The sequence below is a fragment of the Neocloeon triangulifer genome, unplaced genomic scaffold (genome assembly GCF_031216515.1).
Source record: "Neocloeon triangulifer isolate White Clay Creek 2 clone unplaced genomic scaffold, ASM3121651v1 ptg000013l, whole genome shotgun sequence".
Classification (NCBI taxonomy): Eukaryota; Metazoa; Arthropoda; class Insecta; order Ephemeroptera; family Baetidae; genus Neocloeon; species Neocloeon triangulifer.
In genome coordinates, this window is record NW_026775555.1 from 23,057 (window position 1) to 1,130,644 (window position 1,107,588).

Sequence of the window (1,107,588 nt, forward strand, 5' to 3'; positions counted from 1 at the left end):
TAAACTGATCGAAAAGGGCACTTTAGGGACCAATTTGGTCCATCTTGATCGGATATGCTATCCGTTTTGACCTCAGACAATTAGGGGCCGAGTTTTAAACGACTTGACCCATATTCAAAAATTTTCGAAAAAAAATTTCGAATAAACTGAACGAAAAGGGCACTTTAGGGAACAATTTGGTCCATCTTGATCGAATATGCAATCCGTTTTGACCTCAGACAATTAGGGGCCGAGTTATAAACGACTTGACCCATAATCAAAAATTTTCGAAAACAAATTTCGAATAAACTGATTGAAAAAGGCACTTTAGGGAACAATTTGGTCCATCTTGATCGAATATGCAATCCGTTTTGACCTCAGACAATTGGGGGCCGAGTTATAAACGACTTGACCCATTATCAAAAATTTTTGAAAAAAAATTTCGAATAAACTGAATGAAAATAGCACTTTAGGGAACAATTTGGTCCATCTCGATCGGATATGCTATCCGTTTTGACCTCAGACAATTAGGGGCCGAGTTATAAACGACTTGACCCATATACAAAAATTTTTGAAAAAAAATTTCGAATAAACTGAACGAAAATGGCACTTTAGGGAACAATTTGGTCCATCTCGATCGGATATGCTATCCGTTTTGTACTCAGACAATTAGGGGCCGAGTTATAAACGACTTGACCAATAATCAAAAATTTTCGAAAAAAAATTTCGAATAAACTGATCGAAAAGGGCGCTTTAGGGAACAATTTGGTCCATCTTGATCGGATATGCTATCCGTTTTGACCTCAGACAATTAGGGGCTGAGTTATAAACTACTTGACCAATAATCAAAAATTTTCGAAAAAAAATTTCGAATAAACTGAATGAAAAGGGCACTTTAGGGAACAATTTGGTCCATCTCGATCGGATATGCTATCCGTTTTGACCTCAGACAATTAGGGGCAGAGTTATAAACGACTTGACCCATAATCAAAAATTTTCGAAAAAAAATTTCGAATAAACTGAACGAAAATGGCACTTTAGTGAACAATTTGGTCCATCTCGATCGGATATGGTATCCGTTTTGACCTCAGACAATTAGGGGCAGAGTTATAAACGACTTGACCCATATTCAAAAATTTTCGAAAAAAAATTTCGAATAAACTGAACGAAAATGGCACTTTAGTGAACAATTTGGTCCATCTTGATCGGATATGCTATCCGTTTTGACCTCAGACAATTAGGGGCCGAGTTATAAACGACTTGACCCATAATCAAAAATTTTCAAAAAAAAAATTCGAATAAACTGAACGAAAAGGGCACTTTAGGGAACAATTTGGTCCATCTTGATCGGATATGCTATCCGTTTTGACCTCAGACAATTAGGGGCAGAGTTATAAACGACTTGACCCATATTCAAAAATTTTCGAAAAAAAATTTCGAATAAACTGAACGAAAATGGCACTTTTGTGAACAATTTGGTCCATCTTGATCGGATATGCTATCCGTTTTGACCTCAGACAATTAGGGGCCGAGTTATAAACGACTTGACCCATAATCAAAAATTTTCGAAAAAAAATTTCGAATAAACTGAACGAAAATGGCACTTTAGTGAACAATTTGGTCCATCTCGATCGGATATGCTATCCGTTTTGACCTCAGACAATTAGGGGCCGAGTTATAAACGACTTGACGCATATTCAAAAATTTTTTAAAAAATTTCGAATTAACTGAACGAAAATGGCACTTTAGGGAACAATTTGGTCCATCTCGATCGGATATGCTATCCGTTTTGACCTCAGACACTTAGGGGCCGAGTTATAAACGACTTGACCCATATTCAAAAATTTTTTAAAAAAAATTTCGAATAAACTGAATGAAAAGGGCACTTTAGGGAACAATTTGGTCCATCTCGATCGGATATGGTATCCGTTTTGACCTCAGACAATTAGGGGCCGAGTTATAAACGACTTGACCCATATTCAAAAATTTTCGAATAAAAATTTTGAATACACATTTTAATCACACTTTTTCATTGCTGCTTTGTCAATTTTTGCCAGCGATGGTGGCCAGAGCAGCGTGCCCGAATTCGAGGGTTCGTATGTACCGCACCCTCGCTCCCTGTACTTTCCAATCGTACTTCGTACTGCTGTCCTTCTCGCCTGCTATTAAGAATTTATTTACCACTCAGATCTATATTTACATTGCTCCGCATCCTCAATTTCTGCCTTTGCTATAATACGCGTCGATTTCTCGTTATGTATTTTTTTGCTGCCAGCTGACTGGTTTTGCGCATTTCGGCGGGAAACAGGCAGCTGCGCAGCCACGTACCCACCCCTTTTCACATTTTCCCTTTGTCCGTGCAAAAAGTTCATAGTGTCGTGACTCCGCTTCTTGCACAGACCGTCCGTGCTAATAGTTTATTGTGTCGTGGATTTGCTCACGGACCGTCCGTGCAAATAGCTTTTATAGCACTTTTTTGCTAATTTCCACGGACCGTCCGTGTAAATAGAATTACTCCCCTCGAATACCCGACTAATTCGACCCCAAATTAACGGCCACCCTAGTTAACCCCCATTAGGCGACAATTTAAAGACAACGCCCCCTTTTTCCGACTAAAATTCAACCCCATAATTAACGGCCACTTTTGCTTCCTCGAATTCCCAACTAATTCGACCCCAAAATAACGGCCGTCTCCGTTTACCCCGATGTAGCCTGTAGCCCTCAAAATAAAAACCACACCCCCTTTTTCCACGATTTTCCGACATTCGGGGCCATAAATTACCCTTACCTCTCGCTTTTCTTCGTCGTGGGGCTTCCTTTTGGTGCGCATCGTCGGCGTACTGACTACTTTTCCTTGTTTTCATTTCGCAGCAGAGCAGTTCGTTCCGTGTTTCCTGTTGATGATTCAAGATTTCAATACTATCACAAGGCAATAAGATGTGTCTCACTGAAGGGACAAGAATGGAACTGTAAAATGGGTTCTTTGAATAAATAAATGGGAAAATAAATATCACAAGTACACTGAAGTTTTTATATAATCTCAACTTATTTTATTATTTCAAAGAAACATTGCTGATATAGCCAAATGCACAAAAATTCAATAAAATAATAGCTTTTGACGTCTGTGAGATAATAAATCGTTGGACATGATGAGCTGATTGGTGGGCATCCGGAGTTTGTGGAAAATCGCCTGTGAAAAATTAAAGGTAGTTAGAAAATAGACAGCAAAAACAATTATGTAAAAAATAGTGTGGCAAAGGTCCCCTTAAAATTTTGGGAAGGAGTGTGTTATCTATAGCTATATCCTTCTAACTATAGCCAGAAGGATATCAAGAAACAGAAAAAAAATTCAGTTTACCCAAACAACTTACTAAAGAGGCAGCCCGACACCTTATCCAAGGCGTAAGGGTGAACGAGGGTTAAAGATGGACCAGGCATACTTTAAAAATTAGAGGGGTTACTTGGTGGGCACTTGGTGAAATGTCAAGGAAGCGCAAGAGGAATGTCACCTTTTAAAAAAATAAAAATTAAAAGTGATTTCAGCATAGTTCATGCTAAAGCGTAAATAACGGACGTAGCGCCTTGAGGGTTAAAAAGGCCAAGGCACCCCTTGAAATTTTGTAAGGGATTGAGGATGTTGGTCAGGAAGAGAGAGAAGGCAAAGATGGGAGAGTTGAAGGTCACTTAGAAATTAAATAGAAAATAAATATAAAATTAACTTACAAAAATATTAAGCCGGCTGCTTTACTCGATGTGCGTGGGTTGTTGAGGGTGGATTGAAAGTGAGGCACGCTTTGCAAATGATGTTGCTGCTCGGTGGGCTTGCATGGCTTGCTGAAAGACCAAAGAAGGGCCAGAGGAACGTCACCTATTAAAATAATAATAATTAAAAGCGATTCAAACAGGAGACGAGCGAAGGAGAAAAAGGTGGACGACGAGCCGAGTGGGACAAACAGGCCAAGGCACCCCTTGAAATTTTGTAAGGGATTGAGGATGTTGGTCAGGAAGAAAGAGAAGGCAAGGAAGGAAGATTAGAAGGTCACCCAGTAATTTAATCACAAATAAATCTAAAATTAATGTGAAAAGGAATGAGCCATCTACGTTAATCTGGGTTTAGGGGGTGGATTAGGGTGGAATTAGTGCAAGGCATGCTTTGAAAATGATGGGGCTGGTGCGAGGGCATGCAAGGATTGGTGAAATGTCAAGGAAGCGCGAGAGGAACGTCACCTATTAAAAAAATAAAAATTTAAAGTGATTTCAGCATAGTTCATGCTAAAGCGTAAATAACGGACGTAGCGCCTTGAGGGTCAAAAAGGCCAAGGCACCCCTTGAACATTTGTAAGGGATTGAGGATGTTTGTCAAGAAGAGAGAGAAGGCAAAGATGGGAGAGTTGACGGTCACTTAGAAATTAAATAGAAAATAAATATAAAATTTACTTACAAAAATATTAAGCCGGCTGCTTTACTCGATGTGCGTGGGTGGATTGAAAGTGAGGCACGCTTTGCAAATGATGTTGCTGCTCGGTGGGCTGGCATGGCTTGCTGAAAGACCAAAGAAGGGCCAGAGGAACGTCACCTATTAAAAAAATAAAAATTAAAAGCGATTCAAACAGGAGACGAGCGAAGGAGAAAAAGGTGGACGACGAGCCGAGTGGGACAAACAGGCCAAGGCACCCCTTGAAATTTTGTAAGGGATTGAGGATGTTGGTCAGGAAGAAAGAGAAGACAGGAAGGAAGATTTGAAGGTCACCCAGTAATTTAATCACAAATAAATCTAAAATTAATGTGAAAAGGAATGAGCCATCTACGTTAATCTGGGTTTAGGGGGTGGATGAGGGTGGAATTAGTGCAAGGCATGCTTTGAAAATGATGGGGCTGGTGCGTGGGCATGCAAGGATTGGTGAAATGTCAAGGAAGCGCGAGAGGAACGTCACCTATTAAAAAAATAAAAATTTAAAGTGATTTCAGCATAGTTCATGCTAAAGCGTAAATAACGGACGTAGCGCCTTGAGGGTCAAAAAGGCCAAGGCACCCCTTGAAATTTTGTAAGGGATTGAGGATGTTGGTCAGGAAGAGAGAGAAGGCAAAGATGGGAGAGTTGAAGGTCACTTAGAAATTAAATAGAAAATAAATATAAAATTTACTTACAAAAATATTAAGCCGGCTGCTTTACTCGATGTGCGTGGGTGGATTGAAAGTGAGGCACGCTTTGCAAATGATGTTGCTGCTCGGTGGGCTTGCATGGCTTGCTGAAAGACCAAAGAAGGGCCAGAGGAACGTCACCTATTAAAAAAATAAAAATTAAAAGCGATTCAAACAGGAGACGAGCGAAGGAGAAAAAGGTGGACGACGAGCCGAGTGGGACAAACAGGCCAAGGCACCCCTTGAAATTTTGTAAGGGATTGAGGATGTTGGTCAGGAAGAAAGAGAAGGCAGGAAGGAAGATTTGAAGGTCACCCAGTAATTTAATCACAAATAAATCTAAAATTAATGTGAAAAGGAATGAGCCATCTACGTTAATCTGGGTTTAGGGGGTGGATGAGGGTGGAATTAGTGCAAGGCATGCTTTGAAAATGATGGGGCTGGTGCGTGGGCATGCAAGGATTGGTGAAATGTCAAGGAAGCGCGAGAGGAACGTCACCTATTAAAAAAATAAAAATTTAAAGTGATTTCAGCATAGTTCATGCTAAAGCGTAAATAACGGACGTAGCGCCTTGAGGGTCAAAAAGGCCAAGGCACCCCTTGAAATTTTGTAAGGGATTGAGGATGTTGGTCAGGAAGAAAAAGAAGCCAAGGAAGGAAGATTTGAAGGTCACCCAGTAATTTAATCACAAATAAATCTAAAATTAATGTGAAAAGGAATGAGCCATCTACGTTAATCTGGGTTTAGGGGGTGGATGAGGGTGGAATTAGTGCAAGGCATGCTTTGAAAATGATGGGGCTGGTGCGTGGGCATGCAAGGATTGGTGAAATGTCAAGGAAGCGCGAGAGGAACGTCACCTATTAAAAAAATAAAATTTTAATGTGATTTCAGCATAGTTCATGCTAAAGCGTAAATAACGGACGTAGCGCCTTGAGGGTCAAAAAGGCCAAGGCACCCCTTGAACATTTGTAAGGGATTGAGGATGTTTGTCAAGAAGAGAGAGAAGGCAAAGATGGGAGAGTTGAAGGTCACTTAGAAATTAAATAGAAAATAAATATAAAATTTACTTACAAAAATATTAAGCCGGCTGCTTTACTCGATGTGCGTGGGTGGATTGAAAGTGAGGCACGCTTTGCGCATGATGTTGCTGCTCGGTGGGCTTGCATGGCTTGCTGAAAGACCAAAGAAGGGCCAGAGGAACGTCACCTATTAAAAAAATAAAAATTAAAAGTGATTTCAGCATAGTTCATGCTAAAGCGTAAATATAGGACGTAGCGCCTTGAGTGTCAAAAAGGCCAAGGCACCCCTTGAACATTTGTAAGGGATTGAGGATGTTTGTCAGGAAGAGAGAGAAGGCAAAGATGGGAGAGTTGAAGGTCACTTAGAAATTAAATAGAAAATAAATATAAAATTTACTTACAAAAATATTAAGCCGGCTGCTTTACTCGATGTGCGTGGGTGGATTGAAAGTGAGGCACGCTTTGCAAATGATGTTGCTGCTCGGTGGGCTGGCATGGCTTGCTGAAAGACCAAAGAAGGGCCAGAGGAACGTCACCTATTAAAAAAATAAAAATTAAAAGCGATTCAAACAGGAGACGAGCGAAGGAGAAAAAGGTGGACGACGAGCCGAGTGGGACAAACAGGCCAAGGCACCCCTTGAAATTTTGTAAGGGATTGAGGATGTTGGTCAGGAAGAAAGAGAAGGCAGGAAGGAAGATTTGAAGGTCACCCAGTAATTTAATCACAAATAAATCTAAAATTAATGTGAAAAGGAATGAGCCATCTACGTTAATCTGGGTTTAGGGGGTGGATGAGGGTGGAATTAGTGCAAGGCATGCTTTGAAAATGATGGGGCTGGTGCGTGGGCATGCAAGGATTGGTGAAATGTCAAGGATGCGCGAGAGGAACGTCACCTATTAAAAAAATAAAATTTTAAACTGATATCAGCATAGTTCATGCTAAAGCGTAAATAACGGACGGAGCGCCTTGAGGGTCAAAAAAACCAAGGCACCCCTTGAAATTTTGTAAGGGATTGAGGATGTTGGTCAGGAAGAAAGAGAAGGCAAGGAAGGAAGATTAGAAGGTCACCCAGTAATTTAATCACAAATAAATCTAAAATTAATGTGAAAAGGAATGAGCCATCTACGTTAATCTGGGTTTAGGGGGTGGATGAGGGTGGAATTAGTGCAAGGCATGCTTTGAAAATGATGGGGCTGGTGCGTGGGCATGCAAGGATTGGTGAAATGTCAAGGAAGCGCGAGAGGAACGTCACCTATTAAAAAAATAAAAATTTAAAGTGATTTCAGCATAGTTCATGCTAAAGCGTAAATAACGGACGTAGCGCCTTGAGGGTCAAAAAGGCCAAGGCACCCCTTGAAATTTTGTAAGGGATTGAGGATGTTGGTCAGGAAGAAAGAGAAGGCAAGGAAGGAAGATTTGAAGGTCACCCAGTAATTTAATCACAAATAAATCTAAAATTAATGTGAAAAGAAATGAGCCATCTACGTTAATCTGGGTTTAGGGGGTGGATGAGGGTGGAATTAGTGCAAGGCATGCTTTGAAAATGATGGGGCTGGTGCGTGGGCATGCAAGGATTGGTGAAATGTCAAGGAAGCGCGAGAGGAACGTCACCTATTAAAAAAATAAAATTTTAATGTGATTTCAGCATAGTTCATGCTAAAGCGTAAATAACGGACGTAGCGCCTTGAGGGTCAAAAAGGCCAAGGCACCCCTTGAACATTTGTAAGGGATTGAGGATGTTTGTCAAGAAGAGAGAGAAGGCAAAGATGGGAGAGTTGAAGGTCACTTAGAAATTAAATAGAAAATAAATATAAAATTTACTTACAAAAATATTAAGCCGGCTGCTTTACTCGATGTGCGTGGGTGGATTGAAAGTGAGGCACGCTTTGCGCATGATGTTGCTGCTCGGTGGGCTTGCATGGCTTGCTGAAAGACCAAAGAAGGGCCAGAGGAACGTCACCTATTAAAAAAATAAAAATTAAAAGTGATTTCAGCATAGTTCATGCTAAAGCGTAAATATAGGACGTAGCGCCTTGAGTGTCAAAAAGGCCAAGGCACCCCTTGAACATTTGTAAGGGATTGAGGATGTTTGTCAGGAAGAGAGAGAAGGCAAAGATGGGAGAGTTGAAGGTCACTTAGAAATTAAATAGAAAATAAATATAAAATTTACTTACAAAAATATTAAGCCGGCTGCTTTACTCGATGTGCGTGGGTTGTTGAGGGTGGATTGAAAGTGAGGCACGCTTTGCAAATGATGTTGCTGCTCGGTGGGCTTGCATGGCTTGCTGAAAGACCAAAGAAGGGCCAGAGGAACGTCACCTATTAAAAAAATAAAAATTAAAAGTGATTTCAGCATAGTTCATGCTAAAGCGTAAATATAGGACGTAGCGCCTTGAGTGTCAAAAAGGCCAAGGCACCCCTTGAAAATTTGTAAGGGATTGAGGATGTTTGTCAGGAAGAGAGAGAAGGCAAAGATGGGAGAGTTGAAGGTCACTTAGAAATTAAATAGAAAATAAATATAAAATTTACTCACAAAAATAATAAGCCGGCTGCTTTACTCGATGTGCGTGGGTTGTTGAGGGTGGATTGAAAGTGAGGCACGCTTTGCAAATGATGTTGCTGCTCGGTGGGCTTGCATGGCTTGCTGAAAGACCAAAGAAGGGCCAGAGGAATGTCACCTATTAAAATAATAATAATTAAAAGCGAATCAAACAGGAGACGAGCGAAGGAGAAAAAGGTGGACGACGAGCCGAGTGGGACAAACAGGCCAAGGCACCCCTTGAAATTTTGTAAGGGATTGAGGATGTTGGTCAGGAAGAGAGAGAAGGCAAGGAAGGAAGATTTGAAGGTCACCCAGTAATTTAATCACAAATAAATCTAAAATTAATGTGAAAAGGAATGAGCCATCTACGTTAATCTGGGTTTAGGGGGTGGATGAGGGTGGAATTAGTGCAAGGCATGCTTTGAAAATGATGGGGCTGGTGCGTGGGCATGCAAGGATTGGTGAAATGTCAAGGATGCGCGAGAGGAACGTCACCTATTAAAAAAATAAAATTTTAAAGTGATATCAGCATAGTTCATGATAAAGCGTAAATAACGGACGGAGCGCCTTGAGGGTCAAAAAAACCAAGGCACCCCTTGAAATTTTGTAAGGGATTGAGGATGTTGGTCAGGAAGAAAGAGAAGGCAAGGAAGGAAGATTAGAAGGTCACCCAGTAATTTAATCACAAATAAATCTAAAATTAATGTGAAAAGGAATGAGCCATCTACGTTAATCTGGGTTTAGGGGGTGGATGCGGGTGGAATTAGTGCAAGGCATGCTTTGAAAATGATGGGGCTGGTGCGTGGGCATGCAAGGATTGGTGAAATGTCAAGGAAGCGCGAGAGGAACGTCACCTATTAAAAAAATAAAATTTTAATGTGATTTCAGCATAGTTCATGCTAAAGCGTAAATAACGGACGTAGCGCCTTGAGGGTCAAAAAGGCCAAGGCACCCCTTGAACATTTGTAAGGGATTGAGGATGTTTGTCAAGAAGAGAGAGAAGGCAAAGATGGGAGAGTTGAAGGTCACTTAGAAATTAAATAGAAAATAAATATAAAATTTACTTACAAAAATATTAAGCCGGCTGCTTTACTCGATGTACGTGGGTGGATTGAAAGTGAGGCACGCTTTGCGCATGATGTTGCTGCTCGGTGGGCTTGCATGGCTTGCTGAAAGACCAAAGAAGGGCCAGAGGAACGTCACCTATTAAAAAAATAAAAATTAAAAGCGATTCAAACAGGAGACGAGCGAAGGAGAAAAAGGTGGACGACGAGCCGAGTGGGACAAACAGGCCAAGGCACCCCTTGAAATTTTGTAAGGGATTGAGGATGTTGGTCAGGAAGAAAGAGAAGGCAGGAAGGAAGATTTGAAGGTCACCCAGTAATTTAATCACAAATAAATCTAAAATTAATGTGAAAAGGAATGAGCCATCTACGTTAATCTGGGTTTAGGGGGTGGATGAGGGTGGAATTAGTGTAAGGCATGCTTTGAAAATGATGGGGCTGGTGCGTGGGCATGCAAGGATTGGTGAAATGTCAAGGATGCGCGAGAGGAACGTCACCTATTAAAAAAATAAAATTTTAAAGTGATATCAGCATAGTTCATGCTAAAGCGTAAATAACGGACGGAGCGCCTTGAGGGTCAAAAAAACCAAGGCACCCCTTGAAATTTTGTAAGGGATTGAGGATGTTGGTCAGGAAGAAAGAGAAGGCAAGGAAGGAAGATTAGAAGGTCACCCAGTAATTTAATCACAAATAAATCTAAAATTAATGTGAAAAGGAATGAGCCATCTACGTTAATCTGGGTTTAGGGGGTGGATGAGGGTGGAATTAGTGCAAGGCATGCTTTGAAAATGATGGGGCTGGTGCGTGGGCATGCAAGGATTGGTGAAATGTCAAGGAAGCGCGAGAGGAACGTCACCTATTAAAAAAATAAAAATTTAAAGTGATTTCAGCATAGTTCATGCTAAAGCGTAAATAACGGACGTAGCGCCTTGAGGGTCAAAAAGGCCAAGGCACCCCTTGAACATTTGTAAGGGATTGAGGATGTTTGTCAAGAAGAGAGAGAAGGCAAAGATGGGAGAGTTGAAGGTCACTTAGAAATTAAATAGAAAATAAATATAAAATTTACTTACAAAAATATTAAGCCGGCTGCTTTACTCGATGTGCGTGGGTGGATTGAAAGTGAGGCACGCTTTGCAAATGATGTTGCTGCTCGGTGGGCTGGCATGGCTTGCTGAAAGACCAAAGAAGGGCCAGAGGAACGTCACCTATTAAAAAAATAAAAATTAAAAGCGATTCAAACAGGAGACGAGCGAAGGAGAAAAAGGTGGACGACGAGCCGAGTGGGACAAACAGGCCAAGGCACCCCTTGAAATTTTGTAAGGGATTGAGGATGTTGGTCAGGAAGAAAGAGAAGGCAGGAAGGAAGATTTGAAGGTCACCCAGTAATTTAATCACAAATAAATCTAAAATTAATGTGAAAAGGAATGAGCCATCTACGTTGATCTGGGTTTAGGGGGTGGATGAGGGTGGAATTAGTGCAAGGCATGCTTTGAAAATGATGGGGCTGGTGCGTGGGCATGCAAGGATTGGTGAAATGTCAAGGAAGCGCGAGAGGAACGTCACCTATTAAAAAAATAAAAATTTAAAGTGATTTCAGCATAGTTCATGCTAAAGCGTAAATAACGGACGTAGCGCCTTGAGGGTCAAAAAGGCACCCCTTGAAATTTTGTAAGGGATTGAGGATGTTGGTCAGGAAGAGAGAGAAGGCAAAGATGGGAGAGTTGAAGGTCACTTAGAAATTAAATAGAAAATAAATATAAAATTTACTTACAAAAATATTAAGCCGGCTGCTTTACTCGATGTGCGTGGGTGGATTGAAAGTGAGGCACGCTTTGCAAATGATGTTGCTGCTCGGTGGGCTTGCATGGCTTGCTGAAAGACCAAAGAAGGGCCAGAGGAACGTCACCTATTAAAAAAATAAAAATTAAAAGTGATTCAAACAGGAGACGAGCGAAGGAGAAAAAGGTGGACGACGAGCCGAGTGGGACAAACAGGCCAAGGCACCCCTTGAAATTTTGTAAGGGATTGAGGATGTTGGTCAGGAAGAAAGAGAAGGCAGGAAGGAAGATTTGAAGGTCACCCAGTAATTTAATCACAAATAAATCTAAAATTAATGTGAAAAGGAATGAGCCATCTACGTTAATCTGGGTTTAGGGGGTGGATGAGGGTGGAATTAGTGCAAGGCATGCTTTGAAAATGATGGGGCTGGTGCGTGGGCATGCAAGGATTGGTGAAATGTCAAGGAAGCGCGAGAGGAACGTCACCTATTAAAAAAATAAAAATTTAAAGTGATTTCAGCATAGTTCATGCTAAAGCGTAAATAACGGACGTAGCGCCTTGAGGGTCAAAAAGGCCAAGGCACCCCTTGAAATTTTGTAAGGGATTGAGGATGTTGGTCAGGAAGAAAGAGAAGGCAAGGAAGGAAGATTTGAAGGTCACCCAGTAATTTAATCACAAATAAATCTAAAATTAATGTGAAAAGGAATGAGCCATCTACGTTAATCTGGGTTTAGGGGGTGGATGAGGGTGGAATTAGTGCAAGGCATGCTTTGAAAATGATGGGGCTGGTGCGTGGGCATGCAAGGATTGGTGAAATGTCAAGGAAGCGCGAGAGGAACGTCACCTATTAAAAAAATAAAATTTTAATGTGATTTCAGCATAGTTCATGCTAAAGCGTAAATAACGGACGTAGCGCCTTGAGGGTCAAAAAGGCCAAGGCACCCCTTGAACATTTGTAAGGGATTGAGGATGTTTGTCAAGAAGAGAGAGAAGGCAAAGATGGGAGAGTTGAAGGTCACTTAGAAATTAAATAGAAAATAAATATAAAATTTACTTACAAAAATATTAAGCCGGCTGCTTTACTCGATGTGCGTGGGTGGATTGAAAGTGAGGCACGCTTTGCGCATGATGTTGCTGCTCGGTGGGCTTGCATGGCTTGCTGAAAGACCAAAGAAGGGCCAGAGGAACGTCACCTATTAAAAAAATAAAAATTAAAAGTGATTTCAGCATAGTTCATGCTAAAGCGTAAATATAGGACGTAGCGCCTTGAGTGTCAAAAAGGCCAAGGCACCCCTTGAACATTTGTAAGGGATTGAGGATGTTTGTCAGGAAGAGAGAGAAGGCAAAGATGGGAGAGTTGAAGGTCACTTAGAAATTAAATAGAAAATAAATATAAAATTTACTTACAAAAATATTAAGCCGGCTGCTTTACTCGATGTGCGTGGGTTGTTGAGGGTGGATTGAAAGTGAGGCACGCTTTGCAAATGATGTTGCTGCTCGGTGGGCTTGCATGGCTTGCTGAAAGACCAAAGAAGGGCCAGAGGAACGTCACCTATTAAAAAAATAAAAATTAAAAGTGATTTCAGCATAGTTCATGCTAAAGCGTAAATATAGGACGTAGCGCCTTGAGTGTCAAAAAGGCCAAGGCACCCCTTGAACATTTGTAAGGGATTGAGGATGTTTGTCAGGAAGAGAGAGAAGGCAAAGATGGGAGAGTTGAAGGTCACTTAGAAATTAAATAGAAAATAAATATAAAATTTACTCACAAAAATAATAAGCCGGCTGCTTTACTCGATGTGCGTGGGTTGTTGAGGGTGGATTGAAAGTGAGGCACGCTTTGCAAATGATGTTGCTGCACGGTGGGCTTGCATGGCTTGCTGAAAGACCAAAGAAGGGCCAGAGGAATGTCACCTATTAAAATAATAATAATTAAAAGCGATTCAAACAGGAGACGAGCGAAGGAGAAAAAGGTGGACGACGAGCCGAGTGGGACAAACAGGCCAAGGCACCCCTTGAAATTTTGTAAGGGATTGAGGATGTTGCTCAGGAAGAGAGAGAAGGCAAGGAAGGAAGATTTGAAGGTCACCCAGTAATTTAATCACAAATAAATCTAAAATTAATGTGAAAAGGAATGAGCCATCTACGTTAATCTGGGTTTAGGGGGTGGATGAGGGTGGAATTAGTGCAAGGCATGCTTTGAAAATGATGGGGCTGGTGCGTGGGCATGCAAGGATTGGTGAAATGTCAAGGATGCGCGAGAGGAACGTCACCTATTAAAAAAATAAAATTTTAAAGTGATATCAGCATAGTTCATGCTAAAGCGTAAATAACGGACGGAGCGCCTTGAGGGTCAAAAAAACCAAGGAACCCCTTGAAATTTTGTAAGGGATTGAGGATGTTGGTCAGGAAGAAAGAGAAGGCAAGGAAGGAAGATTAGAAGGTCACCCAGTAATTTAATCACAAATAAATCTAAAATTAATGTGAAAAGGAATGAGCCATCTACGTTAATCTGGGTTTAGGGGGTGGATGAGGGTGGAATTAGTGCAAGGCATGCTTTGAAAATGATGGGGCTGGTGCGTGGGCATGCAAGGATTGGTGAAATGTCAAGGAAGCGCGAGAGGAACGTCACCTATTAAAAAAATAAAATTTTAATGTGATTTCAGCATAGTTCATGCTAAAGCGTAAATAACGGACGTAGCGCCTTGAGGGTCAAAAAGGCCAAGGCACCCCTTGAACATTTGTAAGGGATTGAGGATGTTTGTCAAGAAGAGAGAGAAGGCAAAGATGGGAGAGTTGAAGGTCACTTAGAAATTAAATAGAAAATAAATATAAAATTTACTTACAAAAATATTAAGCCGGCTGCTTTACTCGATGTGCGTGGGTTGTTGAGGGTGGATTGAAAGTGAGGCACGCTTTGCAAATGATGTTGCTGCTCGGTGGGCTTGCATGGCTTGCTGAAAGACCAAAGAAGGGCCAGAGGAACGTCACCTATTAAAAAAATAAAAATTAAAAGTGATTTCAGCATAGTTCATGCTAAAGCGTAAATATAGGACGTAGCGCCTTGAGTGTCAAAAAGGCCAAGGCACCCCTTGAACATTTGTAAGGGATTGAGGATGTTTGTCAGGAAGAGAGAGAAGGCAAAGATGGGAGAGTTGAAGGTCACTTAGAAATTAAATAGAAAATAAATATAAAATTTACTCACAAAAATAATAAGCCGGCTGCTTTACTCGATGTGCGTGGGTTGTTGAGGGTGGATTGAAAGTGAGGCACGCTTTGCAAATGATGTTGCTGCTCGGTGGGCTTGCATGGCTTGCTGAAAGACCAAAGAAGGGCCAGAGGAATGTCACCTATTAAAATAATAATAATTAAAAGCGATTCAAACAGGAGACGAGCGAAGGAGAAAAAGGTGGACGACGAGCTGAGTGGGACAAACAGGCCAAGGCACCCCTTGAAATTTTGTAAGGGATTGAGGATGTTGGTCAGGAAGAGAGAGAAGGCAAGGAAGGAAGATTTGAAGGTCACCCAGTAATTTAATCACAAATAAATCTAAAATTAATGTGAAAAGGAATGAGCCATCTACGTTAATCTGGGTTTAGGGGGTGGATGAGGGTGGAATTAGTGCAAGGCATGCTTTGAAAATGATTGGGCTGGTGCGTGGGCATGCAAGGATTGGTGAAATGTCAAGGATGCGCGAGAGGAACGTCACCTATTAAAAAAATAAAATTTTAAAGTGATATCAGCATAGTTCATGCTAAAGCGTAAATAACGGACGGAGCGCCTTGAGGGTCAAAAAAACCAAGGCACCCCTTGAAATTTTGTAAGGGATTGAGGATGTTGGTCAGGAAGAAAGAGAAGGCAAGGAAGGAAGATTAGAAGGTCACCCAGTAATTTAATCACAAATAAATCTAAAATTAATGTGAAAAGGAATGAGCCATCTACGTTAATCTGGGTTTAGGGGGTGGATGAGGGTGGAATTAGTGCAAGGCATGCTTTGAAAATGATGGGGCTGGTGCGTGGGCATGCAAGGATTGGTGAAATGTCAAGGAAGCGCGAGAGGAACGTCACCTATTAAAAAAATAAAAATTTAAAGTGATTTCAGCATAGTTCATGCTAAAGCGTAAATAACGGACGTAGCGCCTTGAGGGTCAAAAAGGCACCCCTTGAAATTTTGTAAGGGATTGAGGATGTTGGTCAGGAAGAGAGAGAAGGCAAAGATGGGAGAGTTGAAGGTCACTTAGAAATTAAATAGAAAATAAATATAAAATTTACTTACAAAAATATTAAGCCGGCTGCTGTACTCGATGTGCGTGGGTGGATTGAAAGTGAGGCACGCTTTGCAAATGATGTTGCTGCTCGGTGGGCTTGCATGGCTTGCTGAAAGACCAAAGAAGGGCCAGAGGAACGTCACCTATTAAAAAAATAAAAATTAAAAGCGATTCAAACAGGAGACGAGCGAAGGAGAAAAAGGTGGACGACGAGCCGAGTGGGACAAACAGGCCAAGGCACCCCTTGAAATTTTGTAAGGGATTGAGGATGTTGGTCAGGAAGAAAGAGAAGGCAGGAAGGAAGATTTGAAGGTCACCCAGTAATTTAATCACAAATAAATCTAAAATTAATGTGAAAAGGAATGAGCCATCTACGTTAATCTGGGTTTAGGGGGTGGATGAGGGTGGAATTAGTGCAAGGCATGCTTTGAAAATGATGGGGCTAGTGCGTGGGCATGCAAGGATTGGTGAAATGTCAAGGAAGCGCGAGAGGAACGTCACCTATTAAAAAAATAAAAATTTAAAGTGATTTCAGCATAGTTCATGCTAAAGCGTAAATAACGGACGTAGCGCCTTGAGGGTCAAAAAGGCCAAGGCACCCCTTGAAATTTTGTAAGGGATTGAGGATGTTGGTCAGGAAGAAAGAGAAGGCAAGGAAGGAAGATTTGAAGGTCACCCAGTAATTTAATCACAAATAAATCTAAAATTAATGTGAAAAGGAATGAGCCATCTACGTTAATCTGGGTTTAGGGGGTGGATGAGGGTGGAATTAGTCCAAGGCATGCTTTGAAAATGATGGGGCTGGTGCGTGGGCATGCAAGGATTGGTGAAATGTCAAGGAAGCGCGAGAGGAACGTCACCTATTAAAAAAATAAAAATTTAAAGTGATTTCAGCATAGTTCATGCTAAAGCGTAAATAACGGACGTAGCGCCTTGAGGGTCAAAAAGGCCAAGGCACCCCTTGAAATTTTGTAAGGGATTGAGGATGTTGGTCAGGAAGAGAGAGAAGGCAAAGATGGGAGAGTTGAAGGTCACTTAGAAATTAAATAGAAAATAAATATAAAATTTACTTACAAAAATATTAAGCCGGCTGCTTTACTCGATGTGCGTGGGTGGATTGAAAGTGAGGCACGCTTTGCAAATGATGTTGGTGCTCGGTGGGCTTGCATGGCTTGCTGAAAGACCAAAGAAGGGCCAGAGGAACGTCACCTATTAAAAAAATAAAAATTAAAAGTGATTTCAGCATAGTTCATGCTAAAGCGTAAATAAAGGACGTAGTGCCTTGAGTGTCAAAAAGGCCAAGGCACCCCTTGAACATTTGTAAGGGATTGAGGATGTTTGTCAGGAAGAGAGAGAAGGCAAAGATGGGAGAGTTGAAGGTCACTTAGAAATTAAATAGAAAATAAATATAAAATTTACTCACAAAAATAATAAGCCGGCTGCTTTACTCGATGTGCGTGGGTTGTTGAGGGTGGATTGAAAGTGAGGCACGCTTTGCAAATGATGTTGCTGCTCGGTGGGCTTGCATGGCTTGCTGAAAGACCAAAGAAGGGCCAGAGGAACGTCACCTATTAAAATAATAATAATTAAAAGCGATTCAAACAGGAGACGAGCGAAGGAGAAAAAGGTGGACGACGAGCCGAGTGGGACAAACAGGCCAAGGCACCCCTTGAAATTTTGTAAGGGATTGAGGATGTTGGTCAGGAAGAAAGAGAAGGCAAGGCAGGAAGATTTGAAGGTCACCAAGTAATTAAATCACAAATAAATCTAAAATTAATGTGAAAAGGAATGAGCCATCTACGTTAATCTGGGTTTAGGGGGTGGATGAGGGTGGAATTAGTGCAAGGCATGCTTTGAAAATGATGGGGCTGGTGCGTGGGCATGCAAGGATTGGTGAAATGTCAAGGATGCGCGAGAGGAACGTCACCTATTAAAAAAATAAAATTTTAAAGTGATATCAGCATAGTTCATGCTAAAGCGTAAATAACGGACGGAGCGCCCTGAGGGTCAAAAAAACCAAGGCACCCCTTGAAATTTTGTAAGGGATTGAGGATGTTGGTCAGGAAGAAAGAGAAGGCAAGGAAGGAAGATTAGAAGGTCACCCAGTAATTTAATCACAAATAAATCTAAAATTAATGTGAAAAGGAATGAGCAATCTACGTTAATCTGGGTTTAGGGGGTGGATGAGGGTGGAATTAGTGCAAGGCATGCTTTGAAAATGATGGGGCTGGTGCGTGGGCATGCAAGGATTGGTGAAATGTCAAGGAAGCGCGAGAGGAACGTCACCTATTAAAAAAATAAAAATTTAAAGTGATTTCAGCATAGTTCATGCTAAAGCGTAAATAACGGACGTAGCGCCTTGAGGGTCAAAAAGGCACCCCTTGAAATTTTGTAAGGGATTGAGGATGTTGGTCAGGAAGAGAGAGAAGGCAAAGATGGGAGAGTTGAAGGTCACTTAGAAATTAAATAGAAAATAAATATAAAATTTACTTACAAAAATATTAAGCCGGCTGCTTTACTCGATGTGCGTGGGTTGTTGAGGGTGGATTGAAAGTGAGGCACGCTTTGCAAATGATGTTGCTGCTCGGTGGGCTTGCATGGCTTGCTGAAAGACCAAAGAAGGGCCAGAGGAACGTCACCTATTAAAAAAATAAAAATTAAAAGTGATTTCAGCATAGTTCATGCTAAAGCGTAAATATAGGACGTAGCGCCTTGAGTGTCAAAAAGGCCAAGGCACCCCTTGAACATTTGTAAGGGATTGAGGATGTTTGTCAGGAAGAGAGAGAAGGCAAAGATGGGAGAGTTGAAGGTCACTTAGAAATTAAATAGAAAATAAATATAAAATTTACTCACAAAAATAATAAGCCGGCTGCTTTACTCGATGTGCGTGGGTTGTTGAGGGTGGATTGAAAGTGAGGCACGCTTTGCAAATGATGTTGCTGCTCGGTGGGCTTGCATGGCTTGCTGAAAGACCAAAGAAGGGCCAGAGGAATGTCACCTATTAAAATAATAATAATTAAAAGCGATTCAAACAGGAGACGAGCGAAGGAGAAAAAGGTGGACGACGAGCTGAGTGGGACAAACAGGCCAAGGCACCCCTTGAAATTTTGTAAGGGATTGAGGATGTTGGTCAGGAAGAGAGAGAAGGCAAGGAAGGAAGATTTGAAGGTCACCCAGTAATTTAATCACAAATAAATCTAAAATTAATGTGAAAAGGAATGAGCCATCTACGTTAATCTGGGTTTAGGGGGTGGATGAGGGTGGAATTAGTGCAAGGCATGCTTTGAAAATGATGGGGCTGGTGCGTGGGCATGCAAGGATTGGTGAAATGTCAAGGATGCGCGAGAGGAACGTCACCTATTAAAAAAATAAAATTTTAAAGTGATATCAGCATAGTTCATGCTAAAGCGTAAATAACGGACGGAGCGCCTTGAGGGTCAAAAAAACCAAGGCACCCCTTGAAATTTTGTAAGGGATTGAGGATGTTGGTCAGGAAGAAAGAGAAGGCAAGGAAGGAAGATTAGAAGGTCACCCAGTAATTTAATCACAAATAAATCTAAAATTAATGTGAAAAGGAATGAGCCATCTACGTTAATCTGGGTTTAGGGGGTGGATGAGGGTGGAATTAGTGCAAGGCATGCTTTGAAAATGATGGGGCTGGTGCGTGGGCATGCAAGGATTGGTGAAATGTCAAGGAAGCGCGAGAGGAACGTCACCTATTAAAAAAATAAAAATTTAAAGTGATTTCAGCATAGTTCATGCTAAAGCGTAAATAACGGACGTAGCGCCTTGAGGGTCAAAAAGGCACCCCTTGAAATTTTGTAAGGGATTGAGGATGTTGGTCAGGAAGAGAGAGAAGGCAAAGATGGGAGAGTTGAAGGTCACTTAGAAATTAAATAGAAAATAAATATAAAATTTACTTACAAAAATATTAAGCCGGCTGCTGTACTCGATGTGCGTGGGTGGATTGAAAGTGAGGCACGCTTTGCAAATGATGTTGCTGCTCGGTGGGCTTGCATGGCTTGCTGAAAGACCAAAGAAGGGCCAGAGGAACGTCACCTATTAAAAAAATAAAAATTAAAAGCGATTCAAACAGGAGACGAGCGAAGGAGAAAAAGGTGGACGACGAGCCGAGTGGGACAAACAGGCCAAGGCACCCCTTGAAATTTTGTAAGGGATTGAGGATGTTGGTCAGGAAGAAAGAGAAGGCAGGAAGGAAGATTTGAAGGTCACCCAGTAATTTAATCACAAATAAATCTAAAATTAATGTGAAAAGGAATGAGCCATCTACGTTAATCTGGGTTTAGGGGGTGGATGAGGGTGGAATTAGTGCAAGGCATGCTTTGAAAATGATGGGGCTGGTGCGTGGGCATGCAAGGATTGGTGAAATGTCAAGGAAGCGCGAGAGGAACGTCACCTATTAAAAAAATAAAAATTTAAAGTGATTTCAGCATAGTTCATGCTAAAGCGTAAATAACGGACGTAGCGCCTTGAGGGTCAAAAAGGCCAAGGCACCCCTTGAAATTTTGTAAGGGATTGAGGATGTTGGTCAGGAAGAAAGAGAAGGCAAGGAAGGAAGATTTGAAGGTCACCCAGTAATTTAATCACAAATAAATCTAAAATTAATGTGAAAAGGAATGAGCCATCTACGTTAATCTGGGTTTAGGGGGTGGATGAGGGTGGAATTAGTCCAAGGCATGCTTTGAAAATGATGGGGCTGGTGCGTGGGCATGCAAGGATTGGTGAAATGTCAAGGAAGCGCGAGAGGAACGTCACCTATTAAAAAAATAAAAATTTAAAGTGATTTCAGCATAGTTCATGCTAAAGCGTAAATAACGGACGTAGCGCCTTGAGGGTCAAAAAGGCCAAGGCACCCCTTGAAATTTTGTAAGGGATTGAGGATGTTGGTCAGGAAGAAAGAGAAGGCAAGGAAGGAAGATTTGAAGGTCACCCAGTAATTTAATCACAAATAAATCTAAAATTAATGTGAAAAGGAATGAGCCATCTACGTTAATCTGGGTTTAGGGGGTGGATGAGGGTGGAATTAGTCCAAGGCATGCTTTGAAAATGATGGGGCTGGTGCGTGGGCATGCAAGGATTGGTGAAATGTCAAGGAAGCGCGAGAGGAACGTCACCTATTAAAAAAATAAAAATTTAAAGTGATTTCAGCATAGTTCATGCTAAAGCGTAAATAACGGACGTAGCGCCTTGAGGGTCAAAAAGGCCAAGGCACCCCTTGAAATTTTGTAAGGGATTGAGGATGTTGGTCAGGAAGAGAGAGAAGGCAAAGATGGGAGAGTTGAAGGTCACTTAGAAATTAAATAGAAAATAAATATAAAATTTACTTACAAAAATATTAAGCCGGCTGCTTTACTCGATGTGCGTGGGTGGATTGAAAGTGAGGCACGCTTTGCAAATGATGTTGCTGCTCGGTGGGCTTGCATGGCTTGCTGAAAGACCAAAGAAGGGCCAGAGGAACGTCACCTATTAAAAAAATAAAAATTAAAAGTGATTTCAGCATAGTTCATGCTAAAGCGTAAATAAAGGACGTAGTGCCTTGAGTGTCAAAAAGGCCAAGGCACCCCTTGAACATTTGTAAGGGATTGAGGATGTTTGTCAGGAAGAGAGAGAAGGCAAAGATGGGAGAGTTGAAGGTCACTTAGAAATTAAATAGAAAATAAATATAAAATTTACTCACAAAAATAATAAGCCGGCTGCTTTACTCGATGTGCGTGGGTTGTTGAGGGTGGATTGAAAGTGAGGCACGCTTTGCAAATGATGTTGCTGCTCGGTGGGCTTGCATGGCTTGCTGAAAGACCAAAGAAGGGCCAGAGGAACGTCACCTATTAAAATAATAATAATTAAAAGCGATTCAAACAGGAGACGAGCGAAGGAGAAAAAGGTGGACGACGAGCCGAGTGGGACAAACAGGCCAAGGCACCCCTTGAAATTTTGTAAGGGATTGAGGATGTTGGTCAGGAAGAAAGAGAAGGCAAGGCAGGAAGATTTGAAGGTCACCAAGTAATTAAATCACAAATAAATCTAAAATTAATGTGAAAAGGAATGAGCCATCTACGTTAATCTGGGTTTAGGGGGTGGATGAGGGTGGAATTAGTGCAAGGCATGCTTTGAAAATGATGGGGCTGGTGCGTGGGCATGCAAGGATTGGTGAAATGTCAAGGATGCGCGAGAGGAACGTCACCTATTAAAAAAATAAAATTTTAAAGTGATATCAGCATAGTTCATGCTAAAGCGTAAATAACGGACGGAGCGCCCTGAGGGTCAAAAAAACCAAGGCACCCCTTGAAATTTTGTAAGGGATTGAGGATGTTGGTCAGGAAGAAAGAGAAGGCAAGGAAGGAAGATTAGAAGGTCACCCAGTAATTTAATCACAAATAAATCTAAAATTAATGTGAAAAGGAATGAGCAATCTACGTTAATCTGGGTTTAGGGGGTGGATGAGGGTGGAATTAGTGCAAGGCATGCTTTGAAAATGATGGGGCTGGTGCGTGGGCATGCAAGGATTGGTGAAATGTCAAGGAAGCGCGAGAGGAACGTCACCTATTAAAAAAATAAAAATTTAAAGTGATTTCAGCATAGTTCATGCTAAAGCGTAAATAACGGACGTAGCGCCTTGAGGGTCAAAAAGGCACCCCTTGAAATTTTGTAAGGGATTGAGGATGTTGGTCAGGAAGAGAGAGAAGGCAAAGATGGGAGAGTTGAAGGTCACTTAGAAATTAAATAGAAAATAAATATAAAATTTACTTACAAAAATATTAAGCCGGCTGCTTTACTCGATGTGCGTGGGTTGTTGAGGGTGGATTGAAAGTGAGGCACGCTTTGCAAATGATGTTGCTGCTCGGTGGGCTTGCATGGCTTGCTGAAAGACCAAAGAAGGGCCAGAGGAACGTCACCTATTAAAAAAATAAAAATTAAAAGTGATTTCAGCATAGTTCATGCTAAAGCGTAAATATAGGACGTAGCGCCTTGAGTGTCAAAAAGGCCAAGGCACCCCTTGAACATTTGTAAGGGATTGAGGATGTTTGTCAGGAAGAGAGAGAAGGCAAAGATGGGAGAGTTGAAGGTCACTTAGAAATTAAATAGAAAATAAATATAAAATTTACTCACAAAAATAATAAGCCGGCTGCTTTACTCGATGTGCGTGGGTTGTTGAGGGTGGATTGAAAGTGAGGCACGCTTTGCAAATGATGTTGCTGCTCGGTGGGCTTGCATGGCTTGCTGAAAGACCAAAGAAGGGCCAGAGGAATGTCACCTATTAAAATAATAATAATTAAAAGCGATTCAAACAGGAGACGAGCGAAGGAGAAAAAGGTGGACGACGAGCTGAGTGGGACAAACAGGCCAAGGCACCCCTTGAAATTTTGTAAGGGATTGAGGATGTTGGTCAGGAAGAGAGAGAAGGCAAGGAAGGAAGATTTGAAGGTCACCCAGTAATTTAATCACAAATAAATCTAAAATTAATGTGAAAAGGAATGAGCCATCTACGTTAATCTGGGTTTAGGGGGTGGATGAGGGTGGAATTAGTGCAAGGCATGCTTTGAAAATGATGGGGCTGGTGCGTGGGCATGCAAGGATTGGTGAAATGTCAAGGATGAGCGAGAGGAACGTCACCTATTAAAAAAATAAAATTTTAAAGTGATATCAGCATAGTTCATGCTAAAGCGTAAATAACGGACGGAGCGCCTTGAGGGTCAAAAAAACCAAGGCACCCCTTGAAATTTTGTAAGGGATTGAGGATGTTGGTCAGGAAGAAAGAGAAGGCAAGGAAGGAAGATTAGAAGGTCACCCAGTAATTTAATCACAAATAAATCTAAAATTAATGTGAAAAGGAATGAGCCATCTACGTTAATCTGGGTTTAGGGGGTGGATGAGGGTGGAATTAGTGCAAGGCATGCTTTGAAAATGATGGGGCTGGTGCGTGGGCATGCAAGGATTGGTGAAATGTCAAGGAAGCGCGAGAGGAACGTCACCTATTAAAAAAATAAAATTTTAAAGTGATATCAGCATAGTTCATGCTAAAGCGTAAATAACGGACGTAGCGCCTTGAGGGTCAAAAAGGCCAAGGCACCCCTTGAAATTTTGTAAGGGATTGAGGATGTTGGTCAGGAAGAGAGAGAAGGCAAAGATGGGAGAGTTGAAGGTCACTTAGAAATTAAATAGAAAATAAATATAAAATTTACTTACAAAAATATTAAGCCGGCTGCTTTACTCGATGTGCGTGGGTTGTTGAGGGTGGATTGAAAGTGAGGCAAGCTTTGCGCATGATGTTGCTGCTCGGTGGGCTTGCATGGCTTGCTGAAAGACCAAAGAAGGGCCAGAGGAACGTCACCTATTAAAAAAATAAAAATTAAAAGCGATTCAAACAGGAGACGAGCGAAGGAGAAAAAGGTGGACGACGAGCCGAGTGGGACAAACAGGCCAAGGCACCCCTTGAAATTTTGTAAGGGATTGAGGATGTTGGTCAGGAAGAAAGAGAAGGCAGGAAGGAAGATTTGAAGGTCACCCAGTAATTTAATCACAAATAAATCTAAAATTAATGTGAAAAGGAATGAGCCATCTAATCTGGGTTTAGGGGGTGGATGAGGGTGGAATTAGTGCAAGGCATGCTTTGAAAATGATGGGGCTGGTGCGTGGGCATGCAAGGATTGGTGAAATGTCAAGGAAGCGCGAGAGGAACGTCACCTATTAAAAAAATAAAAATTTAAAGTGATTTCAGCATAGTTCATGCTAAAGCGTAAATAACGGACGTAGCGCCTTGAGGGTCAAAAAGGCCAAGGCACCCCTTGAAATTTTGTAAGGGATTGAGGATGTTGGTCAGGAAGAAAGAGAAGGCAAGGAAGGAAGATTTGAAGGTCACCCAGTAATTTAATCACAAATAAATCTAAAATTAATGTGAAAAGGAATGAGCCGTCTACGTTAATCTGGGTTTAGGGGGTGGATGAGGGTGGAATTAGTGCAAGGCATGCTTTGAAAATGATGGGGCTGGTGCGTGGGCATGCAAGGATTGGTGAAATGTCAAGGAAGCGCGAGAGGAACGTCACCTATTAAAAAAATAAAATTTTAATGTGATTTCAGCATAGTTCATGCTAAAGCGTAAATAACGGACGTAGCGCCTTGAGGGTCAAAAAGGCCAAGGCACCCCTTGAAATTTTGTAAGGGATTGAGGATGTTGGTCAGGAAGAGAGAGAAGGCAAAGGATGGGAGAGTTGAAGGTCACTTAGAAATTAAATAGAAAATAAATATAAAATTTACTTACAAAAATATTAAGCCGGCTGCTTTACTCGATGTGCGTGGGTGGATTGAAAGTGAGGCACGCTTTGCAAATGTTGTTGCTGCTCGGTGGGCTTGCATGGCTTGCTGAAAGACCAAAGAAGGGCCAGAGGAACGTCACCTATTAAAAAAATAAAAATTAAAAGCGATTCAAACAGGAGACGAGCGAAGGAGAAAAAGGTGGACGACGAGCCGAGTGGGACAAACAGGCCAAGGCACCCCTTGAAATTTTGTAAGGGATTGAGGATGTTGGTCAGGAAGAAAGAGAAGGCAAGGAAGGAAGATTAGAAGGTCACCCAGTAATCTAATCACAAATAAATCTAAAATTAATGTGAAAAGGAATGAGCCATCTACGTTAATCTGGGTTTAGGGGGTGGATGAGGGTGGAATTAGTGCAAGGCATGCTTTGAAAATGATGGGGCTGGTGCGTGGGCATGCAAGGATTAGTGAAATGTCAAGGAAGCGCAAGAGGAATGTCACCTTTTAAAAAAATAAAAATTAAAAGTGATTTCAGCATAGTTCATGCTAAAGCGTAATAAACGGACGTAGCGCCTTGAGGGTCAAAAAGGCTAAGGCACTCCTTGAAATTTTATAAGGGATTGAGGATGTTGGTCAGGAAGAGAGAGAAGGCAAAGATGGGAGAGTTGAAGGTCACTTAGAAATTAAATAGAAAATAAATATAAAATTTACTTACAAAAATATTAAGCAGGCTGCTTTACTCGATGTGAGTGGGTTGTTGAGGGTGGATTGAAAGTGAGGCACGCTTTGCGCATGATGTTGCTGCTCGGTGGGCTTGCATGGCTTGCTGAAAGACCAAAGAAGGGCCAGAGGAACGTCACCTATTAAAAAAATAAAAATTAAAAGTGATTTCAGCATAGTTCATGCTAAAGCGTAAATAACGGACGTATCGCCTTGAGTGTCAAAAAGGCCAAGGCACCCCTTGAAATTTTGTAAGGGATTGAGGATGTTTGTCAGGAAGAGAGAGAAGGCAAAGGGGAGAGTTGAAGGTCACTTAGAAATTAAATAGAAAATAAATATAAAATTTACTTACAAAAATATTAAGCCGGCTGCTTTACTCGATGTGCGTGGGTTGTTGAGGGTGGATTGAAAGTTAGGCACGCTTTGAAAATGATGTTGCTGCTCGGTGGGCTTGCATGGCTTGCTGAAAGACCAAAGAAGGGCCAGAGGAACGTCACCTATTAAAATAATAATAATTAAAAGCGATTCAAACAGGAGACGAGCGAAGGAGAAAAAGGTGGACGACGAGACGAGTGGGACAAACAGGCCAAGGCACCCCTTGAAATTTTGTAAGGGATTGAGGATGTTGGTCAGGAAGAGAGAGAAGGCAAGGAAGGAAGATTTGAAGGTCACCCAGTAATTTAATCACAAATAAATCTAAAATTAATGTGAAAAGGAATGAGCCATCTACGTTAATCTGGGTTTAGGGGGTGGATGAGGGTGGAATTAGTGCAAGGCATGCTTTGAAAATGATGGGGCTGGTGCGTGGGCATGCAAGGATTGGTGAAATGTCAAGGAAGCGCGAGAGGAACGTCACGTATTGAAAAAAAAATTAAAAGTGATTTCAGCATAGTTCATGCTAAAGCGTAAATAACGGACGTAGCGCCTTGAGGGTCAAAAAGGCCAAGGCACCCCTTGAAATTTTGTAAGGGATATAGGATGTTGGTCAGGAAGAGAGAGAAGGCAAAGATGGGAGAGTTGAAGGTTAATCAGTAATTTAATCACAAATAAATCTAAAATTAATGTGAAAAGGAATGAGCCATCTACGTTAATCTGGGTTTAGGGGGTGGATGAGGGTGGAATTAGTTCAAGGCATGCTTTGAAAATGATGGGGCTGGTGCGTGGGCATGCAAGGATTGGTGATATGTCAAGGACGCGCGAGAGGAACGTCACCTATTAAAAAAATAAAAATTAAAAGTGATTTCAGCATAGTTCATGCTAAAGCGTAAATAACGGACGTAGCGCCTTGAGGGTCAAAAAGGCAAAGGCACCCCTTGAAATTTTGTAAGGGATTGAGGATGTTGGTCAGGAAAAGAGAGAAGGCAAAGATGGGAGAGTTGAAGGTCACTTAGAAATTAAATAGAAAATAAATATAAAATTTACTTACAAAAATATTAAGCCGGCTGCTTTACTCGATGTGCGTGGGTTGTTGAGGGTGGATTGAAAGTGAGGCAAGCTTTGCGCATGATGTTGCTGCTCGGTGGGCTTGCATGGCTTGCTGAAAGACCAAAGAAGGGCCAGAGGAACGTCACCTATTAAAAAAATAAAAATTAAAAGCTATTCAAACAGGAGACGAGCGAAGGAGAAAAAGGTGGACGACGAGCCGAGTGGGACAAACAGGCCAAGGCACCCCTTGAAATTTTGTAAGGGATTGAGGATGTTGGTCAGGAAGAAAGAGAAGGCAGGAAGGAAGATTTGAAGGTCACCCAGTAATTTAATCACAAATAAATCTAAAATTAATGTGAAAAGGAATGAGCCATCTACGTTAATCTGGGTTTAGGGGGTGGATGAGGGTGGAATTAGTGCAAGGCATGCTTTGAAAATGATGGGGCTGGTGCGTGGGCATGCAAGGATTGGTGAAATGTCAAGGAAGCGCGAGAGGAACGTCACCTATTAAAAAAATAAAAATTTAAAGTGATTTCAGCATAGTTCATGCTAAAGCGTAAATAACGGACGTAGCGCCTTGAGGGTCAAAAAGGCCAAGGCACCCCTTGAAATTTTGTAAGGGATTGAGGATGTTGGTCAGGAAGAAAGAGAAGGCAAGGAAGGAAGATTTGAAGGTCACCCAGTAATTTAATCACAAATAAATCTAAAATTAATGTGAAAAGGAATGAGCCGTCTACGTTAATCTGGGTTTAGGGGGTGGATGAGGGTGGAATTAGTTCAAGGCATGCTTTGAAAATGATGGGGCTGGTGCGTGGGCATGCAAGGATTGGTGAAATGTCAAGGACGCGCGAGAGGAACGTCACCTATTAAAAAAATAAAAATTAAAAGTGATTTCAGCATAGTTCATGCTAAAGCGTAAATAACGGACGTAGCGCCTTGAGGGTCAAAAAGGCCAAGGCACCCCTTGAAATTTTGTAAGGGATTGAGGATGTTGGTCAGGAAGAGAGAGAAGGCTAAGATGGGAGAGTTGAAGGTCAATCAGTAATTTAATCACAAATAAATCTAAAATTAATGTGAAAAGGAATGAGCCATCTACGTTAATCTGGGTTTAGGGGGTGGATGAGGGTGGAATTAGTGCAAGGCATGCTTTGAAAATGATGGGGCTGGTGTGTGGGCATGCAAGGATTGGTGAAATGTCAAGGAAGCGCGAGAGGAACGTCACCTATTAAAAAAATAAAAATTAAAAGTGATTTCAGCATAGTTCATGCTAAAGCGTAAATAACGGACGTAGCGCCTTGAGGGTCAAAAAGGCCAAGGCACCCCTTGAAATTTTGTAAGGGATTGAGGATGTTGGTCAGGAAGAGAGAGAAGGCAAAGATGGGAGAGTTGAAGGTCACTTAGAAATTAAATAGAAAATAAATATAAAATTTACTTACAAAAATATTAAGCCGGCTGCTTTACTCGATGTGCGTTGGTTGTTGAGGGTGGATTGAAAGTGAGGCACGCTTTGCAAATGATGTTGCTGCTCGGTGGGCTTGCATGGCTTGCTGAAAGACCAAAGAAGGGCCAGAGGAACGTCACCTATTAAAAAAATAATAATTAAAAGTGATTCAAACAGGAGACGAGCGAAGGAGAAAAAGGTGGACGACGAGCCGAGTGGGACAAACAGGCCAAGGCACCCCTTGAAATTTTGTAAGGGATTGAGGATGTTGGTCAGGAAGAGAGAGAAGGCAAGGAAGGAAGATTTGATGGTCACCCAGTAATTTAATCACAAATAAATCTAAAATTTATGTGAAAAGGAATGAGCCATCTACGTTAATCTGGGTTTAGGGGGTGGATGAGGGTGGAATTAGTGCAAGGCATGCTTTGAAAATGATGGGGCTGGTGCGTGGGCATGCAAGGATTAGTGAAATGTCAAGGACGCGCGAGAGGAACGTCACCTATTAAAAAAATAAAAATTAAAAGTGATTTCAGCATAGTTCATGCTAAAGCGTAAATAACGCGTAGCGCCTTTAGGGGCAAAAAGGCCAAGGCACCCCTTGAAATTTTGTAAGGGATTGAGGATGTTGGTCAGGAAGAGAGAGAAGGCAAAGATGGGAGAGTTGAAGGTTAATCAGTAATTTAATCACAAATAAATCTAAAATTAATGTGAAAAGGAATGAGCCATCTACGTTAATCTGGGTTTAGGGGGTGGATGAGGGTGGAATTAGTGCAAGGCATGCTTTGAAAATGATGGGGCTGGTGCGTGGGCATGCAAGGATTGGTGAAATGTCAAGGACGCGCGAGAGGAACGTCACCTATTAAAAAAATAAAAATTAAAAGTGATTTCAGCATAGTTCATGCTAAAGCGTAAATAACGGACGTAGCGCCTTGAGGGTCAAAAAGGCCAAGGCACCCCTTGAAATTTTGTAAGGGATTGAGGATGTTGGTCAGGAAGAGAGAGAAGGCTAAGATGGGAGAGTTGAAGGTAAATCAGTAATTTAATCACAAATAAATCTAAAATTAATGTGAAAAGGAATGAGCCATCTACGTTAATCTGGGTTAAGGGGGTGGATGAGGGTGGAATTAGTGCAAGGCATGCTTTGAAAATGATGGGGCTGGTGTGTGGGCATGCAAGGATTGGTGAAATGTCAAGGAAGCGCGAGAGGAACGTCACCTATAAAAAAAATAAAAATTAAAAGTGATTTCAGCATAGTTCATGCTAAAGTGTAAATAACGGACGTAGCGCCTTGAGGGTCAAAAAGGCCAAGGCACCCCTTGAAATTTTGTAAGGGATTGAGGATGTTGGTCAGGAAGAGAGAGAAGGCAAAGATGGGAGAGTTGAAGGTCACTTAGAAATTAAATAGAAAATAAATATAAAATTTACTTACAAAAATATTAAGCCGGCTGCTTTACTCGATGTGCGTGGGTTGTTGAGGGTGGATTGAAAGTGAGGCACGCTTTGCAAATGATGTTGCTGCTCGGTGGGCTTGCATGGCTTGCTGAAAGACCAAAGAAGGGCCAGAGGAACGTCACCTATTAAAAAAATAATAATTAAAAGTGATTCAAATAGGAGACGAGCGAAGGAGAAAAAGGTGGACGACGAGCCGAGTGGGACAAACAGGCCAAGGCACGCCTTGAAATTTTGTAAGGGATTGAGGATGTTGGTCAGGAAGAGAGAGAAGGCAAGGAAGGAAGATTTGATGGTCACCCAGTAATTTAATCACAAATAAATCTAAAATTTATGTGAAAAGGAATGAGCCATCTACGTTAATCTGGGTTTAGGGGGTGGATGAGGGTGGAATTAGTGCAAGGCATGCTTTGAAAATGATGGGGCTGGTGCGTGGGCATGCAAGGATTAGTGAAATGTCAAGGACGCGCGAGAGGAACGTCACCTATTAAAAAAATAAAAATTAAAAGTGATTTCAGCATAGTTCATGCTAAAGCGTAAATAACGCGTAGCGCCTTTAGGGGCAAAAAGGCCAAGGCACCCCTTGAAATTTTGTAAGGGATTGAGGATGTTGGTCAGGAAGAGAGAGAAGGCAAAGATGGGAGAGTTGAAGGTTAATCAGTAATTTAATCACAAATAAATCTAAAATTAATGTGAAAAGGAATGAGCCATCTACGTTAATCTGGGTTTAGGGGGTGGATGAGGGTGGAATTAGTGCAAGGCATGCTTTGAAAATGATGGGGCTGGTGCGTGGGCATGCAAGGATTGGTGAAATGTCAAGGACGCGCGAGAGGAACGTCACCTATTAAAAAAATAAAAATTAAAAGTGATTTCAGCATAGTTCATGCTAAAGCGTAAATAACGCGTAGCGCCTTTAGGGGCAAAAAGGCCAAGGCACCCCTTGAAATTTTGTAAGGGATTGAGGATGTTGGTCAGGAAGAGAGAGAAGGCAAAGATGGGAGAGTTGAAGGTTAATCAGTAATTTAATCACACATAAATCTTAAATTAATGTGAAAAGGAATGAGCCATCTACGTTAATCTGGGTTTAGGGGGTGGATGAGGGTGGAATTAGTGCAAGGCATGCTTTGAAAATGATGGGGCTGGTGCGTGGGCATGCAAGGATTGGTGAAATGTCAAGGACGCGCGAGAGGAACGTCACCTATTAAAAAAATAAAAATTAAAAGTGATTTCAGCATAGTTCATGCTAAAGCGTAAATAACGGACGTAGCGCCTTGAGGGTCAAAAAGGCCAAGGCACCCCTTGAAATTTTGTAAGGGATTGAGGATGTTGGTCAGGAAGAGAGAGAAGGCTAAGATGGGAGAGTTGAAGGTAAATCAGTAATTTAATCACAAATAAATCTAAAATTAATGTGAAAAGGAATGAGCCATCTACGTTAATCTGGGTTAAGGGGGTGGATGAGGGTGGAATTAGTGCAAGGCATGCTTTGAAAATGTCATTTTCAAAATGATGGGGCTGGTGTGTGGGCATGCAAGGATTGGTGAAATGTCAAGGAAGCGCGAGAGGAACGTCACCTATTAAAAAAATAAAAATTAAAAGTGATTTCAGCATAGTTCATGCTAAAGTGTAAATAACGGACGTAGCGCCTTGAGGGTCAAAAAGGCCAAGGCACCCCTTGAAATTTTGTAAGGGATTGAGGATGTTGGTCAGGAAGAGAGAGAAGGCAAAGATGGGAGAGTTGAAGGTCACTTAGAAATTAAATAGAAAATAAATACAAAATTTACTTACAAAAATATTAAGCCGGCTGCTTTACTCGATGTGCGTGGGTTGTTGAGGGTGGATTGAAAGTGAGGCACGCTTTGCAAATGATGTTGCTGCTCGGTGGGCTTGCATGGCTTGCTGAAAGACCAAAGAAGGGCCAGAGGGACGTCACCTATTAAAAAAATAATAATTAAAAGTGATTCAAACAGGAGACGAGCGAAGGAGAAAAAGGTGGACGACGAGCCGAGTGGGACAAACAAGCCAAGGCACCCCTTGAAATTTTGTAAGGGATTGAGGATGTTGGTCAGGAAGAGAGAGAAGGCAAGGAAGGAAGATTTGAAGGTCACCCAGTAATTTAATCACAAATAAATCTAAAATTAAAGTGAAAAGGAATGAGCCATCTACGTTAATCTGGGTTTAGGGGGTGGATGAGGGTGGAATTAGTGCAAGGTATGCTTTGAAAATGATGGGGCTGGTGCGTGGGCATGCAAGGATTAGTGAAATGTCAAGGACGCGCGAGAGGAACGTCACCTATTAAAAAAATAAAAATTAAAAGTGATTTCAGCATAGTTCATGCTAAAGCGTAAATAACGGACGTAGCGCCTTGAGGGTCAAAAAGGCCAAGGCACCCCTTGAAATTTTGTAAGGGATTGAGGATGTTGGTCAGGAAGAGAGAGAAGGCAAAGATGGGAGAGTTGAAGGTCACTTAGAAATTAAATAGAAAATAAATATAAAATTTACTTACAAAAATATTAAGCCGGCTGCTTTACTCGATGTGCGTGGGTTGTTGAGGGTGGATTGAAAGTGAGGCACGCTTTGCAAATGATGTTGCTGCTCGGTGGGCTTGCATGGCTTGCTGAAAGACCAAAGAAGGGCCAGAGGAACGTCACCTATTAAAAAAATAATAATTAAAAGTGATTCAAATAGGAGACGAGCGAAGGAGAAAAAGGTGGACGACGAGCCGAGTGGGACAAACAGGCCAAGGCACCCCTTGAAATTTTGTAAGGGATTGAGGATGTTGGTCAGGAAGAGAGAGAAGGCAAGGAAGGAAGATTTGATGGTCACCCAGTAATTTAATCACAAATAAATCTAAAATTTATGTGAAAAGGAATGAGCCATCTACGTTAATCTGGGTTTAGGGGGTGGATGAGGGTGGAATTAGTGCAAGGCATGCTTTGAAAATGATGGGGCTGGTGCGTGGGCATGCAAGGATTAGTGAAATGTCAAGGACGCGCGAGAGGAACGTCACCTATTAAAAAAATAAAAATTAAAAGTGATTTCAGCATAGTTCATGCTAAAGCGTAAATAACGCGTAGCGCCTTTAGGGGCAAAAAGGCCAAGGCACCCCTTGAAATTTTGTAAGGGATTGAGGATGTTGGTCAGGAAGAGAGAGAAGGCAAAGATGGGAGAGTTGAAGGTTAATCAGTAATTTAATCACAAATAAATCTAAAATTAATGTGAAAAGGAATGAGCCATCTACGTTAATCTGGGTTTAGGGGGTGGATGAGGGTGGAATTAGTGCAAGGCATGCTTTGAAAATGATGGGGCTGGTGCGTGGGCATGCAAGGATTGGTGAAATGTCAAGGACGCGCGAGAGGAACGTCACCTATTAAAAAAATAAAAATTAAAAGTGATTTCAGCATAGTTCATGCTAAAGCGTAAATAACGCGTAGCGCCTTTAGGGGCAAAAAGGCCAAGGCACCCCTTGAAATTTTGTAAGGGATTGAGGATGTTGGTCAGGAAGAGAGAGAAGGCAAAGATGGGAGAGTTGAAGGTTAATCAGTAATTTAATCACAAATAAATCTTAAATTAATGTGAAAAGGAATGAGCCATCTACGTTAATCTGGGTTTAGGGGGTGGATGAGGGTGGAATTAGTGCAAGGCATGCTTTGAAAATGATGGGGCTGGTGCGTGGGCATGCAAGGATTGGTGAAATGTCAAGGACGCGCGAGAGGAACGTCACCTATTAAAAAAATAAAAATTAAAAGTGATTTCAGCATAGTTCATGCTAAAGCGTAAATAACGGACGTAGCGCCTTGAGGGTCAAAAAGGCCAAGGCACCCCTTGAAATTTTGTAAGGGATTGAGGATGTTGGTCAGGAAGAGAGAGAAGGCTAAGATGGGAGAGTTGAAGGTAAATCAGTAATTTAATCACAAATAAATCTAAAATTAATGTGAAAAGGAATGAGCCATCTACGTTAATCTGGGTTAAGGGGGTGGATGAGGGTGGAATTAGTGCAAGGCATGCTTTGAAAATGATGGGGCTGGTGTGTGGGCATGCAAGGATTGGTGAAATGTCAAGGAAGCGCGAGAGGAACGTCACCTATTAAAAAAATAAAAATTAAAAGTGATTTCAGCATAGTTCATGCTAAAGTGTAAATAACGGACGTAGCGCCTTGAGGGTCAAAAAGGCCAAGGCACCCCTTGAAATTTTGTAAGGGATTGAGGATGTTGGTCAGGAAGAGAGAGAAGGCAAAGATGGGAGAGTTGAAGGTCACTTAGAAATTAAATAGAAAATAAATACAAAATTTACTTACAAAAATATTAAGCCGGCTGCTTTACTCGATGTGCGTGGGTTGTTGAGGGTGGATTGAAAGTGAGGCACGCTTTGCAAATGATGTTGCTGCTCGGTGGGCTTGCATGGCTTGCTGAAAGACCAAAGAAGGGCCAGAGGGACGTCACCTATTAAAAAAATAATAATTAAAAGTGATTCAAACAGGAGACGAGCGAAGGAGAAAAAGGTGGACGACGAGCCGAGTGGGACAAACAAGCCAAGGCACCCCTTGAAATTTTGTAAGGGATTGAGGATGTTGGTCAGGAAGAGAGAGAAGGCAAGGAAGGAAGATTTGAAGGTCACCCAGTAATTTAATCACAAATAAATCTAAAATTAAAGTGAAAAGGAATGAGCCATCTACGTTAATCTGGGTTTAGGGGGTGGATGAGGGTGGAATTAGTGCAAGGTATGCTTTGAAAATGATGGGGCTGGTGCGTGGGCATGCAAGGATTAGTGAAATGTCAAGGACGCGCGAGAGGAACGTCACCTATTAAAAAAATAAAAATTAAAAGTGATTTCAGCATAGTTCATGCTAAAGCGTAAATAACGGACGTAGCGCCTTGAGGGTCAAAAAGGCCAAGGCACTCCTTGAAATTTTGTAAGGGATTGAGGATGTTGGTCAGGAAGAGAGAGAAGGCAAAGATGGGAGAGTTGAAGGTCACTTAGAAATTAAATAGAAAATAAATATAAAATTTACTTACAAAAATATTAAGCCAGCTGCTTTACTCGATGTGCGTGGGTTGTTGAGGGTGGATTGAAAGTGAGGCACGCTTTGCAAATGATGTTGCTGCTCGGTGGGCTTGCATGGCTTGCTGAAAGACCAAAGAAGGGCCAGAGGAACGTCACCTATTAAAAAAATAATAATTAAAAGTGATTCAAACAGGAGACGAGCGAAGGAGAAAAAGGTGGACGACGAGCCGAGTGGGACAAACAGGCCAAGGCACCCCTTGAAATTTTGTAAGGGATTGAGGATGTTGGTCAGGAAGAGAGAGAAGGCAAGGAAGGAAGATTTGATGGTCACCCAGTAATTTAATCACAAATAAATCTAAAATTAATGTGAAAAGGAATGAGCCATCTACGTTAATCTGGGTTAAGGGGGTGGATGAGGGTGGAATTAGTGCAAGGCATGCTTTGAAAATGATGGGGCTGGTGTGTGGGCATGAGAGGATTGGTGAAATTTCAAGGAAGCGCGAGAGGAACGTCACCTATTAAAAAAATAAAAATTAAAAGTGATTTCAGCATAGTTCATGCTAAAGCGTAAATAACGGACGTAGCGCCTTGAGGGTCAAAAAGGCCAAGGCACCCCTTGAAATTTTGTAAGGGATTGAGGATGTTTGTCAGGAAGAGAGAGAAGGCAAAGATGGGAGAGTTGAAGGTCACTTAGAAATTAAATAGAAAATAAATATAAAATTTACTTACAAAAATATTAAGCCGGCTGCTTTACTCGATGTGCGTGGGTTGTTGAGGGTGGATTGAAAGTGAGGCACGCTTTGCAAATGATGTTGCTGCTCGGTGGGCTTGCATGGCTTGCTGAAAGACCAAAGAAGGGCCAGAGGAACGTCACCTATTAAAAAAAAAATAATTAAAAGTGATTCAAACAGGAGACGAGCGAAGGAGAAAAAGGTGGACGACGAGCCGAGTGGGACAAACAGGCCAAGGCACCCCTTGAAATTTTGTAAGGGATTGAGGATGTTGGTCAGGAAGAGAGAGAAGGCAAGGAAGGAAGATTTGATGGTCACCCAGTAATTTAATCACAAATAAATCTAAAATTTATGTGAAAAGGAATGAGCCATCTACGTTAATCTGGGTTTAGGGGGTGGATGAGGGTGGAATTAGTGCAAGGCATGCTTTGAAAATGATGGGGCTGGTGCGTGGGCATGCAAGGATTAGTGAAATGTCAAGGACGCGCGAGAGGAACGTCACCTATTAAAAAAATAAAAATTAAAAGTGATTTCAGCATAGTTCATGCTAAAGCGTAAATAACGCGTAGCGCCTTTAGGGGCAAAAAGGCCAAGGCACCCCTTGAAATTTTGTAAGGGATTGAGGATGTTGGTCAGGAAGAGAGAGAAGGCAAAGATGGGAGAGTTGAAGGTTAATCAGTAATTTAATCACAAATAAATCTAAAATTAATGTGAAAAGGAATGAGCCATCTACGTTAATCTGGGTTTAGGGGGTGGATGAGGGTGGAATTAGTGCAAGGCATGCTTTGAAAATGATGGGGCTGGTGCGTGGGCATGCAAGGATTGGTGAAATGTCAAGGACGCGCGAGAGGAACGTCACCTATTAAAAAAATAAAAATTTAAAGTGATTTCAGCATAGTTCATGCTAAAGCGTAAATAACGGACGTAGCGCCTTGAGGGTCAAAAAGGCCAAGGCACCCCTTGAAATTTTGTAAGGGATTGAGGATGTTGGTCAGGAAGAGAGAGAAGGCTAAGATGGGAGAGTTGAAGGTAAATCAGTAATTTAATCACAAATAAATCTAAAATTAATGTGAAAAGGAATGAGCCATCTACGTTAATCTGGGTTAAGGGGGTGGATGAGGGTGGAATTAGTGCAAGGCATGCTTTGAAAATGATGGGGCTGGTGTGTGGGCATGCAAGGATTGGTGAAATGTCAAGGAAGCGCGAGAGGAACGTCACCTATTAAAAAAATAAAAATTAAAAGTGATTTCAGCATAGTTCATGCTAAAGTGTAAATAACGGACGTAGCGCCTTGAGGGTCAAAAAGGCCAAGGCACCCCTTGAAATTTTGTAAGGGATTGAGGATGTTGGTCAGGAAGAGAGAGAAGGCAAAGATGGGAGAGTTGAAGGTCACTTAGAAATTAAATAGAAAATAAATATAAAATTTACTTACAAAAATATTAAGCCGGCTGCTTTACTCGATGTGCGTGGGTTGTTGAGGGTGGATTGAAAGTGAGGCACGCTTTGCAAATGATGTTGCTGCTCGGTGGGCTTGCATGGCTTGCTGAAAGACCAAAGAAGGGCAAGAGGAACGTCACCTATTAAAAAAATAATAATTAAAAGTGATTCAAACAGGAGACGAGCGAAGGAGAAAAAGGTGGACGACGAGCCGAGTGGGACAAACAGGCCAAGGCACCCCTTGAAATTTTGTAAGGGATTGAGGATGTTGGTCAGGAAGAGAGAGAAGGCAAGGAAGGAAGATTTGATGGTCACCCAGTAATTTAATCACAAATAAATCTAAAATTTATGTGAAAAGGAATGAGCCATCTACGTTAATCTGGGTTTAGGGGGTGGATGAGGGTGGAATTAGTGCAAGGCATGCTTTGAAAATGATGGGGCTGGTGCGTGGGCATGCAAGGATTAGTGAAATGTCAAGGACGCGCGAAAGGAACGTCACCTATTAAAAAAATAAAAATTAAAAGTGATTTCAGCATAGTTCATGCTAAAGCGTAAATAACGCGTAGCGCCTTTAGGGGCAAAAAGGCCAAGGCACCCCTTGAAATTTTGTAAGGGATTGAGGATGTTGGTCAGGAAGAGAGAGAAGGCAAAGATGGGAGAGTTGAAGGTTAATCAGTAATTTAATCACAAATAAATCTAAAATTAATGTGAAAAGGAATGAGCCATCTACGTTAATCTGGGTTTAGGGGGTGGATGAGGGTGGAATTAGTGCAAGGCATGCTTTGAAAATGATGGGGCTGGTGCGTGGGCATGCAAGGATTGGTGAAATGTCAAGGACGCGCGAGAGGAACGTCACCTATTAAAAAAATAAAAATTAAAAGTGATTTCAGCATAGTTCATGCTAAAGCGTAAATAACGCGTAGCGCCTTTAGGGGCAAAAAGGCCAAGGCACCCCTTGAAATTTTGTAAGGGATTGAGGATGTTGGTCAGGAAGAGAGAGAAGGCAAAGATGGGAGAGTTGAAGGTTAATCAGTAATTTAATCACAAATAAATCTAAAATTAATGTGAAAAGGAATGAGCCATCTACGTTAATCTGGGTTTAGGGGGTGGATGAGGGTGGAATTAGTGCAAGGCATGCTTTGAAAATGATGGGGCTGGTGCGTGGGCATGCAAGGATTGGTGAAATGTCAAGGACGCGCGAGAGGAACGTCACCTATTAAAAAAATAAAAATTAAAAGTGATTTCAGCATAGTTCATGCTAAAGCGTAAATAACGGACGTAGCGCCTTGAGGGTCAAAAAGGCCAAGGCACCCCTTGAAATTTTGTAAGGGATTGAGGATGTTGGTCAGGAAGAGAGAGAAGGCTAAGATGGGAGAGTTGAAGGTAAATCAGTAATTTAATCCCAAATAAATCTAAAATTAATGTGAAAAGGAATGAGCCATCTACGTTAATCTGGGTTAAGGGGGTGGATGAGGGTGGAATTAGTGCAAGGCATGCTTTGAAAATGATGGGGCTGGTGTGTGGGCATGCAAGGATTGGTGAAATGTCAAGGAAACGAGGAACGTCACCTATTAAAAAAATAAAAATTAAAAGTGATTTCAGCATAGTTCATGCTAAAGTGTAAATAACGGACGTAGCGCCTTGAGGGTCAAAAAGGCCAAGGCACCCCTTGAAATTTTGTAAGGGATTGAGGATGTTGGTCAGGAAGAGAGAGAAGGCAAAGATGGGAGAGTTGAAGGTCACTTAGAAATTAAATAGAAAATAAATATAAAATTTACTTACAAAAATATTAAGCCGGCTGCTTTACTCGATGTGCGTGGGTTGTTGAGGGTGGATTGAAAGTGAGGCACGCTTTGCAAATGATGTTGCTGCTCGGTGGGCTTGCATGGCTTGCTAAAAGACCAAAGAAGGGCCAGAGGGACGTCACCTATTAAAAAAATAATAATTAAAAGTGATTCAAACAGGAGACGAGCGAAGGAGAAAAAGGTGGACGACGAGCCGAGTGGGACAAACAAGCCAAGGCACCCCTTGAAATTTTGTAAGGGATTGAGGATGTTGGTCAGGAAGAGAGAGAAGGCAAGGAAGGAAGATTTGAAGGTCACCCAGTAATTTAATCACAAATAAATCTAAAATTAAAGTGAAAAGGAATGAGCCATCTACGTTAATCTGGGTTTAGGGGGTGGATGAGGGTGGAATTAGTGCAAGGCATGCTTTGAAAATGATGGGGCTGGTGCGTGGGCATGCAAGGATTGGTGAAATGTCAAGGAAGCGCGAGAGGAACGTCACGTATTAAAAAAAAAATTAAAAGTGATTTCAGCATAGTTCATGCTAAAGCGTAAATAACGGACGTAGCGCCTTGAGGGTCAAAAAAGCCAAGGCACCCCTTGAAATTTTGTAAGGGATTGAGGATGTTGGTCAGGAAGAGAGAGAAGGCTAAGATGGGAGAGTTGAAGGTAAATCAGTAATTTAATCACAAATAAATCTAAAATTAATGTGAAAAGGAATGAGCCATCTACGTTAATCTGGGTTAAGGGGGTGGATGAGGGTGGAATTAGTGCAAGGCATGCTTTGAAAATGATGGGGCTGGTGTGTGGGCATGCAAGGATTGGTGAAATGTCAAGGAAGCGCGAGAGGAACGTCACCTATTAAAAAAATAAAAATTAAAAGTGATTTCAGCATAGTTCATGCTAAAGTGTAAATAACGGACGTAGCGCCTTGAGGGTCAAAAAGGCCAAGGCACCCCTTGAAATTTTGTAAGGGATTGAGGATGTTGGTCAGGAAGAGAGAGAAGGCAAAGATGGGAGAGTTGAAGGTCACTTAGAAATTAAATAGAAAATAAATATAAAATTTACTTACAAAAATATTAAGCCGGCTGCTTTACTCGATGTGCGTGGGTTGTTGAGGGTGGATTGAAAGTGAGGCACGCTTTGCAAATGATGTTGCTGCTCGGTGGGCTTGCATGGCTTGCTGAAAGACCAAAGAAGGGCCAGAGGAACGTCACCTATTAAAAAAATAATAATTAAAAGTGATTCAAACAGGAGACGAGCGAAGGAGAAAAAGGTGGACGACGAGCCGAGTGGGACAAACAGGCCAAGGCACCCCTTGAAATTTTGTAAGGGATTGAGGATGTTGGTCAGGAAGAGAGAGAAGGCAAGGAAGGAAGATTTGATGGTCACCCAGTAATTTAATCACAAATAAATCTAAAATTTATGTGAAAAGGAATGAGCCATCTACGTTAATCTGGGTTTAGGGGGTGGATGAGGGTGGAATTAGTGCAAGGCATGCTTTGAAAATGATGGGGCTGGTGCGTGGGCATGCAAGGATTAGTGAAATGTCAAGGACGCGCGAGAGGAACGTCACCTATTAAAAAAATAAAAATTAAAAGTGATTTCAGCATAATTCATGCTAAAGCGTAAATAACGCGTAGCGCCTTTAGGGGCAAAAAGGCCAAGGCACCCCTTGAAATTTTGTAAGGGATTGAGGATGTTGGTCAGGAAGAGAGAGAAGGCAAAGATGGGAGAGTTGAAGGTCAATCAGTAATTTAATCACAAATAAATCTAAAATTAATGTGAAAAGGAATGAGCCATCTACGTTAATCTGGGTTTAGGGGGTGGATGAGGGTGGAATTAGTGCAAGGCATGCTTTGAAAATGATGGGGCTGGTGCGTGGGCATGCAAGGATTGGTGAAATGTCAAGGACGCGCGAGAGGAACGTCACCTATTAAAAAAATAAAAATTAAAAGTGATTTCAGCATAGTTCATGCTAAAGCGTAAATAACGCGTAGCGCCTTTAGGGGCAAAAAGGCCAAGGCACCCCTTGAAATTTTGTAAGGGATTGAGGATGTTGGTCAGGAAGAGAGAGAAGGCAAAGATGGGAGAGTTGAAGGTTAATCAGTAATTTAATCACAAATAAATCTAAAATTAATGTGAAAAGGAATGAGCCATCTATGTTAATCTGGGTTTAGGGGGTGGATGAGGGTGGAATTAGTGCAAGGCATGCTTTGAAAATGATGGGGCTGGTGCGTGGGCATGCAAGGATTGGTGAAATGTCAAGGACGCGCGAGAGGAACGTCACCTATTAAAAAAATAAAAATTAAAAGTGATTTCAGCATAGTTCATGCTAAAGCGTAAATAACGGACGTAGCGCCTTGAGGGTCAAAAAGGCCAAGGCACCCCTTGAAATTTTGTAAGGGATTGAGGATGTTGGTCAGGAAGAGAGAGAAGGCTAAGATGGGAGAGTTGAAGGTAAATCAGTAATTTAATCCCAAATAAATCTAAAATTAATGTGAAAAGGAATGAGCCATCTACGTTAATCTGGGTTAAGGGGGTGGATGAGGGTGGAATTAGTGCAAGGCATGCTTTGAAAATGATGGGGCTGGTGTGTGGGCATGCAAGGATTGGTGAAATGTCAAGGAAACGAGGAACGTCACCTATTAAAAAAATAAAAATTAAAAGTGATTTCAGCATAGTTCATGCTAAAGTGTAAATAACGGACGTAGCGCCTTGAGGGTCAAAAAGGCCAAGGCACCCCTTGAAATTTTGTAAGGGATTGAGGATGTTGGTCAGGAAGAGAGAGAAGGCAAAGATGGGAGAGTTGAAGGTCACTTAGAAATTAAATAGAAAATAAATATAAAATTTACTTACAAAAATATTAAGCCGGCTGCTTTACTCGATGTGCGTGGGTTGTTGAGGGTGGATTGAAAGTGAGGCACGCTTTGCAAATGATGTTGCTGCTCGGTGGGCTTGCATGGCTTGCTAAAAGACCAAAGAAGGGCCAGAGGGACGTCACCTATTAAAAAAATAATAATTAAAAGTGATTCAAACAGGAGACGAGCGAAGGAGAAAAAGGTGGACGACGAGCCGAGTGGGACAAACAAGCCAAGGCACCCCTTGAAATTTTGTAAGGGATTGAGGATGTTGGTCAGGAAGAGAGAGAAGGCAAGGAAGGAAGATTTGAAGGTCACCCAGTAATTTAATCACAAATTAATCTAAAATTAAAGTGAAAAGGAATGAGCCATCTACGTTAATCTGGGTTTAGGGGGTGGATGAGGGTGGAATTAGTGCAAGGCATGCTTTGAAAATGATGGGGCTGGTGCGTGGGCATGCAAGGATTGGTGAAATGTCAAGGAAGCGCGAGAGGAACGTCACGTATTAAAAAAAAATTAAAAGTGATTTCAGCATAGTTCATGCTAAAGCGTAAATAACGGACGTAGCGCCTTGAGGGTCAAAAAAGCCAAGGCACCCCTTGAAATTTTGTAAGGGATTGAGGATGTTGGTCAGGAAGAGAGAGAAGGCAAAGATGGGAGAGTTGAAGGTCACTTAGAAATTAAATAGAAAATAAATATAAAATTTACTTACAAAAATATTAAGCCGGCTGCTTTACTCGATGTGCGTGGGTTGTTGAGGGTGGATTGAAAGTGAGGCACGCTTTGCAAATGATGTTGCTGCTCGGTGGGCTTGCATGGCTTGCTGAAAGACCAAAGAAGGGCCAGAGGGACGTCACCTATTAAAAAAATAATAATTAAAAGTGATTCAAACAGGAGACGAGCGAAGGAGAAAAAGGTGGACGACGAGCCGAGTGGGACAAACAAGCCAAGGCACCCCTTGAAATTTTGTAAGGGATTGAGGATGTTGGTCAGGAAGAGAGAGAAGGCAAGGAAGGAAGATTTGAAGGTCACCCAGTAATTTAATCACAAATAAATCTAAAATTAAAGTGAAAAGGAATGAGCCATCTACGTTAATCTGGGTTTAGGGGGTGGATGAGGGTGGATTTAGTGCAAGGCATGCTTTGAAAATGATGGGGCTGGTGCGTGGGCATGCAAGGATTGGTGAAATGTCAAGGAAGCGCGAGAGGAACGTCACCTATTAAAAAAATAAAAATTAAAAGTGATTTCAGCATAGTTCATGCTAAAGTGTAAATAACGGACGTAGCGCCTTGAGGGTCAAAAAGGCCAAGGCACCCCTTGAAATTTTGTAAGGGATTGAGGATGTTGGTCAGGAAGAGAGAGAAGGCAAAGATGGGAGAGTTGAAGGTCACTTAGAAATTAAATAGAAAATAAATATAAATTTTACTTACAAAAATATTAAGCCGGCTGCTTTACTCGATGTGCGTGGGTTGTTGAGGGTGGATTGAAAGTGGGGCACGCTTTGCAAATGATGTTGCTGCTCGGTGGGCTTGCATGGCTTGCTGAAAGACCAAAGAAGGGCCAGAGGAACGTCACCTATTAAAAAAATAATAATTAAAAGTGATTCAAACAGGAGACGAGCGAAGGAGAAAACGGTGGACGACATGCCGAGTGGGAAAAACAGGCCAAGGCACCCCTTGAAATTTTGTAAGGGATTGAGGATGTTGGTCAGGAAATGAGAGAAGGCAAGGAAGGAAGATTTGATGGTCACCCAGTAATTTAATCACAAATAAATCTAAAATTAATGTGAAAAGGAATGAGCCATCTACGTTAATCTGGGTTTAGGGGGTGGATGAGGGTGGAATTAGTGCAAGGCATGCTTTGAAAATGATGGGGCTGGTGCGTGGGCATGCAAGGATTGGTGAAATGTCAAGGAAGCGCGAGAGGAACGTCACCTATTAAAAAAATAAAAATTAAAAGTGATTTCAGCATAGTTCATGCTAAAGCGTAAATAACGGAGGTAGCGCCTTGAGGGTCAAAAAGGCCAAGGCAACCCTTGAAATTTTGTAAGGGATTGAGGATGATGGTCAGGAAGAGAGAGAAGGCAAAGATGGGAGAGTTGAAGGTCACTTAGAAATTAAATAGAAAATAAATATAAAATTTACTTACAAAAATATTAAGCCGGCTGCTTTACTCGATGTGCGTGGGTTGTTGAGGGTGGATTGAAAGTGAGGCACGCTTTGCAAATGATGTTGCTGCTCGGTGGGCTTGCATGGCTTGCTGAAAGACCAAAGAAGGGCCAGAGGAACGTCACCTATTAAAAAAATAATAATTAAAAGCGATTCAAACAGGAGACGAGTGAAGGAGAAAAAGGTGGACGACGAGCCGAGTGGGACAAACAGGCCAAGGCACCCCTTGAAATTTTGTAAGGGATTGAGGATGTTGGTTAGGAAGAGAGAGAAGGCAAGGAAGGAAGATATGAAGGTCACCCAGTAATTTAATCACAAATAAATCTAAAATTAATGTGAAAAGGAATGAGCCATCTACGTTAATCTGGGTTTAGGGGGTGGATGAGGGTGGAATTAGTGCAAGGCATGCTTTGAAAATGATGGGGCTGGTGCGTGGGCATGCAAGGATTGGTGAAATGTCAAGGAAGCGCGAGAGGAACGTCACCTATTAAAAAAAATAAAAATTAAAAGTGATTTCAGCATAGTTCATGCTAAAGCGTAAATAACGGACGTAGCGCCTTGAGGGTCAAAAAGGCCAAGGCACCCCTTGAAATTTTGTAAGGGATTGAGGATGTTGGTCAGGACGAGAGAGAAGGCAAAGATGGGAGAGTTGAAGGTCACGTAGAAATTAAATAGAAAATAAATATAAAATTTACTTACAAAAATATTAAGCCGGCTGCTTTACTCGATGTGCGTGGGTTGTTGAGGGTGGATTGAAAGTGAGGCACGCTTTGCAAATGATGTTGCTGCTCGGTGGGCTTGCATGGCTTGCTGAAAGACCAAAGAAGGGCCAGAGGAATGTCACCTATTAAAAAAATAATAATTAAAAGTGATTCAAACAGGAGACGAGCGAAGGAGAAAAAGGTGGACGACGAGCTGAGTGGGACAAACAGTCAAGGCACCCCTTGAAATTTTGTAAGGGATTGAGGATGTATGTCAGGAAGAGAGAGAAGGCAAGGAAGGAAGATTTGATGGTCACCCAGTAATTTAATCACAAATAAATCTAAAATTAATGTGAAAAGGAATGAGCCATCTACGTTAATCTGGGTTTAGGGGGTGGATGAGGGTGGAATTTAGTGCAAGGCATGCTTTGAAAATGATGGGTCTGGTGCGTGGGCATGCAAGGATTGGTGAAATGTCAAGGACGCGCGAGAGGAACGTCACCTATTAAAAAAATAAAAATTAAAAGTGATTTCAGCATAGTTCATGCTAAAGCGTAAATAACGGACGTAGCGCCTTGAGGGTCAAAAAGGCCAAGGCACCCCTTGAAATTTTGTAAGGGATTGAGGATGTTGGTCAGGAAGAGAGAGAAGGCAAAGATGGGAGAGTTGAAGGTCAATCAGTAATTTAATCACAATACAGAAATATAAAGATAAATATTTTCAAATGTTTTAAAATTTAAATAATTCAAAGGAGTACCTTAAAAATTTGGAGATCGGACTCCCCTCTTCACTTGAAATGCGCCAAGGTGTCCGAAGATTGGCCTGCGTCGTTTTTCGTTTGCCGTTTTTAACGTCCTTCAAAAAACTGATACAGAAAATGCTATTTATTACTTCATTTTTATTACAAAAATGTAAAGATAAATTTAAGAGTTAAATTCTGTATTACATAAATGCTGTACTTTGTGCAATTATGATAAAATTTTATTTACGTATGGCACGCAATGAAGGAGAAAATCTGATGGAACCCACAATTTTTATTAATTACATATAGATTAAAAACTTTAAAAAATATCAATAAGCGATCTTACCTTAACAAAGAATTTTCGCTGAATTTCGGCCCCGCGCGGCCGCGGCCCAACTGCGTAGTCAACCGTCAAAACTCGGGGCTTTCGCCGAGTTAAGCTCGCGGGGCTACCTCTGTGTTGGCAGAAATCTTCACATCGGCGACGTTTCAAACTTTTTTGCGCTGAATTTTAGCCCCGGCTGGCCCAAAATTCATCGTCAACAGTCAAACTCCGGGCTTTCGCTGAGTTTCGCTCCCGGCCGGGGCTTGCCGTTGGCATATTCACATATCGGCGGCGTTTCAAACACAAATAGTAGCACTACACATTAATTAAGAGTTTACATTCCCAAAAAACCCCACAAATGCAAGAAAACAACAACATTTGAGAGATAACCGACCGTGGCGACCGTGCTGTGTTGTTTTTCAACGGCCACTTGAAATTGGTACTTTTACCAGATTCAAATGAAGAGCGAGTGGCGTCGGGCTGACGTCAGCGGCAAGGAGAGTTTTGATTGGCTATGCGCGCGCATACAGAGGGGGGATTTTCACTTTGCGCGCGAGGAGAGAAATCGCGTACTCGCTTTTTCCACACGCAAATATATTTATTATATTTATAAAATTTACTATTTAAACATTTAGAGTTAAAATTTACCAAAATTACTTATATAGAAAATTAAATTATTATTGAACGCCTGAAAATTAAAAAAATATTATCGTTAAATAAACTGTAAATTAATTATTATTTGTTAAAATTAATTAAAATAAATTTGAAGGGACTGAAAGTTTAATTAAATAAATATAAATTGATTTATGTATTTTAATTATTATTACAATATTGATATTGAATTTTTTAATAAAAAATAATTTAAATAAATTTTTAGTATTATGAATTGTTTATAAAAGTAATTTTTTTTAACAATTAAATAATTAATAAATAAATCAATGCAAAAATCTTTTTTCAAAATCGTCAAAATTAAAAAAACCTTTTCTGGCGAACGTTCCGAACATCATGAAATCCAAACCTGAACGGGTTATTATTTTTAACAGATTCTGTGGTCCATAATTTTTACCCCTACGCCCCTAGACCCACCCTTGAGGCCGACCCGACATACAAATTTTTGACGACCATCTAGAAATCGCGATTTAAATATTCAAATAGTTTCTAGAAAAAGACCAAAGAAGGGCCAGAGGAACGTCACCTATTAAAAAAATAATAATTAAAAGTGATTCAAACAGGAAACGAGCGAAGGAGAAAAAGGTGGACGACGAGCTGAGTGGGACAAACAGGCCAAGGCACCCCTTGAAATTTTGTAAGGGATTGAGGATGTTGGTCAGGAAGAGAGAGAAGGCAAGGAAGGAAGATTTGAAGGTCACCCAGTAATTTAATCACAAATAAATCTAAAATTAAAGTGAAAAGGAATGAGCCATCTACGTTAATCTGGGTTTAGGGGGTGGATGAGGGTGGAATTAGTGCAAGGCATGCTTTGAAAATGATGGGGCTGGTGCGTGGGCATGCAAGGATTGGTGAAATGTCAAGGAAGCGCGAGAGGAACGTCACGTATTAAAAAAAAAATTAAAAGTGATTTCAGCATAGTTCATGCTAAAGCGTAAATAACGGACGTAGCGCCTTGAGGGTCAAAAAGGCCAAGGCACCCCTTGAAATTTTGTAAGGGATTGAGGATGTTGGTCAGGAAGAGAGAGAAGGCAAAGATGGGAGAGTTGAAGGTCACTTAGAAATTAAATAGAAAAAAAATATAAAATTTACTTACAAAAATATTAAGCCGGCTGCTTTACTCGATGTGCGTGGGTTGTTGAGGGTGGATTGAAAGTGAGGCACGCTTTGCAAATGATGTTGCTGCTCGGTGGGCTTGCATGGCTTGCTGAAAGACCAAAGAAGGGCCAGAGGAACGTCACCTATTAAAAAAATAATAATTAAAAGTGATTCAAACAGGAGACGAGCGAAGGAGAAAAAGGTGGACGACGAGCCGAGTGGGACAAACAGGCCAAGGCACCCCTTGAAATTTTGTAAGGGATTGAGGATGTTGGTCAGGAAGAGAGAGAAGGCAAGGAAGGAAGATTTGATGGTCACCCAGTAATTTAATCACAAATAAATCTAAAATTAATGTGAAAAGGAATGAGCCATCTACGTTAATCTGGGTTTAGGGGGTGGATGAGGGTGGAATTAGTGCAAGGTATGCTTTGAAAATGATGGGGCTGGTGCGTGGGCATGCAAGGATTAGTGAAATGTCAAGGACGCGCGAGAGGAACGTCACCTATTAAAAAAATAAAAATTAAAAGTGATTTCAGCATAGTTCATGCTAAAGCGTAAATAACGGACGTAGCGCCTTGAGGGTCAAAAAGGCCAAGGCACCCCTTGAAATTTTGTAAGGGATTGAGGATGTTGGTCAGGAAGAGAGAGAAGGCAAAGATGGGAGAGTTGAAGGTCACTTAGAAATTAAATAGAAAATAAATATAAAATTTACTTTCAAAAATATTAAGCCGGCGGCTTTACTCGATGTGCGTGGGTTGTTGAGGGTGGATTGAAAGTGAGGCACGCTTTGCAAATGATGTTGCTGCTCGGTGGGCTTGCATGGCTTGCTGAAAGACCAAAGAAGGGCCAGAGGGACGTCACCTATTAAAAAAATAATAATTAAAAGTGATTCAAACAGGAGACGAGCGAAGGAGAAAAAGGTGGACGACGAGCCGAGTGGGACAAACAAGCCAAGGCACCCCTTGAAATTTTGTAAGGGATTGAGGATGTTGGTCAGGAAGAGAGAGAAGGCAAGGAAGGAAGATTTGAAGGTCACCCAGTAATTTAATCACAAATAAATCTAAAATTAAAGTGAAAAGGAATGAGCCATCTACGTTAATCTGGGTTTAGGGGGTGGATGAGGGTGGAATTAGTGCAAGGCATGCTTTGAAAATGATGGGGCTGGTGCGTGGGCATGCAAGGATTGGTGAAATGTCAAGGAAGCGCGAGAGGAACGTCACCTATTAAAAAAATAAAAATTAAAAGTGATTTCAGCATAGTTCATGCTAAAGCGTAAATAACGGACGTAGCGCCTTGAGGGTCAAAAAGGCCAAGGCACCCCTTGAAATTTTGTAAGGGATTGAGGATGTTGGTCAGGAAGAGAGAGAAGGCAAAGATGGGAGAGTTGAAGGTCACTTAGAAATTAAATAGAAAATAAATATAAAATATACTTACAAAAATATTAAGCCGGCTGCTTTACTCGATGTGCGTGGGTTGTTGAGGGTGGATTGAAAGTGAGGCACGCTTTGCAAATGATGTTGCTGCTCGGTGGGCTTGCATGGCTTGCTGAAAGACCAAAGAAGGGCCAGAGGAACGTCACCTATTAAAAAAATAATAATTAAAAGTGATTCAAACAGGAGACGAGCGAAGGAGAAAAAGGTGGACGACGAGCCGAGTGGGACAAACAGGCCAAGGCACCCCTTGAAATTTTGTAAGGGATTGAGGATGTTGGTCAGGAAGAGAGAGAAGGCAAGGAAGGAAGATTTGATGGTCACCCAGTAATTTAATCACAAATAAATCTAAAATTTATGTGAAAAGGAATGAGCCATCTACGTTAATCTGGGTTTAGGGGGTGGATGAGGGTGGAATTAGTGCAAGGCATGCTTTGAAAATGATGGGGCTGGTGCGTGGGCATGCAAGGATTAGTGAAATGTCAAGGACGCGCGAGAGGAACGTCACCTATTAAAAAAATAAAAATTAAAAGTGATTTCAGCATAGTTCATGCTAAAGCGTAAATAACGGACGTAGCGCCTTGAGGGTCAAAAAGGCCAAGGCACCCCTTGAAATTTTGTAAGGGATTGAGGATGTTGGTCAGGAAGAGAGAGAAGGCAAAGATGGGAGAGTTGAAGGTTAATCAGTAATTTAATCACAAATAAATCTAAAATTAATGTGAAAAGGAATGAGCCATCTACGTTAATCTGGGTTTAGGGGGTTGATGAGGGTGGAATTAGTGCAAGGCATGCTTTGAAAATGATGGGGCTGGTGCGTGGGCATGCAAGGATTGGTGAAATGTCAAGGACGCGCGAGAGGAACGTCACCTATTAAAAAAATTAAAAGTGATTTCAGCATAGTTCATGCTAAAGCGTAAATAACGGACGTAGCGCCTTGAGGGTCAAAAAGGCCAAGGCACCCCTTGAAATTTTGTAAGGGATTGAGGATGTTGGTCAGGAAGAGAGAGAAGGCAAAGATGGGAGAGTTGAAGGTCACTTAGAAATTAAATAGAAAATAAATATAAAATTTACTTACAAAAATATTAAGCCGGCTGCTTTACTCGATGTGCGTGGGTTGTTGAGGGTGGATTGAAAGTGAGGCACGCTTTGCAAATGATGTTGCTGCTCGGTGGGCTTGCATGGCTTGCTGAAAGACCAAAGAAGGGCCAGAGGGACGTCACCTATTAAAATAATAATAATTAAAAGTGATTCAAACAGGAGACGAGCGAAGGAGAAAAAGGTGGACGACGAGCCGAGTGGGACAAACAAGCCAAGGCACCCCTTGAAATTTTGTAAGGGATTGAGGATGTTGGTCAGGAAGAGAGAGAAGGCAAGGAAGGAAGATTTGAAGGTCACCCAGTAATTTAATCACAAATAAATCTAAAATTAAAGTGAAAAGGAATGAGCCATCTACGTTAATCTGGGTTTAGGGGGTGGATGAGGGTGGAATTAGTGCAAGGCATGCTTTGAAAATGATGGGGCTGGTGCGTGGGCATGCAAGGATTGGTGAAATGTCAAGGAAGCGCGAGAGGAACGTCACGTATTAAAAAAAAAAATTAAAAGTGATTTCAGCATAGTTCATGCTAAAGCGTAAATAACGGACGTAGCGCCTTGAGGGTCAAAAAGGCCAAGGCACCCCTTGAAATTTTGTAAGGGATTGAGGATGTTGGTCAGGAAGAGAGAGAAGGCAAAGATGGGAGAGTTGAAGGTCACTTAGAAATTAAATAGAAAATAAATATAAAATTTACTTACAAAAATATTAAGCCGGCTGCTTTACTCGATGTGCGTGGGTTGTTGAGGGTGGATTGAAAGTGAGGCACGCTTTGCAAATGATGTTGCTGCTCGGTGGGCTTGCATGGCTTGCTGAAAGACCAAAGAAGGGCCAGAGGAACGTCACCTATTAAAAAAATAATAATTAAAAGTGATTCAAACAGGAGACGAGCGAAGGAGAAAAAGGTGGACGACGAGCCGAGTGGGACAAACAGGCCAAGGCACCCCTTGAAATTTTGTAAGGGATTGAGGATGTTGGTCAGGAAGAGAGAGAAGGCAAGGAAGGAAGAATTTATGGTCACCCAGTAATTTAATCACAAATAAATCTAAAATTTATGTGAAAAGGAATGAGCCATCTACGTTAATCTGGGTTTAGGGGGTGGATGAGGGTGGAATTAGTGCAAGGCATGCTTTGAAAATGATGGGGATGGTGCGTGGGCATGCAAGGATTGGTGAAATGTCAAGGACGCGCGAGAGGAACGTCACCTATTAAAAAAATAAAAATTAAAAGTGATTTCAGCATAGTTCATGCTAAAGCGTAAATAACGGACGTAGCGCCTTGAGGGTCAAAAAGGCCAAGGCACCCCTTGAAATTTTGTAAGCGATTGAGGATGTTGGTCAGGAAGAGAGAGAAGGCTAAGATGGGAGAGTTGAAGGTCACTTAGAAATTAAATAGAAAATAAATATAAAATTTACTTACAAAAATATTAAGCCGGCTGCTTTACTCGATGTGCGTGGGTTGTTGAGGGTGGATTGAAAGTGAGGCACGCTTTGCAAATGATGTTGCTGCTCGGTGGGCTTGCATGGCTTGCTGAAAGACCAAAGAAGGGCCAGAGGGACGTCACCTATAAAAAAAATAATAATTAAAAGTGATTCAAACAGGAGACGAGCGAAGGAGAAAAAGGTGGACGACGAGCCGAGTGGGACAAACAAGCCAAGACACCCCTTGAAATTTTGTAAGGGATTGAAGATGTTGGTCAGGAAGAGAGAGAAGGCAAGGAAGGAAGATTTGAAGGTCACCCAGTAATTTAATCACAAATAAATCTAAAATTAAAGTGAAAAGGAATGAGCCATCTACGTTAATCTGGGTTTATGGGGTGGATGAGGGTGGAATTAGTGCAAGGCATGCTTTGAAAATGATGGGGCTGGTGCGTGGGCATGCAAGGATTGGTGAAATGTCAAGGAAGCGCGAGAGGAACGTCACGTATTAAAAAAAAAAATTAAAAGTGATTTCAGCATAGTTCATGCTAAAGCGTAAATAACGGACGTAGCGCCTTGAGGGTCAAAAAGGCCAAGGCACCCCTTGAAATTTTGTAAGGGATTGAGGATGTTGGTCAGGAAGAGAGAGAAGGCAAAGATGGGAGAGTTGAAGGTCACTTAGAAATTAAATAGAAAATAAATATAAAATTTACTTACAAAAATATTAAGCCGGCTGCTTTACTCGATGTGCGTGGGTTGTTGAGGGTGGATTGAAAGTGAGGCACGCTTTGCAAATGATGTTGCTGCTCGGTGGGCTTGCATGGCTTGCTGAAAGACCAAAGAAGGGCCAGAGGGACGTCACCTATTAAAAAAATAATAATTAAAAGTGATTCAAACAGTAGACGAGCGAAGGAGAAAAAGGCGGACGACGAGCCGAGTGGGACAAACAAGCCAAGACACCCCTTGAAATTTTGTAAGGGATTGAGGATGTTGGTCAGGAAGAGAGACAAGGCAAGGAAGGAAGATTTGAAGGTCACCCAGTAATTTAATCACAAATATATCTAAAATTAAAGTGAAAAGGAATGAGCCATCTACGTTAATCTGGGTTTAGGGGGTGGATGAGGGTGGAATTAGTGCAAGGCATGCTTTGAAAATGATGGGGCTGGTGCGTGGGCATGCAAGGATTGGTGAAATGTCAAGGAAGCGCGAGAGGAACGTCACGTATTAAAAAAATAAAAATTAAAAGTGATTTCAGCATAGTTCATGCTAAAGCATAAATAACGGACGTAGCGCCTTGAGGGTCAAAAAGGCCAAGGCACCCCTTGAAATTTTGTAAGGGATTGAGGATGTTGGTCAGGAAGAGAGAGAAGGCAAAGATGGGAGAGTTGAAGGTCACTTAGAAATTAAATAGAAAATAAATATAAAATTTACTTAAAAAATATTAAGCCGGCTGCTTTACTCGATGTGCGTGGGTTGTTGAGGGTGGATTGAAAGTGAGGCACGCTATGCACATGATGTTGCTGCTCGGTGGGCTTGCATGGCTTGCTTAAAGACCAAAGAAGGGCCAGAGGAACGTCACCTATTAAAAAAATAATAATTAAAAGTGATTCAAACAGGAGACGAGCGAAGGAGAAAAAGGTGGACGACAAGCCGAGTGGGACAAACAGGCCAAGGCACCCCTTGAAATTTTGTAAGGGATATAGGATGTTGGTCAGGAAGAGAGAGAAGGCAAGGAAGGAAGATTTGATGGTCACCCAGTAATTTAATGACAAATAAATCTAAAATTAATGTGAAAAGGAATGAGCCATCTACGTTAATCTGGGTTTAGGGGGTGGATGAGGGTGGAATTAGTGCAAGGCATGCTTTGAAAATGATGGGGCTGGTGCGTGGGCATGCAAGGATTAGTGAAATGTCAAGGACGCGCGAGAGGAACGTCACCTATTAAAAAAATAAAAATTAAAAGTGATTTCAGCATAGTTCATGCTAAAGCGTAAATAACGGACGTAGCGCCTTGAGGGTCAAAAAGGCCAAGGCACCCCTTGAAATTTTGTAAGGGATTGAGGATGTTGGTCAGGAAGAGAGACAAGGCAAGGAAGGAAGATTTGAAGGTCACCCAGTAATTTAATCACAAATAAATCTAAAATTAAAGTGAAAAGGAATGAGCCATCTACGTTAATCTGGGTTTAGGGGGTGGATGAGGGTGGAATTAGTGCAAGGCATGCTTTGAAAATGATGGGGCTGGTGCGTGGGCATGCAAGGATTGGTGAAATGTCAAGGAAGCGCGAGAGGAACGTCACGTATTAAAAAAATAAAAATTAAAAGTGATTTCAGCATAGTTCATGCTAAAGCATAAATAACGGACGTAGCGCCTTGAGGGTCAAAAAGGCCAAGGCACCCCTTGAAATTTTGTAAGGGATTGAGGATGTTGGTCAGGAAGAGAGAGAAGGCAAAGATGGGAGAGTTGAAGGTCACTTAGAAATTAAATAGAAAATAAATATAAAATTTACTTAAAAAATATTAAGCCGGCTGCTTTACTCGATGTGCGTGGGTTGTTGAGGGTGGATTGAAAGTGAGGCACGCTATGCACATGATGTTGCTGCTCGGTGGGCTTGCATGGCTTGCTTAAAGACCAAAGAAGGGCCAGAGGAACGTCACCTATTAAAAAAATAATAATTAAAAGTGATTCAAACAGGAGACGAGCGAAGGAGAAAAAGGTGGACGACAAGCCGAGTGGGACAAACAGGCCAAGGCACCCCTTGAAATTTTGTAAGGGATATAGGATGTTGGTCAGGAAGAGAGAGAAGGCAAGGAAGGAAGATTTGATGGTCACCCAGTAATTTAATGACAAATAAATCTAAAATTAATGTGAAAAGGAATGAGCCATCTACGTTAATCTGGGTTTAGGGGGTGGATGAGGGTGGAATTAGTGCAAGGCATGCTTTGAAAATGATGGGGCTGGTGCGTGGGCATGCAAGGATTAGTGAAATGTCAAGGACGCGCGAGAGGAACGTCACCTATTAAAAAAATAAAAATTAAAAGTGATTTCAGCATAGTTCATGCTAAAGCGTAAATAACGGACGTAGCGCCTTGAGGGTCAAAAAGGCAAAGGCACCCCTTGAAATTTTGAAAGGGATTGAGGATGTTAGTCAGGAAGAGAGAGAAGGCTAAGATGGGAGAGTTGAAGGTCAATCAGTAATTTAATCACAAATAAATCTAAAATTAATGTGAAAAGGAATGAGCCATCTACGTTAATCTGGGTTTAGGGGGTGGATGAGGGTGGAATTAGTGCAAGGCATGCTTTGAAAATGATGGGGCTGGTGCGTGGGCATGCAAGGATTGGTGAAATGTCAAGGAAGCGCGAGAGGAACGTCACGTATTAAAAAAAAAAAATTAAAAGTGATTTCAGCATAGTTCATGCTAAAGCGTAAATATAGGACGTAGCGCCTTGAGGGTCAAAGCACCCCTTGAAATTTTGTAAGGGATTGAGGATGTTGGTCAGGAAGAGAGAGAAGGCAAAGATGGGAGAGTTGAAGGTCACTTAGAAATTAAATAGAAAATAAATATAAAATTTACTTACAAAAATACTAAGCCGGCTGCTTTACTCGATGTGCGTGGGTTGTTGAGGGTGGATTGAAAGTGAGGCACGCTTTGCAAATGATGTTGCTGCTCGGTGGGCTTGCATGGCTTGCTGAAAGACCAAAGAAGGGCAAGAGGGACGTCACCTATTAAAAAAATAATAATTAAAAGTGATTCAAACAGGAGACGAGCGAAGGAGAAAAAGGTGGACGACGAGCCGAGTGGGACAAACAAGCCAAGACACCCCTTGAAATTTTGTAAGGGATTGAGGATGTTGGTCAGGAAGAGAGAGAAGGCAAGGAAGGAAGATTTGAAGGTCACCCAGTAATTTAATCACAAATAAATCTAAAATTAAAGTGAAAAGGAATGAGCCATCTACGTTAATCTGGGTTTAGGGGGTGGATGAGGGTGGAATTAGTGCAAGGCATGCTTTGAAAATGATGGGGCTGGTGCGTGGGCATGCAAGGATTGGTGAAATGTCAAGGAAGCGCGAGAGGAACGTCACGTATTAAAAAAAAAAAAAATAAAAGTGATTTCAGCATGGTTCATGCTAAAGCGTAAATAACGGACGTAGCGCCTTGAGGGTCAAAAAGGCCAAGGCACCCCTGAAATTTTGTAAGGGATTGAGGATGTTGGTCAGGAAGAGAGAGAAGGCAAAGATGGGAGAGTTGAAGGTCACTTAGAAATTAAATAGAAAATAAATATAAAATTTACTTACAAAAATATTAAGCCGGCTGCTTTACTCGATGTGCGTGGGTTGTTGAGGGTGGATTGAAAGTGAGGCACGCTTTGCAAATGATGCTGCTGCTCGGTGGGCTTGCATGGCTTGCTGAAAGACCAAAGAAGGGCCAGAGGAACGTCACCCATTAAAGAAATATTAATTAAAAGTGATTCAAACAGGAGACGAGCGAAGGAGAAAAAGGTGGACGACGAGCCGAGTGGGACAAACAGGCCAAGGCACCCCTTGAAATTTTGTAAGGGATTGAGGATGTTGGTCAGGAAGAGAGAGAAGGCAAGGAAGGAAGATTTGAAGGTCACCCAGTAATTTAATCACAAATAAATCTAAAATTAATGTGAAAAGGAATGAGACATCTACGTTAATCTGGGTTTAGGGGGTGGATGAAGGTGGAATTAGTGCAAGGCATGCTTTGAAAATGATGGGGCTGGTGCGTGGGCATGCAAGGATTGGTGAAATGTCAAGGAAGCGCGAGAGGAACGTAACGTATTAAAAAAAAAAATTAAAAGTGATTTCAGCATAGTTCATGCTAAAGCGTAAATAACGGACGTAGCGCCTTGAGGGTCAAAAAGGCCAAGGCACCCCTTGAAATTTTGTAAGGGATTGAGGATGTTGGTCAGGAAGAGAGAGAAGGCAAAGATGGGAGAGTTGAAGGTCACTTAGAAATTAAATAGAAAATAAATATAAAATTTACTTACAAAAATATTAAGCCGGCTGCTTTACTCGATGTGCGTGGGTTGTTGAGGGTGGATTGAAAGTGAGGCACGCTTTGCAAATGATGTTGCTGCTCGGTGGGCTTGCATGGCTTGCTGAAAGACCAAAGAAGGGCCAGAGGAACGTCACCTATTAAAAAAATAATAATTAAAAGTGATTCAAACAGGAGACGAGCGAAGGAGAAAAAGGTGGACGACGAGCCGAGTGGGACAAACAGGCCAAGGCACCCCTTGAAATTTTGTAAGGGATTGAGGATGTTGGTCAGGAAGAGAGAGAAGGCAAGGAAGGAAGATTTGATGGTCACCCAGTAATTTAATCACAAATAAATCTAAAATTTATGTGAAAAGGAATGAGCCATCTACGTTAATCTGGGTTTAGGGGGTGGATGAGGGTGGAATTAGTGCAAGGCATGCTTTGAAAATGATGGGGCTGGTGCGTGGGCATGCAAGGATTAGTGAAATGTCAAGGACGCGCGAGAGGAACGTCACCTATTAAAAAAATAAAAATTTAAAGTGATTTCAGCATAGTTCATGCTAAAGCGTAAATAACGCGTAGCGCCTTTAGGGGCAAAAAGGCCAAGGCACCCCTTGAAATTTTGTAAGGGATTGAGGATGTTGGTCAGGAAGAGAGAGAAGGCAAAGATGGGAGAGTTGAAGGTTAATCAGTAATTTAATCACAAATAAATCTAAAATTAATGTGAAAAGGAATGAGCCATCTACGTTAATCTGGGTTTAGGGGGTGGATGAGGGTGGAATTAGTGCAAGGCATGCTTTGAAAATGATGGGGCTGGTGCGTGGGCATGCAAGGATTGGTGAAAAGTCAAGGAAGCGCGAGAGGAACGTCACCTATTAAAAAAATAAAAATTAAAAGTGATTTCAGCATAGTTCATGCTAAAGCGTAAATAACGGACGTAGCGCCTTGAGGGTCAAAAAGGCCAAGGCACCCCTTGAAATTTTGTAAGGGATTGAGGATGTTGGTCAGGAAGAGAGAGAAGGCAAAGATGGGAGAGTTGAAGGTCACTTAGAAATTAAATAGAAAATAAATATAAAATTTACTTACAAAAATATTAAGCCGGCTGCTTTACTCGATGTGCGTGGGTTGTTGAGGGTGGATTGAAAGTGAGGCACGCTTTGCAAATGATGTTGCTGCTCGGTGGGCTTGCATGGCTTGCTGAAAGACCAAAGAAGGGCCAGAGGAACGTCACCTATTAAAAAAATAATAATTAAAAGTGATTCAAACAGGAGACGAGCGAAGGAGAAAAAGGTGGACGACGAGCCGAGTGGGACAAACAGGCCAAGGACCCCCTTGAAATTTTGTAAGGTATTGAGGATGTTGGTCAGGAAATGAGAGAAGGCAAGGAAGGAAGATTTGATGGTCACCCAGTAATTTAATCACAAATAAATCTAAAATTAATGTGAAAAGGAATGAGCCATCTACGTTAATCTGGGTTGAGGGGGTGGATGAGGGTGGAATTAGTGCAAGGCATGCTTTGAAAATGATGGGGCTGGTGCGTGGGCATGCAAGGATTGGTGAAATGTCAAGGAAGCGCGAGACGAACGTCACCTATTAAAAAAATAAAAATTAAAAGTGTTCAGTATAGTTCATGCTAAAGCAAAAATAATGGACGTAGCGCCTTGAGGGTCAAAAAGGCCAAGGCACCCCTTGAAATTTTGTAAGGGATTGAGGATGTTGGTCAGGAAGAGAGAGAAGGCAAAGATGGGAGAGTTGAAGGTCACTTAGAAATTAAATAGAAAATAAATATAAAATTTACTTACAAAAATACTAAGCCGGCTGCTTTACTCGATGTGCGTGGGTTGTTGAGGGTGGATTGAAAGTGAGGTACGCTTTGCAAATGATGTTGCTGCTCGGTGGGCTTGCATGGCTTGCTGAAAGACCAAAGAAGGGCCAGAGGAACGTCACCTATTAAAAAAATAATAATTAAAAGTGATTCAAACAGGAGACGAGCGAAGGAGAAAAAGGTGGACGACGAGCCGAGTGGGACAAACAGGCCAAGGCACCCCTTGAAATTTTGTAAGGGATTGAGGATGTTGGTCAGGAAGAGAGAGAAGGCAAGGAAGGAAGATTTGAAGGTCACCCAGTAATTTAATCACAAATAAATCTAAAATTAATGTGAAAAGGAATGAGCCATCTACGTTAATCTGGGTTTAGGGGGTGGATGAGGGTGGAATTAGTGCAAGGCATGCTTTGAAAATGATGGGGCTGGTGCGTGGGCATGCAAGGATTGGTGAAATGTCAAGGAAGCGCGAGAGGAACGTCACGTATTAAAAAAAAAAAAAAATTAAAAGTGATTTCAGCATAGTTCATGCTAAAGCGTAAATAACGCGTAGCGCCTTTAGGGGCAAAAAGGCCAAGGCACCCCTTGAAATTTTGTAAGGGATTGAGGATGTTGGTCAGGAAGAGAGAGAAGGCAAAGATGGGAGAGTTGAAGGTCACTTAGAAATTAAATAGAAAAAAAATATAAAATTTACTTACAAAAATATTAAGCCGGCTGCTTTACTCGATGTGCGTGGGTTGTTGAGGGTGGATTGAAAGTGAGGCACGCTTTGCAAATGATGTTGCTGCTCGGTGGGCTTGCATGGCTTGCTGAAAGACCAAAGAAGGGCCAGAGGAACGTCACCTATTAAAAAAATAATAATTAAAAGTGATTCAAACAGGAGACGAGCGAAGGAGAAAAAGGTGGACGACGAGCCGAGTGGGACAAACAGGCCAAGGCACCCCTTGAAATTTTGTAAGGGATTGAGGATGTTGGTCAGGAAGAGAGAGAAGGCAAGGAAGGAAGATTTGAAGGTCACCCAGTAATTTAATCACAAATAAATCTAAAATTAATGTGAAAAGGAATGAGCCATCTACGTTAATCTGGGTTTAGGGGGTGGATGAGGGTGGAATTAGTGCAAGGCATGCTTTGAAAATGATGGGGCTGGTGCGTGGGCATGCAAGGATTGGTGAAATGTCAAGGAAGCGCGAGAGGAACGTCACGTATTAAAAAAAAAAAAAAATTAAAAGTGATTTCAGCATAGTTCATGCTAAAGCGTAAATAACGCGTAGCGCCTTTAGGGGCAAAAAGGCCAAGGCACCCCTTGAAATTTTGTAAGGGATTGAGGATGTTGGTCAGGAAGAGAGAGAAGGCAAAGATGGGAGAGTTGAAGGTTAATCAGTAATTTAATCACAAATAAATCTAAAATTAATGTGAAAAGGAATGAGCCATCTACGTTAATCTGGGTTTAGGGGGTGGATGAGGGTGGAATTAGTGCAAGGCATGCTTTGAAAATGATGGGGCTGGTGCGTGGGCATGCAAGGATTGGTGAAATGTCAAGGACGCGCGAGAGGAACGTCACCTATTAAAAAAATAAAAATTAAAAGTGATTTCAGCATAGTTCATGCTAAAGCGTAAATAACGGACGTAGCGCCTTGAGGGTCAAAAAGGCCAAGGCACCCCTTGAAATTTTGTAAGGGATTGAGGATTTTGGTCAGGAAATGAGAGAAGGCAAGGAAGGAAGATTTGATGGTCACCCAGTAATTTAATCACAAATAAATCTAAAATTAATGTGAAAAGGAATGAGCCATCTACGTTAATCTGGGTTTAGGGGGTGGATGAGGGTGGAATTAGTGCAAGGCATGCTTTGAAAATGATGGGGCTGGTGCGTGGGCATTCAAGGATTGGTGAAATGTCAAGGAAGCGCGAGACGAACGTCACCTATTAAAAAAATAAAAATTAAAAGTGTTCAGCATAGTTCATGCTAAAGCAAAAATAATGGACGTAGCGCCTTGAGGGTCAAAAAGGCCAAGGCACCCCTTGAAATTTTGTAAGGGATTGAGGATGTTGGTCAGGAAGAGAGAGAAGGCAAAGATGGGAGAGTTGAAGGTCACTTAGAAATTAAATAGAAAATAAATATAAAATTTACTTACAAAAATACTAAGCCGGCTGCTTTACTCGATGTGCGTGGGTTGTTGAGGGTGGATTGAAAGTGAGGCACGCTTTGCAAATGATGTTGCTGCTCGGTGGGCTTGCATGGCTTGCTGAAAGACCAAAGAAGGGCCAGAGGAACGTCACCTATTAAAAAAATAATAATTAAAAGTGATTCAAACAGGAGACGAGCGAAGGAGAAAAAGGTGGACGACGAGCCGAGTGGGACAAACAGGCCAAGGCACCCCTTGAAATTTTGTAAGGGATTGAGGATGTTGGTCAGGAAGAGAGAGAAGGCAAAGATGGGAGAGTTGTAGGTTAATCAGTAATTTAATCACAAATAAATCTAAAATTAATGTGAAAAGGAATGAGCCATCTACGTTAATCTGGGTTTAGGGGGTGGATGAGGGTGGAATTAGTGCAAGGCATGCTTTGAAAATGATGGGGCTGGTGCGTGGGCATGCAAGGATTGGTGAAATGTCAAGGACGCGCGAGAGGAACGTCACCTGTTAAAAAAATAATAATTAAAAGTGATTCAAACAGGAGACGAGCGAAGGAGAAAAAGGTGGACGACGAGCCGAGTGGGACAAACAGGCCAAGGCACCCCTTGAAATTTTTTAAGGGATTGAGGATGTTGGTCAGGAAGAGAGGGAAGGCAAGGAAGGAAGATTTGAAGGTCACCCAGTAATTTAATCACAAATAAATCTAAAATTAATGCTGCGAGCTGCCAGACTTTCTGGGCTGATTTTGCCGAGTATTTGAGCACCAGTGGCCTCCATTCATTTAAAGGCAGGGAGCAGGACGCCCTGATAAAGGTTGCTGCCACTTGAAGACTCTGCTGGAGTCTCCGATGCTAAAATTGTCGTGCACCGACCGGCCGCAAATGGGCGGACTGGCCTCTCCTGGCAAAAAAAAAATGGCCATTGAGATGAAAATAAAACTTGATCAACTTCGAAGCATTGAAGAGACATCAATTAAGAGACATTTAAGAATGTTTAAATCGTCCCAAAAAATTAAAAAAAATTCCAACTGAATTATTTTTACAAACCAACAAATGACGAGCGACTCGTTCCGAGCTTCCAGGCTTTCTAGTCGGGACTTCATGGAGTGTATGGGCACCAGGTGCCTCCTCTCATTGAAGGGCATCCCTGCAGAAGGATGGTGCCACTGAAGACTGTGCTTGACTGTGCTGGTGCTTGACGAGGCTACAACAGTAAAAATAAATTTTTTTATATTTGAGAATTAAAAAAAAAATTATTGTCACCAGCTGGTGAATTCAAGAGCTAAATTAACTAGCGGGTGATGTTTTTTTTATTTATTTTTTTTTTTAAATTTTTGTAAAATGAAAATTAATGTATAAATTATAAATAACATTAGTTTAATTTAATTAAATTTAAGTTCTTATAATTAAAAAAAGGGGAATTTTATGATTATTTTATAAATAAAATTAATTTTAATAAAATAAATTGAAATTTTTTTTCATTTGTAAATTAAAAAAAAAAAACAATTGGCACTAGCTGGTGAATCCACCAGCTAAATCCACCAGCTGGTGATGTTTTTTTTTAAATTTATAAAAATTGAAATTTAATTTAAAAATAAAAATCATTAATATTAATTAAATTTAAGTTTTAAAAAATGGGATTAATTTTATAAATAAAATTTATATTAATAAATTAAATTCAACTTTTTTAAATATAAGGAATATTAAAAAAAAAAAAAATATTCACCAGCTGGTGATGTTTTTTTTTTAAATTTTAAAAATCGCAATATAAATCATAAATAAAACTAATATAAATATAAAAATTTAATTTTTATAAAATTTAGAAAAAAAATTAAATTTATAAATGTTTTATAAATAAAATTAATGTTAATATACTAAATTTAAATTTGTTTAAATTTGTAAATTTAAAAAAAAAAAATAATTGTCACCAGCTGGAGAATTCACCAGCAATATTCACCATTTGAATTAAAAAGCTCAATTTACCAGCTCAATTCACCAGCTGGTGAATTAAGCTGGTGAGGTTTTTTTTTATTTTTTATAATTATTAAAAATTGTAATTTAATTTATAAATAAATTAATTTAAATTAATTAACTTTTAATTTATAATTCGAAATTTAAAAAAAAAAAATTGTCACCAGCTGGTGAATTCACAGGCTCAATTCACAAGCTGATGAGGTTTTTTTTTTAATTATCAAAAATTGAAGTATAATTTATAAATAAAATTTATTTAAAATAATTAAATTTTAATTGTTAAAAAACAATAAAAGGGATTAATATTATATAAATAAACTTAATACTAATTAATTAAATTAAATTTTTTTAATTAAAAAACTTAAAAAAAATTATAGTCACCAGCTGGTGAATTCACCAGCTTAATTAACCATTAGAATTAAAACGCTCAATTTACCAACTGAATTTAGCTGGTGAATTAAGCTGGTTAATTAAGGTGGTGAATTCACCAGCTAAATACACCAGCAGGGGATGTTTTTTTATTTTTTTAAAATTTTAAAAAATGAAATATATTTTATCAATAAAATTTTTTAAAATACTTAAATTTTAATTTTTAAAAAAGGGATAAATTTTATAAATATTTAGAAATAAAATTAAGATTCATTAATTTAATTCTAATTTTTTTAAATTTTTTTAAAATTTTTAAAAAAAAATTGGCACCAGCTGGTGAATTCAATTGTTGAATTCACCAGCTGAATCCACCAGCTGGTGATGTTTTTTTTTAAATTTATAAAAATTTAAATTTTATTTAAAAATAAAATTAATTAATTTTAATTAAATTTAGGTTTTAAAAAATTTAAGAAATGGGATTAATTTTATAAATAAAATTAATATTAATAGATTAAATTAAACTTCTTCCCAAAAAATTAATAAAAAAATCCAACTGAATTAATCTGACATACCTGCCGATTACGAGTGACTCGCTGCGAGCTGCCAGACTTTCTGGGCTGATTTTGCAGAGTATTTGAGCACCAGTGGCCTCCATTCATTCAAAGGCAGGGAGCAGGACGCCCTGATAAAGGTTGCTGCCACTTGAAGACTCTGCTGGAGTCTCCGATGCTAAAATCGTCGTGCACCGACCGGCCGCAAATGGGCGGACTGGCCTCTCCTGGCAAAAAAAAAAAATGGCCATTGAGATGAAAATAAAACTTGATCAACTTCGAAGCATTGAAGAGACATCAATTAAGAGACATTTAAGAATGTTTAAATCGTCCCAAAAAATTAAAAAAATTCCAACTGAATTATTTTTACAAACCAACAAATGACGAGCGACTCGTTCCGAGCTTCCAGGCTTTCTAGTCGGGACTTCATGGAGTGTATGGGCACCAGGTGCCTCCTCTCATTGAAGGGCAGCGTGCAGGACGCCCTGCAGAAGGATGGTGCCACTGAAGACTGTGCTTGACTGTGCTGGTGCTTGACGAGGCTACAACAGTCTTCAGCGGAGATGCATGCACAGGAGGCGGCCTGGCATCGCCTGGAAAATTAAAGGCCATTGAGCAACTTAAGAGAGTCATAGGGTATCAATTAAAACTAATTCTGAATGAATAAATCAGCTGGTTATTTTTAATTTTCATAAAATTTCCAAAAAATTAAACGTAATTTATAAATAAAATGATTTAAATTTAATTATATTTTATTTTTATAAAATTTTAAAAAACGGGATTAATTTTATAAATATTTCATACATAAAATTAATATGAATTAGTTAATACAATAAGTTAATGAATTAATATAAATAAAAATAAATTTTTTTATATTTGAGAATTAAAAAAAAAAATTATTGTCACCAGCTGGTGAATTCAAGAGCTAAATTAACTAGCGGGTGATGTTTTTTTTATTTATTTTTTTTTTTAAATTTTTGTAAAATGAAAATTAATGTATAAATTATAAATAACATTAGTTTAATTTAATTAAATTTAAGTTCTTATAATTAAAAAAAGGGGGAATTTTATAATTATTTTATAAATAAAATTAATTTTAATAAATTAAATTGAAATTTTTTTTCATATGTAAATTAAAAAAAAAACAATTGGCACTAGCTGGTGAATCCACCAGCTAAATCCACCAGCTGGTGATGTTTTTTTTTAAATTTATAAAAATTGAAATTTAATTTAAAAATAAAAATCATTAATATTAATTAAATTTAAGTTTTAAAAAATGGGATTAATTTTATAAATAAAATTTATATTAATAAATTAAATTCAACTTTTTTAAATATAAGGAATATTAAAAAAAAAAAAAATATTCACCAGCTGGTGATGTTTTTTTTTTAAATTTTAAAAATCGCAATATAAATCATAAATAAAACTAATATAAATATAAAAATTTAATTTTTATAAAATTTAGAAAAAAAATTAAATTTATAAATGTTTTATAAATAAAATTAATGTTAATATACTAAATTTAAATTTGTTTAAATTTGTAAATTTAAAAAAAAAAATAATTGTCACCAGCTGGAGAATTCACCAGCAATATTCACCATTTGAATTAAAAAGCTCAATTTACCAGCTCAATTCACCAGCTGGTGAATTAAGCTGGTGAGGTTTTTTTTTATTTTTTATAATTATTAAAAATTGTAATTTAATTTATAAATATATTAATTTAAATTAATTAACTTTTAATTTATAATTCGAAATTTAAAAAAAAAAAATTGTCACCAGCTGGTGAATTCACAGGCTCAATTCACAAGCTGATGAGGTTTTTTTTTTAATTATCAAAAATTGAAGTATAATTTATAAATAAAATTTATTTAAAATAATTAAATTTTAATTGTTAAAAAACAATAAAAGGGATTAATATTATATAAATAAACTTAATACTAATTAATTAAATTAAATTTTTTTAATTAAAAAACTTAAAAAAAATTATAGTCACCAGCTGGTGAATTCACCAGCTTAATTAACCATTAGAATTAAAACGCTCAATTTACCAACTGAATTTAGCTGGTGAATTAAGCTGGTTAATTAAGGTGGTGAATTCACCAGCTAAATACACCAGCAGGGGATGTTTTTTTATTTTTTTAAAATTTTAAAAAATGAAATATATTTTATCAATAAAATTTTTTAAAATACTTAAATTTTAATTTTTAAAAAAGGGATAAATTTTATAAATATTTAGAAATAAAATTAAGATTCATTAATTTAATTCTAATTTTTTTAAATTTTTTTAAAATTTTTAAAAAAAAATTGGCACCAGCTGGTGAATTCAATTGTTGAATTCACCAGCTGAATCCACCAGCTGGTGATGTTTTTTTTTAAATTTATAAAAATTTAAATTTTATTTAAAAATAAAATTAATTAATTTTAATTAAATTTAGGTTTTAAAAAATTTAAGAAATGGGATTAATTTTATAAATAAAATTAATATTAATAGATTAAATTAAACTTCTTCCCAAAAAATTAATAAAAAAATCCAACTGAATTAATCTGACATACCTGCCGATTACGAGTGACTCGCTGCGAGCTGCCAGACTTTCTGGGCTGATTTTGCAGAGTATTTAAGCGCCAGTGGCCTCCAGTCATTCAAGGGCACGGAGCAGGACGCCCTGATAAAGGTTGCCGCCACTTGAAGACTCTGCTGGAGTCTCCGATGCTAAAATCGTCGTGCACCGACCGGCCGCAAATGGGCGGACTGGCCTGTCCTGGCAAAAAAAAAATGGCCATTGAGATGAAAATAAAACTTGATCAACTTCGAAGCATTGAAAATACATCAATTAAGAGACATTTAAGAATGTTTAAATCGTCCCAAAAAATTAAAAAAATTCCAACTGAATTATTTTTACAAACCAACAAATGACGAGCGACTCGTTCCGAGCTTCCAGGCTTTCTAGTCGGGACTTCATGGAGTGAATGGGCACCAGGTGCCTCCTCTCATTGAAGGGTAGTGTGCAGGACGCCCTGCAGAAGGATGGTGCCACTGAAGACTGTGCTTGACTGTGCTGGTGCTTGACGAGGCTACAACAGTCTTCAGCGGAATTGCATGCACAGGAGGCGGCCTGGCATCGCCTGGAAAATTAAAGGCCATTGAGTTTAAAAAATTTCATGAGCAACTTAAGAGAGTCATAGGGTATCAATTAAAACTAATTCTGAGTGAATAAATCATCCCCAAAAATTATTAAAAAAATCCGACTGAATTAATTTCACAAACGAGCTAGCGTCCGAACCTCCACCTGCCCTTGTTGTTCTTTTTCCGCCGACGTCGTGCGTACTTGAATGTGGGGCCCACGGCCCTCGGCATGGGCCCATTTCGAGCCCTAACCGCGACACCCCGACCAACGAACTTTTCGCTTGGTCGCTCGAGTGAAAAGTGGGGCGTCGGCGTCTCTCTCTGCGGCCTGCGATGCTTTTTTGTTTGACCCGCGAAGAAGCATCGTGAAGTTAGCCAGAGATCCTAGCCAGTCATCGGAAGTTAGCTAGTTGGCTGGAAATTGGCCACTCGCGTCATTTTGGCGGATGTATCGAATATCGATTCCCGATTTTTTAAAGTGGAGAGCGTAGGGGAGGTGACTTTTTATCGCAACGTTTTACAGTTGACCTTCTAATATTCTTCTCATACACCAAGTCGCAGCAATAAATCGCAGTGTTCTAAAAGAGCACGGAGGAAGGAATATGAGAAGCTAATTTGAAAAACAGTTCCAATGGCCTTAAAAAAATTTTATTTAAAAGTAAATACAACGAAAATTAATCACGTCGAGGGACGCATGGATAAAACGGGTAAAACTAAAAATATTATAAATTCCGTACGCTTATCATGTACATTATTTGCAAATTTTTTACTGCGAATTTTGAACAAAAAAAATATTTAAATTTAATCTACATTCTAAATATGTAAAATAGGCAACTTCACTTTCACGCAATTTCAAATATTAAAAATTAAAACAATAAATTTAAGAAAAATTTTGCGCTAAAACCATGCATTGGAGTAAAATGAAATTATAATCGAAAATAACCTTCATCATCCTGTCTATAAAATCTGCCAGCAATCGATGGCCGCGTAACTGTTTTTTTCAAAAGAAAAAGTTAATGTTATCTTGTATGATTTCTCAAATGCTTTTGGCACTCTTCATCCACCTTTCCTTGTATATAAATTAAAACAGTACGGTCTAAATGAGAACTTGCTCTCGTGGTTGGACTGCTTATTATCAAATAGGAAACAATTTGTACAACTTAAGAACCTTGGCTGTGATGGATACGAGGCGTTTATTAACTCGCAGGGGTGTGCCGCAAGGCACAGTTCTCGGCCCAATTGGGTTTTCCATGTATTTTGTATTTAAATGATATTCCCCTTGCTGTATTCTTGGCCCTCCTGATTTTGTTCGCCGACGACTCAACGGCTGTAGTCAAGGGAGAGTCTTTCCCTGAGGTCAATAATAAAACGGTGGCTGTCAATGAAAGTTTTGTCAGCGTTGCTAATGATAATTTTTTGAGGATTAATTCACAAAAATCAAAGATATTACAAATACACACTAGCCAAACAAAAAAACTAGTTCAACCTGATGTTAAGATTGAAGATAAAAATATTGAAATCTGTAAATCTGGTAAACTTCTGGGAGAACAAATAAATGATACACTAAACTGGAACGACCAGTGTGATAAGGTTGTTAGCAAAATGAGAGGAGTCTCTCATGTGTTCACTAGACTGATATACAAGGTGTCAGATAATATTCTTAAATTGATCTTCTTTGCTCATGTCCAAAGTCATATAATGTATGGAATTGTAATTTGGGGGGCTCCAGCCATTTAATAAAGGTATTCAGAGCACAGAAAAGAGCGCTGAGAGCTATGGCGGGCATTCCTTACTGGAGATCTAATGAAGCGTTGGATACTTGTAAACCATTATTTGTTAAATATAATATCATGACCGTGCCATCGTTGTATATACTTGAATGTATAAAATTCTTAGTGCAAAACAGAAATCTATTTCGGAAATATAGTGATACTGTAGATACGAGGAGAGTGACTAGACATAATCAGACTAATCTTTGCTGTAACGATTTGGTTGTGAAAGAAGTTAAGCTCAAGAAAACTGTAGAAAACCCAGAAATCATGATCCCCAGAATTTTTAATGCATTACCTAAATCTTTAAAATTCCTTGAAAATGACGAGGCTCTTGTAAAAATGGTGAAAGCTTTTGTATAGGAACATCAATTCTATGACCTGAACGAATTTTATCGTTTAAATAATAATGTATATTGACTTATTTTAAAAAGCTGATATTACTATGTATATTATGTGGTATAAAATGCTTAACAAAATAAACAAATCTTGAATCTTAATAAAAATAATTAAGAGTCATTAAATTTTACTCGGGGCGGCATTGAACACAAACTATGCATTGGAAGTTAATGAAATTTTAATCAAAGTTACCCTTCATCATCCTGAACAAGAAAAACACCCAACCATCGATGGCCGCATCAGTTTTTTAACAAAAAAATTTGAAAGTTAGAAAAAATGGAAAAAATGCAATAATAAAACTAGATTTGAATGTATAAATCTTCCCAAAAAATTAATAAAAAAATCCAACTGAATTAATCTGACATACCTGCCGATGACGAGTGACTCGCTGCGAGCTGCCAGACTTTCTGAGCTGATTTTGCCGAGTATTTGAGCACCAGTGGCCTCCATTCATTCAAAGGCAGGGAGCAGGACGCCCTGATAAAGGTTGCTGCCACTTGAAGACTCTGCTGGAGTCTCCGATGCTAAAATCGTCGTGCACCGACCGGCCGCAAATGGGCGGACTGGCCTCTCCTGGCAAAAAAAAATGGCCATTGAGATGAAAAATGGCCATTGAGATGTGAGGAGTCGAGGCTGACATCGGCCGGTGTGCACGCGTGTGTCGGGAGCTCCAGCTTAATCGAGAAAAAAGGGTGGTTTTTGCCCACTCCCGACCTGCACACTCGGCACAGGGTACCGTGGATATCCTAGCAGCGCCCGGGGGCGGCCAGGCGCGTGCCCTGCCCTGCGGGGGTGGGTAAACGGTCTGAGGTACGTTAGAGGGTCCGACGGGCGCTGCTCAGCGGAGACTCACCTTTCCCCCCGAGTGAAAAGTTTCCACTTTGTTGTCCGACAGTGCTCCGGCCTCGTGTGTGTGAAACATGGTAGCGGGCAAGGGAGTGGTGCTCGCCCTTTTTCTCGTCGCCCTTTTCCCGCTGCCAAAGGACGCTTTGCAGAAGAACCGCCAAGGTTATCGAGGGCAGTATGGTGTGTTCACGGTACGTTTCACATATCTCGAGACCATTGAAAAAAGTAGTGTGACATGTTGGTGCGCTGTCGGCAACTGTGCACGGTCAAAATGCACGAGCTGGAGAACGGTTTTGTTTGTGCGTGTGCTTGCACCCAGCACCGCTCGACGCAGGAATCGCAGGTATGCCCGGCATCGGCTCGACCTTTGGTCGCGTTTGCTGCTGCTCATCGCCCTCGCCGGTGACATTGAACTCAACCCGGGCCCCTGCGTGCTCTGCGACCGCGACGGCAGGAAGAATCAAATCAGGATAAAATGCGGTGAGTGTAAAAAGTTTTATCACTCGAGTTGTATGCGCTGGAGCCAAAAGGAGATAAAAAAGTTCAGGGGCAACGAAGATTTCGTCTGCTGGTCCTGCTCCCTGCCAAATTTCTCCGACTCGTTCATTAGCGCAGATACTCCTCCATTGAGTCCCCCTGCCGGCCAAAAATCCTCGTCTCGCAATAAAAATCGCACCTTCTACCGACTTTATTCGTTTAATGCTCGCTCTCTCTGCAATCGAAAAAGGCGCGCGGATATTCTCGCGGCAATTGACACAATCGACGCAGATCTTGTTTGCATTAATGAGACCTGGTTGTCTCCCGACGTTGGAGACAACGAAATTATGCCGTCAGATTACGTTGTTTTTCGTAATGATAGGAGAAGTGGTCGCCGTGCTGCCGGCGGAACCCTTATTGCCGCGCGCCCCGAGTTGCACCCCCGCCGCCTCCAACACCTTGAGGCAGGCGCGGAAGTAGTCTGGCTGGAAGTAAACATGGACAAATTAAAAATCTTGGTCGGCTCTGTATACAGAAGGCCAAACGCGACCGCTGCATACAATGACGAGCTAATAAATTCACTCGAACGGGTTGCTGAAGTAAAGCACGACTTTGACAGCGTCATTCTCACGGGCGATTTTAATCTGGACGTTAATTGGACGCATGACCCGCCAGTCGCCGGACTCGCACCCGCAGCAGAGTTTTTGGATATTTTTGACGACCTCTCATTGACACAATTTATTAAAGACGCAACGCGCACAACAGACTCCACATCAAAAATTCTTGACCTCGCCCTTTGTGACGCTGAGGGGTTAATTTCAAGGGCGGAAGTCACCCCTGGTGTGAGTGACCATGATGCAATTGTGCTTGAGTTAACTGTTCGGCGAGAAAAGCCCCGACGCGCCCGCCGAGAATATTTTGACTTTAAAAAAGTGGATTGGAATGAGCTTGGAGTTGAACTTTTCAGAAAATTGGAAAATCTGGAATTTAATTTCTGCTCAGTGAGTAAAGCTTGGGAGAAATGGCAGCAAATGTTTTTTGTTACCCTCGCCGAAATCGTTCCAAAGAAAATTGCCCGCCCGAAGAAACGAAAATGCACACCATGGCTCACAAAAGAGGTCAGCTCGCTTATGAGCAAACGAGACAAAATGTATGCAGCCTGGCGAAAAACAAAATCAGCTTTCTCACGTCTCGAGTTTGAAAAAGCGAGAAAATCTGTGCAGAAGGCAGTTCGACTGGCACGCGATAAGTGGATGTGGGATCTGGGCCGTGGACCAGGCGGAAATAAATTTTTCTGGAACTACGTGAAGGAGAAGAGTAAAGTTTCGCCTGCAGCCGCAGTGTTTGAAATTGATGGCGAGAAAGTGTCGAAGCCCGAGTTAGTCGCCTCCGCGTTCAGCCGTGCGTTTCTCAAGAATTTCAATACTGTGCAAAACTATTTCCCATTCGTGCGCCGATCACCTGCCAGCGCGGCGGCCCCAGTGTTAAGTGATTTCTCTGTTAGCGCAGCGAGTGTGTGCTCCCATCTGCGGCAAATAAAAACAAATGCAGCGACCGGCCCCGACAACGTGCCCGCGATTGTGCTGAATAAGTGTGCCGCCTCACTCGCCCCCAGCCTCGCTCGAATTTTCAATCTTTCCCTTCGGCAGGGTGCACTTCCAGAGGGGTGGAAAACGGCCGCAGTCACTCCTATTTTTAAGAGTGGGAAAAAGTGCTGCCTGGACAATTATCGCCCCATAAGTGTAACTTCATTAGTCGGAAAAATATTAGAAAGGTGCGTGCGAGACAGGGTTGAAAATTTTATAAACGAGAGCAAAATTATTCCCGACTGCCAACATGGGTTCAGGCAAAAAAGGTCATGCACCACACTTTTGTGCAAGACCTTTGACAGTTGGGCCTGCAGGCTGGACGAAAGAAGCGGGACGCACGTCCACGCCATCTTCTTGGACTGGGCCAAAGCCTTCGACCGCGTCCCGCATGACCGTCTGCTGTCCAAACTCGCCCACTATGGCGTCGGCGGCAACCTCCTAAATTGGCTGAAAAGTTTTTTGACCGACCGCAGCCAGTTCGTCGTGTATGGAGGAGCAAAATCAGAACCTGAAAGTGTCCTGTCCGGAGTCATCCAGGGCCGAACACGGGTTGCTGTCGGTGCAGCAGCAGCTTAAGTTTAATGACTTGATGTTTTTCAAGAAATGCACCAGTGGCGAGACTGACATGGACGCAAAGGCGAGAATCACCACCGGCCGAGTGATGAGAAATAGTGGCGGCGAGCACCGTTTAATTCTCCCAAAAGTGCGCACAGAGCTCGGTCGACAAAGTTTTTCTTTCCGAGTCGCGGATCAGTGGAATTCCCTGCCTTCTGCGTTAAAAAATTGTACGGTTCCTGAGTTTAAAATTGCATGCAAAATATATGTAACCCTTTGAATTTTTTTTTTCCCCACTTACGGCTCCAGTTCGGCGAGTAGGTTTAAGTTGGAAACACTTTTGCTTCCAAATTGAGCCTACGAGTTTTAGTAAGTTGTTTACTAGAGCTGGCTGCCAATTCTCTCCCAATGTGATTTTTTAATTTTCTGTTTGACTTGTTGCGAGAGAATAAATGAATTGAAATTGAAATTGAAAATAAAACTTGATCAACTTCGAAGCATTGAAGAGACATCAATTAAGAGACATTTAAGAATGTTTAAATCGTCCCAAAAAATTAAAAAAATTCCAACTGAATTATTTTTACAAACCAACAAATGACGAGCGACTCGTTCCGAGCTTCCAGGCTTTCTAGTCGGGACTTCATGGAGTGTATGGGCACCAGGTGCCTCCTCTCATTGAAGGGCAGCGTGCAGGACGCCCTGCAGAAGGATGGTGCCACTGAAGACTGTGCTTGACTGTGCTGGTGCTTGACGAGGCTACAACAGTCTTCAGCGGAGATGCATGCACAGGAGGCGGCCTGGCATCGCCTGGAAAATTAAAGGCCATTGAGCAACTTAAGAGAGTCATAGGGTATCAATTAAAACTAATTCTGAATGAATAAATCAGCTGGTTATTTTTAATTTTTTTAAAATTTCCAAAAAATGAAATGTAATTTATAAATAAAATGATTTAAATTTAATTAAATTTTATTTTTATGAAATTTTAAAAAACGGGATTAATTTTACAAATATTTTATACATAAAATTAATATGAATTAGTTAATACAATTAGTTAATGAATTAATATAAATAAAAATAATTTTTTTTATATTTGAGAATTAAAAAAAAAAAATTATTGTCACCAGCTGGTGAATTCAAGAGCTAAATTAACTAGCGGGTGATGTTTTTATTATTTATTTTTTTTTTAAATTTTTGTAAAATGAAAATTAATGTATAAATTATAAATAAAATTAGTTTAATTTAATTAAATTTTAGTTCTTATTATTAAAAAAAGGGGGAATTTTATAATTATTTTATAAATAAAATTAATTTTAATTAATTAAATTGAAATTTTTTTTCATTTGTAAATTAAAAAAAAAAACAATTGGCACTAGCTGGTGAATCCACCAGCTAAATCCACCAGCTGGTGATGTTTTTTTTTAAATTTATAAAAATTGAAATTTAATTTAAAAATAAAAATCATTAATATTAATTAAATTTAAGTTTTAAAAAATGGGATTAATTTTATAAATAAAATTTATATTAATAAATTAAATTCAACTTTTTTAAATAAGGAATATTAAAAAAAAAAAAATATTCACCAGCTGTTGATGTTTTTTTTTTAAATTTTAAAAATCGCAATATAAATCATAAATAAAACTAATATAAATATAAAAATTTAATTATTAAAAAATTTAGAAAAAAAATTAAATTTATAAATGTTTAATAAATAAAATTAATGTTAATATACTAAATTTAAATTTGTTTAAATTTGTAAATTTAAAAAAAAAAAATAATTGTCACCAGCTGGAGAATTCACAGGCTCAATTCATAAGCTGATGAGGTTTTTTTTTAATTATCAAAAATTGAAGTATAATTTATAAATAAAATTTATTTAAAATAATTAAATTTTAATTGTTAAAAAACAATAAAAGGGATTAATATTATAAAAATAAACTTAATACTAATTAATTAAATTAAATTTTTTTTAATTAAAAAACTTAAAAAAAATTATAGTCACCAGCTGGTAAATTCACCAGCTCAATTAACCATTAGAATTAAAACGCTCAATTTACCAACTGAATTTAGCTGGTGAATTAAGCTGGTTAATTAAGGTGGTGAATTCACCAGCTAAATACACCAGCAGGGGTTGTTTTTTTATTTTTTTAAAATTTTTAAAAAATGAAATATATTTTATCAATAAATTTTTTTTTAAAATATTTAAATTTTAATTTTTAAAAAAGGGATCAATTTTATAAAAATTTTATAAATAAAATTAATATTAATGACTTCAATTAAATTTATAAAAAAATATAATTTAATTTATAGTTAAATTATTTTAATTATATTACATTCTAATTTTAAAAAAATTTGAAAAAAGGGATAAATTTTATAAATATTTTAGAAATAAAATTAATATTCATTAATTTAATTCTAATTTTTTTAAATTTGAAAATATTTAAAAAAAAAATGGCACCAGCTGGTGAATTCAATTGGTGAATTCACCAGCTGAATCCACCAGCTGGTGATGTTTTTTTTTAAATTTATAAAAATTTAAATTTTATTTAAAAATAAAATTTTAATTAAATTTAAGTTTTAAAAAATTTAAGAAATGGGATTAATTTTATAAATAAAATTAATATTAATAGATTAAATTAAACTTCTTTCCAAAAAATTAATAAAAAAATCCAACTGAATTAATCTGACATACCTGCCGATTACGAGTGACTCTCTGCGAGCTGCCAGACTTTCTGGGCTGATTTTGCCGAGTATTTGAGCACCAGTGGCCTCCATTCATTCAAAGGCAGGGAGCAGGACGCCCTGATAAAGGTTGCTGCCACTTGAAGACTCTGCTGGAGTCTCCGATGCTAAAATCGTCGTGCACCGACCGGCCGCAAATGGGCGGACTGGCCTCTCCTGGCAAAAAAAAATGGCCATTGAGATGAAAAATGGCCATTGAGATGTGAGGAGTCGAGGCTGACATCGGCCGGTGTGCACGCGTGTGTCGGGAGCTCCAGCTTAATCGAGAAAAAAGGGTGGTTTTTGCCCACTCCCGACCTGCACACTCGGCACAGGGTACCGTGGATATCCTAGCAGCGCCCGGGGGCGGCCAGGCGCGTGCCCTGCCCTGCGGGGGTGGGTAAACGGTCTGAGGTACGTTAGAGGGTCCGACGGGCGCTGCTCAGCGGAGACTCACCTTTCCCCCCGAGTGAAAAGTTTCCACTTTGTTGTCCGACAGTGCTCCGGCCTCGTGTGTGTGAAACATGGTAGCGGGCAAGGGAGTGGTGCTCGCCCTTTTTCTCGTCGCCCTTTTCCCGCTGCCAAAGGACGCTTTGCAGAAGAACCGCCAAGGTTATCGAGGGCAGTATGGTGTGTTCACGGTACGTTTCACATATCTCGAGACCATTGAAAAAAGTAGTGTGACATGTTGGTGCGCTGTCGGCAACTGTGCACGGTCAAAATGCACGAGCTGGAGAACGGTTTTGTTTGTGCGTGTGCTTGCACCCAGCACCGCTCGACGCAGGAATCGCAGGTATGCCCGGCATCGGCTCGACCTTTGGTCGCGTTTGCTGCTGCTCATCGCCCTCGCCGGTGACATTGAACTCAACCCGGGCCCCTGCGTGCTCTGCGACCGCGACGGCAGGAAGAATCAAATCAGGATAAAATGCGGTGAGTGTAAAAAGTTTTATCACTCGAGTTGTATGCGCTGGAGCCAAAAGGAGATAAAAAAGTTCAGGGGCAACGAAGATTTCGTCTGCTGGTCCTGCTCCCTGCCAAATTTCTCCGACTCGTTCATTAGCGCAGATACTCCTCCATTGAGTCCCCCTGCCGGCCAAAAATCCTCGTCTCGCAATAAAAATCGCACCTTCTACCGACTTTATTCGTTTAATGCTCGCTCTCTCTGCAATCGAAAAAGGCGCGCGGATATTCTCGCGGCAATTGACACAATCGACGCAGATCTTGTTTGCATTAATGAGACCTGGTTGTCTCCCGACGTTGGAGACAACGAAATTATGCCGTCAGATTACGTTGTTTTTCGTAATGATAGGAGAAGTGGTCGCCGTGCTGCCGGCGGAACCCTTATTGCCGCGCGCCCCGAGTTGCACCCCCGCCGCCTCCAACACCTTGAGGCAGGCGCGGAAGTAGTCTGGCTGGAAGTAAACATGGACAAATTAAAAATCTTGGTCGGCTCTGTATACAGAAGGCCAAACGCGACCGCTGCATACAATGACGAGCTAATAAATTCACTCGAACGGGTTGCTGAAGTAAAGCACGACTTTGACAGCGTCATTCTCACGGGCGATTTTAATCTGGACGTTAATTGGACGCATGACCCGCCAGTCGCCGGACTCGCACCCGCAGCAGAGTTTTTGGATATTTTTGACGACCTCTCATTGACACAATTTATTAAAGACGCAACGCGCACAACAGACTCCACATCAAAAATTCTTGACCTCGCCCTTTGTGACGCTGAGGGGTTAATTTCAAGGGCGGAAGTCACCCCTGGTGTGAGTGACCATGATGCAATTGTGCTTGAGTTAACTGTTCGGCGAGAAAAGCCCCGACGCGCCCGCCGAGAATATTTTGACTTTAAAAAAGTGGATTGGAATGAGCTTGGAGTTGAACTTTTCAGAAAATTGGAAAATCTGGAATTTAATTTCTGCTCAGTGAGTAAAGCTTGGGAGAAATGGCAGCAAATGTTTTTTGTTACCCTCGCCGAAATCGTTCCAAAGAAAATTGCCCGCCCGAAGAAACGAAAATGCACACCATGGCTCACAAAAGAGGTCAGCTCGCTTATGAGCAAACGAGACAAAATGTATGCAGCCTGGCGAAAAACAAAATCAGCTTTCTCACGTCTCGAGTTTGAAAAAGCGAGAAAATCTGTGCAGAAGGCAGTTCGACTGGCACGCGATAAGTGGATGTGGGATCTGGGCCGTGGACCAGGCGGAAATAAATTTTTCTGGAACTACGTGAAGGAGAAGAGTAAAGTTTCGCCTGCAGCCGCAGTGTTTGAAATTGATGGCGAGAAAGTGTCGAAGCCCGAGTTAGTCGCCTCCGCGTTCAGCCGTGCGTTTCTCAAGAATTTCAATACTGTGCAAAACTATTTCCCATTCGTGCGCCGATCACCTGCCAGCGCGGCGGCCCCAGTGTTAAGTGATTTCTCTGTTAGCGCAGCGAGTGTGTGCTCCCATCTGCGGCAAATAAAAACAAATGCAGCGACCGGCCCCGACAACGTGCCCGCGATTGTGCTGAATAAGTGTGCCGCCTCACTCGCCCCCAGCCTCGCTCGAATTTTCAATCTTTCCCTTCGGCAGGGTGCACTTCCAGAGGGGTGGAAAACGGCCGCAGTCACTCCTATTTTTAAGAGTGGGAAAAAGTGCTGCCTGGACAATTATCGCCCCATAAGTGTAACTTCATTAGTCGGAAAAATATTAGAAAGGTGCGTGCGAGACAGGGTTGAAAATTTTATAAACGAGAGCAAAATTATTCCCGACTGCCAACATGGGTTCAGGCAAAAAAGGTCATGCACCACACTTTTGTGCAAGACCTTTGACAGTTGGGCCTGCAGGCTGGACGAAAGAAGCGGGACGCACGTCCACGCCATCTTCTTGGACTGGGCCAAAGCCTTCGACCGCGTCCCGCATGACCGTCTGCTGTCCAAACTCGCCCACTATGGCGTCGGCGGCAACCTCCTAAATTGGCTGAAAAGTTTTTTGACCGACCGCAGCCAGTTCGTCGTGTATGGAGGAGCAAAATCAGAACCTGAAAGTGTCCTGTCCGGAGTCATCCAGGGCCGAACACGGGTTGCTGTCGGTGCAGCAGCAGCTTAAGTTTAATGACTTGATGTTTTTCAAGAAATGCACCAGTGGCGAGACTGACATGGACGCAAAGGCGAGAATCACCACCGGCCGAGTGATGAGAAATAGTGGCGGCGAGCACCGTTTAATTCTCCCAAAAGTGCGCACAGAGCTCGGTCGACAAAGTTTTTCTTTCCGAGTCGCGGATCAGTGGAATTCCCTGCCTTCTGCGTTAAAAAATTGTACGGTTCCTGAGTTTAAAATTGCATGCAAAATATATGTAACCCTTTGAATTTTTTTTTTCCCCACTTACGGCTCCAGTTCGGCGAGTAGGTTTAAGTTGGAAACACTTTTGCTTCCAAATTGAGCCTACGAGTTTTAGTAAGTTGTTTACTAGAGCTGGCTGCCAATTCTCTCCCAATGTGATTTTTTAATTTTCTGTTTGACTTGTTGCGAGAGAATAAATGAATTGAAATTGAAATTGAAAATAAAACTTGATCAACTTCGAAGCATTGAAGAGACATCAATTAAGAGACATTTAAGAATGTTTAAATCGTCCCAAAAAATTAAAAAAATTCCAACTGAATTATTTTTACAAACCAACAAATGACGAGCGACTCGTTCCGAGCTTCCAGGCTTTCTAGTCGGGACTTCATGGAGTGTATGGGCACCAGGTGCCTCCTCTCATTGAAGGGCAGCGTGCAGGACGCCCTGCAGAAGGATGGTGCCACTGAAGACTGTGCTTGACTGTGCTGGTGCTTGACGAGGCTACAACAGTCTTCAGCGGAGATGCATGCACAGGAGGCGGCCTGGCATCGCCTGGAAAATTAAAGGCCATTGAGCAACTTAAGAGAGTCATAGGGTATCAATTAAAACTAATTCTGAATGAATAAATCAGCTGGTTATTTTTAATTTTTTTAAAATTTCCAAAAAATGAAATGTAATTTATAAATAAAATGATTTAAATTTAATTAAATTTTATTTTTATGAAATTTTAAAAAACGGGATTAATTTTACAAATATTTTATACATAAAATTAATATGAATTAGTTAATACAATTAGTTAATGAATTAATATAAATAAAAATAATTTTTTTTATATTTGAGAATTAAAAAAAAAAAATTATTGTCACCAGCTGGTGAATTCAAGAGCTAAATTAACTAGCGGGTGATGTTTTTATTATTTATTTTTTTTTTAAATTTTTGTAAAATGAAAATTAATGTATAAATTATAAATAAAATTAGTTTAATTTAATTAAATTTTAGTTCTTATTATTAAAAAAAGGGGGAATTTTATAATTATTTTATAAATAAAATTAATTTTAATTAATTAAATTGAAATTTTTTTTCATTTGTAAATTAAAAAAAAAAACAATTGGCACTAGCTGGTGAATCCACCAGCTAAATCCACCAGCTGGTGATGTTTTTTTTTAAATTTATAAAAATTGAAATTTAATTTAAAAATAAAAATCATTAATATTAATTAAATTTAAGTTTTAAAAAATGGGATTAATTTTATAAATAAAATTTATATTAATAAATTAAATTCAACTTTTTTAAATAAGGAATATTAAAAAAAAAAAAATATTCACCAGCTGTTGATGTTTTTTTTTTAAATTTTAAAAATCGCAATATAAATCATAAATAAAACTAATATAAATATAAAAATTTAATTATTAAAAAATTTAGAAAAAAAATTAAATTTATAAATGTTTAATAAATAAAATTAATGTTAATATACTAAATTTAAATTTGTTTAAATTTGTAAATTTAAAAAAAAAAAATAATTGTCACCAGCTGGAGAATTCACAGGCTCAATTCATAAGCTGATGAGGTTTTTTTTTAATTATCAAAAATTGAAGTATAATTTATAAATAAAATTTATTTAAAATAATTAAATTTTAATTGTTAAAAAACAATAAAAGGGATTAATATTATAAAAATAAACTTAATACTAATTAATTAAATTAAATTTTTTTTAATTAAAAAACTTAAAAAAAATTATAGTCACCAGCTGGTAAATTCACCAGCTCAATTAACCATTAGAATTAAAACGCTCAATTTACCAACTGAATTTAGCTGGTGAATTAAGCTGGTTAATTAAGGTGGTGAATTCACCAGCTAAATACACCAGCAGGGGTTGTTTTTTTATTTTTTTAAAATTTTTAAAAAATGAAATATATTTTATCAATAAATTTTTTTTTAAAATATTTAAATTTTAATTTTTAAAAAAGGGATCAATTTTATAAAAATTTTATAAATAAAATTAATATTAATGACTTCAATTAAATTTATAAAAAAATATAATTTAATTTATAGTTAAATTATTTTAATTATATTACATTCTAATTTTAAAAAAATTTGAAAAAAGGGATAAATTTTATAAATATTTTAGAAATAAAATTAATATTCATTAATTTAATTCTAATTTTTTTAAATTTGAAAATATTTAAAAAAAAAATGGCACCAGCTGGTGAATTCAATTGGTGAATTCACCAGCTGAATCCACCAGCTGGTGATGTTTTTTTTTAAATTTATAAAAATTTAAATTTTATTTAAAAATAAAATTAATTAATTTTAATTAAATTTAAGTTTTAAAAAATTTAAGAAATGGGATTAATTTTATAAATAAAATTAATATTAATAGATTAAATTAAACTTCTTTCCAAAAAATTAATAAAAAAATCCAACTGAATTAATCTGACATACCTGCCGATTACGAGTGACTCTCTGCGAGCTGCCAGACTTTCTGGGCTGATTTTGCCGAGTATTTGAGCACCAGTGGCCTCCATTCATTCAAAGGCAGGGAGCAGGACGCCCTGATAAAGGTTGCTGCCACTTGAAGACTCTGCTGGAGTCTCCGATGCTAAAATCGTCGTGCACCGACCGGCCGCAAATGGGCGGACTGGCCTCTCCTGGCAAAAAAAAATGGCCATTGAGATGAAAAATGGCCATTGAGATGTGAGGAGTCGAGGCTGACATCGGCCGGTGTGCACGCGTGTGTCGGGAGCTCCAGCTTAATCGAGAAAAAAGGGTGGTTTTTGCCCACTCCCGACCTGCACACTCGGCACAGGGTACCGTGGATATCCTAGCAGCGCCCGGGGGCGGCCAGGCGCGTGCCCTGCCCTGCGGGGGTGGGTAAACGGTCTGAGGTACGTTAGAGGGTCCGACGGGCGCTGCTCAGCGGAGACTCACCTTTCCCCCCGAGTGAAAAGTTTCCACTTTGTTGTCCGACAGTGCTCCGGCCTCGTGTGTGTGAAACATGGTAGCGGGCAAGGGAGTGGTGCTCGCCCTTTTTCTCGTCGCCCTTTTCCCGCTGCCAAAGGACGCTTTGCAGAAGAACCGCCAAGGTTATCGAGGGCAGTATGGTGTGTTCACGGTACGTTTCACATATCTCGAGACCATTGAAAAAAGTAGTGTGACATGTTGGTGCGCTGTCGGCAACTGTGCACGGTCAAAATGCACGAGCTGGAGAACGGTTTTGTTTGTGCGTGTGCTTGCACCCAGCACCGCTCGACGCAGGAATCGCAGGTATGCCCGGCATCGGCTCGACCTTTGGTCGCGTTTGCTGCTGCTCATCGCCCTCGCCGGTGACATTGAACTCAACCCGGGCCCCTGCGTGCTCTGCGACCGCGACGGCAGGAAGAATCAAATCAGGATAAAATGCGGTGAGTGTAAAAAGTTTTATCACTCGAGTTGTATGCGCTGGAGCCAAAAGGAGATAAAAAAGTTCAGGGGCAACGAAGATTTCGTCTGCTGGTCCTGCTCCCTGCCAAATTTCTCCGACTCGTTCATTAGCGCAGATACTCCTCCATTGAGTCCCCCTGCCGGCCAAAAATCCTCGTCTCGCAATAAAAATCGCACCTTCTACCGACTTTATTCGTTTAATGCTCGCTCTCTCTGCAATCGAAAAAGGCGCGCGGATATTCTCGCGGCAATTGACACAATCGACGCAGATCTTGTTTGCATTAATGAGACCTGGTTGTCTCCCGACGTTGGAGACAACGAAATTATGCCGTCAGATTACGTTGTTTTTCGTAATGATAGGAGAAGTGGTCGCCGTGCTGCCGGCGGAACCCTTATTGCCGCGCGCCCCGAGTTGCACCCCCGCCGCCTCCAACACCTTGAGGCAGGCGCGGAAGTAGTCTGGCTGGAAGTAAACATGGACAAATTAAAAATCTTGGTCGGCTCTGTATACAGAAGGCCAAACGCGACCGCTGCATACAATGACGAGCTAATAAATTCACTCGAACGGGTTGCTGAAGTAAAGCACGACTTTGACAGCGTCATTCTCACGGGCGATTTTAATCTGGACGTTAATTGGACGCATGACCCGCCAGTCGCCGGACTCGCACCCGCAGCAGAGTTTTTGGATATTTTTGACGACCTCTCATTGACACAATTTATTAAAGACGCAACGCGCACAACAGACTCCACATCAAAAATTCTTGACCTCGCCCTTTGTGACGCTGAGGGGTTAATTTCAAGGGCGGAAGTCACCCCTGGTGTGAGTGACCATGATGCAATTGTGCTTGAGTTAACTGTTCGGCGAGAAAAGCCCCGACGCGCCCGCCGAGAATATTTTGACTTTAAAAAAGTGGATTGGAATGAGCTTGGAGTTGAACTTTTCAGAAAATTGGAAAATCTGGAATTTAATTTCTGCTCAGTGAGTAAAGCTTGGGAGAAATGGCAGCAAATGTTTTTTGTTACCCTCGCCGAAATCGTTCCAAAGAAAATTGCCCGCCCGAAGAAACGAAAATGCACACCATGGCTCACAAAAGAGGTCAGCTCGCTTATGAGCAAACGAGACAAAATGTATGCAGCCTGGCGAAAAACAAAATCAGCTTTCTCACGTCTCGAGTTTGAAAAAGCGAGAAAATCTGTGCAGAAGGCAGTTCGACTGGCACGCGATAAGTGGATGTGGGATCTGGGCCGTGGACCAGGCGGAAATAAATTTTTCTGGAACTACGTGAAGGAGAAGAGTAAAGTTTCGCCTGCAGCCGCAGTGTTTGAAATTGATGGCGAGAAAGTGTCGAAGCCCGAGTTAGTCGCCTCCGCGTTCAGCCGTGCGTTTCTCAAGAATTTCAATACTGTGCAAAACTATTTCCCATTCGTGCGCCGATCACCTGCCAGCGCGGCGGCCCCAGTGTTAAGTGATTTCTCTGTTAGCGCAGCGAGTGTGTGCTCCCATCTGCGGCAAATAAAAACAAATGCAGCGACCGGCCCCGACAACGTGCCCGCGATTGTGCTGAATAAGTGTGCCGCCTCACTCGCCCCCAGCCTCGCTCGAATTTTCAATCTTTCCCTTCGGCAGGGTGCACTTCCAGAGGGGTGGAAAACGGCCGCAGTCACTCCTATTTTTAAGAGTGGGAAAAAGTGCTGCCTGGACAATTATCGCCCCATAAGTGTAACTTCATTAGTCGGAAAAATATTAGAAAGGTGCGTGCGAGACAGGGTTGAAAATTTTATAAACGAGAGCAAAATTATTCCCGACTGCCAACATGGGTTCAGGCAAAAAAGGTCATGCACCACACTTTTGTGCAAGACCTTTGACAGTTGGGCCTGCAGGCTGGACGAAAGAAGCGGGACGCACGTCCACGCCATCTTCTTGGACTGGGCCAAAGCCTTCGACCGCGTCCCGCATGACCGTCTGCTGTCCAAACTCGCCCACTATGGCGTCGGCGGCAACCTCCTAAATTGGCTGAAAAGTTTTTTGACCGACCGCAGCCAGTTCGTCGTGTATGGAGGAGCAAAATCAGAACCTGAAAGTGTCCTGTCCGGAGTCATCCAGGGCCGAACACGGGTTGCTGTCGGTGCAGCAGCAGCTTAAGTTTAATGACTTGATGTTTTTCAAGAAATGCACCAGTGGCGAGACTGACATGGACGCAAAGGCGAGAATCACCACCGGCCGAGTGATGAGAAATAGTGGCGGCGAGCACCGTTTAATTCTCCCAAAAGTGCGCACAGAGCTCGGTCGACAAAGTTTTTCTTTCCGAGTCGCGGATCAGTGGAATTCCCTGCCTTCTGCGTTAAAAAATTGTACGGTTCCTGAGTTTAAAATTGCATGCAAAATATATGTAACCCTTTGAATTTTTTTTTTCCCCACTTACGGCTCCAGTTCGGCGAGTAGGTTTAAGTTGGAAACACTTTTGCTTCCAAATTGAGCCTACGAGTTTTAGTAAGTTGTTTACTAGAGCTGGCTGCCAATTCTCTCCCAATGTGATTTTTTAATTTTCTGTTTGACTTGTTGCGAGAGAATAAATGAATTGAAATTGAAATTGAAAATAAAACTTGATCAACTTCGAAGCATTGAAGAGACATCAATTAAGAGACATTTAAGAATGTTTAAATCGTCCCAAAAAATTAAAAAAATTCCAACTGAATTATTTTTACAAACCAACAAATGACGAGCGACTCGTTCCGAGCTTCCAGGCTTTCTAGTCGGGACTTCATGGAGTGTATGGGCACCAGGTGCCTCCTCTCATTGAAGGGCAGCGTGCAGGACGCCCTGCAGAAGGATGGTGCCACTGAAGACTGTGCTTGACTGTGCTGGTGCTTGACGAGGCTACAACAGTCTTCAGCGGAGATGCATGCACAGGAGGCGGCCTGGCATCGCCTGGAAAATTAAAGGCCATTGAGCAACTTAAGAGAGTCATAGGGTATCAATTAAAACTAATTCTGAATGAATAAATCAGCTGGTTATTTTTAATTTTTTTAAAATTTCCAAAAAATGAAATGTAATTTATAAATAAAATGATTTAAATTTAATTAAATTTTATTTTTATGAAATTTTAAAAAACGGGATTAATTTTACAAATATTTTATACATAAAATTAATATGAATTAGTTAATACAATTAGTTAATGAATTAATATAAATAAAAATAATTTTTTTTATATTTGAGAATTAAAAAAAAAAAATTATTGTCACCAGCTGGTGAATTCAAGAGCTAAATTAACTAGCGGGTGATGTTTTTATTATTTATTTTTTTTTTAAATTTTTGTAAAATGAAAATTAATGTATAAATTATAAATAAAATTAGTTTAATTTAATTAAATTTTAGTTCTTATTATTAAAAAAAGGGGGAATTTTATAATTATTTTATAAATAAAATTAATTTTAATTAATTAAATTGAAATTTTTTTTCATTTGTAAATTAAAAAAAAAAACAATTGGCACTAGCTGGTGAATCCACCAGCTAAATCCACCAGCTGGTGATGTTTTTTTTTAAATTTATAAAAATTGAAATTTAATTTAAAAATAAAAATCATTAATATTAATTAAATTTAAGTTTTAAAAAATGGGATTAATTTTATAAATAAAATTTATATTAATAAATTAAATTCAACTTTTTTAAATAAGGAATATTAAAAAAAAAAAAATATTCACCAGCTGTTGATGTTTTTTTTTTAAATTTTAAAAATCGCAATATAAATCATAAATAAAACTAATATAAATATAAAAATTTAATTATTAAAAAATTTAGAAAAAAAATTAAATTTATAAATGTTTAATAAATAAAATTAATGTTAATATACTAAATTTAAATTTGTTTAAATTTGTAAATTTAAAAAAAAAAAATAATTGTCACCAGCTGGAGAATTCACAGGCTCAATTCATAAGCTGATGAGGTTTTTTTTTAATTATCAAAAATTGAAGTATAATTTATAAATAAAATTTATTTAAAATAATTAAATTTTAATTGTTAAAAAACAATAAAAGGGATTAATATTATAAAAATAAACTTAATACTAATTAATTAAATTAAATTTTTTTTAATTAAAAAACTTAAAAAAAATTATAGTCACCAGCTGGTAAATTCACCAGCTCAATTAACCATTAGAATTAAAACGCTCAATTTACCAACTGAATTTAGCTGGTGAATTAAGCTGGTTAATTAAGGTGGTGAATTCACCAGCTAAATACACCAGCAGGGGTTGTTTTTTTATTTTTTTAAAATTTTTAAAAAATGAAATATATTTTATCAATAAATTTTTTTTTAAAATATTTAAATTTTAATTTTTAAAAAAGGGATCAATTTTATAAAAATTTTATAAATAAAATTAATATTAATGACTTCAATTAAATTTATAAAAAAATATAATTTAATTTATAGTTAAATTATTTTAATTATATTACATTCTAATTTTAAAAAAATTTGAAAAAAGGGATAAATTTTATAAATATTTTAGAAATAAAATTAATATTCATTAATTTAATTCTAATTTTTTTAAATTTGAAAATATTTAAAAAAAAAATGGCACCAGCTGGTGAATTCAATTGGTGAATTCACCAGCTGAATCCACCAGCTGGTGATGTTTTTTTTTAAATTTATAAAAATTTAAATTTTATTTAAAAATAAAATTAATTAATTTTAATTAAATTTAAGTTTTAAAAAATTTAAGAAATGGGATTAATTTTATAAATAAAATTAATATTAATAGATTAAATTAAACTTCTTTCCAAAAAATTAATAAAAAAATCCAACTGAATTAATCTGACATACCTGCCGATTACGAGTGACTCTCTGCGAGCTGCCAGACTTTCTGGGCTGATTTTGCCGAGTATTTGAGCACCAGTGGCCTCCATTCATTCAAAGGCAGGGAGCAGGACGCCCTGATAAAGGTTGCTGCCACTTGAAGACTCTGCTGGAGTCTCCGATGCTAAAATCGTCGTGCACCGACCGGCCGCAAATGGGCGGACTGGCCTCTCCTGGCAAAAAAAAAATGGCCATTGAGATGAAAATAAAACTTGATCAACTTCGAAGCATTGAAGAGACATCAATTAAGAGACATTTAAGAATGTTTAAATCGTCCCAAAAAATTAAAAAAATTCCAACTGAATTATTTTTACAAACCAACAAATGACGAGCGACTCGTTCCGAGCTTCCAGGCTTTCTAGTCGGGACTTCATGGAGTGAATGGGCACCAGGTGCCTCCTCTCATTGAAGGGCAGCGTGCAGGACACCCTGCAGAAGGATGGTGCCACTGAAGACTGTGCTTGACTGTGCTGGTGCTTGACGAGGCTACAACAGTCTTCAGCGGAGATGCATGCACAGGAGGCGGCCTGGCATCGCCTGGAAAATTAAAGGCCATTGAGCAACTTAAGAGAGTCATAGGGTATCAATTAAAACTAATTCTGAATGAATAAATCAGCTGGTTATTTTTAATTTTTTTAAAATTTCCAAAAAATGAAATGTAATTTATAAATAAAATGATTTAAATTTAATTAAATTTTATTTTTATAAAATTTTAAAAAACGGGATTAATTTTACAAATATTTTATACATAAAATTAATATGAATTAGTTAATACAATTAGTTAATGAATTAATATAAATAAAAATAAATTTTTTTTATATTTGAGAATTAAAAAAAAAATTATTGTCACCAGCTGGTGAATTCAAGAGCTAAATTAACTAGCGGGTGATGTTTTTTTTATTTATTTTTTTTTTAAATTTTTGTAAAATGAAAATTAATGTATAAATTATAAATAAATTAGTTTAATTTAATTAAATTTTAGTTCTTATAATTAAAAAAAGGGGGAATTTTATAATTATTTTATAAATAAAATTAATTTTAATAAATTAAATTGAAATTTTTTTTCATATGTAAATTAAAAAAAAAAACAATTGGCACTAGCTGGTGAATCCACCAGCTAAATCCACCAGCTGGTGATGTTTTTTTTAAATTTATAAAAATTTAAATTTTATTTAAAAATAAAATTAATTAATTTTAATTAAATTTAGGTTTTAAAAAATTTAAGAAATGGGATTAATTTTATAAATAAAATTAATATTAATAGATTAAATTAAACTTCTTCCGAAAAAATTAATAAAAAAATCCAACTGAATTAATCTGACATACCTGCCGATGACGAGTGACTCGCTGCGAGCTGCCAGACTTTCTGGGCTGATTTTGCCGAGTATTTGAGCACCAGTGGCCTCCATTCATTCAAAGGCAGGGAGCAGGACGCCCTGATAAAGGTTGCTGCCACTTGAAGACTCTGCTGGAGTCTCCGATGCTAAAATCGTCGTGCACCGACCGGCCGCAAATGGGCGGACTGGCCTCTCCTGGCAAAAAAAAAAAATGGCCATTGAGATGAAAATAAAACTTGATCAACTTCGAAGCATTGAAGAGACATCAATTAAGAGACATTTAAGAATGTTTAAATCGTCCCAAAAAATTAAAAAAATTCCAACTGAATTATTTTTACAAACCAACAAATGACGAGCGACTCGTTCCGAGCTTCCAGGCTTTCTAGTCGGGACTTCATGAAGTGTATGGGCACCAGGTGCCTCCTCTCATTGAAGGGCAGCGTGCAGGACGCCCTGCAGAAGGATGGTGCCACTGAAGACTGTGCTTGACTGTTCTGGTGCTTGACGAGGCTACAACAGTCTTCAGCGGAGATGCATGCACAGGAGGCGGCCTGGCATCGCCTGGAAAATTAAAGGCCATTGAGCAACTTAAGAGAGTCATAGGGTATCAATTAAAACTAATTCTGAATGAATAAATCAGCTGGTTATTTTTAATTTTCTTAAAATTTCCAAAAAATGAAATGTAAAATGATTTAAATTTAATTTAATTTTATTTTTATAAAATTTTAAAAAACGGGATTAATTTTATAAATATTTTATACATAAAATTAATATGAATTAGTTAATACAATTAGTTAATGAATTAATATAAAAAAAATAAATTTTTTTATATAGAATTAAAAAAAAAAATTATTGTCATCAGCTGGTGAATTCAAGAGCTAAATTAACTAGCGGGTGATGTTTTTTTTATTTATTTTTTTTTTAAATTTTAGTAAAATGAAAATTAATGTATAAATTATAAATAAAATTAGTTTAATTTAATTAAATTTTAGTTCTTATAATTAAAAAAGGGAGGAATTTTATAATTATTTTATAAATAAAATTAATTTTAATAAATTAAATTGAAATTTTTTTCATTTGTAAATTAAAAAAAAAAAAACAATTGGCACTAGCTGGTGAATCCACCAGCTAAATCCACCAGCTGGTGATGTTTTTTTTTAAGTTTATAAAATTTGAAATTTAATTTAAAAATAAAAATCATTAATATTAATTAAATTTAAGTTTTAAAAAATGGGATTAATTTTATAAATAAAATTTATATTAATAAATTAAATTCAACTTTTTTAAATAAGAAATATTAAAAAAAAAATATTCACCAGCTGGTGATGTTTTTTTTTTAAATTTTAAATATAAATCATAAATAAAACTAATATAAATATAAAAAATTAATTTTACAAAAAATTTAGAAAAAAAATTAAATTTATAAATGTTTTATAAATAAAATTAATGTTAATATACTAAATTAAAATTTGTTTAAATTTGTAAAATTAAAAAAAAAATAATTGTCACCAGCTGGAGAATTCACCAGCACAATTCACCATTTGAATTAAAAAGCTCAATTTACCAGCTCAATTCACCAGCTGGTGAATTAAGCTGGTGAGGTTTTTTTTATTTTTTATAATTATTAAAAATTGAAATTTAATTTATAAATAAATTAATTTAAATTAATTAACTTTTAATTTTTAATTCGAAATTTAAAAAAAAAATAATTGTCACCAGCTGGTGAATTCACAGGCTCAATTCACAAGCTGATGAGGTTTTTTTTTTAATTATCAAAAATTGAAGTATAATTTATAAATAAAATTTATTTAAAATAATTAAATTTTAATTGTTAAAAAACAATAAAAGGGATTAATATTATATAAATAAACTTAATACTAATTAATTAAATTAAATTTTTTTTATTAAAAAACTTAAAAAAAATTATAGTCACCAGCTGGTGAATTCACCAGCTCAATTAACCATTAGAATTAAAACGCTCAATTTACCAACTGAATTTAGCTGGTGAATCAAGCTGGTTAATTAAGGTGGTGAATTCACCAGCTAAATACACCAGCAAGGGATGTTTTTTAATTTTTTTAAAATTTTAAAAAATGAAATATATTTTATCAATCAATTTTTTTTTAAAATATATAAATTTTAATTTTTAAAAAAGGGATCAATTTTAAAAATAAAATTAATATTAATGACTTCAATTAAATTTATAAAAAAATATAATTTAATTTATAGTTAAATTATTTTAATTATATAACATTCTAATTTTAAAAAAATTTGAAAAAAGAGATAAATTTTATAAATATTTTAGAAATAAAATTAATATTCATTAATTTTATTCTAATTTTTTTAAATTTGAAAATTTTTAAAAAAAAATTGGCACCAGCTGGTGAATTCAATTGTTGAATTCACCAGCTGAATCCACCAGCTGGTGATGTTTTTTTTTAAATTTATAAAAATTTAAATTTTATTTAAAAATAAAATTAATTAATTTTAATTAAATTTAGGTTTTAAAAAATTTAAGAAAGTGGATTAATTTTATAAATAAAATTAATATTTATAGATTAAATTAAACTTCTTCCCAAAAAATTAATAAAAAAATCCAAATGAATTAATCTGACATACCTGCCGATTACGAGTGACTCGCTGCGAGCTGCCAGACTTTCTGAGCTGATTTTGCAGAGTATTTAAGCACCAGTGGCCTCCAGTCATTCAAGGGCACGGAGCAGGACGCCCTGATAAAGGTTGCCGCCACTTGAAGACTCTGCTGGAGTCTCCGATGCTAAAATCGTCGTGCACCGACCGGCCGCAAATGGGTGGACTGGCCTCTCCTGGCAAAAAAAAAATGGCCATTGAGATGAAAATAAAACTTGATCAACTTCGAAGCATTGAAGAGACATCAATTAAGAGACATTTAAGAATGTTTAAATCGTCCCAAAAAATTAAAAAAATTCCAACTGAATTATTTTTACAAACCAACAAATGGCGAGCGACTCGTTCCGAGCTTCCAGGCTTTCTAGTCGGGACTTTATGGAGTGAATGGGCACCAGGTGCCTCCTCTCATTGAAGGGCAGTGTGCAGGACGCCCTGCAGAAGGATGGTGCCACTGAAGACTGTGCTTGACTGTGCTGGTGCTTGACGAGGCTACAACAGTCTTCAGCGGAATTGCATGCACAGGAGGCGGCCTGGCATCGCCTGGAAAATTAAAGGCCATTGAGCAACTTAAGAGAGTCATAGGGTATCAATTAAAACTAATTCTGAATGAATAAATCAGCTGGTTATTTTTAATTTTTTTAAAATTTCCAAAAAATGAAATGTAATTTATAAATAAAATGATTTAAATTTAATTAAATTTTATTTTTATAAAATTTTAAAAAACGGGATTAATTTTACAAATATATTATACATAAAATTAATATGTATTAGTTAATACAATTAGTTAATGAATTAATATAAATAAAAATAAATTTTTTTATATTTGAGAATTAAAAAAAAAATTATTGTCACCAGCTGGTGAATTCAAGAGCTAAATTAACTAGCGGGTGATGTTTTTTTTTATTTTATTTTTTTTTTAAATTTTTGTAAAATGAAAATTAATGTATAAATTATAAATAACATTAGTTTAATTTAATTAAATTTTAGTTCTTATAATTAAAAAAAGGGGAATTTTATAATTATTTTATAAATAAAATTAATTTTAATAAATTAAATTGAAATTTTTTTTCATTTGTAAATTAAAAAAAAAAACAATTGGCACTAGCTGGTGAATCCACCAGCTAAATCCACCAGCTGGTGATGTTTTTTTTTAAATTTATAAAAATTGATATTTAATTTAAAAATAAAAATCATTTATATTAATTAAATTTAAGTTTTAAAAAATGGGATTAATTTTATAAATAAAATTTATATTAATAAATTAAATTCAACTTTTTTAAATAAGGAATATTAAACAAAAAAATATTCACCAGCTGGTGATGTTTTTTTTTTAAATTTTAAATATAAATCATAAATAAAACTAATATAAATATAAAAAATTAATTTTTAAAAAATTTAGAAAAAAAATTAAATTTATAAATAAAATTAATGTTAATATACTAAATTAAAATTTGTTTAAATTTGTAAATTTAAAAAAAAAATAATTGTCACCAGCTGGAGAATTCACCAGCACAATTCACCATTTGAATTAAAAAGCTCAATTTACCAGCTCAATTCACCAGCTGGTGAATTAAGCTGGTGAGGTTTTTTTTATTTTTTATAATTATTAAAAATTGAAATTTAATTTATAAATAAATTAATTTAAATTAATTAACTTTTAATTTTTAATTCGAAATTTAAAAAAAAAATAATTGTCACCAGCTGGTGAATTCACAGGCTCAATTTACAAGCTGATGAGGTTTTTTTTTTAATTATCAAAAATTGAAGTATAATTTATAAATAAAATTTATTTAAAATAATTAAATTTTAATTGTTAAAAAACAATAAAAGGGATTAATATTATATAAATAAACTTAATACTAATTAATTAAATTAAATTTTTTTTATTAAAAAACTTAAAAAAAATTATAGTCACCAGCTGGTGAATTCACCAGCTCAATTAACCATTAGAATTAAAACGCTCAATTTACCAACTGAATTTAGCTGGTGAATCAAGCTGGTTAATTAAGGTGGTGAATTCACCAGCTAAAAACACCAGCAAGGGATGTTTTTTAATTTTTTTAAAATTTTAAAAAATGAAATATATTTTATCAATCAATTTTTTTTTAAAATATATAAATTTTAATTTTTAAAAAAGGGATCAATTTTAAAAATAAAATTAATATTAATGACTTCAATTAAATTTATAAAAAAATATAATTTAATTTATAGTTAAATTATTTTAATTATATAACATTCTAATTTTAAAAAAATTTGAAAAAAGAGATAAATTTTATAAATATTTTAGAAATTAAATTAATATTCATTAATTTTATTCTAATTTTTTTAAATTTGAAAATTTTTAAAAAAAAAATTGGCACCAGCTGGTGAATTCAATTGTTGAATTCACCAGCTGAATCCACCAGCTGGTGATGTTTTTTTTTAAATTTATAAAAATTTAAATTTTATTTAAAAATAAAATTAATTAATTTTAATTAAATTTAGGTTTTAAAAAATTTAAGAAAGTGGATTAATTTTATAAATAAAATTAATATTTATAGATTAAATTAAACTTCTTCCCAAAAAATTAATAAAAAAATCCAAATGAATTAATCTGACATACCTGCCGATTACGAGTGACTCGCTGCGAGCTGCCAGACTTTCTGGGCTGATTTTGCAGAGTATTTAAGCACCAGTGGCCTCCAGTCATTCAAGGGCACGGAGCAGGACGCCCTGATAAAGGTTGCCGCCACTTGAAGACTCTGCTGGAGTCTCCGATGCTAAAATCGTCGTGCACCGACCGGCCGCAAATGGGTGGACTGGCCTCTCCTGGCAAAAAAAAAATGGCCATTGAGATGAAAATAAAACTTGATCAACTTCGAAGCATTGAAGAGACATCAATTAAAGGAGTGCTGACCCCTCGCTTTGACTTTAATTCCTGATTCAATTAAGGGTCCTGATTAAAACCTGAAAAGGGCGGCCGAAAATTCGGCGTTTTCGTTGAGAAATCTCAAAATGAAATTCGGCTGATTGGACTTTTTTTGCGCTTGGTCGCCATCTTGGTCCAACAATCGAAAATGTGAAATTGTTGTTTGCAATTTGGATGGCCGTGACCTGAGCCACGTAAGGTCAAGAAAATACCATGAAAAATAATTGAAAATGAATAAAATTTTGTGAAATCAAAGCTAAAGAGTTGCTTGAAATGACCCCTTAATTGAAATTATTAAATTATTTAGCACACATGAGATATAAAAGGGTTTGCTAAAAGTACTGCCATTTGAAAACTAATTTTTTTAGAAGCAAAAACTTAATGGGAAATTTGTAGCAAATAAAACGCGCCTTCTTTTTGTAACAGTACAAAGTACTGCACAAATTTTTCTTATTTAAGAAAAAATGAAAAATCCAAAAAAAATTACATTTTAGGTTAAAGGAAATTTTTTAATATTTTTTTCGAAGTAGCCAATCGATTCAGCATGTCTTTTTTAGTCAAGGTCTAAATTTTCGCAAATAAATTCATGACAGTTAAAAAGTAACATCAAAATATTCAATGACAACTCTTTCATCTTAAAACAGGGCACGACCCGTTAGAAATTTTTTGATGTTACTTTTTAACTGTCATGAATTTATTTGCGAAAATTTAGACCTTGACTAAAAAAGACATGCTGAATCGATTGGCTATTTCGAAAAAAATATTAAAAAATTTCCTTTAACCTAAAATGTAATTTTTTTTGGATTTTTCATTTTTTCTTAAATAAGAAAAATTTGTGCAGTACTTTGTACTGTTACAAAAAGAAGGCGCGTTTTATTTGCTACAAATTTCCCATTAAGTTTTTGCTTCTAAAAAAATTAGTTTTCAAATGGCAGTACTTTTAGCAAACCCTTTTATATCTCATGTGTGCTAAATAATTTAATAATTTCAATTAAGGGGTCATTTCAAGCAACTCTTTAGCTTTGATTTCACAAAATTTTATTCATTTTCAATTATTTTTCATGGTATTTTCTTGACCTTACGTGGCTCAGGTCACGGCCATCCAAATTGCAAACAACAATTTCACATTTTCGATTGTTGGACCAAGATGGCGACCAAGCGCAAAAAAAGTCCAATCAGCCGAATTTCATTTTGAGATTTCTCAACGAAAACGCCGAATTTTCGGCCGCCCTTTTCAGGTTTTAATCAGGACCCTTAATTGAATCAGGAATTAAAGTCAAAGCGAGGGGTCAGCACTCCTTTAAGAGACATTTAAGAATGTTTAAATCGTCCCAAAAAATTAAAAAAATTCCAACTGAATTATTTTTACAAACCAACAAATGGCGAGCGACTCGTTCCGAGCTTCCAGGCTTTCTAGTCGGGACTTTATGGAGTGAATGGGCACCAGGTGCCTCCTCTCATTGAAGGGCAGTGTGCAGGACGCCCTGCAGAAGGATGGTGCCACTGAAGACTGTGCTTGACTGTGCTGGTGCTTGACGAGGCTACAACAGTCTTCAGCGGAATTGCATGCACAGGAGGCGGCCTGGCATCGCCTGGAAAATTAAAGGCCATTGAGCAACTTAAGAGAGTCATAGGGTATCAATTAAAACTAATTCTGAATGAATAAATCAGCTGGTTATTTTTAATTTTTTTAAAATTTCCAAAAAATGAAATGTAATTTATAAATAAAATGATTTAAATTTAATTAAATTTTATTTTTATAAAATTTTAAAAAACGGGATTAATTTTACAAATATATTATACATAAAATTAATATGTATTAGTTAATACAATTAGTTAATGAATTAATATAAATAAAAATAAATTTTTTTATATTTGAGAATTAAAAAAAAAATTATTGTCACCAGCTGGTGAATTCAAGAGCTAAATTAACTAGCGGGTGATGTTTTTTTTTATTTTATTTTTTTTTTAAATTTTTGTAAAATGAAAATTAATGTATAAATTATAAATAACATTAGTTTAATTTAATTAAATTTTAGTTCTTATAATTAAAAAAAGGGGAATTTTATAATTATTTTATAAATAAAATTAATTTTAATAAATTAAATTGAAATTTTTTTTCATTTGTAAATTAAAAAAAAAAACAATTGGCACTAGCTGGTGAATCCACCAGCTAAATCCACCAGCTGGTGATGTTTTTTTTTAAATTTATAAAAATTGAAATTTAATTTAAAAATAAAAATCATTAATATTAATTAAATTTAAGTTTTAAAAAATGGGATTAATTTTATAAATAAAATTTATATTAATAAATTAAATTCAACTTTTTTAAAAGGGATCAATTTTATAAAAATTTTATAAATAAAATTAATATTAATGACTTCAATTAAATTTATAAAAAAATATAATTTAATTTATAGTTAAATTATTTTAATTATATAACATTCTAATTTTAAAAAAATTTGAAAAAAGGGATAAATTTTATAAATATTTTAGAAATAAAATTAATATTCATTAATTTAATTCTAATTTTTTTAAATTTGAAAATTTTTAAAAAAAAATTGGCACCAGCTGGTGAATTCAATTGGTGAATTCACCAGCTGAATCCACCAGCTGGTGATGTTTTTTTTTTAAATTTATAAAAATTTAAATTTTATTTAAAAATAAAAGCTTATTTACAGCCAAAATTAAAAGCATCTGCAGTTACAGACGAGCTGCTATCGACAATCAAGTTTATTAGAAATTTTCAAAATTTAATTATAGCTGGTGATTTTAATTGCCGGTTAGATACAAAAAATGATAAGATAGAATCTCTTTTAGACTTCATGCAACAAAATAATTTGGCATTGACAAATTTATACCCGTACAACAAAACATATGAATGCCACAATGGTTCAAGTACAATTGATTTAATCTTTCAAGGCCCAGCAATGAGAACTTTCGGTTTTCAAATTTTAGAGAGTTTTGTTAGAAAACATAAAATTGTTAGTGTTAATTTTAAATTCAATCCGGTAAAAATGTCTCAGAAGAATGTAAAATATAAAATTGATGAACAACTAATGGAGGAGATGTTAGATCTAAAATTTAGAGAAATTCTGAGACAAGATTTAGAAAAGAACGATGTGGAAAGTTTTTATCGGAATGTAAAAAACATTTTGGATGCTTCAAATACTGCCCCTAAGAGCTACGAAAGAAAAAGTCAGCCATGGTATAATGCTGAATGTTACAATTTGAAGGACCAACTAATGGAAAGTAAATATGAGTTAGATTTTTGGGAATCATTAAAGTTTCATGGGGTGGAAGACATGTGTAGAAGTTTAAAGGCAAAATTTTTTGAATTAAAAAGAGAATATCGTCAGTTATGTATTCATAGGAAAAAATATTATTTTCAGAGATACGAGGAAAAAATGTTAAGAGAGGCTGAGGAAAATTGTTTTAAAGAAATTTTAAAAAAGAAGCACTTGGAATCAAATGAGTCACTAAACTTGAATAGACTTCTTCTTAATTACGAAGCTCAGAATATTCAATTCACACCGATTATGCAGGAGGAAGTCACTTTAGCCCTGAAAAGAATGAAAAACGGAAAATCACCAGGGCCGGATAATATTCGAAATGAGAATTTAAAATGTCTTTTGCAATTTATCCTACCGGAGGTAACGAAATTTTTGAATCTGTGTTTAAAATATGATATGCCAGCAGATTGGCGTGTCTCAAATTTAAAGCTACTCTATAAGGGCAAGGGGGATTGCGAAAATATGAATAATTATAGAGGGATTAGTTTAAGTCCAGTGTTTTATAATCTTTTAGATAGAGTACTACACAATAGACTTTATTCGAACCTGATTGAATATATTCCAGAGAACCAATACGGATTTGTAAAAGGCAAATCGACGGGTCAAGCTATTCATGCCTTGTTAGAGGATATTAATTTAAAAGTTTACGAGCAGAAATCATCTTTGTATGCCTTGTTTTTAGATTTAAGGAAAGCTTTTGATTCAGTAAATAGAGAGTGCATTTTTAAGAAATTAGTTGATTGTAATAAATTATCATATGTTGAACTATCCTTCTTAGCAAAAGCATTAGATCCGAATTATTTAAAAATTGTGGATGGCGTTTCAGAATCTAATTTATTAACTCAGTCGAATGGAGTGAGGCAAGGTGGCTGCACCTCCCCGCTATTTTTCAATATTTCTATTGCAGATATCCAAAAGCTGGTTAAAAAGTATACAAACATAAAAGCAATTTTTTATGCAGATGATATTGTTTTTACGTGTATTAATTTAGTAGATTTAAAATCACTCCTGGCAGATTTAAAAATGTACCTCATGGAGCGCGGCCTTGAATTAAATGTCGGAAAATGCAAAATTATGAAGTTTAGAAATGGAGGAAAAGGGAGGTTAAAGAAAGGCGATTCTTTGTTGTTTCAAAATGAGGAAATTGAATTTGTTAATGAGTTTACTTATTTAGGAGTAATTTTTCAGCCCTCAGGGGTGACTTTTAAAAAACATATCGAAAAGCGAGTGAGAGCGGCGTTACTCTCAATGTATAGTGTAAAAGAATTGCGGATGCTTTCGATTGACACAGCATTGAAATTATTTGAGCTGAAATTTGCTCCTATGGCCTCGTATGGTATTGAAGCGATTTGGAAGTATTTAAAAAAGGAAGATTTTGTGAAACTGGAATGTGTAAAGAGTAGGTACTTGAAAAAAGTACTAGGTATGTCAAAATACACGAGATCTCGCTTTGTGTATGAGCTTGTCGATACCGATTTATTTATTTCTGATTTAAAAGAAAAATTTGACCTTCCAGTGAACAATGCATTTGAAACTTTTTGTTATGAACAATTGCTGAAGAAATTGAATATTTGTGATGAATTTTATGGTACGGAGACGATGATTAAAGAAAACTGGAAGGCGGCGCAATTTAAGGATAGACATGTTTTCACCAGATACGCGTGTCATGGTTTTCACTTTTTGTTTTGTACGAACAGTACATATCACTGTGAAGCATTGGAAAATTGTATCTGTAAATTTTGTGGTGGAGTTTGTTCACAGTATCATATAATAGATTGTGTAAAAAAGAAAATGAGTCTGCGTGAAGCAGCAAACTGTAAAGCCAAGTGAATTTCGTCATTTTCGAGGACTTTTAAAGATATCGGTAATGCATTAAATATTCTGGGGATCATGATTTCTGGGTTTTCTACAGATTTCTTAAGCTTTACTTCTTTCACAACCAAATCATTACAGCAAAGATTAGTTTGATTATGTCTAGTCACTCTCCTCGTATCTACAGTATCACTATATTTCTGAAATAGGTTTCGGTTTTGCACTAAGAATTTTATACATTCAAGTATATACAACGATGGCACGGTCATTATATTATATTTGACAAATAATGGTTTACAAGTATCCAACGCTTCATTAGATCGCCAGTAGGGAATACCCGCCATGGCTCTCAACGCTCTTTTCTGTGCTCTAAATACTTTGATTAAATGACTAGAACCCCCCCAAATTACAATCCCATACATTATATGACTCTGAACGTGTGAAAAATAGATCAATTTAAGAATGTTATCTGACACCTTGTATTTTAGTCTAGTGAACACATAACCATTAGAATTAAAACGCTCAATTTACCAACTGAATTTAGCTGGTGAATTAAGCTGGTTAAGGGGCCGGTTTTCGTCCGTCTCTCCTCACACGACTCCTTATTTTATGCAACCGGTGGCGCGATCCCCCGCGGTGAAGGGTTTGGCCTAATAGTTCACTCAAATCGTGTTTGAGTGCACTGCGGTCGAAGAGGGCGATGGGGGTTGAAGGGAGAAGAGAAAAAGTTGAGTTTGAATGAGCACAGCCGCAAAAGGTTCCTCCGCGGTTATTTTCGTCGCACATCACTCAATCTCATCAGTATAGATACTTAAAAAGATTATTGTATATTTATTACTGCTAATCAATAATAATTATAAATATGCTAACCTTAACCTAACAGGCTAACACTATAAGACTTATTCATAATTATAATAGTTTTTTATATCAAAAAATCAATTACTTTTAGTTCTCATGTAATTGAAAAATAAAAATATTAGTTGTTTAGACTTGCTTACTTTAATAAGGAATAAAATGAATCTAAAATTCAGTTAAGTAGAGTAAAGCAATTATTTTATTTATTTATGATTATATCAAAATACGCATATTCTCGGCAAAGGATATGTGCGGGCGAGAAAAAAAATTATCATAAAATTTACATTACATACAATTAATATCATTGAACATCAACTTCCTTTCTTTTTTTGGGTGGAGAATCACCCATAATGTTGGCTTTTCTTTTTTTTTGTCAAAGCTTTCTTTTCCGATTTTTTTTTAATCTCGTCTAATATATATTGAGGCTCCCTTATTTGAAGACCTCTTGATTTCATTGGATCTACAATTTCCGGCAACAAACAATTTTTATAAAATAGAACAAGCTTTGGTTCCATTACATTTTTGTAGAAATCAGTGTCTCGTTCAATGTATTCATATTTTACAAATGGATCTTTTTCAGTATAACAAACAAATAGACATTTCTCTCTTTTACTGTAATGCAACTGACTTTGAATTTGATAGTAGTAGTTGTGTGATTTATCAAAAACAAATTTAGTTACTTCTTTGTTGTTCCCTCGGCCTTTACGTTTTTTATTTTCTATAGTTTCTTTGACAACCTTCCAGAATTTAATTTTTCCGGCCAAAATTCCTTCTTCGGGTGTCATATTTTTTGCACTGAATGCACATTTAATCTCAACAATTGTGTCATTTCCAATTAATCCATCAGGACTTGCTCCCAAAAATTGATAATCTTCACTTAAAAATAAGCCGGCTTTCTCGATCTTCACATTGAGATTTTTTTCCACAATTTCTTTTGCTAAATTTTCACAAACTTTTCCAAACTCTATGCTCTTTATGTGTGACAAATCACTATACAAAATTTGAGAGACTAAATTGCCACAAGGAGTTGTTGATCTCCTTTTACAAACAACGCCATGGTAACTGGCAGTCAATTTTATGCTACGAGCTTGCAACCAGAGCTCGGAATCAGATTGATTTTTTGTGTTTTTTTCTAAATCAGCTATTTCCTCTAGTGACAAATTTTGAGATTCAATCTTAGCAAGACAAGCAGAGTTTAATGCTTCGTCCTCCAATGGAGGTGTTTCCGCATTTGGTTCAGCGCATTTGTGAAGAAATGCACAGACGCGGCTAACGCGGCGCCCACTGTGTGCTTCCTGCTTTCAGATGATTTTTGTGTGCACGCACACATGCTGGCTCAGGGCTGATGCTCACTCGCGTGTGCGCGCTAATTGTGTCTTTGACCAAATTATTCACTGATTATGCACGGTTATTTGCATGAGTTTGGCCTACCTTTTTTTGAAAAAAAAAATCATTTAAATGGCAATGAAATAATTCAGGACGTAGAAATTTTTTAATTAATCATTTTTCTGCCTTCTTCCTAATTTAAAATTATCATATATTTTTTTAAAGTTATCGTTTTAAATTATTGCATTTAAGGATTAATTTTTATTTATTTTGAATAAGTAAGATTGGCAAGATATTTAAAAAATTATATAAGTTTGGGGAAATATTTAATTTTTTATCATCTAAGTGTGGCCTACTAACATAAACTCAAGCAGGCAGGAAAGGACAATATATTTTATCCTACCAAAGAAATTATTTCGTATACCTGCGACCGCCTGCGACTGTTTATTCTTTAACAAAAGGGTCAAGCGACACAACAAATATTTTGGGGGAGGGAAAAGTTCGACCTGCAAACACAAGTGAACGGGTGGCGCTTCATCTCGCTCTCTCTATCAGAAAGAAGTTCTCGCCAGTCGCGCAAAGTCAAGGAAAAGTTGATTTTGTTGTCAGCGTCTAGCGCCCTTAATTTTTGATGAACTCCTTTCATACTTGGTATTTTCATAAAAACAAATATGTGCTCTACATGATGTACTTTACCAAATATACAAAATTATATTACATATTATATTAATGTCGACCTAAAATTTGGTCCCGCTATGATGATGATTGCAAAAAAATTGCACTCTACAAAAAATAATTATGAAGTACAATATCTAGAACACATCTTTAGCTTCATAAAAATGTAAAAAAAACTTTATTCGGCCTACCCAAAATCGAAAAACAAACTTATTACGGAGACGTGTTTTTGGTATGTGAGGAGAGCTGAAAACCGGCCCCTTAATTAAGGTGGTGAATTCACCAGCTAAATACACCAGCAGGGGATGTTTTTTTATTTTTTTAAAATTTTAAAAAATGAAATATATTTTATCAATAAATTTTTTTTTAAAATATATAATTTTTAATTTTTAAAAAAGGGATCAATTTTATAAAAATTTTATAAATAAAATTAATATTAATGACTTCAATTAAATTTATAAAAAAATATAATTTAATTTATAGTTAAATTATTTTAATTATATAACATTCTAATTTTAAAAAATTTTGAAAAAAGGGATAAATTTTATAAATATTTTAGAAATAAAATTAATATTCATTAATTTAATTCTAATTTTTTTAAATTTGAAAATTTTTAAAAAAAATTGGCACCAGCTGGTGAATTCAATTGTTGAATTCACCAGCTGAATCCACCAGCTGGTGATGTTTTTTTTTTAAATTTATAAAAATTTAAATTTTATTTAAAAATAAAATTAATTAATTTTAATTAAATTTAGGTTTTAAAAAATTTAAGAAATGGGATTAATTTTATAAATAAAATTAATATTAATAGATTAAATTAAACTTCTTCCCAAAAAATTAATAAAAAAATCCAAATGAATTAATCTGACATACCTGCCGATTACGAGTGACTCGCTGCGAGCTGCCAGACTTTCTGGGCTGATTTTGCCGAGTATTTGAGCACCAGTGGCCTCCATTCATTCAAAGGCAGGGAGCAGGACGCCCTGATAAAGGTTGCTGCCACTTGAAGACTCTGCTGGAGTCTCCGATGCTAAAATCGTCGTGCACCGACCGGCCGCAAATGGGCGGACTGGCCTCTCCTGGCAAAAAAAAATGGCCATTGAGATGAAAATAAAACTTGATCAACTTCGAAGCATTGAAGAGACATCAATTAAGAGACATTTAAGAATGTTTAAATCGTCCCAAAAAATTAAAAAAATTCCAACTGAATTATTTTTATAAACCAACAAATGGCGAGCGACTCGTTCCGAGCTTCCAGGCTTTCTAGTCGGGACTTCATGGAGTGAATGGGCACCAGGTGCCTCCTCTCATTGAAGGGCAGTGTGCAGGACGCCCTGCAGAAGGATGGTGCCACTGAAGACTGTGCTTGACTGTGCTGGTGCTTGACGAGGCTAAAACAGTATTCAGCGGAATTGCATGCACAGGAGGCGGCCTGGCATCGCCTGGAAAATTAAAGGCCATTGAGCAACTTAAGAGAGTCATAGGGTATCAATTAAAACTAATTCTGAATGAATAAATCAGCTGGTTATTTTTAATTTTTTTAAAATTTCCAAAAAATGAAATGTAATTTATAAATAAAATGATTTAAATTTAATTAAATTTTATTTTTATAAAATTTTAAAAAACGGGATTAATTTTATAAATATTTTATACATAAAATTAATATGAATTAGTTAATACAATTAGTTAATGAATTAATATAAATAAAAATAAATTTTTTTATATTTGAGAATTAAAAAAAAAAATTATTGTCACCAGCTGGTGAATTCAAGAGCTAAATTAACTAGCGGGTGATGTTTTTTTATTTATTTTTTTTTTTAATTTTTGTAAAATGAAAATTAATGTATAAATTATAAATAAAATTAGTTTAATTTAATTAAATTTTAGTTCTTATAATTAAAAAAAGGGGAATTTTATAATTATTTTATAAATAAAATTAATTTTAATAAATTAAATTGAAATTTTTTTTCATTTGTTAATTAAAAAAAAAAAACAATTGGCACTAGCTGGTGAATCCACCAGCTAAATCCACCAGCTGGTGATGTTTTTTTTTAAATTTATAAAAATTGAAATTTAATTTAAAAATAAAAATCATTAATATTAATTAAATTTAAGTTTTAAAAAATTGGATTAATTTTATAAATAAAATTTATATTAATAAATTAAATTCAAGTTTTTTAAATAAGGAATATTAAAAAAAAAAAATATTCACCAGCTAGTGATGTTTTTTTTTTAAATTTTAAAAATCGCAATATAAATCATAAATAAAACTAATATAAATATAAAAATTTAATTTTTAAAAAATTTAGAAAAAAAAATTAAATTTATAAATGTTTTATAAATAAAATTAATGTTAATATACTAAATTTAAATTTGTTTAAATTTGTAAATTTAAAAAAAAAAATAATTGTCACCAGCTGGAGAATTCACCAGCACAATTCACCATTTGAATTAAAAAGCTCAATTTACCAGCTCAATTCACCAGTTGGTGAATTAAGCTGGTGAGGTTTTTTTTATTTTTTATAATTATTAAAAATTGAAATTTAATTTATAAATAAATTAATTTAAATTAATTAACTTTTAATTTTTAATTCGAAATTTAAAAAAAAAATAATTGTCACCAGCTGGTGAATTCACAGGCTCAATTCACAAGCTGATGAGGTTTTTTTTTTAATTATCAAAAATTGAAGTATAATTTATAAATAAAATTTATTTAAAATAATTAAATTTCTATTGTTAAAAAACAATAAAAGGGATTAATATTATATAAATAAACTTAATACTAATTAATTAAATTAAATTTTTTTAATTAAAAAACTTAAAAAAAATTATAGTCACCAGCTGGTGAATTCACCAGCTCAATTAACCATTAGAATTAAAACGCTCAATTTACCAACTGAATTTAGCTTGTGAATTAAGCTGGTTAATTAAGGTGGTGAATTCACCAGCTAAATACACCAGCAGGGGATGTTTTTTTATTTTTTTAAAATTTTAAAAAATGAAATATATTTTATCAATAAAATTTTTTAAAATACCTAAATTTTAATTTTTAAAAAAGGGATCAATTTTATAAAAATTTTATAAATAAAATTAATATTAATGACTTCAATTAAATTTATAAAAAAATATAATTTAATTTATAGTTAAATTATTTTCATTATATAACATTTTAATTTTAAAAAATTTGAAAAAAGGGATAAATTTTATAAATATTTTAGAAATAAAATTAATATTCATTAATTTAATTCTAATTTTTTTAAATTTGAAAATTTTTAAAAAAAAATTGGCACCAGCTGGTGAATTCAATTGTTGAAGTCACCAGCTGAATCCACCAGCTGGTGATGTTTTTTTTTATATTTATAAAAATTTAAATTTTATTTAAAAATAAAATTAATTAATTTTAATTAAATTTAGGTTTTAAAAAATTTAAGAAATGGGATTAATTTTATAAATAAAATTAATATTAATAGATTAAATTAAACTTCTTCCCAAAAAATTAATAAAAAAATCCAAATGAATTAATCTGACATACCTGCCGATTACGAGTGACTCGCTGCGAGCTGCCAGACTTTCTGGGCTGATTTTGCAGAGTATTTAAGCACCAGTGGCCTCCAGTCATTCAAGGGCACGGAGCAGGACGCCCTGATAAAGGTTGCCGCCACTTGAAGACTCTGCTGGAGTCTCCGATGCTAAAATCGTCGTGCACCGACCGGCCGCAAATGGGCGGACTGGCCTCTCCTGGCAAAAAAAAATGGCCATTGAGATGAAAATAAAACTTGATCAACTTCGAAGCATTGAAGAGACATCAATTAAGAGACATTTAAGAATGTTAAAATCGTCCCAAAAAATTAAAAAAATTCCAACTGAATTATTTTTACAAACCAACAAATGGCGAGCGACTCGTTTCGAGCTTCCAGGCTTTCTAGTCGGGACTTCATGGAGTGAATGGGCACCAGGTGCCTCCTCTCATTGAAGGGCAGTGTGCAGGACGCCCTGCAGAAGGATGGTGCCACTGAAGACTGTGCTTGACTGTGCTGGTGCTTGACGAGGCTACAACAGTCTTCAGCGGAGATGCATGCACAGGAGGCGGCCTGGCATCGCCTGGAAAATTAAAGGCCATTGAGCTTAAAAAATTTCATGAGCAACTTAAGAGAGTCATAGGGTATCAATTAAAACTAATTCTGAGTGAATAAATCATCCCCAAAAATTATTAAAAAAATCCGACTGAATTAATTTCACAAACGAGCTAGCGTCCGAACCTCCACCTGCCCTTGTTGTTCTTTTTCCGCCGACGTCGTGCGTACTTGAATGTGAGGCCCACGGCCCTCGGCATGGGCCCATTTCGAGCCCTAACCGCGACACCCCGACCAACGAACTTTTCGCTTGGTCGCTCGAGTGAAAAGTGGGGCGTCGGCGTCTCTCTCTGCGGCCTGCGATGCTTTTTTGTTTGACCCGCGAAGAAGCATCGTGAAGTTAGCCAGAGATCCTAGCCAGTCATCGGAAGTTAGCTAGTTGGCTGGAAATTGGCCACTCGCGTCATTTGGGCGGATGTATCGAATATCGATTCCCGATTTTTTAAAGTGGAGAGCGTAGGGGAGGTGACTTTTTATCGCAACGTTTTACAGTTGACCTTCTAATATTCTTCTCATACACCAAGTCGCAGCAATAAATCGCAGTGTTCTAAAAGAGCACGGAGGAAGGAATATGAGAAGCTAATTTGAAAAACAGTTCCAATGGCCTTAAAAAAATTTTATTTAAAAGTAAATACAACGAAAATTAATCACGTCGAGGGACGCATGGATAAAACGGGTAAAACTAAAAATATTATAAATTCCGTACGCTTATCATGTACATTATTTGCAAATTTTTTACTGCGAATTTTGAACAAAAAAAATATTTAAATTTAATCTACATTCTAAATATGTAAAATAGGCAACTTCACTTTCACGCAATTTCAAATATTAAAAATTAAAACAATAAATTTAAGAAAAATTTTGCGCTAAAACCATGCATTGGAGTAAAATGAAATTATAATCGAAAATAACCTTCATCATCCTGTCTATAAAATCTGCCAGCAATCGATGGCCGCGTAACTGTTTTTTTCAAAAGAAAAAGTTAATGTTATCTTGTATGATTTCTCAAATGCTTTTGGCACTCTTCATCCACCTTTCCTTGTATATAAATTAAAACAGTACGGTCTAAATGAGAACTTGCTCTCGTGGTTGGACTGCTTATTATCAAATAGGAAACAATTTGTACAACTTAAGAACCTTGGCTGTGATGGATACGAGGCGTTTATTAACTCGCAGGGGTGTGCCGCAAGGCACAGTTCTCGGCCCAATTGGGTTTTCCATGTATTTTGTATTTAAATGATATTCCCCTTGCTGTATTCTTGGCCCTCCTGATTTTGTTCGCCGACGACTCAACGGCTGTAGTCAAGGGAGAGTCTTTCCCTGAGGTCAATAATAAAACGGTGGCTGTCAATGAAAGTTTTGTCAGCGTTGCTAATGATAATTTTTTGAGGATTAATTCACAAAAATCAAAGATATTACAAATACACACTAGCCAAACAAAAAAACTAGTTCAACCTGATGTTAAGATTGAAGATAAAAATATTGAAATCTGTAAATCTGGTAAACTTCTGGGAGAACAAATAAATGATACACTAAACTGGAACGACCAGTGTGATAAGGTTGTTAGCAACATGAGAGGAGTCTCTCATGTGTTCACTAGACTGAAATACAAGGTGTCAGATAATATTCTTAAATTGATCTTCTTTGCTCATGTCCAAAGTCATATAATGTATGGAATTGTAATTTGGGGGGGCTCCAGCCATTTAATAAAGGTATTTAGAGCACAGAAAAGAGCGCTGAGAGCTATGGCGGGCATTCCTTACTGGAGATCTAATGAAGCGTTGGATACTTGTAAACCATTATTTGTTAAATATAATATCATGACCGTGCCATCGTTGTATATACTTGAATGTATAAAATTCTTAGTGCAAAACAGAAATCTATTTCGGAAATATAGTGATACTGTAGATACGAGGAGAGTGACTAGACATAATCAGACTAATCTTTGCTGTAACGATTTGGTTGTGAAAGAAGTTAAGCTCAAGAAAACTGTAGAAAACCCAGAAATCATGATCCCCAGAATTTTTAATGCATTACCTAAATCTTTAAAATTCCTTGAAAATGACGAGGCTCTTGTAAAAATGGTGAAAGCTTCTGTATAGGAACATCAATTCTATGACCTGAACGAATTTTATCGTTTAAATAATAATGTATATTGACTTATTTTAAAAAGCTGATATTACTATGTATATTATGTGGTATAAAATGCTTAACAAAATAAACAAATCTTGAATCTTAATAAAAATAATTAAATCATTAATTTTTAAAAGTAAATTAAATTTTTTTAATTAAAAAACTTAAAAAAAATTATAGTCACCAGCTGGTGAATTCACCAGCTCAATTAACCATTAGAATTAAAACGCTCAATTTACCAACTGAATTTAGCTGGTGAATTAAGCTGGTTAATTAAGGTGGTGAATTCACCAGCTAAATACACCAGGAGGGGATGTTTTTTTATTTTTTTAAAATTTTAAAAAATGAAATATATTTTATCAATAAATTTTTTTTAAAATATTTAAATTTTAATTTTTAAAAAAGGGATCAATTTTATAAAAATTTTATAAATAAAATTAATATTAATGACTTCAATTAAATTTATAAAAAAATATAATTTAATTTATAGTTAAATTATTTTAATTATATAACATTCTAATTTTAAAAAAATTTGAAAAAAGGGATAAATTTTATAAATATTTTAGAAATAAAATTAATATTCATTAATTTAATTCTAATTTTTTTAAATTTGAAAATTTTTAAAAAAAAATTGGCACCAGCTGGTGAATTCAATTGGTGAATTCACCAGCTGAATCCACCAGCTGGTGATGTTTTTTTTTTAAATTTATAAAAATTTAAATTTTATTTAAAAATAAAAGCTTATTTACAGCCAAAATTAAAAGCATCTGCAGTTACAGACGAGCTGCTATCGACAATCAAGTTTATTAGAAATTTTCAAAATTTAATTATAGCTGGTGATTTTAATTGCCGGTTAGATACAAAAAATGATAAGATAGAATCTCTTTTAGACTTCATGCAACAAAATAATTTGGCATTGACAAATTTATACCCGTACAACAAAACATATGAATGCCACAATGGTTCAAGTACAATTGATTTAATCTTTCAAGGCCCAGCAATGAGAACTTTCGGTTTTCAAATTTTAGAGAGTTTTGTTAGAAAACATAAAATTGTTAGTGTTAATTTTAAATTCAATCCGGTAAAAATGTCTCAGAAGAATGTAAAATATAAAATTGATGAACAACTAATGGAGGAGATGTTAGATCTAAAATTTAGAGAAATTCTGAGACAAGATTTAGAAAAGAACGATGTGGAAAGTTTTTATCGGAATGTAAAAAACATTTTGGATGCTTCAAATACTGCCCCTAAGAGCTACGAAAGAAAAAGTCAGCCATGGTATAATGCTGAATGTTACAATTTGAAGGACCAACTAATGGAAAGTAAATATGAGTTAGATTTTTGGGAATCATTAAAGTTTCATGGGGTGGAAGACATGTGTAGAAGTTTAAAGGCAAAATTTTTTGAATTAAAAAGAGAATATCGTCAGTTATGTATTCATAGGAAAAAATATTATTTTCAGAGATACGAGGAAAAAATGTTAAGAGAGGCTGAGGAAAATTGTTTTAAAGAAATTTTAAAAAAGAAGCACTTGGAATCAAATGAGTCACTAAACTTGAATAGACTTCTTCTTAATTACGAAGCTCAGAATATTCAATTCACACCGATTATGCAGGAGGAAGTCACTTTAGCCCTGAAAAGAATGAAAAACGGAAAATCACCAGGGCCGGATAATATTCGAAATGAGAATTTAAAATGTCTTTTGCAATTTATCCTACCGGAGGTAACGAAATTTTTGAATCTGTGTTTAAAATATGATATGCCAGCAGATTGGCGTGTCTCAAATTTAAAGCTACTCTATAAGGGCAAGGGGGATTGCGAAAATATGAATAATTATAGAGGGATTAGTTTAAGTCCAGTGTTTTATAATCTTTTAGATAGAGTACTACACAATAGACTTTATTCGAACCTGATTGAATATATTCCAGAGAACCAATACGGATTTGTAAAAGGCAAATCGACGGGTCAAGCTATTCATGCCTTGTTAGAGGATATTAATTTAAAAGTTTACGAGCAGAAATCATCTTTGTATGCCTTGTTTTTAGATTTAAGGAAAGCTTTTGATTCAGTAAATAGAGAGTGCATTTTTAAGAAATTAGTTGATTGTAATAAATTATCATATGTTGAACTATCCTTCTTAGCAAAAGCATTAGATCCGAATTATTTAAAAATTGTGGATGGCGTTTCAGAATCTAATTTATTAACTCAGTCGAATGGAGTGAGGCAAGGTGGCTGCACCTCCCCGCTATTTTTCAATATTTCTATTGCAGATATCCAAAAGCTGGTTAAAAAGTATACAAACATAAAAGCAATTTTTTATGCAGATGATATTGTTTTTACGTGTATTAATTTAGTAGATTTAAAATCACTCCTGGCAGATTTAAAAATGTACCTCATGGAGCGCGGCCTTGAATTAAATGTCGGAAAATGCAAAATTATGAAGTTTAGAAATGGAGGAAAAGGGAGGTTAAAGAAAGGCGATTCTTTGTTGTTTCAAAATGAGGAAATTGAATTTGTTAATGAGTTTACTTATTTAGGAGTAATTTTTCAGCCCTCAGGGGTGACTTTTAAAAAACATATCGAAAAGCGAGTGAGAGCGGCGTTACTCTCAATGTATAGTGTAAAAGAATTGCGGATGCTTTCGATTGACACAGCATTGAAATTATTTGAGCTGAAATTTGCTCCTATGGCCTCGTATGGTATTGAAGCGATTTGGAAGTATTTAAAAAAGGAAGATTTTGTGAAACTGGAATGTGTAAAGAGTAGGTACTTGAAAAAAGTACTAGGTATGTCAAAATACACGAGATCTCGCTTTGTGTATGAGCTTGTCGATACCGATTTATTTATTTCTGATTTAAAAGAAAAATTTGACCTTCCAGTGAACAATGCATTTGAAACTTTTTGTTATGAACAATTGCTGAAGAAATTGAATATTTGTGATGAATTTTATGGTACGGAGACGATGATTAAAGAAAACTGGAAGGCGGCGCAATTTAAGGATAGACATGTTTTCACCAGATACGCGTGTCATGGTTTTCACTTTTTGTTTTGTACGAACAGTACATATCACTGTGAAGCATTGGAAAATTGTATCTGTAAATTTTGTGGTGGAGTTTGTTCACAGTATCATATAATAGATTGTGTAAAAAAGAAAATGAGTCTGCGTGAAGCAGCAAACTGTAAAGCCAAGTGAATTTGGAGGTTATATTGTTAGAGTTAATTTGTGGCACGCCTACGGCGTTCATTTCAATAAATTACATTATTTAAAAATAAAATTAATTAATTTTAATTAAATTAAAGTTTTAAAAAATTTAAGAAATGGGATTAATTTTATAAATAAAATTAATATTAATAGATTAAATTAAACTTCTTCCCAAAAAATTAATAAAAAAATCCAACTGAATTAATCTGACATACCTGCCGATTACGAGTGACTCGCTGCGAGCTGCCAGACTTTCTGGGCTGATTTTGCAGAGTATTTAAGCACCAGTGGCCTCCAGTCATTCAAGGGCACGGAGCAGGAGGCCCTGATAAAGGTTGCCGCCACTTGAAGACTCTGCTGGAGTCTCCGATGCTAAAATCGTCGTGCACCGACCGGCCGCAAATGGGCGGACTGGCCTCTCCTGGCAAAAAAAATGGCCATTGAGATGAAAATAAAACTTGATCAACTTTGAAGCATTGTAAGGTTTCATTAAGAGCCATTTAATAATGTTTAAATCGTCCCAAAAAATTAAAAAAAAATTCCAACTGAATTATTTTTACAAACCAACAAATGGCGAGCGACTCGTTCCGAGCTTCCAGGCTTTCTAGTCGGGACTTCATGGAGTGAATGGGCACCAGGTGCCTCCTCTCATTGAAGGGCAGCATGCAGGACGCCCTGCAGAAGGATGGTGCCACTGAAGACTGTGCTTGACTGTGCTGGTGCTTGACAAGGCTACAACAGTCTTCAGCGGAGATGCATGCACAGGAGGCGGCCTGGCATCGCCTGGAAAATTAAAGGCCATTGAGCAACTTAAGAGAGTCATAGGGTATCAATTAAAACTAATTCTGAATGAATAAATCAGCTGGTTATTTTTAATTTTTTTAAAATTTCCAAAAAATGAAATGTAATTTATAAATAAAATGATTTAAATTTAATTAAATTTTATTTTTATAAAATTTTAAAAAACGGGATTAATTTTATAAATATTTTATATATAAAATTAATATCAATTAGTTAATACAATTAGTTAATGAATTAATATAAATAAAAATAAATTTTTTTATATTTGAGAATTAAAAAAAAAATTATTGTCACCAGCTGGTGAATTCAAGAGCTAAATTAACCAGCGGGTGATGTTTTTTTTATTTATTTTTTAAATTTTTTTAAAATGAAAATAAATATATAAATTATAAATAGAATTAGTTTAATTTAATTAAATTTTAGTTCTTATAATTAAAAAAAAGGGGGAATTTTATAATTATTTTATAAATAAAATAAATTTTAATAAATTAAATTGAAATTTATTTTCATTTGTAAATTTAAAAAAAACAATTTTCACTAGCTGGTGAATCCACCAGCTAAATCCACCAGCTGGTGATGTTTTTTTTTAAATTTATAAAAATTGAAATTTAATTTAAAAATAAAAATAATTATTATTAATTAAATTTTAGTTTTAAAAAATGGGATTAATTTTATAAATAAAATTAATATTAATAAATTAAATTCAACTTTTTTAAATAAGGAATATTAAAAAAAAAAAAAAATATGCACCAGCTGGTGATGTTTTTTTTTTAAATTTTAAAAATCGCAATAAAAATCATAAATAAAACTAATTTAAATAAATAAAATTTTAATTTTTAAAAAATTTAGAATAAAAATTAAATTTATAAATGTTTTATAAATAAAATTAATATTAATAAATTTAATTTAAATTTTAAATAAATTAGGAAATTTTAAAAAAAAAGTTGACACCAGGTGATGCGTTCACCAGCTGGTGATGTTTCTTTTTATTTATTATTATTAAAATTTTTAAAAAAGAAATTTAATTTAAAAATAAAATTGAATTTCAATTTGTTAAAATTTATTTATATGAATTATAAAAAGGATTAATTTTATAAATAAAATAATATTGATAAATTAAATTGAACTATTTTAAATAAGGAAATTTTAAAAAAATCATTGTCACCAGCTGGTGAATTCAGCTATATTCACCAGCTTGTGATGTTTTTTCTTTTTAAATTTTTAAAAATCGAAATATAAATTATAAATAAAATTTATTTAAATTAATAAAATATTAATTTTTAAAAAATTAAAATAAGGGCTTTATTTTATAAATAAAATTAATATTCATAAATTAAATTAAATTAAATTTTTTTTAAATAAAAAAGAAAATTTAAAAAAAAAAATAATTGTCACCAGCTGGTGCATTAACCAGCTGGTGATGTTTCTTTCTATTTTTTAAAATTTTTAAAATAGCAATTTAATTTAAAAATAAAATAGAATTTAAATTAATTAAAATTATCTTTATAAAAAAAAAATGGATTAATTTTATAAATAAAATTAATATTAATGACTTCAATTAAATTTTTAAAAAATATAATTTATTTTATAGTTAAATTATTTTTATTATATTAAATTGTAAATTTAAAAAAAATTAGAAAAAAGGGATAAATTTTATAAATATTTTAGAAATAAAATTAATATTCATTAATTTAATTCTAATTTTTTTAAATTTTTTAAAAAAAATTTGCATCAGCTGGTGAATTCAATTGGTGAATTCACCAGCTAAATTCACCAGCTGGTGATGTTTTTTTTTATTATACTAAAATTTTTAGAAAAAGAAATATAATTTATAAATAAAATTAGTGTAAATATATTAAAATTAATTTTTTAAAAATTAAAAAAGGGATTAATTTTATAATTATTTTATAAAGAAAATTAATTTTAATAAATTAAATTGAAATTTTTTCATTTTTAAATTAAAAAAAAACAATTGTCACTAGCTGGTGAATCCACCAGCTAAATCCACTAGCTGGTGATTCAATTTCAATTCAATTCAATTTTATTGTTGTTCTGTTAGACAAGAATATAAACAGTAGTCTTTAGAACATGTCAGGTCTAAAATTAAATGCTAATTTTAGTCAAAAAAGGCCTCAAATTTAATTGCAAGAAACTATTTCCAACTTCTATTGAATTTAGATTTGAAACTTGTGGAGTTGAATTGAAGGTTGCAAATCGAATTATTACGCTTTTGACGGTGTACCGACCGAGTAATCCTGAAAACAGAGATATTGAGTTCTTCATTGAAAATTTGGAAAATCTTATTGAGAAGTTTATAAGTCCAGAGAAAGAAATGTTACTAGTTGGTGATTTGAATGTTGATCTTAACTCAGACAATGCTGATAAAATGAAATTACTGAACTTAATGGATGGCTATGAAATGTCACTGGTAAATGGAATCGAAGCTACCCGGGTTACAAGCACATCAGCAACTTTGATTGATCATGTATTTAGTTCCTTAAAGTGCTCGCATACTTCTTTTGTCAGTGATGTATTTTTTAGCGACCATAGAATGGTGTCTGTTAATTTTCAAATTCCAATTGAACTCGATAGAGATTATTACAAAATTATCAGGAGATTCTCTGATAGTAACTGGACTGAATTTTTCCACCTCTTAAGTACAGAAAGTTGGACCGAAGTTTATGAAAGTAATAATATTGATGATATGTGCTGTAAATTCATGGATAAGCTTACTATGTACTTTGAAATGAGTTTCCCAAAGGAGTAAATATTAATTAGAGTAAATAGGAAAAATAATGCCGATTCTGAGTTTCTTCGTAAGCAAAAGGAAGAATTAAGGCTCTTGGGTGCCCAAATATCTATACTGAAAAGGAATGATCCTAACTGTGACAGATTAAGAAGTCTTAAATTCAAATATAAAAGTAAACAAAAGTACGTTGGCTTTCTCATAAATGATGCAGTCCGAACTCACAATGACCAGAAAATGTTAAAAGCCTCTAATAAGACTGGTATGGCCTGGAAAATTATTAACGAAACTTGCAACTTGAACCAAGATAAACACGAAAATGATATTAAGCAAATTGAAATTGATGGTGAAGGTGGTGCGCATGCGCCAGACGGACAAGTAACCTCGTCTGTTGTTCCGACTTTTGAGCGTCCTGGCGAGGCCTGGGCAGTGAGTGGACTTCTCTTGTGTGTTCGGTCGGGTTGCTGAGCGTCCCAAGCCCGTTTGTGGCCTAAAGGCGTGATTTTTACCCCCGTACTTGCCGAGAAATTGGACTTGCCGAAATGCCGGCTTACCGCTCTTATGTTAAGCCGCCACTCGCGGTGAGTCGTCCTTCCGGCGACCTTGCGCGCATCTGTTGGACGCTGACCGAAGTCCTGCGAGAACTTCAGGCCTTTTCATTTCGAGAAGAGTCCCCGGAAGTCAGTCTGATAGCAAAAATGGACCGAGAGTATCAACTTTTCCTTGCCAGAGAAAAGGAGGCGTGGCTCCAGTACAAAACACCACTACGGCCACCGACAACAAAGGTAATAATGTTACCTGGGGCGAACCTTTTCGTCGAATCACCACCCTCGATGTCCATCGGCCACTGCGTTGCCGAGGATTTTGAAATGTCGGCCGGACTGGCAGTTGATTTCCGCGAGTTATTCGGGAATATGGATTACCTTCTGTCTTTAAACCTTAAAGTCGGACAGGTTGCCGTCCTTCCAGTACAGCAGAACGACGGCACGTTCAGGTACGCTCTTTACATTATCACCAAAGAGAAGTCGAGAGGGACCCGCCCAACTCGTGAAAACTTCGAGGCTGCCATCGTCTCTCTTCGGGAAGTCTGCAAGGCACTCGGAATCAAGAAACTGGGACTGCCGAAAATTGGAGCTGGGCTTGACAAATTGCCCTGGGACTTCTGCCTGGACGTCCTTGAACGGGTTTTTGAAGTGTCGACTACGGAAATTTACATCTTTGAAGGGACAACCGACTTTAAGAAAAGACAGTTCCGAAGAACAACTTGCTCTCCGGCACTTGACAGCGTCGAGGAATTCCCCCTTCTTCCTGAAATCTCCCCAACTGTGAGCAGGCCTTCGGCAGGAGTTGCAGGACAAAATTTGACTGAGAATAAATTGAATGAAAATTTAAATTGCTTCTCTTTTTCAGCTGCGCCGCCGAGCCACTCACAAAGCAAAAAGAAGTCGCCTGCTCGCCGATGGGAGACGGACGTGGAGAAATTTGATGCTCGACAGGTGATGGTGGCGAGGCCCGCAGCTGACCCCGGGCCTGGTGGTGCCCCATTAAAAGCTGCCAAAACTACAGCAGGATCAGGTGGACCAGCTGGGCGCACACCGGAGACCTGTATTAAAGCTGGGGTGCCCTCCCGTGCGTCTGGCCCCACCTCATCATCAGCTAAAAAAGGTGACAAACACAAGTTAGAATATCAGACAACCTACCCTGAGAAGGCCCAACTTTCTGATCCGAAGGCCAAGAGGTCCACCGGCATAATACCGAAGGTGAGAGGGTCACAGACGAACCCAGCAAGGAGCCGACTGAGCCAGGGAAAAACGCAGGAGCGCACCAAGAGGCCTGACAGCGCCCTTAAGTCTGTCAATGCTACAGCCGCCTCACCAAAGGGTGGAGCAGCCGGACGAGGCGCGGACGCCTGCGAGTTGGCTGGGGCAAAAAATCCGTCCTCGTCCAGCTCCACCCCGGCGCCACCAAAAACAGGTGAGGCTGTTACTTTGAAACCTCCTAAGGCCTTGGCCAAAGGAGAACTTGCTGCTGGCCCTGAGGAGAAAATCGTTTCCAGCCGCCTGACCTCCCTGGAAGTCCTGACGAAACCTGAGGTGAAGGACGTCCCCAGGGGCCAAAGCCTGGCTGATTTCTTTGCCAACTTGGAACGAGGGAATGAGAATCTTCAGGAAGGCTCTGTCGGTGGGGGTAGCCTGCCCCCGCTGCCCCCGCCTGGTTCACTCCAAAAACCCCCCCGGCAACCTTCCACTCTTGTGGTAAGTGAAGCCGAGGTGAAAATGGTACCTGAAGTCTCTAACCTCCTTCTGTCTGAGTCCATTGAACCGTCGCCCTCTGAAGCTCCTGACGCCACAATGCTGCCAACCGCGGCTGACCAAGTGGCAGGAGTAGGTAGAGGGGCCGACGCGCTGGCCGAGCAGTTACCGGTCGGGCGGGCCGACGAGCTCTCGGCTGGGCTACGTGGGACCGAATCCGAGACCAACAGGTGGCCACTGCCGAGAAAGGAGGCTTCTAGCCACCTGAGTACGCAGCCCACCCCATCGCCCAAGATCGTAGCACCATCGCCTTCCGTCTCATCATCGATTAATTATAGACGAAAATCAAAAAACACAAACCCCAAGTCCCTTCAAAAAGTCACTTAAACTATCTGAAAATCTTGAACATTAATGTGCGTGGCCTAAAGACGCCCAATAAATATACTGAGTTTGCCAATTTTGTTGAGAGACTGAAAGAAAGCCCGGATATTATAATAATTACAGAGCACTGGCTTGACTCCTGTGAAGTTCAAACCTTCTATTTAGAAGGGTTTGAATTAATTGCATACTTTGGACGTAAGACTAAAAACTATGGGAGAGGCGGGGTACTAATTCTTAAAAATAAATTACTTAAATGCACGTCCAAAACTATAAAAATTTGCTCTAAAGAGTTATTCTTTGAATTCTGCGCTAGTAAACTAGTTGTGGGGGGTGAAAATATTAATATAATTGCTGTGTATCGCCCCAGTAATCCAAAATCAAACTGCAAAATTCCGGAATTTCTTGAACACCTAGATACTGTCCTTATGCAAAATAGATTTAGCGGCTATACAATATTAGCTGGTGACTTAAACATTGACTTATTGAGTAACGAAGATAATAGTATAAAATTAGGTGATATTGTTAAATTTCATAATCTCAACTTACTTAATGAAAATGCAATTACAAGGGTAAATGACACAGGAGGAACATTGATAGATCATGTTTTTGCTAATTTTAAACTGGAAAGCTCATTTGAAATTATTCCCATGTTATTCTCTGATCATTGCGCTGTTTATGTATCTGTTGCGTTGCCAGTCGAAAAACTGAAAGATACTTTTAAGTACGTCAGAACCTATTCTGAAGAAAATTTCCAAAAATTTAACTCTTTCCTAGAGCAAGAATATTGGACTCAAGTATATCATGCTAGTTCAATTGATAGTAAAAGTGAAATTTTTATGGGAACACTCACAAAGTACTTTGAACAATCGTTTCCAATGAAACGTGTAACAATTAGAGCTAACCAAATAGATAAAATTAAGTTGACCGAGGAGACAAGAAAATTACAAAAAGATATGATAGAACTCAGTAAAGAAATTAAACTGAACTTAGACCAAAATAAAATATTAGACATGAAGTCAAGATTAAAAATTATTAAGAAGAAAGTTGTTGATAATGTTCAAAAAGAAACTAAATTAAGAAATGACAGTAGAATATCAAAGGCTAAAAATAAATCTAGTGCAGCATGGAAACTTATTAATTCACAAACTGGTAAAAGAATGAATGTAGATTTAATTGATAACTTGAATATTGATGGTGCCAGTGAGTCAATTAAACTTAATATTGCTAACCATCTGAATAACAAGTTTGTTGAATTGGAGCCAGATACAAGCAATATAAATTTAGATGACTGTTCCAAACTGATAGATGATATCAATATAACGGCTCAAAGCCTGCAGTTTATGGAAGAATTTGAGATCTATAGTATAATTAATCAACTTCCGCCAAAATGCTCATCTGGGTGGGACGGGATTTCAACTAGTGTCTTAAAAAAAATTTCAATTTACATCACCGTCCCGCTTACACATCTTATAAATGAATCATTTCTGCAAGGGAGATTTCCTGACAATATGAAATTAGCTAAAATTATTCCTCTGTTTAAGAAAGGTGAAAAGGATGACCCCTCTAACTATAGACCTATAGCTATTACTTCAGCAATTTCAAAAGTGTATGAAAAAGCCTTTTTACATAGACTAGATACTCACTTTAACGTAAATAATATCTTAATCCCTGAGCAACATGGTTTTAGAAAAGGGAAAAGTACAGTGACCGCCCTATATAGTTATGTGACATCTTTGTATGAATCTGTTGAAGCCAGGGAGAAGGTTAATGTTATATTGTACGACTTCTCAAATGCGTTTGGAACACTTTATCCTCCCCTTCTTGTGCATAAACTTAAATTATACGGCCTACATAAAAATCTGTTATCATGGCTTGAATGTTTCTTGACTAATAGAAAACAATATGTGCAGCTTAAAAATCTATCTTGCGACCGATATGAAGAACTTATAAATTCAGATGTAATTGAGAGTAACATGGGAGTGCCTCAAGGTACAGTCCTCGGTCCAATTGGATTTACTACATACTTGAATGATATTGCCCTTGTAGTTTTCCTGGCTCTCTTAATTCTATTTGCTGACGACTCTTCAGCAATCGTAAAAGGTGTATCTTCTTCTGATGTGAACTCGAAAACAGTGGCCGTTAATGAAAGCTTTGTCGGTTTCGCAAGGGACAACTTTCTTAGAATCAATTCGAAAAAGACTAAAATTTTGCAAATACATACAAGCCAAACTAGAAACCTTATCGAACCTGAAGTGAATATTCACGACCAAAAAGTAGAAATCGCAAAGACTGGTAGATTATTAGGAATCCAAGTAACTGATACCTTAAGCTGGAAAGACCAATGTGATAAGGTTGTTAATCAACTACGAAGTGTTACACATGTATTTACAAGATTGAAATATAAAGTGTCCGATGATATCCTAAAATTAATATATTATTCCCATATACAAAGTCATATAATGTACGGAATTGTGATCTGGGGGGGCTCTTGTCATTTGATTAATGTTTTTCGAGCACAAAAAAGAGCCTTAAGAGCTATGGCGGGCGTCCCATATTGGAGATCAAACGAAGCCCTGGATACATGTAAACCATTATTTATAAAATATAATATTATGACTGTGCCTTCTCTCTATATACTTGAATGTATTAAATTTCTAGTGCGGAATCGTCACCTCTTTCAAAAATATAGTGATAGTGTTGACACGAGGCGGGTGACACGAAAAAATCAAACCAATGTGTGTATAAACGATTTAGTAGTAAGGGATATTGCCCTCAAAAAGTCTGTAGAAAACCCTGATTATATGATTCCAAGAATTTTTAATGCGCTGCCAAAAAATCTAAAAACCCTCGAAAATGACGAGGAACTTGTGAAGGAGGTGAAAACTTTTGTACTTCAACACCAATTCTATGACTTAAACGAGTTTTATCGTTTGAATAATGCCATGTATCTTGACTTATTTTAAAAAGTATTATTGCTACCGCAAATTAATGCTTAACAAAATAAAGAATATTTGAAATTGAAATTGAAAAAATGGAAAAGGATTTACAGAAAATTTGCAACTTTTTAAATAAAAAATTTGTTGAACCTCAGGTAAATCTTAGTAGTGATGAAATTGAACTCTGTACTGAGAGTATTGTTTCAAATGGAATAAAATTTACTGCTCAGCCTGACGTTACCCCATTTGGAACATATCTAGTATATTCCAGACTACATATTTTGGGTTGGCAGCCATGTAATGCACCGAAATACCGGTTGCCAAAGCCGGTACTGAAGCCGGATTTGAACCGGGACTATCCGACTGACAAGCGGCGACTTTACCGGTAGACTGCACACCATATGATAAAGTAAACATAAGAAAAGTTAAATAAATATGACCAAACTTAACTAACTAAAAGCAATAATATTACATAAGAAAGACATTTACCAAACAAAAAAATCGATAAATAAAGACAACTAGCAGCAAAAAAAATAATAATCATAATATTTAAAAAAAAACAACATACAAAAGTTAAAAAAAAAAATCGCAAATTTAAAACAACGAAAAAGCATACTTCATAAAAAATATTATATTAAATTAAATATATAGATAAGGTGAAAAAAAAAAAAATAAAACACAAAAACCAACCACCGTCAATTAAATTTAAAAAAATCAAACTCACCAACAGAAAAAAGGCATCGATACACAATAAAACAGCACAAAAACAAAGGATATTGAAGACTACTAAGAATATACAGCGATCAAAAATAAATTTAACCAAAAACAAAACACAAAAACCAATGCAATGCATACACTAATAAAAGAAAAAAAAAACACCAAAACGTAATAATGCATCACTCACCAGCAGACAAAAAACGCTGAAAAGACACCAATACACATTGAAACACTCCTTGATGCAGCACAAAAACACAGTAACACGAGCACTAAAAGTGAACTAAATGAAGCCAAGCAGCTGAAAGAAACACACCCACGAACACCATATTTAACCAAACATTTGGATACATACGAAAATAATTGCGAATACTTTACTATTAAACACAAGAAAACACAATAAACACACGGAGACACAATGAAAACACATTTTGAGGGAGAAAAAAACACAAAAACGCACTGTAACTCGACAATAAAAGTGTAAGGTGGCAGACAATCAGCTGTAGGAAAAACGCCCACTATCAACCAATAGTGATAAGAAAAACCGCCTAAATAAACCGGTAAAAACCGGTAGCAACCAGCCAGTATATATGCAGTAGTGCCAACCCAAAAATCATAGTCTGGAATATACTAGATATATACCCCCCATTTGAAATAGAAAAAATTTTGAAGTTATTCCCGTCAAAGAAATCATCTAGCTGGGATGGATTATCTATGGATACGTTGAAAAAGATTTCTGGTTATATAGTGTTCCCTGTGGCATTTATGGTGAATGAGTCGTTTCGCACTGGTAAATTCCCGGAAGTGCTAAAATTAACTGTAATCAAGCCATTGTACAAAAAGAAGGGTGAGAAATCCGATGCTAGTAGTTATCGCCTAATAGCCTTAACATCTTCTGTAGCAAAAGTATTTGAGAAATGTTTCCTAAATAGAATTGAAAGCTATTTCGCTGAAAACAATCTCCTTGCGGACGAGCAGCACGGTTTTCGAAAAGGCAGGAGCAAAGGATAGATGGCGAATCCGCTACCTTGCTAGATGTCATGTTCTCTACACTAGATTGTGAAGGTCAGAGCAAAGTTCTGAAATGCCCCTTTTCGGACCATGATGCAGTGTTTTGTTTATGGGATTTAAATTTAATACAAAAACAGGATACGTTTAAATTCAGCAGGCATTTTTCAGAAGAAAATTGGAGTAAATTTTATGAATTGCTTAGTAATGAAACATGGGAAGATGTGCTCTTCATTGAGGGTGGTGTTAACCTTAAATGTAGTATCTTTATGGAAAGACTTTCTTCATATTTTGAAAATTGTTTCCCGATGAGAAAAGTTATTAATAGAGCTAACCAGACTGGCAAAATCAAATTATCTCAACCTACTAGGGAGCTTAAAACGCAATTAAGAGAACTTGGTGAGCGAATGAAAAGGGAAACCAATGTAAAAGTAAAAGACAAGCTTCGAATAGAATTTAGGAGCCTAAAACGACGGGTTGGAACTTGCATTAACAAAGAAATTAGGAATCATAACAATGAGAGGATTTTGAAAGCGAGTAATAAATCTGGTATGATGTGGAGAATAGTTAAGGAAATCAAAGAAGGTCAAACATCTTCTTGTGATATTATAAAGTGCCTGAGAGACGGGGAGGAATTAATATCTGACCCATATAAAATTAGTGAAATATTAAATGATAATTTCATAGAATGTGTGCCGGAACTAAACAGTGAGCTTGGCCAAAATGTTGAATACACAGTAGAGAAATTTCAACTTTGTCGGTGCGCAGGCGCCGAGTCAGTAAGCCAGAAGCCACGTCAGTCCGCAAAATTAACTTAAATTAAGGCTAAGTACTCTGTTAGGAGTTTTGTAAATTCCAAAAATTTATCTATAAAGTGTTCGGCCTTGCAGTTGTTAAGTATTTGCTAATGTGGATGTCTTATTTCTTGCTTCAGAGCAAATATTAGGTGTCCGCGCTACACGGCTCAAATCAAATAGCTCGTCCATGCTGGCGAGTATATTACCGGCGAGTTCCAACTTTCCGAGTACCTAAAGAGAGCGTAAAGCACGTATAGTGCATATAGCTCCTCTGTCCATAAAGTAGAGACAGAGTGCGTGTCCAAGGCAAAAGCCGGACAGATACTAGGACTCGAGCAAAGCCGGTTTCGGCCGCCTTGGAAAATTGCCACGCTGTAAGGCCAGCGCAAAAAAAAAAAAGACCAAACATCGGCCGAAGGGCCAGCTGGCTAATCAGGCACGGCTGAAAATAAAGATAAATAAACAATAAAAAAAGAAAATATAAAAAAAAATGAATATCCACAAAGTAGCTTTTGTTTTTATTTGTGCAGTCACTGCAGCAATTTATGTGGAAAGCCATCAGGTGGCACCAAAGCACAGACCACCAAATAAATATGAAGTGGAATTCGCTAGTATGGAAATAATTGGCGGTTGTCGCATATCTTGCTGGTGTGCACTTGGAGTCGATCAGAGAAAGCGGCTGCACATATTTGTGCGGCTCTTATCTGCGACGCGCGCGGCTAGCTGCAGCGATAGGAGGAAAATAATTGTCGCGCTTCTCCTCATGGCTGGAATAGAGTGCAATCCAGGGCCAGTGAATAAGCAAACGTGTCCCGTCTGTAAGGAAGTAGGCAGGAAAAATGCAGTGAAAATAAACTGCAACAAGTGCAAGAGATGGAGCCACGCAGTTTGTCTGAAGCTCGATAATAAAGAAAAAAATAAATTTCGGAGACAAGGATATATTTGCTGGAAATGTTCAATGCCGGCAAATTTGTCTGATTCATTTTTTGACTTGAACAATGACCTGAATGACAGTTTTGATCGCGAGATTAATTTCACAAAAAATAAAAATGCGCCAACGATTCTGTGCTTTAATGCTAGGTCGCTGAAAAATAGGAAAAGAAGCGCAGAAATCGCGAATCTGTTTCAAGAAAATCAAGCTGATATTGTGGGCATAAATGAAACGTGGCTTTCGCCCGATATAATGGACCACGAATTCGTGCCGCCCTCTTATGTGGTGTTTCGCAAGGACCGAGTCGCGAGGCGGCCGGCCGGCGGTGTCCTGCTCGCAATTCGCCCTCATCTCCAGCCAAAGCGCGCCGACCAATTTGAGTTAGGCAGTGCCGAGATTGTATGGGCAACCATTATTGCAGCAGGTTTTCGCCTGCTTATAGGGTCTGCTTATAGGCCGCCGAAAACAGTCGGCACTCAAAAAGATGATTTATTGCGGTCAATTGAGCTTGTGAGCACTCAGCAGCACCTTTATGACGGCGTTGTACTAATGGGCGATTTTAATCTTGACATTGACTGGAAATCGGATTTTCCAAAGGCAAAGGCGGCCCCGGCCGCTGAATTTCTGACGGCCTTTTTGGCCGCCGGCTTTGACCAGTTAGTCAACTCGCCCACGCGCACAACTGCCAGTAGTGAAAAGACAATTGACATTTTGCTGACCGACACACCCGCACTTTTTGAAACTACTGAAGTAATATGCGGAGTGTCAGATCATGATGCTATAAGAGCAACTTTAGCACTTTCAGTTACTCGGCCAAAAATTCCCGAAAGAATAAGTTACGACTACAAACGTGCAGATTGGCAAGCGCTGAACGATGAATTTCTGCGGCGCCTGCCTTTGGCTGAAAACTGCACAGATGATGTTAGTCAAACTTGGGAAAACTGGAAAAATGAATTCTTTGCATGTGTTGATAAATGTATTCCTGTGATAAAACTGCGTGGAAATACGCAGCAGCTAATTCCTTGGCAGACAAAAGAACTCACGAAACAAGTTTCAAAAAGAAATAATCTGTTTAAAAAATGGCAAAAAGTGAAAAGCCTTGATGCCAGGGAAAAGTACTTGGCTGCACGCAGGAAAGCGCAACAAGAATTAAGACGCGCAAAGGATGCTTGGTTCTGGAAACTCGGCTCTGGCCAAAATGGTTCTAAACATTTTTGGAAATTTATAAACAGTCGCAGCAAAGTCCCAATCACAAATTCTAGTTTCTGTGTAAATGGGAAAACACTGACAGACTCAAAGGAAATTGCTGCCTCATTTTGTGAGAGCTTTCAGAAAAATTTCTCAACTGTGACTGGGATTTTCCCATTTCTGCGCAGACAAGACCCTGCAAAAGAAAAAATTTCTGAAATAAATATTAGCAGAGCAGAGGTCCACAATTTGCTGCAAGGAATCAAGGCGAATGCAGCGACTGGGCCAGATAAAATTCCAGCAATTATTTTGAAACAGTGCGCCGCAACACTGAGCCCAAGTCTGACTGCCCTTTTCGAGTGCTCACTCCGAAATAGTGAGCTGCCCTTTGATTGGAAAAATGCCTCAGTCACACCAATTCACAAAGACGGCGACAAAAAAGATATAAAAAACTTTCGCCCTATTAGCGTGACATCTTTGGTTGGCAAAGTTCTTGAGCGACATGTCCGCAATAAAACGAGCGAGTTTTTGGTGCGCGAGAAAATAATTCCTGACTCGCAGCACGGCTTTACGGCCGGCCGCTCGTGTATTACTCTCCTCACAAAAACCATTGAGGAGTGGACTGTGGTGCTTGATAAAAATTCAGGAGCCCACGTTCATGCAATCTTTCTAGACTGGGCAAAAGCCTTTGATAAAGTGCCTCACGAGCGACTACTCTCAAAATTGAAATTTTACGGAATTGAGGGTAAATTGTACGGCTGGTTTGAGAGTTTTCTCACCGGCCGCTCCCAGCACGTCGTTTTCGGCGGCGCCAAATCGGCTCCCTGCCCAGTGACCTCAGGAGTAATCCAAGGAAGTGTGCTCGGCCCAATGCTTTTTAATATTTTTGTGGCCGATCTACCAAGTGTAGTAAAAACAAATATCCAGCAATACGCTGATGACTGCACACTCTACAATACTATTGAAACGGCCAAGGACGCTGAAAAATTGCAAGATGACTTGGACAGTGTGGACGCATGGTGTGCGAACAATGGAATGACGCTCAACGCCAAAAAGTGCAAGGCGATGGACATTACGCACGCGAGGAGCACGCCGGACATTGCTTACACAATTAGTGGCAGTGTTCTTCAATATGTCGTTAACGAGCGAATGTTAGGAGTTAATATATCTAAAGATCTCAGGTGGAATCACCATACGGACGTGGTGCGCGCAAAAGCAGCCCAAACTCTCGGCTTTGCTTCAAGAAATTTGCACGGGTGCACTCCGCGTGTAAAAAGAATTGCGTATCTCACGCTTGTAAAGCCGGGTCTTTTTTACGGAACCCCAGCGTGGCACCCGAGCACCGACTGCACGGCCAAAAAACTGGAGAAAATCCAAAAACGGGCCCTTCACTTCATACACGGCAAACACCTTCCGCCGGTAAAGGAGCAAAAAATAATGCCCGTGGAAATGCAGCTCCTGTACACCGACCTTTTATTTTTTAAAAAAAGTGACCACGGCGTGACCGACTTTGACGCGAGAGCGCGAATAACTACGGGGCAAAAGTTGCGAAGCGACGACAGCAACTACCCCCGTGCGCTGCAGCCAGACGCGAGAACAAAATTCGGACGCGAGGCGTTTTCTTACCGCGTCGTCAAACCGTGGAATGACACGCCACCCGCCTTGAAAGACTGTACGGCGGCACAGTTTCCAGCGCTGTGCAAGGCGTATCTGTGGCAAAAACTTAATTCGTAGTCCCCCTGACCAATGGCTCTAGCGGCCGGTGCGCTCTTCTTCGAAGGAGAGTGCGCTGTGCTTTAGCAAGTTGTTTGCTAGCAAAGAGCCATTTCTCCATTCACCCCTCTAACCAACATTCTTAACATGTATTTTCAGTATTTTTATTTGATTTTTTGTGTATTGACTTGATGTAAGATGTTGTGTATTTCATGTATCTGAATGGAGAATAAATAAATAAATAAATTGTATGTTGAGTGAAGAGCAGATTTTTGAAATTTTGTGCGGGTTGCCAACTAAGAGATCGTTTGGCTGGGATGGAATTTCCACAGAAGTGTTGAAAAAAATTTCTGCTTATATTGTAGCTCCACTAACACACCTTGTTAATTGTTCCTTCTGTGAAGGAGTATTTCCAGACTTAATGAAGGTATCAGAAATAAGGCCTCTGTTTAAAAAAGGTAGTAATACAGATGCAGCTAATTATAGACCAATCGCCCTTACGTCGAGTATCTCAAAAGTTTTTGAAAAAGCGTTTTTAATTCAGCTGGAGAAATATTATGAAGGGAATAACTTTTTGCCTGACCAGCAGCATGGCTTTAGGAAAAAGCGTTCTACGGTCACTGCGCTTTATGATATGGTGATAAATGTGTACGACTCATTAGACAAAAGAGAAAAGATTAATGTTATTTTGTATGATTTTACAAACGCGTTTGGATCATTAGTACCTGATAGATTGTTGAACAAACTAAAAATGTTTGGTGTCAATGGTAAAGCGTTAGACTGGGTCAAATCGTTTTTACTAGAGCGAAAGCAGCTAGTTAAACTGAGAGTTCTGAATGATAAGGGTGTAGAAGAAATAATTAAATCAAAGTTGCGTGAGAGTAACAGAGGTGTGCCGCAAGGTACATCTCTCGGTCCCTTTACTTACAGCGCATATTCGATTGACCTGCCCTTAATTGTTATAATTGCAATAATAGTTATATTTGCCGATGACTCTACAATGATAGTGAAAGGTAAAACTGCCTCTGAGGTGAATGAAAAGACAATACAAGCAAACTCTGACATGGTGAAATATGCGAGTGATAATCACCTGAAATTGAATCCGAATAAGACTATGGTAATGACAATGCACACCGCTCAAACGAGGAATATAATCCAGCCTGAAATATTGATTGAGAATGAGGAATTGTCTGTGGTGAACAGTAGTCGCCTTCTAGGAGTAACGTTAACAGATACAATGAATTGGAATAAACAGTGCAGCGAAGTGGTTACTAAGTTGCGTAGTGTTACGTATTTATTTATCATGTTACGAGAAAAAGTTCTAGAATCGACTTTGGTCCAAGCCTATCATGCATATGCGGCTAGCCGAATTCTATACTCGATTGTAATCTGGGGTGGATCTACACATATGAAAGATGTTTTTCTTGCGCAGAAAAGAGTAATAAGAGCGATGGCTGGCGTTCAATATTGGAGAAGTAATTCGGCACTTGACTCATGTAGACCACTATTTGTGAAATTTGGAGTTCTTACAGTCTATTCATTATATATTTTGGAGTGTGTTAAGTTTGTGCGCAAATTTCCTGAAAAGTTTAAAATGAATCGTGATGTTCCAGGTGTTGTAGTGCGAACTACGCGTGCTACTGCATATGTTGAAACAGATTTATTTGTAAGGCCAAGCTCACTAAATATGTGTGAATGAAAGTCCTGAGATAATGATAGCACGAGTATATAACAAATTACCCAATGTATTGAAAGAAATAGCTGACTATGGCAACTTTGTTAAAAGTGTCAAATATGTAATGCTGAAGTGTCAATTCTATGATATGAATGAATATTGGAGATGTAAATTTGAATGCTTAAACTTGGAAGATCGAGACTCAGCTGCAGGGTTTTCGGGGGTGGTTTTCCCCTGCAGTATTTGAGGAGGGTTAGTCAAAGGCTTGCCCACCCCCGCCGAATAACTAATGGCGTGCGAGCTCCCTCATTCACTTGATGTTGTATTTAGTTGATTGATAAAACCTAATTATTATTATTATAATGACCTGTTGTAAAGGCAAATTGGAGATGTACTATATATGTCTAATGCAATAAATTTTGATCTAATCTAATCTAATCTAAACAGTGACTGCACTTTTTAAGTTAGTGTCCGAAATCTACGATTCGTTGGAAAATAGAGAAAAAAACAATGTGATTCTGTATGACTTTTCTAATGCCTTTGGGTGTGTCGTTCCCGAAATACTGCTTGCAAAACTGAAAAAATTTGGAATTGATGATGTATCCCTCCTTTGGTTAAAGTCCTTTCTTACTGATAGAAAACAACTTGTTCAACTTTTCGGTGTGGGTGAAAATGGCGAGCAAAAATTATTTGAGTCAACAATGGAAAATGTTTCGATTGGCGTACCACAAGGAACAGTATTGGGTATTCTTCCTACGGTAATGATATGCCCTTAAAAATCATTGTCGCCGCTCTTATCTTGTTCGCAGATGATTCATCTTTTATTGTAAAGGCTAGAAACTACAAAGCCTTGAACGAAAAAACTGCTGTGGCTAATGACAAAATGATTGATTTTGCCAGTAATAACCGCTTAAGATTGAACGAAAAGAAAACTCAGGTGCTGCAAATGCATACTGCTCAAACTAGTAAATTGGAACCGCCTGTGATAAGAATTAACGACGCTGAAATTGAAGTGGTAAATCAAGCAAAAATACTTGGTGTAATGCTCTCTGATACAATGAACTGGAGCACCCAATGCGATCAGGTTGTAGCGAAACTGAGAAGTACCACGTACCTTTTTGTTAAATTAAGGCAGCGCATTCAAACTAAATTGCTAAGAGATGTATATTTCGCCCATGTTCAAAGTCACTTACTATACTCAATTGTAATTTGGGGTGGGTCGCCTATGTTGGAAAAGGTTTTCATTGCTCAAAAGAGAGTTATCCGTGCGATGGCAGGTAAAAGATACTGGAAGGCATTGACACCTGTCGAGTCTTGCCGACCACTTTTTGAAGAATTTCAGATCCTGCCAGCTTTCTCTGTGTACGCCTTTGAATGTGTTAAATTTTACAAAAAGTATCCTGAATTGTTCCTCAAAAATTCTGAAAGCAAGGAGCACCAGAATCGCAGTACTCGAAATAAACCTATAGCGGAGCAAGACTTATTTGTCAAACCAAACAGACTGTTGCTGACTGCGCAGTCCCCTCACATCATGATCCCTAGAATTTTCAATCATCTTCCCGATAGAATCAAAAGCATTGATAGTTATCAAGTGTTTAAGAAGGAATTGGAATTAATATTCTACGACAAAATGTTCTATGACGTGCATGAATATTTTTTGTGTAAAATTGTGTGAACTGTATTTTAAATTTAGTAAGCTGTATTATAGTTATATTGAGATATAGCTGTATTACAGTGACCAGTGACCTATTCCAAAGATTATTTCTGTACATATGTTGATCTATACGGAATAAATATTATCTGAATCTGAATCTGTGTTCACTTAGCACTTGTTTCAGTTTCAGGGTGAATGTCTTTTGATCTTCAATTTGTTTTAACAATGTTTTTTTTAAATTTATAAAAATTGAAATTTAATTTAAAAATAAAAATAATTAGTATTAATTAAATTTTAGTTCTAAAAAATTTAAAAAATGGGATTGATTTTGTAAATATTTTTACACATAAAATTAATATTAATTAATTTATACTTAATAAATATAAATTAAAATAAATTTATTTAAATTAGAGTATTAAGAAAAAATTAATTGTCACCAGCTGGTGAAATCAAGAGCTAAATTCACCAGCGGTTGATGTTTTTTTTTTTTTGTTAAAATTTTTATAAATTGAAATTTAATATATAATTTGTAAATAAAATTAATTTAATTTTAATTCTTAAAATTAGAAAAGGTGTAATTTTATAAATATTTTATAAATAGAATTAATATTAATATACTAAATTTAAATTTGTAAATTAAAAAAAAAAATTGTCACCAGCTGGAGAATTCACCAGCTCAATTCACCATTTGAATTATAAAGCTCAATTTACCAGCTCAATTAAGCCAGCTGATGAGGTTTTTTTTATTATTCAAAATTATTAAAAATTGAAATTTAATTTAAAAATAAATTAATTTAAATTAATTAACTTTTAATTTTTAATTTGAAATTTAAAAAAAAAAATTGTCAACAGCTGGTGAATTCACAGGCTCAATTCACAAGCTGATGAGTTTTTTTTTGTAATTATTAAAAATTGAAATATAATTTATAAATAAAATTTATTGAAATTAATTAAATTTTAATTGTTAAAAAACAATAAAAGGGATTAATATTATAAATATTATATAAATAAACTTAATAATAATTAATTAAATTAATTTTTTTTAATTAAAAAATAAAAAAAAATTATAGTCACCAGCTGGTGGATTCACCAGCTCAATTAACCATTAGAATAAAAACGCTCAATTTACCAGCTGAATTTAGCTGGTGAATTAAGCTGGTTAATTAAGGTGGTGAATTCACAGCTAAATACACCAGCAGGTGATCTTTTTTTATTTTTTTAAAATTTTAAAAAATGAAATATATTTTATCAATAAAATTATTTTAAAATATTTAAATTTTAATTTTTAAAAAAAGGGATTAATTTTATAAAAATTTTATAAATATAGTTTATATTAATGACTTCAATTAGATTTATAAAAAAATATAATTTAATTTATAGTAAAGTTATTTTCATTATGTTAAATTATAAATTTAAAAAAAATTTGAAAAAAGGGATAAATTTTATAAATATTTTAGAAATAAAATTAATATTCATTAATTTAATTCTAATTTTTTAAAATTTGAAAATTTTTTAAAAAAAATTTGCGCCAGCTGGTGATGTTTTTTTTTCTAAAAATTTTTAAAAATGAAATATAATTTATAAATAAAAATATTGTTCATAAATTAAAATTAATTTTTTTAAAAAATTAAAAAAAAGAATTAATTTTAGAGATATTTTATAAATAAAATTAGTATTAATGAATTAAATTTTTTTTATTTTTGAGAATTTAAAAAAAAAATTGTCACCTGCTGTTGAATTCAGTTGGTGAATTCACCAGCTGGTTATTTTTAATTTTTTTAAATTTCCAAAAAATGAAAGGTAATTTATAAATAAAATTATTTTCATTTAATTAAATTTTAATTATATAAAATTTTAAAAAACGGGATTAATTTTATAAATATTTTACACATAAAACTAATATTACTTAATTAATACTTCATTAATATAAATAAAAATAAATTTTTTTATATTTGAGAATTTAAAAAAAAAAAAATTGTCACCAACTGGTGAATTCAAGAGCTAAATTAACCAGCGGGTGATGTTTTTTTTTATTTTTTTTTTAAATCTTTATAAAATTAAATTTAATATATAAATTATAAATATAATTAGTTTAATTTAATTAAATTGTAGTTCTAATAATTAAAAAAAGGGGGAATTTTATTATTATTTTATAAATAAAATAAATTTATATAAATTAAATTTAAATTTTTTTTAATTTGTAAATTTAAAAAAAATAATTGTCACTAGCTGGTGAATCCACCAGCTAAATCCACCAGCTGGTAATGTTTTTTTTTAATTTATAAAAATTAAAATTTTATTTAAAAATAAAATTAATTAATATTAATTAAATTTATTATTATTATTTATTTACAGAAAAAGTACAGAAAGAGCTGAAATGGATGGCTGGTGTTCAATACTGGAGAAGTAACTCGGCGCTAGACTCATGTAGACCACTATTTGTGAAATTTGGAGTTCTTACAGTCTATTCATTATATATTTTGGAGTGCGTTAAGTTTGTGCGTAAATTTCCTGAAAAGTTTAAACTGAATCGGGATGTTCCAGGTGTAGTAGTGCGAACTACGCGTGCTACCAGCTACGTCGACACTGATTTGTTTGTAAGGCCAAGCTCACTAAATTGCGTAAATGAGAGTCCGGAGATAATGATTGCTAGAGTATATAATAAACTACCTAATGTACTGAAAGAAATATCTGACTATGGCAACTTTGTTAAAAGTGTCAAATTTGTAATGCTGAAGTGTCAATACTATGATATGAATGAATATTGGACATGTAAATTTGAATGCCTAAATTTGGAAGAGTGAGACTCAGCTGCAGGGTTTTCGGGGGTGGTTTTCCCCTGCAGTATTTGAGGAGGGTTAGTCAAATGCTTGCCCACCCCCGCCAAATTATCAATGGCGTGCGAGCTCCCTCAATCGCTCCCTCAATTACTCACTTATTGAATGTTATAGTTAAAATTTTTTGGAGGTTTTATTTTGCTATTTTATTGACTTGTTGAAAAGACAAATTGGTGATGTATTACATATGTCTAATGCAATAAATTTTGATCTAATCTAATCTAATCTAACCAGCTGGTAATGTTTTTTTTTTAATTTTTTAAAATCGAAATATAAAATATAAATAAAATTTATTTAAATTAATAAAATTTAAATTTTTAAAAAATTAAAATAAGGGCTTAATTTTATAAATAAAATTAATATTCATAAATTTAATTCAAATTTTTTAAATAAATCAGAAAATTTATAATAAAAATAATTGCCACCAGCTGGTGCATTCACAAGCTGGTGATGTTTCTTTTTGTTTTTTAAATTTTTAATATAGAAATTTAATTCAAAAAATAAAATAGAAATTAAATTTATTAAAATTCTCTTAATAAAAATTTAAAAAAAGGATTAATTTTATAAATAAAATTAATATTATTAAATTAAAATAAATTTTTTTAAATTTGAAAATAAAAAAAAAATTGTCACCAACTGGTCAATTCACTAGATGATGAGGTTTTTTTTCTGTTTTAATATTTTTATAAATTTAAACATATGTAATAAATAAAATTAATGTAATAAAATTTTAATTTTTAAAAAATATAAAAAGGGATTAATTCAATAAAAAGTATACAATTAAACTTAATAAAAATAAATTAAATTAAATTTTGCATGCTCCGGCTATTGGCAGTATACGCAGGCTCTATAAATCGTTTCGATTTATTGGGCCACGCGTTACGTTCGGTCGGAGAAATAAAATCCCGATGCTAACTAACCTTTCTTTCTCCATGTAGATCACCAGCCAGCCAAGGAGGAGGAGCCAAGGTAACAGCCGACCGATCGTCCAGCAGAAGGCCGGCGCAGATCTTCCAGCGAATCAGCGAGGGAGCCGATGAGTAAGTTTGCGGCCATCAAACTCGACGAGTGAAGCATCAGGACCTCCTGCGAACATTCACAAGGTGATCAGCGCTGCAGTAGAGTTCAGTCCGCTGAAAAATCGGCGGAAAAGTCGGCAGCAGCGCCGGCGAAGTGTTCACTATGCGTGTAGGCAACTGCCCAATCCTGCAAGAGAATTCTGCAATTAATTATTTGCATTTGGTTTACGTTTTTAATCACACTTTTCCATTGCTGCTTTGTCAAATTTTGCCAGCGTCGGTGGCCACTGCTCGCAGCTGCTTTTCCTGCTGGGTTGGTTATCAGTGCAATGTGGTCACTTGGCTCGTCCCACACACTGGCTCGTCTCATCTGGGGCGCTCGCTGACCCTAGGAAACTGCCCAATCCTGCAAGAGAATTCTGCAATTAATTATTTGTCGTTGATTTACGTTTTTAATCTCACTTTTTCATTGCTGCTTTGTCAAATTTTGCCAGCGTCAGTGGCCACTGCTCGCAGCTGCTTTTCCTGCTGGGGTGGTTATCAGTGCAATGTGGTCACTTGGCTCGTCCCACACACTGGCTCGTCTCATCTAGGGCGCTCGCTGACCCTAGGAAACTGCCCAATCCTGCTAGAGAATTCTGCAATTAATTATTTGTCGTTGATTTACGTTTTTAATCTCACTTTTTCATTGCTGCTTTGTCAAATTTTGCCAGCGTCAGTGGCCACTGCTCGCAGCTGCTTTTCCTGCTGGGGTGGTTATCAGTGCAATGTGGTCACTTGGCTCGTCCCACACACTGGCTCGTCTCATCTGGGGCGCTCGCTGACCCTAGGAAACTGCCCAATCCTGCAAGAGAATTCTGCAATTAATTATTTGTTGTTGATTTACGTTTTTAATCTCACTTTTTCATGGCTGCTTTGTCAAATTTTGCCAGCGTCGGTGGCCACTGCTCGCAGCTGCTTTTCCTGCTGGGGTGGTTATCAGTGCAATGTGGTCACTTGGCTTGTCCCACACACTAGCTCGTCTCATCTGGGGCGCTCGCTGACCCTAGGAAACTGCCCAATCCTGCAAGAGAATTCTGCAATTAATTATTTGTCGTTGATTTACGTTTTTAATCTCACTTTTTCATTGCTGCTTTGTCAAATTTTGCCAGCGTCAGTGGCCACTGCTCGCAGCTGCTTTTCCTGCTGGGGTGGTTATCAGTGCAATGTGGTCACTTGGCTCGTCCCACACACTGGCTCGTCTCATCTAGGGCGCTCACTGACCCTAGGAAACTGCCCAATCCTGCAAGAGAATTCTGCAATTAATTATTTGTATTTGGTTTACGTTTTTAATCACACTTTTCATTGCTGCTTTGTCAAATTTTGCCAGCGTCGGTGGCCACTGCTCGCAGCTGCTTTTCCTGCTGGGGTGGTTATCAGTGCAATGTGGTCACTTGGCTCGTCCCACACACTAGCTCGTCTCATCTGGGGCGCTCACTGACCCTAGGCAACTGCCCAATCCTGCAAGAGAATTCTGCAATTAATTATTTGTCATTGATTTACGTTTTTAATCACACTTTTTCATTGCTGCTTTGTCAAATTTTGCCAGCGTCGGTGGCCACTGCTCGCAGCTGCTTTTCCTGCTGGGGTGGTTATCAGTGCAATGTGGTCACTTGGCTCGTCCCACACACTGGCTCGTCTCATCTGGGGCGCTCGCTGACCCTAGGCAACTGCCTAATCCTGCAAGAGAATTCTGCAATTAATTATTTGTATTTGGTTTACGTTTTTAATCACACTTTTTCATTGCTGCTTTGTCAAATTTTGCCAGCGTCGGTGGCCACTGCTCGCAGCTGCTTTTCCTGCTGGGGTGGTTATCAGTGCAATGTGGTCACTTGGCTCGTCACACACACTGGCTCGTCTCATCTGGGGCGCTCGCTTACCCTAGGCAACAGTCCAATCCTGCAAGAGAATTCTGCAATTAATTATTTGTTGTTGATTTACGTTTTTAATCTCACTTTTTCATTGCTGCTTTGTCAAATTTTGCCAGCGTCGGTGGCCACTGCTCGCAGCTGCTTTTCCTGCTGGGGTGGTTATCAGTGCAATGTGGTCACTTGGCTCGTCCCACACACTGGCTCGTCTCATCTGGGGCGCTCGCTGACCCTAGGCAACTGCCCAATCCTGCAAGAGAATTCTGCAATTAATTATTTGTCGTTGATTCACGTTTTTAATCTCACTTTTTCATCGCTTCTTTGTCAAATTTTGCCAGCGTCGGTGGCCACTGCTCGCAGCTGCTTTTCCTGCTGGGGTGGTTATCAGTGCAATGTGGTCACTTGGCTCGTCCCACACACTGGCTCGTCTCGTCTGGGGCGCTCGCTGACCCTAGGCAAACGCCCAATCCTGCAAGAGAATTCTGCAATTAATTATTTGTATTTGGTTTACGTTTTTAATCACACTTTTTCATTGCTGCTTTGTCAATTTTTGCCAGCGATGGTGGCCAGAGCTCGCGGCTTGCAGCTACCTTACCAGCAGCGTGCCTGGCCTCGCGGGTTCGTATGTACCGCACCCTCGCTCTCCGCACTTTCCAATCGTACTTCGTACTGCTGTGCTTCTCGCCTGCTATTAAGAATTTATGTACTACTCAGATCTATATTTACATTGCTCCGCATCCTCAATTTCTGCCTTTGCTATAATACGCGTCGATTTCTCGTTATGAATTTTTTTTGCTGCCAGCTGACTGGTATTGCGCATTTCGGCGGGAAACAGGCAGCTGCGCAGCCACGTACCCACCCCTTTTCACATTTTCCCTTTGTCCGTGCAAATAGTTCAATAGTGTCGTGACTCCATTTCTTGCACAGACCGTCCGTGCTAATAGTTTATAGTGTCGTGGATTTGCTCACGGACCGTCCGTGCAAATAGCTTTTATAGCACTTTTTTGCTAATTTGCACGGACCGTCCGTGTAAATAGAATTACCCCCCTCGAATACCCGACTAATTCGACCCCAAATTAACGGCCACCCTCGTTAACCCCCATTAGGCGACAATTAAAAGACCACGCCCCCTTTTTCCGACTAAAATTCAACCCCAAATTAACGGCCACTTTTGCCCCCTCGAATTCCCGACTAATTCGACCCCAAAATAACGGCCGCCCCCGTTTACCCCGATGTAGCCCACAAAATAAAGACCACACCCCCTTTTTCCTCGATTTTCCGACATTCGGGGCCATAAATTACCCTTACCTCACGCTTTTCTTCGTCGTGGGGCTTCCTTTTGGTGCGCATCGTCGGCGTGCTGCCTGCTTTTCCTTGTTTTCATTTCGCAGCAGTTCGTTTCGTTCCGCGTTCGTTCCGTGTTTCCTGTTGATGGGGGACCTGCTCTCTGTAGGGGAGGGAACCACGCCCCCTTCCCCTTGCTTGTTGACGGAACAATTTTCTTCGCCTTTTACCTTTAAGATGTTAAATAATTAAATTAATTAAAACTTGCATCAATTTTGACAGGTTGCTATAAACTCTAATTTTCAAATTTTTTTTTTGTTAGTCGAGTGAGTTTAATGATTGAAAATAATTAGAGAAATAAAATATGAAACTAGCTTTTTTATAAACCATCTGAGTAAATAAAATTAATCTATCTCAATGAACATAAAAAAATTTAAAATAAATTTAGCTGCTGGCTTGTCAAGTAGGCTACAGAAGTACTTTCTTCTGGAATTTTGGTGGCGCTCGCAATAACTTCTGGCGGCTGTTTTTTTAATGCGCTGGCCAAGTTCCCCCACCCCAAAAATGGGGATTCTTTGCGAAGTTGGCCAAAACAAAAAGAAACACACCCCGTACCCCCGTACCATTATTATATGCCAGCCGCGAGACCCGCCAGCGAATCAGAAGCCGCTGACCCGTCACGTGACTGCGTAGGGTGTGCAGAAAGGAGCTGAGAGGTTCTGAGTGATACTCGGGAGTTGGGAGAATAAAAGAAGAGAAGATTTCTGAAAGCTGTGAAGGAAGATTCAGGTGTGTCAAGTGGTTAAATTTAAATTTTTTTAAATTTTAAAAAAAAAATTGTCACCAGCTGGTTTTATATTTTTTTTAAATATTTTAAAAAATGTAATTTAATTTATAAATAAATTATTTTAATTATATTATTTTATAAAAATTTTAGAAATAAAATTAATATTCATAAATTAAATTCTAATTTTTTTAAATTTGAAAATTTAAAAAAAAAATTTGCACCAGCTGGTGAATTCACCAGCTAAATTCACCAGCTGGTGATGTTTTTTTAATTTTCTAAAAATTTTAAAAAATGAGATATAATTTTTATAAATAAAATTATTGTAAATAAATTAAATTCAATTTTTAGAAAATTAAAAAAAGGGATTAATTTTATAAATATTTTATAAATAAAATTAGTATTAATAAATTAAAATTAAATTTTTTTATATTTGAGAATTAAAAAAAAATATTTGTCACCTGCTGTTGAATTCAACTGGTGAATTCACAAGCAAATTCACCAGCTGGTTATTTTTTATTTTTTAAAATTTCCAAAATATGAAATATAATTAATAAATAAAATTATTTTAAACTGATTATATTTTATTTTTAAAAAATTTTAAACAGGATTGATTTTGTAAATATTTTACACATGAAATTAATATTAATTAACAAGCGCTAAAGCGCTTGCGTTAAACGCAAGCATTTTTGGACTGGTTTTGTGGGACTGTATAAAGTTAATTTCTTTTTAATCTAAATTTAATTGCAGAGAATGTGAAAAATAATGTTTAAAAAAGAGAAAAACGAGAAAAAAGGTAAAAATCAGCGTAAAGAATCAATGTGGAACACCCTGTAGGCTATAAGTTGAAGGGTGGAAGGTCAGGGGACGCGCGGGAAACCCGCGCGAGTCGAATCGGCCCGAAAGTTTCGAAATCGGCCAGAGTTTAGGCCGCCGAACCTTCTGTAGTAGTTAACGAAGCGTCGGCTTGGTGCAAAAAGGGCGGGAAACTACGGGGGGTAGTCGTCTCCAACGTAATCAAAACCCCCTCAAAGTTGGCATTGGAACACCCTACACAGGCGCTACAACCCGCGGGAACCTTCAAACCGCGCGGGACACCCTCGGGAGAAAGTTATCTTGAATGTAATCAAAAAACCTCAGAGTCAGCATTGGAACACCCTGTAGTGGGCATTCAACCCGGGGCCTTGGGGAACCCGCGTGGACCCCTTGGTTTGTAAAAGCCTTGAAAACTTTCAAAAGATTTCAAAGTTTGCTTTGGAACACCCTAGACCGGGGAATTACCCCTCCTTGACTTGGTTACCCATCGAAAGATCCTTGGTTTCAACGTACTCGCGTGCCCCTTAAAAAATTTCCAATGTTCATTTTGTTAAACAGGATTGATTTTGTAAATATTTTACACATGAAATTAATATTAATTAATTTATACTTAATTAATATAAATTAAAATAAATTTATTTAAATTAGAGTATTAAAAAAAATTAATTGTCACCAGCTGGTGAAATCAAGAGCTAAATTCACCAGCGGTTGATGTTTTTTTTTTTTTTGTTAAAATTTTTATAAATTGAAATTTAATATATAATTTGTGAATAAAATTAATTTAATTTGATTTAATTTTAATTCTTAAAATTAAAAAAAGGTGTAATTTTATAATTATTTTATAAATAAAATTAATATTAATATACTCAATTTAAATTTGTTTAAATTGGTAAATTTAAAAAAAAAATAATTGTCACCAGCTGGAGAATTCGCCATTTGAATTAAAAAGCACAATTTACCAGCTCAATTCACCAGCTGGTGAATTAAGCTGGTTAATTCAGCTGGTGAATTCACTAGCTCAATTCACAAGCTGATGAGGTTTTTTTTTATTTTTCAAAATTATTAAAAATTGAAATTTAATTTATAAAAAAATTAATTTAAATTATTTAACTTTTAATTTGAAATTTAAAAAAAAAAAATAATTGCCAGCAGCTAGTGAATTCACAGGCTCAATTCACAAGCTGATGAGGTTTTTTTTTAATTATTAAAAATTGAAATATATTTTATAAATTAAATTTATTTAAATTAATTAAATTATAATTGTTAAAAAAACAATAAAAGGTACTTGCTACTTAAAAATATTTTTTTTTACTTTCTGAATAGGTCTCAGTGACACTTATGAAGACCCTACGTTTTCACATTTTTTTAAATGAATTCTAAGTCGTATAATTATTGGTATCGATACATGTCGATTTTTAATATCGGACTTAGAATAAAAAAAAATTAAAATATAAGGAAATTGCTTCTTAAAAATATTTTTTTTTACATTCTGAATAGGTCTCAGTGACACTTATGAAGACCCTACGTTTTCACATTTTTTGAAATGAATTCTAAGTCGTATAATTAATGGTATCGATACATATCGATTTTTAATATCGGACTTTAAATAATAATATCAGAAAGTAAAAAAAAATATTTTTAAGTAGCAAGTACCTCATATTTAAAATTTTATTATTTAAAGTTCGATATTAAAAATCGACATGTATCGTCAAGTACCAATAAATATACGACTTAGAATTCATTTCAAAAAATGTGAAAAAGTAGGGTCTTCATAAGTGTCACTGAGACCTATTCAAAAAGTACAAAAAAAATATTTTTAAGTAGCAAGTACCTCATATTTTAAATTTTATTAATCAAAGTCCGATTTTAAAAATCGACATGTATCGATACCAATAAATATACGACTTAGAATTCATTTCAAAAAATGTGAAAACGTAGGGTCTTCATAAGTGTCACTGAGACCTATTCAGAAAGTCAAAAAAAATATTTTTAAGTAGCAAGTACCTCTTATTTTAAATTTTTTTATTCTAAGTTCGATATTAAAAATCGACATGTATCGTCAAGTACCAATAAATATACGACTTAGAATTCATTTCAAAAAATGTGAAAAAGTAGGGTCTTCATAAGTGTCACTGAGACCTATTCAAAAAGTACAAAAAAAATTTTTTAAAGTAGCAAGTACCTTATATTTTAAATTTTATTATTCAAAGTCCGATTTTAAAAATCGACATGTATCGATACCAATAAATATACGACTTAGAATTCATTTCAAAAAATGTGAAAACGTAGGGTCTTCATAAGTGTCACTGAGACCTAGAAACTTGAAAACCCTCGAAAACAACAAGGTACTTGTTAAAGAAGTGAAGGCATTTGTACTGCAACATCAGTTCTATGACTTAAATGAATTTTACCGTTTAAATAATTGCTATATTTTATAAAAATATGATAAATATTATGAAAGAGGCCGACATTCCTCGTAGGCAAACTGAACGGATTAGTCAACCGTGGTTTGATTCTGAATGCTACGAATTAAAACAGAAATTGAACGAATGGAGAGAGTGCTTGGAAGTGGCTGAAAGTTTAAATGTAACTAGTATAATCAAGATTCTATTACCGCACTATACCGCAATAAAAAGAAATTACAAAAATGTGTGTGAAATGAAGAAGAACGCTTTTGTGCAAATGAAGGAGTTGGACATTTTAAAAGAGGCGGAGCAGAATAAGTGCTATAAAATTCTCAAGTTGAGCAAAAGTTTTTACAATACAAACAATATAATGATGGATGAATGGGAGTGCAATTTTGAAAAAATTTTCAACGAGAAAAAATTGAGTGAAAATGAATCTTTAAATCTGAAAGAGATGATAGTAGATTACAGAAATGATATAAATTTTTCACCTATTATGGAAGAAGAAGTTTTGTTAGCATTAAAGAAAATGAAAAACGGGAAATCCCCTGGACCTGACAAAGTGAAGAATGAAAATATTAAACTACTTGTTGAATCCTTACTCCCCGAAATAACGCAATTTTTCACCAAATGCTTGGAGCTAGGAACATGTCCAGAGGAATGGAGGCAGTCAAATCTAAAACTCTTGTATAAGGGAAAAGGGGACGCGGAAAATACAAATTCATATAGAGGAATATGTATTAGTTCGGCTTTTTACAATCTGTTAGATCGTGTACTGCATGCACGTATCTACTCATCTTTGATTCACGAGATTCCAGGCAATCAATATGGTTTTGTGAAAGGAAAATCCACTTTACAGGCAATTAAGTCCTTAGTTAATAACATTCAAGAGACAGTTTATAAGAAGAAATCACCCTTATATGCCTTATTTTTGGATGTAAGTAAAGCTTTTGACTCAATAGATAGGGCGTTTATTTTTAAGAAGTTAATAGAAAGCAAGAAGCTAACGTTCACGGAGTTAAATTATTTAGCTCACAACTTAGACTTAAATTTCTTGAGAATAGTAGATGGAGTAACAGTATCAAAACTTATTACACAATCAAATGGGGTAAGACAGGGGGGATGCACGTCCCCATTTCTGTTCAATTACTCTTTAGCTGATATAAATAATATTCTACGAGATTTGCCAAACGTGAAAGCCATTTATTATGCAGATGATATTGTTTTAACCTCAGAAAAATTAAGTGACTTGAAAATTGCTTTAGCCAGAATGAAAGAATTTTTGTTAAAACGCAGTTTGAAACTTAACTTGGAAAAGTGCAAATTCATGAAATTTAGAAATAAGGGTCTAGGAAAATATGCATTAAGTGACCGCCTAGATTTAGGTGGAATTGAAATAGAGAGAGTTGCTGAGTTTACATATTTAGGAGTTACTTTTCAACCATCAGGAATCTCTTTTGGAAAGCACATTGAAAAAAGAACAAGAGCTGCATTGCTGGCCACTTATAATATACGAGAACTAAAACAATTATCCATTGAAACAGCACACAAGCTATTTGATCTAAAAATTTCCCCAATTGCGTCCTACGGCATTGAAGAAATATGGCCTTTCCTAACAAAGACTGATTTTGAAAATCTTGAAAAAGTCAAAACAAGATATTTAAAAAGAGTTTTAGGACTGTCCAAGTATATTAGATCTAGATTTGTGTATGAATTAGTTGACACTGATCTCTTTGTATCGGACTTACAGGTAAAATATTCTCTAACTGAAACTGAAGCATTCCAGAAATTTTGTGTGTCTAAATATTTAAACAAACTTGAGATATGTGATGAGTTCTACGAGACAGAAACTATGAAGAATAAAAATTGGCAATGTGCAATGTTCAGTGATCGCCAAGTGTTTACGAGATTTGCCTGTCACGGGTACCACTATTTATTTTGTAAGAATAAAAATTTTCATTCTCAAGCGACAATAGATTGTGAATGCAAGCACTGCGGTAAGAAATGTTCACAATATCATATTCTTGAATGTAATGAACGAAAACTAAGCCTAAGAGAGGCTGCAAAAATCAAAATTAACTAATTTTGTACTTTGTAATAATTATCGAAACAAGCTTAATTGTAAAATTAATTTTAGGAAGACAAATTAGCTTTAGACACCCGTTGTACACCTAGTTGTGTTCAATAAATACTCTATCTATCTATATTTTAGTATGTAGTAATATTCCCCCCCCCCCTTTTTTATGGCTCTAGCGGCCGGTACGCTCTCTTTCGAAGGAGAGGGTCCTGTGCTTTAGCAAGTTGTTTGCTAGCGAAAAGCCATTTCTCCATTCACCCTTCACCCCTTATTAACAGTATGTCTCTTTAAAATGTATTTTCAGCTTTTTCTGTACTTTTTCTGTATAGTTTTTTTTTTTTTTGCTGTATTCATGACATGACTGTATCGAATGGAGAATAAATAAATAAATAAATATATGTATTTTGACTTATTTTAAAAAGTGTTAATTGCTATTGCATTTTAATGCTTAACAAATAAAGTTTTGAAATATGAAATAAGAAATTCAGCCCGAAGTCTTCATAGACAAAAAGGAATTATCTGTAATGAAAAGTAGTCGCCTTCTTTGAGTAACGATAAGTGGTTCCGCTGGATGGCCTGGATGTGATAATTTCAATACTTACTCGCACAGCAGCGAGAGGTGCACGATGCCGACCCAGCAACAACAAAAAAGTGACTAACAGCAGTTAAGTTACAATTTTGAGTTAACATTATATGTTAAACTGTCTTTTGTATGATCTATAGAACAGTTTATACAGACATATCAGTACTTAACTAAAGAATTTGATCTTCATTTTCTATTTATAAATTCACGAGCACAAGCTCGAACGACTTTGCTTTTTTATTATTATTTTATTCTTTTAATACGGAAATTTTAAATTGGAAGAAGAGAAAAGAGAATTAAACAACTGGCAGATGCCTGCTAAAACGCCCGACATCAAAAGAGACTCGGCCGTCGCGGTGAGCCCACACCCTGGAAGCCCAAAATTGAATGAATAAAAGATATTAATTGTAAGGAGAAAAAAAAAACAAGTTTTATAGTGGCAGTGGTGGCCGGCGCCACAGCCTCCGTCAATAAGAAATTGGAAAAAATGAATAAATTTAAATTATAAATTTTTCCACACCAGAGCTGGTAAGGGTGTCCGCCGACGAGCCACCCGAATGCGCGGCGGCGGATGAGGTTGCAAAATGTCAAATTAATTAATAATTTTTCTTATTAATAAAGAATAAAAAAAAATTGGGTGGTGCCTTCTGTACCACCAATAAAGATAAAGGGCACAGGCCGACAAGACTTTGTCTTGGCCTGACCCTAAAAGAAAAACAAAATAAGATCAAAAATTTTTTCATTTGATACTCTGCTGGAGAAAAGCAGTGCTTTGATGTTAGATAGGTGCGTCAAACAAACTTTAGGTATTTTTCGTTTTATTTTACATGTTTTTCTTCATTCCAACTGGGCGTTAAGACATCAATAAACTTTCAACTCGCAAAGAATTCAGAGTCAAAAGACATTCACCCTGAAACTGAAACAAGTGCTAAGTGAACACAACTTCTATGACATCCACGAATACCTACTGTGCAATTTTGACAAGTGAAATTTCTCACGCTAATCTTACAGTTTTTTCCCTTTGCCCTGAGCAACGGGTTTTTTTCTCTAAATTTTAATTTTAGACCTGACATGTGTTAAAGACTACTGTTAATATTCTTGTCTAACAGAATAACAATAAAATTGAATTGAATTGATGATACGAACAAGAAAAATGGCACATTAAATTTATAAAATGGGTTTCAGCATTCAAATGTAGATCAGAAATACACCCTTTTTAAAATTAAAGAGAGCCAGGAAAAAGAGGTGCAGTTTTTTTTTGCAGAAAGAACTTTCTATTACGGCAATCGGCAATAGCAATTTTCTTTAAAATTAATATCCAGCAAGCTCAGCAAAAGTGCTATCCATTTCATCGGCCATAGACTTGTATCTGTCCTTGTTGGTTCCCAACTCATCTAGAAATAGAGAAAAGCAAAAAACCATTGATTTGAGCATCCTCAAATTTAACAATGAATTTTCAGATTAGATAGAAATGGCATGTCAATTTTGTGGCTTGATATATTCAACATTTTTTCTAATGTGAGATTGTTTAAACGTGAAAATTCCAAATTGATTACAAATTAATGAACGTTTAAAAAGCGTGAGAACGCATATTCACGAGAATTAGGAATGTGTTATGAAAAAATCAGATGTACGTTATAATTGCGAAAAACAAGCAATTAATAATAAAGAAAAAATGAATTATTTCAAATCACCTTAGCAGTGACTGTTTGTAATAAGTAATGTTGATCGATTTGTTAATTAATAAATTAATCGATAGAAAGAAAAGAGACAAAGAATTTGGTGAGGAGACAGGAAGAGAAGGTAGTATTTTTGTGTGACAAAAACAGTCAGGAGTGCCGAGTCAAACAAATTTTTTAATAAGAAGTATAATGTCGTCGTGGCATTTTAAAAAGTAGTCGGCAGCAGCGAAAACTGTGATGCATAATATTAAAGGCTGTGTGTGCTTAATAATAATAAAATGTAGGGTCGATATCATTTTAAGGGAGTTGATTTATATTTGTTGAGTAATTTTCGCTCAACATATGCGAATTTAGTAGCCAGTAAGTTCAGAGAAGGTCTGGTCGAGATCATCACAGATTGACTTGTATTTCTCCTTCTCATGGAAGAGATCGTCTGTAAAGAGAGGGTTAAAAACACATCAATGATTAATTATTATTATTAGAGCAAAGTGAGAAAGATAGAAATTTGAATTAAGGCACATACTCATGATTCAGACTCTTGTTTCCGTTTTGCAAACTTTAATAATATGACGTGACCAAATTCCTGGCAAAAATATTGTGGGAAAGTTATTGTGTTTGGGCTGTGCGTTTGCTACTTTTCTAGCACAACGAGCGTGTTAAAAATATTTTCTTTGAATTTTTATAATCAGCAAGGAAGTTAGACAATCACACAAAATTTGAAATGACTCGATGGAAAAAAAATCAAGTCTTTGTCAAGAGTATATTATGCGTAATTGTTAGGAATTTAATATGCATTAATTTCCATGATGAAATAATGAAGGATATTCACATGCTAAGTTATTTAGCACCAGCAAGAAAGTTAGCATGTGAATATCCCCCAATGTCTTTTTTACGAAGTAAGCGAAAGTGGAGGTGTTAAATTCTAATTGTGGAAGAACGCCGGCAGAGTTATTAAAAAGTACATTTTGCGTGTTTTTTTTAATCATGCATGCTAAAGTTAATCCAGTCTGTCGACAATTTGTGAAAAAAAAATGGAATAATTCAATTAAAAAGTCCTGAAACCTCAATTAGGTCCACAAGTATTTGGAATTGCAGAAGTTTCTTCTTAAAAAGAGAAGAGCAAGAAATATTTTTGGCAATTGCAAAGCTTGCGAGGAATATTCTAGCTTAGAAAATTGGTAAATTTTACCTTCCAGCCTGTCAACCTCCTTTTGCAATTTCTTGACCGACTTCTCCGCATACTCAGCACGAGCCTCAGCCTAGCGACGAATGACAAAAATATTATTCTGAATTTAAAAAACTGTGTGTCAACACACCTCTTTTAGCTTGACGGTCAGGGTCTTGATTTGGCGCTTGTACTCCTCGACTCGCTGGTTGGCCTTGAAAATTCAAAGAAAATTTAAACATTTATATCTCATGTTTGTCACTCGATATGTCACCTTCTCTTCTGAAACCTCCAGAGATTTCAAGCTGTTACCCACGACCTTCAACTCTTCCTCAAGCTCCATGATCTTGCTGTCACCGGTCTTGACACGGTCCTCAGCTACCTCAAGCTCATCTTCAACAAAGGCCAGCTTGCGGGAAACCTTTGGGTTTTATATGGTCTTTGTTAGTATTGGAGAAGGTTGACGTTTCTATCGTGTAGAGAGCATACCTCGTCGGACTTGCCGTCAGCGTCTTCAGCAAGGAGACGGGCTTCCTTAAGCTGATTGTTTAGCTGCTCCATCCTCTCCTCATCCTGCTGACTCCTGTTCTCCAATACTTTGCACATACTGAAATAAAATCAAAATCTTTTTTATGAACTGAAGGAGGATTTTTTTAAATTTTATATTATTCAGAATCGAATTTATTTAATCTAAATTTAAATCATAAATAATATGTTTCATTCTTAAGAAATGAAATAACCGGCCGGCATCGTCAGCAGCCTCGGAGGCCTCCTTCAGCTTCTGTTGGGCTGTAGCAGAACGCTCCTCAGAGCGCTCAAGATCCTCCTCAATTTGCTGGACTTTCCTGTTGAGGGTGGCCATTTCGCTCTCAGCCTGCATTTCAAAACTTTATTCCTTTCCTTTTTTCTCGAAATTTCTTTTACGTTTGTGAGAGCTTTCTCTTTGTCCTCTAGCTCCTTGTTGGCACTGACAAGGTCGTTTTTGAATCTTATAAGATCATTCTCAACCTGGGTAAGCTTCTTTTTCAGATCCTGCACGTCCTCTCCGACCTAAAAGATATATTATAAAATATTGTGGAAATGGTGGAAATGAAGAGATCGGGCTTTTCTTCGTTGCAGAAAAATTGTTTTTATTCCAAAAACAAATTGCTCTACCAGGCAGAGAAATTGAAAATTTGGATTATTGCTATTTATCGTCCAAGTAATCCTGATAACTTGTGCATGGACCAATTTCTTAGTAATATGGAAAGTACTATAGAGCAGTTTCTGGACCCTGAGGGTGAACTTATTATATTAGGCAACTTGAATGTAAACTTGGACCCGAAACGTTCGAACCCTGAAGTAATTAAATTTTTTGATCTAATGGGTGACTACGAGTTATCCCTGAAAAATAGCGGTATGTTTACAAGAGTTGCTGACACATCTCAAACTTTAATTGACCATGTCTTTAGCACATTGAATTGCGCCTCTTCCTCATCTGTCGCAAATATTTCATTTAGTGACCATGATGCAGTTACTGTTAATTTTGAAATTCCTATTCTAAAATAATCTTTCTTGTGAAAGAATATTTTAGAATGGTTTGAAGATTTTCTGAAAGGAATTGGCTAGTTTTTGTATTCTCTTAGTATTGAAGGCTGGAATGAGATCTATGCATGTAGCAATGTTGATTTAATGTGTGAGAAACTGATGTCCAAGTTAATTCTGTTGTTCGAGAGGAGTTTCCCGAAAGAAAAAATATTAAGAGTCGATAAAAAAAAGTCAGTGCCAGAACCATTATTCTCCAAGTATAACATTATGACTAGCCAGTAGTGTATGGCAAATTGTAAATTTTTTACAAAGGTTCATTGCCTTTGAATTAAATTTATAATATGTCATTGGTTGTTACTTATGCACATTTCAATTGGGTCAATATTTACGCCCAATTTTCTGGTGCCAAATTTTAGCAGGGTTGTCAAGGAACATGCTGGTGGGTCACAAAATAAACCCTTGCCAAAGGCCAAAGGCAATATTGTTGACTGAAAATGCAATCAAACGATTTTAGTGAAAATTTTACACAAGCGAGCCATGATAATTTCAAATGCGTTTTTCTCAAATAATTATGGGGTGACCTCCAATATTCTTGTTATATAAATGATCCCTATTGTCCCAACTATTAGTTTTTGAGGATGATTATGCTGCCCTAAGGTGTCATCATCCTCTTTGTTGAATATTGAATTGAACTAGACCTCTGCTAGTTGTGATACCCTTTCTGCTCATTTTTCCAATTTCAAGTTTTTTTTTGTATGACTTGAGTAGAATAAATAAATAATAAATAAATAAATAATTGTACATGTACAAAATTTCATTATGTTACTGTTGCTATTCTCACCTTGTCAGCGCGAAGGTTAGCTTCTCTGGCTTGCTGTTCACAGGTATCAGCTTTGTCTTGTGCTGTGTCCTTTTCAAGCTTCATCGCTTGCATTTTCTTCTTGATTGCGTCCATGGCGGTGGCCGGTTGGGTTTTCGCTGTTCAGGTGAAGGAAAAAGCTTATCTGAAACCAATATACGCCGTAATTAAAATTGAAGTAAATAAAAAAATATATGGATTAACAGCTCCAGTCTTTTAATAAACATGCTGTCTGGCTTGTTATTTTTAGCTCCACACGTACACCCGACACCCGTTCGCGGTGAACCGTTGAAACGTGAAAAATAAATCTTTGGTTTTTTTTTATTTATTTGTAAATGGAGATTGCCGCAATACGTCATGGTGGCGACAACTCATAACTCAAAACAGAATAAGAATCATTTTTATTTCGTTAAATTATCAACGCATTGACAACTTTTGAAATACGACAAATACGTCATTTACATTTCATACAGTTACAGATGAAAAATTCATTCATATTATAATACTGATATTTATAATACAATTTCTCTAATTTTACAAATAAACTCATTTTAATCAACAATCATTTTAACATCTACTGAGAAGGAGTTAAATATTCTAGCCATCATTACGACAGGGTTTTGGTTTATATTTTCTAAATGATTCTCGACCTCAACATGGAGATCGGTACCAAAACATTTATTTTAATAAAGAATAATAATAATATGTGAGGTCGGGGTGATTAGGTTTGGCAGTTACATTGACTATAATGTAGTGTGGAGCTCCTGTGCAACACTGGCGAAGGTTTTTTGAGACGTAAGTCCTAAACCATGTTATAAACTGTGTCTTATAAAAAAATATTTAACTTTCACAAATATTAAAATTAATTTTTCAGAAAATAAATAAAAGAGCCAGCAACCTGCAAATTATGTGGATTAGAACCTCATGACAAAGAGCACCTATTTAGGTGCCCCAAACTTAAGTTAGATGTCGACGCATTACCTGACCATTGGAGCAGGATAGAAAAAGAAGCCCATGTCTACTTGGATAGCTAGGAAGAAGAATGACTTAAAAGTCTTAAAACTCAAACCTTCGGCATAAGAAGTAAAAAAAAAATTATTTTACTTTGCTCAGTTCGAATTTCTTTTTTTTTTCAATATCTATGCCAACTTCTCTGAAGAGCAGATTAAGCGTAACGTTTGGATAAGTTCGATTTTTATGTCCAATACAATGGAATCATCTCCACGTGTGGCCAGGCATCAGTGAGAAAATCGTTGAAAAATTTCGGGTCGACTTTAATCAGTATGGAGTCGTTAAACGAAACGGATCAAATGAAAAAAGTAGGAAGATCTTTTAAGATAGCGCCATTGATTTACTAGGTCCATGGATAGCGCCTACAATTTTGCTGAGTATGCAACCCGCGCATCTGTATTGCCCGACAGGTATCGTATCTGATCTGTCGCAGGGGTGACGAACTTAAAAATCTTAATTAATGGATTTTTTGAAGTTTTTATTAGATTTGAAATTAAACTTCTGGAAGATGATTTTCTTAATCTCTTCAAACCGTCACATCGTTGCATAAATTTATTCAGTTATAACAGTAGGCAGTTAGGAATCAGGAATTAGCCCTAGGAATCAGGGGCTAACCAAGCCCCATTTAAACGCAATTTAAACGTCAGTAAATAGCACTATTTTAAAAGTCAGTTTTGTCTTTCTATAATATTATTCCTGGCAACACCCAGTTTTAAATGTTTTTTTTTTTTTTTTTTTTTATTGCTTCGCTTTTATTGTATCATAAGTGATATTACATATATTATCTCGCCGTCGCAATTCACTTATTTACAACTGGGTCAAATGAAAGATAGAATGAGAACAATATAAACATATTTACAAATTCTTGAGATAATCAAGAAAATCGGCTTCGGAGTAGAATTTATGTACAAACACAAAATCCTTCAGCAATCTCACAAATTGATCATACCGCGGCTCAACCCGAATAGCAACCGGCAGTCGGTTATACAAGCGGGACATGCAAATGAGTGGATTTTGTCTGGAAATTGCAGTAGTTTGCACTGGCACATACAAATCATCCCTACGTCTAGTTTGATACAAATGAACATCCGTAGTTTTAGTAAAGTAATGTGGAAACTTCCGAACGAATTTACAAGACTCTAGGAGATATACCGAGTACAAAGGCAAAACATCAAATCTCCGAAATAGTGGACGCGCCGAGCAGACTGGAGTTGGACCGGGCCAATATCGCTCACCAGCCATCGCACGAATTAAACGCTTTTGCGCCACAAAAACCGACTCACGGGCCTGCTCGGAACATCCCCAAATCACCAGCCCGTAACTCATCATTGAAAAGGCATATGCGTAATAAACCATTTTTAGACACTTTTCATCCACAGTCCGCAATCTCTGCGATGTATCTCTCCTAACAGTGCGGGTTTTCTATTAAATGAAAAGCGAAATGAAAGAAATTAGAGGCGGAGGGAGGAATTATATCACTAATCCTAATTGGACAGAGAATAACAGTTAATATTATTATCCACGCGTAGTCTGCTTAAAATGTCAAATCTGTTAAGTATCCCAAAAAATTTTAATGCCTTGCCAAAATCCTTGAAAATCCTCAAAAGTCCTTGTATCTTTGGTACTAGAGCATAAATTTTACAACTTAAACTAATTTTATAGTTTGAATAATGCACTGTTAATCTAAAAAGCTTATAGAAATGCTTAGCAAAATAAAGCTTCAAAATCAGAGCTCTGATCAGCGCTTGGACACCAAAAATAACGATGACTAATAAAAGCCAAGGAAAGAGATGAGCATCTATTGGGGGAGCCCTCTCACAGATTAAAGCTAGTGCGACCGACGGTTCTGTTTGAAGTAATAAAAATGTTATATTGATGTCGCCAATAAATCTCACCTTCGAATTTATATTAATTTCAAAGTAATCCAATTAGTTAGCTCGATTTTTTTTAATTATTTGGTACTGTTTTTTAAGGCAATTAAAAAAAAATGAATAAAATGAATACAAATTTTAATATTAAAACGAGCATTTGAATTTCCAGAGTGCCAAACGTGGGAGACAAAAAAGATTGAAAAGCGTGAGGTGCGCGCCAGCGGGGAAATAGATCGAGTTGCTAGTCAGCCTAAAAATAAAGTGACGGCGACCCATATTAACGGAGAGATGGCGGAGTGGCTCCCGTGGTCAGACCTTCTTTGGTATACGCGTGCATTGCAGCCAAAAAATCACTTTCAATTGGTGGCGATTTAAACACCAGCCAATAAAATAAATCACTCGCGCCGAAAATTTCACATCGACAAACTCTAATTGCACCGAAGGCGGAAATTGTAAAAAATGTAAAAAAATCCCTGTGTTGCCTCTGTTTTCACCGTCCATCATTGTCGTCAGGGGGTCGCACCAATGCGTAATTTGGTGCGATCAGGGTGCGTACCTGCGGAAAAGGCGGACCTGGAGTGCCTTCAGACTTGAAGAAGCTGTCTCCTTCTTCGCAGCCTGTCTCACACTAGAAGCTCGCTAGTTCAATTTGTGGCGCGGCGCACCCCTCCCGACTCTCAATCGGAGGAGCCAAAAATGGATACCCCTCTACCTGAACAAGAGCTTAGAGATCTAACACGCTCTAACGGTATTTGGGCCTGGAAATTATTAACGAAACTTGCAACTTGAACCAAGAAAAACACGAAAATGTTATCAAAAAAATTGTTAATTATGGTGAAATGGAAAAGAATATTTGGAAAATTTGCAGAAAACTTTTTAAATAAGAAAATTGTGGAACCTCCGGTAAATCACATCACTGGGCCCCTTTTCGTATAGTGCGTATTCGATTGACCTCCCATTGATTATTACAATTGCTATATGAGTTATCTTTGCTGATGACTCAACTATGATTGTGAAAGGTAAAACTGCCTCTGAGGTGAATGAAAAAACAGTAAATGCGAACTCCGATATGGTGAAATATGCGAGTGATAATTACTTATAACTAAACCCGAACAAGTCTATGGTGATGACAATGCATACCGCTCAAACGAGGAAAATAGTTCAGCCCGAAGTCTTTATTGACAATAATGAATTATCTGTTGTGAAAAGTAGTCGCCTTCTTGGAGTAACGATAACCGATACAATGAGTTGGAGCAAGCAGTGCAGTGAAGTGGTTGCCAAGTTGCGCAGTGTTACGTATTTATTTATCATGTTGCGAGAAAAAGTATTGGAATCAACTCCAGCCCACGCCTATCATGCGTACGCGGCTAGCCGAACACTTTACTCCATTGTAATCTGGGGTGGCTCTACACATATGAAAGATGTTTTTCTAGCGCAGAAGCGAGTAATAAGAGGCGTTCAAGAAGAAGTAATTCGGCACTTGACTCATGACTCATGTAGACCACTATTTGTGAAATTTGGAGTTCTTACAGTCTATTCATTATATATTTTGGAGTGCGTTAAATTTATGCGTAAATTTGCCGAAAAGTTTAAACTGAATCATCGTGATCCAGGTGTTGTAGTGCGCACTACGCGTGCTACGGCATATGTTGAGACGGATTTGTTTGTAAGGCCAAGCTTAATAAATTGCGTAAATGAATTGCGTAAATGAAAGTCCGGAGATAATGATTGCCAAAATATATAACACATTACCATTAGGTAATTAGTTTTACATTGACACTGAAAGAAATGCCTTTTTGTCCAACAATCTCTTTTTATTAAATAATTGTTTTTCAAAAATTGAATGTAAACAATGTATTTGTAACAATGTGGACAAATAAACAACAATAATAAAATAATATCTGACCATGGCAACTTTGTTAAAAGTCTCAAAAAGCGTTCAACAGTTACTGCCCTATTTGATATGGTTATAAATGTGTATGATTCTTTGGATAAGAGAGAAAAGATCAATATAATTTTGTACGATTTTACAAATGCATTTGGATCACTAGTACCTGAGAGATTGTTAAGCAAACTACAAATGTTTGGTGTTAATGGCAAAGCCTTAGACTGGATCAAGTCATTTTTGCTGGAAAGAAAACAGCTCGTTAAGCTTAAAATCCTTAATGAAAATTTTGAAGAAGAGTTAATTAAATCAAAGCTGCAGGAAAGCAATAGAGGCGTTCCGCAAGGTACCTCACTGGGCCCCTTTTCATATAGTGCGTACTCGATTGACCTTCCATTGATTATTATAATTGCTATATTAGTAATTTTTGCTGATGACTCAACTATGATTGTGAAAGGTAAAACTGCCTCTGAGGTGAATGAAAGGACAATAGAAGCAAACTCTGATATGGTGAAATATGCGAGTGATAATTACTTAAAACTGAACCCAAACAAGTCTATGGTAATGACAATGCACACGGCACAAACGAAGAAAATAGTTCAGCCCGAAGTCTTCAGAGACAATAAGGAATTATCTGTGGTGAAAAGTAGTCGCCTTCTTGGAGTAACGATAACAGATACAATGAGTTGGAGCAAGCAGTGCAGTGAAGTGGTTGCCAAGTTACGCAGTGTTACGTATCTATTTATCATGTTGCGAGACAAAGTATTGGAATCAACTCTAGTCCAAGCCTATCATGCGTACGCGGCTAGCCGAATACTTTACTCCATTGTAATCTGGGGTGGCTCTACACACATGAAAGATGTTTTTCTAGCGCAGAAGCGAGTAATAAGAGCAATGGTTGGTGTTCAATACTGGAGAAGTAACTCGGCGCTAGACTCATGTAGACCACTATTTGTGAAATTTGGAGTTCTTACAGTCTATTCATTATATATTTTGGAGTGCGTTAAGTTTGTGCGTAAATTTCCTGAAAAGTTTAAACTGAATCGGGATGTTCCAGGTGTAGTAGTGCGAACTACGCGTGCTACCAGCTACGTCGACACTGATTTGTTTGTAAGGCCAAGCTCACTAAATTGCGTAAATGAGAGTCCGGAGATAATGATTGCTAGAGTATATAATAAACTACCTAATGTACTGAAAGAAATATCTGACTATGGCAACTTTGTTAAAAGTGTCAAATTTGTAATGCTGAAGTGTCAATACTATGATATGAATGAATATTGGACATGTAAATTTGAATGCCTAAATTTGGAAGAGTGAGACTCAGCTGCAGGGTTTTCGGGGGTGGTTTTCCCCTGCAGTATTTGAGGAGGGTTAGTCAAATGCTTGCCCACCCCCGCCAAATTATCAATGGCGTGCGAGCTCCCTCAATCGCTCCCTCAATTACTCACTTATTGAATGTTATAGTTAAAATTTTTTGGAGGTTTTATTTTGCTATTTTATTGACTTGTTGTAAAGACAAATTGGTGATATATTACATATGTCTAATGCAATAAATTTTGATCTAATCCAATCTAATCTAATGTAATGCTAAAGTGTCAATTCTATGATATGAATGAATATTGGAGATGTAATTTCGAGTGCTTAAACTTGGAAGAGTGAGACTCAGCTACAGGGTTTTCGGGGGTGGTTTTCCCCTGTAGGTAGCGTGGAGGTAGTCAAATGCTTGCCCACCCCCGCCAAATTATTAATGGCGTGCGAGCTCCCTCAATCACTCAATTATTGAATGTTAAAGTTACAATTTTTTGGAGTTTTTATTTTGCTATTTATTGACTTGTTGTAAAGACAAATTGGTGATGTATTATATATATCTAAAGCAATAAATTTTGATCTTATCTAATGATATAAGCTAAATTATACATTATTTTAGAGTATAAGCTTGTGCAAAACAAGTAAAAAAAGTGAAATTATACTAATTATTTAGAGCGAAAAATTCGCCTATGTCGTAAAACTGGTTTTCTAGCACATCTTTACAAGCCAGTTTACCGTATTTTGTAATTTTTGCGTGCACATTGAAAAGGGAGAATTGGTCATTTCCAGCCGGCCACACAACTTTTGGTTAAACAAGCGTTCTAAAAATAACGATTTTCGGTATTTTATTGGGATTCTCTCTCTGAAAACGCATAGACCAGTTCATATATTGTTTTTACAAGTGTGCTGTATGCTTTTTATATCTGTAATATTCAATGTAACACAATAAATAATTTATTATTGAGTGAGAGTGAGAGATTATTGCTGCATTTATTTTCACCCTCTGTTGCTTCTTTGTCCGCGAGGGTACAAAATTCAGTCCTTCTTGGCATCTCTGCCATTGGAAAGAACAGAGGCGAGAAATAACTCGACTACCACGTCACCAGAGTGAATGCTGATGCTGCATGATGGTGGGTTGCAGAGATTTGCAACTGCTCGCTGTAATACTTCAAAATCTTTAAACCGTTAAGTTTTTTTTTTATCTTTTTACAAATAATATAATAGGATCTGAACTCTTCATTCTGATGTTTTTTTAATTATTTTGTTTTCAAATTTTCAGTTCTACTTGTAATTGAACTGAATTGAATTGTTCATTCATTTCAATTACTGAATTGAATTGTTCATTCATTTCATTTACTGAATTGAATTGTTTATTCAGTTTATTTTTCTTCAAACAAGTTGAAACAATCAACTATAAAAAAAATTGGCATTTTTTTTTCATTCACCTCAGACTCCTCAGAGGCAGTTTTACCTTTCACAATCATAGCTATGAGCTAAATTGCACAATCAGATAGCTAAATTTGCGCGTGCAACTCAAGGACGGGGAGGAGTTGTATTATTTGTTACGCATGAGCTGCAGTATGAATCAATGAAGGAAATAATTGTAAATAATATTGTAACAAAAATTGGGAATTTTTATTTATTTATTTATATTTATTCTCCATTCAGATACATGAAATACCAGCAGGTTGGCCGCTTCCTCTCATCGATTGGAGAATACGAACGAGAAGAGTCAACGTAAGTTGCTTTTCAGAATCTTTCCCTTAATTGGGCGGCATCCCGAATAGACCTTCTGGACCATTCCTTCCCTGTTTCATTTTGAAAATTGGGCGCGTCGACTAAACCAAATTCTTGTACAACCCAGGTGCCCTGTGTGGGGCCGTTGATTTTCGCAACTCATGTCCGGCCCGGCAGAGCTGCCGTCCGCCAGCGTCGTTTGCGGATGGAGCGCTGTCGTCAATTGCAGCGTTTCGTGCTCAAGAGTGACCACCACCACCCCGGTCACCAACCACCCTCAGCCGGCGGTCGTCCGACCGAACACCGAACCAACCTTCGAGGCACCGACACCGTCAGGGGTCGCTCACCTCGCCGAGAGCATCTCGACACCCAGCTCACGATGAGTACCTCTCGTTTTTGCATTTAAGTGAAATCGAACCGAAAACTCGTTGAGTGAAATTTCGATTATTTTTTATAATTTTTCTAAGTTGATATTTTTGTTACACATTACACTTTCTACACACATTTAGCCCACCTACTAGCCACACACAGTTCAATCACAATTAATTTGCCAAATACAAATTTCATATTATTTTTGCATCGACTTGCTTTGCAAATAAAATCCGTTTGAAATTTAAAATTAAAAATTAATTCCTTTCTTTTGCAATTTTTTGTTCTTTAATTTGAAATATACCTTTTTGTGCATCTTTTCTGGATTTGAGAACTAGATTAGATTAGATTAGATTAGATCAAAATTTATTGCATTAGACATATATATAATACATCACCAATTTGTCTTTACAACAAGTCAATAAGTAGTCAATAATAATAAAGTGGAAACTCGGTTAATAAGTAATGCATTAATAGAATTATTCAAGGTGATAATCAAATAAGCTTTTGTCACTGCGCACTCATCGTGCCGAACCACGTAGGTTGTGGTTCCTTGACCCGGCACCAGCTATTAAGCAGTTAATAGCTGGTTTAATAAGCTGTGCAATTCGCACCCTGGTCCAGTTCCCTAGAGCTGGACCCTAAAGGTTGTCGCAAGGGCAATTGGGGGCTCGCTAATACGAATAACCTATTGAAAAATGCCAAACTTCAAAAGTAAAATAAATGAAAAGTAGTTTTTGCCCACAAAAGTGGTATTAAATATCCACACTATTTCCAAAAGACGAGTGCAGTTCATAATTATCAGACACGGGCAAAAAGTGATTTGTATGTTGCTGCCCAGACTTTGTTAATTTCTAAGCAGAACCCTTCGACTTGTTTAGCTGCTTTGTATAACAAATTGCCTGTTTCGATTCGCTTAGAGCCTCGATACAAGATTTTTGAAAGTAGTTTGAGGCGATTTGTTCATTCACATAAATTTTATAGCAAAGAAGAGTTTTTTCAACTAATTGATACATTGTAATATTTCTGTTGTTTTTTACTCTTTACTTTCTACTTGTTTTGTACTATGTTGCAAATGGGGCGCGTCGCAATGAGTAATTACATCGTGGTGACGCCTCATACGTCAATAAAGATCAATAATAATAATAATAATATTAAAATCAAGGAAACTGACCCTCAGGCCAAAATGAGCCGGTCCTCGAATTGGTTCCCAAGGTCGTGACCGTGCGCAAGATCACTTCCAAGGTGACTTTGGAGGACAGCAGCCAGACACTGCTGGAATTTACGGAATTCAAAACTCTCAGAGTTTTGGTGCATCTTCAGCAGCTTCCGCTGCACAATTTGAGTCGCAACGTGCCGACTTGCAACAAACCAGAGCATTAGCGGGTTTAAGACATGACGCACTTGCAAGCGTGCCGCGGCGTTCCAGCAACGTGAGTGGCATGTATGCGCCCACGAGGCAGCACGGACGGCCAGAGAACACATTGAGTTCACCTTGATGGGTCCGATCCTCCTCTGGCATCGAGTTTGGCGAACACACCAGTCCAAAAAGGGTCGGAATAAATGTTCCCAGAAACCTGACCGGAAGGGCTGGACATATAGACTGGGAAAACTTAAATGAGAGCGCCCGACTCTCATAGTAATTTTCGAACCGAAGAGTTCAATGGAATGCGGGCACCTTCGCCCAGAGATTTTAGATATGGCAGCTGGAGCAAGCCTTGAATTTAAATTTATGCTCTATTGGCAGTAAAACTAGCCAATTTTTCAATTGTCAGAAAACAAAATGGAAATTTTTATTTTTAATATATGAGGAAATTTTATAATATAAAAAAATTTGGCTTGCTTCGCAAGTCTGGCAATGTTCGGCATGCAGGCAGCGAGTGCAGAAAGTCGCGGCGGGCCAGCAGTGGCTGCATGAGGCACGGCGCAGCGTGCAGGCAAAAATTGACGCAAATATTCGGCCGGCAATTCAATCTAGATGATGCGCTCGCTATTCATTCCAGAGTGAATAAATTCACGTGAGCAAGAGCATTGATAATTTTTTTCTCATTCTTTTTTTTTATTTATTATTTGCTCAAAATTGAGGGTCAGAAATTTACAAAAAAAATTAATTAATACCCAGAGTTCAATCTATTTTTCTTTTTTTCAGGTTTTTTTGGTTTTTTTAAGGGGGGAGAATGTGACGACCATATTATTACTGTAAATAAAGAATAATATTATTTTGTATTCATGTAATATATGTTATCCCACTCCTCCTGTATTTCCCCTCAAATCAGAGCAGGCGACACCTCGGTGCCGCACAATAAAAAGAACAGTGTTTGTATGGCTCTCAGAGCATAAGGTCTGACTTTTATTTCTACGATTCCTCGAATATTAGTAAAGTGACATTAAGGAAGTCTTTGGGAACCACAACACTCCCGGCGGGCTGTGTCCTTGGACAGGAGGTCTTCAGGGTGAGCCGAAGGCATTGAGGGTGAGGGTCAGTCAGTTGATATAAAATAATAAAGTGGAAACTCAGTTAATAAGTAATGCATTAATAGAATTATTCAAGGCGATAATCTAGCTTTAGTCAGAGCGCACTCAGAGTGCCGAACCACGTAGGTTGGTTCCTTGACCCGGCACCAGCTATTAAGCAGTTAATAGCTGGTTTAATAAGCTGTGCAATTCGCACCCTGGTCCAGTTCCCTAGACTGGATCTAAAGGTTGTCGCAGTTGTAAAGACAAATTGGTGATGTATTATATATGTCTAATGCAATAAATTTTGATCTAATCTAATAATAATTTCGCCAAATCCCTCAAAAATCTGAAAATAATGCTATTAATTCAATTCATTTATTCTCTTGCAACGTTCTTAAACGTTTTGCTCAAAGCCGAAAAATTAGCATCTTTCGAAGAACATGTCAACAGCCTAAACAAAAAACCACACATCATCGCGCTCAACGAGCACTGGTGGTGTCGGGGCGATTACTTCAGCATAAAAGGCTACAGAACAATTTCATTTTTTGGCAGAAAAGTGAAAAAAGATAAAAACAACGTTGACGGTGTTAACTGTCTACCGACCACCCAATCACGGCACCATGGAGTCCTCCTTCGATAACCTGGAAAGCCTTGTGGAGTAAAATTTGGCACCCGACAAGGAAATGAATAATGATTGTTTAGGGGATCTAAACATTAAACTGCTACAGGACTCCGCCGACAGCTGGCCGGAAACTAAGCAGCATAATGAATGGCTACGAGATGCACCTCATCAACAAAAGTGCCCCAACACGAGAGACTGCATATTTCACCATGGATTGTATTGTCTTTTCATTCACCTCAGAGGCAGTTTTATCTTTCACTAGCATTGTAGAGTCATCAGCAAAAATAACTAATATTGCAATAATATTAAGCAAGGGCAGGTCAATCGAATAACTCTTTTGAGCAATGAAAACCTTTCTGGCTGGAAGTAAATTAAAAATCTTGGTCGGCTCTGCGTACAGAAAGCCAAACGCGGCCGCTGCGTACAATGACGAGCTAATAAATTCACTCGAACGAGTTGCTGAAGTAAAGCGATTTTAATCTGGACGTTAATTGGACGCATGACCCGCCAGTCTCCGGACTCGCACCCGCAGCCGAGTTTTTGGATATTTTTGACGACCTCTCATTGACACAATATATTAAAGACGCAACCCGCACAACAGACTCTACGTCCAAAATTCTTGACCTCGCCCTTTGTGACGCTGAGGGGTTAATTTCAAGGGCGGAAGTCACCATTGTGTCAGTGAACATGATGCAATTGTGCTTGAGTTAACTGTTCGTCGAGAAAAGCCCCGACGCGCCCGCCGAGAATATTTTGACTTTAAAAAAGTGGAATCTGGAATTTAATTACTGTTCAGTGAGTTAAGCTTGGGAGAGGTGGCAGCAAATGTTTTTTGTTACCCTCGCCGAAATCGTTCCAAAGAAAATTGTCCGCCCGAAGAAACGAAAACCTGCCAGCGCGGCGGCCCCAATTGTTGAGTGATTTTTCTGTTAGCGCAGCGTGTGTGCTCCCATGCATCTGCGGCAAATAAAAACAAATGCAGCGACCGGCCCCGACAACGTGCCCGCGATTGTGCTAACTAAATGTGCCGCCTCTCTCGCCCCCAGCCTCGTTCTAATTTTCAATCTTTCCCTTTTCGGCAGGGTGCACTTCCTCAAGGGTGGAAAACGGCCGCAGTCACTCCTATTTTCAAGAGTGGGAAAAATTGCTGCCTTGATAATTATCGCCCCATAAATGTAACTTCATTAGTCGGAAAAATATTAGAAAGGTGCGTGCGAGACAGGGTTGAAAATTTTATAAACAAGAGCAAAATTATTCCCGACTGCCAGCATGGGTTTAGACAAAAAAGGTCGTGCACCACACTACTGTGCAAGACCTGCTTTGACAGTTGGGCCAGCAGGCTGGACGAAAGAAGCGGGACGCACGTCCACGCCATCTTCTTGAACTGGGCCAAAGCCTTCGACCGCGTCTGCTGTCCAAACTCGCCCACTATGGCGTCGGCGGCAACCTCCTAAATTAGCTGAAAAGTTTTTTGACCGACCGCAGCCAGTTCGTCGTCTATGGAGGAGCAAAATCAGAACCTGAAAGTGTCCTGTCCGGAGTCATCCAGGGCAGCGTCCTGGGGCCGCTGCTGTTCAACATCTACGTCGCCGACCTGCCCGCTTGCATTGACTCCGAATTGGTTCAGTACGCGGACGACGCCACCCTCTGGCGCAAAATTCTGAAACCCTCGGACGTCGCCCTGCTGCAGGCCGACCTGGACAGCGTGGTGCGACAACAACGGCATGTCCCTGAACCCGGCCAAGTGCCACGTGATGGACGTGCCGCGTGCCCGGACACGTCGGCACGACGTCTACAAAATCGGCGCCTCCACCCTCGAGTACGTCACCGACGAGCGCCTCCTCGGCGTTTAAGTGTCCAAAGACGTGCGGTGGAGCAAACACACGGACATCGCGCGCGGCAAAGCAGCAAAGGTGCTCTCGTTCGCGGCGCGCAATCTGCACGGCTGCACGCCGCGCGTGAAAAAGTTAGCCTACCAGACGATGCTGAAACCTCTCCTGTTCTACGGCACCCCCGCGTGGCACCCCTCCATTGATATTAACATCAACAAATTCGAGTGAGCGCAAAAAAGAGCCCTCAGGTTTATGTACAGGCGGCACATCCCTGACACGGCCGAACACGGTTTGCTGTCGGTGCAGCAGCAGCTTAAGTTTAATGACTTGGTTTTTCAAGAATTGCACCAGTGGCGAGACTGACATCAACTGACATGGACGCAAAGGCGAGAATCACCACCGTCCGAGTGATGAGAAATAGTGGCGGCGAGCACCGCTTAATTCTCCCAAAAGTGCGCACAGAGCTCGGTCGACAAAGTTTTTCTTTCCGAATCGCGGATCAGTGGAATTCCCTGCCTTCTGCGTTAAAAAATTGTACAGCTCCTGAGTTTAAAATTGCATGTTAAATATATGTAACCCTTTGATAAATTTTTCCCGTTTACGGCTCCAGTTCGGCGAGTAGGTTTAACTTGGAACTTGGAAACACTTTTGCTTCCAAATTGAGCCTACGAGTTATAGTAAGTTGTTTACTAGAGCTGGCAGCCAATTCCCTCCCAATGTGATTTTTCTATTTCCGTTTGACTTGTTGCAAGAGAATAAATGAATTGAATTAAATTGTAAAGGAAAATTGGAGATGTACTATATATGTCTAATGCAATAAATTTTGATCTAATCTAATCTAATTTAAATACACAGCAGATACTCATGGATATCATAAAATAATTTGTCGTAAAACAACTTCTTCGCTTCACTAATAAAAATATATGTATCGTTAATTGGCTTCAGTCTTTCCAGAAGCTTGTTAAAGATTTTTGAAATCATAATTTCTGGGCTCTGTGTTGTTAAATTTAGCCATACAGGTTTTATATATAGATCCTCCATAGAAACAGGATTATTCCTTGTGTTATGATTTTCATATATGCCGTTTTCAGAATTTTTAATAAAAAGTGCAGGATTTTTTTTCACAAATTTAACACATTCTAACGCATAGAGTGAGAACACTGGCAAGATTTTAAACCTCGCATACAAGGGGCGGCAGGGCCTTACTGGGGTCAAAGACTTCCAGTAGCGCCAGCCAGCCATAGCTCTGAATACTCTCTTTTGAGCTACAAAATCCTCATTATCAAAGGCGGGTGAACTTGATGTAAGATGTTCAATTTATATGAATGGAGAAGAAATAAGTAAATAATAATAATTGTTATTTAAGTGGATCATAATAAATTTGGCAATTTGGTAATCTCTTTCTGAAATTCAAAGTCCCCCTGGGTATGCTGTTTTTGTAATAAAAGAGATTGTTCCATATTATTCACCCTGAAAATTTAGTTTGATTCCGAAAAGAATTTATTTAATTCCTGGGATTTGGAACAGATTTAAAGCGTCAAAATGTGTTTCGTCACACTGTAATTCAAGGTAGTATTTCATCAAAACAACAGTATCACACAACATGGAATACCTTAGATAATGCATTAAATAATTCAATTGGAAAGTCTTACAGCTGGCTGGATCTTCATGGCGATTTCCTGGATCAGTAGCTTTTCTTCTTCATCAACTTCATGAAAAGGACCATACTAATGAAAACAGAAATGACGACAATGATCATAAGCCAGAGCCAACATTTGCATGCTCTTTTGCTGTGCTCTTGCAGTTTTTCAGACTCAACCTTGAGGCGAGCTGCATTCAGTTCAGACAGATTTTGTGATTGTTCCGTTACCTGAAATAAACATTTATTGTGTACTCTAAAGTATGCCTTTAACTTTAAAAATACTTTAATGTCTTTCTTGATGATTGAATTGGCAAGAATTGTTTGTTCCTTCAGGTTTTTTGTCATGGAAAGCATGTCTTCAGCAATTTTCTCCTGCATCGAGTGATGGTATTTGAGAAGAGCATCGACATCATCACCAGTGGACGACTTCCTAGATGACCTTTGTCTTAATCCATTGCCTGATATTATGAAGGATGTATAATTATTTTAAATAATATCCTCTCTTCATTAATTTACCTTTGTCTGTTTGGAACAGCTGCTCCTTGAGTTCAGTCGTGTATTTAACCTTCGTCTTCTGCTGAATCTCTGTTGTAATATCAGCCCCATTCAGACTAGAGGTATGGGAAACCATTTGAGCAGCTGCCAATTTTTCAGGTACAGTTGGCTAGATCAAATTATCAAGAAAACTTTTTATTTTTTATTTTTTAACTTACAAGTTGGTCTGCCATTCGCAGATTTTTCAAAAATTTAACTCTCTTAGAGTATTCACCCATTTGCTCTTCACTGGCTTTCCTAGAAATATTATGGTTTGATTAATTACACACAAAAATTACAAAAACAAGCACATTCAACATACGCTGGGTGCTTTTCCAAATCAGCAAACATGTCTTCGAGGGCTGAAATATACTGATAATAAAAAAATTTAGTATTTAATTTGAATGAATTATTCATGTTGGTTATTTAAAAAATTACTTTGTCCAGTCTCCAGCTAGACTTCGTGTCGTCGTCTTTCGCCAATTGCTCACATTGGCTGAGCAGTCGACGAAAATTAATTTCCAACCTAGTTATGCTCATTTCAAAGAGTATCCTCCTCTACAGTCCCGTTTTTAGGAGTCACCTGCAAATTGATTGAACAACGAATATTGAAAGGATACTAAATGCTCAGGATACTGAAATAAATCGCCTCGCAATAAGTCATATCAGGTAAATATGTAACACATAATAATATTTATAATATTTAATTAAGACAAAAATTTAAAGATACAAATTTGTCTGCATGTTTACGTCGTTACACCTGCAAAACTTGAGTCGCATGAAACGGGTTATTTTTTGGCGTTTCAACCTTCTTACAAGGGCTTAAGATTCCTTTTTAGAGAATGTAATACACATTAAGGCTAATACTTGAAAATGTAGAGTAGATCCAGAGATCTGTGAATATCTCCCTGCTTTGTGGCAAAATGCTAACTCAGCTAACTATGTAACAAAGTCGTACCCTGATCGTAACCAACAACCATCAAACACAAACCAAACAATAACAATAATCTGCGCATGAGCATTTCGCGCAGAAAGGGCTTAAAGGAGGGGCTAATGGCTAATGCTTGCTCTACTCTACAGCTACAGCTCACAGCTCTACACTAGAGATTGTAGAACCATGGGATACGAAGAAAGGCGGAGCCCCCCCATACCCGCAATGTTAAACTGGTACAATGTAATCAAATGGGAGCTGGTACCTAAGCCCCGCCCTTATTCGTATCCCAGAGCTCTACTATCCCTACTCTACACTCTACACTCTCATGCGCCGTCTCCACTAACTACACTTAAGTTTTCACCCTCAGGATCATCGAGATATGCCCTGAGTCCTGAGTGTAAAAGTTAAGGGAAACCTCCTTGGAAAACACCCTCAGTGCATCGCAGTGGAGAAGCAGCTTCATCTCAAACGCTCACCCTCCTCCAATTGCCCTCCTCACTCTCACTAGTGCTGGGGATGGGATGGTGGATGGTTGGTCTCGACCAGTCTTGAGCACGGTCTCAATGGGTCTCACGTCCGACATAATTAAGAGGGACCGGCGGAAAGCTGCTCGTTTCATATATGTAGATTCCGAAAATATGCCCAGGTTTTTGCGATTTGGTGACCACAGACCTCAGAAAAACGTCAGGAAGCATGGAACATCGCGTTTCAACACCTCCAAAATGTGTTGTTTTTGTGCCTGCGAATCCCATTGTTGTGTCTTAATAAGGTCTAGTATGCATTTTGTATTATACATAATATATTTCAACAATGTTTTATAGAAAACTGATGGAAACGGCAACACAGAGAAAGGCAATAAAAATTGCAATTGTTTTTCAAGTACATATTCTCAAACAGACAATCGTTTGAATTCGAACTTCTACCAGGAAAATCTTCATTTTCAGAATTCACAGGACTAAATAATGCTCACGTCAGCTATGAAAAACGCAAACCGGCTTCTTGCTGTTTGCAATATGGTAAGATCAAAATTTAATTTAGAATCTTCTGGTGTCTTTATTAAGCCTAATTTCAGCTCCAGCTCCGAAGCGCTAGCAATCTACCTTTGAGGGCCAAATTTTTCCATCAGATTGCCAAGTTTGCAATGTTCTCAATTAAAAAAAGCTTTTTATTCGAATCTTAATAATTTCAGGGCTCCCAATAGAGGGTCTTCAGTGTTAAGAACCATTGATGGAGCTGCTTTGAAAGACACTCCAATTTATACCGCACAATCAAGCCCAATAAGCAAAGTGACCTGGGTGATGCAGGGCCTACCATTTATTAGTGTCTTCTTTGAAGATAATAAAGATCCCCAACGAAAGCAGGACAGTAAGAGCATAGAAAATGCTTTGCCGATGATGCACGTTCTCCCGGTGGAAGAGTCAAAGAAATCTGTCGTTGAGGAACTTCTTGAAATGCACCCCGTTGAGCGTTATGAAACTGCCAACAAGCTGCTGACTGAGCTCACCATTAATCTTGATCGTAGCGTCTTGGCCGCTGTATCTCTAAACAGCTTGGCGGCCAGGTTAGTTCAAGGTATTTAGAAAATAGTTCAGAAAATGAATTTATTTTAAAAAAATATTATTAGCATTTGACGAGGAGATGGTTATATTTGCACATGAGCTGAGCAACTGCACCAGCCACGACTCTGTCAGCGACGATATGGTTCTGCGACTTTTGGAATTTGATAGAGATCTTCAGTTGACTTTGATCAAAGCACAGAAAAATACTTTGGAAGCCAAGTAATGTTATTTATTTGTGATTTTTCATTTATTGTGATTGTTCGTTTCAATTAATTGCTAAAGTCCGTACAAAAAAAATCGAGTTGACTTGAGTCTGCTAAACACCTGAAAAGAGAAAAGGGAAAATCTGAATCTGGCCGCCGCAGTGACCCACACTATCGATAAATTATAAATTTTTAATCGCCTCTCTTTAAATCACTGTGTGTAGCAGCGCGTAGTCAAATCGAGACAAATTTTATTTATTAATTAATTAAAATATTATTTTGTTCATTTAATTACCGCGGCGGCTGAGTCCCTTTTGATGGCGGGCGTTTTTAGCAGACATCTGCTTGTTGTAAACCCTTTCTTCTCTTTTTTTCCCAATTTAGAATTTTTATGACTGAATTGAAATGTTATTTATTCTTCTCAATCAATACAAAAGAATTTTTAAATGGAAAAAGAGAAGAAAGGGTTTACAACTATGTATAGCAGATGTCTGCTAAAACGCCTGACATCAAAAGAGACTTGGCCGCACTTGGCCGTCGCGGTAAAACCACACTATCAAAAAAAAAGAACAATATCACAAACGCTTCAAAATCTTCCATCTATAATCATGGTTGCCAGATGTCTGGCGGCCCACAAACTAAAAGAAGCAGAAATTTATAAAAAGAGACTTTGCTGCCCTTCCTTCTTGAGCCCCATCGAGCCGCAATTGGCGCAAAACGCTAAAAAAACAAAAAAATTATAATGCTTCGGGGGGCCCCAGGGGCTGATTTAGGGCATCGATCGGGACCCCGGTGCTGCACCTGGCAACAAGATCTTGAATTACTGCCACAAATGCTCCTTGCAGAGGGAGGGAATTTTTTTTTTAGAAACCCGGTCTTTAAGGGTGGGTGGCAGGTCGTTCCAGGGCTTCACGATTTTGAAGGAAAATGATTCAAGATTTGTTTATTTTGTTAAGCATTATATACCACATAATATACATAGTAATAACAGCTTTTTAAAATAAGTCAATATACATTATTATTTAAACGATAAAATTCGTTCAAGTCATAGAATTGATGTTCCAATACAAAAGCTTTCACCATTTTTACAAGAGCCTCGTCATTTTCAAGGACTTTTAAAGATTTAGGTAATGCATTAAAAATTCTGGGGATCATGATTTCTGGGTTTTCTACAGTTTTCTTGAGCTTAACTTCTTTCACAACCAAATCGTTACAGCAAAGGTTAGTCTGATTATGTCTAGTCACTCTCCTCGTATCTACAGTATCACTATATTTCCGAAATAGATTTCTGTTTTGCACTAAGAATTTTATACATTCAAGTATATACAACGATGGCACGGTCATGCGCCGCGGCCGAATTTATTGTTGGAGACGGGGGTGACCGAGAAGAATAAATAATTATTGTCTGTATACACATCTCAATTTTTTTTAGGTTTAATATTATCGCTTGAATGGAGGATAAATATATAAGTACTCTACAAAATAACACAATCAGGCATCAGAACACAAAATATCAATGCAAAATTTTTTGGAAAAACATTCGTAGTTCTCTACGGTGATAGAAATTAAATTTTCAATTTAAAATTAAACAAATTTGCAGAAATCAAATGAATGCTCTGGGAAGAATTCTCGGAGAACTGTGTTGCTCCATAATCCCGTTGTCGAAGGAAGCGATCGAGAAAGCAAAAAACGGACTTAAAGAGGCGCATAGAGAGCTCAAGGAGGTCGAAGACTTTTTGAGCCATTCTGTAAACAGCTCTGGTCCTCCAGACGCCCTACTTAGCCAAGTCATCAGACTGACTGCTGATATGGAGGTTCAAATATATATATATATATATATATATATATATATATATATATATATATATATATATATATATATATATATATATATCACAAATAGATATTTATTTTATAATTCAGGAGGATATGAGTTTTTCATTGGCTGGCCTATGCAGCATGGAGACACAAGAGCTTTACAACCGGTCACTTGCTCTGCAATTGGAGCAGTTCCGTGCCAAGACTGAAAAACAAATAGTAAATTTATATTAAAAAATATAAGCGCATAAATTAGAAAACATTTTCAATTTGTAAAACAAAGGCTGATGATTTGAACAAACGGTTTATCAAGCTCAAAAAGTTTTTTGGCAAGGAAGGCGAGAGGCAAAGGCTTGGCGCTCTCTTAGACTGCAAAGAAGAGGATCTGAGAAAGAGTCTGGATGAAAAAAATTATTTCCAGGTAGATACACTAACCATTTTATTATTTTCATATGTGGCTTACAGAATTCAATTTTTTTAGAGGACGCAGCTGACAAAAAAACTAGAGCAGAAGGTGCTTGAGGAAAGACAAGATTGCATTCAGAAAGCAACCAAAAATCATGAGGCCAGCTTGCGAGCTAAGAAGTTTACCTTTGACCGCGAGTTAAAAGAGAAGGCTGACAATATGAACAATGGTGTCGAAAATTGGAAGCTTCATATGGTTGGGGAGCTTGCTGAACTTGGGCCTAGCATCAAACGTATAACTTAAAATTAGGAATTGAAAATATAACTGATTAATTTTCAGGACATGGGCTGAATATTAAGAAATTTGGTGATGTCTTTGGTTTTGCAAACACATGCTTCAAACTGCAGTTAGCGCTGACCACTGACCCATTCCCGCAGCTTAGCTGGAAGCACCAGCTGCAGCCCATCAAGCACTACATCATCCAGATCCTTGGGAATGATGCTGTCCAAAAGGAATTTGTTCAGAAAGTGGTCAATAGCATTCCAGCTCCAGTGTTCAACAGAGGCGTTTACACTGAAAACGCCTTGAAGCAGCGTTTCACCGAGCTGGAGCCCATTGCAAGAAAAGTGTTGTTGCTCAAGCAGAAGGACAACTCATTGGTCCCCTACATTGCGTCATACTTGCGCTCTGCCCTTTTAGTCCGTCCTGCTGGCTGCATCTCCCACACTGAGAAGGTCAACCAGCCCCGAAATCTCAGTTCACTGACCAATGAGCAGCTATTGGACAGGGCCAAGTAGGATTAAATATATTTTGAAGGGGTCTTAATATTATGTAAGCCTTCTTTTCAGGTACTTCATGGAGCTAGGAGACTTGCGCCAGGCAGTATTGTACGTTAACATGCTGCATGGAGTGGCGCAATGTGTGACAAGTGGATGGGCTGAGGAGGTGGTGTTGCACTTAACAGTCTCTCAGGCTGCGGAAACCCTCTCTGGAATTGCTACCATGCTTGCAAACCAATACAAAGCAAGCTACAGGAGCAACACTCAGACAAACTAAATGCGAATAAAGCTGCAAGATAAAGTTTTTATGCTCATTAATATAAATTTATTAATAGCCTATTCAGTATGCCATCTTAAATCACCTCAAGCGCACTTGAATAAACCTCAATTTGTTGTTAATATTATAATACCTATATTTTAGGACCATCTCTCCGCTGTGTTAATACAAATGCTGTGATTTTGTGAGACAAAATTAATTTCCTTTTAACGTGACACTTTTGTAAGTCTCATTAATAACCGCAACAATTAATCTTCATGAAATTGAATAAATTTGAATTACAAAAATTTTCGAGGAAATTAGCTATGGCACAATCCCCCTGAATTGTGGGTGGTACATAGCCACAAGTATAAAGATTCCACTTCTTAAATTGCAGTATTAAAGCTTTCAGCTCTGGCCGTGCACTTCTTTCCGATCAACCAAGGGTAAACATAATTGCAGTAGGGAATCATAAAAAAAAAAAAAAAAACAGGCAGCAGCGTGTATTGACAAATAGAGTTGAAAGTAAAACGGTTAAACCATGGAACAACCACTAGCTCAGTCATGAATCGCAATGTGTCCAGATCACTGGCACAGTGGCCACGACCACTACAGCTAGGCCATCTTGTTGACCACAGCCTGGTGTAAACTTGCCAACTGGCCCGTCCACTTGTCAAGCGCAGAGTACCTAGCAGCACCCAGCGACTGCCTGTCCAGCTCCAGAACTTGGTTCACCTGGTCAATTCTTCCTCTTATCACACTAAAATTTTGGCACAACCATTAAAAATTCCATTTTTTTTTTTCAACATTTAAGAAGCTCTTACTTGTCAAGAATGCACGACACTAGGAGACTTTCAACTTCATTGGCATCAATGTTCAATTCCTTCGAAATAAATGGGATGTGTATTCTAGTATAAGGCTTGATAAGCTTGATCAGAACCTGAGTTCTTATATTCCTCAAAAGATCTAAGTTTACTAAAATTAGACAGGTAACCATACTAATTTGTTACCAAACCTTCTATATGCTCTCTAATGAAAGGGTCGTACATGATGTTCTTTCTGTTCTCCTTAAGGATTTTTTCAAACTCATTAATGTCATTATTTTGGTAGGCTGAAACTAGATTAGTCATTGCTAGAATTTCAGGATCGTTTTTATAAGGTTTGGCTTCTTGGGAATCGAAGGGATTGATGCCCGATTTCATTAACCTGTAAAGTATTAGAATTCTATTGAAGATTCTGGACCAAATCAACTTGCTTACATATTTGCAAGTACTAAGTATTTGAGGCATGTGGTACGTCTTGGACTACCCGACTCATCGTAATTTTTGAACGCCTCGAAGAAATCTGTGTGGGCTTTTTCAAACTCGCCCTCTCTCAGATGCATTTTACCCCCACATTCTGGAAGTTGATGGTTATAATTAACAAAATTTCCTGTTATGGACAATGAAAACCTCTAATGACGCCCATGATTAAAGGATGGGGGATGGCCGACTTAATGTGCAATGACTGCTCGTAAAGTGTTTTGAGCTTTTTGTTGTTCTTCTGAGCTGTGTACATCTGAATCTCAAGGGCGTAAATTTCTAACAACTGGGTGCCCTTCTTCAAGTCATCCTCTCCGTCATCAGTCTGGCATGATTGGTGAAGTTGCTTTAGAATTTTGGCAAGCTTTGTGTAGTCCTCTCTATCAAAATACAATTTCCCCAACTTAGTGTTAGTTTTAAACCATAATCTATCATTCTTGGCATCTTTCAACGCATCTAGAGTAGTTTCATAAAAGTCTTGGAGAAGTTCCATCTGGAAATCAAACTAAATGAGCATGATACAATTTACTGGATTTTTAAATTTTTGTATTACATTTTTAGAAGTGGAGATGTAGTCCAAAATTGAATTGATAGACTTCTCACTGTGGTTCCTTGTGACTGCACTCTTGATGTAAGTAAGCAGTTGCTTATACCTGACCATCATCTCCTTATAATTGCTCTAATTGGAAAATTTATAAATTAAAATATCTTCACATTTAAATTTTATGCATCAGACCAATTTAAAGTTGATTTTGATCATCTGCTTGAGTGCTTTGAAACCCCATTCTCCTTTCTCACCACCTTCTAAATCCAAAACCTTTTGAAACGAAGCCAGGGCAGCATTAGGATCATCCTCTTTTAAAGATTTAGAGTTGTAGTACTGATTTTCCAAATCAACGTCCGGCTCAGAGTTGCTATCTTCAGAATATTCCTAAAATTTCAATAATTAGTTAGTCTTTTACTTAAAAACTCACTTGTAAAAAATTCAGAAAGTTGAACAGTATGAAAATATGATTATTATTCCTATTTCCATGGAATATCTGTTTATAAAACTTGTACGGCTAAATTAACAACACAGATTCACAGAACCCAAGAACTGTGATTTCAAAAATCTTTTACAATATATTATGAGGTAATATGTATAATAGATTTATAAATGTAAATTTCAATGTACATTCACGTACAGATTACTATCATTTATTCTTCTCAGACAGTAAATATACCTAGAAGCGCCTATGTATACATAAGGAAAGACTCAGCATGTTTTTAGAAAAATCTAAAACTGACATTCCTAAATTTTGATATTTAAGACAAAGGGTCAATTGGTTTGATGTTCATTTCCAGTACATGCAAACAAAATTTTAAACGAAAATACGGCAGACAAAGTTTTACCAGCCCATAATCTTCTTCATCCTCGCACATGAAGTCCTCTTCGGCGTCAGACATCTTGGACTGCTTAGGTTTGTACCGGCAAATTTTTAACAAGAAATCGGATTACAAACGAGCATAGCACGACGTATGCTTTACGAATAAATACAAATGCTCTTGAAAATAGATCCGCACGCAAGATTGGTGCTGAATATTGCAGATTTGTGCCAATTGATTTATGCAAAATCCGCACCTGACGACCGACGACCTGACCGAGAATAAGCACCAAGCGCAGCGCGGAGCGCGGAGTTGCTGGCGGACTTTAATCGCACCGCGCCCACCGCGGACCGCGGTCGTCAATTTTTTTTACTTTGTCTTTTGGCGGGAGAAACTATGGGTAAATTTTATCATCAGATTTTGCATTTTTAATTTGTAGGCAAATTTTAATAAATATTTCCAACAAGATAAAATATTTGATTTTATACTCATATTCTGAAAGAGATGCAAAATTCAATCTGCACAATTTGTGGCCGCTGTTGGCGCTGTTTTCAGAATTCGAAACAGAATCGCAACCAATATCGCGACTCCCAAGGAGTTTGGAACCAAACTCCTTGGCGACTCCGGAGCGCGACTCGCAAGGAGGCGACTCGCTTCACCTGGGCCTGGAGCAACAATAGCAACATGGCGGAGAAGCGTACGCGATTCTCACGTGGCGGCAAGTTCAAAAACTCCAAAATCGTCCCAGAAACGGGAAAGGAGCGGAGTCCATTTTGTTGGTGCTCTAGCTCGCTGTCGTTGGCCTGCTTATTTTGCCGATTTTGAACGCGCGGAGGAGTCGGCCCTTCTTCCTATTAGGTAATTTGATCATCTACGCGTAGCTGCACGTTTTTGGCGCAATTCGGTGTTGCACGCGACCGCTGAACGCGTCGAAAACGTAATCTCCGAGCACGTCAGCTCGTTCTTCGCAGCTGTATGAGGCCGACACACGGCCGAATCCGAATCGCGATCTTTTCAACGGCGAAAATCTCTTTACTCGCAGAATATTTGCAAAGACGGCCGCCAATGTTGTCGAAACAAGGCAATTCATTTGTTATGATTCCCGAGCCCCTCCAAGCTCGGCTAACTAAAAAGAAAGAAATGAAACGTCAAACTCGCCCGAAAAATGCCAAATCAATTGATGACAAATTGTACTAATGTTTGGTGTTCCGAAGGAGAACGGGTAATATCCTTCCTGCCTCCTCTGGGTTTCATGCTCGTGTTATTTTCTCGCACCTGATGTTATACATTAACATAAACACATCAATCCCTGGTAGAAAAAAAATATTGTTACAATATTACGAAAATATTGTGCCAATAATTGAATTATTGTGAAAATATTTTAGCTATATGAAAATCACAGGATTAAATGTTGCAGAAATATTGGTAACCAATAATGCGGAATAATAATTTGACAACATTCTGTTGTTCTGAACCAATTTTTCTCCAATTATTTTAATTTTAAAAATAAGGTTTTGTAATTGTTGGATTAGGTGTTAAAATTCAAATAATTAGGTTTTTAGTGCAAATTTTTTTTTATTTATTGACAATTATTCAATGTTATACAAGAGAATTCAAGTTTACACCAAAAAATTATACTTCATGGTTCGAAAACAAAAATTGAATTTATAGATTGGAGAAATTTTCATGATATTTTTAAAAAAATTAGCTTTTTCTTCAATGGAATTATCTTGTTCTATTACTTTATCCAAAAACTCCCCTCACTTATCACAGTGTATTTGTAATAGTTTTGATTTTTCTGAATTAATCCTCAAAAAATTATCATTAGCAAAGCTGACAAAACTTTCATTGACAGCCACCGTTTTAGTATTGACCTCAGGGAAAGACTCTCCCTTGACTATAGTCGTCGGCGATCAAAATCAGGAGGGCCAATAATACAGCAAGGGGAATATCATTTATTTATTTATTTAAATACATGGAAAACCCAATTGGGCCGAGAACTGTGCCTTGCGGCACACCCCTGTTACTTTCTAGTATATCCATCACAACCAAGGGTCTTAAGCTGTACAAATTGTTTCCTATTTGATAAGAAGCAGACCAACCACGAGAGCAAGTTCTCATTTAGACCGTATTGTTTTAATTTATATACAAGGAGAGGAGGATGAAGAGTGCCAAATGCATTAATAGATTAAATTAGATTAGATCAAAATTTATTGCATTAGACATATATAGTGCATCTCCAATTTGCCTTTACAACAGGTCATTATAATTAGGTTAAATCAAACAATTAGAGAAATCATACAAGATAACATTCACTTTTTCTTTTGCCTCTACTGATTCCTACAAAGATGTTACATAACTATATAGAGCGGTTACAGTATTTGAGATTGGAGCTTGCCTTCCGCAAGCTCAATAAGGGCACAGGCCGACAAGACACTTTGTCTTGGCCTGACCCAAAAAAAAAAAAATCCCTTTCTAAATCCATGTTGTTCAAGTATTTGGATATTCCAGTATATTTAAAAAAGCTTTCTCATACACTTTTGATAGTGATGATGTAATCGCAATTGGTCTATAATTTTGAAGGGTCTTCTTTTTCTCCTTTTTTAAACAATGGTATAATTTTTGCTAGTTTCATATTTTCGGGAAATTTACCTTCCGTGAATGATACATTAATAAGATGAGTAAGCGGGGCTGTTATGTATTTAGAAATTTTCTTTAAGACTGTAGTTGATATTCCATCCCACCCTGAGGAGGTTTTGGATGAGAGGTTATTAATAATACTATAAATTTCAAATTCTGCCATCAATTGTAAATCTTGTGTAACACATATATCACCTATGAGTTTCGAGCAATCATGAATATTCCCATTATTTACATCAGGCTCCGGTTCAATAAATCCGTTATTCAGGCATTAGCAATGTTTAATTTGATTATTTCTCTTGTTCCATTATTAAGTTCCTGTATCAACTCTACATTTTTGTTTTTACCAGATTGAGAATTTATAAGTTTCCATGCTGCGCTGGATTTATTTTTTGCTCCTAGTATTTTATTATCATTGACCTTTTTACTTTCTTTTTGTATGTTATACTCACAACTTCCCTCTTTAAACGTTTTTGTTTCATATCCAGTTTTAAGTTAAAGTCTAGATTAGAATTAATTTCTTTACTGAGTGAAATCATCTCCCTTTGTAGTTTTTTTGTATCCTCTGTCAGCTTAATTTTACCCATCTGATTAGTGATTTGCCCTTTGTATAACACTTTTCAAAGGGAACGACTTTTCAAAGTGTGATACAAGAGTTTCCATAAATATTTTACTCTTATTATCAATTGAATTAGTATGGTAAACTTGTTCCCAGTTTTCTTGTTCAAGAATAGAGAAGAAATTTAGGTAATTCTCATCTGTGTAGCTTCTAACATATTTGAAAGCATCCTTAATTTTTTCGACTGGAAGGTCAGTCACAACAGAGACGGCACTATGGTCTGAGAAGTGTATCGGAATTATTGTAAATGTGCTCTCTAATTTAAAATTGGCGTAAACATGATCTAGTATTGTACCTCCGCTCTGATTGATTCTAGTTAATTCATTATCATTTAACAGATTATAATTATGAAATTTCATAATCTCCCTTAATTTTATACTATGCTCACTTTTACTCATCAAGTCAATATTGAGATCACCTGCTAATATCACATGGCCACTATTTCTATTTTGCATAAGAATTGTATCCAGATGTTCAAGAAAAATCCGTAATTTTACTATTTGATTTTGGATTACTGGGACGGTAGACACCAATTACATTAATATTCTCTGAACCCAAAGTTAGTTTGCTGGCACAAAATTCGAAAAACATTTCCATTGAGAACATTTTAATGGTTTTTTGTGTGGCCTTCAGAAGTTTATTTTTGAAAATTAATACCCCACCTCTTTCGTATTTTTTAATATTACGACCAAAAGAAGCAATAAGTTACAAACCTCAAGGTAAAAGTTTCCCACTTCACTGGAGTCGAGCCAGTGTTCTGTAACTACACTTATGTCGGGTCTCTCTTTCAAATTTTGAACAAAATCTTGAAATTCAGTAAATTTTTCAGGTGTCTTTAAGCCTCTTACATTTATGTTTAATATTTTGAATTTATTTACGCGATTTTTTGCAGAGATTTGCTGCTGGGGTTTTTTATTTGTTAATTATAATATCATGACTTTGCCATCGTTGTATATACTTGAATGTATAAAATTCTTAGTGCAAAACCGAAACCTATTTCGAAAATGTTGTGATAGTGTAGATAAAAGGAGAGTAACTAGACATAATCAGACTAACCTTTGCTGTAACGATTTGGTTGTGAAAGAAGTTAAGCTCAAGAAATCTGTAGAAAACCCAGAAATCATGATTCCCAGAATTTTAAATAATGCATTACCTAAATCTTTAATAGTCCTTGAGAATGACGAGGTTCTTGTAAAAACGGTGAAAGCTTTTGTATTAGAACATCAATTCTATGACCTGAACGAATTTTATCGTTTAAATAATGATGTATATTGACTTATTTTAAAAAGTGGTTTTTATTATGTATATTATGTGGTATATAGTGCTTAACAAAATAAACATATCTTGAATCTTGTATTGCTGCCATGCCTCCTTTTCTCTCCTTTTGTCAGACCAAAAAATTTCGATATTCACGTTCCATTTTCTCGATGATTTTGTGTTCAGGGGACTCCTCTCGATGGGAAAGGGCCTGAAGCTCTCTCAGGACTTCGGCCAGCGTCCAGCAGATGCGAGTGAGAGCACCCTGATCATCAAACGGGCGCCTCATGACAGGCGGCAGAATCGCATAGTAGTCGTCCGGCATGATTTTTGCGAGCAGATTTCTCATAAATTAAAAGCGATGAAGAGGGCCACCTTCACTTCTGGGGTGTCTTCACGCACTCAAGAAAGAGAAAAGTCACCACTCAAGGGCCAACTCGACGTCCACCAACCGCCAGGGTCTCGGAAAAGTCACCAGCTCAAATCAACACCTCACTACTTGGCGAATGCGCACCACCCCCATGACTGTGTATTGAATGGATCCGAGAAGAAATAAATTAAAAAAAGTTTTGGACTCTATGTATGAGAGATTTTAATGTTTAGTTTAATGTTGGTTAATATTGTTGAATTCCGTCTTAAATTATCATTTTGTGGAAAAAATATATCAAAAAGCTTTGCTTGGGGGCAAGATTTTGGCATATTGTGTTGATAACATGTTAGCCGACGCACAAAATTTTGACAAGTGTCAAAACGATTATGTGGGTTAGTAAATATTTCATTATTGGCTATGCAAATTATTTAAAATCACACGTCATGATTGTCAATAATATTAATTTGATGTTAATTTTGTAACGAAAAATAATAAATAATAACACGGTGCCCAATTGAGCATTGAACCTCAGTTTTCTTTAAAGCTGCCCGGTATTTCTACTGTACCGGCGCTTCTGTTTTGTTTCCTCTGTTTTGATTTGATATTTCTTGGTTTACTTAATTTGCAGATATATTTGATCAAAGATGGCGCTGAAGCGGATCAACAAGGAGTTGCAGGACCTTGGCAGAGACCCGCCAGCCCAATGCTCGGCAGGACCCGTCGGCGACGACCTTTTCCACTGGCAAGCCACCATTATGGGCCCCCCCGACAGCCCTTACCAAGGCGGCGTCTTTTTCCTCACCATTCACTTCCCTACAGATTATCCCTTCAAGCCACCAAAGGTGGCGTTCACCACTAGGTAAATAAATTATAACTACATAGGTGCTTGAATTTGAATTTCGCTTTCCCTTGTTGGGTTTAATTTTTAGGTCCATTTAAAAACAATTCTTGGCTGCAGCTTGAAGCTCACCAAGGATCATTTTTCAAATTTTCAGAGCAGTTTGAAAAGAAACTTTGTAATTTACAAAATCTGCTCTGAATATTTGAAAAATTATCCGATTTTGATAAAATTGATTTCTCGCATCCCCTTGCGACATGCCTAATCGAATGATGTATCACACATGCCTTCCCGCAAAAGTTTTGATTTTCCCAAAAGGGGTCGGGAATGTCGGTGATTGCGGAAAAACGGCTGGAGGAAAAGATTTGAAATTTTAGCAGTGTCTTGGCGTCTTGCCAAAGAAACCAAGCTACATTTTGGCTATTATTATTATTATTATTCTTTATTGACTTATGAGACGTCGCCACGATGGAATTACTCAATGCGACGCGCCCCATTTGCAACATAGTACATGATAAGAGAGAAAAAGAACAATATCACAATGCATTCATAAATTGAAAGAACTCTTTCCTATCATAAAATTTATGCACATGAACAAAACGCCTCAAACTGGTTTCAAAAACCTTATACCGAGGCTCCAAACGAACCGAAACAGGCAACTTGTTATACAAAGAAGACATGCAAGTCAAAGGGTTTTGGTTGGAAATTAACAAAGCCTGGGCCGGAACATACAAATCGCTCTTAGCCCTTGTCTGGTGACCATGAACTTCACTTGTCTTTTTAAAATAATGCGGATATTTACGAACAAACTTGCAAGATTCAAAAAGGTAAATTGAAAATATTGGAAGGAAGCCGAACCGAGCGAAAAGTGGCTTCGCAGAACAAAGCGGCTCCGTACTGCGCCAATATTTAGACTTTTTGTTGCGGGTCGCATAATCTCTGGAAAAAATAAACTTATTATTTACCATACTTTTCCGGAAAAGCAGTTAGAGTTGGAGAAATGTTTTCCATTACAATAGGATAGGAAATTTCATCAGCTCTCAGAATCACTTCGTGTTTTGTCTTTTGCTCCCATAGAAATTGAGATATTGTCCAAAACGTTGACCCCTTGTGAAAATGGGCATTTTCCCGGAAAATGACAAGTTTGAAAAATTACGTTGTTATACTGTCCAAGATCTGCCCCTCAAGCAATTTTCAGATTTTTATTTTCAAGTGTTAATTTTTTGGCATCTTTTGCAAAAAAAAGGGTGCACCCCCAGGGTCAAAAGGATGGCCTACCAGTCGCTGGTCAAACCCATCATTACCTTCGGACTGCCCGCCTGGCACCCGACCTCCGGCGTCAACATCAGCAAACTCGAAGGGCTGCAAAGAAGGGCGCTCCACTTCATCCACGGCCGGCAGCTGCCGCCGGTGCACGAGCAGGTGGTGATGCCTTTCGACATGCACCTCCGGTACACCGACCTCGTTTTCTTCAAGAGGTGCACCAGCGGCGCCACCGACTTCGACGCCATGGAGCGCATCACCGAGCGCCGGCCCCTCCGATCAGATGACCCTCTGGGCCCCAAAAAACTGCAGCCTGCCGATGTCCGGAGTCCGGAGCAAGTTTGCCGAGGAAGCCTTCTCCTTCAGGCTCGTCGGGCCCTGGAATGCCCTTCCGGACGATCTGAAAACGTGCCCAGTGGAACAGTTCCCCACCCTGTGAAAGGCCACATGTGGCAAACTTTGTGATTAGTGCCAGTTTAAGAACAAAAAAGTCAACCGAGGCTCACTATGGCGGATGGGGGTCTTCTTGGCCTCGGAAGTTTTAGCAAAATTTTTGCTAGTGGTGATGCCTCTTTGTCCAACAATCTCTTTTTCTTAATAATTGTTTTTCAAAAATTGAATGTAAACAATGTATTTGTAACAATGTGGACAAATAAACAACAATAATAATAATTTAAAAATATGAGGTACTTGCTGTTTATAAATACTTTTTTCGACTTTTTGATTAAGTCTCAGTGACAAATATGAAAACCCTACGTTTTCACATTTTTACAATGAATTCTAAGTCGAATATTTATTGGTAGCTTTACAAATATTACAAATCTTACTTCAACTTTTCGAGTTGTTTTCATTCTTTTTAGCGTTAAAATTGTGTGCATGATGATTTTTTAATACGTCTTTAAGTTTCATCAGTTAGTCTGCTTTTTCGCGAGGCGACAATTATTATATAAGTTAGTGGCTGAAATTTACTCCGCAGTTGATAATAGAGAAAAAATTAATGTAATACAATATGACTTCTCCAACGCCTTTGGCTGCCTTGTGCCTGAGATACTGTTAGCTAAGCTACGTCTTTATGGTCTCGATGATAAGGCGCCTGGTTGAAATCATTCTTAATGAATAGGAAACAAATTAATAGTTCAAATGTGTCATTTCAGTGAAGCTGGTGAAAACTGTATTATTATTATACAATCTTGTGTAGAAGAATCCTCGATTGGTGTTCCGCAGGGAACAGTGTTGGGTCCCTTTGGTTACTCAGCATATGGAAATGATATGCCGCTTAAAAATGTAATTGCTGCACTAATACTGTTCGCTGATGATTCCTCCGTTGTAGTTAAAGCTAAAAATTTTCAAGACCTAAAAAGTCGATCTGTTGAAGCAAATAATGAAATGGTAGATTTTGCTGAAAAAAATTGTTTAAGGCTCAATGGTAACAATTGTAATAAAACGCAGGTCCTCCATGTCCATACGGCTCAAGCAAAAAAGTTAGTTCCACCGAAAATCCAATTAAATAACGTTGAAGTTGTGAAAAATGCTAAAATATTAGGAGTAGTGCTATCTTATACAATGAACTGGCGTCCACAGTGTGAACAAATCGTCTCTAAGTTGAGAAGCACTATTTACTTGTTTGTTAAACTGAGACAAAGAGTGTTACCAGAAATGTTACGTACAGTTTATTTTGCTCATGTTCAGAGCCATATACTTCACTCGATAGTTATCTGGGGAGGCTCACCCGCCTTTTATAAGGATTTTGTAGCTCAAAAGAGAGTATCGAGAGCTATGGCTGGCTGGCGCTACTGGAAGTCTTTGACCCCAGTAAGGCCCTCCCCAGCTGCCAAAATCGAAAAATTATCCGAATATTACCCTCTCTGGAGAGGATAATATCCGGATAAAAGTCAGTTTTGGCAACTGGGGCTGCCGCCCCTTGTTTGCGAGGTTTAAAATCTTGCCAGTATTTTCACTCTATGCGTTAGAATGTGTTAAATTTGTAAAAAAAAATCCTGCACTTTTTATTAAAAATTCTGAAAACAGCATATATGAAAATCATAACGCTAGGATTACCTGTTCCTGTACGGCTAAATTTAACAACCCAGAGCCCAGAAATTATGATTTCAAAAATCTTTAACAAGCTTCCGGAAAGACTGAAGCGAATTAATGATACTAATATTTTTATTAGTGAAGCGAAGAAGTTGTTCTACGTCAAATTATCTTATAATATCCATGAGTATCTGCTGTGTAAACTTGAATGAATGTGGAATGTTGAATTAATTATATAACTAGACTTATTCTAAAGATCGTTGTAAATATTTGATCTAAAATGGAATAAAAATCTATTGAATTGAAAGTAAAACAATTGAAAGACTAAATTCTAAATATGCCAGTCAAATTCGGAGGAAGTTGGTCTTTTCGAATCTGGCCGGATTTTTCAAATTGGACCAATGGTTCGCCCGAAGCGAGCCGTCAACATCCGCGAAGTATTTTGTTGACACCCTGTATGTAATAATATAATTTCAGTCATCTGATGTATAAAATGGTTAATCTGCAATACATTAAAATATAACACTGCACACCAAAATCCAAGGATGACAAAATCGCAAAAAGCTTTTGTATTAGAGCACAAATTCTATGACTTGAACGAATTTTTTCGTATAAATAAAACACTGACTTATTTTAAAAAGCTGTTATTACTATGTATGTTATGTGGTATATAATGCTTAACAAAATAAAGAAATCTTGAAGTGCACCATATTTTTGAAAAGACAATCGCGATCCCGGTTGCAAAAGGAAGTCAATGGCATACCATCTTATTGTGATCACGGAAAGCAATTTTATTTATTAATCTGGGAGAATTGAACAGAATACTTATCTGAAAGAAAACTGTCAGTTTCAGGTCATTTGATAGCGAAATTTCTTAAACAAATACTGTCATAAACGGTACATTTTTGTTAGGCCAGGACTCCTTGTTCTGAAATCCAAATTGAAAGGATGGACAAATCGCAAAAGCGATCATTTTTTGACAAGATGATTTTAAAAATGGTAATTTTACCATTTTTGTAATTTCTTTTTAAGAACAGTTCAGCTCAAAATAAAACTTTGAAAGTTTCAGAAGAGTTCAAATATATCCTTGGCTATTTAAAGATTTTTTTAGCATTTTATATTTCTACCGAGGTGAAATTTTATTATTATTTATTCTTCTCGGTCAATACAAGAAATTTTAAATTGGAAAAAAGAGAAGAAAGGGTTTACTACTAGCAGATGCCTGCTAAAACGCCCGACATCAAAAGAGACGGAACATTTAATTTTTATATTCAATTCTCTGCTTTCTTGTCCTTGGCGATTAAAAAATTGAAGTAGCTAAAAATTCTTTAAAAAAAAAATATTTTGTATGCTTTGTAAGGTATTAATTTTTATTTTTCTTGTTGCAGAATCTACCACCCTAATATCAATAGCAATGGCAGCATCTGCCTGGACATCTTGCGGTCTCAATGGTCGCCAGCACTGACCATAAGCAAGGTGCTGCTCTCCATCTGCTCGTTGCTGTGTGACCCCAACCCAGACGACCCCCTCGTTCCGGAGATTGCCCGGATATACAAAATGGATCGCGAAAAGTACAGTGAACTGGCCCGCGAATGGACTCGCAAGTATGCCATGTGATCCCCCTCCTGTACAAGGCTGGACCCTTCTGCGCTTTGGAGACGCCGCATCAATCTGCCAATAAAGTTTACCGCTTGATTCCTTCTTTCTCCTCGCCGAGTGCAACCTAGGGTCTTGAGTCAAAATTGCACCCTAGGGCACACTGATTTTTCAATGGGAAGAGAAGCAGCATCTTAAATGACGCGACTGGCCTTCGAAAACCCATCTGCCTTCTTCTGCGTAACTTATTAATTTTACTTCTGGTTAATTCAAAATTTTCTGTGCTACCAAATAATAATTGCCCTAAACAAGACTCACCCAGCAACTCGACCTTTTATCCAGCTGCTGAGAAAAATATCAACATGTGATTATTTGAGTGGGAAAGTTATTGGTTTTTGTGTTAGGTGTCTCCTCTTACTAATTCGTACTTCCCAAATCATATTGAATGCAGCAATTTTGTAAATTTGAAACAAACGTTGGTCCTTGTCTGGTCTTTGAGCCCCTCCTCCTACTTCTCAAGTATTTTTTTTCTTTTCTATTTAGGCATACAAAAACAATAAGCCAAAATTGAACGCAACCCTAATACAAACCAAAATTAAATGCAACCAAAATACAAAGAAGCAAATTGCAATTACCTAACTCCATTTTTTTTTCTCTTTTGCTAATGAACGCTTCCGCTTCAAGTGTTTTAAATTTTTAAAATAAATCATTCTGCTTCTCCTCTGCTTTCAAGTAAGATTGTAAAATGCCTCACTTATAGACGTCAATGAAATATAAGAATGCGGAAAAATAAAATTGAGTTTTAAGTTTAAAAATTCTGTTTTAATGATGATTCCCAAAATTGCATGCCTGTTTACAAAAAATTAATGCGAGTTCTCAGATTTAGTACGGTGGTGGCTGATGGTATGGGTTGTGCTGCTGCTGTTGTCCCATTTGGCCTTGCGGCATCTGCCGCTGCAGTTGTGCCATCAGTGTAGGGTTCTGGGTTTGCTGCTGTTGACCTGGACCCTATTTAAAACAGGCCTTTATTAATTAATTCTCCATTTAAAATGCATTGATGTAATCCAAATCTTTCAGCAAGTCAATATAAAATAAATTATTTAAAAGAAAACTGAAAATACATTGTAAGAATTGTAAGAGGGAATACAATCTATTTCATTTAAAATGGTTAATTATTATGTACTTTACCATGCTCATCATTTGCTGGCGCATTCTTTGTTGTTGTTGCTGCTGCTGTTGGAACTGACTTGGCATCTGCATTCCTCGACTGTAAGCCTGTTGACCAGCTTGCGCCTGCACTTGGGGTTGCATTTGCTGCTGCCCCTGGCCCATGGGACCCATCTGGTTCATGGTTACATTTGGGGCTTGTTGCTAGAAAATAATGTTATTTGATAAATAAATCTAATCTTATCTAAATATTATTGATTGAATGCTGACTACAGGTTGCCTTTTGGGGTCAGTTTTCCTTTATATTTTCTTTGACACGAGGTTCACCCAGTTTAAATTTTTTAAATATCATAAACCATTTAAAGAAAATTAAAAGCGTAAATTCAGAATATATCCAGCCCTGTAGCCGCACAAACTGAAGCGGAGACTGTTTTTCGAGCACAAAAAAGAGCCTTGAGAGCAATGGCGGGTGTCCCATATTGGAGATCAAACAAAGCCCTAGATACACGTAAACCATTATTTATAAAATATAATATTATGACTGTGCCTTCTCTATATATACTTGAATGTATTAAATTTCTAGTGCGGAATCGTCACCTCTTCCAAAAATATAGTGATAGTGTCGACACGAGGCGGGTGACACGACATAATCAAACTAATCTGTGTATAAATGACCTAGTGGTAAGGGATATTGCTCTCAAAAAGTATGTAGAAAACCCTAATTATATGATTCCAAAAATTTTTAATGCGCTGCCAAAGAATCTGAAAAACCTCGAAAATGACGAGGAACTTGTGAAGGAAGTGAAAACTATTGTACTTCATCAACATTCTTAACATGTATTTTTAGTTTTTTAAATTTTATTTGACTTGATGTAAGATGTTGTGTATTGTATATTCATTGTATCAGAATAATTGTATGGAGAATAAATAAATAAATACTTCAACACCAATTCTATGACTTAAACAAGTTTTATCGTTTGAACAATGCTCTGTATCTTGACTTATTTTAAAAAGTATTATTGCTACTGCAAATTAATGCTTAACAAAATAAAGAATATTTGAAATTGAAAAATTGCTCTAAGCTTACTTAGAGCAATAGCTCTAATTTTAAGCAAATGTTATGAGGAATTTATTACTTATTAGAGCTGTCACTGTTCCATTCAAGATTGAAGATTTGTTTATTTTGTTAAGCATTATAATATATGTATACCACATAATATACATAGTAATAAACACTTTTTAAAATAAGTCAATAAATCATTATTTAAACGATAAAATTCGTTCAGGTCATAGAATTGATGTTCTAATACAAAAACTTTCACCATTTTTACAAGAACCTCGTCATTTTTGAGGATTTTAAGAGATTTCGGTAATGCATTGAAAATTCTGGGAATCATGATTTCTGAGTTTTCTACAAATTTCTTAAGCTCAACTTCTTTCACAACCAAATCATTACAGCAAAGGTTAGTCTGATTATGTCTAGTTACTCTCCTTGTATCTATACACTATCACTATATTTCCAAAATAGGTTTCGGTTTTGCACTAGGAATATCGTACGCAGAAACTAGAATTTGTGATTGGGACTTTGCTGCGACTGTTTATATATTTCCAAAAATTTTTAGAGCCATTTTGGCCAGAGCCAGGTTTCCAGAACCAAGCATCCTTTGTGCGCCTTAGTTCTTGTTGCACTTTTTGGCGAGCAGCCAAGTACTTTTCCCTGGCATCAGAGCTTTTCACTTTTTGCCATTTTTGAAACTGTTCATTTTTTTTCTTCTTTATTTTTATTTAGGGTCAGGCCAAGTCAAAGTCTTGTCGGCCTGTGCCCTTTATTGGTGGTACAGAAGGCACCACCCAATTAATTTTTTTATTTTTGGGTTCAACTGTATTTAAAAAATCATCATTTCTTTTAGAAACTTGTTTGGTGAGTTCTTCTGTCTGCCAGGGAATTAGCTGCTGCGTATTTGCACGCATTTTTTTTTTCACAGGAATACATTTATCTACTAATGCAAGAAATTCGTTTTTCCAGTTTTCCCAAATTTGGCTGATATCATTTTTTCAGCCAATGGCAGGCGCCGCAGAAATTCATCATTCAGCAATCATATGGCAACTTTGTTAAAAGTGTCAAATATGTAATGCTGAAATATCAATTTTATGATATGAACGAATATTGGAGATGCAAGTTTAAGCTCTTAGAATTAACAGAGTGAACTGAGCTACAGGGTTTTCAGGGGTGGTTTCCCCTGTGGTAAACGCGGAGGGGTAGTTAAATGCTTGCCCACCCCCGCCAAAAATCAATGGCGTGCGAGCTCCCTCAATCACTGAATGTTACACTTAAAAATTTCGATGTAGAATAATGCTATTTTATTGACTTGTTGTAAAGACAAATTGGAGATGTACTATAAATAAATTTTGATCTAAAAATAAAAAACTGCCTGACTCAAATTGGTCGGCACGCTTTGGCTGGAGATGAGGGCGAATTGCGAGCAGGACACCGCCGGCCGCCCACCTTGCGACTCGGTCCTTGCGGAACACCACATAAGAAGGCGGTACAAATTCATGGTCCATTATATCGGGCGATAGCAAAGTTTCATTAATGCCCACAATATCAGCTTGATTTTCTTGAAACAGACTCGCGATTTCAGCGCTTCTTTTCCTATTTTTCAGAGACCTAGCATTAAAGCACAGAATGGTTGACGCATTTTTATTTCGTGTGAAATTAATCTCGCGATCAAACCTGTTAGATTAGATTAGATTAGATCAAAATTTATTGCATTAGACATATATAGTACATCTCCAATTTGCCTTTACAACAGGTCATTATAATAATAATAATTAGGTTTTATCAATCAACTAAATACAACATCAAGTGAATGAGGGAGCTCGCACGCCATTAGTTATTCGGCGGGGGTGGGCAAGCCTTTGACTAACCCTCCTCAAATACTGCAGGGGAAAACCACCCCCGAAAACCCTGCAGCTGAGTCTCAATCTTCCAAGTTTAAGCATTCAAATTTACATCTCCAATATTCATTCATATCATAGAATTGACACTTCAGCATTACATATTTGACACTTTTAACAAAGTTGCCATAGTCAGCTATTTCTTTCAATACATTGGGTAATTTGTTATATACTCGTGCTATCATTATCTCAGGACTTTCATTCACACAATTTAGTGAGCTTGGCCTTACAAATAAATCTGTTTCAACATATGCAGTAGCACGCGTAGTTCGCACTACAACACCTGGAACATCACGATTCATTTTAAACTTTTTAGGAAATTTGCGCACAAACTTAACACACTCCAAAATATATAATGAATAGACTGTAAGAACTCCAAATTTCACAAATAGTGGTCTACATGAGTCAAGTGCCGAATTACTTCTCCAATATTGAACGCCAGCCATCGCTCTTATTACTCTTTTCTGCGCAAGAAAAACATCTTTCATATGTGTAGATCCACCCCAGATTACAATCGAGTATAGAATTCGGCTAGCCGCATATGCATGATAGGCTTGGACCAAGGTCGATTCTAGAACTTTTTCTCGTAACATGATAAATAAATACGTAACACTACGCAACTTAGTAACCACTTCGCTGCACTGTTTATTCCAATTCATTGTATCTGTTAACGTTACTCCTAGAAGGCGACTACTGTTCACCACAGACAATTCCTCATTCTCAATCAATATTTCAGGCTGGATTATATTCCTCGTTTGAGCGGTGTGCATTGGCCACCGCGTGAACCCGCGTGAATTTTCCAAGGCGGCTGAACACGAATGACCTGTCACTTCGAATTTTAATTGCTATTTTGATCCTTTTTGCTGACGATTCCACAGTTTTAGTTAAAGGGAAAACCGTACAACAAACAAATTGTTCCTCAAAAATTCTGAAAGCAAGGAGCACCAGAATCGCAGTACTCGAAATAAACCTATAGCGGAGCAAGACTTATTTGTCAAACCAAACAGACTGTTGCTGACTGCGCAGTCCCCTCACATCATGATCCCTAGAATTTTCAATCATCTTCCCGATAGAATCAAAAGCATTGATAGTTATCAAGTGTTTAAGAAGGAATTGGAATTAATATTCTACGACAAAATGTTCTATGACGTGCATGAATATTTTTTGTGTAAAATTGTGTGAACTGTATTTTAAATGTATTGTAAATTTAGTAAGCTGTATTATAGTTATATTGAGATATAGCTGTATTACAGTGACCTATTCCAAAGATTATTTCTGTACATATGTTGATCTATACGGAATAAATATTATCTGAATCTGAATCTGAAATACAAACACTATCAAAACTAATAAAGAAATTGTCGAGTTTGCTGACAAAAACCTAAAAATCAATGCTAGTAAGACTAAGGTTATGCAGATGCATACACACCAAACTAGAAACGTTGTCCCTCCAGAGATTGAAATTTATGGTACGGGTATTGAAGCAGTAAATAATTGTAACTAGGAGTGACAATAAATGATACAATGAACTGGCACCTACAATGTGAAAAAGTGGCAAATAAATTGAGAAGTGTGACGTATCTTTTTACTATATTGCGCGATACAGTGTCAGAAAGTTCACTTAAAACTGTATATTATGCATATGCCCAAAGTCAAATACTGTATTCTATTGTGATTTGGGGAGCATCACCACACATGCAAAAAGTGTTCGTCGCTCAGAAGCGTGTTGTCAGAACAATGACTGGGCTGAAGTATTGGAGAGGAAATTGTGCGCTTGATACATGTAGGCCACTGTTTGCTAAATATGGTATATTGACTGTTTACTCTCTCTATATATTAGAATGTATGAAATTCCTTATAAATCATCCTGAAAAATTTAGAAAAAATCAGAAATTTTAAATTGTATGAGTCCGAAAACAAAAAAATGCAAGAAACAAGCACTGTGTAAATGACCTATATGTCGTGATTGAAAATCACTTGGATTATTAAACCAAAATCCTTTAACTATGAGTGCAAGAATATTCAACTCTTTACCTGTTATAGTGTAAAAATGACTATCGAAAGTAACGAGTTTATTTGCAAAATAAGAGAAATTGTACATATAAGTGTCAGTATTATGACATGAACGAATTTTTCAGTTGTAAATTTGATTTGTAAATTGTATAAATATGTGAATGACGTATTTTAAAAGTTGTCAATTCGTTGATGACTTAATGAAATAAAAATAATTCTGAATCTGAATCTGAAAACCGGCTTTGCTCGAGTCCTAGTGTCTGTCCGGCTTTTGCCTCAGACACGCACTCTGTCTCTATTTTATGGACAGATGGGCTATGCACTACGTGCTATACGCTCTCTTTAGGTACTCGGAAAGTTGGAACTCGTCGGTACTAATACTCGCCCGCATGGACGAGCTACCTAATATTTGCTCTGAAGCAACAAATAAGACATCCACATTAGCAAAATAAATACTTAACGACTGCAAGGCCGAACACTTTATAGACAAATTTTTGGAATTTACAAAACTCCTAACAGAGTACTTAGCCTTAATCTAAGTAAATTTTGCGAACTGACGTGGCTTCTGGCTTACTGACTCTGTGCCTGCGCGCCGCTTCCAAATTTAAGTGGTTTTCCAGTCTATTTAAAAAAGCTTTCTCACACACATTTGATATTGATGATGTAATCGCAATTATTGGTCTATAATTTGAAGGGTCTACTTTTTCTCCTTTTTTAAACAATGGTATAATACATGTCTAATGCAATAAATTTTGATCTAATCTAATCTAATATCACCTTAGAGTTTCGAGCAATCATGAATTGGAAACATTACAGGCAAATTTGTAGAGCTACCACAGCTCTATGAAATTTTCCATTACATTAAACTAGAGCTGTCATAACTCTTAACTTTGCTGGGTGCATGACTAAAAATATATACATATAATATTCAGATTCATATGTCGATTTCTAAATTTGGGAATTGGGATTAATAACACACCTGCATATAGGGCTGCTGAGGTCTAACGCCGGTCATGGGACGTTGTTGCTGTTGCATGTACAGTTGCTCTTGCTGCTGTCTGGTCATCTGCGGTTGCTGGTAACTCTGAGGCTGCTGGGCTGTCTGTGGACCGAAGCCCCCACCGCCCATCACCTGGCCCTGCCCCATCGCCTGCTGCTGACCATAATAGGCTCCCTGGGCCATACCTCAAAAAAAAAAATTTAATTCAATAATCAAACAGTCAAAAATTTCATTAATGCCATTTTAGCACTTAATTTTAAAGTATTATTAAAAACAAAATTTGGAATTGTTGTCTTTGTAAGAGGAATTATTTGTAATCATAGCTGGCAAGGTCAATAAGTGTTTTTACAAAATTAGATTGGGCTGAAGTCGCTCACCTTGTGGCGCCATGTTAGGAGGGTATCCCTGATTCATGTTCTGGGGCTGTTGTTGCTGGTTGGGGAACATGCCTGGCTGTTGGCCCTGCTGCAGGGGGCCTTGGGCCATGCCTGGCCCCTGGGGCCGCATTTGCTGCCTAGAACCACACAAAAACAACATGCTGCTTCAAACCACTCGGACAAAACAATCAGGCACACAATAATTTTCTTGAAAATTTGAAGGCAAAATTAAAATGTGTGGATTGTAAAACAGATGAGGAGCAAAAAAGCTTCATGGGTTAAAGAAGTGTATTAATTTTTACACATAGTGTTCTGGGATTTTCCTTTTTCAATTCGTCTTCATGCCTGAGCTCTATTAGGCTTAAGGTGTGTTTCCCAACCTACCTAACAAGCTGCTGCCGCTGTATTGCCTGGAAGTTTGGATTCTGCTGAGCCATAAACTGCGCCTGTGGATTACGCATTCTAAGCATGTTGGACAATGCCTGTTTCGAGGGATTCAAGATGGCCCGCTCAAAGGGTGGTCTCGGCATTTGCTGCTGCTGCTGCTGCTGCTGTGGCTGGTTGAAATACTGCTGGGACTGCTGCTGGTTGTACCACTGTTGCTGTTGAGCCTGCTGCTGAGGCGGGTACATTCCGCCCTGGTAGCCCATCTGCTGAAAATAGAAATTTCAAAGACTGGTAGATTATTAGGAGTACAAATAAACGACACCTTAAATTGGACTGATCAATGTGATAAAGTTGTGAATAAACTGCGCAGTGTTACTCATGTATTCACTAGATTGAAATATAAAGTGTCTGATGATATACTCAAATTGATATGTTATGCCCATGTACAGAGTCATATAATGTACGGAATTGTGATCTGAGGGGGCTCATGTCATTTAATAAACGTTTTTCGAGAGCTATGGCAGGCGTTTCGTATTGGAGATCTAACGAAGCTCTGGACACTTGTAAACCATTATTTGTAAAATATAATATTATGACTGTATATCATACATGGGCAGAGCGCACTTTGCGCTCTGCGCTCATGAGCGCGAGCGCAGAGCGCGAGCGCATTGGTCGCTGAGCGCAGCGCTCAATTGCGCTCATTTTGCGCTCAAACCAAAAGTAAAAATTCCCAAATTTGATCAAAAATTGTAGCGAAAAACAGTGTTTTTATACCAAAAACTTCAAAACTGATCCCAATTTTGGTAATTTAACTTCAACTTTATCATTTTTAATTGCCGATGGATTTTTTTTATATTAAAAAATTGTCTAAAAAGTCGCACTTTTTCTTCGGGTAAAAATATTTTTGAGCGCAAAGCGTGAGCGCAAGACTTTTTAAAAAATTGAGCGCGAGCGCAACATTTTCAAAATCTTGAGCGTGAGCGCAGAGCGCGAGCGCAGTGTTGCCAGTGATCGCGAGCGCGAGCGCAAAATTGTTGAGCGCACCCATGTATGCTGTATATATACTTGAACGTATTAAATTTATAGTGCGGAATCGTCACCTCTTTAGAAAGTATGGCGATAGTGAGGAGACGAGGAGATTGACATGACATAATCAAACTAACCTGTGTGTAAATGAGTTGTGAGAGAAGTTACTTTTAAAAAATCTGTAGAAAGCCCTGACTATATGATCCCAAGAATTTTCAATGCTCTGCCTAGAAATTTAAAAACCCCTCGAAAATGATGAGGAACTTGTTAAGAAATTGAGAGCTTTTGTACTTACATTACTTACAACATCAATTCTATGACTTCAATGAATTTTACCGTTTGAATAATGAAATGTATCTTGACTTATTTTACAAAGTGTTTCTTGCAGTTGCAATTTAATGCTTAAAAAAAAAAGAAATTTTGAATTTGACCCATGTTGCCCTGAAAATTTAGTTCCTAACAGTAAAACGGAGCCTAGCATAAAGCATTTATTACATGGAAAAATTTATAGGCATTATTTTTTTTAAAGGGACCCACTTTTGGTATGGGGTCGGCGGATCTTGTTGAAAATTGGTATTTTGGTTGCCCTTAGAGTGTAGACAAATCCGTTCAAGAGAGAAGAAACTTAGTCAACCGAGGCTCACTGCGGCGGATGGGGTCTTTTTGATCTCGGAAGTTTTAGAAAAATTTTTGCTACTGGTGATGCCTTTTTGTCCAACAATCTCTTTTTCTTAAATAATTGTTTTTCAAAAATTGAATGTAAACAATGTATTTGTAACAATGTGGACAAATAAACAACAATAATAAAAAAGAGCGCCGCGCGCACACATATGAAGAAAAGCATCACCCCCGCAACATAACACATTTCGTACAGCATCCGTCTCAATTCAATTCAATTTCAACCCTTCAACTGCAACCCTTGTATTTTAAAATAGAACATAATTTTTATAACCCTCTCATTGGCCTTTTAAAGTAAAGTAGGAGAAGTTTTATTTTAAGCAGTCTCGAACAGTAAAATAAATTGTTAGACTCTGTCGAACAAGCGTCTGACGTGGTCCTTCGATCAAATAAGCAATAATCAAAGTTGATTCTTCTTTGATTTGAGAACTGCAAATCTACAGGCGTCTCATCCTTACGCCGTGTGCCTCTACGGAAGCCTATAGGTTTGCATATCTTTGCTAATTTTTGCCCACATTGGCCTGTCCTAAATAATCTCTCATAATAGTTTCCTCATTTTCATAAAAAAGGAATAGAAAATATAGAATTTAGAAATTTAGCTTTAGCCTTTTGGCAGCGCCTTAAGCACTGGCCAGAATTATTTTAAGAATTTACATACAAAATTCTCTCTCGGAAGCAATAATGTTACACAGTACTATAACATTATCAATCAATAAATTAAATCACAAAAATACGCCAAATAATTATTGCCCATTCTATGCATAATCATTTGAGAAAATACTTGCAATATTTGTTTCTTGGAAATAGCCGTAGTTTTTATGAAAGAAAATTCATTCAACATTATTTAATTTTGTGTGTGGTAATATACATTAAACAAATAAAATTTGCATTATTCTACTGCATAAAATTACTGCTTTATATTGAAATAAACCTTTTCAAGAAAACAAGATAAATCTTGATCATCAAAATTAAATTATTGATTCACTTATTATTATTATTATTATTATTGATCTTTATTGACTTATGAAGCGTCGCCACAATGTAAAGACTCACTGCAACGCGCCCCATTTGCAACATTGTACAAAATAAATGGAAGAGAAGATTAAAAAAAAATATTACAATTCATCGACGAGTTGAAAAAACTCTTCTCTGCTATAAAATTTGCGGGCATGAACAAAACACCTCAAACTACTTTCAAAATTCTTGTATCGAGGCTCCAAGCGAATCAAAACAGGCAATTTGTTTAGTTATACAAGGAAGCCGAACAAGTTCTGCTATAAAATTATCAAGCTGAAACAAAGCTATTTTTATATTTAAGTATTTCTAATTAAAAATCTTAATTATAATAAAAACTGACCGCTCGACTCACCCTCTATAAACAACTAATAATAACGAATCTAATTGTTTCAAATTCACTCTGACTAGTTTTAATAACGCCCCAATAAGCTCATCTCAGTTAGGCGTCGGAATATTTTATTCAAACGTGTCGATAAGCAACATTGCATCTTTGAATAAAATTAAAATGGTTTTATTTTATTTTAATTAGCCAACCTGAGATATCAAATTAATAAATAAATATTTAACTGTCCCTCAAGAAATTTTCCCTCTCTTTGCAAGGAGCATTTGTGGCAGTAATTGAAGATTTTAAAGTGTTTGTGATATCGTTCTTTTTTTTCTCAATAGTGTGTTACCGCGGCGGCCGTCTCTTTTGATGTCGGGCATTTTAGCAGACATCTGCTAGTTGTAAACCCTTTCTTCTCTTTTTTTACTCCAATCTTTGAAAATTTTAGTACAGACCGAGAAGAATTATTATTATTATTATTATTATTTTTTTTTTTTTTTTTTTAGGGTCAGGCCAAGACAAAGTCTTGTTGGCCTGTGCCCTTTATTGGTGGTACAGAAGGCACCACCCAATTAATTTTTTTTATTTTCATTTTTGGGTTCAAATAATAACAATAATTTAAAATAACACTTAAACACCCACACCTCACAGGGTCTTTGGAGGAATTTTTTTTATGAAACCAATCATTTTGAGGGTCACATATGTTGGAGGGCTTTTAAAAAGGAATGGTTTTCAAAAATTTTGGGCCCCAAGAATTTCGACTTCCCCGTTTTTTCGGGACATTTTGAAAACATTTAAAACGTGTATAACTCTGCAACCGCGAATGAATAAAAATTTCACCCCTAGACGTAATTTCTTAACTTTTCTGTTGAACCCAAAGCTGTAGGTCACAGTTCAAGGTCACTTTCAAGCGATTTTATGATTTTTTCAGTAACAAAATCCGATTTTGGGGGTCCCTTTTGATTTTTTTGCAGGTATAGGAAAAAATGTAGCTCGTGTCGTGTAATTTTACATATAATACGTGAATTTCAGAGTATTTATATTATAGTTTCTCACAAATTGCGTCTGAAGTTAAAAAAACCGGGCGAAAAAGCCACCAATTTCACATGAGCTGTGATAAAACATGAGCCAAATTGGTTTATATTAATATATTTGAGAACCCTGACACCAATTTGAACTGAAATGGTTGTTATTTTAGAATTTTGTAAATAAATGGGAAATATTGTTGTTTTTTTTTTCTTTCGGATTTTTTGGCCTGTTTTTTTTAACTTCGGACGCAATTTATGAGAAAACTAACAATTAACTACTGAGCAAATCTTTTTAGGATCACATAGGTCCCCCAAGTTACAGGTAACGATCTAAAAATTTCGCAAGTAATTCAGCACGGTTTGAAAGGAAGCTCATAAAAATTTTCCTAAAAATTTTGAAAATTGCAGGTTTTACGGGGCATTTTGAAAAATCCAAAAAACTTAAATATCTCGGCTTCCTGTGGTCCTACAGCAAAATTCTGTATATATTTTAAATTTTCTCGTTGAGCTCTACAACTTTGCTGTTGCTTTCAAATTTTTAGGTCAAAGTTCAAGGTCACTAATTTTGAATCAAAATTTTCAAACTCAAATTTGAAACCTGGCCACACGCCAAAATAAAATTTCAAGATAGCCAATCGATTCCTTGTTAAATTTTACGTAATATGTAAAAATTGCGATGTGGGTATTTTTCGTTAAATTTAAAATTAGCTAACACTATTAAAAAACGTTGATTTATGCTCCTTGGGACGAAGGGTCATCACAAAAAACGTAATTAATTTGATTTGCATTGGTTTAAGACAATATTTGATAATGACAAAAAATGTTCCCAGTAGTATGGAAATTCGGAAAACGTGCATAATGATGACCATTGGGTCAAAGGTCACCGTGACCTTTGACCTAGGGTAGCCTGACTATAATGTGTGATACGTAGTTCTAAAGGTCTTGTCAAGAACAATATTTTGGACCCCCTTTTTTTGTTTCTAGCTTTATAATAAGTCGATTAAAAAGAGAAAACCTTTATTTTCCACCTTATATCCAAGGAAATCTAGCATTATTTATTTATAAATCGAATTTAATTTATTTCTAAGTGCGCTAGAAACAAAAATTTGGTGTTTTAAGTATTATAAGTAAAATTACACGAGCTACATTTTTTCCTATACATGAAAAAAAAATCAGAAGGGACCATCATCCCCAAAATCGGACTTTTTTACTGAAAAAATCATAAAATCACTTAAAAGTTTTTTTTTCGCTTTTGGCACCCGTGAGCTTATTAGGCTATTGGGTCGGTCTCTCGCCGAAGTCGAGCACCCTTGGCACATTTGTGCTTCCCAACTAATCTGACACCTGACCCTTTTTCGGGGGCTTTCTAGCAAATTTGGTGGTGCTCGCATGACTCCCCCACCCCCTTGAGACCTTGCCCCAGCCTTGCCACGAAGGACTTGGAATGAACGCAGGAATTCGCCACGCAATCCGAGTTCTTCCAGCTTGTGGCTCGGAGGAAACGTGGCAAACCTCCGAGTGCGAGTCGGCACAGCTTGCGCCATACCTCCCAAATTCCCGACGTGTCAGCCGAAATTTTATCAATGATTCGCATACCAGAGGCTATTTGTTTCCACAAAGAGCCTCAGGCTGAGCATTGATCCCATGACAGCCAAGGAACCCACTGATTAGAATGCAAGCATTCTAACCACTGGGCTTAAAAGTGACCTTGACCTTTGATCTCAAGCTTTGGGTTCAACGGAAAAGTTGTTCGGCATAAAAAATTACGTCGAGAGCTGAAATTTTTATCACTCTAGTATTTGCGGTAGCAGAGACGTTTTAAATTTTTTCAAAGTGTCCCGAAAAAACGGGGAAGACGAAATATTTTTGGGGTCCAAAATTTTGGAAAACAATTTATTTATAAAAGCCCTCCAACATATGTGAAACTCAAAATGATTGGTTTCCTAAAAAAAATTCCTCCAAAAGCCCTGAGGGAACTCTTGGAAAAAAAACTGCAGTTTCATAAGCTATAATTTTTCCATAGAAATTATTAAGGCTGAACTGAAGCTAAAACTGAAACACATGAAGAAGGAAGTTGTTAATAAAATACAAATAGAAACAAAGCAAGTAAATGATAGGAAAATTGCAACATCTAAAAACAAATCCAGTGCAGCGTGGAAACTTATAAACACTAAATTAGGGAAAAGTAAAAATTCAGAGTATATTGACGAATTAAATATAAACGGTGCTAAAGAATCAATTAAACTTAATATCGCCAATTGCCTGAACAATGTATTTGTTGAACCAGAGCCTGACCTAAATAATATAAATTTAGCTGATTGTTCCAAAGTGACTGATAACCTTGGTAATATGGTACAAGAATTACAGCTTTTTGAGGAGTTTGAAATATATAGTATAATAAATCATCTCCCATCAAAAAATTCATCTGGGTGGGATGGAATTTCAACCACTGTACTGAAAAAAATTTCAATGTATATTACTGCGCCTCTTACTTATTTAATAAACGAGTCATTCCTAAAAGGTAGTTTCCCCGAAAATATGAAACTTGCTAAAATTATCCCACTGTTTAAAAAGGGCGAAAAAGAAAACCCTTCAAATTATAGACCAATTGCGATAACGTCATCAATATCGAAAGTATATGAGAAAGCCTTTTTACATAGATTGGAAAACCACTTGAACACTAATAATATCCAAATACCTGAGCAACATGGATTTAGAAAGGGAAAAAATACTGTAACGGCCTTATATAGCTATGTAACATCTTTGTACGAATCAGTTGAAGCAAAAGAAAAAGTGAATGTTATCTTGTATGATTTCTCTAACGCATTTGGCACCCTTCATCCACCTCTCCTTATACATAAGTTAAAACAATACGGTCTAAACGAGAACTTGCTCTCGTGGTTGGCCTGCTTCTTATCAAATAGGAAACAATTTGTACAGCTCAAGAACCTTGGTTGTGATAGGTACGAGGAGTTTATTAACTCGGATATATTAGAGAGTAACAGGGGTGTGCCGCAAGGCACAGTTCTCGGCCCAATTGGGTTTTCTATGTATTTAAATGATATTCCTCTCGCTGTGTTCTTGGCCCTCCTGATTTTGTTTGCCGACGACTCCACGGCTATAGTCAAGGGAGAGTCTTTCCCTGAGGTAAATACTAAAACGGTGGCTGTAAATGACAGTTTTGTCGGTTTTGCTAATGATAATTTTTTGAGGATAAATTCAGAAAAATCTAAAATACTACAAATACATACCAGCCAAACAAAAAATCTTGTTCAACCTGATGTTAAAATTGAAGATAAGAGTATAGAAATCTGTAAAACTGGTAAACTCTTGGGAGTACAAATTAATGATACACTTAACTGGAATGATCACTGTGATAAGGTTGTCAATAAAATGAGAGGAGTCTCTCATGTGTTCACTAGACTAAAATACAAGGTGTCAGATAACATTCTTAAATTGATCTATTTTTCACACGTTCAGAGTCATATAATGTATGGGATTGTAATTTGGGGGGGTTCTAGTCATTTAATCAAAGTATTTAGAGCACAGAAAAGAGCGTTGAGAGCCATGGCGGGCATTCCCTACTGGCGATCTAATGAAGCGTTGGATACTTGTAAACCATTATTTGTCAAATATAATATAATGACCGTGCCATCGTTGTATATACTTGAATGTATAAAATTCTTGGTGCAAAACCGAAACCTATTTCAGAAATATAGTGATACTGTAGATACGAGGAGAGTGACTAGACATAATCAGACTAATCTTTGCTGTAATGATTTGGTTGTGAAAGAAGTAAAGCTTAAGAAATCTGTAGAAAACCCAGAAATCATGATCCCCAGAATATTTAATGCATTACCGATATCTTTAAAAGTCCTCGAAAATGACGAGGTTCTTGTAAAAATGGTGAAAGCTTTTGTGTTAGAGCACAAATTCTATGACTTGAACGAATTTTATCGTTTAAATAATGCCATGTACACTGACTTATTTTAAAAAGCTGTTATTTACTATGTATGTTATGTGGTATATAATGCTTAACAAAATAAAGAAATCTTGAATCTTGAATCTTATGTGATATTTCAATAAATTGAAAAGGTGGATTTCTTTTATAATTGATTTTTTTACCTGCAATGATGGAATTCCCATCATTCCTGGCTGCTGCTGTTGAGGGGCCCCAACTTGTTGGGCAGCTTGAGCGGCTGCTTGTGCAGCAGCGGCCTGTGCAGCCATTGCAGGGTGGCCAGGTTGAGGTTTCTTATTCCTTCGGGGTCTGGTCGCTTTGCTCATGCGCCGGCCTCTTGGCGACTGGTCTGTTGAGTTAGGAGTGTCTGCTTTGCTGTCTTTGTTGCACAATACACATGGACAAATCTGTTAAATTTGTTTGTAGCTTCTTGATTTTGAATTTTGAAGTATTAAAAAGACAAAACCTTCTTTTCAGCAGGAGGATCATCAATTAGATCTTCGGGTGGAAGCACAGGAGGGTCTAGGAAATAGGAGGCTGGTTTTTGCAAAGAGTGGGTGTGGAAGCGAAGAAGTCGATGGGTGTCCTCATACCAAAGAGGCTTCCTCTCCACCCGCACGCCCAAATACCATGCCCAGGAAAGAGGGGCAGGGTTTTTCTGTCCTTCCAGCAAGTCCCATGGGCTGATACGCTGCTTTTCATGCACCCGCATACCCTGCTTTTTTTCCAATGAATCAAATCCCTGTATTTTATTGCCCTTAGTATCTGTGAAGCATCCTACAGGTTCGCAGCTGATCATGTCACACATCGGTTTGCCCAGTGGCAGCAGCTGCCTAGCCTGAGAAATCGATTGTGAATGTCGGTCTCCAAGCTCCTATTTTAAATTATTTTAAATGTTTGCAACCAACTATCAAATATAAAGAAACCTTTTTGAGTTTTTTCATTAGATTTTGATAGTGCTTCCTGTTTTCCTCCCCTTTTTCGGATTGCGCATCAGTGAAAAGGGTTGAATGAATAAGGGTGGCTAGCATGTCCAAAACAGTGGTAAATAATTCACTGGAATAAAAAATTGTAAATAAATCTAGAAAGAAATGTTATATTTTTATTTGCCTGTTGTTGTGTAAATCTATGACTCCATGGGCAATCAGTTGCAGAAGCAGAAGAGCCCAGTCGGTAGTTGAACTTGTACTGCGCTGAATGGTATCAAACATTCCTCCAACAAGACTAAATCTAAGCTGCAATGCATCCTGCATCAGGGCAGCATCAGCATTGGCTCCGCCCTGCCCCATACCACGTCCTGGCTCAGATTCATTTCCACCAGTGCTGCCTCCTGCCTGGCCATCTCTTGAAGCGGCTTGCTCGTCCTTGGCTGCCATGAGAAACATGGTCAGTTGGGAGTGCAAGGAAGCAAGCAAACCCTCCCTTTGCTCGTCTTGCCCACGCAAACAGGTGAGGACGAGCGAGAGAAAAGGCTGATGACTGAGTAGGTGATTGGTGCCAGACGGTCGGCCTCGGCTTCGAGCCACGGCACTCCAGTTGATTTCCTCAAGAACGGCGCCAGCTGCTTTCAAGACTTGGCCTTGCACAGCACTGGGTAGCTTTGAAACAAGTGGTGCTACAAGCCAGATGCTTAAATTTAAAAATTAAAATTTTTAATTATTAAAAAAATATAATACAATGAATTTTTGATACTTATTTGTTGGCTTGTCATGTCGCTGTTTGGAAGGTTTGGCTCGATGAGAGGAGTTACTTGACGAAGACGAGGAACTGGAAGAGCATGAGGAAGGGTGGTCTGTTGCCTCAGGTCCGCCACATAAGTGGAAGACGTCTATGGCTGCTTTTGCAACTGTGTCAAGCCAGGCAGATAAATCAGATGTGTTATTAGGCAGCTGTTTGAACATAAGCTGTAGGTCCAGCCAAGACATACGTAGACGCCACTGATCAAGATTCTACAGTATTTAATGATTAGATTTATAAATATTTTTCATTTACTTCTTCAATGTAATACCTCCAATATCTTTGTTATGACTTCAGGTTGCTCCTGGTTATCAGAAGCAGCAGCTGGATTTTCAGGATAGCAGATCATCCTCAAAAGCCTTTGAGCCTATTTACCACAGTAATACACATGTACATAGATATATCAAAACAAAATTTCGGGTTACTTGTTTCGGAGTTAGCATATTGTCCAACAGCATTTCTGCATGGCAAAGGTCTTCTGGGTTTTGCAGGCAGCGCACAAGAACCCACTCTTGGCTGCATATCTGCTGAAGGACGTGCTGTGCGTACTCAGAGAGTCCGGCTTTTTCTAGCCTCTGAGCTCTTAAACATGAACTGTTAATAGAAAATGTAACTTCTTTAGATATTTCTCAGCTTACCCAACATCAAGAAGTGGGTCGTCATTTGCACTAAGGAGATCACTGGTACCCAAAATGTGGCTTATACTCAGTTCTCCAGACCCGCAAACAGATATAGATTTGCTGACAGGGCCCACAGAATCCTTTTTCCCCTTGCAATCGCGAGCAGTTGCATCACCCATTACCAAAATGCCTTTCAATACAGCTAACAAAGCGCCTATGTTTATATTATTGTGAGCAGCTGCAAGCAAGTGTCGATCACAGCTCAGTCGAATGTTGAAGTGCTGAAGAGTTGCTGCCATGGGATGAGGTGAAGTTCCTTTAAAAAGAAAATCATCACAGAAAATGTTAAAAGCATCTAATAAGACTGGTATGGCCTGGAAAATTATTAACAAAACTTGCAACCTGAACCAAGATAAATATGAAAATGATATTAAGCAAATTGAAATTGATGGTTAAATGGAAAAGGATTTGCAGAAAAATTTTAACTTTTTAAATAAGAAACTTGTTGAACCTCAGGTAAATCTTAGTAGTGATGAAATTGAACTCTATACTGAGTTCAAGCGGTGGCCGATCTCTTTTTCATGTCGGGCATTTTAGCAGACCTCTGCTAGTTGTGATACCCTTTCTGCTCATTTTTCCATGTCAATTTTTTCATATATGACTTGAGTAGAATAAACAACAATAATTAAACATTGATTCAAATGGAATCAAATTTACTGCTCAGCCTGACGTTACCCTATTTGAAATAGAAAAAAATTTGAAGTTATTCCCGTCAAAGAAATCATCTAGCTGGGATGGATTATCATACTGCTGTGGCTAATGACAAAATGATTGATTTTGCTAGTAAAAACCGCTTAAGATTGAACGAAAAGAAAACTCAGGTGCTGCAAATGCATACTGCTCAAACTAGTAAATTGGAACCGCCTGTAATCAGAATTAACGACGCTGAAATAGAAGCTAAAGAAATCAAGAAAAAATACTTGGTGTAATGCTCTCTGATACAATGAACTGGAGCACCCAATGCGATCAGGTTGTAGCGAAACTGAGAAGTACCACGTACCTCTTTGTTAAATTAAGGCAGCGCATTCAAACTAAATTGCTAAGAGCTATTTCGCCCATATCCAAAGTCACTTACTATACTCAATTGTAATTTGGGGTGGATCGCCCATGTTGGAAAAGGTTTTCATTGCTCAAAAGAGAATTATCCGTGCGATGGCAGGTAAAAGACAAAAGAGGGCATTGCACTTGTCGAGTCTTGCCGACCACTTTTTGAAGAATTTCAGATCCTGCCAGCCTTCTCTGTGTACGCCTTTGAATGCGTTAAATTTTACAAAAAGTATCCTGAATTGTTCCTCAAAAATTCTGAAAGCAAGGTGCACTAGAAACGCAGTACTCGAAATAAACCTATTGCGGAGCAAGACTTATTTGTCAAACCAAACAGACTGTTGCTGACTGCGCTGTCCCTTCACATTATGATCCCAAGAATTTTCTATCATCTCCCCGATTGAATCAAAAACATTGATGATTATCAAGTGTTTAAGAAGGAATGGGAATTAATATTCTACCAAACTACAAATACATACCAGCCAAACAAAAAATCTTATTCAACCTGATGTTAAGATTGAAGATGAAAATATAGAAATCTGTAAATCTGGTAAACTCCTGGGAGTACAAATAAATGATACACTTTACTGGAATGATCACTGTGATAAGGTTGTTAATAAAATGAGAGGAGTCTCTCATGTGTTTACTAGACTGAAATACAAGGTGTCAGATAACATTCTTAAATTTATCTATTTTTCACACGTTCAGAGTCATATAATGTATGGATTGTAATTTGGGGGGGGGGGGGGGGTTCTAGTCATTTAATCAAAGTATTTAGAGCACAGAAAAGAGCGTTGAGAGCCATGGCGGGCATTCCCTACTGGCGATCTAATGAAGCGTTGGATACTTGTAAACCATTATTTGTCAAATATAATATAATAACCGTGCCATCGTTGTATATACTCGAATGTATAAAATTCTTAGTGCAAAACCGAAACCTATTTCAGAAATATAGTGATACTGTAGATACGAGGAGAGTGACTAGACATAATCAGACTAATCTTTGCTGTAATGATTTGGTTGTGAAAGAAGTAAAGCTTAAGAAATCTGTAGAAAACCCAGAAATCATGATCCCCAGAATATTTAATGCATTACCGATATCTTTAAAAGTCCTCGAAAATGACGAGGTTCTTGTAAAAATGGTGAAAGCTTTTGTGTTAGAGCACAAATTCTATGACTTGAACGAATTTTATCGTTTAAATAATGCAATGTACACTGTCTTAATTTAAAAAGCGGTTATTACTATGTATATGTTATGTGGTATATAATGCTTAACAAAATAAAGAAATCTTGAATCTTGAAACTCCTCCTCTTTCTCTTATCTTACGGCCAAAGAAAGTAACAGTTTTATAATTAGTTATGCTAAAATGTTTGGCTTCCTTTGAACAGAGCCAATGCTCATTTATTACAATGATTGAGGGCTTTTCGCGCAAATTAGTTACGCAATTTTCGAAATTCGCTAATTTTACTGCAGATTTAATGCCTTGGATATTTAACAGTGCGATTTTCAAATTTTCAACTTTACTTTGACCATTCTTTTTTACGCGACCTTGTGGAGACTTGCTGATTGCGTTTTTTGAGCTCTTTCTGTGACTTGAACGAATTTTATCGTTTAAAATAAATAATGCAATGTACACTGACTTATTTTAAAATGCGGTTTTTACTATGGTGCAGGAAGATCTGTGCAAATGACGGAATGAGCCTTAACGCGAAAAAGTGCAAAGTGATGGACATTTCTCACGCGCGCGATCGGTTGGAGTTTGTCTACAACCTCGGTGAATCGGCGTCCACATCTCGAGGGATCTCCGGTGGCAGGTCCTCACGGACATTGTGTACAGCAAGGTGGCCCAATCTCTCGGTTTTGCGGCCCGAAACTTGCGCGGCTGCACCCCCCGCGTCAAAAGAATTGCGTATCTCTCGCTCGTCAATCCAACCATGATTTACGGTCTCCCTGCGTTGCACCCCACGTTGCAGGAGAACGTCAACAAACTCAATCGAGTGCAGAATCGGGCACTGCACTTCATCTACGGCCGCACCCCTCCGCCGCCAATCGAGCAGAGAATTATGCCCATTGACATGCACCTCAGGTACACCGACCTACTTCTTCAAAAAGTTCCTGAGCGGCGAGACAGACTTTGACGCACGCGCCCGAATTGTAATGGGTCGTAAGCTGAGAGGTGACAGGACCCCCGCCTCCAGCCACCCTCGGCCAACAACAAGTTCGGTCGCGGCGCTTTCTCCTTCAGGATAGTCAAGCCTTGGAACGACCTGCTACCTGCCCTTAAAAACTGTCCCTCAAGCAATTTTCCCTCTCTCTGCAAGGAGCATTTGTGGCAGTAATTCAAGAGTGAATATTTAAGTGTTTGTGATATCATTCTTTTTTTTCCGCGGCGGCCGTCTCTTTTGATGTCGGGTGTTTTAGCAGACATCTGCTAGTTGTAAACCCTTTCTTCTCTTTTTTCCAATTTAAAATTTTTGTGTTGACCGAGAAGAATAAATAATAATAATAATTGTTTAATAAATATTATCTGAATCTGAACAACAGAAAAAAAGAGTAATTTCTTCTACTTACCAACCGAGTACAAAGCAGGTTGAGGAGTCTCATTTGTTTTGAATAATCTTAACAGGAGATGACAAGTAAGTCTAGCCCCAGCTTCCACTTTTGAGTCAACCTTTTCTTTACCTAACATATTTTTTTTACTACACATTGTTATGAAAGTGCTAAATTCAAATACTTTGGCTTGCTGTCAGTAGAGAGGGCAATGCAACATTTACGACAAAGTCTTCAAGCGAAAAGCAATGTCGAGCTGAAATAGATAAAAACAAATAAATAATAAGGATTTCTTTTATGAAGTTTTTAACCAATTAAAATTGATGTGAACACTGCCAATGAAGTGTGAATAGAGAGGTCAGTAACATCAATTATTCTCTGAACGTCTGGATAAAAGGCAGCATTGCTTGTGTCATGTGGGCACAACGCTTTGAAAACACCTACAAAAAAGTAACTTATAAGGAGGCTCTAAAATTTATTACAAAATAAACCTAGCCATTCGGGTCCAAGTGCATTACAGCAAGCTGTCAGTTCTGCACAGAGAACGGCTAGATCGTTAAGTCTTTCGTTGTCTTTTTCTCTGCAAGCAGCAACAACAGCATTGCAAACAAAGCTGTATCTATTTGCAGTGCTCTCGGCAAGCTGCCGTGGCCAATGAGCCTCAAGACGCACTGCTGGTGAAGCAGCGACCGAATTAGTGGCTCCATTCTGACTGGCTCTGCGAGGGTTGGCAATGACGTCACACATAAACTGGCTGTTCAGGGGATAGCTTGATGGAGTTGGTGTGAGTCTCACATACATTGCCTATAAAGGGTTTTAGCCAAAAATTTAATGGGAGAGATTCAATAGACAGCTCTCCCGGGATAAAAGATATCCCGATATAAATCCAAAGGGATACAATTTAAACCAGTGTCCCGGGTTAAATATTTCTTTGTCCAGCCTTCAATTTTTCGTCCCTTATTCATCGGGGATAACTTTTGTTTGCTCCCTCAACAGGATGAACATTTAAACCGCGCTAAAATCAAATCAGCTGGTTATTAGAAGATCGTCAACATGCTTGTGAACTTTTTAAATTTTGGCCAATTGCAAGGTCCAAAAAACTTTTTCAAATCAGAATTTTGTGACGATCATGGAAATGAGGGCAAAATTGAAATCCAAAGCTAACACAAAAATCTGCATCCAACTTAATTTGAAATTGCATATTTTTATGCGTTACAAAAATTTAAAGACCTCTTAATCAAAGCGAAATTATGCAAGGATTTTTTTTCATCTCTTGAAATTTCATGCATGTTAAATTTCTCAACACCAAAAAATTGAAGTTCTCAAGTTAATTTTTCAATAGTAGATTAATTAAATTCGCAAATTTTTTTAATTTCACTTTACAAATGAAAAAAGGAAAAGAAAAAATTCTTGAACATGAAAAACAAAAAAATTTAAGCTTTTCTTAAGTGTTTCCAAATATTTAAAGACCATTTCGTCGAAGTGAAATTAGGCAAATAAATTTTTTTCTTATGGCTACCAAATAAAGTATTGAACCAGTGGCTGGCTGCGGCAGTCAAAAATGTAAAGACACTCAGCCTATGCCGAGAAAAGTTTTTGCCTTGCGTTGCCTTGATTTTTTTTTAACCATCAGCAGACTTTTTGTTTGAACGTTGAAAGCAAGGTCAGCTGGCTCAGCAGTCAAAATATTTGATGGCTGGTTGACTGAAAAATTAAAAAAAAAAAATCGACGAAGCTCATGTTTTTTCTTCGACTGCGGCTTTTTTTTCTGGTCTTAATCTTATCTTTGGCCGCGTCGAGAGAGAGAGTCCATTTGGTTTAGTAGGGGGCTTTTTGGAGCCCATTTTTGCAAGGGCATCTGCCAGCTGATTACCATGTATTTGTGTGCTTTGTTAGCTTTGGATTTCAATTTTGCCCTCTTTATGATCCTCACAAAATTCTGACTTGAAAGTTTTTTTTTCGTTGCAATTGGCTAAAATTTAAAAAGCTCTCGAGCATGTTGACGATCTTTTAATAATCAGCTGATTTTAAGCGCGGGTTAAATGTTTATCCCATTGAGGAAGCAAACTAAAGTTATCCCCGATGAATAAGGGACAAAAAATTGAAGGCGGGACAAAGAAATATTTTACCCGGGACAGTGGTTTAAATTTTATCCCTTTGGATTTATATCGGGATATCTTTTATCCCGGGAGAGCAAGTCTATTGAATCTCCCCAAATGTAATAACATGATGTTACCTGTCTTATTTTAGGGTACGCATTGCTGAACGGCTCGCAGTGTTTGTTCTTCAGTGGAGTGCAGCTAGAGTAGAGGTCAAATAGGTGTGCTAGAATGCACCTCTCTGCTGAACTACAGTCTCCAGGGTTTGACACATGTTTTACGACTTTGCAAAGTCCTTCAAAAACCGAGGAAACTTGCTCTGGGCTTACTATTACCAATAACAAAGTTAGTTGCAATTCCCAATCAAAATTTCCATACATAGCAGACAGCAGTGGTAACGTCTCAACACTCCGACAACGTACAAGCTTAATGAGGTTGTGTAGCTACGGACTAAGGTCGGACCTTTCACTTGCAGTTGGGCCTCAACATCTGGCAGCTCCTTAATTATCTGTTGAACAGTAATTAATTGAAATAGGTAACAAACGCAGAACAGAGTAAAAAATAACATAAACTACCTGAATACAGATATCAATAAGGCCGTAAATGTTAAGGGACAACTCCATCAGATCAAACAGGAAAGCAACATGTTCCTGAACGGGAAGATAGTTACATGATCCAGAAGCAAAAGAGCTGAGCATTTCCAGCACAGTGGTAGCACATTGCATACTGATAACATGCTGGTCAAAGTAAGACAGTCCTTGCATTTTTTGTGTCACAGCCTAGAAAGGAAAAATTATTTAAGCAAACACAAGTATAATTATGTGTCCAAACAAACCTCAAAATTAAATTCTCCCCTGGAATGTTTCTTGATCCTGCCACCTTCGGCAACATCAATACTAAACTTTTTGCTAAAAAGTCTGGAAATCTCCTTAGACGTCTTTTTGACCACATGCCTAGCGTCATCTCTCATTTTCCCAACACCGTATAGTAAAACATGCCGTTGGTTAGAGTCATGACTACTCGTGTCATCCTGTAGACAAAATGTTTAGAATTTTTTTCACCAATTGAGCTAATTAAATATACCGGAGGTAACGGAAAATGTGTAGTATAAATCAAGTGTCGGGACTGTCGGCGCCCTTCCCTACCCTCAACAGTGTCGTCCAAGCCACCAATTCCACCAACTGTTGATAAAGATGGAGTAGGTGCATCATCTTTTGGCGAGTCTGGTGCGTCCTAAATAAATTTATTTTTAAAAGCAGATTTTTCTGATATAAAAATTGCAAGCAACAAATATAGCAGCACTAGAGCCCAAGCAAATTAATTTAAATTAAGCTTAAAATTTGAGAATCACTGGCACTTTGGTGAAATTAAATAAAGTTTTTTTAGGCCAGCAGCGTCTTTGCTACTTTGACTACAGCTTTACCAGACTATTCTGTTGCTCCTCCTTGATGTGCTGGAGCAACTTGTCTAGATCGTCATCAATCTTGGAGTCATCGTAGTCACCGATGGGGCCACGCACCTGCACCAACAAACAGAACACACCACAAAAATCTAGCGCGCTCAGCATGACAATTGCCCCACACACAAGCAAATTTCAAAGGTAGTATACATCTAGCCACATTTTAAGTAATTTCAGCTTTGGAAATTTTAGCTTGCTGACACCTCTCAAAAATGGAAACTGACCAAAATTCAAAAATTGACAAAGTATTTCAGAGGTGATAGCATCAATAATCCCATAAAATGGAACTTTAGGGTTTATTTAACTTTTTACAGCTATCTAACCTGAGCAGGCTTTATGTCAATGCCTGCAAAAAGAGTTGAGTCCTCATCCTCCCCAATTCCCTGGCTTTTGTTCTGCTGTTGTTGTTGACCCGACTGGGCTGCAGGTGGCCCTGTTAACAGGTCACCTCTTGATATGAGGGTGCACATGTAGGCGTCGTGAGAGAAGACGTCATTGCGAATCAACTCATAGAAAAGGTGCACCAGGTTTCCAAACATTGTTTTATTGGTGGCACTTGAATTATCTTCAAGAAAAATTGACAATTAAAGCGAGAGAAATAAAAAGTATACCATTTTTAACCTAACACAGGGGCTTCCGTATCCAAGAAGTGCATCAGCAAGCCTTGGAAAACAGGCAGACCAGGCGCAGGGCCATTGCTTGATGCAGCAGAGTCCTTTTCGTCAGGTATGTCAGCAGGTTCAGAGGCCTGCGCCAAGTCTGACTGCCGCCTCTCCAAAAGCTTGGCAACGGCCATGGCTCGATGCTCACCCCATCGGCAAGTGGACACCGCCCACTCGCAGAGTAATTGTACTATTGAAGCATCATGACTTACGGGCTATTAAAATGGTTTGCACACAGAAGAGTTATTATTATTAAATAATCAATGAAGTAAACATACGTTTTCTAGTCTTTCCTTTTGTTCAGTGCTAGTCTGAGGTTGTGCGTTCGGAAAAACTTTCACATACAGGCCGTCTAAATTATTTGCCTCCATTCGGTCAAAACTGTGACGATCAAGAGCATCAAGAGCTGATAAAACTTTGCTCATGGTGGTTCCTTTGAATAACAATAGTAATTAAATAGTAGCAAAAATTTAATGTTGTTTCTAACCAGCTTTGCTTAGCTGCCACTTATCGCATGACCAACGTCCTTCAGCAGCTTGACTGCGGTTTCGAATAAAGTTCTCAGCAACTTTTAGTTGATTTCTGTTGAAAAGATTGGACACAATTATTTTTTTTTAACTTGAAAAAAGAATGAATCACATCCTCTAAAATTATGAGCCATAAAAATATCTGCGCTTAAGGAAGAGCAATAGTCTTGAAAGTTGCATAAGTAACCTTTTATGAATTTTAAATTTAATTTAATTCAAAGGCAATGAGCCTCTGTAAGAATTTACAACATTTAATGTATTGGGCCCTTTTGTCTACTCCTCCTACGGTATGATATCCCCTTAAAATTCATTCAGATTCATATTCAGATAATATTTATTCCGTATAGATCAACATATGTACAGAAATAATCTTTGGAATAGGTCACTATAAAACAAACTTAATATACCTATAATACATTAAATTTAGAATACAATTCACAAAATTTTACACACACAATATTCATGCATGTCATAGAATTTTCAAATTCAAATATTCTTTAGTTTGATAAGCAATAATTTGCGGTAGCAATGACACTTTTTAAAATAAGTCAAGATACAAAGCATTATTCAAACGGTAAAATTCTTTTAAGTCATAGAATTGGTGCTGAAGTACAAAAGTTTTCACTTCCTTCACAAGTTCCTCGTTTTCCAAGGTTTTCAGATTTTTCAGCAGCGCATTAAAAATTCTTAGGATCATATAATCAGAGTTTTGTCGTACAAAATTAATTCCAATTCCTTCTTAAACACTTGATAACTATCAATGTTACTGATTCGTTCGGGAAGATGATTGAAAATTCTTGGGATCATAATGTGAGGAGACTGAGCAGTCAGCAACAGTCTGGTTGGTTTGACAAGTAAGTCTTTCCACTACAGGTTTATTTCGAGTACTGCAATTCTGGCGCTCCTTGCTTTCAGATTTACAAATTCAAGGGCATAAACAGAGAAGGCTAGCTGGCAGGATCCGAAATTCCTTAAAAAGTGGTCGGCAAGACTCGACAGGTGTCAATGCCTTCCAGTATCTTTTAACTGCCATCGCACGGATACCTCTCTTTTGAGCAACAAAAATCATTTAAAACATAGGCGATCCACCCCAAATAACAATTGAGTAGAGTAAATGACTTTGGACATGGGCTAAATATACATCTCTTAGCAATTTAGTTCGGATGCGCTGCCTTAATTTAACAAAAAGGTACATAGTACTTCTCAGCTTTGCTACTACCTGATCGCATTGGGTGCTCCAGTTCATTGTATCAGAGAGCATTACACCAAGTATTTTTGCTTGATTTACCACTTCAATTTCAGCGTCGTTAATTCTGATTACAGGCGGTTCCAATTTACTAGTTTGAGCAGTATGCATTTGCAGCACCTGAGTTTACTTTTCGTTCAATCTTAAGCAGTTTTTACTAGCAAAATCAATCATTTTGTCATTATCCACAGCAGTATTTTCGTTCAAGGCTTTTTAGTTTCTAGCCGTTACAATAAAAGATGAGTCATCTTCGAACAAGTTCGAACAAGAGCGGCAACAATGACAAAATGATTGATTTTGCTAGCAAAAACTGCTGAAGATTGAAAGAAAAGAAAACTCAGGTGCTGCAAATGCATACTGCTCAAACTAGTAAATTGGAACCGCCTGTTATCAGAATTAACGACGCTGAAAAAGAAGTGGTAAATCAAGCAAAAATACTTGCTGTAATGCTCTCTGATACAATGAACTGGAGCACCCAATGCGATCAGGTAGTAGCGAAACTGATTGTGAGAAGTACTACATACCTTTTTGTGAAATTAAAGCAGCGTATTCAAACTAAATTGCTAAGAGCTATTTCGCCCATGTTCAAAGTCATATACTCTACTCAATTGTAATTTTGGGGTGGATTGACCATGTGTTGGAAAAGGTTTTCATTGCTTAAAAGAGAGTTATCCGTGCGATGGCAGGTAAAAGATACTGGAAGGCATTGACACCTGTCTTGCCGATCACTTTTTGAAGAATTTCAGATCCTGCCAGCCTTCTCTGTGTGCGCCTTTGAATGTGTTAAATTTTTCGAAAAGTATCCTGAATTGTTCCTCAAAAATTCTGAAAGCAAGGTGCACCAGAATCGCAGTACTCGAAATAAACCTATAGCGGAGCAAGACTTATATTTGTCAAATTAAACAGACTGTTGCTGACTGCTCAGTCTCCTCACATTATGATCCAAAGAATTTTCAATCATCTTCGCGAACAAATAAAAAACATTGATATTTATCAAGTTTTTAAGAAGTAATTTGAATTAATATTCTAAGACAAAATGTTCTAAGACGTGCATGAATATTTTTTTGTAAAATTTTGTGAACTATATTTAAAATTTAGTGAGCAGTATTATAGTTATTTAGTTATAGCTGTATTATAGTGACCTATTCCAAAGATTATTTCAGTTCATATGTTGATCTCTACGGTATAAATTAAATATTATCTGAATCTGAAATCATTGAGAGAGGACATGCTTAAACGCCAGCTCAGTTTTATCACCACCTTTTGAATTAAAAATTATGTCATTGGTTGGTTTGTATGCAAATTTCAAGTCTCTTGCACTCCATTTAGATTAGATTAGCATGGATCTTTTGAAGGCTACAAATTTATTTCTTTTAAATAAATCCATTCAAAATACCTTATTAACCGGTTATCTGGTCTAGAGGGCATTGGGAGAGCAGATGGAGGGCACAGCAATAAATCTAGCGGTGAACCATTTAACGCTGGAGGGCACTTGTGTTCTCCCAAGTTGTTCCATACAAGAGACGTAGGGCACTCAAGTGTTGCCGCCTTTATTTGGAATTAATGGAATATTCAGACAAATTATAACTTCCACACAAACCTGCACGATGGTTGCTAGGCCAAGGACAACATTGCGGTGGTGCTTGCAGTTGAGATATTCTTTGAAGGCAGCGTTCATTTGACTTGCTGTAGGTTGCATTAAAGAAGTCTGTGGACTTGCAGGCCCTGCAGCCTCCGCCAGCAATTGGCTCAACCGACGACAACTCAGGTAGTTTAATTTTCTGAAATATAAAATTATATAATTTTATATTTAATAAATTGCGAAATTTGTGTTGCAAAGAAATGCTAACCTTGCCAGCAGTTCTGATTGTGTAAACTCATTGAGATACTGCAATGCTAAAGGCAAAACAAACCGCAGCATGCCGCCGTCCGGAGGACCAGCCTTTTCCATGGTTTCCAAGACCCAATTAAGGAATTCCTGCTGCTCTAACAAACCTTCTTCATACATGTGCCTGGACAAATTGATGCAGTACGTCCATTGTCTGTGTGCAAGCTTTTGCTCGTCCATCAAGACTGGCGAGTTAGATGGAGCTGTGGTTCCAAGTGTTGGCTGTGGATTGAAGTGTTCCACCAATTTGGCTTGCTGGTCACGCATAAACTTGGTCAAAATTTGAGTCCATTCTGAGAAAAAATTACTTTTCTTTATCACTTTTCCAGCCTCACACCATAAAATTACCTTGTGCAGGATCAGGCACTTGTCTTTTTTTCATTTTTGCTTCTGTCACTGCCACAGCGTAAGCAGAACTGAGCTTGATAAACCATGTTGCTCTCACCATTGGAACTTGATATTCACACAAAAGCATGAAAATTTCCTCGCGCTTGTTGAAATTTGGCGCCTAAGAAGAATTTAGAATTGAATGCTAAATTGCAAAAGGATGGATCGCGTCAGAACTGTCAGGAGATATGATATTACATTGTAATATAGTTGTAATACCATGACTTAAATTAATAAATATTATTAATCATTGTGGTTCTTATTATTGATAGCACAATGAATAGCTTAAATGATTTAATTGATCCGAGCAACAAACTAACCTTTTTCGACAAATTTGAAAGAGGTTTACTGCCTGCAAGGTCTTTAAACCATGCTTCAATCTGCTGTTTCACTCGAGGAGTCGCTGGCCAGAACGAGTCTTTAGTGTTTACTTGGGGCCGTCTTTTTGCCGTGTCTGGCAAGGTGTTGAGCTCTTCTTTTTTTGCTTGTACAGTGTTAAAATAACTCGTGATCTTAGAAGTGTTAAATGCGCAGTTTCGGGCGGTTCCAAACTCATCACTGAGCTGCAGCGTTATGCTAAACCCGTGTTTAACATTAACAGCCGTCAACTCATCCTAAAATTAGAGTACAATATAGTCACACACAATTTTTTTGTATAATATTTAATAATAAAAAACCTCTTTTTGCTTTGGGTCCTGCGGATAGACGTCAGGTGGACCAAGTCTAGGTCTCTTTAAGGACCTCTTTTCAAGCGAAAAGCTCAACATCTCCTACTTGTCTTATATTATTCAAAAGAAAATTATACTGCTTTTTCATTAAAAAGAACTTGAGCTTCCCAAACTTGCTGAAACTGAAAATAGTGCGTTCTCCCTTGAGTCACCTGGGTGTATTTAAAAATCTTGCAAGAGCATGCAACTGTGACCAATGACGGCAATGACCAACATTAACAAGGCGTACAGTACAGTACACTTCGTGGGGTGCGTTTGGAAACGTTCTCTTTCTTGTCCGGACAAGAAGTTAGCCGTTCTTAAACTAACTATGTCTTTCCACGATTGGCTAACCAACAATGACGTCATGGACGCCATGTTTTCTTGTCCACTTCCGGCAAAATCTTGCCCAGCCCGGAGCTCGGCAAGATTCAAACAAATGAGCATCGGGGGGCGTGTAAATAGAAGAGTGAAAATGCTGGTGGGCGGTGACGAAACTTGTTTCGCATATCGCGCGATTTTGCAATGTTGAAAGGTCTTCGTGGATTAAAACTCACAATCAAGGAATGTGGAAAAATCAATATCACCCCCCAAACTATTAATTATGCGCTGATATTTCCCTGAGGTAAATAATAAAACGGTGGCTGTAAATGGAAGTTTTGTCGGTTTTGCTAATGATAATTAATTTTTGAGCGGTCATGATCGCTCGAATTTATAACCACTTGCCTGCCGAGTTAAAACAAATTGAAGATCAAAAGACATTCACCCTGAAATTGAAACAAGTGTTAAGTGAACACAACTTCTGCATTTTATTAATTTTTTTAATTTAGATGATCATTTTTGCTAATTTTTTCAAATTATTTTCACATTATATAGCATATTTAGTACATTAATTTTATTGTTATATTCACTTGCCTCCATAGAAGTGAGTGGCTTTCCTGACAAGCAGACAGGGAACCAAAATCTTTGGTCAAACAACCCAATCCCTTTGTTTGAAGAAGTTGACACTCGAGGAGATGATCATGGAAATGAAGCGATCGGGCTTTTCCTCGTTGCAGAAAAATTGTTTTTTATTCAAAAACAAATGGCTCTACCAGTTTCGGTCACGGTCTGCGACCCTATTTCATGAGCAAACGCGCTGCTCGCTGACTAATACAAGAATTCCCTGCCTTGCTTGCACTTTTCTCCCCACCCCCCATAGGCTTTTGGCACTTAAGCAACTCCGAAGTTAATTCTCATTTTCAAGAATGCTTTGCTCATAATTTTAAATGACCAAACCTTGAGATTTAGACTCCATAGATTGACATGTTTTGCAAACGCTGTATACTTTGTGTACGTTAGCTTAATATCAAAATAAACTTAAATTTGAATTTGGATATACTGCAAAAATTGAGCCAGGAATGCTACATTCAAAAGCCACAATTTAAGATGATCGCCAAAATCAATTTTCGGTGCGATTTCTCTTATGAGGATTTTTGATTCCTTACAAAAATAATAGCGATGGCTTTTAAGGAAATTTTTAGTTACAAAGAAAAACATTTGTTTAAATATTCTCCAGCATAAACTTTTTTTAGCATAAAACGGGAGTTTGGCATTGAATATTTTTCTGGATACAAGCCAAATAACTGCAATTCATTTTTATAGCCATTATATAGTCCAAATAATTTTATATTAAGAACACAAAGTAAATCATTGGCCACTGCTGAAATGAGTCCTCAAAGTAAAATAATATTTGGGACGTTTTGAAAATTTTTAGTTGATTATTTTTAAGAATATAAAATAAAAGCTTTAGGGAGTGGATAGCTCTGTAAAGAAATACTGGCCTCTGTAAATTTTTAAAGCTGTTCTTTAAACTATTTGTGTTCAATTGTGATAATGTCATCTGTTACAAGATTTTTAAACATGATTTTAACTTTACAATCATTTAAGTCACAAGTCGACTCTTTTATGATTTATCTTTCTTGACGCTGGAACCTTAACAAATATCTGGTCCATATTATTGTCTAATGCAATAAACTTTTAGCTTATCTAAATATCTCATCATGGATTTTGCTTTAAAAATGGAACAGCATGTCTTTCATGTTGTCAATCACAAAACTTATTTCAGCACAATAAAGTCAAAATTTTACAAAACAGTAAATTTAATTTTATATTAAAATCCATTGAATTAGAGAATCATCAACATTAAATTTCAGCCAACTTAGTTAGAAACCAGACTTTCAGAGTATGCCTCGAGATTGCTCCTGGAATTTTATTTAATGAATTATTTATTCTCCATTCAAATAAATTAGTATTAGGCCTTTGGCAAACCAAATTAAAGAAAACTATTTTGGAAATAAAAATGCTGATTTTGGCCCTTGTAAAATAGGCAATGTGGGAATATACCTTAGGTTGACCCTAAGGGTATCACCATGCCCTATTTCATCCAATTCAAATCCAACAGCTCATTGTTCAGTTTGGTATGGAAAAGGTCTTGTAAAGAACGACCCGTTAATTACAGGTTTTACAAAAAGTGGGCCTTGACGGTGATAAGTATCAAGTACTTAGAACATACAATAAATAAATATAAAATATGTTAACACCTTGATATCACTTAATCACTTAATAATACCTCCCACAGTAATCACTCTGGGTATTTCAGCTGCAGTTCTTAACTTGTCAGCTGCTTCAGCAAAGCTGAACGGTCAAAGTGGAAGTTGGTCCATGACGGGGCAGTAATTATGGCGGTTCCATTCTTGTCAAACCTCAACCGACTCTTCAGAAAGTTTGGTGGTGAATTGGTAATAGGCAAGATGCGCTTTCCGCTAGCTTTCTTGGTAGCTTTGACCGCATGCTGGCTCTCAATCTGAAACAATTGAAAGCAAATCAGTGATCAGTATCAGTTAATTTAAAAATTTAATATTTAAGATGATTCTCACTTGGGAGGCTTTTTTTGGAATTGCCTTTCTCTCTTGCTCTCCTGATGGAATTTGTTGCTTCCGCTCTGCCATGAGTGGCTTGACGTTCACTACCCTTGCCTTCTTGTTATCGATCCATAGTCTGATGCGCCTCATGAAGGGGATGATCATGAAGAAACTGTTAGCACCCAGTCCCATCTTATCTCTAGGCGTAGTGTCTTTCTTGGTGCAAGGCAGCTGGTCCACTGGGAACCATTGGATGGATTTGATTTCACAGCGTGTTGATGGCATGAAACCAGTGTTTCGAGGCACTCCGGGAATTACGTAAAGTCTGATCAGCTGGTCGTTGTACACATGCTCTAGAAAGTCCTGTTCATTGAGGTATGGGCTGATGTCAAAACCGGTCTCCTCAAGCACCTAAATTAATAAATAATACTATTTATGATTTATACATGGTTACGGGCACTCATCTCATAAATTACCATTCAAAATCATTGCCGATCAACAGTGATTGTGAAAGGAAACACCGCCTCAGAGGTGAAAAAAAAAACAATAGAGGCAAACTCTGACATGCATGGTGGATAATGACAAATCATACCGCTCGAACAAGGAAAATAGTTCAGCACAATGTTTTTATTAGATTAATTGCCTGTAGGCACAATGACGTCAGCGCCGGGCTTCTGTCCAGGGTCCAGGGAGCACGTGTATCTTGACTGCGGTCGTTGTATTGAATATTCAGACGTTTGTTGTTGCAGCTTCCCATAATTGACTCGTTGTAAAGACAAATTGGAGATGTACTAAATATGTCTAATGCAATAAATATTGATCCAATCTGATCTAACATTATTAATCATTGATTTGATGCAAGATGTTGTGTACAATGTATTGAATAGAGAGTAAATAAATAATATAGAAACTAAACACAAAAATTATTTTTAAATCAAATTAACTACCTCTCTGACTGCACAACGAGACCACTCTTCTCCTTCATTGATCTTGCCTTTTGGGAAGCCCCAAGAACACTTTGAATAGAAGCCTTGGACAAGCAAGATGTGAGTCAAATCTTGATCAAGGATTATTGCTCCAAAAGTTGGAACAGACATTTTGTACTGACGCCACATCTCATACGTCTCCTCTGCGCTCTTGCGGTACTTGTTCAGGAATGGAATGTGCTGAAAAAACACAGCAAAAATCCTTTATAGATTGTTTCCAGCAGACATGACTTGCTAAACATGTTAATATTGAGGTTTACCTTGAACATGCTATAAACAAAATCCTTGATGGTGCATTTTCGGTTATTGCTGTGCTTGTTGCAGTAAAAGTCAAGATAAAACCAGTGGGCAAGTTCAATTTGAAAGCAGATACGCACTATGTCTTTTCTCTCCTCCTCCGGTACATTGATGATGAAGCGACTGTAAAAGTATGTTAAGCATAATATAAAAAATTAATCCAATTTGAATTGAATGGGTTCAAAAGTTATGGTGAGCGTGCATTTTTTTTTTTTTTTTTTTTTTTTGGCAAAAACAATAATTCCAATTATTCTAAAATTCTTTTGATCACAATGGTGGATCCGATTCCACAGAGATGCGATTTCAGAAATGTTTTATGTTATCATTTTTTACCTTGCGAGATCGTCGAGGATGTCGGGCGAGATTAGGTTGTTCTGGTTTTCCATTTTCAATCAAACCTCAAATCAAATGGCAAACGTTGCGCACCAATGTAGACTGTAGACGTTCTTGAGAAACCCAGCCTTTACTTCAAACTTATTTGTTGAATTGTTTTGATGGAGCACTGTACCTGAAGCAGATAAAAATACATTTCATATTAATCGCGTCGAATAGAATTGAGTAACCGTGCTATCGGTGCGATTGTTATAAAATTATAAACTTTTACCAAAATTAAGGACTCCTTATTGACATAGTCAAATCAAGTCTTTTCAACAATGGTGATTAAAATTTCCAAAAATCGCCAAAATCTGTTTATATTGTTGTAAGGACTTGATTTGACATGTCAATAAGAAGTCCTTAAATCATGGGAAAGAAAACCATATGTGAATCCGGGAAATAAAATTAGATATGAAAAACTGCGTTTCAGAAAATCTTCATCGATGGTAACTCTTTGTTGATGGTAAACCATACACCTTTCCCAAATAAGTAAGTAACCACCAACCATTTAAATTTGTCTACTTGGCGAGTGCGAATGCGTAATGGTAATGCGAATGGTGACATCAGGGCTCAGGGCCGTAAGAAAATTAGCGGCAGTCTTTGCTAAGATGTGACGAAATGGACATTTTGGAATTGTATATATAACTTCCACCTTCCACCAACCACCTATCATCAAGACAGAGGTAGCAGGAACCTCCTTGAAAACAGCAGCAGTCTGCAACAAGAACACAGGGTGGGAACACCTAGCGGCGAGAGCGATAGTTGCTTTTTTCAAGGAGGTTCCTTGCTAACTCTGTCTCGATGCTAAGGTGGAAGTTTGCCGCAGTGCTGTGACGTCACGAATTGCTAGTTTTTCAACACATGTTTTTCAAATCAAAACGTTGTCGTCATTTGTCGCAGTAGTACCAACACTGATTACAGGCCATTACAGCCAAGATTACAGCCTTGTATCCTCCTCATTCCCATTCCCCCAAGGAGGTTCCAAACTCCTTGCATTCCCCACTTCCCATTTAATTGCCGCCATTGGTGTCCCACCTAGTTTTCTGCTGCGAAGTGCAAAATGAGTTTGAGTACATACATATTATGACCGACTGCGTGTTTGGTGTCAGTGGTCTTATCAACATAGCGGCTTCTTTTAATGTTTCGCAACATTAGCGTCCGAGCGGCTGATTCACGTACATGAACGCATTGTCCGAACGACCCTTTTGACTCTTCGCAGCCATGAACGGGCTCAGCCTGAGCGAGTTGTGCTGCTTGTTTTGCTGTCCGCCGTGCCCTTCGAGGATCGCGGCCAAGCTTGCGTTTCTGCCTCCTGAGCCCACGTACAAGTTCCAGGTGATTGCATCCGTAAGAATATTGATAATATTTAAAATCTGCTGAAAAACCCGGCCTGATTATTTTCCGGGTAGTTTCGCAGTTCTTAAACGTCTGAATGTTGTTTTTTGAGGTCGATGAGCGATGGGATAATATGGCAAGAGAGGGCAACGAGATTATTATTATTATGTTGATTATGTTGTTTTATCGACTTTCCTCGCTTGCTGCTTCAGCTCTAATTAAATAACCGCCAAACGTTTTTCCACTTGAATTTGTTTCTTTCCGTAAAATTAGACATAGAATCAATTGGCTATAATAAAAAATTCTATAAAAACGATTTCCTACCCAAAACACTTAATTTAAATTCTAAACCCCTTTTTGATTTAGCATAAAAATTTTGGAATTTAAATGACTTATTACAAAAAGAAAGTCAATTTGTTTTGCGTTTTGCTTCAATTTTCTAATTTGCATTTTTCTTTCTTAAAAAATCACCCTGCGCGTAAGGTCTGACCCAGCAGACGTTAAAGTACTACATAGTTTATCAAGGGAAAATATTGCTTAATTCTTCTACTTTCATTGTGGAAAGTTCGTGGTCTAATTTAAGTAAGACTCTAAAATCTCGCAAGCCATATTGTTTAAAAAATATGGAATATTAACAGTCTACTCACTCTCGATGTATAAAATTCCTTGTCTGAAATCGCATAATATTCAGAAAGTATAGTGACCCTGGAGAAGTATTTATTAGGAAAGTTTGATTAGATTACATTAGATCAAAATTAGACATGGCATTAGATATAAATAGTACATCTCTAATTTGCCTACAGGTCATTATGATATTAATTATTAGGTTTAAGGTTTAATCAGTCAACTAAATACAACGTCAAGTGATTCAGGGAGCTCGCGCGCCATCAGTAATTCGGCGGGGGTGGGCAAGCTTTGAGTAACCTTCCTCAAATACTGCAGGGGAAACCACCCCCGAAAACCCTGCAGCTGAGTCTCACTCTTCCAAGTTTAAGCATTCAAATTTACATCTCCAATATTCATTCATATCATAGAATTGACACTTCAGCATTACATATTTGACACTTTTAACAAAGTTGCCATAGTCAGCTATTTCTTTAAATACATTGGGTTATTTGTTGTATACTCGTGCTATCATTATCTCAGGCTTTCATTCACACAATTTATTGAGCTTGGCCTTACAAATAAATCTGTTTCAACATATGCTACTGTAGCACGCGTTGTTCGTACTACAACACCTGGGACGTCACGATTCATCTTAAACTTCTCTGGAAATTTCCGCACAAACTTAACACATTCCAATATGTATAATGAATAGACTGTGTCAGGGTTCGCGCACCAATTAATGGCTACATTCACGCACTTGACAATTGGTGCGCACGCGTAAGTTAATTACGAGCACCTTAGCATGGTGTGAGTGGTCCCGGGGCCACTCATCACTTACCGGTTGACGATCTCAGAAATCACCTGCTTCACCGACTTGTTAGGTATGCATAATCATGTATCTGATGACTAACTCCATATGATAGATATTACTATAATAACTTATGCCTACTCTCCTGATTGACTAACTATTTACACCCAATATGCTAAGCACCAGTTAGGGACCACCGGGTGGACCACCTTTCATCCGAAAGGAATTCGTCCGAAAATGCCTTTTCGGACTTCATCCGAAAGCTTTTGAAAATAGTCCAAAAAAAATCTGAATTTATCCAAAAGGAAATAGGCCAAAAAAAATCGGAATTCATCCGAAAGGAAATAGGCCGAAAATGCCTTTGCCCTTTTCGGACTTCATCCACCGGTGCCATCGGTTCCTGACATCTGGAGGCACCGGCGAGATGTCTCTTTTTCCATAATTAATTGGGAAAAGGGACAATTTGTTTCAAACTGAATTTTTTTCTATGTAGCAATTTTCCAAATTGACCTCCAGAATGTCATTTAATAGACATTGGTGCTTTGCAATTGGGTTTCCCGGTTTCCTCAAATTTCTGGGAACCGATATTCCCGGCCCACCCGATCCCTCGAGGAATTTCCACCAGGATTAAAAATCACCTGATAATGGAAAGTCTATTTTCCTTCTAGTAAAGTAAAAAAAAAATAACATGTTCATAAGAAACTAATAAAATATTTTCCGAGCTCGATTTTAACAAAAAAATCGGCTCCAATTTTACAGCTTAACAATTTCACATTCTTATAATTAATTTAATTTATTTATTTATTCTCCACTCGATACAGTCATGTCATGAATACAGCAAAAAAAAACTATACAGAAAAAGTACAGAAAAAGCTGAAAATACATTTTAAAAGAGACATACTGTTAATAAAAAAATCCTCTCTCCAACATTCGCTAGATTCGACTCTCTGCCTGTTTTTTCAATTTACCTCTTGGAATCGTGTAAATTTGTTCGTAAATACCCAAAACTATTTTCAAAAAACAAGTGAAGTTTATGATCATCAGACAAGGACAAAGAGTGTTCCTGCTCAGACACTGTTAGTTTTGAAGCAGAACTTTTTGACTTGTTTGGCTTCCTTGTTTAGATTAGATCAAAATTTTTTGCATAAGACATATATAATACATCTCCAATTTGTCTTTACAACAAGTCAATAAAATAGATTTATTCAACATCCAAATTTTCAAATATGCTCAAAATTTTCAATTCAATTCAATTTATTTTTCTCCAACAAGTCAATACAATCAATTGTGAAAAAATTGGTTGGGAGAAAAATAGGCACACAGTGCCAGTGAACAACTCACTGAAACTCATAACCGCGTATTTACCAAGAGGCGATAAATACCCGATTACTCGCCGCACTGCAGCCTAAACTACGGGGAAAAAATCAAATTTGTTTAACATGCTCTTTGCACAATTTTGGGAAATTATTTGACGCACACGATTTTAACACAGAAGGGAGGGAGTTCCATTGGGACGCGAGGCGAAAGGGAAATGAGTAGAGGCCGAGGTCGGTGCGCACTTTCGGAGGAATGAGCCGGTGGTGCTCTTCGTCACTGTTACTGTCTCTTATCTTTCGGCCAGTCTTTATTCGCGCCATCGCGTCCATGTCGGTGTCTCCGTCCAGACACTTTCGGAAGAAAGTCAAGTCGTTGTACTTCAGCTGCTGCTGGACGGAGAGCAGCTCGGTCTTGGCCACCTCGGAAATATGCCGCCCATACACAAACCGAAGGGCCCTATTTTGAATTCTCTCAAATTTTAAAATGTTTTTCTGGGTGGAAGGATGCCATGCGGGGGTAGCGTAGAACATGAGTGGCTTTACCATTGTTTGATAAGCGAGCCGCTTCACTCTCGGGGTGCAGCCGTGCAGGTTGCGGGCCGCAAAGGAGAGAACTTTGGCTGCCTTGCCGCGTGCGATGTCTGTATGCGTATTCCACCGCAGGTCTCTGCTGATGTGCACGCCAAGGATGCGCTCCACGCTGCTGTACTTGACGATGGTGCCGCCGATGGTGTACTGCGTTTCAAGCAACGTTCTGGCGCGACTTATGTCGAGGATGTGGCACTTGGACGCGTTCAGCTCCATTCCATTTACGGCGCACCAAGCGTTGACGGCGTCCAGGTCGTCCTGAAGCTGGACAGAGTCGACGGCCGACTGAATTTCCCGCCAGAGGGTGGCATCATCGGCGTACTGGACGAGATTTGATCGGATGGCGCCTGGCAGGTCGGCAACGTACACATTGAAAAGCAGCGGCCCCAGCACACTGCCTTGGACGACACCGGACAACACGTCTTTCGGGTCTGACTTAGCTCCGTTAAAAACCACGAACTGCGTGCGGCCTTTCAAAAATGATTCAACCCATTGGAGAATTTTTCCTTTGACGCCATAATGGGACAGTTTAGACAAAAGTCGATCAAATGGTACTCGGTCGAAAGCTTTTTTCCAGTCAAGGGTGACTGCATGGACATGCGCGCCGCTTTTCTGATCCACGATTGCTGTCCAGCTGTCCACTGTCTGACATAAAAGGGTTGTGCATGACCTTTTAACTCTGAATCCGTGCTGGTTGTCTGGAATAACTTTATTTTCCTCAAAAAACAGCTGAAGCCGGTCACGAACAAGTTTTTCCAACGTTTTTCCCACTAGAGATGACATGCTTATGGGCCGGTAATTTTCCAACAGGGTTTTGTCTCCGCCTTTTGGAATTGGCACCACGGCCGCACTTTTCCACCCCTCCGGCAGCACGCCCTGCTGCAGAGAAAGGTTAAAGAGGCGAGAGAGACTTGGCGCAAGTGCAGCTGCACAATTTTTCAGCACGTTGGCGTGCACACCGTCCGGGCCGGGAGTCGCATTTGATTTTATTTGTTGTAATTTACGAAATACACCGGCGGCACACACTGACATTTCACTTAGCAGGGGCGGCGCGGGGTCAGTTGGTCTTCGGCGAATGAATGAGAAGTAATTTGTGGCTGCGTTAAAATTTTTCACAAACACTTCACTGAAAGCTGCGGCGATTTTCTCAGGCTCGGACACTTTTTTCCCATTCAGTTCAAAACAACTTGCACTGGGCGAAATCTTGCTTTTGGATTTAACGTAGGCCCAGAAGAATTTATTTCCGCCGGCGCCGCGACCCAAATTCCACATGTAATCGTCCCGCGCGAGTCTAACTGCTTTTTGTGCCTGCTTCCGAGCCGCCAAATACTCGTTTCTAGCTGGTCGAGTTTTATTCCTTTGCCATTTTTCAAAACATTTATCCCTTCTAGCCATTTGAGAGCGCAAATCAGTAGTCATCCAGGGGGCACTTGATTTTCTAATTACTCGGGCTTTTTTCTTCGGCACAATCTCAGCAAGTATTATCCAATAGATTTGGAGCCAGTTATTCCACGCAATATTAGCTGAAGTGCCATTAGGAGCAAAAGTTTCCAATTTTTCACTGAAGCGCGAATTCAGCAAGTTCCAGTCAAAATTTTTGAAGTCGAAAAACTCTCGTAGCCGAGTTGGTTCTTTCTGTCGAACGGAAAAATCAATTAGGACAGCATCGTGGTCGGAGGTGCCTGGTACCACCGTGGCACTTTCAATCAAGGTGGGTGCATCAACAAGGGCCAGGTCCAGGATATTAGAGGTGGTGGCCGTGGTACGCGTTGCTTTTTTAATCAATTGGCGAAAAGCGAGCTCAGAAAAAGTGCTGAGAAATTCTGTGGCCGGTGCCTCTCCAGCGCAAGGTGGATTTTGCAGCCAATTAATATCCAGATTGAAATCCCCAGTAAGCACACAAGCATCAAAGAGGTGTTTTGATTCAGCAACTTTATCTAAAGACGCAATTAATTTGTCATTATAGGCAGCTGGGGCGTTTGGTTTCCGATATGCAGAGCCAATTAAAATTTTTATTTCTGCAGCTTTAATTTCCACCCAGACAATTTCTGCCCCAGCTTCCAAGTTTTTTATTCGGCGGGGCTGCAAATAGGGTCGGACTGCAATAAGAGTGCCGCCGGAAGCTCGTCGACAGTCGGTTCGGTCATTGCGAAAAACAACAAAGTCGGCAGGAATAATTTCGTTATCACCAATGTCCGCTGTTAGCCAAGTCTCCGTGACGCAAATGATATCAGCCTCCGAGTGCTCAATAGCCGCGAGTGTATCAGCGCGCCGTTTTCTATTTGAGAGTGACCGTTGAAAGCAAAAATACGGGGCTGAGTGCGGTTTCTTTTTCGCGGAGGGGTGGCAGGGGCGGCGGGTTCATCAATAAGATCAATCAGCGAGTCCGAAAAATTTGGCAAGGAACACGACCAGCACGTGTAGCCTCCCGCGCGAAATTTCTTTATTTCTTTTGGTGGAAGTCGTAGGCATGTTGAGTGATAGATGGCAGAGCAATTGTCACACTCGATTTTTATTTGATTTCGCCGACCGGGCCTGTCACATAGCCGACACGTCTGGGCTGCACGTTGAGCAGGTCCGGGGTTCAAGGCCACCTGACCGCTGAGCGCGATGCACATCAAAGTATGCCAGAATGCGTGGCGAACCGATTTTTTCTGTATGACAAGCCGGACAATGGCTCGACTGAAATAAACATTGCCACCTACTTTACAGTTGCTTAGGGCGCACCAGCAGGTCAGAGAGCAGTCCTCGACGACCTGTGAGGTGGTGAAATGGATGTCCTGGGGTCCGATGCTCGTCCTGTGGGCCTCGAAGCGAGACAGCGGCAAGTGCAGTAGGGCGGCGCAAACGAGGGCTAGTAAGACTCCGCTTCCTCCAGTCATTTTCAATAATTTCAAATTTACTTCACACCAGAGAGCTATAAGGACGAACTACCCTGGTGGTTGCGTGTTAGGGCAGTTCATAGGCCCCTTGGCCCGTCTGGTTAGTCTGAAACCTCAGAGTTGAACGAAAGGGAGGTCAAAATCTGCAGAGCAAAACACCAGCGTGTGTTGTTGACTTACCAGTTCCAAGGCCAAAAAGAGTTCCAAGGCCAAAAACATCATTAAGGATTTTAAGCTTAACGAGCTGTTTTCTTTCCAGCAAAAACGATTTGATCCAATCCAGAGCTTTACCATTAACACCAAACATTTGCAATTTGTTTAACAATCTCTCAGGCACTAGTGATCCAAATGCGTTAGTAAAATCGTACAAAATTACATTAATCTTTTCTCTCTTGTCCAAAGAGTCATACACATTTGTAACTATATCAAATAGGGCCGTAACTGTCGAACGCTTTTTTCTAAATCCGTGCTGCTGATCAGGCATAAAGTTATTCTCCTCATAATACTTCTCTAGTTGCATTAAAAACGCTTTGAAAAAGACAGCACTCTATGAGTTTTCAAATTTTTTTATGGCAATAAATTTTAATTCCAGGCTGATGACACTGGATCCAAATTAGCAATGACTTTGACTGAAAGAGCTGAGTGGCAGTATTCTGAGCGTGAGAAGGAGAATGTCGAGGGCTTTTACAGTCGGACGACCAGAGGCAACAGGGTTGCTTGCGTGTTTGTCCGGTGTTCAGCTAACGCCCGTTTCACCATCCTATTCTCTCATGGAAACGCAGTCGACCTCGGCCAGATGAGCAGTTTCTACTTAGGGCTTGGCTCTAGGATCAACTGCAACATCTTCAGCTACGACTACTCAGGATACGGCGTAAGCACTGGCAAACCCTCCGAAAAGAATCTCTATGCCGACATCGATGCCGCCTGGCAAACGCTGAGAACAAGGTGCATACAATTATTTTATTAATTTTTGAGTTCCATTTCTGAAATATTTTGTTTAAGGGGTGAGCTCTTTAGATTAGATCAAAATTTATTGCACTAGACATATATAGTACACCTCCAATTTGTCGTTACAACAAGTCAATAAAATAGCAATTTAAAACTTCCAAAATTTATCAAATTTAGCTTTCAGTGATTGAGGGAGCTCGCACGCCATTGATAATTTGGCGGGGGTCGGTAAGCATTTGGCTAACCCTCTTCGCTTACTACAGGGGAAAACCACCCCTGAAAATCCTGTAGCTTAGCTCACTCTGTTAATTGTAAGCACTCAAAATTACATCTCCAATATTCTTTTTTATCATATTTAACTGAAAGAAAATATTCATTAATATTCAGCGTATTTGATGAAAAGAAAAATGTATTATTATTATCATTGAAACTCTTTTATTTCTTATGGCGCGATAAGCTTCTAGAAACACCTTTAACTGGAAATTGATTGTATTCAATGGAGGTCCAAGGGGCCTGATGGAACAATGAATGAAATGAACACTAAAATTTGGTTCGGGCTTATCAAACTGGTACCAATTTTGATTGGCTAACAACTATGCAAAGGAGTTATGAATTTCATTATTCTAATGCAATAAACCTTTATCTTATATAATCTTATTTACATTGGACCCCACAGGTTGCATTATATTTAAAAAAAAATGACTGCTCGAGATAAGTGTCAGCTGACGCAGTTTGTTATAAAAAAAAAATACTTCAAAAACCTGAAATTAAGAGGAAGTAAAAGTCCAATTTTATGGGGTGCCAAAATTTATAATTTTTATGAATATTGCTTAGCTTATAATTCTTATTATCCACAGATATAATCATTTATTAATTATTTTTATTGTTGTAGCTTTATTGCATTACGAATGAAATCACATGTATCTCCTGTGCGACCCACTTATTTAAAATTTTGTCAATTAAATGAAATTAATGGAAAAAAATTAACATACTTACAAGCACTTTTTCTAATTAACATATGCCTATTCAGTATAGAACTGGTGAGAACAAAAAAATTTGTCTAAGAAGCCTGAGGAGAATCTTGTCTCCAGTCTAATAGATTCAGTCAATTATAATACAAGCAACAAACAAAGGAGCAAAGGCATAATGAACATTAACCAATAACATATTAAAAAGAGCTAATTTTTTTTTTATAAACCGTTTTTTAAATTAGTTAACTCAAAATCACTTCAAATTCAGATTTAAAAACAATTTTTAGATACTTGATTTTTATTTTGCTCAATTTTTGAAACAAATCTTGATTTAAGATACGGAATCTCCCCCGAAAACATTATCCTTTATGGTCAGAGCATTGGAACGGTGCCTACTGTGGATTTAGCATCGAGATACGAGGTGGCTGCAGTCATTTTGCACTCACCCCTCATGTCTGGCATGAGAGTCGCTTTTCCAAACACCAAGCGCACTTGGTTCTTTGATGCCTTCCCAAGGTAAGAATTCAATCAATTGAGATTAAAATTGCCCTAACTTTTGTGTCACATTTTTTTCCTTTTTTTTTCATTTAAAGTGTGCAATTTAAACCAATTATTTTTTCCTTGCAGTATTGATAAGGTGCCTAAAGTGACTTCGCCTGTTCTGGTGATTCACGGTACGGAAGATGAAGTCATAGATTTTTCTCATGGTCTTGCCATGTACGAACGCTGCCCACGTGCTGTAGAGCCCCTCTGGGTTGAGGTAATTGAATTTAGAAATGATCTTAAAAATAATGATCATGCCAAATTAAAATCACTTAGGGCGCTGGTCACAATGATGTGGAGCTATACAATCAGTACCTTGAGAGGCTGAAGCAGTTTGTCTCAGTCGAGTTGACGAACTGACAGCTGATCTGTCCCCCATTGATGTCCCCTGTTTCTGACAAGGAGGAGAGAGTGAGTTCAACAGTGAGTACTGCCAGTTCAGTTACAGAGAAACTGCTGTGAGAACTTTTGTCTGCCTCAAGATCTTTGGGGGCAATACACACTCATGCACTCATTCAGAAACTAGATTTGTGTGAATGAAGAAAATGAAGATGTTTTTTCTCAACCAAAACTTATACAAGTTTTGGATGGTGCGGCGACAAATGGAACTTGCCACAACTGTTAAAACAATGATGAATATTTTGGTGGTGTACCTGTGTGTGATTCAAAGCATTGAAAAGCAAAGTAGGTTTTCACTTTCCGAAAATATGGAGCCTGGTCTTTTTTTTATACATGAACAACACACTGCGTGTCCTTTGAATAATAAAATTTCAGAACAAGGTTTCAAAAATGCGTAAGCTCTACTCCAAACAAGACTATTTCGTGATTGGGGTCAACTTTATTTTCATATTTGAGTTCTTTATAGGGAATGTAAGGATACTTAAATAAAATGTTATCAATTCAAATTGTAACTAAATGGGTTTAAATCCAAAATCTCACTAGTAACTCCTGAGACGTACTTAAGGCAAGTGGTAAGCATTTTAAGTTACACATTCACTAGAGTTGAATAGAAAAATTGATAATTTTGATCTCTTAAAAAGCAAAAGTTGATACACTAAATAGCTCACCTACAAAGGAATCTTTATTGGCAACGCTTTAAATTTTAAATGTGTTCTAACAACAACAAAACTAGAAAGTGTCTAACTCCTTCCCACATAATATATATTCTACACGGGCTTAAAATTTCAGACCGCTACCTTCAATAGCGGCTGAGCTGCGAATTTTCAAAAATCGAAATTTATTTTCCGCTCGCCACTGTTTCGCTGCCTGTTTTCCTCGCACGCGGCCACCGGACCCATTAATTTTGACCTTCGAGGAAAATGCGTCAATATTTCGTCCTGGGCTAAATTGAGTATGTCTGTCAATAATCCGGCGTCAAATACGCGCTAGGGTCGCCCTTTCTACCTTTTGGGTACCCTGAGCTCAGGTTCTGCCCTTTCCGAAGGTCGCAGGTCGATTTTGAACGCGGATTCGGCCGCGGTGTGTCCCGAAACTAATGTAAACTTCCAAACGCTAATTTATTCTGGCTCGGAAAGTCGAGAAAAAATTTCAAAAATTGCACATTTTCACTTGGAGAGAGCAGAGCGGGCCGTTTGATTATTATTATTTGATTAATATTAATTGCGCGTGCCGCTCTCATGAGAAAAACACGCTTATTTTCCTCGGGGTGCGCGCTCGCCGATTTTTGGGTTCCCCAGGTGGTTTTCGGCGCTCGACCCGATTCCGAGGTCAATTTCGCGATCGAGGTCACCCTTCCAGGTTACCGGGGTCATAATCGGTTTTTTGACTAATCTAATGTTACATTATTTGTAGTCATCAGTTGATTTCCAATTAATTATATATTAATGTAACATTAATTTGTAATCATTAATGACAGCAAACAAATTAATAATTATTAATTAATGTTCGAGTATTTGGCATTATATTTTGCTTTATGGGTACATATGTGATGCTTGCTCATAATATATGATCTCATTTCAATAGTTTGTAATCTTTGGTAGACCCCTGAGCCAGCTGTGCTAATCCACCGGCCGATTTTTTTTTTTTTTGCCATTTTTCCACTAGCCAGCCACCTCTACCTTAAAAGGTCAGCTACTAGTAATAAATTTAAAATTTTAGTGACAAAGTAAGATTCCCAGTCCTTTACCCATCAAGCACTAACAAACTTTTGACAGCTAGCTGCCTTTTTGCAGCTGGTTCGTTAACTTCACAGCCGCCGTTGCCACAGATTTTTGCAGCTATTATTATTATTTATTCTTCTCGGTCGATACAAAAAATTTTGAATTGGAAAAAAGAGAAGAAAGGGTTTACAACTAGCAGATGTCTGCTAAAACGCCTGACATCAAAAGAGACGGCCGCCGCGGTAAACCCAAGCTTGTCCATACTTGGCCAGCCGCCGGCAAATATTGAGCGGCTTAGGGCTAGGGGTCTAATCTCAGAGTTGCTCAATTGTTTGCTGAGAAGTGCCTTGCATCTAATCTAAAGAACGAGGATTAACGAACTCACCTGAAAATGGTTTTCTTCCCTGAGAAAAAATTTATGCTATAAATATTGAATGTTTCAAATCAACTGTTTAGTATGACATTTCCCAAGTCCATTTTGTCTTTTAATCTAATATTTCTTTGGAAATCACTCTTTAAAAAAGCTTAAAAAATGATCACTCAAATCCGAACTGTTGATTGATAATAGCAAGCGTGTGTGCAAATGAAAAAATAACTTTTGTTTTAAGAAGTTGACACTCAAGACATGATCATGGAAATGAAGAAGTCGGGCTTGTCCTCGTAAAAATTGTTCTTATACAAAAACAAAACTTTGCTGATTTTTGATTGTGTGATTGGCCATCAGATGAGTGGAATAATATATGTTACCGACAAATATTTTCAAAGAATTTTATGATAACTTATTATGTAGGTAAACCTGGAAAATTAATGCACTTTGAAGGAATTCCATTAAATCACCCATTTTTTTAGACAATGCGCAACTGGAAGAGTATATTCATCTAATTGTTTTGAGTTAGTTGAAAAATGTGTTGCTTCGTTTGGCATGTAAAGTTACATTAATAATTTCCGTAAGAAAAAATGATCTAATTGATCCAAAGAAAGCATCATTTAATTATATGGAATTCTTTTTTCAAATTAGACCTTGTAAATTCTATCCTTGAACTTGGTAAGAGTTACCGAGGGGCCTCGAGGGCACTTGTTGTAGTGCTGTTACAGTTGCAGATGTCGATATTCTCCTGAAGAATCAATTAATGATAGAATAGAGGTCAATCCAGCTTTGCCTTCTTGTTTAAAACTATGATAGTTGACCATCAGTTCCAAAACAAGATTGAATAAATAACTAGCATTCATTGAATCATTGCAAAAAGATTTGTTACTCTTGGTATAGAAGAACAATGTCAAACGCATTGATATTAATTGATTGTGAATAAATATTTTTTCACTTCTAAACATGATAGTATAAATTATGTGTCTTGACGATTTTATATCAATAAATTAGTTAAAGGTTATGCAATGAGATGCAGACTTCCAGACTCCAGACCAAAGTGTTTAAAATAAACAAAACCTATAAAATAAAAATGTCTAGAAAGTATTTATTGACAAAAATTGTTAAGACAATGAAAATTAAAAACATATAAAGAATAAAATTTTATAAATAAATCAACCCAGCTCGAGTTCATCTTCTATGGGTTTATGATTTTGACCAAAACATTCAGAGGTGTCCATTTCAGGTGTCCTTCTGGCAGCTCGTTCAGCAGCTCTCTGCTTTCTTAGCTCTTTCCTCATATTATCATAGTTGGCAACGTACTCAAGGTGGCCAGGGTAATTTTCTGGCTGTTGGGCAAACTCTTCATCCACACTCAATCCCAAAACCTGACGAATGGTTACAAAAATGGTATGGTAACTATACCATTGAAAAGAAAAAACTCTTACCTCGGGTACCATAAATGGCAAGAGCCACACAACTAGCGGGCTAACACCTGCTGTGTAATGAGACTCTTTGTGGAAAAAAAGAACTCCATCCAATTTGTCTGGAAATTTTTTGCTGTCCAAAATTAGTTGAATTCCTTCTGATGATGCTGGTACACTTTGCAATGGAACAAATTTGCAATTTTCTTTGCTACCACCATCTACCAAGAACATGTTTTCTTCAAACTTTGCCGTCAGCCAGTAAAATCGAAACTCTGTCTGAAATTCTATAAATTAATATCTTGTTCTAGAGGAGTAAAATATTTAGAGAATGTCTACCTCACAATCAAGAAGGGAATAATCTGCCCACAAAAGAACGTCTAAAACGTAAATTGTGTTGTTGGTTCTGCTAAAGATACAGTCCAATATTGTTCGTCCAACCCGTCCCTCCTTCAATAAAGACCTGTTCTTGAACAAATATTTTCCAGTCGTGGAGTAAGCATAGCAAGCGCTCTAAACCACATAAACAAAATTAATAAGAAAAGCTTTTTATAAAAATAGGGCACCTTTTCAGATATTACAATGCAGCGCTTGCCAATTGGACAAGGTACACACAGCCACTTTTCCTCCAAATCTTGGGGAACTTCTTCCATCCATTCAGAGAGCATAAGCATTTTACCATATTTCTTCTTTGAAAGATGTTTCTAAATTTTTTTTAAATTTACAATGAATGGATTGCTTTATTTGCTTATTTTAATTATTTTTCCGTATTTCCATCAATTTTCTCACCAGTATGAAATCGTCATCTGTGATTTTTTGGGGTGTGTCCAGCAGCAAGCCAACTCGTGCCGAGTCAAGGACTGCATTTCTCTTTCTAATAATCTCAGAAGTAAATAATCCATGGATTTAATTAATTGTAACTATTTAAATAACCTTTTCTGCTCTTCAAGGAAATATTTCCTTTTCTCATCTTGGCTGTGAAAGGTGCCCTTGATCTTGAATAAAGTTTTTCTGTGCACCTGATCATCTTCAGACTTCAGACGATATGGCATTTGGGCAGCGGACAACATACAGCTCAATTTATTGCTTTAAATTTATTTGTAAAATTTTCTGAAGCGTGTTTTTACCGGAACAATGAATCGAAATCAAAAACAGTTTTATATAGCGTCCCTTCGGGCCTTCACGGCGATCTTCGTCAACAAGATCTTCGTGTTCGTGGCAAGGAGGCCTACGTCGTTTGCGCCAACTAGCGGTTGAAAGGGCGTACTACAGTCAAAAACTATCTTTCTGTTCGAAATTCGAAAGCAGCCTGTTTTCGTTACGTCACAAAAACAACTCTTTGATGCTTGTGCTTGATGATTTGGTGGAAGTCAACAAGAGAGGGAAGTCTTGTTGAGGGAAGTGTTTGGCTGTTGCGAGATTACGAATACGACCAATTGAAAATCAATAGCCAACAACTTCTTTTCGGCTCTTTTCAAGGAGGTTTTTGCTAGGAGGTATTTTAAAACAGGTGGTAAGTCCAGTCCTCTCGAAACCTCCTTGAAAACGTACTCGCAAGTCTGCAGAGGGGCGTACATTTTTTACATTTATTTATGCCGGCATAAAACAAATACATAACAGACAGACTGAAAAAGTGAAAAGACACTCTGACAGCAAAACTCGCAAGCTGGACGGTTGAGCTGACGTATGTATGTACTTTTTCTTCTTTTGACTCATTCAGGATTTCGTTACAATTAATTGATTATAATATTGCCGCAATCGTTAAAGATATTATGATTGTACATATGTAATCGTGTCGTGCATGTGAGGTCTGGATGGAAACTGAATGATGCGTGGATTGGACAAATTATGTTTACATAGTTGTCGGCACAGAAATTTACATTACACAAGTTTTATAGTGAACATAAATGTTGTCTGATCCACCTTTGGCTTTTACTTAATGTTCAATCTTTCCTTTATATTTTTATTTTTTCTTCTTTGTTTACAGTCTCTAGTGGCCAGTCCAAGAAATGAAGTCAAGCCACATCATTATCACACTAAGTTGCTTAATCAATTTAAGAAATGCTGTTGCTGTGGAGATTCTACGGCCACGAGGAGTTTCCGTCACAAGTATGTTGTGAATTAAGAGTATTAAATTTCATTAAACCTCTGCTTAATTTGAAAGTTAACGCTCAAACGAGCATATCATAAAAAATTGAAACCGCGTTCCTAATAGTTGCAAGAGAAAAAAATGAAAGAAATAAAATAAAACCAAAGACAACTGACCCTAAAGGCGACCAGAGGTCTGCTGTTACATTAGAAGGGTTTTTGCGTGCCCAAACTAAAACTAATTGTAAGTGTTAGGAATTTATACAGTATTATTATTATATTTTGAATTAATTGATGAGGAATAAATTTATTTAATAAACATAGATTGCATTGATTAAGCAACTGAGTCAATAGGTTCATACTCTACAGAAATTTCGAGTGCAAAAAACCCAAAGACTGCAGGTCGCGGTCAGTTCTCTTTTTATTTTTCATTTATATAATAAATATTATCTATTATCTCAATCCGTTGCAATGAGGAACGCGGTTACAATTTTTCTGCTTAATTTGTATTTAAATATTGTATTTAATATAATATAGAGACAGCACTATATGATCCAGAAAAAAATTTCACATGCTTCGATGGAGCAGTTACAATTCCATTCTTGCAAGTTAACGATGATTACTGTGATTGTCTTGACGGCAGTGATGAGCCTGGCACTGCTGCCTGTTCCAATGGATTCTTTCACTGCACCAACGTTGGTCATCAAGCGGTGGACCTTTTTTCCTCAAGAGTAAATGATGGCATTTGTGGTTGGTTAATTTCGTTTTTTTTTTTCAATTGCAAGGTTCTTTTGTTTGAAGAAGTTGACACTCTAGGAGATGAAAGAAGCGGGCTTTTATTCATTGTAAAAATTAAGAAATTGTATGTTTTACTATTCAAAAACAAATGGCTCTACCAGTTTTGGTCTGAGACCCTATTTCATGAGCTAGAAAAATACTAAAAATCAGCATAAGTTAAAATACAGACCACATTTTGACATAAAAATTAGGATTTTAAAACTAACAAGTTCCAGTACCATCCTATTTCATGGGCAGCCGCCCTGTTCGATGAAAAATACAAGAATGAGCTAGCTAAAGGCAAATTAATTGGGGAAGATATCAGAACAAAATTTATGGCATTAGACATATATTCAGATTCAGATAATATTTATACCGTATAGATCAACATATGTACAGAAATAATCTTTGGAATAGGTCACTATAATACAGCTTACTAAATTTAAAATACAGTTCACAAAATTGTACACAAAAAATATTCATGCAATGCATGTCATAGAACATTTTGTTGTGGAAATGTGTAATAGTAATTCCAATTCCTTCTAAAACACTTGATAACTATCAGTGTTTTTGATTTGATCGGGAAGATGATTGAAAATTCTTGGTATCATAATTTGAGGGGACTGAGCAGTCAGCAACAGTCTGTTTGGTTTGACAAACAAGTCTTGCTCTGCTTTAGGTTTATTTCGAGTACTGCGATTCTGGTGCACCTTGCTTTCAGAATTTTTGAGAAACAATTCAGGATACTTTTTGTTAAATTTAACACATTCAAGGGCGTGAACAGAGAAGGCTGGCAGGATCTGAAATTCATTGAAAAGTGGTCGGCAAGACTCGACAGGTGTCAATGCCTTCCAGTATCTTTTACCTGCCATCGCACGGCTAACTCTATTTTGAGCAATGAAAACCTTTTCTAACATAGGCGACCCACCCCAAATTACAATTGATTATAGAAAATGACTTTGAAATGGGCGAAATATACATCTCTTAGCAATATTTAGTTTGAATGCGCTGCCTTAATTTAACAAAAAAGTACGTGGTACTTCTCAGTTTCGCTACAACCTGATCACATTGGGTGCTCCAGTTCATTGAATCAGAGAGCATTACACCAAGTATTTTTGCTTGATTGGTAACACTTCTATTTAAGCGTCGGTAATTCTGATAATAGGCGGTTCTAATTTACTAGTTTGAGAAGTATGCATTTGCAGCACCTGAGTACATTTTTGGTACCACCTCCACTCCTCAATCTATGTTAATCGATAACTTTTAAAATACGTCATTCACATATTTATGACAATCTACAAATCAAATTTACAACTCTAAAACTCGTTCATGTCATAATACTGACACTTATATGTACAATTTCTCTTATTTTGCAAATAAACTCGTTACTTTCCATAGTCATTTTTACACTATAACAGGTAAAGAGTTGAATATTCTTGCACTCATAGTTAAAGGATTTTGGTTTAATAATCCAAGTGATTTTCAATCACGACATATAGGTCATTTACACAGTGCTTGTTTCTTGCATTTTTTTGTTTTCGGACTCATACAATTTAAAATTTCTGATTTTTTCCTAAATTTTTCAGGATGATTTATAAGGAATTTCATACATTCTAATATATAGAGAGTAAACAGTCAATATACCATATTTAGCAAACAGTGGCCTACATGTATCAAGCGCACAATTTCCTCTCCAATACCTCAGCCCAGTCATTGCTCTGACAACACGCTTCTGAGCGACGAACACTTTTTGCATGTGTGGTGATGGAACATATCTAGTATATTCCAGACTACATATTTTGGGTTGGCAGACATGTTATGCACCGAAATACCGGTTGCCAAAGCCGGTACTGCAGCCGGATTTGAACCGGGACTATCCGACTGACAAGCGGCGACTATACCGGTAGACTACACACCATATGTTAAAGTAAACAAAAGAAAAGTTAAATAAATATGACCAAACTTAACTAACTAAAAGCAACATTAATACTACATAAAAAAGACATTTACCAAACACAAAAATCGATAAATAAAGACAACTAGCAGAAAAAAAATAAAAAAAAAAATAACAACAACATAAAAAAGTTTAATTGGGCTATTATGTAATTTACGTATTGGTTTTGCATAAACGATTTTGCAGTAATGTAAAATTTTCAATTTTTGCAGCATTAGTTAAAACTTGGTCATGATAATTGGCTAGATCAGTCATTTTGAGGTGCTTGCGATGTTTTCATCGGATTTTTATCTATTTTCTGATCGGCCTCTTTGTTCAGTTCAATTTTTGTGATAATGTCAGCAGTTGTTCTGATGCGCATTGCCACGGGAGTTTTCTCGTCTTTGCGAGCAAAGATTTTTCCTCCTTTCGTCCACACAAATTTAACGCCATTCTTGGTGGCTGCTGTGCGCGTATCAAAGAGCAACTGCCTGTATTTGTTTGTTGTACGGTTTTCCCTTTAACTAAAACTGTGGAATCGTCAGCAAAAAGGATCAAAATAGCAATTAAAATTCGAAGTGAAAGGTCATTCGTGTACGAAACAAAACTAGTTGGACCCAGAATTGTACCTTGCGACTGAAACTGGTAGAGCCATTTGTTTTTTAATAAAAACAATTTTTGCAACAAGGAAAAGCCCGACTTCTTTAATTTCCATCAGGTTCTTTGATATTCATTTTTAATTTTAGACTGCTGTGACGGTACAGATGAATTTGATGGAAGGGACATCCTCGGTGGTGGCCACTGCATCAACATATGTCATGAAATGGGACAGGTGGCCCGTGAAGAAGCGCAGAGGTTAGCTGAGATGCAAAAAAAAGGCGCTGAATTGCGACGTGAAATGGCCAGAAAAGCGGCCGAGCTCAAAGCTGAGAAGTTAAACCAACTCAACCAACTGAAGAAAGACCAGGAAGAGGCGCTGGCCATCAAAGTTGAGAAGGAAGTCATCAAGAGCCAGGCTGAGGAGAAAGAAAATGCTGCTCTGGCTGTGTACAGGGAGGCCGAAGAGAAAGAGAAGGCAAAGAAGGCTGAAATTCAAAAGGAGGAAAATGCCAAGGAGGCTAAATCTATGTTTGAGCTTTTTGATTCTGATAGAAATGGAAGAATTTCCCTCCAGGAGTTGCAGACAAAGCAGGAATTTGACAGGGACAGAGATGGACAGGTCACAGCAGAAGAAGCAAGAGTAGGAAATTTTAATTTGGAAGAGAATGTATTTTTTTTTCTTTCGATTTTCTTAATTGTTTCAGTTCTTTTTGAATGAAAATGAGGAAGTTGGAGAAGATTCATTTGTAGCCGAGTGCTGGCCTCGGATGAAGCCCTTTTACATGATGAATGCTGGAAAATACATTGTCCCCGTGAGTTAAGAAATTTTTAATTTGCTTTGTGTGCCATTTGCGTTGGACATGGAGCATATTTTTATTAACAAAATACTAACCTGCTAGGAGAACCTTTTGTGGAAAATTTATGATTATGCTGATTTTATTTACGAAGAGTATTTAGAGCTGAAAGAAAGATTTTGGTTCTATATCTTCCATTTATATGTGAGTAATGATGAGTGCTACAAATTTTTATTTTGACTTGTGCACTCTCTGTGTGATAAGGACAGGATTTTTTTTATGGCATTGTAATTTGGGGAGGGTCGAATCAAGCGCTGGACGAGGTTTTTCTGGCGTAGAAAAAAGTGGTAAGAGCTCTTGCGGGTGAGCGCTATTGGCGCAGTACGGAGCCGCTTTGTTCTGCGCGGCCGCTTTTCGCTAGATTCGACTTTCTGCCTGTTTTTTCAATTTACCTCTTGGAATCGTGTAAATTTGTTCGTAAATACCAGCACTATTTTAAAAAAACAAGTGAAGTTCATGATCATCAGACAAGGGCAAAGAGTGATTTATATGTTCCTGCTCAGACGCTGTTAATTTTGAAGCAGAACCCTTTGACTTGTTTAGCTTCCTTGTATAACAAATTGCCTGTTTCGATTCACTTGGAGCCTCGATACAAGACTTTTGAAAGTAGTTTGAGGTGTTTTGTTCATGCCTGCAAATTTTATAGCAGAGATGAGTTTTTTTCAACTCATCGATGAATTGTAATTTTTTTTTTAAATCTTCTCTTCCATTTATTTTTTACAATGTTGCAAATGGGGCGCGTTGCAGTGAGTCACTACATCATGGCGACGCTTCATAAGTCATAAGGGCACAGGCCGACAAGACTTTGTCTTGGCCTGACCCTAATAAAAAAAAAGATCAATAATGATAATAATATAGATTTTCCGTGTTATGTATATTTGATAAATCAATCTACTTTAAAACCAGGGCGATGGAATAAGTAAGGAAGATACTGATGATATCAATAACCTCGAAGAGCCTAACACAGACACAGATCTAGCAGAAGAAGAAAATTTTAATGAGGAAGTGGTCAGTAATTCATTCTTAAAATTGAACTTCATTCCAGTATCAATTTTAAGACTGATGCTACTGAAACTGAGGATTACCACGAAGAAACTCACAACAGTGATGATGAGGACCATGACGATGCTTATGTTGAGAAAGAGGAAGAGAAATATGTTTCAGAAGTGCAGTACAATGCAGAAACTCAGAAGATTATTGATGGTAAGATAAAAAAAATTGATTTGAATTTTTGTCCCATAACAATAATAAATAATAGTCTTTAATTAATTACATTAAAATTGAATTATTTAAAATTAATTAATATAATAATTAAATAAATAAATTCAGATGCTGTAAACGCTCGTCATGAATATGAGGAAGCTGATAGATCAGTGAGGGATGTAGAACGGGAGATTCGTCAGATAGAGGAATCATTGCAGAAAGACTATGGTATCGACGGAGAATTTGCTGCCTTAGAAGGAGAATGTTTTGAATACACTGACAGAGAATACATCTACAAACTTTGTCCGTTTGATCAGGTAATAGCTTTGCTTTTTAAATATTTTAATTAAAATCCATAACAATTTGTAATTATCCCAATTCAAATTATTAAATTCCGGAACTTCTCGGACATTCAGATAATATACGGGGATAAATTTTCGATTTTGGCAGATGAAAGTATCACCGATTTAGTGGCTATTCAATATTAATATTTATTCCGTATAGATCAACATTATGTCGAGATAATCTTTGGAATAGGTCACTATAATACAGCTTACCAAATTTAAAATACAGTTGTTATTATTAATTATTAATTATTCTTCTCCGTCATGAATACAAAAATTTATTAATTTATAAACATTCATTAATTTATATATTAATGATTGAGGAAAATAACGAATTTATTTGTAAAATAAGAGAAATTGTATTTAAGTAGCAGTATAATGACACGAATGAATATTTTGGTAGTGTTATAGTACACGCAACGTGGTTCCCATAAGTTGGCATCGCTTGCATTACGTCGCGCATACAATACTGGTTTTACGTCGCGCGTACAATAGTGGTTTTGCGTCGCGCCTTCAATACTGGTGGCGGTGTAATTTTAAAGCAAACCGATTGTTCAAAATTATTGCGGAAACCTTTATAGGAGGCGCGACGCATGTATGCATAATTAAGAATTGCACGCACACCACAAACCAGATCAACCCACGATCGGCAACTCGGAGTTGGGCAACCTCAAAGATTATTTTTTGAAAAGCCGCGAGCGAGGGGTGGAGGCTCAGCGAGGACGTGGGAAAGGCCGTGCGCAGGGCGAGGACAAAAGGGCGGCTGTGTTCATGAGGGGGCTCCGCTAACTTGAGTTTTTACATTCTATTTTTTTTTTTAGACTTTGGGTTTCACAAAGCAATAAAAAAATCAAGTAATTAAATTTCACTACAAATAAAAAATAGACACATTTCTTTACTTCTTACGAATGAAAACTTGAGAATTGGAGTCCGGAAATTTTACACGCATAAAATTTCAAAGAAAAATAAATTCATTCTCCTATTTTCGCTTCGATGAAAAGTTCTTTAAATATTTGTTAGTAAAATATGAACAAAATTAATTCAAGTGCACACAGATTTTTATGTCTGCTGTGAATATCAATTTTGCCGTCATTTTCATGATCCTCGCAAAATTCTGATCTGAGAAAGTTTTATGTTTGTTGCAATTGGCCAAAATTTAAAAAGTTCTTAAGTCGCTTAATAAAAACGGCTGATTTGATTAAAGCGCGGGCTAAATATTTATCCCGCCGACGCGGGGTAAAGAAAAGTTATCTCGAACAAAAAATTTAAGGCGGATAAAAAAAATATTTAGTCCGGGTCAGGGGTTTTGGATTTATCCCGGGATAACATTTAGACTGGTAGAGCTAAGTCAAGAGAATAGCGCCCATTAATAATAATAATATTATTATTTTATTAAGAAATTGATAATTGAAATTTACTTTTGAAGGCTTCTCAAAGGCCAAAGAACGGTGGAGGCGATACTAGACTGGGAAGTTGGGGCCACTGGGTGGGATCGGAGCCCAACAAGTATTCGCACATGATGTACACTAATGGACAATCTTGCTGGAATGGACCTCAACGTTCAACAAAGGTGAATACAAAAACTTGAATTTCTGCTCAAAAAAATAAAAAATAAAAGCTGAAATTTAATTATCTGGAAATTCATTTTATCTCAATGCATATGTTGTAATCAGGTTGAGTTGGCTTGCGGCACTGAAAATTTGCTGACCGCCGTGAGCGAGCCTAACAGATGCGAATACAAGTTTGATCTCCAAACACCCGCCGCTTGCAATTTCTCAGAAGACTCGAGTTCCAAAGGCTTGCACGATGAACTTTAATTGTTGTTGTTAAATATTAAAAAAGCACACTGTTTTTTTTTCTCCATTTTATTCCAGGTCATCTTTATTTAAACGTGTAAGGCATAGAAGATTAATAATGCATTTTGTTTGCTACATTCCCTTCTTGCTGCAAATAAAGGAATATTTTCCAAATTTAACGTAGCGTGGGCCTGTTTTTACTTAAAAAAATTATATATGCAGTGAAATTATTATCAATATTTTACTGGCTGCAAATAAATTGCTGTGCAGGACTCTCGTATCACCAAGTTCAGAAAATTTGAAACTTAATCGATGTTTAGTTTCCTGAATGAGCCAGATGCACCAAACAACTCATCATAGTTCATTTGCTTGCCTGGCCGCTTGGTCTCATCAGTTTTAACGGATTCTTGATCCAAGAACCACTGACGGTTATCCTCCACAATCTTTTTCCAGTTTGCTATAACAACAACATTATAGATTGAGCTTCAAAAGCAAATATTTATATTATATTTCTTACAACTGAAATCCTTAAGGGATCCACCTTTGCCTCCATATTCCTCTGGACACATCTCAATTGGCACAAATTTAAAGAAAGTATCCATCTTCGAGTGGAAGTGGATCTGAAAATTTGCAAATGTCGATTTTGGACAAAATATCAGGTATTGTATGACATACCCTGTTCTTTATCTTTTCCTTGAGCAAGGGCTTAACGAAGTTGAAAATAACATCAACAAGAGGGTTGATGTTGATGACGTGCACCTGACGGAGGCGAACTGGATAGGCTTCCTATAAAAACTTTTATATTTTTATGCGCCCAAATAATTTGTATAATAAACCTACTTGCACACTTATGAGAAATTTCCTGATAATGGCGGGTGTGAATTTTGCGAACTGCTGGGCAGTTGCCTGTGAAGCATCCAGGACATAAACGTCCCCCGAAACACCGTGCTGTAAATTTAATTTTCACATTCTATTTATTCCTTTAATTCAAATTTTCTTTATTTTGTTAAGCATTAGTTTGCAGATATTACACATCTTTAATTGTAAAGGCTAGAAACTACAAAGCCTTGAACGAAAATACTTTTTTTTACGATATAGTGTGGGTTCACGCGATGGCCGATCTCTTTTTTATGTCGGGCGTTTTAACAGACCTCTGCTGTTGTGATACCCTTTCTGCTTGCATTTGTTCCAATTCAATTTTTTTCATGTATGACTTTAGTAGAATAAACTACAATAATAATAAAATTATTCACCTCCTCTAGTTTAAGACGCAAGTCACCAATCATGAGTGCGACTTTCATGGCAGTTGCTGCCGACGCAATATTCAACTCATCCTGGGCGCCGCACATCCAGATTACTCGATTTCCCTCGGGAGTCAGTGCTGGCAGAGGTGGCATATGTCTATTTAATTTTTATTGTTTTTAACTCCTTTTGAAAGAAACCGTGTCTTACGCTTCCGTCCAAACTTTCTGTATGCTATCACTCAATGGGTCACGGTCGGCGTAGAATTCGGGCACGGCGGCGCGCATGGAGAAGTACATGTCCAGCTTCTTCTTGGTCTTCTCGGTGCTGTGCTTGCAGCCGCGCATAAATGTTAAGATGCGATGATCGTCTGAATGAACCAAAATTCGTAATGAATTCTTTTTCTATGAAAAATATTTTCCCACCTGGAAAGGGTGGCAGGTGCGGCTGCATGGCGAGCCATCCTTTGATTTGTTTCATTTTTTCTGGAACGGCGTCTTTGTCTTCACACAAATCTTTATAAATCTGTACTGACAATTCACCCGTCGGCTGCACTAAGAGGGTAGGCACTGCAGAAATGAAAATTATATCAATAAATTAATAGATGAAAACTAAAAATTTTCAGCGAGCAGCGCGTTTTGCTTATGAAATAGGTTGGTACTTGAATATGTTAGTTTTAAGATTTAAATTTTTATTTTATAAGTTATAATGTGGTGTGTTTCAATTAACTGAATTTTTGTATATTCTTGCTCATGAAATAGGTTCGCAGACCGTGACCGAAACTGGTAGAGCCATTTGTTTTTTAATAAAAAACAATTTTCTGCAATGAGGAAAAAGCCCGATCTGTTTTCATTTCCATGAACACTCAACTTCTTCAAACACATTTAAAATTCTCGTCATATATTGCTTCCTCTAATGACACTAAAAGAAAACCAAAGTTCTTGTCCCTTATCACTGTTAACATCACAGGTATAAAATGACACAATTATAAAAACATTTGACCTTATTAATTTATTTAAAAACGCGATTAAATAAATTAATAATTCGCGGTGTGAGTTGTTTCAAGCACAAAGGAAATGGTGCTGAAATGAAGTAAACAACCACAGGGATGTCGGACTTTGTATGCAAGGGCACAGGACGACCGACCGCGCGGCTAGAGGACGCAACAACAGGAAATATGTTGCCAATAAATACCCTGAGCGCAAGGAATCAGGGCCTCACTTCTATTCTCCTCTCCGTCAGTTACGCGGTGTTAACTGTTCTTGTAATTTTTGTCACTTTATTTGTGTTGCCATTTCACTTTAAGGTAATAAAAAGTTTCACTCAATCTTCCATGGTAAAAGACTTCGGTTTTATTCACAGAACTTACCGGCGAATCTATTGAGAAAGTGAATTTAATTACTTGAGAGTTTAAAGTAAAGTAAATATTCTAACATTACTCTGGAACTCTTTTTTTTGCATGCTATATGCTATATATATATTAAAATATTTCATGACATCATTTTAAATCTTAATGTGTTTGGATTGAGCGCGCCTGCTGGCTTTTTTACTCAATGGAGCGTGGTGCCACACCAATTTTGTATTTGACCTACAAACTGCGATCCCTCATCCTCGTGCATCTTTTTTTTTAACTTTCTACACAAAATAGTTTGCATCCTCTGATCATTCTTCAGAACGGGTTTTTTCCAAGTCACAGCTAGCCCAATGATGTTTTTCTTCGCCTGATTTTTGTGAAATTCTGAAATGAACACGTTCAATGTGCTTATTTGAAATTTACATACAAGGACAGAGCGCACGATTTTCAAAATTGCGAGCGCAGCGCTCATTTGCGCTCAAACCAAGCCAAAATTGCAACGAATAACAGTTTTTGTATACAAGAAACTTCAAAACAGATACCAATTTTGGAAGTTTCAACCTTATATTATTTCAAATTGCCGATTGGTTTTTGTATGAAAAAAGTTTTCTGGTTTTGTTTTACTTTTTTTAGAAGAAAATATTTTTTAGCGCGCTAAACTAGAAAACTAGTTGCACCATTCGTCGATATTAATGAAAAAATAGTTGAAGTTGTTAAATCTGGTAAACTGCTTGGCGTACATATTACTGATACTTTGAATTGAGTGGAGCACTGTAAACATGTTGTATATGTAAATTGAGATCCGTAACTTATATAACTCACGAAACTGAAGGACAAAGTATCTGATAATGTCTTGAAAATGATCTACTTTGCCCACGTTCAGAGCCATATTATCCTGTACTGTATGCTATAATTATTTAGGTTTGGCTCCAGTCTTATGTCAGCAGGGTTGACGAGAGCGCTGATTGCTTAAGTACGCTCGCCTTCTTTTCTGAAAATTGCGCTCGCGCTCCCGCTCTTCAATTTTTCCTCACGCGAGCAATCAAGCTCGCGCTCTTTACCCAAAAGAGCGCTCGCGAGCGCTCTTTTTCAGAGGTCGCTATTTTTTAAATGAAATTTGGATTGGCCTTCTTCAATTTTTCTTATGTACAATCAAATGCTATTTTCAATGCTATTTTATGTCTGGTCTAAAAATATACCTATTTCCATTGAGTTTCATAAAAATATTTTTTGATAATTTGGAAAATGAAAAATTCTCAATGTTTTACGAGCAAGATTTCACGAATTTATGGTCACCAAAAAGATCGTAAATGAGCGCTCTTTTTCAGCGCTCTTTTGATAAAACGCTCGCGCTCGCGGCATGAAGAAAAATCGACGCTCGCGCTCCGCTCGCGCGAGCGGAGCGCTCTTTGAGAGCGCTCGTCAACCCCGCATGTCAGTAGTGTTTGTAGCCGAGAAAAGAATCTTGCTGGCATTTACTACGGGAAATTGTATAAAGCTCTAGAATCCGTCCACTCTTAACAAAATACGAAACCCATAACGGTGAACCCTTTCTTCTCTGTTTCAAATTCAATTTTTTCCAATATTTGTGTATTATGCGCGAAATGAATAAATATTAATAATAGTTTATGGGCGAATTCTTCGCTCTAAATAATTAGTAGAATCTCTATTTTTACTTGTTTTGCAAAAGCTTATACTACTGTAAAATGTATAATTTAGCTTAAATCAAAACTAAATAAACTGAAATTTGAAAGTAACAGTTTTAAAATTAGTTATGCTAAAATGTCTGAACTGTTGTGAGAGAATAAAATTCAAAATTCAAAATTTTCAAAATTCAAAATTCAAATTCAATAAACGAATTGAATTGAATGTAATCTATTCTAGTACAGCACATCTCCAATTTGCCTTTAAAACGAGTCATTCCGAGATATTCCTTTCATATTTTTCACCTCGCTTTCTCAATAAGCACTTTTTACATGAAACACAAACGCACTTTCTAAATAATGCCCCGATTACGTTTTGTCATTTCAGCTTAATTATTAAAATTAACTGTAAACACGATCCTCTATAGTAAGTTGTAATTTATTTCAAGTTTTCAATTTTTAAAATAATTGTTTTAATATAATTGTAATGATATATAATAATCTCGAAGGAAAAATCTTGGTTCCAATTAAATGGTGGGCATCCACGAAAAACTGACATGAGAGAAAGTGGAAGCAAAACGTTACTAATTCCAATTCAAAAAAATGAATTTATTATTACGCGTTGATGCGTGTCATATAACAATTTCTTTGCTATCATTAATTCGTTTCAATCTCTCTGAAAGAGTATTTAAGATATTGATCGAGATCATAATTTCAGGGCTTTGAAATTGAATTTCAAAAATTCTTCTTTGCTTAGCAAAGAAGAATTTTTATATTCAACTTATATGCAGGTGTACAAAGGGCCTAAAACTATATAAATAATAAATAAATAACGGTAATCATGCAAAAATTATTAAACTTACTTGTTTGCGGTTGTTCGTAGGCTGCGCCGGACGAGAATGATGCAAAGGGATTGACGTTGGAGCTACAGGATCTACGGTGCGACTTTCTCTGAGAAATGCTCTCTTGGAGCGGTGGCCCCTTCTCTACCAAAATCGCACTCGGGTATGTGGATCAACTGGAGAGGGATCAACGTACGAGCACCTTCCTCTCCATCATGTCCTTCCAAGATATAGACGCGTTGATAAAAAGGTGGCTCTCTGCAATTTCTCTATTGTTGAAGGCCGAGGAGACGAAAGTTGCAGCTGGCGCTGCACTTTTTTTTGCCTCTAAATGGGACGCACAAAAGCAAGCAAATATTACGACACACGGAAGTGTAGTTGTTATTGCATGTTGTTTTCTTGTTTGTCTCAGTTCAATGATGTATGAGTTTCAGTGAGTTGTTCACTAGTACTGTAAGCCTATTTCTCCGTAATGTAAATTTTTGACTCAGATGCTTTGACTTGTTGTGGAGAAATAAAACGAATTGAATTGAATTGTTATTCTTGAAATAGTTAATTTTTATATGCTTTTATCAAGTTGTATTATTTAATATAATAAAGAGTACACAATTTTTTTTTAACAATGGCTTGCAAGATTCAAGGTTTAAGGACAAAGTATCTGATAATGTCTTGAAAATGATCTACTTTGCCCACGTTCAGAGCCATATCTTGTCTTATTTCGGGTGGATATCAAGTCATAAGTCAGAAAGTGTTTGTAGCCCAGAGTAGAATCTTACGCGCTTTTGCTGGCATTTACTACGGGAAATGGTACATTAAGCTCTGGAATCCAAGCCAATCTTCCCAGAAAATACAAAATACTATAACAATGTAGATGAATTTCATAAGAGGATGCGCTAAAACTTCCGATCGAAATACAACATGGTCGATAATTTTTTTCAATGATAACCACCTGTCCATAGGTCACCCCCATGAGGTTAAAAAAAACCTCAAATTTTTTTCGGATTTTAAGAATTTTTTTTCAAAAAAACTCAAAAATCGAGTTTTTTATTTTTCTATGGGAGATAAAAACTTATAAAAAACTTTTCTAGACAAATTTTGCAACGCCCGACAACTTTCCAATGGTGACCAAACGTGTACAAACACGTTAAAGGTCACTTTCAGACAAATTTTGACTTTGACTGAAATTTTCAAAATGAACGCCCGGCCCTTCGATTTTTTTGCAGGTAGGAAAAAATGTAGCCCATCTAATTTTGAATCGATATGGTGATTTCCAGAAACATTTTATTTTTTGTTTTTCTTTAATTAAAATGTGAACAAATAAAAATATTAGGTTTTGTACGTTTCAAGCGCTGAAAATACGCTCATGGTCGGGAGTTGGTTTACTTTAATTTTAAAATAATTTAAACAAGAAATAATATACATTTGAAAATTACCATATCGATTTAAAATTAGATGGGCTACAATTTTTCCTACACCACCAAAAAAATCGGAGGGAGCGTTCATTATGAAAATTTCAGTTAAAGTCAAAATTTGTCTAAAAATGGCCTAGAACGTGAATGTACACGTTTGGTCACTATTTAAAAAATGTTTGGAAAACTAAAAATACATCTAGAAAAATTATATTTCAAAGTTAATTCTTAGCGCGAGATTAATTAATCGGACGATCGAAGCAAATTCCGAGATTTCACTCCTCACTAGGAAACCCAAAATCTAACGTTTTTATTTATTCACCTTTTAATAAAAAAAAAACAAAAAATAATATATTTCTGGAAATCACCATATCGATTTAAAATTAGATGGGCTACATTTTTTCCTACCTGCAAAAAAATCGAAGGGGGCGTTCATTTTGAAAATTTCAGTCAAAGTCAAAATTTGTCTGAAAGTGTTTTGTACACGTTTGGTCACCATTGGAAAGATGTCGGGCGTTGCAAAATTTGTCTAGAAAAGTTTTTTATAAGCTTTTATCTCCCATAGAAAAATAAAAAACTCGATTTTTGAGTTTTTTGAAAAAAAAATTCTAAAAATTCGAAAAAAATTTGAGGTTTTTTTTAACCTCATGGGGGTGGCCTATGGACAGGTGGTAATCATTGAAAAAAATTATCGACCCATGTTGTATTTCGATCGGCAGTTTTAGCGCGTCCTCGTATGAAATTCATCTGTACTCTCTTGATATTCTTGAATGTATTGTTCCGTGTAAAGGCAGCCCAAACTCTCGGCTTTGCTTTGAGAAATTTGCGGGTTTCAATGTTATATAATAAAATAATGATATAATGAGATAAAAAAATCTTGAATCTTGTGTATTTCATGCATTTGAATGGAGAATAAATAAATAGATAAATAGCTCTGCCACCAAAATCGCTAGCTGGCCGCTTTGTCGCTGGCCATTCGCACATTTTATCGTTCGTTGCCCGTTGCTTGAGCGCTCCCATTTTACAAACTTTCGATTTTTCATTGCATTTGAAGGAGGATCAATTGCGGTGGTTCCTTTGTAAGAGAAACAAAGTTTTAAAAAAAAAGAAAAAAGACAAATTGCTGTTTTATTTGTAAATTACAAGAATAAGTTTGACATAGTTGAAAATAATGATAGCAATCCAAAAGCATTACCAGGCCATAGGCTATAACTAAATCTAGCCTGGCTACATAAACAAACTATAGCCAAATTCAATGGCGGGTTAAATTGGCGGCCAGGTTAGGCTTTTATAAATGGCCCTAAAATGTGTTTTAGTTGCAAATTAGAATTTAGATTGATAACAGAATAGGTATAAAAAGGAAGGAAGCAGTAGGGCTTGTCTTTTAGTCGACAGAAAGCTGGCGGAAGGAGCCATCAAGACCAAAGAGATCATCCTGGGTCACAGGCTTGCCGCCAGGGCGCTTGGCTTCGTCGGCCAGAACGGACTCTTGGCCAATGAACCAGTCGCGGTAGCTTTCCAGCTTTTCACGCCATGAAGCTGCAAATGAGTAAATAATAAAATGAGCGACCAATTCCTTTGCTAACAGAACAGGTGCAAATAATGACTGTGTATTGGAAAAAAGAGAAGAAATGGAGAATATATAAATAAATAAATAAGTAAATAAAATAAGTAATAATTATTATTTACCATGCAATTCCTTCAGATCTCCAGCTTCACCTTCATACTCCTTAGGAAGAACGTCCTTTGATAGGAATTTTTGTAGGGCAGTAACATTGGAGTGGACGTGGATCTAATTTAGTTAGATATTAGAAAAATTAAAATAATTTAATAACTTTTATCTTTGATTTACCCTATCGGCAAGCTTGTCCTTCATCAGGGGCTTGAAAAGAGCCAAAATTTTGTCCAAGAAGCTGGGTGCGTTCACCAAGTGAACCTCGCGCAAACGGACAGGATAGGCGCTCTGCAAATCAATGTCTTTCATATTTTCTTTTTGCGGCATTTATTTCTTGTACATGTACAAGGAATCTCCGGGAATCAGTCTTTAATTAAGATCAGAGTAAGTATATTTTCACCCCTGATGACCACATATTGTCAAAGTATGATAATATGTTTTTCCAATAAATGGAGAATAAACAAATATTTATTAACCTAAAAACTGATGGAAAAAATTTTCGGTTTGCGGTTTGATTTGTAATTAGAAAGCAGATCAACGACCTGCTAAAATGTACTGGAAAGATAATGATCCGACCACAGCGGTGCTAAAAAACTGAGTGTATAAAACAAGAAAGTGGATTAGCCGAGTGGTGGAAAGGAATTTACAAACGCGAAATAATCGTTTTTTTTCCGCAAACCCCGGTAGTGAGTCATCTGATAGTTGACGGTACCTGATGCAGAAACGTCTGGCCGGGGAAAGCAGAGTTTCTCGCACACGAAATCTGTGCAGTGATTAGCATCGGGAAGAAAAGGACATGCACTGTGCACACTGTTCTTTTATTGTTCACGGGCTGATAACACTATAATTTATTTCACCTGACTTTTCTTGCCTTGTTCTTAGAAATATACAATATTGTGGATTAATTTTGCAAAATTTTAAATAATTGTTATATTATAAAAGTGGATGCAATTTTTCGATTTCAATGCAAATATTTGTGTACCCGATGCTATTTAAAGCATAGGCATATGCTTTTTAAATTAATTAATATCTCAATATCTGCAATTTTTATAGAAAATTTTAGTGGAATGTGAAATTGCCATGTAATAAAATTTTATTCGCCTCCGACTTTAACGAGACAAGTACAATTTTTTTATAATTTTGATGAAGGAAAAAAATATCAAACGTTTCCACCATTTGATACAAATGCAGCAAATATGGGAATTTGAATTAGTTAAAAAATTAATAATACCTGTCCACAAATCATGAATTTGCGCACAAGCGGCAGCGTGAGCTGGGCCAAGTGTGACAAAGAGCTTCCATTGAGGTCGTAGACGAGGATATCCCCCGAGCAAATATCCTCGCGGAGACGGATGTCACCGGTAAGGAAGACAAGTTTCATGCACTCGGAAGCGTTGAACTGGCCCTTGGAAGGGTCTTGCAGGCTGTGGATGGTCACCCTGGCGCCCTCAGCAGTCAGCTTGGGCATCGGCACAATGTAACTAGAGAGACAAAGGCTTTTTAATCAATCATTTTGATGTGAGATCCCTACAAATATCTACCCAACACTTTAAAAAAATTATTTATAATTCACAATTTTAAATACAGGCTCACTACGGCAGATGGAATTTTTTCTTTATCTCGAAAACGTTTAGCAAAATTCTTTTGGTGGTACCGTTTTTCCCAACAATTCCTTTCTTTTAAATCAAATAAATTGTTTTTTCAACAAATGAATGTAGCAATTTGGACGAATAAACAATAATAAATATATCTTACACAGAGTCAAGACAGCTCCTCATATCAGCACTCTTAGGGTCGCGGTTCTTGAAGAACTCGGGAGCAGCGCCTCGTACGGTATAGTGCATATCAAGCACCTTTTTGCAACGCTCCATCGAGTTCTTGCAGCCGTACAGGAAGCCAGCCAAGAGACGATCGTCTGCTCTCGCCAATGGGAAATTAAAATAATTTTTTAATTGGTGTGAAGTTGCACTCAAATAATTGTACACTTATAATTTGAGTACCTTCAATTTGAGGAAGATGCGGCTGGCAAGCGAGCCATTCCTTCAGTTTGGACAGGTCCTCCTGTTCACGACCCTCCTGTAGGTTCAGATCGGACTGAATTTTCTTCAGCATATCACCGGCAGGGAGCACCAACGTCATTCTTTGAAAATATTTGTGATAAAAGAACTGTTAATGAAATAGAATATAATGCGGCAGATTTGGTCTGTTTGATCTAGGAAGTTTTAGTGAAATTCTTGCTAGTGGTGGTGCCGTTTGTCCAATATAATTGGAAGTGCATTTTACCAATATTTATAATATTCCAAGTTATAACGTCGGTAGAAAATATTATAAAAATAGACCTACTTAACTTTTGTAATTGATTTTCCAGAAGACGAGAAATTGGCGTACTCGTGTTGCTTTTGAAAAATGCACTAGTTAGAGCAGAACAAATGCACCTCTTATAGGGAAACCCCACCATGTGGCCGACACGGGCTAGTAATTTAAACTCTCCTTAATGATGGTCGCTCTACTACACACTGATTGTGTGTGAGTCAGTGAGACTGAAAAAGGTATACTCGCATCACTTACAACAAAATTTCTGCAGGAACGTGCTTATATGTATAATGTGTATTATATGCAAAAAGCCCCCCTGAATATAAGTTAGAAAATCAGGGGAAAAAACATTCTTTGCTACCTCAATTCAATTCAATTTTTAAGTCATTTCAATAGATTTTTATTCCATTTTAGCTCAAAGCTCAAATGTTAACGACGATCCTTAGAAAAAGCTTTTGTAAAATTTAATTTGAAATTTTTATGTATGAAAAAAAAAACGGATTCACTCATTTCACCCCTCACCTCATTTTTAAAGTATTTGCGGGCGCTATGTGGACATGTGGACGGCATGACTCGAGCGCATCTTTCCACTATAAAAATCTAGTAAGTTATTATCACTCTCAATTATCTAATTGCCAGCGTAAGATAAATATCGCAGTAGAGAAAGTTTTTTAATTGCCTCTTGCAACAATAAAATTTTGAAATACAATGAGCTATTCAGGTTTTTAAATTGCTGTGTGTGCGGCAGGGGTCGTCCGCGTACGTTGCACCTCACTGAGTTTTCTTTACTAGACCTAGACCGCAATTTTCTGTGCAATCTAGCTGCAGACAAATCAAATATATGTGATGTGATACCGTTTTTCTTTCGTCGTGGTTCAAGACAAACTGATTGTGAATAGGCAAAAAAAAAGATATAGCTGAGTGGTCATAATGATCTTGGCTGGGGACTTAAATATTGATCTACTAAGCTCAGAGGAGGACTTTTGTGTCCATGCATAAATTTTATACGGAGAACAGAGGTTCATTGATTTCATGGCACACTTGTAAATTTATTTATGTAAATATGTTTGCATTTCTCTAACTTTATTCCTATCTTCCTTTTGACCCAATTGTAAATGGGTGAAGAATTACGTGTGAGCTCACTAGTGCATTATTTGTAATATCACACCAATAAAAGAGTTGCAATTTAATTTCCATTTTTGCAATAATAATAATGCGCATAATAATTTAGCAAAAAAATTGAGGGAGATTGTAAATTTTCATAACTTAAAACAGCAGACTAAATGATAAATGATAATGAAGTTACTAGTATTAATGAATATATGAGAGTTCCAGTATCTTTTACCTGCCATGTCGCAATTCACTTATTTACAACTGCTGGGTCAAACGAAAGATAGAATGAGAACACATAAAAACATATTTACAAATTTTTGAGATAATCAAGAAATTTGACTTCGGAGTAGAATTTATGTACAAGTACAACTAGGGTGCAATGCAAACAACCCTTATTCTCAACACGAAATCCTGCGGCCCCCGGCCGACTTTCAACCCTTCACTCGCAGTCCCAGCATGAGAAATCACTCAGGTTCCCCCGAGAAAAATCCATCTTGAGTGGGAATTGAACCCACAATCTCCTTGGAGGGCAAGACCATCTTTACTCCACGAGTTTTTTTTTTTTATTTAGTATAGAAGTGGTGTGGAATAATTATTTTATTCCTCTCTTAATTTGTTTGTTTTGACTGTGGCTGTGTCATCGGAGAACTTCATTGTTTTTTTTATTATTATTATTCAATTAATTTTCGGCTTACAATTAAATTCATTTTTTAAGGGCTTTCTTTTTAATTATTCTTTTTTTTTATTTCTGGCAATTGTTTTCAGTTGAATTCTTTTAAATAAATATTGCGTTTATTTTAAATTTAAAGTAGCTTTAAATTTACAAATAATTAGTATAAATTCAATTGGAATTATAAGCTTGTAGAATTCATGGGATTCCAATTCACTTCAAGGGAATTTATAAAGGCATTTTAGAATTCAACTGCAGATTCACAGAACTTTCTAGATGCATCTAGAAAGTTCTCAATGTAAATCAAATGGGTGGGTGGGTTTTGCACGACCCTCCCAGGGCTGCTACCCGCGCTATAAAAGGCGCTCCGTCCGCTGGCTCGATGCAGAAGGCTGACAGACCTCAGAGAAATCCGAGGTAAAGCTCCGACACTCGAGCCAGCTGACGGAGAGCATTCAACCCTTTGCTCTTTGTTCGCAGGACACCTGGACTTCCAGTGCAGTTTCGGACACCCGTCCGAACCCTTCGCACTCGTCCGAGCCGTCCCAAGGCCCCGACCGCTGTCTTGTCCCGACGCTGTCTCGTCCGAGGACAGCCGGAAGGCCGACCGCGTCCCGAGCCCCTCGAGCGGCACGCCTGTGTCCATCGTACTGTCCGGGGTGTGGCCGAGCCGTCCGAAGCCGTACGGAGCAGTTTTGCCAGGTAAGAGAAATTACAATTGTTTCTCCCTGAGGCCTTCTTTTGGCCAAAAGGTCAAACCACTACGTGAGACGGAAGTACAGCCGAGTGACCCATTGTTTTTGTCCCCAGCTCCTTCCTGTCCGAGGAATCGGGCGCCGACGTGGCACGTCGCCAGCGAGCGCTCGGACGAAGGCGTCCGAACGTCCGCCGCCAGAGACCCGCACGCCGTGGGCCCCGGCCGCGCCGAGAGCCGCCGCCGACCTGCAGGGAGCCGTCCGGGTTCCCAGCAAGGACGTTTCCAGGGCAGCCTGCCGGCCTACCCAGGGACCACCGCTCCCATTTGTTGATTTTTAAGTGACACTATACGGACAATTTCGAGCCAGTGAATTTACCCTATCCAGCCAGAATTGTTGTGAATACAATAAAGCCCGTGTGTAAGCCAACTTACATTGTTTTAAACAATTACAAATTAATCATAATAATTTACACAATAGAAATTACAGAACAATTACCCATTAATAATTTATTAAGCAATTAAATAATCAGTCAGTATAATCATATGCAAACCCCTTACTTGCAACTTCTTAATATCATTTTGGTTTGCAATAAACTAAATTTGTAATACCAGAAGCTAAATTATACGTAGCCAGCTAGCTTCCTTCGCGGTTCGCACCTAAAAGTTTGAACTCGATCTCGCACATGCGCGCATGCAGCCGCGCACTATTATGATGGCAACGCCGCGTTGTACTGCTCCGTTTATAGGAAAATAAAAAACTATCGTTGTTACTCGTTTAGTCTCGTGTCTCGTTCGACGTTATATTTATATTTTATAGCACCGGTACATACATTACATTTGGCAGCAATAGCATCCTTTTGTCATTAATATTTTTGTGCTCTTTTCTACTAGATTCGGCGGCCGACACCGACCGCAGCCCGACGTACCGGGTCGTCGCGCAAATTATGGAGAAGTTGGACTACGATTTTGACGCGTGCGGAGGCCTGATGCCCGTAAGTTTGGCCATCTAGACCTCTGTTATGGCAAAATGGCGGCCGAATTTTCATAATTTTCGCTCGAATTCTGCGTTTTTTGCTCCATTTGCCGCATTATGCCTTCCTCGCCCATCAAAAACACTTAAAAATCTTGGACAGAAATTTCAACTTCAAAATAGAAACCAGAAATGTACAATTATTTTCTCTTTTCTAGTTTATTTCGAGGAAAAGGATTTTAAAAATACATATAGGTCCCCGTACTCATGTAGAGTTTGAACCTTTGCTACGTTTTCATAAAATAAATAATAATGAGTGAAATTAATGATATTTTGACACGCTGCTATATTGGTTTTTCAATATGCATTCACCCCTTAGTAACAAGGAGACAAACGCCAATTTGCACATTTTTACAACACTGTTTATAATGGATGTTTGCCACAGCAAATACAGGCCCTTATTGCGCCTCCGCCTAGCGAAGAGAAGGGCAGGCGCAGAGAAACAAAGCATCCGTACTATAGGAGGCCAGGCAAAGGTCACAATCATGACTGTTGCGATGCTTGCGGAGAGGGCGGAGACCTTTTGTGCTGCGACAAGTGTCCCGCATCATTCCACTTGCTTTGCCAGTATAAAATATATTGCATTTTGAATAAAAAGTTAAATAAGTTTGTTTCAGCGATCCTCCTTTAAATGAAGAGGATATACCCACAGGGATGTGGTTATGCCATAATTGTAAATTTAATAATGCTCAGGTAAATTGGAAATAGCTAAGTTTATTGGAGTTGTGCTAATTAAATGTTTCTAGAATGCCCCGCCAATTACAAAACAGATAGAGAAATTAAAGAGAGACGTAATTGAAAGTCCAGCAACTTCAAAATCTGCAACACCGATATCATTCTCAGTCACAAATGCCACCAACGAAACAACTGGCCAGTTGTGTAGACTCTTCTGGCGGAGAGATTCCGAGCAAGATTTGATAGGTCCTGCAGAAGCAAAAGAGATTGCTTTAGGAGTTGCAGAAACAGTACCAGAGGTGGAGATGACCAAAGTGGAAGAATTTGTGGCACTGAAGGAATTAGTAGATATCAAGTTGGAGAGTGAACCTTTGACTAAAGAACCAGCTGCTGACCAGGATCTGCAGCCCCTCAAGACGCTTATTCAAGCTGCTGCACAGCTTAATCCTAAAGAATTTGAGCTTCCGTATGAGTTCATGGAACCCATCACTCTTCCAGGCACAGAGAAAGGTGAAAAACAATTTTTTGTTTAACTTCTTAACCTAACTTTTCTATTTAGCCATGCTAAGGAGAGGGAAGAGTAAAAGAAAACCCCATGAGCTTGATAATGGATTGGTCCCTTTGCCAGCCAAACTTTGTCACGAATGTCACAAGTATAGTTTTTTTAAATAAATTTTCCTCCAATCATTGAATTGTTAGGAGTTGCCGGTTGGCCCCTCTTTTAGCCTGTGACTACTGTCCTCTTCTTTTCCATTTGGATTGTCTGACTCCTCCTTTGACCACTGTTCCCAGTGGGAGATGGATGTGTCCTGCGCACTCCAATCATTCTGTGGTATTGAAAAAAATAATCCATAAAAGCATTTCACAAAAATAAATTGTAATTAGGACCAAAAACTTCTTCAATCTAGTGGGGCTACGGAAAGGCTTCGATTATGGGACCAATATTGTGTGGCTCCGATTGATCCAGAAGCCATCAAAATCAACTTCCTGAGGCATTCACGGATTTCTCAAAGCTATCATAGAAAAAGATTGCCTAGAGTTAAACTTTGCGCTAAAAATACTGCAAAGGTATGTTTTTAGATGCATGTTAATTATTAATAGATCTATTAACAACAATCAATCTTCACAGATACCTGAGGCAGTACGACAGCACTACATGGACCCAAAACCTTTGGTACCCCTAGGGGGCCCTTTACTTACCATGGTAACTCCTGCTGACACTATTCCTAAGGAATCTACCAAAGAGGAGCAAGATTTGGTGAGTTTTATCTCTTACAGTTTAATTATAGTGAATCTTACATAGAAGTAAACCCAGTGGCTGATGAGTGTAATGGCCCTGCAAACAAGCATTGCTTCACATCTTCATCTCAAGCACAAGGACTCTAAATCTAATCATGCAAAAGTGCAACCAGTTGAAAACAATGCACAATTACACAGTAATGGAGGTTTGTGCAATGGTTACTTGGATGTTGACATGGACAAATCCCAAAGCAAAAGGTTAGTGAAAAAATTAGCACTTGAAGAGACGATCATGGAAGTGAAGAAAACAGGCTTTGTCCTTGTCAAAATAAGTGTATATTATTAAAAAAAAAAAACTGCCATCTGTTTTTTAATGAAAACATTTTTACCAACGAGGACTAAGCCTGTATCAGTCACCTTTAAATAGTAAAATGTTTGATTAATGCTTCTAAGTTATACAATAATAATAATCATTCCTTTCAATTACAGCTTTAGTTACCCTTCAAACCAGTCAAGAAAGCTAGCTGCGCTCTTGCAGGGAAACATTTTTTCAGGGAAGGAATCTGGTTTGTTTCCCTTTGCTAACCATGTCAACTAAGTTTTGCAATTTATGATTTTTTTCAGATCTGGAATTTTTAGATGATTCCTTGATACGAGCACTGGCCATGCAACGACTCCAAGAATTAACATCCGGAGCTCCTTACATGCCAATAGCCAAGCCTAACGCCCAACTCGCCCCTTGCATATCACTGCCGCTGTCATCCATATACATCCCACAGAATATTGCAACCAAGGCTGCAATTTACCCTGTAGTTTCCTGTAAAGTTATTAAAGAACTTGCCCACTGCTTGGCATTGCAACAGCTCTCTATTGGATTGGGCTCTAATGTTGACATCGATCTCTCCAGATACGGCCACTGTAATTTTGTATCATCTCTACACGCTCTCATTTTCTACGATAACGTAAAAATTTTTATATCTTCAAAGCCTTGACTCAAACAACTCTTTTTCTTTTTAGAGCACAAAAGAATTTGAACTGATGAACTATAGCGAGCATGGTACAGTGATAGACAGTATCTTTTATTGTATTGAGGAGAGCCAGATTGAAGTTTATCAACCTCCTCAGCCAAACTACAATCCCCGAGATCCACCTTTGGCCTTTGGCGCAAGGAAAATTTTGGCTGCAAGAAGGCGTAGGCAAGTTATTTATTTCACTAAAGAGAAGCCATTTAAGCTTTCTATTTTCCAGATGGAAGTGTACAAATGATGCGTTGAAAGAAGAACCTGAAAAGGCAAATTTGAAATCACCTATTACTAATTACGAAGAACTGCCAGATGAAAATGCAAATAAAGAATTTGAGGAGCTGAGGATCAAGAAAAGAATAAGTTCCTTGCAAGTAAGAACTGTTATGATTTTTGCTTATGGAGAAGTGTAATCTAATTATTTTTCTTGTTTGCCACAGAAAAAATGCAATTGCAACACAAAACGCTTGGAAAAACTGAAAGCACAAGGGCCAGGATGGGAAGGCACAGCCATCCTTAAGCACGGGTCTCTCCTCAAATTCGGTTGCCTTCAGTTCATCTTTGCACGATCTTGGCCAGAGAGTATTGAAGAGAATAGCATTTTGTCAACTAATTTGTAACTTCTGTACTAAATTAGAATAATTGAGCAGGTAAAGATTAAAAAAAAGTACAACTTGTTATTTGTGAGTAAGACATAATGATCGGCATCTATTTAGAAGCAGAACTATTATTGGGGGACATTCACTACAGATATCCTCCCTGGCTAACTATACTTCATGGTTATCCCCGAAGGACGTCTAAAGTTAATGTCACCCATTATATTGCTGAAAAGCGAATTTTTATTTTATTATGAATCTGTAAATTTAAGTTCCCAAATCTCAAGAATTGACGCAATAATGTTGATCAAATTGAAATGTAGTTGAATATTAAATTCTGACGTTAAAATACTATAATTCTGAAGTAAATTACTGTTGTTTATTCTACTCAAGTCATTGTATTGTAGTTTTTTTAGTATTAATTTAAATCCGACTTCCTTGCAAATTTAATAAGAAGTTTCTGCATGATACAACACAGAAAATCTGCTTTCGGTTGCAACCCTAATTCAAGAGATGTATTTTCTTGGAAATAAAAACGCAGCAGAACTTCTATTTCATCAAAAAGTGAATGACTTGAGTGCCAAAAAGTTCCACAACTTCGTTGATGTTAACCTTAAATTAATGAGTTATTTATATATCTAAATAAAAAGTTTCTTGAAATTGCTCTGAAATTAGAATCACTATAATTAAGTAAAGAAAAATCCAAATAATGGCCAAACAGTAGAATTATTTATTATTTACAACTTTTGGGAAATAAAAAGGTTCAACATATTACTCAGTTTCTAGCTTTGGATTTTTTTACAACTCCAGATACTATGAAGATTCATGGAAATTTTTAAATCTAGTTCATGATCATGAACTAATGGTTGTTCCATCTTCCCAGAAATTTAGAACTTAGGAGCGGGGCTCTCAATCTTCGAGTAGTCCCTTACGGGAGAGTAGAACTAAAGATAAACATTATTTTAGAGATGATAAAAATTATTTTTAGATTGTATACCTTGTACTGCTTATTGGCAAACTCTTGGTTGGGCAGGGGGTTGGTTGTCCTGTTCCAAGTGACATCGGGGTTGCGGGTAGCAAGGCGCAGAGTGTAGTAAAGTGCCCCTGCAGCTCCCACACCAATACAGACAAAGAGAGGGATGAGCTGAAATAAATTAATATCAAATCTGTCCACAAGGAATGTTAAAAAAAATGATGAAAAATTAATAAGAATTGTTAAACAAACTGTATTTAATGAAAATTTATTTATTACTGAAATTTAATGCCTTTAATCTATAAATCAAGCAAATCTATAGATATAGAGCTTAAGTATATTTTTTGCGTGATTATTATTATATTACTACTGATCTTTATATTGATAATATATGTCTTGACTTGATCTTACTTTCAGAGATATGCAAACACATTTTTTGTTCAGGAATTTTTTGTTGAGTAATACTTTACTGGTAGGTACATACAGTATCTTTTAATTTAATAATTACACGATATAACTCATCTTTCAAATGCATGTATACTGGGAGATTCAGTGTTCAAAAGCTCATTTAATTAATCAATAACCTTGCAATAAAATGTCTAGGCTTGCACTGAATTATCTACTCCGCGACTTTCGTGACCTCAAACTCAAGACATCTTTAGCAAAGAAATCTCTTTTTTTATAAGTTATATACCGATTAAACCCGCTCAAATTGTCATTCATGAACACTTACAGAGGGGTGTTTTTTCATTCCAGCAATGCTCATGCCCTGCATTTTGGATTTTTCGGTCTTGGATGCAGCGAAAAACCGAAAAAGTGAAAAAGATGGGTGTACCAATTCAAATGATGTCGATTGACGATGACGATAGCAGCAGAGTAAAAGGTGAGGGGTAGGTAGAGCAGCTGAGCTGAAACCAGAGATAGTTTTATTCGTAATCTCGACACTCGCGACAATTTTTCGTAAAATGTGCTCGTAATCTTAGCAATCCTTGACGTCATGGCGCTGCGGAAGGGGGAGACCAACGGGGAGACAGAGATAGCAAGAACCTCCTTGAAAAAAAGCAACAGGCAAGCAACAGGACTGCTGTTTTTGTTTTTCTTGTTTTCTGGCTTAAATGCCTATTCCTCCTTGGTCCTTCGCCTCTTTTCGCAACAGCCAAACACTTCCACCAAGAGATGTTTTTGTGACGTCACAAAAACAGGCTGCTACATTTCGAACAGAAAGATGGTTTTTGGCTGTAGTACGCCATTTCAACCACCAGTTGGCGCTAACGACATAGGCCTATAAGCCAGAAAACAAGAAAAGCAGGTCTGGACTGTTGCAACAAGGACTGTTGCTTTTTTCAAGGAGGTTCCTGCTAACCCTGTCTCGATGCTAGGTAGTTGCTGGAAGTTTGCCCCCTTCCGCAGCGCCACAGCGTCACGAATTGCTAGTTTACCACATATGTTTTTTGAACAATTGTCGAAGTTGCGAGATTACGAATACGACCGGCGTACTTCAATCAAAAACCATCTTTCTTAAATGTAGCGTAGCAGCCTGTTTTCGTGACGTCATAAAAACAACTCTTGGTGGAAGTGTGTGGTTCAAGGGTGTGGTTGTTGCGACCAATGACGTCACAGTCGGTTTTGGCCGGACAAGCTCCTTGTCTAGGACGTTTCCAAACGTACCCATGGTCCGCGGCGTCCGCGGTCAACCGAAGAGCGCGGGACAGATTTAAAGGATTAACCTCCGCGCCATCAGGGAAAGGTTGGAAGCACGCGCGTGGTTTTTTGGGAGTGAAGAAAAAAGTTAGTTTCCGCAATAAAAAAGCTACGGCCATAGGCTAACCTTAATCGCAATCACTTGGTGTTAAATGTTAAATTATAGATGTATTGGTTATAAATTTATCTTATAATGTCCAGGGTTGTAAAGGCTAATTAGGATGTCCTATGTACGTCTAATGGACAAATGCAATGACTTTTGAGATGTAATTTAATCTAATTGAATAAATTTGATACAAATGTTTATTCTCGATTTGACAGTTTATTCGCTGGTACAGCGTGCCACTACAACTACGAGGCTTAATGTTAATCACAGAAAAATATATTGCTAGTTTTATTTCATGATTTTATTATGATCAATTCCTCAGCTCAAATATCTCAGAAAAATACAAATTAAATTTCCCTATCCAAGCCACAAACCACAGTTGAGTTGATGACTTTGTTCTATATTGTTTGTGTGATTAATTTAGCTCTCTCTCATATGTGTAACAGTAAAATATTATTTTTCCCAATTTTCCCACTCATTATACTACACTCGCCATGGGCGATGCGTCTATAAAGATCGTTTCAGCAGGCATTTTTTACATTTTTATGTTTCTCGCGACAAACTTTTATAGGCAAAAACAAACGTGTAATTTTCTTTATTAATCCAGTAATTTAAGAAAATGACATTTTAGAAGCAAAATAAATTAGCACTGCAACAGATTATAATAATTTATGTAGGAATAGCGAAAGCAAGAAACAATGATTATTGAAAATTGTCGAGAATAGTGATTACAGCACTCAAATAGGAAGGAAAGAAAGTACGCAAAAACAATTATGTATTTACATAATACCTTCCAAGGTTATCTGTTGGCAAGTAAACAAAGGGCGCTTATTTGTCTATGTAAATGGCCACTTTTTAAAACAAACAAATGACAGACAGTGTTGCATCTACGTAAGACATGCAGGCAGTTGTTTAATTTAAACCTTCTAAGAATATAAGCTGCTTATTTGGGGGAAAAAATCTTGAACTGTCCATTTTCAAATAAAATAATATTTCTTCACATTTTTTTTTCGATTCAAAGAAATGACTTTGTGAAGAATAAACAATGATAATAGAGGCCTCTTAAATTTTTCCATTAGAACAAAAAATTTACTGTTAAATTTCTCTAGATTTCCATGACATGCAAGTTAGGTATTATTTATTTCTTCTTATTATAAAAGCAGTCCCAAGGGCAAGGATAATGATTATTAAAATTTGGAAAATTTAAAAAAAAAATTCATTTTCATAAAACTATTGAAATAAACATACTGAAAATTTGTTATGCAACCACAGTAACTTCACGTCAATCTCTCTGCATTATTTGGTCAGCAAGCAGGTTAAAAGCAAGAATTTATCACACAACATGAAAACGTGATCATTTTTACTGAAACAAATTATGAAATTTTAAGAAATAATATCTTTTTACTCAACAGTATAAATATAAGTGTTGAGTTATATGTGTCTGCTGTTAAAAAGAGAAGAACTCTTTTGAAGCTTTGCTCTCACTTTTCCTGTACGTTACATTTTGTACAAGTTATTTGTGTTGTGTTTGACTTTTGTGAGTGTGAATGCATAAAAACAAGGTCAGAGGGTTTTTTCTTTGTCTCAATTACCATTTGTGCAGGATGGGATGATGATAATTGATACCTCTCTTTCTCTCCTCTTGATAACATTTTCCGCATTATATGCAGATTTCTATTAAGAGTTTGATCAATTCTTTGACTAAATAGTTCCTTTTAACACACTAGGTTTGCAAAAAGTGACACTACACTTAATACTAAAGACTCATCCACAACGGTGCTGATGGTAGCTGGCTGCAGTGCTTTTCTTATGGGCCAGCTTGCATATTAGCGATGTTGTGGATAGACCCTAAACACGCTGCAGTTGGCTCAACCCACTCGGAACTTTGGCAGACACAGTCCGAATTTGGTTTCAATGCCAGTCAAGATGGGCAAAGCAACTTGGTAACCTCCAATATGGTCAGGATTTGTTGAGCGCACCTCATCAGCCAGGCTGCCAGTTGGCACATGCAACTCTGAGCCAGTAGGTCGCCTGGGATTAAATTTTTAGAATAAATTCCAAAATATCCAGCAGATTTCAAATAGAGAAATGAATTTTTTAAATTAGGTGTAATTCATTTGCTTGCACTTACGATCCGCCAAAGTCGACATAGAACAAGCGTTGTAGAATTTCGTAGGTCAGCAGAGTGACACCAAATTGCGGTGAGGATCGGAACACTCGGGCTGAAAATTTGAAGTTTTGCGTTAACAAAATTTCCTGTTTGTGTCCCTAGCTGATGACTGAAATTAAGAAATTAGTACAAATACTTCAAAACTAGCAAAGAGTTGCATTTTAAATGACTTGTTGCGAGAGAATACTTGAAATGAAACAAAATTCAAATAGCAAAACAAACCAGTAATCAAATAATGATATGATATAGAGATAAATGGGCTAAGATGGGTTGATGGATGTGACCTTCATATAATTATTACGATCCTTCAAGATTACGTCTAATAACAGAAGTCTGTTAGCATAATGTAATTTATTTATTTAATTATGATGGGTAATGCCTTTAATGACAACTCATGTGTGTTTGATGGAAAACCATGGAGCTGCTGCAACAGGCTGTTAACTTTTGAAAAAACAGAGCAAATCGTACAACCAACTGCATTCCTTACTTACAGGGCAAGGGCGGAGCAAAGGGCCAGACAAAGGGCGCGCGGCCGGGAAACAAGAACAAATATTAAGTTGGTCCAAAGTCCAAAATAAATGGGGCTTTTAAACCTTTGCAACCGCCCTTGAAACAAAGTTATTTATTAAAAAGAAAATCAGACTAGGGAGGCCCAGAAGGGTTGTTCTTGCTTCATCATTAATTATAATTAATTTTTTTTGTAAGAAATTAAAATAAAAAACCTAGAGCTAGTTTTGCATACCTGTGGCGCCTTTCCAGAATGCCTTCATTCCCTCCTCTCTGTAAATCTTTTGGGCGGCATCAAGGACCCCATTGTAAGTTGTTTGGCCAGCTCTTGCAACAACCTGGGTATATAATTTAATATAAATAAATGACCTGAACGAATTTTATCGTTTAAATAATGATGTATATTGACTTATTTTAAAAAGCTGTTATTACTAATTGTAAGTATATTATGTGATATATAATGCTTAACAAAATAAACAAATCTTGAATCTTGATCTCATAATTTTTTAAGATCAACGCACCTGAAGTCTAGTTTTAATCACATCTGCTGGAGTGACAAGAGAGGCAGCGGGAATACCAGAAATTGCACCAGCAGCCAAAAGAGACAGAGGATGGTTGTAACCGTTTTCATCAGCTAACTTAACCTTCATATGAGCATAGGCAGGGAAATAGATCGCACTAAATGGTACATCACGGAGGAAACAGGCTTTTGCACCCTAGGTTAAAGCATAAATTTCAAACCAAAATTCAAACATTTGCATTTTAGTTTACTTTGTAAAGCCCAAAGAATCCCAATTCTTTGACAACAGACACAGCACTTATCTTTGAAGCCGTGGCAATTTCACCTGCCACTTGGAGACGAATTTTCACAATTTCGAGCGGATTGGTGAAGATGACCTGTGAGCCTCCAGCCTTGAATGTTCAAAAACGTTAAGCCAGTATTTATTTTGAATAAAAAATTACTTACACAACCACCAGCAATTATTTCTCCGTACAAAGGCAGATTACCATTTTTGTCCATGAACTTGTCTCGCACTAAATCATTCATCTATAAATTTGCAAAAAAAAATCCATATAAAATAAAAAGAAAATTAATAACATCAAAAATGAAAGAACTCACTGTAAGCTTGATAGCTTTCTCAGGAGCTACACCCATGAGCTGTGGGACCAAGCCACGATACAATCCCATAAAGCCCTCATGTCTTATAACCTTCCGACAGCAGTCCCAGCTGTTTCTATACATGAGTTCACCTATGAAGGATCCAGCACGCTGGTTTTGCAGTCTTGTCTTGACCAAATCTATTGGATACACCACTGTCGCTCCGACCGCTAATTGAAAATAATTTTCATGACATCTTAAAATTTAAACAACAGATGCACTTTAATTTTATTTTCATACCTCCACCGATGGAGCCAAGAATGAATCTGTACCCACTTTCCAGAAACATGGTTAGAATACCACGATCCTCAGGCCTCTGGAATTTTTTAAGTATCATAATGAGCAAATTCTATACTAGAGTAATATTAAATATAAACCAGTCAATTAATGATTTAGGATCACAAAACCACACAAAACAATACTTTCATTAAAAATTAATGAGGAAGAGCCAATTTGTTATTATTACTTATTTGCTTATTAATGCAAAATCATTTCAAGCAAAAAAGCTTAAAATTGACCAAAACAAGCAAGAAATTTAGAAAGAAAAAAACTTCGTCCTTCCTTCAAAATTTCATTCGCAAAAATCATAAATTAAAAAACAAATGATGCTTTTGCTTACATTTCGCAGAATGAATGAAGTTATTTGATATTTTTCATGAATGGACTGTTTTATGGTGAAACAGGCATGCAAGAACAAAATGTAATCAAATTTAAAAATTTATGACCATGAAATTTTAGTCACAGGCGCGAAACTTACTTCAACTGCTTTTATTTCAGCCAGGCGCTTGGTAATCTGCTTGAAATACTGTTCAGGTGCAATTGCTTGCAAATCATTGTAGACGACACGACTGCAATGCACAAGTTAATAACACTCAAATTAGTCAAAAGCTTAGAATGATTTGAAAGAACATAATAATATTATTATTATTAATAAAAAAATAATATAATGGCAAGCCAAAGTCTGTTGAAATGAAGAGATCGGGATTTTCGTTGCAGAAAAATTGTTTTTATTCAAAAACAAATGGCTCTACCAGTTTCGGTCACGGTCTGCGACCGTATTTCATGAGCAAGAAAAATACAAACCACCAAAGTCATCAACCTGTCCTCCTCTCAGAAGCTTTTTGGAAATAAAAATTTAAAAAATTTTTTGGGAATTTTTTGAACCTAATGGGGGTGACCTATGGGCAAGTGGTCATCATGGAAAAAATATCGACCCATGTCATTTTTCGATCTGCAGTTTGCATGGGTCCCTATATTAAAATCATCATATAAGGGATTGAGACTTAAACCCATTTCCTCCTTACTTATAAAAGAAGTCCTGAAATCATGAGAAAAATTCCTACCCTGTTTGATGTAAGAGGTCCATCAGGAGGAACAGGATGTCAACCTCCAAGGGTGTAATCTGAGACATCATCTGCGCTGATTGAAGAAGTTCCTCTGCAGATAAAATTATTTATTTATTTATTTATTTATTTATTCTCCATTCATAGTACATACAACGCAAAAAAAAAGTACACTGTACAAAAAAAAGCGGAATCATGCATCGACATAAAAAAGTACAAGCATACAAAAAAATGCCGAAAATCAGGAGTCGGAAATTTATGTACAATGCTGGAAATTGTGTTATAAAAGATTTAAGTCTTTAGTGAAGAATCAATTGGCACTCATGCGAACATCATGGAAATGAAGAAAGCTGGCTTTGCCCTCAACAAAACATTTTGTTAAAAAACCAGAATCAGTCACCGTCTGCAAACCCATTTCATGAGCAAGGAAAATAAAAAATCCACTAAATTAAAACCACTTTTTTAACACCAACAAAAAAAGTGCTAAAAGAAGTGGTTTTTCAATCTTGCCATTAATTTATTTTCTTGCTTACGAAATGGGTTTGCAGAACCGTGACCAAAACCGGTGGTAGAGCCATTTGGTTTTTAAATAATAATTAATTTTTTCAACAATGGTATAGCCCGTTTTCTTCACTTGAAATTCATTGTCAAAGCAGAACACACTACCTTTTGTGACTTCTGTGTTTCGATTTCCACCAGTGGCATTTAAATAAATTCTTTTGATCAACTCCATGTTATTGAGCAACGAATTGAAGGCCATGAAAAATGGAAAACTGACTCTGTGACCACCAGAACCACCTCCAGCGGCCTATTTAAATCAAGTAGTTAATAATTTCTCTTTAAAGCTTATTCCTCAACATACAGCAACAAGATTGGCTCGAACTTCCTTTGTCAACAAGTGGCTCTTGATACTGATCATGATGTCTTGAAAGTCAAGGGCAGAGATAAAACCGGTTCCATCCTTGTCAAACCTGCGGAAAGCTTCAACAGCGTATTCCTCATGGAAGTCCTGATTTCATTTTTGTTTAAATATTATTAATATTAATTTAATTTTTTTTCTTCATTAAACAAATCTGTGGCTTACGTGTAAAAACTGGCTGAACTCTGCATAGCTCACCACTCTCTTTTTTTCTTTTCCAAAATAAAGTTTAACAAAACCACCATTCATGTCAAACGGAATTCTTTGATTTAGAGTTGTCTTTTTCATTACTTCAACAAACTCATCTAGCAAATTTCAGTTAGAATTTTAATAATTTCTTTAGAAAATTGAATTTTACCAAAAGCAACCATTCCGTTTCCATTGGTGTCAAAAAGTTGGAAGGCAGTCTTGTACAGTGCATCAGGTACACACAGCAGACCCTCAAAAGCATGGAACTCGGGAAATGAGATGAGTCTGAAATTAAATTTGATATTTGTTCAGTACAACACTTTAAGATGTTAACTTATTTTAAAAATAACCCATCTTTGCTGGTGTCGATGATTCCGCCAAGCAAGCTGACAGAATCTGCGTTGTAATTGGCATCAGGAAAGAGACCGAGGAAGCCACGGATGAAATCCGTGGGGGTCATGTACTTCTCCCCATTGACTTCTTGGGACGCATACTGCAATATTATTCTAAATTAGAAACACAACACTAGAGAGGGATTTTTATAGAATTTTATACCTTATCAAAAATATTATGCAGCTTCTCGGTGTTGGCTCGTTTCAGAAAGCCGCCGCCCTGAAATATGCATATGGCAGCGTTAAAGAATTATGTTAAAAGGAGAATTCACGACTGGAAAAAGCGCAGTGCAAAATTCCCAAAGCCACAAAACAGAGCAATCAGTAGCTTGAATATGAGGAGATGGTCTTTTTAGATTTTTTAAGATTCAGAAAATATTTATTCTATGTAAAACTATAAATCTTTAAACTAAGTCATTAAATTACAATAATAATTTCAAAATAGGTTCACAAACTTTTGCATATAAAGCCTTTCATGTATAAACGGTTACCAGACAAGATAATTTTAATAATTTTTAGAAAAAGTGAGAATTCAATTTTTAAGACCACGCACAGAGATGATATAGAATAAAAGAAAGAATAATAAATAGAGGCAATGGAATACAAAAAGAGAAAAAAAGACACATACAAACGCGCGAGCCCGCGCGCACACACACACACACACACACACCCATCACTTGCATGTTTAGTGAAAATGAATTAAAAAATAATTAGGATAAAATATCACCCTCTCAGCATGACAATGGGGGCTAAATGGATGAGCAAAAGAAAAGGTGACAAAAGCGTGGAAAATTGAGTGAAAATGAACATGACAATAAAGATTGTGGTTGCTTGAAGAAATTGACACTCGAGGAGATGATCATGGAAATGAAGAGAATAAATAGCTCTCACGAGCCATCTGTTTTTGTAAATATAAAAAAAAATCGCAACGAGGAGGTTTGTGTTGCCCAAATGACAAAATTTCTTAGGTTGTATGTTACGGAAAAATTAAACTGGACGGAGCATGCGAATTACGTTGTGGGCTGTGGGCAAGTTGCATAGTGCTGTTTTCCTGATAAATAATTTGTTGAACGGTTGAAGTTGGTTAGCGAAAAGCACTTGCTCATGGTTTATTATGCTTAAGTGTTTGTGATATTGTTCTTTTTTTTCTCTCGATAGTGTGGGTTTACCGCGGCAGCCATCTATTTTGATGTCGGGCGTTTTAGCAGACATCTGCTAGTTGTAAACCCTTTCTTCTCTTTTTTTTTCCATAAAATTTTTGTACAGACCGAGAAGAATAAATAATAATAATAATAATAATTCTCCATTCAGATACAATGAAATACACAACATCTTACATCAAGTCGGTACAAAAATGCGATACAAAGTCGATACAAAAAAACTTCTTAGTCAACACAAGGCTACGAGTTTCAATGAATGAATCAATAGCATTTCGCCAAATTCATCACACTTTTTTTTTATTTTTTACTTCTTCTTATTTTTTACTTGTAAAAAGTAAAATAAAATTAATTGAAAATTTTAATATTTCCATTCAATGCAGAATAAATACATATTTCTTGACTTGGCTCGCACTCTGGTCATTAATTATGTTGATCTATAGGAAATAAATATTAACTGAATCTGAATAGATCGATCTTAAGCTGACGACAGCAACAATAAGTGATGCGGGGCAGAGTATGAAAAAAAGTGCTTTCTATTTTTCCACGACAAATGAGAGATGCACAACCAATAAGACCAATAATCTTATTGTGCACAACCAAAGAAAAAGCAAGCTCGCGTTATATTATGTAACCTTGGGGACCTTGATCTGCACCGATCACGTGATCGGCGGCACACGCATGCTGACAACACGTGCCAATTTCATGCTCCTCCGCATGGAGGCATATGCGTCACTCAAGCTGACGCAGACACCGCGCAGCCGTGAATCTGTACTGTATGTCCATAATTATATTATAGAATAAAAACGCACACAGGTAACGCGACTTATCCTTGTTTAATCAAGTGAAAAACAAAAAATATTTAACTGAGGCAAGAAGTATTTAAAAATTTCAAGATTAAAGATTTTTTAATATTTGAATTTCTGGCTACAAAATATAAGCAGGAAATTCATAAATCGAAAGAATATGTTTTAATACTCAGCACAGTCAGCACACCACAACACTTATTTACCAACTATTATTATTGCATCGCTTTTATTGAATAGATCATGAGGTGATATTACAGATAAATTATTCTCCGACGTAATTCACCCATTTACAACTGGGTCAATCAAGTAGAAAAAATATTTTCAAATTCTTGAAACTCCTGTTCTGAGAAAAACTTTTGTACCGTCACAAAATTGCAGAGTTGCAAATCGAGCTGTTTCCTCGTTGAAAAAGCTCGAGTTCTTTACTTCAACTTTCTCCTAATTTGACTGGCATATTTAGAATTTTGTACGAGTTGAAATTTTAAATATTTTACTTGGAAACTAAAAATTGCTAAAATCAAAACTGTTCCCGGAAGGCATGTGCGATAAATCATTTTCGATTGGGCACGCCAAGCAGATGCTAGAAATATTTTTATTTTTCAAAATCTGATCATTTTTCAAAAATTTTGAGCAGTTTTTGTAAAGTATAAAAAGTTCATTATAAACTGCTCTGAAAATTGAAAACATGATGTCAGATTTTTTTTTTTTTTTTTAATGGCACCCACTTAGTTTTTCAACTTTGGGGTTGGTCTATGCCACGGTGCAGGAGTTGTTTGGTTACTCCCCCTACCCTTCACTCCTTGGCGGGAGCTTTTTATGAAGAGTAGACACTCTGCATAGGAAGCCCTTACCACCCCCCCAGACCTGCCCCCTGACCCTGGCCTTGCCACGAAGGACTTAGAATGAAACGCAGGCATTCGCCACACAAGCTGAGTTATTCCAGCTTGTGGCTCGGAGGAAACATGGCAAACCTCCGAGTGCGAGTCGGTACAGCTTGCGCCATACCTCCCAAATTCCCGACGTGTCAGCCGAAATGTTATCAATGATTCGCATACCAGAGACAATTTGTTTCCACAAAGAGCCTCAGGCTGAGCATTGATCCCGTGACGGCCGAGCAAACCCACTGATTAGAATGCAAGCATTCTAACCACTGAGCCACCGGGCTTGGTGATGTCAGATTTTGAAATATATATTTCTGGCATCTCCTTGACGTGCTCAATCGAATGATGTATCTCACATGCCTTTCCGAAAAAGTTTTGATTGGTTTTGATTATCTTTGAGAGAATAAATAAATAAATAAATAAATTTGAATCATTTGAATTGCGACATTGAAATAGCAGAGGGCATTGAAATTGCTATAGTGTTGATAATTGAAAACGAGAGCAAGAATAGAGTCAATAAGTAAACAACAGTAAATGGCGTGGGGGCGATTTCCCAACGTTGGGGACAGCTTTAGAGACCCATGTTATTTTCCCCGCTTCATCTGATGATATGACTGTATTAAAAAAAAAATACGAAAAAACAATTAATCACTCAGAAGGTGACGAGAGAAGGGAAAAATATAATGCTACTAAATGCAGATGAGGATGAAGCTGCACGTGATTGAGTGATGACATATTAGAATTACGTTATTTTTAAAAACAAAATATCTTTGAGAGTATTTTGTCTGCGACCGAGATAACATGAAAAAATATGGGCTGCTGTGTGTTAGTTTTTGAAAATGAAGAACAAAAAGATTCATGGGTAGTTTGATTGATTGAAGAAAAATTACCGTTCACCAATACAGAGAAAGCAATAAAATTCTAATATACAGTATTATTTGTTATTTCCTGTTAAAACTGACCATTATTTAAAATGCTGAATGTCCAATTGCGTTTAAAATCAGCGGATTTTGAGAGATTATTTAGCACAGGATCAAATTAAATCTGCAGCTGTAAACAAAAAGGTCACGCAACAAAATATATTACATACATGAAAAAGCAAAATAAGATTTTTATGACGATTGTGTGCTAATAGAGATAGAGAAAGGGCGTGGATTAATTCATAAAAAATTAACTAATATTTTTAAACTGAGGAGTTTTGTTGAAAAAAACATTATTTTTTTAACCAAAAAATTGTAGGCGGCTTCTAAGTTGTTTTTTAATCTTGAATAATGACTTTACAAAATACAGGAATTTAAATTTTCACATATAATAATTCAGTGTTATTTTGTAATTTCATGCCTTTGAGGGTTCTTCGACCCTAAGCCAAATCTTTTAAAGAGTAAGAGGGCCTGCGCGTATTGAAAGCAGCACAATCGGACTATGTAATTGCACGATTACATACATTATTTACAATTAATGGGCGCACTGCCAATTATGCCAATGACTTTGAGGCCGTTCAATAAGGTTAAACCAGCAAGAAAGAGGGCGGGGCGCGCCGAAATTATTATCTTTTCTGTGTTTACAAAAATTAATCACAAAGTTTGAAAATTTTTATTAGCTATAGATCTACTCTCTACTCTAAAGCGAACAATACTCGAAAATAATAATATTAATAAACGCTCGGGTGAGAGCACGGGTTAATTACCTCGGTACACGTGGCACGAAGAACCAGCAAATTAAGTGACCAATCTTTGACCATTTGAAGAATTTGCTCCTAGAATCGCAAAATCGAGAGTGTGAGAAAAGTCTGTGCAGTTTTGTCCGGCCGGGCTACGCTAGTTTCACGTCTGTCGGCTGTATACGTGTGTGCGTTCGAATAAATTTCAACACACTTCAGTTATAAATCACTGCAAAACACACCAAATTCATTCAGCAACAGTAGAGGAATTACCGATATTAGAGTCGTCTCCAATATTTCACTGGAGGATGCAGCCATTCCTCGACCCAAGACCTAACTGAACTGCTGGCTAAAGGAAAGGAAAGGAGAGTAAAATAGGTTAGGAGAGGCGAAGAGGAGGTGGCATATGGCCCAGCTCAATGTTATTATGATAGGCCTGGGCCCAAGGTCACCTAGACAGTCCCGCCCCTTCGCCCCTCCTAACTATTTATCCAACTTACTGCTGGCAGGCCTGGCAGCACCGCTCAGCAGCGCTCAAGCAGCGCTGTTCATTCGGCTAATCGGCTCGGCTGTTTCATTCGCCCGTCTCTCTGCCAGTGCTGCCAAAATCCAGGGCTAAACTCCAAAAGGCCTAGCAACATCCTTACAATTAGCCGTATATCGGTGACAAGTCGGTTGATCTTACAGATAGTAGATAATAGTAAAATAAATATTATGGAACATAGCATCCCCAACCCCACTATGTTTTACGCTGGTATACATTTTTGGGTACAATGTTATCAATTTTTTTATACCATTCCCATTGTTGCCAGCCTTGCAATAAGCCTCCTTGAAGCCTCCCGAGGGGGGCGTTGACTTTAGACTTCGCCAGCCTCGGCTCTCGCCTCTCGCCTGCCCATCACTCACTTAAAACCGCTGTATACTCTTTGCTAAGGCCCTCAGCCCTCAACAACAAGGCACAGGTCCTTACTGAGACAGCTGAAAATTGTGATTGCAATTTTTTTGCAATGATAGGTGGTCAGTTACGGCCGCTGGCAGCGCGGGCCTTGGCCTGCGCTGTACGAAATCGTGTGCTCAGTGGGACACCTGCGCCTGCCAATGAAGAGGAAGCAGAGCGGTCACCAAAACCAAACCAGCGGCCACGGAGCAGCCGTATGGTTGCCGCCGCCTTTGCCAAACTGGAGCCCAACATTGAGGAAAAGATTTCCTCTGCCGGCAGGTCTGTGGAAAATCTTCTGGTCGCTGCCGCTGACTCGGGGGTGCAACGAGAGCATGCCTTGAAGATTGTGGCCGCCTTGGCCGAGAGAGCGGCCGCCGAGGGGCCAGCGGCTGCGGCTAAGTTTGAGACAGATCCTCGATTTGTGCGACTGTGTCGAATACTTGGTCAGCAAAGCAACAAGCAATTGGCTTCTAAGCATGATTTGGCCACTGTTCTTGGCGTGGCCGCCGATGATGAAGCGGCAAAAATGGCCCAGTCGCTCACAACAGAGCAAACTATAAAAGTAAACCCATCAATTAAACCAATATTTGATCATTATTATTTATTTAACTTTATGAACTAGCTGTCATTCATTACCCAAAATATAAATAAGTATAATTGTTTTTCAATTTTTGTGCTTTGATAGTATTGCATTTTTCTATTTTGTCTCCACGGTATTAATTTATTTTGATTTAATTCTAGGTGATGTCATCCTTAGCGTCTAAGAAAAGAAGAACAGTACCCTTATTAAAGGCACTTTCTGAAAACCTATGTCGAAACCAGCAAAACCTTTCTGTAAAACAGGCTTCAGACTTGCTGTACACTTTAGCAGTTTTAAATTTTCCAGATGAGGTAAATTTTCATGCATGGTTAAAAAGTATGTATTTATCAATAAACTGCTACTTGTAGGGGCTTTTGGATAAAATTCAGCAAGGTTTGCAAGAAAACTTGGCAGGCAATAAGCACCCCGCACCTGTTGGCTCTGCATTGACCAGCTTAGGTATTTTGCGATACAGAGATGCAGGTAATTTTGACTCTTCTTACTAAAACTTCATTATCATGAATCTCAATTAAATTCATTTTTGGAAATTCATGACAGGTTGTGCAAGCAAGGATGGAGAATATCTCAACTTTGCGATCTCAAAATTTTATTTATCAATTATTCAGAACAAGGAGTCCCCAAAAAATGTACTTCATAAATGTACGGTCTTGTAAGGAAATTTCTCTATCAAATGAACAGAAATTAAGTTTTTCTTCCAGCCTAAGCATTTAAACTGCTCTTCGTAATCGCGATTATCATTTCAAAAAAATTATGCGTTTTTGCGATCTTGTCCATCCTTTTGTGCAACCAACTCGTCAAATTTGTCCAGCCGGAAGCATAAATTAAATCTTTTTAAAGTTCTTGTTCTCTTTTTCTCCATTGATACATTGCCTACAAAATAATTGAATCTCTTATCATTTCAGCTCTTTTGGACGTTTTTTCTGAGTGGATTGTTCAACACAGTGAGCAGTGCCGCCCGCAAGACCTTGTCTCATTTTTACTCACTTTAGCAAACACTGGATATGAACCTTCAAATTTTGAAGCTGCACTTAAAGTGGTTCTGGGGCGTCTCTCCTCTCCGAAAGAATTACCATCAGCACTAGCATGGCTGGAAACAGTTTGGGCCCTCACTGTATTAGGACGTCTTGAAGCTTCACAAGCTGCATCTGTTCTTGAGGCTGGTTTTCTCGGGCAGCTCAGATCAACTTCTGCTTTTGGACCATCAGCATACTTAAAATTGTTGAACATTGATGCCTCAGCTGAACTGGAATTGAAAGACTATAAAGGTCAAAGACTTCAAAAGTTGGAGATTGAGAATATACTGCAGAGGTCGAGGAGCAAAGAAACTTTAGTGAGTTTTGGAGGATTCTAGACAGATTTGTACTCATAAACTCTCCATTGCAGATCAAAAACGTCGTCGATGCTCTTCAGAATTTATTCCCCAACCAAGGATTCCTTAATTTACAATATAACTCTGGTATGGGTTTCATGGTTGACGCAGAGTGCCAAGTGGATGCCAAAGGCAACCCCCTCCCTTTGGATAAGCCACCCCCAGCAAAGACCAAAATGGCAAAGTATGTGCCATTATTATTATTTTTTTAATAATTCTCTAATAATAGAAAATATCAACAGAATTGCAGTGCTGGTCTGGGAGTATAATGATCTTTGTCGAAGAGTGAGTGAACCCACAGGTCCCAACAAGTTGGCTGTAAGACTTCTGCAGGCACAAGGCATTAAAGTGCTCCAGGTGCCGCACATGGAATTTAATCCAATTGAAAAACTTGTTCAGCGGGTGCAATATCTTGAAAGGAAATTGAAGGCATTAGCCAAGGAGAGAAAGAAATGACAAAAGATAAAAAAGTATTTTTAATCTTGGCTGTTCTTATCTAGATGCTAAAATAGTAATGCCCCGTAATTGGTGTTAATAGGTGATAAACAATGCAATTAAATTTCATGCAGTTACATTTGTTATTAATTGGATGTAAAGTTCCAATTAAGCCATTTATTTATGTAAACATAAATCAATAAATGGTATCACATATTCACTTCTTGTCATTTGCATATTCAGTCTTGAGGGCAAGCTAGGAGGTCACAACTCTTGAGCGCTCATCGTGGGTGGTATCCTGGAAAATAAAAATTATCAAAGACTCCTCATTACAGCAATATTACATGCCACAATCCTTAAAAACGATTCTTAAGGTTTGAGTGGATCATTTGTGCTATCCAATGATTTTAAAGCTACTTAAAAATCTTTTCAAAAGAACTAACATACAAATTTACTTCTATTTTGCTGATTTTTTTCTATTTTTTCTTATTCATGAGATATGGTCGCTGACCATGACCCAAACTGGTAGAGCCTTTTGTTTACTGAATAGAAAACAAATTTTTCAACTGGGTAAAAGTCTATTTTAATCACTTCTATAATTGCCTCCTCGAGTGTCATTTGCAACCTGGCCAAAACATCTTAGACGAGATGGAACTCTTGACTTTTAAACAGCTTTATGCCTAAGTTAACTTACAATTAGACAAGAAATGGCCCGCGCTTCTTAAAGCACCGCTGTCAACCATAATCTGTCACCCTTACTTAGTATAGAGCGGTATAGAGTTAGACAACCTGCCAGAAGACCTGAACAGGGAAGGAAAAGAAGCGCACCACTGGACAGCTAGAAATAATAATAATTTAATGAGTCACCCTTCGGCATTGGAAAAAAATAAGTAATAATAACATACATGGGTGCGCTCAACAATTTTGCGCTCGCGCTCGCGATCACTGGCAACAGTGCGCTCGCGCTCAAGATTTTGAAAATGTTGCGCTCGCGCTCAAATTTTTTAAAAGTCTTGCGCTCAAGCGTTGCGCTCAAAAATATTTTTATCCGAAGAAAAAGTGCGACTTTTTAGACAATTTTTTAATATAACAAAAAATACATCGGCAATTGGAAATGATAAAGTTGAAGTTAAATCACCAAAATTGGGATCAGTTTTGAAGTTTTTGATATAAAAACACTGTTTTTCATTACAATTTTTGATCAAATTTGGGAATTTTTACTTTTGGTTTGAGCGCAAAATGAGCGCAATGAGCGCTGCGCTCAGCGACCAATGCGCTCGCGCTCACGATTTTGAAAATCGTGCGATCGCGCTCTGCGCTCGCGCTCATGAGCGCAGAGCGCAAAGTGCGCTCTGCCCATGTATGAATAATAATGATAAATAAAATTTGTAATTAAAAAACTTGGTTACAAGTTATAATTTATAACTTATCTGAATCTTAAAAATTAGAATTTACTTATATAATTTTCAGAAAAAATATTTTTACAAAATTCTTTCCCAAAATTAAGATCCATTGCAGTGCTTAATCTAATGTAATTTGAGTTAAAAGTTACAAGTAATGAATAAAGAAAAATTAAAAATGCATTACTTAATCTAAATTTAACTCAAATTACAGGGAAATATAAGCATAAAAATAATCCACTTTAAATATAAACTTTCTATATATTAAATATATTATTAATCATTAATATTGTTGTTTATTCTTTTCGGTCAATACAGAAATTCTGAATTGGAAAAAAAGAGAGAAAAGGGTTTACAACTAGCAGATGTCTGCTAAAACGCCCGAAATCTAAACTGACTCAGCCGCCACGGTAAAAACAGCTCGTAGCATTTTAAATTTTCTGTTATTATACTCAATAAAATCCTGCAGATTATGGTTTACAGCAGTGCTTTTATTTTGCTTCTTGACCAAGAAGCGCGAGTCGCTTCTTGTCCAAGTAAACGTAAACAAGAAGCTAAATTTCAAAGTCGGATATTGCATCTTGTTCAAGAGGGTTATGTCATGTTGCATCTTGATCAAAAGCTTTCGGACAAGTCGAGTCTTGTCCACAGTTTGCTTCTTGTCAGCAACACACAAACATACACAAATCGCACAAAAAATAACGATTACGATTTCAAAATATTTGTATTTAGACAGATGTAATGTAATTCATGTTCACTTTTTTGTAATACAAAGTTTGTTTATATGCAAAGAGTCTGGCCAGTAGCATCACTTTCCTCAAATTATAATATCCATAAACAATATGCATGCCATTTTCCAAATGGATTCTAGACTATGACAGCACATAATTCCTACGGTTTATTTTTAGTCGCCGCAGTTTCTTCATGTTTGTATTTTCAGCATGAGCACATTTTTTTTTAAATCTGCCCTTAATTTCACAATCCAAATGGTGTTTTTTTATTATTACCATTAATATTATCATTTTTTTTATTCTTCAATATTCATTCCCATTTTTATAACTTTCTCGGTCGGTTATCTAGTTTATTTTAAACTGGTCGCATATCCATCTTCATCACCATCCTTTGCTCTTTTATGTTATCGACAATTCATGCTTCGGCACATTCATGAATGTGAATAGCCCTTTTGCCTAGACTCTTTGCTCAGCTCTTATTTTATGAAATTGATCAGCTGTTCTCGGGGAAACAGCCCTGCCTAATTATCGATTACTCGACATTGTAGAGTAAATTATTTTGTGGGTTCATACTTACACATTATGACGATTAAGCTACAAATTGCAGCCAATTCCTTTTCAATTATCGTTACTAGTTGCGTAGCTGCACTTGAAAGGCAACCTGCTGATTCCCCACACAAGTATGTGTGATAGGATGATTCGAGTGAGTTGTCCTTAGCTTCGCAATATAAAACTATGCATGATTTTAATTATTTAAGTTTACCAGTAGAATAAAAATAGCAAGTGCAGTGGTGTTTCTTAGGGAACAAGAACTTTGTGGATTAAAAATTCAATATCATATTTGTGATGAAAGGAGCTTAGCTAAATTATAGAAATCCAAACGGCTAAAGTACTTTCCCTCCACTTGGAGTTAGGTTTAGAGAAATTTCCAATCTCCAGAAAAGTATGATCAACTAATGAGCATTTGATAAAAAAAATTATCCTAAAATGAATAGAAAACAAATAAAAGTATACTTTCCTATTAAATAAGTAATAATATATTTTTTTTAATCAGTCAACTCCTGAAATTATGCCTTAAACCATGAAAATTTATTCTGGTGTTATGTTCATTCATACTTTTAATCGTTTATGAATTTTAATTTTGTTGCTCTTAAGATTATAATTGAACACCAGTGAAATGGATAAAGAATTTAATTGTCTTTCCAGACTTCACGCTTGTTTCATTTTACCTGATTTCGTACCTGCTTTAGCGTTTGATTGATGATTAGATTTTCGTCTCGCCAGATTTTTCATCCTTCTATTGATTTCTTTGTGGATTAAGGAGGGGGTTTTAATAACGTATAATTAGTCGATATTCAATTGTAACGACAATTAAATCAAAAAATTATTTCAATATTATATTGCAATAGCCCGCGTGCCACCTTTCAGTCAACCAAATCTCTCGTTATTCAGATTCAGATAATATTTATTCCGTATAGAATAATATTATTATTTTTTTTTTTTTTTGCTTATGGCACCCGTGAGCTTGTTAGGCTATTGGGTCGGTCTCTTGCCAAAGTCAAGCACCCTTTGCACATTTGTACCTCCCAACCAACCTGACGCCTGACCCTTTTTCGGGGGCTTTCTAGCTAATTTGGTGGTGCTTGCATGACCCCCCACCCCCTTGAGACCTTGCCCCAGCCTTGCCACGAAGGACTTGGAATGAATGGAGGCATTCGCCACGCAATCCGAGTTCTTCCAGCTTGTGAGTGCGGGTTGGTACAACTTGCGCCATGCCATACCTCCCAAATTCCCGACGTGTCAGCCGAAATTTTATCAATGATTCGCATACCAGAGGCTATTTGTTTCCACAAAAAGCCTCAGGCTGAGCATTGATCCCATGACGGCCGAGGATCCCACTGATTAGAATGCAAGCATTCTAACCACTGGGCCAACGGGCTTGGTTAATCTCACATGTAATAATTCAGGCAAACTTATATTTTTTGATTTTAAGTCATGTGCCCAGACGCGCAACACTTGCCTTGCTCTGTATTTGCGTCCGCAAGAACTTCTCTCTCTTCCTCTTTTGAAGCAAAGTGAATCATGTCAATCATGTGTGAAATGTGAATCTTTATTTTACCTTTAGGTACTTGCAAGCAACCTGACTTCATTTGTCAAGCGCTTCTCAGGTCGAGCAACGATGCACTAGTTCATCTTGCTCTTTTTGCTTCATTCCTATTTATATAAATTTCATCAAGCCCACCCGCGGTCGCCGTCGCGTTGTCAAAGATCATTGGCCGATTCAAATAAATAAATTACCTTGAGGAACCGAACAACCCCTAGATCAACACGAATATTTAATTCAACTGAATTGTTACCTGAGATTTGGTTTGACTGAAAGGCGGCACAAGAAATAAATAATTGTTTGATTAACTTGGCTTACAAAATTTAATTTGTATTCCCCATTATAGGAAAATAAGGGATCTTGTTAAACTTTTAGGCAAAAAACCTAAAATTTTCAGTCTTTGCTTTCACTTTTACAGAATTTGAATGATTCAAATTTAAAATGAAACTGGAGAAACTGAATAGAAAATAATGTCGTCTAAAATTATTATCTACCTTAAAAATAAAGGTTGAGTCAAAGACAACGAGGAATAGTTTGTTTTTACTGTACTAGAGATGCATCAACATTTGCAATTTTATTTTTTTTTCTTTTCCGTCTACACACGCAATTGAAGAGTAGTAATGAATGGATAAAGTTAGAGTTACATATTAGCATGATTATAATACGACTTAAGTATAAAATTCAAGAGACGATCAGCATTTTTTTTACTTCAAATTCGCGCTCTCGCAAAAGTTTCGTACAGCATTGTTAAATTAAAGTTAAAAGGTGGCTTAGTGGCTTGTGCACTAAATATAAAAAAAGATCGGTTGCACACTCCTGTTTTAGAGTCACGCTCAATATCTGCGATCCATGTCATAGTCGCGGCCTTGGCTGTAGCCACCTCCTGCGTTCCCTCCTGCCACACAAAAAGAATTGACCTCTTGTCACCCGACCCCACAAAATTTTTCTATTCCATATCTTTTCACTGGATCTATATGCCAAAGTCTACTCGATCAGCCACTATTACTAACAAATAAAATTCCCAGAGTTGCAGAATGTTGTGGTTTGTATAATTATGTACCTTATGGCACATGTCATGGCATTTTAGTTTCATCCGAAGTAAATAATTATATGTTTTAAATCATCAGCCTCATTCCATTCATTTTGCAATTAGATTAAATTTTGCAAAAAGAACTTTCTTTCTTAGTCAGAAATCAATCTCTCATAAAATATAAAATAGAATAAAAACGTAAATTATTATTTATTCTTTTAAAAGATCTTGTAAATGATCTCGATTCCATAATTAAGAGATGCCAAAATGGCTGAGAATAAGTTATTATTATTATTATTCATTCGCTATTATTGTGTCATAATGGCTTAATTTGCACAATTACCATTCTTCTTAAAGACTTCGTCAATTATTTCATCATCGGTGCATTAAAATTTGAAAATTTGTTGTAAGTGTCCTTTTATGTTCTAACGCTTCTTAAGAGATCTTTCTCTACTTCATTTTATTGGAACAAACAATAATGATGATAGATTGTCTTGTCCTAAGAGCAATGAGGATGGAATTTGGAAAATTTTGGAAAATATAGCATATTTTTAATATTTCATTAAATTCAATTTTGGTTGCTTGATATTTCTTGTCACACTTTTGGCAGGTGTCAATTAATTTGTGTTGTGATAAAGTCCTAAATCACAAATTTTATAAAGTTGAAATGTAAGTCAGGGAGTAATGCATGAAAGAATCCCAGGCTGAGCAAATATATGTTATAACATTAATTTACTTCAACGTCAGTCATTTTAAAAGTTCTAAACAGTTTTTAACAATAGTTTTAGCAAAAGTTATTTACAATGCAAGCCTTGCACCATCTGGCGTCTGCACCAGTTTGATCATGAAAATTTCAGAAATTGCAAGATCAGGATTTCTTTTCCAAATTTCCCATTGATTTAATAAAATCTCTTTATAGTGGCTGGGCATATAGATCCAATAATATGATGCGACAAATTGAATCGTATGTAATTCACATTCCCCAAAATCAGCTTCGGTACTTACCATAAGCAGGGGCAGGAGCATTATAACCACGTCCATTATAAGCTCCAGAAGACTGGGAATAACCTGCTGAAGAGGCACCTCCATAACCAGAGCCACTGCTGTAAGGATCAGAAGCTCCCCAGCTTTGATCAGATCGTTGAGCTGAAATTATATGGTTATTATTATTATATATTCTTCTCAGTCATTTTTAATTCAGTTAGCCATGATTACAAATTAAAAAAAAAAAAAATAATAATAATAAGTACCAGGCATCTGATAAGAATTATAAGGGTCAGAGCCTCCGTAAGCTGGTGGAGCACTTTGGGCTGGCGCCATGTATTCCGATTGAGGGGCCATTTCGCTCTGTGAATAGCTGTAGTCCACAGCATTACCATTACTGTAGTTGTTGGCAGATTGATTCTGGTAGTTATCATAACCACCCTGCTGGCCTTGTCTGTAGTATCTAGAAATAAATAAGGATAATAAAAATTAATAATATGTTCAAAACTGGAAATTTGGACGAAAATCCAGATCTTGCATTTTCTGAAATTTTGATGATCAACTACTGCAGACGCCAGACGGTGCAATAAAAGACCATGCAAGGCACGCATTGTAAATAACTTATGCAAAAAATGCTGTTAAAAACTTTTAAAATGACTGACGTTGAAGTAAAATTAATGTTAGAACATATATTTGCTCTGCCTGAGATTCTTTGGTCATCTGCAAAATAATGGTGCAAAAAGGGTGAGGGTGAGGTAAGTCCAAGGACTTCCCTCACCATAGAGATGTGTTTGATGTCCTTGCATTATGCGCCCCCACAGTACTAATTGGAATGCAGAAGGCATTCTCCAAGACTCAACTCTCTGAATTCTTTCAGCAATATGAAGACAAATTAGGTTAAATCAGAAGATGTCTACTGATTTTCAGTAGAAGGAAAGCGCGCCAAAAATGACTTTCCTGGACTGCAGGACCTCAAAGCTTCCTTTGAGATTTTGTTGAAAGCGCACTTGCGATTTCTTGGCCTGAATGTTGCAACTGGTGCCATTCCCAAGAGAAGTAGACACGTGAAAATAAAAAGTAAAAATTTAACCTACCCCGACTGATAATGGTCACCCTGTTGCTGGTCGTCGTATCTTCCCCTTTTAGGTGGAGCTCCTGATGGAGCAATTCCCATTGGAGGCCTCTTTAGTCCATCTCCTTGGTGCTGCTGGTATCCAACTCTGTAATCTCCACCCTGCTGTTGTCTGTATGGTGCCTGATCTTGAACAGACACATTGCGCTGCTGGAAGCCCTGTCCAACGCCACGGCTCCTCGGGGCACCACGATCTCCACCACGACCACGATCAAAGCCACCACGACCGCGCGGCTAAAACAATTACACATCCACAATAATCAAAATTATCATTTTACATACATGGGCAGAGCGCACTTTGCGCTCTGCGATCTGCGCTCGCGCTCTGCGCTCATGAGCGCGAGCGCAGAGCGCGATCGCACGATTTTCAAAATCGTGAGCGCGAGCGCAGAGCGCGAGCGCATTGGTCGCTGAGCGCAGCGCTCAATTGCGCTCAAACCAAAAGTAAAAATTCCCGAATTTGATCAAAAATTGTAATGAAAAACAGTGTTTTTATACCAAAAACTTCAAAACTGATCCCAATTTTGGTGATTTAACTGAAACTTTATCATTTACAATTGCCGGTGTATTTTTTGTTATATTAAAAAATTGTCTTAAAAGTCGCACTTTTTCTTTGGGTAAAATATTTTTGAGCGCAAAGCGTGAGCGCAAGACTTTTTAAAAATTTGAGCGCGAGCGCAGAGCGCGAGCGCAACATTTTCAAAATCTTGAGCGCGAGCGCAGAGCGCGAGCGCATTGTTGCCAGTGATCGCGAGCGCGAGCGCGAGCGCAAAATTGTTGAGCGCACCCATGTATGTCATTTTATAATAGTTATCATATTTATGACCAGGAGGTAGGCAAGATACAATGATTCTTGATGAATCGCCATAATCAAAATACTGCTTTCAATTTTTTTTCATTAACTCACAGACAATTTACCATCCAGAGACTTTGAAGAGGTTTTCAGGCTAAATTTGATCTAATTATCAAATATATACCATTCATTAATGCATACTGTTGGCTAAGGAAAGAAAAAAAACATACCTGGAATCCACCAGGACCTCCTCTAGGTGGGGCCGACCGGGAATCAAATCCAACAGGCCCGCCCCTTCCTCTAGGAATGAAGTCTCCACCTCGTCCTCGCATTTCTCCACCTCGGCCTCGAGGAATAAATCCACCCTCAGGTCGTCCACGAGGAATGAAATCAGGGCGGCCTCTCATACTGCCGCCACCACCACGGCCTCCACGATCCATGCCACGCATTCCTCGTCCAGGACCACCGCGGCCTCGCATCCCTCCACCCATCATTCCACGAGGAGGATAGCTACCCCGTGTAGGTATTCCCCTTGGCGCTCCCATTCCACGGCCAGCAGTTGTAGGGATGGCCTCGCCTTGCTGAGGGCTGATTTGCTGAGGCTCTGCAGAAGGTGCTCCATCCGATCTAGGAGGGCCACCTCCTCTTGGCGGAGGACCACCACGACCTCTCATGCCCCCACGCATTCCTCTGAAATGGAAAAACAGATATGTAACATGTTAAATCAATCACATTTACAAAGCAATCGCTTTGATGCTAGAGTACTTTAAAAATATAATATAGCGTTAACAAAATCTTACTCAATCTTACTTAGAAATGAATAAAAAGTGGAATTCTATAATCTGTGGGGTATTAATGAAGTAAAAAAATGCATGGTAGGTATTAACCGGTATTAACTTATATAAAAAACACTGATTCGTTATAATTATTTTTTAAATTTGTCAGGTTAAAAATAACTTAGACAATTTGTTGAAAAAATTAAGGGTAAAATTAAAATGCAAACCTGGGAGCACCACGATCGCCCATTCCCCGTCCCCTGTTGGGGCCTCCACGACTCATCATGCCTCGGCCACGAACAATTGGTCCTCCTCTTTCACCCATTAAATACTAAAATGAACAAAATAAAACACAACATCAAGGCCGACGGAAAAGGACGGATAGCGATATGTATGTACAGCTAATAAGACAGCTTAAATAATATTGTTCTTGTTCCGGTGACTTTTGGTACATAATATGTATTTGACACTTCCTTAAAAATTCTCAATTTATCTTACAAAAATTGAATATTTCCAGACCCGGAACAGTTAATCAATAGTCGAAGTTCATATTAGAGTTTATAACAAACCTTAAAATTGTCTCTGGTCACTTAAAATTGCCAAATTATTACGTAAAATCTCTAGAAAAACGAATTACAATCGGCAAAGATGGAGACTGACAAAATCATGAGAGGGTGTGTGAAGGCGAGAGTGGGGTGAGACGCTGGCGTTCCATCACAATTATGGACATTTGAAGCTGGATTGGTCGAGACGCCATTTTTTGGTTTATGCACCCCAAGCCGCCCGGTCTGTTGAAACCGAAAAATGGCGTCTCGACCAATCCAGCTTCTAATGTAATCAAAAATCAAGGTAACACACGAAGATATCCGGGAGTAGCATGCATGGCGCTGCACTCGCTGCAGTTTCGTGAGCCGGCCTATAGGAATGGAGACTATTGATGGCAACAGCCAATGTCAGAGATCGTCGGCTTCTTATGCTATCCAACTGTGTGCAAAGAAGTCGACCTCTACTGGGGAGCAGGGAGCACAGCACTTGTTCGGTTCGTTGTTGGGCGACGCGCTGCCGCGCTCACGCGCTGCCGGTATCGGAATCGGAAGTACTACATACAATCAGAATCATCATTATCGTCACAAGATTTTTATATTAAAAATAGTAATAACCGGGACTCCCAGGAAAAATTTTTCGGGAACGGGAATTCCCGGGAGATATTTTTGAAACAGAACTCGCCGGGAGTGGGTGGGAAAACGAGAATTTTCCCGGGAATGGGACTCCTCGGGAGAGTCGGGAGTAAAATTTACTACCGATATTTGCTCCCGAGTCCCGATGGACTCACTTGCGTAGCAAGCGCAGGCGCACCTACCAATATCTGACGTCATGACAAAAACGCATTTTGATTGGTCTCTTTGTAGTCGTTTTTCCGAATGTGATCTCTGATTGGTGGAATGAGCAAGCTGTTTCCAAGCAACGAATTCAACGGCTAAACACGAAAAATTTAAAAGGAAACCGTTCACCGTTGTCAAACTCTCCGAATCCGTGTCGTCGACTGCATTGTTAGGTGTCTTCTGTTGATGGCCCTGATTTTTATAGATATTTTTGAAAGAAATCGCGTTTAAAAATGACTACTAAGCAGCCTGATGTGTGCGACGTCCCCGAGATCATCATCGACCCAAGTGTAACGCCGAATAACACGTACAAGCGAGGCCGATTTTTCGGCAAAGTGAGTTATCATACATTTTTCAAGATTTTACAATTGCCGAGCACATTGTGAACTTCAAACAACGCTGAACTTTTCCTTGAGAATTTCATAAATTGTCTCAATTATTCGCTTCTCTCCAACAAGTTTAATTCAATTTTCAAAAGGAAGAAAGATTGGGAGCACACGGTGCTACAAAGGGAGCAACTTCATAGCCAAAAATTTATTTACCAAAATTACATGCATGTATGCCGCACTGCAGCCTAACAACAAACTTTTGTGTATTTCCAGGGTGGATTTGCGAAGTGCTACGAGATAACTGACATCAAAACGGATGAGGTGTTTGCAGGCAAAGTTATTCCCAAGAAACTTTTGCTGAAACACAATGCCCGAGAGAAGGTGGTGCAAGAGATCAACATCCACAAGAGCCTCAACCACAAGCATGTTGTTGGTTTCCACGGTTTCTTTGAGAACAATGGCAACATTTACATCATTTTGGAGCTTTGCAAAAGACGGGTACAATTTTATTATTTTTACGGGTTAAATTAGGGCACATGCGTTCATTAAAATCGCCACATAATCGGGAAAACCATCGTAGCGCAGAGTACATTGCCTCTGCTCTTAGAAATATTTATGATGCAAAATGAATTTAAAACTTGTAGTATTGCTTTTATAATTCAAGCAAGGCTCACTGCGGCGGATATGGGGTCTTATTAACCATGGAAGTTTTAGCCAAATTCGTAATATTGGGTTGTTTTGTTTTGTTCAACAATTTGAAATATAATAAAGTAATTAAAAACAAAAAAACAATAATAATTCAAATTCAAATCACAAACAACAATAATATTAATACATTTGTCATATTTTGCATTATTGTTATTTATTTATGAGGCGTCACCACGATGCAACGAATTGTTGTGAAGCGCCCCATTTGCAACAAAGAACAACATGTTAATAATTCTAATTGATTTATATAGTCCATGATGGAGCTGCAGCGACGTCGTAAGAAGCTTACTGAACCAGAGGCAAGGTTTTACTTGCACCAACTCTTAATGGGGGTGCAGTATCTGCATGAGCGCAATATCATCCACAGAGACTTGAAGTTAGGAAACCTCTTCCTGAATGACAACCTGCAGGTCAAGCTTGGAGACTTTGGCCTTGCAACAGTGGTTGAGTTCAAGGGAGAGAGGAAGAAGTATGTAACAAAAAATTACAATATTTTAAAATCAACCTTGTTTCTTGCCAGGACTCTCTGTGGAACTCCCAACTATATTGCTCCAGAGGTGCTAAACAAGGTTGGTCACAGCTTTGAAGTAGATGTTTGGTCCATTGGCTGCATCCTTTACACTCTGCTGGTTGGTCGTCCACCATTTGAGACCTCGTCTCTAAAGGAAACATATCAACGCATTAGGAATTGCGAGTACAGTCTGAGCAAGGCTGCCTTGAGTAGCGAAGCTGTCACCTTGATCCGCCGCATGCTGCAAACTGACCCCAAGGCTCGGCCCACGGTGAAGCAGCTCTTGGACGACCCATTCTTCACCTCAGGTAGATTTAATTGTTAATTTTTAGCAACCTACTTATTTTTAAATTTTAAGGATACATGCCAAAGGAGCTGCCCACAACGTGCCTTTCAATCGAACCAAGATTTGACCCTGCAGTCCTTGCCAAACACAACCAGAGCGCTGCCGCAACTAGGAATGCAATTTCCAGTATTCCTGTGGTTGCTGCTGGAAATAGGAGACCTTTGACTCAAGTCAACCAGATTGATGCACGTGGAGACTGGATTGAATCCCAGTCTCAGCCTGCAGGCCCCACTGTGATGGAGAACAGCTTTAAGTACATGATTATGATCAAGGACCAACTTTCCAAACTCCTCAGCAGACACAACTTGGTCAAACCCAATAATTCCTTCCTGGGTAAGATTTATTATGTCATAATTTAATTTTTAGAACGGATCAAAAATATTTGTCCCCCTAATTTTTTTTTAAGCTTTCATTAGTAGCAGGTGTTGTGCCAGTCCCGAATAAAGTTTGGTATACCCAGAGGATGTTCCCATCCTCTGGGTTGGAAAGAATACCGCAAAATGGCTCTACCAGTTTCGGTCACGGTCTGCGACCAAATTCACTCTCAAACCGTGACTGATTCTGGTAGAGCCATTTGTTGTTGAATAAAAAACAATTTTTCTGCTATGAGGAAAAGCCCGATCTCTTCATTTTCACAAAGACTTCTTAATAGATGATTATTTATATTTATTCTTCTTGGTCAGTACAAAAGTTTTAAATTGGAAAAAGAGAAGAAAGGGTTAACAAAAACTAGAAGATGTTTGCTAAACATTTTTGCTAAAATTGAAATCTTGTCCGGCCCCCGATTTCCCCAAATTGTGTAAATGTTTTGTGATGTCAGATTAATTTTTTTTGCTTACGGCTGCAGTACGGCGAGTATTGAGGGCGGAGGCAAATTTCTTGTTTGTCTCAGTTCAATGATGTATGAGTTTCAGTGAGTTGTTCACTAGTACTGTAAGCCTATTTCTCCGTAATGTAAATTTTTGACTCAGATGCTTTGACTTGTTGTGGAGAAATAAAACGAATTGAATTGAATTAAACGCCTGACATCTAGAGAGACTTGGCCGCCGTGGTAAACCCACGCTCTTATGTTAGTTGAAACAGTTCTTAATGCAATTATATAAAAAATTATGAGAAAAATAACTTTGTGCCTCACCAGAAGCTTGGATTTATAAAATAATCAACAAATTAAATATGTTTCTTTAGTTTCATCTAATTCTATCTTTCATTTGACCCTGTTGTAAATAAGTGGATTACGACAGAGTAATATCACTTATGACACAACAAAAGAGAGGAATAATAATAATAATTCAACAGTTACTAGACCCTATTTGACATGGTTACAAATGTATTCCAACAACTCTTTGGATAAGAGAGAAAATGTAACGTAATTTTGTACTATTGTACAAACCCTTAAGATCACTATAGTAACTACTGAGAGATTGTTGTACAAACTGCAAAGCTTAGAATCCTCAATGAATCGAAGAAGTTATAAACTCCTTGATAATAAATTTGAAGTGGATTAACCAAGTCTCTTTTGATGTCGCGCGTTTTAGCAGACCTCTGCTGGTTGTGATACCCTTTCTGCTCATTTTTCCCATTTAAATTTTGTAGAACTTGAAAAGAATAAATAGAGTAATAGAGGAGTCTTGCATGGTTTTTGACTGGGCTCCCTTTTCATTTAGTGCGTAATCAATACTCAGTTGACCCCCCCCCTCCCCCTTGATTATTATAATTGCTACATTATATTTGCTGATGGCTCAACTGCCTCTGATTGTGAGTTAAATGAAAAATCAGTAGAAGCAAACTCTGACATGGTGAAATATGCAAGTGATAATTACTTGAGACTGATGACTGCGGAATATGTGATGGTCCACAAAATGAAACTTCTCTAAAATGATACCCTTAAATGGATACCAAATAAAATAATTTTTGAATAATAAATGTCTAAGTATATCCAATTATAAAAATAATGATATCAGGTGAGGCTGAGGATCCAGCTGCCCAGGCTCTTTTCTGGATCTCCACCTGGGTAGACTACACAGACAAGTACGGCTTTGGCTACCAGTTATGTGACGACAGCGTGGCTGTGGCTTTCAACGATGGCACCAAGCTGATCATGCTTGCCAATGAGACTGACTTGCAGTACATTGAACGTGATGGAAAGGAGAACTACCACAAGGTCTCCACTTACCCAACTAGCCTCACCAAAAAGATGAAGCTGCTCGACTACTTCCGTCGGTACATGGTCGAACACCTTGTCCGGGCTGGAGGACGCAGGGTGTCAAGAGAGTCCGACTCCATGGCCAGGATGCCCTATTTGTGCCACTGGTTCCGTTCTAGGAACTGTGTGATAATGTTCCTCACCAATGGCACCCTGCAGGTACATATATCCTGATAGCAGTATTATGCTTTGCTAATTATTGTATACATTTTTTGCAGATTAATTTCTCTAACCACAACAAACTCATCATTTGTCCACTTATGGAGGCTGTGACCCATATCACAAGTGACAATGTGCCCCACACGTACCGTTTCTCCAGCATAGAGAGAGAAGGCTGCTCAAGTGTGCTCCACAAGGGTCTTGAGACTGCCCTAGCCAAGGTCAAGGCCATGATTGCCACCACTCAGCCATCAAACAGCCCAGTTTAGTTGTGTATATTTCACTTTAGTTGTATTTTATTATTTGTTAGAACGTTTTGCCTTAGAATGTATACCAATTTTTTTTTTTTTATTTCAATTTTTTCGTAACAAAGAGGTTTGATCTGCTCCATCTTGCTTGGTTCTCATTTAGATGTAATATGATAAAACTATACTTTAAAATAAATGAAAATATAACCAATCAAGTCTGTATCTTATTTTTTATTTGATTGATGAACTATTCATTATAATTTTCAAGAAAAATGGCTCAATAAATCCAATTTTTTTGGACGTGCTGAGTTGACCGTTCGTTCTAGACGCTCGTTGGTCTGAACATATTCAGTGTAGACCACAAGCTATTTACTCTGAATTAAACATGTTTCAGTGCGTTCGGTTCAAAAGCTTATTGTTAAAACGAACGCAAATTTTGTTCCGTGCTTCCAACTTCTACACATAGTTTTTTCAAACAATATATAATTAAAGAAAATTCAAGAGAATTTTGAAATTATACGCTGTGAAACTAATTACAATAAAAAATTGAGTAGCAAACAAAATGCTTTAGGAATTTTAGGATAAGAGTTTGTAAAACTCAAAGTTGTATAGTAATTTATATTCTTTTTGCACATAACCATAAGAAATTAATAAATAAATAAAGCTTTAGATGCTAAATTAAATAAAATCACAATTTAATTTTTATAACAGAATGATTAATTAAAATTTTTAATTCATACCCTCAACTAGGTAAAGGTGTGTCGTGTGTCCACACTTATAATAAGACTTATTCCATAGATCGTTGTAAATATTTGATCTAAAATGGAATAAAAGTCTTTTGAATTGAAAAACAAACACAGTTAAAGCGCTAGCTGGCGGAAAGCGGGCCCATAAGAATAGCATTTCGGCCAGCTACAGACAGCCTTGTTGTGGACAAGCCTGAATAATATATATATTTATTTATTTATTCTCCATTCGATACAGTCATGAGTCATGAATACAGCAAAAAATTTAATATGAATGACATTGAAATAAATTCAAAGCTCAAAGTTTTATTTTTGATGTTAAAATTTACTAAAAATTACATTGACTTTAAAATATAAAATTTTAATAGCTACGTGACAACTACTTTGAGTGGTTAGTGCGTTGGGACAATCATTCATGGGCCCAATTTCATAAACACAATTATTCCTGAATAATTTCATCTTACTTGTCATTTTTCCTTTCCAAGGACGTGTGTTGAGCACACAAAGGCAGAGGAATGCAAAAAGCGAGAGAGTGTGTGGCGGCGACCGGCCGAGCGCCTCCCACCCTCCCTATTTTCCTTCTCGCTCGCCGGCAAGAACAAGCGCCGGCGTGTCTTCCAGATTCCAGACAGTCCAGAATTTTCTCGCTTGAAGAAAAATCGGGCAAAACTGACAGAAATCAAACCGCATTCGCCGAATCACGAAGAAAAATGGATTTTCTCACCGCGGAGACCACGCTGACGAGTCCGCGCTCATGACTTCACCCCAGGTAGGTCCCATTGAGGCCCATAATTAATCGAATTGCATGTATTTTTCCATGTGCCCGGCGCGCATGTTTTTGTCAGGCAGCAATAATTTTGTATATCTGCGAGATGCCGACAAAAGGTGTTGTTTGCAAAGGGCGTTGTGGGCACGACATTTGCTTTCTAAGCCCTTTTTGCAGACAATTCCTTTTGCAAGCAACTCCGTTGTGGGTTTGCGAGCTTCGGGCTGGAGGCGCGCTCGCCCGAGAACGTGGTGAAGGCCGGCTCCGGGCGGGACAAAAGGGCCGCCCTTTTGTCCTCGCCCTCCGCATGGCCATCCCCACGATTCAGATTCAGATAATATTTATTCCGTATAGATCAACATATATGTACAGAAATAATCTTTGGAATAGGTCACTGTAATACAGCTCAATACATCTCATTATAACTATAATACAGCTTACTAAATTTAAAATACAGTTCACACAATTTTACACAAAAAATATTCATGCACGTCCTCGACCTCGCTGCGCCTCCATCCCTCGCTCACGGCTTTTGCAAAAATTAATCTTGGGGGGTTACCCACCTCCGAGTTGCCGGTTCGTGGGGTGTTTTGCTGGTTCGTGATGTGCATATAATTTCGCTATTTTCGCTTTTTTAACATTTTCCTATTTTTAAAATATTGATTTCTTTGTAGTTGCTTAATTTTATATTGTCGCGCCTTGTTGTAGTGGTCGATTACAAGAGGCGCGACCTACCACAGGCGTTGCGTGCATATGTCGCGCCTATTGTAGTGAACCATTACTGCGGGTGGCAAGTCATTCCAGGGTTTGACGACGCGGTATGAGTAAGCTTCGCGTCCAAACTTTGTATTCGCGTCCGGCTGCTGCAGCCGCGGATGGCTTTGACAATCGCCGCGAAGCTGCATGCCCGTATTAATGCGCGCTTTCGCGTCCATGTCGGTAACTCCCGAGTCACATCTTTTAAAAAAGTTCTAATCAGTAAATAATAAAAAAAAAATTTCTGAGCTGCATATCCACGGGCATGATTTTTTTGTTCTCTAACTGGGGGGAGATGCTTTCCGTGAATAAAATGTAGGGCTCGCTTTCAATTCAATTCAATTTATTTTTCTCCAAACAAGTCAATACAATCAATTGCACTCGCTCGAGTTTTTCAACTGTGCAGTCTGTTCCGGGGTGCCAGGCTGACGTGCCATAAAATAGAATAGGCTTCACCAACGTCAGGTAGGCCACCCTTTTCACGCGCGGAGTGCATCCGTGCAGATTGCGCGAGACGAAACTTAAATTTCTCGCTGCCTTTGCGCGCACAACACCAGTGTGGTGGTTCCATCTAAGATCTTTCGAGATGTGCACGCCGAGCAGTCGCTCAGTATCAACGTAGTCTAATTTAGCGCCACTAACAGTGTAAGTTAAATGTTTTACTGTCCTAGCGTGGGTGATATCCATTACTTTGCATTTTTTGGCGTTTAAGGACATGCCATTGTTTGCGCACCAGGCGTCCACACTGTCCAGGTCGTCCTGAAGAGCGGCCGAGTCTGCGGTTTTCTCAATTAATTTGTGCTGCTTGCAGTCGTCTGCATACTGACATAAATTTGTTTTTATTGCGGCTGGAAGATCCGCCACAAAAATATTGAAAAGCATTGGGCCCAGAACACTGCCTTGAATAACCCCTGAGGTCACAATGCTGGGGGCCGATTTGGCGCCGCCGAACACTACGTATTGCGTACGTCCAGTGAGAAAACTTTTAAATCAATAGAGCAGTTCATATCCGTAATAAAGTAATTTTGACAGCAGTCGCTCGTGGGGCACTTTATCAAACGCTTTTGCCCAATCAAGGAAAATAAATAAATAAAAATAGCCGTGCTTCTTGAAATTAGACATTATTGAAAAAAGAACCAAACGTTGGTAACGCTGACAATGAGCATTATTATTATTATTTATTCTTCTCGGTCAATACAAAATGACTTGAGTAGAATAAATAATAATAAAATTTTAAATTGGAAAAAGAGAAGAAAGGGTTTACAACTAGCAGTATAAATATGCGTTTGGTCTAAAATTAAGCTTTTGGACCGAACGCGCTGGAAAGATGTAAATCGTGTCTGGTCTATATAGACTGAATGCATTCGGACCAACCGTTTTTGGGCCGGATGCATTCAGACCAAGGCGCGCTTAGACCAAATGCATTCATTAAACTCAGAGCGTTTGGTTAACAACATATATATTGGAAGCCCAGTATAAGGAGTATAAAAGTTTAGTGATGTAATAAAAATTGAGCGTTTAGTAAGGGAAAGATCATTCTTCCTTTTCTTTGGTAGGCCATTAAAAACGTCTGCCCTACCCCTGTCGCCTCTTCTTCCTTGGCGTTGGCGCGCGTAACAAAATTTTTATGCTCTCGCACGGCCCGACGACTTTATATATGCGTTCTAGTGGATGTTAATTTTCAAGCTTCTAGGCAGTTTACCCATATAAGAAAAATTACACTCATTTGTCAGAGTTAGGGGTGTGGCAGAAATTTTTAGAAATTTAGAGTTCGCTTAACATGCGGTTTATGCTGCGTTGTTTTATTATTTCTCAGTCCATTCAAATATTTAAAATTTAAAAAAAAATAGTCAAGAAAATAAGAAAGGATTTGCAACTAGCAGATGTCTGCTAAAACGCTCGATATCAAAAGAGACCCACAGCGGTAAACCCGCTATATTGAAAAAACATGGAGTTTGAAAAGTGTTTTGACCAATGTTGACCAGGTATGTGGTAAAGGAGGAATTGATTACAGACACATATCATGCTAATTGTGAGATAGCTTATGGGATTCATTGGTCTTACTTCTAATTTACCATATTGTGTGAAAAAAAACGCGGATCTGAAGTTTGTTTGTTTTCATTTTAAATTGCGCATGATGATGCGCAAAATCGATTGGTTTGCGGAGAATGATTTTTCGTTCATAATCTTCGGTCAATTGGACCGATTAATGGAACTATCGATTCGCATCACCTCACATGCAAAACGTATTCGTCGCGCAGAAACCTGTAGTTACAGCAATGAATGGGCTGAGGTATTGGAAAGGTAATTGTGCGCTTGATACATGTAGGCCACTGTTTGCTAAATATGGTATATTGACTGTCTATATTCTCTATATATATTAGAAGAATCCTGAAAAATTGAGTAAAAAAAAACAGAAATTCCAAATTGCATGTGTCCAAAAACAAAAATTGCAAAAAGTAAGCACTGTGTAAATGACCTTTATATTGAGATTGAAAATCACTTGAATATATTAAACCAAAATCCGGTAGTTATGATATGATTGCAAGAATATTTAACTCCTTACCTGTTAGTGTAAAAATGATAGTGGAAAGTATCGAGTTTATTTGTAAAATAAGAGAAATTGTACATAAATATCAGTATTATGATATGAACGATTTTTTTAGTTGTAAATTTGATTTGTAAACTCTTACGATTATGTGAATGACGTATTTTTAAAGTTTTCAATGCGTTGACGACTTAATGAAATACAAATAATTCTGAATCTGAATCATAAATTGATGCTCGTCCCGGTTTCATTATGTAAAAGAGAAAAAGGCAGTGCTGAAATAGAAGGTGGACGAGAGATTGCAGACTCGGGGATAGGGAGTGCGTGCATAGGAGGACTCCTTCGGCGCTGGCTGGCGTGGCCAAGGGGAGATGGCAGGCATCCATCGCGGCTCTCAGATTGCCGCCGGCCGCGCTCTCGCTCTGAATCCTGCTGGGCGCGAGCAGATCAGTTCGAGGAGTCAATCGGTGCGGCTGGCGCACGGCGACATGGTCCTGCCGACCAGAGAAGCGGCCTTTGCGTCCTACGGTCTTTGCCAGTGCACGGTCTCCCACAGGAAAATCAGGGCGCTCGCCCTAGCCTTCCTCATCCTCTCCCTAGCGTACCACAACTCCGTCGAAGCATCCTGGTGGTGAGTTCGAATTTTTAAATTTCTTTTAATTGAATTTTTACATGTCAAACTTTTACATTTCACGGCTGTTTCGATTTGCACTTAATTGAAATTAGCGGAAATTAGTATTATTAAATGCATCATTTATTTATTTATTCTCCATTCGAAAGTAAATTTCATTGATTTCATAGATTCAATATAAAATTTATTTGGTGTAAATCAAAATATGCATATAATAATAATGTACAGCGTGGTACTGCATTATATAGTAAGCACTCAGCACAACTCACCTGTTTGCAACTATGTTAAAAGATATTTACAATTTTACAACTGTTCCAAATAATCGCAATATTCAAAGAGAATAAAACTTCTTTACATGCTAGAATCTGTCCAGCGACGAACAAAATTTTCAAATCACCAGTATTGAATCAGGCAACCTATATTGTGCAATTGAGCTACACATGCACAGCGATGGATTTTGCTTCAAAATTGCAAAAGTTGATCTGGCGGCCGGGAGTAACATAATCGTGCACTTGTGAAGTGCGCACAAAATAATTCAGACTCTTTCTCAAAAACTTGCACGCTTCAAGCAAATAGACACAAACATAGGCAATATTGCAGATTAATCAAAGAGCGGCCTCGCCGAGCAAAACGGCGCCGGACCACGCTAATACACCTAGCTCGCCATCGCCCGCACAAGTCGCTTTTGCTCCACAAAAACGACATCCAAAGCCTTCTCAGCACCACCCCAAATCTATGTAATAGATAAAAAAAATACAGTTCACAAAATTTTACACAATATAAATTATTCAAGATCTCAAGATACAAGATTTATTTATTTTGTTAAGCATTATATACCACATAACATACATAGTATTAACCACTTTTTAAAATAAGTCAATATAAATCATTGTTTAAATGATAAAATTCGTTCCAGTCATAGAATTTATGTTCTAATACAAAAGCTTTCACCATTTTTACAAGAACCTCGTCATTTTTGAGGATTTTAAGAGATTTCGGTAATGCATTGAAAATTCTGGGAATCATGATTTCTACAGATTTCTTAAGCTTAACTTCTTTCTCAACCATATCATCACAGCAGAGGTTGGTCTGATTATGTCTAGTCACTCTCCTCGTATCTACAGCTTGTATCACTATATTTCCGAAATAGGTTTCGGTTTTGCACTAAGAATTTTAAACACTCGAGTATATACAATGATGGTACAATCATAATATTATATTTGACAAATTTAGATAATATTTATTCCGCATAGATCAACGTAATATTAATGGTTTACAAGTATCCAACGCTTCTTTAGATCTCCAATAGGGAATTCCCGCCATGGCTCTTAACGCTCTTTTCTGTGCTCTGAATACTTTCATTAAATGGCTGGAACCCCCCCCCCCCCCAATTAAAATTCCAGACATTATATGACTTTGAACTTGTGCAAAATAGATCAATTTAAGAATATTGTCTGACACCCTTGTATTTCAGTGTAGTAAACATATGAGATATTCCTCTCATTTTGTTAGCAACATTATCACAGTGGTTAAGTGTGTCATTTATTTTTACTCCCAGAAGTTTACCAGTTTTGCCAGTTTTACAAAACTTGCACGTCATAAAACATTTTGACGTATAGTCTAATAACTCTTCTTTGCCGAGCAAATTTCATACGGGCCAATTTACGAAACAGGTTTTATGATGATATAGCGGTTTTTAAATGCATTTTTTCAATTAAAATTCTTTAATCTAGGTAAAATGAATTAAAATCCAACCAAAGTAAATGAGTCAATATGTAGAGAAAAGCAAAGGTCTCATCACTACTAAGATTTACTTTGTTTAATATCATTTTCGTGTTTTTCTTGGTTCAAGTTGCAGTTAATAATTTTCCAGGCCGTACTTGTCTTATTAGAGGCTTTTAACATTTTCTCGTCATTGTGAGTTTGGACTGCATCATTTACGAGAAAGCCAACGTACTTCTGTTTTCTTTTGTATTTGAATTTAAGACTTCTTAATCTGTCAAGTTTATTTTTCAGTGTAGATATAGGTAGCAAAGATAACAGGAAAAAGGTATCGTACATAGCCAGCAGCCATTATTTTCCTTTGAGGACCAACTAATAAAATCAAAATTATAAATAAGTTAAATAACCTTAGATCGATTTGTATTAGATCAAAACTATTTTTGTTCTTTACATACTTCCTTAAAAGTTTATCAAAATACTACTCATTGTTATCTGGGGCGGTTTTACATGCATGAAAGATATTTTTATTGCTCAGTAGCAAGTAATTTGAGCTATGGAGTTATTATTATTATTGACTTATGAGACGGCGCCACGATGTAGTTACTCATTGCGACGCGCCCCATTTGCAAGTACAAAAAAGTAAAAACTGAAGAGAAAAACAATATAACATTGAATCCATATGCTCAAAAAACTATTATTGTTGTTTATTTGTCCAAATTGTTACATCACAATCAAGTATGGAGTTTATCAGATTATGATCAAAATTTATAGCGTTAGACCATTAGATAATGCATTTCCAAATTGCCTTAAACAGAAATCATGAATGCTCCTCCCTCAAGAATAAAATAAAAACCATCTTTTTCTAATTTTCTTGTATAAGTCAGCGAGCAGAGTATTTGCTCATGCAATAGGGTCGCAGACCGTGACCGAAGCTGGTAGAGCCATCATTTGTTTTTGAATAAAAAACAATTTTCTGCGAAGGGGGATAAGCCCGATCTCTTCATTTCCATAAAAAGAGCTCTACAATATTTATTTGTCCTGAAAATGCGTGATACGGCTGCATTTAATCTTCATCCATTCGAGCGTGTGCGTTCGCATCCTTCTCTCTCAGTCACAAGGTAGTGCCGCAGGGGGACGTACCGATGTGTGCACCGCGACGGAAACTTACGGGCCATAAGGTTTTGCGAGCAAGGCTGGCGTCAATGCGGGGTTGCAGAACGATCAGGGGCTTTCAGTGGCGGCGGCAACGGTCATCTGCCGCCGAGAGCCGCCAGCCAGAATAATAGGACGGTGCTTATCGAACGCTGATCAGGGAAAGTCTCATCACATTTCCTTCGGACATATAACTATATAGATATTACGACCCCGGCTGGGAAGCGTGCCTTATGGGCCGTGTCTGAATGTTTGGATAGTTATGGGCAGAGCTTGAAGACAATTTGTATTGAATTGCCCATTGGGGAGCTTGTTCAAGCGGCATCAGCATCCGAGCTGATCATTGTCTTCTCAAACCGCGCGCCCTCTCTTCAAAAGCAAGAGAGCAAACGTTTTTTTTTTAAATTTGAAACGCAGGCGGTCACTTCGATCGTATCTGCTTTTAGACTATATTATATAGAAGTTTCTCGGCGTAAACAATAATAAGATGGGCAATTCTCATTCTGCCCTCTCCAAACTGATTCATTCACTCTGACGCATTTAAGTGCTTAAACTTAACACAGTGAACCTCAACCATAGGGATTTCGGGGTTGGTTTTCCCCTGTAGTAAGCGAGGAGGGTTATTCAAATGCTTGCCCACCCCCGCCAAATTATTAATGGCGTGCGAGATCCCTCAATTACTGAATGTTACATTAGAAAAATTTTGGATGTTTTTTTTTAATGCTGTTTTTATTGACTTATTGTAAAGACAAATTGGAGATATGTCTAATATTACATATGTCTAATGCAATAGCACTGTTAAATTCCCGGAAGTGCTAAAATTAACTGTAATCAAGCCATTGTATAAAAAGAAGGGTGAGAAATCCGATGCTAGTAGTTATCGCCCAATAGCCTTAATATCTTCTGTAGCAAAAGTATTTGAGAAATGTTTCCTCTAAAAAGAATTGAAAGCTGAAAACAATCTCCTTGCTGATGAGCAGCACGGTTTTCGAAAAGGCAGGAGCACAGTGACTGCACTTTTTAAGTTAGTGTCCGAAATCTACGATTCGTTGGAAAATAGAGAAAAAATCAATGTGATTCTGTATGACTTTTCTAATGCCTTTGGGTGTGTTGTTCCCGAAATACTGCTTGCAAAACTGAAAAAAATTGGAATTGATGATGTGTATCCCTCCTATGGTTAAGTCCTTTATTCTTACAGGTAGAAAACAACTTGTTCAACTTTTTGGTGTGGGGGTGAAAATGGCGAGCAAAAATTATTTGAGTCAACAATGGAAAATGTTTCGATTGGCGTTCCACAAGGAACAGTATTGGGCCCTTTTGGCTACTCCTCCTACCTAATGATATGCCCTTAAAAATCATTGTCACCGCTCATATCTTGTTCGCAGATGATTCATCTTTCATTGTAAAGACCAGAAACTACAAAGCCTTGAACGATAAAACCGCTTTTGTGTACACCCATGTTGACAGTCGGGAATAATTTTGCTCTCATTTATAAAATTTTCAACCCTGTCTCGCACGCACCTTTCTAAAAATTTTCGGACTAATGAAGTTACACTTATGAGGCGATAATTATCAAGGCAGCACTTTTTCCCACTCTTGAAAATAGGAGTGACTGCGGCCGTTTTCCACCCCTCTGGAAGTGCACCCTGCCGAAGGGAAATTAAATTGTTTTTATTCAAAAACAAATGGCTCTACCAGTTTCGGTCACGGTCTGCGATATCCTATTTCATGAGCAAACGCGCTGCTCTATTGTTTTTGTCGTTCACGGTTTTGCATATTAGATTGTAAGCGCGATGAAAGGGAAACTCTTGAAAGTAGATGATCATACTAGGCGGCTTATAGTGCTGACGCGACGAGTAGGGAAAAACAAATTTTATTTATAACATGTCAGCAGAATCTGGTTAAGAAAAGATCTAAAGGATTCTGCCACTCAATTTGTTTGTCTAGCATTATTTTTGTGGGCGAGATCTATATGAATAATTTTTTTTAAATGCTAGACTAGGTCACTAAAAATTTTGCTATATTGTTATTTATTATTCTCCCCATTCAAATACAACATACATGGGCAGAGCGCACTTTGCGCTCTGCGATCTGCGCTCGCGCTCTGCGCTCATGAGCGCGAGCGCAGAGCGCGATCGCACGATTTTCAAAATCGTGAGCGCGAGCGCAGAGCGCGAGCGCATTGGTCGCTGAGCGCAGCGCTCAATTGCGCTCAAACCAAAAGTAAAAATTCCCGAATTTGATCAAAAATTGTAATGAAAAACAGTGTTTTTATACCAAAAACTTCAAAACTGATCCCAATTTTGGTGATTTAACTGAAACTTTATCATTTACAATTGCCGGTGTATTTTTTGTTATATTAAAAAATTGTCTTAAAAGTCGCACTTTTTCTTTGGGTAAAATATTTTTGAGCGCAAAGCGTGAGCGCAAGACTTTTTAAAAATTTGAGCGCGAGCGCAGAGCGCGAGCGCAACATTTTCAAAATCTTGAGCGCGAGCGCAGAGCGCGAGCGCATTGTTGCCAGTGATCGCGAGCGCGAGCGCGAGCGCAAAATTGTTGAGCGCACCCATGTATGAAATACAATGAAATACACAACATCTTACATCAATTAAAAAACATTTGTTGGGACAAAAATAGGCACACAGTGCTTAAGAATAAGTCACTGAGACTCATAGCGGAGGATTTACCATGCGTTAAATACCCGACTACTCGCCGCACTGCAGCCTAAATTACTGAAGGGAAAAAATTATCATATATATTTGTATTACATGCTCTCTGCATTCTGCATTACTGGCTTATTCTAAAGATCGCTATAAATATTTTTGACCGATGCAAAGTAAATATTTCTTGAACCACAAGCGCTAAAGCGCTTGCGTTAAACGCAAGCATTTTCGGAATGTTGTTGTGGGACTCCATTTTTAATTTTACTTTTTAATTTTAAATTTCAATTAAATCGGAGAAAAAGAAAGAAAATAAGGTTTAAAACGAGAAAAACGAGAAAAAAGGTAAAAATCATCGTAAAGAATCAATTTGGAACACTCTATAGGCTATAAGTTGAAGGGTGGAAGGTCAAGGAATGCGCGGGAAACCCGCGCGAGTCTAATCGGCCCGAAAGTTGCGAAATCGGCCAGAGTTTAAGCCGACGAACCCTCTGTAGTAGTTAACGAAGCGTCGGCTTGGTGCAAAAAGCGCGGGAAACTATGGGGGATAGTCGTCTCCAAAGTAATCAAAACCCCCTCAAAGTTGGCATTGGAACACCCTACGCAGGCCCCTCAACCCGCGGGAACGTGCAAACCGCGCGGGAAACCCTCGGGAGAAAGTTAAATTGAATGAAATCAAAAACCCTCAGAGTCAGCATTGGAACACCCTGTAGTGGGCATTCAACCCGGGGCCTTGGGGAACCCGCGTGGACCCCTTGGTTTGTAAAAGCCTTGAAAACTTTCAAAAGATTTCAAAGTTTGCTTTGGAACACCCTAGACCGGGCAATTACCCCTTATTGACTTTGTTACCCATCGTAAGATCCTTGGTTTCAACGTAGTTGCGAGCCCCTTATAAAATATCCAAAGTTCATTTTGGAACACCCTGTACTGGATAATTACCCCTTATTTAATTGCACACCCTTGTGGAACCCTTAAAAGCATGTCTCCTTCAAAGGAATGAAAAGTCCTCAAAGTCAGCATTGGAACACCCTAGCGTCGTCAGCCCTTCAGCGTGAACTTGCGAAACGCGCATGGAACCCTCGTGGTTGTATATCACTTTTAAGCTTTTTAAATTTTGATAATGTTTGCTTTGAAACACCCTTATACTGGATAACTAACCCTTATTTTCTTGCAGAAGCCGCGTGAAACCGTGGGGCACAATTTATTTGAAACCCCTTAAAAAGATTTTGAAGCCCATTTTGGAACACCCTTTACCTTGTAATTACTCCTGATTTACATGCGAACCCCTCGTGAAATCGTCGGTTGTAATTTACTTGAAACGCCCCCAAGAAATTTTCATACTTTGTTTTGGAACACCCTATACTGGGCAACCTTCCCTCATGAACCTTAAAACCCCTCGCAAGGCCCTCGATGTTAATGCACTTGAAAGCCTTACTAAATTTTAAAGGTTTCGTTTTGGAGCACCCTATACTGGGCAATTGACCCCTTATAGCACTTGCAAAAACGGCATGAAACTGTTGGGCATCAATATTTTCTTGCCCATATAAAATTTCCCATTTGAACTTTGGAACACCCTACAATGGGCCATGATCTTTAATTTACATAAGAAATGTCCATTAATTGTATAGCGTAATTAATTGGAAAGTTTTATCAAAAATTTTAATAGTTAGCTTTGGAGCACCCTGTAGCAGCATCGTAGCGCGTGTGATTTTAACCCGCGGGAAACACATTGGAACGCGCGCGTCATTGCCGCGACCGCGGGAAAGACGGCCGTGCCATTTGAATTGAATTAGTAAAAAAAGTTTAAAATTAAATTTGGATCACCCCATGGTGGTCAGAGATGGCGCGTGCAATTGTATGACACGCGGGAATAAATTGTGCGCATATTTTTTTCAATGTAAATGCAAATCAGTAGAAATGTGCTTTGATAAATCTGAAACAAAAAATTAACACGGGCGCATTGGTGAAAGCAGCGGAAAGTTCCACCGTGTCAATTTATTTTAAACATTCTGCTGACTCTAACTCTTTATGTATTTTCCAACCGCAATTGACCTTATTCGGCCGCGGGTTATGAATTTCGGCTCGGGGGCCACTGGGGGGCCGCCTTGGGCCAGCGGCGATCAGTGCGTCTCATCGCGAGCGAAAACGCGTGCTAAATCCCATGAGCCGAATTTTTTGCCGAAAAATCGGCAACTCGGCCTCGGCGGGCCCGGGCGATCCCTTGAAAAATCCGCCCAAAAATTAGCTTCATTATGTTTTTTAAAAATCGAAAATCCGTCCATTAGAACGCGCGCGGCGGCCTCGCGCGTTTGCTATTTTGCCCCATAAGAATAACACAGGCCGCGAGTTATGAAATCGTCGGACGAAACTCCGAGGCGCCGCATTTTAATGTTAAAGCTCAGAACCCCGTGATTCATGCATTTTGCATCCGCCGCGGGCGGAATTAGGCCGCCGGGGCCTAATTTCACCTCGTGGGGTCAGTGGGGGCCGTCGGGGGCCCGCGGCGGCCGTTCCGACCCTTGCCGAGCGCAAACACATGTAAAATCCCATAAGCCGAGAATTCGCATGAAAATTCACTAAAAACTCGCTTTTATGCATTTTACCACCGCCGTCGGCCGAATTCGGCCGCGGGTGACGAATTCTTGCCTGGGGGCCCACGGGGGGCCACCTTGGGCCCGCGGCAATCATTACGTCTCGTGCGAAGCAAAAGCGCATGTTAAATCCCATAAGAAAAAATTTCTGCCGAAAAATCGGCAATTCGACCCCGGCGGAGCCTGGCGTCCCCTCATAAAAATCGGCCCAAAAATTAGCTTCAATTTGGTTTTGAAAAATCGAAAATCCGTCCAGTAGAACGGCCGCGGCGGCCTCGCGCGTTTGCTTTTTTCCCCCATAAGAATAACACAGGCCGCGAGTTAGCGAAGCGACGGACGAAACTCGGAGGCGCCGCGTGTTAATAAAATTCGCCGGAACCCCGCGATTCGTGCTTATTTCATCGGCGGCCGGCCGAATTCGGCCGCGGGTGACGAACTTCGGCCGTGGGACCGCAGGTGGGCCGCCCAGGGCCCGCGTCGAGCGACCCGACTCGCGTCGAGCGAAAACCCATGCTAAATCCCATAAGAAAATGTTTTTGCCGAATAATCGGCAATTCGGCCCCGGCGGGCCCGGGCGACCCCTTGAATAATCGGCCCAAAAATTAGCTTCATTTTGCTTTTTAAAAAACGAAAATCCGTCCAGTAGAAAGGTCGCGGCGGCCTCCGGCGTTTGCTTTTTTCTCCCATAAGAATAACACAGGCCGCGCGAGTTGACGAAGCGACGGACGAAACTCGGAGGCGCCGCGTGTTAATAAAATTCCTCGGAACACCGCGATCTATGCTTATTTCATCAGCGGCCGGCCGAATTCGGCCGCGGGTGACGAATTTTTGCCCTGGGGGCCCCCTGGGGGGCCACGTTGGGCCCGCGGCGATCATTACGTCTCGCCCGCAGCAAAAGCGCATGTTAAATTCCATAAGGGAATTTTTTTGCCGAAAAATCGACAATTCTGCCCCGGCGGGACCGGGCGCCCCCTTGAAAAATCGTCCCAAAAATTAGCTTCATTTTGGTGTTTAAAAAACGAAAATCCGTCCAGTAGAACGGCCGCGGCGGCCTCGCGCGTTTGCTTTTTTCCCCCATAAGAATAACACAGGCCGCAAGTTAACGAAGCGTCGGACGAAACTCGGAGGCGCCGCGTGTTAATAAAATTCGCCGGAACCCCGCGATTCGTGCTCATTTCATTAGCGGCCGGCCGAATTCGGCCGCGGGTGACGAATTTCGGCCGTGGGCCCGCCTCGAGCGACCCGATTCGCGTCGAGCGAAAACCCATGCTAAATCCCATAAGAAAAGATTTTTTGCCGAAAAATCAGCAATTCGGCCGCGGCGGGGTCGGGCGACCCCTGGATAAATCGGCCCAAAAATTAGCTTCATATTGGTGCGCGAAAAACGAAAATCCGACCACGGGAACGGCCGCGGCGGCCGCCGGCGTCTGCTCGCCCGTTCTCCCATAAGATTAACATTGGAAGGTGGATTTTCAGAAATTCGAAAACCTAATGGCTTTTTTGCTATGGGTTTGCGACCCAGGGTCCTATGGTGATTCGGACGCGTCTCGCGAAGGCGCACAGCTGGCTGATTTACTTGGTCAGGATTTTTGACTTTTCGCAATGTAATTTCTCGAAAAAACCGGTTTTTTCACCCTTCGGGGTGGCGGTAAACCTGGGGAAAAAATCGGAAAAATCGGTTCGACCCGGGAGGATGTAGGGCACGTCAGGGGCCACCGCGGACGTGATTGCCTGTTTGATCCGATTTTTTTCAGTCGGCCGTTTTCGCACTTTAATGCGAAAAAAATGCATTTTTTTGCGAATTTCGCGAAAAACCCTGAATTTAAGGTGGGAAGGAAGGTCGTGAGCGAAAAAAGAACGACGACGTCGAATTAGCAAATTTAATCGCGCGTCGAACGGTGCCAACGCCATCCTTCTCGCTCGGATAGCGGCCGAGCGGTAAAGCCGGAAAGGGAAAAAGACGTATTGGGCCCGCGCGGGCCCGGCGGGGCCCCAATCAAAAATCGGGCGAATACGGGTGGTTGAAATGGGGTGCCCTACCGGGTAAAGCGGCGCTGCGCGGCAAAATCGTCGGAAATTTGCGCTCATTGTATAATATTATCATGTTATAACATGTTATAAAATGTTATAATATCTTTAAGACACACTATATATGTCTAATGCAATAAATTTTGATCTAATCTAACCAACCTTGACTTGATTAGGCTAAACATTTCAAGAGATATGTGAGATATCTTTATGAATAAAGGTATCAATAGGCACCCTCAATCACTTCAATGGTTAGTCATGAGACATATTTTTGGATAGATTCAGAATAAATTTTATTTATTATCATTATTACTCTTTATTGACTTAAATGAGACTTATTAAATTTATTTATTGCTAATTATTGTTGATTGTGAAAATTAATATTTTTATTCAAGGAATATTGCATACATATTATTATTTGCAACATAATTTAATGCTGGTAGCGTGGTAGCCCAAACTGAGGAGAAGACTTAAATAGCTCTAAACTATGATTATAGAATAGAATTGCTTATAAAAGAGATTTTACGTGGATTACTGCACGTAAGATAAGAAAAACTGTTGCAGTAAAACTTATTATTTTAATTCCAAATTACAATCAATTACAAATTTTAGATTTCCGCCACCAATACTGACAAACTTTTCAAATTCTTATATGGCCTACCCCGCCAATTTATTAAAGGTTTGCGAGCTCCCTCAATCACTTGATGTTAAAAAATGGATTGGTTTATTGGTTATACTAAATTATTATTATAGTGACCTTTAAAGGCAAAATGGATATGGTCGATATATGTCTAATGCAATAAACTTTGATTAATCTCATCTAATAATTAAAGCAGTAATAAAATAAGATTTTAGTGAAGACTCTATCAAACCAATTATCTGCTCTTATTATTAATTGCTATCCAAACTTTACAGTTTTACTCCATTTGGTTTGATTGCCAAGAATAGCATTATTTTTCCTCATTCTTTTTATCGAATATAATCGCGGTGGTTATTGGCGGCAGAATTTCAGCAAGATTCCACCATGCCCACTCTGTTTTACGTACTATGCGAAAGACCTGTAGGCGATGAATCAAAACATTATTATGTATGAGCAATTTCCATCGAGCAACAGTTACTATCGCACAAACAAATGCTAATTGATTGTTCTCCTCTACAATTTTTTCTTCGCATTCTTCGTCACTTTTGGTGGGGAAGAGCAGGCGGACAACCAAAACACGCCGGGCCGTTTTAATTTTTTCTCTCCATCTTTCAAAGGCGATGTAACGCATCAATCAGCGGCATGTGCGTGTGTTGATTGGCAGGCGGTGGAAGCTGCCGAGACACTCAATGTTCAGCAGCTAGTTAGTAATTGCCATTGGCCTTTAAATATTTACCGAACTGTACCACCGTCTGCTCCGATTTATGGCCCCGTGCCGCCTTTCATCTCAGCCTCTCATATTCACGATCTATCCATCTATCCTCCTCCGCACACTTACTCAACTCTTCGCGTGGTCCAGCCTGGTCATCCGGCGCGCGAGTTCCAGCTGCCTCTCGAACCATTCTCTTTTCATTTGCATAAACGCGACTCCCACTTTTGTTTTTTATGGATGGACGAGTTTGTGCAAAATTTTTATGTGAAATTTCCTTAAACGGCTGAATTCACTTTCAGCAGATCTGATATTAGTTCACAAATTATATTTTCAAAAGTAGAGAGTTAAATTCAAGACAGTCAGAAAATGTCAGTAAATTTATTACTCTTAAAATGTACTTATTGAGACTTGGAGGTTGGAATTTGATTCTGAACTTTTTCCATACGTCCAATGGCTGCTTTTTGAAATACTGGAGAGTGGAGATGCAAATTTTATTGCTTAAATTTAACAATTTTACAGAGTTTTCCCCTGTGGAAAGTGAGGAGGGTTAGTAAAATATATGCTTGCCCACCCCCGCCTAATTATTAATGGCGTGCGAGCTCCCTCATTCACTTAATGATAAATTAGACATTTTTTTTATATTGCTATTATGACTGACTTGCAGTTTTGTAAAGAGATATTAGAGTACTGTATATGTGTCTAATGCAATTTATGCAATAAATTTTGATTTAATGTAATCTTTAATGATATTAATTATTACAAAATTGTCCTGGAATTACGAAGTTCTCGTCTTATAGATTGACAGTTTAAAAGATATATTATTTATTTCTTGTTATATATATTATTTATTTGCCCAAATTGTTACATCACATTGTTTACTTCCCGCTATTTAATTGATTCCCATTACTTTCCATTGGACAAAGCTCTTTCTAAAAGTGAAGGAAATATGAGATATGAGTATCTCTTTATTAAAAAATTCTAATCGTGTTCCAAGATCTCCGTTAACACACAACTCACAAAACACCCTATTTCATCAAAAGCTGGAAATCTAATTTAATTGCTAGGCCCTTTTACAATCTTTACGACGCATCAATGCTCTGCTCTCAGGGCCCGCGCTCCTAAAACTTCACGGCACGTATCCTTTAGGAAAAAACCTCGGGTGGTTTTACTCTGGTTTTACTGACGGCGTGCATTGTATTGGATTTCACCTTGCTAGATTTTCGTCAGTGGCCGCAGCAGGTCGGCCGGCCAGTCTTTGATTTCTTAATGCGTAAAGGACGTATCAGACCACAAATAAGTAACTTGAGCCTGCCGAGCCAGGGATACCCAACAAATGCCTTTAAATCGATTAACTCTCTCGAATTTGCTATTGTAAAACATCTGCAACTTCAGCACTAATTTATTTGACGTAACCATCAGCATGAAAGAAACGCCAAGCAAGGAGTCGCGGCATTTGTCAAGCAGGTTGCATCTCACAGTCTTCAGGCGGCTCACTACAAAATTGCAGGTGTGGTGGTGTGGCGCAATTCAGAGACTTTCACAGAGGGGCTTGGTGCCCCAAAAAAGGCTTTTGGGACAAAAAAACTAATTGCAAAAAATGGGATAAAAATCTGGGACAAAAAATTTCAAATAAAATAAGCTTTCAATATACTTTTACAAGAAATATTAATATTTCTGAAAGAGGTTTTGGTTTTGCACTCTAAGACACTCAAGTAATAAACATAGGCCAACACTAATTCATTGGCAAATTGATAATAAAGTGTAAAAACATAACAGACAGAAACCTAAAGCCCCCCACAACATTACACTTTATTTCCAACCCTAAAAAGCCTGCCCTTCATTTTTAATTTTGTGTGCGACAATCATCATTCATTTGAATAACAAAATTCTCTCTTGTGCGTGTTCCAGGATGTTAGGGTTACCAAACAGTATCCCGGGCGCCAACGAAGTCACACCTATCAACTACAAAGATGTTTGCAGAACGATGCACTTTCTCAGTGACAGACAGAAGGAATTGTGCGTCCTTAGCGAGAACATTCTCACGGTGAGAAAATAACTTATAATTCAAATTTTGGTTGCATACATGAAATTGGGAAAAATTATGATTGTTGCAAATGATTAGATTAGATATTTATTTATATATCACAGAAGCAATCGCTGCTCATATTGAGATACATCATCAATCATAAATTCAAAGTTATCATCAGATTAGATTAGATCAATATTTATTGCATTCGACTTAGACATCTCCAATTTGTCTCTTTGTTTATTTTGAAAAAATATTTTTCAAATACATTGAATATTACATTAAATTAATTTTACAATTATTGATCTTAATTGACTTTTGAAGCGTCGCCACGATGTAGTGACTCACTGCAACGCGCCCCATTTTTAACAAACAAGTAGAAAAAAGAGTAAAAAACAACAACAATATTACAATTCATCAATAAGTTGAAAGAACTCTTCTTTGCTATAAAATATGTGGGCATGAACAAAAGTCCTCAACTGTTGTAAGGGCAAATTGGAGATGTACTATATATGTCTAGTGCAATAAATTTTGATCTAATCTAAACTATTTTCAAAAGTCGTGTATCGAGGCTCCAATTAAGCGAATCAAAACAGGCAATTTTTTAAATAAAGCAGCCAAACAAGTCAAAGGGTTCTGCTTCGAAATGAACGAAGTCTGGGCATGACCATTAGATTAGATTAGATCAAAATTTATTGCATTAGACATATGTAATACATCACCAATTTGTCTTTACAACAAGTCAATAAAATAGCAAAATAAAACCTCCAAAAAATTTTAACTATAACATTCAATAAGTGAGTAATTGAGGGAGCGATTGAGGGAGCTCGCACGCCATTGATAATTTGGCGGGGGTGGGCAAGCATTTGACTAACCCTCCTCAAATACTGCAGGGGAAAACCACCCCCGAAAACCCTGCAGCTGAGTCTCACTCTTCCAAATTTAGGCATTCAAATTTACATGTCCAATATTCATTCATATCATAGTATTGACACTTCAGCATTACAAATTTGACACTTTTAACAAAGTTGCCATAGTCAGATATTTCTTTCAGTACATTAGGTAGTTTATTATATACTCTAGCAATCATTATCTCCGGACTCTCATTTACGCAATTTAGTGAGCTTGGCCTTACAAACAAATCAGTGTCGACGTAGCTGGTAGCACGCGTAGTTCGCACTACTACACCTGGAACATCCCGATTCAGTTTAAACTTTTCAGGAAATTTACGCACAAACTTAACGCACTCCAAAATATCACTGTTAGTCCTTGTCTGATAATCATGAACTGCACTTGTTTTTTTAAAATAGTGTGGATATTTACAAAAAAATTCTCATGATTTGAAGAGGTATATTGAAAAAAACAGGAAGTCGAACCGAGCGAAAAGCGGCCACGCAGAACAAAGAGGCTCCGTACTGCGCCAATAGCGCTCAACCGCAAGAGCTCTCACACCACTTTTTTCTGCGCCAGAAAAACCTCGTCCATCGCTTGATTCGACCCTCCCCAAATTAAAATGCTGTAACTCGACAATAAGCGTCCAGTACGCCGACGACGTTACTGTTTTCAAGACAATTACTAGCCAGGAAGGCGTCGACCAACTTCAAGATGATCTGTGCAACGTGGAAATTAGGTGCGCAAATAACGGGATGAGTTTTGAACGCAAAAATTGCAAAGTGATCGCATTTACTCACGCGGGCGATACCGTATATTTACACCCTTGGTGATACCGTCCTTGAATTTGTGAACCAGCAAAAAATCCTCGGCATCCATATTTCCCGTGACCGTCGGTGGATGGCAGGTCCACACTGATATTGTCCGCGCAAAAGCGGCGCAAATGCTTGGCTTTGCAGCCCGCAACCTGAGAGGCTGCATGCCTCGACTGAAAAGAGTTGCTAACCTCTCGCTCGTAAAGCCGTTAATGACGTATATGGACTCCCTGCGTGGCGCCCAACGATAAAAGCAAACGTCAGAAAACTGATCGAGTGCAGAATCGGGCACTGCACTTCATCTACGGCCGCAACCTGCCATTTAAAGTCAAATTAAAATTATCGCGGTCTAGCACAGGGCGCCTAAGTTGAAAATTAAGCACCACTGTCTTTGTCTGATTTAGCGTCAAAAAATTGTCACGGCAAAAATCTGACATTAAATTCACTGCCAACTGCGCTTCTTTCATTAAGCCGTAAGTCGTCTTGGAAAACAAAAGGGACGACGAATCATCCGCGTAATTTAAGAGCAACCCGACAGCTACGTGGAGCGGCATGTCACCAATGGAAACGTCAAAGCCAAATGGAAAAATAATACCACCCTGAGGAGTCCCTCTTTCAAGTAAACTGTCCTCAGAGTACACAAATGTCTCCAGCTTGCCGTCCATGACACGCAAATTGACCGCCTGCGTCCGGCCGGTCAAGGCGGAACGCAGCCACTCCAACGCAACCTCTCGGACGCCTTGAAGCTCAAACTTCCGAAGCAGCAGCGGCACGCAAATCGTTCCGAACGCGTTTGAAAGGTCGTAAAAGGTGTCAAGTGCTTTTTGCTGCTTTTCAAGCTGCTGGTGCAATTTTACAATAAACTCAAAAAGAGCAGTCGCATTGCACTTGCCCTTAATGAACCCGTGCTGCGAGCGTGGCAGCAAATTATTCGATCCATAAAAATAAAACAAACGATACAAAAAGCACTTTTCAAGAACTTTCGAAAATGTTGGTAAACTGGAGATGGGCCGATAATTTTTAACATCTTTTGAACAAGGGAGTCACAATCGCTTTTTTCATTGACTTGGGGAAAACATCGTCGCGGAATGAAGCATTTACTATATCTGCTAAGGGTGCAGCAATATAAGGCGCAACTCTCTTTGCAAGGAAAATTGGAATTTCATCCAAGCCAGCTGAACGCTTTTACGGCAATCTACTAAGCACTCTTATTATTTCCTGCACCCCAGCCAGAGACAAAAACAAACTAGAATTGCAGATGGACTGCGAAATTGGGCTATGCAACGCATTTCCCAGCTCCATTGGCGACGGGACAACAAAAGCATTATTCAGCGCGTTCGCGATTTACAAAGGGGCGACTACCACCCGATTAATACGCTCCGTTTCGACAACTTTCCCTGCACTTTTTTTTCAGCAAGGACCATGCCACTTTAGTCCTATTCTCCGCATTATCAATCACACGATTATTTGATGCGCGAATTTCGGCCTTTAATTTCCGCAAATATTCCTTCTTTTGAATTTTGAATTCCGCAAATTTTTTCATCTTTTAAATCCGAGCATGGCATTGTTTTAACTAATAATTTAATTATACCTTATTTATTTATTTATTCTCCATTCAGATACAATGAAATACACAACATCTTACATTAAGTCAATACACAAAAATTAGTAACAATTAATAATAATAATAAAAACAATAGTAATTGAATTGAATGAGGTTTATTAAAACACCATATGAGTACAACAATATAACGTACAAAACATGAAACATATACAATATTTTGCTTTAATTTACAGCTGAAGCTTCTCGGAGACTCATTTTCCTTTTCGAACAAGATTTTATGTGGTACTGAGAGCAAGGTTCATTTACAAATTACAATCAGACAGTGGATAAAAATAAAATTTATTGTTACTACAAAATAAATGATGAAACCCTTGACAAGCAAATCTCGTAAAAACATCTTTGAATTGAGCACCTTTCCATGCAAACTTTGCATCGTTTCCACGTCATAGAATTCGTTTGATACGTTAAGTTTATTTAGTTGTTGTTCATCATAATATTTTTCAAAATTATGTGCTACAAAGAGAAAATTTCTCTTTTAAATCTGATACAAACAAATCAGTTCATACATCTATTATATTTGGAGAGACCTAACGTCCTCTTAAAGTACCTGGTCTTTCCTCTCTCCAGGTTTTCAAAGTCTTGTTTAGTTAGGAATGGCCATATAATCTCATACCGTATGATGCTATTGGAGATATTTTCAAATCAAAACTTTTTAATGGCAGTGTCAATTGATATATCTTTTATATTTTAAAACAATAGTAAAACAATAATTAAAAAAAAAATGTGTTTCAAACAAGAATAATTGTTCAGCATTTGAGCTTTTTTGGTCAATAAAAAATCCTTTAATCAAAATTATGTCTACCGAGCAACTAGCGGAAAAAATATCTAAAGCAAGTTAAAACTGTAGAGATCCTTAATTACCCTTTTATGATAAATTGCAGTTGAAAAAACATATCAGTGTGGGCAGAGTTTCGCTCGAGTTTATTTCATTGAGAAACATAATACACGGTCTACCTCATTTTGTTGCACTTACTCTCGGAAATCTGCAAAGAGCCCTCTTGACGACGTACCCCACGACAAGGGCCACCATCGAGCGCCATGTTGTTCTTATAATGACTTTAAACAATTCATTAGCCGGATCGATGCAAAAAGCCAGACCAGCTCGACTATTATCGGCCAGAGGAAATAATAATAGCGGGCTCATGCATTTTCATTTATGCAGCTTTTGCAACCCCACACCGCTAATTACTGCACACATAAGAGCGAAAAAAAAATTTGAATTTGCTTATTCGCCTGCTCTTGTTCGAGGCAGCAGTTAATTATGCATTCACGTCGAGAAGTTTTCGCAACGACCAATGAGAGCTTCAAGTTGGCTTGCTCGAGTGTGGCCCTCGAGTTGCTGCACAATGCGAGAGGGGCGGCGTGTGCTTTCATTATATTCCTCTCTCAGCCCGCCGCCGGCCTCGACGCAACCCTTTCCACGCGGCGGACGCGGCTCTTTATTTTTATCTCAACGGCGGCGCCCGACATTTCTAGCATCCACAAAATGCACAAGAGCAAATATTTTCGGCATTTAATAAGTCCCCTAAGATAATGTCTGCAAATTCCTGATAATTTTGAAGTAATAAAATAAGTTGTAACCCAAAAATTTAAAGAACCTGTGGGTTTTCAAGGGCATTTAAAAAAAAATCCAAAAACGTGTATACATTGCCTTCTTGTGCCTGAAGATCAAGGTCCATAATTTTCAAATCAAAATTCAAAATAAAATTTTGAGATAGCCATTCAATTCCTCGTCAAATTGTTTGCGACGTTTCCTTTCTTTTAAGTAACAATTATTCAAAAATTTTGCGAGTTGGCTTTCCCCCTGTGGTTTTTTGAGTCGTTCATTGTTTTCTGAAACAACGACTCAATAAACCCATGGAGGAAAAGCCTTACAAAACTTAAAATGAAATGAATCTATATCCTCAATTATTAAATTCTACCACGATCATAAAAAAACGTCGTTTTTAGCGTTCTGAGATGCACTGTCAACTTCATTATTATTGTAGTAGATCAATCGAGGGTTGATTCATGGTGATTTGAATTTAAAGTTGGCTTTTTCTCGATGGATTTTTGTGAGTTTAGTCTTCTCTTGACAACCACCGCGAAAGGTATACTCAAAACACACGTTTCAATATTCTGACTAAAAATTGTTATAAAAATTAATGTTGATTCATTTTGTCAAATTTTTGTGTTAAAAATTGTTTTTTGTAAAAATGTAACCTTTCAATAATTTTTTTTTTCAGTTTTAATTTGAAAGTTATTATTATTATTTATTCTTCTCGGTCAATACAAAAATTGAAGATATTTTTAAAAAATTGTTTTTGTTCTAATTCTTGTCAAAATGTTTTCAAAGCTCAGCATGAGTTATGGCTGCAGCCCGCAGCCGAAACATGTAGAGCAGGATATTGTTTTTTCTTAAACAAAAATCCATCGAAGAAAAGCCAACTTTAAATTCAAATCACCATTCATTATTATTATAATTATTATTATTTATTATTGTGTCATAAGTGATATTACATGTAATAACTCCGTCGTAATCCACTTATTTACAATTGGGTCAAATGAAAGATAGAATTAGATCAAACAAGAGAAACATATTTACAAATTCTAAAAGTAATCAAGAAACTCAAGTTCGGAATAAAATTTATTTACCGTCACAAAATCCTTTAACAATCTCACAAATCGATCATACCGCGGTTCAATCCGAATAGCAACCGGCAGTCGATTATGCAAACGGGACATACAGATTAATGGATTTTGCCTTGAAATGGCAGTAGTTTGCACCGGTACATACAATCCACCTCGACGTCTAGTTCGGTACAAATGAATGTCCGCAGTTTTTTTAAGTAATTGGGAAATTTCCGAACAAATTTGCAACATTCTATGAGAAATACAGAATGCAAAGGCAAAACATCAAAACGCTGATATAGAGGACGCGCCGAGCAGACTGGAGTTGGACCAGGCCAATATCACTCACCTGCCATTGCACGAATTAAACGCGCTTTTGCGCCACAAAAACCAACTCACGAGCCTCCTCGGAACATCCTTAGATCACTCAGCTCATTATCGAAAATGCATAAGCGTAACAAACCATCTTTAAACACTTTTCATTCACAGTCAGTCAGTATCATCAGTCAGTCAGTATGCCAGCGTAAATAAATGATGCTTGATTTCAATAAAGACAAACCCAAAAACAAAATAAAGTCCTCAAAATACAGCGCTATATAAATTACCCACAACATAATCATGATCATCCCACTTCAAATTCCCTGCAACTTAAAGGCCCAAAAACTTTACTTCTTGAGACACACTTAACAGATTTAGAATCAACTCGAATCAATGGAGAGCATGAGGCTTGGCTTGCGCTGCATTTTTAGGAGGGTGCTGGAAGGCAGTTTTAGGGATAGAATTCAAAGAATTATCTCTCAGCTACCATAATTTGCGTAATTTATTTATTTTTTCAGGCAGTGGGCTTGGGAGCTAAAATGGGAATTGATGAGTGTCAGCACCAGTTCAGGATGAGTCGGTGGAACTGCTCCACAAACGCAGAGTCAAATGAAGTTTTCGGCAACGTCCTCTCAGTCAGTAAGTTGCAATTTTAATTAAATTTAAGTAAGCAACCGAAAAGGAATAATTATTGGGCTGAGTATGGTTATGATAATGTAAAACATTTTATTTAAATTTTTATATTTTACAAAATACTTGGATTTGTTTGAAGAAGTTGACACTCGAGGAGATGATCATGGAAATGAAGAGATCGGGCTTTTCCTCGTTGCAGAAAAATTGTTTTTATTCAAAAACAAATGGCTCTACCAGTTTCGGTCACGGTCTGCGACCCTATTTCATGAGCAAGAAAAAATACAAAAAATCAGCAAATTGAAAAAACACCACATTTTAAATAAAAAATTAAATTCTTAAAAACTAACAAATTCAGGTACCAACCTATTTCATGAGCAAAACGCGCTGCTCGCTGACTAATACAAGAATGAGCTAGCTAAAGACAGATTGATTGGGGGAGGTGATCTTTATTGGGATACCAAGCAGCAAGTACGCCACTATGAACAAACCTGCCAAAAAACTGTTCGCATCCGCGCTCAGTTCAACTTCCTATCCGAGTGCCGCAAAGAGTTCATCTGCCCAAAGGCCCTGCGCGTCAAACCGCCCGCCCTTCTGCAGGACGACCCGCGCGCCAAGGGCATCCTTCAGAGAGCCAACCACTCGTTTGTCCGCTTGGCCACCGACAAAGCCCGAGGTGAACTTCACTTTTCCACCCAGGAGGAAAACGCTCAGTGGACCGACCTCCAGTTCACCCTCGAGGACAAGGACGCCAAGACTCTTGACCAAATCATCGCGCAGAAGTGCAAAAATGTGAATATGACGGAGTCGGCACACAAGAACAACAAGTTGGAGAAAATGGTGGCCGCCAAAAACCAACACCGTCCGAAACCGGACACCACCAACGTCATCAACCTGTCCAGCGCGCCCCTCTCGGAAGCGCAACGCTCAGCCCTCTCGCGTGGACTTAACTTCAGTGTGGCGCCGCGCCGACTTCGCAGAATGGATTTCATCACCCCGATCGAAGCCGCATCCAAAGTGGTGGCCAAGTTTGCCCCTGAAAAAGCCGCCGAGTGGAAACAAAAAATTGCCGCCGAGCTCAAAAAAGAACACAAATTTCGGCCTAATATCACCAAAGCCGAAGCCCAGGGACTCCGTGACCTCAAGAACAACAAAGAGCTCAAGGTCGTCAAGGCCGACAAGGGCGGCGCCGTCGTCCTACTCGACACCGCCGACTACGACTCGAAGATGGAGCAGCTACTCGCAGGTGGCGAGTACGAGGAGTTGGCCGGCGATCCAACAAGAGAGTACGAAAAGAAGCTGCAAGCCATCCTCCAAGGCACCTCTCTGCACCCAAAAGAGAAAGCAGCCATCACACCTGACCCGAGCCACCCCGGCGCGTCGCAGAACGCCTACAAGACGCCGCACATCTACGGCCTTCCGAAGGTACACAAGGAGAGTGCACCGCTGAGGCCCATCGTGAGCACCGTGGGGTCCGCTTTCCAGCCGCTCGCCCGCTACCTGGCCGACATTTTGAAACCTTTAACCGATAAGTCAACAATTAGCATTAAGAACGCAGATCAAATTCTCCCAACAATCAAAAATTTCAAACTTTGACCAATTTTGTAGCTTTGATGTAAAAAGCCTTTTCACTTCAATCCCAACAAATGATCTTTTAATTATTTTGAGAAAAAAACTTGAAAATGACCAAACTCTAATTGATAGAACCTCCCTCCCAATTAGCTCACTTTTGGAATTAATTGAATTTAGTATCAACTCCACCTTCTTCCAATTTAAAGATAAATTCTACAAACAAAAATCAGGTTTGGCCATGGGTTCATCTTTGTCCCCAGTACTGTCCGAAATTTTGACGAAATTTGTCTCAAAATATTCAAACAATCCCCCCGTTTGTTTTTCCGATACGTAGATGATTATTTCATAATTTATAGAAAAAGAATTTTCCCAATCGAAAAATTTTTAGATTCTTGCAACTCAATCCACCCCTCAATTCAATTAACTTGTGAGTTTGAAAAAGATGACCAAATCCCATTTCTTGACCTACTTTTAAAAAAAGACGGAGAAAAAATTGCAGTTTCAGTTTACCGTAAGCCAACCTCCACCAACTCAACCCTCCACTTTGAATCAAATCACTCTTTCTCAACCAAGTTCTCTGTTGCTCTGTCAATGTTTAAAAGAGCATACAGTTATTGCTCAGGGGAAAGTTCTTTGAAAGAAGAAATTTCCAACATTTACAAAATTCTTCGTCAAAATTGTTACCCCGTAAATTTTATCAACAAAGCACACAATAAAGCAAAAAATCCTCCAACACCCAAAGCCCCCGAACAATTTTCAACCACAATGGTCATTCCTTATTTTAAAGGAAAATCAGAGAAAATCAGGGCCATCAGCCAAGAAGTTGCCAGAGTGCGAGTTGCTTTCTCAAACTCTTCAAATCTGCGAAAATGTTTAATGCATGTAAAGCCCAAATGTGAACCTGCTCTGCGTAATTGTGTATACCGCGTGCCATGCGCCGATTGCTCTTCAGTTTACATTGGGGAGACAAAAAGACACGTTTATTTCCGATTTGACGAGCATAAAAGGGCAATTTCAAAAACTTTTGATCCGGCCACAATTGGGACGGACAGCAATGGTTTTCAAATAGCTCAACACGCGACTGAATTTGGCCATTCTTTTGCCTGGTCAGATGCAACGGTTATTAAATTCGAACAAAATCAATCAAAAAGAAAAGTGCTGGAAGCAATGGCAATGGCATGCGGTAATAATGTAATAAGCCAACCGAGCCACCAATTCGATCAAAGGTGGATGTCCTTTTTGAGAGAGGAAGCAAACAGCTTTTTCTCGAAAACGCATAATGTGCCCGACGTCATTCGGCGCCCCCGTGGTCGGCCGCGCCGAGCGCTAATCACCCAATAAAGATCACCTCCCCCAATCAATCTGTCTTTAGCTAGCTCATTCTTGTATTAGTCAGCGAGCAGCGCGTTTTGCTCATGAAATAGGTTGGTACCTGAATTTGTTAGTTTTTAAGAATTTAATTTTTTATTTAAAATGTGGTGTTTTTTCAATTTGCTGATTTTTTGTATTTTTTCTTGCTCATGAAATAGGGTCGCAGACCGTGACCGAAACTGGTAGAGCCATTTGTTTTTGAATAAAAACAATTTTTCTACTTGGATTTGTTTGAAGAAGTTGTATTAGTCAGCGAGCAGTGCGTATGCTCATGAAATAGGGTCGCAGACCGTGACCGAAACTGGTAGAGCCGTTTTGTTTTTGAATAAAAACAATTTTTTACAACGAGGACAAGCCTGACTTCTTCATTTCCAAAATACAAACATGAGCAAATCTTTTACTAACCACATGGGTCCCCCCAAATTTGATGCTGGCGTCCTGAAATTTTCGTGGCTTAATCCTCATGACTTGAAAGCAAACTCCATAAATTTTTATCAAAAAATTTTCAAAATTGCGGGTTTTACGGGACATTTTGAAAAAATAAAAAAACCTAATAATCTCGGCTCCCCGTGGTCGTATAATAAAAATCTGGGTATGTTTGGATTTGTCTCATCAATATCTACAAAAATAAATTAATTTAAAGGTCATAGGTCAAAGGTCAAGGTCATTTATTTCAAATTCAAAATTTCAAACTCAAATTTGAAGATGTGCCTCACGCTAAAAGTCAAATTTGACATCGTCATTCAATTCCTCGTGAAATTTTACGTAATATATGTCAAAATTGCGATGTGGTTATTTTTAGTTAAATTTAAAATAAAATTAAAAGATTAAAAAACGTGGTTTTTTGCCCCTCGGTGTGCAGATTTCCTTAGAATATCATTAATTTCTCGATTTGTGTTGATTTTAGACATATATAGTTAATGACAAAAATTGACCTTCTTAACTAGACCAATCGAATGGTGTGCATGTCAATGACCTTTGGTGAACTTGGGTCAAAGGTCACCGTGACCCATGACCTTGAGTGACCTGATCTTTATTTGTGATACGTAGTTGGAAAGATCTTGTTAAGAAGATAATTTTTATCACCGGGTTTTTGTCTCTAGGTCTACTAGAATTCAATTAATCGTAGTTTTATGATAATTAAAAGGCAATATCTGCATTATAAAAACTAAACAATCTAATAACTTCGGTTCTAGTAGACGTAGAGACATAACTCTGTGACAAAAATTATCTTCTTAGCGAGATCTTTCCAACTACGTATCACACATATAGGTCAGGTCACTCAAGGTCATGGGTCACGGTGACCTTTGACCCAAGTTCACCAAAGGTCATTGACATGCACACCATTCGATTGGTCTAGTTAAGAAGGTCAATTTTTGTCATTAACTATATATGTCTAAAATCAACACAAATCGAGAAATTAATGATATTCTAAGGAAATCTGCACACCGAGGGGCAAAAAACCACGTTTTTTAATCTTTTAATTTTATTTTAAATTTAACTAAAAATAACCACATCGCAATTTTGACATATATTACGTAAAATTTCACGAGGAATTGAATGACGATGTCAAATTTGACTTTTAGCGTGAGGCACATCTTCAAATTTGAGTTTGAAATTTTGAATTTGAAATAAATTACCTTGACCTTTGACCTATGACCTTTAAATTAATTTATTTTTGTAGATATTGATGAGACAAATCCAAACATACCCAGATTTTTATTATACGACCACGGGGAGCCGAGATTATTAGGTTTTTTTATTTTTTCAAAATGTCCCGTAAAACCCGCAATTTTGAAAATTTTTTGATAAAAATTTATGGAGTTTGCTTTCAAGTCATGAGGATTAAGCCACGAAAATTTCAGGACGCCAGCATCAAATTTGGGGGGACCCATGTGTTCGGCAAAAGAATTGCTCACATGTAAAAAAAATAGTCATATAAACTGGAAATAAATAAATAAATAAATCATTTAAATTATATTAATGCTTTTCAATGGTCTAGTTAATTCAATTCAATTTCATTCTGTTGATTTTTCTATGAGATATTCAAAAGAGAGGAAAAGTTTCGCTGGCCAAGGCCAAACTGAAATTTTTCAGTTAAAATCCCTCTTTTTTCCCTGTTTGAGGACATGATAACTGTAAGTATTTATTAAGCTGCAAATAATATTTATTGTTATTTCACATTCACAGAGGCAATCACTGCATTTATTGTCTATTAATGCCATTTTAAAAATTCCACACCTATCTTCCATCAAATAAATACATAAAAACATGCAAAATTAAAGACACAATAAAAATAGTTTTATCAGAATTGTTATTTTGGAATCCCACTTTCACTTTTATTGGTGATTTGCAGGCAGTCGAGAGAAGGCGTACATTTACGCGGTGTCTGCGGCGGGTGTCGCTTATTCCATCACTAAGTCGTGCTCTCGCGGTGAGCTCAACGAATGCAGTTGTGACAACAAAGTGCGCCAGCGGAAGCCCAAAGGCAACTGGCAATGGGGAGGTTGCTCAGAGGTCAGTCGGTATCAAACAGAAAATTATTTTCAGTTGGATAAAATATTTGCATGCTTGACAGGATTTCCAATTTGGGGAGAAATTCAGCAGAGATTTTGTCGATTCCAAAGAGACCGCTGACGAGGCTGAGGGACTGGTTAACCTTCACAACAACGAGGCTGGAAGAAGAGTAAGTCCTAATCCCATTTTCTTTATTTTCATTTATAACAATAAAAATACTGGACCAATTTTAAGAATTTGCGCATATTCAAATATTTTATGTGCAAGAACCAAATGGCAAATAAAAGGTTAAGGTTTTACTTGATAAGTAAAATTCTAAAGAAGTGCAAATTATAATATATGCAGATTCATAACGTTGAACTGTTAAGGATTTGTGTTCTAAACGCAAAATCCTTACATTAATGCCCTTGCCTCCACCAGGCCATCAAAGTTAGGTCCAAAGAGCAATAAATTAAAGCACCGAAATCGCAAAAAAATATGCAAAAATTTTATTATCAGTATAGGGACTTCACCGTTGCAGTTTTAGTCATTTTACAGACAATGTTTTGAGTTAAGCGAGCTGCGAGCTGGAGGCACAGCGAGGTCGAGGACATGGGGAAGGCCGTGCAAAGGGCGAGGAAAAAAAAGGGGTTTTGTTGTAATCGAAACTAAGAGAGGGGACATTAAAAAATAAAATTTGCAGTTTTTAATAATTGGTTCATTTTTTTAATTTTTCGTAAAATGATAATATTTATTGATTGTTTCAGAATATTCAGATTCAGAAAATATTTATTCCGTATAGATCAACATATGTACAGAAATAATCTTTTCAAAACAAATGACCATGGATATTAAAAAAGATCAATTAAAAAGAAAGCCCTTAAAAAATGAATTTAATTGCAAGCCGAAAATGATTTAAAAAAAAAAATGCTAATTGAAATGGAGAAAAACAGAAGTTCTAGAAGTTCTAAGACGGCAGTGGCGGTGCCACAGCCACCGCCACAGTCAAACAAACTTAAGATGGTAATAAATTAATTATTCCACATCACCATTCAATGTTAAGCAGTTTATATTAGCAAAATCAACAAAATCATTTTGTTAGTAGCCACAGCAGTATTTTCGTTCAAGGCCTTTACAATAAAAGATGAGTCATCTGCGAACAAGATAAGAGCGGCGACAATGATTTTTAAGGGCATATCATTACCGTAGGAGGAATAGCCAAAAGGGCCCAATACTGTTCCTTGTGGAACGCCAATCGAAACATTTTCCATTTTGTTGTAAAAGTTAACGTTTGGATTTCGAGCTAACTATATACCACCTTAGATAGAAAGCTATCAGCATGCCACATTTCATGAAAATCCTACAATCCCTACTTGCCCGGCCCATTACGCGAGAAAAACAGAAGTAAAAATGTGATTTTTATTCATACGGTTTAAACTTTTTTACTCACCACTTACCAAACTGGCAATAACTTTTCAATCCAAGCGCGCCCATCTAAATATTTTATTCCATTCCACCTGAGCAATTAGTCGGCACTCAATATATCAGAAAATAAATAAAAATTTATCCCAGCGTCGAAGCAGCAAAAATAAAATGTTTTAAGTCTAGTCGGCAGAAGCGACGTGAATATTTGAGTAAGCCATAACACTAATTTATGAAACACGATATTTTAGCTGACAAATATGTACTCTCCGAAAACACATAACGTGTATAGTCGACGCAGAGAGGAAAAGCGATGAATACAAAATAAGGGTCCAGCATCTGGATTTCTCTTGGCTGCCTCAAAAGACGAACGCTCCCCCAATTTGAAATATTAAATTGCGCTTATGATCCATCATAAAAGCTTTTGTCTGCTAGAAATTTTTTACTCCGCATTCAGATCAGACCTAATAAATTTAAGCTTCATTGCCGCTTGCTCCGTCTATTTTGTGCCTTGCATTCACCGAAATTTTATATTTATTTTGCTTCCTGCTTGGCTGCTTAACGCATAACTCGTGTGTGTGTCGGCAGCAGATGCGCGAACGGATACGCTGAACGGCACTTCAAAATTAAAGGAGCGCCGCCGAGCAGAGAAAGAAAGTGTGGATTTTTAGGTTTTACGACTCAAGTCTTATAATTTGCTCACAATCATAAAAGGCAGGGGTCGGCTTTGTATAACATTTATGGTGGCTGTGGGCATAACTGAAATATGTTTTGTGAATAAAGGAAAAGGAAAATTTTGGTCTAACATAAAAATTAAATGCAGACGTTCTGCTGCCATGAAAATTATTTTTGTTAACCTTGTGTCTGTGACACTTGTGACTGTTTTTAATTTTTAATTTCCTACCAATTAAATTATTTTCATAATCAAAAAAGCAGGCTAAAAATGAAAATTAAAAATTTTCAATAAATAATTTCAATATGATGAAATAATTTAATGTAAATAATGATTGTAAAAATTTGGATCTCATTCCATCTTCTTTTTTGCCTTTTAATTTCCTCATCTTTTTGGAGTCATTTGTTTTTTCATTGAAAAACATAGAGCAGTTTATATTATTTTTGGAGTGCAGAATTTCACGATGGAGGGTTGATTCATGGCGAGTTAAAGTTGAATTCAGCTTTCCTTGGTACATTTTCTTGGTCATTTATTTGTTTTAGAAAACGAAAAACAACATCCTGCTCTACATTTTTTAGCTGTTAGCTGCAGCCATAATTCAATAGCTTTCTTGGCAGAGGTCAAGAGAAGACTTATGAGATCAATCTTTATTCATTTTCTGATATACTGCGTGTTTACTAATTGCCCAGGAAGTTCATGAACTATGGCTGCAGCCCGCAGCCAAAACATGTAGAGCAAGATATTGTTTTTCTGAACCAATAAACATTTCACAAAAACCCATCGAGGAAAAGCCGATTTTAAATTCAAATCACCATGAATGAACCCTCGATCGTGAAATTCTACAACAAAATACCTTTAATGTATTGAAAGAAATATCTGACTATGGCAACTTCGTTAAAAGTGTCAAATATGTAAAGCTGAAATAACAATTATATCATTATATTATATGATACGAACGAATATTGCAGATGTAATTTTGAGTGCTTAGAATTAACTGAGTGAGCTAAGCTACAGGGTTTTCGGGGGTGGTTTTCCCCTGTAGTAAGCTATGAGGGTTTGTCAAATGCTTGCCCACCCCCGCCGAATATCAATGGCGTGCGAGCACTGCGAGCCCCCTCAATCACTGAATGTTATATTATTTGAAATATTTTGATGTTTTTATTGCTATTTTTTTTACTTGTTGTAAAGACAAATTGGAGATGTACTAATGCAATAAATATTGATCTAATCTAATCGTCACAATCAAACCAAAACGTGTATAAATGACCTAGTGGCTCTCAAAAGTCTGTAGAAAACCCTGATTATATGATCCCTAAAATCATAGTCTGGAATATACTAGATATATACCATGACCTATTGAAATTACATCCGACTTCTCAAAAGTTAACAAGAAGGTCTTTCTAAACTTTAGACTACGAATTCAAAGTTTTTTAACAAAATTAATTTTTATAAAAATTTTGTTCAGAAAAATTTGAAATGTGATTGAGCGTACCTTTCTCGGCGGTGGTCGAGAGAAGACTAAATTATTTTTCAGTTGGTTTTTCGGGTAAAGGCTATGTTGTGGAAAAATGCATTGTATTTATTCGTCGCCACTGCTGTCTGCACATTTCTTTATTTTGTGCGCGGCCTAAACTGATACCTGTGGGTGCTGATGGGTTTATTGCACTTTTTTTGCACTTGAAATTATAAATATGTGTAGTTTAATAGATTAAATCTAATAAAAAAAAAACTAATAATTTATTGAAAAACTTGAATTACGCCTAGAAAAACTTTAGAGTTCAAGTTCAGTTATAACTTGAATATTTTCTTTCCCCCTCAAAATTATTAAATAAAACAGCCGTCACTAATGCACTTGCCTTCTTTACCACCAAAAAAGGGCACAGGCCGACAAGACTTTGTCTTGGCCTGACCCTAATAATAAAAAAAAAAAAAAAAAAATTAAATTAAATTAAATTTTCATTGAAGAACTAGAGCTTGGTAATGATGAAATAACTAAGAGTCGTAATTTTGCAGTCGATCCGGTCTCGGATGCAGCGGGTGTGCAAGTGTCACGGCATGTCCGGTTCGTGCAGCATGCGAGTGTGCTGGCGCAAGCTGCCGCCGTTCCGCGTCATCGGCGACGCGCTGCTCGCGCGCTTTGAGGGTGCGTCGCACGTCAAGCTGGTCGAGCGCAAACGCAAGCGCATGAAGAAGCTGCGACCAGTGCATAAGGACATGAAGCCGCCCAACCGCACCGAGCTGGTCTTCCTCAAAGAGTCGCCCGACTATTGCGAGCGCAATGAAACGTAAGAATTTTGTCACAAAAATTATTGTAATGAAAATAGTAATTTTAAACTGAATTAAAAACCACCCAGATGTTTAATTAGATCCTGCTTGGAAACAGTTTTATTACTCGCATTAGATCAAAATTCATTGCATTACATAAGTCATATGTAGTACATCTCTAATTTGTCTTTACAACAATTCATTAATAATAATACTATGTTGCAAATGAGGTGCGTCGCAATTCGTAATGAGCTAAATTTGAAATATTTTGGAAGTTTTATATTGCTATTTTATTGACTTGTTGTAAAGACAAATTGGAGATGTACTATGTCTAATGCAATAAATTTTGATCTAATCTATCTAAAAAGATGATCATGGAAATGAAGAAGTCGGGCTTGTCCTCGTTGAAAAAAATTCTTTTTGATTTTTTTCATTTCCATTTACAACGATAGATTATTAATATAAGTAAATTTAACATTCTACATTCATTTAAGTTTACAAAGCAGATACTCATAAAATAATTTGTATAGAACTTCTTCTCTCCACTAATAAAAATATTAGTATCGTGAATTCACTTTAGTTAAAAAGATTTTTGAAATCATAATTTCTGAACTGTGTGTTGTTAAATTTAGCCGTACAGGTTTTATAAAAATATGTAGATCCCCCACAAAAACACGGTTTTTCCTTGTGTTATGATTTTCATATGTGTTTCTTTCAGAATTTTTAACAAAGAGTGAAGGATTTTTTTACAAACTTGACACAATCTAACGCATAGAGTGCAAACATTGACAAGATTTTAAACCTCGCAAATAGGGGGCGGCAGGGCCTTACCGGGGTCAAAGACTTCCAGTAGCGCCAGCCATAGCTCTCAATTCTCAACACTCTCTTTTGAGCTACAAAAACCTTATCAAAGGCGGGTGAGCCTCCCCAAATAATTATTGAGTAAAGTATATAATTCTGGACATAGTGGACATGAGCAAAATAAACTTTTTTTTAGGGTCAGGCCAAGACAAGGTCTTGTCGGCCTGTGCCCTTTTTAGTGGCGCAGAAGGCGCCACTCAATTTTGTCTTTTTGTCTTTTTTTTTTAATACTGTACATAGAATTTCTGGTAACACGCTTTGTCTCAATTTGACAAACAAGTAAATAGTTCTTATTTGTTTATTTATTTATTCTCCACACAATATCGGCCCATTTCCGTTTTGCCAACTTTTTCCAAAGTTCTTGAGAAGTGCTTTTTGCTTCGTCTCTTTTCATTTTACGAGGCGAATAATTTGCTGCCAGGTTCGCAGCACGGGTTTATTAAGGGCAGGTGCACTGCGACTGCTCTTTTTGAGTTTATTGTGAAATTGCACGAACAGCTCGAGAAAAAGCAAAAAGCACTTGGAATTTTTTACGACCTTTCAAACGCGTTCGGAACAATATGCGTGCCGCTGCTGCTTCGGAAATTTGAATTTCAAGGCGTCCGAGGGGTTGCGTTGGAGTGGCTGCGTTCGGCGTTGACCGGCCGGACGCAGGCGGTCAAATTGCGTGTCATGGACGGCAAGCTGGAAAAATTTGTGTACTCTGAGGAGAGTTTGCTTGAAAGAGGGACTCCTCAGGGTGGAATTATTTCTCCTTTTGGCTTTGACGTTTCCATTGGTGACATGCCGCTCCACGTAGCCGTCGGATTGCTTTTGAATTATGCGGACGATTCGTCGTCTCTCGTTTTTGCTCGGACGACGTATGCATTAATGCAGGAGGCGCAGTTGGCGGCTAATTTAATGTCGGGTTTTTGCCGTGATAATTTTTTGACGCTAAATCAGACCAAGACGGTGGTTCTTAATTTTCAACTCAGGCGCCCCGTCCTAGACCGCGATAATTTTACTTTGAATTTGAATGGTGACAATTTGACCGAGTCGGACGTGACAAAGTTTTTGGGCTTGTATCTCGCGCATAATTTGAAGTGGACTGAGCATTCAGATTATGTAGTTGGAAAATTAAATAGTGCAGTTTTTTTAATTAACAACTTGATGCGCTCTGTTGATGTGAAATATTTGAAAATGATTTACTTCGCTTACTGTCAGTCTATTATGAGTTACGGCATTGTAATTTGGGGAGGGTCGAATCAGGCGATGGACGAGATTTTTCTGGCGCAGAAAAAAGTGGTGCGAGCTCTTGCGGGTGAGCGCTATTGGCGCAGTACGGAGCCGCTTTGTTCTGCGCGGCCGCTTTTCGTTCGGTTCGACTTTCTTCCTGTTTTTTCCATTTATCTCTTTGAATCTTGTAAATTTGTTCGTAAATATCCGCACTATTTCCAAAAGACGAGTGCAGTTCATAATTATCAGACACGGGCAAAAAGTGATTTGTATGTTGCTGCCCAGACTTTGTTAATTTCTAAGCAGAACCCTTTGACTTGTTTAGCTGCTTTGTATAACAAATTGCCTGTTTCGATTCGCTTAGAGCCTCGATACAAGATTTTTGAAAGTAGTTTGAGGCGATTTGTTCATTCGCATAAATTTTATAGCAAAGAAGAGTTTTTTCAACTAATTGATACATTGTAATATTTCTGTTGTTTTTTACTCTTTACTTTCTACTTGTTTTGTACTATGTTGCAAATGGGGCGCGTCGCAATGAGTAATTACATCGTGGTGACGCCTCATACGTCAATAAAGATCAATAATAATAATAATAATAATACACAGCAAAAATACTATACTTAAAAAGTACAGAAAAAGCTGAAAATACATTTGAAAGAGACACAATACTGTTAATTGGGGGTGAATGGAGAAAGGAGAAATGGCTGCTGGCTAGCAAAAAACTCACTTTTGCACAGCACCCTCTCCTTCTCAACTTAGAGACGATTTTAGAATTTTAGCATTTTTCACTACTTCAACGTTATTTATTTTAATTTTCGGTGTATCTAACTTTTAGTTTGAGCCGTATTTATAAATAATGATAATATTAGCTCTGGTCCAACTGCCCTCAATAAATCTAATACTTGCCAATTCTCTCCTCAATGTAATTTCCCCCCCCCCCCCCCAAATAATCTTGACCTGTTGTGAGAGAATAAACGAATTGAATTCTAATAAATAGTTAGTAATGAAACTTTAATTTCACCCTGTTACCAAATTGAGAAATGAAATTGCAATTTCGCATTTGTGTACTGTAAAACCTGCTAATTCCAGTGCTGAATTGATAGAACAAAATTTTCAATGTCCAGATTGGGCGTGATGGGCACCCGCGGTCGTCTATGCAACCGGACGTCGATGGGCATGGACGGTTGCCGGCTGCTGTGCTGCAGCCGCGGCTACCAGACCAAAATTCGCGACGTCGAGGAGAAGTGCAAGTGTCGCTTTGTGTGGTGCTGCCGCGTCGAGTGTGACAAGTGCCGCTACAAGCGCGAGGAGTACATCTGCAACTAGATCAAAATTATCATTTAACAGAAATTCTTAGAATGAAAAAGGATTTTTCCGAAATTTTTTGTAATGAATTTGATTGGATTTTCAGTTAAATATTTATAACCATTTTATAATAAAAGCTTGGGGCTTCGGAAGACCATTTTTACTTAACTTTTGTATAAACTCGTCCTGCCTCTGCCGTTCATCCTTCAGTGTAGCAAAAATTCATGTTGTATGTTATAAATCCCCCTAAATACCATCCGCAAAGTGTTTTTCGTGAAGTGTGTGTTTAGTTGTAAAATCTTCTATATGAAATACGCGACGTGCTTAAAATTAATACTTGTAATGCTTGCTCTTGTAAATACACATTAAATAGCCACTTGCTTACTTTACTCCCCACATCTCAGGTGGAGCTGTGGAATACAACAAAGTAAAAAGGAGCGCCTGCATTTTCAAAATTCTTATATAGTAAAAAAATATCCACAAGACACAAATTACTTAAAAAGAATCACAACGACTGAATGCAGAGACTACGTATTCATCAAACTAAAAATATGTCACGAAGAGTATTTGATCTGGTCGAGTCGCTTTTGCACTTCTCTTTTACTGACGCGTGTGTTCAAATGAAATGCATTTTTATGTTTTTAACTTATTTTTAAACGTAGACTATCAGAATAGAGAAGATTGTGATCATTTGTATGATAAGAATATGCTAGCGGGTAGGAGGTATTGATTTCACAATTTTCTTTTCAAATATTTATGTACTTCCTATTCTATAATTGTATCAAAACTGATTAAAACTCTTTATGTCAATGCGATTAGGAATAATTAGACTTATTATGCAAGTGTTATTAATTAAATGTGTATCAAAATACAGTAGTTTTGAGTTTATGGGCACACTTATAGCAACCATGTGCAAATATTCATGTTGTATAATTAGCTGATGAAATAAAATACAAAACCAGTATGTAAAACTGTTTTTTTTTTACCAGAAAATAATATGGTGCAAATCTATGATTTTAATGTTATATTTTCATCTTTAGCAATTTCCTTAGAAAACGATAAAAAAAACTGAATCCGGAATTAAACTTTTCAAGGTTGTCAAGAAAAAAAATGAAGGCAAATGGTAACCTGGCATCTGTTTTTTATTTTTTTAATAGGGTCAGGCCAAGACAGTATTGTCGGCCTGTGCTCTTTATTAGTGGTGCAGAAGGAACCACCACCCAATTTATCTATTTATTTATTTTGGGTTCTACTTTATTTAAAAAAAATCATCATTTTTTGCTAGCATATCCTTAATTCTGGTCCACGCGATGATGACAAACAAAGCTGCAAACTGAAAAAGAGAGATTGGATTTGGATTAGGTTGGGGAAGGTCAGATTTTGATATTTTATAGGTGGTTGGATTTAATGTATAATTTTGTGCTAAATTTTTTTTGTTTCTTTTAATTTGTGCTGCAAATAAAAAATAAAAATGGTTTTTAATTTTTTTTTTTTAATTTTTAAATTTTGTGTGCTGGAAATGCAATTTTTGTTCAGTTTGGAATTAAGGTTTCATACCATTATTTTATGTTCTCTTCAGCCATATTAATTGTATTTAAGTTTTTTAAGCCGGCAGGCCGCTTGTTCCAAAGTCGCGGCCCACGTTCTTTCATGAAATCCATTCTGGTTTCCAATATTAAGAGGCATCACTAGCGGGTCGGTTTGTGCCGTGCGTGTTGAATAATTGTGCGTTCTCCTTGCACCAAAGTTACCGTCAAAATATTTAAGGAGAATAATGTTCTGAACAATTATTAGCTCAAGCGGCAATGCACTTTTTTCTGGCCATTATGAAAAGTAGTTTTTCTTTTAATAATTTGAGGGGCGTTATTGTGCCGTGGCCCCATGCCACGAGGAAAAGCCCGATCTCTTCATTTCCATGATCATCTCCTAAAGTGTCAACTTCTTCAAACAAAAGAATTATTTTGATAAAAAATTTTAGGTAACTAATTATTTAATTAATAAATAGAATCAAAACCATTTTTGCATTGCAATGAGGAATTTATTCCTATTAATCGTTACAAGCACAAACAGTGTTGGGGTGCGTGACCCATATTTATTCACCAAGTTTTCATTCAAAATTACTCTTTCTTTCCTGCCTGTGTCTTTGCAGGCACCACAATAGCAATAATAATGTGTTTTGTGTATTACAATTCTGGTTATCCTCAAAAACTTCATAATATTTTGTCTTCTCACATTACTTTCTATTAATTTTTTTGTACAAAATGAAATCTAGTGGATAACTCATTGCAGCGTTTGCTTTCTAGCAATGCTGGTTCTTTGCAATTAATTTTTCATGATATACAACGGACACACGCACACACACATTTGGCTTAACTCCTAGCTGGATATTAATCTTCTCTTTTAATTTGCATCTCGCTGGCTAATTATTTGTTTCCTTTGTACACAAGTTTTTATGTTTTTATTTTCATTATTTTTCCACTATGATTACCGAGCATTTTACACTTCTGCGTTTTCCACGTTAAAATATCAGGTTACAGTCATACAATTTTCAGATATGCTCAGTTTCCTTTTAACACTCCATTTCACCGGGTAGGCAACCAGTTTTGATATCATTTATGTAACAAAGAGCTTTCAGTCACTTTTAATGGTAAAGAGAAATTAATACAAATTGCCAACAATAAATAAGGATATATATATATATTTTTTGTTCTTAACCAAATCTCACATTAAGCTGATTTTTTGTTTTAAAACATTTGATATTTCTATTCACTATTCTGCTGTACTAGCAGAAAAAGCTTGGCTTGATTGAAAACTGGTTGCAACCAAGCGAACACGGTCCACACACATAAATAATTAATATGCTATGCTCGTCCTTTCCTTGAAAAGAAGTGCTGGCTGGATTGGGTCTTTTGGTGATATGCGACCTTACGAGTACTTATGTTTCTATCCGCAAAATCAAACAGCACTTTAAAAACTCCTTCCACCACTCCACCGTAAGGAGATCATCCTAATTAAAAAAGTTTGTTGTTTGCTTTCATAAAAAATAAGTTTGGTAAAACGAACAGAAGTATTTATAATTATAATTAATAAGATGAAATTTAATCTCTTTGCTCACATCAAAATAAAATATACAACTCGAATCTATATTTACAACTCTAAAATAATATTATATAATATTTCGACCATAAGAATAATTAACAAAAAATTGATACATGTACACACTCAGAGAACTTAGGCTCGTCGCTGCACTAGTTAGTGCTGTGGCTGCCCTTATGTAGGCTCGTCGCCGCACTCTAAATGCAGCGATGAGCTTAAGAGTTTTGTGTGTACCAACTAAAAAAAAAAAAAAACAACAATTTTTAAATGATGAATTAAAAATCAAAAGTAGTGTGTTTGGGTGTATTGAGAAAACAAGGACGTGCACTAAATTGGCTGGGAGATATGTAGTCACAGGGTGATTCTTTTTCATTTCGGTATGAGCTGAGTCAGTTCCGTTCTTATTTTTTCATTCAATGTGCAGTTGATGATCTGACGAACAATGTTAGGCAGGCACTATTCACTCGAAATTTGTGTTGAACATGTTCAAATCCTCGAAATTGCCTGTTCCCGACTGTTCCTGCAGCATCTGCAGCATTTCCGTCAACTCCTGAGGCTGCGTCGGCCCACCAGGCCCAGAAGGCCCTGGTGGAGGTCCTGCCGAAGAGCTGCTAGACCCTGGACCCGAGTCGGACGCCTGGCTTGAGTTTTGCCACTGCCACATTGCTGAAAATGTCATCAATGTTTTATTTTATAATTTATGCTTATAGGACGACAAGTTCAAGTTGTTGCAGTTTTTTTTTTTTATATTTGATAAAAAAATATTTTGAAACAATTCAGGAACTAAACAAAGCTTACAATGAGAAAAATTAAAAAAAGATTACAAATATAATTTGTAACACAAATTTGTTCCATTTTGGAAATATAATTTTTGAAATAATATTGTCCAATTCTTTCTGTTTTAACAGACCCCGCCGAAAGTTGAAGATATCAATATGAGATTTACACCACTTAGTCATCTTAATTTGAAGGCAATAAAAATTTAGGGAACTTACCTTCAATTAGAATAATTGAATTTAATGTGTCATTTTTTCTTTTTCAAAATATTTCAAAAAGAATATATCTTAATTTTTTAATAACAGCAGTTAAAAAATTGGCTACACTCTCCAATTTTAGAGAGTCAGCAAGCAGGAGACTCCAAATGAACAGAAGAAGGAAGCTTACCACTAGGTGCTGTCGTAGCTGGGTGATATGTAGGGGCCTGTGTGGGGGGCAGTGGTCCACGTACACCAGGGCCGAGGTTGGTGTACGTTGGCCCACTTGGCGATCTAGATGGGCTGATTTGGCTGTACTGATAGCCCTCAGTGACAGGTTGCTAAAATTTCAATGATTTTAATGAATTTAAAAAATACAAAATTCTTTGGTTTAGTTTTTAAATATTGGCAAATTTTTACTCTTGACTGACCTGTCTGAGGTGAGGTTGGCTCCAGGCGGTTTGTGCTGGCGTTGGACTTGTGGTCGATGTCTTTGCGATTCGGCTCAAAACCGAGGCAGAGTTTGTTGAGCCAGCGGTGGGCTGGGGCGAGCCATACGCCACGGGGGACGCTGTTGGCTCTACATAGCTACCATACATGTTCTGCGCGCTGGCTGGACGGGCCTGCTGCTGCGCTTGCGCTGAATGGAAAAAAATGGTATTAAAACGTGTAAAAAATTAAATCTGTTTATTTTAAAATTTTCAAAGTAATAACTTAAATTGCAAGTTTGTGTTTTATTTAGTTATTACAAACTTCATATTCAGTAAGAAAATTTAGTCTTACGTTGCAGGTGGGATCCGATCATGTGGGATGAGTAGACGTCACGGCGTTGCATGCTGTAGTCTAGGCCTGGTTGTTGATATGGCACGGGTTCAGGGGCTGCAGTTCCAGGCACAGCGTCCACCCCAGTTTCAGGGTTTTGCAATGCTCTAAAATTTTTATTATAAGAAATTAAGAATTTCATTCCCATTTTGATGTGAAATTATATAAAAAAAATTTTAAATTTCACAGCAGTGCTCAAATTTTTTCAGTCTTGCTTTCAAGCTTTGCGCGCAGGAATGTTTCCATAAAAAAGTGCAAATTGAGAAAGAAATTATAATTATAATAATAATTCAGGAATTGCAAATTTTTAATATTTACTAAAGCGCTGGCGATCTGCGCTTCAAATTGTCAAGAAATATTTTGTATTTTTTATTTGAGAAAAAGGTTGGTCTGCAGTTAGTATCTGAAATTTGTCTGAAGTTTTTTCTAATAAGAATAACTCACGAGGAAATTTCTTGACCTGTTGTAAAAGTATAAAGAAATTGAATTGAACAGCTCAATAAATAAATATCAAAGTTCAAAGAATATGTTTTCCAAAATGTAATAAACTGGGAACTCACTTTGCAGACGTGTTGGTGCACACTATGTACTCTACGTCGTCAGTGTAGGGGTTCAAAAAGGCAAAAGCTGCTGTTCGTAACCATACCCATTCCCTGTTTTTGGCTCTGAACCGGTACATCACTGACAGTACTTGGCCCTTCAACTTCAGAACTAGAAATTACAGAAAAAATATTTAAAAAATATTTTCCAAATAATTGAAGTTTAAGTCCACCTTGCTCAAAACTTTCTTTCATGTGGGTTTGATCCTCGGGGTGGAAATATTCAAAACACGGTTTGCCCAGCAACTCAGGCGGTGAATAGCCCAAAAGACCCATCACTCTTTGGTCTACAAAAGTGAACTTTCCCTCCATCGAGTGTCTAGAGATAAATTCTGAAAACAGACAAATTCACTATGAAATTAAAAATCACTTTTCTTTTGTGCTAGGGGTAGTGCGCAGCCTTCCGCAACCTGCACAACAAAAGCACGTAAATTGCGCACAAAAAGTACTTCTAGTTTGAATCAAAATAATGGGGCACTTAATTGTGGATTGTTTGAGCTAAACTTTGAGTTCCTAGGTGCAGCAGGAGGAAGAGAAATAAATAAGATTTTTTAATTCGCCAAGAAAAATTTGCCCCTTGACAAATAATTACCTGATGCAGAATTTGATCCAGTAAGGTCGGACGTGTTGGGGGTCGAGGTGACCTGCAGTCTGCCAATGGCAACGAGGCAGCAGTGTGAGGTGCCGGAAGGATCTTCGTCACCACGGTCCATCTGCACCCCCGAGGGCGGCCAGTTTTTGATGTACCCGGTACAGTGGACGACGGCGTGGTTCTGGCCGTCACGGGAGGGACCCAGCGAGTTGCGCTGCTTGAGGCGGTGCAGGTGGGTGCCCACCATTCCATCTGGGGGCATGTTGCCCACTTTCATACGGCAGATAAAGCCTCGCCGTGAACCCATGCACAACCGCATTGATGCTGGAAATTGATTCAAAATTGGTAAGTGAAAACATTATCAAATTTTGACAGTGAATCTTTAAAACAAAAAAGTTGTAAAAATCAACTCCAATAAGTTTTTAAAATTTTATTGAATTGCAAATTTTTTTCCGTCTTCTTGTTTTTTTTATAGGGAATAAACTTTCTACAAAAATTTTATTGATTAAAATTATTTCCTAATATTAACAATTTACATATAAACAGTTTCTACAATTTACCATAATAATATTAGGTACAATGCAGATTGTTCATAAAAATATAATTGTAAAAAATAGCTGTTGCAATATTCAACAGTTTTCATCAGCACCAGCCGATAAGTCTTCAGACTTGGTTGGGCTGGACTCGTAAAATTATATCAAATAAATCTCTTTTCTTTATAAAAAAAAATATTTTATCATTGAAGCTTATTTTTAAAATAATAAATTAATACTATTCATTTTCTTTAGGTTATGGTATGCTTTACTAAGGATCTCTTTCTTCTTACATTGGTGTCCTTCCTTCTTAACAGTTCCGGTTTTGAGGTCGAGAATCCTCCCAGTGTTTTGCGGTTCCTGAGTACTGAGCTGCTCTCTGACCTTCTCGACGTCCTCAGGGTGAAGGTGATCAAAAATACATGAGCCAAACCATTCGTTCTGCAAAGGAGAAACAAAATATTTACTTGAGAACAAACTTTACCGAGAGCAAAAACATTTTTGATTGTAAACAAAGCGCTCAATTTGTTGCTGGACAATGTTCAAAATGAGTTTTACAAACTCAATATCATTGCCAAACTTGAACAAGTTACATAAAAATAGTGATTTAAAGCCTTTTTAAATGATTTCTTAAATATGAATTAATTAGGTCGTAACCTAGAACATGTACTAGTTAATAATCACTAAAAATTTTTTTTTAAATTGAAGCTAATAATATTATTATTATTGCATCACTTTTGGGGAATAACAGATAGCGATTTTAATTAAATTGCGTAAATGAGTGAGAACTAAGAATATTTAAACTATATAAAACTGCCTTCTAGAAAAAAATTTATTTTGACATTTATTGAATAATATTTCCTGGTAAAAACTCCAGTAAATATTAAAAAAACTGCTAATTGTTCTGCTAATTTTTTTCCAATTCAATTTTTTTTTTCATTTATGACTTGAGTAGAGTAAAAAACAACATATAAAATAAAAAGAAAGTTGTTTAAGGGACGCTTCATGAATGATTGACAGCGATTTGAGTTAAATTTTTGGTTCATGTTGTTGATAAAATCGACCAAAATTTGGAATTGATGTTTTCTATTTTTCGGATTTCAAGTTTCTTGGAAAAATTAAAATTGCAATATTGCTTCTAGTTGGAATTTTGATGTGTGCTCTTTCACTTCCTGTTGTAAATTTTCTTTCCTGACAATTTTTTTATGGTCAAAGGTAAGGGTCCATAAATTGCAAATTTTCTAACAAAAGTAAATGAGTCAAGTGAGTCAACGCCCACGAAAGCCCACGAAATTCAGCGTGTATTGGGTGATTTTCAGAATTTACAGAAGAGGGCAAGCATTTAACTGACCCTCCTCACCTACCACAGGGAAAAACAACCCCTGAAAACACTTTAGCTGAGTCTCTCACGTTAATAACAGAAAGGAATTGTGGACAAAAAATTTGGCCAATTCGCGGTCAATCATTTTCTTGAACAGTCCATGTAGGGTAAATGTAAAATAATTTTGAATTTTTTTAAATTAATTTAAAGCTAGTCCTGTGCACTTTTTTTTCAAAAATTGAGATACAAATATTTTGATAAGAAAAAATTGAAACATGTGCAAAATGAAATTAATTGTGAAATAATAATAGAAAATGATAGTTGCCTGTGCCTGGTTGAGGATGGGCGTGACGCTGTCTGATACATAGATGACGCGTCCGGTGTCGCAGGTCACGACAAAGAGGAATCCGTCGGCCGCCTCGAGGATCAAGTGTTTCAGCTCCTGGTCGGTGAGGAAGGACGGCTTGTAGGTTCCGTCGGTGCTAGTGTTCCCCGTGCCTGAATCATCAGCTAATAAAATAAAACGACATGCAGGAGCGTCTCCACGAAGGACGCCCGCGGTGCTCCCCAACCCCCCTGTGCCTCAAGATACTTGCTAGGTGCGTATTTTACTCATCAAAAATAATGGAGAAACGAGCATGGAAGGAGGGCCAATGACGATTTTATCAAAATGGTCCAAAGTCTTATAATGGAAAATAAAAATGCAAAATTTTGAGCATTTTCAGTTCTTCACAGTTGATTGTTTTGCGACTGTTTGAAGTAAAATGAAATCAATATTGTATTGAATAATCATTATTATTTTGGTTGTTGTTGCCTTATTTTTTTATAACTAGCTGTTGAATAAATAAGCGCGGATTATTTCATGGCTGAATAAATACATAAAGGTTTTATTTTCTCGTGTTTTTGTATGTTTTTCTCTGCACATGAACAGTTCCTCTAAATATTAAATTAAAAATTATTCTGATGAAAACTGTTGTCAATTGTAATCAAATTTTTTTAATTGTGCCAATATATGTTTGAAGGCATACAATTTTATTTTGATCTAATTCAATGAAAAATGTTTGAAAATTATTAAAAAAAAATATAAGTGATAGATGTAAAAACTACTATTTTCTCAGCAATTATTTTTTTATTTCAATTTATTTTTTAATTAAATTTTATGTAATATTATATCGTTACGATTAAAATTAAATATAATGCATAGCAAAACCATTGAAAACTTTTGTCTTTATTTTGGGTCGAATCTGTCAATTGAGAATTTTGAATTTGATTTCCGGCCAAAATTAAATCATAAAGCGGAAGCCGCATCTGGCGGTGGTAGAGATTAAGCCGTAAAACCGGGCAGGCGGATGAGCAGGAAATTTGCATTTTTGTCGTCGTTTTAATCTGGCGGGCGAGTGGGTTAATTTCGCATGATGAGAGAGGGCGAGCTGGCTCGGCGGCTTTCCCGGGAAATGGCCCGCGAGCTAGGAGAGAAGCCACTTACTTAGCGAGCGTGTAATATGCTAATTCTCATCCGACCAGCAGCAGTAGCAGCAACACAAAACACGCGCCCCGGGGAACACAATTTCCTCCTCTAACTTAACCGCGCGCTCGCCGACTCTCGCTTTCTTATCGCGCCGCCGAGACGGAAATTAACTTTTCCAGCGGTGACCTTTTACACTCAGATCATCTCTAGTTGGTCTCGTTGAGTAAGTCAATTGTTTGCCCACCCCGACGACACTGGCGTGCGAGCACCCTCAAGTGCAGATTATTTTATTAGTATTGTTGTTTATTTGTCCATATTTTTATCTATATTATTTGTATTGTATTTTACAATTAATAATAATAACAATTGTATTGCTTATACAAAGTGTTATTGTGGATGACGTACAGCACATCCAACTTGTTTGCAATATGAAGATTATAGAGAACGTATTCTTTTTTCCTCTGAAAGACATTTTTGAACGTTTTCAAGTAAAAAAAATAATAATATAAAAATTACATTTTACAGACATTATTTATTTATTTTTTTTTTTTATTTCTGGAGTATAATTTTTTTTTTAATCCTTAAGTTTGAAATTTTATTTTAAGCCGAAGATTTTGATAAAACTTACATAATGACTCTATAAAAAAGATTTTTAGAAACTTTTTGCTCAAGAAGGTTTTAACATGGGCAACTAAAATTTGAGACTAAAATGATGCGTTTTATGCTATTAATCAAAAATACATTCTCAAACGGCTTATTTCTACTTCTAAATAAAAACGATTCAATTTCCACAAAGCTTCCAAAATGAAAATGTTCAATTTTGTCTAATTGTAAGTTTCCATCTGCGAAACCGTTCTCCGATTTTTTACTTCCAAGTTGGTCGCGAGCAAAGTTTTTCGATAACTCCAGAAGGAGGAGAAGGATAGATAATAATATTTTAGCAGAGCAAAAGGCCGAGCTGGCGAGCAGCGAGCGAGCGCAGAGGGGTGACAAGTGTTTTCACGGGCGATTAGCGATGCGCGTCACGCGCCCTTTGATGGTCATACCTCAGCCAGCAGCCGCTCGCCAGTTCGCTCGCCGCTCAACAATGGACAATAAAGAAACGAGAGGCTTGCACCGGATGTCTGCTGGACAAAGCAGCGCCGTATTGTCTTTATGGACACGTGAAAACGCTCAGCTATCAGAATTAATTTTTATTAATTAGTATGCTGTCGGCGTCATCCCCGCCCCCCCTCCCCACACACGCATTCACTCACAACACCAGGCCAAGGTATGTGTAAGCGATAAAAAATGAATATGTATGACTTTTCGCAGCGGCAAACCACCAAAAATTCAAATATTATGTTGTACGATTGGGGTGCCTCACAATGTCCTAAAGATAATATTCTAAAGTAAATGCCCTAAAATTAAGAATTGAAAATGTCCTAACAGAAAATATCCTAACGCCTGAAAATTATAACAAGTCATGTGTCATGTGCAAAAAAAATCAATTTCATCCTTTCAAGTATTTTTACTGCAAAATTTGTCCTGATTCAAAATATTTGACGCTTCATACGACTAGGAGTCTTTTTAGGATAATATACATATTTAGATTGTTTAACTAATTTTAGTAATTTTAGGCTTTTGTAATGACTCAAAAATTTTTTATATTTTTTTTCGCATTTTCTACGGGTAGTTGAGAAATATAACCATTAATCTTTCTTCTAGACAATAGTTTCAAAGAATATCGTAAAAAATTTCAAGCATTTGTAATTTTGGAAAATCGGGGTTTTTCCTTGTTGCAGAAATTGTTTTTTTATTCAAAAACAAATTGGCTCCAAAAACAAATTGAGCCAATTTGTTTTTGAATAAAAAACAATTTCTGCAACGAGGAAAAAGTCAGATTCATTCATTTCCATGATCATCTCCTTGAGTGTCAACTTCTTCAAACAAATTTGTATTTTTGTTTCCTACGAAAAAATTTACTTCCAAATATCATTTGAATTTTTTTCCAAGACAAAAAATATGAAAAATTCTAGTTAAAAATATTCATTTAATTATTTATTTTCAATGTATGTTGTAGTAATAATATTATTATTAACAATAATTTGTATTTGTGGAAAATAATATGATTGTTTCAAAATTTTATATTTTGAATTACTTGATCAATTATCGTCAGAAATATGACAGAGGAGCTCGACAAATAGCATCATTAAATGTCTTAAGCGCACCTGCAAAATCACCTACAACCCTATGCCTAAAACTCAAACTGTAGAAACAGCCCAGAACTACCACTGCTGTCCCAAGCTGACCCTGACTGATTTGTGCTAAGAAAATATTTCTGCTTAAGTGAATTCATTTAATAAGGAATGAAGTCAATTAGGACAATTTTTTAGACAATGTGCATGCGACCATAGCTTTTAGGACATTATCTTTAGGATATTTTTTCTTTAGAACACACTCTGTTAGGACATTGCATTATTTTGTATAAAGCTAAAAAACAATGTTGAAACATCGATTTACATTAAGAATATTTAAATTTTGACTGAAAAAAGCAATTTCATCGTGACATTAAATAATCATGGCCACGCATCACGTTTTTTTTCCCTCTCTACGGAATTAAGAAACGGAGAAACGCTTTTACTGATGAAAGAAATGCACGCCTTTTGCCGCGAATTATTGTTTATTCATTTCATTAGTCATATCAGGAACCCCGCGGCTCAGTAGAGGGCTATTCACACGGCGTGATGAATGAATTACACCGCCAGCTCTGCGTGCAGTCGGAACGATTCGAACCATTAAATTAATCGCAGGCAGGCATATTAATAAATATATGCACTGTATGTCGATAGCTGAATGAAAAGTCCTAAACAATGGCTTTCGACGGACGCGGCGCGGTGACAAACTAGGGACGGTTTCATTCACCGCTCTTGACGAATGGGGCGACAACCGACTTATGATGGACTACAGAGACCATAAACGAAAACGAGAGTCTAGTCCGATATATTTTGGAATGATCGGTGTAGAGCAGTCAACGACCGTCGACGTCTAGAAAAATAAATCGGTGCAGAAAAGATTTATCTGGGAGACATGGATGGGCTGCATTCAATTGAAATTGGAGAGAGAGAGACGGGTTTGAAACTCTGTTGATATTTTAGGGGGAGGGGGAAATGAAGAAATATACTAAATTGTGAAAAAATTGAAAATTTTAATGGTAAAAAATTATAAAAAAAAATTCCCAACATACTATATTCAACTATTAAAGACCCTTTTGAGCAATAATTTTAATCTTTGATATTCAAAAGAAAATTTCATGAGCTTGAATGGAATTTGCGATCAACGATTTCGCGCTCCTAAGGGATGAAACAGGTGTCATGAAGGTCAACCTTCATTGAATTGAATTGAAACCTTTTCCTTCCAAAAGCAATCACTAAATCCTACGGAATAAGCAAGTATATTTTATCTAATTCTAAACGTTGAGATCAACACTTTCCTCAGGGTTAAAAAAATGTTTTAATGTTTTGAATTGACTATAGAAATGCTCTTTAGCGGGAAACTGAGGCGCGCATTTTTCCCATCGCGTTTTTGACCTTGGTCATGAAGTTTTGTGCCCTTCCAAAATAAAAATCCTGAATAAAATTGGCAGAGTGAGACTGCAGGGTTTTCGGGGGTGGTTTTCCCTGGAAGTATTTGAGGAGGGTTAGCCAAATGCTTGCCCACCCCCGCCAAATTATTGATGGCGCGAGCAACCTCAATTACTGGCTTTAAAGAGGTAACAGTATTTGATATTTTGTACCCAGAAATAATGACTTGTTGTAAAGAAAAATAGGAGATGTATTATTACAATTGTCTGATGCAATAAGCTTTTAACTTATCTAATCTTATCTAATCCAACTGATCTGAATCAGGGATGGGAAAAATGGTTAATATATTATACAAAAATATAATTTTGTTATTCCGGGTAAAAAATTCACTTTCACCTCATTTTAACTTGAAACCCTTGTTTATCTATTTCTCCGCAGGCCTTTCTCACCATTCTCGGATATTCTAGAGAGACCCCTCCCTCAGCGCTGTGCTGGATTGAGTCATGCAAAGTGTCACCGTGGCGAAAATTGAAACGAAAGTCGTGGAAGCAAAAGCGTCGGCATGTGTATATACGTCGATAGTCCATATTATTTGATATTCCACGAAGCGATGCAGCGTCAATGATCAATACGCCCAAGCTAGTCGGCGTTGTGCATAAAACGCGCTTGGAAAGGCGTACAGCATTTTAAAATGCGCCTTCTTACGAGCTCGCAGCCCCATCATACACAAAATATAAATGAGTTTGTTTGCATGTATAAGCCTGGAAATTGAGAGGGACATCACGCGGCAACAAGTAAGTCGGATATGCGACCAATAAAAGTAAAAAACGGTCTGTATCATTGCTTCTTAAAAGTACTGAAGAGCCTCCAACCGTCCAAGGGGCCGCTCTTTAATACACGAGAGCACCTTATTCGCATTACGCGGCGCCCTTTGGGTCACTTTATGGCTCACGTCCACTCATATTATGGAATAACAACGACGCCACCCAGAGTCCATCTGCTTGACTCAGTGTTATTAGATCGGTTTATGCAAACTTCATGAAGAGGACCGTTTATCCATTTCCATCGCTGGCTGCAACATGGAAACCTAGCATTTTTTAGTACTTTTTCTTTTCTTATTGCCTCATATTGACATTTTTATAAAAAAAATTAAAAGATTGTTTTTCAACGAAAAGGTATGTTATGTTTACTTATTGAAAATATTTAATACGCAAATTTTTCCGTTTTGGAATTGGAAATTGAAAATGCTGTTGTAGGTAGAAAACTCTGCCGCTTCTAGACTATTTAAATTTGATTTATATCAAGGTGAAATTTATTTTCCACGCTGACAATTCAATGCATCATTGAAATCGCCTTATCTTGAAGTTAATAGGATTTTTGTTACTTTTTTTAGTTAAATTTAACCACATATGCGCCTTTGAATGAGACGAATTTCAGTTGATTGATTTAATTACATACATGGGTGCGCTCAACAATTTTGCGCTCGCGCTCGCGCTCGCGATCACTGGCAACAGTGCGCTCGCGCTCTGCGCTCGCGATCAAGATTTTGAAAATGTTGCGCTCGCGCTCTGCGCTCGCGCTCAAATTTTTAAAAAGTCTTGCGCTCACGCGTTGCGCTCAAAAATATTTTTATCCGAGGAAAAGTGCGACTTTTTAGAAATTTTTTTAATATAACAAAAAATACATCGGCAATTGGAAATGATAAAGTTGAAGTTAAATCACCAAAATTGGGATCAGTTTTGAAGTTTTTGGTATAAAAACACTGTTTTTCATTACAATTTTTGATCAAATTCGGGAATTTTTACTCTTGGTTTGAGCGCAATTGAGCGCTGCGCTCAGCGACCAATGCGCTCGCGCTCTGCGCTCGCGCTCACGATTTTGAAAATCGTGCGATCGCGCTCTGCGCTCGCGCTCATGAGCGCAGAGCGCGAGCGCAGATCGCAGAGCGCAAAGTGCGCTCTGCCCATGTATGTTTAATTACCTCACTACTTCATGTTTTCCATAAAAAAGAATTCTGACTGCAAAAAGAAATATTACGGCTTTCTTTATCTATTAATATATAATTAAACATAAATAGTACTTTTTATGCTCTCCTCCTTTCAAGGCAAGTTTTCCCATTCCCGTCTTACTTTGGCGACACAATTATTATTGTCTTTGGTCGTGAGGTAGCGCATGGCCTTAATTTCAACCTCTCGGCCCAACGGGTGCGTGTATTAAGAGCGCTTCTCAGTTGGAGCGAATGAACGGACCTTCGTTTTGAGCACAATCGGCTGCACTTCTTTTTTAATTAATGAAACTGGATGTGCGCGCGCTAATCGGGGTCACGCGTGCCCAAGAAATCATCAAGCGACGACGCACCGAGCAGTATAATATTACGCTGCGCCGACAACATGTTGCAATTCATTGTGTGCGTGAAAGAGAGAAAAGAAATATAAAGAAAACCTGCTGAACGACCGCATTATTTATGTTTCTACTTCTATGTGCAGCCGTGCAGCGTGGACTTCTCTCGACCTTAATGAAAAAAGCAGAGGAAAATAAATAAGCTTTTACGCCTGTGTTGAAAATTAAAATAAAATTGGATTTTGCTGATGTACCAATTAGCAGTGGAGATGTATTATATGTCGAATGCAATAAATATAGATAAATATAAATCTTTAAAAAAGTAAATAAATCATTTGATAATGTTTGGCATAGAAATAAAAAGAGTTCAAGCTCAAGTATTCTGCGATATTATGGATTTTAAATTACGTGATTTAAATGCATTTGTTATCTGTGGTATCATTTGCAACTAAAAGTTTAGTCGAAAGTGTTTGGATGAGAACAATACACAAAATATTTTATGAACTTATGCTTCAAAAATAATATAAACGCTTGAGGAAAATCCCCATATCTGGACGTGGACGTAATTACATAATTGTGCGGCAATTACACCTCCGCATCGCTTTTTCCAGCAAACGGCGCGAGAAAGTTGGCCGGCATGCCCAATTTTTGCCGTCGAAGAAGTAATTATACTGGAAAATGACAGACAATCGCGCAGCAGAGGAAAGGTGAAGGCCGGAATGCAAAAATCTTTGCGATTTATAATGAGACTCGCTTTGCTGCATTTAAAAACGAAATAACTCCAGTATGAACAAGTGCAGTGTGCCTTATTTTTATTTATTCACATTAAAACGGGCGACAATAAAACACGTGGGGGCAACAATTCACATGGGTGCTCTAATATAAATAGTAATGAATTTCGCGCAATAAAATAATACAACACACTTGTATTCGTTTCCAGGAATTCGCTGCGCGATAATTGCGTGTAAACATACACACTATACTATTATACAAGCGTGTGCCGCGTGCGTTATGCAAAGTGAGACAGAGGGTGTTTTGTATTTAAATGCCATTCGGATCATATGAATGCAAATTGCGGTTATTTCGAGCGCGGCACCGGACACCATGAATACGCTTGCTTTATTTCACTCTAGATCTGTTTTGTTTTATTATTTAAGTAGCCCGCGGTGGATTTACGCAAATCGACCGACAGCACAAATGCGAATAAAGCACGTACACGTGCAAATGTGCATTTCGCCCTAAACGTGTGTCGCACCGGAGACAGATCGGTTTGTTCCGTATCAAAACACATCACGCTGATTTAAACAACAGTGGACTTTGCATGTCCCAAGTATAAATTTCCAAACTTTACAAAAGCGTCAGATTGAATTATAAGTTTATACAAATGCATAAAGTTTAACTTTCGAGGATATTTCTTTCACTATTGGAACACAAATTAATATAAATTTTTAATTTTTCTCGTTTTATATTTCAAGATTTTTGGCAAATTGGTGACTCTGCAACTCTTTGTGTCAGTTTGGCGTAAACAAATAAATGTAGTATCAACCCCTCCTATTAAGCTTACTGCTACTCAAATCAAGTTGAAGTTTACAAACTTATTATAATATAATGGCCCCAAAGGAATTAGACCGTAACCCCGTAGTTTTAATAAGACCCTGAATTGACTGCAACCCGCACAATAAAATTCTAATTAAAAAAGTTGTCAATGCTATGAGAGGTGCCTTTTGCCTGTTATCTTCTAATTTGAAAAATTGGAGTGAAAGAAAATGGGCTTTTTCTTTGATGAAAAATCTTATACATAAAAAAATTATTTGTGAAAACGGAAATTTTTGGGTGAACTGACTGAGTATTATTAATATTGTTTATTCTACAAGTTGTTATAAGTAAAAAAAAAACCTAGAGTTCATATTATTTAATACAGAATTCTCAATTTCATATTTTATTTTTAGAATTTGGTTTTCTTACAAGATTTATAATACGACGGCGACCAACTTCAAGACGACTTGAACAAATAACTGGATGAGTTTGAACGCAAAGAAGTGCAAAGTGGTCGATATTTCTTATTCGCGCGTCCCCTTGTAATGAACCAGCAAAAATTACTCAGGGTCCTCGTCTCCAGAATTTTGGTGGCAAGTCCACACAGACTTTGTCCGAGCACACAACATGCGCGGCAGCAAACCCCCCCCCCCCCTCCCGATTCTTTGTGAAAAGAATCGCTATAAGACAGTTAATGCCCCCCCCCCCCCCCCAACACGCAGGAAAAACGAAAAACTTGCTAAAACGCGGGGGCCTCAACTCTCAAGGGATGTCTGTGCCAAGCTAGATTGTCACAATAACAATTTTTTTTCTAGCTTAAGATGATGAATTTTTTCTATGAATTCAAGTTTTCATAATCAAAAGGGAAAAATGATTTTATGTTTCATATCACCAGTTTGATACCCTTCTAATCGGACCTTAACGCTTCATTTAATTCAGTCGGAGCTATTCTCTAACTGTCAAATTCCGTTTGTTCTCATTCAAGGCAAGGCACAATGCCCGAAACAAGAATCAAGCATTTTATTTTCTCTCTTGGCTCTTTCATTATGTTTTGTGATTCCCAAACGTGAGTATAACATGGCTAGATGGAACAGCACAAACAATCTGATCAAATAGGTGTGAGCTGTAGGAGGGCCCGTCGGTCTGTACTCGGCCGTCCGGCCGCGGCAAGGAGAGCAGGTAGATATTAGGCGGTGTGCTCAGACACGGTGCCGTGACCTCTGACATCCCCGCCCAATTAGGGATACCAGCAGGAGGGAACAGGAATGCCATAATAACTACGGAGATGAGGGCTAATTACATAGGCTGAGCATTTAAATGGCATGATCATCCACAGCCGAAATAGGATTAATCAACTCGGCGCGTGCAACTCTTTCTCACAACCAAGAAATTCAACTCTCAAGCTGGGAATTTTTTTATGACATTTGTTTGCTTTTTCGTATGTAAGTGGGGGAGGAAAAAATTTAATTTGCGCAAATTAAAGCGGCGCAGAGCGGCGATAAATATGCAAAAAATATATGCGTTGAAGCGCGAGGGGGAATAAAACGCGGCGGCGGAACGAAATTCATCAGTAGAACTGTTGCTGCTCGGCGCGCACATATTTATCATTTAGCTGGTGAAGGATGCGAGTTTTTTTAAATACTCAACACGTATAAAACTCACAAAGCTGCAACAAAAGAATTAACAAAGAAAAAACGGACCAATGCAACGCTCAGGAATGAATATCATTGCACGCGCTCTGCCTGCTCGCTCCACTCTTTTATTAATTAAAAAGAGAGAAAAAGCTGAAACTGTTTGGGGAAAGGCTTAACAACTAGATGGTTTCACTTGAGTTTCAAATCCAATGCCTTTAGTCATTAGAGCTTTTGTTACATTATTGTGCGTGAAGTTAAAAAATAAGTAAAAATACAAGAGGTTTATATCATAGTAAGCCTAAATAAAGAACTAAATTGGTTAGAAAGGAGATTAAAAAAATATTTGAATATTTGACATTTTTTATAATTAGGCGAACTAATTTTTGTTACGCCCAATAAAAAATGAGATTCTGCTGCCTCGGTAAACTCCCTAGAAATATTTCTTTATATTTTATTACTTTGTTCTCATTAAATTTTTTCAACACTAATTTTTCCACCTTTTCATAATATATTTTACGCTCAAAAATTAAAAACATTTTTGAGGATTTCAATCTGTGTCAAATTTTCTCCCCTCCTAATATTCAGAAATAATATCACCATTCTTTCTATATATGCATGCAAATGACAGATTAAACGCATGCGGCCGGACACATCGGTTTGTTTTAGTGGCAGCTTCCCTCTCTCTTGTAATTGCCAACACGTTCTATATATTCCCGGGCTCATTTGATGGGCACTGAACAACGAGAACCATTTGTTAAGCGCAGCTTCAATTACGTGCGCCATTTGTATGCGTGAAACGGCCACCCATCCGCCCCGCCGACCCGATTTGCACCCCCCGCGCGGTCCAACGGAAACGTGGGCGCCGCTGATTGCATTTGCGCCTTGTAAATTTTTAATTTGGCATCATTAAGCGCGCGACCGGTGCAGGACAAAAAAGACCACCAAAGCAACGACCCACCAGATTGATTTCGGGGTTGATTAGAGGCTTGTTTTCCGTGCAAATTGAATAATAACAAGCTGAATTTTTTTAGATGACAGAGAATTTCTAATACACTAATTATGAAAACTTAATTAAACCCCGTTGAATTATATTCATACATGGGCAGAGCGCACTTTGCGCTCTGCGATCTGCGCTCGCGCTCTGCGCTCATGAGCGCGAGCGCAGAGCGCGATCGCACGATTTTCAAAATCGTGAGCGCGAGCGCAGAGCGCGAGCGCATTGGTCGCTGAGCGCAGCGCTCAATTGCGCTCAAACCAAAAGTAAAAATTCCCGAATTTGATCAAAAATTGTAATGAAAAACAGTGTTTTTATACCAAAAACTTCAAAACTGATCCCAATTTTGGTGATTTAACTGAAACTTTATCATTTACAATTGCCGGTGTATTTTTTGTTATATTAAAAAATTGTCTTAAAAGTCGCACTTTTTCTTTGGGTAAAATATTTTTGAGCGCAAAGCGTGAGCGCAAGACTTTTTAAAAATTTGAGCGCGAGCGCAGAGCGCGAGCGCAACATTTTCAAAATCTTGAGCGCGAGCGCAGAGCGCGAGCGCATTGTTGCCAGTGATCGCGAGCGCGAGCGCGAGCGCAAAATTGTTGAGCGCACCCATGTATGATTATATTTATATAGACAGTCCAATTAAGAAATCTGAATTTATTTGATAAAAATGATATTCTAGAAAATTTGATTGCAAATAAACATTATTAATACTATTATACAGGTTACAGGTTGGTACATGAATTTTGTCTTTGTTAATAAGAAATTATTATTGTTTATTTGCCATAAAAAGATCCGCACTTAAGGGAGTGCGAGAGACTTGAAATGTGCATAAGTAACAACCAATGACATATTATAAATTTTATTCAAAGGCAAAAAAAATATTTTACAATTTGCCAACACTACTGGCTAGGACAGCTGTTTCGACAAATCCAGGATCTTTTTATGGCTCATAATTAGAGGGGAGGTGATTTTTCCTTTTTTAAATTATTGTTTATTTGTCCACACTTCACTGATTTTTTTTTTAATTTTTCTTGCTCACGAAATAAGGCCACAGACTTTGACCGAAACTTGAAGAGCTGTTATGTTTTTGAATTGATAATCAATTTTTTCTGCTTGGGTGATAATCTGAAGGTGGTGGGTTTTCTGGCTGACGTCAGGGTGTAAAGCTCTTTTTCTGGCAGGGTACATTAACATGATTTAAGAATATTAGGAGGTACAGTAATTATTGCGATGGGTGAGTTTCTTATTTTTCACACCGTAAAAAAAGTGATGCAACAAAGAACAAAGTTGGTATAACAATAATTTAGGAGAAATTGGTTGTCTTTCATCTGCAATTTGGCAATAATTTGGTGTTTTTTGCGGTTTCCACCAGACATTCCAGGCGAATTCGGCGTAGTTCCAGTTGCAATTCAAAGGCAGCAGCCGCTCACTTTCCTCGTCCTTTAAGTTTCGAAAATCCCAAACCAATTTATGTTATTTTCACCCCGCCCCAGTGTGTCCATAGGGACAAGTAGGAAAGTGGGACTTAACGGCCCAAAAGGGAGATCCGTGTTATCGGCCCTTGAGATTTAGCAGGCTTGTCAATGAGTGCTTACGAGTGCTTATTGGTGCCATTCCCAAAAGAGATAACACTTTGTACCTTGTATATGCAATAAATAATAAATATCAATAATAATAAAACAATAATAAAATATTAATACTTTATGCAGGTGGTACAATTAAGCGCATAACGAGCTCTTTGGTGCGCTCATTTTGCCGTTTTCCCGAACGCCATGGTGCATCAGAAAGTGCAGAGATAGATCGTGAAGCGAGTGAGCCATAGAATAAAAATAAGTATGGTCGTATATAAATGCATGAGGCAGCGCGCGGCGTTATGCACTCTTTGCAGTAGCAGGTCATACACGCGGAATAAAAAGCATGATGTGGATTTTTCCTCTGAGCGTACGTGACTTTAAGGTCAACATTCGCGCGCGGTTATTGATGATATTTCCAAATGAGACGAGAGAAAAAGAAAAAGACCGGTGATAATCACATGACGCATTCATGAAGTGGAAACTATATAAAACCTCTTGAGTTAAAAAGTGCCAATTTTCTTAGCAAAGCATGTTGCTGCTATCGTGGCTACCCCTTTGACTTGGTTTTTAAATGCGTCCTTTTTTACTGTTAATGAAGTGTGCGATAGTTACTCCAATTTTCAAAAAGGGAGACCGCTAGGATTTAACACATTATAGACCAATTTCTAGTTTGCCGTCTTTTTAAACAGATCTAGAGAACCGTTTCCTCCTCTGATTAGCCAATTTTTTTTATGAAAATGATTTAATTTCCATAAGTCCAAATAGATGGATATATGCGCAAGAAAAATACAATTTCGGCGTTATTTGAAATTTTCACAAAATTGTAGGCCGTTTTCGAGCGATTGCAAAAAGCGTTAAGAGAACGGTGTGTATTCCGCTAGAGCTTTGTGAGCTTTGTGGAGTCCGCGGCGTGGCTTTGGGGCGTTTGCGCCGGCAATGCATAAGTTTTACTCATTGTCAGGGGGTTTCAAGATTACGTGGCCTGCGTGGCCAGTTTGTAAAATGTATTTTCTAATTGATTGATGTTTCTTCCCAGTTGTAAATGGGCGAATTACGTCGATCGGAGAATAATATCACATCGTGATCTTCTATATTTCATTTTTTTTTTAATTGAAATTTAATAAAAAAAAGATGCAATGATGAAGGGCACAGGCCGACAAAACTTTGTCTGGCCTGACCCCATAAAACAAATATAGATTAGATTAGATTAGATCAAAATTTATTGCATTAGACATATGTAATACATCACCAATTTGTCTTTACAACAAGTCAATAAAATAGCAAAATAAAACCTCCAAAAAATTTTAACGATAACATTCAATAAGTAAGTAATTGAGGGAGCGATTGAGGGAGCTCGCACGCCATTAATAATTTGGCGGGGGTGGGCAAGCATTTGACTATCCCTCCTCAAATACTGCAGGGGAAAACCACCCCCGAAAACCCTGCAGCTGAGTCTCACTCTTCCAAATTTAGGCATTCAAATTTACATGTCCAATATTCATTCATATCATAGTATTGATACTTCAGCATTACAAATTTGACACTTTTAACAAAGTTGCCATAGTCAGATATTTCTTTCAGTACATTAGGTAGTTTATTATATACTCTGGCAATCATTATCTCCGGACTCTCATTTACGCAATTTAGTGAGCTTGGCCTTACAAACAAATCAGTGTCGACGTAGCTGGTATAATATGTTAATATTTCTATAGAGGTTCTTCTTAAAAAAACATGAGAATGTATAATAAGTAATTAATTGATAAATTTAATTTGAAGTGAAACTTTAGTAAATTATGGATTAGGACATATAATCTAAATCATTAATGCGATTTTTGTCAATAATGTTTCAGCAATTGACCAAAATTTGGTATTATTTTTATTTCTTTATATTATTTTAATTCAGTCCGCGTCCTTTGCAGGAATAGACAGCAGTTTTGGCCGAAATTACTAATTCAGAAGGAAGAAGTGGAAAAAGAGGCAAAAAGTGTCTCCGAAGCGCGTTTAAATATTAACGCATTAAAAGTAGTGGCTGGTAGGGTCCTCCGGCCACCGCTTTTGGATATAAAAAGAGCATGAGAGACACTTTATTGCAGCTGCTGCGGTCGGATGGCCGGCTTCAATCAACTTAATCAAATGATCGTGTCCACCCCCTTGGGAGGTCAACGGGCAAAGGGGAGGCGAGCGATCAAACCACCCACAATTACTCCCCCCTCTCTCTTTCTTTCTGTATTGGTGCGCTATACATCGTACGACACGCGATGCTTTCTTTGTTCCAGGCAGTAGAGAGAAAGAAAGAAAGGATGAGAGAACAGAGATCACGACACAGTGATTTCTTAAAAGCTGATGGTAATTAAATAAAAAGCAGTCAGCCGCGGCAGTCCAAGCTAGAAAAACGAAGCTGGTGAAGGAATTGAATTGAAATCCCCACTAGGCACGGATCAATAATATTCCACATTCAGTCAATTACAAAAAAGACCGATTAATATGAAATAAGCTCAATTTTTTTAGCTTCATATCGTATCCTTATCAGTGAAGGTGGTGAGTTCGGAAGCAATTCTTTCGTCCTTCTTATGCACTCTACTCAACTCACACTCATAATAATATTAATAATATGAATGACAAAGAATCAATTCTGACCTAAAAAATATAAATTTAGCTGATTGTTCCAAAGTGACTGATAACCTTGGTAATATGGTACAAGAATTACAGCTTTTTGAGGAGTTTGAAATATATAGTATAATAAATCATCTCCCATCTAAAAATTCATCTGGGTGGGATGGAATTTCAACCACTGTACTGAAAAAATTTCAATGTTTATTACTGCGCCTTTTACTTATTTAATAAACGAGTCATTCCTAAAAGGTAGTTTCCCCGAAAATATGAAACTTGCTAAAATTATCCCACTGTTTAAAAAGGGCGAAAAAGAAAACCCTTCAAATTATAGACCAATTGCGATAACGTCATCAATATCGAAAGTATATGAGAAAGCCTTTTTACATAGATTGGAAAACCACTTGAACACTAATAATATCCAAATACCTGAGCAACATGGATTTAGAAAAGGAAAAAATACTGTAACGGCCTTATATAGTTATGTAACATCTTTGTACGAATCAGTTGAAGCAAAAGAAAAAGTGAATGTTATCTTGTATGATTTCTCTAACGCATTTGGCACCCTTCATCCACCTCTCCTTATACATAAGTTAAAACAATACGGTCTAAACGAGAACTTGCTCTCGTGGTTGGCCTGCTTCTTATCAAATAGGAAACAATTTGTACAGCTCAAGAACCTTGGTTGTGATAGGTACGAGGAGTTTATCAACTCGGATATATTAGAGAGTAACAGGGGTGTGCCGCAAGGCACAGTTCTCGGCCCAATTGGGTTTTCTATGTATTTAAATGATATTCCTCTCGCTGTGTTCTTGGCCCTCCTGATTTTGTTTGCCGACGACTCCACGGCTATAGTCAAGGGAGAGTCTTTCCCTGAGGTAAATACTAAAACGGTGGCTGTAAATGACAGTTTTTTCGGTTTTGCTAATGATAATTTTTTGAGGATAAATTCAGAAAAATCTAAAATACTACAAATACATACCAGCCAAACAAAAAATCTTGTTCAACCTGATGTTAAAATTGAAGATAAGAGTATAGAAATCTGTAAAACTGGTAAACTCTTGGGAGTACAAATTAATGATACACTTAACTGGAATGATCACTGTGATAAGGTTGTCAATAAAATGAGAGGAGTCTCTCATGTGTTCACTAGACTGAAATACAAGTTAATACAAGTTAATACAAGTTAAACTGAGAGTTCTGAATGATAAGGGTGTAGAAGAAATAATTAAATCAAAGTTGCGTGAGAGTAACAGAGGTGTGCCGCAAGGTACATCTCTCGGTCCCTTTACTTACAGCGCATATTCGATTGACCTGCCCTTAATTGTTATAATTGCAATATTAGTTATTGCCGATGACTCTACAATGATAGTGAAAGGTAAAACTGCCTCTGAGGTGAATGAAAAGACAATACAAGCAAACTCTGACACGGTGAAATATGCGAGTGATAATCACCTGAAATTGAATCCGAATAAGACTATGGTAATGACAATGCACACCGCTCAAACGAGGAATATAATCCAGCCTGAAATATTGATTGAGAATGAGGAATTGTCTGTGGTGAACAGTAGTCGCCTTCTAGGAGTAACGTTAACAGATACAATGAATTGGAATAAACAGTGCAGCGAAGTGGTTACTAAGTTGCGTAGTGTTACGTATTTATTTATCATGTTACGAGAAAAAGTTCTAGAATCGACTTTGGTCCAAGCCTATCATGCATATGCGGCTAGCCGAATTCTATACTCGATTGTAATCTGGGGTGGATCTACACATATGAAAGATATTTTTCTTGCGCAGAAAAGAGTAATAAGAGCGATGGCTGGCGTTCAATATTGGAGAAGTAATTCGGCACTTGACTCATGTAGACCACTATTTGTGAAATTTGGAGTTCTTACAGTCTATTCATTATATATTTTGGAGTGTGTTAAGTTTGTGCGCAAATTTCCTGAAAAGTTTAAAATGAATCGTGATGTTCCAGGTGTTGTAGTGCGAACTACGCGTGCTACTGCATATGTTGAAACAGATTTATTTGTAAGGCCAAGCTCACTAAATTGTGTGAATGAAAGTCCTGAGATAATGATAGCACGAGTATATAACAAATTACCCAATGTATTGAAAGAAATAGCTGACTATGGCAACTTTGTTAAAAGTGTCAAATATGTAATGCTGAAGTGTCAATTCTATGATATGAATGAATATTGGAGATGTAAATTTGAATGCTTAAACTTGGAAGAGTGAGACTCAGCTGCAGGGTTTTCGGGGGTGGTTTTCCCCTGCAGTATTTGAGGAGGGTTAGTCAAAGGCTTGCCCACCCCCGCCGAATAACTAATGGCGTGCGAGCTCCCTCATTCACTTGATGTTGTATTTAGTTGATTGATAAAACCTAATTATTATTATTATAATGACCTGTTGTAAAGGCAAATTGGAGATGTACTACATATGTCTAATGCAATAAATTTTGATCTAATCTAATCTAATCTAAGGTGTCAGATAACATTCTTAAATTGATCTATTTTTCACACGTTCAGAGTCATATAATGTATGGGATTGTAATTTGGGGGGGTTCTAGTCATTTAATCAAAGTATTTAGAGCACAGAAAAGAGCGTTGAGAGCCATGGCGGGCATTCCCTACTGGCGATCTAATGAAGCGTTGGATACTTGTAAACCATTGTTTGTCAAATATAATATAATGACCGTGCCATCGTTGTATATACTCGAATCTATAAAATTCTTAGTGCAAAACCGAAACCTATTTCAGAAATATAGTGATACTGTAGATACGAGGAGAGTGACTAGACATAATCAGACTAATCTTTGCTGTAATGATTTGGTTGTGAAAGAAGTAAAGCTTAAGAAATCTGTAGAAAACCCAGAAATCATGATCCCCAGAATATTTAATGCATTACCGATATCTTTAAAAGTCCTCGAAAATGACGAGGTTCTTGTAAAAATGGTGAAAGCTTTTGTGTTAGAGCACAAATTCTATGACTTGAACGAATTTTATCGTTTAAATAATGCCATGTACACTGACTTATTTTAAAAAGCTGTTATTTACTATGTATGTTATGTGGTATATAATGCTTAACAAAATAAAGAAATCTTGAATCTTGAATTCTATAATAAAGTGATTGTGTTTTTGCGTGTTCAAGAGAAAGGATTAATAGAGATTGGAATATATTATTTTTTAACAATAATTACTAATCTAAGCTGCCAATCATTTTTACAGACCAAAATATTGTTTTGAATAAACGTGGGGCTTTAAATATTTTCCTGGATCATTGCAGTCAAATGAAATTACAACAATTTCATCTAATTCGTGTAGACAATAAAGCTCATTCGCATTATTATATCTTTTCCATATCCCCCGCTTTCTTTCTCTTTTCACTACAAGTACAGTGCAGTACATTATAATATATGCAATTGCGCATTTTTTATGTAGTCTCTCCCATCTCATGGCACAATCTATCAAAGAGCGTCGAATCGAGCCGGCTTACTGAGCAGTGCCGAAGGAGACGCAATCAGCCAAGGGTGATAATGAACCGGCGGCGGCACTCACCCCCGTCTCAATACATATCAGCCCTAATATATACTGCTCGCTCGCTCGGCGGAATATATACCGCCATCCATCTTCTTCTCGCGGACTGACGCACGAAATTGCGACACGGCTTGGGTGATTCTTCGCATGCTTAAGCATCAGGTATGCTTGAGTTTAAAGCATACGCAAGGTTAGGAAGTGGAAAAAAAATTGTACACGGTGGAAAGGCGGGAAAAGTGTGCATCCAATCAACCCACGTAACTCATCGTGCACCCCTCCATATTGCAGATTTTGCTCCTTTCCCTCACAAAAACAAAAAAGAAGAAGAGAAACAATTATAGAGGGAGTTTTAAATATATTCTGAATAAAATTGTAAATTTTAAACAGGTTCTTCTCATTTACAGAGATAAATTCTTTGAAATTTTAAGGAATCAGAATTCCAGACTGATATATGTTTAGTCATTTTAGTTGAAAATTACTAAATTACTAGATTTAAATTAGATTACATCACAATTTACTACATTAGACATGTGTATGTATACATATCTAATTAGCCCTTACATCAAGTCATTAATATTAGTTAACAAAATATATATTCAAAAATGTGTCTCATTTACCATTAATGATTGAGGGTGTTCGCACACCTTTAATTATTTGGCTGAGGTGGGCGGGCACGCATTTGACTAACCACCCTCACGTGCTACAGGGGAAAACTACCCCCGAATACCCTGTAGCTGTGGAGTTGCAATCAAATATATTTCAGCATTATTTTATTCCTTTATTTCCCGCAAACGATATGAAAGCTGCAGAAAAATCGTCTGCTGAAAAATCTGAATAAAAATAAAGATTGTTGATTTGATTTGAGCAGCACGTACACTACATCACGGGTTTGGCAACAAATCGATCCCTAACACAACTATTCGACAGTTTCATTTCTTTTTGTGTGTTGACTGCTTCTTTTGTTTGTTTTGTCTTCTGAATTTTACTGCCTTCTCAGAGAAATAGAGCAGAAAAAATTATTTCGGGTTTATCACTTGCGAATTTTTGACACCATATTATTATTGTTACTATATATTGACTTATTAACTTCGCAGCTGGGTTCCGAATTTGTTGCAAAGTAAGTTTTAAATTGAATCAAAATAATACTGTAAAATAATAAAAAATAAATAATCCCATTTTGTAAAATTCGTACAGTTTTTATTTTAACACTGCTTACGTTCTTTTTGTATATCTTCCTTTTTCGCGAGGAAAGTTGAATGTTTTTTTGGCCAATCCACGGGTCTATCAAGCCTGTGCGCATGATTAAACGAAACCTGTCGCCATCACACCTGCTGCCGGAGTGAAAAAATCCGCGAGCGAACAAAAACTAGGCTGTCGAGGAGTTATCTTTTATTTTCGCATATGCCGGTTAATCTGAACATGATCGCGCGCGAGCGCTCGCACATCTATACCTATATTTATTTATGTACTCTCGAGCGAGCTGCATCATCAGCTCGCTCGGCAAATATATCACAAACACACGAAGCGTCGCGATCCATGTGCGAGCGCCAGAGGCTTCATTCTGCTCTTTTTTATACACGTTTGCCATCCAGCCTGCTGAGCAATCGCAATTTTTCAGTCCGCCAGAAACAATTGTACACATGCTTTCGGCGAAACAACAACAACGCAAAAGATACCTTTTTTGCGAGCAATTTTTTTTTACAGAATTAGAGAAAATAATGGACCTGTCTAGTGACGGTGGCACCAAAATTAATTAACGGGGGTCGGGAGAGCACCGTGAAATATATTTAGAGAAATCATAGAGAGGAAGTTTGATAAATAATTTTGTTCAAGAGGGAGAAGGGATAGTGTTTTGGAAGAGAAAAGCGTCTGTTTTGTCAAGATTTTTTACAAAATTAGTATGTATTCTTGAATGAATTACTTAAAAAAAAACACGCTTGTGCATATTGTGTTTACTTAAATATATTTTGAATAAACTTGAATTATTTTAATTAGAGTTTAAAAATAATTCATAAACGGTGTTAAGAAAAAACAAAGTTTATTATATAATTCTGCAGTTTGCTTTTTGTTAATGTAGATTTCTTGCTCGAGCTATAAGTTTAATAGAGAGAACCGTTTTTTAAAGTGATTTATTTTAAAAACGCTTTTCTGCTCCAAGTTGATGAAAAAAATTGATCTACTTGACTGTGTACAGAGAAGATAAAAGAAAATTTGCAAGCAACACTCACCCCTGAGCGCCTTCATGTGCGCGACGGCCATCCGGAGGATAGTGAGCTTGTCCGGCTTGCGGGCGAGCGCGCTGCACGTGGGCACCATGTCCGAGAGTTCGGTGATGTAGGCCGTCATCTTGTTGCGCCGCCGGCGCTCGATTTCGCAATGGTTCTCCCTACTGGACACGGACAAAAGACAGTTCAAAATATCACTAACACACAAGATAATCCTAACGCTACATATTTAAATTTCGATTTTTGTTGTTGCCATAATACATTAGATTGGATAAAGCACGGTGGGAAATGAAGAAGTTCCAAGTGGGCGGACAACTGGTTCATTTGCCCTCGCGGAAGGCGGGGGTCAGCATTGTTTGTAATTTGAGAATACTAATAATCCACGCGCGGCAGCTACTTTTTCTTTCTTTCTTGTTTTACTTGCTGACCTTTTGAGCCGTTTGTTAGCGAGAGCTGTTCGCTCGTGGAATTTTGTCTCTCGCACACGCCACACAGTAGTGTTCAAATTTGGAGTCCAGACCAAGTGGGCAGCTTAAAGTGTGTTTTGGATTGTTTTGCTCTTGAGAATTGAACTGTTCAAGCCAACCTGGACCGACGCAGGTGGTCCTTAAAAATATAAATTATTTTCAATTTATCTTTTTTGATCACATAAATTTGTTCATCCTTTTTCATGTAAACTATTCAAACAAAAGAAATTTTTTTTTTTCAATTAAATCTTTCGAAGAATTTTATGAACCACAGTTAATTAAATTTTATTATTATTAATATTAATTCTACTCAAGTAATAAAAATCTTCAATATTGGAAAATATACTATGTATCTATCAACTCAACCAAACAGACAGGCTATACTTGTTAATTTCCACCTTGCATTTCTTTGAGTGCATTCACCCCCCATAAAGGTGACACTGAGAATGGAACCTCATTAGAAAAGGCGTCACCGCGGTGTTGAGCCGCTAAGTTCGTTTCTCTCCTTCCAATGATACAAATAAACCGCGGAATCCCTGTTAATGGAAATGAAATTAATTTTCCATGATTTTAACCAAATTCGAGGAAAAGGAGTGCAGCCAGAAACGAGCGGGAGAGAGGCGCACAAGGCGAAGAAGGATCGCGTGTCGAGCCGGCGGCTAATCGATACTCCGTTGGAGCGAAAAAGAGAGAGGTATAGAGCTGGCGCCCATATTCACTTGCAGCTCTGTGATTATTATTATTATTAATACCGCCGATCGGAAGGAGGGTAGAACAAAGAGCAGGAATAAATAATTCATTTTGTACCAACAGAAAATGCATGAAAGAACTTCAAAAGATTGATATAAGCAACAGACTGAATTGGAAAAAAATCTGAATCAGAGTTCTGGAAATTTTTGATGTGTTCAGCATTTATTAGTTCTGAATTCACGAGTTACAATTGAAGTACAACAACGTCTTACATTTTTTATTTTTTTTTTATGCAAATAAAAATGCCAATTGAAACTTCTGCCAAGCTGTGCCAAGCTTATAGGGTGAAAATTTCCAAAGCCTATGTCATCCTTATTACTAAATTATTTTTTTACTTTGATGCATGTACTTTCTATATATTTTCAAAATTTTCCTTTTGTAGGTTTGAGAATTTTTAGCTCCAATAATTGAATAAAAAAATCAGTCTTTCACGTTAATTTTTATCAAATAAATATCCAGAATTTAAAAGTTTTGGATCCATTTTGTTCTTTATATCATATGAATGAAAGTTAAAAAAAAAAAAATATTTAATTTGGAAACACCTTTGCTTCCAAGTTGTTTACCAATATGCCTATTCTCTCCCAATATGACTTTTCCATTTCTTGCATGACGTGTTGCGAAAGAATAAATGAATTGAGCTAGTTCTTTATAATTTTCCCAATATTGCGCCTCCACATTGGTACGTGTGTTCCTTTGCAGCAATAATGCCGGCCGGCAGTGCCGCAGCCATACACGGGATGATTTTTTTCATTTTCTGAGAAAAAGGCAGCTCAGCTGCTGCTGGTTTCATTAGTAACTTATTATTGGCCCGAAGGCGGCAAAGGGGAGCATCCCTATTCAGAGCAGACAGACATGTGGAAAATTATATTTTCTGCCTCTTTCTTCACTCTCCGGATTAGATTTTCTATTTTATCTTTTTTCGCGCTCGGGCCAATCGTCAATGGCCGTGTAATGGGCGGATGCAGTCAGCCGTGCCAATAATTCCTCCTGATTGCACCTCAGCAGGAATAAAAAGTGGCTTACGGAGACTGTACGTAATAGCGGCGCAAACGCCGAGTTCCCACGCGCACACAATTGAGCCCAATTATCACATACTTTTAAACTCCGACCGTATCATTAGATGAACGGAGAGAGAGTCCACCCTTTATTTACGCCGATTATAAACATAGGTGCTCACAAACACACAGGCAGGCGACACGAGCCTTAATGGTCGTTCGGAGAAGCGCATGCGATGCTTTATATTTTATGCATTTCATAAACTAAGTGATTGCGATCGACAGCTCGTAATTTTTTCACTCGGCTGAAGGAAGGATAAGAACCTACAAGAAGGCACCATAAATTCTGCATAAATTCATAATTATTTTCAAAAGATATTTTTTCTTTGTGGACTTGTTTCCGGAAAATTACATCAATTGAATTGGAAAAATTTCAACCATTTATAATTTAAAAGTATAATAATTTATTAATAAATAAATGTGCAGTTTCCACAACAAAAACGTCGATGGTGGAAAGCGGAAATTTCAAGCTTCAATAGGCGCTGGTCGCGAGCTCCAGCATTTCAGAAAATATATAATTGAAATCAGATAAGGCGCACTTCCACAAATGATGCGCTTACAATAGTTTTCACGCGCAATTGCGCTCCTAGCAATCAGCTGTGGAACGAAAATTTATAATACGCGATTTGCACAACAACAAACAACCTTTTGCGATCAGCAAAGCATGATGTCAAAGATAGAGAGAGGATGCAGCTGTAATCTAGACCATTGAGCAACGACAGAGGAAAGAGATCAAATAAAATAATTTATCAGATTTTGCTTTTTGTTTGATTGCGGTTATAATACATTCATAAGTCAATAAAATATCAATTATTATAAATAATCAAAAAATGAACAATTTTAAATTATTTAATCCAATGGAGTAGAACTAAATAAATAAAAAAGCAATGAATTTTCACAAAAATTATGTAAATATAAATGAAGTCAGAAAGCGATAGCAAACATCATTTCTAGGAAATTTTATGACAACAACTGCTTCATCTTATTAAAAAGAAGGATGATTTCCATTCCAAAAGTCATTCAAAAGCATTCTCTCTTGGTTGAGCTAAACCTTTTGGTATCCCTATAACAACATTAAAAAAAGCGAATGCCTTTAGACCGTCCGCGTCATTATTTTTGTGGCATTCCATTGAGAGCTGCCAAGAAGTAAACAGAGGAAAATTTTCCCTGGCCGCAAGGGCGTACTAATAAAAATAATATGATATTTATAATTGCCGCCGCTGGTGTGATTAGAGAGAGATGAGCACGAGAGAAGAAGAGCTGGAGCCCGCGGCCGGACCGCCGGAGGGCACTCCGGCGTGGGAACAAACACACGGTAAAATAAATATACCTAAATGGACGGACATACTACGAGCACACCCCCACCAGCGACCGGCGGCGATCGCGAGAGAGTCACGACGTTGTGCAGTCTTTTAAACTGGATGGATGCGCGAGCGAGATGTGATGTGGACACAGCCGAGAGGTTGAGCGGAAAACGAGGCATGAAAGTGCAGCATCCCGACCGACAGCCTCCCTGTTGCCTGCCGCGATCGCCAGAGGCCAATACGATCGACTGACATAGCTTTTCTGACACAAGAGAGATAAAATTATAAAAATAGGGAAACAAAAATATTTCGGTGGTTGCTACGTATGACATTTAAGAAAAATCAAGGTATAGAATTTATTTCAAATTCCTAATTATACGCTTCATTAGAAAATTGATGTTCGGAGGAAAAGCCTGGTTCTTTGGTAAATTCAACACGAATAAACTTTTTTGTGCTTCAATTTTATCAAATGCAAATATTTTCATGAAATGAAAGGAAAATAAATTTTTATTTTTTTCTCAAGCTGACAATTTACATAATATACAAGTGTTCATTCTCTTAAATTGCGCATCGGTTCTGGAGATTTCCAACGCAACCACTTCTGCACTCCAGTTGCGCAGGTTGCCTAAAGCATAATATTATAGCATGATAATAAGTCAACATAACTGTTTATAAACCTTTGAATGTTCAAATCAATCGTGCATACGCGAATACACTCTTCCACGTTACAATTTTTACCAAAGCTTACCAATTTAAGACGTCGTCCGTTTTTTTTTTAAACTTCCGGCTTTCACTTACAATTAGACCAGCAAAGCAAATCGACTAACAGTCTAATTAGAAAATCCGCCTCCACAGCAGCGTATTATGCAAAATTACACGTTTTACGGCCACGCCAATAATCCGAATATTATTGCTTTGCAGAAGTGCATATGCTTTAACTTTTCGAAATTTCCCTTTGTGATAAGTGTGCTTGCATCAGTAAGTATTTTTCCATCCAGCGTACCCACGCAAATTTGCATAAAACGGCGGCGGCGCGAGTGGCGTGCGCTGCCGATCTCATTATTATTTTCTCATGCATGCTCTTCCTCGGCGCCTCCCCGCTCTCGGCGCGTAACGAAATATCTCAACAGACATCATCAATATTTGCGCCGAAATTCCGTGGCGGCAGAGAAAGCCGACGGGCCCGCCGGGGTCTCTTTTTTCTTTTGGTTTCGCGCATTCCCGTGGGAACCGCACGTGGGCCGCCCACTCTTTTTGTTCTTTCTAATTGCGACTACCGTGCGCTGTGTTTTACTTCTGTTGCCCGCGTGTATCTAACGGCGCAGTCCGCCCCTGGCGCCGATCGGCTGATTTTTTTGGGCGAATTTTTCTCACATTTAGCGTGGAATCAGTGTCACAATCGGCCCTGCGGAGGATCAATTAGCCTTGCTGGGTAATTGTTAAAAGAGATATAATTATTCGCTAGGTAATTGCATTCTCGCTTGTTTGCGGAATTCATTAAGGCAATTTACTATTTTTCCAGGATGTCTTACCTAGAGTTGGAAATGCAGCACGTCGCGGCGATTTCATATATTGCGGCGGCGGCTGATTGAACATTGATTTATGCAAATTGGACTTGATTGCGATATGGGAAAGGTCGCAACAAAGCTTTTTGTTTGCTTTAAATGATGTTGTCGTAATAGGACAAATTGGCGGCTTTTGGAATTTTGAATGGTAATTACAATAATTAGATTTGTTTATTCTCACTCCAATAAAGATCAGCTGGAGTCACTAGGAGGCGACAAAAAAACCAACTCAGCCAAGGAAGGGAAAAGTGGCGCTAGAGAAAAAAGAGCAGAAGAAGAATGAAAAGAAGAAAAAAGAAGGACTTTCACCTCAGAGGCAATTTAGTGTTATGTTGTTAAACGTTAGAGGTATTAGAACCGCGTTAAAATTTACACTTGTTGAAAACTATGTCCAAAGCCTTAAAGTTAAGCCGCAATTTATTGCAATAACAGAACATTGGTTAAATGTACATGAGATAGGAACACTGAGGATTAGTGGGTATTTACAGTTAGCTTCCTTTGCGCGAGCAACCCAAGAGCGTGGTGGAGTTGTGTTATTTGTTGCTAGTGAATTGCAATATGAGTCTGTTAAAAAGATAACCTTTGCAAATATAGAACTAAAATTTGAGGCTGCTGGTGTTGAGATTCGAATGGCAGGAGAAGTTTTGAAAATAATTCTCTTGTATAGACCTAGCAATCTACAGAGCAACTTAGAAATTAGTAAGTTCTTTGAAAGACTAGAAGATGTTTTGGAAGAAAACGTTTCACTTGGGGGCCATATGCTATTAATGGGAGATTTCAATGTAGATTTAATGAAAATTGATGGAAATTCAAATAAGTTGAGAGAACTCACAGGAGGCTATAACTTGAAGCAAGTGAATAATCAAGTTACAAGGATAGATGGCGAATCCGCTACCTTGCTAGATGTCATGTTCTCTACACTAGATTGTGAAGGTCAGAGCAAAGTTCTGAAATGCCCCTTTTCGGACCATGATGCAGTGTTTTGTTTATGGGATTTAAATTTAATACAAAAACAGGATACGTTTAAATTCAGCAGGCATTTTTCAGAAGAAAATTGGAGTAAATTTTATGAATTGCTTAGTAATGAAACATGGGAAGATGTGCTCTTCATTGAGGGTGGTGTTAACCTTAAATGTAGTATCTTTATGGAAAGACTTTCTTCATATTTTGAAAATTGTTTCCCGATGAGAAAAGTTATTAATAGAGCTAACCAGACAGGCAAAATCAAATTATCTCAACCTACTAGGGAGCTTAAAACGCAATTAAGAGAACTTGGTGGGCGGATGAAAAGGGAAACCAATGTTAAAGTAAAAGACAAGCTTCGAATAGAATTTAAGAGCCTAAAACGACGGGTTGGAACTTGCATTAACAAAGAAATTAGGAATCATAACAATGAGAGGATTTTGAAAGCGAGTAATAAATCTGGTATGATGTGGAGAATAGTTAAGGAAATCAAAGAAGGTCAAACATCTTCTTGTGATATTATAAAGTGCCTGAGAGACGGGGAGGAATTAATATCTGACCCATATAAAATTAGTGAAATATTAAATGATAATTTCATAGAATGTGTGCCGGAACTAAACAGTGAGCTTGGCCAAAATGTTGAATACACAGTAGAGAAATTTCAACTTTGTATGTTGAGTGAAGAGCAGATTTTTGAAATTTTGTGCGGGTTGCCAACTAAGAGATCGTTTGGCTGGGATGGAATTTCCACAGAAGTGTTGAAAAAAATTTCTGCTTATATTGTAGCTCCACTAACACACCTTGTTAATTGTTCCTTCTGTGAAGGAGTATTTCCAGACTTAATGAAGGTATCAGAAATAAGGCCTCTGTTTAAAAAAGGTAGTAATACAGATGCAGCTAATTATAGACCAATCGCCCTTACGTCGAGTATCTCAAAAGTTTTTGAAAAAGCGTTTTTAATTCAGCTGGAGAAATATTATGAAGGGAATAACTTTTTGCCTGACCAGCAGCATGGCTTTAGGAAAAAGCGTTCTACGGTCACTGCGCTTTATGATATGGTGATAAATGTGTACGACTCATTAGACAAAAGAGAAAAGATTAATGTTATTTTGTATGATTTTACAAACGCGTTTGGATCATTAGTACCTGATAGATTGTTGAACAAACTAAAAATGTTTGGTGTCAATGGTAAAGCGTTAGACTGGGTCAAATCGTTTTTACTAGAGCGAAAGCAGCTAGTTAAACTGAGAGTTCTGAATGATAAGGGTGTAGAAGAAATAATTAAATCAAAGTTGCGTGAGAGTAACAGAGGTGTGCCGCAAGGTACATCTCTCGGTCCCTTTACTTACAGCGCATATTCGATTGACCTGCCCTTGATTGTTATAATTGCAATATTAGTTATATTTGCCGATGACTCTACAATGATAGTGAAAGGTAAAACTGCCTCTGAGGTGAATGAAAAGACAATACAAGCAAACTCTGACATGGTGAAATATGCGAGTGATAATCACCTGAAATTGAATCCGAATAAGACTATGGTAATGACAATGCACACCGCTCAAACGAGGAATATAATCCAGCCTGAAATATTGATTGAGAATGAGGAATTGTCTGTGGTGAACAGTAGTCGCCTTCTAGGAGTAACGTTAACAGATACAATGAATTGGAATAAACAGTGCAGCGAAGTGGTTACTAAGTTGCGTAGTGTTACGTATTTATTTATCATGTTACGAGAAAAAGTTCTAGAATCGACTTTGGTCCAAGCCTATCATGCATATGCGGCTAGCCGAATTCTATACTCGATTGTAATCTGGGGTGGATCTACACATATGAAAGATGTTTTTCTTGCGCAGAAAAGAGTAATAAGAGCGATGGCTGGCGTTCAATATTGGAGAAGTAATTCGGCACTTGACTCATGTAGACCACTATTTGTGAAATTTGGAGTTCTTACAGTCTATTCATTATATATTTTGGAGTGTGTTAAGTTTGTGCGCAAATTTCCTGAAAAGTTTAAAATGAATCGTGATGTTCCAGGTGTTGTAGTGCGAACTACGCGTGCTACTGCATATGTTGAAACAGATTTATTTGTAAGGCCAAGCTCACTAAATTGTGTGAATGAAAGTCCTGAGATAATGATAGCACGAGTATATAACAAATTACCCAATGTATTGAAAGAAATAGCTGACTATGGCAACTTTGTTAAAAGTGTCAAATATGTAATGCTGAAGTGTCAATTCTATGATATGAATGAATATTGGAGATGTAAATTTGAATGATTAAACTTGGAAGATTGAGACTCAGCTGCAGGGTTTTCGGGGGTGGTTTTCCCCTGCAGTATTTGAGGAGGGTTAGTCAAAGGCTTGCCCACCCCCGCCGAATAACTAATGGCGTGCGAGCTCCCTCATTCACTTGATGTTGTATTTAGTTGATTGATAAAACCTAATTATTATTATTATAATGACCTGTTGTAAAGGCAAATTGGAGATGTACTATATATGTCTAATGCAATAAATTTTGATCTAATCTAATCTAATCTAATAATAATAATAATAATAATAATTTCTCCGTAACAATTATGAAGACAATTGACAATTAGCCGTAAAATGAATTTTTTAGAAAATTTAGTATAAATCTGCAAGAAATATCATTTTAAATCAATTCAACATGGATTTTCAGGAATTGCAATAAGAAACAAAAATTATTTCAGTGTCCTCAGACATTTTTTCCCAAAGGCTTCATATTATGCTGTCAAAATAATTAAAGATATAGAAACACAAAAGCAACTTGTTCGTGCAATGGCCAGTGAGCGTTGCTGGCCTGGTCCAACGCCTGGTTGTTCAGTGAGGCCCCTTTTTAATAAATTTAATGTAAATCATTGCTTTCGATTATTTTAGAAGAAGCGTGCAAATTTGTGTGGAAACACCCTAAGTATTTAGTAAAGACGTGAGATGTGCACGCTTATGAGACGCGTGAGAAATTTTATATACAAAATTGCTTGTCAAGCTTATAATTATTTTCCAGTGTCTATTAGAGCGAATTCGAGATAATAATTTTCTCCGATAAATATACAAATTAAAATATTGGCGCTATTTTTATATCATATTATATTGTTGTTTATTCTACTCTAGTCATACATGAAAAAATTGAATTGGAAAAAATGAGCGGAAAGGGTATCACAACTAGCAGAGGTCTGCTAAAACGCCTGGCATCAAAAAGAGATCGGCCACCGCGTGAACCCACACTATCGAAGAAAAAAAGACAATCGCGACACTTAAAATTGCTGCCACAAATGCTACCTGCAAAGGGATGAAAAAATTGCTTGTTGGGCGGATTTATGTGTATGTCTTAATTGCACAAGTAATTGCGATTCGTGCTGAGCCAATAGTTATTTTGTGCGATTGCTTAAACATTTTGTGTCCATGCATAAATTTTATTCGGAAACTATTATTAGTATTAATATTCATACGTCAATAAAGATCAATAATAATAATAATTCACTTGAGACCAATAATTTTACTTAAATTTAAATTAATTAAATTAATTCAATTTAATTACAAAAAGAATGTAAAAATTAAAATTAAAAAAAAAAAATTAACTTCAAACACAAACAAAACATCTTCCCAATTTAAATTGTATAATTCAAGTTTCAACCCAAAGAAAGAATTCAAATAAAATAATTTCTTCAATTATTTTATTAAAAGTAATTAATGAAATTAAATTCAATTGAAATCAAACCAAGCTAGACGTGAAACAGAACTTTGTAAAATCTATAAGGCACTTCCCTCCTCAGGCAACGAGCTATAATATAAAACATTGGTTTGGAACTATTTCGGAATAAAAATGAGCTAAATATTCATGAAGGCATTTTTTTCTTTGGACAATACAAAAGATATTTTCATTTATATTATTTTCTTCCTCGGCCAATCACGCTTGCACGCATATAGATTATTCATCACGCGAAATGATGCAGCTCATTGTTTTGCGCATAATGAAAATCGCCATGTCTGTTTTATGCATATGAATGTCGCGCAGAACGGCCATACTGCACACAATTGTAAAAATTTTATGTGCGCGCCGCGAAAAAAACAAACACGACGCAGACAATGCAACGGTGATGGCAATCTCTCGCAGTTGTGCGTTCGTGCACGCTGCTGTGCTGTGGATGACAAAGAGCAGGAGAGACACACCGCATCATGGGCGTGTCACGCTCGCAATTTTGTGTACAAAAAAAGGGTTAATTGGCCGCGGCACGGAAATTTGCTCGTAGAATTTATAAATTTTTTGCATCAAGAAGTTTTTTATCCAGGGATTTAAAATAAAAAATGAAATTTTGGGCAAATTTTTTTTTACCTATAACAGAGTTATTAAAACCTCGTCTGTATTCAAAAATGCGTTTGAAATTGGCACACTGTGTCATGGAACTTTTGAAATAACAAATATTAGTAAAGAAAGTATGAAATCGATTTTTCAATCTCTTTAAAACTGAAAATTGGAGTTCATTTCTTAAGTGGTTTGTTTTTCTTTTCACTTCGAGTTAAAACTGAAGATCAAAAGACATTAACCCAGAAACTGACACAAGTGCTAAGTGAAAACAACGTTTTCTCTAAATTTATAAGTTAGACGTGACATGTTCTATAGACTACTGTTAATATGTTTTTTGTCCAACAGAATAACAATAAAATTCAATCAAAATTTTCCATAAAAAAGTGCAAAAAAATTATCTTACACACGTTTTTTTGTCCTGTAAAAACAAAATAATTTCTGTTTTGAAACACTTCTTATTTTAGTTAAGTGCCAAAAATTGATCTGATTTAATTTTATAATTTATATTGACCGAGAAGAATAAATAATAATAATAATATATATGCTCTCAAAATCAAAGATAGATAGAGTATTTATTGAACACACAACTAGGTGTACAACGGCGGGTGTCTAAAGCTTATTTGTCTTCCTAAAATTAGTTTTTACATAATTAGGCATGTTTCGATAATTTTTTACAAATTACAAAATTAGTTTAATTTGATTTTTGCAGCCTCTCTTAGGCTTAGTTTTCAAAATCTTAGGCTTAGTTCTCAAAATCAAAGGACAGACAATTTAAACGCGGCGCAGGCGTGTTTTCATTTCCCAGCATGTTTTCAACGCCCACGGGCGTACATAATACTGTAAAAGGCGCAATCACCCTCAGCAGTGTACTACAGGTGAAAAACGAGTGATTTTTATTGTCAAATCAAAGTCACTGCTCCAATAAAACCGCACTCCACCACTATCAGAGATCTCCTTAAATTGCCGCAACGGGTGTATTATTTACGTCCAATTGAATGCGCGCGGCGAAGCTTTTAAATCGTTTTTGAGAGCACCAGCAGCAGCCACTCCCGGTGCAAAATTATGTGACTATTATTATTATAAATACTTTTTAACTCCACGAGCTCTTGCGTTCTTTCTGTACTTTTTATGTATAGTTTTTAGCTCTGTATTTATGACTGTACATATATCGAATGTAGAATAAATAAATAAATAAATACTGTGGATTCTTATGTATGTGCGCAATGTTTTATGCACTTTACTTCTTGTCAATTACCTAAAATATCGCTCGGACCGGCCGGCTAGCTAGACATGATATGTATTCGGATATTCGGAGCAGATTTGGAGGGTTCCAAGTTAGAACGAGGGACTAAAAAGGATGAGTGTCACGCGAGAGTTGATGCTTACCTGGCAAACCGCTCTTTGTCCTGAATGCTTTCTTCCTCCATTCGAGTGTATTTGCTTCCACTAGCGTCTTCTTCATCTGACCTGTGAACAAAATTGAGAAGTTGTAAATTTCAAATTAAATTAATTTTTGCTAATTCCAGTTATGATTCAAATCTAGAGACCTAAAAATTAAAATTTAACCTCTATAGAAATGCAAATTGAATTCGCTGGAAATAGTAAATGCTATCAAATGGAAAATCTTATTCATACTCAACTGGAGGAAAATAATTAAGTTTTCCAATCGTGATCTTAATAGAAGTAAAATTTCCCAATTGAATTTCCATTTGAAAATTTTTTTAATAATAATACTTAAATTAGACTTTTGAATCCACATATTTTCAGATAAGTCGAACATTAGTCACAAGTTTGTAAATTAAAATCAAAGGATGTAGTTTCTATTCTAAATGATATTACATATGGGGTGGGGCTTGGATTTTGACTGAGGATAAATTTTAAATTATTGATCAAGAGAAACATCCAACTTTGCGAATTATTATTATTGCCATTATTTATTTATTTATTTATTTATTTATTGGCGTGGTACAATACTCTGAACATATATTGGCGATTCGGTCGAATACAAGACGAATACGTATTACAATATTATGCAGTTGATAAACACTTCATCTTGGAAGTTTGTTAAAATTGTTTAAAAATTTCAATAACGTTTGACCTATTCAATATCAATACTTTTGATTTAATATGAATAGTGAAATTGAAAATAATCAGAGTTTTAAGTGAAGCTTTGAGGAAAAGTAAAATGTGCAAAAAAAAACGAGCGGGCAGCCTCAGCCTTGAGTCTGCAATGCGAAGCGTGCACAGAGCGCAATTGCACCGACGAGAGGCGGCCCCGCTTAAACGTACCAAGAGAGAACAAACGCCGAGGTACATACAAAAGACAACTAGAGAGGCGAAGGTTCGATCATGAACAATTTATTGCACGAGTCGAGATTAATCGAATTAATTAAAGAGCGAGAGAGGTATGCCTGCTGGAATCCGCCGCCGAGCAAATTATTTCCCACACTCCGCGCAGGTCTTTATTTGTTTGCTTTTCTCTATGAATAAAAAAAAGATGCCAGCAATTGTCAAACGGAGAGGAGAGAAAAGAGTCGTCTCTTTCCGAGAAAACGCCGCGGCTTGTGTTTGCGCTGAAAAGTGAAGAAGCAGCTCTCTGTGCGCCTTGTGATCAGCAAGCCTTTTCTTTCTCTCTGCATCTGCTGCTGCTGTTCCAGATTATAATCACCACATTTAAGAGCCGAGTCGACAGTGCAAGTGCATACAAAATGCTCTGTCAGTGCCGCTGTAATGATACAATTCCCACAGCTTGTTTTTGTTACAAATGCCTCAGGGGCGTTTTGCAGCTTGCTAAAAATAGATTCAAAGGGAGACTGTGGAAAAAAGAAATGGTAAAATTAAATGACATTTTTGTACTAAAGAGGGAACAAGAATAATGAAAACTTTGAACGGAATAAATTGAGTTTCTGTTAAATATGAAGCAGAGAATAATCTCAAACTGAAGCACGATTTTTTTATTATGTCTTACAAAAAAATCTAGTTTTTAAATACATTTTTCAATATCGATCAGATTCCATTTCAGAATAATTTTTATTTTATTAAATGATCAACACATTGACTTTTGAAACATGTCATTCACAAAGATATTTTAAGAAAATATTCAAAGTGTGGGTTTACCGCGGCGGCCGACTCTCTTTTGATAGCAGGCGTTTTAGCAGACATCTGCTAGTTGTAAACCCTTTCTTCTCATTTCCAAATTTCAATTTTTTTTATCCACCGAGAAAATTTATTATTTTTTTTTATAAAAAAAAAATTTTTACGACGAGCTTAGGACAAGCCCGACGCCCGACTTCTTCATTTCCACCACCGTGAAAAGTTATTATCTGGAGTGAAAAAGAGTCTTGACACAGTTTCAATGAAAAAGATGGGTTATTCCTGGCTGATTTGTCGTGAAAAACAATAATTCAAAGAGGATTAGTCCACTTTAAAACTTCAATTTTTAAACCAAAAAGAATGAGAATACAGAATGAGTGCGAAAACTGTAGCACGATTTTATTTTGTAATTTACCTCCATAATCTCGTTTTCACATAAATTTGATCTAGATTTTGATGAAAAAATTGTTAAGTGCTTTATTAGCAAATTAAAAGCTGTGACGAAACCTTTTTGGCTCTTTTTTCCATTTCAAATTTATATCTGTATCGACTTTAAATAAATAAATATAGACATGAGTAAAATAAAAAACAATAAACATACTAAATAATTTTAATTGTTTGCACCATCAGTGGCCGCTCGAGGAAGTGCCGAGTTTACCCCGACAGCTAGCGAAAAGCCATTTCTCCATTCTTTCCCACATTCTTTTTTATGTGTATGTAATCATTATTCTAATGTATTTCCAGCATTATAAATTTCCGACTCCTGTATTTTCGGCATTTTTTTGTATGCTTGTACTTTTTCATGTCGATGCATGATTCCGCTTTTTTTGTACAGTGTACTTTTTTTTGCATTGTATGAATGGAGAATAAATAAATAAATAATAATAAAAACACACACACTCGGTTTCAGCTGTTCACAAAATTGGCATTTGAAAAATTAGAATAATAAAATATGAATATTTACTCTGCATCAAGAACAACCAGTAAAAGGTAATTTTGAAACAGTGGAACTAAAACGCTCTCTCTTGGTAATTTACGATCCTTCGCAAGAATGCGCCCGCTGCTGTTTGTTGTAATTCCAGCCTCTCATCTTTTTTTGCGCGCTTAAGTCTGGTTCAGATGCATTACTTTCAAATGGTTCATTAAAAGTGGTCTGAGGAGGATGTACTTCTCTTCTTTTTATATCGATTCGCAGGTGCTGCAGCGCTATTTTCAATATTTTATTTTTTCGACACCGCCGCGACTGCAGGATTCTTTTCCCTCGTGTCGTTGGGCAGACGTTAAAACGGTCGTAAAATAATGATGCTTGTTTACACTTTCGGAAAGTTGGTCTCAGGACGTAAAATTTGACTGCCGCGGCTTTCAACAATCACTGATGAGGAGTAAACAGAATTATTCGCAAAAAAGCGAAAATTTGAAATTGGGAAGAAGTTCAAACGATAAATTATTATTTTTGTCTTTATATTTTCAGTGCTTATGCTTTCCTGATGTTACTGGAAGTCAACACCGACCCCACACATTGGATATTCCAATTGAAGTTGAAAGTAAAAATTGAAATGATTATTATTATTATTTATATTTATTGACTTGAGGCGTCACCACGATATAATTCTTTTTGATATTAATTTTTTTTATCGATAGCTTGATTGAAAATGATTCGATGAATTAATAATTTTAATAAATTAAATCTTACTAACTTAAGCAGTTTTGTAGGAAAGTTTGGACCATTTTTTAAACAACATAATTAGGAATTCGAATTCAGTCTTATCGCCAAATTTCTAATGGTGCGCGAGCAACCTCAATCACTAACTTTAATGAGATAGTGATATTTTGACAAAATAATTTTTTACCTAGAAATAATGAATTGTTGTAAATACAAATGGGAGATACAAATAAATGTCTTATGCAATAAGCTTTTATCTAATCTAATCTATTTTATCTAATTTAATCTAAACAATGAAATCAGAAGCCAAATTTTTATTTCACTCTTGTCAATTTTGTTAGCAATCAGAAAGTTATAAAAATTAAATATGGGTATGTATAACATCACGAGCAACGACACCTTTTAACTTTTCAGGCCGCTGACCTGGCGATCAGTGCTCTCTCGTGACCTTAGGATTGGAGGTCCATCAGTTGATAAAAGCGGTGCGCGGCTCGTGGAGCGGAACAATTCGCTCCGCCCTCGCTAACAAAGAGGCCAACAATGCAAAAGCACCCAAAACAGATCACAGATCAGAGCGAGCGAAGTGAGGTTGGACAAGAGACTTATTCCTTTCTCGCACATTATTGCCAAAAAAAGTAGCGGTACCGGAGAGTTATATTGTTAATTTGAAGATGATCCAGCACATGAAAGAGCGTGACCGCGTTTCGTTCCACATGTTTTTCCATTTGAAAAGTTTACACGTGGGAGCCATGAGGTCAGTTTTAAACTTTAAACAATTGGCATCAACACTTCAAATGGACAGTTTGCAGATACAAGTTACAATTAATACATTTGTTTTTTATTTACGCTACTAATTGTAAGAGAAATTAAGATAACAAAGCAAAGCATAATAACTGACTTTGAACGTGACTTCACCCGATTTCAGGATTTTCCAGCAGCACTTGAATGTAATTTTCCAACTGCACATTGAGTAAATTTTTACATTAAATAACTTGTATTTTGTTTGCAGATCGCAGGTCGTCTTTTAGATCAGTTTTGTAAATGCTTTTATTTTTTTACAACGACAAGTCCGGTTGTACTTAACTTTTTAAAAAAGCGTTTTGAATATAATAAAAAATATTTTTTTTTTTATTTAATTTTAAATTTTATCCACTATTTTCATAAGGATAATTTTTCCCAGCTGCATGTGAAAATCGTTCGAGCAAAAAATATTGCTCTTCACCGCAAATTTGACGAGTAGGAATTTTGAAATGTGTATAATTTGGCTCGAGTATCTCAAATTCAGAACTAGGCGTATCAAATCTGGATAGCGCAGTTGGCGGATCCTCAGAGCGCGCGTGTTTGTTTCACCCGCGCTTGAAAGGTGTAATTTTAATGTAATTCCGCATTAAAAACCCTTCAACTTAACACCTCTTTTCGCACAATGACGCTGAGGTTAAATCCTAACCGCGTGCACGGCGAGCAGGATCGTATCACGAAAAAATTATATTTTAAAATAAATTGCCCGCACTCATATGCCGAGAGATGAAAGAAAGCGAGACGTCATTCGCTGTCAGTTTTTAAATTAAAAAGGCGAATCATTTGCATCTCTCGTGTTTTTTGACCAAGCGGCTTGGAGACCTAAATTAAAGGGCGCTTAAGTGAAGTTTCGTCTTGTGATGCCAGTCAACGTAAATTTACTTCCAAGCTTCACATCTTCACAACTGTAAAAACATAACATGCAAAATTGAACTTCATTAACTTCGGACTTATAAAAATTAATGGAAATTGAAATTGTCTAATTCTACTAGAAAAAGATTCTTAAGTTTCTATTCAAGTTTTCTAATTATGAAGTCAAATAGGATAATAATTCACGGGATCATTGCATCAGCTTTCTTAAAAATATTAGTTCAAACCGGCTAGCAGTTAGAAAAGTTTCATATTTTATAGTTTTTTTTTTCACATTTTGGTATATACTTCTAATTATTCACAAAATATATTCATTAAATATAGATCAATCTGATCAGCAAATGCACGAAAATAATCTTTGGAGTGCTTTGGAGTGAGAATAAGTCACTAAAAAATGCTTTCTAATACTGTCAAAACAGAGTCACAAAATTGTGCACCAGAACACCGATATTTATTCAATACGAACAACAACATTATACGCACACCTTCCCGACCTTTTCAACATTTTTCTCTGAAGACGAGAGCAAAAACAGATTTTCGAGAAAGCATTTTGTTTTACCTCTCTGCAGACGTCGTCGCGCCAACCAGAGAAAAAGAGAAAGAACTGATGAATAAGTAATCATGCCGTTCTTCTGCATTCTTATGCTTTATTTAATCCCACAACCATATTTATTTGTAATATTATCGCTCGATCCTCTTTTCTCATGATCCCTAAAGGTTAGCTCCCGCGCATATCGCGTGAGGAGTCTTGACTGAGAAAAAAAGCGCCAGGACCGACCGGTCTGTGTATTTTCTGTTCAAGGTATAGCGTCTCCTCGCATTAATTCCGAGGAAGGAACCAAACACATGGTATAATATACCTGCTGCTCGCGCGGCCCATTCTCCATTTTTATTTGATTTTATAGCATTGCTCCCAACACACATAATATATTTCGGTGGTGAACGCACGCAAGCAAATCAACAGCCAGCACATTTTAATGGAAATTGGCTCCTGGGTTGGTGCCAAAGAACAAGAGGCAGCACATTTTCTTTTGCTTTGAATAATATAATGGCCCTCGGAATTTCGTCTGCGTCCACGCTCTTTTTATTTTTTATTTTATTTTTATTTTTACATCATACCATGAAGGTCTTCAATGATATTTTGTTTTCTAATTATTGAATATTTGCTGTGCTTGCATTTAGTAATTGACTTCCAAGTATCATTGTAAATATTTAGAACTAATTTCATATTTCTTGCATTGAATTGAATAATTACGCTGAATTTTAATTGTTCATTCTGCTGAAGGCTGAAGTAGTGAAAAAAAAAAATTCGGAAAAATGAGCAAAAGGTGTATCAAGCAAAGGTCTGCTAAATTGGTATTTGTGCAACTTTGCAACTCTCCAAAATATTTAAAAATTTAGTCTTAACAGCTTGAAAAATATAATTTCGTTAACTTTTCCTTTAATCATTATTCCAATTGCAATCAAAGACCTTGAGCGGATTTGTCTTTTTTCGAGATTTTGGCACGTAATTCAAAAAAGTTAAATTGAATTAAAAGAGTACCTTCAGCCATTACTGGTCATCACTTATTAAGCTCGACCAGCAAACAGCACCTGATCGTTTTATGGCTGACTTTCTTACTTAGCTCCCATGAGGCTTGCTGTTTCAAGATTGTCTGTGGGAAAAAAGAGTAGCAGAAAGATTTTCTCTGCGCGGCTCATTGACTGCAAGGGGTATTTTAATGGCACGGCTGCTCCTTTACATAAACATATATTACTAGCATAATAAAATCATTTATCCAAGCTGGCCGCTCGTTTCACAGTGCGCAGCGCCGCGAGTTTACAATGCCCAATAAAAGCGGCATCCGGAATAATATTATTTGTATTTATCATTATTATTTCTGCCACTTTTATATTTTCTGCACAAAAAATCGCATTCTTCTGAAGCGCAATGTTGCCGATTTTGGCAGAAGCTACTTTTATACTTTTATATGGGAGGGTTCATTTGAATGCATTACCCGTGCCAGCCAATAATCAAACGCTGCTGAATCTCTCTCTCTCTCTCTCTCTCTCTCTCTCTCTCTCTCTCTCTCTCTCTCTCTCTCTCTCTCTCTCTCTCTCTCTCTCTCTCTCTCTCTCGCTCTATTTTTCTCTCATCGCTCTGTTTCTTTGATTTCATATTGCACGAAGCTCTTCATTCACAGCTCCTCCTGCGGGTGTACATATATTACTATGAATGTTTAAAAAACATAGGAAAACCAAGGACCTTTGCCAGCCATTGTTTGAGAGAAGGATTTTGCAGGCAAGTCGATGATTTTTCTTTAGGGTCCTTTTGTTTTGTATATTTGCAGAGAGAAAAATATATATAAATATATATAAATATAAGTAAAGTCAACCACAAATGCTGAAAAATAATACAATGAAGCGGCTTGAAAATAAGTATTGGCTATTTCGCAATCAAAAAGGCACCAGTTGGATTTGAAATTTAAATTAACTATGGATGCTGATGAAATAAATGTGGAAAGTACACAAAAGAGTGTTTTCTTTTTGTCTATTTCGGAATGGCATGAAAAGGAAATTATTAAATATTATTTAAATAGAATCAATAGAACAGCCTAAAAACTGAAATAAACTGCAATAAATGATCTTTTTACTGAGGATATATGATTTTTTTAATTTTTTTTTATTATTTGAAAATCTGCATGTAAAAAATTTTAATTTGAATGAAGCATATTGATGTTCAGGAATTCGAAAATTAGTCAAGTGATCTGCGAGCCCTTTAGGCGTAATGTTGAGCATCAGCGGCTTCTGGGGTTGTTGGGTGGGTGCACGGGGGGCGGAAATGGCAAATTTGGTTGGCTTGCGGCTCTCTCATGCATTATGTAGATCGCCTCTCGCGCTTCATAAAGCCCATCATTATCATCAGCAGGTACACATTGTAGCGCAACGCCGCTGCTTTGAGGATTTGCACGAGAGGCGAACGAGGGCTGAAACTATTCTTATGCAACCCTCAACACCCTCTCTCTCGCCGCACCTAAATCTCCCCCATTTATTTTTCTCGGCACCGCTTCTTCTCGTTTCTTTTATGCGTATAAAGGGAGTGGGAAAGGAACGGGAAAAGATGATCTGCCGGCGCGAAATTTTCTTTTTTCTTCCGCGTGTTTTTTTTTCATCTTTGCCGGGGAGAAAATCCCGGCGAGGCCGCGCGTCAATCCGACATTGCTCCATAGTGAGCGATATGCACAATCAGGCATCCATCAAAATGTATAAAATAAGGAGCGGAGAAGAAAAGGCAAGAGAGAGAGAGAGGAAACAGGCCGTTTTCAAAGTTTGCGTGATCTCTGGGAAAGAGCGGGGAATCACCCCCGGCAAGACGAGCCACAACGTTGAAATTATAATAATGTCGGTTGTTTCACAAGAAAAATAATAGACAGTAGAGGTTGGTAAAATACCGACGGAATTGTGAAATCGCTTGTTCTGAGGTTCATCCTTTCTTAATTTCAACTATGAACACACAAAAAATAAATAATTGATGTGAAAAAAGGTTCAATTTTTGTTTTGTTTAAAAGAGATAAAAACCCCTGAACCGAGCAAATAAAAATAAAAAATTCAAACGTAAAATTAATGAAAAAAATAAAAAATTTCAACTTAATAGAAAACTTTTGCATTTCGGAATTTCAAAAAACACGAAAAAAGCGCAGGATCTGTTAGTGACTTTGATCGTTAATTAAAAAGAAAACTTTGATATACAACATAAGGATCAGATTTGCTGTGAAAAATAATAATAAAGTTGAGAACAAAACTGAATGCAAAACACGGCTGGACGGGCGTGACAAAGGAGAATTAAATGGGCGCTTATCAATCTCCGCGGCGCCAGCAAACTCCGAAGGCGATCACAAGAGTGCCGGCGCGTAAATTAAATTCACCATTATTTAATTCTGAATCAGCAAGTCACAAGGCAGAAATTACAGGCCATTCTTTTCAACTCTTATCACGGCCGGTGGGAAGATGTATTTTGAGCAGAGCGTTTTTTATTGATGATTTTAATCGAATGACATATCATGTATCATTAAATCAGTTCAGCCAGTCATTACATACAAATAAAATGGACCAATCAGATAAAGGGTGCACGACCTGCCGAGATGAATATAAATAATAACAGGGCACAAAGGTCCCTCATCTCGCTCGGCTCGCGCTGCCGCTTTCATTGTTGTGCTTTTATTTTTCCCTCCCTTGGCTCACTCAGCATAATGCGGGACACGACCGGCGCGCGAGACTTAGGCTCGACATTTTACAAAATAAAAAGCTGCAATAAATATTTATAAATACAAGTGTGCACTTCTTCGGGTATGCTGCAGGAAGTTTTCAGTTTTAACGGTCTTCCGGATCAAGCTGGTGAGATTCTGAGATGCAAAACAAAACTGCCCCATATTTCCGTGAGGAAGGAAGCGCTGATCATAAATCTGCGTGGGAAAAGGAAATGAGATGTTCCAAAAGATGCGTCGCACCAGATTAGCATTCATTCGCTCCCATATCAGGGATCAGAGCTGTTGTTGTTCCCTTTTTTTTCCAAAGACAAAAATATCAGAAAGATTTCTCTAAATTATAAAATTACAATCCAACTACATTTGGTCCGGTTTGTCTTTCCAAGCAATTTATACAATTAGAATTACTTCCTAGTGGCAATCAATCAGCCAGACAGAAATAAAGCGCATGGGCATGAGAGCGAGCGGATTTGAGATTGACTCACTGAAGCATTACAACAAGAAATTCGCGCGGTCCATTATTCTCCCTTCGTATGATGATAATAAATGAGTAAAAGCTGAAATTCCGGCACTCGATTATTTTCTAACCATTTGATTTCACCAAACAATGTTTTCAACGTTTACAGTCAGTAGTTTATAGTTAATATTATGGCCATTTCCAAATCAATCTGACCAGTGTTTGGCATGGGTTGTTGGATTTGGATGAAACGTGGCATGGTGATACCCTTAGGTAGGTGGTCAACCTAGGGTATTAGTTAGTCCGATATCCCAACATTGCCTATTTTACAGGGGCTCAAAGTAGCGATTTTTGCAAAAATAGTATTTTCTTTAATATAAATTTTCTCGGCTTCTACTGGAGCAATTTCAAAAAACTTAACGACCTCAAAAAAAGGCCAAAAAAATCACGTTTTTTGAACTTCCCCTGTAGATATCTCAAAAACTAAGAAAATACAAATCACCAAAATTTGCACACTGATGTAAAATTAAATTTGGAACATTTTTCTTGTGGAAAAGGTTAAAATATTTTTGGTCCTTCAATATCTGGCGGCGTTTTTAAAAGTTCATCAAAATTTTAGTCAATTTTATTGAACCTGACCTTTGACCTGTGACCTTGACTCTTGTAGCTGAATTGAAGTCCCTTTAAGTGGCTTTAAAACAGCGTCAAGTTTTTTGAAATTGCTCCAGTAGAAGCCGAGATAATTGAGGTTAAAGAAAACACAATTTTTGCAAAAATCGCTACTTTGAGCCCCTGTAAAATAGGCAATGTTGGGATATCGGACTAACTATATACCTCAGGTTGACCACCTACCCTAAGGGTATCACCATGCCAAGTTTCATCCAAATCCAACAACCCATGCCAAACACTGGTCAGATTGATTTTTAAATAATAATTATTTGATCCAAATTTTTTCGTAAAATGAGACCCTTTTTTTCAAAACTTGTTGCCATAACATTTCTGTCTCAATCAACCAAAGCAAAAATCGCAGAAATCGCAAAATGTTCAGAAAGTATAGTGACCCTGGAGAAGTAGATAATAGGAAAGTTACACGTTGAAAATCAGTCTAATGTACTGTATGTGAAAACGATCTTATTGAAAATATGTATAGACTCCAAATAACTGCAGAGAGTCCTGCTGTTATGGTACTACAAATTTTAACGCTCTGCCAAAAAGTTCAAAGTGTTGTCATTGTGATGAAGAGTTACTGAAAAAGTGAAATTATATGTGATGGAAAAACAGTTCTATGACATGAGCGAACTCTTCGCTCCAAAAAAATTAATACTATTCCCTTACTGACATGTTTTGCAAAAGCTGTATACTTTGAGTGCGTTAGCTTATATCAAAATAAAATTAAACTAAAAAAATAAAAAATAAAATAAAACGCCTGCTTTGTTCATATTTTTGTTCATAATTTTGGCACCAATAAAGGTGCTGTAATTGAAGGCACCCTCATAGGAATTTTTATCATTCTGCAAGCAGCATTTGTGGCAGCAATTTTAAATTGTTTGTGACAGAGACCTCCACCGCGCAATTTTTAGGTGGCGGCTGACTGAAAAATTTTTCCGAAAAATGTTTTTTTTTATTCAAACGATGTTGTATTTGTTTTTATCGTGTTCTTAAATTTTTGAAATAGAAAATAATTTCTTATAGGCAAGTAAAAAATAATAGAAAAATAGTCAGCGGCTGGCGGATGAACGCTTGTGCAAAATATGACCGGCTGGAGCGTGTGATGTGGGTTGATTTTACCCACGGACTAATTAGAATAATTATATACTTGTTAATAGTCTGTGATTTGTCCAATTAATTATTATTGAGTGCGATTCAAAAATTTAGCCCGGACCAGGTTAGTCCCTGTTTATTATTTCTCCACTTTGACCGAGAAGAATAAATACTACGTTGCAAAATGGGGCGCGTCGCAACGAGTAATTACATGGTGGTGACGCCACACAAGTCAATAAATATCAATAATAATAATAAATAGTTATATTTGCCCGTCCGCGTATACATATTCTAAAATATCAAGGTTTTATTTCTCCTGAAAACGAGTCTTGATGCAGGATGGATTTGCCGGCGCGCCTGTTTTAATCTATTATCTTCTCTTGTGCTTTAAAGACCTTTGCGTGTGATCGACACCATAAACGCTCAACTTATTATAATGCCACTGTTGAACTCTGCTTAGGTTTTAATCACCACAGATATAATTCCAGTTTTTTTTTATGGGTTAAAAAACTCCTTATAAACATTAGAAGATGAAAATTATGGATTTCGGAGTTGTTTAGGGAATTTGAATTAACTGTAAATTTGTTTCTCTGGTTTCTCTCTCTCTCTTATGAAATTCGTTGTCTGCCTGCGAGTAGCACATTTGCATATTTACTTTTTCAATATGTCCCTGCGCATGTGGCGGAGCTGCAGCGGCGGCAGTATAATTTTCGTATAAACCAACTCGCGCATACAATAATACATACACACGACGAGCTATAAAACTCCAAGCTCGGGAATAGTGTGTGGTAGCTCACTAGCCAAGAGAAACAGCAGCAGCAGCAATAAACCTTTAGGGCCGCCACTGCTTATAGTAATATTATTACTATTATACTGTATTCCAAGCCAGTGTGGATTGAAAGAATTTTTCATATCCCAGCGGACGGGCAGAGTGGTTTTTGGCCAACAAACGAGAATAGCGTTCAATCCGGAATTTGCGTCAGAATGTCAAAATATTACAACCTCAAAATGCAATGTTATTATCCACAATTATATTGTATTATTCCTTTCTTGCCGTAAAATGTATTTTTGGGATAGATAGCGAGGCGGTATATATTCATTTAGTCATAATTTATTCAACCACCACCGCGCTTGAAAGTGTTTAGTACCACACACAAGCAGCAAACAAATTGAGTCCTCGTTCGTCGGTGCGATATCTCAAAACAACCAACAAATTAAATGCAGCGTAGGAGTTGTGTCGGTTGGAGGAGGCGGTGGTCGGTTATTTAGTGGCAAAGTACGTGCATCTCATAACGATCTCATTATCTGGAATACTGCACGTATGACTTATTACCGTGGCCGGCGGCTGTTTGAAAATAAGGCTTCCGTTCTTGAGCGTATCGAAAAGGCGGCGCTTGTGAATTTCCCAAAGTAAACAGCGCGGCGGCCATTACGCGATTTACGCGTGACCTCTCGCTTCGCGATCACGTCGACTGATTAAAAAGTATTTATCCGTCCTATCCATCGTTTGTAATGGTCCGTGTATGATGCGAATGCACACTCAATAATAAACACGTTCTGTCAATAAATAATCCGCTCTCGCTCGGCCGGCCTGCTCTGCCCTCGATGGAATTGTTATTGTGTTTGCTCTGGACCTGCGTCTCTCTCTCTCTTTATCAGCACCAGGTATTTTAATCGACTATTATTGGGGCAGCTAAATTTAGCCCCCAACGCCCATTTTTATTCTTTAATATCCGTCAATAATCTCTCCTTTTGAGCGGCGTGGATACTTAAGCAACCAATAGCCGTGATCATTTTGATTCTTAAATTGGCTCGTTTGTTTTTGAAGGAAATTTAATTTTGATGCGCGATGTCACAAATTAGATGGATATAATTTATTTGCGATGTAACTAATGTAGCTATTTTTAACGAACTGAGAATAAATTATGTATATTGGCATATATCTAGAGAATAAGATTTTTTAATGAATTCTTAAATTATAGATTAGTTTAAGTTATTTATATATGAGGAATCTTTTTCAAGAGAAAAGTTGCCTCTATCAAAAATGTGACTCAAGAAACTATTTCAATTATTCAATATACTTTTAATTATGTTCCCTAAATATAGTTAAAAAAAGGTCCAAAATCTTTTATAACATTTTTTTCTGCTCATGGCTAAATGGATTTGCTATTTTGTTTATTTGATAAAACTAAACTATAAACTTCTCAAAATGTTCTCAATAGACGACTATTTTCTTCCTTCTTCTCTCTACAGGGAATTTCCCCTATCATATCTCTGCGCTATGGCTGCTCCTCCATTTCTCCTGCTACTCTGTTGTCTAATTTCAACATAAATTTTTCGGAATATCAATGAGACAGCTTGTTGTTCTTCCACGAAACACCGACTGCCACTTCTTACGAATTAAGGTGTGTTCTGGGAACCATCGCGGCAGCACATGTATGTATAAAATTATTTAAATAATAACAAGAACTCCACGGATTGAGTATCTAGGGTTCTAGCAACTGAGATCTGATAAGACGTGCGTCATCTCTTGTATATTAATTAGCCGCCTCCAAATTTTGGTGGGAAAGCACTAAAAATAAAGCTAGGATAAATCACAACGATGTTGACATTTTTAATGAGAATCAAGTTCAGTGTCTCCCCTTGTGGCGAGGACGTGCAGAGCACATCGAAAAGTGAATCATGATTACGTCATATACTCATGTTCTCACAAAAAGAGACAGGATATAAAAATTTCATGGTCACCAAAGTCCAAATAATAATAATAAAAATACACAAATATATAAGTCCCAACTTGGGTACTGCCGTTAGAGCAACTCGTAAGACGTAATCTGAGAAGTACAATTTTAACTTTAAAGTATTTGAGTAAAATTGAAGAAGGGAAATAAACTGACAACTTTGATTCGGACCACAGTTGGTAAATATTGTGAATTTAAAAAATAATTCAAAAAGATATTGTTTAAGTAATGTGTTTTTAAAAATTTAATTATTTGTTTTTGCACTTATGTACTTTAGCTCACCGGATTTAAGCTAGTTATTGTTAGAAATTTTTAACGTTTAAGGAGTCCTTATGGGCATAGTCGAATCATAAAAAGTCCTTGCATCAATAGGAGCCAATCTTTGCAATTGTTGAAATCCAATTATAATTTTTTTTTTTAGAAAACATAGTTTTAGACTTTATGCGACTCAATTTGACTATGCTAGTAGGGATTGCTTAAACAAAGTCGGATTTATCTAAAATTTACCAAATCGAAACTATATTGCAACAAAGAGCTTCTCTTTAAACTTTATTATCTTCCAGTGGTCAACGTGAACGCCTCCTTACTGCTCCTTACACTCACAATCAAGGGTGGAGGCGGCCAGCTAATTCCCGACGTTGGTTCCGACAGGAGGGCGAGAGTGCGAAAAGAGCTTTTGAAAGTAAGCGCGGCAACAAGAAAAACACGAAAATTGTTTATCGCGCACAAAGGGAGCGAGCGATACCCTTGCTGGAGGTGGCAGGGAGTATTGCAATGCATCTCAACGACTCGGTGTCTCTTTTGGGCCCTGCGAGAGGATCAAAGGCAGCATCCGGAATTGCTTTACGTGTGGTGGGTTTTCTTGTCAGAGCTTCGTCGTCTCGTTGCTGCTTTTGCGGTTCTGCTCGGAATAGTAGTTGCCGCGAATAAACACATACCGGCGGAGAAAGCCTTTGACGCGCTGCAACAACAGGCTAATCTAATTAGGAATATCGCAAGGAGGCATATTTTACATGGCTCTTTGCAGCCTCGCTCGCTCTCTCGCTGCCTTAATATCATAAACTTAATCAACGAACGAACCAACGCCGCCTCCTTGAGTAGCATAATGAATGAGTCCTCTTGATGACTCACTCTGGCATATACGCCGCGTGTTTGTGCACACTCCGGAAAAATGTTGCATGCACTACACATGCAAAATTCGAATTTAATTAACTCGCCTACTAAAACAGTTATATCTTAATCTAACAAGGAACGGTGGCAAATTTTCTTGGTTTCTTTATTTAAAAACGACTGTAATTAATTATTGGATAACAAATATAAACAAATTTTAATCAACAAGCAAACATACATATTGTGTAACCGATTTTAATGAAATGAGCAAATCGCTATACAGAGAACAGTAATCTAACTTTGCTCAAATGAGACCAACATCCATTCAGGAAGATGTTTAGAGATTAAATTTTTAAATTAACCTCTAATAATATAAAATCACTGCATTAGTGTGGTAAATATTATTGTCATATATTTAAATTTGAGGGCTTTATAATTTAAATTTTATGATAAATTTGAGGTCTTTTAATTTTTTGACCAACGAAAACAGTGATTTTAGGCCAAATGAATTTATAAAAAACTTCGGCGGCAAGAAATTACAAATTACACCGTTTAAATTGGTGGTTCGCAAGGGAGATATTATATGTGATAACATTCCATAATGCAATAAAGCAATAATAAATATTAATAAAGGCAGTATTAAATTTTAAATCGTAATTACATTTCTTACGCTGACACAGCCTGAGTAAGTTAAAACTACAGCTATCCAAACCAGGCTGTTCAGTGCATTATTTTTTTTTATCCTGTTCATTTTTGGCCTTGAGCAAAAACAGCCAACTAAAAAGCATGACTCACCGGCTGAAAGTTTGCCGGTCGGTGCGAAATCAATTAAAAGTGTGACTTTTTTCTGCACTGCAGAACCTTTTTGCACGTGTGTGTGTTTTGTTTGCACAGTGAGGAAGGAGGAAAAACAGTTTCGCCGGAATATCGCCAGCAGAGAGTAAATAATATTTCAGCCGGTGCACAAAAGGGTTCTTCCAGCGCACAGTGACTTGCATGATGCAACGCACAGAGAATAATGCCAAGGCATTATAAGGGCTCTCTCTCTCCTGCTTGGAGCGAGTGAGGCGAGCTAGTTTTTGGCCCTCAGCCTGGATTGCTGCGGTGAAAGCAGCGGAAAACCAGTCATTGACTGCTCACTTCACTTGTCCACCGAGTTGCGTAATTTGAGTGCCGCTGCCGACACTTGGCTATCTGTTGTAAATCGGTGCTGACCGCTGCAACTGTCCACATTCATATATTATTTATAAGTGTCGTGAACAAAAGACGCATTTTGCGTTGCGAGTGAAGTTTAAAATTTTGTATGATCTTGAAGTTTGGAAGTAATGTTTCAAAAAATGTCTTTCATTTCAAAAGCACGTTATTGTATAATTTATTTTCAATCTTCCTATCAAAAATTTATAATTAGCTTCATTATTGTTGTTTATTTGTCCAAATTGTTACATCACATTGTTTACATACAGAAAATTTATTTATTTACAAAAACATTCGCATTTTAATTTTAAAACTATTTTCGTGATTTAATTTTCCAATTAAACTATTTTATTTTTGAACTGACTTTGACTTGTTTGGAGTGAAAATGAATCAATTTATTTTAAGTTTTAATATTGAAGACGAAGCTGACAATTTGGACGTAGCACAATTTACCACAAGGCCGCCAGCATGATTAAAATTTCTTCATTTTGTCTGGGCTATTTTTAGACTCCAAGTAAACTTTTTGCCAACTTTTTGTTGCAGGGCGGATCTCACGTATGCACCTTCCAGGTTTGGCTCCAACCATCCTGGGAATTAATGATTTTATTTTGATGAATTGATTTCAAGATTTTTTTAAATTATTATTATTGTTCTTTATTGACTGATGAGGCTCCACAACAATGTAATATCTAGTCCAATTACGAATTCCCTGTTTTTATCCATAATTTTCAAAATTATTCACGCACTTTTTTTCCCTTATTTTGAATTATCTTTGGCCGACCAGTCTCTATTCACCATTTGGTCATGCTCGTAAATTGTGCTTTTCCTTTCTCTATATCCATCCAAATTAGTCTTGCGCACTATCCACCACTTTTTTAGTCTGAATTGATACTCTTGTTGCTGTTTGGCCGTTGTTATCCAAAATTATAGGTCTACCAACCACCAATCTCGGTCTCCCTGGATGAAACATCTCAGCGATTAACTTTAAGCGTATAAAAAGAAAATAAAGTCTAAAACTTTTTGCATCGCATATTTGTGGTAATTTATTTTCAGGAAAAAAACGAAATTATATTGCTCTAATACTAATAGTGGTGTGTTTTTTGCTCAGATTCAAATAATATTTATTCCGTATAGATCAATTCCAAATGGCCCGCAGGAAGGAGAGCACACAAATTTTAATTTTAACCTTACTATTTTCGCAGTTCCTCGGCATTCCCACGATGCCTTGGCAGTGCTTGCAGCGAATTTTGTTGCAAAAAAGTGATTATTCTATACATGCCTCTCTCGCATTTATGATGATGAAATAATAATTTAAGAGTATCGCTAAGCATTTCGTGAGAGAATTTCCAGCAGAGGGAAAATTGTAAACGCGAAGCGGCTGCTTAATTAGAATATCAGCGAGGCAAAAGGCGCAGCAGCCTCTTTTATTATATTTGTGTTGCTCCGGCGGTGTGATGGGAAATAATAATGAATACTATAATAATAAACGAGCATCCATTGGTCTGCATTTCTCTTGGATGAAAACATTACTATGCGCGCTGATTAATTGGAAGCGCAAAACAAATAATAATATAAAAGGTGCGCGTCACGCTTTTGTTATCCCAAGCTCAAATGGGATTCAATTAGTAGCTGATTTGCATGTTTTATTTTTATGCTAGCTCATTCTTTTGAGGGAATAATGTTTTTAGAGATCAAAAATGCTGCCAGTCAAGCTAAAAAAAAATGTCTATTTCCTTTAAACTTCATTAGGCAGAAGTAAAGAACTTTTCTTTTTAAAAGATTTCTCCTTTGATTAGATTAGATCAATATTTATTGCATTAGACATATACAGTGCTTTTTGTTATTTTGTTAATCACAGTGTATTCATTAATATTTTCAGAAATAAAATCTGTTTCCAATTCACTTTTTTCGACATGTCTGGAGTAGAATAAACAAAAATAATATTGCCACTTAATTGCTTCGACTTCAAGAACGTTCAAACGGTACTTGTTATCTTTGACAATAAAACTCTGTCTCGCACTCAAGTGTCCGCCCTGTTGGTTGGCGTTATTTGTCCACGCTTAGCGGTGGTAAGGTGGTGCAAAAGAGATTGTTCCGTAATTATCTTGTGTTTTGCGCTCGACGTAATATATTTATTGCGCCGCAAAGTGCAGAGAAAGAAATAACAAAACGAAACGTCTCACTCTGGCTGTGAGGGAAAAGGAACAAAAAGCTCAAGCGAGCAGAGAGGAGTTAATTATCGCGGCCAGTCATCTGGAAATTGCTGCGCTGTAAATTTATTGTTTGATAGCTGCGGTGCTGTGATAAAATTTTCCCTTGGCCGGGGGGTCAGAGGTTGCGCCCAAAGGAAAGATCTACCGGAGCCCTGCAATCTCTGATATAATTTAAATTGCTCTACAGCTGTCTGACCAGTCGAGCACGATTTTTTTTTTTAATTTTACAAATTCAGAGATTCTTTGAGTTATGGATAATTTTCAGCGCTTGACACGTGTGTGTTTGTTCCATTTCGTCAATATACATCATCAATTCTCTCGAGCACCATATTATGTTGTTTCCCGGTGCATACATGATATATTTGTTTGAATCTCTTAATTCTATTTAATGATGGCTGAAATTGGAGGCGGCCGATTTTCCCATAAATTTTTACTGCTCTGCCGCTCGAGTCGCATTGGAAAACAAATATAAGATGATCGCTCGCGGCTGTCAGAAGGTCAAGACGGGATATTTATTGTCCATCCAACTTGCATACAGTTCACCACCTCGCTTCTCTTGCGGCGTTTCTTTCCTACTATTTGAGCCAAATTAGTGGTATATAATAGTTTTCCGTAAAAGGTGCTCTGATTCGTCTGGGAATTTGACCAAAGCACTTCATGTTCCTTGATTTGGATGAGGTTCAGGATTGTATCTGCAGTAAAAAATGTCAAATGTGCAGGGAGCATGAACACATACTGTAAGGTGCAAGGTTGAATGTTGTATTAATGACTTACTGCAATTGCTTTCATCCAAGTAATGTTTTAATACACAGTATTAAATTGATGCCAGTTAAAAATTATTGTTATAATAATTTCATGTGAAAACGTTGACTTTGATCCAAATATCAGCTATTGACGTTTGTTGGCAAATTGTTCTTTAAAAGCAGCAAAAAAATAGAGTTTCCGAGTGTGCTTTGATTATGCAAAGGCCGATTGAAGCCTGAACTGTCTGCTCATATTTCATCCGAGCTGCCTGCCAACGCCAAACAAGATATAATTCCACAATTGTCCGGAACACTCGAGCTCGTTGTTTGAGTCATTTTGAGCAATTTGGCCTCATTAGGCACCGCGAAATATATTAGAGTACGGAGTGCGCTGAGGCGGCCGAGGAAAGAGAGATGTACGGACCGACAAGAGATGATAAATCTCGATCTATAACAGCAGGGCGTGGGAAATAAAAAGGCCGCGCGCTGTACTGCGAGAAAAAGTGTGCGATCGACGTAGATTTTTTTTCTTGATCCGGGTTCGATCCTTGGCTGATGAGCTGAGCTGTATAATATGGCTGTTGAATTCCTCATTGGTAATAATGATCTCAGTCAGCAGCACTACTCATGGGTAATAACAAGGTAAGCACTCACCAATTATCTTTCCTTCGATTAAAGAAAAGATCAAGAATACATACCTCTGCGTGAAGCAGCTCTTTTGTGGGAACGCTGCGCTCTTTTAAACCACTGATGTTTATTTATTACTTCTTTATACAAACTTTTTCAAAAAAAGTTTTCTGCAGAAATTTAAATTATGTACGTGTGTGTGTGTATGAAAGCACTATGGCGTACTTGCAGACAGAAGAATAAATAATAAACATGGCCACCTCTTTCTCAAGCCAGTGTGCATAATTATATTTGTTTGTTTTGAAAGCTACTTGTCGGAAATAGTGAAAGTAACACGCGAATCAAGTCACTTGAAGTAAGGCAGTCATCTCCTGTTAATCTTTGCTCATACTTTAAATTAAGTGTAGTAAAACAAAATTAAGAATCGTCAAAGCAGAGAATTCAATAATTAATGAAGATTAAAAAATTAGTTAACAAATTAACAAAATCGTTCTCTATACACTAAACATTTTAATATTTAATTTTATAAATAAAATAATTTTTCAATCGCATCTATTAATCAATCCCATTCTCAATTAAAAATGTGAAAATTTCAAAAATAAAAAATAAATCCAAATCGGGATAATGCCAAAAACCTTCTTATTGTTAGTGTTGTCTAATTTTGTAAGGCGATTTTACAATGATTAATTCCACTTGCTGCTTTGAAATAGTTGATTTAAATAATTTAAAATATTCAAATACGCATAAAACAAGGAAAATTCATTCCTTCTAACTGAAGTGTAAATTTTTCTCGAGCTTCATTAAAAAAATCGGACGGAATTTAATTCAAGATTCAAGATTTCTTTATTTTGTTGAGCATTATATACCACATAACATACATAGTAAATAACAGCTTTTTAAAATAAGTCAATGTACATGGCATTATTTAAACGATAAAATTCGTTCAAGTCATAGAATTTGTGCTCTAACACAAAAGCTTTCACCATTTTTACAAGAACCTCGTCATTTTCGAGGACTTTTAAAGATATCGGTAATGCATTAAATATTCTGGGGATCATGATTTCTGGGTTTTCTACAGATTTCTTAAGCTTTACTTCTTTCACAACCAAATCATTACAGCAAAGATTAGTCTGATTATGTCTAGTCACTCTCCTCGTATCTACAGTATCACTATATTTCTGAAATAGGTTTCGGTTTTGCACTAAGAATTTTATACATTCGAGTATATACAACGATGGTACGGTCACTACATTATATTTGACAAATAATGGTTTACAAGTATCCAACGCTTCATTAGATCGCCAGTAGGGAATGCCCGCCATGGCTCTCAACGCTCTTTTCTGTGCTCTAAATACTTTGATTAAATGACTAGAACCCCCCCAAATTACAATCCCATACATTATATGACTCTGAACGTGTGAAAAATAGATCAATTTAAGAATGTTATCTGACACCTTGTATTTCAGTCTAGTGAACACATGAGAGACTCCTCTCATTTTATTGACAACCTTATCACAGTGATCATTCCAGTTAAGTGTATCATTAATTTGTACTCCCAAGAGTTTACCAGTTTTACAGATTTCTATACTCTTATCTTCAATTTTAACATCAGGTTGAACAAGATTTTTTGTTTGGCTGGTATGTATTTGTAGTATTTTAGATTTTTCTGAAAAATTTCCTCAAAAAATTATCATTAGCAAAACCGACAAAACTGTCATTTACAGCCACCGTTTTAGTATTTACCTCAGGGAAAGACTCTCCCTTGACTATAGCCGTGGAGTCGTCGGCAAACAAAATCAGGAGGGCCAAGAACACAGCTAGAGGAATATCATTTAAATACATAGAAAACCCAATTGGGCCGAGAACTGTGCCTTGCGGCACACCCCTGTTACTCTCTAATATATCCGAGTTAATAAACTCCTCGTACCTATCACAACCAAGGTTCTTGAGCTGTACAAATTGTTTCCTATTTGATAAGAAGCAGGCCAACCACGAGAGCAAGTTCTCGTTTAGACCGTATTGTTTTAACTTATGGATAAGGAGAGGTGGATGAAGGGTGCCAAATGCGTTAGAGAAATCGTACAAGATAACATTTACTTTTTCTTTTGCTTCAACTGATTCGTACAAAGATGTTACATAACTATATAAGGCCGTTACAGTATTTTTTCCCTTTCTAAATCCATGTTGCTCAGGTATTTGGATATTATTAGTGTTCAAGTGGTTTTCCAATCTATGTAAAAAGGCTTTCTCATATACTTTTGATATTGATGACGTTATCGCAATTGGTCTATAATTTGAAGGGTTTTCTTTTTCGCCCTTTTTAAACAGTGGGATAATTTTAGCAAGTTTCATATTATCGGGGAAACTACCTTTTAGGAATGACTCGTTTATTAAATAAGTAAGAGGCGCAGTAATATACATTGAAATTTTTTTCAGTACAGTGGTTGAAATTCCATCCCACCCAGATGAATTTTTAGATGGGAGATGATTTATTATACTATATATTTCAAACTCCTCAAAAAGCTGTAATTCTTGTACCATATTACCAAGGTTATCAGTCACTTTGGAACAATCAGCTAAATTTATATTATTACGGAATATAATCAACCCGACTGTAATCCCTAATGGGCGTACTCCGTTGTCAGTTGAACGCAGCGTTCATCAACGCCTCATTATGTTTATTGCACCCTGCTCCCTTCCACACACCCCCGGTGCGTTGCAGCAGCGCAGCCCCGCGGTGGCGCGCCAGGGGAATCACGCGAGCGACATCCCCACGAGTCGCGAAACGGCGGCTCTGCAGCTAGCAGACGGACCGATGGACGGCCATTCACTAATGAGATTATCTCATTACTGTGTGCGCATTTGCTTTCTCTATTCTGTGCTGCACAGACAGAAAGACGACCGACCGAGTGTACATAAAACACGGCGCGCGGCTGATGGATGGCAAAATGATTGCTGCACGCACGCTATGAGCCGCTCTAACCCTTTGCGCTCGCTGTACCCTATTCACGTCTATAGTCCCCTCAGTGGTGCTGGATAAAGGGTGCTTTCTCTAAAAACAATAGACGAGTGCGTTTTATTCCGCTGGCGGGGCTGAATGCGTCGGACAATCGGAAAGAGTGGAAAGGAAGCAGCACTGATTTTAGTTGCGTGAGATATTATGTACTTTTTCTGTGCTTTGCTATAGTACGGAGGGGAGCGATTTTACTTTGTTTTTAGAGCTGGTCAAGTTATATAGTTTGAGGCTAAATATTTTAATATAATTATTGCTTACACATATAGGCGCTAAATTATTAATACACAAATTTATAGTTGTTCGTCCGCAAAATTAGACATTTAACATTGGGAGCATTGGGAGGTGGCATCAAAAAGGTGTCAGATAATATTTATTCCGTATAGATCAACATATATACAGAGCAAAGGTTTTGCTTAATCTGACGAGATCAAAAATGAACTATGCGCTATAGTGAGTCTCTGGTTTTTTCAATTCAATTTCAAAATTTCTTTTATTTTTTTAATCATTAATTTGCAGTAACACTTTTTAAAAAAAAGTCACGTTTTAGCAGATCTCTGCTAGTTGCGATACCATTTCTGCTAATTTTTCCAATTTAAATTTTTTTATGACTAGAGTAGAATAAAATCTTTTTTTGAGCTTCAAGAGGAGCCAAATAATCTGTTTGGTGAGAGAATAAACGAATTGAATTAAATTGAGATATGCGGAATTTTCAACCCACGAAACAAAGAAAAATAATTTCATAACTTTTTTTAATTTTGAAAATTTCTTTCATGCCAAAAAGGTTTGCATTCAAAAGTAGTGTCTATAATTTAAAAAATTATGAACAAAATTAAATTTTTTGTTGTTGTGCGGGTTGCATATTAAGCTTGCATGGGCAATACTTATTAATTACTTGTTTATCCTTGAGAATCCAGGGATAATCGGATCTGGAGGTATAATTGCGACGCGCCCCAATTATAAATTATACAAATTTTTATAATCCTAACTAAACGATCAATTCACTGTTCATTTATAAATAAATAAATTTTGTATTGGAACAACTGCATTCCAAGCCCAAGCATTTAATTATAAGCACAGGAAAATCAAGTAAGCGCGTCGTTGCGTAAAGCACATCATAAAACGTCGCAGATTATTTAACACCCGACTAATTGGCATAATGACGTCAACGCATAAAGCACGACACCATGGAATAATCCCAGCGAGGAACGAACGGGATTGCTATTTTTCTGTCGCTCTTCCGCTCTCCTGGGTGCACATGGAGCGGCAACTTCCTTTTGGTGCACCATAGAAGGTGCGGCGTGCAAAGTGGCCGGTAATGAGAGTTTAATTGGCGCCGTGTAAGCGCGCACGTGGCCGCGCCGCTTAGGTGGATGGATGTAATTTATGCGTTTGTAATAGTCGCGGTGCTAGAAAGAGATGGTGTGTCACCTCGGCCCAATGGCTGACAGGCCCCGCCCTGCGATGGACCATGCGGGATGCCTTCAAAGGCGCCGCCCCGAGCGAAATCACGAGGGAATAAAAGAAGAAAGAAAATAACGCTCCGATGTGCAGCTCTGTGTTTGTTTTCATTTGCATAATTCGCACTATGATTTTTCGCACGAGCATCTGGCTGATTGCAAACAGTTGAGCTACATCCGAGGAAGGTATTTGACGAACAGTGATTCATTATTAAATGTTCATAAACATTCATTTCTTAAAAACAACTTATTTGAGATAAAAAAGAATAGGCGTTTTTGTCTGCTAGTTATGATACCCTTTCTGCTCATTTTTCAAATTTTCGGATTTTTACAATCAATTTAATATGATAAATAATATAAATTTGTTTGAAGAAGTTGACACTCAAGGAGACGATCATGGAAATGAAGAGATCGGGCTTTTCCTTGTTGCAGAAAAATGACCAAAACTGGTAGAGCGATTTTTTTTTCTAATAAAAAACAATTTTTCTGCAATGAGGAAAAGCCCGATCTCTTCATTTCCACAAAATAAATTATTAATATTTTCAGTAAGAAAATTAAAGATTTTTGTGTGAAAGAGGAAATCAGGGAACGATTATAATTTCTGCCTTTTATATAGAGGCAACGAACTTTGAAACAAATTATTTCATTATCTCATCACATTATTTCACTCTCATGGCACTTCAAATTTTGTCAGTGATAATCCTCAGAATGAGGTCAAACGACCTGCCTGCCAAGGAAGAAGAAGCGATAGAGCGATAATAAGCCCCAATTAATTTTCCCGCCACATTTATAGCAAAAAGATAAATTAACGCCCTGTGACGATCGTAATTACATCAAATGCCGCTCGCGAATCTCTTTTGTTGTTTCGCATTACGCTATATGACCCGACAGCGGGAAGCATTACTTATCGAGAACCAATCCTCGTCATAATGGCATTCGCGTGTTCCATTAATCAAAAAATCTTTTTAATTCAACCTTTAGCGAATCAAAATTCAAAATGGATGCAATAATTTTTAAGTGGTACTTATCAAAATACCGCGTAAAAGGTTCAAATGAGAGGGACGTTCATGCACGGAACTCACCTGAAACAGAAATAAAAATCATATTAGTTTAAGGGTCCAATAAAAGTACAAGTTCGAAAATAAAATTCCCTGCGCGCAAAATTTACGCTTTTGAAATTTATTCATTCCTCAAGCGCAATTTCATATTATTAATACTGGCGAGATAAGGCTGCAGCCATAAAAGTTATAATAGTGGCCATTATTCATATTAACTGCATGGGCCTTAAGGGCAGTCACCCTGCTCTGCTCTCCATACAAATATTACACACGGCGGCAGCATTTCATTTTATGTAGAAGCGATGGCTCTATTTATTCTCGGTGCCTTATACTGTATATTATGGTATACTCACCGTGGCAACTTCTTGTTCATACATAATATAAGTTTGCATATATAATATAATGACGGCGTCGCCTTAATCTGGCGTCTAATCTACTACCGCTTTGCTTTGCACTCTATCAGCAATTATTTATCGCACTTTTTATGCAAGCTTGCTGCATATTTAATCGCACTCAACATACACTCTGCACTTAGCTATTATAATGACCGTTTGCCTCTATCCTCTACAATAATATAAAATTCCAACTTTCTAGCTCGAAATCTAGAAATGAAAAAAATTCTTTGTAATTGAAAAAGGGAAGAATAGAAACAATAACTGATTTGTCAAGTATTTGTAGACATTCAAGATTTTATTTTTTTATTTTCCACATTAAAATATTTTCAATCCATCAAAGTACAATTTAATTTATTTTAACTTTCTGCCTTGATTAAATTAAATTTGAGTACTGCTCTTAATCTGAAACGACACAATAACTGAAAAGAATATATTCATGAACCATGAAATTTTTTATATAAGTCGTGGAAAATTCAAAATAAAAAGCACAAAAATTATAAACCCCCCCCCCCCCCAAGTAGAAATTCTAAAATTTAAATGCTCAACAATATGATTAACTTATTTAATACTGCCCAAAGCTGTTATAAATTCAAAATCAAAGCTTTCAATCTAAACGGTAAAATTTTTATATGAAAAAAATGGCAAGTCAGCGCAAACTTTTCCATTACTTTATGTATTTTTTCTAAGCAATTAATTTGAGCCTGCAAAATTTTTTATTCAAAATAGCGTTAATGCATGATTAAAAAGCAATAACGTAAGCATATGACCGAATTTAACTACTAATAATAACTCTTTCCCATGGGAATCGACTGCGCCAGTTAAATACATTCATCTTGCTGGTCGCGCAGCAGCCGGTCGAAGGAGAACGAAAGAAAAAAATGTAACATAAATCTTTTTGCGGAGTGCCCAGAGTGTCTGGGGCTGTTAAATATAATTGGCCTCACACAGATCAATTAATATTAGGTGCAAGTGCGCAAAGCCGATGCACGTTCTCGGCTCAACTCGCAGCGCGAGAAAGATGCATGCAACAGCACAAAGGGCGGTCACACGGCAGATGCACCTCGGCTCGAGGGTCACGACTTTGCAATCCTTGCCAACCGAGCTAGAGCGGCCCAAGCTCTTTAACTGATATTCCCTCTGCTTTTTCCAGCTCTGCTTTAATTACTGCTAACTAACTCGCGGACTCGTTTGTGCGCTTTGAAGACGCGCACATAAATTTTGTATGGCGTCGTGATCCAATTGAACGGCGTCATGCTATTCTATCGGATGGATAATATCTCAATTGTGCGACGCAATTAGCAACAAATGAAATTCAAAATTTTCATTTTCCCTCCCCCCCCCCCATCTCAGCAAAAAGCAATTTTCTAGTTCTGGAATTATTTCAGCCAAATTTTTTAGAGAGAAACTAAGAAATGATTTCTGTTCCTGTAGTTAAACTTTAAATGCAAAAAACATTTCAAACAATATCCGGGGAGTTAAGTTTGGTTTAATAAATTTTTAATCTAGGGAACTGATATCCATATAGACTGATATGTACAGCCCATTTTTATTTCCAGTGTATCAAAAGCTTGAGCGAATTATGAATGAAGCCCAATTACTCTTTCAAAGTAGCACCTAAAGAAACTGCAGAAAATTGCGAGACTTATGATTTTAAAAACAGAATTTGCTTCGTTTTTTTTTTTAAATCACTTCAACCTGAGAAAAATAGATACTATTATTTTGGGAATCTACGAATTTTTGGTACACAATACCGCTTACAATTAGATAATTAAAATTGTCAGACTAGTTCAAATGGAGTGGATGAGAAAGTTTTTTTTTTTTCAAATAATTTTATATGCACATTCCGCTTTTTTTTGTACAGTGTACTTTTTTTTTGCGTTGATGTACTATGAATGGAGAATAAATAAATAAATACATTATTATTATTGTACATACATACATACACTATAACACACTATAATTATAATAGGTCACCCCACTGGAGATATAAGTCACAGGATTTAAGTACCACCATAGAACTCCACAATTATTTTTTATATAAAACAAAATCATTGCTGTGCCCATTGGAGTAATTAACAGCATTCATGAAAGAGCGAGCCAAAAATCAAATTAATTTAATTTTTGACAGCTTCCCCGTAGTTGCTCGTATACGTCAAATAATAATTTTCTCACCGCGACCGCAATTAGTCGCTCCAAACGCTTCAGCACGCAGGACCAATTATCTGCGAGTTCAAAGGCGCATTAATTGCACTGCGGCTGGCCGCAATTAACGAATTAATACATCCGCGCAGGAGGCAACCAGGCCATTTGTCATCGGAAAGCCACCCAGAGCAGATTAATTAATTAATTGAGGGAGCTAGAGGCGGCGGATTTGCGCAAGAGAGGGGTCGGATCATCGCGCTAATCAATCTGGTGACCCTCGGCCACCGATTCGGCAAACGTGGCCAAAACGGACCAGATAATACACTTTCGCCAGAGAAGCCCAACGGCCAGATCCGGGTTCCCACGACCACAGCCAGCGCGAGGAGATTTAACAAAAAAAGAAGCAGCAGCAGACAAACTTGGGATGCGTGTGTGTATATTTTTATTCTGTCGATAATGGACGGACCAACAACTGATCTTTCAATCAATCCACCTTCTTCTTCTTCTCTCCGCTCCGGCTGCTTTACTTGGCAAGCTGCTTAGCCCTGGTATATGAAATGATGCGTCATTAACATTTCCAGTTCTGCCGCGCCGCTGCCAATCGAATTCGATTTATCGTCGAGCAGACGCACTGGTCTCACCGCGCATCGTTACTACATTCTAATAAATGTCTAATCAGCCGCGCCGAAACAATTATTAATCATCCAGAGAAAGGCTTTTCGGCCTTTTGTACCACGCTGCGCTTCTCGGCCGCGATTGAAACCAAAATTATATCTCTCGTTCGTTGATCGGTTCTGAAAAATTGCTTTGCAATTATACACAACCGTTTGCGAATGTGGCGTCGAGAGGGAATCGCTTTTGATCATTCAAGTCCCGCTACGGAGTTGTCTGCGGCGTTTTGATAAAGTTGAATTCAGACGCGGTGAGGATGCTGCGGAATCTGCAATTTATTTTTACGAATGTTGAATTCTCAAGGTCTAGGCCTGACTCTGATTCATGTTTGCGAATGACAGCAGCTTCAGAATGGGGAAACTGTTTTCAAGGAAAAAGATTATCCTCAGAACTCTAATATTTGATTTTTTTTATTTCATTATATTGTCAGGCTCTTCAAGGCTTTATTTTAAAATTTTGAATCAAAATGAATTTTGGAAACATTATTAGTAGATTCCAGTTGCAAGTTCAGTTGCTGGCAGAATTACAAGCATTATATTTTAATTTGTTTGAATAAATTGACACTCGAGGAGATGATCATGGGAGTGAAGAAATCTGGCTTTTCCTTGTTGTAACAACCAGGAAAAAGCCCGATTTCTCCACCTATTTGTATTATTTATCTTTACATTATGAAGCATAAATTGATTTTGCCATGAAAAAATTAAAATAACTTTTCAGTTCAGGAATGTAGCTAATTTTTATTATTATTATTTTTAATTATGTATCCCTCTTGGGAATGGCAACAGCGGTAGCAGACAGGCCTGCTATATTTAAAGGGATGGATAAACACGGATTTTCCTTTTGGGCTGGTTGCCCTTGCACTCTTTCTGTCCAGTTAATAAATAAGAAGCATCAAAAAACAGCCAAAATTTTTTATATCAGTTAGTTTTTTTTTTTTAGGAGCGTGCGTTCTATGTCTAGCAGAGTATTTCGCGTGCAACCTAAACTTCGAGAGTTTGCTTCCTGATATAAACCCTTGGTGGGTCGAATCAATCAAGGAGATCATCTTGCAGTGTTTTGATGGATTCACGCCACCTAATCGCGTGTGCAGTCATGCAAACGGCAGAACCAGGAGTTTCACTCTACAAATAATAATAAAAAGGTGTGCAGGCCAATCATATATCTACTCCCCAGCAGCAAAAAAAGGTAGGATAAATTTTCCCTTTTGGAACTAATTCATCAAGCAGCAGAAATTTAACAATTCACGCAGTGTATTTTATTTTGCAAGCAAAACGGCCACTTTCGTGCATTAACGACGTCGATGAATAATTAATGAAGAGCCTCGGCAGCAACATATAATAAATAAGAAAACAACTCAATACGCATCTAATTACGCGCCGGCAACATACACGATGCCACCCCTGATGTGGATGCACACACGAACCACTCGCTGAATATAAAAACGAGAATATTTATTTAGTGCGCGGCTACCAAGTGCAAATAACAAAGCTGCGGCGGTGGCGGCCGGCTACAGTTTCTGCTTATTTTTTGCATCAAGCGCGCGGTTTTGAACCGGTCCTGCGCCGCGAATATATAAAATATTTTTCTTTTGTATAAATTGTCTCAAGGTCTCGGCAGGCGCCTTGTCTCTCTGTGTGTGTATACGCGAGTCCTAACTTTTTGCTCCTTCAGGGCTGCTGAGAGGAACTTGTTTGGCGGCAGAAAGCGCACCATCAGCCGCCGAAGACGGCCTCGTCAGACGCGTGTGTATGCTGCGCTGGCCACTCGATCTTGTTCCCTCGTGTCTTTTATATTTATTAGTATGGTCCGTGCGCCGCCTATCGGCCTTTCCCAATCGCGAACGTGTTAGGAAATTGTGCGACACGTGGCCCCACAGTGCTGTTTGACACAAGTCGAAGAAAATTTTAAGGCGCACAATAATAGAATTTATAAAAAAGTTGATATTCCGAACAGAAATTTAAAACCAAAATAAGCTCATTATTCAATTGAATGAGATGGGAATTTTACCGCAATTCTTGATAAATCGAACATTTAAAGGGGATTTAAGTGTTTCTTTTTAGCTTTTAGCTCCCATTAAATTTGATTTAAAAAGCTATTTGTCAGTTTATTTGATAATGTTTTATGACGAGTTTGAATTATTTGGACATAAATTTCGTTGCGAAGTGAGGACCGGATTGTTCAAAGTGCGACATTAACTAGCGAAAAATCAATCAAGTTGAATAATGTAAAGCAGCTTTCAGCTGCACAATGATTTAAAAATTGAACCATTAAAATTCATGAAATTTGATCTTTTATGAAGAAATGGAGAATAAATAAATGTACAATTTTAGTTATAAATAATGCGCTTTTTTAAGTTATTTTTAAAGGTGATTTGAATTTTATTTAATTTTGAACTGAATAAACCTTCACTAAACTAAACTTGTTGTAAAGACAAATTGGAGATGTACTACATATGTCTAATGCAGTAAATGTTGATCTAATAATCTAATCTAAACCAGCCTGATCAGTGTTATTATTGTGCTACCTAAATGACTCATATTTTGTGCTCAAAAGAATGAATACAAAAATATCAAATGAATATTGTCTTTCACTTAAATCCAGCCGCAAAAATGTTTCATTTTTTACGGTGCTAACACTCCACACCGGAAGTTTATGGCGGAAATCAAAGTGTAACAATGATCATTATTATTATTATCATGTACTATGTTGCAAATGGGGCGCATCGCACTGAGTAATTCCATCGTGGCGACGTCTCATAAGTCAATAAAGAATAATAATAATAATATTATTATGCTTGAGCAGGAATGCCTTTCTTTTCTCTAACTGTCACACATCACTAGAAGAAAAACGGCAATGATGCATTGACAATCAATTTTCCACGCCGAAATCTTTGTTCTCACGAATAAAAGTTCAAAAGAGAGAGGCATTGACCCTCATCAAGATTTGTCTACCTTGATCAACTGCAACTGATACATAGAAATCTAAAGTTAATTTTTTTTTACTAGGTTTTATTGTTATATTATTAGAGGGATTGGCCGTATTGTGAATTTTTTTACTTGTCGCATTAGAAATTAAGAATTAAGACTTGTTTGCAAATTCCATAATAATTAAAAAAAAAATGGTTATTAGTATCTAAATCTTTTATCTGCTATTTCGGTTATCGTCTGCTAGTTTTGATAACAAAACACTTTCTTTGTGACGTCAAGTAAAATTTTCTCTCCTGCTTACTTTTCTCTTTTATTGCGCCAAATAAATTCAAATTCATTCAATTCGTTTATTCTCTCACAACAGGTCAAGATTATTTCTTTCTGTTTTTTTTGGGGGGGGGGGGGGTGGGAATTGCATTGAGGAGAGAATTGGCAGCCAGCCCTAGGATACAACTTACTAAAACTCATAAGCATAATTTGAAAGCAAAAGTGTTTACAAATTAAACCTACTTGCCGAGCTGGAGCAGGGATTTCTCTTATTATTGGAACAATATCATCAGTCGCCGATTTTCGCCAGTTTTTTGCTCATCCAGAGCGGATTTGATGCGAAACGATAGGAGCAAAGCGATAAAGAGGCCGCTCACCAGAGAGCAATAACTGTCTTCATCGAGCTGGGAGGGTTGCTTCTGTGTACTGGGTACATATGGCTTTCTTTCTTTATGCGCTCTTTTTTTAAAGATCCCTTTTGTCAACCAAACTGAGTGTGAGAGAGAGAGAAAAGGAAAGAGAGAAGTAAGAGAAGAAGCGCAGCAGCCAGCCTTGACTTTTTTGAGCGAAAAAGTTTACAAAAGCGCAGGTGGGGAGCGAGGCAGAGCTTTTGAACTTGCTACGACGACGACGAGAAAAGCACCACTACACCAGCTCTCATTGCTTTTGTAATGGAGCACAAGAAGTAAAGTACACCATCATCGATTTAGGAAGGATAGCAAGCGGGCGAGTGTGTGTGTGTGAGAGAGAAAAATAACACTATATAGGCCTGAAAGCTAGCAAAGCTGCGGCTTCTTTTCTCTCACATCATAAAAGTTATGCAGCGGCAATTTATTTGGATTAACTTTTCCTCCAAATATGTTTGACACTAAACTTCTTTCCTTGTGAACTTTTGGTGCAGACCTTACTGTACCCCAAAGTCAAAAGGTGATTTCTTTTTAAAGCCCATTCCTTCTCTATTCCCTTTTTATTTGCGCTCAAAAATCGATTTATTTTATTTTCGTCATTAAAAAAAAAAACTATTTTCGTCTGAATAAATCTTCTCTTTTTTACGCTGGCTGATAAATTTAAAATTCCAGCTGCCGTGGAAAGTGAGAGTAACAAGTTGTTTTGGCTGAACGTGCAGCTCACTTGCTACTCGCATTCAAAAATTCCATGTTAGAATCCCATTAACTTTTCCACACGCATTGACCATACTTGGTAGGAAATTAATAAGATCAACTAGTGGCTCGCGGGCGGCACATACCATTTCCCCAATTGGCAAATAACGCGACAAACAAATTCATCCAAGAGACAAACGCGGTGTTAGTTCTAAATTGCAAAGCTGTGGGTTTGCGGCAGGTTTAATGATAGATTGTGTGCGATAGGAAATCACAATATCATTATTTTAGGGAAATCATTAGATTATATACTATACCTTACGATCGCGCGGGTTTAATCGCGAATTGAAGTCATTAGAAGCATGACTGAGATTTGCAAGGATAATGCTTGTGTAATGGATGCAATATTAATAATTATTCACTGATTCAATTCATTTATTTATTATTATATTTGCAACCAGCTTCAATGCAGCATCAATATTCCTATTTCAAATAATAAATAAGATATTAATCTTGGCAAGCTTAGAAATATTACATATCATTTTTAAAGGTTTGACTTGGCAGTTTCTTGGAGTATTTTGATGAAAATAATTTCAAGGAGTTTGGCCACAGTATATTCCCAAATTAGGAAAATTTCACTTTTCACTTATTCACCGACTTATTTTTATGGACAAAAATTAACGAATTTTATCGTTTAAATAATGCCATGTACACTGACTTATTTTAAAAAGCTGTTATTTACTATGTATGTTATGTGGTATATAATGCTTAACAAAATAAAGAAATCTTGAATCTTGAAACCATCTCTGTGACATTTTAACGTCACAAATTTTGATTTTCTAAAAGCAGCAAATTTAAAATTGATTTAGTCTCGTCTCTAATGTTTTAAGACTTTTCAGAGGGAGCTGTGAATAATGATAAGCTCAATTTTCAGGAGCCCTCTCTTAAATAATAATTTATTCTTTTCTACGTCAAATTATTATAGCAGTCTGCTTATACGCTCGACATCAAAAGAGACGCGGCTGCCGCGGTGAACTGAAATATATATATATATATATATATATATATATATATATATATATATATTTTTTAAATAGCCAGGTCTATTTCCCGAAAAAATTCCATTGTTCCCTTAAGAACCAATCGATTTACGACCCCCATAATCTTGAGCCTTCCCAAATCAATTTGGTCCAACAAGCAAAAGACCGGGGGTAGAGACACACACGTGTAGTCAGTCAGTTTGTAGGCGCATTGTCACAAGTTGTGTTGTCTGGGGTCACGCACAGCCCCTCAAAAGGCGCGGGAGAATGAATGAGGCGCGGGCAATGAATTTCCCAGCCGAGAATTCCATTCCCAGAAGCAAAGAACATCCCCTTGGTAAAAAAGTAAAGAACTGAACAGACCTGCGGCGCTTGGTGTGCGGCGAGAGTCCCGCCGGCTGAGGCACAGGTGGTGTGGGCACAGGTACAGGGGGCATCTGCGGCGGCAGGTAGGTCGGCGGGGCCGCGTAGTGCGGCGGGCCGGCCGCGTAAGCGTACATTTCAAGTCCACTTTGATTTCGGAAAATAATTGAAGAACGAAACTCGTCGTTATCTGCGGAGCATGGCGGCCGCCGACCGAACCAACAACACTGACTGACGACGGTGTTCTTTCTATCTGCTGCTGCCCGACCCCGGTCGATAAAAACACACTGACTGGCTGGATCAGCTGCCTAGCTACTCTGGCTCGATGGCGAACTCAGACTCGAGTGAGTGTCGAGTGAGTTTGTCAGCCAGCTCCTCGCCATCGTGGCTCTCGCTCGCACAGGCCAAGTGAGCGGCGGCGCTCACGCGCACTGCGCTCGCAACGAACAACCACGAGCGGCCACGATTGCAACCGTCGCGGATAACAAAAGTAAAATAATCCCTGCTCTTGCTTGCTCGCTGCTGCCGTCGTCTTTATAAAACAATCGATTAGCAAATAATATCACCCGGTTGCCCTGGAGATTCGTCTACCCAGTGTCGTCCCAGGACACTTGTTTTCGCTTGCTTTTTCTCGATCCTGTAGACACAAACACACACACATACGATGCTTTTTTATTATTTATTACATGTGCAGAAATGATCCTTTTATGGTGCCAGACAAAAGAGGCTATTTGCATCAGGAAACTCCAGTGCTGACGTTTTAGAGAAAGTCGGCATATTTTTATCCTCTAATAAGAGAGAATTTTGCTATAGAATTAATTTATCGTATTATTTTTAAAATAGAAGTAAAATTCATGAGATTAGATTAGATTATTGAGTTAATTGGAAATACAAAATGTTCAGGAATGAGATTCGTTTATGTTACAAGAGATTTAAATGTAAAAAATGATGAAATGATAAAAATTTATTTTTTAAAAATGCGTACAATTTTAAGTTGAGAGGCCACTGAACGGTTGCAACAATGTGACGGTGAAGAATTTGAAAAAAAAAAATTAAAATTCTTTTTACATATATGTATGTATATTCCGGACTACGTTTTCGCTTCTAATAAAGATAAATCATTGCTTTATTGCTGCTTACTGTCGTACTCTGAGTGCCCCTTAAATGGATCAAAAATGACTAGCACATACCTTTTTCTCCTCACAGTAATTTTTTTAGCATTTTGTATAGACTTAGGAGCAATGTGATCAATTTCTTAATAAGGGACCATTTTCATCTTTTTGACTGCTGATCAACGATATCTTGATTAATTTTGAGGTATAACCTGCCTTTTAACTAAATGAAAAAAAAATATGGTGTACTTTAAATATTTTATATTATGCAATTCATTTGGTGATTTGAAAGCATAAAACTTTTTTAAGAGGAGCATTTTTTTCTGTGAGTGTTTTTGCACGGCTTAATCAAACTATTAAAAGCTCCAACTTTGCTGTAATAGAGGCCGAGCTATGCAGCACGCTATGCATGCGCGTCGAGCAGGGTGCATAGTGCCGTCGCCGCAGCTTGGACACCAATAGTACTTATCGTCTCCAGAAGTGAGGAAAATAATTTCCATCCTGGCGCAACACCGATTAAGCGGCCGGTTGGAAAGCGGCGTCCAAACAGACGAATTTCACCGACGTGAAATATTGACTCTGTAGAGAGCATTCGGAAGTGTCAAAGGATATAAAAATATGAAAGCCAAGCCAGCACGCGAGGATTTAAATTGGATTAAAAAGTCACCAAAAAAGCAGGGCGTCAGCCGTGCAAAATTTTGCAACACAAAAAAAGCACAAGGGCGGGCAATGAAATTTGGCTAAATTGATTCGTCGGGCAGGACGTGCGCCGGCAGCGTGTGACAATGCAAATGTAAATACGCTGTGTGTGCGGTGGCGGCGGATTGCGTCGCGAAATATTTTTATTAAGCCGACGCACATGCACGTAATAATTTAGGGAGTACATGGATGGTACACTGCCGGCTGTGGCGGAATAACATTATGTCGGTGGCGTGCAGCCCTTTTTATTTCGCCCCTGCCTGCCTGGTTGCCTGTCGACTGGCGCGCGGAGGGTGGCTTTTGCTGCCACATCTAGGGTGGAGTGTTATCTGGGGACGTGAGAGCAGCAGCGCATTTTGATAACATTTTCTGTTGCTTTGTGTGTCATACACCAACAATATCATCCCGCCCGCCCGCAGCTCCAAAAAAAAGGAGAATAAAATTCTTCTCTTCCTCCACGCCTACAACTGCGCGACTCTCTGCTCTGCTTGCTTGCTTTGTGCCTGCGTAAAGAGAGCACAAAGGATATGCAGGAATGCCGAGACCTTTGGCCAGCGCGGGCCACTTGCTGTTTGAACGAAATGCTTTGGAAAGCACCAGGGGTTAACTGTAAAAATTAGCCTGAGCAAGATACCAAATTTTAACAATTAAATGATACAAAGTCGGCGGCCAAATTTTTAACAAAGAAATTTCTGTCAATCAATTTTATTTTATTGAACCTAAAGAAAATATAATTTAAGCATATAAAATTATCCAAATAAATATAACAAAATGCCAAATTTTAATTTCAACAAATTTTAATAACGTAAAAGAAAAAATTGCGATGTAACAATTTGGAAAAATAAAAAATAGGAATATTTTGAAATTACATCACTTTTTTTTGCCATTTTGCAAATGACTCGAAATCAATAAATTAGAGGTACACGTTTCGAGCTTCAATTGACGAAATCAAGATCCTGTCTAGGGCATTGACGTTTACCATACATTGAACGTTTTTTTTTTATAAAAAAATCAAATTATGAAACTGAAATTTAATTATGTTTAGAGACAACTGAGAGAATTAATTCAAAGTTAGAATTTTGGCATATTCATTTTCAGAGTACCAGTTTTTTGCTAAAATGTTTTTTTTTTTAATTGAATTTCTGAGAACTTAAATAAAAATATTAAGTTCCTCTTTCTAATTGCAAAACTTTTAGGTCTTATAGTTTAAGAAGGTACGACTGTTATTTCCCAAGCTCATCCTTAAGTTCAAAGGGGCCAAAGGAAAATTTTCACAAACAAAATTCTCGTACGGTCGTCAATGAGCGTGGTGGAGGAATTTGGTGCCTATTAATTGTGCTGTGAGTACAGCGCGCGGACGGACGGACGGTCCGTCTGATTGTTAGTAACAATGATGCTGAGACTTTTCTCCGCGCGCGGCGTCGGACAATATATATAATGACGAGGATGATGTTCGAGCCCAGCGTATCACTCCCAATCATCTCGATATAGTATTTATAAATAATAACAATAACAATATTTCATCCTATCGATAATTTTTACTCCCAGCGCAGCCCAAGGTTATTTGGTTCTATGTGTCTCTCTCTAGCCGCGCGTTGTTTTGCTCTGTCTGTACGAACGGGACGGTTTGGGGCCATGACCTGTGTGATTATAGATCGTCAGTTCACAGGGAGTGTGCTGGAGCAGCCAGCCAGCCACGCAGCTGCCACTATGCTCTTAGCGACTCGCGGAAACGCTTTTTTCTTTGTTCCGCAACTATTATTATTTATTCTTTGCAAATTCCAAAGGGAAAAGTTGTATATTTTCTCCATTTTCTTTAATTCCAAATATTTGTAAGTTCAATCTTAAATTTAGAGGAATTAGTTTTACTTTGTTTTTTAGATTCTGGTAAAACTTTCTCCCAACCAATTTTTTCACAATTGATTGTATTGACTTGTTTGGAGAAAAATAAATTGAATTGAAAACTGATGTAAATTTATTCAAATTAACCTTTTTTTTGCAAATTTTTGCAAATTAACCTGTGTAATATATATTTTACATGAGAGCAAATCGTAGTTACTTCTTCTCAATTTGAAGAACATCATTCTTATGAAATTAATCTGTGTACTAAAATTCGCATATTTTATTTATTTTTCCAGCGCGAGTGCAGAGTGCATGCGCGAAAAGTGGAATAATGAGCCGCTTCTTTCTCGCCGTGCACGTATGTGTATGTATAATTACGTCGTCGCTTTTGCCTTTGGCGCTACGTGTCACTCTTTTAAACGCGAAGAAGATCCATTAAAAATTCTCATTAATATCTCCGTCGTTTGTGGTGCGCCTAGCACACATACGTATATAAAAAGGTACGAGCCGCCGCTGGTGCGCACAGCATTGCCAGTGAAAAATGGCAAACTCTTTCTTGTATGGCGCGGACAGATTAATTTTATTCGCGCGGCTTCGACTGTATATGTTTCGATATGTGGCAAGTGCGGCAGTAGGGTTCGGCTATCACTAATGACTGGCTGAAGATGAGAGGCTGCGTGCAGAGTGCAAAAAGAAACGAATTAAGCTTTAAAAATCTTAAAACGTTTACGGATTGCTATGGACTATGATGGAGAGGGAAATTTTTGTAACAAAGTTGGGTTATTTTAGTTTCATTGGGAAATTTTTGATTATGCACAAGTAAATAAATTCATTAATTTTATCTTTTGAATATTACTATAACAATTTAAAAATGTACCATCAAGGATCATAAAGAAGTCAGATTTTACATTCATATTCAAGAGTGATGTCAATTGTTCAATTATATAAACTGTCATCATTTCCAGAAAATCTGATTGAGATCGCCAGTCTGCAGAAAATAATTCGCGTCCCACCTGATTGACCGCTCGGCAACAGCAAAGGTCTATTCAATTCATCTCATCATTTCGTTTTCAACCGCGAAAATAAATTCCGAGAGAGACGATGATGACGAGTTGGAATCTAAATTTGAAATCTCCGAGCCTGTCATCCTGCTTAGCGCTTGTCATCCCGGCGATAAATAATTTAAAATAATGCGATGCCCATTGTCCCAAATGGCGCATTTTATGCGGAATGATCCGACAAAAGGCCCGCGCGATTTGACCAGCCATTCCCACTCTCAGTATGGTGCATCTCGCGAATATATGCTGGATGGATCGGAAAAACTATTTTTCTTAAGACCCGATGTTGCAGCAAGTTTGAAGAAGCTCTCTGGCGGATTTTGTTATGCGAATCATGCGCGGCCGGAAAAATTTAATGATAGGCGATTTATATGACTTTGCCTCTCAATTTTTTTTATTTTTTTTTTGCAGCAGGCGCGGCGGTGGGCTTAAGTGGATGATTTTTTTTCCTCACAAACAAGCGCGAGATGGATCTGGCCGGGACAGCAGAGGGCGCATCAAGCAAGCAGTCAGCCGCACAGCCGCCTGCATACCTGATGAGGTCGCATCTGATACGGGGCGAGGTCGGCGCTGATGCAAAGAAGGCACAAGGTGGTAGTAGCTGCGGAGAATTCAATCCGCGCGACACCCACACCGCGCGTAATAATAATAATATTATGTAGCGAGCGAGCGAACCGGCGACCCCCCGCGGCACAGGAGGTGTTTTCTCTCTCTCTCTCTCTATATCCCGTTTTTTTTCTGCTGCGCTCTCAAAGCCGACACGACACACCCCCGACGATGATGCCATACCGTGTACCGTCGCGCGGGAACAATTACAACTAGCGAATTTAAAACGCCCTTCAGTGCTTTGAGCAAATTAGAAAACATCAAAAAGAAAAATAACTAGAAAGTATTATAGTTCAGATATGGGTCCCGAGTGCAGATCGTAACAAATAAATTGTTAACATTAAATTTTGAAAGCGATTTGCTTTGAGAAAGATGAATTGTTGGACAAAAACAGCATCACCACTAGCATGGATTTTGCTTTATCTTCTGATATCAAAAAGATCCCATCTGCCGGAGTTTTGATTGAGATTTGATATTGATGTAATTATTTGTTATATAAGATGTTGCGTTATTTCAATGTCTTTGAATAGAGAATAAATAAGTCAACAAACCAGATAACTATTCAAATCATCTTTTTCATTAATATTAATTTTCATTTTTCAAGTTTTACAATGTGAAAGGTTAAATTAATGATTATTATAATTTTAAATTCTACTAAAAAGTCTAACTTTCTAGATTTTAAAATTATTATTAATGTTAACCCATGTTTGAATTTGCAGCCAATTTTGAGAAACTTTTAACAAAATGTTTCACGTTTTTTTCCTCTCCAGAACTGCAATTAATGTTTGAGAAAAGTACAAATTTCATTTTTTTTTTTACTACAGCAAATGATGCTTCAAATTGACCTTTGAAAGTGCTTTAACTTCTTTATTGCCATGACACAAGTGTGAAAAAATATCCAAAATTCTTAATTTTACTTTTCTAATAAATTTGAAAACAAAAATTGAAAAAGATCGTTTAAAAAAGACTTGACAGCACCTGACAGGATATTTTTTTTCAATCTGTTTTGTAATTATTTGTAACTATTTGACGTTTTTGGAATGTCTTTTTGACCAATAAATACTACGCATCATAAAAAACCACATTAAAAAAATGCGCAAACAATGTAATTTCATGTGAGGACCGAGGTAAGAATTTTCAGTTCCGTCTCTACGGTATTGTTTCTCGCATAACACAGAGGAGCAGAGCATTTCGCTTCTGCACTGACTGAGAGAGAAATGGGTGGGTGGGTGTGGCACGTGATGTATCGACTGTGAAGCCCTTGGGCCTCATCATATTTTTATGAACGCCGCTGAATACATTATAATACGAACTGGCAGCCTGCTCTTCTTATTGTTTCGCCAGCTAGCGAGCACTTCGTCTGATACTTTCGGAGAACGCCTTCATTCCTGGCTGACTGCAATGTTACTTGCCAGTCCAAAGCAGCAGCCCTGCCCAATAATAATAAGTGTGAGCCGGAGTTGAGAAAAGTGGCGAGATTGACTGCTAGTCGTTTTTTACTTGCGGATCCATCGTAATGGTCGTGCCAGCAATTTGAATTATGGTGTCAATGAAACGCTGATTGTGCAGATTCATAAATTTCTTGAGCGCGTATGTCTGGGTGGCCGCCCTTAATGGGCCGTTTCCCAGCCACAGGCACTTGAGAACAAGGCATTAACCTTAAAACAGCGTTTGGGAGTGAATTTTTTTAGCAAATTCATTTGGAACTTACATAATTAATCAAAATCAGAGACAAAGTTTTCTCATTTATAAAAGAAATAATAATTAACATAATTTCTTTTTTTTAAATTAGCATATTTTCGCAACTCTTATGCAATAATAAAGTTTCAGCTAAGGTCTTTAAATATTGGTGATTTGAATTTAAAATTCAGCTTGTCCTCCATGGGTTTTTGTGAGTTGGTTATTGTTTCAGAAAAACAATATCCTGCTCTACATTAGGCCGCGCACAAAATAAAGAAATGTGCAGACAGCAGTGGCGACGAATAAATACAATGCATTTTCCCACAAAATAAAGGTAAATAAAAGGTAAATAGCCTTTACCTAAAAATTGGAAAACCAACCGAAAAATCTCTCGACCACCGCCGAGAAAGGTGCGCTCAAAAACACACGTTTCATTTTTCTGACCAAAATTTTTTTTAAATTTTGTTTAAAAAATTTTTTGAAATCATATTGTCAAAAGTTTTGTGTTGAAAAATTGTTTCGCGTAAAAATGTAACCTTTAAAAATAATTTTTTTCACAAAACAATGTTAATTTGAAAGAAAAATATTTTAATAAAATTGATTGTTGTACTAATTTTTCTCAAAATAATTTCACAGCTCATGAATTATGTCTGCAGCCCGCAGTCAAAACATGTAGAGCAGGATATTGTTTTTCTGAAACAATAAACAACTCACAAAAACCCATCGAGGAAAAGCTGATTTTAAATTCAAATCACCATGAATCAACCCTCAATCGTGAAATTCTTTAAAAGTCACGCTTTGCGATTTTTAATTATTTCAAATGCACACTTTTGAGCCTACTTCTTTGTCGCAACCTCAACTGGATTCTGGAATAAAATATTCACGTGGCTGGACTTGTAATGAAATATTTTAAATAAATAAATAAAAATATAACATACTTTTATATCATTGATTATAAAATTTAAAGTTTTTCTCCTTTCGCAGTTCAATTCATTTTTTCATTTATTTTTCTTCAAACAAGTCAAACAATCAAGTAGTTGCCTAGTATGGAAATATAAATCCGCCACCCTATACTTTTTGCATGTATTTGAATGTTGCGAAGCACATCTGATCTCCAAGGAGGAGGCGCATAAATAAATCGCTGGGCCCGAAACACATTCATCTTGATCACGGCGTGATGGGAATAATCAAGTGACGGGCCCAATGCAACGCAACCCTGTGGGGCTGTGGGCTCTTATAAAAGTTGCATAATCGCACGAGGCGGGTGGAAAAATGAGGCAGATCTGCTTTTTAAAAAGCACTAAATCGTCAGGAAAATATTTAGAGGTTTTGGAAACCAGAGTGGTCCGCAAATGATTCAAAGGATTTTGCCATGAATATTTAAAAAATAAAAAATTTCAACCTTAATTTAAATCATTTTTAATTATGATGTATATTTACAATTATTTTTTACAAAACATATTATTTCTCTGTTTAATTTCTATAAATATTATATCATTCAGGTCATAAGCCCGCATCAAAAATTTATATTCAGTTTTAATCTCGGACGACTTGTCATCAAGACAGAATTCATTTTAAAATAATCAGGACCTCTTTTTCTTTCTCGAGATGGATCCATTAAAGGCGAAACTTGATTTTTTCACTCAGGCTGCTCTCATTTGGGTGATTACTAGCACGTGCTGTCGTATCCCGCAGCAATCCGGTGCCTTTTCCAGGCTCGGAGGCGGGGGAGGAGAGTGAAGTTGAGGTCGGCGTCCGGAGCATGGCATGTAGTTATTAACGAATAACACACCGCGCGGAGCCTCCTATTTTTTATCTTCCTCCGGTCGACTGGCTCACCTAGGTGTGCGTCTTTTGATTACGCGCAAGGAGAGGACCACGCAGGGTCAAGGGCTTCGCCATTTCGGCGGCGATTGACACTGCGCCAATTGGATTTATATTGATATCTGCACAACTTGTCTTCCACTCTCGTTATATAATGTCCATTAGGGCCAGCATCATAAGACAAATAAATTCAAGAAAGAGAAGCTTTAAGACCAGGACATCGTTTTGAATTCACTCTGATTAAGTGCGTTGAAATGTGTAATTTATGTATATGTGAGCTCATTTCAAAATGAGATAATGCAAAATCGTTCAAATTGTCGGTAATTCGTGCCGCCAACTTTCTCACTGCATTATTGTGAAATATGACTCTGATAATTTATAATAAGGAGCACTGCATTTGTCTGCAATTGCGTTGTCAATCTGAATTGAAATTACGTTGCTTTTTATCTTTGCCAAGAACAATATGTTCCTTTAGACTTAATTTTTTGATCAAGTCAATGGCCTGAAGGGATATTTTCACCAATTAAATTGGTCATTTTGTCGGTACGTTCATCATGATAATTAGCGAGAACGAACCAATTTGCGGACAAGATGCATATTAGGACCGCTTGGGTTAGCGGAGAGACACGACATCTTAAGTGTATAATGACCACAAGAAAAGTTCAGCTCGTTCGTCTCCCAAGCTTATTTACCCTGCACAGACTATGTAGGCGACCGGCGAGCGAGAAACAACGATATAACATGAAAATTATACCCAAAGCCAACGTAACTTAGCCGCAACGACCGACCATATGTGCGTGTACTTTCCCGCAGCAGTACACTGTATGCGCAACAATTATTTACACAAGAGCTGGATAATGATGATGCGAGGGTCCGCTATATGTAGACCACCCGTAACAAAAACTGCTTTCTTAAAATGGATTTGCACGGTTGTCTACCATCAATCACATAATTTTTGCAAGTCAATTCAAGACATATTTATACCGAGTTACATCAAAATATTTCAGAGATCTTCATTTTGTTTCACACTGATTATTTGATGGAGTGACGGACAGACAAAAAGTTTGCAATTTTTATTAAGAACTCGCCTTATCCATGAATTCCAAATTTTCTCATAAGTCAATAAACAAAATTGCTGCCACAAATGCCGCTTGCAAAGGGAGGGAAAATTGCTGGCCATGCTTATGAAAAATTTTCGGTTCAAAATATTTTGGCTGTTTATCAATTAGGACAAATTAATTTAACTTTGTACCATCAGATATAAATTTTAGGAGTTTGCCTGATTTAGAAAGCTATAAAAACTGTAAAATTTGCAGATTTAGTGATTTAAAAAAACTCTGGAAGGAATCAAATTTTTTATGCCGTAATAAATTTCCGTGTGTTTCGATTTGTTACAAAATTTGGTAGTTTCTCCATTCAGAAACATTGAAAAAACAAAACATCATAATATCACATAAATATATCATTTATTCTTCTCAGTAAAATTCACAAATTATAAATTTAATTAAACTAATCTGATAGATGAAGAGCCAGTTTAAAAAAAAAATTATTTTATATACCCACAGCATGTTTTTTTTTCTTTTTTAAAAAAATTAAAACTTTTTTCGGCCTCATCTTTTGATGCTCTCTGATAAATACAATAAAATCAATCACCGGAAAATCGATTGTACTGATAAATCCGGGTGAAGAGCTGATTAATTGTCAAGCAAACTGATTGATCGGTCGTGATCGCGCTATTAGAATGCCTTATGTAGTAAAATTTCTCCACCACTTTTCCCTCTGCACACCTCTCCAAAATGTTCTTACCTCAATCATCATGAAAGAGGTCTCTCGGCGAGTCTTATCTAGTTAAAGAGTTGCATTAAATAATATTTTTATGGGCGCTAGTTTTTATCAGCAGAGGCGATCTGCTTTTTTGTTAGTGTGGCCGCAGCGGGCGCGCAATGCACACTCAGTAAATGTGCCATGGGAAACAAAAACTGAAAATATGCTGGCGTGAGATTTTGATAAGGAGCACTTCTCAGCTTGTTGAGCCGCTCCGGCGGCGGCGAGTCAAATAAATTATTAATCTGTTTCAATGATCTATCAGGGTAGGAAAATATTTGCTCTCTCATCAAGCGGCTAATTTTATGCAATTAGTCACGACAGCCATCTCAAACATCGCACTCGGCCGATCTAACGAACGGCGCGAGCACACCCACTTAAAAAAGGAGTACTTATGCACGTTTAAGTTCAACAAGCAGGTACAAGTAAGTACTTAAATATTTATATGATTATGTCTAGTTACATATAAAATGGCCTTAAAAAATTTGAAAATAATAACTATAGCAATCCGACAGTTAATTTTTTTTTAAATCAATTTTAGCTCAAAAATTTTTGTTAGCAAAGACAAAGTACATAAAAAACATGTTTAAATCTTTTTTGAAATTGACACTTCAGGAGATGATCATGGAACATTTAACATTTCCATGTTTAAAATTTACTACATCCAATTTCCCACGCAATTTAATTTGCCTCGTAGCTTTTTTAAAAAAAGTTTTTTCCTTGTAATGTAAATATGATTATGAAAAAGGCTTAATAAGTTGTGGAAAACTCTTTGGTCGCGTTTCCTCCCCCCCCCCCCCAGAATTAGATATTTCCCTCACAAAGAACGTCCTTCTCTAAATGTAAAATTTTTGTGTAACAATTAAAGCCAACAATCACAATATATTGACGTGAATCACAATATAATGAAAGTAACAATAAATAATTAGCAAAAAATGTTTTTAATTTCTGAAGTATTTAGACTTTATTCAAGGAGCATAACTACTTCCACCCACATGCTTAATTAGCGATGGCCAAAGTTAAATTACCGGGACGAGATAAGCATTTTACGCCAGTGCCATTAAATAATGCGGCATTAAAAGTGCCGTGGATTAGTGCAGTCCAATAAAGCAGGCATAAAAGCAGCAATAAAGTGATTTGTTCTTGTTGCCGATAATGAGTTGTTATGCAGAGGGAAGAGGTCATCTGCGAAGCCGGGTCGAATCGAAATGATCAGCCCATCCCTGGTGCTGTACCTACATGTGTCAGTCGATATACATACATAATAAAAAAAGGGAACACGACGCTCTCACTCACTCACTCCTCCACACCGACCGCAGGATAAAATAATATATTTTATAGTGGATATAGATAGTGTGCGGAATGGTCCTGCGCCTGCAATGCAATAAACCCGCCGCGCGCGATAATGCCGCGCTTAATACAATACCCCTTGTTTCGCCTTGCTGCAGAGATAAGACGCTGATTTTTACAGCCTTAGATGATGCGCTCTGTTATTATTTAGAGATGCTGTGCTTATTATTTGAACAGCTGTTATATGATATAAAGTGTAAAAATTTATTACAAAGAGACGGATTTATCACCTCGAGCATCGACGGATGAAACGACCGGCCGACTCTGCACCGGCAATTATTATTTTCTTGCAGCCTCACCGCCAGACTTTATTGGAAGAGGATAAAATATCTCTTTTCGCAGCTAGGCCGCCTTTTTAATTTTCGTCTTTTAGCGATTGAATGATTAAAATCAAATTGATTCAGCTATCAGATTTAAACTTGGAATTTAAGGAATTTTTTAAATTTCCTGTACTAATTTTCAAAACGGAAATTAGAAAAGACAAAACAACAAAATGAAAAAACACACACTCCGACTAACAATTAACATTCATATAAAAATTAACTTTAATAGGGTGAATCTTACAATCTGGATCTATTATTATTATTATTATTAAATCGTGGCTACGTGTCATAAGTCAATAAATAATATAATATTAATAATATAATGGTTTATTGTAAACTGTCATAACAAATAATTGGTAAAAATGAGCTGCAGATAGTGTCACAATTAGCTTCTGACAAAATGCATGACATAGATTTTTTTCATTACATTTTGAAGTTTTCCCAAATTTTTAATAGACTTATTGCAACTTTTTTTCTGTACAGACGGGTATTTTTTTTTTTTATACATATATATTTAATCATACAAAATGAAAACAATAAGATGTAGCAATTAGATAAATTTCTTCTTCGCCAAAATTCCAACTGTAAGAAGCTCTCCATCAATTGAGCTGAGGGTCCTCAAATAAAATGTATAGAGTGTTTTTTGGAGTGCAGACGGAAAAAATCAATCGCCACTTGCGAACCAGCAACTAGCTTTCTAGTAACACACACCAAAACAAGTCAATATTTTGGCCATATAGCGTCGCACTAGTCGTGCCTGTCCCAAGTCGGCAGTTTCAGAAAAAAAAGACTTCGAAAGAGATCAAAGCGGCGATACCGCCCTTTATTTTTCTGCTTTTGATTCAATAATCACGGTGATTACGCGAGTGGCTGTGCGCGCGGCTGGACCAAGAGAGCGGCAGAAGAGCGCAGTCTCTCTTTCTCTGCCGGCGCTGCGTTTCTCTCTGTGTTATGACAATAGCTGGGGCGGTGGTAATTAACGGGGCGTCGTCGTTCGCTACACCAGGGGCATAAAGCTACAGCGCGCGGCAAGCAAAAGTCGTCCGTCGACGACTATGACTGCTTGAAAATCGATGCCAACCAAAGCACACAGCGCGCAAGTATAAAGAATGCGCGCTGCAGCGCTGTACCAACCCCCTGCTACTGCCGCCACCCCAGACAGAAAACGACGCTTCGGCATTTTGCATTTGCACATTTCTTGCTTCTGCAGTTGATTTTCCTTTTCCATTCCTTTTTCTGTGCCTTCCATTCCTCTTCTATCTATACGGAATAAATATTATCTGAATCTGAATCTTGGGGGTGGATGGCGGCAATGAAGCACCACGGGAGTCGAAATTCAACCCCAGTAGTCACCCCGGGTGGTGAGTTTTATTTTGTCAGGCTTGGAGAGTCGTTAAATTTTGAATAACAAGATCTGCGAAATTTGAATTTATTTTAATGAGGGAATGTCAGAAAAATATAAAAATTTTACAGCAGACTACTAACTTGTAAAAGAAGAAAGGAAGATTCATTGAGTTTTATTTTATATTCGATTTTCACTAAAATCAAATTATATTGATTTAGACCAAAAATTATTAATAACTTCTCATTAAATAAAAATCAAAAAGTTTTGAAATGAAGGTCAAAATGTCTCATAGAATTATTTCAAATTTTTTTAAATATTGATTTGTGGGTTAACCGCGGTGGCCGAGTCTCTTTTAATATCGGGCTTTTTAGCACATATCTCTTTTCAATTTTTTCAAATTTCAAATTTTGTATCAACTGAGAAGAATAAATATTAATATAATATAATATAATTGATTTCAATATTTTAGAACCGATTTTTATAAATTTTAATTGTGAAATTATAAGTTTTTAGCTGGAGAATCTTTGACCTTTGGTATTAATATTGTTTACCTGATTTTACTTTGTGAAGATTAAAAAATAGGTATGTGATTGTTTCTTTCATCAAATTTTATTTGTTTTTCTCCGTCCAGATTCGACTTTGTGAAGAATAAAGGGATTTTAGCTTTTCAGATATAATTGCTTCTAGTTGAGTACTTCTTTAAACTCGGAACTTCACAAGGTTTTTTTAGTCAATTTTGTTGTTGTTAATTATTACTCCACATTATAATTTGGAATTCCAGTATCAATGCATCTGTTGCTAGATTTATTGTACTAATATTATTAATTATTACACGAGTTGATGATTATTGTTTAGCGCAACAGCCCCTATCTGCAATACATACGCCCCTTTGCAACTCCTTTTGAGAATTGCAGGGTTGCTGCTCTCCGGCTACAGCAACTCAAATACAAAACAACCTGCTCACGTAATTTTATCGCACGGCATAAATTGAATTCCATGGCAAAATTATAAACCGAGCTTAAACCGGTGGAAGAAAAAAGTCTAAATTTTAATGCGTTTATGCTCGTCACGTCAGCGGCTAGCACGCTGTAGACGATAAGAGAATTATTATTTCAATCTGATGCCGCCGAAATCGAATTTCCGAGGTTTTTTGGTGGAGGAAAAATTTAAGTTCGGTCACCCACAAGAATGCCGAAATGCGCAGGTGGACCATATAATTTATTCAAGGCGGAGAAACGATGATTATTGATGCTGCACGGTTGGGCTTCTTCAGGTTATTATGGACTTTTTTATTATTATTGCGGTCGACATTGCCTCACGTCCACACTTAGTGCTTATTAAAAAAGATAAAAGGTGGGGGTGGTGGATCATCCTCTCCGCCATGATATATCTTTTAATGTAGTAACTGAAATCTGCTGTTAGCTCACCTACTTCGGTGCTCGAACTAGTTCTATCGCGTTTTCTTTTCGGCGGCGGCCGTGGGTGGGGAACGACAATAAAAATAAAATGCGCAGCTACAAATACCCCCTTTGCGAAGATGAACCCGGATTTGCATGTATGGCTACATAGAGAAAAACGCTCATTTGCATTTTTGCTCCTTCACAGTACTGTGGTGATGCAATTTTATAGTCTTCCGTTGTTAGCAAAGAGAAAATTTTCCATTAATTGCCTTCAATTAAATATATTTTATTGTTCACGCTTACATTTATCTCTTATTAAATAAGAGTCAAAATTAAAAAAAAAAACGAAATTTATGAAAATTTGTAAAAATTATAACAATGCAATGCGACAAGAACTTCAAATAATTTTATTTTTCTCCAAACAAGTCTAAATAATCGGTTATGAAACAATTGGTTGGGAGAAAAATAGGCACACAGCGCAAGTGAACAATTCGCTGGGTACGAGTATTACCATATTATTGCCCGACTACTCGCCGCACTGCAGCCTAAGCTACTAGAAAAAAGTATCAATTTTATTACTCATTATATTTACACAATCTTGGATTTCAACACTGAGGGGAGGGAATTAATGCTATATTTTGATTTATTTTTTTCGCATTTTACTAAATTCAAAAATACGCACTTAATTAAAGAACAAACTATTGCAATTCTGTGACTTTAAACCATTTTTAATAAAGTAAGTCACTTAAAACTTTATACTTTAACGGCTTAAATTACTTGAAAATTCAAAGGCATATAAATTTTTGAAGTCAAGCTTTTGGCCACAGGACAATTATATTCCTGAATGCTAGCTGTATTAAAGTTATATCGGTTGTTTCGAATTCTTGGAAGAGTTGCCGACGCAAATTGCACTCAGACTCTGAAGTAGCCATGACAATAATAAGTAATGACCATTCCACCAGGCGTGACAATAATTGTGTTACGCGCTCACACACAGCTAGCTGCACAGAGCGGAGGTGGAGATACCAATTTGCGATTCTCTACGTACGACTGATTTTGACTCTCCTGCATACAATAATTTGGGGTTTCGGACAAAACAATAATAATCAAGGTGTAGCGGCAGCGGCCATCGCCTCTACAAGATTTTTACACAATGTATTTTTTATTTTTATACGCCGAAATCTCCAGTGATCTTCTTTCTATTATTCTCTTTGTTCTCCTCTTTCAAGTGGACGGCCGAAAAGCGAATTTCGCGCTATCTTTGCCGGCAGCACTCGAGCCGCATATATCTGACGAAGCCCTCTGACTGCTCATCGCGGCTCATTAGGCTGCCTGTCTGCCAAAACTTGATCAATAGCACATCAGCTCCCAATCAATATCCCATGAACTTCTCTTTAGCAAAATTGCATTGCCGCAAACCAGAACAAAGACTATAGCAGTGTTGGAGTTTTATTTCTACCGAAAAACATCATTGAAGAATCAAAGCGGCAAAATTATTAGCGGCCGTTTTTTTTTTTAATTCATTTTATTTTGTATTCGCATTCCTTTTTCAATAAGTCAGCAGATCGATTCAACAACGCTTTATCCTCCCTCAGGCGAATAATAGCATTGCGCATTCGGTATTATGCACAACAAGACAAAAGGCTCATTCTCTGCTTGTCATGCACCATTGGGCCGAAACGCGCAGGGAAATAAAAGAATCAGAGGAATAAATGATTTCTTTCTCTCCTCAATCCTCTCTCGCAATCGAAAAGGGGGAAAAGTGCTGCGTACTTTGCTACGGCGTCGAATACAAGAGAGTCTCGGCTTTTTTTATTATTTTGAAGAGGATGAAAAATTGACGTTTTAGGGAAAATAGATCGAAAGACATGATAAAGCTGGCGATTACTTTTTACGACTCGGGTATTTTGCATGGCCCGCGAATGGGGCGATTAGGCATTCGAGCCCCGTAATTTGCCAAACTTGCACGCACCATTAGCAAAATTAATCAAACTTGCTCTCAGGCGAAACCAGATCACCTTGATTTTTAAGTGCCAGGAAAAACATTTATAAAAAAATGGCTATGAATTACAATAGAAATGGTTTTAAGCTTGAACAATCAAAAACTAATTTTATTTGAACTCTTAAACTATTTAATTTGTCTACAGTTAATATCTTATTTCTCTTTTCTTTATATATAATTTTGATGATTTTAACTTCATTCAATTTGAGGTCTAGTTTAAAAATAATTATTTAAAATAAATTTTCTGCAATACTTGCCATTCTCAATTATATTACTCATTTAAAAAAAAAGAATAAATAAATAAATTGGACGCGCAAATCAAATTTAGAACTTGACTAATTATGATTCCTTTGGTATAAATGGCCACTGATGAGAAAGGTCAAGTTAAAAAATCTTGAATCTTGAATTGTGTCTATAAGCGTATTAAAGGAAACAAATATAACATTGTTAAGATCCTAAAGCCAAAATACTTTTTTTAATTTAAATTTAAGTTTAAGCCTTTATGATTGAGCGCTGGTGATGCTACGCTTCGTTTTAATAGATATGAAGGGGACTGCTTTTGTGGAGAGCCCTACTCACTCACTGGCTCTCGTGGCAAGTGGCCGCTATTTTTTGTTTTTATGGGTGACCCATACACGACATTCCACTCCGCTGGCGAAGACACGCGCTCCGTGCCTCAAAAGTAAACTGCTGAAGTAATGGGACGTTTGTAAACATTAGCACTGCGCTGCGGAATCTCTTCCTAACAGCCGGCCGGTCTACCCGAGTGACTGACTCTGACTGACTGGCAAATAAAAACATCAAAACATTATCTGTCTGCGGTCCAACCGGTCACCTGATACACTGCCGGGGCGATTTGGTTTCGCGTTGCACTTAGATGGCCGAGCAAATTTCTCGCAAAGTTGGAGAAAAATATCTTCATTGCGGTCTTGGCGATAAAAAAAAAACTTTGGGTAACTCGAAACTATTGTTAGAAATTTGAGGATTTCAACTTGGACATAAAACTTCAAAGATAGGCTTAAAACAAAATTCCATTATAAGAAGCTACAGATAATCTAAACATTGCCATTTGTTTAATTCTTTGCCATTTGTTTTAATTTTTCATCGACTTTCATGGTAATCATATTATTAAGCTATATTTGTAAAAGAAGTAGACACTCGAGGAGATGATCATGGAAATGAAGAAAATCGTGCTTGTCCTCGTTGCAAAAAATTGTTTTTATTCAAAAACAAAACGGCTCTACCAGTTTCGGTCACGGTCTGCGACCCTATTTCATGAGCAAGAAAAATAAAAAAAAATCAGCAAAATTAAAAAAACACCACATTTTAACGTAACAATTAAAATCTTAAAACTAACAAATTCAAATACCAACCGAAGTATTTTTCTTGCTCATGAAATAGGGTCGCAGACCGTCACCATAACTGGTAGAGTCGTTTTGTAAGTTTATGAATAAAAACAATTTTTAGCAACGAGGACAAGCCCGATTTTCTTCATTTCTTTATTTGTAAAAGTTTCAAAATTTATATAAAAAAAGGCACGTCAGTTCAACTCGAGAGAGTTCATTGTAAGGTTTGAAAGACTCTTGCCGCCATCTATGAGTTGCCAGTAGAACAATGGCGCACAACTATGGACATGCACAAGGAGTTTGGAACCAATCTTTACCTTTCTTTTTACCGCTTGGCATTGCCTCCATGGTTCCAAACTCCTTGGACATGCATGTATCCTAAAATTAATGATTTGAATGTTTACTCACCCTAAAGAGCCAGCTCGTCGCTTTTGGATGACTTTGTTGGCATCACTCCCTGTGAAAGCAGAATTAGAATCAGAATGCATACATAATGCGTCAGTTAGTGCCAAATTTAATAAAACAAGTTTTTGTTCAAAACGTGCATCGTTAAGTGTGGAAGAGCGTTTTGCTTGCGAGTGTGCAAAACACCCACAGAAAACACCCCCCCCCCCCCCAAGGCAGCGAAGGTAGTTGCTGCTAGAAATCACAGGTGGCTTACAATTTATTAAGGTGGTTATGGCACGTGGTTTCTCCGCTAGGCGGCAGCACCGTCGCGTCGTTTTTTAAACATGCGCGCGAAGCTGCTTGACAATAACAAAAGATTCTCCTTGTTTAGCACTTGCAATTTGGGAATTTTCGGTAATTTTAAGCACAAATAAACTATTGTAAACAAATTCCGGCCATTAGGTTAAGATTAGGATCATCTTTTAACCATAATTTGAGCCAAATTTTTTTCATAAATCGTGATTATTAGTTAGAATTCAAGGCATCTTTTTTGGCCGCTTTTTCAGCTAAATCATTGAAGTGTTACTTATTCTTGCTAAATGTTGAATCAAAAAAGATACCCCAGGGCGCCCCAGGGTCAAGGTAAAAGGTTTTCGCATAGATTTTACTATGCTGAATCTTGCCATCCCTTCAGCTCCCTCGTAAAAGTCACCTTTTGCAAGTGAAATTATTTGAAGACGAAAAAAAAATGTCATCACTCGACGGATTTTACCGTTCTTTTTCTCAGAAACGATTTTTTTGTTTTTTTACATTTTTTTATGGGATTAAATTTGTTGATCATCTTCTTTTTAATTTTAAGAACCAACGCACGAAGCATTCCTCAGGGCTCCCAAACCCTGCAATATTCTTCTCGGCTCTCGGCTTTTCCAGTTTTTACACACAATACACTTTTTCATAGAAAAGAAATTTATCTCAAAAAATTTGACTCATGAATGATACAGTTAATTAAGCAAGGATTGAAATGATATTATTACCACATTCTTCCACATTAACTACCCTCTGATATCAGTGTGTATGCTCTCAAGTGATTGCGAGTGAGAGACCCCGGACTGGACAAAAATTTCCGTTAAAAAGAGGTATTTTATAATTTTTCAGCTAAGATTTCCATTACAACTAGGATCTAACATACACTTAAAAGTCCACAAAACAAAGACAAATAAATTGAATGTTTTAGTGATCGAGTTAGAAGAATCTCATTTGCAACTAGAAGGCTAAAATCAACACAAGCCACAGCCGCATAACTTTATTTATTCTTATTGCCCTTTTATAATAAACTTTCTTGCTTTAAAAGTTGCAGAATGGATATGAGAATGTGAAAAAATATATCAACCACAAATGCAATCACCCTTCGATACGGCTTTCAAAAGATAAAGCTTATTTAGTTTGCGGACTCCATGAAACTGCTGGATCCTTGAAAATTTATCAAATATTTTGCTAATTAAATTTTACAGATATTCATGATACTTTTTAGAGGGCAAATTGCATCAAAACGTCAACAAAATTCATGATCTCAAAATATTAAAATTAAAAAAAAAAAAATTGTTAAAGAAATTTAAAAAAGAAAATTGATAAAGGCATCTTTTTAGCTTAGCTGATTCACACTTTTTGGTCCGTTTTCCCTTTTTGATAGGCCTTTAACTTGATTGTGTCAAAACGCAAGTGAGATTGTCTCATACCTATAAAATATATAAATTTTCAACCATCGATGGAAAAATTCGACAAATAAAAAATCTGAGATCCAAAATCTAAATTTGCACTTTACAGCAGGCAAGCTTAAGATTTTATATTGATAGCCATTAAGAAGGGTGGGTGCTTGAAATATATGTTTCCTATATAATTTTATAAATCTCAGATACAATTTGCAACTTTTAAAGCAGGAGAGTTAGTTAAAAAAAAAAAAAAAAACACAATAAGAATATGAATCGAGCGACGCTGCTTGTATCGATTGGCCTCCTAACTCACTAAAATCTTTAAACAAAATTCTTCAACCCTTAAAGTAGTGCATTTTTAAGTGTATTGCTATGACAACATAAGTATCAAAATCACAAAATATATTTTGAATTATTACCTCTTTTCGAAAAAAAATATTATCAATTCTCGAGCTTCTCGACTCTACGCAGTCAGTCGAAAAGACTCACGTAAATACACACTGTGCCATCAAAGGGGTAGTTAGTGTGAGAAGAAACATCATCATCATCCTTGTGTTATCGCTGCACCGGCCATTAATATTTTTCAAAATTAAAAAAGGTTGTTTCTTCCGAACAAAGGGGTGGATAAAATCCGAGATCGGACTAAAAAATTGCAGGGTTTAGGGACCCCAGGAGGGCTTCATACCTGAAAATATGATATGTTAAAAACTATTTAACAAATCAAACCACAATAAAAAGGGTGACTTATAAAAATAAACCAACAATAACGTGCGTCTTATACCATTTCCTCCGACTTCCGACACGATTCACTAGCAATAGGCGACCTTTAAAGCAGGGGTTGAAAGGGTGGCTAGGGTTTACGTACTTAAATCTTTAATAAACCTTTGACATCTACACTTAGGCATCCCTAGTAATTAAAAAAATTGTGAAAAACACGCCAGAAAAAGGTTAAAAAAACGATTTTCATTGAATAAACACAATTCAGACGGCAAGAGGCGCAGCTGATCTGCTGATTCAAGAGTCAAGCAGGGCTGCCAACTTATGAAACTAGATTTTCAAGTTTGAGCCTTCACTGCTTGGTCAGAATACTGGTGGCAACATTTTTCTCTCGACAGATCTTTTGTGAATTTATCTACCTGCGATTTGATTGGATAAAAGTGACGTGTTTACAATTCTTCCGCGAAGATATTACGCTTCAAAACCGAAAAAACAGTGGGGTAGATCAGTTTTTTCAGTTTAAATAAGAGATATTTGTTTTAAAACTTTTTACAATGGACATATTTTGAATCCTTGCTAAATTCCGCGTCGATTGATGTGTATATCATTATTATTTGACTGATAAATAGCATTGAAAAATAAGAACAATTGTAAAATCTAGGGTTGCTTGACTTCGGCGCTCGGAGGCCGTGACGTCATCGCGCGCAGTGAACACAATTTTTCGCGACGTAACCCCTGACGATTATCAGAACTTGATTTTTCATTTTGACAATAATCATTGTTCAGCCATAACACCCTTAACCACACCCTCCACAACAAATCGCTAAAAAAAATCCATAAAAATTGCTAAATTGCGCTGAGTTGCCTGAGTTGCAATTAACTATTAATTGGACTTTATAGACCCGAATACTTAAAATGTTATATTATTTTGTTTAATGAAAATAAGCCAAAATAAAAAAGAGAAAAATCATTTTGGCACTTTTTTTTTTAATCGGCCACACTTTTGGCAAGGGTCAACCGATTTGAATGAAATTTGGCAGGTCGGTTGCTCTTAGGGTGTAAACAAATAGTTTAGAAGGATTTTTGAAAATTCTCAAAATTGCCTATTTTACAGGGGCTCAAAGTTGCTGATTTTGAAAAATGGCGTTTTCACAAATCGAAAATATCTCAGCTCCTGTTGCAGATAGCGCATAAGTTTATATAAGCAAAATTATAGGGAATTAGACGCCCTACAACTTTGCTATAGTGACCAAGGTCGTAGGTCAAACCTGAAGGTCATTTATTTTTTGGTCATTTTTTTCAGGCTCTACCAAAGTACCAAGGCAATAAATTTTTTTAATTCCAAAATAGCCAAAAGTTGCTCCAGTTAGTAATAAACAACATATCAAAATTTGGTGATACTTATTTTTTTCGTTTTTGAGATATTCCGGATCAAAGGGCAAAAAACGTGGTTTTCCGAGCGTTTTTTGTGCAAAATTTATTTTAAACCTCCATAACTTTTTTCCTGTTAGAGTTAGGATTAAATGTATAATGACAAAAAATAATTGCCTTTAATTTTTCTTCCAGATCATGTATCACACATGGTGATCAGGTCACAAAAGGGCATTGACCCCATGGTGACCTGTGACCTTTTTGAATTTTTTTACGTGTGTGACACATGGATGGAAAGAGGATGTCAGCAGGAGCATTTTGGTACCCGGATTTTTGTTCTAGCATCAATAGATGTGAAGTTACATCTATTTTTAAATAATTTATTCATCCGATTCCAACTTTTGCTGCACAAAATCTATGATAACTTCACTTGTAATGATGCTAGAACAAAAATCCGGGTACCAAAATGCTCCTGCTGACATCCTCTTTCCATCCATGTGTCACACACGTAAAAAAATTCAAAAAGGTCACAGGTCACCATGGGGTCAATGCCCTTTTGTGACCTGATCACCATGTGTGATACATGATCTGGAAGAAAAATTAAAGGCAATTATTTTTTGTCATTATACATTTAATCCTAACTCTAACAGGAAAAAAGTTATGGAGGTTTAAAATAAATTTTGCACAAAAAACGCTCGGAAAACCACGTTTTTTGCCCTTTGATCCGGAATATCTCAAAAACGAAAAAAATAAGTATCACCAAATTTTGATATGTTGTTTATTACTAACTGGAGCAACTTTTGGCTATTTTGGAATTAAAAAAATTTATTGCCTTGGTACTTTGGTAGAGCCTGAAAAAAATGACCAAAAAATAAATGACCTTCAGGTTTGACCTACGACCTTGGTCACTATAGCAAAGTTGTAGGGCGTCTAATTCCCTATAATTTTGCTTATATAAACTTATGCGCTATCTGCAACAGGAGCTGAGATATTTTCGATTTTTGAAAACGCCATTTTTCAAAATCAGCAACTTTGAGCCCCTGTAAAATAGGCAATTTTGAGAATTTTCAAAAATCCTTCTAAACTATTTGTTTACACCCTAAGAGCAACCGACCTGCCAAATTTCATTCAAATCGGTTGACCCTTGCCAAAAGTGTGGCCGATTAAAAAAAAAGCGCCTTTTATTTTTATTATTTGTTCTTCATGGGCCAATGCAAACATGTTAAATTTGATATTTTTGTTGTTTAAATTTTTCCTCCATCTGTGAGTTTCATTTTAAGTATTTAAAAAAAAATCAAATATGCAAATAAAATTGTTTGCTAATTTTAAACATTATTGTTGTTTGGTTACTCTCCTAATATCTAAAAACAAATATAAACATTTTCCAATTTGTCACTGTAATATTATTATTATTCATGAACATTAGTTGATCTTTGTTTGAAGAAGTTGACACTCAAGGAGATGATCATGGAAATGAGGCGATCGAGCTTTTCCTCGTTGCAGAGAATTGTTTTTATTCAAAGCCATTTGATTTTGAATAAAAACAATTTTCTGAAACGAGGAAAAGCCCGATCGCTTCATTTCCATTAGTTGATCTATACGGAATAAATATTATCTGAATCTCAATCGATCTGAATTAAAAATTTAGATTAGATTAGGTCAAAGTTTATTGCATTTGACATATATAGTACATCTCCAATTTGCCTTTACAACGGTCATTATAATAATAATTTTGTATAACCAATAAATCTACAATTTAACATCTAGTGTTGCAAATTTAAAATTTATTTCCTCAATCTCCCTAAAATGAATAAACATTTATGTTTTAAAGATTCCCCAGTTCCCAGAGCAAAGCAGCGAGAAATGATCTGCACATGAGGATTGCATGGTATACACACATAAACACATACATAATAGGTTTTGTACGTTGATAAAAAGCCGGCGCTCCGGAGAAGAAATCCCCGAGATTGTTATCCGCGCAATAAACGTAGAAAAAGGTTTGTCGGCGGTGATATATGCGAGTGCTGCAGGGACATAAAAACAATGGGGAGATATGTGGACTGTTAGGAGAGGTGATGGCGATCTTATCTGGCACCCAACTGACACCAGCCCATACAGCGCAAATCTCCAGCTGCCACAATCTTGGTACGGAAAAATAAAAATATCATTAATTTCCCATAGAATAAATATTGAGCTCATTCAAAATTTTAGATTGTTTTACTGCGTAAGAGATAAAAGTGAACGCGTGCTTGTGGTTGGTCGGTTTATTTAGGGAAATGAGCAGCCACCCTGCCGCACCTTTCTTTCTTGCCAGGCCCGGCATCTGGCGCTCAATTTGCTTCCTGCGCTACAGAGCTTATCGCGCCCTCATCAGGGACAGATGCACTTTTAATTTAGTTCTGCTCTCTGCCCCTGCCTCAGCGGTTTTTTTTTCAGAGCGTAAGCCTTTTATTCATTTTATTTATTATTATTTTATTAATAATAAGAAGGACATTTTTGTTTCAAGAAGTTGACACTCGAGGAGATAATCATGGAAATGAAGAAGTCAGGCTTGTCCTCGTTGTGAAAATCTTTTTCATTCAATTAATAAAAATTGTTTTCATTCAATGAATAAAAATTATTTTTATTCAATGAATAAAAACAATTTTTTACTACAAGGAAAAGCCCGACTTCTTCATTTTCAAGAAGGACTTTTTTAGTGACTTAACTAAAAAAAAAAAACTACAAAAACAAGAAAATTTTTGGTTGGAAAACAATTTTCTATATTGATTCAAGTCAGGTCATAAAGATGTCTAGACTTGACTATTGATTATTCTAATGAATACATTTTATTGTATTTATTGCAAGTTGTCGCAATTTTTAAAAATTGATATTTTGATGTTTGATTGTTGGAGTAAAAATAAAATGAATTGAACCAGCACTAACATTTTCAAATTCAAAATTGATTTTTGTTTCAAAGGTTTTCTATGGTTTCAAATTCAAATTGAATTGCGATTTAAATTTGAATGCATCAGAAAGCAAGAATAATAATTAAATTGTTTCTTTGTGAGTTGTGGCCATGAAAATTATTTCAGCTGAAAGGTTGCATGAAAATTATGCGAAATTCAACTTAAAATGCAGATTAAATTTTCTAAAGAATAAGGCAATCGAAAAAAAGAGAAAACTGTTTTGCTTTTTCGTTTGAAGAAATTGACACTCGAGGAGATGATCATGGAAATGAAGAGATCGGGCTTTTCCTCGTTGCAGAAAAATTGTTTTTTATTCAAAAACATTTCTTTTCTAATGCTATTATAATACTATACTAATACTATTCTTGTATTAGTCAGCGAGTAGCGCGTTTGCTCACGAAATAGGGTCGCAGACAGTGACCAAAACTGGTAGAGCCATTTGTTTTTGAATAAAAAACAAATTTTCTGCAACGAGGAAAAGCCCGATCTCTTCATTTCCAACTATTTTGCTGTTCTCAATCAAGATATTTATCAGTTTTTTGTCTTTGTAATGGCTGGTGTAATTACACAAGCTCAGAAAGCAAACGGGATGAGTGCAGAGTCTGTGAGGAATGAATTCAAAAAAACCATTCCCGAGATGATGACACTTGACCCCTGCAGTAGGGCACCACCACTTTTGTATTTTGAGGACCACCCACTTCCACGTGTGTGTTTTTTTGTGTGTATCTCTCTTTCTCCTTGGTTGCGAGAGAAGAAGTAATAGTAAAGAGGAGCGAGTGAGCCAAGGAGAGCGTTTGCTGCTTTCTTATCACCCATTGTTTCTGAAAAAGCAGCTCTTGTATAAATACATGGCATTGTGTTCCAAACATTACTTGAATAACATAAAGCTGCAGGAAAACAATGCACAATATAAAAGACGACAAAAGTATGTATAGAAACGTATGCACATCGCCAGATATTATGTGTGTTTTCTGCCCTCTGACAACCGACGTACAGAGTAATGGCAACATTTTTGCAACGGAATGCCGCAAATCGTTGTAACTTTCGCACGGTTTGTGAAAAAGACCTTTATGAGGTCAGAGTGTAATTTTGAAATGCCCGTTTTCCGACCATGATTCAGTCTACTGTGAATGGAACTTAAATTAAATTCAGAAAAGAGATACATTTAAGTTTGCTAGACAACATTCGGAGGAGAACTGGAATAACTTGTATGGCTTACTTGTAAATGAAACTTAAAAAAGATTTTCTCTTTGTTGAAGGTGACGCAAATCTTAAATGTGGTATTTTAATGGAAAGGCTAATGTCATACTTTGAGAACAGTTTTCCAATGAGAAAGGTTATTAATAGAGTTAACCAGGCTGGCAAAATTAAATTGTCTCAAGCTACCATGGGGCTTAAGACGCGGCTTAGGGAAATTGGGTGAAAGGTTGAAAAAAGAGTGACTTGCAATTGAAGGAAAAAATTACAATGGATTGTAAGAAATTAAAGAGGCGCGTTGTAACTGCTATAAATAATGAAGTTAGGAATCACAATAATGAGAGAATCTCGAAAGCAAGTAATGAGTCTGGAAAGATGTGGAAAATTATAAAAGAAATGAAATAAGTGATGTAATATTAATAAAAAAAGATGTTAGCACAAAACTAATTGTGCCTGATTTTGAAGCAGAATAATATTAATCAGATATAATGAGATATTTTTCCTTTCAATTTCATTTTTATCTCTCTCTTTAGTCTCCTTTAATCTGTTTCTCCTTGAAATATCGCGTTTCCGCAAGACAAATCTAGCACTGAATGATTAATAAAAGGAAAATAGCATATATTTTTCAGAGGCATTTTTCCCCATCAGTGGTGCGAGTTACTTCCACGCGGATCTATCTGACTTTGTGCACATACAAGAGCGGGTGGCCCTGAGCAGGCAGCCCTTCCTTTCACTCAATGGACCAAGTGAGAGAGGCATTATTATTTTTACGATCACTTTGCACGGTGCAGCGGAGATCCTGTTGGACTTAGACCATAAATAAATAAAATAAGCCATTAATTACAAGCAAACACGCGCCCACGAGTGTTTCACCAACAAGCTAATTAGAATATCAATTAAACAGACCAGCCGCACTCAGGGTATCCAACGTACACTTGCACACGCTTGCCAGTATTTTCCCATCAACCATACATAAATATTCCAGCGGCAAATAATTATTCTCACTTGGGTCTGTCATCCACTACGTCCAGCTGATGAAAAGTTATTTTGGGTTTTAATGAGCAGTAAATAACTTTTCTAGAAATTAAAAATTTGATTAATCTGAGAAAATCCACACAATAATAATAATATTAATGATAAAACAAGATAAATTTGGTTGATCAAATTTTAGCCACTAATTTTATAAATCACTATTATTTGTTTCCTTTCAACATACTTCTTTAATTTAGCTTCTCACCAGATTTAGACAAATTATTCCCATTTCTATCCTGGCTTCTATTTGTAGTAAAGAAATTTCAGAAATTTAGGTGCAAGTACTTCTTTTTACAAATCTCACCCTCCCACTTGTTTTAAGAACCACGCAAGCTGTTTTGATTTTACAGATCTTAGTCGTACTAAATTTTTTTCGGGCAAACAGTCTTGGCAAAAGGAATTTGATTAAATGTGATATTTGCTATGATTATTTATTTTACTCAAGTAGTTTAATGGTAGATTTAGATTCAGAAAATATTTTTTTCATTATTATAGATCAACTGTAGAAAAATATAATAATTATAAAAAGTCGCTAAAATACAATAATAATGATAATGCCAAAACAGTCACAAAATTTTGCACAAAAAATATTCATTTGCGTCATTGAACTTAATTTCACTTTACTTCTCAAACACGGGGTTTTAAATCCCTTTAATTTAAATTAAATTTACTCTTGAACAAATAATATGGACAGATAAAACTATTATGTACTGTTAATTAATTAATATTACCATTAATTTAATTTAGTTTTTTATATGGGCCCGCATCATCGAGAGACATGTGCTGAGAGTTCAACAAGAACCGGCAACCTATTGAGCCACCTCTGGACCAAAATGTGTTGGCGTAAGGCGCTTTTTCCTTCAGGGTATATGTAACTTAAGTCTTGGAATATATGTCCTACCACTGACCCTCAAAGACTGCCAGACTGCCCAACCAGCAATTTTCCCTATCTCTGCAAGCAGCATTTGTGGCAGCAATTGCTAACACTTGAGAGTAAACTCTCAAGTGTTTCTTTTCATGACTTGATTTATGAAGAATAAACAATAATAATAATAATGATTCCGGTAGTGTTGAAAATTAAAAATTTTGTACTGAATTAATTCTGATTATGATATATTTTTATTTTCTAATTTTCGCAATTTTCAAAAGATTTTATTTTAATAAAAAGCTCTTCTTTCATATCATAAATTATATGAGATTTTAGAGTGTTTGTGATGTTGGAAATGAAGAAAATCAGGCTTGTCCTCGTTGCAAAAAATTGTTTTTATTCAAAAACAAAACGGCTCTACCAGTTTCGGTTACGGTCTGCGACCCTATTTCATGAGCAAGAAAAATTTTCCATGATCCACTCCTCGAGTTTCAACTCCTTCAAACAAAGGTTGTGATATTGTTCTAATTTTTGATAGTGTGTGCCGTCCCTTTCGATGTCGGGCGTTTTAGCAGACATCTGCTAGTTGTAAACCCTTTCTTCTCTTTTTTTTCGAATAGGAATTTTGTATTGACCGAGAAGAATAAATAGTATGATAAATCGACATTATCAATTGATTTGAACTTTGTTAAGTGCATATTATTTGACTGACTCCCGACTCTACTACATAATATGTATGTACCTATTATGTATCTATCTTAACACCAGAATTTCTAGAGGCAGCTCATTCGTTGGGAAATTTATTTTTACACCATTATTTTATGCATAAATTATTGAACTTCAATGACTTTCCTTTCATAAATGACGAACTTTATTTTCACACCCCTCTCGCTCCTTGGTGCAAAAACTTCCAGCCTGTGGGAAACAGGAAGCTCTCGATTGAGGAATTGTATGTTTCCATCGTGATTATTGACGCCGATTTTCAAATTTTTTAGTTGGACCATTGCGCGGGGGGGGTAATTTCGAGGGAGTCGCGATGTTTATCTACATTATAAATAGTGTAAAACACGAAAGCTTTGAAGAAGGTGTCAAAAAAGAGTGATTTACCTGGCACACACTGTGTAGTTACTGCAGACATGGGTCTCCAAACTCATACGGCGAGGGGCACTTTCCGACCTGGAAGGTTGCACCGCCAAAAGTCCAAATTTGCAATGCCACTGGGGTTAATTTATACGTGCTTATTGACTGTTTACAGCATTTGAGCGGCCATATTGGGTAGGTCTCGCGATGTACGAGAACTACGAGACGGGTGCAATCCTATCATTGGCCAGTGTACATACCTTCTAGCCAATCGCTGTTTCGGGCCACGCTCCTTTATTCGCAGCGCTAAAATCGTTTTTGGGTTCATTAGTATCATTTCTCAAACGCGTTTAATAAGAAAATAATATAATTATTAATAATACATTATGCGAAAATTTCTCTATAAAATTTATTCTTATCGTCTGCCATATCATTCCACTTTTTTTTTTAGAAACACAAAGGTCTATCTCTATCAGACCAGCAGCTTAAAAACAACGCAAGAGACAAGACCATCTAGATTTATTTTACCCATACCTTAATATTGCATAATTATATTACCATGGTATTACACTACCTCTTAATATTGCAAATTCAACTAGGGTGTGATTTGTGTCTTGTAGTTCAATATCTTGATCTTGTCGGAAATAAAGAAAACAAATATTTAAAGAAACTTTATTTTATGAAATATTACGAAATATTATAGTTTCAGCTTCTTAGCCGACAATCTAGACTCTTCTCCTTTCCTTTTTTTTATCTCTTGCTTTTTCAAATTAATTGTGTTCGAAACTTCATCTTGCAGCTTAGTGAAGAACGCCTTAGATGATTTCACTGCCTCTTTGTCAGTCACATCCAACTGCAATAAAATTTGATATAATCCATGTTAAGTATGTAATAAAGAAAATAATAATTTTAATTCACCTTTGTCACTCTTCCCTCTTTAAGTGCCTTTGTGACAGCGGCTTTAGCACCCCCACCAAGAGTTTCTTTGCTATCCTGAAGTTTCTTCTTGGCTCGTTGCTTGGCTTTCTTCTTCCGTCTCTCCCTCTTCTTATCCGTGGCATTTCTCTCTTCCTTGCCCAGTGGAATTCCCTTTGCTTTGCCTATAAAATATTACCAAAAATTTTCTGTGCGATTTACTCATTATTTTACAATTATACAATACCTTTAATTTCTTCTGGAGCTAACAGAGCAGCATCACTGGTTGCCGCTGGTGCAACTTCTTCAACTGTGATTGCAGGAAGATTACATACAACTTTGACATCAGGAGCAGCCTTGAAAATATTAATAGTTTTGTTATTATCATTATAAAATTTGAAAAAAGGCACGCTTACAGGTCTTGGAGTGTAATGATAGTTTGAAAGTGCGTCCAATTTGATGAATAAGTTGTGCATCATGGATTTAATTTCCGTTTGCTCTGATGTTTCTTTTTCATCTCCCTCCTCTTCTCCTGGATCTCTATTTGCTTGGAGTTTTTGTTTCAAATAATCCTAGCAATTAAAAGGTTAGTAAATATTAATATGCGTTTCATTAAATAATATTCATTAACTGACTTGTTCGTAAATTTCCGCCAAGCTGAGTTTGCTCTTTGCCTGATCTAGGTTTAACCTCTTTTTGTATTCAGTTGGCTCTTCTACAGGTTTGATTTTTCTTTCTACGTTATCCCAAGCCTTGTCCTTTATTCTCTGTCTGATTATATCTTCTAATTTCATGGTTGTTTCCTCAGTGATAACAGGCGCTGAAGAGAGTTGTAGAATCATTTTTCTGTAAAATCATCTCAATATATTTTATACCCGGTCTTTGAGTCCTGTCAAATTGAAGAACTTCTTCGAGAAGAGAATTCTGAGGTCTTGTACTAGCTGAAATTTCTCCAAGTAATTGCCAGGGTTTCTCTCCCAAAGCGTCGTCATGAATTTGATCAATTTTCTTTTCCAGCCTTTTCTGTCTCAATTCAAAATTTGATTTAGGGCCATTGTCCTCCCATTCCTCACTCTCTTCATCATCAGATTTTCTGCAAATCAAACTATTTATAAAAATTCTTTCCAATCAAGAGGGAATTGTTTGTACAATAGATTCTTATTTCTTTTAGTTTGGTTTGGAATGACAACTTCTGCAGCCTCATCTTCGCTGGGGCTTTCTCCTTCATCTTCGATCCCACCCTCATCACTGCCCATTTCTCCGTCACTTCCACCTGTTTTGTTTTCACTTCCCTCATCCAAACTTTCCTCTTCTTCCAAATCCTCTTCACTGCCAACACTAGCTCTTTCAATCTTGTCTAGATTTTCCTCTTCTGGAGCATCAAAAAAGTCTTTGTAAAAAGCATCATCTGTCTAAAAAAAAAAATAATCAACTCTGATTTAATATAGCTGTTAAGGGTAAAATTATTCAACTATTTGTATTATAAATATAAGCATACCTCTTCCTCGTCGTTGCTTCCGGTGTCATTGGCAAAATAATTTACCATGCCATGACCATCTTCTTTGGGCATTCCACCATCATCTTTTTCTTCATTGAGTAAGAATTCTTCCATTTCATGTAGTTTAAAAAACTTATCATCAACAACTGAGGGTTTCTTAGGCTTTGATTGCTTTATAATCTCTGTGCCAGTCTGCTTTGCTTCAAATTCTTCTGCTCCTGCCTCTTCATTCATATTTTCTGGTGCTTCAACATTTTCAAGTGTCTTAAATTTCTTCAAAACTTTTGCAGTAGACGCTTTGGCCATCAGTTGAGACACTTTGCACATGACGTTGTCATACACATCCACGTTTTGCAACTCCAGTTGCTGCCAGACTTGCTCATCATCAAACCGTTCGACAATAAGCTCTGGAAGGGCCTGCTTTGTTCTATTATCCCTCTCTGACCCTAAGGCTGAATCATAAATTTCCTTTGCAAGACCTCTGATTTCATCAGCGATTTTTGGCTGCGTTCTGTAAATTTGAAAATGTCATCTAAAAAATTCATATTAAAATTATTCAGCTACGTTAAAAATTTATCTGGTTTGCTGGTTAACGTCTCCAATTTCTCAGCCACTGTACTCCAAAACGGAAGCATGTTTAAGCTTGCTTTGCCTGTCGCCTGTCTGTGCACAAGATCAAAACAAAAATTCAAAAGTTTATCCTTATGCAAGATATGTGCTATCGCATACCTTCACACAGCCGAAGAAAAAAATTGCATAAAAATATGAAGTCAAATTGGATTCGGAGGTTAGAAAAATGTAACACAATTATGCATTAAATTTTGTTGACCTGAGAGCAAAATCTATAAAATCCTCCTAGACCTCCTCATGACAATGTGCCGGCTGTGCCAGTGTGCCGCATGTTTAGATCACAAATGAAGCGTAGAATTGTAGAATCATGGGATACGAACAAAGGCGGAGCCTCCCTATCCCCACAATGTTAAGCTGGTACAATGTAGAATGTAATCGAATGGGAGCTGGTTTCTAAGCCCCGCCCTTATTCACATCCCATAGTTCCTAAGCAAGCGCTCAGCGTAAAATGTTCATGATCGATGATTGATGACATTTTTAACGACATCTAGTGACATTACACAGAGCTGTGGGTAAGAAGTAGTGGAATTAGCTGGTGGGGGCGTGGGGCATCGGGCATCATTTTGTTAGTTCCTGCATTGGTTCCTGCCTGTTCCTGCCAGAGTCGCCTCTGTCGCCAAAATAAATTAAGTTTTGAAATTTTTATCTGTTTACATTAATACAATCTCTTTACCTCTTATTTTTTTTCCCAATAAATAATTGATAATTTGTAAATCGAAATAAGGTATGTATGCAATAATTTAATGCTTTCAAGTTGAAACCTTATTCTTAACGAAAATTTTGCCATGGACGTTCTTAATTCTTAAATAAAATGTGGCAGCCAGAATTGCAACTCAATTATGTACTCAAAATCAAAATTAAAATTATGGCTTGCATTTTGCATATATGTACTTTCAGTGTGTATGTACATTACTCCACAACAGAATTTCAAAGTTACGAGCTGGCAGCTGCGGCTCCATATTCTTGGCAGTTTTATACAAGATTTTAATCATTAAATAATAAATTTTGTAGCATCATATGTACTTTCCAGTATGTTCTTAACTTAAATAATTCATTATTTGATAACAACTTTTTTTAATTTAAACGCCCATATGCGTTTACCGTTTACTGATATAAAATATCATTTTGCTTGCATATTTTTTCAAAGAAGCGATGGACATTGATCAAAACGAAGGTGCCAACGAGCCCAATCTGGGTCAACAAAATCAACCCTCGCTGAAAGTCCACGGATCTGACAATCTAACCCTGTCGACAACTTCTTGCAAGAACCTTAAAGCAAATCCCTCTGATTGCCACGCTGGCAGATGCAGAGAACTACTGGAAATTCTGCTAGCTGATCTCACTGCTGCAGATTTCAAATGGAGCATGTTTGTTGCTGCTGCTAGTAGCTACAAGTTTGACTCATGTCTTCGACCTTTCCCTAGTCAATTTATCAGAGACACAGAGAAAGATATTGACGGCCTGGTATTAAAAATTATTTTTTTTTCTACAATTTTGATTGTGCTTTAATTCAAAATCAATTTCTAGAGGCTTGTTATCGACGAAACTCCACCCTTTCAAAGTTTAGTCGAGCAGTTGAAGAAAGGGACATACCTAAGAACAGAGAACGTCAAGATTCTACTATGGGTTCTCCAGAATCAGGAGCCAAAGCTTACCACAGTCCCCAAACAAAATGTTAATTAAATCCATGTGTTATAAATATAATGGAAAAATTTATATTTGGAATCAATTTTCAGCACAAGGAAGTTCTTTGTCAGGCTCCTTCAAAAATGGCTGTACAAGAGCCTAATTTGATCTTCAAGGTGATGAGCAGATCAAACGAAGAACGTTGGAATCAGTGGCAGAACAAGCTTGGCACTTTGAGTGCATATCACGGTAGTAGACTGGAAAATTTTCATTCAATACTCAAATACGGTCTCCAACAACATTTGAACAAAGTAATGTTTGCATTTGCTATTTCGAAACATTTTTATCCTAAAAAAATCTTCCTTAGACCGCCTTATTTGGTGCTGGTATCTATTTATCCAGTGAACTTGGCGTCAGCATGCCCTATAGTAAATTTGGCTCGTCTTGGAGTGACAGCACTTTAGGAAACCAAATAAGTTGTGTTGCCCTTTGCCAAATACTCAACCATCCAGATGTCAAGTGTCATCAAGGTTAGGTTAATTTTACTATTTAAAAACAAAACATTCAAATCTATCAAATTAGGTGACTCGCCTGAGGAGGTGAAACATAGATCAACAAGCAGAGATAGCATGGCCGGAGCCATTCCTGCCAAATACGTGCTGGTGAGAAACAGTGACCATGTTAGAGTTTGTTATCTACTGGTCTATTGCAAGCCAACCTCCTTTAATTGGTAAGTTTGTCTTGTATTTAATGTTTCTCCTCATTCGCTCAGTTATATGCATTTTACTCTCTATTTTGTTTCAAAATTTTCTATAAACTGAATGCCAACACTCGAGATGGATCTTGTGAAAAATTGAAACATCTTGTTGCAATAAACTTCAAGGCAAATTTACTTAAAAAATAATAATAATAATCGTAGGGTTTATTGCCCTAAAAATTTCTGGCTAAAGCTCAGTATCATTCTACTGACTGACTCAGTCGCCAAGTGAATTTAATAAACTGAAATATTATATTTTAGCACGGAATCAGCAATGAGCTCAACCATGTCTTGGGTTGGAAAGCACAAATTGCTTGTCCTGCTGATGGCCTACATTTTTCTTCTGATTGCAATTGGCATTGGAAACAGCCACTCAACCAAGCGAGCAATAAGGCAGGCCTTCAAAGGGCTGTGGTCTTAGCTCCATGTTACATTATCCGAGAAACATTCAGCGCCAAAGAGAATAAGAATTTAACGATACAAATAATAAAACGAAAGAAACAAAAATTTGATCAAATTAATTAATGCATCAATTGGATGTGATTTGACTTGTGATGATGGCCGGTAAATTCCACATTGTGTGAGATGCGACCGCCATATTTTTTCTGCTTTTGTTCCTATGCAGCCAGTTTAAGGGAAATAAACTTTTTTCATTTTTTTCTGTAATAATTATATTACTAGTTTCTTTAACAAGCCCTTCAGAAATTAGAGCTGCAAAAAATAATTCCTATTATTAAATTATTGAGTTATTATTATTTACTGCTCTATTTGTCAAATTATCGCCGACTCACTGCGTTTCGTCCTATTTGCAAAGTAGTACGTGCGTGTAGAGGAAAGGAACAAATAAGATATATTTACGAATGTTGACGAAGAAGTCACAAACTTATCGACTGTAAAACTTGAAAAAATTTATGCACACGAAATGTTTTAAACTAGCCTCAATCTTCTTTAAGTAGGGCTCAACATGAATTGGCACAGGCAAAGTGTTCATAGGGTAAAATCCAATATGTCAAGGAATTTTTCAATTTCAAAATTTCTTTACTTCGCTAAGCATTAGTTTGCAGGAGCAATAAACACTTTAAAATAAGTTAAGATATATGGCATTATTCAAATGGTAAAATTTGTTTAAGTCATAGAATTGGTGTGTCCATTCCAGTACAAAAGCCTTCACTTTCCTTGTCGTTTTCGAGAATTTTTAAGCTTTTAGGCAGCATGAAAAATTCTTGGTATAAAAAAATCAGGGCTTTCTACAGATTTTTTTAGAGTAACTTCCCTCACAAATAAAAGTCATTTACACACAAATTATTTTGGTTATATCGTGTTTCAAATTTCAAACAAAGTACATGGGCTGGAATTCACTTTTAGCCCTCGTTGGTGGATAATTGTGAACTTAGCGCGTCCTTCCAAAAATAATGCAGGCAATTCAAGCAAATTTGCTAGCTTTTCGGAAAAAAAGACACGGAACGCTTTAAATTAGTATTACGATTATTTTTTATTCTTCTCAGTCAATACAAATAAAAAAATCTTTGATGGGTTGTATCGTTGTGAAATCCACCGTTTACCTGAAGAATCAAACAAAAATAATTAAGGAAGTGCAGAAAATAGACTTCGTCCTCGGTGAAATTTTATATTATTAAAATGACCAATGGCCTTATATACACGGACACCTGGATCCGCGAGGTTTATTTAAGGGTAAAAGGCCAAGAAAAATTCTTGTTACTAGTCTTAACCTGAATTGGTTGTGCAGGAGGCACTGATGGATTAATTTTTTTCTGTGCCAACTTAGTATAAAAAATAACCATAACTTTTTGCTGGCACATTTTCCTTTGTCCACAAAAGATGATGACTGACATAGCTGAAAACTGAAATGGAAAGAGAAAAAAATAAAGAAAGTATTTTTGGAATAGTGAGGTTGTATTTGGGGGAATTCAGATTTTTTGGCGTTATGAGGGGATTTGGCTAAAATTTTGTTAGCTAATTTTTATTTTTTTTTCTTTCATTATTTATTTATTTTTTTTTTAAATTTGGTTGCAATTGAGTAATCTATGTGTAATATTTATATTTTTTTTACAGAATATTCTATTTATATATGTAAATATGTGCTGGAACTGCAATTTGAAGTTGAATGGGTCTACAGGCATGCGCCGTTTCTCCAGAGGCTTGCACGTAGGCCGCAGCTAGTTGCTGACGTCAGTGGTGAGCAAGCAGGCATCGATCCAACATGGTCGGCTGGAGAGGCCTGTTGCCTTGGCTCGCCCTTTGGGCCTTAAGCACAGGGTCCAGTGGGGCCTACAAGGTTGAAAAGTACTCGATCGCGATGCCAAACGTCAAACCAGCTAGTGTGAGTAGCCGATTTGTCATTTTCCTCACATTGGCAGGACTTCTCAAAAAATCAATTCTGTGTCCTTTGCCTATTTGACATTTAAACAAAATCTGCTTTCTTTGGGCCCTAAGTAAGGCGATAATAATTTGATTGTATTTATACAATCCTTCTGTTTTCCAATTTAAAAAGTTTTGTAACAATTGTAAATGGGTGAATTATGTCTGAGTGCACTATTTGTAATTTGTAACATCACACCATAAGACAAAAGAGTTGCAATAATAATAATAATAGAAGGAAAATTTATAATAATATTCTACTGTTTAAACGTAGGACATTCAATTGCTGTTTATGAACATAGCTTTGAGCTATAGACCTAATTTAATTTTCATATCAGGCGCAATAATTTTGGAAACATAAATAAGGAGAATTTTTTTAATGCGTTTTATTTCAACAATTTCATTTTCACATTAATTATATTAATTAAAATTTTTGTAATTTATTAATTAATTGGTAATCCATAAAATATATCTATGTATTAGGATAGTTTTTACTTTTTAATTTATAAAAAATTGTAATTTAATAAAACTGAAAAATTATCAGACAAAGCATGGCACTTTATGATACTTCCTTTCAGCGAAGTGTGCTTTATATGTAATTTATAAAATCTCTCAACCAACAAAAAAACATAATAAGGAAATGTGTTTCATAAATATTAATGATTTAAAAATTATATGTTTATAGGAAGAGCTGTATTTGTGCACTCCAATTAAGATTGATCACCAAAAGAGCTATTTTATAGGTGAGAATAAGCTTGCCCAAATAATTAAAAAAAAAAATCTGAATATGAAATATGTTTAATTATAAATTTTAGTTGGCTTTGAACCAAACGCAACAATGCACACAGCACACCACATGCTCCTCTTTGGGTGTTCGTCACCTGGAAGTAAGCTGCCAGTTTGGTAAGAGATTTTTTTCATTGCCTGCATATTTTTTTGTGAAATTTTGTGGTTCAAGTTTGTCTCAACGTTTTGATATTGCAGGAACTGCGGTGAAATGTCAAGGGCCACTACTGGAGATATGCCAAGTGCGAGTCCTTGCGGTTCAGGCACCCAGGTAAAAAATGGCACATATATGTATAATTCTTTATCAACAAGAAAATTAAACTTTCTGTTAAAAGATTATATATGCTTGGGCGTTGGACGCTCCAAAACTTGAGCTGCCAGATGAAGTTGGTTTCCAAGTTGGTCAAAATTCTAATATTGACTATCTGGTGCTGCAAGTTCATTATCACTTGAGCCCTGAGAAAGGTATAGTTCAGAGGAAAAAATATAACTTGAAATATATAAATTTTCATTTTGTAGTTGGCCAACCGGACTCCTCAGGACTCCTGTTGCACTTTACAGAAAGGCCGTTAGTATTTTAAAACATAATTTTCTTCTCGAGTTGATTTCTTCAATTATATTCCTCCAGGCTAACAAAACTTGCAGGTGTTTATTTGCTTGGTACTAGTGGTTCCATAGCTCCGCATGCAACAGAACATATGGAAACGTCCTGTCAAATCGAGGAAGATAAAGTTATCCATCCCTTTGCCTACCGAACCCACACTCACAAGCTTGGTATTTTTTTTAATAAACAAAAAAACGGTAAATTAAATTTGTCTTTATTTTAAAATTTAGGCAAGGTTGTAGCAGGCTATAAGGTTAGCGTAGATAAAAACGGTATCAACCAGTGGACACTTTTGGGCAAAAGAAATCCAATGACACCCCAAATGTTCTATCCAATTGAAAACGAAGTCGCAATTCAAAAGGGTGACACTTTGGTAAATATTCTAACATTTGTACTATGACTTTTTATATTACTTTAATTGTCCTTAAAGGCTGCTCGTTGCACCATGGTCAGTGACAGAGATGATTACACTAAAATCGGGTAATTATAATATATAATTTTAATTGGTTGGACTTTGCCTATTTGTATTTCAAAATTTTTATTTTTAGAATGACTTTTAATGACGAGATGTGCAACTTTTATCTTATGTACTACGTCGAAAATGGTAAACCGTTGTCGAGCAAGTATTGCTTCACCCCTGGACCACCTTCTTACTACTGGAATCTAGCTGGGCTGAACAACATTCCTGATCGTGAGGCTTCCCTTTTATAAGGACCGATTTACACACAACTGCTGCAGAAGTTCTAAGCATACTGATAAAAATATTTACTTTTTCTTATAACAAAACTTGTAGAACTTCTGCCAAAAGTCCTCATTTTAGCCCAAAAGAAGCTGTCAATTATATAATATCAGTAAAATCAACATTTTTCAAAATCACGGAATTTTGCACACAAAAAACAATGCTGTTCAATCAATTTAAAATAATGTTATTTTTAATATATGTAGCATATTTGTTACCTCATAGTGAAAATTTATTGTGATTTCTAGTTCATTTTTGTATAACTGCAAGATGAAAAAATAATATTCTCTCAGTGCGACTTAATTAATTAGGTGGCGTTTTTATTTATTTATTTTTTTTTTAGAATACACAAAGCAAACAACAATCAGGATGAGTAGCCATCACTGTAAATTTAGGGAAATTTTTTGTATAGAGAGAGATCGAGACAATATTTTACAACACACACACACACACAACATACAAGACACAGTGATTTTACCTGTTTTAAAAAAAATGAATTTATTGGAGTCAAACAAAGTTAGTTAATGTTTCAGCTTTAATCACTATCTAACATTCCATTTTTATTTTGCGTTTTGATGGGTTGCAGTACTTAAGGTTAATATCTTGATCTATTTTCAAATGCTTTAGGGAGAAGAATCTGATTTCAAAAGTCAATCATTAATGGTTTTTGGCTGAGAGAGGCACAATGTCTGTTTGATGTTGTAGCTCACAATATATATTGTGCAATTGAAGCATTTAATTTGGTTACTCTTCAAAAGTATTATTTATAAAAAAAAAACTGGGAGAATGTGAATAGAGTTAAATATATAGTGTCTATTGTCTGTCCATATTAAAAAAAAAAAATGGTTAAATATTTATCAAAACCAAGATCATATTTTGTATGATTTAGTTGCAAGTGAAGCCGCATATCACAAAGATTTGTAATGTATGCAAAATTTGAAAAATATCTTCAAGAATACTGACAATGAGGAAATTCTTGTATATTTTTACTGACTAAGAATACAGATCTTTTCAGCATTTATATTAATTTTCATTCTTGTAAAAAATGCACGGATTGCTAAATTAAAAAATTGTACCTTGACTTCTTACGAACGCAGGATTAACTTAAAACCTCCTTATATTGCTGATCAAAATTGTATATTTTGGGTGCAAAAAAAGATAAAATATTTTAGAAAAAAAAAATCAATAAATATATGCCCACGATCACATTTTGAGATGGGATCAAACTTAAATCTATATATAGATATAGAATGAATGAATGTTTGTGATAATTGAAAAAAACTGAATTGATTTATGGTATTGCAGGAGACATGTCTGCAGATATAACAAAATGTTTGATTTGAAATTATGTATTATTATACACACTCAGGGACGTAACTTCATAATCAGGGGGAAGGGGGGGCTCGGACGCCCCTGTAAAGAAGGCAGCGCCTAGTCACGTGTGCGTTGTGGGTTGCCCAAATAAGTGGCTTTGGTGGGCCCTCGACCCCCTGCTGGGCCCTCGAACATGTCCGACCTGTCCTATAGGAAGTTACGTCCCCGTAAACAAAACACTTACAATCAAATAAGGGAGGTGTTATTATTTCAGATTCAGAAATATTAAACTACACTATTGCTGTTGTCAAAAAAAATTTATGTTTTGTGTTTTCTGCCTCTGAGTCAATTCAATTGTATTGGTTTATGTATTCATATTTGTTGAACGTTGATGCTATAAAAAAAAATGAAAGATTATTTTTGAGTTTTTTAGAAGCATCAGGCCAGCTTTACAAGGCTACATAACTTTTGGAACTTTTAATTTTATCGTGTGACAAAAATTTTTAAATTGAGTCTTTTTACCTCAACATTATTTTCTTGTAATTAAGTGCATGAATATTTTTTGTTTAAAATTAAATATCGCTACATCACGCTACATAATATATAATTACGTCGAAAAAAGTACAATACACATATTCTACTAAATGTGTTTGCAGGGGCAGGATCCACATCATTAAATGTAAAAAACCGAACCCATAGACAAATATATATTAAATTTGTTTCAAAGCAGAGAATGATTTATTTATTTAATCTCCTTTCATTAAAAAATTTATATACGCACTAAAAGTATTATATACCGTCCAAAAGAAAAAAAAAATCAAAATGACATTTAATTGTATTATTGGAAATGAAGGAATCGGGCTTTTCGCTCGTTGAAAAAGTTGTTTTGACTCAAAAACGAATGGCTCTACCAGTTTCGGTCACGGTTTGTGACCTTATTACATGAGCAAGAAAAATACATTTTTATATTTTACAGTTATTTATCATAAAACAATGGATTTTGCTGTTTACTTCAGATTTTCAGAAATCAAATTTAAAATATATTACGGCGGCCAGTCCCTAGCACTCTTGAATCTTGAACACGTTTGGCTTCCTGGGAAAAACTGCCTTTTTTATTATATTATATTGACAGAAAGTTATAGATTATAAGCTGCCCATGGTCGCAGAAGGCGCAGTACAGGACAAGTACAGAACCATATATACAGAACTCGCGGGTCGCATTAATGCAAGCAACTTTCTGCGCAGAGCGGCTGCGCGCGGCTCATGCGAAACCAGCTAGGCTAGGCAGCTTCCAGCTGAAAAAGAACAGCATCTCTCGGCCCATATACAAGCCATGGTTTGGTGAATTATAATCCAATTCGACCCGAAATCGGACCCATCGGCAGCATGGCGAGGCAGTTCGAGCCTTACGTCCTTCTGGGCTTTGAGGACGAAAGGGTGACTGAGAAAAACAGGCCCTTTGTCGACTACACGACGAATAAAATCGGAGGAACGCCTGTGAGTGTGATCGTTTTTGTTCATTATTAGTATGTGTAATGAGTGCTTTTTGTAAACAACGTACGCATATTATTTTTATGATGTAATCAAAAAGTTAGCAGGCAAGTCAAATACTTCCTCAAAAGATTATGATTAACAAGGAAGGACAATAATAAACTTCAATCCCTTTGATCATCATAATAAATTTAACCGATTTTTACAGGACTGGCACCCAACTAAAGAACTACCCCTCACCAAGTGCAAACTGTGTGGCTCAAACTTGGCTCTTGTCGTTCAAATCTACGCTCCTGTTGAGGGCTCCAAGTTCCACAGGACGCTTTACCTGTTTGCTTGCATTCAGCCTCCCTGTTGGAATCGACCTGAAAGGTACATTATTAATTACCATCTTAATTAAATTATAAATTAAAAACTAAATTTTATTTGTTTGAAGAAGTTGACACTCGAGGAGATGATCATGGAAATGAAGCGATCGGGCTTTTCCTCGTTGCAGAAAAAGCCCGATCGCTTCATTTCCATAAATTTTATTTCTTTGACCATTTACTTTACTCAATATATTTCATCAATAAATTTTTTAATTAGAAATTAAATTTTCCTCAAATCAGGTTTAATTGTTTTCTGAATTTTTTGATCACTTTCTTTAACTTGTATTAGTTGGCTTTGCGTCCGACAACAATCCCTGAGTCAAAATTCACCAGACAAGGAGTCTGAAACCTCACTCAGAACCACAATTGGCAGCACTTCCTGGGGTGATGATGCGGATAACTGGGGCGCAGACTCCGACGAAGATGAAAATCTTCCTTCAGTTGAAGAAGAAAATGGAAATGTCATTTTTCAAAAGCCCCGTTAGAAATTTTCTTATACTATTATTTATTTTATTTAACATATTCTTTTCTTTCTACCTTAGAGAGGCCCCATGAAGACACAGATACAGACGAGTCATGCAGTATTGAGGATTTGAGCGACCCCAACGCAAATTCAGCAGGCGCTGAAGGAGCATTTGCTGTCGAGTTTAACAGCAAGTGTGCAATTGCTTCTGCGGAAATCGAAATTGGTGACGAGAGTGAGATAGTCAGCATTGACACACCAACACAGCCGAGACAAGTTAGCGAACTGTTTTCTCATCCCTCTATGCCAACTCCCACACACCCAGAATTTTTGTCCAGCTTTATCAGCGTAGCCGAAGAGGTTCCACAAGAGAAAAAAGCTAAATTAACAGAACATGAGTTGTCTCTTCTCCAAGCTTATCAGCAAAGTGAACTGGTTAGTATGGAAATTAAAATTTGAACTGCATGTGAAATTTTCTCATAACCGTATTTATAGGGTGGCGGTGATGTGATTTTTGATGGCAGAAAAATGAAAGTCGAGGTTGCCGGTGGAGCTGAAACTACGGGAGAGCAATATGAAAAGGATCTGCCCTCCCACGGTGATGTTTTAGCCCATCGATTTATTTCAAGGCTACAAGAAAGTCCAGGTCAAGTTTTAAGGTTAGCGAATAATTATCCATAGTAAATTATGGAAGTTTATTAGACAAAATTAAGAATTTTAATTTGCTAACTTTGAATTATCCAAATTTATAGGTATGGGTTGGGTGCTGACCCTATGCTGCTCAAGCCCCTACCCAAGCAAAAGCTGCGCTGCAATCAGTGTGGCTCTGATCTCACTTTTGAAATGCAGCTCCTTCCACCACTGCTGACTTTGCTGCACCTCACACAAGGGGGGCCAGGTTGCCGAAATGCCCTCGAGTTTGGCAACGTCCTGGTCTTCACCTGTCCGATGGCCTGCTGGGACCAAAAAGGCTACCAAGAGGAGCGGATCATCATCCAAGCTGAGTGACTTTACTCTTTTTGTCTCATTGATTTAATTTTGCTCAACAATGATTTTAACAATTCATATCTGAGGGATTTGTGAGGTAGGAGGAAGTATTTTTTTTTTCTTTAAAGTGCATTTTTAAGTTAACGTTTATAACTTCATTTAAATTAGTAATGCAGTTCTCATAATCTTTGACCGAGGAAATATTTCTGTCAAATGTTGCCCCCTAGTGTACAATTTATTCAGATTTTCAAATTTGAATGTTCTTTCCTGTAGCAAGAACATATCACAAGACAATGAAGAGTAGTATTTCTAAAACTTTGACATTGTTATTGTACTTATCATTCTGCTCTTTGTCAACGCATTTAATCTAGTCACGCAAACTTAATTACTTGTAATATTTATAATTCACTGGCTTGTGAATTATTGCAAATTTTCAATTGCTTGGCAGCATCACTGCAAATACAATAATAGTGCAGTTTAAGAATCTTAATATTATCAATGGACAGAGGTTGTGCGATTATAAAAAATGTACCTCAAACTGACGAGAGTGTACTTGCAAGAAAGCTTAAGGGTTATTGACAAAGTGTAATTGTGATACCAAATGAATTTGAGGGAAAATGCCAATATTATACAACAGGACACAAGCAAACATATTTACATGCAGAGAATATCTATTGGCACTTGTTCTTGTGCAAGATGAGATATTTTGAAAAGAGAAACCCCTAAGAGTTGCGGAAGGTGTGCACTGGATAATATATTGTATTTTGAAACCTCCTTTTGAATCTTTGTAGCTTAGCCAAATTTAAGAAATTAAAAAATACAAATGAAATCCCAATAATTTTCTGCTATTTTAATTCAAACTCCATCCTAATAGGGTCACAGACCGTAACCAAAAATGGTAAAACTGTTTTTTTTTTTTTTTTTTTTTTTTTAATAAAAATCAATTTTTTTCAAAAAGAATATAGCTTATTTTCTTCACTTCTAACCCAAGGTTTCAAAAGAAATAGGCAAATTTTTTACATAGTTTAGAGCATTTATTAAAAAATTGACTTTTTATTAAACCTAAGTGGACACAATTAAATAGAAAATAAATAATCAGTCTTTGTTCATATTTATCTACGCGGTTAGTGATAAAAAGCTTTAAACGCCTACTGGGGTCGTAACTGTGTAAGAATTGCGGAATGCTGTCCTCGCGATGAGCGCCACGATAACTGAAAAGGCGGCGCTCGCACTACACGCAACCACTGTGTAGTAGTGGCTTGGCCATCCTGTTTCTTTTGACTCTAGAGGCATCAGTTTCAGTCCCTTTGCCACATAGCCCTGCTGCCACTGAGGCTCCGACCTTTTCAGTCGACCGAGGTTTGTTGTCCTAATCCTGTACAAAACCTGAAGGGAACAAAATTGATTTAGAATCAATTTCGACGAATTTGAAAAATAAACTGACCTGAAGTAACCATTCTTGCCCGGAGTTGATTCGGTAAAGTGGATCCACTTTCCACATGAACCCGTCAATGCCAGGTAGAGATTCCATTTTTGCAAAGGCTGCTACTTCTTTTGCAAAGTGCGCGTCAAATGACACTCCTTGCACTTCTGTGTCCGCCATTTCAGAATTTTCCCTGTCCTGGAAAACAATAATCTAAAATTGATATTTTATTTCATTTTCAAACATACCAAGAGGACGAAACGGTGTGCCAACATTTTTGATGGTTGCAAACACCCAATCTGCGTTCCCCGTCCGTAGAACTCGCCTGCAGGGTCGATAAGCAGCTCTGCTCCGTCCTTGGCCGCGCATAGCAAAACCCTGTCAATTGCGAGTCTGTAAGCGTCTTTCAGGTCTTGGGCAGGGTGCCACCTGACCTTTCCATAAACAACTTCACCAGGACTAAACTGCCAGGCTTCGTCATTAACCTAAATTTAAAAATTTCTTAATAAATTTAGATAAAAATTACTTTCTACTCTTACATAAGTTTCCTCGTCAGGAGTGGCCAGAAACTGTTTTGGGTTGTTTGTGATTTGGAATTCCGTCTGCAATGAGTATCTGGCAGGCACCGGCCGAGCGGGGACTTTGAAGTTGACGTTTAGTGGAAACTGCACTGGCTGGTGTGACGTGCACTTTTTGTGCTTGTCCCCTATGGAATACTGAGTATTTTGAGCGACGGTGCACGGCACCATCATCAGGTGGTACAATCCTGAGTAGTCTGGTCTGCTGGAGTCAGACGTGGCGCGCCACTGCTGCCTTGGACCGTCCCACGTCGTTTCGCTCCACAAGAGGTCCAGTTTGAAAGTCAAGCTGGCCATTTCTCTTGGTGGCATCAGACTGGACTTGTGCTTATGGTTGGTCAAGATGAAGTGACCTCGGAAGAGGGCGTGACTGGTGAACTCGATTACAATCTGGCCGTTTTCATTTGCAGACACTCTTGTGACCTAGGAAAATAGTTTAAAATTACAAATGTGGTTAAAAACGATTTTTCAAAGCAATACCTTAACTTTGGCGGAGTGCTTGGCTTCGGTTTGAAGGCCTTTGTGCCACGCAAGGGGTGAATATAGGAATGAAACTTCCATAGCGGTTCTGTGCTCAACAGATGTCCATTCCTCAGCACCGCTTGAAGTGACGTAGGACACGAAGAGAGGTACTTCGATTGTCATCTGGTTTTTCCCACCATCGGCAACCTTTAAGCCAAATTATACATTTTTTTATAAACATGCATTTCACAACAAAATATCATTCACCTTGAACTCTGAAATAACTTTTCCGTGGCAGAAATCAAGAAGTTCAGTCATGTGGAACCAGGCGTTGAATTTCCAGAGGCAGCTTCTGATATCCAAATTTCCGTACATCTCGACCGTTTTCCGTCCTCGGAGACTCACGTCCAGCTGATAGGGCCACGGCATTTGCAGTTCGGGACGTGCAGCCTGTTTGAGGAAGGCACTGTCGACAAGCAGATTGGAACACGTGTGGTGTCTGATGTACAAAGGGCTAGTGAGCAACGTTTGAGCATTATGGAGGGGCTGCGTTGAAATGAGCGGAATCATTCCATCCGAGTGCGGAATTTCGATTTTGATGTGCACCGTGTTTGGGTTTCTCTCGGCGGACGCGTTCACGTAGAACAAATTGGCGTTCAAGGTGTGACTTTGAACGTGACTTTCCTCGAAAATGTCGTCCCGCTTGCAGATTCCCTGGCTGGCGCCGATGGTGACGTGCTGACTCTTGATAGGGATACCCATCCGGCCGTTCAGCTTCATTGGCTGGACGCCGCAGCGCACGTTGAAGTGCGAGTTGAAGTGGATCGGGTCCAATACCTTTTCCTCAACTTCTGTGAATATCGTAGCCTTGGACAGTCGTCTGAAGGCGTTGTACCGCAAAGGGTGCCACTCATTTGGCGTGGCGATTTCCCAGAAAAAGTGAATCGTCATGTTTTTGCCTTCGCAGAGAATTTTGGTACTTTGATAGTGAGGGTGTCTTTCTTCGCAGGGGGTGATGCACACTAAAGGGTAACCGGGGCTGGGTTTGGTACCAAGAACGCTTGACGCGTTATCGTAGTTGAGCAGGGAGACCACCACTGGTTGCGAGGGTAGCACGATGGCCTCGTGGATTCTGGTTCGGACGATGATGGCTATTTCGTGGCTTTCGTTTCCATGAAAGTTTATAGTGACATAAAAGCGCTCTTCCCGACTGTCTTCACTGTTAGATGGATAAATGGTGACGTTAATTTCGGCGTGGTCCGAGTTGGCAGGGATGGTGAGTCGTCGCGAAATTGGATGGTAATCCGACCCAGATTTGGCCGATCCGTCCCTTGTTTTAACTAAAATTGTACTAGGCGCCGAAATATCACCTTCTCGGTTCAGTCTGACGGTGACTGTTTTGGACTCGTGCTCATCATCGTCCACAACTATGAATTTTCTTTCAAAAGTAATTTTCGGCGTATCCTCTTTGTCAGCGACGTATACCCGGATCATGGCCCTGTCGCCGATAAGAGCAACCCTTTCTTGCTCCCCTTCGCCATAAAGAGGATCAGCAAGTCCCAGGATGAATTCCTCCTCACCCTCGAATACTGCATCATCCAGAAGTATGACGGTGCAGTTTGTCCGCTCTTGTCCTGGGTTGAAGAAAACTCGCGACTCTTCACTTCTCGGTCTGTCAACAAAGTCTTCATTGGGCTTTGCCGATCTGTGCCTGGTGAAGCACTTCACGCTCGCCTTGGTCCGCGTGTCTCCGTGCCTAGCAATCACCACCAGCGCCTCGGAATCGTTCTCTGCCACTATCAAGGTGGGGTCTACAAATTCAAACGTTGGAATGTCGACCAGTGTGTCGTCAATCACAACGACGGCCTTTGAGGGTTCAGACAGAGAGGAACCGTCCGGAGACGAAAGAATGACATGCAGCCTCTCAGGGCCTTCCAGCATCGGATCAGCGCTGTCGTCTACCAGAGTAAGCCTGCACCAACTTTCACTCTCACCCCTCTCGAAAACGACCTTTTTTTAACAAAATGGAAATAAGAAATTTTTAAATAAACAAAAAGTCCTTTTGCCTGTTGAGAAATAGGCACATAGTCTTCATTAGGATGAGCATCCACTGCTTGAGTGGTACACCAAACGGAGGACCTATAGGACAAGTCGGGCCCAACTCTTGTGATAGGTAGCTCAACCGTTCCTATTTTTCAAATAAAAATAATTTAATACGTGTGAAACAAGAAGTCTCTAAATTTAACCAGAGTTTTCCTTGAAGTTGAATTCTTCTTGAGAGAAGTAAATCAAGCTAACGTCATTGTAGCCACTGATGATGACTTTTAATTTCGTTATCGCTCCCAATGCTGAATTGGCGCTTGGTTCAGACAAGAAGACGTAGAAATCTTCAGCGTTTTCATACAGGGCGTCATCAATGATCTAAAAATTTAATAAAAGATTTTTATTAAATGAGTAAATTAGTCCTAGATTTACGTCAATTTCACAAGTAGCCCTGGGGACGCCTTTTGCGAAGAAAACAGCGGAGCCGGGCGATTTGGTGCGACTGATAAAATCCGGGTTCATGCTTGTGTCAGCGTCTCCCTTAGCACCGCCAGACTTTGTCCAGCAAATCACAGAACTTGGGACATTTAGGTCACCTAATAAATTTAATATCACCTTAATTATTTTCTTTCATTTAATAATTATAAAATACCGCTTCTAAAAACTTCAATTTTCAGTGGCCCCTTGTTTTCCTCAACAGCAATCAATCTGCTCCTAAACGTAATCTGTGGCCGATCTTCTTCATCGTAAATTGAAATTTGAGTTCTGTGTAAAGGGCCTGAATTTTTATAAAATTTATTTTTAATTTTTTTTATTTTATTTTATGAATAGCAACGTAAAAATTACCAAGCAACGTTTTTGAAGGATTAAATATTTCCATGATCACTTCTTTTTTACCCTGGTAAGCTCTGTTGTCCTTGATTTGCAGCACGCAATATTCCTCCCTGTCAAAATGATCAAACTGCACCATCGAGTGTTTCAGTTGAACGTCATCCTTAAAGGCGCTGCCAATCGCGTTGTCCACAATGGTGCACTCTACAGAAGTGCTGTCTTTGATGAATCCACCGTTTTTCACAATCTAAATTGTTACAAATTGCATTTTATGCCCTAATTTTTTTTTCTTTTTTACTTTTATGAAGAGCTCTGCACTACTTTCAGAAATATTGTAATTGGGTTGATCGAAGTTAACCCAAGCCCACTGGATGCGGAATATATTTCCTGTTAGGCTCTTGGTGCTCACGTCGGTGATATCAAAGGTAAACTCATCCCTAGTTTGAAAATAGTCCACATTGCTGTCTAGTTGATAATAAATTCTCCCTGCATTTATATCGTCTACAATTGTAATTTTTGCATTAAAAATAGATAAAAAAAAAAAATATTAGCAAATTACCTTGAGTGAAAACAGAGGTAGGTGTTTCAGGAAATGTGGCAGTGGTGTAAAGAAGACCAAAGTTTGGTGGAGTTGTCACTGTGTACGTGAGCTTTTTGGCAGGGGTGTCGTTTGAGACGGCGTCCAAGTGCCTAATTGACAAGTATCCACTAACTTTGTCATCGACGCGCTCAAGGAAATCCAATCCGGAGTTTACAAGCAAAATAGGACCACCACCCTCCAGGACTTCAATTGGCAAAGTCTGGGTAGAAGAATAAATTTAAATAACAAATTAATTTATGAAATATTATTTTGTACGATTGGCACGGTTAAAGTTGCTTTAGTCACTTCGTCGATATAAGCGATCCGTTGACCCTTTTTGATCAAAACCAGCTGAATCTTGTCCTTGGAATTTTTCTTCTCAATTTGGTTGAAATAAAAAACGCGACCTTCCAACACGTCCAGCATTGAGAAGTGCTTGAAATATAAAAAATACATATAATACAAATTTCTTTCTTTTGAAAAACAAAACTTTAAAATAAAAGATTATAATAACATATTATCAATATAATCTGTTACTCAAAAAGTACGCAATTTTTTTCGACGCGTTTTTTTGTTCAAATCAAAAATTATTCTGCAGAAGTATCATCCAGATTGCGATTTTTTACATGAAACCTTAGGTATTTTTTGCAAATTCTAGCGCAATCCGGACTGGATTAGTAAAATTAAATTTTATGTGTAACTTTTCCGTAAGTAATTTCTTACTTTTTCTTCGACAAATCCGTCAGAGCGTTGTATTTCAACTCTGCCATGCTCTGGAGTTTGAGAGACATCAAATGAGAGATCGGCAAAAGTTGCAGAGTCGTCCATCACAAGCAGCTCAAATTGCGTAATTTTGACACGCGCTCCTTGGTTAACTTTCAAACTCCGTACGTCCAAAAGTTTGGGAATGCCACTAGCCTGCTCTTTGCTGCCTTTGACTTGTATGCTCATTTTTGCAGGCACCTTAATGAAAAAATAATTAATTTGTACAGTAACAAAAATTAAAAATAGTCTACAAAATTTCTGCCATCCGTAACTTCAAAATCAAAGTTTTCGACTTTGATGTCGTTTTTCCCACTATGATGAAATTTTAGCTTTCCTGCTTCAAGATCACTTTGCGACCACTGTTGCGACCGACCCGATCCATTTACTTCAAACCATCCGCTAATTGGCTCATCAAGAATCTGTAGAGAAAGTTGTTTAATACAATTAACTAATAATATTTTAGCTTAGAAAACTTTACTTTGAATCTCAACTCTTTGGGTTCCGAGTCCAAATCAAAAGCTGACAGTTGGCTGATATTTACTTTGGTTGTCAAACCGAAAGGTACCTCTAGACCTGTATTTGCGTCCAGCCACGGCGCGGCAAAGTTTTCAATTACTTTTATGTAAAATATGCGATTCCCTTTGAACATATTAGCCCGTTCCACTCTAACTTTGACAATGAATACTTTTGTGTCGAATCCAGTTTCATGCTTAAACCTGTCATTTTGTAAAGAAATTAAAAAATGCATGAACAAATTATTTACTTTTTATGCCAGTATATATTTTTACCTGACCAAGCCCTTCTGAATTTCGGCAAAGGAGAAATGGTCACCCTGGCGCATGTTTTTCCATTTGCCGTTTTCTTTAATCTGCAGAAAAATTCCTGGTTTCAAATTATCCAGCAGTATAAAGTGCGTGTTTTTCTCTTCGTTAAACCATAGCATCTCCTTTGAAAAAGCCTTGAAGCCTCCTTCGTCGATTGATAATTCCAAAATCTGTGACCCGGCGCTTTCAACCGGCTTTTGCATCGTTAGATTGAAAGCTAATGACGATTGGCTCACAAAATCACCATCTGTTACCTTTGCATTAAAAGTTTATTTCAAATGAGATATTTTGTGATAAAATTTAACTAACGCTGAAAACAGCAGAGTCATGAGTTTTCCCACTAGACCTGTCTGGCAAAGGTTTGTAAAAGAGCAGCTCCTCAATAACGTCCAAGTAGCTGAATGAGTCACCGGCAGCAAGTTTTGCTCCATTTCGTAGAGGCCTATCTGATGAAATCCTTCTTTGGATGTTTCCTGGTGAATTTCATTACATTATTAACAAAATCAGTCAGACCTCCAGGGTTTCCCCCAAAAAATCTAGTACCGTAATAAGGCTCTTGTATGATTGTCAGCACAAGTTGCGAGGGCGGCGTGTCAAAATCGCTCACGTACAGTGAGGAATTCTTTATTATGGTGCCCATGCTTGAGTCGACCTCCATTGTTTCGGCCATAATCAAAGGGATCTCGTCGTTCACCAACTACAATATAATTGACGGAATATTTTTGTGCTTTATTAGCATGCCGCAGAGTAATAAAAATGAAAGAGAAAGAGGAGGATAATTCACCTCAATGTTGATGTTCAGCCGCATGGAAGGAGATCGATTCTTGCCGTCTGTGATGTGGAAAAATAAGACGTCCCGAGGCGGTTCCATATTCATGTGGAATGCCTGGACGTATTTAATCGAGTTGCTTTCAAAAGCGTCAAAAGGGAACTGTCCCGCTGGTGACTGAATTGCTCCCTCTAAATGCAATAAATTAAAAAAAAACATTGCAAATATATCATTGTTTTTTACTATAATTTGATTCCAAATATCCAAAGGTTGGCGGAGTTTCGAGAACAAAAACAAGGCTTTGATTTGGTGAGTCAGAGTCAGAAACGGAAATTAATTTTTGCGGTAGAGTCTCACTTGAACCCTCACAAACTACTATGTCTCCATTTACAGAAACAATGGGAGCCTAAATTAAAAATATTATATATTAATTGAAGTTATTGAATTGTAAAAAAAGTACTTTTTTATAAATTTTTCTTTCTTGTTTTAACTATAAAATTTTATAAAAATGTAATTTTTACTTTCAAAATGTTCCTTACTTGATTATCCTCTGGTGCAATACTGATGGCCAACAGTTGAGGTCTGTACCTAGTGCCCGTGTAGTCACTAATTGTCAACGGAACCCTGTCCGTAACAGCCCTAAGTCCGATTTCCGGAGCCGCCCTGTACTCTAGCCTACCCTGGTTGGCGTCGTCCTGCCTGAAGGTATCACCCTGAGCCAGCTCCTTCTCCCTTCGAGGTCCCATCATGAGCACCAATGCTCCATAGACAGGCGAATCCATCAAAGTATAGGTGACATCCCTTCGGCCTCCACCACTCAGAGCGTAGGAAAAGTAGTCTGAGGTGAGCACCACCCTTTGACCTTCGCTGACTTGCAAGTTGACCACCTCGGGACGGTCAGACATCTTTTTTGACGACACTTCGGCTGAGGACGATGAAGTGAAACGGAGGAAAATTCGATTAATAGCCTCGACCTGACTGTCAGTGGCCATCAACTCAAAAGTGTCCTCTAGAGTTGACCCAAGGCTGGTCTGCTTGTACTGGATGATCGCACCCTGGCCAACGAGCACGTTGGAAAACTCTTCAGCTGAGTAAAGACATGCAAATATTTATTAATTTAAATCAATTATTTATGTTAATTCATTAGAATATAATGTAAATTAAAAAATTTTTAAATTTTTAAAAAATAAAAAACAAACAAAATTGTGGAAATGAAGAGATCGGGCTTTTCCTCGTTGCAGAAAAATTGTTTTTATTCAAAAACAAATGGCTCTACCAGTTTGGGTCACGGTCTGCGACCCTATTTCATGAGCAAAACGCGCTGCTCGCAAGAATTCTTGTATTAGTCAGCGAGCAGCGCGTTTTGCTCATGAAATAGGGTCGCAGACCGTGACCGAAACTGGTAGAGCCATTTGTTTTTGAATAAAAACAATTTTTCTGCAACGAGGAAAAGCCCGATCTCTTCATTTCCATGATCATCTCCTCGAGTGTCAACTTCTTCAAACAAACAAAATTGGTAAAGTTATGCAACGTGGCAAACTTTGGTGAGTTACCTGTTGCCTAAATACCAATCGTCTTAATTTTATCAAGTGTAATGATCTAATAATAACATAAAAAATTAATTTGTGTTGACAAACATATAAAATTTAAAATCAAATACTTAAAATACACAAAACCAAAATAATCTTGAAAGCAATAAATTTGAATTTTTACGCATTTAAAAAAATAAAATAATTAATCATTTTTTTATGGAGTGGTTAATTTTTTTTAAATACAAACACAATTATCCTGAAAGTGGATAAACCTGCCTTGTCCTTGTTTTTCTATTAAAAATAAAACGGCTCTACCAGTTTTGGTCACGGTCAGTGACCCTATTTCATGACCTAGCAAAATTGAAAACTACTTTTAGCAAAAGATTTTAAATGTTAAAAAGTAGTTATTGCAATTTTGCTTCTTTTTTGTATTTTTTTCCCATGAAATAGGGTCACAGGCCGTGACCAAAACTGGTTTATTTGATTGTTTTTTGCTAATTTTTTCAATGCGGCCGGTGCACTCATCTTCAAATGAAAGTGCCTGTGCTTTCGCAAGTTTTTTGCTAAGCCATTTTATTGCCTTCATTCAACACCATCCCTTCCCTCCACTTACATGGATTTTTAGATTTCTTTAAATGTGACTAGATAAAAATTTATTGCATACATCTCAAATTTGCTTTTACAACAAATCATGAAATAACAAAAAATATCAAAATATTTATTTCATTAATAACAAGTGATTGAGTATTGATTTGAATGTAAGATGTCGCGTAATTTCAATGCATTTGAATGGAAAATAAATAAGTAAAGCCCGTTTTCCTTACTTCTATAATCATCTCTTCAACTTCTACGATCAAACAAAATAATCAAAATTTAATATATAAAATTTTTTTTTTTTTAGCAAAAATAATTAGTTTGGCATGTTTTAAAATAATAGTTAATCACTTTTCTAACGATTTTCTCATTTTCAAAGAAGAGCCGATGGCAGATTAGTCTTGCATGCGCAAAAAGTCATGTTAGTATCACCAGAAAAAAAATGGGAACAAACCTCCGGTAAGGGGCGCGGCGGAGCCGTCTGGGTGTAGAAGGGTCAGGAAACCTTGCGCCGGCTCCTCGATAACCATAAATTGAATGTGGGCATCGCCGAATCCCTCAACCTCGAAGTACTTGCGTGATATATTAATGGTCGGCGTGTCCTGCAAAAACACACACACACACCATGCATAGCAATCAGAGCGTTAAATTATCGATATTTCCCTTGCGTATGCACGATCGTAAATCTGAATATTAAGCCAAAGGCACATCAACCCCCTGCTTTTTGCAGCCCACTGAATCAACACAAAATTTTCCAAGCTGGGAGGCAAGGCAGGAGGCCTAAATCTAGCCGCCAAGGGAAATTTACTTAAAGTTGGACAGCTTCTTTTGATGTAACTCATCCTTTGGTAAACCAGTCTAAAAAAGTGGACTTATCTTTGAAAAGTGTTAGGCCCAATTAATTTTGAGAAAAGCACGTTCAAAGCACACACCCCAAAAACCGCACGTGCTGCGCTGGTCACTCTACAATGGGAATTTCTTTAAAACGCAAATTCTCAGGAGTACGGCTCTTAAACTTAAGTTAAACAAAATTTGCGATTGAAGGATAAGTAAAAAATCTGGATGAATGGAAATTTTGGTGGCAAAAAAAGTTTACAAACATTAAAGATTTTTTGTGTCGTTTTGCGTTCGTCCAGCTTGAGTTTTAGACTTAAGTTTATCAATGAGAAATTTAACGTTGAATTCTGAAACATTCAGGGTATTGCTTTTTGCTTATATTTTTCTTCTTATTAGTGAAATTAATCTCTGAAATTAGAAATTAACCACATTTAGACGTTTAGAGAAAAATTTGATTTACTTTTAAAATTTTGGAAATCAGATTAGTTTTCTTACACATTGTCAGTTAGAAAATACCATCTTAAAATTAGTTGAAGTGCAATTAAATTTCGACAGGAAGGCGCTTGTCTTTAGATATTTCAACTTCAAAGTAAAATAAATCAATGTTCCCATATACTACACTTATCAAAAATTTACAATACGTTTTAAGCAAATGTTTTTTTTTCTAAACAATGTAAAAATTATGTTTATTGTGTTTTATATAATAACATTGTAAAAAATTGCAAAGGTTCAAGGCCAAGCATCGTTTTAGTAACGTTTGAAGATGAAGAGCTAAACAAGTAAAACGAACACAATAAAAAGTCTCAACCGCAAGTTTCTCCTGTCTGTAAATTAAATTAGCGTCAGCTTTTTGAACAAATGCGCGACAAGTTAGCAGCCACTTTTTCTTCTTTGGCGCGAATCCCACGACGGCGTTTTTGTCACGAAAGCATTCAAAATGAAATTCCCGCGGGATAAGCCGCGGCATGTTTGGCACGGAGCCACATACCGCCAAATAATCCCCAGCCTAATTAATTTGAGATAAAACCACCTCGGCGTATTCGGATTGAGACTCACCACTGAAGCGGTGATTGTGGGATTGGTGATCTTGAACCGCGGCCCTGGATGGTCAAGGTGCTGGTCGAGCGGCAGCAGGACGATTGAAAACTGCAGGGGATACGACTGGTTGAGCGCTGGGGATGTTTTCATCAGGGAAAAAGTGACGGTCCTTTTTTCGGGCACCAGATGCGCGGCTGGCGGGACGTACACAAGGTCCTTCTGACGGATTTCTTCTTGGCTGAATTCTGAAACCTTTATAATTCTTGTTCACGACAAATTATTACAATACTAGAATAAGTCGTTGTAAGCTAGACTTGTTCAGAAAATATGAAAATTAATGTTGTAGTATATCTATCAAAATCCAATAAATTGTAGGCTTAATTTAAAATATAAAGAAAGGAACAACTCCCTCGTTACTCAAGTAAATTTTTATATCCAGAAATAAAAAAAGGAGGCTTGGTAATGCAAACTTAGAAACCAACTTTGCAATATTATTTTTTTGAAATTTTGATGAAATGATTTTAAATGGAAAGAATCAATCTTAGTATACTTTAAAAATATTTTTGATTTATTTTGATGAAGTAAAAATCAAGTTTGTACGTAGCAATTTTTTGTTATTATTGGCCACAAAAATTAGAAAAATTTACTGTCATGGTTACTGTCATTTTTTAGAAGAAGTTCTTCCTTAAATTCAAAATTTCTTTCTTTAGAATATATCATTTACCCTTCTAAATTTCAAAGTTAAACTTTATTGAAAGCTAATAGTCGAGATGGATTTTATGAAAAATTGCAAGAAATTTATGTTCGATTTTTTTTAAATCTATATTTCTTTGTGTGTTGGCTTACAATTGCATTTGGTTTGCTCCTGAGGCTGAAGTGTCCAGAGTCATCCACCTCGAGTGGTCCCAAAATTGCGTATTCGTCTCTTGACGGGTCCGGACCCTCTGGTGGAAAGTGTCTCTCCGTGATGGTTACGTACTGGTCGGCGGTAGCCTGCAAAAATAAATTCAAATAACGCATGATGATTATTTATTATTGTAACGCGCTTTTAGCAACAGGGCAGCGCACTAACTCATAAATCTCGTTGAACTTCGAATAAATTAACTCAAGACGCAAAGCAGAACCCGCCTAATAGTATGAAAAGTGATCTCTTACTTAAAAATTTACACTTACGAGTTGATAATTCTTTGCGAAAAATACTCACGTCAGCGTTTAGTAAGGCAAAAATGATTTATCGCGATTTTACCGTGCATGCGTACTTGCAGGGGGCTTTTGTTATTGCTGGTCTCGGACATAAAAGAGAAAAAAAGATAATGATTTGCGGACGGGGCCGACCGCAAGTTATTAAAATCACTGGCGCCGGTCTGGGTCAGCACTGCATGTTTGGTATACAAATCAGGGTGGTCTATTGGCCGGCATCACTCTTTTTCTGAATTATTAATAGCGAAACTTCTCATTACGGTAACAAATTTGGCACACAGCCTTTTCTCTGTCTCACAATTAGCCCTGGGCTGAAATAGGAGCTTCATAAAAATGGCTGGATTTTTGTTTTCTGCAAATAAGGAATGCTGGCCCATTTTTTCCCCCAATACAAGGAGCCGATGTGGCGTCACTCGAGATGGAGCCATTGTGATAAGCAACTGTATTTGCATCAATTTTACGGAGAAATTCTTAGCCAATCAGACTAGGCTGGACTAGGAGAGAGATCTCAATCTACAATGTATCCTCCTCAAAAGGTTAGTTTATATTTGTTTCTTAATAAAACTGAGGAATTTCTCCTTTTCGTGTCAAAAAGCAGTGGCTTCTTTTATTTGTTGTTTTATTATCTCAGATAATTAAATTTAGAAGAAGTCGTTAACCGAATGTTGGCGATGAAGAAATTTGGTCTTTCAATATCCACCTACTCTACCATATTTTTTGCCCAATGCTTTTATTTCTCTTTGCAATTTAATATCAAATTTCCACTCAATATCAAATGGCAGCCGTGTGCGTGTTTGTACTTACAGTCAGCTTGTAAGGTCCATCAGGTAGTTCATCTGGAACAGAGAAATGAAAAATTGTCATCGAGTGGTCAATCAATGTCCTGAATTAATTTTTCTTATAAAATTGTGGTGCCAAAAATATTTGAGAATTTTATAAAGAATAAAAATATAAATTGGAACTCTTTAAATAAGAAAATATTAATGTTCATCTTGTTCGTCAGGAAACGCTTGAATTACAGATTCCACTTTCCACTATCTAGATCGAGACACAAAACAGCAGGAGCAAATACAGGAAAATGATAATTGTACTGCATTGTTTGTATTTGTTTGAAGAAGTTGACACTTGAGGAAATGATCCCATACGAAGATATTGGGCTTTTCCTTGTTGCAGAGATTGTTTTTATAGAAAAACAATAAGTTTGTACTTTGTCATTGTTCAACTGCTTAATTATTATTATTACATTAGTAATTATGTTGAAACTTTTGAGATCAAAAAGATCCCATCCGCCGCAGTGATACTAATTAAATGTTACTGAACACTGAACTATTCCCACGATATGAATTTGCAATAAGGTTAACTTGTCAAAAGCGATAAAATCATGCATTATTAAGCAGCAAACAAGAGAGTTCGGCAAACAAAATTTTGCTGTTTGCCAGTTTCAAATACCAATCAAGCTCGTTATTATTCTAGTATTTTGGAGCTGTTAATGGACGTATATGTCCCGCAGGGGACACGAGATGAATATTTAAAACCTCAATCAGAAACCGAAAATTGCTCAGATTAGTTGACTAGGGGCACTCTCGACGCTTATGGACCATAACTTTTTTTTTAATGAATTATGAAAAGATCACTCAACGCATCTATCACGATCACGGCCAAACGATGGCTGCGATAAAAATCCTCCTCTACATTAGGAGATCATTAGGGATTTATTTAGGCGACCATTAAATCTAATTATCATACTGGTGTGCACCCTCGAGTCTAAAATTTTCTCTCTGTTTTCGCTCCACGCGCCGCGGCGCCGACAATCGAGAGAAATAAAGCAGCAAAGACGAGAAATTTTCGAGACGCGCAGAGGCCCTTGGGGCTTGAAGGGAAGGCTGGTGTGAAGCTTTCGGATATTTTCAGAGCTTTGTCTTCTACATAAAAATATTCATCAACCAATCTATTTCAAAGTGAAAATTACATGTTTCGATAAGCCGCCGAGAAATTATTACCAATAACCAACATGTATTCAACACAGCCTCTGTGCATGACTACCTAATCAATATTACATCGGCTTCGATTGATCAGGCGATCATCTCAAATAAATAAGCATCTCGGGCGTGTGTGAAAAATGGGACGCACTGGGCAAATTAAACTGTAATTTATTCCAAAGAGAGCAGCGAGTCGCTCGCTCCTTTTGTGGTTATAGTTGATAAATTATAGTAGTAGTGCGGCTTTAGGACAAGTTTTTTTCTCTGATTTCGTCGTAGGGAGGTGATAGGCTGCTCGTTAATATAAATTTAAAGCGCTAATAATTGGAAATTAGCATTTTAAGTTGCAAGAGAATTTCTCTGGCATGTGAGTGACGGGGCGGTTGTGGTGTTCGAGTGGAAAATTGGCTGCCCCATGGTGGGAGAGGACGGCGCTGTACTAGTCCCAGCTGGATAGAATTGTAAAGAATTACTTTTTGCTCCAACATTTAACTCATTTTCAAGTCAATTTAAAGTAAAAAGGGCATCGCTTAAATTATTCTGCCAGTGTAAAAAATGCAATTTATTTAATGCATTTATTTATAAGTCTATTTTATTTTTCCATTCATAGTCGTTCAAAAGTTAGTCAATAAATAAAAAATATTGATTTAAAAAATGTTCAAAACAAAATGCAAAAAATCCCAAATGAAATTTAAAGTAAACCAATTTTTAAGTACTCATAAAAATATTTCAACTGTTAAAGCAAAACAATTGCTAGTAGTATTTCCCTTTGCTTTGTTAAATAAAATATTGTACATACATATTAATGCATCAATGTAGACAAATAAACTAAATTAATTAGTGGTAAATTATTTTAAACGAATTAATTAAAAGAACACAAGACTGTTATTTTTGTTAGTCTGCTCTACGCATTCCTTCGCATTGAGATTCACGCAAGTATACAATATATCATTCCTCGCTGATCACAAAAGTGCGAATTCCCACTGCGCGAGCTTTGATACTCAAGATAAAAAGCGGCGCCTCACTCAAATCTGCACTCCCTGTGAGCGGTTTTGGGATTCGCTCTCTCCGAGATTAGTCGCAGTGGAGGTGCTGATGGTGATTTCAGCTAATACGGCGTGAAATTTAGTGTGACAAGTTGCCGGCGAGACATTTGCATATGTTCATCATTCAGCGGGCTCGGCGTTATGGCCCGTGGAAGCCACGCAATGACAAACACACAAACACTTCATTTTTGGCAGCGGCCGCGACGCAGAGCCGCTGCTGCGAAAATTTAATGAATCTAACTGTGCGGGGCGAGAGTTGAATTCCCAAAACACACGATTGCTAGAGGAAGCATCATTTCTACGACTGTGTTTGGTCGCAGCGGCTCTCGAGCTCAGGACACCAGTGGAATGCCACAAGACACAAGAGCAAATAACCACTGCCTGCTCACGATTTAAATAGTGCTTTACAATTTACAAATTACGCGAACTCAGCGAATCAACACTTTATAAAGATAGTTTTTAAATATTTTATATATTTATATTTTTATATTTTTTTTTACGTGGAAATTATTTATTTGTTCCGGTGCTAACAATAGCAAATCATTTATTTTGTATGTCTCGATTTGTATAAACAACGCCTGTTCCGATTTGTGCTAAGCCACAGTATTGTTGTCTTGTAAGATTGCAGAAACATTTTGTGTTCGTGCATAAATTTATTTGGAAACTTTAATGAATATTAAACAAATTTATAAACTAATATTCAAATCTTTCCTTTGACCCATTTTCAAATGAGTGAGTTTTGTGTTCTTGCAATAATACAATAAAAAGAAGGAATAATAATAAAAATAAAACTGACGTACAGTTCAAAAAATAAGTTGAACACCATTATGTATGTGGTGATCCTATTTTATGCAAATATATTCTCATGCGTCAATTATCATTATATTATGGCCATTGATAACTTGAGCGTCCGAATATTTATAAACATTTTAATTGAGTGCTGATAATATTCGCGAGCGTCTTTTCCGCATTTTTCTCAACCGAAATGAACAACCTATCTACGCAAAGCACCTACACAAATAATTATAATTCATATTATACATTTTTCAAGAAGAAATTATCACTGGATTATTTCCTTCTCCTCAATCTCAAACAGTAACAAATTTGCGGTGAATTTTCGTTTTCGCATTCCAGTTGCGTTTGCAAAATTCAATCTAGGCGTATTTTATGTCGGGTCCCAAGTCTCAAATGAAATTATTCCTTCGCCACGCAAAACGGGTGCGCCCAGAGTTATGCTAATTCGGCTACCAAGCTGAGTAATTTGAGGTCCTCACTTTGCCTACAAATAAAAAGAGGCAAGACAGTGTTAAATCCCTTAAATCCTCTCATTACCATCACAATTTACCCAAATTTATTGCAAGACCTGTTTAAAGCGGCGCGTGTGTCCCTCCAACATACATACATATAAAAAAACTTAAGAGCAAGGAAAAAATAGCTGGTGTGAAATTGTCACCGCTTAAGTTTTCTCTGTGTTTTTGGACGCAAGGAAGAGAGACAGAGGTCTTCATTCACCTTAACGAGAATAAATATAAATACAAAAAGATTCGGAGTGGAAAAATCTCACAGCTCGGATCGGCTTTTTTTAGCGCTGAACACAAGTCGATCCGTATCTTGATCGTATTCAAATATTCACTCGGCCGCCGGGATATGAGAATTAATTCTCTCCTTGCAAAGCCGGTGTTCCCTTCAGCCAGCGAATAAATTACGACCGTGAATTTCCACTTTCTGTCGGCACTAATTTGCGATCAGAATCAGAGATCTAATGCCATTTTTGGAGAGTGACGCGGATTAGCGAAGATTCAATTTTCCGATCTAATTAAATTTATTTATTTATTCATGGGCGTTTTTAGCTAATAGAAAAGAGGTGGATTGATTTTTTTAGTATTTTGTCAGCAGTTTAGTTTTAACTGTTTATCAATCGGTCGCTCGCTGACAAAGCTATTAGTGTAAATTAAGCACGAAACATCCCACTCGTCTTCACTAATAGGGTGGAAGAAATTTTTGTCGGAAGCAAAATGTGCAAATCTCGGCCGTGAATCTGTGTGTGAATTTTTCAATTATTTGTGAATTAGAGTGGACTCGACGGATGAATAATAACAAAAAAATTCCCCGCGTCTTTTTATTGGTGCGCGGCGGATTAATTCTCTACATTAACGGAAACGGTTGGCACAGTGCCCGCATACGAAAAGAACAAGACATCGAGACATGCATACCCAATAAGTCCTCGCACGTTCACTTGTTTATCCTCTCTCACGTACATGCATATCTATGACGGTGAAAATTTGCTACGCATTATCATGCTCATAAATATTCGTTCGAGTGATTCGTCGTCTCTTTCTTTATTATGGAAAAAATTAATGAAAAACTGCTCAAATCGGTAAAAGCGACATACAATCCGACGATAAAAGCCTCTATGCGGTTGAGTCGTCAATATGCGTAATAAAATAGAGAGGCGCACAACAATTAACTTTGATGAATGGCCAGTGATATTTTATTTTCAGTTAGCTCGTGAATAAAAATTCATATTGGCAGGATAAAGAGATGGAAATAATGGTTGGCACAACAAAGAATCTTTGATTTATCGTTAAATAAAGATTATAACCAATTTCATTGAAAATGAAAATCTGTAATTTTGTAATATTCTGGCTTATAAATTTCTTGTTTAAAAAATTGAGTTGAATAGATCGTTGATGTGAATTTTCCCAATTTATTTGAGAGTAAAAATCTCAATAAATCTTTTAAAAATCAGGTTTGAGGCAAAAAAATATTTCACTTCAGATTGATTCGGTACAATTTTCCGCCATTAACATTCATTTTTAGAAATCATTTCTGGCTAGGGATCATTAGGTAGATTCTATGAATCCTTAAACTTTAATTTAAAAAAAATGTTTAATGTTTACTTCAAAATTGCCCGATTAAAATGAGTGAAAATTTAAACCCCCGTCTCATTTGCCATATGAAGAATTCATAAGTCATGTAACTTATATTATGTAGCTGTATAAAATATATTGTAGAAATGAGGACAAATAAAAAACAATATTGATAATAATTATATAAGAAAATTTAATATTTACATGAAACAATATCCTTGCATTTATTGAAATTTTCTATTCTCTTAACTCTCAATGATCGCATTAAGAAAATTGAGATATCTCCGCGCTGAAGGAATTCCTCTTAATTTGTCTTCAGACGTTTTGTGTCGACTGCGCTGTTCTTCTTCATCTTACCGCGTAGCCTCTCTCACTCTCTCTTTCCCTAACGTCGTTCTTTCTCAAATGCACGCAAGAGAGGAGCCGAAATTAATTTACGACTGTTGACACAGCCGCTACTTAGCCCAGGAATCTGTTTGTGTTTGCGTATTCCATTTAAATATCGGACGATTCATCACAAGAAGTGAGACGCGTCACTTAGGAAAACAAGGAACGAGGGAAACCAACTGCGACATTGATCAAGTTGCAGGCAATTAGAACGTCGTTAATTAAACAACCTGTGTTTTGTGTAATGTTTGGACTTAAAAAAAATATTTCGCAACAGATCGAAAATCTCTCTTTAAACGTGTACTAGTTATAGGACTGAGGACAAAGCCCATTTTATCACTTCTTAATTATTGATCTCCAATCAAAGTTTTGATTAGCCCGTGAAGCATAGACTTGATACACCAAACTTCATTCCTCTTTTCGTTATTTTTTGTGACACTTTTTGTTCACGAAGATGCATAGTTGGGTGTAGAATGTTGAGGATTAATGGTGCGCACTCTACGGCCCGCGATTGATAAATTGCCCTGTTCGCGTGGCCAAAATATTACGCCTCGTTAACTAATTTGTTCCTGCGTGGTGGCATAATAGAATTAAGCACAACAGCCAATGTACTCCATTTTTATTTTGTCACGGGACGCTGCTTTTAGATAATTGAAAGGGCCGAAACCAGCTTGCTTGTATTTTGTAAGTGTAATAAGTGCTACAGCATTTGAAGATAATTTAGTGCGGTTATTAAGTGATTAATCCAAGTCGTCGACAGACTGGCTGCGCCCCCGTTTTTTCTATTTATTCCACTGCTCCAACTGACTGAGACTGACGGTCGTATATTTCATTTGGAGATGTTTTCTCAGCACGCAAAAGTAGTTATTTTCTAGTTTAGACTCGATGCTTTTTCTAAACCGAAAATTGCTCAATCGTGCTAGGAGAGGAGAATGACTCATCGAAGGCCCTTAATTACTTTAGCACCACGTTACTTTTTATTGTTCGACGCGACTACACACATATATTTATTTATTATTTATGTAGAAAATACAACATTTTCTAGTTTCAAAAGCTTAAAATTAATATTTTAAAATTTCATTGCATTAAAAGAACTTTACCTAAAAGATAAAATAGGGTCTTCTGCATTACCATAAAAGGGCACAGGCCGACAAGACTGTCTTGACCTGACCCTTAAAAAATGCCATCAGCAATACTCTCTTTTTATACTTCAGCAACACTACTCTTTAAAGTTTTGCAGCGCTTAACGATTCTCCAAAGAATTGTTGTGCAATTGCAATCGAATCCGATTTTCCGACCAGCTGGACGCTTGAGCAAAAAATAAATTGGAATCCAATCGTGCCAACCGACTTGTAAGTAATTTATTAATTGGATTTTCATGAATTGCGATCGGTTCGATTTAATAGCCAAACTTTTTTCATTTGCCTTTGAAGCCCGTTGAAGTGGAAGTTGGAAGAGATTCATCAAAATTGCGAGTTGCCCTGCGGCATTTAGGCACAAATGTCGAGGACTGACATTAGAGAATAAAAGAGGGCGAAAATATTACCAAAAAATTTTCATATGTTACAGCAACAGGTATAAGAAAGATATATGTCAAGTTACCCCGCGCGACTTCTCTGGAAATTACGCAAACAAATTACGCCGGCGAATATGGCGAGATGGCGAGCGGATAAGGATGAGGGAGTTATTTTTAATTGCGCGCGACTACCTGTGGGTTCATTATAACAGGCAAAAGGAGTTTATTTATTTTGTCTTCAGGCGTCTACAGAGAGACGAAAATCGGTCTGATATGGAAATGAGTTTGTACTTTTATGGAAATCTGCATGCGTTGGCACAAGTGGGTATTAAATGAAACCCGGGGTCTCAATAACACTGGATAGCAGTTGTCATGGCTGCACAAGGGCCGCATCGGAGCCCAGTTTCAATTGTTAATAAAATTTTACTTCTATTCATTTATTTTTCTCCAACAAGTCCGAACAATCAATTGTGCGAAATTGGTTGGTAGAAAAATAGGCACAAAGTGCTAGATTTATTTATTTGTCGCAGGGCAGAACATTTTTAAAACTGCTGTTTAGATTTTAAAAAATATATCTGAAAATATAAAAGTATAACAAAAGTAAAAAATAAAATAAAGGATTCTTTAAGCCTTTCAATCATTATTCATTAATTCAAAAAATCGTTCAACCCAATTACTCCTCGATTGTGGAACGTTTTGTTTGCCTTTTGGCTTTAGTCTTTTAACTCTTTATCAAAACAAAGGCCAGATATATTCCAGTAACTGCTCCAATTAAGATTCTCAAGACGCATGCATCATAAATTTATATAATCTATGTCTCGGCTAACGATCCGCGATAATTAACCATTCCCCGAAGAAAGGAAGAAACTCTCGACGAGAGGGCAAACGAATCAGCGCACCGACAAACGCTTATTTCTCTCTCAGCACACGCGAACTCGGCGGTTTAATTAAGTGTGGACCCTCGAGATTGCAAACACAGAAGAGAGGGAAAAGCCTGAGTGGAGCGCCCTGTTTATTTATTTTTGTTTAATTGTAGGCAGCTTCCATTCGTCGGCGGTCCGGCCCGAATAAATGCGTCCAACGGGTGGTCCAGGTTGATATATCAGGGTCGTCCCATCGCCTCCGAGTGCTAAACACGTAAACACAGAAACAGAGATTGCGTTGGAAAATTTTCTTGGAATTGTTTGCTCGCAAAGGGTCGAGCAGACTGAGAGTGTTGATATTAAAGGGCGTGTGCGCCCAGCAAATAAATAAAAAGAGTAAAAAGAGCAACACACACGTCGAAAGGTTGACTAGCACTTTTTCTTTACAAATTTATTTTGTTCTCTTCTCGCTTGAGAGCGCGCGCTTGTGTGAAAATATAAAAATCCAGAGCTAGCACGACTTGCACACCAACAACAAATGTAATGAATAATTTATTCCCAAAGCCAGGCACCTCTTTATTATTTTTAGGGAAAAGCGTAGAGACATAGTGTTTGTTCTTTATCTCCCTGAAGAGGGTATCTTTTTCAAGGCCCTGCCAGATTTTTTGAAACATGCATAGTGGGTAACCCCAGAGGAGAAAATGGACGTGCCTGAGTGGAAAAACTGTTGAGCAACTTTTTTTTTAAATCGTAAAAATCTAGAATAAATTGAAAATATATTCCTTACTATTTAATACAACTCGAGTTTATAATGCAATATATTTCACGATATTTCAATTGCTTAAATACTATTATGGGTTCTACGCTGAAAGACATAAAAATTTGTGAAAGATGACTTTCCAAAAAAGAAATGAAAAATAAAAATGACAGAAAAATGTTAAAATTTTTTTTCACAAAAAGTTTGAAGAAATAAAATTCTGCAAACGAAAATAGAATAAAATGAAATTCTTTTAAAAAAAAAACCAAAAATCTATATAAGAGTCTCAAACTGGTTTCAGACTTTTTTCTGTCGAAGGCCATTAAACAGTCGAAAAATTCATCAAATGTTTTTAATCCACAATGTTGCCAAAATTAAATTATGAAGCAAAAAAAAAAAAAAAAAATAATTTTTCAACAACTGAAGTATTGAAAGCATAAATAATAATGCATATTATTATTATTGATCTATATTGACGTATGAGGCGTCACCACGATGTAATTACTCATTGCGACGCGCCCCATTTGCAACATAGTACAAAACAAGTAGAAAATAGAGATTAAAAAACAACAAAAATATTAAAATGTATCAATTAGTTGAAAAAACTCTTCTTTGCTATAAAATTTATGTGAATGAACAAATCGCCTCAAACTACTTTCAAAAATCTTGTATCGAGGCTCTAAGCGAATCGAAACAGGCAATTTGTTATACAAAGCAGCTAAACAAGACTAAGGGGTTTTTTTTTTTTTTTTAGGGTCAGGCCAAGACAAAGTCTTGTCGGCCTGTGCCCTTTATTGGTGGTACATAAGGCACCACGCAATTAATTTTTTTTTCTGCTTAGAAATTAACAAAGTCTGAGCAGGAACATACAAATCCCTTTTTGCCCGTGTCTGATAAATATTAAATTTTGTAAAACCTCTTTTCACTTGTTCAAAACAAGGATGAAAATTAATGGTGTGAAGGTTTTGTGTAAGTATTGACTAAATGTTTAACGAATGGCAGAGAAAGAACTTACATAATCTTTTCTATTCGGCACTTCTTTTATAATAATATAAATATTTCTCCAGCGTCCGTCTCGCTTTAATATTTATGAGGACACATGTGCATCAATAACGCACCGCCTCGCCTGATTAATGATCCGCGCACGCACCGATTCGCACACAATACACACAGTTGTACGCAAAAATTAAAAAAAGCGACCGTTTCTGCCATAAACGCAATGGCTTCGCTTGTTTTCCAGGCAGCAATAAAGTTTTTTGTTGTTGTGCCGCCGCCACGCTGATTTTTGGCGCCTGGCCCTGAAATTTTACGGACTATTAATTGTTTGGCTCGTTTGTTGAATTTCATTACATTTTGGATGGCTGGCTGGACGCATGCATGCACGAGGAAACAGCCCAAAAGGGATAAACGAGCCGGCAACAACTTTTGGAATAATATATTTATTATTTCCTTGGCTGACATAACAATTCCAATTTTCAAAGCACGATCTTAATCCAATTTAAAATTTCAAGCGGGGTAGACAAATTCAATAAGTTTAAGTGTTCAAATCTATTCTGCTGTGAACAGACAATAATACATTTAATTGAAATTGTTTATTTCATTTATTTTTATGATTTATTTTATTTGATTTTATATGATTTACAGTGACCTATTCCAAAGATTGTATAACATAATGTTGGTTGATCTATACGGAAAAGATTCAGTTAATATTAACTGAATCTGAATCTTCAATATCTAAATTCAAGTTCAAATTTTTGTTTACTAAAATTTGAAAATAATATGTACAACTTTTTATTTTTAATTAATAACGCATTATTAAGAAGACCATAGTAAATAATATTATTATGTGTACCAAAAATATTACGATCTAATAAACTGATGAGAGATCTGGAGAGGCGTCGCGAGAAACTTGGCCAATTAGACGAGGAATATCAAGGTGGCATCAATGGGCTTGGCAGTGCCATAAAAGCTGCCCATGATACTGTCGCCCCACCGGATGGCTCTGCAAGGGCGACTGAGAGGGTCTGTGCGGCGGCAGGGACACTAGCCTCGTTTCTAACCCTTGCACCCATCCCAGCGGAAGCGAAAAAAGGTGATATTTTTGCAATTAATTCACCTGACATGTTGGATGCTGCTGATGAGGCCCTTATTTCTCAGAGCAAAAAAGGAGGAAGTGTGAAGGCCTTTATCAAGAAATTGACTGACCTGACCCAGGAGGCTAATGACATTTCTATGAGAACTGAGGAGAAGGAGAGAATTGTGGCAGAAGGACGGACGAAGGACAAGCAAGTTAGCTTGTCAAAGAGTTTGTCTGGTGGGGGTGGCAAGTCCCAACCACCCTCGCCCAATGCGGAGCACTCTCAGGAGCCCCCTCAGACAAACCTCTTGCCAGAGGTAAATTCTGAAGTCCTCTGTGAGGCAAACTCCTCAAACTTTATTTTGCACGCCCCCGCCGAGTTTGTTACGTCAACCCTTGTTGAGGCGCAAAGCGAGATGATCGTGAGCCAGAAGGATGATCCAGATGGAGAGACCAGGAAGGATGAGCACCATAAGGGATGCATTGCCGGTGGGGGTAGCCCATACCAGCTGCCCCCACCTGATCTCAGGAGTGACCATAAACCCCCTCGGCAAGCTCCCTCCCCAGGGGTAGGTTTTGATGAAAAATTAACACCTGAAAGCTCAAACCTGCTCTCGCCTGAGATTCCTGATGTGCTGACCATTCAACAACAAGTGACTGTTCAACAACAAATGATTGACGAGGTGAGGGAGATGAGACGCAGCCTGGATAAGTTTATGGCGCAGAAGGACCCGCAGTCAAACCCGTCAAAGTCGTCACCAGCTGGAGTCACTAGGAGGCGACAAAAAAACCAACTCAGCCAAGGAAGGGAAAAGTGGCGCTAGAGAAAAAAGAGCAGAAGAAGAATGAAAAGAAGAAAAAAGAAGGACTTTCACCTCAGAGGCAATTTAGTGTTATGTTGTTAAACGTTAGAGGTATTAGAACCGCGTTAAAATTTACACTTGTTGAAAACTATGTCCAAAGCCTTAAAGTTAAGCCGCAATTTATTGCAATAACAGAACATTGGTTAAATGTACATGAGATAGGAACACTGAGGATTAGTGGGTATTTACAGTTAGCTTCCTTTGCGCGAGCAACCCAAGAGCGTGGTGGAGTTGTGTTATTTGTTGCTAGTGAATTGCAATATGAGTCTGTTAAAAAGATAACCTTTGCAAATATAGAACTAAAATTTGAGGCTGCTGGTGTTGAGATTCGAATGGCAGGAGAAGTTTTGAAAATAATTCTCTTGTATAGACCTAGCAATCCACAGAGCAACTTAGAAATTAGTAAGTTCTTTGAAAGACTAGAAGATGTTTTGGAAGAAACCGTTTCACTTGGGGGCCATATGCTATTAATGGGAGATTTCAATGTAGATTTAATGAAAATTGATGGAAATTCAAATAAGTTGAGAGAACTCACAGGAGGCTATAACTTGAAGCAAGTGAATAATCAAGTTACAAGGATAGATGGCGAATCCGCTACCTTGCTAGATGTCATGTTATCTACACTAGATTGTGAAGGTCAGAGCAAAGTTCTGAAATGCCCCTTTTCGGACCATGATGCAGTGTTTTGTTTATGGGATTTAAATTTAATACAAAAACAGGATACGTTTAAATTCAGCAGGCATTTTTCAGAAGAAAATTGGAGTAAATTTTATGAATTGCTTAGTAATGAAACATGGGAAGATGTGCTCTTCATTGAGGGTGGTGTTAACCTTAAATGTAGTATCTTTATGGAAAGACTTTCTTCATATTTTGAAAATTGTTTCCCGATGAGAAAAGTTATTAATAGAGCTAACCAGACTGGCAAAATCAAATTATCTCAACCTACTAGGGAGCTTAAAACGCAATTAAGAGAACTTGGTGAGCGGATGAAAAGGGAAACCAATGTAAAAGTAAAAGACAAGCTTCGAATAGAATTTAAGAGCCTAAAACGACGGGTTGGAACTTGCATTAACAAAGAAATTAGGAATCATAACAATGAGAGGATTTTGAAAGCGAGTAATAAATCTGGTATGATGTGGAGAATAGTTAAGGAAATCAAAGAAGGTCAAACATCTTCTTGTGATATTATAAAGTGCCTGAGAGACGGGGAGGAATTAATATCTGACCCATATAAAATTAGTGAAATATTAAATGATAATTTCATAGAATGTGTGCCGGAACTAAACAGTGAGCTTGGCCAAAATGTTGAATACACAGTAGAGAAATTTCAACTTTGTATGTTGAGTGAAGAGCAGATTTTTGAAATTTTGTGCGGGTTGCCAACTAAGAGATCGTTTGGCTGGGATGGAATTTCCACAGAAGTGTTGAAAAAAATTTCTGCTTATATTGTAGCTCCACTAACACACCTTGTTAATTGTTCCTTCTGTGAAGGAGTATTTCCAGACTTAATGAAGGTATCAGAAATAAGGCCTCTGTTTAAAAAAGGTAGTAATACAGATGCAGCTAATTATAGACCAATCGCCCTTACGTCGAGTATCTCAAAAGTTTTTGAAAAAGCGTTTTTAATTCAGCTGGAGAAATATTATGAAGGGAATAACTTTTTGCCTGACCAGCAGCATGGCTTTAGGAAAAAGCGTTCTACGGTCACTGCGCTTTATGATATGGTGATAAATGTGTACGACTCATTAGACAAAAGAGAAAAGATTAATGTTATTTTGTATGATTTTACAAACGCGTTTGGATCATTAGTACCTGATAGATTGTTGAACAAACTAAAAATGTTTGGTGTCAATGGTAAAGCGTTAGACTGGGTCAAATCGTTTTTACTAGAGCGAAAGCAGCTAGTTAAACTGAGAGTTCTGAATGATAAGGGTGTAGAAGAAATAATTAAATCAAAGTTGCGTGAGAGTAACAGAGGTGTGCCGCAAGGTACATCTCTCGGTCCCTTTACTTACAGCGCATATTCGATTGACCTGCCCTTGATTGTTATAATTGCAATATTAGTTATATTTGCCGATGACTCTACAATGATAGTGAAAGGTAAAACTGCCTCTGAGGTGAATGAAAAGACAATACAAGCAAACTCTGACATGGTGAAATATGCGAGTGATAATCACCTGAAATTGAATCCGAATAAGACTATGGTAATGACAATGCACACCGCTCAAACGAGGAATATAATCCAGCCTGAAATATTGATTGAGAATGAGGAATTGTCTGTGGTGAACAGTAGTCGCCTTCTAGGAGTAACGTTAACAGATACAATGAATTGGAATAAACAGTGCAGCGAAGTGGTTACTAAGTTGCGTAGTGTTACGTATTTATTTATCATGTTACGAGAAAAAGTTCTAGAATCGACTTTGGTCCAAGCCTATCATGCATATGCGGCTAGCCGAATTCTATACTCGATTGTAATCTGGGGTGGATCTACACATATGAAAGATGTTTTTCTTGCGCAGAAAAGAGTAATAAGAGCGATGGCTGGCGTTCAATATTGGAGAAGTAATTCGGCACTTGACTCATGTAGACCACTATTTGTGAAATTTGGAGTTCTTACAGTCTATTCATTATATATTTTGGAGTGTGTTAAGTTTGTGCGCAAATTTCCTGAAAAGTTTAAAATGAATCGTGATGTTCCAGGTGTTGTAGTGCGAACTACGCGTGCTACTGCATATGTTGAAACAGATTTATTTGTAAGGCCAAGCTCACTAAATTGTGTGAATGAAAGTCCTGAGATAATGATAGCACGAGTATATAACAAATTACCCAATGTATTGAAAGAAATAGCTGACTATGGCAACTTTGTTAAAAGTGTCAAATATGTAATGCTGAAGTGTCAATTCTATGATATGAATGAATATTGGAGATGTAAATTTGAATGATTAAACTTGGAAGATTGAGACTCAGCTGCAGGGTTTTCGGGGGTGGTTTTCCCCTGCAGTATTTGAGGAGGGTTAGTCAAAGGCTTGCCCACCCCCGCCGAATAACTAATGGCGTGCGAGCTCCCTCATTCACTTGATGTTGTATTTAGTTGATTGATAAAACCTAATTATTATTATTATAATGACCTGTTGTAAAGGCAAATTGGAGATGTACTATATATGTCTAATGCAATAAATTTTGATCTAATCTAATCTAATCTAATCTAAATTTGGTGTTTGCATCAATGAATGATTAGATTAGATTATACATAAATTTTTATTGGATTAGACATTAGACATATATGTGGTACATCTGCAATTTGTCTTTACACAACAAGTCAATAAATAGCTATGTATATTGATAGCTATTTATGAATTTGTTAATTTCTCAGCAGAACCCTTTGACTTGCAGTTTACATCTGCTAGTTGTAAACCCTTTCTCTCTTTATTTCCAATTTAGAATTTCTGTATTGACTGAGAAGAATAAATAAAAATAATGACTTGCCTGTCTGCTTACAATTAGAATAACAAATTGCCCGTTTCAATTCGTAGGGGGGGCTTGACACAAAGTGTTTGAAATTTTATTTTAGGCGTTTGGCGTTTTTGTTCATTCCAATAAATTTTATAACAGTTAAAGCTTTTTTCAATTTTGTAAGCATTGTAATATTTTTGTTGTTTTCTACTTCTCTTTCTTGTTTTGTATACTATGAGGAGGAAAACGACTACAAACGATTCCAAGATGACTACAAATTCACTACAAAACGACTACAAAACGATTACAAACGACTCCAAGTTGACTAAAAATTCACTACAAAACGACTACAAACGACTCCAAGTTGACTACAAATTCACTACAAAACGACTACAAACGACTCCAACTTGACTCCAAGTTGACTACAAATTCACTACCAAACGACTACAAACGACTCCAAGTTGACTACAAATTCACTACAAAACGACTACAAACGACTCCAAGATGACTACAAATTCACTACAAAACGACTACAAAATGACCACAAACGACTCCAAGTTGACTACAAATTCACTACAAAACGACTACAAACGACTCCAAGATAACTACAAATTCACTACAAAACGACTACAACCGACTCCAAGTTGACTACAAATTCACTACAAACGACTCCAAGTTGACTACAAATTCACTACAAACGACTCCAAGATGACTACAAATTCACTACAAAACGACTACAAAACGACTACAAACGACTCCAAGTTGACTCCAAGTTGACTACAAATTCACTACAAAACGACTACAAACGACTCCAAGTTGACTACAAATTCACTACAAAACGACTACAAAACGACCACAAACGACTCCAAAGTTGACTACAAATTCACTACAAAACGACTACAAACGACTCCAAGATGACTACAAATTCACTACAAAACGACTACAAAACGACTCCAAGAAGAGGTCTTTAGAAATTTCTCAGCAAAATAAATTAGCAATTTTAAATTAAGTTAGATACAGATTTTTGTGTTAGCTTTGGATTTAAATTTTGCCCTCATTTCCATGATCCTCACAAAATTCTGATTTGAAAAAGTTTTTTGTTCATTGCAATTGGCCAAAAAGTTTGCGAGCATGTTGACGACCTTTTAATTACCAGCTGATTTGATTTTAGCGCGGGTTAAATATTTATCCCGTAGAGGGGGCTAAGAAAAGATTCCCCCAATGACTTGGGCAGACTTGGGGAGAAAAATTGAAGGTGGGACAAAAAATATTTAACCCGAGACAGTGGTCTTAATTTTATCCCTTTGGATTTATCCCGGGATATCTTTTATCCCGGGAGAGCTAAGTCTATTGAATCTTCCCCATTATTTTTCCTTGTCCAAAAGTTAAATGAGCACTCTGTGGTAAATCTGCCCGACCATTTCCTCCAATCAACTGGTGAAGTGGTGGACGGAAAAAAAACATGTTGCAAATAACTTCATTTTGCAGTAAGCGTGAAAAGTTTATGTGGAGTAATTTTCGCTCCTTGAAAAGTTGACAGCGCCATATTTTTGTTTTTTTCTTCCTCCAACACCAAATTAAGAACAGGAAAGTTTTTATGCAACGGATTTACAATTATACTGAGAAAAAATCTCCTCTTGCCAACTAATTGCAGTAATACAAAAAATTCCTTTCGAACAAAATTTTTTATGGGCCACGAAATAAAACGACAGCTCGGTAGACACTGCAGTCTTTTGCTTTGCTCGTCTCACTCCCAGACGAAAGAGCTGTTTTTATAAAAACACATAAAAGAATCAATTTAATGAAATCGTTATTTTCCTCGAGCCGCGTCCAGACCATTTATTTTTGGAGCCCTCTCTTTCCTATTTTTTTCACTTCAATATACCCAAAACATATTAAATTGAGTCTGCTGTATTATGTGTTGAAAGCAACCGGCGGACAGAACAAATATTAGGAAGAAAATCACGGAGGCGCACATTCAATCGATTTATGGCAGCGGCATGATGTGCCCTTTGCTCTCTCTGCATAATGAGTGTTTTGTTGAAACACGTATGTGTGCATTGTTAACAGACTGGTTCTCAATCAGTGATTGAAAAGCAACTTCGTTAAGGAACAGGTTAAATATATAAACATGTTATAACTTTTCGCTTAAACTTTTCCCATCAACCTTATTGCGCCTCCCTTTAATACATCCCTTGGCAAAAAGCTTTTTCAAATTAGATGAGCTGAAATGAGAGAAGACGCTCCCCAGAGACAATACCAAAAGCAAAATACCTTTTTTCGAAATGCAGTGAAAGAATTAATGAAAATGGTACGCTTGCAATTATTTTGCGTGGAAAATCTAAGCACTTTGTATATTTTATTATCTAGCGGAAAATATCGTCTTTTAATTTCAATTTCGCATCGTTTCCTATTCCTAATAAATATATCTGAGTTCGTAAAAAAACTGAAAAATGGCTCTTCTGGAAAAATTAAAAGATTTGTTTTTATTATTATTGTTGTTTATTCTACTCGAGTCAAATGTATATGAAGCTTTTATGTAGTGTTCTTTGTAGGTTAGGCTTAAAGCGCGGCACTCCTTTGAGTAACTTTGATAAGATTCTGCAAAAAGGTCTCCCTGGGATGAGTATTCAAGTATTCAAGTATTCAATATGTTTTATTTTGTTAAGCATTGCTACAAGTAACAAACACTTTTTAAAATAAGTCAGAGTACAGTACATTATTCAAACGATAAAACTCGTTCAGGTCATAAAATTGATGTTCTTGTACAAAAGATTTAACCTTCTTTACAAGGACCTCGTCACTTTCGAGGATTTTCAATGTTACAGGTAAGGCATTAAATATTCTTGGTATCATAAACTCGGGATTTTCAACAGATTTTTTTAGCTTAATTTCCTTCACAATCAGATCATTGTCACAAATGTTTGCTTGATTATATCGAGTTAACCTCCTCATATCTTCGTTATCACTATATTTCTGAAATAGCCTGCGGTTTTGCACTAGAAATTTAATACACTCGAGAATGTACAGAGAAGGCACAGTCATAATATTATACTTAGAGAATAATGGTTTACATGTGTCCAGCGCTTCATTTGATCGCCAATATCGGACGCCAGCCATAGCTCTCAGGGCTCTTTTTTGTGCTCGAAATACTTTTATAAGATGACAAGAACCTCCCCAGATCACAATACTATACATTAAATGACTCTGTACATGAGCAAAGTATATCAGTTTAAGAATATCGTCTGACACTTTATATTTTAACCTAGTAAATATATGGGAGACACCTCTAAGTTTGTTAACAACCCTATCGCAGTGATCACTCCAATTTAAGGTATCATTTATTTCTACTCCTAAGAGTCTGCCGGTCTTTGAGATTTCTATAACTTGGTCTTGAATATTGATAACAGGTTGGACTATATTTTTCGTTTGACTTGTGTGAATCTGCAATATTTTGGTTTTTTTGGAATTGATTCTAAGAAAATTGTCGTTAGCAAAGCTGGTAAAACTATCGTTTACTGCCACTGTTTTTGTGTTTACTTCAGAAAACGAGCCTACCTTAACAATCGCCGTAGAATCATCTGCAAAGAGGATCAGAAGGGCCATGTGTGGCCACTGTGGTGCGTCTGCAGCCGCCGAATATTAGCCTTCGGGACACAAACTCAATATTTACAGCAGTTCGCCAGCAGCTCCATTAAAATTAAAAAAAAAAAAAACAAAGAGCGCTTTGTTCGAGCAAAAAAATTTCTTCTCAATAGGCGAACGTGCCAGCGCAGCATTACCGCCGAATTCACATCGTTTATCGTCGATGGTGTAAAGTATAAAAAGATAAGCCCTTTGTTATGAACATATATTTACAACTCAATTGAATTTCAAATAGGAAGAGTGAGAAAGGAAGGGGTGCATACGAATAATGCGAGTTTGAAATGAGAAAACAGACAGTTTGTGTTCACCTCATTGTGAGCAGCGGAAACAATCCCCGAGAGCAACAATCGCCGCCGCCGCCAGAGTTGGAAACAAACATTTGTTCAGGCTCGCACAGACACACTAATTTGAATGTAACCAACAACCCCTTTGCCAACGAGGCAAGAAGAGCCGTTTTTAAAAAAAGAGTCGCTGAGCATAAATTACACACACGACATGTATTGCAGCACGCGGTGTGTAATTAAAAGTAACCACGGGCAGGCACGGACTGTCAGAGGAATGCGCCGCCGACTTTGTTTTTGACACGACTTGGGGAGTCGGTTTAGAACCGCAAAGCAAAAAATGTCCAGGATGCGTGCGAAAAGTCGCTCGCCGCCTGCGTGGTGTCTGTCTGCTGTGATCACAACGAAATGAATGACACTTGTTGTTCTTATTAGGGCCGCCGACGGAAGCCCGCGCCAGCAACCTCAAATTCAATTCGTGGAAAAACGTCTTCATTTATCACTTTTTGAGAAGGCCGCAGGGTCACGTCCGTCAGTCCGTCGGCAGGGTTTGTTCAGTGTCTTTTGAAGCGGCGATGGTTATTCATCTTTGCACCGCGTGAGGTCGTTATTTATTCCAAACAGATGAAAAACAAATCGTTTTGCATTTTTATATACAAAAAAATAAATAAAAATGATGTTCAAACAATTTGGACAAATAAGCACTACTTATGATAATAATTCTTCTTTTGTTAATCATTTAATGACGAATTTTTGGGTCAGGCCAAGAAAAAGAGCCTTATCGGCCTTTGCCCATAATGAGCTTATTCTTCGATGTTTGATATCAATAAAAAAAAATAAAATAAAAATAAAAATTAGAATTATCAAAATGAGGAAGTCGGGCTTGTCCTCGTAAATTTTTTTTATTAAAAACAAAACGGCTCTACCAGTCTTGGTCACAGTCTGCGACCTTATTTCATGAGCAAGAAAAATACACGAAAAATCAGCAAATTTTCAATTTGCTGATGTTTTGTATTTTTCTTGCTCATGAAATAATGTAGCAGACTGTGACCGATACTGGTACAGCCGTTTTTTTTTTCTTTTAATAAAAACAATTTTTACGTGGACAAGCCCGACTTCTTCATTTCCATGATCATCTCCTTGAGTGTCAACTATTAGAATTATAATTTTTAAATATTTAAATTTACAAATTTTTTTGCGAAGTAAAAAGTGGAGAAGTTTTTTTGGCATTGATGTAACATCATTAATTAATTTTTTCTAATATTTTCCAAAATTACAGAAGACAAAAAATGACAGAATTCTTGAACGCACAAGCATCAAATAACTACACTTCCAACAGAGATTTCTCAATTAAAAATATATAAGCGGAACGTCCCCAGACTCTAATTAATAGTCTTCCTTTAAAAGAGTATAAAAAAAAACTCCACACTCAAAACTGCAATAACAGCGCAATTTTTTGCAATCCCACAGTATCTTTACGACAGTTCGCGAACTTTGGTGCTGTTTTCTTCAAGTATAAGTCTTGGGCGCGCAAAAACCAAATGATTTACGGTGCAGTCCGTGTATAACCAAAATAGACGTACGCGGCCTGTAATGACGCCAAGCAACGATCCAAAAAAAGCAACTAGCGGAGAGATATATAAATTAGGGTGGTTGTCGTCAGGTGATGGCATTCATCATCATTAGATAAATATTTTTTTCATTCCCATCACCACTTACTTACTCAAGGGCGAAGAGAAGTATTGGGAGAGAGCAGAGAACGCCTTGATAAAAAAAGAAACACACACCGGGACCGAGAAAAACATATCTATTTGTTAGGGGGGACTTTGTACGCATTTCAGGTTCTTATTTATTAGACTTTGCGATGACAAACGGCTTCCTCTCTCTCTACGAATGCTCACACGCAGCCGAGTGAGTCGCTAGAAATTTTCACAATGAATGCAATCTGTTTATTTTGGCTTTGGTGAATGTGGTTGTCCCTCCTCTTATACAGAGAAAGAGAGACACCAAACGCCGGCAAGTGGTAAATTATGTGCTTCGTTGATTAAGGGAAGAGATAATTTGGGGAGATTTATTTTCTCTTATTGTTAGAGAGCAAAAAAAAAAACGCAAAAAGGAGTCAGGCACTGCCTGTGAGTTAGTAGAGGCTTGTATTGTAAAAAAAATATTTCAAAATAAATCATTAACGCTACATAATGTTTTTACTTAATTTGTTACTTGTGATTGTAATAAAGGAAAAAGAAATTTAAATTCACTTCACAAAAGAAAACTTCCTTTAATACTTTATTTTACTTCAGAAATATTGACAATAGCCAATCAGTTGTGGTTTGACGTTTTACAAATTCAATTCCTGAAAGTGCGCAGTTTTTTTTTTTTTTAATTATAAATTCGTCTCTGAATTATAAAATTTTTATATGAACGAGACAATAATTATAAAAAATGTTTAATTTGAATTTCATTAAAACATTAAAAGTTATTTCATTTTTATCCAATCAAGCATGCTTGTCATTTAAAAAAAGTTGAACACAAATTTACCCTTTACTAATATAAAAGCATAACTTTACATTTCAAATACTCCTTTGCCTTCTTTGCGGTCAACAAGCAATATAATACAGATATTATAGTCCCGCATTTGCATAACTTTATCTTATTCCCAGTATTTATATTCGCATGTGTGGTCGTCGGCCGTTCGCTTGCTCGGGTATATAAATTCGCCATTATTTTAAGGATAAATCTGAAATCGTATCCCGTGTGACATAATTATTACTGAGCAGCTTAAAACCGCAGCTGAAAATCCCTGGCCGGTCTCGTCTCTTTTCTGGCCAAGTTTAATACATACAGTGGACAATAGTGTATTATTTTATGAGAAACAGAGATCTTTCTTTCATTTTATTTACTATCGGCGTTTTTTTTTAATACAACGCAGAAAAAGAAAACATACAATGCTGGTAGTCTCTTTCATATTTCAAACGAGCCTTGTTTTATTCATCTCATTCGAGAGAAGTCAAAAACATTACTTTCGGCACGTACTGAGAGAGCCGAGGGCACTTAGGGCAAGCACTTGACTCGCGGAGCTTTATTGTAATAAAGGAAAGGCGATTTATTTGTCTGGGGTCCATTAGTGCGTGTATTTATTAAATTGTCAGCGTGCTTTCTGCCCTTTCTTTGAGCCGCTCATTATACATATTGAATTACTTTCGCGTTTTTTCCTGCACCAGAGCCAGCGCAGAAGGAGGAGTTTGTCATTCGATACCAGAGGAGTGTTGTTGTATCTCTGAATTGCTTTCTTTTTTGTTTCATCTCTTTCTGTGGTGCTGGAGGAGCTAGCGCGCGGTGAGTCTTAAATCCTCACTGCAGAGAGCCCGACAATCTCACTTTTGTGTTTACAACACGGCCGCAGCCCTTTGACATGGGACATTATTTTTTTTTCTCCCTATGCTGAATGAGAGAGACACTATTTTATTTCCTACGGCCACCAGCTGCAAATGCAAACATGAGAAATATAAATGTACATATTTTTTTAGGCAACTCTATTTCTTCTCTTTCCTTTCGCCATAACCTCCACACGCGTTTGAATGTATTTGTCAAAGCTGCTGTTGATGGTTCGGTTTCTCTCGTTCGATAGCTCGGAGAGACAAGGAGCACAGAGAGCCGGAGCGATAATTAATGGGACATCTGTGAAATATAGCGGGCTTGAATGGGAAAGGATTGGAGTGGAGATTGCATCTCAAAGGAGTTCATTGTGGGTAATTTTTATTACATATACCGCTTTTCTCTCTGTCTGCGAGTGTGTGTTTGGGATCGGCATTTTTTCCATTCGGCACTATTAATCACATGATCACATGGTTGATGCTCTTTTCGAATTGTGTGTTCGATTAAATTCGAGTGTGAGCTTGGTTTTTAAATATTCATGGGAGAGGAACAAGCTGAATAACATATATGGCTGCGGAGGAAGAAGAAAATTGGTCTATGACAGTCTAATGAAAGAAAAAGAAAAATTAAGATTGTGTATAGGCTAAAACTTGAAAAATGGCCACACGCAGGAATATCAAAAATTCTTTAAAATCTTTTTACTGACTCATAAATTGGTGCATAAATGTGTAAGTGGTGTAAGTCATTGTAAGTTATAATTTTTTTGGCAATATCTTATCGTGCCATATCCTTTTTTAATATTTATAAACCATGCAATTTTAATCATAATATTTTAAAAGATGGAAATGAAGATTCGGGCTTTTCCTCGTTGCAAAAAATTGTTTTTTATTCAAAAACAAACGGCTCACGAGGAAAAGCCCGAATCTTCATTTCCATGATCATCTCCTCGAGTGTCAACTTCTTCAAACAAATTTTAAAAGATGTTTTCGTTATTGAATTCAATCTAAATATAGTCACGTTACAAGATTAGATTAGATTAGATTAGATTTATTTAAATCAGATAGTTTGATTAATGATTCCATAGAATTCTTTTTATAAATTAATCTTTGCAAAAGTAATAAATTAAGAATATTTATCAAATATTAAATTACTATACAATTGAAATTCTACTTCAATATTTTAGTTGCAAATTAATAATTCTTATTTTATCCATTTCATTCAATTATCCTCCATTTAGCATTTAGTGAAATTCATTTTATCGCTACTTTCCCTTATATAATGTTATTTATATTCCAAAAAAATTGAACATGTTTTGAAAAAACAAAAAAAAGCCAAAATACTCCATTGAGCCATCTGTTAGGCATATCGTTTTCGTTTTCCTCATCAATTATTTTAAATGTTTTCTTCTAGGGAGAGAGAGACTGTTTCTTTGGCAACTCTTTTCCAGAGCAGCGCCTGAATACCCGAGATATTATTTTCTGCAATGCTGTGACAAGCAACAATGTTATATAAAAATTATCCCCACATTAGAAATTCTAATAAAAACAAACAGCGACACATTTTCATCATCACCCATCGCCAGCCGCGGCGACGGTTCCTTTTGCCAATTAGAATGATGATGGTAAGAAAAGTATATAAAAAATGAACGCTGAGCTGCAAAAGAGAGATATTATCCATTTAACAAGGAGCGAGAGAAACTTGACAACCATTATAGAGGCGTATCCGATGCGGGAATCCATCATCTCGCCGCGACCCAGCGAGCAATGAATTGTTATAAAAAATTATGTAGCAAGGGGAGAGCCGGTCCAAGCTGTTTTATAATGAGAGCGATTAAAGACAAAATAGTGTGAGTCTAATTGGTGGTCAAAACAGCCCAACGATATTCAGAGATGCCTATCGCGGAACATAATAATAAAAAGCTAATTTATGTAGCCAAAGGGGTTGTCTCTCAACACAACTGATGAAAACAACCCGTTCGTCCGGGCTCGAATATATTTTCAGAACGTGTTGTAAAAATATTTCCGACTAACAGAGCGTGCCCCCATCAATTTGTTTTTCTCACCTGTAATGTTCCCGCCGCGTGTCGAAATTGAAGAGAAATGCGACTGGCACTGCAGCCGACTGTTATAAAAGGGGGGCTCATTCGGAATATTTGCGCACATTTTGCGCCAAATTACAGAGCCCGGCCTTAGCACGGCCAATTTCAGCGAGAGAGTGTAGTTAGCTTGCTGCCAAGTTGATTACTATCATCTTTTATACATGCTTGACCTCGCACTTTGCCGGGTTATTACTTAATAATTGAGTCTGCAAGTGTGAAAAAATAATAATCCGACGTTTTCTTTGTAGTATAAAACACACAGCACGAGAGAGCGCGGGTATATAATTTTATGACCATTCCTCCTACAAATAAATTCAAAAAAACGAAGTAGGTGTTGGACGCGAAAAGATCACGAAATGAAGTGCGAAAGTGAGACGAATCGTTTGATATATTCATGCCGACTATATTGCAGAAGGAAAATAAGTTATTCTCCTGCGATTGTAAAATTTATTGCCCCGAGCTGGAATGAAAATTCGAGATCTTGAATTGAGGAAAACTTATCAGTTCTATAATAGTTTTTCAGCAAATTTTAGTAATCGGCTTTAGCTTTGAGAGTTTTGAGACAAATTGAGGTGAAGATTATATCAAATTGTAAAATCTTAAGCTTTGAAAGATATCTGTGAAGCTTTGGGTAAAAGAAGTGCGATTTTTAACTTTAGCAATTTATTTATAAATAAATAAACAAATATTTTAAACCAATACAAACAAAAATTTCTTGAAGAAATGAGCAAAATCAACGGAATTTATTGTTAAATTCACCGTGAATTTATTTTCATCATGATCTGTGCCCCGCATGAGTTAATCATTATTCAATACATATGAGTTAAAATTTATTCAAGTCATTATTACATATTAATGTTGTCGAATTATGCTTATTGATTGTCGGATGTCATCCTCAATTTTTGCAGATAAAAAATTTAGCTATTAAATAAAAATCATCCATTTTTATAAATTTTGATCAATGAACCTCGTTACATGAAATTTAGTGATGAGATCCATCAAAAACACAGTTTTTCTATAATAAAAAATTATAAACCCTTTTGCTCATCCTACACGTTCTTCCCCATTACCACGCTCATAGTTTAATAATTAATGATGGTAAGAGTGAAAAGAAGACGCTGATAATTTAATACTCAACGCTGCTTGGTGGTGCATGCGGATGGATGTCGCTTCAGCCCTTTGTGCTACTCCATCAGAGACGCTAATATCTTTCAGATGCACCACCAGAAAATTCCTCCCGCGAGTCACAAGGGCACTATAAATTTAATTATGTTAGCGTGTTGATGCCTGCGCGCTCGTGATGGATGCACACCCTCTGCTCTGCAGCCCAAATATAAAATCCTGAGCTCAACACTAACTGCCGAAGCCCTTTTCATCCGGTGATGAGACTTTTAGAGCTTCAACCCATCGAGAAAATATTATCCTAATATACACTCTCTGGAGATTTCTCTGAGCGTTCTTCGTTTTTTTATTTGTTCTGCTGGCGTTTTATTGAAGTGTCGTGCATCAAACATGCGCGAGATTTATCCACTGTTTATTTGTTTTAAAATGCCGTGTATTAATGTGCGTCTCTAACCAAAGGAAAAGCGACCCCGCCCGATAGCAGTCGATCAAGCTTTTGTGTTTGCGTTCTTTTATTTCATTTAACTCACCCGCTGTATTTGTTTGGTGCAGTAAAGAAATTTTGAGATTAATTAACGCGCAAGGGTGTTGAGTATTTATTTTTATATTCACGTTATGTAAAAATGGTCATTTGCTCAGGTGTCAAAATTTATTTTACTGATGTGTGCTTTCTTGTGAATGAAATTTTATAACTTAAAGTAAGTTTCATATAAGTATGTAATTTTTACTTAAAAATAGGCAATAGATCTAAAAAAATTTATGCTGTTTGTTGAGCTGAATTTAATTGTTAAATATAGAAAAATGCAAAAATGGCAGAATTTTATTGTCTTTTAAATAAACAATTTCAAAATGGAAACGCATCTTTCCATTCATAGAATGAACCATTTGCGATGGCGAGAAGCTCACCTTTGTTAAAAGCAGAACAAGTATTGAAAATTGAAAGCATGAGCCCTCATTCATTTGCAGATGCAGCGCTTCCATAAAAAATTATATCGCAACAACGCATCTCTTCCAAAGCTATTACCATGTTGACAGCTCACAAAAACCACGCAATCGAGATCAAACGACAATAAAAATGACAAAAAAAAAATGAGTTTGCTTCTGCTTTGACTAGTGGACCGAAAATTCGTCTCTCGAGGCTCTCAGTCGGCGCCGTCAGAGGAACCTTTTTCCGCAACAAAAGGTGTGAATTATCCCGGCATTGTGTTTGGTGGCTGCGCAAGGCGAGAGTGTGGCGGGCCGTCCTTTGCATCTCTCCCAAAAATAATACACAATAAAGATTAACTTTTTCTACGCTGAGCAAGCGAGCGCCCCCAGATAATTCCGCCGAGAGTTTTGTCGCATCTTCCTGGGGGGTCGAAAATAATATAACATTATGGGGCGGCTCAGGGGAGGAGCGGCAACTATACAAAACTTTTATCCCCTAAAAGAGCATTTTTTCATTGGAATTTCCGCTTTTAATTTGATTTTTTTCAGTAGAAAAGTCGTATATTTTATTTATACATTTTTCCTCCGGCTCTTGTATGTTTTTATTTTTTTCACGGGAGATTCCTCCCTATTGTGTGACGTTTGGGTGCAAATGAATTATCATTCTGGCTGCGGTGTCAGGTATAAATCATCCTAAACATATTAAAATACACACGGAAGAATATCAAGAATATCGCTCCGGAAAAAAGAAGAATGGGACTTATGGAATTTGCATATGAAATATTGTTTTCTCTTTTTCAAGGGACAATAGAGAGTGAATCACTCTCGCACGTTTTGACGTGTCACCTTTTTTCTAAATGAGCTCCTGGCCGAGGTTGCTGAATTCGCTTGGTGCATATTTATCGCCCAGTGAGAGGCATTCTTTATAAGTACCAAATGAATTATTTCTGGCTTGTAAATGAGGCAGTTTTATTTGCACAGATGGCAGTTAAAATACCAGCACGTTTTTTGGTTAATTGCTTATTCAGAGAACGCTCATGCACTTAATTTAGGAGCGTCCCTCTCTTTTTTTTTTATTTTATAAATACTCAATTAAACACGTCGGTTTGAATTTCAAATCAGATTACTCCATAAGTGGCCGGGAGATTTATTAGTATAAATTGAGCACTCGGTCGAAAACGCTTCCCATCATTACTTGCTGTTTATTGTGACGATCCTTTAGCCGTCTTGGTGTTAGTACACATTTATATAATAAAAGCAGGGCCGTCGGTAGTTTATATATGGGATGACACATCCATAAACCAACAGGCCACTCAAAATTGTGTAATTTAACTTGCAGATAAAGATGAGATTTAATGAAAAGTGCTTGGCAATAAAACTTGCTAATAAACGACTTATTTGTGTTGCATTTACGGATTATACTTTCTGCGGTTAGGTGCTTAAAATACCAGGATTTATAATTCAACGGCAGATAATAATATGCAAAAGCTGTTGCATACAAGAGCAAAAAGATAAAAATTTAGAAGGTACATAATGATATTAAATTATTTATATTTTCTTGCTAAATATAAGTTTAAAAATGTTCACAAGAATTTTAAAATTTTGACGGTCGAATAATATGTAAATTGTAACATATATATAGATCCAGAAAACTGAAAATAATAAATAGCATAAATTAATCTGAATCGATTTTGATTCCCAACTTGCCCGAATTAACCTCAAAAATTCAAAATACTAGATTTTCAAATTTTAAATAGAAAGAAACCTGTACGGCTAAACAACACAAAAAGTCTAGAAATTATGATTTCAAAAATCTTAACAAGCTTCCGGAGAGACTGAAGCGAATAAACAATACTAATATATTTTTTAGTGAAGCGAAGAAGTTGCTCTTTGACAAATTATTTTATGATATCCATGAATATCTGCTTTGTAAACTTGAATGAATATAGAATGTTAAATTAACTTTTAATAAGACTTATTCCAAATATTTGATCTAAAATGGATTAAAAAATCTATTGAATTGAATTAGACATGTGAATTTGAATTTCGAATCTCCGTTGAAATAATAATTTTATTTCCTCCCATCCATTTTTTTTTTTAATTTTTGCGTTTCAAAATTAAGTTTGGAATAAATTCTACAAGTGATAAAAAAATTCTTAATTAAAAACATTAATTTTTTTTAGCAACGTCGATCCAAATTAGTACAGGTCACTTGATTTAATTTTCCAACGATTGAAGACTCCAGATGGTCTATAAACCAACCTGCGCAAAAACACATATCCTATACTATGTAAAAAGCTATAATATATTATACAAATGTCCAAAGGGAAACGTCTCGACGGCTCTATTTTGAATTTCACTAGCTGCGAATAAAAAAGCGGAAATCCAGGATCAGCGTCTGCCTCGGTCTCGCAGCCGAAGTGATTCGCTACTTGATCACAAGATCCCTGTGCGCTTCTGTCTCCGAAAAGCACAGATTTAACCCACTTGGTAAAAGAACGTATCTAAAGAGCTGCACGTGAACAGAACCCTTGAAGAAAAAAACATCCAAAGAGTATAAAGTTGTGCAAATGCGGCAGAAATTGACGCGGCTCCGGCAAAAACATTATCTAATATCCTTTAGCCATGGCAGCATAATAAAATAATTTTTCTCTAATGGAGCGCTGCCGGGTGCTGTAATTACACGCGCAACAGAATCGCGCGTTAGGCGGCGGATGGAGTTCGTCGGTTGCTATCCTCTCTGATGATCATATTCAAAAGATTAACGAGGCATCTCGCTATAAATTAGTCCTGCTTACAGATTTTATCTCGCCGCCTAAATATATGCCCGATCTTTCGGAAACGAACTCTGCGTGTTCTCGCGGCTGGATGCTGCAAATAAATCGCGAGAGGAGGCTGCCGTCGCGCAAATATAATAATGATACACACACGCCGTGCGGTTCAACTGAGAGACTTTGGATCAGATCACTTACCGAAAGAAGACGCCGCCGAGCAATACGCGAGGAGAAGAGCTGAGAGGAACACATAAGTCTGCTGGATGTCCATTGCACTCTGCTAGCTGCTGGAAATAACAAGGGGGAAAATGTATAAAATTATTGGAATATATCATTGGATTGTAGAGTTCTAGGTAAATGATAAAAATATTTTGGTTCTAAGGCGTCTTTTTGAAGATATCGAGACTTTAATAAATAAAAATTAAAATAGTGGGTGAAAATTTAGCGTTTTTGTTTGAAGAATTTGACACTCGAGGAGACTCGTTTCCAAAATTAAGTTTTGTCAATATTTTATTTATTTATATCTTATTTAAATAACACAACATCTTATATCAAATCAATATAATCAAAGAATTTGATCTAGAATGTAGTAAAGTTTAATGAAAAAAAATTAATAAAAAATAAATTTTCATGTTTTAAAACATTTATATAACGAAATAAAAATTTATAATAAAAACGCATGTTTAACATCTACTGCATTGCAAATGAGTGGCATAATTATGGTAATGTCTGCATGACCAGACCTTGAACCACGTCATAGGTCAATAAAATCAGAATTGAATTGATGTGAATTATGAAGCTTTTGTTTCATTAAGTCCGTTTTCTGTCGTTTTAGACAAACAATCGTTTGTTAGTCAACAATCAGTTTATTCGTTTTCAAATCACTCCTAAAATAACTTTAAATGGCCTACTCTACTAATTTGATATTTCCAATAGCTTCAAATTCATACTAATAACTTTATTATTATAATTATTGTAGTTTATTTGTCCAAATTGTTACATCAAATTCCCTAAAAAAAAAATAACAAAATAATTTATCTCCATCCTCATAATTATTGTAAGTTTTACCTTATTTAAAATTGTCAATAAATTCAAATATTTAAAAAAAAAAAAATAGAGGACTTTATTATTACTTGCGCTCTCTGAAACATGAAACCAAAATCGATAAAAAATAATGGAGTAAATGGAGTGTACATTAGGGCTTATGAAAAATATGCGGACAAAGTTGTTGTGAATTAATCGCGCCTTTCTCCCTCAAGTACGTGCAAACTTGGCCCTGCTGTTCAAATTTGACACGGCGTGTTGAATTTCACACGCAACGCCTTGTTTGTTATTTACGAATAATTGGCACTCTGTATTTTATTTATAGATTCTTTTGAGGAAGACGATATAGCTTGGAAATCTCTGAGCAAAACAATATTTATTTATTCAATAGTAAAAAAACGCAAAAGACCTCAAAACGTGTTGCTGATATTAAAGAAAAACCATATTTTTATTTGCACAAATTGAAAAAAAAAAATAATACCAGAAATTTCGAATAGTTAGCTTGCGGCCCATCTCGGCGCGGACCTCTCTTGAGGCCCCGCGTTTTAGCAACTTGTTTGTCAGAGGTGTTGCCGTTTCTGCACATTTTGTAATTTGTAAATTGTGGCGGCACTTCAAAGGAATAATGCAATTTCAAACATTCAGAGAAATTAAATATGATTTTTTGTTTATATTGTGGTGTGATTAAAAGCATCATGTTAATCACGCATGATTGAAATATACAATAAAATTTCATTGCTTTCACCCCAAAAACAAGCTCATCCGAAATTACCAGCTTGCTGGTTTTGGCCTGTTGTATCTCGCTTGTGTTTGGTTGCGAATTCATCAATTTACACCAGATTAAAATCAACGACAGCTATGCTCCAGCAGCACAGAGAGCCTGATGAAATTAATGGAAACGAAAGCAGCACGTTTGGCTTTCGCACTTTTGAATTAAAAAGGGTCGTTTTGACCATCGGCTCCCGTGTGCGCACCATCCTCAGAGAGCCTTTGTTTGTTTTTCATTTGCATGCATTCAGAATCGATTTCGCACACAGGCCATAAATAAATTTGTTTGGCCCAAAAATCTAGCCGCTGCTCATCCACGTGTCCGCTCGAATTACACAAGAAATCCTTTTTCTTTAATCTTCCCGATAAAACGCTCTCGTACCCCGCGGAATGGAACATTTAAAAATAGAGCAAGAAAAAACCCGCAACTTGCTATATTTTCATCAACACGCGAGTTTCTCGTCTTGCTACGTGAGACTAATTGTGAGCACGGTATAGACATCAAATCACGCGTACAACTCTTTCCAAACCATTTAAAAAACGTTAAAAATATATCTTAAAGATACACTCTTTTTTTTCAAATAAAAATTTATTTTAATGAGAATCGGAGCGGTTGTTTGTCCGTTTTAATTCCGCAAGAAATGGCACACTATAAACTAAAAGTCGCTCGTAAAATTGCTCCGGCTGATTTTTAACTATTCGCAAACTCCCTCTCTTTTTGGTGCGTTCGGTCGAAAATTATGCCTCTCCGGCCAATGCGTGGGTTCTCAAACCGCCAAACAGCAGAAGCGGCTCTTCGCTGTAATTTGCTATTTCGGTATTGGCGAAATATTTCAGCTTAATGTTCACTCGGCCGCCGAGAGACCATTCATCAATAATTATTGACTGTAAAGCCCTCCGAGCTGCTGAGAGAGCACTCTGTTTTGTATTAAATGTAAAGTGTCCCAGAGGTCTCAGCATCTCATTTGAATAACGTGTGTGTTGAGGTTGAGGACAGGCTGAGGAATTGGGCGCTTATATTTGTTTAATAGAGCAGCTTGTAATCATATTGTAAATTGACCGGTCTATAACTCTAGAATTTTGATTGGATATTGACTCGATCAATATTCTTACTATTATTATTGGATATACATGTATTTCCATTGTTTTATATTAAATTTTGTGTATTGACTTGATGTAAGATGTTGTGTATTTGTTTTATTTGGATGGAGAATAAATAAATTAGCATTAATTTTAATGCCAAAATTTGTTCAAAATAATTAAAAAAACGTCCTTTGTTTTCACAGTTCTTTCTTGATTGGATTAATAATTTTATTTCATAATTGGCCATTAAAAATTATTTACATGAATTGAATTCTTTTAGGTTTTTCCCAGAAAATTTAAAAAATCATTTAAGGAGGCCAAATGGATTAAAAAATGTATTTTTTTCTTCTTGCAAACTAATTGGCTTCCTTTTGGCTTAAAATTCAACATGTCCGCAATCGTAATTCAAAAATCAACAAAAGTCACGATTAAATTAGATAATTATAAGTTTATTGCATTAGACATTTATAAAACATCTCCAACATACCTTTACAACAAGTCATTAATTTTATTTACAAAGTGTCTTTTTCAGATATTTGTATAAAAAATGGAAACCTTGATGGACAGGAAAAAATGAAGATATCTGCAAAAAGGAGCCGAATTTTGCAAGTAAAATATCAAAATTTCCAAATTATCCAAGAAAATATTTATTTGAAGGATATTATAAAAAATCTAATTTCTATTTGAAATTTCAATTTGTTAATTTTACTTCGAACGAAAATCGATTTATAGCAATTGAATTAAACACGAATTTTTAAATTCGGGAAATAATATAATACTTCATACTGATTGGTTTTGAAGAAGGATCAAGATGCATTCTGAATTCCACTGTGTATACAGGTACCGAAAATGATTTCAGATTCAAGTAAAGGTCCAAATTAATTAATTCCAGGACATCAGTTCAATTCAATTCAGTTCACATAAGTTTTAATTATAAATTGAAGATATTATCATAATAGGCGCCTCAAATTATAGGTCAATTATCTCTAAAACTAACGCTCAAGATAAAACTTTCAAATCAAATTTTTTTACGAGCTCAGCAATACGTAGTCAGATCAGATAAAATCATCAGATTTCTTCAACAGTTCGTCTCACCAGCTTCTAACAATTTATTTATCTGAACAGACCCCCGTAACGAATCTGTAATTATTTCTTTGTGGTAAAACTGAATTACTGTTGAATATTACTTGGAGAGCAGGCAGGAGGACAAAGAGCACATTTGTGAGAGTCAAAAGTCAAGGTGTGCAGCGAGAGTCAATAACAAAAAAAGAAGCATAAATGACAAACCTGCGGTGAGAATTGAGACCTCATGGGTCGGCACAGGCAGGTGAGGAGACGCAGCTTCCGCGAGGGTCGCCGAGAGAATGAAGAGGCGATGGAGCGCGGCGGGCGCACGGACAGATATTTTGCTCGCGCACGCGGCACCCCCTCCCTGCTTCAAACCGACAAACGTAATACATTTGAAATTTTATATAATTATTTTTTATTTGTAATTTGTGCGTACGTCTTTTGACTTGGTGCGCGTTTTCACTCTATAAATTTCTATAAATACGAGCGAGCGGTTTTTTTTTAATTTGCTCGGTGGAAATTTTTCCAGCAGTGCCAAGAGAGAACAACCTTATTAAAATTTATTCCTTCGCACTCCGGCCGCCGTATAGTAAGTTAATGGCGTGGACTTTTTAATGGGCTGCTGCCTAATGTGTATTTATTCCGCGCGCTTTTTATTTTTCTCTTCTTTTAACGATCATTCATGCATGGAGACAAGTTTACAGAGGTTGAAAGAGCGCCACGAATCATATTTCATTACAAAACGTTTTTTCCTGGCCGCCGCGCTGATTTGAAGACTACAAGTGTGAATATTTATTTCACAGCAAAATTTGAATTTATCCGTGTGCTCTTTTTTAACCAACAGCTGCCGATCATCAAAATTCAAGATAGTTAACAACTTTTCTGACATCAGAATAATTAAAAATTGAAAGCAAAAAATATTTAATTTTTTTGCCTCCAAACTAATTTTCTATGCAGGCAATTTAATTTATCAGTAACAATTGACATATTTTGCCGGTGAATGAAGCAACACAGCAAATAAAATTGTGAAATTAAAATTTAATTTTTATAATAATAATAATAACATCAGCTGTCAGACATTTTTATTAAATTTTCAGGTCAATGAACTTCACAAGATAAAATTCTATTCACAAATATAAACTATCACTTTAATGGTCAATTTAAAAAAAAACCAAACGTTAATAAATTTTTATTTAAAAAATATTAATATAACTAATCTGGTTCTTCAACACATTGTTCCACCATCGTTCTCAGGTTTGGATTTTCCATGGCAGCCGCTATTCGCTCTTTGTCATTGATTTGTCTATTTACTAAAATTTAAAAATAAATATTGTTAAATTCAAGATCACAAAAGTTTATTACATACTTTCTTGCTCTGTGTTGTGTGCACCTTCCTTAATTTTAATATCAAGTTTAAAAGGATCGACTATACTTTTGAGCAACTTTGCTCTAATGCAGAGGCCAATTAGGGTAGCAAGAGAGCAGTGAGGAACAGTAGGGTTGAACTCAACCTTGACCAAAATTGTGTCACTGTTTTCCATGCTGAAAACCTGGCACAAAGTTTTTTATTTTAATTTGAAGTACATTCAAATTGTATAATATTTTATTTTACTGCATGAAGAAAAAATAAAGCGCATAAAATTATTATGAACAGCAATAATTTCAACATACTTGGACACCATCCTCATAAACAACATTGAGATCCTCCAAAGTTGATGGTTTCTCCGGATCTTTGATTGTCCTTATACTCTCTGGAAAGGAATTAAATTATTTTTTTTAACTCTCCCAAGCAAAAGTATTCACTACCGTAGACAATTTCCTTGAACTCCTCAAGTTTGAGCTTCAAGGCATCAGCATCCATGAAGCTCTCAGTGGCAACGTCCGCCTTGTCAGCAGAGCAAACCTCAACAAAGCCATCGACAGCTGCATTTTTCTCTCCCAGGCCTATGATCGACCTCGACTTCTTGATGAGACTCGACAGCATGGCTTAGAACATTTCGCAAATCGTAGAAGATGTTAGCGATGTTAAACGTGACTCGTCATGTCATGCGATTTTGTTTTGTTTACATTGCCAGCTGATCGCTGATCAAATAAGTCGATTTCTTTTGTAAAAAGCTAACGGCTACCGGTTTTTATAAAAACGATTTCTTTTTCAGATGAATTTGTATATTTTTGTTCTTTAAGTACTACTATAAAAGCAATCAGTTTGCATTGCACGGAAAATCTAATTCAATATTTTTTAACGAATAACGAAGAAACTGTATAACAAAATAATAATATGAACCTAGAAATATCGGTATTTCTCAGCAAAATCTTAAAATTATTTAAAAAAATTGATGTCCTTTTTTTACAACAACTAGTTTTTAAACTGTAAAATAATTGATAATTTTACAGTAAATTTGTCAATTAAATTTTTTATTAGAAGAAAGTCACTTAAAAACGTTTAAATTTTGTTTTTTTCCCACAATTTTCCACTTCAAAATCTAAACCGGTAATTCTCTAGCTTGCAGATGCAGGTAGGGCCAAGAGAGGGCAGCACCGGCAGCAAAATAAAAAGCAGCTGAATACTGAGCCCGCTGAGGCTGAACTAAAAAAAAGGGATCTGCAGACCAACGCAACTTTCCTGTTAATCATCCACTCCGCGACGGTCTTTAAGGGTAGATTAGAACCGTGGCGATCTCTCTGTGATGCACTAGTCGTCCGGGAGCTGTCTTCGAGCGGACACAATGGAAGACGGCGTGTCCGAGTCGCTGAAAGAGCGTGTTTACTACGCAGCACGCGACGGCCTCGCCATAACCCTGTTTGCCCTTCTCGCCGACACAAGCAACCCCGAAAAGCTTCTAGCCGAGGTTTGTAGACGTCAACCTTTCCAACTTAACCCTTAAGTGTCCGCTAGGCACCCTTTGATCCTCACGAAAATGGCAATTCTCGGTGCAATTAGGCAGGGGTTTCCTGGGTCGTGACCTCCGAGTACCACATACACATGCGTGGCGGTGGATGCACTGCGCTTTATTTTTATCAGGCGGAGTCATCAGATGAATATCTCTTTGGCTGAGACGGCATTTATTTTCATCGCTTTTACTCAGCCCTCAAAGAGTTGTGTGTCCATTTCCGACGTGGACGCTCAATTCCAAAGTTGAAAGTTATGGCTTTCGCTGTTCCAGATTGCTTCGTTGCACTCGTCTTGCTGGAGTGCATCTGCTTAAAAAATTTGATATAAGGTTAAAACGATTAATTATGAATCCATCATGATATTGAAAGCACATTAATGCTGATTGTAAGATAAAACCAGATAAAACGGTGCACCAAATAGTTAAACCTGCTCTACCGCGCACCACACAAGAAATTTATTATTGCAGAATATTTTTCCCTTAAAACTGATGAAAATTATCATTAAATTGTTTATTTCAACTTTTTATCTTATCAGATTATTTTATTTAACATTATTATTATTAATATTTTAAAATTATTAATTTCCCAGGTTTTGACATTTATGTTTATTTTTTGAAATAATTTTTACCAATTAAAGAGAAAGAAGTGTTAGAATTTCTCTCTGCAACAACTTTTCACAGAAAGAAAAGCAACACATTTTTCAAGACCAAACTGCCCTTTTAACTAAAACAATTTTAATGGTAATAATATTAATCAAAATAATGTATGTTTTATCTTCTCCCTTCAGTACATGGAAGAAGATGGTCAGAGCTGCACTCCATTAATCATTGCCTCACGCCATGGCCACGACAAGGTGGTCAAAATCATCCTCGGCAACTTCAAAACTGTGGACATTGAGCAGGAGGGAGTCGTCAAATTTGACGGCTACATGATCGAAGGGGCCAGCGCTCTGTGGTGTGCGGCAGGTAAAGATCAAAGAGATCATTTTGCGTCCTAATTAAGAAACATGCAGCGTCTGAATTGCGTTTTCAAAACGTGCACAAGACGGAAAATATAACTAAGCTCTCAGTTGTTTTGCCAAATAAATGCGGGTTTTGCGTTCCAAATTGTGGCTGGCAGTGATCCAAGACGTGACTCTACTTCGCGGCACTTAATCTAATTACATTCTCCATGCAGTCTCAGAATTTGAAAGAACGTCTCGTTTTTTTTAGCTCAAGGACATTTTTAATTTCAAATTTGGCGTGCGCGTGTCAAAACAAAACTTGTCTTGTGTGAAGTTGACGTTTCCTCTAATCAACCAGATCTAAATTCTGTGAAAAAGGGCTGCTTGAGCCAAAAAGAAGAAGTAGCAACCCCAATTTAAATTTAAAATGAGCCAATATAATTCAGTAACTCTTCAAGCAAGAAATTGCTTCATATTGCTTCTGTAACTCTTAATTTTATCAATTATACATTTTATATTCTTCAGAAATTACTTTATTTTTTTTAACCCAATGAAAAATTGGAACCGCGATCAACTTCTTTATATTAATGCCACATTGTTACAAACAGTTACATTGTTTACATTCAATGGTAGGAATCAATTTATAAATGAAAGTATTAAATCAGATTCTCCCTTTTTTTTTTTAATTCCTTGCACCTAGATTAGTTTGAACAAGAAACCCTATGTTTTTAAAGAACCAGCAGACCTCAGGTCGTCTTTTGGGGTCAGTTTTTTTTTTGTCACTTATTCTGTCCATTGAGGTTTGCCGGTTTCAATTTTTCATTAAATTCACCTTTCTTTTAATGTTTTCATTTATTTAATTTATTTACAGAGCAAATTATAAATAGGATGTTAACAGGGAAATGCTCTTACTGATAGATTTATAAAACGGTAGGGTCAAGTTAGATTTTGTAAAATAAAAAATACAATTTTTGATTAAAAATTGAATCGTTGCTAACAAGCTTCACTAGCCCCGTTAGGCTCCTTGAAATGCAGCTAGCTAATTAAGGAGTATTGGTCCAAACAATAAGTCTCAATTTAAGAAATATTGATATATTTATGATTTGATGTCTTTCTGATTTAGGTGCTGGTCACCTGACTGTTGTCAAAACGCTGGTAAATTTTGGCGCCAATGTGAACCACTTGACAAAAACCAACTCCACCCCTTTGCGAGCCGCATGCTTTGATGGCCGGCTGGACATTGTCAAGTACCTCACTGAGCACAACGCGGATATCAACATCGCCAACAAGTATAACAACACATGTCTGATGATTGCAGCATACAAGGGCCACATCGACATCGTCTCGTTCCTTCTCGAGCGCGGCGCCAACCCCAACGAGAAGGCGCACTGCGGCGCCACGGCACTGCACTTTTCTGCCGAGTGTGGCCACACTTCCATTGTCAAGGAGCTGCTTGACTACGGGTGTAAAATTACCAGGAACGAGAGCGGTATGACGCCACTCACAGTTGCTTCTGAAAGAACAAGGGCTGAGGTTGTGGAGTATCTCATATGTAGACCAGAGGTAATGCAACTAATTTATAAATTGAATTTATTTGCAATTTACTTCTTTGCAGGTGATCCGAGAGGAGAAAATTGACGCCATTGAATTGCTAGGTGCCTCCTTTGCCAATGATAAGGACAATTACGACTTGGAAAAAACATATCACTACCTCCGGAGGTCAATGGTGATGCGCCATGAAGACCCTCCACTTCCGAAACCTCACTGCGAGCCAATCCCTGCCTACGACTCGTGGGTCGAGTGCGCCACCTTGGAGGAGTTGGACGCCATCCAGCACTTGTCCAATTCACTGCACATGGAAAGTCTGACCATCAGGGAGCGCATTCTTGGCCCAAACAACCCTGAAGTTCCTCACCCAGTCATATACAGAGGGGCAGTGTTTGCTGACAATGCGCGCTTTGATCGTTGCATCGACCTCTGGCTGCACGCCCTCAAACTCCGGCAGAACAACAAGGTTTCTGTAGTTAAAGACCTGCTTAGATTTGCTCAGGTAAAATTCAGAAGAAAATGTATGGAATATTTTTTTATAAAGCTTGATTCCTCCAGGTGTTTTCTCAAATGATTCATGTTGGAGTGGATCTGAGTTTTGACTACTTGGAAACTGTCTTGGCTGCCACAGTTGTGGAAGTGGAAAGAAATAAGGATAAAATTGCCAATCCTGGTCCCAAAGATGATGTCGAACTTATCAAGGTAAATTGGTATAAAAAAAAAATAATGAAAAAAATATAAATAAATACAAAAATTATAGGAAGAGCAAGAAAGTAATTTAATGACGGCTCTTTATCTCCTTGTGTTGGTTACACAACTGGGAAAAAGTATTGATCCTGAGCGTCTGCACCAAACCAAGAAACTTGTTTTCCAACTAAACAAGCTCAAAGTCACACTTCGAGATGGTCAAACTTTGCTTCACTTGTCCGTTAGTGCTGAAACTCCAGTCGACGATTTCCATACCAACGACGTTTGCAAGTAAGTGTGTCATTACCTTTAATGTAAGTTTCGAGAATAATATTATTTTTAATGCAGATTTCCCAATGCTGACACAGCAGCTATGCTCATCGAGTGCGGTGCAGATGTTAATCAAATGGATAATGCAAGAAACACTCCTTTGCATCTTATAGTTAGCTACCAAAAGCCAATAAGGTGTGTGATACATAATCAAGTAAAGAATTGAAAGTATTGAATGATTAATTTTTCAGTGATTTTTTGACGTTGCATTCAATCATTGTTGGTTTGACTGAAGCAGGAGCTCACCAAGATACAGTCAACGAAAAAGGGGAAACTCCCTTTGATGCTGCAACAACAGGTCAATTTTTTTATCGCTAAGTAAAATTGTGAAAAAAATATTCAAAATATTGCAGGTGTTGCTGAAATTATCTTGCGAGCCCAGAGCAAAATGAGTTTGAAGTGCATAGCGGCCAAAGCAGTTAAGGCTTATAACATAGATTATATGGGCAGAGTGCCTAAGTGTCTAGAAGGTTTCATTGAGCTGCATGGGCCAGTGTTGCGAAGTGAGGCCAGACCCAGCCGGCAAGGGGCAAGCACTCAAAGGTTTGCCAACCAACAGAGAGAACAAGAAAACAATGCTGCTGGGATGCAGGCCATCTGATGACCAGTGTTGAAGTGCTGAAGGAAATTTTAGCTTTACTCAATTTGTAATTAAAAAATGCATTGTGTACCTGCCCTCGTTACTCCCAAGGCAGAGTTGTTGTCTTAAGTTAAGTTTAAAAATATCAAAATTTTATTTTAGGAGTGATTTCTTGGAAGCTGATTTTTTTTGTAAATCACATGGACAATAACCGCCATCCTGCAATCTCTGATTAGGTTGTGTTGCTCTCAAACTTAATGCGCTTGGTCTGTCTTGTCTCTTCTGTGTTCTTTTGCATAAGGGATCTCTAATTATTGTAATTTTTCTTGAAAGACTTTGCTGATGGGTCAACACTTAAGATGCAATTTTCTGTTGTTTAAAAACAAAAATTTAAGGCCCAAAGGCACAACTAATTGGTGTAATTCAATCGTTTTCACAGGTGAAAATCATTGGGTGCTTCTTTGAATCGATATTATTTGGATGTTCTATGTTGTAAAACTAGAAATAATATTATTTAAATATTGTAACATGAACTGGTCAACTCGTCATACAGAAAAATATACATTTGAACATTTTTTTTTATATAAATTGAATAAATTATCTTCATATTTAAATACAAATCCTCTCAGCTCTAATTATTTTGTCTTTTTTTTGGTTCATTTAGTCATGCTAAAAGAGAAATCCAGCTAGAAGATTGCAATTTCTGTTACAGTTTACAGTGCATTGGAATGCATGTTATATTGTGTATTGAAAACATACAGAATTTGGCCTTGGGCGGTCTTATAATTTTTGTCTACAAAAGAGCGCTCAGCCTTTTAAGGTGGGAAGTAACGTGTGAAGTGTGCCAACTAATTCCAATTGCTCGGTTGCGCTGCTTTCTCAATATATACACAAACATTAATAATGGACTTTGATGCCCGGCCCGAATTAAAATGCAATTTGCTGCGTTGGCAAGAGTGATCTGAGCGTCTGAATCTACCCAACAAATACAGACTGCGGCTGCAAGAATTGAATCAATTAGATCTCGGAGAGGCTGCCTAGTGCTCTGGTTAAACGCCGCTGCCGCATTCCAATTTGGTGTGCTACGTGTTTATTTTGTTGCCGCGGGTCGCGCAGTAAAATAGTCGCCCACCTGCTAAGCACTTGTGCATGTACATACGCATGCAGAGAGCTATTTATGTCAAGAATAATTTATACACGCGGTATACAATACGCACTTTTCATAGAGCTGCTAGAGATATCTGGCTGCGTTTTGCGTTGCATCACTTTATGATGTAGTTCAAAGATCTTATACCGTGCACTGCGAGCCTCACTGCAGCCTGAACGTTATATGAAATAATTTTTTAAGACTTGAATTTGTTGTTTTTTTTTTTTTGCAAAGAAAGAAGTGTTAATTTACAGGCATGAGAGTAGTTTGCAAAAATGTGTTCAGATCCGCATTACTTATTTTAAAATTTAAGCAATCTCAATAGTTTGAGGAGTAGGCTTAAATAAGTCAATTGATTTGCGGGAACAATGGAGAAACCCTGCAACGCCGCATGCCGACACAAATTTTAAACCTATACACATCGGAAATACCCCTGCAAGCAAACGCCCGTTTGTAAACGAAAAATGCAAATGTTGATTTCACCAAAATTAATCTTGATTTGCAAATTCACACACAATTTACATATCCGGGTGCACACACTAAAATAAGCTATTTAATCGACACATAATGACAAGAATAATTGCGTAGCAGTCACAGTGGATTAGTTAGTGTAGGTGAACATATAAGCGAGTGCAGAAATCCGCACATTGCCACTTTCTTTTTTTTTTAACATTTCCTCCTTCAATCTTGACCCACATGAATGTCGCCCGCGCACTTGTTATTTTAATTCGTTTGCATTGTCTACCTCCACGCGGCTCCTTGGCAGAGTCAACGGACGGACGTTTCCATTGCGAGAGCGAGTGACAAGAGTCAGTGTTAAGTTTGTAAGTCGATCGTTTTTCAAGGCACGAGGAAGTAAAACTTGCTCGTCCATTGTCTCCAGCCGGGATCACCGACCACTTCCCACTTGAAAATGAAATGAGCTAGTCTCTGTGATGCCGTGATCAACAATTGCTTATATGACTGCGAACACGTAACTGGTTCCGTTGTATCAAGTGAATAACGAATAATGTCGCTTTATTAAGCAAATCATAGTTTGAAAATTATAATCTGGAGTTTTTTTTTTTTACTTTTTAATAGTAATTATTACTGTTTAAGACAATTTTTTTGCATACGCAAAAAAATTTAAAGTGTATTAAAAAATACGGGTAAATATTTGATGGATGGAAATATTTATTTATGTACGTTATGAAAATAATCTGAATCTCCATTTTTTTATCATTAATTGTTATTATTATTATTGCAACTCTTTTATGCTTATGGTGTGATATAACAAATAGTGCACTCGTAATGAGAATTGGTACCATACATCTCAATTAATGACTAGACGTTCTATAACCCTGGTTCTTTCATTGAGATCACCTTCTGCGTTACGCTCATAATTAACTCAAATTTAAGAACAATTAAAAATGTTGTACGCGAAACCCGCCAGGTGTCTCGATGGCCAAGAGCCGCGGCGGTGTGCACGCTCTTCAGGGCACTGTTCGTGTGCCTGTCTGCATCCTTAGCTGAGCGAGCGAGAGAGTAAAAGTGCGCGGGTGACGTAGGCAGGCGTGTTCGCGAGTTGCTGCTTAAGTTAGTCTACCGCATGGTTTTGTGGTGCGAGCACCTAACCGACAGAGCAGCGGCTACCTGAGCGAAACGCAGCCAGCAGCACCTGAGAAACCGACCTCGCCGGCAAAACGACCTTTTTGCCAACGAATTCTTTTTTGCAACTTCCGCCAAATTCGGCATAGGTAAGTAACAGCCACAAGAGCTGGATACTATTTTTTCAGCGTTTATTTTTAATTTTAATTAAAAAGTGAAATTTCACAACGCCGCTCAAGAAATGAGCAACTCTATGATTAAGTGGTTCAATGCACATGAGCTGCACATGTCGTGCACTCTCGGACTTCACTTCACTTTATGTACACGATCAAGGTCGAAGAAAGTGGCATTTTAATGTGCGATAAAAAGTGCATTTCAATTAGTGCAGCATCTTGCCGGTGCCGCTCCGGACCCGTGCTACCATTTTTCACTGTTCATTGCAGTTTGCCGTTCAAATTAGAGGAAGTAACAACGGCGAGATTGTCATTGTTCGATATGACAAGACCGCACGGCCTTTTGTGTTTTTAAATTGATTGTACGCTGCCAGTGCAATTGAATCACAGCAAGAACCTTCCCGGTCGTGTTTTCCGTATCAGGGGTCCTATGTAAGACTCAAATTTAGCCTTCGCGCTACTCCCGCTTTGTGAAAAAAAAATTAAAGAAAAAAATTTCAGAGAAAAGTAAAAATACCTGTAATCGCATAATAATTATATTTATATAAATAATCATAAAATCGTTAATAGGATTGTCAAATTCAAACATTGGCCACATTTTAATAAAATCACTTCGGAGACCTTTAATTATCATATTAATAATATTAATATATTATTTTAAATAATTTAATGACACAACTCTCTAATAACCTTTAAATAAGTCAAATTCAAAAACTCAAATATAGGGAAAGTTTAGCCACAATTAAACAGGGTATAAGTAGAGTTTTTTATAGTTAAATCTGCAATTAGTTAACATCAAATGAGTTTTATATAATCACGTTATCTATTAAAATAGCAAAAAATACTTGTTTATATTTTTCAAAAATAACCGCAAAACACCAAAATTTATTTAAAAGAAAAAATAAATTTTCGAATTACTGTCCTGTGCTATTCTGAAGAAAATTTGTCCAGTCGAATTTCCTTTCCGATGTCTACAAATTTTTACTCCGCCAACCTTTTCAAATTTTTCGCAGAAAGGGTCAAGTTCTAACAATTAAAATCAATCATTCTTATGCAATGAACCATTACAGCATGGAAAAGTGCCGGACCCATATGGCATTCGCTAAAATACCACGCGTCAAAATTCTCGTTTTTACAAGCAAGCAGTGCTTACTGGCAGGGCAGCGCAGCAGCAAAGTTATATCATCTTGAAAATGAGGTCGCGTATGTTGTGAGTGTGTTGTTGATGTAGGTCGTCAGTCAGTCGAATGCACACGAGCGACTGCTTTGCTATATGGAAAAGTCTGCAGGCGGCGCGTTTCTGCAGCGTGAGGGTTAATTACACAGTCATATTGGTACTGCTCACAGTTCGATTGATTTTATTGTCTGGCTTGTGCGCGACGACGTTTGTGATTTGTGACCGTTGGCGAAACAGGTTAGGGAAGGAATTAAGAGGCAAAGTGAGCAAATAATGAGGAAAATGTACCCTAAGCATATCATTGAACTTCATATTTGAATGGAGAATAAAAATAAAAATAATTTTTTTTTACAAATTAGAGTTGATTTATCTCTTGATTTAAAGAGCCTAAATAATAAAAGGTAGTCTTATTTAATTTTGTGTAATATTGCACTACAATTTAAGAAGGACAAAAAACCAATCAAATACAAATTCAAAATTTTTTACTGTTGTTTTTATACTACTTTTCTTGCATTTTAAACTATCCATTATGCAATTACTTTAATTTTCAAAAATGTTCAGTGTTAGTTTTAATTATTTTATCTTATTTGTTTCCTGACAACCATTTCTAACGTTGACTCTTGACAAATCAATTTGGCTCACCATATGACCTGAATGAGTTTTATCGTTTGAATAATGCTAAGCATTGTACCTAACCTTTTTTTTACCCAAACTTATTTTAAAAATTATTTATTGATGTTTCAAAACAATGCCAAACAAAATATAGAAATTTTAAATTTGAATTTGCAAATGAGACAAAATATTTAATATGACAGTGTCTTTTGTTCGTCATTTCTCAGTATAAGTAGAAAATCTCTTAATACAGTATGTAACTCATAACTTATAGCAAAATAGCCTATAGTCACTCATCTATAGAAAGTATTTCGTTTTACTTTTTTTTTTAACGTACATACATTCCTCCAAAAATTTCTAACGAAACGTTATCAATTTTGTTTTTCCCTAAAAACAATACAAATATTACTTTGTTTTGTTTAAAGCTGCAGCTAAAAAATCACATTTTAGAGAAATTGCAATTTCCAGTAAAAAAAAACAAAAAAAAAACAAGGCAGATCTGTACCGATCGCGATCGCTTAAACCTCTTAATTTCATTTGTCATGCAGGTAGAAGCTGTTAAAATTTTAGTCACCTGCTGAAATTAGGCCACCGCTAAATCGCGTTGAATGCATCTGCACTTTAAGTGAATAAATTAATAGTGTTCTGCCAGCAGCCAGACAGCATATGCTTGTAAATGTTATATGCGGTTTCTCTCTCCGGCAGAGCAGTGAAAAGGATTGAAGGAAGGCTCTTTTATGCCTGGCGCCGTTTGAAATATTAGTTCATATTTTTGTATACATATTCTCTAGCTGTTTAGCATTGATCGGTGGAATGCAATATTGTTATCAAATTTATGCACCACCTTTCGATTGCCACAGCTGCCGTTATAAAAATACCACCAAATGGAATTTCGCAGTAAGGAAAAACCAATTGTAATGATAACAATCCTGATGTTGCACAAAAATGCAATAAAAGTTATCAATTGATTTTTGTAGTTTAAAATATTCATTTCTTGGATTTTCCGGAGGCTGCTAATTTTACCGTTGAATAAAATTGAAAATTTTGCTTAAAATACTTCACATTTGTTTTACTATTGTAGGTGAAAAATCTCTTATTTTAAAAATGGCAACTTTTTGGTCTCTAATGTGACCTGAAGCATTTTTATGAAAATTCCAAAAGAGCCGTTTTTAATCTTTCAGAATGGCACTGATAACAGCTGTCAATTTCAGAAAAAAGTAAAAACGACTTGTCAATTCATGTATAATAGTCAGTTGTAGATTTTTATTGTTAACAAATTTTCACTGTGTTGATACGATTGCATAATACTCATCCTTCGTAACAATCACAGATCATTATTTTAAAAAGAAAAGTAAACTTTACTCATTTTTCTGAGGCCTATTTAACACGTAATAACTGCGTGGAATGAGCTCTGCAAATTTAACAAGTCATTAACTCTGTACACCATAGAAACACATCTCTCGCTGGTAATTGAAATTTTTGCATATATTGGAAATTACTTTCCATCGCCGAGTCTTTTATTTGCAAGCAGAAAGTGAAAATCGCAGAAAGCACCTGCTGGCGTTCAGCAATTTCACTCTCCTATGTAAGTAAAACGTACATTAGCGTTTTTCAGTTGCAAAAAAACTGATCATATTATAAATTAAGTCATGCCATTTTTTTCAATGTCACCCTAAATTTCAATTTCAAAATTGTTACAATTTTATTTTAGCTGGCTTATACATTTATAGCTTTTGTAAAGCATTATATCACGAAAAAAAGCTATATAGAGCGAAATTTAAGGCGAACTGTGTATCACTCTTAAGCATTCTGATTTGCAAAAATGAAACAACACTGCGATGCCGTTTGGGCAGCGTTATTTAATTACAGACAGGCGCGACGAGATAAAAACAATAAAGGCGGCGGCAATCCAATAAGTGAATGACGCGCGACCTATCTAGCTATCCATATAGCTGCCGATATTAATTTTGCGGTTGCAAGTCTGACCTTTAGAACAATTGCCGCGATAATTTTTGCAATATTACATTTACTCCCCAAGAACGAGAGAGCAAAGGTGACGCAACCAAACACGATTCCAATTAATTTAAAAGCATTTCAAACAACGGTGGGTGATTACTTTTTTTTTATCTTGTTCATGAGGAAAGATTATAAAAAAGGATTTTTATATTTCTTCAAACTTACATGGAAAAAGAAAATTTTCTTTTGCCTTGAGAATAAAGAAAGAGAAGATTCTTGGAATTTTGGAAATTTAGCATATCAATCTTGTGTTAAGGATAAGTAGAATTTAATGGGTGAAAAACGAGACCTAGGTGTTTATGTCAACATGAAAACGAGCAAGTTCGTAACTAATTTTACTGCAATTTAATTTGTTGGGTAACAATGGGGCCGCAAATCGAGTGCTTTTATGCTTGTTGCACTCGCACGCTGGGTTTCAAAAAGTCGAGTTGTGACATATAAGAGCGGTGCTGAAGTCGCAGCTGCTGTTTCTTTACTTAGCAGGCGTAACTGATGATTCCCATTTATGTAACACCGCCGCCTATTTGGAGCTCTCTATTGTTTCTCCTATTTTTGCATTAATCGCCGGCTGCTCTCTCGTCAATGCCACTTCGAACTGCCGCTTTCCTGCTTTGAATATTGGGTTATGGCCAGAGTGTATGTGTAACGATAACAAACGAATGTGTTCGCAGCTTTTTGGTTTGATATAAATAACATTCCATTGTTCATTCACTTATACGCAGAGACCTGAATTGGAAACTCAGAGACCATTTCATTTGCACTTCAAAATAATGACAAAATATAAAACAGAAAAGAAAAAAAAATGATTCGTAATTATTAAATTGTAATGCAATTTGGAAAAAGGTTTATGCAAAAAATTAAAAAGTAAAATGGAAAAAAATTATTTCAGCAAGGAATAAATCGTAAAAGACTTTTTTGAACCATTTGAAATAATTTTTAAAGAAACGTAACAATAACTTTGAATGAATTTTTGAGTTCATTTTTTAGCTGTTTTGAATGCAATAAAATTAAGACAGTAATAATCGCTTATTTCATGGAAACAATAGAATTAAAAAGACCTTAATATTTTCTCATTTGAAAAATCTGAGTACTTAAAATAAGGGCTTTCATTGACATAGCAACCGTGGAGTCATAAGAGAGTCTAATTGTGGGAGGCAATACGCCGGGCCATACTCTGACCTTCAGAGGTTACGATAGTCAAATTCGCCGCCTCTGTCGAAACCAGCGGCAAGCGCTGCAATATCAAAATTAAAAGCGCACGAGCGGATTATGCAGTACGCGGGTCATTTTAGTGCGCAAAACACAACGACAGCATAATAATAAAATAAAAACAACAAAAAATAGCTCAATGGCTCTAAATTACATTTAGAGACGGCGCCGAGATCTACTTTGACGAAATAGGTCAGCGGTAAACACAATGCGAATTGCAGAGAAAAACGCCACACAGGGTCCACGCAGACAGAATCAGCACATTTTTCGCGAGGGAGGAGCGTTTTGCCATTTTATCCTATATTCCAGGCAGAATGCGGATCGTGTGGCACGACTCGGGCGGCCCAACGCGGGTCAAGAGGTCTGATTCGTACTTTTTTGAAGGCTAACATGGCTGGGGATTTATTTTTCTCTCCTATGAAGGTGGAGAACGACCGCCACCGCACTACTAATTGCAGTTTTACATTCAAACTATTATATAGAAATACCAAAACTGAAAGATAAATCGCGGTTTTTTACTATTTTTTTCTAAGCAAATATTAATTAAATGCTTAACTCTTTGTCTACAAATGTGGATTAATTTTTGTGTTTATATAAATCAGATAAAAAATTAATATAATTAAAATAAATATGGAAATGAAAAAGCCCGACTTCTTCATTTCCATGATCATCTCCTTAAGCGTTAACTTCTACAAACAAAAAATGAATATATTATTTTCATATTTTATGATATACCTTTACAAAGTATTTGTTAAAATTGAAAAAATTTGCAGCCCATATTCTTGGAAAAATATCTTGAAAGAAATAAATTTCTTTAATAAGACATGTCATATTTCCTCACCGTATTGAATACAATTAAGCCAAACGATTCTACAATCCAACACCCATTCGTAGGCAGAAAAGAAAATTTACCCAAAAAAACTGTTCCATTGCATCAGCAGTTAGAACAATAATATGCTTACAATTCCAACCCGCGCGCAAGACGCTTTCCTTCGTTACATTCAATATTATGCGAATGATTGAAAATATTAAAATCTAATTTGCAAACAAAGCACCCACTTGTGCTTGTTATTTATGGCTCGTTTATGTCTATATTCTGCTCAATTCCTCCCTCTGAACACGTGTTGCCTCGATAAATCCTGCATCGCAACAATGGGAGGAGTGCGCGAAATATCAGAAATAATGAGAACGCGTCGTGCTCATTTACATTCGCAAATTTCGCGGCCAGTAATAAAAAAATAATCATAAGCGCTATTGAGCAATATGGTTGCACATTTTTCCCAAAGTACGACTGCGATGAGAAGAAGCATGGCTTGCACACGTCATATCGATTTACCGCCGAGACAATGAACGATTAATCATACACAAGCACTATGTATGTGCGTATGAAAGGTGCAATAATGCATTCGGATTTGGGCGTTCATTGTCTGAGCTGAAGAGAAATTTACTATTGGATGAATCAAGGAGCCACGAGCCACCTTGCCAAAACTGAATTGCTGAAAAATAATGAGCGAGCATTTATTTTATTTATTTATTCTCCATTCATTTAAGAACATATAAAAAAGTTTTATTGGGCCCCCTGAAGACTAATTTATCACATCATGCTGGGTGACCGAAATTCGGCGCTCGTATCTGCTCAATCGGCAATTGAAAAAAATCGGCTCAGGACTTTCTCTGCGCTTTCGTCACGATGGCCCTCTAAATTAAATTTTACCAGAAAAACGCAGTCTCGACAGCCCCGGCCGGCAGGAAGATGCACGACAAAAGTGCGACACGGGAAAACCAAATAAATGAGCCTGGCGCGCGTTGAATAAAATTAGATTCACGGTTTTACCCTACCTTGGGATCACGGCGACGGTCCCTGGTCCGTTTGGGGTCCTCGGCAGGTCGGCAAAATCCTCCGTCGGCCCAAATTCGGCGAGATAGGGCAAGAGGCGACATTTTGTTTACACTTTGCAGTTTGCGACTTTGCACACAATGGAATGCACACCACACACTCTCCCCCTCCTCCCTCCATCCTGCTGGCGGTGGCTGCTGCTGCTCGAAGACGAGAGCGAACAAGTCAGGACGGGGTTGAGAGACGCTCGTGGCGCGAGAGACAGGCAGAAAAATAAAAATGACATCGTGCCGATTAAATTATCAAATTATAACGCGTTTAATAATAACCTTCATATTTGCAGCATTGATCGGAGATGAAATGAAGTGACTTTTGATTTGATTTTGAAATCAATTTTTTTTTTTGAGCTAAGTTATTAAGCATTTTGCGGTATTTTTTTTTAATGAATATTTCATAAACAAGAAACATTATTAACAATAAATACTTGCATAGAAATTGTAGCCAATTAAATTACCTTTCTTTTTAGTTTTAAAGGCAATGCCGCCAGATTGTTCTTTTTTATTTACATTTATATGACTCAAATTCAAATTTTGATTTTTTTACGGATGAAATAAATTTTAAAGTATTTTTTAAACATAGCCATTCAATTGGAAATTTAATACTGATCCTTCAAGTGAATTTTAAAAAAAATGTAAACTAGACATAACTAGACTTGTACTCTTGTATGTGTATGAGTGACAGTTTTCTGAAAAGTGCCTATCGACCGCAACAACCGTTTGGAGCTGCAGTTGAATTAATTTGTTAATTTATTGACGATTAATTATTTTTTACATAGATTTTACGAAAGAGCAAACATTAAATTTCCATTTGAATGGGCATGTTGAAAAAAATCTATAAAATTAATTTCATCCATAAAAAATCAAAATTTGAGTTCGAGTCCTCCAAATGTAAATAAAGAACATTCTGGCGGCAATGCATTTAAACAAAAAAGGAGGATAATTTAATTGGCTACATTTTTCGATGAATGTTTAATTTTTTTTTCTTTGTATAAATTAGTATATAAATATTGTATAAAATGATCAAAGTAATATTGCAAATATTCAGTCAAAATGCTTAATAACTCAGCTGAGTAAAAAAAGGATTTGTTAAAAAAAACGTCATTATATCACCTATCTAGTTAATTAGTTGCAATTTATTTGTTTATTCTCCATCCAATAATAAAGTCATGAACACACAGCAAAAATCTATACGTAAAAAGTACAGAAATATCAATGCTGCAAATATGAAGATTATAATAAAACGCGTTATAATTTGATACTTTAATCGGCACGATGTCATTTTTATTTTTCTGCCTGTCTCTCGCGCCACGAGCGTCTCTCAACCCCGTCCTGACTTGTTCGCTCTCGTCTTCGAGCAGCAGCAGCCACCGCCAGCAGGATGGAGGGAGGAGGGGGAGAGTGTGTGGTGTGCATTCCATTGTGTGCAAAGTCGCAAACTGCAAAGTGTAAACAAAATGTCGCCTCTTGCCCTATCTCGCCGAATTTGGGCCGACGGAGGATTTTGCCGACCTGCCGAGGACCCCTAACGGACCAGGGACCGTCGCCGTGCCCCCCAAGGTAGGGTAAAACCGTGAATCTAATTTTATTCAACGCGCGCCAGGCTCATTTATTTGGTTTTCCCGTGTCGCACTTTTGTCGTGCATCTTCCTGCCGGCCGGGGCTGTCGAGACTGCGTTTTTCTGGTAAAATTCAGAGGGCCATCGTGGCGAAAGCGCAGAGAAAGTCCAAAGCCGAATCTTTCAATCGCCGACTGAGCAGATATGAGCGCCGAATTTTCGGTCACCCAGCAGCATGATGTGATGCATCATCAAATGCGTTAAAACCTATAAAACGATGAGGGGCCCTTTAAATGTTGCAAAAGATTATTTCATTAATATACCATTTAAAATGTGCCATTTAAAATCTTAAACCTTGAAATGAAATGATTATTGATTTCCTTAAACTTTATAACTACTCAACTGAAGAAGTTGAGAGAACGAACACGCGACAATAAAATACTTGGATCCTGCCTCAAAATTGCTTAAGACTGAGACTGAAATTGAAGAAAATTTAAACATTATGTACATTCTTTATAAAAAAAAAAAATTGAAATTACTTTTTACTCTTCAGCTTGAAAGTTCCCCGTTTTAATTGGTTTTATTGGTTTTAATCCAACTCAAACTTTGTGGATGGAAGTAAAAATAATTATGATCATGTCACTGTTCCTACCAAGAGGAAATTTAATTAAAACCATGGCATCAGACAAAAGGAATAAGCCCCTCCTGTTTAGTAGGTCGCACATTCGCATTTTTTAGATATCCTTTTTTCTCTTTGTCTTCACCATACATTCCTCTCTTGACGCACACTCCCACTTTCCTTTACATTCATTCCAAAGTACACACTCAATAAATCAACCTTGAAACTTGAAATAACGGTCTTATATATTTTCTCTTTCATCCAGTTTTTACTTATGCAAATCCAATTAAAAGACAAAAACACCTCAACAATAACGACTCATTCCATATTAAAAGCAGTTATAATTCACCGATCTTGTAAGAACAAAAGGTCAATGTTGCACGCTCCTGAAATCAGCTGCTTCGATTAATCATTCAACAGCTAGTTTTACCGTCTCAGAATGCAATGCAGTGGAACAAAACGGACTTTCATAAGCAATAATGAGTATTAAGCTTTTCTCCGTGCTTTCGCATTCTCGCCCGTTTGTTTATCCACTGAGAAGTTCTCCGACATATGTTAATTGCACTGCTTTCCGAGTCAGTAAGTTTCAATGTCATATAGTGTCACACCAATAGATCTTTCGCTCTCGTTTTATTGAAATTGCGAGCCCACACATCCACGTGCATATGTATCTTTATGTAGAAAAAATCACTTTAATTTGAGAATTACAGCTTTCAATTAAAAAACTCGTAGGAGGAAATGTTAAAAGGCCAAAGTAACTTGACAAAGTGATGAATGAAAGTAAACCTTACAAAAGTGCAATCAAACTAGAAAAGGCTTTCCTATCAAAGTTCTTTCAATCTATTTAATTCGACTTTACACGTAATTTTGAATTTCTATTCAAAAAAGAATATAATTGCAAACATCTCACGTCTTTTTTTACTTTGAAGCTTTTAAATAAAATACTTCCTAGCGCGCAATTGCCTCACATCAAGAGTGACGATTTGTTTTCTCGCGCAACAACTCTCTTCTTTACTATTATTATTTTTTTTTATATAAATGCCGTGTGCGTATTTATTTTTCCGGCGACTTACTCACTGTAGATCAGAATGAAAGGGCACAAAAGTTTTATAAAAATATGCCTTTTTTCAATTAAACCCTGTCGGCGCTTGACGTAATAACTGGCTAATTATCACTTTCTCCGCCGCCGACACTTCCAGGGCTAGAGCTGAATACAGACGTTCGCCTAATAAAAGTGCAATCACGCATGCAATTCCTTGAATGATGGCACACGTGATGCAACGAGATTCGCGCTGTTTTCATCGTGCGATCGACGATCAGTTATTAAGTGTGATTGGTGAGCCGATTGCGTTAGAACTTCCTCGGGGTGATAATTTCTTGCAAATTAATTTTTCCAATAAATTTGTTTCTATTCTCTGAATGAAAATTTTTGTAAAAAATGTACAACAGAATGTAATCATTTTTATCGATTAGCAGCAATAAAAAGACGGCCCGAGCAGGATGATTTATTTCTTCATTAAATTTCTCTGGAGGTTATTTCTATTTAGACATTTATTATTAATATTATTGTTGTTTATTCTCGTTTGAAAAATGACATACATGTTTTATGGCAATTATCACAAAGCAAATTGAAAGAAAAAAATTTTGGGAGGGGAAATGTTCTTGGACAAGAAAAGGAACAGCTTTGGAAAATTTCAAGAACTGATTTTCTTTTTAACCTCTAATTTCTTCTAACATATGGGAAAAGTTTTTAACTTTTTCGTTTTTTGCCAAATTGAAAATTAAGATAATTGAGGTTAAAATTTACACTTAACTCTTGGGAAACATATAGATAAAGCTTTAACAGTGCGCCTTCCAAAAATTAATTTTTCAATATCCTCCATTTACTCTCATTAATCAAAAGAACTCGCGATCGGCCTTTGATTGTTGTTAGAAATAATGATAATGAACACACCCCACACTCAATGAAAGTGTAATTGCCACGTGGACTTTCGATATTTCAGCACAATTTCAAACCTTTATTTTTATCATAGGCCGGTTTGCCTTCCTTTTCGCCGTGTTTAACTGAGCGTAACACCCATTACAGATACATGTATTTAACATCTGGGTTGTTTTGCAACGTGGTCTCGACTTCTTACGCTTTATATAGACACCTATTGACATGGCTGAATTGTTGTTCAATCGTTTTGTTATCAACATGAGAGAGCCACAGGAAATTTTACACAAAAGAAAAACTCGCTGTCCAAGAAAGTAGCGACGAAAAAGGAAAAGTAGCTCTGATAAGTGAGCAGTGCACTTAAGTTCCCATCGTGACTTCAACTTTGGCGGTCATTCAGATCTCCCAATTGTCTACTCAAGCAACACCCACACTTTCATTCAAATCTTGGCTAATACGTGTGTTGGTGATTTCGGATGTTATGAAACTTTCAAGAATGCAGACTGCTGTTTGCTAACAGCTCAAAGTGAGGAAATTACAAAAATAGGGATTAAAATGTGCATATATTAATTGACTTTAAATACAGACATATTATAAAGGTATCAGGAATTCTTATTATTATTTATTCTTCTCGGTCATATTCCTCTTATATATCCCTTTAAATTACACCTAATATAAAAAGAAGGACAATAAAGGAAAACATTAAGTTAAAGACTTCTTAAGTAGCTACCTAATTAATAAGATTGAATGAAATTTTAAATTATGCCCAAATTATTCTTGTTCTTCATTTTGACTTCTTCTCTTGTGATATTGTGCGTTTTAGAAGATGTGCTAGTTGTCAACCCTTACTTCTCTTTTTCATATTTCAAATTTTGCATCGACCAAGAATTAATAAATAATAATAACACCTCTTATGAGTACGATGCCAATTTTATTTCTTATTTGAATTGATTTGTGAAGAATAAACAACAATAATAATGCAAAGAGGATAACGAAGTCTCTTCTCACGGCGGAAGTTCACTCTCGCAAATGCATCATGCATTTTTACTTGTATTTTCATTATTTTCCAATAGAAATGTGCTGCACGACTGAGTATGTGGACTTTTTTAGCTGTATAAATAAATAGCACTACCTACGTGGATAGATGAAAGGAAGGCTACCGGTGTACGTGCTGGAAATCTCTGTACGCCATCTCTCATCTTGATCTTTGGCCGGAAAACTCTCGATTTCATTCGTTTCACCTCCTGTTAAGTCCATTCAAATGCGCACCATTGGAATCTCACTGTGCAGAAATTAACTCGTCGGTGAGAAAGTTTCCCTATCAGTGTTAACTAAAAAATTGTATTCAAAAATAATCTTTGGATCAATTTCTGCTTGGATTAGGGGGTTTCTTTGCTTTTTAATTTTTAATCGGCACATTTTATGTAGAATTTTTATTGCTGCTTTGGATGTGGTCTTTGTTTTTATTCTCTCTCTAACCGCGAATTACAGTTAGGTAACAAAACTGCTGTCTATTAGTTTGTGCTAAAATCGTAATGTCAAGTTCGTGGAACAATAAATATTAAAAATATCATTGAAAAAATAAAAGAGCTGTATTGTAACAGCTTTAGAGAGGAAAAATAATACGGGGAAATTGCTTTTTGGCCAATTGCAAGGTGAATTGCAAAAATTCTGCACCATTGACCTTTGAGAGCATCTCTTCCATTTCGTCAAAGCTCTTTAATTTAATAATACCAAATTCCCCCTTCGTAAAAGATGATTCAATTACACCTTTTGGAAAAAGATGAAAGGAGAATCGACACATTTCGTTCAGATGGATTAGTTTCATTCATCAATATTGAATTATATTAATGGCGTGCGAGCTCCCTCAATCACGAATAATTATGTTAAATTTGAAATATTTTGGATATGTTTTTTGTTATTGCTATTTTTATTGACTTGCTGTAAAGACAAACTGGAGATGTACGATATACGTATACATATGACTAATGCAATAAATATTAATCTAATCTAATCTAATTATCATGGCCAGAATAATTAAACGCAAATATGGCTTGTCAGTTGATGCGTTATTATTCTGCGAGCACTTTGACAACCTGAATTTACTGGAGTTTTGGCGGTTAAATATAGTTAAATTGAAATGAAAAGTTTATTAATTTGATTTGGCAAGAGTTTTTATTAAAATGAACATACATCGCGTAATTGTTGCATCATCTGTTGTTGCAGTGCAAAATTATTTATGTAGGCTTGAAGAGTTGCAGAAAGGTCGCTTGAGACGTTGACACGCGCTTGAGAGCGTAAAAGCAAACACACATTCGCGCATTAATTGTTATAACTCTAACTCGACGCGCGGCTTATTATGCATTATGATTATATAATGAAAAAAAGAGTGCAATTGCTTTGGGAAGCAAACCGACCTACTTCTCAGGGCAGCCGCGAGTTCTGAAATCGCATTGGCTGATGTTTGCATGCTCACGATGGTTTATGGGAAAAAAGCAAAAGCGTGCATGCGACAGATGCGACTCATTTAGATGCTCCGGTCACGGAAGGAAGTTATTATTATTTATTTATTTATTCTTCTCGGTCTGTACAAAAATTTTTAAATTGGAGAAAAAAAAGTTTGCCATCTCTTTGCGATTTTGTAATTATTTAGCCATTATTTGTTGGCCTTATCAAGAGCAAATGATATTTCATTTGGAGAAATTCGCTGGAAATAAAAATTTTCAGAATTTAAAAATTTTTTTTTTTTAATGGAGTCCCGCAATAGGGCCGAAAAGATCAATAGGCCGAAAACGGCTGAGCGAAATAATGCTGAAAAGAAACTTGATTTCAGCTGCTAGAATTATTCCTTTAAAACATTTATATATTCTTTTATTTGAAACTCATTTGAGTACAACTTCAACTTAACTTAGAGAATTTTACAAAGCAATTTTCAATGTACAAAATAAAATCAAAGTCTTTCACTTCATTTTCAAATAGTCATCAATTTACTAATATGCGTTTGTATTATATGGAAAATATACTGCTGACGTTGAGTCTGCGACAAAAAGGCGTGAGATGAGCATTAAAATGGTATCAATAATTATCCACAATACATTCCATATTTAAGGCCATGGTTCATGACCGTGATTGAAAACAAAAAGCAAGTATTTTAATGACTTCACGCTTACGGTGCGGCTCTTGAATTTTAATTGGCTGTTTTATTATCCAGGAAAACAAAGCATATTAATTATTTTTAACTAAGCCGCGTGTAACAAAAAAATTCTTTGTTTGGTTTAACCACCTAATGAAGTGCGTGGCTTTCCAGACAAGTCTTCATGTGCAGTATGAAGATATAGAGCTAGTTCATCACGTTAACTTCATGGGGAGGAAATCATGAGGGATATTCAGTTGCTAAGTTAGTACAGCACTTTCCGGCACTTTCCATAAGCTAGCTTAGCAATGTGTATCCACACATATTTTCCAATTTAAATTTTTAAATCCCTAAATAAATTTTTGTCATAAAATGCAAATAGAGGGTATCTTAACAAGTTCGGTAAATATAATAATACTTTTCCTCTATGATTTGTTAAATTATTATTAAATATTGACTCAATAAATATTCACGGTACATATTTTGAGCCCGTTTTACTATGATCGCCATGAACTTTTAAGACTTATACACGTGTTGTGCTTGAATACTTAACCACGCGTGTTACCAAATGCCCATGAGGTAAAATTGAATTATTGCAGCCCGCGTCTATTTTCAGCAAAAAATTGCGGGTCTTCGGTCTTCGCCTTGACAAGTGTGCTCGTTTTCCACTTGTTGCACTCTCCTTATTTTGAGCCAACTAGTGACGATGCATCTACACATACCAGTGAAGATGCGCGGCGTGTAATCGACCAAGCGCAACTGCAGCATTGCGCAATTGCACATTAACACAACTCCTGTTATGACATTTTGTTTTCTTACCCATAACTTTTCTTCCAAGATGCATGCTCGCGGCCGTGACATCTCTATGTTTGTCTGTTTGGGTGCTAGTTTGTGTTTGTCTACCTATTTATTTATTTAATTTTAAATCTGAGGCCAAATGCTGACTGTCATCCTCAACAATCCAATTCGTTTAATGATAATAATGAGGCATTATTTTATAAATTGAGTGCTTTTGTTGTGGTGCTGGCAGAATGAAAATTCCATGTCTGCAAGGTAATTTTAACCTTGACTGCTTAGTATTTTGACCGGATAAGTAAGAGGATTTTTTTCATAAATAACAACAATAATATGCTGGTGCTTATTTATTTAATAGAAAGGATTGGGTCATTGGCCACTTAGCACACATTTATGGCTGTCATAATGCTACTTTTTTGAAGTCACCTTTTAACTCTGGTAGAGCCTCAATATAAGCAATATATATTGGCAGTAAAACCCATCGATATACTTATAATTTCTTTCTTCTAACTCATTAACTTATTGAATAATCTAAAAACAAAAGTTTATTTTCTTTTAAATTTATAAAAAAATAAATTGCAATTTTTAAACTTTTTTTGTTTAGTCATCAAAATTGATATCGAAACTCCGTTTGATAAAACTCATGCTAGACAACTCTCGACCCGCAAAAGAGCACTTCAGAAAACATTCGTCCCAAGCAATTTTCCGAAATGAATTCGTTCTTCTAAGAAAATACAATATTGTTTATCTTTGCGCAAGAATAGGCAGTTGCAGCATGTGTCCCTTTCAAACAACCAAGGCGCGTGAAAAAATAGAAGACTTAAATGCGCGTGCATGTTTTCTAAAAGCACATTTCAGTGCATTCAGGCTCAATAGTTATTAACAAAGCAAATCACTCCGTTCTAACACGATTTTCACCTGCCCTTTGTGTCCGACCTTTCCCCCGCCGCATGCATTCAAACTCATCAATTAAAGCACACGTCACTTTTGAAAACAATGAAATCTCTTCCTGAAAAATAGCAGGACACCTCTGATAAAGCCCTTCACGAAGAGTATCTACATCTTCATGCATGTTATTTGTTGAGATTATATAAATTTCACTCTTACGCACGCAATGAGGTGAACATAAAAATATAAAACGATTGCGCTCAAAATTCAAAACTCTATTAACAGCGAGATGTGAACTCGCGAGCGAAAGCAAACTTATTTTTTATAATTTTGTCTCACGTCTCTCATCCTGCTGACGAAAAGGTCTTTGAATAAAATATTAAATAATGCGAAAATTGCACGCAAGTAGATTATAAAACTTAAGAAGAAATTTTTGCTGAGCCAATCCAAAGCCACGAGCTCTCGCACACTAAAACGTGCAAAATCCTTCCTCTTGCTTCTGGGCGTTCATTGCCATCCGCCGTCCGAATTATTCAACACATCATCCTGCTCTGCCACGCATTAAAAATAATATACTTTCACCTTTATTAATGAGCATTTTTATCAAGCTTGTTACGCATTTCCTACGTAACCGCTCGCTCGGAAGGATATTAAAAAAGCGCCAAAGACCTTAAAGGCAACAAAACAGGATTCTTAATTTTAACAACCCGGACGCGACCCGCGCCCTGTAATCAGAAAACACGCTAGGATTTGCCAAAATTCGCCTTTTAGTACAAGCTGCTCCAGTATTAATTATTAATTTTTTTTCTTAATCTAGATAGGATAAGTAAAAGGTTTATTAAACATCATAGTGTACAAATACATATTACATGATGTAGATACACAATTACAATATTATAAAATTTATATCTATATCTATTTAAAATTACTTTATGACAGTTTTTTATAAATCGATCAATTCATTGGTAGCATTAAAAAATATGCTATGGTTACGGGAATTACAAAAATGTGAAATATTTAGATGAATAAATCTTTAAAAGAGCTTAAGAGACTTAAAAGTTGCCAAAATGAAGCAAAAAATGAATTGAAAAATTGAAACCGAGTGAACCTCGTTGCAAAGAAAAAATGAAAAAATATTTTGTAACGAGGTTTGCCCGGTTTCAATTTTTCATGAAATCCGCCTCGAGTGTTAGCATTCAATTTAAATAATGATTTTATTGTAATTAATCATTTATTTATAATAATAATCTGAGTTTTCGAATATATTTCAAAATTAGCCCGGGCCTTCCTAAAATAACAAACATTTTAATTCAAATTCAGTAGCAAATATACAAAATTAAATACACAGCGTAATATATTTTGTTAATAAATATTTTGGATTTACTTCCAAGTTTGACATCGATCTTGATTTTTGGAAGCAGAGTCATTGCCACGTATGTACCAAAATCATGAGCCGTGCTAGGTATCTTGTAACATGTTTACTTGCATACGCGCCCGGGCCGCAAATGTGTATCATTTTAAGTTCAATCTGCTTGGTGGGCACGTACATAAGGTACAGAGCGCGCCTTTGATCTCTCACTTTCTAAACTTTCTTTTTCTTCTCGGTGCACCTTCTCAGCATCATCGCGCGCTGCAGCACTAGACCGGCGAGTGCTTGCAGTACCACATCATCAAGTACGTGGCCCGCGGCACCGGCTTGTCTGATAAAAACTGATTAATAAGACCATAATACGTTTAACAATCTAAAAAAGGGCCTTTGTGAAGAAAAACAATAAAAATTACACCACAGAATATGAGGTCATAAAAATTAAAAATATCGATATAATTAAAACTTAACCTATTAAAGAAGAAAAGGTTTTTTGGTTAATAGCGATTTATTTTATTAAAAATCAAATTTTATATTTGTTTACATTTTTGCCTGGCCTAACACAGGAGTACGCGTGCAATTTGGAGACACGCACGGCGCTGAGCTTAGTTTACGTCGTGTCTCTCTTTCTCCCACAATGAGATTATCGCACATCTTTCCTCTTAAAAGCTGGTGAGGTAATTATGACTTTGCAACACCTGCCCTGCTGTCTTTTCAGCGTATAAGAGACGCGTGTGTGTCATGAGCAAATCCCTACAACGATCAAAATAAAAATTTATTGATCTGGTTTATAATTCAATTCAATTCAATATAATTTTATTTTGGTATAAGCTAACGTACACAATGTATACAGCTTTTACAAAACATGTCAATAAAGGATATATTCTAGTCTGATTCTAAAGTAATCATAGTTTTCAAAGCAAAAAATTCACTCATGTCATAAAACTGGTTTTCCATCACGTAATATTTCACATTTTTCAATAGTTCTTCATCAGATTTACATCTTTTTATATTAATAGGCAGCGCATTAAAAACTCTAGGTACCATAACAGCAGGACTTTCTACAGTTATTTGGAGTCTACACCTATTTTCAACGAGATCATTCTCACTCACATTAGACTGATTGCCACGCGTAACTTTCCTGCTGTCCACTACTCCGGGGTCACTATACCTTTTAAACATTTTGCGATTTCTAACAAGGAACTTAATACACTCGAGGATATAAAGGGAGTAGACAGTTAATATTCCGTATTTCTTAAACAGTGGTTTACAAGATTCCAAAGCCTTATACCACTTTCCATAATATAATCCAGCAAGGGCACGCAAAACTCTCTTCTGGGCTACGAATACATCTGACATATTACTAGAGCCACCCCAGACAATAATTGCATACAAGATATGACTCTGTACATGGGCAAAGTAAATCATTTTCAAAACATTATCCGATACTTTATGTTTCAGTTTGGTAAATTGATATGTTACGGACCTTAGTTTATTCACAACATGTTTACAGTGCTCAGCCCAATTCATAGTATCAGTTATTTGCACGCCAAGAAGTTTACTATGAGCTACTATTTCAACCTCTTTTTCGTTAATTTTAATCACTGGTGCCACGAGATTTCTAGTTTGATGGGTATGAATTTGAAGTAATTTAGATTTGTCACAATTAATTTTTAGGTGATTTTGTTTAGCAAAGTCTATAAAGTCACTATTAGTCATTTCAGTCTTGTTATTTACATCACCAAAATTTTCACCTCGTATTATTGCAGTTGTATCGTCAGCAAATATAACAAGTAACGCCGCCACAATACTGAGGGGCATATCATTAATATACGTTGTAAAGCTTGTAGGACCAATTATCGTACCCTGTGGCACACCCATATCACTCGAGATAATATCAGACTTAATTTCAGTTACAAAGTGATCACAACCGATATTTTGCAATTGTACATATTGTTTACGATTCGTCAAGAAGCTGAACAACCATGCGAGCGATTTACAGTCCAAACCATATTTCTTTAATTTCTCAATTAATAAAGGAGGATATAGAGTGCCAAAGGCATTACTAAAATCATATAATATTACATTTACTTTTTCCTTGGCTTCTAGAGCGTCATACAAGTTCGTTACATAATTATAAAGAGCAGTGACTGTACTTTTATTTTTGCGAAAGCCATGTTGTTCTGGTGAGATAATGTTACAACTATCTAGGTGTTGTTCAAGCCGGCTTAGGTAAGCTTTTTCAAATATTTTCGATATTGAGGGTGTTATTGCGATAGGTCGGTAATTTGATGGGTCTTCTCGTTCACCTTTGTTTTTAAATATTGGGATAATTTTTGAGAGCTTCATATTATCCGGAAATTTACCTTCGGAGAATGAGTTGTTAATAATATATGTAAGTGGCAAAGTAATATACAGCGATATTTTTTTAAGTACATTTACGGAGATGCCATCCCACCCTGATGAATTTTTAGAAGGGAGGTTTTGAATTATACTGTATATTTCATAATCAGACATGGGTTCGAGATGAAATTCAGGGAATAGCGGTTCACTATCACAAATATTATCATGCGGAGCAGCTGGCTTATTTTCAACAAACATTTGATTGAGGTAGTTAGCTATATGTAATTGAATGTACTCTTTTTTATTAGCAGTATTAAGTTCCCTAATTGGTGCTAGACACTTGTTTATTCCTATAGATTCATTGATAATTTTCCATGCGGCGCTAGATTTATTATTAGATCCATTAATTTTTTTATCATTATATTGCCGTACTTCATTGTTAATACATTCTCCGACCTGTTTCTTCATCATTTTTATTTTATTTTTTAATACAGATTTCTGTTCGGGATTATTTGTAATTTTACTTTTTTGAGACAATTCTAGTAATTCTTGCCTCAGTTTTTTTGTTTCAGCAGATAGTTTTATTTTCCCGATTTGATTGGCTCTATTCACAGTTTTTTTCATTGGGAAGGATTCACCAAAATAACTTATTAATTTACTCATGAATACTTCGCTTTGCTTATCGACACTAATCTCATTATACACTGCGCTCCAATTTTCATTTTGTAAAAAGTTAGAGAATTTTTGCCAATTTAATTCATTATAGTCTCTAATAAATGAAAAAGAATCCTTTGCTTTTATAATCGGAATATCCATACTTGCGTGGACTGCATTGTGATCAGAGAATGGCGCTGGGAGTACAGCACAGGTAGTAGCACATGAAATATTAGTATAAATATGATCTATTAAGGAGCCAGAATTATTTTCCTCTCGAGTATTTTGAGTGTTATTAACCAGGCGAAGGGAAAATGAGTTTGTTATTGATTGTAAATTCACAGCATGAGAATTATCATTATTTAAGTTTATATTAAAATCACCAGCTATTATCACATTTTCATGAAATCTCTTTTGACCAACTAGTGTTTCAAATTGCTCTAGAAATTTAGGGATTTGGCAATTAGATTTTAGATTACTTGGTCTATATAAACCTAATAAGCTTATTTTCCTATTATTGAATATTATGGAGGCACCACAGATTTCAAACTTCTTTGGGATAGATTTAATTTTTAATTTTTGAACTTTGCAATCTAATGAATTATTTTTAAGTATCAACACTCCTCCTCGTTCTTGATTCGCTCTACCAAAATACGCAATGAGTTGATAACCATCAATTAGAAAATTAGTTACTTCTAGTTCATTTAGCCAATGCTCAGTCACAAAAATGAGATCTGGTTTCTTATCCAGATTATAAATAAAATCACTAAAAAGTGCTAACTTATGTGGCGTACGTAGGCCCTGCGCATTTAAATTCAGTATTGCTAAATTATTATTTCTGCTCTTATTATTAATATTACTATCTACTTGGCTGTCGCTTGGGATTTGCCCCCCAGGTTTTTTCGCTGTTGATGTTGACGCTTCGTTACGAAGGCACTGGATGCAGGTGATGCTGGCAACGATGGCGATGCAGATCTCGGTCTTGGTTTCTGAAGGTCTTTGATTTTTTCCCTCGAATTCAGTTTCCCATAGATGTTAGTCTTTAGCAAGCTGGAAGCAAGAGTAGCCTTAGCCGAGGTCACGCTAGACGTTTTTGGGTCGGACTCACCTTGGCGGGTGGGGCCAGACGCGGACGGTTCTGATATCTTTGTCTCCTTGTCCACGCGTCCGATGACCCCACCCTGGTGAGTAGATAGCTCAGTGGCGCCATTTATAGCCGCGCCCGGCCCAGGTTGAGGCTGCTCTGCGTCGCTATCTGGTTCAGGATTTACACTGGAAACAATGGCCTCATTACTCGACGACACAAAAGACCCGTCCATCTCAGCTGAGACGTCGGCCACCAAATTCAGGGATGACTCACCTTGACGGGCGGGGCCAGAAGCGGACTGTGACCTGGTCTCCTCACCCACACGTCCGATGACCCCACCCTGGTGAGTGAATAGCTCAGTGGCGCCATTTAAAGCCGCGCCCGGCCCTGGTTGAGGCTGTACTACGTTGCTCGTCGTCATTGGCTCAGGTCTAGACAGGCTAGAAACAGGGGCGTCGTCAGTCAGTGGCAAAGGAGATCTGCTCTCATCCGCAGCAACATTGGGTTTTAAAAAAGAAACTGACTCACCTTGGCGGGCGGGGCCAGACGCGGACGCGGACTGCTCCGACACCCTAGTCACCTTGTCCACGCGTCCGATGACCCCACCCTGGTGAGTAGACAGCACTTTGGCGCCATTTAAAGCCGCGCCCGGCCCAAGTTGAGGCTGCTGGTTGGTCTCTCCATCGAGCACTGGCAGCGGAAGGCCTCGCCGAACCATCATCTTCTCCAGGTCAGTTGCCAATCGGTGCGGGGAGCGCCTTTGAGGGTTTTGGACGTTTTCGGGTTTCAGCTCGTCCGCTTGGTCCAAAATATCAGGTGGACTAGAGTTATCAGGGTTCCCCTTTTCCTCTTCAGGAGCCAGAGCTGCAAAGGACGATGCACTGGAAAAGTCAGGCTGCGTTACATATTCAGGTTTCCTCTGTGCTTGACGAGCAAAGGCGCCTCTCCCCTCTCCTGGGTGGCGGTAGACAAGGATGTCGATGTTTAGGCCCCTGAAATCCTGCAGAATGACCTGCCTCACCCACTGCCACGGTTGTTTGTCGAGGCCGGCACCGATCTGGGGCATAGCAAGGACCGGTATCTTTTTAATATGGCATTGGTGGGCCAACTCACGGATCGTCCTACGGAGCTCCTCACGTCGAGGGAGGCAGTACCTGGAGAAAGGCTTGGTGACCAGGTGAAATATATACCTTGTCACCCTGCCATCGATGGAGAGCGGAATCGCTGCGACTTGTCCTGGCCTCCACTTTCGGCTGCGCAGATATCGCAGTACTGGGTCCGGGCAATAACGCTGCCGCATCTCAACCGCAAGTCCTTTGCCCATCACGAAGTCGCCGCCGACACAGTGGCAAAGAGAGGCATCTTGAGGCGCGTCTTGAAAAAGATTTTCGTCCAGTTCAACCATTCGCGGGCCATTATATTCAAATTGTTGTTGTTTTGGCTGAGCAGGCTGCTCATTGGTCCATTCGACTAGGTCTGTCACTTCATTGGTTGAAGAAGAGGACGACATTTGCGGGACTTTCGGGGCCAGGACGCGCACCTTCAGGTCGTCGACAGCAGTCTGGATGTGTGAAACACTTTCCTGGAGCACTTGGAGAGCCGTTCTAATGCAGATGGGGGCCGTCGTAGGATGGCCAGCCGGCTGCCCGCAGCAGCATGGGTTGTCCGTCGGCGACATTTCGGCGTCCAATTTCTCAGACAATTTCCGCTCCAAGTGTCTGCCCTCACTCACACCAGCACTTGGGACACCCAGCCACCTGTCGAAGCTCCAAACGGCAGTCCAATCGACACCAAGACGTCCCAAGAGTCGCTCAAACAGGAGCACACAATAGAAGTCACTTCACCTGCCGGCGCATGCGCGCCACCTCAATAGAATGCCCGGTGATACATTCATAAACACAATTTGCAACTAAATGAGGGAATAAATTTACTTATAAAATTGTCCAAACAATTAGATGAAATTCAGTTCAATTCACCATTTGCGAAATCAAATAACATTGGTTCTTATGGCAGCTTCATCTTAGAATGATTGAATCTTTTCAATCCTAAGACATGTTGTACAAAATTAAAAAAAAATATATTGGCGTTGGAAAAATCAAAATTGGTTCAGCGTGGGGCTGTAGTCAGGCGATCAAAGATTTGTAAAAGCTCAAAAAATTGGCTTCAGTTGCCTACTTTACAAATCTTTGATCGCCTGACTACAGCCCCACGCTGAACCAATTTCGATTTTTCCAACGCCAATATTTTTTATTTTGCATCTACTACAACATATCTTAGGATTGAAAAGATTCAATCATTCTAAGATAAGGCTGCCATAAGAACCAATGGTATTCGATTTCGCAAATGGTGAATTCAATTCAGTTATAAACAATTCAGTGCTGTAACTATCTTGTTGCAAGGGAAATTGTAAGCCCAACAATCTTATGAAAACCTTGACAACCTTGAACTAATGACAAGAATTTTTAACGCCTTGCGAAATTTTTTTTGAAAACCCTTGAAATCGACAATTATGTCTTATGTCTATAGACGATTAGAGCATCAATTTTATTTCTATAACAAATTTTATAGTGAGAATTGTACCCTGACTTATTTTAAAAAGCGTGACTTTTCTTGTAACAATGCTTAAAAATATACAGAAGTATTGAATTCCTAAAGAAATTTTATTTTTACTTCTGTATTTTTTGTTTAGCAATGAGTTTACTAGTATGAAAACTTGCACCACATCTGATTAATGTGTCGTGGTAACTTTTAGTTTGCTAATTATAGCTCTTCATTTCATTAGAGTCGTCTGCTTTTTATTCGCTGACCCTGTAAGGGTGGCATATCGATCGATCATAAATGATGCGTAACCAGTGGATGCTACTCTACTCACCTTTATTTTCACTTGAATTATATCCATCCAGCATCACCGGCGTGCATATGTATGCATGATGTGCAAAAAAGATCCTCATGCCAAGGCCAAACACGGTAAATTTCCACCTTTCGCACTTTCCATTCTGCAATAGCTAACGTAGTATATACGCTCAAACATGCATGGTTGTTTCTGTTGTTGCCATGCTGCCGTTTTACTGCTCAATAATTAGCAACTTTCAATCACACTGGTCAGCAGGCAGCATTTGATTGAGGGAAAATTAATGCTATTGCTATATTCAGTATTCAATTCTTGATGCTAGAACTCATAGAAGTTTGAGTTCAGCGTAATTTTACTGATTGATTCATTTCATTCATTTTGTACAATTAAAGAGCCTCATTATAAAAACTCACAAACATTTACTTTTATGATTACAAAAATAAATAAATAAAAAAAAAATGCAAGTTAATTTTTAAGCAAAGTAATGATAATAATAATTCTAATATTATAAAAATTATATCATTGAATCAATAACAAAGTGGTTATTCCGCTGTTATTTATAATCTTAGTTTGGTGCATTTTGCAAGACATAAATCTCCCGGAAGTGAAGCACCAAGCTGATCAGCGCGCGTAATACATTGCACAATGAAATCACACATAATTTTTCGGTCAATTTGCGCCGCCCTGGCCTTTTCCCTTACGCACAAAATCCGCTTGATGGATTTTGCAACGGGTCTTTATGATTTTATAGATTCGCAGAAGCAACACATACGGGCACGAATATTACAAGGCTCGCGACAGCTGTTGGAAATATAATAATTTATGACTGCAAAATGGGCTTTTCTAATAAACACGTTTGAGAAATATGACGTGATCTTAATTGCAAACTTTTCAAAGAGGTTTTCTGACCAAATTATTGAGACATAGACTTAAATCATAAGAATACTACTAACTACTGTAGTATAAAATATTATCAAATTAAAAATGCACCCATTTTTTATATAGGGAGTTTATGAACTTTGACTGGTAGAAGGGACTAGAATGGTGGATAAAAGTTTTTTGATTTTATTTTTCACTACCCCAAAACAATCCCAAAAATTAGAGCCTTGATTCTAAAACTTAATTGTTTTTTTATTTTATTTACATATTTTTTGTCAGGCTTTTTTTAATGGCGGAGAAGGCGTCACTCAATATTGTCTTTATTATTTTATTTTGTTTTTTGGTTTGTCTTCATTGAAATCAAGCATCACTTATTTCGCTGGCATAAACTTAGTTTAGCGGCGACTCGATGATGCTGAAAATGAGACAAACTGAAAAGAAAAGGTTAAGAATTAAAATGGTGTGGGGAATGGGATCTGGTTAAGATTGATTTTGATTAGGTGGGAAATTATGCTGAATTACTATCAGAGGAAAAAATTGACCTCTGAATTAAGTGTGCCGTTTTTATTAGGAATAAATTTTAAAACGATAATACAAATATCATTTTCTTCTGGGTTTAATTTTTAAAACCTGATAAAACTCCAATGATTTTTTTTTTTTATAAATTTAATAGTTTTTTTCTCATGAAAAGCAACTACGTGAGTGAGTTTTGCTAGGAATATTTGAACTCTAAAAGATGACCTTTAGTGGAAAAATAAGAGAGGGTCTTTTTATACATCTGAAGATGAAAATTAAATTCATTACTATTTTTTTTTGCACGGAGAGTAATTAAAACAAATAACCTACTATACAGTTTTGACAAGTGAAATTTCTCACGCTAATCTAATAGTTTTTTCCCTTTGCCCTGAACACGGGTTTTTTTCTCTAAATTTTAATTTTAGACCTGACATGTTCTAAAGTCTACTGTTAATATTCTTGTCTTAACAGAACAACAATAAAATTGAATTGAAAGGAATTTTCAGCACAACGTTAAAAAACTGCTAACAGAAACCCACCCATGCATAAATTTGACTCCGCACACTTTATTTGCAGAAAGAACCTGTTTTCAATAAGTTCACTCGTTCTGCAGAATGAAAATTTTCTTTCACTTCCAATCCCTTTGTTCAAACTTGCTGGCTTAAACGCCCCCACACGTATATATGGACCGTCTAGACGCTCGCAGCTTCCATTTATCAGGTGATATTCAGGTGCAGCGCCAACATCTTCGACCACTTTCACTCAACAGCAGCAGCCGGCAGGGCGATGATTGCCTCTAATTGCGCCAACGGCCGCGGCTGTGCAGTTAAATAATATTGACCCAGTCCCGAAATTGCGCGCTAAAATTCAATTGCTTGGCTGTGCTAATTCCACATAATATATTTTATATACCAAAAAAAAATCGGTAATTTAATTACAACCTGGCATTTTCATTTCTTTCAATAAATTTCAAAATATTAAATAATAATTTTGATCCGATAATGAAATTAATTTTTTTACCTAAAATTTAATTTTAGTTGCAACTTAGGAGTTTCATTGGGTTCAAATTGAGTAACTTTTCCCATACATGAACTCATCAAAGTTAATAAAATTTCGCTCTCATCAATTCAAATAAATTTACCCCCCCCCCCCACCCACCCCAAAAAAGAACTAATTTGTTGGTGCCCTTTATAAAGGGCTCAGGCTGACAAGACGTCTGATGGCCTGATCCTAAAAAAGGTGTTTCTGATAATGATGAATAAAGTTCCTGACCCGGAACAAAAATTTATAATTAAAATTATGATATTAAATTTAAAATATTGATAGAAATAATAGTTATATGATAATTTTATTACTTGATTTTTACTTATTAAAATACACATTATTTTTATTTTCTTTAAATTGAAAAAAACTGCTGTTAATATCTTTTTGTCCACCAGAACAAGAAATAAAATTTTCATAAAATGCTTTGCCATCGTCCTTCCTATGACTTTCATGTTGCACCCAGACAGTACATGGGTGAACGTTCCCAGCAGAGAGCATTTTCTCACGAGTCTACTAATCAACGATAATTGCATTTGCGTCAAGTCGGATGTTGTATTTGTCTCCAACACCGCAGATATCGAGTGTCATCAAATGAATTGCTTTGATAAACACGAGCTGATAGCAAATGACGCTCGCCATAGTCCAGGATTAAATTTCTACTTAAAGATGTATCTCATCTATAATAAACAGCACTGTTGATATTATTGAAAAAATTTTTTAACCAGGAAATGAAGGAGTCGAGCTTGTCTTCGTTGTAAAAATTTTTTTATCCCAAAACAAAACGGCTCTACCAGCTTCGGTCACGGTCTGCGACCCTACTTCATGAGCAAGAAAAATACAAAAAATCAACATCAACATTATGATCCCAAGAATTTTCAATACTCTTTCCAAAAGAATAAAAAACATCGATAGTTATCAAGTGTTTAAGACGGCATAGGAATTAATATTCTATGACAAAATTTTCTATGACGTGCATGATTTTTTTTGTGTAAAATATTGTGAGCTGTATTTTAAATTTAGTAAGCTGCATTATAGTTATATTAAGTTATAGCTGCATTATAGTGACCTATTCCAAAGATTATTTATGTACATATGTTGATCTATATGGAATAAATATTATCTGAATCTTGAATTTTTTACTTGCTCAATTGTGAACGTTTTTTTCAATTCCTGAGAATTCCTCTATATAATCGCGGCGAATTAAATTTCTGGAATAGCGTGGAGATCTTTGCGGCCATAAGCTGCAATTTGGCTTCTTTTATTGCAAGCTGACCTATGAAATTTGCCATTAGGCCGCAAGAGGAAAGTTTGCCGACGCGAGCAACGTGCTTTTATAATCTAGTGATCGGATCATTGCAGACGCACTTGCTTTTGTTATTAAATTTATATCTAAACCGAGAAAAGAGAGAAGAGGGTCAGTCACTACCGGGTGTTGCTTGTGTCACGTGAATGTCAGCGGTTCCTATAGCGGAAAAAAACGCAGTTTTTTTATTTGAAATTTGTTTAGTTTTCTCCTGATCTGTAATAATTACATAAGAAAGTTATTTACCACAATCATCTACAATTACTGTTTTAATGTGGTTAATAATCATTTTGTTGTAAAATGCAAAAATAACTAAAATATCGTAATGGTATAAAATATAATTTATTCAATTCAAATATTTTAAAAAACCAAAAAATGTTTAAAGATATACAAGTTCACAATGAGAGGAGCTTTGTGTTTCAAAAGTAATTTTGCTTCGAATAAAAAGGTTAATTGTTAATTTGAAAATGAGAAACTTTTCTATTTTATAGTTAACTTAAGCTGAGCATAATTAGTCTAAATAAGGAAATGTCAGCAGGCCTCTCGGTTAAAACTTACAAAATATCTGGGAGGTGTAATTTTGGAACATTCTTCATATTATAGGGTAATCTACACCTTCATAAAACACTAATTATAGTTTTATCAGTGACACCACATAAGCGCAAACAATGAAGACATATCAAAACAAAAGCCCTTCCTCCTAAAAAACGATTATGATCCTTAAATGCATAGCAAAAATTAATTTAATGAAGTCGCGGCCAATTTGACGTCAACCACTCAACTCTTGGTATAATTATCTGTTCTCGACAAGCTTTAGCGCGATTTTTGATAAATGTGCCAGACGACCCTGAGACTTATAAAAAAAACTCATCCATATTTTACGCGAAAATTCATAAGAAAAAAAAACAGAAGAATGCATTTAACAAGAAAACGGAAACAACGCTCATGAAGCGTGGCGGCGACAGAGAGGATTTTGTGAAAATGGCGAGAGTGCGTTTAATTGCTAGAAATACTCGCGCGTAACACGGCAGGTACAAACACAAAGGAGACCTTGAATTTCACGACTCGAGTGGAAAAATTAACAAACGCGGAACTCGCGTAGGCAGTGCCAAACAGTGCAATTTTTGGTGGGATGGAATGGCAATTCGCATGAGACTTTATTTTGAATATATTATTCATTTTGCAATAGTTATACATACACGTGTATGAGTGAGAACTGCGTATTATTGTTGTCTGGCTTATGAATTTCTCATTATGAGAGGATAAGTCTGCAATTACAACAACGTGCACAGCTTATCGAGATGCATGCAAAACATCAGACTTACCCTGCTATTATTTTCTCATTTGATTATCACTGTGAGATTGGGTTACAATGTTTTATCCAACGTTGATTTGCAATTTTTCTCTCCAGTCAAAATAATTGGCAATCAGGATCATATAAAGTTTGTTAACTATTTAAGTAAAATAATTTTTTCAGTTTTTCAAATGAATAAACATAAAAAACCCATGGTGTAAAATCCAAATTTAAAAATTTAATTCCCCAAAAGTCATCCATAGGTCTAGAAATTTTGCAAATTAATTATATATAATAATAATTATTGTTAATATTTTGTGTCTTTTGAACGATAATGATTGGAATTATGCATCACTGAATTGTGCTTGTAGCCAAGTAATTTAATTCCTCATTCCACTTGAACATGTATCGAATAATTTATTAATATTTCATACAAATGAACGGCTTTTCCTTGCTTCACGTGAAATACCGTAAAGTGCAGAGGTTGCGAGTTCGTCACGAACCTACACCATACGCGGCGTTTTTTTTCACGTTAGATAATGGAGTGGAGGAGTTACCTAGATACGTTTCCTCATTTAAGAGTAATTGTAGAAAGCATACCATGTATGTATAATGAAAAACGAAATAGCTCTCATTCATATAAAACAGTGATATAAAAAGTTTAAAAATAAATCACTAAATCAGTCATTTTTTTTTCACTTCCTACCAACTATGGTAATTTTAAACATAAAACAAAAGCAATTTGCACCGCCTGGTTGTTATAAACTGTTCCATGAATTCAATTTTTGAGATTATATTAATATATTCTTTTAAAGATGAAATGTTCTGGAAAAATTATTAGTAGTGCAGAAGGCACCAACCAATTTTGTAGTAGTAATTATTGGATTTTTTGAGTTTATTTGTATTTTTTTAATCACTAAACGTTCGGCACAGATGATATATCTTATTGGATATAATTTTGGTATTCCTCTTCCCTCTCTCTTCTTAATATTGGGCCTATCTAAGCAACTCTTAAAGCTTATTGACGAGTTTTAGACGTAGCACGCACATTGCACATGGAATACAACTACCAATTAAATACTTCCTACGCCCACTAAAGCTCATTGCATAATTTGTGCACAAACTTTGTGGTGAAATATAATTTATAAATTTTGAATTCAACAATCGCAAAAAAATTAACTTTTATTGCTTACTTGCGGGGAAATTTAAAGCAAGTGAAATTCATTATAAAATAAAATTAAAACAAAAACTTGAATTTTTGGCATGTTTTTTGTACAAATAATACTTTTTTTGTTAATGCATGATGCCGATTTTTGAGCGAAGTGTTCTTTTACAGCAAAGAAGTTTTTTAATTAATTGATACATTTTAATATTTAGTTGTTTTTTTTGCTCTTTTTTCTTTTCTTGTATTGTACTTGTTGCAAATGAGGCGCGTCGATATGAGTTATTATATCGTGGTGACGCCTCACAAGTCAATAAAGATCAAAAATAATATATTGTTTACCATGTATGGATAATCAATAGATTAGATAAATAAATAAATAATTCAAAAGCAATCAAAAGTTATAATATAAAATCTTTAAGCGTGTAATAAGTAGGTTGATTTAATTGGGGGTTTACCACGGTGGCCGAGTCTCTTTTGATATCGGGCGTTTTAGCAGACATCTGCTAGTTGTAAACCCTTTCTTCTCTTTTTCAAATATCAAATTTTTGTATTTACTGAGAAGAATAAATAATAATAATAATTAAATGGCTTTTTACAATTGAATGTAAACAATTCAATTCGTTTATTCTCTCACAATGCTAAATATTATTTTGGGGAAAAAATTACATCGAAGAGAGAATTGGCAGCCAGCCCTAGTAAACAATTTACTAAAACTCATAAGCTTAATTTGAAAGCAAAAGTGATTCCAAATTAAACCTACTTGCCGAGCTGGAGCCGAAAAGGGAAAAATTTTAAACAACAGTCACATATTCTTTACATGCAATTTTAAACTGAGAAACCGTACAATTTTTTAACGTAGTTGGCAGGGAATTCCACTGAATTGCAATTCAAAAAGAAAAACTTTGTCGCCTGAGCTCTGTGTGCACTTTTAGGAGAATTAAACGGTGCTCGCCGCCACTATTTCTCATCACTCGGCCGGTGGGGATTCTCACCTTTGCAACAATGTGATGCAACAATTTGGACAAATAAACAACAAAAATAATTTAAAACTTCAGAAAGTTATAAAAAAATAATACTTTCAGTGGATTATCCAAACAAATTAACTTGAAGGCCAGCTCGTTTTTGTTGATTTTTTTTATGTTGTGCAATTATTTCATGTTGTATAAAGAGTACATTTCAAATATAGAGTAAAATAAAGCAAAGAACTCGGTCGATCTCCGCTATAGCCGTCCTGCTGTTGCCGGTTGTCGCAATGCATTTTAATTTGCCGCTCGTTGCATCAGCTTACACTAGGTGAGCTATAGGCATGTTTTTTTTATTTTTTATTTTTGCTTCAATACAGCCATAAAAATCGGATGCTGCACACGCTTAGGCACGATAAATGGACGGTGGATTACAGCGCGCCGTTTCGCATTTATCGCCGCGATGCATTTTGCTTCTCTATATATGCGGTGCGTTTTTGCATGGAGCTAATGCGGGTTTATGACCGCAAAAGTGCATGCGTGCATAATATTTATTACCCCCTTTGTTGCTTTTACGGCTGATTATAATGTAATCCACGCGGTACAGAATTATGCGCTCGATTTAGTACATGGAAATTCAAGCTGATTAATCGGTGAGGGATTTTGCAATGAAGTAAAAAAAGTAGGACGAATTTTAAAGTGGAATACAAACAATTCAAGAAATAATTATAAAAATCTTATGCAGTCCAATATGAAGTGTATTCCTAGATGGTGAATTTTATTCTTTCTTTCTTCCTTTCTTTTTTTAAAAAAATATTTTTGGGGTCTAATTGAATTTTATTATATTTTAAGTTGTTTAAAAATTAATAATAAACGTTTATAGATTTTTTTTGTATTTATTGGTGGAAAAAAACGCAAGCCTTCCATTTAACATGCTGTTTAGCATGTTCAATGTTTATTATTATTTGATATAGAGATATTTAGGTAATTTCTCTGTCAATCCAAGAAAAACTGCTTGATAGCGGTTGTGGACGGGGCTATGTACATGTTTCATGGAATATTCCGTGTGCATCCTTGTCCTAAATGCAGAAAAAGCTGCCGCTGTGTGACAAATGCACAAACAAAAATGTCGCAATCAAAGCGTGCTTACTCAATTCATTGGAACAGAAGCAAGCGCACATCTACACTGCAATAAAATAAAATTAAAATATAAATAATTTGAGAACATTCTATCAACCTACTCAAACGATTTTAGTTCAATGCTTGTGCAAGGTTTAAATCAAACTTATATATAATGATAAATTTGCATATAAAATTGAAGTTGAAAAATTGTAAATTATTCTAAGCAGTTTAGAAATATGCTTTTTATCATATTGATCTGAATTCTGAATTCTTCTCTTGTGCAAATTGAATTGTAAACGTCGTTATGCAACTGCCGCTAGAACGACGACAGCGAGCATAATTCTGAATGCTCTTGCACTTTTATTTCTAATTACTTGACTGTCCTTAATTTCACTCGGTCACTCACTGACTGAACGTCTGGCTGGTTCTCGCAGTCAGTCGGCCGGCTGAAAATGATAATAAACGCGATTCTTTATTACATAATGAGTGGCGAGCGAGCACTCAAGGTTGCGTGCAGTGCGAACGAAGAATAAAGCACACACAAAGAGCTTAAAAAGCGTAAATGATATCCGATTGTGATTAATGATGCCATTGTTGGCCAGCACGGCCAGCACGCGCGCTTCTTTCATTTCAATGCACACACGCCGGAGCGAGACGGTGCAAGCGCGACCATCTCTCACGTTGACAGGATTAACGGGGACTCGTCACAATAAATAATAATCACCGCCGTCGGTTCAAGGCGCGTCAATTTGCCTTACATAATACCCCTCACTTTTGTCGCCAAGGGATTTATTAATAGAATAATAAAACAATTTTTTATTAGCAAGATGAGTTTTTCAAAAGAGTCTATTGTGATTTATTTATTTTTAAACATTTTTCTAATATTCGATTGTAAATTGACGGTTAGATATATAAAAATTTGTTTAGGTATGACACTAAAATGGAAGAAAATTGGCTAAAATTTCATTAATCATAATTGTTGTTTGAATGCACACATTGATACAATACATTTTTTACATTCCTTTGTTGGAAAAAATTTACAATAAAATTGCATTTCGTCTCTATGCCTGGCACATAACTAATAAAATTCTCTGATTTTGAAAATTAAATAATAATATTTTTTTTGCTAAAATTTTTTTTAAGAAAATAAGTTTTTAAAGTACCAGCAGACCGGAGGTCGCCTTTTTGTGGGGTCAGTTGTTCTTTGATATTTTTCATTCTTTGCCCGGTTTCAATTTTCAGAACAAAATGTATATGTCTAACTATTTTTACGGAAAGGACAATGTTGAAATAAAATGTAACGTCAGGAATAAATAAACTATGATGTTTGTTAAAATAAAAAATTTAATATTAAAATTAATAAAATGAATGATGCATTCCTTAGCGTCAAGCATCACACTCCAAATTTGGATTCTCCGAACACATCTTCATTATACAATGTATTATGTTGTCATCAACACCATCATCGCTGGCCATGAACTTTCCATTTATACAATTTTGTACATGTGGGTGGCCTATTTATTTGTATGTGTGCCTTTTTTAATTGAGACAAAGTTTGAAAAATAAATAATATATCCTCATCATATGGAACATCACGCAGACCCGCATTAACGATCTCGATTCATGAAACGCAGTGTGCAAGTCTCTCATTATTCACTCCTTGTTCGCAGACCCAGCAGCGACATTGCATCAGAGAAACGAGACGCGGCCAGCAAAAAGTGAGTACCGAATTTTGGCGCAATCACAAATTAACAAATACCCGTCCACGGCCAAACCCTGCGAAAAAAATTACATGTTAGGAAGAAAAAGAGGCTTTAATGACTTTTAATTATTATGATTTTGTTCGTTTATGTAACAACCGTGGCGATGAGTCGGCCGTCTCGCGTTTTGTTTTCATCACTGTCGATTCTCGAGGTAGCTTCGAGAGTGAGAGTTTTTGCCGCCAAATTTATGGAAGCGATTCACAATGCAGTCGTGCTGTTCACAAATGCGTGCACCAGCATCACCCATGGCTGAGCATCTAGGCTGCACCAACATCATCTCGTCCTTGAACAAGTGTGCTACAATTCCTATTTTCCATTCAAGCTCTAGGGTCTATTTTTAAAACTGGATTAATGCAGAACTTCTTGATCTAATTTGAATATTATGAAAGGTGGAGTAATTTGCGTAAGGCAGATATGAATCCATTCAAATTAAACACACCGCAGATTCCTTTTTATATTTGCACCAATTTCACACAATTCTTTTTTTTACCGGGAATTTGAAAAATGAACCGCATAATTTTATTTTTACACTTTGTTAGAAACCTTATATAATTAATTTTTTTTTCTGAAAATGTAATGAGATGAGGTCATAAACGTGTTTCTTTTGATATATAGAAAATTTTACAAAGCGAAGTACTGAATGTAGAAGTAGATTTTGAGGATGAGCGTGAAGTGTACATATATTCTCCTGATACAAACCTTCCTATTGTGGCTGGAGGCATTATTTTATTATAATATTTTGTCGACACACTTATAAAATCTTAATACAGAAGCACGTAACACTTTCCGTGTTTGCATTCAGAATGTACACTTTTTATTATCTCCTAGGACATATGCGAACGAATAATGCAAATTCAAGCTTATTTGCATACATGTTCAGGAGTGGAGGAGTGACGGGACATAACTTGGAAAACGTCATGAATAAGAAATTATAAAAGTAAAAGCTGATTGGCAAAAAATGAGATTTTGTTTTGTTGTAACGCTTTTTTTTGTTTTTTGTTTTAAAGAAATAGAGAAAACATGCTATGTAGGACAAACGAAAATCTTTATATAATAAAATCGTACTGATTTTTCTGATTCTCCAAAATACATTACACAATTTATCCTTTTTGAGAAATTGTCACGTCATTCTGATCAGATGCTGATTAAAAGAATGTGGCTGCAAATATTACATTTTTGGAAATTTAAAATTTCTTATTTTGAGATTTTGTTTACAAAATTCTAAATAACAAAAGATTCTGCGCCACAGATTTAAGTAGAAAGCCGTCAATGATTTTTTTTTATATTTTTGAATTTGTTATTTATTTTTTATTAAGAATCAGTGTTGTAAAAATTTTTAGGAAGAAAATAAAAAAATCCATCAAATATTTTACTGCAATGTAATAATTGGGAGCTCATATATGGACCGAATGACATTGGCCGAATGTGACATTGGCGAGCATTTAATAACCACGGGTTACTTATGGGCCACCTTGTGTGTAGCTTAGGTGAATCATGACGATAACTTATAAAATATAAGTGATAAAATACCTAGTGATATCAATAAATAAAGTAGGTGATGATTCATAATAAAGCATCATTTTGTTCATTAATTCATTCGGTCAAAGTCCCACGCAGTCCCACGTCTGAAATTTTATTCGTTCAAAGTCCATTCGGTCAATGTCCTAGTGGGCTTTTTTAAAATACCCATTGGGTGATTCGGTCAATGTCCATCAGATGCATTCGGTCAATGTCTTTCGGCCCATATTATGCGCTCCCATTTTTTATTATGATCAGAACTTAAAAATCAAATTTTTTTCATAGATTTGAATTAATACAATCGATATAATCAAATAAAGCTTTCAAATAAATTGCCCAACAAAAAAGACTAACCTGGTTAGCATTTTAAGCATTTATGAACTCCGTAGATCGTGTGGCGAGATTATCCCAAAAGCACACAGCTATCAATTTTCGGTATGGAAACTGAGAGCGACATTAAACTATGCTAATCCGAGATACCGCCCATTACATGAGTTATGTTAATATTTAATTAACGTGTGCAGCGATTACATAGTCGTTTTATTGTTGCAGACATGTGTGTCTGTGTGTGTTTGTTTTATGCCCATTTTTTCCGGTCCAGTGACTCTTGTAGTTGCGCCAGCAAGCCAAACTCCGAGAATAAAAATCGCTCGCGTTTCGGCGCTGATCGCAAGATTTGCACTTGAGCAACGCTCTTGATATGTTCTCAAACCCAAAGTTAAGCTTATATTGTTCTCAATCCATATTGGATGTCAAGTGGACAAGCATTAAAAAAAGAATTTGCCTAAAGACATTTTGTCATTTTAACCTTCAACTTGAAAATTTTTGCAGGTTCGCGTTAATTTTCTCTCAGGGCCAAGACACGCTAAAATTCCTTGTGCTTCCATTCTTAACACTTTGCTAAAACAAATTATCACTGTGCAAGTACTAGTGCACAAGCAAATAAATAAAAGTGCGTATTTTGAACAGGCTGCTTAAATGGATATTTGATTTCCCAATAAGCACATTCAATTTCATTTCCAAGAAGTAAATATTTTGTAGATAGAGTCTGAAACAAATATTTTTGAAAAAAAAAAAATTATTTAGCATATTATATCAATTCACTAAATAACGATTTGCAGACAATACTCTGCAGTAAATAAGTCATTTTGATCTAGAAATTTTAAGTAATTCACATTATTGGAAAAATATAAAATACAATAAAAATAGGGCGGCATATTACTGGTTAGGTTAGACTTTTGACTATGTATTTTTGCTCACAAAGATCTTTTTCCACTATTTGCATCACAAGACAATGTCATTCAAATAGGGTCGCAGACCGTGAAGAAAATTTGGAATTTTGAACGCAATTAAAATAAAAATAATCACTGCTGCACTTCTCGACCGCAAAAATGTTATTCGTTAATAGAAGTAAAGATCAGGATGTAATTTTATTGCTCAAAGAATCTGTAATTATGCACTTATATTGTGTTGAAAAGGCTTGAGAAACGATTAATCACGGTGAAAAGTCATCAGAGCGGCTTTGATTAATTAGAAGCTCTTTCTTTTCCTGCTTCCCTCTCAATCACTCATTATTCCAAAGGTTTGAGAGAGCGCCGGCGCGTCAAAATGATTCAGCACATCAACAACACACTCGTCGTCTCATTTGCAAGTGAGAATCACATGCGTTATTAGCTTGTGCATCACAATAGCGGCCGTCAACAGACTGGCTGCAAAAGAGAAAATTTTTTGTGTGCGCCAGAGATAGATAAAATGACTCGTTGCTAATTTGCATAATGTATATCGTCATATCTCTAACTCACACGAGCTGAATAAATGTTTAATGTGACGTTTAATCTAGCTGCAAAAGCACAGAATAGAGAGCTGATCTACCTATAAGAACTAATATTTATTGTTTTTGTTGAACAGGAAGATTTTGAAATGCAAAAAAAATATATTTTTGATGCGATCAGATCTTAGACTTGTTTAGATTTAAAAAAAATGGAACGATAAAAGTTCATAGTGTTCAAAAAGTTTTAAATGGCCAAAGTCATTATTGAATAAATACTTTGACTTTGAATAAACTTGGCATTCTTATTCATGGTGATCATGTCAGGTTAACAAATATTTCTCAGTTAAAAATTGGGGACTATTTTTATGTATTTTTGGAAATACGTTTGTGGGCTAAATTGAAAATTGACCCCTGGAACTCCAGAAATTGCCAAATTATTTAAATTGCGCGTTGTTAAAACAATATAATTCACATTATTGGGAAAATATAAAATACAATAAAAATAGGGCGGCATATGGCTGGTTAGGTTAGACTTTTGATTATGTATGTTTGCTCACAAGATCTTTTTCCACTGTTTTCATCACAAGACCATGTCATTCAAAATTGAAGCTCAAATAAATATAAATTTATATTATTATTGTTAAAATTTTGTCTATTTAATTATCATTTGAAATTCACTGCCGCATTGCATTCTCTGTCTGTACATTATGTATAAAAAGCAAAACTGTCTGACCAGTCCGACAAATCATGAAACACCCAATAAGTCATATCTTGCAGACACTCCTAAAAAATTTCACTCCACACGTGCAACAATTTTTGTCAAAGCTCTCACTCTCTCTCTCTCGCGCGCGCGCGCAAAAAGTCACCTAGCTCAGAGAGAAAAATTGCAGATTTCGAGACGAATCCTTTCTTCCTCGCGACGAAATAGGGCGACGGAAACAATTTTGAAGAGCGAAACGGCCGCGGGCGATGAGAGAGAAAACAATGATTAGATCTTGCCCGTCATCGTGGTGTGATTTAATTTTTTAGTGCAAGCGCTTATGCTGTGCGGTGGCTCGTAATGAGATCGCGAACGTAAAAAGTCGCATTCCAGCTGCGCGGTTTGAGTGCTACTGGAATTGAGCGCCAATAAACCTTACGAGCCCGATATTAAAGTGCGTGGCTATTGTGGGCCCACTTTCACTTTCGCATGCAGGTGCTGACAAAGTGATTTAATAACGTATAGTCGTACCTTTCATAATAAAAACATTTATCAATCTGGCCGCTAATTTTTTGTATTGCTTGGACTTTTTAATGTCATCTGCGCCAGAGGTCAATAAGTGAATTGTGTCCTGTGCAATGTATAATAATTCTTTGTTGTTTTTCGAGTGACCCACAAATCTCGAGTCGAGTATTTTATTCATAATGCAATTGCGACGCAGAAATTTTGACTTATTGTGGGTGCCACCTTGACGCTTTGCCCACTGCCTCGGCAGTAATTACTTGGCACATTTAATAATGCACATTTATTTTAATCGGGTCTCTTATTTTTCGAAGAAAGGAGGAAAACGCCAGAGGTGCAGTTAATTAATTTAATTTATGTGCCGCCGCCCACTTGACTAGTATGTTAGGTTTGAAAAATGATAAAATCGTAAGCCACTGCATGATTCTCCTGGAATTTTAAACTTTCTTTAACTAACCGCGCGAAAATTTGGTCCTGGAGATAAATTTAAAATTTTAACGAGAGTCATCATAGTCATTCATAGTTAATGAAGCGGACTGACTGCCTCTTTTTATTTGAATTACTTTTCCTTTCCAAAGAAATAATTTCTTCAACCAAATTGTCAATATGTCAATTCCTTTATTTTGTTGGCTTTTCATCATCAATACTTCCTTTATTTTCATTGACCTGCAAGTGACCATTCATTTCATACCAAAATTATGCTCAACCTGCTTCTTCTATAGAGCAATCTCGTGATCACCAAAAATGTGCTCTTTTATATCATGATTTTACATGGATTTATATTCATAAAGGCGCGGCTCTGCTGCACGATTGCACTACTTTTCTCAGTTGATTGCATTTTTTTTTTACGTCTTCCATTGTTCCATGAGCACATTTTTATATCATAATTGCGATTTAACTGCTTTTGATTGCAGCTTCTTTCACTACTTTTAATTCGCCCACTCCCACGATTTATAATATCAGTGAAAAAATACGCAAGCCCTTTTTAATTATGTGTTGGGAATCGGCCAGATTAAAAGTTTTGTTTAAAACGGGAGTGAATATTAGCGTGATTGGTACAAACGCACGCTGGCCGATTTATTGACTTTAAAAAAAGCCGTATAGGAAAACCGGCTCTTATTGTTATAATCTTATTGGTAGCATAACTGACGCGATTAAATGAAGCGTGTATGATTGTGCTCCAGTTCACTGAGAAATGGGAAATGCTCTACCAGATGTAAAAATGATTTTGAAGACAAATACAAATTGAGATATTCCGAGCATTGATAGTGGTATAGCTGGAAAATTTTCAGATCGCTCACGGTGCCGCGCCATGTAATTATAATCTTTCCGTTTAATAAAGTCGCAATAATAAGGAGCCATGGTAGCGTCAATAAATTATCATTCCGTGGCCGGTTTCAAAACGATTGGACCTCACACAAGCGAAATAATCGAAAAGCTGCTGGAAATAAAATGAGCGGCGCCTTTTCCTCCGATTTCATGATTCAACCAGCCTTGATGCAATTTGATCTCACCGACAATAAATTTTCAGCCAGCAGGACCACCTTGGCATTCAAATGCGTTTAATAAAAACGATTATATTTGACGATGCGAGAAAAGAATGTTGCTCTGGCTGGCGCCAACACAAAAGAAAGATAGCAAGGCGGGGGTGTTGGTGGGGCAATAAAACATGACTTATTGCACTAATTGGCCAGCCCATGTTGACCCGCGGCTTAATTAAGATAATACCTGCCACAGACGCGTACTGCATGAGCCCATACATCTCGCGTAGGACAATGGAATGCAGTAAATTGTTGCTCAAATTATATATCAATAAATGATCTTTCTTGTACGGTGGGCAAAATCATATAAAGAAAGCAAGGTGTGCGCTGATTGCCCGTGTCGAATATGTATAATGCGCAATAATTAGTCTTTGTTACGTTTGCTATTAATTTTAACAACTCACGACTCTAGAACTGAAAGGTATTGGTCACATTTGAAATATTACTTTAGAAAGTGGATTAAAATTTAATCCAATACAATCCAATACTAAACTAGAAATGTAAAATCAGTAAATTAAAACTAAAATGTGCATACATTTGTGAAGTAAAAACTATACAAAAACTTTAGTTTAAGGGAATTGAAGTAAATGAAGATTATGATCCCATAATTCACTATTAATTTCTTGTCATTGATGAGAATCAGAACTATACAATGTTTATTCCATAAATAGCACAACAATTAATGTAAAAAAAATAATCATTTTAGAATAAGTATTAGCAATTTACAATAATGAAGGATTTTTTTAAATTTTTTATTTTCTTTTTCAGGGTCAGGCCAAGACAAAGTCTTGTCGGCCTGTGCCCTTTTTAAGGGACGCAGAAGGCGTCACGCAATTTTGACTTTTCTTATTTTATTTTTGGGTTTGTCCTTATTAAAATCAAGCATCACTTTCACATGCTAAGTTAGCATTAGCACCAGCAAATCCCAAAAGCTAACCGCTAACCTAGCTTATGAATATCCCCCGATAATGCCAAAACAGAGGTCACAATATTTTGCACAAAAAAAATGATTAGAAAACTTTTAAATTTTAAATAATTAACTCACCCTCTCCTGCCCATCTCTCTTTCTCAATAGCCTGATTTTTCTGTATTGAAACAAATAGTATGTACTTTGATCTTTATCAAAGCCATGCTAATCTTAATTTACTATCCTCTTCAAATAACGCAGCTTATAGCCTTAGCAATTTAATCACTTTAAAAAAAGGAACTTATGCCAGCTCGATCAACCTCCCCGATTCTAGACAACTCTTATAGTGAAAGCCCCGTTTTGCAATTCGCGTGGCATTCAGGCTCAACTCCACCGCACGAGACGCATTGAAATCACCTCTCCATATATCACTCTCAAAATCTAGTCTGTCAAATGTGTGATGTACGACCTTCCATAAATTAAAAATCCCAAAGGAAATGTACGTCAAGCTGTTTGAGATGAATTCATCTTTCTCCCCCCCCCCTCTCTCTCTCTCTCTCTCTCTCTCTCTCTCTCTTTCTCTCTCTCTCTCTCTCCCTCTCTCTCTACTCTCCCCCTTCCCCGCGAGAAATCTCTTAATATAATTATTCCATCTTAATTATTTTATTGAGTTGTTTATTTGTCTGAATCGTTAAGAATACAATGTTTACATTAAATTGTTGAAAACAATTTATCTAAAAAAAGAATTGTTCGACTAAACGGCATCGCCGGTTCCCAGGAGGAAAAAGTTCATCAAAATGTAGCTTTTAATCACTAGCGAGCGCAAGAGTCCGAACCGATTTTGCCTTTCTTATCAGCAAAGCGACCGTCCTCATCTTCAAGCCCGCTGCACGCCTCTCACACCCTCGCAATTGCATACACACACATGCAATTAAAGAGAACGGGAATCGAACCGAGGCCTTCACGGCTCCTGCACACCAATTTTTCATCTGAAATTAATTTATATATATGTAAGACTGGAGATATTTATTTGCGTTGAAGAATTTAAAAATTTAAAAATTTTTGTACAGACCGAGAAGAATAAATAATAATAATAATAATAATAATTATTCTACATCGTTCTAGATTAATATTTTTATCATAATTTTTTTTAATGCAATATATAGGTTAATGGCGTTGCAATGTTCTGCTATTTTTGGTATATTTTATATACTATAACTGAAAATCTCTTTAGATAAAAACATTGAATTTTTGAGAACAAAGGTTTTTTTAAAAGACTGCTTAATAAAAGAAAAAAGAAACTCCCACGCACCTCGACCGCCGACGAGTGCATTCAGTTGAATCTTTTCTTTCTCTCTAACTTTGGGGTCTTAAAGCCTCTATTGTTATGCAACTTGCTGCAAATGATAATTGCTTTCAGCACCAGCGGCAGTTAGCTGAGTTCAAAGCGATAAATGTGACCTTTGAGCTTTGAGCTACGGCTGCTGTTGGGAATTGTGTGAGAAAATAATAACATTCATTGCGTGAAAAATCGCACTTAAAATGAACGTAAGAAACGTTTTAGCGCCGGCGAGCCGCTTGATGAAAAATATTGCTGGCGGTAAATACATAATAATCCCATTGTGATTAAAAGAATGATGGATGGAAATTATTGCTGAGTGTTTAATGGCATTACTTTTGATTCAGAAACTCAAAAACATTTAAGAAGTTCATATTTTACTCATTGTAAAAAAGATTAACAAGATTAAAAGTTAGGATAAAAAAACAAATTTATTGCATATATCTAAAAGCAAAGAATGTTAAAAATAATTCATACATATATGGTCATAGAAAACATCCTGAGGTTTAAAAAAATAAATTTTTAATTCATATTAATTGACAATGTTAATATTTATGAATATTAATATTTTTTACAAGTTTATCTTTTCCATTTTTTTTTTTGTATTTTTATCTAGTTAATTAATTGAATTAAGACATAAAAAAGGAAAGTAAACGTTAATGGTAATACATTATAAAATTTTAAACTAAATAAAAGCTTATTGCGTAATTAATGAACAACATTTCTCACAGAACTTGGATCATTACGGGAACTCTAGAGAAGCGATCGGAACGGTGTGCAATAAAATTCGCATCAACGCTGGTTGCATAACCTGCAGTCTGAGCATAGCTGCAGGAATGTTTCTTCATCGCTAACGGCTAACGCGATTGAACTTTTTGTGCTACTGATTTTCTCAACTCGGACGTTAAACATAAATTAGAAAAGAAGCTAAAAGCTTCAGGATTAAATAAATAATTAGCGCTCAAACGGCTGCTGCACGAATACAATAAGCACGGTTCAGTGGATGCGATTCGCCGACGATGTGATGGATGATTTACGAACGACGCAGGTGCACTTGAACTGCACTTTAGCGTGCACTCACACAAATCATTTCCCAAGTGCATATTTGTAATAGCAAGATAGAACGACGGATGGCTCGTTCACGCACGTAATTTGATTCATTCATGCTGGCAAGGTCTGTGTGTCACGCCAAGTTAATTATGTATGTATGTAGTGTGCGATCAAACGGAAAAGGACAAGTAAATAAAGAATAAAATACTCGTGGATTTTTCCGACCATGTGCACGAGAGCATGAACTGCACGAGGATGAGTTTAGGGATAAGGTAGGATAAATTTATTGTAACTCATCGATCCGGTTCTCTTTAGCCTTGTGCATTAAAATTAATTACCCAATGAACAAAATAAAATAAATAACATCTGCTCCTTCAGATAGCATTGATTTAAATGTCCGTGTAATATTGTGGAAAGTTTCAATGTTAATCGAAGCACAAAAATTATATGATCAATCATTATTATAGTTTATATAACATTAATGAACAAACTAGGAAAACTCATCTTCTCTGTATAATTCGAGCCAATGTTCTGGAACCTTTTGGCACTCGAGGTGATCATTTTTTGATGAAATAAAATACGGCTTCCTCGGTGAAGATGAGCAACTTTATTGTTTCTGCATGATATAGAAAATCCCTTGTTTTTTATTTCATCAAAAAATGAAAAGAATTGTTGGTTACAAGTGGCAAATGAAGAAAAATGGCTCTTTGGTCATACAACTTACTAAAGTACATTCTACTGCAATGAACAAGGATAATCGAAATAATAATAATAATGAATTTTTATTTAACAAGTACTTAAAATTTATATTATTATTATTATTATTATTATTATTATTGTTCTTTATTGTATTATGGAATGTAATCACATGTAATGTCTCCCGTGCGACCCACCCATTTAAATCAAAATCAAAATCTGACCTTCCCCTACCCCAACCAAATCCACATCCTTTCTTAATCTTTTTTCTCTCTTTTAGTTTTCAGCTTTGTTTGTCATCATCGCGTGGACCAAATTTAAGGATATGCCAGCAAAAAATGATGATTTTTTAAATAAAGTTAAACCCAAAAACAAAAATATAAAAAAAAAAATTAATTAATTGGGTGGTGCCTTCTGTACCACCAATAAAGGGCACAGGCCGACAAGACTTTGTCTTGGCCTGACCCTAATAAAAAAAAAAAAAATTTAAAAAAAAAAAAAAAAAAAAAAAAAAAAATTACAATTTTGTCAAATGAAACACACAGCAGGGAAAAAAGAAATTTAACATATTTACAAGTTATTTTTGTAATTTACATATTCCTCCTCAGTATAGAACTTGTGAAAACTAACAAACTTTTTTAACAAGCCCACAAACTGAGGGAATCTCAACTCCAATCGAATAGATACAGGCAAATTATTATACAAGCGCGACAAGCAAATGAGCGGATTTTGTCTCGAAATAGCACACGTCTGGACCGGCACGTACAACTCGAACTTTTCGCGCGTCTCATAGGCATGCACATCTCGCGTTTTAACAAAATACTGAGGGTATTTACGCACAAATTTACAAGCCTCAATCAAGTAAATGGAAAACAGTGGCAAAACATCAAATTTTTTAAAAAGAGGCCGCGCCGAACAAACAGGCGTCGGACCAGGCCAATACCGCTCGCCGGCCATCGCACGAACAAGGCGCTTTTGTGCCATAAAAACAAGATCTCTTGCCTGCTCTGATCCACCCCAAATTACAATTACAATTATGTGTTGTACAAGATTGAATTTATTGCACAAACTGCAAAAACGCCTGTAAAAATCGCTATAGAGAGTTCAGAGGGTCTGAACTGGAAAGAAAAAAAAATGCAAAACGCTTGAGCTTATCACAATAAAATATAGCAAATCGTGGAGTTCTTACTCACTGCTTTAAGAGTGTATCAGAGAAAAAAATTTAAAAAATCAGCACATCAAACATCATGCAGCACTTAAAGGCCCATTTGTCATCTCGAGCGCACCGTAATCCCATTATTCAGCATTTAATTTGCTGTCAAATAAGCTGAAGAGCATCTTTGTTAAACGAGACGTGACTAAGTAAAAATTAGCTGCTGAGCATGGGAAATGAGAAAGAGACGCGCGCGAGCAAAAATCCACTCTGTTGCTTTTTCGCAACGACCTTGGTTTATTACATCAAGAGAATAACCGTTTTCTAGCGCAAGAAGTTCAAAATAAAATACATTGCCTTTACTCTCCTTGCAACACATTATTGTGTGCAAAAATCATCACTTTTCGACTCGTTTTTCATTGACCAGAATCTTTGTATTGATCGAGAAGAATAATAAAAGCAAAAATCATATACCACAAATTCACTTTCACCAGATTATTTGAAGCTCTAGATCATAAAGCAAATTTTAAGCAAATCCAGAATGGAGAATAAATGCAGTAAATATAATATTTTTATTATAACTATTTATTCTTCTTAGTCCATACAAAAATTTGAAATTTGAAAAAGAGAAGAAAGGGTTTACAACTAGCAGATGTCTGCTAAAACGCTCGATACCAAAACAGACTTGGCCGCCGCGTTGAACCCAATCTTGTTATTTATGTATTTATTTTCCATTCGATACAGTCATGACTGTCATGAGTCAAGTTATGTTTTGTATAATTTTAAATGTTTAAATTTTTATTCCAATCACACAGAAAATTGGCGCCATGAATGAAAACAACAAGAAAGAAAAAATGCAGGAAAACAAAAATAAACAATTTCAAAAACGCCGCTTATAAATAATTTTCAATATCAAAATATCTCAGCAATTGATTTCACTTTAATTTTCGCTTTTTTATTTTCAAGAAATTGGATTTAAAAAAAAAAGTTAATGACTTTTTTTTCATCTTTACTTTTACGCTACTAAATTAAAGCACACTTCTTGAATTTGTTAAGTTACTTTGTGCTTGGACACAATTATAGCCATTTAAGTGCGCAGTTTTCGCTGGACCTTTAAGAATCCAGTTTGCGCGCTTAGAACGGGTGTTGGGCAATTACTTTATTATACCATTATAACAGAGCATGTACTCGCGCACACCTGAGCCGTGCATAACAGGCTTTTTTACTGTCGTCGTTGGACGCGTGCAAATTCTCCAGCGCATTCCAAAAGTATTGGTGTGTATTTCAACGACCACACTCACTTTTCCCAAGTAGCCCTTCGAGCAATAAAAATTATAAACGCAGCAGCTCGAAGCGGCGCGCTTTATCACTCCAATAAAAATGTACTGCCCGTGCCAATATATTCATTCGAAATTGTTGGCCACAACTGCTACATCTTAAAAAATTATTGTTTTCGAGCCCTGGATGTAGGAAGAGTTGGCAAAAAATATTATAAACAATTTTTAACTGTTACTGTGTATCAATATTGAAAAATACAAATGAATGAAATTTTATGCAATTGTACACAGCGATACATAGGAAACGCTAATATTGCATAGCCTTATTAATTTAGTTGCCCAGAAAACTATAATTATAATTTTAATCAAAATAAGCGTCAAAAGAGTCTAAAACTTGGCACTAAAATCGTCTAAAAATAGTTAATTATTTCTCCAAAGTAGGGTCCAGGTATTAGGGTCTAAATTTACCACGCTATAATTAATATTTTTTAATTTTTACTGCACGCTTTAATATTGTTAACAGAAACATTTCTGATTTTCAGCCATTTTTTTTTTTTTTTTTTTTTTTTTTTTGTTTAATATTTTGAGGTTGGAAAAAACACTTTTCACGCGCCCACTTGTAGCACACCACGCCAATTATCAATTACAAACGCGAAATTGCAGATCAGCTGCTGCTCACTTGATAGCTAATTAATTAATTTTGAAAATACACAGCCGGTTTTGCGTGGCTGCAAACCTACATAAAAAGAAAGAAAATTGCTCGAGTAACTCCTTTTATGCGTTAAATAAACCCGAGGCGCGTTGCCAACTGTAAGTATAATTACAAATTTCGCCCCGAGGTTGCAATCTGGCATGTGATGTACTTCAAAACTGGCCAGCTGGACTGCGACCAGTTACGAGTGTAAAAGAATCAAGACATACTTCTTTCCACGCGTATTCCCGACAGTAATAAAGTAATAATTTTCAGAAGAAGTGAGTGTGTTTGTGTGTAATTTTTTTCTTCACAATTAGCCACGGTTTGGATGAATTTTTGAGCGAATGTTGCGCAAGGTGGCGAGCGAACAACGCGTTTTATTTCAGTATACGTGTGTAGCGAGAGAGATTAATTACTGATTCTGTGAAGAAGTGGCACATCGCGCTTCTTATTTCGCGAAAATCTGTTGGGCAACGCGCGCTACAATAAAGCATCGCAGCCAAATTGATTGTTGTACGTGTCCTTGCGATTTCGCTGCAGACAGAGAGAGAAGCGCCTATTGCTGCTATTTATTCGATTTGGCCGTTTACTGCTGCTGACAAGTCACAATTGCACGCTGTGGTGCCGATCGGGGTTTATTATTATTGCACGCCACGATGACTGCAATTCCAATTCGCGGCGATTCGTTTTGTTTGCCAATGATAATCAAATATAATACGCAAGCAACGTTGCTTTCGATAAAATCTCCTTTGTGCACTGTTGATTGAAATGTCATTTTGACGGAATTGCAAAACAACAAATATGCAATTCAAAAGCTACTGGAATGAAAATTAGATTTATCTAAGAAAATATCACTATATTAAAATTTCCCAAACAGACATAGGATTTTAAATTGTTCATTGTGTAAAATTGCTTGAATAAAAATTTGTCAAATAACCAGCAACCAATAATAACCTGGCCCAATATAACCCCCGTCATTCATCATTTGTGGAAATAATTTGAATTAATATCGAACATTTCTTCTATTTTAATTTTCTTTCGCATGGGCTTGAGTAGAATAAACAATGATAATAACTTCTTTGTTTGACCACTTCTATTATGAATAACGGTTCAAAAAATAGAAGTTAAAAACTTTTATTTTCCAAAATTAATTTTCTGAAAACTTGTACGTTCAGCAATTCAACTATGAAATTTGAAGCTTCTACATTACCAAAACAGCCAGTTGTAAATAAGTGGATTACGACAGAGAAATTATATGTAACATATCACTTATGACACAATAAAAGCGAAGGAATAATAATAGTAATGCAATAGATGGTTGAAGCCCTATCCAAGTTTGAAAAGGATTTGAAAAAAAAAATCAACCACTTTTCGTTGCTTTTATCTTTATATCATAACAATGATTTATTTCAAAAGTTGTTTGATTGTTTAGATCGATTGAATCAAAAGTATCCTTCATCGTTCATTGCCTACAATTCAGAACAACTGTATTATTTATTTTTACCATGCTTAAATATGCTCTATCAAACAGTAATTTTGAATGTATTGCGGCCAATTGTGTTTTTTATTGCTGCTTGGATTTCCACAAAATCACGAAACTGTCTTCATCCCACGTGTCCATAAAGCGTCAACCCTCTTGTTTTTCACAGTCCAATAAACCGATAAACAATGCAAATCGCGCACAACATCTCAATAAAACTGCTCATTTTGTAATAAGATGAGTTTATTGGCATTGAAACGACATTACTTGATGCAATAAATAGACGCAAAGAATTTCCACGGCAACCGTTTTTCCTTCAAGTTGACGCCAGGAAAAGCACCTTCGGGCGATTGTTAATAATGGTGGAGAGAAAAATCAATAAATTGAAAGAAATATTCTCTCTTAAGCGGTTGTTTGTGCGATATGGTGAATTACGGTTGTCAATTACCGACGATGATGCACTTTGGGAAAAAAAATCTTCTTTAATGATACACCTCATATCATAATTATGTATATATACACACACACACACACACACACACACACACACACACACACACACACACTCAATAGGTTTATGCTCTACTGCTGCGAACACACTGGGCTCGTTCACGTGGAACGAGCCGTGAACGACTGACTGAAAAATAATTACCCAGTCCTTGCACTCTCGCGCGCGCGGCTTGCAATTAAGACAACTCTGCACAATCAGCCACTTATTGCCTCTTTCATTCCTTGCTTGAGGCCAAGGGATGCCACTCAAATACGGGAGGTCAGGTGTGGGTGGGTCTCGGGGGGACCTCGCATTGCCCACTGGACCGTGGAGATGCGATTGAGCATTGAGCTCATACGCTGTTGCAATGCGAGGCAGCTGCTCATCTGGCTATTGCTCCCAACAAGCTGGAGACAATAATTATTGAAGCAATAAATGTGTTATTACATGACTTTATGTTTAATATAATTCATTATTTGTATAAATTTCAAACAAAACATTAACTTCAATTCGGTATAAATTATTAAATACATTAAATATCATTTTGTTTGATTTCATTTTTGCCAGATTTCATTGCATTTTTAGAATATAGTTTATTTGTTTTTAATTTTTAATAATAACTTCACGAATATTATTTTAAATAATATTTATTTTGATCTATTTATATGTGTTGCGCACCTTTAATGATAATAATAATAATTATTAATTGATTTATATTTCATGAGCAATACAAAAAATTAGCAAATTTTAAAAATGTAAAATTTTGTTAATTTTTTTGTATTATTTCTTGCTCATGAAATTTTTTCAACAAGGAAAAAGCCCGATATCTTCATTTCTAATGCAAATTATGATTTTTAATGTTGGTCAACTTTCTGTAAAAATCTTAATTCGAAAAGATCTCTAAAGAAATTCACCTTTAAAGCCAAATAAATAGCTGTGCGCTGCGCACACTTTATTTACTTTCTCGAGATCACACACGCACGTTAGTACTGGCAATTCATGATCGTTGCAACTACTTCTATAGCGATTGAATATAACTATAACCTGACTTATAACAACTGTATACGCTGATACTCTCTCTTTGTCGTGTGTTATTTTGCGTGTTTTTATTGCCTGGCTACGAGAGTGTACTTGATTTCCTCTAAGTCAACCGCGCGGAGAAAAGCAGAGCAACCTTTAATCAATCTGGAAAATAAAAATTATGCTATGTTGCTATGTATTGATTCATGGTACATTATAAATCATTTGTGTGCGTGATGGACGGGCGGTAAAACAATTTCTTGACAGGATATAATTGCTTGTCACAACACTCGCAACAATTCTGCTCCTGAAAAGCATCAAGCAACGAAATTTCTAGATGATTTAAAGAGAGCACATAATGCAATACCCAATACATAAAAACAGTATTAGTAGCATAATAAGTTATCAAAGCCACGTGGAGTGCCTATTTTTGTTATTAATAAAATCTTGTTAAAATAGTCCAAATTTATCCCTTTTTGCTAAAGAATTAAAATGGCTAATTTTGAGGTTGTTTATTAAAAAACATTAAATTTCTGTTATAGCAACAAAATTCTCTTAATTTACTATGCTTAATTATGTTTTCTATATGTTACGAAATAAACCAAAATTTTGCAAAATTTACCAACATATATAATCTTGGAAATGAAGAGATCGGGCTTTTTCCTTGTTGCAGAAAATTGTTTTTTATTTTATTTTAAAAAATTGAGCCATTTGTTTTTGAATACAAAACAATTTTCTGCAACGAGTCAATAGCCCGATCTCTTCATTTCCATTATAAAAATAAAAGAAGTGAACTATATTTTTTCTGTTTAGCTAATATTGCAACTAACAATTAAATGTACATTTTCTTCCAAAATCATACTTTAAGTAAAAAACAGCTAGATTCTAAAGTTTCGAATAATATCTTTCAAATTGCTTCTGCATGATGAATTTTTTAAGTATGCATATTACATAATTATGTAGATGTCTATTGATGATCAGGCGATTTTTAATTATTTTTTATTTAAATATCTACTTTGAGCAATGGAAATTATGTTTTAAAACTTAAATTTCATCATTGCTTCACATCAGTTTGTTTTGGAAAATTAGGAAATAACTTTTTTCAATTTTGGGAATAAATTTTCATAAATTTATTTATATCTTAATTTAAAAGTGCGCAATTGATCTGGCCAAGCTGGAGATTTTAGTAAGAGGTGTGCTCAAGTTAGAGCGGTGTGGTCGCAGTGGCGCAGGTCATGGTCACTCGGCCGCCTCGACTGGAATGCATGCACAAACAGCAATAAATAAAAGTCGCGAATGCACGAATGAGCAATCGCAGTCGTCGATACACGCATCTCGCTAGCGCAATAATAATTTCAATAATGCATCCCGGACACGTGGAATATTGTGACACCTGTTGCATAAAGCTAGCGGTCATCATCTCTCTGTCTAATGGCTCGAAGGACCCTGACCACTTGCTCATTTTCCCATTCGCAGTGTTGAAGTGTCGCCAAGTACGTGATCCTCCTTGGCCACTTGACTCTTGTGGTGAGGACAACGCACATTAAGTTGCGTCGTGAATTATCATTAATAATATAATAATGCACAGCACCTCGTGCACACTTAATGACTCTCACGCGTCCATTAGCTTTGAGCATCGGGTGTCGGTGGCAATAAACCGTTTTTGTCTCTTATCAAGTTTATTGTTCACCTCTCTCAGTTGGCCCAACAAAAACCTCTCGCTTGTTGGCACCCTCTCTGAAAGGCATTATGCGCCAATAACTTTGCTCTTGACGGGCAAATTGTCCACTGATGATGAACGAGATTCACGTTCATGACTGATTTTCTCTTATGCTGAACAATTTCAAATTTATAAGAGAAATAGCAGTTTATTTGTAACGACACAAAGTAAACAACAGTAATAAATTTTTATTTTATTATAAAAAAATTGAAATTATAAGAACGTGTGTGACCTTTCTCGAGGTGAGAGAAGAATTATTTATTTAATTATTATTTTTTAATTTTGATCGAAATGTAAAAACAAACGCAAATCCAGCTTTTCATTATATAGTAATTTGCTTTTTTTTATGTTATTTCCCTCTTCAGTTACTTGTAAGGTTTCGACTTGACATCACTGTACATACTAAGCGATACTAAAAATGATAATGCGTTGGACGATTTCTCATTCAGCGCCCGTGATTAATTCAGCGCACCTAGTTTGCTTGCATACCACAACAATCCTCCGCTCAAACACCTCCATATATCCTCTAGTGACGAGGAAAACTCAGCAATGCCCGCCATTGAACTCACCACAAAACCCCGCACACCCTTTCCAAATCGGGTGACTTTGAAATATTCATGAAATTGTCTCACACTGCGCGCGAATGAGTAAGCAGAGGATGTCGCCCAACAAGAAAGTCGTGACCATCCGCGCGATGATCGCCGACCGCTCTACAACTCCCTGCACGCTTGGCCAAACACCAAAGGTCGTCACGTTCGGCGCCGAGCAATGACCAAAGCTGCAGGTGTCGCGATCTCAGGGTGTGGCGCCCCTGAAGAGCATCGCCAGTTCTAAGAGATCCGTTTGATCACGACCTTGCCTGTAGTTCGAAGTTGCTCAAGTCGCGGATGAAACTAATTGGAGTAAATTGGCAAATTCGGTCGATTCATCTTGCCCAGCCAGACAATGGATTGTGAAATGTTGTTCGTGTTGGCTCATGGTGGTTGAAAAGGAGCCAATTAATTTTCAATTTGTTAAGAATAATAAGGCAGTCCAATAACAATCTCAATTTGCGGCCCACATAATGAGAATGGTGTGATAAATTGGTGCTCATAGAGTGCACAGGAGCACTTATTTTATTTTCTTGATGGTTTGTTAAAATAAGTTACCTCCGAAGATAAATGAAGTTACGCTGGGTATTCGCAATTTTCCCTACGTAAATTAAAGTTCGAAGGGTGGGGATTAAGCGATCCTAATTCATTCCTCTAATATTGTTGAGCCCAACAATATCCAAAATGCTATGTATGTATTTTTGTTATGATAATTTTCATTGAAATTGGCACGTTGTTTTTGTTGCAGAATGTTTGCTACAGTCCGATGGTAAACGGCTCAATGCGCCCTGACGTGGGCCTCCCCTTTGGCCTGCCGCAGCAATGTTTAAGTGGTTTGGCGGGTCGGCGCCGACTGACCATGTGGACGGCCCCCACGAAGTGATCACCGATGACCCTTTTGCAATCATCTCGTTGTCGTTGCCAAGGGTGAGGCGCATTCAAAGCGGCAAAAAGAGTCGCACCAAAGCCCGACGACCCAAGCAAATCTATGCGGTCAGCAGGTAAGAAATAAAAAAGCCAAATTCATATTCGCAATTGCTTTCAATAGTTAAGAAGAAGAAATATTTAAAAAACAACATTTAAAAATTTTCCTCGATCAGGGGGTGTTTTAATTTTTAAGACGTTAAGAGATAAAACATTTGTAATTGAAATATTTTCCTGTTGATTTTGTCTGGTGAATTGTACTTTTGAATTTGAATTTCATTTGCATGATGGTTGTTAAGTATAATTATGCACATTTCGATCTAAAAAAGTGTTTTAGGAATAAATTGAAAATTCTTGGCTTATCGCCCACTTGACTGCTATAATTTTCAAGAAGAAAAATTAGAATGCTCATTTTGTTTCAAGAATCTTAAACTGAAATATAATTTCTCAAACAAAACATATGTGATGTAATAACCAGCTGAATGCATATTTCAACTCCAACAATGTACATAAAGGCATTAAAATTTTCTTATAAAACATACACAATCGAAAGAAAATAATTTTCTCATTGCTATAATTGTGTTTCATTGTATGCAGAAAATAACGATCCAATCGGCGTACACTCTGTAATTTATAGCTGCTTAATATCAATCGCGAGTGCAAACTGGAAGGATAAATGCGATCCGCGCTGAGAAAAACACGAAACACGCATGCAATTTTTCACAACACAATTTCCAAGTGCATGCATAATAAATAATAATACGCTCGTAAAAACGCCGACACGTAACCTAGCCGTACACAATTCGCACGGGGGAACAATAATAATTTTCCAATTATTAACTTTTCTCATTCGCAACCAAGAGAGAATTAATGCACCAGCCGACGAGGGAGGCCTTATCAGATTGCAAATATTAAATTAAACCATTTATCAACAATCAGCAAACACCATCTCGGCTAGACCTTGGTTTATCTAATAATTGGATCGTAATTTCACCAGTTCAAAAGTTGAAGCGATCGCAATTTAGATCACATATACAGTTATAAAACGGCTATTTGTTTTCAGTGAAGGATCGTCACGGGTCGCCAGGCACAGAAAACGAACCTTGCGATTAATTATCCTGCTGGGGAAAATTTATTTTTCGTGCGCCATTTTTTGCAATTACCGGCAAATATCAAGCATAATAGTGGGGAAATTTTGCAACCGTTGGTTAAAAAGGACGTTCTGAATAATCGAGTAAGAGAGAAAAGTGTGGAGAAAATGTCGTGATGTTCTCTGAGGTGCATTTAATTCTGACAGCAGACAATTATTATGTAACCTGAGCCTTCAATGATATACGCGTGTGTGTAGTGTGAGCATTATTTTATAAGCCAACTTCGAGCAATTCAAGGTTCGCCGCCTGAAAACAAAAGCGACCGATCGATCGACCAACGTGTTTGTTTGTCCGTCCTGTTATTGTTGCGTAAGTCTGTGCAATTGAATCGGAATGTTAATTAACTTAATTTGTCATTATCTGAATAGTCGATCGCACGCTCGCGAGCATCTTGCGCGCATGTTAAATAGGCAAAGAAAGAGACAGGCGATAATTTTACCCTTTACTATCATCTGACGTTGCGGAGAATGGAATCAATTCGTTTGAGATAATGGGAAGTGATTGCCAGTCGTAATTTATTTAGTCAGTCATCAAATGATTAATTAATATATATAAATGCACAGATTTACTTTCAAATAATACAAATAATATTATAAATACACATCAAATATAATTGCTTTGGGTTAATCATGATTTACGTAATTTATGCCATAAACACAGCAAACAACTTGCAAACTTTTGCCATTTTGACTAAAAAAAAATAATAATAATAATAATAATGAAATTAAAAAATGAAATGCCAGAAGTCATCAATTTTTCTTTTATTTAAAGGATTTACAAGTTAGTAATTAAATTTTTAATATTCAATTTAATTCTCTTGCAATAATTCAAACCATAAATAACCACTAATTAGGTATCAAAATTGCTTGTATTACAAGTTTTTAAGCAAAGAAAAATGTTTAGCAAAATTCTTGCTACTGGTGGTGCTGTTTTGTTCCTTTTTTTTCTTCAAATAAATTGTTTTCAACACATAAACAGTGTGATGTAACAATTTGGAATTATACAACAATAAAAAAAAATTAAACGAATCAAACGACAAATTTCTCAAAAACTGTCTCCCATCATTATTAATTAATTTAAAAAATCCTTTCACCAGGGTAAACCCCATCTTTGAAGATGACGAGGGGGCCGGCAGCACCTCGACGGACTCGTGCTTCGGGCAAGGGGCGCCCGCCTCTCCCGGGCAGTCTGGGGGCGGCAGTTCTGGCTACGACAGCAACCCGGCCGAGCGAACGACGTCGTCGTCCGAGTTCAGTGACGATGCTGCGTCACCAAAAGCGTCGGCCGCCGCTCGGGGTGCTGGGGGCCGTCGGCGGCCTCCGGCGGGGGCGGCCGAGAAACAGCTCTACCTGGCGGCGATCGCAGCCGCGATGGCCGCGCCCGCCTCCGCGCTCACTACCATCCCTGAAGGTCAAGTGCCCGCGCCAATCTGGCCTGAGCGGGAGCCGCCGCCGGTCGGCTCAGTCGTCGGCCGCGACGCAAAGTATGCAGTCGAGTCACCGCCCCCGCCGCCTCCGCCGTGGAGGCAGCAACTGTGGGAACGCCTAACCGAGAGCGACGACGACAGTCGTAAGTCGTGTTGCGATCTCCCGGGGGCGGGACGCACGCACATGCCCCCGGCGCAGACGCCACCGCCGCCGCCTCCGGCGCGATGTGGCTCCTCCACCTCCAGCAGCGGGTTCTCGGACCTTTCAAACGTGCTGCCGCCACCTCCCCTTTACCTGCAAAAAGTAAGCTTTTCATTACCATTGGTATTAACAAAAACATTTATTTCAATACCCCTGTCCTGTGTGGCGTGTAAAATTAAATTCTTTTTAAATCAATTAACTGATTGCTTATTTACTAAATTATTTAAAATCTGATTGTAGTGTCTTCCCTTTTTTTGTCAAAAATTATCAGATTGTGCAATTCATAATTATTGCACTTCTTTTAAATAAATTATTATTTTGAATGTATGAAGGGTGCATGCTGGTTATGGAAGAAATTGCATAATTGCAATGAGCATAAATAAATTATAATTTAATTTTGCAATAAATAAATATTATTTTTTTACTCAAGCTTTTTCGTAGAGCTTTTATTAAGATTATAAATTTTCGGTTTATTTGATGTATAGCCAGACTTGATGACGAACCAGGAGATGGCCCTGGTGCGGGGTAGCGTGCGAAACGCCATGATATATGGCACCCTGAACCGAATCAAGTGTGCCTCCGGCGTGGGCATTTACGAGAGGCTGCTCGGCTTTTGGAGAAGCCAGCAGCTGGAGGCACGTCTCTTGTCCTCATCTTCCTCCTCGTCCAACGACAAGACGGACGGCTCAACGTCGTCCAAAGCGTCCTGGCAGTCGTCCGCCGAGTGCTCGCCCACGCCCAGCAAGAAAAGCCTTCCCCAAAACTTCGAAAAGACTGCACAATATTATGTGAGTATCAAAAATTATATATATCGTCGTAGAACTGAAAAATGAAATTTCATCTTCATTCGCATTTAATTGCTTTATTGCGTACAAGAAAGCCTATACAACACGCCACCTAAACCAAAATAAACTTGTAAACTGAAATTGGACCAGCGTAATGATGCAAATAAACACATAAATGTGTTCGCTGCGAACCGTTCTCCCTCCGAATGCATGAATTTCAATGAGCAAACGTTTCCTAATTTTAATTAAACACACTATAAGGAGTCGTGTGCATGTGTGTTTGATCATCGCAGCTGATGATTCCCGCGAGATGCTGAAAGATGATAAACCTTGACTGACAATTTCTATATAAATGAAAAAAGTTAATCTGAGCATGTAGTATAAGTACATGAGCATGTTCCTCTCAGCGCCGCTAAATTCAGCGCATGCATGTTTGAAAAATATACAGCTTGCGGTATTTATAGCAAGGAGTACGTGAATTCATTCCCGAGTGCACCGATTTCGTGGTTTGGAATAAATATAAATCTTGAGCTCTTCTCTCGTGCGCGATTGACTCAAGGTCCTCAATCTCGAGATTTTTTCTTTTCTTGTCCGCGTTGCAGGTTTCACGGCTTCTGACAATGTTGAGCGTGGTGTCATTGAACGTGATTTATTCCATCCCTGTCTCATTGCTTTACCATTGCTCCTCATTTTACTTTGATGCAACTAATGACTTAATGCGATTTAAGCGGAATTTTGAATTGCCAATGAGTTTTAGTGTTCAGTTTATTGAAGCACAAACATCAGACTGTTCGATTGATATCCATTAATTTATTAACTTTATTCAACGGGCAAGAAATAATTTTAATTTGCCTCAAAAAAGTATTCTGATCTTTGCAAAGTATTTCATGCAGTTAGTTCAGAAGTAAAACCTAATTATCAACATTTATATCTTGAAAAAATTTATTATTCATCACGAAAAAAAAATCATTATTTTGGTTGCTTTTTTAATATTTGAGTTTTTATAAAATTTCTTAAACTTATGACATTTTTTTCAATTTGTCTATTATTTGGAGACTGTTAGAAACAAACCGACGTGAAATATGACACGCTTTTGACTAAAATTTGAGCATAATGCCTAATGCATGCTTTTTTGCAAAACGAGGTTATACTTTTCTTCAGTGGTGAAATTTTGTAAAAACTATTATACACAAATTAATTTATAAATTGGCTAATCTATATATAGAATTTAAGCACATTTAAATTTTCCCGTTAAGATACCATAAAAAAGTGAAATAATTAAAGACATAGAAATTGCTACTTAATTTTAATTGCTCATACATCAAACACCAAATCAAACCAAATAATTTTAATTATTCATAAACATTTTCATATTAATAAGTGGCAGTTGATACTAAAATAATTGTTATGGAGAATTTCAGGTCCAAATAACTACTCATGAGATTATCTGTCTCTGTCATGACTTCAAAACGATATTAGCGCAACAGGTGGTTTCGCTGACGTATCCAATTAAACGCTTGCCACCGTTTAGTGTCAACTTCTATTCGCGAAACACCAATCCACTGCTGATTATCAAGATTTTCCTCTCTCTTCTAACTCTTGTCCGTGGGACACAATCGTTAAAAGCATACATATTTTGTGAGTGTTGCTTCACTCTTAGTCCAAAACACACTTATGTACGCGTTCAGAAATGTAATTTCCCAGCTTCATATAATAATAATAATTTTCTAAAACACTGATAGCCAAAACTCACGCCCGCCACTAATTGAATTGACCCACTTGTGTCAAAATCAGAATTAGCAACATCATACACATGTACATGTACAAAATGCGCTTTTCCCTTTTGACAATCCCACGTGTGTGCGCGATAAATTGCTGCACGTATGTAACCTTTGGCGTGAAACCGCAATGAATCTTGCGGTGATACAGGATCGAAAATGGCGAAAACGTTGAAAATTAAACCAACGTAACGAGCCCTCGCAGCTGATAATAATGACATAATAATTGCCGCGCTCATGTCAGCGCGCTCTGCTCGTGACGGCAGATGCCATATTTGACCTCTGCGCGGCGGCTGCTGTTGCTGGCGGAGAAAAGTATAAAAATCACATTTTCATTATTATCATTATTTAATGCAATTTACGGCATCAAGGACGGCGTGCGTTCGTGATTTTCTGTCGTTGCCGCACAAATTTCCAGTCACACACACTATGAGCGAACTTCTCGCTTTTGACTCCTGCTGCTCGTTATAGTTTTAATCTTGTCAGAAAATTTTCTAAGAAGAGCATAATATAAGTCAAGTTGGAAATCAATTTAAGATAAATATGAACAAATCATATTAATGAAAAGAAATAATTTGTAAAATTGTTTTTTATATGCAATTTATAGATATTTCACTATAAATAAAAATTGAGCAGCTAGAAAAAATTTTTAAAGGGAAAATATATATTTTTTTTTGAAGAAGTTGACACTCGAGGAGATAATCATGGAAATGAAGAGATCGGGCTTTTTCCTCTTCATTTCCAAAATATCTTTTGTTTTTCCAAAAATGTTCATAGCTTGTGGACTGTAGAGTTATTTTGGTTGTATTCTGTATTTTTATTTCATAAGATTCAGGAAAGCCGATTCAGCTAGATTCTCTATAATCAATGATAAAACCTTGTTTATTGATAATCTTTGAAAGACGAATGCCCCAAATTCATATGGCGCTGGATAGACTTTTCAATAACAATTTGCATAAATCCTTTAAGACACATTTAAGAAAAGAATGTGTATCTCAAGAATTTTATGTTCTAAAAGGTGTTGATTTGCCAATCATATTTTTTTATATTTTCCTCTATCATCACCTATATACATGGCCTGCATCGGATTTTTTAAAATTGTGAAACATATAGAGATGTCAAAATAAAATAGTGAGTTGGACCTGCTGCCTAATATGCGTCAACACACATTCTGACGGCATAATAATACACCTATAATCCAGCTGATGCTCTTGTAAATTAAGCAACTATTATGAATTTTATGTTGCATTCCTCTAACCACAAAAGCTGTCACTTATTGTTCTAATTTTTCACCTGGCGCTTATTTATTTGGCTCCTAGTCACTGGACCGAAAAAGATCTTTCTCGATAGATAGTTGGCTCATTTTTTGGTCGGTTTCCTCACCGCTATATTTAAGCGGCTATAATATAAATTTTTAGCGTTTTTTAAAACTTTTTGTGTGTGTTTGCGGAAGAGGGATATAATAGTCAATATTGATAATTTTGCAAGCAGTAAAAATTCTAATTGCTTTTCTAGAAATTGGCCACCGTTTCGCTGCTCTCCGAAAATAAATCATTTCGTTTTCTAGCCCGGGGCTTTCGCTCGTCGTAACCCGCTGATTGAAACTGTATAGCCTCGCGTTTATAATAACTCGCGCGGGGCTACCGCGCTTCACTTCTTCTCGTGAATGAGTGATTGAGCGTGGCGTAATAAATATTCATCAAGCCGACCTTTTATATTCAGCATCTCACACTTTTCTCGCTCTTTTCTTTTTTATGCATTTTTTATTTCCATTTTTGAAATAGTTGTCGTTAAACGGGCAAACGAGCTGTTTTTAGCAAATCATATTGAGTAATGTCTTAATTAGTTTCGCGCTGCGGAACAATGGTGCCGCCACCGCTGCAGAGATGGAATGTAAATTTTTTTATTTCTTTCAAAATTGTTTGTTATTATGTGCATGTCGTTAGAAAGCATGGCCCGCGCCGCGCGATATAATTGCCCTGTGTTGCCTGCTGGTCGCCGCTAAAATATTCAATGCCTCCACTCATTTTAATTAAATTTTAAACGGATTTGGCAACAACAACTTTGTTTTTAGAGAAATGCATAGTTTTGTTTAAATTAATGGTAATGACTTAATGTAGAGCAAACAAAATGAATTAATTTAATTTCTTTCACAGATAATAATTTAAATTAAAATATTTGTTCTTTTTCAGAAGCGCTATTAAAACTATTATTCTACCATCTTTTTTATACCTAAAAGGTGCCCTTTTTTTGTATCGTCTCTCCTTAAGTGTCCTATAGCTGTTTTCACTTTCGTTTGTAAGAGTTTGCATCTCACTCAGTTAAGTCAGTCCGTCGGAGTTTTATGTAACATGTCTCTAACAGTAAATGCAGCTTCTTTATTTCTGTGACTCAGCAAAGAGGCGGCATCGTCGCTCGTGCTGAAAGCGAAAATGGTAGAACCTCTTTGTCTTACAACATTCGCGCATTTAACAAGCTCGTCGATGACATTCCGAAGTGATGTAATTCCTTATTCCATTTACGAGCAAACGCCATCAGTAGCACAACATATTATTTAATTTGTCATTCGTCTTTAGCGCCGATTGAGAAGTGTCTGAAAAACACTGTATCGTTTTGAGAGTGAAAACAAAAGTAAAATTTCGTGGAGCGTTATATGTATTTCATAAATATTATTAAACGGTAAAAGTGAGCGATTCCATATATACAGAGTTGCGTAAGCGCGTGAGGAAGCACTACTTTCCATTTCCGTTTGGTTTCCGTTTTACAAGTAGACTGATTAGATCAGCGCCCATCAAGATTCCTCTCGTCAAACTCGACTGAATTTATGCAAGTCTAATAACGCCAAAAATGGTAGATTAGCTTATTTATCTTTTCTTTTCAAAACAAGGCGCATTATAGTTTACAAAAATTAACGCTTTCCTATAAGTTGAAGAGGGTCCACTTGACACCAAAATTAAACAGCAATTATATACGCTGGATGCATGATGAACTTGCACTTGCACATCGTCACGAAAATTGTGCAACAAAATTCCACGGCGTGCATCGTTTCTATTTGCTATTAAAATGAAGTTAGCAAACGTTATATGTATGAGTTTTAGTTTTATCAAACTTTACATCAATTATCAATTACTTGATTTATTTTCTATCGTTATGCATTTGATAAAGGGAAGCTAATTTAATATTTATTTAAAAAAATATTTCAATTAGTTTGATTATTTAAACAACTGATTTTATTGATTTTTTTTTAAAGAGTTAAGCTTATTTTTTAATAATTAAGCGCCAAAAAATTTGCTGCTAAAATTAAAAAAAAATAAATCACCAACAAAGTTCGTTCTTTATCGCTTTCTATTAAACAGTCGACCAGTGTGAAAAGCTTTCCAGTATGACAGCTTCTTTGTTTGGTAGGTCCACATCCACTGGAATTTGTTTTTGTTGCAGTCTAGAAACTACACTTGAGAAAATCGCGGTCAATATTTGAGTTTATCTCGCATAATATGAGCATCTCTCCGCGCTAAAATATTTCTTTGCTGGTGTGTAAGTAATTTGAGGTGCGAAGAGCAGGAGCCTTCGCGAAGAATTCTCGACTGGCAGCGAAAGTGGATATGCCAGTGCAAAGTTAAGGTCGTCCGGCAAGATATTTTTCATAGCCAAGTGCGTCACCTTTGGTACCAGCCATTAACAAAACACGCGACAAAACATCGCGGCAGCACCTCGTAAATAAAAAAATTATCATTAGTTCTGTCGACGGCCCTCATATTTTTTATTTTATTTGGGAGACAAACTGAAAAAATGCGAATTGCTCAATGCGATATTTTTGGTGGGAATATTAAACGAGAGTCGCACGTGGTGTTAAAATTGTGGGAAGATTATTACCTGGGCGTGAAGGCGAGAAAAATTGTGAATCGTTCATTCCCACGAGCTATACTGAAATTTGAGTCAAAAAGCATGTGCGCCTGCGATATAATCGCACCGATTGCAACTTGGGGCATAAACTTTTGACATTTGGAGAGACCCTAGATAGATGGAGACCTATCAAACTATCTAGTACAAAAAAAGGAGTATGTAGGAGACAATTTGCAATTATTATGAAGATATATGGTAATGTCAAATATGTAAAGTGATTCGAGCAAAAAAAAAAATCCCAAATTTGTTTGGTTATGAGAGATTGTGGGGCACGGCATTCCTCCACACGTATTATTATAAACAGCTTGCCAAGCGCGCATATTATATCTGGTCGACACCAGATCAGCGACCTGAGCCTTTCTTCTCGCCAAATCGCCTCTGGCAAGGCAGTTTTTACGTCACAAAGTCGAATTGTGCAAACGTTCTCCGACTACGCGGCGCGGCGGCGGCGCAATGTTATTATAATACACGTTGGGTCATTATGTGTGTTACACTGCATACATAAATTTATATCCCCACAGCACGCGTATAGATAGAACAGCGCAGCACGGTAGCAGTCAATTTTATCAATTTGCTTTTTTGCACTCGCGGCGTGTTAATCATTGATTAAAAGAGCAGGTGTAACGTTTGCCCGCAGGCCAGCCTTTATTGTTCGTTATTAAGTGTATTAGAAGCTACGATAAATGTATAACGTGTATGATTTTTCCTGCTTTTGCTTTCACACGACTACTTTGCAACTAATTACAGTAAAAATAATACATTATTTATTTATTAATTCTCCATTCAATACAGTCATAAGTCATAAATTCACAGCAAAAAACTATATATAAAAAAAAGCTGAAAATACCTTTGAAAAGAGACATACTGTTAATTACAATAATAGTTTAATTTAATTCTTGCTATAGTGGTGGTGCATTATTGATCTCCAAAAAATTGATATATTTTCTTTTTCAACCATAAAAAGTTGGAAAAATAGAGGACAACAATATTAACATCTTTGACCTATAAACCACAGTAATAATAATTTTTGTGAATTTTTGAAATAAAATAAGCAACTGAGAAAGTTTAATTGTTTTTCTCTTTGTTCAAATTAAAAATTTCTAAAAAATCTTTACCAATATTAGAATTTTATTGAACACATGCAAATTTTCAAAGATATATCTTTTTTATCCCAACATATCAAGTCTCAATGCCAACCATCTCTCTTATTCATTTTCACAGTTTAATCAAGGAACGTGACTAACTAGAGTTATGGCTTCCTCAAAGAAACCAATTAATTTCTTTTGTTGTTAAATTTTTACGCAGGTGTATCTTGACTGATCAAGCATTTTTATATTTATCCCCACTACGCTTTTATGAATATAAATTAAAATCCTTTGTCAGCTTCAACATTAGCGACAAATTAATCAAAAACTTTTCAATGTGTCAAGGTTTTATGCATAAGTGCGTCAAAAGGAAAAACTTGGGAGCTTTTAAGAGACAAAAAGAATTCGTTTCTCTGTCAAATGTGAACGTTTTTTTTTTTGCATATATGAGAGAGAAAACAACGACCGCAAAGAATAAAATACACTCGAGTTAGATTAATTTATTCCCACATCCCAGACGTCGTTGGCACATTCTCATTTTTGGCAAAACTTCCCTAGTCAAGGCTGTTGCGAAAATTTGATACGAAGTATCAAATATAAAAGCCGTACAGAGACAAACTTAACGACTCATGGGCAAGTCACTTTGACTTGACTTGAGAAAAAGGAATTGTTGGACAAAAAGCCACCACCATCATCAAGAATTTTGGTTAAACTTCTGAGATCAAAAAGACCCCATCCACCGCAGTGACTAATTTTTTGTTCGAGTATTATATTTTCTCAGCAATTTTTCGTGACAAATGATTAATGGCGTGAATTTTTTAATGTTTGAAACAATTTAGCGCTGGAATGCTCAATAACAGTTTTCTCTTGCGTGCTAAAATATATTTAATTTAGAAAAAGAAATATTTTGACCAGTTTTGATTTTATTGTCAGAGAAGTTATTGTTCCTTTTTGCAGATTCATGAGACCACCTTTTTTATAAAATGAAGCAACTTTAGCCAACAATATAAGATATTTTTAATATTATGCCAAAATAATACATTTTTGATTGTCGACAATTTTTTTTAATAAATAAAATAATAATATTTTGACTTGAAAAAAGAAAAAAATCACCTCTAATTATGATCCGCGCTTAAAGGAGTGCAAGAGACTTGAAATGTGCATAAGTAACAACCAATGAAATATTATAAATTTAAGTCATTGGTTGTTACTTATGCACATTTCAAGTCTCTCGCACTCCCTTAAGCGCGGATCTTTTAATGGCTCAATAATATATATTTTTTTTTTTAATTTTAATATTGATTAAGTCAAAGACAAATTATGAAATTTTCACATATAATTTTTCAATAATCACTTTTTTCCTTTCTCATTTAAATCTTAGTTGTATATCATATTATCTGCTATTCCTTTAGTTTGCTAAAACGTTGTGAATAAAAGAAAACGCAACATGTGCTAAATAAAAGCGCAAAATATCGAATGGAGGTGTAAAAAAATTTTGTGAGGAGAGCACAAAAATGTTTTGCAACGGAAAACACAACTCATACCCGCAACGGCAGATTTGCATTTTGAAGCAGTAATGGGTTGAGCGGACGTGTCCATTATTTGTTCTTTTCATGCTTGTTTATTTGCACGTGTTAGCACTGGCGGAAATTTTGCACCGGCATTAGTGCCCTTTTGTTTGCGGCAAAAAATTAGCTTGAACCTGCTCGTTTGCGCAAATTCTGACACAATTGACGGAAAAAGTTTCAAACAAAGTTCACGAGTTATAACAATATTTAAACCCGAAATAATTTTAACAGCGATTTGGCAAATTTTTTTGCAATATTTTTTTCTTTAAGGCTGATCTTTAAATTTTTTCAGCCGCCATCACAGCGTCCGGACTTCACGCTGGACATCCCCGCAGCGGAGCGAGTGATGCGCAAAATCGCTGCGGGCAAACGCCGCCGTTTTTGGTGCCAGCTGATAGTGTCCATCCTCGGACTGATCTTCTTCATGGTGTCTGTAATGGCCGTCAGCATGATGTACACTCGCGGAGAGCGAATGTTCGGCTCGCTCTGAATGTGCACTTCTTCCTATAGGGAGAAAATTAAAACAAATTTGAACAAACATTCAAAATTATTTTTACTCAAATTTCAAAGACTCTTTGGACCCGGCGTAGATTTTTCCAACAAAATTAACTCTCAAGTCATTGCATTGCTCCACACTAGCTGCTAACTTATTGACTGCTGCTGTGGTGTGATTACCATTTTCCATCTTTAATTTAATTATTTTAATTTATTGTGAAGGACGCTGCTTAAGCATATATACTCCAATTTTATATGTCAAAATGACAAGCCAGCGCTGAAAAGTGTATTTATGTGATATTTTAGATTTAGGCTCTGCTCCCTGCTGAACCAGTTTCATCTTTTTTAATTTCCTATGTAAATCCACACTCAAAGTTTATAATCAATTACCGTCTGCGCGATTTTAATTTTATTTTGGCTTCATTATCAAGATATTTGGTTGTGATAATTAATGAATATTATATAGTAGTTGATGTTTTTAGGTAGCATTTTTCTCTTTTCTACCCTATAGAAAAATTAGAGCGCAGATTTTTGTCCCCCGCATATTAGCTAATACAATAAATTTGTCAGTCTCCTCCCTTTCTTTTATTTAAAATGGACTGCGATGCCAACTATATTTATTAATTATAACCAAGTGTGTGAGTTAATTACAAAAAATTGTCTTGTATTATCAATAAAATAATGTTTAAATAAAATTACCAAAATTCAGCATTTTATTTCTTCTCTTAACACAGTGCTAGTCTCAATTCTCATTGGGAAAAAGTTAACATTTTGTCAAATGTGGACAAATAAGTAAAAAGTAATTGAAATTTTAATTAAATTAATTTCTGGCCATCGGTAAAATATAGCTTAGCAAGCATTATACTTGAATACAGTCTTAGACTTTATCTATTAAGAAAACTTTAATTCCATCATTTAAGGAATGATAACCGAGTCAATTATGAAATCATGACCCTCTGTAGGAATGGACTCAACAATTTGCTCGGTAAAAGACAAGGCAATGGTGTCCGGAGGGTCCTTCTGGATGGAGGTGCACCTCTTCAGGAACGTGTCATAGTAGCCCTTGCCTCGGCCTAGACGCTGTCCAGAGATAGTGAAGGCCAGTCCTGGGACTATGATCAAGTCCAGACCACCTTAATCAGATATAAACTTCAATAATTATGGTCGTAAAAGATACAAGAGCTGGAAAATGTACCAGTTTCAAGAGCATTTTCCCTTCCATCTATTTCAGAAGGCTGACGGACATCCCATTTGGTGACCTCGAGAGTCTGTATGTCATCCATCGAATGCAGACGCAGCATCTCCATGCTGTTATTCACTGACTCGTACCTGGAATACAAAAAAAAATGAAAGTTCCATTTTATTAATATTGTAACCCCAAAAAATACCAATAAATTAATCTCATTACCGTGTATTAGTTTCATTATTTTTCCATTAATTAATTTGGTTAATTTGTTCCATATGCATGTAAATATTTTATTAACAAAACAAAAAATTATAAGAGAATAAAGAGTTGATCTCAGATTAAATAATCTACCTTGGTATGAAGCAGTGTTTGCCAGTGGAAAAAATGTTTTTCAAAATTCCACAAGTTTGGACCTCTTCAGACATGCTCAGATAAATAGCAATCCTGTTGCTCTCTTTGTAAATTGGGTTGGCCAACAGCTAGAAAATTTTGTCATAAGAAAAGGAAAAAAGATATATTATAAAACACTAAACCTTTTCTGTCAACTGTTCTGATTGCAAAAGAATTTGCTCTTTTGACATTGCCACGAGTCGGTTCTTCATCTCCTTTCGGAGAAGCCTTTTTGCAGCCTGCACGGACGACATTTTCCTACGAAACGCCAAAACTTACGTTGAAGAAGTTCGTGCAAAAATTTGTAAAATTTGGTAAATCACCTATCACGACTTATAAGCAAAATAAAAAGTAGTAAACAATTTAAATCAACACATCACATGGTTGTTTATGGTTCCCATTTCTGAGACTTCTCAATGCACTTGAGTAACCGGTAACCGGTAAAATTTGAATTTCAAAGTTGCATATACCGGTTAGTTAATTGCTTTTTAAAATAAACCGTTTTATGCCGGTTAAATTGGCACATTACTTGAATTGCTGGAAAACATTGAAAAACAAACTGGATGCAGGCGCCTCCGCGCGGTTTCTGGAGAAACTAAATCCTGCAAATTTAGACATCGATAAAACCTGCAGAACTAAATGTTTTTTTTCAATTGAAACACGTTTCATGCAATTTTAAAGCATTGAAACTCGAATTTCTTAAAGTTACAACTTTCAATAATTAATTATTTCACTAATTACACCTTTGAAACACTCATCTAAAGCATTCCTTTGAGGGGGAATCTGCCCTCGATGTTTTCGCAAGACGATGATGATCGATAGTTGCGTCTGGTACGGGCGCCCACCGGCAGGTCAGAGTTCGTCGCCGAGGTTTCGAGTCTCGCACCGACGACTGCTGCCTGTGCATCAGCGGCTCCCGGGCCAAATTTTCGCGCACATTCCTTTGCTTGGTGAATTTTGTCATTGCGATCTGATTCAACATGAGCCAACCAAGTGATCGCGAAGGTGAGACCACGTCCCTCGAAAGGCTCTCTTTCACTTCTATGTGATATTTTCCTATAAATGTACCCCACTTGCTCTTGTTTTCATTCCAAAGCCGGGGTCTCCATCTCTAATCAGGTCCCCATTTATGTGTGGCAACTGTTGCCGCCGTTGCCGGACCGTTTTATGTTTTGTTAGAATAAGTTATTTTTTACTAATATCACTCTTCAACCATTGTATTGTTTTCAATTTAAAATGTCCCTAAAAATATTTGTGCTCTCGTCAGGTCCACGGCCAGACACACGATACGACTCTTTATCATTTATCAGGGGGAGATTTCAATGTGTGTACAGCGAGATTTAAACTAAATATTTTTTTTTATTATATCGTTTTAAAAATTCCTTTGAATTTTATAAACTTAATCATCATCTAAATCTTATTTGCGGTTTATACTTGTCCTTTTTGCACGCCACCCAGATTCAGGGGTGATGAGTATTGATTTATTTTTATTTTTACTAAATATTTTAATTAAAGCTCTATCAAAAATCTGTTTTTAAGTATGCACTAATTATAAATAATTTTTATTTATGACTTGAAAAAGTTCTGATTCTGACCGGCTAGTTCACAAGACTACAGAAAATCATAGGAGGTGCATTAATCACTGCGACAGGCAGATTCGGGAGAAATTGCAGGCATTTCGTCTGCAATTTCGGCTATGCAGTCTGGTGTTTTCTGCCGTTTCCATCAGACATTCCAGGCGAATGCCGGCATAGTTCCCATTCATAGGCCGCAGCCGCTCACCTTCCTCATCCTTCAAATTCCCAACATACAAACCCATCCTATGCTCCTCTCTCCCCGGCCCAGTGGGTCGCAAGGTCACCGTGTTATCGGCCCCGAAAGGGGAGAATCCGAGTTATCGGCCCTTGCGATTTAGCAGCCTGTCTGCTACCGCTGGTGCCTTTCCCAAGAGGGATAAACAATTAAAAAAATTTAAAAAAAAATTATCTTGATTTCAGGCGCTATTGAGCAGAAATTTTTCGTTTCAAAGTATGCAGCTGGATACTAAAATTTGTGCTAAGCAAGTGGATTTTCGCTTCTCGTGTTTCGGCCTCAACACAACCGCCACAACATGAAGATGAAATCTAAGAGAAATGCCCAGCAACCAAAAACGGTGAGTTTGGCACTTTTAATAAATTATCGTATCCTCAGATTTCAACCGTAATAATTGCAAAATAAATCATTTTCTTATTCAAAATGAATGGTCTTTGCACATTCTAGGTGTGCATTTTGTAATTCAGGTTTTATTTTTGAAAACAATCTCTATGGATATTGGTTTTACGCTGGGTTCATTCAGGATAAGTTCAATGATCTCCCATTCCCCGGAAGGAATTTCACAATTTTGTCCTTCTGCACCGGCGTGATCAATATTATTCTGATGCATGCACTTGTGATAAGCAAGCAATTAGTCCAACAGCTCTAGCTGTTAATTTCCTCCAGTCGGTCGATATGCAAAGACAGAATGCGACCCCTGTTCGCCAGCTTTTATAATTGCACCTCATTATGGAAACGCTCTTTTTTCCCATTTTGACTGTAAGCGAGTTTAATTGCAGCAATCATTAAATGGATTGGCTTCTCAGAATTGGATTAAAAAGGTCGATTTGTACAAAGTGATGATTCGCATTACTCAGTTTGTTCTCTCTCACAAAATGCCCACAATCAGTATGCGCGAATTTTTATTATTAAAATGTCTGTCTTTTGTTGAAGGCGGTTATTAAAGTGCATTAATTTATGAGCTGACAGAATGCATTGTTTTCATAGGCACAGGGTTTTTAGCTGGTCAAATAGAAAACATTAATGTAAGTGGTATTCTAAATTTCTTTAAATTACGTATCCCAAAATAAAGTACATTTATTAAATAAACATAATCAATTAGGTGGTGCCTTCTGCACTAGCATTTTATAGGGAGTGCCAATAAAAAATTGAAAGTTTCATTCCAAATTAAAGATGTGTGTGAAGGTTCTTATCTTATTGATATGATTGAAATTTACCTAGAAAAAAGATGATGCTTCGTCATTTTGAGCCATTGAAGCGATATAAATTTAATCTGAATGCTGATTTATAAATAATTTATTTTGCAATCAAGCTACAAGTTTGCAATGAAAAGCAATGCTGATGAACCCGACAAGTCTTGAAACTAGTTTATTCAAGATTCGAAAGCATATACAAAGATACTCTGTTCGCAAACCGTGAGGAAATATACATAAGAGCTAGACAAAGCGGTGCCGTGCGAATGCAAACTTCGAGCGTCTCCAACGAACCGAAAGATGACGATAATTTGAATAATAATTCGCAGCACCACTCGTGGCAGGAATCGCTACATTATGAACTTGCGCTCTCCAGGGGAAGGTTTAATTAGTTGGCCAAGTCGCTATTAATTAAACCGTCGGGGAGTGATTTGTCGTCGCCAGTCTCGGCGGCAAAGGTCACAAAACGTTCGAGCGAGGTCTAATTATTTTCGTAGCCACTCGAGCGGCCGTCGAAATAAATTTCCTTTGTTTGACAATCGGTCGACCGCTTTCCGATACTTTTGGGTCTGCAGCAGAGTTACTTATTTGCTTGTGTGTTTCCCCGTTTGTTTGAACTGCCAGACAGCTTTCGTTTTCTTTTTCGGATATTTTTTATTTATTTTTTTTATGCCCGTGTGCCTTGTGGATTGCTTATCGCATCAGACGCGAATGGCGAATTTTCGCTTTTTGGAAAGTTGCCAAATCGACCCGCTTCTTCGCGTTTTCATTGTGCGAGGAAATTTCCAGACGTTTTCCGCCGGGGAGTGTGACTTTGAACCTTTGTGACCGAGACCATTTTATACACCTAATGGCATAAATATTGTGCTCATTGTGTGCTGCTCTCGCCTCAGACCTGTTAAATTTATAAACGGTCAGAACTAATATATTGCTTCAGCCAACATAAATTTAGTAAACATATATCCTAAATAAGACGTAAAATTAAATTTCAGTAAAAATATTTTTTTTTTCAAAAGTACGCTTTCGTGGCTTTTGTTATTAAACTTTTTTCTCAGTCTGTTTTTGATTTGGAAAATGTTATTGTTTAGCAGTGTTGTTGTTTTTTTCTTTGCCCTCTCCAGCTTTGTGTGCTCGTGTATACGGATGCGAAAATTCTCTTTCTTTCATACAAATTGCTTTTCAATAAATGAATGTAAACAATATAATTGTTTTTTGAGTATTTAAAACCCAAAGAAACCACTCGAAACGGGAAATAATTAATTAGTACTGCGACTAATCACCTTGACGTGGAATTAACCCAATAATGTGAACAAGAAAATATTAATGAGATTAATAATTACTCAATAAACGATTAAATTGAATTAAATATTTGATGCACGTTATTTTAGATTTAGATTTTAAGAAGGGTTTTTAAAATTTTAATCACAGCTTTAGTCTTCAAGTGTCTGAGTTCTATATTATTTTAAAATTATGTTTAAAAATTATTGAAATATATTATAGTATAATTAACGTGATTTTAATAAGCGGCAGCCATTATTTAATTAAAAACAAAACTATCTACACCAAGTATCCATCATCAGATTTCAAACATTTATATCAGGAATGAACTAAATCAATTTCCACTCTTTTGATCAACATTTGTTTATTATTCTCTTCAGCTCTGTCCCACTTCATATCCGTAAAGGTCAATCGTTCCAATTGCACACCATCCACTTCATAACTTCTGTTTACATCAAGCCAAATTAATTCTCAGGCTGTGGCGTCCTCGTTTCAAAAGAACGCCCCGTCGTTGGTTTGCCGGCGCGATAATTACACAAAGTTGTTATTTCAGTTCCAATTGCGCGCGTGCTTCTTTTGAAACGCACACTCCATCAATTATTCACATCTGGCAAGGTTTTTCGGGCCACCAAGCAAACAGACAAAGCATCATCGGCAAAAGAAATTCGCTGGCGCATGAATTTCTCGCATTCTTTGATCTCTCGCACCGTGGAGTTTTGCCCTTTGCAGCAGCCGAACGACGACACTGCCGCATTTTTTTTTTACCGAAATTCACACAAACACCCACAGAAGTAGAGGATGCCTTTTTCTGCCTATATACGCCATAATTTCCGCGCCGCCTCCTTTTTTGACTCGTGATATTTATAACTGATGACGGTTCTCCACCGCGCCCGTTGGCGCCGCTGAAATACAAATAATAACTGGGAGTAGTGCCACCCAGGGAGATATCACCCGTATTCTGAAACAAATTTTTCAAACAAAGCTGGGAACAGGCCTTATATCAGGCCATTCATTTATTTTGTGCACATATTGCCGTTGTTTACGATCCGCAATGTCCAACAAAAGTCACGCACTAATTGCATTCGGCGTGTGCTTGATTGCAAAAAGCGCGAGAATTTTGTACCCAATGGAATACACGAGAGAGGCGTCTCTGTTTGCTCAAGTTATCAGTCAGTGTAAAGTAAACCGTGCAGCCCAGTGAGTCGCTTTCCTCATCAATTAACATTCACCCATCCAGCCATCGAATGTGGCGTTAGCTGGCTTGAGAATTATTATATTCCTTTCTTGTTCGTGTCAATGTGATCCTGAGGTAGTTTTATTGCCTGAAAATGAGAAGAGCCCGGGAGGATTACTTTTACAAGGTAACATTAACCATCGCTCAAATGGAATGGCATTTTTTCTTCAAGTATCTTATTTTTTTATCAATTTTATTATTATTATTGTTTATTCTTCACAAATCAAGTCATGAAAAGAAAAAGGTTTGTCAATGAATTATTTATTCTATCGATAATATTTGCAAATATGAAGCAATAGGACAATAAAATCAATAATCAATATGCGATGTGACCTTTTTTATAATCAGTCCGCTCGCTATTATAAAAAAATTCTCAATGTACACTTCGGTGAGCTTTTTTACCATTGAAATGAATCTAGTTTCTAAATCATCATCTGATCTGTAAAGTTTTCCATCTCAAAGGATTCGTCTGTCTTGCCCTTGCCCTCTATGTGACTCCAAAATTCTTGCGATTCCGTGAATCACAAAGCGGCCAAAATCTCACATTTCAAGCACGGCCAAACAAGCAGCTCCTCGGATGCCTCCATTACTCGCTGAGAGGCTCTCCACTTGCGCAGGCAAAGTGCGTGGATCCAATTTTGAGCGCAGAAAGGCGGCCGTATAATACAATTTCTGGGCGATGTATGATCGAACCACCCATGTGGACAAGGTCCATCTTTGTGAATTTTTCGCCCAGGCTTGAATTTAATTAAGCGGCCGGGTGAATGAATAGGCGAAGACTATATAATAGCGCACCTGATCCACTTGCAAGCACCAAAACGTACGAAAATGGGGACGTAGTGTATCTTTAAAAAGTAAAAAGGCGTTGGAGCGTGAAAATGTGGATGGAAGGTCTCTTTTGGTCCTTTTTTATCATTATACATTAAACTTGAGTGAACAATGCGCTTTTTATGGAAGCTTTTAAAACAAAGAAAAAGGACAAAACTGTTTTCACAGTATAATAAATATTTTAATAAATAAACCCAAATAAACCTGTACTCCGAAGATTAACTGAATGATGCTTTATTTTTTTATGTGATGGTCGATGGGTGTTTGCAAAGTTGTATTTTGCGGTCATGCAAAATTTTGCATATAATCTCTCCGCCAGGTTTTGCAATCTTCAAGGCAATTTCCCTGCTTCATAAAATTTTAAATGGCAGCGAATAAGAGGATTAAATGTGCCGCCCTAATTAATATTCGCCGCCTTGCTGAAAGCACCCAAGACAAAACGCACCCAACAGAAAGAAGAAACTTTTGTGCCGGCAGCCGAGTTTTCGCATTTCACGAAGTAGCAAAGGTCCAAAATAACTCCTTTTTAATCTCGACGAAGAGGAGAGAAAAAGGTGAGAAAGACGGAAGCCTTTTCTTCCTCAAGAAGATGAAGTTGCGAGTTAGCCCGGCTCCCTTTTAGAATTGAAAGCAACCTCCGATGTTATGCGTTTTTTTTTAGTTATTTTATTTCACCGGCTGGCGAACATTTGCGCAGGGGCACTAAAACTTTGCGGGTTTTTATCGCGTTGCGTTTCAATTTGATAAAGGCCTGCGGCGACTAGAACGTTTGCTAGCTGCCGAGATGTATTTTCCTCTTTGCAAAATAGCCTGCCTGCAATGGCGAGTCGAGTTATTCCCCCGCCAGAAAATGGGATTCGCTGCCGGCGGTTTATTTTAACCGGTTTGAATTAATTTGGTGGAGAGTAGAGTGTTTGACGGGACCAATTTTTGAAAATTTTCCCGTCCCGTTCCCGAATTTTTTTCAAACAATTTCCCGAGTCTGGTCCCGTTCCCGTGAGTGCCTAAAACGAAATTTCCGGACCCGTCCCGAGTCCCGATACCTGCAAGCAGCTATTAATCATCCATGTTTCGTGGTATGCAAATAGCACTACTCGTAAGAACTGCGGGTTGCTTAATTTATATCAATTTAAAAAAAAAAGAATTTAAAAATATCTCAAAGTTTTAAATATTGTCTTAATTTCTTAATTTATTTATGATTATTTATAAATTTTTTTTTAAATGAACGTGTGAAAAGGAGTTTGCGATTAGAAGAATAATATGCTATTCAATAACTATTAATTTTGATTTTGCTTGAAAATTATAAGTCATTTGATAGAACAGGGAATTGAAACCTGTTTGTCTTTTCAACTAACTTCAATTTCCCGGTCCCGCGTCCCGTCCCGTTCCCGCTCGCTGCTCTTAAAGGAAACTGTGCCGGTCCCGCGGGAAACCCGCGGGGACCCGTCGGGACCGAGTCCCGTCAAACAATCTAGTGGAGAGCAATTTCTTATTAATAAATGGGAATTACGCACTGCATTGATAATTTTTCAAAAATGTGAATGTAATGTTGGCTTCTTCTCGATGGGCTTTGTGAGTTGCTTTTTTTTAGGATCAGGCCAAGACAAAGTCTTGTCGGATTGTGCCCTTTATTGGTATTACACAGAAGGCACCACCCATTTAATTTTTTTTTTTTTTATTATTTTTTGGTTTAATATATGACCAAGAATTTTTTTTTTTTTAATTTGTCCGTTTTCAAATGCAAATTTTTCCCTTCAGAATCCTGAACCACCATGCCCCGTTGACTTTATCCGATCTCTTCCTGGCCAACATTCACCCCTCCTCTGGCCCTTTTTGATTCAATTTTTATTGTTAATTGATTTCAATTTAATTGATTCTCGTCACCACGCATCACGTCAGACAAGAAAATATAATGAATAAAAATTTTGGAAATTAATATTTCAAGAGTCGCTAAATTATTTTAATGTCGTAATATAATTTGCACTGACACCTTAGATACCCAATCACAGAGCTCAAGCAACAATCAAAAAATCTTTCATTGTTGTGTTGCGCGACTTAGTCGACCAGCCACGCAGTTTATATACCGCTTTTTGAGTTTCAGTTGTTGCCGGCAGGCCAGCCCAGTGGGTTAAGAACGCGCGCTCGGTAACTGGGCGGGCAGTAGAGCACTGGACCGCGAGTCACTACCGGGGCGGGGTTCAAAACCGGACTGGGCTGGCCTTTTTCACATCCTTTTTACGGCCAATTCAATTCGAAATGACTTTTTTTATTGAAAACTATTGCATATTTTAATAAAAAAAAAATTGAATATATATTAAATTGCAAAATAAAGATATTAAAAATTTTTGAACACGCCACTTTTGCAGGACTGGATCGTAAAAAGGAACGTATCCTCAAGCACGAGATCATATTAATCTTTTTTCATTTTTCCAAATGGTCGCAAAAATTTTACGTCGAATGAAATAAAATTGCATAATTTGACGAATAAATGCAACATTGGGATTCGGAGCGGTGTTGATTTGAAATAAAACCTTCCGTGCTTCCTGACGTCTTTTTCAGGTCAGGAGTCTCCAAATCGCGAAGAACTAGACATTTTCGGCATCCTCATGAAACGAGGATTCCACTGGTGTGCCGTTTGTCGCTAAAAACGTTGGCGTTCTTTTAAAGCTTTGAGATAAATTCGATCAAGAATATTTTTATTTTTAAATTTGTCCGTTTTCAAATGTAAATTTTTCCCTTGATTCTACATTGACACGCAATAAAATGCACACCGTTCGAAAGCTCGATTTTTCTACATTCAGAATCCTGAATATCGCACCATTCCCCGTTGACTTTGTCCGATCTCTTCCTGGCCAACATTCACCCCTCCTCTGGCCCTTTTTGATTCAATTTTTATTGTTAATTGATTTCAATTTAATTGATTCTCGTCACCACGCATCACGTCAGACAAGAAAATATAATGAATAAAAATTTTGGAAATTAATATTTCAAGAGTCGCTAAATTATTTTAATGTCGTAATATAATTTGCACTGACACCTTAGATACCCAATCACAGAGCTCAAGCAACAATCAAAAAATCTTTCATTGTTGTGTTGCGCGACTTAGTCGACCAGCCACGCAGTTTATATACCGCTTTTTGAGTTTCAGTTGTTGCCGGCAGGCCAGCCCAGTGGGTTAAGAACGCGCGCTTGGTAACTGGGCGGGCAGTAGAGCACTGGACCGCGAGTCACTACCGGGGCGGGGTTCAAAACCAGACTGGGCTGGCCTTTTTCACATCCTTTTTACGGCCAATTCAATTCGAAATGACTTTTTTTATTGAAAAGTATTGCATATTTTAATAAAAAAAAATTGAATATATATTAAATTGCAAAATAAAGATATTAAAAATTTTTGAACATGCCACTTTTGCAGGACTGGATCGTAAAAAGGAACGTATCCTCAAGCACGAGATCATATAATACTTTTAATCTTTTTTCATTTTTCCAAATGGTCGCAAAAATTTTACGTCGAATGAATTAAAATTGCATAATTTGACGAATAAATGCAACATTGGGATTCGGAGCGGTGTTGATTTGAAATAAAACCTTCCGTGCTTCCTGACGTCTTTTTCAGGTCAGGAGTCTCCAAATCGCGAAGAACTAGACATTTTCGGCATCCTCATGAAACGAGGATTCCACTGGTGTGCCGTTTGTCGCTAAAAACGTTGGCGTTCTTTTCAAGCTTTGAGATAAATTCGATCAAGAATATTTTTATTTTTTAATTTGTCCGTTTTCAAATGTAAATTTTTCCCTTGATTCTACATTGACACGCAATAAAATGCACACCGTTCGAAAGCTCGATTTTTCTACATTCAGAATCCTGAATATCGCACCATTCCCCGTTGACTTTGTCCGATCTCTTCCTGGCCAACATTCACCCCTCCTCTGGCCCTTTTTGATTCAATTTTTATTGTTAATTGATTTCAATTTAATTGATTCTCGTCACCACGCATCACGTCAGACAATAAAATATAATGAATAAAAATTTTGGAAATTAATATTTCAAGAGTCGCTAAATTATTTTAATGTCGTAATATAATTTGCACTGACACCTTAGATACCCAATCACAGAGCTCAAGCAACAATCAAAAAATCTTTCATTGTTGTGTTGCGCGACTTAGTCGACCAGCCACGCAGTTTATATACCGCTTTTTGAGTTTCAGTTGTTGCCGGCAGGCCAGCCCAGTGGGTTAAGAACGCGCGCTCGGTAACTGGGCGGGCAGTAGAGCACTGGACCGCGAGTCACTACCAGGGCGGGGTTCAAAACCGGACTGGGCTGGCCTTTTTAACATCCTTTTTACGGCCAATTCAATTCGAAATGACTTTTTTTATTGAAAAGTATTGCATATTTTAATAAAAAAAAATTGAATATATATAAAATTGCAAAATAAAGATATTAAAAATTTTTGAACACGCCACTTTTGCAGGACTGGATCGTCAAAGGAACGTATCCTCAAGCACGAGATCATATAATACTTTAAATCTTTTTTCATTTTTCCAAATGGTCGCAAAAATTTTACGTCGAATGAAATAAAATTGCATAATTTGACGAATAAATGCAACATTGGGATTCGGAGCGGTGTTGATTTGAAATAAAACCTTCCGTGCTTCCTGACGTCTTTTTCAGGTCAGGAGTCTCCAAATCGCGAAGAACTAGACATTTTCGGCATCCTCATGAAACGAGGATTCCACTGGTGTGCCGTTCGTCGCTAAAAACGTTGGCGTTCTTTTCAAGCTTTGAGATAAATTCGATCAAGAATTTTTTTATTTTTAAATTTGTCCGTTTTCAAATGTAAATTTTTCCCTTGATTCTACATTGACACGCAATAAAATGCACACCGTTCGAAAGCTCGATTTTTCTACATTCAGAATCCTGAATATCGCACCATTCCCCGTTGACTTTGTCCGATCTCTTCCTGGCCAACATTCACCCCAACTCTGGCCCTTTTTGATTCAATTTTTATTGTTAATTGATTTCAATTTAATTGATTCTCGTCACCACGCATCACGTCAGACAAGAAAATATAATGAATAAAAATTTTGGAAATTAATATTTCAAGAGTCGCTAAATTATTTTAATGTCGTAATATAATTTGCACTGACACCTTAGATACCCAATCACAGAGCTCAAGCAACAATCAAAAAATCTTTCATTGTTGTGTTGCGCGACTTAGTCGACCAGCCACGCAGTTTATATACCGCTTTTTGAGTTTCAGTTGTTGCCGGCAGGCCAGCCCAGTGGGTTAAGAACGCGCGCTCGGTAACTGGGCGGGCAGTAGAGCCCTGGACCGCGAGTCACTACCGGGGCGGGGTTCAAAACCGGTCTGGGCTGGCCTTTTTCACATCCTTTTTACGGCCAATTCAATTCGAAATGACTTTTTTTTATTGAAAACTATTGCATATTTTAATAAAAAAAAATTGAATATATATAAAATTGCAAAATAAAGATATTAAAAATTTTTGAACACGCCACTTTTGCAGGACTGGATCGTAAAAAGGAACGTATCCTCAAGCACGAGATCATATAATACTTTTAATCTTTTTTCGTTTTTCCAAATGGTCGCAAAAATTTTACGTCGAATGAATTAAAATTGCATAATTTGACGAATAAATGCAACATTGGGATTCGGAGCGGTGTTGATTTGAAATAAAACCTTCCGTGCTTCCTGACGTCTTTTTCAGGTCAGGAGTCTCCAAATCGCGAAGAACTAGACATTTTCGGCATCCTCATGAAACGAGGATTCCACTGGTGTGCCGTTTGTCGCTAAAAACGTTGGCGTTCTTTTCAAGCTTTGAGATAAATACGATCAAGAATTTTTTTCTTTTTAAATTTGTCCGTTTTCAAATGCAAATTTTTCCCTTGATTCTACATTGACGCGCAATTAAATGCACACCGTTCGAAAGCTCGATTTTTCTACATTCAGAATCCTGAATATCGCACCATTCCCCGTTGACTTTGTCCGATCTCTTCCTGGCCAACATTCACCCCTCCTCTGGCCCTTTTTGATTCAATTTTTATTGTTAATTGATTTCAATTTAATTGATTCTCGTCACCACGCATCACGTCAGACAAGAAAATATAATGAATAAAAATTTTGGAAATTAATATTTCAAGAGTCGCTAAATTATTTTAATGTCGTAATATAATTTGCACTGACACCTTAGATACCCAATCACAGAGCTCAAGCAACAATCAAAAAATCTTTCATTGTTGTGTTGCGCGACTTAGTCGACCAGCCACGCAGTTTATATACCGCTTTTTGAGTTTCAATTGTTGCCGGCAGGCCAGCCCAGTGGGTTAAGAACGCGCGCTCGGTAACTGGGCGGGCAGTAGAGCACTGGACCGCGAGTCACTACCGGGGCGGGGTTCAAAACCGGACTGGGCTGGCCTTTTTCACATCCTTTTTACGGCCAATTCAATTCGAAATGACTTTTTTTTATTGAAAAGTATTGCATATTTTAATAAAAAAAAATTGAATATATATAAAATTGCAAAATAAAGATATTAAAAATTTTTGAACACGCCACTTTTGCAGGACTGGATCGTCAAAGGAACGTATCCTCAAGCACGAGATCATATAATACTTTTAATCTTTTTTCATTTTTCCAAATGTTGGCCAAAACTTTACATCGAATGAAATAAAATTGCATAATTTGACGAATAAATGCAACATTGGGATTCGGAGCGGTGTTGATTTGAAATAAAACCTTCCGTGCTTCCTGACGTCTTTTTCAGGTCAGGAGTCTCCAAATCGCGAAGAACTAGGCATTTTCGGCATCCTCATGAAACGAGGATTCCACTGGTGTGCCGTTTGTCGCTAAAAACGTTGGCGTTCTTTTCAAGCTTTGAGATAAATACGATCAAGAATTTTTTTACTTTTAAATTTGTCCGTTTTCAAATGCAAATTTTTCCCTTGATTCTACATTGACGCGCAATAAAATGCACACCGTTCGAAAGCTCGATTTTTCTACATTCAGAATCCTGAATATCGCACCATTCCCCGTTGACTTTGTCCGATCTCTTCCTGGCCAACATTCACCCCTCCTCTGGCCCTTTTTGATTCAATTTTTATTGTTAATTGATTTCAATTTAATTGATTCTCGTCACCACGCATCACGTCAGACAAGAAATTATAATGAATAAAAATTTTGGAAATTAATATTTCAAGAGTCGCTAAATTATTTTAATGTCGTAATATAATTTGCACTGACACCTTAGATACCCAATCACAGAGCTCAAGCAACAATCAAAAAATCTTTCATTGTTGTGTTGCGCGACTTAGTCGACCAGCCACGCAGTTTATATACCGCTTTTTGAGTTTCAGTTGTTGCCGGCAGGCCAGCCCAGTGGGTTAAGAACGCGCGCTCGGTAACTGGGCGGGCAGTAGAGCCCTGGACCGCGAGTCACTACCGGGGCGGGGTTCAAAACCGGTCTGGGCTGGCCTTTTTCACATCCTTTTTACGGCCAATTCAATTCGAAATGACTTTTTTTTATTGAAAACTATTGCATATTTTAATAAAAAAAAATTGAATATATATAAAATTGCAAAATAAAGATATTAAAAATTTTTGAACACGCCACTTTTGCAGGACTGGATCGTAAAAAGGAACGTATCCTCAAGCACGAGATCATATAATACTTTTAATCTTTTTTCGTTTTTCCAAATGGTCGCAAAAATTTTACGTCGAATGAATTAAAATTGCATAATTTGACGAATAAATGCAACATTGGGATTCGGAGCGGTGTTGATTTGAAATAAAACCTTCCGTGCTTCCTGACGTCTTTTTCAGGTCAGGAGTCTCCAAATCGCGAAGAACTAGACATTTTCGGCATCCTCATGAAACGAGGATTCCACTGGTGTGCCGTTTGTCGCTAAAAACGTTGGCGTTCTTTTCAAGCTTTGAGATAAATTCGATCAAGAATTTTTTTATTTTTAAATTTGTCCGTTTTCAAATGTAAATTTTTCCCTTGATTCTACATTGACACGCAATAAAATGCACACCGTTCGAAAGCTCGATTTTTCTACATTCAGAATCCTGAATATCGCACCATTCCCCGTTGACTTTGTCCGATCTCTTCCTGGCCAACATTCACCCCTCCTCTGGCCCTTTTTGATTCAATTTTTATTGTTAATTGATTTCAATTTAATTGATTCTCGTCACCACGCATCACGTCAGACAAGAAAATATAATGAATAAAAATTTTGGAAATTAATATTTCAAGAGTCGCTAAATTATTTTAATGTCGTAATATAATTTGCACTGACACCTTAGATACCCAATCACAGAGCTCAAGCAACAATCAAAAAATCTTTCATTGTTGTGTTGCGCGACTTAGTCGACCAGCCACGCAGTTTATATACCGCTTTTTGAGTTTCAGTTGTTGCCGGCAGGCCAGCCCAGTGGGTTAAGAACGCGCGCTCGGTAACTGGGCGGGCAGTAGAGCACTGGACCGCGAGTCACTACCGGGGCGGGGTTCAAAACCGGACTGGGCTGGCCTTTTTCACATCCTTTTTACGGCCAATTCAATTCGAAATGACTTTTTTTTATTGAAAACTATTGCATATTTTAATAAAAAAAAATTGAATATATATAAAATTGCAAAATAAAGATATTAAAAATTTTTGAACACGCCACTTTTGCAGGACTGGATCGTCAAAGGAACGTATCCTCAAGCACGAGATCATATAATACTTTTAATCTTTTTTCATTTTTCCAAATGGTCGCAAAAATTTTACGTCGAATGAAATAAAATTGCACTTTTTTTTTTAGAAAGATAATTTTATTAAACACCTAACATACATACATACAGTATAACGCATATTTTGTATGTTTCTTTTTTTCATTTATGTTTTAATGTTTGTTTGTGAATAACCATGGATTTTTTACATTTAATATCAGTCAATGAATTTTTAATATCAGCCATCAGCCCCTCCGTATCCGATCATGAAATGGCAAAAATAACAAGCCAAATTACGAGCTTCGGTGTTTGTGGCAACATAAATTTTTATGACGTGCTGCAAGAACCTTTCACAAAATGAACTGTCAAAGTCCCTTCTGACCCGATTTGACCGACAAACAAACAGCATTACGCTATCAGATTAAACACAAGCAAATTCTATTTCCGCCACAATGAACCTAATTTCGGAACGCTCATTTCCATCGTAATGCTGACGCTAAATTAGGGCACATTTCACCGACCGAGAGAACCATTTCAGAAGGAGCGAAGGGAGCAGCTCGGCATTGAAGTTGGAAGGGTGGATGGCACGCGAGAAATACCTGCCGCACACCGGCTTCAATTGCGCCTTCGCGGAACAAAGTGCTGTTATTTCCCACGGGGGCATTTCGCATTTATCATGCTGGGTAACGGCCTGCGAGGCAAATAAATACAAATATTATGTCGTCCCGCCGCTGCAAATTGTGAATTTCCGCCGCTGAACGACTTTATCGCTCACCTAGCGTCCAAATTTATGCCCCAATGCCCCAACAAGTTGATTATGCACGAATTTATTGCATTTTTGTGTTTGACTTTCAGAAAAAGTCCTAGTAAAAGTAGGATGGGGTCAGTTTTTTCCATAAAATTAAACTGATGCCGGAATACATAAATTACATTTGAAAACAGTTACCGCAATGTGAAGAAAATATGGACCCAATTGAGACCCAAAAAACGTTTAAATTGATTCTTGAAACATCTAAGTTTAAAAAAAAAATAGATTATAAGCTTAACCACACGCTTCATACAATCTGCCTTCTTCTTCAAGAATACTATGCAGAGGTCAAAATTTTCACACAAAAATAAAAAATAATAATAATAAATTGTGTAAAATAAATTGGATGCGGCCCGCAACCTGCAAGGCTGCACTCCGCGCGTTAAGCGACTCGCGTACCTGACGATGGTAAAACCCTTGATGTTCTACGGCACCCCAGCTTGGCATCCCTCGACCCAGGTGAATATGAAAAAGTTCGAACGGGTGCAAAATCGTGCCCTCAGATTTGTGCATGGGCGGCACATCTCTGAGGCGGCCAAAAAAGAGCTGCTCTCAGTGCAACAGCAGCTCAAATACAACGACTTGACTTTTTTTCGGAAGTGTCGTGATGGTGAAACAAACATGAACGCGATGGCGCGAATCACAGTGGGGCGAGTGATGCGAAACACAGACGGCGAGCACCGACTCATACCAAAAGCGCGCACCGACCTCGGCCTGCAATCGTTCTCCTTCCGACTCGCCCAACAGTGGAATTCCCTCCCTTCCGAATTGAAATCTTGTCCGGCCCCCGATTTCCCCAAATTGTGTAAATGTTTTGTGATGTCAGATTAATTTTTTTTTTATTTTGCTTACGGCTGCAGTACGGCGAGTATTGAGGGCGGAGGCAAATTTCTTGTTTGTCTCAGTTCAATGATGTATGAGTTTCAGTGAGTTGTTCACTAGTACTGTAAGCCTATTTCTCCGTAATGTAAATTTTTGACTCAGATGCTTTGACTTGTTGTGGAGAAATAAAACGAATTGAATTGAATTGAATAAAATTGAAATTATATATCTGACTCCTGTGTTTTATGCTTGCAAGAGGGATGCAAAGTTTTGTGAAATATTACACGCGGCTAGCAAGAATTAAACTTGTAAACTGACAACCATGTGACGTTAAAGTTGCAGCAAATTCTCCTCGGTTTGCATGAGGGCTGTTTCTTGGCGCCCACTTCATTCACGCTGTAATTAGACCAAGCTGACGGTGCTCCTTTTTCTTTGTAAATTTATGGCGCGATTTTGCTGCGAAGTCTAATTTTCATTTTGAAGGACCAATGGATTTAGTTTTGTAAACTTCCACTGCCAATAGAGCAGAGATTTGTGCCCATTGACATGCACTTGAGCGGCGAGACAGATTTCAATGCGCCCATCCGAATCATCGAGGGCCGCAAGCTGAGAGGCGACGACGAACAGCACCCTCGCCTCCAGCCTCCTCTGACCAACGATAAGTTCGGTCGCGGCGCTTTTTCATTCAGAATTTTCATGCCATGGAACGACCTGCCACCTGTCCTTAAAGACTCTGCATTTGTGGCCGTAACTGAAGATTTAAGATTTTTTTTGCGAAATCGTTCTTTTTATTTGATATTGTTTCTTTTTCGATAGTGTGGGTTTACCGCGGCGGCCGAGTCTCTTTTTATTTTCGGCTTTTTAGCAGACATATATACTAGTTGTAAATCCTTTCTTCTCTTATTTTCAAATTTAAAATATGTGTTTTGACCGAGAAGAATAAATAACAATAACTTTAGCAGTACAATGCGGATTATGCGGAAGGCATTGTACCATACATTGTCTTATGGGATGCTTTGAAATAGTTCAATTGGGGTCTTAAAATTGTGTTTAGTACTTTGAAGAATGTTAACTCAGGTTTAACTACAGATGCCTTACTTATAGACATTTGACATTCAGAATTTGGTTTCTGTATTGTCAAACCTTTTAATAAATTACTCTTTCTCAAACAATTTGTGCATAAGAAATTGATTGAAAACAACGTGGAAAAATAAGCAACAACAATTATAAAAATAATAATAAAGGGTCTGCCAATATCAATATTGTGTATTTTGCTCATAGCTGATGCGGAATTAATGGAGACTTGTTTTGCATCATATAAATGAAGAACTTAAGCATTACACAGAGATTTCTCAGGAAGACAAATATCCGCAACAGCTCATCCTCTGAAAAAATCACCTTTGAAAAAAAAAACGTAAAATCTCTAATGCAAAAAGCCAGTTTCTCATGTGTGGGTTTTGGGCTAATTTTACCACCCATAATGATTATTAAAAACACACTCCGGCCGAGCGCTCTCACACGCCCGGCAGGGCAAATTTATTAATGTCCGTCATAAATAACCATTTTAAAGCCCCGCTTTTTGCACGGCAGCTGGTGCCTGGGTGGGTGGTCGGGGTGGTTGGCCTTTGTTCTGCCGCAGACAAAGAATCGCTTGCGCGCACCCCTAATGGGTGTGGGCCGCGAACAGCACCACTTATCTGGGCCGCAAGACGCCGGCTTAATTATTTATGCTGGCCGCACGCCATTATTGTCACGCGGTCAGCCCTGATTTTACTGCCCAGACTCGAATGGCGGCGTCTGCTCTAGCCAAAGCAAATAGATCGTAAAACGCTTGTGCTGTTTCAGATAATATTCATTAAAATTTTTTTCAGGCTGCTATGGTATAGTTGGAAAATTGAATTTGTTAACCCACAGGTCCAATTCAATACCAATATCAATGGATCATTATTATTATTATTGTTTATTTGTCCACGTTATTTTTTTTTTTAAATTATTTATTCTTTATTCAATACATTGAAATTTGAAATACACGACATCTTACATCAAGTCAATTCTAAAAATTTAGTTTAGACAAAACATAAGAATAATGTTTGTTAGTGGGTGAATGGAAAAATGGCTTTTCGATCGCAAACAACTTGTTTAAGCACAGTACACTCTCTTTCGAAGAACGCACCGGCTGCTAGAGCCATTGGTCAGGGGGACTACGTATTACGCTTTTGCCACAGGTACGCCTTGCACAACGGTGGAAACTGTGCCGCCGTACAGTCTTGCAAGGCGGGTGGCGTGTCATTCCACGGTTTGACGTTTGATGACTCGGTGAGAAAACGCCTCGCGTTTGCTCTCGCTGCAGAGCACTAAATGCTGTCGTCGCCTCGCAGCTTTGGGTCGCGCTCACGTCAAAATCAGTCACGCCGTTAACACGTTTTGAACAAAAATAAAATGTTGATGTGCAGGAGCTTAATTTTTACAGGCATGATTTTTTGCTCCTTAACCAGTGGAAGGTTAGGTTAGATATTCGGGATTAGGTAATTATTTATTGCATTAGACAATGCTTGCCCGTTTTTGAATTGTTATTTTTGTGTTTTATTTGCCCAAATTGTAAATTGTTTTCTCGAGTTTGTTTGCCGTGCAGTTCGTGCCGGGGTGCCACGCTAGGCTTATGTATAAATGTTCTAAATAATTAGTATAATCGCTTTTTTGAGTTGTTTTGTAAAAGCTTCCACCGTAAAATTTATAATTTAGATTATATCAAAACTAAATAAACTTGAACTTTTGTAATACAAGACCTGCCCTCATTATTGTGAGATACGCAATTATTTTTACTCGCGGAGTGCACCGGTGCAAATTTCTCGAAGCAAAAACCGAGTGTCCAATGAAGTGTAATTATGAAAAATATTTCAAATTTGAATTTGTTATTTCTTTAAATGGCAAATTAAGTTTTGGGCAAAAATAATAAACTAATTTTAGTCTGTTTCTAATTTGATTGGATAACGGCAGTTAAAAAGTGGCCTTTCGTTGGATAAATTTATGTTGAAAATGATCAAACCTCCTGCAAATTATATAAATTTTAAATATTGTGTCCACATAAAAAGACACGATTTGTTATACATAGATAAACAAGTATCTAGTTGGCCACAATTCATTAAATCGTTTTTAGTATATTTAGGAATAATTCTTGATAGATTTTGCAAAATGACCATGAAAGTTTCAAACTCTACTAATTATTACTTAACAACGGAAAATGTTTGTTTCAACTTGCGGAATTTGAATATTTTTATAATTTAGTAAGCTCTATTATAGTTATATTGAGATATAGCTGTATTACAGTGACCTATTCCAAAGATTATTTCTGTACATATGTTGATCTATACGGAATAATTATTATCTGAATCTGAATCTGAATTTGGTCTGCTTCAAACTTCTTATTTTGTGTTTACTGGTTTTTTTACTTTCTTGAGCAGAAAAAACAAAAAATATTTGGCCCAAATACGCAAGATTAGCTATTTTTTAATAAACCCTAAAATTTTCTTAACCTGGCGCAAAAAAAAGAGCCCACGTATATAAACTGTCGTTTCATAAGAAAAATTCCTGGCCAGACAGCAAGCGCAAGGGACAAATTCTTGTCAATATGAAGAGCTGGCTGCTAAAATTCCTGGCCGTGGGCGAGCGAAATGCGAGTTGCCGGACCAGCCTGGTTCAAAACTGGTCCTTCTGTTCGAGTCCCTGCTTTTAAAGTGGAGAAATAATGCGACTGTTGGCAAAGTAATAAACGGCCCACGCTGCAGCTTAAACTCGGAATCTGCTCTCCATTGGCTTGAAAATAAATGCAGCCTGGGAAGATAGAGCTTTTGCAGCTTCTCCAGCGCGTACGTGGGAGTTGATCGTTTATCACGCGATTTTATCTGCTCCGCCAGCCCGGGGAGAAACTAAGCGAATCGCATTTGCACCCTCGAGACATGGTGCGAATGAAGAGCCCCCTTAACAACACACCGCCTCACTGTTAAGATGTGTTGGGCGCGGTGATAAGAAACGTTCAAGGAAAAGGCTTTGTTAGTAATTTAAAGAAAAGCTTAGTTTTTTTTATCAGTGTGTAATTTTCCTTTATTTTACATAAATCCTAATTTTTAAAAGTAAATTGGAAGAACAATATAATTATGATAAAATTGTTCTATTTTATTTTTATTTGTGAATTATTAGCAATAATAAAATATCAAATCAATTTAAACTATTAAAATTAAGCGGCAAAAAAATAAACTTTTGATGTATGTATTTAAATTGTTTACACTAAATTTTGTCAAAAGCGACCTTTTTCTAAAATTTTTTTATGGCTTTCAAATGTGTCATGTGCTTTTTGCTATAAAGAAATTCCGCCAGAATTCCACTGAAATATTTTGCTGAAAATAAATCAGCAAGAATAAAATAATTACTGTTTTGATTTTAATTAAATAATTATATTAATTGTAAAATCACTTTCCGTCTCATGGGATTTTGATTGATTAAACCAACACATTCCGAGTTCTCTCAACCAGGCGCCGTCAACTGATTTCCATTACAGCTCGTGCGTCGCGTGAAACCCAGCCATATACATTTTTTTGTCCATATTCACAGCGCTTCATGTAATATGAAGCAGGTGCTTTTATGTGGAGCAAAATTTAATATGCATTCACTTTGAGCGCGACTTTTTAATCACACAGCCCATATTTTATTGAAACTTTCAGCGTGTACATCCCACACAAAGTGTGGAATTGAAATCGCACCGGAGCAGAATAAATAGGCAAATGTAAATGCCGCGTTTTTGGATCGCTCTTGCACTGAGGGCATTTGAGACGAGGACTCTTTCATTCTCACTCTTGACACATGACACAACATTGAACGTATATGCAATCTGGCGATCACCTCTGCCCGACCGGTTGCATAATTTGCCCCTTTGTGCAAGATGGTTCAGAATGAAGCCTTATTGTTAGTAATCGCAAAGGCATCATCGTCAACTTTTGATTGTTAAAATATTTTTTCAAAATATCCGCTTTTTTATTAATTAATCAATAAAAAAGATTATTATCATTGGTGTCGTCCAATTGCTACATCACATTGTTTACATTAAATTTTTGAAAACAATTTGAGAAAAGAAATTGTTTAGCCAAGTGGCTCCGCCATTAGCAAGAATTTTTTATTGAAAATGGATAGCAACATGCAAAATTTTATATAGAATTTTAAATTATTATTTTATAAATGTATGTTTTGTTGCCCGTTGGAGCTTCAAAAAGATAACAGCCTGTGTCTGTGTGTCTGTTATTTTATAATAAAACGTGGCACAGTGCAGATTAAGTTTCAAGCCTTTTTTATACGCTACTCGTCAAGGTACAGAAGAAAGCAGAGATGACTGTCGGTGGCCTTTGTGACAACTATGCGGTGCCAGGGTTGTGATTAATTCGGGGAGCTTTGCTGCGGTTCAAAAATAAACATCAGCGAGAGCAGTTTTTTAGTGTAGAACGTTAAATCTATTTTTTTTGGCGCGTACGCCAGCTGATTCAATATTAACAACCTGAGAGTGCGCCAAATTTTGTTTCCTTAAAAAAATTTCTTTTTAACCTTTGATCCAGATTTTTTGCTTTGAATAAAACACGTGTACAATTAAAAAGACCACAAAGTGGAAAACATACCGAGGTATTGACAGATTGTTTTTCATTCACCAAAGCTCTGCGATGCATGTTATTAAGCAACGAGAGCAAATTAAACGAACAAAGCGTGACTGTGGATTGCAAATGTTTTGTTTTGTCTGTCGGCACAGGTATAATTACGCAAAACCATGTCCCATAATGTAAAATCGTGGGCAGAATGAATGTACAAGACCTGGGTACTCATTGCGGGTAGTAGCGGAAAATCTAACAACGTACAAATCTCATTAAAAATCATCCCGATCTGATGCATTCAAATAGATTTGAAGTTTTGTAGTTATTCTATGGTTTCGCCATAGTTCCTGCCGTGCCGTTTCTTGATTAGTGAAGAATAAATAATTATAATGACTAATGAGTATGAAATTATTATTTATGGTTATAAAAAACATTAAATATAAAATATAATACAATGTTATGATGTCTTTTATAAAAAGTAAGTTATTATATCGATTATGAGTTTCAGTGAGTTCATCACTAGCACAGCACTGTGTGCCTGTTTTTAACCAATTTTTTATAGTTGATGGTTTTGACTTGTTTGGAGAATAATAAATTGAATTTAATTATTTAATTAAGAAAGATTAAAAGCAATCCTTGTGCCTAATTATGTATTTACTCAACCATAAAGATAATTTATGATCGATGCATCTCGATATGGGCAGCGATTGCCTCTGTGATATATCAATAAATATTATTTGCAACTAAAGAGAAGAAAAGAAAATATAAAAATATATTTTTGAAATTATCATTGGGTAATGGAACGTCTCTTTACAATTTACTGCACACTCCAGTAAAACTCCACTTGGTGATCATTGAAGGTAAAAATTTTTTCGTGCGTTTCAGACGGCGCGGAGTTGGGTGGAAGCCAACTTTCAGAAACGAGAGTGCATCAAGTTCATCCCGACCAAGGCCGACGAGCACCGGTGAGTACTGCTTTCGCCCATTTCTAGTCTTTCCGGCCCAGTAATTCTCGCGCCGTATTACCACCTCGCTCAGCCAGTTAAAGTTAGTACCGCTATCTAGTCGGCAGCGACCGCCCGCCCGCGCGAAACTACCAACTTAATGACTTAATACCTTAATTAATTTCGCAGCGCGGCTCCAAAATCTGGAGCAGCTCGTTGCTTTGCCCTCGGGACGAAGACGTTTAATCAGCGCGAGGGTTGCCAATCCGACACACAATTTTGTCCATAACGCACGCCTGAGAAATTTTGATTTTCTCGAGGGGGTTGAACTCGGGAAAGTTTTGAATTTCGGGGCTACTGGGAGATTGCATTCCAAATTCCTAAACATTTTAGAGGAAATTGCAAGAGTATTATTTCTAACTAACGCATAACTTCAGTTTTCGTTGATTATGATTAATTGCTAATTTCAATTTCAGAGAATTTATTATCAAATTCTATGCAGTACAAAAACCTTAGATTTGCTAAATTATATTTGAAGTTTGAAGCTTGAGAAGAAAAATATGTATTGGAAGATCTTTGCGTAATTTTTATTTACTATTTCGAGTAGAAACTAGAGTTTACAAATGTTTCATGATAAAGATGCATTATTTTCCCCATTTTTCATTGGTTTTGTGTTACAGTTTTCGTTGCAACAGAAGCTTATGAACTCGGTCAGTTTTATCCTATAATATTTATAAAAAAAGCTTTTCAATCGGTACCCAAAAACCAATTTGGATTTAAAACAAAGAATTTTTAAATTTTAATTGCTTCCAAGTCCTTTAATTAAAATAATATAATAATTTTAGAGAATTACTTTAGTAAAAAATAGGAATTTACAATATCCAACCAAGAATCCTCCTTTCTAGAATAAGCCTTTTTGGTAGTTGTTACACTTTTATTTGTTACCAACATAAAAACAAAGCCATTAAAGACTTGAGTATATCTCTTAAAACGTCATTCAGCTTTCCAGAGCTCTGTTCAAATTACCCGTTGTGAGCCAGAACAAGAGGGAAGGAACATAAATAACACGGGCTCCTCCAACAATTCATCTGCCGGTGATCGCTTTTACACACAATTTCCCACTCGCCTGTCATGCTGGTGGGCGGCATTTGGCTGTCGATTTATGTGAATCCTTTGTTTATACGCCTCTCAAAATAATCCCCGGCAGCACAGCTAATAATTTTAAAAGAGAGCAGAGAAAAATAACAAAAATCAATCCAGAAAAACGGAGCTGATTCAGAGTGTATTTTCGTGATGTGCGTTTATTTTATTTGTCGGGGTCGAGATTGGATGGCCCAAGTTGAATCCCCAGAGAAATGCATTACCGTCTAGTCGCTCTAATATTGGACTTCGGGCTCGTTTGGATTCGGATCCGTTTACGTGCGACTGCATTCATGAAAAAGTGGCCCGATTGAAAGATCTGGCAGTTGAAGACTGACGTTTCTCGTGCTTTGACGTTTTTACCACCACACTCTTGTTGAGTTTGGGGAAAAGGAAAGCAGATTTAAAAAACAGTACAAGGAGGTTGATGTTGTGATTATGGAATTCATATTATGTAATACTGCTGAAAATACCTGATTATGTGTTAGAGACTTTTAAAATCATATACCATTTGTGATTCAATCATTTCGTAGCGAATCACAATGGCAATTTTTCATTGCATTGTGCTGGCGAGAAGTTTTTTTGCACAGATCAATCCATTACCGCTAAGTGGATTACTTTTCCTGCTCCTTTTGCGATCGTTCACTCTTTCGATTGGATTTTAATCTCAAGAAGTCCCGCTCACGTCTGCGTCTTGCGGCGAGAACAAGTGGGTCAGATAGGGCTATTTATCCAGCCTTTTGCGGTCACCCTTTAATAAGCTCATCTGCGGAAAGACAAAGGCGGTCTGATGCATTTCCACAAGTTCCAGCCTCTAGTCGACAAAGCCTCTCTGATCTGCCTTGGAGGCAGATTTACGTATTCGCCGCGTGCACTTGCAGCTGAGCAGCCGGCGAGAGAGTCTAACGACCTGTTTTGTAATCTCCGCGACGCAGCACAGCATCCTTGTTGTGTTGTTATTTACGAAAACGGCCGTCTGCCAACGACGTTTCCCGGCGGCACTCGTATAAATTTAACTGTGAACAGGTCTCTCAGAACTAAATTGATTCTGAAGCAAAAAATTTATGCTCGCTTGTAAGGAAATTAAAGTTCTGTAAGTTTTCTCAGAAGCAACGACATTTTTGCACAATTTCCTGCTTTTCTTTTAATGAGCTAGTGCCTCCAGCCAGATTCGTCTCCATGAAGGAAGATTTCTAATTTTCCGCACGGAGCGAAAAGCACATTTTTTGCCGAACGAATCAGTTTTCAGTTTTCACGCACTGATCGGAAGTTACATGAGAGAGACGAAAAAATTGTATGACAGGCGATTTTTTTTTTCGTTAAAGCGGTTGCCACAAAAAGAGCAAAAGATGGGGCCTCCAATTTTGCTTTAGTAAACACTCCATTCACGTTTAGCTAAAGTGGATCTCTTTTCAGTTGCTCGGCTTCGCGGAAATCTAATCAATTAGGCATCAATCTCGTCCGCCTTTCGGTCTTTTCTTGACGAGAGTGGAGAAGTCTTACATCTGATGTAACCCGAGCTATAGAAGCCGTTGCGAGCTCTATTGCTCAATCTCTATTTAGCGGACCGATTTCAGACTGCTGACACCAAGTATCAGTCAGTACCCTGCTGTCAATTAGGGTAATTGGGCAGCCACCCGCATTAATTGGATTATAATCCACCTACTTGTGTTGAATGAGATATTCGATGGCTATGTTCTAGCTTTTGGTTTGTTTTGGTTTTGGTCAAATCATATCCAACTTAAAAAAATCAAAAAATTTAAAAAAAGAACAAAAATTAACCATCAATCTGCTGAAATAAATAAATCCTTTCCTATCTATCCCTGTCAATTCTATTTCTTTGCTAAATTTCATTTTTTTAATACCATTCTTTTATTTTAAATGAAACAAATATTATCAAGTAGAATAAACCGTGAATGCACTAAGTACTTTAAAGTACCTTTTTTTTAAATTTCATGCTATAAAGTTGTAAAATTATTATTATTTTTATTATTATTGTTGTTGTTTGTCCAACATTACATTAAATTTTTGAAAACGGTTTATTTTGAAATGGAACTGTTTTACAAAACGGCATCACAACACTAGCAAGAAATCCGCTTACTACTTGTCTTCTTCTTCAGCAAAACCTAATACTTTTAGCGCTGATTAAAATACTTACCCACTTCATATCCAAATCCATGAGCAAACTTCAAACTCGAAAACCAAACGTACAAATTGGGAAATTTGCTCTGCAACCAAAATAATTAAATTATTTGCAGAGAGCGTGTATGGTTCGTGCCCCAAAACCCGTGGATTATTATCAGGCCGACGAGGGGATATGTATGATTTAATAATAAAAGGACGCAGCAAGGCGTCGGTTTTGCTTGCGAGCTCTAGCCTGGCAAAACTTGCGCTCGAAGCAAAACACCAGCGCCAATCTGTGCTGTCTGGAGCGCCACGACTGTAATCAGCGTAATTGCCGGCAGTCTAAAATTCCGCGCCGCCATGAAATTCGCAGACAAGCTATTTGAGGAGGCTGCTGGCTAGCGAGCCCCCAAAACAAGGATACGTAATTTGAATAAATTACTACGACACGCGCGCAGCACCCCGTCGTTCAGTTGAGAAAAGAAAAACTAACTGCTCTTTTCTGTGGGGGAGTAATCAGGCGACCATTGTTGTCGTTGTTTGACGAGAGCATTGTTTTCAAGCCGCTCGAAATGACGCAAATAACATTCTTCGACTTCATTTGTGCTGAAAGAGCAGTGTATATAATTTTTTCCTCTACAATATCATTATTGATTTCAGTTTACAGACGTGTTTTAATGCGTTTTTTTTTTATTAAATAAATTGAAAAAATTCAAAAAGTACATTAGGCACCTGCGGATCATGAAGCATAAAAATGGAATCGTTCTTGATGAATTTTTTTAGCAATTTTTGTTACGCAGATGGCATTTCTCTTCAAATTTGGCAACCGTCTCTAAATAATCAAATAATATATGATTGATTTCTTGATAAAGATTGTTTTACTCTATTGTGTGATGCAAACCAACAAATTTTTGTATGAACTTATGTGCTATGTATTTGGGCATTAATTGCCTGATCCTGATGGTAATAGAAAACCTTGCATCTGCGCAGATATAATAAAAAAAGACTAATATTCCAAAACCTATTTTAAAGTTGTTATACTGAACACATGGGAAAAAAATTAGCAAATTGATCAATTGATCTCGGCGCGGAACTCTCTTGAGGTCCCGCGTTTTAGCAACTTTTTTTGGCCGTTTCTACACATTTTGTAGTTTTCGTTCGTATTTGACTTTATTTGTGAGGAATAATTAACAATAGAAATAATTGTGCAGAAAAAACATAGACATACACACACAAAGCGTTTTCATAACAATGGGTCACACAATCGAGCGTTTTAGCATCCAATTTGCAGCTTACACGTTTTAGCCCCAAAAGAGACGGGCAGCACCTTTTTTTTATAGATATTTATTGATTCAAATATCTAATTTAGGACTAAAAACCGATGAGTTTAGATTAGATTAACAATATATATGAATTATTTATTAAATAATAATAAATATATCTTTCAAATAAAAAAATATTTGTTGCATTAGACATATTAGTGCATCTCCAATTTGTGTTTACAGTAAGTCAATAAAGTGTTTGTACTCTAAACTACTATCGCAGTCAAAATGTATTTCTAGAGGCGGCGCCGCAGGTGGATTTCGGCGCCGTTGTCGACGAGCAGGAAGTACGCGTGCCGATTGTTTAGCACGGCAAACATTGACCTGCAATCGAGAAAAAAACTCATGGATAGTTTGCGGTGGTTTGCGCCGGTCATTGGTGCGGAATAAAGCGGTCAGGTCCAACTTTTTTTGGTGAACAACAATAAAAAGTTAGAGACAAATAGAGAGAACATATGGTGGAAAGAAAGTTTTCATCGAGTTTCATTAAAGTCTTCAGATAGGCCAGATTTAATGAGAAATTTTGTTTGAATTAGATATTTTGAGGCGTTTTAACCGCGGCAGATCCTCTTCTGAGAACATTCGCTTGCACTCTTCACGGTTTCCACATAATCCACTTTGTTTCAAATCACATTCAAGACACGCAGTGTTAAATTGTTTGCATTCAATAATTGAAAAGCCGTTTGTTCGTTTTGAATGAACGGGAAATTGTTGGATAAAATGGCACAATCACTAGAAAAAATAATTCGATCGAAATTGGCAGGAGAAGATTATGGAAGAAAACGGGCTTTGTCCTTGTTGAAAATTGTTTTTGTTGGCCATACCAGTTTCGGTCATGGCTGCGATCCTAGATCCTATTTCGTAAGTAAACGAGCTGCTCGCTGATTAATGCAAGAAAAAATAATACAATTAACAAGCATATCACCAATACAAAATTGCAAACATTTCACTGTGAAAAGCCGCAAAATATTTTCGCAACTATATTTTTCCAGCTCTTGGCGCTGTTTTCACATGGAAGCAGATAAGACAGAGGCGTTAATTTATTTTACTGAGGGTGGATATTCTCATTATCGTCAAACACCATTTTAAAGCAAGTAATTTCGCTGAATAAACTCGTCCTTCCGCAAAGATAACTCCGCCAGAGAAGCGTAGAAACATTCCGTTTCATTACTCTTCCTCCACAATAGCATTCCACCTTGAACACACAATGCATCATAAAGCTCTATTTCTTCCACACGGGAACACACTATTTATTTTCTCCTCGCACAGCAGCCCTCTCGTGACCAAGTAAAAGTGTCGGTTTTCGCTGCAGTGCGGCCGCTGTGTGCAGCGGCGGCGGCAGTCAGGTGGCGATCGATGCACCAGCCACGCATAAGGAACGCATTCCGCCGCGGCCGGGCCTTTGGCTGCCCCTAGAACAGTCGACCGACCACCCCTCGGAGCCGACCAACAGGTCGTTCAAACATGGGCTTGCCGCTTCGCAATCGGAACAAAAGCCCACTACTTAGTTTCACCTGCAAACGATTGAGCGAACTTTGTTCAACTGTTTATTGCTCTTGATGTTTTATGGCTGAATGGGGAGAGTTTACGAGAGGTTTATTCCCTGGGGGATCAGCTTTGGATTAGTTACCAGGTAGAAAAATTAGGCTTGTTATTTTACAAATCATTTATTAATTATTAATCTATTTATAATTTATACCACGACTCTCTGAATTTTCAAAATTTATCTTCAGTACTTTTTACAAATTTAACTCCAAATTAAATCTGAACGCAAATACAACTAAAATAAAAAACCTGCTGCTTTATAGGTTCAAGAAAAGTTTGTGTTTGTTGAATTTCAGTTTGCTAGTTTATTGTAAAAATACGACTATTGCATAGACGATTGGACGTCTAGGTACTAATTAAAATTTTTATACCTCGTATGTGACTGGCGTCAAGGCAACTCAAACACACATGATATTTAAATAGAAATGGAAATAATTGGGTGGTGCCTTCTGCACCATCAGTAAAGTGCACAGTCTTGTCTTGGCCTGACCCTAAAAGAAATGTATGTGGATTTATACTGAGAAAGCTAAACATGATAATTTTTCTACAGTCATAAGTCAATAAATATAAAATAAATAAGTGTCAAATTTCTCAAAAATCTAAATAAAGTCATTCAAAATCATTCCTCTTAAACTTTTAAAATGTTTTATAGAAGGCACGCAAAAACTCAGTGGCTCCAGTAGTTCAATCCTTTCAATCACAAAGTTTTTTTTAGGAAATTTAAAAAATCAAGAAAAATTGTTAGTTAATTTTTTGCTTCAAGAAATGCAGAATTCATACAAATTCAAAAGATTGGTAAAACGTTTGTTTAAATCACTAAATTATGATATTTGATTTCTTTTGTTTGTCAAAATTTCTAGTTACTTCGAGATGGAAGTTTTGTTTACAAGAAATCCATTCAAGGACTAAAAATATTCTCCGTCCATTCAATCAATTGAAGCAACCAGAAGCAGAATTTTGTAAAAATACCTACCAAGATTGAGTCGCGTTCGTGTCTCCTTTGACCAATCATCGCTGCCTATATTTTCCGTTGGCAAATCCAGCTCGGCTCAAAGAAAATCCTCATTCATCGAACTGACAAACCGAACAACTTTTTATGTTTCTCCTGTGCGTCCTAACGAAAATATTTCCCTTCTCGCAATTTTTGCATTGGCCTTTTCAATCCGCACTGCATTGTCGCTGGGAGAAAAAGAGGAACTCTCATGCGTTCCCTTTTTGTCCCCGCTCTCTAGCAAATCCAATTCTGCGAAAAATGCTCCTTTCGCAGCACACACAGAAATTTAAATTGCTAAAGAGGAAAATAAAAAGCCGTCAGCCAGGCTGGAAACTCGATGCGCTCATGGGGGAAGTGCTCCATATGGCATTCAAACAAGAGGCATCAATGAATACTTTATGAAAAAAAAAAATAAGATTTTTCTTTTTAATTTTCTTTTTTTTTCTCTCTGAAGACTTAGTCATTAAATTTACGCGTTTATTTATTCTGCATTCAAATACATTGAAATACACAACATCTTACATCAAGTCAATGCACAAAATTAATTTCTTCCCTCTTATAATTATGGTTTTAAACAAATTTTTAATTACCATCATAAATACAATGCTGATATGATGGATGCAATTTGATATTTTAGTGGCCAATTTCAAAGATTATTTTCTGTGCATACGTTGATCTATACGAAATTAATATTATTCGTATAAAATTAATCCCCAATTAAGTAATAGACCAGAATATTATTTTCTATGATATTTTGAGTGAATTTTATATATATTTACACATTTACAGCCTTTAATCTTCTTAATGATTAGAGGAAAAAGGACTGACATTTTTTTAAATCTTTTTAATAAACATGATGCACTTCCCTTGACTTTGATAAAGAAGACTTCATTCCTCCCACCCAACTTAAAGTTGGTAAATTACGCTCTGCCAAAGTGGCCGCGCGCAGAGCAGCATTCGCCAGTTTGCCACCGTGCAGCACTTAATTTATAGCCGCGCGATATTTGCTCTGCTTTAATATTTAATATTTGCCCAGTCGCTTTGTTTGCTCCGTGTGATTGCAGGCGGGCTTGATTTCATTAGCTGTGCGCAAAAAAAGCGCATTGCAGCAGGATTTTTTTCTTTTTGCGAAAGGATGAAGGAGGAAAAACTCTGACAATAGCATCCTTTCTCATGCATATTTGCGAGCAATGGAGGGGGAAGACAAATAGTAAGTCTGTAAAAAGGTTGACGTGCAGCCGTCGCGCCCGCCCGTCTGCTTGTTGCTGGTATTACAAATTTAGTTTATTGCAAACCAAAATAATAATGTTGCAAGTAAGGGGTTTGCATATTATTATACTGACTGATTATTTAATTGTTTAATAAATTCTATTGTTTGGGGTATTCTGTTAAAACAAATTGGGTCAGCTTACAAACGGGCTTTATTTAACACAACAATTCTGGTAGAATGGTAAATTTCACTGACTCGAAATTGTTAGTTTAATGTCTCTTGGAAAATAAACAAATGGGAGCGGTGTTCCCTGGGTAGGCCGGCTGGCTGCCCTGGAAACGTCCTTGCTGGGAACCCGGACGGCTCCCTGCAGGTCGGCGGCGGCTCTCGGCGCGGCCGGGGCCCACGGCGTGCGGGTCTCTGGCGGCGGACGTTCGGACGCCTTCGTCCGAGCGCTCGCTGGCGGCGTGCCACGTCGGCGCCCGATTCCTCGGACAGGAAGGAGCTGGGGACATAAACAATTGGTCACTCGGCTGTACTTCCGTCTCACGTAGTGGTTTGACCTTTCGGCCAAAAGAAGGCCTCAGGGAGAGACTAATTGGAATCTCTCTTACCTGGCAAAATTGCTCCGTACGGCTTCGGACGGCTCAGCCGCATCCGGGACAGTACGAGGGACACAGGTGTGTCTCTCGAAGGGCTCGGGACGCGGTCGGCCTTCCGGCTGTTCTCGGACGAGACAGCGCCGGGACAGGACAGCGGTCGGCGCCGTGGGACAGCTCGGACGGGTGCGAAGGGATCGGACGGGCGTCCGAAACTGCACTGGGTGTCCAGGTGTCCTGCGAACAGAGAGCAAAGGGTTAATGCTCTCCGTCAGCTGGCTCGAGTGTCGAAGCTTTACCTCTGATTTCTCTGAGGTCTGTCAGCCTTCTGCATCGAGCCAGCGGACGGAGCGCCTTTTATAGCGCGGGTAGCAGCCCTGGGAGGGTCGCGCAAAACCCACCCACCCATTTGATTTACATTGAGAACTTTCTAGATGCATCTAGAAAGTTCTGTGAATCTGCAGTTGAATTCTAAAATGCCTTTATAAATTCCCTTGAAGTGAATTGGAATCCCATGAATTGTACAAGCTAATTCCAATTGAATTTATAATAATTATTTGTAAATTTAAAGCTACTTTAAATTTAAAATAAACGCAATATTTATTTAAAAGAATTCAACTCAAAACAATTGCCAGAAATAAAAAAAAAGAATAATTAAAAAGAAAGCCCTTAAAAAATGAATTTAATTGTAAGCCGAAAATTAATTGATTAATAATAATAAAAAAAAACAATGAAGTTCTCCGATGACACAGCCACAGTCAAAACAAACAAATTAAGAGAGGAATAAAATAATTATTCCACACCAAATCCCCCTCTTTTGACTGGCGGCTGTGGTCAGCTGTGACTGGATGATCTCCAGGACGATTGCCAGGACGACGTACTGCACGTAGACTGTCCAGATCCTGAGCTCATGGCGCTGTCCTCAAGGAAAAACGTCGTGGGCACCATAATCACGCGTGAATCCGGCCTTGTTGTTGTTGTTTTTCGCATGCGGCGAGGGCGAGGTCTTGGTTCTTTGTGTGCTGATTTTTCCTTCTCCCTCTCCTGGCTTGATGGCGAACTTGGTTGTGGCGCCACTCTCATCTCTCTCCTGCTGATTTTTCTTCCCCCTCTTGTGAAAAGTTCATTGACTTTTTGGCCGCCACAGATAACAGCTGGCCCACGTTGTTTATTTGCCGCACTCGTTGTGGTTTTTTGTGTGGGAGTTTTAATGGCAAATTCGGCCTTATCTGTCGGTTGTCGGCGTTGTCGGCGGTGCCGTCGGCAAGTAAATGCATGCTGGGCGATGTGGTCGGCAGGTGGGGTAAGTTTTGGCTGTATTAACCGGCTCAATGCACTCAAGATTTTCTCTTCATTTGCAGAAATTTTGTCTTCGTAAACCTGATTGGACACTGTGCGACACGGCAAGCTCGCTTTAGAAGCCCTTTGTTGTCGTCGCTTGAACCGTCTTTTCCGTCGACGTTTCTCTTTACGAGTCGCAGAAGGGACGTGGTCGTTGCTGGCGGATGGTCGGTGGGTATGGACAATATCCTTTTGGTTTGACGGAGGTGAGAATGGACATGGAGCGTGAGAGGTGGAGTTGCTGGTAAATAAATTTTCTGAAAAAGTTGCACTATTTTCATTCACATTTTCTTCGTTCCCCCTCAGGTTAGAAGGTGCTTTGGATGAACTTGATTCTGTCTGTTCATGGAAATTTGACGGAAATGGTGGAAGCACTGCACCAGGTGGAATGGCTGGCAGCCATTGTTGGGAGGAAAACGGACTGGAGAGTGGAGGAACTGCCGATGAGTATTGCGGACTCGAAGCAGCGGGAAATGGCCCTGGCCAGCGTTGGTTCATTTGAGGGTGGCTTCTGAAGGCAGCAAGTGGAGGAAAATTTTGTTGTTGAGGGAAACAGTGTTGGTGAGTTTGCCTATTTTCCTGCTGGAAGTCTTCATTTAATCTATCTTTAATGTGTTTGGCAGTTTCTTCAACGAGAATGGCGATTTTGCGTGCCTCAAGAATTGATTTTGGCTGCCGGATGTACACCTGCCAATAAAAGTCGACTCGTAGGCCCCGGATGAAAATGCGCAGGAACTCCGCTTCTCTAATGTCAAAGTTTTGTTTTAAACTTAATCCAACAATGGGTTGTTCATGGTGCCACAATTCGTCTGCCAGCCCTCTCAATCGTAGGTAAAATTCCTCTGAACTTTCCCCCTCAAGCTGACAGGCTTTTACAAATTTTCTGTGCAATTGCAGGGTGCTTACTGGCGGCTCAAATTCGTCTTGAAAAACTTTCTGGAGTGAGGAGAAGTTGCTGATGGTGGCCTCGTCAAGATGCTTAACAAACTCCCTTGCTCGTCCAGAAGTGCGGAAAAGTAACAACCACCACACATCTTTTGGCTGCAGTTGTTGGTAGGTGAAAAATCCAGCAATGCTGATAAGAAAATCCTCCAGCAATATTTTGTCTCCAGAGAATACAGGGATTAATGTCAAGTCCAACTTGGGTTGAAAATATTGCCCATTTTGTGTCTGGTTGGACAATTGTGTAGTGTGTAGTGTTTTTCCCCTGTTTTCTATTTTTTTGTGTAATTTGTCATAAAATATTTGCTGACCAGTTTTTATTTCAGGTCTCTCTGTGAGTACATCTGGTTTTGGCGCCTCGTCATGATTGATGTGGGACACTGGGTGTTCAGGCAGCAGTTGGCCAACCTGTGATGCGCCGTCCAAGGGGAGGAGGTGCTCCTGAGGGTGCAGGACATCCACCTGAGTGTACTGCTGGTATTGGCAAGAAAGAAGTGTTTGTTGTTGTTGAAGTGGGAGGGAAATTTGTGCAATTGGGTTGTTGTCGTCCGACTTGTACAGCTGTAGAGTCTTTCCAGGGTCACACCCTCCAGGGTCACACCCCGTTGTTGTCTGCTCAGCAGCCAGGGGTCCAAAATGAATTTGATTTAAAAATAAAGGAGACAGTTGTTCTTTGTCTGCCATTGTATTTTAACAAAATAAAGTTGTAAAAATTGTGTAAATTGTAATTTGTTTATCGTGTTTGTCAGTATAATCCCCAGGAGTGCCAGGATCGCCAATTGGTATTACAAATTTAGTTTATTGCAAACCAAAATAATAATGTTGCAAGTAAGGGGTTTGCATATTATTATACTGACTGATTATTTAATTGTTTAATAAATTCTATTGTTTGGGGTATTCTGTTAAAACAAATTGGGTCAGCTTACAAACGGGCTTTATTTAACACAACAATTCTGGTAGAATGGTAAATTTCACTGACTCGAAATTGTTAGTTTAATGTCTCTTGGAAAATAAACAAATGGGAGCGGTGTTCCCTGGGTAGGCCGGCTGGCTGCCCTGGAAACGTCCTTGCTGGGAACCCGGACGGCTCCCTGCAGGTCGGCGGCGGCTCTCGGCGCGGCCGGGGCCCACGGCGTGCGGGTCTCTGGCGGCGGACGTTCGGACGCCTTCGTCCGAGCGCTCGCTGGCGGCGTGCCACGTCGGCGCCCGATTCCTCGGACAGGAAGGAGCTGGGGACATAAACAATTGGTCACTCGGCTGTACTTCCGTCTCACGTAGTGGTTTGACCTTTCGGCCAAAAGAAGGCCTCAGGGAGAGACTAATTGGAATCTCTCTTACCTGGCAAAATTGCTCCGTACGGCTTCGGACGGCTCAGCCGCATCCGGGACAGTACGAGGGACACAGGTGTGTCTCTCGAAGGGCTCGGGACGCGGTCGGCCTTCCGGCTGTTCTCGGACGAGACAGCGCCGGGACAGGACAGCGGTCGGCGCCGTGGGACAGCTCGGACGGGTGCGAAGGGATCGGACGGGCGTCCGAAACTGCACTGGGTGTCCAGGTGTCCTGCGAACAGAGAGCAAAGGGTTAATGCTCTCCGTCAGCTGGCTCGAGTGTCGAAGCTTTACCTCTGATTTCTCTGAGGTCTGTCAGCCTTCTGCATCGAGCCAGCGGACGGAGCGCCTTTTATAGCGCGGGTAGCAGCCCTGGGAGGGTCGCGCAAAACCCACCCACCCATTTGATTTACATTGAGAACTTTCTAGATGCATCTAGAAAGTTCTGTGAATCTGCAGTTGAATTCTAAAATGCCTTTATAAATTCCCTTGAAGTGAATTGGAATCCCATGAATTGTACAAGCTAATTCCAATTGAATTTATAATAATTATTTGTAAATTTAAAGCTACTTTAAATTTAAAATAAACGCAATATTTATTTAAAAGAATTCAACTCAAAACAATTGCCAGAAATAAAAAAAAAGAATAATTAAAAAGAAAGCCCTTAAAAAATGAATTTAATTGTAAGCCGAAAATTAATTGATTAATAATAATAAAAAAAAACAATGAAGTTCTCCGATGACACAGCCACAGTCAAAACAAACAAATTAAGAGAGGAATAAAATAATTATTCCACACCATTGCAAACAACTTGTGCTAGCCATTTCCATATGTTTGCAACCCCAAATTCATCCTACATTATTCCAAATGTTTCCTTTTTATACCTCAAGTGAATTGGCAGGTTCCTACTGTTGCGCTCAATTCAATTCAATCTTTCAATGTGATGCGAAAATTAGCAATTAAAGAGCAATAAAAGTAGTAATCTGTAATTTTATTTTAATTTCTAACTGACTTTTGTTTTCAAGATACCCAAAAATAATTTCATTAACGAAAAAAAATTTGTTTAATAAAATTTTAAATAATGAATTTTAAACTTCTACGAATTTTTACTTTTTAATTATTATAGAAAAATCAATGTAAAATAATAAGAATTTTCAATAATTGACAGAATATTATTTATTATTTCCTTTTACAATTCTTAAATAAATTTAGTTACCTACCACTTTATTTGTTAGAAATGAAGAGATCGGGCTTTTCGTCATTGCAAAAATAGTCTTTAATTAACTAGACAAATTTTGCAATGAGGAAAATCACGATCTCTTCATTTCAATGATCATCTCTGCGATTGTCAATTTCTTCATACTTTTATTTTATTCACTTACGTTAGGATTACTTATTGATTTCTTAAATAAATATTTGCATCTATAATCTCTTATGCCAAAATAAAAAGTTTTTTTATTATAAAAAATTAAATGTAAGGTAGTTCATGATGAAAAAATCACAATTTTTGTCATTAAATCCTGAAATTAGGAAAACTGGCAAAAGTGTTGTCGTGCAATTTTTGTCTGGAAAAGTAGTGTTGAAATATTATAAATTGGTTAGAAATACAATGCACTTCATGGAACGCCTTTTGGGATTTGAAGGAAAAAAAATCGGAAAAGTTGGAATATTTATATCCATACCAGTAGGGGGGAAGGGAGGGTCCGGGGTACGCTTTTTGAATGGGCGGAGCCTAGGGGTGGGGGAGGGTGGGGGCGTGGCCAGAAGGGGCGGAGCTCCCTCCCATTGGTGGGGGGAGGGTCCAAGATGGCCGCCGGAGGCGTGGCCTAAGAATCCAAGATGGCCGCCCGAGAATTAAAGATGGCCGCCCAAGAATCCAAGATGGCCGCCCGAGAATCAATTATAGCGGCTAATTAGCATGATTGAAGACGATTTTCTTGAAGATCTGACGTCTTAAGATCAGCCCGGGCCCGTCTCAAGATGGTTCCCGAGGAGCCGGCCCGTCTTCTAGGAGGCTTCGGTCCCCCATAAGACTCAATGCAGACCCGAGATTTGGCATTTTCTTGAAGATTTCTCTGAGATTTCTTTAAGATTTCTTTAAGATTTTCCAATTTCTTACGGCTTTCTCAAGATTTTTCAGCGTCTTTAAGAACGTCTTTAAGATTTTCCAATTTTCTTAAGATTTTCAACTTTCTTGGAATTTTCTTGAAATTTTTTTTTCGATTTTTAGATAGGATTTTACGTGTTAAATCGATTTTTCCAACTTTCAGGGCTGTATTATGATAAATTAAAGATGTTTTCGTTAGTTTTATGTTTTTTTTTTTTAATTTTTAAATTTTTTTTTTCAATACACACATTAAGAAAAGCACACAAATGTATAAATATGCACAAAAATATAAATTTATTCCATCTGAATTTCTTCTTCGTCTTCGGCATCTTCTAACACTACATTACAATTACCATATGCATAAGAAACCGTTGGATCGTCGACAGTTACAATACGCTTCGTATCGAGAGCACAAAGTGCCTTCTTATTTAATCTAACAGTGTACAAAGAATGAGAAAAATTTCTTATCATATTAAATGAGGCGTAAACTGGTTTTTGACTGAACAAAACTTTCTTATACTGCTCATAAAGAAGGTTTTTCTTAACATGTTTGCTCACGCCTTTACATTTGCTAATGCATCTCTCCTTTAACTTCAGACAGTACAATTTCGCGCGCAAACCTACAAAGCCGCTGGCCACTTCGCTGCCCAATTCATTCTTCCACTTCCCCAGGACTTGCTTGTTGTGCAAGCTGTAGCATTTACTCGAGGGATCGTAATTAGAGGTATCAAAGAGCTCCTTCATATTAATCAGGTCTTGCTCAATGTCCTCCGTTCTAAGCTTCACAATGACTGCGTCGGTGTCGATCATGAGCAAAGTCATTCTTTCAGGCCCGTAATATTTCATCAGATGTTCATAATAGAACTGGTAGAGATGGATTTTCGCGATCTCGAGAATTGCAAAAGCTACCGGATAAAGAGTGTCCATCTGAACCTTCTTATTTAGCATTTCTACAAGTACGCAATCCTCGGCAAGAATAATTCTGTCACCGAAATTGAACTGGGCAATTTTCTTTTTCAACTCATCCTCATCCTTCACCAGATATAACTTTCTGAACTTCTCCTTTTGCATGCATAATCGGCCAAAAATTGAGTTATTCATGAGCTTGATTAAATCTTTCTGGATTTTGTTAGTGGCAGCAGCCCGCCTTGCGTTGTTTTTCTCAATAAAATCTTTAAGCCACGCGCCTTGTTCGTATCTTATTACACGTTTCACTGCTATAAGCTTTAAACCATGTCTGCAAGCCAGCTGGAGCATCCTCAAATCGCATACATAATCCCGCTTATCATGTAGTGTCAAAAGTAATTTCGCGATATTGTCACCGGGTGGTTTCTTTTTTTCACACAAAAATGGCATTGGATCGTGGTCTTTGTGGATCTCCTGTGGGACGTCCACGTCACATTCCATGATATAGCCATATTTTCCAGTTACATCAACTTCTAACCAATCGGTTTCTGCAAGGTTCTCTACCCAATTAAATCCGCGAGTCGGTAATTTTTGCGACATTGCAAATCCATAAAGATTATTAGCATCATAATGCTGGATATATTCGCAATTTTGCGAGTTCAAATCATCAAAATGGCCGACGTCTTTATTTTTTACTTCGGCGTATCTTGTTGAAATCCCACATATTCCCCCTCGAAAGCCTTTCATAATCATCTCGTGCATTTCCTCACTGACAATGTAGTCTATCTGAGCACCAGTATCAAACATTGCGGCATCAAACGCAAACCCGCTAATGGAAACATAGTTAATTACGTCCAGTCTGTAAGTTTGAAAAAAGTTTTCACGTGCACAGGCAATGACATCGCAAAGCAAGGCACAGTCTAATTTTAAATAAACGTCATAAAGCATTCCCAGATTTTTACAGTTAAATAATTTATACATTTGTAGAGTCCTCTCATATTGATCAGGATCAACAGGGGAATTTGTTAATTTATTAAAGAAGGCTTCAGGGGGTGGGACTCCTTCGTATTCTAATTTCTCAGGTGAAGAGACAAAGTCATATGGAAATGCTAATTTTTTAGTCAAAAGGGACACATTTTCTTTTCCGAAAAGCTCTTCCACGGTTTTAAAACTCTCGGGAGGAAGACATGCGGCCCAATTATCTAGAGAACCCGGCAATATCCTACAGCTGTCAAGTATTCGAACGCTCTGGCCGTACCAGCGCTTAAATACCGCCTTGAATTTTGTGCCTGTTTCAGGAATTATCTCAGTTGTTCCACCCTTTGTGTGCAGTTTGTCCAAGTAGAAATTAATATCATAATTATTTCCGTTGTGTGCAAAAATGGAAATCCCACCCTTTGTCAGCTGCAGGTTACAGCGATTGCAAGCCGCATTTTCATATTTTCCACTCAAATGACAGTGGTGAAGTATTTTTTTCTCTCTCTCACAGAATTCTGCCCTGCAATAAAAGCAGTGCGTTGCCTGCGCGTGTCTCTCTTTGTCCTCCTCAGTCATACGAACTGGCAGATTTCGGTCCATTACTTTAGATATTCTTTTCATTAAAAAGTCGAGTCGGTCGACAAAAAGCTCGGCCAATTCGTCTTTTGTATTTGCAGTGACGCAATAGTAATCTAAAGGTACATCGTCGCAGTCTTTGGTCGGTAAATGAGTTCTTACAATCATACCAAACTTGAGAGGGATGTGTTTCTGATAAATGTGAGTGTACGACGCTTCTGGATTAGGGTCACAGCTGTCTACTTGTGATAAGCTCGCCTCAAAATCGTATACAATATGCCAATAGCATTTAGCCATGTTTTTGTAATTTTTGAATGTACAATAGGACCCCGGGGCAGGGAACTCACGCACGAGAGCGGTCACGCCAGGACAAAGGGGCCTGTGTGCAGTCAATAGTCTTTCATTCCCAAAGTGTGCTTGGCAGGTCCGGCAGATCCACTTTTTATTCTTTTTCTTGCTTGCACTAGCAGCATAAAGACGGCTGAGGCTTTTCAGCCAGGCAAAGTGACAATTTTCTCCGCTTTTAATCATTATTAGATCTCGATGATCTGGCTTTGTAAAGGGAGCGATCAGAGCGGGAGTTACCTCCTTTGTCTCTAAGTCCACTTCATAGACGGATATGGAAACATTTTCATTTTGATCCTGAAATCGTGAAATGTCGTTCAGGGATGCAGGGAAATTTACTCCAGTCCAATTGTATTCTTTTTCAAATTTCTTAATTAAAGTGGGATGTAGTTTTGACGGTTCTCGCTTAATTTTTGAATTTAGAAATGCTACTTTGAAGCACTGGTTTTCATATTTCGGATGATTATTTTTCGGATTAATAATAGCTTCCTTTCCAGCAAGCCAATCGGGCAGTTCAATCCATCCAGCGGCACTCGGAGGTTTGAATTTATTCAGAGCAATCTCAAAATCTAATATTCTAAACAAAGAAAATCCCGACCCTTTCGTTTCGTGTTTGGCATATTCAGACAAAATTTTTTTCATTCCATTATTTACAAGTTCATCCAAATTATCGTATCTTAGGCAAGTAATCATTTGTGTCTTAAAATTTCCCACATTATGTATGCCGCCAGCATTCTTTAAACCAACATTTAGGAGCATCTTAAATTTAAAAGAATCCATCTTTTCTAAATATTTGTTCAAAAACTTTAAGACGATAGTCTTGGTGTTTTCTATGTACAAGTCGAGGTCAACAAGAGCCTCATCCTTATTAACTAAAATGGCATCCAAAACTCTATTTTTAAATGCACTTTTGGCAATTTTGAACTCATCTTGGTCTTTCCATCTTCGCTTAGCTCGCTGCTCGTCGAGTCGCGCGCGTGCTTCCTCCAAGGTGTGGTACAGCCGCAAGTTGTCTGGAATATTTTCTTCCGCCATCTGTCTGCAACAGAATTTTTCTGTATATAAATTTTTCAAGATATAAAATATAAAAATATTGTTATATATTTGGCAGAAAAACCTTTCAGTAAAAGTAGAGTGGCAGAAAAAGTTGCCAGTTTAGAGATAATTTTTACATGTATTTCTTATGGAAGTGTGTCAAGCGACAAAAAATATTGTCAATAAAGACTTCCAGACAAAATATTTTGCCGGCAAGAATTAAAGTGGTAGAAAAAGTTGTCAGAAAAACAAATATTGACAGAAAAATTTTGTATTTTAAGAAATTATTTTTACATGTATTTCTTATGGAAGTGTGTCAAACGAAAAAATAAAATAGCCAGTAAAGACTTGCAGACAAAAAAATTTGCCTGTATTTCTTATGGAAGTGTGTCAAACTAAAAAATAAAATTGCCAGTATAGACTTGCAGACAAAAAAATTTGCCGGCAAGAATTCAAGTGATGAAAAAGTTGTCAGAAAAACAAATATTGACAGAAAAATTTTGTATTTTAAGAAATTATTTTTACATGTATTTCTTATGGAAGTGTGTCAAACGAAAAAATAAAATTGCCAGTAAAGACTTGCAGACAAAAAAATTTGCCGGCAAGAATTGAAGTGATGAAAAAAGCTGTCAGTAAACGATCGCGGCAGAAAAATCTTGCCAGTAAAGAAATTATTTTGACATGTATTTCTTATGGAAGTATGTCAAGCGACAGAAAAAGCTGCCAATAGAGACCAACGAACAAAATATTTTTGCCAGCAAACGTTTAAGCGGCAGGAAAATGCGGGCGCGAGAGAGGCATACATTTTTTTTTTCTATATATGGGAAATAAGATAGGGGCAGCCGCGGCCGACAAGCAGACGCGTCTCTCCTGCTATAATATTAAAAAAAATATATTTTCTTACCGTCAGAAACAGAGATCAGCTTATCCTCCGCGCAAATGTATTCCCGCTTGGGCTCCTTGCACTTTATCCTCAAACAGGTGTTTCTTGCGGCATCGCAGCACACACGCACGTCGAATAAATTAAAAGAGAGTGCCGGACTCGCGTGGAGCGCGCTCTTCTTTTCGTGATAGCCGCTCGGTGAATGGGCCGAGGGGAGGGTTGGGGTGCCAGCCGCCGCGTCCCCCTCCCGCATCAATGGTCATTGTTAATGTTTATAATGCAGCGTAACACGGCAAGCGGACCATTTTCAATATGCCGATCAAATTGGAAGGATGTTTCCGACTGAATATCCAGGGGGCGTCTGGATGCGGAAAAACATGGCTCCTCTTGGAAATTCTGCGCAGATGCGACGAAATAATGTGCCCGCCGCCCAGAGGCATATTATATTTCTACAAAGTTTACCAAGAAATTTTTAAAGAATTCGAAAATCGAGTCGAATTCGTGGAGGGCATCCCGGACGTTGGAATAATTACTCGAGACATCGATTTGGTTATTATTGACGACCAAATGGATCAAAGTGACAAGCTGGAAAACCTCTTTTGCGTGCACAGTCATCACTTGGGTTTCAATATTATTATGTTGAACCAGAATTTATTCCACAAGAAAGCACGCACTCTGAACTTGAACTACAGTCATATGATCATATTTAAATCACCGCGCGACTCGAGTTTCATTCAGTATCTTGGAAGACAGCTTTGCCCGCAGAACTCTCGATTTGTGGTCCAGACCTACCTCGAAGCAACAAAGGAACCTCATAGCTATCTGTTTATCGACTTATCGCAGACGACTCCGGATCTATTGCGTTTTTGTGGCAATATTTTTGACAAGAGAGTCACATTTTTCGTTCCACAAAGCGCCACCAAGCTTGAACTACAATGGAAAGAATTATAAATAACCAGCAAGACGTAATTGTGGTCATTGTGGAAGCGGACGCCGACCAAAGACGCAAACTGCTGCGCCTTGCGGACAAAGAACTAGTTAAAGTATTGTGTTTGGTCGTGAAGAATTGCCTGAGTGGTGAATACAAGCTAAGTAAGGAAGAACTGTCAAGACTAGAAAAACATAAGGGCGAGCTTCGACTGATCGCGAAACGAGGAGAGGACTGGCAGAAAAAGAAGAAGAGGCTGCTAAAGCTAGGGGGAACAGTCATCGCAGGTCTTCTCGGCCCCCTCGCCACTTTCTTGATCAACAGAATATAATGTCAGAAGTAAAGAACATGATTCTTATCCCGAAGAGCGAATATATTAAGCTCACGGGGCAAGCAGACGCCGATAGAAATAAATTAATATCTGACATGGGAGAAATCAAGAAAGACAAGTCTATGGGTGGAAGAGAAAAATGGACCAAATATAGAGCGAAACTGGACGACTTTTTGGAGGCAAGCAAGAAAGGAAGAGAACCCCTTCGCTTTGAGTTCGGTCACCGGCTTGCAGCAGATGATGTAAGGCAAGAAGACGAGGCGGAGGAAGAGGATGATGGAGATTATATTCATACTATTTTAAGTGAAAGATTACCACCCAGCGAGAGAGACTTGGCCAGAATAATTTACGAACATTTCATTGCAACACCCGGAATTGAAATCGGGCCAGATTATACAGAAATCGGAGGCGTGAGACTTCAGGAGAATATTTTAAATTATATTATAGAGTCTTTGTCTCCCTTCGACGGTCACGTAATTCCAGACTATAAAACGTTTGCTCGTCTTAGTGGCATGCTCAATGTGCCAGAGAACGCGGTCAGAAACGCACAATACGCCTTGGCGAGGAGGGTGCCGCTGCCGAGCGAGCAACAATTGATCGAGAACAAAGGTCGCACCCTCGCCTTCTCGCGCCAGGCCGGAGTCAGCATCTCCCCCACGGAGCCGATAGACAAAGGGAAGCGGCTAGCTGTTTCACAACAATCGAACATCAGCATCGCCCCGCGGATAGTTGCGAGCGCCGAAACACCAGACGACGAGGAGACAGAAGTTGCTGCCAGAGCGCGCCCCTATGTCAGAAAAACACAAAATCAACCGAAAAATACAACTGCAAGTAGAAAGCGTACATTATTAGCTCCCCCCGACCACAAACCGGCAAAGCGCGCAGACAATAGAAAAGTGCTTCACGTTAAAAGATTCAAGAGAGAAATAAAATCTGAACCTCTCAAAAAAGAAGTCAAGACCGAGATTAAATCCGAAAACCCACCCGATTTTGACCCCTACGTCGTCCCGAATATTAGTTTTGGTCCGAAAATAAAGCCGGGATTCGCCTTTCGGTCAAAATTAAGGAAAGAAATTAGTCCGCTTGTAAAGAAGGAGCGCAAGGAAGTGAAACCCTTTCCTGCGGATGAAGTGGCAAAAATTATTAAACAGGAAAATTGGTCTCCTCTACCGAATATACTTCCTGCTGAGCCCATGAGCGTTGAAAAGAATAATTTAAAGAGAAGCAATTCGGTTTCCAAGTTGAAGAAAGAAGAACAACACGACATTTTCCCCAAATTAGTCAAGAAAGAACCAAAATACAAAGTTGCAGCTGGTTTTCCGATAAAAAAAGAAACCGGAGCAGTCAAGAAGGAATTCATTTCCTCACCAAGCTTCGTGCGAATTAAAAACGAGCCCAAATTCAAGCTCGAGTCTGGAAAAGTTTTGGAGAGACCCAAAATCAAGAGCGAGCCCGGACAAAAACCAACAAAAATTAAGCGTGAACCTGGATTGAAACAGCCGAAAATCAAGAGTGAAGCGGACCCCAAAAAAACCGGCAAAGCGAAGAAAGAAGCATCTGCAAAAATCAAGAAAGAAATTAAAAAGGAACAGGAAGGATCCGGATTTGACTTTGATACGTGGACTGCATTCAGATTTAGCTAAAATGGAGGAAGAACTGCATAATGCTTTGTATAAATTAGAGTCCCCTCTCGCCTTCACCTCACTCAAACAATTGCTTTTACGCTTTGGCAAGAAATATAGTCCAGAAAAAATTAGGAATTGGTTCGCTGGACAGGAAAGTGCTAGCCTCCATAAGCCCGTCCGGAAAAATTTCAAGCGTAATTTCACACTATGCAGCTACAAAGACCAGTTTCTCTTTATTGACTTGGCCGATTTCTCCAGACATAGTAAACACAATGATGGAATTAATTTCCTCCTGGTCGCCGTTGAGTGTTTGTGTAGAAAAGCTTTTGTGCGACCGTTAAAAGGAAAAAGCAGTTTGGAAGTCTCGGTGCAGTTGGACAATATTATGAAAGACATGAAAATCAAGTACTGCTGCTCGGATGCGGGTCGAGAGTTTCTTGGGCATACAAAAGACGTCTACAAGAAATATGGGGTGGAGCACATTACCCTCTTAAATTCAGAGGTGAAGGCCTCACTGGCTGAGAGATTTATTCGTACCCTGCGAGAGAGACTACACAAATACATGAGCCATCACAATAAATTACGTTACGTGGACGTTCTTCAGCAGATTGTAAAAGGAATAAATAATTCAGTTCATAGAACCACAAAGATGACGCCTAATTCTTGCTCTGAAAGTTTGAGAAACCAAAAACAATCCTTTATAAATATGTATCAGGGAAAAATTTTCACGGACTTCAAAAAGCCAAAGATCGAAGTGGGTCAGTTCGTAAGAATCCCGCTAATTCGCAATTTGTTTGATAAGGGGGCGTCCCAGGGCTGGAGTCTCGAAATATTTAAAGTAGCGTCAGTCAACCAACGACGCATTGTGACTTACAACGTCGTGGACTTACAAGACAAGAAGATTGAAGGCAATTTTTATGAAGCGCAGCTGCAGGCCGTCCACAAGCCGGATTTATACAAAATTGAAAAGATTTTGCGTTATAGAGGGACGGGACGTAACAGAGAAGCCTTTGTTCAGTATTTGAATTATCCGAAGCAGTTCAACGAGTGGGTTAAAGTGTCTGATCTGCACGATGTCTGAATCGTTTCACATTTACTTGCCCTCGAATGCGTCGGCATCCCTCTATCCTAAAAACTCTGCGGCGCACTTTCGAGTCGAGCTTCCCAGACCCTTACTTCTTGAAAACAAATATTGTTGCGCTCTCGTTGAAATTCATTATCCGTCAATAATTAAAAGTGAGCCTCGCCCAAGACGTGAACTCTCCGAAAAGGACGTGGAGGCCCGCCGCGCCGCCCTGGTGCGTTCCATACAGAAGAAAAGCGAGGAGAAAAAGTCCCCCGCGGTCAGCAGTTCGACTAAAAAGCCCTCCGTGGACCCCTCGAAACAGGAAAGTTTGGCGGAAGCTTCGGAAAAAATTGAAACTTCAGAGGGAGCTGATATCAGTGATCGACCACTGAATAAAGAGCTAATGTTCGTGTACTCTTCAATTATTCAGAGATCGATCGTTGGAGACACCGTCTCGCCGTTGCTGCGGATTATTTCAACGGAAATAAGGGGCGAAAAGTTTCGTGGGTCAAGCACTTCTCACATTTTCGACAGTCCGATTTATTTGCCAGTGGTTGAAAATTGCATATCAACAATTGAAGTTCAACTGAGCACTAAAACCGGTGCAGCTTATCCATTTCCTGGTGGAACATCATTACTCTGTTTGCATTTTAAACGAATCTAAACATGAGTGTGAAATCTCAGCTTGTAAAATATTATTCTGACCAGGCAGGCGGAAATTTGCCAGTTTTTCATGGTAGTGTCCAGCCTCAGTTGTACGGACACGGTTTCGGCACTCAATTGATGCGATTTTGGCGCTATCTTGTGCCGATTTTTAGACCACTAGTGCCAATTGTGAAGAAGGAGGCGCTGAAGGCCGGTATGAGTGTTTTGAATGACCTACAAAGCAACGTTCCATTGCGTGCGAGCTTGAAACGACGCGCCATGGAAGCGGGCATCAATACAATGACCAGCACGTTGCAAAGAGGTGGATCAACTATAAATCGAAAAGCGAAGAGACCGCGGACGCATTTGAAAGCAAGCAGCTGTCGAAGACGGAAGGACATTTTCGATTAATCCAAGATGCAGGTCGTGGCTGACGAAAGACTTGATCTCTTTGCTCGTCCCCCGGTGAGCAACAGTGTGTTGGATATCAGTGATGTTCGAATCAGGCCTCTATCATCAATAACCCAGGGCAGTGCGATTGAATTTCTGATCACAACGCCGATCGACCATTTTGTTTCCCTGTCTGAAACACTTTTACATACAAGAATCAAAGTTTTGGCAGCTGATGGATCTGCTATCAAGCCGCCATTGGCAGTAGACGGTGTCACTCCTCCGGCACAATTGATTACGACCGTTAATAATCTCGGAGCTTCTATGTGGAGCGATGCCGTCGTTCTACTCAATAATACTCAGGTTGGGACCACTAACGGTCTTTATGGCTATCGCGGGTACCTCGAGAATCTCTTTGGTCTCGGCGATCAGAGTAAAAGTACGTGGATGGAGACGCTGGGCTGGTACAATGACGACTCGCTGGATGACAATAACTCTGCATCATATAAAAAGCGCGCTGAATGGATTTTGAACTCAAAGTCTCATTATCTGACATCTCCGATACATTCAGATCTATTCAGAATGAATAGACTTTTGCCTCCGGGAAGTGAGATCATCTTGAGAATGATACCCAGCAAGTCGGAATTTTGTCTTATGAGCGCGGACAAGCTGTCTAAAATATTGAAGATTGAAGATGCATTTATCACCACAAAATTCTACAAGGTCGACATGGAGGTGCTGAGTAGTCTTGAAGAAGTTGCTCTCAAAAAAGACTTTTATTTTCCCCTAAACCGTGTCAATCTGAGGACATTCAACATTCCGACTGGATTTTGTCAGAAAGAAATTTCCAACGTCTCCATTGGGAGATGCCCCGGCAGGATCACCGTCGGACTCGTTTCCAACGAATCATTTTCCGGCTCTATTATCAAAGACCCCTACAACTTTAAAAATTTTGATTTGAAGAATATTTATATCACGCTAAATGCAAAGCGGATTCCCTCAAATGGTCTTGAAATGAATTGGACGACTGGAGATATCAACATGGCATACCTCTCCACCTATCAGGCACTTCATCAGTATGGAAGGAAAAGTTACGGCTTGACAAAGGATCAATTCAAGAACGGATTCACGCTCTATTCATTCGATCTCACGAAGGACTACAGCTTCGGGGAAGGCCCGTGGTCGGAGAAAGAAATGGCCAGCATCTCCATCAGCTTAGAGTTTAAATCTGCATTGACCGAGACAGTGACTGTCATTGTTTTGTCAGAAGTCGAAGGAGAAGTGTCACTGAATAAGCAGCGAGAAGTTTCAATCGACTGAGAAGATGCTTTCTGGACCTCTAAATACAAGTCAAATTAGGAAATTCGTGGGCCACTATGGGGTGCATGTGTGTTCGGCCGACCAGCTTGAGACTTTTATCAGTGGGAAAACAAATTTTTTAGTCATCTGTAATTTATCCAGACTCGACGAGCCACCCGGGTCTCACTGGGTGGTTTATTACAAGAGAGGGGCTTGCGTACATTATTTTGATTCCCTGGGGGCCTGCCTGACCCGCAGAGAGTTTGATCTCTTACAAAAAATAGGAACCGTTGACTGTTCAAAAAAGCAGTTGCAAAGTTTTGGATCATCGTTTTGTGCGCATTACTGTATTTTGTACTGTCTTCACGTGATTCGCGGGCGCTCTCCTTCTTCTTTCTACGACCAATTCTCCCCCAACAAACACAACAATGATGCAATGGTCTTGGTCAGGATCATGCGACTATCTATGCGCGGGTCCACCCCTCCAAAAGGGGGAAAACGCCGGCCGCCGACAACGGTTTAGACGTGTGGCCTGACGCTCATTCTCGTTCTAAAATCACTTCAAGATGCATCGTTCGCCCATGAAGCTGCTGCTCGCCAGCTCTTATTTCCTCAACGCCAGTGGCACAAAATCCGTCTGGATCGGGGTCGTCATCCATGAAAATGGTATGATGTCTCCTGAGATCCGGATCGGAAGTCACGACGGGAAGTACCAGCTGGTACTCGATCCAAGGACTTGGAACCAGCTCAAGAATCACTTTTCATCTGCCTTGGTCGCGTTCGATTTTGAACGAGTCGAGTTTAGATTGGTAAGCGATTATTTTGAAACTGTGTGTGACAATTCTATCGCCTACAAAAAGCCTGTTATTCGTGTAACTCAAAAATCCCTCTTTTCGTCCGGAACTCCTTTACCGAGTGTCATGATGGCCTTTGAAAAGGTCACCTGGACTCAGCTGGAACAGCTAGCACCTATTTTGGACGAGCGTCTTGAATATCTCCTGCATTTTGAATCCGAAATAAAAACTGTATTCGAGCGTGCGCGCGCTTTAAGTGAAAGCTATGACAAGATCAAGCTTCTGTCTCTCGCCTTCGCCCGAGACGTCTCACATGATTTCGTGCTCCAGCAAGCTGCTCGGCTGGCCTTGGAAAGTGCATTGTATTACCCAGAATTCTTCAATGAATCCGGGCCCCATCAGCCCCATGAACGAATTTCGGACACCTTTGTAAAAAACGAGTCAGAAAATGTATAATCAATTATGTAATTAATTTTAAGACTTTCTTATATTTTTGGCGTGACTTCATTGGTGTGTAATACTACCTTTATTCATATGTACATTTGTGTGCTTTTCTTAATATGTGTGTATTGTAAAAAAAAAAATAATAATAATAATAAAAAAACATAAAACTAACGAAAACATCTTTAATTTATCATAATACAGCCCTGAAAGTTGGAAAAATCGATTTAACACGTAAAATCCTATCTAAAAATCGAAAAAAAAATTTCAAGAAAATTCCAAGAAAGTTGAAAATCTTAAGAAAATTGGAAAATCTTAAAGACGTTCTTAAAGACGCTGAAAAATCTTGAGAAAGCCGTAAGAAATTGGAAAATCTTAAAGAAATCTTAAAGAAATCTCAGAGAAATCTTCAAGAAAATGCCAAATCTCGGGTCTGCATTGAGTCTTATGGGGGACCGGAGCCTCCTAGAAGACGGGCCGGCTCCTCGGGAACCATCTTGAGACGGGCCCGGGCTGATCTTAAGACGTCAGATCTTCAAGAAAATCGTCTTCAATCATGCTATATAGCCGCTATAATTGATTCTCGGGCGGCCATCTTGGATTCTTGGGCGGCCATCTTTAATTCTTGGGCGGCCATCTTGGATTCTTAGGCCACGCCTCCGGCGGCCATCTTGGACCCTCCCCCCACCAATGGGAGGGAGCTCCGCCCCTTCTGGCCACGCCCCCACCCTCCCCCACCCCTAGGCTCCGCCCATTCAAAAAGCGTACCCCGGACCCTCCCTTCCCCCCTACTCATACCGTTACTCGCCGTCACTTTTAAATTTTACATCGACGAGCGGCAAACGCTTTAAAAGTTTGCCTCCACACACCACACCGTAAACCAATTTAGAAGTTATGAAAAGAAAATTCGCCAGTTTCAAGCGGAGAGAAATTTTCTTATCAGCGGGAGCTGCCGTGTGTCTCGGAAAAAGCAATTTAAGCAAAAAATATTTATGGGACGCGGGCGTTAGTTTAAGGGGCTCAGGAGGGCACTCGAATTTGCAGATCGATTTTACCCAGATCTGCCTGTGGTGTGAGTGGGGTAGGTGCGAGAGGTCAAAGTTCCACTCTTCCCAGAGAAGTGGGTACCGAGTTATTATTTGTGGTCGCACAACAAAATAGCAGAACCGAGCCAAAAATTAATTTCGCATTGCTGGACCAAGCGCTACAGACACAACTCTTGCGGCGGTTGAATTATTCTGATTCAGATTCTGAATTTCATCTCTGAATCTGGCAAGTAAAAGCCAGCGGCTATTTCAGGCAAGCCGAGTCAGAATTGCTGTAGGGAAATTTGGTTATTGATTGAAGAGTGAGAGAGCAAGTTGATTGTTGCATAAATAATATTACGTATTCAAAATGGATGTAAATATTATAAAGTGAGAAATCTTACTGAAATTTCCAGGAAATATAAATTTTTTGAAGCTAATTGTGTTAATTCAAAAATGTTGTTTTGTCCTATGCAATTTTTGTTTAATTAAATAGCAGCTCAATCAAACTAAAACACATGGAAATTTGCAAATATCAAGGGTAGTCTTGGGCGGTCACCCATCCACCAGGCTATCTAAGGGAATTCCTGTGTAATTGGTGTACACATCAGAATAAGACACAAATTTTAGAAAAATGATATGGATATGAATAAAATTATTTCTTGTGAATTTTCCACCTGAATTACAATAATGTATAATTACACATTATTACAATTAATTATTGTTTTTTTTCCTTTTGATCTTCTCAATTAATTAAATATTCTGGAGCAATCAGCAGCTAGCTCTCTAGGCATCTTACTTGCAGCTTAATGAATTTATCATGCACCGTTTCGCAACTAACATTTTTTAATAAGCGTGAAGATCAAAAGCTTTTTCAAAACTTGCATTTTTAATCACACGACACACGACCTTGCCAGCTGAATAAAAAAAGGAAAAGCTTTGCACACTCTTGAAATTGGACGAGTCTCCCTTTCTCACTCAGTCAGTGCTTCAACTTGCGCGACTTTTGAGCTTATCTCCCTCACTGCTGTCTGGGTTTAAAAGTTTCCGCATAGGCCCGTAGTGATAAAATGATAAACACCATCAATCTCCCTCAGGCTGGTCGATGCTCCAAAACTTAAGCTTCTTTTCCTTGAGACAATTTATGACTGAATTTCGGTTCGATGAAAACGGCGATTTTACGCACTCGCTTTATACAAACAAATCTAGTTCCTTGTGAATTTTTTAACGAATTTTATTCTTGTGTGGAGAATGTCCAGTCATAAGAAAAATAAACAGTAACCAAAGGACAATGGACGCACGCGAGCACTTGGCCTCGCATTTGTACGATGTAGTTCTTCAGCAATTCAGCACAGCACGCTTTTGTTCACTTTCACAGACTTTCGCAAGGGCAGGTGCTTTTGGAACACGCGTACTCAAACTGTTGCTGTGCGTACATACACAGACAGTTTAATTATATAACTTGGGCAAGGTCAAGAAAGACTGCCGTGCTTTCAACGGCCCTAATGAGCCTGCTCATTAAACTGTAATCAGCGAAGTTTCTTTCTTTTGTGCCTGATGAAATTTCACCACATAACCAGATTATCCTCACCGTCCGTACACAAAGCCTCCATCGGATCAAACAAAAAATATCTTATTATTATGAAATTCTTCATTATCCTGTGCTCAGAAAACTCGTTAAAAAATATAAACCCTCTGGACTTTTTCCCAGAATAACCAGCTCTTGTAAAGTTTGAAGCTATCGGAATATAAACCTCAAAGCTCGAAGTTTTTTAATTTTTTATTTTTAACTTTTTAGTTGGTCCCTAATATTTATTTATTTTTTTTAACCTTTTGATGACAATTAAATTTATGACTTATTCAATAATCATTTCTTGAGATTCAAATTCCAATCGTGAAACAAATTTGTGCCCAATGGAAAAACTTATCCAACCATTTAATGGCAGTAGCAAAAAGAGATTCTGAAACTGACTCAAACAAAAGTTCTGTAATGGCATTCAAGATCTAAAAATTGAGAATACATAGAAGTTCGCCAACCACCTTCTTTAGAGCGTCTAGATTAGGACCCATATTCCGCCCATTAATATCATGCTCTGGGCCTTGATCAATTTGTTTTCGCCTTCTAAGAGGCCGTTTAACCCCAATTCTTCGCAATCATTCCGTGCTCGGAGGCGGAGGAAGCTTTTAATAGGGGCTGGAATGCACATGAGCGTTCTTCTTTGCAATTACATTTTCCACCGCAACCAATACGCCGTGGAAGAAGAAGTTTGGCGCGGTGCCAGCCAGACACGGCTAATGACACCTTGATGCAAACTGCGGGAGAGAGAGAAAGAGAGCGAACTGGGTCATGCCTCTGAATGACGGCAAAACATATGCAAATAGAGAGCATACAATGTGCACAATTCACTCCTGCAGTGCATCAATATTTTATCAGCATAGAAGAAAGTGACTTCATTGTGAAAAAAAATAATAAATAATACCATGAACGTTTTTATTTTAAAAAAGGAAGGAAACTGACAATTTTTTCGTGCGGTTTTGAAAACTTCATTCCAATATTAATTTGATATAAATGGCGTAAATTTTAATCAGTTTTCTGTATCTTTATTTAAAATAAATAAAAAGAAGGATTAGAAGAAAAAGGGAGTAAGAAATTACATAAGAAGAAAATAAGAAGTTTTAATAACGCTAATTCAACGACAAAAATTCACTTTTTAATTTTTTGTTTTCCCCTCGAAAAACTCTCTCTCAAAACCCATGAATTTTGCTCAAAATGGGCTCACAGCTGCGATCAAGTCTCTTTTAATGTCGGGTGTTTTAGCAGACCTCTGCTAGTTGTGATAACCTGTCGGCTATTTTTTTTTTTAAATTTTAATTTGTTTGTCATAAGTAGAGTAGAATAAACAATAATTATAATTTGAGGCAAAAGTTTGATCCCAAATTATTTTCAGCTCACTCGTATAATGCAAACAATAAATTTATTCAACTTTTGATAATTTAATTAAATAACTAATTTCTAAAATTTGATCTCAATCCTTTGGCGGTTTTCGCTTTCCATCAAAGTTAACGTATAATGCATTGGCTAGACGAAAGAGCTTTCAGTGGGTACAGCTCCACAACACGGAGGCTAAATTATTGATTGGATTCTAAAAGCACGCTATTAGCAATGCAGCTCTTCCCGCAAAGCCATCTCGTCTCTCAAAGAACGAGACTGAATAGAGTAGGCGAATAAGTAGAGTCATCCTTTTCCCACATGTGCGCAAAGAATAACCGATTCGTCCCAGTGTGGTCGAAAAGTTCTCGGGAACAAGGAAAGTAGCAGCAGGTAATATGAAAAGTTTCCGCAGTAAATTATAAATTAAAGAGGAGATTCCTGTGGCGGATAATAAAGAAACTCACGAATGAAACTTTTGGCGTTGCCACTAAAATTGGAACACAGAGGAAGTGATGTCGACAGTGTATTAAGCCAGATTATTTCCGCGCCGAGCTGTCTGCCAATAAATGACAGTGGCAGTGAATCAACTTTTTACGACCGAGTGAGTCGCGAAAAGCCTCTGGTTTTATTTTGCGACACTTTTAAAAGTTCCAATTTGTGGGAGAATTGCTTTCAGGGAGAGTAACTTGCCGGATGTATCAAAAATACTGTTCCAGATATCAACGTGCTACTTTTTTACAATAGAAATATTTTGTGCAGCGTTTGACAAATTTATTTCTCAGCACGTAAATCACGTGCAAAACCAATTTGTCTGCCACTCACGCAGGATTTTCGCACGCCCGTTTGAAGTTTGAAAAATGCACGACATGGAAAAAGGGTGCAAATAAAGCGGTGCCGGCAGGGCCCGATTTCCGCCTTTTTCATAACGCCTCGCTTCACCGCGGGTAGGCAACTGGCACGGCAGCACACCGACCGTGCCATAAATTTGACCGGTCGGGTAGGCAGGTGTCAATTCGGACAGAAATTTAACTGCCAGACATAGAGGAAAAAAGAATACGTTCGTTGTCACGGCTTTTAATGCAGTGTTGCAGGCCCAATAATGGAATGTCCCTCGTCATTTTGTACTGAAATTTAGGTTTTTGCAACTATTGATTGACCTCACTAGTCATGGTACAGTTAACAAGCCTAAATATCTTTAGACTACATTTAAGTTAGATGAAACTCTTTAATCGATTAGTTTCAAATTACTTAGAGTTATAAAATTTAAAAAAAAAATGGGGGACGATCCACAAGCTTAGCCAAGCCCACACCAACTTTGCCCATCATGCAATTTGAATTGAGGGCTACATTAGCCTGGATCGGGTTAGACTTTTGAATCGCCCTCGATTGTAATTTATCTATTTATTCAAATTAACTATATACTTGCTAAATAAAATAATATGTTTATTGATTTGAAACAATTAATTAATAAGGAATAGCCCAATGGGGACTGATGCAACTAGAAAATCAATTCTCCATTTTAAGTCGGCCAAAAATATTTTGTAGATATTAAACTACAATTCTATAATTATTGCAAACAAAATTTGTTAAAATATTCATGGGTATTTTCAATACTTCTCGTTTGGTTAAAATCATATTGTTTTTCCATTAAAACTTGTTTATTTTCAGCTACTGCAGTTTGCAATCTGCCACTTGCAGTCAATGTCCGGCTGTTTGCATATAAATTGCTAATTTGCTAAAATGTGTGTACACGAACGTATATAGCAATGCCCATGATCCATGTGTGCATGCACGTTTGCGAACTGTACATACTTACATGTGCATTTACATGAGTTATAATGGATTAGTCCTTTAATTGCATTGGGCGTCGAAGCCGCTCAACAACCGTACAGTCGCTCAAAACGCATTACCTCACTTCTTGTTTGGTGCGTGCGCCAATCGTCTCGCAGAAAATAATCCGAAATCAAGGAAAAATAATTCAGCGTCGCTTGATTTGCTCGCTCGGCGAATTCCACGAGAGCCCCTGTTTCTCAAGCATGGGATTAAACTCGAGCATTTGCAATTCAAATAAGGTCGACAGACACTGCGAATAATTCCGCTATTCTTCAAAGATCTCTTTCATAAAGAAATGATATATTAAAAATGGAGTTCCCGGCCCTCTATTCATTGTATGATCGTTCTCAGAGGCGTGAAATTTCCATTGAACTTGGCGCAAAAAGCTCTTACCGTACAAATGGAATATTTTTTGCAATATCTCACCAGGTTGTTAAAAAAGGGAAAAAAATACTGTCAAAATCTTTTTTTTTAACCATTGTGAGAATAATTGAACGTTTTAGAACCAACTCAATGAGAGCCAATCAGAGAGATAAATTTGAATGCGAGAGATGGGGACCATTTTATTCCCACTGGTTTTTGTAGCTGCATAAATTCGCTCTCGCTGAAATCTGCCAGCCGCGATCAATGAGGCGTGCGGTTCGCACGCACACATGCCCAGTCGAAAGAAAAGAGCGAAAAGCGGAGAGCACTCTTGATTTATGGCCCAGCACACGGCGAGCGCCCAGGTGAAAATCAATTCGACCCTGTGGCCAGTCTGCAACTTTATTTATCGCGCACCCTTTGCGAAACTTTCCAATATGCTCTAAAAACTTTCCTGTGCCGGTGTAATTTAAGTGGGAATGAAACGTGATAGTTTTGCAGTAGATACGTCGATGAAATTTCTCGGCTGGTTGCCATGGTATTTTTAATAATGCTTTTAAGCATCAAGTGCTCACATCAATATCAGAATTATCAATCTGATGCAAAAAAAAAAAGAATTTATTTAACGATTGAAACGTGAATATCTACAAACTGACAATCTTCAGATGCTTTCTCCTTTTCTACCCTTGTCCTAATGTGGAAGGCCCGTGTGTGTCTGTCTCACCACAAAGACGCAGTATCATTTCGGTCCCCAAAGGAATTGTTATTAAGGAGAATTCTGGCACGTCACAGGCGAGAGATGAGGAGCACGCGACGCATTCCTCTCGTGGACCGCAGAATCTCACCTGCACCCTCTACTATTGTGATGACGGCCCATTCTGCGGCGGCACTCGCTTTGAAGCCGAAAAAATTCTCTTTTTATTTTGCGGTGATGCGCAAACATTTTTCTCTCTCGTTCCTTCCAGCTTGAAATGATAAAAGCTAATTGAAATGATGAGCATAATATTATTCAAACGCGCTGACAACAGAAAGAAAATGGCACACAGCATGGAATCGCCGTCTGTTAATTAAAATAAAATTTTCAATAATTTTGGAATTAAAAAAAAACATTAGCCCTTAATTAAGCAAAAAGCAAGCGTTGGCTATTATTCTTTCGTCTACAGTGTGTCAAGTCCTATATTAATTTAAAAGTTTCAACCAAGTTTTTATAAAAAAAAAAAATTCAAAGAGAAATGTCGCGCATTAGCTTCACTAGCTTCGTTAGGCCCCTCTAAACGCAGCTAGCTACCGAGCCCTGGCACCACAACAAGGCCCACGACCTTGCCAGTGAGAAAATTTTTATGCAAGAATTGCGTTCTCAGGGTTAACAAAACCAAAAATTCGTGCTATTCTTATTCATTTATCAAAACCTCGCAAAATTGCCAAAAACAAATTAAAATACACACACACATGCATAAATCAAATTTGGTGAGAGAAATGAGAACCGGGAACCTTGAATTTAAAATTCAAATTTGACCAGCAAACAAGCTTTGTGATCACAGCAGCAGGAATGTAACTAAAAAATTGGACACAATTTAACAAGCAAATAAAAGCAGAATGAAATTTAGCTGTTATTGTTTGTTTGATGAGCAAATCCCACTGTGTATTTGCAGCAACGTGCCAATCATCACGGTGCCAAAACCACGGTCAGTCGGTCGCCTTTACTGGTGCGCGTGCAACCAAATTTAATGGTCCCTGCTGCTGCTGCTGGGAGCGCGAAATTTTGTCTCTAGGGCTGGCCAGAGAGGAGCCAATATTGTGATTATTATGCGCGGGGTGAATTTGATATCGTTTGAATGGGTGTCATTTCGCTAATGGTATTCAAATGTGCGGTCATGGGTGCAATTGTCCAAATGGTATTTTACCACAGCTTAATTAAATGGAAATGGTCATTCTAAAAGTAATTGAGTTGAATAACTTTATTTATTTGATCTCCATTCAACACACAGTCAAACAAATACGGTTAAAAACGTACACATGTAAAAATTACAAAAAAAGGTGATGGAGAGATTAATTTCCTCTAGCAAACAACTTGCACTGGCCACCAGAGCATTCTGTTTAACATTTGGTTTCAAATTCATAGCTTTTTTCATCAGATTTGTCAATCTTAAAAATAATATGGTAAATGGTCATACTTTTAATTCAAAAATCCATTAACCATTATTAAAGTAATAAAAATGATGATGTCGGGCGTTTTAGCAGACATCTGCTAGTTGTAAACCCTTTCTTCTCTTTTTTCTCAAATTTAAAAATTTATGTACAGACCGAGAATAATAAATAATAATAAAAAAAATATAAAATATAATATGGAACAGTCCAAAACAGTCTATAATTTAACAAAAGATGATTGAGGGTGTTGACAATTATATCCCAATAATTTCAATAAGTGTGATAAGGAGAATCATCGTCTTTTGCATATTTCACCTCCCTCATTAGCAACTTGTAAGGCGTGACTCCGCTTACAAAAAGGTGCAAAGTTCTGTCTCTTCTGCAAAATTCAGGTTTCATTCAGGCTAAACGGGTGGCTTGGATCAGATATCTTGAGCAAAGTTGCGAAGGCCTGGTGGGTGCGAAACCTTATCTCGCAAATGGAAACACTGACTGCTGGTGCCGAGACAATGCGAAAGCGTGAGACAAAAGGGGGAACCCTTATTCTCGCTCTCTTTCGATCAGCGTGATTGATTGAAAATGACGTCACGTTCAAGTGGTCGTTCCTTCTCCGTTCGGTCGGCCGCTGCTGCTTGACTGCTGCGAAAGCGCTTTGTGGCCACGCGCGCCGCGAATCGCACACGTCAATCAAGCTTGAATTTTCGCCTGAAACACAATAAGACGGGTTGCAAAAGACACGCCTGATTGGCAATTTGCGCACACAGGCCGCGTTTGCTGTATCAAGAAGGTCGTGATTAAATTAAGTTTAATTTAATAGGAAGACATCATACTTCAAAGCTGCAGAAGAGCTGTTATATCAGATGCTTCGAACGGAGATGATATATCAAGCTGGGCTTGTCGCGGAAATGATACTTGATTTATTAGTCGCTAAAATACATTGTGCCGTGATTGTCATGGATTTCAAAAATTTGTTAGTAAACGTCAAAGTGACACAGATTTATTTATACCACGTGTACCCTGGATCCCAGGATCTTATTTACCTAAGGAGTCTTCTTATTGAAAAAAAAAATAAGATTTAGCTAAATGTGGAGTGTAATTTGTCATGGAATTGACACTTCATTGATTAGTCGCAACATTACTGCTTGCGGCTCAAAATTCATATTTTGAGTCAGTGACGATGGCTGCTGGCAACGGCGCCGTTGAGTTTGCATGTTCATTAATCAAGCAGCTGGAAAGTAACAATATATATATTGAATTTCCACCATCAAGGAGCACCGTCTAGCTCAGACGAGTTGCATCGATTGCGAAACAAACAGGAAATATTGCTCGTCTTGCAGACAGTTTTGCAAGAAAAGCCAAATGACATTTCCATTTTGCTCTCAGCCGCTCTGGCACTTTTTCATCCAATTTGCAGTTTGACGTTTTTGCCGAGGCGGTCTCTTGCAATATTATATTTCTTTTTTTCTTTCGGGGGAATCATTATTATTTTATTTTTGGTCAGTGCGGCGGGCGTGGCAAAAAAGGAACGACTCAAGGGAGAATCGTCTTTTCCCTGAGGAATATTATATATCGAGCTCAAGAGAGAAAATATTTCAAGGGCCATTTTTTTATTGCTCGTCCAGACGCACAAAGACCTGTCTAGCCGACAACTTTGTGATAAAAAGCAAACGGAGACGTCGCTTGGTGATTAAGAAAGACTGCAACAGGCTGTTAGACACCCCTCTCAGCTCGCTCACACTCCGAAAAATAAAAGCAACCTAGCGGAACACAGTGCCCAGCTGTGACCTCGTTATCGTACGGAAGCGGCAGACAGATGGAGGCAACGCTTTTAAAGGACGCGAGCACAATAACTCTCGGACGCTCTATCGCTGCAATGGCGACCCTTCCTCTGATGGGGTGGGTGATTTAGCTCGCACAACAAAATAATAAATAACGCACAAGGTGCAGTGCCGTTGACGTGCCATTATTTTTCTTTAATTTAATAATTATTATTCTCTCAAGGATTTTATTTGATTTTTCTTCTTTATTGCTATCTTTGTGTATAAAGAAGTGAGGTTTTTAAATTGAAATTACAAACTTAAATAATGTCGTTAATTATGGCTTTGTATGGTTTTGTTTAATTCACCTCTGTCTAGACTCTGCATTCGCTACAATTTCCATAAACTTTGCCAGAGTGGAGGTTGTGCGGCCAACTTTTCATAAGTTGTTTAGACCCGGCCGGATGGATGTGAAATTTCACCATCAAACGCGGCGTGCTGTGTGCACCCTCAGTACGGTTCTCGTAAAACGCGCCGAGTCGTAAAATTATTTTACATGCCTCCCCAGAATACGTGCGTAAATAAGCCGCGTGTTTGCGAGTTGCACAACTTTTGAATTTGCACGTGTCCAAAAGCTCAAACAGAAACAAATACGTGCACGTCCACAAAATTTTGCTTTCGAAAATGTCACCAAATGCATACACTGTGACATCATTGTTCTTTGTTTTAAAAAAATTTATTCATTTTTTTATTCACCATTCAATATAGTCATTAGTCATGAATACACAGCAAAAAAAAAAAAATACAAAGTACATTACAAAGTACATTACAAAGTACATTTGAAAGAACTGTTAATTGGGGATGAATGGAGAAATGGCTTTTCGCTAGCAAACAACTTGCTTAAGCTCAGCACACTCTCCTTCGAAAGAGAGCGTACCGGCCGCTAGAGCCACCAAAAAATGGGGGGGGGGGTGATATTACTACACATTAAAATTTTGCCCCAAGTACGCCTTGCAGAGAGATGGAAACTGCCCTTCACTGCAGGTGGCCAGTCATTCCAGGGTTTGACGACGCGGTATGAGTAAGCTTCACGTCCAAAAATTGTTTTCGCGTGCGGCTGCTGCAGCCGCGGATGGCTTTTGCAAAACAAGTCGTCAAAAAAAGAGAAATTATACTAATTATTTAGAGCGAAAAATTCCAGAGTCACATCTTAAAAAAAAAAATTAAATCAGTATATCTGAGCTTGGTTGGCCAAGGGCATGATTTTTTATTCTACAAATACATTTAATTTTTATGAGAATTGAACATAGGATCTGGTTGTATCTAATTTTAATTTTTTGCTTTTGGAAAATTAACTATTTCTATGATATAAAAAGTATGAAGCGTATGTAGTTCAAAATAAATTATTTACCTACAATTGAAATTTCAAAAAAATATAGATTTTCCTAAAAAAAAGATTCATTTCTACTTGACTGAATTTGATGAAATATACGACAGACTATTTGACAAACAGCTCAGCCCTCTGATTCTGTTGACCCAAACCCAAATTCTCAATACTAACCCAAACAGAGCGTTCAATTTCGAACCTCTTGTTTGCCAGAATGGCTCGTCAACCATCTATTTAATTGAAGTTGACCCTCGAGCGAAGCAATTCAATGTAAAAACATGTAATTGCAACGCCGGTGGTCATCCTGTGAGAACCTTGGTCAGCTGGTTTGATGGATCAAAGTAGTGTCCACTATAATAGTAAGCCGGCAAAGGGACTCTAACAGCGAGGCTGACCAACGGCATTTCATCTCTGCGAATAATGAAGCATTAATAATAATCAAGGTCCTGTTGGCATTAAGCCTGGCAGGTGGATTTTGTCCGGCATAGTGAGTAAATGGTTCTCGCTTGCGTGCGTCCTCCACGGAGATTTAATTAAACTAACTTCCCTGCACTATTAATTCCGCAGTAATAATGGCTTTGGACGTCGGGACATTGCCTGCTGGCTCGCTGATAATAAAGTTGCGTCATGCCTCGATATATTGTTTATGACTAGCAATATTTTCTCCCTGCAAATTGCGTCCGCTCGTGAGTGGTTAGACATGTCCAAAAGGGTGCAAAAAAATTTGGCATCTTCAATTCAGCTCCTTTGAATTTCATAAAAAAATTGAAACCGCGTTCCTCGTTGCAAAGAGATAATGAAAAAACTGCTGTCTGCTGTTGGTTGTCGAAACCAAACTGAAACTAAGAGTATTTAAAAAAAATTGAAGTTTTTAATGTAACGATCAGCGGTACACAAGCATTTTCTAATCAAAATGCAAAACAAGCAATTTCGCATGATTGAACGATTCCAGTGTCGAGTCGAGCGTAAAAGTAAATACGCGGAGAAATTATTTGCTTAGCGCTCAGCGATGAAAATTTTCTCTCATCCCAACACGGAGGCTCTTCATCTTGGCGTGAATGTAACCCAAATTTGCATATTAATGAGTTTATTTTGAGGCAACAATGGAGAGGCAGGAGGGGCCGACGCAACAGACGCCCAAGAAACTGCACTGGCGAGACTAAAAATCGTTTCATTCGCCCCACGTTCCGTTTATTTTGAATGTGCTGCTGATAATATCTTCATTTTGACGTTTAGAGTGATGGTGCCAAGCCAACACATTGATTTAATAGAATTAAATGAAATGTTCTCTATGTAACAAAAATGCCAGGTGAAAATAAAAAGAGATAATGCGATAAAATGTAGGGAGGTGCCATATTTAATGGGAAAACAACACCGAATTGCCGATGCTGCGGTTTGATATGGACAGATCTGATTGTGAGACCAACTGGCGAGTCCAAGCGGATTTCGTAACTTAGCACAACGAAATCAATTGCTTTGGGAATTTAAACTTCTATCAGCGGGTGCGTGGAAGCGTCGACGCCAATTTTCGGCTGCAGCTTGGGCGCACGCACACGACCGCTCGAGTGCGGACGATCGATTTTTGGCAGCAGTCGCAGACGTGCGGCAGGATTGCAAGCCGTGTCCCGGTCGCGGGTGACCTGACTGAACCGAAAACGGGGTCGGCCAGTGTGCAGGAAAGCTGGTAAAGAGGATTCCGACGGTGTATAACAGGATTTTCGTTACACCGAGGATATAACACTATCCGCTTTGAGGGGCACTTTTCATCTTCTTTATGAATAAATACACCTAAAAGGGGTGTATTGAAACACATTACATATTCTTGGCATATTATACAGAAATTAAAAGGGAAAGATTCAAATCTCTTTCATTTAAAAGAAGAAAAAAAACACTGAGAAATTGGCATGGTACCATTGTTGGGTCGCCACGTTTTGTCAGAACATGCAAAATTTTCTTGAAATGTCAGAATATTTTTTACTATAAACATTTTTTATCAGAAAACTACTACACGAACAATAAGATATATTACATTGATGAAATTTTTTGTCAGAAGATTCTTTATTGCAAAAATACATTTTACACGTCTATGTACATTGGGAATTTCAAAGGCTAGAGTCAGTGTTGGTCTAGTGGGCCCCAAAGGAGTAGCTTCTTCTGGATCAAATGTTGAGGTGGGATAAGCAATGTAGCAATATGTACTTATTATTCAACTTATTCAAGGTATAAGTGAATATGAAGCAGATTTTGATAATTGGACAAACCTGAATTTCTGAAGTTCAAAAAAAAAAATAATGATATATTTTTTATTTCAAAAAAAAAATATTTTTATTTCTTTCTATTTATTTATTTATTCATCTGATATATATTTTTAAATGTGACATTGAAACAATAGAATTTTTGTACTTTTCGCATTCTTCAATGCCTAAGTGTGAAGGCACTAGTAGGGATTAAATAATCCCTACTCGCACTGCTGAAACTTTATATTTTCACCACTGCTAACTGTGTTTTTTTCTGTAATATTTTCACGCACAAGAATTATCAGTTTATCAATATTTTTTAAACGGGTGGAGAAACAAAAGCGTCTTCCTCCAAAATATTTAATCTTTTTCGGCTCAGAGTTTCTTTAATGAACGTTTTTCGACGTCATAACAAGAAAGAGGACGCTGCAAATTAATATAAAAACCGACTGTCAAAGCCGCGAGCAAAACAGCGGAAAAGTGCTTTTGCCTGTCGCTTTTATGTTATTATGTCGTGCACAGGCACACGTGCATTTCCCTACTTTTTCTTTATGCACGCTCTTACGAGTAAATACAGTTTTCCGGCCGGAAAAAAGCTATGTCCGTCCGTGGCTTAATTCTTCCTCTCCTGAAGGAGAAACATGTAGAGCAAAACAAGTATTGCAAATTTAAATTCAGATTTTTAATTCAGTTTTTTTAAATAAGTCTAGCCTTAAATTTTCACGTGAAAAACTTTAACATTTTTATTCAAAATTTAGCACTTCATTTGATTTTTAAATGTGCGTGCGTGTAGTAAAAATGCAAATCAGCCGCATAAATATGCCATCTAAAACAGTGGACTCAACTCACTTAATTTTGCATATTCATGGACTAGCCGTTCGGAGCGTTTAATCCGGACTTTTGCCCTTCTTGAACAAAGTTTTGACGGTCTTTCCAATCATCCACCCCAGAGCACACGTGCTGAATGAGTTTCGGCTTTAGTCGTGTCTAGAGAGCGGGACCGATTTCACGCTACAGCTCTCACGAGTATGAGGCCAAAAAGCAAAAATGCGGTGCTAGTGGAGGAGGAAAACGTTGCCGGCCAAGAGCAAACGAGCCAACCCCCAAAAGCAGTTAGGATTTGCTTTCTCTTCGCACCGATTATTATTTGCGAAGGGAGCACGCAGAATGGAACATGGAACGGGGTAAACAATAGCCCTGTTTGACCAAGGGCTATTGGGAGAGGGTTTAAATGCCTTTCTGACTTTTTGTTTCTTTCTTTGGTCGGGCTATCTTCAGCATTCAGAATGCAAACTCAAAATATTAAAGGAATAAATATTTTTCAAAAATATGATATTTCCAATGATTTTCAATTGAAAAGGAAAAAGTGATGTTTATTCATAATTTAAAAGCACTCTACCGCCGACCTTGTAAGGTTGGACAAACAAACCCCTGTTATGTACTTCATTTATTTACGAGTTCAACGTGCTCTGCACACTCTCCTACGTGTTTAGTTAAACTGGCCTACCACTGTAGTAGCAACAATAACAAGCACGCAACACTTTGGCTTCTGTTTGCTCGGCTGGCAAGTGATTAGCACCGACGGTAGCCCTATTTATTTGCTAAATTGGTTAGGACCCTCACTGAGGTGGAAGGAACACGTTTGCAAAATCACATTATGTTCCGCCTGATTAGCACTTAACTTTGACGCCCAAAATGAAGCTCGTTGTAAAGCAAAAAATAATTTATATTTAAAATTAATTCTTAACCACCTTATTTTTATGAATTTATTTATATAAATTTGAATAAGATTTGAGATAACTTGAACCGCTTTCTCAAAATTTTCTTAATTTTCCAAAACCTGGGACTTGTTTTCAAAATTATCAGAGCAATGAGTTGTCAATATTTTAAATTTTGGTGGGTTGCAAAAGACTTTTAATCGAATTGGGCGAAGAAACATGGTGACTATAACGGACTATAATATCTCAGATATTTTCGCAGTCCTCTCTGGCTGGATGCTCAATATTGGGGGCGAGAGGGCGACAAAGCAAATTCGTCATGGAGCAATAACTGCGTTAATAATGCTGGAGAGCAATTTCGCAGAGACGCAGCATTTTTCCTCCTTTCAAAAAGCCCTCTCTCTATCTCGCTCCGCACCTCCGCCTCCAATTTCAATCAGCCCGATGCGAAATTTAACTACCCGCCCTGCACGCTGCTGCTCTCCCACTTGATTACTCTTCGCCCCACTGGCTTAGAAATCGTCGTCCTCGTTTTTTGCATTGGCTCGCCGATTATATCAATTAGCCTAGTAACAACGAGCACCGAGAGCACTTTGCCTCCCACGCCATTACCCTCGTGTTTTTTTATGTTACCACGGCGAACATTCATGTTATGAGTTCGTTGCTCGCACTCAAGATTTTACGATTACGGTTGGCGGCGTGTTGTAAGAATTTATTTTACGTGCATGTGGCGAGTTTTAGCTACTTAATCTTAATTGGTTGATCTAAGCAATTCTTCAAGAGTGTCAAATTAATTAACCCGAACCGTTTGCTTAAGAACTAGAGTATCCAAATACCAAATATCTAAATGAAAATAATAAATTTAATTATGTTGAGAGTTTTTTTAGCTGGAATTTTGAGTAATGAGAGATTTTCGTTATGATAAAAATGGCGATTAGAGGAATATGAATGCATATTCTTGTATTAGTCAGCGAGCAGCGCGTTTGCTCATGAAATAGGGTCGCAGACCGTGACCGAAACTGGTAGAGCCGTTTGTTTTTTTAATAAAAACAATGTTTTGCAACGAGGAAAAGCCCGAATCTTCATTTCCATGAATGCATACAATTCTTACGTTAAATGATCTAAATTTTTTACTTGTGTCAACAGGCTTCTACACTGTATAATTTTTTACACAGTGATCCACTTATTATTAAATTTATTCTTCTCGGTCGTTGCGAAAATTGGTAAAAGAAAAGAGATTGCAACTAGTAGATTGCTGCTAAAACGCCTGAAATCAAAAGAGCCTCGGCTGCCACTTTCAATTTATATTTATTAAATGGAGCTTGAAATATATGGAAAATTGAAACTACACTTCCACATTGCAAAAAACTGATCCCAGGAGACTGCTGCTACTTTAAATTTCGGCTTCAATTTTTCATGAAATTCACTTCGAGTGTCAGCTTTCAACTTGAAATTTATTTTACGGCTTAATTTGGGCTGGCGTTTTATTAATTTCACTCGATATAATTATGATCATTATAGTTTGATTTGATTAAGTAAATGCCAATAATAATGATAATAAGATTTTTAGTCATCAGACTATTATTTCCTCAAGATTAAAATTGAAACCGGTCTTTGGGGTTATTTTTCCTTTTTATTTTTTAAATCAAGCTTGATACAATATTTTCTTATATAATTATATAAACATGGTTATTTGTTAAGAGAGAAAAAATAAAACCACCTCATCTTGAGATTATTCTTCGCTTGTAAGGGAACGGCTCAAATTTCATCGTTTCGAAGCATCTCCGAGCAGCATCTCGAGCGTCAAGGTGCTGTTGGTAATCGATGTAAAAATTCAAAGCTGCCAGAGCAAAAGCAAGCAGCGTGTGTGTTTGTCGAGGAAGGTGTACAAACAGAGAGCACCACATTTGCATACACTTTCTGTCCGCACCTGCTGATGTTTATGTACTCGAGACGGCGCGCGATTCTCTCACACCCTCAGTATCCATCTCTCAGGTGGTGTGTGGGGGTGATGCGGAAAAAGAGTTCTTTCACGCATTTACTCGCGCACATACATTTATGCATGCACCTGGGCGAGCCAGCATAGGCAATAAGAATCTCTCTCAGTAATGCATGTATATGTCTGTGAGAGTGCTATGTGCGCAAAAAACGAGATACCTGCCACAGTGCCGTGGGGTTATTTCCGCACCGTCCTCGGGGATTTGCGAGCCGTCGGTGGTAAATGGCCTGGAAAAAATGAATTGCCGCCGCGGCTGTGACAAAAATTATGTTCCAGCTGGGCAAAGCCGAGCGAGCTCGAAATAGAGCGTTTAGTTTTCCTCGGCTGATTTAAAAAACGCTTCCTGTAGCTTAAAAGCTTCAAACTTTTGCACGCGGTAAAACTAATCCGTCTATGTCATCGTATTGAGGAAACTTTTGACAAAATTTCTGTCCGAAAAAGTGAGTGATGAGAATTAGGTTAAATTTACTTCAATTTATTCACATGTCAATTGAACTTAAAAAAAAAATTCTTATTGTTAGTAAAAAATATACAATTCTTGGGGAAATTATTTAATATAATATTTCATATCTTTAATGAAATTTAGGTATTTTTTTTATTATATAAAAAAAAATGATATACGGCAAAATCACGTTTTCTTTTAAAATTCCACCGCTCAAGTATGTATTCATGAGAAAAAAATACACAATTTGGTAATAAAAATTGGATAATTTTGTATTATTTAACTCATTAAATAGGGCTTTTAAATAACAACGCAACTTTCAAAAAATGCAATACCGTAATTGGCTCTTAGAGTACCAATTTCATTATAAATTTCATCACAATTATTGAATTTAATTGAAAATAAATCACTTTTTTTATCAAATTCAGTTAAATTTTTTGATTTAATTATTTTTTTAATTTCGTTCAATTTGAAAAAACCTCATTCCGGGGGACAACGAGGGAGGCAATCGATCAACGCGTGGCACAAGCAATCGCATTCAAGTCATAATGCAGGCGTACAACAACAATAAGATCATCATTTACCATTTTTTCCACGCACGCGGAAAACAAACACATCTCAAGCTGCCAGCGCTGTGCTCGCAGTGGCAGAAACGAGATGATTTATTAAGCGTCAGCATCTGCAAAGCAATAAAACAGTCGACTTTGTCATCCGCCGCCCCACTGGCTGACTGACTGGAAAACACCCTCCACGCCGCTTATTGGAAAATCAATTTAGCCCGCCGGCCCCGTGTGCTGAACACCCTGCCCGCGAGTGATGCACTGGGCGGAGGAATTGGAAATTGGAATTCTTGCATTTATGAACGGCGGCGGCTCGCTCAACCTAAGCTACTGGATAATCACATTACATGCGCAGCTCCGTTTTGCAAAATGCACTTTTCTTGTGCACGCCCGATTGCTGGAAATGAGCTTCAATGCTCACTTTTGCATTGTGTCAAGCGTTAATCCCTTAATCCCCTTGGCATTTTGTTCTCAAGTAGCTAATTTGATCGCAAGTCTTGATTCCACATATTCATAAATTTCAATTTACATTTTCTTTTCAGTTTCTTAATAACCTGTCTGACCTTTTGTGAGAGAATTAACGAATTGAATTGAATTTCAAAAGGAGTCTTTTTATTCATTAAAATTTGCGGTTGATAAACTCTCTTTTTAAGAAAACACTCCTATTAACTCGTAAAATAATTATGTATTATCATTAATGCAAATCTTTTATTGTTTTATGGCGTGCACTCGGACGTAATTTCACCAATTTACAATTGATTTGAGGAAAATTGAAATAGAAGTTAAAGAAATACAAACGTATTATGAATTTTACAAGTTTGTCAGATTATCAATAGATTCCTGTTCTGAATAAAATTTATTATTTATTAATTTTTCTTGGTGTGGATAACAAAAAATTTTGAATTTGAAAATGAGAAGAAAACTAGCAGATTTCTATGCTAAAATGTCAAAACAGACTCGGCCGCGGCAGTAAATGCGCCAGCTATTTTTTTGAAGCAAAGAGACAAATCTACTGTACTTTGGCTGAACTCGCATGATACTCCACTGGCAATTGATTATACAGACGAGAAATACAAGTTAGAGGGTTCTGCATTGAAAAAGAAGCAGTATTTGCAAATATTCAGTTCAATTAAATATAATACACGTTTGTCCTCTGAGGTGCAGATGAGACGGAGTTCACCGACAGAGTCACTTTGCAACGGGATTGGGTTATCGATTTGTCCTCTTCTCTCTGTTTGATGGAGGCAAACTCGCGTAAAATTGTTTTCGCAACAATCCTGCCGCTCTCTGATCCGCGTGCTTTCAGAGTTATAATAACTTGGAACTCGGCAGCGCGCGACAATGGCGGCAAACCGTCAGCAGTCTTGCGAAAAATGATTGATCGAGTGCTTTTTACTTTTCTCTCTTTGTGCTGCCGAATATGTGCGAGTGCGTTTTTATGTCTCTGGTGTTGAGTAGCAAAGAAGGAGAAAAGATATTCTTTTATTAGTACGAGTGTGTTACATAATCAAGAATCAAGCGTTTGGCCAGGTTAGGATATTTTGAAGTTTTTTTAGCTTTTCAAAATCTGTCATTTTTATTTTAATAATTTTCTCTGCCTGAATTAATGCTGAAATAAAAGAGAAAATTTTTTTTGGCTCTAGGTATCATGAATTAAAATCACTTTTTATTTTCAACCATACATGGTCTTCAGTTTTAAAGTAAAGTTCCATAAGTTTATTAGTGAAGTAATTGTTATTTTCATTATTTAAATCAAACAAACAGGCCGTTTTAGTCAATCGCCTTGAAAGTAACTTAGATCTTGCTAAAAATTTTGTACGCATAAAGTGCTAAACATATTTTTTCAATTTCAAAAAGTGTCCGACAAGATTATTCACGCGCAGTAGGTTAATCTAAAAATGCACACAGTCATGAGCTGCTGGTTTGTTTAGCCAGGCACTTCTTTATTGTTCTGAACAGCTGCGTTCTCTCTCGGTGGTGCTAATCTTTTGCCCGCCAGACCTAGCGAACGCGTGTTTCTGCAGAAAGTTTGCAAATATTTATTCGCGCAACATCATCATCCAGAGTCGGCCACCCGCGGCGCATTTAATCCGTTTAACACCAGCCTGTCTGAAAATCGGGCATCTGCTTTGGCTCCAAATTAGCAAATGCCCCCCTTCAACTTTTTAATGAGGCCCCTCTGCAGCAGCCGGAGGGTGGAACGGTTTTAATTAAAACCCACTCGGATATATACAATTGAATCCGTAATTACGGCTGCTTTCAGAATAACAGAACAGGCTAATGAATATTGAACTCCATGCCCAGCCGCAGCAGCGTGACCTGCGCTGAGCGGGCAAGGGCGCACACCTGCTGCAAAAACTTTCTAATGAATTCGTTAATGCTCTGACGTTGATTTCTGGGCACTGAATTGAATTTGATCAGATAACTTCACATTTGTTTCGCTTGTCAAAAAATCGACCGAGGAGAATAAATAAAAATAATAATCTCAATTTCAATTCAATTCAAAATTTTCTTTATTTTGTTTGTAGCATTTTTTTTTGTCGTTTGCAAATTAACACTTTTTAAAATAACATCAGATTCGTGGTGATTTGAATTTAAAGTCGGCTTTTTCTCGAGGGGATTTATGATTTTATTGTTTAAGAAAAACAATCCTGCTCTACATGTTTCATCTGCGGGCTGCAGCCATAATTCATGGGCTTTCTCGGCGGTGGTCAAGTTAAGATTCATTTAAACGGTAAAAAATTTGTTTAGGTCATGGAATTGGTGCTCTAGGACAAAATTTTTCACGTCCTTCACAAGATCCTTGACATTGTCAAAGGCAGAGCAGTAACAAATTTGGGATCATAAACTCAGGAGTTTGCTCGCAAACAGTCATATAAACACAGATTAGTCGGCTTCATTTGTTTGAACAGCAATTTTATTTGTCAGAATATATATTTATCCAAAGGCACAATTTAGTAGAAATGATGATTTATTCAATTAAAAATGAGATTCGATATTGACAATAAATGTAAGAACGAGAACGTTTCCCACTAAAAAATTTTATCATCCCCAAATTTCATTTTCTTTCATGCAGTTTATGATTAATGAATTTCCTGGGCCGTGAAATGAGAAACGCAGAGTTTAATCCCCTCCACAGAGATAAAAAAGTGTTGTATAAGAAGCGTCGCACTAACGTGGGTGAATAATTAATGTTGGCAGGTGCTGCTGCGGCTTGTCTCTCACGTCTCACCTTACGAGCAACAAGGCGCCCGAGCCCAGTGACAAGAGCAAAACAACTCCGCCACCGAAACCTGGCGAAGAGCTCGTGTGGTTGCCCACCAGGCACACGCAAGCCAAGCCATGTGACGCGTATGGCACCATCGAGTTCCAGGGAGGACCGCACCCCAGCAAAGCACAGGTAATTAAAATAGCAAAAACATTTCCCCAAACTTTGATCGTTTGTTAATGAGCAAAAAAGCTTGAATGAACGCTTTAAAAATTTTTTTTGCAAAGTTTTTTTAAATACATTCCAAGTAAGAATTTCTATCCATGTGAATAATTAATAAAAATGTTGCAAAAATTTTTAATTTTATTAATTCAAATTTCAAATTCAAGTCTATTTTGATGTAAGCTAACGTGCACAAAGTATCCAGCTTTTGCAAAACATGTCAATAAGGGAATAGTATCAATTTCTTGGAGCGAAGAGTTCGCTCATGTCATATAACTGTTTTTCCATCACATATAATTTCAATTTTTTTCAGTAACTCTTCATCACAATTACAACACTTTATGTAATTGTGTGTTGTAATTGTGATGAAGACGTACTGAAAAAAGTGAAATTTATATTGACAAAAAAAGGATAGTATGAAAGCTTAGTTTTTTTTTTTTGCTTATTAAATTTTATCAAAAATTTTTGAACTTGCTCATTTATGTTTTTTACATGAATATCTATAAAAAATTTTGGGGAAAGAACTTTTCTAAAAACAAAAGTTTTATCAAGGTTTTGTTATTAGTTTTTGTTTGCACAAAACAAACATGCGTGCGTTCCATTTAAAATCTCATTCGAACACTTTCGGTCGACGCTCTTTCATTTTCTCTCATTTCGCGTCGTCCGCGCATTAAAAATGAATATTTTAACCTCTCGTATTTCCACCGCAGTCACCTTTTCCACCAGCCACTTTCATTTCCCTGAAACGCGTCACCTCCCTCGGGAAAGCTAGTTTGGCGAGTGAAAAATTGAAAATCCATATACCTCAGCAGCGCTCACTTTGAAGTATTCCTCTCTTCGCCTTGTGTTTGGAATTCCAATTAAAACTTAGCCCTATGCGTCCCTCCAGCTCCTTTTTTCCTGTCGTCGCCGGCAGCAGAAATGATCATCTACATTTATTTATCGCGACGCAAAGCAAAAGTTTTCTTTTGTGATATGTTTTCACTCCAGCTTCTCCTTTAATCATGGAATGCCTTTTCGCAACTTAATAAAAAGTTGTGCGACTCGGTTTGTATTCATTTTATAGTAAGTTCCATTATATTTAAAAGAACTAATTGGATATTGGCGCATTCTTTTTAAACTTGTTGCCAAACTAGACCTAGGAATGTGTTACAGTAATTAACTGGTTATACCTGTGTAATTTCTCTGTTTGCTTTGCCTAGTCAAAAAAAGTAAAAAAAAAAATCTAAATAAATATTTAATTCAATTTTATTATTGTTCCGTTAAGACAAGAATATTTTATTATTATTATTATTTATTCTTCTCGGTCAATACAAAAAAATTCTAAATTGGAAAAAAAGATGACAACTAGCAGATTTCTGCAAAAACGCCCGATATCAAAAGAGACTCAGCCGCCGCGATAAACCCACACTATTAAAAAAAGAAAAATTTACGGTAGGCTTTGTAGGGCTCGAGAAATTGTCAAAACTGCACAATAGATAATCATGGATATTGATGGCTAAAATAGAATCAAATTAATAGAGCAGGATTGAATATTTTTCAAATATTTTCCCATTTTATTTACTAATCCAATTAATGAGTATATTTGTGCCTCTGAATGAATTTACTGGTTAACAAAATTTACCTTACAATCGCTTACAATAAACAATAAAGCCTACAGTTAAGAGTAGTCTATGGCCTCTCAACTTGCAGAACTAGCATCAGGTTTAGGCTGAACTAGCATACTTCAAACTAGCATCAAACACGCAAACATTCCAGACGCATCATATGCAAATTGAAATAGAGTAACTCGCGCTGCTCTGCCAGACTCTCACTTGCTGCTTTGTCGAGATGAATCACAGAACCACCTGTGGACTCCCTTACTTATCTCAAAGCATTCTGGGGATATATAATTTTTACGATTTGCAGACGTGGGAGGCACGAGTTGTAAATAAAACACTTGCAATCTTTTTCAGTACGTTCGGCTGGCGTATGACACAAGACCAGACCTCATTCTTCAGCTGTTCACCAGGGAGTGGGGCCTCGAGCTGCCCAAGCTGCTGCTCACCATCCAGGGTGGTAAGGCCAACTTTGAGCTGCAGGCCAAGTTGAAGAAGGTGTTGCGCAAGGGGCTGCTCAAGGCGGCCAAAACAACTGGAGCGTGGATTTTCACTGGCGGAACCAACACAGGTATGATTCATTAGTTAATTAATAATAGCCGATTAATTATAATTTTAAAATTAATTGTGTTGAAAATTGTGCATTGAATTAATGAAAAACACAATTAATCGGTTTGTGGTTGAGGTACAGACCAAAAATTGGTGACCAAAATTATCCTCTCAACGAGACCTTTTTAAGTACATATCACACATCCAGATCAGGTGACCTCAGGTCACCGACTTCGGTGACCTTTGACCTGAAGGTCACCAAATGCCATCAATATATACACCATTCGATTTGGCTTGACGTGGGCATTAACTTTTGTGATTATCACTTTTTACCTAAAATGATCAGGGACGACGTTAAAAGCGATCATAATGTTGACCCTGCCTGCGGAGGCACTAAAAACCACGTTTTTTAATATTCTTTTTTATTTTTAAATTTAACAAAGAAAAACGTCACTCCAGTTTTGACATATTTTATGTAAAATTTCATGAGGAATCGAATGGCAATCTCAAAATTTTTTTAAAACGTGCGGCCCATTTTCAAATTTGAATTTGAAAATTTGAGGTCATGAAAATTGACCTTGAACTTTGACCTACAACTTTTTACTCAACAGCAAACTTGTAGAAATCGTCAAGACAAATTCAACCATACCCGGATTTTTGTTCTACGATCAATAGAACGCGAGAAAATTAGGTTTTTTAATTTTTTCAAAATGTCCCATAAAACCCGCAATTTTGGAAATTTTTTCAAAAAAATTTAGGGGTGTTGCTTTTAAGTCATGGTTGTTATGCTGTGAAAATCTCAATCGGCTAACTTCAAATTTGGGCATGGGGTGTGAGAACAGAAAGAATCGCACTAACAAATTCAGCAAAATTGTGAATTTAATACAAATCTGCTTGCTCTGTATTTAAAAAAAACCTCTATCATCAAAGCAGATTTTGAACAATCATGTCATTTTAATGGTCAACGTTAATAACGCATAGTTTCTAGCTTATTTTATAGAATATATTAGACCACTTGATTATTATTCTTCTCGGCTAGTATTTTAAAATAAAATAAATTTAAATTTAATTTAAAATGAGTTACACAATGTAGAAACACATAAAAACAATCTGAAATATATCCGCATTTTCTCAACTTTGCCAAATATTTTCACAACAAGACTTCTTTCGAATAAATGAGGATTCAATTCAAATAAACTCGTGATCGTGAAAAATGCAAAATTTATGATAAATGGATAAAACTACAATTTTAGTGCGCACCTAAATTGCCTAAGGAAATATCATCAAGCTCTGAGCAAGGAAAACGTTTAAGTGAAAATTCAAGATTTTTCTTTCACATTGATATTCATGAGAATATCTAGCCTGCAGCTCTTTGAGAGAATTATTTTGGCCGGCAAAAGCTTCCTGGAAATATCTTGGCCACCGTTTGGCGTAAAGACGAGGAGCTTGTCGTTTTCTTGAATTTTACGACCAACGAGTAAGCAAAATTCGCATTAAAAGTGAAGTTTTATTCTTTTTTATCTATATAAAAATCCTATTCACTGTTCAAGTACTTTACGTAAACGCAAGCGGTTGCATTGAAGAGATTTTCACAGGCGTTTTGTTTGAGTTGGGAATAAATTTTCCCTCGTGAAAGCTCTTTTAAAGGGTTTTATTTCGCAATGAGCAGCAAAGTGTGCGAATCGCGTCTGGCTGGAATGGAAATGGGCCAATTGCAAAAGGCGCTCAAGCAAGTTGAACGAATGGTGCGAAGATTACAAAGTTTGCCGCTTCCATTCTTCTGTTTTGCCAGCGAGCGCGCAAATACGACTTTAATAGATTGGCCAGCAACGCAAAAATGAGTGAAACGTTTTGCCGTGAAATTAAATAGAGTAATTCTGCTGATAAATTCTCCTGTGAAATTTATTTTCGTCAAAGAAAACACTCTCAAACATGCTCAACCAGATAAGAGGATAATTATTTTCGACCCTTTTTAATTTTTGATTAACGACGAATGTAACGTCTACAAAAACCTTTCCCTAGTTTATAAATTTCTTAGAGACCGTGATGCAAAATTTTTTCGAAAATTGGCAAATTTATTAGGCTCAATGAATTCTGCAAATGGCTCAACCTCTCAAGACTCTTCGCAATTTATTGGGGCAAAATCAATTGCGAGAACGCACGTCTGCGAGTCTCTCCTTCAGTTTGTTGAGCGAATTATTTCCAGCCGCCCGAGCGCCTTAATAGATAGGAGTGCAATATTCAATCGCAAGACACGCACGACCCTTTTGTTAAGGCGATTATTTCCTTCGCTGCTCATTTTATATTTCGGCACGCAGATCGATCCGTCTCTCGCGATTGAAAAGTAGAATTTATCTCGCAAATTTGACTATATTCCTTCTCTCATTTGCAATAAATGGCAGTAGTTTTGCGTGTGAATTTTCAAAGGAGCTGGTTTTGCAACAAAGGAAACACCTCGAGGATATATTGCCTTTGCGGTGCGCGGGGAGACCCGCATTGCTCATAATTTCAGTTGTCCTAAATGTTCAAAAACTCATTTGTCCTAAAAATTTTCATCCTAAAATTTTTGTCCTAAAATTGTTTTTCATTTCTCCTAAATGCATTTGTCCGAAAATTAATTTGTCCTAAATCTTGTAAGATGGCACCTGGAACTATTGGCGCTGCACGTGACTTATTGTCAGTGAACACGACCACACATTATTTTCGGAATTCCTTTTAATATAAGATTTCAATGTAGCCAGATAAATAAAGAGCGTTGAAAGTTGAAAGTAATCAACTTTTAAAATATTTCTCATATTCAGCAAAAAAAAATTTTTAGTAGAAAATGAAAGTTTTTTAATATTGAAAAATAAAAATTAAGATCACATTTTATTTGGACTATATTTCAATCGTTATATGACCCGTTCTTAGCATTCTCACACACCGCGCCCTAAGTTGATGATAGAGATCTGAGAGTTTCACAACTTAATCTCCATTACTTGAAGGGAACATCCCTAAATTTTTATCAAAATTTTTTCAAAATGGCGGATTTTACGGGACATTTTGAAAAAATCAAACACTTCAATTATCTCGGCTCTTGTTGGTCGGAGAACAAAAATTCGGGTATGGTTGAACTCGTCTCATTAAATTCTACAACTTTGCTGTTGATCAAAAAATCATAGGTCAAAGGTCAAGGTCACTTCCGATGACCTTGTGTCATTCAAACTGGAATTTGAGCATCAAATGCAAACATTTTTGAAATTCTGAGATAGCCATTCGATTCCTCGTGAAATTTTACATAAAATATGTGAAAATGGCGAAGTGGTTTTTTCTCTTTAAATTTATATTAAAATAAAAAGATTAAAAAACGTGGTTTTTTGGTGCTCGGATCAGCGATTTTTAAGAAAAACGTAAATAACTCGTTTTCTGTGCGTCTGAGGCAAAAAATGATAATAATCAAAATTGATCCCCATTAAAAGTTCTATCTAAATATGTAAAGGCCATTGACCTTTTTAAAACTTGGGTCAAAGGTCACCTTGACCCTTGACCTTTAGTGAAAATACCCTAATGTGTGATACATGGTTGGAAAGGTCTTATCACTAGGATAACAATGGTCACCATATTTTTGTCTCTGGCTTCATTTTCCACATTAAGCTGATTATTTAATTTATAATGAAAGAAAATGCGCTTTTTTCATAATTAAACCATCATAACTAGGTGGAAAATGAAGCCAGAGACAAAAATATGGTGACCATTGTTATCCTAGTGACAAGCCTTTCCAACCATGTATCACACATTAGGGTATTTTCACTAAAGGTCAAGGGTCAAGGTGACCTTTGACCCAAGTTTTAAAAAGGTCAATGACCTTTACATATTTAGATAGAACTTTTAATGGGGATCAATTTTGATTATTATCATTTTTTGCCTCAGACGCACAGAAAACGAGTTATTTACGTTTTTCTTAAAAATCGCTGATCCGAGCACCAAAAAACCACGTTTTTTAATCTTTTTATTTTAATATAAATTTAAAGAGAAAAAACCACTTCGCCATTTTCACATATTTTATGTAAAATTTTACGAGGAATCGAATGGCTATCTCAGAATTTCAAAAATGTTTGCATTTGATGCTCAAATTCCAGTTTGAATGACACAAGGTCATCGGAAGTGACCTTGACCTTTGACCTATGATTTTTTGATCGACAGCAAAGTTGTAGAATTTAATGAGACGAGTTCAACCATACCCGGATTTTTGTTCTCCGACCAACAAGAGCCGAGATAATTGAAGTTTTTGATTTTTTCAAAATGTTTTTTTTTTTTTTTTTTTTTTTTTGCTTATGGCACCCGTGAGCTTATTAGGCTATTGGGTCGGTCTCTTGCCGAAGTCAAGTGATTTTTTCAAAATGTCCCGTAAAATCCGCCATTTTGAAAAAATTTTGATAAAAATTTAGGGATGTTCCCTTCAAGTAATGGAGATTAAGTTGTGAAACTCTCAGATCTCTATCATCAACTTTGGGCGCGGTGTGTGAGAATGCTAAGAACGGGTCGAATAGAAACAATAATTTTAAATCCAAAGGATTTTAATTTTATTCAAGTTTTATTGATTCTAATATTTTTTTTTCATTTTTATGAATCAGAAATTTATTGGCATTTTCTTCCTGTTAACGAACAATCCAATTTATCTCTCCATTGCCTTTCTTAGCCGAGCATAGATTGCATTTTTCCAGCAATAAACCCTTTTAAGATTTTCAAATTTTTAGGACACTTATTTTTAGGACACTTGAAATTTAGGACAAATGAAATGAAAAATATAGGACAATTTTTTTAGGACCTTTGACTTTAGGACGAATGACGAATTCAGTTTTAGGACAAATGATTTTAGGACAAATAACGGCGACTCGGTGCGCGCCTTTAATATTTTACTCTTGACTGGCTGCGGTGAAATTAATAACAAGCATTGCAAAGCCTTCTCCGCACTAAATGTAACAAATGGAGGTTTATAATTAGGTCACTTTCTAGATACAGAAAGTTTATCATCGCGTAATTTTCCATTGTTGTTTTTCCAACTTAAATTTTACGCACACATCCTAATAGACTCTTTCACGATTCTTCATTAAATTGCAATTATTTCTCACATTAATTTGGAAAATAATCAGCATTTTTTTTCGTATCAATTGGAGGAATCACAGCTTTTAAAATGAGGTTCACAGTCTTAATTTGTAAAAAAAAAAATTATACTGTTCAAGGAGCAATTAGGTCAAGTCATTAGACATGTATTATACTTCTCATGCATATAAATTGCAAATTATGTTTATTTCATAATAAATTAATAATTCTAAAGACATTTAATTTTTAAAAACATTTTTCCTTTTTCATACAGTTGATTACCTGTTTTATTCAAGCTTAAATTTTAACATTTTTGCGACTCTGCATTTCCGCCGCGCAATTAATCTTTATTTGCTTACTTCCCTCGTCAAGGAAAGTATTCTCCAGGTAAGGGTTGTCTCAAAAACAAGCAAATGCTGCCTCCGAGATTCGTCAGCCGACGCGTACCTTCGCACTCTTTGCACTGCGGCTGACTTGAGGCTCAACAGCCCCTTTTGACGCACCCCCTGGAGGAAAATTTTAAACTGTTGCTGCTCGTTTCGCGCGAGGCGAGCAAAGTGGAAACGTTCCGGAACAAACGCGGGGCAAACCCCAACGCGTTTCATTGTTGTTTCCTGGCCCGTACCAAACATTAACTCGTTTGGCCCCCGGTGGTCTCATTTCTGCATACGTAAAACGATGCACTCCAAAATGATGCTGACTGAGATGTTCGCAGCGCCTAATGGCTTCACACCCTGTGATGTTGACGAAATTCGCGAGACGAAGTCTGAGTGCTTTTCTTGCGATTTGGCTGCTCTGATGCATTTTAATTGAACCAAAAAAAAAAAAATAATAAAATAAATTGGGTGGCGCCTTCTGCACAACTAATAAAGGGCACAGGCCACGAAGACTTTCTCTTGGCCTGACCCTAAGAAAATAAAATAAATAAACTTACCACCTTAGCTACAAATCATTACTAGTAATAATATTGGGAAAACTTACTTAGACGGTGTGTTTCTGAAAATTTGAATGCTTACTAACCCAAATAAAGATAAATTTTTTATTTTTTTTTTTTGACAAGTAAAATATGATTGCCATTTGCAACTGAATATTATAAACAAATTTTTCTCAAAACCACTGGATGAAACAATTTCCAAATCAAATTTTTGCTGAAAAACAATCTCTCGTTCGTTTTCAGGAGTAACTCGCCAGGTGGGCGACGCCCTGCTGATGGAAAGGTCTCAGCGCAGCGGCCGGGTGGTCAGCATTGGCATTGCGCCGTGGGGCATCGTCGAGAACAACAGCGAGCTGGTCGGCAAGAACAGGGACGTCCCCTACCATTCCATCTCTTCCCCGAGGTGAGCACCATTTATTTTTTACTTCTTCCATGTCTTCCATTGCGTCGCGAGGAAAGCAAGAATAGTTTTTGTCTGCAGGGCTTTTTTTGTCTGTTTGACTCTTGAGCTCATTTTTCTTATTTGCACGCCGTTATCAACTCTTTCCTTTTTACTTTAAAAAGAAAATTAAAGGTCTTAATTATTAGAAAATTGAACATCTTGGCCAGTAAAATATTTATTTTCTAAATCACCAATCTTCAATATAATAATTTTTAAAACCAGGTGAAATATAAATTCAAATCCACTTTCCGTATTAAAAATTTCAGATAATTTTCCCTTCCAATTTGTTAGGATCTGAAGTCAGTCAGAGTGGTGCCTAAATGTTTGCGAAATTCACCTTAACTTCAATGGAAACGACCCCTTTTCTGAAAGTCATGCGCCACAAGTCAAAACGTCCTTTCTAATTTCAGCCAATTAAACGTAATTATGTCAGACAGCCGGGGAAACGAACCGCGAGAGCTTAGTCGCTTTTAGGAAGGACTCGTAAAAGTTGGTGGCAATTTTATGAATAATTAAAGCTGCTGCTGCTGCAACAGTTCGCCCGTGCTAAATTATGCCAACATAAATATAGGGAAATGCACGTAGAACAGCCCAACGGTCTTGGGCACGTTTTCCCTCACGCATGCCAAATGCTTTTCTTGCTCGAGTTGGATTTATTTTAGCAACCCAGCCGGCAAACAAACGGATATTCGACTCAGTCAGAGCAGATCAATCGCTGAGAGACTGCGTGTGTACCTGAAACGGAAAGGAGTCTTTTGAATTTTCATTCGAGGCATGAATATTTTTCTTGAAAGTTTACTCGCTTCGGAAAGTTCAAAGGTTGCTTTTAATTAAAGTCTTAAGCGAGACGTTGATAAGCCCAAGCTTACCTTATGTGGTTTTGTTTGGATAGGCAACCTGCTCGACAGACGAGAAACGCACGTTGCATAAAATTAATCTTGAAAATATCATTGACAAGTGAATGGCAACGTGCTTTGCAATGTAAGCAATTTAAAGTTGATGAACTGAAAATTTAGTATGCTCATTAATCATTTTGCAGATTTTTAGTTGCTACTAAAATGTGATATTCATTGTCGCTTTATTAAAAAAAAAATCAGAAATTTATTGAATACAGCATATATTCTCAATAAGGAATACTCGGATGATTAATTACAATTATGGAATACACTAATCCATACTCAACCCTGCCCTTCCTTTTATTTTGCGTGTGCTTATTATCATCATTTCACTTGAGTGGCCGTTTTTGCGCGCGATTGAAATCCTTTTGTCAATAGAAAAACACAATTGTGTTGTTGCAGTTTCTAACTTGCCCTTGGTCCAGCCAAGCAGATTCAGATAATATTTATTCCGTATAGATCCCAAACCGTCCCGATGAAATTAGAAAAGAAGCTTCACGTCGCTCATTGCGTGACTATTCGCTGCTCATTGGAGCTCATCAACTCAACTTCCGAGGTCATCCTGCCGCACCCTGTGCACCTGACTGCAAATCCAGCGCACTCCAGCTTCTGCAAAGATTTTGCTTCATAGTTCCAATTCATATTTTCTTGCGATTTCGACGCAATGGTTTAAAAAATTTTCAAACAATTATTCCTACGTTATACATATTAAAAAGTTTGCGATTTTTCAGAGTGAAGCAAAATGTTCTCATCCAAACAAAAGTCAAATATGGCCTTTCTGTAGACTTCACTGAAACTCATCAAAAACCCTTTCCTTCCGCCGCCATGTGTTCTCTCTAATTTGCTCAAACTTTTTATTGTTGTTTGCCAGAAAAAGTTTGTATTGCCCGCTTTACTCCGCACCACTGACCGACGCGAACCACCGCAAACTAACCAAACTAACCTTGCGTTTTTTTACTCTCGATTGCAGGTCCAAGTTTGCCGTGCTAAACAATCGGCACGCGTACTTCCTGCTCGTCGACAACGGCACCGCTGGTCGTTACGGCGCTGAAATCCACCTGCGGCGCCGCCTTGAGAAATACATCTCGGCGCAAAATCTGCACCCCTGTGAGTACCGCCACTTTTTTGTCTTATTAAATCGATTGCAGGCTGCGGTAGTAGTTAAGAGCAGCGAACACTCCTGCAGGTTTTTAGCCCTCAATTAAGTGCTGCCCGTCTCTTTTGGGACTAACAAGTGTAATGGCACGCTGCAAATTGGCTGCTTGAACGCTCTATTGTCTTGCCCATCGTTCCGATCCCCATGCTCGAAGCCGCTTTTTGTGTGTCCATGTAGTGTTGATTGCACGCTCAATCGTTATTTCCTCTGAATCGCACACCCCGCGTCCAATTTGTCCTTTTGCACACTGATTTACTCCCGGATGGTGTGCACGTAGTATACCCCTATACTCTTATTTATTTCTTTGTTTTACCTCTTTTCCTGTTTTATTAAATTAACTCTTGTTAATTCAGAATTTTCTGCTTGAAGGTCAGGAAATAAATAATATATCTTTAAGTTTATTCAAAAACATTTCATCGTCATTTCTTTCCCAAATAGCTTAACCAAAGAAAGAATAGAAAATGGAGTATATTAATGAAAAAAAAATTTATGTGTTTAATGTTAAACGTTAAATGTCATAAAAATTGTCTTTATTCAATAAAAATTTTCCGTCTTTCTCACTTCAATGTTAAAAATTTCTCTAAATGTTTTTACATGTTCAATTTGTCTTACAAATATCAATGTCAAAAAAATGGCAAAAAAATGTGTTTTGAAGTGGACGGTGTGACGTATTTTTTAACATTCATCATTCTCGTTCGTATTTCATAATCACGTAACATCAGCAAATGAGTTAAATCATCAAATTCTTATTTCTAATTTTGATTATTTTCATTCAATAGCGCGTAGATTTCTAACGTAGTGATTTTCTTTTCTTCCCATTATTCCAACCCATCTTGGTCCTCCTCAACATTCCTCTACCCTTGATGCACTTTGGTGTGTTCCTTCACCCTGGATGTGTGTGCAAATCGGCCTCAAACGCACTCTCAGCAAGACCCTCTTCTCCTCCTGACGAAGGCACCCACTGCAGCATCCCCGTCGTCTGCCTGGTCATCGAGGGCGGCACCAACACCATCAGAGCGGTGCTCGAGTACGTCACCGACGACCCACCAGTTCCTGTGGTTGTGTGTGATGGTTCTGGAAGGGCGGCAGATCTTCTCGCATTCACGCACAAGTAAAATTTCAACCGTTAATTTTCTTAGCTTAGTTTGATAGTTTACTCTACTAAAAAATAAAAATCTTATTTCAGTGTTTCGTCAAGTAAAGTGAACTTTTGAAATATTTATATTTCAAATATATATATATATATATATATATATATATATATATATATATATATATATATATATATATATATATATATATATATATATATATATATATATATATATATATATATATATATATATATATATATATATATATATATATATATATATATATATATATATATATATATATATATATATATATATAAATTTTGTGATAAACTTTCATTGAAATTAATTTGCGCAGTTAGTGTAATTTTCTTAAAAAAGGGAGAAATTATGAATGAAATATTTTTGAAGGACTTAGCTTGTACCTTTTTTGTTTATGCTTTCGTGTAATTTTTTTTGATAAATCGATTTGTTTTTATCATCTTTAATTCTTCACATATTAAGTCACACAAAAAAAAAAAAATGAGAATTAATTTCAATCCATTAAATTAAAACTTTTTGGGATACACTTAAAAAATATGGAAACAAACAATTATCGTGTGTGAAGAAAATAGGCTTTGTCCTCGTTGAAATGTAACAATTTGACAAATAAATAAATAAAAAAGAGGCATAATATATTGCCCATTTTCTTCACTCCACGAAAAAACCTCTTTATTCAATTGTCATCATTCTAAATTAAATAATACTACAGTACTTTTCAGTACAGACCAAGACGATATTATCACATATTATCACATTACACATTATTAACCGCTATATTTATTTGCAATTTCCTTTCAAAGTGGGGTTTGTGTGCCAAAAGTGTGCAAAAACCTTTCTCTTGTAGCAAAAGAATATACAGAATAAATATTATGGGGTTTGCTATTTTTTCATTTGATATCTGTATTATTTGAATGAAAATCACGATTTCAATCACTGCGATTCTAATTATTATCATGCATGTGGAAACATTTGTATGACGGGAGACTTCAATCTCCATAGGGAAGCGTCCCTATTCGTGCAGATTTGTGTAACAAAATTGATATTTCCCAGATACGCGTCGGAAACCGGGGAGCAGACTGTGCTGGAAAGCATGAAGGATTACCTGATTAGCATGATTCAGCGCACTTTTGACTCGGGAATAGAGCAGGCGGAGCAGCTTTACACAGAACTACTGCAGTGCACCAGAAAGAAAAACCTGGTACGTTTGAATTTTCAATTAGCTTTTTGCACATCGCATTCATTCGTGGCTCTTGTAAACGCATACATGCATGCGAAAGACGCATAATAAATTTTTCCGCTCCCCATTCAGACACGTGGAAGTGGAATTTAAAGCGTTTTACTGAGCAACGACTCGTTTAATGGTGTGTTCAAAACGTGAAAATTTTAAATTAACTTCATATAGAATAAAAAGAAATGAGGAAGATTTATGAAACTAATCTAAGGGAAATGTTTGAATTATCATCTTCATTCATTATTCTTTTTAACACACAATTTTAATTGAAAAATTAATCAAAATTAAGACATAAGTATGAATGGATTAAAATTCCTGATTTATTTAATTTTGCAAGAAAATTTACTTGTAGATCACCGTGTTCCGCATCACGGACAGACCAGATGAGAAAATGCAAGAACTGGACCAAACGATTCTGACAGCTCTGTTCAAAAGTCAGCACCTTTCACCCTCTGAGCAGCTGAGTTTAGCACTGACGTGGAACCGAGTTGACATTGCACGCTCGGAGATCTTTGTGTACGGCCAGGAGTGGCCTAGTGGTGCACTCGAGGAGGCCATGATGCAGGCTCTCGAGCATGACAGAATTGACTTTGTCAAATTGCTGCTCGAAAATGGCGTCAGCATGAAGAAGTTTCTCACCATTCCTAGGCTGGAAGAGCTGTATAATACAGTACGAGCCTCACCCTTGACCTCTGCTAATATACACATATTTAGTTAATTATTTTGAACTTGAAATAATTGTTTGGTTGTTTAAAAATCCATGTATTTTGCACAGTTTAGTTTTGTTAAAAGAAAGGATTTATTTTGCCGCACCTTAGCTAGATGTTAACCTAACTGAAAGTTTAACATTCCTTCTTTCAGAAGCAAGGACCAAGCAACACTTTGGGTTACATTTTAAGAGACTGCAGACCACACATACCTCGGGGTTATCAATACACCCTCCACGATATTGGCCTAGTCATTAACAAATTGATGGGAGGTGCTTATAGGTAGAAGAAGCAAATAAATTTTCACTAAGATTTCTAATTATTCATTGATCAATATCAGGACTGATTACACGAGGAGAAAGTTTCGTGTGATCTACGCCAAAGTTATGAAGCGCTCGCAACACGTTCACCGCAACAGCGCCTCGTTCATGCGCTACTACGGCAACGCCAATGTTACCCTGAGCTTACTTACTGATGTGATGCCCTTCAATGAAAAAGATATGCCTCCCATTTTTGACTATCCGTTCAACGAGCTGCTGGTCAGTTGCAAACTCAGCAAAGCATAAAATTTAATAAAAATGAGATCCCACCGTAGATTTGGGCTGTCCTGACTAAGCGGCAGCAAATGGCCCTCCTCATGTGGCAGCATGGGGAGGAGGCTTTAGCAAAGTCCCTTGTGGCCTGCAAATTGTACAAAGCCATGGCCCACGAGGCGGCCGAAGATGATCTCGAGACTGAAATTTATGAGGAGTTGCGCAATTATGGCAAAGAGTTTGAAAATATCTGTGAGGCCTGCAATAAATTGCATTTTTTATTATAACAACTTTTGCCTTTTCAGCTTTAGACTTGGTTGATTTCTGTTACCGGCAAGATGATGATCAAACCCAGCAGATGCTAACTTGTGAGCTGCAGAACTGGAGTGGCCAGACTTGTCTCAGTCTGGCAGTAGCTGCAAATCACAGGCCATTAATTGCCCATCCCTGCAGCCAAATTATCTTGGCTGATCTGTGGATGGGTGGCTTACGAACAAGAAAAAATACCAATATGAAGGCACAGAAAAATTTACATATATTGATGTTGAAGACTAATATTTGATAAATAGGTGTTTTTTGGTCTCATCTTCCCAGCATATATCAGTAGGTTAGAATTTAAGACAAAAGAGGAGCTGCAACACATGCCGCAGACCGAAGAGGAGCACAACACCACTAACAAAGACGAGAGTTTGACTGAGAAAAGCGCCGATCCCGAACTCAACAGGACTGACGGCCACGAAGTTGAGGTGAGGGTTTGATTTTTAAAAAAGGCAGCACGGTTGGGGAAATTTTGTAAATACGTTTCACATAGAGTTAACAAGTTTGCCTGTTGTGTAGTTCATTCGAGCACAATCAGTTGAGAAAAATTGCAACATTAATTGTCGGTGTAAAATTGTCATAATTAGTAGTCATCAGTATGGTGTATAATGGTGGTTGTAAATAATGTTGCTGACATTGGCGATGAGATTTATTATATTATTGCTTTGCATGAGGTAACAGACTAAACGCTTTGTTAGAGTGCTTTTGTATCTTTAACTACTTGAATCTGTTTTCATATTAGAAATGGCCAAGAATTTTAAGCATCAAGTCCTCAAAGACGTCAAATCCATTGGGGGTCAAGGTAAAATAAACCCTATCAAAATGCTCACTTTCCTGATTAATTTCATTGTATCTGCTTTTTGAATTCACGAAAAAAATCAAAATCAAATAATTTAAATGCTCTATTTAATGCTGCTATTGCTAAAATATAAAACTTGTTTCGTAAATTTACGCACTTCAGTAATTTTTGTTAACATTTTTCTCTTAAACTTTTGAATTGAACCTTTTCTACATTTTCTATTTCTATCTGCTTCCTGTTCATCCTGGAGCATCTAATAATTGTTGTGGCCAGTGGTAATGTGCATGGAGATATGATAGTGCTAACACTAAATTGCAGGTTCTTATCGCAAATAATGCAAATGTGCAGGAGAATGGCAAATTGAAGGACGAAGACAGTATCTGCAGCGAGCACTCTCCACCGCCGCTGGAGTTCTTTGACATAAAAACCCACAGACCACTTCGGCTCAGCAAAAAACTCGAGGAGTTCTACACGGCCCCAATCACCAAGTTTTGGGCCCACTCAGTAATTGAATCACATATAGAATATGATCTAAATAATTGTATTCAAATTATCATCTTACAGATTGCCTACACGGTTTTCCTAGTTTTCTACAGTTACGTAATTCTAGTTGAGATGCAAAGTGTTCCATCGTGGACTGAAATGTACATCATCACATACATCTGCACTTTTGGCTTAGAAAAAGTTAGAGAAATAGCTTCTTCCGAGCCTGTGGGCCTGCGGTAGGCCAATTAAATTTCAATTCATTTTTAATTTATCTCTACATTTTTGTTTGTATTATAGGCAAAAGTTAGCAGTTTGGTCGTGGAACCTTTGGAACCCGATGGATGCTGCAGTCATAACAATTTTCCTCATTGGTCTCATGCTCCGACTGCAATCGGAAACAATGATGGGTGGACGAGCCATTTACTGTGTCTGTGTTGTTTACTGGTACCTCAAGATCCTGACCTACGTAGGCGTCAACAAGTACCTCGGACCGCTTGTAACAATGATGGGCAAAATGGTCATCAACATGATCTACTTTGTGGTGTTATTACTTGTGGTGCTCATGTCGTTCGGAGTAGCTAGACAGGGCATCCTCTACCCACACAACGAGTCAGGCTGGCACCTTTTAAAAGATGTCGTTTTTCAACCTTATTTCATGTTGTATGGTGAAGTGAGTTTTGAAAAAAATTACAAATTCATTTGAAATAAAATTCATAAAATTATATATTAACAACTAAATTTAGGTGTTTGCTGATGACATTGACCCACCCTGTGGAGGAGAAGGCCAAATGGCCTGCGTAACTGCAAAGTGGATTTCTCCAATTATCATGTCCATCTACTTGTTGGTGGCAAACATCTTACTCATCAACCTGCTCATCGCAGTATTCAACAACATTTTCAACGAGGTCAACGCCAACTCACATCAAGTTTGGATGTTCCAAAGGTACAAACTTTTTAATTGAAAGAAGACATTATGAATAATATTTTTTAATCAAGGTTCACTGTTGTGATGGAGTATGAGCAAAAGCCTGTCTTGCCACCACCATTCATATTCATCAGTCACATCTACCTCTTGATTGAATTCTGTCGGAGGAAATATAAAGGTGAGGAAGACTCGTATGACAATGGGCTGAAGCTCTTTCTTGATGACGAGGATATGGAGAGACTCTACGATTTTGAGGAGGAGTGTGTAGAGGGATACTTCAGGGAAAAAGAGACAAAACTTCAGCTTTCGACTGACGAGAGAATTAAAACAACCACCGAAAGAGTGAGACAAATTTTATACAATTACATAATCAAAACATAAAAATTATTCAAAGGTGGAGAATATGTATCAAAAAATCGAGGACATCAACCAAAAAGAAAACAGTCAAAACACGTCGATCCAAAGTATGGAGTTTCGTTTGCGTAATTTGGAGAGTATGGGTGAAAAGACAGCGTCCCATTTGGCAGTAATCCACAGGTTCATGGCAACACACACAGGAAGCGACTTAATCATACCAGACGGAGACCCAAAGGGATCCGACGAGAAGTTTAAGAGAATAATTGAACTCCATCCAGAGCCCGTAGACACATTTAGTGACAAATTCCTGCACCCAAGCAGGGACTACTTGGTACGGCGCCGGCCAACGAGATCGATGACTGAAATCAGGCCAGACTCGTACCTCAGCGAGTCAGGCAGTGTTTTCTTCAGAAATACTGAGGAGTCCAGGAATGTCAGCGAGCCATTGAAAGAAGAGGATTCAGCTTCGCTTCACGTATTTTAAAATTGGTTTTAACAGAATCATTATTATTAATTAATAATTGTAGGAAGATGCTGACAAGCCCACGTTGTCCCGGTCGAGCAGCAGGAGAAGTCCGACCAGACTTTCTGCTGCTGGCAGACATGAAAGCACATCAATAGCCTCCCTTACCGAAGCTACTGACATGGATGGCAACATCTTGAGACATCAGCATTCAGACGACAGAGAGTCTCTGCCCATAGAACTGACAGTTCCTCAAATGGAATCCAGGATGCCAAGAGGAGACTCTTGGAGGAGAAGCAGCGGCACCGAGGAAGAAAGTGGAACTCTAACCACATCCCATCCAAGTCTGCCAAGACGGCAGCTCAGCCAGACGCAATCTGAACCAGACACAGAAATTCGGTAAAATTATTGTTTTTTTTCCTTATTCATATTTTCAGAAGATTAATATTTTTTATTAAAAAATTAAGACCTGGACCAAGCAGTAGGCCTCCAAGAGTGGAGAGGAGTATTTCGGTGGCTGCTAAGGTGACTTGGGCCGAGCCAAAAATTCAAGTTATTCCGCCCACACCTCGAGGGGCCATGCTAAGGGCCATGCACTCAGAATACACAAGCATCACAGACGAGCTGGAGTCTGTGTGTGGCCTACTTTCACCTCCCAGAACCCCTCGGCTGCTTAGTCCACCTCGACCGGAGGCAGCAACGGGAGCGTCTGCAAGGCCCCGGCATCACTTGGAAATCTGCAACCCGGAGATGGCCAAGCAGATGGAGAAGGAAACTCTCCGCGACGCTGAGGAGAACGACTATCTACTGATGGAGGGGCTCATTCAAAACAGGCTGCGGGGCGCTGCTGCTGGAATGTTCTCCACTGTGATTGACGACGAGGACGAAGAAGTGGAGACTTTGGCGCCCTTACCTAGAAGGTAAGATATTTGCGTTTTTACTATAACATTGAACTGTAAAATAGGAAAATAGAAAATGTTAATTACTTAAAAAAAGTCTAAATACTATTTTAGCTGAAGACACTTTTTATACAATGTAAATCAAAAAAAGATCATTACTTTATTTTGTACATGCAAGAATATTTTGATTTAGATACTTAGACGTGCAGAATAATTAAAATTTAGTAAGATGAAAGAAATTGACCACTTCATATTATAAATTATTATGTTTTATTGAAATTTATTATTTAAGAAAAATAAAGTCTGTATGTCAAAAGGAAATATCAACTATTATGATTTTTTTTAGAAATAAGTTAATATTATTCAAAACAACGTAAACACGACTCAATTCTACATTTAAAATTAAAAAAAAACCGCTCACACTAACAAATTTAACAACAAAAGATAAAATTAATTGATTGTGATTTATTTAAAAATATAATTTAAATTTTGCAAAAAAAATCCTAAAATTAAAATGTATAAATTGCCAAAAAAAATTGGCATTTTTCTGCTGAATCTTATATTTAGTATAGGATTCTCTTCTCTTAACTTTACCCAGGGAGTCGTCTCGAGGAGCATTCCAAAGCAGCGGTGGCTTCTCGAGCAACTTCCTGACGGTGAGCAATGAGATGCCGGAGTACCGGTGTCCTCGGCTGCGCCGGTCGAGCGCCGTAGACGAGCCGCACCTGCAAGTGTCCTACAGCGAGCCCGCCTACGGGCCCATGTGTCCGTCCATCTTCTGCACGGACACCGACGCGACGCGGCCGCACCGCCGCCAACCGGGCAGCCCCCGTGGTAGCCAAAACAGTCTGCTCAACGTAGTCACCGAGACCAAAATCTAAGAAGTAAAACGCAGGCAAGTGCGCGCGGAATGTGATTTATCAACACGGAAACAACTTAATAAAATTCCCCCTGGTCTTTCCCGCCGATAATTTTGCATTAAATGAGATAATACGGAGTAGTTGTGAAAAATTGAGCATCAATTAATTATAGTGTGTATGTGTGTTTTGCATTTTGCACTTATTATTGAGGCACACACACGTTCATTTTCTAAAATCAATTGACAAGAAAAGATAATTATCTCATTCGCCTGAGCACATAATCAATTTTAACACGTAATTAATTATATAAATAACATATAATATGAGAGCTGTGCAGTGTTTAATATCCCCGATATTTTGTCTCTTGGTTCATATTCTCAATTCGAATTAACCGGTGCCCCCGTTCACAGACGACTTTGCACAACTTCAAATCTGCTCTATTTTTCTATCTATGGCCACTTGCAACTAGCGCATAAGTCTATAATCTCATCTCTCGTCTTCTACACACACTGTGATCGATACATATATTTTAAACACCTGTTGCTAAGACCCTGCTCTCTCTCTCAAGTGAAAATTAAGTGGAGCTATAAAATCACGCGGCATTTATTAACAGATTGTTAAAAATATACTTGAATAGATGACCATTTTCTTGGTTGTAATCTTATAGACTGCACTTGTACTGGATAAGCCTTGGAGAACTTTTGTGTCTCCTCTGTGCTAATTAATATTTGACTTAATTATTTATAAGTTCCTTGGTTTTTCAGGGATTTTTCTATTTAATGGGAAAAAAGTTTAATTATTGTTGTCTCTATGGGCATATATTTTAATAACCTTACCCGGTTTGACAGTCTAGTTCTGAATAAAACCGAGTCTCGTCCCCGTTTTACTGTTCCTCTAATAATTTTAAAAGCAATAACCTTGCATTTGTTCACCAATTAGAGAGTAAGAAATAAATTGCCTATTTGGTTACCAAACCAGTTATAAAAAGTTTAACACTATTCATAATGTATAAAAGTAAGGAAACAGCGTGAAGTGGGAACAATTTAAAAACTTTGATCACCGTCTACTTTCTAAAAGAATTTATATTGCACGAAAAATTCGTTGGATTTAAAAGAAAATTGCGGAATTATGAATTTAAAATTGTAACTCTCTTATGCTTTATTAGAATTTGTTTGAAGAAGTGGACACTCGAGAAGATGATCATGGAAATGAAGAAAATCAGGCATGTCCTCGTTGCAAAATTTTTTTTTGCAAACTTTTTTGCAACGAGGACAAGCCCGATTTTCTTAATCTTTATTACGATTATTGAAATTTAATTGTTCCTAAATTTGCGACTTCTGATGGAAATTGCTGAAATTTTCCCAAATTTCTACTTTCATCAATTGGTGTTGCCCAATTATTAAAATATCTAGTTGGTTATGCTATGTAAGGATGTGACAATAAACCAAAGATATAAAACGACTGGATTTCAAACTAAACCAGTGAAATAAAATGCCTGAAAGCAATCTGTTCACATGTGAAAAAAACTGCGTGCGGAAAAAGAGTTTTGAAATTTTGCTGTCTCGCTTATTTGGCCTCTGAGTGTAATTTTCATATTTTGGATGAAAATAAAAAATTTCATTTTTCTGACCTTAGAAATAATGTGCATATCAAACACACACAAAAAAAAAACACTGGTTTTTCATTCATCAAGTAGTTTAAACCGTACCCAACTAGCTGAGCCCTGTCGAGGTCAACCTTGACCCTGGGCAGAGCGACGCGCGGGAGCACCTTTGGCGCTCAGGTATATTATACAGTTGCTCGGTCTGAATTCTTGCGCAAGGCTGTTTGAGCTCTTTGCTTTTTTCAGCGCGGCCGCCCCGCTCGCTCATCTCTCTCTATGCGGCACTTCCACTCTCGCCAGTTGGTGCCTGAAACTACGCTAAGAAGGACAGACAAAAAGGAAGAGAAGAAAAGTTAAAGCTAAGGGAAAGAATAGGTGTTGAGGGTTAAAAAGGAAAATGAGGAATCACCAAACAAAGGTAAGAATTCAAAGCCTTCATTAATTTAATACTAAAAATTTAAATCACCTCTATTTTAAATTACAACCAAAGTCTATAAATTTGTTTTGAAGCAGTTTTGAATTTTTTGTTAAATTTGCTTCATTAAAATTTCAATTTTGAATCAATTTGGCTTTTCACAACATTTTAATGCCATATTTGTACGCTCCAAATATCTTCTAGTTCAAATTAATTTAGTGACTCTAATTGCAATCAATGAGACAAATAATCTGGCTAATATCGAGGCCAACGCGTTTGCCTCTTTTTCGGCTGAACGCGCTTGTAGCAAAACAATTATTCCCCTGCTAATCAACCCATTACATTAGAATCAATCCGCACCAGAGCTGCTCTTCTTAAGCCTTTTGTTGTGCACTCCGGGCATCTTTTCGCTCGCGACCACTTTTTTGTGCCGAACACAATTGCAGCGGCGAGAGTCAATGGAGCGATTGATCGAGAGAATTTAACCCAGTGGACTCTTTACACAATTCTCCGCCTCAAAATTAATTCAAGCCAGACAAACCACCGATTTTTTTTTTGTCGCGAAAAAGGAGCCACGACAGTCGAGAGAGATGGGAAAAATTATAAATAATCAAGACGAATGCTCTGATAAGTCACGCGTGCTCAATTTTTATTTATACCAGCGACCTCAAATTTTATAATGATGGTCGATTTTACTCCAATTTTTCTCATGAACACGATTAGATAAAAAAGGAATAAAATTCTAACTGTTCCAAACGACTGTGGTCAATGAACAGTTTGAATGTGAACAAAACTTATTCAGCCGTTTTTAAAAGGCGGTAGAATAATAAGAGTAAAGACCGTGCATGCAATTTGCAGTTTTAGAAAGAAACGAAAAATGACTTTTAATAAACAAAAAAGAGCAAGCTGTTTTTTAATGTTGATTATTAATGCTTATTCTTCAAACTATAAATATGAAATAAAGAAACTCTGGCGAAGTTATCGGCCCCGAAAGGGAAGAACCCGAGTTTTCGGCCCTGGCGATTTAGCAGGCCTGTCTGTTACCGCAGGTGCCTTTCCCAAGAGGGATAAATAAATAAAAAAAAAAACAGCAAATTTTTTTATCGATCCACCACTATTCAATTCAATTTTATTGTTGTTCTGTTAGACAAGAATATTAACAGTAGTAAAGAACATGTCAGATAGTTTACATATTTGTTTTTTAAATTAATCAAATTAATGTGCCTTTGGTAAAAATAAAAAAAAATAGCAGCTCTTCTTATTTAATTACCTAAGCACTAACAAGTTAGCAATTTCATGTGTGAAAAATGTGCATCATTAGTTTAAAACGAGCCTGTAAGACAATAGTATTTTATCGTCAATTCACTCTTGGCGGAAGTGCACAATGTACTGAAGCTGAGGGCAAGCAAAAAAAGCACTCGTTTCAAAGCGTCAGGTAATTCCTGCTCGCGCGCGCTGCAATCTGGGTCAATATGACACACTCGGTGCTGTTACTATTTTATTATGATCATCTCATACATCGTGGCGGCGCCGCACGCGTGCTCGCTGCAGAGGTGTGGGCGGTGCTCCATTTCCTTGCATAACAACCTTAAAGGCCGTGAACCTGACAGTGAGAAATAAAACCTGAGAGATAATCACGACAATCTCAGATACCTTTTTCCAAAGCATCTTCCCACGACACACTAAATTGCTTACACTAGCCCCACATTTTAACATGACTTGTGCAATGAATAGTTCATATTTTATAGAGGTGAACATTAATTAATTAATTTAATTACATTCAGCTCTGAAATGTTGTTACTGTTAGATGCAGCTGCACTGGAAAATTACTCTAGTTGTAGCTACAATAAGCAGATATTAAATTCAAATAAATAGAATAAATTAAATTTTCTGTGTTAAACTGTGTTAATTGAATTGTATTAAATCAAATTAATTTTATAATTAACCCACTAATAAATTAAATAAAAAATTTAAAATTTATGGAGTTCCTTTATTCATTTGATGAGGGACGCGGGACGCATAATATTTATTTTAAAATAATTAATTTCCAGAAAATTCATGTCTCATGCAGCTAAAAAAACATTTATTATTATTTTATTAACTATTTTGAATCAACATATTATAATTTTTGTTTAAAGCTGTAAATTCTCAAAAGTGCATTTTTTTTTATCTGTGAAATTCCACTAAGCAGTGCATTCCGTCACGATTTTGTGGCATTTTTTGGACAAAAAAGCGGCGTTGCGTGCGCGAGGTGGGTGCCAAATTTTTGGGCAGGCGATGACTAAATAATTAGGCGGTGGTCACGTGGAAAGTGTTCCGTTATCGCACATGGCTTATTATGAGCAGTGTGTGTCCCATCCTCTCTCGCGGCTCCTCTCTGATCCCTAACGGGACTTGCCGGCCCCCGAGAGTGCTCATCGCATTTTAACCCGCGACTAAAAGTTACATTTTTGTGCTTACGCAACCAAATGTTTGCTGCGCAGAAATACTTGAATTTTATTTGTTTATTGAACTGGTCTTTTGCATCAATTATCGTTTGTACTTTGCGCCGTGCAGTGCAAAGTAAATCTCATTTTTCTCTCTTCTCTCCTGAAAAGTCTTGTATTGTATATTTTTTGCAGTCTCACGTTCACTAAGCCGTCAGTCACGACTTGTTCATTTTCATTTTTTCGCCGCTGAGAGAATTCGATTTCATTTTCTAGGAACCAAACGTTTCATGTTCTTTTATTATTATAATATTTATTCTGTATCCGTCAGTACAAAAATTTTAAATTGGGAAAAAAAGAGAAGAATGGGTTCAACTAGCAGATGTCTGCTGAAACGCCCAACATCAAACCCACATCTTTCTTCCTATTAATAATAAATAATAATAACTGAAATATTTTCCTAGACTCAATGTTATTGTGTAAATAAATATAGGAATACATAATTCAAATGAAAAAAAAAGCTATAGAGATAACAAATTTAAACCCAGTGACTTCAATGAGCGATAAGTCTATTTTGTTTGCGATTCTGAACAAGTCGTTATTCGGTGAGCTTAAAAAATTTTCTTTTGGGATAAACAAGCAGTCGATCGATGATGTTGACGTGCGTTGGCTCAATGTTTCACGCTTACGGTAAATTGCGCTCAAGTCATAACGCGCATACCAATATGGAGCACGCACGTTTATCACAAATCGGTGCGAGCAAACTTTGTCATCATGGTGGCAGTCAATTAGCGAGAAACAGGGAGCCAGCGACCCATGATCCTCAAAAAAGGTTTCAAATTGACTACATCGAGATGGAAAAACTGTAACTGTAAAAACCCATAATATATGTTGTGAACTCTGCATTAAATTGTCAATTTTTTTTATCTTATAACTGAAATCAATTAGAAAAAAATTGCAGACACCAGGTTGTAATTTCTTTCTATTTGTTTATTTTTTCAAGACAAATTTTAAATTTTGATCATCTCTGGCTATTTGTTTATTTACTTGGTTTTATAAATTTAAGCAATTGATCGTTCTTCTTACATGGATGACCATAGTTTTTTTTTTTAAATAATTTTCTTTCTATCAAATCCATTAATACATAGCTTTTTTTAAGATGTAGTCATTTATGCGTCGCAATTCGAAATTTATTTTGTAAATAAATAAATAAATAAAACAAAACACACAATTGAATTCCTATCATTTATGTATCATTTTTTTTTACGTTTTTCATTTCTCATTTTACAGTTGGCCGCATGCATGCTGGTTCTTGCGGTGGTCGTGGCCGCTGCGCAGCAGGGTCGCCGGCCGGGTCCCGAGCAGCTTCAGGAACCCCCTGAAGGGTACTACGCGTTCGAAGAGGCGCCAAACGCGGAGCCGCCCAAGGTGCGTCGGCCGCCTTACCTGCAGACAGACGTGCCCTGCGCAGGTGATCCCGACAAGATTCTTGGTCTAAATCATAAAATAAGACAATTTTATACAAATTTATCACCGCACGGTCATCTACCGGCGGCCTCGCACCAATTTACACTCAATTCACGCATATTCTTATCAATCGATGGGTTAGTTTGACAGCTGAAAATTTTTGGCAACAGGCGCCTACAGAAATTACCCTTGTACATAAGAATAAGTTTTTAAATTTTTGGGCAGCGTTTGTGTTGATATTTCTGAAAAAAGTGCCTTCAAATTGAATTATTGCATTTTTTTATTACGGTTTACTACATTACAAGACCAGCCAATTATTGAAGAAATTATTGATTATATTCTGAAAAAAATATTGGAAATTTTTTTAACAAAATTTTTGTACCATTTTATTTTTTTTTCACAGGACTAGCAAACGTTCAGCCTCACATGTCGATCAACAACTTGTGCGGTGACCTGAATAAAGGGTATATTCCCAAGAACCCGATACATCCCAACAAAAAAGGTCCCGCCTATCCATTGTGAGTTTTTTATTCTTACTTTTTACGCACAATAGTCAAACAAGCCCAAAATATCTAACGAGCCCAACAGGTGCGCGCGTCCTATACAATTAGTTTAGCCATTTCTTCTGTGTTGTGAGAGTGTCAAATTCTTGACAAAATATGCCATTGTTGTTTTGTTTAAGATATTATTCTATTCAAATGCTACTAATAATGAAATTATTCAAGCAAAGAAATAACAGGAATAAGCAAATTTGATTTAATTTATTATTATTATTATTGTTGTTTATTTGTCCACATTGTTACAAATACATTGTTTACATTCAATTTTTGAAAAACAATTATTTAGAAAAAGAGATTGTTGGACAAAAAGGCATCACCACTAGCAAAAATTTTGCTAAAACTTCCGAGATCAAAAAGACCCCATCCGCCGCAGTGAGTTTTTATATGTATAAAAAAAATTGATTTATTTTGTGATCGTTCATTACGGTAATATTTAATTTTAATAAAATAGTTTTAACTATGAAATTATATCTACATAATAGAAAAACCAATTTTGAGAGGCTTTTTGTTCACTTTTCATTCCTAATTCTTACAGACGCGTTGAACAGCTTAAAGTTTTGACCATCTGGGGCATCCTTCTGTGTAACGCAACAGTCTCTTTTAAATATATTCAAATTGGATTTCGCGTGTTTCTTCAGCCAGACAAGGAAGTCTCTTTCAGTCTGCACAAAATCCAGTTATAAATTATCATTGTCTCGCCGCGCGTCTCTCCAAACATATGCCGCCGTGACACGCGAGTGTGGCGCAATTCAAATTCTCAGCTCTCGTTCTTTCGCTTTCGAGAGACACAAGAAAATTCCTGGATCTCGATAAACAATCCGTCCATATATCATTTTGTTGTTCACTGTTTGAAAATTTTTGCTCCTCTTCCGAATGCATATAAATTAAATCTCAATTGCCAAACTCGTTTCACCAGACAATAGAGCAGAGAGGAAAAAGCGACTCTCTCTGCAAATAAACAAATTCCACTTGGTTTCGCTTTATGATAATTGGTTAAAAGTCAATAACCGAAGCAAAAAATTTTCCAGCGAGCTGATCAAATTGAAGACGCTGGATTTCTTCAGCAAAACGCTGCCCATCCTAAAAACAGACGACACTCTGCCGAAGGTGGCCAAATTCCAAGATCCACCAAAGTACTACCAAAGACCTAGCACGGGCAGACCACAATTGTAAAAGGAATTAAATCCATAAAAATTATTAAGTTTCAACTTATTTTACCGCAGATCTCCAGTTCCTCCTCAATTCAGACACAAGCGATCTGTGGATACCGACGACTCTGAGCAACACGATGGTCAAAATGTAACTTCTTCTGCCAGGCAAGCTAGGAAGTTCTGTGAGAATGGAGGTGGAATGTAAGCAAAACTATTTTTTATTTCAATCCGAAATTTATGATTAATCAGAATTCCTTATAATTTTTTACAATTATTTGAATAGGTTATGCATGCTGTACAAAGCCTTCAGAGGCGAGCCTTTGGCGTCAGGTCTGTTGGGCATTGAGAGCCGTCGTGACGATTTGGGTGGAGACGATCATCGTCGGGACACAAGCAGCAACAGTCTGCCTCAAGACAACGCGCCGCCCACACCTTGCCCTGCTAGGGTCGAGTACGCGACGCCCGTTTTTGCCAAAAATTACCAGGGCGTTTGGCGCTATGTGGTGCAAATTCCCTACGAGGGCTACTTTACACAGACCGTCGAGGTCACCCGATGCCTGTGAGTTAATTTGAGCTATTTATAATCTAAAACCATTGATACTTAAAGAAAAGAAAAATTAATTTTGTTTTTTGGTAAACTTATCTACCCACTTTAATTTTCTTGCATTATTTTTCAGCAACTCAAAGTGCCACTACCTGGAAGGATCGTGCATGTCCTCTCCACGCTGGGTTAGCATGTTGGTGGCAGAGCTTTACTACCCAGACTCCTACTTTCCCAACAAAGGACAACAGTGGCCTGCACGGCGACCTGTGGCCAACGAGAAGCCACCACCAGTGGCTGATTTCCAAAACTACCAGCAGTATCTGCAGAAACGAGCTGGAGAGGTCGAGTCGAGGATCATAGCAGGCGGCCCGATGGTGGACGAAAGAAACGAGAATGTGCAAAATTCAACAGACTCCAGCACCACGGAATCGACAACCGGCCAGGAAAGTGGAACTTATTGTGACGGTGTTGACGAGCTTGGATGCTACCAGGTAATTTGAATAGGATTGGTTTTTTTTCTTATTAAAATTAAAAATCAACTACACAAATATATAAAAATTCAAATAATTTCCCAGGTGAGGCTTTACTACGATTGGTTCCTTGTGCCAGGCAGTTGCAAGTGCTGGAGGCCCGACTTCTTCAACCGCTACACTCGTAGGAGAGTGTCCAAGTCTTCTAAGGACCTCTAAAATGGAATTCGAAAGGACTGAAAACCCCTCTATCTCTTCCTGACAATAGAAAAAAATGCAACCGTGCCAACTTTTCTTTGTAACGGCAGGGCTACTGTTTAAAAATTACATTTTGCTCTCAAACTTCAGGGAAATTTGATGTTAAATCAAACAAACTTTTCTGTACAACTAGGTGGTGGTTTTGTTGGGAAAATAAAATTTTTCACAAGCTGGGTGAAAAAAATGCTTCAAGTTGAGGATAGGAGCCTGACAAGACTAAAATGATACTCTACGTTTTTAAGATCTTCAAATTTTATTTTTTAAGTTATTTATATTTGTGCTTGTTAGCGACGTTAGCATTGCATTTTAGCATAAAAAAAACAAATAAATTATTAATTTGATAAGCGCAATTAATTTAGTCTTTTTGTGCTTAAAAGTAGCCCTCTGCGATAACAACATTTTTTAAAGGAATGATTGCAAGAAAACATTATTTATGTCTTACTGTTCCAAACCTTTACCAGTGCCAGTCCATCTTTCAGTCAGCTGCACCTTGAGGCCCAGGTCTCTTAGGGCGTCTTTGATGTTTTCCTCAACAGCCACTCCATGGGTCTGAACTGAGAGATTCAGGAGATCTTCGATGTTTAAGTCCACAAATTCCTTGCACAGTTCTCGATTCCTTGAAACGATGTTTCTCACAGCCAGGGCACAATTTCTCTGCATTTAAAATATTTTAATTTTAGTTTAATGCAATGGAATAAGGATGTGAAAAATTAGAAATACAAAATAATTAAGAGCATAGTATTTGTCAAAACTTTTATAAATTTATAATTCTAATTTATGGCATATTTGAATAAAAATAGTGATTTTTTTTACCTGAATTTCAACGTTCTGCAAGTGCTCTTTCATGCCTTGGGTGATGAGTTCAGCCACTCCGAAGTTGCACAAAACCTCGCTGTTTGCAGGGCTGCGCAGAGATATTGCAGCAATTGCAAGAACTCCAATCAAGAACAACTGCTGACTTGACTAAAACTTGCCGAAATAAAAACAAAAATATTTTCAACAACCAAATTCACCTGGTGTCTACCAATTGCAGAAATAAGTAAGGGAATGGCATCGGCTTGGACAATTTTTGCCTTGACTGCGTCACTGCCAGCAAGAGCTTTCAACAACTTTATTGCTTGGCGGTTGATTTTCTAAAAATTTGAAAACAGTAAATAGACAAAAAAGGACATACTCTATTCATCCCACTTCATCGTCCATGTAGGTGATCATCATTTCTAGCAAAAAGGTCAAACCTCCGCACTCTTCGACTTCTCGGCAGAATTCCTCTCGCACAACCAAGGCACCTAAGGTCTGAAGCAGCTCATTGACAGTCTCGATGTCTCCTTTGTGAGCTAAAATTTTAATTTTAAATTGTTACATTTTGCAGTGGAATAAATTATAAAATTTACTGTGGAGCAACTGAGAAATGCTCTTGAGTGCATTAAAGTCTGATGCAATTATTCTGGCATGTTCGTGAGCTTTTCCGAAAGGCACTCGAATGTCATCATCCAAAATAAGAGACCTGAGGACTGCGCAGATGTGCCGGGCAACAATGGAAGAGCAAGAGGTGAGCTCTTCAGTCAGAAGAGGAGCAATTTCAAACTCAAAAAGCAGCTGCCTGTTCTGCTCATGCCGAAGACAACACTGACGAGCCCATTTCAGAGCTTGGACTTTCACTGCCTCATTCTCAGACTGAAATTAATTCTTCTACATTTTCCATGGTTAAATTTTAATTTCAGAACCCACCTTTATCAAGTTCAGGATGCTTTGGACTCCTCTCTCAGTAAGGAGGTCTGGCTGTCCAGTCATCAGAGAAGTGACAGCGGCTAAGACTAAAAGGGATATCGAGTCATCCTCCTGATGCTTCTCCAGTAGGTCTAGCAGCAGCTGGTACGTTCCAGCCTTGCCTGCCATCACCTTGTGGGCGATATCAATGTCACACTCCGCCTTCAGTCCCTGTAAACTGTCCTTCAGTTTCGGAATGTCCACCTCGTCGCCAGTTGTTGCTTCGTTCATGGTTTTCAAATTGTTTATGAGGTTGACGATTTTATGCTCCTCAGAGGCGTCAGGCAAACTTGTCACAATATTCGTCAGATCAACTCCCTGAGAAATATTTTGACTGTAAGCAATTAAAAAAAAGACTTAAAAAAACATCAGACTTGTGCTTTAAATTGTTTGATGGCATCTTCAACAGCCTCCTCAGGGCTCAGGTCCAGATCTTCGATATTCTCTTTGACGACGCTGTCGAACGTTTCTTGATTAATGACGCGAACCATTTTAATGTTGGTTTTGATCTTCAAATATATTTGCAGCGGAGAAATTGTTTTCGAAGGTACCATTTATGTATTCTGGAACGATTTTGAACTTGCCGCCACGTGAGAATCGCGTACGCTTCTCCGCCATGATGCTTATGCAAAACTTCGCAACTTGGGTAGCGGCTGCAGCGCTAGGCTCCGCCCAGCACTTCTCCCACTTCTACCGCTGCTGTCGGCGGCGCGCATAGCCGCAAATCTTGGCAGCAGCAAGCAAAAGAAAACTGAAGTACAGAAAAAGTATTGATATTTGCCGATGTTTGATCAATTGCCGATATAAGAATAAATTAATTTTTAAATTTAATTTCCTCTTTGTACTTTTTCATATCATTAAAATTTTTATTTTATATTAATTAAATCTTTCAAGGTTGAATTAAATGAATGAATTAAAAAATATTCTTTTATTTTAGTAATAAAGCAACAAAAAATTTTATTGTCTTGCAGTTTATAAACTCTCTCAAAAAATTATAACAACAGTTGGACATAATTTTAAAATTGTGCAAAATTTATACAATATATTGATTTCTTTTAATAATTAATAAATATCAGTAAATAATTTTATTATACAATAATTATGTAATATAAAAATAATATAATATTTAATCACCATAATATATATTACATATAATTTACTGTTTAACTTTTAGTCTGCTCACTTCTTCATAACTGGAGGGTGTTCTTGTTGGGGTTGTCCAGACCGGTGCACGACACGGATCACTCGTTGCTGGCCGTCTACAGTTTGAATCAGGAGAGGACTAGATCCGACTGATGTGGTGCGAGGACGAATGGTGACTAGTGGCTGCGGGCTTGGTGTGGCCGAGGGTCGAATTGGAGGACGGCTCAGAGGTGATGAGCTGCTCGGTGGGGTAGAGAAGGATTGTGTTCGAGGGCGGCTGCCTGGGTAAACAAATACGATCCGACTAGTCGAGGGGCTGTTTGGGCCAGTGTTGTTTGGGCTTGGGGCGCTGCTGCCACTGACTGTGTTTGATCGAGGACGGATCTGGGGGCTGAAAGACAGTTAATAAATTAATTTAATTTTCACATTATTTCTACCTTTTGCTTTCGATGACTAGGCGCTTGCCATAGGTTTTGGGGGTTGATTGGAAGCAGCTACTTTTTTCAATCGGTTGTGGGTCTTACATGGAATCATCCAGAGGCTCTGATTGGACCGTTGTCAAAATTAATTTTTAGACCCTTAGGGAATCTTGGGTGACCTGGTCTCTGAAAAATTAAATTTTTTATGAGCTTGTGATTAATTTAAAGTTGATAAACTTACAAGGAGCTCTTTCTCGCCAGAATAAATGATCCCAGTCACTTCTAATTTGGCATTGAGTTTCACCTCCACATCAAAATTGAGTTTCAGTCGAATTTCCGTTAAGCACTTCGGCAGTTCTGATATGCAGTGCTCTGGGCAGTCGTCCTTCTATAGAAGTAATTCATTAAAATTAAAAAAGTATAAGAAAATGATTTTTTTCTTTACGTTCGTTTTTTTATCAGCTTTCTTCTGCTCCTTTGATTGAGCAAAAGTGATAATGATCTCTCGAGAAAGCACTGAAAAAAGGATTATAAAGACAGGTCTTTTCAACTTTTTGGTGTGGGTGAAAATGGCGAGCAAAAATTATTTGAGTCAACAATGGAAAATGTTTCGATTGGCGTACCACAAGGAACAGTATTGGGCCCTTTTGGCTATTCCTCCTACGGTAATGATATGCCCTTAAAAATCATTGTCGCCGCTCTTATCTTGTTCGCAGATGATTCATCTTTTATTGTAAAGGCTAGAAACTACAAAGCCTTGAACGAAAAAACTGCTGTGGCTAATGACAAAATGATTGATTTTGCCAGTAATAACCGCTTAAGATTGAACGAAAAGAAAACTCAGGTGCTGCAAATGCATACTGCTCAAACTAGTAAATTGGAACCGCCTGTAATCAGAATTAACGACGCTGAAATTGAAGTGGTAAATCAAGCAAAAATACTTGGTGTAATGCTCTCTGATACAATGAACTGGAGCACCCAATGCGATCAGGTTGTAGCGAAACTGAGAAGTACCACGTACCTTTTTGTTAAATTAAGGCAGCGCATTCAAACTAAATTGCTAAGAGATGTATATTTCGCCCATGTTCAAAGTCACTTACTATACTCAATTGTAATTTGGGGTGGGTCGCCTATGTTGGAAAAGGTTTTCATTGCTCAAAAGAGAGTTATCCGTGCGATGGCAGGTAAAAGATACTGGAAGGCATTGACACCTGTCGAGTCTTGCCGACCACTTTTTGAAGAATTTCAGATCCTGCCAGCTTTCTCTGTGTATGCCTTTGAATGTGTTAAATTTTACAAAAAGTATCCTGAATTGTTCCTCAAAAATTCTGAAAGCAAGGTGCACCAGAATCGCAGTACTCGAAATAAACCTATAGCGGAGCAAGACTTATTTGTCAAACCAAACAGACTGTTGCTGACTGCGCAGTCCCCTCACATCATGATCCCTAGAATTTTCAATCATCTTCACGATAGAATCAAAAACATTGATAGTTATCAAGTGTTTAAGAAGGAATTGGAATTAATATTCTACGACAAAATGTTCTATGACGTGCATGAATATTTTTTGTGTAAAATTGTGTGAACTGTATTTTAAATGTATTTTAAATTTAGTAAGCTGTATTATAGTTATATTGAGATATAGCTGTATTACAGTGACCTATTCCAAAGATTATTTCTGTACATATGTTGATCTATACGGAATAAATATTATCTGAATCTGAATTTACATATATCAGATTCAGAGTATTTTTTCACTTACCATCAATATTAATCTGGTAATCACTGTTGGCTTCTGCCTGAGTCATGGCGGAGATGGTCACGTTAGCCTTAACTAGGAGCAGGCACAGGATCAGTCACATGCTGAACAGGAATTGCACTAACATGTCTTGCATGCTCATGCTTTTAACAGCTTCTTTGAACTTCCGATTTGTAGCCATGGCTATGTACAATTCTTGGCCTGAATCGTTAAGAAATTAAAAAAATTATGAGGGTTAGTTTGCTATGATACCGAGAATATTTAACGCATTACCAAAAAATATTAATGTGGTAGGAATACTAGATGAGCTTGTAATAATAATTTGTGAAAAAAGCTAAACCTAGGGATTTTGTTGTTGTTGTTGTTTTGGGGGAGAGATTAGGGATAGAGAAGACATGGGACTACCACGCCCCCTTTCTCGGACCAATCAGCGACGACAAGACAAATGACTGACGTCAGCGATTGGTGAAAACAAGGAGGGTGCAAGCTCCTTGGCACTCCTTGGCGCTCCTTGGGTGTACTGTCTGTTTAGTGTTGAACTTGTCAATTGAAAATTTCCGCGCTTGGTGGGACTTCTCGGTCATCAGAATCGGATTTTGCAAAAAATTAGCACAATTCTGCAATTTTCAGCACCGATCTTGCGTGCGGATCAATTTTATAGAGCATTTGTTTTTATTCGTAAAGCATACGTCGTGCTATGCTCGTTGGTAAACCGATTTTTTGTTAAAAATTTGGTGCTCTTATGGTACGTGCCAAATAGGAGCAGCGATGGCGGTCCTTCAGTTGGTACCTCTGTAGGACTAAACGCGAAGTTTAACGAAGCGATCCGAACCCTCGCGGTCCGTGAGATAAATGGGAGGAGCCTATTCACCACTTTTCCCAACAATCTTAATTTGGGGGCTGCAAGAAAGAATCAGGGCTTTGGGATGGGTTCAGAATGGGAAAGACGTTATTTTCCGGGAAATTGCATTATGGTACGGGGAAAAATTGCATTATGGTACGCGCAAAAATAACAGTATGGTACGCGCAAAAACAACGTTATTGAACGCACAAAATTTATATTATGGTACGCGCAAAAATTATACTAGGGTACGCGCAAAAATAACGTTATGGTACGTGCAAAAATTATGTTATGGTACGCGCAAAAATTATATTATGGTACGTGCAAAAATTATGTTATGGTACGCGCAAAAATTATATTATGGTACGTGCAAAAATTATATTATGGTATGCGCAAAAGTAGCGTTATGATACGCGTAAAAAAAAGAAATGGTGAAATGTAAATTTATCATTAAAAAAAAGAGAAAAAATTGGGATTTGATGAATGGAAGTAATATAAAATAGCACATTTTTTTATAATTTATATCAAGTCCTAAAAAAATTATGTAATTAACATATTTATATTTCATCTGAAAACCCCTGAAAAAAGTATTTGATGAAAACAAGTAAAATTATTAGTAAAAAATTATTATCGTCTGTTCAAAATTCCCTCTGCAGACAATTTCTTCTGTAGGCAACTCTCCCATGTGCGTTTGCGAGCTCCGCTCGCACCCCCCTGCAAAAATTAATCTTGGAGGTTGCCCAACTCCGAGTTGCCGGTTCGTGGGGTGCCCCCAGTCCCATGTGCGTTTGCGAGCTCCGCTCGCACCCCCCTGCAAAAATTAATCTTGGAGGTTGCCCAACTCCGAGTTGCCGGTTCGTGGGGTGCCCCCAGTCCCATGTGCGTTTGCGAGCTCCGCTCGCACCCCCCTGCAAAAATTAATCTTGGAGGTTGCCCAACTCCGAGTTGCCGGTTCGTGGGGTGCCCCCAGTCCCATGTGCGTTTGCGAGCTCCGCTCGCACCCCCCTGCAAAAATTAATCTTGGAGGTTGACCAACTCCGAGTTGCCGGTTCGTGGGGTGGCCCAAGTCCCATGTGCGTTTGCGAGCTTCGCTCGCACCCCCCTGCAAAAATTAATCTTGGAGGTTGCCCAACTCCGAGTTGCCGGTTCGTGGGGTGCCCCAAATCCCCTCGTGTGCAAAGGGAATGGAAAAGTGTTTATGTGAACAATAAAGAGTTAACAAATATTGAATTTTTTTTTATAAATTTAACTAAAAAATTAGTAATTAAAAATAATTAACCAAAATGTAAAAATTTATTAATATAATTTTATCGAAAAAAATATTTTTCTTACGAAAGTTATATTTAAACAATATTTTCAATATTTGTTTACTCTTTATTGTTCACATTGCAATACGAAAATCATTCTATAATTTTTACAATATCAGATTTTATTTCAATTCCTTGCACGCGAGGAGACTTTGCACACTAGGGGATTGGGGCACCCCACGAACCGGCAACTCGGAGCTGGGCAACCTCCAAGATTAATTTTTGCAGGGGGGTGCGAGCGAAGCTCGCAAACGCACATGGGACTTGGGCCACCCCACGAACCGGCAACTCGGAGTTGGGGCAACCTCCAAGATTAATTTTTGCAGGGAGGTGCGAGCGAAGCTCGCAAACGCACATGGGACTGGGGGCACCCCACGAACCGGCAACTCGGAGTTGGGCAACCTCCAAGATTAATTTTTGCAGGGAGGTGCGAGCGAAGCTCGCAAACGCACAAGGGACTGGGGGCACCCCACGAACCGGCAACTCGGAGTTGGGCAACCTCCAAGATTAATTTTTGCAGGGAGGTGCGAGCGAAGCTCGCAAACGCACATGGGAGAGTTGCCTACAGAAGAACTTGTCTGCAGAGGGAATTTTTGAACAGACGATAATAATTTTTTACTAATAATTTTACTTGTTTTCATCAAATACTAGAGGTGTTTTCAGATTAAATATGTTAATTACATTAATTATGAATTGATATAAATTATAAAAAAAATCCCAATTTTTTCTTTTTTTTTTAATGATAAATTTACATTTGACCATTTCTTTTTTTTACGCGTATCATTTTTTGCACGTACCATAATATAATTTTTTGCGCGTATCATAATATAATTTTTGCACGTATCATAATATAATTTTTGCGCGTACCATAACGTTATTTTTGCGCGTACCCTAATATAATTTTTGCACGTACCATAATATAATTTTTGCACGTATCATAATATAATTTTTGCGCGTATCATAACGTTATTTTTGCGCGTACCCTAATATAATTTTTGCACGTACCATAATATAATTTTTGCACGTATCATAATATAATTTTTGCGCGTACCATAACGTTATTTTTGCGCGTACCCTAGTATAATTTTTGCACGTACCATAATATAATTTTGCGCGTACTTTAACGCTATTTTTGCGCGTACCATAATGTAATTCTTTCGCTTTCCATAACGTTTTGCGCGAACCATAATTTTAATTTTTGTGCGTACCGTAATGCAATTTTTCCCCGTACCATAATGCAATTTCCCGGAAAATGTCGTCTTTCCCATTCTGAACCCATCCCAAAGCCCTGATTCTTTCTTGCAGCCCCCAAATTAAGATTGTTGGTTAAAGTGGTGAATAGGCTCCTCCCATTTATCTCACGGTCCGCGAGTGCTTTGCGGTTAGTCCTACACGGTGTACCAACCGAAGGTCCGCCATCGCTGCTCCTATTTGGCACGTACCATAAGAGCACCAAAAATTTGCCGGTACAAACATACTGAAACATACCTATTAAGCAGTCCAAGATGTCTGACGTCTGACGCCGATGTGCGAGGATGAAGAAGATTATGGGCTGGTAAAACTTTGTTTGTCATATTTTCGTTTAAAATTTTGTATGCGTTCACTGGAAATGAACATCAAACCAGTTGACCCCTTGTCTAAAATATCAAAATTTAGGAATGTCAGTTTTAGATTTTTCTAAAAACATGCAGGGTCTTTCCTTATGTATGTAGTCGCTTCTGGGTGTCTGTACTGTTTGTAGGTGTATGTTCATTTAAATTTACAATTAATTCTAGTATACTTCTCAAGTTCTCATCAATCATCTTTGTTATTTATTCTTCTCGGACAATACTCAATTTATAAAAAAAAAACACACATTAACCTAATTTTCAGTAGTATATATGTATGCAGTAAAATTTAATGAAGTTATTCAATTTAATTTCAATTCAATAAATTTTTATTCCATTTGAGATCAAATATTAACAAAGATCTGAAGTCTTGATAAAATGAAAACTTAACATTTACATTCTATAAACATTCTAATTTACGCAACAGACATACTCATGGATATCATTAAACAATTTATCGTTAAATAATTTCTTTGCTTCACTATGTAATAAAAATCTTTAATTTGCTTTCAGTCTTTCCGGAAGCATAAAGATTTTTTAAATCAGAATTTAGGGTTTTGTGTTGTTAAATTTAGCCATACAGGTACAGATCTTCCATGGAAACAGAGTTATGTATTCTGTAAAATTATGATTTTCACATGTGTTACTTTCCGATTTTTTTACAAGTGAGCTTTTAAGTAAAAGATTAACTAATTATTGAAATTTTAGGAATATTCTGAAGATAGCAACTCTGAGCCGGACGTTGATTTGGAAAATCAGTACTACAACTCTAAATCTCTGAAAGAGGATGACCCCAATGCTGCCCTGGCCTCATTTCAAAAGGGTTTTGGATTTAGAAGGTGGCGAGAAAGGAGAATGGGGTTTCAAAGCACTCAAGCAGATGATCAAAATCAACTTAAAATTGGTACATCCGATGAAAAAAAAAAAATTAAATGAGACAATATTTTAATTTATAAATTTTCCATTCAGAGTAATTATAAGGAGATGATGGTCAGATATAAGCAATTGCTTACCTACATTAAGAGTGCAGTCACAAGGAACCACAGCGAGAAGTCTATCAATTCAATACATCTCCACCTCTAAAAATGTAATACAAAAATTTAAAAATTCCGGTAAATTGTATCATGCTCATTTAGTTTGATTTCCAGATGGAACTTCTCCAAGACTTTTATGAAACTACTCTAGATGCGTTGAAAGATGCCAAGAATGATAGATTATGGTTCAAAACAAACACGAAGTTGGGGAAATTGTATTTTGATAGAGAGGACTACACAAAGCTTGCCAAAATTCTAAAGCAACTTCACCAATCATGCCAGACTGATGACGGAGAGGATGACTTAAAGAAGGGCACCCAGTTGTTAGAAATTTACGCCCTTGAGATTCAGATGTACACAGCTCAGAAGAACAACAAAAAGCTCAAAACACTATACGAGCAGTCATTGCACATTAAGTCGGCCATCCCCCACTCTTTATCATGGGCGTCATTAGAGGTTTGCATTGTTCATAACAGGAAATTTTAGTAATTTATAACCATCTTCTTCCAGAATGTGGGGGTAAAATGCATCTGAGAAAGGGCGAGTTTGAAAAAGCCCATACAGATTTCTTCGAGGCGTTCAAAAATTACGACGAGTCAGGCAGTCCAAGACGTACCACATGCCTCAAATAACTAGTACTTGCAAATATGTAAGCAATTTGATTTGGTCCAGAATTTTCAATTGAATTCTAATATTTTACAGGCTAATGAAATCTGGCATCAATCCCTTTGATTCCCAAGAAGCCAAACCCTATAAAAACGATCCTGAAATTCTAGCAATGACTAATCTAGTTTCAGCCTACCAAAATAATGACATAAACGAGTTTGAAAAGATCCTTAAGGAGAACAGAAAGAACATCATGTACGACCCTTTCATTAGAGAGCATATTGAAGGTTTGGTTACAAATTAGTAATGTTACATGTCTAATTTAAGTAAACTTAGATCTTTTGAGGAATATAAGAACTCGGGTTCTGATCAAGCTTATTAAGCCCTATACTAGAATACACATCCCATTTATTTCGAAGGAATTGAACATTGATGCCAATGAAGTTGAAAGTCTCCTAGTGTCGTGCATTCTTGACAAGTAAGAGCTTCAAATGTTAAAAAATTTTGGAATTTTGTATTGGTTGTGCCAAAATTTCAGTGTGATCAGAGGAAGAATTGACCAGGTAAACCAAGTGCTGGAGCTGGACAAGCAGTCGCTGGGCGCTGCTAGGTACTCGGCGCTTGACAAGTGGACAGGCCAGTTGGCAAGTTTGCACCAGGCTGTGGTCAACAAGATGGCCTAGCCGCAGCGGTCGAGGCCACTACTGTGCCAGTGATCCGGACACATATTGCGATTCGTGACTGAGCCAGTGGTTGTTCTATGGTTCAACCTTTTTACTTTCAATGTCTAAATGTCTACTCCATTTGTCAATACACACTGCTGTTTTTTTTTTTTTTTTTTGTGATTGATGATGAATCCCTACTGCTGTTATGTTTACCCTTGGTTGATCGGAAAGAAGTGCACTGCTAGAGCTGAAAGCTTTAGTACTGCAAAATAAGAAGTAAAATCTTTGTGCTTCTGGCTATGTACCACAATGCAGGGGATTGTGCCAAACTTACTCCCTCCAAAATTTTGTAACTCAAATTTATTCAGTTTCATGAAGATATTATTTAAGACTTACTAAAGTGTTACGCTACAAGGAAATTAACTTTGTCTCACAAATTCACAGCCTTTACATTATAACTGGGAAAATAAGAGTCATAAGAGATGATCATAAAATATAGGTATTATAATTTTAACATCAAAGAGAGGTTATTCAGATGCACTTGAGGTGATTTCAGATGGCATACTGCATACGCTATTAATAAATTTATATTAATGAAAAAAAACTTTGTTCTGCAGCTTTATTTGCATTTATTTTGTCTGAGTGTTGCAGCTCTAGTAAGTCACTGGAAATAATTTTATTCAAATTTAATTTAATCTTTCGGAATTTCAGATAGTTTCAACGGCTCTTGGCAGTCAGTATGTGAGTGAACTCTTCCCTTGTGATTCGTCCGAAATCCGAAACCGTTTCGCAGTCACCGTCCTGATCTGATCGTCCGGAGAGCTTGCGCCCGTGGTCTTTTACCGCCGAGAAGATCGACCGATTGTGCAAATTTCCGTCCAGGAAATCGTCTGCGGGTCGCTCGCTGACCAAAGCGAGGCAGGAGGACGCCTTTCTGCACGGTCCTCGGCTCGGTGACTTAATAATGTACATACAACGTCCTTGGTAGGGCGTTGCTGAGCGTTCCCTCCGCCGGTTGGTAAGGGCCGTGATGTTTTCCAGAGCGCTCCTGCGCTGGCGTGAGGTCGATGATCGAATGCCCTAATGGCCTCTCACAAGGTAACCTCCCCTGACTCGTTTTACGAAAACTTTTTAACTCTGCTACTTCTCCAGGCTAGTCAACCAAGCTCCAAAAATATCCCTTTGATTTGCATATTCATAGATTCAGATAATATTTATTCCGTATAGATCTATTCTGACATAATATAAAAAATTACAAAAGGTTTTTTTTATCACTTTTGATCGAACTTCAACTTGAGATATTTTCTTAGACATAACGTTAATTTTTGCTGCCAAATATTAATTTTAAAATCAATTTTTTGTTTTATAATCCTCCACTTTAATGGTAAAATACAGGACAGGAATATTACAACAAAAATACTTCTACTTCTTACAACTTCTTAATGAAAAATTTGACCCACACATTTATAGGAGTCTTCCGCAGCTGCCCATTAAAGACCCAATAAAGGTTGGCCGGAATAATTCCATTTTGCGAAAATGTGCGCGGTAGGGTGACACTTGAAAAGAAGGCTCAGCCTGAATTATTCAAGCCATCACGGACATCGCAAATATCATGGAATATTTATGGAGCGGCCGAGTGGAAAATAGGATTCCGCTGCGCCGCCCGGCCGCGTTCACTCCAACTCCACCAGCGGCCAATATGGGTTTTTATTGAAAACGGCCGCACTGAAAATTTGATGGAAAAAGCACAAAGTTCGTTGTGAAAAATACTGACAAAATATGCGCAGCATTTCTGCTTAATTGGTCAAAAGCAGATCAAAGAGAATAAAGAAAAGCTGGGCACAGGAAAAAGCACAAAATTGAACATTTTGATTGATTATGGGAGCTATTCAAGTCAAGTCAAGACATATTTATTCTGCATTAGATCAAAATATTTACAGCGATCTTTAATTGAATCGAGCTATCAAAAGTTAATAGAATCTCAAAATTTAGTGTGTATATTTTTTTAGATTATTAAAAAGACAGTTGTATTTTCAGTGTTTTATATTTAATTTTTATTTTATTGACTTGATGTAAGATGAAGTGCCTGACCACCAGTGAGATACTTCCAAAAACAATTTATATGAATTAATCAACTGTCAAAGACCTTAGCACCAAAAGCACCGTGCCGCAATACTTCTTCAAAACCCAGTGCCAAAATTTTAAAACCGCAAGTTTCAGCAGGTAGCAAGAGAGCAGATCCAACTTGATATAACATATTGTAAAGTGGTGTGGTTATTCTTTTTGACATTTAAAGTCATCATTTTTCTTTAAATTGCGGCGGAGTTGTATAATTTTTTATGATTTGAATTTCTTGCTGTATTGAATTCAGCTTTAATACTTTGTAAAAAATTTAATTCAGTCCCAATGTATGCTTGTCCTTCCCACCGCTAGGTGGTGTATGAATGTCTTTTTGTAGTGCTGCTAAGATCAAGGCATAACAAGCAGCATTCCGGCGGTAGCGGCTGCAGCGCTAGGCTCCGCCCAGCACTTCTCCCACTTCTACCGCTGCTGTCGGCGGCGCGCATAGCCGCAAATCTTGGCAGCAGCAAGCAAAAGAAAACTGAAGTACAGAAAAAGTATTGATATTTGCCGATGTTTGATCAATTGCCGATATAAGAATAAATTAATTTTTAAATTTAATTTCCTCTTTGTACTTTTTCATATCATTAAAATTTTTATTTTATATTAATTAAATCTTTCAAGGTTGAATTAAATGAATGAATTAAAAAATATTCTTTTATTTTAGTAATAAAGCAACAAAAAATTTTATTGTCTTGCAGTTTATAAACTCTCTCAAAAAATTATAACAACAGTTGGACATAATTTTAAAATTGTGCAAAATTTATACAATATATTGATTTCTTTTAATAATTAATAAATATCAGTAAATAATTTTATTATACAATAATTATGTAATATAAAAATAATATAATATTTAATCACCATAATATATATTACATATAATTTACTGTTTAACTTTTAGTCTGCTCACTTCTTCATAACTGGAGGGTGTTCTTGTTGGGGTTGTCCAGACCGGTGCACGACACGGATCACTCGTTGCTGGCCGTCTACAGTTTGAATCAGGAGAGGACTAGATCCGACTGATGTGGTGCGAGGACGAATGGTGACTAGTGGCTGCGGGCTTGGTGTGGCCGAGGGTCGAATTGGAGGACGGCTCAGAGGTGATGAGCTGCTCGGTGGGGTAGAGAAGGATTGTGTTCGAGGGCGGCTGCCTGGGTAAACAAATACGATCCGACTAGTCGAGGGGCTGTTTGGGCCAGTGTTGTTTGGGCTTGGGGCGCTGCTGCCACTGACTGTGTTTGATCGAGGACGGATCTGGGGGCTGAAAGACAGTTAATAAATTAATTTAATTTTCACATTATTTCTACCTTTTGCTTTCGATGACTAGGCGCTTGCCATAGGTTTTGGGGGTTGATTGGAAGCAGCTACTTTTTTCAATCGGTTGTGGGTCTTACATGGAATCATCCAGAGGCTCTGATTGGACCGTTGTCAAAATTAATTTTTAGACCCTTAGGGAATCTTGGGTGACCTGGTCTCTGAAAAATTAAATTTTTTATGAGCTTGTGATTAATTTAAAGTTGATAAACTTACAAGGAGCTCTTTCTCGCCAGAATAAATGATCCCAGTCACTTCTAATTTGGCATTGAGTTTCACCTCCACATCAAAATTGAGTTTCAGTCGAATTTCCGTTAAGCACTTCGGCAGTTCTGATATGCAGTGCTCTGGGCAGTCGTCCTTCTATAGAAGTAATTCATTAAAATTAAAAAAGTATAAGAAAATGATTTTTTTCTTTACGTTCGTTTTTTTATCAGCTTTCTTCTGCTCCTTTGATTGAGCAAAAGTGATAATGATCTCTCGAGAAAGCACTGAAAAAAAGGATTATAAAGACAGGTCTTTTCAACTTTTTGGTGTGGGTGAAAATGGCGAGCAAAAATTATTTGAGTCAACAATGGAAAATGTTTCGATTGGCGTACCACAAGGAACAGTATTGGGCCCTTTTGGCTATTCCTCCTACGGTAATGATATGCCCTTAAAAATCATTGTCGCCGCTCTTATCTTGTTCGCAGATGATTCATCTTTTATTGTAAAGGCTAGAAACTACAAAGCCTTGAACGAAAAAACTGCTGTGGCTAATGACAAAATGATTGATTTTGCCAGTAATAACCGCTTAAGATTGAACGAAAAGAAAACTCAGGTGCTGCAAATGCATACTGCTCAAACTAGTAAATTGGAACCGCCTGTAATCAGAATTAACGACGCTGAAATTGAAGTGGTAAATCAAGCAAAAATACTTGGTGTAATGCTCTCTGATACAATGAACTGGAGCACCCAATGCGATCAGGTTGTAGCGAAACTGAGAAGTACCACGTACCTTTTTGTTAAATTAAGGCAGCGCATTCAAACTAAATTGCTAAGAGATGTATATTTCGCCCATGTTCAAAGTCACTTACTATACTCAATTGTAATTTGGGGTGGGTCGCCTATGTTGGAAAAGGTTTTCATTGCTCAAAAGAGAGTTATCCGTGCGATGGCAGGTAAAAGATACTGGAAGGCATTGACACCTGTCGAGTCTTGCCGACCACTTTTTGAAGAATTTCAGATCCTGCCAGCTTTCTCTGTGTATGCCTTTGAATGTGTTAAATTTTACAAAAAGTATCCTGAATTGTTCCTCAAAAATTCTGAAAGCAAGGTGCACCAGAATCGCAGTACTCGAAATAAACCTATAGCGGAGCAAGACTTATTTGTCAAACCAAACAGACTGTTGCTGACTGCGCAGTCCCCTCACATCATGATCCCTAGAATTTTCAATCATCTTCCCGATAGAATCAAAAACATTGATAGTTATCAAGTGTTTAAGAAGGAATTGGAATTAATATTCATCTACGACAAAATGTTCTATGACGTGCATGAATATTTTTTGTGTAAAATTGTGTGAACTGTATTTTAAATGTATTTTAAATTTAGTAAGCTGTATTATAGTTATATTGAGATATAGCTGTATTACAGTGACCTATTCCAAAGATTATTTCTGTACATATGTTGATCTATACGGAATAAATATTATCTGAATCTGAATTTACATATATCAGATTCAGAGTATTTTTTCACTTACCATCAATATTAATCTGGTAATCACTGTTGGCTTCTGCCTGAGTCATGGCGGAGATGGTCACGTTAGCCTTAACTAGGAGCAGGCACAGGATCAGTCACATGCTGAACAGGAATTGCACTAACATGTCTTGCATGCTCATGCTTTTAACAGCTTCTTTGAACTTCCGATTTGTAGCCATGGCTATGTACAATTCTTGGCCTGAATCGTTAAGAAATTAAAAAAATTATGAGGGTTAGTTTGCTATGATACCGAGAATATTTAACGCATTACCAAAAAATATTAATGTGGTAGGAATACTAGATGAGCTTGTAATAATAATTTGTGAAAAAAGCTAAACCTAGGGATTTTGTTGTTGTTGTTGTTTTGGGGGAGAGATTAGGGATAGAGAAGACATGGGACTACCACGCCCCCTTTCTCGGACCAATCAGCGACGACAAGACAAATGACTGACGTCAGCGATTGGTGAAAACAAGGAGGGTGCAAGCTCCTTGGCACTCCTTGGCGCTCCTTGGGTGTACTGTCTGTTTAGTGTTGAACTTGTCAATTGAAAATTTCCGCGCTTGGTGGGACTTCTCGGTCATCAGAATCGGATTTTGCAAAAAATTAGCACAATTCTGCAATTTTCAGCACCGATCTTGCGTGCGGATCAATTTTATAGAGCATTTGTTTTTATTCGTAAAGCATACGTCGTGCTATGCTCGTTGGTAAACCGATTTTTTGTTAAAAATTTGCCGGTACAAACATACTGAAACATACCTATTAAGCAGTCCAAGATGTCTGACGTCTGACGCCGATGTGCGAGGATGAAGAAGATTATGGGCTGGTAAAACTTTGTTTGTCATATTTTCGTTTAAAATTTTGTATGCGTTCACTGGAAATGAACATCAAACCAGTTGACCCCTTGTCTAAAATATCAAAATTTAGGAATGTCAGTTTTAGATTTTTCTAAAAACATGCAGGGTCTTTCCTTATGTATGTAGTCGCTTCTGGGTGTCTGTACTGTTTGTAGGTGTATGTTCATTTAAATTTACAATTAATTCTAGTATACTTCTCAAGTTCTCATCAATCATCTTTGTTATTTATTCTTCTCGGACAATACTCAATTTATAAAAAAAAAACACACATTAACCTAATTTTCAGTAGTATATATGTATGCAGTAAAATTTAATGAAGTTATTCAATTTAATTTCAATTCAATAAATTTTTATTCCATTTGAGATCAAATATTAACAAAGATCTGAAGTCTTGATAAAATGAAAACTTAACATTTACATTCTATAAACATTCTAATTTACGCAACAGACATACTCATGGATATCATTAAACAATTTATCGTTAAATAATTTCTTTGCTTCACTATGTAATAAAAATCTTTAATTTGCTTTCAGTCTTTCCGGAAGCATAAAGATTTTTTAAATCAGAATTTAGGGTTTTGTGTTGTTAAATTTAGCCATACAGGTACAGATCTTCCATGGAAACAGAGTTATGTATTCTGTAAAATTATGATTTTCACATGTGTTACTTTCCGATTTTTTTACAAGTGAGCTTTTAAGTAAAAGATTAACTAATTATTGAAATTTTAGGAATATTCTGAAGATAGCAACTCTGAGCCGGACGTTGATTTGGAAAATCAGTACTACAACTCTAAATCTCTGAAAGAGGATGACCCCAATGCTGCCCTGGCCTCATTTCAAAAGGGTTTTGGATTTAGAAGGTGGCGAGAAAGGAGAATGGGGTTTCAAAGCACTCAAGCAGATGATCAAAATCAACTTAAAATTGGTACATCCGATGAAAAAAAAAAAATTAAATGAGACAATATTTTAATTTATAAATTTTCCATTCAGAGTAATTATAAGGAGATGATGGTCAGATATAAGCAATTGCTTACCTACATTAAGAGTGCAGTCACAAGGAACCACAGCGAGAAGTCTATCAATTCAATACATCTCCACCTCTAAAAATGTAATACAAAAATTTAAAAATTCCGGTAAATTGTATCATGCTCATTTAGTTTGATTTCCAGATGGAACTTCTCCAAGACTTTTATGAAACTACTCTAGATGCGTTGAAAGATGCCAAGAATGATAGATTATGGTTCAAAACAAACACGAAGTTGGGGAAATTGTATTTTGATAGAGAGGACTACACAAAGCTTGCCAAAATTCTAAAGCAACTTCACCAATCATGCCAGACTGATGACGGAGAGGATGACTTAAAGAAGGGCACCCAGTTGTTAGAAATTTACGCCCTTGAGATTCAGATGTACACAGCTCAGAAGAACAACAAAAAGCTCAAAACACTATACGAGCAGTCATTGCACATTAAGTCGGCCATCCCCCACTCTTTATCATGGGCGTCATTAGAGGTTTGCATTGTTCATAACAGGAAATTTTAGTAATTTATAACCATCTTCTTCCAGAATGTGGGGGTAAAATGCATCTGAGAAAGGGCGAGTTTGAAAAAGCCCATACAGATTTCTTCGAGGCGTTCAAAAATTACGACGAGTCAGGCAGTCCAAGACGTACCACATGCCTCAAATAACTAGTACTTGCAAATATGTAAGCAATTTGATTTGGTCCAGAATTTTCAATTGAATTCTAATATTTTACAGGCTAATGAAATCTGGCATCAATCCCTTTGATTCCCAAGAAGCCAAACCCTATAAAAACGATCCTGAAATTCTAGCAATGACTAATCTAGTTTCAGCCTACCAAAATAATGACATAAACGAGTTTGAAAAGATCCTTAAGGAGAACAGAAAGAACATCATGTACGACCCTTTCATTAGAGAGCATATTGAAGGTTTGGTTACAAATTAGTAATGTTACATGTCTAATTTAAGTAAACTTAGATCTTTTGAGGAATATAAGAACTCGGGTTCTGATCAAGCTTATTAAGCCCTATACTAGAATACACATCCCATTTATTTCGAAGGAATTGAACATTGATGCCAATGAAGTTGAAAGTCTCCTAGTGTCGTGCATTCTTGACAAGTAAGAGCTTCAAATGTTAAAAAATTTTGGAATTTTGTATTGGTTGTGCCAAAATTTCAGTGTGATCAGAGGAAGAATTGACCAGGTAAACCAAGTGCTGGAGCTGGACAGGCAGTCGCTGGGCGCTGCTAGGTACTCGGCGCTTGACAAGTGGACAGGCCAGTTGGCAAGTTTGCACCAGGCTGTGGTCAACAAGATGGCCTAGCCGCAGCGGTCGAGGCCACTACTGTGCCAGTGATCCGGACACATATTGCGATTCGTGACTGAGCCAGTGGTTGTTCTATGGTTCAACCTTTTTACTTTCAATGTCTAAATGTCTACTCCATTTGTCAATACACACTGCTGTTTTTTTTTTTTTTTTTTTTGTGATTGATGATGAATCCCTACTGCTGTTATGTTTACCCTTGGTTGATCGGAAAGAAGTGCACTGCTAGAGCTGAAAGCTTTAGTACTGCAAAATAAGAAGTAAAATCTTTGTGCTTCTGGCTATGTACCACAATGCAGGGGATTGTGCCAAACTTACTTCCTCCAAAATTTTGTAACTCAAATTTATTCAGTTTCATGAAGATATTATTTAAGACTTACTAAAGTGTTACGCTACAAGGAAATTAACTTTGTCTCACAAATTCACAGCCTTTACATTATAACTGGGAAAATAAGAGTCATAAGAGATGATCATAAAATATAGGTATTATAATTTTAACATCAAAGAGAGGTTATTCAGATGCACTTGAGGTGATTTCAGATGGCATACTGCATACGCTATTAATAAATTTATATTAATGAAAAAAAACTTTGTTCTGCAGCTTTATTTGCATTTATTTTGTCTGAGTGTTGCTCTTGAAGCTTGCCTTGTATTGGTTCGCAAGCATGGCAGCAATTCCAGAGAGGGTCTGCGCAGCCCGAGCGACTGTCAAGTGCAGCACCACCTCCTCGGCCCATCCACTTGTCACACATTGCGCCACTCCATGCAGCATGTTAACGTACAATACTGCTTGGCGCAAGTCTCCCAGCTCCATGAAGTACCTGAAAAGAAGGCTTATGTAATTTAAGACACCTTCAAAATGGATTTAATCCTACTTAGCCCTGTCCAATAGCTGTTCGTTGGTCAGTGAACTAAGATTGAGGGGCTGGTTGACCTTCTCTGTGTGGGAGATGCAGCTAACAGGATGGACCAAAAGAATGGAGCGCAAGTATGACGCGATGTAGAGGAACATTGAGTTGTTGTCCTTCTGCTTGAGCAACAACACCTTTCTTGCAATGGGCTCCACCTCACTGAAACGCTGCTTCAGGGCGTTTTCAGTATAAACACCTCGGTTGAACACTTGTGCTGGAATGCTATTGACCACGTACTGTCTCAACAAATTCCTTTAGGACAGCATCGTTCCCAATGATCTGGATGATGTAGGGCTTGATGGGCTGCAGCTGGTGCTTCCAGTTGAGCTGCGGGAAAGGGTCCGTGGTCAGCGCTAACTGCAGTTTGAAGCATGTGTTTGCAAAAGCAAAGACGTCATCACTAAATGTCTGAACATTCAGCTCGTGTCCTGAAAATTAATCGCAGTTATATTTTCTATTTCCAATTTTAAGTTTTACGTTTGACGTTAGGCCCAAGTTCAGCAAGCTCCCCAACCATATGAAGCTTCCAATTTTCGACACCATCGTTGATAATGTCCACCTTCTCTTCTAACTCGCGGTCAAGGGTAAACTTCTTAGCTCGCAATATGGCCTCATGATTATTGGTTGTTTTCTGAATGAAATCTAGTTTTTCCTCAAGCACCTTCTGCTCTAGTTTTTTCTTGAGCTGCGTCCTCTAAAAAATTGAAATCCTTATGTCTCTGTATGAAAATAATAAAATGTTTAGTGTGTCTATACCTGGAAATAATTTTTTTCATCCAGACTCTTTATAAGATCCTCTTCTTTGCTGTCCACGAGAGCGCCAAGCCTTTGCCTCTCTCCACCCTTGCCTACAAACTTCTTGAGCTTGGATGGACCGTTTGTTAAAATCATCAGCCTTTTATAAATTGAAAATGTCTTATTAGTTTATAGATTTCTATTACAAATTTACCATTTGTATTTCAGTCTTGGCACAAAACTGCTCCAGTTGCAGAGCAAGTGACCGGTTGTAAAGCTCTCGCGTCTTCCGTACTGCATATAGGCCAGACAATGAAAAACTCAAATCCTCCTGAATTATAAAAATATTATGTAATATATTATATATCCAGATCTATTATTATTATTATTGCTATTTTATTGACTTATGAAGCGTCACCACGATGTAATTACTCATTGCGACGCGCCGCATTTGCAACATAGTACAAAACAAGTAAAAAGAGAGTAAGAAAAAACAACAAACATATTACAATTCATCAATTAGTTGAAAAAACTCTTCCTTGCTGTAAAATTTATGTGTATGTGCCTCAAACTATAGCTTCAAATAAATAAATAAAAATAAAATCTTGTATCGCGGCTCCAAGCGAGTGGTCTGCCCGGCCGTGCGGCGCGCGGCGAAAATCAAATCGCGCCCCCCTTGCTGGTCCTGAAGGGTAGCTCGACTCAATTAGCATACGCGCGCACCGGACGGGGCAGGTGCGCCGAGCCGCGGGGTCCTCCCGTTCGACCCCGGCCGCGACTCGAAGGTGGCCCCGAACGAGGTTGGCGCCTCCGCGAGCGGTGAACGGAGGCGGGGAGCGTGTTGGAGTTAGGCAGCACAGGGGTGCCCGGTTCTTGCCACCTGCAGGACGCCGTCGTCCTGCCGCTGTTCTCTCTCTCGTCTGTCGTCGTCCTCTCGATGGCCAGCGGCTACTTCCGCTGTTCTACCGAGCGCCGTCCACTCGGTCGTCGTGACATACTTTTTTTCCCAATTTTCAACTCTCATTATTTTTCCTTATTTGCTTATTTACGGATTTTATTTTCTCAATTTAAAATTTCTTCTTTTCTCAAATTTTACTTTTTTCTCTTTTCAAATTAACTTCTACTTTTCTCAAAATTCAACTTTTTTACCTTTCTCAAATTTCAACTATTGCTTTAAAGGGGCTCTAATTTTGTTGTTAAAATTCGTCAAATTTCTCTTTAAAGTAAAATGCTATTTATTTTCTTTGCCCTATCTAATTACACAAATTTCTTTATCGCGCGCGTGTCATTTCTCGGTCAGCAAAAAAGGGGTTTTCTCTCCATCGTCCGTCTGCGAGCGGCGGGCGGTCTAATGGCCCACTGGCTAGCTCCGCGGCTCGAAACGGCTGCTGACGGCAACGCGTAATTTCGCCTAAAACACAAGGAAATGCACATTTTAGCACCCAGCCTACTTTGACTATTCCGTATTTTTGCTACCTCTTAGGGCCTTTTGGGGCTGTTCGCTCCGTCCCTTGGTCGCATTTCGGCCGAACTTGGCAGGAGATAATCTAAGCAAGTGTTTCGGATACCTGGCGCTATGTGCAAGTCTCAAACCTCAGTAGGGCTCTCGGCCGACTACATGAGTTTAATGCGCGGCCGTGAACTCCGAAGAGAACGGAGGCCCTTTGCGCATTCTTAACCGGAGCTCCAGCAATCCGATCGAGTTTTAACGTGCGGCCCTGAACTCCGAAGAGAACCCTAGACCTTTTGCATCGTTTGGCGATTCCTCTCGAATGCCCCCTTTGCAGGGAAAACGGCGCTATTTATTCCAAAATCGAGCACCTCCCTTTGGCCATCACTTCTGTGTTAATTCTTTACTTAACTTTCGCGGGGGACCTTCTGATTGGGGCGGCCGGTCAAAAGCGAGCGGCTGTATTGGCTTGGGTGGTGGGTGTTTTAAGACTCTACACAGCGCGCGCTGAGAGGGATGAAAAATAAAAGCAGCAAGAATGCGCGCTGTTGCAACTTCGGCACTCTCGAACGACTCAAAATTAATTCCAAATTGAATTATCCGAGAACCAAAGGTTCAGCTTAAAATCTTGAACTAAATAACGCTCAACTCTAACTGAAAAAAAAACTTTAATTCCGAATTCATAAAAAAACATATCGCCTTTTTATTTGAGACTTTGCACTTTCGCGCCTCTGCAAATAAGATTTAATTAATTTCCTAGGCATGCACTCCGTACTCTATTTTTCCCTTTTTTTCTAATTTCTAATAGACCAATAACCAAAGAAATTGTTGCGCGGCGGCCACTCAATTATAATTTAGCCGCCGAGCGAGAGAAGAGCGCCTCTCTTTGCGTGCGCCGTGCAAGCAAGAGAGGAGAGACACACACAGGGCCGGCCGAGGCGGCCAGCGAGAGCGAGCGAGTGAATTTATGCTGGCGCGGCATTTCCCTTTTTTCCCTTTTTTTTCAACACTATAGTGTTGAAAAATTGAGATTATAATCTCAATTTTCCAACTGAAAATTACTTCCGTTTTTCTTTAATTTAATTCTCAATTTGCTCGTTCTCGATGTTCTCCTTTTTTTTCAGCATTAAATTCCAGCGCTCAAAACCAATTTAATTTCCCATGCAAATTTCCAATTGAATTCTATATACAAAGTCTCATCAATTGTGTCAACAATGAATTTAAAATTCTCAAACCGAAATGGCTAAAAAATTGAAAATTCTTTTCGAGCAATTAAGCGCCCGGGTGACCTGAAGGGCGGGTTCGCAGGTTTCCAATTTAAACCAATTTTCTGCGCAACATCCAGTCGTAGGGCACTTGTTTCGGCTCCAGAATCAACGAGCAATGGCAGCTGGTATTTCCCAATTTGCACGTGAACGATGAATGAAATTTTCCTCCAAGTTTTATTTACACCAAATGCCCGATTTTATTCCTTTTGTTTATAAACGATTTATTTCCATTACTTAAAAACTGCATTGTGTTTATTTTTGCTGACGATATAGTAATCTTGTTTGCACATGAAAGTTTTGAAATTTGTAAATTAACAATTCAATCCGAATTTGATAAAACTGTTGAATGGTGTCATGATAACGGTTTTTATGTAAACACAAAAAAAAACCATTTGTATGCATTTTTGTCATCCCAGTGCTCGTGAAGAACGTATGCTCAACATAATTTGTCATGATTACGACTGTCTGCATTCCTTTTGTATTAATTGTAAATGCAACATTTTAAAGCAAGTCACGGATACAAAATATCTCGGAGTAATTGTAGATCAGGATTTATCTTGGAAACCTCATTTACATTATATATCGTAAAAACTGAGAAAAATTATATGTGAGTTCAGTAACCTGAAAGCTAATATGCCGTATAATGTGAGAAGAATAATGTATTTCTCATTAGCTCATTCTTATTTAAATTACGGAATTACAGCTTGGGGTGCTGTAAATCTCACAGCTCTGAAATCGCTGCAAGAGAAAATTTTGTATAAAATGTGTTCCAGAAAGCACAAGCAAACAATTCAAAATCAATTTAAATTCTGGAATGTATTGCCGGTTGATAAAATTTTTGAAATAAACTTGTTGTGTGTAAAATATTTTGATTCGGACCATGGTGTACCGTATACCCATTCGCATAACACAAGAATGTTACGACAAAATCCTGTAATAGAACCGATGAGTGAGAACAAATATTTTGATCGAACAGATCGAACTACTCAGTTCATTTTGCCACGGCTGTGGAATTTACTGCCACTCGAATTAAAAAATTTACAAACCAAGACGGAAATGAAATTGAAAATAAAAAAATTGTACTTGTCCATGAATTAGCTTATGACACACTTGTTTGTAATAATTCTGTGCATATTTTGCTAGTTGTATAGCTGGCGAGCAAATTGCTCGTCAGTTATCGTGAGCACCAGCCGATAAGCTTTCGAGCTTGGCTGGACTTGTATCATAAAATGAATAAATATCTTTAATAAGAAAAAAAAATATTTGGCCGACTAAACCCAAATTAGTTGAAGATTTTACAAAAAGTTCAAATAAATAGCAAAAAACCAGACGAGTCTCTCACTTTGCTATATTTTTCTGTGCGGTAGCTATATTTGGCCAACTAAACCCAAATTAGATGAAGATTTTACTAAAAGTTCAAATAAATAGCAAAAATCCAGACGAGTCTCTCACTTTGCTATATTTTTCTGTGCGGTAGCTATATTTGGCCAACTAAACCCAAATTAGTTGAAGATTTTACATAAAGTTCAACTAAATAGCAAGAAACCAGACGAGTCTCTCACTCTGCTATATTTTTCAGTGCGGTTGCTATATTTGGCCGACTAAACCCAAATTAGTTGAAGATTTTACAAAAAGTTCAAATAAATAGCAAAAAACCAGACGAGTCTCTCACTTTGCTATATTTTTCTGTGCGGTTGCTATATTTGGCCGACTAAACCCAAATTAGTTGAAGATTTTACAACACGTTCAAATAAATAGCAAAAAACCAGACGAGTCTCTCACTTTGCTATATTTTTCTGTGCGGTTGCTATATTTGGCCGACTAAACCCAAATTAGTTGAAGATTTTACAAAAAGTTCAACTCATACAGAAATAATTTTCAAGTAATTAAATTGCACTATTTCTTCTTCATCGTGGCGTAAAAGTTTATTGAGTGAAGTCTTTTCTTGCAGAACTCAAGGTGGTATTGGGTGTATTTTTCGTCACATAGCTCGCACACACAGTCCTCGCCAGCAGTAGAGTGAAAACTTTTGTCTTTACAAATTAGATAATGAAACCCAGTCATTGCATATCGAGTAAAAGCGTGTCTATTTTTGAAAAGGGGTTGTTTCCAGCAGTCATTTATCATAGCTGGCGTTTCAAAGAAGTTTAAATCAAAGTCCCTTTCAGCTCTAATTTCAATATTAATTAAAAACTCTTCGTATGCCGAAGTGGGGGTTAAGTTGAATTTGTTCATGGTGGTTGTGACAAAAAATTCTTCGGCGGCAATTAAATGGTAGATTAACGTGTTTCTGCAGTATTTCCCTGTTCCTAGTACTTTTTTATAAAAAGTTGTCATTAATTTCTCCAAAATAAAAAAGTCGCAAGACTTTAGGTGTGGCCAAATGGCTTCAATGCCATACGTAGCTATCGGGGCAAATTTTAATGCAAATAGACGGCGAGCACAATCGATTGATAAATTCCTTAAATCTCCCGAGCCATACATTGCCGTGACGGCCTTTTTGCATCTGTCGCTAATATGCTTTGAAAAAGAAGTTCCTGAGGGTTGAAACTTGAAACACAACTCCCAAATACGAAAAACTATTAACAAATTCAATTTTATTCCCTGCACATATTAATTCATTATTTTTCCCTTTGGCACCCTTGCCTTTATTTGTAAATTTCAGGATTTTTGTTTTTTCGAAATTAGGTTGTAGATTGTTTTCTTTGCAATATTCCAAAAAATTACGCATAGCAAGCTCAAGTTTTTTGCAACAGTCACTAATAAAAACCATGTCATCGGCATAGAATAGGAATTCTACCCCTTCTACATTTTCAAAAATTTTAATTACATCATGTAAATATTAAAGCAGATTGGGCTAGAATTCATACCTTGCTTAAAACCATTTGATTGTGGAAAGAATTCTGATAAAGACACACCGTCGTCGACTCGAATTGAATCTTATCGCAAGAAGTTCCGAAAGCAAAAGGAGTTCACTTTTTGAGAATTTACTTTTTTCTGCAACTTTTTTAATAAAAATTTTTCTCGAAGTGGAGTCGAAGGCCTTTTTTAAATCTATAAACAATGCATATTTCTTATATACTTTTTGACCTATATTTTTTATAAATTTTTTCTTGAAACTTTTTTTGAAAATATTTAATTTGTGCACATTTTCTTGTATTTGATTAACATAAAAAAATAATATGACGAGGGAACCGTCTAAGATATAGAATACATGTATAAGTATATTAATTCATAATAATTAAGAAATCAATGAACTTTGTAAAAATTTTATTGGGTTTTCACAACATTAATTTAATTAATTTAGAATTTTGATTGCCAAGTGCATAAATGGCAACAATGACATTTTTGATATTTCAAAAATATATAATTTTGAAAACACCAACAATTGAAAAAAAAAGCAATAATGATAAAATAGATTTTAAAATTCATTCTTCTTTTGAATTCGTTAGAGTAAGATTTTTTTTTTGAATTGTGAAAGAATTTTTGAAAATCTAACTGAAATTTTCGTTTTGCAGGCCTTAGAAGATGCAGAACGGAGTCCCCGACCAAATATCGACCAACAACGGGATGGAACAAGCTCTTGATTTGACCAACGGGCAGAATGCTCCTCTGCATACTAGCAGCGCAATTCTGGACAACGGAGGACGCCGGGTCTACGCTTCCAACTCCTCGTTGACTCAAGGACTCTTGGTCAACGAGAGGCAGAACGCTCCTCTGTCTGCTAGCAGCGTAATTCTGGACAACGGAGGACGCCGGGTCTACGCTTCCAACTCCTCGTTGACTCAAGGACTCGAGGTCAACGAGAGGCAGAACGCTTCTCTGTCTGCTAGCAGCACAATTCTGGACAACGGAGGACGCCGGGTCTACGCTTCCAACTCCTCGTTGACTCAAGGACTCTTGGTCAACGAGAGGCAGAACGCTCCTCTGTCTGCTAGCAGCGTAATTCTGGACAATGAACTGGCACCTACAATGTGAAAAAGTGGCAAATAAATTGAGAAGTGTGACGTATCTTTTTACTATATTGCGCGATACAGTGTCAGAAAGTTCACTTAAAACTGTATATTATGCGTATGCCCAAAGTCAAATACTGTATTCTATTGTGATTTGGGGAGCATCACCACACATGCAAAAAGTGTTCGTCGCTCAGAAGCGTGTTGTCAGAGCAATGACTGGGCTGAAGTATTGGAGAGCAAATTGTGCGCTTGATACATGTAGGCCACTTTTTGCTAAATATGGTATATTGACTGTTTACTCTCTCTATATATTAGAATGTATGAAATTCCTTATAAATCATCCTGAAAAATTTAGAAAAAAATCAGAAATTCCAAATTGTATGAGTCCGAAAACAAAAAGTGCAAAAAGCAAGCACTGTGTAAAAGACCTATATGTCGAGATTGAAAATCACTTGGATATATTAAACCAAAATCCAGTAGTTATGATAGCAAGAATATTTAACTCTCTACCTGTTAGTGTAAAAATGACTGGAAAGTAACGAGTTTATTAGCAAAATAAGAGAAATTGTATATAAGTATCAGTATTATGACATGAACGAATTTTTCAGTTGTAAATTTGATTTGTAAATTGTATAAATATGTGAATGACGTATTTTAAAAGTTGTCAATTCGTTGATGACTTAATGAAATAAAAATAATTCTGAATCTGAATCTGAATCTGACAACGGAGGACGCCGGGTCTACGCTTCCAATTCCTCGTTGACTCAAGGACTCTTGGTCAACGAGAGGCAGAACGCTCCTCTGTCTGCTAGCAGCGTAATTCTGGACAACGGAGGACGCCAGGTCTACGCTTCACACTCCTCGTTGACTCAAGGACTCTTGGTCAACGAGAGGCAGAACGCTCCTCTGTCTGCTAGCAGCGTAATTCTGGACAACGGAGGACGCCGGGTCTACGCTTCCAACTCCTCGTTGACTCAAGGACTCGAGGTCAACGAGAGGCAGAACGCTCCTGATCTGTCTGCTAGCAGCACAATTCTGGACAACGGAGGACGCCGGGTCTACGCTTCCAATTCCTCGTTGACTCAAGGACTCTTGGTCAACGAGAGGCAGAACGCTCCTCTGTCTGCTAGCAGCTCAATTCTGGACAACGGAGGACGCCAGGTCTACGCTTCCAACTCCTCGTTGACTCAAGGACTCGAGGTCAACGAGAGGCAGAACGCTCCTCTGTCTGCTAGCAGCACAATTCTGGACAACGGAGGACGCCGGGTCTACGCTTCCAATTCCTCGTTGACTCAAGGACTCGAGGTCAACGAGAGGCAGGACGTTCCTCCGCCTGCTAGCCTGAACTTTCTAGGTTTAAAGATGCTATAATAAAAGCTTATTTTGACAATTTGTTGATTTTTGCTTATTAAAATTCCCCCCCTGCTGATTTCCCTTATCAGCTTTACAATTTTAAATCTTATTAATTAGTTTCCACTTAATAACTTATCTCAATTGATCGACCCTCACCCGTCATGCCTTCGGCTCACCCTGCAGACCTCTCGCCCAAGGACACAGCCCGCCGGGAGTGCGGTGACCTTAAAGACTTATCTAAAATCACTATGTTAATATTCTAGGAATTAAAGAATAAAAACCAGACTATATGCTTTGCAGGTCAAACACAAACTGATTTATTTATTGTGCGGCACCGAGGTGTCGCCTTCTGTGGTTTGAAGGGAAATACAGGAGGAGTGGGATAACATGTATTACATGCACATAAAATAATATTATTCTTTAAATGCAGTAATAATATAGATGTCACAAGATTACAACTTACATGGTTATATTATTGAACCAAATATTTACAAGGAGATCTTTACTCAATCAGCCAGTTTTTAAAGCAAGCGGTCTCTTATGGTTGTGTCACGAATTCGGGCATAGCCTAAGATATAAACTTTTTGATCGCCCATTATCACTTTTGCTCAATCAAAGGAGCAGAAGAAAGCTGATAAAAAAACGAACGTAAAGAAAAAAATCATTTTTTTATACTTTTTTAATTTTAATGAATTACTTCTATAGAAGGACGACTGCCCAGAGCACTGCATATCAGAACTGCCGAAGTGCTTAACGGAAATTCGACTGAAACTCAATTTTGATGTGGAGGTGAAACTCAATGCCAAATTAGAAGTGACTGGGATCATTTATTCTGGCGAGAAAGAGCTCCTTGTAAGTTTATCAACTTTAAATTAATCACAAGCTCATAAAAAATTTAATTTTTCAGAGACCAGGTCACCCAAGATTCCCTAAGGGCCTAACAATTAATTTTGACAACGGTCCGATCAGAGCTAAGGTGGAATTTTAAGTTAAAGCAAGGTCCAAAATGGTTGTGTCACGAATTACGGACAACCCCTATCAAGAACTATGGGCACCTTTGTCACAAACCTCTTTCAAATGGGCACGCCGTCTCAGCCTGTCACAAATGATGGGCACGGAGACGCGAGAGCTTTACAACCGGTCACTTGCTCTGCAACTGGAGCAGAAAATATCTTAAAACCTCAAATATGGCACATCAATTGCCATCTATGATCTCTCGAGAAAGCACTGAAAAAAAGGATTATAAAGACAGGTCTTTTACATATATCAGATTCAGAGTATTTTTTCACTTACCATCAATATTAATCTGGTAATCACTGTTGGCTTCTGCCTGAGTCATGGCGGAGATGGTCACGTTAGCCTTAACTAGGAGCAGGCACAGGATCAGTCACATGCTGAACAGGAATTGCACTAACATGTCTTGCATGCTCATGCTTTTAACAGCTTCTTTGAACTTCCGATTTGTAGCCATGGCTATGTACAATTCTTGGCCTGAATCGTTAAGAAATTAAAAAAATTATGAGGGTTAGTTTGCTAATATGATACCGAGAATATTTAACGCATTACCAAAAAATATTAATGTGGTAGGAATACTAGATGAGCTTGTAATAATAATTTGTGAAAAAAGCTAAACCTAGGGATTTTGTTGTTGTTGTTGTTTTGGGGGAGAGATTAGGGATAGAGAAGACATGGGACTACCACGCCCCCTTTCTCGGACCAATCAGCGACGACAAGACAAATGACTGACGTCAGCGATTGGTGAAAACAAGGAGGGTGCAAGCTCCTTGGCACTCCTTGGCGCTCCTTGGGTGTACTGTCTGTTTAGTGTTGAACTTGTCAATTGAAAATTTCCGCGCTTGGTGGGACTTCTCGGTCATCAGAATCGGATTTTGCAAAAAATTAGCACAATTCTGCAATTTTCAGCACCGATCTTGCGTGCGGATCAATTTTATAGAGCATTTGTTTTTATTCGTAAAGCATACGTCGTGCTATGCTCGTTTGTAAACCGATTTTTTGTTAAAAATTTGCCGGTACAAACATACTGAAACATACCTATTAAGCAGTCCAAGATGTCTGACGTCTGACGCCGATGTGCGAGGATGAAGAAGATTATGGGCTGGTAAAACTTTGTTTGTCATATTTTCGTTTAAAATTTTGTATGCGTTCACTGGAAATGAACATCAAACCAGTTGACCCCTTGTCTAAAATATCAAAATTTAGGAATGTCAGTTTTAGATTTTTCTAAAAACATGCAGGGTCTTTCCTTATGTATGTAGTCGCTTCTGGGTGTCTGTACTGTTTGTAGGTGTATGTTCATTTAAATTTACAATTAATTCTAGTATACTTCTCAAGTTCTCATCAATCATCTTTGTTATTTATTCTTCTCGGACAATACTCAATTTATAAAAAAAAAAACACACATTAACCTAATTTTCAGTAGTATATATGTATGCAGTAAAATTTAATGAAGTTATTCAATTTAATTTCAATTCAATAAATTTTTATTCCATTTGAGATCAAATATTAACAAAGATCTGAAGTCTTGATAAAATGAAAACTTAACATTTACATTCTATAAACATTCTAATTTACGCAACAGACATACTCATGGATATCATTAAACAATTTATCGTTAAATAATTTCTTTGCTTCACTATGTAATAAAAATCTTTAATTTGCTTTCAGTCTTTCCGGAAGCATAAAGATTTTTTAAATCAGAATTTAGGGTTTTGTGTTGTTAAATTTAGCCATACAGGTACAGATCTTCCATGGAAACAGAGTTATGTATTCTGTAAAATTATGATTTTCACATGTGTTACTTTCCGATTTTTTTACAAGTGAGCTTTTAAGTAAAAGATTAACTAATTATTGAAATTTTAGGAATATTCTGAAGATAGCAACTCTGAGCCGGACGTTGATTTGGAAAATCAGTACTACAACTCTAAATCTCTGAAAGAGGATGACCCCAATGCTGCCCTGGCCTCATTTCAAAAGGGTTTTGGATTTAGAAGGTGGCGAGAAAGGAGAATGGGGTTTCAAAGCACTCAAGCAGATGATCAAAATCAACTTAAAATTGGTACATCCGATGAAAAAAAAAAAATTAAATGAGACAATATTTTAATTTATAAATTTTCCATTCAGAGTAATTATAAGGAGATGATGGTCAGATATAAGCAATTGCTTACCTACATTAAGAGTGCAGTCACAAGGAACCACAGCGAGAAGTCTATCAATTCAATACATCTCCACCTCTAAAAATGTAATACAAAAATTTAAAAATTCCGGTAAATTGTATCATGCTCATTTAGTTTGATTTCCAGATGGAACTTCTCCAAGACTTTTATGAAACTACTCTAGATGCGTTGAAAGATGCCAAGAATGATAGATTATGGTTCAAAACAAACACGAAGTTGGGGAAATTGTATTTTGATAGAGAGGACTACACAAAGCTTGCCAAAATTCTAAAGCAACTTCACCAATCATGCCAGACTGATGACGGAGAGGATGACTTAAAGAAGGGCACCCAGTTGTTAGAAATTTACGCCCTTGAGATTCAGATGTACACAGCTCAGAAGAACAACAAAAAGCTCAAAACACTATACGAGCAGTCATTGCACATTAAGTCGGCCATCCCCCACTCTTTATCATGGGCGTCATTAGAGGTTTGCATTGTTCATAACAGGAAATTTTAGTAATTTATAACCATCTTCTTCCAGAATGTGGGGGTAAAATGCATCTGAGAAAGGGCGAGTTTGAAAAAGCCCATACAGATTTCTTCGAGGCGTTCAAAAATTACGACGAGTCAGGCAGTCCAAGACGTACCACATGCCTCAAATAACTAGTACTTGCAAATATGTAAGCAATTTGATTTGGTCCAGAATTTTCAATTGAATTCTAATATTTTACAGGCTAATGAAATCTGGCATCAATCCCTTTGATTCCCAAGAAGCCAAACCCTATAAAAACGATCCTGAAATTCTAGCAATGACTAATCTAGTTTCAGCCTACCAAAATAATGACATAAACGAGTTTGAAAAGATCCTTAAGGAGAACAGAAAGAACATCATGTACGACCCTTTCATTAGAGAGCATATTGAAGGTTTGGTTACAAATTAGTAATGTTACATGTCTAATTTAAGTAAACTTAGATCTTTTGAGGAATATAAGAACTCGGGTTCTGATCAAGCTTATTAAGCCCTATACTAGAATACACATCCCATTTATTTCGAAGGAATTGAACATTGATGCCAATGAAGTTGAAAGTCTCCTAGTGTCGTGCATTCTTGACAAGTAAGAGCTTCAAATGTTAAAAAATTTTGGAATTTTGTATTGGTTGTGCCAAAATTTCAGTGTGATCAGAGGAAGAATTGACCAGGTAAACCAAGTGCTGGAGCTGGACAGGCAGTCGCTGGGCGCTGCTAGGTACTCGGCGCTTGACAAGTGGACAGGCCAGTTGGCAAGTTTGCACCAGGCTGTGGTCAACAAGATGGCCTAGCCGCAGCGGTCGAGGCCACTACTGTGCCAGTGATCCGGACACATATTGCGATTCGTGACTGAGCCAGTGGTTGTTCTATGGTTCAACCTTTTTACTTTCAATGTCTAAATGTCTACTCCATTTGTCAATACACACTGCTGTTTTTTTTTTTTTTTTTTTTTGTGATTGATGATGAATCCCTACTGCTGTTATGTTTACCCTTGGTTGATCGGAAAGAAGTGCACTGCTAGAGCTGAAAGCTTTAGTACTGCAAAATAAGAAGTAAAATCTTTGTGCTTCTGGCTATGTACCACAATGCAGGGGATTGTGCCAAACTTACTTCCTCCAAAATTTTGTAACTCAAATTTATTCAGTTTCATGAAGATATTATTTAAGACTTACTAAAGTGTTACGCTACAAGGAAATTAACTTTGTCTCACAAATTCACAGCCTTTACATTATAACTGGGAAAATAAGAGTCATAAGAGATGATCATAAAATATAGGTATTATAATTTTAACATCAAAGAGAGGTTATTCAGATGCACTTGAGGTGATTTCAGATGGCATACTGCATACGCTATTAATAAATTTATATTAATGAAAAAAAACTTTGTTCTGCAGCTTTATTTGCATTTATTTTGTCTGAGTGTTGCAGCTCTAGTAAGTCACTGGAAATAATTTTATTCAAATTTAATTTAATCTTTCGGAATTTCAGATAGTTTCAACGGCTCTTGGCAGTCAGTATGTGAGTGAACTCTTCCCTTGTGATTCGTCCGAAATCCGAAACCGTTTCGCAGTCACCGTCCTGATCTGATCGTCCGGAGAGCTTGCGCCCGTGGTCTTTTACCGCCGAGAAGATCGACCGATTGTGCAAATTTCCGTCCAGGAAATCGTCTGCGGGTCGCTCGCTGACCAAAGCGAGGCAGGAGGACGCCTTTCTGCACGGTCCTCGGCTCGGTGACTTAATAATGTACATACAATGTCCTTGGTAGGGCGTTGCTGAGCGTTCCCTCCGCCGGTTGGTAAGGGCCGTGATGTTTTCCAGAGCGCTCCTGCGCTGGCGTGAGGTCGATGATCGAATGCCCTAATGGCCTCTCACAAGGTAACCTCCCCTGACTCGTTTTACGAAAACTTTTTAACTCTGCTACTTCTCCAGGCTAGTCAACCAAGCTCCAAAAATATCCCTTTGATTTGCATATTCATAGATTCAGATAATATTTATTCCGTATAGATCTATTCTGACATAATATAAAAAATTACAAAAGGTTTTTTTTATCACTTTTGATCGAACTTCAACTTGAGATATTTTCTTAGACATAACGTTAATTTTTGCTGCCAAATATTAATTTTAAAATCAATTTTTTGTTTTATAATCCTCCACTTTAATGGTAAAATACAGGACAGGAATATTACAACAAAAATACTTCTACTTCTTACAACTTCTTAATGAAAAATTTGACCCACACATTTATAGGAGTCTTCCGCAGCTGCCCATTAAAGACCCAATAAAGGTTGGCCGGAATAATTCCATTTTGCGAAAATGTGCGCGGTAGGGTGACACTTGAAAAGAAGGCTCAGCCTGAATTATTCAAGCCATCACGGACATCGCAAATATCATGGAATATTTATGGAGCGGCCGAGTGGAAAATAGGATTCCGCTGCGCCGCCCGGCCGCGTTCACTCCAACTCCACCAGCGGCCAATATGGGTTTTTATTGAAAACGGCCGCACTGAAAATTTGATGGAAAAAGCACAAAGTTCGTTGTGAAAAATACTGACAAAATATGCGCAGCATTTCTGCTTAATTGGTCAAAAGCAGATCAAAGAGAATAAAGAAAAGCTGGGCACAGGAAAAAGCACAAAATTGAACATTTTGATTGATTATGGGAGCTATTGAATCGAGCTATCAAAAGTTAATAGAATCTCAAAATTTAGTGTGTATATTTTTTTAGATTATTAAAAAGACAGTTGTATTTTCAGTGTTTTATATTTAATTTTTATTTTATTGACTTGATGTAAGATGTTGTGCATTTCATTGTATCTGAATGAAGACTAAATAAATAAATAATTGTAAATATTATTTAAAAATTTATAAATATTTAATCAGGACCAAATTAAAACTTTATCTCTAGCAATTTTGTTTCTTAACGATTGCTTAGTGCAGATTAGAATGAGCTTTAATGTACGAGTTGGTTGGCATTTTTCTTGCTTGCTCACAAAAAGGGGCGCCTAAATTTCATAGGGCAGAGCATGAACGCGCCATTTAGCTTCCTTTGCAAATTTCGTTATTGGCCAGTTTGGGGCAACCAACCGTGATGAGATTAGTCTACGCCAGAGAATAGCCTCATGAGGTTAATGATTTTAGAGAGCAAAAGCAGTCCGGCCGAGCGCAGCAATTCCCCAAGAACAACACAAGTGGGCAATGAGAGGCCGAGTTCCACTTTTCTCCCGCAGAGCCTAATCTTAAAAGGACCTGGCCTATTATCTCAAAATACCACACAACGTTTCCTGTTTCTCGAGCTATTTTTTAATTTTTCATGCAAAGCAAAGGAGTTGGCGAAGAGCTAGGCGTAGCGGCGCGATGGGTAAAAGCTTGTTTTCTTATATAGCTGGATTGGTCTTTGGTTCACCTGATACTCGCGGCGAGAGCCCTTAACACCTTTCAGCAAAACTGCAAAACTTGCCTGGACTTTGCTGCAGCAGCTTCTGTGATTAGAGCGGGAGGGAACGGCCAAGAGAGCAAGCACGTGAAAATCACCGCGCTCTCGTTCGTAAAAGCGGAACCCTTTTTATTAACTGGAATCTTTTATGGTGTTGCGTAATAAAACTGGAGGCGCGCACACATGATGATGATGTGAAGCTCGGCCTGGCTCAGATAAACCGCCCTGGCTCTTTTCGAGCAGCAGTTGTGTGCGCTCGATAAAGTTTGATGCTTTATGACTGCATATTGACTGCACCGAGTTTCGAGCACGATCGCAATTACGACGCACGTATTGCACCGATCGTGACCCCAATAAATGCCGACCATTGTTGAGAGACGTGGCAGCTGCAAAAGAGAGCCCGCCGATTGAGAGAGAGAGAATCTGTGAGCTAAGTTCACCCAGGCGACTCTCTCGCAATCTGCACGAGATATTCAATCGACATGTTACAAAGACCACACGTGTGGTGTGTTTATGTGGATGCTGTAGTCTTTCTTTTACTTGAGCTTGTGTGCACAGAAGCTAATGAAAAGGTCGGCGGCTAATCGCTTGGGCACATTGCGCGATATACTGAACTCTCCTTGATCGCTGAATAATGCATTTGTAGCTATTAATAATGCTGTTTGAAATTGCATGTAAAGACTATTTTTTATATATTTTTTCCCGTTTACGACTCCAGCTCGGCGAGTAGGTTTAATTTGGAAATACTTTTTCTTCCAAATTGGCCCTATAGTGTTTTTTTTTTTCAAGACCTTATGACTGCCAATTCTCTCCCAATGCGACTTTTCCATATCTTATCTGACTTGCTGCGAGAGAATAATTTTTTTTTTTTTAAACGAAGTATATTTATTTGAATGAAGTTACAAGTCCAGCCAACTCCAAAGGGAGTTATCGGCCGGTGCTTGATTGAATCATCCACTCGTTTCAATCACCTTCTCCATAATTGTCCATAATGTAAAAAGAAAAATCAAAATACAATTCCCGACCAAAGTTAGTTGTCTCTACATACCATACTTGTATATTTATTTAATTTTTGTTCTGACATGTTAAAAATTATTTTAAATCGATTTTGAAACTTTTTCAAGCAAAGCGCAGAAGAGATTGCGTTGAAGCCCAGCATTTATATTTTGTAAATTGAAGGATCTGCAGCCATGTTTAAGCCGATCAAAGTATAGTGAATTTAAATGTAAGATTGGGCTTGGATCAAGATTAAAGGTGACTCTTGGAATCCAAAGTTTACTGCTGGAAATGAAAAGAAATCTGAGCAGTTGACTTTTGTGATGAAACTTTTTCCATTTGATATTTCAATTTTACTGCTCTGTCGTAACTTTGTTAACTGGCAGGCGCTGTCTCATTATTGATGCCCAAGAGGCTGCTCGCGTCTCGAGCACAAAATATAAGAGTTGCAAGGATGCGGATGAATTAAATGGACAATATTTTATATGCTTATATAGTGTCCGAATGGATCTTGGTTTTTTTTTTTTTTACCACAAAGCCTTTAGATGAAAATTGTGCTTGAAACAAAATGAGGCTGCTGAGTGCAGGAGAAAAACGGATCGTTCCTCTCAACGTCAGACATTATGGCACACGGTGCTTTATTGTCGGAATTTCACTCGCTCTGGATTTTTCCTGTTTGGTCGTGTGCACGAAAAGTCTGTCGGTTTGAGCGTTAGCGGCGACAGGAAATTGGCATCATGTATTTTGCACATCACGGAGAAGGTCTCAATCAAGACCAAAGAAAATTTTGATAAATTTATACACACATAACACATAATTAGATTGCTTCTATACATATTTATTGAAATAATTAATATAATTTTTTACTTGATATTTCAAGAAAATAAATTGAATAATTACGAAGCTTTTTTTAATAAATTATCCTGTAAAATAAAAATAAAATATTGTTTTGCGAACATGATTTGAAACCCGTAAACATTTTTTTTTTAATTAACACAATTTCATCGTGGAGGACGAAGCCCCTTTTTTATTTTCTTGGATGTGTTTTCTTCTAAAAAGAATAATAATGTGAATAAATAAAAAGAATAAAAATCTGTTTTAAAGGACGTTTGAAATACTTATATTTATTGTTATATGAAATTTAAAAATCATATTTAAGAATGGAACAAAATAAGAGGGGGGACAATTTGATTCAAAATTTTGTAATTTTGAAATATTTACTCTTAATCTGAGTGTAATGATTTTAAATGGAAATTGATCCAAAAGTTATTTAGCTTGAAAAAAATTAATTGTGAATTGACAAAATGTGATTTTTTTACCAAGGTTCATTGCTTTTGAATCAAATTTATAATATGTCATTGGTTTTTACTTATGCACATTATTAAAGCGCGAATCTTTTTATGGCACAAAAGATATTGATTTATTTTCATGCTTTTCTACATATTATATAATTATCAAGACAATCTCATTAATAGTCTCAGTGGTGGCAATTTAAGATCCAATTTTCTTACACACTCACGCAGTGAAGATCTGTGTTGAATTTATAATTTCCCAAGGCAGCCGTGGCGCAACTAACGTCATCCGGCGCCGCTGTAACACATCTCGTTCCCACACCAGCTACTTTATGCAGTGCATTCTCTGTGGTGCGTCCGCACTAGCTTTCTCTCGCAGTCCCTCCGTTAATAAATCTTTTATTGTTTGCCGCATGTTTTGGGTTGCGAGATTAAATATTTTAGGCGCAGTTTGACAGGCAGCATTAACCGAAAAAGGGTTCCTAACGAGAGCATAATGAACGCCGTTTGGCGCCGCTCCAAAGAAGCGTTGCCGCGCGTATGCTCGCTCCTCCGGCCTGGCAGAATCTCATCCCTGATTTACTTTCTGTCCGCCGGCGGCCTCTCCTCCCCGCATTTGTGTGCTGTAATTGCCTCGCTGGGGATGCAGTGACTGACTGCATCCCTTTTAGCCCCGCCGGCAGTGCCGGGTCAACTTTGCGGATTCATCGCGTTCCCCAAAGAAATTCCAAGTATGCGGCTATTGGACCACTAATTTTGACTGTTGCTCGTATTTTTGTGACACTTTTATCACAAGTCCGTGCCTCTGTCCGCACTCTAAATTTGTCAGTGGCCGACTGAATTTAATGGTCCAGAACAAAACAACGCCGGAGCCGACGGAAAATAGTACCGAGCACTGAAAAATACTAAAAAAAAAAAAATTCAAATATATGCTCAACTTTAGTTAAAAAATTTCATATCATTTTCCTCTTGTTCACGTTGCCGCGTTTAAGTGTGGTTTGTTAGTTTTTGATGTATGTAAAGTGGCACGTATTTTTTATTAGGATGAAAGAAAGTTCTTTTGCAAGATAAAATCATATATAATAATTAATTTTCATTAAGTGTTTGCCAAAGACCCAAATTAACTCGTCTATTTAAAAAATTGCTAAATAAAATTGTTGGCCAGTTTGATTCAGAAAGAATTGTTCTATAAGCAGATAATATATATATATTTTATATTTTAGTGGATACAATCTTGTTTTTATTTTTGTCGCAAATGTTTAAGATTTTATACGTTTGTTACCCATAGAAAATGTGTAGCTGCCACCGATGACCATAAGTTCCATTTTTCACTCTAGCACAAGTTCGGCACTCTCGTCCGAAATGCGACAAACTTTGCTCTTGCCTGGCCGCGGACTTTTCCTACTGCCGTGACAAACTGGCTAATTAAACTAGGTCGGTGTGGGCAATCGATCCTTACCGTGGTACAGCTCAGGCGATTAACTGACGCGCAGTCAAATTCAGGTGAGTTATACGGCGAATGTTAAGAGCTGATTTAGATACTGCAGTCGAGATTTATTGCACGTTGGCGGTCTCTGGAGCTCTATGTATGCGCGTCGCTCTGCATGCCCTCAAGGAAGGAAATTTATCGCTATTTAGTGAATTTGAATGCAACTGGAAGTAATTCGCCTTGATTATGGGTCATATTTTCCAAAATGCGTGTTAGTCTGTGGATCGAATCTTGCTGTGGATACCGGCTTTGGCAACCAGTATTAGTATAAGAAGCCATAGCTGCCAACCCAAAATTACCAGTCTAGAATTTAATAGATCATATGTTCCATATATTTTGCTCATCAGAATTTGTGGAACAAGCACAATTTTGCAAGAGCTTTAATTATTTTTTTAAAGAAGTTGACACTCGAGGAGATGATCATGGAAATGAAGAGATCGGGCTTTTCCTCGTTGCAGAAAAATTGCTTTAATTACACTTGCCACTAAAATCGTTTTCATCTTTGAAGAGAAAATTACATGTATTGTGTATTCAACTTTATTAGTTCTGGTGCTATATTTTTAAAGCTGCTTCTATTTCCAATGAACGTTTGTTGAAAATTCTTCGATTTTCAATGGAGCGCGCTGCAAAAAGTACGTTTCATGCGGTTTCATGTCAGTGAAGAGCAATCATAATTTAAAGCTTTTTTGTTTTCTGGAAGTTAAAATTACTCTAAAACACGATAGCAGTAATTATGCTAGTTTGTAAATTTTTCAATGAAAAATTAATTTACGTTTAATTAACCTTCCGTTAATTATACACTTATATATAACAAGAAACAAAGCCTTGTTTTATTTTCTTGTTAAACCTTCGAAAATATTCAACAATAGTCTTGCATGCCATATTTTTATCAGAAGGCTACTGAATTCATCATTGGGCTTGTTCTCAGATGTTCAGCAACTGCGATTGACAGGACAGTGAATTTTTTTGCAAAGCACAAAACCTCCAGACATTTAGCTCACGTCGTCAGTCTTGTTTGTTTTTGCGCAAAGATTGGGAAAATTGAAACGTCCATAGTCAATTTTTGCATGTCAATCTTTCACCAACAACTGACGTCCACAACGAATTTTTGCTCCGAATGAAAATATCGCATCGCATGCTTGAATCTCATAAGATTGGTCTAAAGTCGTGATAATTTCATGCGGCATTTGGGCGAGGGTCTCGCCGACTTATTCTCTCGCTTTGGCGTGTTTTATGGCTTAGCGCGTGTCAGCCGACGGAAGGGGCCTAATTGGCTGCTCCTCCGCACTAGCTGCACTGCACTGAAATTATGACACGGGCTGAGCCGCCCGGATTAAGAATTCATGCGGTGCGCCCGCGGCTCGGGGTCTCTGTTTTAATTAGAATATGACTGCTATTACCAGCGTGCAGCGTCTGCCGTAAAATGAGTGTCGCGCACCACCTCGCTCTTGCGAGCAAACGAAGGAGATAAGGCAAAAATGCAGCAGCTCGTGTAGGTAGGCTGTAATAAAGTTTGCGCTGCGTTAAAAAGTTGTAAAAGTGAGCTCGAAATGAGCAAGCCAAATTATTTTTACAGCTCCTCGTATTGCCAACCAAGCCGACTCACATATTTGCCCAGGGATGAAATTTGCAAAATGACGCAAAATAGGTCATTTATCAATTTTGATCTTCAATAAAATTAAACTTTTTTTTTAGTAAATGAATCCTCGAATGTCAAATTCTTGAAATAATTTTTATTTTTACTTTTTCGCAATTTTAACTAGTAAATTCTATGAAATCTGTTTTTTTACATTTCAAAGTTTTGTTTTTGGAATTTTTAGCATGAGTATATGGAAAATTAATGAATTTGTTGATTTTAATTCTATATTTTCTGTAATTTGTTTTATAAAATTCAACATAGTCAATTACGATAATTGATTATGAATATCTGCTCCAGTTCAGAAACATTGCAGAAAGGCCAAAATTCTACCATTGTTGCATTCTGGGTATAAAATAATTCAACTATCAACTATCCTGATTCAATTATGCCAAGGAATAAGTCAAACGACGCCAGTAATAATTTTTCCTATATAACTATTTAATTTTGAAAATGTGTAAATTAATGTATACATTGAATAGAAGAAAAAAATCTGCAAAAAAAGTGTTCATTGTTTGTAATTTCTGCGTCACATATCCATATTTCGTGGTAGGAGTCACGTAATTTCTGCGGGATGCGAATAAAAAGTCACACAAATAGCTATGTTGGTGCGGCATAATAAAATGCTAAAGAGTATGGCTTTATCTCGACGGGCGAACCAGCAAAGCGAGCCACCCCGGCTAGCGACCAGAATCATTCTCAATAATGGAGCCACGAGCAGGTGAGGTTGCATAATTAAGCGGCGCTGTGTGTGAGCACGTTGGACCACATTATAGTGTTGAGTGTTGACCCTGGCAATCTTTTGCACGAGACTATTAGGCCCTGTGTATGTATTTATCACCCCCACCGGCGACGGCAGCGAATAAGTGAATGATTTAACACCGGCCGCGGTCTCTCCGCCTGCAAATTGCAGCAAATTAATTGGCGCGTGAATAAGATATTATGCCCTCCTTTAAAGCCGAGCAATAAGGTGCGAATGGCCTTTCATCGCACCTTTTTCCAGGCAATGGCTCCCGCGGGCAGTGATCAAAAATTCAGATCTTTTCGTGCGAAGACCTGGGGTGAAAACTAAAGTATCCCAAGATTGGCGCTTATTTTCCATTATTATAATTTTGCTGTAGGGGAAAAAGGTGGAATTTAATAATTAAAAACATTATAAAACATGAATTCATTTAAAAATTGCACAGGGACAAAAATTTGCTTTGCAAGATATTTTTATCAAAAAGGATTGCAAAAATTGGACAAATTAACAAAATACAATACTTTGAGAAACATAAATTTGACCTCCCAAATGTACTTGATTGTTTAAAACAAAAAAGTATTTTTTAATATACATTTTCAAGCCGAGGAAGCTGAAAGCTAGTTCATCAGGAAAATGACAAATATTTTTGAATTTAAAGATTTGCGTGTTATTTCATATTTCACTAGCATTTTGTTATGATTTCCCTCAAATCAAGACTCTTGGAAAAATCAAACAAGTTGCTAATGGAAACCTTCATTTTGAAACATTACAAAATAAACATAATACTATTATTATTTATTATTATTTTCCTTCCAATCAACCATAAGCAACTCAATTTTATAATTTTTATATGACAAGGAAATTTGTCCTTCATAAAATCGTCCAATTGAAAATATCTTTGTCTGACCTGCAAAGATAAAATATTTAATGGCGCTTCTGCAGCGGATGATAAAAGGAATAAACGATTCTTCCAGCAATGCACTGTCGTAAGTTGAAAACGCGCAGAGGGAATCAAGATGTGGGCAAATTGCAAGGAATGCAAATGGACTGCAAGGACGACGCTGGGGATTAGAAAGGAAACAAGGCCTCGCTCGCGGGCGAGCAAACTTGTGCTGACTGATGGTGATGTGCAGCAGCTCACTCAGTTGAATTTGAGCCGAGCGCTTTGCTTGAGAGGCTCAATCCAGAAATCGCAGAGTGAGCTAGCGCAGAATGAGATCGAAGGTTTTCTCGCTCCAGCAAATCACCTTGTTGCGCAAATCATCTTATAATTAATTGAAACCATCAAACGTTCGCGTGTCTTTGCTGAAAATGGATCGCTAGCTTGACTGGTGTTGCGTGCCGAGCGACTTGCTCACGGATTTTTCTCCACTCAGGCACTCACAATCGTTCAAGGTTGTAAAATTAGAAGTGTGCCGTGTGCCTCTTGATCAATAGATTTTTTTTACTAATTTTTTTTTTTTTAACTACAAACGAAAATTCAATTCAATTGGCTAAGCAAAATACAAAAAGTGACAACATTTTAATTTGAGTAAGTAAATGAAAAAAATAAAAAAAAAAAAATATTTTTTTTTTGAATAGAAATTAAATTTAGTTCATATATTATTCAAAACTTTCGCTATTTCCCATCTGTCCTTATATTTATTTTTGTTTTTGCGATGCAATTGAAACTATGTTGACTTGATAATAAATAAATAATAACAATTTTTCCCTAATTCAAAATTAAGGAATCGCCATGAGACTGTGCAGAGAGCAAGGTTTGGGCAATAAAATATGAAGAAGCTCAAAGAGTGCTCGCATTGTCGTGAGTATTTTAATTGCACACGATAAAGCAGCAGAAAATAAATGGCTTTTATCACATGCTATGCAAATAAATGTCCGCTGACTTCGCCTCGTGGCATTCGCCCTGTTGCCTTCCTCCAGCTTTAAGGGCTCATCAGGAGACGGTAATTTAATTATGGTGCGCTTGCGAAAGTCGAGCAAACAAGTTGAGAACGTCCTATTAAACGCCGTGGTGGTTTACGTCAGGCCATGACATTATACAGCTCGAGTTGAGATAATAAAATAATTTAATAAAGCATCCGGCTATGCGAAAAAACATGTTCACCTGTGATGGAGAAAGTATACATCCCTCTTTGCTCAAGGACAGAACTTGAGTATCACTTTGTGCAGTCGTGCTGCAAAAAAATATTGAATTGCATTGTGCGGTCAGAAAATGATGAATTGCAGAAGAGCGAGTTGGTTTTCATCGATTTTATTGAAAATACTCATTACAACATCACATGATAATAAACGGTGGCTTCCCTTCAAAAGTCTCTTTTATTCTAAAATCTTCTTCTCTCTTCCAGCAAAAACCGTGCTGCAAGCTTGATAGGTCACACTTTTTCACTTCGCGCTTTCACATCAGCTTTTTTACAATTTTGAAGGGAGAAGCGCTTTCTCATATTAATGAAGCTTTTTGAACTTTTTGAACAAAACAATCCAATGGCAAAAGTTAATAAGAAACATCTATTTACTCATGAACGTGTCTGCTTGAAGTTTGTGCCGTTTTAGGGATGCCTTCGCCAAATTGTTCATGAAGTCCACCCAGCACCTTGCTAATTTTGAAAGCTTTTCAGCCGATAAGCACCGAAGGGAGCTTTATCATCAGGGAATAGAATACATAGATGAAAATTGCTTCCAAGACGGGGACAAATAAATTTAAAGTAGCATTACTTAATTGATAATAAATAAATGGTCATCTCCCTCCAAAATCGCGCGGCTGCTCCCGCCAGGTGATCCACAAAGGACACAGATAAAATTCACTAATGTCAAAAAGTTACGCTTAATTAGAACATTTAATCTGGCTGAATGATAACGGCGACTTTTTTACTTTATTTTTTGATCGAAACTTTTTTCGGTGACTCGTTGGTTGCGAGCGTAATGACATTTTAAAAGCACTAATTAGGGGGGCGTTTGTACTCGCATTCGAAATCATGATTATGTTGATAATGTGTTCATTGAGAGAAACATGAGGGGAGAGAAAGAGAGAGATCGCAACGCCAATTAGTCGCTCGGTTCCCATAGGGAATTCCATGCGTTTCGTGTCGCACGCGCGAAGTAAAGAATGACCTTTTGAACCAACACCAGGAGCAGCACAAATCTTTCAATTTTCCACACAGAAAAAGACATGATCTGAGGGATGTGTTGTGTGTGTGTTTTTTTTCGCAGGTGAGGGGATCAACAACACCAATAATCAGAGGAGAGAAACTCGTGAGTGTATTTTGTATATATGTGTGTGGGTGTGTGTTTTTTTTTCTTCCTTTTTACGTTATTTATGTTACACGTGGGGGGTGAGCATCGGAAAAAAGTCTGATGGCACTAGCTCGTCGTCGGTCCTTGTTGCACACATGGTGGCGGAGGACAAAGTCAGTTTGTACTGCAGATATGTCTCTTCAGCAGGGCTACATCACGGCCAGCGTGGTCCACAAACCGCACACCAGCAGCAAGGCACTCAGCGGGCCGCTCGTCCGCCAGCCAGCGCCATGATGCATCGCCGCCTGGTGCTCCCCTGCAACACGCACAACACCTTCGTTACTCCACAGAAAAAAACACTCCCCTGCTATCTGCCGCGCCCGCCTACGCGCTCTTTTCGCACGTCCGCGGCGGCGTCCCATGAGAACGGCCAAAGTTGAAAGAAAGTTTTTAAGTGCGCCCCGCTAGTGAAAAAGATTTCACAAAATCAAACCCCACACTGATTTTGCACCCCTACTTAAGTTAGGTTGGAAAAAAATTGGGATTCAATTTCGTTACTGAAATTTAGGATTTAGTAGTCAAAAAAACATGGATATCAATTGAGAAACACTCACAAAGTGAATAAATGATTAATTTTATGTTAATTACAATTAAATATTAGTAATTTCAGTAAATAATGGGGGAGATTCAATAGACCTAGCTCTCCCGGGATATCTTTTATCCCGGGATAAATCCAAAGGGTTAAAATTTAGACCACTGTCCCGGGTTAAATATTTTTTGTCCCGCCTTCAATTTTTTCTCCCCAAGTCATTGGGGGATATCTTTTCTTAGCCCCCTCTACGGGATAAATATTTAACCCGCGCTAAAATCAAATGAGCTGGTAAATAAAAGGTCGTCAACATGCTCGCAAACTTTTTAGATTTTGGCCAATTGCAATGAACAAAAAATTTTCCAATCAGAATTTTGTGAGGATCATGGAAATGAGGGCAAAATTTAAATCCAAAGCTAACACAAAAATCTGTATCAAACTTAATTTAAAATTGCTTATTTATTTCGCTCGGAAATTTCTAAAGCGAAATTATGCAAGGATTTTTTTCTATTGAAATTTTGTGCACAAAAAATTTCTCAACTCTGAAAAATTAAAATTCTCAAGCTAATTTTTTGTTTTTGTTGATAAATTAAATTCGCTATTTTTTTTAATTACACGTAACAAAAATAAAAAAAGGAAAAAATTAGTTGAACGTGAAAAAGCAAAAAAAAAAAAAATTGCTTTACTTTCATCTTAAGTGTTTCCCACCCTGGCAGAAACGATTATTGGAGAAATAATTCTAAAATATTTATACAATATTCCACCATTGAATTAATATTGGGATCAATATAAAATTCTGACAGGGCAAATATTTAAAGACGTTTTCGTCAAAGTTAATTTGGGCCAATAAATCTTTTTCTTATGGCTATCAAATCAAGTATTGAACCAGTGACTGGCTACGGCTTCCGGCTGTCAAAAGTGCAACTGCAATTAATGAACATGTGCAGCTCATATGAGGTGCTCATTTGAGGTGCTCATATGTGCAACTGATATGAGGTGCTCATTTGAGATACTCATATGAGCAGCTCATATGAGGTGCTCATTTGAGGTGCTCATTTGAGGTGCTCATTTGAGGTGCTCATTTGAGGTGCTCATTTGAGGTGCTCATATGAGGTGCTCATTTGAGGTGCTCATATGAGCAGCTCATTTGAGGTGCTCATATGAGCAGTTCATATGAGGTGCTCGTATGAGGTGCTCATTTGAGGTGCTCATATGAGCAGCTCATATGAGGTACTCATTTGAGGTGCTCATATGAGGTGCTCATTTGAGGTGCTCATATGAGCATCTCATATGAGGTGCTCATTTGAGCAGCTCATTTGAGGTGCTCATATGAGCAGCTCATTTAAGGTGCTCATATGAGCAGCTCATTTGAGGTGCTCATATGAGCAGCTCATTTAAGGTGCTCATATGAGCAGCTCATTTGAGGTGCTCATTTGAGGTGCTCATATGAGCAGCTCATATGAGGTACTCATTTGAGGTGCTCATATGAGGTGCTCATATGAGTCGTTTTGTAGTGAATTTATAGTCATCTTGGAGTCGTTTCGTAGTCAACTTTCGACTCCCAAACGACTCCCAAAACAATACCAAACGACTCCCAAAATGCGCTAAAACACGTGAAGCTCGTTCTCCCTTCATATTTATATGTTGTTGTCCGAACGCGCTGAGTTGACTGAATGCATTCGGTCCAAGAGCGCTTTGGTCCGAATGCATTCAGTCTAACGCCGCTTGGCCCAAATGCATTTGGTCTGGACCAAACGCAATCCACAATGAAATCTCCTACTCTCAGCGCGTTCGGTCTAACAACTTGGTCCAAAAGCAATTTTTTTTAAGAGCTGCCAACTCAGCGCGTTCGGACAACAACATATACTAGCTCGCTTAAACATCCCAACAATTTTACCATCAATAAGCCGTGAACTATTTCGACTGTTGAACCAGCTGACCTTGCTGTCAATTTTGAAACAAAAAGGTCAGCTGCTAGTAATAAAAAAATAAAATCAAGTCAAAATTTTCTTGATATTGGCTGAGCTGAGTGTTTATTGCAGTTGCACTTTTGACAGCCGGCAGCCGTAGCCAGTCACTGGTTCAATACTTGATTTGATGGCCATAAGAAAAAGATTTATTTGCCCAAATTAACTGTGACGAAACCGTCTTTAAATATTTGGGAAACACTTATGACGAAAGAAAAGCAAATTTTTTTCTTTTTCATGTTCAACTTATTTTTTCCTTTTTTATTTTTGTTACGTGTAATTAAAAGAAAATAGCGAATTCAATATATCTACAAAAATAAGCTTGAGAATTTTAATTTTTCAGAGTTGAGAAATTTCACGTGCGAAAAATTTCAAAAGAAAAAAATCCTTGCATAATTTCGCTTTGATGAAGAGATCTTTAGAAATTTCTGAGCAAAATAAATAAGCAATTTTAAATTAAGTTAGATACAGATTTTTGTGTTAGCTTTGGATTTCAATTTTGCCCTCATTTCCATGAACCTCACAAAATTCCGATTTGAAAAAGTTTTTTGTTCATTGCAATTGGCCAAAATCTTAAAAGTATGCGAGCATGTTGACGACCTTTTAATTATCAGCTGATTTTAGCGCGGGTTAAATATTTATTCCGTAGAGGGGCTAAGAAAAGATATCCCCAACTGACTTGGGGACAAATAATTGAAGGCGGGACAAAAAATATTTAACCCTGGACAGTGGTCTAAATTTTATCCCTTTGTATTTATCCAAGGATATCTTTTATCCCGGGAAAGCTTAGTCTATTGAATCTCCCCCAATGTATTTAGAACTACGAAAATATGAAATTGCGCTTGCAACTGCTTTTATAAAATGTGTATTTAGAGCAAGTAGACGTTCATGCTTACAACACACACAATTCGCTCATAGACGTGCAGCCCTATTATTTCACTGTTATATGAACAGCGTATCAATTTGTTAAGCGATTTTCTTACGTTTGAAGCATAATTGGGGCAGGAAGAATTTATTTTGAGCCATGAAAAATTCCTAGTGCCCGGGCAAAAGTTTACAAGCAAATGTTAAAAAGTTGTAAAAATAAGGACTATTTGCTAGTGGTAACTCAATTGCGAATTCTACATTCATACTATGAGAAAAATTATAGTTAGGAGAGGCAGTGACTAGGCTTCCCCTGTATTATTTTTATTAAGTTACCACTCCTTGTTTAATTTGAAGCTAATCCCAAATCTTTAGAGTGTTCATTTATTACCATTTTTATGATTTCAAATTTAAACCTTAATCAGAGACCTGCGCGAAACGACTAATGAGTATTTCTTTTGTGACAAGCGTATCAAATTGCAAACTGAATAGCATATTTAATAACAAAAATTGAGAGGGAAACAACGTATTTAGAACTACGAAAATATGAAATTGCGCTTGCAACTGCTTTTATAAAAATGTGTATTTAGAGCAAGTGGACGTTCATGCTTACAACACACACAATTCGCTCATAGACGTGCAGCCCTATTATTTCACTGTTATATTAACAGCGTATCAATTTGTTAAGCGATTTTCTTACGTTTGATGCATAATTGGGGCAGGAAGAATTTATTTTGAGCCATGAAAAATTCCTAGTGCCCGGGCAAAAGTTTACAAGCAAATGTTAAAAAGTTGTAAAAATAAGGTCTATTTGCTAGTGGTAACTCAATTGCGAATTCTACATTCATTCTATGAGGCAAATTATAGTTAGGAGAGGCAGTGACTAGGCTGCCCCTGTTTTATTTTTATTAAGTTACCACTCCTTGTTTAATTTGAAGCTAATCCCAAATCTTTAGAGTGTTCATTAATTACCATTTTTATGATTTCAAATTTAAACCTTAATCAGAGACCTGCGCGAAACGACTAATGAGTATTTCTTTTGTGACAAGCGTATCAAATTGCAAACTGAATAGCATATTTAATAAAAAAAATTGAGAGGGAAACAACGTATTTAGAACTACGAAAATATGAAATTGCGCTTGCAACTGCTTTTATAAAAATGTGTATTTAGAGCAAGTGGACGTTCATGCTTACAACACACACAATTCGCTCATAGACGTGCAGCCCTATTATTTCACTGTTATATGAACAGCGTATCAATTTGTTAAGCGATTTTCTTACGTTTGAAGCATAATTGGGGCAGGAAGAATTTATTTTGAGCCATGAAAAATTCCTAGTGCCCGGGCAAAAGTTTACAAGCAAATGTTAAAAAGTTGTAAAAATAAGGTCTATTTGCTAGTGGTAACTCAATTGCGAATTCTACATTCATTCTATGAGGCAAATTATAGTTAGGAGAGGCAGTGACTAGGCTGCCCCTGTTTTATTTTTATTAAGTTACCATTCCTTGTTTAATTTGAAGCTAATCCCAAATCTTTAGAGTGTTCATTAATTACCATTTTTATGATTTCAAATTTAAACCTTAATCAGAGACCTGCGCGAAACGACTAATGAGTATTTCTTTTGTGACAAGCGTATCAAATTGCAAACTGAATAGCATATTTAATAAAAAAAATTGAGAGGGAAACAACGTATTTAGAACAACGAAAATATGAAATTGCGCTTGCAACTGCTTTTATAAAAATGTGTATTTAGAGCAAGTGGACGATCATGCTTACAACACACACAATTCGCTCATAGACGTGCAGCCCTATTATTTCACTGTTATATGAACAGCGTATCAATTTGTTAAGCGATTTTCTTACGTTTGAAGCATAATTGGGGCAGGAAGAATTTATTTTGAGCCATGAAAAATTCCTAGTGCCCGGGCAAAAGTTTACAAGCAAATGTTAAAAAGTTGTAAAAATAAGGTCTATTTGCTAGTGGTAACTCAATTGCGAATTCTACATTCATTCTATGAGGCAAATTATAGTTAGGAGAGGCAGTGACTAGGCTGCCCCTGTTTTTTTTTTATGAAGTTACCACTCCTTGTTTAATTTGAAGCTAATCCCAAATCTTTAGAGTGTTCATTAATTACCATTTTTATGATTTCAAATTTAAACCTTAATCAGAGACCTGCGCGAAACGACTAATGAGTATTTCTTTTGTGACAAGCGTATCAAATTGCAAACTGAATAGCGTATTTAATAAAAAAAATTGAGAGGGAAACAACGTATTTAGAACTACGAAAATATGAAATTGCGCTTGCAACTGCTTTTATAAAAATGTGTATTTAGAGCAAGTGGACGTTCATGCTTACAACACACACAATTCGCTCATAGACGTGCAGCCCTATTAATTCACTGTTATATGAACAGCGTATCAATTTGTTAAGCGATTTTCATATGTTTGAAGCATAATTGGGGCAGGAAGAATTTATTTTGAGTCATGAAAAATTCCTAGTGCCCGGGCAAAAGTTTACAAGCAAATGTTAAAAAGTTGTAAAAATAAGGTCTATTTGCTAGTGGTAACTCAATTGCGAATTCTACATTCATTCTATGAGGCAAATTATAGTTAGGAGAGGCAGTGACTAGGCTGCCCCTGTTTTATTTTTATTAAGTTACCACTCCTTGTTTAATTTGAAGCTAATCCCAAATCTTTAGAGTGTTCATTAATTACCATTTTTATGATTTCAAATTTAAACCTTAATCAGAGACCTGCGCGAAACGACTAATGAGTATTTCTTTTGTGACAAGCGTATCAAATTGCAAACTGAATAGCATATTTAATAAAAAAAATTGAGAGGGAAACAACGTATTTAGAACTACGAAAATATGAAATTGCGCTTGCAACTGCTTTTATAAAAATGTGTATTTAGAGCAAGTGGACGTTCATGCTTACAACACACACAATTCGCTCATAGACGTGCAGCCCTATTATTTCACTGTTATATGAACAGCGTATCAATTTGTTAAGCGATTTTCTTACGTTTGAAGCATAATTGGGGCAGGAAGAATTTATTTTGAGCCATGAAAAATTCCTAGTGCCCGGGCAAAAGTTTACAAGCAAATGTTAAAAAGTTGTAAAAATAAGGTCTATTTGCTAGTGGTAACTCAATTGCGAATTCTACATTCATTCTATGAGGCAAATTATAGTTAGGAGAGGCAGTGACTAGGCTGCCCCTGTTTTATTTTTATTAAGTTACCATTCCTTGTTTAATTTGAAGCTAATCCCAAATCTTTAGAGTGTTCATTAATTACCATTTTTATGATTTCAAATTTAAACCTTAATCAGAGACCTGCGCGAAACGACTAATGAGTATTTCTTTTGTGACAAGCGTATCAAATTGCAAACTGAATTGCATATTTAATAACAAAAATTGAGAGGGAAACAACGTATTTAGAACTACGAAAATATGAAATTGCGCTTGCAACTGCTTTTATAAAAATGTGTATTTAGAGCAAGTGGACGTTCATGCTTACAACACACACAATTCGCTCATAGACGTGCAGCCCTATTATTTCACTGTTATATGAACAGCGTATCAATTTGTTATGCGATTTTCTTACGTTTGAAGCATAATTGGGGCAGGAAGAATTTATTTTGAGCCATGAAAAATTCCTAGTGCCCGGGCAAAAGTTTACAAGCAAATGTTAAAAAGTTGTAAAAATAAGGTCTATTTGCTAGTGGTAACTCAATTGCGAATTCTACATTCATTCTATGAGGCAAATTATAGTTAGGAGAGGCAGTGACTAGGCTGCCCCTGTTTTATTTTTATTAAGTTACCACTCCTTGTTTAATTTGAAGCTAATCCCAAATCTTTAGAGTGTTCATTAATTACCATTTTTATGATTTCAAATTTAAACCTTAATCAGAGACCTGCGCGAAACGACTAATGAGTATTTCTTTTGTGACAAGCGTATCAAATTGCCAACTGAATAGCATATTTAATAACAAAAATTGAGAGGGAAACAACGTATTTAGAACTACGAAAATATGAAATTGCGCTTGCAACTGCTTTTATAAAAATGTGTATTTAGAGCAAGTGGACGTTCATGCTTACAACACACACAATTCGCTCATAGACGTGCAGCCCTATTATTTCACTGTTATATGAACAGCGTATCAATTTGTTAAGCGATTTTCTTACGTTTGAAGCATAATTGGGGCAGGAAGAATTTATTTTGAGCCATGAAAAATTCCTAGTGCCCGGGCAAAAGTTTACAAGCAAATGTTAAAAAGTTGTAAAAATAAGGTCTATTTGCTAGTGGTAACTCAATTGCGAATTCTACATTCATTCTATGAGGCAAATTATAGTTAGGAGAGGCAGTGACTAGGCTGCCCCTGTTTTATTTTTATTAAGTTACCACTCCTTGTTTAATTTGAAGCTAATCCCAAATCTTTAGAGTGTTCATTAATAACCATTTTTATGATTTCAAATTTAAACCTTAATCAGAGACCTGCGCGAAACGACTAATGAGTATTTCTTTTGTGACAAGCGTATCAAATTGCAAACTGAATAGCGTATTTAATAAAAAAAATTGAGAGGGAAACAACGTATTTAGAACTACGAAAATATGAAATTGCGCTTGCAACTGCTTTTATAAAAATGTGTATTTAGAGCAAGTGGACGTTCATGCTTACAACACACACAATTCGCTCATAGACGTGCAGCCCTATTATTTCACTGTTATAGGAACAGCGTATCAATTTGTTAAGCGATTTTCTTACGTTTGAAGCATAATTGGGGCAGGAAGAATTTATTTTGAGCCATGAAAAATTCCTAGTGCCCGGGCAAAAGTTTACAAGCAAATGTTAAAAAGTTGTAAAAATAAGGTCTATTTGCTAGTGGTAACTCAATTGCGAATTCTACATTCATTCTATGAGGCAAATTATAGTTAGGAGAGGCAGTGACTAGGCTGCCCCTGTTTTATTTTTATTAAGTTACCATTCCTTGTTTAATTTGAAGCTAATCCCAAATCTTTAGAGTGTTCATTAACTAACATTTTTATGATTTCACATTTAAACCTAAATCAGAGACCCGCGCGAAACGACTAATGAGTATTTCTATTGTGACAAGCGTATCAAATTGCCAACTGAATAGCATATTTAATAACAAAAATTGAGAGGGAAACAACGTATTTAGAACTACGAAAATATGAAATTGCGCTTGCAACTGCTTTTATAAAAATGTGTATTTAGAGCAAGTGGACGTTCATGCTTACAACACACACAATTCGCTCATAGACGTGCAGCCCTATTATTTCACTGTTATATGAACAGCGTATCAATTTGTTAAGCGATTTTCTTACGTTTGAAGCATAATTGGGGCAGGAAGAATTTATTTTGAGCCATGAAAAATTCCTAGTGCCCGGGCAAAAGTTTACAAGCAAATGTTAAAAAGTTGTAAAAATAAGGTCTATTTGCTAGTGGTAACTCAATTGCGAATTCTACATTCATTCTATGAGGCAAATTATAGTTAGGAGAGGCAGTGACTAGGCTGCCCCTGTTTTATTTTTATTAAGTTACCACTCCTTGTTTAATTTGAAGCTAATCCCAAATCTTTAGAGTGTTCATTAATAACCATTTTTATGATTTCAAATTTAAACCTTAATCAGAGACCTGCGCGAAACGACTAATGAGTATTTCTTTTGTGACAAGCGTATCAAATTGCAAACTGAATAGCATATTTAATAACAAAAATTGAGAGGGAAACAACGTATTTAGAACTACGAAAATATGAAATTGCGCTTGCAACTGCTTTTATAAAAATGTGTATTTAGAGCAAGTGGACGTTCATGCTTACAACACACACAATTCGCTCATAGACGTGCAGCCCTATTATTTCACTGTTATAGGAACAGCGTATCAATTTGTTAAGCGATTTTCTTACGTTTGAAGCATAATTGGGGCAGGAAGAATTTATTTTGAGCCATGAAAAATTCCTAGTGCCCGGGCAAAAGTTTACAAGCAAATGTTAAAAAGTTGTAAAAATAAGGTCTATTTGCTAGTGGTAACTCAATTGCGAATTCTACATTCATTCTATGAGGCAAATTATAGTTAGGAGAGGCAGTGACTAGGCTGCCCCTGTTTTATTTTTATTAAGTTACCATTCCTTGTTTAATTTGAAGCTAATCCCAAATCTTTAGAGTGTTCATTAACTAACATTTTTATGATTTCACATTTAAACCTAAATCAGAGACCCGCGCGAAACGACTAATGAGTATTTCTATTGTGACAAGCGTATCAAATTGCCAACTGAATAGCATATTTAATAACAAAAATTGAGAGGGAAACAATGTATTTTGAACTACGAAAATATGAAATTGCGCTTGCAACTGTTTTATAAAATGTGTATTTAGAGCAAGTAGACGTTCAAGGTTACAACACACACAATTCGCTCATAGACGTGCAGCCCTATTATTTCACTGTTATATTAACAGCGTATCAATTTGTTAAGCGATTTTCTTACGTTTGATGCATAATTGGGGCAGGAAGAATTTATTTTGAGCCATGAAAAATTCCTAGTGCCCGGGCAAAAGTTTACAAGCAAATGTTAAAAAGTTGTAAAAATAAGGTCTATTTGCTAGTGGTAACTCAATTGCGAATTCTACATTCATTCTATGAGGCAAATTATAGTTAGGAGAGGCAGTGACTAGGCTGCCCCTGTTTTATTTTTATTAAGTTACCACTCCTTGTTTAATTTGAAGCTAATCCCAAATCTTTAGAGTGTTCATTAATTACCATTTTTATGATTTCAAATTTAAACCTTAATCAGAGACCTGCGCGAAACGACTAATGAGTATTTCTTTTGTGACAAGCGTATCAAATTGCAAACTGAATAGCATATTTAATAACAAAAATTGAGAGGGAAACAACGTATTTAGAACTACGAAAATATGAAATTGCGCTTGCAACTGCTTTTATAAAAATGTGTATTTAGAGCAAGTGGACGTTCATGCTTACAACACACACTATTCGCTCATAGACGTGCAGCCCTATTATTTCACTGTTATATGAACAGCGTATCAATTTGTTATGCGATTTTCTTACGTTTGAAGCATAATTGGGGCAGGAAGAATTTATTTTGAGCCATGAAAAATTCCTAGTGCCCGGGCAAAAGTTTACAAGCAAATGTTAAAAAGTTGTAAAAATAAGGTCTATTTGCTAGTGGTAACTCAATTGCGAATTCTACATTCATTCTATGAGGCAAATTATAGTTAGGAGAGGCAGTGACTAGGCTGCCCCTGTTTTATTTTTATTAAGTTACCACTCCTTGTTTAATTTGAAGCTAATCCCAAATCTTTAGAGTGTTCATTAATTACCATTTTTATGATTTCACATTTAAACCTAAATCAGAGACCCGCGCGAAACGACTAATGAGTATTTCTATTGTGACAAGCGTATCAAATTGCCAACTGAATAGCATATTTAATAACAAAAATTGAGAGGGAAACAACGTATTTAGAACTACGAAAATATGAAATTGCGCTTGCAACTGCTTTTATAAAAATGTGTATTTAGAGCAAGTGGACGTTCATGCTTACAACACACACAATTCGCTCATAGACGTGCAGCCCTATTATTTCACTGTTATAGGAACAGCGTATCAATTTGTTAAGCGATTTTCTTACGTTTGAAGCATAATTGGGGCAGGAAGAATTTATTTTGAGCCATGAAAAATTCCTAGTGCCCGGGCAAAAGTTTACAAGCAAATGTTAAAAAGTTGTAAAAATAAGGTCTATTTGCTAGTGGTAACTCAATTGCGAATTCTACATTCATTCTATGAGGCAAATTATAGTTAGGAGAGGCAGTGACTAGGCTGCCCCTGTTTTATTTTTATTAAGTTACCATTCCTTGTTTAATTTGAAGCTAATCCCAAATCTTTAGAGTGTTCATTAACTAACATTTTTATGATTTCACATTTAAACCTAAATCAGAGACCCGCGCGAAACGACTAATGAGTATTTCTATTGTGACAAGCGTATCAAATTGCCAACTGAATAGCATATTTAATAACAAAAATTGAGAGGGAAACAACGTATTTAGAACTACGAAAATATGAAATTGCGCTTGCAACTGCTTTTATAAAAATGTGTATTTAGAGCAAGTGGACGTTCATGCTTACAACACACACAATTCGCTCATAGACGTGCAGCCCTATTATTTCACTGTTATATGAACAGCGTATCAATTTGTTAAGCGATTTTCTTACGTTTGAAGCATAATTGGGGCAGGAAGAATTTATTTTGAGCCATGAAAAATTCCTAGTGCCCGGGCAAAAGTTTACAAGCAAATGTTAAAAAGTTGTAAAAATAAGGTCTATTTGCTAGTGGTAACTCAATTGCGAATTCTACATTCATTCTATGAGGCAAATTATAGTTAGGAGAGGCAGTGACTAGGCTGCCCCTGTTTTATTTTTATTAAGTTACCACTCCTTGTTTAATTTGAAGCTAATCCCAAATCTTTAGAGTGTTCATTAATAACCATTTTTATGATTTCAAATTTAAACCTTAATCAGAGACCTGCGCGAAACGACTAATGAGTATTTCTTTTGTGACAAGCGTATCAAATTGCAAACTGAATAGCATATTTAATAACAAAAATTGAGAGGGAAACAACGTATTTAGAACTACGAAAATATGAAATTGCGCTTGCAACTGCTTTTATAAAAATGTGTATTTAGAGCAAGTGGACGTTCATGCTTACAACACACACAATTCGCTCATAGACGTGCAGCCCTATTATTTCACTGTTATAGGAACAGCGTATCAATTTGTTAAGCGATTTTCTTACGTTTGAAGCATAATTGGGGCAGGAAGAATTTATTTTGAGCCATGAAAAATTCCTAGTGCCCGGGCAAAAGTTTACAAGCAAATGTTAAAAAGTTGTAAAAATAAGGTCTATTTGCTAGTGGTAACTCAATTGCGAATTCTACATTCATTCTATGAGGCAAATTATAGTTAGGAGAGGCAGTGACTAGGCTGCCCCTGTTTTATTTTTATTAAGTTACCATTCCTTGTTTAATTTGAAGCTAATCCCAAATCTTTAGAGTGTTCATTAACTAACATTTTTATGATTTCACATTTAAACCTAAATCAGAGACACGCGCGAAACGACTAATGAGTATTTCTATTGTGACAAGCGTATCAAATTGCCAACTGAATAGCATATTTAATAACAAAAATTGAGAGGGAAACAATGTATTTTGAACTACGAAAATATGAAATTGCGCTTGCAACTGCTTTTATAAAATGTGTATTTAGAGCAAGTAGACGTTCAAGGTTACAACACACACAATTCGCTCATAGACGTGCAGCCCTATTATTTCACTGTTATATTAACAGCGTATCAATTTGTTAAGCGATTTTCTTACGTTTGATGCATAATTGGGGCAGGAAGAATTTATTTTGAGCCATGAAAAATTCCTAGTGCCCGGGCAAAAGTTTACAAGCAAATGTTAAAAAGTTGTAAAAATAAGGTCTATTTGCTAGTGGTAACTCAATTGCGAATTCTACATTCATTCTATGAGGCAAATTATAGTTAGGAGAGGCAGTGACTAGGCTGCCCCTGTTTTATTTTTATTAAGTTACCACTCCTTGTTTAATTTGAAGCTAATCCCAAATCTTTAGAGTGTTCATTAATTACCATTTTTATGATTTCAAATTTAAACCTTAATCAGAGACCTGCGCGAAACGACTAATGAGTATTTCTTTTGTGACAAGCGTATCAAATTGCAAACTGAATAGCATATTTAATAACAAAAATTGAGAGGGAAACAACGTATTTAGAACTACGAAAATATGAAATTGCGCTTGCAACTGCTTTTATAAAAATGTGTATTTAGAGCAAGTGGACGTTCATGCTTACAACACACACAATTCGCTCATAGACGTGCAGCCCTATTATTTCACTGTTATATGAACAGCGTATCAATTTGTTATGCGATTTTCTTACGTTTGAAGCATAATTGGGGCAGGAAGAATTTATTTTGAGCCATGAAAAATTCCTAGTGCCCGGGCAAAAGTTTACAAGCAAATGTTAAAAAGTTGTAAAAATAAGGTCTATTTGCTAGTGGTAACTCAATTGCGAATTCTACATTCATTCTATGAGGCAAATTATAGTTAGGAGAGGCAGTGACTAGGCTGCCCCTGTTTTATTTTTATTAAGTTACCACTCCTTGTTTAATTTGAAGCTAATCCCAAATCTTTAGAGTGTTCATTAATTACCATTTTTATGATTTCACATTTAAACCTAAATCAGAGACCTGCGCGAAACGACTAATGAGTATTTCTATTGTGACAAGCGTATCAAATTGCCAACTGAATAGCATATTTAATAACAAAAATTGAGAGGGAAACAACGTATTTAGAACTACGAAAATATGAAATTGCGCTTGCAACTGCTTTTATAAAAATGTGTATTTAGAGCAAGTGGACGTTCATGCTTACAACACACACAATTCGCTCATAGACGTGCAGCCCTATTATTTCACTGTTATATGAACAGCGTATCAATTTGTTAAGCGATTTTCTTACGTTTGAAGCATAATTGGGGCAGGAAGAATTTATTTTGAGCCATGAAAAATTCCTAGTGCCCGGGCAAAAGTTTACAAGCAAATGTTAAAAAGTTGTAAAAATAAGGTCTATTTGCTAGTGGTAACTCAATTGCGAATTCTACATTCATTCTATGAGGCAAATTATAGTTAGGAGAGGCAGTGACTAGGCTGCCCCTGTTTTATTTTTATTAAGTTACCACTCCTTGTTTAATTTGAAGCTAATCCCAAATCTTTAGAGTGTTCATTAATAACCATTTTTATGATTTCAAATTTAAACCTTAATCAGAGACCTGCGCGAAACGACTAATGAGTATTTCTTTTGTGACAAGCGTATCAAATTGCAAACTGAATAGCATATTTAATAACAAAAATTGAGAGGGAAACAACGTATTTAGAACTACGAAAATATGAAATTGCGCTTGCAACTGCTTTTATAAAAATGTGTATTTAGAGCAAGTGGACGTTCATGCTTACAACACACACAATTCGCTCATAGACGTGCAGCCCTATTATTTCACTGTTATAGGAACAGCGTATCAATTTGTTAAGCGATTTTCTTACGTTTGAAGCATAATTGGGGCAGGAAGAATTTATTTTGAGCCATGAAAAATTCCTAGTGCCCGGGCAAAAGTTTACAAGCAAATGTTAAAAAGTTGTAAAAATAAGGTCTATTTGCTAGTGGTAACTCAATTGCGAATTCTACATTCATTCTATGAGGCAAATTATAGTTAGGAGAGGCAGTGACTAGGCTGCCCCTGTTTTATTTTTATTAAGTTACCATTCCTTGTTTAATTTGAAGCTAATCCCAAATCTTTAGAGTGTTCATTAACTAACATTTTTATGATTTCACATTTAAACCTAAATCAGAGACCCGCGCGAAACGACTAATGAGTATTTCTATTGTGACAAGCGTATCAAATTGCCAACTGAATAGCATATTTAATAACAAAAATTGAGAGGGAAACAACGTATTTAGAACTACGAAAATATGAAATTGCGCTTGCAACTGCTTTTATAAAAATGTGTATTTAGAGCAAGTGGACGTTCATGCTTACAACACACACAATTCGCTCATAGACGTGCAGCCCTATTATTTCACTGTTATATGAACAGCGTATCAATTTGTTAAGCGATTTTCTTACGTTTGAAGCATAATTGGGGCAGGAAGAATTTATTTTGAGCCATGAAAAATTCCTAGTGCCCGGGCAAAAGTTTACAAGCAAATGTTAAAAAGTTGTAAAAATAAGGTCTATTTGCTAGTGGTAACTCAATTGCGAATTCTACATTCATTCTATGAGGCAAATTATAGTTAGGAGAGGCAGTGACTAGGCTGCCCCTGTTTTATTTTTATTAAGTTACCACTCCTTGTTTAATTTGAAGCTAATCCCAAATCTTTAGAGTGTTCATTAATAACCATTTTTATGATTTCAAATTTAAACCTTAATCAGAGACCTGCGCGAAACGACTAATGAGTATTTCTTTTGTGACAAGCGTATCAAATTGCAAACTGAATAGCATATTTAATAACAAAAATTGAGAGGGAAACAACGTATTTAGAACTACGAAAATATGAAATTGCGCTTGCAACTGCTTTTATAAAAATGTGTATTTAGAGCAAGTGGACGTTCATGCTTACAACACACACAATTCGCTCATAGACGTGCAGCCCTATTATTTCACTGTTATAGGAACAGCGTATCAATTTGTTAAGCGATTTTCTTACGTTTGAAGCATAATTGGGGCAGGAAGAATTTATTTTGAGCCATGAAAAATTCCTAGTGCCCGGGCAAAAGTTTACAAGCAAATGTTAAAAAGTTGTAAAAATAAGGTCTATTTGCTAGTGGTAACTCAATTGCGAATTCTACATTCATTCTATGAGGCAAATTATAGTTAGGAGAGGCAGTGACTAGGCTGCCCCTGTTTTATTTTTATTAAGTTACCATTCCTTGTTTAATTTGAAGCTAATCCCAAATCTTTAGAGTGTTCATTAACTAACATTTTTATGATTTCACATTTAAACCTAAATCAGAGACCCGCGCGAAACGACTAATGAGTATTTCTATTGTGACAAGCGTATCAAATTGCCAACTGAATAGCATATTTAATAACAAAAATTGAGAGGGAAACAACGTATTTAGAACTACGAAAATATGAAATTGCGCTTGCAACTGCTTTTATAAAAATGTGTATTTAGAGCAAGTGGACGTTCATGCTTACAACACACACAATTCGCTCATAGACGTGCAGCCCTATTATTTCACTGTTATATGAACAGCGTATCAATTTGTTAAGCGATTTTCTTACGTTTGAAGCATAATTGGGGCAGGAAGAATTTATTTTGAGCCATGAAAAATTCCTAGTGCCCGGGCAAAAGTTTACAAGCAAATGTTAAAAAGTTGTAAAAATAAGGTCTATTTGCTAGTGGTAACTCAATTGCGAATTCTACATTCATTCTATGAGGCAAATTATAGTTAGGAGAGGCAGTGACTAGGCTGCCCCTGTTTTATTTTTATTAAGTTACCACTCCTTGTTTAATTTGAAGCTAATCCCAAATCTTTAGAGTGTTCATTAATAACCATTTTTATGATTTCAAATTTAAACCTTAATCAGAGACCTGCGCGAAACGACTAATGAGTATTTCTTTTGTGACAAGCGTATCAAATTGCAAACTGAATAGCATATTTAATAACAAAAATTGAGAGGGAAACAACGTATTTAGAACTACGAAAATATGAAATTGCGCTTGCAACTGCTTTTATAAAAATGTGTATTTAGAGCAAGTGGACGTTCATGCTTACAACACACACAATTCGCTCATAGACGTGCAGCCCTATTATTTCACTGTTATAGGAACAGCGTATCAATTTGTTAAGCGATTTTCTTACGTTTGAAGCATAATTGGGGCAGGAAGAATTTATTTTGAGCCATGAAAAATTCCTAGTGCCCGGGCAAAAGTTTACAAGCAAATGTTAAAAAGTTGTAAAAATAAGGTCTATTTGCTAGTGGTAACTCAATTGCGAATTCTACATTCATTCTATGAGGCAAATTATAGTTAGGAGAGGCAGTGACTAGGCTGCCCCTGTTTTATTTTTATTAAGTTACCATTCCTTGTTTAATTTGAAGCTAATCCCAAATCTTTAGAGTGTTCATTAACTAACATTTTTATGATTTCACATTTAAACCTAAATCAGAGACCCGCGCGAAACGACTAATGAGTATTTCTATTGTGACAAGCGTATCAAATTGCCAACTGAATAGCATATTTAATAACAAAAATTGAGAGGGAAACAATGTATTTTGAACTACGAAAATATGAAATTGCGCTTGCAACTGCTTTTATAAAATGTGTATTTAGAGCAAGTAGACGTTCAAGGTTACAACACACAATTCGCTCATAGACGTGCAGCCCTATTATTTCACTGTTATATTAACAGCGTATCAATTTGTTAAGCGATTTTCTTACGTTTGATGCATAATTGGGGCAGGAAGAATTTATTTTGAGCCATGAAAAATTCCTAGTGCCCGGGCAAAAGTTTACAAGCAAATGTTAAAAAGTTGTAAAAATAAGGTCTATTTGCTAGTGGTAACTCAATTGCGAATTCTACATTCATTCTATGAGGCAAATTATAGTTAGGAGAGGCAGTGACTAGGCTGCTCCTGTTTTATTTTTATTAAGTTACCACTCCTTGTTTAATTTGAAGCTAATCCCAAATCTTTAGAGTGTTCATTAATTACCATTTTTATGATTTCAAATTTAAACCTTAATCAGAGACCTGCGCGAAACGACTAATGAGTATTTCTTTTGTGACAAGCGTATCAAATTGCAAACTGAATAGCATATTTAATAACAAAAATTGAGAGGGAAACAACGTATTTAGAACTACGAAAATATGAAATTGCGCTTGCAACTGCTTTTATAAAAATGTGTATTTAGAGCAAGTGGACGTTCATGCTTACAACACACACAATTCGCTCATAGACGTGCAGCCCTATTATTTCACTGTTATATGAACAGCGTATCAATTTGTTATGCGATTTTCTTACGTTTGAAGCATAATTGGGGCAGGAAGAATTTATTTTGAGCCATGAAAAATTCCTAGTGCCCGGGCAAAAGTTTACAAGCAAATGTTAAAAAGTTGTAAAAATAAGGTCTATTTGCTAGTGGTAACTCAATTGCGAATTCTACATTCATTCTATGAGGCAAATTATAGTTAGGAGAGGCAGTGACTAGGCTGCCCCTGTTTTATTTTTATTAAGTTACCACTCCTTGTTTAATTTGAAGCTAATCCCAAATCTTTAGAGTGTTCATTAATTACCATTTTTATGATTTCACATTTAAACCTAAATCAGAGACCTGCGCGAAACGACTAATGAGTATTTCTATTGTGACAAGCGTATCAAATTGCCAACTGAATAGCATATTTAATAACAAAAATTGAGAGGGAAACAACGTATTTAGAACTACGAAAATATGAAATTGCGCTTGCAACTGCTTTTATAAAAATGTGTATTTAGAGCAAGTGGACGTTCATGCTTACAACACACACAATTCGCTCATAGACGTGCAGCCCTATTATTTCACTGTTATATGAACAGCGTATCAATTTGTTAAGCGATTTTCTTACGTTTGAAGCATAATTGGGGCAGGAAGAATTTATTTTGAGCCATGAAAAATTCCTAGTGCCCGGGCAAAAGTTTACAAGCAAATGTTAAAAAGTTGTAAAAATAAGGTCTATTTGCTAGTGGTAACTCAATTGCGAATTCTACATTCATTCTATGAGGCAAATTATAGTTAGGAGAGGCAGTGACTAGGCTGCCCCTGTTTTATTTTTATTAAGTTACCACTCCTTGTTTAATTTGAAGCTAATCCCAAATCTTTAGAGTGTTCATTAATAACCATTTTTATGATTTCAAATTTAAACCTTAATCAGAGACCTGCGCGAAACGACTAATGAGTATTTCTTTTGTGACAAGCGTATCAAATTGCAAACTGAATAGCATATTTAATAACAAAAATTGAGAGGGAAACAACGTATTTAGAACTACGAAAATATGAAATTGCGCTTGCAACTGCTTTTATAAAAATGTGTATTTAGAGCAAGTGGACGTTCATGCTTACAACACACACAATTCGCTCATAGACGTGCAGCCCTATTATTTCACTGTTATAGGAACAGCGTATCAATTTGTTAAGCGATTTTCTTACGTTTGAAGCATAATTGGGGCAGGAAGAATTTATTTTGAGCCATGAAAAATTCCTAGTGCCCGGGCAAAAGTTTACAAGCAAATGTTAAAAAGTTGTAAAAATAAGGTCTATTTGCTAGTGGTAACTCAATTGCGAATTCTACATTCATTCTATGAGGCAAATTATAGTTAGGAGAGGCAGTGACTAGGCTGCCCCTGTTTTATTTTTATTAAGTTACCATTCCTTGTTTAATTTGAAGCTAATCCCAAATCTTTAGAGTGTTCATTAACTAACATTTTTATGATTTCACATTTAAACCTAAATCAGAGACCCGCGCGAAACGACTAATGAGTATTTCTATTGTGACAAGCGTATCAAATTGCCAACTGAATAGCATATTTAATAACAAAAATTGAGAGGGAAACAACGTATTTAGAACTACGAAAATATGAAATTGCGCTTGCAACTGCTTTTATAAAAATGTGTATTTAGAGCAAGTGGACGTTCATGCTTACAACACACACAATTCGCTCATAGACGTGCAGCCCTATTATTTCACTGTTATATGAACAGCGTATCAATTTGTTAAGCGATTTTCTTACGTTTGAAGCATAATTGGGGCAGGAAGAATTTATTTTGAGCCATGAAAAATTCCTAGTGCCCGGGCAAAAGTTTACAAGCAAATGTTAAAAAGTTGTAAAAATAAGGTCTATTTGCTAGTGGTAACTCAATTGCGAATTCTACATTCATTCTATGAGGCAAATTATAGTTAGGAGAGGCAGTGACTAGGCTGCCCCTGTTTTATTTTTATTAAGTTACCACTCCTTGTTTAATTTGAAGCTAATCCCAAATCTTTAGAGTGTTCATTAATAACCATTTTTATGATTTCAAATTTAAACCTTAATCAGAGACCTGCGCGAAACGACTAATGAGTATTTCTTTTGTGACAAGCGTATCAAATTGCAAACTGAATAGCATATTTAATAACAAAAATTGAGAGGGAAACAACGTATTTAGAACTACGAAAATATGAAATTGCGCTTGCAACTGCTTTTATAAAAATGTGTATTTAGAGCAAGTGGACGTTCATGCTTACAACACACACAATTCGCTCATAGACGTGCAGCCCTATTATTTCACTGTTATAGGAACAGCGTATCAATTTGTTAAGCGATTTTCTTACGTTTGAAGCATAATTGGGGCAGGAAGAATTTATTTTGAGCCATGAAAAATTCCTAGTGCCCGGGCAAAAGTTTACAAGCAAATGTTAAAAAGTTGTAAAAATAAGGTCTATTTGCTAGTGGTAACTCAATTGCGAATTCTACATTCATTCTATGAGGCAAATTATAGTTAGGAGAGGCAGTGACTAGGCTGCCCCTGTTTTATTTTTATTAAGTTACCACTCCTTGTTTAATTTGAAGCTAATCCCAAATCTTTAGAGTGTTCATTAATTACCATTTTTATGATTTCACATTTAAACCTAAATCAGAGACCCGCGCGAAACGACTAATGAGTATTTCTATTGTGACAAGCGTATCAAATTGCCAACTGAATAGCATATTTAATAACAAAAATTGAGAGGGAAACAACGTATTTAGAACTACGAAAATATGAAATTGCGCTTGCAACTGCTTTTATAAAAATGTGTATTTAGAGCAAGTGGACGTTCATGCTTACAACACACACAATTCGCTCATAGACGTGCAGCCCTATTATTTCACTGTTATATGAACAGCGTATCAATTTGTTAAGCGATTTTCTTACGTTTGAAGCATAATTGGGGCAGGAAGAATTTATTTTGAGCCATGAAAAATTCCTAGTGCCCGGGCAAAAGTTTACAAGCAAATGTTAAAAAGTTGTAAAAATAAGGTCTATTTGCTAGTGGTAACTCAATTGCGAATTCTACATTCATTCTATGAGGCAAATTATAGTTAGGAGAGGCAGTGACTAGGCTGCCCCTGTTTTATTTTTATTAAGTTACCACTCCTTGTTTAATTTGAAGCTAATCCCAAATCTTTAGAGTGTTCATTAATAACCATTTTTATGATTTCAAATTTAAACCTTAATCAGAGACCTGCGCGAAACGACTAATGAGTATTTCTTTTGTGACAAGCGTATCAAATTGCAAACTGAATAGCATATTTAATAACAAAAATTGAGAGGGAAACAACGTATTTAGAACTACGAAAATATGAAATTGCGCTTGCAACTGCTTTTATAAAAATGTGTATTTAGAGCAAGTGGACGTTCATGCTTACAACACACACAATTCGCTCATAGACGTGCAGCCCTATTATTTCACTGTTATATGAACAGCGTATCAATTTGTTAAGCGATTTTCTTACGTTTGAAGCATAATTGGGGCAGGAAGAATTTATTTTGAGCCATGAAAAATTCCTAGTGCCCGGGCAAAAGTTTACAAGCAAATGTTAAAAAGTTGTAAAAATAAGGTCTATTTGCTAGTGGTAACTCAATTGCGAATTCTACATTCATTCTATGAGGCAAATTATAGTTAGGAGAGGCAGTGACTAGGCTGCCCCTGTTTTATTTTTATTAAGTTACCACTCCTTGTTTAATTTGAAGCTAATCCCAAATCTTTAGAGTGTTCATTAATAACCATTTTTATGATTTCAAATTTAAACCTTAATCAGAGACCTGCGCGAAACGACTAATGAGTATTTCTTTTGTGACAAGCGTATCAAATTGCAAACTGAATAGCATATTTAATAACAAAAATTGAGAGGGAAACAACGTATTTAGAACTACGAAAATATGAAATTGCGCTTGCAACTGCTTTTATAAAAATGTGTATTTAGAGCAAGTGGACGTTCATGCTTACAACACACACAATTCGCTCATAGACGTGCAGCCCTATTATTTCACTGTTATAGGAACAGCGTATCAATTTGTTAAGCGATTTTCTTACGTTTGAAGCATAATTGGGGCAGGAAGAATTTATTTTGAGCCATGAAAAATTCCTAGTGCCCGGGCAAAAGTTTACAAGCAAATGTTAAAAAGTTGTAAAAATAAGGTCTATTTGCTAGTGGTAACTCAATTGCGAATTCTACATTCATTCTATGAGGCAAATTATAGTTAGGAGAGGCAGTGACTAGGCTGCCCCTGTTTTATTTTTATTAAGTTACCACTCCTTGTTTAATTTGAAGCTAATCCCAAATCTTTAGAGTGTTCATTAATAACCATTTTTATGATTTCAAATTTAAACCTTAATCAGAGACCTGCGCGAAACGACTAATGAGTATTTCTTTTGTGACAAGCGTATCAAATTGCAAACTGAATAGCATATTTAATAACAAAAATTGAGAGGGAAACAACGTATTTAGAACTACGAAAATATGAAATTGCGCTTGCAACTGCTTTTATAAAAATGTGTATTTAGAGCAAGTGGACGTTCATGCTTACAACACACACAATTCGCTCATAGACGTGCAGCCCTATTATTTCACTGTTATAGGAACAGCGTATCAATTTGTTAAGCGATTTTCTTACGTTTGAAGCATAATTGGGGCAGGAAGAATTTATTTTGAGCCATGAAAAATTCCTAGTGCCCGGGCAAAAGTTTACAAGCAAATGTTAAAAAGTTGTAAAAATAAGGTCTATTTGCTAGTGGTAACTCAATTGCGAATTCTACATTCATTCTATGAGGCAAATTATAGTTAGGAGAGGCAGTGACTAGGCTGCCCCTGTTTTATTTTTATTAAGTTACCATTCCTTGTTTAATTTGAAGCTAATCCCAAATCTTTAGAGTGTTCATTAACTAACATTTTTATGATTTCACATTTAAACCTAAATCAGAGACCCGCGCGAAACGACTAATGAGTATTTCTATTGTGACAAGCGTATCAAATTGCCAACTGAATAGCATATTTAATAACAAAAATTGAGAGGGAAACAACGTATTTAGAACTACGAAAATATGAAATTGCGCTTGCAACTGCTTTTATAAAAATGTGTATTTAGAGCAAGTGGACGTTCATGCTTACAACACACACAATTCGCTCATAGACGTGCAGCCCTATTATTTCACTGTTATATGAACAGCGTATCAATTTGTTAAGCGATTTTCTTACGTTTGAAGCATAATTGGGGCAGGAAGAATTTATTTTGAGCCATGAAAAATTCCTAGTGCCCGGGCAAAAGTTTACAAGCAAATGTTAAAAAGTTGTAAAAATAAGGTCTATTTGCTAGTGGTAACTCAATTGCGAATTCTACATTCATTCTATGAGGCAAATTATAGTTAGGAGAGGCAGTGACTAGGCTGCCCCTGTTTTATTTTTATTAAGTTACCACTCCTTGTTTAATTTGAAGCTAATCCCAAATCTTTAGAGTGTTCATTAATAACCATTTTTATGATTTCAAATTTAAACCTTAATCAGAGACCTGCGCGAAACGACTAATGAGTATTTCTTTTGTGACAAGCGTATCAAATTGCAAACTGAATAGCATATTTAATAACAAAAATTGAGAGGGAAACAACGTATTTAGAACTACGAAAATATGAAATTGCGCTTGCAACTGCTTTTATAAAAATGTGTATTTAGAGCAAGTGGACGTTCATGCTTACAACACACACAATTCGCTCATAGACGTGCAGCCCTATTATTTCACTGTTATAGGAACAGCGTATCAATTTGTTAAGCGATTTTCTTACGTTTGAAGCATAATTGGGGCAGGAAGAATTTATTTTGAGCCATGAAAAATTCCTAGTGCCCGGGCAAAAGTTTACAAGCAAATGTTAAAAAGTTGTAAAAATAAGGTCTATTTGCTAGTGGTAACTCAATTGCGAATTCTACATTCATTCTATGAGGCAAATTATAGTTAGGAGAGGCAGTGACTAGGCTGCCCCTGTTTTATTTTTATTAAGTTACCACTCCTTGTTTAATTTGAAGCTAATCCCAAATCTTTAGAGTGTTCATTAATTACCATTTTTATGATTTCACATTTAAACCTAAATCAGAGACCCGCGCGAAACGACTAATGAGTATTTCTATTGTGACAAGCGTATCAAATTGCCAACTGAATAGCATATTTAATAACAAAAATTGAGAGGGAAACAACGTATTTAGAACTACGAAAATATGAAATTGCGCTTGCAACTGCTTTTATAAAAATGTGTATTTAGAGCAAGTGGACGTTCATGCTTACAACACACACAATTCGCTCATAGACGTGCAGCCCTATTATTTCACTGTTATATGAACAGCGTATCAATTTGTTAAGCGATTTTCTTACGTTTGAAGCATAATTGGGGCAGGAAGAATTTATTTTGAGCCATGAAAAATTCCTAGTGCCCGGGCAAAAGTTTACAAGCAAATGTTAAAAAGTTGTAAAAATAAGGTCTATTTGCTAGTGGTAACTCAATTGCGAATTCTACATTCATTCTATGAGGCAAATTATAGTTAGGAGAGGCAGTGACTAGGCTGCCCCTGTTTTATTTTTATTAAGTTACCACTCCTTGTTTAATTTGAAGCTAATCCCAAATCTTTAGAGTGTTCATTAATTACCATTTTTATGATTTCACATTTAAACCTAAATCAGAGACCCGCGCGAAACGACTAATGAGTATTTCTATTGTGACAAGCGTATCAAATTGCCAACTGAATAGCATATTTAATAACAAAAATTGAGAGGGAAACAACGTATTTAGAACTACGAAAATATGAAATTGCGCTTGCAACTGCTTTTATAAAAATGTGTATTTAGAGCAAGTGGACGTTCATGCTTACAACACACACAATTCGCTCATAGACGTGCAGCCCTATTATTTCACTGTTATATGAACAGCGTATCAATTTGTTAAGCGATTTTCTTACGTTTGAAGCATAATTGGGGCAGGAAGAATTTATTTTGAGCCATGAAAAATTCCTAGTGCCCGGGCAAAAGTTTACAAGCAAATGTTAAAAAGTTGTAAAAATAAGGTCTATTTGCTAGTGGTAACTCAATTGCGAATTCTACATTCATTCTATGAGGCAAATTATAGTTAGGAGAGGCAGTGACTAGGCTGCCCCTGTTTTATTTTTATTAAGTTACCACTCCTTGTTTAATTTGAAGCTAATCCCAAATCTTTAGAGTGTTCATTAATAACCATTTTTATGATTTCAAATTTAAACCTTAATCAGAGACCTGCGCGAAACGACTAATGAGTATTTCTTTTGTGACAAGCGTATCAAATTGCAAACTGAATAGCATATTTAATAACAAAAATTGAGAGGGAAACAACGTATTTAGAACTACGAAAATATGAAATTGCGCTTGCAACTGCTTTTATAAAAATGTGTATTTAGAGCAAGTGGACGTTCATGCTTACAACACACACAATTCGCTCATAGACGTGCAGCCCTATTATTTCACTGTTATATGAACAGCGTATCAATTTGTTAAGCGATTTTCTTACGTTTGAAGCATAATTGGGGCAGGAAGAATTTATTTTGAGCCATGAAAAATTCCTAGTGCCCGGGCAAAAGTTTACAAGCAAATGTTAAAAAGTTGTAAAAATAAGGTCTATTTGCTAGTGGTAACTCAATTGCGAATTCTACATTCATTCTATGAGGCAAATTATAGTTAGGAGAGGCAGTGACTAGGCTGCCCCTGTTTTATTTTTATTAAGTTACCACTCCTTGTTTAATTTGAAGCTAATCCCAAATCTTTAGAGTGTTCATTAATAACCATTTTTATGATTTCAAATTTAAACCTTAATCAGAGACCTGCGCGAAACGACTAATGAGTATTTCTTTTGTGACAAGCGTATCAAATTGCAAACTGAATAGCATATTTAATAACAAAAATTGAGAGGGAAACAACGTATTTAGAACTACGAAAATATGAAATTGCGCTTGCAACTGCTTTTATAAAAATGTGTATTTAGAGCAAGTGGACGTTCATGCTTACAACACACACAATTCGCTCATAGACGTGCAGCCCTATTATTTCACTGTTATAGGAACAGCGTATCAATTTGTTAAGCGATTTTCTTACGTTTGAAGCATAATTGGGGCAGGAAGAATTTATTTTGAGCCATGAAAAATTCCTAGTGCCCGGGCAAAAGTTTACAAGCAAATGTTAAAAAGTTGTAAAAATAAGGTCTATTTGCTAGTGGTAACTCAATTGCGAATTCTACATTCATTCTATGAGGCAAATTATAGTTAGGAGAGGCAGTGACTAGGCTGCCCCTGTTTTATTTTTATTAAGTTACCATTCCTTGTTTAATTTGAAGCTAATCCCAAATCTTTAGAGTGTTCATTAACTAACATTTTTATGATTTCACATTTAAACCTAAATCAGAGACACGCGCGAAACGACTAATGAGTATTTCTATTGTGACAAGCGTATCAAATTGCCAACTGAATAGCATATTTAATAACAAAAATTGAGAGGGAAACAATGTATTTTGAACTACGAAAATATGAAATTGCGCTTGCAACTGCTTTTATAAAATGTGTATTTAGAGCAAGTAGACGTTCAAGGTTACAACACACACAATTCGCTCATAGACGTGCAGCCCTATTATTTCACTGTTATATTAACAGCGTATCAATTTGTTAAGCGATTTTCTTACGTTTGATGCATAATTGGGGCAGGAAGAATTTATTTTGAGCCATGAAAAATTCCTAGTGCCCGGGCAAAAGTTTACAAGCAAATGTTAAAAAGTTGTAAAAATAAGGTCTATTTGCTAGTGGTAACTCAATTGCGAATTCTACATTCATTCTATGAGGCAAATTATAGTTAGGAGAGGCAGTGACTAGGCTGCCCCTGTTTTATTTTTATTAAGTTACCACTCCTTGTTTAATTTGAAGCTAATCCCAAATCTTTAGAGTGTTCATTAATTACCATTTTTATGATTTCAAATTTAAACCTTAATCAGAGACCTGCGCGAAACGACTAATGAGTATTTCTTTTGTGACAAGCGTATCAAATTGCAAACTGAATAGCATATTTAATAACAAAAATTGAGAGGGAAACAACGTATTTAGAACTACGAAAATATGAAATTGCGCTTGCAACTGCTTTTATAAAAATGTGTATTTAGAGCAAGTGGACGTTCATGCTTACAACACACACAATTCGCTCATAGACGTGCAGCCCTATTATTTCACTGTTATATGAACAGCGTATCAATTTGTTATGCGATTTTCTTACGTTTGAAGCATAATTGGGGCAGGAAGAATTTATTTTGAGCCATGAAAAATTCCTAGTGCCCGGGCAAAAGTTTACAAGCAAATGTTAAAAAGTTGTAAAAATAAGGTCTATTTGCTAGTGGTAACTCAATTGCGAATTCTACATTCATTCTATGAGGCAAATTATAGTTAGGAGAGGCAGTGACTAGGCTGCCCCTGTTTTATTTTTATTAAGTTACCACTCCTTGTTTAATTTGAAGCTAATCCCAAATCTTTAGAGTGTTCATTAATTACCATTTTTATGATTTCACATTTAAACCTAAATCAGAGACCTGCGCGAAACGACTAATGAGTATTTCTATTGTGACAAGCGTATCAAATTGCCAACTGAATAGCATATTTAATAACAAAAATTGAGAGGGAAACAACGTATTTAGAACTACGAAAATATGAAATTGCGCTTGCAACTGCTTTTATAAAAATGTGTATTTAGAGCAAGTGGACGTTCATGCTTACAACACACACAATTCGCTCATAGACGTGCAGCCCTATTATTTCACTGTTATATGAACAGCGTATCAATTTGTTAAGCGATTTTCTTACGTTTGAAGCATAATTGGGGCAGGAAGAATTTATTTTGAGCCATGAAAAATTCCTAGTGCCCGGGCAAAAGTTTACAAGCAAATGTTAAAAAGTTGTAAAAATAAGGTCTATTTGCTAGTGGTAACTCAATTGCGAATTCTACATTCATTCTATGAGGCAAATTATAGTTAGGAGAGGCAGTGACTAGGCTGCCCCTGTTTTATTTTTATTAAGTTACCACTCCTTGTTTAATTTGAAGCTAATCCCAAATCTTTAGAGTGTTCATTAATAACCATTTTTATGATTTCAAATTTAAACCTTAATCAGAGACCTGCGCGAAACGACTAATGAGTATTTCTTTTGTGACAAGCGTATCAAATTGCAAACTGAATAGCATATTTAATAACAAAAATTGAGAGGGAAACAACGTATTTAGAACTACGAAAATATGAAATTGCGCTTGCAACTGCTTTTATAAAAATGTGTATTTAGAGCAAGTGGACGTTCATGCTTACAACACACACAATTCGCTCATAGACGTGCAGCCCTATTATTTCACTGTTATAGGAACAGCGTATCAATTTGTTAAGCGATTTTCTTACGTTTGAAGCATAATTGGGGCAGGAAGAATTTATTTTGAGCCATGAAAAATTCCTAGTGCCCGGGCAAAAGTTTACAAGCAAATGTTAAAAAGTTGTAAAAATAAGGTCTATTTGCTAGTGGTAACTCAATTGCGAATTCTACATTCATTCTATGAGGCAAATTATAGTTAGGAGAGGCAGTGACTAGGCTGCCCCTGTTTTATTTTTATTAAGTTACCATTCCTTGTTTAATTTGAAGCTAATCCCAAATCTTTAGAGTGTTCATTAACTAACATTTTTATGATTTCACATTTAAACCTAAATCAGAGACCCGCGCGAAACGACTAATGAGTATTTCTATTGTGACAAGCGTATCAAATTGCCAACTGAATAGCATATTTAATAACAAAAATTGAGAGGGAAACAACGTATTTAGAACTACGAAAATATGAAATTGCGCTTGCAACTGCTTTTATAAAAATGTGTATTTAGAGCAAGTGGACGTTCATGCTTACAACACACACAATTCGCTCATAGACGTGCAGCCCTATTATTTCACTGTTATATGAACAGCGTATCAATTTGTTAAGCGATTTTCTTACGTTTGAAGCATAATTGGGGCAGGAAGAATTTATTTTGAGCCATGAAAAATTCCTAGTGCCCGGGCAAAAGTTTACAAGCAAATGTTAAAAAGTTGTAAAAATAAGGTCTATTTGCTAGTGGTAACTCAATTGCGAATTCTACATTCATTCTATGAGGCAAATTATAGTTAGGAGAGGCAGTGACTAGGCTGCCCCTGTTTTATTTTTATTAAGTTACCACTCCTTGTTTAATTTGAAGCTAATCCCAAATCTTTAGAGTGTTCATTAATAACCATTTTTATGATTTCAAATTTAAACCTTAATCAGAGACCTGCGCGAAACGACTAATGAGTATTTCTTTTGTGACAAGCGTATCAAATTGCAAACTGAATAGCATATTTAATAACAAAAATTGAGAGGGAAACAACGTATTTAGAACTACGAAAATATGAAATTGCGCTTGCAACTGCTTTTATAAAAATGTGTATTTAGAGCAAGTGGACGTTCATGCTTACAACACACACAATTCGCTCATAGACGTGCAGCCCTATTATTTCACTGTTATAGGAACAGCGTATCAATTTGTTAAGCGATTTTCTTACGTTTGAAGCATAATTGGGGCAGGAAGAATTTATTTTGAGCCATGAAAAATTCCTAGTGCCCGGGCAAAAGTTTACAAGCAAATGTTAAAAAGTTGTAAAAATAAGGTCTATTTGCTAGTGGTAACTCAATTGCGAATTCTACATTCATTCTATGAGGCAAATTATAGTTAGGAGAGGCAGTGACTAGGCTGCCCCTGTTTTATTTTTATTAAGTTACCATTCCTTGTTTAATTTGAAGCTAATCCCAAATCTTTAGAGTGTTCATTAACTAACATTTTTATGATTTCACATTTAAACCTAAATCAGAGACCCGCGCGAAACGACTAATGAGTATTTCTATTGTGACAAGCGTATCAAATTGCCAACTGAATAGCATATTTAATAACAAAAATTGAGAGGGAAACAACGTATTTAGAACTACGAAAATATGAAATTGCGCTTGCAACTGCTTTTATAAAAATGTGTATTTAGAGCAAGTGGACGTTCATGCTTACAACACACACAATTCGCTCATAGACGTGCAGCCCTATTATTTCACTGTTATATGAACAGCGTATCAATTTGTTAAGCGATTTTCTTACGTTTGAAGCATAATTGGGGCAGGAAGAATTTATTTTGAGCCATGAAAAATTCCTAGTGCCCGGGCAAAAGTTTACAAGCAAATGTTAAAAAGTTGTAAAAATAAGGTCTATTTGCTAGTGGTAACTCAATTGCGAATTCTACATTCATTCTATGAGGCAAATTATAGTTAGGAGAGGCAGTGACTAGGCTGCCCCTGTTTTATTTTTATTAAGTTACCACTCCTTGTTTAATTTGAAGCTAATCCCAAATCTTTAGAGTGTTCATTAATAACCATTTTTATGATTTCAAATTTAAACCTTAATCAGAGACCTGCGCGAAACGACTAATGAGTATTTCTTTTGTGACAAGCGTATCAAATTGCAAACTGAATAGCATATTTAATAACAAAAATTGAGAGGGAAACAACGTATTTAGAACTACGAAAATATGAAATTGCGCTTGCAACTGCTTTTATAAAAATGTGTATTTAGAGCAAGTGGACGTTCATGCTTACAACACACACAATTCGCTCATAGACGTGCAGCCCTATTATTTCACTGTTATAGGAACAGCGTATCAATTTGTTAAGCGATTTTCTTACGTTTGAAGCATAATTGGGGCAGGAAGAATTTATTTTGAGCCATGAAAAATTCCTAGTGCCCGGGCAAAAGTTTACAAGCAAATGTTAAAAAGTTGTAAAAATAAGGTCTATTTGCTAGTGGTAACTCAATTGCGAATTCTACATTCATTCTATGAGGCAAATTATAGTTAGGAGAGGCAGTGACTAGGCTGCCCCTGTTTTATTTTTATTAAGTTACCATTCCTTGTTTAATTTGAAGCTAATCCCAAATCTTTAGAGTGTTCATTAACTAACATTTTTATGATTTCACATTTAAACCTAAATCAGAGACCCGCGCGAAACGACTAATGAGTATTTCTATTGTGACAAGCGTATCAAATTGCCAACTGAATAGCATATTTAATAACAAAAATTGAGAGGGAAACAATGTATTTTGAACTACGAAAATATGAAATTGCGCTTGCAACTGCTTTTATAAAATGTGTATTTAGAGCAAGTAGACGTTCAAGGTTACAACACACAATTCGCTCATAGACGTGCAGCCCTATTATTTCACTGTTATATTAACAGCGTATCAATTTGTTAAGCGATTTTCTTACGTTTGATGCATAATTGGGGCAGGAAGAATTTATTTTGAGCCATGAAAAATTCCTAGTGCCCGGGCAAAAGTTTACAAGCAAATGTTAAAAAGTTGTAAAAATAAGGTCTATTTGCTAGTGGTAACTCAATTGCGAATTCTACATTCATTCTATGAGGCAAATTATAGTTAGGAGAGGCAGTGACTAGGCTGCTCCTGTTTTATTTTTATTAAGTTACCACTCCTTGTTTAATTTGAAGCTAATCCCAAATCTTTAGAGTGTTCATTAATTACCATTTTTATGATTTCAAATTTAAACCTTAATCAGAGACCTGCGCGAAACGACTAATGAGTATTTCTTTTGTGACAAGCGTATCAAATTGCAAACTGAATAGCATATTTAATAACAAAAATTGAGAGGGAAACAACGTATTTAGAACTACGAAAATATGAAATTGCGCTTGCAACTGCTTTTATAAAAATGTGTATTTAGAGCAAGTGGACGTTCATGCTTACAACACACACAATTCGCTCATAGACGTGCAGCCCTATTATTTCACTGTTATATGAACAGCGTATCAATTTGTTATGCGATTTTCTTACGTTTGAAGCATAATTGGGGCAGGAAGAATTTATTTTGAGCCATGAAAAATTCCTAGTGCCCGGGCAAAAGTTTACAAGCAAATGTTAAAAAGTTGTAAAAATAAGGTCTATTTGCTAGTGGTAACTCAATTGCGAATTCTACATTCATTCTATGAGGCAAATTATAGTTAGGAGAGGCAGTGACTAGGCTGCCCCTGTTTTATTTTTATTAAGTTACCACTCCTTGTTTAATTTGAAGCTAATCCCAAATCTTTAGAGTGTTCATTAATTACCATTTTTATGATTTCACATTTAAACCTAAATCAGAGACCTGCGCGAAACGACTAATGAGTATTTCTATTGTGACAAGCGTATCAAATTGCCAACTGAATAGCATATTTAATAACAAAAATTGAGAGGGAAACAACGTATTTAGAACTACGAAAATATGAAATTGCGCTTGCAACTGCTTTTATAAAAATGTGTATTTAGAGCAAGTGGACGTTCATGCTTACAACACACACAATTCGCTCATAGACGTGCAGCCCTATTATTTCACTGTTATATGAACAGCGTATCAATTTGTTAAGCGATTTTCTTACGTTTGAAGCATAATTGGGGCAGGAAGAATTTATTTTGAGCCATGAAAAATTCCTAGTGCCCGGGCAAAAGTTTACAAGCAAATGTTAAAAAGTTGTAAAAATAAGGTCTATTTGCTAGTGGTAACTCAATTGCGAATTCTACATTCATTCTATGAGGCAAATTATAGTTAGGAGAGGCAGTGACTAGGCTGCCCCTGTTTTATTTTTATTAAGTTACCACTCCTTGTTTAATTTGAAGCTAATCCCAAATCTTTAGAGTGTTCATTAATAACCATTTTTATGATTTCAAATTTAAACCTTAATCAGAGACCTGCGCGAAACGACTAATGAGTATTTCTTTTGTGACAAGCGTATCAAATTGCAAACTGAATAGCATATTTAATAACAAAAATTGAGAGGGAAACAACGTATTTAGAACTACGAAAATATGAAATTGCGCTTGCAACTGCTTTTATAAAAATGTGTATTTAGAGCAAGTGGACGTTCATGCTTACAACACACACAATTCGCTCATAGACGTGCAGCCCTATTATTTCACTGTTATAGGAACAGCGTATCAATTTGTTAAGCGATTTTCTTACGTTTGAAGCATAATTGGGGCAGGAAGAATTTATTTTGAGCCATGAAAAATTCCTAGTGCCCGGGCAAAAGTTTACAAGCAAATGTTAAAAAGTTGTAAAAATAAGGTCTATTTGCTAGTGGTAACTCAATTGCGAATTCTACATTCATTCTATGAGGCAAATTATAGTTAGGAGAGGCAGTGACTAGGCTGCCCCTGTTTTATTTTTATTAAGTTACCATTCCTTGTTTAATTTGAAGCTAATCCCAAATCTTTAGAGTGTTCATTAACTAACATTTTTATGATTTCACATTTAAACCTAAATCAGAGACCCGCGCGAAACGACTAATGAGTATTTCTATTGTGACAAGCGTATCAAATTGCCAACTGAATAGCATATTTAATAACAAAAATTGAGAGGGAAACAACGTATTTAGAACTACGAAAATATGAAATTGCGCTTGCAACTGCTTTTATAAAAATGTGTATTTAGAGCAAGTGGACGTTCATGCTTACAACACACACAATTCGCTCATAGACGTGCAGCCCTATTATTTCACTGTTATATGAACAGCGTATCAATTTGTTAAGCGATTTTCTTACGTTTGAAGCATAATTGGGGCAGGAAGAATTTATTTTGAGCCATGAAAAATTCCTAGTGCCCGGGCAAAAGTTTACAAGCAAATGTTAAAAAGTTGTAAAAATAAGGTCTATTTGCTAGTGGTAACTCAATTGCGAATTCTACATTCATTCTATGAGGCAAATTATAGTTAGGAGAGGCAGTGACTAGGCTGCCCCTGTTTTATTTTTATTAAGTTACCACTCCTTGTTTAATTTGAAGCTAATCCCAAATCTTTAGAGTGTTCATTAATAACCATTTTTATGATTTCAAATTTAAACCTTAATCAGAGACCTGCGCGAAACGACTAATGAGTATTTCTTTTGTGACAAGCGTATCAAATTGCAAACTGAATAGCATATTTAATAACAAAAATTGAGAGGGAAACAACGTATTTAGAACTACGAAAATATGAAATTGCGCTTGCAACTGCTTTTATAAAAATGTGTATTTAGAGCAAGTGGACGTTCATGCTTACAACACACACAATTCGCTCATAGACGTGCAGCCCTATTATTTCACTGTTATAGGAACAGCGTATCAATTTGTTAAGCGATTTTCTTACGTTTGAAGCATAATTGGGGCAGGAAGAATTTATTTTGAGCCATGAAAAATTCCTAGTGCCCGGGCAAAAGTTTACAAGCAAATGTTAAAAAGTTGTAAAAATAAGGTCTATTTGCTAGTGGTAACTCAATTGCGAATTCTACATTCATTCTATGAGGCAAATTATAGTTAGGAGAGGCAGTGACTAGGCTGCCCCTGTTTTATTTTTATTAAGTTACCATTCCTTGTTTAATTTGAAGCTAATCCCAAATCTTTAGAGTGTTCATTAACTAACATTTTTATGATTTCACATTTAAACCTAAATCAGAGACCCGCGCGAAACGACTAATGAGTATTTCTATTGTGACAAGCGTATCAAATTGCCAACTGAATAGCATATTTAATAACAAAAATTGAGAGGGAAACAACGTATTTAGAACTACGAAAATATGAAATTGCGCTTGCAACTGCTTTTATAAAAATGTGTATTTAGAGCAAGTGGACGTTCATGCTTACAACACACACAATTCGCTCATAGACGTGCAGCCCTATTATTTCACTGTTATATGAACAGCGTATCAATTTGTTAAGCGATTTTCTTACGTTTGAAGCATAATTGGGGCAGGAAGAATTTATTTTGAGCCATGAAAAATTCCTAGTGCCCGGGCAAAAGTTTACAAGCAAATGTTAAAAAGTTGTAAAAATAAGGTCTATTTGCTAGTGGTAACTCAATTGCGAATTCTACATTCATTCTATGAGGCAAATTATAGTTAGGAGAGGCAGTGACTAGGCTGCCCCTGTTTTATTTTTATTAAGTTACCACTCCTTGTTTAATTTGAAGCTAATCCCAAATCTTTAGAGTGTTCATTAATAACCATTTTTATGATTTCAAATTTAAACCTTAATCAGAGACCTGCGCGAAACGACTAATGAGTATTTCTTTTGTGACAAGCGTATCAAATTGCAAACTGAATAGCATATTTAATAACAAAAATTGAGAGGGAAACAACGTATTTAGAACTACGAAAATATGAAATTGCGCTTGCAACTGCTTTTATAAAAATGTGTATTTAGAGCAAGTGGACGTTCATGCTTACAACACACACAATTCGCTCATAGACGTGCAGCCCTATTATTTCACTGTTATAGGAACAGCGTATCAATTTGTTAAGCGATTTTCTTACGTTTGAAGCATAATTGGGGCAGGAAGAATTTATTTTGAGCCATGAAAAATTCCTAGTGCCCGGGCAAAAGTTTACAAGCAAATGTTAAAAAGTTGTAAAAATAAGGTCTATTTGCTAGTGGTAACTCAATTGCGAATTCTACATTCATTCTATGAGGCAAATTATAGTTAGGAGAGGCAGTGACTAGGCTGCTCCTGTTTTATTTTTATTAAGTTACCACTCCTTGTTTAATTTGAAGCTAATCCCAAATCTTTAGAGTGTTCATTAATTACCATTTTTATGATTTCAAATTTAAACCTTAATCAGAGACCTGCGCGAAACGACTAATGAGTATTTCTTTTGTGACAAGCGTATCAAATTGCAAACTGAATAGCATATTTAATAACAAAAATTGAGAGGGAAACAACGTATTTAGAACTACGAAAATATGAAATTGCGCTTGCAACTGCTTTTATAAAAATGTGTATTTAGAGCAAGTGGACGTTCATGCTTACAACACACACAATTCGCTCATAGACGTGCAGCCCTATTATTTCACTGTTATATGAACAGCGTATCAATTTGTTATGCGATTTTCTTACGTTTGAAGCATAATTGGGGCAGGAAGAATTTATTTTGAGCCATGAAAAATTCCTAGTGCCCGGGCAAAAGTTTACAAGCAAATGTTAAAAAGTTGTAAAAATAAGGTCTATTTGCTAGTGGTAACTCAATTGCGAATTCTACATTCATTCTATGAGGCAAATTATAGTTAGGAGAGGCAGTGACTAGGCTGCCCCTGTTTTATTTTTATTAAGTTACCACTCCTTGTTTAATTTGAAGCTAATCCCAAATCTTTAGAGTGTTCATTAATTACCATTTTTATGATTTCACATTTAAACCTAAATCAGAGACCTGCGCGAAACGACTAATGAGTATTTCTATTGTGACAAGCGTATCAAATTGCCAACTGAATAGCATATTTAATAACAAAAATTGAGAGGGAAACAACGTATTTAGAACTACGAAAATATGAAATTGCGCTTGCAACTGCTTTTATAAAAATGTGTATTTAGAGCAAGTGGACGTTCATGCTTACAACACACACAATTCGCTCATAGACGTGCAGCCCTATTATTTCACTGTTATATGAACAGCGTATCAATTTGTTAAGCGATTTTCTTACGTTTGAAGCATAATTGGGGCAGGAAGAATTTATTTTGAGCCATGAAAAATTCCTAGTGCCCGGGCAAAAGTTTACAAGCAAATGTTAAAAAGTTGTAAAAATAAGGTCTATTTGCTAGTGGTAACTCAATTGCGAATTCTACATTCATTCTATGAGGCAAATTATAGTTAGGAGAGGCAGTGACTAGGCTGCCCCTGTTTTATTTTTATTAAGTTACCACTCCTTGTTTAATTTGAAGCTAATCCCAAATCTTTAGAGTGTTCATTAATAACCATTTTTATGATTTCAAATTTAAACCTTAATCAGAGACCTGCGCGAAACGACTAATGAGTATTTCTTTTGTGACAAGCGTATCAAATTGCAAACTGAATAGCATATTTAATAACAAAAATTGAGAGGGAAACAACGTATTTAGAACTACGAAAATATGAAATTGCGCTTGCAACTGCTTTTATAAAAATGTGTATTTAGAGCAAGTGGACGTTCATGCTTACAACACACACAATTCGCTCATAGACGTGCAGCCCTATTATTTCACTGTTATAGGAACAGCGTATCAATTTGTTAAGCGATTTTCTTACGTTTGAAGCATAATTGGGGCAGGAAGAATTTATTTTGAGCCATGAAAAATTCCTAGTGCCCGGGCAAAAGTTTACAAGCAAATGTTAAAAAGTTGTAAAAATAAGGTCTATTTGCTAGTGGTAACTCAATTGCGAATTCTACATTCATTCTATGAGGCAAATTATAGTTAGGAGAGGCAGTGACTAGGCTGCCCCTGTTTTATTTTTATTAAGTTACCATTCCTTGTTTAATTTGAAGCTAATCCCAAATCTTTAGAGTGTTCATTAACTAACATTTTTATGATTTCACATTTAAACCTAAATCAGAGACCCGCGCGAAACGACTAATGAGTATTTCTATTGTGACAAGCGTATCAAATTGCCAACTGAATAGCATATTTAATAACAAAAATTGAGAGGGAAACAACGTATTTAGAACTACGAAAATATGAAATTGCGCTTGCAACTGCTTTTATAAAAATGTGTATTTAGAGCAAGTGGACGTTCATGCTTACAACACACACAATTCGCTCATAGACGTGCAGCCCTATTATTTCACTGTTATATGAACAGCGTATCAATTTGTTAAGCGATTTTCTTACGTTTGAAGCATAATTGGGGCAGGAAGAATTTATTTTGAGCCATGAAAAATTCCTAGTGCCCGGGCAAAAGTTTACAAGCAAATGTTAAAAAGTTGTAAAAATAAGGTCTATTTGCTAGTGGTAACTCAATTGCGAATTCTACATTCATTCTATGAGGCAAATTATAGTTAGGAGAGGCAGTGACTAGGCTGCCCCTGTTTTATTTTTATTAAGTTACCACTCCTTGTTTAATTTGAAGCTAATCCCAAATCTTTAGAGTGTTCATTAATAACCATTTTTATGATTTCAAATTTAAACCTTAATCAGAGACCTGCGCGAAACGACTAATGAGTATTTCTTTTGTGACAAGCGTATCAAATTGCAAACTGAATAGCATATTTAATAACAAAAATTGAGAGGGAAACAACGTATTTAGAACTACGAAAATATGAAATTGCGCTTGCAACTGCTTTTATAAAAATGTGTATTTAGAGCAAGTGGACGTTCATGCTTACAACACACACAATTCGCTCATAGACGTGCAGCCCTATTATTTCACTGTTATAGGAACAGCGTATCAATTTGTTAAGCGATTTTCTTACGTTTGAAGCATAATTGGGGCAGGAAGAATTTATTTTGAGCCATGAAAAATTCCTAGTGCCCGGGCAAAAGTTTACAAGCAAATGTTAAAAAGTTGTAAAAATAAGGTCTATTTGCTAGTGGTAACTCAATTGCGAATTCTACATTCATTCTATGAGGCAAATTATAGTTAGGAGAGGCAGTGACTAGGCTGCCCCTGTTTTATTTTTATTAAGTTACCATTCCTTGTTTAATTTGAAGCTAATCCCAAATCTTTAGAGTGTTCATTAACTAACATTTTTATGATTTCACATTTAAACCTAAATCAGAGACCCGCGCGAAACGACTAATGAGTATTTCTATTGTGACAAGCGTATCAAATTGCCAACTGAATAGCATATTTAATAACAAAAATTGAGAGGGAAACAACGTATTTAGAACTACGAAAATATGAAATTGCGCTTGCAACTGCTTTTATAAAAATGTGTATTTAGAGCAAGTGGACGTTCATGCTTACAACACACACAATTCGCTCATAGACGTGCAGCCCTATTATTTCACTGTTATATGAACAGCGTATCAATTTGTTAAGCGATTTTCTTACGTTTGAAGCATAATTGGGGCAGGAAGAATTTATTTTGAGCCATGAAAAATTCCTAGTGCCCGGGCAAAAGTTTACAAGCAAATGTTAAAAAGTTGTAAAAATAAGGTCTATTTGCTAGTGGTAACTCAATTGCGAATTCTACATTCATTCTATGAGGCAAATTATAGTTAGGAGAGGCAGTGACTAGGCTGCCCCTGTTTTATTTTTATTAAGTTACCACTCCTTGTTTAATTTGAAGCTAATCCCAAATCTTTAGAGTGTTCATTAATAACCATTTTTATGATTTCAAATTTAAACCTTAATCAGAGACCTGCGCGAAACGACTAATGAGTATTTCTTTTGTGACAAGCGTATCAAATTGCAAACTGAATAGCATATTTAATAACAAAAATTGAGAGGGAAACAACGTATTTAGAACTACGAAAATATGAAATTGCGCTTGCAACTGCTTTTATAAAAATGTGTATTTAGAGCAAGTGGACGTTCATGCTTACAACACACACAATTCGCTCATAGACGTGCAGCCCTATTATTTCACTGTTATAGGAACAGCGTATCAATTTGTTAAGCGATTTTCTTACGTTTGAAGCATAATTGGGGCAGGAAGAATTTATTTTGAGCCATGAAAAATTCCTAGTGCCCGGGCAAAAGTTTACAAGCAAATGTTAAAAAGTTGTAAAAATAAGGTCTATTTGCTAGTGGTAACTCAATTGCGAATTCTACATTCATTCTATGAGGCAAATTATAGTTAGGAGAGGCAGTGACTAGGCTGCCCCTGTTTTATTTTTATTAAGTTACCATTCCTTGTTTAATTTGAAGCTAATCCCAAATCTTTAGAGTGTTCATTAACTAACATTTTTATGATTTCACATTTAAACCTAAATCAGAGACCCGCGCGAAACGACTAATGAGTATTTCTATTGTGACAAGCGTATCAAATTGCCAACTGAATAGCATATTTAATAACAAAAATTGAGAGGGAAACAATGTATTTTGAACTACGAAAATATGAAATTGCGCTTGCAACTGCTTTTATAAAATGTGTATTTAGAGCAAGTAGACGTTCAAGGTTACAACACACAATTCGCTCATAGACGTGCAGCCCTATTATTTCACTGTTATATTAACAGCGTATCAATTTGTTAAGCGATTTTCTTACGTTTGATGCATAATTGGGGCAGGAAGAATTTATTTTGAGCCATGAAAAATTCCTAGTGCCCGGGCAAAAGTTTACAAGCAAATGTTAAAAAGTTGTAAAAATAAGGTCTATTTGCTAGTGGTAACTCAATTGCGAATTCTACATTCATTCTATGAGGCAAATTATAGTTAGGAGAGGCAGTGACTAGGCTGCTCCTGTTTTATTTTTATTAAGTTACCACTCCTTGTTTAATTTGAAGCTAATCCCAAATCTTTAGAGTGTTCATTAATTACCATTTTTATGATTTCAAATTTAAACCTTAATCAGAGACCTGCGCGAAACGACTAATGAGTATTTCTTTTGTGACAAGCGTATCAAATTGCAAACTGAATAGCATATTTAATAACAAAAATTGAGAGGGAAACAACGTATTTAGAACTACGAAAATATGAAATTGCGCTTGCAACTGCTTTTATAAAAATGTGTATTTAGAGCAAGTGGACGTTCATGCTTACAACACACACAATTCGCTCATAGACGTGCAGCCCTATTATTTCACTGTTATATGAACAGCGTATCAATTTGTTATGCGATTTTCTTACGTTTGAAGCATAATTGGGGCAGGAAGAATTTATTTTGAGCCATGAAAAATTCCTAGTGCCCGGGCAAAAGTTTACAAGCAAATGTTAAAAAGTTGTAAAAATAAGGTCTATTTGCTAGTGGTAACTCAATTGCGAATTCTACATTCATTCTATGAGGCAAATTATAGTTAGGAGAGGCAGTGACTAGGCTGCCCCTGTTTTATTTTTATTAAGTTACCACTCCTTGTTTAATTTGAAGCTAATCCCAAATCTTTAGAGTGTTCATTAATTACCATTTTTATGATTTCACATTTAAACCTAAATCAGAGACCTGCGCGAAACGACTAATGAGTATTTCTATTGTGACAAGCGTATCAAATTGCCAACTGAATAGCATATTTAATAACAAAAATTGAGAGGGAAACAACGTATTTAGAACTACGAAAATATGAAATTGCGCTTGCAACTGCTTTTATAAAAATGTGTATTTAGAGCAAGTGGACGTTCATGCTTACAACACACACAATTCGCTCATAGACGTGCAGCCCTATTATTTCACTGTTATAGGAACAGCGTATCAATTTGTTAAGCGATTTTCTTACGTTTGAAGCATAATTGGGGCAGGAAGAATTTATTTTGAGCCATGAAAAATTCCTAGTGCCCGGGCAAAAGTTTACAAGCAAATGTTAAAAAGTTGTAAAAATAAGGTCTATTTGCTAGTGGTAACTCAATTGCGAATTCTACATTCATTCTATGAGGCAAATTATAGTTAGGAGAGGCAGTGACTAGGCTGCCCCTGTTTTATTTTTATTAAGTTACCACTCCTTGTTTAATTTGAAGCTAATCCCAAATCTTTAGAGTGTTCATTAATTACCATTTTTATGATTTCACATTTAAACCTAAATCAGAGACACGCGCGAAACGACTAATGAGTATTTCTATTGTGACAAGCGTATCAAATTGCCAACTGAATAGCATATTTAATAACAAAAATTGAGAGGGAAACAATGTATTTTGAACTACGAAAATATGAAATTGCGCTTGCAACTGCTTTTATAAAATGTGTATTTAGAGCAAGTAGACGTTCAAGGTTACAACACACACAATTCGCTCATAGACGTGCAGCCCTATTATTTCACTGTTATATTAACAGCGTATCAATTTGTTAAGCGATTTTCTTACGTTTGATGCATAATTGGGGCAGGAAGAATTTATTTTGAGCCATGAAAAATTCCTAGTGCCCGGGCAAAAGTTTACAAGCAAATGTTAAAAAGTTGTAAAAATAAGGTCTATTTGCTAGTGGTAACTCAATTGCGAATTCTACATTCATTCTATGAGGCAAATTATAGTTAGGAGAGGCAGTGACTAGGCTGCCCCTGTTTTATTTTTATTAAGTTACCACTCCTTGTTTAATTTGAAGCTAATCCCAAATCTTTAGAGTGTTCATTAATTACCATTTTTATGATTTCAAATTTAAACCTTAATCAGAGACCTGCGCGAAACGACTAATGAGTATTTCTTTTGTGACAAGCGTATCAAATTGCAAACTGAATAGCATATTTAATAACAAAAATTGAGAGGGAAACAACGTATTTAGAACTACGAAAATATGAAATTGCGCTTGCAACTGCTTTTATAAAAATGTGTATTTAGAGCAAGTGGACGTTCATGCTTACAACACACACAATTCGCTCATAGACGTGCAGCCCTATTATTTCACTGTTATAGGAACAGCGTATCAATTTGTTAAGCGATTTTCTTACGTTTGAAGCATAATTGGGGCAGGAAGAATTTATTTTGAGCCATGAAAAATTCCTAGTGCCCGGGCAAAAGTTTACAAGCAAATGTTAAAAAGTTGTAAAAATAAGGTCTATTTGCTAGTGGTAACTCAATTGCGAATTCTACATTCATTCTATGAGGCAAATTATAGTTAGGAGAGGCAGTGACTAGGCTGCCCCTGTTTTATTTTTATTAAGTTACCATTCCTTGTTTAATTTGAAGCTAATCCCAAATCTTTAGAGTGTTCATTAACTAACATTTTTATGATTTCACATTTAAACCTAAATCAGAGACCCGCGCGAAACGACTAATGAGTATTTCTATTGTGACAAGCGTATCAAATTGCCAACTGAATAGCATATTTAATAACAAAAATTGAGAGGGAAACAATGTATTTTGAACTACGAAAATATGAAATTGCGCTTGCAACTGCTTTTATAAAATGTGTATTTAGAGCAAGTAGACGTTCAAGGTTACAACACACACAATTCGCTCATAGACGTGCAGCCCTATTATTTCACTGTTATATTAACAGCGTATCAATTTGTTAAGCGATTTTCTTACGTTTGATGCATAATTGGGGCAGGAAGAATTTATTTTGAGCCATGAAAAATTCCTAGTGCCCGGGCAAAAGTTTACAAGCAAATGTTAAAAAGTTGTAAAAATAAGGTCTATTTGCTAGTGGTAACTCAATTGCGAATTCTACATTCATTCTATGAGGCAAATTATAGTTAGGAGAGGCAGTGACTAGGCTGCCCCTGTTTTATTTTTATTAAGTTACCATTCCTTGTTTAATTTGAAGCTAATCCCAAATCTTTAGAGTGTTCATTAACTAACATTTTTATGATTTCACATTTAAACCTAAATCAGAGACCCGCGCGAAACGACTAATGAGTATTTCTATTGTGACAAGCGTATCAAATTGCCAACTGAATAGCATATTTAATAACAAAAATTGAGAGGGAAACAATGTATTTTGAACTACGAAAATATGAAATTGCGCTTGCAACTGCTTTTATAAAATGTGTATTTAGAGCAAGTAGACGTTCAAGGTTACAACACACAATTCGCTCATAGACGTGCAGCCCTATTATTTCACTGTTATATTAACAGCGTATCAATTTGTTAAGCGATTTTCTTACGTTTGATGCATAATTGGGGCAGGAAGAATTTATTTTGAGCCATGAAAAATTCCTAGTGCCCGGGCAAAAGTTTACAAGCAAATGTTAAAAAGTTGTAAAAATAAGGTCTATTTGCTAGTGGTAACTCAATTGCGAATTCTACATTCATTCTATGAGGCAAATTATAGTTAGGAGAGGCAGTGACTAGGCTGCCCCTGTTTTATTTTTATTAAGTTACCACTCCTTGTTTAATTTGAAGCTAATCCCAAATCTTTAGAGTGTTCATTAATTACCATTTTTATGATTTCACATTTAAACCTAAATCAGAGACACGCGCGAAACGACTAATGAGTATTTCTATTGTGACAAGCGTATCAAATTGCCAACTGAATAGCATATTTAATAACAAAAATTGAGAGGGAAACAATGTATTTTGAACTACGAAAATATGAAATTGCGCTTGCAACTGCTTTTATAAAATGTGTATTTAGAGCAAGTAGACGTTCAAGGTTACAACACACACAATTCGCTCATAGACGTGCAGCCCTATTATTTCACTGTTATATTAACAGCGTATCAATTTGTTAAGCGATTTTCTTACGTTTGATGCATAATTGGGGCAGGAAGAATTTATTTTGAGCCATGAAAAATTCCTAGTGCCCGGGCAAAAGTTTACAAGCAAATGTTAAAAAGTTGTAAAAATAAGGTCTATTTGCTAGTGGTAACTCAATTGCGAATTCTACATTCATTCTATGAGGCAAATTATAGTTAGGAGAGGCAGTGACTAGGCTGCCCCTGTTTTATTTTTATTAAGTTACCACTCCTTGTTTAATTTGAAGCTAATCCCAAATCTTTAGAGTGTTCATTAATTACCATTTTTATGATTTCAAATTTAAACCTTAATCAGAGACCTGCGCGAAACGACTAATGAGTATTTCTTTTGTGACAAGCGTATCAAATTGCAAACTGAATAGCATATTTAATAACAAAAATTGAGAGGGAAACAACGTATTTAGAACTACGAAAATATGAAATTGCGCTTGCAACTGCTTTTATAAAAATGTGTATTTAGAGCAAGTGGACGTTCATGCTTACAACACACACAATTCGCTCATAGACGTGCAGCCCTATTATTTCACTGTTATATGAACAGCGTATCAATTTGTTATGCGATTTTCTTACGTTTGAAGCATAATTGGGGCAGGAAGAATTTATTTTGAGCCATGAAAAATTCCTAGTGCCCGGGCAAAAGTTTACAAGCAAATGTTAAAAAGTTGTAAAAATAAGGTCTATTTGCTAGTGGTAACTCAATTGCGAATTCTACATTCATTCTATGAGGCAAATTATAGTTAGGAGAGGCAGTGACTAGGCTGCCCCTGTTTTATTTTTATTAAGTTACCACTCCTTGTTTAATTTGAAGCTAATCCCAAATCTTTAGAGTGTTCATTAATTACCATTTTTATGATTTCACATTTAAACCTAAATCAGAGACCTGCGCGAAACGACTAATGAGTATTTCTATTGTGACAAGCGTATCAAATTGCCAACTGAATAGCATATTTAATAACAAAAATTGAGAGGGAAACAACGTATTTAGAACTACGAAAATATGAAATTGCGCTTGCAACTGCTTTTATAAAAATGTGTATTTAGAGCAAGTGGACGTTCATGCTTACAACACACACAATTCGCTCATAGACGTGCAGCCCTATTATTTCACTGTTATATGAACAGCGTATCAATTTGTTAAGCGATTTTCTTACGTTTGAAGCATAATTGGGGCAGGAAGAATTTATTTTGAGCCATGAAAAATTCCTAGTGCCCGGGCAAAAGTTTACAAGCAAATGTTAAAAAGTTGTAAAAATAAGGTCTATTTGCTAGTGGTAACTCAATTGCGAATTCTACATTCATTCTATGAGGCAAATTATAGTTAGGAGAGGCAGTGACTAGGCTGCCCCTGTTTTATTTTTATTAAGTTACCACTCCTTGTTTAATTTGAAGCTAATCCCAAATCTTTAGAGTGTTCATTAATTACCATTTTTATGATTTCAAATTTAAACCTTAATCAGAGACCTGCGCGAAACGACTAATGAGGATTTCTTTTGTGACAAGCGTATCAAATTGCAAACTGAATAGCATATTTAATAACAAAAATTGAGAGGGAAACAACGTATTTAGAACTACGAAAATATGAAATTGCGCTTGCAACTGCTTTTATAAAAATGTGTATTTAGAGCAAGTGGACGTTCATGCTTACAACACACACAATTCGCTCATAGACGTGCAGCATTATTATTTCACTGTTATATGAACAGCGTATCAATTTGTTAAGCGATTTTCTTACGTTTGAAGCATAATTGGGGCAGGAAGAATTTATTTTGAGCCATGAAAAATTCCTAGTGCCCGGGCAAAAGTTTACAAGCAAATGTTAAAAAGTTGTAAAAATAAGGTCTATTTGCTAGTGGTAACTCAATTGCGAATTCTACATTCATTCTATGAGGCAAATTATAGTTAGGAGAGGCAGTGACTAGGCTGCCCCTGTTTTATTTTTATTAAGTTACCACTCCTTGTTTAATTTGAAGCTAATCCCAAATCTTTAGAGTGTTCATTAACTAACATTTTTATGATTTCACATTTAAACCTAAATCAGAGACCTGCGCGAAACGACTAATGAGTATTTCTATTGTGACAAGCGTATCAAATTGCCAACTGAATAGCATATTTAATTACAAAAATTGAGAGGGAAACAATGTATTTTGAACTACGAAAATATGAAATTGCGCTTGCAACTGCTTTTATAAAATGTGTATTTAGAGCAAGTAGACGTTCAAGCTTACAACACACACAATTCGCTCATAGACGTGCAGCCCTATTATTTCACTGTTATATGAACAGCGTATCAATTTGTTAAGCGATTTTCTTACGTTTGAAGCATAATTGGGGCAGGAAGAATTTATTTTGAGCCATGAAAAATTCCTAGTGCCCGGGCAAAAGTTTACAAGCAAATGTTAAAAAGTTGTAAAAATAAGGTCTATTTGCTAGTGGTAACTCAATTGCGAATTCTACATTCATTCTATGAGGCAAATTATAGTTAGGAGAGGCAGTGACTAGGCTGCCCCTGTTTTATTTTTATTAAGTTACCACTCCTTGTTTAATTTGAAGCTAATCCCAAATCTTTAGAGTGTTCATTAACTAACATTTTTATGATTTCACATTTAAACCTAAATCAGAGACCTGCGCGAAACGACTAATGAGTATTTCTATTGTGACAAGCGTATCAAATTGCCAACTGAATAGCATATTTAATAACAAAAATTGAGAGGGAAACAACGTATTTAGAACTACGAAAATATGAAATTGCGCTTGCAACTGCTTTTATAAAAATGTGTATTTAGAGCAAGTGGACGTTCATGCTTACAACACACACAATTCGCTCATAGACGTGCAGCATTATTATTTCACTGTTATATGAACAGCGTATCAATTTGTTAAGCGATTTTCTTACGTTTGAAGCATAATTGGGGCAGGAAGAATTTATTTTGAGCCATGAAAAATTCCTAGTGCCCGGGCAAAAGTTTACAAGCAAATGTTAAAAAGTTGTAAAAATAAGGTCTATTTGCTAGTGGTAACTCAATTGCGAATTCTACATTCATTCTATGAGGCAAATTATAGTTAGGAGAGGCAGTGACTAGGCTGCCCCTGTTTTATTTTTATTAAGTTACCACTCCTTGTTTAATTTGAAGCTAATCCCAAATCTTTAGAGTGTTCATTAACTAACATTTTTATGATTTCAAATTTAAACCTAAATCAGAGACCTGCGCGAAACGACTAATGAGTATTTCTATTGTGACAAGCGTATCAAATTGCCAACTGAATAGCATATTTAATAACAAAAATTGAGAGGGAAACAATGTATTTTGAACTACGAAAATATGAAATTGCGCTTGCAACTGCTTTTATAAAAATGTGTATTTAGAGCAAGTGGACGTTCATGCTTACAACACACACAATTCGCTCATAGACGTGCAGCCCTATTATTTCACTGTTATATGAACAGCGTATCAATTTGTTAAGCGATTTTCTTACGTTTGAAGCATAATTGGGGCAGGAAGAATTTATTTTGAGCCATGAAAAATACCTAGTGCCCGGGCAAAAGTTTACAAGCAAATGTTAAAAAGTTGTAAAAATAAGGTCTATTTGCTAGTGGTAACTCAATTGCGAATTCTACATTCATTCTATGCGGCAAATTATAGTTAGGAGAGGCAGTGACTAGGCTGCCCCTGTTTTATTTTTATTAAGTTACCACTCCTTGTTTAATTTGAAGCTAATCCCAAATCTTTAGAGTGTTCATTAATTACCATTTCTATGATTTCAAATTTAAACCTTAATCAGAGACCTGCGCGAAACGACTAATGAGTATTTCTTTTGTGACAAGCGTATCAAATTGCCAACTGAATAGCATATTTAATAACAAAAATTGAGAGGGAAACAATTGTGTTTTTCTTTGTGACAATTTTCTTTCTCCTCTATGTTAAAAAGGGCAGATAAAAAAAGTAAAAGAAGAATCAAAATAAAAACTAGCTAACTAGCTAACCCTGAAAATAAGGAATTTTTATTTTTAGGGTCAGGCCAAGACAAAGTCTTGTTGGCCTGTCCCCTTTATTAGTGGTGCAGAAGGTATCACCCAATTTTTTTTTTTCGAATCGTCTTATTGACCCCCCATTTCGAGCTTCTTGAACGCCAATAAATGTTGAAAAATATATTTATTTATTTTCTAGTCATTTATTTATTCATGGTAACCTTACATCGAAACAATGTACACTGTACGGCATAAAAGTATAAACATACACACATGCCGGAAAATACAATGAGAATGTTTGCTCAATTTACATAATAATTATTTAAAAAAAGTTTCTAAATTCTGGATTGCGAGCTAAATTGGTTTAATTCACTTCATTAACTTAATCAAAATTAAGCTTTTATCTCCAATGTTGACTATTATTTCAAAGAATAATGACCAATAATAATATATAAAGTATGTATTTAATAGGTAAAGAGGAACAGAGATGATTAAATTTAATAATAGTAATAATAATTAAGATGCAATTATTAATAGATTATGGATTTTTATTTTGTAAAATTTCTTGAACTAAACCAAACATGCCCATTTTGCGCATAATCTTAAATAGGTCTGCAACTTTTATTTAAGAGAAATGATTTTTTAAATATGCATTGGATTGATATTTCACATTTGTCTTCTGTTCTTTTTTACTCTTGGGCTGTGACCAGCATGGAAATTCGCTCCAATGACAAAAAGCAAGGCATACTGCTGCATGGCCTGCGCGGAATTTAAATTCTTTTTGCGCGTCGAGTGACGCACTGCCTTTGTTGCGGCTTCTGAATTTATGATCCTATTGAAAATTCTTGATAACACACGCGCAAGATATTCTGCGGCAACGGGCGGGTGATGCTGATTTTGCAAATGGTGCGCCATGAATCAGCCCCCGGAAAGCAGTAAAACTGGAAAAATTGATACTTTAAATCAGATAATTTTGAGATAAACCGGCAAGTTATATGCGCCCTGCATAAACATGAAAAATTGCAGAGGCATCAAACGTAAATCTATAAAAAGGGATCGATTGTGTTTTTAAATCAGAGATTAAGAGACCTGATGCAGCAAATTACTTGGAATAAAAAGCTTTTTTGCTTTTTGAGCTTATTTCCCGCAAAAGTCACAAGAAAATTTTTATATTCTTCCCAGGGACGAAAAAGGAAAACGTTTTTTCAGACTTTGTGATGAAATTTTAAAATATCGTTTAATATTTTTATTATTATTGTGGGTTATTCTCATTCAAAAAATTACATCCATGTTAAGGCAATTATCACAATTATTATTTGTTAGTTTTTTATTGCAAGTAAGGCATGCTGCAATGAGTATTTACATTGCATAGTTTTAAGTTAACAATGAGCAATTTAATAATATTTGTTTGAACTGCAAACCTACAGAGTCTTGTAATTTTCTTCTTTAAGGGAATTTTTATAAGCAATTGTTTAACTTTTAAATCAAATAATTTACCGGAGTATTATTAACTAACAAAATTTAATTCAGAAATTTTAGACTAGACCCGATTTTATGTTGAAAGAAAAACTCTTTCAAAGTTAATTCTTATCCCACCTGATTGTTACTGGTTTGCGACTTAAATCAATTTCTCTTTTTAAGACCAAAAGCCGATTGGCCAAGCATAAACTTTGGCTGCTCGCTTTGCTGTTTCGCACGGAAGCGGGTTGAACTTGCGCGAATTCAAAGTTAATCACTTCCAGAACTGCTTTTGGCATCAAACATTCTGCAAAGTTGAGCGAAGCTGCACGCACACCACCCCCAGGGCTTCTCGTCCGCGACTCGAGCGCTAAATTATTAATAATATCCAACGCGATGCAAACAGAGCAGTCAACTAAGTCAACATAGTCGCAATCAAGCTCCGCCTTTAATTTCATCTCGCGCTATGTTTGTTTTCGGCGCTTCTTTAATTGAACAATATGCAAATCTTGTGTTGCAAACGCGCCATTATTACACCAAACGCCGGCGGCTGCGATCGTTTGAGTTGCAAATGAACTGGCGAAATCTCTCTTTTCCCCCCGAGGCCTAATTGTGCGAATTAAAGGAGACGCACGGACAAGATTAATGATCCTTTTCACTTTTGCGCGTTGCAAAAACTGCAACATTTAATGAGTTACGTTCCTTTCCCCCTCGCTCGTTAGCATCATGGAACCAAATTATAAAATTGAAATTAATTACTGTGAAAAGTCTTGGCTCGAGTGCGTGCGGCTGACTCTTTATACACGTTCTGCAGAGAGGCGCTCGCGCGGTTTGCTTATGTTCAGATTTGCGCCTGGCCCCATTAAGGAAAGCAGGTGTATTGTGTGCGCCTTAACGTTCCCTTTTCCAGACCTCATTCTAACCTAATTAGCGCGAAATAACTCTGTTAACCGCCGACGCTGTGCTGAGGGAATGAACAAAAGACGTTACAAAATTATGAAGCACGCGCTTTTGAAGGACATTAAACAAATCACTTCAATGCTGTGAAAGGCAAGTAATAATAAATTGTGAGACGAAGGAAATAAACGAATTAAAAAAAAAAAAAAAAATGAAGCAGAAATTTTTCCACTGACTAAATATCAGGACGATTTATTTCACGGATTTTTTGTTGGAAATTGAATTTTAAAATATACTTCTCCCACAACCCTGCTACAATCTATAGGTAAATGGAGGCGAAAGCGCGCATTAATACGGGCATGCAGCTTCGCGGCGATAGTCAAAGCCATCCGCGGCTGCAGCAGCCGGACGCGAATACAAAGTTTGGACGCGAAGCTTACTCATACCGCGTCGTCAAACCCTGGAATGACTTGCCACCCGCAGTGAAGGGCAGTACCGCGGCACAGTTTCCACCTCTGTGCAAGGCGTGAATTTTGGTGTGTAGTAATATTTCCATCTTTAATTTTTTGATGGCTCTCTTTCGAAGGAGAGGGTGCTGTGCTTTAGCAAGTTGTTTGCTAGTGAAAAGCCATTATGTGTCTCTTTCAAATGTATTTTCAGCTTTTCCTGTACTTTTTACGTATAGTTTTTTTGCTGTGTATTTTTTACTGTACATCAAATGGAGAATAAATAAATAAATAGTAATGAAAATTTCACATAATGTGATTATCTTTTGACGAGTAAAGAAGTTGAGGAAATTCTTGGAAATAAATGCAAGCTATTTAGACGTGAAAAGCCACTGGTTTTTTCCTTAAAAATATAAAGAAGCTTTCCTTTTATGTAAAAATCATCATTATTGTGCAAATCAAATTAATATTTGGTTCATCTAACTTCATATTTCACAATAATAATTAGACTTTTATTTAAAAAAAAAAGAAACAGCTAGTCAAGTTCTGAAAAATAACTGCAATCCTCTTATTTTTTTTTTACAATTTTCAACATTAGATATTGTTGATTTTTAAGTTTTCAATTAATTTCCGGCTACAGTTAGCCAAAGTAATGAACTTTTTTAAAATATATAACAAATCCTAGCAAAGAAAATTATTCATTTATCATGAATTGATGAAATAAAATAACAATATTTTTTTTCTGCGCGTTTAATGCAATCTCGTGAATATCTATTTCGGGAAAGAAATGAGACGTACAAAAATTTGATCTAATTTGGGGAAAAACACTCGCAGTAAATCAAGTTTGCAAACTTCTTGTTAATCGACACCCTTTCAATGAAAAAGAAGAATGGCATTGGTTGTCCTCACTCGGCTGGAAGCGCTGAGAGAGTGGTTCTTGCTTGCTCCTCTGCTTTTCTCCGTCGCAGCCAACCTTGTTTAATATTAACAGCGTGATCCGGCGGAGCACTTAGTTTTGCATTAAGGCGGTCGGTGTTGGCGGCGAGCACTCGGAATGAATGTCGTCGGCGCGCCACCGAAATTAATGTCATTGAGTTGGCAAAGTAATTAAATTTATTGGGCCGGGCGCAAATTGCGCGAGCGGCGCAGGAGGAAGGTTAGGAAAGCGATAAATTCGGTTTTATCAGACGACACAGCACGGGTAGGAAAGAGCTCGTAAAACCAGCTCGAACACCAAAACAAACGTAAAAGCAGCCATCGGAGGAAATTAATTTCTGCTGCGCCAAATTTAAAAGATCTCGTTCATCCCACACAATGTCGGGGGTAGTTTTCCGCGGCATTTCATTACCAAGATAGTGCGCGGAGAGAAAAGCGAGTGTGCTTAATCTGCAGATAAAACCGCGGCCAAACAAACACGGCCTCCGGAGAAGCAGGTTGCTTCTTCTCCTTCTTCTCTCTGCCCATGCATTAATAAATTTCGGGAGGAATGCGCGGCACGGATTAAGCGACGTTACATTACCCACGACTGCAAATCTCGACTAATTTAGGTATAGCACCGCGGCTTTTTTTATTATGCAAGCATGAAAAATTATGACGAAGGGGCTTTAAGTTCATATTAAAATCTGCCTTCCTTCCTCCCTCTTTTGCCGTAATATAAATTATATCTCGGGGAATTACACTTTTTTAATATAAAATTCAAAGCAACTCCACTAACTTATGTTGCAAACAAGAGCCCCACATGTTGACAGAATTGTTGAATTTTGTTTTACAAAATTCTCCATCTACATTTTTCAAAATTTTACAATTAATTAGAGCGAAATTGCAATTTTTCAAGATTTCGCGTAGATTGTAAATTTCTGTTAAATAAATTCTTACTAAAAAAAAAACATCAATCGAATAATTATTTTTCTCACTTTTTATAAAGTGCATTTAATCTTTTTTTGCGATTGTGCAAAAATTTCATGAAGTATATTTATGTTTTAAATTTCAAGCTGCTTAAAACGAGAATTTTTTAAAGTAAAAGATTCCTTTTTTGGCATCAACCGATACAAATTAACCCAATCGATGAAGAATTTCTGGAATTTGGTGAGGAGCAAATAAAAAAAAATTATTGATCAAAGAGCACTTTTTTGGAATTCACTTTTTATACCAAAATCAATATTCTATGTGGCATAACCATACAAAGGGAACGTGTGGGTTTCATTGGTTTATGTATAATAATAGCTTGCTTGTGACGCAAACACAGAATGTCACTTTTTTGGTTCATTGCCTCCTCGCGTGTCCTTAACCAACGAGAAATCATGTGAATTTAAGAAAATATCAAATTATTAATTATGCAAAGACAAAGAACTTGGTTCAGGACAAAGAAAAAATCCTTGACAATATTCAATTCATTTATTCTCTCACAACAGGTCAAAATTTTAATCACCCTGAATCTTGTGCAAATTCAATTGGTATTAATTTAATCTTCATAAAAAATTTCCATATAGTTATCGTTAAACCTAATTTTCAATTTCATGTGTACAAAAAAAATTAATTAATAAGAATACGTTAAATTGTTTCTTCCAAAGGTGGCAGCAGCTTTTCAGCAATTAGCTAACGAAACTAAATATATAAAATTACATCGCAGCCCCTGAGGGATCCAAAAAGATTAAAATTAACTCTGGGCTAGTAGGCCCTTGCTCTCTCCCTCTATATCCATTATGTTCCTTGACCCCTGAACCAGCGGTTAATCCCAGTGAGGAAGTTGGGGCGTATAATTCAATTCACCTCTCTGGTTGCTCGCGGCGCTTTGTATAGAATACAAAATTCGGAGTGGGTAATTTCTGCAGCACATCCACTTTAGGCAAAGGTTCATTTGTCATGACCTCGCACTTAAAAGGATGATGCGTGTGTCCTCGGCAAGACAAAGCAGAAAGGGGAAAAAAACTCGCAGCAATGCTGAACAAGGAAAAGCGATTCTTGGGCAAAATTAAGACCCACGCAGCACTTTGAATTAAGCACGCGTGGTCAACTTTCAATTCGGCTCCTGACCTGCCGCCGGGCATAATTCAGCCGCAGCTTTTTTAGAGCCTGCACGCACACGTCCACCGCCTTTTAACCCATCGTTCCATACAGCGACGTACGGTCTGTGTGTACTCAAGGATTGTCCTCGAAACGCTTTGACACTTTTGAAAGCACCTGCAGAAACGTGTACAGAGAGAGAATTTCTCTTTTTGCCGCGACAGACACGTGGAAATGGGAGGGCGAAGGGATATGAAGAGAAGCATACATATTATATATAACCTTCGAAAAGAACATTTTTATCAAATGAAATACTTTCTATTTGCTTTTTTGTGTGGATTTTTTGACATGTTGAACTCAAGCAATGGAAAAAAAGCGCGAGTTTGCCTCCCTAGAAGAACGCGTGCGAGATCAAAGAGAAAAGGGCCGGGATTCTGAAAATTAGGGTATGTTTGATCTATGTCAGCAAATAGTAAAATGAGCATTTTTATATGAAATGCTAAAAGATAAAAGTTAAAAATTATGTTCAGCCCTTTGATATTATTTATTAAAAAGCTCTGCATTTAAAAAAAATTATCATGTATGGTTCAGCATTCCGTTTTTTATGCCAATAAAATATCTTTCAATCTGTTTACTTCCCAGAACTTTTGAAATATCAGTCAAAAAAATAGTCGTATAAATAATTGATGAACGAAAATATTGATTGAAAAAAATTTAAATGAAAATTAAATGTATGAAATTAAGGCACTTTATTACACCACCGATAATAAATATGTATAAAAATATTTGAAAAAAATTAGCAATAAAAAACAGCGGTTAAAAGGTTTTTGGGAAATTTTCGTTAATTTATGTTAGTAATAGTAATTGCTCGGAATTATAAAATTAAAAGCATTTCAACTGAAAAAATAACTAAAATACGTATTTGAAATAATAAAAAAATTCTATCTTACCATCTAGGATGTGGACGCGGACGGTGGCCGAGGTGGCGTTGGACGGGCGGCACGTGTACAGCCCCGAGTCAGCCTTGATGGCCTTTTGGATGAGCAGTCTGCTGGAGGTGGTGGGGCCCTTTTCAGTTACCAGCGAAATGCCGCCCCGCGGAGAGTCAAAGTTGATGTCAACGCTGTTGTGTCGCCAGGCCATGGTGGGCGGCGGCTCCGGCGAGTACCGCACCAGACACGTCAGGTTGATGGTGCTGCCGATGTTGATGAACAAGTCGGCGCCGCCCAAAATCTCCGTTTCCGGTTCTGCAATCAAACACGTACAGTGCGATTAATGGCTGGAATGAGAGCGGCATTCAACGACCCTCATATACCCGGAAATTTCAGAGGAAGGTATAGGGGTGCAACGATGCAAGACATTTCTTTCGTTCGGGAAATTTGAATCGGAGAGCGATCCATTTTCAACTTCCAATCCACGTGTGTCTTGTAATAATAAAATTAAACATTTTGACGTTTAAATTGTTTTTTTTTCTTTTTTTTTTAGACAAATGAAAATGAAAGTAAATTTAAATTCATGTTATTTGTGAAGAAGCTCTAAGCTTATCAGTAAAAAGAATTTTATTAAAAAAGGAGGATTTTCTGAAGGATTTGCAAATTGTCGGTACTTCTATTTTGAACAATGGTTCATGGAATTATTAAACATTAAACTTAGAGGCTTTTGTGGCCATATTTATAAAGTCATTGTCATATTTAAATTTTTTATTATTATTTAATTATTCATTTTTTAAACTAATTTTTTTTTAATATCTGTCTGAAATTTAAAGATTACAGATAAAAAGTACCGGCTGAACGGGTTTTCAATTAAGTAAAGACAATATCTTTTATTGGGAAAAGTTGAATTTAGTTGAACTTTTGGTATTGTCGCGGTCTCTTTGTCATCATCTTTTAGATAAAAAAGCAACATTCAACGAGCGATTTTTTCCCCTCGAAATTATGTTCTTTTCCGCCACACACAATCAACCGCTTTTCAGTTTTTTTCCGCAAAAGAAAGAAGGTTAACTTTTTCCGCGGTCGGTAAGTTTTGGTGCTGCCGCTTCCTAAATAGCTATTCCTCTCTTCCTTGTTGCGGTACGTTTTATGGTCTACTTTTATCGCTTTATATCCAACTACAAGATGTTACTAGGATGCCACTGCAAAAATTGAGGCAGCACGAAAATTGGCCGGACAGAAATTGGCAACAATAAATGAAGTTTGAAACATATCAAACAGTCTCTCTGCAGAGAGATGGTGTATTGATTGGGCGGCCAGGCATGGGCACCAATGATTGTAAGCTATGTTTGGGCAAACTCGTACATGTTGATATTAAAAAATAAATATTTCAATTATGAAATCGCGTAATATCTTTTTTGAACTTTCCATTCAATTAGTGATTTTGACAGATATGCTGGTATTTAGAAAAAAATATGATTTTACTATGAACAAATTATTATCATTAAATTATATTTCCGCAGTTTAAAATCACTTCTAAAGAAACAACTTAGCCGCATAAAGGTTTGATGAACCCTGTATATTGTATATTCGATATTTTTCCGGCCAAAGTTATTACAATAACGATTGGATGTGATGTGTACACGCCAACCAAACAAATCCCCCTGAGGAAAAGCGGATTTTTCAACCTATTATTTTGGCTCGGTATGACGTTGATTGGCTAGCATCTGGATTTACTGCCATGGCGTTCTGATTTATAGGTGTGAAGCAGCGGGGTTCACCAACACAGTGTTGTTTTCAATTGTTTTCTCATTCTCAGACATTCCTCAGTCGCACCGGTAATCAAAGCAAACACTTTGTTACATTTGAGACACGTAACCGGTAACGGAGTCTTTTTTTGTGGTTGAATATTGCATGGGTTATTGGTTGGAGACAAGGAGAACTCGCGTTCTCCAATTACGCCACACAAACACACACACACACAAGAGACGTCCACCATTGTTTGTTACGCGAAAGCAATATTTCTCAGGAAACGGCACATTTTGTCAACTTTGCTTCTCGTTATCAAAATAAAAAGAAGCTGCTCTTCAAACAAAAGAGATTCTTTCTCTCCCATCTTTCTTTTGTATAAAAATAGCGCACCAACAATCTGACTCGTCCTTCTGAATAAAGGCAAATGGAATGGGGTTGTCTTCTTTGGCATGGCAATAAACATTCACGCAGAATGAAACAAAGAAACTTTTTAATTGCCGCCGGGCAAGATCGATTGCCAAGCGTGCAGTGACTTTGGCCAGCGGAGGAGAATTCCCTTCGCCTTCGACAATGTGGCGCTTTTTGTACATTATTCAAATAGGCGTGAAAATTAATGATGCGTGTAATGATTTGAACGCAACGTTTCATTTCGTTATTCGCAAATGGCCCACGAAAAGCGGCAGCACATTGAACGAATCAATTATTAAGTTTTTCAGCGCTAGATTTTAATTTAATCATGCACAGAAAAAGAGATTTATGCAAAATGGCATAGTTATTTTTGTAGCTTAGAATCAATAAGAGTGACTTTTCTCTCTCAATATTTAGATCATTCTTGAATTATTTAGTCAGTGCATTCTTTTAATAAAAAATTCTTCCCTTTTAAGAACTTGAATTACTTTCTAATTTTTGTGTTTTTTTATTACATAGTCGTCCAATGTGGTTGCATATTGAAATCTTATTGCGTGGCCTAGAAATTTTAATTAAAAATAAAATAAACTTAATTTATTTTCTAATTAAATTATTATTTATCTTTAATAAAAAAAGTGGACGAGGCTAAGCCTTTTTCAGTGTGTTATAATGAACTTCCTCCTCAAATGCCCAATTATTCTCTCAAAGTTAATCTTGCAACAAAATTTGTTTGTTCCCAGCTTTTAGAAGGTACACAAGGAAGGAAAGAAAAATGATGAAAATTTTTTTGCACCAAAAAATTTGCATGAACACTGCAGGGCGAGACAAAGATGGCCTGCTCGTCGTTTTTCATCGTGCATAATTGCATTTCGGTTCGCTCTCTGCGCCTTTCATATTGCGTATGTTGTTTAATTAACAGCCGACTACTGATTAATTAAGCAGTGCGCCAAGGCAACCAACTTTCTTCTTCAGTTTGCTCGCTGGCAAAGCGCACAGTGGCTGTTGGTTTTTATCGTCCGGCAACCGGTGACGCCGCCAGCAGCAGCTCTCTCGTGGTGGAGCGGCCCAAGGCTTATCTTTCTGTACCATTGGCTCAAAGGGGTAGCTGATCCGAGCCAAATCGCAACTATTTACCAACTAACTCGTGTCGGGTCATTTTGATCTCGGGTGGACGATTGTGTGTCGTGGACCTTTGTGCCACTTGGCCACACCGACGCCTTTTGATATCTTTCAGCTTTTCAATATCAATTTAATGAATTATGCATCGCGAAAGGAAAAGGCAACTTTCAAAAGATTTGCATCTTTTAGAGACTTTTACAGACTTTGATTGAAATCCGCCTTTCGGGCTGTTGCGAAGCCAAAACTTTTTGCAATTCATCATCGCGTTTTGACAACGTTAATGGATTATATCCCTCACACGCCGCTGCTAAAAGCCAAAGATGAAAGACGGCGTGGGCTTAAATTCTGGCTAATTATGATCTCAAAGCAGCGGCCCGTGTCCGCTCCCAGAATCAACTTCTTTTGCAATGTCAATAGCAGAGTGGCCCTCGTCTCCGGCTGCTGCTTTTTGTTGGCGTGTGTTTGCTCTTGGCCAAAGAACACACGCTTCCGAGACGTATCGCTGGCCAAACCATCCCTTTTCCTGAGCGCGATATTTATTAGACTTCTGTAACAATTGCCTTCTATTGCTTTTCAAGTTTCTTCGCTGCAAAGAGCGGAATCGCTTCTCTCCACCGAAAGCAGTGAGTCCAATTGGAAATCGATTTTCGCACAACGCAAAACTTTCGTCTTCAGTGTGTCGAGAAATAAATATTACCGCATAGCACAATAAAAAGTTGACCAACTTCAGGTAAGAATTTCAAGATATAAGTCAGAAAGCCAGCCCAAGAGAGATTGAGCGAATCAAGAAAGTTTGCATGGCCTGGAAATGCACGCTCCGTTAAATTTAATTATTCCCTTTTTTAGGGAAGCACCTGCTCTGAATATTTGTCGACGTGCGTTTTCGAATCCATTTCCAATTGGAATCAGAAAATATTTTTTTGAAAAATAAAAAGAAAACTTATGCCACTTGAGCTTGTGTTTGGAGGAAATTTTAGAGCCGATTCTATTTTGACAACATATCCTGATATAATTTTGTTGCTACAAAAATAAACTCGACAAGCAAAGCAAGTAATCTGAGAGTGAGTGAAGAGTCAAAAGTGTTCACGACAGCGTAGGATAAGAGGATCACAAAACCGTATAAATATTGAATATCACGGGGATTTTGGCAAGCTAGTTTCAAACATTTTTTTTTATCAAGGCTTCAAGCAAATATAAACGGAGGTTACTCAAAGAAGACAAGGAAGTCAATGCTGAGAAATTAACAAAGTCTTGGCAGGAACATATGCGCAAATCAGTCTTACAATTAGCCCTTGTCTGATAAACATGAATCTCACTTCTTTTTTTTAATTGTGCGTATAATTACGTAAAAACTTACACGATTCAAGGAGATCGATTGAAAACTTGCAATTTGGTGGCAAAAATAATTAAATTATTGTGCAGTAGTTGGTAGGAATAATAAGTTGGCAGAAAGGAGATCTTTTTCTAATTTAAATAATTATATTTAATATTTTGTGCTTATTTAACACCCTACGCTTTTGATAGTGTAATTTTTTATAGAATACTTCTTTTTTATACGCAGCTACAAGCTGGGAATATCCACCTAATCCAAGCTAGAACTGATGAACACGATTCCATTGGATTTGAAATTCTGTATTTCGTTTAATAAATATTAATGTTAGATCTGATGCGCTTCGAAGGTTTTAAATAAAATATAACGCTGTTGGACGGTCGGCAACAAAATCAAACATACCATTTCAAACGGAGCTAATGAATATTAATGGGCGATGAGTTGTCAGAAAAAAAATCCAGCTGTTAGTCACGGAAGCAAAAAATACATTTGAAAAAGCGTGTGATTGGAAGCTCTAATTCAAATTTCTGTTTGAAAATTTTCGTGCACGATTTTAACCGAGCGGCCGCAAATCGATAAAAGGGTGGTTGTGGAATCCTGCTGGAGCCGTTTAATTAATGTTGTTGCACACGCAAAACAAAACACAGCAGCTCTTTGTTGATGTTGGCGTTTAAATTCAAACCACACAAACGTACATAAATACGTGTCACGCACTGTGCAGCCACAGTTGCAGGCGATGAGCTCCGTGCTCATAATGTATAGCGTTGTGTGATGTACTGAGAGAGCGTACAGGACAGGTTTGCCCCGATTTGCAGGCGAACGTGCATGCATGTGCTCATCTCTAGCCTCTAATTTGATTGTCGAGCATGCCGGTCTATTGTGTGTGTGTGTGTGTGTGTGTGTTGGTTGCTTGGCGGAAAAACGCGCGCCTTCGTTTGATGATAGGCGGAGGTTCACATTGCCACAGAGAGAACGGCCTGGGCTGCGGTCGACTCGGCCCTAATCAACCCCAGCGCCATTAAATTCAATTATAAATCTCTTTGCAGCCGTACGGGCCGACCTCTTTTTGATTTTGCCCGGCTGCGCTAATATATGTTTTGCCGGCCAGAGAGAAAGAGCTAGGCGATTTTCCTTCGCAACGAGCTTTTGCTAATTAATGACTTTGCATTTGGGTTTACGAGACGGCAAGACTAGATTTTGGCTTGCAAGCAGATCGTTTGTCGCTGATATTGATTTTATACTCAAGTCTCAGCAGTTTTTGGAATCCAAAAGTTTGATTTTTCCCGTTTTTGATAAACGGGGATTTCACCTTATTTAATCATTTTTTTTTTTATAACTTTTCCAGGTGATGAGGTTGTCTAGCTTTTCTTGAGAGTGTATTAAATTATTGTAAAATGTAAAAAAAAAGTCTTCCATGAATAAAAAACAAAACCGTTTCAGGGGTCGGTGTGAAAAATTCATCACTCACTAATTCCCAATCCGGCGGCGGTTTCGCGTGCTCTCGCAGTTAAAAAATATATTGAAAAAAATATTGTCCCTGGAGAGGTCGATCATAGCTGCTCGGCGTCCCTGCGGAATCAGCAGGCAACGAAACTCTCTCCATCAGCCCAACCACTTTTCACTCCATTTCTTTTTTCTCCGCGAGCGCAAGTTGAAAAGACAATAAAAATAAATCATGGGCCAAGAGACGGCAGGCGGGCGGGCGTTAAGAACAGAGATTCTTAAGATGGCATTAAAATATTCAGGCCACAAACAAAGCAGCAAGAAAGTCGGAATTTATATTTGCCTGGGCGAGTGCAGCCCTTTTATATTTCATTTCCTAATACCTCTCGCAGGAGCAGTTGCTGTTTTATTTATGCAGCCGATAAAACATGTTTTACGCTCTGTGCCGTGTTGTACCACCGAGTGCGCGCAAGGAATAAAGTTCACGGCTCGGCATTGAATATGCGAGGCTGCGTTTCGCCTCCGGGGGCCAAAACTTTCTTCCAGCGCTTCATAATTTTTATTCCCGCGCCGCTCAAATATTTATTCTGCTTCGGGCTGCTTTCTTTTCGCTGTTTATTTTTCACTCACCCACGACGTAGAGGTGCACAAAGTGGCCCACGGGGGGCGTGGTGCTGATCTGGCACTCGTAGATGCCCGAGTCCTTGCGCTGCGGGTACTTGATGCGCAGCGCCCAGTCCTCCGTGTGCGGCGAGTGCACCGCCTCAAACCGCTGGTCGCTCGTGTACGTGTAACGGCCAACCGTCAGGAGGTGGATGTCCCGGTGACGCACCCAAGACACCTGCAAACAACATCAAAAATCATCTAAAATCACATTTTTTCCATAGAAATTCAAAATCTTTTCAAAAATAAATGAAAAAGAGAGATTGTGAGATCCACATTGAAAAAATATTTCCCAAGTTCAATATAAATTTAGATCATGCTACCCGTAGAATTTATTGGATGATATTCACATGCTAAGTTAGCTTATGAGATTTGCTGGTTGTATCTAGCATGTGAGTGTCCCCCATTATGTTTTGGATTGATGTTAGTTTTGTGAAATTTTCATTATTTTAATCCACCAGATTTTGTGGATTTTGCATGATCAAGATGCCCATAAGGACCTACACCAATAAAAAGTCCTCTGAAGTGATCAAATTATTGTTTTAGACTTAATTGGAAGTATAATCCACAATATTAGAAAGGTACACAAATTCATCATCAAAATAAATCAGTCCGTTTTTTACAACAGAAGCACCCACAAAGCCATTGCGGGTCAATTAATTAATTTTAAAATCAATAAAGGGCTCAGGCCTATCAGACACTTTGAGTGCGTTGCATGCGGCTACGCTCCAGTACGTGCACTCTCAAATAATAATTTTCACCGTCCAATGTCAAGTGTGAATTGTCAAATTCAGATACAATATGCTTATTGCTAGTAAGAAATTTAGAACCGCATCGCGGCGGCCTGAGTCTCTTTCAATGTCGGACATTTTAGCAAACATCATCTGCTAGTTTTCTTCTCCTTTTCAAATTTCATTTTTTGTTTATCAACCAAGAAGAATAAAATTTATAAAAATAGTGAAACAGTGAGATAAAAAAATTGTCACCCAAAAGTCAATCTGCTACCAGCCGTGCTTCTTTAATAGTTTGAAATGAAATGAAAGGAATGATCAATGCAATGTTTTGAAAGATAATAAAATTAATTGACTAATGTATGGGGAAAAAATTGTTACACGTACAAAAGAAATTGGGAAAATTTTAATAACTTAATAAATATTGAAAAATTAGAAATTTCATTTTCATGTGAGCTGTCGATATGCTAAATGACATGTATTTAGCCTAAAAAAGAGCTTATGTAAATGTTAGTTACATTTTTTACGAGGCCGCCGCCGCGATTAACTTATTTTCAAAAGCAGCGCTCGTAAAAAAAAACAATGAAATTTCCTTTTGGTAAAAATAACAGGGAGTACAGTGCGTGTAGAGAGTTATAATTTTGTGATATGTGCGGTGCCGGCGTGTGCTTAGCTTAGCACTCTGGAAAACAAAGGGCAAATACGAGCCTTGGAAAATTGCAAAGCCGAATGAAAACTCTTTCTAGCCAGCGGATGGAACTGCGAGCTGGATGCGGGAGAGCAAAAAGCTCTAACCTGATTCTGAACAACATGCACCTGGTGCTTTTGATCTTTCAGCGGCGGCAATATAATTACGCCGCGCGCCCCATCAAATGACGCAAATTAAATTTGCCTCTCAACTTTTTTGCAGCTCTGCCGTGACATTACAGTGGAAAAAGCACATATCAAAAAGATGTGGGACGTTAAGCTTTCATTCGATGTACGCGAAATGCAAATTGTTTGGTTGGCCTAGATGCTGCCGGCAGAGTCTTGAGCACGGGTGGCCCTTGTTAAGTTCATTAAACGCAAACATGGAGCTTTCGTTCTCAAGGAGCGAGCGAAGCCGTCAAGAGTTTGTGCCGTCCGTGTATTTAAATTTACATAATCGCATATCATCGCGGCGCGAAAACGACAGAGCGCAGCAGACGAATGTATAATTCCACCCACACACATGGCAGCATGTCACATCGTTAAAAGTTACAGAATATAATGAGGGGAAACAAACACTCCGCTTTTTGAATCGCGTTTGGGAACGGAGTAAAATTCTGATAAAATAAGCCAAGTTAATTATTAAATTTATTATCTAATTTATTATTATATAATATAGCAAATATATTATAATTTAAAAATTTTTTTAAATCAAATTATCAAATTTCAACATCTTGCCATTTTTTCCGACAATTATTTTTTTCAAATAAATAATTTCAAAAATTGATCGCAAAAAGTATGATGTACAATTGGAAAAATAACAACAACAACAGTAATAATAACAATAACGATAATGATTCACCACATATCTTGAGAAAATTAACTAATTAATTTGTGTTATTGTTTCTTGAATTGATGTATGATACTTTTTGTGTGTCTTGAAAACGTTATTAGTAAAAAAAAACGCAAGGAAATAAATATCAATTTAACAAACGCTTTCAAAATTTTTAATGTGTTAAGTTTGATGCTTTCATTATAGTAAAATTATAAAAAAAAATTGGAAATGAATAAATAGTAAATACCATAACGTAAACAAAGTCTAATTTAATTTACTACTATTTATTCTAGTGAACCCAGTCTACCTTTTGAAAAACATAAAACTAAGAATTGATTAAATTAATTCTAATGTATTTCCAGCATTGTACATAAATTTCCGACTCCTGATTTTCGGCATTTTTTTTGTATTCTTGTACTTTTTTATGTCGATACATGATTCCGCTTTTTTTTGTACAGTGTACTTTTTTTGCGTTGTATGTGGAGAATAAATAAATAAATAAATAAATAAATAAATGAAAATTTAATGCATAAAAACTCTCAGAATTGTCTTACCAAAACAAATCTGTATTTTGCACAATGAAATTGTGACAATGATCAGTAATTAAGCCAATAATGAAGGTAATGATAATAAGTAAATTAAAAATATAAAAATATGGCGATCTTGTAGGTCTGAAAAAAAATGAGAACAGGCTCGTGCCCTAAACTTTGAAAAAAAAAAAAAAAAAAAAATGGCCAGAAATATCTTTCAAAACAAAGAAACTATATTCTAAGAGGAAGTTGTAATTAAAGGTAATTTTATAAAATGAAATGAATGAAAAAAAATTACATATTTTCAATCTAGTAAGGAGACAATTTTTGCTCCTCCACGTATTCATTTTGCACATTAAGTGAAGAAATTAATTTGATTGCAATCAAGCGCCAAGTTGCGCTAATGATGCCTCTAAACCAATAAGAGCTCTGCGGACCATAATTGACCTGGCGAGCATTATCGAGTTTGCAGAGAGCGAGGGAGGGTCTGCACTTATGGGCGCTAGGCACATTAATCGCGCTCGAGCACCTCCTCGTCGATTGAGCCTTCATTAGCGAGCCGGCGTAATAATGACGCCGCGGGCTCTGCGAATTTCCATGCACAAAGTCAGGGGCGTGTAACATTGTTGCGTGTGTGTGTGTTTGAAGGTGGATGCGCTCGCTCATCAAGGAAGCCGCAACAGCAAACCCATTCATCTCGCAACGCTGCGGTTCAACAAACTCGGCGATACTGCGCGGCGGCCGGGTTATTAAAATGTGGCGTGATTTATGCGAGGCCTTTTCTCCAGCACTCCTTTTCACTCACAACTTCTCTCCGATTTTGAAATAACAAAACGCGCAGCAGCTATGGCTGCTCTTGTCAAGAAAACCATAATTACAAAGCATATTAATACTGTAAATCAAAATCATCAACAAATTTTGTTCATTAATTACATAACTCTGAGTCCTTAGCGCGTTAGCTCATGAAATACTTGAATTTTTTAGTTTAAAGATTTTAATTTTTATGTTAAATTTTCAAATGTGCTGATTTTTATTTTTTTTATTTTTCTTGCTCATGAAATACGGTCGCAGACCGTAACTGAAACTGGTAGAGCAATTTTTTATTTATTTATTGATTCTCCATTTGATACAGGCATGAATATACAGCAAAAATAAACTACGTAAAAATTACAGAAAAACACATACTATTAGTTGGGGGTGATTGACAGTTGAACTCAAAGAATGCAAGAATTTCAAAACGCTACAAATCTAGTGATCCTTTATGCAAATATTAGCTACATTATTATATATAATTGCAAACGATTCGCAATATAATATTCCCGCTTGGAAAGTAGTACTTGCTATACAATTTCATCGCATACAAGAACTCTTCAAGCTTCCTTACAAAAACCTTTATCAAGGATTCACTTTAACGAGCATCACTGGCATATTATTAAACAAATTTACTACACAAGTTAACAAGGCAAGGATTCATCCGCTTCAATATCTTGTACTTTCCAACCATGGTTAGCAAAAAAAAAAAGCATGCTGGAGATCGTTATTTAAAAAAGAAATTTTCTAAGCTTGTATAGTTTTAAATAAATTAATTTTAAGTATATAAAAATAAATTGACGCGTCAGATATGATAAATATTTCTTTGAACTATATTAACACATACTTTGATTTAAATACCGATCTTTTGGAACAAGTGCAGTTGAATTTGAGGGTAATCCTTGAAATCGGTCCCGCGCTCTTCGGTATAACCTGTCACAAACCGCTTGAATGGCAACGCTGCAAAGCTCCCACTACTCTCCAAAACCAATTGCGACTACCAACACCAACAGTAAACGGCAGCCTACAGCTTGGTGTTCTTCTCGTGCAGTAAAATATGGGAAATAAAAATTTTATTTTCACGTGCCTGCACGTGCCCAAGATGATGGATAAAAATTCCTTATTATACTATTCTAGAAAAAAATGATCAAGTAAAATAAATTTATATTACAAAAAAGAGCAAGGTTATATTCCGATGCGGACACTCTAAACTTGCGCGCTACAAGTTTTGTGTCCTGCCTTCGATAAGTAATGCTTTGCGGCTGAATTAATTAAAAAAAGTTCTATTTTGCTCTGAATAATTAGTAATTAGGTAGCCAAGAAAAATCAAAAGATAATATTTTTGGGAAAAAATCCAATAAATATGTTTCGCTTCCAACTAGGACACCAAACTTGCGCAAGTTTGGTGTCCTGGTCCTGCCTTCGATAATTAATGTTTTGCGGTTCAATTAATTGAAAAAATTATATTTTGCTTTGATTAATTAGAAATTAGTTTAGGGTAGCCAATATAAAATCAAAATTAAATATAATTTTTTTTTGAAAAAAATCCAATAATTTAAATCTGTTTCGCTTAACTAGGACACCAAACTTGCGCAAGTTTTGTGTCCTGCCTTCGATAAGTAATGTTTTGCGCATCAATTAATTGAAAAAATTATATTTTGCTCTGATTAATTAGAAATTAGCGGAAATTAGTTTAGGGTAGCCAATATAAAATCAAAAGATAATTTTTTTGGAAAAAATCCAATAAATACGTTTCGCTTAACTAGGACACCAAACTTGCGCAAGTTTTGTGTCCTACCTTCGATAAGTAATGTTTTGCGCATCAATTAATTGAAAAAATTATATTTTGCTCTGATTAATTAGAAATTAATTTAAAGTAGCCAAAATAAAATCAAAAGTTAATTTTTTAAAAAAAATCTGATAAATACGTTTCGTTTCAAACTAGGACACCAAACTTGCGCAAGTTTGGTGTCCTGCCTTCAATAAGTAATGTTTTTCTGCTGAATTAATTGAAAAAAATTCTATTTCGCTCTGATTAATTAGAAATTAGTGTAGGGTAGCCAATATAGAATCAAAAGATAATTTTTTTTGGAAAAAATCTGATAAATACGTTTCGTTTCAAACTAGGACACCAAACTTGCGCAAGTTTGGTGTCCTAGTTGGAAACGAAACGTATTTATTGGATTTGTTTTCAAAAGAATTATCTTTTGAATTTTTTTGGCTACCCTAAACCAATTTCTAATTCATCAGAGCTAAATAGAATTATTTTCAATTAATTGAACCGCAAAACATTATTTATCGAAGGCAGGACACCAATCTTGCAGCGCGCAGAATTGGTGTCCTGCCAAATATGAAACACTATTTCGGCCCAAAATTAATTAATTTATTATTTAATTAATTTATTTCAAGCAGAGTGACTCGGATTAAAAAAGAAGGTGCCTTATTTTATAATGAATTAAACTTTTAATTTTTCCAAAGTAAAGCATACCCTCTTAGACGGACACCAAACTTGCGCGCCGCAACTTTAGTGTCCTGCGCAAGATATTTGATTTTCCCATCAAAAATGAATGTAATATTTTTTTTTATTTCAAGCCGATTAATTAGGAATAACTAAGAGGGTGCCAAAAATTATTATAAAGTGATGAATTTTAAGAAATCAAAAATTCAAGTGAAGTTTCTGAGTAGGACACCAAAATTGCGTGCCGCAATTTCAGTGTCCTGTGTAAGATATTTAATTTTTCCCATCAAAGTTAACTTAATAATTTTTTTATTTTAAGCCGATTAATTAGAAATAACTAAGAGAGTGCCAAAAAAAATTATAAAAGTAATGCATGATGATTTAGTGGGAAAAATTAAATATCTTACGCAGCTAGGACACTAAAATTGCGGCGCGCAATTTTGGAAACGCCACTTGAATTTTAGTTTTTTTTTTTTTCAATTTCATTACTTTTATAATTTTTTTAGCACCCTCTTAGTTATTCGTTATTCCTAATAAATCGGCTAATAAGCAAAAAATTATTAAATAAATTTTGATGGAAAAAAATAAATATCTTACACAGGACACTAAAATTGCGGCGCGCAATTTTGGTGTCCTACTCAGAAACGTCACTTGGATTTTGGATTTTTCAAATTCATCACTTTTTAATAATTTTTGGCACCCTCGTAGTTATTCCTAATTAATCGGCTTGAAATGAAAAAATATTAAATACGTTTTGATGGGGAAAAATTAAATATCTTACACAGGACACTAAAATTGCGGCGCGCAATTTTGGTGTCCTACTCAGAAACGTCACTTGGATTTTGGATTTTTCAAATTCATCACTTTTTAATAATTTTTGGCACCCTCGTAGTTATTCCTAATTAATCGGCTTGAAATAAAAAAATATTAAATACGTTTTGATGGGGAAAAATTAAATATCTTACACAGGACACTAAAATTGCGGCGCGCAATTTTGGTGTCCTACTCGGAAACGCCACTTAGATTTTTTCAAATTCATCACTTTTTAATAATTTTTTGGCACCCTCTTAGTTATTCCTAATTAATCGGCTTGAAAAAAAATCATTAAAGAAATTTGACGGGAAAAATTAAATATCTTGCGCAGGACACTAAAGTTGCGGCGCGCAAGTTTGGTGTCCTGCTAGGAAAAGATCTTTTGATTTTTGGAATTTTTCAGTAAAATGATATTTTATTTTATTATTTGGCATCTTCATTCTTATACCAAACTACTCTGCTTAAAATTAAAAAGTAATTAAATTAATGCAGATAAAAAAAATTAAATTTCGTGGGCAGGACACCAAACTTGCAGGTTTGCAAGTTTGGGACCTAATGCTTACAACACCTTTTCAGAAAATCAAAATAGTTTGTGTCAGCCGATATCTTCTGCTGGGGTCTTGTTTTAAAAATAATTAAATACAACTTAAGATTACTATATGTATATTGGCATTTAAAAATAAATACAAATATAAATACAAGATTGGAAAAGACTCATAGAAAAAACTGCAGTAGTACAAAAAGTCTTTTCGTATTTTAAGACTCAACAAATCTTTCTCACATGTGCATTTAAACTATATCAGCGCACTTTTAGTTCCACAATCCCAATTGACAATTCTCCACTTCAATCTTATACTCTCCCGGGTAATCCATTCAATTATTACTACGCTTTGCTCCACCTGTCCGCCAGCATTAACAGCAAAAAAAGACACATTTTACAGTCTTGTGTCGCTCCTAACACTTACGTATCCCCCCCACCACATCTCCTACCCTCCAACGTTGCCATCCTTCCGTTTTTCGATACCGGTTTAACCGCTTGCGGGACCGATTATATGGAGAATCGAATTTGAGGACCATAATTTTGATGCGCTTTTAGAATAATTTTGTGAATTGGCAAACCTTTTTTAAAATTTTCTGTAAAGCAGAAGTGCAAGTCACACAAAGTTGCGTCTCTATCTTTTTCAGCAGAGATGCGCTCGCGCGGCAGCGAATCTTGCTTGTCTCTCGAAAGTTGGATCGAAACTTAAGTTAAGATTGCGCGAGGAAGAGCGGGCTGACTTGACTGACACGCGCGTTGCACGCAAACAAAGAGAGAAAGATCTTCTCGTGAAAAACAAAATCAAAAGCAAAGACATGCGTTTGACAAAGGACGCGAGGAAATTCAATAGTTGTGCAATTTATAATGTTTAAATGAGAAAAGTCAAGAGACTTTGATCCTTTGATGGTTTTTTAATTGGAAACTTGCTCAAAGGAGGATAATCAAATAAGTGCAGTTTATTCGCTTTTGCCATATATGATGAAAGGCAAACTAGTTTCTAATAATATCTCACACTTGATGTAACGAGACGACAAACTGGCAGAGTCTATTGATCTAAGTTGCGTGTGTGTTTGTGTCTATCTGTGTGAGAGCAAAGGTAGGTAGGTGTTCGAGGCAGTCACGCAAAGTTTGAGCCGCCGGCAAAATTACGTCGCTGCACCCTCGGGAGTGAGAACGAGAAACTTGTTCTCATATTTCGAGTGTCCGCGTCTCGTGGGACCACGAGATATTGTTGTCGACAACACAAATATCCGCAGTCAGCGTCAAAAAGGCGCGACGGAAGTCCAAATTAGAATGCAAATTGGAGGCAAAATTAAAATAACAGGCAGAAACACGGGCTGTTGTCTCAAGGCTTAGTTAGCGAGAGGGTCTATGTTACGTATAATCCTCTAGTGTGTTTGTTTCTCACTCTCAGCCCAAAGTCAAACAAAACTCACCGTTCTGTTGCCTAAGTTTTTGACCCGGCAGTTCAAGTAGGCGACCTTGCCGACGAGCGCCGTGATGTTGTTGTTGATGGTGGTGTCGAAGTAGGGCCCCGTGCCAGGCGTCGGCAGATCCTGCAGGAACTCGGTCCGGAAGCGCCGAGACGCGGCCATCGGTCCGACGCCTGCAACACGCATCAACAATTCATGAAGGAGAGTTTTTAACATTTCAAAAGAAGCAGGAAGAGCGATTCTGCTCTTTAGCGACTTGCAAAAGCGAGGGCGGAAAATCAGTTAAAAGTTCGCGCTTTGTCAATTACGGGGAAATGTCAAGAAAGTTTTGACAGAACAAAAAGACTAAGAAGATTTTAAATATATCATTATAACTGTTAGGAAAGTCAATTAATTTATTTTTGATAAATTTGAGCCTAAACGCGAGCAATTTAAACCATATATGGATAAACATAATTTTAATTAAAATAAATGACAATTTTAGAAAGAACGTTGACTAATTTTAGGCTTTCGTTGATTTCTTCAGGATAAAAAATTTCCATACAAGGTTAATCAGGCAAATTTGAGTTCTCAAATTTAATTTGCAACGGTCTTGTTAAGCGAGGGGGGAATAAATTAACAGGATATTAGATGCATAACCGGTAAGCCTCGCATGGTAACAAGGGGCCTTGCCGTTCTAATCAACTTATGCAGCGTGCATGACAATAAGGTTGCACGGGTGGCCTAAGCCCAACAGCCGAGCCTAGAGTTGTGCGAGTGGAAAATAATGCGGGGATGAAGTTTGCAACATTGAAATTGAGGTTAATTCGAAGCCGTAATTATTATGCCGTTGTTAAAACGAAACGTGTGGCACGTCTCATTTTTTTGCGCTTCCACAGAAAATTAGCAAGAAAAAAAATTTGCTCACAATTCACAATCAGTGGAGGTTTCCATTTTCACACCTCCCACAAGCACACAATGTTGATTTAGCAAAATAGTTTTAATGTTAAATCAAGATTTAGATGTCAAAAAAGTTTCATTGTTTTTAAAAGAATCGCTGATGATAACTTCAATTTAAGACATTTTAATTTCCCAATAGAATAGATTATTTTACCAAATAAAAAAATTATAATAATAAATAAATAGAAGAAAATAATAAAAAATAAAAAAATGAGAATGATGGGAAATATAATTTAGCTTTTTTTCAACGTTTATTTCAAAGAAAAATATGGTGATGGATGATTTAGTATCGTCGCAGTCCTCTTGACACGGCACCGCGAAGTCTTTTCACGGCCGCGGAGACAAAGTAAACACCAAAAGTAAGTTAATTAACGGTAAACCCAGGCGGCATTGAAAGCTTCCCGCTCCTCATTACCCTTGATGGAAGGAGGGCGTCGGCAAACACTTGACATGAGAGCAGCGAGCGGAATCTAAAAGCAAGAAACTTTCTAGTTTTTATAACAAACCAAAAAATTGCAATGTGAAGAGAGTCTGGAGTGCTTATTAAGAAATTTTTATCAGAAAACTTCCAAGCTTTCTTCCACTTCCAAGTTAAAAGTGTGTGTTAGAAGTTAAAATAAAATCAGTTAATTTGAAAAAATGTGTCGTTTTTTTCTTTCAAATTTTACAATTGATCCTACATAAAAGAGATGCAAATTTTTCTGTTAAAAGGTATTATAAATTTTGGGAGAAAAAGATAAACAATCATTCTTTTTTAGGAATCGATTGAAATATATACGTGATACTTGCAAATTAAATTTTAATCGTAATTATTGATCCGGGCGGCAAAATTACGGCAGTCATCGCACACCTCGTTAGAGACCCCTCCTCTTTGCATACAAAATCTGTGGTAAATAATTCAGCACTGGCGCAAATCAAACCGACTAGGGCGAAACACACGTGCGCCTCGCTATTATCGGCCTGTGATGACTTTTGTTTGGCGCGACGTGCCTCGAATTCGCACAAACTCCATCCAATCTAAAAATGAAAATGCGCCAACCGGCTCGAGCGTGCGACGGCCGCTTTAAAAGTCACCGGGCGTGCAGCCTTCTCTCCCAATTGTGTACACAGCAGTTTCTATTTCCCTGCAGGCTGCGAGAAATTGGTTTTGAAATCTGTTAAGTCGCCAGTTCAAACACACGCACGAAAAAGCCACTTATGAGAAAGGCAGGCAGGTATATTATGCGCGATAAGCCCGTTCAAACAGTTTGACAATAAAGACGACTTTGAAACTGCCTTTTGTGAACATCAAAAGCTAAGTTTCATTAATCTTTTCATTTGTGATTTACAATAGGGTATACGAGGAAATACATTTTGAATTGAATTAAAATTCGCATTAACTTGTGATAGGTAAACGCAAAATAATTTGCAAATATTTATAGCTGTGCTGTAATTGTCCATTATTGATAAATGAAATTAAACAACAGCAATAAATCACTATTAAATTGAAAGATCCATTTTTTTGGCGAAGATATTTGATTTTTTTCAACTTTATGTTTTATGTGTTTTATATCAACAATGTTGACATAAAACAATGATGATTGCTTACAATTTGCCGAGGACTTCAAAAATAATTCACATTGGAAAATTTAATTTGACTTTCAACCATTGCATATATTAATTTTTATAGTATGTGTCAAAAGCAGAATACACTATTTTTTACTATTCAATTGAACTCTTAAGGTTGCTTCAATAACAACAAGCTTAACTAGTATGTATATCATGAGGCGCATACATTCTGGCACAACTAACGAATTAACGAATTTATAATTTCAATGATTCATATATTTTATGATGAAAATGTTGATTATTAGATAAATTATTGTTATTTATTTGTCCAATTGTTTTCTAATTTTCAATTTATTTGTTTTGAAGTGATGATAAAGTTTTAATACAATATAATAAAAGTGGCGGGAGATAAATTTGCCACAACACCATTGCTCACATTGCTGACTGCAGCAGTGCGATAAAGTAAAATTAGAGTCAAATCAATTAGTAAACCCAATTACGAGCCGCACAATGGCGCTCCGCGTTTCATTGAATATCGAATAGCACCGGCAATTTCATTGTGTGCAATTGTTAAACATTCAGCACGCGGCGGTGGCGGTGGCCATCAATTGGAAATTAATTTCCAACTGACTAATCCCTTAATCTCATGAAATTCAAATGCGCGCGACGTATTTTGAATAAAGCGTGCACGCCGGGTGCATATTTTTTTCCAGCTCGCACGCATCTCCATATCGGCCGGCGTCATTACCATCAATGAGGCCTTTGTTTGAATAGAAAAGTGGCAATATCCGCGGCGATTAATCTCTAATTGCGGCGATGCTACGTTTCGCATACATTCTGGGTGCGTATGCTGCAGTTCTCTCGAGAGTTTCGCAAAAAGCTGCGCTCATTATACACGCCGGCGAAATATATTACCCCTGACACAAAGCGCCGAGCCCTTTTGATGCGAAACTAATTTCATATGCTCTTTTTGTGTTTTGAAAAGTGTGTGTTTTGTGCCGTCACGCCGAGTTTGGTGCGCAAAAACTTTATGGGTCAACCATGTGCATGCACCTGCAGTAGAATTTGTTTTTGGTTTTGTGGTGACTCTGCAACTCTCGTCGTGTCACCTTGTGGGGAAGTAAAAAACGTCATATATAGTGGCATAGATGAGAATAACGTCTTTTTACCTCGTTTGAAATTTTGCAATTCAAATCCGGTAAGGGTTGCTTTTTGCAATGGGTTTCTGTAAGAATCTAAATTACTATGCAAAACAGCCATTTCGTGTAAAAAAAGATGAACATTTTTAATAGGACAGGGTGAACTAATAAATTAGGGCATCTTTTTGCTTTAAAAAATTACATGGAAACAGGAGGCAGGAGGAAAGAAAGTTATTATTCTAATGACCAAAAAAGACAATGAGGTCAATAAGGAAGAATAACAATTTGCACAAATAAAATAATGCATATTTAAACTCCTTAATTAATTTAATATTTTATATATATATAGCCTTTAGATTGTTTGAAAATGAAAACTGACATTATCCAAAATTCTTCATAAAAGTTATTTTGTTTTTTCAGTGTTTTATTAATAATTTTGAATATTGACTTTTCACTTGATGTTATGTATTTCAATGTTTTGAATAGTGAATAAATAATAATAATAAAATTAAATAAAAAATTGACCAATTTTTTTCCTCGATGAAAGTTTAAACGACAAAGAATGTAATTAATTTGAATTTGAGACCATAATTTCAATTAAAAATAAATTAAATTTTAATTCTAAATTTAAAAGCAATTAAAGTCACTTTCACAAACAAATGTTTAAATAAAAATTAAATCAAATCAAAAAGTAAATTCCAATAAAATAATTAATGTAATTATTTTATTCAAATTAATTAATGTCAATTAAAATCAAACAAAGCTAGACGGACAACATGAATCCGTAAAATGTACTAAGGCCAAAATAAAACAAGCCTCCCGCTTCTCTCCTTCTCTTTGAGTGAGTTTTATCAAATACAAAGTGTTTCTTTCATCAAGAGATTCCTTTCGTCAACGCCACTGACTCTCCTAGCCCTAGTTGGTTGAGAGAGATAGAGCGCAAGACCGATTTGGTAAAATTCGGTCGGACGTTGTTACCACGTCGCTCCATCTGAGGCGCACCGCTTCGACTGTTCCCATTTTTATCCAGATCAAATTTAATCCGATTGAGTCCGAATTTCAAAAAGTCAATTAAAAATTAAATTAAACCGGAAAAGGAAAATATAAATAGTGAGATTGCGAAAAAGAATTACCCCTAGAATTCATTGCCGTCTCAAACATGGGGGCTCGGCCTAATTTTTCGGTTTAGTTTTGGCAAACTCATTGACATAGCAAAAATTAAATTCACTTAATTTCGATTCACACGAGGTTCATCTTTTACACTCGCAGTCCGAGAATTTGTAAAAAGGGAACGCCTGTACGTAGATACCGTGGGCAAACTCGCGTATTTTGATCAAAATGGCAGAAACAACCAAAGACACGTCCGATAAGGAAGCCGCTCAGGGTGAGCCGCAAAGCTCCCAAGAGCCGGTGAACCCCGTTCACCAACAGACACCCCCCGAGGAGGCTGGGGCATTGACCCTCTCAGGCCCGGCGAGCACGTCGACGCCGCACGCGGCACAAGGCGCGCCGGCCGAGGAAAATGCACCCCACGCGGGAAATTTCCCACCCACACTTTTCACCCTAGCCGCGACATTTTTGATTCATTCGGCCATCGAGGACGACATTGCCATCCAGCCGACCACGCCGAATGAATTTGAAAGCACCATCCGCGGCTACATTGCTGACATTCAAGCTCATGCAGCAGAAAGTCGCGACCGTGAAATAACCTACAACACAGCCCGCTTGCGACAAAAGCGAGTGTTGACGCGTTTGAAAGAAACAGTACAGCAAAAGCAAGTGCAAGCAACACACGCCCGACGGCATGCGTTAGCCCAAATGCGAGCGCAGCAAATGCGAGATTCCTATCGGCCCAAATACCACACCGATCATATTGCTCGTCAGAAGGACGAAATGCAAAATCTCCTTGCCGCCTTCGAACGCGCACCTGTACATTCCTCAAATGACCGTCCGCCGCCCGCAGCTCGTGCACGCACTCAAGGCCACGTTGCTGAAAGTGTGACAAATCTCGCGCGCCAGTACGAGCGAGATATGCACGACGCGCAAATTCACGATGACCGCGACTACGGGAGAAATAAAATCGGTGCCCCGCAAAGACCCACCCTCTTCCAGGGCGATGGCCCACGGCCGGGCGATTTTCGCAACCCCTCCACACCGGCCCGCCAAAGAACACCCCCGCCGTCACCGACGGCGAGGAGTCTTGCACCCTCCCCTCTCCCCGATGAGGACGAGGAATCATTTAATTACGCCGCGGACATCGAGCGCCGTTATAATTATCTGATAAACCGAGGCAGGGAGTCGGAAAACGCGCCGCGCGACGAGTACAATCCTTCGGCGCCGCCACCCTCCCAACCCTCCCACGCAAATCATGACCCACGCGCGACCCAAAGATCGAGTGGAGAAAACCCAAATTTCACTGTCGACTTGACTCGGCAGTTTGAAAAATTGGCAGACACATTAGCCGATGCGATTTCAAATCGCGGCCAAAATTCAGGGAGCAGATCAAACAACATGCACAAGATCAATTTGCCCTCCTACCGCGGAAGAACAGATCGCCGCACCCCACGCGAATTCCTTCAGCTAATTCAAGCTCACGCTGAATCGTCAGAATTTACTCCAATGCAAATCGCCATGCAAAAATTTCCTCTCTGCTTAGAGGGAGATGCAAAATTTTGGTGGGATGCCAAAAAAGACGAAATTCGCAATTTTCAAAATCTGCAACATGAGTTTTTGAGTGAGTTTGGCTCCGTCGATTATAAACGCAATTTGCGGCGCGAATTGGAAAAGCGAACTCAGCACCCAGATGAGCCACTCACAACTTTCATTTACAAAATCAAAGGCTATTACGACATTTTGTACCCAGGCGAAAACAAAGAATTGTCTATCATTGACCGCGTTTTGGAACAAATGCATTTTGCCTACATGCGTTTCTTTAACGGCGAGACGTATAATGATTTGAATGAACTTTGCGCCGCCGCGCGCGAGGCACAAAAACGAATGCTCCGAGAGAGAACGTATGAACCGCCGCCGCCGCCGGAAAAGTCAGTTGAACGCAGCCTGTCATACACGAGCACGAGTTACCGGCCGCAAAACTCGCAAAATGACAATTCAGATCATAAAGTCTCCCACGCCGTGCCCATGGAAGCACTTGATCCATCGGTTGCCCGCGCCAAAGCACAAAGAAATCGCTCAAAATCTCGCGATCGTGATGACAAAAATAAATCTTGGTCCAGTTCTGGGGACAAAAGTTACTACAAAAAGGACGCGAATTACTCTCAAGAGAGCCGCAGTCGCTCCAATGAGAGGCGGACTCACTTTGGTTCCAGCGAAAGAGAGCCTAGTCGTTCTCTGAGCCGCACTCGCCCTTCGCACGACAAAGATGACCGAAAGCGCGACGCCACGCCGCACTCAAAGACCCGCAAGTCGGAAAACTGAGTGTGACTGCTGTTTTCTGTGCCTCGGAGGAGAACAGCACACTTGACTTGAAAAATAATAAATCAGTGAAACGCAAGAGATACCGCAGAAATGTGATTGAACGGAGAAAAAATTTGCGCGAGTATGCATTCAGCCAGTTTTCATCAGCCAACATTGAAAAATCTGCAGATTTCAAACGCCCACTCATCCCAATTAAAATTTTCCGCAAAAATTTCAATGGTCTTGCAGACACAGGAGCCGACATCTCCATCATTGGTTCCAAAACTTTCTCACGACTAAAAAATTCACGCGCGAAAATGTGGTACTGCAGACAAAAAATTCAACTTTTAGATGGCCAAACAAAAATCATTGCTGCAATTGAACTCCCAGTAAAATTTCTTAAGCAAACAATTACAATTCCTTTTTACGTCATTGACGATCAGTCCCAAAAAGTAATTTTAGGCCGCAATTTTCTTTCAAGAGCCAAAATCGCAATTTTGCCAAACGGTTTCATTTCTCTAAATCAGCCTCAAAATTTGCACCAATTTGCACAAGAAAAAATTTCCAACATTCAGACCAATGAAATTTGTGCAGATAAAATGCTCAGTGAAATGCTAAACAACGTCACAAACGACAAAAGTGGCGAAATTCGCAAGCTCCTAGTCGAGTTTCACGAAAAAGGACTCTTTAATGAGAGGCCTGGTTTAGCAAAAGGCGTTGAGGCTGAAATTAAAATGACTGATTCACTTCCGTACCGATGCCATCTGCGCCCGCAAAATCAAACAACGCGCGAAATCATCAATAAACAAATTAACAAATGGCTCGAAGACGACGTAATTGAACCGACGGACGACGCACTTTTCATCTCACCGCTGCACGTAGTGAAAAAGAAAACACCGCCCGGAGAAGAACAAAAGTACAGAGTTGTTGCGGATATGCGAATGCTCAACGCACGCTGCCAAGTCCAGCCGCACGCATCAATGCCGCGAATTGACACAATTCTCTCCAAGTTGGGAAAAAATAAATATTTTTCAAGAATTGATCTCTCAAACGCATACATGCAAGTGCCGATCAAAGACACGCACCGCCGCTACTTTTGCTTTAATTCGCACCGCGGAATTTTCCACTTCAAGAGAATGCCCTTCGGATGGAATGGTTCAACATGGTTTTTCCAAAAACTGATTGAAAAGTTGCTGCGAGAGCTGAACTGCGAGAACGTGATTTGCTTTTTTGACGACATCATTTGCATTTCACCCGACTTGAAAACGCACATAAAAATTTTGCGAGAGCTCTTCAAACTTCTCAGCAAATTTAATTTGACCGTGAACCCCAAAAAACTTGAACTTTGCAAGACCGAGATTGAAATTTTGGGCCACAAAGTGACTGAAAACAAAGTTTTTCCCCTGTCGGAAAAAACTGAGTGCATTCAGAATTTTCCCGCACCCACAAATAAATTAGAAGTCCAAAGATACTTAGGTTTAATTGGATTCTACAGAAAATTTGTAAAAGATTTTCAAGCAACAGCGGCGCCGCTCACAAAACTGTTGCGAAAAGGTGCAGATTTCAAATGGGAAAATGAGCAGCAAAATGCATTCAAAAGTCTGAACGCCGCCGTTGCGTCAGATAATTGTTTACTTCACCTGCCCGATATGAATAAAGAGTTTCAAGTTTGGACCGACGCTTCAATAATCGCTTTTGGCGGAATGCTGACGCAGAAATGCGAAAACACCGGCGATTTTCGGCCCGTAATGTTCATCAGTCGACAAACAACTGACGCCGAAAAATTGTACTGCCCCAGCGAACTTGAATGCGCGAGCGTAGTTTACGCAATAAACAAATTTCTCCCCTACATTGAACACACAAAATTTACCCTTTATTGTGACCATCAGTGTTTGCAAAACATTTTGAAAATCCCCAAACCCCAAGGTCGGTTAGGGAGATGGGCAATGTTCCTTTCTGGACTGAATTGCGACTTCAAATATCGCAAAGGAAATCAAATGGCACCCGCCGACTGCCTCAGCAGAATTAAAATGCCGATAAAATGCGAGAAAAACAGACAAACTCACCGCGAGGAAGTAATTCCAATCGACGACGGCGAAAGCAAGGGCAGTTTATCCTTTGACAAACACTCGCACCCTGCTCAAAATGCACATGAATGCAAGCGCTGTCAACCGAAAAACCAAACCCTCGCTGAAGAGAAAAGTCCAGGAACACCCAAATGCCCGAAAATCGTCCCAAAGTTGGATGAAAAGCACACGAAATTGTCACAAAAATCACCAAAATCAACACGCACTGCACGCACACGAGAAAAAGTAAACAAGCAACAAGCTGCAGCACCCGATGCAGTCGCGACGCTGCTGCCACCTGTCAATCAATCAATCAACCATCAGCATGCACCGCACGGCCGCGCGGCAAAGAAGAGAGAGAAAAAAGCTCGCGACACACCAAGTGCAGCGAAACGCGCACGGCCGACTGCAAAAAAGAAAAAGTTGCCCAAACGCAGATATTCCAGCACGTTAATTAATCCGTCCAGCAGTGAAATAAACATGGGTCGCAGACTAAAAATTTTCCTCACGCAACTTCAAAATGCGGAAAAATTTCCTGCCACCGGCGCCGAATGGCACGCCGAGCAAAATAAATCAGACGAATTAATTCAATTGCGAAATGACATTGTTGCCGGCCGAAAACAAAAGTACACCATCGGCCCAGACCAAGTAATTCGCTACACAGCAGGCGGCAAAAATCTAATTGTTCTCCCAGATCATTTGAGAGAAAAAGTTTTGCAATATTGTCATAACGCACCCACATCTGGTCACCCTGGAATTTATGCAACTCAAATGAAAATTGCTGCAATGTTCGTTTGGAAAAATATGCGAAATGATATTAAAGACTATGTCAAAGCGTGTCATGAGTGCCAAACAATTAAGCCAAACAACAGAAAACAATTCGGACTTTACAGCGCCAAGAACGAGGAGTACACAATGCAATGTGTAAATGTTGATGGAATCGGACCACTTCCAAGATCATCGTCTGGGAATGAATTTTGCCTCCTCGCCAGTGATGAATTCAGCCGCTGGGTTGAATGTTTCCCTTGCCGAAAGCTAACGAGCAAAGTTGCCATCGACAGACTAGTTGCAATGTTTTTCCGATTAGGCTGGCCTGAAGAAATCAAGTCTGATAACCACACAATTTTCACCTCAAAACACTGGAAAAATGCTATTAAAATGTACAACATCAAAGACATTAAAATTTCTCCTTACATGCCAAGGCAAAATCCAGCTGAGCGCCGAATTAAGGACGTGAAACAAAAAATCAAAACGTACGCGGCCAACAACCAACGCAAATGGGATTTGGATCTTGCTGCAATCACGTATGCAATCCGCAGTACGCCGAATGACACAACTGGTTTCACGCCTAATTTCCTCATGCTACACCGAGAAATTAAAAATCCAATTTTCCACAGTGAAAAATTAGAGCCAGAAAATTATGACGACAATGTGAGAAAAATGATCGAGCGATTAAAAAAGGCAAATGACGTTGCCATTGAGAATATTGCTCACAGGAAAGAGCAATATGCGAGAAAGTTCAACTTAGCCGCGCGCGAACATGAGTTTCTCCCCGGTCAAATGGTGCTCCGCAAAACCAATATTCTCTCCAACAAAGAAAAGGGTGTAGCCGCGTCGCTATCACCCAAATTTGAAGGTCCGTTCCGAATTTCATCCCTCTTCGGAAGGAACACAGTTGACCTCGAAACCCTCACTGGAGAGGCGGCCGGCCGGCGGCACGTTAGTCAAATTCGCTTATATCATGAAAAACCCGATTGGTGTCAGTGATGCACAATTCAGTTGGCACCACTGTTTGTCACAGTCACATGGCCGGCAAAAATAAACAAAAAGCCGCACACTTTTCATCTCGCCTTCTGCCAATCGCAACAATTAAAAGTAAGTTCTCCGAATTTCTCACACAACCCCATACCAACATATTCATTCTCCAGATGGAAAACTTCCCTTCAAGCTCACGCTCGACCTTCCGCATCCCGCGGCGTCCAGCCGTACAAGCCACAAACACTTACAACACACCTCTCATTGATGGCAACGACCAGGCCGACAGAGACCGCCAATTGCCACCAAACAATCGCACACATCGGGCGCATCCCCAAAATGCAGCCTCCACGTCGCATCACCATCGTCAGGGCCGCCAAGGTGGACGCAACCCACGCCGTCCAAACGCAAATCAGCGCACCACCACTCGCCTGCCTTTCCCGACGACGGTCATCGACTCATGTGGCACGCGCGTTTTCGCCTTGCATCCAGACGTTTACAACGCGCTCAGCAGCAGCGACAGAAGGAATTATAGGAGACAAATGGGCAGCCAGGTGAAAAAGTTCCAAGAAATCCTCCGCCGAAAGAGGGAAATCATTCACCATTACCATGATTTGGGAACTAAAAAACTTCAGTTGCGCCTCCAGTCAAACTCGCGTCGCCAACAAGAGCAAAAGGAACCATTCTATGCCCTCCGAGTGTCCTCCATTGATGACCTCCCTCCCTTGCTGCACGAAAGTCTTGTCCACATAAGCCAGCAAACAACAACCTCAGATCGAGGAATTGCCCTTCCTGAAGGTGAACCAGAAACACCCACGCCTCCCACTGAAGTAGTCGCAGCCCCAAGCGCGACCCCAAAGTCTTCCAGTTCCTCAAGCTCTTCGGACTCCTCATCCAGCTCAGACTCCGACAGCTCATCAACTCCGTCAAGCCCAGCCACCAGCGTGACCAGCAACCCCAAACGCCGACGCGTGTGAATGTTGAGTACAGACAAATCCCAAGAGGAATGAACTTTTAATTTTGCCACAATTCTGCCAAAAGTCGCGGAAAACAAATTGTCCCTAGTTGGCCAAATATTCAATTTTCAAGATCATCTTAGTCGCCCAAGTCGCGACAAAAACTTTCTGTCCTTGTCGACAAAGAAAAATTTTAATTTTGTTCCTGAAAAAGCTGCCAGGTAGCAGCGCCAAATTGTCCAAGTTGACAATACTCCGGACTGACTTACCAAGTTGTAAGCAGTCAGATTGATTGCCCAGTTGCAAAAGCCATTGAAAAGTAAAACTCTAATTGCCCAGTCGCGAACGAGTTAATTCTCAGCCAAGTTGCTCAGATTTTCACTTGGCCAAATTTTCAAGAGAGAAGACAACTAAGAAGAACACACACACACACTTTTAATTTCAATTAATTAGTCTCAAAAGTTTTCTCTTTTACAAAAAATTCCTTGCCGTAAATTTTTTTCCTTTCCCGGCGGGATATTTGAGACCATAATTTCAATTAAAAATAAATTAAATTTTAATTCTAAATTTAAAAGCAATTAAAGTCACTTTCACAAACAAATGTTTAAATAAAAATTAAATCAAATCAAAAAGTAAATTCCAATAAAATAATTAATGTAATTATTTTATTCAAATTAATTAATGTCAATTAAACTCAATTAAAATCAAACAAAGCTAGACGGACAACATGAATCCGTAAAATGTACTAAGGCCAAAATAAAACAAGCCTCCCGCTTCTCTCCTTCTCTTTGAGTGAGTTTTATCAAATACAAAGTGTTTCTTTCATCAAGAGATTCCTTTCGTCAACGCCACTGACTCTCCTAGCCCTAGTTGGTTGAGAGAGATAGAGCGCAAGACCGATTTGGTAAAATTCGGTCGGACGTTGTTACCACGTCGCTCCATCTGAGGCGCACCGCTTCGACTGTTCCCATTTTTATCCAGATCAAATTTAATCCGATTGAGTCCGAATTTCAAAAAGTCAATTAAAAATTAAATTAAACCGGAAAAGGAAAATATAAATAGTGAGATTGCGAAAAAGAATTACCCCTAGAATTCATTGCCGTCTCAAATTAACCAAGAGCATCAGCTAACAGAATATTAATTTCTCCTTTAAAGTCAAGAAGTAATCTGAGCCAACTGCAATCATTTAATTTTTGCTTGAGAAAAATAACGGTATAAATTTCAAATAAAAATATTTATATTTTTGATGCATCAAAATATAAGGTCGAGTTAAACCACTCACTTTGTGTGTCACAGAAGCAATTATTATTATTAGTCGTTCAAAGAGTGTTATCAGATTGGAAAATTTGAATTTATCGTTTGTTTCTTAACGAGCACCATTTTGAAAAGCTTCTTTTGACCATCAAAATATAACGTCTAGTGAGACCTCTCACTTTGCGTGTCACAGAAGCAATAATTGTCATCATTAGTCGTTCAAAGAGTGTCATCCGATATATTGGTAATTTTGAGTTTCTCGTCTGTTTCCCAAAGAGCACCTTTTTGAAAAGGTTCTTCTGGCAATCAAAATTGAAGCTCTAGTTAGACCCTAAACTTTGGGTGTCATAGAAGCATTTAATGTCATAATTTGTCGTCCAAGAAGTGTCATCCGATGAAGCATGTAATGTCATTATTAGTCGTTCAATGAGTGACATCTGATTGGAAATTTTAATTTTCTCGTCTGTTTCTTATAGAGCACCTTTTTGAAAAGCTTCTTTTGGCCATCAAAATATAAGGTCTAGTTAGACCACTCACTTTGGGTGTCACAGAAGCATAGCAAACACCCTGAATAAATTGGATCGTATCCTCCCTATCCCTAGAATATTTCTATTGAAAATAATTGGACGCGACCGCAGAATCAATTTGTCCGCAAAGAGAATCATTAATATCCGCTGCTGTTGCGCCAAATTGGTTCGTATCGGAATAAAAATGCACTTGCACCGCGAAGAATTGCCAATTATATAGTCCCAGAGACGGATTGACCCCGAGTGCGAATCGATCTGTGTGCACCATAGAGTGACTTATTCTCCCTTCTGTGCCAATTCGTCTCCGCCATTCTCGGCTGCCTGCGAACACTTCTGATTGCTCTAATTATGCAATTAGGGGCGCGCTGCAGTTTGATTCGCGTTTATTGCCACGTTCTCGTACAGTCTTAGTGAATTATTATCACCTCGTCTCGGAGTAATTGCAAGGCGAAGCGAACACTTCATTAACTCTTGAGAGTTAAGAGGATGCATGCACTTCAAATTAAATTGCACACTGTAATCGCAATTTACGATGCGGTGAAAATTAATTCTGTGCTCTCGAGATTAAGAAACAAGATTGTTTGATCAAACGCTCGAGGGGGAAATAATAAAACTTCTAAGAAAACCAAGCCCGAGTCTTATCACCCTTTACAAAACGTTGCATGATTATTATTTTTAACAGGTACCTAACGTGTATATTTTTGCATTTCCAGAGGATTTCTTTACTTTCGTGACCGATTGCTGTTTGGGGCAGTTTTAAATTAGCACTCAAATGGGCGCACGATTCGGTGGAAATCACAGCAGGTATATTAAAGGAAAATATATACGCCGCCACTGGTTGTTTAATCGATTATTAAAGGAAACGTCGCGTGGAATAATGAGTATTTTTTTTCCGAATTAAAACTAAAAGTATTGTTACGTGATTTGGTACCACCCTAGCGCCGGTGAGCGGCCGCGGAGCAAATTGAAATTGAAAATTGTGAAGTGCGTTTGTGACGTCATAAAAGTTCTGCTGGCAAGCGCAAGAGGGCGTTGACGGCCGGCCACTTGACCATGCTTTGTTTTGTTTTGAGGCAAGCCGAAAGGCGAGAGTGCGTCGCCTGCCGACTTTATTTAGCCAATTGAAGCGAACGAAGCACCGTTATTCATCGGCCGACGAAGCCGAACGTCATTTTGTCAGTCGGCAAAGCATCACGTCTGCCGAGTTTGTCGTGTCCGAGTATTATGCCAAGTCTTCCGCGCGAGCGACGAGATGGAAAAGTATGTACGTTTCGCAAGGAGTTGTTGTGTTTTTCGCATGATGTGTCTCTATATTTTGCACGCACAAGTTGCTCAAACGTAAACCACTAAAATCTGACACGTCAAGCACGACATTAGCCGAATTAAAATGCGTTGGAAATCTTTCTAAATTATTCAGTATGTTCATAGAAAACCATTACATTATTATTTATTTATTTTAATTCTTGGTGAAAGGTGCCCACGATAATTATTAGTTAATTTTCATTCAAACCTGAAGTACATGGTGCATCTCAATTTTGCTTCAATTTTGGGGAGCAACGCTCTTCCTATTTATTTTTTATTTTTTATATATAAAATTTTATCTGCTTTATTCGAAGACTAAAATATGAAATATTTTCAGGTGGCCAAAAGAAAACTTCTGAACCCGAGCCCTGCATATGTTCTCCAGTGGCAGCATTGCGTATGCAGATGATCGTCGACTGTGCTTTGGCAAGAAGACTGAATTTTTGACTGGTGATTGCTTCGGACAGTACATAAAGCAAATTTTTTAACAAACTCTCTTGTGTTTGGAGCTTGACATAATTAAACTTACTAAATTATTTGCAAATTAAAAAGCAATAACAATAAGCTGTTTACAAGCATGAAGTGTATAATAAACAATAACTAATATTAAAATTTCACAGATCTAAGCTGAATAATTTATGTGCTATATCCCTCTTTACAAATATTAATAATATTTGGTATAATTGGCATAATTTTAAGAATTTTAACGCATTGAAATTTTACATTTTTATAAATAAAATTAGAAGTTCAGTTGCAGTAGTAATTTATTTGTACAATAAATTGAAGATCATACAACTTTCAATCATTTAATCATTGTCGGCTTCTCTAAAACCAGTGTACTGTCCATCAACAGATGGCCACTTTGATCTTATACAGTGAACAACACAGGAAGGTATCACTTTCCTCACCTTGTGACCTAATTTTTCATAATTATTCAGCCACAAAATATAAACCCTGTAACCGAACAATCGGTAATTATTGTTGTCATCGACAAGCCACTGAGCTCTCTCATTCTTATCTTTTATCTTAGACACGTAAAAATGTCTATGAAGTTTTATCATATTCAAGCTAAGTACAGCATTGTTGAAGTCATCTGCTTCTGTAATGCATCCACTTCCAATGTTCTTATCCATTACAAGCGAAATCTCTCTGCAGCAGAGCGATTCGGCCCCAGTGGCCATGGCCATGCAGCTTCCGCAAGTACACCAATGTGTATTTCCAACTCGATTCTGCAAACGAAGCCTTTCCTCCTCAGCCTGAGCTTCTTCTTCCAGAATTTTCTGCAGCTCTTCGTCAGTGTACACAGGATCAAAATCTAAGGAGAAGTCCAACTGAGATGGCATGTCTCCCTCGGAATTTGAGTCCGATTCATAACTGGGCCCATCCATCTTTATAAAATTTAATTATTAATTAGAAAAATTACTAAGTGATGAATCAAACCTTTTCAAGAGACTTGAATTGTTGAGCGCTTTTTACAATTTTTGTGAGTGGAGTTTTTATTCAACAACTACTGGTGGGTTTCCCTGTCAACGATATTGGAATTTATTTTTGTAGTCACATGATATATTTGGAATTTTTAGAATGGTGCTTTTGCGCGCCTGTGCCCTGTAGAGAATAGAGGTCAAATAGAAAACACGAGGCGTGTCAGGCCTCTTTTTGTTTGTGCTTGCTACTGCACATATTTTACACTTCAGTTTTTAAATGAAATTTTGAAATGTACAGGTGCAATTGTAATGGGAAAATATAGTTGTTATGTATGCAATAAGAGAAGTTGCAAGAAGAATGGTCGGAGCCTTCATAAGTTCCCCAACAAAGATGAAAACCCTGAGCAGTAAGTGCAAATAATATAGATAAATTTTTCAAGGACAAAAATTTTCTTATATAATTTGTAAAATATGAATAACTTTAAAATACTTTTAAACAGACACAGGAAGTGGCTTGTCATTCTGCAAGTAACTGAAGCCGATTATGATGAAAACGTTCACACATTCCTCTGCTCGGACCATTTTGATTCCAATGCATTTGATGTGGGCCCTGATTTGAGGAGGAAACTGCTGCCTGATTTGTTCAAAAATTCGAAACGACAGCTACATGAAAATGCAGTTCCCTCCGTAAATCTTCCGAAGAGAAAGGAGACTATTGCTACTCAGACAGGTAAATATAATTATTATCATGGTTTTCAAATGCCCAAGAGTGAAGTGCATTTATGCCCCTTGCAAATTTAGAACTCTAATGCAAATGAGCCTGTGCAACCTTATAATATAAATTATTTTCCTGGACATAAAAATAATATAACATATAAATAATACTTTTTTCTAGACTCCGAAAATCATGGCAACCCAACTGAAGCAGCCTGCTCTTCTTCTACTCGGAGAAAAAGAGGCCTGTCTAGCTATTATGGTAATTATTATCTTCAAATATTTACTATGGATAGTTGTATATGTTCTGTTTTTACACTATAGAACCTCCATCCGTCAGGCTATGCGCTGAAAGTGTCAGTGACACGGAAAATTTGCCCGACCAGCACACTTCTTCTGAAATATCATCTTCTGACGAGGAAACCTCTCAGGCGGATTATTACAACGATGGTAAAAAGCAGATTGAATTTCATTTTAGAAAATTACAATAATAAAATTTCTAAAAAAATAGACACAGATGATGAAACTTTTATGCCTCCGGAAGCTGCTTTGGATCTGGAATCATCGTCGGATTCTGAATTTGATGAAGCTGAGGAAGAAGAAACACACTCAAGCGCTAATTCCTCTGTTTTCTATGTTGAAAAGGACAGTTTGCTTGAGTTATTCAAATTTTGTCAACGATGTGGGGCCCCGGTTGAGGATCGAAAGTTAGTTGAAGTTGGAACTTTGATTACTGTCACTGCAATCTGCTTAGAGGGACATTCTATAGAATGGAAGAATCAGAAGTAAGCAAAAAATTACTTGTGTCTTGTCCTTAGTGTTCTGCACTGATATTTATTGAAGCTTGCACAATGCACAGACTCACCTTTCTGATCATTATTTTTTGTATTTTTTTATATTTGTTAATAATATATATCTTATTTGTATTGCTTCAAATTTATTGAATATATATTTTTTTAAATTTTGTTAATATTTTCAAGTTGTTACATAAATTTGTTAAAAATTAATGTTTATCCATATTTATATACTGTTGTAATATTAATATTATAAAAAGCTCAATTATGTGGGTTTCTTTTTGGATTTATGTTTGGTGTAGCTCCTATATATATATTTCTATGTATATATGAAAGAAAAGAAATAAATTTTACATTTGTTGCTACCCAAAAATTATTTACATTTTTTCTTTCAAAGGATGGTTGAGTTGCAGCCGGTTTTGAACGTCGCTGTCTCATCAGCAGTTTTTCTGAGCGGAATCAATTTTGAGGCCCACCGACGTTTCTGCACAGCGCTCGATTTGTCATGTGTCCACAGAAGCACATATTTTAGGCACTTGAACCAGACTGTCCACCCTGTGGTGGAAATGACGTGGATGGTCGAGCAAAAGAGGGTTGTGACAGAACTAATCGACAACAACAGGGAGATAATTCTTTTGGGCGACGGTCAGTACGACTCTCCGGGATTTTCGGCGAAATATGTGTCTTATATAATAATGGATTCAGCAACAGAACAAGTACAATAATATGAAATTTAATTTTCAATATTATAGAAAGTTTCTCTTACAGGTCGTTGACTTTGTTGTTTTCCAAAAAGGGCAAGTGTCTGGAGAGCTTGAAAAGGAAGCCTGCAAGTATCTGCTCGAGAGAATTATCGAAACGTTTCCTCATGATCTCCTAGATGGAATTTGTACTGACAGACATTCTGGGATACGAGCTATGTTGCAGAAGCCTCCTTTCAAAGGGGTTATTGCCCAGTATTTTGATGCAAGTGTTTAAAAACAATTCCTAATATATTCATTGGTTCCATAATCTATTCTCCTGATCAATTAGGTCTGGCACCTTGGAAAGGGCCTAATGAAAATCTTCACTACAACATGTCGATTGAAAGCTCTCATCGAGTGGAAAACGTCTTTAGTCAATCATTTCTGGGCAAGCTGTAGAAATGCTGGCGGCGATGGTGATCTTTTGGTTGAAGAGTTCACCTCATTTTTGCACCACATACAGAACCAGCACGAATTCGAGGGAGAGAAATTTACAGCTTGTCGTCATCCCCCCATTTCAGCAGATGCCAGCAGGAAGAAAAAGTGGCTAATTCCTGCAAAACATGTGAAGGAACTGAAGGCTATCGAGAAATTGGTGACGGACAAAAAATTTTGCTCAGACATCAAGCTGGCGGCGAAATTTGTTCACACTGGTGTTGTCGAGAGGCTCAATAACCAGAGCATGAAGTATCATCAGAAGTATTGCTCATTTGGCCATCGTGGCATGAGTTGTCGGAGGGCCCTTGCTTGCCTGGAGCAGAACTTCAAAATCAGGCACCCAACAGAAGTTATTGCCCTTGAAGACATCTTTGTGAAGAGAACTGGTCATCGAACCCTAAGGAAAAGGTACAAAACAAGGGATGACTCATGGCGACGAAAACTACAAGAGAGCATACTGGAAGCCGTCATCTGTCCCGAATCCTTCTACTATGATGAAAAATCTGTGAAGCAACTATTGTATGAAAAACCCATTCCCCAAAACATCAGCAAAGTTCCGGCAATGACTGTTGAGGAGAAAGGCAGAAATTTGCTGTCTAGAATGCATAACTTGGATGAGTTGGATGAAGTTTTGTTGGATGCCGAATAAATGATCTTAGGAACTGAACTTCTAATTTTATTTATAAAAATGTAAAATTTCAATGCGTTAAAATTTTTAAAATTATGCCAATTATACCAAATATTATTAATATTTGTAAAGAGGGATATAGCACATAAATTATTCAGCTTAGATCTGTGAAATTTTAATATTAGTTATTGTTTATTATACACTTCATGCTTGTAAACAGCTTATTGTTATTGCTTTTTAATTTGCAAATAATTTAGTAAGTTTAATTATGTCAAGCTCCAAACACAAGAGAGTTTGTTAAAAAATTTGCTTTATGTACTGTCCGAAGCAATCACCAGTCAAAAATTCAGTCTTCTTGCCAAAGCACAGTCGACGATCATCTGCATACGCAATGCTGCCACTGGAGAACATATGCAGGGCTCGGGTTCAGAAGTTTTCTTTTGGCCACCTGAAAATATTTCATATTTTAGTCTTCGAATAAAGCAGATAAAATTTTATATATAAAAAATAAATAGGAAGAGCGTTGCTCCCCAAAATTGAAGCAAAATTGAGATGCACCATGTACTTCAGGTTTGAATGAAAATTAACTAATAATTATCGTGGGCACCTTTCACCAAGAATTAAAATAAATAAATAATAATGTAATGGTTTTCTATGAACATACTGAATAATTTAGAAAGATTTCCAACGCATTTTAATTCGGCTAATGTCGTGCTTGACGTGTCAGATTTTAGTGGTTTACGTTTGAGCAACTTGTGCGTGCAAAATATAGAGACACATCATGCGAAAAACACAACAACTCCTTGCGAAACGTACATACTTTTCCATCTCGTCGCTCGCGCGGAAGACTTGGCATAATACTCGGACACGACAAACTCGGCAGACGTGATGCTTTGCCGACTGACAAAATGACGTTCGGCTTCGTCGGCCGATGAATAACGGTGCTTCGTTCGCTTCAATTGGCTAAATAAAGTCGGCAGGCGACGCACTCTCGCCTTTCGGCTTGCCTCAAAACAAAACAAAGCATGGTCAAGTGGCCGGCCGTCAACGCCCTCTTGCGCTTGCCAGCAGAACTTTTATGACGTCACAAACGCACTTCACAATTTTCAATTTCAATTTGCTCCGCGGCCGCTCACCGGCGCTAGGGTGGTACCAAATCACGTAACAATACTTTTAGTTTTAATTCGGAAAAAAAATACTCATTATTCCACGCGACGTTTCCTTTAATAGCGCGTGGAACGGGTGGGCCCGCTTGTAAAATCAGCATAAAAAACGATCGGCTGGGGTGAAAAAGTTCTCTAAAAAGAGCAGCGCTTCCATTAGTTTGGTGAGGCGAAGAGGTCACCTTGCCCTACCTAATGTTAATCAATGATGATGTTTTGGCGTGAGTGTGTGTTGTGTTTTCACGTGATGAGCCCCAATTATCGGGGTGGCAGCGACCCTCTCACTACTCCGCCGTCAGCTCCATTACGCCGTTTAATTTGGGCCGACGGATCATTATTTTGTAATTTCGAGGGTCCGATGTTCATTTTCTGACGCAGAGCCCGGGGGCCAACGCCGAGTCTGATTAGACATTCATCCGTGCGCTGCTACATGCCGCACCCATAAAGTTGGACTATCTTGTGGCCAGAGAGAGAGAGCAAGAAAGAGGAAGCGAAATAATGTTCACCCGGCAGTGTGTTATGCCAGAATTTATGTCGCTTCCGCTCCCGCAAAATGGCACAGCGAAAAATTTCCCTTGCAAATGCAACGAGGGTGTGAACGAAATGGCATCCCGGCCAGCCAGAGAGTTTTTTGCTTTGGACACTGACTGAGCAATAAGGAGCTTCTCTCTCTTTAACTTTTTGGGCAAACTTTTGGAGCAAATATTTCCCTTCGACTCTGTAACACATAGGGTCGGACGGAAATGCTGAAGAATTCACTTTACGACGCTTTACGAGATCCGGCGTTGCAAAATTTGCAGAGAAATTCGGCGCAAAGTTGGACGTAAAAAGTGCCAGAATATTCAAATTATGCGTATTCAGCAGAACCAAAAATATATATGTTCTTTGAATATGTGCAAAAAGTTGATATAATTAATCTATATTTTCATATTATAAAGTACACTGCTAATTCCCTCCAAATTTATTTCAAATATTACACATCTTCCGACGTGTGGGAAATGAAATTAATTATATTGAATATATAAATTGCAACCTTGGCGTTTCTCTTAACATACTTCATTCATTACACGTTCCAAAAAGCTTTTTTGTTGTTCGAGAAATAACGCAAAGCCCCATTAGGCGTACCTCATTCTTCCGGTCTTTTGAAATTGTTGGATAAAAATAAATTGAATCCCTCCAGGCGGGCTTTCAAAATGTACATTAAGAAAAAGCGTTCCCCGCAGACGCATTACATCCGCCTGACAATGGCGTTAATAGCAGCAGGAGGCTCCCCTTCGCATTTCAATCGATGTAATGCATCGACGGTATGAAAGATAGCAACAAGGTTGTGTGCTGTAACATTGGCTACTTTTAAAACGAGCCTTATTAAAGCGCCGATCGATGGCTGCTTGTTGGCCGGAGGCGAAATTTACTTCTTGTGCATTCTGCAAATAAAAGCGTACATTCGTTGATACAACATTGAATTATGTAAAAGCGCGTTCCGGAAGAGCAAAAGATAGGAGGAAAATAAATCTTGGAAATTCGCTCGTGAGCAAACAGAGCGAGCTGCCTGGATGTATCAATAAAAGCGCCGTTTTCTGTGAAATATTTACACCGGCACAGGGTAATTTGTATGCAAATTAGATACGGCGGAAAATTGATTTAGCTACGCGCGCAAACGGTTGCCTCGTACACAGCACAGGCATACAAAAAAATCAGGTCAATATTGAACTTCCAAGAAGGCGAGTGTAATTGGTATGGAGTGCTTGAAGGCAGCTAGAAAAAGAAAGTAATGAGGAATTTTATTAGCTTTTGAAAAATTCACATGTGATCTGTAAAGTATTTTTTTTTTTTTTTTTTTTTTGTAATTTTAGAACATATTGTTATCTGTTGATTTAAGTTAAAATTGATCCAAAGGAAAAAAGAGAAGAAAATGTGGAAAATTGTGTGAGAGAGGTAGGTTTCGTTTCAGTGCATTTAGCAAATTTAATAATAAAATGCTCATCTCGACCCTTTCAGAATTCCTTTGCTTACAAAGAATTAATTTCTCCTCTCTTTGGAAATTTCAAAATTAATTGGAAATCGTAGGGCTGCTTCTTTGGAATTCAACTGAGAGGATTTTTACTTTCCTTATTCCATTCGCAGCACTCTTGAAGGTTTTCCACGTCACTGCCGAGATGCTCAACTCTCTGATTTTTCCACTTGGCACCAGTCTCACGCAGTCGTTCCCACATATGTATGTATATATGCGTGATCAAGTTTTCGCAGAAGGAATTTGCCAAGAATACGCATGTTCCCTCTCCTTTGTCGTTGTAGGCAGGGCGTGTGTTTTGTCGGCGACGGTGCTTGCAAACTTTGCAAAAAGTGGCCATTAAAAAATGGCTGCGGGACTTTCGCGTGCAAGCAAAGGGGGAATATCAAATTACGGCGCACTGCAGTTCCATCGGAGCTGCTTGAAATTCACGTGTCGTCACAGTCAAATTCTATTGTGTGCCGCCCTGCCTTTCTTTCGAGTGCATTTGTAGGCGAAGCGGCGAGCTCGGGTTCAGCGTCGTCGGAGCCACAAAGGCAACCAACACACACGGCGACCCTTTATGCTGCATGCATGATTTCGAAACCCGGAATTGACTGCCGGTTTTTGGAGTGAATAATTCAACTCCGTATCTCCAACATCACCAAATAACTTCATAATTTGTCAATACATTGTGACAAATACATTTTTGACATTTTCTATTATTATTACTTATGAATCTAATTGAACCTGTTGTTTTAAATTGTGATAAGTTTAACTGTAAATTAATAGAGAAGAAATAAATAATAATATAACTATTTTTTATACAGAATATCTGCAGAATATATGATGAGTCTATCTAAAAATTGAGATGAATAAATAAAATAATAATAAATAAATAAAACATAAAATAAAATTACAAATAGTCCATAAATATTTTTGTTTGAAGAAATTGGGGAGATGATCATGGAAATGAAGAGCTCGGGCTTTTTAATCTTTGCAATTTTTTTTTCATATGAAAAAAAAAAACGGCTCTACCAGTTTGGGTCGCGGTCTGCGACCCTCTTTTGTGAGCCAGAAAAATAGCAAAATCAGCAAAATAGAAAAACCACATATTAAAAAAAAAAAATCTTTAAACTAACAAATTCAAGATCCAGCGTTTTTGTTTTTTAATAAAAACAATTTTTACAACAAGGAAAAAGCCCGATCTCTTCACTTCCAGCTGAATAATTAAAAATAAATACAATAAATGTACGAAGTTTAGGAAGAAAATTTTTTGTAGTTTTTTTTTTTGGATTGTGTGTCTGTCTTAAATTTGCAGACAAAACGTTTGAATTCAAAAAAATTAATTAAATAAAATGATGAATTTCTGTTTTCAGTGTCCTTTGACCGTTAATCGTACTTCTTATAAACGCGCATTGCAAATTCAATATTAACACATTTTTCATAATTACCGATATTAAGATTTCAGTTTTAAAATGGCTTGGGAAAAGAACATGTAAAACACGCGCAGTGATGCAAACGAGACAAGGCCCACATTTGTCCGAATTCGCAGAGGTGCTACGCTGAACGTGTCCAAAAATAAATGTTAGCCATGTTAACATTTAGAGGATTTGCCGTGTCCGCTGCGCGTGACAAAACTACAGAGCGATAACTCATTTTAACTGCTGAGAGGCAAATTGTGACTGCTCACAAGCGCAGTTATTTGCATAGAGTGCGAATCCACTGAAAAGTCGCAGCACGCTTAATTTGAGCAGCGACTCTCCGGGGAACAATTCAGGCCCCATTCATTGAGGGCCCTGGAAGATCTACTTTGCATACGGAAAGAAAGAAAAGGAAATGAAACAAAAATACGGGCGTTTATCACAAGCGGAAACTTTGAGGTCTGCGGCAGGCCGAATAACGCATCCATCTAGAGTGAGCTCTATTATTGTTATTACTGGCGTCTGGGAAAAATTTATTCCGCACGGTAATCTGAAATCAATGGCTGAAGTGGGTCCGTAATGGACTGCCGGGAGTGATTTATCACCGTCTTATTTGTTGAGATCTGAATACGGTGGAGAGTGCTCGCTCCGAGTGCAATCAAATATCTCAAATTTATTGGAAAAAGCTCTTGTTGTTATTGATCGTCGCAAGAGTAATTATTGGATCAGTGGGTCTTTGTGGTTGGATGGGAGCAAGCGATCCATTGTGCACCGCCGACAGCCGGCTAGTATTATGTGTCAAGAAATACTAAATGGAAATGCTGCGTTTCGGCCTCGGTGACACGTCCAGCTCTCGGGAAATTGAGGAAATGGAGGAATTTTCCCGGGATTAGGCGGCCAACGAGAGCGTGTAATCCGAGAAAACCATCAAACAACGCTGATTTTCCGCCCAACCAGACACGGAGAAAATCCACTCCGTCGTTTGAAAAATGGTCCACCGAAGGCAAGATGGCTTTTGTATCGATTATGAAGCATGTGTGCTTCGAGACTGGGAGAAGGCAATTTATTTTTGAGTCGAAATCTGCAGGAAAACCGCGAAACGAAATTAATTTTCTCAAGGAGCAGATGTCTCCAAATGAAAAACGGAGAGGATTCGTCCGAGCCGTTCAATCAACGGGTTCTTTTTATGGCGGATTACTGGGCAGCTGGCACCGAGCGTGCTTATTGCGCCCCGGCGACTTTTGCACAACAGAATGTATGTGTGTGTGTGATGTTTGAAATGTCGTAAAAAGAGCGCGCCGTGCGCTTTATGACTCGGTGAATTCAAATTCTCGCACCTTGCAGCAGCGGTGAGAGAGAATAATTTCTGAGCCAGGCACACACACACTTTTCTGCTTGGAATAAAACCTTCTCTGGCGCACTCTGAGAGCCAATTTATTCCACCCCGCCAACAGCAAGCTTTAGCGCAGACTTAATCACCGTGATTGAGAATAACACCTGACGCCTATTTGCTGGCACAATTTCTCACTTTCAGAGTCCCGCTTTTAATTTTTATATGAGTTATGTCAAACACTGGAATAGTGTTTTATTGTTAAATTTAAAAACGTGTTCATAAAACTCCTAAATTATCAACATATTGACAACTTTTGAAATTCGTCATTCACATTCTTGTCAATAAAGTTTCACATTTCATAGTTACAGATGAAATATTCATTAATTTAATAAAACTGATATTATTTATATAATTATATAACAATTTCTCTAATTTTTAAAGTTGGTTATTTAATGCAATTAGAGAGAAATTTCTAGAGAGAAAACATGAAAAAAATTTTGGTGAACACACAAACCTTGCAATTTTTTCTGCCTCTCCTTTCCATTTAAGAGCTCGTTATATTTTGAATTTAATTTTACATTATGCTTCGTCTACCATCAAAGTTTCATGAAATGGTTCACCAACCAACATGCGGGTTGTATTGTCAGCAGCCCTGTGGCAGAAACTCCTCTTTTGGTCACCCTGCAAACGCAAGCAGCACCATCAGCCTCAAAGGCGCATTAGCCTCGGACTGTGATGACAAACCGCGCGTGCAGAAAGCTATTTTATATCCCATTAAAATCCAACACTGTTTTTTCCCTCTCTGATGCAGTGTCAATTTAGCGCCCTGTCTTTTGGCGAAGTGCTTAAAAGGTGCCCTTAATACGGATTTCATACATAATATTCTCTCGGGCGGAGAGCTGCTTAGAATTGGATTTACGGCGAAAATTGCGCGCAATAAAAGACGAGAGCACATAATACTATATAGAATTTTTCCTTCGCAGTCTAAATATGTAAGAGTGCCCGCGAGATAAGCGTCGGGACGGTGCTACTTCATCATAATGTAAAATGGAATGTTCCGGCGAAATTTTTGTTGATCCTCCCAAATGCAAAAGAGGAAGAGCGCCCGTCGCGTAATCATTTAATCAAATTTTCCTTTCCTCTCTCTTCGCGCAGGCGGAGGCACCGGAGAAAGTTTCATCTTGGTGAAATTTACTCGCCGCCTAATAAGATCCCGACGCATCGCATGCTGGTCTTTCTTCATGAAATGCAGAGTTTCTTTTTCTCTGCGGCTCGTTTTTTCAGTCCAATTTCCCTGCTGGTGTTATTAGTGAATTTTGCAAAGCGAAAAAAAGGAGACACCTCATTTGAGAAAGAGAAAAGTCACGAGCCACTTTGGCCGGGACGAAAGAGAGACAGCCCGAGTAATTACATTTGAAGGGCTCGGAGCAGACAAAATTCTGTTTTAATCCCGGCCAGAGCAGCCCGGGGCTAGTGCTAATAGTAGTTTGTACAATTTCGCCTTTTTAGAGAGGGGTGTCGAGAGCGCTTCTCCGGGCAGCGCGGATAATTGCAGTGGCACTTACCTTTTTCCCATTCCCCTTCTCCACATTTCTGCATTGTTCAAAAGGCAATTTAATTCGCAATGTTTAAATACGCGTCTCTCTAGTTTCACTTTTTCTACTTATTCAGTTACACGCACTCGTCTTCTCGACGGCTGGTAATTGTTTCGTCGTTTGCTCGCCGCGTGTTTGCGAAAGTTTTGCCTCTCGGCCGACACTCTCCTCCTCTTCTTCTTCTCGTGAGGGAAAGCCATGATAAGTTCGTTAAACGAGACGCTGCTTTCCGATAAAATGTTCCGAGTTTCTGCCAAGTTGCCGATATTGCGCGTACGTCTTCCCAAGTTGTTATTTTAGCGCTGTTTGCCAAAAGGAGGCTTGTTTGCCGAAACGATTATTTCCCGTTTACGCCAAGCGCATGCGAGCATCTAAACAACGCTGCTCATTGTCAGCTGCCGTGAGCTATATGAATCGATAAAATCTTCATTATGACGGTTATTAATTTTATTATGGGATTTTGGGACACGCATTTCAGGCTGCCGTCAACAAAAATTAACAATATACGTGTGATCATTAAATTTTTCATTGCATTTTTAAGTACATTGTCTGAAAGCTGCGGTACTAATTAATTTTATCAGGCTTAATAGTCATTGCCAAAAATTAGCCATAACAAGAGGAGTTTTGCGTCATAATAAGCAGCAATAACAATTAAATTATAATAAAAATTTTGGGCTGAAAGCATTTTTGGTGTGTATTAAATTAAAAATTTATACTTAGATAAAAAATTTGTCTATTAAAATTTAAAGGGAAAAGCAGCGATTGCAGAAAGATAGTATGATGATAGTGACAAAAATAGACGCAGAATTGAAAGTATGTTGGAATTAAAATCTGATTCAACATTAAACTAAATTATGGCAATTTAAATTTTAAAACTTTAAAGCATCTGCTTAAAACTATTCTTGTGAACCACAAGGCAATCTGCCCAAATCAAGATACATCATGCAAATAATCAAACTTATAATGACAAGAAGACTACAACAATGGGAGAGAAAAATCACATAAGCTTTTACTAGAAAATTGCCAACTCTTAACAGCAAAATTGTTATTTTTAAAGTGCTTAACCTTTTCATGTATTTTTAAGCTATTGATTATTAAAATTCATTGATAATTAAAATTAAATTAAATTAATGCTTAAATTGTTGCTCAAAACCAGTTCTAAAAAATTTTTTTTAAAAATAATTTTAAATTATATTAGTATTAATTGGAAATTGTTGGTAAAAGTACACCTTCATAAAGTCCTATATTCAGTAAAATATTGAAATTCGATTGAGAATTTCCACTCATTCAGAAATTATCATCCTATTCACGAGTATGCAAATACTGCAAATGAATCCCCCCTCACTAAATAACTGTGTTTACAGCCAACGCCTACGTGTCCGTACAGCAATAGCCGCGGTTATCAACGCAGCGTTTTTAATTTTGCGCAACTATATTTACCACTGGCATTATCAGTTTTTGCGCGAGCACCGGTTCGGAAAAAGCGGCCGGCGGCACGCGAATGGGCTTTTAATGAAGCCGAAAATGTCCAGCTGAGAGAGAAAGCGAGCGCCCATTGTCAGGGATGATTTATAAAGGAGAAGCCAAAGCATTTCCGTCTGGCCGCGGGCAAATAAATCTGTCACCAGCGCTGCCCGTTTTGCTGCTTCAGGGCGCCGCCGAAACTCAGGGTGTTAGTTGTCGGCTCGTTTGCTCTTTTCTGCCGCTTATCTCGGCCGTTATAAATAATGCTTGTGTATACCAAGGTGAACATACGAACACCAGCCAGAGAGCAAATTGCCTCTCGTGTTTCATGAGCTGCAGCAGTGCCAGATAAATCAAGCGGCCGTGCAGAATCTGAAACCCCACCTGAATTATAATTCCAGCCCGACTGATTTATTATTTGCAGTAATTGAGGAGCCGCTCGCCAACCTGACACCTGCATGCTTTTCGCCCAAGCACCTCTCCACTCGCTTCTCTACAGCCAGGTCCAATCTCATTAAGCCTTGCTCAATTTGAAGCGGCGCGCCGGGTTTCCTTTATCAAGGGGATAATCCTTTCGAGAGAGTAATGCACGCGAAAATGGAGGCGCCTCCAGTGTGTGTGCGAGAAAGAGAGCGAGCTCCCTTTGCGCCAACTAGCGACAGAATTTACCTCGTTCTTTGCAAAATTTTCGCTGACGCAATTTATTGGCGAAAACAGCGAGGCGGAAATTTCGCCTTCTTCATTTGCAACTTATTTCACTTAAAAATTAGTCTCCCATTTTAACGGGCAGGGAAAATAATGCTTATTCTCTTCTTTTCACCAGCTTTGCTTTTTGTAAACGGATACAGATCAAAGATTGCATCTAAAAAATGAATTTAAAAATTTCAGCAGGATACACTTGATAATAACAAGGTTCAGAAAATTCGGTGAATTGCAAAATTCTAGTCTTATATCGACAGACAATTTTTCTGCTGACCTTGCAATTTAACACTAATAAAGAAAGAGAAGTAGAAATCCAAAAGGGCTTTTCAGTGTGCACGCTGGGGTGGCCTCTGCGGCCACGGCCGCTCTCAGGCGGTAGAGAAGAATGAAACACGTCAGTTCTGTTTCTAGACTAGGTTTTAATGTACTACTTTGTATTACCAATCTTACAGAGGAAACGACTCATATTTGAATTAATAACAAGAAGAAATAAAAAAATCGAAAATTGTAAAAAATAGAGTAAAAAATTACAGGCTAGAAAGATTTCTGATGTGTAACTTGAAACTTGACTAAACACATTTATCTTTATTCAAATGTCAGAAGAAATTAAATTAGAGAAACCCATCCTTGACAAAATTATAGTGGTTAGAAGCGTTGATATTTTTTTCTGTCCCTTTGGGGCCCAATCATGGTTCAACCGCATCAAAGCACAAGTTCACATGAGTGACCACGCAAGTTTCAATAAGTAAAGAGAAGTCACCGCGGTGGGAGAATTTTTTGCGCCTCAGCGACTTCACTTACAGTAATTGACTGTACTGCGCGATGGTGCAATTAAATTACTGCTTCTCCATCGAATCCCTCAAGTTTTGCGATAAGGTCGGCAGGTCAGAATTTCTCAAGCGGGCACCGCCCGTGCAGATCCTGCGGGCCATTACCGCGATTGCTCGGTCGCTGCAAATCCCGCGCGCAACCTTTCTTCTTTCTTTCCACTCCATCTCGACCCGGTGCGGTGCCTGCCTAATCCTCGGCTGTCACGCAAACGCCGCTGTCAAGGAGTCACCGCCACGTCCTCACCGTCCGCTGATAAATAACCTGTCTCTGGGGCTTTTAATTCCCGGCCGCCACCGCACACTCGCTTGCCCGCAGAGAGCGAGAGAGAGATGCGGATCGGAAAGTGAACCGCGTCGCCGAGCAAAGGTGCACGCACCGTGATGAGCACGAACAAAGGATGGGTCGGCCGAAAAGGTCCAAATTTCTCCCTCAGGTGCGAGAGAGTGAACGCCTCTATCAGCTAGGCACATATCGGATTAATCCAAAATTCACTTCTCACATCTTCAAATTTGTTTAAGCTCTTAAACAGAGAAGAGCAAAATGAAGAGGAAACTACAAAAATAATGGTACTAATTTCATTTTTGCTTTAATCTATTTCTTTTTCTTTTTTTATCTTGGCTAATAAAATAAAATCAAACACAATTTTCTAAATATCAGTCACACTAAAATATGATATTTTTAGAACAAGTTTTTAGATTGATTCAAATGCATTGGCCAAGAGAGCGTGAACTTCCAATTTTTAACCCTTTCAGAACTTGCAATTGTGTTTTCCCATTCTTTTTAAACATTGTCCATTCAAAAATAAATATTAATTAAAAGTAAGTGAGAATTGACTAAAAAATTGGATTTTTTATTATCATTATTATCTGTGTGTAATAGCCGTTTCGGAGCGTCACGCCAATGAAAATACAAACTTTATGGAGCCTGTTCTTTACGATAACTTCATCAGCCCATTGAAAGTCTTATCAGGGAATCGCAGCCACCAAAATTGCCTTGATCACGAACCCCCAGTTTAAATTACGTGTCAACCAACCGCAAATTAAAGGGCCAATTTTTTCGCTGACTCAAGACGCACTACTAAATCTTCTTTACTCAGTTAGTCGCATGCACACCCTTTAAATAAGAGGGATGCCACTTGAAATTTTTTAGCTAAAAGTAGAAGAAAAATTTATTCATATCTTTTTTTGTGATTAATTTTATTTTTCGTTATAACCCTTCTCTCCTCTGGAAGAAATAATTTGCATTTGATTTAAATTTCAAGCTGGAAGTTTATAAGAGAAACGAGTAAGGGTTGAAAGCTTTTTCGTTCCCTGAAAGGCGGCGAATTTCATCGCCTAGTATTTCGGAACGGTTCCCTCGGGCTGCTATGGGGAGCGGCACATCACGACTCAATCTTCTTAAAAAGCAGTGTGTCTGTCTGTACATAAAAGATACACACCCCCGACACTTTATGCTGTAGGTTTGTTTAGTGCACGATAATGGAGTTGAGTTATAAAAGTGTCGCGCACCCTTTGAAATATATGCACGGTGCTGCTGCTTAGCATAACAGCAAACAGTGGCATAGACTCCTTCCTAGATTTCCTGCGGGTGCTGTTGCAAAAACTTGCACAAAAAGTTGACCCGTTTGCGGCTAGAAATTTGGAAACTTTACTGTACTTACTGATTCATACTTAATTTAATTACGATTGAATGGAGATCAGTAAAATCAGAATTATTAATAATATTTTTATTAAAATTTTGAAGCGAAACATTTTTGAATTTATCTGTAAAAATCGTTGGTGGAAATTCATTTTTTCCGGGTTCCTGAATCTTTCAGCAAACTCAAGTGTCACTCTGAAAAATGGCTTTCAAGCCTCTGCTGATATTGATGGAGGCGCGAATTATTGATAGGTCCGATTTGGTGCCAAAAGAGGGAAGAAGATTGCCACTTCCATTTCTCAGCAGCAGTATGGGAGGGCTATATTTCTGCAGGAAATTGACATTTTGAGTTTATCGATTACATAAATCATTATCGCCGGCCGGGGTAAATTTGGAAGAACAACGCTTCTCCATTTTTTTTTTTTAAATATTTACAGTAGAAAATGCGCAGAGAGCTTCAACCTATTCATATCCATGATTTATGGACCGCAAATATAAATAAGCTCTCTTTATTACATTGCAGTTTATTTTCAAAAAAAAGTAAACACTCTTGGCAACAAACACCGCGCTTTTTTGCCAACTTTTATCAATCACCGTTGAGACAATTAAAGGAAGATTATCTGGCGGCCGACCCGATTCCCTAACGAGCTGTTTTTCCGTTAATTAACGCTCCTCCCATCTCACTTAAGAATTCATATTATGGCAGTGCAAGCGAGGACGATGCGCGATAATGGTACAGAGCGTCGCGAGCAGATTTCATGTAGAGCTACTAATCTGCCGGTTACGGTGTTTATCGCACGCCCGGAAAAACAACCCCTTCATTAAATATTCCTTTTTGCATGCGGGGCCGTTTCTGTGTGATGAGTGTGTGTCGCTCGCTTGTTTACGTGTCACTCTGTCGTGCTCTAATTAAAAAATAACACGCTCCGGGCATGGATTAACCATGATTCAACCCCGTTTTTGTATTCTCTGTATTCAGTTCGCAGCCCTCGCTGATGCCGTGATGCTCCAAGCAGATTGTTTGGTTTTTCACGTGTGAATGCGTTGGATTTTTTTTTGTGCCGCTCGCAAATTGGTGCATTTTTTTGTCTAGTACTGCAAACAATTCTGCACCAATATTCGTCAGCCTTCAATTATTCGTAATAGGCAACCCGCACGACCGGAGTGTCCACCCTGTTGCATAACGTGATTTCCCCGGAGTTCTGTCAAATTTATATTGACGCGTGTTGACCAACCAGTGTTATATTAAGCGCGCTGGACCAAATCGTAATTTAGGAAACTCTACAAAAGTTTGGCGGTGAATTTTTATGGTCGGAAAGAATGCGGGTTGCCGCGTAAAAAAAGCGGAAAGAACATGTTTTGATGAGGGAGTAATGCATTGTTGATTACAAAATCGATATGCTGCAGCCGGGAAGGAAGGATTTTGGGATAAAAAAAGGAAAATCCGACTTTGTACCTTTTCGGTCGGAAACCGGAATTCAATTTCCTTTAATGCTGCTTATAAATAGACATAGCACGAGTCCTTGGTTAATTTCACGCGCCTCCAGAGACAGTTCAAAGATAGGCTCCGTTTTAATCAAGCCGCTACGTGCCAGAGGCGATCAGCCACGTCACACCACCAAACAAACACACACCTCGCAGATTTCGCTACACACAGGGATGATAAATGCCTAGTGACACTAACTACCCCCTTAGTGGCATTTGACCCTTTTTTGTTTTGCGATCAGGGTCATGTGATTGGCATCTCGCACTTTCTTCCAACGGTTGGAGCGGTGCCATCACCCAACCGACTGCACTTTTGTTTACCTACCTAGCCGCGTGCCAAGAGTTGATTTCCATCCCTGCTTTTGCAGTTCGCAATCTTCACGCCTTGCTTAACTCTAAAACGGTCTGGTGCGACTCGCACGCTTCGCAGCGTTTCAAGCCATAAAATACCGCCAGGTTTCAATTAAGTTGCTGGTTCTCTCCAATCTACGTTTGAGATCGCTCCCCAAATCAGATATGCCGATAAGAGCAAATAACGACGCCTCCAATTTCAAACCGCAGAGCGTCTTCTGCTTGAAAATCGTCGCACTTTCCTCCATGGCTGCGGTGGAAATTAAATTTCGCAGTGGAGTCATTTGAGGAATGTGTCGACTAAATAAAAGTTATGTCTTTAGAACTATGCGCGCACCGTTTCTGAGAGCAAAACCGTGTAATGCTCTTGTGGCAAAGGCGATCTCTACTTTTGTATTTTGTGCAAGAGGGTCCGCGATGACAGCTTTGCGGTTCAAAACTTTGCTGATTTAAAGCGTCTTAAGATGCAATTCTGATGGTAGTGGTATGCTTGACACACTTTTATCTTTATTTTTCAATTTCTTATGCTTATTGTTAGAATAAAAGAGAAAAATAAATATAGAACACAAAACACAAAGTTAATTGGTGATTAGAAATTTAAATTGGCTTTTTCTCGATGGGTTTTGTGAGTTATTGGAACAATATACAATTCAAAAAACCTATCAAGGAAAAGCTGACTTTAAATTCAAATAACCATGAATCAACCCTCGATCGTGAAATTCTACTACAAAGTTCAATGTTTTAAATTATTTTTCTTAATTTTATGTGGTAGCATTACTGTTTTGTTGTTCAGAAAAACAATTTATTCATATGATTTATTATTTTCTTACATTTATCGTATGATTTTAAATTTTGTAAACGAAAAATTTTGTTTTACGTTAGATTTGATTAATTCTGCTTAGAGTGGAATGCATAATTTCTGCGGCGTCTAATGTCAAAGACCGGAGAGTTTGCACGCAGAGAGCTCTAAGTGGGCCTCCTGGGAAAGGCGTACGCTCGCACCACTCAGCCTGCAGATATCACTCACTCGTCCCTATTGAACTGCTTCGTCATTTGTCTCAACGCGCGGGCGCGTCTTTCCACTTGTACATTTCCATTATTTCGTGCAGCAAGAACCGGGATTTAATTGACCCAGAACAATTCATTAATATCCCAGGCACGCCATTTGTCATCGCTAAGTGCCGCTTCGTATTAAAGCGAGGCTTTCGAGTTTAAATTACAGTTTCGCAGGTGCAACGCCCTAAAAATTCCTCTTTTGGCTCTAAACTCTGTAGATGCCGATTTTTGGAATGAGTTCAAAAGAATGCTTATTTATGGCCCTCGCTCATGGCGTTTTTATGCCTTATCTCTCCTCGTGAAAAATGTCCCCTGCGCACATCAATTGTGTGATATTTGCTAGCAACGGAGTCAATGGAGCGAATACACTGAGGCGATTACGATGACGTCTGAGACATCTTTGGAGCTGCTTTGGAGCTTTATGGAAACAATAATTGACCTTGGTTTCGGTCGGAATAACAGACGAAATCGAAATCCCCTTACAAAAAAGCTTACTTTTTGTTTTGTGAGCAGTCAGCTTCGGTATTTACAGAGAAGTGCTTTTCAACATCTTGCTTTTTCCTTCGCGAGATCAGAAACGTGAAACCATTCATCTCGGTGCAGACAAGAGAAAAACACGCTAGATGCGATTTCTTTCGTTTGGAAAAGCATTCAAAACGGGCTTAGTACCACCGCCTTCAACTTTTAAATGGATTTCCAAGCCAAGCTCTAAAAATGTCTGTTAAAAGCGTCGTCTACAGAAAGATTTGTCCAGGAAGGATAACGATTAATTCTTTTTCTCTCTTTAAGTTGTACGTACCAAGACGCTGTAAACAGATAGAACAATAATTTATGGCATTTTTATGGTCAAACTGGATCTTTCGATTATTTAATTTTTCTACCACAAAAGCTGTTTGCTTCGCCTATTATTATTTTTGTCACTGCTGTAGAAAAAGAAATTAATTCAGTAAAAAACTTTCCGGGAGCATACATATTATATATCATTTTCAATTTTAGTTTGGAAATTAATTATTTATTCTATTTATTATACAGCTAATTTGAATTCAAGCTCCAGTTATATCAGAGGCCAAAAATGACGTAGATACACTTTAAAAAAACACACATGCGAGTTGGAAAGAAAAAAACGCCCTGCATTTCGAATGAACGCTCCGTTAGTGATGAGATTTCGCCGGCAGCAGGAAAAGAACAAATCCATTTTTCGTCGTGGGCGCGGCAACTTTTCTCGCATCGGCGAAGTGGGTGAGCGACTGCTGCTGTTCAATTTCTCGCCCTCTCTAATGTATTTATCACTGGCGGTGCCGCGCTCTTTCTCCGTGTTTTATCGTCACATCTTGGAGCGAAAAGTTTCTCGAGTTGCTATGCCCGGCCCAACATCTGCTGTTGTGCTTTATGAATTTTTTACAACCCTCCATTTTAATATTCGTCTTGTACATGGACGTGACGACTTTAATCTGCAGTTCTGTGTGCACTTCACGAGTGAGCGAACGCGCGGGTCTGTTTTTTTATGCCCTGCGGGCTAAAATGCTTAGCGAGCGCGTTATTAGGGCGGTTGTTGTTGCGCCATATCTATCGACTGCCTGCCTGATTGATTGATCGCTGCCTTTTAAGAGAGCAATAATGCCGGGCTGTAATTGAAACCGCCCCGACAAAGGCAATAAAAAAGAGCCCGCGCTTTTCAATATAGAACCGGAGCCGCTTTTGTTGGGAAAAATTCGCGACATCACAGGGAAAATAAAATTTTTACTAGGACAGGGAAATATTTTGGTCATTCGGTTGAACAATAAATAATATAAAGGATATAATAAAAGCTTTTCATAAATTCATGCATGGGGAAAGTTTCCCATTTCCCATAATGATAATTCTATAAATACCAATTTGCAACCAAACTATTAAAAATGTGGATTCAGAAACTGAGTCAGTGTGTTGCCTTTTGTTTTCAGGTTAACGTTTTAAATGGAAAAATTAGTTTATGGAAACACATCCTAATGTGTTTTGGAAAGAATCAAGTTAAGTTGAAATTCTTGCATTTTTATTCGTTTTCTGAGCATTCGTTTTCAAGCTCGTCTACGTTCAATTTCTTTTGATAAATTAAAGGGGAAACTGGAATAAACTTAACAACGCAAACACGACACAAGTTTTCATTTAAAAAAAAAAAAATGCAAAAAACACTCACACTAACAAATTAGCAATAAAATAAAATGAAATGAAAAAAATTTAAATTCTTAACAAATATGATTCTTTTTCATGAAATAATCGTATGTGTATGAGACTTTTAAAATAAATTTGTGAAAGTTTAATCAGGTTTGCTTCTCGTGTCAAAATCAATCGGTTGAAACTGTCCAAATCCCAACCCATTGATTGAAAATTTGCATTGAAACAAGAACCACAAGAAAACCCCTTTTCTTTTCCAAGGCGAACGCAAAGCCATGGCTTATTTACAAGATCCAATTAAATTTTTCTGCGTCAGTCAAAGGCAATATCTGCAGACGTGCTTTTAATAAACTTGCCAAGCCAGTGAGCATTTATTCAAATCAACCCTTTCCGCCTGGGCGCACGCCTAGTTAGCCTGCTGCTAAAACAAGCGCGCGTTTTCCTCTTGCAAACAAAATATGCAAATTACGGCGCATATTGATTGGGCCGCCTTTTTCGCCGTCCCTTCACCAAGCAGCCCTAGCTCATTACAAACACACGACGTCGGTACGTGTAATCCCGTTGTGTTCGTTCCGCTCTAATTTGTCTCTTGTTCACACTCGACGGTCGCGCGCGTCCACTGCCCCGCTCTGCCGCTCTTCTCGCGATTTGCACATTTGCGCGAAAACTACATACAGTGACACACACCCGCCGTGATTGATACCCACACAATTAACGGGCGCGCAGATTAACGGCATATATTAAACTTATTCGTCCCTTGGCACGCATGAATCACACTGACCGTTCGTTCGCGGTTTAAGCTGTCACCCGCTCTCTATTTTTGCTGCTGAACGAAAGTGGCCAATAAAAGTTTTATTGTGTGTCATCTCTTTTACGGCTAGATTTTTTTTTATCATATTTTGACAAAACCCGTTTCAGGCTTCAGATGAAATTTGAAGTAAAATCAAAATGGATCAGAGAGAATTGGAGAGTTTACAGCATTGCCAATTTCTGGTAGCACACCTATCAACTCGTAAATTTGTTAACTGCGAGAATGTGTGTTGTGAGGATTGATTAGTTTATCCGAGGAAGCCAAAAGTTTCTCACTGTAAAAGTAAAATCAAAATCTCCCAAACAAACAAATCGGCTGTTTGTTTGATTTGATACTAAATTGCAAAATTTACTCTGAATTTGTAAAATGTGACACTCCTGGCATTTCAAAAAGGAAAAAAGGAATCTCTGTGTACCCCAATGTGGATTTTTGAAAAATCTTAAATTGGTATAAACGGGCCACCAAAAAAAATTAATAAAAGTTTACAATTAATTGTTTTCAATGATTATCTATATAGTTAATATTGTTGTTCATTTTCCCTCATTGTAGAAATGTGTTTATATTCAATTATTGAAAAAGCATTTTGTTTCAATAAAATGAGTTTTCGGAAAAAATGGCCACTACTTTTTAAGTTTTTGAAATTTTAATGAATTTTTTTTATTACGTCAAACCTTATTTTCCAACAGATTTTTTTGTGTTTATTTCGTCATAAAAAATTATCCCTCGGGGAGTAAAAATGCTTTAATATCAACCGCAGCATAAGGCAACCTATAACGCTACCTTTTTTTTTTGTGCAGCCAGAATTCTATTTCCGCGTGCCCAGCGGGAGAAGTTTACCAAGCAAAAAAAAAAAAAAAATGATAATTATGCACGCTTCGCCGGTGCCTGACCACCTGCGCTCCGTTCCGTGAATGCAACCGAGCCTTCAACACCAGCTTGAAGATAATGATTTTTTTAAAAGCACGATTTTCACCCCGAGTGGGTTAAAACTGCATAAATTTGTTTGCCAGCAAGGAGGTGGGGAAGGAAAGTTTTGCAGAAAAGCTGGCTGATTGAATATGCGTAAATGAATTGGCAAGACCTACAGAACTTTTCCATCCACCGATCAAATTTAATTTCCATTCGGTAAGGCAGACAAAGTTGCGCGCTCCTCCCCATTATTATTCGTTCTGTGCCAGAAGAGCAGAACGGAGAGAGAGAGGAAATAACAAAGCGGTCGGCGTTTAGCAAAGGGGTGACATGCCAGAGCGCACGAGCGACTTCAATATTTAAAATCCCTCTTTGCAAATTAAAAGAGGCAGGGAGCTCTCCTTTGTTTCGAATATGCAAAGCAAAGGAAGTCGCTCTCGCTTGGTGTGTGTGCTTAACCACTTAGAAGCAGGTTAAGACAGTTTTTATTTTTTATTATACCAGTATTCATGCTATGAACTTTTATTTTTACTATGCCGACGCTAAAATTGGATTGTTAGTCAAAAACACCGCGAGGTCGCTGTAATATGATGTAAGCGATTTTCCTGAATTTTATGCGTCGCTTATATCCGATGGCAAAAAACCAAGGCACATAAAACTTGCTAAGAGCCGAAGGAAAATTACAAGAGGGGAGAGAGAAAAAATGTTTTCTTGCTTTATTACTCTGGTGATAATTTAAAACGGGCTGCCCATGATGGATGAAGGCGCTGCTTTTTGCCTTCACGCTTGGATGCCGGCACTCGAGCAGGAAAGAAAAATACTCTGCGGTGTAATTAAAACTCACAAACGCGGGAAAGCTGCTCAACATGTATATCAATCACTTGATTCCGCACACTCTAATTAATTAGTGGCGGCTTTGTAAATTTGCGAGGATGGATTTAAATAATCATCGCCGTGTTAAGTCAGTCGACGGCGCATCTCCGGCGGCATTGTCTGACACTGTGATTAATGATTGGCGATGACTGCACTCGCTTGTCTCATTAAACTCCACCTTTCAGCCGGGATTATTATACACGGTTTTCTGTCGTTATTATTCGCGCGTTGTTTCAGCTGGAACAACTTTGGGCGGACGCCGCGGATTGAATGCTTATCAGGCGCGAGGACAAGAAATGAATTCCAAGTGCGGAGTAAATAAGAAAGACGGAGGCACTTTTTTATTGCCCTCTAATGAGAAATTGAGCACGAGAGGAAAATGAGCCGGCGATCCAATTTTCTTCTCAGAACGCTCTTAAGATGGGAGGAGTAGCTTCTCGCCAGCCGAGCTTATTTAGAGAATGACGAAAATGGAAACGGAAATTCGGTCCTTACCGGATAGCGAAATGTAATTTAAAAAAGGCTTTATTTGTTCAAACTCCTTCTTCCTGCTTTCAAAAGGAGCCATTAGAAGGATTTCAGTGCGAATCGAAGTTGCACTTAATCAATGCCAAAGCCACCGAAGCAGCGTCAGCTCGGCAGCTTTTTAAAACTGGACGCTATCAGATGGCTGTATTTGTCAAGATTTACGCCAAGAGCAGCGGCCCTCCACACTCTCTTTCCGCTTATCAGGGTTTGTAATCCGCTGGATTCTGTCACGTTCCGCCGCCCGAATCACCTCGCCGGCGCCCACCCACCAGCAGCTTTTTAATCTGGAACACATCTAAATCCCAATCACCACGGGTCTTCCTTTAAAGAACCCGTCTTCACCTCGTTGCGGCAGTGGTTTACGCGGTCCAAAAGTGTGGCGTCGCAAATGGCGACTCAACGGTGAGCAGGACACAATTATTGAAAAACGGACCTGCCAGGCACACATTTGATTGAGTAGATTTTGCCGACTAATGACACACAGGCCTCGCTCTCTGAAAACCATTAAAACTTTTCGGCTGCTCATCGTCTCCTTTGCAGCGAAAGTTTGCCTGAAATCCACTTCACGCCACTTTTCTACTTTTTTTTTGCAAAGAAGTCACGTGTTGAGAGTCTACATGCGTTAGGCCGTCTCGTTTATGCTCTAGAATATTGAGATTGTTGGTTTTGCAAAAGTTTGTGCGAAAAATCCCAGCTTGAGCTTTACTGCCGAGCTGGACGGATTTCGAGGATACTTTCTGGCCGTTTTTCCCCAGCAAGGCGATCTCTTGTCGCCTCTCGTGAAACGTAATCCGGCCGCTCGTCATCTTGAATGGGGTGAGAATGGAAACACCTGCCGGCGCCGTCCGGTATTGAATCGATCTGGCCGGCCGTTCGGTCGGTCGGCAAGCACCTTATATGTATTTGGCGCACAGGAAAATAATGATTGGACGCGTGCGTGTGCCCGTGGGCCGGAGCCAAAACATCAACAAACGGTAATTACGCCATAAAGGAGATGTGCCATTGTGTGCGCAAGAGAAAACCCAGTGGCGCAGCTTGATTTATCAAAAGCAGTCAACCAATTAACGGGAATTTGAGTCAATCAAGCGTGAAATGCTAAGCAAACATTTTCTAAAGCTCTCTACGATGGAAACGGCGTGCGCCGGGTAATTTATGGCTGCTGCAATTGTGGTGTTTGCAAACGAGTTGGCGCGGGTAATTGGCAAAGCCGTAGACTTGCTCAATGAATTAACGAGTGTCTACGCCCCCTCAGCAATCAATTTGCAATAACGAATGACTAAAATAGCATGGATTTTGAATTCTGATTGTTTATTAACAGAGTTTGGAACCAGTGAAGAGTCGTATCTGATCTACTGTGCATTTCATCAAACTTCCAGCTTTTTAAATTACGCAAAATTATAATAATGTATGTCATTTTTACTCATTCTCCATCACAAATTACAATGTAAATCAAATCAAAATTATTTCTATTTGCTTAATTGGAAATTGGCAATTTTTATGTTCATTGAATTTTTATGGAGGGTACAAAAAAGTATTTTGTATAAATATTTTTAGTTTAAATAAAAACTCATCTGACAAAGTTTTTCCTGATTCTGTATTAACTCATTGAAATCAAGTGAAATTCAAAATGCATTAAATAAAATAAAATAATATGATATGCATAATTATGATGAATTCATGACTATTTAATTATTTTGAAAGAAATTTTAATTTTAAACCGACTAGTGTCACGTAATTTTACTTTTTCTCTAGTAAATAATTCAAAATAATATCGTTGTTTTGTTTTATAAATAATTTACATTTACTTTTAAAATAATCTGTGCTTTTTTTTTAATAATTCGAAGTCGTATAAATTGATGGTAGTAAATATCTTTTCCACATTTTTTCTTGTTGAAAAAGTTACAACAATGGAAAAAACAAAAATTAGAGTTGTTTTCTATTTCTTCTTGTTGCAGATGTGGCCATTGTTGAAATTTGAATGCAGCGATTTTTATCACCAACCGAAAGTTCTTTAAAACATTTGCGTGTAATGGACGGCCTGATTCACAAGAAAGTGATCAAAGTGAACGACAAGGTTGTTTTGGAGCGTACATCAAAATTGGGAGACATGAAATCGGTTTGCGACGACCACAGAAAGATTCTGACCCAAATGGCACTCGACGGAAAGTCGTCTCCTCGGATGCCATCGGCGACCCACAGGCGACCCACCGAGGCCAAGCAAAGACAGCCGGCGGGTAGGTCCATCGACATTGCTGCCCATTTGAACTCGATCGAGGCCGAGATCAACCAGCTCAGGTCGAAGAAAATGGTCCTGGCCAACGAGAAGTGCAACTTTGAGGGCTTCTGCAGGCAGCTGAAGAGTGACGTCGGCAAACTGAGGGAAACCAACGCCAAGCTGAACCAAGAGGTCAGCAAGGAAAAGGGCGAGAGCAAGGCTCTTGAAGAGTACAGGACAAAGGTGCTTGCCGACTTGGATGAATTGAATCGCAGCATCAAGGAGTGCAAGGAGAGCCTACGGCAAAAGCAGATCAGACTGTCCGAACTGAAAAACGCTGAGTGCAAAATGGACGAGAAGCTGCGCAACAAAAGTGAAATGCAGGAGAAACTGACGAAGTTTCAGAAGGAAATGGTCAAATTGGAAAAAGAAGTTTCCTCCAGCAAGCAGCAGCTGCAGTCTCTGAGAGAGGAGTCGCAGAAGCTCAAGGTGGAAGTCGAGCACCAAATGAAAACCAAGAGCGAGCTGGAGGGCACGCAGAAGTCGTGTGCGAGCCAAGTCGAGAGTCTTCAGAAAAAGGTGCTTCAGAAGCAAGAGGAAGTGAGCAAGTTGACCACGGAGCTGATAGAACTTAAAACCAAGGTGAGCGAGCAAACTTCCATCTTGGAAGACTGCAAATTCAGCAGCTTGGAACTGGAGGGACTGGTGGAGGAAGCCACCACGGCCAAGAGGCGTCTTGAAGAGGACGTGCGAATCAGTGCCGAGGACGCCAACAGATTGGACGCACAATACAAGAATATGGAGAAGGATTTGAAAGAGGCGAAAAATGGCTTGCGGGCGATTGAGAAGCGTCGTGCGGATCTACGGAGGCAGAATAGTGAGATGGAAAAATCGGAAGAGAGGCTAGTGGCTGAAAATAAGAACATGGACAACAAGGTAAATTTAACTAATTAGTTTATTTAAACAAATATTTTAAGTTTAATTATAAATTTCTCTCGCATTTCTATAGTGACTTATTATTTTGGACAAAAATTATATATTTTAAAATTTTTTAGTTGACCGATTTGCGAGGAATGTTCAGTAGAAAGAGTGACGACTTGAAGAAACTACGGCTCAAAGTGACCGAGGTCAGCAAGAGTGTTGAGAAGATGAGGGAGGAGGAAAAGGAACTTCTTAAGCAGTTTGAGGAAATGAAGCGCAAAGAGAACAAAGACAAGACTAGCAAAGCACTGATGGCCACTAATTTGAAGCGTCTCTCTCAAGAAATTCGCACCATGCAAGAGCAGGAGAAGCAAATGACTGCAGAGAAAACTCAGTTGGAAAGCTACCTGAGCACTCTGAAGGAAGAGGTGGTCAGGATGAAGGATGGCGCAAAAGAAGCGGAGTACGAGTTGTCCGCGCTCCATCAGCTGGAGACCCAGGTGTCGCAGGAGATCGCCAAGACGAGGACCAAAACTGAGCAGCTCATGATCTCTGAAAAGGAGCTGCTCCGCAAGGTGGAAATGGAAAGGTTAGCCGAGTTTGAAGCCATCAGAGAGAAACTCGTCAGGCGAAAACTGAATTCGGAAGAGAGCATCTACTGCAACTTGAAGCCGCAAGAAAAGTCAGGAGCACCAGCTGCTCTGCCAGTCAGGGCTGCAAAGAAGACCAAGAGAGGCTGGTTTAGCAAGAAAAAGGTTGCTCCCGAAACTGGGAATAATCCGTAGGAAAAATAGAACCAGGAAATCATAAATTCAAAACAAAAAACATTTTTTTATTCTTGCTTACATAAATATACTGCGAGTGACTGCGAGTTTTAAGGACTTCTGATTGACAAAGTCAAATCAAGTCCTTACAATAATATAAACAGATTCTTTCGATTGATGAAAGACAATTGGAAATTTTAATCACCATTGTTGTAAAGACTTGATTTGAAAATGTCAATAAGGACTCGTTAATTTTGAATTCAAATACTTTATTTATTGATTGCGGTTTTATTTGTTTATTTCTTTAATTTTGATGAATAGCAGAAGTCATAAAGAGCTGAGCTACTGAAAAGTATAATTATTTTGAAATATATTATTAATTATTATTATTGCTGTTTATTTGCCTAAATTATTATAAATGCATTTCTTACATTCAATCGTTGAAAAAAATTTATTTATTCTGTGCATGTTATAAAACTATTTTTAAGAAGTAAAAGTAAACCCACGCAGCCCAGTGTGTGCCGCTCAAGAGACGATTTCCCTTTTTGCCCGCGCCAGACTGCTGTCTTTAGTCTTTACTCGCGGACCATTCATCTTTCTCCCTGCGAGAGAAAGCAAGATGATAAATCTGTTTCAATTCCAGCTCCATACGTCGGCCATAAATATCGCGGCTAACGCACGCGGCATCTCTCTATTTTTCTTATTTATTCGTCCATGATTGGGGGGAAACAAAATAAATCGGCCGGTGATATTTGGATAATCCGATTGTTATAAATGGCCGCGGCACACGCGAGAGCCTAACTGTTGAGGGCAACAAGAATAATGAAGCAGATCCACAAAGGCGAAATAAAAGGTCCTGTCTGCCAGTGTTTGTACCGCAGCATTGCGCCCGCCGTCAAGCAAACAATCGATAAAGACTCGGGCCGAGGCTGATTCAACATTCTTTCCGGCCGGCGGCGCAAAAAGACCGACAGAGAGGTGCATTTATTTTTTTAACAATGACGAAACAACGGGGGCGCCCACCTTTTTCACGCGGCAATGATTGATTTTGGCAGCACGCTTGACACCGGTCTTGGGCGCAATCAGCGAGACGAGGGCCCTTCCATCATTTCTGTCGACGACGCCAACGACGTGTCGCCCAAAATCGGAAATTTTCTGCTTCCTCGCGCGAGCGGCACCCTTGTCTTCCGAAAGAAACACACATACATATGCATATCCGCAGCTGTTCATTCGGAGATATCGTGCTTGGATTCGCTCTTGCAGAAGAAGATATTCCAATTCACAAGACAGATTATATAAAGCAAAAGCTACATCGCATGTTACAACGTTTGAAATTAAATTTCTTTTGATTTGAAATTAATAAAAACTTTATGATGGGCAAATCTTTGTAATAAAATGGAAAATTTCTGATTTAATTACAAATACCCTGCAAAAATTTGATGATTATTTCAGATCTTGTTCTGGATTTCTTCAAATAAAACTATTTAATTATATTTTTGCAGAGGCCTATTAAATTAAAAAATATTTAAGATGCAAGATTCTTGGCACTTCCGTTTTAAAAGCTGCCTAAAAATAATCAAATTTTGAATTTGAATTAAATTTTGCAATTAAAAAGACCCCAAAAATGTTTGGTTCTTTTGTTAAACTATAATTATTTCAGAATGGTTTTGAGTTCACCAATTTCAAATAAAGCAAAAAGCGGATGGTATTCTGTACATATTTTCCTGTCATAAAACAGTTATCGCCGCTTCATACAATAGAGGATTATGATGGCGATTATTAGCGCGCTATGGAAAGAGGATCAGATGTATTTTGACAATCGTGCGTATATTCTTTTCCTATTCTAGAGCGGCCGTGTTTGCTTTTGAGATTGGACCCTACAGCACCTAGAGCTTAGTGCAACGTGGTGCGGCCCCATCTTTTTAATTCCCGGCGTGGTGTTTCTGAGCCCCGATTATCATCGCAGCAAAATGAAAGAACAATACGCTGCCCTACACAAGCAGAGCGTTCCGTGTTATTTATGCCGAGAGAGATAAATTAAATCCCGGTTGTAATAATAAAACATCATTTCCTGTCGTAAATAAAAAGACCAGCACCGAGAGTTGGACGCGATAATGCATTCTTGCGAGCTAAAATGCAAAACACGCCGGGGATTCTTTTGGCCGCCGGCTGTGTTCTGTTGTCGCGTACACTTTTGCTCATTGTTTATCTTTTTTGTCAGTGTGATGCAACTGCTGTTTAACTCATAAGCCTCTGAATTCACTTCGGTACAAATTACACGCTTTACACGCCCATACCTTTTCAATTTTATGCACGCTCCAAAAGAGTTACAACCTTTTTAGCGCACTGAAAGCGGCCAATTTGGTGTTTCCGCTTTTTAATAAAAGGTTAAAAGCGTATTGAGTGGAAGATTTTGTTGTTCATTTTACATGGGCCTGAAATACAGTCGCTGAAATTGGGGCAAAAAATCATTTATAAATTTTGATCCAAAATCACATAATTATTTTATATTTTTGTTTATTCCATCAAAATTTTTTCAATGCATGACCTTAAATATTTAAATAAAATGTATTTAAATGTGTAATATTGAATAGAATAATTTTGACTTAATTTATTTACTGAATATACTCAAACAAGAGTGCTATGACATGTGATATATACTAAGTTCACTTTTGCTTATTGAGCTCAGGTGAACTTCAGGCCCATAAAATTTGCTCTCGTTCTTTAGGCCACGTATTAAAAAAAACCAGCCAGTTGTAAAAGTAAGAACAGGTGCGGCACATACACGCGTTCGAAGACTCTTGACGTTCTCACATTTTCCGCGAACGGATGAGCGTGCATTTAATTGCAAACGTGGAATTAGACGCGACGTAAAGAAATGGGCAGGCAGGCAGAAAAGCGTGCGCTCTAATTATTCATGGGGCAAAGAGGCGTGCACGGGTATTGTATTTTGCAGCGGCGTGACATTTTCTTGTTCCGCAGCAGCAACCCGCCCCGTCGTTTTCGGGTGGAAACAATTTTGCAAAGTGGCAATAGCACCGCCGCACATGTGTCCTCGCCCACTTTGCTGCAATATTAACTGCCGTCATCTCAAGTGAAACAACAACTACTTCAAAATGACGCCGTTTCGTTTCCCTGACTGAGTTCAATTTGCACACCCAGGCCGGCCTAAAAATTAATTTCGTCTCAGGTTGCAAAAAGTTTTCCTCCTTCTGCACCATTTTATGTTTATTTTCGTTCTTTAGCTCCCTTCTTTGATTATAAATAATGATTTGTCAGAGGGAAATGAAGTCCAATTGTTCCCGGGAAAGTCCTTTTTGCTCTTTGTCTGCTCTCTTTTGCTCTCGCAGCGTGCGTATTTATTTATTATTGAAGGAGGAGGAGGAGGAAAGTTTATATTTCGCCATCACCTATAAAAGTGGCAGAGAGCTGCCGGCTTATAAATAAGGCCCCGAATATCGTGGCGGTGCGCAGGCAATAAAATAACAACACAATGGAGCCCCACTTTCTTTTGCAAAAATAAAATCGGGCGAGGTGTTATCCACACAGCACAGCCCCTCCTTATTACCCTCGCTTTCTTTTGATTTATTTTAATCCACTCTTTTCCACTGCATGCACGCGGCAGTAAAAAGTTCCGCCAAATCTGCCAGCTGCAATTTAAATGCCCCACAAAACTTTGCTCCTTCTCAGCAGATGGAACTGAAGAAGAAGGCCACCAGTTCTCTGGGTTGCACTTTGAACGCAATTAGAGGCGAAACCACCCCCCGACCATACCATACTTGCAAATCTTTCTGCACCAGCGAAGCTAATCAACTGCGTAGATATTAATTGGCAACGCTGCGCGAACTAAAACTTTTGAAATAAATTTCTCTTGGCTTCTTTGATGTAAGAATATGATTCACCTTTGATATTGCTTTTTCATTATGCAATCGCGCGTTATGGAAGAGCGGAGTTTCTAATCAGAAAACTTTCATGCCTTGTTACTGCATGAAGTTGAAACCGGTGTTGGAAGCTACCAATTTTTCGCAATGTAGACACGTAAAAAATAAATCAGTATTGTTTCAACTTGTAGCTCAGCTTTGGATTAGAAATGAAAAATGAATTCCAACATTCTATTCAATGTATTTGTATATATTTATTTTCTCTTTCATATTTTGTACCTCAAAATAGTCAAAATAAATAAATTTTACTTGTTTTATGAGCTTTTTCCGTCTAAACAGAATGCAATCAAAAGTTAAGAGCAAAAAAACTTCAATTTCGCGTAGTGCTAAAATTGGATCACTGGAAGCGCTGTGAATAATCCTGCTTTTAATTAAAGTCACTGATGAGAGCGAGATCAAAGCGCCTGCGAATCTGCCGAATAGGCAACCCGCTCATCACAAGTCCCATAAGAACGAGGCAGACGGGAACATTAGCCGACTATCGAAAGAGAGCTCGCGTTCGGTCTTTTTGTGTACACAATATTGCTGGGGTGGAATTGGATGGCTGAGCTTTGGCTCTCTGTGCGGCGCCGCGGGGCTGATGTTTTCATTTTTAGAGGGTCGACGCAGCGCTTCTTTGACACACACTGCTCTTTTGAGCCGGGCAATTTATTCTCGTTGCTTCCCAACATTTAACTCCGGCTTTAAGTGAATTCAATTTTCTTTCAAAATGTGTTTCTCTGAGAATTAAAATTCTAGGAAAAACAATGATGTGCCAACAGTATTTTCACATAAAAGGGCGCGGAAGTAAAAATCGTCTCCACTGGGATGTGAAATTCCGCAACAAGATTTTGCACAGCACGCAGGTTTTGTGCCTGCGACGAGGGCTAGACAAGGCCAATGATAATTATTTGGAAGATTCTGAACAGCGTCTGCCACAAGAGAGCTTATTTGCAGGCTGCGCGTTCTCACTCAGGCCGCGTTGAATTAACGATGAATTCCAAAGTTTTGCCACCCAGCGCACATTGCAGGTCCCGACTCGAGCTCCAATTACCTCCTTTACTCGTACATATTATCGTCATATCGCGCGGGATTACGAAATTCTAACAATGAGAGACGGAGTAGACACGATAGAGGTTCTCCCACAGGAGAGCGAAAGACTGCCTGCCTATTATGAATATTAACCCTTGCGCATAGTTCTGTGCAATCATGGTTTAGTTGAGCGTACGCACGAGCCACGAATGTTTTAGGAAATACATTCCAATCCATAATGACGAAAATACCGGAAAATACTTTCAATGAAATATTTGCGTTAAACTTTCCAGAAATATTAAGCGGAAAAAAATGTTTTTTTTTTTCAAGTTACCAAATTTTCAGTAGCCCTGCAGAATAACATGAAGGTATGTAGCAACTTTAAACAAATCTAAAGAAATGTTTCAAATAGTCCTTTTATTTTTAAATGGTCAGGAAATTTTTTGAAAGGAAAACGTGACAAGATGACCAGATTAAAATCGTTTAATTTATTTTTATTATTGTATAAAAAGCCCTTGAATGTAAATATCTTCAAACAAATTATTTTTGTTCATTTGTAAAATACATATATTGTAAAAGAGATAAAAAGTTTATTGCGTGATCTTTATGGTGATTTGAATTTAAAGTCGGCCTTTACTCTATGGGTTTTTGAGTTGTTTATTGTTTAAGAAAAAAAATCAAATTTTTTCTTAAACTATAAACAACTCACAAAAACCCATCAAGGAAAAGCCTACTTTAAATTCAAATCACCATGAATCAACCCTCAATTGTGAATTTCTTCTGAAACAATAAAAAATGATTCTAATAATTATACTTCTCCTTTCAATTGTATTTAATTTTGAACTTAAATTTGCTGTATCTCTATAAACGGGCAGAAATTGCCTTTGCCATAGATCAATAAATATTATTTGCAACTAAAAAATATCTATCAAAATCTATCTAACCTGTTCTGACTGGTTTAATTTCTTGTATGCACTTTATGTACTTGAAATTATCGTGATTGCAATTGGGCAATAATTTAATGAATAACAAAAAAAAAATTAAATGGAGTCAAATAATCAGACAGGCTCGATTTACATTAGAAGGAGTTCGCTTCCAAAAAGGCCAGGGAGTTAAATATTCAGTAATTATCCATCTAGTTAATTAGCGCGATTAGACCGCACGACTCTCTATTTTCATCCTTAGCGGCTTTGCGGAGGATCGCAAATTCAGCAGATACAGGCAGGCAGCTAGGCAGGTGCCTTTGATACACGACCAGCAGCTCTCCATAATTCGGGTCTATTGTGAAATATTATACGCCTAGGCGCGTGTGTGCCTACGCGTGCATTGTTCCGCGCGCCGAGAGTGCCATTCAGCGCGATTCCTTAATTTAATTTCATTGTTTGCGTTGGCCCGTGCTGACAAAAAGCCACCCAAACCCACTCGTAAATTAAACACGTGTGTGCTCCCCAACACAATGCACGCATGAAATTCATGCTTAGCGCAAAAAATTAATAATCGCTTGCCTCTAATTAAACGCGGCTCGTCTAATGGGATCGGCAGCAAAGATGCTGTTTACCCTTCGCAGAGAATTTATACATTTGCACCAAGAAGGGTAATTGCGCGTGCGGCAATAACAACGGCACACAGGGGAGCTGCACAGGAAGTGGCACTGCAAATCATTCGAACGGCCCGGATCTCCCGGAAATTATCTTAATTTCTTCCCCCAAAATAGCAACCGTAAAAGAAAATGTGGCCCGTGGGAGATCCACAACCCAGATTAATGAACTGACTTTTGAATGTAATTGAAAGTAAAAATCAAACATGCTGCTTTTAATTAGAACTTGTTAAGTGTATCTGCTTGTGTTTGTAATATACGTCTGAATTTAGTGGCTTCAGCAAACACTCCGTAAACATGCGAGTCAACACGGCCAAAAACTTTGGTGGAGGTTTGCATCTCTTGATGTTTCAAGCAAACATTACAGGAGCGCACACACTTTTGAACGTTTCGAAGCGGATAGATTCGCGCAGTCAACAACAAAAAGGCAAGATTAATTATTCTTCTTATGCCGTGATACTGCGATACAATAATCTGGGCAGGCCACCCATTTGCAATTTATAGTTTGGAATAAAAAACACAAACAAAATAACAAAATATTGGCCGACATCGAACTGTCCTCGCAAAAAATAAAATTGGAGGAAATAAAAAAGCAAAACATCACTGTATCAATGTAAAAATTTTACAAAACCAATTTATAAATATGTTACATGGAAATATTGATTTTGTGATTTCACGTTGGATTAAATTATCAAATTAATATTCATGGAATATCGGGTTACCTTTTTTCCAAATCTAACGAACATATAAAAATATACAGTTTGAAATGAAAGACTTTTGAGTGTAAATTGAAATAACATCAGCATCATTTAAAATGAAAAAATTTGTGTTTGTTGAATTTTTAAACCCTCAGAGTCACAAAACGGAGATGAAACCAAAGATGAAAAATGTTGATGAAAAAAACTTGCAAGCGTAGTTGTAATTTGTTACGCAATCGCGAAATGTAAAACTCGAATATTGCTTCGTGCGCGCTCAGTTTCCTCTTTTCCATTTCCGTCGACGATCCAAAGTTTGGCAGACCAATTTGCGAGCTGCGACGCTCCATTATTCAATTTTTCACCCGACGCAAAAAACTTATTCGCCGAAGCAGCTGAAAATTATTATAAAGAACTCCGAGACCAAAATGCAAATTAGATATGTTTGTTTTTTATCTGAATTCTCTATTGTGAACATAACCGGCAGTCCACTATCGTAAGCGTGTAAAAGAAAGAAGGAACGAGAAGAAAAAAAACAATAGTCAGTCGGACTTCGCAAAAATCTTTGGCCCTCAACATGATGGAGAGTTGGGAGGACAAAAAAGCGTTGCTGGCCAAGAGAGCTCAAAAGAGCTCCGTCGACGACAAACAAGAGGGGCTTTATCAATTTTGGCACAATTTCGACCGGACAAACACTCTCGCCGGTTGAGCTTTCCCCGAAATCCTTCAATTTTCCACTCGATGAAATCAAAACTCGAAGCAGCCCCCCGAATATTACGGTCTCTCCCGCGAAGAGATAAAAACGAGAGAAGGTTTTTGCGAGAAGCGGGCGGGTTGCTCGTAAGTCATATCGCAAAAAGCGACTGCTCGGTGCTTTCACAAATGGTGGTACGCAGCAAATGACATGCAAATGCATACATATAGAGGGACGAAAAAGCGTCTGTTATCTGTCGCACCCTTTGCAAATAAGCAACAACGCCGGAGCTAGAGGAGCTAGCGCAATTTTATTTATGATTTTTGCTTCCGCTCCGCCGAAGTGAATTCCACAGGAATTCGCTCAACCGCGAGAGTGAATCTCAAGAAAGCAATTTAGTCGCCGAAACGCTCGACGGGCCATTACCGCGATTGCTCGGTCGCTGCAAATCCCGCGCGCAACCTTTCTTCTTTCTTTCCACTCCATCTCGACCCGGTGCGGTGCCTGCCTAATCCTCGGCTGTCACGCAAACGCCGCTGTCAAGGAGTCACCGCCACGTCCTCACCGTCCGCTGATAAATAACCTGTCTCTGGGGCTTTTAATTCCCGGCCGCCACCGCACACTCGCTTGCCCGCAGAGAGCGAGAGAGAGATGCGGATCGGAAAGTGAACCGCGTCGCCGAGCAAAGGTGCACGCACCGTGATGAGCACGAACAAAGGATGGGTCGGCCGAAAAGGTCCAAATTTCTCCCTCAGGTGCGAGAGAGTGAACGCCTCTATCAGCTAGGCACATATCGGATTAATCCAAAATTCACTTCTCACATCTTCAAATTTGTTTAAGCTCTTAAACAGAGAAGAGCAAAATGAAGAGGAAACTACAAAAATAATGGTACTAATTTCATTTTTGCTTTAATCTATTTCTTTTTCTTTTTTTATCTTGGCTAATAAAATAAAATCAAACACAATTTTCTAAATATCAGTCACACTAAAATATGATATTTTTAGAACAAGTTTTTAGATTGATTCAAATGCATTGGCCAAGAGAGCGTGAACTTCCAATTTTTAACCCTTTCAGAACTTGCAATTGTGTTTTCCCATTCTTTTTAAACATTGTCCATTCAAAAATAAATATTAATTAAAAGTAAGTGAGAATTGACTAAAAAATTGGATTTTTTATTATCATTATTATCTGTGTGTAATAGCCGTTTCGGAGCGTCACGCCAATGAAAATACAAACTTTATGGAGCCTGTTCTTTACGATAACTTCATCAGCCCATTGAAAGTCTTATCAGGGAATCGCAGCCACCAAAATTGCCTTGATCACGAACCCCCAGTTTAAATTACGTGTCAACCAACCGCAAATTAAAGGGCCAATTTTTTCGCTGACTCAAGACGCACTACTAAATCTTCTTTACTCAGTTAGTCGCATGCACACCCTTTAAATAAGAGGGATGCCACTTGAAATTTTTTAGCTAAAAGTAGAAGAAAAATTTATTCATATCTTTTTTTGTGATTAATTTTATTTTTCGTTATAACCCTTCTCTCCTCTGGAAGAAATAATTTGCATTTGATTTAAATTTCAAGCTGGAAGTTTATAAGAGAAACGAGTAAGGGTTGAAAGCTTTTTCGTTCCCTGAAAGGCGGCGAATTTCATCGCCTAGTATTTCGGAACGGTTCCCTCGGGCTGCTATGGGGAGCGGCACATCACGACTCAATCTTCTTAAAAAGCAGTGTGTCTGTCTGTACATAAAAGATACACACCCCCGACACTTTATGCTGTAGGTTTGTTTAGTGCACGATAATGGAGTTGAGTTATAAAAGTGTCGCGCACCCTTTGAAATATATGCACGGTGCTGCTGCTTAGCATAACAGCAAACAGTGGCATAGACTCCTTCCTAGATTTCCTGCGGGTGCTGTTGCAAAAACTTGCACAAAAAGTTGACCCGTTTGCGGCTAGAAATTTGGAAACTTTACTGTACTTACTGATTCATACTTAATTTAATTACGATTGAATGGAGATCAGTAAAATCAGAATTATTAATAATATTTTTATTAAAATTTTGAAGCGAAACATTTTTGAATTTATCTGTAAAAATCGTTGGTGGAAATTCATTTTTTCCGGGTTCCTGAATCTTTCAGCAAACTCAAGTGTCACTCTGAAAAATGGCTTTCAAGCCTCTGCTGATATTGATGGAGGCGCGAATTATTGATAGGTCCGATTTGGTGCCAAAAGAGGGAAGAAGATTGCCACTTCCATTTCTCAGCAGCAGTATGGGAGGGCTATATTTCTGCAGGAAATTGACATTTTGAGTTTATCGATTACATAAATCATTATCGCCGGCCGGGGTAAATTTGGAAGAACAACGCTTCTCCATTTTTTTTTTTTAAATATTTACAGTAGAAAATGCGCAGAGAGCTTCAACCTATTCATATCCATGATTTATGGACCGCAAATATAAATAAGCTCTCTTTATTACATTGCAGTTTATTTTCAAAAAAAAGTAAACACTCTTGGCAACAAACACCGCGCTTTTTTGCCAACTTTTATCAATCACCGTTGAGACAATTAAAGGAAGATTATCTGGCGGCCGACCCGATTCCCTAACGAGCTGTTTTTCCGTTAATTAACGCTCCTCCCATCTCACTTAAGAATTCATATTATGGCAGTGCAAGCGAGGACGATGCGCGATAATGGTACAGAGCGTCGCGAGCAGATTTCATGTAGAGCTACTAATCTGCCGGTTACGGTGTTTATCGCACGCCCGGAAAAACAACCCCTTCATTAAATATTCCTTTTTGCATGCGGGGCCGTTTCTGTGTGATGAGTGTGTGTCGCTCGCTTGTTTACGTGTCACTCTGTCGTGCTCTAATTAAAAAATAACACGCTCCGGGCATGGATTAACCATGATTCAACCCCGTTTTTGTATTCTCTGTATTCAGTTCGCAGCCCTCGCTGATGCCGTGATGCTCCAAGCAGATTGTTTGGTTTTTCACGTGTGAATGCGTTGGATTTTTTTTTGTGCCGCTCGCAAATTGGTGCATTTTTTTGTCTAGTACTGCAAACAATTCTGCACCAATATTCGTCAGCCTTCAATTATTCGTAATAGGCAACCCGCACGACCGGAGTGTCCACCCTGTTGCATAACGTGATTTCCCCGGAGTTCTGTCAAATTTATATTGACGCGTGTTGACCAACCAGTGTTATATTAAGCGCGCTGGACCAAATCGTAATTTAGGAAACTCTACAAAAGTTTGGCGGTGAATTTTTATGGTCGGAAAGAATGCGGGTTGCCGCGTAAAAAAAGCGGAAAGAACATGTTTTGATGAGGGAGTAATGCATTGTTGATTACAAAATCGATATGCTGCAGCCGGGAAGGAAGGATTTTGGGATAAAAAAAGGAAAATCCGACTTTGTACCTTTTCGGTCGGAAACCGGAATTCAATTTCCTTTAATGCTGCTTATAAATAGACATAGCACGAGTCCTTGGTTAATTTCACGCGCCTCCAGAGACAGTTCAAAGATAGGCTCCGTTTTAATCAAGCCGCTACGTGCCAGAGGCGATCAGCCACGTCACACCACCAAACAAACACACACCTCGCAGATTTCGCTACACACAGGGATGATAAATGCCTAGTGACACTAACTACCCCCTTAGTGGCATTTGACCCTTTTTTGTTTTGCGATCAGGGTCATGTGATTGGCATCTCGCACTTTCTTCCAACGGTTGGAGCGGTGCCATCACCCAACCGACTGCACTTTTGTTTACCTACCTAGCCGCGTGCCAAGAGTTGATTTCCATCCCTGCTTTTGCAGTTCGCAATCTTCACGCCTTGCTTAACTCTAAAACGGTCTGGTGCGACTCGCACGCTTCGCAGCGTTTCAAGCCATAAAATACCGCCAGGTTTCAATTAAGTTGCTGGTTCTCTCCAATCTACGTTTGAGATCGCTCCCCAAATCAGATATGCCGATAAGAGCAAATAACGACGCCTCCAATTTCAAACCGCAGAGCGTCTTCTGCTTGAAAATCGTCGCACTTTCCTCCATGGCTGCGGTGGAAATTAAATTTCGCAGTGGAGTCATTTGAGGAATGTGTCGACTAAATAAAAGTTATGTCTTTAGAACTATGCGCGCACCGTTTCTGAGAGCAAAACCGTGTAATGCTCTTGTGGCAAAGGCGATCTCTACTTTTGTATTTTGTGCAAGAGGGTCCGCGATGACAGCTTTGCGGTTCAAAACTTTGCTGATTTAAAGCGTCTTAAGATGCAATTCTGATGGTAGTGGTATGCTTGACACACTTTTATCTTTATTTTTCAATTTCTTATGCTTATTGTTAGAATAAAAGAGAAAAATAAATATAGAACACAAAACACAAAGTTAATTGGTGATTAGAAATTTAAATTGGCTTTTTCTCGATGGGTTTTGTGAGTTATTGGAACAATATACAATTCAAAAAACCTATCAAGGAAAAGCTGACTTTAAATTCAAATAACCATGAATCAACCCTCGATCGTGAAATTCTACTACAAAGTTCAATGTTTTAAATTATTTTTCTTAATTTTATGTGGTAGCATTACTGTTTTGTTGTTCAGAAAAACAATTTATTCATATGATTTATTATTTTCTTACATTTATCGTATGATTTTAAATTTTGTAAACGAAAAATTTTGTTTTACGTTAGATTTGATTAATTCTGCTTAGAGTGGAATGCATAATTTCTGCGGCGTCTAATGTCAAAGACCGGAGAGTTTGCACGCAGAGAGCTCTAAGTGGGCCTCCTGGGAAAGGCGTACGCTCGCACCACTCAGCCTGCAGATATCACTCACTCGTCCCTATTGAACTGCTTCGTCATTTGTCTCAACGCGCGGGCGCGTCTTTCCACTTGTACATTTCCATTATTTCGTGCAGCAAGAACCGGGATTTAATTGACCCAGAACAATTCATTAATATCCCAGGCACGCCATTTGTCATCGCTAAGTGCCGCTTCGTATTAAAGCGAGGCTTTCGAGTTTAAATTACAGTTTCGCAGGTGCAACGCCCTAAAAATTCCTCTTTTGGCTCTAAACTCTGTAGATGCCGATTTTTGGAATGAGTTCAAAAGAATGCTTATTTATGGCCCTCGCTCATGGCGTTTTTATGCCTTATCTCTCCTCGTGAAAAATGTCCCCTGCGCACATCAATTGTGTGATATTTGCTAGCAACGGAGTCAATGGAGCGAATACACTGAGGCGATTACGATGACGTCTGAGACATCTTTGGAGCTGCTTTGGAGCTTTATGGAAACAATAATTGACCTTGGTTTCGGTCGGAATAACAGACGAAATCGAAATCCCCTTACAAAAAAGCTTACTTTTTGTTTTGTGAGCAGTCAGCTTCGGTATTTACAGAGAAGTGCTTTTCAACATCTTGCTTTTTCCTTCGCGAGATCAGAAACGTGAAACCATTCATCTCGGTGCAGACAAGAGAAAAACACGCTAGATGCGATTTCTTTCGTTTGGAAAAGCATTCAAAACGGGCTTAGTACCACCGCCTTCAACTTTTAAATGGATTTCCAAGCCAAGCTCTAAAAATGTCTGTTAAAAGCGTCGTCTACAGAAAGATTTGTCCAGGAAGGATAACGATTAATTCTTTTTCTCTCTTTAAGTTGTACGTACCAAGACGCTGTAAACAGATAGAACAATAATTTATGGCATTTTTATGGTCAAACTGGATCTTTCGATTATTTAATTTTTCTACCACAAAAGCTGTTTGCTTCGCCTATTATTATTTTTGTCACTGCTGTAGAAAAAGAAATTAATTCAGTAAAAAACTTTCCGGGAGCATACATATTATATATCATTTTCAATTTTAGTTTGGAAATTAATTATTTATTCTATTTATTATACAGCTAATTTGAATTCAAGCTCCAGTTATATCAGAGGCCAAAAATGACGTAGATACACTTTAAAAAAACACACATGCGAGTTGGAAAGAAAAAAACGCCCTGCATTTCGAATGAACGCTCCGTTAGTGATGAGATTTCGCCGGCAGCAGGAAAAGAACAAATCCATTTTTCGTCGTGGGCGCGGCAACTTTTCTCGCATCGGCGAAGTGGGTGAGCGACTGCTGCTGTTCAATTTCTCGCCCTCTCTAATGTATTTATCACTGGCGGTGCCGCGCTCTTTCTCCGTGTTTTATCGTCACATCTTGGAGCGAAAAGTTTCTCGAGTTGCTATGCCCGGCCCAACATCTGCTGTTGTGCTTTATGAATTTTTTACAACCCTCCATTTTAATATTCGTCTTGTACATGGACGTGACGACTTTAATCTGCAGTTCTGTGTGCACTTCACGAGTGAGCGAACGCGCGGGTCTGTTTTTTTATGCCCTGCGGGCTAAAATGCTTAGCGAGCGCGTTATTAGGGCGGTTGTTGTTGCGCCATATCTATCGACTGCCTGCCTGATTGATTGATCGCTGCCTTTTAAGAGAGCAATAATGCCGGGCTGTAATTGAAACCGCCCCGACAAAGGCAATAAAAAAGAGCCCGCGCTTTTCAATATAGAACCGGAGCCGCTTTTGTTGGGAAAAATTCGCGACATCACAGGGAAAATAAAATTTTTACTAGGACAGGGAAATATTTTGGTCATTCGGTTGAACAATAAATAATATAAAGGATATAATAAAAGCTTTTCATAAATTCATGCATGGGGAAAGTTTCCCATTTCCCATAATGATAATTCTATAAATACCAATTTGCAACCAAACTATTAAAAATGTGGATTCAGAAACTGAGTCAGTGTGTTGCCTTTTGTTTTCAGGTTAACGTTTTAAATGGAAAAATTAGTTTATGGAAACACATCCTAATGTGTTTTGGAAAGAATCAAGTTAAGTTGAAATTCTTGCATTTTTATTCGTTTTCTGAGCATTCGTTTTCAAGCTCGTCTACGTTCAATTTCTTTTGATAAATTAAAGGGGAAACTGGAATAAACTTAACAACGCAAACACGACACAAGTTTTCATTTAAAAAAAAAAAAATGCAAAAAACACTCACACTAACAAATTAGCAATAAAATAAAATGAAATGAAAAAAATTTAAATTCTTAACAAATATGATTCTTTTTCATGAAATAATCGTATGTGTATGAGACTTTTAAAATAAATTTGTGAAAGTTTAATCAGGTTTGCTTCTCGTGTCAAAATCAATCGGTTGAAACTGTCCAAATCCCAACCCATTGATTGAAAATTTGCATTGAAACAAGAACCACAAGAAAACCCCTTTTCTTTTCCAAGGCGAACGCAAAGCCATGGCTTATTTACAAGATCCAATTAAATTTTTCTGCGTCAGTCAAAGGCAATATCTGCAGACGTGCTTTTAATAAACTTGCCAAGCCAGTGAGCATTTATTCAAATCAACCCTTTCCGCCTGGGCGCACGCCTAGTTAGCCTGCTGCTAAAACAAGCGCGCGTTTTCCTCTTGCAAACAAAATATGCAAATTACGGCGCATATTGATTGGGCCGCCTTTTTCGCCGTCCCTTCACCAAGCAGCCCTAGCTCATTACAAACACACGACGTCGGTACGTGTAATCCCGTTGTGTTCGTTCCGCTCTAATTTGTCTCTTGTTCACACTCGACGGTCGCGCGCGTCCACTGCCCCGCTCTGCCGCTCTTCTCGCGATTTGCACATTTGCGCGAAAACTACATACAGTGACACACACCCGCCGTGATTGATACCCACACAATTAACGGGCGCGCAGATTAACGGCATATATTAAACTTATTCGTCCCTTGGCACGCATGAATCACACTGACCGTTCGTTCGCGGTTTAAGCTGTCACCCGCTCTCTATTTTTGCTGCTGAACGAAAGTGGCCAATAAAAGTTTTATTGTGTGTCATCTCTTTTACGGCTAGATTTTTTTTTATCATATTTTGACAAAACCCGTTTCAGGCTTCAGATGAAATTTGAAGTAAAATCAAAATGGATCAGAGAGAATTGGAGAGTTTACAGCATTGCCAATTTCTGGTAGCACACCTATCAACTCGTAAATTTGTTAACTGCGAGAATGTGTGTTGTGAGGATTGATTAGTTTATCCGAGGAAGCCAAAAGTTTCTCACTGTAAAAGTAAAATCAAAATCTCCCAAACAAACAAATCGGCTGTTTGTTTGATTTGATACTAAATTGCAAAATTTACTCTGAATTTGTAAAATGTGACACTCCTGGCATTTCAAAAAGGAAAAAAGGAATCTCTGTGTACCCCAATGTGGATTTTTGAAAAATCTTAAATTGGTATAAACGGGCCACCAAAAAAAATTAATAAAAGTTTACAATTAATTGTTTTCAATGATTATCTATATAGTTAATATTGTTGTTCATTTTCCCTCATTGTAGAAATGTGTTTATATTCAATTATTGAAAAAGCATTTTGTTTCAATAAAATGAGTTTTCGGAAAAAATGGCCACTACTTTTTAAGTTTTTGAAATTTTAATGAATTTTTTTTATTACGTCAAACCTTATTTTCCAACAGATTTTTTTGTGTTTATTTCGTCATAAAAAATTATCCCTCGGGGAGTAAAAATGCTTTAATATCAACCGCAGCATAAGGCAACCTATAACGCTACCTTTTTTTTTTGTGCAGCCAGAATTCTATTTCCGCGTGCCCAGCGGGAGAAGTTTACCAAGCAAAAAAAAAAAAAAAATGATAATTATGCACGCTTCGCCGGTGCCTGACCACCTGCGCTCCGTTCCGTGAATGCAACCGAGCCTTCAACACCAGCTTGAAGATAATGATTTTTTTAAAAGCACGATTTTCACCCCGAGTGGGTTAAAACTGCATAAATTTGTTTGCCAGCAAGGAGGTGGGGAAGGAAAGTTTTGCAGAAAAGCTGGCTGATTGAATATGCGTAAATGAATTGGCAAGACCTACAGAACTTTTCCATCCACCGATCAAATTTAATTTCCATTCGGTAAGGCAGACAAAGTTGCGCGCTCCTCCCCATTATTATTCGTTCTGTGCCAGAAGAGCAGAACGGAGAGAGAGAGGAAATAACAAAGCGGTCGGCGTTTAGCAAAGGGGTGACATGCCAGAGCGCACGAGCGACTTCAATATTTAAAATCCCTCTTTGCAAATTAAAAGAGGCAGGGAGCTCTCCTTTGTTTCGAATATGCAAAGCAAAGGAAGTCGCTCTCGCTTGGTGTGTGTGCTTAACCACTTAGAAGCAGGTTAAGACAGTTTTTATTTTTTATTATACCAGTATTCATGCTATGAACTTTTATTTTTACTATGCCGACGCTAAAATTGGATTGTTAGTCAAAAACACCGCGAGGTCGCTGTAATATGATGTAAGCGATTTTCCTGAATTTTATGCGTCGCTTATATCCGATGGCAAAAAACCAAGGCACATAAAACTTGCTAAGAGCCGAAGGAAAATTACAAGAGGGGAGAGAGAAAAAATGTTTTCTTGCTTTATTACTCTGGTGATAATTTAAAACGGGCTGCCCATGATGGATGAAGGCGCTGCTTTTTGCCTTCACGCTTGGATGCCGGCACTCGAGCAGGAAAGAAAAATACTCTGCGGTGTAATTAAAACTCACAAACGCGGGAAAGCTGCTCAACATGTATATCAATCACTTGATTCCGCACACTCTAATTAATTAGTGGCGGCTTTGTAAATTTGCGAGGATGGATTTAAATAATCATCGCCGTGTTAAGTCAGTCGACGGCGCATCTCCGGCGGCATTGTCTGACACTGTGATTAATGATTGGCGATGACTGCACTCGCTTGTCTCATTAAACTCCACCTTTCAGCCGGGATTATTATACACGGTTTTCTGTCGTTATTATTCGCGCGTTGTTTCAGCTGGAACAACTTTGGGCGGACGCCGCGGATTGAATGCTTATCAGGCGCGAGGACAAGAAATGAATTCCAAGTGCGGAGTAAATAAGAAAGACGGAGGCACTTTTTTATTGCCCTCTAATGAGAAATTGAGCACGAGAGGAAAATGAGCCGGCGATCCAATTTTCTTCTCAGAACGCTCTTAAGATGGGAGGAGTAGCTTCTCGCCAGCCGAGCTTATTTAGAGAATGACGAAAATGGAAACGGAAATTCGGTCCTTACCGGATAGCGAAATGTAATTTAAAAAAGGCTTTATTTGTTCAAACTCCTTCTTCCTGCTTTCAAAAGGAGCCATTAGAAGGATTTCAGTGCGAATCGAAGTTGCACTTAATCAATGCCAAAGCCACCGAAGCAGCGTCAGCTCGGCAGCTTTTTAAAACTGGACGCTATCAGATGGCTGTATTTGTCAAGATTTACGCCAAGAGCAGCGGCCCTCCACACTCTCTTTCCGCTTATCAGGGTTTGTAATCCGCTGGATTCTGTCACGTTCCGCCGCCCGAATCACCTCGCCGGCGCCCACCCACCAGCAGCTTTTTAATCTGGAACACATCTAAATCCCAATCACCACGGGTCTTCCTTTAAAGAACCCGTCTTCACCTCGTTGCGGCAGTGGTTTACGCGGTCCAAAAGTGTGGCGTCGCAAATGGCGACTCAACGGTGAGCAGGACACAATTATTGAAAAACGGACCTGCCAGGCACACATTTGATTGAGTAGATTTTGCCGACTAATGACACACAGGCCTCGCTCTCTGAAAACCATTAAAACTTTTCGGCTGCTCATCGTCTCCTTTGCAGCGAAAGTTTGCCTGAAATCCACTTCACGCCACTTTTCTACTTTTTTTTTGCAAAGAAGTCACGTGTTGAGAGTCTACATGCGTTAGGCCGTCTCGTTTATGCTCTAGAATATTGAGATTGTTGGTTTTGCAAAAGTTTGTGCGAAAAATCCCAGCTTGAGCTTTACTGCCGAGCTGGACGGATTTCGAGGATACTTTCTGGCCGTTTTTCCCCAGCAAGGCGATCTCTTGTCGCCTCTCGTGAAACGTAATCCGGCCGCTCGTCATCTTGAATGGGGTGAGAATGGAAACACCTGCCGGCGCCGTCCGGTATTGAATCGATCTGGCCGGCCGTTCGGTCGGTCGGCAAGCACCTTATATGTATTTGGCGCACAGGAAAATAATGATTGGACGCGTGCGTGTGCCCGTGGGCCGGAGCCAAAACATCAACAAACGGTAATTACGCCATAAAGGAGATGTGCCATTGTGTGCGCAAGAGAAAACCCAGTGGCGCAGCTTGATTTATCAAAAGCAGTCAACCAATTAACGGGAATTTGAGTCAATCAAGCGTGAAATGCTAAGCAAACATTTTCTAAAGCTCTCTACGATGGAAACGGCGTGCGCCGGGTAATTTATGGCTGCTGCAATTGTGGTGTTTGCAAACGAGTTGGCGCGGGTAATTGGCAAAGCCGTAGACTTGCTCAATGAATTAACGAGTGTCTACGCCCCCTCAGCAATCAATTTGCAATAACGAATGACTAAAATAGCATGGATTTTGAATTCTGATTGTTTATTAACAGAGTTTGGAACCAGTGAAGAGTCGTATCTGATCTACTGTGCATTTCATCAAACTTCCAGCTTTTTAAATTACGCAAAATTATAATAATGTATGTCATTTTTACTCATTCTCCATCACAAATTACAATGTAAATCAAATCAAAATTATTTCTATTTGCTTAATTGGAAATTGGCAATTTTTATGTTCATTGAATTTTTATGGAGGGTACAAAAAAGTATTTTGTATAAATATTTTTAGTTTAAATAAAAACTCATCTGACAAAGTTTTTCCTGATTCTGTATTAACTCATTGAAATCAAGTGAAATTCAAAATGCATTAAATAAAATAAAATAATATGATATGCATAATTATGATGAATTCATGACTATTTAATTATTTTGAAAGAAATTTTAATTTTAAACCGACTAGTGTCACGTAATTTTACTTTTTCTCTAGTAAATAATTCAAAATAATATCGTTGTTTTGTTTTATAAATAATTTACATTTACTTTTAAAATAATCTGTGCTTTTTTTTTAATAATTCGAAGTCGTATAAATTGATGGTAGTAAATATCTTTTCCACATTTTTTCTTGTTGAAAAAGTTACAACAATGGAAAAAACAAAAATTAGAGTTGTTTTCTATTTCTTCTTGTTGCAGATGTGGCCATTGTTGAAATTTGAATGCAGCGATTTTTATCACCAACCGAAAGTTCTTTAAAACATTTGCGTGTAATGGACGGCCTGATTCACAAGAAAGTGATCAAAGTGAACGACAAGGTTGTTTTGGAGCGTACATCAAAATTGGGAGACATGAAATCGGTTTGCGACGACCACAGAAAGATTCTGACCCAAATGGCACTCGACGGAAAGTCGTCTCCTCGGATGCCATCGGCGACCCACAGGCGACCCACCGAGGCCAAGCAAAGACAGCCGGCGGGTAGGTCCATCGACATTGCTGCCCATTTGAACTCGATCGAGGCCGAGATCAACCAGCTCAGGTCGAAGAAAATGGTCCTGGCCAACGAGAAGTGCAACTTTGAGGGCTTCTGCAGGCAGCTGAAGAGTGACGTCGGCAAACTGAGGGAAACCAACGCCAAGCTGAACCAAGAGGTCAGCAAGGAAAAGGGCGAGAGCAAGGCTCTTGAAGAGTACAGGACAAAGGTGCTTGCCGACTTGGATGAATTGAATCGCAGCATCAAGGAGTGCAAGGAGAGCCTACGGCAAAAGCAGATCAGACTGTCCGAACTGAAAAACGCTGAGTGCAAAATGGACGAGAAGCTGCGCAACAAAAGTGAAATGCAGGAGAAACTGACGAAGTTTCAGAAGGAAATGGTCAAATTGGAAAAAGAAGTTTCCTCCAGCAAGCAGCAGCTGCAGTCTCTGAGAGAGGAGTCGCAGAAGCTCAAGGTGGAAGTCGAGCACCAAATGAAAACCAAGAGCGAGCTGGAGGGCACGCAGAAGTCGTGTGCGAGCCAAGTCGAGAGTCTTCAGAAAAAGGTGCTTCAGAAGCAAGAGGAAGTGAGCAAGTTGACCACGGAGCTGATAGAACTTAAAACCAAGGTGAGCGAGCAAACTTCCATCTTGGAAGACTGCAAATTCAGCAGCTTGGAACTGGAGGGACTGGTGGAGGAAGCCACCACGGCCAAGAGGCGTCTTGAAGAGGACGTGCGAATCAGTGCCGAGGACGCCAACAGATTGGACGCACAATACAAGAATATGGAGAAGGATTTGAAAGAGGCGAAAAATGGCTTGCGGGCGATTGAGAAGCGTCGTGCGGATCTACGGAGGCAGAATAGTGAGATGGAAAAATCGGAAGAGAGGCTAGTGGCTGAAAATAAGAACATGGACAACAAGGTAAATTTAACTAATTAGTTTATTTAAACAAATATTTTAAGTTTAATTATAAATTTCTCTCGCATTTCTATAGTGACTTATTATTTTGGACAAAAATTATATATTTTAAAATTTTTTAGTTGACCGATTTGCGAGGAATGTTCAGTAGAAAGAGTGACGACTTGAAGAAACTACGGCTCAAAGTGACCGAGGTCAGCAAGAGTGTTGAGAAGATGAGGGAGGAGGAAAAGGAACTTCTTAAGCAGTTTGAGGAAATGAAGCGCAAAGAGAACAAAGACAAGACTAGCAAAGCACTGATGGCCACTAATTTGAAGCGTCTCTCTCAAGAAATTCGCACCATGCAAGAGCAGGAGAAGCAAATGACTGCAGAGAAAACTCAGTTGGAAAGCTACCTGAGCACTCTGAAGGAAGAGGTGGTCAGGATGAAGGATGGCGCAAAAGAAGCGGAGTACGAGTTGTCCGCGCTCCATCAGCTGGAGACCCAGGTGTCGCAGGAGATCGCCAAGACGAGGACCAAAACTGAGCAGCTCATGATCTCTGAAAAGGAGCTGCTCCGCAAGGTGGAAATGGAAAGGTTAGCCGAGTTTGAAGCCATCAGAGAGAAACTCGTCAGGCGAAAACTGAATTCGGAAGAGAGCATCTACTGCAACTTGAAGCCGCAAGAAAAGTCAGGAGCACCAGCTGCTCTGCCAGTCAGGGCTGCAAAGAAGACCAAGAGAGGCTGGTTTAGCAAGAAAAAGGTTGCTCCCGAAACTGGGAATAATCCGTAGGAAAAATAGAACCAGGAAATCATAAATTCAAAACAAAAAACATTTTTTTATTCTTGCTTACATAAATATACTGCGAGTGACTGCGAGTTTTAAGGACTTCTGATTGACAAAGTCAAATCAAGTCCTTACAATAATATAAACAGATTCTTTCGATTGATGAAAGACAATTGGAAATTTTAATCACCATTGTTGTAAAGACTTGATTTGAAAATGTCAATAAGGACTCGTTAATTTTGAATTCAAATACTTTATTTATTGATTGCGGTTTTATTTGTTTATTTCTTTAATTTTGATGAATAGCAGAAGTCATAAAGAGCTGAGCTACTGAAAAGTATAATTATTTTGAAATATATTATTAATTATTATTATTGCTGTTTATTTGCCTAAATTATTATAAATGCATTTCTTACATTCAATCGTTGAAAAAAATTTATTTATTCTGTGCATGTTATAAAACTATTTTTAAGAAGTAAAAGTAAACCCACGCAGCCCAGTGTGTGCCGCTCAAGAGACGATTTCCCTTTTTGCCCGCGCCAGACTGCTGTCTTTAGTCTTTACTCGCGGACCATTCATCTTTCTCCCTGCGAGAGAAAGCAAGATGATAAATCTGTTTCAATTCCAGCTCCATACGTCGGCCATAAATATCGCGGCTAACGCACGCGGCATCTCTCTATTTTTCTTATTTATTCGTCCATGATTGGGGGGAAACAAAATAAATCGGCCGGTGATATTTGGATAATCCGATTGTTATAAATGGCCGCGGCACACGCGAGAGCCTAACTGTTGAGGGCAACAAGAATAATGAAGCAGATCCACAAAGGCGAAATAAAAGGTCCTGTCTGCCAGTGTTTGTACCGCAGCATTGCGCCCGCCGTCAAGCAAACAATCGATAAAGACTCGGGCCGAGGCTGATTCAACATTCTTTCCGGCCGGCGGCGCAAAAAGACCGACAGAGAGGTGCATTTATTTTTTTAACAATGACGAAACAACGGGGGCGCCCACCTTTTTCACGCGGCAATGATTGATTTTGGCAGCACGCTTGACACCGGTCTTGGGCGCAATCAGCGAGACGAGGGCCCTTCCATCATTTCTGTCGACGACGCCAACGACGTGTCGCCCAAAATCGGAAATTTTCTGCTTCCTCGCGCGAGCGGCACCCTTGTCTTCCGAAAGAAACACACATACATATGCATATCCGCAGCTGTTCATTCGGAGATATCGTGCTTGGATTCGCTCTTGCAGAAGAAGATATTCCAATTCACAAGACAGATTATATAAAGCAAAAGCTACATCGCATGTTACAACGTTTGAAATTAAATTTCTTTTGATTTGAAATTAATAAAAACTTTATGATGGGCAAATCTTTGTAATAAAATGGAAAATTTCTGATTTAATTACAAATACCCTGCAAAAATTTGATGATTATTTCAGATCTTGTTCTGGATTTCTTCAAATAAAACTATTTAATTATATTTTTGCAGAGGCCTATTAAATTAAAAAATATTTAAGATGCAAGATTCTTGGCACTTCCGTTTTAAAAGCTGCCTAAAAATAATCAAATTTTGAATTTGAATTAAATTTTGCAATTAAAAAGACCCCAAAAATGTTTGGTTCTTTTGTTAAACTATAATTATTTCAGAATGGTTTTGAGTTCACCAATTTCAAATAAAGCAAAAAGCGGATGGTATTCTGTACATATTTTCCTGTCATAAAACAGTTATCGCCGCTTCATACAATAGAGGATTATGATGGCGATTATTAGCGCGCTATGGAAAGAGGATCAGATGTATTTTGACAATCGTGCGTATATTCTTTTCCTATTCTAGAGCGGCCGTGTTTGCTTTTGAGATTGGACCCTACAGCACCTAGAGCTTAGTGCAACGTGGTGCGGCCCCATCTTTTTAATTCCCGGCGTGGTGTTTCTGAGCCCCGATTATCATCGCAGCAAAATGAAAGAACAATACGCTGCCCTACACAAGCAGAGCGTTCCGTGTTATTTATGCCGAGAGAGATAAATTAAATCCCGGTTGTAATAATAAAACATCATTTCCTGTCGTAAATAAAAAGACCAGCACCGAGAGTTGGACGCGATAATGCATTCTTGCGAGCTAAAATGCAAAACACGCCGGGGATTCTTTTGGCCGCCGGCTGTGTTCTGTTGTCGCGTACACTTTTGCTCATTGTTTATCTTTTTTGTCAGTGTGATGCAACTGCTGTTTAACTCATAAGCCTCTGAATTCACTTCGGTACAAATTACACGCTTTACACGCCCATACCTTTTCAATTTTATGCACGCTCCAAAAGAGTTACAACCTTTTTAGCGCACTGAAAGCGGCCAATTTGGTGTTTCCGCTTTTTAATAAAAGGTTAAAAGCGTATTGAGTGGAAGATTTTGTTGTTCATTTTACATGGGCCTGAAATACAGTCGCTGAAATTGGGGCAAAAAATCATTTATAAATTTTGATCCAAAATCACATAATTATTTTATATTTTTGTTTATTCCATCAAAATTTTTTCAATGCATGACCTTAAATATTTAAATAAAATGTATTTAAATGTGTAATATTGAATAGAATAATTTTGACTTAATTTATTTACTGAATATACTCAAACAAGAGTGCTATGACATGTGATATATACTAAGTTCACTTTTGCTTATTGAGCTCAGGTGAACTTCAGGCCCATAAAATTTGCTCTCGTTCTTTAGGCCACGTATTAAAAAAAACCAGCCAGTTGTAAAAGTAAGAACAGGTGCGGCACATACACGCGTTCGAAGACTCTTGACGTTCTCACATTTTCCGCGAACGGATGAGCGTGCATTTAATTGCAAACGTGGAATTAGACGCGACGTAAAGAAATGGGCAGGCAGGCAGAAAAGCGTGCGCTCTAATTATTCATGGGGCAAAGAGGCGTGCACGGGTATTGTATTTTGCAGCGGCGTGACATTTTCTTGTTCCGCAGCAGCAACCCGCCCCGTCGTTTTCGGGTGGAAACAATTTTGCAAAGTGGCAATAGCACCGCCGCACATGTGTCCTCGCCCACTTTGCTGCAATATTAACTGCCGTCATCTCAAGTGAAACAACAACTACTTCAAAATGACGCCGTTTCGTTTCCCTGACTGAGTTCAATTTGCACACCCAGGCCGGCCTAAAAATTAATTTCGTCTCAGGTTGCAAAAAGTTTTCCTCCTTCTGCACCATTTTATGTTTATTTTCGTTCTTTAGCTCCCTTCTTTGATTATAAATAATGATTTGTCAGAGGGAAATGAAGTCCAATTGTTCCCGGGAAAGTCCTTTTTGCTCTTTGTCTGCTCTCTTTTGCTCTCGCAGCGTGCGTATTTATTTATTATTGAAGGAGGAGGAGGAGGAAAGTTTATATTTCGCCATCACCTATAAAAGTGGCAGAGAGCTGCCGGCTTATAAATAAGGCCCCGAATATCGTGGCGGTGCGCAGGCAATAAAATAACAACACAATGGAGCCCCACTTTCTTTTGCAAAAATAAAATCGGGCGAGGTGTTATCCACACAGCACAGCCCCTCCTTATTACCCTCGCTTTCTTTTGATTTATTTTAATCCACTCTTTTCCACTGCATGCACGCGGCAGTAAAAAGTTCCGCCAAATCTGCCAGCTGCAATTTAAATGCCCCACAAAACTTTGCTCCTTCTCAGCAGATGGAACTGAAGAAGAAGGCCACCAGTTCTCTGGGTTGCACTTTGAACGCAATTAGAGGCGAAACCACCCCCCGACCATACCATACTTGCAAATCTTTCTGCACCAGCGAAGCTAATCAACTGCGTAGATATTAATTGGCAACGCTGCGCGAACTAAAACTTTTGAAATAAATTTCTCTTGGCTTCTTTGATGTAAGAATATGATTCACCTTTGATATTGCTTTTTCATTATGCAATCGCGCGTTATGGAAGAGCGGAGTTTCTAATCAGAAAACTTTCATGCCTTGTTACTGCATGAAGTTGAAACCGGTGTTGGAAGCTACCAATTTTTCGCAATGTAGACACGTAAAAAATAAATCAGTATTGTTTCAACTTGTAGCTCAGCTTTGGATTAGAAATGAAAAATGAATTCCAACATTCTATTCAATGTATTTGTATATATTTATTTTCTCTTTCATATTTTGTACCTCAAAATAGTCAAAATAAATAAATTTTACTTGTTTTATGAGCTTTTTCCGTCTAAACAGAATGCAATCAAAAGTTAAGAGCAAAAAAACTTCAATTTCGCGTAGTGCTAAAATTGGATCACTGGAAGCGCTGTGAATAATCCTGCTTTTAATTAAAGTCACTGATGAGAGCGAGATCAAAGCGCCTGCGAATCTGCCGAATAGGCAACCCGCTCATCACAAGTCCCATAAGAACGAGGCAGACGGGAACATTAGCCGACTATCGAAAGAGAGCTCGCGTTCGGTCTTTTTGTGTACACAATATTGCTGGGGTGGAATTGGATGGCTGAGCTTTGGCTCTCTGTGCGGCGCCGCGGGGCTGATGTTTTCATTTTTAGAGGGTCGACGCAGCGCTTCTTTGACACACACTGCTCTTTTGAGCCGGGCAATTTATTCTCGTTGCTTCCCAACATTTAACTCCGGCTTTAAGTGAATTCAATTTTCTTTCAAAATGTGTTTCTCTGAGAATTAAAATTCTAGGAAAAACAATGATGTGCCAACAGTATTTTCACATAAAAGGGCGCGGAAGTAAAAATCGTCTCCACTGGGATGTGAAATTCCGCAACAAGATTTTGCACAGCACGCAGGTTTTGTGCCTGCGACGAGGGCTAGACAAGGCCAATGATAATTATTTGGAAGATTCTGAACAGCGTCTGCCACAAGAGAGCTTATTTGCAGGCTGCGCGTTCTCACTCAGGCCGCGTTGAATTAACGATGAATTCCAAAGTTTTGCCACCCAGCGCACATTGCAGGTCCCGACTCGAGCTCCAATTACCTCCTTTACTCGTACATATTATCGTCATATCGCGCGGGATTACGAAATTCTAACAATGAGAGACGGAGTAGACACGATAGAGGTTCTCCCACAGGAGAGCGAAAGACTGCCTGCCTATTATGAATATTAACCCTTGCGCATAGTTCTGTGCAATCATGGTTTAGTTGAGCGTACGCACGAGCCACGAATGTTTTAGGAAATACATTCCAATCCATAATGACGAAAATACCGGAAAATACTTTCAATGAAATATTTGCGTTAAACTTTCCAGAAATATTAAGCGGAAAAAAATGTTTTTTTTTTTCAAGTTACCAAATTTTCAGTAGCCCTGCAGAATAACATGAAGGTATGTAGCAACTTTAAACAAATCTAAAGAAATGTTTCAAATAGTCCTTTTATTTTTAAATGGTCAGGAAATTTTTTGAAAGGAAAACGTGACAAGATGACCAGATTAAAATCGTTTAATTTATTTTTATTATTGTATAAAAAGCCCTTGAATGTAAATATCTTCAAACAAATTATTTTTGTTCATTTGTAAAATACATATATTGTAAAAGAGATAAAAAGTTTATTGCGTGATCTTTATGGTGATTTGAATTTAAAGTCGGCCTTTACTCTATGGGTTTTTGAGTTGTTTATTGTTTAAGAAAAAAAATCAAATTTTTTCTTAAACTATAAACAACTCACAAAAACCCATCAAGGAAAAGCCTACTTTAAATTCAAATCACCATGAATCAACCCTCAATTGTGAATTTCTTCTGAAACAATAAAAAATGATTCTAATAATTATACTTCTCCTTTCAATTGTATTTAATTTTGAACTTAAATTTGCTGTATCTCTATAAACGGGCAGAAATTGCCTTTGCCATAGATCAATAAATATTATTTGCAACTAAAAAATATCTATCAAAATCTATCTAACCTGTTCTGACTGGTTTAATTTCTTGTATGCACTTTATGTACTTGAAATTATCGTGATTGCAATTGGGCAATAATTTAATGAATAACAAAAAAAAAATTAAATGGAGTCAAATAATCAGACAGGCTCGATTTACATTAGAAGGAGTTCGCTTCCAAAAAGGCCAGGGAGTTAAATATTCAGTAATTATCCATCTAGTTAATTAGCGCGATTAGACCGCACGACTCTCTATTTTCATCCTTAGCGGCTTTGCGGAGGATCGCAAATTCAGCAGATACAGGCAGGCAGCTAGGCAGGTGCCTTTGATACACGACCAGCAGCTCTCCATAATTCGGGTCTATTGTGAAATATTATACGCCTAGGCGCGTGTGTGCCTACGCGTGCATTGTTCCGCGCGCCGAGAGTGCCATTCAGCGCGATTCCTTAATTTAATTTCATTGTTTGCGTTGGCCCGTGCTGACAAAAAGCCACCCAAACCCACTCGTAAATTAAACACGTGTGTGCTCCCCAACACAATGCACGCATGAAATTCATGCTTAGCGCAAAAAATTAATAATCGCTTGCCTCTAATTAAACGCGGCTCGTCTAATGGGATCGGCAGCAAAGATGCTGTTTACCCTTCGCAGAGAATTTATACATTTGCACCAAGAAGGGTAATTGCGCGTGCGGCAATAACAACGGCACACAGGGGAGCTGCACAGGAAGTGGCACTGCAAATCATTCGAACGGCCCGGATCTCCCGGAAATTATCTTAATTTCTTCCCCCAAAATAGCAACCGTAAAAGAAAATGTGGCCCGTGGGAGATCCACAACCCAGATTAATGAACTGACTTTTGAATGTAATTGAAAGTAAAAATCAAACATGCTGCTTTTAATTAGAACTTGTTAAGTGTATCTGCTTGTGTTTGTAATATACGTCTGAATTTAGTGGCTTCAGCAAACACTCCGTAAACATGCGAGTCAACACGGCCAAAAACTTTGGTGGAGGTTTGCATCTCTTGATGTTTCAAGCAAACATTACAGGAGCGCACACACTTTTGAACGTTTCGAAGCGGATAGATTCGCGCAGTCAACAACAAAAAGGCAAGATTAATTATTCTTCTTATGCCGTGATACTGCGATACAATAATCTGGGCAGGCCACCCATTTGCAATTTATAGTTTGGAATAAAAAACACAAACAAAATAACAAAATATTGGCCGACATCGAACTGTCCTCGCAAAAAATAAAATTGGAGGAAATAAAAAAGCAAAACATCACTGTATCAATGTAAAAATTTTACAAAACCAATTTATAAATATGTTACATGGAAATATTGATTTTGTGATTTCACGTTGGATTAAATTATCAAATTAATATTCATGGAATATCGGGTTACCTTTTTTCCAAATCTAACGAACATATAAAAATATACAGTTTGAAATGAAAGACTTTTGAGTGTAAATTAAAATAACATCAGCATCATTTAAAATGAAAAAATTTGTGTTTGTTGAATTTTTAAACCCTCAGAGTCACAAAACGGAGATGAAACCAAAGATGAAAAATGTTGATGAAAAAAACTTGCAAGCGTAGTTGTAATTTGTTACGCAATCGCGAAATGTAAAACTCGAATATTGCTTCGTGCGCGCTCAGTTTCCTCTTTTCCATTTCCGTCGACGATCCAAAGTTTGGCAGACCAATTTGCGAGCTGCGACGCTCCATTATTCAATTTTTCACCCGACGCAAAAAACTTATTCGCCGAAGCAGCTGAAAATTATTATAAAGAACTCCGAGACCAAAATGCAAATTAGATATGTTTGTTTTTTATCTGAATTCTCTATTGTGAACATAACCGGCAGTCCACTATCGTAAGCGTGTAAAAGAAAGAAGGAACGAGAAGAAAAAAAACAATAGTCAGTCGGACTTCGCAAAAATCTTTGGCCCTCAACATGATGGAGAGTTGGGAGGACAAAAAAGCGTTGCTGGCCAAGAGAGCTCAAAAGAGCTCCGTCGACGACAAACAAGAGGGGCTTTATCAATTTTGGCACAATTTCGACCGGACAAACACTCTCGCCGGTTGAGCTTTCCCCGAAATCCTTCAATTTTCCACTCGATGAAATCAAAACTCGAAGCAGCCCCCCGAATATTACGGTCTCTCCCGCGAAGAGATAAAAACGAGAGAAGGTTTTTGCGAGAAGCGGGCGGGTTGCTCGTAAGTCATATCGCAAAAAGCGACTGCTCGGTGCTTTCACAAATGGTGGTACGCAGCAAATGACATGCAAATGCATACATATAGAGGGACGAAAAAGCGTCTGTTATCTGTCGCACCCTTTGCAAATAAGCAACAACGCCGGAGCTAGAGGAGCTAGCGCAATTTTATTTATGATTTTTGCTTCCGCTCCGCCGAAGTGAATTCCACAGGAATTCGCTCAACCGCGAGAGTGAATCTCAAGAAAGCAATTTAGTCGCCGAAACGCTCGACGAAGTTCTTCTCTAATTTAGCAAAAGTTTTTCCCATTTTAATCTTGCGCGGGTGAAAATAGAAAGTTTGTTAGGCTGGAAAATTGACTGACCTGAGTGGAGCAGCAGCAGCAACAGGAAAAGAGCCGGAAAACAGGGCACGGCCATGTCTGTGTCCCGCCGGTCAAAATGTCATCCTGGGCAGAAGAGGGAAAGAGATATAGTCCTGTGATTATCCTCGTCTGTGAGAGAGCAGGGGTGCAGTAGTGGCGGCGATCACGCTCGAGGGTCGACTGACAGGGGTGCGGAGGCAGCCGCGGAAAAGCGAGAGGCGCCAGCGCCGCCGCCCGCACCCTTTCTGCCCCAGCCACCGCCAGCAGACCCTCCGTGCACGCTCGCACAACTTTCGCTCGCAACACTCACTTAAGAGGTGAAATGCTCATTAAAATAATAATTTTAAATTCAGAAGAGAAAAAAACCACAGCCGAGTATGTAACCTTGAAATTTAGCATCAAAGTTCTATAATGCTTAATAATTCAAGTTGAGCCTGTAAAATATTTCTCAATTTAAAAAAAAAAAAAAATTAGACAAATAGAAATTAACAAAGTAACAAAACTCAAAACTCACAGACTCTGATAACGCAATCAGGAACCCGCAATCACTTTTCTCTTTCATTATTCTACGCGTGACAAACTTTGTAAACAATTACATAAATGACTGACCAAATCACTGACCACGCCCCCTCAAATTTTCCCTCTCTTCCGATAGTTCCGATTTTACATAAAAAGAGCGCGACATGCGGATGATTAGTGAACTAATTTTGCAAGTGTGCACCGTTTATTCTCTGCGTAATGCGTATTGTCAATGTCAATTGCCATTATCACGATTATCTTTATTGTGTAATAGACGTACTTCAAGTTGCAAAGCATAACTTGGCATTAAAGAAATAAATTTAAAATTTTCCATCTTAATTACGCATTCACTTCTTAGTGCATAAATAAATTATACACATAATGATTTTATGTATCTTAAAGGGGCGTGGTCAGTCTTGAATCATTTTGTTTACAAAGTCATGACGAAAGACAGTCAGTGTCATCACGGTTTTCCCGGAAAATGGGCCGCCCGCGACTTGGATTGTGTGGAATCTGGACGACTTTGGACGCGTTGGTCAATTCGATGTCCGGTCCAGATCCAGCAGCGATTGGTAAGTGTTAATTTGTCACGATTTTTTCATAATTTGTTGTTCGAAATAATCTATTTCCGAAAGACTGTTTTTCCCCCGAGGGTAATTGCGTGCCGGATATGAACATTCCGCATCAAACACGCGTCAAGTCAGGCGAAATCGGTTAAAACGAGCAGAAAGAGAGAAGCAGGAAATTAGATTTTTCTCCCGACGGCCCCGGCGCGCGCCCTATTTGTATTCGGGTCGGCTGCTGAGCGCGGAACAGTATTAAAATAATGTCACACACAAAAAGAACAGCGAGAGTTATGAAGCTCTCCTCGCGGCGCACAAAGTGTTTCGTTCCTAAAATTTTTATTGCCTTGCCTTCGGGGTGAAAAATTTGCACTTTGAAATTAAAGTTTGATGCGAAAGCCGCAGACGAGCTCCTCGTGCTTTCACTGCGAGGAAATGCCATACCGGAATTCCGCGCCACGCAACCAACTTTGCACAAAAAGAGCGTTTCTCATTTTCGGGCCGACCGACACCGCGAGCACCCACTCCTTGCCGCCGCATGAATTGAAAAAACTTTTTACTGCCCTAAATAAAATAACGCCCGCGCGCGGGCCTCGTAAAACTTGTTGTTCTATTATTTTTTTCCGCCCAGACAAACGTCCGTCCGCAGACTCGTTTCTCAAAGTGAAGCAACACCAAACAAAATCAAATTGTTAAGAAAGGGTAGAATTTTACTTTTAAGTATCACCATTGAAATTAGGAACAACGTAAAAAGCGATTTTATTAAATTATATTTTTCATATATTATATCAATCGTTGCGAACCCAAACTCAATAAGATATTTGCTATTAAACTTTTATTTCTTTATGAGCACTTATGAGATAATTATTTAACATTTCAGAAATTTCATTATAAAAACACACTAAAATTTAAATTTAATAAATTAATTTTTACATATTCACTTTTTATTTAAATACATAATATGCCAATTAAATATGGTGTTTGTATTTTTGGTCGATGGTGTGTGATTATTCAGTGACTTTATTTATTACAATTATTAACGGTCCAATCATATTCATGCAAAACCTTTTCAAAAGGGCAGAGAAAATAAATGAAAATAATTTTTTTCTTAAACTTCAGTTTCATGAATGAAACTTATAATTTTGGCATTTAATTCCTTAATCAAAAAGATTTTTTGGATTTTAACTATAGATTTGGTTATTCTCAAGCAATTTCAGTAAATCCCTGTAGAATCATTCTTGAAATATAATACCAGTTTAATTTTAATTCATGTTTCCTATTTCATCAATAATATATTCAAGAGATTTAAGAATTTTATAGTTTCAGAAAAAGAGCATCCTTGTCTGCAAGTATTGAACAGGAATTTTCAATAACAGTTTTTATTAAGAAAAAATAAATCATTGAAAAGAGTGAACACTGAAAAATATCACAATTAGTTATAATTAGTGAAAGTGGTCTAAAAATTTCGCAACCTATAGAACTTTAAATTCCCCTTTGTATCCGATTGAACGTCTGGCAATGCACATCCCCTTTAAGCTCCAAGTGTCAACTTTGAGATGTATTTCGTAGACCAAGAGTGCCGTGTAATTCGTGGAAAGGAAACGTTCTCGCACTACAATGGACAGGCGGAAGGGTGCTTACGAATGGGCGAAACCAACAAAGGACCGCACCGGGGCACGAAGTGAGGACTGCGACGAAACAGGGCTTAACTTTATCACGGCAGCCAGTAAACTGAGAAATATGATCCCGCATCAGCAGAACTGCTGGGACGGAAAATCAATCTCGGAACTAGGTAGAAAACAGCAAGTTGTTTGTTGGAAAACAACTTTTCAATGCGAAGTCAAACAAAATTGCAGGGAATGCAGCTGTCGGCAAAAGCGCAAAGTGCATCTGTCGGGTGAAAAATAAGGAAGTGCACCGCTGGCAAAGGAAACTTGTCAGGCCGGCGCTGACTGACTGACTATTAATTCACGTTGGCAGAATTGATGGAAATGCCTGGTGCGTGTGTGCGATGACAAACAGCTCTTGTCAGCCGCCCTATTCAGTCAGGAAGAGAGAGGAAGAAAGCAGTTTTGACGTCAAACAAGCCTTTCCCGCCTTTGAATCGTCGCTGCGACTCATCATTATGCCTCCACGAGCAGGCAAAAATGTTTTTGACCTGGCGATAAAACCGAAATTAACAATTCCCACTGACCAATGGGAAATTCAGAAAGGAGATAAATCTAGTCAAAACGAAAAACAAGCTTAAAAAAAATGGAGGTGGATGAACTAAACTCATGTCACTACCCTTCCACTTAACAATTAAATTATTCACGCATGAAATTTTTGCATAAGTTAAGCAGAGTGAGTGAATATCAGAGCAGAAAATAAAAATCTTATTGTTATAAGAAAATTCATAGGAATAGTAAAAATTTGCAATGAGCTTTGTTTTTTATCGCATGCATCAGCAGCCGGAGACGCATGGAACACAGAGAGCTCGATTTAGAAAAGCTCGTTAAAAATTTACGCATGGCATGTTCCTGCAGTTTTTAACCTGCAATGGTTTTCAACGGTAATAACTCACACGTTAGCGATAATTTCATTAGTGTATAATTAAATAATAGAAGTTAAATTTTCGTAACGGTCTGTGACACAATAATTACGCTTCATCAATAATTGTTTAGTTTTGGCCATATCTCTTTTGCATTTCAGAGACTGTGAGTAAGGTCACAATTTTAAAGTGAAAATAGATTTGATTACGGGTAAATAACAATTCATAAAAGCTGCCACTTTTATATCTGGTAGACAAATATTGAAAATCTAATAATTTTCATGACACAAATTTTTATTTCATTTTATAAAATATGTTTTTTATACACAAACTATAAAATAAAATTTTTTCAGTTTGGGCGGATACAATCTTTGCAACTTTAATTAAAACAATGAAAAGTTTTTTTATGCAAATTTATGGCCCTTAAACTATTTTTTCAACTTCATACGTTGATAAATAGCATTAATCTCTTTGCAAGAAGTAAACAACCTTTTAAAAACTCAACACGTTCCGAGCAGCTCTTTTATTTTCAACGAGAGAGAATGCATAAGCCTTTTGCAGCGACATTTCTGCGAGGAAATAAATCTCAGGAGGAAAAATGGACTGCATAACTCACTCAGTGAGAACCGAGATGCAGAGGCAGGTTTGTTCCTTTGTCTGCTTTGCCTCCCTTGCGCGCTGCAGCACCCCAGCAGACGGCTGCTTATTTCATTAGCGCCTTAATTAAACCTCTCCTCTGCGTTCGATATTTCTTTTATTCTCGGCCTAGGCCTCAACTTGAGGATGTACAGTCTTTCCAAGTAGGTTGTGCAAATGAAAACTTGCTCCCTTCTGCATGAATTTCCTAAAAGATGGAAATTTTTTAAGTGAACGAATGCTGCATTGATCTTATGAAAAACGAATCATTCTTCTCTAATTTAACTGTTCAACCTCTAATCTAATTTTTAATCTTGTTAAAAATAATTTAAATAATTGACATCTGATTGATTATCATTTTCGAAGAGCAACCCAATCTAGTTCAAAATAATAAACAGAAATGAAAACAGCATTTAACTTTATATGAATAGAATTAGTTGAAATTTATTTAAAAATCACGTTGTTTGCGAATCAGATCAGAGAAACGTAAAAATGCGATTAAGGTGAAATTCAACGCTGAATTATAATGAACACTTACAAGAGAACATCTACAGTGAATTGGCATTCGCGACATGCGTTTAATCTGGCACTTAACACAAATGAGAGTTTTACTGCCTCGTTTGGACCGTAAAATTCACGCGTATTTGAAACTCCGAAAAGTGGCTCTAGCAGAGACGTCGCTTGTGACAGGCAGCAGGAAGGGTTGTAAAACCAAAGGGGGGAAAATGCATCGCATCTCCGCTGCCAGGCTTTGATTTTCTTTTATCTCTCGCGCGCCGTGTCAACAGCTGTTGCCGTTGTAATTCCACCTGACACGACCCACATCGTTTAATTGTACACCGCTGGTCTTGTAAACGATAAATAATAAAATGACGAGCCGCACACGATCTCTGGATTTACGAGCCGAGATGCTCCATAATGACTCAACTTTTTAACGGCCGCTCTCTTTCGAATGCCGAACAGGCGCGGCGAATAAATTTTCCCTGTCCCGTTGATTCTCTTTTTGTACTTTCGATCGATTAATTTTATTGGAGCAAATATATTCTGTGCACAAAACATCAGGCCATTTGATTGTGCTGAATTTACGCCAGCAATTAATTAATGAGATTCCACCGGCAGTCCATTTTGCCTGATTGAACTTCAGCCGAGTCAACTTTTTGCCGTCGACAGTCTGCGGAAAATCGGATTCTTTCGTGTAATGGAAATCAATGAATCAACTCAGTGAACGTCAGTGTAATATTGGATTATGGAGCGGAATTTATGACCGGTCTGTGTGTGTGTGTTAAATAATTCATGCAACATGCAGTAACACCCCGGCTCGATTTTTGTCACCGCTATTTCGCTGATGTATGCAAATTCTGGTGGCAGCTTTTTCGGTCCGAATTTCACAGTGGACGGTTCATGAGAGCACAGCCGGCGATGATTGAAGAGTTTCGTGCACTGGATTTTCGGTTGCGTCATTTCCACGTCGGGAAGCCTAATCGACAAATGTGTCCTCTCTCTTTGATGGGATTAAAACATAACGAATTGTAATTTCAATGGACGCGCCCTCGACGTTGTGCCGCGCCCAAGTGGATTTGTTGCGGTTTGGTGTAACAAAAATGTCAGCAGTATTTGGTATTAGCGAGATCAAAGGGCGATAATGATAATTATTGCTTTAATATTTCGTCACACCGCGGCTTCTGAATTTTATGGCATTTTTCGATACATTTTGTTACCTTGCTATTTAAAATATCTTTGCTTATATTGTTATATCTAGTAAATTCTCCTCTAAAAAATTCGCAACCGACAATTAAAATAAAATAATTAATTAAATTGAACAATTTCTTGACAAAAATTCCTTATGAATAAAAAGCGTTTATTTTCAATGTTTTCAATAAAATCCTAGTCTTGGCCTGACCCTGAAAAAAAAATCACTGTTAACAACCGAGCAGTCACTCCAGTCACTGCATTGCTTGCACGTACTGACCTCCATTCACGATTTCCGCTTCTTTCTGGCTGCAATTCATCAAGAAGTTGGCTCGACGAGATCAATATAAAGCAATCACAACTGGCTGTAGGTGCATCGGAAAGAGGCGCACGTTGTTTCACAATGCACTCCAAATGTTTTAATCCGAGATGTTGGAGGGAGATGCTCGCATCGAGCAATCTGCACGATATTATCGCGTCAATAGAAATACATAATCCACAAATCCACACAAAGATTGGCTTGTTTTGTGAAGTGTTTTATTATTTAATAAAATAAATTATCTTTGTTTATCAGAAATACCATTTAAAAACAATAAATATTAAGTTTATATTTGATTAATAATTTTTGTTAGATAGCAATGCTTTATTCCTTTCGAATCAGGATGTTTCCAAAATTTTTTTTAAAAAAACCTTCAGCACAAATTGTGTAAAACTTATTATTATTATTTATTCTTTTCAGTCGATTGTTAAATCTACTTAAATTCATCTCTCCCTTCAAGTGCTCTACCAGAATTAATCAAAGAAAGGTAGCGAGTTTGATTGCAACGGAAAGCCAATTATCACATTCCAATGCGTCCAATCAGCTACGGAGCACATATTGCAAATCATAATACATGAAACATCAACAACAATAACCCGCTCCGTTTGAGCAATCAAGATTGCCGTGCTATTTGATAATGAACTAATGTGTATTGCGGGCGGGAGACAGAGAGAGAGAAAGCTTTTGAATTAATTCATCGCGACACGAGACGGTGTTCGCGGGGGCGGATTTGGCGTGTGTGTGTTTGCTCCAAGAAAACACCGTACACACAATGTGAAAAGGGGCTTTGTTTGCTGCTCTCTGTCGCAATGACAAATATGTGCGTACAACGACGCTGAAACCGCCGGTTCGCCGAGGATGACGAATGTGCAGCGTGCAGGTTCACCCGGCCAGCTCTGCCATTATAGTAATTGACATCTCCAACGGCAGGGACGACGTCAAGAGAAAGAAAAAAGGCACGAATGAAAAATATCAAGCTCAAAGACCGTTCTCTGTTTTTGAATTCTCTGAAATAAAAAAGCTCCTGAAAGGCGAGAGCGGGAAAAAGAAAGCAAGAGGGTCTGGAGAGGCGCTAAAGAGAGAGATAGAGAGAAAGCGTGTGCGGTTCCTTTGCAAGTCCGCAGAGAGAGAGAGCGCCGGCTTTTGGGCTAAAACTGTGGTTTAGCGAGTGCTCTCTCGGTTTGATAATTCAGTGAATACGCGCTCTCGCCGCCCTCGAAAATATAGCAGGTTGTGCACTGAGAATATTTTTTGCAGAGAAAAAAAAAGAACGGCGTGTCCCGCGGGAGTGTGTGTGTTTGTTCTTGACAGGATTGTTTCTGCTTTAAGGCAAAAACGAGGCGGCCCTCATTGTTCTTTGCGCCGCTGGCTTTTAAATTGATTACGATTTCTTTTCCAGTTGCGAGTATAAGAATGAAATATTCTCTTCTCGCTGAATTCGTGCTAAACAAGAAAGCAAATCGATGCCCTTTTGCCAATTTCCCGCACTCTCAAAGAAAGGTGCCCGCCCGTCTCGCCCTCCGCATTACAAACCAATTTATCATCCGCAAAGTGTATCGGCAACCTGCTCCGCACGCCAGACGAGCGGGTTGCACGACCGTCTGGCTGGCAGGAGCGAGGAAAACAATCAGTCCGTTTTGCGTCGAGCCTAATTGGAGCGCAGAATTGACCGCCGCAAATATCACGACCCACTGGAGATCAAGTGTTTTGGCTCAGAAAATTAAAAAAAAAAATGTGGTGTTCGGTTTGTTGACCTCAAACTTTCACTTGGAAAAATATTAACAATACATGAAAGGAGGTCATTAAGAATTCCCTGCCGCATTTATTCAAATTTCTCATGGTAATCTATTTTTGTAAACAGATTGAAAATAATAAGAGCTATTAATTAAATACACTGCCTCCACTATTATATAATTTATATGATAATGGGATGATAGTGGGTTCACGCGGTGGCCGATTTCTTTTTGATGTCGGGCGTTTTAGCAGACCTCTGCTAGTTGTGATACCCTTTCTGCTCATTTTTTCCAAATCAATTTTTTTCATGTATGACTTGAGTAGAATAAACAATAACAGATAATTTTTATAAATTCATATTTATATTTAAAAAATTTCAGCAAAATACTTCTTTCAATTGAAAACAATTTTTTTGCATTATAATTCTAATGGACAAAATTGAAGATTGAAGTAGTTTAATTGTTTAATTATTATTGATTATTTTAAAGAAAGATCAAGCTTTCTCTGATTTGCGTGTCAAGTATAGAGAGTATTCAACTCTTTTTTATTGAAATGAAAATTCTCAAATTTACCTTTTGGATTTATTTCAATTAATTACGCTTCCATTAAATATTTATGCATGAACAATCAAATGAAATTTTTTTCTGCTTTTGAGCGGTTGGTGGAATGAAAATTGATCACTATTAAATATTTATATTTAGGAATTTTTGTATCTACCACAAAAAAGATTATGAAAGAGCAGGAAAAATCTATTTAATCTATTTCAATGTGCGAATTCATAGTTCTGTGCAGAGCATATCGATCGGAGAGCAAACGCGATTCATTCGTTGCCGTAATTGCGCTGGCCGCGCGACAAGAGGACACGCATAAATTTCGCCCGGCTACAAGTCGTCGGTCTGCGCCGCGACAAAGCCGATGGAAACATGTCTGGTGCACGCCGAGCTCGTCCTGTGCAATAATTAAACTTGATTACTCGCCAGCGCTGTGTGTTTGTTTTCGGCCGCCCTTTTTTGCGCACAGGCCGCGGCATGAATATTGATCAGGCACGCTCTTCATGGGTGTTAATTAATGCTCTTGCGATAATATTGCATTCATAAATCTCAATTTGAGGCGGCTCGTTTATCAACGAAAGCGAACCCGCCTTGAGGGTTGCGTTTTCTTTAATGGCTCCGAGGGGCGAAGAGAGAGAGAGGAGCGTTAATCAAATAACAATTGGCTCTGTCAGACCGAGCATCTCACCTGCTGCGGGCCGCCTGAGGTGAAAGAAAAGTTGCCAGCGGCGAAAAACTTCCTTGCTTTCTTTCACGAACAAATTTGTTAGCCTCGCTCGGATTAATTCGATTTTAGCTCGGGAGCCAGATTGCCTCTCACAGTGATAATTGTGTGCGTCTGCCTACGCAAACTTCCATCCTATTTTAATTTTTATGGCACAATTTTTATTCTCTTTTCATTTCCAATGCCTTATTCTTTAATTGCGGTATCGATGTTCCTTGACGCAGAAGAGAGGAAAAAAACAAAGGCGATTCTCAGCCGCAATGATAAAAGTGATGATTGTTATGTGCGCAAAACTCGTCTTTCTTTCCGCTTTATTTGTATATCTCAGCTTTATTTATACAAAGGGCACGCGCGAGCGCACTTTCTTTGAAAAACTTATTCTATTTATAAAGTTCCTCTAGTTTGTTGACGTCGAACCAACTCTGTCGTGGGTGGTTTTATATTGCCAATGCCTATTTTTTGCGCCGCAAGTCAACTCGTCGCGGGAGTTGCGCAAATTATAAAATGGAAATGAACTGCATTATTCATCAAGAGACCTCCGCTATACTCGTAAAGTCGCTCCATACTTAGCTTCTTAAGTTACATAAGCAATTTACAGTGTATAGTTTTTCATTGCAACTTACTTTCCTCTGTGATACTTTCGAAGCTGCCTCTGCAAAATTTCATTATACTGATGTTCATAATGAAAAGTGATGAAAAGAATCCAATTAATGATATGTTGTGTTAAACTGAAGAATATTTGGTGACATATCCGTCTTGGAGGAATTGAGAGCAATAGAGAGAAGCTTAGCCTGAGCCAATTATTTTTATATAAAATGGTTTTTCTTTTAGAGGAGAAGAATATTAACAATAGAAAAGCATTTTGACCAAGAAAAATTAAATGATCTGACCATAGCTTTTTAAATAATGCTTTCTTATCGTTGCCGAAGTTTATTTGCAGCACACAATATACACCTTTTTGTTTCTTTATCGGTACTTTAAAATGCTTTAAATCTGCTGTTATGATACAATAAAATAATTGAAATCATATGAAGCAAAATTTAATGATCTATGTTTATTAAATTTACAATTTTATTTTATAAAATTACATCCATGATATTTGATCTAGAGATATTTTCATGGCTGCATTTTAATACAAAACAAAGTTTATAAACAAACTCTAACTTTGAACTTATACACATTTCTAAGAACATTCAATTTTAAATTCTTTCAACCCTTTAATGATATTGACACGAAAATATGATAAATTTTCTGAAAATCTGGTCCAAAATGATGAACGGGCCATTTTAAAAAACATTCTCTAAAATTTATTTCTTATTTTTCACGCAGTTCTTGCAAACTTTTTTTTCCTTTCAACGATGCTCCGTAATAATATACTCAAGATAAATGAAAAATGCGGCTGAAATAACTGAATTGCTCTTGATGTAATTGAAATCCCGAGGATGCTCCAATAAAATTCATCTGTGTAGTTTTGGGACGTGTCGGAGTGTGACGAAAATATTCTGTGGGCGTCTAATAAACGAGGAGGCGCTGTGGAGGAAGCTCATTGTCAGCGGGAATAAATTAAATTTCGTAAATTTGCATCTTTACGCCGAGGCAGTAAAATCCAAACACGGCCCAATTCCATCTCGCTCGCGGGCGTTGGGGCGACGAAAGAAAGAAGTGCTGCTGGAGAGAAGTTAAAATTCAACAATAAAATCCGCATCGCGTGCTGCCGAATCTGGCAGAGTAAGGGGAGTGGAAGCTCATCTCGGAAACAAAGCCAGAGAGCGAAAGGCATTCGGGAGGCGTTGAGAGGGAATGAGTGACGTGCTACTCTATTTTGGCACTGTGAGCGCACACACACGCTGGGATAATTACCTTTAATTACGGCGCGCAGTTAAAATTCAGCGCCAGGGGAGCGCGATGAATTTCGTTTAACGATCTCACGCGTTGATAAACTCTTGTCTATGGTAGTTCACATTATGAAAGGGACGTTCACGAGATCATTCTTGCCCAATTCAGAGGAATTTCAATGGGAGATGCGCCTTCTGCAAAGGAACTGTGCGCATTTTACCACCAAATCTCACCAGCTTAAAATTGGCCTAATTTTCTTCTTCTAATATTTCGTATTGAAATACATGATTGGCTATTAGCATATCTTATATTTATGTGAATTTTCTAAAATAATAGTTTTCTCAAAGTAATGGTTGTGTACATTTATTCATCCTAAATTATATTATTCCAATTAAGTTATTATTATTATAAGGTATTATATTATGTTGATTTTAGTTAGTATATAATTTACGTTGAACTTTTGGAAAACGTTTCAGTATAAAATTGTTCCCACTTTTCCAGTTATCTGATGAGAGACACCTTATCAAAATCAGCAGCATTTTACCAGATTGGGATAAGGTCAAAAGTCAAATTAATTCGTTGGGCCTTTTGGTGCCTTTTGGATTGAGAGCAATTCTTTTGCCGAACACATGGGTCCCCCCAAATTTGATGCTGGCGTCCTGAAATTTTCGTGGCTTAATCCTCATGACTTGAAAGCAAACTCCATAAATTTTTATCAAAAAATTTTCAAAATTGCGGGTTTTACGGGACATTTTGAAAAAATAAAAAAACCTAATTATCTCGGCTCCCCGTGGTCGTATAATAAAAATCTAGGTATGTTTGGATTTGTCTCATCAATATCTACAAAAATAAATTAATTTAAAGGTCATAGGTCAAAGGTCAAGGTCATTTATTTCAAATTCAAAATTTCAAACTCAAATTTGAAGATGTGCCTCACGCTAAAAGTCAAATTTGACATCGTCATTCAATTCCTCGTGAAATTTTACGTAATATATGTCAAAATTGCGATGTGGTTATTTTTAGTTAAATTTAAAATAAAATTAAAAGATTAAAAAACGTGGTTTTTTGCCCCTCGGTGTGCAGATTTCCTTAGAATATCATTAATTTCTCGATTTGTGTTGATTTTAGACATATATAGTTAATGACAAAAATTGACCTTCTTAACTAGACCAATCGAATGGTGTGCATGTCAATGACCTTTGGTGAACTTGGGTCAAAGGTCACCGTGACCCATGACCTTGAGTGACCTGATCTTTATTTGTGATACGTAGTTGGAAAGATCTTGTTAAGAAGATAATTTTTATCACCGGGTTTTTGTCTCTAGGTCTACTAGAATTCAATTAATCGTAGTTTTATGATAATTAAAAGGCAATATCTGCATTATAAAAACTAAACAATCTAATAACTTCGGTTCTAGTAGACGTAGAGACATAACTCTGTGACAAAAATTATCTTCTTAGCGAGATCTTTCCAACTACGTATCACACATATAGGTCAGGTCACTCAAGGTCATGGGTCACGGTGACCTTTGACCCAAGTTCACCAAAGGTCATTGACATGCACACCATTCGATTGGTCTAGTTAAGAAGGTCAATATATATGTCTAAAATCAACACAAATCGAGAAATTAATGATATTCTAAGGAAATCTGCACACCGAGGGGCAAAAAACCACGTTTTTTAATCTTTTAATTTTATTTTAAATTTAACTAAAAATAACCACATCGCAATTTTGACATATATTACGTAAAATTTCACGAGGAATTGAATGACGATGTCAAATTTGACTTTTAGCGTGAGGCACATCTTCAAATTTGAGTTTGAAATTTTGAATTTGAAATAAATGACCTTGACCTTTGACCTATGACCTTTAATTTATTTTTGTAGATATTGATGAGACAAATCCAAACATACCCAGATTTTTATTATACGACCACGGGGAGCCGAGATAATTAGGTTTTTTTATTTTTTCAAAATGTCCCGTAAAACCCGCAATTTTGAAAATTTTTTGATAAAAATTTATGGAGTTTGCTTTCAAGTCATGAGGATTAAGCCACGAAAATTTCAGGACGCCAGCATCAAATTTGGGGGGACCCATGTGGTTAGTAAAAGATTTGCTCTATTGAAATATTTTGACTTGCTCTGATTTGTACAAAATTTCATCTTTTTCAATCTCAAATCTTTTGAGAATTAGCCTTTTATTATTATTTGATCACACTAAGTGAATATTTTTCTAGTGCATTTGAAAAATATTTACTGAAGAAAAGTTTCTCGTAAGTTTTGAGATTGAAAAAGCTGAAAATTTGTTAGGAATAAAAATATCATTGTATCCAATAAAATCATCGAAAAGTAAGATATCAAATATTTCCTATCATATTAATTAATCAAAATAGCAAGTCTTGCAAAATTAACAAAAAAATCACAGAGTAATCATTAATTGCAAATAGCTATTGTGCCTATTGTAAGAGGGGATGTTCAAAATATTTGATTTTGGTGCGTACGTCTCTCCCTTCAGAATCCCATTTGGAATCGAAGCTGTGCAATTTGACCGTCCAGTTCCACGAACCGCAATAACAATAAAAGCGACGAGCCTCTATGCAAAACAAACACACGATTATTATACTGTGTGCATTGTTTCAACACCATAATGGCGGGTTGCCGACCGGCCGGCCACTCGGGCACCCCCGCAGCACCTGCAGTGTTCGCTCAATGACGCGGCAAAGAGCTTTTTGCTCTCTCGCAGGTATGCGTGTTTGTGCTGCCGGTCCTCTGGGGAGGCTCTTGTTGTCTGCGGGCCAAGCCAAGAGTTTTTGATTTCCAGCGGCCCCTGCTAGAAATGCGCCGAAATGAAACCAAATTTCACGCTCCAAATATCTGTCACTCACCAGCGGCGAAACTTTCACGACTCTTCTTCGGAGCTAGGCTGTCGAGATATTAAAAGTTTCCATGCAAATTGGCTCTCCCCCTCCAGATTTCCGACGCGCAACCCTTTCTTCGGCTGCTTCTTTCAGAACACGACGAGTTGTTTGGACAAAGTTGCCCCAACTTGTGTGTGACAGAACGCTGAATATATATATTTTTTTTCGCGATGAAATCTACCTTACAATCATTATTTAACTCGTCTGCCCCTTCATTTGCGTTAACTTTCAATGCAAACAATCCAAGGAAAAATAATGGCTCTAGAAGAAGCTTATAAAATATCATTTGGAAAATGCAATTTTAGCAGACCTTAAAATTTTATAGACGTTGGAGAATTTGAAAATTTAATTATTCCAGTTTGCATATTGACGGGAGCTAAATTTTCTCCAACTCTTGTTTGTTTATCTCAATCTACACACATTCTTGGAAGAAAATTTTTTAGACTGGGGAAAGCCTTTCATTTTAATTATTTTTTCAGGATTTGTTTTCCCCCCTGAAATTAATTCTGTTAAATAAAAAAATTGTATTTCATTACTATTATTATCTAGACTAATAGAGATTTAATTTGAATTTTTTTACAACAAGATGCTACTCTATTGCACTAAACAATTTTTTTATTAAAGAAGATTTTTATTGATTTAAAAATGACTGCCAATAATATATTTCTTGAAAAACTTTGTCTGTATTCCGAGACTTTTTCAGCTAAAATTTTGAACTTTTTAAAAAGCAGGTTAATATTTTCATTCACAATCAGTCTAGGAAATTAACAAGTTTATTAAAATTTGAACTTTTGATATTATTTACGAATTTTGAAATAGAAAATTTAATTTCAATCTTGGAGCATAATTTCCAGGCGCAGGCAATGCAAGAAATTATTAAATTAATGGCATGGCCGGTTTACACTTCAAAGGCATAGTTTTGCTTTTTACACGGTATTTCGTATTCACAGTCGAGTAAACTTATGCTCGTTTCACGCGTCAAGGCGTGGGGTTATTAAAAGGAAAAGAGTTGTGTGGATCAAAGGGACGCGGCGACAGCTGACCCAGAATCAGGCACGCGGCGGCGATAAAATCTAATCCCGGCGAGATGCAATTTTGCAGGCGTGTCTCCCAATTTTCCGCCACTTTCTCGCCACAACGTCCTGAAAACCCGTCCTGAATGGCGGGCCACGCAATTTATGCAAAGGCGCTCGCACACACTTGGGTACTTTTGGGACGTGTTTGCTACACTCTCATTACTGCGCTGCTCTTTTGCATTTCCCGCGGAAAGCAACAAGGCCGCAACCTGCGGAGGCGAATAAATGGAACGCGGCAAGGCTCTGATATTGCCAGCAGAGGAATTGACGGGAGATGCGCTTTTTCTTTTCCCCTTTTCTCTGTTGAGGCAGATTCCTGTTTTTAAACTGGACTTTTGTATTATTTGAAGCGTAGAATAAATTTACTCTCCGTTAGTTGGATTAAATGTAAGAATCTTATCAAGTACATCAACACATTTTTCTTACCTTAAAGATGTTATAAAAAGATTTATAATATGCAAATTGGAATGTTGAAATTACATAACGACTTTTTTTTCTTGATTTAGTTGATTTATTCAATATTCTGATTTATTGAAAGTGACACGAAAAATCACTTGAATGAAAATTAACGGTTTAAATATCAGGGCTATGGCTATGCAGCAATACCACATAATGATTAAACAATAAAGCTAAAATAATATTAGAAATATATAAGTGATGAGTAATAAATATTTTCGCCCAAAATAAACGGATACAGGAATATTTTAAGTCAGCTTAAATTATTGCAATTTATTTGAGAATGGAAAAAGGTCGCCATTATATTCCATCTAAGCAAAGAATTATTATTATTGTTTCAATATAGCAGTTAAATTTTGTTTAAAGAAAAAAAATTGAAATTCTTGTTCTAATTTGTGAACTTGCTTCTCCTTTAAGTTCTCTGAACAGAACTAGGAAAGAGCTTTGCGCTTATTAGGCTCGAGGTGAGTAGGAGACGTGTTGCGATTACAAAACAACACCGCTTTCCCGCTTATTAAAAAAATCATCGCGGACCAAAACGCGGCAAACGTGCTACGCTTCTTTCCTCGATCCGCCGCCACTGTGCCCGGAATTAATTACCAGAGTGCTGACTCGTAGGCTCCAAATTGCTGCTAATTTTTACCTCAAACTAGCACGCGACGATTTCCAGCCTGCGATGCATCACTCTTTTTCTTATCAAAAATCTCTCGTGGGAAAAAGCGTGTTTGTTACAAAGAGCAAACACAGCTATGTAAACGCGAGCGTTCTGTAATTATCTTGTGCATTCGATCAACGCATATTAATTCCGTGTGTGTGTCGCGAGCTAGTGTTTGTTTGCGATAGCGAATTATTGCATCATAAATTCAGACATCGCACACAGAGAGCGAGCGAAATAATCAATTTGCATACGGGAGTTTCAGACATAATTACGCGTTGTAACGTGTTGTAGGCGTACTTATGTGGATGGAAAAAATTATTATTGAGCCTATAAAACATTAAAGCAAAATTCAATATTGAGTTATTGCTCCGACAAATATTGACTCTATTTGATATAGAAATGTTCACAATTATCCAACGATTATGTACTTATAATACTTATGTACATGAACTTTCCGGCAATCAGGAGGTAATTATAAAACAAATAACTTTTTGGGCTTTTTATTCTCCAGATGGCTCTTAAAGGGGTAAACTAAAAAAAAAAATTGGAATTTATCAATAAAAAAAATGCAATTTAAAAAATAAATTTATTATGATATCTAAATAAATATGAATCAAATATTTATGTCATTTTCAAAATAAAATTACAAACCTAATAAATATAGATTTCCTTTGATCATACCAAGTGTGGATTGTGCCTATAATGTTCCACATCTCACGGTTTCTTGTAATTATCATTTTTATGGCGTTAACTAATTTATTTTAATTTTAAAAAATTCTAACACTTATAGTTTACTGCTTTTGGTAAATAAATTTTAATGTTAAACCTGAAAAAAATGGCCTACTCTCAAAGCTTAAATTATTTTCCAGTGCAGACCATGTTGAGACATCATTAATTTCAGAGTTTTGCCTTTGTCGTGCACCTGGAAATTTACCACAGATCACAGAATAATTTATTTTATTGTATCTAAAGATGAAAGACTCATGTCTGGTAGTGAGGTTTCATAGGAATCGCCATTCACCCTTCAATTTTACTTTTGCGTGGGTTTGGTTTTGGTGGCTTAATCGGCCCTCTGCCTGTACAAAGGCGGATCAAGATATAACTCTTCGTCAATTTGTTGAGACGAAGAATTTGAACGCCACAAGCTGAATTTTAATTAATATCTCGCTGGGTTTATTTCACATTGCTGTGCTTCGAGGACGAATTAGTAGCTCTTCTGATAAAGTCGGGGCGACCCTCTTGCTGCAAATTAGCAGTTTAATTGTATTTTAGTGCATGCGCGGGCGGTTGGCCTTAATGAAGACAGCTTAATTAATCTCCTTATCGCCATCAAGTGAGCCGTTTGCTCGCGCCCTGTATGCATTTCAGCACTAAAATTAAGCAACACAGAACTTATTTGCATTCTCGCTAATTTAATCCAGAGTGCACCAATTTTCAGAAAATTTACAGAATTTCAAATTACTACGAGATATATTGAACAAATTATGGCTCACAATCAGATCGAGAAGTACTTTCCTTGCACATTTGAACAGTTCCATTCTATTACATTCTTTGATTTTTTTCATACAGAAAAGGAAAAAAATTGCTCATGAAATTAGAAATTTATTTTGAAGACCCATCGGATCTGCATAAAAATGATGCTAAAAATATGTGCTGAAAATATCGGATGGTAGAATTTCTGGACTCTTCGAAGTGCCAAACCAGGAGGTATATTTCGCCACATGTTCCATCTCTTTTTATAGCAGAGGGAGTTTTGACAAAAGGTGATCTTGAATTGTATATGACAAAACTTGACGATCACCGACCATTTCCATTTTATTTGTAGTTTTTCGATGCCACAGATGATGTTCGCCAATAAAACAAGATCGGAACACGCATTTTTTCCGCCGCCTGAAGAGTTTTACGAGCTAAGTGCGGCGGGTTTTTTCGCACCCGAGCGACGCTGAATCCATAAACGTAGAGCAGCAGGCAAACAAATGTTTTCAATTTTAGGACGCCTCGTCTATTTTGCGTGATAAAGAGAAGCTCTTGCGAGGCTTTCGGCCCGCCGGCGGTTTCCGTTAAAGGACGGGACTTTGCTTATGCGAGAGAACAGAACTGAGCAGTTTTTGCGTCACCTCGCAAAACGTTTGAAATAAACATTCGTCCCATTGCTGGAGCTAGGTAAACATCTGCGGAATAACATTTCGTCTGCACCAGTGTTATTCTCCAACTTGAAACTCTTGCCAGGCTTCTATTCTTGCGATTGTCTTTGTCTGAAACATAACTGAAAAAATCTCTTCTGACGACCTCAAGGTTTTATTAATAATTTTATCGCCAAACCCCCAGTTAATAAATAATTTATAACTTTTCCAATGGATGACAAATCGTGCTTTTTCAATTGTTATAAAGAAAGTCGGTTAAAAGTGTAATTGAAAAAGAAATTTTGAAAAAAGATAGAATATCTATAATTATTTTAATAATCATTGGTAAAAGCAGAAAACAAACGTATTTACAACAATCACTGTAACTGGAATTGAAGAAAACAGACTTTGTCCTCATTGATTTTTCTTTTAACAAATGACTCTACCAGTTTTGGGTCACTGTCTGCGACCCTATTACAGGAGCAAGAAAAAATTCAAAAAGTCAGAAAATTTAAAAACCACAATTGTTTTCTTAAATTTCATTCATCGTCTCCACAAGTGCCAATTTCTTCATTCGATTACACTCAATATTTTTTTTTTTAATTTATTATAAAAATAATTGCCACGAAGAAAAATATTTGAATATTTTTTCTGCAAGCTTTTAACGTAGGTCACGGGTCAACGAAACATTTTGTCTTAGCCCTGACTAGAAGATTATATTATTTTCATTTATCTTGAAAATTTAATTAATTCCATTATTATCATTTATTTTTTATGAATAAATAGATAAATTTATTATGACAAACGGAGTAATTTTCCATGAGGATCACCTTTGAACATCTTAATCCATTGTGAGCCGGAGACGGTTGATTTGCTCTCATTTCTCCGGAGGGACCGATTGCTTATTTGTTCTGCTCTCATCCTGATTTATAACACAGAGGCTGCTTTCATATCCCAAACGTCCGTGCTCTAATCTGCCGTAATCAATTGTTCCTGACGAGAGGGGCGTTTGGGACACAATCTTTGAGAGAGTCTGCGATTGCGGTAGCAACTGGGAATTTGAGTCGTGTCTGACAATGCACATATTTCATGAGAGAAACTCACTGGACATGCACACGTCGCCGAAATTGAATTTCCTCCTTTGATTCGTCGCCGCCCCGCCTCACCGAAGACTTACTTCATCCGCACCAACTTGGATGCTCTCTCGCTGTAAATGATGCTACCCGTTCGCACAAAGGGAAAATCTCACGCGCCACATGGAGATATAAATTTTCAGAAGCAGCACCGAGCGCGCCAAGCAGTTAGTCACGGCCAAATGAACCTGCACACCGTTGTCCCTCGTTCTCCATTTTGCGCCTTTAGAGATAATCTAGAACTTTATCAACGGTGTTTGTGAAATTCATATTTACCAGAATATTTGCAAGATTTATTTGAATTGGGACGTTTGCGGTGGTACAGAAAAAAAGCGCGTAGAAAATTAGCACACCAATTGACAATTTGTAGATCAAGAGGCTAGTACCCATTTTTTACAATAAATATATCAATTTCGTAATTACAAACACTTGAATTTGGAGTATATTTTATTTTAAATTTAAGCTTCTGACGGTGAAAACTAGCACATATGACCGACCTGAACAATCCGTATTATTTAATATATTTTATGTGTATTTTATTATCCGTGCGGGCTTTCTGCATGGGCACGTTTCAGGTTCGGGCTTGTTTTCTGTGCGGGCAAGTTTCAGGTGCGTCACGATTAATGTTTCTGTGCTGGCATGTTTTTCATGCTAGCACGTTTTTAGTTCTCGTAAAAAATATTTTCTTATTTTTATTTGATTTTTGTCACATAATTTCTATATTTAATTATCAACTAAATATTCAAAATCAAGATTAGATGACTAATTTGTTAATATATTTTCCATTAGATTGATTATATCGATTTCTATATTTCAACCAGTTGGAAATGGGTGAATTACGCCGGGGAATTATATCTGTAAAATCACACCATGATCTACGAACAATAAAAGTGATATAATTAATAATTAATTTTGCAGAGATACTCTGAATAAAATAATTTTTAACTTCGGAATTTTGAGAAGATACCCGAACCCTCGCGCCTCGCGCACTATATGCAGTATCCAATTGCATTTAACTGTACTGTATGGTCTGAAATTTCACCCAGCCTCGTTTGTGTCAAAAAAGGTAATTCAAAATTGAATTCACTCGCCACGTCCGAAACACAATGTTCCACCATATTTATAACCGTTCAGTCGTGTTAATTCACACGCAAATTGATGTGACCGATGCGGAGAAAGACTCGACGCAATAATTGGTTGCTTTGCTTGGAAAACGCACACTTGATGGTGGTGGCGCCGAAGGCGTTCGCCTCGAATTATTATTCGCCAATTTGTATGCCATGGCGGTAATTGCTCAGCCCGCAGCCTGTTTTCTTTGCAAACCGACATGTCTGGTGAAATAACCTCCCCATCCGCCACTGTGCTCTGCTGTTTTCCTCTTTCTCGGGGGAGTGTTTTGCGGCATTCCCTCTTGCGCCCCTCTTCTGACGATTGCCTCGCCCCTGCAAAAATTCCGCCTTTTTCTTTGCGCAGCTGAAAAATTGGCTTTAATAAGAGGAATTTAATTACCTCTCTGACTAAAAGAATGTAGGCGCCCACTTGGTGCTAGCTTTCTGCAAAATTCTGAGTCTTAAAAGAGTAGGTGTTGCTCGCTTAATTACGCTTCTAATTTTTGCTCTCGCCGGCACGCAGCAGCCGCTCTTAAATTAGAAATCTCTCCTTGAAGACGGGGAATTTTGTTACCTTTAGCTACAGTGAAAATAAGGCTGGAAATTACGCCACCCTTCGTTTGCATGGAATGGACTTTGTAATCATTCCCTTGTCTTTTTTTATGAAAACTTAACAACAGAATTTTCGTAGTTATTTTTATAGATGGTTTTTACAAGTACCTTCTTGAAGTAATTGATATTTTTGTTGTGTTTCAAATTTTTACACAAAAAAATATAAATTTAATGTACGCGCAGCAGCTCATCAAAAAATGTAAAAAAGTCAATTCCTTGTAAAGAGGTTGATATTTTTATATAAAATCATTTATTAAAGAGACATAAAATATTTTATTTTGTTCTTTGGCAAAGCTTACCTGCTGCTTAGTTTAGATGCAGATTTTAATATGAATTGTAGATTAAACTGGTGCTTGATACTTCCATATTTCAATTACGCAAGTACATCCCTAGTTAACATGTAATATACAAAACATTATTCTGCTATAATTAATAGCAATATTTCACCTACTGGATCGAGATTAATTTTATCTGAATTATGACTCTGAAACATTCCATATGCTTAAAATGCACAAACTTTATAATACACAAAGTGTCACTACCCACGAGTGCAATTTATACATAATTATGTATGTTGAAAGTGTAGAACCCTTAAAATAACCCTCTTACAATGGTTGCTAAAATATTAAATCACTTTCCTTTGTCCATAAAAAAGAATACAATTTGAAAAACTTGTAAAAAAGGGAATTATTGTTTTTTTTTATGACATGTTCGAATTTTTCAGGCATAAATATAGTTAGCTAAGTAATGACTGACGCGTTCTAAGGGCGACGTTAACTTGTTGGGTGGAATTTATTAGTTGCAAATCATGTTTTATTAATGTGTTATTGTGCTAGTTAATGACTGTACATTTTGTGCTCGAATGAATAAAAATAAAATATCTAATCTGATCTACTTAAAATAGGAATGCTGAGAGTTTATTTTCCGGTTGGGAACGTCTATCAAGAAATAATATCCGCTACAAGGTAACAGACACTTAATAGCAAAAGCAAAACGGCCTAATATAATGTCATTTGGTTTGTGGAACTCCAAATTGAATTCAGAGATAATTTTTGTGTTTCCGCTTCCAAAATAGAAGCAAATTGCTAATGCGCGTGGAAGCACTTTTCTTTGCGATAAGAAAGTCTCCAGATCTGTAAAAGTAATGCACTTTTGGTTTCAAGACACGGAATTCTCCGATGAATAAAACATGACCGGTCGTATCTTGAATAGAAACCTTTCCGGAAAGCCAAGGAAAATGCTGTTTGGAGAAGCAGATGGGGGAGAAAAGATGCCGCTTTTCACTCACTCACGGACGTCATTGAGGAACACATTATTACTTGCGATGCCGACGGCACGATTGTTGAACAAAGAGATTCGCAATTATCCGTGCTGTCGTTGCGCAAAATTGTTTTAGGCTCTAGAGTTCGCCAAGTGAAATAACTCCCCCGGGTCTGGGCTGCGCGCACAATTACGCCGCCTGAGAATAAATCTGAAAGTTTGCAACAAACATTATTATTTCGCCCAGCAAGTAAGAATAACTTGGCAGCGCAGCAGCTGGCCTGAAATTAACATCTTTGCTGCATCTGGCCGGCGGCTCCCAAACAGTCATGCACGCTGCACTTGCTCATTAATTATTCATCACTTAATTAAAGAGCAGGGGTTCATCAACGGAGCAGAATTCTGGCTCTATTCAGTCGACTCACATGCATTTAATTGCTCAACATTAATCACGGTAATAGAATGGCCGGCCGGTGGATGGAAAAAAAGCATCAGAATACCCTGCGCAAATAATAATAATCCAGCGATTTTATCGTTTTTTTTTTATCTAATTAGAGCAATGCATGATTTACACAACGGTGCAAGCGAGCAGTGATTTATTATCTATGTGGAGCAAACTCGTTAAAAAGTTGATTACATCTGCGTCCGCATCGCCCTGTTGGATAAATGCACACCCAGTGGAAATGTTAAATTAAGCTATCTGATTTGGAAGCGCTCTCTATTTTATTACAATTGAGTTAGGCGCTGAGCAGATATCATTTAACAAGAATTTTCAGAATATTTATTTGAATCTTTGCATGGGTGAAATTATTTAAGTAATTTGTAAAAAAAAAAAAAGAAAAGAAATTTGTTGCAATATGCCTTTTCAATTGATTGAAACCAATAATTTCTTTAGGTAACTCAAAGATAAAGTGACCTGTGCCCTTATTTGTGGCACCACCCAATTATTAATATTTTATTATTTATTTGTTTGGCCGAACTTACAATAAAATCATAATTTTTGCTGCCATATCCTTACATTTCCATTTTCAATAAATATTGAATTCCATCTACAAAAAATTTGAACTTGTTGAAGAATGTTATGGGAAAAAAATATCATGGTAAATCATTTATTACATTAAAGTCAGTACCATCAAATTTCCAACAAAATTTCAAAACCTTCAGATATTGATATTATCCTGCAAAATAAACATTATCATAGAAAGCAGTGGAATTCAAATTAATGAAAATTCCCTTCAGATTATTTTAATAAAAAAGTTGATCATTGAATATTAACACAAATGTTGTATAATAATTGTGAGTTATTTAATCCATATAACTGATCAAATCAAACAAAAGTGGAAGAAGCGCATTTATTAATTAAAGAAATGTTCATGACATAACACTCAAATAATTGTTCACTAAAAAAGTTACAAAATTATATAAATTTATATTTATAAACAAAAAAGCGTTTCCTGGAGTTTCCTTCCGATCTGCATGTCCAAATCTTCAATATTTGTCTGATCGGCCAAATGCTAAATTACAAGTTGTGCTGCTTGAATTGAAGCTGGTAAGGCGCATTATTATTGTTCACCAAGTTCGCCTCTTCAGTAACAATCTCGCGCTCCGTCAGAGCTGCTCTCTATCTTTATTAGGACAGATGGAGTTGTCAAGTTGCAAACTAGAGGATGCCGCAAATCTTGCAAATAATATACGAACCGTCTTGCTTCCTTCAAACAATGACAAACGCTGCCTGCTTTGTGCAACTCTGTCAGCAGGTGCTAGGCCAGGATTAAATTTGGTTCCAGCATTTACACAAGATTTTGAATTTCAGCTCTGCGCTCAGTGGTCATTTATTTGGAACTGAATTTTAATGAAAAGTAAATCGAGACGAAACAAATAAACAAGCACTCGATTTTAATTGGACGTGTGGAGAATTATTTATAAAGGCTGTATATTTCACGCCAGTAATTAAACGTTGGCTCTCACTTGTTTATTTTTCTCTGTAGTAAATTTGCGCCGGCGAGAGCCTGTGTTCATTATATACCCAACAGAAATCTCTCGACATGAATCGACTGCGGCAGATTAATTTAAGCTCTGGTTGATCGATTTTTAACTGAATCTGTCGCATGCATTATTCGTCGAGCACTGGCGTAATAAGTGATCGGCTTAGGCAAATATTGACATTAAATATGCGTGTATATAAATGTCTGTTGGTTCGCCACACACGTCCTAAATCAACACCGGAGGCCGGACAGATCTTTCTGCCAGAACCAATAACTTCCTCTATTCATTCGATGGTCACATTTGCGAGTTCTTGATTGAAAAAAGTTTCAATTAAGGTCAAATGTTTTGAAAACTACAGTTCAAATTTTTGAGAGATTTTGATAAATCAGAGCCCAATTTTTTGCAAATTGCTAAGTTATTGTTAAACCTAATTGTGAATAATTAAAAAAAAAGATATTAATTGGAAACTAAAATTCAATTCAAATTTAAGTATATTGAAAGATCAAATTTCGGATCTCTTGGTTTGTGCACAAATGATGAGCATAAAGATAAAAAAGTAAAGAAGAAATATTTTTACGACAATTTGGATTTTCAAAATGATTCCCTTAACTTTCATACGGCGCAAATTCACTTTCATTGAAAAAGTGAAGGGCGACTGCTAGAGGACATGAAGATTAATCCGAGTTTCATCTACTTTCATGGTGCGACGGCAGTCGTCAAGAAATCATGTGGCCTTACTTTTATTTCCATAATGCAATCTTGCGCGGAAAATAAAATCAGCTCCATTGTTCCATCTGACGGGACCTGACCTATCACATCTTTCAGTGACCTCTTTGTGATAAAGCAAATCATCCTCTTTTCCCATGAAAAAAATCCTCATTGTTGCAAACGCAATATGATATTCTTATGCAACCTATTTTCCGACAGAATAAAAGTGGTGACTCGCATTTCAAATTAAATTAAAAAAAAAAAAGTAACAACAAGAACAAGAAATACGATCTCATTTATATACAGACCGGGTTTACTGAATCTAGGATTTCAATTATGTAAAACAATATCTCACTGTAATGAAATAAATAATATGTTAAAAAAATTGCGTAACAGTACCCTTGGTGCGTCGGTGAATGACGCAAAGTCTCATCACTAGACACGGAGCGCAAATTTAGGAAGCGTGCAGAGAGGCTTGTTATGGGCGCGTGGGGCGCGAGAGTCGGGTCTTAATTATTAATGAGCGCGACACGAAGCGGCTGGAATGCAAATGTCTCAGGTGAGAGCGACTGACGTGACCCGGCCTAGCTCCAGCTCTGCTCCCTCACACAGAGAATTAATCATGAGTCGAGGCCGCAATCCAATTGCGCCGCCCTTCTCTCGCAAATGAAGCAACTCACTTTCTGTCATCACCTCGGCCGCCGGTAGAAATATAATGTCGCGTGCACGCAACGGGCACATAATAATTTACTCCACTAATCGACACCACTCCAGTATCAAGGGGTAGTGAGAAGTTCTCCGAAGTAGAACACATTCTGTTAAAAGCCTTTGAATCTTTCTCATTGATGGAAGCTTGCAATTTGTCAAGCTTAACGGTCTAATTAAAAAATAAAATATTATAAATTTACATAATCGTAATTATAATTATCCAGGATTGAATCATCTGATGCGTGAGATTAAAAACGACTTATACGGAGTTTTTTCCTCCAAAATACTTCTTTGAAACTTTATTTTAACTTCAAGGAAATTTTCCAGACATTAAAAATAATGAAATTTCTAGAAACATTCCTGCTTTTTTCACTTTAATAGAATGTGAAAAAAAGACATTATACTTAAAAAATCACAATTTTATTATAAAAATTAATCATTTTTTAATACACTTGATGGATGTGCAACCAAATTAAATTATATCTGATCCCTCTATCATTTGATAATATATATTAATCTTTACTGAATTGAGCTTTGAAAATATCAGAGTCTATCAGAGTATTAAATCATAAATTGTTTTACTTAAAACGCTGTCAGCCCTCTCAATTAGCAGAAACGAAACATTGGTTTTAGCTGCACTCTGCGTAGAACGATTGAGTGCAAACGTCTCAGTTGAAACAAATAAATGAGAGGAGGATGAGAGGACACACTTTCTTTGGCCAGCAAAAAGCCAGAGCGAGTGCAAAAAGCAGGCGCTGCCAGTTCGACTGGCCGTAGCATCTTGGGGCCACTATTGATTGTGTTTGGTCCAGAAAGCGCGACGACGGCGGCGAGTTAACTAAAGAGCACTCTGGAGGTTTTTACGACGCGTGTCAGGTGCGAAAGAGACTGGAAAACTAACTGGTGGTGCTGGAAATCGGCCAGTGGGGGCAGAGATCGATCTATACCCAGCTGCCCTCGGGTCGCGTGTGTGTGTGTTGAGCGGCAATGAATTTTCATTTCGGACCGGCTTAAGTGGCAATCACGCGCTGAACTGATATCAATAAATTAAAAAAGTGGTCTAATAAGTCACCGGGGGGTGGTTCGTTGCATTCAAGGCACGCCTGCGCCAAAGGCCGCTTGAAAGATTGGCCTCGCGCGCTCTGTTTGTCTTTCAAATTGCTGCAAACAAGCCAAGCTCGGCTTTTCCTTTTCTCCGACCATGATTCGATAAAAATTGATCTCGCAAAGAGCTAGGTGGACAATCAAATGAGACACGGCGCTTTCCGCCTCTACTGAATTTGATTTGTGCTTCGCCTCTTCTTCCGCTGTTTCGCTTTTGGCAAGGATGGATTCCAAATGGAAATGGGTCACCGTGTGTAGAGGGTAGGATTTATGACACGCGGGATAACCTTTTTTGGCCGAAGAAAAAGTATTTGCATACTCGGAGAATGTATTACACATGGTGAAAAGCTGAAGATGATGTTCTCTCGACTAAAAAAGATTCTCCCTTGGGTGTATTTATGACGAAAGGTTTTTTCCACAGCCACATTTAAAGTGGACGTATCAACGGCATATTAAATTGATTAAGGGTAGAATGACTTTAATTCGTTCATTCTCTTGCAACATAGGAACTTTAAAAGTCACATTGGGAGATAATTAGCAAACAACTGGCTTATCAGCGCACTGAAATGCGAATGCGCAATTTGGAATTCCAAATTAGACAGGTCTACTCGCCAAATTGGAGCCATAGCGGAGAAAATGTCAAACATAAAACATATAAATGGTGATTTGAATTTAAATTCGGCTTTTCCTCGATGGGTTATTCTGAGTTTTTTTATTGTTTAAGAAAAAACAATATCCTGCTCTACATGTTTTGGCTGCGGGCTGCAGCCATAATTCATTGTTATTTGTTATTATATTTCTCACAAAAACTCATCGAGGAAAAGCTGAATTTAAATTCAAATCACCATGAATCAACCCTCGATCGGGAACTTCTACTACAAAAAGAAAACATAAATAAGCATTACATACAAAAACACAATAAGTATGTATTTATTTTTAATATTAATCAAAAGGTCCTATACAATAAAGCAACAATAATAATAACAATGCAGGAAATTTTTTTAGCATTTTTATTATTTTGAACGCATAAAAAAATTATATTTGATGCTTTCTTTCATAAAAAAATTTTCTGGTTTAATTATCATTTTGCTAAATACAGAAACAATTAATATAAGTGTTGAGTTGTAATTAGCTAATTAATTTTCAAAATGAGGTGAAAAATTCACAATCGATCGAGAGAGCTTATTATTTTCCTTTTCTTTCTGAAAGTATAAAAAAAATATTAGCAGGTATTTTTCTTTTGTTAAAAATCAGAGATAAGATTTTCAAGCGTGCCGTCTTTTAGCCACATTGCGCCTCTCTCTGTATATTTTTGCCTCCGGATCTTCTGAGAGAACGCAGATTAAGAAATGATGATAATCAGCTTTCGTAAAGAAAGTCGTCCCTGCCGGGAGAGTCTTTGAATTACAGACGGAAACTTTACTTTTTATTTAGAGTGAAAACATTTTCGGTCGCTTTAGAAAGAGAAAGCAAAGCGCAATTTTCTCTCCTTGCGAAATTCCGTCCTTCCGGGCAGGTGGAAGAGAGACGTTGCGAAATCCCTCTAATCCCCTCTTGTTTTGCGATTAAATTCGGAGGCAGGCGCCGGCAAGGATGCGAAAAATGCCACATTGCGAATACTTTGCGCTGGTGGATAAAACCCTTGGCCGTCCTTTGTTTCCGTCGCCTCTCAATTTTTGTGGAATTTTATGAGAAGGACCGCGCACAATTCTTTCACAATCGCAAGAGAATACATAATGGCTTTTGTTTCGCGCCTTTATTTTCCTCAGTGGAAGAATTTTTAATTTCGATCGTCGGAAAAAAAAACCGAGTTTGCTTTTTGTGTGCCTCATTGCGGAGAGAAAATTAGACTCGCTTCAAGGAATTCCTAGAAGCGGGCAAAGTTTTGACGGTTTTTTGCCAGCATATATGAACACACCCTCCACGCAGCAGCTTCAATGAAGTTGGCTTCCCTCTTCTTTAACAACAACACCGTTTGTCCATTAAAAATAACAGCGCCGCAGTTTGCGCCGGTTTAATTTCGCTCGACAGCTTTTTACCCAGTTGGCTAAATATTGGCTTGAGGGCGTGAAAAGGCCCGTTTTATTTCGACCAGCAGACGGTGCATGCTGAAAAAGTAGCACCTGCGCGCAAAAAAAAGATCGAGCGAAAGTCTCCGCGGAGAAATTGAAATTCGCGGATGTGTCGATCTGCAGGCCCTGGGGGCGCGTTGCGAAATGTCCGCCTTGTTAAGCGATGTGCCCGTTTATGGTCTATTTGCTAATGCGCTCGCTCGCGTTTACGACTCTGACATCGCAAGTTACGATTGGCACGCTTCTTGCACTGCACTTGTGGACTCTGCAACTTCATAGACATGGCCGCGGGCATAAAGCGCAATTAATGATGGATTAAGGCCAGCGGTGGATTGCCAAAGCAGTTAAGAGAGTTACCAAGTTTATTTTATCTCTGAGTAAATTTTATTTGCCAGCCACGCCGAAGTTGTTTAATTTGCACTGTTTGTTTACTTCCAAAGTCAGAACCAAAGAGAAAATTTAATCGTGAGTAAAAAGCAAATTCTTCAAGCCTTTTTTTATGTTTTAGAGAAACTTAATCACTCTAAAAATCTCCATTTTTTTTTTCTAAATTTTTCATGTGTGTAAACGGCTATGATGGTTTCCTGATTCTTGATTCCATTATAATTTAAAACGTGTTCATTTTACTCTCAAAATTTGGATGAACAATTAAACAGCTTTTTTTACAACACGTTGATTTCCGCTTTGTTGCGTTTCGCTTTCCGCTTAGAAATCCATTGGTCCGCGAGCATTATTATTAGCCGCCTTCGCAGGTGGGCAATGGTAATAATGGTTCAGTCTAGTTCATAGAGTCTCCAGAGCCCAATGAGTTTCAATATTCACCAATAATTCGCCAGGGCCAGAATAATTTTTAATGCGGCGCAAACGTCCCTTTGAGGCGAGACCGACGGAATTTTTAATCGTAACGATCGAACTGCGCTGAATGGAAAGCAAAGCAAGAGCGAGTGCAAGCGACGGACTCATGGCTGACGCTTTTTATGAAAATTCAATTTCCATGTGAGAGAGAGAGAGAGGAGGTAGCACCATTTGTTGATATTGCTGGCCGTGTGTGGCAGGTGGAGCATAGATGTAAATCAGCCTGCGATGTGACGCCTGTTGTTGACTGATTGTATAATTTTTGTGCCACCGCTCGCTCTCGTTGCTGCTTTTTGCGTTTTTTAATTCCAAAACAACCATGCACAAATAAAATTATCACAACGGCCCACGTGCTCTCGTTAGAATTCATTTTGCGCACACAAGATAAATGCGCAATTCCACAATGCAATAACAATAGACGCCGCGTTTCGAAATCGTCGCACGGCATCGGAAAAACCGCGCGACGATGTAATTCAAAGTGATTATAGGACGGATAAATATTTATTGTCACTGTAAATGTAGCTGTAAGGGTGAGAAATTCATCACACGCTTCTTGCTTTCACTTGGCACTCCTTTCTATAAAAAGATTATATTTACTTAAATTCAATTGTCTTCAATATACTCAATTGAGTGTGATTAGCTGCTGGAAAAACTGCTTTTATCAAACGTAAAGAGCGACTACATTAAAGACTAAAAACGCCAAAAATTATAACACATATTTGAGACATCATAAAAAAAAAGAAAATCTTGCTCAATACCAACATTTATTAATTATTAAATATTTTGTTTCATTTAACCATAATTCTAAGCTACAGAAACTGGGATTAATTGATTATAATTAGTATTTACTCTATTCTTCAATTTCTAAGGAGTCTAGCGATTGATGGTGCAGTATTTCAGCCATTGCGTTGTAGCTTACCGTTCCACGTTCATCATGACTTCATTGGAATAACCTCCTTTTTATTGAGATCATACTAGCATCCTTTCTCTCGCTCTGTGCAAATTTCGCTGCGGCTCTTCTCTCGCAGCATGCACTTTACGATCAGTTCTTAATGCTTCTCTCTCATTTCCAGTGACGCGGCACTTGTGCTCCGCATTTTCAGTGCGTTGATTCTTCGCTCCATTTAGAGGCTTTCATATTTTATGTGTAGGAGTGCAATATTTTTTCAGGTTTTTTCAAGATATACTCTTCAAATCCTAGTTGGAAGCGATCTCAATTTTTGCAACTGATTAAAAAATTACAGCGCGAAGGTTTAAATAAAACAAAACAGAAATTTGGATGCCTTTACGAACATTAAAAATTCAAATATATTAATTTTCTTTGTTTTAATTTCAAGTTTTTTAATTAATTGCTTGGTTTTTCTGACCTTATAAAGACTGCATTTTAACTCTAACAACTTTTTTTTAGATAAAATTGTAAAAAAAATATAATCGTGCCTTTGCAATCAAGCAATAGAAGGAAAATAGATTATGCGTGTTTCTCGCCAGTGAAATTCATGCAGGGGGGTGAAGAGAGAGGCATGATATGAAGAAAGAAAGTCGCACCGGGTCGATCTTTGAAGGGGAACGTCAGGTTTGTGAGTTCGTGTCTGTCGCAAAGAGGTGCATGTTCGAGAGGTGATTGACACGAGGTGAGGGTTATTTCGGCACCGTGTGTTTCCAAAAGGGTGCGTCGTTTCCGTGTAAGAGGAGCATACCTTTCCCAACATGTCCACTTGTTGCCATTTTTTTTAAAAGGCTCCTTGGCACGCGCGCGATCGAGGGCAGAACTTCATTTACGGCTAGACTGACAGCTATCTCATTAAAGTAGATGGAATCGTTCTCAATAGGTAATTTATTTTGCAGCAGTTGTTTTCACTAACAATTTAGGTTTCTGTATTAGCAACTCATACTATTGTAATAAAAAATAATTATTACTGTGCCTTTGAAAATTAAATATTTGCTCTCCTGCTCCCTAATGCAGGAGTTACTCCATCTTCCCAGAGCCGCTCCCAGCCGCTATAGCATTTTTGGCCAGAGTTGCTCCCTCATACCTGAGTAACTTCCTCTGGCCGGAGTTACTCCCTCTTTCCAGAGCCGCTCCCAGCCGCTATAGAATTTTTAGCCAGAGTTGCTCACTCATTCCAGAGTGACTCCCTCTGGCCGAAGTTGCTCTCTCCTGCTCCCTAATGTGGGAGTTACACCCTCTTTCCAGAGCAGCTTCCAGCAGCAATAGCATTTTTGGCCAGAGTTGCTCCCTCATACAAGAGTCACTCCCTCTGGCTGGAGTTGCTCTCTCCTGCTCCCTAATGCAGGAGTTACTCCCTCTTCCCAGAGCCGCTGCCAGCCGCTATATCATTTATGGCCAGAGTTGCTCCCTCATACCTGAGTCAATTCCTCTGACCGGAATTACTCCCTCTTTCCAGAGCCGATCCCAGCCGCTATAGCATTTTTGGCCAGAGTTGCTCCCTCATACAAGAGTCACTCACTCTGGCCGGAGTTGCTCTCTCCTGCTCCCTAATGACGGAGTTACTCCCTCTTTCAAGAGCCGCTCCCAGCCGCTATAGCATTTTTGGCCAGAGTTGCTCCATCATACAAGAGTCACTCACTCTGGCCGGAGTTGCTCTCTCCTGCTCCCTAATGACGGAGTTACTCCCTCTTTCAAGAGCCGCTCCCAGCCGCTATAGCATTTTTGGCCAGAGTTGCTCCCTCATACCTGAGGCACTTCTTCTTGCCGGAGTTACTCCCTCTTTCCAGAGTCACTCCCTCTGGCCGGAGTTGCTCTCTCCTGCTCCCTAATGCAGGAGTTACTCCCTCTTTCCAGAGCCGCTCCCAGCGGCCATAGAATTTTTGGCCAGAGTTTCTCCCTCATACCAGAGTCACTCCCTCTGGCCGGAGTTGCTCTCTCCTGTTCCCTAATGTAGGAGTTACTCTCTCTTTCCAGAGGAGCTTCCAGCAGCAATAGCATTTTTGGCCAGAGTTGCTCCCTCATACCAGAGTCACTCCCTCTGGCCGGAGTTGCTTTCTCCTGCTCCCTAATGACGGAGCTACTCCCTCTTTCAAGAGCCGCTCCCAGCCGCTATAGCATTTTTGGCCAGAGTTGCTCCCTCATACCAGAGTCACTCCCTCTGGCCGGAGTTGCTCTCTCCTGCTCCCTAATGCAGGAGTTACTCCCTCTTCCCAGAGCCGCTCCCAGCCGCTATAGCGTTTTTGGCCAGAGTTGCTCCCTCGTACCTTAGTTACTTCCTCTCGCCGGAGTTACTCCCTCTTTCCAGAGTCACTCCCTCTGGCCAGAGTTGCTCCCTCATACCAGAGTCACTCCCTCTGGCTGGAGTTGCTCTCTCCTGCTCCCTAGTGCAATAGTTACTCCCTCTTCCCAGAGCCGCTCTCAGCCGCTATAGCGTTTTTGGCCAGAGTTGCTCCCTCATACCTGAGTCACTTCCTCTGGCCGGAGCTACTCCCTCTTTCTAGAGCAACTCCCAGTCGATATAGCATTTTTGGCCAGAGTTGCTCCATCATTACAGAGTCACTCCCCCTCGCCAGAGTTGCTCTCTCCTGCTCCCTAATGCAGGAGTTACTCCCTCTTTCCAGAGCTGCTCCCAGCAGCTATAGCATTTTTGGCCAGAGTTGCTCCCTCATACCAAGGTCACGACCTCTGGCCGGAGTTGCTCTCTCTTGCTTCCTAATGCAGGAGTAACTCCCTCTTTCCAGAGCCACTCCCAGCCGCTCTAGCATTTTTGGCCAAGGTTGCTCCCTCATACCAGAGTCACTCCCTCTGGCCGGAGTTAATCTCTCCTGCTCCCTAAAGCAGGAGTTACTCCCTCTTTAAAGAGCCGCTCCCAGCCGCTTTAGCATTTTTGGCCAGAGTTGCTCCCTTATACCTGAGTCACTTCCTCTGGCCAGAGTAACTCCCTCTTTCCAGAGCCACTCCCAGCCGCTATAGCATTTTTGGCCAGAGTTGCTCCCTCATACCATTGTCACTCCCCCTGACCAGAGTTGCTCTCTCCTGCTCCCTAATGCAGGAGTTACTCCCTCTTTCCAGAGCCGCTCCCAGCGGCCATAGAATTTTTGGCCAGAGTTTCTCCCTCATACCAGAGTCACTCCCTCTGGCCGGAGTTGCTCTCTCCTGTTCCCTAATGTAGGAGTTACTCTCTCTTTCCAGAGGAGCCTCCAGCAGCAATAGCATTTTTGGCCAGAGTTGCTCCCTCATACCAGAGTCACTCCCTCTGGCCGGAGTTGCTCTCTCCTGCTCCCTAATGACGGAGTTACTCCCTCTTTAAAGAGCCGCTCCCAGACGCTTTAGCATTTTTGGCCAGAGTTTCTCCCTTATACCTGAGTCACTTCCTCTGGCCGGAGTTACTCCCTCTTTCCAGAGCCACTCCCAGCCGCTATAGCATTTTTGGCCAGAGTTGCTCCCTCATACCGTTTTCACTCCCCCTGGCCGGAGTTGCTCTCTCCTGCTCCCTAATGCAGGAGTTACTCCCTCTTTCCAGAGCCGCTCCCAGCGGCCATAGAATTTTTGGCCAGAGTTGCTCCCTCATACCAGAGTCACTCCCTCTGGCCGGAGTTGCTCTCTCCTGCTCCCTAATGTAGGAGTTTCTCTCTCTTTCCAGAGGAGCTTCCAGCAGCAATAGCATTTTTGGCCAGAGTTGCTCCCTCATACCAGAGTCACTCCCTCTGGCCGGAGTTGCTTTCTCCTGCTCCCTAATGACGGAGCTACTCCCTCTTTCAAGAGCCGCTCCCAGCCGCTATAGCATTTTTGGCCAGAGTTGCTCCCTCATACCAGTGTCACTCCCTCTGGCCGGAGTTGCTCTCTCCTGCTCCCTAATGCAGGAGTTACTCCCTCTTCCTAGAGCCGCTCCCAGCCGCTATAGCGTTTTTGGCCAGAGTTGCTCCCTCGTACCTTAGTTACTTCCTCTCGCCGGAGTTACTCCCTCTTTCCAGAGTCACTCCCTCTGGCCAGAGTTGCTCCCTCATACCAGAGTCACTCCCTCTGGCTGGAGTTGCTCTCTCCTGCTCCCTAGTGCAATAGTTACTCCCTCTTCCCAGAGCCGCTCTCAGCCGCTATAGTGTTTTTGGCCAGAGTTGCTCCCTCATACCTGAGTCACTTCCTCTGGCCGGAGCTACTCCCTCTTTCTAGAGCAACTCCCAGTCGATATAGCATTTTTGGCCAGAGTTGCTCCATCATTACAGAGTCACTCCCCCTCGCCAGAGTTGCTCTCTCCTGCTCCCTAATGCATGAGTTACTCCCTCTTTCCAGAGCCGCTCCCAGCGGCCATAGAATTTTTGGCAGAGTTTCTCCCTCATACCAGAGTCACTCCCTCTGGCCGGAGTTGCTCTCTCCTGTTCCCTAATGTAGGAGTTACTCTCTCTTTCCAGAGGATCCTCCAGCAGCAATAGCATTTTTGGCCAGAGTTGCTCCCTCATACCAGAGTCACTCCCTCTGGCCGGAGTTGCTCTCTCCTGCTCCCTAATGCAGGAGTTACTCCCTCTTCCCAGAGCCGCTCCCAGCCGCTATAGCGTTTTTGGCCAGAGTTGCTCCCTCGTACCTTAGTTACTTCCTCTCGCCGGAGTTACTCCCTCTTCTAGAGTCACTCCCTCTGGCCAGAGTTGCTCCCTCATACCAGAGTCACGCCCTCTGGCTGGAGTTGCTCTCTCCTGCTCCCTAGTGCAATAGTTACTCCCTCTTCCCAGAGCCGCTCTCAGCCGCTATAGCATTTTTGGCCAGAGTTGCTCCCTCATACCTGAGTCACTTCCTCTGGCCGGAGCTACTCCCTCTTTCTAGAGCAACTCCCAGTCGCTATAGCATTTTTGGCCAGAGTTGCTCCCTCATTACAGAGTCACTCCCCCTCGCCAGAGTTGCACTCTCCTGCTCCCTAATGCAGGAGTTACTCCCTCTTTCCAGAGCTGCTCCCAGCAGCTATAGCATTTTTGGCCAGAGTTGCTCCCTCATACCAGAGTCACGACCTCTGGCCGGAGTTGCTCTCTCTTGCTTCCTAATGCAGGAGTTACTCCCTCTTTCCAGAGCCACTCCCAGCCGCTCTAGCATTTTTGGCCAAGGTTGCTCCCTCATACCAGAGTCACTCCCTCTGGCCGGAGTTGCTCTCTCCTGCTCCCTAAAGCAGGAGTTACTCCCTCTTTCCAGAGCCGCTCCCAGCCGCTATAGCATTTTTGGCCAGAGTAGCTCCCTCATACCTGAGTCACTTCCTCTGGTCGGAGTTACTCCCTCTTTCCAGAACCACTCCCAGCCGCTATAGCATTTTAGGCCAGAGTTGCTCCCTCATCCAGAGTCACTCCCTCTGGCCGGAGTTGCTCTCTCTTGCTTCCTAATGCAGGAGTTACTCCCTCTTTCCAGAGCCACTCCCAGCCGCTCTTGCATTTTTGGCCAAGGTTGCTCCCTCATACCAGAGTCACTCCCTCTGGCTGGAGTTGCTCTCTCCTGCTCCCTAATGCAGGAGTTACTCCTCTTTCCAGAGCCGCTCCCAACAGCTATAGCATTTTTGGCCAGAGTTTCTCCCTCATACCAGAGTCACTCCCTCTGGCCGGAGTTGCTCTCTCCTGCTCCGTAATGCAGGAGTTATTCCCTCTTTCCAGAGCCGCTCCAAGCCGCTATAGAATTTTTGGCCAGAGATGCTCACTCATACCAGAGTCACTTTACTCTGACCGGAATTACTCCCTCTTTCCAGAGCCGATCCCAGCCGCTATAGCATTTTTGGCCAGAGTTGCTCCCTCATACAAGAGTCACTCACTCTGGCCGGAGTTGCTCTCTCCTGCTCCCTAATGACGGAGTTACTCCCTCTTTAAAGAGCCGCTCCCAGACGCTTTAGCATTTTTGGCCAGAGTTGCTCCCTTATACCTGAGTCACTTCCTCTGGCCGGAGTTACTCCCTCTTTCCAGAGCCACTCCCAGCCGCTATAGCATTTTTGGCCAGAGTTGCTCCCTCATACCGTTTTCACTCCCCCTGGCCGGAGTTGCTCTCTCCTGCTCCCTAATGCAGGAGTTACTCCCTCTTTCCAGAGCCGCTCCCAGCGGCCATAGAATTTTTGGCCAGAGTTGCTCCCTCATACCAGAGTCACTCCCTCTGGCCGGAGTTGCTCTCTCCTGCTCCCTAATGTAGGAGTTTCTCTCTCTTTCCAGAGGAGCTTCCAGCAGCAATAGCATTTTTGGCCAGAGTTGCTCCCTCATACCAGAGTCACGACCTCTGGCCGGAGTTGCTTTCTCCTGCTCCCTAATGACGGAGCTACTCCCTCTTTCAAGAGCCGCTCCCAGCCGCTATAGCATTTTTGGCCAGAGTTGCTCCCTCATACCAGTGTCACTCCCTCTGGCCGGAGTTGCTCTCTCCTGCTCCCTAATGCAGGAGTTACTCCCTCTTCCTAGAGCCGCTCCCAGCCGCTATAGCGTTTTTGGCCAGAGTTGCTCCCTCGTACCTTAGTCACTTCCTCTCGCCGGAGTTACTCCCTCTTTCCAGAGTCAATCCCTCTGGCCAGAGTTGCTCCCTCATACCAGAGTCACTCCCTCTGGCTGGAGTTGCTCTCTCCTGCTCCCTAGTGCAGGAGTTACTCCCTCTTCCCAGAGCCGCTCTCAGCCGCTATAGCATTTTTGGCCAGAGTTGCTCCCTCATACCTGAGTCACTTCCTCTGGCCGGAGTTACTCCCTCATTCTAGAGCAACTCCCAGCCGCTATAGCATTTTTGGCCAGAGTTTCTCCCTCATTCCAGAGTCACTCCCCCTCGCCAGAGTTGCTCTCTCCTGCTCCCTAATGCAGGAGTTACTCCCTCTTCCTAGAGCCGCTCCCAGCCGCTATAGCGTTTTTGGCCAGAGTTGCTCCCTCGTACCTTAGTCACTTCCTCTCGCCGGAGTTACTCCCTCTTTCCAGAGTCACTCCCTCTGGCCAGAGTTGCTCCCTCATACCAGAGTCACTCCCTCTGGCTGGAGTTGCTCTCTCCTGCTCCCTCGTGCAAGAGTTACTCCCTCTTCCCAGAGCCGCTCTTAGCCGCTATAGCATTTTTGGCCAGAGTTGCTCCCTCATACCTGAGTCACTTCCTCTGGCCGGAGCTACTCCCTCTTACTAGAGCAACTTTCAGCCGCTATAGCATTTTTGGCCAGAGTTGCTCCCTCATTACAGAGTCACTCCCCCTCGCCAGAGTTGCTCTCTCCTGCTCCCTAATGCAGGAGTTACTCCCTCTTTCCAGAGCCACTCCCAGCCGCTCTAGCATTTTTGGCCAAGGTTGCTCCCTCATACCAGAGTCACTCCCTCTGGCCGGAGTTGCTCTCTCCTGCTCCCTAAAGCAGGAGTTACTCCCTCTTTCCAGAGCCGCTCCCAGCCGCTATAGCATTTTTGGCCAGAGTAGCTCCCTCATACCTGAGTCACTTCCTCTGGTCGGAGTTACTCCCTCTTTCCAGAACCACTCCCAGCCGCTATAGCATTTTAGGCCAGAGTTTCTCCCTCATCCAGAGTCACTCCCTCTGGCCGGAGTTGCTCTCTCTTGCTTCCTAATGCAGGAGTTACTCCCTCTTTCCAGAGCCACTCCCAGCCGCTCTCGCATTTTTGGCCAAGGTTGCTCCCTCATACCAGAGTCACTCCCTCTGGCTGGAGTTGCTCTCTCCTGCTCCCTAATGCAGGAGTTACTCCTCTTTCCAGAGCCGCTCCCAACAGCTATAGCATTTTTGGCCAGAGTTTCTCCCTCATACCAGAGTCACTCCCTCTGGCCGGAGTTGCTCTCTCCTGCTCCGTAATGCAGGAGTTATTCCCTCTTTCCAGAGCCGCTCCAAGCCGCTATAGAATTTTTGGCCAGAGATGCTCACTCATACCAGAGTCACTTTACTCTGACCGGAATTACTCCCTCTTTCCAGAGCCGATCCCAGCCGCTATAGCATTTTTGGCCAGAGTTGCTCCCTCATACAAGAGTCACTCACTCTGGCCGGAGTTGCTCTCTCCTGCTCCCTAATGCAGGAGTTACTCCCTCTTTCCAGAGCCGCTCCAAGCCGCTATAGAATTTTTAGCCAGAGTTGCTCACTCATACCAGAGTCACTCACTCTGGCCGGAGTTGCTCTCTCCTGCTCCCTAATGACGGAGTTACTCCCTCTTTAAAGAGCCGCTCCCAGACGCTTTAGCATTTTTGGCCAGAGTTGCTCCCTTATACCTGAGTCACTTCCTCTGGCCGGAGTTACTCCCTCTTTCCAGAGCCACTCCCAGCCGCTATAGCATTTTTGGCCAGAGTTGCTCCCTCATACCATTGTCACTCCCCCTGACCAGAGTTGTTCTCTCCTGCTCCCTAATGCAGGAGTTACTCCCTCTTTCCAGAGCCGCTCCCAGCGGCCATAGAATTTTTGGCCAGAGTTTCTCCCTCATACCAGAGTCACTCCCTCTGGCCGGAGTTGCTCTCTCCTGTTCCCTAATGTAGGAGTTACTCCCTCTTTCCAGAGGAGCTTCCAGCAGCAATAGCATTTTTGGCCAGAGTTGCTCCCTCATACCAGAGTCACTCCCTCTGGCCGGAGTTGCTTTCTCCTGCTCCCTAATGACGGAGCTACTCCCTCTATCAAGAGCTGCTCCCAGCCGCTATAGCATTTTTGGCCAGAGTTGCTCCCTCATACCAGAGTAACTCCCTCTGGCCGGAGTTGCTCTCTCCTGCTCCCTTATGCAGGAGTTACTCCCTCTTCCCAGAGCCGCTCCCAGCCGCTATGGCGTTTTTGGCCAGAGTTGCTCCCTCGTACCTTAGTCACTTCCTCTCGCCGGAGTTACTCCCTCTTTCCAGAGTCAATCCCTCTGGCCAGAGTTGCTCCCTCATACCAGAGTCACTCCCTCTGGCTGGAGTTGCTCTCTCCTGCTCCCTAGTGCAGGAGTAACTCCCTCTTCCCAGAGCCGCTCTCAGCCGCTATAGCATTTTTGGCCAGAGTTGCTCCCTCATACCTGAGTCACTTCCTCTGGCCGGAGTTACTCCCTCATTCTAGAGCAACTCCCAGCCGCTATAGCATTTTTGGCCAGAGTTTCTCCCTCATTCCAGAGTCACTCCCCCTCGCCAGAGTTGCTCTCTCCTGCTCCCTAATGCAGGAGTTACTCCCTCTTCCTAGTGCCGCTCCCAGCCGCTATAGCGTTTTTGGCCAGAGTTGCTCCCTCGTACCTTAGTCACTTCCTCTCGCCGGAGTTACTCCCTCTTTCCAGAGTCACTCCCTCTGGCCAGAGTTGCTCCCTCATACCAGAGTCACTCCCTCTGGCTGGCGTTGCTCTCTCCTGCTCCCTCGTGCAAGAGTTACTCCCTCTTCCCAGAGCCGCTCTTAGCCGCTATAGCATTTTTGGCCAGAGTTGCTCCCTCATACCTGAGTCACTTCCTCTGGCCGGAGCTACTCCCTCTTACTAGAGCAACTTTCAGCCGCTATAGCATTTTTGGCCAGAGTTGCTCCCTCATTACAGAGTCACTCCCCCTCGCCAGAGTTGCTCTCTCCTGCTCCCTAATGCAGGAGTTACTCCCTCTTTCCAGAGCCACTCCCAGCCGCTCTAGCATTTTTGGCCAAGGTTGCTCCCTCATACCAGAGTCACTCCCTCTGGCCGGAGTTGCTCTCTCCTGCTCCCTAAAGCAGGAGTTACTCCCTCTTTCCAGAGCCGCTCCCAGCCGCTATAGCATTTTTGGCCAGAGTAGCTCCCTCATACCTGAGTCACTTCCTCTGGTCGGAGTTACTCCCTCTTTCCAGAACCACTCCCAGCCGCTATAGCATTTTAGGCCAGAGTTTCTCCCTCATCCAGAGTCACTCCCTCTGGCCGGAGTTGCTCTCTCTTGCTTCCTAATGCAGGAGTTACTCCCTCTTTCCAGAGCCACTCCCAGCCGCTCTAGCATTTTTGGCCAAGGTTGCTCCCTCATACCAGAGTCACTCCCTCTGGCCGGAGTTGCTCTCTCCTGCTCCCTAATGCAGGAGTTACTCCTCTTTCCAGAGCCGCTCCCAGCAGCTATAGCATTTTTGGCCAGAGTTTCTCCCTCATACCAGAGTCACTCCCTCTGGCCGGAGTTGCTCTCTCCTGCTCCGTAATGCAGGAGTTATTCCCTCTTTCCAGAGCCGCTCCAAGCCGCTATAGAATTTTTGGCCAGAGATGCTCACTCATACCAGAGTCACTTTACTCTGACCGGAATTACTCCCTCTTTCCAGAGCCGATCCCAGCCGCTATAGCATTTTTGGCCAGAGTTGCTCCCTCATACAAGAGTCACTCACTCTGGCCGGAGTTGCTCTCTCCTGCTCCCTAATGCAGGAGTTACTCCCTCTTTCCAGAGCCGCTCCAAGCCGCTATAGAATTTTTAGCCAGAGTTGCTCACTCATACCAGAGTCACTCACTCTGGCCGGAGTTGCTCTCTCCTGCTCCCTAATGACGGAGTTACTCCCTCTTTTAAGAGCCGCTCCCAGACGCTTTAGCATTTTTGGCCAGAGTTGCTCCCTTATACCTGAGTCACTTTCTCTGGCCGGAGTTACTCCCTCTTTCCAGAGCCACTCCCAGCCGCTATAGCATTTTTAGCCAGAGTTGCTCCCTCATACCGTTTTCACTCCCCCTGGCCGGAGTTGCTCTCTCCTGCTCCCTAATGCAGGAGTTACTCCCTCTTTCCAGAGCCGCTCCCAGCGGCCATAGAATTTTTGGCCAGAGTTGCTCCCTCATACCAGAGTCACTCCCTCTGGCCGGAGTTGCTCTCTCCTGCTCCCTAATGTAGGAGTTTCTCTCTCTTTCCAGAGGAGCTTCCAGCAGCAATAGCATTTTTGGCCAGAGTTGCTCCCTCATACCAGAGTCACTCCCTCTGGCCGGAGTTGCTTTCTCCTGCTCCCTAATGACGGAGCTACTCCCTCTTTCAAGAGCCGCTCCCAGCCGCTATAGCATTTTTGGCCAGAGTTGCTCCCTCATACCAGTGTCACTCCCTCTGGCCGGAGTTGCTCTCTCCTGCTCCCTAATGCAGGAGTTACTCCCTCTTCCTAGAGCCGCTCCCAGCCGCTATAGCGTTTTTGGCCAGAGTTGCTCCCTCGTACCTTAGTCACTTCCTCTCGCCGGAGTTACTCCCTCTTTCCAGAGTCACTCCCTCTGGCCAGAGTTGCTCCCTCATACCAGAGTCACTCCCTCTGGCTGGAGTTGCTCTCTCCTGCTCCCTCGTGCAAGAGTTACTCCCTCTTCCCAGAGCCGCTCTTAGCCGCTATAGCATTTTTGGCCAGAGTTGCTCCCTCATACCTGAGTCACTTCCTCTGGCCGGAGCTACTCCCTCTTACTAGAGCAACTTTCAGCCGCTATAGCATTTTTGGCCAGAGTTGCTCCCTCATTACAGAGTCACTCCCCCTCGCCAGAGTTGCTCTCTCCTGCTCCCTAATGAAGGAGTTACTCCCTCTTTCCAGAGCCACTCCCAGCCGCTCTAGCATTTTTGGCCAAGGTTGCTCCCTCATACCAGAGTCACTCCCTCTGGCCGGAGTTGCTCTCTCCTGCTCCCTAAAGCAGGAGTTACTCCCTCTTTCCAGAGCCGCTCCCAGCCGCTATAGCATTTTTGGCCAGAGTAGCTCCCTCATACCTGAGTCACTTCCTCTGGTCGGAGTTACTCCCTCTTTCCAGAACCACTCCCAGCCGCTTTTGCATTTTAGGCCAGAGTTTCTCCCTCATCCAGAGTCACTCCCTCTGGCCGGAGTTGCTCTCTCTTGCTTCCTAATGCAGGAGTTACTCCCTCTTTCCAGAGCCACTCCCAGCCGCTCCAGCATTTTTGGCCAAGGTTGCTCCCTCATACCAGAGTCACTCCCTCTGGCCGGAGTTGCTCTCTCCTGCTCCCTAATGCAGGAGTTACTCCTCTTTCCAGAGCCGCTCCCAGCAGCTATAGCATTTTTGGCCAGAGTTTCTCCCTCATACCAGAGTCACTCCCTCTGGCCGGAGTTGCTCTCTCCTGCTCCGTAATGCAGGAGTTATTCCGTCTTTCCAGAGCCGCTCCAAGCTGCTATAGAATTTTTGGCCAGAGATGCTCACTCATACCAGAGTCACTTTACTCTGACCGGAATTACTCCCTCTTTCCAGAGCCGATCCCAGCCGCTATAGCATTTTTGGCCAGAGTTGCTCCCTCATACAAGAGTCACTCACTCTGGCCGGAGTTGCTCTCTCCTGCTCCCTAATGCAGGAGTTACTCCCTCTTTCCAGAGCCGCTCCAAGCCGCTATAGAATTTTTAGCCAGAGTTGCTCACTCATACCAGAGTCACTCACTCTGGCCGGAGTTGCTCTCTCCTGCTCCCTAATGACGGAGTTACTCCCTCTTTTAAGAGCCGCTCCCAGACGCTTTAGCATTTTTGGCCAGAGTTGCTCCCTTATACCTGAGTCACTTTCTCTGGCCGGAGTTACTCCCTCTTTCCAGAGCCACTCCCAGCCGCTATAGCATTTTTGGCCAGAGTTGCTCCCTCATACCGTTTTCACTCCCCCTGGCCGGAGTTGCTCTCTCCTGCTCCCTAATGCAGGAGTTACTCCCTCTTTCCAGAGCCGCTCCCAGCGGCCATAGAATTTTTGGCCAGAGTTGCTCCCTCATACCAGAGTCACTCCCTCTGGCCGGAGTTGCTCTCTCCTGCTCCCTAATGTAGGAGTTTCTCTCTCTTTCCAGAGGAGCTTCCAGCAGCAATAGCATTTTTGGCCAGAGTTGCTCCCTCATACCAGAGTCACTCCCTCTGGCCGGAGTTGCTTTCTCCTGCTCCCTAATGCAGGAGTTACTCCCTCTTCCCAGAGCCGCTCCCAGCCGCTATGGCGTTTTTGGCCAGAGTTGCTCCCTCGTACCTTAGTCACTTCCTCTCGCCGGAGTTACTCCCTCTTTCCAGAGTCACTCCCTCTGGCCAGAGTTGCTCCCTCATACCAGAGTCACTCCCTCTGGCTGGAGTTGCTCTCTCCTGCTCCCTAGTGCAATAGTTACTCCCTCTTCCCAGAGCCGCTCTCAGCCGCTATAGCATTTTTGGCCAGAGTTGCTCCCTCATACCTGAGTCACTTCCTCTGGCCGGAGCTACTCCCTCTTTCTAGAGCAACTCCCAGTCGCTTTAGCATTTTTGGCCAAAGTTGCTCCCTCATTACAGAGTCACTCCCCCTCGCCAGAGTTGCTCTCTCCTGCTCCCTAATGCTGGAGTTACTCCCTCTTTCCAGAGCTGCTCCCAGCAGCTATAGCATTTTTGGCCAGAGTTGCTCCCTCATACCAGAGTCACGACCTCTGGCCGGAGTTGCTCTCTCTTGCTTCCTAATGCAGGAGTTACTCCATCTTTCCAGAGCCACTCCCAGCCGCTCTAGCATTTTTGGCCAAGGTTGCTCCCTCATACCAGAAACACTCCCTCTGGCCGGAGTTGCTCTCTCCTGCTCCCTAAAGCAGGAGTTACTCCCTCTTTCCAGAGCCGCTCCCAGCCGCTATAGCATTTTTGGCCAGAGTAGCTCCCTCATACCTGAGTCACTTCCTCTGGTCGGAGTTACTCCCTCTTTCCAGAACCACTCCCAGCCGCTATAGCATTTTAGGCCAGAGTTTCTCCCTCATCCAGAGTCACTCCCTCTGGCCGGAGTTGCTCTCTCTTGCTTCCTAATGCAGGAGTTACTCCCTCTTTCCAGAGCCACTCCCAGCCGCTCTAGCATTTTTGGCCAAGGTTGCTCCCTCATACCAGAGTCACTCCCTCTGGCCGGAGTTGCTCTCTCCTGCTCCCTAATGCAGGAGTTACTCCTCTTTCCAGAGCCGCTCCCAGCCGCTCTAGCATTTTTGGCCAGAGATTCTCCCTCATACCAGAGTCACTCCCTCTGGCCGGAGTTGCTCTCTCCTGCTCCCTAATGCAGGAGTTACTCCTCTTTCCAGAGCCGCTCCAAGCCGCTATAGAATTTTTGGCCAGAGATGCTCACTCATACCAGAGTCACTTTACTCTGACCGGAATTACTCCCTCTTTCCAGAGCCGATCCCAGCCGCTATAGCATTTTTGGCCAGAGTTGCTCCCTCATACAAGAGTCACTCACTCTGGCCGGAGTTGCTCTCTCCTGCTCCCTAATGCAGGAGTTACTCCCTCTTTCCAGAGCCGCTCCAAGCCGCTATAGAATTTTTAGCCAGAGTTGCTCACTCATACCAGAGTCACTCACTCTGGCTGGAGTTGCTCTCTCCTGCTCCCTAATGACGGAGTTACTCCCTCTATAAAGAGCCGCTCCCAGACGCTTTAGCATTTTTGGCCAGAGTTGCTCCCTTATACCTGAGTCACTTCTCTGGCCGGAGTTACTCCCTCTTTCCAGAGCCACTCCCAGCCGCTATAGCATTTTTGGCCAGAGTTGCTCCCTCATACCGTTTTCACTCCCCCTGACCAGAGTTGCTCTCTCCTGCTCCCTAATGCAGGAGTTACTCCCTCTTTCCAGAGCCGCTCCCAGCGGCCATAGAATTTTTGGCCAGAGTTTCTCCCTCATACCAGAGTCACTCCCTCTGGCCGGAGTTGCTCTCTCCTGTTCCCTAATGTAGGAGTTACTCCCTCTTTCCAGAGGAGCTTCCAGCCGCTATAGCATTTTTGGCCAGAGTAGCTCCCTCATACCTGAGTCACTTCCTCTGGTCGGAGTTACTCCCTCTTTCCAGAACCACTCCCAGCCGCTATAGCATTTTAGGCCAGAGTTTCTCCCTCATCCAGAGTCACTCCCTCTGGCCGGAGTTGCTCTCTCTTGCTTCCTAATGCAGGAGTTACTCCCTCTTTCCAGAGCCACTCCCAGCCGCTCTAGCATTTTTGGCCAAGGTTGCTCCCTCATACCAGAGTCACTCCCTCTGGCCGGAGTTGCTCTCTCCTGCTCCCTAATGCAGGAGTTACTCCTCTTTCCAGAGCCGCTCCCAGCCGCTCTAGCATTTTTGGCCAGAGATTCTCCCTCATACCAGAGTCACTCCCTCTGGCCGGAGTTGCTCTCTCCTGCTCCCTAATGCAGGAGTTACTCCTCTTTCCAGAGCCGCTCCAAGCCGCTATAGAATTTTTGGCCAGAGATGCTCACACATACCAGAGTCACTTTACTCTGACCGGAATTACTCCCTCTTTCCAGAGCCGATCCCAGCCGCTATAGCATTTTTGGCCAGAGTTGCTCCCTCATACAAGAGTCACTCACTCTGGCCGGAGTTGCTCTCTCCTGCTCCCTAATGCAGGAGTTACTCCCTCTTTCCAGAGCCGCTCCAAGCCGCTATAGAATTTTTAGCCAGAGTTGCTCACTCATACCAGAGTCACTCACTCTGGCTGGAGTTGCTCTCTCCTGCTCCCTAATGACGGAGTTACTCCCTCTATAAAGAGCCGCTCCCAGACGCTTTAGCATTTTTGGCCAGAGTTGCTCCCTTATACCTGAGTCACTTCTCTGGCCGGAGTTACTCCCTCTTTCCAGAGCCACTCCCAGCCGCTATAGCATTTTTGGCCAGAGTTGCTCCCTCATACCGTTTTCACTCCCCCTGACCAGAGTTGCTCTCTCCTGCTCCCTAATGCAGGAGTTACTCCCTCTTTCCAGAGCCGCTCCCAGCGGCCATAGAATTTTTGGCCAGAGTTTCTCCCTCATACCAGAGTCACTCCCTCTGGCCGGAGTTGCTCTCTCCTGTTCCCTAATGTAGGAGTTACTCCCTCTTTCCAGAGGAGCTTCCAGCAGCAATAGCATTTTTGGCCAGAGTTGCTCCCTCATACCAGAGTCACTCCCTCTGGCCGGAGTTGCTTTCTCCTGCTCCCTAATGACGGAGCTACTCCCTCTTTCAAGAGCCGCTCCCAGCCGCTATAGCATTTTTGGCCAGAGTTGCTCCCTCATACCAGAGTCACTCCCTCTGGCCGGAGTTGCTCTCTCCTGCTCCCTAATGCAGGAGTTACTCCCTCTTCCCAGAGCCGCTCCCAGCCGCTATGGCGTTTTTGGCCAGAGTTGCTCCCTCGTACCTTAGTCACTTCCTCTCGCCGGAGTTACTCCCTCTTTCCAGAGTCACTCCCTCTGGCCAGAGTTGCTCCCTCATACCAGAGTCACTCCCTCTGGCTGGAGTTGCTCTCTCCTGCTCCCTAGTGCAATAGTTACTCCCTCTTCCCAGAGCCGCTCTCAGCCGCTATAGCATTTTTGGCCAGAGTTGCTCCCTCATACCTGAGTCACTTCCTCTGGCCGGAGCTACTCCCTCTTTCTAGAGCAACTCCCAGTCGCTATAGCATTTTTGGCCAAAGATGCTCCCTCATTACAGAGTCACTCCCCCTCGCCAGAGTTGCTCTCTCCTGCTCCCTAATGCTGGAGTTACTCCCTCTTTCCAGAGCTGCTCCCAGCAGCTATAGCATGTTTGGCCAGAGTTGCTCCCTCATACCAGAGTCACGACCTCTGGCCGGAGTTGCTCTCTCTTGCTTCCTAATGCAGGAGTTACTCCATCTTTCCTGAGCCACTCCCAGCCGCTCTAGCATTTTTGGCCAAGGTTGCTCCCTCATACCAGAAACACTCCCTCTGGCCGGAGTTGCTCTCTCCTGCTCCCTAAAGCAGGAGTTACTCCCTCTTTCCAGAGCCGCTCCCAGCCGCTATAGCATTTTTGGCCAGAGTAGCTCCCTCATACCTGAGTCACTTCCTCTGGTCGGAGTTACTCCCTCTTTCCAGAACCACTCCCAGCCGCTATAGCATTTTAGGCCAAGGTTGCTCCCTCATACCAGAGTCACTCCCTCTGGCCGGAGTTGCTCTCTCCTGCTCCCTAATGCAGGAGTTACTCCTCTTTCCAGAGGAGCTTCCAGCAGCAATAGCATTTTTGGCCAGAGTTGCTCCCTCATACCAGAGTCACTCCCTCTGGCCGGAGTTGCTCTCTCCTGCTCCCTAATGCAGGAGTTACTCCCTCTTCCCAGAGCCGCTCCCAGCCGCTATGGCGTTTTTGGCCAGAGTTGCTCCCTCGTACCTTAGTCACTTCCTCTCGCCGGAGTTACTCCCTCTTTCCAGAGTCACTCCTATAACGATTAATTGGCAGTTAGGATATTGCAGAATTTATTACACACACATTTTTTTATTTTGCAAAATCTATTTCTTTTTTTATACACTTTTTTTAATTTCACTTTCCTTTCCTTCACCCTTTAAAATAAAATTGTACGTCGCCGGACAAGACCAGAGGCGGCGAGGGAGCTGCGAGAGTGAAAGTGAGTGTGCTCGCCTGCAAGTGCACTTTGCACCTTGCACGTGACGGGTGCCGGAAGGTGGGAGGCACCGCGGTGCTTTCCGCAGAAAGCGGTCGGAGTCAGTGGCCCAAAACCAATCAAGGGCGACGCACTTGCCGTTGCGGTGTGCGTTCGCCAAAACGATCGGCCGAGTGCCGAAATCGGATCCGAACGAGTGTCGTGGACACAAAGTAAAACGTGAGTTTTATTAGCAAATTTTTAAACCCCATTTGGGCCTTTGTCCGGTGGACTTCCGAGCCACCCTATTTTTCCCTTCGGGTTCACTGACACGACGCTTTCGACCTTTCAGGCGCCCCTCGGGGCCGTTTGGTGTCTAGGAACGGCTTCGTGGAGCCAACCGGGGCGTCATTCCGGACGGCGGCTCAAACACCACCCTGAGCTTGCCGAATGACCTCGTCAATTGGGTCACTGCACGAGCCACTCACATTTCACGTTTCACCCTTCGGGTTTGAGAGAGTCAACGAGCAGCAAGAGAGAACGACTCATCAAATGGACATCGACGAATAAGTACCATTTTTGAAAGTGCACTTTTGATATTGTATCCAATTCCTTTTCCTACCCTTTTTTTATATTGATACACTAATTTCATTACATTACATTCATACTAATTATTATCATTAAAATTTTACAATAGAGTTTTGCATATTTTACTACCTGCAAAATTAATTGTAACTTTGGTCTTCTTTTTTATTGCGATACGAATCTCCAAATTATTTTCAACAGTTCAGTCAGTTTGCACATTTCAGGAGCCACCAGAAAACGAACCCTGGTTTAGTTTTTTTATTTTGAATTTTGAGAATTTAATTGAGCATAATGTGTAGCAGCATTTAAATCTGTTACTGGCATCCCAACATAGAAGAAGTTTCCAGAAAGAACTAAGTAACGTTATATGGCATCCCTTTTAAATTTTCTGCGTGGCTAGTCGAGTAGTCGGAATTTATTCGGTCGTCTTGCGTGCGCGGGGCGTGTTGACGTGCGAGTCTCGAACCGGAGGGCCGTTATTGTTTCGGTATTTTGTGTTTTTCGGTCGGCGTTTGCTAAGCGAGCGACATCGCGATCGGGCCGCTTGAGCGTTATTTGGATTCCGTAGTGCATTCGTGGCTAGCGTGAAATTCTAAATTCCTCTTGCGTGTATTGCATTGTTAATTTTTATTTATTTTCTTGTTGCGTTTGAAATATTTAGTTTTGTTTTGTGTTGATTTTTATTGTTAAAATGGATAATTTCAAGATCGAATTTGATCGTTTGAATGAAGAATTTGTGCGGCATGAGTGCGTGGCGTTAGGAATAGAGATTGGCGAGAAAAATATCACAGCCTTGCGAGCTGAATTAAAAGCAGCACACGACGCGTTTGCGAGTGGGGCCCGCGAGAGGCCGGTGATTGTGGAAACTCCAGCCGTCGTGGAGGAGCTGAATTTCATTTCCGTTCAAGTCGGGACAGTAAAAGCAAGGGTGCAGGACGTCGCCAACGCAAAGTCTGCCACCGAGGCTCGGAAGGTGCGAGCGCAGATTGCATATTTGCGCGAGTGTCTTTTGAGGCTGAAGCCTGCGGAGGGCGCGGAGCGTTGCAAGGGCTTAGTTTCGACTTTGTGGGAGCACTTGCGTGCGGCCTTTAATGTTTTGAGGGGCGTACGCGAGGAGGACCCTGAGCAGGTCGGAGGTGAGCAGGCGCAGGCGAACGCGGCTCTCTTTGATGAGCTAAACGAGACTGTGGCCGCGCTGGGTGACGTTGCCCAGCCGGAAATTGACCTTGACCAGGGGGGAGGGGGGTTGCGTGCCCAATCCACCCCGAGGCCACAGCCATCGTGGTTTGATGACGTACTATTGTATTTGCCAATGCGTTTTGACGCGCAGAGAAATGAACCGGTGCCACTTCTTGCAGATGCGGCAGCCGGCGGACTTCGCTCTTTTCCCGAGCCACGGAGAGCTGGAAAAATGATTCCAGTGGCGGACTGGAAAATTCAGTTCTCCGGCGAGGCGAAAGAGAAAGTGTCGTTTGCTGATTTTTTGTTTGAAGTGTCGCTGAAAAGAGAGGAGTGCAATTTGTCCGAGAGCGAGTTTTGGCGCGGCGCGCACAATTTGTTCACGGGCCCGGCAAAAACGTGGTTCATTGCGAATCGCGGAAAGTGGGCGTCGTGGAGTGAATTTGAGCCGGAATTTTTGCAGAATTTCAAACCCGCCAATTTTGATTCGCGACTGTGGCAGCAGCTTCGATTGAGAACGCAGGGGAGGGAAGAGCGATTAAATCTTTATGTGGCGGAAATGCAGAGGAGCTTTTCTCTTCTTGAATTTCCACCACATGAGGCGGAGCGTTTGTCTTTCCTCAAGGAGCGACTTAATCCGTTTTTATTAAAAAACCTGCCACTGTCAAAAATCAAAACGTTGGACGAGTTGGTGGCTGAAGGCCTGAAATTAGAGTCGGTTCAGTCGCTCATTGACAATTATCGCGAACCAGTGGCACCAGATAACCCAGTGCAGCCGAGCCTGGTGTATAAAAAGCCAAATTCAAGGGCCGCGGATTCGGGCAAGGCGAGTGCCGCGAAGGCATCGCAATCGAGTGACAGTCAGCCGAGGGCGCGCGCTGCAACTGTAGCAGTTGATGGGACGGTGGCGAAGGGAGACAATCGGCCGAATTGGACCCAGGGTGGGGCTAAGGGGTCGAATTTTGTCCCCGGCTCAAAGCAGCCACATCCAGCTTTTGCGCGAGCAAATTCTGACCCCGGGCGTGCCAGGAGGTGTTGGAATTGTGCTCAGCCGGGGCACACTTACGTCTACTGCCCCTCAAAAGTTGTGAATTTCTTTTGTTGGGGATGTGGTGCTCAGGGTGTGTCCCGCAAGACGTGCAAGAATGAGAAATGCCGCCGTGCAAAAAACGTGCAGGAGGGCCCTGCTGGAGGCAACACGCAGCCGAGCAGGCCCGCAAACAGTGCAGACGGACCGGCTGCGAGTGGAGCCGCTTCGTAGGAAAGATCCGTATTGATACCGTGCGTGCAAAAATTGATTCAATTAAGCGAAATTTGAGGTCAAAGTTAGGGAGAAAATTTACGTCTGTAGACGAGGATGATCGTTTGTTTTTAGATGTGCAAATAGTGGGCCGTAAAGTAACGGCGTTGCTTGATTGTGGGGCCTCAATGTGTGTTTTGGGGGGGCCGGGAGAGTATTTGATTAAGGAGCTCAATTTGCACATCCGAAAAACAATGATTAAAAATGTTGAGTTGGCTGACGGCAGTCACAATTTGGTGGGCGGTTGCGTTGATTTGCCAATTACGTTGGACGGTAAAACATTTTTAATTCCAGCATTAATTGTTCCCAAAGTGGATCAGGCTTTAATTCTCGGTTTGAATTTTTGGGTTCGGACAGGTTTTGTCCCGGACGTTTTAAATGGGACTTGGCATTTCACTTCTCAAAATGCGAGCGAGGCGCCGCGGCCGCCTGAGAGAATTTCATCGGCGAGGGCGGACGGCGACGCTTTGAATGAAAAGCAAAGAAAGGAATTGCTTGGTTTCATTGAAAACGTTAAGAAAGATTTTCCAAAGAAATTAGGCCGAGTTAAAACTGAATACCACATTGACACGGGCGATGCGAGGCCAATTAAATGCAAACAATTTTACATTGCGCCGCCGATGTTGGAGTTAATGCACAAGAACATAGACGAGATGTTAGAGCTCGGCGTCATTGAATATGCCCAGAGCCCTTGGTGCTCGCCGGTGTTTTTTGTGCGTAATGACGAGAAAGGGAAAGAGCCGCGTTTAGTTCTTGATATGCGCGAGGTTAATAAAGTAACTGTTGAAGATGCGTATGCAGTGCCAATTTTGTCATCAATATTAGATAATTTGGGAGATTTTCGATTCATTAGCTCTGTCGATTTTAAAAAGAGTTATTGGCAAGTGCCACTTGACGCAGAGAGCCGGCCAAAAACCGCTTTTTTTGTTCCAGGGAGGGGATTATTACAATTTTGTGTCATTCCATTTGGCGCTATTAATAGCGGTCCCGGTTTTATGCGCGTGTTTGACGGAGTTCTTGCAAATTCTTGGATTAGGAAATATATAAAAAATTATATTGATGATGTCTTTATTGGTACTCCAACGCTTGAGTTGCATTTTGAGGTTTTGAAAGAATTTTTCCGATTGATGAAAGAGGCTAATTTGACACCTAATTGGGATAAATGTCATTTTCTTCGAAGCTCAATTAAAATATTGGGGTATATTTTTGATAGTGCAGGTTTGCATCCGGATCCAGAAAAAATCAGTGCCATTTTGCAATTAAAACGGCCGGAGAACGTTAAGGAGGTGAAAATGCTCCTTGGCGCTGTTTCGTATTACCGCCGGTTAATTGACAATTTTAGCACTATTGTGGAGCCGATGACACGCCTCACTCGCAAAAAGAGCTCTTTTGTTTGGACGGACGAGCAAGAAAATGCATTTACTTCCATGAGGGAGGCTCTAATTAGTGACCCCGTGGTCCGATTGCCTGATTTTTCGCGTCAATTTATTTTGTCTACGGACGCGTCAGATGTAGGAATTTCGGGGGTGCTCACACAGATTTTTGAGGATGGGAAGGAACACCCGGTGTTTTATGTGAGCAGAGTTTTGAGCGAGGCCGAGCAAAAATATCCAACTATCCATAAGGAGGCATTAGCGATTTTGTGGTCAATCGAGCGCCTTGAGGGTTATTTAGCGTATAAAAAATTTCTGTTGTACACAGATAATAGGCCATTAAAGTTTTTGCGCGACGTTAAAAATCCGAAGGGGAGGCTGGCGAATTGGGTCGACAAGTTGCAAAAATACGATTTTGAAGTTTTCCACAAGCCGGGAAAATTAAACGTAGTGCCAGATTTGCTCTCCCGTTCATTCTCAGCGCCAATTAAAGTTGCACCAATTAATGTCCCAGAACGGACCAATGACCGATGGTATATTGATTTGATGGAAAATGTTCAGCGTGAACCAGGGAAATTTCCACTTTTCAAGGTTGAGGGAGGGAGACTCTTTAAACTTGTTAAGGGTTGGAATCCGTGGGATATTTCCGATTACAAGCAGGTGGTCCCGCGAGATCAGAGATTAAAGGTTATTCGCTTGAATCACTGCCCGCCGGAGGCAGGTCACTTTGGTTTTTTCAAAACATTTCACCGAGTATCTGAAAATTTTTATTGGCCTAAAATGCGATATGACATTAAAAAGTTCAATCAAGTCAATCTGCGCCAGCAGGATTTATGGCCTCTCACCAAGTAGAAAGGCCTTGGCAGGTAGTTTGTTCTGATATTGTGGGCGAGTTTCCGCGTAGTTCTTTGGGAAATAAAGTAATTTTGTCAGTCGTTGATTTTTTTACAAAGTTTGTCATTCTTGTGCCACTCCGGGAGGCAAGCGCCAATGCGTTGTGTGCCGCTCTCGAGAAAATAATTTTCACTTACGGTGCGCCAGAATTATTAATTCAGGATAATGCAAAAATTTATAACAGCAGGGTTTTTAAAGATCTCGGGAAAAGATTTAATATTGACCTCCAGTATACCCCACGTTATCATCCGCAAGCAAATCCAGTGGAAAGGGTTAATAGAGTGTTTGAAACAGTTATACGCTGCCACGTTTCCGATAATCACAAAGATTGGGATAAATTTTTGCCGCAGGTGGCCTTTGCTATTAATTCAAGTGTGCATGAGACGACAAAATTTTCACCTTTTTTTCTAACTTTTGGTCGTCAACTTTCATTGTATAATCAACCAGCGCCGGAAGCTGAGCGCGATCAGGCGGTGCGCGATCCGATCTCCGAGTATGCCAAACGATTTCCGAAACTACAAAAAATATTTGAAACCGTTCGTGAAAATATGAGGGCGTCCGGGGAGAAGAACGCACGTCATTATAATCTGCGCCGACGGCCGGGTGATTTGCGAGTAGGCGATTCTGTCATGAAAAGAAATTTTGTTTTGTCCAATAAAGGAGCAGGGTTCTCAGCTAAATTAGTCCCATCATTTGTTGGCCCGTATACAATTGTTGAGCAGAAGGCTCCTAATATGTTCACTCTGGCAGATGATCAACGAAAAATAATTGGAGATTTTGATTGCAAGGATTTGAAGAAAACTGCGCTCACGAATTAATTTCCACTTCGTGAAAATTAATTTTGTGACGGGGGGAGGTATAACGATTAATTGGCAGTTAGGATATTGCAGAATTTATTACACACACATTTTTTTATTTTGCAAAATCTATTTCTTTTTTTATACACTTTTTTTAATTTCACTTTCCTTTCCTTCACCCTTTAAAATAAAATTGTACGTCGCCGGACAAGACCAGAGGCGGCGAGGGAGCTGCGAGAGTGAAAGTGAGTGTGCTCGCCTGCAAGTGCACTTTGCACCTTGCACGTGACGGGTGCCGGAAGGTGGGAGGCACCGCGGTGCTTTCCGCAGAAAGCGGTCGGAGTCAGTGGCCCAAAACCAATCAAGGGCGACGCACTTGCCGTTGCGGTGTGCGTTCGCCAAAACGATCGGCCGAGTGCCGAAATCGGATCCGAACGAGTGTCGTGGACACAAAGTAAAACGTGAGTTTTATTAGCAAATTTTTAAACCCCATTTGGGCCTTTGTCCGGTGGACTTCCGAGCCACCCTATTTTTCCCTTCGGGTTCACTGACACGACGCTTTCGACCTTTCAGGCGCCCCTCGGGGCCGTTTGGTGTCTAGGAACGGCTTCGTGGAGCCAACCGGGGCGTCATTCCGGACGGCGGCTCAAACACCACCCTGAGCTTGCCGAATGACCTCGTCAATTGGGTCACTGCACGAGCCACTCACATTTCACGTTTCACCCTTCGGGTTTGAGAGAGTCAACGAGCAGCAAGAGAGAACGACTCATCAAATGGACATCGACGAATAAGTACCATTTTTGAAAGTGCACTTTTGATATTGTATCCAATTCCTTTTCCTACCCTTTTTTTTATATTGATACACTAATTTCATTACATTACATTCATACTAATTATTATCATTAAAATTTTACAATAGAGTTTTGCATATTTTACTACCTGCAAAATTAATTGTAACTTTGGTCTTCTTTTTTATTGCGATACGAATCTCCAAGTTATTTTCAACAGTTCAGTCAGTTTGCACATTTCAGGAGCCACCAGAAAACGAACCCTGGTTTAGTTTTTTTATTTTGAATTTTGAGAATTTAATTGAGCATAATGTGTAGCAGCATTTAAATCTGTTACTGGCATCCCAACATAGAAGAAGTTTCCAGAAAGAACTAAGTAACGTTATACTCCCTCTGGCCAGAGTTGCTCCCTCATACCAGAGTCACTCCCTCTGGCTGGAGTTGCTCTCTCCTGCTCCCTAGTGCAATAGTTACTCCCTCTTCCCAGAGCCGCTCTCAGCCGCTATAGCATTTTTGGCCAGAGTTGCTCCCTCATACCTGAGTCACTTCCTCTGGCCGGAGCTACTCCCTCTTTCTAGAGCAACTCCCAGTCGCTTTAGCATTTTTGGCCAAAGTTGCTCCCTCATTACAGAGTCACTCCCCCTCGCCAGAGTTGCTCTCTCCTGCTCCCTAATGCTGGAGTTACTCCCTCTTTCCAGAGCTGCTCCCAGCAGCTATAGCATTTTTGGCCAGAGTTGCTCCCTCATACCAGAGTCACGACCTCTGGCCGGAGTTGCTCTCTCTTGCTTCCTAATGCAGGAGTTACTCCATCTTTCCAGAGCCACTCCCAGCCGCTCTAGCATTTTTGGCCAAGGTTGCTCCCTCATACCAGAAACACTCCCTCTGGCCGGAGTTGCTCTCTCCTGCTCCCTAAAGCAGGAGTTACTCCCTCTTTCCAGAGCCGCTCCCAGCCGCTATAGCATTTTTGGCCAGAGTAGCTCCCTCATACCTGAGTCACTTCCTCTGGTCGGAGTTACTCCCTCTTTCCAGAACCACTCCCAGCCGCTATAGCATTTTAGGCCAGAGTTTCTCCCTCATCCAGAGTCACTCCCTCTGGCCGGAGTTGCTCTCTCTTGCTTCCTAATGCAGGAGTTACTCCCTCTTTCCAGAGCCACTCCCAGCCGCTCTAGCATTTTTGGCCAAGGTTGCTCCCTCATACCAGAGTCACTCCCTCTGGCCGGAGTTGCTCTCTCCTGCTCCCTAATGCAGGAGTTACTTCTCTTTCCAGAGCCGCTCCCAGCAGCTATAGCATTTTTGGCCAGAGTTTCTCCCTCATACCAGAGTCACTCCCTCTGGCCGGAGTTGCTCTCTCCTGCTCCGTAATGCAGGAGTTATTCCCTCTTTCCAGAGCCGCTCCAAGCCGCTATAGAATTTTTGGCCAGAGATGCTCACTCATACCAGAGTCACTTTACTCTGACCGGAATTACTCCCTCTTTCCAGAGCCGATCCCAGCCGCTATAGCATTTTTGGCCAGAGTTGCTCCCTCATACAAGAGTCACTCACTCTGGCCGGAGTTGCTCTCTCCTGCTCCCTAATGCAGGAGTTACTCCCTCTTTCCAGAGCCGCTCCAAGCCGCTATAGAATTTTTAGCCAGAGTTGCTCACTCATACCAGAGTCACTCACTCTGGCCGGAGTTGCTATCTCCTGCTCCCTAATGACGGAGTTACTCCCTCTTTAAAGAGCCGCTCCCAGACGCTTTAGCATTTTTGGCCAGAGTTGCTCCCTTATACCTGAGTCACTTCCTCTGGCCGGAGTTACTCCCTCTTTCCAGAGCCACTCCCAGCCGCTATAGCATTTTTGGCCAGAGTTGCTCCCTCATACCGTTTTCACTCCCCCTGACCAGAGTTGCTCTCTCCTGCTCCCTAATGCAGGAGTTACTCCCTCTTTCCAGAGCCGCTCCCAGCGGCCATAGAATTTTTGGCCAGAGTTTCTCCCTCATACCAGAGTCACTCCCTCTGGCCGGAGTTGCTCTCTCCTGTTCCCTAATGTAGGAGTTACTCCCTCTTTCCAGAGGAGCTTCCAGCAGCAATAGCATTTTTGGCAAGAGTTGCTCCCTCATACCAGAGTCACTCCCTCTGGCCGGAGTTGCTTTCTCCTGCTCCCTAATGACGGAGCTACTCCCTCTTTCAAGAGCCGCTCCCAGCCGCTATAGCATTTTTGGCCAGAGTTGCTCCCTCATACCAGAGTCACTCCCTCTGGCCGGAGTTGCTCTCTCCTGCTCCCTAATGCAGGAGTTACTCCCTCTTCCCAGAGCCGCTCCCAGCCGCTATGGCGTTTTTGGCCAGAGTTGCTCCCTCGTACCTTAGTCACTTCCTCTCGCCGGAGTTACTCCCTCTTTCCAGAGTCACTCCCTCTGGCCAGAGTTGCTCCCTCATACCAGAGTCACTCCCTCTGGCTGGAGTTGCTCTCTTCTGCTCCCTAGTGCAATAGTTACTCCCTCTTCCCAGAGCCGCTCTCAGCCGCTATAGCATTTTTGGCCAGAGTTGCTCCCTCATACCTGAGTCACTTCCTCTGGCCGGAGCTACTCCCTCTTTCTAGAGCAACTCCCAGTCGCTTTAGCATTTTTGGCCAAAGTTGCTCCCTCATTACAGAGTCACTCCCCCTCGCCAGAGTTGCTCTCTCCTGCTCCCTAATGCTGGAGTTACTCCCTCTTTCCAGAGCTGCTCCCAGCAGCTATAGCATTTTTGGCCAGAGTTGCTCCCTCATACCAGAGTCACGACCTCTGGCCGGAGTTGCTCTCTCTTGCTTCCTAATGCAGGAGTTACTCCATCTTTCCAGAGCCACTCCCAGCCGCTCTAGCATTTTTGGCCAAGGTTGCTCCCTCATACCAGAAACACTCCCTCTGGCCGGAGTTGCTCTCTCCTGCTCCCTAAAGCAGGAGTTACTCCCTCTTTCCAGAGCCGCTCCCAGCCGCTATAGCATTTTTGGCCAGAGTAGCTCCCTCATACCTGAGTCACTTCCTCTGGTCGGAGTTACTCCCTCTTTCCAGAACCACTCCCAGCCGCTATAGCATTTTAGGCCAGAGTTTCTCCCTCATCCAGAGTCACTCCCTCTGGCCGGAGTTGCTCTCTCTTGCTTCCTAATGCAGGAGTTACTCCCTCTTTCCAGAGCCACTCCCAGCCGCTCTAGCATTTTTGGCCAAGGTTGCTCCCTCATACCAGAGTCACTCCCTCTGGCCGGAGTTGCTCTCTCCTGCTCCCTAATGCAGGAGTTACTTCTCTTTCCAGAGCCGCTCCCAGCAGCTATAGCATTTTTGGCCAGAGTTTCTCCCTCATACCAGAGTCACTCCCTCTGGCCGGAGTTGCTCTCTCCTGCTCCGTAATGCAGGAGTTATTCCCTCTTTCCAGAGCCGCTCCAAGCCGCTATAGAATTTTTGGCCAGAGATGCTCACTCATACCAGAGTCACTTTACTCTGACCGGAATTACTCCCTCTTTCCAGAGCCGATCCCAGCCGCTATAGCATTTTTGGCCAGAGTTGCTCCCTCATACAAGAGTCACTCACTCTGGCCGGAGTTGCTCTCTCCTGCTCCCTAATGCAGGAGTTACTCCCTCTTTCCAGAGCCGCTCCAAGCCGCTATAGAATTTTTAGCCAGAGTTGCTCACTCATACCAGAGTCACTCACTCTGGCCGGAGTTGCTATCTCCTGCTCCCTAATGACGGAGTTACTCCCTCTTTAAAGAGCCGCTCCCAGACGCTTTAGCATTTTTGGCCAGAGTTGCTCCCTTATACCTGAGTCACTTCCTCTGGCCGGAGTTACTCCCTCTTTCCAGAGCCACTCCCAGCCGCTATAGCATTTTTGGCCAGAGTTGCTCCCTCATACCGTTTTCACTCCCCCTGACCAGAGTTGCTCTCTCCTGCTCCCTAATGCAGGAGTTACTCCCTCTTTCCAGAGCCGCTCCCAGCGGCCATAGAATTTTTGGCCAGAGTTTCTCCCTCATACCAGAGTCACTCCCTCTGGCCGGAGTTGCTCTCTCCTGTTCCCTAATGTAGGAGTTACTCCCTCTTTCCAGAGGAGCTTCCAGCAGCAATAGCATTTTTGGCAAGAGTTGCTCCCTCATACCAGAGTCACTCCCTCTGGCCGGAGTTGCTTTCTCCTGCTCCCTAATGACGGAGCTACTCCCTCTTTCAAGAGCCGCTCCCAGCCGCTATAGCATTTTTGGCCAGAGTTGCTCCCTCATACCAGAGTCACTCCCTCTGGCCGGAGTTGCTCTCTCCTGCTCCCTAATGCAGGAGTTACTCCCTCTTCCCAGAGCCGCTCCCAGCCGCTATGGCGTTTTTGGCCAGAGTTGCTCCCTCGTACCTTAGTCACTTCCTCTCGCCGGAGTTACTCCCTCTTTCCAGAGTCACTCCCTCTGGCCAGAGTTGCTCCCTCATACCAGAGTCACTCCCTCTGGCTGGAGTTGCTCTCTCCTGCTCCCTAGTGCAATAGTTACTCCCTCTTCCTAGAGCCGCTCTCAGCCGCTATAGCATTTTTGGCCAGAGTTGCTCCCTCATACCTGAGTCACTTCCTCTGGCCGGAGCTACTCCCTCTTTCTAGAGCAACTCCCAGTCGCTATAGCATTTTTGGCCAAAGTTGCTCCCTCATTACAGAGTCACTCCCCCTCGCCAGAGTTGCTCTCTCCTGCTCCCTAATGCTGGAGTTACTCCCTCTTTCCAGAGCTGCTCCCAGCAGCTATAGCATGTTTGGCCAGAGTTGCTCCCTCATACCAGAGTCACGACCTCTGGCCGGAGTTGCTCTCTCTTGCTTCCTAATGCAGGAGTTACTCCATCTTTCCAGAGCCACTCCCAGCCGCTCTAGCATTTTTGGCCAAGGTTGCTCCCTCATACCAGAAACACTCCCTCTGGCCGGAGTTGCTCTCTCCTGCTCCCTAAAGCAGGAGTTACTCCCTCTTTCCAGAGCCGCTCCCAGCCGCTATAGCATTTTTGACCAGAGTAGCTCCCTCATACCTGAGTCACTTCCTCTGGTCGGAGTTACTCCCTCTTTCCAGAACCACTCCCAGCCGCTAAAGCATTTAAGGCCAGAGTTGCTCCCTCATCCAGAGTCACTCCCTCTGGCCGGAGTTGCTCTCTCTTGCTTCCTAATGCAGGAGTTACTCCCTCTTTCCAGAGCCACTCCCAGCCGCTCTAGCATTTTTGGCCAAGGTTGCTACCTCATACCAGAGTCACTCCCTCTGGCTGGAGTTGCTCTCTCCTGCTCCCTAATGCAGGAGTTACTCCTCTTTCCAGAGCCGCTCCTAGCAGCTATAGCATTTTTGGCCAGAGTTTCTCCCTCATACCAGAGTCACTCCCTCTGGCCGGAGTTGCTCTCTCCTGCTCCGTAATGCAGGAGTTATTCCCTCTTTCCAGAGCCGCTCCAAGCCGCTATAGAATTTTTGGCCAGAGATGCTCACTCATACCAGAGTCACTTTACTCTGACCGGAATTACTCCCTCTTTCCAGAGCCGATCCCAGCCGCTATAGCATTTTTGGCCAGAGTTGCTCCCTCATACAAGAGTCACTCACTCTGGCCGGAGTTGCTCTCTCCTGCTCCCTAATGCAGGAGTTACTCCCTCTTTCCAGAGCCGCTCCAAGCCGCTATAGAATTTTTAGCCAGAGTTGCTCACTCATACCAGAGGCACTCACTCTGGCCGGAGTTGCTCTCTCCTGCTCCCTAATGACGGAGTTACTCCCTCTTTAAAGAGCCGCTCCCAGCCGCTTTAGCATTTTTGGCCAGAGTTGCTCCCTTATACCTGAGTCACTTCCTCTGGCCGGAGTTACTCCCTCTTTCCAGAGCCACTCCCAGCCGCTATAGCATTTTTGGCCAGAGTTGCTCCCTCATACCGTTTTCACTCCCCCTGACCAGAGTTGCTCTCTCCTGCTCCCTAATGCAGGAGTTACTCCCTCTTTCCAGAGCCGCTACCAGCGGCCATAGAATTTTTGGCCAGAGTTGCTCCCTCATACCAGAGTCTCTCCCTCTGGCCGGAGTTGCTCTCTCCTGCTCCCTAATGTAGGAGTTTCTCTCTCTTTCCAGAGGAGCTTCCAGCAGCAATAGCATTTTTGGCCAGAGTTGCTCCCTCATACCAGAGTCACTCCCTCTGGCCGGAGTTGCTTTCTCCTGCTCCCTAATGACGGAGCTACTCCCTCTTTCAAGAGCCGCTCCCAGCCGCTATAGCATTTTTGGCCAGAGTTGCTCCCTCATACCAGAGTCACTCCCTCTGGCCGGAGTTGCTCTCTCCTGCTCCCTAATGCAGGAGTTACTCCCTCTTCCTAGAGCCGCTCCCAGCCGCTATAGCGTTTTTGGCCAGAGTTGCTCCCTCGTACCTTAGTCACTTCCTCTCGCCGGAGTTACTCCCTCTTTCCAGAGTCAATCCCTCTGGCCAGAGTTGCTCCCTCATACCAGAGTCACTCCCTCTGGCTGGAGTTGCTCTCTCCTGCTCCCTAGTGCAGGAGTTACTCCCTCTTCCCAGAGTCGCTCTCAGCCGCTATAGCATTTTTGGCCAGAGTTGCTCCCTCATACCTGAGTCACTTCCTCTGGCCGGAGTTACTCCCTATTTCTAGAGCAACTCCCAGCCGCTATAGCATTTTTGGCCAGAGTTTCTCCCTCATTCCAGAGTCACTCCCCCTCGCCAGAGTTGCTCTCTCCTGCTCCCTAATGCAGGAGTTACTCCCTCTTCCTAGAGCTGCTCCCAGCCGCTATAGCGTTTTTGGCCAGAGTTGCTCCCTCATACCAGAGTCACTCCCTCTGGCTGGAGTTGCTCTCTCCTGCTCCCTAGTGCAAGATTTACTCCCTCTTCCCAGAGCCGCTCTTAGCCGCTATAGCATTTTTGGCCAGAGTTGCTCCCTCATACCTGAGTCACTTCCTCTGGCCGGAGCTACTCCCTCTTTCTAGAGCAACTTTCAGCCGCTATAGCATTTTTGGCCAGAGTTGCTCCCTCATTACAGAGTCACTCCCCCTCGCCAGAGTTGCTCTCTCCTGCTCCCTAATGCAGGAGTTACTCCCTCTTTCCAGAGCTGCTCCCAGCAGCTATAGCATTTTTGGCCAGAGTTGCTCCCTCATACCAGAGTCACGACCTCTGGCCGGAGTTGCTCTCTCTTGCTTCCTAATGCAGGAGTTACTCCCTCTTTCCAGAGCCACTCCCAGCCGCTCTAGCATTTTTGGCCAAGGTTGCTCCCTCATACCAGAGTCACTCCCTCTGGCCGGAGTTGCTCTCTCCTGCTCCCTTAAGCAGGAGTTACTCCCTCTTTCCAGAGCCGCTCCCAGCCGCTATAGCATTTTTGGCCAGAGTAGCTCCCTCATACCTGAGTCACTTCCTCTGGTCGGAGTTACTCCCTCTTTCCAGAACCACTCCCAGCCGCTATAGCATTTTAGGCCAAGGTTGCTCCCTCATACCAGAGTCACTCCCTCTGGCCGGAGTTGCTCTCTCCTGCTCCCTAATGCAGGAGTTACTCCTCTTTCCAGAGCCGCTCCCAGCAGCTATAGCATTTTTGGCCAGAGTTTCTCCCTCATACCAGAGTCACTCCCTCTGGCCGGAGTTGCTCTCTCCTGCTCCGTAATGCAGGAGTTATTCCCTCTTTCCAGAGCCGCTCCAAGCCGCTATAGAATTTTTGGCCAGAGATGCTCACTCATACCAGAGTCACTTTACTCTGACCGGAATTACTCCCTCTTTCCAGAGCCGATCCCAGCCGCTATAGCATTTTTGGCCAGAGTTGCTCCCTCATACAAGAGTCACTCACTCTGGCCGGAGTTGCTCTCTCCTGCTCCCTAATGCAGGAGTTACTCCCTCTTTCCAGAGCCGCTCCAAGCCGCTATAGAATTTTTAGCCAGAGTTGCTCACTCATACCAGAGGCACTCACTCTGGCCGGAGTTGCTCTCTCCTGCTCCCTAATGACGGAGTTACTCCCTCTTTAAAGAGCCGCTCCCAGCCGCTTTAGCATTTTTGGCCAGAGTTGCTCCCTTATACCTGAGTCACTTCCTCTGGCCGGAGTTACTCCCTCTTTCCAGAGCCACTCCCAGCCGCTATAGCATTTTTGGCCAGAGTTGCTCCCTCATACCGTTTTCACTCCCCCTGGCCAGAGTTGCTCTCTCCTGCTCCCTAATGCAGGAGTTACTCCCTCTTTCCAGAGCCGCTCCCAGCGGCCATAGAATTTTTGGCCAGAGTTGCTCCCTCATACCAGAGTGTCTCCCTCTGGCCGGAGTTGCTCTCTCCTGCTCCCTAATGTAGGAGTTTCTCTCTCTTTCCAGAGGAGCTTCCAGCAGCAATAGCATTTTTGGCCAGAGTTGCTCCCTCATACCAGAGTCACTCCCTCTGGCCGGAGTTGCTTTCTCCTGCTCCCTAATGACGGAGCTACTCCCTCTTTCAAGAGCCGCTCCCAGCCGCTATAGCATTTTTGGCCAGAGTTGCTCCCTCATACCAGAGTCACTCCCTCTGGCCGGAGTTGCTCTCTCCTGCTCCCTAATGCAGGAGTTACTCCCTCTTCCTAGAGCCGCTCCCAGCCGCTATAGCGTTTTTGGCCAGAGTTGCTCCCTCGTACCTTAGTCACTTCCTCTCGCCGGAGTTACTCCCTCTTTCCAGAGTCAATCCCTCTGGCCAGAGTTGCTCCCTCATACCAGAGTCACTCCCTCTGGCTGGAGTTGCTCTCTCCTGCTCCCTAGTGCAGGAGTTACTCCCTCTTCCCAGAGTCGCTCTCAGCCGCTATAGCATTTTTGGCCAGAGTTGCTCCCTCATACCTGAGTCACTTCCTCTGGCCGGAGTTACTCCCTCTTTCTAGAGCAACTCCCAGCCGCTATAGCATTTTTGGCCAGAGTTTCTCCCTCATTCCAGAGTCACTCCCCCTCGCCAGAGTTGCTTTCTCCTGCTCCCTAATGCAGGAGTTACTCCCTCTTCCTAGAGCCGCTCCCAGCCGCTATAGCGTTTTTGGCCAGAGTTGCTCCCTCGTACCTTAGTCACTTCCTCTTTCCAGAGTCACTCCCTCTGGCCAGAGTTGCTCCCTCATACCAGAGTCACTCCCTCTGGCTGGAGTTGCTCTCTCCTGCTCCCTAGTGCAAGATTTACTCCCTCTTCCCAGAGCCGCTCTTAGCCGCTATAGCATTTTTGGCCAGAGTTGCTCCCTCATACCTGAGTCACTTCCTCTGGTCGGAGTTACTCCCTCTTTCCAGAACCACTCCCAGCCGCTATAGCATTTTAGGCCAGAGTTGCTCCCTCATCCAGAGTCACTCCCTCTGGCCGGAGTTGCTCTCTCCTGCTCCCTAATGCAGTAGTTACTCCCACTTTCCAGAGCCGCTCCCGGCAGCTATAGCAATTTTAGCCAGAGTTGCTCCCTCATACCAGAGTCATTCCCTCTGGCCAGAGTTGCTCTCTCCTGCTCCCTAATGACGGAGTTACTCCCTCTTTCCAGAGCCGCTCCCAACCGCTATAGAATTTTTGGCCAGAGTTGCTCACTCATACCAGAGTCACTCACTCTGGCCGGAGTTGCTCTCTCCTGCTCCCTAATGACGGAGTTACTCCCTCTTTCCAGAGCCGCTCCCAGCCGCTATAGAATTTTTGGCCAGAGTTGCTCCCTCATACCAGAGTCACTCCCTCTGGCCGGAGTTGCTCTCTCCTGCTCCCTAATGCAGGAGTTACTTCCTCTTTCCAGAGCCGCAGGGTAAATTTTAGACTAAAAGTGAAATTAAAATGCATATTTTATCGTTGCATAATTAACTTTAAGAAATTGGCATTGAAGGAAACGCAGTCATGAAAGTGAAGATAATCGTGCTTAGTCCTCGTTGTAAAAGTGTTTATTTATAAATATTAATTATATCAGCGAGCATGCTCATGGAAGAGGTTCATACATGAATTTGTCGGTTTTTAAGACAATTTTTTTTAACAGAGGATTTTTTTCAATTTTTCCATTTTTATGTATTCATTTATTATTTTGCTCGTGAATTATAGGGTTGCAGACCGTGACTGAAACTATTTGTATATCAATTTGTTAAAACTTTTAAAGAAAAGTAAAAGTCTTAAAAAATTTATTAACAATATTTTTAGAATTTGTTTGAAGCAGTTTATCGAGGAGATGATCATGGAAATGAAGAAAATCGGGCTTCTCCTCGTTGTAAAAATTGTTTTTATTCAAAAACAAAAGGGCTCATTAATTTTTTATTAAGATACAGTTAAGATATAAATATTTAAAAACATTTATTTATTTCATACAATATTGTAAAGAATTATTTAGCAAAAATTGTCTTCAAAAAGTATGAAAATTATCTTGAATTTGAAATTAAGGCAACAGAAAAGAGTAACTAGCCTGGATCGCGAAGCTGACATATTTTTTTTTTTTTTTTTCAACTGAAAATTATAGCCGAGTCAGCTTTTGGAAAAAGGAAACCTGAATTTTTAATTTTAAAAAATTACTTAAATCTGCCCATTTGTTATAACTTTTAACACTTTAATCCAACTGACGAGGAAAATTGGTGCAAAAACTGGCCTTTTGCAAATCGAAGCCCCAAATCAATATGTTAAGAATACTTTCATGCGCCATTTGCGAATTATTAAAAGGCGCACGTCGCCTAAACAAACACGACGGCGGGTTTGTTTCTGCTCGGTGGAGCGCGAAGTGCAATCAAACGGTTCGGCATTATGAAATTCGATTCCGCAGAGGCGTTTTTTCTTCTTTTTTTTTTTTACCGCCAGAACCCCTCATGGTGAAATATTCGCGCAGATAAGACCGGCGGCCGTAAAAAAGATCTCGTGGTCCGTGAAGGATGAAGCGAATGGAAATATGAGCCTCCAGTCCCGGCAACAGCCCCGGGATACTTTCCTGCTCACTCTCGTTTTTCTCTCTCACACTCGACACCAATTCGCGCAAGGCACGCGAGAAATTCTAGCCAGCGAATCTGACGTGTTTGCCAAAACCGTCCTCGCTAATGCAGATTTGCGCTGCTGATCCTTCTTGTGGGATTTGCCATTTATTATTTACGCTGCTGCAGCGGGACGGACTGAAAACTGCCACGATAAAATCATGTACGCGTGCCGCGCCGCACTATGTGCAGAACAGGTGGCGGGTAAGCCTTTGTTTTCACAAAGTTTGTCTAAATTTTTACTTAGTTAATTATAGAGAAACCAAAGTGGAATTTTAGGAAATAATTACATTGAGTAAATGATGGTGCACCGAACTTTCTGAGAAGGTTATTAAAAGAACTTTTCCCTTTCATTTTTTTCTCTTAAAAAGAGGGGGAAATTTAGAAAGAGAAATTTTTCCGTAAGATTTGTACTGTTTATTGAATGTACTCTAAATTGTATTTAATTAAAATTATCTGCGTTGATGATATTAATAATAATTTTAATTAATTGGGAAATTACTCAGAATTTAATTTTTATATTTTAAAAAAATTTATCCATTCATATAATTTTTGTGTGCTGTAATTATTGTCAAAAATAAGTAAAAAATATCAACTAGTTAAAAATAAAAACTAATTTTATTTTTCTAAATAGGTTTTAAATGAGATTCGCAATGTTTAGTAAATGATCGATTTAATCAAACGAACGTTTGCAGATCATACGTGAAAAGTTGTTTCTGCACGCCTAAGCATTGAAGGTGGCTGATCACAAAGGCTCTTTGTTATTAGTCATTCTCTTTATTGCCCTGCTGCTTTTTTAATCCGCGTAAAAATGGTCCTCCACTTGAAGCTGGGGGATACGTCAACAAAAAGCGGCATTCAAAAGAGCTGCTCTTTTTGCACGGCTGAATGGCCAAAATCAAAGCTCGAACCTCTGCCCTCGAAAAATCCCTCGCTTCTCCTCTCCTCATTGTATTGAAAAACACGTAACAGGTTCCATACCCAAACACGCGCGTACAAAACGCTCGATATGGGCCACGATAAACCCGGCGAAAAAAAAATAAATATATCGCAGCTTTTGCGGCGGAGGAAAAACTTGTAAACATTCTACAGATGCGAGCGAAAATGTGTGTTGTTCGCGGTGAGGAGCAGCAGCAGACGCGCCACTTTTGATGTAGTGAAAGAAAAAAGTGGGCAACTTTCAGGGATGGCCGGCGTGTGCAGCATTGACAAAATCCGTAAGCGACGCCGCCTGCGTCTGCCATATATACGTGAAAAGCAAAGCCAAAAGAAGATATCAGCAACTTTTTTGCGCGTCGAAAATGAATTCACGCGAGGACGCACTTGTGAGGCTCAAGTGGAGCCAAAAGGTATATATTAGAGGTGCTCCACCACTTTTAACCAGGTGCTTTGCCAAAATATATTATGCTTGCAGAGAGCGCAGTAACAATAAATTAGGAATTCTCTTTGAGCAAAGAAACGCGTTTGGGGAAAAACATCAAAAGGTTTTTTTTTTGCTCCTTCCTTTTGGAGAGGCTTATTATATGAAAAAGGCAATCACAAAGTTTTTATTGCAGTAAAAAGTTCCTATATTGGATTGAAAAATGTTATGAAGAAAAATATGAAAATAATTTATTATACTGTGTACATAATTCAATTCAAATTTATTCTATCGCAATTTCTAATTGAAATACATTGATTGGAAGGTTTCATAAATTGCCAGTAAGAATTGCACTGAAAATACTGCATAATTTTAATTTTTTTTATTTAGGAATTAGTTAAGATTTTATTTAAATCATTATTAAAAACATTATTTCTATTAATAATAACCTGTTGGTATTGTTGGATAAATTTTAAGCGTTTATAGCCCCTTAAATTTGCGTTAATTCAGCTTTTGGCGGTAGCTGTGTTGTGCATCCCCGGGATAAAAGCAAATGCAGTGAATTAATAAACGGTGTGTGAACGAGCCAGGCTATTTCAAAATTAATTATTCATAAAAATTCTTTGCAAACTCTATCACCATTGCAGTAGTTGCGAGAGCAGCTCTCACATTGCAAAATTGCAGCCGGACTGCGATGGGATGAAGTAAAACGAAGCTGCGCTGCCGGACTAATAAATATTTTATTCACGCTGAATAACATTGAGCGCAGAAAAAGTAGTGAAAAAGCGCAGAACGTCGTTCTGTTTAAAAAGCGGGAGGCCTCTTTAATTTGATTGCTTTCCTTTTGTTGGTTTATTTCGACTCAATTTCGCTCGCAGCGCAGAAGAGGCACCGAGGATCTCTTTATTTTCCGGCGGGGCCGCTCACGATTTATCCCTTTGTCGAAAAGAGAGGAAAACGACGAGAGGCTGCTGAGCGTCGGTCAGAGCAAGTCACCTGGAACCACATCGCTTTTATTATTCGGGCGCATTTGCAATCGATATTCAATTTGGAACAACCGCCGGTGACCGACGTGTCCACCAGGCCAATAAATAAATTCGTCCCAGGCTGCCCGTGGCAGGGACTAAACATCTAATGCCGAGGCCCCGGGAGAAAGTTGTGCATCAGGGGTTGCGAGTGGAATTTTAATTATTCAAAAACCGGGCATTCTTTGTTTCAGGAAATAAGTCTCGGGTGAATTATTAACGCGGCTGGAAAATAGCTTTCTTAGCACGTCGTTGCTGAATGGAGACGCAGAGAGCGAGTCCCAGACCCACTGAGGCACCCCGCAAACGCTTTCTTTCTCTATAGCTGCGGCCTGGAAAGGGAAACTGTTTGCCACTCGCACCAGAGTAAATATTGAAAGTGGCGCAAGCGAGTGTTATATATAGGCCCACTGTTGCTCTGATCCAAGTTATCATTGTTGTGCGCAGGGTTGCGGCAGAAATCCCGTTAAAATGGTACTACGCAACTAGCCCCCCTTTGCACTCGGCGACACACAATGTGCTAATAACGTTGCTGACACCAACTGCGGCTCTGCAAACAATATGACTGTGGAGTTGCCACAGACTTCATCAGGTTCTTCTCTAGGGTAAATAAATAATATTTGTAATGAAACATAATTTATTTTATTTATTTCGTTTCAAAATATTAAAAACAATTATTACATTACTCATCTGCAAGTCACGTTTAATTTGAAGAGAAAACACACAGAATAAATAACTGAAGAAGATGAAAAATTATATAGAAAGCGAAATAGTTCAATATCTTTTGCTTAAATTATTATTATTGTTGTTTATTTGTCCAAATTGTTACATCACATTGTTTACGTACAAATTCTGAAATACTCTTTGAATAAGAAAATGAGACAATAAGCTTTTAATTAACCATGCAGAGTTTGAAAATATTTAATACACTTACAAAACAAATTATACATGCAACTTATATTCTAAAACTTAAAGCTTTTCAATTGTATAAAACCTCAATATAACTGTAAAAATATAATAAACCTTTCTTGAAATTAAATAATTGGGCAATTACATCAATTTTTGGTTGCTTATACTCGATGAAAAACAAAAGAAGATCAGAGGGAAGTTTAATTTTAAGAGATACAAGGAAATAAATTTAGTAAGGAGCAAATCAAATTATCAAAGGTTATCAGGAAAATGTGATCAGGATCAGAGACTAGGTGTATTTTTGCTCTTCCAAAAACCATATTTTTCTGGGAAGGGAATATTGTGTAATTCAATTCAAGCCTTCAAGGAAACCAACCGCCTACGGCCTTATTTGACAGAGGAAACTTTACCCATTGAAGCCACTTCGTGTGTGGAAATGTGAAAAGTTCATTTCATTGACATATCAGATCAATATGTAAAAATAGAAAAATAATAACGAAATTGAAAAATTTGGTTCGTTGTTGTTGGCTAACAAAGTGAAAACCACACCCGCCACCGCAGCCGGGACGAATTCATCGGCATTGTATTATCTAATTCCATCAGGACGATCGAGGCAAACAAACAGACGAGAGCCATCAATTTATAAACGCATCGAGCACTCTGCCGCAAATGGGTCCGTTTGGCAAAAGAGAGGAATCGCTCATCGCGGGGGCGGAATGGATTTCTTGAGCGCGTCCTTTTGCATTGTGCTCTTTCACAAATCACCGCGCAGACAGCTGGCAGGCCCATAAAATAGTGCGTGCGTTCGTAATAATTCATTCATTCGTCCGAGCCGCAGGCGGGGCATGATTAATTATGCAAACAACCCCCGCTGTAGTGTTGTTTAGCGACTAAATAATGGTAGCACCTCTTTGCTGGCTGCGTGCGATGTGTGAGTCTGACCCAAGTGCTGAAGCTGTTTACAGTTTCAAGGAGTTAACGCCGCCGGGTGAGGATTTTCAGCTCGATTGTGCATAGCAAATATTGAATATTCAACTCACGGCCGGGCTAACATGCAAAACTCTCCGGAGCGCCCAACTAACTTGCGGTTGAGATTAGCTGGACGAGTAGTTAGCAGGTGGGCTTTGTCGTTGTTAATTGGGAAACGACCAAATCTCGCCTAACTCTGTGTCCTGGAAGATCGATACGCAATTAAATAGCGAGTTTAACATGCGATAAGTCAGGCTGGTGTGGGAAGGTTGAAGGGCAGGCATTATGTATATTGTGTGGGTCAAATATATACTGTTTTTGGAATGAAAACTAAAAAAAATCTAATGCAATGATCATATTCAGAACATCGTATTTTGCAATCAAAACGTTTGTTTAAAACTGAACTTATATAATTTTAAATTATTTCATTTTATTTTTCTGATAAAACCAAATTCCTTTTTCAAGTTTTTTTTTTTTTAAAATAACAAATAACTGTATTCAGTTTAAAACTGAAATGTTTTCAACTGAGTTCTTCAATTTCCTGGCGTGCAAAATTAAAGAGGAAAACGTATATTGAACGTAAAATAGATTGTAAGGCGAAACTTGCCGATCACCATTCAGGTCAATACTATAGATTTTACTATCTATGATTTTTCAAACGACCAATTTCCGCCAGAGGTCTTTCCAAAGTGCGATATTTCCTCTCCTTTTACGGGCAATTGAGCCGTTCGAGTTGTAGCAAATGGCCAGCAAATGACTCCCATTTGACTTTGCATTAGGTACAAAGAGATGAATGTTTTGTAAAATGTTTTTTTTTCTCATTATTGCTCGGCACGTTTCTGAACTTGGGAATTGTTTGCTTCCAAGTAAGCTGCTTCCTTTCTGTGAAGAGCCAAATTAAGCCGAAACTTAGTAATCCGGCCAATTAAAAAGTATAAAACGCCTGTGCGTATAAAGTTTGCCAGTCGCTCGGAAACACAACACGTTCTTTTGAACTTTCAAGAGCGTGTATCTTTCAAAACTTAATTATTTGTACTCGCTCGTTTTCATTGTTTCTCTCATTCTGCCACGATGCAGAGTTGATGGAAAGTTTGCAGCGATCAATTGGAATCTTCTACTTTGCTTCACAACGGGCTTATCAGCTTGAGGGCTCAATTAAATTTACTAAGTTTTTTTTTATTAACAGGAGTGTTGTTTAACAAATTTAGACATTTTATATTTATTTTAACTTGCGACTGGAAATTTGATTGCTTTGAACTTTTGAATTTACAATTGGGCTATAATTTCTCAACTCTCTTTATACTTTTCCTTCTCAAACTCAAATATTTTCACTGAACTGTAATTTCACCACAAAATTTCATGCTAACTGGACACGGCATGAAATTCCAGTTGCTGATTTTCAACTTTTCTCTCCTCCTCGTCTCAGGAATTTTCACTTCAAAGATCTTCTTCGCCTGTCTAACTCCTGATAATTTACACCGTTTAAAGATCTAGCATCTGCTTGTATTTTAAAAATTCACATCTCCCTGATAATTTCAAAAATTCAAATTGAGAACAACTTTAAATTCTCTCTTGAACAAATTTACGGATACTAAAAAAAGTTAAAAATTCAATTTTAAATGGTTACTACGTGTAAAGGAATAAATTCCTGAATATTCTTTACACAATTTTCTAAAATTTATCAGGTTAGTTAAATAACCTCTAGAATTTCTTCGTATTATTGAATCTCAGTAGGACAGGACGCTAAAACTAAAATTAATCACAATAATAAATTTAAGTATTTCAAATTCCTATCGCCAACTTTTCTTTTTATAAATTCAGAAATATTTTCCTTCATAAAAATATAAGAATTAAAGAAAAATTTGTCTTGATCTGAGATATATTTATAACTGTTTTATTCATTTATGACATTAATATTACAACCCTTTTCACTGTCATTATTCGTTTCTTCTCTTTTTTCTGCATGATTTATGCGTTAAAAAAACAAGTTATCAAAAATGAGACGTCTCAAAAGGATAAATGTATTCACAAAAGTAGAGAATCGGCCGTGAAAAATTGTGTTCGGGGCGGTCGGGGTGCGCATTTTTGTACTTCCCAGCATTGAGTTTTTCGCGGCAGGGTGTGTGCGTGCGCGCGAGTGTTGATATCAGCAGACTCGTCTTGACGTTATCATCACGGCGGCTGGCAATTCCAGCAGCGCCGAAAAGCAGAGAGCCGGTCTCAGAGGAAGGAAGACGTCGCATTCACTCTTTCACTCTCCCCGCAAGCCACTCTCCATGCATGAGCCTCTGTTATTCATGAATTCAATGTTTTTAAAAGTAAATCCTCAGGCGCACACATGCGTCGGCTGAGAAAAAGGCCGTCGGCCTGTTTTTATGTGTGATTATTTCTGCCGGAATTCTCCAAAGAAAAGTTTCATTTCAAAGTTGCATGCATTTCATAAATTTATCCATTTCTATCCCGTTTAAATTTTTTCGTGGCAATGTTCATTTAGAAAATTTCAGAAAAATAACAAAAAAATTACAATTGACGTTGCACTTGCCGAGGGATTGAATTTACGCAATTTCTCTGGCAAAGATACAAGGATAGAAGCTATTTTGACACATGTCCCATCAGAAGAGAGAGCGTGGCCTTTGATCGATGGCGTTGACAGCAGGGGTCTGATTCTGTAAGAACGACGCCAATTGAAAACGACGACTTTTTCAAATCGTCGTCGTTTTTATATTTGGCGTCTATTTGAAATCGTCGTCTAATTCAAATCGTCGCCCGAATTGACGTGTCGTTTTCAAAGGGTGGTTAATAATTACTTTGCGAACTTTAATTGCACGCCAAGGGTTAACCGTTGGTCCAATTTTAAAAAACTGAATATATTCTGAAAGCCCAACTTCACGTCTTTTATCTTGGTTTAATTATAATTTTCTAAGGGTTGAAATTATATTTAATTTTCCAGGAAAACTAAAAAAATGACAACTTGCATAGTGGGAAATTTCATGCAGTGGACAAGGGGTGCGTGAATTGAAAGTGTGGAACATGACCTATTGGGAAATCAACCCTCCCAAACACGATTCTGGGGTCAGATTTTTGAAATTTGGCTTAATTCTAATTTTTTCCCCTTAATTTGCAATTATTTTGCAAAAGTTGCCAAAAATATTAACGCGTGAAGATAAAAATCTGAAAATTTCTGGAGGGGTAGATCTTGGTCAGTACAACAACGTAATTTTTCCAAACTTGTCATTTTCTGGAAAATTGCCCATTTTCACAAGGGGTCAACGTTTTGGTCAATATCTCAACTTCTATTGAAGCAAAAGACAAAACTTTAAGTGATTCTGAAAGCTTATTAAATTTCCAATCGTTTTGTAATGGAAAACAACTTACCAACCCAAACAGCTTTTCCGGAAAAGTGAGGTAAAAAATAAACTTATTTTTTCCAGAGGTTATGCAACCCGCAACCAAAAGCCTGAATAGCCAAAATGTAGCTTAATTCTTTGGCAAGACACCCCTAAAATTTCAAAACTTTTCCTCTGGCCGTTTTTCCGCAATCGCCGATTTTCCCGACCCCTTTTGGGAAAATCTTAACTTTTCCGGAAAGGCATGTGTGATACATCAATCGATTGGGCACATCAAGGAGATGCTAGAAATAAATTTTTGTCAAAATCGGATCATTTTTCCAATTTTCAGGGCAGTTTGAATTTCAATTTTTTTTTAATTTACAAAAACTGCCCTGAAAATTGGAAAAATGATCCGATTTTGACAAAAATTTATTTCTAGCATCTCCTTGATGTGCCCAATCGATTGATGTATCACACATGCCTTTCCGGAAAAGTTAAGATTTTCCCAAAAGGGGTCGGGAAAATCGGCGATTGCGGAAAAACGGCCAGAGGAAAAGTTTTGAAATTTTAGGGGTGTCTTGCCAAAGAATTAAGCTACATTTTGGCTATTCAGGCTTTTGGTTGCGGGTTGCATAACCTCTGGAAAAAATAAGTTTATTTTTTACCTCACTTTTCCGGAAAAGCTGTTTGGGTTGGTAAGTTGTTTTCCATTACAAAACGATTGGAAATTTAATAAGCTTTCAGAATCACTTAAAGTTTTGTCTTTTGCTTCAATAGAAGTTGAGATATTGACCAAAACGTTGACCCCTTGTGAAAATGGGCAATTTTCCAGAAAATGACAAGTTTGGAAAAATTACGTTGTTGTACTGACCAAGATCTACCCCTCCAGAAATTTTCAGATTTTTATCTTCACGCGTTAATATTTTTGGCAACTTTTGCAAAATAATTGCAAATTAAGGGGAAAAAATTAGAATTAAGCCAAATTTCAAAAATCTGACCCCAGAATCGTGTTTGGGAGGGTTGATTTCCCAATAGGTCATGTTCCACACTTTCAATTCACGCACCCCTTGTCCACTGCATGAAATTTCCCACTATGCAAGTTGTCATTTTTTTAGTTTTCCTGGAAAATTAAATATAATTTCAACCCTTAGAAAATTATAATTAAACCAAGATAAAAGACGTGAAGTTGGGCTTTCAGAATATATTCAGTTTTTTAAAATTGGACCAACGGTTAACCCTTGGCGTGCAATTAAAGTTCGCAAAGTAATTATTAACCACCCTTTGAAAACGACACGTCAATTCGGGCGACGATTTGAATTAGACGACGATTTCAAATAGACGCCAAATATAAAAACGACGCAAAAAACGACGACGATTTGAAAAAGTCGTCGTTTTCAATTGGCGTCGTTCTTACAGAATCAGACCCCTGGGTGACGGTCCCTCGGGCTGCGAAACTCTTTCGTGTAGAATCAAAGCTGAGGAAATGGGTCTGTCGCAGCAGCACGCATTTGCATTTAGATCCGACGAGACTCGGCTCTGCCTCTGCCGCGAGATATTAAAATGAGCACCATTCCGGAAATATACATACATGCGCTTGCTGTTCTTGCGTATTTTCTTTCTGCAAATCCTCTACCTTGCTCGATGGCATAGATTGGCGCTTTCACTTAAATCTTGTTCTTTTTGCTTCTTTTGAACTTCAAGAAAACAGACTGAACTGCAATTAGATACAATTAAAAAAAATAAGGTTAAAAAAATGAAAAAAGTTAATAACACAGATAATTAATATCATTAATATCAAGAAATTAAGAAGTAATTGTGAGCTTAGTAATTACCATTGGACGAAGAAAGTATTGTAATTTATTAAACCTAAATACATCTAATTGTTAATTCCTGAATTCTAAATGTCACGTTTTAAATGTTATTTAATTTTTGGATTATTGTATTAAAAATAAAAAATTAATATTTATTTCATGACTTTAAAAGTCAACATTTTGATTTTGTTTGTACTCATAGGATTTCTTGTTTAATTGATTTGCCAAAGTCGATATCCGCAAAAAGAACCCCTTCACTTTTTCTCTCCCAGGTCGTTTTTCCTCGTCCGAAATTGGCCTCGCTAAATCTTTGGGCAAAAAAGTTTTTACCCGGCGGAAACCTACAAATTCTCGGATATCGATTGATTGTGATAAATAGGGAGTCATTTGATCGCCGGCCGAACTTTCACCTGCGCGCAAAGTGGCAAGGAGGCGGCTGCGAAATCGACTGCAATAAATTTGGTCCGCGTCAGCGTGGTGCATTAGGGCTAATTATCGCCTCCATTAAGGTGCATCGAGCAGGTGTTTGCTTACTCGTGGACACTTAAAGAAGAGCTCGCTTAGTTAATCGCTGGTTATTGAGCCGTCAACTGAGCGTTCCAGTTATTTACTACTGTCGTTAGCACACATCTTCATTAAACTCGCTAATTGCACTTGGCTGTAGCTGTCGCGCCTCCTCTCATTCGCTTGTTGAAGGGTAGTGCTGGGCAGTGTTCTGGCAATAATTTTTCTGAATGATTGATGACACCGGTTTCGACACGCAGGTTCGTCTTCTTTTCAATATAAATCAATATATTTGATAAAAGTTTGCGTAATGAAGACAAGGATGAATAATTAATTGAAAGAAAATTGATGGCGTCGGTAGGCACTGAAGCAGAAATTTTTGAAGGAAAAAATATCTTGCAAAAGTCTCATTGTTAATTATCCTCCGAGACCTCTTATTCTCTCCCGCCATTCTTTCATCTCCGTTTTTGATTGAAAGTGAGATGCATAAAGACAGAGTGGCGGAAAAAGAAATATCCGTTTCACGCAGCGATGGGAAATCAATTTTAACTTATGCTGATCTTTGCTGGCGGCCCCGTCTGTCGCTTTTGTTTCGCATATTTCCAATATACCCTCGCCTTTTTCCAAATCTAACTCGATATCGACCTTGTTAAACTGGTTATTGACAGGCAAATCTCCCTCTGCCCCGGTTCTTTGATGTCAAGAGGCGTCGGCTTGATCTGGGAAACGCCAAATTGTTGCGTAAAGCCTTTAAAAGATCAGTTTGAAATTGTGAAACCTTCATCTATTGTCCTACTTTCATTCAGCTGTGACTGTTTGACATTGGGAAATATAATTGAAACTTCAGCTTCAAAATAAAAGACTAGAAAAAAAAGAAAGTTTTAATTAATAAAAAAATTCAATCAATTTAAATTATTTATAAAAAAAATATTCCCATAAAAGGAGAATTAACACAAATTTTAAGTGCATTTAATAAGAAGGCACTGAATTTTCCAGAGAAATGCATTTATATTTTATATTAGAAAAGTCGATTTTTATTAAGTTGGAATTTCTTAAATGAAATTAGTAACTATGAATTTTAGAAGGTCCATTTATAATATATTCCAGAAATTTTAAACGTTAACAAATTTGTCCAAATATCTCCGTCTTTTTCCAGTCCTTCATATTTTTAATCAGATTGACGCTATAAAAATTGATCCATTTATGTCAGAATGAATTTTGTAGCAATTTATAAATCAAAGTTTTCACCAGTAATTTTGGAGAACAATATTGGAGAAGCCTATTTAATGATCAATCAATCCGCAATAAACTAAATTGATAATCAAATACGCATTTTGTGAGATATTTGCAGAAAATTATGTTTGAATTTGCTCATGTGTGCACAAAGTTGACGCAAATACTGTGCGCGTTGCACTGCACAGTGAGCGAGTTTGTTAAATGCAAAAAGCTTCAACTCAATTAATTTGCATTTGCTCGATTCCCTCACACTGGTTCTGTATTGCAAAAAGGGCAGCAAATAGAGAGAGCTCTCCTTTGACGCTGATTTATTCAAGCGAGCGTTGCACTCTCTGTTGCACATTTTCTCAAGCGGTTCGACTAATTCACTTGCATGTGCGAGACGATCTGCTTTGCATAATGTCGATATCCATCTAGCTGCTCTTTGCGTCGCCTATCGGGTTTTCGCTTTTGTCGCTGTAGATGAAATAGTGGAGAGAGAGAGCGTTGGAGGAATTTTTCGTCCCTCTCGTTGTTGGAATTCCATCACGACCATCGGAAACGGCAATCAAAAGCGGAATTGCGCGGTGTTAGAGGTCGTTTAGCTTTTATCTATTGGAATCGGTTCGGCTCTTCACCATGGACCGGTCAATTTTGAATAGCAGGACATTTACGTACCATTTTATTAGCGAGATTTAGATTAAAAGCCATTTTTGATGCAAGAAATCGTGATTGTCCATTACAGCATTGAGCAAGAATAAAACCAAAAATTAAATTTTTATTTAAAATATTAAATAATTTCATTAGTTTTTTTTTTGAACACATCAAAACTACAATGAAATAAAATATTGACAAGCCAAAGTACAAATCTGAGAAACCAAGATTCAAAAGAATGCACAGTCATTTAATTAGAAATGTTTGGTATTCCACAATTTTGTGATCTTTTGCCTTTTTTAATGGGCCTTTATGATGAAAATAATACTACCCACAGTTTCCTTCCAGGAACTATTTTATGGCAGTTCAGCTCCAACTTTAAACGCGTCGTCGAGCCTTCCCTTCTCTCCCGTTCTTGAGGGCAATTCTGGTAATGACTGCGAAATTCCGGCGCGTACTTCTTCGAATCCATCACACGCCGACGCGCAAAAACTCACCCAAGAAAGAAACGTGAGACAGAACGCTTAATTTTTCGCTGGCGTCGTGCTGAAGTCGACATTTTTCAGCGCTTCCAGACAAAATAGCGTCTAGAAGGATGCGCGCGAGAGGAAGAGAGCGGCTGCAATTAACAGTAATGGAAAGTGTGCCTCACTTGGGGCGCGTTCACGCTCGGCTGACTGCAAAAATATTTTGCATCCAAAGAGCGAAAAACGCAAGTCGATAATTTATGGGCTCGGAGGCGGTATCAGACGCGCATTAATAAATGAGGACACATGATGCAGCGGCCCAACCGAAGCCGCCGCCGCCGCCGCCGCCGCTCGATACACATAAATATTTTCAGCGCCTCGATTGCGATCCTTGGTGAAAAAAAAACTCCTCTGTAAATCACTCAGCCGTCATTGTTTTATTAAAATTGCCTGTGAGGCTGTACTGCTTGGTCGGTCTGCTTTTATTTATTAGAGGCCTGCACGGCATGGATAATTTGCGGGTTTCAATCAGAGATAGTGCGCCGTCTCGTGTACACTGCATTAGCCCGAACATGTAGCAAAACGGAGGCGGGCGTTGCAAAACGGTGTCCACCGCATGATTTAGATGGATCTGCATGCGGCGCTGCACTGTAATTAGGCTCTATAGTGAAAGGGGTTTCCTCTGAGGTACGGACATTTGAGACCAAAGTAAATTATGTTGTATGCGAAACACATACAAAAACCATTTTAACTATTTTAAATTAAAGCAAAACCAGGTCTAAACACTACCTCTCAAATGAATTCCTAAAGCGGAGACGACGCTCAAGTCAAAAGACGGGACTGAACATGGTGTGAAATTCATTTTTTTGATAATTTGCGGCGTCATGAGTTATTTAGCAAATGTGCCGTTGTTATGAAAAGTTTTTTAGGTTCAAATTTTAAGTTAAAGCAAAACCAGGTCTAAACACTGCCTCTCAAATGAATTCCTAAAGCGGAGACGACGATCAAGTCAAGAGACGGGTCTGAACATGGTGTGAAATTCATATTTTTGATAATTGGCGGCGTCATGAGTTATTTAGCAAATGTGCCGTTGTTATGAAAAGTTTTTTAGGTTCAAAATTTAAATTAATGCAAAACCAGGACTAAACACTGCCTCTCAAATGAATTCCTAAAGCGGAGACGACGCTCAAGTCAAGAGACGGGACTGAACATGGTGTGAAATTCATATTTTTGATAATTTGCGGCGGCATGAGTTATTTAGCAAATGTGCCGTTGTTATGAAAAGTTTTTTTAGGTTCAAATTTTAAGTTAAAGCAAAACCAGGTCTAAACACTGCCTCTCAAACGAACTCCTAAAGCGGAGACGACGCTCAAGTCAAAAGACGGGACTGAACATGGTGTGAAATTCATTTTTTTGATTATTTGCGGCGTCATGAGTTATTTAGCAAATGTGCCGTTGTTATGAAAAGTTTTTTAGGTTCAAATTTTAAATTAATGCAAAACCAGGTCTAAACATTGCCTCTCAAATGAATTCCTAAAGCGGAGACGACGCTCAAGTCAATAGACGGGACTGAACATGGTGTGAAATTCATATTTTTGATAATTTGCGGCGTCGTGAGTTATTAAGCAAATGTGCCGTTGTTATGAAAAGTTTTTTAGGTTCAAATTTTAAATTAAAGCAAAACCAGGTCTAAACACTGCCTCTCAAACGAACTCCTAAAGCGGAGACGACGCTCAAGTCAAGAGACGGGACTGAACATGGTGTGAAATTCATATTTTTGATAATTTGCGGCGTCATGAGTTATTTAGCAAATGTGCCGTTGTTATGAAAGGTTTTTTAGGTTCAAAATTTAAATTAAAGCAAAACCAGGACTAAACACTGCCTCTCAAACGAACTCCTAAAGCGGAGATGACGCTCAAGTCAAGAGACGGGACTGAACATGGTGTGAAATTCATATTTTTGATAATTTGCGGCGGCATGAGTTATTAAGCAAATGTGCCGTTGTTATGAAAAGTTTTTTAGGTTCAAATTTTAAATTAAAGCAAAACCAGGTCTAAACACTGCCTCTCAAATGAATTCCTAAAGCGGAGACGACGCTCAAGTCAAAAGACGGGACTGAACATGGTGTGAAATTCATTTTTTTGATAATTTGCGGCGTCATGAGTTATTTAGCAAATGTGCCGTTGTTATGAAAAGTTTTTTAGGTTCAAATTTTAAATTAAAGCAAAACCAGGACTAAACACTGCCTCTCAAATGAATTCCTAAAGCGGAGACGACGATCAAGTCAAGAGACGGGACTGAACATGGTGTGAAATTCATTTTTTTGATAATTTGCGGCGTCATGAGTTATTTATCAAATGTGCCGTTGTTATGAAAAGTTTTTTTAGGTTCAAATTTTAAATTAAAGTAAAACCAGGTCTAAACAATGCCTCTCAAACGAAGTCATAAAGTGTCATCAAGATTAGAAGTACAAAAATAGTGAATTATGTTATTGAAGTGCAATAATATTCAATTCATTTATTCTCTCGCAACAAGTCAAACAGAAAATAATGTAATGTAATAATATCTTCAAAGACGTGTAGTAAACCCCCTTACAAAAAGTTGGCTTTTCAGACTTCAGTAATTTTTTTTTAGAAATTTAATAATTCAATTAGATTTTTGTTCCAAAATGTATGATAGTATAAGAAAATTGGATTTTCTTGAAGTTTCATAAAAAAAATTGTTTTTCATTGACAAAAAGATTAACGGAAATGAAGAGTCGGGCTGAATAAAAATTATTTTTACAACGATGAAAAGCCCGACTCTTCATTTCCATGGTCATCTCCTCAAGTGTCAACTTCTTTAAATAAAAGCTCAATTGCGCTCATTTTGCGCTCAAACCAAAAGTAAAAATTCCCGAATTTGATCAAAAATTGTAATGAAAAACAGTGTTTATATACCAAAAACTTCAAAACTGATCCCAATTTTGGTGATTTAACTTCAACTTTATCATTTCCAATTGCGGATGTATTTTTTGTTATATTAAAAAATTGTCTAAAAAGTCGCACTTTTTCTTCGGATAAAAATATTTTTGAGCGCAACGCGTCAGCGCAAGACTTTTTAAAAATTTGAGCGCGAGCGCAGAGCGCGAGCGCAGAGCGCGAGCGCAACATTTTCAAAATGATCGCGAGCGCGAGCGCAAAATTGTTGAGCGCACCCATGTATGATTATAAAAGATAAGGCTCAACATATTGCTGTGATATAAATTAAAAGAACAAGCTTCAAAGCGTATTTCTTCATTTTTCAGTTTCTTCACAAAATTCGCGAAATATTATTCAATATTTTTATTTTATTTTATTGCGTATTGACTGAGGCTCTAATTTTTAGTTTTCAATGTTCAATCTGATCAATGTGTCAGCTTATAACAATATTTACTTTGTTGCGTGGACATGTTTTAGATTCGCGTTTTAGCAACTTGTTTGCCAAAGGTATTGCCGATTCTGCAAGTTTTGTATTTTTTTTCTATTTAAATTTTTTATTGAAAATAAATTAAGTTTTTAAATATTTTCATTTGCTTCGTTAATTTTCATTTTCCTTTATAAAGGAAAAATAATATATTGAACATTCCGCAAACAGGTTAGGCACATTGCTTTGCACAACTGTCGAGCGGTTTGCATAAGTCATCTCCACCCAGGCGCTCCCTACAAAAAGCAAAACTTTTCTTGAGTGCATCGAAATATTCGAATCCAGACAAAAACAAAAAACATGCACCGAATAACATTTATTTATTTATTCAATCGCAGACGAGAAATATGGCCGTAATTTTACGTGCACATTTGCGGAGGCAAATGGCAATTGAATGAAAAAAAGTGGTCCGTATTTTGCACAGGGTGGCCGCCTTTAATGTATTCTAAACGTTATAGCCATGCATGTTTATGGAAAACGGCAATTCAATTTAGACAGCTCGTAAAGTTAGCTGCTCGCATGATAAAAATCCAATTTCGTTGGCGCGCGTATACAATATGCACGAAATATTAATTCAGAGTACACACTCCCATTTCGCCACAATTCGGGTGCCATGAGGGTCTCTCACGTGGCTGCGGGGAAACGTGTCTGCCGTTGATGAAATGAAAAAAGCTGCGCGATAAAATAAATAAAAAAGCAGCTCAGCCCAACTGTTTGTTCGAATCTTGTGCGTGTAAAAAGTACGGCGGCCAGGAAAGTGCTCGAAAAATCTACCAAATACACCCCGGCGTTCCATTCCAACCTTCAGCACGCGTCATTGCGTCATTGGGCCCTGCTAAAAATATACTCCCGCATGGAAAAATTGAGAGCCAAACGAGCAAATCAGCAGCAATCGACGAAATGTACACTTTCCGCCGTAGGAAATTTGTGAAGCCAAGCGGAAAGAAAATTTGGGAAATCAAGTGCTGATATCAATGAATATTTGAAATAAATTTAAGACGAAAAATATCGACATATTTGTAACAAAAAATTAAATTTTGATAATATCAGTGATGGTCTTTTTTTATCAATCAAAAAGCCTGATAATGATAAAAAGTTTTAATGCTGTTTTCTTTCAAAATTGCAATTTTCTGGACATTAAGATATCTTTTCAAACTTCCGTTTCCTCGTTTTATCACATTTAAATTGTTATTCGGAAATTTTTTGTCGGTTATGCATTTTGTGGCACTTCTTCTTGCCCTTGGCGCTCTGGCTGAAGCACGCATGTACTTAAAACTTTGCGCACCTAAGCAAACAAATTGGACCAGCCGGCGGCAATTCGAAGCCATATTCAAGCCGCTGTGGGCGCTGCCGAAATTGTTTCGCAAAAGTTGATAGATAAACTGGTGAAATATTTATGTATGTGGAAAGGTGAAGCGAAACTCGCCTTATTGACCCGAACATTAGAGAGGCGAAGCATTTTCGCGTAGCAGCAGGCGGCCGTGGGGAAAAAGGTCCAATTCGATAATATTTGCCTCGGCAGCGTTTTTCGTCCCGAGAGAGAACAAGTTATTTCGAGGGCCTTGGTCGCGCGCGCGAGAGACCGGCGGGATATAATTTTCTTTATGCCTTTTATATTGATGAGGCGGCACTTTTGCATGCCTCAGACGCCGGGCTTTACATATCAGCGCAGATGCACCAATTTTCGTTTCTTCCAGCACTTCCAGCCACGGCGGGAGGTCAATTTTTTTCATTACATTTTTATATATGTGAGTATTTCGCTCTAGATGTTTTTCGCCGGAAAGTGCGACGCCTGAGCAACACAAAAAGCATTTTAGCCCAGAGAGAGAGCGAGCGAGCGAGCTTTGTCTCTGTTATTTTTTCGCCCTGCCTGTTCTCCCTCTCGCCTGCCCGAGGCATTCTGCCGCTGCTGTTTTTATTTTCGCCCGGCTCTATACTTTTGTTTGGCAAGAAACTGGGTCGTTTTGCGTGTGCAGGCAGCGATGATTAGTAGCGCCTCGCCAGTTCCACCTTTGAGTCATGTGCGGCTTCCAGATCAGATGGGCAAATAAACCTCTGGTCACTGGTGGATGTCAAGCTAATCCGCAAAAAGTGGGTCAGGCTTGCTCTTCCAACTGTCTCCTATTTACTTTGAAATCACTGTGCAATCCAGAGAACGGGAGTTTATGGATCGCTTTGAGAGCTTTATCCCATAGAGTCTGGTGAAAAAGTATTTTTTTAAAAGTGACTTTTTTGAAGTAATTTTCAAACAAAAACGTAATTTTATAGAAATATTTTGGATATTTTAATTTTGCTCTCAAATTTATGGGAGAACCAATAATTTAATTTTAAATATTTCCACAAGTATTTACAACCTAAGGTCAAATAAAAATTATTAAATTAGTAATTGAATTCCAGCCAAAGAAAAAGTCGTTTAAAAGTCACAAATCCCAATGTTTGACAAATTTAAAATAGTCTCAGCATAGTTCTGTTTCAAATTAATGTTTGGGACGTTCTTAGGTTAACCTTAACATAAATAAATAGTTTGCATTTTTTAAGTAATCGTTGACAACGTTGAGATGCCTTGGCACTCTTTCAAGGGGGCCAGCTAGGCGACTTGCTACTTTGCCTCGACCTGTATGAAAACAAGAAAATTGATGTCATAAAACTTAATAAAAACTGAAAACGCTTTTGAAATTTAGAAATTGTATTTAAAAAAATTAAATTTAGTATTGATATTAAATTTAATAGATACTTTGTCTAACTAAAAAGTCAAATATTTGAAAGCTAAAAAATTCGATATACTTATTAATTCTTATCCTAGTCAATGTTTTAATGCTTTCATCAACTTGATTATGAATAATAATTTCAGATTAGTTTGATTAAATTTATATAAACAATATATAATCGGAAAAATGCTCAGGTTATAAAATAAATAATAACAACTGTAAACACCAAGCTTCACGCATCGCAGCATTCAAATTAATTTGGATTGTTGGAAAGTGATTTGATTGGGTGCAAGGAAAATTGCAACCAATCAGAGAGCTCAAACAACAATCAAATTATGATAACATTGTTGTGATGTGCGAATCTTGGTAAACACTATACAAATTTAAATAAAACAAGAATTTTAAGTATGCCTTTTATATAAAGCTATATTTTAAATTATTGCTTCTTAACTTCTGAAAAATTTTATTATTATTTTTTTCCTTCAATTTTAGAGAAATAACTTTTCCACCACAAAAGATTTCATCGCTTCAATTTGCAACTTCCGCAACGCACCAACAAAAATATAGGTAACGAAAATAGTGATTTTGTCTCACCCGGCACCGGCCACATGTAGATGACGGCGGTGGCCGCGGCCGCGAAGACGAGGGCCGTCCGCGACACCCAGCGGCCTCCGGGGCCACCAGCGTGCGATTTTGCTCCATCGCATGTCGCCGCCGCTGCGTTCTCAGACTTGCTCGCACGGTCTCGTATCAAAAGCGGCAAATTCACCGGCGGTACGCATTGGCATTAATTGTGCTTCCGATCAAAGCGATCGAGTGCTCGCCTCGAATTTTACAATGCGAAATGTGCCTGCTGCGTGGGTTATTTCAATTAGAATAGTTTAAAACTGCTTGCAATAATCGTCGAAAAAATAATGTTTCTTTGTTAAAATGTGAAGATAATAATTAAATTATGTCACTTTTTTTTTTAGACGCTGGGATATTTGATATTACGTTAGAAAATTGTAAGTTAAACAGCTTGCAGAATTTTATAAACATTTTAATATCCGAGCCGTCGCATCTATTGACCAATTTTTGTTTTTCATATACATAAGTAGAAGAACCACGTCAATGAAAACCATGCTTTGGTAGTTGCTGCCAATTTTTAAGCAACAAACTTAATGAAAAATTTCCAATATTGGTCCTGCTGCTGGGGAGGAGATAAATCTCCATGTATGGCGTGTTTTAAATTTATCTAAATATGATATCAATAAAATTAATTTAACATCCTAGAGGGTATGGTATGCATGCAAAAAAATATTATACCGAGTGTGTATTGGGGAAAGCGACGATAAAATTAAAATAATTGTAGTTCTGTGGTTAAACGTTTTCTCTATTTTACGGCCGTAATCTTTTTCTCCAATTTTAAAATTTTTTGTACAGACCGAGAAGAATAAATAATAATAATAATAATAATCTAAATTTTGGTGGCATGCGAATCAACTGTTCCTGTGTGACCTACAGGTACTCTTCATCTTCCTCCATCAGCACAACATTGGTGGTCATGTCAACGGATCCGTACTGGGGAGCTGTGGCTGGAGCCAAACGCCTGATCCTCAAGCTTGTAGTCCCGCCAGGTAAAACGATCACTTGCCCCAGAGATGCAATTCCCATCGCTCGGCAGGCTCGCCGAGCTTCCTTCAGGATCTTGTAGTCACTCTCTGGGGCCCGCTCCACACTTGTGAACAACACTTCGAGCTCCACAAACTCGAGGCAAGCCACTCTGCGCGGAACCGTTACTGTCAGAATCTGCGAAGGCTTGGCGTTAAGGTTCTTCAGGGCGCCTGGCGCCATCAAAACGGCGGAGCCTTCTACAGTCTCGCTGGCCACGGCCACGGGCAGAATGCTTTTGGCTTCGCGGGCCACCTCCACATAAGGCGTCTGCCTTCGGACGTCACGACGAGGAGGAAAGAGTTGTCGGAAGAGTTGCTCCGACATCATCAAAAACGCTGTGAATATTCGTTCAACGATATTTAAATTTAAATTTTATCTTTTGATTGGGAGTCTTACCGTGTTCTTTGGTAGAATGGGTGGTGGTTGGCTTTCTCTCTGCTGGGTAGACTTCCATATTATTTGAGATCAAGCTTTGTAGATTCGCCGAATTTTTTAAAATTGAGCCTGGGGATTTGAATAATGGCAGTTGTTCAACAAACGATTTTTTCAAACAATCGGGATTGTTTTCAACAATGCGCGCGAATCCAGCAACAACAATTGCTTATCCGCGCGGCAGCTTTCAGGAGAAAATTTAAGGACTCCTTATTGACATAGTCAAATCAAGTCTTTACAACAATGGTTTGTTAAATATACAATAATTGCCAAAAATTTCTTCTATTGTTGTAAAGACTTGATTTGACTATATCAATAAGGAGTCCTTAAAATAAATAACCGTTTTCATTAAGGCAACAATGGGATTCGTATGGATGTTTGCCGGCACCTCTTTCATTTAAAAACAGAGACACGACCCTTTTGAATATTTTTGCAATAACTTTGTAAGTATTGCGAATTTATTTACGAAAGTTTGGTCATAGACTAATGATGACATGCTGAATCGATTGGCTATCTTCAAAAAAATCTTAAAAATTTGCTTCGTGTCTAAAAAGTTAAATTTTTATTTTCTTCAATTTTTACTTTATTATAAAATTTTTTACAGACACATACACTATTGCAAAAAGAAAGAACATGTCTTTAGCTACAACTTTTGTAGTAAGTTTTTCCTATTTCTAAAAAATCACAATTGAAATGGGAGCACTCCTCACAAACCCTTTTATATCTCGGGCGTCCGTGTGAAATAAATTATGGCATTTAAATAGTTATTTCAAGCAACTCTTTAAATTTTATTTTCCAACTTTTTTTGATTTTCATTAATTTTTCATAATATATTTTTGACCTGCCGTGGCCCGGGTCAGGGTTCAACCGAGTCGCAATCAACAATCAAAATTGAAGCAAAAAGGGCCGGAGGAGGGGCGCTTCTCGGACAAAAAGAGATAGGGCAAACTCAAAGAAATGGTGCGAGCTTCAGGATTCTAAATCTAGAAGTAACGAGCTTTCCAACGGTGTGCATTTTATTGCGTGTCAATTTAGAATTCTGGGATAAATTGGCGTTTGAAAACGGTAAAATTTTGAAAAAAATTCTTGGTCGTATCTCCGAGCTTTGAAAAGAACGCGACTGTTCGGAGCGAAAAACGGCACACCGGCGGAAAGCTCGTTTCATGAGGATGCCGAAAATGCCCAGATTTTTGCGATTTGGTGACCACTGACCTGAGAAAGACGTCGGGAAGCACGGAACGTCGCGTTTTGACACCTCCAAAAAGTACTGTTTTTGTGCCTGCGAATCCCATTGTTGCCTTAATGAAAAAGGTCTATTGCTTATCCGAAAAATTACTGAAAAATTTTATTATTATTTTTGAATGAAATTTTTTCCTTCAATTTTGAAGAAATAACTTTCCCACCACAAAAGATTTCATCTCTTCAACTTGCAACTTCCGCAACGCACCAACTAAAATATAGGTAACGAAAATAATGATTTTGTCTCACCTTGCACCGGCCACATGTAGATGACGGCGGTGGCCGCGGCCGCGAAGACGAGGGCCGTCCGCGACACCCAGCGGCCTCCGGGGGCCACCAGCGTGCGATTTTGCTCCATCGCATGTCGCCGCCGCTGCGTTCTCAGACTTGCTCGCACGGTCTCGTATCAAAAGCGGCAAATTCACCGGCGGTACGCATTGGCATTAATTGTGCTTCCGATCAAAGCGATCGAGTGCTCGCCTCGAATTTAACAATGCGAAATGTGCCTGCTGCGTGGGTTATTTCAATTAGAATAGTTCAAAACTGCTTGCAATAAGCGTCGAAAAAAATAATGTTTCTTTGTTAAAATGTGAAGATTTTAATTAAATTATGTCACTTTTTTATTTTTTTTTTTAGACGCTGGGATATTTGATAATATGTTAGAAAATTGTAAGTTAAACAGCTTGCAGAATTTTATAAACATTTTAATATCCGAGCCGTCACATCTATTGACCAATTTTTGTTTTTCATATACATAAGTAGAAGAACCACGTCAATGAAAACCATGCTTTGGTAGTTGCTGCCAATTTTTAAGCAACAACCTTAATGAAAAATTTCCAATATTGGTCCTGCTGCTGGGGAGGAGATAAATCTCCATGTATGGCGTGTTTTAAATTTATCTTAATATGATATCAAAAAATTAATTTAACATCCTAGAGGGTATGATGTGCGTGCAAAAAAAATATTATACTGAGTGTGTCTTGGGGAAAGCGACGATAAAATTAAAATAATTGTAGTTCTGAAAATAAACGTGTTCTCTATTTTACGGCCGTAATCTACATTTTGGTGGGATGCGTTTCAACCCTTTCCTGTTTGACCTACAGGTATTCTTCATCTTCCTCCATCAGCACAACATTGGTGGTCACTGGGTGGTCATGTCAACGGATCCGTAGTGGGGAGCTGCGGCTGGAGCCAAACGCCTGACCCTCAAGTTTGTAGTCCTGCCAGGTAAAACGATCACTTGCCCCAGAGATGCAATTCCCATCGCTCGGCAGGCTCGCCGAGCTTCCTTCAGGATCTTGTAGTCACTCTCTGGGGCCCGCTCCACACTTGTGAACAACACTTCGAGCTCCACAAACTCGAGGCAAGCCACTCTGCGCGGAACCGTTACTGTCAGAATCTGCGAAGGCTTGGCGTTAAGGTTCTTCAGGGCGCCTGGCGCCATCAAAACGGCGGAGCCTTCTACAGTCTCGCTGGCCACGGCCACGGGCAGAATGCTTTTGGCTTCGCGGGCCACCTCCACATAAGGCGTCTGCCTTCGGACGTCACGACGAGGAGGAAAGAGTTGTCGGAAGAGTTGCTCCGACATCATCAAAAACGCTGTGAATTTTCGTTCAACGATATTTAAATTTAAATTTTATATTTTGATTGGGTGTCTTACCGTGCTCTTTGGTAGAGTGCGAGGTCGGCTTTCTCTCTGCTGGGAAGATTTCCATATTATTTGTAGATTCAGCCGAGAATTTTTCAAAATTGAGCCTGAGGATTTTAATAATGGCAGTTGTTCAACAAACGATTTTTTCAAACAATCGGGATTGTTTTCAACAATGCGCGCGAATCCAGCAACAACAATTGCTTATCCGCGCGGCAGCTTTCAGGAGAAAATTTAAAATAAATAACCGTCTGCATGGAAGAATTCAATCAATGCCGCTCCTTTTGTTCAACTTGCAAAATAAAATATAATGCGCAAATTAACAAAATAATTGATTGCAAAAATTTAAATTATAAAAGTTATTTGCTCGTCAGATAACATGGGCTCCACCCAATGATCTTTCAAGCTTGGCAGGACTTGTACCACTTGAAAAATAAATATCTTTTCTGTAAAAAATTTAAAATAATAAAATTTTATATTAATTCAAATTACTTGATTATTCACGTTTGATAACTTCCGACCCGAAAATTTTCAGCAAAAAACAGCAAAAATAAAGTCTTTGGGCAAAAAGCGCTTGAATTATTATTTAGATTAGAAATTATTTAGATGGTGAAAAACGCGCCCACGCTAAATCCGCATGTAAAATATGCCTGCGAAAACATGCATGAAATCAAGCGTGTATTTTTAGCTCTATATTATATTTATGTACATTTCAGCGTGGTCGGTTCCACTCTCTCCCGCGGAGGAGCAGGAAACATTTTCGTCAGAGAGAGAAAAAGAGTGAGGCTGGTCAAATGGCAAACGAAAAAAAAAGTATGCCTTTGGCATTCCGTCGGCGTGTCCCGCCGGCGGCCAGAGCAAGCAAACGATATTTCACAATTCCAACTAGAGGAGTGCTAATCCGGCTAATGGAAAGTGAAAAGCAGCGACACTCGACCGCACACTTGCTCGCAACTCTTTCATTCTCACGACTTGGTGCCGCGGACAGCTGTTGCTGAGCACCTGAAATGATTTACAACGAGACGCCGCGAAAAACGCGCGCTGTCGCTCTTGTCAAACAATAAATTAGAGCAGCGGCACGAAAAGCGGCTCTCGGTCCTTTTAAAAAGAGACCGGCTCTAATTGTTGGCATTGTGAGATTCACTCTTTTGGCACCTCCATTATGGACCGCGTCAAAAAACAAACACCGCACACAAGGCTCAAAGATGTGTTTGTCCAGCTGTGCATGTCAGATTCTTGACAAACGGCTTATTCTCTTGGAATAATGCGTTTTTAATTGCTTCTGCATCCCCGTTCTCTAAAAAGGATTATATTCGAATATTTAATTGCATAATTATAAACATACGTTGAAGCTAAAATATCTATAAGGCATTCGCATTGATGCCAATGATCAGCCAATATGAGAAATTTTATTTTCCTCTTTTAGTTGCTTACCTTGTTATTTTTGTAAAAATTTGAATTTTGTTTAATTCTAGTAATTCTTTTCTAATAAATAATAAATTGTATTTTTATTTTACATCAGGGTCACAATTAGTCCACCTTTTAGAAATTTTAATCAAAAAGAAGAAGAAAAATTAGCACAAAAATCTATTCATTGTACCTCGTCTACTTAGGGGAACCACATGTGGTACCAAATTTAAGATAATAAATCATTTCCCCATCTATTTTAAATGGCAACTTCAAACCCTTCTGTAGGGGTGAAAAATGCATTTATTTTAAACTTGAGTTAGTAAAACTTAGAACTAATATATTGTGTTCTGACTATTCTTTTAAAATCGCAGCTTCATTTATTATTCAAACTTATTTTTTCCCTTGCAATCCATATGATCCATATCACCCAAATCTAACTCATTCCTTTTACTTTACAAAAGGGTTATGAAACTTTAATCCTTTGTGTTAATATCCTAAGTTTTTCCTACTCCGTTAATCACTTTTGCAACACTTACGTGTCAGCATGAATTTGAGACGTGGATGTAATTTTGTGGCACACAATGAATTATTACCTGTCCCAAGGTGCTGGAGCCGAGGTAAAATAGCAAGAAATAACTCTCGCGCGCGGCAAATTTCCAACTCGTATACAATTAATTTGTCTCTCCCGAACACAAAGGGTTTAAAGCGCGCGTTAACGTCTTAACTCATTTCAGAGTCTCTCCAGGGCAGATGTAATGAAATGAAGAGATAATATTCTAATCGCCCCCTAGCATCGAGACATGTAGGAGTTTATTGGAAAATAATCCATCGTAAGGCTGCGTTACTTGAACCGAGATGTCTCACGTTCGCGACTTTCTCCTGCAAAAATCAGTCGGAAAATTTTTCTTAACAATTATTCTTCCATCGAAACTTTGAGTAAATTGTACAACCTCACTTGCCTTTTAAAATATATATAATGGGAAATTTGTTCCAAGATTGTACAAATTGCTTTGTAATCAAATTAATTTATCTTGATTTTTTCCTTTAACTATATGACTGCGCTGATTAAGCATTTGAATTGTTATGACAATATTTTATAAATTAAATATTTCAAAAGGAAAAAACAGTATTTCTCTCATTTTATTTGTCAATATATGAATTTTTCATGAAACAAAATTAATAAATTGAATTTTAAGAAATTTTATTTTTACATTAGATGAATTTTTTTCGTTCTTACGTTCAAACAATGCTGTTGAAAATAAGTTTTCTTTTATTTCGCCTGGGACACACAATTCCACTCAATTGAGAGACAAAAAGCTTTGTTGGAGCCGCGTTGCTCGGCAATTAATCCACATTTGCGTGTGCACCGTGCTCACCAGCGTGAATCACAACAAAAACATAAAAAAAAAATCAGAGCTGGCCCGTTGAAAAAAGGCAAACAACACACGCAATGCTTCAATTTGCTCAACAAATTACGTTTCGCAAATTTGTCCATGATGAATAATGCATCGCTGCGTGTGCTGGACCGCCTGAGCTATTACTGCTGAAAATAAACAATTCTGTGAAATGGGATTTTTTATTTCTGACGTTTGAGTGCATGGCATGGAGCTGAACAAAAGATAAAAATAGAGGACAAAAGACTGAGTGGCACTGCTATTCTTTTTGCAGCTGGCTGATTACGACCAGGTAGCTTATTGCTGAGCCCACTATCTGCACAAAACCACTGTATGAATCCGCGAATATTTTTGTCTGTGTGCATTTTACCGAGAACAGAAGCGGCCGGTCGACGGTGAAAAGACCAAAAGCCCAGAACTTGTACTGCCGGCATCTCGCCTCATCCATTAACATTCGCAACTGGAAAAGAAAAAGCAATTTAAAATTCAGATGATCTATTAACAATTTTTAAGAATTTTCGGTTTTTTTTTACATACATTTTTTCGTTATTTGTAAGTTTTAATTTTTTTAGATCGCTATATATAAAAAAACATATAAAAAAATTCTAAGTGGTAATTTTTGTTTACACTTCACTACGTAATCATTACAAACAGTTTCCCCAAAAATTATTTTAATTTAACGGTCATATCCATAATAAATTTGAATCTTACTATCATTAGAAATATTTAATAATATTAAATTGAGAATTAAAATAACTGGAATTGATGGTGAACCTGTTTTAAGTTTTTTTCTTTTTTAAGCTACAATAAATAAATAAAAGCTAGTAGAAGTTAGATTAAAAAATGCAGCGGAATTATTTAATGCCATCTTCAGCAACAGTGCAATGACAACTCACCTCCTCTCTCTCGTGCGTGTCCATCGCCGAATTCATTGCACAACTGGCTGCTTCGGCAACTTTCTCCGCCTGAGAAAATCAATTTGAAAATTAAATCATCGCTTATACTTAAGTTTGCGTTTTACTTCTTCAGTTGCCAGGCCGCATGCGAACGTAAGGAGAACAATTCTGATTGCGGCGTCGATGAAAATTAAGAGAAAAGTGACCGAGCGAGTCTTGTTCATCCCTTTGATGATGATAAACGCCATGAAAGCTATAATGTTCACGGTGAGCTGCATCACGTCCAGCAACAGGAAGAGACTGACTTCCTTCTGCAGGACGGCTAGAGAGTCGCTCAACTTGCTGAAATTCTGCCTCAGGCTATTAATTACCGGCGTCACTGGTTGCGACATCCACACGACCTTTGCCTTTGAGTGTTGATGCTGAAACACCAGAAAATCATAGAACCGATCATTTTCAATTTGAAATTTCGTTTTGAATTAGAATTTCATGAATTAGAATTTTTAATAGGTGCTTCCTCAGCAACCAATTTGTAAAAAAGGGGATTTTTCTGATTTTCAGAGCTTCTCGTTAGAATTTAGTAAATGTGTGGACAATTTATTTATTCAAGCCCGGTGGAGCTAATCTCTTCTTGTTTCATTTCAATCAATTTCACGCATTTGAGATGAAACCAAATTTAGCAGTGGAAACGCGCGTCCAGCTTTGTTTGGGAAATAATGCCCTTGTATGAAATTACGAAATTGACAGAGAGTGGTGAACGATGAGCCAACGCGTGGCTAACAGCGCGCATTATTAAAGAGTATGCGTGGCATAAAGAGCGGCCGGCGTTGTATATGAATGGAGCCATAATTATTATGGCTCCTGTAGCTGCCGCACGAAGCGGACATAATTGCCTGTGATGCGCGCCTGAAATCGATGGCCAAAATATTAACTCGAAGTGCGGTGGCCCAAATGGTGCTGAAGAGCCTAATGGAAATTCTGCCCAAGTTGCTGCAGAAAGATCGTTTCGTGTGTGTGCTTTTTTTTGCTCAAAGTTTGTTTCCTCTACCCTTTGAGCGAGCGTATCGGACCTTTGGACAAAAGCAGCCTTACCTTTCTGCCGGCCGAATCTTGATTAAAGAGGACTCTTTGAACGGTCTGAAAGGAATGCCGGAAACACATGGCCAGAATGAGGATGAGCTGCTCGTTGGCGAACACCATCAGGCGCATCAAATTGATTAAGACGTGGAAAATTAAGGGCACCTCATTGCCGCTCGAGCCCAAAATTACGCCGAACGTGAAAATTATGTAAATAGCCACGGCGCACTGATACGCTAAAGTCGTTCGATGGAAATTCGGTTCACTCAACTCGCAATTAAAACTTTTTTCCAATGCCCTGAAAACCGAACTCAAAGTTTTGCAACTGCGGCAGGAAAACCTGATGCAGCAAGTGACGACGGTGAAGGCGGTGTTGGCGTGGCTGTACACAATGCACGCAACAATTGTGCTTTTCTGAATCAATGCGCTCGGGTGGAAAATGAAGAACTTAAACAGCAGGTGGAAAAATACGGTCATCGATAAGGTGACGATGGTAACGCCTAAAATTAAAAGTGCGCTGCTTCTTTTGCACTGGCCGCAAGGTGTGATTTTCGAAAAGGGGAATAAAAAAAGCGTGCGGCAAAGGTGCAGAATCGGGCTTAAGCTGCTGGTGTAAGTGGTCATTCCGCGCAGTTTGCCTGATGGCGAGTTTGAGAGCGCTTCTTAAAAAGAGCTTCTATTAACTCTAAGCGGGCTTTCGCTCGCCTTTCACAAGAAAAGCCAATCTATTTTGGGTCTTGCTTTTAAGGAGGTCCACATTAATTGCGCGTTCATTGTGCTGAAGTGACACAATGATTAGTCACACGAAGGCACAAAAGAGACTGGCGAAAACTATAATTTGTTGATGGGTGAATGACAACAAATGAAAGGGGCAATAAAACTGTTCATTTGCAGAACATTTATTTCTAATAGCTCAATTAATATTTATTACATTGATCAGCAATGTAAAATATTAATTACTACGGAAATTTATCAGTTCTTTAAAACGGGAGCTAAATTTATATATTTTTTGGCGAAAGACTTTGATGGAAATTGCTTATTTCGAGGGAGACGATTTTGTTTTTCATTCAAAATTTTGTTATTTGCTTACCTGACTATGAGTGCGTGTCTCCAGGAGAAGTTTTAAATTAAATTTTCTGAATAGAGCACTAAATTTCAGTGAGTACAAAGCAATAGTCTGTTCCACACTTGTAATCAAAATTCTCAAAATAATAATTAAAATTTTAAATTCCTGGTGGCCGGAACGCTTTGAAAATAAAATTCCAACACTCCCAACGATCAATATTTGTGCCGCAATAAAAATTTGAAAATATTTAAAAAATCTGTTAAGAACAGGTTCTTGTAGTAATTGTGTGGATTGAATTATCTTTTCCAAGGTGACAAACAAAGCAACTGGATTTAGCCCGAATTTGGGGAGGTTAATTAATATTGCGTTGATCAGTGTTGCCGCTTCCGTCATAAAAATGCACTTGTAAACGTTGTCATGCTTGTATTTTTGAAACTTTTCCGCGTAGTAAAAGAACATGAAGAAGATGGTTGAGAGCTCCACGAAAAGCCACACGCACGTCATGAGCCAGGAACATTTTCTCTGAGCAGTATTGCAGCAGCCGGTAAAACAAAGCAGCAGGTTTAGCCATCGAACAATTGCGTGGTGATCCGACATCGTCGAAGTTGATGGATCGAACTGCTCACATAGCTTTACCGAAAGGAGCTCGTCAATAGAGGGGAAACTTGTTGTTTACCTAAACAATTCAAACTTTTACTCTCCTACAACAGCGGAATTGAATTTTCCGCACCACTGGAAAATTCAATTAAATTAAAAGCTTTTTACAGAATAAGAATAAATATCATATAAAAGCTGACAAAAAAAAACTATGTTAGCGGTAAAAAATTGGGTTGCTCAAATTTATTCAACAGCTTTTTATGCGACGGTGGTTCAAAACGGTCTCTTTCGTTTTTGCGCCCTGCGGACATGGTGAAATTTTTGCGTACTTCTTTTACCTGAGAAACATATGCGCGGCTCGATAAAGTTTGCCGCTTTGATAAAAAAAAGAGAGGCAGCAGCTTTTCCGGCGACAGCTTTATTTGCCCGGAATCCATCCGAAAAGCGGGGTCAAATCAAATTTGGACCCTCAGCTCTCATCTTCAAACCAGATTTTTCCCCTCCAACATTTAACAATAAATTTATTCCTCATTTTCCATGAAGTATTATTATATCTGAACAAAATAGGCATTTCCGCTTGCTTTGATATTTTACTTCATTTGATTTCAATTTCAAGTCACTCAGAGAATCGAAAGGCCAAGGGAGTTTATAACGCGGGACCAATGTTGTTGGTGCAGATGACCGACGTCATAAATTAATCTGCAAACATGGGGTGCGGGTGATTTGTGGTCACCGAGGACGTGTCAACACCAATTTCCATCCATTAAATATCGACTGCCTCTTATGGCTGCGTGTACGACTGTTCGCCATGCTAATGCGCTCCGGCCGCACAATGTGTATCGACCGTCCCCAGGGAATCATTTTGGCTCTCATTTAATATGATAATTAGTCGCTGATATTATTTGCGTCTCAATTAAAATGCAGATAGGGCACCAGAGTCGTAAATCAAACCGGGATGGTAATTTTAAGCGATTGTTTACGTGCCCGTGGAATTTGCCTCTGCCACCTGCGATATAATTGTTGCCAATTTTGGGTCCATGGCTTGCATTTGGGGAATTTCTCGCCTGAGAGGCGTTCTTGTTATTTATCTTTTTTCCATAGATGAACTATAATTATACACAAAACTGCGGTGGAAAAGCAATTGACATAGCCTTTACAAGGGTGAAGTGCTCTTTTACAAAATAATAATTTATTCTTCTATAAACTTTACAGAATGATAAATTACGGAAAATAATTTGTCTCATTAAAAGAAAAATATAATTTTCATTCAATTATTTACATATTTATTTAATTATTTATATGATTAAAAATGAAATTAAAAAGGAATAACTTGGATCATTTACAGTTTTGAATGAAATTATAATTTTTTTTTATATTTTTTTACTACAGTTACGTAAATTAATAGTTGTTTGATTTTAATTCTAAAGATGAAGCAAAATTTTTATTACATTGATTTAAAAATACTTGGCCCTAATGTGAAAAATCCTCTCCCGCCCTTTTAAAATTAAACATTGAATGGACAGGAAATTGTATCTCACCATTTTCCAATGAAAATTTCAGCAAAAGGACGAACTTTCCAACAGCACGGCAAAGGATAAAACATTTATATAAAACCCATTTTGCAATTTCAACATGCTGGGAAGATAGAGTGATGGGAAAATGGGCTCATTTGAATTTGGAATGAGAGGATGTTGCAAAGTGCGGTTGCGAGAGCCCAATCAAAATTCTCATTAAGATAATTCAGCCAGTAAAACTTAACTCCGGTCAATAAAGGCAAAGTGAGGGGAACGAAGCGAGACAAGAAATTGTGTAATTTCCACAATGTCTGGCTCAATTTGGCATTTCACGCCCGCGGTTTTTAAGTAGCACATTTCGAGGAAAAAATTCCTACGCCCGGAAGCAAATGTGTCCTTTCTTAATTTGGAGCGAATTTTTCGCAGCGCGCTTCGAAATGGAATAAGTGAATGAGAAGCTTCTCCACCCGGCGGCCTCCAGAGAAAATAAACTCCATTGTGTTTGTTCGCTTTGTAAGTAAGAATGCATGCACATTAAAAGCTGTCAAGAATAGCGATGGGAAAATGAAATTACCAACGCCGTACCTTGGCTTCCAATTAAATTAAAAGTAATTTGCAGCTGGAGCAAAGGAAGACGACTCTGACTTCTTCTTGATATTATTGGAATTCCTTGACTTGCAAGAAGAGTCGAAAGCAAGAGGAATTGCCTCTGGAAGCACTTAGCACTGAGTTGTGCATCAAACTTTCCGCTCTGGGAATGAAACAAAATAATTACATAGCTTGCGACGGAAAAGTTTGATACTGAGACTTTCATCTTTTAAATCTCGCTTTAACCAACAAAAAGTTGAAGTAGAGCGTGTCAGAGAAAATATCACATTTTCATAAGATAGAATTGTTCATTTGAAAAATAGCAACCTTCCATATAGTTAATTTTTTTTCTGGACACCTTCAAAATTTAAAACAGTTGATGGAAGCAGCTCATTTAAGAACTCCTTTTTGACATAGTCAAATCAAGTCTTTACAACAATAGAAGCCATTTTGGGCAATTATTGAGAATATAACAAACCATTGTTGTAAAGACTTGATTTGACTATGTCAATAAGGAGTCCTTAAAACTACAATAATAGATTAAATTTGATTTTAAAATTCACAATTAATAATTTATCGGGAACATAAAAAAAATAGCATTAAATTTAACCATTTTAATTTACAAAATTTAAAAAATAAATAAATGCACATTGGAATTTTTGAAAACAAATTGCTGCGCATTAAAATTGATCATGTTAAATTGATCAATTAAATTAATCAAAACTAACCGTTATTAGTTAAATACCCAGAATTTTAAATTTAACTATTTTACTTGTTTAAACATAACAGGCGCAAACTAAAAAACTTTTTAGAAAAATAGGAAACAGTAAACTTGTATTTTGGATTATGTAGGTTTTTCGTTGACAACAAACCGCGGGGACGCAGCGTTTGCAGAAACAGAAGGGGTTTGATGGTCTGTGCGTTTGTAATTGCTGGTCTCTTCGCAGCCGCCGCCAGCACTTGGCTACGGTGCACGTCTCGCTTCATTATTTGACCCTTGCCCGATGAATATTGAATAAGACCCGAACAATGTTCTCTCTGGCGGCGCACAATGCCGAGTTACTTTGTCTTGATCCTTTGAAAGCGGCGAGCGCCCTTAATTATTCATCCCCGAAGGGCGCCGGCCAATTTTAATAATTCTCCACACCGCACCTGCTACTGTCGCCATTTTTAGCTGATTTTTGCTCCAACTGCGGTTTGTGACCGCGTGCTGACCACAATTCTATCTGGTTTGGCACAACGAAAGCAACCGTGCATTTGCAATGAGAGCGGAACCGAATTTAATTCGCAACCCAAGGGACAATTTCCAACCTATCCAGCTTTGTCTGTCTTTTTTACCTAAAAAAGGTTCCCGAGAAATTAATTGCAAAATTTACGAGATCGAGTTTCCGCGTAAATATTTGATTCGAGTGAGTTTTGTTGGAACAAACAAAAGAACTTTTTTGAGCTAAAAAAAAAGGAAAAGAGAAAAAGAGGCTCATTTCAAACCGAGTCGAGCTGAAAACAAAACGACGCTGGAGAAGCCACGCTATTTATATTAATTACCATCATCAGCAAAGCACATTTTGCAGCGGTTTGCACCATTTTTTCTGGGATTAAAAGCACTGCGCACGGAATAAAATTATGTTTACTGGCGAGTGCTGTGCTGAACGAGCTAAACTGATTTATTGGGCCGTGATTTACGAGCATCAACTATAACTCGGAGCCATAAATCGTGGGACAAAATAGCAGTTCTTATGATATGACCTTGCTTGCTGGAATTATTTATGACGCTGTGTGTGCATATTTATGTAGAAAAGCAGCTGCTCGGCCATTTGAATGACAAAAGCTGCGGTCGCGTCTTGCGCGGCAATCTCGGCCCATATTAAATTATTGTGCTGCTCAAACTGGACACAAAATTTATCCCGCCGCTCATAACCATCAACAGTTGACGCACAATTCCACTTCAAACTGTGTATGAAAACAATTTGTCAAAACGCTCCACTCTCGCCCCGAATGGCGCAGAAATTTGTCCTTTGCAAGCTGTGGAGACGGATGGTTTTGGTGCGCGACAAATTGCGTTGCTTGCGAGTATGTCGACTGTCAAATTAGACTTTGTAATGCATGACTGGAAACAATATTCCCCCTACGTCTCCTTTTGTGAAAAATAATGACGTTTCATCTTATAACAGAGAACCGCCTGGTGCCTAATTGTATTTTTTTTTTCAATTTGAAGAAGTTGATTTTTTTACAGAAAGTCTAAAATAATTTTATTGTTTTTAATAATAATGAGGTCGATCCAAAAGGCTAACTTGGCCCAGGCTAATTTGACCTGGCCTGGGCTAATTTAACCCGCCATTCAATTTTGCTGGTGGGCTAAGTTAGCCCGGGGCTAAGTCAAGTAAGCCTGGGCCAGGTTAGGTTTTTGGATCGCCCTCAATATTAATTAACGGAACAGCCATTTTAAAGGGAGTGGGTTAATGAGATGGGTAGAATTATTTTTCGCGGTCGTTCTAGGTTCGAGTAAACTAATACTGACGCCAGCATCGCACCGGGTCCCGGTGTTTTAAACCCACTTCTAAAAAAAAAGAAACAATATAATTATTCTGATTCTCAATTAAATTTTTCTCTTTTCTTCTTATTTTTAGATAATATTTGATCTGGTGCAGATGCTTGTAATTTTACAGTTTTTCCAATGTTCTGCTCTTTCACGTCATAATACATAATATGAAAAGGAGCATTTTGGCGGCATATTATTCCTATCAAATACGCCGCCGAAAGATGCTGAGAATATCGGAAAATATAGCCTTATGGAACTACTGGCAAAGAAATTCGCTCTGACAATGAGCCAGTGTTGACACGTTTAGCAGTATGACTGTGTGAGGCTTTAGAAAACCAAGACCTTCTATGCGCTGAAAAAAACTACTCCAATAATAATAATACGATTATCAAATTGTTTTAGTAATTGTTATCAAAGTAGCAAAACACACACTGCATAATTATTATTGTTCAATATTTTATTGAAATTTTCAAATAGCTGTTAAATTTTTAATTAAACATATATCTTCCATTTTTTATTTATAATTTGGACTTGATAAACTTGATTAATTTTTAATGATGCCTCCAAACTAATTTCTAATTTTTACATGAGATTTTTTAAAAGAGAAGATATTAAATGATGTGTGTAGAATCAAATTTATTGAACTGAATTTCCCTGGATCAAGGCGTATTTTGGCATAATTCTCGCCCAATTTGATGCGAGGATTTTCAGAGAGGAGAGCGATTTTGAGTGTTAAATATAATATCTCCGTTCACCACCACACAGCTGAATGCGCCGCATGCAGCTATGCGTAGTATGGCGGTGCGATATAACGTTAGAGAACTTAAGAGGCTTAGCCGTTATGCATTATGACATATATAATATGTACAGCACGCGGTCCTTGTTGTGTTTGCGTGAGCGGCGGCGGCACAGCTCGTAATCCACACTCAAAATAAATAAACGACGAGTGATGCGAAAGCGATTCATCGGGCAAAATTTCTTTTCCCATTATAGCATACGCAAGAACTATGTACGAATAAACTTTTTTTTTTTAGCCAGGGACATACATGAATTTTAGTAATTTTTTGCTGAACGTTTCCTGCTTGTCGCTTACTATGTGGTGAAATGGAGAGCTTGGCGCCTCCTTGCTCTCTCCGGCGGCGCGCGTGATTTACAATTCAGAACCATCAGCACCAGAGACTAATCCGGTTAGTGAGCAGATCAGAGATGCCGAAAACACATCAACTTGTCTCCGCACATCCATCTCCACACACCCTTCGGCATGTCTCTCTGAAATGTAATATTCCCAAAATGGCTTGCATGAAAAAGAGTGCGCGTGCTTGATGGAAAATGTGCCATTTTCAAAACTAAAATGTATTCCTATCATAAAATTGTGCTTTTTTCATATCGATAATGCTGGACAAAAAAGGGCGGTTCACCGCCTGGCAAAAGAGAGTCGGCAACGAGCTCAACAACTGTGCCAAGCCGGTTGCATAAGGCTTATCCACAACGAGGCTGTCGGTAGCTGGTCGCAATGCTATTGTTATGGGCCCGCTTCAGCCAGCTTGCGCTTTAGCGGTGTTGTGGACAGACCCATACCTCATGTTGAAAGCAAAAATGAATTATCCTTAGAATAATTTATCCCCGATGTGTTATTAGACAACAGATCAATATTAAAATATTTGTGGAAGTTTATAGGATGACAATAATGTCTCTGATTCCTGCAAGGATTTTTTATTAAAAGGTTTCCAAATGTAAATTTTCCAATTCAACTATTTATTTTCTGCCCAACATTTCTAAGGGTAATAGGTCTTCTCGAACTTTTGTCTTCTGTCCTTGGGGTCTTTTCTGAGGGCTTTCGGCACATACTTAGGAGGAGTTTCGTTAAATGTAGTTCTCCAAGGATTTTGCCACAACTCGAATGGTCTTCGTCTTGCCTCGTGAGGCCTTGTCTTGAACTTGATCTTGTAGATCCATTCCCAGTTCCAGTACTCTGGATCGGGGTCGGTCTTCTTTCCATTGCGACAAATCTTTTTGAACAAATCCTCCAGGAAAACACGTTTGTCTTCATTCTCTATTTTCATGACCATAGGCACCTCAGGATGTAAGTAAGGAGTAAGTTCAACACCTTTCCTCTCTCTGGGCTCATTCATATAGAATTTCACTAGTGTCTTCAAGACTTCATCATTAAAACCTGAAAAATCAAATTAATGACAAGAACTTTAAGCTCTTGATTGTTTTATCTTACCATTGATGGTTCCATTCTCGATCGACTCAAATAACTTTAGAGGCTGTGAACTCCAGCAGATATTTCGCTTTGGATTTTTGGAGGTGTTTTCAAAGTGAAGTAAAAGCGTGTTTAGTTGGTAAGTGTAAAATGACCAGTGCTGGCCGTTGCTGATGACTGTCTGTGATACCAGGGGATATGTCACATCGTTGAAGGTGGAAAATCCTGAGAGAAAAACTGTGAATAAGGAACTTGATGTAAGTAATAATAAAAATTAATACCCAAGTAACAAGCTTGAGAGAAAAGCCAGGAGAATGAGGCAAGGATGGCTTGTGAATGAAGAGCCTCAATTTTGTCCTCCTCTGGGAAGCTTTTAAGTTTTTCAGTGAGCTGATAATCTCGGCCATGGAAGGAGATGGTGCCAAATCGATGATCATCGCCAGGCCAAACACCTACAGATTATTAAAATTAGTTTCTTAAAATATCACAAGAAGCAAATGTTTTACCAGGGATCATTGTCATATATCTCCTGGTAGTGAAGTTTCCATGGACTCGGGGATCAGCTTCGTGGTGCGGTACCTCCAACTGGGCGTTGGTGCTTTCTTGCTCTCCAAGTATAGGCTCCAGAGGGTGATTGGCTCGAACTTGCAAGACTGGCGAGCCAATGTACTGAAATCGACGATCTCGGGGCCACGTCAGCAACGGTTTGAAATCGTCTTTCAACTCAAAAAGATTTTTCGTCTTTTGCTCCAGCTCGAATCCTCCAACGTTCCAGGCAGCTTCCAACCTTGGCTGTGGGTCAACGACTACGTCTTTAAGGTGGGGCAAGTGCTTTCGGAGATTTGAAATCAATATCGAGTTTAAACTCTCCATGATTCTTTGCGTCCTGACTTTTTCCATTTCCCTGGGACTGGCATCCTCGCTGAGGTCGCTTTGTCTGTTCCATTCAAAAGCAAGGGTGTCTGCAAATTCAGATTTTATTTCCGCTGCATGCTGTTGGGCCGCAGCCTCGATCTCGTTGCTGTTGTAGATTGCAGGAAGGCCGTTGACCAAATGAGTGCGCGTGATGTGCTGGTGAAGAGCCAGGGTGTTATATTTGATGTCACCTTCCGTCAGCATGTGGCACTTCCAGCCGTAGTATCGAGGAATATTGATTTCGATCAGCTTCTCCTCGACGGTATCCAGATTTTGTATTTTTTCATGCCACGCTTCGGCCTCATCCTTCCGACGTCCTCTCCAGGTGATGTCTTTGATTGGTGGGTACTGTGGCTCTTGACTGTATTCTTCAGGGTTTGCGGACGTGCTCATCGGCCGTAGTTGCCGGATGGCAGCAAAGCAGGAGCTGCTCCTCAGACGAATCATGCCGATCTGTGTTTGATTAAAATATAAATCAATCGTTTAAATACATCAATCATTATTATTAATATCAGATGAGCGAATAAAACTGACGAAACTTACGTAATATGGAAATATCAATTTAACAAAATTTAATAGAAAATTTAAACCATTATTATTGCTGCACAGAAATTAAAATATTTTGTTCCGGACACAAAAAGCCAAAGTGGGCGTATTTTTTTCATCAGATTCTGGGTGCCATGTTGATTTTTGAAAGTCCCGCGATGACGGTTAGCGCCCCCTATTTGAGCCTTTTTGAACTCAGATTCCTTTTGTAAACAAACACAAATGCAAGGAGCACAAATATTCCAACTATTAATCATATTTCAACGACAAGTTTGTGCAAATTTGAATTTTGAGTAGTCGGTTGCATATGTAACTATGATTATTTTTTAGTACATTTTGAATTGTCTTGCAGAAAAAATACTTCAGAATGAATAGAAAATGTGAGTTTATGAACATTTTAAAACATGATTGTGTGTGCTATGTTACATGTGTCGGTTTATGTAATATTTTTTTGTCCAGTTCATTTTTTGTTTGTTCCACATTAATTTTAATAATTATTCCCTGTTCTGTTCTAGTCGGAATGAATAAGGCTTATGTGCCACCACATGCCCGCCAGATGACATCGCCAGAGAGATTGAAAAAAATCCGCAGCCTTGTGTGTTTGAATGTTCCTCCGCAACTTTTGGACAAGGCTTCCTTCAAAAGGCATTTTTCCCAATTTGGGACAGTCACAAAGATAAACATTACTGCTGCAAAAAATTCAGCGCAAGTTCATTTTGAAACTCATGTGTGTTTCCAGATCATAATATTTTTCAAAATTTGTAAACGTTTTATAAAATCCACAGGAACAAGCATCTGCTGCCAAACGAAATGCCGCGAAAGGGTTTCCAGAGAGTTTCCAGCTGTTTTGGTCGCAAGTGCAGCCAAGGAAATCATTGGATTTGGACACATCTGGTTCTCCTACAAAAAAGGCAACCGCATCAGGCGCAGCCCAAGATGTTCAAGAAGAACTGCAAAGTATGTCCCAGCAAGGAGGATATGTCACTTCAGAACGAAGGTAAATTTAATAATATGCATTTTGCTGGAAAATTATTTCTTATCTTATTATTAGGGATGAACCAGGCCCATCTAAGCAGCCCCGCGTGGAAAACATTTCGAGCAACCCATTTGCAGGAAAGAGTGAAGCACCACCCAATCCTTTTGGCAGGCCAAGTGTGTTTGGCCAGCAGTCTCCAAGTCGCAATTTGTTCCAACCAAAAGAAAACCCACCTCAGCTTTTCCAACTTTCGGATAAGCCAAAGCCACTTTTTGGATTACCGCCAGCTAGCCTAAATCAGCCAGAATTCCAGAAGTCCATCTTTGGCACAACTGCCAAGCCGGACGTTCAGTTTCAGACAAACCCCCCGACTGAAGTTCGATCTTCAAGTGTCAGCAAACCGGCTGTGTTGTCTGTACAGGCTCCTAAAATGAACACAAAACTCCCTGCAGAAACATTGACATTGCTATCAACTGCAAAGAAAGTGGCAAATTCGATTGAGGACAAGCTGGCTGTGCTCGAAGCTCGGGACAAGCTGATCCGACAGAAGAGGGTGAAGAGCTCCAACTTAGCCTCTGCAACAAAAACTATAGGAACATGTCCAGATATGTGTCCAGAAAAAGAAAGGTCACTTGGCAATTTATTTGTAATTTTCATTCTTATGCTTCTATTTTCTTTACAGATTTTTAAGAATAGACAGACATCAAGTTTCTCAGTATGAGATCATAGATGGAGAGCTAAACCACCAATTCTTTGTGAAGCAATACTCGAGAAGCTCTGCTGACCAAGAACTTCCCCTTGCTCATGAGCTTCGACCATCACCAGTCCTCCGCATGACAATGAATTACCTGCTCTCCCATATAGCACCCAGGGTCGAACTTCCTGGAGAGCATTTAGGAGAATGGTTCCTTTTCCTCTGGGACCGAACCAGAGCCATTCGCAAGGAAGTGACGCAGCAGGAGCTCTGCAACGAAGATGCGGTTGTTCTCCTGGAACAATGCGCTAGATTCCACATTGCCTGCGCTGCCAGACTTGCTGCTGAAAATGTCAAAAATTTTGAACCAAAGATAAACACGGAGAATTTGGCAAAATGTCTGCAGACCTTGAAACATCTGTACCACGACATGAGTCTCGAAGGAAAAGCGTGTCAAAATGAAGCAGAGTTCCGAGCTTATATAGTACTCCTCAACTTAAACACTGGGGATGCTATTTGGGAGGTAGGTCTAAACTGAATTATTTACATCCATTTCCCCCTTGTTTACCAATTTAAATTTTAGTTTATTAATTTGTTCGTCACTTTTTTTAATTTTAAACTTTGATACAAATTATTTGATATTTTTAATTTTTTTTTTATGTTTAGGTCCAGCAATTAAGCCCTGATGTGTTAGCTTCAATACCAGTGAAACAGGCCATCAAAGTGTATCTCTCTCTCAGCACACACAACTTTGTGGGCTTTTTTAAAATGGTCCGCACCATGGGTTTCCTGCCAGCAGCAATTTTAATGCGTTACTTCACTCAAGTCCGCTCAAAAGCCCTAGAAATCCTAATCAGGTCCTTCTGCCATTCTGTCAAGTCTTCGTTCGCGTTTCCGTTGGATAACCTGGTTAGACTGCTAGCATTTGAAGACATTTCCGAGGCAGCGGAGTTCTGCCAGCACCATGGCCTGGACACAACTACCGACATGGTCTTATTTTCAAGAACAACCTTCATGAAGCCAGAGACTAGCATTCCCATCCGGAGAGCCAAAAATTTGGTTGAGAGTCAACTGCAAGTGACTTTTGCTGAGGCCATCGCTGGATATCCCATTGCCAGTTTCAATAAAGAACCAAACATGCCAGCGTCTAGTTTTGGCCCAAGAGGAACTTTGAATCCTGAAATTTTAGCAAGTCTGGAGGAAATTTCTGTGGCGCAAATGCCTTCGAGCAGCAACATCACTCTTTCGAAAGGGATTTTTTCCAGCCAGTCGCTCTTTCCACAGACAACGCAAATGATCTTCGGTCAAACTACACCAAGCAACGTCCCTGCAAGAACAATTCCTACAACACCCCAGTCTTTGTTTGGACTGAAACCTGCTGCTAGAGAAGTGGCTTCGCACATGGATCCGCAAAAGGTTGCCCGAATTGCAGAAGCAACTTGGGAAAGCATTGTTACGAGAGGAGTTTCTTTATTGGTAATATTAATCGTAAATTTTTTAATACTGGCATTTTAATTTTCTTGTTGAGTTTGAATTTTTCTCTTTGATGTTTTTGTTTAAAACCTGTTTATTTTCAGGTTCAAGACACTGCATCCAAAATGCTTCGAGATGCGAAGCGGCAGAAAATTGCTCATTCTATCACGAAGACTCATTTCATCCAGACTATCGACCAATATACCAAGGAAATTTGCACTAGTGAGCTTGCAGTTGTCAAAAAAGAAGAAAATTTGAGAAAACTGAAAGTATTTGAACTAAAGCAGAGGGAAAAGATGAGGGAAAAAGAAATCGGCAAGAAGAGTGACCAGCTTGTGCATCAATTTGTATATCAGGTTGTTGCTGAAGAAGCACGGAGTTTGGCCTCTGCAGAATTGCAACGGCAGAAGATTCTTCACAACTGGGTTACAAACACAAACGCCAGGGTTACGGACGAAGCTCTGAAGGAAATTGTCTGCAAGGTGGCTTCCGAGGAGCTGAGGGAGGCGCAATTGTTGTGGAGGAAGCAAGTCCAGGAGTTGACGGAGAAACTTTTGCTGTGCAGGGCACGCCGAATGTTGCTCAAGTGGAGAGACTTGATGGTTATGCTCAAGGAGCGAAGAGCCAAGATGCAGCGATTCCCAGCAGGAAGATCTGTACTCAATACTGCAGATCAGTTAGCGGAATTGAGCGTTGTCAGTCCCAAGCGGCATCCATTGTTTTGGACAAGGAAAGAGATTCAAAATCTGACAAGTAATATATATATTTTTTTTTTTTTATATATCATCGATATATCATCAATATTTTATTTTTATGAAATTTAATCTAAATAAATAAATTTTTATTAAAGGTTTCCAAACAACTGGAACTCAAAGCTTGCCTCTGGTGGACACCAATTCCATTTCATCTATGCTGAAAGTCGTCAACAAACCTGTCCCACTCCTCGTTGGGGACTACCAAGTAACTCCAACAGTGTGGCGACTCTTGGTCTCAATTCCATCAGCAGACTTCGATCTGAGGACCTGGGCTGAGCTTTGCTTTGCTCGAGGTCGACTCTCTGATCAAGGAGTGAGTAGAATAGTAATTTTCACAGGAGACTTAAAAATCAAGTTTATTGTTTTAGGGGAGCACAACATTTTTGTATGATGATCTCATAATGACATTTGAGCTGTCCATTGGGTTGACGAGCACCAAATGCACTCCTAATGCTGTTGCGTTGGTGGTAAAAGATCAATCAGATGCAGCTGACAGACTAGAGCAGCTACTCTTAGAGCCTCCACCAGTGCCTGTTGCCCTCCTTATGCTTGGAGATCAACCTCTGGGCAAAAAACTGGAATGTGCCCTTCAACGTCTTAGCTCAGCTAAGGTGTTATTTAATGTCAACGTTTTTGTGTTGCCTGAAGAGCCAGATTCCGCAGCAGAGGTATCTCAATTCAATTTTACCATTTCATGCTTTTAATCTTAAATAATTGAAGATTCAAGGAGCTCTGGAGTGGTTAGCTCAGAAGAGCAAAAACTCGGTCGATTTTTATGTGGTCACCACTGTGTCAGACCTCGTCTCCAGTATAATGCACGAGTCATTTTGGCAAACTGTCGTTTTGGCAACTGGTCCCAAAACTCACCAGCAGAATTCAGCTTTGCAGAAGGTACAAACATAACATTAATTTTGTAAAGTTAGTATTAAAATTATGCATTTCCATCCAATCAGAACCCAGTTATGTGCCACGCGATTACTAATGCTGCACTTGATCACTTGGCAAAACTGACTTTGGCCCCTGCGTTATTACAACCAGAAGAAGAATGCCTTTTAAAAAACAAATACAAGTCTTTGCCAGCCAACTGGAACTCCTGGCAATTTAGGCAAAATGTTTCTCAGGTATATTTTTTTCGAAAATTTAAATCAAGGGGAGTTTGCAAAAGTATTAATGTGCCCCAGTCTAATTTAACCTATCAGAATGCAATTTAAATGGCCAGGTTTTAGAATTTTTGATTGGCCCGGATTGACCTTATCTTATGTCTTGTTGCACAGGCTATTAACAAACACAAATTGCCACCGCTGGACTTTGACATTGACAATTGCGACTGGCCTAGTGTTTTTGTCATTTTGACAGAATTTTGCAGAAAACTTCCAATGGAGTCGTCACGCTTAAGCCTTTTAATCAGCTGGTTAGTTTTAAATATTTAGCGATATTCTTGAATATTTAATTCTTTTATCTTCCTTTGTTAGGACATCTCATCAAATTATTGCTTTAAGCAAAAACTACAGTGCCAGTCCAGACAGTTTACCATGGCCCAGCCTTATTGAGGTTTTAAAACATGCAAATTATGTATTATTTGAGCTAATAAGCCTTTTACCTCAGAATATCTGCAGTGAGTTCATCGCCTCTCAAAAACTGACTGATCCTCTCAGCCGATCTGGATCGGAATTTACTTTTGCTATTAGTAACAAACAACTGCTTGAAGTCTTGTCATGCAATTGGTGCCCGAATGACTTGCTGCGACTTATAAGTATGCAATGCATTTTGTATCTCTTAGAGAAAATTTATTTTTATTATTCTCTTTTAGGACAATTGTGTCAGAAGGCTTGTACTGCAAATTTGGAAAACTCTGGTGAACAAATAGGCTTGACAAATGAAAGCTCTCAAAACAGACGAGTCCTGGAAGATTTGCACAACAAACTTCAGTCGTTTCTTCTTGACCTCGAAGAAAGCAAGAAAGCCCAAGTTGAGCTGGAGATGAAAATAAATAATCTCTCCTAATTGTTTTGTAATCAGTTTCAAATTGAGTAACACCCAATTATTTGATGTAAGATAATAAATTAAAACAAAAAGTTTTGGACCAATCTTTGTGTCTTATAGAATCTTCCCAAGAAAATTATTCAAAAGAAATAGATTTTTTTTCTTGTTGTATAAAAATATAGTTTATGCTAACATTATGATAGTTTCATTAGAGGAAACATTATGTTCAGTATTGTTAACAAAATGACAATTTTTTTATTTTGTTCTAATATTCATTTACAAAAAAAGGATGAAAAAAAACTTCTGAACTACTTCAAAAATATGGAAAATGCAATTAATTATAAATTTGAAAGCAAAAATGAATTAATCTATAAAAATATATTTAGACTTCCAAAAGTTAAAAAAAAAATGCCGTAACTCTGATAAATTCATGTCTAGCAGGTGCTACTGCATGCTTTCCATGCATGAAAGGCTCTGAGTTGTAGAGGTCAAAGGGGTCAAAGGCATTCAATTTAAATATTCCACCCCCCCCCCCTTTCTTCCTTCTACATCACAATAACTAGCTTTTGGCACTACTGGACGGGGTTGGCGCCACCTTTCTCCCGGCGCGCTCCCTACTCCCAACAATTCGCTCCCTTTATTTATATTTACATTCCAGCTGAAAAGCAACAAGTGAGGATAACATCATATCGTGGTCAGTGTGTTTTGCATTTGTCTTGGATCTTGGACAATGGACGACTTGGACGCGGGTGGACCCTTCTGTGGAAATAAACATTTGGAGCAGATCGTGTGTTTTTGTTGACCGTCGCTTCATCTATACACGCCACAGGTAAAATTTGGGGGTTTTATGGAATTCATTTTGAGAGTTACAAAAAATGTGTGAGCAATTTTTCCAATTTTTTATGGCATGGTTTTTCATGTCATATTAAGCCTTTGCGGAAACGTTCTGGTCCTCTCCAAAGTCTACAAAGAGAGAGGAGGTAAAGGGCCAGTCTGGTCCTTATCAATAACTCAATTTTATTATTGATGTTATGTTTATTAGACAAGTGCGATTATGTATATTTTGCAATTTTATGAATTTTACGCTGATCAAACGCACAAAAACAGTTTTCGTCCAAATTAAGAGTAAAATTAACGAATGTAAAAATATTTTTGCTCTCAAAAGTTGTTTGTAAGATTACCGAAAAATTTAATATGAATAACCTTGAAGTAACTTCAAAGCTCGAAGTTTTATTTTTAATGTTAAAATTTACTTAAAACTACATTGACTTTAAAATATAAAATTTTGTGACAACTACTTAGAGTTGGTTAGTGCGTTGAGACAATCATTCATGGGCTCAATTTCATAAACACAATTATTCCTGATTCCTAGTAATTTCATCTTTATTGTCATTTTTCCTTTCCAAGGACGTGTGTTGAGCACACAAAGGCAGAGGAATGCAAAAAGCGAGAGAGTGGGTGGGTCCGAATATCAGAGAAACGATTCTAGAAACGATTCTTGAGAAACGTTTCTCGAGAAATGATTCTGGAGAAACGTTTCTCGAGAAACGTTTCTCGAGAAATGATTCTAGAGAAACGTTTCTTGAGAAAAGATTCTCGCGCAAAGATTCTCCAGGATCGTTTCTGCCTTTATAATTCAACTAAAGAATCGATCCTTGAGAATCCTTGCGCGAGAATCTTTTCTCGAGAAACGTTTCTCTAGAATCATTTCTCGAGAAACGTTTCTCGAGAAACGTTTCTCCAGAATCATTTCTCGAGAAACGTTTCTCAAGAATCGTTTCTAGAATCGTTTCTCTGATATTCGGACCCACCCAGTGTGTGGGCGACCGGCCGAGCGCCTCCGACCCTCCCTCTTTCCCTTCTCGCTCGCCGGCAAGAACAAGCGCCGGCGTGTCTTCCAGAGTCAGACTCCAGACAGCACGTCCAGAACTTTCTCGCTTCAAGAAAAATCGGGCAAACTGACAGAAATCAAACCGCATTCGGCCGAATCACGAAGAAAAATGGATTTTCTCACCGCGGAGACCACGCTGACGAGTCCGCGCTCATGACTTGACCCCAGGTAGGTCCCATTGAGGCCCATAATTAATCGAATTGCATGCATTTTTCCATGTGCACGGCGCGCGTGTTTTTGTCAGGCAGCAATAATTTTGTAAATCTGCGTATACGAGACAAAGAGCGTAGCTCAAATGGGGACTAAAGACACTTTGCTTTCTCGCAAGATAAAATATTTATTTTAAGCGCGTTAAATATCGGGGGAATAATTAAATAAGTGTGGAGAAATATTAATATTAGCATCACCTTTACTTCACCTGTAATCCCCTCTCGCCCCTTTCTTGGTGCTCGCGCTTCCGGCCGCAGTCGCAGACATGGCGGCGCTGTCGCTTGTGTGATCCGCGTGATCGCACGTGATGCTGGCATTGCTGGCATTTTCTCCACGAAAGCGGCTCTCTCAGGGTTCGTCAGACCTGTCCAGCGCATGGAAATTGAGGCCTGACCCCACCCTGACCCCAAGGTACTGTTTCAACGGCGCCCCGTCTCATAAATCGTGTGCGTTTTTCAGTTGAAAAATTGCTTTTCGATTCATTGACTTCGTTTTATCATTCCTGAACTTGCTCGTGAAATCACATCCAGTTTTACGTTGACGGAGTGCGGCTATTCCAAAAATTTCACAATTTCAGTGCTGCTTTTGGTCGTTAAATTTGAATTTTCAAAATTTTGAATACCTGTCCCTCTCGTCTCATTGTTTTGATGAAAATATAAAAAAGTAAATTTATAAATTGTACTTTACAAAAAAGACGCATTTTTAGTTTCATCTTTAAAATATATTATTAATTTTTGAAAATTTTAAACAGGTCACTCCTACAACATAACAAGTGGGCAGCGGCCACGTGTTCAGCCTTGCTGGAACACAAATATGCTTTCTTCGGAAAACTGTTGCTGACGGCTTTGTCCAACAACTTTGGCGACGCCATGGGGGCATCAACCAAAGTCATCGACAATACTTTTTTTGGTGAGAATAATCCTTTTAGTTTTCACAGGTTCAATGAAATCATTTCTTTGTCATATTTGTTTTGCTATTTTTCTCTTGCATGTTGAATTGGCATAGCCGATCAATATATAATAAATCTTCAACCAGCTTTCCTCCAATTGAAATAAAATAATTCATTATTTATTTTAAAAAGGGTTTCAAGTGGATTAAATACTTTGCATGGAAGTTTCTAGTTCCATTATTTATTTTAAAGTAAGAAAGGGAACCTGCCCAAATAATTATAGTTTTACAGCGGATCAAATTTATGGTAATAAATTCTCAATTCTTTAGGCCTCAACCAATCCAATGACAACATTGAGCGGCAGAAATGGAAAAATGTGATCCTTTCGAGGTTGAGATGTCCTACCACCGTTCGGTCATCAGGCGAACCAATGCCAGTCGGCCAGTCGAAATCTCCCCAAGGTTGTTGCAGAGCAGTGAGCAGGTCTGTGCAATAGGATTTTTTTGCGTTTTTATTTTATAGAAGCGCTCTAGCCAAAGATTAGTCGCACAACTTAACTCTTGAAACAAATCAAACTAATTACAAGGATACAATTTTCATGAATTAAATTCTAATTTAATTAGAAAATCTCATTGAATCGTAAAACAAATTCAGAAATTGTTCTCATTAAAATAAATGCAAGCCTTATTACATTCAAGATTATTATATTATATATGAGAACAGCATGCTCGGCTCTTTATAATTGGAATTTTAATTAGAATTATTAAATTCAATCAGGTCGAAGAGAAACGCCACTCGTCAACAGTGTTTGAGGACTTGGCAGACACCGCTAGTGCCAGGCTCTTGGTCAAGTTTTGAAACCTGCAGAAGACGGAGCTCCTATGACCTGAAGTAGGTTTAAATCTATTCTGCATGCGACGATCAAGCCAAGTAAAGTGACTAGATTGAGTTGTGCATTTGCCACAGATAGGCGCAACATCCTCCACCCACTTTTACCAGTTTTGCCTGAGAGCCCAATGTTTTCATTTTGCATTATACACTGTCGAATAATACATTTAAATTTAAAGTTAATGAATTGGCAGCTGGTTGAATTTTGTCATTATTACTACAAAAAATGTATAAATCAAGCAACTGCACTTATGCCAATTATCTTTTTGTAATGGAGTGGTTGCACCCGCAACAGATACCGGTCCAACGGAGCGGACAACAGCTGAAGGCCGCCCCTAACAGGGGACGTTGCCCGCCACCGCTGGCAATGCGTCGTCTGAATGGCTTGTGTGTGAATAATGCCGAGGCATCACAACCACCCATTGAGCTTCTGCATTTGCCATGCGGGAACACGATTTGCATTGGCGAAGGGCTTGGTTACGACTAAAGTCCTGTGTCTGATTGCATGGGAGGTGCGGAGAATTCGGACATGCCACTGCAGATGCCGACGTGGTGCACTCATGAGATTGAGTTGTCATGAGTGTGGCAATGGGCGTGAAAGAGGTTGGGTTCGTTGTTGGCACCCTTGTGTAGTCCAGTACTTTTGGTCACGCCGGGCTTGCCTCCTCGAACACCTTCCACGTTGCGCAACCGGGAGCCCCTGCCCCCGAACAATAGCTGGAAGTGAGTCTCAGTACCGCGGATGTCTGCTTAAGTTTGTCGGGATGTCAAACCACTCCACTTTAATAATTCTTTATTCAAAAATGGCCAAATAACTTATTAAAACTAAATGCATGTTTCTTTGAACTTTAAGGATGGCTTTTGCATGAACAGTGAGTGAAGTGCAAGTGGTTATTTTTTTACCAAAAAACAATCTAAACAAATATGTTATTTTAACTGGCCGAATCAAATGTATGATTGTTCTCTTGTAACTTTTCCAAAGTTCGAATGCAAGATATTTATAATAGGACCGCATGATGCAGAAAGTTTCTGTTTACAAGCTAATGAATGATTCTGAATGCGCAGCAAACTAAATACAAATTTTTTTAAATTCCATCATCAAATTTTCTGGCCATTTCTTTTGTATCGTAGAATATGAATGCAAGGATTAAAAATTACAAGCATTGAGCAGCTACGGCGCATGAAAAAAAAATGATAGTATATTGATTGATAATGCTTTGTACACGAAATATTAAACAATATTAAATGTGACCAAATCAATTGGCTAAGTGTTCTACAAACGGACTGAAATATAATTTCTTGTTAGATAAAGTAGGTAAAATGAATGTTACTATAAATAGTGAAAATAGAATTTTAAAAGTGAAAAAAAGTGCTATATTGAGAATAGTTCAGTACGTTTAAAGTAGTGCATGTGAAATAGTTTAAGAGTGTTTGGGTAACACATTATTAGATTTTTCTTTAAAGTGTGAGAATAATTTTGGAAGTTCTTTAGTTTATTTCCACAGATCCTGCCTGAGCTTGTCAACTTGAAGGGCGGTTTTGGCTTCAGCACCAATGGTGGGACCGCGATGAATCCTTGGACAACAGAGTGCGAGGACGCTTGCTATCTTCACCCTCGGCTTTTCCCAACAACTCTGGAGAAGCCATGACCAACAGCCAGATGGACGTCTTGAAAAAAAAAATTTGGTGAGATTTCCATTTTATATTATATTATTGTTTCTTTATTGCATTATGGAATGTTTATATTTCAAGTATCAGAATTTAAGTTTTCCGACTATTTTGTGCATGCAAGCTTCAACTAAAATATATCAAATTTGGCACAAATCAAGCAATTTAGAGTTGAATTGCAACCACTTAAAAATACTATCTGGGGCTTATAAAATTGAGTATCTCTCATAAAAATGCAACCTACTTCAGTTTCCAAGTTTTTTTTAAAGAAATAATATTATTCGAGCATTTTCATTGAATGAAGAATCCACAAGATTTATAAAGTGTTAAGAAAAATTTAATATGAATAACCTTGAATTTAATTCAACGATCGAAGTTTTATTTTCAATTTTGAAATCCAACTTCGGACATCAGGTGAACCAATGCCAGTTGGCCAGTCGAAATCTCCCCAAGGTTGTTGCAGTGCAGTGAGAGCTAGGTCAGTGCAATAGGAGTTTTTTTTTTGCGTTTTTATTTTATAGAAGCGCTCTCGCACACCTTAACTCTTGAAACAAATCAATCACAATCAATCCTAAATCAAACTAATTCAAAGGATACAATTTTCATGAATTAAATTCTAATTTAATTAGAAAATCTCATTGAATCGTTAAACAAATTCAGAAATTGTTCTCATTAAAATAAATGCAAGCCTTATTACATTCAAGATTATTATATTATATATGAGAACAGCATGCTCGGCTCTTTATAATTGGAATTTTAATTAGAATTATTAAATTCAATCAGGTCGAAGCGAAACGCCACTCGTCAACAGTGTTTGAGGACTTGGCAGACACCGCTAGTGCCAGGCTCTTGGTCAAGTTTTGAAACCTGCAGAAGACGGAGCTCCTATGACCTGAAGTAGGTTTAAATCTATTCTGCATGCGACGATCAAGCCAAGTAAAGTGACTAGATTGAGTTGTGCATTTGCCACAGATAGGCGCAACATCCTCCACCCACTTTTACCAGTTTTGCCTGAGAGCCCAATGTTTTCATTTTGCATTATACACTGTCGAATAATACATTTAAATTTAAAGTTAATGAATTGGCAGCTGGTTGAATTTTGTCATTATTACTACAAAAAATGTATAAATCAAGCAACTGCACTTATGCCAATTATCTTTTTGTAATGGAGTGGTTGCACCCGCAACAGATACCGGTCCAACGGAGCGGACAACAGCTGAAGGCCGCCCCTAACAGGGGACGTTGCCCGCCACCGCTGGCAATGCGTCGTCTGAATGGCTTGTGTGTGAATAATGCCGAGGCATCACAACCACCCATTGAGCTTCTGCATTTGCCATGCGGGAACACGATTTGCATTGGCGAAGGGCTTGGTTACGACTAAAGTCCTGTGTCTGATTGCATGGGAGGTGCGGAGAATTCGGACATGCCACTGCAGATGCCGACGTGGTGCACTCATGAGATTGAGTTGTCATGAGTGTGGCAATGGGCGTGAAAGAGGTTGGGTTCGTTGTTGGCACCCTTGTGTAGTCCAGTACTTTTGGTCACGCCGGGCTTGCCTCCTCGAACACCTTCCACGTTGCGCAACCGGGAGCCCCTGCCCCCGAACAATAGCTGGAAGTGAGTCTCAGTACCGCGGATGTCTGCTTAAGTTTGTCGGGATGTCAAACCACTCCACTTTAATAATTCTTTATTCAAAAATGGCCAAATAACTTATTAAAACTAAATGCATGTTTCTTTGAACTTTAAGGATGGCTTTTGCATGAACAGTGAGTGAAGTGCAAGTGGTTATTTTTTTACCAAAAAACAATCTAAACAAATATGTTATTTTAACTGGCCGAATCAAATGTATGATTGTTCTCTTGTAACTTTTCCAAAGTTCGAATGCAAGATATTTATAATAGGACCGCATGATGCAGAAAGTTTCTGTTTACAAGCTAATGAATGATTCTGAATGCGCAGCAAACTAAATACAAATTTTTTTAAATTCCATCATCAAATTTTCTGGCCATTTCTTTTGTATCGTAGAATATGAATGCAAGGATTAAAAATTACAAGCATTGAGCAGCTACGGCGCATGAAAAAAAAATGATAGTATATTGATTGATAATGCTTTGTACACGAAATATTAAACAATATTAAATGTGACCAAATCAATTGGCTAAGTGTTCTACAAACGGACTGAAATATAATTTCTTGTTAGATAAAGTAGGTAAAATGAATGTTACTATAAATAGTGAAAATAGAATTTTAAAAGTGAAAAAAAGTGCTATATTGAGAATAGTTCAGTACGTTTAAAGTAGTGCATGTGAAATAGTTTAAGAGTGTTTGGGTAACACATTATTAGATTTTTCTTTAAAGTGTGAGAATAATTTTGGAAGTTCTTTAGTTTATTTCCACAGATCCTGCCTGAGCTTGTCAACTTGAAGGGCGGTTTTGGCTTCAGCACCAATGGTGGGACCGCGATGAATCCTTGGACAACAGAGTGCGAGGACGCTTGCTATCTTCACCCTCGGCTTTTCCCAACAACTCTGGAGAAGCCATGACCAACAGCCAGATGGACGTCTTGAAAAAAAAATTTGGTGAGATTTCCATTTTATATTATATTATTGTTTCTTTATTGCATTATGGAATGTTTATATTTCAAGTATCAGAATTTAAGTTTTCCGACTATTTTGTGCATGCAAGCTTCAACTAAAATATATCAAATTTGGCACAAATCAAGCAATTTAGAGTTGAATTGCAACCACTTAAAAATACTATCTGGGGCTTATAAAATTGAGTATCTCTCATAAAAATGCAACCTACTTCAGTTTCCAAGTTTTTTTTAAAGAAATAATATTATTCGAGCATTTTCATTGAATGAAGAATCCACAAGATTTATAAAGTGTTAAGAAAAATTTAATATGAATAACCTTGAATTTAATTCAACGATCGAAGTTTTATTTTCAATTTTGAAATCCAACTTCGGACATCAGGTGAACCAATGCCAGTTGGCCAGTCGAAATCTCCCCAAGGTTGTTGCAGTGCAGTGAGAGCTAGGTCAGTGCAATAGGAGTTTTTTTTTTGCGTTTTTATTTTATAGAAGCGCTCTCGCACACCTTAACTCTTGAAACAAATCAATCACAATCAATCCTAAATCAAACTAATTCAAAGGATACAATTTTCATGAATTAAATTCTAATTTAATTAGAAAATCTCATTGAATCGTAAAACAAATTCAGAAATTGTTCTCATTAAAATAAATGCAAGCCTTATTACATTCAAGATTATTATATTATATATGAGAACAGCATGCTCGGCTCTTTATAATTGGAATTTTAATTAGAATTATTAAATTCAATCAGGTCGAAGAGAAACGCCACTCGTCAACAGTGTTTGAGGACTTGGCAGACACCGCTAGTGCCAGGCTCTTGGTCAAGTTTTGAAACCTGCAGAAGACGGAGCTCCTATGACCTGAAGTAGGTTTAAATCTATTCTGCATGCGACGATCAAGCCAAGTAAAGTGACTAGATTGAGTTGTGCATTTGCCACAGATAGGCGCAACATCCTCCACCCACTTTTACCAGTTTTGCCTGAGAGCCCAATGTTTTCATTTTGCATTATACACTGTCGAATAATACATTTAAATTTAAAGTTAATGAATTGGCAGCTGGTTGAATTTTGTCATTATTACTACAAAAAATGTATAAATCAAGCAACTGCACTTATGCCAATTATCTTTTTGTAATGGAGTGGTTGCACCCGCAACAGATACCGGTCCAACGGAGCGGACAACAGCTGAAGGCCGCCCCTAACAGGGGACGTTGCCCGCCACCGCTGGCAATGCGTCGTCTGAATGGCTTGTGTGTGAATAATGCCGAGGCATCACAACCACCCATTGAGCTTCTGCATTTGCCATGCGGGAACACGATTTGCATTGGCGAAGGGCTTGGTTACGACTAAAGTCCTGTGTCTGATTGCATGGGAGGTGCGGAGAATTCGGACATGCCACTGCAGATGCCGACGTGGTGCACTCATGAGATTGAGTTGTCATGAGTGTGGCAATGGGCGTGAAAGAGGTTGGGTTCGTTGTTGGCACCCTTGTGTAGTCCAGTACTTTTGGTCACGCCGGGCTTGCCTCCTCGAACACCTTCCACGTTGCGCAACCGGGAGCCCCTGCCCCCGAACAATAGCTGGAAGTGAGTCTCAGTACCGCGGATGTCTGCTTAAGTTTGTCGGGATGTCAAACCACTCCACTTTAATAATTCTTTATTCAAAAATGGCCAAATAACTTATTAAAACTAAATGCATGTTTCTTTGAACTTTAAGGATGGCTTTTGCATGAACAGTGAGTGAAGTGCAAGTGGTTATTTTTTTACCAAAAAACAATCTAAACAAATATGTTATTTTAACTGGCCGAATCAAATGTATGATTGTTCTCTTGTAACTTTTCCAAAGTTCGAATGCAAGATATTTATAATAGGACCGCATGATGCAGAAAGTTTCTGTTTACAAGCTAATGAATGATTCTGAATGCGCAGCAAACTAAAAAATACGAATTTTTTTAAATTCCATCATCAAATTTTCTGGCCATTTCTTTTGTATCGTAGAATATGAATGCAAGGATTAAAAATTACAAGCATTGAGCAGCTACGGCGCATGAAAAAAAAATGATAGTATATTGATTGATAATGCTTTGTACACGAAATATTAAACAATATTAAATGTGACCAAATCAATTGGCTAAGTGTTCTACAAACGGACTGAAATATAATTTCTTGTTAGATAAAGTAGGTAAAATGAATGTTACTATAAATAGTGAAAATAGAATTTTAAAAGTGAAAAAAAGTGCTATATTGAGAATAGTTCAGTACGTTTAAAGTAGTGCATGTGAAATAGTTTAAGAGTGTTTGGGTAACACATTATTAGATTTTTCTTTAAAGTGTGAGAATAATTTTGGAAGTTCTTTAGTTTATTTCCACAGATCCTGCCTGAGCTTGTCAACTTGAAGGGCGGTTTTGGCTTCAGCACCAATGGTGGGACCGCGATGAATCCTTGGACAACAGAGTGCGAGGACGCTTGCTATCTTCACCCTCGGCTTTTCCCAACAACTCTGGAGAAGCCATGACCAACAGCCAGATGGACGTCTTGAAAAAAAAATTTGGTGAGATTTCCATTTTATATTATATTATTGTTTCTTTATTGCATTATGGAATGTTTATATTTCAAGTATCAGAATTTAAGTTTTCCGACTATTTTGTGCATGCAAGCTTCAACTAAAATATATCAAATTTGGCACAAATCAAGCAATTTAGAGTTGAATTGCAACCACTTAAAAATACTATCTGGGGCTTATAAAATTGAGTATCTCTCATAAAAATGCAACCTACTTCAGTTTCCAAGTTTTTTTTAAAGAAATAATATTATTCGAGCATTTTCATTGAATGAAGAATCCACAAGATTTATAAAGTGTTAAGAAAAATTTAATATGAATAACCTTGAATTTAATTCAACGATCGAAGTTTTATTTTCAATTTTGAAATCCAACTTCGGACATCAGGTGAACCAATGCCAGTTGGCCAGTCGAAATCTCCCCAAGGTTGTTGCAGTGCAGTGAGAGCTAGGTCAGTGCAATAGGAGTTTTTTTTTTGCGTTTTTATTTTATAGAAGCGCTCTCGCACACCTTAACTCTTGAAACAAATCAATCACAATCAATCCTAAATCAAACTAATTCAAAGGATACAATTTTCATGAATTAAATTCTAATTTAATTAGAAAATCTCATTGAATCGTAAAACAAATTCAGAAATTGTTCTCATTAAAATAAATGCAAGCCTTATTACATTCAAGATTATTATATTATATATGAGAACAGCATGCTCGGCTCTTTATAATTGGAATTTTAATTAGAATTATTAAATTCAATCAGGTCGAAGAGAAACGCCACTCGTCAACAGTGTTTGAGGACTTGGCAGACACCGCTAGTGCCAGGCTCTTGGTCAAGTTTTGAAACCTGCAGAAGACGGAGCTCCTATGACCTGAAGTAGGTTTAAATCTATTCTGCATGCGACGATCAAGCCAAGTAAAGTGACTAGATTGAGTTGTGCATTTGCCACAGATAGGCGCAACATCCTCCACCCACTTTTACCAGTTTTGCCTGAGAGCCCAATGTTTTCATTTTGCATTATACACTGTCGAATAATACATTTAAATTTAAAGTTAATGAATTGGCAGCTGGTTGAATTTTGTCATTATTACTACAAAAAATGTATAAATCAAGCAACTGCACTTATGCCAATTATCTTTTTGTAATGGAGTGGTTGCACCCGCAACAGATACCGGTCCAACGGAGCGGACAACAGCTGAAGGCCGCCCCTAACAGGGGACGTTGCCCGCCACCGCTGGCAATGCGTCGTCTGAATGGCTTGTGTGTGAATAATGCCGAGGCATCACAACCACCCATTGAGCTTCTGCATTTGCCATGCGGGAACACGATTTGCATTGGCGAAGGGCTTGGTTACGACTAAAGTCCTGTGTCTGATTGCATGGGAGGTGCGGAGAATTCGGACATGCCACTGCAGATGCCGACGTGGTGCACTCATGAGATTGAGTTGTCATGAGTGTGGCAATGGGCGTGAAAGAGGTTGGGTTCGTTGTTGGCACCCTTGTGTAGTCCAGTACTTTTGGTCACGCCGGGCTTGCCTCCTCGAACACCTTCCACGTTGCGCAACCGGGAGCCCCTGCCCCCGAACAATAGCTGGAAGTGAGTCTCAGTACCGCGGATGTCTGCTTAAGTTTGTCGGGATGTCAAACCACTCCACTTTAATAATTCTTTATTCAAAAATGGCCAAATAACTTATTAAAACTAAATGCATGTTTCTTTGAACTTTAAGGATGGCTTTTGCATGAACAGTGAGTGAAGTGCAAGTGGTTATTTTTTTACCAAAAAACAATCTAAACAAATATGTTATTTTAACTGGCCGAATCAAATGTATGATTGTTCTCTTGTAACTTTTCCAAAGTTCGAATGCAAGATATTTATAATAGGACCGCATGATGCAGAAAGTTTCTGTTTACAAGCTAATGAATGATTCTGAATGCGCAGCAAACTAAATACAAATTTTTTTAAATTCCATCATCAAATTTTCTGGCCATTTCTTTTGTATCGTAGAATATGAATGCAAGGATTAAAAATTACAAGCATTGAGCAGCTACGGCGCATGAAAAAAAAATGATAGTATATTGATTGATAATGCTTTGTACACGAAATATTAAACAATATTAAATGTGACCAAATCAATTGGCTAAGTGTTCTACAAACGGACTGAAATATAATTTCTTGTTAGATAAAGTAGGTAAAATGAATGTTACTATAAATAGTGAAAATAGAATTTTAAAAGTGAAAAAAAGTGCTATATTGAGAATAGTTCAGTACGTTTAAAGTAGTGCATGTGAAATAGTTTAAGAGTGTTTGGGTAACACATTATTAGATTTTTCTTTAAAGTGTGAGAATAATTTTGGAAGTTCTTTAGTTTATTTCCACAGATCCTGCCTGAGCTTGTCAACTTGAAGGGCGGTTTTGGCTTCAGCACCAATGGTGGGACCGCGATGAATCCTTGGACAACAGAGTGCGAGGACGCTTGCTATCTTCACCCTCGGCTTTTCCCAACAACTCTGGAGAAGCCATGACCAACAGCCAGATGGACGTCTTGAAAAAAAAATTTGGTGAGATTTCCATTTTATATTATATTATTGTTTCTTTATTGCATTATGGAATGTTTATATTTCAAGTATCAGAATTTAAGTTTTCCGACTATTTTGTGCATGCAAGCTTCAACTAAAATATATCAAATTTGGCACAAATCAAGCAATTTAGAGTTGAATTGCAACCACTTAAAAATACTATCTGGGGCTTATAAAATTGAGTATCTCTCATAAAAATGCAACCTACTTCAGTTTCCAAGTTTTTTTTAAAGAAATAATATTATTCGAGCATTTTCATTGAATGAAGAATCCACAAGATTTATAAAGTGTTAAGAAAAATTTAATATGAATAACCTTGAATTTAATTCAACGATCGAAGTTTTATTTTCAATTTTGAAATCCAACTTCGGACATCAGGTGAACCAATGCCAGTTGGCCAGTCGAAATCTCCCCAAGGTTGTTGCAGTGCAGTGAGAGCTAGGTCAGTGCAATAGGAGTTTTTTTTTTGCGTTTTTATTTTATAGAAGCGCTCTCGCACACCTTAACTCTTGAAACAAATCAATCACAATCAATCCTAAATCAAACTAATTCAAAGGATACAATTTTCATGAATTAAATTCTAATTTAATTAGAAAATCTCATTGAATCGTAAAACAAATTCAGAAATTGTTCTCATTAAAATAAATGCAAGCCTTATTACATTCAAGATTATTATATTATATATGAGAACAGCATGCTCGGCTCTTTATAATTGGAATTTTAATTAGAATTATTAAATTCAATCAGGTCGAAGAGAAACGCCACTCGTCAACAGTGTTTGAGGACTTGGCAGACACCGCTAGTGCCAGGCTCTTGGTCAAGTTTTGAAACCTGCAGAAGACGGAGCTCCTATGACCTGAAGTAGGTTTAAATCTATTCTGCATGCGACGATCAAGCCAAGTAAAGTGACTAGATTGAGTTGTGCATTTGCCACAGATAGGCGCAACATCCTCCACCCACTTTTACCAGTTTTGCCTGAGAGCCCAATGTTTTCATTTTGCATTATACACTGTCGAATAATACATTTAAATTTAAAGTTAATGAATTGGCAGCTGGTTGAATTTTGTCATTATTACTACAAAAAATGTATAAATCAAGCAACTGCACTTATGCCAATTATCTTTTTGTAATGGAGTGGTTGCACCCGCAACAGATACCGGTCCAACGGAGCGGACAACAGCTGAAGGCCGCCCCTAACAGGGGACGTTGCCCGCCACCGCTGGCAATGCGTCGTCTGAATGGCTTGTGTGTGAATAATGCCGAGGCATCACAACCACCCATTGAGCTTCTGCATTTGCCATGCGGGAACACGATTTGCATTGGCGAAGGGCTTGGTTACGACTAAAGTCCTGTGTCTGATTGCATGGGAGGTGCGGAGAATTCGGACATGCCACTGCAGATGCCGACGTGGTGCACTCATGAGATTGAGTTGTCATGAGTGTGGCAATGGGCGTGAAAGAGGTTGGGTTCGTTGTTGGCACCCTTGTGTAGTCCAGTACTTTTGGTCACGCCGGGCTTGCCTCCTCGAACACCTTCCACGTTGCGCAACCGGGAGCCCCTGCCCCCGAACAATAGCTGGAAGTGAGTCTCAGTACCGCGGATGTCTGCTTAAGTTTGTCGGGATGTCAAACCACTCCACTTTAATAATTCTTTATTCAAAAATGGCCAAATAACTTATTAAAACTAAATGCATGTTTCTTTGAACTTTAAGGATGGCTTTTGCATGAACAGTGAGTGAAGTGCAAGTGGTTATTTTTTTACCAAAAAACAATCTAAACAAATATGTTATTTTAACTGGCCGAATCAAATGTATGATTGTTCTCTTGTAACTTTTCCAAAGTTCGAATGCAAGATATTTATAATAGGACCGCATGATGCAGAAAGTTTCTGTTTACAAGCTAATGAATGATTCTGAATGCGCAGCAAACTAAATACAAATTTTTTTAAATTCCATCATCAAATTTTCTGGCCATTTCTTTTGTATCGTAGAATATGAATGCAAGGATTAAAAATTACAAGCATTGAGCAGCTACGGCGCATGAAAAAAAAATGATAGTATATTGATTGATAATGCTTTGTACACGAAATATTAAACAATATTAAATGTGACCAAATCAATTGGCTAAGTGTTCTACAAACGGACTGAAATATAATTTCTTGTTAGATAAAGTAGGTAAAATGAATGTTACTATAAATAGTGAAAATAGAATTTTAAAAGTGAAAAAAAGTGCTATATTGAGAATAGTTCAGTACGTTTAAAGTAGTGCATGTGAAATAGTTTAAGAGTGTTTGGGTAACACATTATTAGATTTTTCTTTAAAGTGTGAGAATAATTTTGGAAGTTCTTTAGTTTATTTCCACAGATCCTGCCTGAGCTTGTCAACTTGAAGGGCGGTTTTGGCTTCAGCACCAATGGTGGGACCGCGATGAATCCTTGGACAACAGAGTGCGAGGACGCTTGCTATCTTCACCCTCGGCTTTTCCCAACAACTCTGGAGAAGCCATGACCAACAGCCAGATGGACGTCTTGAAAAAAAAATTTGGTGAGATTTCCATTTTATATTATATTATTGTTTCTTTATTGCATTATGGAATGTTTATATTTCAAGTATCAGAATTTAAGTTTTCCGACTATTTTGTGCATGCAAGCTTCAACTAAAATATATCAAATTTGGCACAAATCAAGCAATTTAGAGTTGAATTGCAACCACTTAAAAATACTATCTGGGGCTTATAAAATTGAGTATCTCTCATAAAAATGCAACCTACTTCAGTTTCCAAGTTTTTTTTAAAGAAATAATATTATTCGAGCATTTTCATTGAATGAAGAATCCACAAGATTTATAAAGTGTTAAGAAAAATTTAATATGAATAACCTTGAATTTAATTCAACGATCGAAGTTTTATTTTCAATTTTGAAATCCAACTTCGGACATCAGGTGAACCAATGCCAGTTGGCCAGTCGAAATCTCCCCAAGGTTGTTGCAGTGCAGTGAGAGCTAGGTCAGTGCAATAGGAGTTTTTTTTTTGCGTTTTTATTTTATAGAAGCGCTCTCGCACACCTTAACTCTTGAAACAAATCAATCACAATCAATCCTAAATCAAACTAATTCAAAGGATACAATTTTCATGAATTAAATTCTAATTTAATTAGAAAATCTCATTGAATCGTAAAACAAATTCAGAAATTGTTCTCATTAAAATAAATGCAAGCCTTATTACATTCAAGATTATTATATTATATATGAGAACAGCATGCTCGGCTCTTTATAATTGGAATTTTAATTAGAATTATTAAATTCAATCAGGTCGAAGAGAAACGCCACTCGTCAACAGTGTTTGAGGACTTGGCAGACACCGCTAGTGCCAGGCTCTTGGTCAAGTTTTGAAACCTGCAGAAGACGGAGCTCCTATGACCTGAAGTAGGTTTAAATCTATTCTGCATGCGACGATCAAGCCAAGTAAAGTGACTAGATTGAGTTGTGCATTTGCCACAGATAGGCGCAACATCCTCCACCCACTTTTACCAGTTTTGCCTGAGAGCCCAATGTTTTCATTTTGCATTATACACTGTCGAATAATACATTTAAATTTAAAGTTAATGAATTGGCAGCTGGTTGAATTTTGTCATTATTACTACAAAAAATGTATAAATCAAGCAACTGCACTTATGCCAATTATCTTTTTGTAATGGAGTGGTTGCACCCGCAACAGATACCGGTCCAACGGAGCGGACAACAGCTGAAGGCCGCCCCTAACAGGGGACGTTGCCCGCCACCGCTGGCAATGCGTCGTCTGAATGGCTTGTGTGTGAATAATGCCGAGGCATCACAACCACCCATTGAGCTTCTGCATTTGCCATGCGGGAACACGATTTGCATTGGCGAAGGGCTTGGTTACGACTAAAGTCCTGTGTCTGATTGCATGGGAGGTGCGGAGAATTCGGACATGCCACTGCAGATGCCGACGTGGTGCACTCATGAGATTGAGTTGTCATGAGTGTGGCAATGGGCGTGAAAGAGGTTGGGTTCGTTGTTGGCACCCTTGTGTAGTCCAGTACTTTTGGTCACGCCGGGCTTGCCTCCTCGAACACCTTCCACGTTGCGCAACCGGGAGCCCCTGCCCCCGAACAATAGCTGGAAGTGAGTCTCAGTACCGCGGATGTCTGCTTAAGTTTGTCGGGATGTCAAACCACTCCACTTTAATAATTCTTTATTCAAAAATGGCCAAATAACTTATTAAAACTAAATGCATGTTTCTTTGAACTTTAAGGATGGCTTTTGCATGAACAGTGAGTGAAGTGCAAGTGGTTATTTTTTTACCAAAAAACAATCTAAACAAATATGTTATTTTAACTGGCCGAATCAAATGTATGATTGTTCTCTTGTAACTTTTCCAAAGTTCGAATGCAAGATATTTATAATAGGACCGCATGATGCAGAAAGTTTCTGTTTACAAGCTAATGAATGATTCTGAATGCGCAGCAAACTAAATACAAATTTTTTTAAATTCCATCATCAAATTTTCTGGCCATTTCTTTTGTATCGTAGAATATGAATGCAAGGATTAAAAATTACAAGCATTGAGCAGCTACGGCGCATGAAAAAAAAATGATAGTATATTGATTGATAATGCTTTGTACACGAAATATTAAACAATATTAAATGTGACCAAATCAATTGGCTAAGTGTTCTACAAACGGACTGAAATATAATTTCTTGTTAGATAAAGTAGGTAAAATGAATGTTACTATAAATAGTGAAAATAGAATTTTAAAAGTGAAAAAAAGTGCTATATTGAGAATAGTTCAGTACGTTTAAAGTAGTGCATGTGAAATAGTTTAAGAGTGTTTGGGTAACACATTATTAGATTTTTCTTTAAAGTGTGAGAATAATTTTGGAAGTTCTTTAGTTTATTTCCACAGATCCTGCCTGAGCTTGTCAACTTGAAGGGCGGTTTTGGCTTCAGCACCAATGGTGGGACCGCGATGAATCCTTGGACAACAGAGTGCGAGGACGCTTGCTATCTTCACCCTCGGCTTTTCCCAACAACTCTGGAGAAGCCATGACCAACAGCCAGATGGACGTCTTGAAAAAAAAATTTGGTGAGATTTCCATTTTATATTATATTATTGTTTCTTTATTGCATTATGGAATGTTTATATTTCAAGTATCAGAATTTAAGTTTTCCGACTATTTTGTGCATGCAAGCTTCAACTAAAATATATCAAATTTGGCACAAATCAAGCAATTTAGAGTTGAATTGCAACCACTTAAAAATACTATCTGGGGCTTATAAAATTGAGTATCTCTCATAAAAATGCAACCTACTTCAGTTTCCAAGTTTTTTTTAAAGAAATAATATTATTCGAGCATTTTCATTGAATGAAGAATCCACAAGATTTATAAAGTGTTAAGAAAAATTTAATATGAATAACCTTGAATTTAATTCAACGATCGAAGTTTTATTTTCAATTTTGAAATCCAACTTCGGACATCAGGTGAACCAATGCCAGTTGGCCAGTCGAAATCTCCCCAAGGTTGTTGCAGTGCAGTGAGAGCTAGGTCAGTGCAATAGGAGTTTTTTTTTTGCGTTTTTATTTTATAGAAGCGCTCTCGCACACCTTAACTCTTGAAACAAATCAATCACAATCAATCCTAAATCAAACTAATTCAAAGGATACAATTTTCATGAATTAAATTCTAATTTAATTAGAAAATCTCATTGAATCGTAAAACAAATTCAGAAATTGTTCTCATTAAAATAAATGCAAGCCTTATTACATTCAAGATTATTATATTATATATGAGAACAGCATGCTCGGCTCTTTATAATTGGAATTTTAATTAGAATTATTAAATTCAATCAGGTCGAAGAGAAACGCCACTCGTCAACAGTGTTTGAGGACTTGGCAGACACCGCTAGTGCCAGGCTCTTGGTCAAGTTTTGAAACCTGCAGAAGACGGAGCTCCTATGACCTGAAGTAGGTTTAAATCTATTCTGCATGCGACGATCAAGCCAAGTAAAGTGACTAGATTGAGTTGTGCATTTGCCACAGATAGGCGCAACATCCTCCACCCACTTTTACCAGTTTTGCCTGAGAGCCCAATGTTTTCATTTTGCATTATACACTGTCGAATAATACATTTAAATTTAAAGTTAATGAATTGGCAGCTGGTTGAATTTTGTCATTATTACTACAAAAAATGTATAAATCAAGCAACTGCACTTATGCCAATTATCTTTTTGTAATGGAGTGGTTGCACCCGCAACAGATACCGGTCCAACGGAGCGGACAACAGCTGAAGGCCGCCCCTAACAGGGGACGTTGCCCGCCACCGCTGGCAATGCGTCGTCTGAATGGCTTGTGTGTGAATAATGCCGAGGCATCACAACCACCCATTGAGCTTCTGCATTTGCCATGCGGGAACACGATTTGCATTGGCGAAGGGCTTGGTTACGACTAAAGTCCTGTGTCTGATTGCATGGGAGGTGCGGAGAATTCGGACATGCCACTGCAGATGCCGACGTGGTGCACTCATGAGATTGAGTTGTCATGAGTGTGGCAATGGGCGTGAAAGAGGTTGGGTTCGTTGTTGGCACCCTTGTGTAGTCCAGTACTTTTGGTCACGCCGGGCTTGCCTCCTCGAACACCTTCCACGTTGCGCAACCGGGAGCCCCTGCCCCCGAACAATAGCTGGAAGTGAGTCTCAGTACCGCGGATGTCTGCTTAAGTTTGTCGGGATGTCAAACCACTCCACTTTAATAATTCTTTATTCAAAAATGGCCAAATAACTTATTAAAACTAAATGCATGTTTCTTTGAACTTTAAGGATGGCTTTTGCATGAACAGTGAGTGAAGTGCAAGTGGTTATTTTTTTACCAAAAAACAATCTAAACAAATATGTTATTTTAACTGGCCGAATCAAATGTATGATTGTTCTCTTGTAACTTTTCCAAAGTTCGAATGCAAGATATTTATAATAGGACCGCATGATGCAGAAAGTTTCTGTTTACAAGCTAATGAATGATTCTGAATGCGCAGCAAACTAAATACAAATTTTTTTAAATTCCATCATCAAATTTTCTGGCCATTTCTTTTGTATCGTAGAATATGAATGCAAGGATTAAAAATTACAAGCATTGAGCAGCTACGGCGCATGAAAAAAAAATGATAGTATATTGATTGATAATGCTTTGTACACGAAATATTAAACAATATTAAATGTGACCAAATCAATTGGCTAAGTGTTCTACAAACGGACTGAAATATAATTTCTTGTTAGATAAAGTAGGTAAAATGAATGTTACTATAAATAGTGAAAATAGAATTTTAAAAGTGAAAAAAAGTGCTATATTGAGAATAGTTCAGTACGTTTAAAGTAGTGCATGTGAAATAGTTTAAGAGTGTTTGGGTAACACATTATTAGATTTTTCTTTAAAGTGTGAGAATAATTTTGGAAGTTCTTTAGTTTATTTCCACAGATCCTGCCTGAGCTTGTCAACTTGAAGGGCGGTTTTGGCTTCAGCATCAATGGTCGGACCGCGATGCCTCCTTGGAAAAACAGTGTACGAGAACGCTTGCTATCTTCACCCTCAGCTTTTCCCAACAACAACTCTAGAGAAGCCGTGACCGACAGCCAGATGGACGTCTTTGACAAAAAAATTGGTGAGATTTCCATTTTATATTATCGTTTCTCTATTGCATTATGGAATGTTTATATTTCAAGTATCAGAATTTTAATTTTCGGACTATTTTGTGCATGCAAGCTATAACTAAAACATATCAAATTTGGCACAAATCAAGCAATTTAGAGTTGAATGGCAACCTCTTAAAAATACTATCTGGGGCTTATAAAATTGAGTATCTCTCATTAAAATGCAACCTACTTCATTGATTAAAAATTTCCAAGTTTTTTGTAAACAAATTATTTTATTCGAGCATTTTTATTCAATGAAAAATCCACAAGATTAATAAAGTGTAAAGAAAAATTTAATATGAATAACCTTGAATTTAATTCAACAGTTTTATTTTTAATTTTGAATTTTACTAAAAATTACAGGAGCCCCCTCACGAACCCCGCCCTTTTGTCCTGCCTTCACCACGTTCTCGGGCGTGCGCGCCTCCACCCCTCGCTCGCGGCTTCTGCAAAAATTAATCTTGGGGGGTTTCGTCTTTTGCACCTTAACTGTGCCGATAAATAAATAAATAGAAAATGTTTAAAAAATTTAAAAAAAGTAAAGTTTTAGATATTATGTAAGAAAATAATCTGGTTTTTTGGAACGGTTGTAGAAAGGAAAAGCATTTTGTGCGGATGTGTTACTACAGTTTTATTTATTGATGAATATATAATTAATCGCTTAAGTCTCACATCACACAAATTATCGTAGAATTAGTGGGTTCTTCTCGATTGAGCCATACAAATCCATTAAGCAGCGGGGAAATGACTAGTTTGGAATTAGCGTAAATTTTTTGCTAAAGAAATTTTTTTTTAAGTTACTCTTTCTTTTATCCCATAGTACTATGTAGCTATACATTCAATATAATTAGCATTTTTCTTTAACGACAAATGCATCGAAAGCAATTATATATTTTTTCTCATTATCTGTACTTGTCATAATTATAGAATAGTTGGAATAGATTTTAATTACTTGATTCACGGCGCACGTATAGGTGACTTTTTGCTTAAAGGTGAAATTTTGCAAGGAAAGATATAATTATGTATATCAAGAATTCGCGAAAAGTACACATTATGCATTAAGTTACACAGAAAAGCATACATAATTTTATGAGAGATGACAGAGAATGTGTTTCACATACTTTTTTTCGTCTTAAATTTAACAAGAAATACACAATTAATTTTGGAATCAAGCGAGAGTTAACATTTTTTGTTTTGCAGGGAAACTTGCAACATTGTTTTCCATTCGGTTTAAACGCTTATAAGGTTCTCTTGCTACTTAATTTATATAAGGGCAGGTGTGAACTCCGTGCACTTAATTCTTTTTGTCGTAAAACATTAACTTATCGTGCATTCCGAAACCTGTTTTTCTTTCGCTCCCGCCAAATCTCCGAACGTTCTCAACAGAAAGCCGATCCAAGCAATTTGAGCTCTAACTCTTTTTTTCGTGAGTAGTAAGTTGATAAATTTTGCAACGCGCTACATCAGCTGGCGCTCGGCCGGTTTGAAAACCATCAAGTCATTTTTCTACTTCGGCCAGCGCCGGAAGGCATTCTCTTTTACTTCTTTTAGTGTATTTTATATTTTAGCACCAATTCGACTCTGATGTCTACCTATTGTTTCGCTTCTTTTATTGTGCACCGATGGGCTTTTACATAGTGGCAAACAACCATCAAATGAAATATCACATCGCTCCCCGTCATTGTAATTGTCTTTGAATCTCTCTAACGTAGTCCCGCAAAAATCAATCACTTTTCTCACTAAGTCCAGACTAAATGAAAGCACATAGGGAATGTTATATTATTTCTAGATACAATCAATAACCAGGATATCGGGGCGCCTCAAAGTGCCTTCTAGGGCACTTTCCATTCAAATATTAATTAGTATTTTCCATAAAAATATCTGCATGCAACTTCCAAAAACTAAATTTTCACATTATAATTCCAATTTTATCACACAAAATATTTTTTTTTTAGAAACTGAAGCTTTAGAATCTCATTCTTTTTATTAAGAATTGAAACATTAGTTAGGCCTACAGAAGTTTTATAATATATTACAATGCTTGCACTGAAAATAAATTCTATTTTAAATATGTGATGGAAATGAAATCATTGCAAGTCACAGTTATTCACGGGGACAGTTTGAATCAACTGGACTAAGTATGTATTTATCACGTACAGTGCCAATCGTAGATGAGCTATTTTTATCCATTTTCATATTTATTCAGTTACACACTTAAGTATTATATTCTTACGCGCGTTTTGTTCACCCTACTTTTATGATTATGACGCGCACATCGTGTTCACCCTGGCTGCCTTTTTTCCCTTCAAAATAATATCCTCTCTGACTGATGAAGGACAAGTAGTGAAAAATGTCCTTCGTTAGCAGTGATTAATCCCTTGAAATCAAATATGTCTCACACTTGGAAAAACTGAACTGCAAATAGAAAAAGTTGCAGTTTTTGTATACAAAATTGTAGCCCTTTCCGATTTCACTCACTCGATTCCTCTCGCACAATAATCAAGAATGGTTTTCGATTTTTTTTGGTCTCCCGAATTGTTAAGTTCAGAAGCAGTGCACAAATTGAAGACTACTTTATTTCACGCAAAACACTGAAACTTACTGTGTGATTATATATAAGCTGGGAAAGTGCACTGCACCGCTTTCACATGAAAAAAATCTTGAAAAATTTTCATCACATTTTTTTCATCTTTTCAAAATTGAAGCTGAGGATCCATAACATAATACTTCCCTTTTACTGCTCAGTTTTTTGGCCGAGCAAAAATATGTTTATGCGGAAAAAATTATAATTTTGACTTTAACTTGCTGCAAATGTACTAAAATTTGGTGTAAACTACTCGCACCTTAAGAAATACTTGGAAAGAGTGCGTGAAATTTTTCAATACAAGTCTGCTGATAATTGTATTACATCCAAAATTGTCTTAATTTTTTTTTCATTTAATAAATAATGATATATTATTGTTTCTAACAAGTTCAATATTCAAGTAAATGGACCATCATTAAAAAGTGGACTTTTTCGTATCGTAATAGTTTCAAAACTTTTCGATAATTTTTTAGCGACGGAATAATGTGGAAAATAAGATGCGCGTTGAGATCAAATTCATGCGACAATTTCCATACGCGATTTGTATGCTCTCACTTTTGAGGTATTACAGATTGTTTGACAAGTATGGGCGCGGAAAATGCGGTGCTGCAAAAATTACCTCGCAGCCATTGCGTTTCCCGGTCGCTATAGCAATCGAGCACAAAATTGATGACCTTCTACGTAGATTTAGGAAAGAGTACACACACCTAACAAGAGTAGTGCGTTAAACGCTTGGTTCGGAAACGAAGCAGAACAAAATTGCCGCAGAAACTATTTAGAGTCCAAAGTGTGTGAGGATAAGGGCGTCATTTATATTTGTGGATGAACTAAAAAAGAGGCGAGAAAAATACCAAATCCTTTTCAGTCTTAACACGAGAGACGTTCCCCTATACTGTAGTATTTGACCGAGTTCTCTGCATACATGCATCGTGTGCAGCATTCTCGAAAAATAATCCCTTCCACCGCACTAAACGCAAATATTCTCTCGTTATAGGCAGCAGGCTTTTTCTATCGATTTCGAAATTCCTTACAAAGCAAGGTGCTTTATTCCAATTTTACTTTTTTGAAAAACTTTGTGAATGAATTATTACTGTGTTAGGCATCTTACGAACATTAAAGTGTGATGGGGACACTAATATGTAGTGACGACTTGCCCTAAGGTTAAGTTTGACCCGAGTGTGGCGCAACATACGATTAAAACTCAAGGCGGTAAGCTGAACAGCTCGTCTCATGATCCTGAAGGTTAATGGTGCATCTACTGGCTGAAGGTGAAAGGTCGATCTTGTTGAGGGCTATGCTTTCTTCGTTCTCGGCCACCCATTGGCCAAGTGTATCTGTGTCGTACGTTGGGATGATGGTCACTTCTGAAACAAATAATAAGTAAAAATTAATTAAAATTTGAGGCTAAACCCTTATTCAATAAAAAAAAATTGTAATACAAATATTTCAGTGGTAACGCAGGCTTTCCTTATTTTTAATTTAATTAAATTACGTTTTTCAACTTTTAATCATTACTATTTCTTTCAATTTATACTTTTTATCCATTCAAATACACTAACAACAAAGCCTATTTTGAAATAATTATTAATTTAATATATTATTCATTTTATTCTAATATTTTCTGTAAAAAAGAATATTGATTTCTTTTAACTTGCCTAAGTCTTTTTCATCCCACGACTGTTTCCCTTCCAAGAGTGCGTCGTAAACTTCCTTGCTCGGCTCGATGCCGCTGAAAACGTAGTACCTGGCTCGCACGTTTTTGAAGAACTCTACTTGCGAGTAATTCGAGTTTCCATGGTGCGGCACATACGTAAGATCGAAGTACATAGGGCTAGTAGGAATTTTATTTTTGCCAACCGCGTCCTTGTTAGATTTCGCCTTTGACCTATCAATGACTCTCTTTGATGCTGAAATGGGCTTTTCTTTTTTGGGAGTACCGTGCTGGCTCCCAATTGTGTCATTTGTAGCGGGAGGCGCGGGAGACGGGAGACCAAGTGGTTTACCCCAACTTTCGATTGGGTCCTTGTCCTTCTGAGCAGCAGCTGACTTTTCGTCCAGTTTAACCGCTGAGACTACTGAAGGGCCGGCTGCTGGCAAAGTTTCTGCGACAGCTCCTGCCGTGGCGGCTGCGATATCACCCATCTTTGCAATTTGATTCTTTGTGTCTTTGACGTCTTTGGCTACAGCTTCAGTCGGCGCAAAATCCTCGTCTCCTGGCAAACCTCCGTAGAAGGAGCCTGTCATCACAGACGATGGTACCACTTCGAATTTCAGCTTGGATGATGTAAACGGCGGTGAGGCAATGTCTTTGTCGCTTATCTCGCTCTGACGAGACGACGACCTGTTGTCGTCCCAAACATGAGGATCTCGAGACATCTGACCACTACTGATATCGCTGTGAGGAGATGGAGGAACATTATCGTGATCACTGTCATATGCAGGTGATGAAACGCGTTCTGCAATTCCAAATGAATCAGATTCATGAATTTTACTTGAGCTTATAACACTGTCAATATCGCCTTTCGCTGCCACAAAGATAGTGGAATGGTCGAGTTCAATTTGATTCTCCCTTTCTACCTGTGTGGGTTCTGGTGCTGAGAATTTGTCCACTGTTACCCCGGTTGATGTGACAGTTTTCTCAGTGCTAAGGACAGGACTACGTGAAATTGCTGCTTTCTCTTGCAAGCTAGAATCTGTCGAAGATTTTTCTTCCTTTTCTTTTAAAAGCAATGGGGCGGTGTCAAATTCAGTTTCGCCCCCTCCGTCCTCGCTGCTTGCCGTCAACATGAGCCGGTGGTGACTTTTTTTGGTGGCTTTATCTTGATCTGTAAGGCCCACTAGGTTATCCGACCCCACTGAGCTTGATGCAAAATCAGGTACTTCGTTAGAGTCAATTTCTTCATCAAATAATGTAGACCTTGTCATAGGGTCTTCAATTTGTGCAATGGTGGGTTTAGATACTCCACTTTCAGACGAGTCTTTTTGCAATTTATTAATAATTTCAATGTAACTCGCTGTGATTGGATCAGATACCTCAGACGGCGAAGGTGTTTTTTCTGCGCTTTGCAAAGCGGCGGGGGTTTTACTTTGATTTTGAATTTCTATCGATTTATCTGATACCTTTACTTGACCTTCAGTTTTATATTGTTCCAATGACTCAATTGAAACCTTGCCTGGAATTGGTGAGGGGGATTCTTTTAAAGACGGAACTGGCGAAGGAGATTTTTGCTCCTCGCCTTTTAGTGATGGAGCAGGTGAGGGAGACTTTTGCACCTCCTCTTTTGAGGATGAAACTGGTGAGGGAGACTTTTGCACCTCCTCTTTTGAGGATGGAACTGGTGAGGGAGACTGCACCTCCTCTTTTGAGGATGGAACTGGTGAGGGAGACTTTTGCACCTCCTCCTCCTTCAGAGATGAAGCTGGTGAAGGAGACTTTGGCACCTCCTCCTTCGAGGATGGAGCTGGTGAGGGAGACTTTGTCTCCTCTTCCTTCAGAGATGAAGCTGGAGAGGGAGACTTTTGCATCTCCTCCTTCGAAATTCGAGCTGGTGAGGGAGATTTTGGCTCCTCCTTGAGAGATAGAGTTGGTGAGGGAGACTTTTGCACCTCCTCTTTTGAGGATGGAACTGGAGACTTTTGTACCTCCTCCTTCGAGGATGGAGCTGGCATGGTAGACTTTTGCATCTCCTCCTTCAATGATGGAGCTAGTGAGGGAGACTTTTGCACCTCATCCATCAGAGATGGAGCTGGTGAGGGAGATTTTTGCATCTCCTCCTTCTGAGATGGAGCTGGAGAGGGAGACTTTTGCAGCTCATCCTTCAGAGATGGAGCTGGTGAGGGAGACTTTTGAACCTCCTCCTTCAGAGATGGAGCTGGTGAGGGAGACTTTGGCACCTCCTCCTTCAGAGATGGAGCTGGTGAGGGAGACTTTTGCACCTCATCCTTCTCAGATGGAGCTGGTGAGGGAGACGTTTGCACCTCCTTCAGAGATAAAGCTGGTGAGGGAGACTTTTGCACCTCCTCCTTTGAAGATGGAGTAGGTGAAGGAGACTTCAGCAACTCGTCCTTCAATGATGGAGTTGGTGAGGGAGATTTTTGCAGCTCATCCTTCAGAGATGGAGCTGGCGAAGGAGACTTTTGCACCTCCTCCTTCAGAGATGGAGCTGGCGAAGGAGACTTTTGCACCTCCTCCTTCAGAGATGGAGCTGGTGAGGGAGACTTTTGCAGCTCATCCTTCAATGATGGAGCTGGTGAGGGAGACTTTTGAACCTCCTCCTTCAGAGATGGAGCTGGCGAAGGAGACTTTTGCACCTCCTCCTTCAGAGATGGAGCTGGTGAGGGAGACTTTTGCAGCTCATCCTTCAGAGATGGAGCTGGTGAGGGAGACTTTGGCACCTCTTCCTTCAGAGATGGAGCTGGTGAGGGAGACTTTTGAACCTCCTCCTTCAGAGATGGAGCTGGTGAGGGAGACTTTTGCACCTCCTCCTTTGAAGATGGAGTAGGTGAAGGAGACTTCAGCAACTCGTCCTTCAATGATGGAGCTGGTGAGGGAGACTTTTGAACCTCCTCCTTCAGAGATGGAGCTGGTGAGGGAGACTTTTGCACATCCTCTTTCAGGGATGGAGCTGGTGAGGGAGAATGAAACTCCTCCTTTAGAGATGGAGCTGGTGAAGGAGACTTGGGCTCCTCTTTGTGAGATGTTGATGAAGATCTTACCTCTTCTATAAGTAGTGGTGCTTTTGAGGGAGAAATTGGCTCGTCTTTCATGGGTGGAGCTGGTGAAGGTGACTTTGAATCTGCTTTGGAAGATGGTGAGGGAGATTTCGTCTCTTCTTTAAGAGATGGAGCAGGCGATTGAGACGTTTGCTCCTCTTTAAGAGATGGAACTGGTGATGGAGACTTCTCATCCTGAAGAGATGGTGACTTTGACTCCTCTTTCAATTCTGGTGAACAAGGCTTTGGTTCTGCATTGACAGATGGAGATGGTGAAAGTGTAGGACTTGGCACATTTGACTTTCCACTTGTCTCATCCAATAGTGAAGATTTATTTACATCAATTTGCTCTGGAGACGATTTTCCTATCACTGTGGCATCAGTATCAGTGCGATCAGATGGAGCGTCTTTTTCCAACTCTGTCTGTCTACAAGGCAATGTTGAGGGTTGGGTATCCATTTCCTCATCTACACTGACTGATTGTTTGGAAACTGGCGTTCCAGACTCAACATCTATTAAGGTAGTCCCTGGTGATGATGGTTGAGGTGATGGAGATTTGGACTTATATGCGGCCTCTTTTTCAGCCTCGGGGCCATCTGTTTTCTCCACTTCTTTCACTTCCTGTACAGCAGGGCTTTTTACTTCTTCGTTGACCGGAATCGATTGTTTTAATAAGGTTTCTGGTGATACAGATTTCTCCTTTGAAAAATTTTCAATGCTTGTAATTACTTTTTCTTCAACTTGAGAAAGCTTTAAATCATGGTGATCTTGCTTAACTTCTGTATCGGAAGTCTCTTTGATTTCTTTTTTAATGTCATCTTCAGTAGGCACATCTTCTAATAGCAACTTTTCAACTGTATCCACAGGTGGAACCGGTGAAGGCGATCCAGAAAGTGGCTTTCCGTTTAGCAATGCTTTTGCTTCACTAATTGATGGTGCTGGTGATGGCGATTTTTCATCTTTCGCAAACTCAATGTCCCTTAACTCTGGTTCAGGAGACGGCGACTTTGCCAATTCTTTAATTCTATCATCTAAAATTGTTCCATCGGGAAGTAGTTTTTCATCGTGAATCTTTTCTGTCAATAATGCTAATTTTACTTCAGAATCTAAAATTTCCTTTATGATATCGTCTGCTTCTTGCGGGTCAGGACTAGACTTTTTAGTGTCAATTCTTTCCCCCTCTGCTGTTTGTGGTCTTGAATGCTCATCTGATTTTAGGGCTTTTTCTCCTTGAGTCACCTCTTTGATTGCAGGCTCTGCTGCTGACTCAGGTCGTGATGTGTCTTTTGAAACCACTGAATCTGATTTCTTTTGTTCCCCAGAAAGCATTAGAGACTGAGGTGATTCCGATCGGGACCCATCTTTCAGCTGCACCAACACGGGGGCTGGAGATTTCGTTAACGATGATTCATTAATATTGTCTTCGATGGGCTCCTTTGATGGAGGCCGCGACTCTTCTTTTTGAACAACCGCTGCATTTTGTAAATCAGTAGATCCAGGTCTTGAAGGATGTGTTCTTTCAATACTCTTATGATCTGAGGCTTCTACGCCTATATTACTCTGTTCAATTTTTGCTGGCTCGGAAGATTCAGGTCGTGATTGCTCATTAGAACTTTTTAAAAGCTCTACAGATTCAGCCCTTTCCGGCTCGATCGCACCTCCAGTAGGCTGTGACGAATCATGGTCATCAATTTTGTTCGGTTTTACTGAAATCACCGAGTCAGTTGTAGTCTCTAGTTGTGGCGTAGCTGAGTCCAATTTTGTAGCTTGCTCAATGGTAAAGTCATTAATGCTACTTGCTTTTACGCTCTCTGTGTGTCCTGTGGGATCAAACGAAGGCTCTGTGGACTCTGGCCGAGAGCTTTCCTTACTGGCTTGCTTAGGTGGGTCTGTTACCTGCGAGCTCAAAAGCTCTTTAGACTCTGGTTCTGCTGATTGAGGCCGTGAAGCGGTCAATTTTGGGGAAGATGTCCTAGATTTTTCAAAATCAATATTGGGTACTATTGTTGTTGGCGTATCTGATGGCTCTTTTGTCTCAAGACAAGGGGATGCAGCTTTAACTGGTGATGGTGTCTTTTCATCCCTCTCATGAATGATTTCAGGTTGTGGTGATTGCGGAAGACTTGTGTGTTGATCAGAAATTGCATCAACACCTGGTGACCTGCTTGGAGATGCTAATTCAGGTTTTGATGATATTTCTTCTTCAATTCCTTTTGTCTCATCTACGGTCTTTTTAATTTCACCACAATCATTTAGAACATGCTTTTCCTGTGTAGACGTTACTTCCGCACTTTGTGATAGCCGTCGTCCAACAGCTTCTGAACCAATTTCATCTATGTCCGCTATAAACGCGTCTCTATTTCTTGACTCCTCGTCTATATTTTTTCCCTGTTCCATCTCGTCTCTTTTTTCATTGTTGGAGCTGTCCTCTTTGTCACTTTTTGGTGATTCTTTCTCTTTTTCATCAGCGTGAAAAGCTTCTTTGAGCACGGCGGGCTTTTTTTCTGCGGGTGAAAAAGAAACTATTTAATTATTTCACTAAATTTAAATGACATCATACCTTGAAAATCCTGTTCTATTTTAATTCCATACTCCTCATCTATAACTTTTTCGAATTCACTCATTTCAATTCCGATTTGGGCACTTACTGAGGCATCAACAGCACATTCATCAACAGTTTGGAAAGGCAATTCGCTTCCCTTTACGACACCACTAGTTTTTTCCTGAAATAATGACAATATTTATTATAAAGGATTTTGCACACTTTAAGAATGCATGCCATTTCAATTGAAGCTTTTTTCTCTGCATCCTTCTTTTCATCTTCTACAATTCCCTCATCAATTTTGTGGTATTCACCGACAGGTACAGCGTCAACTTCTTCCTTAATTGCTAATTCTGTTGGTCGACATTCCTCTGTCTGCTCCTCGGAGGTTTTAAGTTTATCTTTTGTTTCTTCCAAAGAAGTATCAACCTCCTTCTCGTCAAGACATGACTTTTGCATTTCTTTTTCCCCAATTATTTCTTTTTTAACATCTAAATCCAAAGTTTCTTCTTCTCCGTCACCTTCTCCAGACTCTCCCCTCAGTGTTTTGTCAACACACTCAACAGATTTGCCAGCAATATCTGTTTGTGGCAAGTTGCCCATATCGGTTTTTTTGATCTGAACTTCTTCAATTAACTCTGGACTTATTTTTGGAGAAGCATCCACATTTTGCACCGTTTTATTCTCTTCCTGGACCAATTTCTTATCGTCCACGCTCTCGTACATCAAAGCGTCAACCTCCTCGTGCATGGGCAAATCAGCAACCTCGTCTGGAGTTTTAACAAGATCCCTGTGATGCTGCAATTGTGCTTGTTCTAGTTTTATTGCTTTTAGTGGCTCAATGATTGGAGCTGCAATTTCTTTTTGGTCGGCGATTTCAGCTCTCTCTATTTCCAACTTCTCCTCTTTAATCTCGTCTAAAATAATTTTATCATCTATTTTCTCATCTTCTGGCATAGACGGAGCTGTGGTTGCTGAAGTTTCCATTGCAGATAGCTTTTCATCGGGATGGCTTTTTGTTGTCGTCCCCTCCTCAGGTTTAATTTCTTTTTTGTCCTCCTGAGGAGATTCTTCTTTTTGTTTATCAGTTGATGTGTCAGCTTGACCATCTAATGCAATAACATCTTTGTCTGGACTAGATTGATGAATGTCGGAATCGTTCATTTTGTCCATAACGGCATCATCCTCTGCTATCTTTGATTGCGCTGACGTAATTATTTCCTTCACCTCTCCTTCAATTTTTTGTTTTGTTTCCTCGCTTATTTTATTTCCCTCGCGTTCGATATTTTCGGAATTTGCCTGTATTTCAAAAGTTTGAACTACATTGCACAGTTCTTCTGCATAATCCTTTTTATCAGATGTTGTTTCTTCCGCTGGTTCCGAATGATCTATGTTTTCAGGTTGTGTTTGTTTTTCCACAGACACGTCGTCTGGTGGGGATGATTTTTTTCCAGTTTCAACAAAAGTCAGGTCTTTTTTTCCTTCATCTGGGAAATCCACATTTTCTTCTAAAACATCGCTGCTAACTTTTTGTTCAGTTTCATTGCCCAAAATTTCAGAATCTCCGACTTCTTGGTCGGTTACTGCTTCATCTGCGTTCTCGGTACCGTACGTCGCAGTCACTTTGGAGACCTCAATGCCTGGAACTTCTTTCAGTTCGCTCTCCTTCGTATCTAGAATAACTTGCTGTGCATCAAGCTGCTCCACAGCATTGGCGATGCTTTCCGACACAATTTCTTTGTTTTGAATTTGCTCATCTTCATCGATTTGCATTGGCTTTTCTTCTGCAGAAGCAGCTTCTGCTGCATTTGTCTTGGTATCTTCAGTTTTATGAACTTTCTCTTCTGCTTTCGGTTCCATTCCTAGTTCATTGCTCTTTTCTTCCTCAATTTCGATCACTTCCTCAACCTCTGTCTCCTTTTCCTCGTCCGCACTTTGATCCTCAGGTGTGGCTTGTATTTCTTCATGTACCTCAATCTGCGCCTCTACCTCAACTTCAATCTCTTCCTCTGGTTTCTCTTCTTTTTCTGTACTTTCCTCGACATTATCATATTCGTTTTTGTCTGTCTCAGCTGTTTCAGCGTCCTTCTTAGCTCTCTCCTTTTCAGATTCCTCCTCATCTCGGATATGTTTATTCTCCCCGTCGTCTGTAATTAATTCTTCGTCTATTTGAGTATCAACGTCTCCATCAGTCTCTGAAACTTTTTCTTCTGCATCACCCTGCTTCTCAGACAAAATATCTTCCTCAGTCACATCTTCTGCTTGACTCTCTAGACCGCTGGGGACTTCAGTCTCTGCAGTCTCCGCTTGGGCATCATCTATAGCCTCAGAATCTTTGACAATTGTTGCTGTGAGAACGTCATCAGCTGCCTCAATTTCAACGTGGTGTGTTGCAACTACTTCTTTTGAAACCTTCGTCTCTGTCGGTTTCTCAGACACAGCAGATGTGTTTGATTCCTTGGTTTTTACTCTTTCAATTTTCTTAACACTGGTTTTCACATCTTTCTTAATAATCTTTTTTGGACTAGATTTTGGTTTCAGTTGCTTCTTGGGTGAAACAGGTGGTGAAGGTTTTGCTGCAGTAGGTGGCTTAATTTTTTTGATCGGAGCTTTCTTTTCAGCAACAGTTTTTACTTCCTTTGGTGGATCACGTTTTGATGCCGATTTGACTGCCGGTGCTTTAGTTCTTTCTATTTTTGATTCAAGTACCTTTCTGTTATTGGCTTCTTTGTCGCTCTTTGCAGGAGTAGGTGTCGGTGATTTTGCCCTCTTTATTTTTTCCACTCTTGGCTTTCCTTCTGCTGTTTTCTTTGGAGTCGGTGGCGAGTCTTTTTTGTCTTCAGATTTTCCCACTGACCTTTTGTCTGACTTCTGTGCGGCCAAGTGATTTTTAATATTTTTTTCTGCTTCAAGTTGCTTTGATTTTGATTCCGCAGGAATTGGCTTTTCAATTTGCTGCAAAATTTTTCTGGATTTGCTTTCAATTACTGGTTTTTCCAAGATTTTGGATTTGGTTTTTGTTGTTGTTACTGCCATTGACTTTGCTGTGCACGTCGGATACTTCAAAAATTCTAAATGCTTGATTTTTTCTAAGCCCTCAAAAATTTTGTGTTGTGGTGTACTTCCAGGAAACAAAATCCTAGTGATCGTGTCAGTCGGATTTGCAGGCTGCCACACCAAAAGTGCGCAGATGGAAGTTTGATTGTAAAGTGGAAATTGAAAATCCAGCTTTGAAGTTCTCGATGTAAATAATTTTTGGTCGTTAGTTGACCATTTAGCAAGGAACTCTTTGACTTCTTTTGAGTCTTTAGCAGGGCTTAGTACATACATATCCAATTTCCCGTGACCAACTTTGTGGTACAAATTAATTGGATCAATCACAGATTCCCTGTAGCAGGGGTGTGGCTTTAATTCAAGCGTGCGAAGGTTTGAGATGAGCGAATGCCCCTCTTCAAGCAGATCAAGCAGAAGAGGATCTCTGTCTTTATCACCGTCGGGCGAGGGAAGCGACCTGCGCTCCAGCATGTTGCAAAAGAAGTGCCCGATTTGGGGATATACGTATCCAAGAGTTTTCCTTTTTAACACGGAGGCGATTCCTCCAATATTGCTGTTGTTAATTCTTGTGACCATCACAGCGTCTAGTCTATCGAGGTGCCTTGTGAAATCCCAAAAGCACGATTTTCGGCTGTATCCGCCGTCCACCAGCATGTTGAAGCCATTGATGCCGAAAAGGGCAGCGTCACCTTGTCCTCCGGGAAAGACGTAGAGGGTTGGGTGACTGAATCGGATGTTCCCAACCACGTCTGAAGGCTCAAGCAACTCTTCTATGCCGGCTGGAGTCAAAAATTTTGAGATGTACTCAACAAACTGGGTTATGCCTGGGCTTCCTGCGGTCATCTTATCGTCAGGGTTAACCCTAACTATGCAACCCTTGGTTCCAGGTTCTTTGGAGATTTTGGCAGTGCTCCATTCGCCCTCAGCTGAGCACTGTATGTCGATAGAAACGTTGTTTTCGTAAGCTCTGATAACCCTCTGCGGCTCGGGCTCTCGCAAAGCATCCAAAAAATCCAAAAGCGAAAAGGTTCCGTCCTAGAATAAATAAATTGTTTTATATTTTTCAATGTTATTTCTTATAGTTAATATAAAATATACTTGAAGTGCCCAGGAACCATTTCCAGCAAATGTATACCCGGCGTGAATGATGTGCCTGTGCCTTGTGAAACTTGACAACAAATTCCTGGCACATTGTATTAATGTGGTTGTCTGTGGTTGAATCAAAACTTCAGTCACTAGGCTCTCGGAAGCAAACTGAATTAGTCGCTCCCCTAATTAAAATTGTTCTGTAAAAATTGACTTTAACAATTTTACTCCTACCATTCTTCGACTCTTCTCCGTCAGGTTTTTGCGCAGCTAGATGAATTAGCTCCTTTTCTAAGTCGACGTGGCACACGTCCGTGTCCCATGATAAGAATCCTGTGAAAAAGAATAGGAATTTTTCATTATTGAACTGCTTTCATTGAATCGTGGTTCTTAAATGAAGGGCGCCTATTAAAAACTGGTTATGCAACCCGCTGGACACAAATGTAGCGCGGTTTGCGTAACATGCATAATAACGTAATATCGAAGTATTAAATCTGTCTATTTTCTATTATTTTAAAATCTCCACTCTTTGCATTTGATTAATTCAATTCATTTTCCAGGAGGAGAAGAGATTGGACCAGAGCTTATTTCCGTCTAACCGGTGAGTGCTAAATTTCTAGTTTTCCTTCTTATCTTCAACGCCACAAGCTCTCTCTTAACCGCTTTGGGGTAGTCAAATTAACAATAAGTTCCGAGATGGCACAGCGGGTATTCAGGCATGAAATATTAATGCCAGTTTTGAACCGCTTTTCCAAATGGCCGGAGCCGTAATCCGAAATGAATGAAGTTGCTCATATTTGTTATACAGAATCAATATTTGGGAAAATCAGAGAATACGAATCGACTTCCTCTAATCAATTGTGTTTCTGAATTTCACTTTCGCTCTTTACACTTGGTGCACGCGAATCCTTTCACATCCAGTGAATCGTGCCGTCAAATCCTATTTTCACGTTTTGAAAGATTATTGGTACAGTGTTTGCTATATTTAAAATCGAGTTGCGTGTCTATTGTGTAAATCCTCTTCAAAATATTGTTACTGGCGCCAAGCAACCAACACGCATATGCAAGTTTTCAGTGAAGTGGAAAGAAAATCAGTCCTTATTGTGCCAGCGCCGGCGTTCTTGTCACAACTTTTGCCTCGTTCTCATAAATATTTAGTGGCGACAAAGAATCGTAAAAGTCAAAATCTTGTTCAGCTTTTTGAAACTTTTTTGTTAGCAGTGACAAAGGTTAAAAATAAATTTGAAATAATTTCCAAAAGAAGTTAAGAAAAATTGAACGGCTCTAATTTAAAATTTTCATTTTTGATTCTCTGCAATATGTCCCATGCAGAGTTAAAAAGACGTGAACGCAAGAGAAAATCGATTCGCCATCCCGTTTCCATGGCTACACGCTCGTGCATGCACGGCTAATGTGTTAGTGTACACAGGCCAAGAAATAAGAGAGCAACACACATTTTTCCTTATACACATTCGGCGGCTCAACGCTGGATGTGCGTCAGATTTTAGGTCCCGTGGGCATTTCACAAAATTATAGGCTAGAGTGAAAAAAGTTGCATTTCGTCCGCCAGGACACACGGTCTCACAGCGGCTAAATAATTCAAGCGACACAACTCGAGTGCCACTCGCTGCTGCTGAGACTTTAAATTATTCACTGTGACGTCCGTCTTGAGCGAAAAGGCTCTAATTTCGCGTCTTTTAAAATTAAAAGAAGAGTGTTCCATTCCAGGAGAGCCAGTGAGAAAGAGCCAAGTGACAAGACAGAGATCGTTAAGATTCTTTTGTTCTTTTCTTTCTCTCTGCTTATAAAAATGCGACCTGATTTCAAACTCTATTTGCATTCCTATTCAGTTTTGTGTTGATTAACGCTAAGTTTCCCAACTAGGAATGTGAACACTGCAAATTAACCAACAAAACATTATTTTTTTAATGATATTTTTATTAACTATCGAATTGAAGACTTCATTTGATAGTTTACATTTAAAAATAATGCGAAGTTGTAATTTATACTTTATTATTAAAAGTACATTTACGCCAACGGTCGTTTCTTCGAAAATTTTCATTTCTAAATTAAAGCTTTGTTTTCCTTTCATATGACAAGAGCACGCCTTGTTGACTTTTATGAGAAAGGCGCGTTGAAAAAAATTAAAATTGCGAGACCAGAAAGGGTGCTCTTTCATATGTTCACACTCTTATCATGCAAAGCATCTTTGAACAATTTTAAAATCTCTATGGAACCACTTTGTAAAAGCGTCCCGTGCCTCTCACGTGCAATCCACAAAGATTTCAGCGCCTAATGAATTCTTAACGCCGCGGTCGCCATAAAGGGCATTTGGCCCGGCCCGTCGCATTTCTCGCAGCTAATTGTTTTATAGCCGGAATGAAGCACCGTCGTGCGCTCATCATCATCATTGCCTCCACCTTTTTGCACTGCGGTAACCATGGAAACTGCCGTATCCTTTTTCTGACGCAGAACCTTCTGTAATTGTTGCTTGGGTGGCGTCACGCCGTGTAATTGATAGTGAAGTTGGGGAAAGTGGTGCGATCGGAACAATTTCTGCAGGCCCGCGCCATCGATTTGTGCCAAACTGCAGGTCTTATCCTGCAATCATCACTTAAGCCGCAAGTACCCTTCCTTCTGCAATGTCGAGTGAAAATTGCGGTCGTCTAGGGAAATTGCTTGATAGCCTCCCCGCTTATAGTTACCTTTTAGAAATTTTAAAAAAGGTTGGTTACGAAATATTTAAATTTGATTTATATTTCAAATTTATTAATCATGAAGGCAAAACAAAATTTAATCTTTTAAAATATCTTTTCATAGTTTTATCATAATTTAAACCTCTAATTTTGTTTCCAAGGTTGTATCTATGTCTCAGATTTTGCTGCTATTTTGCACCTTTGATTATACATTGTTATTAACCTCCATATTGAGATCAAATTTTTTGAGGGCAAATTTGGCCCAGAACCATCTCTGCAGTTTTGGCACTCGTCCACTTTTGGCCGAACATTAAGATGATATGCGTTTGTTTTGGCGTTTATTGCATCACAGAGCTTTGTAGGGCCAGTGGATTTTTAATACCGCGCTCCATTGGCCGAGGCTCAACTTTAAGCTTTATTATTATTTTTTTAGTTTTTCATACGCCGGTGTAGGCATTTGTGGGTAATAAAGCTGCAGGATAATTTCCTGTGCGCATTAAAGTGTGCCTCGCTCGTGATTAAAGTGGCAAACTGATCAAGATAACGCTGGAAGGGAAATGGAAACTTTGTTCCGCGGCGCCAGAAAGGTCCCTGCTGGCAGTAATTTGCTGGCGAAATATCGCAGACTAGAAGTTCGGTTTGAATAAATTGAATGTGAGAGGGTGGAATGTGTAATTGATTCTGCTTTTGTGCGTGGAGAATTTGAATTAGCTGAATTATTTCTAATCGGCTTGCTCGTCGGAACAGAATGATGAGCCAATTTCCATTTTCAATTATCTACTGATCCGTGCTTCCTATAGCAAAACCTGCTGCTCCAGCGACAATTGAATGATATATCATTGGGATCGTTATAATTCATGGACCATCAAGATTATAAATATAATTAAAAGTAAAGTTAAGGACAAATATTTTTCATCTGAAACTTTTAAATTGAAAAAATAGTATTTTGCTAGCAACAAATACAGGTATGCCCCATTGCAGAGGGTTTTTTGAACCTCCACAATGAGGCGCACTTGGGTATTTGCAGCTAATAAGCTGCTGCAGCAGTGGACGGGCCTCGCTCCCTTGATATTACGTGAGCTAATGTGTATCGTCACTTGTTTTGAAGCCCCAATGCGATTAGACCAGCACTGAGCACTTCACCGGCTGCAGCTGTGAATGAGTTTTTTTTTTGCATCCCGCTGGAAATTTGAATTGCCTGCTAATCGAAATTCGAAATGCCAACGGAAAATTCACTGTCAAAACTCATCCTCGTTATGACTAGAGCAAAATTAATTAGCAATTTGCTGACGTCCCCTCTTTTGCCGCCCCCGAGAGGATCATTTTTTTGCTTCTCTCCGGCGCGCCATTATCTTGCTGTGCGCGGTGATTAATATTCACTATGCGCCGAGAAGGCAGGCGCTCTTTCTCTCAACTCAAGGGTTCACACCTGGCTGAGAAAATTGTGTCAGCAGCCGTCGTTATGTGTCGCCTTCCCGCGGGCGCTGTCACACGAAATCGCACAGAGATGTTTGTTTTGCGGCACGGCCGCCCAGATAGATCCGTTCATTTTTTTTCCTTCGCAGCGCGTGCTGCTGGCACTGGATTTTTGCTATTTGCCTGAATGTGTTTTTTTTCCCTGCACAGAGCAGAGAGCACAGGAAATGAACTTTTGCGACTCGGTGCAGACGACGTCGTTTGCGGAAATTTCAAAAGCTTTACAAAACATTCCAGGGTGCTTCGCTAGACGACCGTGTTTGTCTCACATACAAGTTGAAATTATTATATCAAAATTATTCATCTTTTGGATGTAGAAAATTTGATTTTTTTTATTCTAGTAACAATTCGCTCTACTTTGGTCTACACATTTTCCTAAGCTCAATTTATCAACTTAGTGTCAGGCTAGTTTACGCAGAGGCTCAGATTTAAAGTTAAGCTGATCACATTCTAGGATTAAGTCACAACTTTTGCTGCAAAAAGTTTTGCGAAGCCTTTCATGGATAGTCTAATCTGTTTTCATTTCTTTTGAGGCTGAAATTACAATATAATTAAAAATAATGAGGAGAGATCCTAAAGACTAACCTGACCCAGGATTTTGGATCGCTATGCCTATTTATGTGATAAAATAAAATAATGTTTATAAAACAATTTCTATAAATGAACTACTACAATATTCAATTAAAACATGTATAATTGTATACATTCAATTTCAAGTATGTTGGTATTAAATTCATTTGTATGCACACAGCATAGAGCAACTCATGTATCTCGAAAGTGGGCAATCTAGAGGGGCTTTTTGGCAACACCTCAATTCTCCGCACACGCGACCCTGACGGTATGATCAAGTAGGAGGCGTAATTTATTGCAAAGATGGCGTCACCAGCACAATCCAATATCTTGTGCAGTACACAAAGGAAAAGAAAGGGCTCAATTCAATGCGGCAGACATTCATATCCGCGTCGGCAGGTGCAATGAAAATCAATCAGCCGGCGCGCACCGCTGCTAGAGAGTCAATAGCACATATTTTTTTTATTATTATTATTCCAGCCGAGTCTTCCTATTGAACGGAATTCGCCGACGTCACGTTGACGGAATGCTGAGCGGGCACGAACAATAAAAAGGGGTTGGTTGATCAATGCCAAGTGCTCTTTTTGTCATTTACAATTTGAGCTCTGACCAATCTCAATTTTTATTCATATGATCGGGCTTTAACTTACGCTAGTATCAATAGCGCTGTAAAATTATTAATACAATCTCTATGCGCAAATTTATAAAAGTTCAATAAATTTAAACAATAATAAAATATAAAATCATATTGGAAGAAAATTTGCAGCCTAGCTTTCAGACTATTAGCTTGTCTGATTTGAATTTTTGAAAAAAAAAAATTTGAAAATTCTTTTGAATCCTCCCGCTGAATTAGGAATGTTAGTTTAAATATTATTCATTTTATTTTAAATACATTCATTGTAAATCTGTGAGTCTTAATGCTTATATTTTAATGTAACAAACTTTCAAACTGTAAAGTTTATTACTTCCAAACACTAAAATTCCTCACATCTCTAGCTCAACTGCAAACCGGCCATAAAGTTTCAGTCGCGCAATCACGAACTGCAAGAAGTGCTGCGAGAACACAAATTTTGCCGTCGCTTGCATAGCCATAATTCATCGCTCCACAATTATATACGCTATTTGAGCTTCGAGCAGCGAGAAAATGGCGAGCGAGCTGTGCTGGCTTATGCAAATGAGTTGCCACCGCCGTTTTTGCAGCGATTCGCGTATTTAATAACTCAATTAGCGCTCTAATCAGATGCAGCAACAGTGCTGCAGAATGAGGTTGCCGCTGACAAATCAATACAAGCGGGCACAAAATCATCGTGGGATAAAATTGTGCGAAATTTCCCAATTTTGCCGCATTTTTGCGATGAAAAGCATCTGCGGCTCAAGCGCCCCAGCAAAATATAATCCAATTGCGAGTACGGCGCGCAGCCCCTTCTACATTTACATTTTACAACAAATAAGAACACAAGATTTCCATTCCAAGTGGTGGGGTGCGATGAGTGCTCTCGTTAAATTCTCACACTCGCTGCCGATATTAAAGTTTGCTCCAGCGACTTTAATGATCAGCAGCGCAATAATAATCACCAGGAAAAAAGTTTGCCTATTTCAAAGTCCAAAGCCTCGTTCAATTTTTTTCCCCACCCTCCGAATTTATCCACGCACGTGGAAATAACAAAAGGAGCATTTCCCTCACTCCGTTTTTAATCCCACCACACAAAACGAGTGGAACAAAAGCACTCCGAATAATAGGTGCGGGATGAAAACTTTTTTGGCCACACAAATAAATCAATACTTTAGTCTAGCTCGTCTGCTTTCAAATCTCTGCTGCCAAATCGGAGTTAATTAGCCTCCGCCATACTAGAGCAATATAATTTTTCGATCGGTCAGTCGGGAGCTATTTGCCAAACGTTTTAATTAATGGGTTGTTTGGCCTCCCTCTCGCAGGAACGATTCAGTTCCTTTTATACTCGAATGCGAATCGGCATCCCCGCGTGACCCAATAAGAATTGCACTTTGTTTTTATGTTCCGGAAGGTTGGCAAATTGAATTTAGACTTTCTCTGCGCGTGACGTTTCCTTCACAACTTCTGCTCAACTCGTGAGAAGCAGGAAAATAAAATTTCTTCTCAAGAGTTTAAATATTTGATTTGAATTTTATGAACATTAAACCAAATTTGATTTTCTAATCAGTAATGCTTTGTATTATTTCTAGATTTTTTTCAACAAACCAATTTATTTACAAATCTGCATTTTCATGGTCCGCCTTTTTATATACCGACGCCCTTCTTGTATTTCATTCACTTTTAGCCCCACCATTATTCGTCTCGTAGAGCATCCCTTCTTCTATTTTCGTCTGCTGTGGCGCCGCCTCGTCTCGGCGAGCCAGGTGACCTGCGGGTGACCTTTTCGCGCAGGGGAGGTTCATTGATTGATGGCGAAAGGGTTGAGGGAGAGGGTGGCGTGGTCGGGGATTGCTAGCTCTGGCAGCAGTTTCCATAGAAACACACCGTCGGCTGCTTGGTCGTCATCATGAGAGAGAGATTTCGAGAGATAGCTGACCTCAATATCGGCGCTGGGAAATGATTCATTGTTGGCAGCTTTAATATTAGCTCGACAGATTCGGGGATTTGCATCTGTGATCGCGCGTAATGACTTTATAGCAAGTGGCTCATATCATTTTCCACGATCTTCAATCAATAAAAATTATAAATATCTCATTGATTTTTTCCATTTGCGAGCTCTTATAAATAATTTTCAATTGGCATTTTCGTCATCTTATTGTTAGATAATTGTTTTGAAATAAAAGACTTTTTTTATTTTTTGCACGTGACAATTTTCCTTCATGGACAGCTCTATTAATCTCCGCTAATGATTCTTTCCAACTACTTTGTAAAATATCGTTCAATATAGCTTTTTTTCAGTTTTTTCTCCCATTTGATTGTTATTTAACGAGACACAAACACCAAGTTTGTTTCTCATGCATGGATTTTCCAAGTTCACCAACTGTCATTTTATTTAGCTCTGTTGAAATCTGCTTAAAATTATTTTAGAAAAAACAAAAAATGCTCTCAATTAATCTAAACTCTCCTGCACGTATTGCTTAACTAATGCATTGCGTTTGTGCCTCTAGTGTAGTTGTTTTCTGGTAAACTGACACTAACATAAGTTCATTGGCCGTCCGGGGACTAAAGCGACCGTTGTTATTTGCGAAACACCTCTTGCAAATAATACTGAGCACACTCGTCTCTATTATATGCAGATCCACAAACACACAGCATGCAATTGTGTTGTTTGGCCGGTCAGTCTAATGGCCGGCCGGGCACTTGAAGGCCTTAAAATGAGGCCTGAGAAGCCCCTCAAGTGGAGTCCGGGTGCTCAACTCTAAAGCTGCGACGCCCCATTGGCAACACTTGCCACCGCACAAATACATAAATCTATTCGTTCACTTGCACAACCGCGCAAAAATTGATCCCCGTCAGCAACAGCAGACCAAGAGCGCGTTTCTCCGCAGGGCCCCGAGCTGTTCAGATTCGTTCCAGCCACTAAATTTAATCTCTCAAGCACCCAATAATCGATTTCCACACAAAGTTAATTTAAACGAAGAAATTTTCTCGGCGACGGAGGTCTTTGGTTTTTTTTCTGCTGAGACGGGTTTCTTTTATCCGGCGTGTGATTTTTTTCAACAAAGGAGCTCGCTTGCTTCGAGGCCAACTCAAAAACCCACTTGCTAATCAAAACGATGCGCCTCTGAAAGCGTCTCGCCATTTTTTCTTTTCGAAATGTGCTTGAGCGACGCAACGAGCTTTCGCCACTTTTCGCCAAGAGTTTTTTGCTGTCACAAGCCCGCTCGATACGTATAGCTGTCGTTTTTGCTCCGCAGTCCGTCGGTTCTCACATAAAAATGCCGATGGTGCCTTTTTTTATTACTTTTCACTTTGAACGCTAGAAAAATGCGATGTTGTTGTGTTTTTTCTATGTGATTTTTCCCCATTATTTCAGTGAAAATTAAAACTCCTTTGCAAATTAAATTAATAATCGGGCAAAAAGAAAAAACTCTTTGACGAATTTCACGAGGAAACAAATCCGGTGCGGAAAATTGGAAAACAAAGAGGCACTCGCGCACACTCCCTGTTTCTGGGAAGGCCGCCTCGTGTTTTGGCGCATTACCTTGTTAAGCACGCAAAGTTGGCTGCGGCAAAATGCACGGCTTTTTGAGCTTGGCGGTTTGTTGATGAATTTTTTTTTTGCAAGCACTCGGCGCAAAATCCTTTGATGAATGCGTGGCAATCTGGCTGCGAGTGCCGACAGGTGACTTTTTAAAATCTGCTTTTGTCTGCCGAATTATCGCAGAGAGAAAAATTCATGTGGAAAAAAGTTGATGACTCGCACAATTTTACCCATTCTGTTTGTGCGGCCCGATATTGTTTTCGGCAGAGCTTGCGGGTTTAATTAATTACACTTGGTTGCGGCGCGTGTGGCAAAAAGTGGAGGACGGAGTTCGCCTTGATTGCCGATAAAAACCATTATGAATGTGCGCGCTGAAGGTGGTTTTGTTCCGCTTGTCATAAATTCATACATAATTTGCTTTCAACGAGAAAAAGACTTTTTCGGTTGGGCAGAATCGATAGGGGGTCATTGGAGAGAACATTTTAACATTCGAAGTATTCTAGGGAAAAAAATTTTAACCTAAAAATGACCCTTGAAATTTTTTCACTGACTGAAAATTTGGTAATTTTGAAAGACCGCAAGTTATTCCCAAAAAGAAAAAAACCACAAAAAATTCATTCTTTGATTGGTTATCTCCATTTAGTTGCATTTATCGAGATTAATTGTTTGCACTAGTTGACTTGTTTGGAGAAAAAAAAATTGAATTATTCACTTTTTTTTCTTCAGATTTTTTTCTTCTCCAGATTTTATCGACTTTTTAATCCAAATTCCAGAGCCTTTTTCTTGGCCAAAGTTAACAATGCTTGATTTGATTGAATCCACTGCGGCGGAAACTAAAACAACCGAGTTATTGCGCTCTACTTTTTTCCTGCCATCAAGTTAGATTTCGTTTCCCTCCCTTGTGGTGTTTGGAATCCAAATGATGCCTCTTTCCATCTCCCAGCGCGAGACTTGATCCACTCTTTCCTAACATAAATTCCCTTTTGATGGGGCGAAATTTATGTGCGGCACATTCGGAGCAGTCGCACGGCCGCTCAAACAAACATTTTGTATGGCTGCTGTTATACTCTTGGTTCTTTCGCAAGTACGCGCTCGTTCTAATTGCAATCCCCATCGCGTCATGTCCGTTAACTCGAGTTGGCCATTCACATATATGCTGACATATTTGCATTTCGACAGCGTGTTTTCGAAAAAGAGGAACATGGAAAAAATAATAACCATCCGCAACATTTTGTGTCACAAACGGCGCGACACGTCAAAGAACTGTTATCGCCGCTTACAATTCCTGCAGTTCTGGTCTGGCTTTTAAAGCCAGATAATATTTCAGGGACACTCCAGCTGTGCCTAAAATACGATGGAGTTTTTGACAAATATGCAGTTTTCTTTGATAACAAGGCGATAAATTGATCATTTTGATAACAAAAAATATGGAGCCAAAAAATGGAAATTGATTTTTAATATTTCAATTTTGTTCCGTGTTTTCTAATTTATAATTTAACCTGCTGCTTGGATATTGTTAGATTGAGTCTTAGAATTGGGGCATAATTTGAATTTTTTTGAAGCGTCCTGGTGAATTTGATTAATTTGAAATTAATAATTTCAAAAACGAATTTGGTAAAAATGATGAAAAGTAAATTCTAATTTAAAAAATATGTTCATATTTCGTAGTTTAGCGAAACTACACATTATTCGCAGAAATTTTTCAGAACAAAAGAATATTTGTGCGGATTTACAAAGTTAAATTACTTCTTTTGAAAAAACCTTTTCCATTTACCACGCCGTACCACGAATTTTCAGAACAAGGGTTGTGTCGGTTTGCGGTACCCCCATGCCGTTCCGCCGAGCCCTCAAGCCGCATATAAAACGTACCCTTGTGGAAGCGGGCAAATGGCCGGGCAGACAACCATTGCTTTTCGCGAGACGGCTCGCGTCACTCGTGCATTTGCAGAGAGCCGCCGGCTTTGCAGAGAATCGCATTTTTAATCCCACTAATGGCTCGCACGAGCACCGCGCCTGTAATTTAGGCCGGCCTTGCGGGTTTGCATACCTTTTGCGTAACGAAATTAGTGCAGAAATAAATTTCGCAGGCCGAGCGCTTAATTCGGGCAAAGGCGGCCAGGCGGAACTCTTCATTAATTCATCAGACCGTGTTTTGTATCGTTTTATTCGGGAAATTGCAACACATTCCTGCCGAGAGGCTTTTTCAGTTAAGAGATGCGCCCTCTCAAGGGTGCGGATGAAACATTCATGGGAGCAATTTCGCCTGAAAATGAAACGGAGAACGCTTTTTGCTCAAGATGAAATTGGTGGGAGAAAGTTCTCGTCTACTTTAATGCCAAAAGTCAAAAGTTTGCACAAGATCATTTGTCTCAACAAAACTGCAAACTTTTCATTACTTGTATGTATGGAAGTTTGATATAGAAAAATATTTTTAAACGACAAGTTTACGGCCTGCTCAAATGTCGTTATAATCAGTTATAACGTTAATGAATAAATTAGAGCTCATTAATGTAGCGTTACGCGATCGCATGAGTTGTGACCGTAAAAAGTTCGATTTTTCTATTTCGGAACGAAAACTCGATACACACATCGCGTGTTGGAATTTCTCTTATTTGGCGAGATAAAAACAGACGAGTCCGCTTTTCCGCATAGGGTGTAATTGCTGCATTACGAATTTTCTATTGGACTTGTTGTATGCAGCGAATAAATGAGACAGACTTGTTGGCCTCGGATTCTTAAAGAACTCTAAATATAAAAAACAGACATTTTGACCTTTGAGACATGTTTCCAGTGCTTGACATATAAATTCGGAGAGAGGGAAAGAGTAAATAATCCCCTGTCCGATCTATGGCGCACCGGTGTGAAAAGTCAAAGGGCAAGGCTGACAGATTTACGACCGGCTCCTCGCACCAGAGCGATAAACCCCCATGTCAAGGGCGAGTCGCATTAATTTGATGTATCTTTTCTTCATCCCTCGATTCCAATTAATTTGGCTTTCTAATGCAGAGCGAACCATATTTTAAAAACGAGCGTATCGCATGCCGTCACGCAGAACCTTGGAACTTTCCAACTTTCCATCAGTGTGACATACCGAAATATTCTGCCATAAAATCGACTAGTTTTCGTTTTTGCGGCCCTGAAACTTGCACAGATGTGCCAAATCAGATCAGAGCTGCGAAAATAAGCTTCGTGGAACTTTTTATGTCGACGTGCGGCGAGCCAAGCCTCTCTTATTGCGCTCGATCAGCCAAATATGGAAAGTTTGGTTGAGATTAGCTTTTTCCTCAAGATTGTTGATTTTGGTGCTCACTCAGCATTGTTTGTAATGAACTTAAAATTAATTGAGATAGGTTTCATCAACCAATATCGTCAGAAGAGTCTTGATTGCAAAAATTTCCAATTTCCAAATAAAAAAGTTAGAGAAGAAGATTGAAAAAAATTGTATCTTATACATATAATCCTAATTAGAAAACTAGCTTTGATAAAAAAAGTACTTCAGTGTTTTTCTGGAAGTTACATTTCCTACTTATTGTTATTTAAATTGAATTTAAAGCCTTTTTTTTCAAGAATTCAAGCAATGGACTTGCGAAATCCATAATAAATTATAAATTTTCCCCATTTCGAAAGAAAACTCATTACAATTCATAACGGTCTGACCTTTGGCCCAATTTCGTGCATAACAATGGCTCTCCAAATAAAAACCCATCCATTTTTCAGAGGCACACTCTGAATAATGCGGTGCTCGCATGCACTCGATTGCGAGCGAGGGTTGGGGGCACGAACCCCGCACCCCGTTGACGGGCGTTTATTTCTTTGACATTGGCAGCCGCGCTGTGTTCCGCAGTGCGCCCGTCCGTCGCAGCATGGCAAGGGGCTTGCCTAGCTCTCTTTTCACTGTGCTGATGAAATAAAATACGACGCATTTCCAAACTGCTGCAGTGAAGACGAGAGTGCATGACGCGCCGTTCGCAACCCTCGGAAGACCGAGTTTGTCAAGTGGAAAATCCGCAAGCCCCACTGCATGAATACTAATTCATTATTCCTTTGAAATGTGGGGCGCGCATAAATTTTGCGTCAAGGCGACTTTTTGATGTGGAAATCGCGAACAAGAGCAGACTTATCGGTTTAAGATATTTTTATAGTTACCAGAATAGTCGAAAATTTAATAAATTTTGTGAAAATATTTGAATAGTACATTTTTTTTTATCACTTAAAAACTTTGTTATATAACCATAAAGCGAATTTTTAGTAAATATATTATTATATGCCGGAATTACTATTAAAAATCCATGCTATCTCAGTGCTAATTGAATAAATATTTTATGTTGCTTGCTCTGATTCAAAATTTTAAAAATTAAGGAATTAATCTAATCTGTTTAGTCCAAATTTTTGAATAAATTTCCCTCTTAGTCCTGCTAGACCCAAATTATTTTCTGTTTAGTCCAAATTTTTGAATAAATTTCCCTCTTAGTCCTGCTAGACCCAAATTATTTTCTGTTTAGTCCAAATTTTTGAATAAATTTCCCTCTTAGTCCTGCTAGACCCAAATAATTTTCTGTTTAGTCCAAATTTTTGAATAAATTTCCCTCTTAGTCCTGCTAGGCCCAAATTATTTTCTGTTTAGTCCAAATTTTTGAATAAATTCCCTCTTAGTCCTGCTAGACCCAAATAATTTTCTGTTTAGTCCAAATTTTTGGATAAATTTCCCTCTTAGTCCTGCTAGACCCAAATTATTTTCTGTTTAGTCCAAATTTTTGAATAAATTTCCCTCTTAGTCCTGCTAGACCCAAATTATTTTCTGTTTAGTCCAAATTTTTGAATAAATTTCCCTCTTAGTCCTGCTAGACCCAAATTATTTTCTGTTTAGTCCAAATTTTTGAATAAATTCCCTCTTAGTCCTGCTAGACCCAAATTATTTTCTGTTTAGTTGATAATTTTTTTTTTTTATAAATTTCATCAGATCATATTTTATTTTATCGCTCTATTTTGCATGTGTAATAGGTATATGACATTTTTTTCGCCGACAATGCTCAAAACTGAAAAGTATAAAGTGCTACCAACGTTGTGTTGTGCGATAATGCTTGATGACTGATGGATTGTTGGAACGATTTATTCCTGCTGCCAATATTGTGTGCAATATTTCACCACCGGCGGCAACTTTCGATAACTTGTTCACATTTTTTTTTACATAAACGCCCTTTTTAATCTCGCAGGGACGCTCGGAGGCAAAAAATAAATTGGCCAGATAAATCACATTCGGCAGTGATGGGAAATCAATGCCCTGGGCGCGCTTATCGCCCTGTGCGAAAAATGGGAAAGGTGACAGCTGTGTCGTGCACGGCGACCTCCCGCGGGCACTCGCGCGAGATAAGCGCGGCATTTAAGTGGAACACTAATTTGCATGTTGTCTGCACTGCATGCTCGTAAACGCGAGTTTTCTCCCGAGCGAAGGAAGAAACACACGGGTCGTTAAATTTCAAGACTCGTGCAGACAAACAGGGATGTGGAATTTCTGTTTCAGCTCGTTTGCCAAAAGAATTCGGTATAATTACTCTTGCCAATTACTCACCACCGCAGACGGCCGGTAGAATAAGAAGGAAAATAAGTGCTTAATTCTTCAAAAGAATTCCTGTGGTGGCGTGAACTGTTTCGCTCGGCAGGAACTTTCATTCACATCAATATTTACTACTTTCATTGTTTAACTCTCAAAAGTGAATCAGAGTCGGCCTTCTGATTGCAATTTTAAAACTGGAAATGATTTGCATTTGAAAAATACATTCAGAAACAGGGCAACAAACCCCAGGTTTCCAAACACCGTCTGCTTTTTATCAAAATGCTGTGTGTGGAAAGCATTGTGACAGAAAAAACGACCCATTTTAAAGGAAAAAATGTCGAAGCGCCGCAGACTGTCAGTCTGGTGGACAGAGGACGAGTTCATTCCCGCCGCGTTTTTCGCAACGTCTAATCAGCAAATGTATGTTGGTTTACTTCTTGCTCGCCGATATCGATTGGCGTGCAGTGTGAATTTTTACGCTCGGTGGCGTGTAAATAATTGAAATCGAGACGATATGCTTGAGATAATTGGGTTTTGCTTCTCAACCTGATCGGTATATGAGACAGCACTTTTAAATTACGTACCAAGGATCTTGTCATTCTCCAGCTAAAAAGAATAAATTTTTTTTGCACTACTGAAGCTCTGATTTGAGGTGGTATTGCATTTTCTCTTCAAATTTTGTTGTTTTCGAAATTGAAATTAATTGCAGTTATTTGTATGTATGTAACATGGAAGTTACATGTGTAATTTATTTATTTATATTTTTAATTTAATATCCAATCAATAATTGATTTCTTCAAGGACGGTCACAGACGGTCAAGTACATTTTTCAACTAAACTTATTTAATATTTCTTTAAACTAAATTTAAATTTCTCTAAATGGAAAAACCAAATTTTTTAATGGATAGTACTAATTTTTTTTAATTTTATTGGAAACTTTTAAGATGTGCTATTTAAAGAGTAATACTCTGCAAACTGCACCATCCTTTCCTATTATGTTGGTTTCTTTATCTACATTTCATTGTCCAGCGGATAACAAATGAAGCGAGTAATCTCTTTTTGTGTCGCCGCGATTCCCATCGATAAATCAAGAAGTGACACCGATTGCGTCCAAAAGTAAGACAAGCGCAGCTTTTTCTCAGCATGAATCACAAAAGCATTCGCGCTTGGCCAGTCTTTGACAGCGGTCATTATACATCCATTAGACAGATTTCCGGCGTGCACGACCCTATAAATAAAATGCAGACGCGGTCGGCATGCAAATCGCGGAATTATGACACGCAGAGCTCCAACTTGGGCTCTTCCTCTGCAGCCAGCGAGTGTAAAATTTGCATGCAATTAAGCGGCGACGGCGGATCGCAAGCGTGCTTGCTTCAAATAATGTGCCGCCGCATCCGGGCGCGACGGCAATTATGTTTGATTCAGTTGGAGCCTCTCCAGATCGTTTGCATTTCGTGCACCTGAAAAGTGTGCACGGAGCTGCTCACTCATGAAAACCAAACCGCGGAACCGCTGCTGCACTGACGCTTCATTTGACTCGCCGATTGTTGTTCTGAGCGAAAACTAAATGGCCGAGCAAGTGGCCGGCGAGGCGAGATCGCGCGCTTCGATTGTTTGCCAGCCGATCGTGCTCGATCCGCTGCTAAGCAAATCTTGTTCTTATCAACGTTGCGGATCTCAAAAGAGCAAGGAAACGCTATCCATCGAGAATCTGTTTGTTCACTTGGTACTTTTCTTTCTAAAGTGAATTTTCTTACAATTTTGAGTAATAGACGTTTTTAGTATACTTCACTCTTTTTTATTATTGTCTTTATTTGCCCACATGGTCTCAACGTCTCAACGCAAGAAAAAAGAGATTTTTTTTAATTCCAAAAGAAATCCAATGATGTGAAATGTAAAATTATTTTAAATTTAACAATCCATTTTGAACAAAAGAAAGATTATATTTTGCTAATTTTTAGCCCCTTATTTTTTTCTAAGAAACAAAGCTACTGATGGGATTTTCATCTTCCTTAATTTCAATATTTATTTTATTTATGCAATGGAGGAATTATTCGTCAAATTATAAGTATATTTATAAAAATTTGGCATTTTCACTGATGATTTTCTCTCTGGCCAATCGAAATTCCATATTTACTATGATTAAATGACCGCTATTTTTCACCTTCTCATTTTGAAACTGGCAGGAAATCTCCCGTGAGGTGCAAGATACGCTTCCCAGAAGCAGCACAAGATAAATAATTGAAACGGCTCCTCGCGCGTTTCCCTGAAGGCACTTTGTGTTGCCTGCTGCTCCTGTATGACCGCTTGTTCATAATTTAGCGTCTGGTGTGTTAATTTGCGCAAGCAACCCTAACCGAATTAGGATCTGTGTCCTTTGCTTGAAGATGTTGTTTGCAGAGGCGAACTCAACAGCTCTGTGTACTTGTGGCGTCACGGGGGCTTTTTGAAGTCGCTCAAGTGGGACATTTTCGAATGGGAAGGAGCTTTAAATTTTAAATTTAATAATCCAAGCGCCTCGCTGTCCCTCCAACCGGTGGCACTTTCAATTGGCCACGCTTGGCTGCTCAAAAATTATTGCTTATATTAGCATATACAATACAAAATACCAAACGAAAGCGAAAGTAAGATCAAAAGAGAAAAAATATAAACTTGAACGCAATCCGACTCTAAATTTTAATTTTAAACTCGTATTTATTTTTTAATTTAGAAAAATAATTTTTATGAAAAAATATTTACTCAAAAATGGAATTTCAGTTTGACAATTTTGATACGTTGGTGCTTAGAAATCTTGATCTAAAATACTTTTTTAGCCAAATTATAATTCAACATTTTAAAATTAAGACACACAAAATCGTTATAGTTGGAACATAAATTTCTAAATTGGAGGCGAAACAATATATGGAAATGATGCAGAATCCCCCTCATCAAATTTTGCGCATGGCCACGCTTTTCCGGCAGTTTCAGCCTGGGCCAAATTTGGTTGAATGCACCGCGTAATTCTTTCATTATTCATCTTGCGAGACCCAACATTAAACAGCTTTTATGAGCTCGAAATTTACGGGGCGGGCTTTTCAGCCGGCGGCGCCGTGACAAGCCATTAATTTGGCAGTATTTACCTTTCTGCTTGCCAGATAATTTAACACGCGCTCTCGATCAAGCCTTTTATTTTGACTGAACCGATATACTTCACGGCCAATTTAATGCAAAAATTCCTGGGCCAATTAGCAAATGAGCTGGGCTTACCAAAAATTATGCAAAAAGGTTCTTCCTTTCTCCGCACCTGCCACATTGTTTGTTTGTTTGTTTGTTCTGCATACATGAATGCTTTATTACATTATTTGCAGAGTGGAACTTGCACGCGAGACAGTTTTTCAGCCAGATTTTCTGCTGTCGACGAAAGTAAGTCAATTTGCATCCGCCCAACGGCGCCTATGCAAATTTTATCCTCAAAGTTTTTACTTGTTCTGGCCTCCAGCTGCGCGATTTACAATTTGTGTGCTTTCATTTTGCATCCAGTCGGTTTCAAAACTTTTCTCTGACGTTCCATTTATGGAACTCTAATTATTAGTCAACAAAAATATAATGAAGGGTGTAAATCAAATTTTTATGTGGTAACATCCTTTTTCACTTCTGTTAAATACTGAAGTGATATTAAATTAATGAACTTTACACTTTTTTTAGATATTTAAGTGTCTTTACATTATTTTTTCTGGTAATTTTAGAGATATTCATAGAGGAAAATAGATAATAGATTATCAGAAAGATTTTTATTTTAAATTGCTAAAGATGGACTTAAATTTCTGGCGCATAATCAATATTAATGAATTTTTTTTATAAGACTTTATCCTTTAGTTTCCTACACTTTTCTGATAACGATTCAATTCCGTGGGGTCCAAAGCTCCAAACTTTCATTTTCAAGAGAGGCGCCTTCTCAACATTCTTGTGTCAATCAGAAGCCAATATTAAATGAAACCCTCCCTATGCAAATTCGCAAAAGTTTGAAGACCCTCGCTGATTGGGTTGTCCGTCAATTTAACCCTTTCCGTGGTTCTGGGCGTGTCTTGGACGCGGCTGAGAATCTTGCGCAGTGCGGAATTAACGGTCCTTGGTTCGGGTCTCAGTTCCGTGTCTATCAAGGCAATCAGCCGATTTGACGCGATAAATAAGTGGTGCCGGTAGAAGAGCTCTGCAGTACATTTTTTTTTTCATCAGACATTGTAGGGTGACACCATTGTGCGCCCCGTGAATGGAGGAGTCTATAAAGGTGCCAACATGGCGCGGGCCTTATTGATACGCTTTCTAGGCCAAGAAGCGAGAATTCGTGAAGCGCAGCACCGCTCGCTCGCTCGCCTGCCTGCTTGTTATATTATCACTCAGGGGCACTCGACTTTTTGCTAGTCTAAGCTGCAAGGATGAATAACCAATTTGCAGTGCTTTGTGGTGATTTTTTTCCCCGGGCAGATCGATGCCCTCTTCCACTGAAAATCATTTCTAGTTTTTAATCCCGTATTAGTCAGCCAAATTGGATTATATATTGGGGAAGAAGGCGATCGATGATATTTTCATTTAGCTGCTTGGGCGGTGCTGTTTCGTTCTTGTCGATTTATTGCTTCATCGGTCGGAGCTTTTTAAGGCGAAATCTGCTTCCTCGATCGCGCGCACGAAGAAAGAAATTGCCTTTGTTTACTATCTCTGCTTGCACAAAGAGTGCGCCCGGCTGATTTTGGCAATTGATTTTCGTAAAGCCGCTTTTACGCTGGCAATAAAGACGCTGCATAATACCTTATGCCGTTCGCGATTAAGTTATTTGGCAGGGCCGAATCGCGTCATTTGGACGTTCACTGACTTGTTGCCTGCCTTTCGGCGTAAAATTTATGTCGTACGTGCGTGGCAGCATAATTGGGGACTATCAGCTTTGAAAATTTCCCGTTGAAAAGCTCGGCGCGGCTCGGGGTTTTATTGATTAATTGTAATTCTAATCATGCTAAAAATAAATGAAAAAAATTACCATAAAATCAATTTATAAAACTACCTTTGTTTGAGAATTAACCTTAACAAAGGTCTAGGTGATAAAAGTTTATCTTTTTTTTTTAATTTTAGAGTGCTAAAATGTTTAAAATTTGACTAAGTCTACAACGGGCTATTATTATTATTATTATTATTGCAGTTAATAGCTTGATTTTAAATCACTTTTTATTTCTCTAGTATAAGAAATACATTGAAACGTATGGAAAATCTTGAATTTTTATTATTATCGCCACTTCAATCAGTCAACACAAAAGCATGTACGATAACAACTTTACTCCCCTAGCACTTTACGACTCGTAGTGCCGTTGGGGGTTGAAAGCTATAATTTTAATGATTTCTCAGAATGGCACAATCGCTTATGCAACCGCAGAGAAAGGAATTTTTTGATCGGTCGCTCATTCATATTTGATTATATTATGTTCTATTTCGATCTCACGGCAGGTTGTTTTTTTGTATGCAGTGCGGGTTGCATGATTCACGATCGCCGTCGGAAATTATCGCTCCGGCACCTGACGAAGATACGCGCCTCGAGATAATTATGTCGATATGACTCACACTTGCAGACTTACACGCACACCAAAGTGTTTATTTTTGGAATCTGCAGTGTGCGAAAACCCAAACACGCGAGAAGGAAAGCCGGATTTGCATCACATTGTGTATATAAACTGGGGCTAATTTCGAGTGCTGGCGATCAATTTTGCCGCAACCAAGAGGGACTTCTTTTCTTGGCACGCGGCTGGAAAAAGCGGCGAATTTGTGACGTTTGGGCTGAGAGATTTATTATCTAGTTTTTATTCTGCTTGCAAAAGTGGCTGTAATTTTTATTTTATTGCGATTTTCGCTTTTTTGGCTCATGGCCGTCTTTATAAAATTTATCTTCAGCTTACAATTATCATAATTCTCTGGTTCTGTGATAAATCAATTACTTAATTCAATTAAATTATTATTAAATTTTTTTTCGTTGAAAAATTTCGTTTTGCGGACCTCTTGAATGCTATTTAATACGATTTAAATAAAGTCCCTCATAAGGAAGGCCAAACAAAAGCTCTTCCTCTCTTTCTATACGCATTACCGCAGCACTTGGCGCTTTTAGACATTCGGCACTGCTCAGATATAATGACAGCGGAGGGAAAACCCGTGGCAAAAATCAATTCGTCTGGCGCTCACCGTCTGCGAAATGATATCGCTCGGGGCCCCGACTTGCGAACGGACGTCGCCTATCTGCTGCTCGGCGGGTTGCGTTTGCATAACACACGTCCTGTATGTACATAGCCAGAGCAGTACATATGTACTTATTACCGAAGCGCATTGTTCGTTCTGCCTTTTACCGATGGCTGATAAGCTGCCTTATTTTCCGTCGGGGCTTCCGCCGCACCAAAGCCGGCCTGCGTTTGTGTGTCAAAATTTGTCAAAATGCAACTCGGCAGGCTATAGAGACGTCAACTTTGTTTGTCCTCAAATTGGCTTATACTCTCGAAAAGGGATTTGTCATAGGGGTTTATCTGCTGAATCAAATAATAGAAACTTGCACACTCCGCTTACATTTACTTATATTTGAAGAACCAAAAATTAATAATAATATTGGCTCAATTTATCAATTATAATGTATTTTGTATTAGAAAATTTTTATCTTTTAAAATGATCATCATAAATTTATGATAAAAACTTAATTAATTTAATGAAATTTCGCCTCAAACTTTTCAACCCAATAAGTTTGTGTTTCTTTTTATATGAGAAAATGCCAGTCACCACCTGGCAGGAGTCATGCTTTGAATTCACGACCCCAAAATGTAGAGCACGTCGACTGAGCAAACTTTTCGGTCAAACAAACAGACCCAGTTTCCTTTCACCTCGAAAGATTCACTTTCGCCGCCCTGCATCAAAAGAGCCGCCCTTCTTTCAAAATCCGAGAGTGCGGTGACACCGCCGGAATTCCCGCGCGCACTTTATTAATTTTTCACTCGGCACGTGCATGCGAAACGAGCAACAAAAAGTTGAAATAGAAAACGAAGGAACACGCACGTGTGCAAAATAAAAGGGGTTGTTTTTAATACGTATTCGATTCAGGGGGGCGCAGTGCGGCGCCGTGAGAGAGAAGTGGGTCGGTGGTGCTTCATTGATCGCCGGCCGGCTGACTCTTTGAACGAACGAACGTCTCTTCATTGCCGAGGCAAATCACGCGCCACACCCCGCCCGCCCGCCTCTCGCTGACAGGAAAATGCAAAGGTGTCGCAGCCGGCGAATTAAACATAAATAAATGACGTGCAGCGTTTGCAAACACGCGCCGCCGCCGACGCAACTCGAAATCCGCTTGGGTCTTAGGTATAATTAAGAACGAGGAAAAGTTCCACGCGTTTTTATTGTTTCCTTTTGCAAACTCTGGATTAATTTTCATTGCGGTTCTTTTCTTTAAAGAAGAGCCTCGTCGAGTTTTAATTCAATTAAGCGCAAAATGCGATTTAATCCTGACAATGAGTGGAAAAGAGCATCAAACACAATCAAGTTTCAAAACAGATATATTATTATTGTTGTTTATTGTCTAAATTTGTATCTAAAAATTTTAAACAGTTTTTAAAAATAAGACGTTAAAATATAAAATAGGAACAAATTCCTGATTTTTTTCATTAAAGATTACTTCATCGAATTATAAGATGCAAAATAAAGGTGATCTGAAAGTTAAAGGTTAGACTTTTGGATTTCCCACATTACTAAGTTCATAATTTATACGGGTACTTAGAAATGAGAACAATACGTGCAACAACAATAGAGTTTTAAGATTCTAATGTTGATTAATCAGAGTTTTCTCATTAAAGAATTTTTATAAAGAGTTTTTAAAATGGCAGGTATTTTAAATTATTAATTATCTAAGTTTAATAAGCAGAGTTTAAAAATGCATGTTGTAAAGAATATGTGAATATTTTTTTCTACATTTTTCCCCTTTCCAGCTCCAGTTTGGCGAGTAGGTTTAATTTGGAAACGCTTTCAAATTAAGCTTATGAGTTTTTGTAAGTTATTTACTAGGGCTGGTGGCCAATTCTCGACTAAATTTAATTTTTTCCTCCCAAAAAAATCTTGACCTGTAGTGAGGGAATAAACGAATTTAATTTAACCAAATTTAACTAAACCTGAATCAAAAACAATTTTTTCTGCAACTAGGAAAAGCCCGATCTCTTCATTTTCATGAATTTGACTAAATTGTAATCTGAAATTTATTTTTTATTTTCGTTTCCTAAAATATTAAACGTTGCAGTTTCATTAAGCCAATCCAGCAGATTTTTAAATATTCAACAATTGAAAGAAATTTAACTCTTTTTAAATATGATGTATTTGCAAAATAATTTAATTTGTAATATTTATAGAGGAAAATTTGCGTGAAAACCAGCGAGTTACTTTTAGCTTTTACATATATATTTTATCCTCTCCAATAATTTCCAACGTGTCATTGGCAAATGTCAATCAAAATTTTTAACAAATCGCTCGCAAACAAATTTGCGTTGACATTTTGGGCTTTCCCGCTTGCCATTTTTGGCGTCACCGTGAATTCTTAATTGCCTTTCGCTGTTGCGATCCATTAAAGGGTCGTGCGCCAATTAATAACGCACACTTGCACAAATCCATGGAGAGTGAGCAGAATTTGCGCGTAATGATGCTCGCAACTTCCAAGTCCATTAGTTCGAGTGCAACCCTCGAACCTTATTTCTGCATAGGGTGTCTGAGTGTGACGCGCAGGAAGCAAGGTGGGGACCGATCGATGCGTGTGCGAAAATAGAGTGCACTGGCGCGACCCTTGCCCTTCTTACTTTTTCGCAATTATCCGCAATTTGCCCACGTGCCGTGAGCAAATTGGGCAGAAAACGGTCTGTGCACTTCATTACTGCTCTTTCCGTGCGGAAATGTTTGTTGCCTGCCTATTCCGCGTGTGTTTGATTGCACGCGCCATTCTGCCTAGGTGCGAGCAGGGCGCCTGCCATTAAGTCGAAATTGCGGTTTCGCTGCTCAGACGAAGGGAGAGAGACTGAATGACGGCTCATTAACTTGTCTGTTCCGATCGCTACGGAATCTCGCGTTTCCATCAGATATGCAAAATTTAGCTCAAAAGCTACCCAAATAAAAAAGCAGCCAATTTAGTACCTGCTTCTAAAATGCCCAATTCTTTCTTATGAAAACACTTGAAAAATTTAAGAAGCCATTTTTTTTATTTATTTGAACGTCTTATTAAATTTCGATATTTTTTTTTTTTAATCAATATTGTGTTCCAGTGAAAAATGTGTATTTTTTTTTTTTATCATCAAACAGCTATTTTAAATATTAAAATTACAGTATCGACCCAACTGTCTATTATTTCAAGCCTTAATCTTTAGCTCTTTTGCAATCGATCTTTGTTTGCAACTCTGTGCTTTTTTTGAGCGAGGCAAAAAAGAAAACAGTGTTTGTGGTTTTGGCTTTTATACGGTCTGCGGCCGAATCTGGGGCTCCCTGCTGCTTGTTTTTCGCCGCCTAACGATGGAAACTTTTTACATAAATTTCATGACCCGCTTGCCAAGTGTGTCACTCTGTCATTTACTGCGCGGTGATCAAAGAGCGGAAGTGTTTGTTTCTCTGAAAGTATCAAAGAAAGAAACAACACGAAATTTGCATGCTGGACGGGCGGCTCGGAGTGGAGCCGGCTTGACGCACTGCTTTGAAATGACAAACAAATTTAAATTTAGCGAGAGTGCACGAGGAAGCGGCCAATTCAGCAGCCTCTCACAGCCGTTTCCGGCCTCAGACTTGCCGCCCCCGGAGGACCAGGAGGCGAAACTTCTTCTTCAATACTGGGACTAAAAACTGATTTTACGAGAAAACGTACCTTTAGCAAGGCGCTGCAGGATGATGTCCTTGTGCTCGTCGCAGTGGGGCTCGCCCAGGATGATCAGCAGATAGCCTCCGGAGAGCGGTGAGGGCGCCGGGGGTGGACCCGAGGGCGCCACCTCCGGGCCGGGGGCCGCGGAGGACGCCGATGCTTCCTCCATGGCTGAGCTCACGCGAATGATCCGCCGAGCCGGCCGAGGCAGCGCTCCAAGTGGCAGACGGGGCCCCTCGTGCGCGCGCCTTCGTCCTTGCGAAATGGCCGGGCGTTCGCCCGACGCACCCTTGGCCGCCTCCGGCCGCCCCCAATTCTCTCGCCCTGCTCTTGTCGGTCCTCTCCGAAGGTCTTGCTAGATTTTGGCTCGTCTGGACGCGTTTCCGGCGATTTTCGGACCTTTTTTGATCGCGGTTCGCAAGAGACAGCCGGCAGACTGCTGGTATTGATTATTGTTGACCTTACTCGGAGCGAGGCAGTGGCCCCTCTGCATCACAATGTAAGGGTTGCACGAAAAAATTTATGTTTTATTTGGTAACAAAGCAGTTCTCTCTGTGTGTGCGAGCTTTGGTGCCAGCAGCAGTTTAAGTGGCTTTGCGGAAAAATTTCGCCCGGACGAGTGGCCATTGCTGGAGGAATAAAATGGCTCATGTCGCACACGCAGGCCAAAATTATACATTTTGCAAAAGGTTCCGCTCGTGCAGTGTTAAATACCTCCTTTTTAAAAATGGAATAATTCCCATTGAATGATCAATAAAAATTTGCAATTTAATTTTGAAAATGCTTTATATTTGCAATTTTCGCAATTTAATTTAATTGAAAAATTCCTGTCGTTAAACAAGTGTTTTGTGTGCATTTGAAAGATTTTTTTGCAATTCAAACAGCTACACGCAGTTGGATTTCCATAAATAACCATCTCATGTATTATGTATGCTGCTTCGATTGCACTGAGATCATTTGTCACTCCTCTCAGGCGCGTGCTTCCCTACTGAACTAGAAAAAGCATAAGTTCAGTAGATACGGTCGGATCAAATATGCACGGAATAAATCCATTAAACATTATAATGTGCCCAAAATACATATTATTATTTGAATAATACTTTTTCAAATTGTTTTCAAATCACTCAAATTTTTTAATTTCCAAAGAATTTCTCACATGAAAATCCCAACCCAACAACATGTACTGTGATATGATACATTCATGTTTTTAAGAGTTGTGTGTGTCTTTTTATGCACGTGATAAAACATGCATAATTGGCGCAGCACTTGAAATGTCCAAACTTCTCTTCTATGCACGCGTGTCTGCATACCAAACAGCAGCGGTCGCGGTAATTTCAATTTGTTATCTCCTCGTTATGTCAGGTAATTTTATTCAAACTCATTAATTTAAAAAAAAAGCGAATTCTAGTTGCCGCGTGGTGCTGCCTCCAATGAAACCTCCAGCGCCTCGTTATCGTGGAACACATGCCTGGAAAAAAAACAAATTTGAAACAACAAAGAGCTGAACAAAACTATCCAAAAATATGCTGTGTCTCCCACTGATATTTTAAAACTTTTGACATGGATAATCTGAATTACAGGATAGTTAAGAATATTCTTTTTAATTGAATTAATAAATCAATAAATTTAGAGACCCGAGCTAGACAGTGCTTTTTTATCTCAAGTTAATTAATAAGTTTTGAGTTATAATTTATAATTTAAAAAAAGCAGTAATCAAAACAGTGGTATTTTTCATCCCTTAAAGGAGTTCTCAAATTATGAGCATATTTGGCAATTCACAAACATTTTTACAATTTCTCTTTCAGTAAGTGAAGTAAAACAAAAATATTAAAAATAAATAAAGCGTAATACTAATAATAATAATAGTTCAAATCTCAATATCAAGTAAGGTGAAATTTATTAATGTTCACACAGTTTGTTAATTTTCGTTTTTATTAGAAATAGAGGAAAATGGAGGAAAATTGCCTGGCTGTTCTGCAAAAACACCTGCTAAAAGCTGTTCTGTCGACAAATTAACGCTCGTTAGATGTAAATTCACGCGTCCGTACACGCCCAGAGAAAAGTCAATTTGTGCGCCAGTACCAAATTTGCAGGCTCGCAAATTATAATAGGCCCAACATTAGTGACGTGCGAGACGAAAATGAATGGGTGGTCAGTCCGTACGCAAATGACTGTTCACGAACGCCGCATTCAATTCGTCGTTGCAGCGTTTATTTGTCGTCGGACAAGCGCGCAGGGCGAACACGTGACGGGGTGAGTTGGCCCGAGGGGTGCGGCGCTGCCAAAAAAGCAGGTGCCCTCTGACGCAACCGGTATAATTAATTGCAGGCGCGGCTGCAAAGGTGAAACAGTGATTGATCGAGAGCCTTCACTAATTAATTTAGGCGCGTGTCAAGGTCACTTATTATTCAGCCGCCAATAATTTTTGATGCGCTAAATTTTTACCCTCCAATTTACAATCCAATCAATGAAAAATAATTATTACTTTGCATAAATTCTTCACTAACTTTTTATCCAATAATTATAGTTACGCTAAAATAATTTTTTTAAATTAATTAGGAAAACATTTTGTCCAACATTTGTAACTGTTTCTGATTATATTTGTTTTCAAATAATTATCAAAATATTATATTGTAAGAATCCAATTTAATTTCATCAGTATAAAAATATAACAATAAGTAATTTATTTCAGTGGTTTTCAAACAATTTTTGCACCCATGACCTGCGTTTCCTTTTCCATCTTTTTAGACGAGATAACTTTTTACCAAAAACATTGCAATTTAGAACACAAGCACTACAAAGTTTGTTGAAAGTATAAGTGCGGACATATTGATTTAGTATAAATTCGGATGCTTTTGTTTTGGCAAGCCTTCTTTTCTTTCTCACGTCGAAAAATGTGCATTAACAAACTTTGAATTCAATTTTCCAACATTTCGTCGGTGGCGGGTATGCAAATCAACACAGCAATCAATGAATATAGTTTGGCGGAGAAAGAACTTGAATATGAACTCAACGGAATCTCTTTGTTCGCGAGGGCGAATTGAGAGCGCCCATAACTTCTCCAATAAATGGCACCAATAAACTTTTCTTTTTTGCCCGAAGAAACGCGTTCACTTAAAAGAGAAGGTTGCTGGTAGACAATAGTTCAGAAGTCTCTCAAAGGTCTTGGATAATATTTCAATCCTCTGAAGATCATATTTGAACACTTCAACCAAAATTAGTTTTAAAAAGTGAAAGTGCTTTTCGGGGTTTTTTTTTTAATTACAATTGAATTTATCTTTGCAAACAGTCCCAAGCAAAATTTGATAAAAGGTCAGATCTCAGATCAAATTAAACACTTTTTTAATAAGAAAAGAAGTGCAAATGCCAACCGAACCGCTACTTGAAAAACGCCAGACTTATTCTGAATTCTGAGACTATTTTTCCTCATAAACTTACTCAAAAACCTGTTCAAAACAAGACGATTATTTTTTCATAATAATCTGAGCCTTTTTGTCTAATAAAATTGCAATTTTTTGTTGCAATCCAGAAAGGGGGTGAAAATTCTGACGTCAAACGCGATCGTCTGCAGATAATAAATAAGCGGGCGTTATGAGCTGGCATTACTGGTTCATGAGTTGGAAGTGCTTGCTTCAGACCCGGCGTCGGCACCGTTTCGCAATTCTATTTCCACCCAACTCGGCGTCGTGCATTATGAACGTTGATAAGTGTGAGTAGTGCGCCCAAAAAATCCTGCGGAGAGTGATGGAAGGAACGTCGGTACGTGCCAAGAGAGGTGTGCAATTTTGGCTTGTTGCACGTGCGACCCTCTTTGGTCTCAGCTGGCAGCCGAATCTGGCCTCTGGTGGGTGGAAGCTGATCAATACTCGTCGCTTGCTCGATGGATGGATGGATGGAGAGATGAATGGACGAGAGACGGAAACTGAAGGTGGAAATGAGACCGGCACGAAAAATGGGCCCGGAGTGTTGTTTATTTATTTGCAGTGGAGGCCGCTGGTAAATTTCCTCTCGAGAAGACGGGCAGCCGCGGGCCCGTAAATTTCTGTTTGCGCAACGTCGCTATTATTCGTCGTTTTCGCAAACACGGCTGTAATTGTGAATAAATAGACTAGAGTGCACAAGGATTGTCTGGGGGAAACACGTGCAAGTGAAATGAGTTCGAATTTTTTAATGTTACTGTCTCTTTTTTCCTTTTTCTATTACCATTAAAAGTTAATATGATAAAATTCATAAATATGTATATTTGATCAATATTTGTCTAAAATAATTTTATTTTTATTTGTTCATAAAAAGAAAATTATTCAATCTTATGAGACCTGCAAAATTTTCAAAAATATTGCTCAAAAATGGAAACTAAACTGATGGATGGATTTTATTATTTAAAGATGAAATAGAGAGAGAAAATAAATATAAATTATGTGTCATTTAACTTGTAAGGACCTCTTAACGCTCAGAATACGTCTAAAATATGGACTTTTAAATGAATTTTAATTTTAAGGGACATTTCTTTATTGAAACAAGAAGTAATTTATTTATTCTCCATTCATAATGTTTTATTAATTAATATTACTAGTCATACTCTTTAAATACTCGTTAAAAAATTAACTTTACGTTAATAATTAATGTGGGAGATTTAGTATATCAAAAGATCTTAAAATAACATGAGCTTATAAACTTGGAAATAAATTATGCAGTTGATTAATCATAGTTTTGCATCAAACGGAATTGCAGAGAAGTGCAAATCAAACATCGACACATTTACCCCTCAGCAGCGGAATTGAACATGGAATATTTAAGTGTCAGCAGTAAACTTGCATGCATCAGAATACATCATTGAATATTTATCAGAGCCACTCGAGCGATTTTGATCTTTTTATTGCCCTTTAAAACTACGTCACAAAAAGATTTGCTCCGCGAGACACATCGCGCAGGTGATATTAATTCACGGCTGAATGCGTCTCTGAAATTACTGGAGCGCGCACTAGTGGCGCAAAAACTCCGTTCTTTTTTATTTCAACTCCGCGAGCAGAGAGAGAGAGAGAGAGAGAACGTTTTTTTTTATTCGCCCGCTTGCTCTCATCTCACCACTTTTTTCGAAAATATGTGCACGCACCAACTGAAACACCAGCATCAAGCCTTTGTGCGCGGCCACAATATAACTTTTTTAATGAGAAAAATCCAGTGGCGTGGCTCTCAGACACGTGTGATTTGATTTGTTGCGTTCAGCCCACACATTATGAGCTCAACAATTTTGATGATTTGTTGTTTTTTTTTTTAATGGTAAAGTGGAATTTCAACCTCCATTATATTATAAATTGAGAAAATAAATAAGAGGTCACGTACTTTTATTGACAGAATTAACGAGACAAATTCATTCCCCCTTTTAATTTTTATATTTCAAAATGTAATTTTTTTATCAAATTATTTGAAATGTTTTAATTTTTGTTCTTAAATATTTTGAATTTTTAGTGCAATGAGCGATTCTCAAAGTTTTTTTTTTATTCGAATGATAAGAAAACTTGTTGATTATTTAAATTAACAACAATGTAGAGAGAAAATAATTTTTTTGTCTAAAAAAAATGCAGAAAAAATGAATTTAATGCACAGACCGATTCACTTGGCTAAAAAAAACCAACCGGCATGCGAGCCGAGTGCACACTGCGCTGATCTGCAAACAATTGACAAAAGCGTGTGTCAAAACGAGAGCAAAAAGCAGAAGAGAATAAGAGCTGTCGCGAGCAAGCAGCGCGTTTTTGCACCCGGGATTCGTAACGGGGCGTCGGCCGCGAATTTAATAATAAAAGCGTGCGATTACTCTCGCGAGAAATTCTCCGTTGCAACGTTGTGTTGACACAATGAGTGACATAACGCCCCGGGAATTAACTTACGTTAGCCTGAGCAACGTGGGGCGGATGCTGTTTGCCCAGGATTTAGCTCGCCCGGCGAATAAGGTGTTAATTATTCGTTCGGCCCTGTACTGATGTCATTCAAGCAGCAAATATTTGCGATCGAGATGTTCTGTGCGTTTAATTCGATTTGCGGCGAGACGTCACCACAATACACTGCATGTTCGATTATTCAAATGTTGATAATCAACTATCATTGCCAGCTCAAGTCTGTTTTGCTGACCTGCTGTGCAAAACAATATTTTTTGTTCAGATATCAGAATAATAGAGTTAATTATAAAGGAAAATGAGGTTAGATTTGATAAATTGAGAATGATTATTGTTTATAAATAAAATTGATGAAGAAAATTTTGTGATTCATTTTTATTAGTGCGACTTTTAAAACATTTATAAAAGTTAACAACAGCGTTATATAGCATGGAAGAGACGCCGTGTGGTTTATTTTTATTAATGTTTTGAGAATCACATTAATAAAATTGTATCTACTTTATTTCCTCTTCAATACTTTTCCTTAGCCATAAAAAGAAACTTCATTCATAATTTTTTTTCTTGAATTTTTTTTAAGAATTTCAGAAATACATTGACTTGCAACCTATTTGAACTAAAAATATTGTGGGTCACATACATAAATACAGGAAAGTTTTAGTTGATCAAAAATATTTCTTTTATTGTTGCTCGTTATCATTAAAAATCATCAAATGAGCACATTAATCATTTTAATTAGATAAAAGAAACCAACGTGAAATCGATTTAAAATTTGAACAGACTGACCAAAACTAACTATTTGGAGAAAATCTCCAAAAGGAAACTAAATCTGATGTTATTTGACCACATTAGTTCGAATGTAATTGTGGGGATTAAAAAGCAAATTCTGATTCTTAATACTGGAAATGCGCACATGCATTTTAGTTAGTTGCACAACTCCGAGTATGAATGCCGAGTCCGCACTTTTGTTTGTGATTAACCTCTGCAGATTCACTGAAGTTAGCTCAGTGGAAAAAGAATCGTGGCGCGAATGCAGTCTCTGATTAATTAAATGCAAATCATCGCTGCCGGAGCAGTGGCATTACGCGCATGAGAGGGCCAAATGAATTTGTGTGAGCACCGCTTGCCGCAACTTAATTAAAAGTAGCCGAGTTGAAAGCAGCACGTTCACTCTGTAGCACATATAAATAGCGCGACGTCTGACAAACATGCATTCGTTCTCATTAGTTTTGAAGCGTTCCTTGGTTCGTCCCTCGAGAAGCAAGCTCGTTTTATTGATTGCTTCCGACGCGAATGCCGCCGCCGTTTCAACGCATTATTTTTGCGCACTTCACGGTCAGGACAATAGTGAAATATCAAAACTCCACATCGTCCTCTTTTTCGTCGGTTTCATTAATCTACTTGTTTTCTCATTTTTCTTTCCTCCGTGCCCAAGCTCATTATAACTTTCGGCCTTTTTTGATGAATACAAAATGAGTGTTGAATTCCTCATTTAAATTATGGTTCTGAGTGCTTTTTGGAAGGTGCACAACAATTGGACCACTATTTTGGCTGCCTGGGTTTTTCGCGGGTGATAAAAAAATTTGTTGTAATTCGGAAAAAAAATTAAATTACCTTGCAAATTTCACACTGACGAATTGAAACAATCTTTATACCTGCCATTTTTATTAGAGGGGCTTGAACCTCATTTTAAAAGTTTGTACCAGAAGGATCCAAAGTGAGAAATTTTCTGTGAAAAAGATCACACTGCATAGTTTGCTTGACTGACCACATTACTTAATATTATTTTTTTTTAGCTTTTGTCATTATTATTTACTAAATAATTTTGTGTAAATAGCACTTACGTTATCATTTAACAGGACATTGAGCGCCGCTTGTGGCAAAATAGCTACACTGCAGAAATGTGTTTCGCTTACCCAGTAATGGTTGGGTAAAGCACACTTCGCAAGCGAAAATTGCTTATTGGTAGAATATGGAAAAAGATGCTGAGGGCGCTTCATGAACTACCTCCTCGGCTATGTGCAAGGCTCTGTATGTGTGAAATAAAACGAAAAGTATACATAAAAGCTTGGAAATAGTTATACAAAAAAATTCAACGGCTGCATTATATAATGGTTATGTTAACTTTTTTAACGGTTCGTAGGTTAAAACTGAAAAAAAAATTATTTTTTGTTTTTATTTTGAAGCTTCATAAAGATTTATTTAGCGTTTTATAATTATGTGTCTAACATTTCAAAATTTTTATCTTTATTTTTAATCAGAATAGTTTCCAAATTAGCTCTTTGAATATTGAAGATTTTACAGCCAAAAATGAAATTTTCACTTTCATGCAAATAATAGATTTTATAATGGAAATAAACTTGTTGTAAATTTAATCTGCTCAATTTGTTGAAAAGATGCCCTTAAATTAAGAAGAAGAAAAACAGTTAATTTAAAGAGATGGTGGCATCAAAAAATATGTTTTCTTTGATGATATTAATTTTTTTTAGTCAATAATGAGGTCCTTGCGGTCTAACATCTTCTATGGAGATTTGGTTAGGCCAAACGTTCCACATTGCAAGGAGGAACAACCACATTGTAAGCACAGTGAAAGTCCTCTTCATTTGTCGAAACAAGAAACAACGCGTGGAGCGTCTCTTGTCGTCTACCACCAGCATACCCTTTTAGTCTGCGACCGCAGCAGCAATCCTTGATTCCGTCCCGCACAGTAAATAAAGCAGAGGTTCGCTTTTCAAATGTTTTCGGACCTGGGGCAAAATCGTTCTTGTTTGTCGCTCGTAAATTCACCTCGCGCTCACCCACCTATATCTTTTTGCGCAGTGAGGAAAAATTCACTTTGCATGCCAAGTTTTATCTCACTCTGTTCGGAACGGAGGAAATAAAAGAACGATAATTTTACACTACTTGTACTGCCACGATTTTAATGTGTGTAATTTTTTAAACGAAAGAAACGAGCGGTCGCGTGTGAAAGGCACAGCTCTAAATTCCAGCCAACGCAGAGAACGCCTGCAGACTTAAAAAGTATGCAGCCCGCGCGACTTCCAAGCCGAGCAAGTTGAATAAATAAACACACATCGTCCATTATTCAGGTGCATCAGAAAATTGTATTCCAAAAGGTACCTAGAAAAATTTTGCAAAAAGCAATAATAGTGATGTTCAGTAATGCTTATCCAATTTTGATACCCAGAGCATAATTTGAGAAAAAATTATCATCATTGTGGATTAATTAATTGTTTATTGTTCAGATTTAAACTATTTTGTTGATTAATCGATACAAAAATTATATAATCTCTAAAATTTTCAATTTAAATCTTTAGCATACATTTGAGAACACCAAAATCATGTTCTAGGAAATCAAAATAGTTTATACTAATAAAATTAACTAGTATGTTTTAAATACTAACTTTCATTAATTTGTAACAAAACCTTGCTTTTTATCCAGCAATTTATAACTTCAATGCGGTAGTGTTGTAAGTTATTTCCTCCAAAAGAATATTTGACGCCAATGGCAAAAAAACAACTGCTGATCACCGTAATGCGGTAGCGAGTGGCGCGTCTTTTACTCTGTTTTTGTCTGCACAATCAATTTCAGAGGTCGCAGATGTGCGGTTGTCGGTGACTTTTTTCGCCTGAAGGCCACACTCATTATACATACAACGCGGCAAGAGTAAATAAGTAAGTGCGCCGCTTTTGTTTATTGGCGCTTTAAAGGACAGGTCGGTCGGTCTTCCTCCAGCTGGGATCAAAGCCTATCGCTGGCCAAAAGTGTGTCATGCATGCAAAGCGCTCTCTCTGCATTTTCACTGCAGCGCGCGTTTCATTTGCGCGCGGCGACTAAAACTTTGACGTCCCCACTTGGCATAATCCGTGAGCACTTTTGGCAAGCTTCAATTTTTCCCTTGGCGACATTTACATGGTAAATGACTGGCGTCAACCAAATTGCTGTGAAAGATTGAAGCGTTTTCTGGAAAAATTGAGTTTACTATTTTTTTTGTAAAATATTTAAAAAATTTCAGACATGTGACGGAAGAAAAGGTTTTGTTGAGGAATTTTATCTTTTTTGCCTGTTCAACATGCCTGTTGACATAGATTCGTGGCCCAAATTTCAAATTTTCTTTCAATAATTGCGAAAATCGGTTTCTATTGTTGTCAAGACTTGTTTCAATGATGCCAAGTAAGGAGTAAATTGAATTTGGTTTAAAATTCTATTCAGAAGTTGGAATTTTTTTTAATTAAATTTTTTATCAAAATTTTAAGTACATAATTATTATTATTATTAAAAATTTAGTTTATATAATTTAATCTTCCAATTATTGGTATCTCATATTTTTACAACATATTTAAAAAAAAAAGTAATTTACTGACAAAATGGCACTTTTAAAAACAGAACGGCGGCAAGAAATCTATTTATTTATTTATTTTTTAATTTTTTTCACTGTATATTATGCTTTTGCTTTGGTATGATGTATGATGATTTTATTAATGACATAAATCTTTTCCTCAATCAAGAATTATGTCAGAATTGTAAGATAAAAGAATTCTTTTTATCTTCCTCATTTTCTTTGAAAGATTTGCGTTCTACAAGAACAAAAGACTTGTTCGTAATCGAATAAACTTTGCGCATCACTTAATTGATCAAAAGCAAACAAACCAAAACTTGGTCGGCCGCTCGTGGGAAAGGGAGCACGTGCGTCTTTTTCGACGCTAATTCAATATTGGCGTTTTGGCCCCGCGGTGCCGCTCGCTTGCTGCCAACCTACTCGGCGATCTGCCTGAATTCATACTCTGCAAGCACTTTTTGCTCCTCAGCTTTGGAGATATGAAACTGCGCGGCGCCGACTTGGCGGGCCCTTGCGTTTGCAAATAGGTTTGAAAAAAATATATACAATCTTGAGGTGCCATTTTTTTACCCTGATGAATTTACTTCACTCTTGATAAAACAAATTTGCATGAAAATATCGAGCTAAAAATTCCGCAGTCTCACTCGACACTCAAGATTTTGCCCAAATTTAAATATTTCATGGCCGGACGCCATCAAATGTTCCACTGGCTCATTGTGCCGTGCACCCTTATCCAAGCTAAAGAAACGTTTAGAGGCTCGTTATCAAAAATAGCTGGTGCTCTTTCTCTCTCTGCCCTTTTGAAGTTGCTTCTCTTGGCAGAAGAGTCCTTTGTGTTGCTGCAGCTGAAGATGAGGGGCCGCTTCTTTCTCCGGCCGCCTCGATTGCCCTCTCTCTCTCTCCAGCACATACAAACTTTCGAAATTCGCCCGCGCGTCCACGTGCCCAGTTTCTTCCTGTTTATCTCTCTCGGAGAAAGAAAAGACATAAAAAAGGTCATAATCCCGTTCACATCACAGAGTCCACCCATGCAAACTTATTTTCTGAAGAAGTTACATTGCTGAACGTAGTTTGCTCCTGGGAAAAGTGGACACTTTGCAGGATCCTATATTTTTCACAAATTTTTGTGAGTGCTTTCGCTTGGATTGTAATTTTTATTTTATTCTATGAAATTTAAATCTGATAAAAAATTTTAAAGATAAAGCTTTTTTCATTTAAAAACATAAAATTTTTTGTATTGACCGAGAAGAATAAATAATAATAATAACATATTGAAGACGATGTGAGGGAAATAAATTGATTCACTCATTGAATTTACAAGGCTTATCCACGTCTAGTTTTTCATTTCAAAGCAATGCTGTTAATTTACTGAAAAGACAATATAATTTTTTTTTAATACTATCTGGCTTAAATGAATAAATTTGCATTTATAATTACAAAATGTTGTGTTTAGTTCAAAGAGACCGTGATGTGCGATGAGAAGTGCAAATTAAGGCCGGCGCGCAACTGATGTGGAACAATTTCGTATATGTTGTCTATCGCGTGTTTAGCTGAATTCAATAACGTTTGGTTTGCGGATTGAGAGGCACTTCACACTCTGTTGTGAATTAATTACATGCCATTTTGCATAACTATCGTGCGTGATCAGCAAGTGTTCATGTGAGCTTAATTGATTCTGTGTCTGTGCTGGGATGCAAAATTTGTGTACATGATGGGAAGCGGGATATAAGCATTTTCCTTGGTGAATAAATATAAATGTTATTGTTGCGACAAGAAAGGAGATGATGACGATAAGGGCGTGCCGAGATCGTACAAACACGAGAAGCAATATTCGCGCCACTTGACAATTTCATCATTGGCGATCTTCCTCTCTTTTTCCGCAAACAAGCTTTTCCTTCTTTCATACCAAACACAAACAAACACACGCGAATTTTATCGGTAGCAAGCCTACATTTGTGCGCCGTGAGCGTTATTTGTGCGCTCAGCGAGCCTCTTGGGCCATAAATTTGGCCCAAGTCACTTATATATATTTTAAGTGCTGAGATATATACGCCTGAATAATTCATTCAGAATGGCGAGTCGTAAATGTCAGCTGCATACACGCGCTTTGCGGTTTTGTCAGGAAATTCTTTCACGATCTGCCTAAAATTTAGATTACTATCAAATGTGTGGACAAGGTTATATAAAAATATTTTTAGTAAAAACGTAAATTTTGAGAGATCTTGGAACTTTAAAAACCATATCGCCGGCTCGAAATCTGCCTCATTCAACTGAATATTTTCCCACATTAATTGTCTGGACACAAAGAGTCAAATTAACCGAGCGTAGCCTGATTAAGATTACGTAGAAATAAACATATAGCACATTTCAATTTCATCCTATTCAGTGCACCACAAAAGTTCTCCACATCTTGTAAATCCAATAGTGATTTATGCATAAGTCAAAGTGATCTCTTTTATGATAAATCATTTAATTTCTGCGTCTTTTATATTTGCTCACTGAGATCAAAATGAAATTTTTTTTAACCAAATTGACGCCAAATCTTGTATGAATATATTTTTTAAAATTTTATAGGCAAAATTCAAATTTATAGGAATTTTAATTCTTTAGCAAATTTACTGCAGTTTTTCCACCAAGATTGACTTGTTTTTTAACATCACAGCCCCTCCATGAAAACATAACACAATCCGCTGGCTCTTGTTGCGCCCGTCTTAACGTTTAAAGCCGTAATTCGCCTCGGGTGATGAAAATTTGATGGCCGAGCCAGTGGTTGCAAATGAATGGCGTGCGAATTTCATTAGCGGGCGTTGGAATTGAGAAAACAGCCGGCAGTCGTGGACAGGGCCGTGGCACGGCCATATGGGAAACTCGTCCCCGCTAAATACGGAAATATCGCGTTGACTAACTGCCAGAGGGCAGCACAAAACGCTTTTCGATCGTCACGACCCTGGTGGCGGCCACTGAAGCTCACGGTACAACAAGCTGCCGGCTGCCATATTGAATCGAGAAACGAAGCGCGGGAAGCACGTTTCTTTGACAGTTTGGCCGCTTTCCCACGGCCGCAGGCCGTGACAGGCCGAATTCTTGTCGCGCACGAGTGGCCAAAGAGCCAAGGAGTATTCTTAACAGCCACATCATCGGCCCAGGGGCCTACTTCAGCCCCGGCGGGCACGCAATGTGCGAGGTCGTCGGCGCAAGATTACTGAAAACAAACTTTTGGTGAGTGGAAATTTTCTGGAAAATTTCAATAATCATTTATTAATTGCACTTTATTCCAGAGACTGCGCCAGTTTCCCGTCGTGCGCTTCCAATTTAATTTTTCCAACCTGGGAGAGAATACGAGAAAAACGCTGGTGCAAATAAAAATATGTAGTCAACCAAATTGTGGTAAACTGATCTATTTTTCTTCTTCTAATTTTCATTTTTTGCAGGAATCGGAGTTTCTTTTTATTAACTGAGAGTGCAGTTCATTATCTTGTGTTTGGATACCTCATTTTATCACTTTTTGATATTGGTAGGATCATGAATTTAAGATGTGAACTTTTATGATGTTCTTGTCAACACCATGAATAAATTACCTCTTCAGGATTACAGGTATTTGGTTTATTTGCATTAATTTTGCTCTTGTGGGGGGTTTGGTATCCCTAAGTGTCAAGTGAACATCCATTAAGTTGTTTACCACTGGCATGCATCAAATTTGTTGTTAATAAAGATTTAAAAAAAAATGCGTTTACATCAAATTTGTTGTTAATAAAGATTTTTAAAAAAATAAAATTATTCGTTTACAATTGCAATATAAATTTTCTTCCCTCAAAAGAAATGTTTTGTATCTTTCTGCTGACTAACCTCACAAGCAAATTCTTGATGTTGATTCCATGTTGAATTTGTAAATGATGTAAAGATGGTAGTTTTTTATTTATTACTATACATAATAAACCAAATAAAATCAAATTTGAATAATTCTGTACAATTAAATAAAAATATAACAACTGTGGAGCACGTCTGGCTAGAATTTAAATGTATAAACCAATAATTTTATTGTTGGATAAGACAAAAGCAACCATCAAATCAACAGTTGACAATATTTTTCATTTTCATCGAGACATTCAAATTTCAACTTCCTTTAAACGCGATGTCTCAGATCCAGTATCCTGTTGGAGGAGGAAATATTCAAAAACCAAGTACACCTCTCGCAGTTCATGATCTTACTAATTCCAAAAAAACCAAGGATAAAATGATAAATAATGAGGTGTCCAAACACAAGGTGATGAACTTCACTCTCAGTTAATAAAAAGAAACTCCGATTCCTGCAAAAAATGAAAATTAGAAGAAAAATAGATCAGTTTACCACAATTTGGTTGACTACATATTTTTATTTGCACCAGCGTTTTTCTCGTATTCTCTCCCAGGTTGGAAAAATTAAATTGGAAGCGCACGACGGGAAACTGGCGCAGTCTCTGGAATAAAGTGCAATTAATAAATGATTATTGAAATTTTCCAGAAAATTTCCACTCACCAAAAGTTTGTTTTCAGTAATCTTGCGCCGACGACCTCGCACATTGCGTGCCCGCCGGGGCTGAAGTAGGCCCCTGGGCCGATGATGTGGCTGTTAAGAATACTCCTTGGCTCTTTGGCCACTCGTGCGCGACAAGAATTCGGCCTGTCACGGCCTGCGGCCGTGGGAAAGCGGCCAAACTGTCAAAGAAACGTGCTTCCCGCGCTTCGTTTCTCGATTCAATATGGCAGCCGGCAGCTTGTTGTACCGTGAGCTTCAGTGGCCGCCACCAGGGTCGTGACGATCGAAAAGCGTTTTGTGCTGCCCTCTGGCAGTTAGTCAACGCGATATTTCCGTATTTAGCGGGGACGAGTTTCCCATATGGCCGTGCCACGGCCCTGGTCGTGGACGAGGGGTGCAGGGGGTGGCGGCCAGCTGTGGAGGGCGCGATCGATCGGTCTGCACTACTCTAGGCCACCCCACCAGCCAGCTGAGCGAAATAGCAGCCCTTGTTCGGCTACACCCTTCCTCCGCACTTTTCGTCTTTTTCGTCAAAGCCTCAAAATCCTCTCACGAAAAGTGATCAGCCGGATTTTTCAAGCAGAGAATAGGTTCACCCGCGGCAGAGTTGCAAAAAATTTAATGGCTTTTTCAGCTTTCGGGGTTTGCCCTGGCTGACGAAAAAGAGAACTGTCAAAACTGTTGAGGTTATTGGAACTAAATACTAAATAATTATGTACTGGTTTATAATAAATTTGCAATCAATGTTTTGAATATTTTGTCAGTTATATAGCAAAAAAAAAAAAAGAAAGAAAGAAAAAGAATAAAAAACAGACGAAGTAACTTTTCATTTTATTATGAGATAAACACAATTTAATTGATACTGGATGCAAACAGAAATATATTATTGCAACTCTTTTATTGTATTTATAGCGCGAAATTACATAAGTGCACTCTATAAATTCTCTCCCAATGTGATTTTTAATTTTTGTTTGACTTGTTGCGAGAGAATAAATGAATTGAATTGAATAAACGTAATTCACCCATTTACGTATGTCAAGAAAAATAGAAACAAGAGTTTAAAGAAATAGAAACTTTAACATTAATAATTTACAATTTCACCGATTTAATCAATAAATTCCTGTTCTTGAGTAAAATTCATGCGCCGAAAAGAATATTCAGCAAACTAACGAAGAACAAAGCGATTTTTTTCTGTGCCTAGCTTGTTGAACCTCTGCAGTCCGTACAAAGTATAATTTGGAAATTTCCTTGCAAATCAGCTCAGCCATAGTCATCGCTGGAACTACTCATTTTTGAGCAATAAAACTTTCTGCATATAATATGTGGTGATGCTTCCCATATCACGATTGCATATAGCATTATTGTATTTGGCCCTGGGCATAATTATGCATATTATGCATAATGCACAAGTTTAAGGGAACTCTCGAACACTGCATCACGCAATGTGGTAAAAAGACTTTTTTTTGCGCTGCCAAAACCCATAAAATTTAAAATCGGTTTAATGATGTTTTGGATCAAAAATTAATCAATAAACTACACGTGTAATCGCTTCCCTCCATCAACTGACCCCGTGAGATTAATTAGTCCTATCAAAAAGTGCAACACGTGTTGCTTATCCACATACATATTACATTAAATGATTTTGATTCTGGAACAGAGGGGAGAGGCTTTATTATGCTTTGGAAATTTAGGTAAATTTATAAATATCTTGACATTATAACCATCATTACGAAAAAAAGTAAAAAGTTTTTTTTTTAATTTTAACACCAAATTTGTCAAAAAAATTGTTTTGCACATTTTTATGCTGTACTTGGAAAAAAAAATCATGTTATTAAAAATTCATGGTGTTGAAAATGGAGTTAATGCTCTTGAGGTTTTGGGACGTCACCGGATAAAAAGGTAGTCGCGAATAAATGAGCCGATGGTGGCGCGATTTGCAAGGACCGTCCGTGCGGGGGTGGCAGAGGAGCCGCCGCCGAGAGGGAGGAAGGCGTGGCGAAGGGGTGATATCGACTGGTTTGCGGCAATACAGGGCGCGTGCGGAGTGAATTGAGCCCCGCGTACTTCTGCACTTGGGCTGTGCTCCTCCACTGCCGCAGCAGACCCCAACGACCTTGGCTGACCTCACCCCGTCAGCTCTGCCACTTTGGTCCGCCTCTTTCTCTCTCTCTCCAACCGCGGCGCACTCCACCTCGTATTTTTTTTAACCTCTCCGCTGTGCATAAAAAACTAAGTAAATCTCAAAATATAACTCATCACAATTATAATAATATAATTATGCGATGAAAATGATCAATTCATTTTTATTACAAAATTATACTTTTTTGCAAGAAAAAAATATGTCTTGCAATTAATTCTAATTGTGATGTCCTTTGCAATTCTATAGTTTCCGCTGGTTTCAAGTTCCTTTTCCACTACAATAAAAACGACATTCTATGCTTTTCTATTTTTTCCTGATTCAAAAGATTTCTTTTCTTCCTGCATTGCGTTGTCATTCTGCATCAGTTCTGTATAACTTCATTTCTTTCAAACAATTACATCTCCAATAATTGATTATTTATAAATGTTTGTAAAAACTATGATTTCAAACAATTCAAACAAGTAAGACGAGTGAAACAACACAAATAGTATAATAGATAAGAACGATCATTGCATTAAAAAACATGAACCTTGCTTAAACATATCATAATCACCCACACCTGCTTTAATTCATTGTATTTTTTAAGAATATATAATTTATTAATATGAAAACGTTTTTTCAAATTAGCTTCATTGACATATCAATTTGCAATATATAATATGTACACAATATAACTATATAAATTAACGAATTAATTTCAGTCTCTGTGCTTGCGATAAGGAAAAAATCATTATAGTTGCGCACAATAATCAAGCAAGTGCAAGGGGAACAAAGATAATTCAGAGCTTCTTATAAAATCCAGCGGGTGGCAGCACCAACACCACTCCCAATCATACACATTAATACATGCAATCGAAACTTCTCCTCCTAAACATTCATGAGCTCCTGGTGCGTGTGAACCGCTCGGGGGCCTTTCTGCTTATGGAATGGCCTCTATTCGTCCTTTTTCATTGGGTACATCTGATAGCCGAGGTTGGTAGGCAGCAGCTGACGTAGCTGCCTCTTTGATCCACTTCCCGGCGGTATCTTCGGGGGTGGTCGAATTCCCGAGCCTAGGGGTTGTCTAGTCGCGCGCAGTCAAATGCTCGCGCTACAATTGCTGCTGGCATTCGCAGATTCCAGGCTACCCTCGCTGGAAACCCTTTCTCAGGGTCTGCAGGGCCTGGATGACCCTTTGGTGCCTTCGGCGGCCGCAGCCAGCCGCCTCGCGGACGTGGAACCCGGCGGCTCGATATCGAGCGGTGTCAACGACCTCACCAGTCGAGCGCACGCTCCATAACGACTGGAAGCACCTCCTACGCGAGTTGGTGCTCTGAAGACCCGATACCACTCGCGGCTTGGAGTTGTGACGCCAAATGCCGTCTCTATCTCCAAACACAAAGGAGACCTCAAAATGGCTCCCAAATATATTTGCGAATGGGACATTGGTGTCGTCAAGTGATTACCATCAATCCCAACGTCACATAATTGATCGTCCCGACGTGTCCAGCAAATCGCATTTGACTTAAAACTCTCCGTTATTGAGCGCACAGACTAAGCCCGTCCCTGCTAATTAAAACCGGCGCATAACATTTCTGGATTCAAAGCTCACGTGATAAAACTGCTGAATAGATAGGCCACTAAAATGAAAAAGTTTTGCTTCGACTTCTCGGTTTTTTGCAAACGGAGCAAATTTCCCAATCATAGCTCTACTGATTAGTCTGATTAATGCCTATAGATAATGAAGCGTTGTTTTTTGGCCTTAATTCGCAGAAATTGTGCTTTCGTCGTGATTTTTGTTCAATTTAAACGATATAGTGATTTATTTTGATGAAAGAGACGTTTCGCATTCTTTTTCACGTGTTAAAAATAAGTTAAATCTGGTTGCAATGACGAGCACTGGGTTGCAAATATGGAAGTCATACATAAGTATGGGCGTTGAGCGCACTCCTAGAAATTCATGTACTCCTGATACTCGAAACATTTGTTTTCCCGCCAAAGAGAGGTTTTACCCACAGCATTTTCCTCCAACAGTGAGTTCGCGATTTTTGCAATTCTTGCGCTCTCTTCCGCCCAGTGGTGCGAACTGCAGTCGGTTGTGTGCGAATCTGGGCGCCATCAGAGCCCATCAAGCCGGTCGACTTTCGGCCTCCGTGTTTTCGACGAATCGGTCGACACGTTTGCTTCCGTCCACGCGTGCGAGCATTTCGTCTCGTTCTTCTACTCGAGCGAGAGCAATTCGCAAAGACTGGTTCTAACGCTTGTCCTATTCGCAAAATACGTCATTTGTCCTTCAGGAGCCCGTCCATCGCCGGTGTGACTTTGCCAATGTAACCAGTGCTCATCAGTCCGTAGAGGGTGACTTTCGCAAATTCGCAATAGCTAAATGATTTTGCACACTCCGCCAGAGTGGTGTGGCTCGTTCTAGCTTTGGAAACTAGATAGCACCACGAGAGATTCACGGATGGGATCACTGCAAAAAAAATCGGCATGCTGGCCAAGTGATGCTTCAATGGTGGTGTTGCCATTTTATCATTTCGCTTTGGCACTCCGTATAGGCTGCTCTTTATCTTGGGCTATGGCCTATTGAATCACACGCAGTTCCTATAAGGGAAATATGAACGCGCTCAATTTTGCAGTGTTTCCGTTTCTGATCTCGCATTTTTGCAAATTTCTAAATTTTGTTATTCGATTGCTATTTTGTGAGGAGACACAAATACGGTGTAACTTATTATAATGTCGAATTAGTAGAAGTATTCAGTGCGATGCAGCATTATATCAATTACCAACTTGCAGGGACGCAGAAATTTGTAAAATATTTCTGCAGAACTTTCTTTCGTGCCGCCGTGTTTAAATTTTACGTTTGATTATTTTTCGTTATTACGTTTGAGCTTCAATCAGACGCTTGTGAACTTTTGCAGTCGCGCACACTTTTAGCGCACGCGGGTCCGGCCCGTGCACACATTTCTTAACCCAAGCTGCTGCGCATGTTACCAAAATGGAGACTTTTGCTAATAGGGAAACATTAAAAGCTAAGAGGTGCTGGTTGTCAACGATCTTTAAGAATTTCATTATTATGCTTTGGTTGTAAAAATATTTTATAAGAAAAGATCAGTGTTAGAATCGTGGCATCCTGGTGACAGAAACTTACAAAATTATCTTAAGTTGGAGAGCTACATTATTTTTGCCATTTTCTATACAATTCTCTGTATAATTCTTTTCCAAGAAAAAGAAAATACACCCTTTTTTAACTTGTGTGACAGGAGATAAAAATTATATATCAAGATCTTAGCAGAAAGTATTTTTTTTTAAAAAATCGTCAATTCTTCGGTATGCTCAGAATTGTAGTTAAATTTTTACCGCAAGCTCTTCTCCAATTCATGCTTTAAAATTTTGCACGGAACTTCAAAAGTAATTAATTTTTGCAGCGCGATCGTAAACGTCTTCATAACCAAAATCACTCAGCGCTCGCGATATGTTTTAATACTTTAGCGGAATTAATAGGTGCGTGAAAGCGCGCACTCTTCACTGCATTTCCCAGGCAGCGGAGATGATTACGCTTGTCACTCTTTTATATCACTTTCACGCTTACAGACGTCAAACCACCGCACACAATACCAGGCGCTCAGAAAGCCGTAGGAGGCGAGCGTTGCGCAAAAACCCATTCCACACACACACACACGCAAACACATGATTGACTCGCGCGCCGTTTCGCATGGCGGAATTTCATGTGTGTGAACCACTTCAAATCTGCAAAATACCCTTCCGTGCCAAATTTTGCAACATTTTATAATAAACGCATTTTCAACTTCCTACTAAAAATTAATTAATGACTGCTGAAAATGAAGAAAATAATTCGTAGGATGCCAAACGGTGTATAAGTCTTGGATTTTGCACTATTGGCACTTTGGTGCGGAAAATGGAAAAGGGTTAGTTGGTTTTAGTTAGTTCGTTAACTAATATTTCTCCATATGTTTCTACCCGTGGCTACACTCAGACTAGGCCCGTATGCTGCTGCAGGAGGTGTTGCATGAGTGAGTGTGTGCAATACCGTAACACCATCAGATAGGGACCGGGTATTCAATCTCTCTGCCTGCAGACTTGCAGAGTTCAATGCATATATTCAAAGTAAATTTCTCAACTTCAACTTTGCCATCGGCAATTGACATTGCTGCTCGTCCCGCGGCGGCCATCATGAATCGCTTAGCTCTGCCCACGGAGCCCAAGGGAAACACGCCCCTGATGTTTCGGTGATCAATTAATTATTGGACTGCGCGTCTTGTACCAGTGAGACAATCAAGAGGTATTTTTTAATATTATTGTTAGTCAAATGTTTGCAAATAGACTCGGCTAACAATGTAAGAATTGGATAAGGCAAAATGTTTGATTCATTTAATTTAAAAAAAAAGAGGTCGACATTAATTATTTGTTTTTTAGAGTTAACGCAAACTGAAATTAATTTAATTCAAATATTTTGATCACTCCATATTTTAAAAAAAGGTTTTCAAAAAAGGATAAACAAATGTAGATTCTCTAATGACTTAATAATAATATTTTATGTTATTTGCAAAGGAAGCTTAATTTATGCTCATTTATGCTTTTTTGTACTGTTTTCAATTAAATAATTTTAACGCTTAATAGATTTGGTTTGACAGTTTGACGATAAAATAAGAAACATTATCTCAACCTGCATTAAAATAATTCTTTGTGATTAATTAATTTTGTAGTGTTATTTGGAATTATCAAAAATCTTGAATACTATAGGTATTCCAGCTGATTTCATACGAAAGATGTGCAAAATATTTTTGATCTCAACTTTCACCCCGCTGTAATAATAATTTCCGAGCGGTTTTATGGACTCCAGTTTTGAAAGCAGCCTTGCGTATTTATTATTATTGAGAGGAGCGCTGCTCATTTCATGTGCGCCGTTCCGCTCCGTTGATTTTCTTGCGCCTAGGGTCATGACGGTCACACATGGATGAAGAAAGCCGGGCGGCGGTGCCAGGGTTCAATGCGTGCCTAGGAGTCAGCGCGGCGACGAGGCCGCGACCACGCCTCCCCCGCCGAGCGAAAGGCGGCGCTTGAATATTTTAGCACGGCGCGGCGGAAAATCATATTTGGCCTATGAATGGCTAGTCGGCGTTCAAATTACAATTTAAAAGCGACCCGCACACACGTGAAATTAATTATTTTATTTAAAATATATAAATTTCCACGCGTTCCTCCGCGATTTCAGACTTTTTTCCCCAAAAATTTTAAATAAAGTATTAGGAGACAAGACAATTAAAAGAAGTAACACCACTTTGCTTGCCACATCCATGGAAACGAGCAGGAACGACGAGCATTTCCGAGCGGGATTCACCCTCGCCGCTCATTTGAATATAATATCGCGAATCATTAACAATGATGCGTCGCCCATGACCTGCAGTTGTTGGTCCCCAAATGCTCGGGGCTATTGGTATAAAGCTATTTGTTATGAGCTTGGATACCACAAAGGGATCAAAATTTGCTCAAAATTTTGCTTCAGTAGGACACTTTTGTTCTAAAAACCTACAAAAGCATTACATATATGATATAATTTTTTTTCAATGGCGCTTATTTTTTAGTCAATTCTCAAAAATATCAATTGCTTTTTCTAAATATCAATAACTAATTTACAAAAGAATCAATTTTTATATTGAGAAATATATTTAAAATCAAATGACCTTTAAAATATTGCTCAATATTTTTGAAGTAAATTTCGGAATTAATTAATTTTTTAGGGATCGAGAAATTGTATCAAAGAATAGATTTATTCATTATTATTATGTATACTGACAGCCCTTTGCCGGCGTCTGTGTATTGAGAATATCGTATTTCACGAGACCGACAAGTGGAAATAGGGGAGCGCACTCGAAGCCGCGGGGTAGCGTCGGAGCGAATACATCCGTGGACTGTCTCGTCCCACGGCCGTCAGCCGGCGGCTCTTGAGCTGCGGCTGAACAGCGCGCGGCTAATCAGAATCACACACAAAGCGACCGACCGACCGCAGAGAGAAAATGGTTTCGGCCTGACACCTGCCAGGACAATTGAAAGCCTTGAGTGCCAGGACTTCATGCCGGCCTAGCGTATCCGAAGTGGAAACAGCCGTATCAAACGGGGCCCCCGACCTGCTAGGCGCGTCTGCTCGCCGGGCCGCTCATTCTCGTGCAAGGCGGTCCTGCATACAAGCCGGGGGCAGGATAGGGGTGCCCAGCCACTCCCACCCTTGGCAGCACTGGGTACGCTTGATATTCATCAAGCCGCTCTGGGTAGGGCCTCCGAGCCACTCCCTTTGTGCTCGACCGTGGACAATCTAAATGTGTAGCTGGGCCCAAAGAGGTACAAGGTAGGTGGCCCGCGATACACGCACTCACACACACACACACACGCGCGCCCGTGTAATCGTCACTTCGCACCTGTGGGCTCAAAGATGTTCCTCAACTGTCCTCCGGCCGAGCCATTGCGACGCGGCTTTCATGTTTCCCTAGAAGGTGCACTGCCGACGCACAGAGACCGAGCACAGCCCGCCCTCACAAAAAGCCTCCCGCCGCCGCCATTCAATCCCTTCCATTCAATCACAATTCACAGATTGCTTTTTTGCGGTATTCAAGCGATTATGTAGAAAACAAATTGAAGGTATAAAAAAAACGCAGGAAATTTATGCAACCCACTTTAATATTCAGAAACTTAAACACCATTAACTTTGAATTAAATTGAAATTTTCATTCAAAAAATCTATCAGCAGCTTGGAAACACTACTGAGAAACTACCAAAAAAATTTCAAGAAGAAATTTTGACGTAGATGACCTCTTGCCTGCAAAGAACGTTTCCAAATTAATTTTTAATTAATTCTCATTAATTTTTCATTCCACAGTAAAAAAATTTTTAGGCTTAAATAAGCGTATATCTTCACTAGAATTAATTGCTTTTTTCTGTTGAAAAACAACCTAAAAAAGCTCTGAAGAATAACCTTAAATAAATGATGCTCACAATATTTTATAAACATCAAAATAAATAAATAAAAAAATACAAATAAAAAATTAATTAGCCTGTTTTTCTGGCAAATTTTAAGCTTTTACATTTTTTTACAGTATGTCTCTTTTAAAATGTATTTTCAGCTTTTTCTGTATAGTTTTTTTTTTTTTGCTGTATTCATGACATGACTGTATTGAATGGAGAATAAATAAATAAATTTAGTGTTCAATATTATGGTCAATTTAAACAGAAAAACTTAAGTTTTATTCTTAAATGCTACAATTAAAGGAGGGAAAGTCAAAGCCAATCAAATTGAACAAGGAAACTGAGGTGAAAAGCTGACCTTTCGTGGGAAAAATTTGCATTTAAAAAGTATATCATGTATGTTCTGCTAAAAATTGTAAATTTCATAAAAAATGGATTATAGGGGACCATTTTCCTGAAATTAAATCTCAATCTTCAATATCACGACCTAAATAAAAATTTTTCAAGGTGGAGAGGATTATATTTTAATTTTTCTATTACTACCGTCCTAGGCCAAATTGAAATTCTCATTTTTCTAGATGAAAACAAACATGTAACTTTTTTGTAATGTTAAATTGATTAAATTTATTCTTTCTACCATCTAAATATTCACACAATTAGTTTTTGACCTTTTCAATAATTATGCGGCCTCAGCGGCTTTTCAGGGTCATACAAGGGTGGGTCTTTTAAGAACTTGGCGTTCTTCAGCATGTACGGCATCATACCCAGATTTCTGGCCTTCATAATTTCCTTTTCGACCAATTCCTGCTTGCCCTTGCACAGGCCCGTGATGTGTCTGCCGTACGGTTTCCCTGTGAAGGACGAGACGAATTGGGACAGCAGACGCAGGTTCTTGTAGCTCGGGTTGATGTCCAACTGGCACAAAATGCACTTGACCTTTTCCTTCTCGAATGGGTTTTTCATTTCACTAGAGGGCAAGTCCTTTGCTCGGCTGCTTATCACTTTCTGCAGAGCTTCTTCTTCCGCCTTGTTAAACGGATTTTCAGGGAAAGGGTTCAGTGCGGGGTTGTCTGTTGACGACGACGAAGTCCATCTGACGATTTTTGGAACGCCTCGGCTACCCAGACGCCCAAGACAGCGCAACATCATTAAAGCTGAAAAAATTTTTTATTTTATTACAAATTTTCACGGATAAAAGTTTTTAAAAAATTTAATAAAAAGTACGAATTTTTTTAGTCTAAATTTCATTGATTCCAGATGGATCGACTAGATTAATTTGATGCCAAAACTTACCGAATATCAATTAAAAAGTGATTAGTCAAAAGATTTCAGTCAATTTCCGCTACAAAAATGGCAATTTAAATGAAAAATTGCGAAAAATTGACAACAAAATCCAATCACATGGAGCTCCTAAGTCCAAATCGCTTTTCGTCTAAAAATCGGTATGAAAATTTAATTTTACCGGTTTTATAAGTTTTCTTATTTATTGGTTTTAGTAAAAACCGGTACGAATTTCCCAATTAACCGGTTAAAGTGGACATAAAAACCGTCAAAACATATGGCGAACGTAAACAAGACGGTGTTCGCCACAGTCGGCACGACGAAATTCGACAAGTTCACCGAAGTATTGGTCACCACCGGCGTGCTTAAGGTACTGAAAGGTCGCGGCTTCACGCGGTTGATGATCCAGTACGGAAATGGCTCGTTCATCCCTCCAGACTGTAATCTAGAGGGTGTCCAGATCAGCTCGTATCGCTTCAAGGACTCGCTCAAACAGGACATGTCCTCTGCAGACTTGGTCATAAGTCACGCAGGTGCGGGCACGTGTCTCGAGGCGCTCGAGTTGGGCAAGAAGTTGGTCGTGGTGGTCAACGAGGACCTGACGGACAATCACCAAGTGGAGCTGGCAAAGAAATTCGCCGACATGGGCTATCTTCTATATTCCACATGCGTCGATTTGGCGAGCACGTTGAAAAAAATGGACCTGAGCAGTTTGAAAGAATATCAGCCTGGTGACCCGGGCTTGTTTGCAGAATATCTTAATAATATAATGATAAAATCTTGATTCACACATTTATTGTTAAAATTTGTCTTCTTTTAAATAAATTTTTTAATAAATTTAAAAAACATGAAATTTATTTATTTAACAAGCGTCATGTGAATTAAATTGATTTAATATAGCATATTAGGCTAAAAAAATTTGGTTTTCAGATTTGGACATGTCTAGTCTGCTAGTTCGATTGAGTGGGAAATTTTTCCGAACTGCTCCGGCGAGCATCTTAATTCCAAAAAGACTTGCTGGTCACAGCAAGTGGGCCAACATTAAGCATATTAAAGCTTTAAAAGATGGCATCAAGAGTAACACTTTCCTAAAATTATCCTCACAAATAAAAGTGGCTATAAATGGTAAAAAAATTAAAAATTACATTAGGAAAATTTGTTTTAAAAATTCTCTTTGCAGAGGCTGGTGGGAACTCGGACCCGAATTCAAATCACAAACTGAAATCTGTCATTGAAGTTGCTAAGAAAAATAACATGCCTTCTGAAACAATCCAAAGGGTTTTGGAACGAGCAAAAGCGGTAATCAAAAAGCAAGCGCAGAATGAACCGCAGTGACAATTTTTTATTCTTAGGTGGGAAAGGCAGTGACAGTTGAAATGAAAGGTCCAGGAGGGTGTTGGCTGATTTTGTCATTGGTGTCCAACAATGCAATTGGTGTAAAAAATTCCCTTAAAAGCAAATGCCGGAAATATATGTAGGATTCTATCCGTTCCACAAGATAGTTGAATTCAAAAAATAATTTTATCGCAGGTTTCAAGAAGCACCCGGTGGTTCGAAAACATCTTTCGACTACAAAGGTGTAATTGTGGCAAAACCAGAATCCGGGGCAGCTTCTTTGGAAGCGAGTCTTGAGCATGCAATTGAGGCAGGAGCAGAGGATGTCGTTTGTAATGAAGAGGATGGAACATTAGAGGTACACTTTACTTTGTTATTCTGTCTCCAAAATGAACTCGTCCATAGTTTCAGTGTGACCCTCGAGAACTGTTCAAAGTTCAACACACGCTGATGCAGCTCAAATATGATATAATGGACTCGTCAAACAAGCACATCCCAAAGAACAAAGTCAAATTACCAGACGAGTCTTTGGAAGTAATTTCAGAATTAATCGACTATTTGTCGCAAATCCCTGAAATTGTTGAAGTTGTGGACAATATTGAATAAAACTCCTTTAGTATAAAAACTACAACACATCAAAATTTTTACTTAAAATAATGCTCTTTCAACAAAAAAGGAAAATAAAATATTTTAACACAGAAAAATGCTTAGGCAATGCGTCTAGCTGAATTTGCAAACCGTCCTCAATCCTCACGAAGCTGGCACAAGAACGTGGTCAAAGTGGAATACTTGGAATTTGCTGTCTCGACACGCAACAACTCTGACTGACTCGTCAGAATTGACATTCTCAATGTCTATACACCTTCCACTCAATTTGTGTCTTAACTGCCCCTTCTGGGAATAAGAATTGGAACGTAAAATTTTGATTTCAATGATAAAATATTTTCATTACCTTAGTGTACTCCCACTCTTGATTTTCACGCATGCCATGGCAGTCTGCTAACACGGCTCTTTCAACTGGAGAATTGCTTGGCCCTGGTGCTTGTACGCAAAGGAACTCTCGCCGCAGCTCTCCCTTTGTTGTGAGCGAGTACAACTGTGGCGGATGTTGAAATGAGCATCTTTTGAATCCAAATTAAATTAAACCTACCTGATTGGTTTGTAATTCATTATGGCAACCATAAACTCCAAGCTCATAATGTGTGCCAGAATCGTGATTTAAGTTGTCGAAGCACATATTCGGTGTGCGAGTCTCTGAACGAACCTGAATTTTTTTTAGTTAAAATATAGAAAATTCACAAAATTTGCCATATTTACTCTTCCGTAAGCAATCACATTTTCGTCAGGAATAAACTTTGATGGATACACATTGTCCAAGTACCATTTGAAACTCTTGCATTTCAACTTCTTGCGGAGAGTCTGCCTTTCACTTAGATCTCCGATGTCCATAGTCTTGTAAAAGAAATTTTGTTAAAATCTATGGAATTTATTTTTGGTTTCTGCTACTTTCAAATCATGCCTATGCATATAGAACAGTCTCTTGTACTCGTCCATCCAGACCTCGACTAGTCTGGCTGTGTTGATGCCGTGGGTGTCCTTTCCTCCAGGGAATGTGTAAGGGTGGAATGGTCTAAATATGTGACCAACTCGAGAACAGGGAATGACTTCTAAAGAACCTCCGCACATCCAAATCTAGATTTAAAGGAGAAATTTTTATTTTTAAATGAATTGCAAAACTGATGCTTACTCTGAATGACATTTCCAAATTTTCGCCTCCCCAAACGTCCATCTGACTATCGTAGGAGCCACTTTCCCAGAAGTAATTCCTATCAATGGCAAACAGCCCACCAGCCATTGTTGGCGACCTGTCTCAAAATAGATAAATAAAATTTGGTTCTTTTAGCATTTCATTCCAGGTCACCTGGTGGCTCCAATCGCTCCTCCCCTGCGAATCTTTTCTTCTTCAGGGACGTGGACCCATGTGAAGTGGCCGCTCCACGTGAATCCTCCCACTTCAAAGTTCTCTGAATGCACATGTGAGTACTCGAAAGTCTTCTCACTAATTACATCAATTATCGGAATCAAAACCGACGTTCGCGACTCTTTAATTCGCTGCAGCAACGGCTCCAGCCTAAAACGAGAATTTGCCAATAACATATTTTTATTTTCAATTTGAGCTGAATGTACCATTGCACTACAACTTCGCAATGGGAATCGAGGAAAATGAGCACATCCGCCGAAGCGGCCCGCGCACCTGCCAGACGGGCCCTGATCAGGCCGCCTCGTTCAGGCAAGCGCACCAATTTGACTTTGTCCGAGGGAAGACGGGTTCGAATGTAGTACTCCAACTTTCCATGCAGCTCCTCTGCAAAAGTGGGTTAAGTTTTATTATAAAATAATTCCTTATCGCTGATTGGCGTGTGTTGTCTGACAAGGCACTTGAAAAAAAATCAAAGTGTCAAATTCATGCTCTGCAATTTCTTACTGTTTATTTCTTCCAGCACATTTGCTGATAGGCATTTTGAAGTTGCCGCAATTGCAAATACACAACATGAATCACTGAAGCCAGACATTATAACAACAAACCAATCAAAAATGCTAAGCGATGTGAATAACTCTAATTTTGACCTCAATTCAATGAAAACTTTTTTATTACATCGAATCCATTGCTAATATTTTTTTAATCAACAAAATTATTTCAAAAAATAATTCTTTTAAGATCAAAAGCACACACTGCTTGAGAAAATTGATCAATTAGTTTGCTTTTCAGGTTTATTATATAAATGTATATCAGAAAAGATTCATGAAAAATTAAAAAGCAATATTTAGGTTAAAGATATAATACAATTATTCATCAGTTTCAATTTTTTTTTAAAAAATTATCTAAGGAAAAATTAAGTAAAAAACGATTTAATTTCATGCTCACCTCTATCGCTGAAGTCATCGACCAAAACGATTTCTTTCAACAAATGAGGGGGCGAGTGGTTGAGGACACTGTGTACGGTTCTCATCAGGGTGCTCCACGCCTCATTTGTGAAAATGATCACAACACTTGCCGTTGGGAGATTATTTGAAAATCTTTGGCTTTTGCACCTTAAATTGATTTTGAGTTAAAATAAGAATTTTCAAGCGCATGTTTTTACATTGGATGCCTGGCATCAGGCACAGTTCTTGTGAGCGAGATTTTGTTGCTTAGAACGATGTTAAAGGCCTCCTTCTTCATCAGTCTCTCGGCGAGCTCTTTTTCCTCTTCGGTCTCAAGTTCACAAGCGGCTCCTTCGTCTCCCAGACCAGGAACAATATTTGCCTCGTCCTGCGCTATCATGGCCTCAAAGTCCTGATCGGTCAGGGCACTCTGTTCGTATCTCACAGGTACATCACTGAAAATATAATTAAAAATTAGAAATATTAATATTAATTCAAATTTAATAAAAATATAAATGGAACCACCATAAAGATTAAATCAAGCTATTTGCATTAAATATTATGTGAAGTACCTTTGCAAGATTTTCTGTGATAAAAATCGATAAAGAGTATAAAGACTCAATAACAGCAATTCAAATCATTTATCAAACCTTGCTTCAAAAAGTCTACTGCATATATATTTAGCCGAGGATTCTCAAAGCATTACGATTAGGAATCACATGCGCACATTTGAGGAAACTATTTTTAATCTAAATATACTGATAAGCAAAAAATATACCAAAAAGCATGTACAGAAATTAAAAAAATTCTCATTTGAAATAGAAGTGGAAATAATTTTGCACAAAATGAAATTGCACGGCCGAGTACCTTTTTGTCGGTGGCGGTGGTTTGATATATTTTTCTTTGATAATGATTTTCTGCTCAACTGACGTGTGCGAGCTGATGGTCATCCACAGGATCACGATGACGAGGAACATGCCCGCGAACAGCAGCTTGGCTGCCCATTTTCTTCTGCGGCGGTGTCCGAACAAATTGAACATCCTTCTAGGCCTCGGTCTATCGGAATGATCGGCGTGGAATTCGTTTTCGATCACCGTCCACTCATTATCTCTCGCGCTGCATACGTATCAGATAGTGGCCACAGGTAGTTATGTGGCACGGAACGTCAAATCCGCCGTGTTTTGTGACATCACCAAAATCGTGATGCCCCTCACCGGACCTCGTCCGGCCGCCTCCGGTTCGCCGTCCCGACTAGAATTCACTGCAATTCGACTCAATCGAGCTCGACGGAGAGATTTTCAGTCAGCGTTCCGATCCATTTGCGCCACAATGCACGTTTTATCGCCGAGAAATCTGCTCCATTCTTCCCACGGACAGAGCAATTCGATACGTGTTTATTTGGACAGCTGAGATTTGCAAGAAGGCGAGCGCTGATTGGTCGCCGTCGACGCAGAGACCGTCGCTGATTGGCTGCAGCAAACGCCCCGTTCCCGCTCAAAGATTTTCTCACATGTGATTTTTGCTCATTGCGGCATGAATGATGGGTCGGAAATTTGACTAATTTTGACGACTCGGACGCACACAAGTTTTGGACATTTTGAGTGATATTTATTTTGACAAGAATGGCGTGCGGCGAAGGGAGAGACTTGTCCGCCAGCAAGTTACAAAAACAAATCACGACAGGACAATTCTCGGTTGTCGACAAATTGATGCGAAACGTAAATTTTTTGTTATTTGAAAGGAAATAATTATGCAAAGGAGAAATTTAGAATCCGGCCTCTTTGCAACTTTCCACCGTCCTGACTGTCCTCAGCAGCACTTGCACGTACATTACCACAGCGCAGAAAGACGCCACGCTCTTGGTTGATCATGATGGTTTGGCAGATGTCACATCATTTTGTTGCTCATTTGCAGGTATTTTAATATTAATCATAAAAATCTTGTTTAAAAAAGGGTAATTTTTCCACTAGCCAAGACAAACGAGATCACAGAGAAGCAAAAAGGCAAAGACAATTTCAAGCGGGCGCTGCAGTCCATCCACTACAACATGTATTATCTGTACAACAAGGGTCTCTTCGACCAGATGGAAAAAATCTGCAACCCTATCTTGGACCTGTCTAAGCTTTTCGCCAAAGTAGATGACATTGAGCAAAGGAATTCGTTGAAGAAAATCTTCCTGGAGCTTGGTTCGATTGGCTGGAACAGTTCCTTTAAGCTAACTGTATTTATTTATCATTAGTTCTATTTTCACTTTATCCGTGTAAAAATTCTAACAGGATTCCAAGGGAGGCCCAAAGCTGAGTCTCTGCCTATTTTCCTTCAAACTTTTTGTTCAAACAGATGAAACTCAATCAAGTACTGCCTGGGACAGAATTGTTAGGTTTGGTATTTGAATTTTTAAATTTGCAGATTTTATTATGATTATTTTTGCAGGGCTCTTATTTCATTTGGCAAAAGTAAGCAGAGTGTGAAGCTTTTCTTGGAAGAAATGGGCTCCTCTTGTGAGCCAATTTTGACAGCAGCCTTGAAAAATGCAAGTTGGGGATTTGTCAAATATCATACAATAAAAAATTGTGAACTTTTTCAGGACTCTTTTGTGAGCCATTTCACAGCCACAATAAAGACTCTTTTGAACAATGTGGATTTGCTGGGTCCCAATGTTCGTCTGGACATCAAGCTTATTGAAGACCTATTCCCCTCAACATGCATACCATTAGTCAAAACTGTTACCAGGGCATATTTAACCTTTGGCTTGATAATAAACAACAAACACAAAGAAGATGAATTTGAAGAATTCAAGTAAAATTCTTAAAAAACAATAAGAGTGCCATATTAAATTTTGTTTAACTAGGACAATGCTCCAGACAGATGATTCTGGAAGGACATCCAGCATTTTGATTGAACTGGCTTCGAGAAAGATAGTGAAATGTGACGATCTAAGCCCTGGCTCTGTTTCGTCCATTCAAGAAATTTTCCATGCTTGCATGATAAACGCTAATTCTGCGGACAAAATTGATCTTGCATACCAAATTTTGGTTATGTCCAATTCACACGTTCCGAAGACCAAAAAAGTTTGCAAATTGATTATTATCATGAGATATACAAATAAACCATTTCCAATTAGAATAACGGTTGGCAAGAAAGTTGTTTGTCATCACTCTTTTGGACAATGGAAGCCCTTGGGGTTGTTAAAGATGAGATGTGTTCAGCTTCAACAGATAATTTCAACCAACGAGTCAGACTTGGTAAAAAATTGAGTTTCTTTAAAATAATAATAATAATCTTGGTTACTTTTTGTAAGTGTACCGCATCATGGTGGTTGCTTGGAATTTTTACCAGAAAGCGAACTGCTGTTACGAAGCATATAGTTTGAACAAGTTCTTCCTGAAGTATGCATTTAAATTAGGAGATATCCCAAACCTTGACAGGGAAAAATATGAAGTAAGTTTTGTTATGCAGAGGTTATCAAAATATACTAATCTGCTTTGCAGAGTGTGATGCACACATTGACGGAAGGCGCCAAGTTTGTGTCTCGAAGCCTGATCACAAAGAGGCCTGGCAGAGAGAAAGAAATGGCAAAGCAAGCTGTGGATACTTGTTTCAAAACTGTTGTCTATGCAGTAAAGAGCATGAAGATCTTGTGCAAGGAGGAGTCTGAAAAAATTGTCTCGAGTGCCATTCAAGTGTGGTGTGATATTAGAATGTTAGCTGCTAAAATTTTAAACGATGTAAGTTATTTAGAGTCAAAAACTATTTGCTTCTACTCCAATGTTGATTTCCAGCAATCTGTTGGACTGGTCGATTACTTAAAATCTAGTGGTCAGTCTTTGGACCCTGAAGCCTTAGAGATTCTACTTTGCATGGAGATTGTTGCATTTGATCAAGAAAAGTGAGTTATAAAGTAAAACCAAAATAATTATTAACTTACTAAGCAATTTTTGCAGAGATTGTGGAGAGCTCTTGAACGTTTCACGTCAAGCCTTAGAAGTGCTGCAGAATAAGTCTGGAGATAAAATGCAGCAATTGCGTACAAAGTTGGCGATTTCGTTGGCCTGCAGCAAGTCGGAAAGTGTGGCCGACGTTGAGAAGAGCCGTCTTGTGGCTATGCAGGTTTCCGAATATCTGGTTAAAGAGGTAATAATTAAAATCATTGTGAAAATTTTCTATTGATTACAATTTTATTGAAGGTGAAAAAAGCACCAGCTCTTGACAAACTGATCATTCTGATCTTAGCTCTCCACCAAGAATTTTTAAGCATTAAGAAAGAAGCAAGATTGAAAAACAAGGTATGGAATAATTTTTATAATTTAGTGATATTTTTACTGAAAAATGTTTATTAGGAAATGGCTGATGTTCCTCTTACTGTTCGTGCTCCATCGAAGCGAGACGGTCCGGAAGATGAGCAGAAAACTTGTGAGGAATGGGAGATTGCTGTGGAACTGAGTCAGCTTGGTCAAATCCTCTCTTGCAGGCAGGAGAGCAAAGAATTGAAGCAGCTGACCATGATGCTCAACTACTGCTCAGAGATTGTTAAAATGGTAACAATTGACCTGAAAGTTTCCTAACAAGATTAATTTAGGTGTGCTGCAGGAAATCTCTTCAAATGACAAACCGTCTTTAGGACCTATCCTCCAGGCAATGGAGTGTGTTGGACTTCACTTTACTATAACTGGTCATGAATGGTGTGCAATAAAATGCTGGAACATTTTCTACTTGCTGTCAAAATTAGTTGAAAGTCCCCAGCATCAGCTCAGAGGTGGAAATCTAAAAGAAAAAAAACGGCTGATTTGTTTATAAAATGATTTTTCAGCTCTTGGTTGGCTCATCCAAAAATACAATCTTGAGGACGATGAAAAGCTTCACAACTGGATATTGCAAACAGGATCTGAATTGAAGAAGAAAATTGAGGCTAATAAATCTCAATCTGTCAATGAGTCATTCACTTTGCGCTTCTTCGACATCTGCCTTGCTCAGTGCTATGTGAACTCAGGAAAAGTAATAACTGTGTTTGAAAAGAAAGAAAAAGACAATTAATTATAACACAAATTTTTAGCCAACTGAGGCTGCTCACATAATATTGCAGCAACGCAAAGAAATTGATCATGGCGTGAACTTTTTATCGGCTGAGCTAATGCGTCGCACATTTCTTATTGCCAGCCAGGTAATGGGTTGCTTTAGCAAAGACCACCCTCTTTCCAAGCCACTGGCAGAGGCCTTTGTGAGCAATGTAGGCTCAGCTGAGTGGACATTCAAATGGGCAGTCAGTCACATCTCAACAACAAAGCCAGCTGGTAAGATTTCTCTCTGCTCTTTTGAAAGTTGAATAACCTTTTATTGTTCTTGACAGAGCGGGAACTTGTGGACTTAAGACTGACAGAGCTGATGTTGTCAAGTGGACTGTGGCTCGCAAATTTGTGTTGCATGAGCTGCTGTTACAAGAAGGCTTGCTCCACACTTCAGTCAATGCTCTATAAACTTCAAAGACTGCATTTCCCCACTAGGTTGTCATTTTGCCCTTTTTTAAAACTATTTTTCAAATAAATTTTTCAGGGTTGCCCAGCTATTGTCTCTGCTTGGTGATTTGGACACAATGGTACCTGACACGCAGCAAGTGGAGCAAAGACTGTTTTGGAATAGAAAAATTCTTAACCTTGGGACTGCCATTGCTGGTGATGCAAAGGGAGCCAAGGACCTGTCTCCAGCAACCACTCCGTCGAAAGTGATGAGGAAAGAGCACCAGTTGACAGCATGGTGTTCACCCAAGTGTCAAGGCAGCAGCGGTTGTATCCTGTGCAAAAACCCACTCTACCAAATCTGCAAGGCCCACTACCTGTTCTTGTCAGCCACAAACAAGGAAACGTTTTGGACCTTATTCAGCGAGCTTGAAAAGGCCAACGCAGTGAGATCTCAAAGACTCTCTTCACTTGCCTGGTCAAACATGCACAGTCCTGCTATCAAAACAGGCTGGTTGCAAATGCTGCAAGGACCCATCGACTTGTTGAAACACAGACTTATTTTGTCTGATGCGCCAAAATTGGCAGCCAAAACTGGAAATGAAAATTTTGCCCTTCGTGCCTTGAGAGAGGTTCTTGTTTGCTCAGCCCAGATTAGGAGGCTGAAAATGCCAATCGCTAGATATCTGGAGAACTGGGCTGTTGCTGAGGAAGTTGCCATTGGAATCCAACTGCTTCGTAATATAAATTTTATCTACTCTTTGCTAATATTTACAAATTTATTTCAAACATAGGGATGGGACCTTGGAGTACTGAATTGCAAACAAAAAGCTACACTCTTGCACCCGAATACAAATCCGAGGAAGAAACCAGCAGACCATGCAGTCCCACTCCAAACATTGTTATTCCAACAAAACCACCAAAGCCGCAGAGAAGGGGACGGAAGGCTTTAATTGCCGAACCTGAGTACATTGCCCCTCCAAATCCTCAAAAGGTGGAAATCATTGATTTAGTAGAAGAATCTCCTGAAAGGGTAATTTATCATTTTAAAATTACAAAGCATCAAGCTAATTAAAGGTTTGCAGGTGAAGATTGCTGCAGCTCCGAAGATGACATTCAAGACTTGCAAAAAGCCTTTTGTTGAGGATCGACACAAGGAAAACTCCCCAAAACCCTTTGACGACGATTCTCCTATTTTGCCATTCCGCAGTACCAGACGGCAACTGATTAAGCCCGTTGCAGAAGTGACATCTTCACAATCTACAACCCCCAAAGAGACAGGCCCTGGTAGGGACACGGTGTTTACGACTGCTGTGAAAAAACCACCAAGCAACTTTTCTTCAAGTTCTAATGATTCCCACGGATCAGTGAAGCCTAAAAAAGTTGTGGCAAAGACAAGAGTTACCAGAGAGGTTAAAACAAAAGCTAAACCTCCAGTGGTACTGCCAGATGAGGCTCCAAAAAGACGAGTGAAAAGAAGCAGCTCTACCTCTTCAGATGATATCTTTGTGAATACGAGAACAAGAAAGAGATGATTTTATAGACGCAGATTTGAATATTTATTTCAATTAAAAAAGATATTTTTAGGTTTAATGATTTGAAAAAAGGTGTAATTTAAGAAATGAAAATGCTTTTTTCTAAAATGTGCAATAAATAAAGAAGTTTTTTTTATTACCAACAAATATCTGCATCTGCAAATTTGCTCCATTCACAATTTTTATAATGTGGCGGACTAGACTGCGCAAAGGAAGCCCAGCAACATGCACAATAAGATCAGAAAATATACATACGCAACAGTGTACCCAACACACAAAACAAACACAAATATTACACCATACTTGTATACATAAATATATATGTAGAGGCACTAATTCGCATCGCTACATTAATCATAAGTTTTATTATCTTGGGGATTAGATAAGTGCATTATTATTTCTGGTCTGGCCAGTGTTCTAGTAGGAAAATAATAAAAGTGATATCCATTTTGTTACAAAAATTGTAAAATATAAACAAATAATATATTTGCGCGTACTTCTCCAAATAAAAATATCAAAAAATTGACAGGAGTCTATGCAACTCAGGCTGGGCAAAGGTAGGTAATGGCACAAGACACACCTGGTTAACTTTCAGATTCATTTGCAAAGCTGTGAAATTGTTGCAGCCTTAATTGCAATAAAATTTAATCATACAATATATGCAAACAACAAAACAAAATCAAGCGAGAAATTCACACTACAAGAGAGGGGCGGGGAAGGCGGTTTAAAGACTTGAGCATTTGCCCACGACTTCGGGACCGTTTGTCCGGAAGGGAATGCTCAGTTGGGTTTTCCGAAGCATCTGGCCACCGTTCTTGATCAGCAGCGACTCCTTGGGGCCACTTGGTTCCGGGCAGACGACCACCTTAGGAGGCTGGTTGGTCTCAAGGAGGCTCCGGAGTGCAGACCTGCCGCCATTGCCATCCCCTTCGAGGTGGTCACGGTTTTCAATGTACTCGAGATCTTTGGTGGACAACTGGTTTTCCGAGCACAGGAGGTCAATCTCCTTTTCCTCACTGGCCTTTGAGTTGATCTCATTTGCCGCTCGCTCCAGCTGCAGTCTCTCATTTTCCGCCACAGCCAGAAGAATGCTGAAGGCCGACAGGTCATTGGTCCCCAGAATTAAATCTTCCTCTTTCAACAGCTTTTTACTCTCATTCGGTCCTATTATAAAAATTCACTAATAAAAATGAACATGTTTAATTTGATTAACAAACCATTTTCCGAACCCAGCATGAGCTTCCTTTTGCAAATTCCATCCCCTCCAGCTTTCGGCTCCAACGGAGTCAAAGAGGAATTTCTTATGCGCCTACCAGGCATTGGCGGTTCAGAGGGTTGAACGTAAACTAGAAATGCTAATCAAAATTTTGTGTTTTAATTAAATGATTATGTGCAAACCTTTCTCTCCCGAGTGGAGATTGTCAATGGCTGGGCCGCAGTATCCGTAGAAGAGTCTGCGTCGAAGGCTGTCTTTGGGTGTAATTTTGCAGACAAGACCAAGAGCAGACAACACGTTAGCGACATCGTAGATTCGACGCACCTTATTTCTCAACTGCTTTGCATTGTCTTCGTCCTCTCCGCACAATAGCACCTTCCCAGCCCATTCTAAACTGACAGTCTGCAGAAGAATATATTAATTTAACTGTTGGAAATTTTTAAAATTATTACCTCGTGCTTGAAAAATAGAGTCAGAAACTTGAGGCAGGTTCCTCCCAAAGACTTGTTTTTCCACGTGTGAGGTCCTTTAGGCTCCGGAGACTCTTTTAATCCTGATAAGACGCAGGACCTCTTCCTCACAGTCTTCTCCTTCAACAAAGTCTGCAGCAGCAATTCTCGTGCCGATTCAGAATCTGTAGGGGTCGTTGGTGGTTCTCCAGTGGAGCTGCCGGACACATATCCCTGCTCCAAATTATCCTGCAGAAAGTCTGATTTGAATAAATTCTTAAATAATTTAACTGGAAATACCAATTCCTGCAGCCTGTTCTGGTCGGAAAGTTGCTTCAGCTCGTTCAGCAGACGCTTAACGTTACGAAGTCCGTACCACCGGTACAAGTTTTTGGTAACTTTAACTGCCATTTGCAGACTTTCCATTACATTGATGATGTCGTAGAGCCTTCTTCTACTGAGGCCCAGCTTGTCCGCCAGCACCTCAAGCGGAATATCCATGCTTGATCCGGCTTGCAGGTCCAACGGATAAAACTCCAAGAACCTTTGGAGGAAAAGATTTAAATTATTTTTCAAATTTATTTTAATTCAGAAATTCTAGCTGGTCTGTACTTTTTGCAAATGGCCAAGAGGGACTTGTTCTTCCGCAGGTTGGCATCATCCTTGGTTTCGATGGTGCTCAGGAGCAAGAGAGGTGTGGTCAGCACCATTGGCGGCGTCGTCGTTTTTGCCGATGACGAAATCTCTTCAGACATTTCAAAGGCACTCGAACGTTCTCGGCACGGAAGGGAATGCAAGTTGCGAATTCGGCGGCTTCTCTCTGCGTCTCAAAACAAGCTCTCAAGGCTGCAACACATACGAGGGAGGCAAAAATCAATTTTAGCGCGTGTGCTATGCCCGCCCGCCCGCCGGTTTGCCGCATAATTTTTCCGGCGTCACCATTTTTTCGCATTAGTCGGCACTTTTTCGCGGGCGGCGCCACGCGCGTCGGCCCTTTCGGCGTCGAACGCAGACACTCACCTCACAGCGCAGAGATTTCCGGTGACACCACACAAATTCGGCCGAAATCATTCCAATCAATCACGGCCTGGCCGCCAAAAATAAAATTGCCCTGTTGGACCGCAAACAACCGAGCTTCCGATCACCGCCGCCAGAGGTGCTGCAGTCGTGCAGTGATTGGGCGCCGGCACAGCAGCCAATCAGGCGCCGTCCTCCTTGACAGCTGAGTTGGAAAAACACAAATTTGACGGAAACAATTTTAAATCTGAATAATTCGCTTGGATTTAAGATTAATTTGTACAAAAATAATTATTGCTTCGTAAAATGGATTCCGTCGAAGTTATCGAGCAGAGAATATCCGCTTTGGAGGAGAAGGTTTTCGGAAGAAGCAAATTATCAACTGAACCAGCACCTGAGGTTTGTTTTGTTTGGATGCAACTTTTCTTTAATTTCATAAATTTGTCATTCGTTAATTGTAATTTTCCTTCCATAGCTTTCTGCAGAGCTGTTAAACGTCAACTCAAAAATCATCTCAGCTTTGGCGCACAGGGACAGTATCAATTCAGTTTTGAACCGACGTAAGTTAAATAATTAATATCAAAAGCAAAATATACATAATTTTAACAACAAAATTCCAATAGTGGATCAGTTGGAGGGCTTCATGGACCCTATGTACGTCACGAAAAGTGGCCTCACCCCTGAAACAAAGCTGGAGCTTGTCAAAAGTGCAGAGGACGAGATGAGAGAAATATTAGCCAACTTTGAACAGGTCAACAAACTTGCCCCGGCCCTTGATAGTGACTACATCAAGAGTAAAAACTTTCCTTATTAAATGATCATTCTCTGATATTTTCAATCTTAATTACAGAGGTGCCTGACATGACGGCCGAACTGGAAAAACAAACCCTGGTTTATTTGGATTTCAAGGAAAAAGCGGACAAGCAGACTGGTGACGTGCAGGATCTTCTAAAAAAATATAATGAAATCGTATCCTTTTCACATAAATTTTTCTCTCCATTTTCTGCTGGCTAAGGGACTATTTTTTAAATTATAATTTAATCTGAAGTCGTCCATCAAAGAGCCAATTTGTTTAAAGAAAAATAAATAACTTTGGCTCCTGTCTTCATTTATGCAAAATATTATTGCTTCAAATCAAGTTTTTATAATGATATCTATATCCGAACATCTGAAGTGTTTTTTTTTTTTATATATATATAAATTCTTGCTCAAAAAATCTAATGAGAGTTTTTTCCTTAATAATGAAATTTAGGTAACGCTTATTTCTGCCTCTTTTGTGAAGTGGGATGAGGTGATCACCAACTATGAAATTGATGCTGCTGAGAAGAAGATCATTGATTAGGTATTTTACACCCAATATTTCTAATAATTTTTGCAATTATGTTAAAAACTATGATATTTATTAATAAATTTAATGAACCTTCACTGGCAGACGGATTGAATTTTTTACTCAAGTGCTTAAAGGAACAATACAAAACTCACCTGAATGAACAAACAAATCGAAAACAAAAGATTACTGATGAGAAAGCAACTAATTTATTGTTCTGCGTTAATAAAAGCAGCAGATGTTACATTGGCATGTGGGTCATTGCCAAAAAGCCAACCATCTGCAGCCTTATTGAAATATTGAAATATTTTGTCAAATTAAATTAATGCAGCTAGGAATATATTTTAAGTATTAAATCAAAAAATTGATTAAAAGAAAATATACTTACATTGGCTTGAGCAAAAACACATTTGTGAAAAGCAACTTTCTGAAAGAGGTCAAAATGCTTTCCTGTTGACCTCCGCAAGCTCTGCCGTGAACTTGGGGTCGTCGTCGGCCTCGTGGCACAGCTAATTTGCACCTTGCCGCGCGTTAAATAATGCAAATGATTTGTCAATTATGGACGATGCCTATTAGGTGAGATTGAGCGAATTAAATTGGTAGGTGCGAGCAACGGGGAAAATAATGGTTGTCATCTTATTACGACGTGTGTCAATAATTACGCAGCAATAATAACTTCGCCGGTTCTATAATTTGATGACTTACATGGTAATGATGCAACTTTTCCGCAGAGGTCAAATCTCCAAATCACACTTCAAAACTAAAATAAAAAATCATTTAAAATTGCACACTTAATCAAGAAGGGCATCAAAACTGATTACGATGTCGATGTAATTATTATTATATCTCGATTTAAATGTTAAGTGGACAAGACGATTAATTTAAAAATAATTACTGGGATGCCACTAATGCGTGGGCGTTCCAAGGCTGAAAAATATTTTCAAGATAAATAGTGAATTGTCATCAAATAATCCTTCAAATGGAAAAAAAATCTGAAAATATAACATTAAAAAGAGCTTATCAAAGGTCTCTTCCTGAGTGCTTTTCATTGCCAAGAATCTTCTCAAAAAGTGGGTCGAGAATTCATTCCGCCCTTATTTGCAACAGAGATTCTTTATCTATACTAAACAATCATCAGCATAATCTTGTAAAAATAGTGTTATAAGTGATAGAATATTTTTGAAGAGCACTATTGACACTCAAAAGATTTTACTGGAATGGGGCATAAAAATCATAATATTGTTAGGTGACGATACTGACGATGAATTTTCAAGGTTGAACGACGCAAATTAATTGTGTCATTCATAGTGGTGTCAATCAAATTTATTCAATAATTTCTTATTAAAACTTAATCGTTTGTGGAAGTTGTTTACAATTGATTACAACAAAAGAGAATAAATGGAGAACAAAAATATTAAGCACACAAAATACTATAATTTGCCCCTTGGGATATACTCGATCGTATAATATGTTGGAAATACGCTCGACCGACATAATATCCAGAAATAGTTACATTAAATCAGAACAGGTGTGCCCGCGAGTATTTTTACCCAAATTACCAAACAAGCGGCATCAAAGTAAAAATAAATCGGGCGAAATTTGGCTCCGTTTGTGCGCCATAACTATCTGAAATGGCGAGTATGTAAGTAATTGGGGTGGTCGCTCCTCGCTCGGACCAGTTCCTTGGCAGCAGGTGTCCGCGTGTCAACTTGGAGGAAATCGTACGTTATCCGCGCCGTTAATTTATTTCGGCAGCGACATGAGGTGACACTTGACTTTTTTTATTTGTGGACGAGCTATTTCCGAGCTCCAACATCAGAACTCTCATCCACGACTTTTTTTTAAATAAAAATGCAATTTGCGCCTCCGACGAAAAATTGAGCATAAGTTTTTTCGGCCACAATACCAATTTTTTCTATTTTATTGTGTTTTTGGTCCACTTGTTTACGGAAGGACTTAATTCCATGGGCGTTTTGAAAAATAAGAATTCACGTCATTTGATGTTTTCGCAGATTTTTATTTTTTGCAATGAAAACTTTTGATGACGTGTTTCGCACTCTCTGGCAAACAAACACAATCGGTTTTCCTTGCTCTAGAGCTCTCCAGCGCGTCACACTACTTTGATTTCACGGCCAAGGCTAGAGATTTCGCGCACGGCGTTCTTAATGGCAATTAAAAACTCGAATACACTCGAAAACTCCAAGTACATCGAGGCGTCTGCTTTCCATTCTTTCCGGTTCGATCAATTATATCGGCATTTCTAATCAGCGATCACACGTCGTCTGCGAGATTATGCAAATGTAGGATACTCGGTCAATTACACTTATTGCAAAGACGCGCACTTCAATCATACAATTTTACAACTGTGATTATTTGATCTTATCACCAGAGTGTAATTGAGTGTTCGTTTAGAAGTGGAATAAATAGAGATAAAAGTTAATTTTTCTGCGTACTCACTTTTTTTTATTAATTGACACACTTTCCTAAAATTTAAATTTCCGAAAAAAGTTATTTTTTTATAATTATTTTTTTGTATTCAAGATTAATTAAACTGAGAAAGAAAACTGAAAGTAATACAAAGTAGTACAACAATGCGACGAGAAAGCATGTGGTGGGTCTTCTTTGCTTATTGCCTTGCCGTAATTATCGCACACAGAGAGCGTCAAACAATTACAATTATGTTTCATTTCATCCTTCGCAGCTGTTTAATTTCAATTTCTCCATTCAACAGCAATCACCGTTTTCCACAAACAAATAAAGGCAATTTGATAATTTATTTTTATTTCATCGTCTGCGCCAAAAAAGTAGGCCAGTGACTTTTTTACCCAAAGCAGGTCATGCAGGGAGGTGCTTGCGTGCTTTTTACTTTTCTTCTGCTCTTTGCTTCATTTCACTTTCTTTTCTCCATTCACAGAAAGAGAAAGATTAGAAAGAGTGGCCGATCGACAAAGAACGCTTTTGAATTTTTTACTGCTCTTCCAGGCGAAGAAAGGTTTGACTATTAATAATTTCAATTATAGTTTCTCTCTTGGAAAAATATATTTGCCCAGTCTATTATAAAAACAAGGAAATTTCATTAGACCGTTCGTATGCAACAAAGCATCCAAAGCATCAAGTTGGCTCTGCTCAAGCGACCGTGAGTCACACACAGACACTCTCGGGAAAAAGGATTTTCAGACCGGAACGAACTCATCCGACTCACAATAAGTTTCTGCTGCTGCCTCACGCCTTTTAATTGCACTTGTACCGAGACATTTTGTTCCTTACAAATGTTGCAATTAAGCAGTTCTATGTTTAACTTGAAATTTTTCACAAATTATTTTGACTCAATAATATCAATAATTATTATATATAATAAAATAAGCTTTTATCGTTCTACTTTAATTTTTTTTTTTATTATTCACAAACCAGTAATAGAATAAAAAAAAAACTAGATCAGGAAAATTAGCAAAGTTTAACAATATAATTTTAAAAACTTTAGAAAACGGGTAAAAATCACTTTATTTGATATTTAATTGAAAGAAAATTAAAATTGTTATTTTCAAATATTAATAAACCTAAATTGTTATTAAAAGTACAATTTAATCAGTGGTTAAATAAAAAAACTTCCAAATTAAAAGAAATTAAGAATCCATGCACGAATGCGTCAATCCACTCCCACGCCTATACAGAAACGACTTTGGTCAATATCAAATCTCTCCTCTCTTTGCAAATAAGTGTGTCGCGAAAACGAAAGGGTAGTGAACTGCCAGACTATGGCACCGGCGCGGGTGGCAATTGTAAATAAATTATTATTTACGCTCGCTGGGACGATGAATACCACGCATGCTGATGAGGAGATGAAAGTTTTCGATTTGGTGCCAGCAGCGAACGCCTGATCAGGTCGAATTTATTTCCGCCGCGCGAGCCAACTGGCCGTGAACCTGAATTAAGTTGACCGACACATCTTTCTGGAATAAATCGCAGCGACGCTTTAGAAAGTGTCTTAGCACGTATTCGGCACCGAGACGACTCTAGAATGAAATTGGTTTAATTCAATTCACTGAAGGCGTGCACAAAACCAATTTAGGATGTAATGAGGCTCAGCAAAGAATGTATCAAAATTCAATAAAAAGAGCACGAAAACTTGACTTTGAAGAAAATAAATTGATACTAAAATGTGATCTTGATTAATCAACAAAATTGAAAATTTGCAAAAAGAAAAATTGACAGAGTTTATTTATTCTGCATTCGTTACAGACATTTTTATTCAATTCCAAAAAAGAAAAGCTAACCAAGCGGCAGCCATACCAAAAAACCAGTGATTCTGCTCAGGAAACTTCGTAATTCCCTCTCAATTTTCATCCAGTAAGTTTTAATTTCTTGAAGGTCCCTAGGGCTTATACACGTACAATAATTGCAATCATATACTATCATATAATAGTTGCTTATTTTATAAACAGTTGTTATTTAAAATAATTTCTAGAACAAGAATCTTGTAATGGACTATTATAAACGTTATTGTTTGACTGACGTTGCTGATCGAACTTATAATCCATGATCAGAAAACCGATGTCAAGGTGCATTTTTTTTTCTAGAACTCGGAAATTAAGTTGTCGCGCAAGCAATTTCTATGCTTTCTTTTGTGTTTCATGGATTTACCTTACATGAATCCCAACAAGCAATTGTATTCAACTTAGATAAAAATAAGTCTATGGCAGTGGCAAAGACAGAGAGGGGCGCGGCTAGAGTGCATTGACTTCTGCATAGAGTGTAATTTCTCGCGGGCGCAATATGTATTCTGTGCGCGCAGTGCCGTCATTTGATTGCTGCGGCGCGCACAAAAGAAGAAAAAATGGTGACACGCGCGTCACAAAAGAAAAAACTAGGTGGTTCCGACAGCGATTTGCATAGTGGGAGAAAAGCGAAACTTTTGATTTCGACGATTCGCTTCCTTTTGCAGGGAGAAACTTGAGTGATCCGTGATTTTCTATCAAACAAATTCCTCTCGTATCTTTCGTATTTTAATTTAAATATATATTAAAACGCGTCTAATTCAGTAGAAATCGGTAAACGTAAAATTGTTGATTTCTGTAATTGAATAATTGAAACTATCTGCCAGAAAAGAGAGAGAAAGACGCGGAGAAAAGTGGAACAAAACACGCGGCGCAGAAGAGATGCTGTGCGGTTAGACGCGGTCTCTTTAACTTTGGGTCGCGCCTGAGCCCAAGGTTCCCTTTCTCTCAATGTGTCTGTCTGTGCCACTTGCACGTCGGACACTCTAGTCTGTTGTTCATCGACATCATGCTTTCGTTCACTTTCGCAACGTGGCCAGCAAAAAAATAATACTTTTTTGGTCATTTTATTTCTAATCAGCAGATGTTTGAAAACAAATGACGTGCTTTCTTCTGATTGTTTTTCTCGATTTGCATTATTATCTTGGCCTATCCCACGCTAATTGGCGTTTAATCACCGTTCCGCTTATCAAAGGAACGCGAAAAATGCTCAAGTGTCTTGGGGAAAAATCTAATAGTCCTTCCCACAGCATGGAATAATAATATTATGCGCAATATTTTCGCACTTAAGTGCCAATGAGTAATCGTCGCGCCAAAACATTGGACGTCAGCAAAAAGTGACGCACAATAGGGAGGAAAATTCAGATGTTTTTATACTCGCGTTCTGTTGAAAAACAACTAAAAAATAAATAAATGAATGAAGGAGTGAAATTGAGAGTGGTGCGATCGTCGGATCAGAGATCACGCGAAGCGAGGTCACAAAAGCCATGGCGATCTCGTTTGCGTCACTTTTTCTGCTGGGATTGTGGAACAACAACACATGCACAAAAGAAGCCCTCGGGCCAACTTAAAGCAGCTCATTTTCCTTGCCCGTAATCTGCCTTTTTATATATATATGCACCTGTATTGCACACAAACACACACTCTTGAGTACCGACACATGCACTTTCTTATTGAGTTTTTATATCTTTCTCCATTCCGATTCAGATCTAGCAATACGCACGGTTAGGTCAGGACGCAGCAGGATAATCCCCGCCGGCTAAAAGTTGCAAGGTTGCGCTGGAAAAATGATTCACCGTTTGTTACTTTTATAAAACCTCAAAGCCAAAGTAATTAAAGTTTCCACTAGAATAACTGTTGTTAAAAAAGAGCAAATTTCAAAAATAATATAAATTGATAGAGTACAAAAAAGTGTTAGAACAGACGGGTTACTTTCAAAACCAATCACAAAATTATCATCTACGTAAGTAAAATTTTTACTGCTATATATGCAAAAAAAGATTGGAAAGTTTCATTAAAAATTAAAAAAAAAATCGTATAAAATTTTGCCAAGGAAAAACGCGAAATGTATTTTTATTTCAACTCATTTAATGTCGGATGACAAGCAATAATCAACTCACTGTTGTGTTTGAATGCGTGAAGACAATAAAAATCTGAATATATGGGTATTTGTAAGAATTGGCATTGAAACTGTAATCGTTTTGTTTTTGGGCGTGGAAACTGGCATAAGTTTAAGTGAATCGCACAAACAGAGTCGTTCGTTGTGCGGAGAGTGCGGAAACGCGGATCCACTTTGCCGCCGCCGCGTGTGTGTGTTGGCGGGTGTAAGGTTGGCGCGCTGTAAATTATCCGTCAGCAGGGTCACAGAATCCTTCAAGGTAAATCGCTGTCATCTGAGGGTATTGTAACCTGAGCGCGAGTGGAAATAACAGTCGGGTTCGCTATCGACGAGAAAGACCTTGTTGGGCGCGCTGAAAATAAAACCCTCTCCCTATACATGCAGAACAGTGGATAGAAAAGCGATAAAAAAAATATAAAGGAATTGCTAACGGCGAGTGCGCTTTTTGCCCGTGTTAACTGAAATATAGCATACGGCAGAAAGGCAACGAACTCGCCGTAAATGGAGAAATGAACCGGACGATCCTGTTGATCAGTCAACTGAGCACGGCTGACGATCAATGCAGAGATGAGCAACAGTTGTGTTTTAATGAAGTAAATGTGCTGAAAGGATTTAATGCTAAAAAACAGTTGTAAAAGTTCGTGTCAGATGGATTTTTCTTCTATAGAACCTATCAAAGAAAAAAAAAATAAATATAAAAATTATCAAGTGGTGAATGAGATGAAATAATTTATTTTTTAGTTTCTAAAGATGACAATTTAAAACGATAAAAACAGTCAGTGTAATTTTCTTTCCGCCTTGCTAAGGGAGTTGTTTGACAAGTTCACAAGTATTATATTATGTCAGTGCTGTAATTTGACAATAACTCATACATGCCCCTCTTTAGCATTTTGCAGAAAAGATGCACGAACGAGGAAAACGTTAAGCGAAGCGTATCGCAGTGCCTTGATCTTGTGTACTAGACCAAGGCAACGCACATTTATCGCCACAAATCTTTCAAATATGTAAAAAAGGAATTGTACGTTTGATGAATTATGCAGAGTATTCCTTTCAGCGACAGGCAAAAAATAAATAAGAAAATATGAAACTATGCAAACCATACTTTCCATGATAGATAAAAACTACAATATAATTTAATACAGAGATGTATTTTCTCGGAAATGAAGATATCGGGCTTTTTCCTATGTTGCAAAAATTGTTTTTATTCAAAAACAAATGGCTACACCAGTTTCGATCACGGTCTGCGACCCTATTTCATGAGCAAACGCGAAACTGGTAGAGCCATTTTTTTTTTAATAAAAACAATTTTTGCAACGAGGAAATACCCCGATACCTTTATTTCCATGATCGACTCCTCGACTGTCAACTTCTTCAAACAAATATATTTTCTCGATTTCCAGAAAAAAAGCAAAAAAAAAAAAAAATAAATAAATAAATGACAGAAAAAATTGTTCTCTTTTTGGTGAGTCCAAATTATTAAGTTTATTGACGTGGAATTAAGAGATATTTTTTTTAGGGTCTCAGGCCAAGACAAAGTCTTGTCGGCTGTGCACGTGCCCTTTTTTAGTGGCGCAGAAGGCGCCACTCAATTTTTTCTATTATTATTTTATTTTGTTTTTGGGGTTTTTATTGAAATCAAGCATCATTTGATATGGATTTGATCGTTTCTAGGGTAAGACGAAGCAAAATATTTTATCTAAAATATTTTATTACTCATACGGAGTGGATGCAATTATCTTGAAACAAACATAAAAACGCCACAAGTCGCAATGGGGAATTCTGCTTCTTGATGGAGAGATAATTTTTATTATGTGTGCGATAAGGCAAAATTTTGAATATTCTCGAATCGATAAGAAAAAGCGCGACACGAATAACGTGTCGACACATTAAATCCACGTTTATTCAATAATATCTAAGGATATGATCGCATATTTAACGCGTTTGTTGCGAAGGCTGTCAGGAAGTGGCGCTTATATGGTTGGAAGTGGATGCTCTCGTCCAAGGTGCACCCATGAACCTGCAGTTGCCCTCCGACTGCATAAGAAAACAACAACACACCACTTATTTCTCGCGACGCTTCCTTCTTTTTCTCGCCAACAATCCGCCCCTGTTGTTTTGTCCCGATGCAATTTCCTAGACTTTGTTTACAAACACGCAGGATTCGCACGTGTTCCATTCGTGATTATGCGGAGAGACGCAAAATACTTAAAAATTAAGGAAGGTCGCAAAACAACACACTTCTTGCTGCCCAATGAGATTGCGGTTTCTCCTCTCAGCAGGTGGAAAAATATAGAGACGCATTTCGGCAGCGGAAGGAAGTAGAAGGATCGTTTTAAAACTGTAAACAAGGCAATAAAAAGGGAGTCTAGAAATTTCACACCATCTAACTAATAATAAAATAAAATATATAACCTTGTTGGCTAACAGTTTTGCAATTTGAAACCCTTGTAAATAAAATAAATAGTGTAATGCGATCAGAAGAATCAAAATAAAATTATTTAACTTGGCTGCAATACCAATGCAAGGTTATAAAATCTAGTTGCAAATGACTTTTAGATATTTCTTTTTATTTGTTTTCAAATATGGTTGAATGGTTGGATTATTCAAGTAAAAAAATCTAAAATAAAAAGTTGACGCACAATTTTAATTCTGTTGGTTATATAGACTGGAGACTGGAGTCAATGAACCAAGCTTCAAACGTTTTTTATTATATAATTAATTTCTTTTTGCAAAAGAAGAAAATATTTTCAATTTCCCAACAACTCCTGCAGATTAAAAAAAATTTCTAAAATTCACATTAAAAAATGCAATATTAAAACATTAAATAATTATTTAATTATTTAATGTTTTAATTTTATGGATCTTATTTCTGTGGCTCTCATTAAAAATTGATAAAATTTTTATTTACCTCCGATTTATGCTTTAATTGCGACAATTACGTAGAGGCTTTGTGTGGTTTCTTACCATATCTACTTGGAAACATGAACGATTTGCATGGAGAACTAGGAAGTGATATTTATTATTATTGCAAGGAGGCGCGTCGTGCAAGTATATAATAATCATTACACACCACGCTCGAAGGAGCACCGAGGGCAAATGCACACTGGAATACCGAGAGAGAGACTTGTTGAGCTCAAGAGAGAGATTCGCGCAACTAGTTTGTGCAAAAAGCGAGTGCCTCGTGACAGTCAACGAACTAGCGCGGCTAGAAATAAATAAATCGCGAGGATCGCACCGAGTCAGTCTTGACCTTACCTGAAAGAGTTGTGCTGCAAACACAACAACCTTCGCCACCTGCCTGATTTCTTCCTTTGCTCGCGGGAAACAAACACACACACGCGCGCACTGGAATTATCGCAATCACGCGGAAACACTTTCCGCCTAATGAATTTGAACTTGCTCTTACAGCACGGCCCAAGCGAAATTTCCATTCGCAGCCGGTTAATTGTTATTCAAAACAGTTAAAATGATTCTCGCAAGTGGCATTGAACATTAATAAGAAAAAAAATTGACTAAAAAAAAACAATTATTTACTGTTTCAAATCTAGAGATTTAAATATTTTTAGTTTATCTTATCATACATAGGAAAAAACAAATTAAATTTAAAATAAATTGAAATGAATATGGAAAATTTAATCTATTTATTTATGACATAAAAATTATATATATTATTAAAATCGTCCAAAGTATCTACTTTTTGTTCACTATGTAATATCTGATTTTCTTTTCAATTCCAGAAGGTGGAATCAAAATCAATTCTATTTAAGTTAATTAGATTTTCTACAAAGTACAACTTTAGAAGTGAGATTGATCGGCGCCTTCACGATTCAGTTAACCGTGACAATAATTAGCGAGAGAGCCAACTACGCTTTATTTTTGGCTCACCTTCAACTTGAAACAACGCGCGCTCGCTCGCTATCCAATTTATTTCAATTGTTGGAAGTGTCACGATCGTGCTTAAATAACAGTAACAATAACAACAACAATCAAGGGAAATACTCCAGGAAGAGAGCGGGCGAAAGAAATATAAAATCTAGATCTGCGCGACCCCGCGCAAGTTGTCAACCTCAGATTGCGAGGCTAATTTTCGGTCAATTTGCAAGGATGAATATTTGAGTCGCTTCGCATAATATAGGTGGAAATTATTATGTGTTCGATTATGTCAAAATGAAGCTCTCACGTCAGCTAAGATTCTCATCACACAAGCCGGCTAAGTGCTCGGACGAGTCGCGCGATAAATTACATCATAATTTGTGAGAGACCCATAACAACATATTATATGATACTCGGCAATCTTTATAACACGAATTGAGCTTTTAATTAACTGTTAAGAGGCTTAAATCTCACATAGGGGAAGCTATAAAAGGCGACGCGCGTCGGCGAATTATAAAAATAATACCCAAGGATCAAATGTTAAGGCTTACAGTTATAGGGCAAACAAAGAAAGTGCAAATTTAAGAAGCAATACAAGAAGTCAGTACTGAGCTTTTCATTTCTTTATTCATTTTTCTCTCTAAAAAAAATAATAATAATGACAATAAAAAGTAAAAAATTAAATGATATATATTTAAAACAACCTTCAGCTCCATTCAGATAATATCTCAATTAAACTGTGTTATTTACAGCAGAATTATTGAGCGCAGTTTCTTTTAAGGCCATTTCGTTGGGTTCAAGAACAAAAAGATTTTGTGAGGAATTTCGAGGCACCACCCATGACGTAGAAGAGGGCAAAAGTCAGCCGCTCTTTATCACACTCGGCCCATATTGCATAAGAAAAATTCGCGAGGAAATTCGCGCACTGATAAATACGCTTCGTTTTTTTGATTGGTTTTATAATTTGAACAGTTAGTTAAAGTCGGATTTTCCTCGATGGGTTTTTTATTGAGAAAAAACAATATCTGCTCAACATGCTTTTGCTGCATGCCATAATTCATGAGCTTTCTTCAGCGGTGGTCTTAAAAGACCTATTGAGGAACAAATAATAATATTGCTGACCTTAAATCCAACTAAAATCATCGATTCTATGGAAAAAAATTAAATAATAATTATAAATACACTCAATAAGAAAAAATGAACAAAATCACAAAATTACTTAAAAAGTTTTTAATAAAAATTTTGATTTTAAAACTAAAAACATTTGGTGTTATTGCTGTGCTGCGATTGCGGAGTAAAATTAATAAAAATAGAAACAACAATCGAATTATTCTTGGGGCAATAACAGAAAAGACAATGGAAAGTTAAGCAGAGCGCGAGGTCGGCAAGGATAATCGCGATGCATCCTGAGGATCAACCCGCAGACGTGAACCTGAGCGTCCAAGGTCCAGGCAGATCGGGTTTGCTTAGAGGCCACAGAGGAAAAATATATATCGCATCTCGTCGACGACTTCCTTCCTCTCCGGAGGAGGTGGTTGGCATTGTCATTGCCAACCTGCTGCTTATTTGGACCCGCCGCGAGGTCGCGATATTCTACTCTTTTCGCCACTTTTGCGATTGGAAAAAGAATAAAAAAAGGACGAGATTAAAAGCGGCACGAGAGGACAGGCGGTCGAAAAACGGCTGGGCTCTCGGAGAGGCGGCCAGACCGACGCTCGACCTCGGCAACTGGGTCAAGAGCGACCGGCGCGTACTGTACGCGGTTCCTTCCGGCAAACCACTCTCGCTGCTCTGCGCGCTCCACCCAACACTTGCTCTTTTCGGGTGTGTGCCGAGCAGGGGAACTCAAATACAACTGTACAACTCCCGTAATATTTATAATTAAGTAACCGGGCTCAGAGAGGTCAAATTTATACTCCACAAAGTTTAATTAAAATATTATATTATCGTTTATCGATTAATTTATTTACGTTTTCCCAGAGTCCTTGATTTTTAAATTAACATTTTTTTGTTTATTATTTATAATAAGACTTTGAATTATTATTTTTTTCTCAAAATTTAGGTATAATTTCATATTCAACCAGGATTTAATTGATTCTTTATATATAAAAATACACACGAGTATTTAGGTGATTATATTAATGATTTGTAAAATTTTAATAAAGGAACAATTGAAATCAAGTTTTATTTTTAATTGAAATATAAGATTTTTAAAACAAAACAAGTTTAAAAAATAAGCTGCAACTAGAAAAATTCTCTTAATTTATGAAGTTTTTAGTTTTAATGAGCTCAAACTATTAGGATTTCCAACTTTTTAATAAGACACTTTACAAATTGATCGGAAAATTTCAAAATTGCACTGAAAAAAATTTGGGCCAAGTATACTGCTTTAAAATTGTGTCACGAACGCACCCTGAAAATTTCAATTCAGATTTTTGATGAATGGATGGAAAATATTTTTTAGAAATTTCCGTGGAAAAGTAGGCCGTCAAATCCTATGACTGTTTCCCAATTTTTTATCATTCTGATGGGACAGTGAAAAAATGACTCGTGTAACCATTGCGCATCTCATTTTGTATTGTTTTTCTCTTTACTTCACAAATTTAATATGACCTGTAAAATGGAGCTTATTTGCAAAATCTTATATAAAAAATGTTACTTGTTATTTTTATATTGAATATCAAAAAGCCACCCACCCTTGAAAAACAAATGAAGATGAAGCAAATAATATGTAATCGAATCTCATGCTATGACACAATTTGCCTGATCAGTCGCAATATTGCTTGTTAATTTCATATGCTCTCTTTGGTTTCACTCCATTTTAATATTCCCAGTCAATGGCACAAATTGGATAAAAAGGGCTTTCGGCGTCACCGACCGCCTCCAGAGCAATTCATAATCGCCCCACACTATGTTATTCACTCGGCGGTAAGAAGATGACGTGTAATTTTTTCAACCCCTGTCGCAAGAAGACAAAGTGGAGTGAGGCGAGCACTTGCACGGCTTGCAAGCCTTTGAAGGCATCCCTTAATTGCGGTCACCGCAGCTTATGCAGCTCGCACTGCGCGACCATATAAGGAAATTTTTCACCTCATCGCCAACGTCGTTATGTCAGACGGAAGCAAATTTTGAGACGCAGAAAAAGCGCAATTTGTTTACCGAAACGCAGTAATAATATCAATATTTCTCGACCTTGCAGGCGTATTTTTTGGTCGGACCGCATCTAACAAGCCGCCTAGAATGCATTTTGAAATGCAGCGGCCGGCCTTTAGAGGGTCTTTATCTTGGCTAATTGAGTCAATATATAAAGAAGCGCAATATAATTGGGACACACAACCTGTTGACTTCAAAGAGATTTCCAGCAAGGTCGAAATCTTAACGCTGAGAGAATTGGATTTTCTTTCAAAATCCTTAAGAAATCATTTCCGTATCATGATTTGGCACAACTTTGTGAATAAAGAGAGAATAACTCGTGTACTAGTACTTATAGAATTAGTCATTTGTAACGCAATTAAATAGGTGCAAACAGTCTGATAATCACTCTTTATCGGCGAGATAGGGTTTTTAAAGAAATATAAAATCAAATAACAATAAATTAAATTCAACGTCGAAAAATTAAAAAATTAAATCAATTATTTAATCTCTTACTAATATTTTTAATTTACTTTTAGAATATATTTTTTTCATCTGTAATTTATTCCAATTTATTTCTTTTTTCTGGTTTTAATTTGTATTTGTTTAACTAACACAAGTTGATTTAATTGGCTGACAACTAGCGATCTAACGTCAGCATCGTCTGCGTTTGCTGATGTGGACCCGAGGAACGCAAACGTGGCTTTGTTGCTAATTTTAGGGAGCCAACAGAGCACACGAGCGCGTGGTTTGTTTTGCTTTTACACGTATCCGAGGCGGGCCGACCCAAACAAACACGCAAAAATAGGCTAAAATTTTCGCACATCGCGGTGGCGTGATTAAAATAAATTAAAAGGACAGTCAGGGTGTTTTGTTCGCATTTTTTTTTTTTTTTACTTTGGTGTGCGTCTCAGTTTCAATCGCGCTAATAAATAATCTAATTTGGCCGGCGTGGGTGTTTACGTCACTCGGCGGCGGCGATCCACCCTGGGTGCGAGAGGGCGCGGGGCGGTCCATCTGCAGTCGGCGCGGCCGGCGCGCCAGAGTGGGAGAGCGCAAGATATAAAAGGCACGGCGGGCGGCGGGCGATGCAACAACTCTCGAGACCACCAGCAGTGGAACACCTCGCACTTCCACCAGCAGCAGAGAGCAGCAGTCTGCACTCGCCGCGCGGCGCCCGTTAGTGCTCTTTGTGGTTTTGACTCCGCGTGTGCAGCGAACGTCTAGGCCGCATTTTGACCGAATAATCATGCCCGTTCCAAGTGGTGACGTGATCGTGCTGCAGCAGCAGCCCACTCTGCAGCTCGAGGACGTGTTCAAGCTGCGCTCGGACACGCGGGACAGCATCTCCTCGACCGACAGCGACGTCTCGCTGTCGTACGACGACGACGGCGGCGCCGCGTCGCCGCCACCGTCGACCCAACTGCTCGGCGTCGCCGCGTCCGAACTCAGCTCGGCGTCCGACTCGGAGGGTTGCAAGGACTCAGGGTGCGAGGCGCCCGCCGACGAGGACACCTTCGTCGCGCCGGACGAGCAGCTCGCCGCCAGGATCGTGCAGCAGGTCGAGTTTTACTTCTCCGACGTCAACATCACCAAGGACGCGTTCCTGCTCAAGCACGTGAAACGCAACAAGGAGGGCTACGTCTCGCTGAAACTCATCTCGAGCTTCAAGAGGGTCAAGCACCTGGCCAAGGACTGGCGGGTGGTGGCCCACGCGCTCGCCACCGGCTCGCGCCTTCTGCAGGTAAACGAAGCCCAAACCAAACTGCGCCGCATCGCGCCCCTGCCCCGCTACGACGACACGGCGCCCTCGCGCACCGTCGTCGCCCTCGAACTGCCCCTCGAGAAGCCGACCATCGAGAGCGTCGTCGACCTGTTCGCGCCCTGCGGCAAGCTCGCCCTCGTGCGCATCCTCCGTCCCGGCAACCCCGTCCCGGCCGACGTGCGGCCCTTCGTGGCCGCCCTGCCCGAGCTGGCCACGGCCGTGTGCGCCCTGGTCGAGTTCGAGGACGCCGACGGCGCCCGGTGCGCCCTCGACCGGCGTCCCGCCTGCGCCCAGGCCGCGCCGCTCACGCAGTGGGCCGCCATGCGGGTGCTCGCCCTCACGCAGAACAACTCGGTGGTGTCGTCCGCGCCCCCTCAGCAGCAGCAGCAGAAGGAGCGCAAGAAGCGCAGCGCCAAGCCCAAGCAGCAGCGTCCGCCGTCGGCCGGCTACGAGTCGGCGTGCGCGTCCGACGCAGAGTTCGACACGTCGCGCCGTCGCAGCTCGACCGCGTCCAGCGTCTCGTCGTGCCGCTCGTCGCCGCTGGCCAGCCCGCTGCGCCTGCAGAACATCCAGATGTCGCCGCTGTACCAGTTCGTCAACGCCGAGCCGTACGTGCCGCGTCGCCAAAGCGCCTGCTACTACCCGCAGCCGGCCAGCCCTCTCACGGCCCGCCCCCGCTCCAACACCACCCCCAACGTGCTGCGAACCCTGCCCGAAAACGTGTTGCGTCTGCCCCGCGGCCCCGACGGCACCAAGGGCTTCAGGCAGCGGCTGATGCAGCAGGCGGCGAGGGCTCGCTCCGTCTCGACGCCCGTCTGTCCCTCCGCAGTGCTCGCCCATTGAAACTAAGACTGATCTGAATGCACGAACGTCTGAATGTGTCCGGTGCGTGAGAGACAGAGATGAAGCGTTTGAATGTGAGAGAGCGAACGAGCGAGCGCCACGCTCGACTATAAACACTGTGATTTTATTACAAACATGAAATGATCAATTCCTATATTTAAAACATTTCGTGGACAAAAGTGTGTAATAAGTGAAAGATGATTTGGCATGCCCGATCCAGCATGTTTCTATTTTTGATCTTGAGACAAAATTACATCATGATTTTAATGTGTAAATTGTACGCGCAGCTGCACCAACGAGAAAATCTTGTGTGTGAGTCACAATTATAATTGAAAGCTGCTTTTTTTTGTGTAAAACAAGCGAAACACATTTGTATTTGTGTCTCTTTGTGCGGATTTGCATTCTCCCACGCCATAGTTTGTAGATAAATTATTATTTTAGAGAAAAAAAACTCAATAAAACGAATAAAAACTAATAAAAAGAACGACCTCTGCCATTTTTACTTCCTGCTAACCTTTCTTTCTCTTGTGAACGATCTTGTGCATTCCGGAAAAACCTCTAAAATATAATCACTTCTCTTTTCGTTTCGCTATTGAGAGGCTCTTGTACAGTTGTAAATGAATAAAAAAAAAGTTGACGGCCTTACGCTCACTAGCATAATATAACCTCCAACTCTAAAACGCAGGCAGGTCTTCAACCTGTACCATTTAATATATAATCGAGCGGGCATAGTTCGCAAAAAAAGCCGAAACGAGCGGCGAGCGCTCCAAGGTCTCGCCACATCGCATCATTGACCCACATTCGAGTCGCTCGCGAGTAGGAACCGCGCTTGCACTCTCTTTCCATCGCCTATTAGCTCTGCTAGAAATTAATTAAAAAGAGTAAGCAGGCTTGAACTTGCACTTGAAATTCATCTCCGACGGCGCAATGAATGGTCGGGGCTCACTGACCGACTCCGCTACTTCTCGGGTGGACAATAAAAAAACTTTCTCCGAGGCAAGAAATAAAGAAAGTTCAAGACTAGGCAGGTCGCACTAATTTGCGTGCTTGGCATTGAAATCCAACTTGATCTTCGCGGGTGAAAATTGATACCAGCCACGTAGTCATATCGATTTCTGCTGATTTCTTTTCACAAACTTCCAAGGATGTTGCTATCGGTCACGAAGAAAATTCTTTTCTCTAATTGGTTGGCAAAATCGCTAAATTGGAGAAACTGGAGTTAAGAAGGATGAAGTGTTATAATACATCTCGCATATTAAAAGATTAAAATTCCTTGCGATCAGCTCGTGGAAGATTTCTATCGCACGCGCACCCACAGTTTTGATTGACACGGCGAGATAAAAACTAAACTCGCATAACTCCTCGACTAGATATAAAGCTTGGATTAGTGGGAGAGTGACATACATAATGGAGTGACCGCTCGAGATTAAGCAAAAATATCCAGACTGCAATATTCTGATAAGGTTCAAATGGAAACAGTTCATACTCGGTACAGTATCATGAGCCACTTGAATTAGCAATGTACGCTGTCTGTCTACATGTCAGTCGTAATGAGACAAATACCTCATTTTCGGCCTCAATAAATCAATCATAAATATGAACTTTTGGTCGCCTAGTTTTCCTATCTGGCAAATAAGCTTATCGAATTGCTATATTGAGCAATAAAGATCATATCAAAAATTAAAGCCATAAATTCATTGTTCTTTGTTAAAAATTATTAAACACCAGTGGAACAAGCCTGTGCTTTGCATTGAAACTTAAAGCTTAAGTTGTACCCATAAAATAAAATTGAAAAAATAATGAAAAAAGGAATTCGGTGGTGCCTTCTGCGGTACTAATAAAGGGCACACAGGCCACCAAGACTTTGTCGTTGCCTGACCCTTAAAAAAAGTTTGGGATGGAGTATTTTTTTAACACATCCAAGACTTTTATATAAAATATAGCAAGGTTAAATTTTAACAAATTAAAAATATTTGTTTAGCATGTTCAAATTCTAAATTAATTAATTATTATTATTGATTAAATATTTCCAAAATATTTTCAAGCAATTATAAACAAATTTAATGTTTCAATAAAAGGAATTGTTGTATTTTCTCGTCTTTTTTTTATTTAAATAATGTACTATTTCTGCTTTTGAATTGATTAAAATTCGATTATTTAAAATTTGCAAACACCCTTGGCCGTCACCTTCAGACGTGAAGCAAATTGAGTTTAGCCTTGGTTGCATTCATCTCAATTCTCATCTTTTTGAAGGTTTGTCCGACCGTCTGTCCGCATGTGCAGCAGATTGGTATTAGTTTATTGACTTCTCCGGCGGCTGAATGTGTTCATGCTCTGGCAATCCGAATCGAATTGTGAAAGCAGACGGTCTCGCTGCTCGCTTGGCTTTGTTGCATCTCTGCTGCTTTTTCTCTAATTTCATTGCCAACCACCTCGTTCGGACAGAACGGAAAGCAGATGAGATATAAAATGCCTTGGCTGGTGAGTAAGTAACTGGACCGTTCACATCTGATTGCCTCGACACCAAAGCGAGGCCGCAAAAAATCGGCATGAAAAAAGTCTCGGCCGCGCGGGGGATTTTGCTTTTTCCTTCGTCGTGCAAGGGTTTCGTGCACAATAATTGGCTCATTGGCAACAATAAGTGTACAGCCTTTTCCTTGTGGGCTTCCTGCTAAGAGCTTATTGTTTAATTCTTTTATATCTTAAAATGAGTGAGTGTACATTGGATAATATAATTTATTTCAAATTGTAAGGATTTTCCGGCCAAGGATAGTCAGGTTTCTTTTTAACTAAATTTAAAATCTATGGCATATACAATTTTCTGGAATTTTCTCCATATTTTTTTATTCATATTTTCCTTGTATAGAATCGCTTTATTTACCTGGATAATTTTTATGACGTTCGATTCTCTGTTGATATTTCTAATTTGGACGGATCAAGGCCACTTCCCAAAATGACTGATACTTCCAACGTGTTAAATAATCAGTCGGTTCAAGTGTGAAACAACAGCTTGAAGAGAGTGTTTTGTGTGATCGGCCGACCTCTCGTCGCGTCGTGAGTCACCGAAATTTGCTTTAATGGGTGCGATTATACAACACAATGCAAATGTCGTAGCTGTCGATGGGCCGAGATTACGCGGCGCTTTTCGCAAAAGGTTAAACTAGGGAATGCAAAAGCGAGAGCGATCATTGTTTTTGTTTTTTTGGTCCATCGATTTCATGACTAAAATAAACGTGAGAGAATAAATGTAAGAATCAAATTCTGAAAGAGAATGTTTTCTGCAAAGCAAGGTTGATTTGAAAATAACCCGATAAGTGGTTTTAATTAATTGCGGAGACATAAAAAATAATTTAAAATAAAATTTCCTCTCTATGACCCGAATTTAAATTTAGGCAAGCAACGCAAATTGCAGTCGACAGTGGTTGAGCGCGATTGCGGTGAGATTTTTCTCAACAGTCGCACGCAGCCAGGTAAGTCGATCGATCGGAATTGAACGCTGGCGAGCACTCTGGGTGCTGCTGGCTCCGCAGGGCGTTTGACCTGAATTGTGCCAAGGGAAAGTGTCATGTCATGAGCTGTATCGCTCGACAATCCTTGCCACAGGAGAGGCCCCTCGATCCGGGTTGCAACAGCAGCAGCGAGTTGATCGGGTGCATAATTTGGACCTGTTGCAGCTTCTTCAAAATTTACACGAGCTTTCCAATTTTCGATTTCAAGGATAGATGCTCATTAATTTCTAGGAAGTTTAATAAGATTATAAGTTTAATAAGATAATTAAGAAAGATTATCATAATCGGAATTATCACAATCTTTCTTAATAAATTTGAATTTTCATTAAAAATTTATGATTTAATGATTCATTATTTAACTTTATTATTATCTGAATGTAAAATTCAGTAAAATTTATTAGAGAGCCTGAGCAATTTTATAATTCAATTGTCCTTCATAAATAAAGCGCAACATTAAATATCAATGATACAATTTTTTTATATTGCATTGCAATTTTTTGAGCAATTTGTTTAAAAAATATCATTTGTCCCGGGAATAGATTGAAATAAAAAAACTTTAGACAATTTCAAATTTTACTATGAAAAGATAATTTTCAACTATTTAACTTATTATTAGTAAAATATGAATGTTTCTTCAAGCATTTTTTATTATTGTTGTTTATTTGTCCAAATTTAACCTAGACAAATAAATTTAAATTTCTTGCTACTTTTCTTCAAAACGTTGTTTTTTTTTATTTATTATTGACAATTATTTAAAAAATTCGGAATGCTCGTATGATCTAACTTTACGTCAGATTGCCTTTTGGTTATTATAATTTGGTTGGATCACCAATACGCGTAACTTTTTACAAAAGCAGAATAATTTTATTTAAACAAATCAGCCGCACTGCAGGAAACTCTGGTCCCTAGAAACGTAGTAAAAAGCTCTTTAAATTCGTAGAACGTAAACAACCGTCATTCACGTAATTTGACATTTATGGTGAGTAAAAGTAATTCCCAGTCGATAAGCAATTTAGTTTTCTGCACCTTGTATGAGTCAGTGCGAGTTGAATAGCCAGGAAGTTTGATCGACGAAAGGTTAGGCGACCCGGACTTGGACACGGAACGCAATTTCTAATTCTGTCCGGAATTCCTTGCATTGCTCAAATCGATTATTTAATCCGTATTAAAATTTTGCTTCTGAAGAGCCAGAAAACAAAAAAGAACTGCAACATTTGGTTACAAAAAAAAAAAGGAAAAGTTGGACTTCTTGTGAAGTTCCAAATAATGCGACACCAAAATTATTATATTGCTGCTTATTTGTCCGCATTGCATGTTTTTAATAAATTATTGCAAAACAATTTGTTTGATTGAAATAAAGGAAATTTTCAGACAAAACATCCCCTCCATTAGCGATTTTCAAAATTTTTATGCTGCCAGAGACACAGTTTTTTTAATTCTTCAAGATGTTTCAACATTCTGGGTCACAAATGTTTTTCGGTGTGACACAATTGGAAAAATGGATCGCGGCATTTGCATCAGAGGGTTATTTTAAGTGGCTAGACGAGTGCATTCTTTTTATTTCTGTCGTCCCATGGGTCCGCTTCTTCTTGCACATTTTGCTAAAAGTGCACGCCGTTGGTTTGGAGCTAACACGGCCGAGCGTTGAGGATATTTTTAGAATAAGGATGTTGTTCATTTACATGGGCGGATCTCGTTTTTTTTTGCAACTAAATTGATTGCATTTATATTTTTAATAATGTTGAATGAATGAAAGCTTTAATAAAAGCAGGTGTACTATGGAAATTATAATACATAAATTTTAAAATTGGATTTTGTTTCCTTCAGTTTCCTTGTGGTTACTTATGTTTTTGTTTTTTTTATGCAAATACGCAAGGTAGTGACCAAAAAATTCAATCTAATTCATTTACAACCGATTTAAAATTTTCAAATTATGGAAATAACTTTTTTCTTCGGTCATGGTCATAAAACGAACGCTCTGCACTTTAATAACACAATACAATAAAATACATCAAAATGCAGTGCACGTCAATATAATTGGATGGCATCGCAAAAACGTCCAAGTAAATTGGCTTTCGAAAGGTTTCTTACATTGCAATAAATTAAATTGATGATAAAATTCTTGAAACAGCTTTTTCAGCATAGAAAAAATCCGGTCACCAAGAATCGATTTACTATCACTACAATTTAATTTTTTTCAGAAAATGATGTCTAAAGAACTTAAAAGCTATTAATTTGTTGTTAAAAAATCCTCTAAACCCATAAAAATTTCTCTACTTCTGACCTCTTTGGGCATCTCAGTAGTTTTAGTTTCAAATGAATGTTTATTGGGTTCAAATCAGTTTTACTTCAATTTAAAATTATCAAATTTTAAACAATAAAGAATCAAGTTTAAAAAAAATTGGCTAGTCATTAGAAAATTGTCAATCTTATAAATCTTAAATTGGATTTTAAATTAAAAAAATATTTTATGACAAAATTGTAAACAAATTACAATAGAATCATTTTTAAAAGACTTAAATGCTACCGCGCTATTTTTTTTTTTAATGTTCGTCTTCAATCTTAATTTACACCTTTTTTGTCTACAAATTGTTTGAAATTGTTTCATCACTTATTTGGTGTTACAGCGCACTTGGCGAGCATTGCTGTTTTGCACAAGGAACAAAGAAGCCTTCACGGTGCTGTGAGAAGCGCGAAAAATTATGGCCTGATGATGGAGCAGGAAGCAGAGAAAAAAATAATCATCAAATTCAAACTTGCTATCTCTTCCACGTTGAGCCCAAGGTACGATTAAGGTGCCTTAAATGAGCAAGTCGGCGCTTTTTGATAAGAGAAATTGTTCTCACACCAATTATAAAACTAGCTTCCAACAGCAGTTTACAATCTTGTTTTTTCATTTCATTAAGTTCAGTTAAAAGTAGAAATTTTACGAGGCCTACAAAATGATAAAATATGTAATTTTTAATTAATTAATGTCTAATTAGGAAAAATTTAAGACAAAGCTCCAACCAACCGATTTCGCTTGATTTCATGAAAGATTTTTCCTAAACGTTTTCAATTGGAGGGATTTTTTACTGATGAAGAATTGAGAATTTTAACGTCCGTTAATTTTGATCCAATTATTCGCCAGACGATTGAATTAATTAGAGACAACTTAAGTATGTGAAGCGAGGAAGGCAGTGAATGAATCAGTCGGGGGAGTCACGCGCCGACCACTCGGTTGTTCGGTCTTAATTCGTCTTTAGGCGGACGCGTGGCAATGACCGCGAGAACAAAAGAGCGCGAATCGAGGCAGACTTCTTCTTTTTTTCTACTAAATTGAAACAACCCAGACGCTTTTGCAGAAAAAGCATAACTCGTTTGGTCCATTTGCTCTTGGAACGCCCGAAAATAGAATTCGAAAGGAACAGCTCCACTACAATCTGGGTCAAAGAGAAAAATTCTGCGCACACTTTTGGCAGGCGGCGAACGAAACGAACGAAAAATGCGGTGAATGGACTGTGGTATCTCGCGACTTCAACACGTTTAATGAGCCGCCGCTCTAGAAGAGAAATAATCGTAAAACTTGAAGTTGAGATCATCATTTGACTTTGATTGTAAATGTTTTAATATAAATGCTCGTGATCAAAGCAAAAAGGAAAAACTGCGAAAAATTGCCGCGAGGACGCAAATAAACCGTAATTGTTGACTTTCAAAATAGTGCAATTAAGCAATAATTTTTCCTTGACTTGAATTTTCTTTGCCGCGGTTGCAAAATTGGATAAATACGAGGATAAAAACAATAAATTGAATTTTTATTCAAAGCAACAAGATTTATTTTATTTACCAAGTGGAAGAAATGAATGTTTTTAATATGCTTTCATACAAAATAAACTCTGATTTAAACAAATGAATGAGCTGTGAAATTCAAAGTGAGTCTCATTTCCAAATAAAATTGAAAAATCTTTCCCTCTCAAATTGAATTTGTTTTTTCCGCCAATTTTCTCAAAATTTTTATTATTAAATTGTTTGACTTGTGAGAGAATAAATGAATGGAATACAAGACCATCGCCACGTTAATGCGGTTAATGTAAAACAGGCTTTGCGCTTCTTTGAACTACGCTGAAGGTGTCAATTGCGAAATGCCGGAGCGCTTATGCAACCGGCGCGACTCCGCAGTTAACCAGATTGCGTTGGTTCGAATCAAGGGGCGCTCAAGGAGATTATTGAACTATTATGCAAGGACAGCTAGGGGTTGTTCACCTTGCATCGATGAATACAAACAAGCGATAAATATGCGGTCAAAGGAAGCCAGATGAGGTAGTTGCGATCTTGATTTCGCTCTTAAGCCAATTATAACCTATTCAACCTTGGGATTCTTTGTTCTGAATTGCGTTTGCCAGAAGTGAAATTAATTGCGGTGACGTGTGCGAATTTGAAAAGGTCAATTATATAAATAATAAATTTTCTAATTTCCAATCATTTTTAAAAAAAACTTCTACATTTCTAATTTAATGACGAATAATTTTGTATCTCTCCATTTTTATTCAGATGAAAAAAAAAATTACATTCACAAGCAAGTTATTGTAAAATGGTAAATTTAATTCTAATAGGATTTGACAATTAATTACAAACTTTACTGAGCAAGTTGTGATACAACCGGTTTTCCCCCGCATGTGTGCTGGCAGATTTAGCATAACCATTTCAAAACAAAATTCTCAACATTTTCGAAATGCCACGCAACCCTTTTCTCGTTGCGATGAAAAAAGCTGGCGATCCCGTGCCGAGCTTGCAATTTGGGTCAAGCGGAGGCGCAAAAGATTTCGCTCAATCTCTCGCTCATTGTTTACGCTCGCACAAGAGCTTGGACGGGCGCCACCGAAGCTGTCGGCCAGACACACCCTCGTGAGGGTTGATTAGAGCTTGTTTGCCAAACAACTCTTTTTAGCTTTTTGGCAGATGATCTATTGGTTCTGCGTGCGAAAAGTCACGTTCCGTGACGCCCTTTTGTCCGCTATTCAAAACTATTGATTTTTGATAATATTTTCTCAACTAGTGAAATCGATATTTTAATTTCAAATATGCTTTTCCCGAGACTTTGGACTAAAATTGAACATTTGGGTCGCGTGGTGCCTGCCATGTGAATGGACGTCACACGCTGGACCGAATGGGATTTTTTGCCGCACTGGCGTTTATGAATACAATATTTTTGGCACCGACGGAGAAAGAGCTTCATTTAGAAGGAGCTCACATGAGGCTAACGACATCACATGCTTGCAAATGGACCAACAATCACGTGAATCAGCATAAACGTGACTCTTTGGACATACGATCTCGGTATCTCGCTCGAGATGGACCAAAATAAATAGAGTCATTTTTTTATTTTTCCTTACACTGGCTGCTTATTTGCAGTTCGACTAATATGTTTTTCATTTCGATGCACAAAAGTATTTTTTTTTTTTTTTAAATTTCAGTTGGTTTTTTATTCTTGATCAAAGTCTATTATTCACATCATAAGAAATAAAAATACGAAATTCATATTATTTTCTGAATTTTATGATAAAACTGTCTCAGCCACACGCCATCCATAAACTGCATCATTCTATTATAAAAATTGATGTGTCAAAAATTGAAGTGGAAAAATAATTATTGAATTCTTACACAACTCTTGTAATATTTTTGTTTTTGTGAAAAAATTTATTGCCATGGATTTCGAAAATTCATTCTTCATAAAAATTAAATCCAATAAATCAAAAAATTTCCACAAAATTTGGAGGAAATGCATGTATTTAAAAAGAGAAATTCATATCCATCAGGTTATATTATTTAATTTTATTGCTTATTAGTTTTCCCAACAGAAACACGTGATTGAATTTAAGTGTTTGCTTTGCAATTATATTATATTAGCAGTATAATGTCCAAAATATTAAAACAAAGTGAATACTACCAAAAACATAATTTTGTTTGATTAAATTGGATCTGACTTGGCTTATGACCGTTTAATTACTATTATTGTTATTGTTAACATGTCCAGATTGTTATATTAAATATTTTCTTCCGGAATGAATTAAAAGAAGTTTAAATTGTAACTGACCTTATGCCATATTAAGATTTTAAGAGAAAGAGCGATCAAATATTCTCAATTTTGAAATTAAAACTGAGAAATTAGTTCTCGAAAGGAAGCGTTTGATAAAAATAAACCGCCTACGCAAATGGACGCGCGATCGGGATTTCGCTGAATGATTCGCCGCGTTTATTTTGAGGCACAAACTCATTGAGGACACGCGGATAGGGAACAAGCGTCGCCGCGTCACCAGCACATATTTTCACAAGTTGAAAAACGAGCGGATGGCTGTGTTAATGCCCCGCGGAGGAGATAAAAGTTCGCGAGGTGCCGTCAGCTCAATTAATGTGCAAAAAATCGACCGCGACGCTCTTCACAATTAGAAGCGGCGGCGGCGGCTTGCGCGAATAAATCTGCACAGATATTATTTCTGGGCCGTTGCTGTGACTGAGCCAGCGAGCGACAGCTTTAAATTCACTCGCGGAATGGCACCTGTAGCGCGATTAATCAAATTTCGTCCAAAGGCGCGGCCAGCGAGGCCCTGTTAATTTAAATTAGCTGGAACATTGGCCTCGCGCGACAGCTGTGGGGCCTGCACACTTCCGACTTTTTTGCGCACTTTCAGGCGCACAGGAAATGGTATTTTTAATATTTCCTCAAGAAAATATACATCAAAGAAGGAAAAGTGAAAATTTGATAAACATGATCAATTAATTATAAGTTAAACTACAAAATAAATAATCAATTTGTTTATTTACCGCGGCGCGGCTGAGTCTCTTTTGATATTGGGCGTTTTAGAAGACATCTTATAGTTGTGAACCCTTTTTTCTCTTTATTCCAATTTAAAAATTTCTTTTATTGACCACGAAGGAAACTGAAAAATTCCTAGAAAATAAACTTCAAATAAAAATGAGCTTCAGAAAAGTTTGATTTTGTTTTTAATTTGATCAAAACAAGGTTGCTTAAATTATTGAATGATATACAGAAAATAAATGCAAGAAAAATGTGCAGTGCATTTCCAGGACGGAATTTTGAGAAAATTGAATTGGAACCTTACATCTTTTATCACAAAAGCAAATTCGCTGAAAATGAAGTGGAAAAATTTAAAACAAAAACAAGGAATTTTTAAATTCAAAACTTTCAAAATATTTGAAAAGAAAAATAAAGTTGAATTTTTCTAGAAATTGGTTAGAAAGAGTCGGAAAGAGTTAGATTTGATTTATTAATAAAAATAGGTAGTTTCATTTTTCAAAACAATGAAGTGTGAATTCGGCGTTGAACCACTTTGAACAGAGTTTTCAGCGATTTGCGCTATGAATAATTGATTTTCTCCCCAGAATTACTGTTTTTTCAGCATTGAAGAAGAACAAGAAACAAAACGCACGTGAGCCGGCTGTAATCTTTTTAACTTCGATCCAATTTCTCAAGCGTTCCTCTTTGTACCACTTCAACTTGTCTTTTTTGATAAGAAGCCGCGGACAAATCAAATTAAATTCTGCTGGCTGCAAATGCTATTAATAAAAAGCGCAGAAGTCTTTGAAATTTAACAACCTGATGAGTTTGGCTCAGGCGCTCGGATGGTGTGATCGCGCCAGAGAACCGCGGCGCCGCACGCGTCTGCACATCACGTGCGCCCTCCGAGCACAGGTTTGCAAAAAAAGCTTTCACAGAGGGTCGTTAGCGTACTTGGAAAAGAATAATATAATGCTCCGCTTTTAGACGCGATTCGCTGGCAGTTGGAACAAAGGGATTCGAATAGAACTTGCAAAAATGATAATCGCGCCGCTCACGTAACTTTAATGCTTCGACGCAAGGTTAGCGCGAGATATTTTTAATTTGCGCTATTTCTGAGTTTCATCGAAGCTTACGACACGAGCAGCGCGCACAGTGGAGGCAAACACGTCAAACGACTTTTTCCAAACGCAAACCAATTAGTTCCAAAAATAGCAGCAAAAAAGATTTTTTACTTTTTTTATTGTAAAAATGCACTCCATAAAAAGTAACCTCACACAATTATTTTCAACGATTTAAATTTCTCGATACGTGTTCTAATAGCAAAAATTACTAAAAAATATCTCATTTGAATAGTTCTTTCCATGAATTTCAATAAGTCTCTGAATTAACAAGATGGTGGTATTGGTGGTGAAATGTAAACAGAAATTTCTTTCAAATCAACGGCAAAGAAAATTAATATACGATAAACGACCCATTAAGGACTGCAAAGAAACCAAAATACGTGGAAAAATTATCGTCTATTTAAAAAGAAAATAGCAGAAAGGACTTCTAACAAAAAGACGAGGAGAATCATATAGAAATAACCGAAAATAACAATCCCATTTCCTAAGGACTATAAAACTGCACTATTTTTTGCCTCGTCTAAAAAAATTGTTTTCAAAATCGACGACTTGAAACGTTTAAAGACGCAGGAATTATATAAAAAGACACAATCCCGTTACTCAAGAACTATTAAACTACACTATTTTTCGCCTCGTCTAAAAAATTGTTTTCAAAATCGACGACTTGAAACGTTTAAAGACGCAGGAATTATATAAAATGACACAATCCTGTTACTCAAGGACTATTAAACTGCACTATTTTTCGCCTCGTCTAAAAAATTGTTTTCAAAATCGACGACTTGAAACGTTTAAAGACGCAGGAATTATATAAAAAGACACAATCCCGTTACTCAAGGACTATTAAACTGCACTATTTTTCGCCTCGTCTAAAAAATTGTTTTCAAAATCGACGATTTGAAACATTCAAAGACGCAGGAATTATATAAAATGACACAATCCTGTTACTAAAGGACTATTAAACTGCACTATTTTACGCCTCGTCTAAAAAATTGTTTTCAAAATTGACGACTAGAAACGTTTAAAGACGCAGGAATTATATAAAATGACACAATCCTGTTACTCAAGGACTATTAAACTGCACTATTTTTCGCCTCGTCTAAAAAATTGTTTTCAAAATCGACGACTTGAAACGTTTAAAGACGCAGGAATTATATAAAATGACACAATCCTGTTACTCAAGGACTATTAAACTGCACTATTTTTCGCCTCGTCTAAAAAATTGTTTTCAAAATCGACGACTTGAAACGGTTAAAGACGCAGGAATTATATAAAATGACACAATCCTGTTACTCAAGGACTATTAAACTGCACTATTTTTCGCCTCGTCTAAAAAATTGTTTTCAAAATCGACGACTTGAAACGTTTAAAGACGCAGGAATTGTATAAAATGACACAATCCTGTTACTCAAGGACTATTAAACTGCACTATTTTTCGCCTCGTCTAAAAAATTGTTTTCAAAATCGACGACTTGAAACGTTTAAAGACGCAGGAATTGTATAAAATGACACAATCCTGTTACTCAAGGACTATTAAACTGCACTATTTTTCGCCTCGTCTAAAAAATTGTTTTCAAAATCGACGACTTGAAACGTTTAAAGACGCAGGAATTGTATAAAATGACACAATCCTGTTACTCAAGGACTATTAAACTGCACTATTTTTCGCCTCGTCTAAAAAATTGTTTTCAAAATCGACGACTTGAAACGTTTAAAGACGCAGGTATTATATAAAATGACACAATCCTGTTACTCAAGGACTATTAAACTGCACTATTTTTCGCCTCGTCTAAAAAATTGTTTTCAAAATCGACGACTTGAAACGTTTAAAGACGCAGGAATTGTATAAAATGACACAATCCTGTTACTCAAGGACTATTAAACTGCACTATTTTTCGCCTCGTCTAAAAAATTGTTTTCAAAATCGACGACTTGAAACGTTTAAAGACGCAGGAATTATATAAAATGACACAATCCTGTTACTCAAGGACTATTAAACTGCACTATTTTTCGCCTCGTCTAAAAAATTGTTTTCAAAATCGACGACTTGAAACGTTTAAAGACGCAGGAATTATATAAAATGACACAATCCTGTTACTCAAGGACTATTAAACTGCACTATTTTTCGCCTCGTCTAAAAAATTGTTTTCAAAATCGACGACTTGAAACGTTTAAAGACGCAGGAATTATATAAATTGACACAATCCTGTTACTCAAGGACTATTAAACTGCACTATTTTTCGCCTCGTCTAAAAAATTGTTTTCAAAATCGACGACTTGAAACGGTTAAAGACGCAGGAATTATATAAAATGACACAATCCTGTTACTCAAGGACTATTAAACTGCACTATTTTTCGCCTCGTCTAAAAAATTGTTTTCAAAATCGACGACTTGAAACGTTTAAAGAGGCAGGAATTATATAAAATGACACAATCCTGTTACTCAAGGACTATTAAACTGCACTATTTTTCGCCTCGTCTAAAAAATTGTTTTCAAAATCGACGACTTGAAACGTTTAAAGACGCAGGAATTATATAAAATGACACAATCCTGTTACTCAAGGACTATTAAACTGCACTATTTTTAGCCTCGTCTAAAAAATTGTTTTCAAAATCGACGACTTGAAACGTTTAAAGAGGCAGGAATTATATAAAATGACACAATCCTGTTACTCAAGGACTATTAAACTGCACTATTTTTCGCCTCGTCTAAAAAATTGTTTTCAAAATCGACGACTTGAAACGTTTAAAGACGCAGGAATTATATAAATTGACACAATCCTGTTACTCAAGGACTATTAAACTGCACTATTTTTCGCCTCGTCTAAAAAATTGTTTTCAAAATCGACGACTTGAAACGTTTAAAGACGCAGGAATTATATAAAATGACACAATCCTGTTACTCAAGGACTATTAAACTGCACTATTTTTAGCCTCGTCTAAAAAATTGTTTTCAAAATCGACGACTTGAAACGTTTAAAGAGGCAGGAATTATATAAAATGACACAATCCTGTTACTCAAGGACTATTAAACTGCACTATTTTTCGCCTCGTCTAAAAAATTGTTTTCAAAATCGACGACTTGAAACGTTTAAAGACGCAGGAATTATATAAATTGACACAATCCTGTTACTCAAGGACTATTAAACTGCACTATTTTTCGCCTCGTCTAAAAAATTGTTTTCAAAATCGACGACTTGAAACGGTTAAAGACGCAGGAATTATATAAAATGACACAATCCTGTTACTCAAGGACTATTAAACTGCACTATTTTTCGCCTCGTCTAAAAAATTGTTTTCAAAATCGACGACTTGAAACGTTTAAAGAGGCAGGAATTATATAAAATGACACAATCCTGTTACTCAAGGACTATTAAACTGCACTATTTTTCGCCTCGTCTAAAAAATTGTTTTCAAAATCGACGACTTGAAACGTTTAAAGACGCAGGAATTATATAAAATGACACAATCCTGTTACTCAAGGACTATTAAACTGCACTATTTTTAGCCTCGTCTAAAAAATTGTTTTCAAAATCGACGACTTGAAACGTTTAAAGAGGCAGGAATTATATAAAATGACACAATCCTGTTACTCAAGGACTATTAAACTGCACTATTTTTCGCCTCGTCTAAAAAATTGTTTTCAAAATCGACGACTTGAAACGTTTAAAGACGCAGGAATTATATAAAATGACACAATCCTGTTACTCAAGGACTATTAAACTGCACTATTTTTAGCCTCGTCTAAAAAATTGTTTTCAAAATCGACGACTTGAAACGTTTAAAGACGCAGGAATTATATAAAATGACACAATCCTGTTACTCAAGGACTATTAAACTGCACTATTTTTCGCCTCGTCTAAAAAATTGTTTTCAAAATCGACGACTTGAAACGTTTAAAGACGCAGGAATTATATAAAATGACACAATCCTGTTACTCAAGGACTATTAAACTGCACTATTTTTCGCCTCGTCTAAAAAATTGTTTTCAAAATCGACGACTTGAAACGTTTAAAGACGCAGGAATTATATAAAATGACACAATCCTGTTACTCAAGGACTATTAAACTGCACTATTTTTAGCCTCGTCTAAAAAATTGTTTTCAAAATCGACGACTTGAAACGTTTAAAGACGCAGGAATTATATAAAATGACACAATCCTGTTACTCAAGGACTATTAAACTGCACTATTTTTCGCCTCGTCTAAAAAATTGTTTTCAAAATCGACGACTTGAAACGTTTAAAGACGCAGGAATTATATAAAATGACACAATCCTGTTACTCAAGGACTATTAAACTGCACTATTTTTCGCCTCGTCTAAAAAATTGTTTTCAAAATCGACGACTTGAAACGTTTAAAGACGCAGGAATTATATAAAATGACACAATCCTGTTACTCAAGGACTATTAAACTGCACTATTTTTCGCCTCGTCTAAAAAATTGTTTT

General features: G+C 38.0%; 50 protein-coding genes, 16 long non-coding RNA genes and 3 pseudogenes across 148 annotated transcripts; 30 read left to right on the plus strand and 39 right to left on the minus strand.

Annotated features, from left to right (window-relative positions):
- Positions 1-3,001: 3,001 nt before the first annotated feature.
- Positions 3,002-48,019, minus strand: LOC132198649 (uncharacterized). Of its 4 annotated transcripts, XR_009442002.1 has the most exons (17): positions 47,613-48,019; positions 45,869-47,042; positions 45,538-45,645; positions 28,644-28,754; positions 27,209-27,353; positions 26,135-26,279; positions 25,778-25,922; positions 12,586-12,720; positions 10,819-10,953; positions 8,676-8,820; positions 8,317-8,461; positions 7,968-8,102; positions 6,543-6,677; positions 6,194-6,328; positions 4,421-4,555; positions 3,351-3,488; positions 3,002-3,169 (listed from the first exon to the last, which is right to left on the minus strand). It is a non-coding gene; the product is annotated as an uncharacterized LOC132198649 (long non-coding RNA). The 4 variants fall into 4 exon arrangements; XR_009441999.1 differs by lacking the exon at positions 47,613-48,019 and having other exon boundaries at positions 45,869-47,603; XR_009442001.1 differs by lacking the exons at positions 27,209-27,353; positions 47,613-48,019 and having other exon boundaries at positions 45,869-47,603.
- Positions 31,887-35,621, minus strand: LOC132198889 (uncharacterized). Its single transcript, XR_009442055.1, has 3 exons — positions 35,110-35,621; positions 32,601-32,745; positions 31,887-32,027 (listed from the first exon to the last, which is right to left on the minus strand). It is a non-coding gene; the product is annotated as an uncharacterized LOC132198889 (long non-coding RNA).
- LOC132198652 (uncharacterized) lies at positions 41,286-43,857 on the minus strand. The gene is made up of 3 exons (XR_009442004.1): positions 43,342-43,857; positions 42,624-42,768; positions 41,286-42,054 (listed from the first exon to the last, which is right to left on the minus strand). It is a non-coding gene; the product is annotated as an uncharacterized LOC132198652 (long non-coding RNA).
- Positions 48,020-51,554: 3,535 nt separating the features above from the next.
- LOC132198651 (uncharacterized) lies at positions 51,555-57,055 on the minus strand. The gene is made up of 6 exons (XR_009442003.1): positions 55,847-57,055; positions 55,130-55,274; positions 54,060-54,207; positions 52,984-53,131; positions 52,270-52,414; positions 51,555-51,698 (listed from the first exon to the last, which is right to left on the minus strand). It is a non-coding gene; the product is annotated as an uncharacterized LOC132198651 (long non-coding RNA).
- A 3,454-nt stretch (positions 57,056-60,509) lies between these two features.
- On the minus strand, positions 60,510-63,612 carry LOC132198890 (uncharacterized). The gene is made up of 3 exons (XR_009442056.1): positions 63,417-63,612; positions 61,552-61,708; positions 60,510-61,405 (listed from the first exon to the last, which is right to left on the minus strand). It is a non-coding gene; the product is annotated as an uncharacterized LOC132198890 (long non-coding RNA).
- A 2,342-nt stretch (positions 63,613-65,954) lies between these two features.
- Positions 65,955-72,581, minus strand: LOC132198803 (uncharacterized). The gene is made up of 3 exons (XR_009442033.1): positions 69,055-72,581; positions 66,300-66,518; positions 65,955-66,154 (listed from the first exon to the last, which is right to left on the minus strand). It is a non-coding gene; the product is annotated as an uncharacterized LOC132198803 (long non-coding RNA).
- Positions 72,582-86,816: 14,235 nt separating this feature from the next.
- LOC132198805 (uncharacterized) lies at positions 86,817-88,352 on the minus strand. Its single transcript, XR_009442035.1, has 3 exons — positions 88,150-88,352; positions 87,797-88,002; positions 86,817-87,007 (listed from the first exon to the last, which is right to left on the minus strand). It is a non-coding gene; the product is annotated as an uncharacterized LOC132198805 (long non-coding RNA).
- A 2,109-nt stretch (positions 88,353-90,461) lies between these two features.
- On the minus strand, positions 90,462-102,399 carry LOC132198804 (uncharacterized). The gene is made up of 5 exons (XR_009442034.1): positions 102,199-102,399; positions 94,738-94,956; positions 93,059-93,264; positions 90,778-90,996; positions 90,462-90,632 (listed from the first exon to the last, which is right to left on the minus strand). It is a non-coding gene; the product is annotated as an uncharacterized LOC132198804 (long non-coding RNA).
- An 8,963-nt stretch (positions 102,400-111,362) lies between these two features.
- LOC132198829 (uncharacterized) lies at positions 111,363-136,752 on the minus strand. Of its 14 annotated transcripts, none has more exons than XR_009442039.1 (14): positions 136,661-136,752; positions 135,878-136,040; positions 135,659-135,821; positions 135,440-135,602; positions 135,221-135,383; positions 135,002-135,164; positions 134,784-134,945; positions 134,565-134,727; positions 134,346-134,508; positions 134,127-134,289; positions 133,908-134,070; positions 133,689-133,851; positions 133,347-133,632; positions 111,363-111,576 (listed from the first exon to the last, which is right to left on the minus strand). It is a non-coding gene; the product is annotated as an uncharacterized LOC132198829 (long non-coding RNA). The 14 variants fall into 14 exon arrangements; XR_009442037.1 differs by having other exon boundaries at positions 135,221-135,396; XR_009442050.1 differs by having other exon boundaries at positions 133,347-133,645; positions 135,221-135,396.
- Positions 136,753-144,129: 7,377 nt separating this feature from the next.
- On the minus strand, positions 144,130-152,123 carry LOC132198619 (tropomyosin-1). 2 transcript variants are annotated; one of them, XM_059622740.1, is made up of 9 exons: positions 151,973-152,123; positions 148,517-148,679; positions 147,073-147,198; positions 146,889-147,022; positions 146,638-146,755; positions 146,423-146,569; positions 146,300-146,362; positions 146,173-146,242; positions 144,130-144,695 (listed from the first exon to the last, which is right to left on the minus strand). In XM_059622740.1, exons 2-9 carry the CDS (start codon positions 148,628-148,630, stop codon positions 144,613-144,615), a joined length of 855 nt encoding a protein of 284 aa, XP_059478723.1. In that variant the 5' UTR covers positions 148,631-148,679; positions 151,973-152,123; the 3' UTR covers positions 144,130-144,612. The 2 variants fall into 2 exon arrangements, with proteins under 2 accessions (XP_059478723.1, XP_059478722.1); XM_059622739.1 differs by lacking the exon at positions 144,130-144,695 and adding an exon at positions 145,138-145,416.
- A 3,583-nt stretch (positions 152,124-155,706) lies between these two features.
- LOC132199170 (MICOS complex subunit Mic60-like) lies at positions 155,707-170,214 on the plus strand. 8 transcript variants are annotated; one of them, XM_059623709.1, is made up of 18 exons: positions 155,713-155,793; positions 156,278-156,346; positions 156,474-156,729; positions 163,602-163,743; positions 163,804-163,922; positions 164,367-164,471; positions 165,104-165,505; positions 165,558-165,615; positions 165,681-165,752; positions 165,809-165,870; positions 165,926-166,308; positions 166,361-166,514; positions 168,099-168,312; positions 168,422-168,535; positions 168,600-168,737; positions 168,798-169,014; positions 169,062-169,515; positions 169,571-170,214. In XM_059623709.1, the coding sequence occupies exons 9-18, from the start codon at positions 165,699-165,701 to the stop codon at positions 169,776-169,778; spliced, it is 1,998 nt and encodes a 665-aa protein (XP_059479692.1). In that variant the 5' UTR covers positions 155,713-155,793; positions 156,278-156,346; positions 156,474-156,729; positions 163,602-163,743; positions 163,804-163,922; positions 164,367-164,471; positions 165,104-165,505; positions 165,558-165,615; positions 165,681-165,698; the 3' UTR covers positions 169,779-170,214. The 8 variants fall into 8 exon arrangements, with proteins under 8 accessions (XP_059479685.1, XP_059479692.1, XP_059479688.1 ...); XM_059623702.1 differs by having other exon boundaries at positions 155,707-155,793; positions 165,558-165,752; XM_059623705.1 differs by having other exon boundaries at positions 164,379-164,471; positions 165,558-165,752.
- Positions 163,170-164,883, minus strand: LOC132199180 (vesicle transport protein USE1). 4 transcript variants are annotated; one of them, XM_059623725.1, is made up of 7 exons: positions 164,761-164,883; positions 164,241-164,385; positions 164,125-164,174; positions 163,982-164,060; positions 163,785-163,932; positions 163,551-163,726; positions 163,170-163,496 (listed from the first exon to the last, which is right to left on the minus strand). In XM_059623725.1, the coding sequence occupies exons 2-7, from the start codon at positions 164,340-164,342 to the stop codon at positions 163,311-163,313; spliced, it is 741 nt and encodes a 246-aa protein (XP_059479708.1). In that variant the 5' UTR covers positions 164,343-164,385; positions 164,761-164,883; the 3' UTR covers positions 163,170-163,310. The 4 variants fall into 4 exon arrangements, with proteins under 4 accessions (XP_059479708.1, XP_059479707.1, XP_059479709.1 ...); XM_059623724.1 differs by having other exon boundaries at positions 164,670-164,810; XM_059623726.1 differs by lacking the exon at positions 164,761-164,883 and adding an exon at positions 164,563-164,705.
- A 9-nt stretch (positions 170,215-170,223) lies between the features above and the next one.
- On the minus strand, positions 170,224-172,743 carry LOC132199173 (COP9 signalosome complex subunit 2). Of its 2 annotated transcripts, none has more exons than XM_059623713.1 (8): positions 172,451-172,743; positions 171,795-171,989; positions 171,612-171,737; positions 171,209-171,563; positions 171,017-171,155; positions 170,773-170,963; positions 170,582-170,723; positions 170,224-170,517 (listed from the first exon to the last, which is right to left on the minus strand). In XM_059623713.1, the coding sequence occupies exons 1-8, from the start codon at positions 172,502-172,504 to the stop codon at positions 170,373-170,375; spliced, it is 1,347 nt and encodes a 448-aa protein (XP_059479696.1). In that variant the 5' UTR covers positions 172,505-172,743; the 3' UTR covers positions 170,224-170,372. The 2 variants fall into 2 exon arrangements, with proteins under 2 accessions (XP_059479696.1, XP_059479698.1); XM_059623715.1 differs by having other exon boundaries at positions 171,209-171,551; positions 172,451-172,741.
- Positions 172,744-173,120: 377 nt separating this feature from the next.
- On the plus strand, positions 173,121-183,855 carry LOC132199181 (ubiquitin-conjugating enzyme E2-17 kDa). Its single transcript, XM_059623729.1, has 3 exons — positions 173,121-173,281; positions 177,938-178,168; positions 182,833-183,855. The coding sequence occupies exons 2-3, from the start codon at positions 177,954-177,956 to the stop codon at positions 183,059-183,061; spliced, it is 444 nt and encodes a 147-aa protein (XP_059479712.1). The 5' UTR covers positions 173,121-173,281; positions 177,938-177,953; the 3' UTR covers positions 183,062-183,855.
- On the minus strand, positions 183,848-214,705 carry LOC132199169 (mediator of RNA polymerase II transcription subunit 12). Of its 4 annotated transcripts, none has more exons than XM_059623698.1 (33): positions 213,935-214,704; positions 213,578-213,871; positions 213,219-213,378; positions 212,833-213,163; positions 212,583-212,763; positions 212,379-212,530; positions 209,697-209,791; positions 209,488-209,642; positions 209,169-209,424; positions 208,871-209,112; positions 208,512-208,607; positions 208,172-208,321; positions 207,924-208,118; positions 207,664-207,867; positions 207,467-207,596; positions 207,226-207,416; positions 205,481-205,793; positions 205,301-205,429; positions 205,174-205,245; positions 205,011-205,121; positions 201,353-201,650; positions 201,140-201,296; positions 200,986-201,081; positions 200,670-200,926; positions 200,088-200,606; positions 199,904-200,033; positions 199,444-199,851; positions 199,142-199,384; positions 190,940-191,205; positions 190,556-190,692; positions 190,158-190,363; positions 184,229-184,411; positions 183,848-184,048 (listed from the first exon to the last, which is right to left on the minus strand). In XM_059623698.1, exons 1-33 carry the CDS (start codon positions 214,022-214,024, stop codon positions 183,923-183,925), a joined length of 6,573 nt encoding a protein of 2,190 aa, XP_059479681.1. In that variant the 5' UTR covers positions 214,025-214,704; the 3' UTR covers positions 183,848-183,922. The 4 variants fall into 4 exon arrangements, with proteins under 4 accessions (XP_059479681.1, XP_059479680.1, XP_059479683.1 ...); XM_059623697.1 differs by having other exon boundaries at positions 190,940-191,208; XM_059623700.1 differs by lacking the exon at positions 208,512-208,607 and having other exon boundaries at positions 190,940-191,208.
- On the plus strand, positions 206,769-209,114 carry LOC132199182 (uncharacterized). Its single transcript, XR_009442085.1, has 2 exons — positions 206,769-208,688; positions 208,725-209,114. It is a non-coding gene; the product is annotated as an uncharacterized LOC132199182 (long non-coding RNA).
- Positions 214,706-215,465: 760 nt separating the features above from the next.
- On the minus strand, positions 215,466-219,190 carry LOC132199174 (m7GpppN-mRNA hydrolase). Of its 2 annotated transcripts, none has more exons than XM_059623716.1 (6): positions 219,031-219,190; positions 218,484-218,658; positions 218,114-218,273; positions 217,815-218,033; positions 216,883-217,278; positions 215,466-216,809 (listed from the first exon to the last, which is right to left on the minus strand). In XM_059623716.1, exons 2-6 carry the CDS (start codon positions 218,534-218,536, stop codon positions 216,615-216,617), a joined length of 1,023 nt encoding a protein of 340 aa, XP_059479699.1. In that variant the 5' UTR covers positions 218,537-218,658; positions 219,031-219,190; the 3' UTR covers positions 215,466-216,614. The 2 variants fall into 2 exon arrangements, with proteins under 2 accessions (XP_059479699.1, XP_059479700.1); XM_059623717.1 differs by having other exon boundaries at positions 218,907-219,044.
- Positions 219,191-219,524: 334 nt separating this feature from the next.
- Positions 219,525-230,201, plus strand: LOC132199178 (alpha/beta hydrolase domain-containing protein 17C). Of its 3 annotated transcripts, none has more exons than XM_059623721.1 (5): positions 219,525-219,872; positions 226,653-227,005; positions 228,316-228,495; positions 228,607-228,739; positions 228,799-230,201. In XM_059623721.1, exons 1-5 carry the CDS (start codon positions 219,747-219,749, stop codon positions 228,880-228,882), a joined length of 876 nt encoding a protein of 291 aa, XP_059479704.1. In that variant the 5' UTR covers positions 219,525-219,746; the 3' UTR covers positions 228,883-230,201. The 3 variants fall into 3 exon arrangements, with proteins under 3 accessions (XP_059479704.1, XP_059479705.1, XP_059479706.1); XM_059623722.1 differs by having other exon boundaries at positions 219,526-219,860; XM_059623723.1 differs by lacking the exon at positions 219,525-219,872 and adding an exon at positions 225,878-226,035.
- A 1,888-nt stretch (positions 230,202-232,089) lies between these two features.
- On the minus strand, positions 232,090-233,886 carry LOC132199175 (snurportin-1). Its single transcript, XM_059623718.1, has 7 exons — positions 233,558-233,886; positions 233,364-233,504; positions 233,220-233,304; positions 232,997-233,134; positions 232,770-232,943; positions 232,455-232,709; positions 232,090-232,394 (listed from the first exon to the last, which is right to left on the minus strand). The coding sequence occupies exons 2-7, from the start codon at positions 233,498-233,500 to the stop codon at positions 232,182-232,184; spliced, it is 1,002 nt and encodes a 333-aa protein (XP_059479701.1). The 5' UTR covers positions 233,501-233,504; positions 233,558-233,886; the 3' UTR covers positions 232,090-232,181.
- An 80-nt stretch (positions 233,887-233,966) lies between these two features.
- On the plus strand, positions 233,967-242,208 carry LOC132199172 (glucosidase 2 subunit beta). 3 transcript variants are annotated; one of them, XM_059623710.1, is made up of 10 exons: positions 233,967-234,118; positions 234,418-234,539; positions 235,056-235,268; positions 237,975-238,468; positions 238,533-238,640; positions 239,589-239,690; positions 239,741-239,885; positions 240,012-240,202; positions 241,656-241,799; positions 241,903-242,208. In XM_059623710.1, exons 2-10 carry the CDS (start codon positions 234,440-234,442, stop codon positions 242,044-242,046), a joined length of 1,641 nt encoding a protein of 546 aa, XP_059479693.1. In that variant the 5' UTR covers positions 233,967-234,118; positions 234,418-234,439; the 3' UTR covers positions 242,047-242,208. The 3 variants fall into 3 exon arrangements, with proteins under 3 accessions (XP_059479693.1, XP_059479694.1, XP_059479695.1); XM_059623711.1 differs by having other exon boundaries at positions 233,969-234,114; XM_059623712.1 differs by having other exon boundaries at positions 234,116-234,238.
- Positions 242,079-247,313, minus strand: LOC132199176 (retinol-binding protein pinta-like). Its single transcript, XM_059623719.1, has 8 exons — positions 247,128-247,313; positions 243,693-243,836; positions 243,478-243,637; positions 243,279-243,426; positions 242,866-242,973; positions 242,701-242,811; positions 242,543-242,645; positions 242,079-242,482 (listed from the first exon to the last, which is right to left on the minus strand). Coding segments are annotated over exons 1-8 (927 nt in total). The 5' UTR covers positions 247,129-247,313; the 3' UTR covers positions 242,079-242,330.
- A 2,296-nt stretch (positions 247,314-249,609) lies between these two features.
- LOC132199177 (alpha-tocopherol transfer protein-like) lies at positions 249,610-252,685 on the minus strand. The gene is made up of 7 exons (XM_059623720.1): positions 252,534-252,685; positions 252,191-252,330; positions 251,946-252,105; positions 251,422-251,671; positions 250,368-250,478; positions 250,205-250,307; positions 249,610-250,054 (listed from the first exon to the last, which is right to left on the minus strand). The coding sequence occupies exons 2-7, from the start codon at positions 252,327-252,329 to the stop codon at positions 249,900-249,902; spliced, it is 918 nt and encodes a 305-aa protein (XP_059479703.1). The 5' UTR covers position 252,330; positions 252,534-252,685; the 3' UTR covers positions 249,610-249,899.
- Positions 252,686-255,676: 2,991 nt separating this feature from the next.
- Positions 255,677-260,324, plus strand: LOC132198784 (PHD finger protein 12). Its single transcript, XM_059622995.1, has 15 exons — positions 255,677-255,805; positions 255,875-255,975; positions 256,399-256,580; positions 256,631-256,706; positions 256,760-257,198; positions 257,248-257,341; positions 257,388-257,520; positions 257,574-257,756; positions 257,818-257,946; positions 258,004-258,185; positions 258,417-258,493; positions 258,552-258,889; positions 258,945-259,123; positions 259,176-259,323; positions 259,390-260,324. The coding sequence occupies exons 2-15, from the start codon at positions 255,928-255,930 to the stop codon at positions 259,567-259,569; spliced, it is 2,388 nt and encodes a 795-aa protein (XP_059478978.1). The 5' UTR covers positions 255,677-255,805; positions 255,875-255,927; the 3' UTR covers positions 259,570-260,324.
- LOC132198788 (cytochrome c oxidase subunit NDUFA4) lies at positions 260,253-261,413 on the minus strand. Its single transcript, XM_059623011.1, has 3 exons — positions 261,252-261,413; positions 260,543-260,689; positions 260,253-260,489 (listed from the first exon to the last, which is right to left on the minus strand). Exons 1-3 carry the CDS (start codon positions 261,291-261,293, stop codon positions 260,433-260,435), a joined length of 246 nt encoding a protein of 81 aa, XP_059478994.1. The 5' UTR covers positions 261,294-261,413; the 3' UTR covers positions 260,253-260,432.
- A 1,195-nt stretch (positions 261,414-262,608) lies between these two features.
- On the minus strand, positions 262,609-273,879 carry LOC132198785 (calcium-binding mitochondrial carrier protein Aralar1). Of its 7 annotated transcripts, XM_059623003.1 has the most exons (19): positions 273,785-273,873; positions 273,539-273,607; positions 272,814-272,901; positions 269,168-269,224; positions 268,963-269,105; positions 268,782-268,897; positions 268,589-268,728; positions 268,367-268,513; positions 268,171-268,312; positions 267,505-267,598; positions 266,919-267,009; positions 266,402-266,477; positions 266,123-266,331; positions 265,970-266,050; positions 265,774-265,914; positions 265,524-265,718; positions 265,238-265,340; positions 264,457-264,547; positions 262,609-264,356 (listed from the first exon to the last, which is right to left on the minus strand). In XM_059623003.1, the coding sequence occupies exons 3-19, from the start codon at positions 272,814-272,816 to the stop codon at positions 264,194-264,196; spliced, it is 1,992 nt and encodes a 663-aa protein (XP_059478986.1). In that variant the 5' UTR covers positions 272,817-272,901; positions 273,539-273,607; positions 273,785-273,873; the 3' UTR covers positions 262,609-264,193. The 7 variants fall into 7 exon arrangements, with proteins under 7 accessions (XP_059478986.1, XP_059478980.1, XP_059478979.1 ...); XM_059622997.1 differs by lacking the exon at positions 272,814-272,901 and having other exon boundaries at positions 264,457-264,541; positions 273,785-273,879; XM_059622996.1 differs by lacking the exon at positions 272,814-272,901 and having other exon boundaries at positions 273,785-273,878.
- Positions 273,880-274,122: 243 nt separating this feature from the next.
- On the plus strand, positions 274,123-277,072 carry LOC132198786 (FAST kinase domain-containing protein 4). Of its 3 annotated transcripts, XM_059623005.1 has the most exons (8): positions 274,123-274,265; positions 274,324-274,473; positions 274,526-275,013; positions 275,193-275,342; positions 275,400-275,514; positions 275,955-276,382; positions 276,436-276,605; positions 276,664-277,072. In XM_059623005.1, the coding sequence occupies exons 3-8, from the start codon at positions 274,666-274,668 to the stop codon at positions 276,875-276,877; spliced, it is 1,425 nt and encodes a 474-aa protein (XP_059478988.1). In that variant the 5' UTR covers positions 274,123-274,265; positions 274,324-274,473; positions 274,526-274,665; the 3' UTR covers positions 276,878-277,072. The 3 variants fall into 3 exon arrangements, with proteins under 3 accessions (XP_059478988.1, XP_059478989.1, XP_059478987.1); XM_059623006.1 differs by having other exon boundaries at positions 274,124-274,265; positions 274,324-275,013; positions 276,651-276,829; XM_059623004.1 differs by having other exon boundaries at positions 274,128-274,265; positions 274,324-275,013.
- Positions 276,991-286,532, minus strand: LOC132198787 (RNA-binding protein FUS-like). 4 transcript variants are annotated; one of them, XR_009442031.1, is made up of 8 exons: positions 286,376-286,532; positions 286,034-286,137; positions 285,261-285,720; positions 284,200-284,471; positions 283,372-283,568; positions 283,127-283,267; positions 277,551-277,694; positions 276,991-277,154 (listed from the first exon to the last, which is right to left on the minus strand). XR_009442031.1 is itself a non-coding variant. In XM_059623010.1 (7 exons), the coding sequence occupies exons 2-7, from the start codon at positions 286,129-286,131 to the stop codon at positions 277,138-277,140; spliced, it is 1,185 nt and encodes a 394-aa protein (XP_059478993.1). In that variant the 5' UTR covers positions 286,132-286,137; positions 286,376-286,532; the 3' UTR covers positions 276,991-277,137. The 4 variants fall into 4 exon arrangements, 3 of the variants coding, with proteins under 3 accessions (XP_059478993.1, XP_059478990.1, XP_059478992.1); XM_059623010.1 differs by lacking the exon at positions 277,551-277,694; XM_059623007.1 differs by lacking the exon at positions 276,991-277,154 and having other exon boundaries at positions 277,161-277,694.
- Positions 286,533-286,967: 435 nt separating this feature from the next.
- On the plus strand, positions 286,968-292,212 carry LOC132198962 (serine/threonine-protein kinase PLK1-like). The gene is made up of 7 exons (XM_059623315.1): positions 286,968-287,523; positions 287,791-288,015; positions 288,477-288,694; positions 288,746-289,044; positions 289,095-289,415; positions 291,044-291,444; positions 291,504-292,212. Exons 1-7 carry the CDS (start codon positions 287,422-287,424, stop codon positions 291,711-291,713), a joined length of 1,776 nt encoding a protein of 591 aa, XP_059479298.1. The 5' UTR covers positions 286,968-287,421; the 3' UTR covers positions 291,714-292,212.
- A 4,652-nt stretch (positions 292,213-296,864) lies between these two features.
- LOC132198734 (protein Wnt-1-like) lies at positions 296,865-331,694 on the plus strand. The gene is made up of 7 exons (XM_059622930.1): positions 296,865-297,139; positions 310,553-310,688; positions 317,447-317,567; positions 322,858-323,018; positions 323,080-323,187; positions 327,106-327,377; positions 330,558-331,694. The coding sequence occupies exons 1-7, from the start codon at positions 296,880-296,882 to the stop codon at positions 330,757-330,759; spliced, it is 1,260 nt and encodes a 419-aa protein (XP_059478913.1). The 5' UTR covers positions 296,865-296,879; the 3' UTR covers positions 330,760-331,694.
- A 2,380-nt stretch (positions 331,695-334,074) lies between these two features.
- Positions 334,075-436,454, minus strand: LOC132199222 (aryl hydrocarbon receptor nuclear translocator homolog). 5 transcript variants are annotated; one of them, XM_059623790.1, is made up of 13 exons: positions 436,281-436,454; positions 425,353-425,401; positions 371,972-372,052; positions 360,162-360,322; positions 339,001-339,185; positions 337,648-337,795; positions 336,822-337,145; positions 336,403-336,561; positions 336,191-336,341; positions 335,592-335,737; positions 335,240-335,448; positions 334,999-335,149; positions 334,075-334,500 (listed from the first exon to the last, which is right to left on the minus strand). In XM_059623790.1, exons 1-13 carry the CDS (start codon positions 436,309-436,311, stop codon positions 334,295-334,297), a joined length of 2,001 nt encoding a protein of 666 aa, XP_059479773.1. In that variant the 5' UTR covers positions 436,312-436,454; the 3' UTR covers positions 334,075-334,294. The 5 variants fall into 5 exon arrangements, with proteins under 5 accessions (XP_059479773.1, XP_059479774.1, XP_059479771.1 ...); XM_059623791.1 differs by lacking the exon at positions 360,162-360,322 and having other exon boundaries at positions 339,001-339,173; positions 436,281-436,391; XM_059623788.1 differs by lacking the exons at positions 425,353-425,401; positions 436,281-436,454 and adding an exon at positions 406,534-406,910 and having other exon boundaries at positions 339,007-339,185.
- A 457-nt stretch (positions 436,455-436,911) lies between these two features.
- LOC132198686 (U3 small nucleolar ribonucleoprotein protein MPP10) lies at positions 436,912-439,576 on the minus strand. The gene is made up of 10 exons (XM_059622857.1): positions 439,396-439,576; positions 439,231-439,329; positions 438,667-439,177; positions 438,318-438,580; positions 438,044-438,261; positions 437,804-437,988; positions 437,585-437,740; positions 437,416-437,524; positions 437,172-437,353; positions 436,912-437,106 (listed from the first exon to the last, which is right to left on the minus strand). Exons 2-10 carry the CDS (start codon positions 439,299-439,301, stop codon positions 436,951-436,953), a joined length of 1,851 nt encoding a protein of 616 aa, XP_059478840.1. The 5' UTR covers positions 439,302-439,329; positions 439,396-439,576; the 3' UTR covers positions 436,912-436,950.
- A 303-nt stretch (positions 439,577-439,879) lies between these two features.
- On the plus strand, positions 439,880-447,268 carry LOC132198791 (peptidylglycine alpha-hydroxylating monooxygenase). 6 transcript variants are annotated; one of them, XM_059623021.1, is made up of 11 exons: positions 441,528-441,652; positions 443,817-444,020; positions 444,744-444,801; positions 444,874-444,961; positions 445,043-445,115; positions 445,180-445,309; positions 445,364-445,412; positions 445,473-445,618; positions 445,679-445,821; positions 445,879-445,928; positions 445,997-447,268. In XM_059623021.1, the coding sequence occupies exons 2-11, from the start codon at positions 443,901-443,903 to the stop codon at positions 446,157-446,159; spliced, it is 1,020 nt and encodes a 339-aa protein (XP_059479004.1). In that variant the 5' UTR covers positions 441,528-441,652; positions 443,817-443,900; the 3' UTR covers positions 446,160-447,268. The 6 variants fall into 6 exon arrangements, 5 of the variants coding, with proteins under 5 accessions (XP_059479000.1, XP_059479001.1, XP_059479002.1 ...); XM_059623020.1 differs by having other exon boundaries at positions 441,520-441,652; positions 445,180-445,412; XR_009442032.1 differs by lacking the exons at positions 445,043-445,115; positions 445,180-445,309; positions 445,364-445,412; ... (2 more) ...; positions 445,879-445,928; positions 445,997-447,268 and adding exons at positions 439,880-440,020; positions 440,444-440,760; positions 440,824-440,970; positions 441,033-441,233; positions 441,290-441,452 and having other exon boundaries at positions 441,505-441,652; positions 444,874-444,958.
- A 1,514-nt stretch (positions 447,269-448,782) lies between these two features.
- Positions 448,783-451,656, plus strand: LOC132198676 (programmed cell death protein 2-like). The gene is made up of 6 exons (XM_059622833.1): positions 448,783-448,998; positions 449,201-449,364; positions 449,650-449,840; positions 449,903-450,258; positions 450,319-450,482; positions 450,576-451,656. Exons 1-6 carry the CDS (start codon positions 448,888-448,890, stop codon positions 450,829-450,831), a joined length of 1,242 nt encoding a protein of 413 aa, XP_059478816.1. The 5' UTR covers positions 448,783-448,887; the 3' UTR covers positions 450,832-451,656.
- Positions 451,657-451,822: 166 nt separating this feature from the next.
- Positions 451,823-515,169, minus strand: LOC132198574 (extracellular matrix organizing protein FRAS1-like). 4 transcript variants are annotated; one of them, XM_059622676.1, is made up of 29 exons: positions 515,020-515,169; positions 494,515-494,603; positions 465,091-465,122; positions 463,933-464,079; positions 463,105-463,338; positions 461,666-461,813; positions 459,625-460,172; positions 459,329-459,491; positions 459,101-459,276; positions 458,860-459,013; positions 458,626-458,789; positions 458,281-458,570; positions 457,971-458,208; positions 457,744-457,911; positions 457,451-457,690; positions 457,004-457,162; positions 456,707-456,947; positions 456,446-456,648; positions 456,163-456,394; positions 455,969-456,094; positions 455,749-455,912; positions 455,520-455,694; positions 455,340-455,461; positions 453,541-455,283; positions 453,292-453,480; positions 452,773-453,234; positions 452,482-452,718; positions 452,255-452,431; positions 451,823-452,196 (listed from the first exon to the last, which is right to left on the minus strand). In XM_059622676.1, exons 2-29 carry the CDS (start codon positions 494,585-494,587, stop codon positions 451,951-451,953), a joined length of 7,251 nt encoding a protein of 2,416 aa, XP_059478659.1. In that variant the 5' UTR covers positions 494,588-494,603; positions 515,020-515,169; the 3' UTR covers positions 451,823-451,950. The 4 variants fall into 4 exon arrangements, with proteins under 4 accessions (XP_059478659.1, XP_059478660.1, XP_059478662.1 ...); XM_059622677.1 differs by having other exon boundaries at positions 494,515-494,600; positions 515,020-515,163; XM_059622679.1 differs by lacking the exon at positions 515,020-515,169 and adding an exon at positions 498,499-499,231 and having other exon boundaries at positions 494,515-494,600.
- Positions 499,345-501,258, minus strand: LOC132198583 (cytosolic iron-sulfur assembly component 2A). The gene is made up of 4 exons (XM_059622694.1): positions 500,086-501,258; positions 499,951-500,030; positions 499,646-499,829; positions 499,345-499,589 (listed from the first exon to the last, which is right to left on the minus strand). The coding sequence occupies exons 1-4, from the start codon at positions 500,261-500,263 to the stop codon at positions 499,492-499,494; spliced, it is 540 nt and encodes a 179-aa protein (XP_059478677.1). The 5' UTR covers positions 500,264-501,258; the 3' UTR covers positions 499,345-499,491.
- On the plus strand, positions 500,835-505,888 carry LOC132198577 (protein fem-1 homolog B). Of its 2 annotated transcripts, none has more exons than XM_059622686.1 (9): positions 500,835-501,128; positions 501,959-502,136; positions 503,238-503,677; positions 503,730-504,164; positions 504,221-504,364; positions 504,423-504,640; positions 504,698-504,814; positions 504,871-504,977; positions 505,033-505,888. In XM_059622686.1, the coding sequence occupies exons 1-9, from the start codon at positions 501,006-501,008 to the stop codon at positions 505,278-505,280; spliced, it is 2,010 nt and encodes a 669-aa protein (XP_059478669.1). In that variant the 5' UTR covers positions 500,835-501,005; the 3' UTR covers positions 505,281-505,888. The 2 variants fall into 2 exon arrangements, with proteins under 2 accessions (XP_059478669.1, XP_059478670.1); XM_059622687.1 differs by lacking the exon at positions 500,835-501,128 and adding an exon at positions 501,359-501,500.
- On the plus strand, positions 507,916-574,841 carry LOC132198580 (uncharacterized). Of its 2 annotated transcripts, none has more exons than XM_059622690.1 (6): positions 507,916-508,142; positions 542,260-542,307; positions 561,569-561,821; positions 563,992-564,625; positions 565,009-565,311; positions 573,935-574,841. In XM_059622690.1, exons 3-6 carry the CDS (start codon positions 561,643-561,645, stop codon positions 574,130-574,132), a joined length of 1,314 nt encoding a protein of 437 aa, XP_059478673.1. In that variant the 5' UTR covers positions 507,916-508,142; positions 542,260-542,307; positions 561,569-561,642; the 3' UTR covers positions 574,133-574,841. The 2 variants fall into 2 exon arrangements, with proteins under 2 accessions (XP_059478673.1, XP_059478674.1); XM_059622691.1 differs by lacking the exon at positions 507,916-508,142 and adding an exon at positions 516,502-516,633.
- Positions 529,277-531,300, minus strand: LOC132198938 (uncharacterized). Of its 2 annotated transcripts, none has more exons than XM_059623273.1 (2): positions 529,475-531,300; positions 529,277-529,416 (listed from the first exon to the last, which is right to left on the minus strand). In XM_059623273.1, exons 1-2 carry the CDS (start codon positions 531,129-531,131, stop codon positions 529,409-529,411), a joined length of 1,665 nt encoding a protein of 554 aa, XP_059479256.1. In that variant the 5' UTR covers positions 531,132-531,300; the 3' UTR covers positions 529,277-529,408. The 2 variants fall into 2 exon arrangements, with proteins under 2 accessions (XP_059479256.1, XP_059479257.1); XM_059623274.1 differs by lacking the exon at positions 529,277-529,416 and having other exon boundaries at positions 529,499-529,638; positions 529,727-531,300.
- Positions 574,828-576,146, minus strand: LOC132198582 (5-formyltetrahydrofolate cyclo-ligase). Its single transcript, XM_059622692.1, has 5 exons — positions 576,037-576,146; positions 575,857-575,971; positions 575,675-575,802; positions 575,333-575,466; positions 574,828-575,270 (listed from the first exon to the last, which is right to left on the minus strand). Exons 2-5 carry the CDS (start codon positions 575,965-575,967, stop codon positions 575,053-575,055), a joined length of 591 nt encoding a protein of 196 aa, XP_059478675.1. The 5' UTR covers positions 575,968-575,971; positions 576,037-576,146; the 3' UTR covers positions 574,828-575,052.
- A 396-nt stretch (positions 576,147-576,542) lies between these two features.
- On the plus strand, positions 576,543-668,728 carry LOC132198575 (transient receptor potential cation channel trpm). Of its 6 annotated transcripts, none has more exons than XM_059622681.1 (25): positions 576,543-576,718; positions 577,711-577,865; positions 598,923-599,002; positions 647,478-647,676; positions 649,662-649,875; positions 656,113-656,272; positions 658,178-658,314; positions 659,291-659,474; positions 660,550-660,697; positions 661,083-661,400; positions 661,595-661,719; positions 661,778-661,976; positions 662,033-662,222; positions 662,276-662,487; positions 662,540-662,716; positions 663,031-663,090; positions 663,406-663,591; positions 663,652-663,809; positions 663,871-664,243; positions 664,317-664,516; positions 664,570-664,840; positions 664,893-665,330; positions 665,383-665,717; positions 665,786-666,238; positions 666,816-668,728. In XM_059622681.1, the coding sequence occupies exons 2-25, from the start codon at positions 577,824-577,826 to the stop codon at positions 667,096-667,098; spliced, it is 5,142 nt and encodes a 1,713-aa protein (XP_059478664.1). In that variant the 5' UTR covers positions 576,543-576,718; positions 577,711-577,823; the 3' UTR covers positions 667,099-668,728. The 6 variants fall into 6 exon arrangements, with proteins under 6 accessions (XP_059478664.1, XP_059478666.1, XP_059478663.1 ...); XM_059622683.1 differs by having other exon boundaries at positions 659,318-659,474; positions 661,592-661,719; XM_059622680.1 differs by having other exon boundaries at positions 576,544-576,718; positions 661,592-661,719; positions 666,816-668,727.
- On the plus strand, positions 608,018-610,920 carry LOC132198584 (uncharacterized). 2 transcript variants are annotated; one of them, XR_009441995.1, is made up of 6 exons: positions 608,018-609,218; positions 609,277-609,500; positions 609,563-609,817; positions 609,880-610,087; positions 610,154-610,309; positions 610,525-610,920. It is a non-coding gene; the product is annotated as an uncharacterized LOC132198584 (long non-coding RNA). The 2 variants fall into 2 exon arrangements; XR_009441996.1 differs by having other exon boundaries at positions 609,880-610,083.
- Positions 668,729-668,941: 213 nt separating the features above from the next.
- LOC132198579 (uncharacterized) lies at positions 668,942-676,321 on the plus strand. Its single transcript, XM_059622689.1, has 8 exons — positions 668,942-669,098; positions 672,812-672,992; positions 673,392-673,506; positions 674,577-674,717; positions 674,772-674,900; positions 674,983-675,258; positions 675,377-675,734; positions 675,819-676,321. Exons 1-8 carry the CDS (start codon positions 669,078-669,080, stop codon positions 675,930-675,932), a joined length of 1,335 nt encoding a protein of 444 aa, XP_059478672.1. The 5' UTR covers positions 668,942-669,077; the 3' UTR covers positions 675,933-676,321.
- LOC132198578 (armadillo repeat-containing protein 6 homolog) lies at positions 676,192-678,347 on the minus strand. The gene is made up of 7 exons (XM_059622688.1): positions 678,113-678,347; positions 677,700-678,056; positions 677,363-677,645; positions 677,160-677,305; positions 676,985-677,104; positions 676,785-676,934; positions 676,192-676,625 (listed from the first exon to the last, which is right to left on the minus strand). Exons 1-7 carry the CDS (start codon positions 678,290-678,292, stop codon positions 676,410-676,412), a joined length of 1,452 nt encoding a protein of 483 aa, XP_059478671.1. The 5' UTR covers positions 678,293-678,347; the 3' UTR covers positions 676,192-676,409.
- Positions 678,348-678,670: 323 nt separating this feature from the next.
- Positions 678,671-681,485, minus strand: LOC132198712 (uncharacterized). Of its 2 annotated transcripts, none has more exons than XM_059622895.1 (6): positions 681,330-681,485; positions 681,060-681,257; positions 679,746-679,816; positions 679,542-679,685; positions 679,319-679,486; positions 678,671-679,272 (listed from the first exon to the last, which is right to left on the minus strand). In XM_059622895.1, exons 2-5 carry the CDS (start codon positions 681,103-681,105, stop codon positions 679,412-679,414), a joined length of 336 nt encoding a protein of 111 aa, XP_059478878.1. In that variant the 5' UTR covers positions 681,106-681,257; positions 681,330-681,485; the 3' UTR covers positions 678,671-679,272; positions 679,319-679,411. The 2 variants fall into 2 exon arrangements, with proteins under 2 accessions (XP_059478878.1, XP_059478877.1); XM_059622894.1 differs by having other exon boundaries at positions 679,542-679,688.
- A 2,858-nt stretch (positions 681,486-684,343) lies between these two features.
- LOC132198711 (COP9 signalosome complex subunit 2-like) lies at positions 684,344-689,015 on the plus strand (annotated as a pseudogene).
- An 884-nt stretch (positions 689,016-689,899) lies between these two features.
- LOC132198780 (uncharacterized) lies at positions 689,900-692,718 on the minus strand. Of its 2 annotated transcripts, none has more exons than XM_059622991.1 (6): positions 692,563-692,718; positions 692,293-692,490; positions 690,975-691,045; positions 690,771-690,914; positions 690,548-690,715; positions 689,900-690,501 (listed from the first exon to the last, which is right to left on the minus strand). In XM_059622991.1, exons 2-5 carry the CDS (start codon positions 692,336-692,338, stop codon positions 690,641-690,643), a joined length of 336 nt encoding a protein of 111 aa, XP_059478974.1. In that variant the 5' UTR covers positions 692,339-692,490; positions 692,563-692,718; the 3' UTR covers positions 689,900-690,501; positions 690,548-690,640. The 2 variants fall into 2 exon arrangements, with proteins under 2 accessions (XP_059478974.1, XP_059478973.1); XM_059622990.1 differs by having other exon boundaries at positions 690,771-690,917.
- Positions 692,719-692,804: 86 nt separating this feature from the next.
- On the plus strand, positions 692,805-695,649 carry LOC132198779 (COP9 signalosome complex subunit 2-like; annotated as a pseudogene).
- A 539-nt stretch (positions 695,650-696,188) lies between these two features.
- On the minus strand, positions 696,189-697,436 carry LOC132199014 (uncharacterized). Its single transcript, XM_059623387.1, has 5 exons — positions 697,351-697,436; positions 697,158-697,296; positions 696,879-697,095; positions 696,366-696,829; positions 696,189-696,311 (listed from the first exon to the last, which is right to left on the minus strand). The coding sequence occupies exons 1-4, from the start codon at positions 697,434-697,436 to the stop codon at positions 696,624-696,626; spliced, it is 648 nt and encodes a 215-aa protein (XP_059479370.1). The 3' UTR covers positions 696,189-696,311; positions 696,366-696,623.
- Positions 697,437-705,453: 8,017 nt separating this feature from the next.
- Positions 705,454-706,885, minus strand: LOC132198777 (uncharacterized). The gene is made up of 3 exons (XR_009442028.1): positions 706,730-706,885; positions 706,457-706,654; positions 705,454-706,390 (listed from the first exon to the last, which is right to left on the minus strand). It is a non-coding gene; the product is annotated as an uncharacterized LOC132198777 (long non-coding RNA).
- A 76-nt stretch (positions 706,886-706,961) lies between these two features.
- On the plus strand, positions 706,962-709,819 carry LOC132198776 (COP9 signalosome complex subunit 2-like; annotated as a pseudogene).
- A 1,044-nt stretch (positions 709,820-710,863) lies between these two features.
- LOC132198778 (uncharacterized) lies at positions 710,864-712,641 on the minus strand. The gene is made up of 2 exons (XR_009442029.1): positions 712,269-712,641; positions 710,864-711,368 (listed from the first exon to the last, which is right to left on the minus strand). It is a non-coding gene; the product is annotated as an uncharacterized LOC132198778 (long non-coding RNA).
- Positions 712,642-720,708: 8,067 nt separating this feature from the next.
- LOC132198901 (zwei Ig domain protein zig-8-like) lies at positions 720,709-867,005 on the minus strand. 8 transcript variants are annotated; one of them, XM_059623184.1, is made up of 6 exons: positions 866,905-867,005; positions 866,391-866,474; positions 792,142-792,311; positions 783,271-783,481; positions 776,610-776,906; positions 720,711-722,003 (listed from the first exon to the last, which is right to left on the minus strand). In XM_059623184.1, exons 2-6 carry the CDS (start codon positions 866,443-866,445, stop codon positions 721,897-721,899), a joined length of 840 nt encoding a protein of 279 aa, XP_059479167.1. In that variant the 5' UTR covers positions 866,446-866,474; positions 866,905-867,005; the 3' UTR covers positions 720,711-721,896. The 8 variants fall into 8 exon arrangements, with proteins under 8 accessions (XP_059479173.1, XP_059479174.1, XP_059479167.1 ...); XM_059623186.1 differs by lacking the exons at positions 866,391-866,474; positions 866,905-867,005 and adding exons at positions 806,656-807,089; positions 807,247-807,635; XM_059623190.1 differs by lacking the exons at positions 866,391-866,474; positions 866,905-867,005 and adding an exon at positions 801,245-801,436 and having other exon boundaries at positions 720,709-722,003.
- Positions 803,059-804,751, plus strand: LOC132198885 (inactive protein tyrosine kinase pTKL-like). Its single transcript, XM_059623166.1, has 2 exons — positions 803,059-803,119; positions 803,173-804,751. The coding sequence occupies exon 2, from the start codon at positions 803,173-803,175 to the stop codon at positions 803,974-803,976; it is 804 nt and encodes a 267-aa protein (XP_059479149.1). The 5' UTR covers positions 803,059-803,119; the 3' UTR covers positions 803,977-804,751.
- Positions 806,748-811,989, plus strand: LOC132198900 (uncharacterized). 2 transcript variants are annotated; one of them, XM_059623181.1, is made up of 9 exons: positions 806,748-807,000; positions 807,376-808,869; positions 808,963-809,192; positions 809,358-809,438; positions 809,501-809,626; positions 809,688-809,961; positions 810,368-810,686; positions 810,739-810,936; positions 811,003-811,989. In XM_059623181.1, exons 2-9 carry the CDS (start codon positions 808,772-808,774, stop codon positions 811,798-811,800), a joined length of 2,124 nt encoding a protein of 707 aa, XP_059479164.1. In that variant the 5' UTR covers positions 806,748-807,000; positions 807,376-808,771; the 3' UTR covers positions 811,801-811,989. The 2 variants fall into 2 exon arrangements, with proteins under 2 accessions (XP_059479164.1, XP_059479163.1); XM_059623180.1 differs by having other exon boundaries at positions 806,749-806,996.
- LOC132198664 (uncharacterized) lies at positions 834,113-836,004 on the plus strand. Its single transcript, XM_059622815.1, has 2 exons — positions 834,113-835,234; positions 835,354-836,004. Exons 1-2 carry the CDS (start codon positions 834,113-834,115, stop codon positions 836,002-836,004), a joined length of 1,773 nt encoding a protein of 590 aa, XP_059478798.1.
- Positions 867,006-914,273: 47,268 nt separating the features above from the next.
- Positions 914,274-917,340, plus strand: LOC132198915 (uncharacterized). The gene is made up of 2 exons (XM_059623214.1): positions 914,274-914,540; positions 914,653-917,340. The coding sequence occupies exon 2, from the start codon at positions 915,577-915,579 to the stop codon at positions 917,323-917,325; it is 1,749 nt and encodes a 582-aa protein (XP_059479197.1). The 5' UTR covers positions 914,274-914,540; positions 914,653-915,576; the 3' UTR covers positions 917,326-917,340.
- Positions 917,341-968,255: 50,915 nt separating this feature from the next.
- On the minus strand, positions 968,256-970,347 carry LOC132198747 (large ribosomal subunit protein mL65). Its single transcript, XM_059622952.1, has 5 exons — positions 970,186-970,347; positions 969,234-970,095; positions 969,009-969,179; positions 968,749-968,952; positions 968,256-968,694 (listed from the first exon to the last, which is right to left on the minus strand). Exons 2-5 carry the CDS (start codon positions 970,087-970,089, stop codon positions 968,297-968,299), a joined length of 1,629 nt encoding a protein of 542 aa, XP_059478935.1. The 5' UTR covers positions 970,090-970,095; positions 970,186-970,347; the 3' UTR covers positions 968,256-968,296.
- Positions 970,348-970,407: 60 nt separating this feature from the next.
- LOC132198746 (germinal-center associated nuclear protein) lies at positions 970,408-976,167 on the plus strand. Of its 2 annotated transcripts, none has more exons than XM_059622950.1 (16): positions 970,408-970,458; positions 970,541-970,568; positions 970,704-970,915; positions 970,974-971,185; positions 971,240-971,791; positions 971,847-972,381; positions 972,525-973,334; positions 973,436-974,084; positions 974,182-974,399; positions 974,455-974,754; positions 974,807-974,977; positions 975,040-975,207; positions 975,361-975,497; positions 975,559-975,637; positions 975,692-975,839; positions 975,897-976,167. In XM_059622950.1, the coding sequence occupies exons 1-16, from the start codon at positions 970,411-970,413 to the stop codon at positions 976,088-976,090; spliced, it is 4,461 nt and encodes a 1,486-aa protein (XP_059478933.1). In that variant the 5' UTR covers positions 970,408-970,410; the 3' UTR covers positions 976,091-976,167. The 2 variants fall into 2 exon arrangements, with proteins under 2 accessions (XP_059478933.1, XP_059478934.1); XM_059622951.1 differs by having other exon boundaries at positions 970,416-970,483.
- A 7,840-nt stretch (positions 976,168-984,007) lies between these two features.
- Positions 984,008-1,011,613, plus strand: LOC132199100 (uncharacterized). 2 transcript variants are annotated; one of them, XR_009442079.1, is made up of 12 exons: positions 984,008-984,194; positions 984,960-985,073; positions 986,566-986,758; positions 987,524-987,637; positions 989,127-989,319; positions 990,085-990,198; positions 991,688-991,880; positions 992,646-992,759; positions 994,249-994,441; positions 995,207-995,320; positions 996,810-997,006; positions 1,011,577-1,011,613. It is a non-coding gene; the product is annotated as an uncharacterized LOC132199100 (long non-coding RNA). The 2 variants fall into 2 exon arrangements; XR_009442080.1 differs by having other exon boundaries at positions 996,823-997,006.
- Positions 1,000,556-1,035,517, minus strand: LOC132199099 (microtubule-associated protein futsch). Its single transcript, XM_059623568.1, has 7 exons — positions 1,035,350-1,035,517; positions 1,011,251-1,011,349; positions 1,011,029-1,011,201; positions 1,007,114-1,010,965; positions 1,006,895-1,007,057; positions 1,001,277-1,006,838; positions 1,000,556-1,000,985 (listed from the first exon to the last, which is right to left on the minus strand). The coding sequence occupies exons 1-7, from the start codon at positions 1,035,510-1,035,512 to the stop codon at positions 1,000,816-1,000,818; spliced, it is 10,182 nt and encodes a 3,393-aa protein (XP_059479551.1). The 5' UTR covers positions 1,035,513-1,035,517; the 3' UTR covers positions 1,000,556-1,000,815.
- Positions 1,035,518-1,048,404: 12,887 nt separating this feature from the next.
- Positions 1,048,405-1,049,167, plus strand: LOC132198968 (uncharacterized). The gene is made up of 2 exons (XR_009442069.1): positions 1,048,405-1,048,793; positions 1,048,853-1,049,167. It is a non-coding gene; the product is annotated as an uncharacterized LOC132198968 (long non-coding RNA).
- Positions 1,049,168-1,049,581: 414 nt separating this feature from the next.
- LOC132198967 (uncharacterized) lies at positions 1,049,582-1,050,391 on the minus strand. Its single transcript, XR_009442068.1, has 4 exons — positions 1,050,091-1,050,391; positions 1,049,941-1,050,031; positions 1,049,784-1,049,881; positions 1,049,582-1,049,725 (listed from the first exon to the last, which is right to left on the minus strand). It is a non-coding gene; the product is annotated as an uncharacterized LOC132198967 (long non-coding RNA).
- An 8,993-nt stretch (positions 1,050,392-1,059,384) lies between these two features.
- Positions 1,059,385-1,060,643, minus strand: LOC132199139 (small ribosomal subunit protein bS18m). The gene is made up of 2 exons (XM_059623649.1): positions 1,060,484-1,060,643; positions 1,059,385-1,060,344 (listed from the first exon to the last, which is right to left on the minus strand). The coding sequence occupies exon 2, from the start codon at positions 1,060,337-1,060,339 to the stop codon at positions 1,059,863-1,059,865; it is 477 nt and encodes a 158-aa protein (XP_059479632.1). The 5' UTR covers positions 1,060,340-1,060,344; positions 1,060,484-1,060,643; the 3' UTR covers positions 1,059,385-1,059,862.
- Positions 1,060,644-1,060,730: 87 nt separating this feature from the next.
- LOC132199136 (translational activator of cytochrome c oxidase 1-like) lies at positions 1,060,731-1,062,448 on the plus strand. The gene is made up of 6 exons (XM_059623647.1): positions 1,060,731-1,061,154; positions 1,061,402-1,061,596; positions 1,061,652-1,061,770; positions 1,061,824-1,061,945; positions 1,062,002-1,062,164; positions 1,062,212-1,062,448. The coding sequence occupies exons 1-6, from the start codon at positions 1,060,749-1,060,751 to the stop codon at positions 1,062,410-1,062,412; spliced, it is 1,206 nt and encodes a 401-aa protein (XP_059479630.1). The 5' UTR covers positions 1,060,731-1,060,748; the 3' UTR covers positions 1,062,413-1,062,448.
- Positions 1,062,426-1,066,140, minus strand: LOC132199134 (polypeptide N-acetylgalactosaminyltransferase 1). 2 transcript variants are annotated; one of them, XM_059623644.1, is made up of 11 exons: positions 1,065,662-1,066,140; positions 1,064,950-1,065,186; positions 1,064,733-1,064,899; positions 1,063,994-1,064,171; positions 1,063,728-1,063,937; positions 1,063,554-1,063,671; positions 1,063,313-1,063,498; positions 1,063,124-1,063,258; positions 1,062,957-1,063,070; positions 1,062,759-1,062,902; positions 1,062,426-1,062,700 (listed from the first exon to the last, which is right to left on the minus strand). In XM_059623644.1, exons 1-11 carry the CDS (start codon positions 1,065,769-1,065,771, stop codon positions 1,062,557-1,062,559), a joined length of 1,743 nt encoding a protein of 580 aa, XP_059479627.1. In that variant the 5' UTR covers positions 1,065,772-1,066,140; the 3' UTR covers positions 1,062,426-1,062,556. The 2 variants fall into 2 exon arrangements, with proteins under 2 accessions (XP_059479627.1, XP_059479626.1); XM_059623643.1 differs by having other exon boundaries at positions 1,065,599-1,066,139.
- On the plus strand, positions 1,065,863-1,071,882 carry LOC132199133 (uncharacterized). Its single transcript, XM_059623642.1, has 21 exons — positions 1,065,863-1,066,449; positions 1,066,501-1,066,645; positions 1,066,702-1,066,952; positions 1,067,008-1,067,111; positions 1,067,165-1,067,264; positions 1,067,319-1,067,530; positions 1,067,583-1,067,802; positions 1,067,856-1,067,976; positions 1,068,033-1,068,172; positions 1,068,223-1,068,459; positions 1,068,514-1,068,620; positions 1,068,676-1,068,865; positions 1,068,919-1,069,017; positions 1,069,072-1,069,269; positions 1,069,322-1,069,487; positions 1,069,542-1,069,726; positions 1,069,785-1,070,022; positions 1,070,079-1,070,232; positions 1,070,282-1,070,922; positions 1,070,979-1,071,217; positions 1,071,270-1,071,882. Exons 1-21 carry the CDS (start codon positions 1,066,354-1,066,356, stop codon positions 1,071,717-1,071,719), a joined length of 4,293 nt encoding a protein of 1,430 aa, XP_059479625.1. The 5' UTR covers positions 1,065,863-1,066,353; the 3' UTR covers positions 1,071,720-1,071,882.
- A 284-nt stretch (positions 1,071,883-1,072,166) lies between these two features.
- On the minus strand, positions 1,072,167-1,074,563 carry LOC132199135 (transcription factor E2F8-like). Of its 2 annotated transcripts, none has more exons than XM_059623646.1 (7): positions 1,074,405-1,074,563; positions 1,073,997-1,074,230; positions 1,073,685-1,073,928; positions 1,073,388-1,073,633; positions 1,073,118-1,073,337; positions 1,072,937-1,073,065; positions 1,072,167-1,072,883 (listed from the first exon to the last, which is right to left on the minus strand). In XM_059623646.1, the coding sequence occupies exons 2-7, from the start codon at positions 1,074,137-1,074,139 to the stop codon at positions 1,072,444-1,072,446; spliced, it is 1,422 nt and encodes a 473-aa protein (XP_059479629.1). In that variant the 5' UTR covers positions 1,074,140-1,074,230; positions 1,074,405-1,074,563; the 3' UTR covers positions 1,072,167-1,072,443. The 2 variants fall into 2 exon arrangements, with proteins under 2 accessions (XP_059479629.1, XP_059479628.1); XM_059623645.1 differs by having other exon boundaries at positions 1,072,937-1,073,074.
- On the plus strand, positions 1,074,266-1,075,838 carry LOC132199137 (dynactin subunit 3-like). Its single transcript, XM_059623648.1, has 5 exons — positions 1,074,266-1,074,800; positions 1,074,877-1,074,961; positions 1,075,025-1,075,195; positions 1,075,252-1,075,370; positions 1,075,654-1,075,838. The coding sequence occupies exons 1-5, from the start codon at positions 1,074,708-1,074,710 to the stop codon at positions 1,075,741-1,075,743; spliced, it is 558 nt and encodes a 185-aa protein (XP_059479631.1). The 5' UTR covers positions 1,074,266-1,074,707; the 3' UTR covers positions 1,075,744-1,075,838.
- A 14,370-nt stretch (positions 1,075,839-1,090,208) lies between these two features.
- On the plus strand, positions 1,090,209-1,092,218 carry LOC132198995 (la-related protein 6). The gene has a single exon (XM_059623359.1). The coding sequence runs from the start codon at positions 1,090,376-1,090,378 to the stop codon at positions 1,091,732-1,091,734; it is 1,359 nt and encodes a 452-aa protein (XP_059479342.1). The 5' UTR covers positions 1,090,209-1,090,375; the 3' UTR covers positions 1,091,735-1,092,218.
- The last annotated feature ends 15,370 nt before the right edge of the window (positions 1,092,219-1,107,588 follow it).

Excerpts from the sequence above, each read along its gene's own strand:
- LOC132198619 (XM_059622740.1), bottom strand. The coding sequence starts at position 148,630 with ATGGACGCAATCAAGAAGAAAATGCAAGCGATGAAGCTTGAAAAGGAC. Across the intron at positions 146,756-146,888 it reads GCTGCTGACGATGCCGGCCG|TATGTGCAAAGTATTGGAGA; the intron begins GTTATTTCATTT and ends ATTTTATTTCAG. Across the intron at positions 146,570-146,637 it reads CTGACGGCAAGTCCGACGAG|GTTTCCCGCAAGCTGGCCTT; the intron begins GTATGCTCTCTA and ends TAAAACCCAAAG.
- LOC132199180 (XM_059623725.1), bottom strand. The coding sequence starts at position 164,342 with ATGAGCATAACTAGGTTGGAAATTAATTTTCGTCGACTGCTCAGCCAA. Across the intron at positions 164,061-164,124 it reads GATTTGGAAAAGCACCCAGC|GAAAGCCAGTGAAGAGCAAA; the intron begins GTATGTTGAATG and ends TAATATTTCTAG. Across the intron at positions 163,497-163,550 it reads TCATCAAGAAAGACATTAAA|GTAACGGAACAATCACAAAA; the intron begins GTATTTTTAAAG and ends TGTTTATTTCAG.
- LOC132199170 (XM_059623702.1), top strand. The coding sequence starts at position 165,699 with ATGCTCACGTCAGCTATGAAAAACGCAAACCGGCTTCTTGCTGTTTGC. Across the intron at positions 166,309-166,360 it reads GGCGGCCAGGTTAGTTCAAG|CATTTGACGAGGAGATGGTT; the intron begins GTATTTAGAAAA and ends AAATATTATTAG. Across the intron at positions 168,738-168,797 it reads ATGAAAAAAATTATTTCCAG|AGGACGCAGCTGACAAAAAA; the intron begins GTAGATACACTA and ends CAATTTTTTTAG.
- LOC132199173 (XM_059623713.1), bottom strand. The coding sequence starts at position 172,504 with ATGTCTGACGCCGAAGAGGACTTCATGTGCGAGGATGAAGAAGATTAT. Across the intron at positions 171,990-172,450 it reads ATGAAGAAGATTATGGGCTG|GAATATTCTGAAGATAGCAA; the intron begins GTAAAACTTTGT and ends TTGAAATTTTAG. Across the intron at positions 171,738-171,794 it reads TCAAAATCAACTTTAAATTG|AGCAATTATAAGGAGATGAT; the intron begins GTCTGATGCATA and ends TTTTCCAATTAG.
- LOC132199181 (XM_059623729.1), top strand. The coding sequence starts at position 177,954 with ATGGCGCTGAAGCGGATCAACAAGGAGTTGCAGGACCTTGGCAGAGAC. Across the intron at positions 178,169-182,832 it reads AAGGTGGCGTTCACCACTAG|AATCTACCACCCTAATATCA; the intron begins GTAAATAAATTA and ends TTCTTGTTGCAG.
- LOC132199169 (XM_059623697.1), bottom strand. The coding sequence starts at position 214,024 with ATGTTGAGCTTTTCGCTTGAAAAGAGGTCCTTAAAGAGACCTAGACTT. Across the intron at positions 201,297-201,352 it reads GACCCACTTCTTGATGTTGG|AGCTCAGAGGCTAGAAAAAG; the intron begins GTAAGCTGAGAA and ends TTCATGTTTAAG. Across the intron at positions 201,082-201,139 it reads ATATGCTAACTCCGAAACAA|GCTCAAAGGCTTTTGAGGAT; the intron begins GTAACCCGAAAT and ends TGTGGTAAATAG.
- LOC132199174 (XM_059623716.1), bottom strand. The coding sequence starts at position 218,536 with ATGGAAAACCAGAACAACCTAATCTCGCCCGACATCCTCGACGATCTC. Across the intron at positions 218,274-218,483 it reads ATCCTCGACGATCTCGCAAG|TCGCTTCATCATCAATGTAC; the intron begins GTAAAAAATGAT and ends ATACTTTTACAG. Across the intron at positions 216,810-216,882 it reads TTCCAAAAAAAGCCTCCCAA|ATTGAGAGCCAGCATGCGGT; the intron begins GTGAGAATCATC and ends CAATTGTTTCAG.
- LOC132199178 (XM_059623721.1), top strand. The coding sequence starts at position 219,747 with ATGAACGGGCTCAGCCTGAGCGAGTTGTGCTGCTTGTTTTGCTGTCCG. Across the intron at positions 227,006-228,315 it reads TGGCAAACGCTGAGAACAAG|ATACGGAATCTCCCCCGAAA; the intron begins GTGCATACAATT and ends TCTTGATTTAAG. Across the intron at positions 228,740-228,798 it reads TAGAGCCCCTCTGGGTTGAG|GGCGCTGGTCACAATGATGT; the intron begins GTAATTGAATTT and ends AAAATCACTTAG.
- LOC132199175 (XM_059623718.1), bottom strand. The coding sequence starts at position 233,500 with ATGTTGTCCGCTGCCCAAATGCCATATCGTCTGAAGTCTGAAGATGAT. Across the intron at positions 233,135-233,219 it reads CAGATGACGATTTCATACTG|AAACATCTTTCAAAGAAGAA; the intron begins GTGAGAAAATTG and ends AAAAAAATTTAG. Across the intron at positions 232,710-232,769 it reads ATTCCCTTCTTGATTGTGAG|ACAGAGTTTCGATTTTACTG; the intron begins GTAGACATTCTC and ends ATAGAATTTCAG.
- LOC132199172 (XM_059623710.1), top strand. The coding sequence starts at position 234,440 with ATGAAGTCAAGCCACATCATTATCACACTAAGTTGCTTAATCAATTTA. Across the intron at positions 238,641-239,588 it reads CTGGAAAATACATTGTCCCC|GGCGATGGAATAAGTAAGGA; the intron begins GTGAGTTAAGAA and ends CTTTAAAACCAG. Across the intron at positions 239,886-240,011 it reads AACTCAGAAGATTATTGATG|ATGCTGTAAACGCTCGTCAT; the intron begins GTAAGATAAAAA and ends AAATAAATTCAG.
- LOC132199176 (XM_059623719.1), bottom strand. Across the intron at positions 242,646-242,700 it reads AGGAAAAGATAAAGAACAGG|ATCCACTTCCACTCGAAGAT; the intron begins GTATGTCATACA and ends GCAAATTTTCAG. Across the intron at positions 242,483-242,542 it reads ATCCCTTAAGGATTTCAGTT|CAAACTGGAAAAAGATTGTG; the intron begins GTAAGAAATATA and ends TTGTTGTTATAG.
- LOC132199177 (XM_059623720.1), bottom strand. The coding sequence starts at position 252,329 with ATGACGTTGGTGCTCCCTGCCGGTGATATGCTGAAGAAAATTCAGTCC. Across the intron at positions 252,106-252,190 it reads GCATCTTCCTCAAATTGAAG|ACGATCGTCTCTTGGCTGGC; the intron begins GTACTCAAATTA and ends TGGCGAGAGCAG. Across the intron at positions 251,672-251,945 it reads AGGAGCTGTCTTGACTCTGT|TTACATTGTGCCGATGCCCA; the intron begins GTAAGATATATT and ends TTGTCTCTCTAG.
- LOC132198784 (XM_059622995.1), top strand. The coding sequence starts at position 255,928 with ATGGAGAAGTTGGACTACGATTTTGACGCGTGCGGAGGCCTGATGCCC. Across the intron at positions 255,976-256,398 it reads CGTGCGGAGGCCTGATGCCC|CAAATACAGGCCCTTATTGC; the intron begins GTAAGTTTGGCC and ends TGTTTGCCACAG. Across the intron at positions 257,947-258,003 it reads CCAAAGAGGAGCAAGATTTG|TGGCTGATGAGTGTAATGGC; the intron begins GTGAGTTTTATC and ends AAGTAAACCCAG.
- LOC132198788 (XM_059623011.1), bottom strand. The coding sequence starts at position 261,293 with ATGCAGGGCATGAGCATTGCTGGAATGAAAAAACACCCCTCT. Across the intron at positions 260,690-261,251 it reads GAATGAAAAAACACCCCTCT|CTCATCCCTCTCTTTGTCTG; the intron begins GTAAGTGTTCAT and ends AATTTATTTCAG. Across the intron at positions 260,490-260,542 it reads TTGCCAATAAGCAGTACAAG|TTCTACTCTCCCGTAAGGGA; the intron begins GTATACAATCTA and ends GTTTATCTTTAG.
- LOC132198785 (XM_059622996.1), bottom strand. The coding sequence starts at position 273,829 with ATGGCTGCATCCTCCAGTGAAATATTGGAGACGACTCTAATATCG. Across the intron at positions 269,106-269,167 it reads TGCATAATATTTTTGATAAG|TATGCGTCCCAAGAAGTCAA; the intron begins GTATAAAATTCT and ends ATAATATTGCAG. Across the intron at positions 265,915-265,969 it reads AAATAATTGCTGGTGGTTGT|GCTGGAGGCTCACAGGTCAT; the intron begins GTAAGTAATTTT and ends TGAACATTCAAG.
- LOC132198786 (XM_059623004.1), top strand. The coding sequence starts at position 274,519 with ATGATAGGTGGTCAGTTACGGCCGCTGGCAGCGCGGGCCTTGGCCTGC. Across the intron at positions 276,383-276,435 it reads CGAGGAGCAAAGAAACTTTA|ATCAAAAACGTCGTCGATGC; the intron begins GTGAGTTTTGGA and ends TCTCCATTGCAG. Across the intron at positions 276,606-276,663 it reads GCAAAGACCAAAATGGCAAA|AATTGCAGTGCTGGTCTGGG; the intron begins GTATGTGCCATT and ends AAATATCAACAG.
- LOC132198787 (XM_059623007.1), bottom strand. The coding sequence starts at position 286,131 with ATGGGTGAAAGAGGAGGACCAATTGTTCGTGGCCGAGGCATGATGAGT. Across the intron at positions 285,721-286,033 it reads GGCGATCGTGGTGCTCCCAG|AGGAATGCGTGGGGGCATGA; the intron begins GTTTGCATTTTA and ends TTTCCATTTCAG. Across the intron at positions 284,472-285,260 it reads GAGGTCCTGGTGGATTCCAG|CCGCGCGGTCGTGGTGGCTT; the intron begins GTATGTTTTTTT and ends TAATTGTTTTAG.
- LOC132198962 (XM_059623315.1), top strand. The coding sequence starts at position 287,422 with ATGACTACTAAGCAGCCTGATGTGTGCGACGTCCCCGAGATCATCATC. Across the intron at positions 288,016-288,476 it reads TGGAGCTTTGCAAAAGACGG|TCCATGATGGAGCTGCAGCG; the intron begins GTACAATTTTAT and ends TGATTTATATAG. Across the intron at positions 289,416-291,043 it reads ACCCAATAATTCCTTCCTGG|GTGAGGCTGAGGATCCAGCT; the intron begins GTAAGATTTATT and ends TAATGATATCAG.
- LOC132198734 (XM_059622930.1), top strand. The coding sequence starts at position 296,880 with ATGGCAGGCATCCATCGCGGCTCTCAGATTGCCGCCGGCCGCGCTCTC. Across the intron at positions 297,140-310,552 it reads TCCGTCGAAGCATCCTGGTG|GATGTTAGGGTTACCAAACA; the intron begins GTGAGTTCGAAT and ends TGCGTGTTCCAG. Across the intron at positions 327,378-330,557 it reads TATTGCGAGCGCAATGAAAC|ATTGGGCGTGATGGGCACCC; the intron begins GTAAGAATTTTG and ends TTCAATGTCCAG.
- LOC132199222 (XM_059623787.1), bottom strand. The coding sequence starts at position 406,670 with ATGTACGCTTACGCGGCCGGCCCGCCGCACTACGCGGCCCCGCCGACC. Across the intron at positions 337,796-339,000 it reads CCATCCTCAACCAGGCACAG|AACGAATGGTTTGGCTCATG; the intron begins GCAACTATCATT and ends TCTCCTTTGCAG. Across the intron at positions 336,342-336,402 it reads GAAAGAAAGTTTTGAGCAAG|TTCTGAAGTTGAAGGGCCAA; the intron begins GTGGACTTAAAC and ends TGTAATTTCTAG.
- LOC132198686 (XM_059622857.1), bottom strand. The coding sequence starts at position 439,301 with ATGCTTCCGTTTTGGAGTACAGTGGCTGAGAAATTGGAGACGTTAACC. Across the intron at positions 439,178-439,230 it reads AAACCAGATAAATTTTTAAC|AACGCAGCCAAAAATCGCTG; the intron begins GTAGCTGAATAA and ends TCAAATTTACAG. Across the intron at positions 438,581-438,666 it reads GAAGCAACGACGAGGAAGAG|ACAGATGATGCTTTTTACAA; the intron begins GTATGCTTATAT and ends TTTTTTTTTTAG.
- LOC132198791 (XM_059623017.1), top strand. The coding sequence starts at position 440,449 with ATGGACATTGATCAAAACGAAGGTGCCAACGAGCCCAATCTGGGTCAA. Across the intron at positions 440,761-440,823 it reads AGAAAGATATTGACGGCCTG|AGGCTTGTTATCGACGAAAC; the intron begins GTATTAAAAATT and ends ATCAATTTCTAG. Across the intron at positions 441,234-441,289 it reads TCCAACAACATTTGAACAAA|ACCGCCTTATTTGGTGCTGG; the intron begins GTAATGTTTGCA and ends AATCTTCCTTAG.
- LOC132198676 (XM_059622833.1), top strand. The coding sequence starts at position 448,888 with ATGGCGAGGCAGTTCGAGCCTTACGTCCTTCTGGGCTTTGAGGACGAA. Across the intron at positions 448,999-449,200 it reads ATAAAATCGGAGGAACGCCT|GACTGGCACCCAACTAAAGA; the intron begins GTGAGTGTGATC and ends CGATTTTTACAG. Across the intron at positions 449,365-449,649 it reads TGTTGGAATCGACCTGAAAG|TTGGCTTTGCGTCCGACAAC; the intron begins GTACATTATTAA and ends AACTTGTATTAG.
- LOC132198574 (XM_059622676.1), bottom strand. The coding sequence starts at position 494,587 with ATGGACATCCAGCAGACTTATGTGTTCCTCTCAGCTCTTCTCCTCGCG. Across the intron at positions 460,173-461,665 it reads CGCCGCGCCCCTTACCGGAG|CTGAAGAGTTTTCCAACGTG; the intron begins GTTTGTTCCCAT and ends GTCTTTACTCAG. Across the intron at positions 455,695-455,748 it reads GGGCTACTTGTGAAATTGAC|ATCATTGATGACGCCCTGTA; the intron begins GTAAATCTAGGA and ends TTAAATTTTTAG.
- LOC132198583 (XM_059622694.1), bottom strand. The coding sequence starts at position 500,263 with ATGCTGTCGAGTCTCATCAAGAAGTCGAGGTCGATCATAGGCCTGGGA. Across the intron at positions 500,031-500,085 it reads GTTCAAGGAAATTGTCTACG|AGAGTATAAGGACAATCAAA; the intron begins GTAGTGAATACT and ends ATTCCTTTCCAG. Across the intron at positions 499,830-499,950 it reads TTTATGAGGATGGTGTCCAA|GTTTTCAGCATGGAAAACAG; the intron begins GTATGTTGAAAT and ends ACTTTGTGCCAG.
- LOC132198577 (XM_059622686.1), top strand. The coding sequence starts at position 501,006 with ATGGAAGACGGCGTGTCCGAGTCGCTGAAAGAGCGTGTTTACTACGCA. Across the intron at positions 501,129-501,958 it reads CCGAAAAGCTTCTAGCCGAG|TACATGGAAGAAGATGGTCA; the intron begins GTTTGTAGACGT and ends TTCTCCCTTCAG. Across the intron at positions 502,137-503,237 it reads CGCTCTGTGGTGTGCGGCAG|GTGCTGGTCACCTGACTGTT; the intron begins GTAAAGATCAAA and ends TTTCTGATTTAG.
- LOC132198938 (XM_059623273.1), bottom strand. The coding sequence starts at position 531,131 with ATGTCGCCGACGGACAACCCATGCTGCTGCGGGCAGCCGGCTGGCCAT.
- LOC132198580 (XM_059622690.1), top strand. The coding sequence starts at position 561,643 with ATGTTTAAGTGGTTTGGCGGGTCGGCGCCGACTGACCATGTGGACGGC. Across the intron at positions 561,822-563,991 it reads CAAATCTATGCGGTCAGCAG|GGTAAACCCCATCTTTGAAG; the intron begins GTAAGAAATAAA and ends TCCTTTCACCAG. Across the intron at positions 565,312-573,934 it reads AAAAGACTGCACAATATTAT|CCGCCATCACAGCGTCCGGA; the intron begins GTGAGTATCAAA and ends AAATTTTTTCAG.
- LOC132198582 (XM_059622692.1), bottom strand. The coding sequence starts at position 575,967 with ATGTCGTCCGTGCAGGCTGCAAAAAGGCTTCTCCGAAAGGAGATGAAG. Across the intron at positions 575,803-575,856 it reads CAGAACAGTTGACAGAAAAG|CTGTTGGCCAACCCAATTTA; the intron begins GTTTAGTGTTTT and ends AAAATTTTCTAG. Across the intron at positions 575,271-575,332 it reads GGAAAATGCTCTTGAAACTG|GTGGTCTGGACTTGATCATA; the intron begins GTACATTTTCCA and ends TATCTGATTAAG.
- LOC132198575 (XM_059622680.1), top strand. The coding sequence starts at position 577,824 with ATGAAGATGAAATCTAAGAGAAATGCCCAGCAACCAAAAACG. Across the intron at positions 661,977-662,032 it reads ATCCGTTCAACGAGCTGCTG|ATTTGGGCTGTCCTGACTAA; the intron begins GTCAGTTGCAAA and ends ATCCCACCGTAG. Across the intron at positions 663,091-663,405 it reads CAAATCCATTGGGGGTCAAG|GTTCTTATCGCAAATAATGC; the intron begins GTAAAATAAACC and ends ACTAAATTGCAG.
- LOC132198579 (XM_059622689.1), top strand. The coding sequence starts at position 669,078 with ATGAGGAATCACCAAACAAAG. Across the intron at positions 673,507-674,576 it reads AAAGGTCCCGCCTATCCATT|CGAGCTGATCAAATTGAAGA; the intron begins GTGAGTTTTTTA and ends AAAATTTTCCAG. Across the intron at positions 674,901-674,982 it reads TGTGAGAATGGAGGTGGAAT|GTTATGCATGCTGTACAAAG; the intron begins GTAAGCAAAACT and ends TTATTTGAATAG.
- LOC132198578 (XM_059622688.1), bottom strand. The coding sequence starts at position 678,292 with ATGGTACCTTCGAAAACAATTTCTCCGCTGCAAATATATTTGAAGATC. Across the intron at positions 677,105-677,159 it reads TCACCTACATGGACGATGAA|AAAATCAACCGCCAAGCAAT; the intron begins GTGGGATGAATA and ends TCAAATTTTTAG. Across the intron at positions 676,935-676,984 it reads CTGCAATTGGTAGACACCAG|TCAAGTCAGCAGTTGTTCTT; the intron begins GTGAATTTGGTT and ends GGCAAGTTTTAG.
- LOC132198712 (XM_059622894.1), bottom strand. The coding sequence starts at position 681,105 with ATGACTCAGGCAGAAGCCAACAGTGATTACCAGATTAATATTGATG. Across the intron at positions 679,689-679,745 it reads AAGCTGATAAAAAAACGAAC|AAGGACGACTGCCCAGAGCA; the intron begins GTAAAGAAAAAA and ends TTACTTCTATAG. Across the intron at positions 679,487-679,541 it reads CTGGCGAGAAAGAGCTCCTT|AGACCAGGTCACCCAAGATT; the intron begins GTAAGTTTATCA and ends TTAATTTTTCAG.
- LOC132198780 (XM_059622990.1), bottom strand. The coding sequence starts at position 692,338 with ATGACTCAGGCAGAAGCCAACAGTGATTACCAGATTAATATTGATG. Across the intron at positions 691,046-692,292 it reads TTACCAGATTAATATTGATG|TGCTTTCTCGAGAGATCATT; the intron begins GTAAGTGAAAAA and ends CCTTTTTTTCAG. Across the intron at positions 690,918-690,974 it reads AAGCTGATAAAAAAACGAAC|AAGGACGACTGCCCAGAGCA; the intron begins GTAAAGAAAAAA and ends TTACTTCTATAG.
- LOC132199014 (XM_059623387.1), bottom strand. The coding sequence starts at position 697,436 with ATGCAGTACGGAAGACGCGAGAGCTTTACAACCGGTCACTTGCTCTGC. Across the intron at positions 697,297-697,350 it reads CCAAGACTGAAATACAAATG|GCTGATGATTTTAACAAACG; the intron begins GTAAATTTGTAA and ends AATTTATAAAAG. Across the intron at positions 696,830-696,878 it reads ACTTGGGCCTAACGTCAAAC|GACACGAGCTGAATGTTCAG; the intron begins GTAAAACTTAAA and ends ATTAATTTTCAG.
- LOC132198885 (XM_059623166.1), top strand. The coding sequence starts at position 803,173 with ATGGAAAACTTCCCTTCAAGCTCACGCTCGACCTTCCGCATCCCGCGG.
- LOC132198900 (XM_059623181.1), top strand. The coding sequence starts at position 808,772 with ATGGGAAAATATAGTTGTTATGTATGCAATAAGAGAAGTTGCAAGAAG. Across the intron at positions 809,627-809,687 it reads GGCGGATTATTACAACGATG|ACACAGATGATGAAACTTTT; the intron begins GTAAAAAGCAGA and ends CTAAAAAAATAG. Across the intron at positions 809,962-810,367 it reads ATAGAATGGAAGAATCAGAA|GATGGTTGAGTTGCAGCCGG; the intron begins GTAAGCAAAAAA and ends TTTCTTTCAAAG.
- LOC132198664 (XM_059622815.1), top strand. The coding sequence starts at position 834,113 with ATGGACGGCCTGATTCACAAGAAAGTGATCAAAGTGAACGACAAGGTT. Across the intron at positions 835,235-835,353 it reads ATAAGAACATGGACAACAAG|TTGACCGATTTGCGAGGAAT; the intron begins GTAAATTTAACT and ends AAAATTTTTTAG.
- LOC132198901 (XM_059623184.1), bottom strand. The coding sequence starts at position 866,445 with ATGGCCGTGCCCTGTTTTCCGGCTCTTTTCCTGTTGCTGCTGCTGCTC. Across the intron at positions 776,907-783,270 it reads TGTGCACCTCTACGTCGTGG|AACCGGAAACGGAGATTTTG; the intron begins GTGAGTGAAAAA and ends GTTTGATTGCAG. Across the intron at positions 722,004-776,609 it reads CCGCGTCCACATCCTAGATG|GGGAGCACCAGGCGGCGATG; the intron begins GTAAGATAGAAT and ends TGCGTGTTGCAG.
- LOC132198915 (XM_059623214.1), top strand. The coding sequence starts at position 915,577 with ATGGATAATTTCAAGATCGAATTTGATCGTTTGAATGAAGAATTTGTG.
- LOC132198747 (XM_059622952.1), bottom strand. The coding sequence starts at position 970,089 with ATGATTCGTCTGAGGAGCAGCTCCTGCTTTGCTGCCATCCGGCAACTA. Across the intron at positions 969,180-969,233 it reads ATATATGACAATGATCCCTG|GTGTTTGGCCTGGCGATGAT; the intron begins GTAAAACATTTG and ends AATAATCTGTAG. Across the intron at positions 968,953-969,008 it reads CTCTCAAGCTTGTTACTTGG|GATTTTCCACCTTCAACGAT; the intron begins GTATTAATTTTT and ends TTTTTCTCTCAG.
- LOC132198746 (XM_059622950.1), top strand. The coding sequence starts at position 970,411 with ATGCAAGGAGCACAAATATTCCAACTATTAATCATATTTCAACGACAA. Across the intron at positions 970,459-970,540 it reads TAATCATATTTCAACGACAA|AAAAAATACTTCAGAATGAA; the intron begins GTTTGTGCAAAT and ends ATTGTCTTGCAG. Across the intron at positions 973,335-973,435 it reads CGAGAGGAGTTTCTTTATTG|GTTCAAGACACTGCATCCAA; the intron begins GTAATATTAATC and ends GTTTATTTTCAG.
- LOC132199099 (XM_059623568.1), bottom strand. The coding sequence starts at position 1,035,512 with ATGGAGGAAGCATCGGCGTCCTCCGCGGCCCCCGGCCCGGAGGTGGCG. Across the intron at positions 1,010,966-1,011,028 it reads ATGGTTCCTGGGCACTTCAA|GACGGAACCTTTTCGCTTTT; the intron begins GTATATTTTATA and ends TATTTATTCTAG. Across the intron at positions 1,006,839-1,006,894 it reads AATAGAACAGGATTTTCAAG|AAAAAAAGCCCGCCGTGCTC; the intron begins GTATGATGTCAT and ends TTTCACCCGCAG.
- LOC132199139 (XM_059623649.1), bottom strand. The coding sequence starts at position 1,060,339 with ATGATGTTGCGCTGTCTTGGGCGTCTGGGTAGCCGAGGCGTTCCAAAA.
- LOC132199136 (XM_059623647.1), top strand. The coding sequence starts at position 1,060,749 with ATGGCGAACGTAAACAAGACGGTGTTCGCCACAGTCGGCACGACGAAA. Across the intron at positions 1,061,155-1,061,401 it reads CACATGCGTCGATTTGGCGA|ATTTGGACATGTCTAGTCTG; the intron begins GCACGTTGAAAA and ends TTTGGTTTTCAG. Across the intron at positions 1,061,946-1,062,001 it reads AGCAAATGCCGGAAATATAT|GTTTCAAGAAGCACCCGGTG; the intron begins GTAGGATTCTAT and ends ATTTTATCGCAG.
- LOC132199134 (XM_059623643.1), bottom strand. The coding sequence starts at position 1,065,771 with ATGTTCAATTTGTTCGGACACCGCCGCAGAAGAAAATGGGCAGCCAAG. Across the intron at positions 1,063,672-1,063,727 it reads GGAGCGATTGGAGCCACCAG|GTCGCCAACAATGGCTGGTG; the intron begins GTGACCTGGAAT and ends ATTTTGAGACAG. Across the intron at positions 1,063,071-1,063,123 it reads ATGTGATTGCTTACGGAAGA|GTTCGTTCAGAGACTCGCAC; the intron begins GTAAATATGGCA and ends AAAAAAATTCAG.
- LOC132199133 (XM_059623642.1), top strand. The coding sequence starts at position 1,066,354 with ATGGCGTGCGGCGAAGGGAGAGACTTGTCCGCCAGCAAGTTACAAAAA. Across the intron at positions 1,066,646-1,066,701 it reads ATTTTGTTGCTCATTTGCAG|CCAAGACAAACGAGATCACA; the intron begins GTATTTTAATAT and ends TTTTTCCACTAG. Across the intron at positions 1,067,803-1,067,855 it reads ACGTTCCGAAGACCAAAAAA|AATAACGGTTGGCAAGAAAG; the intron begins GTTTGCAAATTG and ends ATTTCCAATTAG.
- LOC132199135 (XM_059623645.1), bottom strand. The coding sequence starts at position 1,074,139 with ATGTCTGAAGAGATTTCGTCATCGGCAAAAACGACGACGCCGCCAATG. Across the intron at positions 1,073,634-1,073,684 it reads AGAACAGGCTGCAGGAATTG|GATAATTTGGAGCAGGGATA; the intron begins GTATTTCCAGTT and ends GACTTTCTGCAG. Across the intron at positions 1,073,075-1,073,117 it reads TCTCCACTCGGGAGAGAAAG|CATTTCTAGTTTACGTTCAA; the intron begins GTTTGCACATAA and ends AATTTTGATTAG.
- LOC132199137 (XM_059623648.1), top strand. The coding sequence starts at position 1,074,708 with ATGGATTCCGTCGAAGTTATCGAGCAGAGAATATCCGCTTTGGAGGAG. Across the intron at positions 1,074,962-1,075,024 it reads CAATTCAGTTTTGAACCGAC|TGGATCAGTTGGAGGGCTTC; the intron begins GTAAGTTAAATA and ends AAATTCCAATAG. Across the intron at positions 1,075,371-1,075,653 it reads TAAAAAAATATAATGAAATC|GTAACGCTTATTTCTGCCTC; the intron begins GTATCCTTTTCA and ends AATGAAATTTAG.
- LOC132198995 (XM_059623359.1), top strand. The coding sequence starts at position 1,090,376 with ATGCCCGTTCCAAGTGGTGACGTGATCGTGCTGCAGCAGCAGCCCACT.